This window comes from Poecilia reticulata, chromosome 21 (assembly GCF_904066995.2).
Source record: "Poecilia reticulata chromosome 21, P_reticulata-male-v2, whole genome shotgun sequence".
NCBI lineage: Eukaryota > Metazoa > Chordata > Actinopteri > Cyprinodontiformes > Poeciliidae > Poecilia > Poecilia reticulata.
In genome coordinates, this window is record NC_088850.1 from 10,018,647 (window position 1) to 11,022,931 (window position 1,004,285).

General features: G+C 39.2%; 39 protein-coding genes, 3 long non-coding RNA genes and 1 other non-coding gene across 104 annotated transcripts; 22 read left to right on the forward strand and 21 right to left on the reverse strand.

The window, feature by feature from the left end:
* Positions 1–3,085: 3,085 nt before the first annotated feature.
* Positions 3,086–7,029, reverse strand: ostm1 (osteoclastogenesis associated transmembrane protein 1). The gene is made up of 6 exons (XM_008397652.2): positions 6,547–7,029; positions 6,201–6,315; positions 4,933–5,030; positions 4,719–4,829; positions 4,208–4,373; positions 3,086–3,387 (listed from the first exon to the last, which is right to left on the reverse strand). Exons 1-6 carry the CDS (start codon positions 6,940–6,942, stop codon positions 3,332–3,334), a joined length of 942 nt encoding a protein of 313 aa, XP_008395874.1. The 5' UTR covers positions 6,943–7,029; the 3' UTR covers positions 3,086–3,331.
* Positions 7,030–25,080: 18,051 nt separating this feature from the next.
* Positions 25,081–34,712, forward strand: nr2e1 (nuclear receptor subfamily 2, group E, member 1). The gene is made up of 9 exons (XM_008397653.3): positions 25,081–25,932; positions 28,236–28,381; positions 29,075–29,162; positions 30,104–30,339; positions 30,794–30,940; positions 32,084–32,180; positions 32,287–32,436; positions 32,591–32,696; positions 33,781–34,712. The coding sequence occupies exons 1-9, from the start codon at positions 25,875–25,877 to the stop codon at positions 33,941–33,943; spliced, it is 1,191 nt and encodes a 396-aa protein (XP_008395875.1). The 5' UTR covers positions 25,081–25,874; the 3' UTR covers positions 33,944–34,712.
* Positions 34,713–36,324: 1,612 nt separating this feature from the next.
* Positions 36,325–49,291, reverse strand: snx3 (sorting nexin 3). The gene is made up of 4 exons (XM_008397659.3): positions 49,084–49,291; positions 40,329–40,424; positions 39,454–39,578; positions 36,325–37,137 (listed from the first exon to the last, which is right to left on the reverse strand). Exons 1-4 carry the CDS (start codon positions 49,243–49,245, stop codon positions 37,032–37,034), a joined length of 489 nt encoding a protein of 162 aa, XP_008395881.1. The 5' UTR covers positions 49,246–49,291; the 3' UTR covers positions 36,325–37,031.
* A 311-nt stretch (positions 49,292–49,602) lies between these two features.
* Positions 49,603–83,154, forward strand: afg1lb (AFG1 like ATPase b). Its single transcript, XM_017302203.2, has 14 exons — positions 49,603–49,822; positions 50,880–51,014; positions 51,134–51,429; positions 55,809–55,866; positions 55,996–56,097; positions 56,335–56,462; positions 61,057–61,156; positions 66,137–66,195; positions 73,937–74,019; positions 74,742–74,812; positions 76,376–76,476; positions 77,233–77,373; positions 79,037–79,144; positions 79,322–83,154. Exons 2-14 carry the CDS (start codon positions 50,900–50,902, stop codon positions 79,463–79,465), a joined length of 1,506 nt encoding a protein of 501 aa, XP_017157692.1. The 5' UTR covers positions 49,603–49,822; positions 50,880–50,899; the 3' UTR covers positions 79,466–83,154.
* LOC103457487 (uncharacterized) lies at positions 77,881–79,341 on the reverse strand. Its single transcript, XR_001776098.2, has 2 exons — positions 79,230–79,341; positions 77,881–79,156 (listed from the first exon to the last, which is right to left on the reverse strand). It is a non-coding gene; the product is annotated as an uncharacterized LOC103457487 (long non-coding RNA).
* A 2,999-nt stretch (positions 83,155–86,153) lies between the features above and the next one.
* foxo3b (forkhead box O3b) lies at positions 86,154–127,076 on the forward strand. Its single transcript, XM_008397655.3, has 4 exons — positions 86,154–86,364; positions 86,614–87,342; positions 121,002–122,454; positions 123,635–127,076. The coding sequence occupies exons 2-3, from the start codon at positions 86,785–86,787 to the stop codon at positions 122,436–122,438; spliced, it is 1,995 nt and encodes a 664-aa protein (XP_008395877.1). The 5' UTR covers positions 86,154–86,364; positions 86,614–86,784; the 3' UTR covers positions 122,439–122,454; positions 123,635–127,076.
* Positions 127,077–148,441: 21,365 nt separating this feature from the next.
* On the forward strand, positions 148,442–178,317 carry armc2 (armadillo repeat containing 2). 7 transcript variants are annotated; one of them, XM_008397663.3, is made up of 19 exons: positions 148,442–149,130; positions 149,502–149,594; positions 152,042–152,286; positions 152,380–152,449; positions 152,619–152,784; positions 154,091–154,211; positions 157,990–158,060; positions 158,655–158,765; positions 160,371–160,555; positions 160,700–160,802; positions 160,933–161,147; positions 161,697–161,842; positions 162,679–162,778; positions 163,180–163,507; positions 165,124–165,246; positions 165,331–165,444; positions 166,900–167,032; positions 167,841–167,995; positions 168,420–170,288. In XM_008397663.3, exons 3-19 carry the CDS (start codon positions 152,078–152,080, stop codon positions 168,551–168,553), a joined length of 2,484 nt encoding a protein of 827 aa, XP_008395885.2. In that variant the 5' UTR covers positions 148,442–149,130; positions 149,502–149,594; positions 152,042–152,077; the 3' UTR covers positions 168,554–170,288. The 7 variants fall into 7 exon arrangements, with proteins under 7 accessions (XP_008395885.2, XP_081458782.1, XP_081458781.1 ...); XM_081602656.1 differs by having other exon boundaries at positions 148,442–148,867; positions 149,030–149,594; XM_008397665.3 differs by lacking the exons at positions 148,442–149,130; positions 149,502–149,594 and adding exons at positions 149,605–150,714; positions 178,230–178,317 and having other exon boundaries at positions 168,420–168,523.
* LOC103457492 (uncharacterized) lies at positions 154,524–157,739 on the reverse strand. 3 transcript variants are annotated; one of them, XR_014085649.1, is made up of 3 exons: positions 157,678–157,739; positions 157,087–157,593; positions 154,524–155,677 (listed from the first exon to the last, which is right to left on the reverse strand). It is a non-coding gene; the product is annotated as an uncharacterized LOC103457492 (long non-coding RNA). The 3 variants fall into 3 exon arrangements; XR_532443.3 differs by having other exon boundaries at positions 157,087–157,231; positions 157,339–157,730; XR_014085648.1 differs by having other exon boundaries at positions 157,087–157,730.
* On the reverse strand, positions 169,989–230,252 carry sesn1 (sestrin 1). 2 transcript variants are annotated; one of them, XM_008397660.3, is made up of 10 exons: positions 230,122–230,252; positions 228,856–229,166; positions 173,735–173,800; positions 173,445–173,645; positions 173,166–173,348; positions 172,838–173,074; positions 172,491–172,745; positions 172,215–172,405; positions 171,971–172,115; positions 169,989–171,876 (listed from the first exon to the last, which is right to left on the reverse strand). In XM_008397660.3, exons 2-10 carry the CDS (start codon positions 229,126–229,128, stop codon positions 171,790–171,792), a joined length of 1,638 nt encoding a protein of 545 aa, XP_008395882.2. In that variant the 5' UTR covers positions 229,129–229,166; positions 230,122–230,252; the 3' UTR covers positions 169,989–171,789. The 2 variants fall into 2 exon arrangements, with proteins under 2 accessions (XP_008395882.2, XP_017157752.2); XM_017302263.2 differs by lacking the exons at positions 228,856–229,166; positions 230,122–230,252 and adding an exon at positions 174,409–174,696.
* An 83-nt stretch (positions 230,253–230,335) lies between these two features.
* On the forward strand, positions 230,336–236,020 carry cep57l1 (centrosomal protein 57, like 1). 2 transcript variants are annotated; one of them, XM_008397668.3, is made up of 10 exons: positions 230,336–230,540; positions 232,502–232,667; positions 232,749–233,032; positions 233,185–233,298; positions 233,899–233,976; positions 234,538–234,627; positions 234,707–234,778; positions 234,862–235,109; positions 235,182–235,326; positions 235,590–236,020. In XM_008397668.3, the coding sequence occupies exons 2-10, from the start codon at positions 232,655–232,657 to the stop codon at positions 235,791–235,793; spliced, it is 1,248 nt and encodes a 415-aa protein (XP_008395890.1). In that variant the 5' UTR covers positions 230,336–230,540; positions 232,502–232,654; the 3' UTR covers positions 235,794–236,020. The 2 variants fall into 2 exon arrangements, with proteins under 2 accessions (XP_008395890.1, XP_008395889.1); XM_008397667.3 differs by lacking the exon at positions 230,336–230,540 and adding an exon at positions 231,533–231,712.
* A 5,155-nt stretch (positions 236,021–241,175) lies between these two features.
* cd164 (CD164 molecule, sialomucin) lies at positions 241,176–253,763 on the reverse strand. Of its 2 annotated transcripts, XM_008397670.3 has the most exons (6): positions 253,263–253,543; positions 251,980–252,048; positions 245,432–245,506; positions 245,066–245,128; positions 243,147–243,224; positions 241,176–241,926 (listed from the first exon to the last, which is right to left on the reverse strand). In XM_008397670.3, exons 1-6 carry the CDS (start codon positions 253,324–253,326, stop codon positions 241,772–241,774), a joined length of 504 nt encoding a protein of 167 aa, XP_008395892.2. In that variant the 5' UTR covers positions 253,327–253,543; the 3' UTR covers positions 241,176–241,771. The 2 variants fall into 2 exon arrangements, with proteins under 2 accessions (XP_008395892.2, XP_008395893.1); XM_008397671.3 differs by lacking the exon at positions 245,066–245,128 and having other exon boundaries at positions 253,263–253,763.
* A 2,618-nt stretch (positions 253,764–256,381) lies between these two features.
* Positions 256,382–260,988, reverse strand: ppil6 (peptidylprolyl isomerase (cyclophilin)-like 6). Of its 2 annotated transcripts, none has more exons than XM_008397673.3 (8): positions 260,846–260,988; positions 260,676–260,771; positions 258,998–259,186; positions 257,508–257,570; positions 257,236–257,374; positions 256,875–256,934; positions 256,659–256,794; positions 256,382–256,563 (listed from the first exon to the last, which is right to left on the reverse strand). In XM_008397673.3, exons 1-8 carry the CDS (start codon positions 260,921–260,923, stop codon positions 256,452–256,454), a joined length of 873 nt encoding a protein of 290 aa, XP_008395895.1. In that variant the 5' UTR covers positions 260,924–260,988; the 3' UTR covers positions 256,382–256,451. The 2 variants fall into 2 exon arrangements, with proteins under 2 accessions (XP_008395895.1, XP_008395894.1); XM_008397672.2 differs by having other exon boundaries at positions 257,230–257,374; positions 260,846–260,981.
* On the forward strand, positions 260,983–269,264 carry gen1 (GEN1 Holliday junction 5' flap endonuclease). Its single transcript, XM_008397675.3, has 14 exons — positions 260,983–261,060; positions 261,342–261,510; positions 262,777–262,975; positions 263,046–263,222; positions 263,594–263,704; positions 263,796–263,869; positions 263,953–264,038; positions 264,169–264,319; positions 265,131–265,167; positions 265,249–265,329; positions 265,421–265,551; positions 265,653–265,714; positions 266,974–267,123; positions 267,823–269,264. Exons 2-14 carry the CDS (start codon positions 261,350–261,352, stop codon positions 269,055–269,057), a joined length of 2,655 nt encoding a protein of 884 aa, XP_008395897.2. The 5' UTR covers positions 260,983–261,060; positions 261,342–261,349; the 3' UTR covers positions 269,058–269,264.
* A 902-nt stretch (positions 269,265–270,166) lies between these two features.
* Positions 270,167–271,867, forward strand: msgn1 (mesogenin 1). The gene has a single exon (XM_008397674.3). It carries the CDS (start codon positions 270,686–270,688, stop codon positions 271,109–271,111), a length of 426 nt encoding a protein of 141 aa, XP_008395896.1. The 5' UTR covers positions 270,167–270,685; the 3' UTR covers positions 271,112–271,867.
* Positions 271,868–272,272: 405 nt separating this feature from the next.
* LOC103457647 (uncharacterized) lies at positions 272,273–280,087 on the forward strand. 6 transcript variants are annotated; one of them, XM_017302327.2, is made up of 7 exons: positions 272,273–272,470; positions 274,220–274,253; positions 274,377–274,453; positions 274,935–275,084; positions 275,228–275,377; positions 275,679–275,804; positions 276,725–277,776. In XM_017302327.2, exons 3-7 carry the CDS (start codon positions 274,377–274,379, stop codon positions 276,813–276,815), a joined length of 594 nt encoding a protein of 197 aa, XP_017157816.1. In that variant the 5' UTR covers positions 272,273–272,470; positions 274,220–274,253; the 3' UTR covers positions 276,816–277,776. The 6 variants fall into 6 exon arrangements, 3 of the variants coding, with proteins under 3 accessions (XP_017157816.1, XP_008396159.2, XP_081458595.1); XR_014085588.1 differs by lacking the exons at positions 274,220–274,253; positions 276,725–277,776 and adding an exon at positions 278,979–280,087; XR_014085589.1 differs by lacking the exons at positions 274,220–274,253; positions 276,725–277,776 and adding an exon at positions 279,208–280,087 and having other exon boundaries at positions 272,274–272,470.
* Positions 280,088–280,193: 106 nt separating this feature from the next.
* Positions 280,194–282,024, reverse strand: mrps10 (mitochondrial ribosomal protein S10). The gene is made up of 7 exons (XM_008397676.3): positions 281,881–282,024; positions 281,663–281,715; positions 281,181–281,250; positions 280,939–281,078; positions 280,744–280,852; positions 280,570–280,659; positions 280,194–280,478 (listed from the first exon to the last, which is right to left on the reverse strand). The coding sequence occupies exons 1-7, from the start codon at positions 281,950–281,952 to the stop codon at positions 280,398–280,400; spliced, it is 615 nt and encodes a 204-aa protein (XP_008395898.2). The 5' UTR covers positions 281,953–282,024; the 3' UTR covers positions 280,194–280,397.
* Positions 282,025–282,999: 975 nt separating this feature from the next.
* Positions 283,000–307,165, forward strand: tulp4a (TUB like protein 4a). Of its 5 annotated transcripts, none has more exons than XM_081602147.1 (15): positions 283,000–283,307; positions 284,958–285,063; positions 285,621–286,632; positions 293,570–293,698; positions 294,061–294,222; positions 295,529–295,709; positions 296,829–296,936; positions 297,072–297,241; positions 298,576–298,800; positions 298,939–299,173; positions 299,439–299,583; positions 300,115–300,286; positions 300,391–300,484; positions 300,564–303,829; positions 304,467–307,165. In XM_081602147.1, exons 3-15 carry the CDS (start codon positions 286,381–286,383, stop codon positions 304,581–304,583), a joined length of 5,256 nt encoding a protein of 1,751 aa, XP_081458273.1. In that variant the 5' UTR covers positions 283,000–283,307; positions 284,958–285,063; positions 285,621–286,380; the 3' UTR covers positions 304,584–307,165. The 5 variants fall into 5 exon arrangements, with proteins under 5 accessions (XP_081458273.1, XP_081458274.1, XP_081458272.1 ...); XM_081602148.1 differs by having other exon boundaries at positions 285,624–286,632; XM_081602146.1 differs by lacking the exon at positions 284,958–285,063.
* Positions 307,166–307,781: 616 nt separating this feature from the next.
* On the forward strand, positions 307,782–314,518 carry tmem181 (transmembrane protein 181). Of its 3 annotated transcripts, none has more exons than XM_008397682.3 (17): positions 307,782–308,151; positions 309,094–309,197; positions 310,242–310,309; positions 310,761–310,851; positions 310,948–311,066; positions 311,156–311,275; positions 311,375–311,455; positions 311,556–311,655; positions 311,987–312,117; positions 312,204–312,295; positions 312,380–312,437; positions 312,527–312,629; positions 312,719–312,770; positions 312,856–312,938; positions 313,024–313,113; positions 313,196–313,262; positions 313,347–314,518. In XM_008397682.3, the coding sequence occupies exons 1-17, from the start codon at positions 308,018–308,020 to the stop codon at positions 313,429–313,431; spliced, it is 1,578 nt and encodes a 525-aa protein (XP_008395904.2). In that variant the 5' UTR covers positions 307,782–308,017; the 3' UTR covers positions 313,432–314,518. The 3 variants fall into 3 exon arrangements, with proteins under 3 accessions (XP_008395904.2, XP_008395905.2, XP_008395906.2); XM_008397683.3 differs by having other exon boundaries at positions 311,159–311,275; XM_008397684.3 differs by lacking the exon at positions 307,782–308,151 and adding an exon at positions 308,700–308,858.
* Positions 314,519–314,520: 2 nt separating this feature from the next.
* On the reverse strand, positions 314,521–317,113 carry dynlt1b (dynein light chain Tctex-type 1b). Its single transcript, XM_008397685.3, has 5 exons — positions 315,899–317,113; positions 315,677–315,718; positions 315,292–315,415; positions 315,141–315,218; positions 314,521–314,707 (listed from the first exon to the last, which is right to left on the reverse strand). Exons 1-5 carry the CDS (start codon positions 315,923–315,925, stop codon positions 314,637–314,639), a joined length of 342 nt encoding a protein of 113 aa, XP_008395907.2. The 5' UTR covers positions 315,926–317,113; the 3' UTR covers positions 314,521–314,636.
* Positions 317,114–317,255: 142 nt separating this feature from the next.
* On the reverse strand, positions 317,256–318,248 carry gtf2h5 (general transcription factor IIH, polypeptide 5). Its single transcript, XM_008397686.3, has 3 exons — positions 318,103–318,248; positions 317,752–317,844; positions 317,256–317,472 (listed from the first exon to the last, which is right to left on the reverse strand). Exons 2-3 carry the CDS (start codon positions 317,784–317,786, stop codon positions 317,292–317,294), a joined length of 216 nt encoding a protein of 71 aa, XP_008395908.1. The 5' UTR covers positions 317,787–317,844; positions 318,103–318,248; the 3' UTR covers positions 317,256–317,291.
* Positions 318,249–318,457: 209 nt separating this feature from the next.
* On the reverse strand, positions 318,458–324,977 carry serac1 (serine active site containing 1). Its single transcript, XM_008397687.3, has 17 exons — positions 324,846–324,977; positions 324,320–324,430; positions 323,176–323,212; positions 322,931–323,073; positions 322,437–322,526; positions 321,779–321,910; positions 321,574–321,695; positions 321,353–321,481; positions 321,153–321,266; positions 320,884–321,046; positions 320,658–320,808; positions 320,423–320,564; positions 320,130–320,230; positions 319,820–319,917; positions 319,541–319,723; positions 319,313–319,456; positions 318,458–319,238 (listed from the first exon to the last, which is right to left on the reverse strand). The coding sequence occupies exons 2-17, from the start codon at positions 324,411–324,413 to the stop codon at positions 319,102–319,104; spliced, it is 1,980 nt and encodes a 659-aa protein (XP_008395909.1). The 5' UTR covers positions 324,414–324,430; positions 324,846–324,977; the 3' UTR covers positions 318,458–319,101.
* A 560-nt stretch (positions 324,978–325,537) lies between these two features.
* Positions 325,538–328,792, reverse strand: myct1a (myc target 1a). Its single transcript, XM_008397688.3, has 2 exons — positions 328,383–328,792; positions 325,538–327,464 (listed from the first exon to the last, which is right to left on the reverse strand). Exons 1-2 carry the CDS (start codon positions 328,435–328,437, stop codon positions 326,914–326,916), a joined length of 606 nt encoding a protein of 201 aa, XP_008395910.1. The 5' UTR covers positions 328,438–328,792; the 3' UTR covers positions 325,538–326,913.
* Positions 328,793–333,062: 4,270 nt separating this feature from the next.
* Positions 333,063–483,292, forward strand: syne1a (spectrin repeat containing, nuclear envelope 1a). 8 transcript variants are annotated; one of them, XM_017302163.2, is made up of 148 exons: positions 333,063–333,356; positions 356,006–356,067; positions 364,417–364,512; positions 365,131–365,214; positions 367,977–367,997; positions 368,244–368,336; positions 369,513–369,691; positions 369,799–369,995; positions 370,555–370,667; positions 371,518–371,556; positions 372,597–372,704; positions 373,170–373,307; positions 374,204–374,368; positions 374,565–374,677; positions 374,841–375,009; positions 375,147–375,243; positions 377,292–377,497; positions 377,933–378,097; positions 379,035–379,187; positions 379,367–379,510; positions 379,599–379,769; positions 380,821–380,979; positions 381,213–381,377; positions 382,378–382,512; positions 382,742–382,903; positions 382,993–383,201; positions 383,284–383,392; positions 383,478–383,642; positions 383,726–383,893; positions 384,388–384,552; positions 385,746–385,886; positions 385,990–386,150; positions 386,252–386,408; positions 387,269–387,496; positions 387,579–387,674; positions 387,805–387,992; positions 388,850–388,973; positions 389,891–390,057; positions 390,174–390,327; positions 390,447–391,102; positions 391,421–391,600; positions 391,681–391,834; positions 392,703–392,861; positions 393,471–393,653; positions 393,745–393,846; positions 394,086–394,289; positions 395,295–395,502; positions 396,101–396,213; positions 396,465–396,670; positions 396,747–396,908; positions 397,000–397,279; positions 397,459–397,631; positions 398,958–399,267; positions 399,345–399,509; positions 400,930–401,289; positions 402,589–402,725; positions 409,831–410,008; positions 411,879–412,061; positions 412,895–413,038; positions 414,213–414,368; positions 416,162–416,326; positions 416,475–416,647; positions 416,741–416,894; positions 417,006–417,149; positions 417,361–417,525; positions 418,219–418,536; positions 419,168–419,323; positions 421,206–421,376; positions 424,872–425,198; positions 425,929–426,081; positions 426,194–426,361; positions 426,695–426,871; positions 428,239–428,385; positions 428,562–428,687; positions 428,777–428,953; positions 430,389–430,654; positions 430,810–430,966; positions 431,728–432,126; positions 432,220–433,824; positions 433,937–434,274; positions 434,389–434,533; positions 434,655–434,873; positions 436,193–436,479; positions 436,638–436,803; positions 436,945–437,100; positions 437,175–437,327; positions 437,733–437,915; positions 439,036–439,173; positions 439,446–439,631; positions 440,445–440,567; positions 440,673–440,855; positions 441,908–442,051; positions 443,969–444,199; positions 445,890–446,033; positions 447,657–447,770; positions 448,451–448,612; positions 448,914–449,108; positions 449,207–449,380; positions 451,538–451,729; positions 452,246–452,377; positions 452,488–452,588; positions 452,987–453,137; positions 453,692–453,820; positions 453,942–454,115; positions 454,248–454,463; positions 454,565–454,666; positions 454,743–454,862; positions 454,945–455,145; positions 455,240–455,413; positions 455,532–455,663; positions 456,361–456,557; positions 456,834–456,966; positions 457,069–457,251; positions 457,357–457,506; positions 457,596–457,772; positions 457,869–458,024; positions 458,106–458,261; positions 458,357–458,527; positions 458,613–458,746; positions 458,827–459,031; positions 460,249–460,431; positions 460,544–460,690; positions 460,799–460,953; positions 462,040–462,187; positions 462,622–462,716; positions 462,801–463,035; positions 463,242–463,436; positions 464,604–464,729; positions 465,728–465,883; positions 468,041–468,199; positions 468,453–468,619; positions 470,847–471,009; positions 471,804–471,991; positions 472,087–472,237; positions 472,531–472,713; positions 472,845–472,982; positions 473,252–473,443; positions 473,913–474,231; positions 475,173–475,241; positions 475,568–475,701; positions 476,496–476,622; positions 477,107–477,318; positions 477,548–477,754; positions 477,860–477,988; positions 478,441–478,692; positions 478,775–478,864; positions 479,437–479,495; positions 481,959–483,292. In XM_017302163.2, the coding sequence occupies exons 1-148, from the start codon at positions 333,287–333,289 to the stop codon at positions 482,230–482,232; spliced, it is 26,577 nt and encodes an 8,858-aa protein (XP_017157652.2). In that variant the 5' UTR covers positions 333,063–333,286; the 3' UTR covers positions 482,233–483,292. The 8 variants fall into 8 exon arrangements, with proteins under 8 accessions (XP_017157652.2, XP_017157658.2, XP_017157651.2 ...); XM_017302162.2 differs by lacking the exon at positions 333,063–333,356 and adding an exon at positions 352,252–352,748; XM_017302165.2 differs by lacking the exon at positions 333,063–333,356 and adding an exon at positions 352,252–352,748 and having other exon boundaries at positions 374,868–375,009.
* A 352-nt stretch (positions 483,293–483,644) lies between these two features.
* Positions 483,645–498,527, reverse strand: esr1 (estrogen receptor 1). Of its 2 annotated transcripts, XM_008397690.3 has the most exons (10): positions 497,080–498,527; positions 495,983–496,408; positions 494,980–495,206; positions 492,427–492,543; positions 491,877–492,055; positions 491,632–491,785; positions 488,918–489,056; positions 487,780–487,913; positions 486,568–486,751; positions 483,645–485,240 (listed from the first exon to the last, which is right to left on the reverse strand). In XM_008397690.3, the coding sequence occupies exons 1-10, from the start codon at positions 497,088–497,090 to the stop codon at positions 484,952–484,954; spliced, it is 1,860 nt and encodes a 619-aa protein (XP_008395912.2). In that variant the 5' UTR covers positions 497,091–498,527; the 3' UTR covers positions 483,645–484,951.
* Positions 498,528–499,874: 1,347 nt separating this feature from the next.
* dcph1 (damage control phosphatase 1) lies at positions 499,875–508,762 on the reverse strand. Of its 5 annotated transcripts, none has more exons than XM_008397698.3 (5): positions 508,739–508,762; positions 503,577–503,682; positions 503,259–503,500; positions 502,837–503,002; positions 499,875–502,335 (listed from the first exon to the last, which is right to left on the reverse strand). In XM_008397698.3, the coding sequence occupies exons 2-5, from the start codon at positions 503,649–503,651 to the stop codon at positions 501,556–501,558; spliced, it is 1,263 nt and encodes a 420-aa protein (XP_008395920.2). In that variant the 5' UTR covers positions 503,652–503,682; positions 508,739–508,762; the 3' UTR covers positions 499,875–501,555. The 5 variants fall into 5 exon arrangements, with proteins under 5 accessions (XP_008395920.2, XP_008395919.2, XP_008395918.2 ...); XM_008397697.2 differs by lacking the exon at positions 508,739–508,762 and adding an exon at positions 504,545–504,700 and having other exon boundaries at positions 503,259–503,455; XM_008397696.2 differs by lacking the exon at positions 508,739–508,762 and adding an exon at positions 504,545–504,700.
* Positions 508,037–518,964, forward strand: zbtb2b (zinc finger and BTB domain containing 2b). The gene is made up of 3 exons (XM_008397695.3): positions 508,037–508,399; positions 512,589–512,769; positions 513,554–518,964. Exons 2-3 carry the CDS (start codon positions 512,597–512,599, stop codon positions 514,953–514,955), a joined length of 1,575 nt encoding a protein of 524 aa, XP_008395917.1. The 5' UTR covers positions 508,037–508,399; positions 512,589–512,596; the 3' UTR covers positions 514,956–518,964.
* On the reverse strand, positions 517,439–562,424 carry akap12b (A kinase (PRKA) anchor protein 12b). 2 transcript variants are annotated; one of them, XM_008397692.3, is made up of 4 exons: positions 562,073–562,424; positions 540,240–540,315; positions 521,189–525,235; positions 517,439–519,509 (listed from the first exon to the last, which is right to left on the reverse strand). In XM_008397692.3, the coding sequence occupies exons 1-3, from the start codon at positions 562,211–562,213 to the stop codon at positions 521,193–521,195; spliced, it is 4,260 nt and encodes a 1,419-aa protein (XP_008395914.2). In that variant the 5' UTR covers positions 562,214–562,424; the 3' UTR covers positions 517,439–519,509; positions 521,189–521,192. The 2 variants fall into 2 exon arrangements, with proteins under 2 accessions (XP_008395914.2, XP_008395916.2); XM_008397694.3 differs by lacking the exons at positions 540,240–540,315; positions 562,073–562,424 and adding an exon at positions 528,472–528,736.
* Positions 562,425–566,134: 3,710 nt separating this feature from the next.
* On the reverse strand, positions 566,135–601,278 carry mthfd1l (methylenetetrahydrofolate dehydrogenase (NADP+ dependent) 1 like). 3 transcript variants are annotated; one of them, XM_081602770.1, is made up of 28 exons: positions 601,075–601,278; positions 598,040–598,352; positions 597,031–597,115; positions 596,753–596,803; positions 596,596–596,649; positions 596,095–596,219; positions 595,367–595,467; positions 594,658–594,794; positions 594,327–594,438; positions 593,713–593,780; positions 593,496–593,593; positions 593,161–593,334; positions 592,874–593,010; positions 592,508–592,554; positions 591,951–592,058; positions 591,733–591,807; positions 591,243–591,345; positions 589,795–589,871; positions 588,346–588,486; positions 587,341–587,409; positions 584,460–584,571; positions 579,101–579,240; positions 576,960–577,001; positions 575,596–575,699; positions 575,285–575,462; positions 574,602–574,709; positions 574,353–574,505; positions 566,135–568,186 (listed from the first exon to the last, which is right to left on the reverse strand). In XM_081602770.1, the coding sequence occupies exons 2-28, from the start codon at positions 598,273–598,275 to the stop codon at positions 568,097–568,099; spliced, it is 2,925 nt and encodes a 974-aa protein (XP_081458896.1). In that variant the 5' UTR covers positions 598,276–598,352; positions 601,075–601,278; the 3' UTR covers positions 566,135–568,096. The 3 variants fall into 3 exon arrangements, with proteins under 3 accessions (XP_081458896.1, XP_008395927.2, XP_081458895.1); XM_008397705.2 differs by lacking the exon at positions 601,075–601,278 and having other exon boundaries at positions 566,135–567,454; positions 568,078–568,186; positions 598,040–598,616; XM_081602769.1 differs by lacking the exon at positions 601,075–601,278 and having other exon boundaries at positions 598,040–598,616.
* On the forward strand, positions 599,946–603,169 carry LOC103457516 (syntaxin-11-like). 2 transcript variants are annotated; one of them, XM_008397703.3, is made up of 2 exons: positions 599,946–600,528; positions 601,487–603,169. In XM_008397703.3, exon 2 carries the CDS (start codon positions 601,583–601,585, stop codon positions 602,477–602,479), a length of 897 nt encoding a protein of 298 aa, XP_008395925.2. In that variant the 5' UTR covers positions 599,946–600,528; positions 601,487–601,582; the 3' UTR covers positions 602,480–603,169. The 2 variants fall into 2 exon arrangements, with proteins under 2 accessions (XP_008395925.2, XP_081458897.1); XM_081602771.1 differs by having other exon boundaries at positions 600,523–600,634.
* A 3,400-nt stretch (positions 603,170–606,569) lies between these two features.
* LOC103457514 (syntaxin-11-like) lies at positions 606,570–609,521 on the forward strand. Its single transcript, XM_008397701.2, has 2 exons — positions 606,570–607,298; positions 609,456–609,521. Exons 1-2 carry the CDS (start codon positions 606,570–606,572, stop codon positions 609,519–609,521), a joined length of 795 nt encoding a protein of 264 aa, XP_008395923.2.
* Positions 609,522–610,765: 1,244 nt separating this feature from the next.
* On the forward strand, positions 610,766–610,848 carry trnal-uaa (transfer RNA leucine (anticodon UAA)). The gene has a single exon. It is a non-coding gene; the product is annotated as a tRNA-Leu (tRNA).
* A 2,796-nt stretch (positions 610,849–613,644) lies between these two features.
* Positions 613,645–797,742, forward strand: utrn (utrophin). Of its 14 annotated transcripts, XM_008397714.3 has the most exons (79): positions 613,645–614,074; positions 616,079–616,235; positions 633,755–633,816; positions 634,378–634,470; positions 635,653–635,730; positions 637,259–637,351; positions 637,844–638,016; positions 638,654–638,769; positions 639,825–639,991; positions 644,101–644,331; positions 646,084–646,265; positions 646,552–646,702; positions 646,944–647,063; positions 647,256–647,357; positions 647,696–647,803; positions 648,619–648,798; positions 649,016–649,164; positions 649,255–649,378; positions 649,479–649,566; positions 650,310–650,554; positions 650,643–650,811; positions 652,287–652,414; positions 655,272–655,409; positions 655,487–655,600; positions 655,716–655,871; positions 656,451–656,621; positions 656,724–656,915; positions 657,370–657,504; positions 659,375–659,524; positions 660,815–660,976; positions 661,705–661,836; positions 662,013–662,186; positions 662,600–662,755; positions 663,096–663,266; positions 663,629–663,808; positions 664,308–664,436; positions 664,978–665,148; positions 665,244–665,300; positions 665,511–665,666; positions 666,174–666,311; positions 666,425–666,514; positions 667,041–667,211; positions 667,396–667,568; positions 668,856–669,006; positions 669,852–670,027; positions 670,413–670,548; positions 671,359–671,508; positions 671,624–671,776; positions 671,863–671,964; positions 672,132–672,252; positions 673,266–673,483; positions 674,331–674,448; positions 674,559–674,764; positions 675,854–676,002; positions 676,110–676,299; positions 726,878–727,050; positions 729,516–729,672; positions 735,536–735,665; positions 738,269–738,540; positions 740,583–740,729; positions 743,831–743,909; positions 745,700–745,760; positions 753,016–753,077; positions 755,130–755,204; positions 757,929–758,130; positions 759,971–760,056; positions 761,452–761,609; positions 764,002–764,168; positions 766,922–767,033; positions 771,200–771,336; positions 775,196–775,234; positions 775,752–775,817; positions 778,299–778,364; positions 788,035–788,196; positions 789,002–789,239; positions 792,455–792,530; positions 792,729–792,812; positions 794,818–794,843; positions 796,569–797,742. In XM_008397714.3, exons 2-79 carry the CDS (start codon positions 616,163–616,165, stop codon positions 796,575–796,577), a joined length of 10,602 nt encoding a protein of 3,533 aa, XP_008395936.2. In that variant the 5' UTR covers positions 613,645–614,074; positions 616,079–616,162; the 3' UTR covers positions 796,578–797,742. The 14 variants fall into 14 exon arrangements, with proteins under 14 accessions (XP_008395936.2, XP_081458502.1, XP_008395937.2 ...); XM_081602376.1 differs by lacking the exons at positions 613,645–614,074; positions 616,079–616,235 and adding an exon at positions 625,735–625,852 and having other exon boundaries at positions 738,272–738,540; XM_008397715.3 differs by lacking the exons at positions 613,645–614,074; positions 616,079–616,235 and adding an exon at positions 625,736–625,852.
* On the reverse strand, positions 652,449–655,265 carry LOC145549711 (uncharacterized). Its single transcript, XR_014085555.1, has 3 exons — positions 655,028–655,265; positions 653,344–653,756; positions 652,449–653,301 (listed from the first exon to the last, which is right to left on the reverse strand). It is a non-coding gene; the product is annotated as an uncharacterized LOC145549711 (long non-coding RNA).
* Positions 797,743–833,696: 35,954 nt separating the features above from the next.
* Positions 833,697–840,520, reverse strand: epm2a (EPM2A glucan phosphatase, laforin). The gene is made up of 5 exons (XM_008397723.3): positions 840,274–840,520; positions 839,523–839,697; positions 835,344–835,588; positions 834,450–834,742; positions 833,697–833,814 (listed from the first exon to the last, which is right to left on the reverse strand). Exons 1-4 carry the CDS (start codon positions 840,518–840,520, stop codon positions 834,459–834,461), a joined length of 951 nt encoding a protein of 316 aa, XP_008395945.2. The 3' UTR covers positions 833,697–833,814; positions 834,450–834,458.
* A 111-nt stretch (positions 840,521–840,631) lies between these two features.
* Positions 840,632–848,588, forward strand: LOC103457519 (hydroperoxide isomerase ALOXE3-like). The gene is made up of 15 exons (XM_008397720.3): positions 840,632–842,314; positions 842,413–842,575; positions 843,289–843,493; positions 844,082–844,163; positions 844,234–844,356; positions 844,446–844,549; positions 845,010–845,182; positions 845,281–845,424; positions 845,690–845,893; positions 845,980–846,066; positions 846,201–846,367; positions 847,221–847,342; positions 847,517–847,617; positions 847,786–847,956; positions 848,046–848,588. Exons 2-15 carry the CDS (start codon positions 842,429–842,431, stop codon positions 848,223–848,225), a joined length of 2,010 nt encoding a protein of 669 aa, XP_008395942.2. The 5' UTR covers positions 840,632–842,314; positions 842,413–842,428; the 3' UTR covers positions 848,226–848,588.
* A 3,705-nt stretch (positions 848,589–852,293) lies between these two features.
* On the forward strand, positions 852,294–856,490 carry LOC103457523 (arachidonate 12-lipoxygenase, 12R-type-like). 3 transcript variants are annotated; one of them, XM_008397728.3, is made up of 15 exons: positions 852,294–852,535; positions 852,722–852,930; positions 853,072–853,276; positions 853,397–853,478; positions 853,556–853,678; positions 853,775–853,881; positions 853,998–854,170; positions 854,455–854,598; positions 854,762–854,965; positions 855,051–855,137; positions 855,208–855,374; positions 855,454–855,575; positions 855,637–855,737; positions 856,024–856,194; positions 856,274–856,490. In XM_008397728.3, the coding sequence occupies exons 2-15, from the start codon at positions 852,736–852,738 to the stop codon at positions 856,451–856,453; spliced, it is 2,061 nt and encodes a 686-aa protein (XP_008395950.1). In that variant the 5' UTR covers positions 852,294–852,535; positions 852,722–852,735; the 3' UTR covers positions 856,454–856,490. The 3 variants fall into 3 exon arrangements, with proteins under 3 accessions (XP_008395950.1, XP_008395951.1, XP_008395952.1); XM_008397729.3 differs by having other exon boundaries at positions 852,294–852,530; XM_008397730.2 differs by having other exon boundaries at positions 852,308–852,535; positions 852,722–852,882.
* Positions 856,491–866,142: 9,652 nt separating this feature from the next.
* Positions 866,143–867,529, reverse strand: LOC103457648 (hydroperoxide isomerase ALOXE3-like). Its single transcript, XM_081602499.1, has 5 exons — positions 867,342–867,529; positions 867,136–867,257; positions 866,974–867,074; positions 866,445–866,615; positions 866,143–866,363 (listed from the first exon to the last, which is right to left on the reverse strand). Exons 2-5 carry the CDS (start codon positions 867,242–867,244, stop codon positions 866,184–866,186), a joined length of 561 nt encoding a protein of 186 aa, XP_081458625.1. The 5' UTR covers positions 867,245–867,257; positions 867,342–867,529; the 3' UTR covers positions 866,143–866,183.
* A 1,204-nt stretch (positions 867,530–868,733) lies between these two features.
* LOC103457522 (hydroperoxide isomerase ALOXE3-like) lies at positions 868,734–872,829 on the forward strand. Of its 2 annotated transcripts, none has more exons than XM_081602497.1 (15): positions 868,734–868,892; positions 869,081–869,239; positions 869,408–869,612; positions 869,734–869,815; positions 869,884–869,997; positions 870,094–870,197; positions 870,306–870,478; positions 870,776–870,919; positions 871,064–871,267; positions 871,343–871,429; positions 871,489–871,655; positions 871,764–871,885; positions 871,947–872,047; positions 872,348–872,518; positions 872,597–872,829. In XM_081602497.1, exons 2-15 carry the CDS (start codon positions 869,093–869,095, stop codon positions 872,774–872,776), a joined length of 2,001 nt encoding a protein of 666 aa, XP_081458623.1. In that variant the 5' UTR covers positions 868,734–868,892; positions 869,081–869,092; the 3' UTR covers positions 872,777–872,829. The 2 variants fall into 2 exon arrangements, with proteins under 2 accessions (XP_081458623.1, XP_081458624.1); XM_081602498.1 differs by having other exon boundaries at positions 868,769–868,897.
* Positions 872,830–875,914: 3,085 nt separating this feature from the next.
* On the reverse strand, positions 875,915–881,259 carry LOC103457524 (F-box only protein 30-like). The gene is made up of 3 exons (XM_008397731.3): positions 881,104–881,259; positions 876,762–878,823; positions 875,915–876,655 (listed from the first exon to the last, which is right to left on the reverse strand). The coding sequence occupies exons 2-3, from the start codon at positions 878,778–878,780 to the stop codon at positions 876,461–876,463; spliced, it is 2,214 nt and encodes a 737-aa protein (XP_008395953.1). The 5' UTR covers positions 878,781–878,823; positions 881,104–881,259; the 3' UTR covers positions 875,915–876,460.
* Positions 881,260–882,086: 827 nt separating this feature from the next.
* Positions 882,087–885,763, reverse strand: LOC103457525 (F-box only protein 30-like). Its single transcript, XM_008397732.3, has 4 exons — positions 885,617–885,763; positions 884,332–884,500; positions 882,548–883,796; positions 882,087–882,384 (listed from the first exon to the last, which is right to left on the reverse strand). Exons 3-4 carry the CDS (start codon positions 883,784–883,786, stop codon positions 882,178–882,180), a joined length of 1,446 nt encoding a protein of 481 aa, XP_008395954.1. The 5' UTR covers positions 883,787–883,796; positions 884,332–884,500; positions 885,617–885,763; the 3' UTR covers positions 882,087–882,177.
* Positions 885,764–890,492: 4,729 nt separating this feature from the next.
* On the forward strand, positions 890,493–939,124 carry grm1a (glutamate receptor, metabotropic 1a). 7 transcript variants are annotated; one of them, XM_008397735.3, is made up of 10 exons: positions 890,493–890,622; positions 891,273–891,308; positions 891,464–892,104; positions 896,940–897,189; positions 921,723–921,958; positions 924,732–924,978; positions 925,429–925,597; positions 927,064–927,190; positions 928,523–929,459; positions 934,659–939,124. In XM_008397735.3, exons 1-10 carry the CDS (start codon positions 890,606–890,608, stop codon positions 935,470–935,472), a joined length of 3,474 nt encoding a protein of 1,157 aa, XP_008395957.1. In that variant the 5' UTR covers positions 890,493–890,605; the 3' UTR covers positions 935,473–939,124. The 7 variants fall into 7 exon arrangements, with proteins under 7 accessions (XP_008395957.1, XP_008395955.1, XP_008395959.1 ...); XM_081602092.1 differs by lacking the exon at positions 890,493–890,622 and adding an exon at positions 890,644–890,873; XM_081602091.1 differs by lacking the exon at positions 890,493–890,622 and adding an exon at positions 890,905–891,079.
* Positions 939,125–940,106: 982 nt separating this feature from the next.
* Positions 940,107–957,151, forward strand: rab32a (RAB32a, member RAS oncogene family). Its single transcript, XM_008397738.3, has 3 exons — positions 940,107–940,547; positions 951,558–951,835; positions 955,892–957,151. The coding sequence occupies exons 1-3, from the start codon at positions 940,334–940,336 to the stop codon at positions 956,039–956,041; spliced, it is 642 nt and encodes a 213-aa protein (XP_008395960.1). The 5' UTR covers positions 940,107–940,333; the 3' UTR covers positions 956,042–957,151.
* Positions 957,152–957,560: 409 nt separating this feature from the next.
* On the forward strand, positions 957,561–991,481 carry adgb (androglobin). The gene is made up of 39 exons (XM_008397740.3): positions 957,561–957,878; positions 957,977–958,115; positions 958,637–958,729; positions 961,913–961,984; positions 962,103–962,279; positions 964,094–964,233; positions 964,323–964,409; positions 964,623–964,789; positions 964,989–965,033; positions 967,184–967,254; positions 967,582–967,756; positions 968,108–968,161; positions 968,278–968,331; positions 968,432–968,525; positions 968,633–968,665; positions 969,126–969,264; positions 972,029–972,074; positions 972,923–973,019; positions 973,127–973,190; positions 973,351–973,446; positions 974,397–974,505; positions 974,714–974,864; positions 976,132–976,246; positions 976,989–977,156; positions 977,573–977,711; positions 977,972–978,106; positions 979,758–979,851; positions 980,881–981,012; positions 981,472–981,619; positions 981,724–981,911; positions 982,022–982,200; positions 983,135–983,217; positions 983,785–983,896; positions 986,461–986,615; positions 986,893–987,048; positions 987,173–987,257; positions 987,346–987,448; positions 990,192–990,375; positions 990,513–991,481. Exons 1-39 carry the CDS (start codon positions 957,805–957,807, stop codon positions 990,663–990,665), a joined length of 4,506 nt encoding a protein of 1,501 aa, XP_008395962.1. The 5' UTR covers positions 957,561–957,804; the 3' UTR covers positions 990,666–991,481.
* The last annotated feature ends 12,804 nt before the right edge of the window (positions 991,482–1,004,285 follow it).

The window sequence follows — 1,004,285 nt, forward strand, 5'->3', positions numbered from 1 at the left end:
AAAACCTAAAGACACCTATCATGTCTTTATATTATCATGTCAAATTCTGTTAGAAGAAACCAAAAGTCATAGTGCACACTATGACCGAGACAAAACTCATCTCGATAAGCCTCAGTAGTAGTAAGAATAACAAGATTTATCTCACTTCATAAAGCCTTCAATTCCAGTTGTGTGTGCATACCGTCTGCATACATACTGGGGGATTACAGCTACTTTTCCCCTTCAATTAAAATGTAAAGTATCTAAATACTTCCTCCACCACCGAACGGCCGCTTTTCCAAAACCACCAGCTTTTCCACTGCTCCCCCTTCAATCACATGTCGGCCTCTGAGTTTTTCTTGACTTTCACCCCTGCTCACAGAGCCGGTGTGTGCCTCCGGGAAGCAACGAGGCTTAACAGGAATCAAAGCTGTCATTCTTGAGTGCATGCGAGCCGCTCAACGCACTTCTGTCCTGGAGCGCAAATGAGGGAAAGCTTGTGGTTTCCAGGCTCTCAGTTTGGCCGCAGCAGCAGGATCATGCGATCAGGTATGTTGGTAATGCTGAGTAAGCCGCTGATGGCCGACCGTGGCTGCACTCCAGAAGACCAAGAAGCCAAAGGAGTTTAACCGGTGTGTTGTTGCGATTATTCGGCCAAAGTATCTTTATCCCACGTTTAGATTAGCTGCAAATGATGAGGGAGGAAGGGGGGAAATGGAGGGTTTGTTGCAAGTCACAGGAGAACAAGGGGGCTGTACCAGTACAAAGAAGCAGGACTGGTTCTTCTTAAACAGGGCCCAATTAACTAATAAAACTTTTTTTTTTTAATACATGACTAATCAAGCTCCGTTTTGCCTCATGTGTCTTCATTAATATCCATCTGCCTTGCATCTCTTAGATGCCTTCCATCTCTTAGGAAGCAAGGGAAAAGGTTAAAATAATTAGGGACAAAATGATAATAAATTGTAGCAGTGATAAATTATTTAAACTTGGAAAGTAAAACGTCATATTTGAATGAGTAAAAAGTACAATAAACTCTAATATGAGCTAAATAGACTGTCAAGTTCAGGATTTATGGGTAACATTTAATGCATGAGTGGCAAATTGTTTAGAATCCTTAATTTATTAAAAAAAAACGTTTTTGCATCAAGTTCATTCACTTACATTTACGAACAGCCCCATTTACTCTGATACTCCTAAATAAAATCAATTTCAAACAATGGCCTGTAGAAGTTACCTCAGTTGTAAATGTAAACAGTAGTCCACCAGACTGCAGCCTAATCCCAGGATGAATGTTTGTTCAAGGACATTAGTGATCAAACTGCTGTTTGACGAAGGGACACCGAGAAAAGACTGGAGAAGTAGCTTTGAACATTTTGCACAGCACAAGTGAAAAAAGCATGGCACAACATCAAACCTGCCAACACATGGTCATCTACTTAAACCTGATAAGCCAGGAAAGAAAAAAAGGAGCATTGACCAGAGAACCAACCAACCATTGGTAACCCTGGAGGAGAAGCAGACATTCACAGCTCAGGTGGAGAATCTGTCTACTGGATGCAAAAGATCATAAACACACAGGTGAGAGACAGAAATGACAAGAAAATGAGCAAATCAATTATGAAACTGTAAATAGTTTGAGCTTCACCTTCCAGCAGAACAACAAACCATACAGATGGTTACAACAAAACTGTGTTTAGATGCATTTGCATAACCCAACATTAATCTAGCTTCAATGGTAGCAAAAGGTGATCCTATAAGGTATCATGTCAGGGAGGCTAATTACAACACACTTAACACGTTTTAGGTTTTTCTTCTTAATCATAGAATGCAAAATGTAAGAAATTAACAATAAGTCTGAACTAGGGTTATATTTAATATTTCTCTTGTACGTGATTAGTACAGGAAAAAAGCTTTCTGCCTTCCTTTCATGTTGAGAAAAAAAACCCTTGCTACTCTAAAATGTGTTGATAAATAAATAAATGCACAGTATCTCTGCCAAGCTAATGCATTTCCAAACACACAGCATTTTAAATAAACATTTAAGTGTTACTAAACTATTCCAATAACCAGTCGCTCCCGTTCAGCTTTTTAAAAACATCAAGGAAAAATGTTGGCTTAAATAAAAATACCTTTTTTTTTTTTTTTTGCAATTTTGATTACTTATAATATTGTTCAGATCATCAGTCAGCAAATAAAAGTCTGTTTGGAAATTAGACTACAAACTTGTTTGAGACAAAATGGATTTATTTGCATTTGAAAATTAAAGTTTGCATTACTTTAGAGCATATTTATCAACATAATACTCATCCATTCTGAAGATGATTTTATGCAGAAACCCTTAACAAATTAAATTAAATAACAGTGCAAAACAACAACAGAGCACATTAAAAGCTTTATGCAACCTCAAAAAAAAAAAGAAGCTGACTAGAAAACGGGTAACATCACAGTGTGGTACTTTGGAGTGCTCTTACATTGTGTCTAATGTCTTTATTTACTCCCCGGCCAACCAACATGCACCCCCAGCCCCTCACCCCTCCTCCTTACAGCAGTTACATGTCACCACTAATGGACATCAAGTGCTTCCTTTTTGCAGCTCTCTTCTGGACATACATTAGAGACAGAAAACCCATTTCTCCATCCATAAATAGAGCACATACAGCTACATACACACACACATGATATTCAGGCCACTCACTTTCTATAGTGACAGCAGGATGCACTTAACAACCCAAAGATTGTTAACAAGTTAAAAAGAAAGAAATGGCAAGAGGAGGATTAAAAGGATATTGTGCAGATATGTTATTAATCATCTGATTAGTTTGCAATGTTAGAAGTTAAAGTGATTTAAACACAAAACTTCCATTAAAGGTATTATTAATCATGTAATTTGTAACTAAGCAGACTTGTTGCACATTTAAAAAAAAAACATTTAAATTACTCGTGATTCACATGATTAACTCAGATTTTTATCAACTAATTCATGTAATTAAACTGCAATGCTCTGCATTACAGATCCCAAACGTAATCATTTATGTTTTTGTTATTAATAATTCAAAAATTACCTCCTGGATAATGAATTTTAAGAAAAGCTCCCAACAGGATGTGAAAGCAAACATTTAATGAACCTTCCTGGGCATTTTACAGCCGAGTGCATTTCTATTCTTCATAATTATATATTGATCCATCTCAGTCTTGTGAATATTCTTATTGGTAAGAAGAAAGAAAAAGTAAAAAAAAAAAAAATTAGCTCTTTAGTCTCATGTTTATGAAAGCCAAAAAAAAACACCTCAGAAATTGTGTTGTGAAGGATAACAACACAAGTTCTCCAAGTCCAAAAAAAAAGTTTATTTCAGCTTTGTTTGTCCTGAATGTTCATCAGGCTGTTGTGTGACTTTGCTCGCTTGGCTGTAGAAAGACAAAAACAGACACAAAATCTTTTTTTAATAAAGCAGAGATGATCAAAAATGAAGTTGGAAACAAAACAAGAAAGAATCTGAAGCTCAATAAAATGTGTAGTTTTATAACTTTGATGCTTTACCAGGCTAGATCTGCATACAGCACAATCACTGACTAAAGGAAAAGCTCGTCTTTAATCTGAGCATTTTGACCACGTCAGAAAGAACCTACAGTGGTGCTGTGAGGTTAAATTCACCTCATTTCCTGTTTTAGGAATGAAGTCTTTTAATTTAGTAGTTTGCTGTCTCCGTGCTGATTCAGTCTCATCTGATGCCACCAATAATCAACTCTCACATATTGGATTTACAAAATCTACTTTCTGTCTACATGTAGAAATAAATAAACTGTATATTCCACTTAATTTGAAAGTTTGTCTTCTCCATAAACAACAGTGTTTTTATAATGTTCCCCATGGTTCTGAACCTTGGTGACTCTTGTTACTTTGATTCAGGAGAAAAACTGTCACCTTCACGTATTTAATTTAACGTTATTATATTTCATCATCTTCATTTGTACTGGTGTGTTATGCTTACCTGTTGGAATCGGGAAACCGCAGATATCAATTTTGAACCAAAATGTAACAACACAAGCACCATCTAAACACACACTTACAAACTAAAACTCTTCTATAATCTATAATCAAATCCACAATATCACAGTCAATCCACCCCTCCCAAACCTCAACCACAGAGACTCCAAATCCCTCAAATAAACCCAGTCAAAAAATCCCCCTGCGTGTGACAATGGCTGAATTAAGCTGGTTACTCACGGTGTATGAGCTTGCGTTTCTTTTGTTCCGAGTGAAGGAAGCTGCTCAAGTAGAAGATAATGGGCAGAAAAAGTATAAAACTGGACACAGCGATGACAGGAATCGTCTCCCCGCCAATGTAGGAGCAACCAAAGTCCTTGCTCCAGAGTTTGCGGGTCATATTCATCTGAAACGAGTCAACGGGTTCAGTCGCAGCAGACCTCATCAGTCCCAGAACAGCGTTAACTCAACCTGATCAAACCTTCCCTTCAGATGAACATCTACTCTCTGCTGCTATTGTAGATTAGGAACAAGTGCTACTTGTTCCTAATCTTAAGTGGAATGTCATTTTCCTTATTTTATTGAGTGAAAATCAGTTTAGTTCTTTTATTTTTCCTCACACCTGACCAACAGTAAGTAGTTCAGAAAAAAGAAAAAAAAACATGTTTAGACATCTTCCTGTAGGAGGTGCAGTTTTCCCTCTTCATAAAAGACTTCCCCCCCACCCCCCACATCATATACAAATACATACCGAATCCTCCAAGTCAATACACAGGGTGCTATTCTTCTCCATTCCACTGTACAAGTCATTCAGTTCCTTATATGTATTTTTACAGTTTTTGCACAGTTCTGTATGGTTACCCTGTATGGAAGAGTGTAGAAAAAAAAGTCACCAGAGTCTATTTATGGAACAAAATATATGAAAAAGAAAAAAAGGACGGATAGACAACCAGATCATGTCGTACCTCTTTATACTTCTCAAAGCAGGTGATGGTTTGATTGAGAAGAGTCAGGTAGTAAAGTGTGTCATTGTTCGGGCCTTTAAAATCCTTAGTGACACATTCTGTAAAACAGGTATTTCAAAAAAAAAAAATAACAAAAAAATCAGCTAAACAGTTGTAAGATGCATTACAGCATGTGGAGGCATTTTATTACATGTCTCATAAGGTTCTCAAATAATAACGAAAAGTGGGATGAAGACACAATTAGTTCATAATGAGATACTGAGAAATATTTCGAAATACAGCAGATGCGTTAGTTTTTGTTTATTTTTATGACTTGTTACATTTTTGAGGGTTTACTGTTGTATTGAAGTAAACAAAGAGAGTACACTCCAAAGTTAATATCATAAATGAGGTTAATTTTGAGACACTAAAAGGAGAATAAAGCTTTCTCAACCTAATTTGTGGGATTTTTTGTTTTGTTTTTGCAATATTTCTGTTTTGTTTCTAACACCAAATCTCTAAATATAACTTCTCCGACATAAGGAGCAGAACTTTTAGCTTTTTAATCTCATGAATATAAAAGCAGTGCGACTTGTTTTTATTGCATTTTCAGGAGAAGTTTCATTGCAGTAGCAACATAATATTCTTGTTACCCGTCTCTTGTACTCTACATCTGGTCGTCACACTATAATGAGGAGGGGAGCTAATGTTACTGGAATTTAAATCAACACTCAAGATTGGTCAGCAAGGGAATTCACACCCTATGGGACATTTTTCATGTTACAGCCACAAACTTCAATGTATTTTGGAAGAAGGTTTTCTGGTAAGAAAAGCCTAAAATTGAATTTTATGGCATAAAGCTGGTTCTATTTAGTGTTGATGCAGTGGGACTAACTACGAATGCTTGCCACACTTCCCATATTTTTATCTATTCAATGAAGAAAATCTTTATCATTTTTCCTGCACTAAGCAATCGTGCATGTCTATCAGTTTCAGTTGTAGCAACAGTAAACGTGTACCCTGAAACAACAACATTCTTCTGCAGACATAAAAATTTGTAAGTAAATCTCCCATATCTGATCCAGTTATAATCATTGAATTTTATCGCAGCCCATGAATGAGGACAGTTGGAAATTCAAGTCATTACAATCTGGGTCACATGTTTATAGGGGGTGTGCAGTTTAAAGACATGCACACTCTCTATAAAAAAATATTGAAAAAAATAAAAAACACAAGCCAGTGCATGTGTGTTGTTTATAATCCTATAAATCTATTGCTTCAGAACTTACTTTCACAATTTGATTTTTCCCAAATGGTATCCAGGTTGCCGTAGAGAAGGAAGACGAGCATCAGTCGGTCACTGCGCAGAATGCTGTCCCTACAGCTCACATTCCCAGGACCCAACTGAAGAGACAAACACTCAGTTTAAGTATACGTGCAAAAGACATATTTATTTGAGCGCTTTAATACATTTTTATAACCAGTGCAATACAATTACATGGCAGGGAAAAGGGAGCTTCCTCAAATTTCACAGTCACATTACTAAACTCGTGACTGAGTCGACAGCGCATGAGCAAATCCAGCTGAGAGCTTAAAATTAAAACACAGAAAATATATGTGTGTTTCATTTTGTACCTGGTCTGATGAGATGTTCACGAAGACTTCGGAGAGGCTGTTATACCAGGGGGAGCAGTTCTGACACACTCTGACGGGTCGAGCAGCAGGAATCAGACAGTTGACATAAGCTACATACCGCTGACCGAACAGCCGGAGAAGCTCTGAGCAATACTCGCTGATCTCCACGTCCTCGGGGAAGGAGGACAGCAGATTGATGGAGTACGAAGAGTCCACAGCAGGCTTGTAAACAGGCGAGCTGACCACAGCAGAGGAGCCGTGGCTCTGATAACCGGGAGCTTGTAGCGGGTTTGCAGCTGAATCCGAAGCGGTGACGTTCACGGCATCAATAAGTCCGAGAGAATAAATATTTAGAATTATAAGTAGAAAACCCAGCTCATATCTGTGCAGCGACATGGCTGAAAAAAAGTTTTGTTTTGGCCCGTCACTCCAAACAACCCATGACTTCCTCGTTTTCAACCAGCATGGTCATGTGACTTGTGATGTGAAATCTCGCGAGAAAGCCCCGAGTCAAAGTACTTGAACTACAAGCCGGATACGACTTTGAGCATTTAATATTTGATAATTTAAACAAAACCCGAAATAAAGACAATAAATAAACTCATTTAATAAAATCACTGATGTTATTTTAAATAACCTGCTGGTTTTAACAGAGATAGTTTAATTTCTAGTTTGTTTGCTTTTTAATGCACAATAATACACATTTTATTAACTGTAGAGTATTATTTTTTTCATATTGTAAATGTGCCATTTTTGTGGTAACACTTTATTTGAAGGGGTGTGCATAAGACTGACTTGACACTGTCATAATCATGACATAACATCTGCCATGAACATAAAGAAGTCTTTATGTTCATGACCGGTGTTATGTTGTGTTTATGACAGTGTCATGTCAGTCTTATGCACACCACTTCAAATAAAGTGTTACCACAATTTTTAATTCTTGTTGTTCCATTTTTATATTTCCTACCATCGTTTGAAAATATTATTTGCTGCTGTACAGTTTAATTTTCTCAGATTGGGATGATAATCAAATATAAATTTTGATTCCAAAGAGACAACCAGGCATTCAGTTTTTTTATAGGTGCAAATATATATATTTTTAGATTTTTTATTCATTTGTATTAATGCTACAATGAAAAAGTGATTCTTCCATACATGACAGGGAAAATAGAGCTTCCTCAAATTTAGTGACATTATCAAATTTGTGACCGAGTAGACAGCTGCGAGCTTAAAATTAAAACACAAAAAAGACGTTTGTGTTTATTTTGTACCTGGACTGATGAGATGTTCAGGAAGACTTCGGAGGGGTTGTTATACCCTGGGGAGCAGTTCTGACTCACTTTGAGGCGCACTGTTTCTGATATGCAAATGCAAAGCTTAATTGGGGAATCAAAATTAAAAATGTTACCTGAGTGTAACACACATTGCATGTCAGCAACGATGTTTTAAACAGATTTAGGACCGTAAATAAATACATTATTGACCAGTAAGTCATCTGAAATTGAAAGAATATTTCACAACTTGACACCAATACTGCCATCCATCTAAACTGAGCATAGAAAACATCAGAGTAGCCAAAGAGATCTGGAGGAGCTGCAGAGATCCATAGATCCATGTCCCAAGGGGACAACCATTAGCTGTACGATCGGAAATCTACAAAAACAAAGCCATTATTGAACAATGTGATTTCTTCTTAAAGTTTGCTGCAAATCATGTGGAGGACACTGAGCAAGCTGCACAAAGGAACTGTTTGCCATGTAAAACAATTGATGTGTAGCTAACACTGCAAATCATCCTGAAAGTACCATCCCAAATGTCTGTCTGTCTGTCTGTCTGTCTGTCTGTCTGTCTGTCTGTCTGTCTGTCTATCTATCTATCTATCTATCTATCTATCTATCTATCTATCTATCTATCTATCTATCTATCTATCTATCTATCTATCTATCTATCTATCTATCTATCTATCTATCTATCTATCTATCTATCTATCTATCTATCTATCTATCTATCTATCTATCCATTTGTTTACGTGGTGTTGGTCACTACATTTTCAGTGAGGGGGAAGTGTTATTGTGCCTGTTGGAGAGAGATAGCCCTTTCCTCTTGCTCTCCTCATTATTTGCGGGTTCTTGACACCACGCATTTTCGCGACGCGCAGCAAATAATCACGGAGTCAAGGTATAAACGATCTGGGCTCCAATCCTGATTGAGATAATTGTCAAAAACCCCGTCGAAATCAAGCGACCGCAGTCAATGGTCGTTAATGCGAAATTAGCGGCTCTTGATAACTTGAGGCCGCATCAATTCCGCAGTCATCAGAGCCTAATGAAAATAAGCGGGGAGAGAATGAGGCGCTGCGTTCACGGCCCACTCTGATGCCTCCTCTGATAATTCTGGCCCCTGATGCTGCTCCTGCTGCACATGGCACCGGCAGCTCGTTAACTCTTCTTTTCTTGACCAGAGTTCACTATAATTGTAATGTGATGGCCCTCACTCCTTTATTATTTTTTCCAGCGTGGCAGATAAAATAAAAAAGAAATGATTGCATCATGAACTTTAAATGATCTTGCAGGTGGGGGATTTTTGTACAGTTTCATAAATATCGTTAACTTTTTCTGGCTTAACCTCAGCATCAGCAGTAGTGGTAGTTGTTTGTATATCTAATCAATATGTTGATTTTTCCCTAGGTTTTCCTTGTCTTTCCTAATAATCAACAGATCCCAAAGCTGGATGTCTTACAGAAATGACCAAGGAATCCCTTCATTAGCATCTAACAGACAGAAAGATCCAGAGGACAAAAATCACTACATCACTAATTGGGTCCATAAATTAGAGGATGTGATGATGAGGGCTCTTCAGGAAGTAGACATAAGAAGACCCGCATGATTCAGAGCACAACAGTCATGTGTTCTACAATTATACTGTGCAGGGAAGAAGCTGAGAACAGGAAGTAATCTCAGTTTTATGGTGTAAATCCTTTGAATTAAACCTGTGGACTCTAGGCGACCTAGAGATTGGTGAAGATGATTGATCAAAGATGCTCCAACCCGGTGAATTGTTAAAGAAGAAGATTCAGGTTTACCTATCACTGACAGCAGAGATGCAAGTAAATAGGTGATGTGTTGCCAAACTGAATAAATGTACTACTCAAATTAAAGGGTCTGTCTTTGTAAAATGTTCTTTTTATTATTAGCTACTGTAATGAATGACTAATTTTTAAGGGTTTTTACACATCTATGCAATGTGAGCAATGATTTAGCATCTAACTGAAAAGTGGTATCAAACAATTGATAATGGAAGATTATGATGTTCTTTCCAACAGACAAAGCAAAAACATCTAAAAATATGAAGTATGTCATCATTTCGTATTTACTAATTAGTCAATCACACTGTGTAATCCACCTCATAAACTCTTTGTCTTAAAAAAAGATGTTAATTCTATGGAAACATTACTGAAGCAGCTCATACCAAATCTATTTTATTCAAATTATTCAAGTGGAGTAACTTGAAGAGTTAATTTTAAAATGTCTAAAATGATGTTAAAACTAATGCATACCTTCTACCATTAACGGGCAAATGTGGCTCTGTGAGGATAAATTTAATAAGAGAAAAGGTGGATGACATACATTACGATATTGGATATAACTCTGCTTTCCTTTTCAGAAATTAAAGAAAAAAGTTTTAAAGTTTTGACACTACATTCATGATCTATTCAGCATTCAAGTAAAACAAACAAAGGCCTTTCTTAACCACAAAGACATGTTTAACTTGTAGTTTAAATCACTGATTTTGATATGACCCCTTGAACTCAGGTAAGAACAGAAGGGTTAACTCCACCGGTTTTAAACTTGGCTCTTGCATGGGGCGAGAAAGAAATAGCTCTAAAGTTATGCAGAAGTTATTCTTCATCCTTTGGGCCGTCCCTAATCCACCAAAAACCTCATTCATTCATCAGAGAACTGTGCCTCCTTTCTAGTCCCTCCTTCTCTATACAGCATAAAGTCAGACTGCATTTAATGGTTATGTCGGGATGGGAGAGAGGCTTTCTTCTTCCCCTTTTTCTCCAGAATATTGCCCTTTTCGTCCTGTGAGTCTCCCAACCCGCGGGGACCCCCATATTCTTCCCTTCTGCGTCTGACTCGCATCTCAAACTAACCCTGATTTTCACCACTTTGCTGGGAATCGCGGAGAGTGATAATAGAGATTTCGCTTTCATTTTATACGCTTGACTTAGTTATTGTTGCTTTTCTCCTCTCCCGTGATTCTCCTCTTTTCCAGGGATTAGCCCTGACTTCGCCCGCTACACTGGCCCGCCGAAGTGCCCCTGAGCCCCGGGATGACAATTGACACAGATCAAGGCGGGCCTATTCTGTGCCTGTTTGAAAGGAGCCGAGCTGAGTTGGGCTCAAATGGAGGAGTTCTAATTGAAGGAGACTTACAGATGCTCTTTAGTTTAATATCCTGCCAGAAAAGCAAACTTTATTCCATTTTAAGGTGTTCGACTCAAATGTTTGTAATGCAGCTTAGCATGACGGGTGTAGGAACACAGATTATGAAGAAATTCATGGTGAACACAGAGGAAAAATAGCCAATTGATGTAAAAAGATTCCTTTATATGAGGTAATATTAAAAATATAAAGTTATCGTATTAATAAAATGCCTACAAATGATTATTTTCTTCTAAAACTGGAGATTTACAGAATGCATGACCATTTAAACTCACAATCCAAAAATGTTCAGAATGATAGAATTTTCAAAGTAGCATTTGTTGTATTTTTATTATTGCACATAGTTTTTTGGCTTAGGTGCATTTTAAAACCCTTTTGTTAAGCGTGTCCTTGTTCAGTCTATTTCACTTTAGTTGCTCTTGTATTGAAGAGCTTTGTATTTAACTAATTGTCCGCCTGCCGCTTCTTGTGTGCCTGCATTTTGGTCCTTCAACCAACATCACCCTCAATATCACATAAAGAAAGTGGAAATACGGTAATGCAAAAAAATGGATAAGGTTTTAGAACAACCCAGGTCAAGTAAGTAAATGATTACCGCCTACTAAGAGGAAATTGGATGGTGCTGAAGCATTAAAAGGTGTCAGATTAGAACCCGATTTTATTTCCAGTTGCAGTCGGTGCATTTGAGCATATTCAGAGACACGTTGCAGACAATCGGATATTAACTGATAGCCAATATAGAACTAGATAAATGTTGTCTCTTGTCTTATCGCCTTTTGTCCGTTTCTCTTAGTGAATCTTTCTAATTTTCATTATTAAAGAACAATCCTTTCACCTTCCGTCTCTGCATTTGGGTCCAACGTGAAACCAAAATGTGGCAGTTGCTTTTGTTTCTGAATTTCTTTGTCACTTTTTAGTTTGATTAATAAAGTCACACCCTGCTTCTGGTTTGCACTAGTTTCTTGTTTCCGTGTCTTTGCTTCTCCTGGTTCCCTCTGGACTGGACCAGACTGGACTGGACAGTAATTACACTCCCAAGTATCTAAGTTTCTCAGTTTCTTTGGTTTCCTTATGTGCTGTAAGCTTTTCCACCTTTTTCCTCATATCAAACCTCCATTCAGCAATGGGCAACCTTAGTCTTCTTATCATTTTGGTCCTCAACAAACAGGACAGATAAACATGGAGTCTGCTACTTTACTGGGAGTTTAATTGGAATGATGTGTTTTCACCAGATGAGACTAAGAATAGGAAGAAAAAAAAAAACATCCAGACTGGATGACTGTTCAGGAAAGCACCTGGTCCTCTCTGGTAAGTAAGGTGGATGATCTGTGATGCTGTGGGTTTGCTTCTCCTCCAAACCCACAGTATCACAGACCCTGAGAGATATACTGTTAAATCAGCTATTAAATTTGTGTAAGACCTGATCTGGCTCTGAATCTTAAAAAAAAAAAGCTTCGAAATGATTCATTTAAACCATTCTTAACTTTTTCTAATTCTTTAAGTTGTGTTTTGGGGCTGTAGTAAAAGCTTTCCAGGTGTCACTATACAAAGACTTCAGCTCTATTTATGAAATATATGTTCTGCTTTTTTTTTATCAGTCATTCATCATTGAGACTCTGTAAGAAATTAATCTTTGTTGAGGGTGAGTTGTGCACATGCGAGCCAGTTGGGTTAGGATATCTTGTGGAAAAGTCCAGTCTGTGCTCACATAGAGGGATTGGGGGGTGTAATTACCAAACACGAACCCGACAGCAGCGACACAAAAGCCGCATTGACTTCCTCACTGCTGGTCGTCTCCAGGGGATGGTCCCGCTCCCTGCTTACCCTGCTCACCCCGCTCGCCCAGACCGTCACTCCTGAGAGGCAGGACGACTTGTTCCATAACAAGACGCGAAACTGACTTCTTTCAGCTCCAGTGAACTGGACATAAACCCCGACTGACAACCTCCAGTGCCCAAACAGAACAGGGAGGACGGGTGGGCCGGGACGCAGGGGAAGAGAGGTGGGGGCGGCACATTGCTCCCTAGATAAAGTTGTTTTGCATGTTTAATCTCCAAGAAGAAAAAAACAACCTTAATTTTAACTGCTATCACAAATCATCATGTATCTCCTCTGAACCTCTCTGGCATATGTTTACTAGTTATTTTTTCTCCAATTTCATAAATTGTGATTTCTCTCCACAGCCCCCTCCTTGCCACCCGGCCCTCCACTGCCCCCACGCCCCCTCTCTCAGACCTCAGTGTGTTACAGCAATGAAAGCGCGACGTGCTGTAAATGTAATGGGCCGGGGGTGATTGTTTCTGACAAGCAACAAAACACATCGTCCCTCCCCTCAAATTAGTCCCTCAGGAGGGGGTGGGGTAAGGGGTTCACGTCCCAGGAGACACATGAACACGACAGCATGCCAGCATATCGCATGAGCACCCCATGATATTCAATTTCAATGTTAACTGAGAATAGAAACGAGCAATAAATAAGCAATACAAACTAAAAAATGAGTTCTTTTTAAAACTTTGTGCAAGGTGTAATCTTCAAAAAGCACATTTTTGGAGAGGACACCCTCTAATTTAATCTCACGTAAAATGGTTAAACTCACACAGACAGGTCACTTCAGGTGCACATGGAGGTTTGCCCAGACATTTAGTTTAAAAAAAAAAAAGAAAGTGAGTGTGAGAGTTAACACTGTCAATACAAAAGAGAAACAAAAAGAGGCAACACAAGTTTAACCTAAATGAAAGGTGAACAAGGAGAAAATCCTTCGATTTCCAGAAAAAATTGCAGACAAAGACTTGAAGGCTTCTGAATGTGTGATTGAATTGAAATGACTTTTTTTGTTGATAATTCACAATGATTGTTGTGAATTGTCAACAATACAACTGAACTGAATTGGACTACTGTTACTTGGACTTAATACATTCCCAGAAAAATAAAGAGCCCCAAACCAGTGGTGTGGCACAGAGATGGAAGTGTCATGATTTGGAGAAGCTTCGCTGAAACAGGACGTGTCCAGCTCACTACCATAAAAACCCCAATGAGTTCTGACATGTATAGAAGGGATAGACGGAGGCTGGGGGAAATATAATATATATCATTTTCATGCAGAAAAAGTAGCTTAAAATTCTGATTAAGTTAAATCCAAATCATGCCTGTCCACATAAAGAGATTGAGTTGACCAACTAGTAAAACAGAAACAAAATCCATCACCATATGTAATATTTTGATACTGAAATTAAATTGTGTCCAAATTTCCCACATCTAGGGAAAAAAATAATTGTTAAAAGTGGGAATTTAGTTTCTAGAAAATACATGCCGGAAATATATTTTTCCTACGAAAGCAGACTTTGTGTGGAAGCAGGATGACGCTGCCACCGCTATGTTTCGCATTGGTATCATTCATTCAGTGAAGTTTAACATTTTTTAATGCTATAAACAACCTCTGGTGATTGGGAAACTATCAGTCAGTTTTCCAACATTTTGAACATCTAAATGTTTAAAATGTCACATCCCACATTAAGCTACATTATATTGATAGAGATGTATGCATGTTTTCGTGTAGCTTTTTTCTATTTGGATTGAAATGCACATCAAACAAAATAATTTGTAATTTTTTTTTAAATCTGATTTTGAAGGTGCTAATTCCTAACTGTGCAGACGTTCCCTTTGGATATTTTTATTCACAGAGAGCCGGGATTGAATAGGCAGTTAGCTCGTCAGTTTAGCTTTAAAGTAAGCCCTGATTTGTGAACAGGGGGAGAATTTGGAGGAGCGGTTGAGGGCTCGATGTGCAGGGAAGCCTCTCCTGGGCCAAAAGAAAAGGATTTGGCCCAGATGCAGGCAGCGATGTTAACTTTGAGTGGCCCCTGTGGCTCAAGCTTGGCACCCCCTCTTTCTTACTTCCCAAGCCCCCAGGTTGCCTTTGCATGACATCATCCCCAAACTATGCCCCCCATACCCATGTGAATCTGAGCTGTCACAATCGGCAGCCACCCCCTACCCCCCATTAAACTGTACTGCTCTGCAAACCCATACGTTTCTTGTTCTCCCCCCTTTTCCTCCTCTTCTACCACCAATCTCCTCCCTTCTTCTTCTTTCTTAACCCCCAGAAAGGCATTGTTTGAGTCAAGGCTTGATCAAAAAACTGTTGCCCGCCAACCACAGGGCTTTCTGTAAATTCAATAAGGCCACCTTAAAGATTTTCCTAATTAATGGATGACATCTTTGGCTGGAGGAGAGGCGAGGCATTCTGCTCCGGCTCGCTCTTTGTTCGCCTCCTAATTAACTTTCCTAGGTCACTCAGGTCCCCGCAACCTGAGAGTGAAGAGCCCCCATTGAGGAGGGAGTTGTAAACTTACTTTTTTTGCCTCGGCACTTAAAAGGGGAAAGCAACTATAGGGAACAGAAAATATCCTATTTAAGTCCTTTGTGAGTGAACTGCTTGCACATGTTCCAATAAAGGAAGTCTTCTAAATAAGCTGCCGTGTTGCTCTCCACTCCCCCTCTCTCTCCCTTATCCAACCTCTTTCACTCCCAGCTCCACAGAAAGGTTATGAATGATAGCTCTGGGTTGAGGGAGGGGGCGAAGGGCCAAAGGACAGCATCTGGGTATTGTGAAATGGCGAGCATATGAAACTTTGAGGGAATCGGAGGATGGGAAAGCATCGAGGTTCTGATGGTGATTGGGAAAATGTGAATATGAAAAAAGTGCCCTTCTGCCCTTGATATCGTTTGGGTGTTTCTAAAGGTTGCCCTGTTGTTTTTATTTCACTTTAACACTTTATATTTGAAAGGTGCAAAACAACTAAAAGAGGTATTTAAGGCCTTTATGTAATGTGCTTCTAACATCCATCCATCCATTTTCTTTACACCCTTGTCCCTTAGTGGGGTCGGGAGGGTTGCTGGTGCCCATTTCCAGCTAACATTTCGGGCGAGAGGCAGGGTCACCCTGAACAGGTCGCCAGTCTGTCGCAGGGCAACACAGAGACACACAGGACAAACAACCATGCACACACACACTCACACCTAGGGGCAATTTGGAGATACCAATTAACCTGACAGTCATGTTTTTGGGCTGTGGGAGGAAACCGGAGTACCCGGAGAAAACCCACGCATGCACAAGGAGAACATGCAAGCTAAATGCAGAAAGACCAGGGCTGGGAATCGAACCCAGAACCTTCTTGCTGCAAGGCAACAGCTCTACCAACTGCGCCACTGTGCAGCCTGTGCTTCTAACATGTTCACATTTTTTCATTTTTAGTTTGAGTACACGTACTACTGCAAAAATAGAAAATCTTATCAAGTATTTCTAGTGCAGCTTCTAGTGCAAATATCTTAATACACTTGAAATAAGACAAGACTAACTTACATGTATTTATTTCAGCAAAATATCGGCGCTTGTTTTAACTACACGTGTCCTTAATATTGATTTTAAATATTAAAAATTATTTAACTTGCAACAAGACATTTTCCCATGTGCTGCTGTCTTGCTGCAAGAACATCTGGGTACAAATTAGCAGCCAGGGTTCTTTCTGTATGGATTTTGCATGTTCTCCCTGTGGGTGCGTAGGTTCTCTCTGTGTACTCCAGCTTTCTCTCACAGTCTGGAAAAATTACTGTTAGGTTTGTGGTTGTTGGTCCTGTGTGTCTTTATGCTGACCTGTGATGGGCTGGTGACCTGTCTAGGATGTACCCTCTTCTCGGTCATTGACAGGTGTAAGTAGGCATCATATTACTGTAAATAATCTGCTATTGTATAAATGTACAAGGCACGCGTTACACAGTTTATCTTATTGGACTTCTACTTGTAGAGGTTTTGTAGAAGTGAACCTGCTTCTAGTTAAAGTATGCACTTGATCTCAGCTCTTCTGATTTATTTTTAGTACTACTTGCTTTACTTATTTAAAAATATCAGTCGTAAGCCTTCTGCTTTCACAAAGCATTGCCATAGTAACTTTTTGAAATCTGGAAAGCTCGTTGTACAAGCACAGATATTGTAACAAATTTGCGTCATGATTTGGATTTTGCTGTCAGAATTAACAAAAAGTTCTTTAAACATTCATTCAACAAAAAAAGTTCATATTTCTGCCAAATTTTGCTAATTTTTTCAAGCAATAGCATACATGGCCAGTAGCTCAACATGTAACACACATTCATCAACAAAAATAGTTTTCCAAAATGTAAAAACCACCATGAATTTAAGCATTGATTCCATCAGTGAGTCTCTGGTTCTCATCCTGTCCGAATGTCTGTTTATGTATCAGGAGCTTTGAGCTGAACGGCAAGGCGCCTGTCGACAGGGCATGTCCTACGGGGTTAATGACGAGAGGAAGCGGTGACCTCAGATCACGACCGCTGAACCTGACCTGTGGAGTCAGTGGGGGAACAGCGGGAGAAGCAGGGCAGAGGAAAGACTGACGGCTGAGCAGAACTGGACGAACAGCGAAGTGACCGCCAGAGTGACTCCAGGTGAACAGCTGCAGAAGACGAACAAGTTCAGGTCAATCTGTGTTAAACACTGACTTAGTGTCCACACGGTGTGCAAAATGTGTGTGTTTGAAATATATTAAAACACGGTGCAGAATTTCTTTGTGTTTGTTGCAGGCAGAATCATTTTGAATGTTTCTCATATTTTTATGAATGTCCATTACTGTGACCATCACTTTGCAGCTAGGCCCATTTGAAATGAACTTGCAGTGAAAGAGATGTTCCCCAGTGTAAGACTTGTTTGCTTTTTGTTTATTTCTTTTCCTTTTACTCAAGTATTTGCTTTTCAACATTCGGACTTTGCCAAAGGGGAAAAGAAGTTGATCTCAGTTCACGATCATGCTTAACCGTTTCTAATCTTTTTATTTTTATTTGTTGCACTCTAGTTCTACGTTGCTAATATGAACCATATATTCTTCTTAATCAAAGTCCAGTTCAGATTCAACAACAACATTTTTCTGCAACTTGGTATCAGGTGGCACAAAATTCCACAGAAAATATATAAAAAAGTAAATTCAATCTGCTTTTAACCCCTTAACTCCCATGAGGACACCTGTGTCCCCATGGACCAATAAGAAATTAAAAATCAAACACTTGAAAGGTAACGTAAAAAAAACGGTTTGGTTTAAAAAGAAACTTAAAATTGTCGACATAACATTAGCGTATTTTGGTAAGGTGGCTTCAGCTCATGCTAAACTCTTCAGTAAAGACAGATGTTGCCTTGCTAAGAGAGCTGAAGTTCAAAATCTAAAAAAACAAACCCTTAAAAATACAAAACATTTTAATAAAATTTTATACAATATAAGATCACTATATTTTCCTCTCTTTGTCCATAAGGAGGGAAGGCTTTGATATTTTTACAGACTCCAGTCACCTCTGCATGACTGAAACTTTTCAGCTGTGGCAAATCCTAGCACTTTCACACACCACAGGCGGAATATTAAATGAACTGTAGATACACTGATCACACAGTGGACTCCTTGGCTCTCACATGTTTGTCTTTGCAGCCTAAGCCCCTCTACTCAGCTGTCATAATTTGTTAACGAGTCTTTTCAGAGAGAGGGAGAAGAAAGAGAGAAGACAGAAGCAAGAAAAGAAAGCTCTTCAGCAGGCGCTGAAAGCCATGGTCCATCCAGAGAGGGAACCCAGGGGCGACATCAGACCGATTTCAGACCAGCTCGTGATGGCATCTCTGTATATTTTAATATTAATGACTGCAGCCGTAAAGCCGCCCCTAAGCCTCCAACAGGTGCCCCCGGCCCCACTCGAGCCCGCATTCAACACATCCCAGCTATTCTCCGTCACCGCCACCTCTGGTCAGGGGACACAAATGGTGAGGATGAAGGCAGAGAGCAGAATAAAGCCACATGAAAAGTGGAAGAGGAGTTAGAGAGTCAGCGGTCTCTCCCGCAAACAAGTTTTTTGAGTCACTTTCCCCTGCAGAAACACGGGTCGATATTCAGCACCCCCATGCTCCCCTCCGCCCCCCCTCCCTTGAGAAAGAGATTGACTTTTGTTTGGAGTTTGTGAGAAGTGGGAATCAGAAGCGGGACAATGGGACTCCCCACAGCGAGAGGCTGAGAGGAGCCATCTCAAATCAGTCAGCCAGGGGACTGACTAATCCGTCCATTGTCCCTCCCCAGCCACCGGCCGCACATCAACACATTCGCCCCCCATTGTCCCCCCCACCCTTATGCAGCGGGATTTGCTCTCCCCAACAGCCAGTTTTGTCCAAGGCAGTTCGAGCGGAAGTTTCTCACTGACAATTTGCCCCAAATAGACTTGTCAGAGCATCCAGCAGCAGCACCGCACCAACCTGTGGGCTTCTGGGTTTGGGTTCTGGGCCCGGGTTTGTTGGGGGTGAGTAATGCGCTGGTCAGTGTGAGTGCATGCACAGGCGGGACAAGACCTGGACAGCACTGCAGAGGATGACACATGATTTCCTGCTGTGGATTGACGATAATGAGGGAACGTGCATTTAGATTTGAAAGGTTGGCTGTTTCTGGCATCCCACATAACCCACACAACATAAACTGTGTGTCCTAAATATAAGGCATGCAGAGTGAGAAGTTGTTCACTTCAAAGAACAAATATCAGCTCTCAAGGGTTTCTTGTTGAGCTTGATTTACTAAACTGACTCTCGGTCAAGTTTTTATACAGATCAATCAACTGCAGAACAAAAAGACTCAAAACAGTGTCTTTGTCTGGCCTAGCAGGTTGTTAAGAACCTGCTGCATAATTCAGATTTTACTCTTTATTTGAAATGCACTAAACTGCTGGTTCTCTTTCCTACTTGTTACTTAGCGAAAATAAAACTTTTCTTATTCTCTGTAATAGTCGACCACAGCATAGACTACCTAAATTATTTATGTAGTTCAAAATATGTCAGTGATGCCTAGAGAAGAGAAAATAACCAGCAAACAGGCTCCAAAACATCCACTTAAACGCCTAAGGTCAATGTTAGAATTAATAATGTGCACACTGTATTTAGATTGCTTGATAGTGTGTTTATGTGGCTATAAATGGACTCATTAAACACCCAAAAGGTTGAAATACAGATGTGTGTGGATAAAAGATTACGTAATTAATTGCTGCTATAGATTGGAAAAATTCAGTCTTTTGAGTTCTCACACATAAAAACACACAACACATAAGCTCCATTTGATTCACTTTTGATCCAGCTGCAGATTGTATTTTTTTTATTATTGTTATGAAATATTATCATTAAAAGATAAAGGTACCGACATGTAACTTATTAAACATGTATGTAATCTTTACAGCAGTGACTGAGCTGAAAGTAAATATATTGTCTCTGATGAAAAATGTTAAGTTATAGCAAATATTTGTTATAAATACTGCTCCAAAAAATAAAGGGAACACTTAAACAACACAATATAACTCCAAGTAAATCAAACGTCTGTGAAATCAAACTGTCCACTTAGGAAGCAACACTGATTGACCCGACGAGGGTCCCCGTTGTCAATCAGTGTTGCTTCCTAAGTGGACAGTTTGATTTCACAGAAGTTTGATTTACTTGCAGTTATATTGTGTTGTTTAAGTGTTCCCTTTATTTTTTTGAGCAGTGTATATTGGATTTGCTTTCACCAAAATAAGGTAAAATATATACATAAACTAAAACGTAGTTAAACATTACTAAATTACACTTAAAATATTAGCCAAAATGTATGTCATATAATACAACAAAATCTGTTTGGTGTTAGTATTAAAAATAAAAATAGCTAGTAATAAATAGCTAAAAATTGAGCATTTGTGGTTATGACATTTCACTTAAAGGATCTTTTCTAATTCCAAAAGAAAAACTTTAGGGTAATTTCAGCATAACTGTTCCATAATTTCCCCCAATTAGAGCAGAAAAGGGCTAATAAAAATTTTAAATGTGACCTAATATTTATTTGTATATGTATGTTGTCAATATAGCTCACCAGTTCCTATAATAGAAAAACTATTTAAATATTTGCATATAATTTTCAACTCAACTTCCAACAAACTTTTGTTTCTAACTTTAAATGAGTTAGAAACAAATCCATATAACTAGAAGCAGGTAGTAAGAGCGTTTTGTAAATCACATACATTATTAATTGTAGCTGCAAATATTAAATTAATTAAATGGCACAACTCAACTTATGCATTGTTAGGTATTAATTTTGTTTTTGTTTGTTTTATTTTGCTTGTGCTGCCATTTTGACGTGAAGTCTAAGCCTGATGCTATTTCCTGTCATTAAACAAATCCATAGACATGTTAAATGCACAGTCACAATGAACTAAAATAACAGTCAAATCAACACGTTACTTTGTCTTTAAAATGACATTTTATCTCATTTGAACCCCTGTTTTACTTTTGATGGACTTTGGAACTCCTTGTAATTGAAGCCAAAACACAAATTGTGCTCTAAGAAACATGTCATGCAGACAGTTACGGTATTTTTGGAAGCTCTGACTTGATTAACACTCATTGTCACACAGATAGTTGGCTATTTCAGTAACAACAGGTAATCTGCATCTATTTAGTGATTCCTTTTTTGCAGAACTGTCCATGGTGCTGAAATGCGGCTGGATTATTTTTTTTTTTCTCATTCAAAAAGGAAAACACGTATGGGACCATCTAATTTCAAAGAGGTCTTTCAATATATTTTTAGTTATCATGTGTACAGATACATGCACAAAAACATCCTCTGTCTGTTATTCAGAACACCTAGACTTTGCAGAGTCTCCAAGATGAAATACTAAGATCTCTTTGGCCACTCTGAAAGGATGCAGGACTGCATATAGCTTTGGTGGGCTTTAATTCTCCCTATTATTTGTCCTCTGGAGCTTAGTGACTTCTCCTTAAAGCCAATTGCTTCACGCCTGGTTGGTTAGGGGCCTGGCCAGTGATAGCAGTGCCTAAAAGGCGGTTAAATTATAGTCCCTGGGTGGTGATTCCTATTGGCAGAAATGATCAAAAATGGTAAATAAAGTCTACTTATATTTCACAGGTAAAAATGTGAAATGAACTAAAGGCAAAGGCTCAAAAGAAATAATAAACACGTCAGAGATGGAGTACAACAAAAATATTCATAATATAAAACAAATCATGAAATCAAGCTCTTATAATTTAAAAGCCTGTTGAAACAAACAAAAACAAACAAAAAAAAAAGTCTGTCACGGCTTCTTAAAAGCTACATGGAATCAAAACAAGACATCCCATAACCTGGAGGCCACAACTTTAAAAGATCTTTGTCCTCCACTCTTAAAACGCGTCTGTGGCGCTACATCCTCTTATCTCAGGCTTGGAGAGGAGGTGAAGCTCTAGCTAGTCACATAAATAAACAGGGGCAGAACCACGTAGGCCTTTAGAATAGGCTTTTACAAGGACTTTGTACATTAATAGATGTTTTCTTCAGAACCCTTAAAGCAGTGTTCTACACAATCAGCCAAGCTTCTTGTTCGCTTATCAATTAAAAAGTGTCTGAAAAGACACAAAGTCAAAACTACTAAGATTTCTAAGCCATGATCAAACAGCTGCTCTCAACGCAGATTGTTGATATGCAATAGCAATAATAAGACTTTCATTCTTGCCTGAATTCAACTCTACGTAGTTTATTATATTGTTTTTGTTTCACTACCGTTGATGTTCAAACCTGATGTAGATTTCTGTTGACAAAATGCTTAAGTTAGCAGAAAGAGGAAGGGGAAATTGTGATAATAGAATGAGGAGAAGAGCCGGGGGGGGGGGGAATCAGCTCTATTTTTAGAGAAACTACACTAAAATTATTTTTTTCTCTCTCTTTTTGTTGTTTTTGAAGAATGCGCACTAAATAAGAACCCTGCGAGAAAACAAAAAACAAAAACTGATTTGTTATGTTTCATATTTTCTCATCCATATTAAACAGATGACTTTTATATGTTCTAAAGCTTATTGCTTTGGTTTTTTTTTTTTTTGTCTCACGGTTCAAACTCGTTCACCTAATGAGCACACACACGTGTGGTCTCTCTGCTTTGCTCCGCTCTGACTTCTGCTGGACTCTTACTCGTTGTTAAAGTCCATCCTATAGTATGTCAAGTATCTACCCGCATACTGATGCAGAGCTCCAGAGAGAAAACAGATACACAATCCAGTCGGGCCTTTTGTTCGTGCCGTTTTCATTGACTGCTTGAGGAGAAGGGAGTCACTAATACAAGGCGAGTGAAAGAGGGAAGCCCCGGCAACCATGATGTTGGTTATATTTGTGTAAAGGCTATCAGTGAATGACGAGGATTAGGACGAGTTAAGGAGATTATGTCACACATTCAGCGTTCACACACCCCCCGACAGCCACCCACCCACACACGCACACACACACACACACACACACACACACACACACACACACACACACGCACTCCCACCCATATCTGATAGCCACTCATTTAGAAATGCCTCTAAAACCTGATTATTAAAAAATAAGACACTTGTTTCATATATAATTCAATGATCAATTGAATAGATTCCTCTTATAATAAATTTGATTTATTTTCTACTTTTGTATAAAAACACATGTAATATGTGGCTTTTAAATGTCGCGTTTCAGACGCAAGGCTCTCCATGAGTCCCTTCAGGCGAATCAAAGGAATATCAGGGTGATTCCATGTCGGCCTTGTTAGGCTCCAGCACTACAGCCGTTCAGCCTGAAAGGCAGGTTGCAGGACGCAACAATGGCTAATTGCAATTAACTACGCTTCTCCGCCTCACCCCTGTCCGCTTAAATCGACACTTTGTGCGTCCATATGGCCCTTGGTGCACCGTGGGAATGGACACAATTAAAAAAACGGAATATGGATTTCCAGAGTTACCCGGCGAAAGCGCAGCAAGCTGTCAAGGTCGAGGCCCTCCGTGCAGGCCCGCGGGCTGACCCCCGAACTTTGTCCGGAAGGCCCCGGGGCGCAGGCAGGGTTTCAGGGGTCCGAACCGCGTCATGGGCCACAGGGGGGGTTCTGAGAGCGGAGGGCTGTAACACTAATGTAAAATGTGCGCATAACTATAGGAATGTAAGTCTATCTGGAAACACAAAAGGCGTTAAAGACTATTTATAATAGCCTACGTTTAAAAAGTGATCCAAGTATTACTGCTGAAACTATAGATGTGGTCACCGCTATGCATTTTCTTTAGCCTTAAACGAGGACAAAAAGTGTCAAATTGAGAGCAGAAGCTTCAATGATGTTCCGTCTTGAGAAAGTTCTGTTGCTTATATTATTCATAATAATACCAATAATTAATTACATGGGAGTATTTCTGCAAAGCATAAGAAAAAGTGGGTTTATCTTAATAACTGATTTCATATTGTTTTAAATAACCTGAATTAATAAAACAAGATTCCAACTTGACAAAACACCCCTTTCTCTTTAATTCTATTTTTAACAAGTTGACGTATGATGGGACTATATCTTTAACTGTCGGCCTTTTGAGTTTTAACTTCAGACTAAATAATTTTTAAATAAGTAAAGAAACAAAATGGTAAAAAAAAATAAAATAAATAAATAAATAAAACTCCCGCTTAAACACGTGCAACAGACTGAAAATCCTAGTAGGCAGTGAAGCTCACAATGGCTTTAAAACGAGCCATGAACGGGAGGAAAGCGGCGCGTACATGGACACCCGCCCTCTCTCTGAGGAATATCCCTCAGAGAGAGAGAAAGTGGGGAGAGGAGGTTAAAAAAAGAGGTGTGGGTGTATTTTTTATTTTTTGATTGGATCATTTATTAAGCATTAAGCAACTTGTTTGTTGTTTCCGTGGCTGAGCTCTTTTCTAAACGGTTATATGCTATTATCCGTCAACGGAGGTCACGCTGCGAATCTCTGAACTTCACCAACTATAACGCACATAAAGCATAAAGCTTATTCAGAAGCATCTCAGCATGAGTTATAGAAAGTACTCGGAAGTGAAGCCCCAAATACTGTCCCTGCACACTTGCAGATGCACTTTGACTCCTACTGCCTATTTTTACCCCAAATGAATAAAAAAAAATCATATATATATATTTCTAAAAGTGCAACTTTTGGATTAATTTAGAACTTCTACAGAAAAAATACTAACATGTCTCATAAAAGTATTTTTTTTTTAAACTTATGCGCCGCCTTTTCACCCATGGAACTTTGCATCCCTATCCTTTCCACACACTCACACACACACACACACACACACACACACACACACACACACACACACGCACACACACGCACACACACGCAAACAAACACACACACAAACACCCTCACACTCCCGGTGACGTCAGGTTGGAGTTTAGTGTAGAAAGCCAAGTGGATGGAGGAAGTGGAGCTCTCCACCCTCCAGCCTCCCCCTGACACTTCTCATAAATATTACCGACGCTTATTCGAGGGGAACTCGCAGCACAAAGTCACCTCGCGTCCCGATGCGTTTAACACATTTTCACCTCTGATTTTAGCCCAAAATTTGCCTTTTTTTTTCTTTTTATTTCCGTTTCTCTTGCGGCTTCAGCGCCCCGTCGGATCCTCCGCAGGCGGTGGTTTCTTTCCTTCGCCCTCATCCAACTTTACGCGCCTGGTTGGTGCGCACCGACCTGCCGGAGCAGCGCTGCTGCCTGTCACTGACACCCGGTTGCGTCTCTCCTGCATGCCGGAGCTGCAGTCCGGCTGTAATGAAGGCAAAGGGTGCCGAGATAAAGCTCGGGCGCTGAGTTTTCATTTGGAGCTCTCAAACGAAGCCTGCGACTCTGACAAGTTGGTAACTGGACTTTTTATCCGCTGAAGAGCAAAACACGCCGCTTCTACTACAACTGTTTTCTTGTTGTACTCCTAAAGTAAAATATATATTTTTTAAAAAAAGAAAGGGGGGAACATTTTCCTTGAGAGACTGTAGAAAGACCTGAACATTCACGATGAGCAAACCCGCCGGTTCAACAAGTGGCTGTTTGGATATTCTGAACGTCAAATCAAGTAAGTTTCTCTCATCCATTTCTCGATGTTCCTCAACTATATTCCGCCGTCTAAGCAAGGCCTTTCTCGGACTTGATTTACAAAAATAAAGTAAAATAATCAAGAAACTTTTTGCACGTACAATTTACAGCTTTTAAGCAATAATTTTGTCTTTTTCAGATAGTCATGTGTGATCTATTTTATTTAGATGTGTTGTCACACGCAAGGTGTCTTCTTGTGTTTCGTAAAGAAATAGACCAATACAGAAATAATTTAAAGAAGGATTATGCACCACACTCGATGACACTTGTTGCCTGTTTCATGTAAGTTCTTCCGACGTAAAAATTAAATTAAATTAAATAAAAATAAAAATGCAACAAACTAAGGCAACTTCATTTTTGCTAAGTATTTAATTTTGATTAAACAAATCCTCTGACTTAACTTTGCTTGAACTAATTTTTTATGTGCTCTAATTTATACATTTAAAATGTCCTAAAACGACTTTAATATTTTGCAGTTACTTAACCTTAAAAATTGTGATTGTATTAGAGCGGTATATTTACGGTTCTTTGTCTCATTTTTTTGAGCTTTGGAACTTTTCTAAACATCTTTGCACAAGGCCCAAAAAAAAGTGCAAATATTAAACGTCTGATCTTTAGAAACACCAAATGAAATATATTTCCTCAACAAATTTTTACAAATTTCTGTCAAATTCACATGTAGTGGTATTTCTTTTCATTTAGTTGTTTGTAGTTTCATCACATCAAAATCTGTGATGCTAAGTTTTTGTTTCGGTGTTTCCCTTTTCCCTAAATGTTGTGATTGCATTAGAAACTTAACTTTCTGCAGCTACTCAACATGCTTTTAAATGAGTGTTTAAATGTAATTTGGAATCGCTTCCTCCTTCCTATACCAAATGTCATATTGTCCCGAAATACAGTCTCCTTTTTATTAGTCTTGATGGTGATTACGTTAATAAAATATGCCATATATTTTCAGGCAATTAATGCACACAATGGACCCGCACTGGACCCCCACGGTGGGAAACTAAACCTTTTTTCCACAACAAAAATTCGTCACCGATTCATTTAAATCGACAGTCAAATTCCGCGGTTTATTATTTGTCGTCGATTTTTAACGCTTTTTTATTATCATTTATTTTTTTGATTTAAAAAAGTCGTTTAAAAAAAAGTTGGGTTTAATGAAATTTAATTAAATCCAAACATTTAGTAGATTTTTCCTCCAATGCATGCAAAGAGAAACAATAATATTTTCATTAACATTTTTTTCCTCTTACATATTTTAAGAGCCAGTTGATAAGTAAGAACCAGATGCTAATTTGGTTCTTTTTAAAAATATATGTATTTTTAAAGATAAACCTTTTCATGTAACATTTAAAATCACATTCCTATATGCTGTAAAGTAAGTTGGTTGTGTCCCATAGACCAATATTCCCCACGGCCTTCTGATTCTGAATAAACAGCCAATTGAAGTCGTATAACTCTCCCCTGAAGTCATTGTCTTTGCTGCCGAGTAGTTATTCCCATGCTACCCTTTTTGACGGGTCACTGGTGAATCAATGAGCAGGTGGCAAAACGTCAGTGTAATTACATAGTCGGCTTTTCCCTCCAGAGCGAGAGGGGGGGGGAAAGCTCCCTCATATGCATACAAATATAGTTCTTTTTCAACAGATTTGAATACAAAATCTTCACAAAAAAAAAATCACATTTTTTTTCATCTACACTGGGCTCGATTTACATACACTTCATTTGAGTTGGTGAAACGAGTTGGTGCGCATTATTCTCGCAGTGCAGTGTCACTCCCTAATCCTGGGGCCTATAGACCTGCGGGATAAAGCAGCTGTCGAGTCCCATTATGAAGTGGAGTTGGCAGCTTGTCGAGATGCAGGCAGTCAGACGAGGTTCAATGGGGGAAAATCATTAAGTTAACACTTTCCCCTAATGTCTCCATTGTGCGCCCTCGGGCTATTGTCTTAGGGAGCTCAGATATGACGCTTCCCACCGGACTTTATTCCCGAAATATGCTCCAGTGAATTCCCATGGTCATGGTTGGGTGAAGAAAGGGCCGTGCGTCCATGTTTGCCCGAAAAATAAATCTTTCTCTCGACAATTTATCTGTTGCTCCAGAGTCATTTACAAAGTTAATGTCACCGCAGATCGTGCAAGTTTGAATCATATTACTGTATAAACTCAAAAAGCGTGGATACACCACCACGATTTGCCACCATATTCCATTCATTTACTTCGGTCTTGACTGAATCTTGATTTTGAATGCTGTCCAACTGACATTCTGGCATCTCCAAGGTCGGATTCTGGACATCCCATGCAAAGTGTGCGGCGATCGCAGCTCAGGAAAACACTACGGTGTTTACGCATGCGACGGCTGCTCGGGATTCTTCAAGAGGAGCATCCGGAGGAACCGAACCTATGTGTGCAAGTCGGGCTCACAGGTGAGGAGGGGAAGTTCTCGGAATTGTTTTAGTTGCTAATTTCAGACAGTGTGTGCTATTCAAACTATTTGAATTAGTTGATTGGATTTTTTTTTCCATGCAAGAAAGAAAAATACGGACTCGCAGCAGCGGTTGTTCATATTTTTCTATTGTAATAAGTTGTTATGCAACTTTTTCTGCAAACATGAATACTGATATACAGGAATACTGGTTCCTTTTAGAAAAAAAAAAAACGTTTTACCTTTACGCACAAAATGCGCATTTTACGCACGGAGCTTTCTGTGTCTCGCTCTTTTTTTTTTTTCTTTTTTTTTTTTTTTTTGGTCGCTGTGTTAAATCTTCCTTGATGAGCCTAATTGTGTCATGCCTGCACCATTAAGTACTGGCCTAAACACAGCGCAGCTCTAATATATCAGGTGTAATCCAATCTAATGTGATGATTCCCAGTCGAGGATTTAAGGCGGCAGAGGGCGGGATCGAGTACTTATCCATGGGATGAGGCCGCACTAGAGCCGCAGGGGAGCGGGGTCCATAACTGCAAGATAATAGCGCGATCTTTTACCTGGAGATTTGCCTCCCAGGAGGATAATAGCAGGAGGATTTCGTTTTAACCCTCTTTTTTTTTTTTTTCTTGTTTTCTTCTTCCCTCCCGCGCCCCCCTCCGCCCCTCTTTTCCTTGTTGTCTCTGTGCAGGGTGGCTGTCCCGTTGACAAAACTCACAGGAACCAATGCCGAGCGTGTCGTTTGAAAAAGTGTCTGGAAGTGAACATGAATAAAGACGGTAAATGGGCTTGATTTAATTATGGCTCTGACTATAGACACGCCATGCTGTGGCGTTTGGTTCCGAGGTGGAAAAGTTTATTAAGGCTGTTAATGAAAGCTGCAAAGAAGCTGATAATTACCTGCTATTTGCTTGTTTTGAAGGGAACGTTGGTTGCAGCGTGGTGCGGCTTTCAATATAAGTTAATTGCTTGGACTTGTTTGTTGCACTGGCGCCTCCGATGGGGGGATGAAGGGAGGCTGTGCCCCTCCCTGCACATTTGTATTTGACAGTCTTGCGAATGTTCTTTTTTAATACAAGATTTTATTTATGCACTTATGTGCAGCTTTTTTTGTTTGTTTGTTTGTTTATTGTTTTTTGGGGGGTGGCGGGGGGGGAGGGGGTGTAAATTTTAATATTTCAAATGGCATAAAATAAATAAAATCAAATTTTTAAAGTTTGGTAAATTTACTGGTGTCAAATGAGCATAAAAAATTTCAATAGTTGAATCTCTGTTAACATTTTTAGCGACCGTTTCATCTTTTCTGCTGCTTGTGTCTGAGCTGGCGTCCCGCTATATGCGCACTGCAACTGTTTGCAAATAAAACTAAACAAATTATTGCACACTTCCATGTAAATCATGGAGCTGTTTCTCCAAATCCACCAAATTCGCGTTGAAACTCTAATGATGGGCTCTGTTGGGTCATGGGCATTAACAGGAAGTGGCACCCCACATAAAATTCTGCTTAAAGCCACATGCAACCCTGGGCCATGCTCTGAGTCATAAGTGGAACTTGATTATTTGTTTTGTTTTAGTTTTTAACTTTACACCTATGTTAAAAAGAGCCACATTTTTACAGGCACTCTCAATGAATGCAGATTAGATTTCCTTAAAAGAAGGCAGTTCGCTCTTTCAGAAACCATTCCTTGAACTCCGTGTGTCCGCTGTCCCACTTTTGCAGCCGTCCAGCATGAAAGGGGGCCCCGGACGTCCACCATCCGCAAACAAGTCGCCCTTTATTTCCGGGGCCACAAAGAGGTGAACGGCTCCTCGACCCACTTCCCGGGATCTTCGCTGCCCGGGCCTCCTTTCTTCACCACGGTCACGCAGCTGGAGCCCCACAACCTGGAGATGAGCTCAGTAGCAACCACGCCAGAAAGACAGGCGATCGTGGGTTTAGCACAACCCACCCCCAAGGTACGATGTTCTGAAATGTACTCTAGAATATTGTTATTTCTTTTTTTTTAATTTTACTAAATCTTTAATGTTTCTTCATCAAAGCCACCATGCTGTGGGAAATGAGCTGACATAATATTAAGAGGTTTAAAAAGCCTAGAAAACCCCTTGAAAAGAAAACACACTCAGGTTTGATGATGCTGTTTTAGTTGCTCCAAATAAGATCTTTATTTTTTTTTTTTCCTACAGAGGTTAGAAGCTGAAATTCTTGTCCCGATTTAGCATCCTGTAAGAAGCACAAATCCGCCAATTAGATTTTTTTTTTCTTCCAGTCCAGCACAAGAAACACTTAATGATTATAAAATCACGTGCCGGAGCTTGGAATTTGATCTTTGCAGCTCGCTGTTCTCTAAACTGTGATTCACTAAGACTTTTGACACGTGTTTGCTTTTTTTTTATGTCTCGCGTCCTGCAGTATCCCCATGAAGTCAGCGGCACCCCCATGTATTTATACGAGGTGGCCACGGAGTCCGTGTGCGAGTCCGCAGCGCGCCTCCTCTTCATGAGCATCAAGTGGGCCAAAAGCGTTCCCGCATTCTCCACCCTGCCTCTATCTGATCAGGTAAACTTTAAATTCATGACCTGCATCGAATTTTGTTTCTATTAGCCCAAAATCTTAGTAAGAACACGTGAAAAGATTAAGCATTTAACGTTTATAGGGGTTTTCATACCTACATGTACTTTGGATATTATATATCTATTTGGCACCTCATAATTTACACCTTTATAATCTATTGTTTCTTTTTCGCAATATTACCAAAACAATAAATAATGGAAGAACTAAGTTAGTAAGGCAGCAACTAAAGGCCGTAAGAATCACAGTTTGTCTTGTGAAGTTGGAGAAAGCAACCAAAGAGCAAACACTGGAACAGAGAGGAACAAACAGCACAAAGTCACATGTATATACTAGAGACAGAAGCAAAAATACTATATTATTAAACAAATCTATTATTATTATTATTATTATTATTATTATTATTATTATTATTATTATTATTATTATTATTATTGCTCCAAAAAAGTTAATAAACATCACATGTGAATGAAATCAAAAGTAAGGTTTTAGCATTCTTAGTAGATATCTATATGAGGCCAGTTATCGGACAAATAATATTAATAATGTACTTTAAAAAATAAAAAAAGATAAAAGATAATTGTCACCATTTCATGTGCTGTACCAGATAACGCCAAAAAAAGGATAATGTGGTCAGAATACTCAAATTGACAAAATTTCACAGTACTGTGTGTGTGTGTGTGTGTGTGTGTGTGTGTGTGTGTGTGTGTGTGTGTGTGTGTGTGTGTGTATTAAGGCTGTGTAAAAGTAGTTAATGGCTGCTGTTGAGCCCTCAGGTGTTTTATGGTGGTGAAGCTCCTGCAGTTAATCTTTTCAGTGTCTGTGGGCTGACATTATGCTCTGCCGATTCACACATCATTTGTTCTCATTTATTTATCTATTTACTTCTATTATATCACAGTTCCTCAGCTACATGATTAAGCTCAGAAAGTGTTTTGAAGCCATACTGACGTCACAAAAATGAAACTGAATGGATCAGGTGCGTTACAGAAACAGCAACAGTCAAAAGCTTTTTTTTTCCTTTTTTTTTCTTTTTTTAGGCAAAAAAGAAAAAATAGAAGCACAATCTAATAAAAATGTCATAAATGGACAAATATTCATGCTGGCTTAAACAAACCAATCATTTCTCAGCTGATCCTGTTGGAGGACGCCTGGAGGGAGCTGTTTGTTCTGGGTATCGCTCAGTGGGCAATTCCTGTGGACTCCACGACTCTTCTTGCTGTCTCTGGTACGTAAAATCCTAAAATTCTTCTATGAGCAGACAGTGTGTGACTGCTTGGTGCTGCATTCTTTTCCCACATGGTGACACACTTTTCTCTCATTTCCATTAACAGGGATGAACACAGAAAACACAGAATCTCAGCGGATGAACAAGATCATGTCTGAGATCCAGGCACTTCAGGAGGTGGTGACCAGATTCCGACAGATGCGCCTCGACGCGACGGAGTTCGCGTGTTTAAAATGCATCGTGACGTTCAAAGCAGGTGTGTGGTTGTTAGCTTCCAAAAAAAAAAGAAAAAAAGAAACATCCTACAAGTTGCTACCTGAAACTATCAGACAAAGTCAAAGGGGATGGTTGAATCTTGAGCGACCTCAGCTTAATCCGTTCCACGAACCTAAACAGACTATGTTTTACAGTTCCTACCCAAGGCAGCACTGAATTAAGGAGTTTCCGCAATGCCAGCGCCATCGCTGCACTACAAGATGAAGCACAGCTCACACTCAACAGCTACATCCACACCAGGTATGTGAAAAAGAGACAGACATGACACTGCAAACATATTTCCTTCTGATGAATGGTGATATTTGTGGAAAATGATGTAAAGTCAAACACGTCGTTTTCAAACTGACAGGAAAAATAGACCTAAAATTTATTACTTTTAGTGTCATTCTATTTTGTCAATCCAATGCAATTATTTTAAAACAAAACTGGAAAACTGCTTAAAAAGTAATTTGTGATCATATCGATTTTTATAAACCTTAGTCTGCTCTCCGTCATTTTAGCATAGGTTGTTGAGAGCCGTTGCAGAGCGTCCAGAGAGTCAGTTGTGGCTCTGATGCCGCAGGTCGCAGACTCCTGAAACAGAAACTCAACCTCAGGTCATTTGGATGGAGAACCTGCATAAAATAAAACAAAATAAAATACAGTATCTCTTCATATTTTGATTCATTATTCTAAAACATGAATATATTTTTGGACCTCAACAATTCCCTTGAAGCTTTGGCTGTCTGTTTAGGATCGCTGTCTTGATGGGAAGTGAACTCTGACCTCAGTGTGAAGTCACTGCAGCCTCAACCTGTTTTATTTTAATGTGGATCAGTGTGTATTTAGATCTATCCAGCTTCCCTGCTTTTTTCTGAAGGACATGATTCCTCAGTATGATGCCCCCACCACCAAATTTCACAGTGTTGTTGATGTGTTCAGAATAATTTGCAGTGCTATTTTTCCCACCACGAAAGCATTTTGTATGTTGACCTAAATGGTTTAATTTGACCACAATGCCTTCGTCCACATACGCCTTTCTCCCCTTGCTATCTTGTAGAAAACTGCAGGTGGGATTTTCATAGCCAGACTGTCTGGTCACCCATTTGTAGAGTACAAGAATATTATTTCTTCTTGTTCTACTTTTCCACAAGCTATAAATACACAGAGCACCACAGGTTAGAATCTAATCCATCCAAGCCTGTCTGTCATCACTTGGATTATGCAGACTTAACTTCAACCTGATGGATCATGTGTCTTGGTCTTAACTGGTTGTTCTTTCTTAGTGTTATACTAAACAGAACATGTATAAAAGGTGGTTTTAGAACTTTTTTCCCTGTTTCAGGTACCCAACTCAGCCCTGCCGCTTCGGGAAGCTGTTGCTGCTCCTCCCGGCACTCCGCTCCATCAGCCCATCCACCATAGAGGAAGTGTTCTTCAAAAAGACCATTGGGAACGTTCCTATCACAAGGCTTCTGTCAGACATGTACAAATCAAGTGATATATGAACTATCTGACTGTCCAGAGGCGTGGAAAAGGACTAAGACATCCACCCAGATCTGGACAGAAGGTCAACTCAACGTAGGTGCAGCAGACGTGGGTTGAAGTTTTCACGGAGCACAAAGTCTTTTTAGGCCTGTAGGCTCCACACTGAAGTAAAGACTCCCAACACAGCCGGATCGCCTATTAACAGTTGCACTAGTTAAGGATTAGGCTCAGAAAATTGCAGTTTACAGTATTTAAATGTCGCCTTAAGACTCTAAAAGAGCGCCTGCCAAGTCCATTTTGAAACAGAAATGCTGTACATTACGATGTCTTTCGAGTGTCTTTGAGACCAATGAGCTTGATGACCAATTTAATCTTGTAATTGCTGTGTTCAGTCCCAGTGGAGGAAACCAAAAAGATGCCCCAACAGTGAGAGCCCCCCCCCAGTCTCTGTTCCGCAATCCAGTGCTGAAACCAAATGCACAAAAAGGGGGCAACAACGAAGAAAATAGACTTTGACGTGAAAACTGTTGCTGTAAAATTATTCGAGGAAGTCATTTCAGAGGCTGCTGTCCCATCCGTCCGTGTGTCCTGTTTTCAGACGCAGCAGCATTTCAAAAATGTCTTTAGGTTGACTTTGTGACGACAGACACTAACATTGGATAAAATAATATTCAGCACTTGGAAATGTTCTTTTGTGGCCTGTGTTCTTTTGAGTTTGCTGTAAATATCCTGAGTTATAACTATTTAGAGTTGTAACAAAGAGAATAAAAGAGGTGAAGACTGAACTCAGCTGGTTTCATACGTCAGATACCAGAAAACAGCAGCAGTTGAAGCTTTTTCATCTTGTTGCTCCTCCTACACTCGATTATTTTGACTCTTGAAATGTCCAAGATACAAAACATACAACTAACAATGCGTGACATATCCATTTAATGACATGTTGTCACAATTCAGTATCCCATTACACTGCTCGACACACCAACAGATCAATGCATTTGATCAACTTTCATGACCTGTTCTGAATATTTATGCAAAAACAATCTTCTGGAGTTAATAAGAGCAGATAAATTTGAATTTAACGCAAAATTTCTCTAATACAAGAGTAAAACAGGCCCAAATGCGTGTAAGCAGCCTCACTAATGTTTGAAAAAAAAAAAATCCCTCAACAATTTGTAGGAAAACCACATGGTGTCTGGCATTATTCATTTAGTTTCCTGTCTAGAATAAGTTAAACGTTTGGGAATGTTCCAGGAGCTTATTTTAATTTGCAATGTCCTGTTCAAAGCAAGTTTCAATGTGTGTGTCTCAGATGATTCCCCCTGTGGAACACCCAACTGTGTCGAAGTTTTAGTCACCCGACTCAAACAGCTCAGAGGACGTTCATGAACAAGACGGAAGTTCATGTTTCGATAGAGAAACTTTGAGGCGTAGGCAAAATTTGTAGCTGCTCAAAGGGAAAGCCAAATGTTTCCTGGTGAAATGAAACAAAACCAGTGGTTGGTGAAGAAATGGTGAGGCTTTCAGGCCAAATAACACTGTGGGAACTTTCAGGCATGGCTATGGTGGAATCATGCTCTTGCTTCAATATCAGTGGTACTTGTGTATTTCACTGGGAGAAATAACGAACATAAAGAACAAATAATTCTTCAACCTTAAAACTTGTGTTTAGCAACGTGCCAAAAGTTTTTCTTTTTTAATAAAAGACCCGTAACATTAAGCTTCTGGAAAGTCTGAGATCTAAACCTTATTGATATTTTAAACACTAGGAAACAAACTCTGCTACTCAAGAGAAATATGAAGACAGAATTATTTCAGAGTTATTGATGGCTGATCAAATCCTTTAGTTTTCCTGCAACTTGCCATAAGAGAATTACACAGAAATTATTAGAGGTGCATGTTTAGTTTTGAGCCTGTGGAAAAATAAATTGATAAGCCACAATGAATTTCTACAATATGCACATAAGTGATATTTTAGAAGTGCATGTTTAAAGTTCCTAAAAGTCTAAACCAAGTCAAAATGGTTCATAAGAATCAATGAAAGTGTACCATGATGTTCATGGTGAGGATAAGTGCTCCGTTATTGAGGCTTGATTCCAGCCAAATTGGTAGAATTTATTAATTACATTATAAATATGCATCGATTTAACAGCCATTTTACCTGCACACTAAAATCATTTGACAATAAAAAGCCTTGCAACAGCAGTGCATCATTTGAGCAGACAATTCAAACACTTCACACAAAATGTACCTCACCTACTCTAATAAAAACCCTTTGAACAGCCACCACTTCTTAACAAAATTATATCAAGATTCATTTATTAAACACTAAATACAATTCGACGGTTGGTGCGACTGCATGCAAGCACGATGTGGCTCAGGACAAAATGCACTTTGGCGCGGAGACATTTCACCAGTTTTATTGGAAAACTTTTCAAAATAAACAAAAATGGCACAGCAGTATACAAATCTCAAAATGCATATTGCCAGTAGAAATACTGCAGTTCTCTCTCTGTGTAAACTGCATGCTAGAAAAAACATGATCATCGGGTAGGTGCTGGTGGACACGATGCGCACAGACACACACATGCATCCTTTTTAAGACAACAACTAAGTGTGGCTTGAAAGTCGAGGTCCGTCGAATATGTACGAGCGTGTGTGTGTGTGTGTGTGTGTGTGTGCGTGTTTGAGTGCTGGTTATGGAGAGCAATGTGCCAGTCGTTGATGGAGGATGGCGTGGGACATTACACAAGCGTTGCATACAAAGAAGTTTCATTCAAAACTAACATATGAAGGAATATATTCAGGACAAGGCTAAATGATAAATATATAATATATTTTTGTTAGTGGCATCTTTAGACATGAAGAAAAAATATCCGTGAATCACTTTAGACCACAGCTGTGTATAGAACATTCTTGACTTCATTTGGAAGGTCAAAACAGACATTAATCAGTGATTAGCATTTAAACTTACATAGGCAAGAAATAATATCTTAGACAATGTAGGAAAGAAGAAAGTGTCGCCAAAAAGTTTATTGAGACACATTTGGAGCAGTGAAGAGAGCTTTTGGTTGTAGGGCCAAGCAGAGCCATGATTTATTTACTTTTTTCTCAGGCTTGTCTGATTTTGGATGGGGTGTAGTTCTTGTCCACAAACTCGTCCTGTAGAAACATGTGTAGGCAGCGTTCGTTCTGAGCTAGAGGGTGTCCGGCCACTCTGAAAAGAATCACACAAGAGCAAGAGAGATCGTTTTACTCCCATTGAGAGAAGGGCATAGTTGTAGGAAACTGAACTGGTCGAGAATGAAAATAATTAGGAATCATTTGAATGGCACTGATAAAAAGCTTGTTGTTTGTGCATCGTTTGCAAAACATAAATAAATAGTCAGGAAAATCTATTTAAGGGGAAATAATGAATTCGGTAGCTCAAAGCCATGTAATTCACTGGAACCCGATGCTCATGTACACTTTATGATTTATGTAGCTGATGCAGAATTTCAGCAAGAAAAAAAAGGCATACACTGGGTGATACCATTTTTTTTTTTTTTTTTTTTACAATGAACAGTATTTTACAAGCCAAACAGTTTTCTAGATACCCCTCATTAAATTGGTTAAAGTAATTTCCACTTCAACACTGGTTACAAAATAAAGGTGCATTACAAATTAGAATATCATTGAAAAGGCAAACTAAAAGTAACTAATTCCATTTTAAAAAGTAATTAAAAAGTCGAGTCAAGTGTTTATTTTCTTATTTTGATAATGGCTTATTGCAAATGTAATGCTTGTCTCAGGCTTGTCTGAGACATGTTTCAGAAAATTACATTTTCATTGTATTGCGACATCCGAAGCTTCCAACCTCAGCTAAGGAGAAAGAACTTGACTGGAAGAAATGAAATGCTTAAAATTTAACGCAACTTCTTTACCCGTTTTCACAACATTTCACTCTAGACGGAATCATGCAAGTGCCAATGTAAAGAAATGACATTTCTAAAAACAATTTTAAAAAAGGAATAATCTCCAAGATCTTCATTAAGAATTTAGTTAGACGCAAATTTTCACCCAAATAAATTTCATTTATTTGTCTGCTCAAATTACAAACAAAACTGTTTGTTTGTATCTGAAAGCCAATCAAAAGCAGAGAATTCGAATCAAAGTCAGCAATTATTACAGCTGGTTTGCTATAAATTCTTGTTTTTAATGCCATTTCCTTTTAAAGAGCCAATCTGACATCAAGTTTTCACGAAGGCCCGTTGAGATGACGCACAGCAGCATAACGAGAATGGACCAGTGCACCTGAGACCCTTAAACATGACATTCTTTAAAATGTTAAATCACTCGGAGCAGATCAACACGATAGCATTGCACACATGGACGCATCTTAACCCCTGATGGGGAAACATTTGCAGAGAGATGAAACAGCGCAGAATGATTTTCAGGTCAAGTACCAGAGAAATGACTGGGAAGGAATAAAAAAAAAAGAAAAAAGAAAAAAAAAGAAAAAAACGATTTTGCCTGAACGGATTCTGCTTAGCGAATATGGAAACATCGGCCCAGAGGACAAGAGCCATGAGGATGTTAAACGTAAAAGCCTTTTCAAACGGGAGATTCGAGCTCTTCTCTCTTACCTGAAGTATAAATTATGTTTAACTGGCGTAATCAAAAAGTGATCGTTCTCCTCTCTCCTCCCTCTTACTTGTTCCACGGCAACAATCATCTTTAGCATTTCAAAAGAATTACTCTTCACAATGCTCTCAATCATAGACTGAACAATGTTGGCCAGTAATACGTCTGAACAATAATATGATCAACAGCAGCGCTTCATTTACAGGAAGCAAAGACGGGGGGTTGGAGGGGTATAAATCCTAATTACCGAATCATCTTCCTCTACTTTAACATATTTGTGGTTTCTAATTTTCTCAACTGTCTTTACGCGCTTAATATTCCGACAGGAAACACTGGTGCATTTGCACATGAAACAAAGATAATGGCCAAGTCTGCTATCATGGCAAATGATTACAATCACACTGTAACTTTTATTGTTCGGCGTCTGAAAACGAGGACATGGTGGATCAAAAATAAGCAGAGGTGTACACACCATCCCGGGGAACCACGCGCTGTAATTTGAGCTGCAATTAACATAAATTACACATCAACAACAAAACAAATGTGGGAAAAAAAAAAAATGATGTGGGGGTGCACGCGCAAGTCCTCTTTTGGTTTTCTTGTCCTTCGCAAGATAATTATAAGAGAATTAAGAAGGATAGCGGGAAAAAGGCCAACCTGTCTCCAAGGGTTCAGTTTGTTAACAATATGAAGAGAAGTGAAAAAGTTGCATGTAGTTATCACACAAAATGTTTCATTGTTCTGCAAAGTTCAAGTACCACTTCAGCTCAGGAAGGAGCTGCAAATAACTGCAGCTGCACAGAACAACTTGTGAAGACGAAATCATTTCAACTTCAAAGCAAGATAAAAAAAAAAAAAAAAGAGAAAAAAAAAGGAAAGATGAAGACTTAAGAGATGCGGACAGACTTACTTGTTGAGAAATTGCTCCAGACCCTGCCTCCGCTCCTCGATGAAAGAGTCATCAAATATGCCATCGTCTCCTCTGAAAGGAAGCTGCCTGAAAAGAGCTTTTCCCGGCAGAGGTGGTACGACCACCTGAAAAAAAAAACAAAAAAAAACCAGCCAGAGTTAAAACAGTTACACAGTTAAGTGCTCTAAATTAATGAGTCCAAAACAGAGTGATCTGATTCAATAACAGGAACTTTTCTGAGTCCTCAATCTAAATTCGCTGATTGCGACCGAGTCTGGTTTTATTTATTTTTTTCCACACAGTCTGTAAGGCCAAATTCTGACTTTTCACTCCCCGGAAAAAAATTAAAAAATCACATTTGTGCCACTTTCAAAGGTGAAACCAAATCTGATATGTATCCAATTTTTTTTCAAAGCGTCTGCAGTTTGAACGGTCATGCTGCATCTCATCCAACTTTTACGTCACTGACGTGAGAGGTTGAATAAGAAGCCAGATGCTTAAATTCCGATATTAACAACAGTCAAAATACACGTTCATGAAATTATGAAAGACACTTGAGTCATTGTAGCGGATCAAGTCACAATCCCATCACTGCAATATGCAACGTCAACATTCTTCTTCCACAATGCGGGTCGCTTTGAGGTGGTGGCATTTAATTAGTAAAAAAAATAAAACAAAAATTTAATTGCAGCACAAAATTGAAATTTAGCATCAAGACCTAGTGTTTGAACCTAGCCTAAAACTTTTAATATCAAACCCACTCACAAGGGTTCAAAACCTCATTTTCTTTCTTACTCTACTCCATGGTAGGTATGATCAACATTACAGTCTGTTAGCTCTACGGCCTTAATGATGAACTTGTATGGAAAGTTTACCTTGCTTTCTCTCTCCAGCTCCGCTCTGAGCCACTCAAAGTCGCTGTACCGCCTCCGCACACAAGACTCCTTTAGCTTGAAGATGGGAAGGTTGGTCTGAGGACAAACACAAGCAGAACGGTCACATTTTAAAACACTTATTCCGTTACCCTTTTCCTTAGAATAGTTCTGAATGTTAGTGGAAGGCTTCCTGATGCAGGAATTCAACTTTAAAAGAGGGACGTTTTTTGCCAACTTAACCTCAAAATCAAATATGGCTACCCTAAGACTACACATGTAGAAGGCTGCAATAGTAACATTTGTTAGGATCCTCATTAAAGGAGCAGTTGATGTGTTGCTACGTTATAAAAAGTTCCTTAGTGGCTTGTTTAATTAATTGCAAAAATCAAGGTAATTTAGCGCAACTTCTTACTTTCCATTTTGCAACTGGAATATCTTTAATTTGTAATAATTCACAGACTCAATTTTTAAAATATAGAAAGGTAAATGGGATGCAGCTTAATCCATAGTTATGAACACCCAGTGACAGCAAGACACCACTTATTGATTAAACTATAATTAGCCTAAATTAATTTAGGGTAAAAGCCACTAGCAAGGTAGGCCTGGGTGGAGAACACTAGATGAGACAAAAAGACAACAAAAATGTTGGGTTGAACTTTGTGGGGGCAATGGCATGATTGGGAGAAAAATGTGGCTGAGTAAGGACAAAAAGAAGTAGGAAAAAAAGAACAAATTCAACTAAATTTAAACTGGCCTCAAGGGAACAGAAAACAAAAGTTCAACTTACATTTCCAGCAATCTTTTGCTCACCAAGGTCTTTTTTTCCACTCAGATAGCATACGGGGTTTGTGTGTGTGTGTGTGTGTGTGTGTGTGTGCGTTCATGTATGTGAATCCACACGTGTGCGCGTAATTCAAAGTTGCTGTTGACAAGCACTTGAGAGTGAATTTCGAATTAAAAGAGGGAGATGTTTCGACATTGACAGGAACAGTGAAGCAAACAGCAAATTACAGCACAATGCCAAAGCTCTTCACTAGTCCTGGAGGTACATGGCCATTCTGTGACAATGTACAAACAAGAAGGGAGTGAATGAGCATTTCATGGGCAGGCCACATTTACAGAAGGTCAGAATTCAGGGGAAAGGGGAGAATCACAAAAGCGAAGCAACTGAGCAAGTAGGTGCAGAATGAATGCAGCGCGAGAAGCAGCCTGATCGATGGGCAGGCGGCTGTGACTGTGTGCAGAAAGCGAGATGGAGAGTTAACGGCTGAACAAAAGGGAAGAGAGGGTACATGTGGTCATAAAGGAAGAGCAAGGGAGCTGGAGAGGCTGGGAGCTGCATCTGCTCAGTGCAAGACTAATTGAGGAGGAGGCAGAGCAGAAGTGGCCGTTTCGCACTCATGGTTTCTCCTTTTAGCACTTTAGCTCCTTATTTCTCTTGATCTGCAAAATAAGTCATCCTTACGTCACGTAAAACTCCTCTTGTGGAGTTTTAATAAAGAAAATTAAACCTAATTAAATGGCACATTAATGCTAAATCTTATCGAACATTTTGTGAAATTTTTATTTTTAATCTTTAATTCATCCTTGGAGTGGTAAAAAGCAGCCCCTCGTTCTATGCTTTGCTTTGCATAGTTGGTCAGGAGTGAGGACCCTCGGTTCTCATTTCCTGGAGGCAAGAACTCTGTTGAAGTTCAAATTTAGTCGCTCACATTTGGCCATGACGTACATCGTGCACCAGATTGATCCTGCGAAGATAAGTGCCGTTCATGTCGATTCAATATTTGGAAGTGTGGCCAACAAATGGCTTCATTCCCTGCCATTGCTCAACCACAGCCATTGCAGACTACAATTCTAAAGCAGCGCTGAAAATTGACATCCTCGCTCACAACTCCTCCTGTTTGCTGATTGGCCCTGATGAATTTCAACCAGAGAAAGCAAGTTTAAAAAAAGTTTTAATTGGTAATTTTTTTTATTTTATTTCTCATTTATACCTAATTTCTGGTTGGTGTATAACAAAAAAAAAAACCTCTATGCTTACAGTATGGTATAATGTGAAAACGTTCCATGGCTCACTTTTGCAATCCACTGTATGTTCCATCAGTACCATGTCTGAGTTTCAGGACAGTTCTTATTTATTTACACACACAAAACAACTTCACTTTCAGGTAATGCTAGCCATATTTGATACTTTCTTTGGATTACTCATTAAAATAAAATCATCAAGTTCTTGAGTTTCAACTGTAAATGACCTAGAATTGTCAGTGTCTCCAGAGGGTTTCCAAGAGTACAGTAAAGCAAAAAGGTTAAAGTGACAGTCGCATAAAGCAGACCATTTCTACATGCTGATTAAAAGCTCTGCCACTCCCACTTTCCCACAGAGTTTTTCTGAAACTCCCCACGCCTCATAAAGCCTTGCCCCTTACTTCAAGTTCTCTCCAGGTAAAGCCATCAATGAGGCCCTCACTCCTCCTCCTCCTCCTCCTCCTCCTTCTCAGGTCACAGGAGAAGTGGATTATCATAGCTTTATCGCCCCAGTGCTCTAGCATTAACTCTGCACTGCTCTCACCGTGGTCCGTCCCCGCTGCGTCGTGTTACTTCGCAGCGTGGAGCGCCACGAAGTTAATCCCCTCCACAACAGATCACAGTTACAGGTAATCTGCCACCGCCGTGACTCTAATCCCATCATGTGCACACAGGAAAACACTTGACCAAACACAAGCGCACACTGACATTTGTAAAGTATGCATGAGATGATGTGCATGATTTGACCAGTGGCTTTGTCGACAATGTAAATGCAAAGGTTTGCAGCCTATTTGTGAGGAAGCTGAAACCAACCCATGCCAAGACAATGGTGGCAGCTGCGAAAGTGGAAGTTACGGAAGTCACCTGGACTTTCGGTTCTCTCACCCCCTCAAACCCAGTGATTAAGAGATTGGCCTTTCGGGACAAGGGGAGGGATGAAAACGACAGAGCTGAAATCTGAGAGGTCTCACTCCGTTTTTCTCTTGCTCGCACAAAACGCTCAGAAAGAGGCGGTGCGTGAGAGTGCCGAGAGTCAAAGATCAGGTTTCCCTGGCCTCTGTTCTCTTCACGGCTGGTTAGAGGTTAGAGCGCGGCTGTCTCAACTTACTGGCCTCCGTACCGATCGGAACACGGAACCAGCCCACCGCCGTTCAGGTTTTAGCATTTCAGCGACCGTGTAGGACATCAAACTCTGCCTCTTCTAGTTGCAAGGGAAAGAGGGAAAAAAAAAAGGAAAGGAAACGACGAAAACCAGCCATTTCCAAAGAGAGAAACACGAGAGGTCATATTTAAAAGCAAAATATATAAGAGGAGTGTGTTCTAAAAAAAGAAGCAGAAAGCTAGCTGTATCTCTGTCAAAGTAGATCTCCTAGCTTCACTTTCAATTATGGGCGTACAAGGTGCAATCTGTGCTCCATAGGAAGAGCATGTGAATCATAATGTGTGGGACACAATGCCTTGGGCTCATTGAAACCGGCCTGAAAAGAGGCAGAACCCTTAAAAAACAGCACGGCGCTGAAAGAAAGGGGGAGAGTGGACAAAGATCACTCATCTCCAGAGAGAACAGTTCAAGGCCACCATGCATTAGCTTTTAGCAGGATGGATTAAGTCAAGTTTGAAAGTGCGCATCCTAAACCTCCCCCATGCACCCCCCTCTTCACCCATCCCATAAAGTCCCCCTTTCAGAATAATGGCATTAAAAATGGCAACATAATACCATCTCATTGCATCATATTCCAAAATGGGAAAAAAAAAAAGGCTGTGAACAAAAGCGTTAGGGCAACGGGTCTTTTGCTCTCGTCGCTACGTGTACTCTCTCACTCGTTCCCTCGCTTGCCGGCCCCTGTGGCCTGACAGCCTACCCTCTCTCCGACTCGCCTATCTGGCAAAAAGCTGCTTTGTTGCCATAGTATCAACTCCCACTTTTGATACTGTCATTTCAAGTAGGATATGGTAGCCTTGATACAATATGTCCCCTATTTCCATTAAAATAGTTGTCGAAGAGGATGCTGTAGACTTTGGATTACACTTGACTGTGCCTGACAAGCCCCCCCCCCACCTCCTCCGCACACACACACACACACACTCCCTGTCTCTCCCCATTTTATTAATGACCAAAGGCCCCCACCCCAGAACTCAAATGAAAAAGAGGAAAAAAAAGGAGAGAGGAGAAGCTATGGGAGAAGAGGAGGGGTAGAAGACCGAGTGAGAGACAGAGCTATAAGAGCCCTTTTATGTACTCTTATCCATAAACAAAGTGAGATCCCAAAGTCCGCTTCCCTGAATGGATGAGATGGGAACCAACTAAAAAAAAAAAAAAAGAAAAAAAAAAAAAGAAATTTTGGTAATACCCATCACCCCTTCCTCCGCTTCGTACACCCACATCCCAGCTCCAACCTGCCGTTTGCTGTGGGTCCAAACAAAAATACACTCTGTGGCTTGGGAAGCTCCTCCAGAGATCCAGCAACCAAAAGACACCATTAACACTGAAGAACATGGCAGAATTCATAGAATAACTCTTTCCATTACAGGCATCAAGAATGAGGGGCAAAAATACAGATATTATTGCTCATGAACCGTTATGAAAAGTTCACTTAAAATTATGAGATGTAAAGTGGATGAAATTGGAGTAGTAGTTTAGGTTCACTGCTATGCCGTGACAAGACAATAAATATTTAGTAATTTAATAAATGATAATAATGAATAAATGTCAATTTTACATAACAATTGTCCCAGTTTATAAATGAAACATTTTAAAAAATCCAGGTGTACTCGTACCATGTTTTTTTTTTTTTGCCTGACTAACTGCTCTCAATTTTTCATGAGACTGAAAATGTATGGTTTAAAAAGTTTAGAAAAGTTCAGGGAAAGAGGTCATTTTCTAGTAATAACTTTGCTTTCCTATCTGAAAAAAATAAAAAATAAAATCTGGTTTGTTGATTTAAATCACCAGTTCGAAATCAGTAAACAAGTGGCTGAACAACATTCCTCAATGTTACTGCAAATATGCATCTAATCACATGATAATCCAAGCCAAACACAAACACTGAGATAAGCCAAAAGGACAAACTGACAATATTTTACAAAGATGCAAAACAAACCTGACAGCTTAATGATAGTTATTGTCAGACATGGGTCAGTTACCACCATCAAAGTTTTAAAATGCTTCAAACCCAATAAAATGTTGACTATTATTGTTTCCACAGTTTAAATTAAAAAAAATAATAAAAAAATTAAAAGAAGATGCCAGAGAAAGTACTAGGCTGAGTTTTCTCAAGCTGCTCCTTCTCAACACCTGTTGCTGAGAACTGCGAGTCAGCTTGCTGAAACAGGACCACTACAAGTTTTCTCCTCTTGCAAAGAAATTAATCTGTTTGGAAATATTTCTAGTAACAAAAAAACACAGTCATGAGGTGTGCGTTTTTCTGTGGTAGCGCCATTGTCCAAGTAAAGCCGTTAAGCTACAAGCAGCTGTTTGCTAAGCAGCCCACTGCAGGCTAGCTACCTGAGAAAATATGAGCTAATTTAAGCTTATTATACTTGTGTTATGCTACAAAGAGCACAACAGGTCGTCTATTCTACGCAATAACCAGAAGGAAACTAATGTTTATTTTTTGCCAAAACATTTGTTTATACTATATCTTTTACTTTTACATTACTGAGTAGTTCCTACAACACTACAGTCCTTCTATTCAACTGCATCATACCGTGAGAAAGTCGTACATGCCCAATTATTTTTGATGTTTACATTATTACTCCAAACAACAGTAACCATGCAATTAAATAGGCAAATGACTGCACACAGCTGGGAGAGGAACGGGATAGGAGCGGACGAGATGAAGGCTGGTGGCTTTCTGCCCTCCCATGGGTAGGGGGTGAGGATGGGGAGTAAATGCTCCAGCTTCCCCAAACCCCCAGACCATGGCCCGTTTCATTCTTCTCTTTTCTCAATGAGGGGATTAAGCAAGACTCTCTCAGTGCGGCCACAAGGACTCTCTCAATTTCGGGGTGACTATCAGGACAGTGGTGAGAACGGGAAAAACGGTTAATAGAAGAAACTGTGCATCCTAGTAGAGGATGATGCTGCTGTGGTAGTCTAAAAGAAATCAGACGAAAAATGGAAGAAAGTAACGAAGCAAGAAAGTACAAAAGAAATACTATGCATTCCTGGCTAGGGCATTGTGGCTAACGCTCTTAAAATGCTGGAGATGGAGTGAAAGTGTCTCCAAAGAAAGCTAAAGAAAGGAGAAGGAGAGAAGCAAAGCGAAGTTGACACCACGTTTATTGAAAAGTGAGAGATGCGCCGCTTCTTCTGTGGTTTTATGCAAAGCAGGGTCACACAGGGCTATGAGGTGCACAATAATGCTGATTACACGCATATGCTAATTATAACACGCTAATCAAGTACAGTAGCCTTATATTCAAGGCTAATGCCTGGAGACAGCTTCCATCCCCTTAAATTCATTTCTTTAAGAAACAGTGGAAGCTATAAAACAGTTGAAGGCTGGTAGCCAATCTAAATGCTTCAGGTCACTAACTACAGGGGTGTCAGTCAACTGAAATGACAAGCTGGGAGATAAAAGATGAGGCAATCAGATGAGTCTTGTGACTGCCAAAGAGTTTTACGCTAGCAGTAAAAAAAAAAAAAAAAAGATGAAATGTGAAACCGTCAAGATTAAACGCAAATCAGCTACAAGAAATGTCGATCATTTGCAGAAAATGGTTTAATAGCCGAAACAGTCGTATTTTGTCTCTCAGACATAAATATTAGTCTTAGTAAAGTTTAACAAGGCCTGTAGCCTACACTAAATTAAGACAGGCTGTTTAATTTTAACATTGGGAAAAGCAGTTGAGAAAAAAAAGAAGAAGCTTTTTTCAGAGTCGTTTTTGCTGAAGATTGTAACAACATTTTTGACATCACTTAGAACAGGGCTAGGACTTTTAGGATATGCTGTTGCCATCGCAATGTAGGATGATGCCCCCATTTTCCTCATTGCTCATTTCTGTTAATCATCAAACCATTAAAGTAGATGGTGATGGCAGGAAAGATCTCCTGTAGAAGTCTGTATTACTGCTACAGTAACAGCACCCCGACAGTCAGAGTGTCTGACAAAAGACACACTGCTGCAGTCAGACAGTCCCATGAAGAAGATGGTCGGGGTTGGCCATAATTGTCTTGATTTTATGTAAAATTCACCATCATCTCCATAGGTCAAAAGCCACCCGACTTCATCTAGCGTGGACTGCTTTGGTCTGGGTCACCAGGAGGTCACCACATTTGCAGTCAGTTTCACAGGGAAATTTTTAAAAGGCGAATTTCCCTTAGAACTGCCTTAAGTATTTCTAGCATAGTTTCAAAAATGTGTCAGAAACATTGCTGAGAGAATTAGGTTCATTTGACATAACAGTGATGGGCTAAAACTGAAAATTGGACCTATTTTCCACTTCATAGGAGACAGACGAGGCAATGAAAGCTTTATTTCCTGCTGTGGCCCATCTTCTTCACAGTTCGACATGTGCATTTAGACATGGTAAGCTGCATGGTTATCAACGTCCTAACTTTACCATGTAGTATTTTCCTTACCTCAAAGGGCTACCATAAAATTTCTGAATATCGCATTTGTAGTACAAATGAAGACAAATGGATGGAAAGAACTTCCCCGCAAGTTTGACAACGGAGTTGCAGGAAGGAAATGCATCGTGGGAGGTATGGAAAAAAGTGGAGAATCTGTCAGCAAGCTGCATCCTGTTTGTAAGCGCAGGAGGAACCGACTTCACCAATCAAAGAAACCAACTTCAACAGTGATTAGCACTGCAAAGTTTATGCCATGCTGGACGGATGCGTTTGTTACCCAATCTGTCCAAGACTTTGTGTAATACTTAATTATTTAGAAGTAGGCAGTGAAATGATGCGCTGAGTCTTTTTCATGAAATATTTTTTGTTAAGGGTATTCAAACTGAACATAAGTCACTTAGTGCGACTATAATTGTTATCTATTTATTGCAGTCATCATGGGGTGTGCCTCGAGTTCCACTCAAGCAGGAGTCAAGTTTATGATGAGATTTTGTGGCGGTTTTTTTTAGATCAAGACATTATTTTACTGCTACTAATTACAGACATAAACCTTGTGTTAAGAATAACAGCGTTGAACTCTTGAGAAACTTAACAAAAACAAACATTTCACTTCACTTTCTGAGTAGATAGAATGTTTCTATAAATGAAACTGAAATATTAACTGTTTTAATGAATAGAACGTGTAAAATCAGTTTCTAGAAGCTCCAGATCTAAGATTCTGTTTTTCTTTGACTAGTTTAATTTTTAGATCGTTGCATTATGAGCTTCCCTCTACAGACGAGCAAATTCAGGTTTCATTTCAGTTTTCATATTGTCCAATCTTGCTTATATTTTAAAATATTTTTTAAAACTTCGGATGTACGCTAACCCTAGCTAACAGTGCCTAGCATTGCGTAATTAAGGTAATGTCTGATAAACCCAGCAGCCACACAAATACTGCTAACAACCAAACACTTTTTATTCAAAAATAATACCCAAGTATGCAAATACTTGTGAACTATGTGTTCACAAGTAAAGAAAAATCCACGATTTTTCATCGATGACAACACTGATGTCAATTATTTATAACTTTGACTAAAAGGAAAAGCCAGGTCAGCTAGCTTGGGCAGCTAGCTAACAAGCTAAAGTCACTAGCACTTGTTAATGCAGCCTCACCTTCAGCCTGACTTCGTACGTCGTATATCTGCCTCTCCCAACCCCGACAGTCTCAGGATTGCTCACATCAATCTCTAGAAAATTACTCGGGGGTCCATACGCGTCATTTAGGTTTTGGGGCTTAGTATACAGCCTTCTCGTATCAGCTATAGCATCAGCCATTTCTCCCTGTCCTCCCAATCAGCTAGGGATACTGTCAAGGCAGCCGCAACACGGATATGTACTTAATGTTTTGGTACTTCAAAATAAAATACTTGGACCATAGCACTTCCTTCTACTTACACAATTTATGGGGTAAAAAACTTGGAAATGTTTTATTATATATATTATCACTAAATGTTTAGGTTTCTGACATGATTTATGTACAATTACTTTTTTAGTATATGAAATAACTGCTATGTGCTTTTATGTTGAATGTGCGTTACGTAAATTCTGCTACACTCTAACAGATTGTACTTCCGATCAGCTGAGGTTCAGCTGACGGAGCTCAACCACTTGTTTGAAGCTCTGCTTGTTTACGACTCGCCAGCGGGAATGTTGGTTTAATTAATCATCGTCATCATTAGTAGACAGAAGACAAAAATGTCCAGTTTGATTATTTTATAACCAACTGGAATATTAAAGTTTGTGTTTAAATTATATTTATGTATTTGTGTTTATGCTACTGCATTTTGAGTTAACTACAGTCAATGTTTTGGTTCTTCTCACTTCATCGATAGATCGATGCATTACTCACTCAGTAAGTAGTTTTCTTATGAAATACCTTTTTTACTCTTCCTTAAGTAATTTCTTGGATGGAAACTTTTCACTTGAGTTAAAATTACTTAAGTGAACTTAAGTTCACTTAAATTGCTTAAGTAAACTTAAGTAATTTTAAGTTCACTTAAAATTGAATTTTAAGTCATTTTAAAATTTTAAAAGTTGTGTATGCAAGTTGTGCAAAAACGTGCATACAGTTTTTGCACAACTGTATGCAAAACTTGCATACAGCTTTTGAACATGTATTGAAAATTTAATTAAACAACTTCTAGATAAAAAACATTCATCTTTTCTGGAAATATTATCTTAAACACAATCAACTAAAAGCTCAAACTTCAGAATTTTCACAAGGAACAGGGAAAGCATATTTTGTCACTTGGCTTTCTGAAATCCTGAAATTCTACTGAAATGTACAATTTAATAGAGGAACTTGAACTTGCTGGAAAAACAATAAAGCTCTAGTTTGTCATTTCATCTTCTTCTTTTCGAACCACCTAAAAGAAGAACAGGTTCCTCGTACAATAGTTGTAAAAGGAACCTGGATGTGGGCCACTATTCTTAGTGTTTGAAACCACCATTGAAGTGATAAAATTTCAGGAGTTGCGGTGTAACTTGAAATTTGAAAAATGTAAATGTAAATTTATGATGTTACGTTCTTTTTTTATTTTTTAGACTACAACAAAATTTTGTGTCCATAATTTAGAAATAGCATAGTTGAGGGTCTCCCAAAGTTATGACCCAAGGAGGCACAATCGAGACAAAAACAAGAAAGCATGTGACTCTAAAATTTTACAACACATCAATCCTCTTCTCCTTTTAAAGTCATAAACATAAAATTATTTATTAGTTGGACAACATAAATGAAATAAATTATTTTATATTTTTCACATATAATATAAATCTGATAATAATAGTAATTTACTCAATAGTCATTTGCTAAATTCATTTTTATTAACCCGTTGTATTTATTAATTAATTTGTATTTATTAATTATTTTGGCAATGTGACAAGATACAGTGTTATGTGTCTCAATAAAGTTGCAGCGCTTTGAAGCATCATGGCGTCCTACATGGTTCCAGCCGCCGTTAAGTTCTCTGCAGTGTTTTTGTTGACAAAACGAGCTCAATCTGTAAATAAAATCTGCCGTCTTCCACGGAGTGCCACCGCAGAAGGTAAGAGTTCGGTTCGTAGTTTCTAAAATGTTTAATGGGCTTGTTTTTGCTGTCTGTACAAACTTATAAACATTGTAAAGTTATTAATGCAGTCACTATACCATCGCTGTACTTTGAAGGTCCCAGGTGTTGGGGGTTTTTCAGTCTCTCCGTGTCGTCCCGCTCCTCCTCCTCGGACACTTCAGCTATAGATCTTCGTGGCTCCGGTGACATTGTGGATCACTTTGAGCGGCTTGTGCAAAGTGGCTCCCTAAAGAAGGACGCTCAGCAGAAATATGTTCTCCAGCGGCTGGCTCTACTGCAGCAAACTTTAAAGACTTTCACTAACAGGATGTACCTGAACCCTCTATCAACACAACACTACAAAGATCACAGCAGGCAACCTCAAAATGATGATGCCACAACAACCAAAACGGTAATTTAACTGCTGAGCATAACGATTTCATAATATGAGTTAAATTATCTCCTGCATTAACACAGTACATATAGGGACAATAATACTAGCATTATTGTCTGTGCAGTATTTATTGCAGAACTATGGTGCTACTCCTTTTAATTTAGTAAGACACTTCTTATAAAATCACATTTAAATAGTATTTCATATAATGAGACACGTAACAAGCAGCTTATTGGGTTATAAGCTACTTATAACAATCATCAAATTAAACAATCATCAAATTAAACAATCATCGAATTAACAATCATCAAATTAAATAAATTTCAAATATTCCTCTTCTCTACAACTTCTCTCCTCATCCAGATACTAGCAATCAAATTGTATAACAGCAATATGCCTAAAAGGTCAATGTAACTATAGAGAAACAGCATGCTTACTCACCAGTCTCCTTCAGTTTCCATGGTAACCAAATGTTATACTGGCTGATTGGTGGAGGTAGTCCATAGTACTATTACAGGACATCATCTTGAAGCAGATGCTCTGCGTTTCTGTTTGGATAGAAGATCAGATGTGTTGCTTTTGAGATGGTCATAAGCAAAAACACTGCAGATGTACACACTGGGTCTTTGAAGACTTTTTAATCAATGCTATTGTCCAGGAGTCAAACATGGCAAGTCTTAAATTTTGGTAGACCCTGAACAGGTCCTGCCTGTCACAGGACGGACAAATGAACCTAAGATGCACATCCTCCCATAGTTCAATGCTATTTGGAATGCCAGTCGCCTTTGTAATTGGTTGGTTTACAAAGAAATGGAGATTTAGAAACTGGGTGTCCTCAAAGGAATTATGTACATATAAAAGATTAGCATTTACAAGGAACAGAATACAAACATGTATCTCTATTTCATTTTTGTTAATATTATTTGAAGTTTATCCATTATTTGATACAAAATTTCAAAAGTACAGCGATAATATACTGCTCTAGAACGTGTACATCATGTTAAAGTCAGCATCCCACATCTTGATTTGACAGCCTTTCCTCTGCCTTATGTCTTATCCACAGCCCTCTTCAAGTGATGCCTCCAGTTTAACTGTGGATGTTCTGGATGTTTGCTTGAAGTCAATGTGACAAATAAAATCTCCATCTTGAGCCTCCTAGCAAAAACATTAAGGTTTGGGTCAGAGTTGACAAGTATTTGTAACTCTAAAGTTACCCTAGATCTTGAAGTTTCTACTACATTGGCTCCCTGCCACAATTCTGAGCTTTGTTGAATTTAGCATAGGCCAGATAAACAAATGTTGAGGGTTTTAAAAGCAGGACAGATTTCCTTTGAGAACTTCAGTTTAGACAACTGATGTTTTAAAAGTTGGAAGAACTACAGTTGACTGCACTGTATTCCAGTTGCATCACTGACGGTAGCCATGGGGGTCAGGTCAAAGGAAGGGTAGGGGTCTGGGAAGTTTATTGTGCGTGTGAGTTATGAGCGGCATAATGCAGGGGGTTGTTGTTTTTAGGTCAGAGGAGCTGACTGTCTCCTATTTGGTGCTGGGAGTCTCCTTTTTTTTTGCATGTTTTTGTTGGTGGGCTGGCACAGACACACAGGGTTAGGCAGAGATTTTGGAAGGCAGCAGGGCAGGCCTCCTGCTGGGCCTGTCCCGGCACCCCTCTCGCTCTCTCACCGTCCCCATGCAGTAATGATGGGATCCCTATTGTTTGGGCCATTCTTGTCTTTTTTGCTTTTGATTTGGGCTTCTGACAAATGCTTTGGTGTTAGGCTATCAACACCAGTGCAGACTGCCCCACCCGTCACCCCTCTCCTTTTGCACCTTATTTCTTGCTCTGTCTGTCACACACACACACACATTCTCACTGACTGCGTACTTACGCAATTATTCCAGTTTAAATCAGGTCATACCACAGTCCTTCGGTGTCCGTTCTCTGTGAGAGTGCCGCCATTGTCCCCACTAACTGACCGAGTCTGTGAGGAGAGTACACTTGACTTAATATTGACCCAATGTGGCGTGGTTTTGCGGATGGTTGACTGACAATGGACTATTGTTTAGTCCGAGCCGCCCTCTTTAAGTCGAACGTACAGTGTAGAGTCTCCTGCATTAAAGTTAAGCCTAACTTGGACTCCTACAATCTCCTCTCTGATGACTCTGTTGTGAAATGCAGCATCTTTGGCTTTAAAAAAATAGAGTAATTTAAAAGACAAGAAGGTCCATGTCCTGCATGTGAACTTTTCACTCATGTGGCAGTCAGTATCGTCCACCAGGAGGCTAGACTGGCCCGTGGAGCTTAGCTAGACAAAGTCGCTGAGGGAGAGCCTTGTCCTTCTCCACTCTGCCGTGGCAGAATGGCTACCAGCCACCACTGACAATTACCCCGCCATGCCGGAGGGCAGTTTGGGAAGTCAAGGAGAAGTCGCACGCTGTTACGCCATAGCAGAAGGGAACAGCATTTTGGTCTTTCAGTTTTTCATGACTAGTTTAGGAGAAGCTTTTTTTTTGTGGGGGTGCGGGGGGGGGGTGGCAATCAAAAAAGGAGGGAAGAAGCAACAAGTTTAGGCTATTAATTTAGGTTTCCATCTGCAGTTGCTGCCATTTATCAGAGTCAAGTGCTCATTGTGTTGCGGGGACCAAGTGCATCTGGACTCCAAGTACCATCTTCATGAAATGGTTTCTAAATTAAATATTAAGAGGATAGTTCTTTCCATTTAGAAAGAGGCATTTAATCCCAAAGCAGTTCGTTATTGTCCAGTCACAAAGATGGAGATAGCCCAACGGCAGCATTCCTAAAGCTTATAATTTAGCCATCCACATATGAGCTATAAGTAAATTTTGTTTATGAACAAACTGATGGCAGATACATTTACACGCTTCGTTCTCCTTTGTGATAGTTGGCTTTCTCTTGTACTCTCAGTTCGGTCACACAGAAGATGGGGTTTTTTTTAAGCAAAGACCTTTTTGATAATAAGAGGCAGGCAGCACAATGACTTCCAGCAGCACCTCAATGCTACAGTACCGTATCACAATTAGCAGCGCTAAACGGGCCGTGCACACAAGTCCACTCCATCTCCTACGGAGCCTCATCCAGACCTCTCCGTTTTGTCTGACAAATCCCCCCATTGTTCCTCTGATGATGCTTTTCTTTCGTGGGAACCCTGGCTTGTCTTGTTGATTAGATCCCCTTTGTCTTCGTCTCCTGCAGCGGGCCAGTCTGGATCATATGAAACCTCACACTGTAGTGCTGGCTTTATGCCTTGGCGTACCTTGTTTATTAAACGATGCTTTAGTTATATTCTGAAACAGGGAGTTTGTTACTGTTTCGCGCCGTATGAGACGGTATGTTAGGCAAAAATCGAAACATCTCAGTACTTTTAGTCACAAGAGAAAAATGAAGCTGCTTCTAATTGGTAAAACAAATTAATTATAATAGATATTCTAATACTATTCTTTAAATGTAATTCAATTATGTAAATACTTTGTCCATAAACTTAAGTAGAAATTTAGAAAAATATATCAAAATGTAATAGTGATTTTCAAGTTCCTGCAGAAAATATTTAACATAGGTAAGGAAAAGGTTAAGTTGCCTTCTTGTCAGCCAGCTGACCGATAGTGTGCAGTAACAGGTGGGGAAGCAGGAGAACAGAACTATATCACTCTGATGTTTGCTCTGGCATCTTGTTCTGACTTGAGCTGCTCTAGATCTTAAAATACAGTCAGTCTTACTCAGTCCAGACGCCAAAAAACATCCCGCACTTCTGGATGCGGGATGTTGGTTTCTGAATTAGAAACCAACTTCGTCATTGGGTTTGTTGCAGGATGGGTAGGTCATGTGGATGATGAAAACGAAATTAAGTTCAATGTTTGACACTCAGATGATGAGAAAGTTGTAGAAAACTGTTGGCAAAAAGTAAAAAGAAAAAATTTGATAAAATTATTATTCCAATTTATACATAAAAATATGCATCCAAAATCTTTATCTGATTTTTATTTAACTCAAGAACTGCATCAAAGTACATGTTGTTGTTATTTACAGAGCGAATAAAAGCTTGGAGCTTTTCATTTAGATGCATCTAATAACCAGAGAAAGAAATCTGACTATTCAGTTCCACCAATCCAAATTAAGGGAGAAAATTGACCTATTGATCAGTGCATCTGAAATTAAATTTGATAAGTAGTTAATACTTTATTCAAACAGGATATTATTAGGGTGATGGCTGAATGTTTTGAAAACTATCAGAGACCAAAAACTTAGAATAAGTGCATCTCATTGGAAATGTTTTTAAATCTGTCAATGGTGCTGTGATGGCCAGGACCTTCTTATAAAGGAGTGTTCACTGGTTACAAATTATTGTAAAAGCTGATAATAAATATTTTATCCCCCCAAATAGGAACCTCCTCCACAACAACTACCACCACCTAAAGGTCTCTATATATACGGAAATGTTGGTAAGAATCTGCATCTGTATTATGGCTTAATCAGTAAAACAAACCATCTTTGTTGTTTTCTTCTTTTTTCAACTGACAAGTTTGTTGCTATTACCAAGTCATTATAATCTACTTTCTCCAATTTTTCAGGCTCAGGGAAGACCATGCTCATGGATTTATTTTACTCCCATGTGGAAAACAGTTGCAAAAAGAGAGTCCACTTCAACAGCTTCATGTTGGATATCCATAAGAGTAAGCAGCGACTTCCCTTTCCTCATTGCATTTTGACTTTCTGATTTAATCTTTTTTTCTTCTTAAGCTCATAGTGCATTGGCGAGCCTATATTTATCCATCTGTTTGTCCCCGTGCTAATTGTCTGCCATTATGCATCCAGGTGAAATTACAGCTTTATTCAGCGCCGTCAGTAGTTTCGGCTGTCGACGCAGGTGCGCTTTTAAGATTTTCCTGACATTTGTCTGCTGCTTAAAGGGATCCACCGCAGGAAACAAAGCCTGCCGAAGCGAAGGCTAGGGGAAATGTTCAACTATGACCCCATATCCCCGGTTGCCATGGAGATCAGCAGTGAGATCTGCCTGTTGTGTTTTGATGAGTTTCAGGTGAGCAAGTGCATTACAGACATTGTTTTAATGTGTGTGCTGAGAGATAATGTGTTTGTTCTAAAAGGCTTCTTAAGAAGTTTACCAGACAATAACAACTATAAACATTAATCTTTTACATCAAGTCAATATATGATAAAAATAAAAAGACTATCATACAAATGAATATACTGCATGAGAATTATCATATACGCCGGAGGGATAACGGGCAGTATCTTAAATATGTATTCCTGGACTTTTGTAACATAATGACCACAAACTTAAATACGTTTTATTGTGATTTCATCTTTTAGACTAACACAAAGTAGAATTTTTAAAGTGGAAGGACAAGATCAGCAACCAAACAGAATCATGAAAATCAATAAATATATCATGTATATAAAGTTCATAAAACAAGCTTTGATAATCTCTGAGAATTATGTTTAATTCTTTATTAAAAATGTAAAGAGTATTGCGCGATTACCATCCTAGTTAATTTGACAGTTTGAGCAAAGGGAACATTAATCAGAGCAGCAGCCAGGAGGCTCATGGTAACACTTCAGTAGATCTACAGCCATGCCTATTACAGGACAACTATTAGCGCCTTCCACAAATCTGGTAGTCATAGAAAAGTCTTATTTGCAGTTTAAAAGCAATCTACACAGAAATCTGTGGAAGAATGTGTTTTGGTCAAATGAGACTAAAAAGTAAACTTTTTGGCTTACTTGTGGCAGAAAACTAATAGTTCATGCCATACTGAACATGCCACGTTTTAGTGGCGGTGTGGGGAAAACGTCTCCAAAGTGATTGGGTAATAGATGGAGCCACATTTGGAAAGTGAGCATGGTTATGACTTGAGAATGAGCAAGAGGTTCACCGTCCAGCAGGTCAACAACTTTAAACATGCAGCCAGAGCTACAATGGAAATTTTTGGATCAAAGCGTTTGTTAGAAAGTCTAGACATAGAACCAGCTAAATACAGAAGCATTCCATGCTATTAAAATTATTTTTGTAAAAAAATTTAAAAAAAAAGAGAGAAACTATGCATCCTTTTTCTTTTAACAGTTAGTTACTTTACAATGAAGTGCATTGTAAAGTAAGAAAATGCTAAAATAAAAGAATGAATATTTGTATCAGAAATGACACTTTTTACCAACTACAACCAAGTAAATACACGGTTTTGAATTGTTTTAACCATATCTTTAGTTCAGAGGGAAGAGTGATCACTATTTTCATGTTGATTCTTTTTTAATATCTTTTCAACTTTGTGATTTTGGTCTTAACAAAAAAGACAGAACTGGGGACACCTAGTGGTTGCCCATGAACATAGCAGAAAATTCACAAGGCACAGATGAAAGTTCTTCACAGTACATCCACCACACTTGAGTATTTTCATTTGTGTCTTTATATAGCCTTTATGTATATGTATATGTCTTTGTGTACTTCAGTGTTGGCTTGCATAACTTCTAAGTTTTTCCTGTGGGTGTAAAGAGCACCTTCAGTCATTAGTGATGCAGAAATTCTCATTATTCTATCCTTTGGTGTCAGACGAGCGAGTCTCCACTGAAGCTCTCCCTATTCTCTGTGAGGTTGGTTAGTCATTCTGCTGCAGCAAATAAGAGTGCACATTTCTGTTTTTCATCAGCCGAGCCAAAAACACATCCTGCTCCTCTCAGTGATATCATTACAGTTAATATGGGGATAGGTCAGAGGTCACCCAAGGTGGAGTTGCTCCCTCAAATAACACCATGTGTCTGCGAGGATCAAGAGCGGCTCCTTTTCATACACTTTGCAAGCCACGGCGCTGTTTGCACGCTCTCATTGATTTGTTTTGTTCGTCTTCGCCTGGCTTCGCAGTTTCCAGTTCGTCAACTGTTGCTACCAGTGAATGGAGGGGAAACAAGCAGACATGCGTTGTTTGGGATGCATAAACAAGAGGTTGAGGAAGTGTGTGTGTATGCATGTGTGTGGGTTCGGGGCCCGTACCAATCAGCATCCTCCTCCACTCAGCCATGCAAATGAGGCTCCGGGTATCAGTCGCGCTCTCCTACTTCCTTAAGTGAGTGGAGCTAGAAAGCGACTGGCGGTGGCGGGTCAGATGAATCTTATCCTCTTAAATGCTAATGACATTTCTCCATTCTCTTCATTAGCTCTGTGCCATTATCAGTAATTTGTAGCCCCCCCTCCCTCCTTTCTCTCGGTTTCTCCTAATGAATACTCGCCCGTTGAGAGGTCCGAGATGGAAAGATGGGAAGACGGCGAGAGAGGAAGAGGAAGACGATGCTTGAGCAGCATTGTCTTATGGTCTCTGTCATAGTGCAGCCTCCGTTGGTGAAATTGCTCATAGGTTGTGTACATAAAGAGGTGTAACATCAAAAGAGGCTTCATTTGGCACCCGTGTGCCTCGCTGCAAACTGACACACTTGAGTAATTGGCTGCTCATTTAAATTTCGCCAACGACTAACAGAGATTGCACCATTATTTTTGTGCTCCACAAGTGCCACATCGTTCCCCCTCCACCCTTCTCATTCTGTGGGGATCCATTCTTTCTCCCCCTTTCTCTCTCTACTCACCCAGCAATCAATATTGCCCCTCATACCGTGACCATGTTGAGGGCACATGAATAAACAAATCCATGCAGTATAAAAGGTCATTTTTAAATGATTCTTTTGAAATGAAAATAAAATCCTGCGGTCGCAGCAAACACGGGGGCCCCTTCAGAGAGACACAGAGCCTTGGCTTTCTGTTGATTCTCATTACGCTCACTCACAATCACTGGCTCGCGTGTGCACGCTCTAATTTGATGCCCTTAGCCACCTCTTCTCAGCAAAATCAAGGCTTTAACACAAATGTTAATCAAGTATTGGCAAGGGCAGTGGAGCTAATATGCAAAAGCAGAAGACTCTTCAGAGTATGAAAGGAGGCATATGCTGTGGGTATGGCAATCAGAAGTGCCTGTTATTTACAGGAAAAATAGGTAAGAGGAGAGGGCGGTGTAACGGACACCTGCTTGCTCATGTTGCAGGCCAGCGTCTGGATTCAGCCACTTGACTAGCAGGAGTCTTCACAGAGTTACAAGATCTGTTCTTTGAGACCAGGAGTGTCCCAAAGCCCCAAAGGGCACAGCAAGCACATCCAGGGCTGTCTAACTGCACAGACCCAGTCCAAATTGAAGGGTTTCATGCAAAATGCTAGGTGTTACAGAAAACTAACACTGTGCATCACCCTGATCATATATAGTGGCTTCAGTATAATATGGAGATACTTTTAGAGAAGCTGGTTAGACTTTATAGGAAGATGGATTGAGCTAAACAAGGCAAGCCGACTGCCAGGAAGTCTGTTGGAGATCACGGTATAGGTTCAACCACTCTGAACCTACTGCCAGAGCTACAGTGAAATAATAAGTATCTTTCTATTACCTGACAAAATTTTAAAAAGACTTGGTAAGACATAGAAAGTGTTGCTGATGAATTCTAAATTATTTTCTGAGATTTGTTTTCTTTCATTTTAAAAATATCATATATGATGAGCCTCAAATATTTGTCATTTCAGAGTATTAAACCTATCTCTCTTGCTTTTGAGTTTCTGACAAATCAAAACCTTTACTCAACTTTTTTTTATATCCTATTCCTGAGAATAGAAAAATACCACTTAGTGAAATACCATATTAAGACAATTACTTATTGTCTAAAAATTGCTTTGATGTTTTTATAGGTGAAAATACAGCATTTCAATTGATTTTAATCACAATTGGCAAAAGACAGATCTGACTTAATTAATTTTAGTCCATTCTGAACTCTCCTCAGTCAGTCATCATGTTTAATCAAATGAGTTTAATACATGCTGCTTTGACTACTGGCCATCACACAGTACCATGATTTCTCCCTTTATGGCTGTTCAAAAGAGTAACATAGGTGGAAAAGGGAGAGATGAGAGAATAAGAACAAAAGTGAGAGCACTGGATTACTAATAGAAAGGTCAGAGCTCTTCATTTAACAGCCAGCGACTCATAAATGTCCTTGCGTCAGTGTTTTTCATCGACCTTTGTTCATTGAGGATTCATGGAAATGATGTAGATGAAAAAGGCAGCAGACAGTTGAATTGGGTTTATGTATTGTAACTTTGTGTGACCTTGTGTGTGTAGCTCACCCAGCACACAGAGGCACACATGTTTCATATTCTTTTATAAGACCCCCTCTTTGATAGAGGCTTTGTTTGCAATCATGACCCCTGCTCTGACTAATATTGCTCTGTTTTCATGCTTCTTTTCTTCTCCTGTTTTCGCTCTTGCATCCTGTCGCTCCCCTGTCTGCTCACTTGATCAGCTCAGATCTGCTGCTTTTCCTCTGCAGAAAACCGCTCTGTGACCATTTTGCAGTCAGTTCAAGTGGGTTAGGGGTGTGCGCGCGCGCGAAAGTCTAAGCGGCCTTGATCGGATAAAAAGGACTGAATGAGAGCACCTGAGAGAGACTAATAAACATGAAGTGTTGACGGCTTGATTTGACCTCAGACACATGCAAACACAAACATATACACATGCGTGTGTGTGGCATGAAAAGGCAGACTGCACTGAACCTGAACACTGCTCTCCTCCTCTCTGCTTCTCTTCTCTCAGGTGACTGATGTTGCTGATGCCATGATCCTGAAGCAGCTGTTTGAGGCACTGTTCAAAACCGGAGTGGTGGTGGTGGCCACCTCTAACAGACCCCCAGACGGTATGATTAAGTACATTTAACATGAGCTTGTCGATGTTTATTATCTATGTGTTTGGTGTTATTTGTTAATAAGTGGTCATGATATGAATTCACATGTTTTTTATAAAATCTTCAATCCGAATCACACGTTTTTTATGTTTCTACTTAATTTATTTTTATACTATGCAAATGTTGCTGCTGTATTCCTAAAAGAGCAGTATGTAGTGTCTTAACTACTATGCAGATGCTCTGTCGTACTGAATGACAGTGGCTTCAGCAACATTTATAGATTCATCATATTATATCTTTATTTATCTGATCTAATTAAGGCTGTTATTAACGCCTTCCTCATGGAGGGAGTCAAGTTTGGAGAAACTGCATGATGCAGTCTACTCCTGTATTTCTTCTTTTTGACACCTGGAAAGTAGCAAATACAACATTCTAGCCTAAAAACAAGATCCTCCTTTGTTTTTCTTTACAGTTTTGACTTTGAAGCTATTTTAACATGAGGAAAAATCTCATTTGAAATTGGCCTTTCTCTAGCAATTGGCTCAGTTAAGTGAGAGAATAAGTCTGTTTTTTTTAGCTACAGGTAACGTTTTTCTACTACAGGTAATTACTGTTGGTAACAACTCTATAGCCTAGTTCAAGCAACCACCATATAGTGTACATGTGCACATTGCAAAGATTTCTACATTTTATGTATGTAAGTAAGCTACAAAAATAAAAAATTGCTTCAAATACATTCTATAATTTTTGGCTGAACATTATAATACATGATGGTGAGGGTCCAAGCTCCGATCCATGATGATTTTTTAAAATTATTTTATTGTCTTGGAGGTGAATTTATGAACATTTAGAATAATGTGCTGGTTTTCTGTGATCCATGACCTCCTAGTATGACAACTAAATCTATGCCAGCAAATTTCACTGCACAACTTTACAGAAGTCCCAAATACCCTTAATGCATTCAAGCCTGAACATTTCTCTATTTGAACCTTGTTCCACCTACAGTCACCTGGCACAAGGGAATCTGGCGAACAATGATTTATTTCATCATATATTCTTTTTTCCAACAATTTTTAACAGTGGTAATTATGCAATCCTACGTCTAGAATGTACAATTTGCATTTTCAACAAAGTTTATTCGCTGACTGACTTTTCATATCGAGAGAATGATTGTATTGTGATTTTCTTCGTCACCTCTCATAGATCCTAATGCAGATGTCCCTTTTTAGTCACCGTTCCTATTGAAACACCAGCCATCTGAGCAGTGACTGAGTCTGTGCCATCTGGGCCCATAAACACAAAAGGCACTCAGATCTTTTCTCCCTACCATTTTAAAACAAAACCAGCATCAGCTGGCCATGTTTAGTATTTTTTTAGACGTGTCACAGAGCGTGATTGGAAGTTAATTGCTGAATTATGCCATGCTTTGCACCTGTGTCGATGCATTGTGTTTGTCCACTAATTTATTCAGGTCATATATTTAATTTGTCACCTCCCCTTATGAGCCACGATTTGAATTTATATTATAGCAGTTCAAATAATGTCCAACAAGAGATGTTTGTGCTTGTACTGAAGCACTCCTAAGTCTGCACTTTTCTCAGATAGTATCTTTAAAATTAGCCTGCACTACATAGGTTCTGTCATCCAGTCATGTGTCCAAAGCATCTTTTTGGACAAAGGAAAAAAAACCACAAAGGCATTAAGACTATAGAAATATTGCAATGACTATATCAGTTGCAATATGTTCCTATTATTTATTTATTTTTTATTCTTTCCTCTCTTTCTCACCTGTGCTTCCATCACTTGGTGACCTTTGGCCTTTTGTGCATTGTCATCTGTGTATCATCTGCTGTCATGGGACTCTGTCCAGCTGGCTAAAAAAAAGTCATGATAGCATGTAAAATTAACAGTTGGAATACATTAGCCAACAAATGCTGCAGTCCTTTGTGATGTCAGTATTGTACACACTGATCTTGCTCTGATGATATATTCATAAAGTGCAGCCCTACTTGTATCCACAATTCAGCGCAACTTCTTTTGAAATTATTCCTTACCAAAAACAAAAAAATGCAGTCAAATTTAATTCAAATTATAAAACACAATTATATTTAGTTGAGCAATTAGTTTCACTGAGTTAATGACCTTGCAGGAGTTAATCATTCTTGGTAAGCATCGGAGAGGAACCATTTCTTTTTAATAGGAAGAAACTTTCAGCAGATCTGACTGGCTAGAAGCTGAGAAGACAGGGGAGTTGGGAGTGCTTTCCAAAGGAAAAAAAAAACTAGAAGTAGTTTTTGACAACTCCAAAGAACAAACCGTTTCCAAAGTAAATACTAGCAAAGACAGTGTCCGTAACTTTGTCCAGCAAATAGAATACAGATTTGCTGACATAGAAGAATTGACTTAAGGATACTTTATACGTGAAGGAAGAACAAGAAGAACATGCCGCTAATGGAAGCAACAACTTTATTACTGGTTGAAACAAAAACATGTCTTGTGAAAAAGAATCCATCTGTTGCAGTTGCATAAATTGCATAAGTAATGAATCAAAGAAGTTTCGTACTTGATGTTATTAGGGTACTCATTAATAGTTCCAGTTCAAGTGTCAATCAAAATGGTCCACTGGACATCTTGAACCATGCTTATTATTTACATCTGGAATATTCCCACAAGACCTTCTTCTTTCTTCCAACAGCATCAATAATCAATTAAAGTAAAAAGTATTAGTTATGTAATCTCTCCTAACAACAAGAATCAATTACTGTTACATGGCCACATCAACTGCCTCCTTCTTTAAAGCAATTCATCACAAATTTAGGGGAGGGGCAGCTGATGCATCTGGAAAGCTTGCTGTTTCTTAAAAGCCTTTGAAGTTGCATTTACAGCCAGTTCCAGGAAGAATTAGCAAGACGGTGATCAAGGTGGAGATAAATGCATGATGTGCTGTCTGACGCCTCTCTTTCTTTGGGAAGATGTTGATGTCTCAGAGCCCCTAAGTGAAGTGGGTGGCAGCAAGATGGCTCTCTTATACAAAGGCGCACATCTCTGATATTTGCCAGCTATTAAGAACAAAGCGCCAAAGCAGGCAAACTTGAGAGAGAGCCTACTTGGTATTAATTACAAGGTTAATGGAGCACTAAAAGCCGAGAGAAACAACTGGGCTTGAAAGGCATACATTTTCTGTCGTTATTGATGTGGAGATTCAGGCATCAAAAAGCCCCTGAATGAGTTCAGGAGGGGAATTTAGTGAGTTTCTGTCTTTTTGTTTTTGATTTGAAGAAGTTCAGTGGGATACAAGAGTTGGATGTATAAATTAAATATTCATTTGTGATCATCATCATTGCCAATGAAAACACTTTGATCAAAATATCGTTTGCACATGTAGATTAAAATGTTGCATCTATTAAAAGGCAACGAGACAATATTGTTTTTTTAGAGCCAGAAAACTTAAAAATCTTAAGTTTTAAACAAATAAAAAATTATTTAGGAATATGCTAAACTGATATGAGGTTGCTTATTAGTGGCACAGAAAGATAATCTATGCAGCAAATCTAGGCAGTCTATAAGGAAAAGCCAAATTTCTATTATCCCAACAAAAAAGCTCTTTGTTGGAAACACTTTTTGATTCATTTAAGCTGTGCAATCTAGGATTTAAAATAAGGAGCAATCAAAACATTAAAAAACACCCAAACCATAAACGTGACTTAAGATGTTGTTTGTGAGCATAAAGTTTCAGCCAAGTAAATCTTTCTTTTTTCTGTGGTTTTTAATTTTTGTGCCCTTTGTCAGTACAAAATAACTAATGGTGTCTGCAGATCACATTAATCAAAAACTGCTTTCCTCCTGCTTGTGTATCCCCAATTTTTTCTGTGTCTGAGCTAAATGACCAAGCAGGCATTTGTCAGCTGCTGTCATCTGACTTCCTGTCCATTCTTTGTATGTGTAGCATTAGTTTAAAGTGATGTTTAGGTGGAGAACTCCCTCCATATGCACAGCCAGAGTTTGAGTAGTGTGACATTTTATTCTCAATGCCTTTTATAATTTTAGAAATAAAAATGTGCTTATCATGAGCTAGAATCCTGAACATGATGAAATGCTATTTATTCCCTTTTATTAAAATATGTTTTATATTAGATTACAGATCATGCTAAAACCTTATGACTCCTTGCATGCTTCTGCTTGCTTTTTAAATCTTACATGTTGAATGGCTTGAGGTCTTTTTTTTAAGAGGACATTAGCTTTCTTGCTGATGGGCATCGGAAAATCAATGCCAGCAACAAACCTCTTAAAATCTCACTAATTAACACATCACGCGTTCTCTAATTAATCAATACGGCAGAAGTCATAGTTACTGCGCAGACAGCAGAGCTGTATTGATCTTTGATATATATATTTTTTCAATTAACTTAGTCAACAAAGCAAGTTAATTGAGGCCCAAAATATTGATTTCTATTCTTTTAACCCTAATAGTCGTGTGTCATTCACAGCATCGATTCGTCAGTGCAGGAGTTATAAAGTGAGGTTTATTTATTATGTGATGTCAGACTGTAGCCCAACATCGGCGTTTGTTTGCATTTGTTGAGCCTCACCGTGTGCGCCTCACTCTGTGTCTTTGTGCCTGTTTGTTGTGTGCATCCCTATCTGTTTTATCTGTCTATCCAGGATGCTACTTCAGATCTAATTTGTTCCAGCCGAGCTAATTGAAACCTCTATTCAGCCGGCCGCTGTGGACATTGTCCGCGCTGAAAAGGCGACAGTCCTTTCTCTCGCCACCATTGTTTGGGAATGTAATGAATTTTATGTTGCTACCGCTGCCGGTGCAGAAATCCATTTTTCTCCCCCTTCCCGGTCCTGCCATCCCTTTTGTCGCGCCTTCCCCACCCATCCTTCAGTTCATCAATAGCCAATTTATCTGCCAATCTGTATTGAGGGAATGACATTATTAGGAGGCTAAACAGCAGCTCTCATGCAAGCCCTTCCCTCCTCTTTCAGATCTGTACAAAAACGGACTTCAGAGGGACACCTTCCTACCTTTCATCGGCGTGCTAAAGGTAGAGACAAAGTCACCTCTGTCTCGCTCTTGTCTTTCTAATTTATTCATTTGTTTATCACACACACCTACACTGCACACCTTACACGTGTGCCTCTGTTCCCGCTGTGAATGTCCTGATGCGAGTTGTGGTTTGATGTTCTCTGCTTCCTGGATGCCTCGCACGGCGTCACAAAGCTGTCTTTGATCATGCCAGGGCACACTGAAACACTCACAGAGGAGGAGGAGAGAGGGAGAGGGATGGGACAGGTAATGTGAATGGGTGAACGAGCTGAGTGACTGACTCACACACTCCTTGCATTTCAAAAGTAGGGGATAAGAGAGAGGACAAAAAAAAGGAGAGAGTGAGGCGACGGCTAGCCGTTTTCTATTAAAACAAATCTACTTTGCAATTTAAGCAGGTCGCATCATTATCCTGCCTGCATATCAAATGATCATTGATGTGTTTGGAGTGATCGTGATCATAAATAATTGCCTAATAATTTGTTGTCATGCATTTTGCAACAGAGGAGGGTAGCATTCTTACACTTTTTATTGGTATTTAGCCTACAGTGTTATTGCCGGCAAAGGGATGGCTTTAAAATCTTCTCTCTTCAGAGTGGAGATGCAGCAGTCAGAGGGCCAATATCCAAACTCAGCTTCTTCCTTTTTTTTCTTTCTTTCTTTTTTGTAAAATACTTAACAAATTAATTTTGTTAAGTATTTTCAGAAATGTGAAATTTTTATTGCAGCCTTCCTGTCGTGAGCCGTGATTCCTTTATTTTAGGAATAAAGGTGTTATACTTTACTGTAATCTGTTCAGCCTCATGGTTATCTGCTGAAAGTCTCTCCGTCTCTCATATCCTTATTGAACTACAGACACAGTTTCCTTTTGAAGATCTTCCTACATTCACTGATTGTGTTTTGAACACCTCCAGTGATGTTGATCATAACAGAGCTTGAGTCTTCCTGACTCCATGATAGACATGTTAGGCATAATGCATTAATTACATAAAATGCACCAGGACACCTCAAACTGAAAATCTGACAATTTCTGTCAATACCTGATTTTATCTGATTTCTCATTTAGGAATCAGTTGTATTTGTGCAATATTTTTGAATTACGGTGTCTTGCAAAATATCTAATCTCTTCTATCTTGTCACAATACAACCACCAGTGTTGATGTTACTTGTTGGGATTTCATGATTGAACGACACTAAGTATAGCATAAACTTGAAATGGGGAGAAAAAAAACAAGCCAGTGTCTCAGAATATTAGAACATCACATGAGACCAATCTTTAAAAAAATGTCATCAAACCAGCTTTTGGAACACCAAGGCATATTGTTGAACTAGTGTACTGATAGTTCTGAAGATAAACTTGGCTCAGTAAATTCAGCAAGATTGATATCTTCCAACATGTAAAGGTACAGAACTGCAACGTAAGCGCCTAAAACACAGATCTTTTATGTATCGGCATCAGTAGGGTTAATCAGCCGCTTCACACAAACGTTTATTCAACACAATAAAAAAAATCCTTTAGCTTAAAACACATAAACGTAATCACTCAACATGGGAAGTCTCCGAGTTACCCTGCTCCCCGCCCAGCAGCACCCTTGCCCTCTCTAATCCACCCTCATCAAGGTCCTGAATGCCTGTTGTCCCTCCCTGCCCCAGAATACCTCCTTTCTTTCTGGGTACCATGTTCCCCCTTTTGTCAAACCATCTGGTTTTTTGGGGTCGTTTTTTTTTTTTTTTTTCCTTTTCGTTCTCTGGCGGCCTACCCTGCAATGTTAAAGCGTGCTTTTGCAAGGTGATGCAGGCTAACTAGCTGACCCTTAATAGATTGAATTAATGCTTGCAGGGAGTAGAAGTCTGCAGATCACGGCTGGAGCTGTGGGCTGCAGCATCATTTCTATAACGAGTGAAAAAAAGAATGAGGGCGTTAAGTCGTGAAAAATAGCCCTCTGACCTCTGATCCTGATCACCTGAGCCCCAGTGGTAAAGGTTAATCTAGCACCTCCTTCCGCCTGAGTCGATGTCTTTATTTAGCCATTGACTTCTGATTAGTTAGGACCCCTTTGCTTTTCTCCACAAACATCCAGTTGCCTCATCTGACAGCGACAAAAACATTAGATCAAGCGTAGTTGAGGCAGTTTTACCTGTCACACGTGGAACGGATAAAGTTTTCTTGGTTTGAAACGTCCTTAGCTGGTTTTTGCAGATGTGCGTTGACAGTTTCAGGACCATTAGAGAATCTATTCAGGCGATCCTTTTTCTATGTAGCCATGGCAAAGCCTAGGTTTGTGTAAAATACAGGGTTTGGGGGCTCTTCTTTAATGGACACAGGCAGTATTGTAACTAAGACACTTTTTTTTCTCTCTCTCTCTCTGTCTCATGAGCCGTCCTCCCTCTCCACTTCACTTTTCATCACCCATCCAGTCTACACCCTCCTATCCTCTCTCTTTATTCCATTACCATCTCGTTCCGCTCGCAGGCTTTACTTACCCAAGGTCAGGTCTCTGCATTTTGGTAGCAGAATAGTGACTTTATTCTCCCCTCCGCTTGTTCGATTACAGCCGCACACAAAGCTGCCGGAGGGAGAGGGAAAAACATGACGACAACCCTGAGCCAACTTGGAGTATCTGTAGGTTTCCTGCTCTCGTTGACCCTTCTTTTGATCTGCTCTCCTTCCCCGTTATTCGTGCGTGGCATTGTTAATAATTGCAATGTGCTGAGCAGTTACTGATGATTGGAAAAAAATATATAAATATATATATATATATAAACAAACAAAACAGATTGACAGAGACTAATTGAAGAATGGGAGCGATGTGGTTCTCCCACAAAGACCTTGGTGAGAAAGAGCAGGAAGGCCTACAAGTTCAAATGGAACCAAGTTCGATATTTGATGGCAGCCATTGTTTTGTGGAACTTTTAAGGTCAGAATTAGAGCAGCCCTCTGGGTCGATTTGAAATCTGATTAATCCATAAGAAACCTATTGATTTTTTTCCCTCCTTTTAAACTTGTGAGAAATGAAATCTGGTTCTTAAATTGGAGTAAATGTTCAATTGATCAAGTTATGACAGTTTGATTTTGTCATTTTTGTTTTTCTCTGTCAGATGTGACCAATCACACAATCTCTTTGATTATTAAAGCCTTATGCTTTAATAATACGGTGGGTCGTTATAGCTCAAGGCAGCTCCCCCGTGAGAAGCGAACATTTTTCAAAATCTGCCAAATTGTGCGTGTTGGGTTTCTCCACACTTTTGATTTGTTCTGGAAATGTATGAAAGCAGCTTTATCAGATTCAACTCTGTACTTTAGCTGAAATTGTTCGTATTACTTCCAGTCAGAAAAAACTTTGAAGTGAAATCTAAAAATTTCTTCAAATCTTGGAAAACATCTGAGGTTAAACCTTCAAAACGGAAATGAAAAATGCCATTGAAGATTAAAATCATATATTATAATGATATAAGATAGACTTATTGCATGTTGTAATATACAATAAATCAAAAATAACATTATTGTCATTAATAAGGGTAATAAAGTGGCATACATAAAACCAATTTGTTTAGTCCTTGTTGGCTGCTGTTAAACATTTCCAGCCTCTGTTGGCCAGGTGGAGGAACCACACCCCATTCTGGCTTTTTGGGCTGGTTCGGTTTTGGGCCAGCAGAACTCAAGAGGAGCTGAGGGCGGTGGAGTCCGGTGGGGTCCCGGATCACAAAACACGAGGCCTGAAACTCAAAGGATGTTTCCCCAAGAGGAGCAACCGAGGCAAGGGGAGGTTGTGAGAACGGCCCGGCAGAACAATCCGTGGCCGGCCGAAGGCAGTCACACTTTAAGGGAACAGATCATTAGGTGTAATTAGGGTGTTCACATTGTCACGTACCCCCTCCCAGACTGCTGAGGAATGAATAAAATCACCAGCTACACCCCCAGCTTGCCCACTCTCACACACACACACGCACACCCCCATACACACACAGCAGCTCCCCTGTTAGTGAAAGCACTTTGATGTCAGAAGAGTCGTAGAGAACTTGCCAGCATAAAGGCAGTGTTTTAAGCTTTCTCTCTTTTCTCCCTTGTCTCTCTGTCTCTCGACCCCTCTGTCCCTGCCCCCTCCCACTTTCCTTCTGTCCCCCTCCACAGAAGGCTGTAAGACACACAGGGCTGAATGGACTACAACCTTTTCCCCTCATCTCTCTCGCCACCCCAAGGCCCCCCCGCCCCCCTTCATCTCTTTTTCAGCCTTCCCACCCTGCATTTCTTTGAGGCTTGGTCAATTCTCCAGGCCAAACAAAAAAAAAAAAAAAGAAAAAGCATAAAATGTTTTCTGCTGCCGGGTAATGAGGGAGTGGACCTCATCAGGGCCCAATAGTCAGCTATCCTTGGCTTTTGTTGCGGCTCAATGGCACCGCGTTCTTTGAAAAACTCAAAAGCAACTTTTTGAGGAGTGAAGGATTGAGAGAGATATGTCGGACAGGGAAGGAGAGCCAATAAAAGAAAGAGAGAAGCCACTCTGTTTTTATGCTAAACGGCTGTCCTGTTAGAGCGGCGGACAGCTCTGACAATGACTTGATTGGAGCTACATGTGTTTGGATGACTTTCTTCTGAAGAGTCTGTTTCTCATGTCTGGTGTCTGAGTGGGGAAACTTTTTTGCATTAGCTCCAACATTTTGGTAATCTCCATCAGCGAGTGGTCATTGGGTTATTTAAATCCAAACTTCCAAAAATAGATGTGTATCATACTGACTTTGCAAACACGCATGTAGATGTCTTCATATGTTGCTTTAATTCAATTTGGACCTCGGATCTGGGTTATGTCATTACACTCTAAAGTCGGAAAGCAAGTATGGTTTCCTAAATGTTGCTTTTTCTAAATGCTGTCACTGTCAAACAGACCATGTGGCTGTGTAGACGGTTTATCTCGGGAAACCCGAATGGTTGCATAGAGATGCTGACTTTTCACAAATCTTGTTTGAACATTTTTTTGACATGTTGTTCAAATACTTAACAACCGATGTGTCTAAAAGACTCCATTTTACTATTTCTAGTATCCACCTTGCCTTTCCCATAGTACAGACTTATACTATGCTTTAATTGCACTCATATAATATAAGGGAACCAAGCAAAGACCTCCCTAAAACATACACGTCATGCATGCAAAATTTACACTTTTTGCTTCAGACTGATTTTAACTTTGCAGTTCTTGAAAGCTTGGCCAAAGTCAATTTAAGTTATAAAAATATTCATATCTTTGTGGCACCTCAGAGCTACATGTCTACAGCTAACTACCATAAATATCAACATTGTAATGTTGTACCATTGTAATTGCATTACTTTAACTAATAGTTAAGACAATGACTAGCAATTTAATGATTAGTCCCTATTCTTAGCCATGAAATGTAAGTCGGTTTGGATGAAATGTCTTAAAACTAAGTGACATGAGACCACAAAGTGTTGCTGTTGCATTTATTGTCTGATCAGAATACTAGATTAGCATTAACGTTACAATTTTCATATGCTTATTGATGACCCACTAATAGTTTTAGAAGTTTATAAACCTGTTGTGTCTGGTCTGTGTTTTCTCACAGAACGGGTGGATTTAGGAATCAAATAAACAGTTTAAGACGAGACAGTAAGATGCAAAGTAGACTCAAAGTGAAGTCTGACTGTCAGAGGAGTGTGATGAAAGGTGGTGGTGCGGGTGGTTTTCGGAGGGGGGGAGGTGGTGAAAGACCACAATGTGTAGGCGGAGGAAATCTTGAAGGAGTGGGATCTTGACAATCCCCTTAAGATGGATAATCAAGTAATGACCCGCAAGGCTTCAGCCTCATCTGATTATAAATAACCAATGGAATCATCATCTCTGATTGTGTTTCCATTCCTCCTTCTTCTTTCCCCTTCTCTTATTTATACCTCCGTCAGCCGTCTTTACTGTAGGTAGACACGGTTCACAAAGAGAGAGGGGGGTGGGTTGGTGGAAAGATGGCAGGAGAAAAGCCGAACTGAGATTCTAATGATGTGGCGGCAATTGTGACAAGTTTCTCTCTTTTTTTTTTTTGCTTTTCGGAGCGACTATTTACCGGTTGGTGGGGTCACCGAAGGTTGATGAAATGACACCTCCCTTTTGTGCGCGAGGGAGGGCGAGTTTGTCAGGTTGTTATTAAGCCTGATTCAGCCAATTGGCTCAGAGTGGGAACCCCGTTTGTGTGAGCGGACACGGAGATAAAAAGTTGACAGCGGAGAAGAATAGAGTATTTCCGTCCCCATGCTTTGTGATGATTACTAATTATCCTGCAGCTTAAGGAGGCCAGTGGCAGAAATTCACTGATTTCATAATTTAATGGAGCTGTCGCAGGATACTCAGTCAGCCGTTGATGGCTTGCCTGGAATGATATGCAATTCCTCTCTTTTCTTTGATAGAATAGTGGCGATGATGATTATAGTTTGCGCTGCACTCCCTGACATGAATCCTGTTGACGTTTTACACCGTTTTAAAAAGTTTCACAGGTTCACCTCAGCTGGAGTGCTGCAGAACAATAGTTCGGCTCAAAAAACCATAAAGCAGTGACACAAAATAGGAGCGCTGTCAGTAGATGGGTTCATGTCACCCTGTCGCCTTCTATAGTCCTGTCACTTTCATTTGTTCAAACTATTAGCTCTTTATTCCCTAAGAAAGCACTGACTCCAATCTTAAGAGTATATATATTTACTACAAAAATTGTACAGCTGAACAATATTATATAAATATATAATGAAAAGCTGAATCTATTAGTCCTCAATAACAACCTTTTGATTAAGTTCTTAAAAAAAACGAATGTTTTCTTAATGAGAACATGAGAGTTGCGTAGAACACGAAATCTGCATTTTCTGTGTATTTGTTGTCAAAATATTTTTAAGCTGAATTTTGTGTTTTTTAATGACGCGTCATTAAAACTAAACCCAAGTGTGATGAGAGTATATTTATTGCTTAATGGCATTAATATTGCAATTCAGTATGATCCAATAAATATTGGATCACACTGAATTGTGTTCAGTATGATCCACAATTAACCTGAAAAACATCAATGTACCCATTTGCTCTGATTCACCATTTTCCTCTTCTTTAGAAAAAATCTTTTTTGCTATAATTTGGCAAAAGAATACATTTGTGATATATAATAAACATTTGAAGCTGAAAATAAGACTTTTTACAACAGAGATAAAAAATTATCTCTTAGATAATTTTTTTTATTTCTGTTCACTTCTTGGTTATGCACACCTTTATAAATGCAACAGCTTTTTTGCTCTTTTTAGAAGTCGTAATGAGAAGATTTGGAAAAAGATGTGTGTATATACACTGCTCAAAAAAATAAAGGGAACACTTAAACAACACAATATAACTCCAAGTAAATCAAACTTCTGTGAAATCAAACTGTCCACTTAGGAAGCAACACTGATTGACCCGACGAGGGTCCCCGTTGTCAATATGCTTCTTATATATTCTTTATCTTAATTTATATTTTCATTTATGTTTAAAATGTCTTCCCTTTGCTTCTTACACAATTCTTAGTTAATGATGTGGTCATAAATAATGCTAATTATATACCCAGATTTATTTGTTTAATACTAGTGTTACTCTTGTTTTTTTTTTCTTCTACTTTTAATGTGTACTCTAAAATCTTTGCATTTTTGTGACATTTTTTTTTTTTTGTTTTTGCAAACTCCATTGATGAGTACAATTAAGAGAATGTTTTCCTGTGTTTGTGCACAGAAATACTGCCACACTGTCTGTCTGGACTCTGGGATGGACTACAGGAGGCTGGACAGGCCTGCAGCTGGAAAACTTTACCACCTGTAAGACTCACGTGTTGCATCGTGTTAATGTTAACAGTCCAGCTCAGTTCAGAGGCAGTGTAGAAGTCTGATAGCGAGTCGACACTAACCTCCACACAAACATTCACGCACAGGAAATGTTTCTGCACATGATGTGGTTACATTTTTTTTTTTTCCCTTTTTTTAAAAGATTGAAAGAGAAGGCAAACACATGTATAAATGGGCAGAAGCAGGCAGGGAGGTTTATAAAGACCTGCATTACCTTGAAAGAGCCATGAAAAGAATGAAAGGAATCAATAGAACATGAGAAAATGGCAGAGCTTTAAAAGCTACTTTTTTATTTTCCTCATTACACATCCGCTGTTAGGACCGTGTATACACACACACACACACACACACACAGCCAAACAAGTTTGGGCCATTCAAGTGCATGTAAATAGAGAGCATCACACCCTTTTACCTGGAGTTAAAACACAAGCAAACAAACACACACGCATACACCCTCCACAGTTTCACTTTAACATGCATTCACAGGCTGACGCTCCTGTTTAGAGCCCAACATCCTCATTTTTTTTCTGCTGATGGAGTGAAAAGCTAAGTACTCAACACCAATGCTCTGCTTGCTGCCAGCGTTTGATGTAGCCACTTCAGCGTTATTAATTTTATACCCAATTGTTTCCCCTGTGGTTTTGTTGTGTGTGTGCGTGTGCGTGCGTGTGTGTGTGTGTGTGTGATGTGTGCAGCACAGGAGAGCCCGGAGCAGAGGCTTACCTTGATGCACTGTTTGAGGAGCTGGCATTAAGACAGAAGAGTGGTAAGGAAGTTAAATTGTCAAGTTTTAACTGGGTCTCATGCTAAAAAAAGATATTTCTTCTTCTGAAATTTTGGCGATTGTGAGTCAATTTAATGTGTTTGTCCAGTTTTTTTTTTCATCACAAAAGATATGAGAAAATTTTTAAAAATAAACAAGCAATCTAAAATTCTTATAAATTTGGACAAAGACACCCAATTTTATTTACAACTTTTTCCAATTGCATTGTAAACCAAAATAGCTTAAACACCTCCTACTATGGATGGGAAATGATGTTGGGGAATGACAAATCTGGTTATTGATTACAGCCCACAAATGTATATATATATATATATTTTAAGTTTTCTTGTTTTTGCTGACAATATGCATTTTGTTTGTCAACCTTTAAAAAATAGCACTAAAAAACACAAGTTAATCAGTTTCACATCTCTTGATATCAAGGCAACACCACTCCACTTACTGGATAAAGTCCAGTTTCAGCTCAAAGTTGCCCCACAGATCCATGAAAAATATGTTATGAACCAACTTCCAGGCCTAGTACTTCATGTTATCCTTCACAACGCTAACCTCTAAATTTACTGACTAACTGCTTTGTTAAAAGGTAAACAAATTCAAATGAAAGAAAACAAACCACAACAATCATTCTCACTCCATACCTCTTTTTTAATCAAAAGAACAGAGTTGAGGAGCACAACGTGACGACTACATTTGGTGTATTTTTACATTAGCATGAGTGACTAAAGAAGGGATCAGTTTAAGTAATGATAAAACCTCTAAAGATGCCACAGAAAATTAAATTTTTTTCTGCTAAACACCTGCAAAACTCTTTTTTTCCCCCTCACACAATAACCTAATTTGTCTTGCTCTCTTTGGGCAACCTTAGATGAGTGTCCAGTTACTACTCTTTCTCTGTCATATATTTGTTAATTTTGATTCAAAATCAGTGCAATAAAAATATAGCATCAAAATATTATGCTTGGCCCAAACTACCAATAAAGTTTGTTTTTGTCTTTGTTTTTAAATACAGAAATAGACTAAGTTTGACAAAAAAATCATATTTGTGCATCATTTCAACAGTATCAATTTAACTATATTACTATTAGTGATTTTCTATTTTATTTCCAATCTTGTTTTATTTAGTTCACTTTTATTTTCTTTATTTGTTCTCATTTTTCATTTTCTGTATTTATTCAGTATTTTTTTTATTTACAGACATTTTTATTATACTTTTTTTTTCCTCGTCATATTTCCTCCTTGCATTTTTCCACTTATTAATCCTGTTGAAAATTCTGAACAACTATTGATTTGCACTATTGATTTGGAAGTTTTGTGTATAATGAAACAAGTTGGAAAATTCATGCCTTTTATATTTTAGAAGCAATATTTATTGCCAATTTAGGCAAGATCAGCCCTCCATAGATTTATACAATTTAAAAAAAAATAGAAAGAAAGTTGATGAAAAGGTTTTTGCTATCCTTTTGTGTGGTACTTGAAGTTTAACTGTGTTGTTTTCAAAAACATTTGATTGTGTTGAGGTCAATTTTCAGTGCATTTTGGTCTCTCTAGTTACTCGTTCTCGTGTTCTCACCGTCCTGGGCAGAGATGTGACTCTTCAGAAGACGTGTGGCTCCATCGCTGATTGTACTTTTGAAGAACTGTGTGGTAAAGTGAGTAGTGCCTGGAGATGATGTGGGTTGATTAACATAAAATTGTTTGAAGATGCCTTTCCAGTCCTTCACGAATTGACGATTTTCCTCCTTACACTGCTGGAAGCAGTAAGAGTGAACATAGTTTCTGCATTGGAAAAAAAAAAGTTGAACCAGTTTTTCAGTTTTGAGCACATAGTCTCAACTAAAATGACATATAGATTATTAGCCATCATGTTGCATATTTCTCACTTGAGACTCCCAATGCAATCATGAATAATAAAAAGTGCTGAGGTTGATGCTCTTCACTCAAGCCATTATTACCTCTGGGCCTGGTTTCTTTTCCCCTGTGCACTCATATTGTCCAAACCTTTCTCTCCGTCTAGGTCCTATTGGTCCGCTCAATGTCAAAAAGCAAGTCTATTGATGAGTTTATTATTAGCTGGGTCTTTTATACCCTTTTTGCAGCAGTAATCTGCAGTGCAAGTGTAAAGTCTCAACCCTGATGGGAGAGTGGGGAGTTTTTGAAGGCATCTGAGCTTCAAGGCTTCCTCTGACATTTGTTGCCATGCCGTCATTAATTTTAAGAGCAATCAAATTGAATGGCAGGCCGCCCAAGGACGCTACATCAGCAAGGATATTTTGCACAACATTCTTTTGTGGTAAACTTGGCTCTTTTTTTTTCTCCCTGCTCTCAGCTGGGATATACAGACCCAACAGCCTATATAGATGTAAACATGAGTGGCCTCTGCTTTCAGCTTGTCCCCTCTTCTCCAGCCAACGGGTGCCAGTGATTACCTGGAAATGGCGCGGATCTTTGACACTGTATTCATCCGCCATGTTCCCAAACTGACGCTGACTCTGAAGGACCAGGCCAGGCGCTTCACCACGCTCATAGACAATTTCTACGACCACAAGGTAAACAGTTCAGATGAAAGTGAGCGTAAGAGAATCAATGCTCCTCCTTTTAATGCTGAATCCTATGTTTTGAACATTGTGGTCCATGAAGGTTTTTTTTTTTTCATTTCTTAACCTGTGTGAAGAATGTTCTTTTTCTTTGAAGAGGTCAAGCTATTTCTCATTGATTTTCGAATAATGGGATTTGAGACGTAGCCTTGCATTTAGATTTGTTCCAAAGATCAGCTAGCATTGAGAAAAATAAAGACTGTTTATACTCAATAATAAGCATGTGGTAATAGGATAAGACCTTCGCTGTACTTTGAAAACAAAATCTATAATAAAAATGTTTTTTTGCTCCCTTTGTGTTCTCTGGTTGCACCTGAGATTTCTGCATGCTGCATTAGGGAACAGATTTAAATGGATGAACGACGACAGTCCACCTTTTAATTCCTGCAGCTCTTAACTAGAACTCCAACTAAGTTTAATCCACACAAGTTAAGCTAAATTAATTCACGTTCTTGTAAATCAGGTGGTCTCAATCAAGGGTTTTATTTGTTGCATAAATTGAGCCTGAAATAAAACACCTCAAATACATGGACTGTTGACAGTAAGGATTCATTGCATGTTAGAAATGTGGCTCAGGAGATTTGTCATTGTCCAAAAAGCTCAAAATAGAGGGACAAACAAGAAAATAAACATTTAAAAAGAGAAGAAAGGTCCTGAATGTGATTTTAGTTTCCAGAGTAAGGACTCCAGGTCAGGGCATACACCACGACCAACCCAAAAACAGAAAAGTCTGCTTCAATTTGCTTGCAGCTACATCAAAGCAAGGACATGTTTTGTGTTATTTGGATCATCCATATGATTGTAGAAGGACATGGAGAAAAGAGCATTGCATCTAGCAATCAGGTTTGAGGAAATTCAAGAGGAAAATGTCAAACCATCTTTGTTGAAGCTGAGGCCTGATCATTGCGAGAAATACTGGAAGATACAAGAATGATCATCAGAGTCACCTGGGAATCTCTGGTGGGATTTGAAAAGGCGAGTTGCACCAAGATTATTAAACCAGAGATATTTGCCCGCAGAGAGTTGGCCAACATTCCTCTAATGTCTGACCGTGCAGCACTTTTACCGAAGGTCCTAATAGCAAAATGCTCTAAAGAAATGCTAAAATGTTTATCATGCAGTGAGGACAAAGTGAGAAATGACAGGATGCTGTCGGCTCATTCCTCTGCTCATCGCTTGTATATTTGCAAAACTCTCTCTGTTCAGTCACAATTAAACAGGGGTCTGAAAGATGGTACAGACAAGAGCTTCAGGTTATATCTGTAAGACTAAAGTGAACAGGAATTTAAAGTAAGCCTCAAAGAATATATTATTAACAGGCTGCCACAGAGGTGGATAGTTGGTTAAGCATTGCTAAATTCAGTCTCTCCAAAAGGCTAACACTGCTCAGGAACATTTAAGCACATTAATTTGCACGTCTTAAACAAATCAAGGCGAGTGATCTTTGGAAAGACATCCTGATGCTTCAGATGTTTTGCCGTCTCGTGTCCTTGACGTATTGTCACATAACGTTTTTTCTAGTTCCAGAAAACATTCATCAGAGACGAGGGAAGTCACATCTATTAAAAAGTCAGACAATCCCAGGTCTAATCCGTGTTTACTTTTTTTCCCCCAGGTGAGAGTGGTGCTTCTGGCAGCGGCTCCGTTAGAGCAGCTCTTCGTCCACACCGGAGGAGAAGATGAGAGGGATCGACAGCTGCTGGATGACCTGGGCCTCAGCGACGTAAGATCTCACCTGCAGCACAAACACGTGTTCATTTTTTCTGGACAGAGATATAAATAGGCGATCCGTAAATTTAAAAACTCACAGCTTTCATCCGATATTTGAATTTGACTGGATTCAAGAGGCTAGTCGAGCCAGCTCTGGTTTCTGCTAACTGCGGTGTTCCACCTTTTTTAGGAGGCAGCAGAGAGGCTCACTCTGTTCACAGCCGAGGAAGAGATCTTTGCTTTTCAAAGGACCGTCTCTCGGCTGAGGGAGATGCAAACTGAGGCTTACTGGACGGAGGGAGATCGCAGTTCCAGCAGTAGACAACATGAGTAGCTAACATCTGCAGCTGAAAGCTTTGATAAGAAACTACCTCCCAACAGCATGATGCCTCACTAACCAGCTTCACTCCTTATAAGGAGTGAATCAGCATGTCTTAGAGCAGTGTTGTCCAAAGCTAGTCTTCAGAGGCCGATGTCCTGCGTGTTTCCCCGATTCAGCACACCTGAATCAAATGAAGGAGCTCTTGGCAGGTCGTGCAGAACTGGATGTCGTGCTAAGGAGGCAATGCAGCAATTTAAATCAGCTGTGTGTGTAGTGACACATCTAAAAACATTCAGGACACCGGTTCTGTTTCAGAGTAAGCAGCACTTTGCTCCAAACAGTAAAACAAAAACTGTGTCCCATGTCATCTGATGTCTCCCCATGTTTTAAATGAGTTGAATATGTCCTGCAAGGACTGCTCTCTCCCCCTTGTGGACTGCTGGTTTAAAAGGTCGACAGCTTTCCAGGGATTTTACGGCACAGCGGGGAGAGGATCAAGCATCCTTCCTTTGCGGGTGATTAGTGCCCTCTAGTGGAGGAAAGTTTATAAAATATTTTTTTAAACCAAGTTTAAACCAGTTTTTGGTTTTTTTCAAATCTGAATGTGGTTCAAACATGAGGAAGTGCATAATTGTGAAGTGACAAGAAATGATGCGTAGTTTTCAATATTTGTTTTCACAATCAGAAATCTGGGAAACGTTACAAATATTTGTGTTCAGCCCCCCTCCTCCCCCCTCATACCCTAACTGAATGCTTTTTTGCAGCACTTTTTACAATTGCAACAAATTCAAGTTTTTCACACCTAGAAACTCAAATGGTTGCCCAGTATTTCTGGAGAGGGAGCATTCCCACAGCATGATGCTGGCACCACCATGTTCTACTGATGGTGCATTCAGAGGAAGAGCATCAAAGGAAAGGTGAAGCTATCTCTTATTTCTTTAAATGGCGTTTAGAAGATCATCCCACCTGGAGATTGACTGACTGGTCATATATAAGTAACACCACCCTTCTTTACTCTATCTCTTTGAGCCTTTTTGAATTACTTTTAAGATTTTGTAATTAATTTTCAAAGGGCTTCCTCCTCGTTACCTTAAGACTTTGCACACTTCAAGTAGATCACAGAAGTCTGTTGAACAGTTTTTTGTTTTTTCTGCGGCTGAAACATAAAAGAGACCGGGCTTTTGCATTAGCTGCACATTAAAACCCACAGCGATTTGGCCAATGGCTTTTTTTCCCCCTTTAAATCTAATTTATAAATGAAAGCGAATTGGCTTTCTAGGGGCTAAATACAAATACATGCCAGACATTTCAGATTTCTATTTGTTTGAAACAATTTAGCCCATGTATCATTGTCCTTCTATCTCACAATTATGCTCTGCTTTTTCTTTGTCTACCAAATACACTGAGGGTTGTGGTTGTCTCATACCCAACTATTAAAAGTTTTAAGAGGGTGTGAAAAGCACTTTAATGTAAAGAATCTGAACTAAGGGATTTTAATAGAACTTTATTGGAATGAACACAACTAAAGTTATCATTTCTACACATTACCGCAATCTGTAGTAACAGTTTTAGTTGAATTATACTATAAAATGCTAAACAGTAATTTCAAACTGAAAAGCTTTTAACAAATCTGTCTTCAGGAAACGTACAGTTTCATGGAAAAACAATGCAGGGCAGAAATATGATGCACATTTGGATGCAAATGCCTGTTTTGATTGTTCATTTACTTGGACAAAACAAGGGCTATTTAGGTAATATATTGCATTGAAACATGTGATATTTCACTGCAATATATCTTTCTTGATGGCTGTGCACAGAACAAGACCCACAGCAATACTTATTCCAACTTCTAAGATCAGTTTGGATTTTTAGTGAACATAACATGCGGAAGTAATAGTACTGGGAGAAATCCCACACAAGATAATTCCACACAAAGTTCAAAATGACCTTTTTATTTGAGATAGGGCTGAAACGATTCCTCGAGTGATTCGAGTACCTCGATTATTAAAATTCCTCGAGGAAAATTGACCTGCCTCGAAGCTTCATTAATTTATGTTTTATCATTTAGCGCACCGTGTTTCAGCCGGAACATTATTTGCATTGAGCGAAGCTCTGACTTCCGCCTCTGAGTTGTTGACGGAAGCGTTAGCGGCATAACGTCCAATCTTCAAGTTCGGCCCGCGGGGATTTTACTGATTGGTGATAATTCCGGGTTTTCGTCGTTTTTGTGGGACCAATAAACATCCTTAAAATGACCGGCGCGATGCCGGGAGTTCGGCAGCCTTTCTGCTCCGGAGCTGCTGGTTGAACGGCGGGAAGAAGCTGAGGAGGATTTATACAGGTGAGCGGAGAGACTGAACACGGCGGGCGGCTCTGGGTTGATGCTTACAGGGTAAGAGCAGCTTTACGGACGAACCGCACAATAAACTTATATCATCCCGGTCTGAACAAACGGGAGGCGGAACATGGCTGGTAGATGAGTTTCTGAACGGAGGAGCCGTAAATATCCCGTATTGCTCCCGGTCTACAAAAAAGTAACTGGTAGGGAAGCTCAAATGTGAAAAAAATAGACTGATGTTGATATCCGATAGTAACACTGGTGTTATGGAAGATTTACCAATATTTTATTTCATAATTGTTTTTATCCGATTACTCGATTAATCGTAAGAAAAATCTATAGATTACTCGATTACTAAAATAATCGTTTACAACAGCCCTAATTTAAGATAGTTATTAGTGATGCAAGAGCCAAATTGTATTTTATCTTCCTTTTAAAGTGTTTAACTCTATTTTCATATGATTAAATATCTTGGTTTTTCACGGCATAAATCCCCAGTGTTGGTGAATACATGAATAAATTAAAATAACATTTTTAATAAAAGACGTATTCCCTGTGTTTTGTTTTGATTTTAATGATTTGTGACCATCTGGTACAGTAGTTGTTTTCAATGTATCCCTTTTTTGCCTGTAGGTGGCAGCAGAGATCAAGAAGTTCCTCAGGTGTTATTATTGTCCATCCAGGGATGAGGTCATCCTAGTGCAGCACTCCAGCCTGGCCCTGCGAGCTTTGATAGCATCTACTCGATCTAGACTAAGAGCCTTATGTAAGAACAGATCAAGGCGGCCAACCAGCCAGAGTCGTGGAACAAGCACCAACATACCAGACAGTATCTATGATCTCACTAGATTTAAGTGACGATGCCGATGTGAAAAGATACAAGCCTCTTTAAAGGGTACAAGCCTCTGCACCATACCTTTCAGTTAAAGGAAAATAAATCACATCCTATATGCTATGGATCCCTTTTATCCAATTGGTGCATTACGTTGGTCAGAGGGGAGATGGACGCCGTTCATCGTCATTGTCTTAAATGGATTAACCTCTCCGTTTTACAAGACTGTTCATAGTCTCAATCCACACATCCCAGCAGGAAAATACAACCTTGTCCTATTACCTAAACCACACACTATGCTGATGTGAGTCATTGCCCTGACTGTTTTGTCAGGTTTGTGTTGGATTGTCTCTTCTTTGAGTGTCTTTGGACTGGAAGAGGTTTTAATTTAATTTTCATTGGATTGTTTTGTTCTTTCATCCAATATAATCAGATTCCTTTGATTTATCTGGAGCTGCAGCGCCTTGCTTCAGTATTCATGCATTAAGAATGCAAAGTAATATGTTCTTTAAGTAAAAATCTCAAATAGTTTGTGCATTTGTATTCAGCCCCTTTTTTACGCAGAAAGGCTGTTGCGACAAATTGCCTTGAAAAGTTTAATCTCTATAAATCCAGCTGTTCTGTGGAAGATTGAGATTTGTAAGAGAACATTAGTGAACAAACAGCTTTCTGAAAAAAACTGAAAAAACTCTAAAGTTCAGTCCAGTACCTGAAAGTGGAAATGTAATCCATAAAGACACTGTTTTACTTACAGAGGCTCGTGGGACCGTGGAGGAGCTGCAGAGATCTACTGCTGCTCAGGTGGGCGAATCTAATGATAAGACAGCTAGATGGGCTTTTCACAAAACAAAGAAAGAACCCTCTGTGCAGGCTACATTTTCTTTCACTGAGTGAAAGTGAGATCCAATAAAAATCTAGGGTTTCACCCTGAAAACATTATATCCGTGGTAAAACATGGTGATGGCAGCATCATGCTGTGGGGCAGCCTTTCTTCTGCAGGGAAAAGGAAGTTGGATAGGGATAAAGGCAATGGACATTTACCGCACAGCTTTTGCTCACCTGAGAGCTTGTAAAAGTACACGTGGGAAACATTTGGCAGAGTTTAATTCTGTTCCTTTGTACATGCAGACACAAACCAGCACTCAAACATTTTAACACATCAGTGGTCGGTTGCTCTGCAGAAGCCTGACATCCGTGTCGGCTTTCCTCCTTGATGTGAACAAGAACCATCTCTCAACATCTCTGCATGGAGTAGTTCCTATACATAAAGAGTTATGACTTCACCAATGCACCAACATGTTGAGTGATAATGAAAAACAGTAGTAGTGTGAAACCATATTTTCAATGTTTCTATTAAGCCATTATTAAAAATTTGGTTGCTGTTATGAAGACGATGATAATCTGAGAAAGCACGAGAACTAATATAATGCATATTATGCAAGATTTGTCAGAATAATCGTGATCAGCAGCGCATTCCTGCACAAGAGCGGCGAGAACGCGCATCGTGCACAGCACTCAAGCCGGAGACAAAGAGGATGACGGAGGATGTTATGATTCAGTCAAGGTAGAGAAAAAGAGGTGGGGGGAAGGAGTCAGGAGAAGAATTGACCATCAACTTACCTATCCTGATTTTTCTTCTTTATTTCGGGTTAATAACTGGGGTGACGTAATTATTTTTGGACTCCAGTAGGGGGCGTGGTCAGATCATCGTGACAGGCATGATTGACAGCGCGGATCTCATTAAAGGCAACATGCACGAAATCTTGAGCACCCATAGTCTTGAATGTTTTCCCAGAGGATTTTTTAAATATATTATTCTTTTTACAAATAAACTAAAAATCGTGGTGTACATTTGCATTTAGTGCCTTCTACTTTGACAGCACATTTCAGAGGGTATTTTGGAGAACAATAGTCAACAACCAGCATCATGAAGGCCAAATAACATGGGAGATAAATCAGGGGGAACGCTGTTGGAACATTTAGGTTATCAAACAGTATTCCAAGCTTTGAATATCTCGCAAAGCACCATTTAGTCCATCATCTCAGAATTGAATAAAGCACAATTACAAACCTACAAAGAATAAATGGCAAGCTGGCCAGTGAGAGCAGCAATCTGTGGCTTATACTTACTCTGGAGGAGCTGCAGTGATGGAACTTCTTCCGAAGACATCTATCATTCAAAGATCTGGCAAGAGGAGTGAGTGCCATTGTTAAAGGAAAGCCATAGGAAATCAATCCGAGCTGCGGGTAGGAGAACAAATTTAACTTTGTTGACTACCTGCAAAATTCAAAGAGCTGCTGAAAATTCAGAGTGCTCAGTACAATCCCGCTTTTCTTCACCGACCACAATGACCCAGTCAGAGTCAATGGAAAGAAATATGGAGCTAAATACAAATAAACCCTAGAAGGAAAACCTGCTGAAGGCTGTAAAAAGTGTGAGACTAGGGCAGAGGATGAACTTCCAACAGAACAATGAAAATAAATATCCAGTCAGAACTTTAATGAAAGGGTGTGGATCAAAATCTATGCATGACTTTATGTCTCTATTGTCTTCTGCCAATTTTAAGGTTGTACTCAGTAGAGCATTTAAACCACCAGTTGCTCTCTCGCTGCAGGCGGGGTAAAACCCAAACGCCTAAAGTGGCGTCATGTGACGACGAACCTGATGCACTAGTATGTCTCATGTTTGCCGTAAGCAGTGACATTTTTCTGTCCTCCAGTCAGTGGATTGTGTTGCGTGACACCAATCACTTCACCTTAACCTTACCATTGACCTAAGGATCTACAACTGAAGGAGGTCCAGGTATAAGTTGGGTGTATGGGGCCACTTTCACAATGGAAACAGACAACATAGTGTACCGAACCGCATCGACCCGTGCTGCACTGCTCAGAGGAAATAAGGAAATACGGATTTAGAGTTCCACAATCAACGTGCAGATTTTAATTCAATTAAGGTTTTTGGGGAAAAAACTTCAAACATTTTGTTCACTGAAGATGTCCATCCAATCTTACTAATAAAAAAATGTCTCCCTAATCTCATAAGCAACCAGGTGTGCCAATTCCCCATTGTCTGCATGTGAATATGAGAAGCAAAAAACATGTTCAAGGGATAATGGGAAAAGTCAGTTATATATCTGTTGTCTGTGTACCCCTTTCTGATGGGTTATTAAAAAAATCTGAAACGCATTTATTATTAGAATAAGATGGTATCAGTGATCCTTTCGGAAGTACACAGGACCATTCCATCACTTTAACTATCTCTAAAAATAGCTTTGGCAGGATTTTTTTCTTCTTCTTCTTCTTCTTCTTCGTATTCCGCGGCTGTTGTGACTCCGTTTCTGTCTGAACATATCTCCAACATGTCAGGACGTATTCCAGCGCTCCACCTGCGCGCAGAGTGCTGCTCAGCAGGGCTGTAATGTCTCTTTAAAAGGCCGATCCCCCATGCGCAAGATCCAGGGGGCTGGTCCTTGATCGACTTGCATGCGTGTGTGTGAGCGTATGTAAAAGTGCGTGTGTATGTATGTGTGTAAGGCTGCGTGAAGAGCAAATCGAGATACAGTAGTAACCCAGAGTGAGGTGGCAGTCTTAGTCCACATCGACTTGTCCATGCACACATCTTTATGAGTCCATATCTGTTCGGAGTGGACGAGAAGCGGTTCGGCATGGCTTCAAAACGTGGCTGTGGACAATCTGGGATCTGATCGGGTCTGTTCTTTGTGTGGAGACTGGCTGCACAAGGTAATTCATGTAAGGTGTTTGTAGGGGGATTATTATCCAGAATATATGTCTGCGCCTGTAGGTCGTTTCAGAAATAGCGGCGGTCTTGGAGGACTTGCAGCAGTAAATCTGTCGGGGATCTGACAACATTTAAACCCTGTTGGTTATTTATAAGAGGGCGTTTTATTTGTAGATCAGAATATTTGGAAGTTTTTTTTGTTTGTTTTCACTAATCACTAATCTGAGTCTGTTTCTTCATACCTTCAACAGGCGTTCATTTCTGAGTGTATTTCTGCTCTGCTGGGACTTCGCTGGGGTTGAATAGCAACAAAGGACGGGAGCGCGCATTCATGGGACGCGACTTTGACAGCTCTCCGTCTGTTCTCGTATAACTTTATCAGCAGTCAGCAAGGGGCCAGATTGTGTCTGGAGCCGGAGATAATGGCCGAAGCTCCGCTCCCCGACACGCTCCCGGACTTGGACGTGGTCATTGACCCGGACTTTGAGCCCCAGAAGCGGCCCCGGTCTTGCACCTGGCCGCTGCCGCGACCGGACTCCAGCGCGGTGAAACCGGAGAGCACCGAGGCGGATATCATACCCGAGGAGGAGGATGACGAGGAGGACAGCGCAACCCCCACGGCAATCACTGTCAATGGCTCCGCTGCGGCGACGGAGGACCAGAGCAGTAACAGCCCCGTTACCGACGGTGCGTTCCCCTCCCCCGGCCACGACAGCGGAGGCTCCCCGCTCTCCACGCACTCACCGACGGCCACCTCCTGTGCCCTGACTCCGAGCGGCTTGGCTGCAGCGCAGACCCCGAGGAAGGCATCATCCCGCCGCAACGCCTGGGGGAACCTCTCCTACGCCGACCTGATCACCAAAGCCATCGAGAGCTCACCAGAGAAGAGACTGACCCTGTCCCAGATCTATGACTGGATGGTGAGATCCATCCCTTACTTTAAGGACAAAGGCGACAGCAACAGCTCTGCCGGATGGAAGGTAAGAGCCATTCCTTCTCCCACCCGGTACCCCTCCTTCCTCCATCAAAACAAAAACAAAAAGCATGTGGTTTGTTGTGAACCCACTGATGTGCTGACGCACAAGCAGGCAGTCATACGCATCCAATTATGCCATCCCAGTTCAGGTTTTACGAGCGTGTATTTGAAACGTATGTCACTCATTTGCAACTATCAATTACCTCAACTAATATCCCTATCAAATCCTCCGTATTCTGATATTTGCCCTTTAGGTGCATCTAAATGAATTACAATGGCACAGAGAACGTCAATTACTTGGTGGTCAATTCGAAATGTCAGGCATTTGTTAACTCTGATGATTATAGTTTACAGAGAATTCTATTCTTTTAAAAATAGAAAAGCAGATTGTATAAGATGAGTAAAAATTGATGCCATGGTCATAAAATCTGCTGTTGACACTTTTATCAGTGTGGACAGGCGTCAAGACCTGCTGGAAAATGAAATTAGCTTCACCTTACAGGTTGAAGTGCCCTATCATTTTCTGATAAACAGAGGCACATAATTTGCTTAACATTTCAGTCAAGACTGGTTATAGTGATGCCCCCTTAGCAGTTTTTCCTTCCACTCAACCTTCCACTCACATGTATAGCTGCAGGACTCTGTGTCCCGCCAACTTCTTAAGCAATGACTTGTTGTGCCTAAACCTCAATGTGGCAAGTGTCAGTGACTGTCTGCTGGGCATCTGTCAAGTCAGCAGATTGACACATGATTGTATAGACCATAACATGATCATAATATTACATTTCTTTACTCACGTTCCTTTTCATTGGCCAAACATAATATTTATGTTTTCTGAGGAGCAGCATTTTTGGTTTTCAGAAGCTGAAATAACCAAATAAACACTAGAAGTATTCACTCAGTGTGAAGTAATATTTAAATATTCTGTGGATTTTAGTATTTATAGTGAATTACTAAAATAGAATCCTTTTTTTGTTCATATTATATTTTTTTAGACAAACCCATACCAACTGTACAAACATATCTTCATTTTACATGTGGCTTGTGTGACATTTCTAGTTTTCTTCACTCTAAAAACTGCCAAACATGATTATGGTTTGCACTGACTGATTATACCTCATTATTAAGCAAAAAAAAAAATCACAAATCAAGAAGGCAAATTGAGGCAGAACTACATCAATATTTAAGTTAGAATCACTAATGACCCCTAAATGAAAAATACTTATTTCATAACGCAGATAACTTGCCCCAAAAGAGACAGAGACATTTAAAATATACATTTGCAAAATGTCTTTTTTAATCCTTCAGACGCCTGCTGTCCTTTTATAACAGGCTTTTACAACATCTGATTTTGCTTTAAGTGCTACAACTGGCGCGAACAAATGTCATAACCGGTTTGTCTGGAAACACGGTGGCCTATTTTGAGTGTTGCAATCTGGTTTTAAGATGCTCGCAGAATGATACAGTTACATAAGTTTGCTCCTGAGCAGCAGCTAATCTATTAATGGTCCAAGAAAGCCGACTGTAAACAAAATGATTTAGCGGGAAAAGCTGCGTGGAAAAAATGTGAACTCTGAAAGCCCCTTTTCTTTATATGTGGTTCCGCATGGGGATTACTTAACAATTTTTGTTGGAGACACCTTCTGGCTCTGTTGTTTATGTTATAAAAATGAACTTTCCACCACGTATCTGTAAGGACACCAGCTTTGGTCGGTTTCCCGTGTGTTATGTAAACCTTGGCAGCGCCCTATCAGTGTCTTAGACCAGGTAGGTGACAGCCAAGCTTGCTGATACTAGCATGAGGGAATTACATAACCACAGGTTGGCCCTGGGGGTTAGGTTAAAGGACTTGATCTGGTCAGCAACAACGTTTGGACATGCAAATAAAATTGAGGTACAGGCACAAAGGACCGGAGAGCTGAGATTGACACCCATCAGAAGTCGAAAGTGTCGCCCCATGGTGTTATGGGGGCTCTTCGGCCATATTTTTCAGGGCTTCTCAGGTTTTGGTTATGTGATATGCTTCAGTAAGAAGCAAAGGAGGTTATGGGTGTAGCCCCCACCTCCATGTCAAGGCCGGGTTTACTGTCAACATGCAGGCTTGTTACTCCAGGAATTTGGGGCATGAAGGCCAAGCTGTCAGTGGTATAGTGTTACTCGTGGCCTGTCTGTAAATCATAGCTGGCGATCGCAGCTTGAGAACGTTTCTTGGATTCTTTTCAGGACAGGCTCTCTACAACCTAGAGCAAAAATTGAAATACGAAAAGTAAAGACAGACTTTAAAGCTTTAATTTTATTTTTGGTGACTCCGGAGTCTCACCTCTGCGGAGACCCAGGGTTTGAACGCCTACAGTTTCACACAGTCAGGGCACCTTTGTTGAAGAGATTTGCTGAACAAATCCTGGTAATCCCCTGGGTTCTCTGCTGCAGGATCACAGCCACGTCATCCTCCTTCATATCAGTCAGCTAGCCATCAGCCCAGACAGAAGTAGGCTAAGACTGCCAGCCATAAGACTTTTATCACCTAACATGGATATGTTTCAAATAGATTTGGTCACTCCCTTGTCGTCACACAACAGGGAACAAAGTGTGCAGAGCAAGACGAGTGCCGCATTTGTTTTAATGTCATAATGAGCTTTTCCAGTGACAAGGTTTGCCGTTTTTATTCTTGCTGTTGTTCTTGTTTTGGGGGATTTGTCTTTCAACAGGTGAGAAGTTTGGTGGTAGGTGGTTCATGTGTCTTATCTGCATGCAAAACGGTTAAAATTGATTGGACTATATGTCTGATCTGAAAACACGGTTCCAAAACGATAGGGAAAAATCTGGAATTTCACTTAAATTCAAAGATGAAAAACAAACTGAGATCTAGAAAATATTTGTATTTACAGACTTTATTCCTTGTGATTTAAAAGTTTCATCCATCCATCCATCCTTTTGTATTTATTCTCAAAAAATAGGCAAATTATTGGAACAATATCAAAAAGTTACAGAAGAAAGTCCCTGTAGAGCCACGAGTTTTGATCCGCTAAACTGTTTTACTGGAGAAGTTGAACAATCCTTTACAGGCTGCACAATAAACTAACACATAAAGCACTGAGTGCTTTCATAAAAAGAGATTAGATGCACCTGTCTGGATGCGTGTGCAGCGGTTGGTGTATTCGTTCATGTGGGAGCGTGGGATTCCTCCTGACTGCAGCAGACCTCGTGCTTTAGTGTTACTTAATCCTGCTCTAACAGGCTCTCTGTGGCCAACCACTGCTGGCCAAGACCTGGTCATGTCATACTTAAGGTAAACAGTTTTCAACACAAGTGGTACAAACTGTACAGTTTTGTGTGTGTGTGTAGGTATGTTTGTTTGCGCGTGTGTGTGTGTGTGTTTAACCCTGGAATACAGTCAATATGTTCACGCTCAGGCATGCTCGTTCTGTTTATAGCTCTTCTGTCTGGTCATGTTCGGTCTTATCACCAAGTTCATGATTGTTAAAGTCTGGCAGTGTCTGAAAATAGTTGTGCTCCAAAAGAGTTTTTTTTCCATTAGATTGCAGATATCGCTAAGAACCTTTAGACTGGAAAAGGTAGATTTTTTTATTTTTTATTTTTTGCTGCAACTGTAAAAACACCCAGATTTAAAAAACAAAAACAAACAAAGCGTACTGTTCACACTCTTGCCACCTTCTGAGGAGTTTGAAAATAAGATTCAGCAGGAACAGAATATCAACGTCAGATACCATGTTAAAATTTTCTTTTCTTTTTTGTTATACAGAAATTATAACAAAAGGGAAAATTTTGAAAATTTTATTCAACTGAAAGGATCCATCTGACTTAAATGTAAGTGCAATGATCAACATGAGATGACCGTTTAGTGAGAAAATTCCTTTAGTACTAAAAAAAAAAAAAATTCCCGAAAAGATTAGCTAGGGAACAGAGAAAAGGGAAAGTGGGGGTTGTCTATATGCATTTGCAGGTGTGCGTGCCGAACGCAATCAGAAACCCTTTCAGATCTGGCCCAGAGCCAAGTTGGAGGAGCTCAACCAAAAAGGCAATAAAAACGTGGCGAGAAAGGAGCTGAAGAGGGGAGGGTAGGTGGTGCATGAAGACTGTAAAAGGAGGAGACTGAAGGAGGGGGATGAGAAGTGAAGGGCAGGGTGGAGGGATTTGGGGTAAATTAACAAGCTCTGCTCCAAATTGGTGTCTTACAACCTCCCTCTGGCTGTGATTCCCAGCGGAGGAGTTTTTCAGGGGGCAATGATTTGTACGAGCCCACCTGCTCCTGGCGGGTTCTGTTCTAGTTCTATTTTAAGCCAAAGGTTTGTTTTTCTTCTTGTGTAGGAGAGAAACTTTGTTCTAGTGAGATTTACAGGTGGATATTACTTCTGTAGTCCAAAACGACATCGGAACAACATTACTTTCTAAGTGTTTACCGGGTGCATTGCAGCACTTAAGCTTCTGGAGCTTTTCATTGGAATAAAAAGTGTTGCTTTAACTTAGTTTGTAGTTTCGGACTATGTGTTAGGTAATAGTTGGCGTAAATTTCAGCAGCTGTTCCAAGAGCAACAGTTCAACGAAAGCTCACAGATAAAAGTCGTCTAAAATATGTCCAATGTGAATGATAGTGATACACATGCGCAGCAGAGTTGCATTATTTTTATTTGCCCCTCTTTAAATGAAATGTGTTTTTGTTCTTCTAAGAAAAAAAAACGATTGTCAAAGCTTGACAAGGAAAGAAGAAAGGAAAAACATAAATATCCTGTATTTTCTTTTCCGCTTTTTGGCATCTCTGCCACCCACATCACCCTCTGCACGATCTGTACTCCTCACAGACGCTCCTTAATTATTCAGCGCTTTCGGGATGAATTCAGATCACTGTATTAATGTTTAAGAACTCGTTTCTTGGCCGAAGGCGTACCCTCACTCACCCTCGCCGAGTCTGTCTCTCCTTCGTTTTCACCACGGCCTTGTTTTTCTGTTTCTCTCACGCCACCCTTCATTATTTTCCTGCCAGCTCCCTCATTCGTCTGGACGTAAAACACCTTTGTGGGCTAAAAACAGGCTGTCTTAAACTCCCTTTTTCTGGGCTCTAATGAAAGAAGATAAATCTCAGGCTTTTTTGACTCATTGCAAAGACTGAGGACTAAGGAGTATCTCTTAAAGGCTTCTCCTTGCACACATCACTGCACTATTTTTTTGGAGGCTTCCATAATGCTTTGAAATACATAAAATAGTCTCCAGAAATTGACTTTGCATCAGTGGTGTGGTTGCAGACAGGACTTACTGTATAATGCGTTTCCTGTGGAGGCCCGTGTGCACGTCTCATCCGCGATAACATCAAAACACAAACATTTGTGTCAAATTCACTGATTGCATCTTGTGCCCACAATGGGGGTTGCTTTTTATTTAGAAGTTGCTTTGCATGCATTGGCTGGAAAAGTGGCAGAGTAAAATTACACAAATATGGGTAAGTCAGGACCTTTTGAAGAAAAACTTATGCAGGTTTTACGCATAGTTTCTTAAATCACAATGACATAATGTTACAAGGTGATCTCTGACTTGCATACTGCTGCAGTTTGATGAATAATCCTGTTTCTGTGGTTTTTCCACAACCTGTTGAATCACCATATTTTTCGTGGTGCTATCATAGCACCGTCAGCATGTTTGTGCATCGTCCGATTACACCCATCTCTTCCAACTGTTGCTGCGTGGACGGGTTGTTCCACTCAGATAACTGAGGCAAAGTACACAACTGAAGCTGCAAAACTTTTATCAGGAGGTGAAGCCAAATGAGTTTTGACAAAAAATAGGCTGAAGGGAATGAGCGTATGGTATATATTTAACATGTTGCGAAAATGAGAGCTGCGGTTTGCCTGTGGCTTAGTGACCGGGATTAGATGTCCTGTTGTTTCCTTGAAAGCATGGCTTGCATTCCTTTCTGCTCCAAACTTGCTGTGGAGGTGACCCTAAACTTTGACCTTCCTAGAAAAAAAAAAGATAGATAAATGCTTTAACAAAGCCAATAATTTAGGATGAGAAGTAGCTCTAGCTAAATGGAGACCCACGCTGTAGACGTATTGCTTAAGTCTGCGTGACTGTTGTCGTAAATTAAAATGAAACCAGTAATTACATGTCTCCTGCAAAGCAAAGTTTGCTCAGTTAAAATAGAATGACTTGGAGTAAGTTTTAACCCTTTGGGGTTTCTTCAATATCTGTTTTGCCATTAAAAAACACTCTCATAAAGTCATCAAGATCATTTTTCCTCAGCATAGAATTTTGTTTTCATGAATAAAGTCTCTTTTTATGTTATTATTTGAGGGTTAGTTTCTTTTATTGCCAACAAAATAAAACTTTTTGGTGTATTTTTCCAGGTTCTCTTTAAGAATGTAATTTGTACCTGCAGACCTCACAGTTGTTGAATATCTTTGAATTTTAACCACTTATTGAAGCTTTTGTTTTTTTTAATAGAAAAAAGCAACACAACAAGTTGAAATATTTTTAAAAGGATTTTTATCCTAAGGGAATAAGAAAAATATTCATTTTCAATATTCAATATTCATAAAGGCATTATGGGTGTAGACGGTGCAAAAACTGCAGAAGGGAAAGATTACTCTGTTTAGTTTAAAAGGTTAAAAAGCTCAAGAAGAAATTAATTTAGTACCTGGCTAAACTGTATGGCATTTTGCATGAGCATATATATGCAAAGATAAAGTTTTAAAAACTTATTCAGCAATCAGGTTTTTAACTTGCGTAACATAAAAGGAAAACTCTGAAATTCAATCGGACAGCAACAGAAAGACTATCTAATGACTTAAAAGATATGTAGATGAGTCCGTACGTATATGTGGGTACCTGTGTAGTCAGGATAAGGTGGTGTTTATAAAAAGTTTCTTTTTTTATTTTTTGTCTGATAAGTCGTCGGCCAGGTTGGGGGATAGGCAGCGGTTTGGTCGGCAGCTGATAACGGAGTGACCCAGTGAACCCGTCTTGCTTTGCGTACCCGCTCACACAGTCCAACCTGCACATACCTCCCATTCTGGCCCTGCTTCTCAGTTCCCCTGATAACCACATTGCTGAAGTGGGGCCCTGTGGCCTCTGCCTTCTCTTCTGCAGTCATCACCTCCAAAACAAGAACCAATGCTCAGCTGTGTTTTTATGGGTTGCAGCAAGTTTAGTAGGTCATTATTTATTTTCCGTTCTGATCTTTGAACTGGCTTTGAGCTTTAATCTGTCCACTCCTTCAATCAGCCCTCATGAGTCTGCAGAGGACATTCACTGCAACTGTCCCATTAAACATTTATTTGACTATGATTAAAGATTTCTGTCTGAAGAGAAATGGTAGTTTAAAATAATGTGTTGCTCAGATGAAAAAGGAAATCGCTCTCATAACTTCTTTTGATGACACTCTCACATTTACATCTGACATTAGTTGCTTTCTCCGCTGCGCTCGTCCCCATCCCCCCACTTTCGGCCTCCACCTCCCTCTCCTTCTCATTCAGAGTAGGTCCAGATTCATGACTCCAGATTAAAACCAGATTACATTAGATTAATCGTTTTGGAAGCAGCAGTTGCAGCTAAACTGAGCTAAATCTGTCTTTGCGTGTGCACATGTGTACTTAAAAAAGTAAAAGGAATGATGTTACCAATGTGTGACTTGTACATATACTCACAATGGTGACGTTATTGGCATATATTTTCATAACCACACAGAAATAGAACAGGTGCTTCCTGATCTGAGGCTTATTTCAATAAACAAATCTCATATAGATTGCACCTTTTTGCGGTGTGTTGTGTGTGTGTGTGTGTGTGTGTATGAAAAGTGCTACTATAAAGTGCCTTTTACAAAAGTTACAGTAAAAAAAAATGAGAAGGAAAAGAAAAAAGTCCCACTAATTGCTGGAATATCCAGTCTGCTGTTTGATAGCAATGCTTCTAGCAGCCCATTTAAAACAGCTACTTCAATAACCTGATAAGGATGATGTGTGGTGCTTGTTTAGTTTCCATAATATGAAACTATTCTTTCAACCATAAATATTTCCAAACAGCAGAATTAGTCCTTCCAGGAAGCAAAAGAAACGCATATTTGCCCCGTATTAGCCCTTCACAGCTGACCAGTAGTTCCCAAAAACAAGCAGAGGTTTTGGGAACTCTACCTGTTCCCAAAAAAAGGTAGAGTGCACTTGAGTCTTTGAATTTGACCATGACAGCAACTTCAAAAGACTCGAAGAAAGTGTGACTCTTTGAAAGAAAACACATTTAAAGAAACATTGGCACACAACAGTTTATAGTTTCAAAAGAGCAAATAAAACAAGCAGTATGTTCGTCTTTAGTGTTATTACATTAAGGAATCAAACTAAATTATCTTGTGTTGCTCATTTATTTCCGCCTCATTATATTACTTTCCTTGTTACTTGCTTTCGTATTTTTTATTTTTTTCAAGCATTAGCTAAAATAAATATCCATACATTTTCATCCACTTTGGATGTTTCGTAAACTCGAATCTGGGAGTGGAAACTCTCCAACCACAGAAACGGCACTCCCAGATTTGCTAAGCAAAGACAGAGAGCCATCGAAAAGAAGTCCTCCCGCCTGCCACCTGTTCAGCTCTCGACGTTTCTGAGAGGACACACAGGATTCTCTTGTCTCTGTGAAATCCTATAGGTCAGAGTCTAACACATGCAAAGCGCGTTGGTGTCTGGTCTGGATTTGCACAGCTTCATATTCAGATGTGTTGCCGTCCTCACACACTCTTGGGCTCCAGTGTCCCATGTCGTCCATGCGTCATTACAATATGAGAATTTAGTTTTTGTTGGGGTTTTTTTTCTTCTGGGCTTCAGATAATAGTTCCCATTATGTTTCCCGACAGTGATTAGTCTCAGCATAGCTATATGCGCTTGAGCTTAAGATAAAAGTAAAGCCTTGAAGTCCAACTACCATCAACCTACCAGGACTAATCCCTCTCTTCATGAAGTCCCGGCGTAAGCCCATGACTACAGAGGTTTTTGTTTGTGTGTGTTTGTTTGTGAAGAGGCAAGTCACTGTGGGATGAAGGCAAACCATTGTTCGGCTGCTGGAGGGGGGGGGGAAGAAAAAAAAGAGTTGTGTGCTCATGTGGTGATTGCGTCTGAATCTGTTCAAACATTTTTACACCTACACCGAAAGGAAAAAAAGTTAATTTTGCTTTGTGTAATTTATAGTTTTATGAGCATGAAATGTCTTTTTTATTTATTTATTTTTGGTCAACGCCTGGTTGCGTGTGAGGTTGACTGAGAGGGTAGAGGGAAACACACGCAATGGATAGAATTTCAATTAGAGTTCCCCCCCACACCTTCCAAGTCACTCTCTAAAAGCTGCAATCCATCTGTTTTGAGGCACTGCAAGTTAAAAATGGTGGTTGGTTTAGTCATGGTTATTTTCATATGGTTTCCTGCAGTTTCCATGTTTCACGTCTGATTTCTCTGAATTTATTGGGTAGATTATTTGTTTTACCGTCCCGTGCTCAGTCCCCAGTCAAACATGGATGTTTTATGTTTCCAGAAAACCTCAAACACTAACAATCGCAGTGTTTTCTGTGCAGTCTCTCAAAATTCATAGCCTTCTGTTCTTTATCAGAGCAAACAACTGCACATGTGGAGGCTGGAGGGCGGTTGGTGGGATAAATCTGCATGCAGTTACACAGTTCCTTGCAAAACTCTACAAAACACTACAGCCACAAACTTGAATGCATTTTATTTGGGATTTGATGCAGTAGATCAACATAAAGTAAAACAAATTGAAAACTGAGCGTTCTGGGTTTTTTCCACTTCACAATTATGCCCTGCTTTGTGTTGGTTTATCACATAATCTCCTAACGAGGTGCATTATAGTTTATGATTTAATCATGGTTTGATTAGATCATTACATTTTAAGAAGCATGAGGACTGCACTATTTTCTACTTTTAGATTTTGGCTGGCGCTTTAACCATTTAGTCGCATCCCTTTCTTCTGCTGTAGTTTATTTGCATATTTGCTGAGAATTAGTTCCAGCCTCCGTTTATCTTGAGCACTTCCAGTAACTCCACCGGCTGGATTTTAATGAATAGCAACTGACATTCACATCACTGATTTAGCTTCAAAAGGTAAACACCATTGCACCGGTGCGACCATGCTCTGTTTTTTTAATGACACACAAGGAGAACAAAAAAAAAAAAAAAACTTCTAACATTTTGATGTTGAAATTTGGTAAAGGGGCGTTAAATACCTGGGACTGACTTTGCCAAACTTGGAAGCAAAGCCTCAGAAGCCTCGGCGTTGGTATTCATGTCATGTCTCTGCAGCCAAAAGCCAAATCAAAATGATGTCTGGCAAAGGTTCCTGCAGAATTCCTTTGCTTTCTTTTTTATCTGAAATGACAAGTCACTGTCACTGTGACTCTGAGAAGCCATCTTTCATCCTTTGTCTGTTATCATTTATGAGGCCTAGGTAAACTTTTTGTGTTTGTACACCTGGATTTTATTAGGGAGAGTGGACAAGGTACTGGTTTGATAAGGCATAGCAGACACACACAACTTGCCTGTTAGAGACACGGGTCGATCTAATAAAAAGGCACCTACGTGCTGATGGTGCACAAACCCGACATGGCTGGTAGCCAAGTCATCTCTGACTGGCTTCATTTGTTTGGGAAACGGGTGGGAAACTTGAGGGCTGACTGAATGATCTTGTAAAGGAATAAAAACTCTTTGAAGGCTCACATTCAGCCTTAAAAGTGAAATTTGCGGAGTCAGTGAAATGGGATGCGGGAGTTGTGGGTAGGGATATATCTACATTTAGCTGACAGTGGGAAAGATCAGAACTTAGCAAATGGGCCGAGAAGCAAAGGTTTATGTGGGATCCTTGTGACTGACCTAATTGCAGTGAACCTCTTCCATCATAAAAGTTCTGCTCAGCTGAAAGAGTGTTGCATTTGATGCAGAACTCCTAAGACATTGATGGTACATTGAAGATATGAGAGGTAATTACATGTGGAAACAAGGCCAGGCAGGAACACTGAGCTTTACCAAGGTCATTGTCCCTTGAGCTGGGTCATAAACCTGATCATAAATGAGATAATGTAATGTACGCCCTGTACTTTCTATGTGAATTCCTGCTCATGTTTGTGTTTACGTGCATACCTCCTGATTCCAACATTTTTTTTCAGCTGACGGTTCCAGATAAGCAACATCTGTTGGAACTTTATTGTGTTTAAGAACGTCAAGAGTTGGGATGGACAGGTAGGAGACTAAAACATGATGACTATCTTTGTTTTGGCCAAAACATTGAAAACTGTCATCAGCTTTGAAGCTAACATTTTTAAACCTTCCTATACCTTATGCCTGCTCAGAGTGTTATACTCTTGTGATGCTCCTTTTTTTTTCTCTCACCATCTGATTTTGGTATCTAGGCAGGAGTAATATTCAGGCCTACAAGTTTCATTGCTTATGGGGGCATGAAATTGCTCCAAAGCCCCAAGCAACAACGGACACTGCTCTCTACTCAAACTCATTGCTTTCTCTCTGTTTAACACAGATCCGCCATTCCCGCAGCACAATATTAGAGGTTTTTTTTTTTCTTAGAGCAACATTTGCTGTCCTTACCTTTTGCTGATGTATCGCTAAGGCCTTGAGTTGGCTGCTTAGCAAGAAAAGAAAGGAACATTAATGAAAAACAGCATTTGTAATTTATTGTACACATGCAAACACATAAAACTCCATTGCAGGCGGCACCCATTCTGTTAGAAATTCACCGCTGCACTTTTCTAATTTCCATGTTCTGCCCCAAGCTGGTGAATGTGTAGGAGGCCTCATAAAGTGGGCTTTGTGCTCCATCTGAGTACACAACCATGTGAGTGCGTACTACTGTACGACGAGCAAACCGGCTAGGGAAATGCAGAGGAAAGCCCTTGCCTCAGCTGGGCTATCACACACATACACACACACTTTTTCTTTTGGTCGGAGGCTTCCAGCCACCAGGATGAGTTACACCAAAGAGAGCAAGAGTCGTGAAGAAGAAACTGGGCCCCTCGCCTTCTGCGTTACTCCTCCTCCATCTCCCTCTTGTTGTTCTTTCATTCTTCTGGGGGATGGGTATGTACAGTGTCGGAGCTCGTGATCTGGCTCAAGTCGAGGGAGTTGCACTGTATGCGCAGACCCACCCTGTGAGACTGTTACTATCTGAAGGATGGTACACAGTTTGACAATGATCTGGATCTCTGATTTGGTTTCATTTGAAGGTTGTAGGGTTTTTCACTTTTTCAAATGTGTTGCTAAAGAAACAAGATACAACTAAACCAACTTTTGTTGGTCTCCTTCAACGCTTACAGTAAATAGTTTTGTCATTGTACACCAAGACAGCTGTCATGAACCTCAGGAGTCTTTCGCCTTGTGTTTTCTGTAACTTGCAGTACATTTTGCTCTTCTTCCTGAGTGTCGAGGACCAGTCTGACTTGAAATCGCAGCTAGAGAATAACGACAGAATAGAAATGACTAAATCAATGTGAGTCCCACATTCTCCTCTTATTTGTCATCTTCATCTGTCTAGAATAAATAACACGTTTTGTAGGAAGATGACAAAGAAGAGCGAATAAACTCAAGAATCCTTCAACCTTTCCACATTAAAGAGATATCTCTTAAATAGTTATGCAACATGCTACCAGCACTATTTAACTTTTATTTTGTCATTTACTAGAACTCCAGCTTTGTGGGTCGCATCTTGCAACTGGTCCAAGAGGGGCTGAAACTAAGGCAGACTTTTACCTCCTTAAAACAAGTTCATTTTCAGGAGCATCACATCAGACATGATCTATGACTGCTTTACATGTTCCCTTCTCAGAATGTGTTTCACACAGAAAGATCATTGATGGTGCACCACCTCCTGCTTTCATTTCCTATGTAAATATTCACCAGAGTGTGTGTAAACCACCACCAAAGACAACAACAATTTCAAAGTTCAGAAAATAATGTTTTCCCACGACACTTTGATGTTTTTAATATTGGAGTTGTTTAAAGACTATTTAAGTCAATTTGCCTTTGACTTCCATGTCTTTTTTGGGGGTAGGGGAGTTACATAAGCAGAAGTCTATTTTGGCCTCAGCCTTTCTTGGAAGAGTGGTTAATATCGACCTCTATGAACAACTAATCTGGATTTGCACTTGGGACTTTTTTTTGCGCTTGACTATCAGAAATGATTGGTTTGACTTAAGTTACAAGTGAAATCTTTCAAGTCTAAAATGTTCTCTGAAAATTCAACACCTTTGTGAAAATATTCTAGTTATAGTTCAATAACTTTTCCTCTAAAACATCATGAGAAAACATTAACAGGGAGGGAGGGACATAAATGAAATCTGACAGGAGGTATGAAGCTAATAGTACTCATTATATCACCAGTGCACAGCAGACCTTTCTCCCCATATGCAGCAATCAGACAGTACAATTACTCAATCTTCTACTTTCATAGTATAATACAAGTGCACTGTGGAGATTTTGTTTTATTAAAATTTTTGGGGGGAAAATCCATTTTTATCTGAGCACTTGAGTAAAAATGTGGATAATTATTTGTTAACTGGCTTCACTGTCCAGTTTAAAAAGGAACAAAGGCAAGAAACTATTTCCAAAGTGTTTTCTTCCTTTCTGGGAGCTGTAAAAAGCTTCGTCTCTGGAATATGGGTTAGTGTGCCTCACAGCGCCTCGCTGCGTCTTCCTACTTCCCCTTTCTTTCTTTCTTTTTTTTTTTTTTTTTTTACTCAGCTTTTCTGAGCTTTTTTTATTTTCTTGCTCATGGCACAGTTTTCCTTTTTATTTCTGCTGTTACAGCTAAACAATGTCACACAGACTACAATAATATGTAGAAGAAGAATAGAAATAGAAAGGGATTATCTAGTGTACATTGCAGAACCTTAAATGCTTACATAAGCCCTTTTTAGTGCCTGGTGTCAGTTGGCTGCAGGTTGAACTTTCCATTTCGCTTGTTGCCAGGGATGCCCTCATCCTCCCTGTGGTGGCATCAAGCATTTAAAGTGTGTGTGCGTACCTTAGTTATCGCTGTATTTCTGCAGAACATTTAGGTATGTTCAATGAGTCGACTGACTTTTATAGCATTAGATATCAACAGTAAATCTAGCACAGAGTATTCACAGATGTGCATTTAGGGAAATTACAGCTTAGAGAACAGATATAATACAACTGAATTAATGTCATTAAGAGAGTTTGCCGATAATCTAATTGTAAGGTGAATAACTGCTGGAAAACTGGAAGTGCAGGTTCATAGATGAATGGTGTCTAACCCTTCGATTTTGTGAAATTGATTCTGTTTAGAAGGTCATTTTAGGGATTTGGTCTCAGGGGTGGATTGTTGCAAAGACAAATTTGGATCTTTAATCCTATCTTTAGCATTAAGCAGCATTAGCATTTATCTTTCCGAGTTGCAACACCACAAGATAGAGGGCCGGTCGGTTTTATTCGCTCGGCCTCGTCGTCTCTTCCTCTGTCTCTTTCTTTTGCTCATTTTCAGCCTCTCATCTGTCAAGCTCAACCTTCCTCTTTCCGTCTCCTCGCTTGCTCTCTCTGCCGCTGTATGATCACTGAAAACTGTATGGAGACAGTAAGAGACCTCATAGAAGAGCGGCTGACGCCATTGGCTGGCTCGCACTCCACCCTCACTCACGATTGGCCGCAGGCCTCGACATAGGACTCAATCAGCTGGGTGGAAGTGTATGTAGGTCAGTGTGTAGCGATGTGAGCTGTCTTTCTCGCTCCGTTCCCCTCCTCCACTGACTTGGTTTTGGCGAACCGGCTGTTGTGTTAATTGGCCACGTTCCAAATTTCAAATCCAGACTTGAGGGCAGAAACGAGAGGCAGAGGGAGCTCAAAAACAAGAAGAGGGGAAGCTGAAGAAGCGACGAAAAGGAAGAGGGCATAGAAGGGGGAAGGGGATGGGTAAAAGATTTGTGCGCCCTGTTGCACTCAGCATTGCAATACTACAGTGCCTTTGTAAAACATAAACACAGAGATAAACTACCTGATAAATATGGAAGAACACATAAAAATGATTTGGTTTAAATAATGCAAGAGGAAACAATAAGCATCTGGGAGCATAACTGATAAAAAGCATAGTGTCGTGCAGATCTATGTATCATATTACAACCATAAACTGAAAATGTTTTATTTGATTTTATATAATAAACAAACACAAAGTATTGTGTGAATGTGACGTCAAAGGAAAAGCATACATTTGTTTTAAACATAAAACTCTTACAAAGATTCAGCCTCTGAGTCAATACTTTACAGAACTACGTTCCCCTGCAATTACAGCAAAGCGTCTTTAGGCGTATGCTGCAAGGTTTGCATTATATATAGAATGAAACTTTTTGCATTCTCGTCAGTCCAAGATAGCTCAAATTCAGTCAGATGGGTCTGTTTTGTACAACCCCCACAGCAGCTCTGGTTTTTAGAGGTCATACTTTTGCCGCAATGTGAAATTCCACCCAAGTTTTGCCCCGAATTTAGCTCCAACTATCTTCAAAAAAAAGTTTAAACCTAATTTCTTATGGGAATTCTTCTTACCACTTTCCCACAGGTTCCATAAAACTACAATACCGGTGTGCATTGTTAATAGTTGGCTAATAAAACCTAAATAAAATGCATTGAATGTTGTGGTTGTTATATGACCAAGTATCAGGTATACCTTACAGACCACAACAGATTTTCTTCTGTTTTATTATGTTGGTGTATCAAAATACCCATCTTTTGTAAAGCCTCACTGTCTGGCAGACCGCTTTGGATCCGAGATGTTTAGTGATCTCATCTGTCATGTTGTGACTGCATGGGCACAGCGAAGCCATTCATATGCATGGCAGTCCTGCCACAGCTGCCTCACGTGTCCCCTTTGAGCTTTTAAAGTTGAGTGCATTGCCCAAGGAGAAGACAGCCCGGCGTTTCTGTGCGCGGCTCGACCGGTGAATAATTCACGCTAACCCAGATTCTCCCACAGTGTTTACTCTACCCCCAGTACTCCCACAGACGCCCAGCAATACACACACTTGTGCACCCACCATAAGTGGTGCTCCCTAGGCGTTGCCCACAGCAGACTAACCCAGACAAGCAGACTGTGAAAAGCAGACAAAATAAAGTCTACACTTCACTTTACTACTCCCTCTGCACCCAAGTCTGTCTGCATACTTCACATTAAAAGTGCCTTGCAGCGGTGTGTGTTCTCTGCAGCCCTCCCTCCTCTTGACTGCCTGTCTCTATCTAACCCATCTCACCCCTTTTCTAGATGAAATTATTTTTTAGGAACCCACTGTAGAGTACGCTAGAACCCGCTGCAGTCTGAACGCAGCTCAACCCACATCTTGTAAATCTTGTTTGGACGTTTGTGTCTTCTTCTCACTCTGCCCCGGCTTTGAACTTATTATACTGGATGCAAGCTACTCAAACTCATCCGCACACACACACACACACACACACACACACACACACACACACACACACACACAGACAGAGCAGAGATAGGGAATGACTGACTTTAGCCTGACTTTACCTCTCTTACTCATTGAGACGCTGACCCACTTAGAGCACAGCGGCACACCAGACGGGATTTTCAGTCTACGGCATTCTGGGAAAAAAATAAGCTACAAACAACTGATTCTGCGTATGCATAATCATATGGACTGGCTCACTCAGTAGTCACTATGAATGCAGATGTTGGAACACAGTTTGCTTTGATGGCATCAAATAATCAGTATGCTTGTTCAGTGATGACAAAAAATGTCCTATCTCCCAAATTTTCAGGCATTTTCCTGACACTATTGATAATACCACACGGTTACATGTAATTCCTTTTGACTAAGTGCATTCCTGCACAAAGATCCATCCTTCCTGTCCTGTGCTTATCTAAGACAGGGTTGAGAATGAGGAAGGAAACCCAGATATTATTCGCTCAAGTAACAATCCAACCCTCATATGCAAACTCAAGGCCAGAAGAGAAATGCTCCATTGCATGCTGAAAATCAAGGCTGGGAGACATCAATAGACGCATATCATCTGCATAAAGACAAATATGAGACACAGAGTTTCTCAAATCAAATATCAATCTCTCCACAAAGATAGAAAAGATTAATTACACCCTCATTACTTTACATTCTGTAGGCTTATAAAACTCTGGCAATCCAAGCTTATGTTAGCTTTCTTTGGCTAATGTCAGTTATAGGAAACAGAAAACTTTTATGACACCCAGTAATCCAGTATTGGTCTAGTAATAAATTGATTCAGGTCTTTTTGAAAAATGCAATTGCTGATTAAACCATAAAATTGGTTAGCCTAACATACCTTAGCATAGTTAGCTTGTCTTACCATGAAATATTGTTGATTTATTAAAAATGTTACAGATTTTCAAATGGCTGCGGGAAATGTTTTTGTCATTTCTCCCTTCTTTGACACATATTTGGACATTCTGGTCTGTATTTGAAAAAAAAAAAAAAAAAAAGTCCCAAAGATTTTGTCTGTGCTTTTGCATTATTATATGCCTTTTTCATGGGCTCTTTAAAACCAGACTGTGTACAGGAAGACACGGGTAAAGACACACTACTTAAGCACATAACAAAGTATATTTAGTGTAACGACGCCTTAATGTGATAGAATGGTAGAAATTACTCAAGTCTTTTTTAGCAGGGAGCAAGACACACACATTAAAACCTGCTTGACTGCTTTGGGTTGGAAAGACCCACCTCAGCTTTTTCTCTCATCCTATGACTAAGCAGGACAGCAAACACCAACACTTCCCTTTTTATTTTGCTTATTTCGGTCAGTTTGACAACACGTGCCACACCATAAGTGGTGGCATGTGGAGAGGGCGGTATGTTAGTTAAACAGGGTAAAAGTTGTAACTTTGATTTTTGTTGAAGTGTTTTTTCAAAGTTTCAAATGTTTTGAGAAATTTACTCTTGTCCTTATTTTCTTGCATCTCTTTATTTTGTTATTCCTTTACATTTTTTCTGACCCTGTGTGGGACTTGTTGCATGACTGGGATTCAGCAGCAACTGTCAAAGCTTCATCAGTCTGTGTTAATGGCCTGTTTAGTACTTTTTTTGGTTACGGTTTCACTCACAATGTGATGTGTGTGAGCATGTGTGGGTTGCTTTTTTACCAGCATGTGGAAGGTGTGGTGTTGATCCACCCAGAAAAGGCCTATGCAGCTCAAATCCAGAGTCAGTGCATATTTTTTCTGTCGTTTCTCTTTTTCTTCGGGTTTTTTTTCCTGTGTATGCTACAAGGCTTTCTCTCGTGAGTTCCAAAGGCCTATCAGACACACCCCTTTCAAAAGCACTCAGCCCTGTCAACCTGCGGTGCGTACATGTTCTTGTTTGTGTGAAAGCGAACGTTTGAGTACTTTCTACCTTTTCTGTCTCCACCGAGAAAGGAACGTGTAGGAGGAATAATATAAAGAGATGGAAGGAGAAGACTTGGGAGGAGGAGGGGCAGATTGCTGCTCGACAGTACAAACTGGGAGAAGAAGCCAGAGAGTAGCGTTCTGGCCTGCAGCCAGCTAGTGCCACCATGCAGCTTTTGTGTCGAGGTTTGACTTCGAAAGACCTTTCAGAGAGAGGAGAAACAGAAGTGGGAGATGACAGAAATATTCAGAAACTGGGTATGATGGACGGAGAAGAGACATGACAAACCTGAAGAGGGGACACGCTGAGGGACTGAGAAACTAATTAGATGGGAAAGATGAGGGTATGAATTAAAGTTTATCACTCTCTCATCACATTTTTTTTTTAATTTTAACCTCAAACTTTATGTGGATTTTGTGATGTCACTGGATCAAAGAAGTTGTGCATAGTCTTGGACAGCAAAAGAGATACAAGTTTTACGTTGGACATTATTGTAAATGTCCATTTATCTTTAAATCTGGGAACAATACCGCTCTTCCACCACTGAAAAACTTGGTCCGCCTCTGCTCTTCTAACTGACAACAAGGAGCTCCAGGTTTATGAGTTGTAATGATTGTAGAAAACCCAAATGTAACTCAGCATTTGCATAATCTTTCAACGCCATTAAAGAATGGAACAAACTCCCAGAAAGTCGTAAACTTTCCGCTGACCTGAAGGAGTTTTCTTGTGGTGTCAGGAAAGTGCTATTAAGAAAACCAGCAGGATCAGCACTGGAAATTGGAACTGCAATTACGGCATTTAGTACTGTTTTTATTGTGGTAATTTTGTAGGACTCAGAACAGTGATTGTAAACAGGGTATGTGTGAACACTGATTGTATGTTGTTTGATTTTAGACTGTAGAATAGTAGTGTCTGAAGTGTTTTGGTCGCTGCAGCCCCCCCATGCCTGTTGCTAACCGGGAGTCGGCTTAAATCTTCATAGAAGAAAATGTCATCCATGGAAAAAAAAATTCCTGAAACATTCTCCAATAAGCATGAAAAATCTAGGCTAAGTGCAAAGTTTGGGACAGAAGAAAATCCGAGTGTTTTCATGATTTGGAAGGACGTTTTTAGTACATTTGGACACATTAGAACACGTGATGCTCAAAAACACTGAATCCTGGACGAAAACCTGCTAAAGTCATAAAAATGACTTGAATTTGAGATGAAGGTTTGTTTTGGTCACAACAAACACATTGAAGTTTGAGATGTTAACATGCTAGAAAGACACCGAATCAGCCTTTTCAAATGACCCTGTTCACCTCCCTTTTTGTGTCATTTTGGACGTGATCAAAACATGGCAGCGGATGTGAGAGTTTCCAGTCTGATCTTTGAGCCGCGCTAAGTATGTTAGTGTGTGTATTGTCATGTATGAAGCGTAGAGTTTAAGCTGCGAGGGCCTCAGAGAACCAGGACAAAGAGGTGGATGAAGGGCCTCTGGTGAACCCGTTGAACCCTCTCTGCTTTGGGGTGACTGGGTGCAAAGATGCCAATGTTTGCTCCCACAGTAACCCGTCCAAAAGAGTGGAATATTTAAGTTTGTGTCCCTCAAAATGACTACTGAGACTTATAACAATATAACAATATACAGTACGCTCAGAGTGTGCTAATGAAATTCCTCCAGAGTGACCATAGTAATGAAGTTCACATCAAAGAGCGTGGTAGTTCGATGAAGCCAGGCGTTGTAAAAATAACAATACTGTCCAGAGTTTGAAGATAAATTATGAGTTTAATTTGCTTCATGAAAGGAACAACAAACTTGGTGGTAATGATTTACAGGGTTTGCATTCCTCAAAGAATGGAATAGCACAGAAAATATGGTTAGCATTGCTTGGGCCTTTTGCCTAAAATAACATATTTTCATCCTTCTTAGCATGTTGCTAATCTACCGTAAACATTTAGGTTTTAAGCCAGACAAAATGCATAAAAGTGTAGATTTTATCTTAAACGCTAAAAACACTTGAACGGCTTAAGATTAAAGAAAATGGGTCAAGACGGGGATAGAAATCATCACAAAAAAATTCTGGTATGCACTGCTCAGCACACTGTGCAGCAGCTGTGGGTTACAGTCTCTGTTTAGAGTTCATGTCCTGTTTCAGCCAACCACAAACACAGATAACAGCGGGGGTTTAGTTTCAGTCGCTTCAGCTGATTTATTACTTCACAGTTTGCTCGTTTTTTTTTTTGTTTGTTTGTTTTTTGTTTTTTTATCCTTGTATGTTTTAATTAATGTAAAACCCTGTAAATGACCCCTCAGAAATAAAACCAATTACTATTAGGAAATTGAAACAGAAACTTTGAGAGTAGGCTTTAATAACAGAAATGTCCACGCTTATATGCTCTTTCCAAGGAGTGAGTAGGATATGCAGATTTGAGCTGACGGAGCAGCATCGGGTTTGGCATCATCATCTCCTCCAGCAGTGATTAATGAGCTTAACAGAAGCATGCTTCTCTCACATAAATAGACCTGGGTAAACCTAATGTTTGCTTGTTACACACACACACGCACACACATGCACGCACCCCCCCCCACACACACACACGTCCAAACCCGCACAATGCACACACAGTATGTATGCAGCTTTAATTGTGTTGGACAGACTCATACATAAACTTAAACAATCCAGCAAAGTGGGTCAGGGGGTCATGGAACAAAAGCTGGGCTTCCAGACACCAGGATTTCAAAGGGATCCTTTGACATTGGGTTTAGAGGAAGTGAGGAAATCATAAGAAACGAGGGGGGAGGCTGTAAGGTGGGGAGTTGTCATTTGAAAAAAGATAAACTGCTTTTTTATCGCAATCATTCTTATGGTAAAGTCTTTTTTGTGTGTGTTTTCTAGAGTTTGCACGTTGACCTTGCATGTTTAAAGGTCGCATTTGCAGAGATGGTCACGTACAGGGCAGCAATTAGAGAAGAACATTTAAAGCTGAGGCAAGCTACTGCTTTCCTTCCTCTGGTCTTGAAACAGGAAGTCACGTGTTTCCTCGTGAGGGTTCAGCCTTTAGGGGCTTAAGAGAAGTTCGCTGCTGGTGGGGACTCTACATGTGCTTTTAGTGTGTTTGCAAAGGTTAGAATCTCCCCTTTGTCCTAAAACACACATGGAAGGCTTACTCAAAACAAAGGACAACTTTGCATGAGCAAAAGCATGTCAAAGACCTTCAGTGTGTTTGTGCTTCCCTTTCTCCAGCTGCTCAGCTGGTGTGCAGGCAGGCAGACAGAGGGCCGGCGGACCTGCAAGTGCTGACATCAGCAAAGGAGAAGAGACAAAAACAGGAGCATATAGGGGGAAAACGCACATGCACTCGGATAGAAAAAACTTTCTAGTGCTGGGATGATGAGTAGATTAGGTTGACTACTACTCCTCTTGTAAGTTCCTTCAGTCTCAGAGTAAATTTACTCACTCAACTAATGTCTGTTTCTACATTACCTGAACAGTAAAGGAAATTTTAAGAAGACGGGGTTAAAATGTTCATAGCTGATAATGTTGTTGTTGCATTCTGAGATTTCCAAATTAATATTTTCTGTCACTCTAGCCACTTTATATTTTCAATTTCCTTTCTATTGTCCTCAGTTTTGGCAAATTATTATCTGATCTCGCTTCATTCCGTCACGCTGCACGAGGTTGAAATGAGCACAGAGAAGAAATTTATTTTTAGGACAGTTGATAAGTCAATTTAAAACGGACTCAGACCAGATAGGATCAATGATGAATTGTGATGGTGGTGGTGGTGGTATAATGCTATGGGAATGCTTTTCATCAGCAGGGACAGTGCAGATGGAAGGTGCTGGACACAAGACAATCATTGCAGAAAATTTAGAGGTTGCAAAAGATTTAAGGCTGGAGCCACAGTTCACTTCACAGCAAAATAACAGTCCTAAGTTCACAGCAAGAGCTATAATGAAATAGCTTAGATCAAACCATAATTTTTTATGACTTCTCTGTCAAAATCTGGGCCTAAATTGAGATTTGAGAATTTGTGGCAAGACATGAATGAAACTGACCTATATTGCAAAAGAGAATAGGCAAAAATTTGAGACAAAGTGTAAAAAAGTCCAATGAGCCTTATATACTTATGAAAGATGTGCCTTCAGTAGCTTTTATAGCAACAACTTGCTATTTTATAAGAATCTTAATCTCAAGAAACCACTGCATAAATGGTCTTTTTTACAGTTCTAAAACCATCTGCAACCTGTAAAACTTATGTAGAGATGGCGTGTGAGCTGGTGTGTGCACTGTATCTGTTTTTAGCATCATGAGCATCACGAGCCCCCTGAATAGTAGTGGTGCCTCAACATTAATTTGCACCAGATGTGAAAGTCCACTGTTGCACCAGAACTCGACACGCATGCAAGCAGAAATTGGCATGTGACCAGGTCCGAGAGACTGGAATTACTCCTTTTAGTTGATTAACATGTTGATGTGGCATAATCTATCCCCAGGTGATTTCAGCTCACCTTCAGAGGACTGAATTGAAAGTTTTAGAGGTTATTAAACTGCAAACGTCAACAGACAGGAAGCCACCCACACTTAGTCCCCATAGGCATGGCTGCAGTCGAGCCCTGAGGTATCATGAGCGGAGTGTGTTGTGGAAACACTGGTTCAAAGACGCAGCAGATGTCAGTGTCAAAAACACCCGCTCACACGAAGTGGAGGGAGGGTCAGAGACTTGGAAAAAGCAAGAATCTCCTGAAATTTTGATCCCAAAAAGAATCCAGTTCATGTCATCCTCATGGTCAGTGCACATTCACCAAAAAGGCTTCATTACAAGAAGCACTCGTCGCTTTGGGACAGCACAGGACATCCCTGCTGGGTTTTATCAGTCCCAGTTCCAGGACACCGTGTCCTCAGGCTACGGAGCAACTGAGCCTGCCAAGAACATAGACGGACACACATAAACACACACACACACAGGCACGCAAGCAACTGAAAGCACTCAGTAAAGACAAAAGCGACTTCTCCACCGAGAGGGAAAAGCAGCTTGGCAAGGGAATTGAAAAGCAGCACGCTGCAAGAATCCTCTCATTTTTGTGAATTTAAAGAGTTGGAGCTGCACCACACCCAAACATTGTCCATTCAAAAAAATTTGATTTGTTGGACCATCTGCCACAGAATATTACAAATTCAAAGAAGCAAACTTAGAAACAGATTCTGAGAACCCAGATAAAACTTAAGTTAAAATACACTGTATTTCATAAAAATGTGGAGTAGCTCTATTTTACAGTAGAAATACTGTTCACAAAGCGACTGCTATAAAAGCTCGATGTTAAGAAGTTTATGACTAAAATGTAAATATGAGATTTGGAAGTCAGCGGGTAACTTTATTTTTCAGTTATACCGTCAGTTTCAATGGAGATTAGACTAACCCATCCATTTTCTTTACACCCTTGTCCCTTAGTGGGGTCGGGAGGGTTGCTGGTGCCTATCTCCAGCTAACGTTCCAGGCGAGAGGCGGGGTCACCCTGGACAGGTCGCCAGTCCGTCGCAGGGCAACACAGAGACGCAGGACAAACAACCATGCACACACACACTCACACCTAGGGACAATTTGGAGAGGCCAGTTAACCTGACAGTCATGTTTTTAGACTGTGGGAGGAAACCGGAGTACCTGGAGAAAACCCACGTATGGACAGGGAGAACATGCAAACTCCATGCAGAAAGACCAGGGCCAGGAATTGAACCCAGAACCTTCTTGCTGCAAGGCAACAGCTCTACCAACTGCGCCACTGTGCAGCCCGATTAGACCAACCTTCAGTGATATTTGAATCATATTATGGAAGACAAGCTGCATGCTTATCTGCCAGGGAGGCATCCTGCTGAACGAGTGACGATGCAAGGAATGTAGCGTGCTAGGACATGGAGGCTGGGCAGCTGAGCCGTTAGATAGGAATAATTAGAGCTGACCAACATGGACCAACTACAGAACTATTACGCATCTAAGAAAGGAGATTACGATGTTGTGGTTTTTCTTTTTTTACCATTTCAATACCACTATCTTTGGGCCTGTATAAAACTGGTTGCCATAGAGACTGAATACAAGCCAGAGAAGATATAGTGCTGACCAGGCTTGTCACAGCTTGCACTGTGCGCTGCTTGCACTAGATAGAAGATACTTGACAAGGGACACCCTCCCCACAACTATGTTTGGTCTGCTGTACCTTATTTTCACTGACCAGCATAGTGTAGTTCAGTCCCTATTTTGTCTCTTCCCATAAACCAACCCATATCACACTATTACTGGGCTGCCTTCAGTTGTAGGTCTATCAGACAATGGTACGGTACGGTTAGGGTGGAACTACTTGCGTCACACAATACAGTCCATTCAATGTGGGACAGAAAGATGTCACTGCTCGGGGCAAGCAGGAGACTTGGTAATGCATGTCACATGCATTACTATTTGGGTTGAACCCCAGGGTTGGAATGGGGCAAATTATCCATTGTCACCCAAGAAGCCTCAAAGAGAAAGATCGCTCAATAAATAAAATATCCTGCTTTTATAAATTTGAGCTTATGAGGACAGATGACAAATGAGGCCCTCAAATTAAACTCAATTTGGCAGAAAAAAAAAAGATGGAAATTGAAGGTGACAGAGAAGGACAAGAAGTAGAAGGAAAGAGAATACTCTGAATATTAGGACTAGCAGGGTGGCTACATGATTAATTACAACTCTGTATGATGGAAACAGCATGGAGGAGTGACAAGGTGCCAGAATCATTTATGATTATCAGTTAGCAACTGTTGATATTCCTGTAGGACAGTTTCCTTCAGGTAACATGTAATTCGTTTGAGAAACGAGTCTAATATCTGTCCGAAGACCCCCCAGATATGAGAGAAATGGAGATGTGAAGCAGAAAGATTTATTTTTGGCATTTAGAAAAGACTTTTACATCTTATCAGTTTACACAAGATATATCTAATCATCCTCTTTTTGGAGGAGTCCATCTTACAAACTCTTCCTCGTTTAATGCATCACAAAATCTAACAGGATGTAATCACCACTTGCATAATTATCAGAAAATCAAACTGAAAAGACAGCTTTGTACTGTTGTATGACATGCACAGCTGCTGTTTGCAGCGAACTTCTTATTAATGAGGATTAATATTGGTGATAATAGCAGTTTTCAGGGAATTGATGGCCATTTCTTTCTTTCTAACAATTTCCTGTTGCAATGTCTTTCTCAAGTGAGTGAGCAACTGAGTGAGAGTTTCCCCACATAAAGCATAATGTTACATCAACTCTTTTTACTATTATTATTGTTATGACTCAGCTTTTCATTGACTCATCAAAGCAGTTTTGTGAAAATGTATCTGCTCTCTTAAGCACATACTTCTCTCCTCAGTATTTGCCTTTTTGTTTGCAATCTGTATTTTGTATCACAGTGTAGGAATTTTGACTTCAGTATTATTTTTTTATGAACTGCACTGAAGTGTTTATGAGCATGAACAGTCTGTTAAAAGGTTTTGTCTCCATTTGTGGAAAACAGAAATAAATGGTGCATAGAGATGCACCAGTATGAAAATTTGGGCCAATGACCAATATTTACCAACATTACGACCACACCACTGACTTCACCATTCTTATATTATTCTTCAGTTAATAATGCAGTATGTAACTACTATTTTTAAAAAATGTTGTTTTTTACATATTTGTTACAACTATCACTATGTCATGACAGTATAATATGAGACAGATGATTTGTGAAAAAATAAAGCTCCTCCTCTTCCTCTCTGTGCTGCTATCGAGTAACACTCATAAGGGCATGATTGGCAGCACTAAGACCCACCTCCTGCTTCTGATTGGTTGCTTCTAGTTAGCACTGGGAGAAGACAGAGGATTGTTTTTTCTTTACAGATTATCTGTAAAGAAAAAACTGTACAGTACAGTAGGAGTACTGTACAGTCAGAACGTAGTGACAGTTTCAACGAATATGCAAAATAAAATGTATATTTTACAGTCTTACATACTGTAGCTTTAAACTCTCTACAGTCAAACAAGCACCGCAACCAAGAAACAAATGTCAACAAGATGGAAATAAATATTGGATGTTATACCCATTTTATTTATCTGATCCGATACCGATGCTAGTGCCGATATATTGTGCATCCCCAATAGTTCAGTTTTTAGTTCGAAGGCAATCTTAGAGATAGCATTCTAACCCTTTCCATATTGACAGATTTTGATTAATTTGTTTATTATCTGTTTTTTGAATTACCTTAGATAGAGGGTACTTTTTATATCTCTTAGCCTAACTTCATTTTGTCAGACAAGTTCTATTTATGAGGTCTTGGAAACGGAGGCTGGGGTGTGATTCAACTGCACAAAAATGTGAGTGTATTGCAGCTAATTTTAATTTGATACGGGGAGATATATGTTTTACATGAAGTTAGGTTGGTTGGATAGCAATGTGTCCTGAATAAATAAAGTCACAATTGTAAAGCTGCTTTTTACTCAGATCATCTTTGTCTAACATCAACATTTATTTGACCATGTGAAACTTTCCAGTGTGACAAAAAAGCAGAAACAAAAGGAATTTGTAACAGGATTTGTAACACAGTTTTTGCAGTAAGCTTGACAAATAAACACAAACACACCTTTGCACTTGATGTTTGTGTACATGCTGCAGCCCTGATTAAAACTCACTGACCTAGTGAAGCTACTCTAGGGTAACATGACTAGCAGGCTTTTTCAGTGACCTGCAACGATTGGCTGTTAGATGTGGGATGGGTCAGCCAACTCCCCCAACACCGAGCCAGCCTATTGGAGAAAATACAGGAGTGTACAAGGCGTTCTTTGAGCATGTGGCCTTACACAACAGAGTCCACACAAAATACAGGAACAGGCAGAGAGAAGTGGGAGAAAGGTAAAAGAGGCAGCAGATTTGCTTGGATTTAAAGGACCCCGTACTGTTGACTGTGACCGGGCCTCCTTTAAGATCTGAATTTGTTTACAAAAATTACGCAGCATGAATATAAACAGATGAAGGTGTAACCGAAGTCCTTCTGGCAACTTCCAGATCCCCATTCAGCTCATGCACATAAACACACGTCGGAGCGAGAGCGAGAGAGAAAGACACCGATCTGCTGGCTGGGAAAAGGCGCTCATGGTTGAAAAGAATGGAATGTTCTGTCTGCAGTCCAGAGCTTCAAGCAGCTGGAACCTGGATTCAGTGTGTGTTTGTGTGACTTTCTGAGCGTGTGTGTGTGTAAGTGTGTATGCAGGGTCACAGTATAAATAACCTTCCCCTCTCTGCAGCGTTAGCACAGACTTGCCAGGCGGTTTATTTATAAAACCGGCTTATACGTGTCAAAGACATGCGTGTTGTCTACACTTCTGCCCCAGGCCATAATTATGCTAACTTCTAGGCGCTTATGAGCAACCGCAAATTCAAGGAAATTTAACTTTTACATTTATACTCCACCCACCTTTTTCAAATTCTGGAAAATTATTATTTTACGTTGTACATGAGATAACATTTTTATGAAACACCAATCATTTTCATTCACAGGTTTATTTGAATGTGAGTGGGGTATTTTAATGGACTTTGGAGAGCAAGCATAATAATTGTTGTGTTATATTATTCAGAAATAACAGAAGATATATATAATGAGTTCAACTTTTAAACTAAATTATTCTTCATTTTAAAGTGCAATACTTTGTGTCCAAGCTTTACATGTGTTTAAGTTGACTTACTTTTGAGTAGGTATGTAAGGTGATGCCACATTAGAGTATGTGGCATCACCTTTGCCCTTTGTTGGTCCTTTTTATCTAAAACCACTTGGTGACAAGAGGAAGAGGTGTGTGTAAACAACAAACAAACGAGAAAAACAAAAGCATAAAAAGTACTGCAACATCACGACGTCTAACGCAGGTTAAATTGGTGTTAATCAGAAAAATACAGACTAAAAGCTATTACTATTTCTTTAGTTGAATCTATTAAAAATGAACAAATTACTCTGCTGAACAGTTTTGTAGCTCCAACAAATTTAGCTGAAAATCTGACATACAGTAGATAATCAACTGAAGCATGGTGCATTATTCAGGATGCAGGAGTTTTGTTTTTTATTGTAGATAGCTTTTTAGGCAGGAAATATCTTTTTTTTGTTTCATTGTTAACAGACTGCCTGAGGACAGAACAGAAAATAAGAGGAAAGATTGTCTAAGTCTATAGAAATACCTATTGAAAGACTTTCTAGAAAGTTCAAACAGGGTATTTCTGCATAATGTTTGTGTCTTTTTTTTATACTTCTGAGAAACCTTATTTTTATCATTTGCCCCTCCAACCCGTGTTAAATCATGACTGACACTGTGCTAAATGTCCGCTTGACCCCAGCAGCAAGCAGTCACTGTTGACATTAGACTCAGATTAGTGCTGGTTTACATAATGGCTGAAAAAGTGGGGTTATGTTTGACCAAGAATCAAGCACAGACACATGCACAGTCTGCATGTGGGTGGTTATGTACACCACCGGGCTCAGGCCACAGAGTTTGTCCTTTCAAAGCAGTGAAAACAGAATTAAAAGAGGTTAAGGTGTAATGTAAAAGATTGGTTCTGCAAGATTAGAGTACTTTAACCTTTCACCCAGTCCTGTTTTAGGCGATATCGCGCTGATTAAAATTCCAAGAGAGAGAACAAGCAGCACTTTCTTGGAATATAAATGAACAAATACATGTATTTTTCACCAGTTTCTAGCAGTAACTTTGGAGCATCAGGTAAACGGGAGGTGCGCGTTTTACACAGAGAACATGGAACCTTGGAAAGTGAAACTGGCCTGGTTCATATATGTGAGTTCAGATATGTGCTGTAGCTGGGTGATGAAACACACATGCAACACCACAGACACCCGCCCTTTTCTGTACTGCCTGGCTACATCAGCCAATTTCACTCCACCAATCACCACTGCTTGAGCCGGGATGGATACAACCAATTAGAAAGAGCACTAAGATTCATCTGGACCAATCAGAGAATACTGCTTGAGAACTACCTTTAGGAGGTTCATTACATTTACTGCACAAGCTCTCCTTAGACATGGGCTTAATTCTCCAGGAGGTCTTGCGATCCATTTGAAATGGTTTATTGAAAACATCCAAAGAGAGATTTACATAATCTGAGATATGAGTTCATTACACACCCTAATAAAAATCAGAGGTCACAGAAAAAAGGGAGGGAAAGGGATTCCTTGCGTGGTTGCTGACAGTGATTAATTGTTCCCACATGTTGCTGACTGACAAAAAGTCCTCTGTTCCCCTGAGCTTAGCCTGCAGCTGGTGGACACACATACAGACACACATTGCTGTCTCACAAAGCAAGTTCAGCTCTATCAGGACTCCCAGCCTTTAAAAATGTTACATAATATTCATAAGTAAAACATAAACTTATATAGAATAAAACAAACAATTTGCAGCTGATTACTACAATATAAACATCCCTCCAGCAGTCAGTGGTTGCTAACAGGTTTGCTATGATGAAAACATTTGAGCTTTGCTATAAAGGCACGGATAGGGGATATTTTTATGCTAGTTTGTACGCCGCAAAACATTTTTTAATTGTTTTCTCTGTGCTTTCCTAAACCTGTTCCAGTAAGTTTTGGCTGTAAGCTGTGTTTGTGTGTTGTTTAGCTCCTGTTGTTGCTTAGGAGCTATGAATCAGAGCTGCTGTCTCATTGTGCTGTTTTTATTAATGGGCTTTGGGAATACCCAGGAGGAGCTAGAGTAATAAAAATACTGTACCCTGTTCACACTGTGATGTACCATCAGCACACCAAGCACCATTCAGAGTTTGGTTCTGGATTTTAAAAAAAGCAAAACAAGTAGTTTTGTTCAATGAGATGAATCAAATTCACAAAATTTGTGATGTGTATTTTTGAGTTGTGTATCGATAATGAGCATAAGGTTTTTGCAATATGAGTACGTAGGAGGATATGCAGCTACCAGTGTTACTGTTCTCATTGCTAATATTTCCATCTCTTTATCTTGCATTCATCATCTTCTCACCTCCTCTTTCACAATCAGTCACCCTCGCTCTCACTTGGCACCAGATCCCCAGTTTAACACTGTCACCGTTCGTGTTGGTAGAAATCTCCTGTTTCTTTTTTGTCTCTTTTTTTTTTATCGCCACTCCATCACACTCTGTCCTGAAACATTCTGTTTGACATTTCAATGAAATATGTGGTCACAAAAAGAAACATAAGATCAGCATCTTTGTTGGACAGAGGCAGCGAGAAGGAATAAAAGGATGCAGAGTGAAGAGATTGGCAGGTGAAAGCTTGAAACATTGTTGCGTCTATTCCTCTTTTTTCCCCGTCTTAAAATATCTGCTTAGATCTTCCTGGTGGCTGGAAACATTTAGTCACAATGTGTGTCAATTCATGTGTGTGTTTAAAAAGCTTGGTAATGAGGCAGCTTTGTGTCACTCCTCTGGAGATGCTTTCAGAGGACAAACACGAGTCCCACTGGTATTTCCTTCTTCGCTTACCTCACTGCACAAAATAGACACCCACACACTTGGGGAAACGTGCATTCACCCACATGAACCATTCATGATTTCACACACAAGTTTAATGATTTGACAATGCGCCACACTGTTCACCGAGATGTCCTGTGTGAATAAGGTGCATTAGTTACGAAACATTGGACACGACTACTTTGCAGAGAGTCAAAAGTTCAGGTTCGTCTGCCAGCGTAGCATTCAGAAATGTAACCTAAACCCTCTGCACTCTGAATAAACTGCTTTTGACCGGAATAACTGCCCGGACCATCGTTCATAAACTCTTGCCTAGAAAGTTGGGATCGCTTTATGGAAAACAATGTTGGTATTCCCACAAACGCTTGAAAACAGCTCAGGCTTGCGCTGGTTTGAGCCCAGAAATCTGCTCTGTGTTCGGAAATAAAAATATACATAAGAAGAAAACCAAAGTGGGGGAAAAAAAAGAAAAAAAAAAAACTGGCTTGCATGTTGTGGATGGTGGTTGAGTTGTTTATATGGGAGGATTCAGCATAGCCCCAGAATCCCTCTGGGCCTATAAGAGCTATGTGTTTGTGAAACAACAGAGGGAGAGGGAACGGAAAGAAAGGAGATGGGGTTCAAGGGAAGGAATTCAAAGAGGCTCAGAGTTGGTTGTGATATTTAGGGAAAGCGTGTAAAAACACATCCACAAACATTTACGGACCTGGAAGTTGGAGTTTATGGCTGTGCAGTCACAGTTTCTGTTCCATAATTTTACTGTCCTGCTCGCTATGTATCGGTTTCTTCTCAGAAACCAGATGGCTGCTAGTGTTTGTGTGGGAGTTTGCATGTGAGGGAAGGGCGGTCCAGATGGACCTGTGCTTGAGTGTAATAGATCAGATAAAATGTAGCTAGAATGTCAAACACTAAATAAATGCCTGACTGGAGCTAAACATTGATATAGCCTTTAATTTGCTCTGAACCTAAAACTACTGGAAGCTACTTGTGATGTAAATTTGCTTCACACAAGGTTCTTACAAAGTTTGGAAAAGTCTGGATTTTGATGAAAGTATTTCTCAGGTTTGGATTAGCATGGGAATAGAGTATTTAGTCTTATCAGTATTTCTAAGTAAAAGTAGGAAATCTCTCAAATTTGGACGTCAGAAAAGTGCAGGAAGTCCTGTGCATGGAAACACTAACAGAAAATACCACTTGAAAGACAAACGACCAAGATAAAGCAAATAACCAAACGTGTTGTGAAGTTGGGAAAGAGTTATGCCAATAGTTTTGATTATTTTTCCATAGTTTGTGTTTCCACAAGCTGATCAGAACTTGACACATCTTGGGAGAAGTGCTAAAAGCAACGCTGGCAGAAAGGCTGATGACAACTTTCCCGCAGAAAAAAAGACGGTCATTTACAACAGCGTCAATGTCAAGTATGAACAAATGTCCAGCTGAACACTGTGTGTGTAAGCGTTGTCAACAGCAGAAGCATTTCATGTATCCATACATCTGTACCTTGTGAATGAAACTGTTGATCATTAACGAGCTGTGTCATGTGCACCAAATCCTCCACAATGAGGCTTTTGGGCTTTCACAAGAAATCATAGTTCATGAGCACACACCAGCTGAAATTCACACCCAAACACCCATGATCTCACAAACAGAAGCTCTTTGTATGTGTCATTCATAATCCAAGAGACGATCAATTATAGTCTCTCTTTTCTGTTATAGCAACAGTACAATGCTGCAGCAGGAACAATGCAGCGCAGTGAATCACTCCACATTAATGTGAGCTTGTGTGTATTTGACGAGCAACTGAAACAATAAGCTTTTGGGTTTGCTTGTATGTTTAGTCATGCTGAGGGAGTGTGTGTCTGTGTGTGTGTGTGTGTGTTTGGAGGTGTTGGGGGATGGGTTATGGATCTGTGTTCTTAAATGTAATGCGAGCTATTCATTAAAAGTTGTGGGCAAAGACTGGAAAAAAACCAATCAATACCGTGACGAGACCTCGGTGTAAACATACATCCAGATGAGACAAGATTTTATCAATATGTTTGCAAACATAAAATAATAATTTAACAAGTTATTGATTAGTGAAATAAAGAATCAATAAAGAATAGCAAAGTCTAGTGCAGGTTTGAATATTGCATACATCTCTTATTCTAAGAAGGTTCTAACACCGATAAAGATTTCAAAATGTCACACCGTGTTTGAAGAATCTTAATTCAAGGTCAAATTATGCAGTTCAGGTTTCATCTGTTCATTTTAGACTTTGCCCCAGAGATCATCAAACACGATCTGAATCATTACAACACTGTAAAACAGCGCTTTCATTTTAGACGAAGGTTTCCAGAGCATCTGTTGCATCGTCAGCACCTAGCTTGATTCCCTCTTCTCTGTCACTCTCTCCACATTTCCAAATGAAAATGTTGCCAGAAATAATGTAGGTATTGGAGACACAGCCAGTCAAGTCTTTATTTCTCAACTCTTTCAAGGCAACAATCCAAGAACTACAGTACTTCCTTTTAAACCTCAAAATAAGAGTCTTAAATATATGTGTAGGGTGTCAAGCCTAAAACACTTACCTTCACTACAAAACCCACAATAGTTTATGTTTATTTTTCAAGGAGATGTTATTTTGAAAAAGCATGGTGTTTTAACATCCCGATATCTTGTGCCATTTCTGATAATGATTATTAGAATTGATTGTTTGATTATAGTTTGATTATTTGTTTTATGGAAGGTTGCCTCACTTTTCTTATTAAAATCTCTTTCTTTGTTCTCGTTTCAGAACTCCATCCGGCACAACCTGTCTCTCCACAGTCGTTTCATCCGTGTCCAGAATGAGGGAACAGGAAAGAGTTCGTGGTGGATGATCAACCCAGAGGGAGGAAAGGGAGGCAAGGCTCCACGGCGCCGGGCCGTCTCCATGGACAACAGCAACAAGTACACCAAGTCTGCTCGTGGCCGTGCTGCTGCTAAGAAGAAGGCCGCCCTGCAGGCTGTGGCTGCTGCAGCTGGGGAAGGCGGCGGAGACAGTCCGTCAGGCCCCTCGAAGTGGCCGGGAAGCCCGACGTCACGCAGCAGCGAGGAGCTGGATGCTTGGACAGACTTCCGCTCCCGAACCAACTCTAACGCCAGCACGCTCAGCGGACGCCTCTCGCCAATCTTAGCGAATCCCGAGCTGGACGAGGTGCCTGACGACGAGCCTCCTCTCTCGCCAATGATCTACTCCAGTCCTGGCAGGGCGTTGTCTCCTGGAAACACCAACGGGAAGGCCGTGCCCGCTGAGCTGCCTCGTCTGGCAGATCTGGCAAACACAATGAATCTAAATGATGGGATCGCACAAGATCTGATGGATGATTTTCTGGATAACATCAAGCTCGTACCAACCACCTGCAGCCAAGCCATGCAGAATGGTTCCTCAGGGTTTAGTTTTGGGTCCAAGCCCAACGGGATAGGGTCACCTTCTTCCACTTCATCTCCACCCTCCAATAACTCCTCTAACGGAGGAGGCAATAGCTACAGTAACTCCATCTTTAGCCCTTACACAGCAGGCTCCTCCTTACGTCCATCTCCCATGCAGACCATCCAGGAGAATAAGCAAACTTCATTTTCCACAACTGGCATGTCTCACTTTGGCAGCCAAACACTACAAGATCTTCTTAACTCTGACAGCCACAATCACAGTGACGTCATGATGACCCAGTCTGACCCATTAATGTCACAGGCCAGTGCTGTTGCCATCATTTCCCAGAACTCCCGTCGAAATGTTATGGTCCGTAACGATCCTGTCATGACTTTTGGGACCACTGGTGGACTCCAGAGTAGCCATAGGGAGATGCTCCAAACTAACAACCACAACCAGAGCACCATGAGGTCTTTGAACGGAGATCTGAACCTCGCCAACGAGGCAAACACTCTGGCTAGCGTCAAACAACAACTTCTACTGTCACCAATTGGTGGAAATGGAACGTCCTCCATGCAGATTGACACCTCCATCTTTCTAAATGGCACGGCGAGCAGCAGCGGCGGGTGTCAGGACCGCTTCCCGACAGACCTGGACCTGGATATGTTCAACAGCGGCAGCTTGGAGTGTGACATGGAGTCCATCATTAGGAATGATCTGATGGATGCTGATGGTCTGGATTTTAATTTTGAGTCACTGGCCAACATGAACGGAGTCAGCAACTTCACAACCACCAAGCAGAGCTGGGTGCCTGGTTGAGACAGAAGAAGAGAAGGTGAGTTTGTCAGAGGTTTGCCTATAAAAAAAGCATATAGCTGTCTTTCTGTGTTTTTAAGTTTAAATCCATGTAGAGTGAACTGCTCTGACTAATTAATTCTCATACAAAATCACAACAGGCCAGCCTTCAGAAAGTAATCTAATATGTCACTGGGAAAAGTAACCTTTTTTTTATTTATCAGAGGGCTTTTGCATTTAAAATAATTGAAATATATTTCTAATTCTGTAATAATTTGACGCTGTACCTGTGCCATGTCAACAGCTTAGTGATGTTTCTGTGGAAAGTCAACTTTAGCAAACAGGAAAGCTAGCTTTTACAGTTTTAGAGCTTCTGCTCCACCATAATTTTCAGCTGCGACTGTGGCTCACCACAAGTGTTGTGAAGAGGAGCATTGCAAACAGGTGCTTCATCAAGTTTGAAGCAGGGTTTGTTGCAGCTGGGTGACATTTTTTTTTTGTGACCCAAAAACAAAAATGCTTCCCTTTAAAATTCTGTTCCTGCACTTTGCACCCACAACCCGAGGTTAAAGGGAAAATTCAGAGTTTTTGAAGTCAGTCTAGTCTGTATCTAACCGTCAGTCGATGGCGTTCATTCTCAGTCTGGAGATGTTTTAAAGATGTTTTAATGGATGCTCACAGCTAGAGTGAGTGGTTCAAGTAGGTACAAATAGATTTAATTTTTAAGGTCAAAAATGTCCATCCCAGATTGAACATTATTTTCTAAACCTATAACCCAGTGTCGTAACCGCAGTAGAAATGTTATTTATAAGGATGTTATTATCCAGTATTTGATCAGGGTTCTATTTTTATATTAATTCCTGATTCTGATACACTTCTGTCCGACATGTTTTGAAAGATAAGGCTGTCCTGGAGAGATTGTTAGTCCACATACTGTTGGGTTGCTGAACATAAAATCTTTCCGGATTACAAAAATATATTGTAAAGTTGAGAAAGAAAAATAATTGAAGGAATAAACTTCAGTATTAACAGTAAAAATTTTTCAAAATTATCCAATGACTGATAACAGCATCAGAACCGTGTGGCAGTTTTAAAAGCGCTAATTTGCAGACGCAAATTGTATTTTGAAATTTGGCTGATTGGTCTTTTTCTAATTGAAATACTTGACTTTATGCAGAAATACTGAAGGCGTAATGACTTTGTTGTCTTTATCTCTGCAGGTCTGACTTACGTGGTGCAAGAGGAGATCAGACAGAACCTCCCCTTTTTGCCAAACCAGCCATCAGCACAATGTAAAATGCAAACCCTGTGTTTACAGAAGCAGACTTCCTCTCACGAGCTTTACCTTCGCTCCCACACTGGTGAACCATGAACGACCTGACTGACTTTAAAGATGCTGCACATCAGCCCACAAATCCTCCTGTGAAAGAAAAAAAGCATTGTAAAAAAAAACAAAAAAAAAACACAATCACAACAAGCTTACTAAAAAACAGTTATGCAATTTTTCTTTGACGTCCAGTCAGGAGACACTGCTTATCAGAAATATCTTCAGGTGGAATTAAAGGACTAAAGGTTAGGTGAAGACATAAGAAATCGTGGTGCAGTTGTTCCCACTAAAGACAAAAAAAAAAGTCAAGACAGGACGTGGGATGTTTTACGTTTAAAAGAAATCCATCTATTCTTAGTTATTTTATCTGTTCACTGTTTGTGTGTTGTTGTTTTTTTTGGCGTTATTCTGTTTTATCAAAAATGTTTCTGGATCGATCATGTCTGTATAAACAAAAAAAACACAGTTGGTGTGTTGGTGAAATGAAGAGAATTGGAGGGACTTGCTGGGTGGTTGTGCACACACTTTTTGCAGGCACTCACACAGACAAACTGACACTTTGCGGAGACCTCAGAAACCTTCAAAGTTGAAATTCCTTAAAGTTTATGCCATGCACTTACTGTTTTTGCTTGAATTTAAGTAACTTTAGCATAATAATCAGCTAAAACTCACATCATATGATTCATCCCTGTGTACACCAAAGTGTGCATAAAGAAGGAGAGAAGTTGTTGTTGTAATAGCTTCTGGGGAGCTCTGTTGGGCTAGTTTATTGCACCCCAAGATGTAGCCAAAATGAATACTTGTATCCTATAGTTGTGAACATTTCCACACCACTACAGGTGCTATATGAACAGTGTTGAATCTTGTCCCGAGAGGAAAATGCACCTGTTGTTTTACCTGCTTTTTGTTTGGTTCTGCTTTACCTTCGACTGGCGGGATCCCCGAGCTGCAGCCACATGTAGCGCAGCCAGAACGAAAATCACAGAAAGATTTTTTTGTTGTTGTTGTTTTTAGCCTCATTCCTCTAGAAACCACTTGGTTCTTGAGTAAAAAAAAAAAGACAATAAGCTATTTCTGTATATTGCCAAATTCACTTGAAACAAACAGTAGGGTATGCTGGCAGCCAAATCGCACACACACGCACACACACACACCCATACACACGTATATATTTTACATATACAGAAAAAATCTATAAGCAGGGATCTGTGTTAAAGCTCTTCTCATCAAGCAGATTGCAGGGCTGGTTATGCATACACACAATCACTCAGGGGGGAAAGGGAGGCTTTCCAGTCACATTGTAATGGTATTACTTTTAAAATTTCTTGATAATACAACCTAATACTCTGTGCTTGTGAACTTGTAACCTGTGAACTTTTGGTCGTTGAGATGAAGCGTAGAAGGGAGGATAAATGTCAGGATTATTAAGTCACGCATGTCTTGTTATTTTATCCTTACTTTTTTGTTTGTTCTTTGCAGTTTTTCCTCCTCATGTTGAACTCATGATAGACACACACACACACACACGCACGCACACGCACACACACACACACACACACACACACACACACCTCCTCATGGACACGCCTGGTGCTCCTGCAGGTGATTTCTTGTATCTCCCGACTTACGTGTCGATTTTGTGTGTGCGTTTATTTACCGTGTCGATTTCAGTTGGGTTATTCTCACAAGGATGTGTAATATCTCGTGGTGCATACAGCACTGTTGGACTGTATGCATGTACGTCTTTATGCATCATGGATTGTGTGACAAATGCATATAATACTCGCTGTTTTGTCCTTATATACTCATTTTAGTACTTGATCCTTGGGTTTTTGTGATACCTCTGTAGTTGAAGAAACATGGAACAACGTTACGCGCCGGATAAGTGGGAACACTGTTACCAGCGATTTAACTGTTGAACCTTTTTCTTTTTCTTTCTTTAAATGGTCGGAAGCGCCATTGTTGTAGCATCTGGAAACCGTGATACCCCTTTCCTGTTTCGGGGTAGTGACATGAAGTGTATTCCTTGCTTTGTATAATAGTGTACAGATTTGTGTATATCATTTTGAAGCAGACGCGTCGGTGTGCATGGTTGGCTAAAAGAGCGGCTGTGCTATCTGAGGTTTTAGTGCATGGTTTAGCTTGACCCTTCAGGATGTTCCGTCCCTTTAAGAATCATAATCCTCCATTGAATCCTATGTTTTTGCACCCAAATACATTTTTCTGTGGCATAAAACCCAAGACTTGCATAGGAACTCTTGCATCTTCTTATCATTTAATATGTTTATAGCCAAAGTTGCTCTCTTAAAGTGTACACTCCCCTGTTAGACAGGCAAGTTTTTGTGATGTAAAAAATGACACCATGACAAATAATTTCTAAATTTTTTCCACATATGTGATATTCATTCATATTAGAAGCTACAATAACACAGTGACACAAACAAATATTTTTGCTAAAACTTGATTCCACAACATTTGTCTGTGTTGGAAAATTTCTCTTAACATCTCTCTGGCAATACTTTTTCATTTGAATTGGACAGGAAATACAGGACATTATATATGGAAATATGTTACATTATTTTTAAAAGTCCAGTTTACTTATATCACAAAACGCTGATGTATCACAGCACTTCTGAGAGCCACTGTACATGCATATACTCTTACATGCGTGTCCAGGATGAGCCTCCCTTTTTAACATCCTGCCTGGTGCGCTCACTTACCAGCTATTTAGAGCTTTAATGTACTAAAAGATGGAATACTTTTAGCACATTAAAAGTATTCCATCTTCAATCGCTTGTCTTTGCAGGGAGAGACTAGATCACCGGCTAATTGTTCAAAATTCATCTGCACAGATTGACACTGACAAGGTAGATCTCGGGAACGTTCTAATCCTTTCTTGTGTAAAGATAGGTTATTGATCCCAGATTAACTGCAACTCTCAATCCAGAACAGGTGTTCCTGATCTTTTTTTTTTTACAGTGGAGCTGTAAAAAATATATATATCACACAGTTGTTCGATTCATTCAAGCGCAGTGTTCAGTTTGCATAAGTATGTCACATCATCTGCTGAAATCAAACTAATACTGCACAATATTACCACTAGATACCTTAACGACCTCTGGAACATCAACCTTTGCATCATTGTCTCTTAGTAAGAAGCCCGGGACAGCTCCTTGTTCTCACACACACATCTTTGAACTTTGCCCTTTATTAATCTTGCTTCTTCTCAAACTCAATGTTATGGCTATTTTACCTGTGTATCCCCCTTTTTTTTAATTGTAATCTAGTTTGTATAAGAAATGGTGCGCATGTAAATAAAGCTTGGTGAGGCTCCACTGGTGTGTTCTTGTCCTTCGTTTATTTTTCTAAAATGGCACCTTCCAATTTCAGTGCGCTCTTTTTCCAATGGAAGTATAAGTCATAGTTTTGCCAAAATGGTGTACACATTTGAATGTTGCGTATTTTTACATCTGTTTTGCGAAATATATAGTTACACATTTTATTAGTAATAAGCTCAATTACATAAGCATTCAGTAGTATTGCTATTCAGCTGATTAACTTCAAATGGATGTACAGACTTCATCAGACTTTTGTGAAGCTTTAAAAGGAAAGATCTCTTAATTTGATTACTAAGTAATCTAAGGGTAAAAGGAGAGCGGGTTTGAAGTTCTTTGTCCCATTTGTTCTTTTTCCAGATGAGGAGCCATTAGGATCAGCCTGTGTTACTTTTAGGAAGTAGGAGGAGGCAACAAGTTGTGTCCAGTTCAGGCTGGATGAGTTCAGCCCAGGTAGGACTTTGCGTTAGTACAACAGCAGGTAAAAGAAAAGGTTATGTGTAATGACAGGGGAACAGTCTCTCTGGAGTTTGCACTAAAACATCACTTCTTGAGATTGATTACAGCCACAGAAACATGCAATGCTGATGAAAACAAAATGAAGGATTTTCAAAGAGGTGATCAGACTTCAAAACTTCACTCCATAGGTCTCTCTTACTGTAGGGCAATCGTAGACGGAGATGTTGACCCTAAACTTCAACAAAGAGGCTTTTACCACACAAAGCTTCAGGAAGTCCTGAAAATGATAATAGCAATAAAGATGACAAAATCCTCCTCTTTCTCATCATTGTGATAAAACGTAATAATTTTCCATCATATAAGGAGGTATTTCTTGATTTAATCTGTTTAATCTGCAAACAAACTCCAGCTACAGACACATTGAAACTCAGTCTCCAGGCTCGGCTCAACCTGAATGATGATCATTTCATTCTGACTCCCACTAAAATAGGAAATGACCATCTGACCCTCAGATCCATTCCCTCAGTCTGAAACGGATCCGAGAAACATTTTAACCCGACATTCAACTGGGAGATGTTGAAGGGGATTTTTGCCTGCAGTCCACTTAAATTCAGATTAACTCTATTCACATACTCTCCATTCCTTTGCCATCTGTCAGCCCACGGCTTCCTAACTGATATGTTTTGTTTTGTTATTATGTTTTAAGTTCCAGCATTAGCTTTACCTGTCGAATGCCAGACATGTCTTCCGTTCTGGTATTGTATTAATTCAATTTTGAAGTAATTGTCATAGATTTCCTCGTTTTTGTCTGGCAATGAGTTACGTCTGGCTCTTGTATTTTCTAATGAAGCTTGTACAGTCCCTTACTGGTTGTGCAGGCATGTATTTTGATATGAGCTGCAGCAAAAGCCTGCAGATGAAATGTCCCCTGATGACATTTTACTTTTTTTGGAGACTTCTTTTAGCATCTTGTAGTCTGCTTTGTGAGTTATCTTCTTTACCAGACCTGTGGATGTTAGCGGTTACTCTGATATTCTCCACTTGTAGATTACGGTTCATACATGTGAAATTCTCTTTTCATTTAACGAAGGTTATCACTCTCAGTATAACAGACATATAATGTGACCGAGCGTGATTCTCGCCATCATACTTAGCAATAATGTCAGTGTTTAGGTCTTTAAATATTGTTAAAACTGATATTAAATGTCAGTTTGTTTCCTTCATAATTTCCTTACGCCTTTGAGCTTCTGTATAATTTTGACTCAGTGTGGATAAGAAAGATGCACAATAAATAAAAACCGGTGCACTCAGTTGTTTGTTGAAGATTACCCTGAAAGAGGAATGATTAAAAAATCATTAAAAGATTGGCTTTATACAGTTAGGTATGCCCCTGATGAGTGCATGTAAACTTCTTGAAAGCACTGTAGGTACAAGAAGTACTGACATTTCACAAATGCCACAGGATAACAATATTCCCATGTCATTTTTTTTTCTTTTCTTTTTTACATCTTGCATGTCTTACATGAGGAACATAAATCCCCTCCTGTGTCAGTATGGGGAGATCAACACAGCTAAAGAACTTCATGTTCTCTTCAAGTTCCTGGAAGTCTTCTTGCACAATGTTTGTTTTGTATGAGGCTGCCTTAAGTGAGAGCAGACGCACAGCAATCTCCTGATACCTGACACTGGGCTGGGTACTTTTCCTGCTTTGTAGCAAAACATACAAGAAAGGCGAGGGGGAGGGAAGGAGGTCGGAGACGAAGTGTTGCATGTCTGAAATGTCCCTCCACGCTTCCACACCAGACATCAACACAGGTCACATGCTCTGGCAGTCTTATCCCAGCAACCCCCCACCCCCCTTCTCCTTCTCACTTTTCATCCAAAAGGTCAAAAGGCCATATTTACCCACAACCAGAGGTCAAGCGTCGTATCAGAAACAGATCATAGCAGATTACTAGCTAAATTTAATCATGTAAATATGTATTGAGACTATTTTTCAGGGGATTTTATGAGAACAAAAATGGCTTTCATCTTGGAAAAAAAATGTCTTTCATTTTCAAAGGAATCAATATAAAGAATGCTAAATTGAGTTCTGGCTTTGGTGCAGTGGATGTCCACCAGTGTGAGCTACTAAATGCTAAAAACAGATATTTCTAATAGGTGTTTACTTTGAGAACTAAAATGCTCTGTTCATTTTGAAGTGCTTGGACGATATGAACCATAAAAATCAGTAGCAATACAAGTAAACCAAAAATGATAAACAGGCACACCTACCCAATTTTACATCGTCTAAGTGTTAGATCTAAATTAGAATTTCACAACAGAAATTAATGTCCAAAAACAATTAGTGAGGGCTTTTTTGTATTTTTTTTATTTATACCAATAAAGATGACAAAAGTATAAACATCTTGGTTTTGTGTTTCCAGCTTTTCATAATTGCTCTACCACTGCAAAGCAAGTAGGACAGAGAATATCGGCCCAGAGTTTACACTGAGAGTCTCCAGGAGTATTTCCTAACAATTGGATTCGTAACACAAGTTTATGCTGTCCAAGAGCCAACTAAAACTATCTTAGAAGTATATTTGGCAGCAGTGGAGGCATTGTGTCATCTTGTGAATAATTAGACACTCTTGGCATTCCTTTTTTTTCCTCTTTTTTTTGGCAACAACATCATGTCCAACTGGTTCAATAGGTAGTCTAGTGAACTGCTAATTACAGATTTCTGGAGAAAAAGCTCACCTTTGTGGTAATGTGTCCACAAATAGACATTTATGAATCTCTGAATGTCATTAAAAGGTGTTTGGGGTTCATCAAATTGGGGTTAAATAGCCTGACTTCAGAATCTGTAGAAAAGATACATTTAAGCAGGACTGAAGAATAAAAAAATAAAATTTTTAACATCCTCTTCTGGGTTAAATAAAGTCAAAAACTAGGTATCTTTGAAAATACCTTTCATTGACAACCTGCAGATTAGAAAGACAACGCTTTGTTTTCTTTCTACAATGAAATAACAAATACATTACATTAGTTTTTATCATGTGAGAAGAAAGTAAAACCCCCCACTGGATGTAATGTGAAAACCGGTTTATCTCAATGTTCTGTACCCTTGTTGAGATCTGTGTTTTGAAGCTTCGCAGGTCGGTGCTCACTCAGTCCTCTTGACCTCATCGCGTGTTCGATTTTTCTCTGACATGCAACCTCAAGAGTGAGGCTTCACAGAAGGACATGAATTCAATCAGAAACAGTGACAGAAACCATCTTAAAGACTAAAGAGGGTCCACTACAGCCACTCAATATGTGGAATATGAAGCAACAAATGTAGAAATAACTGATAAATTCTCTGTTTTCTTGTTTGTTTTTTCAGCAGCCCTTTAAGGGAACAAAGGTTTTTCTTCAATTAGACAAACAAATAAGTCTTTGTACAAATCCACTGATCCTGTAGTGGTCAACTCAAAATACCTCAAAATGCTTTAAAACTGAAGGAAGGAGTTTTGCTCAAGTTCAAAGAGTAAACCACATTTTAGCGGCAGCGCCCAGTCAGCTGATATTCTGACTCACATATCTGGTTTGGCTGCAGTCACACGTATTTTCATGAGGTCAGCAAGGTTACTCCATAGCTGGAAACTCCCTCGCACTTATCTCTTTTTTTTTCTTGCTTGCTTTTTGTTTTCTTTTAGTGACAGCCCTTCATCCAGACGTATGACTCTTACATTTTTTAGCAAAGTGATGTGCATTACTCATATCCAAAACAAAAACTAAAACAGTAGAAAAATACTAAATTTGGCTTCAAATGTTCACGCCTTGTTCAGATTTAGAGTGGTTATTTAAAGATAGAGCATATATTTGACCTGTTTTTTGGCCACGCTTGTTGTCTGACTGAATGGTTTCATGGCAGGTCATAAATAAATGACTGCTGCTCTTTGTTTGCGCTCCATCTTTACCTCCACCCACATATCCAGGGTTTTATTTGCCTCTGCCTTGCCTCGTGTCAGTCGGCTTATATTTTATAAATGTCCCCTTTGTTTTAACCCAGGAAGCAGCAAACCTGCACTCTGATGTAGCAAACGAGAAAAGCAATTAAGTGTTTTCATGTGATCGGGTTGTTTAATCTGCACACTGTCAAGAAAAACGCAACGTATGCATCATGTTACAGTGTGCTTAAAGAAATGTGTGCTTAAATTACCTGGAGTGCAACACTTAACTGTGCACATCGTCAGCCATGTGAGAATTACTGTCCTCACGTGTGTCTCTGGTTGATTTATATGTGCATTGAATCATAACTCCACGTGCTGTGCTTTAAGAAAAAACAAAAAAACATTAATACTCTTGACATTAAATTTTTTTGTGATTATACGTTACCATCACAACTTCCACGTAGCTGGATTTTATTGGTGTTTTTAGTGGCAGACCAACTAGAAGTAGTGCAAGACTGTGAAATGAGATTAAAATCAAAATTATTTTCCAATAAAAAGCTGAAAACAGTGGCATCCATTTGAATATAGTCACTTTTACTTTGATACTTTGATAAAGTAGAGCTCACCTGTGTGTAGGATGAATGTACTTATTCCTTGAGGATCCACCAAAGAACCTTAGTGCCACACCAACAGAACTGAAAAAAAAAACTATAAAAACTATATTTTTTACATTGTGCAGGGTCTTCAACCATTGAAGATACATTCTATGTATGGCTTTAAATGACTTTGACTGTGTTTACAGTCAAACTCTGTACACAAGATTCCAGCAGGCTACAAATATCTGCTGCTGCCTAGTTGTGCAAAACAGAGGAAAATTTAATTAAACTGTTCAAATTACTGAGGAATGTTATGGAAACCACCACAAAATACCACTTCTATTCCACTGTAATTTTAAGTCACAATAAATGCATTCCTGAATGCTCAAGAATTACCGCATTTTGCCGCTCTGTGTAAACTACTTAGCTTTAATGCATTGCACGCTGAGTTGGAAGAGGCCAAGCAGTAAACAAAAACAAACAAAAAAAAGAAGTAATACATTTATTACACAGTTTAATGCCTGTGCTGTAACATGCAGAGTTTTGTTATGAGTTACGTTAGACATTTGAATAATTGTTTATGCCATCTTTAAGAATTTGCTGCATCTCCCACACGTGAAAATAAGAAGTTTAGTGTTAAGTTTCGGCACAGAAGAGAAATTAAATATTCTAAGAAATTCAAGCTAAATGCTTGTCCTGCTGGTACCAGGTTCAAAGTGAATTTCTACATCTTCAAAACAAATCCAATAAAAAAATTTTTTAAGAAACACTCTTGCAAATTAATTGTCAATGGTTGTTTATACTTAATGCCTTTGCAGTTTGCACTACATTTTAGTATTAATATAGATGTTGCAACATTAAATATTATGTCACACAAAGCAATTAAACCATCCAATGGGGTGAAAATAAAGTACAAGGTTTAAGTTTTGTTTCTGATTGTTGTTCTACCATATGGGAGGATCAAACATATAAAATCTTCACTCACCACATTTTCTTAGGATTTCATTTTAAACTCTGAGACTTTTTTACTTCTCAAAATAATATAATGGAAATTGGGCTGATTCGTTCTAACTAGTGTTTTAGTCGGTGTCTGTAGGCCGTCTCACTCTCACACACCTTTCCAGCTTTGTCAACCAATTTTCTATCAGACGGCCGAGCTCAGTACTCTCTGATGGCTATCTCCAAAACATTGACTTGGTCTTGGTAACTAACTTGGTGATGTGGAGGTCAGGTTTATTTTGGCCCCCATTTGAGCGAAAGCTTTGACTTCCTGGCTAATGTTTTGAGATGTTGCTTCAATATTTGTTCACAATGTTCTTCACTCGTGATCAGTGGTGGGAAGTAACGAATTAGTACTTCGTTACTGTACTTAAGTACAATTTTCACGTATCTGTATTTTACTTAAGTAGATTTAATAATGAATACTTTCTACTTTTACTCCACTACATTTTACAGTAAGTATCTGTACTTTCTACTTCACTACATTTCTACAAAAGTGTCGCGTTACTCGTTACATCCAAGTTGCGTTGCTCTTTTTTTCCGTTAAAATGTGAAGTTCAGGGACTTAAGGTGGCGCCGTAAAATCCAAGCAATAACGTGACTTAGTGACTGTTGTCACCCATCGGCTCCACCTTTACTCGCACGCGGAGCTCCAAGAAATGTGCAGTGGTTTCCTCTGAGCGGGAGAAGATGTCTGTCTAATCATCAGTAATATAATAGCGCTGCATAAATCATAAGATATGGCGACATGTAAAATAAGCAGCGCTTCGCTTTCACAGACAGTGGGGACTTTGTCCACCTTTTAGCGTTACTTGGAAGGAAAGCTTAAAGAAAGGTAAGATCTGTGGACGGGATGCTAGCAAAGCTAGCTGTACTGACTGAGACAGCATGTTGCATCTGCGATGAAAAAAAGTTGTCACTCATGCTCTGAATTATTGTGTGGAGGTGTTGACTGAGGTGTCGCAAATATGGGACAACGCTGTGACCAAAGTCTGCATTGATATGACATTCAGGAACGATCCGATTCTTCTGGATGGATCTTTACTGATTAAATTCCTTTCAGCTCTAAGTATTTAATATCTAGGTGTTTTATGGGAATGTGGATCTTTCAATTTGAAAAGCAATTTTGATAGGTAAAACTTAATTTTTTTGTGTCACGTAGCGTGGGGTGCTGGTCTTGACTTGGTCTAGTGTAGGTGGTCTTGACTACAACTCTGCTACGTGGCTCCTCGGTTGCATGTCCTCCCCCACCCACCTTCTTTCCATCCCCTTTCTGTTGGATTTCTTTAAAAATAAATGACACTAGTGGCAAAAAAAGTGAAGTTCATGTTATGTTAGGACAGGAGACAAGATGTTTCCATCCCTGAAATTATGATGCATAGAATTACATATCTAAGTCTAAATGCGTAAACATAATAAAAACATGCTTTACCTGTGGCATTGTTCATTAAAATGGCACATTTCTAATGTACTCAAATTAAATATGAGCGGTTCACTGAATTATATTGCATTAGGGATTAGGTAATGCATTCAGCAAGTACTTTTACTTTTAATACTTAAGTATTTTAGTATTTTTAAAAGCCAGTACTTTTTTATTTTTACTTAAGTACAAATGTTAATGTGATAGTTTTACTTGAGTACATTTTTGTCTGTGTATTTGTACTTTTACTTAAGTCAATTTTTTGAGTAGTTTCTCCACCACTGCTCGTGATCCCATGTTTTTGTGAAGTGCACCAGTCCCTCCTGCAGCAAAATACCCCCTATAAATGATGCTGACACCCCCATACTTTATATTTGGGATATTCTTGTCAACATCAATAATTGGCCAGGTATTTTAATTTTAGCTTCATAAGCCCACAGGACTAAATGATTTGCAAATTGTAACTTGGCTTTTAATTTCGTATTTGGAATAATGGCTTCTTGCTTTCTGAGTGGCATTAGAGCCTGTGCTGGTGTTGGACTTGTTGCACAACGGATATTGCACTCTAATTCTAATTTAATCTAAATCTGATTATGCATTTAGATTGTGCTGGAATAAATTGGATTGATTTTCACCAAATTGGATTCTAAATAATTGGATTTGAATTAGAGCTATTTGTTTTGTAAAGTGTCCTTAGATGACATTTGTTGTGAAGCAGTGCTATACAAATAAACTCAATTTAATCTGTTTTGCTTGACTTAAACGGAGACGTCATGCGGTGATTCAAAGCCCTATTGTTTCTTTATCGCGTATTGCATCAAAGTATTATGCTGTCTATCCTTGTTTGTAAAACCAGTACCGTGAGTCATAGTTTCAACTTTTGTGGCGTCTGCCAGATCACAAGGCCTGTTATCACCTCACAACAGAAAAAATTCCTGTTGCACCTTCTGAAATGAGTCAATCAAAGGGTTACAGTCAATCTTCTGAAAGTGCGACACTGCCAGCACATCACGCCAGTGTGATGAGTGGGAATATGAAGGAAATATGCTGCAGATAATCATGGCCTGACACACACACACATTGGTATCGTCGCTAAACATATTGAAACATCAGAAATCTGAGTTCACATGAAGAAATGTTTTAAATTTGCACTCCAGCATTCTCCAGCAGTTACGTTGATTGGTCTCTCTAACATGAGCTGAGATATGAGCGTATGTGTGTGTGTCTGCGTGTGTGTGCGCATATTTGTCCTGTCTGTCTCTGTGTTCCTCTGGACTGGCAACTTGTCCAGGATGTATCCTACCTGCCCAGTGACCACTAGATAAGTACCTGGATAAGCGTGTTCAGATGACTGATAAAAAGATCTTGTTTTTTTGGATAAAATCTCAATAATGCCTTATTAAGAGGCGATAACAAGGAAATGGATCGACATGGAGCCACCACTTTCTGTTAAATGGACATTAATAAAGAAATACATGAAGTGTAAAAATGGATACATGCAACGAGGCAACTAGAAACTCAAATAAAACATGAGAAATAGAGGTATAGGTTCAAAAATGCCAACCCTGACAGTTTTTGAAAGAATCATTTGGACACCTAAAAAGACACGAAAACAAAAAAGTAGATAAAAAGATTAGTTATATGTAGTATCAGGGACAAGGAAAGAAAAATTGTGTGTAGCCCCTAGTAAATTAATAACTTAATTCTGCTTTATTGAAAACTCGCCCAGTGCTGTCCTCTAACTGGCCAAAATTTGTGTTTTGTCCAATTTATCTGTTGCAGCTTTTACCTCATTCTTTATGTATCTTATTAGACCATAGGCACTCACTGTATTTTATAGTCTGTATATGTATGCATGTTTCTTAAATGTATGAATTTATAAAAGTCTGGAAAATAAATTGTGATGGACTCATAAAGCTACTAGTAGTTGGTACCGTGAAAATGATCTTTCTCCCTTGCAACTGGAGCATGCAGACCTTGGGTGTGACAACATTTTCATTTTCAAGCGCTGACTTTCGAAGCATTGTTTGCACACGCAGACAAAGCCCTAATCCAGCGAACTGCACCTGCGAGATGTACTGATGTCGCGTGTTACATGCTTATGAATATTAATCATGTTGCCAGGGAACCAAATAAACTTTAAGTTGTGGATGACAAATTCTTTTAAAAAAAAGAGCTGTTAGTAGGGTTTACAAAATGACCAAAACATTTTTTTAATAAATAAAAAAAAAAACTGTGGAAAAAGGCACATTCACATTCAAAAAGCATATCATATTTGAATGATGTATAAGCTGACTTCTCAATACTTCATGAAAGACAAAGCAGAGACAACAAGAAACCACACAGGCTTTAGGTTTTAGCTGTTATTATTCATAATTACAGGTTGGTGACCGGTTTGTCTGAACTCAAAGTGAGAGAAGGCACGCATGCTATTCCTTCACATTAGGTCAGTCTAAGTTCCTACGCATCCCCTGGTATGCGTTAAATAAGTTCAAACTTTGCTAAATAGTTAAAATCTGTCTATATGACTGGATTGAACTGAAGCATATCAGCAGGATCTGTGCATTGTGATGACACCTGTTGCGAATCAGTGTTATATAAATAAAATGAAAGAAATGAAGACACCTAACTGCTGCACTCTGAACAGCTTGGAGGTATGAAACAGGTCTGTAAAAGGTAACCGTAATGATGACAGAAATGCGCAAATAACTGACTCAAAAACAAAATTGTTTGATAGAAATTAAGTAAAAACCAGCTTAAAAATGACATTTTTTCCAAAATTAAGGAAAAAAACAGAAAGAGAAAAAAGAATTAAAGTGAGTCGAAGCCTAATATAACTTCTAATATTTCTTCTGTTAGGTTTAAGAACACATTTAAGGAATTTTCATTAAGAAATTAGTCTGATTAATGAAAGAATGTTATCTATCTGTCTATGTATCTATCCAGCTAGCTGTATTTCTGTCCGTCCATCAGCCCGTTTGTTGCCATCTAAGACGCACAGTCCCCGCTACGCTCTGACTTGCTAATAAGGAGTGAGTCATCATGCAGGGTGGGGCTTCAGCGTACAAGGAGGATCAAGATGTGATGGATATGTTGTGATATGGTCATTAGTGGGCTCCTCGTCCCCCTGCTCTGACACTCCCCTCTCCGATGGATGACGTAGACCCTCTCCTAATCTTCATCTCTCCACTTTTCCAAATGAACATGAACAAACACACGTGCTAATAATGAGGCGGAGGGTAGAGGGGGGCCCTTAACCTGAGACCGAAGCAGTTGTAAATGATACCTCTGGGTGTGTGCGTGAGAGCGCGTAGCATCAGAGGGATCGTGCATGCGCGCACTAAGTGCTGCAGAGGAATGATGTCATCCCTGTAATGGCACACTGGCACAGAGCTGTTGAGTGTTATTGTCCCGCAGCACCTCCATTCACAGGCTGTGATCAGCGTCATCAGGGCAGATTATAGCTCCGAGTCACAGCCTGTGGTGGGAAGACGGATCTGTTCACACTGCGCCGTTCTTTTGTAATTGCAGGCACACACAAAAAAGACAAGCAAACATAAACAGAAACAATCATTAACTCGGTTTGGCCTATTCTGATGTGTTGACATAAAATAATGCGGTCAGCCAGGGTAGCCCTTCTCTTAATTTATTTTTTTTGTTTGTTTTTCTTGAGTGCCATGTGGTCAGTGTGGGCACATCATCAGTGGAAACCCGAGAGGGTCTGAGAACTGTCAGGTGGAGGTGAGGAGCAAAGCACTGACAGAAACAGCGATGAGAGGAAGTAATAAAAACTATTCAGGCTTAGCAGAGAGGAGAATAGGAGGTGGCACAATTTCAAAGCTGCCAAATTGTACTTTAACATCCTCTGCAGTGGAAATGTTGCACTCAAATACGTACATTATCATGACGGCACAGCAGTCATGTCTTCTTCGGTTACACAAAGGAACAAAGTACAGTCAAAGAAAAGACACAAGGACAAGGACACTTCATAGCGTGTGGCATCAGCTCTGCTCTCCTCTCACCTCCTTTAACTTTAATTACAATTTTCTAACTTGTATTCATAGCTGGATTAAAGTAGACCTCACTGTCTTTTTGTTGCTTCTAATACAAAACAGTTTCAAGGTAAAGTTGTAAATCCTACATGCGACCTGATCGTCTTATGTTGTCTCTTGAACTAGAGTTAAGTTACAGACATCTGACCTGTTCCTCGACATGCTGTCACCTGTGAAACCGCCGAAGGCAGAGCTGTGAGAAAACTGCCTACATTTTGGTTATGTTCATCACGTGTCTAGTAACTTCAAAATCTGTAAATGTCACCAGCGTACACTTTAAAATGACAAACCATGATTAGGTCAGACTGCGGCTCGTGTGCAATTTAGAATTTAGTAACAGTTTGTAAAATAGTGACTCTTTCCCACAGAAGAGTTTGTAAAAGTTGAACTACAAAATTAAATACACAGAGAGGCTAAAGTCAGCTCTTTTTTCTTAGAATGATGAATATTAATTTTGTAACCACACTTATTGACACCTGTCCAATCATAGAAATGATTTTTTTTTTTTTTTACAAAATCACTAATAGTATTAGATTCAGCATTCTAATCCTAATCTTTTTAAAGAAAGTTTTTTTATTATTATTATTATTATTTATACTTTCCATTTTTAAATTTATAAGAGTCTCTATGAACCTTTTACTGTTCCAGCATTTCTCAGGGTGACAGAGGCTGGGCGAGGAACCACACTTATACTATAACAGGTAGGGAAAATAAAAAATAAATCTAATTCTTATCAAAAACAAACTCCTCAGTTGAATTAAAGTAATCTTAAATTACAGTAACATCTGAAATCATCATCTGAAGTTTGAGAAATGTGCTTATTGAGGGACTAAATGATCCAGAACCAAAGAATGATGGATGCTCCGTCTGCACACTCGTTATCTGTCCTGCTGAAGCACTGCTGGGGTTTTCCAAACGATTTTTATTCTTCTCCTCCCTGTAACCAATGGTGGTGAATGAAATAACCTCACACATTAGCAGCGCAACAAAGAGGAGATATCATTATGCTGATAGATACTTTTCATTTCTTAGAACTGATTTGTTTTCATACATATGGCTAATTGGAGAGAGCGATGCAATCTTGGGTTTAAAATAATAAATATGCCATTTTTATTTGATTGTATTTTGTGAGTTGGTAATTTCCTCGGCTTGTTTTTGCTCGGTTTTTCTATTTCCTGCTTTGAATGCTCTTTGCCGTATCATTTCAGTGCACATTTTTCTCCCGTTTCTCCTCTGTCAGCCTCGCTTTCCTTCAAAAACGACCCCACGCAGAGACGCAGAGAGGCATGCTGAGCCGGATGCAGAGAGGGAGATGAGGTGGAAGAATCAGAGGAGCTGCCCTCATCTCCTTTTTTTATATGAGCAGACCCTTCACAGAAATTATATCTTTGTCTTCCTCGTGTACACATATACGCGCAAGTACGCATACCTGACCTATTTTGCTTTCCCATACAAGGGGGCATCATTCTCAGCTTGTGCTGTCCTGGTAATGCATAAGCTCACTGACCCTCATCACGTTTCCATCCCCCACCTCCCTCTGGGTCAGGAGTATTAACTCCTGTTGTAGCATGTGGCTGCATTATCTGCATTATCTGAACACAGTTGGTCATTGGGAGCAACATGCTTCACTCTGCTCCTCTTTTTGTTGTTTAAAGGTAAAGTAAATATTCAATAAATGTTCACTGCATGAAATGACTGAAGAGTCTTGAGTATGACAAGACAGAAAGAAAAGTTACATGTTTTTAGCACGACTTGCTTCATCTACATCGGCGTAATTTATTGGGATTTTATAGAATAGACCGACACAAGGTCAGGCATAGCTGTAAAATGGAAAAAATGCAATCTTTTTTGTTGTTGTTTTTTATTAATTTAAAAAAAATCTATAAAGTGAGGTGTGCATCTGTCTTTTGGAGTGTCTTTTATATCTATCGACTGGCCTTTGACTCTGAATTTGATTCAGGTCTTCTCTTTGATTGGGTCATTTTAACACATAAACACACATTACTATAAACTACTGTAGTTTCTAAGCTGTATGTTTTTATGTCAGCATCCAGCTGGAAGGTCAATCTTCACCTCAGTCTTAAGTCATTTACAGCATCTAACAAGATTTCTTCTTATATTTAGCTACTTTCATCTTCCCACTAACTTTGACCCCCTTCACTGTCCCGGGTGAAGAAAAACCTCCCTACAGTACAACCTCCCCACACTAAAAGATAAGCTACTCTTATCTTTTAGTGTGGAGGTGGTGCATTCAGGGCACCTTCTCCTGGTCTCTCCACATGCTTGCTATGTGCTCTATGAGGCTTCTGCAAAATTTCAAACACTGGGTCTTGGTAGGTTTGTAAGTGGGCCATACGTTTTCTTTTTGGTCTTTGCAAAGCATAGAATATAGTTTTATAACTTAACCCTACCTTAAACTTCTCCACACCTTTATCCTTGATCAGTCCGCTGTGCTGCTTGGGGTTTATGATGTGGTTTGTTTGCTGAAGTTCTCAAACAAACCTCGGAGGCCTCCACAAAACACCTGCATTCATGCTAAGATTGACAAATTCCTCTGGAGATGGATTTTATTTATGGCCAACTACAAATGCCCACAAAGACTTTGAGACATTTATTTGTCAAAATCCTTGAAGTCCATTATCCATTTCATATTCCAACACGATTATGCACTGCTCTTTATGACTGTATCACAAAAATAAAAAAAAAAACAGAGGTTTATTGTTGTGGTGTGGTCAAATGTGAAAAGATTCAAGAAATATGAAGGTATTGTGATACAACAATCATGGCTACAACTTTATTTGTGGAAAGAAACTGTTTAAAATTATGTTAATGTCTAACTTTGCCTCTGTATGTCACTAAATCCTCGACACAGTTAAATTATCCTATCTAAACCATACAGTTTTGCATTTTTTCTTATGATGTACGTTTTTAGTTGTTTTTTTAATGCAAATTATTGAAATGGGTGTCATTGTTACCTCTTATGCTCCCTGATTACACCCACATATCCAGAATGTCAAGGTTATTCTGCCTCACACATCCATTTATCTTCACTGCAGTGGCCTAAATGGTGGGTGGGACACACAAAATGACACAAAGGAGAGACAGCAGCATTCCTTTGCATGTATCTGCAAAGAGGCCCGTATGAATGCAGCCATTTGTACCTATGTGTGCTAAAGTGAATAATGGCCTGTGCTGACAGTGAAACCACCAGGGGAGGCATATACTGAGCATCATTACCCCCTTTCTTCACGGCACCCTTCTGTCATCTGTTCCTTCTGCTTTCTTCTCGTGCTAAGTGATCATGTCAGAGGTGTTAAAGACAAAGAGGAGCTAATCTACCTTAAAGAAAAAGCCCATAGAGAGTTGACACATCTCATATTGAGGATTTCTTAGTGCATTGGCGCTAATGTGGAGCACGATTCCAAACCACGACCTGTCTGGCTTTTATCAGTCTGATGTCAGAGGTGTGGGGGGGTGGGGGGGCTCTCATGTGTAGCAGTACATGTTTGTGTGCCTCTTGTGTTTATGCTGTGAAACAGAATCCTTTCATATGGACAGCCTCTTTGTCATCTGCATTTCATATGTGTTTATTAGCTTGAGGGCAGGTGTTTATGGGTTTGTCTGTGAATCAGTCCTTACACTGGAAATCCCATTGCTTGGACTGTGCAAGCTCACAAGGCACATGTCAAGATAAGCACACGATTTATCTCTAGCTGCAAATGTGGGGGAAAAGCTTTTAATTATTCGAATGAATGCAGCTGATTTATGATGTGCTTAAAGGTTGTTCCCTGATAAAATACCTGATTCTGTGTATGCTAGCATGCAAGCGTGCAAGATCCAAAAGATCGCAATTATTCAGAAAAAGAAGAAGAATGTTGCTCTAAAAGAAAGTCGGCCATGATAACGTGGCCATTTAACCAGCAGATATCAGCAGTCAGGAATGGATGAAAATGGAACAAAGGATCAGGGGGAGGGGAGTTGACAGCAAAACAAAAAGATGTAATAATAGTAAAGCTCCCCAGATAACTTCAAAATATTATAATATGAAAACTTAGTCATGCATTTGTTTTTGTTTTTTGCTGTTCCATCGTTAAAACTAATAATTTTCTCATTTGTGGTTTAGCTCAGTAATGCAAGCAACACTTTCCTGTGTTTTTTCCTGCGTTGTTTTCCACTGAGATCAGCTTTTCTGGGTTTGGTACACACAGTTTGTCAACACCACTGCACTTCTCCCATATAATCTTACAAAGTTGGAACACAGAGAGAAGGATCTTTGTCTATTTCTCCTGGTATGATGAAGATAAACTGCCATCTGCCTACTTTAACGGAGTACTTTCTCGTTATACCAATTTTTGCGAATGACTAAGAGAAACTGGCCAGAGAAATATAACATAAATTAATAATTTAAAGTTTCTAGACACACTGATCAATTACAAAATTAAGTAATGAACTGAAAAATTTGTGTAGGAGTGTGAAAAAAGGCTATTTCTTCAGCCAACCCAACGAATGAATGTACTCAAATTGAAAGTTTAATTTTCTAAATATTTCTGTGTGAGGATACATTTTTAAGTTTTTTGCGCATATTTATTGGTGGTGTGAAAAAAAAAAGTTGCAGGTGTTGCGTTTTAAAACATCCTTATTGGTTTCTCTCGATAGATTTATGCTGAAATTTGTAGAGAACTGGTTCATTCACTAACATTAAATGACAAACTGGAAGCAGTTATACTTGCAAGTTATAATAAACAGTTGAAACCAGATGTCTACATACACCACATAAAAAGATACACCTTTTTTCAGCACTGTCTAAAGTTATATCAGACCAATCTGTTCTTGCTTAGAATCGCCAAAGAGACTTCTATTTATTTATGCCACAATAATGAGAGAAGGAATATGTCAGAGATATATTTGATAATGTTTTCATATTGGTCTTACTTGGGTAACATCTAAAAATGCCTATCTGACACGTCTTTATTCAAGACCACAATTGTTACAAACCACAGGATATCTTATGTTGACGTGTTCTGCTTGAAGACAGCAGCTCATCTTTCTCATCACAAAGGAAGCTGCGTTTTTTTAAATATATTTTTTATTTTACTTACTACTAAAAAGGAGCAGGATGACAACATTAGTTTTGTAACATGAGTTAGCAGAGAACATGTGTTTAAAAAGAGAAAGTTAGGCATTGTAATACATTCAAAGGAACACGCACTGTACCCTACAGTCTGAAAAAACCCACAGCAGGCGCCGGTGTCCTTCACCAGCCTCCATGTGTACTTGAAAAGCCTTTTAAGAGGATGCCAAACACAGACCTTGATGCTCACTTTTTAAAGCAAATCTTTCTTCACCCATTATTTTTCTCTCCATAATTAATACGGAAAGAAAAATAATGGGGGTGGGGGAACACATCACTCAGAATGAGTCAGTGAATGCGTGTTTGTTAACGCTTTATGTGTGATCAGATGGCCTTGGCGAAACATACAGTAAGGACCAATGTGAGGGAGGAACACTGGAAGCCAAACAGACAGGTCAGCACTCACGCCCAAACATCTATTCATAGAAACGAAGATGGGCATCAAGGAAAAGCTGAGCCGCCTACTCCCAAATTAGCTAATAAAATTATATGAAAATGACTTTGTAAGATTTGTTTGCAAGATTGTAATCTACAGGGAAACTCTGTTTACTAGTTACTGTTACTAAACACCTCCACAACATGTAACATAACATACAGCTCTTTTAATGTGTATATTAAAAGACTATTTCAGAGGAATATTTAGACAAACCCTGTAAAACACCTTAAATAAGTAAAAGCCTTAAGAGGTTTTGAAGGTTTTTTAGAGAACGTCAGAAAAAGAAGGAACACGAAATCTAAAGCAGGTTTACATTAAATAACAAAGCTTTTCTCCATATGATCAGAGCATTAATAAGAGAAGCAGCTAGGATCTCCCTGGTAAATCTGGAGGATGTGAATAGATCCACGCCTCAGGCTGGAGAATCTGTTGATCAGTGACGTGCGGTCAGGGGAGGCAGGTGAGGAGAGCCTCACCTGTCATCATGGAAAAATAATTGTAATATAACATCATTTATATTGCTATTTTCATGTACTATAAAGTATCTATTTTTTACTTAGCTTTACCAATTCTGATGAGTTTTTCTTCAAAATCGCTGGATTTTCGCATTTTCCCATTCAAATGCTCAGAAGCGAAGCCGGTGAGGCAGCAGCGAGCTGAGCCTCCCCTGGGATTACTCAACCTCTCGCTAACTGCACTGGCTGCCATTAAATGACAGCATGTTCGTCCTGTCTGTACGCCGGCAATAAAATAGCTAAGAAACATTTAATATATGGACTGATTTTAATAATTTCGCTTATGTATATAATGTACAGTGTTTTTTGTCACTAATTGTGTGTGTATCATGTTTTGTGTGCGGAGGAGCGATGAGAAACGGCAGAGAAAAGACTCGAGGTGAGGCACCTCACCGCTGGGGGCGCTCATGATCCCACATATCGTGACTGCACAACTGCAGAGTAAGACACAGTGAGCTAGCCATGGAGCTAGCCACACAGTAAATAAGTAAAGTACAGCGATGTATTTGTTTTTCTTCTCTCTTCCGACGACAACATGAAAGACTACATTTCTACACGTAAACAGTTTTCTAAAGTGGATTTTCAATTGAAGCAGGAGATAATAACTAAAGGAAGACCAACACCGGAGCTGAAGGTTTTACTTCGAGACATTTTGATGATTCTCAAAACGGAGTAGAAAAGACATGCCGAGGATAAACTTGGCTTTGGATGAACGGATATTTTTGTGCAGAATTAGCGGTGCATGGATTTCATTGATACGTAAAGGTAAGACAGCAATAAGATGTTTTTGTTTAGTTTTTTAATTAAATGTGCGTTTTGTGGGCTACAGTTAATGTTTAAATAATTCAGTAAAGTAGAAGCGGTAGCTAATCTACCACAGCAATTATTTATTAATAAAACATTAAGCCTAAAACGTACTACAACAACAAACTAAATGTTCTGTTCTGTGTGCAAAATTCTTGAGTGTTTTTTGGGGTTAAATCCTAAAACATGAAGTGGCATTATTGTCAGTTGCTATGGCAACGAGTCTGCGTAGCTTGGCGAAAAAAAGATCCACTGAGTTAACGCGGCCATGGATGACATGTAAAAGATTAGTCTTTTTGCCCCCCAGCGTTGTATGCATGCGCAAAATTTCCGTAGGTCCAATATCATGCATGTGTCTAAGTCATAAGTCAGTGCCTCACCAGCAATGAACCTCACCGCACGTCACTGCTGTTGATAGAACAATTATTGGTTGGGCTCCCAACAATAATTACGGCAAAGTACGGCATAAGAAAGCCAATGTTTAAAGAAAGCCATTGGAAGTCATTTCTGTTGAACTACATAATAGAAAACGTCAATTGAAGGAGATTCAGGTTCCACCAAAGCAACAACCCAGAACATACATCTGGATTTGCAGCGTATTGGTGTGTTTGAATGGAACAGTCAAAAGTCCAGTCCAAGTGTGGCAAGACTTGAAAAGGGATGTTTGACCTTTTTCAGTAAATATTTTAAATTATAATAGTAACCCATGAACAGTGAAATGTACTATATAAATAAATACCTATTATTGACTTACCTACAAAGTGACATAGATTTAGTTACCTGTAAGGAATAGATAAAAATATCCCTAGTCTCTAGATTTGCAAAGCTGATAGAGACACCAAAAAATGTGATTCTGCAAAATGTGCAAAAGTTGTATGAAGACTTTTGCAAGCAACGGTATAGAGCTGTTGTTGTTGAGGCTGCAAGGTCAGTATTTGTCACTTTTTATTTGGGTTGGCAGCTTGGGTAGTAACAAGTGTCCTCACTCTGAGTGGCTAAAAAATAAGTTACCTATAAATATCTCAGAGAAAAAAAAGTGCATTCTTTTTAAAGAACCCTAAATGGGAAAATGCTAAATTATTATTTTTTCCCAAAAGTTATTTTATGTCACGGGTGTAAAAACAAAAGACACTTTTGTTGTATGAGCAGCACAGGTGTGTGTTGGTGAGCAAGAGTGTGTGGGAGACGTATTTTATTTTCCGTGCATACAAAGAGAGATGAGTGATAAGCTGGCAACCGCCTGCCCAGCTCGTCTGCTTTATTTGAATGTCTGTGCACGGGGTTGGTTTCCTCATGGTCCAGACGACGTGTCTGGCTTTTCACCCACTTCTGCTTCTTGTTGCAGAGTGTGGAAACACACCTCAGCCTCATGACACAAGTGTGAACTGAACTGCCAGGCAGATAAAAATAGATAAATCTGCAAAGGTAGGTATTGCATATAACAAGCGTTAATCAAGCAAAAAAAAATAAATAAAAAATGCTTGCTGTTATGTAAGATTAATTTATTAAGCATTTTTATCTTCTTAAAATGCTAAATATGTAGTTCTGTTTAGTGTTTCCTGTCTGAGACCACTCCCTTTTGAACAACTGATTTCACTGCAGAGCTTGTAAAAGGCTGAATCTGTAATCTTGTGCAGGCAGTAGCGCATAAAAAGCTAGAAATTTGATTTATTGTGTCGGGGTCAGTCAGCAAAATGAAAGCTGCTAACTTAGCTGTGTTTCTATCCTAGAAGAAGCCACTAAAAGACCAATTCCATTTTACTTTTCTTTAACATAAAAAGTACTCCTGGATCAGCGCTTCTAAATTTTCTGCATGTTTTCCTTTGTGTGTGTTGGTGGTGCATGCTTTGGTCAGTGATGGCAACATGCGCATTTTTACTCTGAGCCAGGTTCTGGTTCTGCTGGAGGTTTATTCCTATTAAAATGGGAATTTTCATTTCTGGTGTCAATTCAACAACCTGCTGACTAATAGAAACTTCAGTCTGATCATTCCGTTGTGCAATTTCACAAAAAATTACTAAAATGCCCCAGAAAAAGAGGCTCAGATATCAAAAAAGAGATTGTTAGTATAAAACATAAACTACATGAGGCATTTATAATATTTTGCAAGTAAATAGTACATCCATCCATCCATCCATCCATTTTTTTACACCCATATCGATTTATTTAAGGACTTTTACACTTTACCAGGAATGTGTAGCAATGTGTAAGAAGTTAACTGAGTTCTTGAGCAAATATTGAATATATTTTATATTTTAAACAGAAAAAATAATGTTTGTGTGATTCATACCAGATGCAGAATTGGCTTTCTAATATTCTCTCCCACAGATAATGTAATAATTGTACAAATCAATTATAAAATCAGTATCGGTAAATTAAAATAGAGGTTATGTCTTGCGGTTAAAAAAATGATAGAAATTGTGAAATGCAATGCACATTCCTAACGCACATAGTATAACGTGCATTCAGGTAGCATTTTGAGGTGAAAAGGTTAAAGGAAAGAAGTTAAAGACAGATGCAAGTCCTCTGGGGGTCGAACAGGGTTTGAATGTGAATGTGACGAGTTGAGGGAGCCCAGAAAAGATGTGCTTCTGGTCAGTCTGAGCTAAGACACAACACCTTCTCTCGCATCAAACCATTCACTCCTCTAACGTGAGCATCTCTGACGTCAGTGATCTGGGAGTGCTACGAATTCATCTGAATGGGGCAGCGTTGCCTCGTCTTCACTTGTGCTCTCCTTCGTCTCGCTCCACAGGTTATCTCAAACATAAACACTGTAGCAGACTTCACCGCTTAACATGTTGGTGCCAACTGTCCTGGCAGTGCCTTTTCCCCTCCCTTAGTGACAATGAAATCACAGAGAACATCTTCATCCTCCCATTGGCTGCCGAGCTCCACGGTGATGCCCTGTGATTGGGCATGGCCAGGGTGCACTCTGGGCCAATCAGGCTCACTGTATCCAAGAGACTGAAGCATGTAAGGCTATTTAAATCCAACCAGAGACTCGCAAGATTGTTCAGATGTATATTTCAGAGTATAAAAAATAAAAAGCCAGGGGGCTGAAAGCTTTACAAGTGGATAAATGTGAAAATCCAGACAGACCTGATTGGTTTTCAAAGAGGTCAGCCCATCGAGACGGCGTTGAAGAGACACAGATTGCAACACAAGTTAGGCGTATGAACTTCGGCATCTTGTGCTCTCCATAATTCTGAGTTTACCTTTGAATTTTGACCAAATCTTGCTTCCTCTCTGCATCGATGATTCATCCGAAGTAAACGAAGCTTGAAGAGTGTAAGGACAGCTTGGTGAGACTACAGCCAGCTGTCTGTATTTAATGGTGCAAACGGGAACAGGACTGCTGCATCAAAGACTAACTTGCGATTGGACCACAACTGCAGACTTAAAAACTAGAGTGTAAACCTGCGGCCATTTTGGGAACGTATCCCTTGTTTCAATCGTCACAGTGTGAGTAAATCCAAAATGGTGGACGAATGAAAATGATGATTCCTGTTCTACTTCAAAGAACTGAATATTTATTTGTTTGTGTATATATTTTGCAATAATAACCAGCAGATGTCATAATTTGGCAAGATATTTTTTCTGTTACTTTTATTAAATTTTTTTCAGATTGGCCACAAATTTTGCAGCTCGGACCAGTTTGTTGATGGATCAAGACTTCTGCCTGCGGGATTAAAATACGTAATCTCTGTGTTCGCATATAAGGGAAGGTAAAGACAGACATAAGGATGATTAAAAAAACAAAAACAGAAGAGCTCCATGTCTCTGCTCCAACTTGTAATTTATTTTTTGGACAGACAACAGAGAATATAACTCAGTTTCTGACAAGAAGATCTAAATAAAATGCTGTAATATAAAGCATCTTTAGAAAGTTTCTTGTCTTGAATAAAGCATAGCCTTGATTTATTTGATAAACTTTATGTGGCTGAATATTTGTATGTGTATTGATAATTATTGAGATTACAAATGTGTATCTGCACTAAATTATGTCACACTTATAGTTTCCCCATATGGATTTCTTTTCTATCTAATTTGTAAAAGTTATAAACCTTTCCGATGTGTCTCTGCTTTCCCACACCAGAGCCAACGAATCAGATCATTAGCAGGAATCTGGATAACTTGAATGCAAACTGAGGAGGCAATTCTGCTATTTAATTTAGGTCTGTTGGACAAGGTAACTTCTAAAAGCTGCAATAAACTGACCCTTGAGGACTGAATTTGAATTTCTTTAGATCAGAGCAAAAATGTGTTGCTTTCTGAGACTTGTTGCCTACTTCATGTTTTCAGACTGTTTCTATTTAAAGGGTTTCTTAGTCATAGACACTGCAATAATCAGGTCAAAAATGACAAATTTAATTATGTCAAACTTGCTTTTTGAACTTACTCAAGTTATGTTCAAATTTTGTGTCATTCAAGACATTTAAGTATGATTTTTTTTAAGCAAAAACAGAAGAAATCTGTAAAAAGGCAAATACTTTTTCACAATTGTATATTTTGACTGTAGCTGAATAAAGAATGAGATTAAACTTTTTCGGGCACTTATGCATGCTTTGTCAAACTAACAAAAATGTATAGTTAGTTTAGCTAACTTCTTTTTTGTCCATCTGAAGTAATTTCAAGAAGTTAGATTGATTCATTACTATATGCAAGGTCATAAAGTGAGATTATTGTACATTAGCTTTCCTCTAACAAAACATACTTATGTGGAACATCTTAATAGAAGTAAATATGTTTAATTAATTATTCATTTTTTTGCAAAATACTGCAAACTGAAACCAGACATATAAGAACTGCTGAAATAAAAGCTTAAGATCTCTTTATAATTATAACAATAATGACACAAAGTGAGATCCCGAACCTACATTTAATCTACTAAAGTAATATACCCACTATAATGAGACATCAATACTGATACGTCTGCCCCTGAGGACTTTTAGCTAAACAAAATTAACTTTTGTTTATGGTGTTTATTGTTAAACTCACACAGTGTTTAATTTAAAGTTAAACGACAAATAAAGACAAACAGTTAATGAACCCGGATCCTTACTTTAGCTTGAAGCAGGTCATCGTGGTTTCCTTCATAGACCAGCTAAAGGCAATAGCGCGTCACCTGGAGTCGCGCGTCTGAAGCTCGTGCACAGTAAAGCTTCCGTCTAACCTAAACGCCTGATTGAAAACGTGCAACTTTGAAGCAAGATTCTGCGCATTTTAATTTTGCGCTTTGGTCTGGAAACCATGCTTTATTTCCTGACTGACATCTTTTTCGGCAATTTAAGGTGTGAGGAGTGTTAACGGTGAGTGTTCCAGTTTAATTTACCATACTAACGACAAGTTTAATTCAAACAGACTCATCGACCGCTTCCTGCTGCTTTCAAAAAATTCTAGCTGTTTTTATTGATAAATATAGCTTCTAAGTCACTAAGCTACTCATATATTAAACAACTGAAGTTTCCAATCCAAGATGCTAAGTTATTTTATCCGTATTTTGTTGGGTTTGATATCTTGAATTTGAAAGCGACATTTGTGTCACCATAGAAACGGATCGCGAACGCGCACAAACAAAGGCCATCGTCCCGCATCCACAACACCTATAACGTCAGTATAAGTGAACAAATAAATTTTTTAACATTAACTCGAAAAATTACAGTAATTTTATATGTGTGAAATATATGTAAAAGTATATGTAAATAAAATACTGTAATTATTTTTACAGCATTATAAAATTATATATTTAATAAAGTAATAAAGGGGTTTATTTACTTTTTGTCACCAACTTCGATGTATTTACTTGTTTGTTTTGTTTGTTTGTTTGTTTTACTATCGTTCTCTAGCAAACCCATAATTCCTTTCTGTGTTCATATAGTGACTAAGTTACACACAGCTGCACTCTTATTTCCTAATCAGGTCCCTTCTGGAGTCCTAAATGTGCATTAAACACTTTTCAAATTGTAATTCATTATTGCATTTCACAAATATGACCTAAAATATCAATACAACACACAAATAAATGTGTTTTTTAAATCTTGTTGATATAACTTGACAAACTAAAAAAGTTCCAGGAAAAAAATAGGAATTTGAATAAGATTTAGAAAGTGTTTAGTATAGGATAGATGAACGTAACCACCTATGAAATTTTGAATTGAGAAACGACAAATCTGTAAAATGAAGAGCAGATGAGTCATGTTAGAGATGTGTATTATACTTGGTATTGGTTATAATTATTTGTCACAAAGCAGTAAGATGGACTCAGAGGCGCTGATGTGTGACATGAAGGCAGAGAGGAAGATAATATGCTCCAAATAATCTTTGGAACAAAACAAAATGGTTGCAGAACTTATGAAAGAAACTCAATAACACAGGAAATGGCAGAAAACTGCTGTTAAGGGATAGCTAGAGACGTGGTAATTAGGATCTGGAAAGGCTTAATGTATACTGAGGGAGCAATCAACTGGATGCACAATGGATGTGTGATCAAGAAACAAGGGGTGGGGGCAAGACTGACGTAAAGCAGAGAAATGGCCAAGAGAGCAACACAGAATCAGCTTTATTGGCAGAGCACAAGGAATTTGACTGTTTTCACATGTACACAAAATAATTTTCTAAAATGGCATATTGTGGTAGCCACCTAGGCCCGAATGAGCAGACTGATTGAGCTCTATGGAGACCAAGCATGAGGTCTGCAGCGCTTTCACCCCACGGCGCAACAGTTTGAGGAAATCATGTGCAGACATAGTCAGAGAAGCAAGGCAGTCTCTGCGAGTTCAGTCCACACAGCGGCCGTTCACACCAAGAGATGGACCCAGGCGGCTTTTTGGGGCAAACTCTGTTCGAGGAGATCATGGCAGCAGACCGCCGTCAGCCTTTAGGTTAGCAACAAATTCAGCTGAATTCATATCTGTGAACTGAAAATGTATGTATCTGCTGTTATTAATAATTGATTACGTTTTAAAACTTTGCAGCCTTCATGCTCGAAACTTTGATGCTGACTCCAGGCCAGGCTCAGGGACTCGCCTCTCGCCTCTGAACCATGTATGTAACATTCACAGACATTTTAACAATGTGTATTTTTGTTTCTTTCAACCAAAAGAAATCAAGCTTGGGGGAGTTCTAATGGCTTAAAAGAGATGTCACAAGTAAATTCAGCCTCTTATCGATTTCTCCCACCATCATGGATTTGGTATTTTGTCTGTTTGTCCAGAAACCAAAGTTTCCAGACTCCATTAATGCTGAGGATCCACTGAAGGACTTTCCCAAATCCCCCATTGAGCTGGTGGAAGCGAGGAAAGGGTTGGCATGGTCTCAGACCCGCCTCCTCAAGTCTGCATCTCTTACATCGCTACTGCCTTCAGAAACATGCACAGATGGTGAGAAAAGAAAAACGTTTTGTGTCGACCATCTGAGAAAAGATGCGGAAAAAAACTTCAATCAATCTCTGGTGCTTTAAATCTAAAATTAATTATTACTCTTTGTGTTTGTTTGCAAACATAAAAAAGACTTGCACAAACTATTCTCTATTTTTAGTTGGATCACTGTATTATTATTTTTTTGTGCAAACATTTGTGTGCAACCAATCTTCTCCAAAATACAGTATTTAGCAATCGTTTTCAGACCCTTAAATTCTTCATGCTACAGCCACAAATTTCAAAACAGTTTAGTTGTATTTTATGTAACAGACAAACACAATGTAGGACATAACTGTGAAGTAAAGTAAAAAGACACATGGTTTTCAAAATGGAAAAACAAAATCTGATAAGTGTGGTGTGCATTTTTTTTCAGGCTTGTGAGATGAAGCAAAGTTTAATTTGAATTGCAGTTGCAAGTCGTTTCTTCTTTGAAAAATATCTCAATACGTAACAGTCAGATCGGATGAAGAGCATTTGTAAGCACAAGATTTAGGACTTTGACTGTGCTATTATAACGTGTGTACTTTGATCTAAACCGTGCTAATATAGCTCTGGCTATATGTTTAGGATTTGTCTAGCTCAGTGGTTCTTAACCTGGGTTCGATCGAACCCCAGTGGTTCGATGAGTCGGTCTCAGGGGTTCGGCGGAGCCTCTGCCGCGGAGGTAAAGACACACTTGTGTAAAGTCGTGATGACGCGCCCCGCTTTGCCATCACTTGCTGCAGAGGATCACGTTACATTGCTTAGCCAATCAGTGTTGTGGAGGAGCACTGATTGAAGGAGTTCCACTCTTAGCATGGATTTGAACTTGTGTCTTTAATTACTTCAGCAAAGCTCAAAGTTTTTACCAAATTCTGTAGCTTTCGGTGTACTTCTAAATCTGCTCCTTAGTCGCATCTTTTTGGGGTTGCTACTGCCTCTAGTGGCGTGGAGGTGGTAACAAAACTAATATAATTACATCAAAATACCGTAATTGGGGGGTCATTTTATTTATCACTACAGAAGGGTTCAGTGAATGCGCATATGAAACTGGTGGGTTCGGTACCTTAAAAAACGGTTAAGAACCACTGCTCTAGCTGTTTATGTGTTTTCCTCACTCCCCTTTTGTAGATAGACATGTGAACAAATCCTAAATGTCAATTCTTTTTTTTAGGCAATAATAAGCTGCCTGCCTGCTTTTATGTGTACTGTGAACATAGAAATTGGCTGCAGCACCTCACTAACATTTGAATGATTTGTTTCATCTTTTCTTTTTCTTTTGTGAAAGAGAAATTAAATCCAGGCCCAGAGCCAAAGCGGCTGTCAGCCGAACAACTTTGCAGTCCAGACCTCTCCACGGACCGCAGAGGTCATCTCAAAGCGAGCCAACGCAGGACACCTAGTAGAAGGTAAAACCTTCGGCGGTATGTGCCCTTTACTGTCTCTTCTCTTTCTACTGCTCCTCCTCTTTGACCTTAATGACAGCCTCACAACCAGTTTAAGATTTACTGGGACAAAAGGGTGCAGAGGTAGCCATTACTAGATGAAGTCCAGTCCTGTTTTTTGCTTTCATCAAATCCTTCTTAGTAATATTGATTGCTGCTTTGCCTTTTTGTATTTGTTCCGCTGAAAGTGTACTGTCTTTCTTGAAGTTGTGACATTATTCAACAGTTAAAAGTTATTACCAGTAAAAATCATTAAAAAAAAAACAAGAATATCAGTGTAGTTATTGATCTGTGTTCTTTATTCTTGAACCTGTTATTATTAGGTTTAATTATTAGACAGGTAACTCAAAATTGTGTACACAAATTTATTTTTAATATATTACAAATTTGGGCAATAATAGTCGTAGTAAATATCTAGTTATTGTGACAGTGATGAAAAGCATCTTTTATATATTGGCCTGCTGAAAGTATGTGAAAGTCATTTGAAGTGTATTAAAACTGTGTTCATTATAAATTATTAGCTCTCTTTATTTGTCACATTTAAATTACAAACTTGTTTTGTAAGACATTTTTGGGTGGAAAAAAAAAATCTGAAAATTGCGCAGTACATTTGTATTCAGCCCCCGTGAGTCATTACTCAAATTTAATCTAAACTGAAATGTTTGCTTATTCTTTTCTCAAAATCCATCAAGCTCAGTCAGATGGGTTGTATTCAACTTTGGACTTAAATTGCTCTGGTCTCATCTGACCAAAGCATCTTTCTTCCAGATATTCATTACTTGTGGCAAACAGCAAATTGTACCTTTTGTGGCTGTTTTCCAGCAATGGCTTTTTTCACAATCTCTTTCCTGTTGGAGTGATTTGAGCCGTACATGACTAATAATTATGAATTAGGTGACTATTGAAGGAATTTGGTTACACTGGTTTACCGCTGAACACATGCATGCCACACTTTTTAAAAGGTTTTTATAAACTATTTATGAAGTATTGTACTGTGTCACATAAAATACCAATAAAACACATGGAAGTTGGTGTTTGTAATGTGACAAAAAGCAAAAACATTCAAGTGGTGTGAACACTTTTCCAAGATACTGCAGAACAGCTCGGGTTTCTCTAACTACAACCACAAATTCTTCAACTTAACACTCAACCTCCTGTTAAACCATCATATACTTCACTGTACACTATATCTTGGTCACAGTTCAGTCCAGCTTCTTCGCAAGATTCAAATCCAATGAATCTGCCTCCATCTGTCGATATCCTCATTTGTCAGCTTTTACACTTTTCCCAGCGCAGAGAGGCTAAAAGCTCTACTTTTTTGCCGACCTCATCAGCTGTGTGTCAGCTTGAGGAGCGTATAACTCTGGGCATGATGTCAGGGGGCTGTTGTTACAATCCATCCACTTATCGATTTGGTGGGGCAGCTGGACCTGTTAAGAGAGGAGATGGGGGAGTAAGACCATAAAACATTTTTACAGGAAATCTCTCCCACTGCTCATACATCTCCCTCACACAACCCCACTCGAGCCAGCTTAACACGCAATGTTTCTGTAACTTGTTGCTGACAAAGACGGGTCCTACTTTTAAAACTCCGGCACTGATCGCACTATTAAATCAGGCTTTTTGGAAGGATTGTCGCCTAATTTTACAAAATTAGCTCTGAAGAAGTACAAAGTGAGAGATACCAGCTGAGTCAAAGCATATATATATCAGACAGCCCCTTGGTTCTTTTTTTCCCCTCCAATAAGCCAGAGCTCTTCATCTCCAAATGGCTCTCTATTAGATTTGGGTGCCGATCTGGGCAAGGCTGGCAGTGTTGCATATTGTGACTACACTGCACTGGCCAGGCCTAAGACAGGGATGAGGTCATGTCTCAGAGAATGCAGATTCACACAAAGAGACCTTATTATCAAGCCCTTAATCCTATCATACAAAGGCAAAGCCCCCTGATGGTGCAGCAAGCCTCAGCCAACTATCTCTGCTGCATATCCCCTTTTAGACATCGCGCATATTTGAAACAAGATATTTACCTATAAAAAGACACGTAATCACTTTTCTCGCTGGCTGCCAATAAGTTTGGACAATTTCTGTTACCGGTCAGTTAGGATTACTGACATTTTTCTATTTATTTAATGTCAAAATTGCATTATTCTGGCTGATTGGCCTAGTCCGGATTTTAGGCCGTCTTGTTTGCTCACTCACACCTTTGCACACCCACTAATAAATATTTTGGAGTGGCTTTGTGACCGCCACTCCAAAATATTGTCATCATGTTGCAACCCTGTGTGCTTAACAGTTAGGATGGCGTTCAGCTTTCAGCTTCCTCCCTTTTCTTCTAAATGATCACATTTAGAAGTCTCTATGGTATAAAGTTTCTGTGTCTAAATTAATGGTGCTTTAGAAGCTCATGCTTTTAGTTTTACTGTGATAAGGATGCTTTCATTTTCGTCCTTAATTTTCACAAGGTCTTTTGGATTTGTTTTATGTTCATCACTGGGACTCAGAACTTGCCTCCTTCCTGGATGGTATAATAGCTGGTCACTCTCATGCTGTTCCTAGTTATGTGTTTTTTTTTTTGTTGTTGTTTTCTTTTTTTACACAGATGACCGTGGGACCTTCAGACAACATCAGACAAATCTAGTCTAACTTCTCAAAAACTTTCCATGATGTCACACAAGGCAGCAGCGTGTATGACTTTGCCTTTAAGTACATCCACATGTCTGTCTCTATTTAACTTAAATAATATGAATTAAACATTATAAAGCATTATCACCTGAACCTTTTCAAATAGATTTATGGAATAGGAATCTTAAAAATGTTTTTGATAATCCCAACTGACCTGAAACATGAAATCTTCAGTCTTTTTTTGATGGCAGATGGTGAGAAAAACAATGTACAGCCTGGGCAAACATCTGGTTTCAACTGTAACAGCAGCTAAACCCGAAACTGGTTTAAGCAAGTGTTTATGATATCAAACTTCTGTCCTGTAAACATAGAGAAGGGAATGTGAGTCAGCACGTTATGTCATAATCTGTTTTTATTTATTATCACTATTTTGGGTTGCTATTCTGTAATTAGTTCCACCACTCACCATCTGTCCTGCTTCACACAGTGAACTGGCACCTTGATGCAATATTTTCCATGCACATTGCAACATGTGCAATAGTATCATGCAAAGGGAAAACCACAACACACGGCATACATAGCATGCTACCTATTAGAAGACTTCACCAGTGTTACACAGAGGTAAAGACGGAGGCGTCAGCTCGCAGTGACGAAGCATGTACAGCTTTCACCAGACTGGCCTCAGAGCTGAGATCTCAGTTCCTGTCTTTGAGCAGACATTCTGCACAACAACTGCACCGTCACACACCCAGATAAATAAAAACAGCAATGTAAACGGAAGGACATAAACCCACATGTATCTTACTTGCGTGCAAATGATCTTGCATTGTGCACACGCATGCACGGGCAAAACGGACTCAAGAGGAGCGCCTCCTCACAAGTTGCTCCTCTGTTGCAACAAGGACATCTAGTGGCAAATTTCTTTTACAGCCTGTCTAGGCATTTAAAAGCAGATATTTCTAATTCCTGACGAAGTCGTTGTTAGGTTTTATTTACACGTTTTGTCTTATGCAGTTATCCAAAGCTGCGCCAATTTTAAGGAAGTATGACAGTAGCCACAAAATCTGATGTAACCTGGCTCTTTGTGTGCGTGCGTCTGTGTCTGTTTTTGTTACAGCAATAAAAATATAAAGCCTGATGTTGACTCAGGAGTTAGACCCACAGAGTCTGGAACAGAACAGAAAACAGGTTTGTCCAGATCTCTTTATTGCACCTCACTCTTCTTATTTTCAAGCAGGTTATGCATATTTACCAAGCAACTCAAATTGAACATTTATGTCTTGTGAGCCTTGCCAATCACCACCTCTGTGTTTGCACTCAGAGTATTTTCATGAAAAGAAACCTGTTTTGTAACATCTCCTAAACGTGATGATCTCTGTAGCTTAACCTTACCTTAAACTTAAACTTAAGTTGAAAAAAAATCCTTTGGTTGAGGTGCTGTTGCTAACAGCCATAAAACAACTAATCAATAGCTGAGAGAGGTGGGTTTGTGCAGCCACGACTTCCTGTATCATACCATGCAATGTGGTATGCAAATATTCAGAAACAAATCATGTATGGTATTTAAGAGAATATAGACACGTGTTTTTGTTGCACATGCAGACAGTTTCATATTGGTGCAGAAAGAAGTAAGAGGAAGTTTAGCTGTGGATGGTGACCTTTTGCTGTGGCATCAAACTTCCTGCTGTTTTATTTTAAGATGGTGAACTTGTGAACCTTGCTAACCACCTCTGTGCTTGCAGGAGGTAATTGGCAAACTGCAATTTTCTCTTCACGTTTCAGAGCTTGGGCATGGAAACGGCACCACATGCCCAGATGAGGAGGATCCAGAGTCACTGGTGTGGAATAATGTGATTCTTCCTCTTCTTCAAGAGCTGGAGAGCGTAGCTGCAGGTAACCTACCATGTGTGAAAAGCAAAGTGCATCGCTAATACATAACATACATAACTCCTGATTTTCTCCTTTGTCTTTAAAACCTAATCCTTGTCTTAAATTTATTTAGCAGTGGTGGAGATTCTGATCTTTTTACTCGAGATGTCATTCTCTCTTCCCTGTTTCTCCTTATTATTCTTCATTTTCAGCCAGCAGGCTGAGAAACTGATTTCTCAATACTGGCAGATAGTCATGCATAAAGTCTCGCAAAATGAAAAAGCACTGCCATCTTACCCACTGGGGAAGGACAAACAGAGCAGTGTTATGTTTGGCATCTGTACAGAATCTGTCTTTTAGCCTGAAACGACAGTCTGGCAGTCATGAAATGAAATCTGTGTCCTTAAATATTTTAATGCTCTACAAATTTAATGGAAATTTCATTTGAAAGATAAATATTAAATATTTATTGTACTAAGGGGCTCCTGGCTCATGCATAAAACACGCTAGAGATTCGGTGAGAAGTTGCAGTGAAGTGCAGAGTGTGAGACAGCGTTCAGCTTTTCTTAGAAGCGGCCTCTTATTTATGCAAGGAAATCATTTATTTTCCCTCAAAAAGGAGGAAAACACTCCACCCTTTTTCTTCCTTTGCGTCAGCTGCCTGTTGCTGTATTGTTCCCTGTATTTCACCATCGAAACTCATAGCTGCCTCTCAAAGGAGGAAGACCGATGAATTTTTTTGCTGAGCACTGCTGACATACACTATTCTGGATAAATAAAAGTCCCCTAAACGATGCCTTGCAAAACTGTTCCTATTCCTCAACCATTGTTCATATTTGGTCATCTTATGATCATAAGATTCTATGTATATTTATAGGATTTTATCTGATACATCAAACATTGTTTAAAATTGACAGGAAATTGAAAATATCACTTGATAATTATGTGTTATTGGAAGATTAATATCTGAACATCAACTATAAAGTCTTAAAAAATGCTAACATAAAAAAAACTTAAATAATCAAGCAAAGCTTAGCCTGGTGGGGGCACAAGCAAAGCCTGGTGGCCTGCCAGGCTTATAATGCTCTGGGGGAAACCCTGCTTTAAGTGAAAAGAAATGGATAAATGTTTTATTTTTTACCTTAGATCCAGGGATTTTATTAGAGAACAATAATGAACAAGTAGCATCATCAAGGGAAAGGATCAGCAAAGTAGCCAATGTGGACAGCTCAGGTTGAAAAAATCTGTTGGCAGGATAACTTTTAATCGCACACTTTAAAAATCTGTATGTTAAGTTTGCTACATGCTATGTGTAGCAAGCTGCTACACATAGAGGTGGAGGTGTGTTAGAATGGCCCAGTTAAAGCCCAGAATGGCTGAAAATCTGTGGCAAGATGTAAATAGCTGTTCAGAGACACTCTTCCTCCAATTTATCTGATCTTGAGCCATTTTACAAAAAAACATCTATAAATATTTCAATCTCTAGGTGTGCAAAGCTGCCTTGTAGCTGTAAGATGTAAAAGTTTACATAGATTTTATGCAGTGATATTTTTGTCACTCTTCCTCAGTTTCATCACGTCAAACTTTGATTCATACCTGACATGACATGTGTGCGTTTGCCATGCGCAGGCAGCTCGGAGGGCTCGGTGGACCGCCTGTGTGATCTGTGTGACCGTCTGCATGGCACCCTGGCTGATGCGGACATGCTCGGTCGACGCTGTAAGAAGAGATCTGGGATACTTCGAACTCTGTTCCACCTTGTTGATCGCGAGTCTGCCCAGCTCAACCTGCACATTGCTAAGCTCTGCCTCGCCGTGAGTGATGTGTTTTGCAGATGCATGGGTGGGTGGTTGTGTGCGTGCCAGGATGTCTGCCATAAGTTTCAATAACAAAAACACAGAAGGCATCTTAATGTGAAATGACAGAGACAGTTTTTTTTTTTTTTTTCATATTTTCAGCTTTGTGTGAGTGGAAACAACTTGCTCAACATCTGTAAGCTCGTCTTCCAAATCAGCCGCAGTGAAAGCAACGACATCCTCTTTGAGAAAATTTCCATCATTGGTCAGATTTTCTAGATGAAATATTGTGTAGCTTTGTATACTTGGTTATATGTTACTATTTGAATTTGTCTTCATCTTTGAGTATGTTTGATAATTACAAATCAAACACATTTCTATGGTTTCTTTTCTAGATTCATTGTTGTCGTTGCTGAAATATGAAGACGTTGGTGTGTCTGGAGAAGCCCTTCTCTACTGTGTCGGTGCTTTAAAATTTCTCTCTGGAAACATCGCAATCCTCAGAATCTTGTTGGCCAAAAACTGCATTGAAGTTGTGCAGAAACTCCTCCAGAAACTCTGCATAGTGTCAGACTGCGACATGACTTTAGCGGGGAACATCCTCGTACAGGTTTGTCTCAAACATTGTTAACATTATGGTAACATGACAGATTTTTTTTTTTATGTTCCTCTTTAGATGTCTGGGTGAGTGTGTGAAAAAGTGGTTGCGTGTCAGTGAAGAGGAATGTACTTGTTTGGTATTTTTGGACATATTGTGAACTATTAGGTAAAAATGTTTTTGTTTATGTCTGGTACATTGCTGTTCACAAGCCTGATGTTCCCTGCAGACGGGGCCACTGCAGTCCAAAGCACACTTGTGCGCCACTTTGCTCAACATGATTGCTTCAAACCACATACGCCGGCCCAAACAAACATCTTTAACCAGTCCGTCATTTGATATCTAACACGGCTCATTACCCTGTTAGAGGGCACACTGTGACTTTCCAGAGCTTCAAGTATGGCCATATGTTGGGAATTACAGTTTCCTTCTTATGATAGAATGATTTATTTCCTTACTGAACTGTGGAGCATTCTGCAGGCCACAGGCCAGCAGCTACTCCTTCTCTTCCTAACATATCATCACTTTCTTTGTTTTTTTCTCTCTCTCTGTCCTCTAAAGCTGACAGCCACCCTGAGGAACCTTGCAGATCATCCTGATTCCCGCACGCTCTTCGTCTCCTTCTATGTAATTCCAGCCCTCTGCCTGGTTTTGCGTCATTACTGCGAGGACAAAGACATTTGCACCAACATTTCCAGAATATTTAGGTACAGTCATTTTATTTTGTTATGGTTTCATTGTTTTATTTAAAGAAAAGGTATCATTGCTCTCTTTTTCACACGAGATTCTCCGCCTCCAGGGTTCCCTTATGCTGCTAAATGAGTTCTTGTCTAATAACGAGAATCAGTACCGTCGGTAGATCTGAGGTTGATTGTACAACAGTTTTGATCTGAAGCGGTTTCACTGAAACAGAAACAGTTTCTGTTTTCCTTTGTCTGCACTCATCAAAGTTTCAAATCTTAAATGCTGACTGTCTTGTATTTAACTCCATTGATCTTAGTCTTCAGTGTTGCACGATGCGACCTCATAGCATGATGCTGCCACCACCGTGTTTCATCATGGGTTTGGTACATTCAGGGTGGCATTTAGTGTTACTTTTCTCCACGCACCGCATTCAGAATGTCACCAGCTCACCTTCCACCTTGTGTTTGTTGCGTCTCCTTTCTTCTGTCTTCCCTAGTGATGTTGCTTGTTTACCACCATTTGCTTACAAAGCACTGAGGTCTTTACAGAACATTTGAGTTTAAACTGAAATTAAATTGAGCCTTAATTACCACTTAGGAGACCAGTCAAGGCAATTGGTGGCAGTGCGTTTTATTTAAAGGTATCAAAGTAAAGGGGGCTAAGCATAATGCAAAAGGAGATTTAACATCTAAAGAACTGAGAAAAAGGTCAGAAACCTTCGAAAGTTTTTTTTTTTCTTATGCTTTGAAAACGTGGCAGAGCTCAGCCTCTCTTTATTTGTTTGAACAGTTAGTCTCCATGGCAGCGTTCTCAGTGGGTTGATTGGTCGGTGGTATTTATTGTCCCTTCTCTCCCTCAGTAAACTGTCCTCTTACTCCGAGTGCTGTCTCGCTTTGGCCCGGACCCCCAACTGCTACTCTCTAATTTTAGATTTGCTGAGCAAACATCACCAAAAGCAGGTGAGTCCACAAGCCCCCTCTGTCTTCTCATATGTGCCCTTTGCTCTCTGTATGTAATAAAGAGTAAAGGCATGTTCCTTTCAGGCTTACAAAGTGTTTTTTCCCTCTGGTATGCACAAGTCAAAAAGGTTAAAGAAGGGAATAAGGAAAAAAATAAATAGACATAGTGAGCTTGAGTTGATCCATGAGTAAAAGTGATGTAGAGAGTTGATTGTAGGGAACCTGCAGTTGGGATAATTAAAAACTTTAGTTTAAAATTTTTAATTTGAGATTCAGAAAGTAACTGGGCCTAATCCAGAGAAATATCTAAGCAAACTGATTTATAATCTCTAATTTCAGTAAAGTTAACGCCGTCAGATTTGAAGGGTCATTAGCGACCCGTCTCCATGTCTCCTCCACAGGACCTTGTTGTACGTCTTCTCTTCACGCTCGGCAACCTCACAGCCAAAAGCGAGGAGCCTCGGCAGGAGCTCTTTCAGTGCAACGACTGCATGCCTACGCTCCTCCGACTGTACAACAGCTACCAGAGGAGAAATGTGTCATCAAGTACAGTCGTGCAGAAAGAAGCACCTTCCCCCAGAGAACCTGCAGCAGCAGCTGCTGCAGCTCTGACCGACGACGTGCTGGTGAAGCTGGTCAGGGTGCTGGCAAACATGTGCATCCACCCGGCTGTCGGTCCGTCACTGGCTACAAACACAACATGCATTCAGCTTCTGACGGAGACATTAGGTGAGAAGAGAAAAATGTGTTTTAGGCAAAAATCGATTGCACGCAAAAGCAGACTTTTCTTTCTTTGTCATTGCTTTTACTTTTTACATGAATGAAGTTCTCTTTTTGCCAAATGCAGGGAATAATTTAAATTGTGGCTTACGATAAAATTTAGTTTAGACTTTAGACATTCACAAAGCACGCAGAACATTCGTTTTATTCTCAGCAGAAAGCAGGACTCTCCACCTCATTGTCTGCACACGCATGAAAAGCAATAGATACAAAGTAGGTTTCTTTCATTTGGTGTTTGTGTTTCCCTTTTTCTGTTGCTGGCCAGAGCATCTGCCCACATGGCCCATATCAAAGACTGTGACTGGTTGCATCAAAGAAAGATTTTTTATTTTATTCTTTTAAGAAAATCAGTCATTTTGATTAGTTTATAATTAGCTGGTTAGTGGCGTTTACATGTGCAAGGCAGCCAACCACTTCCCCGGTGCTGGGAAACCCATTCCTCATTTTGTCAGTTCTCACCATCTCGGTGCTTTCTGCTCAATAGATCACACATCCTCCTTTGGTTTACCTGCTTTTGCAATTCTGACAGAGTGTAGTGCTTTGCTGCAGGAGCAGGATGTGCTGTAGCTTCTCATAGCCGACTTGGTTTGCTTGCATTAATTTCTTCCATGTGGTTAGTTGGTTTAGGACAGGTTGAGCCGACATGTAGGAGGGTGTGAAACTCTTCATGTGCTGCTTGCCTCCTACACATAACTTTTTGACAGTTGGAGGCGAGAAATAAACAGTCAGTGGCAAAAGAGTTAAAAAACAACAAGTCACATGTAAATACACTCCACAAGTGGGGCACGAAACGAAAGACTGAGAATGTAAGATTGATACGAACATCAAAGACGGAGAGGAAAACTTTCAGTAAAGGATGAAAAAGCGAACTTGGCAGATTGATGTCCTGTTTTGAGTTTGCGCCGCACCGCGTTGCTTTCTGTTGCACAGTTTCGAGGGAGGCAGGGGGGGGGGCACAACAAAGCATCATTTCCAGTCAGAACCAGAAACAAAATTCTGTGAGACACAGGCGCCGGCTGACAGCTCAACCGCAATATCTGCGATTTACGACCGAGCACACAACATCTGCTGCTATATCAGGAACAGACTTCATTCGAAGGCTGCTCGCGGTCACATTCTTCATTGGACTTCGTCACATTGACCTTTGTGTTATCAAATCAAGTGCATCAGGCTGAAACTAATACGAAAGGCAGTCATATTTGTTTTTGTCGCATCTCTATTCTAAGGAGGCTTAAGGAGCAGAAAGAGCAGGTGTTTGAATGGTTTAATCAGATCTTTATGTAACGTTTGTTACAGTCAGCCATTATTTAACAAAGCATTTGAACTGTGTTGTGTTCATCTGGATCCACCTTCTTGACTGTAAATAACAGCAATTTATTTGTAGCTTTGAGAAAATATATTTCCCTACATATTGAGCTGAAATTAGTATAACACTGGAATAATTTATTTATTTTTTTTACATAGTTGAGGAAATCAGGTTTTCTTTCAGTGAAATGCAAAATGTGGTATTTGATTGTTGATTTTGTTTTTTTTTATTGTGTCTGTGTGACATTTGTTGGGCACAGAGCTGAGGTGTGTGGAGGAGAGCGAGGACCTAATGGTGAATGTGGCCGCCGCCATTAATAACCTCTCCTTCTATCAAGAAGAAAACTCTGAGATCAGACGCAATCAGCTCACTATTGCAAAGTGTAAGACTAAAGGATCAACAAAGCTGAAGGCGAAGCTGAATGAGCAATATTCTGATTAATGCACTTTTTTTTCTCGTGTTACAGTGATGTTGAAATTGCTGCTTAGTTCAAGTATGGACGCCATGTTAGAGGCCACTCGCGTCTATGGAAACTTGTCACTCCATAAGGATGTGCGGGACTTGGCTATGCAAAATAAAGGTATTCATCCAATGAAAGTACAAATCAACAATTATGGTCTGATATGAGCTTGGAAAACCTGCTGCTCCAAACTCTTACCTACTTCCCTGTATGCTGCTTCACAGCCTCTTTGTATGGTGCTACTGACATTATTGCGAAAATAATCATAAGCAGGCATTGTGGGAAAAGTCCTGCACAAACATGTGTGCACACTTACCTGAACAGAAGTCATCGAGGAATTTCCCCAGCAATCCTTTCACTTTCAACGTTGGAAAGTGTTTTAGTTCTGTTATCCAAAAGTAACGCATATAGTTTGAATAGTTTTGCACTGTATTCTTAATGTATATTTGTAGACATTTAGGGTTACATCACAGAGTTTGTAGTTTACCAATTCTTGAAAATGCAGAAATGCGAGATGTTGTGATGTATACCAGGGGTTCTGAAGTCCTTTTAGATTTGTCCCTGGTCCAAAACACCTGAATCAAATGAGTGAATTACCTCCTCAGTGTCCAGTGGAGTTCTCCAGCGTCCTGCTAATGACCTCAGAATTTGACTCAGGTGTGTTGAAGCAGAGACATTGGTCCTAGAGTCCGTTAATGTAAAGGATAAAAAGGCTCATAACATTTTTATTCTTAAATTTGATTAAACCTGTTCTGGTTTTGGTCATTCGGGATTACCGCATTTTTTTTGTTAAATGTGACAAAAAATGTCTGGCAGAGAATATTGGGGTGCACTTGTGGATGTACTTTAAGGGCAACGCCTCAAACACATTTCTTCCTTGTGTGGCATCACAGAGAAATCACCAGAAATTGGCAAAGATACCAGGAAGAGAAACACAAACCTCCTTAAGTCTGGTTCATTCTTGGATGCAGTTTCCAAATTGCTGAAGGGCCCTCGTTCATCTGTTGAGTAGGAAGCGAGTAAAACTTATTACCCACAGTGAAATGAGTCCCGCGCCGACACAGACTGAAAAGCATTTCTTTAAAATCAACATAATTAAAAACAGATTATAGTTTCCTAAATACAGACAATCAGACAAAATGATCCTTAATTTTTGGAGACAAGTTGAGTGGTGTGATCAAACCTAAGCTGAAGAATTTTGTGGTCATACATGTAGTTCGGGTTCAATTTAAATCTGTGTTTCAGAGCGGCCATCACAAAGCCCATATTTCAGCCCCATAGAAAATGTAGCCAGGTTCTTTGTCAGATGGTGAGAAATAATGGTTATCGGTGTTTTTATGCAGCATACAGTACATTCATATCTGATTTCAGCTGCAATTTACTTCTAAATCAACTTTAAAGCACATGGTTCTTAAGCTCTGACGCTCCACGCAGTGTGATCCGTGTGCCTCTGCATAATGCTGGAGCTGGGTTTATCTGCAGGGCCAACTCCATATAACATAAACATGCCTGCTGACTCTGGTGATTGCAGCTCTCTTTATCTCCCCCATTCTTTGTCCACATCCTCTCCCTCAGTGCACAGGTTTGTGGTGACTCTGCTTGACTCAAAGAGAGCCGAGATGTGTTTTTCTGCCTGCGGGGTCCTGACCAACCTCGCTCTGGACCCTCCCAACAGGGTTTGTCTCACGCTGGAGGGGGCTTCTGCAAAGTAAGGACAAAAGCACTTAGAGATAAATAGCCTCTCTTTGTATCTCCTGCAAACGCTTTGGGGGCCGAATGTGGTGAGAAGGCACCTACCAAGCTACATCAAAGCGCGCTTTAACATATGGTCCTCTTGGTGTTTATTACTGACAGCTTTTAATTTTTTTTTTTAAATCATCCTTTTACTGGCATAATTTGCTACATATCGCCATGATTCTCTTAATGTTCTGAGCTGATAAGTAGCGTTTGGCAGTTTAGCTTAGAGGACTACAGAAAAGCATAAAGTTTAGCTTAATGGCAAAACAGAGCAGGCCTGGGGTTTGTTTGTTTAAAGAATAGCTCAACTCTTGAGGAAATGGGATTTCTAGCTGAGACTGAGATAAGAAAATAAAACCAATTTAAAGTTTATGTAATAAATCTGTAGCCGGAGTCAACAGGATACCTTCCTGACTTTCTTGGTCAGGAAGTTATAAAATAAAGTCGTCGTCCCAATTGTTGTCTGTCATTCCAGAATAATTTGTATGTGTTTAACTGATGAGAGCTGGAGCTGACAGAAAGTCTGTGCAGTTCTCTTTTGGCTGTAGTTTTCTGTTCTCGCCTGAAAAACTAAACACTGTTGGGACATTTAATTTTATTTCCACCTCCCACACTCTGTTCTTGTCCAGATGAATGCCCAGTGAAGTGAACCTAATGCTCACCAAACCTGATGGTCATGTGCGTTCTCCTTCCTCGAGTCACATGAGGATTGTGTGTGTGCGTGTGTGTGTCTGTGTGCGTGTGCGTGTGTGTGTGTGCGTGCGTGTGTGTGTGTGTAGGTTGGTGGACTGTCTGAGAGATTTCGGGCCAGCTGACTGGCAGTTGGCAGGCCAGGCCTGTCAGGCCTTGTGGAACCTGATTGGTCACGGCTCCGACACGCTGTTGCACGCAGAGGAGAGAGAGAGGCTGCTGGAGATCCTCACAGTGTACTCAGGTTTGTTTTATTGCTGCTTCTTACATAACCAGTGGAGGGACGCAACCTGGAAAAGAACAAACTCCTCCTAAGATCGGTCACCCAACGAGGGGATGACACATTTATTCCATCCCATAAATATATCTCTTGTCACACAGTGACTTGCAAAAGTAATAATACCATTTGAAGTTAGATTAGTTTAAATGGGACTTTATGTGATGGATCTGCAGAAAATATTGGATTAATGTAAATTGAAAAGACTATCTTAAAGGAATTTCCATTTTTCTTTAAAAAGAAAAGCAGAAACAGCTGTAAACATTTCAGGGAATTTCTCTACCAGCTCTTAAAATCTACACTGCAAAAACACAAAACTATCCCATATATCTCTGGTCTAGTTGTGTGATTATTTTTGATGCTTCTCAAAGATTTCTCACTTCTCCCTCAGATAAAGAGGAGACTCTGAAGTGGACGCAGAATGAAGATGAGCAGGATTTCAACAGAGCATGCTGGGAGTCAGAGTTTTTACCTGTTGCTCAAAAGTTGATAAAGGTATTATATTCAGTAGAAGTGACAACCTGACAAACAGATTTGTGGTTCCAGACAAACGTCTGTTCCTTGAATATGCTAAGTATGGAGAGCTCCAGGATAAAAAGTATCAAAAAGTCCCAACAAAGCTTGTCATCCAGCCTCTGTTTTGTTTGTCAAAAGCTGCTCTTTTTCGCAGAGGGTGAGGTCACAAACATTTTACAGTCACTTTAAAGCTCTCAGGTTGGGAACATGAAATATGTGGCGGTTAATCATTAATGTGAGCATGCAAAACATAAAATGTTAAAGGAATCTTCAAGAAAAAAAAAATATATATATATATATTTTTTTTAAATGTGTGCATAAATGTAAAAAAATATATTTTGTTTTTACCTACATTTTGGGACCTCTGTGAAAATGTTTTAATTGATACTTAAGTCGTTTTGGTTGATAGACATGACATCATAATCCAGGTTTTATTTTTCAGTTATTTTGGACTTTGGATGAACGTTCCAAACTTTTTTTCCGCAGTGGATTTTTGTTATTATATGCTGTGATACTCAACTGATAATGTAATCTTAAGCACAGTTTACTACGAAAGAATAAAAATGTTATTGTCTGGACAATGCGAAGAATTTGTGTATGAAGAAGTTGAAGTCAAACATGTTTATTTGCTTCTTACAGCATTTATTGTTACACAGATAAGGGACAAGGCAGTGCTTACAGGTTACACTGAATAGCCAAAGTACAGCGTTTCCAAATTACATAATTATGACTCGGAAGAAAAGAAAACAGGACTTAAAGCCATGACAGCTTCCCCCAACTTTTTGGACATTGGTGACCTTAACAAGCACAAGACAGGTCGATGTTTTGAAATAAAAACACGTTAGTTTTGAGACATTGCTCTCCGATATGAAGGTCGGCCTGCTGGTTGATATCAATGTTGTTGAATTTGGGATAACAGTGAAATTCTGCATTGACAGACATGCCTGTGTGGCTCTATGGGGGAAATTCACAGATTACTAGTCTCGGGTGGGGAGTTGGCATGATGGTCAGGAGCAAAAAGAGACTTTGACCTCAAGCTCACCACAGGAAAAAAAGGGACCATTAACTGATCCCCCAGTGAGTCATGCAGCTTTGAAGCAGGCACAGTAAAATAAAACTCACATGAAAGTCCCTGAATTGTACTGATGATAATAAACTGAACTATTCCCCTGAGCTCAGCTTACTAGTGATGATCTCAGCTTTTTGTATTCAGAGCCTTTAGCTTTAAAAGGCCCCACTTTGTGTCATTTTTTTCCATGAGTTATCAATGTCTCCAGTTTTTTTGTTTTTTTTTTCCAACCAAAACTATGTAACTCTACCCAACTATGATGCGAGCTTATAGTTACGGTGATTGTGCTTGATTCCCAAATTGTATTGGAGTACGTCTCTTTCATGAAGTAGTAAAAGTATATATATATTTTTAAGGACAAAACTACAAACAGTACACAATAACTCAGTATTAGTTTATTTTTTTAAAACTTTTTCCATATTTTCATATAAAAAGTGTCAGTAACTGACATCAGTCAGGAGTTTGAAAGAAAAAGAAAACTTCCACTTCCTCTCAAACCACTTTCAAATGTACCATTCCTTTATCATTGCAGCTCTGCTCCTCCTCACATCATCGTTCGCCTGATTTTCTCAGTCCACCCTCAGAAGAAAGCAGTACTTTACTGATTTTTAGTAAACAAAAGAAATAAGCAGAGACCTTAAACCTCTGATTAAAATAAAATAAAAACAAAAAAAAGCTGCTTTTGCACTGGTTAGACTTTTCCTCGCAGGGAAATAAGCACAACTACAACCTTTTTGCGTTCGAAAGCTATCGACCGCAGGCAGCCCTGTGTGAGCTCTGGATCCCCCGAGCAGCAGCCCAAAGAGAGTCTCTGCTCACCAAAGAGCACTTTTTACATGTTAAAAAAAACAAAACAAAAAAAAACAGAAGAGGTATTTTTACTGGTAAAATTCACAATCAAAAGCTTTGAAAGAGTTAGGTCAACCAGTCAGGCGGGATAAGCGGAAGACGAGATATGACGGAAGCAAACCCCCTCCTGGAGAACCTGGTTTCCAAACTTTCTATTCGACTTACATTTCTATGATTTTTTTTTTTTATCCCAAGACAAGAAAAAAAAAAAAAGACATCAATGAAAATAAGTTTTCTCACAATAACAGAGCTACAGCAGAAGCAAGAAGGCTTTCCTTCAAAGTGCCTCGCTTTTTTTTTTTTCTGAAACAAATGAAATTCCAAGACATACATTTCTTTTTCTTGCCTTCACTTATTTTTGTGAAGCACACACACTCACACACCTCAGTCTTCAGGATAAACAGAACTCATCCACACCTGTACAGTCAAACTCAAAAAGGGCTCAGACAGTGTTCTTTTGAGTTTTTCACCCCACATGCAGGGGTTTTCACACTCCTCGGATTAGCTTACTTTGACGTTTGAGATTTGGGATGTGGTTAAGGGAAAAAGAGGGCGGGGGGTAATGCAATGGATGTTTAATGGACAGGGGCTTTTATAAAGGGATTAAGGGAATTGGGTGAGGGGTGATTTTGGGCATCAATATGATCCCTCTAAAATACAACTGGGAGCAGCAGCATCAGCACGTACGCACACTGTGCTGGATATAGTTCAGGCACACGTAGAAAACACTGAAACAAAAAACCAACAACAACACATTAAAACCATCCCCTTCTCATACAAAAGTGAAATAAAAAGATGTTTAAGAAACTAAACAAACAACAGTGACGACAGAATCAAAAGTGCAGGCTGGGTCTGGCTGCACAGCTTTCTTTCTGGGAAATTTCACCGGGATTCTCAATCCTAACATGAAGTGAGACAGGCAATGCTGGAATACTGAAATGTAGTCCTGGATGTCTCCGGTGTCGACGCTCTCAGCCAGTGCAACCTCCTGCCCCCAGCAGGGCTGGAGTTTGCTCAAGGCTGTCCTCTGTTGGTCGGTTTTGGCACTGCAGGCAGCGTCTGACTATTTGTTTGTGGATCAACTTGTAGTTTGAGATGACGTTTCTCCAGTAGAAAATCTTCTTCCCTTGATTTCCATTTGTTCCGATCTTCTCTGCAACGTCCAACCAACCAGCATTGTCAAAACCGAGAGCTCTTTTCGCTTCAATCCCCAACACCCCTCCCTCCCCCACCCCACAAAAAAACCCTCCCATGTATGCTTTTTTTTTCGTTTTTTTTTAAGTGTTCCAGAAAGAGCAAAGACGACAGTAAAAACGCCAAAAGCACTTCATGTCATGTAGCGGGTGATCGCTCTCAGAGCGTATAACAGTTCTGCTTGCATCCGTGCTTCCATAAGAAGCAGATTAACGTGGACCTGCAGGAGGAGGAAAAAAAAAAAGTGACATTAACGCACTGCAGCAGCGCTAACCACACATAAAGAGCTCAAAACAGGAAATTCAGAACTGTACCTTCTCGGAGTGCTGAAACTGCCTCCAGAAACTCTCATACATTCGTTTGGTGGTCTTCTCAGGGCTGCACACCATGGTCTTGATGTAGATCTTAAAGCTGCGGTCCAGAAGCTGATTTATCTCCCCATAATCATAGTCGTCATACCTGAGGAAGACAGTGGAAAGCCGTCAGGAGCGAGAACAGAGAGCGAGGCAGAGCAGATTTTATTGCCAACATAAAATCAGATCCTATCCGGTGACGGACCTGATGCCAAACATGCAGTGGATGTAGTTCCAGATGGCTCTGCGCAGCATGCTGGTGTCCACGTCCTTATGGGTGGCCATGGTGTTGTATGTGAGGTTGTAGGCCATCTGAAACTTCTCGTCCAGCATCTGGCCCACATCAGGATACAGTCTGTTGACCAGAGAGAAGCCGTGGTCCTCCCAGCTGTAGTCCTGCGAGAAACAGACGCAATGTCTCAATAATGTGCATCCGGACCGCGTTCTAAAGCCGCTTCGTAAGACTGCGTCCGACATTTACCTGCGCTCTGAACGTGGGCACCTGCTCCCCCCTCCTGGAGAAGTCCTGGTAGCCGTAGCTGGTGTCCTCAAAGTGACGGGAGATGTCTCTGGAGGGGACGCACTCCTCGTCCTCCGACATGACCACCAGCATGCTTTCCGTCTTCTCCCTTTCAAAGCGAGTGGCCATCTCCTCCTGGCTGGCCTCTTCGTCGTCACGGCACTCCTGCAGCTGCTTCATCCTCTCCATCAGCTCCTCCACCTCGCCGCACATCTCCTGCGAGGACGAGAGCAGGTAAAGAACAGCCGGCGACAATAAAGCGCCTGCTCGGTTGGGCAGATTTTCCTCTTTGCAGGCGACCCACTCACCTGATTGCCCAGCAGATTGTCGTGGTGATTGGCGTGGCCGTTGCCGTTGGCTATGTCGCACACACAGTACTGGCTAACGGAGGGCGGTCTGAACGTGTGTCCGCCGTCGCAGTTGATCTCTGGCATGATGCCGCAGCCGAAGGTGAAGGAGGAGAGGGAGTGGTAGTGGGTGAGCAGGACCACGGCGTGGATGAGCTCTGCAAGGGACCAGCTGTGCTCCTCGGCCTTCAGGAGGCGCTGAAAGCAACAAGCGGGACAGGTTGCCGAACGGAACCACAACTGGAGGTCCGGTTCTCGCAGGCGCAGCCCGGGATCTCCCTCTACTCACCTCGATGTGCTCCTTGGTGAGAAGCCACGGACGGTGGGCTAGGATTTTGTTGATCTCCCCGAGCTGCTGCAGCTTCTGCGGCGCTTCGTTCAGGCCGTTCAACCACTTGGTGTTCCCCCCGACCTGAAGGAAGTCGTTCACGTGCAGGTTGACCAGGTAGGAGCACTGGTGGCGAGCAGCCGCCTGTACCGTCGGGTAATAAGATCATCAGATTGACAGGGGGAAAAAAAGGCTGATTCAGTAGTTTACGTGGGGAGGGATGGGAGGAGAAGGACATACCATAATGCAGATGTAGTGCCTATAGTGCAAAGGCAGGGGTCCGTCCATCTGCAGCAGGTAGTGCTGCGTCCGGAGAAAGCTCCCCAGGTACTGTGGGTGGAAGCTCATCACGAGGGAAACGTTGTCCAGCCGATGGAGGGCTGCAAATGCATCCTCAAATATCGCCTGCGTCCTGGCGTCCACTTTACTGACTTGAAGAATCTAAAATAAATAAATAAATAGCTAATTAGTCGTTTTGTTGTTTACAGCAGATCTTACAGTCTTGTATGAGATTAGAGATTGTCTCCTACCTCTTTTTCAGGGATAAATCTGCTTGGTCCGCTTCCTAGGGGTCTTGGGATCCTTATGCCTAAATCCTATAAGACAAGAAAAGGGGAAGAAATATGATCAGTTAAATGTGAGAGGAAGGCAGAGGAAAGGAGAAGTGAATGCTGCAGTTAAATGGTGCTAGAGCCTCCTCTCTTTTTCTGCTGCAACACCGAAAGAAAATCAGATTCGAGTCTCATTTCCGCATCATATATTCAGTTTTTTTTTTAAAAGTAAAAACAACCTGAATGATAAGCAATATACCCTCCCCATTCACAGAGAAATCTTTACATCGTCTTGTTTTGTCCAGTAACTTTCCGCTTCTTGTCCAGACATGTCCGCTTAGCACACGCTGGGAAGTCCGGCAGAAAAGCATCATTCACAGATGACACCGTGTCTAAAACACTTTTAAATGTATCCTACATATGCCTGCTTCTTAACAGATGAACATGTATGATTTCCTGCCTAGTGCTTACAAGTCTTCACTCTCGTAAACAAGTCTGGACAAAAGACTGCACTGCAGCCCGTCCGCTGGAAGGACAAATGTCGCTTAAAACAATTCACAGAAATGTGACACCGTTTTTATTCACGCCCAGCAAGACCAGACACTGCAATAATGCAAGACATTTTTCATTTTTTTTTGCGTCATTTACATTACCTTTTTGGCGAGCCGTTCACAATGGGTGCATATCTTAAACAAGTCTGTCACTGCGATTGAATTATTCTCCACGTTTTCTGACGGTGCGATGGCGTGCCTCATTTCGTTTCCTCCGTTTTTCCTCTGCTTCTTTCCGCGGAGCAGAGAATTTAAAAAAAATAATAAACAGTGTAAATTTAAATGGCTCTGTTTCCTCCTGTCTTTGTTCCTTGGGGCACTGGTGGGGGAAAGTGGCTAGGCAAGCGAGCACTCAGCTGTTGCGGCCCCCTCAGCAGAATACCGTCCTTTACAGCTCATACATTCGGTAAATAAGTCGAGGCTCGCGTGAGTGACACCACCGGCAGCCAATCAGAACGCAAAAACAGATTGCAGACAGCCAATAGCGGTGCCGGACCCTGATGAGGCGTGGCTAAGCGTGAGGAACGATTGCGTCCTAAACGTGAGCAGAAGGGGGGTGTGACAGTCCCCCTCTAAGAAAACATCATCACTTCTCTCTGCTGCTCCTTTTGTTCTCTGTTCCTATTGATCATGATTGAATTTAGTGTTTTTCTTGCTCTCTGTGTGCTAACTAAAGCCTCCAATCGACTGCAGCCGATTCCTGAACGATCTTTCCACCCAAATCAGTTCAATCAATATTGATATAAAAGCAAGATTATAGCTCTGCATTTCATAAAATAGACCCGAGTAATGCTGTAAGGTCAGTTTTAAGCAAAGATAGCATGTTTTCTGTGTGCATCATTGCAATGTGCATGAAAACAACAACCAGCTCTTGCAAGCAGCAGCAAGCCCCCCCTGTCGGCTTGTTGCTGTACTGAAGGAGTAGGGAGAAGAGGGGGTGCAAGTAAGCTGAGCTCCCAAGCTCTGTTTGGTGAGCAGCAAAAATAATAATATATATATAAATATATATTCAAAAAATAGACAAAGAGGTCCTCTGAAAGGACCGGCATTGCCACACCGAAATGGATGGCTGCATGAGCTGCTGTAACAACAACAGCCCTTCAGTTTGTGGTTTTGCACCACAGCCTATCACATCACAGATAAAACCATTCCTCCGCCAATCAGACCTCACTGAAGAAGGCCTATTAAAGCCAAGAGGAAGCAGAGATAAGAAACGGACAGCTCAATAGCTTTGTTTATGCCAAGCCTGACAATAACATGTTCAGTGGAACGGCTTTTAACTAGTTTAAATAAAGCACAAGTTACTAAGTAAATGATTCCTCCCCCTATGACATCAGGATGTCACTTTAAAAGACAAATTTTATTGGTACATTACAGTTTCCACCTGACTTTGACCTTGTTTTGATCTTTCCAATGAGATTACTGTAAAAAAAAAAACACTTCCATAAATTGGAAAGAGCCAGTTTCTTTGGCATACAATGACCAAGATGAGAATCTTTCATCAACTCAAAGAAAATTTTATTTTAGGGCATAATTTGATGTACCACAAAGTATTATTTAATATTTTTTTTAATTTTTTAAACAAACTTTAGTATCAGGCAAAAACTGTTTTCAAATCACTAACTGAGGTGATTTGAAAGGATGATGTAATCAAACATAGGCCAATGAGAAAACAAATTGCCCCTTCTTGCAAAATCAAACAGTGTTTAGCCTTTTTTTGACAGTTTAGTTAATTTTCCCCTTGAACCGATTACTGCCTGACCTCTCGTAGCAAGAAATCCCTCAAGCTGGACCTGTCGGACGACACGAAGTAGGCCAAAAGATCTGAAAAAGTAACGTATGTGCCATGTGATGGAGAATCTACAACCATCACTTCACACACAGTTGATGTACAGCCTTATCTTTCTGAGATGCTGCAGCATGCGACTAGTCAGGACATCGGAAACTCTCCACAGAAGTGTGGTTCAACATTTCTCCTCGAGATTCATTGTTATTACAAAAGCTTTTTGGAGTTGTTGCCACCAAGGATGGCACAACCAGTTGCAAGATTTAGGAGGAAAATTTTCTTTTCAGATGGCCCAGGATTTTTGGGAGAGCTTTATTCTCTTAGTAAGTGACATCATTATTTAAAAAAAATATCTCTTATATTTGATGCGGTTATCTTCATCGGATGCTAAACCTTTGTGAGCCAAAGCATTTAGATGTGACAAAAAAAAAAAGCAAACACAGCAGAAATCGGTAAAGAAACAAATACTTTTTCAAAGCAATGTGCACCCAAAAGCCTTAATAAGGGTTTAAATGGTGCATTTAATGCAAGGTACCACAGCCAAGACAACATCTATATTCAACATTCTGGACAGGCCACAAATAAATTGCAGCACACAGTGAAGTGCTTTTGTTTTCCAAATGCAAGCAGGCACACCAGAAAAGCGTCGTATTTTGGTGGCTGTGGGCACACGCAAGCCCATAAATATCTGCATGTCATGGTTATTAGGGAAGCTTTAAAATAACATGTTTTTGCAGCTAATTGGGGAAAGGAGGAAGAGAGGCCGTCTACCACTGAAACATTCATCCATTAACATTAGTATTTGTAGTACTCTGAAAGGTGAAAAACAGATAAACAAGTTAAATTTGGACATAACGAGCTAAAGAGGAAGTTAAAAAGAAGGCAGGCAAGTCAACAGCTGTAAGCCTGCCCAGCCAGTTTCTCAACCACTCGCTAGCCCCCAAGCACTGATAGCTGTTTAGCACCGTATTCAGCAGGTTCATTGTGTGTGTGGAGCCAGCCCCTGCCAGCTCCTCTCATGATGCCACAGGGTGGGGTGCTGGCCGGTGGTAAACATGCTCCCACAACTGGAGTCAGCACTCCCGGGCTTGCTGGGAGTCCCATGGCTCAGCAAAGCTGCACAAGAGGCTGGTCAGCATTAGGGCTGACGACACACCAAACCTTTTCACATAAAAGCGCTTAGGCTCAGGGGGTCCGGCCTCGCAGGCGCGGCCAAACACTATTGTCAGCGTGCACGCACTGACGAGGCAGTTAGAGTTTGCACATCCGACGTGCTCCTATGTGTCGGTCGGTGTTTTAGTAAATACTGTACAACAGAATTTTGAGTTTTTGTGCATCATTTTGCATCAAAAATGAGACTATTCGTGCAATAAACCTGGTTTATTTCCAGTATTCATGTCCCTAAACAGCCACAAACTTCAATATTTCTTTCCCTGGGATTATATGTGATACACCAAGACAAAGTGGCGCTGAATGGAGCTAAATACAGGACGATCTAGGAATAAAGCTGTCCAGAATGATGTTCACAGACTCCCTCCATTCAATATGTCTAAGCTTAAGTTAGTTTGCAATGAAGAATGGGTAAACATTTCACTCTCTAGATGTACATGGCCTTGGCCTTTGTGATAAAACACGATAAAACGCAAGGGTTACACATACTTTTGCAGGGTTTTGTAAATTTTGCTATTTTAAATTAGAGAAAAGTGCATTAATTTTCCATTTTTAAGGGGCTCTTTGCTACATTAACAGCGTGTGGATGAACCGGTTTGGAAAGATCTCACGTAAAAAATAAAATAAAATAAAATAAAAATCAAGAAAGTACGACTCTCTAGACACAAAAGTGATTTTAAACAAAGTGACATTTTAAGGAGTGAGGTCTGCACACCCACCTCCAGATTCCTCAGGTGTCTATAGATAAGATTATTTCCTGCATTTCATTTTCCAGCATTGACATGATTAAAGAAAACATGCCTTTGCTGCTGTCACAGCCTGCTACTCTACACACATATTCTCGTTACCTTTTGAAGATTGTTCAGAACACAATGTGACATATAAAACCACACTGCGGATGTCTCAGGGGAATCTGAAGACATACATCGTTAGGCGTCTCACTCATTGTGTTTGATGTCACCTGCAGGGAGCCTGAACTGTCAATCAGCTATTCTTAGAAGAGGAACTGCAGCAAAGCAAATGAGAAAACTATCAAATCACTGGGTGAAATTAACCAGGACAAGATATTTTGAGAAGTTTTTCGCTGTTGCTGGGAATACACCTGGAGTCCTTTATAGACAGAAATGGCCGACGACGTGCCGGGAACGATCGGACTCTCAGAAACAACAGGAATCATCTCAGATTTGTTTGAGGTACTCATCAAGCTAGAGGAAGGGCGTGAACAATGGATACGTTTCCACTTGATTTAATGTCAATGAAAATACACTCCAACTGCTGGAAAAGCAGGGGAAAGAAATTATGTTATTTCTTTCACATTATAAACAAGATGAAAAGCTGTTTTTCCCCAAAAAATATTTAAATTCACTTTTGGTCTGCTTTTTATAATCTTAAAAAGTTGAGAAAACACCTTCAGACAATTTTAAGAACCATGAAAGATATACACGTTAATTAGGTATAATTCATAGTTCATCTGCAAGATTACTTTAAGGTATTTAAAACATATTAAAGAACAAAGTAGTCTTCAAAAGTAATGTGAATTAATCTAACTGAACAATGTGCATTTAAGGCACAAACATCAATGAAGCATTATTAGCTAAAATATAAAATAAAACTGGTTTATTTAAAGTTTAAAGTACTAATATACAACTCTGAGGAAGAAAGCTGTTGTAGCACGTTTTCTTATCTCGCCATGTATGATGGTCTATCTAAAAACAGGTTTTGCGTGGGTGTAAATGTGAAGAAATCAAATGTATTTGTGACACATCAAGTCTTGCTCCATTTATAGAGCATTACTTATGATGTTCTCAAATTACTGCATCTACTTAAAAATGTACAACAAAAGTTTATGACACTTTCCAAGTGCTTTTAATGAGAACAGAAAACCAATTAGTAATCCAAATGTATATTTACTGTTAAATTGGTGATATATGGACTCAGTCAGGTGCTTCTTGTGCAGAATATTATTTAACAAGCTAAAATGTGACCTGATTCATTAATCAGGCCATGTGCTCTGGTTCAGCCTGCACTTTGCTGCTGCTTATAGCTTGTTTAACTAGTTTAAAACTCCTGCCGCTCCTTTAATTTCCAAGCCAATTAGTCTTTCTTTCAGCCAGCAGACCAGCAGTGCACAGCAAAATCAGTCATGGGTGGTTTTAACAGACTATTTTCTGATTTTATTAATTTTAATACCAATAAGTAGCCCATACATAAGAAAAACTAATGTAAAGTTCACTCTTGCAATATAGTTTTATGCTCACATTAATCTTGTCCAGTAACCAACCTGCACTCTGTGAACAGCTACTAGTCTTTCAAAGTTAATTTATCTTCCTTTATAAAACCACAGGTTAGATGAAATCTTAAGTGCAAACACCAATAAGTGCTTGTGTAAAAAACAAAAAAAAACTACTTTGTGGAATATTTTCCACAATGTTACACCAGTTATAACGTAAAATGTGCTAAAGAAACCAGTGATTAAATCTGAAGCATGTGACAATTTCGTAAAGTGAGTCATTTTTTGACAAGTTACTAACTTTGGGAGCTACTTTCTCCTTTCCAGCTGTTTCCCTGCTTTACGAGTGCTCATAAGCCTTAATGCACTAAAGAGGCTGATAAAACTTAATAAGATTCAACAACAGGAGAGGAAGCCATGGCAGATGTAAACTCTTGCACATGTGTTTTCAGCTCTGTGGCTGCTGTGTTTTCTCATGCAGTTAGACGCGAGCGAACCACAGAAACTGTGGGGATGTTCAACAAGTGGCACAAGTCCACAGACCAGTTTAAACCCGACCTATCGGTGTGCAGAAGAGAGGAAGCAGAAAACCCTCAAACACTGACATAAGCCTAGCAACAGGCTTCCACCAATTGCAGCGAAGAACAACAGTTTCAGGAACCAATCTTCTCCGCTTGTGTCTCTCTCTAGCTTTCTTAGAAAAAAAAAGGAAAAAGAAAACAAGAAAAAAAGTTGTGCCGAGGTATGAAGTTCACCGGGCAGCCTAATGTATTTGGTTTCATACAGTGTTAGGTTTGCTCTTGTGTTTGCAAAGTCATAATTTGTCTGTAGGAGATTCAGTGACAAGAAGAGGCAAAACAAAGGTCTCCGAACCTCACAGCAAACACCAAACCACATGTTTCAGATTAGCCCGGAGGCTCAAACAGCCAGGCTTGTCTGAGAAAAACAACCAGAGAACTTTTTCCATGTAAACAGATTCCTCTGAAAGTAAAAAAAAATATTAAAGGGAACAATCAATGCAGTTATATTGCGGACGTCTGCAGGGTTTTAATCATAAGCCGTAAAAACCGGTATCCCCCATAGCGTTCTTCATTCGCAGCTCTAAATGCGAGTCTCTGCATCTCAGTGAACGTTTAACAGAGAAAAATGAAAGTTTAACCCCTGCCTGCCCACTCGCAGAGCAGAAACAACAGCAGGAATAAGTTTTTAAAACCTGGTTTCACTTCATGTAAACACTCAGAGCCATGTGAGAATTAGAGTCACCTCTTTAACCTCTCTAAATCTTGTTCCTTTTTCCCCAATGTTTTTTTTTTCTCATATTATCTTATCTGTGTGTATTTTGGCGATATATCAGAGCAAAGGGAGTTCGCAGGATGACGCCTTTCTAACGGTGCCCAGCGTCTCCTCACCCCCACCCCCACCTCCACCACCGCCACACACCAGACCAGCGGGTCCTAGACCTGTGCGCCCCAACGTTGGAGAGAGGAAATGGTCTCTGGATTTTATGAAACGGAGAGGAACTGCAGGAAGTACATTACAAATACAAAGTAAACAGCATGGAGGCAGAAGTGTCCATTTGCGAAAAATCTTTTAAGAATCTATGGGCACTGTGGGCAGAGCCATTCAGGGGAAAAAGGCGTTGGCTTTGTTACCCAGAGTGCACGTGTGGAAGAGCGAGTTCCCGGGGATGTTATTCTAACAGGGATATGGCAGCTGTCACAATACGGCGAGGTCCGAGAGAAAAGATCCCACAGAAAAACAAAAAAATACCAAACCCTTCCCCCTGCTATCTTTAGCCTGATATGTCACAGCCACCACAAATCAGCACAAAGCTCCTCAGTTTGTTAAAAACCAAAAACCTGCAGGTTTGCTTTGACATCTTGTGGGATATTAGAGGGAATACTAAGTGTACGTTCAGTCATTTTATTTGTAATTCAGAGACAGTAAACTGACAAAGATGAGCCCATATCAATTCTAAAGAACTCATAAAAAGAGCAGCCTGCGGTCTGCTCTTACTTTGTGCCTCCTTGCAAGCACAGCTGTTTTCTTTTCTTCCCCTAACAAGACCTCGCCTTGTAGCTGACTGAGCAAAAAAAAGAAAATTGACTCATCCCTTCTGGAGCGCAGCCAGAAAGCTGTTGGTCATCGCTCTGTCATTTAAACAGGCTGTGGTGGAGAGATTCAACCCGCTCACCTGTCGTGATAAGAAAAACAGAGGTGTTGATTCACTGCCATAAAGCTACATGTTCATACAAGAGGATTACAGCAGACAACAAGAAGAGAGCAGAGCCTCTTGGAAAACAGAAACCTGTTGAGCCGCAGAGTCTGAAAGTTTTACTGTTTCCTTGTTGCCTTTTTTTAGAAAGCAGCTCAGTGCTTTGCCGGAGAGGAAGATTCGTCTCTTCTGCTCAACAACAACAATCGCCACTCACTCGTGTCGTCGACGCCGGTTTCACTTCTGTCTCCGCTTTTCCACTATCTGCTCTCTCAATCTTTAGCCTTCACTGAGATGCTTTTTGATTGCAAAGTGGAAAAAGGTTATGTGATACCGCCGTATTTTTAAAAGGGGCGAGGAAATGATCTGACCTAATTGCAATCATCAGAACCAGAACGGCCGGGTCATATTACTTCATTAATAGGTGATGAGCTCTGGTACCAAATGGTGGAGCAAAACGGCAGCCAGAATCAGATGTCTTTCTGTATTGGTGATAAAATACTTAAACGATGATATCTAACTATGCCGGTCATGCTTAACGCATCAATAAATATGCCCTCTTATTTTCTTCAATTTTCTTTTTTTCAAATAATAAAACAGTGATAATGGTGTGTAATGTGCAGCTGAAGTTTTGTGAAGAACGTTCAAACAGACTATATATATATATATATATATATATATATATATATATATATATATATATATATATATATATATATATATATATATATATATATATAAAATAAGAAGTGGTGCCAAAGTTTTTTCTGCCCCTCCCTCACTTGTTGCTGCACCCTATCTGCTCGTGTGGCTTAACACTTTATGCATGTAGCTTTAAAACAATGTTACATTAATAAAAATAAAAGATGACCCTTCTTGAGTTTTAAGCCTCCGCTAAATTTGTTACTATAAAGTAAGAGAAAAATATGGGAGTCCGCTCATTATACTTTTATTACTCCATTAAAGTTTAATTTTTAGAGCTGAAAGCATTAGGAGAAATAAAATGCAACAAATTACATCAATATTTCAAATTATTTTGGCATCAGTAGGAGTAATTGTTGTTAATCAGGTCATGGAAATATTTGGTCAATATACTGAGAAGCTGAGGTACTTTTAATTATGAAGTGGGAATTTTTCTGACTCAGCAAAGCAGCAGACCAAATCTCTGTTTTATTATTAATAAATATTTCCTGCAATGAACTGCTGTTGTTACAGAGTCAAGTGAGCAAACAATCAGCTTGGAGTCACGATGTAAAAAAAAAAACTAATAATAGAGCTAAAAACTGTGTCATTGTGTCAAATAAATGCTGAACTGTGAAATAATACACAACACAAGTAGAAACCAAAAGCTACACGGACCTGGTGTGTTTGACACTGTTCATTTCCCAACAAATATAGGTCATCCATATAAGAACGTATTGCAAAAAGGACAGCAGAAAATTTTCTAACATGAACAGCCTTCGGCTAATAAGTAAGTAGATACGACTGTTACTCTGGTGTAGAAAAGTTTAAGTTGTTTTAAATTGTGAAAAAACAAACATTTAGTTTGACCAGCTCTCAGTTCGAACTTCTTCCTGATACTCCAAGCTAAAATCACTCTGTTGGCAACTCAATCAAAACATTATTGGAAAACAAACTGCACAACCCATTTAGACAAGATTGGTGTGAGTAGAGTCTTCTAGATGTGTTCTTTGGCTGATTTTCCAGATAATCAACATCCTTAATCGGTTTTTGAACAGAGCAGACGAGTAATGAATCACTGCTTTTGTGTCTTAGGAGAAAAGCCAGGAGTAAGTGGAAGTTTTTTTAAAGGAAACATGAGTCTGGGGGCTTTTAGGGGGGAAACTGTAACATAATCTTTTTTGCATGTTGGCCAGTGATTGCTGGATCGTACGACTCCAGTAAAAAAAAAGAAAAAAAAAGAAACTTAGCAGCAAAGCTTTTCCATCAGATTTTACTTGCAATGCAGTTTATAGTTAACACCTCAGCTCTGCTGGATTAAAAACCTATTCAAAGCTGATTTATTTCAAATTTTTTGCTTTCAACTTAGCACAGGTCAAAGGTCCATCATGCTAAGTTACGCCCGCTGAATCACGATCGTTAATCTCTGGCGGCTCCCCTTTTCCCCTCTCCAATGGCCTACTTTCTTGGGCCGCAAGTTTAACTTTAAACAGAGCTGCACTAAATATACACACAGGAGCCAGCAGATTTAGAGTGTGCAAACATGGGGGATGGGCATAACATACACAAATGTACGGCGTATCCACATGCATGTGCATGTGAACGCTCTCGAGACTATAACCAGCAAGTTCCTCAAAGAAGTGAAATCACATGACATGAGATCACGGAGTTTAATGGAGATAATGCTAAGGTAGGCAATTTTGAAAATGCCTGTAAATACGTGATCGGGACTTTAGAAAAAGCCAATAATGACAGCAATACCACATACTATACAGTGTCTTAAAATATTAAATCGGGAATTGTGAATAATTAAAGGGCCAGTACAAAAACAAACAGTATGTTTACTGTTGAAATCTAACATTAATATGCCATTTGGAGGTCTGAATATTCAGTTTATTCAGCTATTGTGATTTTCTTTTTTTTTACGTGAGAATTACTAGCAGCAGCCTCGGTTTTTAATGTTAGCTTCTATAACTAAAGATAGGAATGGATCCATACTGAATCCAGAGGTTTATTCAGCTGACGCATGCTTAAAAATTTATGAAGAGCCTGGTTTATTACCTGGCTCTGTCTGACTACCAGGTTACCCAGTGTTTGCATCCCTGAGGCAGTGTTTTAATAAAGTGGATAGATAGATCAATGCATACAATCAGATGAGACTGTACTTTAAAGAAATATCGGTAATAAGTGGGCCACTTATTACCGATATAACTCAGAGAAATCTAAGTCTTTAAGAACAAAACTCCTGTAGTCAGAGCAGTGATTTCTGTGGTTGCTGCAGTGTGTTTTTTTAACCATTGTCCTATTGCTTGAACACACCTATTTCTGATGCTTAAAAACTGGAGAAAAAAAAAACTCAGCATGTCATCAAGTTCATCAGAACCCTGTTAATGGCCCATCAGTTTAAATGAGGTTGGGTGAAGCAGGCCAGCAGGAGAACAGGTGCTGCAGGCTCTTGAGGGGTTGCTCGGTGCAATTTGTATCTGCACGAAGATCTTTAAAGACACACGGACGCAGACAGGCGGCGTCAACAGGCTCATCCATTTGCCTTTCAGTCAAAAATGGGAGTTCTTGGACTATTTTTGTCTAGCAATTATATTCTGGTGGCATTTAAATTATAACTTTCACACTTGCGCAACTTTATTGTTTTTACAGAGTTTCCACAGTCTTGGAAAAAATATGGAATTAGCTTTTCCCCCCACCTCCATCTTTCAGACTTGGATATGGAAAATGTGTGTTTTATTTATCAGAGTTTATGCCTTATTTTATCTCAAAAACACAAAAAATGCTGATTTGTGTTTAATTTGATGTTTTATCCTTTATTTCTCACATGAAGCCTACAGTTTATCAGTATTTTGTTTTTAGAGTTGCTTCCTGGGAACCAACAGAGAAATATAGTCAAAAGAACATGAAAACTATCTCTTTTAATATTTTATTTGCCTCTAAACATCTGTCAGGGTTTAAAACTGGATCTGTAAATATCAAATTTTTTATAGGGACTCCAAGTACAGCTTTTACACAGCAGGTGCTTTGAATGTTTATAAAAATTTTTAAAAAGCTATCAAACTTTCATTTAAACAATTTAAGACTAAGATCATTCTGTCCTGATTTGACAAGTAAAACTAAGAGTTATAGGTCTTAAAATAAAGTCTGAATATCAAAACCGTAATATTGAAGTGTTAAGGGGATAAAAGATTTATTCAGTATGAACATTACATGTCTTTGGATATTAGGGGGGGGTTTTTTACCCAAAGGCTTAAAGCAGTGGGTTCATTTGTTGGATTTGTGATTGTGTTCGTTTTTAACGTTTACAAACTCTCCGTGGACCTTATGACCTCAACATAAATGCGACTGGATTGTGTGTGTGGTCCCTTATCTCATGCCACAGGTAGTGTTGAACATATTTGCTCTGTGGTTAATCAGTTACAAACCTGTGGAACTGAGAAATGAGCTGACCAGTAGTTAAAATCTTTAAGTCCCCCCCAAGCGGACCTGAATTTGTGCCGAAAATCTCACCAAGTTACATGTGACAGCGCACATTCACAAGATATTGAGTTTCTGTAGAGTGCAGCGCACTAACTTTTTGCAGAAAAAGGTGCAGTTGTGCAGCAAATGGTCTTGCATAACCACAATAGGCAGACATCACCAGCAGGGGTCAAGCACTATTCCCATTGGTGTCAAATTCGATTAAATTAACTACAGTAAGATAATAGGAAGTAATTCAGGATAATTGACCCACTTATTAAACTCAAACTGTGGCTTGATTGACTCTTTGAAATGAGGAAGACAAGAAAGAAAGCATGAGAAATTAAATCCAAATTCCAAACTTTAGACGCATTTTTGCAAAGACTGCCGTGCGGTGACTTCTTTCATCTGTGATTATGTCACAGAGACCAGGCGGTCGGGTTAAAGAGTGCACGCTTAATAAAACGAGAAGAAGGTGGAAAAAGTGATAGGAGGAGCGAGGACCGAGGGAGAGGATTATTTGACCAGCGGGCAGAGAAAAAGCACCTCATACTTTATCATGGGTAAGTAAACACCCAAGCGCAGTCTGGAGTGACATCATTGTCCCTGAAAATCAATAACCAGCTACTTCCTGTGCAGTGGGAAAAATCGATAACTCCGTGCACTAGATTACCTATCTGTGCCCACTCACCTGCAGAGGTGTGCACGCAAACAAATACTGCAGGAAACCGACTGATGCACAAACCATACAGCTTTGGAAGGCATTAGTAGAAACTAAGCCCACAGTCAAAGTTTTAATACCAGTATTTGCGCAGCTTCAGGGCAGAGTCGGCCCATTATGGGATTAGCAGCTGCCAAAGAGTGCCGTAGACCTACTGCTGAAGTCTAACGGGGATTATGGCGATGCCAAATCAGATTTCTATCAAGTTACAAACACACCAGAGCGGCATGAATCAGCAAAGATCCCCCCCTGCTTTCATCGGCCTATGGCTTGTCGTTACGCAATAAAAGGCTGAGTTCAGAGTTTAAAAGGTAATAAAACTCATGTATGCAGAAAAACAACATTTCCAAACGACATATGTATTTTTCTTCTTTTTTTCTTTTTTTTGCACAACCCCAACAACTCCCTGTAAGTTTTGCAGCCGCAAACAAATGTCTGGAATGTGGTCAGTGCTCGACGTGCCACTGAAAGTCAGAACAGCAGCTGAAAGTGCTCTTGAGGTTCACTTAGTGACAGAACAAAAAGAAAGAAAAAAAAAATCAGGGCATAAATGGCCGGGTGGATGGGTTTAGTGTCATGAACACGCCTCTCAAGATTTGCCCTCGTTGCCCTGCAGAAGCTGGGATACGACACGGAGTGGAAGAATAGTGAGAAACTCAGCCTGTATCACCTGTTTGTCTACACAAGAGAGAGATGGTTTGTATCGCAACTTGAGCAAATGATAAGACAAATATTAAAAAAAAAAATCAAAAGAGTAAGAGTAATATATTGATACTGTGTGATCACGCTGCATAAATCCAATTCATAAAATGCGGTTTCAGAAAAAGAAAAAATGACTCTAGTCTGTCTTTTAAAACATAAGAAGAGGTGACTGTGTGTATTTTCTGCCTAACCAAACCAGACTGGGTTTCATTATCACATACACCCTGAATATTGTTCTTGGTGGGAACAATATGTGTGGTTGGCCACCGCAGATCTTTCAATACTGGCTGTGAGTGGGTGTGCAAGTTTTGGTGCACTCAGCCGGGGCCATCTTTCTCTCCGCTTCATGCTGAGACTCCAAATGCTGCAAACCAGCAAGTCTACAGTGGGTTTCCAGGTCAAGATTATTAAAGAAAAACAGTCTTTTAGCTTCAAATACTGTTTGTTTTGTTTTACTGTTTCAGATCCCATTAAAGAATCTGACTTGTCCTTCATAGCCTTTCAATAAAAACTGTGTATTATTTAAGACTTCAAAGGTTTATATTAATTCTTCCTTTAAGCTTCCTAAATATCAGCATTTCCTTGTAAAGAGAGTCATCACTGTAGAATTATGAAGTGGTTTGGAAGTTTAAAGAAAAAACCTAATCTGTGACAAACATTAATATTTACCCCCTTTACACAGTATCCCCAAAATATAATCTAGCACAACCGATTTCCCTTAATAACCTTAATAATAAATAAAGATCATGCTAGTCTAATTTAATCTGAGTATAAAGTTGTGTTTTAGTTAGGAGGAGAATCATAAAATGTACTTTTTGCAGTTTGCACCAGTTAAGTAAAACACACATGTACTGATGTTTAGGTTTTGCTAGTTGTGCTAACCATGCTAATTGCTAATCACATGTAATGGAGTGGGATGCCTCTGCCTCAAAAAAAAAAAAAACAACAAATGATAATGGAAATATCTTGAATGCTGTTTTTCTTATATATGAGCAATAAAAAATAAACTCAAGTTAGTAAATACAAATAGAAACTACCAGATTTTGATCACCGCATTGCTACTCTGCATACTGTACGTATTGTTTTAAGTCAGAAACAAAGTGACTGTTTAACCGTTGGCCCACTGTAGCCTCGTGTTTAAAGCCGAGCGCATTTCCCTTTCAGCGCCGTCAAGGATCCGATCATTGTCCATGTTTGTGCGGTCACAGGCACATGTCTGGAGAGGAAAACTAATCTCTTTATTCAGCAGAGAAAAGGTCTGGCCTGCAGCCTATAAATCCGACCCCTTGCTAACCCGCCTGCAGGGCCGAGTCAGCTTACACCACGCCGAGAGGCATCCTGCTGGGTCGGGGTGCGTTCTCTACGGGACTCCCACAGGAAGGCTTCACACAATACTCTACTCTCCTTGAAGAGGACACACAAAGCGGCTGAATGCAAAGAACGCCAACTGTACAGAGGCAGCAAAGCACGCTGAGACAGATGAAGGTGAACTTTAACACTCACACACACAGACTTCAACAGACAATGGACAGTGGAACTGTGCCATAAGGGAAGGCTGTTAGTCAGTCACTGGGCAACTGGGGCAGCAGATGGTCATCTTCCCTTCCACTAACACCAATCAGGATAAATGGGAGGGGTGAGGCTCTGGCAACTGGTCACCTTACAGAGTACATGGGAATGACTCAGCCATAACGCATGAAGCAAATGAGCTGGACAGTGAATGTGCGAGTTGCAGCACAGAAATGGAAAGCGCTTCAGACAGAGATGCATCGACTATGATATAGCACTTCCAATGGGGTGGAGCTTTCAATCAGATCTGGTAATGTGATATAAAGCTGCAGGCTCAAACAGTCAAGCAAACAAACCACCAACAGATCAGACATGCAAATGAAAAGGGTAGAGATTAAGCCTCAGAGCAGAAAGAGCGAAATAGGGTAAAGGTCAGCCGAGACATCAAGAATTGAAGGGAAAAAAAGCAGAGGGGATGGTTTTATATGCTGTTGACCAGTTGCTGCGCCTCAGCACGAACGTTTTCATTGGCCGGCGTGCGTTGGAATAGTTGCACAGAAGTATGCATGGGTGTGAGTCTGCACACAAAGGGAACCATTTATGATCTTCGCCCGTCTCAGCTCATGCTAATGGAGAAGAAAAGAAAAAAAAAAAAAAAAAAACTGCCCAGCATTCCTCTTTTTTTTTCTCCCTCTGTTGCTTGTGAAAAGGAATGTTTCGGTCCATAACAAGAATCATCCTCCATAAATAAAAGACTTAACAGGAAGTGAAAACACAGGAAAGACATGCGGCAATTTTTGCTCTGGAGTTCAAAGATGTGCAGTGAGATAGATCTGTTGGCAGCAAAGTGAACTGCCGTCGAGTAAACATGTTTGCTAAGACAAAGTTACATCACAGTTGGGGTATGAGACAGCAATAAGTCAGTTTGAAGGATTGGCCGAAAGTGACTGAATAAACAGTCAAGGAAGAAAAGATAAAAGGTGGGAATATACTGAAGTGATACACAGACATGAGTTATGAAAATGTTTTTCTATTGGGAAAAGCTGAGTTCATTAAAAATGTCAAGGCAAAATGTTAAAAGTATTTGCCACAATCCAGATTTCTTCTGTTTTTACATTGTGTTTTTGTCACACGTAAATATTTCAGATCACAAAACACGTTTAACTAAGGTGAAAGATCATCTGAGTACATAGAAAAGCAGTTTTCAAATGATGATTTTACAGGACAAGAAGCCATTAAAACCAACTGGGTCATTTGTGAAAAAGTAATTATCCCTAAGCCACATAACTAATTAGTGACATTGACTGCTATCAAGCATGTTAAAGCATTTCAATCAGATTTAAGTCCAGATTTAAGATTTAACTTTGACTAGATCACTTTAAAAACTTTTATTTAGTTTTCTGGAGCCCCTCTGAGGTAGTTTTGGTCTTTGAAGCCCCCATGCATGACATTTTAGCCCAGTCTTTTACTCAATAGAAAGGTCAATCACTGCTCCATGTTTTCTCCATTTGTGGATAGTGGCTTTGACTTGTTTGGGTCCATTAGAAATGGCTTTGTAACTATTTCCAATTTTATGTCATTTGCTTCCCCCCCCATTTTTTTAAATTAAAAAATATAATTTATTTAAAAAAAAATATTTTGCCTACTTTATGTCGTCTGACAAGTCCTATTAAGGTGTTTTTTTGTTTATTTTCTAACATCTAACATAAAAAGACAAAAACACACATTATAATAGATTTAGATTTATCTACTGACTTAAATTAACCGTATCAGTTCCTTCATCACTGCTTTACTTTGTCCAGCCATTCCTCTCTCCCCAGTTTTACTTGTTTCAATGCATATTTGCCTTAAGGCAGTTCCGATCGATCATTGTTTTCGACTGCGGGGCATTTAGGAATGTGTTCGAAGCACTCCTTTGAACTGTTTATGACTCATCTCGTGAAGCACCTTTGTCAATGTTTCTGTGAACCAGCAAGACTCCTAGTTCAAGGAAAGTTAACCCAGATTACTGCCAGCAGCTGGAGCTGACACTTCCAATCTCTCGTATGCAAGTGATTAGTCATCGTAAGAGAATAAGAGGCAGAAAACCCAAACAGGCATGTCTTAATTTAATCAGGCACCTGCTTTTCTGCTAAGAAACAAGAAACACATGAAGTGAGTCAAAGCCAAGGCTAATCAAGGAATCTGATAAATCATTTAGGAATTTTCCTAGATTCGGTGGCTTATTTACAAACTCAAGGCTTGTGGCATTTTGCATTTAACAGTACGAGCATTTGATGACAGTGTTTATCCCAGCTTTTGAATTTGCCTGTGGTTCACATGTTGCGCTCTTTTTCAGACCAAATAAGCACAATACATAAACCGTTGGATTTGCTGCTGATTTATGCAGCAAATCTGTTTAAAACAGGAATTACTGAGGAAGCTCCACAGTTTGACAGTTGAAATTGTGCAAGTGGTGTTTCTAAGAATCTGCGAGTCTTCCAGCATGCGGAGATGCATGTAACAAAACTGAATTTAATTGCTTCAGAATGCTTGGATTTGAACCAAATCTGATTGTTTTTCCTCTCCTAATACAGTCTTTCTATGACATGTTGAATGATTCCTAAAAGCCTAAAAGAGGTTGGGTCCCCATTTGGCACTCAACCTTGTGAGCAGAGTTTTGACAAAACACCTTCAGCTGCCAAGTGCTTGTAAAAAAAAAAACAAAACAAAAAAAAAAAGGTCTATTTTTTCATATATTTAACCATAAGAATTTAGAAAATACTGCAGGTTAGATCCTGTCTATCTAATTTTATACAACGCCCCTCCTTTGTATTCTCTTGAGATAAACACATCTGTGATGTTTTCATGTTTTCAGCTGATGGGAGGAAGGCGATGGAGAGCTGGGGGTGAAACGGAGGGACTGGTGGTAACCTGCAGTATATAATAAGCCATATTTCTTTTCCTCTGGGCTCCCAGCAGGCTGAGCCTCGGTTTGATAAATAGCAGGCCCCCTCAAAGCAACAGATGCTACGACTCAAACCCCCTCAAATTCAGCAGCTCTGCCAAAAAAGAAAAAAGAAAAAAAAAAAGCAGAGTCAAGGCCCTCCTTGGCTGTTCCACATGCTGAAAGCCTGCGAGTTTGAACAGTGCACAGAGAAAACAGGGCCCCCTCTATGCTTCAGCCCCCCGCTACTGAGACAACCCAGTTTCAGAAGATTCTAAAGTCCCTAGACTTTATCTGAAGGGAGCGTTCAAAAAACTGCAACTTCTTCACTTTGCTGAATAAGGTCACTGCTCCATCGCTTTCATTGGCTTTTTGATATCTGTGGTTAAATTATTATCGTGTCCCTTTATCAAATAAAGATCCTCCCTGCCCCATCCCTGCAAACACTCCAACTGCTGAAACAATTAGGGAGCATGGAAACAATTGTGGAAGAGGGAGGAAACATTTTCCACTCTGCTTTCCGAGAACAACGAACACTGGATTCTTGAAAAGCGCAAAAACAAATTATCATCCATGAAGCCAGATAGCGGTCTTTCTTTAAGGAGAAGAATAGTTTGGTGTTTTGCGGTTTTGTAGAAGAATGTCTGCTGTAAAGTCTGGCAGTAAAAAGTTATGTTGTTGAGGGCAAAATGACAGAAAGAGGGAGAGTTTTGTTTTGCAAGTACAAATGGGGTGTTTGATTAGGACGGATGACAATTAAATCTCACTAAATTCTCCTTGTTTTGCTTCATAGCTTTCAGAGAAAACATGTCCTTTATAGGTGAGCTTTAAAGGAACTTACGCTGGTGTTTTTTCAGCAGTGGCTTAAATTTTCAGGTTTGTCTCCATGCGTCTGTTTAGGTCTACACAAGTAGCGGGTTAAAGTGGCTCACGAGATACTGAAAATACAGAGAGATAGCGGGTAGCGCTATCAGATGCCCCAGTAGTTTCTACAGCAGCCTCAAGCACATATGGAGACAGTCCCATGACCTCAGATTGGCCAGAGAGGCCTCCAGCGAGTCGAGATACAGAAACACAGACCACAGTTTCACAAATCTGAATCTCTAAAAGGCATAGGCTGGTCATCTGTCTCATGGTATACCAAAGTTTAACTAAACAAAAGTTTAGCTTAAAAACCACTTAAAGTCCTTTTTATAAGATGTCAGAGAAACAGCTGGATTGACCGGAGTCTTTTGCAGCTGTCTTTAACATAAAATAGTGCAAACCTGTCATACATATCATAACATATCCTTCACCTGCAAGTAGGGATGGGTGATATGGACTTAAGGTTTTATCACGATATTTTGTGATACTATTATGACAATGTGTTGTAATGTAACGCAATGATAACAATTCATGACCTTTTTTAGATAGCTGTATGGCTGCGACTGAGTGACACAGCACAAACACAAATACTGATCTTGAAAAACCATCTTATTTGTAGCAGGCTTCTTTAGGACATTTAATTGATTTGTGTCACTTATCTGCATTTCATCATATTTTAAGGTTTATTGATATTTGTTGTGGAGTGGCAAAAATAGTAAAACTAACAGTCCCAACAATATTGACAGTTTTAGGCGTGTTCAAAAGTCATTAATTGGAATTTGTCCTGACAACAAACCATGATAACAAATTTATCACCATAAATGATAAACAATGCGATAAATGTCCCACCCTACTTACAAGACTAATATAACTGGTAGCATTTCCAGTGGCAAAGCAATGAAGTCCTGGTGTGAGAACTTACGGATCCCCAATCATCATTCCTATTAAACTATTTTATTAAAATAGCAGTGCTGCCCTGCGACAGACTGGCGACCTGTCCAGGGTGAACCCCGCCTCTCGCCCGGAACGTTAGCTGGAGATAGGCACCAGCAACCCTCCCGACCCCACTAAGGTACAAGGGTGTAAAGAAAATGGATGGATGGATGGATGGATGGATGGATGGATGGATGGATGGATGGATGGATGGATGGATGGATGGATGGATGGATGGATGGATGGATGGATGGATGGATGGATGGATGGATGGATGGATGGATGGATGGATGGATGGATGGATGGATGGATGGATGGATGGATGGATGGATGGATGGATGGATGGATGGATTAAAATAGAAAATTTAAAACCATAAAACTTATGACCATTGCATCAGTCTAGCAGCTACCTGAGCAGATAGCCTGACCAACTAGTCATACACCCATCCATGGTCTGTACCTGTATGAGCATGCAAGGTCATAAGGGAGTTGGTGCTTACCTCCAGCAGTCATTGGGTAAGAAGTCAGGTATATGAGGTTGCCAGTCCATCATAAAGCAATACAGAGACAGAAATGCATTTTCCTTAAATAATATGGAACTATTTAAGAGGAAATAAACACTTTCCAATGGATATGAGGTTTGTTGCAAAGTATTGCTACAAAAAACAAATTTCCATTTCACAATCTAAAGTATCCAGGTGGTACAGCTGAAATTGCTAACTATATTATTTTCACCCTAAGCTTTTATTTACAACAAAAGCCTTCCAGGCTAATGAGCAAAAGGTCTTGCCAGTTTATCCAGATTAGAAAACAACTAAGCAGGATTTACTTGCGGTGGGACGACAAAAACAAGTAACGAGTAAAATAGGAGTTTATGTGGGTCGAGATAACAGAACTTAGACTAGTTCCTCTGTGCTGTAAGAAAACCAACATTTGAGCAACAATGGAGAGGTCGCAAGCAGACAAACAAAAGCCAGGATCTGTCTGGAGCTGCTGTGAGTGGAGGCCAGCATCAGTGGTGGAGATATCGGGGATGCAGTACAAAGTCTGTTCAGGTGGACCTGATAAGAAAGGTGGAAGGGCAAGGGAAGCAAAGACAAAGTCAGAGTGAACACAGACAAGCTGGGTTGTGACAGGAGTTTCACAGGCGCTGACATCACCGCGTGAGAAACCGACTCGATGTTCTCTTATCGGTCTCTGACCTCAGGGCTGGATGTCGTGATTGTGCGCACAGACCGTGGATCGCACCAAAACACAGCAGAGGAGGCGCATGCCCTGTTTTCATGTGCTCTCTCAGCACCTGCTTACGTGCTTGTTTCAGGCTTACATGCAAGCTGCAAACACACACATACGCACACGCACGCACGCACACGGTAGGTTTTGTGAAGCTGGAAGACATTTAGGAAGCCTGACTGAGATTGTGGCAGGACAGGAAGGAAGTGGAGCACGCCCCTGGCTCTGAACAGGAAGAAGCCAGGAAAGAGGACACACACACACATTTATGCAGTAAACATACACACACACAGGCATAGAAAGATATAGCACTAATGGTTATAAACCATATCTCCTGCATTTCATTCCATTACAGCTACAAACTTCTATGTATTTTGGGGGATTTTATATGACAGAACAATAGAAAGTAGCAAAAGATGCAAAATGGATGGAAAAGGAGACAAAGTTTTCAGCATTTTCATCAAAGAAAAATATAAAACTAAAGGTCTGGCATCCATTTGTATTTAACCCTTTAGTAAATATTTTATAGCAAGTCCTTTGGGATTTGACTCTAGCAGTTGTGACAAGTCTAGAGACAGATTTGTTTTTGCCCATTTTTATTTGCAAAAACGCTAAAGGTCAGATTAGATGAAGAGCATCAGTTTTTAAACCTTTCAACAGATTCTTAAGACTGGACTTTGATTAGGCCATTCTAAAACATGAATATGCTCTGATCTAAACCTTTCCATTGAAGCTCTGGCTGTAAGATCTGTTCTGCTGAGAGATCAGCCTCAAGCCCTGTCAAACTGTTTCCTACTTCTAACAGGTTTTCCTCCAGCACTTTCTTCAACATGTTTACTCTATCCCTAACATGATTTTATCAAACCCAAAACATCTCTGTTGCATTTCGGTCACTTGATAATTGCTTCCAGATCATCTAGCACGGCACTAAATTAGACTATTTCTTGGTCGAACAACTTTTACAATACCTGGAGGTGAGCTTGGGCTCACTGCCCTGAAGAAAAACAAGTCTTAGTCCTACTAAGTTGAACACAGATGGGACAGCATGCAGCTGCACGTTGCCAGCTGGTAAAATGTGCCTTGGATTTTGAAAAAAATTAAAATAACAATCCACAGGAGCATCTCCAGCCAAGCACCACATACAATCATTTCTCCTCTTCCATGCTTCACGGTAAGAATTATGTAACTGGAATCAATCAATTCCTATCAAAAAGACATGATGGGTGGAACTAAAATCTCTATTTTAGACTGGTTTGATCTCTGTGTCGTCGCCCAGGCAATTCTCCATTTTTATTTCTCTTTCTTTGCATCAGTTTTACCACGACAACCTGATTCACTCTTCTGAATAACAGATGTTGAGGTGTGTTTGCTACTCAGCTCTGGTCAGGCCCCATGAGAGCCAGTTTCTATGTAGTATGTCATGGATTTTACGACTGCGCACAAGGAAATCCCATCATTACTTACCTTCATGGTTAGATCTTCCCATAATATGGATTATAACAGTAATCACGGGACTATTCACTGAATAGACTTGAGTGCTACTTCTGCACAGCACAGCTGATGGTGTCAAGAAAATGAAGACATGAAGATGTATGTGAAGTAAGTCTTGTTAACTTAAAAGCTCTCCAGTTGCCTACCTAAATAAAGTGACTGAGAGAATATCTAAACTATGCAAAGCCGTCATCAAGGTTCACTAAATAATTATAGCTTGGATCTCCTAATTATTAACCCACAATGCAGAAAAAAATCAAAGAAATGCGATTTTATTTTTTATTTTTTTGCATTCAGCGATGATAATACCACAAATATTTAAAGTGAGTCTGAGCAGGACTGGTGCCCCAGGAGAAGTGGGTATGCTTCAAAGTGGTTGTTCAAAGTCAAAAAGCATCTCAACCCCCCTGAAGCCAAAACTTTTCCTCATCCTATTTTGGGACACCACAAAGTCATTTCAAACATTAAGCTTCCTGCATCCATATGCAGGGGGAAAAAAAGCAAAAGTCTGAGCAATTAAGTATATTATAACAAAACATTTTTGACAGAAGCTGCACTGAGACCTGTTAACCAATTAACTTTCAGTTGATGTGTCACAAGTAGAAACATAAGAGCTTAATCATATATATTTTGGAAGTATGTACGGTCTTCTTCACAAAGTAAACAACAGCCATTAGACAACTGAGCGTCTTAAATACTCACATTTATTAGAGCAAGTGTTCAGTTGCTAATATTTTCCAGGTTTGGTTTTTATCAAATGTTTTATTCAGCATTCTAAAATAGGAAGAAATTACTTTACTGATCTGGATAATCCATCCATTTGTTTTTCTTCTCTTTCTCAGCACTGCGGTTATTGATAATTATGTCTCTAGCCCAACCCTTGTCTTGAACCAATTTAACATCTGAGCTAAATATGATAACGTGACTTGCTTTGACATATTTTACAGCTTATTATGAGTCTTCGTGTGATGAGGAAGCAGAAACATGAGGATCTGTCTGTTGAGGCCAGTGTAGAATCTTGCACTGAAGTCTCAAAGTACAGAAATAAAACCCCATGCAGTCGTCATTCTTACCCTGGGGCGGCATAACACTGAGGAGCTGCAGTGGGGGTGGAAGAGGCTCATATGACCCTCAGCAGGTTGCACTTTGGGTCATTTACCCGGGTAATAAAGCTTATGATGTCTGCTGGCATTTGTGCAGGGAAGACTAAAGCAGTATGCAGGTTTTAAACTGTTACCAGTAATCTCTGTCAAACATTTACAAAGTCTTGTCCACTTGCTACAATTGGAGCAGTGACTCATAATCCAAACACACTGCAATGCATTTTTCAAGGAAAAAAACAAAGAAATAAAACAAATGCACCAACGGAACTGGTTCCAAACAAGTTTCAAAGACCTGTATAAAGTCCTTTACTTAAATTTAGGTCTTTCCATAAATAAAAAAAAAAACGATATTTGCATACACTAACTAGCTCTAACTAGTTCACAAAAACTATGATTTAATGTTTTGTGACTTTTGACCTAGCTTAGAAACTAACTAACTATTCAAGTTAAGGTTGCTGACTAATAGGTCAGCATGAAGTTGTGATGTTGTTGGTAACATCTCAATTATCTCAGGTAACACCAGATCAAATGTTTCAGATCAAGTCAATTTAAAACCAGTCAAAGAAAACCTGATTAAATACAAAAATCAGTTTTGAAGTGGTCATATATGCAAATAAAGCATAATTGTAAATAATTTGTAATTACTGCCACCCATTATTAGAACCTATCTGACAATAAAAATAAAAAAAAGCTAAATGACCTCAAAAGCAACAAGTCGTGGTTTGAGCTGCAGACATTCAACAAAGTCATTGACATTTATTAATCCAAAAAGGGTTTTAAATCTATTTCTAAGGCTCAGGGAGTCCAAAAGAGCATGCATGACTCATCCAGGAGGTCACAAACAAACCCAGAGCATCTAGAGCACTGCAGGCCTCACTTGCCTCAGTTAATGTCAAAGGTCATAATTCAACAAGTCAGAAACTTTGCGAAATTCGCACATACAGGAGAAACAAACTCAACTTCTGTGACCAAAACGACACAAAGGCCATCTCACATTTGCCAATAATTGCCGTAATGATCACCAAGATCATTGAGATCATCACAAATACTAGAGCTCTCGGTTTCATTTCCCATAGTCCTGTGTTTCCTGCTCCAGCCCCTCCTGCGCCGACCTGAGGATTAGCTGGTGGTCACCCCACTCTATTCCCATTCTTTCTCCCCAACCCTTTCAGCTCTGCCACCTCAGCGTTTGGCCTGTTTGGACAGGAAAGCCCTCCATCAGCTGCCTACAACAACAAGCCGACCTTAGTCACAGTGAGTGGTTCTGAAAGTGTATTTGTGAGTGAGAGAAAAAAAAAAGGAATATCTGTGGGGGGAGAGATGAGTGTGAGAAAGATTAAATAAGAATGAAAGAGTGAAAGTAATGCAGTAAAGCTGATATGTGAAAGGAGATTAAAAAAGATCTGGTTCAGAAAGAGAAAGAAGATAAATGACATTAGTATGTATTAGGTAGAGAGGGATATCTTGACAGCTTCATCTGTCTACATTTCTGTAAGTAAAACCACAACAGTAAAAGTCAGCCAATTAAATGCACAAACACAAAGGTACCTTATGAATAAATCTGTTTTCTTTCTGCATAACAGCAAAATTGTAAGAGGAGATGATTTTAGCATAATATTTCCCTTCAATTTCAGTTGTGAGTCTTTTAAGGTATGTTTCTAACAGTTTTGCACATTAAAAAACAATATTTTTTGCCTACTTGAAACAGTTGAAACAAACTGTATGCAGAACGTCTGTGAACATTCATTTATAATTCTCACCACAGGAAGATTTGATTCCATTCTGGGCTTTAACTGGGCCATTTTAACGTAAAGTACCTAAGTGTCAAGTGCCACCACCATGTTTCACTGGGGAATGGTGTCTTCAGGGAGATGTGCACAGTTACTCCTGTGGCACCTACAGTTACACCTGATTAGAGATTTTTTTTTACTTGACATAGATTGTGTCAAACATAAAACAGGACTTTTGTTCAGATTTATTGAGTTACTATCTGCCTTGTCAAATGTACTTTCCTTCTGCTGTTATGCCCCCAAAAATAGAGAAGTATTTTTCGTCTTTATTTTGTCCAACATACCGTTATCCATTCTGTTTCATGCTAAAAACAATGAATGAAAACTGAAAATCAATCAGAAAATATTTGATAATAATGCATAAGCTAAATAACTTTGAGAAACAGGATTGTTGTTATAGATCATATATGCAAACCCCAGTTCACTATGCACATATAAGGTCATGATAATTGATAAAGCTGTTTAAAAGACAAAACTGGTGGAAAATCAAACACAATGTGAACCCGCTAAAGAGCTTTTGAAACTTGAGGAAACTTTCCCTGTGGGCTCCAACGACCTCTTACCCACTCCATCTACTTCCTGTGTGGGGTATCAAATCATAAGCCTCACTTCCTGCCTGAGACACAAAAACTTTCCCTCCTAAACATTTCTGCAACTGTTTCTCTCTCAGATATTATGCATTGCTTGAGTTTATTTGTAACTGTCAAATCAGTTCCTCTGGCTTTGATATAACTAAATATAGTAGCCTAATGTTGACCATAAAATTTTTCTCTTGTCCAAGTTGGTAGCCGCTTTCAGCTGAGCTTAATGTTGATTTGAGAGCAGAGCTTCTGTCGGTGATAGACAACTAATTTCGCTGCCCATGAAAAACCATTAAACTTTTCAACCTATTAAAAATATGCAGACTAAGCAAAAGAAAAACTGGTCCGTAACAGGAAACCAAACAATTTAAATGGGATCTATAAATTTAGCCAAGAGGAGAGGTTAAAAGGTCAGCCAAAGTTATGCCAGAAGCCTTTAAATGAGTACGAACCGCATGTGGTCAAACCAATGAGACTTGCTAACCTTCTACAGAACTCCAGAGGGGTTTTCTGTACATACTGGAGACTAATGCACAGACTTCTGCTCTAGAAATCTATAAAATTAAGTAGTAAAGTGAATAAAATTGCTTCCAAGCAATATTAAAATATGCAAACATTGTAATGAGAATTTTTTCCTCACTCATTGCTGCTAAAGCTACTACATGCTACTGTTCACTAGTGGGGTGCTACTTAGTTTAGTATTAGTTAGATATGGACCAGCATGTAAAATATTCAAAAATATTTTATTATTATTACTTATCAAATGGATCACAACTGGCAGTAAAAACAGAAACGACAAATTTTCCTTTCAAATTAAAAATTAGCTCCATTTTTAATATGCTAAGTATATTAAAAGCATTAATATACATAGCATAGTAACGCATCGGGCCTCAAGGCAAATGAAAAGTAGAAATTTGCCAGGAAACACTTGAATTGTCTTCTGTGCAGTTTTTGCTGTCTCAGAAAGTGCAACCATTAAATTAAATAATTAGTGTGTAAATTTTAACAAAAGTGACAGTGCTTCACCGACTATCATCGTTCATGCTCAGCAATTATTATTATTATAAGTGACTTTATGCAGCCTGCATAAAGTCAATGGCAGATAATCTTCTTTGAACTAGTGAGGATTGTGAACCCGAGCCAATACAAGCCACATGGACCACAGGCCTCTTTGGAGTATGCAAAACCTCCTCACACATGGACATGCGCAAACGCACAAGAATAATGGCCTTTACCAACACTTTGTTGCTTTTCCTCAGATTTAACCAACTTTTTTATTACCCTAGACGGAGATTTAGCTGCACAGTCACACTTATAGAAGCTCTTTAAAAGCAAACATTTTACACATCTTTGTTGCCAATCAGCCAAACAAGCAGATTATTCAATGCTGAACCATGATTTAAAGCATATATCCACATTTCTGAAAAAAAATAATAATAATAATTCAGACAAAAATGCAGACAAGTGAGTAAGTCACTCACATCTCCACTTTTTTGGGGGGGGTTTACTAAGGTTGTTGTCAACAGAACATGTTAAGAAAGGAAAAGGAGAACGCTGCATTACAATAACATGTCACAACATGCAACGCTCAGCAAAAACAGCCTTTAGCTGTCTCCTGCAGGGGTTGATGGGAGGCTGTACGACACCCACAGAGACGCACATGTAACTTGTTTAGTCGGTTGTTTGTCTTTTATGTTATTAAAAGGCTCAGGTGAGCTTTACATAAAGCTTGGAGAACAAAACCCTCCTTATAGCAATCTGGATAAAGCTTGTTAGCCAGATTGTTATAATCTGGCTGGAGCAAAGTGCACTTTACCCTATATTTTTCTATATAGAGTAAAGTATACAGGGATTGCTATTTCAAACAGTACTTGATAAATGCTGTAGTATGTACATAGTAATCTGCCAAGTATTTTCCAACTATGTCCTGAATGAATAAACACAAACGGGACACATCACATCAAATCTGAACGATTAATTTTAACCTTATTTAACTAAAAATAAAAGATAATATCATTAACAATATTTATCTTTCAACACAAGTCTGACACAATATTGTTCATTCCTTTGGAAAGGAATGTTTTGATTAATAGGCCCCAGCCGGGTCATAATTTGTTATTTTTCAGATAATCACTCAGTTGAAACCAGGCTGGCTTTTTGTGTTGTAATTCATTTGAAATCTGACATTTTTGTTTATACATTTTTTAAATGATTTCAAACCAAGCCATATGTGAAAAAGTAATTGCCATCTAACCTAACAACTGTTAAGAGTTGGTCATTATTGACCAACTCTTCTTCGCTGAATTAAAATCATTGACTGAGCCAAACATAAACGTAGCTAGCCTGAGTATTCATGTTAGACTCCATTATGGAGAACTAGCTGTAGCCTAGAGGAGAGTAAGGGGGATGGTGGGAGCAGCATGTACACAAATGTGATTGACAGCGCTATACAACCCTCCTCCTGGCTCTGATTGGTTGTTTTTGACAGAGAGCTGTGATTTTCTGCAGATGGCAGTAGGAAGCTTGAATTTTTTTTCACAGTACTTGTCAGGACAAAGTGGCAGATTTAACAAATCCATCCATCCATCCATCCATTTTCTTCCGCTTATCCGGGGTCGGGTCGCGGGGGCAGCAGCTTCAGAAGGGAGGCCCAGACTTCCCTCTCCCCAGCCACTTCTTCCAGCTCCTCCGGGGGAATCCCAAGGCGTTCCCAGGCCAGCCGAGAGACGTAATCCCTCCAGCGTGTCCTGGGTCTTCCCCGAGGCCTCCTCCCGGTGGGACGTGCCCGGAACACCTCACCAGGGAGACGTCCAGGAGGCATCCTTACCAGATGCCCGAGCCACCTCAACTGGCTCCTCTCGACGTGGAGGAGCAGCGGCTCTACTCTGAGTCCCTCCCGGATGACCGAGCTTCTCACCCTATCTCTAAGGGAGAGCCCAGCCACCCTGCGGAGGAAACTCATTTCGGCCGCTTGTACCCGTGATCTCGTTCTTTCGGTCATGACCCAAAGCTCATGACCATAGATGAGGGTGGGAACGTAGATCGACCAGTAAATCGAGAGCTTCGCTTTTTGGCTCAGCTCTCTCTTCACCACGACGGACCGGTACAGCGCCCGCTTCACAGTAGACGCTGCCCCAATCCGCCTGTCGATCTCCCGTTCCCTTCTTCCCTCATTCGTGAACAAGATCCCCAGATACTTAAACTCCTCCACTTGAGGCAGGACGACCCCCCTGACCCGGAGAAGGCACTCTACCCTTTTCCGGTTCAAGACCATGGCCTCGGATTTGGAGGCACTGAGCCTCATCCCGGCCGCTTCACACTCGGCTGCGAACCGCTCCAGTGAGAGCTGCAGATCACGTTCCGATGAAGCCAACAGGACCACATCATCCGCAAAAAGCAGAGATGCGATCCTAAGGCCACCAAAACGGATCCCCTCAACACCTCGGCTGCGCCTAGAAATTCTGTCCATAAAAGTAATGAACAGAATCGGTGACAAAGGGCAGCCTTGGCGGAGTCCAACTCTCACCGGAAACGAGCCCGACTTACTGCCGGCAATGCGGACCAGACTCTGACACCGGTCATACAGGGACCTGACAGCCCGTATCAAAGGGCCCGGTACCCCATACTCTCAGAGTACCCCCATAGGGCCCCCGAGGGACACGGTCGAACGCCTTCTCCAAGTCCACAAAACACATGTAGACTGGTTGGGCGAACTCCCATGCACCCTCCAGGACCCCGCTGAGGGTGTAGAGCTGGTCCAGTGTTCCACGACCAGGACGAAAACCACACTGCTCTTCCTGAATCCGAGGTTCGACTATCCGACGGACCCTCCTCTCCAGGACCCCTGAATAGACCTTACCAGGGAGGCTTAAGAGTGCGATCCCCCTGTAATTGGAGCACACCCTCCGGTCCCCCTTTTTAAACAGGGGGACCACCACCCCAGTCTGCCAGTCCAGGGGAACTGCCCCCGATGTCCATGCGATATTGCAGAGTCGCGTTAGCCAACACAACCCCGCAACATCCAGAGCCTTAAGGAACTCCGGGCGGATCTCATCCACCCCCGGGGCCCTGCCACCGAGGAGCTTTTTGACCACCTCGGCGACCTCGTCCCCAGAGATTGGAGAGCCCAGCCCTATCGGAGCTGCGGCCGCAAGGTCGTTGGTGCCTGTCGCGGCGGCAACCCTCGAACCCGTTGGTGGACACCTTCGGTGAGGGATGCTGTCAAGCTGAAGAAGGAGTCCTACCGGGCCTTTTTGGCCTGTGGGACTCCAGAAGCAGCTGATAGGTACCGGCGGGCGAAACGGCATGCGGCTCGGGTTGTCGCTGAGGCAAAAACTCGGGCGTGGGAGGAGTTTGGAGAGGCCACGGAGACAGACTTCCGTACGGCTTCGAGGCGATTCTGGTCCACCATCCGGCGTCTCAGGAGGGGGAAGCAGTGCAGCACCAACACTGATTTAACAAATATGTAAAGAATTTTTTTTTTTTTATAAAAGCTACATAAAGCATTTTTAAGCTGAACTAAAACCGTTGTCAATATGACTTTTTGTGTCCTCAAAAATAAATCTGTTCTTCTTCGTTACCTGTGCTTGAAATCTTTTAAATACATAAATACATTTCTTATAAAATATCTATAGCAAAACCTGTCTGCACAAATATTTAGAGCACTAATGAATTTAAAAGTGCTCTAAAGAAATCTCTCAATATGCGGTTAGGGTAAAAACTTATGAGTAAGATTTTGATGTCAACTTTACAGTCGGAACATGAAATAAAAAGAAATGTGATAAAGTACAGCAGCCTGGATCCTGAGGACAAACAACAGTGATGTAAGTTGTGACAACTCAACGTTTATCTGTTGCTTCCTGGACGCCACTCTGTTTTTGTCACATGATGCTCAAAAGAATGAATGCAGCCTACGTAAGTGACCTGAGCATTTAGTAACCTTATAGCCTTTGCAGAAGCCATTAATGCCTCGGAGCTCGTCCAGGCACTTCTCATCAAATACTCAGAGTTATGGAGAGATGGTAAACAAGGAAACAGTGGCAAAGTTCCAATCTCTGCTTTCATAACCAGCACAAATAAATGGGCTAACACACAATCTGAATTCAAATAGAATCAATGCAAACACTGTTTTAACCTCATTTCAGTCTCTTCAGTTGCTGATAAGTAGAAGTAGTAGTACAAAATTAAAATGTATATTTTCAAAATGAAAGACTCTTTGAGTAGCAAAGAATTAATATGTGTCAAACATAGAAAAACAATTGTATTTTGCCCTCAGCTGAAGGAAAGCTGGTGCCCTAGTGGCGAGCAAAGGCATGTCTGGGAGAAACAACATGTTGACTTGATTGAGAGATAAAGATGCCATTTTCTATCTGGGCCAAGAAAGTTTTTTTCTGTAGCTCTCGGTAAACTTTCTGGGAAGCTCATAAATAGTGCAACTAAATCAGGCCTGCTTCTGCACCCCACAAACAGTGTGGGAGAGAAACAAACAAACATCCTAGTTTCCTAGAAGTTTTGGAACAAGCACCAATAGATGTTGTCCAGAGAGTACATGTTAAAGCCTCCCTTCTGTTCTTTCAGAAAATCTAACCTCTCGACAACCCCTATTGCAAATTACGACTCCCCACCCTCATATCCCCTTCCTCCATCTATCCACCCTGTGTTGTACTGAACACAAACAGATTCTGGAGGTGTGACCCTCTCAGCCAATAGCAGCCACCTCAGACAGAGCGTCTGGACCAATGAGAGCAGCTGATTGGAGCAGCCGTCTTGCCTTCTCTTAACGGCAGTTGTTGTTTTTCCTCTTCTGAGTTTTCTGAGTCTCTAGTTATGGATGGAGGGAATAAAGAGGAGGTCTGAGTAATGCTCTGAGTGAAATGTTTGTGAGTGTGTGCGACTGTGAGAGCACAGAGTGTCCAAACAAGCACTTTGTTTTGGTCAAAAGTTACATCATTGACAGTTGCACGCACAAGTATTCGCACCTATTTCTCGGTGCTGCAGTTGCAAACTTTAACTCGTTTATCATCATACAAAACGTACCCAACTCCAAACATAAACAGACACAGCTGGTAATTTTACATAAACGTTGGTTCCTAACACACGGCTCACAGTGTCTGGTGGGGGATGGGAGGTTGCTGACCTGGCAGTAGGGGAGAGATTATCTTCCCAAATAAGCAGACAGACACCTTCCAAACCAACCGAAAACAGATAGAGATGGATGTATGCGCACCTCCCATATCAGCATCAGGACAAGCTGGTATGCAGCACGCATAAAACAAGCAACTTTCTAAGAAATTTTAGTCCTGGATCATTACAAAGATAAAACATGTTTCTTGATCCAATCCCTAAAAAATGTCGACAGTAGACGTAGGCCGGTTACCAGCAACAAGGTACCCCAAGACATTTTAAAGCCAACAAAGAACTACATAAAAAAAACAATCAGGTCTGACCAACAATCAGGAAGGAGCTCTTAACGGCTCAATCCTGATTGAGCCGTTAAGTGTGCAGTGTGAATGTATCCTGAACTTGTTATAACCCGAGTGTTGCGTTATGATGGTCTTAACAACAGAAAACTGCACAATCAGCACTTTAAATTTAGTCAGCAGTACTAGAATATGCATCACAATTTAAACAGGAAGCATACAGAAAGAGCTGCACAACAACTTTAATCAAATCTCTATTTATTTGGGCAATAGTGTGATCATAAAAAAACTGCTTTGACGCAATATTCTATAGATCTTCTCATCCTCTGCAAACCAATGATTTGTTTGAATAGGTCAACAGTATCTGCATCTGGGGTCGAAAAATCTCTTTCATGCCATACTTTAATAACAGTAAAAGAAAGGTCATGCAAAGGCATTTTACAAGAATATTAACACATCCACTAACTGTTTATCATGTTTTTATGCTTTATGAAATGTGCACATGGTTTTAACATATGCAGTGGTTGTGTATTTTCAGAGAACATGAGAAGAACTGCAGCTCCATTTCATGTTTGGCACAGAAATGATCTGTACAAGAAAAACATTCATGACTTGTTTTTCTCCCTCTTTCCTCCCCCCCTATAGCCAACTTTATGCAATCAGATTGCACAAGGAAGGAACCAAGATGTTTTTCTCTCAAAACTGCTAACTTGTAACATTTCCAAAAAAAAAAAAAAGTCACCCTCTTTAGGTAACATGTTATTGCTCATACCCTCTCAGATTGGCAGGCGTGGATTTGATTTAGCCAAAACATATTTTGTATATTTATGAGTATGAACACACTTTTTCCCCCGTCGTGCACGTTGGGGTTTAAAAACTTGTGACGTCTTCGCAGCCTTGCATTCAGAAATGGACAGTATGTGTGATATTTCACAGAGATTCTTCAGTTCAACAACACCTACTAACTATTTTTACAAACATGCTGCATAAGCAAGCTCTGAAGATGCATATTTGTACAAAAGACTGTGAAGCTTTGCTTCTTGGAGTATTTCTAAGCTTAAATATTTTAGTGATTAATGCATTGATTAGGGATTTTTGGGTACAAACAACTCTGTGGTTTCTTGATTGAGCAACAGATGTTTATGTGGCTGTTAGAAAGAAGTGAAGCAGAGAGAAAAAAAAGTGATGTTATCCTGAGAGTATTATATTTACATTTTGGTCTGAATTCCGACAGGGAAAACCAACTATGATTTGGTGTTGGCTGTATGTTTAGGACCATTGACCTCCATTCCTGCCTGTTGCTTTCCTATGTTTTCCCACATGATTGCCCTCCAATCAGCTCCATCCATCTTCTACTGAACTCTGATTGGCTTATCTGTCCCCATCACAGCAAAGTAGCTCCACAGCATTATGCTGCCACCATGTTGCAAAATGTTTTCAGAGTGATGAGCACTGTTGGTTTTCCACCACTTGTGTTTTAAATACCAAATGCCAAACAATTCAGTTTGGATCTCATCTGAGACGGGCACCTTCTGCTACATATTTGCTGCGTTTATGATTTTATTCTTCCTCCAATATGGAACAGATTTGTGAAGATAATTCCACCCGAGCTGTATATTTCTGCAACTCCTCAAGAGTAAGTACAGTGAAAGTCAGAATTTCATAATTACTAATTAGGTGAAACATAGAGATGGGAATAGGAATAAAAGAGGCAGAAAATAAAAACTTATTACACTATTTAGATTTACAATAAAATAAAAACAACACATCACTCTTTATTCACTTTGCAATTATGCCCTACTTTGTGCTGGTAATTCACCTCAAATTCCAATAGAACAAATTGAGGTTTGTGGCTGTAATATGAAAAATGTGGGAAAAAAAATTTGTAAGGCGCATGAATACTTTTGCAAGGCATACATGCCTTGTAGCACAATTGCCTTTTAAAACCACTGAGTATGTGACTAAAACAACTTGTTTGTGTCACAGTTTCGATCTGAGGCATGTGACATACCGCCTGACCAGCCGCCAAGCGATTGGCTTCAGATATCTCGCTTCACAAACGAGATATAAAGCGCAAACAAACAGGGGCGAAGCGGATTCTGCAGCAAGAGAGCACTGCAAAGAAAAACCAGCAGAGCATCCAGACGATGATAAGCAAACACACAAGACTGACAAAGAAAATGACAGATGGGCAATACAGATAGCGTTCAATATGCTGTTGCGTTTGCAAATTTGATTATGTTAGCACGCTAACTGATATGGCGGGAGTTGGTTATCTGTGCTCCAACTCCAACTTGCAAACTCAGCTTTGTGTCGATATTCTGGGATAAGATTCAACCTAAAAGGAGCTAAGTGTACAAACCTGTTTAATAAATTTGAATAAAAAACTTATTATTTCATGCACTTTAAAAATAATTGAACTGCTATGTAGATTAATTACACACAGAAGGAAGTTTGAAAGCCTGATAATTATCTGCTTACAGGTTGTGATTTTCAAAAGGTACTTTTAATCTGACAAACGGGTCTCATCTCAAAGAAAAATTATTCAAATTTAATAAATATGACCGTACATCAAAAAAATCTTTAGACTCGTCTGATTTGGAGACTTGATTTAACTCAAAATGGCCGAGCATCAGAACCATGAAACTGTTGTATAAGGTAGTTAATACTGCTTGTTTGCTTTCTGTTCTCGCATCACATTCTGCCCTTTGCTGCGTGAAATTTACGACAAATGGTCCATGTAGATTTCCTTCCTTCCCCTCCTTCAACCTTGACGTCAAATGAAGAGTCACACTACTACTCTACTCACACTCCCTGTGAACGATCCAATGAAACTGCGGCGTATTGCTTTCCCAAGGGACACCTTTATACAGAAGTTCATTTTGAAAAAGAATTGCCCAAACAGATAGATTTGAACATCCTTTCTTTAAATTTAAGACTGAAGTTAGGCATTTAGAAACATGAATATAACACTTTCCTGTTTCATAGCATGAGAAGGGAGAAAACAAGCTGACTGAATGACTCAGGGGGGTTTTGTGTATATTTTGAGTTGGTTTGCTGCCAAGCTTTACATGTCTTTTTTTTTCCTGAGGGCTTCGAAGTGTTTACTTCAACGTGACTGGATGCCTAGAAACCTACAGAGGAACAGACAAGGCATGGCAATCTGCCAGGAACAGACTATTGAGGAACCAGATGGAGAAGTTGATTTTTTTTTTGGTCTCTAATCATCAAACCCCCTTTGGCCAAGATACTTGTGCTGAGCCAAGCTTGGTCTATATTGCTCTTGTACATCTGGCTTCAATGAAAAGCTGAAAAACACCTCTTAAATATACAGCTTTTCTTCTCTAAACTTCTTGGTAATGGACATTTGCTTTAAAACTATGCACAACAGAAATTATTTGCAGTTTGCCTTTGATGCAACGCAATATACATACTTTTTTGTCATTGTCTGCTATCGAGTCTGAACAAGAGATTAAAATGTTCCTGTTTTAGCTTAGAATTACTAGGTTTTGGATTAGGGCGGTTTGGTAAATGCCAGAATACTCACTAAAAACTATAGGGTGACCAAAATGTGTTCCTTCTGCAAGCTTCTCGCAAAAGTTGGCTGAAATTTGGGCCCCTCTCTTCCATGTCCAGAACTGCTGTAACCGAGCTGGTGTATGACTGTCTTCTACCTTCTTCGATTCTGCCTAAAAGATTTCAGTAGGACTGAGATCAGGGCTTCGTTATGGTCCCCTCAAATTATTGACATTGTTCTTCTTAAGCAACTTTGCAACAAATTCGAAGGTATAATATTTGTGTCAAAGCTTTCACTTCCAGGTTGCTGTCTTGACTTGTTACTTCAGTATTTCAGTTATTTCCTCATGATGCCATATGTTTTGTGAAATGTAACAATCTCTTTCTACAGCAAAATATGAAGCGATCCCCTTTTTAGTCAAATGTGATCGTCATAAAGGCCAAAGGTCTGTGTCCATTAATGCATTAAATGTAACCAGTAATTTGATTATGTTGCTGTAAATTAATGGCTCCTTCCCTGAAGAAGCAACCATTCTTCTTCAGAAACTGATTTATTGATTTGTTTACCTAACAAACATGCATGTACTAGAAAGGTCAGCCTTTTCAATAGAAAAGCAATAGAAAACACTTAAGAAAACTGGAGATCATCTGTGCTATATTTTAGAGGCTGTTGTTAGTGATTCCTGCCTAAAGGGAAGGAATGGAAATGGAAGTATTGTGTTGTGAAATAGCTGATACAAAAAAAGAACATCTCTATTTACTTGTCTATCTATGTCTCAGTTACGATCATGTGATTCTGAAGTGACCGGAGGTTTTGATGGCATTCCAACCGGATGAATGGATGGCTGCGTCATTTATTGTCCTATGTTTCATTATTGTCTAATCTTGCAAAAAATTATGCAAGATGTAATAACCAGCGTTCTGTCATTCTTAATTAACTTCAGAAAGAGACGCACTCCCATAAAGCTGGATATTGTAGTTTTCGACTAGACTAGGAAAATATTTGGAGACTTGAAGTTTTGCAAATAAATGCCACTAAATCCTACGTAACACTTTTTGAAACAGTCAGTGCTAACGCTAACAGAAAAACTTTCTGCAGAAGTTTGTTTATGTACTATAATTAGAGAAGAGAAACAACAAACTTATCTGATGACAAAATTGCGTATTGCAATGTGTACCTCTTTTCCTCTTTCACTTCTGGTCTTAGTTATCAATATGTACCCCCCACTCACACTTTCATAAGGCTGGTGTCAAGTTTCAGCTACGATTCTTTGAGTGCAAAATAAGAAACTGGTTTGCATTCCTTTAAAGCAATCTTCCTAAAAAGTAAAAACAATTCCTCATCGGAGCATGATGCGTTGCTTTTGGAGATCTGTTAGCCTACTTCATGTTGTAAGAATATGATTTCTATGTTTTACGGACCAGTCGTCAGAAATTGGTGTGGTTAGTTAAATTACTGCTTACTTTTAATCTGTGATTTAATAAGAAGGGTAATCACTTTTTAACATGGGGCCAGGTTGGTTTGTGCAGCCTTTTCTCTTTATTAAATGAAATGATCATTGAAAAGTTATATTTCCTCAGGTTATTCTTGTCTGATATTATTAGTTTGTAGATCTGAAACATCCAAGTGTGATAAAAGATAAAAAGAAGAAATCTGTATGGGGAAAATCTTTTTTTATAGTAGTGTATGTTAGATAATCTATAAAAAAACATAAATATTAGAATCAGCGTCTTGAATTATTTAAAGAAGGAAACAGTAGCTATAACTGGCACTAGCACAGAAACACTGCCCTCATTGTAGATATGTTGAGCTAAATGATTATCTACCAGAATATTTCCTGTTAAACAACATCATAAAATGTTACAAAACAGTGTGGCTGTTAGGTAATGTGTTTAGAGAATCCCAGGAACGCTAAGTGAAGACATGAAGATTTGATTGTCACATTTAGTGTCTGAATGCAGCTGGAGGTCTAATAAACCTCTAAGCTATGATGGGTGGCACATGATGTAACTGTATCTCTTTTATTTACCCTGTGAGTACTTGAAGTACAACTCTGGGAGGATGCAGATAAACAACTCTTCTTTGCACCGCTGAGCCAGAGTTTCCGTTCTTTATTCAGCGGTGAACTTTAAAAACCGTTGAACTGTTAAAAGACCACAAAAAAGGAACATCTTTATTTCCCCTTTGACACGTGAGCCCTCTTTTAGCTCAGACACGAGGACCTGAAGTGACCAAAAACAACCTGCGAAGTTCAGCCACACACTGAGCAGGCACACAAACACTTTCAGGTCTCACCACAGAAACACTGAGACATAAAAGTGTGAGAAAACCGATCCCGACGAGGGGCAGAGTGCTACAAAAAAAGATGCAAAGCTGTCATCGCTTCAATTACTGGGTATCATCTTCAACACTCACTCATATTTTTAGAAGATTTGAGAACAAATGTTATTTGCAGCCCTTTAATTTAGCCATTTTCACTCTCAAACTGCAAGTATTTTGGAAAGAAAAGATACTGATTTATGCCAGCCTCTTGACATTTCTAAGCTCTGATTGAGAGGAAGGTGATGATTATATTTTTTTGTGAGTCACAAAGCAGATGTTTATGTGTTTATTAATCCGTAGACAGAAACAGCAACAGATCTGCTGCATAGTCACTCCATTTGAATGGAGGTTTAAATGGCTGAGTTAAATGGTTGGAAAAAATAAAAGGAAAAGAACAGAGTCAGTTTAAATAATAAAAAAAAGAAGAAATCCCACCCAAAAGATTTTAAAATCAAAACTGACAGTATGATGCTCTTTCTCAAAAATGCTAACAGTACAATATTATAATTGTCGATTCTGTGTTGATGCCTGAGGAACTAGACGACTTACTGTACTTGACACAAATATGAATTTTGCTCTGCACCAGGAAGTTCTCAAGGAGAATTTAATGTCAACAGGTCAACACCTTAAGCAGATCTAAAAGACAACATCAAGCCTTTTAAATGGCTCAAACTAGTCCAACTCAAGCCTTAAATGCCCTTAGGACACTGTGGTATGAACTTTAACAGGCCATTCATCCACAAACAACCTCCAATATGGCTCAAATAAAACAATTCTGCAATGAAAAGAAGGCCAAAGCTCCTCCACAGCATTATAAAACACATTGCCAGGCATCAGAAATGGTTGCCGGCAGACCACCATGCTGGTTTGTATAACTTTTTCCTTTAATAATAATAATAATAATAATAATTTGAAATCTGTCTTTTTTACTCATTGGTTATTATTAAAATTTGTTTAATGATCTGAAATATTTAAGTGTGGCAAAAAAAAAAAGACACAGCACAGAGATTTGTCAAAAGAAATAACTCACTTTACCTTTACTTTGCAGCCACAACATAAAGACAAACGGAGGCAGAGTTTCTGTGACACTAGTTGAGATTTTTTGTGAACTTTTTCTCTACATAGCGTATCTCATCAAATTAAATATTCATATCCACCAATATTCATAAAAATGTGTAGTGTCAAAGAGAGAACTCATTCTGATCTTGCATGGATTGGTGGAACTATCTGAAAGCTGGAGAAGCAGACACTATTTCCAGCCTATTAGGTAATATATTTTAAATTTAAAAAATATATTTTTTTAAATCTACTTTGGAGAAATACACCTCATTTAAATAGATTAGCTATAGGGTTACTTTTTTTTGAGAGAAGTCCATCAGGCATTAAGTAACTCTGTGCCAGATTTAATGATGGATTAGAAAGCAGAATAATTATTTGCAAAATAAAAAGTAATTTAAAAAAAGCAACTAATAGTATTTGTCTAGAGCCATTTCCATGCCAATTCTAGCAGAAACATGCTATCATGTAATTAATTCCTTTTACCCTGGGGTTTCGTAGCAGGAAACCATCGAAAACATGTAGGACACTTTGCACCCAAGGTTGGGAAACACTAAACTGGCTTTTTAAATAGCTTTTGAGGCGTGCAGGGGAGCTGTGTTGTAACTTTACATCATACTTCTCAGTTCTGAATGCTTTCTAGAGGCATGTTTCTATGAGGGCAGCATGCACATGTTCCTGATGTGAACAAACCTGCATAAATTATAAACAAAAAACATATTCAGAAACCTTTAGAGTCTGAACTTTTTGCAGTTCTGGATAAAATGAACACACTGTTATCTTGTAATTAAATATTTAGTTCAACTAAAGACTTGATTGATGTAACTGAATTCAATGGAGGAATTAAGTTTATTTATCAATAAGTGTTCCTTAATTATACAGTACTCATAAAAGACAACAAAAAGAAAGAAAACAACTTATCTTTTATTGCTCAAAATGGCCTCTTAAACCAATATTTCTCCCTAAAATCCTCATATCATACTGCAGTGGTACAAAATAAAAAAATTAATAAATAAATCTTGAGGTGAGTGTTTGTATCCACCAGCAATTATTTTGTGTCCATAAAATGTGTGGAAGGTGGATCAATAGCATATGAAGTATCTGAGAACAGCGTGTTATTACACTTACAAATTTAGAAGCTCCATGACAGCTGACTGCAACTTAAAGCCAGAAATGCCATTTAGGTGAGTGCAGCACAACAGATATATGATCAACATAGAGGTCAAACATTTCTTTCAAGCACAGACAGCAAAAATCTACCCATTCATTTATCTAATTTAACATTGATAGTAATAATAATGACGATGTCAGAATGTTTCTTCAAATGTTTAAATGTCAAAGGAAACAATTCATTAATTAGCACCAGTCCTAATGAAGGTGGTTTGCTGGTCGAGTATCTATAACACGCCCATTTAGAAACCATGGCTGTGTTAACACTTAATGTTACCATGTATCCTGTGTGATTCAATGACAAGTGAACAGGTTAAGGCATGTGCTTATAGCTGAGGTTTCAACGGCTACCCCACGAGCCTCCTGAGTGACCACTTGTAACTGGAGCTCTCAAATGAACTGGCTGCCTGTCACATAGTCAGCTGAGCTACAAACTGGACGTCAGCAGGTCGTCTGAGGTTGCCGTAAAATCACAAATATCCCATACCATGGTTGGTGATGGAACCAGTTTGTTACAGTTTCTGTAAGAGACAAATAAGTCAGATCATTACAGATGTCTCATCCACTTCATGTTTGATCCTCCTCTTTTATTCTGTTTGTGAAGGATTGTAGTGTTGTAGTATAGCTAATTTAGCCACACATATATTATGTATCCTATTATTCCTACAAACAGATGCCTTAGTATGGCTACCTTAGTTCCTTTGAAATGGAGCTGGGTTTCTACCAGTTTCTCAGAGCTGGGACCAGATCTCAGTGGAAACAAAAAAAACTGGTTCTTTGTAAGCGCCAACACCGGCTACGAGCATGAACCAGTTTGGTGGCAAATGTCCCTCAGTGACATGATCTATATTATTATTTAAACAATGACATATTTCGTATGGGTCCAAGAAGCATTTTCATAATCTCAGCTGTGTGAAGAGTAGCAAAAAAAAAGGCCACAACCATGCACAAGCTGTATCTTTCAGCAGCTAGAAAAACTAACAGCGCATTGGCAGGCTGTCAGCTGATTTCTACATATTTGATCTGTATTCACAGGTGCTGCTTAGGATGAGTGAACATGTAATATAACATTGGGAACCTGAGATTCTTGACACTTGTTGTAAAGTATGTTGGCGCTACAACGGGAATGGCATTCTGTCAAAAATGCAGCAATAAAAACTAGCCATCTGTAAAAGCCTCCTACTAATTCCCTGACTGACTGATTGTTTCTGGGGGAAAAAAATTACTTTTTTTGCAGACAAGATGTTGGACAAAGAAAAATACTAAGTAAATGAATCCTCCAGCACCGTCTTTCTATGCTTTTGATACTGTAGCATACACAATAAATTCTCCAGACAAGACAGACTTCGAAGGATTTGAATGTGAACATTTCGACGTATGCTGCACGTGTGCACGACTGTACTGACAAAGTTACATTGATCTTATGCAAAGCTTTCAGGAATGTCTTGATGATATCACCTCTTCTCATGCAATGCTCTGCAGACGATGAGCAATGGCTCACCTCTGCATGCTGAATGCTTGGAATGGCTTCACAATGCAGCAGACTCTACTCCGTCTTCTCATTTATTAAGCTGATAATGACTAAGAGCACTCAGACTGTAAATGACACTAAACGTAAATGACACTAAACATTCAGCCCAAGATGGCTAGATATTCATCAGCTTGGTCATACACTTTTTCAGCCAGCATTTGTGGCAGATCAATGCAACTGAGTTGGTCACTCTAGCATACACAGCACAGCCAAGCTAAACTCACAAGTGTTCAGTGTGATTGAGGTCACACTCGATCCTCTCCACGCACAAATTCTAGTAAGTAAGTAAACTGTATTGATATAGCACCTTTCATTAACAAAATCACAAAGTGGTATACAGAGTGCAAAAAAGAGAACAAGTTAAACAGCTTCTCAAAAACAATAAGAGGTGCATTTAACTAAAAGCTTTTCTAAACAAAAGTGTCATGAGCTGCTTTTTAAAGGATTCAGCAAAGTCAGCCACACAGAAAGAGGGTCAAGGCCTCCCACAGCCTAGGGGCAGGTGCTTGAAAGGACAGGTCCAACTGAGTTTTAAACGGGTCTTAGGAGCCTTCAGGAGGTTCTCAAGTGAGAAGACCAGAGGAATTAAAAGGTCTGATGTTTATGGGAGCTATCCATTAAGAGCTCTTAAAGTCAGGACTAACATTTTAAAACCAATCCAAAATTTGACAGGCACTCAATGCAGAGGATACAACTGGTGTGTTGTATTACTCAAATAAGAAAACCACTTAAGAACAGTCCCTGAAAATCCTACCTCATTTTCAAGTTGAAGAGACAGAAGTTTGTGGTTGACTGTGTAAAAAGCTGCGCACAGATCCAATAACACCAATATAATATACTGACCAGAGTCTGCAGCCATCTTTATATCATTACACATCATTAGGGCACCTTTTGTGCATCTTACAGAAACCAAACTGAATCTTATCCAGAGATTGATCTAGTCTACTCAGAAGTGCGTTGGCACCACTCCAACCTCAAACCGTAGATATTCAACAACTTGGATTGTCTTGGCGCAACATGTTCCCCAAAGACAAACCACCATGCAGCCTGCTGAATTTGACATTAGCCAATCAGAAAGAGAGATGGTGGAAACATGCAGGGGAATCAAAAATATCTAATATAAAACAACCAGAAAGTCCAATGGATGTTGGAGTCATTCTTTTGTATTTTTTTTTCTGTTAAAAGAAGTCCACAAACCATCACCATTCCTTCTTTCTCGTCCACCATGTTTATTTACTCTGAACTCAGGTTCGATATTGAGAGATTTTGTCTGGCATCTCAATGTTTGTGAATGAAATATGTTTGTGTGGTGTGTTGCTGTGTGGCTGAACACCACACACTTTAGGACCAAACTTGTTGTATATAATTTTTTTCAAATCATCATTTGTGGGGTCTTTCAAGTTGTGAAAAATCAACCGAAAATGTTTTAATTGTGCTGTGTGAACCAGGCTTTACACATCCCTATATCAGATAACATTAGATAAGAAACAGGGTGATAGCAGCTTAAATTCACACATATGACTCATGTTGACATGTTTTCTTTTTCAAATATGGCATAAGCTGATGCTTGCGTGGAGAAAACGTGGATCTACACAAAAATAAATCTACAGTTTATTTTCGTAAACTTTACACCTTATATGCACAACAATACCAGTTTAGACTTTGAGTAACTTGCTAAAACTGTATTGTGTAACATTAAATCATGCTTGGCTGCAACTGTATCGATGTCTGCTCTTCTTCTATTCAGTGTTTCTTAGCTTCTGTTAGCTTCTTGGCGCAGCTCCGCTCCTGCTACTGTAGTTTCACCGCATCAGTTCAGCGTCTCACCGACTGATGACGTTGCTGTGGTTCACTTTGTCTGGTATTTTTGTACATATGTTTTGGCAGTTCTGTGATCATGTCAAAGCAGCAACTTATATTAAAAAGTGTTTTATTTCCGTTTGAAGGCTGCCCGCTTCCATGAAAGGACAACAGAAAATCGCTCTTATAAACATTTAATCACTAAAATCACGATACCCTCACTTTGTATCCCTCTGAAAAATGAACCCATTTAAATAAAGAAATCCCTCCATTGGTGATACCACGATAGAGAGCATTCATTTGACAGCGTTAATACCGGAGCTGTAAGTGGTCCGGTATGAAACAGGTGTGATAGAACAACACAGCACTTTTAAATTTCAATAATCAGAATATTGAAATTGTTTCCGTTGTCAGTCTGTTTTTTCCCCATCGATACGCTTCTCGAACGCTGTGCATCATAGGGGGTAAAAAAAACAAAGCCGCACACATTGCGCAAAACTCTGAAACAGGAGAAGCGGGACATAAAACGTAGCGACTAGATGTGAATTATGGCATAAAAACAGAGAATCCGACGCTGAACAGTGAAAAATCAACACATGATGTGAAACGCATGACGATTAGGCGGAGCAGCAGGTGATGAGTGAAGATTACTGGTGGTGAGCGTCAATAAACGATAAGTGATGCCCCTCCTGCAAGTTTGCACAATAAATGCCATGTGGGTGAAGTTTTATGGATGATACTCTGATGTCCCATTCTCCTGAAGGCAGCACAGAGCTGCACCACCAGAAACTGACAGAAACACTGAGGAACAGCTATGATTAATGTAGTTACAGTTCTATCCATGTTTTAATGTTGCAGAGTTCAGTCGTTTTGCAAATAGTTCAAAGTTTAAACTGGCATGTTGAACATCTTTTATCTGGTCATTTTGTGGAATATTTAACAACTAGAAAATGGCAAAGAACAAGAATAATTTTTCCACTCTGATTGGCTGCTGTTAGGCCTACCAGTTTTAACTTGAATGTTCATAAAATTTTTCGTAGACACCTGTGAAAATAATTTCTACTCCCATGGCTTTTTTGTTCTCTGGGAAATTATTTTTGATGATAAATACAGAAACAAGCATAAAAATCAAAACATCTACAATAGTGATAGTAATATTAATGATAAAATAATGGTCAGTGCAAAGTAGCCTGCAAATTTTTTTGGTGGGGGGCGGTGAGGGACCTGGATAAAGGCTAGGGGGGCGCTGGCCCAAATAAGGTTGAGAAACACTGGTTTAGATCAAAAACAAATTTTGTGAAAAGCATAAAAGAAATGTACTTCTAAATGATACAATGCATCCAGACTGCATTCACACATATCATCTTTGATGCATACTAAAATAAAAAGTATGTTTTTTTCTCATCTTTCAGATGCTTTTTTTTAAGATACAAAGTGCTTAAAAGATTGTGACAACTGATTTGCGACAGTCACTCGTCACTTCAGTGTAAATATGGCTGTCAAAAGTCAGTGCGGGTGTGAAACGGCCCTAAACAACTCCCAACATAAATGTGCCTGTCCAGATTTAGGCCAGACATGTCGGTTGACCTGCAGAAGTGTGTAAACACCACATGTCAATCACATTCACAAACATAAAACTCTGAGTCAGCCGGTCTCCACCACGTACGCTCCAACTTAGGAGTAAAAGAGCCGGGGTCAGAGGTGAAGATCTGTGGGAATGCAGACGTCCTGCGGCGCTGGAACTGTCACCGCTCTGAGAAACTGGTCTGCAACACAAATAATCACACAGTGATCAGCCTGGGACAATACTCTCGAGGAGAGAGCACAATACCCTCCACCCCAATGCAACCGGGCCTGAAACAATACCGCGAAGGCTAAAACAACATCCCAGCCAGTTCTGAGCCGACTCTGGGGTTTGGGTAAGGCCCGAAGCAACAACTACTCGGCAAGCAGCACCACACAATGACTGCAATGGGAAATGATCCATCAGGGGCTGACGCAGATCAATTCAAGCCTGAAATGTGTGAGGTCTTTCCAAGAGTTTATGGGGTTTATGAATCTTTAATGCATCTGTGCAGATTTTCAATGTTTGGAACATGTTTTTTTTGCTACCAGTGTAGAATTTACAAACCAGTTTGATGGTACATTACAGACACGGTGGCACAGGGAAGAAAAGAAGCTCCACTAATTTATAGTTAAATAAATTGTCGACGTTAAACGTTGCAAAATTTTTTGCCAGGTTTGCTTGCTGAATGACTTTAAATCTGAGAATTACCGCTATTAATCTATTTCGAGTTAAAGTACACCGGCTCTCAACATGGACCTCTCCATTTTAACACTTGTCTAGGAAAGAGCAAACGCTCACTAATATTTTTGTTTGTGTATTCCAGATGGTTAAGCATGATGTTGAGCCTCTGACTGAGGCCTGGACCGCAGCCACCAGGCTATTCATGCTTTGCGACCTGATCCACAGATGCCCTTTAAATCCTGCATGCTCACTGCTATAAATCTCTCAAGTAGTGTAAACACAGACACACACGTTTAAAACAGACCGTCCGGTACACAAATAAACACACAGGAAAAGTCACATCGCTTACTGGACAGACGCCCGGTGACCAGGGCGAGAGGAAAAAATTATAATCATGCAATGCATTGCATGCATTCAGCTCAGGTTATGGAAAATTCCCAGTTAAGCACCAACTGGACAGAGAAGCTTGAAGTGGTGCAAAAAACTGGTGTAGAGCGCCCTCCTGTGACGGAACAGCTGAACTACGAATGCTGGGTGATGAAACCACTCAACAACCAATTACGCTTCCATGGCGTAAAAGGATCAGCATTAAAGTGGAGAATAAAAGGCAAGTATTGATTTTTTTTCTAATGATAAATCCACTAGCCAATACCTCTCATAAATCATTTATGACCCCAATCAAATTTGTTCTGAACAGATGGCACTTAAGCTCATAGAAGAAAAGTGTCAGAGACTCATAGACTAATGCAAGTGAGGTTATATAAAGCAACTTTTATATATTATGTCATTTTATTGGGAGTTATTGATAAAGGTGTACATCCACATTTAGATAAATAGGTGGCGAAGCATCTCTGATGCTCCTAACAGACAACACTCATTAGTTTCTGACAGAAAGTCTACTCAAGAAGGAGATAAAAGGAAGATTTGTAAATGTTTAAAACAAATGCAAAAGATTAAAACAGCAGGGGTGAGTGTGGAAAGATGGGGCCCTTAGTCACAACCAGAACAACATACGAAATCCTCCCCATGATACCAGATTCGAACTGCATTTTCACAGGTAAGTATTGTAAGAACATTATTGTAAAAACTACATCTCTCAGCCATTGGGAACAATATTAATGCACTAAAAATGGTGGTGGAACTCACTGATTTATATAAATACATGCTGCTTTGCTCACTTCCATCAATGCACGTTGGCAGATCCTTCCATAAATCAAACAAACTAAACACTGGGTCATTTAAATAACCTGGAGCAGGTCCATGTCCATAATCCAACCTTAGTTTTAGTCCAATTGGTTGATTTTTATTTTAGTGTTCATATCCCTAAATATTTCCAGCATTTTATGGCATTAGAACCAGATTCGTCAAGGTACTTAGCAGAGATTATGGATCAAAATAAAGTAGTTCCTAATGATGTAAGAGAAACACCAATGCAGCCATTTTATATGTTTAAACTCCATGTACGGTAATCTAATTAAGATGATAAAATATATATATATATGCTGTATTCATTTTATGACTAAAAATAAGAATTTTCTTTTGAAACATATCTGCAATGGTTAAGATTCTTTAGTGTATTGAAGAATAATAGCACTGGGTCAGACAGCTTTTTGTACTTATGGGGTGCTGGTAATTTTCCACTACAGATTACAAACTGGAATACAGTCCAAGACTGAGTTTGTTGCACCCCCCACTCCTTTGCTTTTAATGCTTCCAGTCATCTAAACCTAATCGCTCCAATAGTTCCAGATTAATAAAATAGAATTTAAAAAATGAGCACATTTATTAACGTGTCCTAATGTCTCAATAACTGTTTGATAGCACTTTGATCCAACTGCATAGGCAAGAGCCCCAGCTTCCAGTCAGTGCAGTTAGCTGCTGGTTGCACGCTCCAGACAAGAGACGAGGGGGGTGCAAGTGGGAAATGTACAACTAGGTCACTGTCAATCCTGTTGCAACCATAAATACACGATTTAAAAATAAAAAATAAAAAAAGCATATTTCTTTCTTTTCTTTTTTTTTTAAAGATAAAGCGATAATGTTCTGCTGAGAAACAAACGTCCAATTTTTCTACCCATTTCTGTCAGTTAGCATCAACAGTTTTCATTTAACTGAATTATTTATTGTTTGTATTGATCTGTCACAGAAGGAGGGATGACTGGATGTTTGCTGTGAGCGTAAGTATGAAATAAACAGTCGTCATGGTACCAGCGGGATGAGGTGCAATGACGGGGTCTGCTGGCTGGCACTTGGCACGGTAGCTCTTGGGGTGGGGGTGCCGGCTGGCTCCCGATTATTTCTGGCTCTGCTATTAAAGAGCTGAAAGTGGGGGTGGAAAGAAAGGGAAGGAGATGGAGTGGAAGTGGAAGGAAGTGGAATAGAGAATGTGACGAAACAAACTGAATTAATAAGGGACACATACACAAAAAAAAGAAGATGTACACCAATCAGGGCACATCCAGGACAACAACCTCTATTTTTCACGAGCGGCTAAAGGGTAAAGGTTAAAGATTACACGTGGAGCTCCACTGGGAAAGTGCCAGTAAAATCAGCTGAAAAGCCAACGCTGAAATCATTCAAATTATGAACATCCTAGACGGTACACAGACACAAAGCCAGACAAAACTGACAACCACCCACCAAGCTCCAATCATCACACTGTTCAACCTCCCTACCCAGCTGGCAGGCAGCAGTAAATCCGCAGCTTTATTCCTCTATCATGTCCTCCATGTCTTTAGAGCGTTTCACTGTAACGTCACTGTGCTAAAGGTCACTGCTGCTGCTGCTTTCTGCCCTGTTCTCACCATACAGTCTGTCTGTCCTGGGACATCCAGATACAGCGGGCCATACATCATCTTCTTTTTCATTATTACTACTTATTTAAGGCAAGGTGAAGTTGACTTATTTCTTGTCTCAGTTTCAATGTTCCAGCAAAACCAAAAATCTGAATCAAAATAGAATCTATTGCAAAGATATAATTTAATGGAATAATTGTGTTAAAAACATATACAGTTATCTTCAGCAGTCTGTTGATTTAAAAGGTTATCAATCAGGACTAAATAAAGGGTAAAACTAACAAGTATACATATTGCATCAAAACATATCCATGCAAGTCCAATAATTCAAATACTGAGATTGGGGCTGAGTCTTGAGATTTGATTTACTGTGCAACTATGATATCTAAAAATAAAAATGTACAGGACTGAACATGAAAAGTTAGTAAAAGTTGTGCATTTACAGCTATCTATGATACAAACTAAATGTTTGAACAAAGAAAAATATGTCACAAGAAACCATTTTTACACAAATACTATTTTAACAGTGAAGCTCAGCTTAGACTGGAATATATTTGTAGTGATTTTATTGTAGTGCTTAAAGTGGTTCAGATCTTGCTTCACCGGTTGACAGCCCATTCAACAAGGGTGTTTTACCTACACACTGCAGGTCTTCAGCACTTTTCCCCAACACTGTATTTTTATCTTTAAAAAGTAAACAATAGCCCTGAAGGGGTGAAAAGAAACTGTTGATCTGTCCAGACAAAAAAGATTGTAAAGGTGCAGATATTAAAGTCATAATTTATGTACAATTACTAATTAAAAATACTAAAATTTTACATGTTTTGACTAAAACAGCTCTAATAATAAAATACAAGACTCAAAATTACTAAACCTTTTTCTCTTTTCTTATAATTAATGAAAAGAAAGAATGTTGAACCAACACATGCCATATCTTTAAAAAGATTTTCATTTACAGCCATAGATTTCTTCAAGTGTGCACATGTGTTTATACATTTAGATGTATTTTTTTCAGATACCACTTCCCATTTCCATTTGCTTACCTCCTGCTTATTTTATAGATAAATAAAACTAACAACCTAAAACGTGCAAACACTGTGAGCTTCCAATCCCCGTGTTCATCAGGTCAGAGTTCACGGTTAAAAATCGCTGCTGAACACGCTGAAGCAGACATATGAAGGCATTCACACCAACCGAAACAAACAGTGCACAACCAAAGTCAAAGATAGAGACTTGGAATGTTCACATGTGTGCTTAGCAGCAAGTCATAAAGAAAAACTAGGTTTTCCGCCACTCTGGGGGTAAACAAGAGCTTAAACTGTTCTCTAAACAAATGATGCGCTTTACGAGTGGACTCTGATCCTGCCTTCGCAGAAAAGCCATTCTGCATCTGCCCGCACTCCTGTCTGTCAAGTCAGGTTTATTTGTGCAGCCTCAAAACAGATATAACATCGACTGTTCCAGAAATCAAAGTGCAGGAAATCAAACTAATCCACATCTAATCAAACCTTATGCAACAGAGTCAAAGAATCCAGTAGGCTGTAAGCTACCAAACAACACGAACGCTAAAGGTTGTCAACCGGGTGCTGGAAGAGCGGGAACATGAAGAGTGCTCAATCATACATATTTCAGTCCCAACACCCAAGTTCAAAGGCAGGGCATGCCCTTTAAATCACTTATGACAGATGCCTCGTTTTTCATCTTCCATAAATAAGTCAGACATTTAAAAAATATTTTTTTAAAAGTCATCCATATGTGATGTAAGCTCAGAGAGCCTGGAGGTTCACATGTGTTCTGGGCTATTCTGGGAAGAGGTCTAATTCAGCCGACCAATCCACTTTATTTATTACTGGGACTGCTTAGTCATTATTAATAACTTTAATTAGTCGAACATGTTTTTCTTATGTGTTCATAAGAATGTGTTTTTCAAGAGTTTTAGTCTTGAAAAACAAACTCAAAACTCCGCATTTGCACACTACATTGAAAGTGAAGTTATGTTAAAGTTACTGAAAACAAAATCTAAATTATGTAAATGTACCTTATTTTCCCGTATAGGTATCCCGAAAACTCTTGATTTATTTCTAGCTTTTTGTTTTCGAAAATATCTCTTTTGTGCCCTAACAAAAAGCACTGAGATGTAACTCTACACCTTTGGTTCATCTTATTTACACAAACTGAATGTGCAAATCAGCCCCACCTCCATCTAGTCTTCAACTCTGCACAGCACTCAAAACTCTTCAGCTTGAAAAGGTTAGCAAACAGCTGACAATGTGCTGTAATGTCAATTTGTCCTCTTGAAAAGCTTCACTTTCAGATTCATGATATATTTCCCTGCCACAGTTGGTTCTAGGATCTAACTGGGTGCTGTTAAGCTCATGTTAAGTAAGTACAGATAATAAGAAAAAGGATTAGGGTAAAGAATGACCCCAGAAAGTGAGTCTCAAAGTACTACTTATGACCCCAAGCTAATATTTTCACTGGTGGATTTACTCCTTCTGGCTCCATGTGCAACCAAAACTTAAAGTCTGTCATGGAAAGTCTAGTAAAGTTCACGTTAACAGAAAATATGCACCAAACATGAGTCTGAACTGGGATTACTAACACAAGATGTTAGTAATATTAAAGCAAATGTTTAGTATGATCCTTTCAAAAAGCTGCACGTCATAAGTTTACAGTAATATCATGTAATACCCCAACTGAGCTCTGTTTCTGTGGGCAAATTTATGCCCAAAGTATTTGTTTTTTAACCTGTGTATGATATGAAAACTGAATAGCGGTAAAGAATGGTCCAGAAAACTTCTGTGGCTCCTGAAAAAAAATATACGGGGGAAAAAAAATATGGCAAAATACTTTCTTAACTCCATCTGCCAATTTTCCTCATCTCTTTATTCCTGAAATGTTGATGTGGAAAAGAGTTTGGGAATTAGAAAAAAACTATCTGCACGGAAACAGGATAGTTTTTGGAAGGCATCTCTTACGTTGAGCACAGGTGAATTGGTAAACACACCATCACATACGCTCCCGTATGAACCCGATGAGTTAGGCTCAGTAAAGAGCCTGACACTAACAGCATCTCCCTGCGCTCACCATACTTGTTAAACTGCACTGATAAGCAATTTTGACCCTTGTTCCTTTCAGCAGACCCTCACACATCGGCAGTTTATGGAGAACCTGACCCCTTGTTAAACACACAACAACCCTATTTTTGCATTTGACCCTGTGAACCCTGACCTCTGTTACTCAGCAACATTACAGCAACACAGCATTTCAAACGTAAAAGCCTCCAGAGCAATGCAATGAAGAAGTTGTTCTATAATGTATTTTAGATACAAGTAAATAATACTTACTTTTTCAATATTTTTAATGAAAATGACATGCGAAAAGCATGACATGCCCCTAAAACAACAATCTGCTCTCAGAAGTTGCATAATTCTTAAACAGACTTCACCTGTTTGCAATTTATTTTCATTATAAATAAATGTGTTCTGTGAAAGCTTCGTGTTGCAAAAATATACATGTACCGTCTTGTGTTTATTACCTCATGTTCTTACTACAACCTTGCAATTTCCACGATGTTAAATCTCTCAAAATGAGCCTTTTGTTAGATGTTTTTCCACCTCCACTAATGTAAAAAGACATTAGCTTTTTCCACAGTTGATAGAACACATTAAGGAGCAAGAAACAGCAGAAAATTGCTTGAAGCCTAAGTTTTATGAGCTAAGTACATTACTCTCACCTAGCAGGGGGCCTTCCTGTGCTAGAGGACATCAGGAAAAACTTTTTTTTTTTTTTGATTTTGTCTTCAATATAGCATCTGCTGAAATTTGAGTCACTTATAATTCATTTAAGTGTGAGAACGGTGCATGCTTTGTGTGTACGTGGAAAAGGTATTGATGCATGAAAATCACAACAACACTCTTGAGATGTATTTCCACTAGGCTCATAAATGCACTCTTTGGCAAACGTCGTGCAAACGCAGCTTAGCATAATTCAAAAATACCAGACGGCGTGTACTGTGGCGCACCGCTAAAACCCTCAAAGCGGCTTTCTCCCCATCTTTCAGCTCTCTGCCCCTCTCCCCCTCTCCTCCGTCTTCAGAAAACACTTCCGCGTAAACAGGAATCCTGCCACAGTCGAGCGGCCTATTTCCTATGAAAAACAAACATGCCCCGGCCACCTAAAGGTAGGGTTTGTTTGCTGCTGGAGGACTCATTCATTAGAACAGAATGAAACGAAATTAACCCGGGATTCAGAATAAAAATAAATAAATGATTTCAATTAAAACCTTTAATTGTAGAGGTTCTAGGGATCAGAAGACAGCTGAAGTCAAGGATGTGACACAAACAATATCTCTTTCAGCAATGGTCAAAAAAAGAAAGACCCACTCATGGCCATTTTGCATGGCTATGACATTTTTGTAATTTGATACTTGTCCTAAGCATTTGGTGCTTTCCATTTAACCTGGCGCACCAGCAGGTCTGTAACACTGACACACGAGGAATGTTCTTCGTAGAAACTTTGTTTTAAGAGAGGAATGCAGTTTAAGCAAATAGTATCAAAAATAGAGAGTGACAGATTGGAGAATTACAAGCAAAAAGTAACCAGTCACATTAGTCAGTGAAAAGTTGCTCCCTGTGTGAACTCTTACTGCAGCATAAACCAGTAAGTACAAGGCAAGGCGTGTATATAGCACCATTCATACAAAAATAAAAAAAAATCCTTTGCAACACAAATAAAGCGTCACATAAAACCAAAAAAGATAAGACATAATCACATCAAACAAAACATTAAAATGATAACAATCAAATCACCAAGTAAGACTAAAATATGATACAGACAATAAAGAAATCTTTGACTTCTACGGTTAAGTTGCTGCAAACAGTAACAAACACTACCTGGTCTGAACATTTTTGTTTTTCCTGCAAACACGCAGAATGAAGCCAAGCAAGTTGAATTTACACATGAATGCGAACTTGCAAGAACGCTGCAGCTTTACAAAGTAAGACTACATCTGCTGTCTGACAGTAAAAGCAAAATACAAGAATATATGTATATAAAACTAAGATACAAAAAAAAGATAATTTTGGGAGATGTGCTGATAAATGATATTTTAGTGAATATAATTCTCTTTAAATTACAGATTCAGTTTAATGACTTTTACTGGTAGAAAATCCTACATAGACTTATACATACAATTTGTGGTACTCCATCAGTTCTGTCTAAATTCACCCAAAACAAGACTTGGTTCTGAGTTCAGTTCAAACTGCCTAAAACTATGTTTAATATGTTATAATCCCGTGTTAAATTAGCCTACAGATTATGACATCACATAGCGTTTACAAGCTGGTCTTCAGCTTCTATACATCTGTGCAATGTGTTTTTATTCTCTAATATGGGTAATGTTTGCATATCACTGCCCTCATCAACATATTTAATTATCAAAATCTGAACATAAAATAAAGTTCCGACTAAACACAAACCTGAAAAGTTTATATATTGAACTGTGACAACTTTAAATGCGCAAACACAAAGGAATTTGCTTCTGATTAAATCCAGATTAAATCACATTTGAGGGTAAATATCGTGTCTCCTAAAACAGCAAAACTGTTTCTAAGTTTACACTTTTCATTCACTCTTGACTAAAGTGCTGTCATTTTAATCAAGAGTGACACTTCAAGTGTTTTATGTAAAATAGGCGAGTTCAAAGCAACCAAAGCAATTTAACTCGTGAATGTGGTCTTTTGTACCCGGCCAGGCACAAACACTGCCACTGTATGCAATGTATGCAAACCACCTCAAATGTTGGCACTGTCAGCACCTTCGTATGAAGTTAGTGTTTTGTTACACTTTTGCTCTTTGGGTCAACATAGTTATTTAATTTTCTTTTTACAAAACTACATTAAACAAAATACTACATACTAAATCTAGAGCAAGTAGTATTTATTTTCGTCCCGGCAAAGATCATTGACTGGAGTAGGTTTGTTTTGTGTTTTTTTTCCTGGTGTTGTGGTTTCTTTTAATTTAAATTGTGGATAAGCTCTGGTGCACCAAAATACACACCTCTTGAGAAGATTAGAGAATAAGAGGAAAACGGTGCTTTGAGTGCTACTGAAAACATTGACAAATCTCACAAAATCATACTGTAGTCTTGCAGAGCGTTGAGTAAACCACAATGTTTGCAATGCTTATTAAGAGGTGGGGAAAGGAGGATGACAGGTGGCAGCAGCAGGAACAGTAAAACAAACACTGCACAATAATAAAAAAGCTCATCAGGCTCGTCACATCTCTTACCTGGATGTCTCGCAGGAGCTGAGTGCAGCGCCCTCTGACATCTTCAAACGGGCACCGTCTGGAGAGCATGAGAAGGTGAACCAGCATGTCGTTCAAGTCGCTGTTGGAAGAGCTTCCTATGGCAGGGGTTGCGGCCTTTTTAGGTTCGATGGCTTCCACTTTCCTCATGACCTCCTGGCAGATGAACTCCATCGCTTCAGCTCTGGAGGAGGCATCCCGGCTGCCCAGCCCATCCCATCTCCCCAAAGACTCCTGATGCTGCATCGCCATCATTTTATATAGGACTAATGCTTTTGCTGCCTTACAACAGGCTGAAAACAAGATATTAGACGTGTTTATATTTATTTGTTTGTTAATTATTAGTATCAGTAATATAACTTTTGATTAGTTCTATTACTCAGTGTAAGCATGAATAAAAAAACAAATAAATCCAAGCAAACTATGTTAGTAGGTTCATTGCTCTGACTATCTGGGGATAGGCAGTGCTCCAATACTTTTCACAACATTAACATGTTTTCTGATTGGAAATATTTTAAATCAGCCAAATTTGTATTTACAGTAAGCAAGGGGAAAGACAGAAGCCGTCTATTTAGCTAGCTGACTGGCAGTATCCAGCAACAGGTCAGTGAGGGGCAGCACTGTGCACGGTGGCAACTTATTACTTCAAACAATAGGAGCAGCATATGGGAACCCTTAGTGTACCTCGTATATACATGCCCAAACATGCTAAACATTTTTGTTCAGTCTTAGTATTTCACGGTCCTTCAAGTTAACATAAAGTGAGACTCTCTTACTGGCCTGAACCCAATTAATTAAGCATCATAAAATCATTTATTAGATGTTTATCACCATTTGGTCCATAATAAGAAATCTCGGTCAAAATTCTTCAACGGGCTATTTTAGACGATGAAGATTACACAACAAAAACATAATAGGAATTATACCTGTCTGCATAATAACAAAGACCATCATCAATCATGTTGCAAATCCTTCATCAGTGCTGTATTTTAATTTAATCAGATAATTTAAAATTATAATTTATACAAAACTATGCATTTCATCCCAATTTATTTACTCATTTTCGCGAATTATTCTGGTCCATTCAGTCTGTCTGGGTACCTCTGCCATTCATGTCAGTGTTTTCAAGCTGACCGTTAACAAAAACAACCAGTAAAGTAAAACAAAAACTGCGGTGAGGTAAAATACCCCATGTACTAAACCGTCACCGGGAGTCAAAAAGAAATAGTGTCAGTAACAAATACTCACTTTGTACACATTCTTCGGTGCAGCTTTACCGCTACTTTACGCCTTGCCTGTCAGCACTGACCACACTCCCAGGGCAGAAACGATAAGAGGTAGCAACTTGAAGGGGAGGGACGCCTGGGCAGAAAATTTGACTGGCGGAAGATTTCAACCAATCAGCGCACGTATACACCACTCTAGGGCGTTACCTTTAGGATCCTAGAAGGTGATTGGTTAGTGTGAAATCATTTTGTCAGTTGGGAAAGGGTGTACGGGAGTTGAAGTTTCTTTTTCGTTACCTCTATTGGCTAGGTACTTTTATAAACTACATATCCCATCATGCATTTTGCTAAGAACAGTTACCACCATAGACACCACCCCCCTTGTCTCTTGTTTATCAAAAATAACAGGCACAAGAAAAACAGAGGGGAGAGGAAAGAAAGGTGGGAATGTTGTACATTTCCACTCAAGTTGTTTCCTGTTTAACCTTAATGATATTTAATAGCATGTCTACAAAAGGTCATCCATAGATAGAGATAACTTAAAATAGTCTGTTTGACATTAAGATTTTATGATAATAATTTGTAGAAAAACTTATATAATTAATACTTGTACTTTGCCGAACGAGCTCTTGTCTGCAGTTCACGCTATTTAAATATTATTTTGCTGTGTTGACTGCTTATTATTACTTTGGATGTTAAATTTATCATCCAAAGACTCAAAAAGCTTAAGTGTAGGAAAATCCACACGATATTGCATTTAAATTCTCTATGCATCTCATTTAACCATTAGTTGAATATAAAAAGCTAATTATATCACAATTAAGGCCACTGCAGTGGTTTAGTTAACAGTAATAATATTTGATATAAAACTATACTATTTGGTGTCTTACATGCACTTTTATTAAGATTTTTTTAAGCAAATGTGTTCTTAATTATTCTATTCTTTCTAGAGCTTATTACACATCTGGGCAGGAGGATAAAAGTATGTGTCAACTTTGTATATTTTTTTGTCTATACCCTTTGAAATATAAACTAAGCTGTTAATATTATATTAATATTATATGTGAAGATAATTTTAAGTCTTGCTGCAGATTCTCACCTGGAATATGTTTTGATCACATTTCAATGCTTCATAATATATTACAACCTCTTGGCAGATTTTCCTCCACGATTGCTATGTTTTTAGTTTCATTCATTTTCATAAACTCTACTGTAGTTGAATTTTTTTTGGCTGGACAAAAGCATACCCACAGCATGTGTCCCCATGGTTAGACTTTGCTTTGGATTATGCTTTTAAGAACCAGTTATCGTAATTATTTATTTATTTGCTTGTTTAGAGTTTTGTAAAACATTTATTACTTTTAAAAAACCGTCTTGTGGGTGTGTGTGCCCGAAAGATCTAGTATGTCTAGAATAGTCTACGAAATAGGAACCATAGCGAGCGGAACAACTTAATGGAGGGAAATTTAAAAAGGGCGGACTGCTCGTCTGTTGTTGACAACTAGTGAAATAAAGACGTCAACTTTGAGTGAGAAGGCAAAGAGTGTTACTTGTATATAACTATCTAAGAAATTTATTTTCATCGTTACAAAATGGAAACACATCATGACGAGGTAATGTTACAAAAATAACCGTTAGGCGTAAATGTGATTAGCTAGCGTTAGCTTGAATTTGTTTACTCTTAGAAAATATCGTCAGCTCTGTGTGTTTTGGGTTATTTCTCTCGATCGCTCCTTAGTTTAAACAGTTCTGGTATATGCTTTGTAAGAGGTTTCTTTTGTGAACTTATAAATATGTTTGCTTGCAAACGGAAGCAGATAATTTTTACGTAGTTTAAAACAGACATATGTGACATTTTCATTTTTTAAGTTGTAATTTCTTACATCTGGTTAGAAGGTTAAACATGTTTCTTATTTTTGTGGTTTCCCTGAGGTTGAATAACGTATATACGAAAGACCACAATATGTGAAGAGTTCAGCTTTTGATCGATGAGATATAATGTCCCTCAGTAACCTAGCCATATTATCCTTACAGTCAGATAAAATTGCAGTAAAATGTTGTCAAAATGGATACAATTTCTACTGACTGAACTGAAGAGTCAAATCTAAAGCTTCTAGTCTCTAATCTTTGTATTTTCTAAAGCTGGAAGTTGTTTAAAGTAATTAGTCTACAGCATCAAATGTGGCAGCAAGTAAATTTTTCTTTGCATCAAATTTATGCAAAAACTTTCACCAAATAGTCTTGTACTAGTACAAAGTACATTATGACAAAGAGATGACATGAGGATCTCCTGTCCTCATTTGGCTGTGAAAATATTTTGGATAATCTTTTGTTTTATCTTATGGACCACAAAATATGGTTCTGCCTTTTATAGTCTCTAAGTAAGACCCTCTTGTGTTCAGATTTTAGACACACCTTCCAAAAACAGTTACATTGGGAGCTACTACCAGCCTCCAGACAGGATTTCATTAGCACCAAAACATCTGGCGTCTCCTCCTGTTTCACCTCTCAACATAGACCAGACCACCAGCAGTCTGTCTCGGACCACACATAGTATGGACAACAAAGGTATGGCACAACCTTTTGTCTTCCAACTACACAACAGCGTTTTATTTTGCTTGACTGTTTTTCTTTAACTACCTCTCTCAGGCGTTGCAGATGCACTGAGGACCCTTCAGGAAAAAATCAGGAGGCTGGAACTGGAGCGGAGACAAGCGGAGAGGAGTTACACTCATTTCTTTCAGGATGCTCGTAAGCGTCAGCAGGACTTCGCATCACAGAATCGGACTGAAGCCACCCTGCCTGGAACAGTGGTGGATCAGAAGCTGCAGTCTGCAGAAGCTCGCTGCAAAGTTCTTGAGAAGCAGCTGGACTACATGAAGAAAATGGTCGCAAATGTTAAGAAGGAGAGAAACGTTCTGATGGAAAATGAGGTAAAATGGTAACCATCCAAAAGACCAGACGTGTAAAAACAGCTTGATGACTGAAAATATATTCAAGGTTCATTTCTAGGAAACTTTGATATGTAGTGATATGATTTCATTTTTGGTATTCTTGTTTGTTTGGGGGTTTTTTTTCACTCTAGGCTTCACTGCAGAAGCAACAGCTGAACAGCCCAAACAACCAATATCAGCAGGAGAAGCTGGAGAAACTCGAATCGGAGTATCTCAAATTAAGTAAAACCCAAACACTCGCAGAGGTAAAAATATTTTCCATTTTATGATAAAGACAACTCTGTCCATCTCTGTACTTTTTAGTTTTCTATCAGCTGCTAACACTGATTATTTTCTGACACCACTCAGATGTAATGATTCTGAGTCACTACATTAGCTAAAGCGGCCCAATATGTGGGGTCATGAACAATTACAAATGGAGCAATCAAGCAGTCGCATCATAAAATGCACATTTTCTGGAATCTGTAGGTCAGATACTGAAAAATGTTAATGTTTTTTCCATATTCATTGACTGCATGAAAACTAAGAATTCCTACTACTTTCTTTCTTTAATCACCTCGACCTGGAGCATGTACTTTCTTCCACTTTTTTTTTAGTTGCTAAAAATGAGCAATTAACGGACATTTCATTTAGAGAAATGTCTGTTGATGCACAAATGATTATGTTGATTTCTAAACTACTTTGTCTAAGCTCATATTACACACTATACTCTATTAGGTCAAAGTACTCCAAACATGTTGCAGCATTTAATACTAAAATACCCTTAATCTTAAATTGTCACTTAAAGATAAAAATCATAAAAGGCTGAGCATAAGTTATTGTCACGATTGTGTGTTTACTTTCAGATGAAGCTTTCCATCCTGGAGCAGAAGCTGCTGAATGAAGAGCGTGAACGAAAACTTGTGCAGGAGAAAGCAGATGAGGTCAGTAAGCCTCTTCAAATAAACCTTATGGAAGTAATTTTCAGACTCTGTTTCTCCACAGTCAATTTTTTTTGGGGGGTGCGGGGGGGTTCTGCATGGTTTCTCTACTTGATCAGTTTTGCAATGTTTAAGGACAAACTGAACTGTGTTTGCTAGGATTCTGGCTATCAGTTTCTGAATCACCTTAAATAGATTCATCTTCAGAATGGAGAAAAAATATGGGACTGTTGTGAAATGCTTGGTCCTTTCCCGATATTTGTTTTTCACATATATTTTTATTGGAAAGTATGAATTTAGACATGACAAAGTCACTGTCAGATTACACAAGGCGTGCCTAAAGTAATAAAATATGGGATCATATTTAGAAATGATCCTTCTAAATATCTGGAGAGTCTTTTTACAAGCTGACTTTCAGAGTTGAGCTCAAGTGGCCATTAGAGGAATTGAGTTTTCCTGTACTTGTGTGTTGTCTTCATTCTTAGTTTAAATATGATGTTGAACAACAGCTGACAAGTCTCTCGATGTATTTCTTTTTAATAATTTATGTTTTTCATACCACAGCTGCAGAGGGAGTTGGATATAAACCTTCGTTTGTCTGTTCCACCTACTGAAGAAACGAGGCCGAAGAAGAAAACCAAAAAGACAAACAAGGTGTAATAAACTGCTGGTGTGCGCATTACCTGAAAGATTTATACATCAAAATGCTAAACAATCTGACTTCTTTTTTAAGAAAACCCCGAAACAGAATGAGCTGGCAACAAACAGCCTGGAGCACAAAAAGATGCCTTTTGTTATAGGAACAGTAAGTCACCTCATGTTGTGCACAGATTTTCTTCTGTCATGACTTACTGAGTCTTAACTTCTGTTTGCTGTTACCCGTCATAGTCGACAAGCCCGAGCCATTCAGTGCACGCCAACGTTCAGAGCATTCTCCACATGATGAAGCACCACCAGCCTCAGCTGTGTGAGCGAGTGAGCGCCCTGCAGAGGTGTGGATGCAGCGTCAAGAAAAACCTTCACACAGACTTCTCTGATAGCGTCCCAAAGCCTGGCGGTACGCCTGCAGATCAGTCACTGACTTTACTGTCCGACCTGCTGCTGGCCCTGCAGGATGAGCTTGGACAGATGAGCTTGTGAGTAATTACTATTTTATTTTCTGTGTGTGTGTGTTTTTTTTAATATCTTTTTGCAAATGTTTTTGTCAGTGACTATCAGGAATTGGAACGACAGATAGCAGCAACCGGAGAACCGGAGCAGCGTGAGGACCTGCAGAAAGAACTGGAAAGACTCACTACCAAGATGGAGGAGAAAGGAGCCCAGATCACCAAACTCCGCAAACATCAGCAGATGGTACTTGACTTAAAAAGTTCAGATCATCACTGCAGATTTGCTCTTAATTCAATTAATTGGTTATTTATTAAGAAACCAACTTTTGCATCATATTTTCATAATTTGTGCAACACGGTAAATACTTATTTTCTAATCAAATATTCAGAATGTTGTGAAAACCTTCCCAAAAAAAATCTAGAGGTATTAAGGTATTATGAAATGTAAAGTTATCTTGAATCCTGGAAATAAGTTTATTTATTTATTTATTTTTTGCTCTTTTGCAGGTTCATAAGTTGTCCCGGCAACGTTCGGAGGAATCGTCAGTCAGGAAGACGCCTGGGATCAAACTGCCTGTTCCCTTACCTGTTCAAGACAAACAGAAAGCGGGAAGAAAAGGCGTTGTGGGTCAGAAGAACCTGCAGCTCCTCAGAGAGACCCAGAAGTTCAGAAACAGCCTAAAGCAAGACGACCTGTCCTGGGAAACATGAGTCTCTTTCTTTGTCCTGCTTTCGATACTTCAGCTTAGTGGAAGACGGAGCTTTCTTCTTGTTCCTGTCACAGACTTTTATCTGTAAAGAAAATGCTTTACGCCGGACTCAATGGATTATTATGACATCAACAATAGTTTGCAGTTCTGAATGTCTCTCACCTCAAATAGAAATGAGTTAGATTATGTTTTAATGATCACTATATTTTAATAAAGCTTATTCGTGAATAGCTTGTAATGATTTGTTTGTATTATAAATGCACACGTTGACTCTTTTTTTTTCAGAACTTCATAGCAGGCACCACTAGATGGCAGTCCTGCAGAACAAATTTCAAGATTTTATTTTTTTACTGTAAAATCATGCAGTTGCATGATTTAATATAGAAATTGTTCTGTGCAGATTTTGATTCAGGAGTTATTTTTATTTATCAGTGAAAAGCTTTAAAATATTTTGGTAATCAGGAAACTGACCACAGTTTAACTTAAACAGGAAGAATTGGTTTTTAACCTCAGTCTTTTTTTTTTTTTTTACTTTGTGAAAAAGTCATCAGCTTCAGACTTGATGCTGGTCACATGATTTTATTTTTTCTTTTCTCTCTCACGTTTCCAACAGGTTTACATTCATCTAGACTCATCAGTCGCCATTTATGGGCTGAAGAACTACATGTCCAACTCTCTCATAAAATTTCCAGATTTATCTCCTTGTTTAATGTGTCATCAGGTTTCCACTTTGACCCTGCTGTTACAGTACAGCAAGGAAAGAAAAAAGCTCAGGGATTTCTGCTTGTTGTTGTGCAGCAGCTGACATTTATTGGTCCTGGTATTCTTGGCTTGATTAGGAGTCGATTGCCTGACCAACAGAGACTGAACGTAATCCATTGTTTTTCTATATTGGATTACAGAGCGTGGCTGGAGACGACAATCAGGTTAGTGGAATCGAGATCCCTCCTTGCCCCTTGTATGCAGCGTCCATTCCTCTCCTGACCACGCAACTTTGATACCTTGTGACTGAACTTCCAAGTTTTTGTCTGAATGGCAGCGGTGTGTCTTGACAAAACAAAAATCCACAGCATTTTGCTGAAAGTATTTTTTCAGTGCCAACAGGAGCAAAATGATATAACTCAAGGGAGCTTTTTTTTAAAGTGGGAACATCTGTCCACAGTTTAATTCTTTAAGACAGAATTTCCTTGAGAGAAAAGCTTACTGGAGATGTCCTTGAGAGAGGAACAAGAGATCTACTGAGGACCAAATATAAACTCCCATTTCCTTTAAGAGACACATGAAGGACAACGAGTATCAGCATAACTAAAGGAAAACAGGCAGGAGGACAAGAAGTTCAACAAACAGGTAAGATGCTGCACACACATCCTCTCTACTGTTTCCATCAGTGATAAGTTTTTGCTACATAAGCAGAACTTTGCCGGGTCACGGAAAGTGTGTCCTGTTTGGAGGTGCTTCCATTTTTTATTTATTTTTAAACAACTGGTTTTAGTGGATTTTGAAGTTTTCCATCTAGTTTGAGGGTGGCAAGCTTTGCACTTTTTAGCTTTTCAAAGTCCGTTTATTGCGAGCAAATAATGGCATCACTCTACAGCTAATCTGAAGGCAGATTAATGGCTAAAAGCCAATGAAACCCCTAAATTCAGGTTTGTTTTTTATTCCAAGGCATACAGAGGATTTTTAATAAACCAAACGTTGTTTCGACCATGTTAAACTTGGAGAGGGCCGCTGACGTCGTCAAGTATAGTCATTAGCATCATCTACAAAGAAGTTACAAAATAAGCCGACGTTCCAATGTGCTTTATCCAACTATATTAATGGAAGGTTTAGTGGAAGGAAAAAGTGTAGAAGAAAAACAGTACCATAGCAACAACTGTAACTGGGGAAGTTCATCTTTAAGCCCATTCAACAATATATGGGAGAAGATTTATGAGGTTTGGTCTGCAGATGCAGTTCTTCCACAGACAGTGCACACCATTTAGCTAAGACAACGCATTAACTGGGTAATGTCACTCCTACACCGCAGAAAATGTCAGAAGGGTTTTTATTTCATCAAGGATAAAAATTACTACACTCATTTGATTTATTAAGTGAAGAATCGCATCGGCCATACTGAGAAAGTTTAGAACATTTCATAATGGAGGGGGCGGGGGGAAGAGGCATATTTCTTTTGGCAAAAAGATCCTGATGATTCCCAAGATTCTTTTTATACAAACATTAATATTTTGTAACAGCAGTTCAGAGAACCAATATGCAGTCAAACAGTGTTGAAAGTGTGATGGTCCGGGGTTGTTTTGCTGCATCAGAACCTGGAAAAACTTCCCATATTTAACAGAGCCATGAATTCTGCTCTCTACTAGAAAATCCAGAGAAAGAAAAATCACTCGTGAAAAACAAATGAAGCTTTTGGTGCGGCCTACTCAAAGTCTGGACTTAAAGCTGATTAAAATGCTGTGGCTTGACCTTTAAAAAAAAAAAAGGAAAAAAAAGCAATTGTTAGGGCCCAAAACCCACTCCATTTGGCTAAATTAAAAATTCTGCAAAAAAAAAAAAATTGGACCAAAGTTCTTCCAGAGGTGTTAAAGACGAGTTACCACAAACACTTGTGTTAAATGTTTATACTTGAATGGCTTCTTTCAGCTCAGATCATTTGAAATCTGCATCGTCTCGCTCAGGTTCTTCTGTTTCTGACATGCAAATTTGTTGATCTAAAACACGCAACGAAACGCAGGATGCAAACAACTTTTCCACAGCGCGGAGTATTGCAGACTCACTTCCTCTGCTCCCGGCGAATCCATTGGGTCAGTATTAAGTTACACTAAAGACAAAGAATCGGTAGAACTTGATACGACACCTTTCATCATCAGGGCAGCTGTAACCACAACAGTGAATGTATCCTTGTCCCACTTAGGTAAACTACACACACACACACACACACTCAGGTATCATGAAAAGTAAACGCAGAGATTTGTTTAACGATATTCAAACTTTATTGGTTTAACATTGTAAAACTAAAGGCAACACCAGAAAACAAGGCCAAAACAAAAACCCAAAAAACAAAAAAAACAACTGAGGCGTCAGAGGCATAAAAAAAGTTGGGTGGCACAAAAAGAAGCAAAGACCATTCAAGGGGAGGCATTGTGACACCGTTCAGTGTCTACATATGGCTATATACGTTTCTGTGTTAAGAGTGGTGAGAGGGAAAATCCAGAAGTCATACCAACTAGACAAATGGACAGTGAAAGACACAGCGCTACAGTGTGTGTGTGTGCAATTAGCAATAAAGCAACAAGGCAAAGAAGGCTAACACTGCCTGGTTGAAAACTGAATTGTGATCAAATGAATCTTAAAGTGACGCACTTTAAAATCCTTCACGACAGAAAACATCAGCAGGTTACAACTGAAGTGGAGTTCAAGTCATCGTGGAAAGGGGTGGAGGGCATGTTGAAATAGAGAACACAAGGCCCGTCTGTGGTTACTTCACCTGTGTGTTTCATCACAAATGGCTGCCAAGAAGCTGTTCAGGCTACAGCCAGACTTCTTCAGCTGAAATATACGACTTACTTGACGTTTTTCCCATCTCGACAAAAGCAGCGTTTAAGCTTACACCGAAACAGAAAGTAGCCTACGGGTGTTGCCTGAACAGCTTGTTACCTTGTAACAGCTCTGTGGACTTGTTCGAAAAGATTAAGGCTGAGAGCAACAAACGTACGCAGAACACAGGAGAGCACTTCACAGGAGCCTTAAAGTGAGGAGTCGGGCTGACGTTCAAGTCACCGTGACGTCTCGTTTCACAACAGATGGAAATGGATGATAACTGAATAAGGCACTTTTGCTCGAGACGCGGGCACGTCGGGACGCCGAGGTGCCGTTCGCAGAAAGCGGGACGTGCTCAGCGGCACTCGAAAATATTTCTCTTCATTTGTGCAAATGGACTCGACATGCAGCAGAGAGGGAGACCGAAGCGGCGCAGCAGCGCTGGGACGTTAAAGCAAAAGAGAGACCATGCAACCTCAAAATAAACAAGCATAAAACAAACATCTGCATTCATTAATTGATTTGTGGTCATAATTGGAAATATTTAAAACAAGCCTCTGATTTTATTTGTGAGCTAAACCTGAAACCATTTACCAAAAAAGAAAGGGAAAAAAATAAAATAGGGTTACAAAACATGCCAAAAACTGAGGCCTTTGGCTTCATGTACACGGTTTCAAGGCATCCTTCCATTAGCATATGGACTCATCACAAATAATCAAGTGGTTTTTGAATGTGTCTATGGTACTAGTTGCATATGCAATGAGAACAGCATGCACTAACCGGGGGGAAGAAAGCCATTTATACAAAATTAGTAGAGCCACCGCAAAGCTAAACGCTCCGATCAACATTTTGCTTCTTTCAGCAGGACAGAAACAGGACGTGGCTATTTACAGGTTAGACAAAAGCTGAGAAATCCAGAAAAAAAATGAAAGAAGAAGTTAGCAGCTAACTAGTAAGAAGACTAGGCTCCAACACGGCCACTCGGCTGATATTCTGAACTTTACACTACAAATCAATTAAATAGAAGTGAAATCCTTAATTAAACACCAGATCTACATTTTTTTTGTCTCTTTTAGACACTTATCTTGGAAGATAACGTCCAATATTTTCACAATCTTTTTGTATGAAGTACACCATCTTGCTCGTTCGCCTATATCAAAATATTTTCCTGCCAACTCACTCGGATTTGAACCATGATGTAGCAAAGTGGTAGGAAACTCTGTTTAAATTATTCACTCCAAAAGTCTGCAGTAGCGTGATCGCGCAGTCGTCCTGCAGCCTTTGGTCTTTCTGCCGCACCTACAAACCGAACGGCGGCCTTCAAGGACAAAAAAACTAAACAAAAAAAATCCTGTTTTCGTCAACAATAAAAGGCTCTTCAGTCCAGCTGGGACATTACAGCTCTAAGCAATATCAGCGCAGCGATACTGTTACTTCTCACAACATGGAAATAAAAAGAAAACAAAAACAAAAAAAAACCTTTACTTGCTTTCACTCACACTGGACATCAAAGGCACTTCACTGTCCACATCAAGAAAGGCGCGCGCCACACCTCATCCTCCTCTGCACAATAGAACTAAATAATTTGAAAATATTCTAAAATAATTCACTTTGACCCGGTTTAAACACCAAAGCAAACGACAAGGACGAGTCACCTGTGGGGTTTAAAGATCAGAAAAGGAAAAGATACGGGAGATTTGTGGTTCTGAAATGAGCTCTATACATTATTTATCGCGGCGGGCTGCTCTTCTGGCAGTTGGCGTTTGACATTTTTAAACATCTTGTACTGGGAGAGACAACGTTTCCAAGAGGGGGGTGGGAACCGAACAGCAGAAACACTCCACACTCCTCCTGTTTGACGTCAGATGATTAATTGTCGCTTACCCCCCCCCCCGACGGATCAGATGTGTGGAGAGAGAAAATAAACATTTCACAAGCTAAAAGCAATCCTTAATCATCTGTTGCCACATTTTACACGAGCTCAAACAGTGTTTCCAAACCAGGTAAAAAAAAAATTTTAAATAACAGATATTCAAGCCTCAGCAGGAAAAAGCTACTCCGTATACATGGCTAATTGTTTTTCTCTCGTGTGGTGCATTTAATTGGGGAAGGCATAAGAAGAGGGGCTGTAAATAACTCAAGCCCACTCAATTTGCTGGAAAATGCTCTATGCAGGATGACTAATGGCACGATGGAGGTGGGGGTAGCTGCTTGCTTATGTAATCTACATGCTTGAGACCTAAATGCACGTTGGAGGAGATTCACTTTGAAATGAAATGAATCATTCAGTCATGCAGGTCTAAACATTTAAAGAAAAACGAAAAAAACAACAGGACAAAAATAAAAAACTGTATGGAAACGCTGTTTGAGTCCACTCCCTATGAGTGTGTGCTGAGGGGTTGAAATCGGTGAGGACGGCTTGGATCCTAAAGTGCGCCCGCTTCAGAGGGTGTGGTAGTTACGGTCTTTGGATTTGCAGAACTTGTAGAGGAAGAAGATGACGGCCTGAAGGCCCAGGACGAGCACGATTCCACCGATGAAGCTCGCGGCATCAAACGTCGAGTTCTTCTGAGGGGCCACCGTTGTGGTATTCGGTGCTTTAAAGGGAACATAAAGAAAATGTGATTTTTTTTTTTTTTTTTGAATGCATAAATGGAGCTCCATTTAGTTTGATTTCCTTAAGTTTTAGCTTCAAGAAGTCAAAAATCTTCCAAAATAATTTTTGAAGATTTTTTTGTCTTTTGTTCATTTTTATTCCAGATTTCATTATGGCACTGAGGAATAAAACGCATTCAGATGGCTTAAGTCTTATTTTATACATGACAAATTTATTTCACAGAAACTTAAAACCTGCTGTAGTGATCAAGACAACAGCACAAGGCTGGACTAGATGAAGTTTGTCGTGTGGAGTATCACAGGGTGCTGTGCTTGGGCAACAATCATTTAACATCTCTGGCAAATTTAAGTTTAAGGCAAGTTTTTAAATTTGGCCAAAATGTTTTTTCTAAATGGAAGAATTCTAAATGTTTCTTCTTATATGAATGTTTTCAGCAACATTCCTGATTTGAATCTAATAAAGAAGCAATGAAGGGAGTTAAAAATGAGGAGAAAAACCTCAAAGACTGAGCTCATTGTCAAAGATACATTTTCAAAACACATGTGGAAATGCTGGCATATTTAATCAATTAGAATACAAGTCTAGATGAGTTTTCTCAGATTAAAAGTAGCTCCTGAAACTAACATTTAGGTATTAAGCCCATATACAATGCGTTTTCATGCAGCCCTTTTAATATTATATTTTCTCAATCTTCAACTCCAATTTCCATTCACAGTGGTTCTGATTCACTCTTTGGGCCTGTCAACTTTTATTAAATATGAAATTATGGCCCTAATCAAACTAAAATAAGAATGAGTCACTTCCTATAATTTATAGGAGTCACATAACCTCATTGCTTTACAAGTTGACTGAGTAGATTAAAAAAATGCTGTAAATCAAGAGGCAGGATGAAACGCACCAGGTGGGTAAAAAAAAACCCATAAATAAATAAAAAAAATCATCCAGTCATGTTGATGGAACAAATTTACTCTTTAACTTGTGTTGCTCTTTTTTTTTTTAAAGTTTTATTGGTGAATACCAAATGACACCTCTGTGACAAGCAAAGTCTAAAAAGATGCTTAAATATTTCAGAAGTATCTCAGCAAACTTCAAATATTGCTCACGACGCTTCTGGGGTGGGGGGGGATTGGAAACCTTTCTGAATGCTAAAGTGAGCTACAAGACCACCGAGATGCCTTCTATTGTAAATGTCAGACCTACCCAAGGTGGAGGCTGGAGTTGTAGTGGTGGAGCTGTTGCCACGGTGAGTCGGCGTCACGGGTGCAGTCGTTGAATTCACTGAAACGGGGTCACAGCAAGAAACAAACCCTTAACAAATATAAACACCTGTAATTCTTGCAAACTGTTGATTTGGTACGTTTAAGCACATAAGCTATATATTTGTATCACTTTGCAGCCCTATCGAACATTTATTCAAAAATAAAAATTGGCGTCGGTTACCCTCTACCTCACAGGATTCGTAGTTTCACTCACAACCACAAAAGCGGCAGAGAAGAGTGAATGTTAAACTGTTGAAGAGCTGAAGGTGTCAAGCATGTGCTTCACACCTCGCTCTCCTTTTAAGAGTTACTTCTGGCTTCTACCTCACAGCAAAAGCTCCCTCGTGTTTCATTGACTTACAGTTTCTAGAATAAAGCAGGTTTGTGCACTTTAACTTAGACATATTTAAAAGTGAGGGCAATCAGATAAAAAAATTGATATTTAAAGGACAGATTATTAGTATCCACTTAATAAAAGCTGCATTCTGCTACTACTGAAGGCACAATTTATATTTGGCTTCTACCATCTTGGTGTAAGACCAAGAAAGGTGTCTGGGTAGAAACCTTGTCCACAAATGTGCTTTTTGTAGAGTCATGAGTAGAATTGTAATAACCTGAACAGTCTTTACTAGTGACCTGCTGGTTGGAAACCAAGACGTCCTACCTTTTTCCGATCAGTAAATGCATCATACCAAATGCTATCAGAGTGTTTTAAAATGAAGTGAGGGAAAAAAATGTCAAGCTTTTTTTTTTCCTTCTATCGCACGTCTGTATTTCATTCAATCAATCAAATTTTATTTGTATAGCACATTTCAAGAGCAAGGTATTTCAAAGTGCTTTACATAATTAAAATAAAAACAGCATGCGACAGTGAATAAACAGACGAAAAGATTTTTTTTTAAGAAAAATAAAAAAGGTTAAAAAAGATAAAGACATTAAAACCCACACCCCTTGTAGGACTTCAGTTAAACGACTCACACCTCAGAGTTTTAGTTAAAACGCCATTTAACAAGGATTCTCACACCTCAGAGTTTTAGTTAAAACGCCATTTAACAAGGATTCTCACACCTCAGAGTTTTAGTTAAAACGCCATTTAACAAGGATTCTCACACCTCAGAGTTTTAGTTAAGATGTTATTTAACAAGGATTCTCAGGCTGTAATATAGCGAGAGAGAGAGCAAGACTTTCAGCAAATACTAAACAAAAAAAGCTAAAGAGAGTACTGGAAAAGTGATCAAACTTTCTGAGGTTTTAATCTCTTATAGAATATGATTTTTTTATCTCATTAAAGCTGCAGTATGTAACTTTTATGACCTAGTGATAGTTTTAACAAATATGTAAAGAATATATAAAAAACACTTTTATAAAAGTTACACGCTGCAGCTTTAAATATGTACATTTTCCAAAACATACAACTGCTGTTTACAAAAGCTAAACTCGCTGAGCGCATAAATAATATCACCTAGTCTTTAAAATAACGGTAAAACCCTACTTTACAGCTTCTTTTGTAACACAGTGCAGTAATGTTACAAAGCTAGCTAAAATATTTTCAGGGTTGTTCTTATAACATTTTATATTGTATTTAAGATAAATCACAAATTGGCAAAAATTGGAATCCTAGATCAAAACATTAGCAAAACCAGTTTAAATCCAGCTTAAAGCAGTTTTAACTAAATAAAAATAAATCACCACTTAATGACTGAGATGACATTGTATATCTATTGCACTTTTTTTTTTTATTGGATGTGGAACCTTAAGCCTGATAAAAATACTTCTGACAACAGAAAATGTCTGTTAATAAAACCAGAGCAAAATGGACTCCACAGACTAGATAGAGCTCAGGTATTAGGCAGTGGTTACCTGTCGTATGGGTGGTGGGGGCAACAGATGAATGTCTGGGAGTAGGTGCAGCCGTAGGAGAAGCTGGACAAGGAACCAACACCAGCACACAACATACAAAAGAAAGCCAGACAAAACACCGAAACATCTGGATTATAGACAACAGATAAGAGGAAAAACACCCAAATAGCCCTGACTGACCATTAATTAATGTTTTAGTAAGACAATAATTAGACCCATCAAGAATCTACAGAATAAAAGTCTAGTCATGAAGAAATACATCATTTGTAATACAATAAGTGTCTGCTGATTCTCTTGGGTCTAAAATGTTAATACCAGAAGAATACAACTGTTAATCATTTAGCTCCAATATGCAGTCAAACTTACTTGAACAGGTTGCATTGCTGCAGGTGCCGTTAGCCACCAGGGTAGCATTGACACAGGAAACATTCGCTGGAGAATCTAATAAAAATAAATAAATAAAATAAAAAAATCAGCAATTTAAGTCTTCAGGTTTTACAAAAACATAAATATGGCAAACATCAGAGCATGTAACAAATTCCGACTGTGGCTAATGGTCCAAGATGAAGTGATTCACAAATATACAGAAGCATGTTTATAGAAAGCAGCACCACGCTGAATCAGGGCGCACAGCTTGATACGCAGGCGAGCCACTCTGTTCTCGTCTCCTCCCTACAGGAAGGTAGGATCAGCTGCTCGCACAGACCTACATCCTACTTCCGCTTCCTGCAGAGGGAGGATGAACCCTCTCTACCCTGCCTGCCCCATCAGACCACCTCAGCACTCTCAAGTCAGCATAATGTTCCTGTGCCCTATCGCTGACATTTAGTTTTAGCAAAGAGCTCTGGATACTTCTTTATTTTCAAATGGTAGAAATGAAGATTTTAGGAATCCAATTATAGTAAAAAAAAAACACAAAAAAAACCCCCAAAAAACACTGAGCTATGATCATTTACATAGATTACTGCTACTCTGCGTGTCTTTCATTAAGATTAAATCTGCCAAAAAACTCCAGTTGTGTAACTAGCTTGTTTTTTTTTTGTTTTTTTTAAATACACTGGTTTCATCCTTGCATCTAATTCTGACAGTCTAATGTAAGTGAACAAGGTCTCATCTGCACATGTACTGCCATGGAAAACATTTGGATGTTTTAGATTTGCCCCTGCTCCAAAACATACCCCTACCTATATTTTTTTTCATTTTTATTTTTTGCTAGACGTACAAGTTCCTCACAAGCACAGACTTGAGGTCATCAGCCATTTCTTTCGCAGGGGAACAAGGCCTTCATTGACAACTGCAAACACTGAAACTGCATTTGGCAAGAATTTTCTTTTACCGAGCCAAATGTGACCCTGTTCGCTGCATTTATACCAAACCTACTCTGTTATCATTCGACACCCAGAATACGAGCAGCAAGTTTTACCACACATTACCAAACAGTAAAACATTACTATAAACGATGGGACAGAATTTTAATGCAAGTAGCATCTACAAGTGTTAAATTAACACACTGGAAATATTGGTATCGTTTTTTTCTGTAATATTAAAAAGAAAAAAATGGGAGTGTAATATTTAGTTATAATTATTTAGGCGCATTGTTTATTATTGTGCAGCCTAATCATTTATCAACCATGAGTAAGGCGAACTTTGCCCTGTCGTCAAGCCTGATCTTGGCTGTGCTTCATATTAAAGGTCAACAGAGAAAAATGCTCCATTTTATACCCAGAATCTACAATAATTCAGATTTTTCACTGATTTTCGACACATTCCTGGCTTTGGTCATGGTGGAGAAAAGAAAGACAATAAGTGATTGTGTTAGCAATAATTTTGAGACTATGCATTCCCCTCCACACCCATTTATTGGCCAATCTATGCATAGCAGCTGTTGTTAAAGTTTAACCATGAAACAAAAGCAAACAATGACATAATATGATGTTTTCCAGACGTGGAAAAAAAAAAAATGTACCCAAACTTTATAATTAAATTTTTATTAAAGAAACCCAAGCTTAAGCTGATGAGAAAATGCTGCAGAAATGTGCTTTACCATGTTGAGGTGTGATTCAACTGAAAAAAAAAAATTTATAAAAATGTTTGACGTAGGTGAGAAATGTCACAGTAACATCCATGTGGTCGTCAGGACGAATGCTTCATGCAGGAAGCGGGTTGTGTTGTTGCTTTAACATTATGGCTCCTTTGTGCAATGGACTGCTTTCGATAGGCTTTATTAAGTGCTTTAGGAGTGGAAGAAATATTTCTAATTAAACCTACATCAGCTGTTAAATCTGATTGCAGAAAAGTTCAATGCAGAACAGAAACGCTCCTAAATGTGTTTTACTTAAAACCCGTGGAGATATTATGAATCTGAAATGCACAGAGAACAGAATAGGTCTCTTTAAGAGCAACCAAACCATTCCAGATGGACTCCCATAAATTATTTTAAAAAACCACCAGGTTTACCAAAGCAAGTCTTTGAAAGCAAGTTTTCAGCCTCACTAGCTTTAGCCTGTATGAGATTTTCCACCGCTTTGCAGCAGATTATACATTAATCAGGCACAAAGTTTTTAAAAAAACAAGCAACTCCCAAACAGCTTTTGAGGTGTAATTATCAGTTTGTGGAGCTCATGATGCAGGAGTCTTTTGAGAGTTTGCCACTTTGCTGTTGGTTCAGTTATGCGAGGCATTCAGTAGCTATTCACTTAGACGTCAGCGGCTGTCATAAAGCACAGCGCTGCCACTCTGCAGCTTTTCTCTGACACGTTTTCAAACTAATTGCCCTGCTGAATAACATGATTTAGCAGCATTTCTCTAACTGGTCAGAAAAGAAAACAAGAAAGGAGGAAAAATCTACAACAAAAAAAAATGTAGCTTTAGACTTTACCAGCTGTGATTTACATTAATAAAAAAAAGAAGGTACATGTTTAGGTGTTAGTGTAGTCATTTGAAAACAAAGCATAGATGAATCACACACAGTGACATATACAAACACGTTAGTTCTATTGATTTTGTGAATATGCCTTATAGCTAGTTAAAACAAATTTTCTCAAAAGCATTTAAATAAAAGATTTAAATGTATTTGTGATACAGAAATGTTGGTGAAAATAATGTCCATGAGCTTTTCAGTTAATGTACTCAGTACTTGGTTGGGCCTCATTTTGCATGAACTTAATCATTAATGCAGCACGGCACGGAGGTGATCAAACTGCGGCTCCGGTGAGGCATCGAGGAAAATTAAATCAGCATTTGCATAAAGCTCATCAGCAACGGGAAGCAGGAAGTGCTCGAAGATTGCCTGTTTGAAGGCTGAGATGACACAGTGAACCAACACCAGCGAATGACATGGCGTATTTATGCAGATTCATGTGGACAAAAACTTTTCTGAAGCCAGTCCCATATGTATGATTTCTTTATTTTTAATTTTTAATGATGTGGCAGAGATATTTGTTTTATGGCAACCCCGCTACGTGTGTACAAGGCCTGAAGCACTGCCTCCACCCTAAAAAAAACTCTTGAGGAATCGACTCCGAAAGCCTCAACTTTACCATTTATGCAACTTTTTCACACAGATTTTTTCCTTCCACTCAACTTTCCATCAATAAACTTCTAGCACAGTGAACTTCCAGCTTATTAGCAATTACACTTATTGTGATGTGTATGACACACATTTTTAGGTAATACTCTGTGGAGAATTATCTGTTCTCCATGCTGAATTCTTGATGTATGAGGTTGCAGAAGAGTCAAGTGAATTGAACTCATGAATTCCATTTATTAATACCAAAATACAGCTGGTCCATTATGAGCCAACAGTCAAAATGGCATCCCAGAAGAGGTTCCCACTCCCTTCGTCTCTCTGAGCTACGCCCCAAAGTGGGCGTTACCTAGTGTGTCAACCCTTACCTGGGGTAAATGACATTTACATTTCATTTACATTTCCTAACTTGCGATTTCCTTTAGGTTTAGCTTAGTTTTAGCTTAGCAACTAGCTAAAAGAGATTGAAAGAAAACCCAATTATTTATTCTCAACAACTCTTAATTTTCTGAGAAACTGAGTAGACTTTTTGTTAGCAGCAAGTTAAAAAATACAACAAATATCCAAACCAACAAAAATAAAACACTTTAAATATATCCCTGTGGATGAAATAAGTTTTATTTTACTAAAATAAATAGTTTTTGTTGATATTCTAATCTATTGAGATGTGCATGTAAATTAAATAAAAAAATTTAAAAAGTATGAGACTTTTTTTCCCTCTACAACGTTTATGTAACCTGATACTGTAGTCTCTGTATGTTTTTCCTTCTCTGTTTAGGTCAGAAGGATGTTATGTCACATGCAGCTGCAAAAGGTAGGACCCACTCCCACACTTTGCCAAGATGGTGACATTATTATCGCTGTGCTGCACAGCCTCGTGGTCCAGAGAGTCAACGCTCCCAGCAGGCTCCGTCACAGTCTGCGCTTAAAGCTCCTGAGCGCTCACAATGTACACGTGTAAGCTTTGGGAGCGTTAAAGCCGGTGACAGCAGGGAAACATGTTCCTGGTGCGGAGTGCTTGTTTACAGAAAATCCCTAAAACCAAAAGTAAACCTGGTGATAATGTGGCGCTGAGTCGCTACCCGCAGCGTGCGGATACCCCTTATTACAGAGCAGCCGTCTCAGTGGACACGGCTGGCGTTCCAGCTGCCTGCTCTGTTCATTTTCAAATGGGTGACCCCTTCCTGAACATGGTCGGGTTTTATTTTCAGAGAAAATCCCTCTCAGTATGCCTTGTCGAGCAGGCACACGTGTTGGTTTTTCAGGGTCATTCTTTCGAAAGAAAACAACAAGGCTTTACTTTATATAAAACGCAAGAAAAATGTGTTTAAAAGTCTTGTTTCGATACCACAATTGCATAGACTAAATACTGACTGAATGCACGCTGGTGTAATTGTTTCAAAGTTATTGTTTTTGTGGGTGGCAAGCTGCCATTTCCAACTGTGCACAAAATGTAACAGTAAACCGGGTCAAGCTTCTCCCTCGCCTCGGCTAAAACAACAAAAACCTAACCATCTAGTCTTGGAACGCCCCGAAAAGGAGGCAGATGCGTGTTGTTCTACCTGTCCTGCTGAACCACTGGATGAATCAGTCAGCAATGCATCATCACAGAACCTTTTTAACAGTCATTGTCAAAGCAGGTGGAGGGCGCGGTGTCGCGAAATCTCAATATAGTCTCCCCGGGAAAGAATCAAAGCCACAAATGCATGAGGTTGTCAAACAGGTCGGCTATCGTGACGGTTAAAACACCTGCGGCTTTCAGGTCTGTTGAGGGAATTTGGATCGTTCAAGTTTCCTGGAGCTACTTCAAATAAATTTCTGAGATCCAATATTCCGATATTCAAGTGTGATTTACCAGATATTTTGCATCTTGAGCTACAGCCAAAAGCTCAATCCAGTCATTGACAATCATAAAGCAGATCTTTTATCCTCTCAGCACACTTTCCTCAGACTTGTGTCATTATCTTCTCCTTCCTTTCGTTTACCCTGATAGGGGATATTGCCCGCTTCCTGCCACACATCCCCTCACTCACTTCCTCTGCTGTTTTCTTCATCTTCAAAATGACTAGAGGCGTGCATCATGTCAAACTGAACTTTGAAGCCTTCCAAAAGGCACATTTAACAAGATCTCTTGACTTATTCATTTAAAAAAATTTTATATAAAAAAAAACAAAAAAAACCTTAATAGTCAAAAAAAAAAATAAAATAAAAATGCATTATTTTGGAAAAACCAAGAAGCTGAGCCGTTGAGTTAAAAAGAAAATCCCCAAACCGTAAGAGGAAACGTTTTACCAAATAACCGTTGGTTGACTCTGGAAACAATTTATCATGCACATTTGCTTTGGCAAGCATCTAACTGAATGAGGCTTAACTCAAATAACCACAACAGCCAGAAGGCTGCGAAACATGCTTTAAAAAGTCACTGCAACCGCTTTCCTACCTACAATTTTTATACTGCAGAAATTGTAAATCTCATTTAGAGGGAACTGATGTTTTGGGGAAATGTAGTTCATTAAAATGTGATAAAAATCAGAAGTATCCAACTTGTTAACTTGTGGTTACAAAAGTGAAGAGTTCATTCATTGGTCAATTTGAAAACATGTCGATTTCTTTCCGTATTTTTGCGGTAAAAGATCTTGAATATTGATATTTGCTCCATTTATGTTGACTCACATGAGACAAACTGTAAAAGTTTTAGTTACAATTAAATCCAGGAAGATGGAAAAAAAAAAAAAAGGTCAAGGCAGTCCTTATTAGAAATTATGTGATCTGAGATCAAATCCAAAGAGAACGCAGAGAAAACGGAGGAAATCTGGTGGGGAAATGGTGTTGAATTAAAACATTGGCTAGCTGAATATCGACAGGTTGGTAGGAAACAATTTCAACAATTGAAATATTTAGTAAAGATGCACAGAGAATTTGAATTTGGAATCAGGCTATTTTTAGCTTACACATACACTAAAGTCCCTTTAAAGTCATTTGTTCCAAGTCAGGCAGCCTTGTAGATGACAATAAATATATGATAAAAATTTATTGTGCAAAATTTAGGTGAAAATTTTACATAAGCCATCAATGTACTCATGATACATATATATTTTTTTTTATTTTCTCAGCCCCCAACTTGCAAATGTGAGCTGGCCTCCAATCATCTGCCTAATTCATTCCAGCCTTATCTTGTTTCCATAATTTACTGCTTAACGCTGGCCCTGAGCTGGCCAGTGTCGACAAGACTGTGGTTTAGCTCAGGCTTTTTGAGAAGCCAAAACGAGCCCTTCCTCCACGGCAAGGAATCCAACTTCCAATAAGTTCAGCTGTCTGCACAATTAAGGGCACAAAGCCCAACCTGTGCTCTTTGGTTCCACAACCTGCCACATATTGAGACACTTACTTGTGCAGTTAGCCCACGTGCATTCAGGGTTTTTGACACACTCGTCACATGTCGGAGAGGTACAGTCATCTGGAAGGAATTCAGAAATGCAGCTTAGTTATGGTTATTTGAACATGAATGACTTCTAAGATATAGATTTTTATATACATCTTTGTAGCATTAACACAGAAATCAAGAAATGAACTGAAAATAAATGCGGAGCGTCATAGAAAGGCAATGCAACAAATAATTTGTCAAAGACATATTTACCTATGAAAAATTTTTGTAAATGGACTGAATTGAATTTTATATATAAATAAAAGTCTTATAGAAATGTGTCAATTGATTAAATATGCCTTACAGCATAAATCTTACAGACTAGTCATACCTGGACTGGATTATCCCATAGTAATCAATAACATCCTAAAAAGTAATATTTACTATTTGTTTAAATGGTCGTTTTTCTTCTGAGAATTGCCATTTTGTTTCCCCTAGCCTACCATAAATCCAGTTCTATACAAATCTCACAATCCTTTGTTTGGTGAGATTAAGACTGGATTATCCTAAAATAAATAATTGTTTAAAACACAAGTTTTATCTTTGAAAACTTCATAATTATTGCGTAAATAAATAAAACTATAATTTCAGTGCTCTTACATCATCCTAGATCAGGTTCTACACAAACCTCAAAATTAAACTAGTCAAACTTGGACTGGTGCGTTTATGAAACTTTTGAAAATTGGGAAAACGACATATTAATTTTTTGGGGGAGGGTAGGTCGACTTGAACATAGTAGCCTTTCTAAACTTTTTTAAATATTTATGAAAATCGAAAAAGGTAAACGTGGTTTGTTTAAAGTGTGACAACGACAACCTCTTCCGGATTCTCAAATCATCATGTCTGCTTCCGATTATATTTTTACAATCCCTAACTGTGTTATCAGATAATAAACATTATGACACAAACATCGCACTGATCGTTACACAATACCAGAGTAATTCCAGGTCGCAGTGCTTATTAACAAGCTAAAGCGCTAGCATTTTCTGGAAGCACGACTTCCTCTCGCCAACGTGGATATAAAACTGATAAGTTCCCAGAAACTGGATAAATAATTGATATAAACCAGAACATTGATGTGGTAACTATCAAACTAAAGAAGCGAGACACCTAGCGGGTGTCGCAGTAAGCAGATATGAACGGACGATTTTTATTTTATTTTTTTTTAAAAGTCTTGTTTTTGCCGGGGGGTTTCCTGGCTGCAATTAGCCGTTAGCTGTGCTCGGTGAAGAGGTCGCGAAACTTACCTGCGGCGGCTGCGGCGCCAATCAGCGCCAGAGCTGCGGCGAAAAACACCACCTTTACGTACATGACTGCGGCCGATTTATAGCTCGGTCTGGTTCACACAGAGGCAGGTTATCTTCACGGAAACGTCGAGAATGTGAAATCGGAATTTCGCGGCTCCCTTCTCGTCTCTTCCGAGGACTGTTGCTTCTACTGCTGTTGATGTCCGCTAGCTCGACACTTCCTACTCGGCAGGTCATGTGGCGCTTCTTATGGGAGGGGTGAGAAAAATCAAGCGAGTGGGCAGGAAACACGGAAGAGTCTAATGATCGGAACCAGAGAGGGGCTTTTACCCAGAAATACGGCTTTAAACGCACGCTTGTAAACACAAAAACAAGTCGCCTGAGCCACTTTATCCCAGTTTATGTTTAATGCTGTAATTCTTAAAGCTAGAATTGAAATATTCTACAACAAAAACTAAATATTTAAACAAGTAAAGTCATTATTTAGCGATTCAATGAAATTCTCCATCCATCCATCCGTCCATTTTCTTTACACCCTTGTCCCTTAGTGGGGTTGCTGGTATTTACTGAAATTCTAAAACGGATTATTATTGTTATTTGGTTCCCCAAGCCACCATGTAATTTTGCTTGTTTTATCAAAACATTTCTCTTTTGTAAATGAGGTAATAATATCAAATAAAAATAGTAATTCGAAATAAAAATAAAAAGCACATATGATTAAATTGACGCATTCTTAAAAAACAACATTTTATCAGTGAGAATGCATTACCGCATTCTCACTTAAGATCCTGCTCAGATTTTTCGGTCGTTAACTAGTTCTACTAACTTCAACAAATTGTGCCAATTCATATATCAAAACGTTCTGCTTCTTCTGGAGATTTGTGCCATGTCTTTTGCTGAAATTCACTATTGTAGTTTTTGAAATAATGGCCTTTTTGTGCAAATTTTTTGCCCCATTGAAATACATGGTGGAATTCTGTAACTGTTAGAGTGTACACTTTATTAACTGCCTTTTTTTTTTTTTACTTTTTATGCTTTTTGACAAACAAAATGATGCTGTTCATACATATTTCACTGTAGAGAAATAATTTGTGCTGCTTGTCTACGTTTCTGTATATACCTTCTGCTTCTACTGTCTGCAAAGGTATTCTGCAAACTAATCAATTTTAGCAATTCAAGTATCAAAATGTTCTGCTTCATTTGCTCATTTATGCTTTGTTTTGCTATGTGTCACTTCTTCAGATATTTCTAGTTTTGTACTAATTTCTGCTTCTGCTAATTTGTGCTTTTTGCTATGTTTTACTTGTTTTCAACTCTTAACACTTAACAGAAATACTTTACAGCTCTGTTGTTGTTAGAGGTCTTACTGTTTTCTGTCAAACTCCTCTGAAGTATAGACATGTCACACCTTCTCCAATTCCTTCCATGTATTTCTCTGTCTGTGTGCCAGCTTTCTGCTTATCTACCTTTCTGTGTATGCCTTTAGTGGTTTTACTGTCTAGAAAGGTATTTTGCTAACTTTAATAAATTTTACCACTTCACATATCAAAACATTCTGATTTTTGTACTATTTTTGCTTTTGGCATAATTTCTTTTCAACTCTTTCAGGTTTGTACTAATTTCTGCTCTTCTAATTTATGCTTTTTGAAAAGTTTTCCTTTTCAAATATTTTAGGGTTTATACTTATTTCAGCATTTCCTAATCTATACTATATCTTTTGCTGTATGTTACTGTTGTACTTTTTCAAATATTTCTGTTGAGTTATGCTATATATCTTTTGATACGTTACTATTGTACTTTTTCAAATATTTAAGGTTTTATACAAATATTGTCTACCTTTCTGTAAATAACGGACAGACGGACAGACACTTCTTATTCTTTGTTCTCATGTTTCTTGCATTTCTCCATCAATCATTCTGCAAATATGCTTCTTCTGCTCCTTTATGCTATTTGTTTGCTGTTTCACTGTTCAACTTTTTCAAATATTTCTGCTTTTGTACTAATTTCCACTTTCTGTGCTAATTATCATATTTATTAAGCTCTGTTTCACTTTAGACTTTTTCAAATAATTCAGGTGAGAACAAAGAATAAGTAGAAACAAACTTCTGCTTCTTCTGCTGAATTCTGCTATACCTTTGCTAAATTTCATTAAGATTTCTACAATGTATGACTGTAGCTTTCTTCTGCTTTTTTCTACTTATTTGTTCTCATGTTTCTCTCATTTCTCCAATCATTCTGCAAATATGCATTCTCATTACTGTTTCACAAGGAACAGCAATTTCTCTAGTTTCTCTTTCTTTTTTCCTGTCTAACCTTAAATTGAGCCATACAGAAAAGCAGTGCAATACCACAGGTCTGCTTTATTTTGTACAAACATAAACTGGAACCTCATATCATATTTATATGTATTTTCCCTTTATATCAATATTTATTTAATTGCTGACACCCAGACTACATCATAAGACCTGCAACATTCTGGTTGTAGGATCATTTACTGGTTTAGATGATCCTACAATAAATATAGTGTAAAGGGGAATTTTTTTTACCCCAGACTACTTTGGGTTTCTTCAATTTTCTACTCAAAGTCCCTTTTAATTGTTTTTATCTCTTAGACCACCTGGAATTATTTACAGAAATAACTTTTCTTAGCTGAAGTATGAAAGAGTTCTTTAATGAAAGAGCAGGACAGGGTCACATCTTCTCTATTTTTAATGTGAAATGAGGCTCCGCATTCAGCTATCCATTTAACATAATGAAGTAAAAAATAACCAAAGTTAAACTTGCAACACCGTTGGAAAATGTGCTGAGAAGATTTCTTTTTCTTTTTTTTATCTGTGAGAACAGCACAGATATTCCAAAAATGCTAAAATAAATGTCCTGAGAACAATTTGTCTTCTACATGTTAAAAGGTGTGATAACAACAATACCACCACCCCCCAACAACAAAAAATATCACGAATACACCCAATTTGTTACTCAAGCTGTGTCCTACTCTTACATACAGACTACAAGTTTTCTACAGGACTTTGATTCTCACAAGTCAAATAAAGCTAAATAATAGAATTACGGTACATTTAAGGGGTTTTGTCTGAGCAAAAAAGTACGGATAAACACAGAAGTGAGTTTGTCCTTGAATTTACTGCATTAAAAAGAGATACAATATTAAATAAAGTGAGTAATTAATGGGCACTACATTGGTAACACTCCACAAGCTGACACTCTACATTCATATTTGGGTCTTTCATTGAAAGTCTTACTTTCTTCTAATTTCTTCAGGACTTCTACACCTTCAATCACTTGACTAAAAAGTAGAAAAAAGAAATTTAATCAGAGATAATATATATCATCACATGGTGATTCACTTAATGACTACTGAAACAAGTTTGTGACACAAACCCAAAGGCAACATAGGTTTTGTCCATCCAGGGCGTCGGCTGCAAGGTGATGTAGAACTGGGATCCATTGGTGTGGGGACCCTTGTTGGCCATTCCCAGAATGCCCCGTTTTGAGTGGGAAATAGCAAAACTTTCATCTGACAGGTGAGATGGTCACATGTTGAGGTGGTACAAACTATATGAACTCACTAATTCCATCTTCAGGAACTGTTGGTACCTTCAAAAGTTGGTCCATAGATTGACTCGCCCCCATCACCTCTACTATCAAGATAAATATCTGCAGAGAGTAAAATGGAAAGTTAGACAAAGCCAGTGACATTGGACACACTTATGTCAAATATATTTTAATCCAAGAACTAAATGGAACATTTTATGCATTATTTTTTTCTTTGTGCCACAAATCCTAAAATCAGACGCCCATGTTAAAAGTTATTCATTGCATAAATAGATCTACATCATTTAACTTCCTGCATGTAAATGAGTTTCTGAATTATGTAATCCTGTTATACATGTCCTGAATATTAATGAGGCACTTGAAAAGAAGGAGGTGACAGAGTCGACTCTTAGAGCACCTCCACCTTGCACCCAGCCGTTGGGCACAATGCGATGAAACAGAGAGCCCTTGTAGCGGAGTGGGTAGCCACGCTCGTTCTCTTGTTCTCCTATGCACAGAGCCTCAAAGTTCTCTGAAGTCTTTGGACACACATCGGAGAACAGCTGAGGAGAGACGACGCAACATGCCGTTCTGTATTAGTCATTTTGTTTTCTTAAATTTTCATTCTAAATTGTTCAGTAATGTCAAATGATAAGGTTCGTCTTTAAAAGTAAAATTTGATCGAGAAGGTTTTACCTCAAAACATATCCTCCCAGGATCCTCTCCTGCTATAACAACATCCATGAAGACAAACTTGTGCTAAAAAGAAAAGAATGGAAGTTTGACTAACAACAACAACAGCAACCACAGTTTTAACTTTTAAGCAAACTCTTCAGATTTATGTTAGGGGACTTTGCCACCTTGAAATCTTAGGTATGGTAATAATTCACACATTGTCTGAACTCAATAAGCACAAAAATTATATGTAATGATGATATACTGGAACAAGTGCTAGTAGCACTTTTTTATCTAATGAAGAACAGTAGATAAAGACATGATACTCATTCTGAACACTGATTACTTGTAATATTTTAGAAATGCAAAAAAAAAATAGAAATTTACTGCATAAAAAGGAGCTGACTTGGTTCCAACTTTGTTTTCACTTTTCAACATACACTGATGAAAAACTAAGAGTCCTAATCTATGAACAATCTTTTTTTAAAACATCAGATAAGTCTGAAGGCGATACGGCATTCACTAAATAACTTTCAATCAGGGCTTCAAAGCTTTTTATCTTATCAGTTGGTTTTGCAACCATAATAAGTCCTCTTCAGTACTAAAAATAAACTCAGCATGAGAAATACTGAAAAATTTGACCGGATACCGAAAAGACCATCGACGAGGTGAAAAAGATAACAAAGTGACCTGTAGCAACCCGAAATGGCGGGTTTATGATCCACCAGCAACAACAAATAAAGCCAAGCAGGGTTACACATAATAATAGTAAATAATAGCAGTGTCTGTTTTTCAGAATAAAGTACAAAACAGTGAAGGAACTCCTATTTATAATTAATTATTTCAGCAGTATTGTGGAGAAAATGAAGATTAGAATAACAGGTTAGAATACTGCTCATCATTCCAAAAACTTTTTTTTTTGTTGAGCTTTTTATTTAACAGGAAAAATTTCATTTAGATAAAAAATTTCCTTTTCAAGAGATGGAGAAGTTCAAGAAATAGTCACAAGCTTACAGAAGTAGTATCTTAAAAACACTCAAACCACACACAAACAAAAAAGCCAAAGACATTTCTGATCTCTGATAGCTAAACAGTTCCTGGAAACATGACCTTCAGCTCAATGCATTAAATACTGTGTCTAAATCTACCAGCAGATACTAACAACAATTCTCTAGAAGCAGGCTGCCTGTATTACTGAAAAGTATTACTGAAAATTACTGAAAAGTGAAACTGATTGTCTCAGTACACTTTATGTCTTCATGTTTCTCTACTGTGAGTCTTCTCCTTTTAGTGGTTTATTTATTTTAATGTTCTACTCTGAGACAAAATTTAGAAGTGGCAATAAATAGGATCAGACACGAGCCACTTGCTGCACACAGCATACAGTATTTCTTGCCTACAAAATAGCATAAATAAATAGCATGCATGTTTTTAGATGACAATTTAAAAACATGCTTTTTTTAGATGCCTATATTTGTTTATGAGTTCTTGTAACTGTGGTGTCAGCCTACTCCAGATTTCTGAAGGTGTTTGGCGTAGTACTCCTCGGTGATAGCCGTATAGAAATCCTCTGGATGAGTGAGGGTGAAATTCCACTGAGTCTCTGCCCAGCTGGCGATTTGCTTTTCATTACCGAGGAGAACGCCATTAAGGAAGCATATCACATTGCTGGGATACTCCCACACATCACCACGCAGCTCCTGAAATCACAAGTTCACAACAATAGCCGTGTTGTGAATCAGCATTTTAGAATAACAATGGCGTCAAACTGCAGCGAGATCATATCTGTGGTAGGGGTGCAGGATCACAGCCGCAAGCTTTGTCCAGGCTCAGTTGGGTGTTATTTATAACAATATTTTTCATCACATACACACTGGCATTAGAAATGTAGACAATAAATTGTTTTATTTTTAAGAAGTGATAACACTTTTTAGTCATACTATGTTTGAGAAATAGTGTTTTTCTTTTATTAATCACAGTGTTTGAAATGCTTAGCTTGTTTTACCAGTCTTTGTTTGGTTTGAAATGTCTGATGAGTTGCTTATTGTGTGATATTTCATCCATAATTTTCAGACAAAATCTGTTGAAAGTAATTGACCAGCAAGAGGATATTGAGGGGAGTTGAAAGGATCATTAGTTTACCTACTTTCTCCCAAGGATCTGTTTCAGATCCGCTGCAGTAATATTGCACTCGAGATCCTCTGAAACTCCCCACACCCTCTCTAAGAACTTTGTGAACTTCTTTCAAAGCACTGTTTTATATTACTGCACATATTTTATATTTTTATTTTGTTTTGCTGTTTAACTGGTTCATTTTAATTTACGCTGATCTGTTCAAGTTCGTATTTATTGCATATTATTACTGATATGATAAAAGTATTTATCTAATTTAGATTAAATATTTCTGTATTTCAAGTACTGAAATAGAGCTTAATATGAGATATTTTTGCAATGATTAGTACAGTTCCTTCATATTCCTTTAAAATGTTCACTATTGTATTTCTCAATGCCCACAAGTTTTTTTTACAGTATGTTTCTTCCAGCTTTGCACAGGGAGACTGAAACTTGTATCCATTCTTCTTATTAAAATAGCTCAATCTCAGTCAGACTGAATGAAGAGTATCTATGAACACCAATTTTGACTGTGTCATAATGAAAATATGAATATGCTTCGATTTGAACTACCACATTGTAGCTCTGCCTATATTTGCAGAGCCAGTTTCCTACTGGAAGCCTCTAACACACTGTCTTTCAGATTTGACTTGTATTTAGCTCCATCCATTTTCAATTCTGACCAGCTTCCCTTTGGCTCCTGAAGAGAAGCATACCCAAGACATGATGCTGCCACCACCATGTTCCACAATGAGTTTATTGCTTTATAATCCAATCCTGCTCCATGCAGTCTCAGACCCGACCTTTCTGGTGTGTTTCTTGGTCTCCATGATGCTGTTTGTTCACTAATGTCCTCTAACAAATATCTGAGGCCTACACAGAATCACAGAGTTTTACTTACAGGTAACTTCTTTGGGTAATTGGTTGCACTCGATTAAGGGTATTAAGAGGATTGAAAGATTACATGCCATACTTTTCACGAGATTTTTGAAGATTTATTTATCGTTTTCTTTTCGGTTGACAGTTTTACTTTAGCTTGTGTTCTTTCTGAATAATTTGCTGAATGAAATAACCTACCCTTTTCTTCTTGCATAGGTATTCATGCCAGTCAAATTCAAGAAGTGGCACAATTACTGGATCCAAAAGATCATCAGGGAACTGTTGTTTGAGTCCCTACAATGACAGAGGTGGAACTTTAAATTAATTATTTAACCAACAGGAGGAACATAATATATGTGTCATTTTACCTCGGCTATACTTCTGGCAGCATGGAAATTTGGGTCTTTAAGTAGGCCAACGATTTCTATTTGCGTTTGTGAGGCCATTGATAAACTTCTCAGCGCATAAACAAACTCTGAGTATCCATAGCAACAATCTGTGAAGGCGCATGAAAATGACGTCTCGTTGTTTGAAAGTCAGGCTTCGATCTACTTTGTGGCTGTCTTTCCTACTCTCCTACAAGGTTCATTTGAAAGCTTTAATAACCACAATATACCGAAGGGGGATTTATATTTAATCATTTTATTAAATTTATATATTGAATATAATCTATGTATGATGTAAAGACAGTCGTCACTACAGAAAGGAAGCGTAAGAAAACAAATTGGGACGCAGCCTAACGGAGGCGGCGCCAGTGTTTGAAAACTTCGACTTGCCAAGCTGTTCTGTGTTCCTTTTCTGCGTTTTTTATTTTTTATTTTTAATATTTTTGTTTATCTTCTTAACTTGATTCCATTTTACTAGCATTAATCATGGGTGTTCACGACTTGTGGTCCATCGTTGAGCCAGTCCGAGAGGCAGTGCCGTTGTACAGTTTGAGCGGAAAGACTCTGGCGGTAGACCTGAGCTTATGGGTCTGTGAGGCGCAGCACGTCCAGGCCATGATGGGCAGAGTTACGAAGCCACATCTGAGGTAAGTGTTCATATATTGTTCCTAAAAAAAAAAAATTTAAATTAGAATATTTTGTTTAACATACCATAGCAGCTTATTTTACCCACTGTGATTCCTAACAGGCGTTTCGATGAGCAGTTGTTTTTAAAGAGACCATCCAATAGTACATTTTTTCACACTGAGTATAAAAGTACATCTGGGTAATGAATTATGTTCCACTCAAGAATCTCATAAATTATAAATGGATTGAAAAAATAAAAAACCTGTACTGAAAGAAACCCCCCAGAAAGTTCAGCTTTGTGTGTACTTGTCTTGATGACATCACAAGAGGCATAATAATTAAGCTGATCAGATGACATTAGAAAAGACTCTTAACAAAAGACAGAATCTGGGAAGATATTCCACGTAGATTTTGCAACATTTGAGTTTCAATGCCTGAGTTTGAGGACAAAAATTAAACTACAGCCACATCAAAAGAAGTGAGTTGAGGGATGATTGGTTCCATATGCTTATATACTTAAATAGTAATATCTATTGACATTGTGTATCTATTTTTTGTCTTATATTTGTGTATTTAGGATTTAAGATGTTGTTTTTAATTTTTATATCAGCCTGTTTTTACTAGATGTGCAGCACCTTTGTTAACCTTGCATTGTTTTTAAAAGGCTGTATAGATAAACATGATATGGTACGGTAATATAATTTGACCCTAGAGTGACACTGCATTCAATCTGAAGTAGGCACGGTCACTATAACGTTCTCATAGTATCTAATTGCTTTTAATTTAAACAAAAAAGCTACAGTATTTTTTATTTTTTGATTCATTTATTGATGGGTAGGGGTGCTTGTATCAGAAACCTTTCCAAGCAGATTGACTTTTGCTTTGAGGGAGAAGTGTAGCAACTTTTTCCTAATTTTACTACAGCTTCCTGAACAAATTTTCTTGAGAACTATGCAGTGATCCCATATGTGGTTTTAACATTTTGCTGCAGAAATATGTAACTAAAAGAAACACGTTTTAACTAGGAGTTTTGATGAACTAAATTACAAATGGCTATTTTTGTCAGCTGCCTTATGTGATGTCACCAGGCATGTGTGCATTGAAGTTTGTTTTTAGAAAGGTAGGTTTTATCCTGATTACATAGTGATTTACAACAAAATGGCAAACAAAAACAAATTATAGCTTGATCTATAGCTATCAAACTAATACAAAATGTGAGTTTTATTAATTTAACAGGAAACTCTGTGTTACAAGTGAAAAGTAACGCAATGCTGTTTAATGTGCAGGAATTTATTTTTCCGAGTGTCGTCGCTCACACTGATGGGAGTGAAGCTCATCTTTGTCATGGAGGGAGAAGCTCCCAAACTTAAGTCAGAAACGATGAGCAAAAGGACAGAAATGAGATTCGGAGGATCCAGAAAAGCCCATTCCTCAAAGTCATCCACAACTACCAGCAGAGGGCGCTTTAATGCTGTGCTACAAGAGGTAAGTCTTTCTGATAACCGACTGTAAATAATTCCCCCCTGCTCTTTGTCAACCTCTGTGTTTCCTACAGTGTGCAGAGATGTTGGACTACCTGGGTGTGCCCTGGGTGACAGCAGCTGGGGAAGCAGAGGCCATGTGTGCTTACCTGGACTCAGCAGGGCTGGTTGATGGCTGCATCACCAACGATGGAGACGCATTCTTGTATGGGGCTAGGACGGTATACAGGAACTTCAATATGAACAGTAAAGTATGTTTCTGGAAGTTAAGAGAAAACCCTTGCACATGTTGGGGCTAAGATCTCAAAAAGACTACAATTAATACTAATAATGTTCTGCTTTTGACAAAATCAATACATGCCAGTTTGACATAATAAGTCAGCTAATAGATTAATCATATATTATTTATTTGCAGTTAGTTAACAAAATGTTCAGTTATTGAATTAATTTACATCACCAATTACATGATTTTGTGTCATTCTTGTGGTTACAAAATTCTCATTTGCCGCTTTATTTTGTAGACAGTAAGAGATTCCTCATTATTGTAGATCATCATTTACACTCCTAACCCTAATCTAGATGGAACTGATGTGTCAATTTTTGACTTTATTTGTTCTCCCAGGACCCTCAGGTCGATTGCTACCAGACGTCTCGAGTGCAAACTGAGCTACACCTGTCAAGAGAGAATCTTGTTGGCTTGGCCATTCTCCTCGGTTGTGATTATATTCCTAAGGTAGAGAAGACACAGCTTAAAAAAGTTACTTCAGAATAATATTTCTAATTACATTTCTGTTTCCTAATGTACATCTTAATGGTTCCCTCAGGGTATACCTGGTGTTGGCAGAGAGCAGGCCTTGAGGCTTGTGCAGACCCTGAGAGGGCAGTCACTTCTACAGAGGTCCTACTCATATGGTTGCTAATATGTACGTTGCATTAACTAGGGTTGTAGATCCTCAGGAAATCTAACTCTTGTCACTAAAGGTTCACCCAGTGGAAGCAGGAGAGTCCTGACGTGCCTGTCGGAGTTGCAAAGAAAGTTCCTCACTGCAACTTATGTCGACATCCTGGTGAGCAAACCAAAGCGGCAGCGACTTGTCTCACACGTTGCTGAATTAAAGCTATTTAATCTGCCATGTTAAAATATGCACATATGTGACAAATTTCAGGAATCAACACTGGTTTCTTTTTGGCTCTCAGGCTCAGCTAAGGCACACGAGCGTGGCGGCTGTGTGCTCTGCGGCAGTCTGCGATTCTGCCAGCCTCAGGACTTCGATTATCGGTGTCCGTGTGACTGGCACTGCTACGAACAGAGCCGCCAGGCATCGTCTCTGGAGGCAAACGTCAGGAAGTACGCGTCGTTTCAAAAAGCTGGTCGAAACCATGAAAATCTAAATGTTGATAAAAAAAATGTAAATAATTAACAGGACTGAAAAAATGCAAATAGGAGAAGAGAAATCATAAAGTGAACATGTTTAAAGGATTAAATGAATATTTACATACAACAGCCTGTCATAAAAGGTGCATGAAGAATTGAAATGGGCTTGATCTTTACCATGTAAGCCTTAATTCAGTCACACATTTTCCCAAAGCAAAGGGAAATTCATGAAAATTTCAGACTTAAAATATTTAAATTGAGAACTTTATCCAACAAAGACAAATTTTACTCACAAACCATAAGAGATCTTTGGGGGGGGGAAGCAGGATTACTACCATCAATTATTAGGACAACAACATTTTAACATTCATAAACTGAAAGTACTTTTGACTCATGAATTAAAATTTTCCCAACTGTTTTTTCTAATTTTTTTAAATATAGTGACATAATCTAGTGGTGTACTTTGGGTCAAAGTAAAGCAGTGTGTAATTGTGAGAAAAATGATGCATAATATGTCTGTATTTTTTACATTTAGCCTCCTTTATGTTGATACCCCTAAATAAAACTGAGTTCAATCAACTGAATTTGGCTCACAAACACCAACGCTGGTCGATGATAAACTTATTGGTTCTTGTGCATCTAGATTCACAAACTGTAATAGATTTAAAACGAGATTTTATGTGCTAGACCGGCATGAATGTTTACAAATATAAATCTAAAAAGTTTGGCTGTTGGGGGGAAATGAAGGTTTAAAATGTCTGTGATCTTTTCTTTTATATTTTAGAAAAACTCTGGCAAGTCACCAGTTTCCATTTACAGAGGTTTGTGTATTTTTTTTATTTTTTCAGTTTTTCTTCTTCTTTCAGTAACACCTGAAATAATACTTGAATGTTTTATTCTAGATCATAAACGAGTTTCTGGTTTCCAAGGATAAACCTGTAGCACATTTTAAGAGGAGACAGCCAAATATTCTTCTGATGCAGGTAAAGTGTTTTTACATTTTTCATTAATTTAAACGCCTCCTGCTGCCTTTTATAGACATGAATTAGAAAGCTTGCATCTTGTTTTCCGTAGAAATTCGCTTACGAGAAGATGGAGTGGCCAAAACACTACACGAGTGAAAAGGTCTTGGTCCTGATGACCTACACTGAGCTGATGAACAGAAAATGCGGAAGACACGTCCCCTCTCAAATCATGCCTATCCGGTAGTCTTATGACGTTTTTTTAAAAGCTGTAAAGCTGCATTATTGTGATAATATTGCTGTATATGTGCTTTTCTTTAAAATAACTTATTTTTCTGTTAAAGAATACTGAAACCAAGGGTGAGGAACGCTGTCGCTTGCTTTGAAGTCATCTGGAACACTCCAGGTCAGTTACAATCCTCACTTCATTCCTGAATAAATGACCCCTTGCGTTTAATTTGTCCTCTTCGTGGCTCGTTATATGCTCGGGGAGTGAAAAAAACCCGCTGGATTTGTGAGCTGGTGACACGACTGCAGCGCTAAGTTGGGGTGCAGGGTGTTCGTCACCGGGTTGTCTGTTAGTGACTGGCTGTGAGGTGGGGTTCAGAGGTGACAGATCAGTCACAACAGCTTCTAGGTGCTAAACCGGCTTCCTCTCTGAGCTGGGAAGTCTGTCAAATCAAAGCAGACATCACTAACAAGCCCGTTTGACATCACTGACCTGAGAAAGTCTCAACGAACTGACTCAGGTTGCAGATTTTTATCGTGTGTAACAGAAGAAATACTTTTAAATACAAATATAAGTTGTGTTATTTGAATTGTGGCCAAATTGTGGCAGCTATGTCTGAATTACACAGACTAATTATGTAAGTCTATGACCAAATCAGGGAAGTGGCCCCACTGTTAGATTCCATTTAGTTTATAAAAGAAATGTAAATGAATACAGGGCAATTTTAAATCAGATATTTTAGGTTGTTTTTTAAACAACTTCTTACATATACTTGTGACAAATCTTCAGATATGCAAACAGACATGATAATTTGTATGTATGGCAGGTTTGAAATAGTTTTTTTTCTTTTGCAGTATTCTGATTATTTGTTCACAATACAAGGAAACTGAGACCATATTTGCTGATTTCACTTTCCTGTTTCCTCGGTAATCTGGGGGTTTGGTTGAAGTGATGCAAAAATAATAAAATGTATGTTTTGAGGTTAGTTTTATTGTGTTTTCTGCTTCGGGTCTTTCATATGTTATCGACTAACATTTTAAAATGCATTTTTTTAGCCATTATTGCAGCAATTTGATTTCTGTTTTCAATTTAAGATTTCATTTCTTGGCTTTGAACCTCTTCAAAATTTGCTTTATTGTTTTTTTTTCCTGGTGAAGATATGTTTCCTTGCACTGTAAAGCTATCACTTTGCATATATAGAATGGGGATTTTTTTTCCTTAAAAAATACTTTCATCATTAAAACTGACATTTATTGATCTAAAATATTAGAAAATACATGAGTAGTTGTAATCTGTAGTGAGGGGTGAAAATAACAATTGAGATTCATAAAAAAAAGTAAAACTAAAGACACAAGAAAGGACCATAGCTCTTAGTTTAGTTAGCCAGACATAAGGCTAACAATGTCCTAAGCTAAATTTGTTCCTTTTTTCTGCAGAACATTTTGTGTTTCCAGAGGAACGACCCGCAGAGGACCAACATGAGGTGAGGACGGTGGAGGAAGAGTCGCTTTTCCGCGTGGCTTTCCCGGAGATCGTTGAAAGCTACGTAAGAACCAAAGCTCTGCTTGAAGAGAACAAAACTAAACGTAAGACACCTATTTTCACCTTAAATAGATCCCTAGATTCCACTACATGTTGTTTTCAGTGCAATAGTTATTTAATAAGGTGCTTGCATGATCTCATTCTGCATTTTTCCGTAAATAGCTCCCTTGACAAACTTCCCAGACTTCCCAGTCTGCGCTGCCGGGGCGGCGCAGATCAAAGCTGTTTGAAGGTTTTACATGTGTTTTTAAGGCTCTCGCTTACAGCAGCTCTAACACCTGAAAATGTAGAGTTAGCAGCTCAATCACTTCACACCAGAACCTTTAATGCAGCCAAGAAGTGTCTGCCTCACAGGATTTGCTTACTTTTCTTTTTTTTTTTTGCCACCACAGTAATCATTTGTGTTTATTTGCTTTCAATCCAATTTTAAAAGAAATTTGACATGTCTACATAATGACAGTTACAATTCCTGGTCAGCCTTTTATTTTAGAGACAAAATGAGACAAATACGTAACGGATATGAGCAAATGTATAAAATATACTACTACAGGAAACAGGTGGCAGTCACAGTAAATTGACTGTTTGTTCATATCTCACACTCAGCGGTGCGTTTTTAAAATTCAGTAATTGAGAAATGTTTATTGACAGTGCCAGAAATATCCAATTGTGGCCGGTTAAACAGAAACACCAGGAAAGTCCTCTGACATTCCTGTCTCTCTCTCTCTTTTTTTTTTTTCTTACAGAGAAGAAAGCGAGACGGAAAAAGGAGAAACCATCTGATGGTGTCGCAGATCTCTTGGCTCGGATGACGCTTCAGACGTCCTCAGAGAACAGGTCCACTCAGCCACAAGCTCATCTCCCTTCCGGCTCAAGCTCCGAAAAAACAGAACCGATCATTTTAGACACTCCGGTGAATCGTAAGCAACACAGGAAAGAAAAAGAAGACGGTCAAGTCCGCGAAACTCTGCCTGACGTCGAACCAGAGAGCGCTTCACCTTCTGTCTCTGCCGTCATTGACGCCCTGCATCTCAGCGATATCGACTGGGATGCGTTGTCTTTCACTTCCTCGCCTTCCTCACCGGCGGTCCAGGGTGCAGAGCCTGGGAAAACTGATGAAACGCAAGGTGCAACCAAGCGGCCAGAGCTCTGCTACACTGAGTGTCCTCTGAGAGACAGAGTCCTCATGAGGAACACAGACAAATCTCTGAAGGCTGCAGCTGAGGTTTCAAAACATCTGAACTGTGAGTTGGTCATTTCACACGGAAAGCAAACTGGGGAAATGTCCAGTGGAAGCAGCAGTGAGGGCATCGTGTTGACTGGCAATGAAAAGGAACCACTAACAAACAAAATCCAATGTACGTTAAAAGAAAGTCTTGAAAGATCAAAAGAGCCAAAAATTCGGCCATGTGATGCTCAAAGTAAGACAAAGGAGGAATCTAACGGACGTGAAAAGCCTCCTCCGAAATATAAATTTGTCAGAGCTGCTTTGTCTTTGTCCTCTGCTCCGCCACAGAGATGCAACTCTGACCCGGGACAAAGAGACAAAAAAAGCAGCAGCAAGAAGACCGTCTGCATGAGCGCGTGCTCATCCAGCGAGGACAGCGACGTTGAAAACCGGCAATCTGGACCTCAACGTCAAGCAAAACTAAAACCGGCAAACAAAAGTATAAGTAGCTTAATATACGACTTCCCTCTAAAACCAGCCAGTGATCAGTTTAAAGCTGCTAATCCAAAGACTTCTCAAACGCTTCAATTAACTGGACCAAAGTCACAGAGCCATGGGGAAAAAGTTGAAAATGAAACGCTTGCATCAACGAAAAACAGCCGTCAGGATGTCCAAACAGCTAGAGTCAGTGATGATGAGATTCTCCAGACTCCTGCTTCCCCTGTCATCGTGTTAGACGGTGAGGATTCTGTGATTTGTAGTGACAGTCCCCTGCCACTGGCTGAGAGACTGAGACTAAAATTTCTGAAGTGAGCATCCGGTTTTGTCGTTTGGAAGGGTATTTTTTTATATTTTATTCACATCCTATTTGCTTGTAAGTAAGTAATTTTTTTCAGGTGTTTTGCTTTTTGAAAAGCAAAATGCCGGAGGGTAGGCTCAGAATACTGTGACCCAGTTTGAGTTTTATTTGTGTGTTGTGTTTGAAAATAAACTTAGAAGATTTATTTGTATTTTGAAAAAGTCTGGAAATTGATTTATTTCATATTCATTGTATAAAGCACTCATCCATCCAGTCAACCTGCCCAAACTCATGCATGTTCAAAAATACATCTCTTGAAAAAAAAAATTAAACAAAGTTACAATTCTTGCCTTAATTATGCTTAATGCATAAATCTAAAATCACTGCCTAAAGACTTGGTACCAATGCATTCTGTAAAAGCATCAGATATGATTTTCCAGATTGTGGAAAAATATTAGGATTTCTTTCGGACCTTTTTCCTGCCCTGTTGTCTAAATCCACCCATGCATCTCTTTGTTCTTCCATTCATTACTTGACTTCTGTGAACGTATCATCCACTATTTTTCATAATTTCTGTATCATTTTTACTTGGAAAAACTGAAATGTGAACCATAGGAACTTGAGTGTGGGGTTCAGAGAGGAAACAATTCAAGTTGAAAAACTTTTTTTTTTCTCTATAAAACACAAATTGTCCAAAGACATGTAATAGTTGCTCATCTTATTTTCTCTGACTACTCTTATTTTTTCCCCCAGCTGAAGGAAGCAGGGACAGAAGATGCTGAAGCCACTGTTTTTAAAACAACACGGCAGTGTTGTGTCCCCTTGATCCTGAGTGAGGGCTCACACCTTTTCAGACATGAAAGGTCTGGCAGAAGTTCTGGTGACAGCTGCATCCTCTGCCCAAATAACATCCCCGCAAAAAAAGTCCTACTGATTTCAACTTAATTCTCTTGGAACCAAAGTTTCAGAATAAAGTAAGAACGACTGTCATCTTAAACAATGTCTACATTTTAGAAAACGGCACACTTCAAGGTAACTTTATATATATATATATATATATATATATATATATATATATATATATATATATATATATATATATATATATAATGAGGTGTCTACACAAGGACAATGATTGGACCGTAGCTGTTTATCCTAGAGAATTCAATTTTCACGAAGAAAGTGATGAGCTCCAACGTGGTGTTTGTTTGTGTAGTGAGGACACACGCAGGGCTGACTTGTCAGAGTGGTGTGAATGCCTCAGGTGAAACGGCAGTCTTCATTAAGACACATCACATCAAACTGATAATTGTCGCTGTGCAGACTTTAGAGTAATTTCCCACCGAAGGAATCTAATTATTTTTCTTTCGATCACATTAACCGCCTGTTTGGCCTTATTCACACCACGGTGATAACGAACCACGTCTCTTCGGGAAGGTCTCATTTTGGCACTTTAGTTGTTCTTTGAACTTTCTTTTTTTTTTTTTTTTTTTCCTGAAGTTGTGAACCCATAAAGGTCCGGAGATCTGCTTCTATATAAAACGCGTTTGGCGAGAAAAAAAAAATAAAAAAGAAGAAGCGGCTCACATTCTCTCAAGCCGCCTGTCATCCTTCTCGCTGTGCAGTAGTCTGGATTTCTAACATGGATCTGGAAGATGTCACGGCTTCTATTCTATCTGACTGGGAGATCCTTGAGAGTGCCTCTGGAGAAAATCCGGAGTCCGTCTGTCCGGAGTCCCCCCTGGATTCTTCGCTGTGCTCCTCACCGGAGATTTGCTTCCCCATCTCCAAACAGGAGATTAAGGATTTGTCCTTTGGCTGCGCCGGACGCAAAGAGACTCCGCCGGGGCAAAGGCAGAGCAAAACAAAGATGTCCGTGAAAAGGCGCATGAAAGCCAGCGAGAGGGAGAAGATGCGGATGAGAAGCTTGGCAGAGGCTCTGCACCAGCTCCGCGACTACCTTCCGCCGGATTACAGCAAGAGAGGCCAGCCCTTGACCAAGATCCAGACGCTTAAATACACCATCGAGTACATCAACAAGCTCTCTGACATCCTGAGCCGTGCGTAATGGACACGCCGCGGAGCGCTTTTACGCAACAGGCCATCGCTCATCTGGACCCCTTTTTGAACTTAGATGTTTCACTTTTCATCATAATAACTTTGAGGTCTCTCTTACTTGACAGTCTTTTGGGTTTTTTTTTTCTTCTTTAATGTAAATATTGTTTGGGCACTTGGAAAGTATTTGTATATGAGGCTGCCCCGTTTTCTGGAATTGTGAATTCAGTTTTTAGTATACAGTCTGCTGTTTAGTTGTTACTAGAATAGATTGAGCTTGGCCAAATTATTTGCTATTATTATTTTTTGCTGAACAGATATGAGTGAGAACATATTTTTCCAATGATTTGAATCCCTTAATTGTGTTTTGTTTTAATGTTCACGTTTTCTCTTTGCAAAGCCATTAGTTTGTGTTTGTGTTAATAACAAGGCTGTTCAAAGTATTTGAGTCACACAGCAGGTTTTAACAACAGTGTGTTCACCCTTTCCTCCTTGTTTGTTGATAAGTTTTCAATAAAAATAATTTGTTGAAATTGTGGTTCAGTTCAGTTATCCAGACGTCATTATGAACTCAGGATCTTAGTTTTATCATTTTTCCATTCTCAGTTTTTGTGATTTTTATGTAAATATTGTTTGGGTATATGTGCTTTTTTTTTAGACAAATTATGTTTCTCATTTTCCTCCTCAAATTTGATAGAACTGTAGATGGTATGAAAAACAACGTTACTATTTTTTAAAAATAAAATTTTGCTCACCGGATTTAAGAAAAAACCCCATAATTTTCAAATCCTGATTTAATCTCCTTTTTTTAAAAATGACTGAGATAGTGTAAAAGATGGTAAATATTGTGTTACTATGAAGTGCAAATATATAAGCTGAGTTCAGGTTGCCAATTTCTAAATGCTTCTAAAACAGAGAAGACACCTTCATTTTGAGCCTATCTGTAAGTATTTTTGTATTTTTCCTTTTGTTTCTAAAATAATTCTCGAAATATTCAATGAAAATATCTATTCAACTTGTGATTCAATGTGATTCAGTATTACAGAGGAAGACAATTGCTTTCACGTCAGAAGATTCTGCCAATCAAAATAAAAATATTTAGAAGGCAGGTGGCGATCAGCCAATCAAAATCAATTCTTATCCCAATAGGCGGGACTCTAACCCTGACGTCTCTCACACAAATAAATCTCAACCTAGGATGTCTGGCGAAGCCGCCATTTCAAAACGCTTAGTAATTATAGGACCTGTTGGAAATTTTCTATACCTATATTTTTATTTTTCTACCATATTTTTATTTTTACTAGCAAGTAGAACATTTAATACCCTTTTTTTTTTTAAAGAAATATATATCTTGCCTGTACGACCAATAGGGGTAAGTAATGTCTCCTTTTTTCATTTGCCCTAAGCAGTAGAAATAATTAGAAATAACAGAAACGCCCCTTTTCTGCTTAGCTTTAATTGTCCTCATTACGCACACAGTGTTTATTTTTGATTTTTAATTGGGCTATTGTTCATAAAATGTTTAGAAATTTGCTCCATAACATAGAAGACATTGACTTACTTGGTTAGGGATTTTAGCTAATTCCATGAATTAGCCAGAGCCTTTCAACGTTTTTTGGACAGTTTAATCCAACCTCTTCTGACCAGGTAATGGTATTATATGTTGCCACATATTGTGTAGCATATTAGCTGAATCCAAGTCGTATTAGTTGCTACGGGATAAATATTACAGGCTAAAACTGCACCAGCTGCCCGTTAAGATCAAGATAAGAATGCTTCCATTACGTTAGAGGTGTCCTCTGGCCATAGTTACTCTACTTAAAGGTTAAATTTTTATGTCATGTATTTTTATTAGCCAAAAACCAACTAATAACAGCGGCGTTTAACACTTGAATTTAACATACCAGGCGTATTCCCTCATAGATATAGACAACGAGAAATATTCTTGTTTGCTATTTTAAAAAAGCAACAGTTAAGTGTTTCCCATAATCTGGAAGTAAAAACTATAAATTTGTCGTGTGTTCTGTGTACCATAAAGCAAGGCTCAAGACTTCAGAAACTGTACCGTACATTGTGTACAGTAGAAGCCCATTTACGTCCTGGAATAATATTATTCCTGAAGTAATCTTCTATAAAATAAGATGTGAAATAAAATGGGCTTATATTAATTTCTGGTACGTTGTTTTTAAATGTGTAAATCTATGTGTTGTATTGCATTTCGTTGATAGTGCTGAGCAGTAGGGGGTTCTCTTTGTCGGATGATATTTGAACAGGATTGAGACATTCTGGGAAAGTATGGAATCTGATTTCCATGTCTATTTTCCAATATGGGATACAAATATTGAATACAGGTAGATACTTTTAGATTTTTTCCCCCCTGTCCTATTGTCTATCCACACATCTATCAGTAATTCTTCCTCTCTCCATCCATTTGTCCATCTCATTATTAATCCATCCACCTTTGCAGATTAGTGTTTAAAGATTGGTATTCATAATTTAAATGAACTCAAACAATAACAATAATAACTCTTGAAATTTGAGTTTGGAAAATGTGCAGGAAATTGTTTCAAATTAAGACAGCCACTCCCTAATGTTCCTCATCCATTATTTTTGTTATCAAACATTGAGGCTCTTTCCTGCTGAAATGCAAACAAAGTTATTGTAATTCAGCCTCAGTTTGTTATCTGGTTGAGGTCCTTGTGGACAACCAACCTCTCAGATTACAGGATCATCTGGTCACACTGGTCCACTTTGGATCAGGAGTCACCCGGATGATGTATTTATACATTATCTCTACAGTAAGTCTGCCAAAGAAAGCATATTTTATCAGATTGTTTTTGGGGTTATTACTCATTTATATAACTTTAATGATTACCTCTTTTTTTATGATATATGCATAAAAGTGGCCAATTTTTTCATTTATTTTAATAGTTCTCTGCTACTCTGGCCAGCACATGTCACAGCAAATTTATGAGCACTTCCTCATCACTTTCTAACAAAAAATGATATAAAAAAAAATCTGTAAAATTAGACGTTATCTGTCTGTATCCTGCTTGATTACCTTGTAGCTGCAGGGGACATCTAGAAATTAGATGCATGATTACCTTTTCTTTTGTTCTAGACTTTAATTATAAGGCATAAAGTGCTCTTGAACGGTAGGTGTATTGTTTTAGATTATTGTGGCTTACTTATCTTTATTAATCTATCTGATATTAACATTCAAATTAAGATAAATAATCACCTTTGTAATGGTAATTGTCCTGTCTGACTGTTTTCAGATGGATTCAGACCCTGAACAGAATCCCAAAATGTCTAAGAATGAATCCCAGAGTGGTTCAGGTGACTTCAATTTCAGGTCTGTCCTGTGATGTCTTTTAGACTTCTGCTATAGTTGTGAAGACAACATGATCATCTAGTGAGACCTTACAGCTTTCTAGAAGTACATGTGTGAATGCACAAAATGGCATTGCTTTCTGTAGCATTTAACACACACTAAAGTATTCTATTCTGATGTGAGCACCATCATCTATAAATGTCTGACATGGTTGATATTCAGCAAAATACTCTATAAACTCATTTTACAAGCTACAGTGAGCAAGCATTACTCATCAGTCGTCTTTTTATCTATAAATGGCTCACTGCATAACAACGCTCAATGCCTCAAAAATAAAAAATTTTCTCGTCATGTAAAACTTTCCATTTTCAAACAATAGGACAGCTTTTTCTGTTATGATAAAAAAAAATATATATATAGCTATTAGCTATGAACATTTATTGTAAATATGAAGTACTGTTTAATCTGAACTGGAGGAGTGGCTTCTGTCTTCCTGTCGCAGGGGACGAGGATCCAAAGGCCGTGGTCGTGGGGGGCGTGTGGGCCGAGGCGGTATGCGAGGGGGCCGAGGCATAGTCAAAGCTTTTGGTCCACCAGGACGTGGTAGAGGCCGAGGGAAAGATGGAGCCATGAATGGATTTGGACCCATGAGGTATTCATTTGGATATGTTTACAAGTGTGCCCAGAGTTTTGTACCATGTACTCTCTCCAGGTGTTAGTGGAGTGTTTAACTCTTTTTTGTTTGATACGGTCCATGAGGGAAGTAGAAGTTGACCCTATGGCTTTCTGTTGCAGAGGAATGGGGAGGATGCGACCTTATCCAGACCTCAGAGGTCACCGTGGGAGGGGAGGACCAATGGGTATGGGTCCTTCACCTCCTCTCCCTCCCCCTCCTCCACCTCCACTCCCTATGCACTTCAGAGCCCCCTTTCCACCCATGGCAAGGTAACTTCCTGACACCATTTTATACAGTACAGAACATAAATGTAGTTCAGCTTAGTGTCGATTTACATCATCATCTTCAGGTACATTCCAGACAGATGGGTCCAATTCATAACTTTAATCCAAGTTTTTCTTTTTTAAGATGTCTCTCCAGAATCATTGTATTATTTCTTTCCAAGCTATTTTTTGGCAAATTATAGAAATATCACATGTCTTAGATTTGTTTCTACAGTGAACTGCTTCAAGAAATGATCTTATTTGTTCACTGAAACATTTATGGTTTTGCTTGTTCTGTTTTTTAAAGGCATGAACCACCTCCACTCCCACCTCCATGTCACCCTGGTTTCAGAGGGCGCCCACCACACCCACGAGGCAGAGGCATGCCACCACCTGGCCCTCCACGCCACTTCCTCCCTCGCGGACCAAGAGGGTAAGACTTGTTTCAGGTCTAATTTACACCTTAACTCGTCGCTTCACATTTATTCCCTCTTTGTTGTCTCACTTATGAGATCCTTTACTCGCTGTGGGACCTTTTCCTCCCAACCTGTTCCAGTGTTTAAGTGATGCTAAAGCCTGCTAAGTTTATTGTGCTTCCACTGACACGGTCAGGCAGTGGACTTTAAAAACTTGGACGATCAGTTTTGTTTTGTTGTTGATTGGTCAAATTAAAAAGAGTAAAATACACAAAGTATTCACAAACAGTGCAGAGGTAGTGATGCTAGGGCATCTTTTTGCAAGGATCCTGGGATAAATAACATTAGTGGTTAATTTTCTGCACACTATAATTCTTTGTAAAAACACAATAAAACGGGAAGAATCAAACTTCAACTGGATGAGACGTCTATAAAGACATAATGACGCGATGACTGTGATTTGGCTCTGCGGTGGTGGAGAAGTGAAGCTGTTCTTTTACAACCCCAGTTAAGAATTGGCTGTAGCACCAGCCATACTTTTCAACTGGAACCTGTTTGGTGGAAAAGCCTTGAGTAAAGATTCTAACGTCTTCTTGTTCTCTTAAACCTGCTTTATTTATAAATTTAACTTGCCCTTATTTGTTTGGAATTTGATCATATGCTATAAAAAAATGACGGCATTATTATTATATTCCTTATGACGACAAACCTCCAGCTAGTTGTTAATTGAGTCTTTAAAAAACCCCAGAAATTTATTACCGTCATGAAGCCAAGCTATTTTACCAGTGCATGACTGACGGAACTGAAAAACGCATCTTTTGCTTCTCACATGTACAGAGATGATTGAGAATAGTTTAGAGATGGCTGCTCTTACCAGAGTTTGCCCCCTATTGGCCAAAGCCAAGTATCCAATGTGTGATTTTATCCTTTTACACAGCTACCACAATGGACCGGTCTCTCCTCCGCCTCACCCCCCACCTGGCAGAGGCCAGAGGTGGCCAGGCCCCCCTGGTGGCCGCCGATTTTAACACAGTCTGAACTAAAATCTATAGAATGACTACCTGTTATTGCAGGACTGGCCTAAAATGGAGAAGGGAATGAATCGCCCCTAACTATGTCTCATACAGCATTGAATATCTATAAAACAGTCTGTGGCCAAGTATCATTGGTATTGTTTTCTGGCGAAGAAAGGAAACTTACTTGTTCCACATAACATGATGCATAACTTGGCAATGCGAAAGCATTAACACATTGTGTTGCTCATAAATAATGTTGGCATTGCAGAGACTTTGATATTGTTAAAAGCTGTTCGTAGTTGAACTCGTTGTTCTCAAAGAGGAAAAAAAAAATGTTTCGTAAATGTTCTGTTATTCTTGTCACCTGTTAGCCTTAATATTTTTCCTGATTTTTAAATAAAGACTTAAAAAAATGGTGACAACTGTATATTTAAAGGTGGGAGAAGAGGGAGAAAAAAAGTGCTGTACCCTCAAGGATTAATGTTACACCATGGACCTCCCTTGTATTTCCTTTTGTTACATCAAGATAGTTATGCATTATGTCTCAAAATAGTGCAACGGATATTGTTAAACACTTGCTAATTTTGTCAAGATATAAGACGACATTGAATTTGTCAAGTATTCGTGAATATTTACTTTCATAATATCTTAAATGTGCAGCTATTTTAAGTTATGAGTACTGCTATTTGAAAGATTCATGTTGTTACCAGCAGTCTATTGTGAAATGACACTAAAGCATTATACATAAATAGTATACTGAAGAAATTTATACAGTAATTCAATTTTATTTATATTCACTTTAGTTAAGTAGAAGTTACTCTTTACTCTGTTTTAGTTTTTTGAGGTGTTACTTCATTATTCATTGTAATTAACATTACTTTTGTGAACCTGTGAATGTGTTTTATGAAAACGTTTCAGATATGAGACAGTCGTGAAAGAAAACAAAAATAAAACAAAAAATTAATAAACTCTACTTCTGCTTATTTGTTATTCACAAACAAGTTTGAGAGTTTGAGGCGATTTTCATGTCAGTGCCTTGCAAAAGTCTTCACGTTTCCCCTTTTGGTCACGTTGCAACCACATTATTGGGATTTTGTGTGGAAGACAAACACAAGGTAGCATACAATTGTGAACTGGAAAATAATGCTTGATTTTCAAACTTTTTAACAAATAAAAATCTGAAAAATATGGATGTCCAGTAGTTTTCACCCCTCATCTGAATAAACCAATTTTCACTGCAGCTGCAGTCTTTTATGGTACGCTCCCACCGTTTTATTTTTTTCCTACTTTCTACTTCACAATTATGCGCTACTTTTTGTTGGTGTGGCATAAACTACTACATATACTTCAGAATTTATCACAAATATGAAAGATACGAATGTCTTTGCAAGACACAATTAGCAAAATGAATCACATTTTCAGTGTGAGCCTATCTTTTATACTTACTTGAATATATTTTATTCATGTAACTTCAGAGATTAACTTTATGAATGCTTAGATGGAAATATTTTATACACTTTTCCGGTTTGGAAAAAGATTGTATGTAATGTAGCACATACATGTATTATATCATCTGTTTATGTAGTTCAGCTTAAGTTACAGTTACGGGCAAAATAGAAAAAAGAATCAAATATGTCTATCTATGGTATCTGGAGAGTATAAAACTAGTTTTATAAGAGGTGTGTCTTTGAATGCTGATGTTACTGGAGGACGTAGGACCACTCCAATATCAAGGCTTTGAAATGCTCATGTCATGAAACAAGAATCAGTGGTAGCATGTATAAAAGGAGGATATCATCCCGAAAGGATAAACTCACTGAGATGAGTAAGCACTATACATTTTCTGGCTGTTTGAAGAAAAAAAAAAAGATATGCTGCTACATTCATATATGCTGTAAATGTGATCAGGGTTCTTAGATATCAGCACTGCAATAGCTCTGGTCTTATTTCTCACTCAGTAGCTTTTGAAGTTATGGCATCTAGTTGTATCAATAAATTACTAAAGTGAAAATATATTTGGTTATTGGAATGTCACATATATAGCATAAGCTCTTTATCTCTGTTCATCTCTAAGCCCTATTTAGGATGGCTAATTTCTTCAAATAAAACAAGCATTGTTCAATTGAAATCACATGATTTATTTAATCCAAACAAGGACTTTTAATCCTCTTCTAGATGAGCATTTTTGTACTTCCAACCATAGAGATGCTGCAGAGTGATTAACTTCTTCTGCAGACCAAAGGGGGCTATCAAATCCAGGTGCAGCCCCCTCCCATCATTTATCTCCATCTCTTCAGCTCTTTCAGCATTTTTTTTTTTTGCTCTTTCTTCCACCTCTGCAGTCCCCCCTCATGTCTCTAACTGTGGTTGATTATAACAGACTGACTGTTGTTGTCTCCTGAAGGGGGGCACACAGTACAGTTAACCTCCCTGGTCCCAGGAGCCCAGACCCTCCCTCACATCCCTCCTCTCCTTCACCAGCAGCGTGACACCTGAGAACGCGACGCCTCATTGACAAGGTGAGCCTCGTCTTGTGTCTTTAATGCCTCTCTGACAAAGGGAGATTTTTTTTTTTCTTTCAGGACAGAAGGCGCAACTATGTTTGAGTTTCATCACATATGGAAAGATGCTGAGTATTTATGGGTTAAACTCCTATGCTTCAGTGCCTTTTTCAATGACATAAAGAGGCATCCCAGTAAAGGAAAATGCACTGATGGCTTTAAGCTTTATGGAGCTGCACAGTATATCAAATTCTAATTGTCATCTCAGTGTGTGCAGTATTGTAATTACAAAATGCCGTTTAGATGTAATATTTGGAATGGGCGTATTTTAAGTGCAATTCATGCAAATTCTGCATTTCAGGAAAATGCAGGTTGATCGTGTGAAACAATACTATAGCAATTGTATGCTTTTCTGATATATATAAAGTTAACATGATCTACAAAGGTGACCACTGTTTACAGCCCACTGAAAATGGGCATTAAAAGTTGGGAAAGGTTTATATACACACGTGTTCATAAATTCAGCATTTATCATTTTATTTACCTAGTTTTCAACTTTATAAATCCCACTTTAAATGACCTAACCTGTTATCCAAACTAAAAACGTTGTCACTTTGCATGTTTAACATAGATAATAAGCAAGCTATGCTTTAATTATCTCATGTAATATGTCAGTTATTTAAAGTGTGCATGTTCTTTTTCATTACTGCTAAAAGCTGCATATTTAGAACTTTGTACTGTGATGTCTGTATGCCAAGAATTTAATAAATACACAAAAATAAATGTGTGCAGGTCTTTTTTGTATGCGAGTATGATATACAGAAATTAATAACTTCAACAACAGATAATCAATGTATATCAACATAACTAAAAAAAACACGTTTCCATGTAAGATTTGATTTAGAATTTTACTTGGAAATGAATGTTTACACACAGAAATGAACCGAACAACAATAACGTGCTCAACACATTAATAAATGAATACAAAATATGACGCTAAAGTTCAGTAATCTGCTATGTTTAGAAATATTACAGCATTACCTGCGTACAACCAGTTACACTTTTTTCCAGTAAAGAAAATGCATTAGATGACCTATTTACTGGATTTGTCATCAATAGGGTGATCTTTCCACATGGGTTCAAGGATATGATCTGGAATCTTCTCCATAGTGGTCTGAAATATGAACAGAGGAAAATAATTAAATATCATGCATAAATTAAGTCTTCATAAACGTTGCTGTTCTACTGGTTCTTCACTTCCTTACCTTTGTCACCTCCATGGCCACACCCTCAGGGAGGTTCCTCTGGATGTATTCAAGGTACACTTGTGCTGTGCAGCCTGTAACATGCAGTAGCTAAGAAGATGAACACAATAGTTATTAAAATCACTGCATTTTGTCACTGTTCATGGTTGAATTATGCTTAACTGAAGCCTCCACCTCAATAGAACGGTAGTGTGTCCTCATCTCATACTGAACCCTGTGCTTCTTGTAGATGTGCACTGACTTCAGCAATGTCAGTCTCTCTATATCCTTGGGAGGCTCAAAACTGGTAGAAAAGAGGAGTAAAAATCTTGACGTTACAAGGTGTAGAATACTTGAATGAGCTTTTGATGTCCTGCCACTGAGACTCACACTTTGCCCATAGTGATGCCCAGCTCTTTAGCCGCCATTGTGGCAAAGAACTCATAGCTGTCCAGCACGGCTCTGTCATGAGCCTTGACCAGAACAACCACCTTCTGGAAGAGCGTGTCGGGCTTGTCTGTGACAGTGATCTGCATAGAAGACCACAAATTGCAAATTTAACACCATCACTCTTTGGTGGAAATATTTTTAGAATTAAGTTTGATGTTAAAATACAGAAAAATGCCACTTACTGTAAAAGGCGTTGAAGATAAATATGCGGCTGTGTGGAAGAAAGTGTTGGGTCTCTGTAACAATTCGAACCTGCACAGAGTGAAATATTACAGCTGTATTAATAATAGAGGCCTGATTAAAATCTCAGAACAAGTGTTGATTTTAAAGCTGCATTAAATAGGCACATCAAATGTGTTTTGAATTTTACTGACCTTGATTTAAGTTAACAAATACAATTTTCAGGTATTGTTGCAGAATCAAATCTGTTCTTTTTATCCATTTCTTTTGCCTAAATATTGAATACTTTTTTTTTCATAGTAATGCTTAATATTTTCCCTTTATTTCTCATTTCCAATGTCCTTAAAACCTGAGAAATGTATACAACTTAACAAAAGAAGCTACTCAAAACTTTAATATAACGTTAATTGCGTTTTAAACTGTTAAAATGTAGTAACGTTACTAATTACTGTCTGAAAGCCAGCACAGAGTAAAATAAACTTACCGAGTTTGACTGCATTTCCTGTGATTGGAACAAGTTCCCAAACCTCTCGGTCCCTGTGAACAATAAAGTTAATTAGGTACAAATCTATATATTATGACATTCATGACGTTGAAAGAGCCACGAGTGACCGAAATGGGGGATTCGGACCATTTTTATCAATACCACGAACAATATTGTTTCTTAATTATTTAAAACAAGAAATGTTATCGTTAACATACCAACTGTGAAATTCCACCTAATATTTTAACTAAAGAGAATAATTCCCGTCTGACTACCAAGGGCGCAGCCATGTTTAGTAAGTAGTAAAAAAAAAACCTGCAATTTTTTTCTTTCTGCACTGCCCCCTGGTGTAGTGGAGAATACACTACATCATCGGATTGACAAAATAAAAAACAAAAAAACTTAATACCATCTTCACTCTTAGCAACAATTTTATGAGTTTTACTTTATTCAGAACATAATTTATATAATTGAATTAATTAAAGGCTACTATCATCAATATTTGGATTATATTGTCTAACAATATAATCCAAATTTAATGAGTTATAGCTCATTAAATTGATAAATAAAGTGAGCATTTTAATAGTGTATTGATTGGAAAAAAATCTTAAATCCTATAAATCACTTTTCTGAAGAAGATTTCATACTTCATCAACCTTGTAAATAACCATAAGTGTTTTTGTTATTGCAGCAAATTTGAATATGTTTTATTTTGCCATAAAGGCATAAAAAAAAACTACATAAAATGCAAGCCAAAGTCAATGGTTAGTAGCTGATAATAAAATTAAATTAAGACTTATTTCTGCAAAAAAAATTTACCCACAGTATAAGCTAAATAATAAAGTAATGTGGATGAGATGTTAATTCAAATGTAATTAATAAATCAGACAGAAAGTGGACATAATGAAACAAAAATGTAATATTTGTTACAATTAATAATGAAAATATGAATAATTAAGAACTAAAATGGAAGACACACTAAGACAATGTCTGCTTGCCTAAATAACAAATAGACATGATAATTAACTTCAACTACTGCATAATACGCTTTCTTGCTTGCTTTTAGAAACGTCCACGATCACAGTCTATTTTATTTACAGTTGTGGTTAATTAACAACATACATGGAATTATTAATTATTAATATGTCACCGCACCCCCGCGCCCAAAAATGTGCAGATCTTTATTGAATGAGTTCATTGAGCTAATTCTGTATCCATCTGTTTGTATTTATGATAATTCTAATAATAGTTGTAGTATGAGCTGGTAATAATAATTGGTAAACGATGCAAATTATTTGTATCAGTTTTATTTCGTTTGACCCTCTTCTTCCAGTTCATTGCCTGTTTTCCATATCAGTCAGGCAGGCTACGGACGCTTTTTCTGGAATAGTCAGCGAAGCAGTGACAACAAATGAAGCGTGTCTCCTCTGACAATAAAGAGCTTGTATTTTTATCCACACGTGGAGAAAGATCAAAGTTAAACCGCTACAGTTGTTGGTATAAATAATTCAGTCGGCTTGGGTCACGTGTCCGTCACGTGTCCCAGCTGTCGGGGCCCTGCCAGTGTACAGTAGCTCTGAGGCTGCAGGCGGAGGAAGCGGCGGCAGCAGCAGCAGCAGCAGCAACAGCAACATACCGAGCGAAGGTAAGCTCCCCTCTGCCCACTGGTGCTTCTGTGGCTTTGTTCACGGCGGGGCTGGGTTTATTCTCACTCTTTGTTCACTACAGCAATTATCTGTCGTTGTATTCCAAAGCTGTCTTTAAATATTGAATAAACACTAGAGTAAACGGTTCTGTTAGCCGTAGCCGTGTTAGCGACAGTGCCAACGGCGGATGGACGGTTAAAGTCTCCGCTGAAGATGGGGCTTCGGGTTCGGCTTCGGCTAGCTGTTCGGCTAGCCAGCCCAGCGTTCACTGGTTGTTTTCTTTTGTTACCCTCCGACACTCCATACTTTGGTAGCTGTATTCTTGATAATCTGCTGAGATGTTTTGGTTTTTGGAGCCAGCAGCTACACTGGCTCGACCCCAACATCCAACTGTTGGCTAGCTGTTGTTAGCAGGCAGTTAACGGCTGTTTTTGAATAATCTAATAAATAAATAAAAAAGTTAGTTTAATTAAATGTATTATTGCGTGTCATTGTGTCTTTTTCTATTGTGCAAGAAACGGTTTGACCAGCAGCTATTAATATTATTACACTGCAATTTGTTAATGTAAAACTGTTGTTATAACTGGACTCTCGTGTATTGAGTTGATTTTACATATATTTCGATTTCAGTCAACTAGGAGGGTGTCCTCTTATTGTCAGTGAGCAATGTCGTCTTCAAATATTAAGACCCAGTTTTTGTCCCTGTGTTTTTCACCCAGACTGCTTTTATGCAAGTTAATCAATCAAGTCAGTCAATCAAGCCTTATTTGTGTTGAATCCTTTTTGCAACTTCGTGCAACTCAAGCTGCTTTAGAAAAATTAAAACATCTCTCCCCTTCTTTAGCTACACCAATCAGTCAAAAAGAAATCAAGACTATTTTCTATTTTGCCTACTGTTCAGTAGGCAAAAAACTGAAAAATCTGATGAAGATTGAAAGTAAAAATTGTGAAATAAAATTAAACAAAATAAAAGACACAGTTAAGAAACTGATCAATACAATAAAATTACAATTATCAGAGGTACACCAGTTTTCCATCGATTGGCTCTTTATTTGTGATCAGCATGTCAAAGGCACGCTTTCCAATTCATCAATTGCGTCAAGCTGACGACGACTCCTAAATGTTTGGCGTGTAGAGCATCAACAAAAAGATGCATAAATTAGGAAAATCTTGTAATTCCATAATAATAAGAAGAAAATCTGTTGCACAATTTTTTAAAACAATTTTTTGTGGTGTTAGCTTCAGAAGAAAAGAAAACCCAACAATTGCGACATCAAACCTTAACAATAAATTGGAATCAGCCTGAAAAAAAAAAAAAATCAGTGCTTTTCCACTCCTGATTCTTAGAACCAACCAAACTGAAGACACTGTTAAATTATGTGGCAAAAGAAATTAAAATGACTGTTCAACACACTTTCTAGTTATGAAAAAAAAGCAACCATCTTCCATTGATTTTGACTGATCAATAGATCAGTCAAATCCATTGATCCATTAACGTCGTTAATGTTTTTGTTTTCTCTCAAGTACTCGCAAAACAAAAGAAAGTATATTCTCTACTTTTTTTATTTATCGTATCGGTCCAATAAGTAAAACCAGGTTGATGCGAACAACCTACATTTATTTCTGTCTTGTTTTCGTTTGTGTTTCAGGGGGAAGACAGGGAGGGTTGGCCATGTGGTATTTGTTTGGTCATGTGAAAGTGAAATTGATGCACCGTAGGACTGTGGGAGTGTTAAACTGAAGCAGAGAAGCAATGTAGGTGGTGGTATGTAGGAAAATATACATAATATTGGTTATTGGTCATAACAGCAGTATTAATATTGGATAGCAATACTACTTTAGCCCAAATGTTCATACTAGTGCATAGTTTTCAGGGTGGACAAGAATAGAAAATGGAGGCCTTGCTGTATGTTTTAGTTCTGGCTTTTTGTTCTTTTTTTCCTTTTAAACCTGCTACCAGAAGAGTTGAGGATGCTGGAAGTTTCCTACAATAAAATGGCCGTTAAATAAAATGGACTACTTCTATTAGAAGTCTTCCTGCAAGAGGAAACCTTATTATAGCATTATATTGAAATAAAACAGAAGCTTAAATGATGAATTGTTTTTTTCTAAAATAGATAAGTCTCTAATTAAACATGCTTCCGCTGAGCAGCAGAGTCCTTGAACTATTTTCGGTGGGCACATGAATATTTCAGTCACTGGCTATGGGCGGCAGGTGAGGGATTTCACCGCCTTTTTATATGGGCTGGGTTTTGTTTTTGTTTCATCTGATCATTTCTGCGTGATGACATTTGTTGCTCTGTGTCGCCCAGCAGCCCTCTCAAGAATCCCAGAGGCAGCTTAAAGAAGCAGACAGGCTGACGTGATGAGGTTCCCGGGAGAAGCTGCTCCCCTGTGGGCTGACAGCTGATAGAGAGGAGTCCCTTCTCCTCCTCTCACACTCGCAGTCGGGGACAAACGAGGAGGACCATGAACGTCGAAACCAGACCCATTTGAAGAAAAACGTCACTCGGACCAACTGGAAGCACCGCCTGGTTGAACATGCTTGTTTTTGGGTGTGGAAGATGCAGCTTGTTTTTGATGTCTCTTTTTGTTCTGCTGCTGACATGAGCGGTGTGGCTTTTGCTACATTAAATGTCTGAGTATTTCTTTTTTTTTTTTTTTTTTTTCACATCGCTGGCTTTGTTGCCTTGTCCTTGAAACTGCATCAGCCAGGTTGTTCAAAAACATCACAATGACTTGAGTGCCTTTTAATTTTTTATTTTTTGTTTTGCAACCCACTTGGCTAAATGACACAGTTAATTCAGCAATGCTAGCGTCCACAGTTTTCTGATCCTGTTTCTTAGTTTCGGGGAAGTTTTGATTGATCACCTTTACTCACTGTCGCAGATGGCCAAAGGAAAGCATAAGTACTATGCACCGTAGTTGCTCACGCAGATCCTATACAAAACCATTAACCTCACAGGAAGAGAGGCAGTCGTAAAGGCACCCAAACCCGGACAAAGAACCTTTCCCCTCTCTCTGTGTAGTCGGGTTTTTTTTTTTATTGAGGGGGTTCTGAGAGCCGCAGGGATGTTTGCTTCCGTGGAGCATGGCCCGGTGCTCTGTAGCGACTCCAACATCCTGTGTCTGTCCTGGAAGGGCCGAGTGCCCAAGAGCGAGAAGGAGAAGCCGGTGTGCAGGAAGCGGTACTACGAGGAGGGCTGGCTCGCTACCGGGAACAGCCGGGGGGTCGTCGGGGTCACGTTCACGTCCAGCCACTGCAGACGGGACCGGGCCACGCCGCAGAGAGTCAACTTCAACCTCAGAGGACACAACAGTGAGGTAATTGAGAAGGAATTACTTTTTTTTAAAAATTATTATTATTATTATTATAACCTGCTTATTCAATATCTATCTAATTTATCTATGTTAAAATCACAGTCCAGCTGAGCAATTTTGGGTATAATATCTGAGTTAGTGGAACTGCAGCTATTGAAGTTTTCAGAATTTTTTTTTTTTATCAAGTTTGCATATGTATGGAAAAATGAAAATTATGTGGGGAAAAAAGGTACAATTTTTTTTAACATTGTGTCTTCTTCCAACCTTCCAAAGATGAAAATAAGCTTTTCTGGAGAATAAAAGGTGTTTCACATTGATTTATATTCAAATTATGACTTATTTTTGGTTTACCATATTACAATTTGGGTTTTTGTCAAGCAAAGTCATCATTTTGGTTTTTGCGTTTACTGACATGTACTGCACACTTTTTTAAAAATAAACAAACAGCCCATTTTATATAATTTGTATTTTCTTCTACTCTAGATCCATTGGTTTCTTGGTTTTAAACTGGACCCAAGGTTCTTGAACTAGGCTCAGTTTAGATGCCAAGCAAAACTTTAAAATATACTATTTTTTTGATGTCAGGAAAAAGCTTTACTGATTGCCAGCTGGGATTTAAAGAGACACATTTCATCTTGGTTAAATATATCCCGATTCTTCTGTCTATTGTATACCTCATTATAGATTTCAGGTAGTGCATAGCTTTCTATCTTGCTGTTGAATTAATGGAGTAGAAATATTGCAGTTCTCAATTTTAAGTTTTTTTTTTTTTTTTTTTTTGTGAAGCTCTGACCTGCTGATGCATATTAAGCCAAATTCTTACTTTGGTTTAAGAACTGCAACACTACTTAACATAGTTTAGTGTTTTATTTTTGGATAAATTGTCTGTTCATAATGATTTGTCTGCATTACAAAGAGCTTTTACAGCAAAGGATCACAGAGTTTCTATGTTTAGCTTTATTATCCTCCTACTTATTATTAACAAGAGTCACAAATCTTTGTACGCAAACATAAAGTGTAATTTAATAACATTTTGGCCCCTTTTTTGCTTTTTTTATGTCATTACTTGATCAACTCAACTTGAGAGGTGATGTTATACATGTGGATTCTGTTACATTTTATATTACTGCATTGACATCTTAAGTTATGTTTTATGTCAGCAGTTAGAATGTTTAGCTCAGTTATCACTGCTTATTGTCACATCAGTCGCTCTCTGCATTTTCCACTTAGTAAATTGAGTCTATGTAGGGTTGAGATTTTCTCCACTGCCTGTAAACATTTTCTAATCCAACATGTTTCATGACAGATGGACAAAAGGATAAATAGGAACAATTTTTTTCCATGGTCCCTCTGATTTTCAAAGTTAGATGGACTTACTATGTGTTGCATTAAGTTTTTCTCTGAAGTAGGAGTGAGAATTTAATGCGAGATCACCAAATCTACACTTCTTCCATTTGACAAAAGCATAAGGAATATATTTGGAGCTTTTATTTATACTTTATGAATCTTTAAAAACAAAAGATGAAGTGTCCTGTTGATTCCTTTCCTTCTAAGGTGGATGATGTCATCCTGTTTTCCAACACAGAAGTATCTACCTTTGTTTAGTTTAATTGGAGCACTAGATTTTATAAAGGCACAACCAGTGGGAGTCTGTGGGGGTGGAATCATTTAATAGATTTATTTATTTTATTTTTTGGGGGTTGTGGTTGGAGGCAAGACTTCTCCCTGACTCACACTTTGACAGTCTTACATCAGATCTCCCTGCTGCTCCCAGTCACAACATTGCAGCGCTCCAGTCTCTGTTATTGCTCGAGTCTCAGTGTAGTTAAGCTCTCGAAAAGCTTCCCACTACCAGCGCAAATGAGGCCGCAGCGCTCCATCAGAAACATGAAATGACTAAATCCTGAGTCTAATAGCTGCTGAGTGTGTGTGTGTGTGGGGGGGAACTGATAGTTGCCGTCAGCATACAACGGAGCTGGCACCGCTTTCTGTGGGTGGAGCTGCTGGTCAGATGGAGCATGGTGCTGTGTCAGCATTCCATAAGGCAGCTGAGGGGAGAGTGGATGGATCCCAACACGGACGGACTGAGCCAGAGCGAAAATGTCATTTAGCTCTGCCCACTTGGACTCGGTCCAAACACTTATTCAGTTCGGCAGAAATGTCCCTTCTGTTGTTTTTCTGTAATGAGTGTGTAGGAGAGCAAATTTAAGTGATTTTTTTTTCTTCATTTATTTATGCTAAATTTGACCGATATGTACACAATGGTGCTTACAACGATCACAGTATTCGTCAGAAGAGGCGTTTAATTGCAACCGACTTGTAATTGTATGCTTGTTTGTCTGCATTTTATTTCATATACCTGACAATAAACTCCACTGAGATAAATTGGTTATATCTTTAAATTGACTTGGAGACAAATTCCTGTTGTTCATCTTTTCTCGTCCCAGAAACATTAAGACGAAAGCCGTAAATATCCTTCCTTTGTATAAAGCTATAAATGCTTTTAGAAACGTAGAATCCTGTCAAACAGCCTAATGAAATCTGTCACATTTGACAGATATCTTTCCTCAGCAGTGTGATTTTTTTTATTTATTTTTTTTCTCCATTTCTGTTTTTATTTAAAGTGAAATAAATGGAGCAAATACAACAAAACAAAGGAATTTACTCCAAGGGTCCTGGCATAAAAAAATTACCAATCTTGTGTCAGAATGCGTTTTAAGACTGAACTTCTCCTTTGCAGTTTTTAAAAAGTGCTTCACCAAGAAATTTGTTTATCTTCTTTCTCTGAGTCTTATCCTTTTGGTGTCAGCTTCCTCATTGACTATGACTTGTGTCCTAAATTAGCTCAAGTCATGTTTTTTAAGAAATATCACACAGAAATGTGATAACCCCTTTGCTCTTTTAACCCAGTTTATGTTTAACCTGCAGTTTTTCAAGAAAAAGTTTGTTTCTAACATGATGTGACATGAAAGAAAGTCAAAGTTTCAAGCTCTCAAATAAGTTTTCATTATTTTTAGAAAATGGATTGTTCGTCTCAACAGTGCAGGATCCATGTTGATGCTGTCACAGGGCCGCGTTAAAGAGTGAGTGTGATGTGTGGAGGGTGCTTCTAAAAGTCGTGTTTTGTTCTATGCTCATTCATATAGAGCTGCGTCAGAATGAATTGGCTCATAATGTGACCTTTAGTTATGATTTAAAGTCAGTAGATGAAGGGAATTAAAAACTATCTTTTTCTCATGGGTGGAAGTTTCACACTTAGGCTTTTTTCAGTCAGACAACTGCATTTGTTTTGGTGAAAGACTATCGTTTTTCCAGAGATGTAGAAAGGTATTTATGCTGGTATTTCTTGCATTTTGATAAAAATCAGTAATCTCTTCATTATCTGCTTGGTAAAAAAAAAAAAAAAAAACGTAGGACGAAGTATAATCGCAAAACACCAACCTTTTACAGAAGCTGCCTGATGTGTTAAAGGATTGATTTTCAAGATTTTATTTGTTTTCAGGAGTCTGAATGCGCTACCTCCTCTTTGTATAACGGGTACCTTATCCATTATTTAACTCCAGTCAGAATGCAGAGAATAGCAAACAAGAAGCTCTCAGATGTTCTAAGATTAAGAAGCCATTTTGAAAGCATTCACAAGAGACTTCTTGGTGGCTGCTTACCCAGAGGCAGGAGTCCCTAAAGGTCCGATCCAGAGTTTTCTCTCTGACAAAGAGAGATAAGTATCTTAGGTCCCCAAGATAATCCAACAGAGACATGTGACCTCAGGGCATAAAGTAATGTTTACCACTGTACTGTTTTTGATTTGTCTCGCTGTGCAGCTTTGCCTCGGGTGGCCTAGATATTAATCCACGTTGTGACTTTTGTTTGATCGCACATTGTAGTGCAACTGTTTGGGTTTAGATATCTTTCCATTCTTCTCCCGAGTGCTGAAGTTTTAATTGCGGTCATAAATGTTTGTTTTCTTCCACGAAGCAACCCAGTGTGGATTAAAATACTTGCTTCTAATAATTTCTTAAGAATGAATCGGTACATTTTGCAGGGGTGAATCCACAATGTATGTTTCTTGTAAATTGACAGGAAAGAGGGATTAAACATTTGTAATACACCACTAGGACTGTCATAATAACACATTTTTGCTGGATGACAAATTGTTCCAGGATTAATTAGTGTTTTGTGACCAATGTCAAGAAATATATTGAGAATAGCTTAGTAATGCAAGTTCGCCCCTCTCAAGTTTTGTAAAGAACACTTAACACTGGAACTGAAGTATCCTATTTATATAAAGGTATATATTTTTGATTTTTATCAATGCAGCCAACATGTAGTTCATCCTATTACTTTGCAAATTTTCTAATTCTTCTCCAACTCGTGTCATTTCACACACACTACCCTCTCTGACCTCTCCGACCACTTGACTCCAGACATCCTGTTCAGACTTGAATCCTACTTGACCCCTTAACTGCATTAAAATGGTCTCACCAAATGTGCTTAGTTCAGATGGCTGTGCTGTGGTAATCCATCCTGGGAGAGAACGTGTTGCATAACTCCTAGGGCTCAGCTGCAACCCCAGGTTCTCTGCTCTTCCTCCAGAGTTACCAATAGAGATGGCATGGCCTCCGCACTGCTAATATATACCCACAGAAGCAGCTATGCAACTCGCTATTAAATTGGGTTTTATTACATACAAGGCAGACTCATAAACATCTCAGGTTGTACCTCCCCTCCCTGAAAGTCCCGTCCTGTTACCGTTCTGTGGCATTGCAAATCATTCCACGCGGCTTTGCTCATTCAGACTTCCTTGCCTTTGAATCAGCACAGTGCAGTGCTTTTCTTTAATTGAGTTTTGTGTCTGACTTAATATCTTGTCAAAGCAGGGTCGGAAGGGCAACAACCGAGGAGGGGAAGTGGACATTCACATTTAGCTGTGACTTTCAAAAGTGAAATATCAGCGACTCTTACAGATGTGCGGGCAATATTTGTATTTACTTCTTAGAATTGTATTTGTTCTTATTGGGAATGTTATTATTTGATAAAACTGAATTTTTTAAAGTCGTAGAATAAAAAGAAACTGCCTTGAACTCATCTTTCTATTTTTGTAGCTTAAACAGTAAGATCACAGTGAAAATGATCTGAGGAGATGTTGGCAACTGTTTTAAGAACTCCAATCGTTTTAGTTTCTTTGGTTTCTTAATGGTTGAAGGGCTGGTTCTCACTTTGCTTCATGTTGTGTTACATCGCCTGTTGAAAACAATTTCTCTCTATTCGACCATAAAACACACAATCGTGCTTAATAACAAGTCTTCGTCATGCATCTGCAGGAGGCTGTGTGTTTGCACGTGACTGTATTCTCTCCGTCTCTTTGGTGCCGAGTGCTTTCTCATGCCTGTCTCCATGTGACGTCTGATCTCCCTGATCGTTGCGTCACAGCGAGGTGCTCAGGTGGGATCCCCTCACCATCTTACACTAATCTCCACTCTGAGCTAAATTTACATCAATTCACAGTTTATTTTCGCCTCTGTGGAAGTGTATGTACACATGATGTACGAAGTGGGCATGTGTGAAAATTGGGTTCAGTTATTTATTTATTTTTCTCTCTCTCGCTTTTAATACTCATGAATATGAGAAAGATGGTAGAACATTCCGACTATGATACATGTGTAATATGAAGGTTCAATCTGAATTTATACAACGCCAACTAAAATGTGTACTTCCTTGGTAATTGATCCAGAACCTACACTATAGCTTCCCAGTACAGTCATAGTCATCGCGCCCAATAATGAAAAAATAGTACTTGATCGATTTTCTTTTTTCTTTTTTTTTTTTAACTATTTGTTTTTACTAGAGGAATTCACAAAACTCAAAGTTTCATTATAGCTTAAATGTGTTTAGTTATAACCTTTAAATCACAATATAAATTATTTTGATAAACCATTCTTGGTATTCAGAAATGTGTAGTTTTGCTTTTTTTTGTCATCATTTGTTTAAAATAAGTAAAAAGAAAATTTTCACTAGCGGTTTCCTTATTACTCTCATTAGATGATCATCACAGAAAATAATAAAATTGTCATAAATTGCATAAATTATGCAATATTCTTTGGTTTCCCAAAGGGGTATTCTTGTTTACATTTTTAGTTACTCTTTTTGGCATGTTGATTCCTAGTTTAAGGATAGACTCTGTATTGACTTTTGTTTTTTCAACTTTCATTGACTGATCTGCCAGAGTCACACTTATCTGAGTGCCTAAGCCGAACTAAAACCTTGGCCTGTGTTGTGTATTTGAGCGTGTAAAGCCCACGTGCTCTGCTCGGTGAAAGCAGAGCTGCTCTTTTCTTAGGATTACTGCCTTGGGAATCGGCTGAGTCACCGAGCACAAGACCAGAGAGAGACTGGGAGAGCATAGAGCAATGTAGTCGGAACGATGCCGATGTCAGAGAAGCTGGTCGTTAACAGTTTGTTCTGTGCTGCGTTTAATGCCTTCCTCCTTTGCTTCTCACACCTGAGGGCTATGATAACACCTGTGCAATCACTCAGAGGGAAAACACAAACCCGTTCACATTTGAGTTGCTGATGCCGGACTTTATATGTTTTAAAGCATTACTTTGTTTCTAAGCAGAATATGGTCTGAAATGTATGAAGTCATATTGTCTGTAATATGTAGGATGTTGGCAGCTCCTTTGTGATTTTCTCCAAATGAGGTTAACCTACTTTTTCTATTTCCGTCTAACATGACGCTAAATTTAGATCATTAAATAGTGTGAAAATCAATATGACATTTTAGGCTTCAACTGATGCTTATTTGGAGCAAATTTATCATCTGTCAGTGTTTTGATCATAGCAGCTTTGTTGTTCATTTATCTACACAAAGCTCTGTCACAAAAGAAAATCATTTCCATATCAAAACAACTCTGTCGTCTGTTTTAACTTCTTTGTTTTATAGGTGGTATTGGTGCGGTGGAATGAGCCCTTCCAGAAACTGGCCACATGTGACACAGATGGAGGGATTTTTGTATGGATTCAGTACGAGGGCCGCTGGTCTGTGGAGCTCGTCAACGACCGTGGAGCTCAGGTTAGGATCGTGACCGATGTGTAGAGGAACAGATAAATTAACAGGAGATGAGAAGGTTTCTGAAGTGCCCTCTGCCTGTCAGAATAACAGATGTGTAAAAAGGCTAAAAATAAACAACCTTTGAGATGAACTTGGATTGAGCACTCCAAGTAGGTCTGATAATAAACCAAACAAAAAAAAAATCAAAAGATGAATATTTGGATAACATATTAAACACAGAAACTGGAATTGCTTTCTAACAAAACAACTGTAACAGAGAAAGTGTCTACAAACTCGGCTTATTGTTAATTTTTTTGCTTTTTCTTCAGTAGTACTCCGAGCAACATTTTACAATTTATATTATTACATAATGATCCCTGTAGGTGAGTGACTTCACCTGGTCGCATGATGGAACGCAGGCTCTCATCTCATACCGTGACGGCTTTGTCCTGGTGGGCTCTGTCAGCGGACAGAGACACTGGTCTTCTGAGATAAACTTGGAAAGTCAGATTACCTGTGGAATCTGGACTCCAGATGATCAGCAGGTAAGTCACACACCTAACAGACAAGTTAACTACATTTCCTGTCTAGATCTGCTCAAGATGATTTTTTATTCTTTTTATCTGATCCTTCTTATTCCTTTTAACCTTGTGAGACTTGTTTATCATTTAATTGCCCTTCTGAAAATCCATTGATCACCTTTTTTTCTAATGCCTTTGATATTGAATTTTATAAATTATGAAAAGTCTGTTTTTCACACTTGAAAGGGTATTTGCTTCCATGGAGATTGAATGAGTTTTAACATCACTGTGAAGGGATTTTGGTCCACTTTTATTTATGAAAATGTTTTCAGTAAGCCACATTTGAGGTTTATAATTCTAAATGGCCCGTTTAAGGTTATACAATTGCCTCTCAATCAAATTTGTAGTCTTTGACTAGGCCATTCCAGATGTTTCATCGGTTATTCAGAGGTGATATTTAGGCCATCATCCTGTTGCATTACAAGTGTACTTGAGCTTTAGGGCACCAACAGATGGCCAGACGTTTGCGTCAGCTTTTCTTTTGCAAGAAATGAGAATTCATGGTGGTACATGAGCAACGTAGCCCCAGAACATCACACTGTTACCATCATATTTGATTGTTATTGTTATTTTTTCCCACCAGATGCAACAGGGTAGAAACCACTTCCTCTTGTTCCACTTGTGTCTTGTCGGTCAACAGAATGTTTTATCCAAAGTCCTGGAAGTCATCAAGATGGTCATAAATGGTTGAAATTGAGATTTCTTTTTATAAAGGCACTGTAAATATGTGCAGCAGATTTTGACATTCTCAGCCAGGGTCACTGTGGTCTGTTTAGTGAGCTGCGGGGAGAACTTGAACCACTCTGGCAGCTGTAGATGTGAGTAAAAGAGGAAATCCTGTTGCTTCCTGATTGTATGCAATCTAAATATAGCTTAAAGTAAAGCAGGTTACTTAGCTGCTTTAAGAGAAAATAAGACTGAAATTCGAAAGATTTAATATTTCAACTCTGCACTATGCTATCCCAGTGGATAGATGTTGAAATTTTGACTTTTATTTGCCAGACTGCGTTTTTGCTTTTGGTGTCCAGACAGATGAGAAATTATTTTTAAATGGCAGCAAATTTGGTTCTTTTCGAACATGTTTGTGTTTGCTGACTTTAACCAACTTTGTGTTTGTCCTATAACTTTGTTTCTGTGCAGCATATAAAAGTTATCTTGGGTTTCTTTCAGGTTTCATTTATCTCTGTGAGCCTGTCCCCTCTCTCTCCTCTTACTCCTTCATTTTTTTCTTGCATTTTTTTAAAAGTAGTTGTGGTTGTTCTCTCCCCAGGTGTTGTTCGGCACAGCAGATGGACAGGTCATAGTCATGGACTGCCACGGGCGCATGTTGGCCCATATTCTGCTCCATGAGTCCGATGGCATTGTTGGCATGTCATGGAATTACCCCAGCTTCCTGGTGGAGGACAGTAGTGAGAGTGACACAGACTCCGATGATTACACTCCACCCAAAGGTATTTTTCTCAAACTTTTACCTGGACAGCAAACTGAACCATGACTGTACTGAAGCTGCTCATCTTCAACCCTAACTTGTTTGAGGGAGAGAAACGGGATGCGCCCCTGGAATTATTTTACTGTTGTAGACAAAGAAAAACCTAGGAAAGCATAATTTTACATGCAATTTTTGACTTCTGAAACAACAGTTAATTTCTTTGAACAAATGAAAAAGACGAAAAATGAAAAATGCAGAATTAACAAAGACATGAGAAATGATACCATAATTCTTTTGAAAATATTCTGTTAAGGTGCATAAGAAGTATTGGGAAAAATCTGTGCTTGATCATGGGATAACTGAGGACACTCATGTGATTAAATATTTAATTGACAGCCATATCGAATGCATAATTAAAAATTAAAGTCACCTCCTAAAAACAGGACACCAAAATTCGCTTTGTCTCATTGTTTTAACTTTAGGTTAAAACCAGCAGTCAGACTTTAGCATTTTCTTTTTAGCTTATGCTGTTTAGTGAAGTTGGAGAAATAACACAAATATTCACTTACAGATAAAAATAAGAAAAAAAAGCACTCTTCATAAGCTTTCATGAAGTATTACAGCAAGAAATAAGTTTATTTTAATTGGTGCCCGTTTTGTTGTTTGTCTCCTTTTATCTTCACCCTAATTACTCCCAGTTGCCAATGTTGTTTTGTTCTTGGCCTGTCTTCCTCCCACTTTGCTATTTGTTCTTCTCCTCCCTTCACCACAGGCCAAGTGTTTAAGCTGAGAAGTGCTTACCTCATCAGAAAGGCTGGCTGTGCTCTAACTCACTAATTAAACCGTTCAGTAGAAATTGATTGGCTCACATAGAAATTATTTCTCAAGTTGACAACCGGACCAAGACACCTTTCCTCATCAATCTTTTCTTTGCAAAAGTCTTTGTCATACAGTATTTCAATAAGCCATTAATACTGAGCTAAATTTCATTTAAAGGTGCATTTTCTGCCTAGTTGAGTGATTTTTGTCTTTTTTCTCTATAACATCAGCAGTTCTTGCAGTATTAAGCACCATAAGCATGCTTTAAAAAATGTCTCGCCTCTTTCCTAACAGACCATTGTTGTCCTTTATGTCCTCTCAGTGCACAGCCAGAAACCACTGCTGACAGTCAGCTTCACCTCTGGAGACATCAGCCTGATGAATAGTTACGATGACCTCTCACCCACACTGATCCGAACCGGTTTGAAAGGTGTGTGGGTCTCCCAGGAGTTAGATTACTGCTTCCCTTCCTTACCATCTCTTGTTGTCACACACTTCAATGTCTAAACCATTTAAGGTCATGTTAAAAGATCGAATGCTTATTTTCATTTCCCCTGTGCTACAGATGTTGTAGTCCAGTGGTGCTCTCAGGGCGACCTTTTGGCAGTGGCAGGGATGGAGAGAACAGTCCTCCTTTCCCCCGACGCTCCGTGTTCTCCACCCACCAAGAACGCCATTGTCAAGTTCTACAATGTTAGAGGGGATCACATCTACACACTAGAGACACCAGCACAGGTGAGGACTTGTAGCTGAGACATGGAAGTTGAGTTGAGATGTCTTCAATCTTATTTTCTTTCATCTTTCTGGTCAGAGACAGTTTTTAACTTGGTGGTCTTTTGCCTCGTTTTCACTGAGCGCTACAGCATTGGTCTGTTTCTATTGTAAAACCAGGACCATAAAATAGCGTACCAACCCTCTCAGTGGACACAAGGCATTGCTTTCTGTTAAGTGAATGTCTGCAAAGGTGTCCCTCAGAGCTGTGCATTAGGCTCAAAGTTTCCTCTAGAATTACATTAATAACATGGGCCAAAAACATCTCTTTGGTTCTTTAGTGTTGTAAATACACAATTGCCCTGGGGTTTGCAGGTTGACATAATGCAGCCGACTGTGACTAAACACTGGAAAGACGCACAAAAAGAAAACCTCCATAGTATTTACATAAATTTACAATATTGAATTTGTGGATTTTCATAAATATCTTGGTATTTCATTTGATGAAAACCTTTACGATATTGAACATCTGAAGTGCAGCAGATGAATAAGCACTCTTTTTCACTTGACATGAAAAACTACTTGGTGCAGCCACCTTCTCACCACACAAGTCATTATAGTGACAGTATTTGTATAAATATTCCTATTGGCTGGTCTTTGTCTAGGTATATGGAGATTTATAACAGAATGTAAACCCTCTGACTCTACCTCTCACTCTTTCTTCATTTTATAGTTTTTGGCACCTATGTTTACATGCAGACTGTTGCACTAGTATATTTTTGTTTTCAAAGCAATAACTGGCTTACTACTACCACTGTTTCTAGCTTCCTATATGCAACAGAGAGACTACAGCATCCTGTGGAATTCAGTGTAATTTTTGCCCGAATAAGTAGAGGTAAAGCTAAGTTAGTTGGTAGCAAAGTTAAATTCTAAGAAAATCTGTCTGTAATATTACTGATTCTACCTTATTCTAACAAACACAATTCTGAGAAATGATAAAATTATTCAGACTCAATATTGTGAAATTTTTCAACCGTCAACCCCAAACACTATGATGCTGAATTAAGTTTAGAGCTTACCATGAACGTCTAATAACAAGTACCTTCTTTTTTTTTAAGAAGAAAATGTCTTTACTTTCTCTATATGTTTGCAACAAGAATACAGTGCAGAACATGGTGGTTTAATGCTTACATTGCTGGAAACTATCAATCTAACACTGCTGACTCAGCGCTTTGACCCAAACCATTATCGATTTGAAATGGGTAAAATTAAATTATTGCCATGTTTTGTACAAATGTGTCTGAGCTACAGCTGGAAGGAGGCTGAACTTTGTACCCTTCTTCTCCTTCACACTGCAGCGCCCCATCACTACGCTCTGTTGGGGTCACAGAGACTCGCGTCTGTTCTTGGCGTCAGGCCCGGCGCTCTATGCAGTTCGAGTGGATCACCGGGTTGCTGCGCTACAGCTTCTCTGCCAGCAGGTCATCGCCACAGCCGTGAAGGAGGAGAAAGATGTCGCCAAGCTCACCATGCCTTCCCGGCTCTGCACATATGTCACTGCTGCTTTCGCCCCCACCATCAAGGTAACACACGGTGGAGGATCCAATTAGCTCTGGGAGAATAGTAAAAGGCTGAAACTAAATGTAACTGATAGTCTAGTATTGATGAACTAAACAAAACCAAATATTGTAACAATTGTTACACGAACTTTGTGTTTCCAGCCGCCCATCCCAGATCCCAACAACATGCGGGACTTTGTGAGCTACCCGACATCCGGGAACGAGCGACTGCACTGCACCATGAAGCGCACGGAGGATAACCCGGAGGTGGGCGGGCCGTGCTACACGCTGTACCTGGAGTACTTGGGTGGTCTGGTGCCCATCCTGAAGGGTCGACGGATAAGTAAGCTGCGCCCTGAGTTTGTCATTATGGACCCCAAAACGGACGGCAAAACAGGTGGGCCTGCATTTCTTCTTGGGTCAGTAACTTTAAAGAACTCATAGGAAAATACATAAAGAACAGAAAGATTTCCAGCATCCTCCAGAAGTTTTACAAATTTATTAATGAACAAAGTGATTTATTGGGATTGGACTCATATTCATAAAAAAAATTTTTTTTAAAAATGGAGAAGCATTGAAGAAAATAATAAAAATAAAAATCGTTGTGTTTTGAGAGCTGCACATTTAGTAAAACTGTGACTTCTCACGTTTTGTTTCGTCAGATGAGATATACAGCAACAGTCTGATATCAGCCATGATAGACAGCTGTAACTGCTCAGACTCCAGTGATATCGAGCTCAACGACGACTGGGTTGGCAAGAAATCTCCAAAGATATCCAGAGGAAGCAAATCTCCTAAACTTCCCAGGTAACTCGATAAGAGACTTCACATGAATGATTTTGCAAAATAATCTTCATCAGATCAAAACCTAAAAAGAGGTGGTTAGATTCTTTTTCTCACATTTTGTCAGAGTTGTCTTATAAAACCTCAAAACGTCTGCAGTAGAATAGAAAAATATTTTTTTAGTATTTAGTAAATCTTAAGTAGGGAAAAAAAAATAGAATGTCCTTACTTTAATTCTTTTTCTTTCAATTTTCTGAAAGATTATTTGAATTTTTGGAAAATGAGAGCTGTGCACACAATTTTTTAGTCAAATGTTTTTCCACTCCACAACTTGAGTTTTTGTCCAACCTATTGATCATTTTGGTTTTTTTAAGCTTGGGATAATGTTTTAAAATCCCAGTAAAATACATTGAAGTTTATGGCTATAATGTAGTAAATTTGTAAAAGCTCAAGTGATAATATTAATTACGTGATGAAAACATTTAGTGGAATGTCTGTTTTTTGATTGTCTTGCATGCCTAAATCTTCTTTTTTTATTTGCTACCTTCTCTGTAGAGACTTAGTTTGTCCCTTTACCAACAGGATAAATATTGACCCCAGAAAATCACCCAAGCTGTCCCGAGCAACACAAGAAATCTCTAGGTCGCCACGGTTACCCATGAGAAAACCCTCGATTGGTTCACCGAGTCTCTCACGGAGAGAATTCCCTCTGGATGACATCAATCAGGTAACTAGAAGATCGTGTAAATGTTGCAGGGCTCACTAAGGGAGCTCGTTTGGCTCATGTCACCATATTTGGTTTCTTTTCATAATTTTTTTAATGTTTTACAGCAAAATTACCTCGCTCAGGTCACATCCAATATTTGGGGAACAAAGTTTAAGATAGTGGGACTGGCCGCATTTTTACCTACCAATCTCGGTGCAGGTAACTCATCCACAGCCTTCAATGAACTGGTATTATCAGCGTTCTTTCTTTTCTCATTTCACTCTTCTTTTTTTCTTAGTTATCTATAAGACCAGCCTCCTCCATCTGCAGCCCAGACAAATGACCATCTACCTGCCTGAGGTGCGCAAAATCTCCATGGAATACATCAACCTGCCCGTTTTCAGCCCCAATGTCTTCAGTGAGGACGAGGACGACCTTCCTGTCTCGGGCCCTGCTGGAAGCACTGACGACAACCCCCCCTGTACTGTAAACATCCCCATCGCCCCCATCCACAGCCCCGCCCAGGCCATGTCCCCTGCCCAAAGCATCGGCCTGGTCCAGTCTCTGCTAGCCAATCAGAACGTTCAGCTTGATGTCCTTAGTAATACGACAGCAGCTCCTTCCGGAGCATCGGCTAGCAGTTCGGACCAAAGCCAGGACGCCATATTGACGGCTCAGTATACCGTGCCCACCAGGTATTCCAGTCCGGGTCAGGTCATTTTTGGGGGGCTGGACGTAGGTCGGCTAATGGTTGGACCACCGCCGTCCCATCATCCATCGCAACAACAACAACAGAGTCAGCAGCAGCAGCTTCTACAACATCAACAAATTCAGCACCACCAGCAGCAGCAAATACTCCAGCAGCAGCATCACCTACAGCAGCAGCAGCACATTCAACAGCAGCTGCAGCAGCAGCTTCAGCAACACATACAGATGCAGCAGCATCAACAAATGCAGTTGCAGCAACAGCAGCAGATGCATCACCAGCTGCAGTCTCAGCAGCACCATCTTCAGCAGCAGCTTCAGATCCAGATCCCTGCTCCGTCCCTGTCACAGGGGCAACCTTCGGGAACGGCCCTGCACCAGCTGCAGCCGGGGGCCCTGCAGATACAAATCCCCCACCAGCCAGCCGAGTTAGTTGTTGACAGAACGGCAGGCGGGGAGCACGAACACCTGCTAAAGATTAAAACCACTCGGTCAACGCCACAGCTAGCTGACGCCGATACAGTTGTGTTCAGCGCTCCTTTGGAGCTCAGCAAAATGAACCCGCCGCCTCCTTACCCCGGGACCGTGGCCGCGGCGGTTGCCGCTGCTGCAGTTGCTGCTGCTTCACCGTCAGCGTCCAACGCAGCTTCCAGCTCCTCGTCTGGAACAGAAGGGGGCGCTAATGGAACTCCTCCCCCTAGCGAGCTCTGCGTGAAGAAGGGTGACTTCAAACTTTATCCTCCAGGTCAGCAGCAACTACAGTACCCCACGCCTCTGGGATATGAGAGGATAACGACATTTGACAGCAGTGGGAACGTGGAAGAAGTGTGTCGCCCTCGAACACGCCTCGTCTGCAACCAGAATGTGTACACACTCCAGGGACCTGGCAACTCTGCCACGCTCAGGGTCACTTCCTCTTCATCCTCGTCTGCAGCTGACAAGAAAATCCAGCTGCCCTACACCTCTGCTACGCTTAACAGACTCACTGCACCCCGTTACTCCATACCAAGCGGAGACCCACCCCCTTACCCCGATTCGGCCAATCAGAGCGGAGCCGCCGGGAGGAATCCGAACCAGCGACTCGACAGCAGCTTGATCCACGCCACCCTCAGGAGGAACAGCCGAGAGGCCGCGCTTAAAGTTTCCCAGATGCTGGAACCGCCAAGGCCGCTTCCTCCGAAGGCTAAAAACAGTCCACTAGCGCCCTCCTTCCAGCAGAGGGTGCCAACAGCCTTATACACGTGCAGCCAGTGCAGCAGTGGATCAAGTGTTGGCGGTAGTGCTCCAGGGAGCGCTAATGGGATAGCAGGGGGAACGATTATCAGGCAAGATTTCCCTCCAGGGAACGGCGCTCCACACAGCACAGTGATAGTTCACTCCAGCAGCGCCACCGCTCTGGCCTCCCAGTCCTCATACAGCCTGATGAGCTCACTGGAGGGGTCCGGGAGTGCAGCGGGAGTAGGAGGGAACAGAGACCGGGCTGAGTATGTTAACTCAGCATTTACTGAGGATGAAACACTCAACCAGTCGCTGAGGCATTTGGTAATTGGAGGAAATGATGCATCAGGGCTTGTCGTCAAACGCCCACCTCCCTACCAGTGGGACCCGACTGGCACAGAGGAGGTGTGGATACCTCAAGAGAGGACAGCAAATGCCCCCACTGGGGCGCACAAGCCTCCGCCCCTCATTCTCAGCCCGACTCAGCACTTGGATGTTACCAGACTGCCTTTTGTTCTTTCTCCAAAGTCTCCCACCAGCCCCAGCGCTGCATCATTCCAGGCTGCAGCAGCAGCAGCTACAGCTACAAGCTACCAAATCTCTCTGCAGTACCCCCCAGCAGCAACCTATGCCGGAGCTCAGCTCCAACCCATCCCAGGGTCACCGCGCCCCTGCGCCTCCCCTAAGGAAGTTGTGGCACCCGTGGCCCTCTCACAGCAGGACGCGACCCTCGTCTTGTCGCCGGGTTACTCTCCAAATATAGCGAACCTCGCCTGCTGTCCCCTTCCTCCCTTGTACCCTGGAGGAAGTTCCTGTGCTGGAATCCCCATCCCTCCCATCGCCCTTCACACACCGTGGGGAACGTACAACCCTTGTCCGCCTATGCCCAGTCCTGCAGTGCCACTACCACCCAAAGCCTCCCACGTATCATCAGCAGACAAAAATGTTCTCTCACCTCCTCCTCCACCTCCTCCACAGCCTCCACCACCACCAGCAGACCCACAGAGCCACTTGGCGTTACAGGAGACAATGGCAGAGTCAGGGGACGCTTATCAGGAGGTGTTGTCTTTGACTGAGAGCCCCGTACCACAGCGGTCCGAGAAGTTTAGCAAGAAGAACCGCAAGCGGATGGACGGCCGGGCCGAAGAGGCTAACGTGTCTCAGTTAGCCGAAGGCAGCAAGTCGAAGAAGGAGGGCAGGGCTCTGGGGGATTTCAACTCGCTGATCTCCAGCCCTCGACTGGGAGGGAGAGACAAGAAGAAGCCGAAGGGGCAGAAGGAGCAGCAAATGAAGGCGAAGAAGCTGAGTAAGGGCACAGCCAACAGTGAGTTCCAGGACAGTTCAGAAAGTGAGCCGGAGCTTTTCATCAGCGGCGATGAGCTCCTTAATCAGTGCCAGAGCGGGAAAAAGGGCTGGAAGAGTAAAAGGAACCTGAGGGCTGCTAGTGAGCTTGATGAAATAAAGTGCCGGAAAGCCAATGAGAAGGAAGACAGAGGACTGGGCAGCCAAGGGTTTGTGTATGTGATGGCCAACAAGCAGCCTCTGTGGAATGAAGCCACACAGGTCTACCAGCTGGACTTCGGAGGCCGAGTCACGCAAGAGTCGGCCAAGAACTTTCAAATTGAACTGGAGGGCCGGCAGGTGAGTTGGGTTCAATTTTTATTTCAGAACCTCAGACGATATGTTCTCTATGTGCAGATCTTTATCCTTTTTTTTTGGATAGCAACATTTACATTTCTTATGGTAAATTAAATGAATGCAGAGTTGTAAATATGGCTTGAATAGGAAAGAAAGCAATCTGTTTTTGTTTGTAAAAACATAAATGAAGCACACCAGAAACTATAAATCAATATTACAATATATTAAGTCAATTATTATTGGTATTAAATTACAAACTAGAATGAAGTGGCATCTTTTGTATGCGTTTTATTGCTATTCATTTTTCATAAGCGTTCTAAATTATTTCTAGCAAATTTTTCCCATTTATCCCAGTGTTTGGGAAAATAGGTCTATCTTTAAATTGACTGTGACGGCCATGTCTTCCATTTTGTAAATATCTGAGGCTACTCTTGGGCGGTTGGTTCTTTTTGTACCGTCCATTTTTGTGTAGTTACCTTTTTTTTCTGAACTCGTCCCAGAAACACAGTTTTGAAATTTGGAGGAATTTAGATGCGCAATAAATGGTTAACCCTTTATGTTAATCCAATATTTTTGGAGAATATTGCATTTCTATTTCCTTGTGTCTGTGCAAATCTTAATGTGTGTTTTCACATCCTAGGTGATGCAGTTTGGTAGGATTGATGGTAATGCCTACATCCTGGACTTCCAGTACCCCTTCTCTGCGGTTCAGGCTTTCGCAGTGGCTTTGGCCAACGTCACCCAACGCCTCAAATGAGACGTCCCCTCCCAACACACCCTGACTCATCCCATGATTTTAAATGCAGCCTGCTGAAGGAGCACAGTTGTTTGCTTTGGAGATTCATACACTCTAATAAACTCAGCGGATTTTGGAGAAAAAAAGACTGAAATCGACTGTGGTCAACAGATGGAAATGCAATCACACTGCACTACGCAATGCTGCCACTAGACATGGTGCAATAAGCATTGACTGCGTTTTTTTTTTTTTTCCTTTTTTTGAACGCCATTAGATCTGCTCCGTTCTGAATTCGGTGGCGCCCTCCAAGCACGTAGGGCCAAAGATCTGAGCTTGGGTTATCATCATGCAAATAAATGCTGCTTTGGGTAGAAGAGGCTTTCTTAGAGAGACAGATTGTCAAGGTGCAGTTAAAAAAAATAAAAAACAAAAATAAGCAGCAGTAATACTTGAAAACCACACTCTGGAGGTTAAATTACTTTTTCCAGAGCGCACAGGTACTACTGGGCACTGAAATCCATTGCTGTACAAAACTTTAGTGAAACAGTTACTACTTTATTAAACTGCTTTTGCTTATAGTTTATTAAATGAGGTTACTTAGTGGAGGTTTTTGTTCTACACCATTCCTGTTGTTTCTATCTCAGTCAGTTTCGGCTGGATTTAAGGCTGATATATGCATCATTTAGGAGCACTACTAAAAGTTACGACTTTTCACTGTTTCTGGAAGGAAATATCGGTCTTCATCAAATCTGCGTTTGAAGGATGAAAACTGTCACCCTGCTACACTTAATAATTTATATGTACATGTTTATCTTTCCAGATACGGATTTTTTAAGAAAATATTGTTATTGTTGAAGATGTACAACCCTCATACTTTTTCATCCCAGTTTTTCTTACCGACTTTATTTGGGGAGGCTGAGTTTAAATATTGCTGTACACTCGGAGTATTCAGGTGGGAGCGGTTTACAGAATAGCTTTGGCTGACATATCCTGTAATTGGATATCTCCATACGGTGACAACTGGCGCCAAAGACGTCGCCATGGCCTCAATTGAACAACTTAACCTCTGGCATGAAGTGATAATGTCACCTGCTGTCACTTCTGTGAAGTGAGTACGTATTTGGGGGCAGTCCTTGCTCTTTAGGACCACACTAAAACATGTAAGCATGGTACAGGAAATATTTTTGTATATTTCACCTATGCCGTTTCATATTCTTCTCAGAAGGCATGTAAATAAATTGGAGGTGTAAATGTGGTAAAGAGACTTCGGCGACTCTGACAAGTTTACACCTCGGCTTCACTGTGTTTAATTTCAGGTGGGGAGGGAAGCTGTAACACCGTAAAATTACTGTTAAGCTAAATCATCGTCGTCACTCAGTTTAATAAGACTACATTGAAGAATGAAGCTCCACTTCATAAGCTGACTGTGCAAACAGAGACGGGTAAAGCTGTTTTAAGTGTTAGCAAGGATCGTGGGCGGAGATAAAGTGCAAAGGACATATATGCATTAATTTCTATATAAGTACAATATCAGCTAAAATCTCCAGAAGCGTTTAGGCCTAATAAAATGGTGAAGGTGCTGCAGGGCTAAACTCTTAATTCGTGCCAAAATATCTACTCACAATTTTACGACAGATGCAGTCCAAAGGAGAAGAACCAATTCTATTTTGACCATTGAATTGATGATTTTATTACTTTTAATAAGTGTGATCTTTCCTGATCTCAAAGATGCATGTTGGTCATCGGTTGTAGAAAGATGGACCGAATGAAGATATTTCAAACCCTATTATTACAAAAGAAAAAAAAAAAATCCCAAGCATGTCATGACAAAACCCTTTTTGTGTTAGCTGTGCAATATTTTGTAGGAGAAAATTATGTTTTTTGTTGCTTTCAATCATGTTTTGATACCGTTCTTTTAGTTCAATATCTGAGATTGTTGGTTTGTGCATTTAATTTTTTTTATTTATGAGATTATTTCCTGAAAGAAGGAAAATATCTATACATACTGTATATTGTGGATTTTTTTCCAAACTTTTTTTTTTTTTTTTGTTTTTTTTTTGTTAAATCTGTAATGAGTGTAGCCCAGGTTGTGGGGGTTGGTGATGAGAACAGGCATCCTAATTTGAAGTTTGCTTTGGATGAAAAAAGAAAAATAAAGATGTGAATGAGCAAGTGCCCAGTTTAATGTAGTTGGTAGACTAGTGTAAGTGTTAAGTCGAGGTGTGTTTGTGTTCAGCTGTGCAGTCTACCAATCCCATCAGTGTTAAATCTATTATATTTAAATGTGTTCATGGCTTCTACACATTCAAACACATTCTTCACTGAGTTGATGTTCAGCATTATGGACTTGGTTAGGGATTCACTTTAAACCGATGACAAGCTGTTTGTAGATATTGTAGGATTTGACTTTTCTTTAGAAAAGATCTGTGCTTTGTATTTGCAGGTGTAGACTTAACTGACAAAAACACTTGAAAAAAAATGAGTCTGATGAGTATGGTGACTGAACGTTCATAGTGGATGGATAGTAAGGCATGCCATGTAAATTATTTTAGAACTGTATATGTCACTCATCTTTTTAATAAAACTGTCATTGTTTGAGAAAATGCCAAGTTGTGTTTCTTAAAATAACAAATTTCAGTATGATGTGGTTCAGACAGACTGAGGTACTTTGTATGAAAGACATTAAATGCATTTGCTTTTTTAAAATGTAATTTTTTTTAAAACAACTGTTCTAGTAGTCCAGTGTCAAAATGTTTTTTTGTCAAATTACACAAAGGTTTTCTATTTTTTTGTTACTGAATCATATTAAGTAGTTTAAATTAAACTGATAAATTAGTCATGAAAAATCCATCTCGTGTTGCATTTACTGTTTCCTATACAATGAAGCACAGTGAATGATTATATATAGATGACTAGATAAATATTCTACACCAATAATATAATGGAGGATAAATGCAAAGTGAAATGATGTGTAGTAACTACTTTATAAGTTTTATCTAGCACATAAACAGAAAACTGGGTATGTTTATATGAAATGGCTAGATTTTAATTATACATGTGATGTACGCATCAAAAGATTAAAATGATGGGATAAACGGCATACAAAGCAAAGCAAACATAATAAAAATACAGTTTTTATTATGTCGATTTTTGTTCGCTGGAACCTGTAAATCTTCCATTATTATCGTTACTTCTCGTCCCTGTCCGTGGTGCTGAACTCTGATCACGTGACCCCCCCTCTCGCGTGATGGCTGCGTGTTTCCGCCCCCTTTTCATTTTATCACCTTTCCTTTCTTTGTCTTTTCATGAAGCGACACAAACAGAACAGCCTCGGCTGCACTTTTAAATAAACGTCACCACAATACTGTATAGACAGGTCTATGTGAGCTATTCGTTGAAGGCCGCGGATTGTGTTCTCATCGCCATTTTCAGCCGTCAGACACCTCGGTGGAATAATGGACACAGACTACTCCTCCGGCTTGGAAAACCCTCTTTACAGCGAGCTGAAATACTTCTGCAAGAAAATACAGGAGGCCTATCAGGACCTGAAGGAAGATTTAACACCTTACCGTGATGATCGATTTTACAGGTGAATCTGTTCTTGACGAATCTTCTGAAATATATTGTAAAGGATTTGTTTTGTAATCAAAATGATTCTGAAAGGTAAAGGGAAATTTGCTAGAAATCAGATTATGAGGGCTGTTAATTATACTTTTATATATATATATTATCATGCAATGCCTCAGAAACAATGGATCCTGATAAGCACTTGATGAAAGATATTCAAATAATTAGTAGGTCTAAACATTAGGTGTGTTATTAGTAGCAACTAAAACATGAAGGCGCATTGATTATTGGCAACAAAAGCAACAAGTTGCCATGTTTTTAAACACCGTTTTACATTGGTGAGAAAAATATGTCTTCAAATAATAATCCTAAAATAAGGTAGAAGTTGACATACCGCGGCGCAAACCAGTAATTAATAAATTAATACTGTTTGTAATTCAAGGTATAGACCTGATGTAGAAACAGAGAATGCCCTGTGATTTCTGTAGCTCAGAATACAAAAAGGTGCAGGCAGAAAAGGACGCATGCTACATAGGCTTCCTGATTCTTAAGGCCCCTTCGAAGTTCCCCTCCCTCGATTCTGCTGTCACGTGACTTCCCGACTCCTCCCATTCGATGACGTTGCCCCTCTGCACTAGCAACTTGATGTTGATACACGGATGTGGATTCACGACGAAAATCTACCAGTTTTTCTCTCCGCCGAGACTGTAAACTGGATTAAATGGAGCTGTAAGTGTGTTTTACGTCCAGGGAGCATACGAAAGACTTGTATTTTTGACGCTAAAAGTTGTGAGAATTAGCGTTTAAGAATCACATCTGTCAGTACTGTTAGCTTAAACTAGCATGGACGCTGTTGTGTTGACATATCCGGCTCAAACCAAAGCGGCATTAAACTTAGAGCAAATAAAACGTTTTTGTCGATTTTGTGTGTGCTTTATTATTAATTGCCATCTTCTCGTGACAGGCTGGCACCCATGCGGCTCTACACCTTGTCTAAAAGACATTTTGTTCTGGTCTTTGTGGTTTTCCTGATGTGCTTTGGCCTCACAGTCCTCATTGGGATTGCAGGTACGTGACGACGCCATATGAAGCTCAAAAGTTTTAAGTTTACTAGAAATGAGTCTCTCCACCTTCCTGTTACTCATTGCGCCCATGTGAACCACAAAATCATTCTCATTTGCGTTGAAATGCAGCATGTGAGACTTAAAAGCTAAAATGCTCAGGTCAAATTTGAGAATCCACACTGCTTCCCCTTCAAGGATATCCTGGTATCTTGTTCACAAGTGATGGTGGGTTAAAGCTTGAGATGTATAGCTATATTGGCGATCATCTGCTGTAATGAGGGTGTTCCTCTGGGATGTTGGTTAATAGCCAAATTATTAGTTCGCCTTGAATGATTGTGTACACTTTTTCTGTTACAACCACAAATTTAAAAATGTGTCTGCTGCATTTATGTGCGGCCCCCTTTACTTTTATAGCCCTAAACTGGGATGGAGATTCATCTTTCATTAAGACTCCTAACACTTGACGTTCAGCCAGAGCTGTAATAAAATGGCTTAGATTAAAGGATGTTATTTTGTCAGAATTATCCAAAGTCCAGATCAAAGTGCAAGTCTAGACATAAAATTTCTGTTCACAGATGCTTTCCAATCAGTCTGACTGTGCTTGAGCTGTTTTGCCTACAACATTAAATATGCAAATACCTTCCACACTTTTCAGTTGTAAAAAAAAAAAAAGAAGACATAAAACCATCTGGTTTTTTTTCCTCCTTTTCATTAATGCACAATCATTTCTAAACCTATCACCTAAAATCCTAATAAAATTAAGGATTAAGGATTATTATTTGTTTGTAAAGTCACAAAACGACTTTTTCAGCCATCTCCATAGCAACATAACTCAGTTCAGTTTACAAACTTCCAGGCTCGGAGCTAGCGTCATGATTGTATATGTTTTCATAATTCTTTACAACAAGCTGCATCTTTTCACAATAAGACTGCTCAGCAGCATTGGTTCAAGTGAATCTCTGTCTTCCTGCCTGACACATCTGATGTGTTTTTCTTCATGGGGTTCTGATTTGAGATAAATCATTTCTGTGTTTGTTTACGATTTTAGGTCCAAGGATTATCGCTGAGCAGGAGCATAATGCTGATCAGTTAAAAAGCGCAAATAGTTCAATGAAGGTGAGACATTTCTAGAACAAAGGAGTGTATATTGCCAAAACATCTCACAATACTTTTAATAGTTACCACTTTTCATTTGGTTTGTTACCTGTCTACACATAAAGGATATTTGTTCTAAACCAACAATATTGTTTGTATTGTTGTTATTATAAAACTCGGACTCTAGGACGGTTCAAGGCTTATTACAAAGATGTGAAGCAACAAACCATTAACCAGAATTTTTTTTTTTTGGACCTGGTAGCAGAAACATTAGTATTGTTTGACAAAAGAGTTCAAATATTTGGAAGAAAATGATTTTTCCAACAAATATGTGATTTTTCACAAAAGTCCAAAGTAGTGATGAAACCATCAATAAAAAGCCACAAATTCTCCCCAAATAAAGATGTCCTGTGGAATTTGTCACATTTTGTAAGTATTTAATCTTAATTTGTTGTGTCATTGATGCTTTCAGACTGGACCATTTAGTTTAGATTCTCCAACTCTCACCACCTACAACCAGCAGCTGTGGCTCACCTGTGTGATGCAGGCTGGAAACAGCAACAGTACGTCACTTTTGCCTTCACATCTGAATGCTCTCTGAAAGCTGCGCTGTCGGTCTTTTTACCTGCCTAATAAAGCCAAACTTCTGTCTGCATCAGTGAAAGACTTCAAGCAGAACTTTGAGATCAACCTCGATCTTAAAGGAACGAAGCAGGACGCCAGTGTGCTGCACATCAAGAGCGTGCAGCAGAAATCACGGATGCTGCATTGTGGCGCTGTAAGTCAACACACAAGATCAGAGTTTTTTGTTTTTTGTTTTTTGGCGTTCAGTGAAGTTATGCAGTTTTCTGTTTTTCGTCTATGAAGCAGAAATGTGATGAGATCATCGTGCTGCACCTGGGTTACCTGAACTACACTCGGTATCAGGTTTCAGTCAGCTTCCAAGGACTTGAAAACATCTCCTATGAAATCAAGGTTAAATTTGTGGTGAGTGGAAGTCACTGATTTTTCTTTTCTTTTGATGCTTTTAATCGCTTCTTTATTTAATGTCTTTTCCCATTCTCTTGAATTTATTTCCACCCGTAGTGGAAAATGTACAACCCCATCTTCTCGCAAGTGGAAATTTGGTTCCGTTTTGTCTTTGTGGTTTTGACTTTCATGGTAACGGTAAGAAAGTTTGCTTCTAAGGTCTGAAATATTTTAAGGTTGCCAGCTCAGTCTGAACATAGCAAAGTGTGACAGTAACAATATCCCTTTTATATTCTAGTGTTTGTTTGCACACTCTCTGAGGAAGTTTTCCATGAGGGACTGGGGTATTGAGCAGAAGTGGATGTCTATTCTGCTTCCTTTGTTGCTGCTCTACAATGGCGAGTTTCCATTTTCTATCAAATTTCACACCTGGGTGAAGATGGCCTCCCAACCTTCTTCAAATGAAACTAAGTTTGTCAAATGATTGCGTTTGTTTGTGCCGCTATCATTTTGAATGGTTTCTAGAGGTCATCGGATGTCAGACGTGAAGCGATGCTTAATTAAAATGCTCTTTAACTGTGGCAATTTAATCAAAGTGACATCTCAAGAGGTAACAGAATGACATATGAAGCTAAAACTCTGCTTGTTTGTTCAACTTTACAGCAGATGTGAATACAAAAGGGAAATGCTAGAGTTCTAAGAGGTTCTGTATTTTTGTTGTTTTTCCAGATCCGTTCTTCCCGTTGTCATTCCTGGTGAACAGCTGGTTTCCAGGAACCTTGGATGCTTTTTTCCAGGCTCTCTTCCTGTGCGCGCTGCTCCTCTTCTGGCTCTGCGTCTACCACGGCATCAGGGTTCAGGTGGGTGCAGTCGCTCTTTGCATTAATCCACTAAATGTTCCATTATTTGCTACCGATTGCTGATTCTGTTATTGTTCCTTTTTCAGGGCGAGAGGAAATTCCTCACCTTCTACCTGCCCAAGCTGATCATCGTGGGTCTGCTGTGGCTCTCTGCCGTCACACTTGGCGTATGGCAGACGTAAGCGGGAATCGCCAAATATTCTTAGCTTCATTCAAACTGCGACTTCTAACAGAACTGAAGAGCTCTACTTCTCTTTTCCAGCGTTAACGAGCTCCAGGATCCCACCTATAACTACAAACTGGATATTGCGAACTTCCAGGTAAAACTGGTGCTTTTACCAAATTTTAAACAACTTTTCATGACAAAATTCTAAAGTGTAGTAAACAATCTCCTCTCATCCTTCATCAGGGGATGAAGGTGTTCTTCCTGATCGTTGTTGCCTTCTACATCCTGTACCTGATATTCTTGATTGTCCGAGCTTGTTCTGAACTGAAGAACATGCCTTACTCAGGTATCCCAGCATCCCTCATTTCTCTGTTTTTGTTTCAGTGTTGGGTTTTAGCCCTGGCAGCATGAATAAACGGTACCTTTTATCTCCAGATCTTCGGCTTAAGTTTTTGACAGCACTGACGTTTGTAGTTCTTGTTATAAGGTACGTTCAAGGAAGGCTGCTTTTTTAATTTAAACCTCCCCCCCCTTAATATTCTGTCTTTTTTTATAATCCTTTCTTCTTCCAGCATGGTCATTCTGTACCTGAGGTTTGGTGCCAAGGCTCTTCAGGATAATTTTGTGGCTGAATTATCAACCCATTACCAGAACTATATCCTTTGTATTTTGCTAAAATATGCTAAATCTTTTGGAAAACTCAATGTAGGTATTGTATTTGTCCTTAATTCCAGATATACCAGCTGAATTTTTATCCTTCTATGGCCTGCTCAATTTTTATTTATACACGTTAGCATTTGTGTATTCTCCCTCAAAAAATGCTCTGTATGGTAGGTGATACCTTATGATAAACTGGAGTGTCTTTTGGACTGTAGGATATTTTAAATTGATTCATTAATCCAACTTTCCCAGACTCGCAGCTGAAGGATAACCCTGCCTTCTCCATGCTGAACGACTCAGACGATGAAGTAATTTACGGGTAAATGTTTTCCAGAATGTTTTCTTCCCTTTTCCAGGTGCGTGATAAGACGCAGTCCTAACAGATCTGTGTGTGTTTATGCAGGAGTGATTATGAGGAGATGCCTTTACAAAATGGACGCGCCAACAAAGTAACGACAAAGTACCAGGACGACAGCGACAGCGACTGATGCATCCGTTGGCAGATCACGTCTCTTTTCTCTTCGGGGTTGGAAACCACGAGGATTTAGAGATTATCATTTGTGTGCATCTGCTCTTATGAAGTTAAACAAAAGAAAACTGTACATAAATATATATATATATATTTTTAAAAGAAGATAAATTACATCTTTGCTGAATGTACTGTGCTTTTGAAAGGTGAGTAAACCAACTCACACAAAAGCAACACGTATATATATAACAGTTTTTACTGGTGTTATAAGCACTCGTGTGACTTCAAATCCTGATTGATGCAAACAGGAAATGTGTCACAGAGTTGGAGTTCCGATTTGAAACTTTTTAAAGCTTTATGTTAAACCACTGTTATCAGTCTAACTACTTTATATCATTCCTTTTTTTGCCTTTTGGCACTCTGGCAGTAAGAAACCACTGCAAGATGCAACTCACTAACATCATAGCTTAGGTAGGAAGTAAATTATGCTTCAGGGAATCCAATCATAAAACTTCTTTAACCTCAGATAAAGGGGATGTTATAAAAGAGCCTTAATTTCAACAGGTACCACTACTATTACCACTTTAGAAAAGCAGCTGTAAATGTGCACTTTTCAAGTTTTATTTAATTTGCCAAAAAGTGATTTGATACCGTTTTGTAGGACAAGTTGTGGAAGATCATCTTCCAACCAGCTAGTTACTCAATTCTTATCCCAGCATGTACAGAACAGTGGCCCAAACATTTTTGCCTTCCTTGAACCTTTTTTTTTTATTAAAAACTTTACTGATATTGCCAATGTTCTTCTTGCTGCTCTTTTCTGTTTTAAGAGTCAGGAGCTTATGGACAAAAAGAACCAAAATAAATGTATTTCTGTTCAATATGGATGTGTTTTAATCAAGTTGGTGCCTTGTCTTTACTCCTTTTCTCTTGTAAATGGGCTCCAATCTCAGATCTCTAAATGTAAATATGTGAAATTCCTTGTAAATGTTGGTTATGTTGGCTAAACATGGTTGTTTTTTCAAACGTTATTAGTTTGATTTTGTTGATGCAAGGCTGTAAATATGGCAGTGTTATGTGATGTGGAAATAAAGCAAAGTGGATACAGACATATTAAAGGTTGTGTTTAATTGCACTTAACATACAAATAACATTTCATAAAATGTCACCCAACATTCTACTTTGTGTAAAACAAGAAAATTTAAGAGTTTTAATAATGCTATAGTTTTAGATGGCCAGCCCAAAGACGCTGATGATGACATACATAGTGTCGTTTTCCCATCTCACTGTGCAGCTTCCTGTTGGATACAAATATGCAAAAAGTGCTGTAAAATGTGTTTGCTGCTTATGGACTTCTCTTTTTGTTAAATGTTTCAGATCATATGTTAGAATCAGAAATGGATAACTTGGGTACCATTTTCAAAGAATTTCATTTATTGAAGGACAGAAGTTATCTAACCTGATCCTATGTGGGAAAAGGTAATTGCTTTCTAAACTTAACTAGTTATGGTAGTCCTGATGTTTAAAAAAATAATTCGTCATTTAAAAACAGTCTTGCTGTTCTCAGGTTTTCTTTGATTACAGTTCTTTCCCACAAGCTTTTATAAAATTGATATTTGCACAATTTTAAACCATGTTGTTTATAAACGCATGTATAACAATTTTGAAACACTAAAGCTGTTACTAAATATTCATAAGCTGTATGATTTGAAGAAAAAGAAGTGCGTTTACCATCAGTATTGTTATCCCAGAAGCAGGTGCTGGCTGTTTGCAGCCCTGCTCCATTCTTTTGCATGATGATGCAGTTTACTGAAGCAAACACAAACGGTGTTCAGAAACACAAGAACTAGAAATGCCATTCTTAAATCAGAGGTCTACATACCGATGAACTTGAAGGGCTTATCCAGCTTGCTGAGCTGAATGAGGCACTGCTCCACCACGCTGGTGGTCCACTGGTTCACTCTGCCATGCTTGTAGGAGTTTTCTCCTATCACCGTTTCTACAGACTGCACAGGACCAGATAATGTTTACCGATCTTATAAACACCTAGAAAATGTTAGTTAATGGAGAAGTTCTGCTTCCGGTATATGTTTCGGTCTCTACCAATGAAAAAGAAAGGATAAAAACGGTGCCTGGCAACCGTTAGTGTCCTTAGCAACCAGGCATGGCTAATCACAAATTTCGCAGGTAAAGGGTTGAATAGTTCCTTTAAATAACACTGTCAGATTTTATTAACTAACAATTACAATTGCGGATGTTTCTCTTACATCTTTTATGATCTTGCTCACTTCTTCGACAATGAACGTGGTCTGCAAAGAAACAAAACAGTTTAACAAGCTAGCCAACCCGCGGAGCTGCTCAGAGGGACAAGTGCCCTTTGTAGCATCAAATACTGCGCATATTTAAACATGTAGATTATACAAATGTAGTATTTATCAGATTTAAAGTTTTCACTCCAGTAAGAGACGAATATTGAGAACACAACCTACCTTATCTTCACTCATAAAATCGTCCATCGTTGCTAATGTTTCAGAAACCGGATCTAGAATCACTATAAAATTATCTTCAAAATAAAACAAATGGACACATGTCTTGGACAAATTAAATCCTCCCCCGTAAATACGTTTTTAATGGGAACCATTGACAATTTAAATTTAACTATAAAAAAGAGAAACATGTAGAAACAAGAAGGACACAAATGCAAAAAACAGGCTTTTTACGATTCTCAAAGGAGATGATCAATCACTTTTATTGTGTACGCATTCTAAATGTTTTAAAATTAGAGCGGCAGAAATGTTTTTGATGAAAGCTGTAAGAAAACGCAGTTATAGTTGCAAACGACTAGTAATCTTATTTTGAAAATAACCGGAACTCTAGAATAGTTTATCGCCGCAAACTTTCAGCAGTCGTTATAGATTGATAATAACGAGGCTTTCAAATAGTTGTGTTTGGTGCCCCCTTTAGGCAACGGTTCAAACTGCACCGTAATCATGAAACAAAACTGCAGAACGACTCGGGGGAAAAAACACCAAAACGGTTACCTGAAGCATTCATTCATGAGCTGAACCAAAACCAGACAGTCATAGTAAGGTAAACTTAAAAGCCTGTTTCTGAGCAGGTTAGAGTTTCAGAAATATAAATGAGTGGAAGCCAATACAAAGTCAAGAAACATAAAATGAATAAATGTAATCAATAAGGCATGAACATAATGCTGATATGTCTAAATGTGGAGCCTTCAGCAAATTACCTGTAATATTAAAGAAATAAATAATAAAAAGAAAATAAAATGTTTAACCATTCAGTCGTGTAGTCATTCAAAATATATTTTGACGTTTTTAAAAAGAAGCAATGAATTACATAATTAAATTTCTAACATTATTCTGAGTGCCGAGAACCCGCAGGCATCTTTGATTTAATGTTGACTGGCTTATTCCATTTGTAAAAAAAAAAAAATGAAGCAAAATGCTTGTACATTATATTTCCCATGAAAAGAGAAGGCTTTGTTTCTGGGTGGAGTAATTTTATTTATAAACTTTTGAAAAATAAAATAAATCAATGATAATGCCAATTTCTGGTTCTTTTCTTGCTTGGGTTTAATTACCATCTCCAAATGTTCAGTCAGGGATCACCTGCAAAGAAGCAGGTTATTGTGAAGTTTTGTGTCCTTTCCTTTAAGAATCATTTCTATGCAACACTTATCAGCTTTAGATAATCCAACACAATAAAGAGAAACTTGCTAAGCAGCTACAGTGTAAATGAGTTTTCATAGAAATAATCAGCAGCTCTTCCAGTTGAGCAAATGGCTGCAAACCACCTAAAAAAAAACCTTAAAACAATGCCAACCAGTCCATAGTACAGGAGTTTTATTTTTTCTATAAATTGTTATTTTTGTGTGATGGGGAATGAATTCTGGTCCATTAACTCGCCGACTCTTTCCTGCAGGATTTGAACCACCTCTGCCAGGATGAAAACATGGGTGTCATCAAGATCTTTTAAGATGAACTTCTTTCCCAAAGCCATCGTTTCGTCGAGGTAGAGGAGGAACTGTTTCATGGCAGGATCGCTGGTAGAGAAGAAACGAAAGAGTTCCTTTACAAAATAAACACTTTAAGTAGTTGTTCAGATGGCAGAATTTAAAATCTAAAGTGATAAAGTCATGCACGTAGCTGGTGAGGAAACCACGGAACTAGGCTGACATTTTTTTGTATTACTAACATCGTTATTGTTTTGGTTTTCTGTTTAAAATACTAAATGCAAATAGCAATTCTTTCAAATTGTGTATTTTCAATATATACAATATTACTTTCAGACTTCTGCAGGAACACCTGAGGTTCACACTTACCATTCAACAAGGACTCCTTTGTGGACGTTTACCATGTTGACACACGTAGAGGTGATCAACAAAGCACTTCCTCAGCCGCAGCCAACTAATGGGCTAAATAATCATCACCACATCACCACAGTTCATAGTTAGCAGTTTAATTATTATATAAATAAAGGAAATTAATTTGAATGTAACCATTGAAATACGAGTACAGAGAACCAAAGTTATTCTTTTATGAAACATCTGTTGTCTGATCTTAGCTAACCTTGCTAACGCTAAGTAAATGCATCATTTGACGAGAGATTTGTTCGGCTAAACAACTGCTTTAAATGTCTAACGTATCGATTAACTCATCATGCATCCACGTACCTGATTATATTCCAGATTTCTGTATAATTACAGTAATTGACTCCTCTCCGACCAGCTGGTAGCAGCAACTTTCAGTGACAAGTGTACGGCGTGCGACAAGGGACAACTTTTGTTCATTCGGTATTTGACAAACTCCTTTCATCCGATTAAAGATAAACTAGTTTGCAAGACATCATTTCTAAGGATATGTGCATAATTTTCTTTATAACCCATTTTGATGCATAATATTTATTATTCATCTGCTGTTATTCCCAAAGAAAATAGTTTATAGGTTTATCAGAGATAATAGTTTTACTGTTGTGCAACACAAAACATTGAATAAGCGATGTCAAAAAAAAAAAACGCACAAACGATCTTCAATTTCACTCATTTGTTGGATTTATTGTCATCAATCTGCATTTATATTAGGTTTTAAGTCAGAAAATCAATTATATCAGTAAAAACATTTCTACTGCTCAATTAATCTTCAAGATAAATCAAGTGAGCTGATGTAATATTAAATCAGAGCCTTCTGAGGCCAGGCTCAGAAAGGAACACATTTTGGCACAAAAATCTGTACAATTTATAAATATAAAAATAAAGCTCAACACCAACACACTGGTCCAAACTATTGAGGAGTATTTTACAAACTAAAAAGAACTTGTTATATTCTATGTGCAAGGATAAGCTAAATCGTAAACATGGTAATGGTGACGTGTGAAAACTAAAATGACGGAAATGTGTCTGACTTGCAGGAAATGCCTACCTAAAAAATAATCCCAATACTTTTTTTAAATCACAGTTGACACATATCCACAGACATTAATGGGTAAAACAAAATTCATTTGTCTTATTCAATTGGTATTTGAATATGACAAATGATCACATAATGATTAGTGCCCATGTTAATTGTGTGATAAGTTGGAAAGGTGTCGTTTCAGGTTTGATTTAAGGGTGTAGGGTGATGGTCAGTTTCAAGTAGTAGGTTGCATCATTGTTATTTGTGCTTCTGAAGTTGCATCACTGGCTGATGAAATGCTGCAGTGCTTCTTGGATGAACTGCAGGCTGCGTCTGTACAGAAACGAGTCTTTCTTCTCTGGCTTGCAGATGTTGAGATGATCGACATCCACCTTAATAAGCTCCCCAAGGCCGAGATCTAAAACAAAACGAAAGCACACTGAAAATGAGAAACGAAAGGACACATGTCGCGTGGCGTCAAGTGTTACACACCTGCTGACTGCGTTGGTACCACCAGAACCTTGATCATGGGACTGATGTTTGTAGGCTGGGTCTCGGCAAAGCTCAGCAACTTGATTTCATTTTCTTTGGCAATATTGAGGAAGCCCTCGTTTAGACTGCGGAGATCTGGTGAGTCTTTAGACACGCAGATATTGACGTTTTAGAGGCTGAACTAAACCCAGAGAGTTACGCAGCTCAAAATGAAAACTGGAGATTCACCTTTGCAGAGTTCCCTGACTTCTATAGAGGGAAACAGGAGATATCTGACATTGACAGAGTACTCTGCCATGAAGGTGCCATGGTGAGGAACACTATAGAACATAATTCCCTTAGTGTTCTTTAACAATCCCTGCAGATCTGGGTCATCGGCTGCATCCAGCAGCATTTTCTTCACAAGCAAACCTAACAGAGAAATCAAACACAAGATGGCACGGAAGTAAAACATACATTCTTAAACTGAACTGAAGGAATAGGAAGAGATGTTTTGTGGCAAAATACCTCCCATACTGTGAGCTACCCACACCACAGGCCTCTCCCCAACTCCTGCGAGCTTCAATTTGTTTAGCAGCTCTCGACTTCTGTACGCCAACGACTTCCTGATGAGACAAACGTAGAAAAAAATAGAAAACTCTAAATAACTGCAAACTCGTTGGTCTGGAACCAAAATGCAGTTTTTCTCACTGGTGGCGTTGTCACGTTAAAACCGTGTTTCCTTTTCAGCAAAAAGCAACATGAACACTTCAAGTACTTTGGTGTATCCAGCCTGAGTCAATCACAAATGTACATGAGATGAAAACAGATTTTTCACCTTTGATTGTCAGCAGGACAATTGGCCATCCAGTCACTGAGATGACTGTCATATTCTACTGACAGCACTCTCAGGTTTGGACAGTCAGCCGCCAGCCACGCCTGCCAAAAAAAAAAAGAAAAATAAATAAAAACAGAACAGTAAGTGGTAAGGTTTGTTTACTCAAAAATCATTAAAACTCTTTAGAGAATAGACAATTTCTAGTCTAGAGCCAGAGAGGCAACATTTGATCTAATTTCTTTTAAACATGTTCAAGATCCTCATGTTTTTAACGTGACATGAATATTTGTCACCTTTGGCCAGCACTCTGTGTAGTCATCTTCACTTTCAGCTTCCCTCTTTTCTTCTAATGTGCTGCGGTCCTTCTGCCTCCATGTTTTAAAAGCTGCTCCTAGAATCCCATGGATGAACAGCACATCTGCTTTGCTTGGCTGGCTGAAAATAGACAAAGTCAAAAAGTGACTGTTTAATTGTATTTAGAAAATAAATGAAGCTAATTTTAGCATAAAACTATAACCATCTTCCTACTGAACACGCGTTTGTGGGTGGAGGATGTAGACGCCATCTTGGTATTTCTCCCTCACTGCCTCCCTGTCCAGGTTGGCCAGAGCCCGAGCCGCATGAGACGCTTCCATCACATGAGGAGACTTCATCGTCTCGGCCAGCACAGACACCCAACCTAAAGACAGGCAAGTATGGTCAAGTAAGTAACGTCTGGATAGAAAAACATGTCTCGAAATGGGGACTGACTTACCAGACTGGACTATAGCCTGGTGAATACTTTCGTTTAGTGCCAGGTTTCCTATTACACGCACAATGTTCCTCTGGATCTTCAGGGACTCCCTTCGAAGCTGATAAAGTCTCTGAAGAATCTGCAGACCTCCATTTTCAACGATGCGGTCACAGTGGCTCTGCACCTGCAGAGCACAGAGTCAAGTTTCTGTGATTCACAACAAGATATCAGTCACAGTCCGGGAGACTTCTCCACTGAACTGAATTCACATGTAGTCTATGTGTAATTACCTTTGAGTGCTGTACGAGTGCTTGCAGACAGAAGGACTCGGCTTTTTCTGAGGGAACAGAGGTGAGGCTCTGGGCGTAGGGAAGCCCATTACCCCCAAAACACCACAGACCACCCTGCAACACCAATCATTGCAACTGTTTTCTAACTTTTCCCAGCCATTAAATCCCCAAACGCTTGTGCATTGATTTGTTGACGATACCCTTTGTGCCGCCATAGACTGATTGCTCTCCCTCAGTGCCAGCGAGGTGAAGTACTGCACACATCTGTCCACCTCAGACAGAGGCAGAGACGCCAAGAGCTGCCGCAGACCATCCTCTGCTGACACACCCTAAGCAGACAAAAGCGCTGTTGGTAGCCATTGGCAGCACATCTTTCCATGGTATGGAAATACAGATTATACTGTTTTATAGAAATGCATACATCTTCTAAATCAGGCAGTGCAGGCGGCTGTCGGAAGAATCGCAGGTCTACTTGAGGCGTTCGGGCCAGGCCCACTGCTGTTCGCTGGTCGATTACTTGGGCTGCTGTCTGATACTGGTAGTCTGCATTATTCGAGACATTTGATCTCTAATGCCAAATGAGCTGATGCAAATTAAACGCTGAAGACCACCAATTGTGTTTTTACCTTGCCAGTGGGAATTTTCTGCAAGCTCCTGGACAGCCTGAAGTCTTACGGCTTTTTTAGGTGACTGTGTCCTCTTAAGAAGCAGCCATAGTGCAACCTCGTGTGGGTCTGCATCCACATGACTAAAGTGCTCTTAGACACAGAGACAATAAATCAATTTACTAACTTAACACAATATCGATACAACAAAGTGAAATTGTGCTGCTAACACAGCTAAGTGCACAAAGAAACTAAACCCAGTCTATGTCTAATAATCTTAATCTACAATACTGCTTTTAGATTAAAACAAAGTCTGGGGAGTTCCATCACAAACCTCGTAGCGAGAAAAACTGTCTCGTCACCTTGGCAGCTTACAATTAGCAAAAGTTCAAATGTTAACATTTTGTCCTTGAACACTAGTTCATGAAAACTAGGAAACTCAAAAAAGTGTCAACTGAGGATTACACACATTGATGTATGATACAAAAAGGTACGTATGACACAAAAACAGGATGTCCATGTCTAAGGCAGGTGTTTCCTTTGTCCTAATATAAATGGACAGCCACAATGACAAGTAAATAGCCTTTTCTGCTTCTTTAGGCAGCAGTATCACATTTCTTCCTTCAAATTAAATACAGAATTTTCCTACATAACACTGAAGCAGCGATGATTTTCTTACCTTCTAGTGACTGTAGGAAAAGCTTAGAGGAGATTTCCAGAAACCTTCTGGCTGCTTTGTGAAGTTCCCTCCTTGCTATTTGTGTGAGCTCTGTGAAAGAGTAACTTCACACAATAAGTGAATACTTGGAAAACTTGAGTACAGCAATTAGTGTCGGTGTCAGTTTGTAGCATTTTGTCCCAAAAATGTTGACCTTGAGTTATAAAAACTGAGACCATAGAACAGACTGACCCAGAAATTTCATACAGGAAATAGAGTAGAAGGAGGAAGGAAAGAGAGAGGGAAATGGTACCAGATGTTATGGTCCACCTGGATATGGAAATACAACTAATCATGTCCAAAATACATAAGGACACTCAGCCAGGCCTAATCCTGCTACTCCAGACAATATCACATGTCTAACTGTGACTGTGTGTAACTAAGACACATTTACAAAAACAGTTTACAGGTTTCGCTTATGTGGCACGAAAATCTCTATAAATGAAAATGATTACCTGCAGTCAGATTCTCCCTTTCGGTAGAGGGTGTGGCATTGAGATAAATGTACGACTTATATTTCTCCTGAAGGATTGCACTGGTGTCGATGGTCACAGACTTATCTAAGGCAAATACCTCATAAGTGATAAACAGACAACCCCTGCAGAGAAGGATGAAGAAAAACAACATCTCAGAGACAACTTGTCTTACACAAACACCAAACTTTAAGTGTTGAAATCGGCATGGCGATACGGCAACTTACCCAAAGACAACTGTGCTAGTTACTTTAGCTATTTTTCCTAAATTTTGTGGGAAAAAAAATTAATATTAGTGAATAGTTTAAACAGACTCCAACTTAAGCATTAATCAATTTATTTACTATGAGCATAACTCAGTGTCCAATGAGCAATCTAATTCTGTTGAAACTGGGAAGCAGAATGGAGGATTATGTGTTTAACATGACAAAAAAGAAAACTGATGAGTTCACGACTGAAGTTTAAAAACCAAAATGTCTTCTGAATATATAGTAAATATATAAAAATAAAGAAATCATTACAAATATTTTTAACGCCAAGACAGTCTTTTGTATACAAGGAGCAAGGAAAAAAACAGTAATCACTATTTTCTAGGCTTTAAAGCAACCCTGAAAATGAGCAAACCAAAGGGGGAAATCACCAAAAAAAGGCACAAATTTAAATGCATTTTATGATAGATCAACTTTTAAATTCTGCCATATTGAACCAATACTTTGTAGAACCATCTCTCAATACAGCTTCAGATCTTTTGTGTCATGTGTATCTCAGCTTAGTGCATCCAGAGAATCAAACTTTTGCCTATATTCTCCTTTGCAAAAGAGAACACTTTGTAAGTTTTGCCACAGATTCTGCATTGAATTTAGGTCTGCACTTTGACTGGGTAGTTCTAATGTACTTGTAACAATGTTTGTTGTGTTTTAAGGTCTTTGTGATGACAGGTGAATCAGGTGAGTCGCCCTCTACCCCCATGCACAGAGGTTATTCAGAGGCGTCTCAATAAAAATGCATGCGACACTTTTAGATTTTCACTTGTAAGACGTCCTGGAGATGGTGTACACTTTTTCCTCCAATTCACAGTTAAATGCTACTTTTTGCTGGTAAAAAATTAAATCTCAACATAATAAAGGTAAAGTCAAGTAAATCCTATTTCAAAGTGATGCGTGCTCTTTGGAAGAATAGGATATAAAATACCAGGCAAGACTCGGTCTCAAAACAACAAAAAACTGTTCTCAGTTTTAAGAGAAACAGAATACCCAGGTCCAACATAAATTTAGAGATCACAATGATTTGCACATGAATGTATTTAATGTAAACTCCCATTTTTAGCAGGGGATTACCAATGCGGTAGGTCATTATTGTGTGATGTCTTACTTAAATGTTTCCACAGGAACACTTTATTCACACCAGGTGGCCCAGCTGTGCTCAATCTTCTACAGTGGATCAAACGGAGAGCTGCTACAGACATCCTCCACCTCTCTGCCTCTACATCAGTCAACCAAAACAAACAAACAAAAACCGATAGATTACGCAAACCAGGTGTATTAATGGGTGTCGAACGTTTGATGTGTTAAATAAACTCTATAAATTGCATTAGGACAGTCAACACCAGTCCTAGCCAACTGTAGCTTGTATAGCATTGCTTCATATAGGCTTATTCACCTGAAGCACACGATCAAACATGCTTCACTTTGTGACACACAGATAAAACACCAAAAAGTGACATCTTTTGGAAAGCTAACACACCGAAACGCAGCAATAATCTAACGAAAGCAAGCTACATTAACGGCTAGCTAGCTAGCTGTTACAGCTCGCACTAATAGTTAAATTAGAGGTGGCATTCAAAGCTAACCAGCAAATAAGTTGTGAGTTCATTTTAACAACTAGATAGTATAGTTACCTCAAGTATTATTGGTTAACCTTTAGAAGAAATAATGTATTTATTGTCTTCTTCGGCTGCAGCTGGTGTTTATTAGAATCTTCGTCTCACAAATAATACGTCGTCGACCGCTATGATGTCACCTAGGATCATCAGGTGAGCAAACTTTATAGTTTGATAATAAATACCTTGAACGGATTTTTAGTTATTAGTGTGAAGGCTGTATGCGTTTACACACTCTTGAGTTCTTCTATTTTTTCCGTTCACTTTTCGCCAGTTAACTACTAATGAATACTTTGTGCTATTTTAACCATTCAAATTTTACCATATTCTGCGCATTCAAAAACACTACTGCTATTTTTTTACGGCTTTGGTATTGACATCTTTTAAGCCTTATGAAATATTCAGCTTTTTGCGATCATCTTGGGCCCCATTGAAATGAATGGAACATCCCATAATTTCTGAAAAATTCTAGGAACGCCTTTCAAACGTTAAAATGCTGTCATATTCTTCTGTTTCTGTTTATCTCAGCATTTTCATATATTTTACAGAGTTCATAAAATCCCTCTTCATGTTGCTCAGTCTTTAGAAAAACATTGTTCCAGAGGCTCTGAGGGTTTCAAATTTAACCCTTCCAACCCTCTTTCAAACCTTCCACCATTTGGGCGGACTAATTGATTCATGGTTACTCTGGAAAAAAAACCAAAAACACATTTTGTTGCAGAAAAGCCTTTATGATTTGGTCAAAACTATCAAGGCTATAAAACTGACTGTCAGCATCCTGTCTAGATATGTCTTAATATACACAAAGAACATGACCCCAAATATTATAGAAACTATACCAAGCTTGTATATGATGATGTTATCCAGTTATTGAAACACACCAGGAACAAATATGAATGCATGTATGGGGTGATTTATTCAAATTCTCCTGTTGTGCTGTCGGGTTTGAGGATTTGGTCAGAGGTACGGCTATCGAATCACTGATGTCATAACGTTTCCTATTTGTTATCGACAAGAAATCCAACGCATTGAAACACTTCACATCCTATAGGATTGTAAATTTCTTTTGAGACCTGTGAAATACTGTGTTTTTGAATAATTCATTCATAAAGAAAAACTATTGGTACTGCAAACCCTTGACAAAGTCTGGCATGGCTCATATCAAGCCACCTTAGAAAAGTATTTTTATTAACTTGGACTTTTGGTTTTTCTTTATAGAATATAAAGTAGTGTACCTTATGTGCTCCAACATTTCCCATATATATTGTCTTTATGCCAAACCTTTTTAGGTAATATAGATAAAACTGAATCTGCAACACTTCTTCCAAATAATTAGCACTAATTATTGCTTGAGTAATCCACAAAGTGAGGGTGTAGTTGCTAAAAATCTATTGTTTTAATATAGTCAATGATCAATTATCTCTTACAAATTTGCTATATCACATATAGATAGATAAAAAAAACAAAAAAACAACTATTTTGGCATCTGTAGCAATAGCACCTCCAAAAATTGTACTCTTAGACAGCCTCTATATCTTTAATCAGCCTACAAGTATATATAAATATATATGCACTCAATGATCATGGTAATCCAAACCCACAAATATTAGGATTTCAAAAATACCCACTGAAACTAGCTGTAAGAACAAAAAGGGCAAAAAAATATGCATACATATAACTGTTAGGCCAAGCTAACGCTGTCTTAAGTGCCATTTTGCATAGTTTCTTACTCTTCCTTCATTTGAGCTTCATGTGTATTTCTTACAATAACAATGCTTCATGTTTCTATATTTTGAGTATAAACTAAAATAACCTCCCATGAAAACATTTCTAACTCTGAATCAAATCCAAATATAAGCTAAGCATCTTTATGAATTATTTATTTTTACACAGTAAACAGTCAGTTTCACATGTATTATCTATTTCATCAGTAATGACAAGTAAATAAAGAAATGAAGAGAAACAGAAATGACGCTGGAAAACTCGAGCATGTCTTTGGATCCTCGCTACTTATCTCATCATCCAAGTCAGAAAAAGCACTTAAAAAATCCATTAGGGCGTAGTTATTTAAGTCTCCTCACTCCTCTCAGGTACATGTTTCTTGATAAGCCCTGATAATGCTCTCATAAGCTGGAGGAGGGGTCTGCGTCACACCCAAACCCCTCAGACCATTGTTCCCCCAAAACGACTCTGGTCTTGAGCGGTTGACCGCTGGCTCTGCAGCGGTTTGCGCCGATCCAGCTGAGGTGGTCAGAGGTGGCGTACGAGGCAGCGTGGTCTGACTCCCCTCCTCAGCCTCCCTCGCAATCTGACTGCACTGAATAAGGGGATGGAAGGTGGAGGCCCTGAAGCTGGATTTATGCCCCACTGCATCCAGGTGATCTGGGGAGGAAGTCGGGCGATGGAAGCTGAAGGCGGCGCTTATCAAGCTGTTGTTGCTGCGACGTTCGTAGCTGCTGCTGCTGCGGTTGAACCCTGGGCGACTGCGAGGGGAGTTCTGGGAGCGGCGGGGTGGGCGGCGGGTGATGCTGGCAGAGCCTGCCTTGCGTCGGGACATCCAGGTTAGGATCAAGTAAACCGTGGCACCCAACAGTAGGCCCACAGCGATGGATACACAGAACGCTATAATTAAAGGAGCTGTGAAAAGAAAAATGTAAAAAATCCTTATTTTTTTATTATTTTTTTTGTATTGCATTATACCATAAAGACCAGAAAAGTTGAAAGGACATTTTGTTTATAATAATCTAAATTACTATTCAATGTGTGTTTGCATCCACTCCATTTCACTACAGTACATCTCAACAAAATCCAGTGCAACATGTTGTCTTCAGAAATCACTTCATTCGTGAAAGTAATCTCTGCATTAATCAGCTGTTCTGTGAAAGTTGTGGAGAACTTTAAAGCACAAGTTTTGGCACAACTGCAAACATAGCCAGACACGGCAGCCTACTGAACTGCTTGAATGAACAACGAGAGCATTTATCAGAGAAGCAGCCAAAAAGTCTATGGCAACAAAGTATTAGTTTAGAGAAGCTAAATAATCTCACTGTACATTATATATCTTAATACTTCACAATTATGTGCCGTTTTGTATTGGTCTACTAGACTGCTATAAAATATATTGGCATTTGAGGTTGTAATGTGATAAAATATAATAACTTTAAGCAGCCTCAATTATCCATCTAAAACATAACCCCTTTAAAACAATAATAAAAAAGAAAAACTTTTCTGTTTCATGTTTAGTAGAATCACTGGGTTTTTTTCCCCTCTCATTTTGCACAGAGAAAAGCCGACAAGTTAAACACTATCTGCAAATCGTATTTGAGAAAAATACAACTTTAAAACATTTTAAACTGTGGCGATAATGAACATGGTAGTTTTTGAAAGCAAACTGTTTATTCACAAGGAACCCTGGCAAACATATTGTACCCATTTTAGCAGCGATTAAAGCTTCAGATTCTTGAGTTAAAAAAAAAAAGCGCCAACCAAGGAGACCACATCAAATGAAGCAATGGAAGGGGAAGGAAAAGTAAAAAAAAAAAAAAAAAAACTCACCAGCATCAAAGGACTTCAGTATGTCCAGAATGACATTTGTGTTGTTTTCAGCCATGACAAGAAAAGAAACTGATCCCCCGTGCCGTCGGTCTTATAAACTCCTGTTCCCCCACTTCTCCCCTGCAACCTCTTTGTCAGTGTTTCCCCTCTTCTGATGGGTTTTCCTGTCTTTTTCAGCCTTGTCCCTTTTCCTGTTTTCCTACTTTCTCTCTCTCTGCTGCTTCACTCACTTTCTCTGAGACTCTTTCCGAGAGAGGCTGTACTCAGAGGCACGCAGGGCCGACGGTGAACCCTGGCAGTCATCTTGTTTATGGAAGCGGAAAACTACACTGTCACATTTCCTGCTTTTCTGCTTGAAATTAGCAACAGGAGTGGCTTATCTAAGCAGGACAGAGATCCTGGAGGTGGAGAGACAGGGTGTTTCTGTAATCACTTCCTCTCCCATCACTTCCTTAAGGTTGATTAATGGGGGGGGAGTTATCACAACATAACCCAGGGATACTAAATATTTCTATTCAATATTTCTGCCTCCTATAAAAGAGACATAATTTTTCTATTTTAGAAGTGCTCTTTTTTTGAAGTGAGGAGAGATTTCTGTTTCTTGAATGAATTTTAGTGGTGCACATTTGAAACTTCTGTGGTACATTCCTAATGGCCTGTCAGCATTTGGATATCTGCAGGAATTCCAGCATTTTTGTTGGTAAGCGCAGTCTTTCCGCAGCGTCTGCCAGGGCAGCGGCGTCTGGATTGAAGGGACATGTGCTCCAGTAAAAACACTAGTTGTTTGATAAGCAAAAAAAATTATTACTGCACATACTTTGTTTACAGGAATATTCTTTTCAATTTAATGTTTGTTTATTTAACAAGCCATGCCTTCTCGGATCCCCTCAGACTGGGTTTATTCTTTCTATAAAGCAAGTCAATGCACAATTAGAATAAGTCTGCCCATTTGGTCCGTCATCGTCTTCTAAAACAACATTTAAAGTTTATTGGTCTTCTAACTTTCCCTTCTACATCAGTCGAATTATGCTTAACATACACATTGTATGAAAATGCAAAGATTGACTTTCTTCAAGAAACTAAAAAGCCTAAATCTACTTTACTGCCTCGGAGAGAAAGAAAAAGGGCCATTGCTTGAACTTCCTTGAATTGTTGGCTCAGCTGTGAGACCTGTACAAAATAACCAGCAGCCACCCACAACACTGTGTGAATTGGTATGCATGGTTATTGTTTTGTTCAATACAGAAAGTGAAGGTTTCTGTTCCGTTTATAATCAAACACATTCTTTAAGCTTTATGACTTGCTGGGACTTCCTTTTACAGTAATTAGCGATTTTTCAACCGGTGCTGAAGGATGTATTGTATTTTTTGTCTCTTGTATTATAAAATAACATCAAGAATCCTCAACCTACAGTGGAAACCAGATGTTTACATGTTTTGTGTGAAAAGACACGTTTTTTGAGTTTGAGTTTCTGATTAAATTATTTCTGATTGCTAAATGTTAAAACAATAAGCAAGTCGTTGCTTTTTAAAAAAAGACTAACTAAACCCAAAATCAACTTATTTTTGCAGATAAACTGTATAATTTGGACCTTAATGTGCTGCCTTTAAATCGTGACTTTTTTTGTGAAAACCTGTTTAAATTCTAATTTTTTTTCCTAAAACCATCTGAGTGCTGCCCTCTATGGGTTGAATGGTGGCTACTGCAGTTGAATTTTTCTATTGGTTATAATGGTTCAGCTTGATCGATATCGATGTCAGAGCCCCGCATTCGGATATAAAACCATCTCAGTCAGACACAAACCCCCTGTGGCGAGTTAAAAGACAGAATTGTGAGCAACGGCGTTTTCCAGCTTTCCACAAATGTGATTCAGTTGCAGTGTAGAAATTCATCAGGAAGCCACAAAACCCATGTTCTTCCTAAAAGCACTGTTGGATTTCAGTGTGATTCTACAGAAACTCTATATTTCCAGACATTATTTGAGCATTAAAGATTCCCAAAAATAATCTGTGACCCTAATGTTATTATTTAGATTTATTAGTAGTGATTTTCTCCTAAACATTGGCGAAACACTGCTTATTGTGCTAGAGATTACAAATATGGATTTTTTTTTTTACTTAATCAAAACCGTATTTCGAGTAATGTGTGTATTTTATAGTTGCTCCTCGTGTTTCCTTTGACACAGTTCTTCGAGGATAAACTGGATTTGCTGAGCAGCATTTCCTTCATGCTTCTGTGTTGATTTTGACATGCAGGTTAGCAGCAAACTTTCTAATGAGGTTTTACAAAAGTGCTGACTGAGAATTAAAGAGATTACCACTCTGGCAGTCTCTGTCCCAGCTCTCTGCTTGTGCAGTGATTAGATAAGAAAACGGATCTTAAAAGGGTTGGGTTTTTTTGGGGAGTTTTTTTTTGCAACTGCTGGAAGATTTTGTATTGACCCATGAGCTTTGTATCTGCTCTCTTCTGCTGCATTCTCTTCTCGCTCTCGTGCTGAATGCGTTTGCTCCTGAGGGACTCTGAGCCGTGGAGGTCACCCCAAGCTTCGCTGCGTGAAAATGCAGGAATCAGCAGTCCGCCGCTGTTGCTACTGCAGTTGCTGCTGCAGAGTGCTCTGCCAATCTTGCAACACAAACTGCAGATTCTGACATATGTACATGCATTGTGGTAAAGAGCTGACATGGGTAATTCGGATCGGTGGTTAAAGAGAAATCACACTCCCCAGGCACAGACAGACAGGTCTGTACATTAGATGGACACATTCAGTCATTTATTATTATTAGTAAGTGGGGAAAGTATGGACCTCGTTTAATTTTTTCTATCCTGAATTTTGTTTTTCACAGCCGCGATTCTTAGAAACTTAGAGATAGACGGAGTTTCACAAAAACATTTTTATTAAGTTTCCTGGAGGCTGCAAAAAAAACAAAAACTGGTAACTCAAGTCTTATTCTCTGAGCTGCCTAATGATTCCCTTCGTTATGCCCACCTCATTAGCCTGCTGCAAGTCATCTGCCAAAGCTGCAGGATCTCCAGCTAATGCTAATTTAATAGTTGTTGTGTTTCATGTGGTTTCTTCCTTTATTGAATGACACTGTTGGCCAGAACTCTGCAGCAGAGCTTTCAGGTCCTTTAAGAAGTCTCCGGAGAGGATGATGAAAGGTCTGGTCTAATGGGATTACACATGGCGATAAGTGCTCAGAGCCCGGTGGTTCATCACACCTCCCTCCTGCCTTTCAAAGACGGGCATTGATCTGTTGTGGTGACACAGGACATCTAGGATTATATTTTCTGAGAGGTCTTTATTGACAAAAATGTGTTTTTGTCTTTGTTGGTAATGTATTTATTTATTCTGACTGCTCTGAGTTAACATTTTTTAAAAAGGCATTTGCCTGGTCCATTGGTGCACCTCTATTGAGTCTGGATGTATATAGTGGATTAGAAAAAAACAAAAAGCAAATTCAAACTTGTTCACTTAATTGTTTATTAAAGTAGCTTTTTGCATAATCATCAATGTACAGATTTTAATAACTGAAGTAACCACAAATTTAACCCTGTAGATTGGATTCTATTATTTTAGTGATCAGTCAGTTTACTTGCATAAATAAAAATATGTTCTTGCCTGGTAATTTATAAAACGAAGATCTCAAGCCATTTGTTTAACTATATTTTTAAATTACACAGAGGTAGTAACTTCTGTGTAATTTACTGTGTGTATTTATGAGTTAACCAAAATGTCCAAATGACTAAAAGCTGCATTTATGTTGCATGACTAAGGCAGAAATTATGCTATCACATTATTTGCTTTAATTAATGCAAACCAAATCTTCACCTCATGTTGTTTTTAATAAAACAAAGGCAGTAAATATGACAAATTCACTTTCCACCTGCTTCCTTTGTTATATCTTAAATACATTTTGTTGTTGCTCCAAATTAAATCTACTTTAAATGTTGATTTTCATATTTAAATCAGTGATTTTTAAAAAAATCCTGGTCCTCTGAGGCCCACTGTCCTTTATGTCTTTCTGCTTCAGTACACCTGATTCAGGTGAATATATTGCCCCCACATCCTGTCATAAGTGCTGTAGAAGCCTGTTAATTGATTCTGTTGAGCATGGTTGAGAACTACTGGTCTGAGTCGAGTTTCGTTTCTCTGCTTTTTGACCAGTGGTAAATAAGCACTGATGAAATCATGTAGTCAAACCGGTGCTGCTCACTGATTTGACTGTGAATATTTTCAGTCTTGAGGCAGCCCTCTGATGTTTGCACCACTGTCTTCAGAACTGTATTGAGAAGCGTTTCTGAACGTTTCCTCACCTGTGTCTATTTTCTGGAAGATGTTTTTTGCGGGATGCACAATTAGTTTGAAAGATTTAATTTCAAACTAATTATGCCATAATTTTAGGATACTGTAAGCTTTTAACCTGACTATAACAAAAAAATATAGACTAAAATTGATTTTGCTTTCCATTTTCAGCTAATATATTTTATCTATTTACAGAATGCAGCAAGGGCGTTATGTGGACACCAGGTGGCAGTGTGCCTTCAAACCAAGGAGCACGTCTTGTCTGCAGAAGTATCAGACTCAGGCGAGGGAGGGAGGCTTTAAGATGTGTACTACACACACATACATGCTCGCATACACATGCAGCATGCACTTACATCATCGCTGTCAGGGGAGGAGCTTTGCTGAGTGTGAGGATTGCAGACTCCTACTGTAACAGGGATGACTTGTGCTGGGGGAACACAGTCAAATCCGGACATGATTCAGTTCTGATACTCAGCATTTAGTGTTAAGACACCGAAGTACTGCAACACAATCTGCTGCTTGGTCAGAGCATGAGAGTCCTGCAAAGGCGACACTCAGCAGTTGGGACGAGACTTTGTGCTGACCTCAGGACAGCAGCATGGCATCATCACCCAGGCACTACGGTCACTCTGCTCGAGATATTGCCAATGTGATGCAGAGGCTGCAAGGTAGGGGCAAAATGCTTACTCATTCACAAGCTCCCAGGTTGGTTTGCAGCATTTTTAGAGGTGACCTCATGGTTGGACATGCTTAAAATATTTTTTTACACCTTATTCAAGTTGCTTGTGACCATGAATAACTTCTCTGAATAGTGCTGTTATTTATGATTGCTTAGTAATACAGCTTGGACTTTTCATATCCAATGTCCGAAGCTGCATTTTCCAAAAAAAGAAAAAAATGTTAGTTTTTATAAGTTATTTTTTGGAAACACTCTGAGGGTCCAGATTGAGATTTTCAGTGGGGATGTAAATGATGTTATATGTTGTTTTGCAGAAGAAGCATATTAGAAAAGCTGACATGGCTGTTGCATGGCTTTTATTAAGTGTTTATGCCTGTGCATTGCTGCTGCGTATTTGTGCTTATTTGCACACACATAACAGCATGCATGTGGTTGTTAATGTTTCTCTGTGTGGATAGACAGGACAGCAGACAATAGGACAGCTAATCCCTAGAGGAGCTGACGGGATGAAGTTTATTCCTCTCTCTTAACTCGAGAGCAGTAACAGGACTTTCCCTTTGAGTCCTCAGCTTCAATTGTGAATTAACACATTTTTAGAAAATATTATAAACCCATCTTGATGTATTTAACTCAGTTTCATCTTATTTATACACAGGGCAAACAATACACGTATCCAGCCTTTCACTATAATGTATCACAGACTTTGAGTGAAGCAGTGCATCTCCATCAGGTCAAGATCATGTATCTCCTGCTGACAGAGTGAGATTGATGACGTTCGCAATCTAGCAGGAAAGTCAGGTGACAGTAGAGCTGAGATGCAATATGGCTGCTCCCTGTGCGGCTTCTGAGGTGGCAGTTTCTGTGAAAGCAGTGAGAAGCAGCAGCATCAGCAGCCACGTGGCTCCTCTGCATCACTGTGTGCAGGTGTGGATGCATGCTTTGAATCCCAATCGTGCACCTACCGAAGCTAAATTTAGAAGTCTCACTTTAAGCCCTCCCCTCACTGCACATTGCACACACGCGTGCGCACACACATGCACGCACGCACGCACACACACACAGACACACACACACACAATTTGGTGATATTCGAGTGTATACACAGTTCACCTTATAAAAACCTGAAAATTATGGTTTGCAGAAGTTGAAGTGGGTTTCATTCCAGTGATTAATACCAGTGTACCAGTGAATACCAGTGATTTAAAAAAAATAAACTGACAGTGTAATTGGAGAGAAAAGAGAGTTTTCCCATTTTATTCATGAAATGGTTTAATTTGGTAATATTTTGGTAGTGAAAGATTTAATCTGAACATTGCTTTTTTTTTAAAGATTCTTTTTAGAAATCCTTGTCTAAAATCTTTTTCTACACCCTTAGCAGAAAAACAACACCAAAGCAAAACATTTTCAACTTCATGCATGATTGTGGAGGTTTTGCTCTTCCAGTCATTCTCAGCATTTCTCCTCCCCTAAACCACCACAGCACATCATCTCCAGCCTTCTCTGAATCATTTATATGTTCACTGCAAACTCAAGATGCTTTCTCTTCCTTCACCTTTCTGATGACCACCCTCAGCCAGAAAGTCAATATATTATTTTGAGCTTCGGACAGTGAGGTGCTAATGAATATTTTAACTTCTCGAAAACCTTGCTGCCGACGATATTCTTGCTTGTCCATCGTATCCCTGTCTACCTTAACCAGTTTTCTGGTTTTGGCCTTGTCGTCGATGATGAAGAAGTTGTTGAAGAACAAATTGATTTTGTGCACAGGTGTATTGACCACATTACAAGTTAAGGTCAAGAATATCTGTTATTGATTGGATGATTGATTTTAGTTCCATATGGACACAATCTGTTGGGTTTTGGTAGTGGGACCAATACCTATTTCACTAGATGTTTTGACTATAAATTTAGACTTTTATTTGAAACTTCTTAAATAATTTGAGTCAAACTACATCAATTCATAAGAGGACATAAAATATAATTTGATGAGAGAAACTGTTTCACTGCAAATAAACCAAATATTGGTTTTCTTATTATTATTATTATTAATATTAGCATGTTTGTTTAGTGATTTTTGTCCATCACTTAGAGCATAGGATCTGAATGTTTGATTTTATCATCAAATCACAAACCTTAAAGTTCTAATGTTTCTTTTGTCAACTAAGCATAACCCTGTTCTTTGTTTGGCTGATATTAAATAGTTAGAAATTGATTTCATTAGTAAGATTTATTCTCAGATTTTGGTATTATGCCGTTTTATGGGTTGCTATAATCTTGGGTAATCTATGAAATGGTTGTTTAATTTTGTTTTTTCTTTCAAAGAAACCTCCCAATAATCTCATTTTGGTTGAGTTGGTTATTTATGATCCCCATGCTGTAGAAATGTAATGGTTTTTTAAAATATATTATCTGTTTTATAGAACTGTTTACCAATAATCCACATTCCCCAAATCACAGCCAGACGTGATGGCATTCCCACTTCAGCATTCATTTGGAAGTTGTTAGTAACTGCTGAGTGCAACATTAAAACAATCAAAAGTTATTGCCCCAGTTTTAGAGGCTGCGTTTTTCCTCTGTTTAACCGTCTCTTTTGGTGCACCTCTCTGTGAAAGAACACCAATTAGCGACACCATATGGCGGTAAAACAGAGGCTGCTTTGAACACCTCCCAGCCTGATCTCCTCCATATGCTGTGGAATTTGTGTATTTGCTGCTTCTCATTAATGAGAAAAGTAATGCAGTGTGTTTCTTTTTTTAAGTGTTTCTGCATCTTACCTGTTTCCTCGGTTTTGTGGGTGGCGTAGGAGTTCATTCCTCTCTACCCCTCTGGGTTTTTACCATCTACTGGCCCATCCAGCACATTCACGTTTGAGAAAACACCTGCTTGAATTATTCCTGCTAATGTTGCGCTATGTATGCCTCAGCATCTGGGCAATACAGGTTTAGTAAAGGATACAGAGCAGGATGGTTCGGGTAAAGCCAACAGAGGTCAGCATGTCTGTAGGACTTGCAGTAGGACCCATACTGAGACTGTTGGATGGATTAAACAGAAACGAGAAAGACAGCAGGAAGACCATAAAAATAAGACCGAGCAAGGAGAGGAAAGGGAGAAAGAGAGACGTGTCCCACCAGTTCTTCTGATTGCTTGCGGGTCTGGCACAGATCCTAAGGTTGGCACGCAGCCAGGTTGACATCCTGGTGCCAGGGGCGGCATTATGATTTGGCCATGGTGAGTGAGACCCGAGCAGACGGTCACCTTGAGCCACAGCAGCCTCCCGTTTAGTTGTGACACCAACATTCATCGTCTGTGGGTCTGGATACCGCAGCGTCACACATGCTCATGTGCCCAGAGTTACACACACAGACACAGAAAACACCACTGAGTCTTAAAAATAGCTGCTATGCATCTTTTTCTCACCCGTCCCACTGCTGGGATTTAGCAATTTAGCTGAATGGCTAAACCCTGTGGTTAGGACCCAGAGCGAGTCTTTCGGACCATCAGACCAGGAAAGAGTGTAACAGAAGTACAGTGTGACTGGCTGTGTACCCTGCTGCTTCTTCTCCTTGTCTTCCCAGATTGTGTTTATGAATCATTGCCATGGCTGCCGTCGCATGACAGCCACCACAAGATCTTTTATTCCCTATACCCTATGGGCTTTTTGGCCATCTTTGGTTCAGACAGAACTTTGTGTTTGATCAAGTGACATCTCTGTGTGAGAGAGAACCCTAGCAGGTTTTTGTGTTTAGGTCCTGGATGCTTAATGTGGCTGATTCTATTGCGAAGCAGATTATAATCTCTTTTTACGTGACAGACGGTGGAGGTCTGACTGACACATCACAAGATTAGGTCACTAAAAGGGGTCCAACTATACAAAATGGGCTGGTAGGATGCTTTTTGACGCTTTAACCTTCTTTTAAATGTCACACTTTCACAAAGGTCAGATGGAATAGGGGATAATGTTGGCATATTCATTTGTGTTTTCTGAATTAAAAACCAACCCTTTTGTATGTTAGCAAATTATATGTTTTTTTTTTTTTTAAATAAGGTCTTGAGTGTTAATTTTGGTCAGTTTCTTCCTCTACTGATGCTATGGAAAATGATTTACAATATACTACAGTCCACTAACATATGATGCAAATTAAAACAATACAAAGTGATATGGTGTTTGCTATACAATACTACACATTAGTATCATATATTTAGTGATCCTTTGTGGGAAATTAATTTTTTAGTCATCACTGCCAAAGTAACTGTTCACAAAAAGTATTAAAGCAAACATATAACCTTTTACTCTGAGTATCTGCCTTCTGTTTCTAGGTAGATATGTGTCTGAGTGAAAATGTCACACCATCACCTCTGTATTTATTTAGTGCTTCAGCACAGCAGGTGGGATATCCAGCAACCGTGTTTTTTTTGACCGCTTGAAAAAATCTGCAGCATAAGTGTAGTAATGCAGAAATATTGCCAATACCTCATGTATTGTTCATGCCGCTTCTATGAAATTTTAATGTATCCCAGTCATAAGCTCATATAATCTCAATGCTCCTATTGCAATGATGTATAGATCTATATGAAAAAAATTAAAATGTAGCTTTTCTAGATATATAAGAAGCAGTGCGACAGTAGCATTATATAATACAAATATGATCCACTACTAAGACGCAGTTTTTGTTTTAAAGCTGAGTTTAGATATGTGTTAATGGATAAAAAGGTGATCCTTGCAATATATTGTTGACCTCCTAATGCATTTATTATGGAGCTCAGTGTCTGCTTAAGGCTGCCACAGCTGGTATCTCTGCCCAGTTACACTATTTTTAGTACTTCTACAGCACATATAGCGCTTTTTGTCAGTCTTTTCTATCAGACAGCTTTGATTGACATACTAAACAATGTCTAAGGAGATAAAATCCACCCACCTTTGCTTTTAACCCTGAGCTACATTCAGCTCCTGCCTACAATACCTTGTACGCTCTTATCTTTCATCCACAGACACCTTAGTCCCTTTTTCCACCTGTCACAATGGGATAGGGTGATGGGAAAGTTTGCCTTTAGCAGCAAATTGGCAGGTCACTGTGGAGCCCTGACCTCAGAGAGGTCAGCTGATCAGATAAAGTGATATGTAGCACAAACAGAGATTGAAAGTTTTATGTTAATCTGCTCAAAGCACCATATGTTTGGATTTATCAACCCAGCAGTTTAATCAGACTTATATTTACTATGCAGAACTGACATTCAAATAACAGCTTAATATTTCTAAATCTTTGATCATTCATTTCCTTATCATCTCTTGCTGGAGGTGAACTCATTTATGGAAAATAAGATTCTTTACTCCTGTGTTTATTCACATAGTGTCAATGTTTGCTTCTCGATTCAATTATGTATGGTGCATGATATCCACCATCGCTTCTCATTTACCTGCAGTGCAAACATCAGAGCATTTAAAATGTGTCTAAGACACACTATTTGCTGTTGTAACCAGGATGGGATGTGTCTCCTTGCTGTGTTTGCCTTCAGACACAAACTCAACCTTTCACCTAGCCTAATAAATATGAGTCCTGCTTTAGGATCAAAAAGAAATAGTCAGAGAATGACTGACAGCACTGGTTTCAATCAGACAGATAGTGAGGCTGGTGTATAAGCATAAATGCACTTAAATCCGTTGTATGAAACAGGATTTTGTAGATTATTCTGGCTCTGTTCCAGGCAATGTTTTTTATTTATTTATTTTTACCTCACAGCGAAGATACGATTTTAAGTGAATTTACTGCTCAGGCCACTGTGATTTATGTAGTGTGCTGACGCCAGTCTTTTCGCTTTATTCGTCCCTGTAATGTGTGGCGGGCCACTGAACCTGGATAAAGAGCTTAGACTGTCTGACCCACTCCTGCACTCTCACACGCATAAAGCATCCCGCAGACGTACACGCTGCAGTCGTCACGGAGCACAGCAGAGAAACTTTGAGCTGAATATATTTTTCAGAACCAGATTTAGTTTCCCTAATACTTTTAGTCCCCTAAGTGGTGTTATAATTTGACACTTGTGCCTCCTGAGGAAGAACATGAGCTGCATGTTTGTGTACATTTACAAATAGGGTTTTGTTCTGCTAAATGCATTTTATTAGATTAAAGGGGCAGCATTATGTAAAACAGACTTTTTTGAGCCTTACATCATGTTATAATATTCCTTCATCAAAAACATACCTAGAGTGTTGCTTTGATTCTTTCATGCATATTTGAGAAATCCTTTAATCTCCGCTGGCAGCTGTTTAGCTGTGCAAAAGGCCTAGTTTGACCTAGCACCACCTTTGAGCACAAAGCTGCAGTTTCTGAGCTTCTGCCTCACAGAGAACCACCTTCCCCACCCAGCTCCTTCAGACTAGCCAGCAGCAATTAGCAAACACCTGGTGGAACTGCACATCCGCTGAGCTCATTATATGATCTACTTCTCAGTGCAAAGCTGGTAAAAAATTTCGTTAAGGGTTAATAGAGGAGCTATTTTGTGATGAGTTCCTGAAGCCAGAGTGTTGGAAATAGTAGGACTTTCTTAAAGAGACAGAGGCCCAATTTAAAGGCATTAATTGCGAGGTCGAATTTCTTTTCAGTCATTTCTAATTTATGCAGCATTTTCAAATCAACTGGCTGGAAAACGCATAATACTTAAGCTAATTAAGAAAATTAGCTTATGCACCACAATGTAACACTAATTTGTCACAGAATATATGTTAGTTTTTCTTAAGCAGACCCAAGTTGTTTTTTTTTTTAGCTTTAAATTTGTTCCAATTTGTTGTAACTTCATTTCAAATGCATTCACTTTTCATGCTCACATTCACTGTCTCTATACATTCGTGTGAACATGTGTCTCTCTGGTGCAGGTGCAGAAATTGCTAAAATTACCGTATCAGTGGCTTGAATTTAATGAACACTGATATTTGGACATGTTTTTGTGAACGGCAAAGTGCCTTCCCTGCACATCTGCTCCTGAATAGAACGTGATGGTGCATGAGAGACGAAGACGGGCGTGTTTTGATAATCACTTTGACTTGTTCCCCCTTTTCTTGCTCTCTTTAATGTGGTGTCATTATTACTGAAATGTAATTAGCTATGCTAATGGGCTGACATTTGGACTTCCGTCTCAGCACTTATGTCGGGACTGGCAGAAATGTGCCACAAATGAAGTGGGATCACAAATGGAGAGGCTGAATGGACACGTGAGGGCTGAGTGGAGGCTGTGAGAGTGTGATGGGGGCTGCTGTTGAGATCTAGGGCCAAAGCAGTGTAGAGCAAGTATGAGGAGCATTTTTTGAAATTAGGAATTGTTTGGGTGAAAGAGCTGAAATCAGGAAGTAGATAAATAGGCTACAGTGGGATAGAAAAGGGTCTGAAAAGGCTCCATATTCTGGGAAATCACTCTCATCTGTGTCGAATGTGTGCTTGACAAATCAGCTGCGTGTGTGAAGTAATTATGGGATGCCTCTGCAGAGCACAATAATGCCACCCTTTTAGAACATGATAGCTTTAACAGGCTGCTCCATTAATGCTGCACAGCAGATGAAGATGCATTACAGCATTTCTGCTCAGCAGCATTGTCTCAGCACTTGAACTTACTCTCATTTCGTCACAGACATCCATGTATTCACATTTTAATAGAATATGATGCATGGTTTTACAACAGTTCACAAATATAAATCAGAAAACTGTAGCACACATTTACATTCAAGTGAAATTGAATTTTCGAGTCTTGACACTAATCCTTAATTAGATTTACAGGCACGTCTAAAAAAATAAGAATACAAAGTTTCATATTTTTTGTTACTCATTTCCCAAAGTGGGATATATAGATTGATTACACATAGCGAAAGATTTCAAGCATTTATTTCTTGTAATTTTGATGTTTATGAATAATGAAAACCCATAATTCAGTTTTTCAGCAAATTTAGAATATTACACAAAGTCAGTAATAAAAAACAATATTTGAAACAGAAATGCCAAGCTCTGAAAAACTGTTAATTAATTATCTAACCCCACTTTAATAAAAGGTTTTCACAACTTAATACCTGACCTGGTGTATTCCTGGTTCTTCTTTATGCTGTTTACTTACTAAGCAACTGTATTTATACAGATATCAGTTTGCACACACTAGATTAAAACGAGCTGAATATACAGTAAATGTTCATGGGACTTGTGTTGGGGGAACACAATACAAACCATGGGTTTTGTTTTTGCTTCACAATTACATGAAATAAGACTCTAAAAACTTTAGTCTGAATTAACAGCTATCACTTAAATCAGTCACTTGAAATCCAAGTTAATTACTCTGAGCCTGTGGTTGTAAAGTATTTAGTTAAAGAATTAAAAGAGCCTAACATTTATGCAAACCACTATATTTGAATAAATGAATCACCAAATTATTAATCAATTGAAGAGTGTGTGGTATTGCACAATTAATGCATGAAAGCCTGTACTTGTCTGACTCACCAGACTGTTTTAATAGATAATCTGATGTTTTCCTCATTTTTCATTGGATCGCACTGATTTCTTCTAAGACGAAGCACAGATTTGATGCAATTATTACCTTGCCTTTCCACTAGGTGGCGTTGCGTCACTATGCACTCCTTTGAAGACTTAATAAGCACTCTTGGTTGCTCAGATAGGAAATCCAAACATCCTTAGGGTGAATAGATTACAATATGAGCAGAAGCAGCGCTACCCCACCCTTCAGGAGGAGGCATTTGTTTTTCCTTTAATGGTTGAAAAGATGCTGTTCCTCCCCTCTTTGAGAAGCGGTGCAGCCTGCAGTCATACCTGTGTAAATGCTGGGCTATGACTAACATTCAGACCTCCACGACCTCTGTGACAGATCTTGTGTTTTCCCTTTTTCTTTTTTTTTTTGTTAGGTTGCCAGGGGTTCCAGTAGAGATCCTGAACAGCTGAGGTTCAGTCTTTTTTTAACCCTCACCCTGTTTTTTTCCCCCTCTATTGGAAAGCCTGAAACACTCCTGAGATCTGCTGCCTAGAGGAGTCTGTTCTTATACATTTTGTGGATGCAGTAGAAGAGAAAATGTCTCTGTCTCTCTGTTTGAGTGTGTGTTTTCGTGTCGGGCTGCACCTGCTCGCCTTGTGTTTCTCTCATCCCCCATGGTGAAGCTTAATAAGTCCCTTGAATCCTTATCCTCTGGTTTTGATTTTGTCCTGGGGTTGTTTTTTTGTAAAGCAGCGTAACTCACACGAGAAGTTCAGCTTACTTGTTTTTGCCCTAGAGGCACTTGTTGGAGAAATTCTTGAGCACATACTAAATAAGCAGGAATGCCGCCTGTGCATGTTTGTTTGCAGCTGTAGTAAAAGCGGGATTAAATGAGGGTACCTGTCAAATTAAATGCTTCTCATTGACAATTTTCAGAACCCTGGATAGCTCCTTCACACTTCAAAATTTATGTGTAGCTCCTCAACAGCACATCATTGGCTGCTGAGACATATTTAACTTGACATTAATGCCTAAATAAACCCAAAATAGGCTTTTATTATTTATAACATTGATATTCTTTGAGCCGTCTTGTTCTGCAAAAAACAGAAGCATGTGAAAACAATAGATTTTTCCAAGCTGTAACACTTTACAGGCCAAGGATTTTCTAGCAGTTCTCTTATTGACCATGAATTGGAAAAAAAAAAAAAACGAAAGCCCCTCTGAATGCTGCTTTCCATTGGCAGAAAAATAATGGATTTGTGAGCTGAGGTGAATACGTAAAAGGCAATGCAAATGTAAATACAGACTTGGATAAATATTTCTATACAGAAAAGTAAAGCACCCTTGTTTCAGAAACAAGTATGTGGAAAACGCATTTGATCAAACTGTGACGGCCGGTTTCAGGGCTGTTAAAGGGACGAGTGTCAGCAGCCTGATTATCAGCGGGCAGATAGCAGATGACAGCTGCCATTGGTTATTGATGACTTTCATAATTAAAATCTCTTATGGGAAGAAGCAGAAGAACAAAAGGAGAAGGGGGGAAAAAAATCACAGAAAATGATGAATGGTCCTTTCATCACTAAAGCTGATATAGGAACCAGCAGGCTCCACTGTGTGGATATTGCTTTCCAGGAAAGTCTCTGAATTTGGCTTCAAAGAGGATCCGCTAGCTTTTAATATTCCCTCAGCTCTGAATGTCCACATGTTTGGGTTTTCACTTGTGTACATGAAATCACCGAGTGGCATCAGACAGGAGGAATTGATACAAATCAGACATTTAAAAGGAAGAAAATGCTGCAGTACGCTGGTCCTATTCTCTGCTTTATTTTCCCCAATCAGCATTACAAATGCAGCACTTGCAATGTTCTGGAGGCAATCGAAACGGTTTGCAACAGCATCTTCGGGTAATATCCGTCCAAGGAGAAGCATTCCTGTGGTTACCTGAGCCCGAGGGGTGTGAGTGCATAAAGTAGCTGAATAAACAAGACTGCAGCTGACTTTTATTTTTGTTTTTACATGGAATAACTGTAAAGTTATATCAGTATAGAAAAAGCAATTAATCATAGTGAGAGAAAACACAAACAGATGGTAATTACGTTTATAACTAACAGGTATCAATTGGGGCTTTGTGAAATGACCTACATTTCTTTATCCTTTAGGGAAATTATTAGCCACACTGCTGCTTTTCACAAAACAAGAGCAATTCTACCAACAAACAATCCCTTTTTACCACGTATTCCTTATCACAACTCTCTGATTCAGAAGAGTTTTGCTTTACAAACAAGTTTATCTATGGATCTAACCTCTCCGAATCTGGACCTTCAGTAATTCTTTAAATTTGTTTCCCTGTCACTATGATGTTTCCTCTCACCTGATAAAAATTCAGTGGACTCAAGAGAATTCTGGATGGGCGGGGAAGAGTGAGGGATGCATTTAGGACCATTAGGAGATACTAAGCTCCCCGCAAATTAGATGCAGAAGGGTAAAGATTGCGTACATCATATATATCTGTGATATTGCCATCCAGTCATCCAAGGTGTAGCCAAGGACGATACGTAGGTGGAGCTCTCTATGTATTGAATTAATTCGATGTATTGCCCAGCCCTAGTCTCAGTAACACTCTGCCCTTCATAATTTGTTGTTTACTTTTTTCAACTTTTTAATGCTTTAGATTTACAGGAGAGACCACATTTTTGTTCCAGTTTATTTAATGTTCAAAAGCATTTTCTTATTTTCTGAGGGGATTTTATTAATCTTATTTTTAGAGGAATACTTAACAGGCTGATTTCTATTCTTTTGGAAAATATGAAGTCATTCCCCAGATGCTCTAGGAGCCGAGGCATCCTGACACTGAGTCTAAAATGGCAACTGTTGTAAAATCGATTTACTATTTCAAAAGGGAAGATATGATTAAAAAGTCAACATTTTAAATTCTTTTCAGTATTTACATTTAGTGTCTTGCGCAATTATCGCACTTAGCATTACTAGCCAGATGAGGCTGAAGGCTTTACAGTGATGCATTTGGCCTTCCTGTTGTTGCTTTAGTCAACTCCCCAATTTATTGAAATGTCTTCAACTGATATAAATTGATGTTATGTATCAGATTGCTTCTACTTCTACTAAAACTAGCAACATTTAGCAAAAGATTGAAGGAGCAACATCACAAGTACTGGCTTGAATCTAGCTTGGTAGCTTTAACAAACAGCCAACAAACCTCCCATTGACAGAAATACCGATTCTGTTTTCAACCATTAGTTTTATGTAGTTCTTTTATTTTAAGTAGGGCTGAAACGATTCCTCGAATGATTCGAGTATCTCGATTACTAAAATTCCTCGAGGAAAATTTACCTGCCTGGAAGTTTCCTTAATTTATGTTTTATTATTTAGCGCACCGTGTTCCGGTGTTATGCCCAGAAAAGCCCCCCTGCCCAAATTTGCACCCCCTGTCGCGGGAGCGCGCATCGCTCTAAGCTCTCGCATATTGACGAGGAAACGGATAAAAATATGACCGAAGAGGAAATTTTTAAGATATTTGTAACATTATCACGTTTCCTAACCATGTAATCCCTAATACGGTGGGTTTTATTTCGCAAATTATTTGAAATAAATACGGTTTTTACACTTTTATTGACACATATGAGTCGAACTTTTTTTCAGTCCGTGTCTGTTGTAAACGTTCTCCGCAAATGGTTTGAAATTCTCTGCTTTGTCTTTTGATATCATAATAGCTCAAAAGCATTACAACAGAGAACCATTATGTAGAACATTTTATATCATGCTTCACTTCTAGTCTGTTAATGTAGGAGGAAATGCAACTTAATTTATGAGCCTGAAAATATTGGCATCCGTCTTGTTGATATGAAACTTATAGCATTAGCTCAGAGAACAAGTGTAATTACGTAGAAGAGATTAAATCATTTCAACTCTTTATTTCCCCCAATTAGCACAGGGATGCATGTTTTGGCAATATAGATTTTGAGCCTGCCACAATATGCATCCCTTCTTTATTCCCCACAAATATTATCCTATCGATATAAAACATGTACCAGCAGTTCTTGGAACTACTCAGATTATGTAGAAAAAATATTTCACTATTAACTCTTGAATTCTTTAAATTAGCACAGGGATGCATTTTTGGACAATATGGATTTCCAGCCTGCCAAAATATGCATCCCATATCTATTCCCCTCAAATATTATCCAATTGATTTAAAACTTATAACAGCAGTTCTTGGAGCTACTCTCATTATGTAGAAATAGTTATTTTACTTTTATCTCTTTATTTCTCAAAGTTGGCACAGGGATGCATTTTTGGGCAATATGGATTTCCAGCTTGCCAAAATATGCACCCCTCTCTATTCCCTTCAAATATTATCCTATTGATTTAAAACTTATACCAGCATTTCTTGGAGCTACTCTCATTATGTAGAAATAGTTATTTCATTCTTAACTCTTTAATTCTTCAAATTAGCACAGGGGTGCGTTTTTGGGCAAATTTCCAGCTTGCCAAAATATGCACCCCTCTCTATTCCCTTCAAATATTATCCTATTGATTTAAAACTTATACCAGCATTTCTTGGAGCTACTCTCATTATGTAGAAATAGTTATTTCATTCTTAACTCTTTAATTCTTCAAATTAGCACAGGGGTGCGTTTTTGGGCAAATTTCCAGCTTGCCAAAATATGCACCCCTCTCTATTCCCTTCAAATATTATCCTATTGATTTAAAACTTATACCAGCATTTCTTGGAGCTACTCTCATTATGTAGAAATAGTTATTTCATTCTTAACTCTTTAATTCTTCAAATTAGCACAGGGGTGCGTTTTTGGGCAAATTTCCAGCCTGCCAAAATATGCACCCCTCTCTATTCCCTTCAAATATTATCCTATTGATTTAAAACTTATACCAGCATTTCTTGGAGCTACTCTCATTATGTAGAAATAGTTATTTCATTCTTAACTCTTTAATTCTTCAAATTAGCACAGGGGTGCGTTTTTGGGCAATATCTCCAGCCTGCCAAAATATGCACCCCTCTCTATTCCCTTCAAATATTATCCTATTGATTTAAAACTTATACCAGCATTTCTTGGAGCTACTCTCATTATGTAGAAATAGTTATTTCATTCTTAACTCTTTAATTCTTCAAATTAGCACAGGGATGCGTTTTTGGGAAAATTTCCAGCCTGCCAAAATATGCATCCCTTATCTATTCCCCTCAAATATTATCCTATTGATTTAAAACTTATAACAGCAGTTCTTGGAGCTACCCTCATTATGTAGAAAAAGTTATTTCACTCTTAACTCTTTATTTCTCAAAGTTGGCACAGGGATGCATTTTTGGGCAATATTGATTTCCAGCCTGCCAAAATATGACGTTTTTTTGTAATTTCTTTTTTTTCCCTCTGATTCGCCGCTCTGTCGCTTTTTTTTCTCTCTGCGCTCTTCGTCTGTGCTGCAGAGAGTAGCTCCAAGAACTGCTGTTATAAGTTTTAAATCAATAGGATAATATTTGAAGGGAATAGAGAGGGGTGCATATTTTGGCAGGCTGGAAATTTGCCCAAAAACGCACCCCTGTGCTAATTTGAAGAATTAAAGAGTTAAGAATGAAATAACTATTTCTACATAATGAGAGTAGCTCCAAGAAATGCTGGTATAAGTTTTAAATCAATAGGATAATATTTGAAGGGAATAGAGAGGGGTGCATATTTTGGCAGGCTGGAAATTTGCCCAAAAACGCACCCCTGTGCTAATTTGAAGAATTCAAGAGTTAAGAATGAAATAACTATTTCTACATAATGAGAGTAGCTCCAAGAAATGCTGGTATAAGTTTTAAATCAATAGGATAATATTTGAAGGGAATAGAGAGGGGTGCATATTTTGGCAGGCTGGAAATTTGCCCAAAAACGCACCCCTGTGCTAATTTGAAGAATTAAAGAGTTAAGAATGAAATAACTATTTCTACATAATGAGAGTAGCTCCAAGAAATGCTGGTATAAGTTTTAAATCAATAGGATAATATTTGAAGGGAATAGAGAGGGGTGCATATTTTGGCAAGCTGGAAATCCATATTGCCCAAAAATGCATCCCTGTGCCAACTTTGAGAAATAAAGAGATAAAAGTAAAATAACTATTTCTACATAATGAGAGTAGCTCCAAGAACTGCTGTTATAAGTTTTAAATCAATTGGATAATATTTGAGGGGAATAGATATGGGATGCATATTTTGGCAGGCTGGAAATCCATATTGTCCAAAAATGCATCCCTGTGCTAATTTAAAGAATTCAAGAGTTAATAGTGAAATATTTTTTTCTACATAATCTGAGTAGTTCCAAGAACTGCTGGTACATGTTTTATATCGATAGGATAATATTTGTGGGGAATAAAGAAGGGATGCATATTGTGGCAGGCTCAAAATCTATATTGCCAAAACATGCATCCCTGTGCTAATTGGGGGAAATAAAGAGTTGAAATGATTTAATCTCTTCTACGTAATTACACTTGTTCTCTGAGCTAATGCTATAAGTTTCATATCAACAAGACGGATGCCAATATTTTCAGGCTCATAAATTAAGTTGCATTTCCTCCTACATTAACAGACTAGAAGTGAAGCATGATATAAAATGTTCTACATAATGGTTCTCTGTTGTAATGCTTTTGAGCTATTATGATATCAAAAGACAAAACAGAGAATTTCAAACCATTTGCGGAGAACGTTTACAACAGACACGGACTGAAAAAAAGTTCGACTCATATGTGTCAATAAAAGTGTAAAAACCGTATTTATTTCAAATAATTTGCGAAATAAAACCCACCGTATTAGGGATTACATGGTTAGGAAACGTGATAATGTTACAAATATCTTAAAAATTTCCTCTTCGGTCATATTTTTATCCGTTTCCTCGTCAATATGCGAGAGCTTAGAGCGATGCGCGCTCCCGCGACAGGGGGTGCAAATTTGGGCAGGGGGGCTTTTCTGGGCATAACACCTGCCGGGACTTCATTTGTGTTGCGCAGAGCTCTCACTTCCGCCTCTGAGTTGTCGATAAAAGCTAAGTGTTAGCGGCATAACGTTCAATCTTCAAGTTTGGCCGACTTTTGGGGAACCAATAAGCATCCTTAAAATGACTCGCGGCAGCCTTTCTCCTCCGGGGGCTGCTGGTTGAAAGCGAACGGCGGGAAGAGCGCTGAGGTGAGCGGGTAGACTGGACACGGCGGGCGGCTGAGTAGCTGATGCTTACCGTGTAAATGTAGCTTTACCGACGAACCTCACAATAAATTTCATATCCCGGTTTGAAAAAACAGGTGGCGGAGCGCATCGTACCTAGCTGGTAGATGAGTTTCTGAGTGTGACAAAGGAAGGTGCCGTAAATATCCCGTATTGCTTCCCCCGTTCTTACGTTCGTCCCCTGGTCTAATTCCTCCCCTCCACCCCCATCTTATGTTCGTTCATTCGCTCTCTCCTCCACCCCACTCCAGGCGACATTTCCGTATTTTCAAACACAAAGCGTGACAGGTCTGGGGCAAGGTGAGTTTAATTAATATATTAAACTCACCGAAGATGAATACATCAACTAAAAGCTGGATTTTGGACATTTTTATAAGCATATTTGTGAGCCTGCCTGTTTATTATTAAATTCAATATAATTTCAGATTTTTGTATAACTTTTCTTCTGGTTAATCTTAGAAAGTGAGCTGTTATTGTTACAGGTTAGTTTTCTAAACTACAAAAAAGCAACTGTTAGGGATGCTCAAATATGAAAAATTTGACTGATATTGATATCTGATAGTAACACCGGTATTATGCGCCAGATTTACCGATATTTCATTTTATACATTTTTATTACTCGATTTATCATTCTTACTCAATTACTAAAATATTTGTTTTAACTGCCCTAATTTTAAGCACCTTACTAATATTGAAAATATCTAACCTTGGAAGAGTGCCTAGCTTGGTGCAGCATAGGCCTGTCGCGATAAACGATAAATCAATTAATCAGACGATAAAAAAAACCTATCGAGATCATTTTATTTATCGTCTCTTCCTGCCTTTTTTTCTTTCTGTTGATGACGCTGAATGAAAAAGACTCAGCTCCGGTGCTCTCCACTGACCCTCCCTTCCTCATTTTCTTAGTCTAATGTCCAGCGCACACTACACGAGTTGTCGGCCCATTTTCAAACCCTAAGAGACACATTAGGCGACAGAAATCCTAGGTATAATGGTTCGATCGGGTTCGTCGTGCCGTGTGGTGTCCAGCCACATGGGCACAAAATAACGGCTGCAAGTCCAGTTAACTATTTTTAAAATCAGGAGTTAATCAATGCTTTACTAGAATCTACCTGTGATGCATGTGGCTATAGAGTCAGCGTAAAGTCCTAGCTGAATGAAAATCATTATAACCTATTTATGTTACTAACGAAGAACAGCTGAAAACCTACCGGGTCATCAACTGCGGTAGCAATTTGGCTCCAAGTCATCCCGTTGTCATTTCTATATTCTTTCACGAAACGTTAAATAAATATTAATGTTGTTTCCACATATCATCTCCGATGTCTGCTGGACTTTGGGTTGCGCCGTGTCAGCTGTTTGGGATTCCCTCAGTAATTTCCCCTCAGAAAGCAGGAGGAGAATCCGCTCTTTCTGATTGGCTACCTGTCACATTCAGCGTTAAGCTCCCAGTCGGGGAAAACCCCTGATTTAGATTGAAGCGGCCACGACAATCTACCGTAACCCCCCACACACCTTAGGATGATCGGTTAGATCGGCCAACGATCTAAGATTGTCATAAGGGGAAAATAGGGGCAAAAAATGGAGTAGTGTGAACTATTGCATTAGGTAGTCAGATGTGCCGGTTTTCTCCATTTAAATCTAGAGATTACTGAAGGGCAATACAGACTTTATAATCTGCACTCTTTTGGTTGAATGCAGTATTTATTTCCACTTTGGCTTCATGTTGTTTAGTTTTTATTCAAGTTATTCAAGTTTATTTAGTTTATCAGTTCCAGTGTTACGTGTTATTTTGAAAATAAATATCAAGAAATCGCATGTATTATTAGTCATTTCCATTAAATAAGTGTCAAAAGGTCTTGAAACAATATTATCGTTTATCGCAATAATTTCTTTAGACAATTAATCGTCCAGCAAAATTTGTTATCGTGACAGGCCTAGTGCAGCAATATGTATTTTCTAGGCACATAGTCCCATTTTAGAACACAATCATGTAACTATGTTACCTTCAGTTGTTATGAAAATCAAATATCAAATATAATGTTTATAAATTTGACTTTGCATTTTGACGCCTAGAAAATGGCATCTGTCTCTTTAAGAAGCTGTTACTCTTTTAGACACTCAGCCTTTACTACGTCAGCACAACAAATCCTCATGGTATGTTATTTTAAGAAATTCGTTGGAGCGTCAGACTGAGTATTACTTTGTATGAAAAGCTCAGGAGACTCCCAGTTCGCAGTGGTGCTCCGTGAGGCAGAAGCTCGCCTGGAGGCTGCAGCTCCAGGGAACAGCTTTGTGAGAGCATGCGTTTAGGCTCTCCGAATAATTGCCACGCGAGATTTCAGGATTCCTCAAACATGCGTGAAAGAATCAAAGTAACACTCCAGGTATATGTTTGATTAGGGAATAACATAGCATAATATAAAGCTAAAAGAAAGTCAATTTTGCATTTTACCTCTCTCTGCTTCAATCTTACTTTTTCTGAAAGAGCAAGTTTTATTGTCTAAAGTCCCAATTCATGTTCTTGTTTTCTGAGAGCGTTTCAAGAGCTTGTTACCATTTAAAAGTGACAATAACCACATATATTAGATGCTCCCACCCATGATTTAAGTGCAGGCACGCTGCATTTGAACCTAGGATAATGTTGTGTTTCATTGTTTTCTGTGTTCCTAGAGGCTCTAAAATGCACATATGTACCATTTGTGGTTTAGATGAAGGCATATCCTTTCTGAAGAGAGTACAGTCGCAGATCAGACGGGATGACTGTCAGTGATATCGTGTTTCCCTGTAGGCACAACAGAGCAGAAAGCTGCATGTCTCACAGCGCCGCATGACATCCATGTGGATAAGAGGGAGCAGTAAGAGCGCCAGAATCACATGGGGAATTCCTGCACGTCTGTCGCAGCGAGGCTGTGTGAGAGTACGGGCGTGTGGTACTGTCAGAGTGGAGCTCCCACTAACCTGCTAAACGATCCCCTTCAAACCCACCCACCGCGGTCCTCCCCTTCTGGATCAGGACAGCGCTGCTGTGACATCACCCATTCCCACACAATTTGATTGGGCGGCCAATGGAGGGAAGTGGATTTTTCCTGCAGCACAGTGAAAATGTGGGAGGACCAAAGGTAGAGAGTGTAAGGGGAAGGGGGGGGCTTGAGCTGGAAAGATTGATGCTGAGGCAAGCCGGCACTGCGCAGCGCTCACACACACTCACATAAACACGCGGAGTATCACGCGTACTCTCTCATCACACTCCCAAGCTGCTTAACAGGCAGGAAAAGCACTGACTCTGACTGAGTCTGCAGCCCGTTACTGCAGGACAGGACAGAGAGGACGTGAAGAACGAGTGGAGACTCGACAGGGCAGTTCATTCGTCTCTGTTTTACCTCAGAGCAACAGTTAAACTGCTGTCATCTCAGGAGGTCCAGAGCTCCAGGGAGCTCTTTACAGACATCCCCTTTCCAAAAAAAAAAAAAAAAAAAAAACAACGGAGTAAGGAAAGGCAGCAAGGGCAGAAGCAAGGGCAAGTGTTGCCTCTCTCCCGGAGGTTGTCGTGGACGTCCTCCCAATGTCCTCATGAAAACAGGCAGAAACCTGCATGAGGTCTGGGCTAAAAGATGGCACGGCGAGTAGGGGGTGAAGGCTCTCCGAAAAAGACAGCTCTCAACCTGGTGGCAGGGTTCTACCATTACCTCCGAGGTAAGTGGGGCAGCGTGTCTTCACAGCGGCGTGCTCTAACTGAGAAAGCAGAGCAGAGAAAGTTCCTGTATGTATATTCTACGCATGCATCGTTGTGTGTGTGTTTGTAGTGTTGCATTGCAGTGTTGAGTCTCTACATGCCTTCAACTGTACAGGGTGTTTTTTTTTCTCTTTTTTTTTCTTTTCATCCTGGTTGAAGAGAGTATGTCAGAAAAAGGAGACACAGATTTGAAATGCACGTTTCTTGGCAGACTGTGTATGTTTGTGTTTGCCTTTGAGTATGGAGGTTGTTGATTTTGAAGCTTGCAGAGAGTGGAACAAGCAAACCCAGCAGACAAGCAACCCCCCCCACCCCCCTCCCCCCTGCATGGATCACATTGCAGGGGTGTGACTGTTAAAATGTTTGGCTTCTCTGTTTGGTCTAACTCTCTTCTTATCTGTATTTGGTTATGACTAAAGAGTCAGCACTCTGCTTATCAAGAAGATTTATCTGAAATATTTGTTACAATTTGTTTGCGTTGTGCTTAGACTGCTGCCTTAATACGGTTAAATTAAAAGAAGATACAAATTTTGAAATAAATGAGATTGTACTCAAATGCAGGGGGTCAGAGTGGAAGGGGGAGACAAGTGATGCAGGAGATGTTTTGTCATGCTCGGTTGCTGGATGGGTTCCCCCCCCTCCTCTTTGTCATAATGAGAGAACTTGAGTGTGTGTGTGTGTGCTTACAGTAAATTGGAGAGTGTGTGAGTTCAAAGTCACCTCGTCCCTGAGCCCGAGAAGCTGGCACATGCAGGCGCGTTCTCCGTCATGCGTGTTCCTGCTTTAGGTGCTAAATTTCTCCCATTTTCATCCAATATTTCAGCCCATCAATATTTGATCATTCCCGGACCCAATCAAAAGATTAATTCATAGTACATGGGTCTGCTCAGTGGCACGTATTACTACGCAGGGATGTATCTGCATTATGTATGAATAGCAGCAACCCCTTCCCCACCTCCAGCGCCACCCCTTCTCAATCTCCTACCCTTTGACACGCTCTCCCTATCCGTTCACATCTGCCCACTGTACCCACTGACACACTAACCAACTTGAGCGTAATCAGTCCGTCAGCAGATTTCATTAAGGTAGAATGGAAGGCACTGTGTCAGACATCGTCCTCTCTCCTTGCTAATGTGCTTATCTCAAGGAGACTGCTCAGTGGTCCAGATGGGACTGAAATGGCACAGTGACAGAGAATGTACGTCTGAGAAAGCTTCGAAACTGTTGTTGTATGCTGAATATAAAAAAAAGAAAGTAAATTAGATAATGGTGGTGTAGCAGTGGATGTGTTGCCTGATTTAAAGAACACCTTTAATACCATTAACCATGCAGCGAAACGGATAAACCCATGTAAAGTGAAGAAAATGGTGTGTTTGCATAGCTGGCAAATCTCTTTATGAAATGGTTTATCACAATGCGTAGAACTGAAATCGTCATCTTTGTTTTAGTGTTTACAGTATCACAATTACAAAACACTGTTTGGATGTAATTTTCAGAATGACATATTTCAAGTCTCAGGCCTCTGTATGTTAACATTATATTAATATAATAGTAATAAATCTGGTCAGTTGTGGGAACTCTTACTGTCCTCATGTATTTCTTTTGTATGGAGCTCATGGAGAGTGTTGGATATTATCAAAATGTTGAAAAAGGAAAAGTTTTCCGGAAAAATTCTGGTTAATTGTAATCGCTATAGTTGTGTTTTCAGCAATGAAATCACAGTCAAATATTCTTCTAAATATCATGCACTCCTAGTACTTCAGGGTTCAACATTAGCCCCCCTGCTATTATCATGTATATTAGTGATTTTCTTTAAGTTTTGTCTTACTTGTCATTAGAGACTGGATGATTACTAAGATAAACCAAGGATTTGAAAACTTTTGGTTTTGAATACGCAGAACTGTCCATCATGGGGTTGCAAGGGTTGTTGTAATAATTCTGTCCAATTCAGTTCAAAAATACTTTATTGTTCCCAAAGGGAAATTAAATATTGTTGTAAGTCATGTTATTCAATGTTCCTTTAAGAGTCATTGTAGATGCTGTGGACAGAAATGACCTCCTGTAGTGATCTGTATTTCAGCGGCTCTGACTGAAGATACTCTGTTGTTGTGTGACATTCTCATGAAGAGGATGGTCAAAGTTGTTTAGAATTTTCTTGATTTTATTCAAAAACAGTTGTCTTATTTGTTAGATGAATGCAGATTATGTTGTATATTCACGTGCAATAAAAAAAACTCCATCATAAATCAGAGGAACCATCAGTTGTAAAGTTTAAAATTGCACTGATTGGGTAAATCAGACTTGTTTCTAAAAGCTGGTGAAGATCTGTAGATAGACAACCAGATCTGGATGTTTATAGTGTTATATCAACAGTTCAAGTATTTGTATATTGAATTCAAAACTTTCTGAACCTATTTAAAGAGGGACAAGCATTATACATTTTAGTTTTTGGTTAATTTTTGGCACAAAATAATCAATTTATGGATTGAGTAGACATAGGCAGTATGTGACTCTATATATAATGACCTTGAGTAGAAACGCAACAGGTGACTTTCTTGCATTTTTACAAACAAAATTAAGCAAATCAGTCAGTGTGTTTTTTGCATCTATGGCCAAATTTGGCACATTTAACTAATGGACTGAAGTGCTCATGTTAAAAATGTTGCATTTTAAATAAATAAAACTAAGACAAACATTGAGTAATTAACATATGAATCAAGCTTGTGACCCTTTTGTGCTTTCATTTGAGCTGAGTGCCTTTTAGGGGACATCTTTAACAGACATCTATCCTATTGATTGTGCCTTTTGCTAATTGGCCTTTATCACAGTGGCACAACTAACAACCGCATGGATAGGTAAATCAGTACATGTGCAGTACGCTTGCCTTCATGTGCTGCCCTTTTAACATCTGAAAGGTCACTTTCAAGAACAGAATTTCTTGTCCGCAAAAAGAGGAGTTCAGCTTGAGAAAATGTCATTGATAAATGTCAAGTGACGTTTCATAGCATGTTAGCAGTGAGTAAAAAATTTGGTGTGACTGTCTACTGACACATCAGGCATAAAGCGATGAATCAAAGTTAATTAGAATCCACCATGCCCTTTCTGGAAAGCCCAATCGGCTCTCGCAATGATAGACAATTAGAAGATTGCGTTTTAATCCCTTATTTGTTTATTATCGCTCAGGACTAATGGGAATGCTCTGGGCTCTGATTTACAGATGAGCAGGAGGCGGTGCAGAAAAGGACGTTTACAAAATGGATCAATTCCCACTTGGCAAAGGTAAGAGGTTTTGCTTCCTTCCCTGCTGCCAGTATTTTGTTGTCCAATTTACACAAACACAGGTGCTTGTGTTTGTATGGATGGAAAACTTCAAGAGCTCTATTCTTTTCCACTCCATCCTTTGTGCCGACTGGAGCGTTTTCTCCATTTTCAAAAAAAAAAAAAAAATCCCACTTCTCCAGATAAGACCCCACACACAGTCATCACATGCCTGCAGTGTGTTTTTCCTTATTCCTTCAGCCTCAAGTAGCTGATATCAAAGATATTTGGCTTAATTCTCCAAATGACATGTCATGATCCGTGTTTCTATGTGTTTATTTTCTAGTTTCTGTGTGATTCTGTTCCCTGTTAGTCCTGTCTCTGCGTCTTTCCCCGTTGATTGTCTCCCAGGTGGGTCTCGTTCCCGTGATTGCCCCGTGTGTATTTAGTCTCCCCTGTTGTCTGTATTCTTCGTCGGGTCCTTGTCAATAGTGTGTCAACTGAATGTCAATTGATGTCACCTGTCTCCGTGTTGCCAGTCTCCTCGTGCTGTTTTTCCCCGCTGTTCCTTGTTAGTTTTTTGTCATTAAATTCATCATTTTCGCTACATCCTGGTTCCTGCCTGCGTCTCTCCTCACCTATCTCCACACCGCCTCATGACAGAAGGACCCGACCAAACTATGGTGAGGAGCGCAGCCTACTCCGCCATGGACCCAGCAGACCGTCGTTCCCTGTTAAGGGAAATCAGGAAGTATGACGTCGAAATGGCAAATCCGAGTTCCCTGTTCAGCCGTCTCAACGCCACCACACGTATGGCGGTCCACCTGGACAGATGGATCCCATTTCTTCCTCTGCTGGGCTTGGAGGACTTCTACAAAGAGGTAGAGCAGGAACGGCAGGCAGTGGTGGCGGCGCTGGCTGCGAGACCTAAGCCAGCTCCATCTATTGCCACAGCCTGCCAGTCTCCAGCCGCCACAGCCTGGTCGCCCGATCCTGCGCCCGCTGCCGGTGAGCAGCTCCCCGAGCTTCCTGCGCCCGCTGCCGGTGAGCAGCTCCCCGAGCTTCCTGCGCCCGCTGCCGGTGAGCAGCTCCCCGAGCTTCCTGCGCCCGCTGCCGGTGAGCAGCTCCCCGAGCTTCCTGCGCCCGCTGCCGGTGAGCAGCTCCCCGAGCTTCCTGCGCCCGCTGCCGGTGAGCAGCTCCCCGGGCTTCCTGCGCCCGCTGCCGGTGAGCAGCTCCCCGGGCTTCCTGCGCCCGCTGCCGGTGAGCAGCTCCCCGGGCTTCCTGCGCCCGCTGCCGGTGAGCAGCTCCCCGGGCTTCCTGCGCCCGCTGCCGGTGAGCAGCTCCCGGGCTTCCTGCGCCCGCTGCCGGTGAGCAGCTCCCCGGGCTTCCTGCGCCCGCTGCCGGTGAGCAGCTCCCCGGGCTTCCTGCGCCCGCTGCCGGTGAGCAGCTCCCCGGGCTTCCTGCGCCCGCTGCCGGTGAGCAGCTCCCCGGGCTCCTGCGCCCCGCCCTAGCGCCCCGGCCCTAGCGTCCTCCAGAGTCCCTAGCGTCCCTCCAGAGTCCCCTAGCGTCCCTCCAGAGTCCCCTAGCGTCCCTCCAGAGTCCCCTAGCGTCCCTCCAGAGTCCCCTAGCGTCCCTCCAGAGTCCCCTAGCGTCCCTCCAGAGTCCCCTAGCGTCCCTCCAGAGTCCCCTAGCGTCCCTCCAGAGTCCCCTAGCGTCCCTCCAGAGTCCCCTAGCGTCCCTCCAGAGTCCCCTAGCGTCCCTCCAGAGTCCCCTAGCGTCCCTCCAGAGTCCCCTAGCGTCCCTCCAGAGCTAGCGTCCCTCCAGAGTCCCCTAGCGTCCCTCCAGAGTCCCCTAGCGTCCCTCCAGAGTCCCCTAGCGTCCCTCCAGAGTCCCCTAGCGTCCCTCCAGAGTCCCCTAGCGTCCCTCCAGAGTCCCCTAGCGTCCCTCCAGAGTCCCGAGCGTCCCTCCAGAGTCCCCTAGCGTCCCTCCAGAGTCCCCTAGCGTCCCTCCAGAGTCCCCTAGCGTCCCTCCAGAGTCCCCTAGCGTCCCTCCAGAGTCCCCTAGCGTCCCTCCAGAGTCCCCTAGCGTCCCTCCAGAGTCCCCTAGCGTCCCTCCAGAGTCCCTAGCGTCCCTCCAGAGTCCCCTAGCGTCCCTCCAGAGTCCCCTAGCGTCCCTCCAGAGTCCCCTAGCGTCCCTCCAGAGTCCCCTAGCGTCCCTCCAGAGTCCCCTAGCGTCCCTCCAGAGTCCCCTAGCGTCCCTCCAGAGTCCCCTAGCGTCCCTCCCGAGTCCCCTAGCGTCCCTCCAGAGTCCCCTAGCGTCCCTCCCGAGTCCCCTAGCGTCCCTCCCGAGTCCCCTAGCGTCCCTCCCGAGTCCCCTAGCGTCCTCCCAGAGCTCCCAGCGCCCGCAGCAGCCGGCGCTCCGCCCGAGACTCCACCCGGCCGTCCTGCCGGTCCCCCGGCCTCTGCTCCGCCCGAGCCCCAGTCCCCAGCGCCCGCAGCAGCCGGCTCTCCGCCAGAGCTCCCAGCGCCCGCAGCAGCCGGCTCTCCGCCAGAGCTCCCAGCGCCCGCAGCAGCCGGCTCTCCGCCAGAGCTCCCAGCGCCCGCAGCAGCCGGCTCTCCGCCAGAGCTCCCAGCGCCCGCAGCAGCCGGCTCTCCGCCAGAGCTCCCAGCGCCCGCAGCAGCCGGCTCTCCGCCAGAGCTCCCAGCGCCCGCAGCAGCCGGCTCTCCGCCAGAGCTCCCAGCGCCCGCAGCAGCCGGCGCTCCGCCAGAGCTCCCAGCGCCCGCAGCAGCCGGCGCTCCGCCAGAGCTCCCAGCGCCCGCAGCCGCCGGCGCTCCGCCAGAGCTCCCAGCGCCCGCAGCAGCCGGCGCGCAGCTCCCCGGTGCTACTCCCGAGACTCCAGCCGGCCGTCCTGCCGGTTCCCCGGCCTCTGCTCGGTCCGAGCCCCAGTCTCCAGTGCCTGCAGCAGCCGGCGCTCCGACCAGCCCGCCGCGGCTCAAGCTCCGCCTCCTGCGTCGCCGCCCACCGCGGCTCAAGCTCCGCCTCCTGCGTCGCCGCCCGCCGCGGCTCAAGCTCCGCCTCCTGCGTCGCCGCCCACCGCGGCTCAAGCTCCGCCTCCTGCGTCGCCGCCCACCGCGGCTCAAGCTCCGCCTCCTGCGTCGCCGCCCACCGCGGCTCAAGCTCCGCCTCCTGCGTCGCCGCCCACCGCGGCTCAAGCTCCGCCTCCTGCGTCGCCGGCTCAAGCTCCGCCTCCTGAGTCGCCGGCTCAAGCTCCGCCTCCTGCGTCGCCGGCTCAAGCTCCGCCTCCTGCGTCGCCGCCCGCCGGACCTCCCACGAGAGGTCTACCTCCTGTGCCGTGGTCGGCCCCCGGACGGTTTTGCGGTGTTAATTTCGTTTTGGATTTGTTTTTTGTTTTCTGGACTCTGGCCCTCCTACCGTCGCCCCTCCGCCCACCCTGTTGGGTTGTTTTTTGTTTGTTGGACTTTTTCTTGTTGGGCGCCTGGTAGTCGCCCCTTGAGGAGGGGGTACTGTCATGATCCGTGTTTCTATGTGTTTATTTTCTAGTTTCTGTGTGATTCTGTTCCCTGTTAGTCCTGTCTCTGCGTCTTTCCCCGTTGATTGTCTCCCAGGTGTGTCTCGTTCCCGTGATTGCCCCGTGTGTATTTAGTCTCCCCTGTTGTCTGTATTCTTCGTCGGGTCCTTGTCAACTGAATGTCAATTGATGTCACCTGTCTCCGTGTTGCCAGTCTCCTCGTGCTGTTTTCCCCGCTGTTCCTTGTTAGTTTTTTGTCATTAAATTCATCATTTTCGCTACATCCTGGTTCCTGCCTGCGTCTCTCCTCACCTATCTCCACACCGCCTCATGACATGACATTACTGAACAGTGCATTCATTGCTTTCCCTCCAAGCTGAAGTCGGTAATTTATATTGTACAATCTCAAATAAGGGTAATTTAGATAGCTTAGGATAAGAGGTTTTAGTTGAAGCTTATTTTTTGAATGAGATGACGTTCACATGTCTGTAATTATTGTGTCATGCTGCATTGTACTCCTTGGTTCCACTCGTTACTGCTTTAAATGCCGTATCTGTGCTGGCTGGACAAGGCAAATATGGCACAGGGCAACACAATTAAGGATTATTTCAATCAGTGACGCTCCTTTCAAGGTTTTCTATTTGATTACGACAGCTGTGGAAAGTCCAAACCGGTGGAGGTGGAGCAGAAAATTCACATGAAAGGATGGGGATAAACCTTTCTGTTGTATGAAATATTAAGCAAAGAGCATTGCCAGGAAAGTGTCCAGCGCACCCTACACTCCTGGAAACAAAGATCAATCTGGAAAACTAACTGATAATACAACAGAAAACTACACAACAAAATACATAGAAAAAGTAAATGAATAATTGTCACAATGAATGAAGAATAAGAACAAGTTGCTTTAAACAAATGCACTTTTTTTCACACATTTTCATCAGGGTTGACAATAAATGTCGATTATTGTCACCATCCTTTACATTAAGTTTGGTTTCTTCCTAATTTAATCATTTTAGTAATTTAGTATTTATTGGCCATTAATTTTTTAGTCTGAAGGGTTCTCCCCCACTGTTAATTAAAGAGCTTGAATGAAAATGTAAACATTTACTTTTGTCTCCATGAAGAGTGAGATTATTAGTCCCACATCTGCTTGAGCAAACATGTAGATCCAAAAGCTTTGCCTGCTATAAAGGCTGGGACTCAGAGAAAGAAGCTGGTTTGGCTCCATCCCAAGAAACCAAGGGATAATCAGGTGATAAGATACATTAAAAAAAAAGTTAATGAAGGAGGTTGGTTATTGTTCTTTATTTTTGACGTTGTATACCAAGCTAGCGAATTTAATATCAGCCTTTTTACTTAGCTTTACACAAGAAATCAATTATTTCTTGAAATACTGTATAAAGTGGAATAAAGAGAATTTGTCTCCGGTGATCAAATTCAGTTCAAAGGCAAGAGCATATTTCATCTCAATAGATTCTCTCTCTCTTGTTGCTCAAATTACATACTCGCAATCACTGTCGTTGCCCATCGAGAACCTGCTCACCTGATGCCTGATGTTGCCATAGTGACACTGATTGGTCGAAATTTGTCTCCAAAAATCCCTTTGTGTTTAATCTTGATCAGGAGACAAAAAGTTGCTTAGTTTACAGCTGGTTAAAAAGACAAAGATGTGCATTATTCCAGCACTGAAGAATGTACGGATTCTAAGATATTAAAGGGCGTTATGCTGTGTAAAAGGACAATAAAGGTCAAGGACCGAGTTGAGTGAACACAGCTCCACTGTCATCGGAATGATAGCAGGAATGAGAAGGACAGAAGTTGGTGCAGCTTTTATCTGTGAGGAATGGATCCTCCTCCTGGCTATGCAGATGATTAGGCTACTCCAGTTATCTCAGGTCTTTATTTCAGGGCCTAAAGGTGCGTGATTAATCGTTAGGTGAGTTGAGACTTAACACTCCCCTCCCCCTTACTTTTCCACTCCACAGGTATAACAAAAGAAGTCCTATAAGCTTTAAAAACTGTCTCTCTGCTAGAGGAGACGTATCGGAGCTAGTAATTTATACAGAAGATTAATGGGTATCATTACTTTAAGCAGTTCACCAGATTAACTCAGTGAAGATATAAATTGTAGGAGAGCAGCAGGGCCTGTGTTTCTGCAGGTTGTGTGTTTAGATATAGGCTGTCGTCATGTAGGCCACACAGCAGGACAAGTTTTTAATTTTCAAGTGTAGTCGCTCTTCAAGTTGCACTCATTGCAACTCTGCAGAGGAGTGACAACTACGAAGGGCGGCGATAGGGGTTCAGTGAGCGGACCCCGAGTTTCCATTTGACAAATCCTTTCTGAGAGGGTTAAAGCTTAATTATAGAGTGGCCAGTGTGAACCGCAGAGGTTTCATCGTCGCTGAGGCATTTTCCAGGAAAACGGCTTTAGAGCCATAATCAGTGGACCAAGTGTTTTTAGAGATTACAGCAGCAGTAAGTGAAGCTCCCCGAGGGTGTTTGCTTCCTTGCTCCCCTTGCCCACTCACTGTTTGTTGTTATTTTTTTCTTTAGATTCCCCCAACAAGCCACACAGTTGCATTCTAGTTGTTTTTTATTTTTTTTATTTCAATATTCAACCAGCCAACTTTGCTTAAAGCCTCTTAGCTCTCCTCTTATTGTTACTTAGAATAAAACCAGCGTAACTGATCAAGACTGTAATTGGCAGCTCAGATGTCAAAGACAAAAAGGAAATAAGCGCAGTTAAAGCCTGACTGATGCATTTCTAATTGTGGAATCGCGAGTTCAATTAATCTCTTGCATGCCACAAGAGTACTTGTTGACACTGGAAGGCTTTAGTTTGAGATGACGTTCAATTGTTGGGAGCCATGCTGAATGTTTCGAGAGGTGCACAGTGCAGTGCACACCCTCTGCAAGAGCAACTCATGTTTTGCAAAGTTACTTGTACTCGTGTTCAAACATTAGCATAATTATTGAAGTTTCTCTAGATTTTCATAACAAACATCTAGAGACATGTTTTCTTAAATTTAACACACAGCCATTCAGCGTGAAACCCTTCAGTCCTCTTTGTTTCCACCCCTCCCTTTGTCTTTCATGCTGTCGATCTTTTTGAATCTGCGGTGTCGAGTGTACCAAGGAAATAAAATGAGCATGCACGCACGCACGCACACACACACACACACACATCTTGAAACTCCTCTCTTCTCAATCAATTATGACCCAGACACTCACATGTAATTAGCTCATTAAGTTCTTGATTTATTTATTTTTTTAGTGCGTGTTGCAGTGCAGACGAAATTAATATTACTTTCTTATTTTGTAATTAGCCTTAAATTTTCCTCATTAGCTTTGGGATTGTAGTGAACAAATAGGTGAATTTAACTCCAATTAGCTTTTGGTGCAATTTATCGCTTTGAGTTGGGCCTTTTATAAGCGCCTTCTCTGTCATGTTATGATATGGGAGGGAAACCCTGCCTGAGTATTCTCATCTCCAAAGCCTTGAATCGACATTAGAAGAGGAATTAGTGAGAAGAGCTTCCATATTTTCTAATTAATTTTTGAAAGACGTTGGGTTAGTGTCTCCCCCCTCGCTCTTCTACGATCCGTCTCGTTGCTAGTCTAAATCCCTCTCACACATTTCCGATGTTTTGGTTTGTATTAATTTGTCTCATGCTCACACGGTCCACATGCAACTCTCGTTCACACTACTTCAGCCTTCACTCTCTTTGCAGTTAATCTCCCTGTGAATGGTTCACTCATCTGAATGCTTCCCCCCCTCCTCTCCCCTCCTTTAAACCTCTCAGCCCCCCCAGCATGTGACTGTGCTTTAAGAGAAATCCTTGATGTGGCGCTGGCGAGGAACAGAGATATGTGGATTTCCCCTCCGAGTCTGAAAGTCAGTGTCAGGTCAGGGAGGAAGTCAGTGGGAAGGAGATGGTTTGAAATCATCAGCATATTTTAGGATTTGGAGGAACCCCATTTAAAGTCTACTTATGGGGTGAATCCGGCTGTCAGTAAAAGCGCTGGGACTGCCAAACTCCAACTAGGCTCTGAGTACCTTTTCTGTGAGGATTTTCTTTATCCGTGTTGCACAAGTTTAAATTAATGTCTACCAGTGTAATATATGTATTGCAATGTGGTTTATGTTGAGGCTGTGCTACTGAAAGTGGCGTAGCTTGCAAAATAAACCACTTCTTCATTCATCGTTTGCTGGACATTGCAAGAGCTATTACTGTATCTGAAATGATCAGGCTTTGCATTCCTGAAAAACTGGAAAACTAAGAAAGCTGTGGTCATACCTTACAGCATTTATAAAAACAAATACTTGTGTAAAAATATCAGTTTGTTTTAAAAGGAGAATCTTGTTTAACTCTCATCATGCCCAAGAGCTCAAGTAAAAATAAGACATATTTGGTCAACCAACACAAATAATTGAAATATTTTCACACTTCAAAAGCAATTGTGATGTAAAGTCTGCAAAGATACATTTAGATAAAATGTAAAATCTTAGATGCAATTTTAGTGTTTCTTTTGTCAGCCATGTTTTTTTTCTATATAGTGACATACAGTATGTCAGTGCACACTTATTTAGTAAAGTTTTCCAAATAATGCCCTCATTTACGTTTCCCATTTCTATGATTAAATAAAAAATATCTTACAATAAAATATGCTAGAGCTATCAGTGTAAAAGCATATTTTTCAGATGTGTTTTATTTCAGATGTGTCTTCTTTTCCACCTCAAAGTTCTGAGCTACTACATAAATTGAAGCTTATCCTAGAAACATGAATACAGTTTAAGGCCTTAGGAATTTGTTTTAACATTTTATTTGTTCTCCGCATAGCATGTCCCTCCTCTTGAGGTGAAAGACCTGTTTGATGACATCAAGGATGGTGTGATGCTGCTGGCCCTCCTGGAAATCCTCTCTGGACAAAAACTGGTGAGCTTCTCGTCATGCACGTGACTTAGCGGCAGACTTCAAACAACTTACATCCTCTGAACTCGCCAGATTACAACATTTTACATCGGCACGTGTTGAGTTGCCATACCTTGCCACAAAAACTGGCCCGATGACCGAGAAATAGAGTAATTTTCAATTCTTTGTTTAAACTGCCTGTATAACTAATAAGGGGGTTGTGAAACGAGTCCCGACTACACGGAAAGGCTTATTGATTTGCTTGTATTAGGATGTTTGAATAGTGTAGGAAAGCCCAGATTAACAAAGACAGATCAGAGTTCACACACAACACACACAGACATCTTGAGGGTTTTACTTGGCCGGTATTGCCTAAGGTCTAAGCTTGAACGTCCTATTGATCTGGGTGTTTATAGTCAAACACGGCTCTGACTGGTGCCTGTGTCTTTCTCACATTATTTCAGCATCTATATTCCTGAGAAAATGATTCCTGCTTTTGTTCTTAGTCTTTTACTTGTAAATCTGTTGGGGGTTTTTTCACTCATATTCTGCATAAAATTTCACTGCTGCATTCACTTCACACATTTCTCCCCTGTCTCTCTTTGTTTTGTTCATGTCCATTGTTCCTCCGCTTCCTTCCAGCCATGTGAGCAGGGCAAGAAGCTAAAGAGGATCCACTGGGTCGCCAACATTGGTACAGCTCTCAAGTTCCTCGAGGGTAGAAAAGTAAGAGTTCAAGGTCTCCTTTGAATGTGTTTTCTTTTTTTTTTACCCTGAATTTTTTTGTGCAGCTGCAGCCTCATGGGTGTAAATATTGAATCATGACCTTCAGTGACCTGATTCCTCCTCCCTCCACACCTTTCTGTCTTCTCCGCTTCTCACATACCTCGTTTAATCCACAAACATCTCATTATTTGTTGTTGTTGTACGTCTGCAAAGATTGAGTTGAATAGCTCTTCTGCATTTTGTCTTAAATCACTCTTTGAATTTGTTTGACTGGCTGCATTTAAGCAACAGAAAAGTCATTTAAAATCTAATTATTGGACTAATTCTGGTTCCTTAACTGATCCTCCCTTGCTTATTGGTCCCTAACATTGATTGTGCTTCATTTTATTTGTTTTGGAGCGGTCTTTGTTCCAGTTCCACAATCCACTGGAAAAATGGTCCACTTTTACCCCATTCATCTTTAGATTTACTTTGCCATTTTATAAGTACCCACCAATTGTTATTCACATTATGTCATGTTAAAACCAAAAAGTTAAATGTATTTTAATAAGATTTGATGTGATAGGCCAATACAAAATTACCATAAGTGAAAGACGACAAATCAGAATAAATCTATATTTGTTAAGTTTATGTACAAAAACAAAGAAAGGTTTCCCTGAAAATATGCATACACAGTGTTTTAACAAAAGAGGAAGCCAAGGTTGAATTAGTGCCAATATGCATGGTATCGATCTGGGCACTCTTACTGCTAAGTGGTTATCAAAGAGACACCCTGGGGAAAAACTGCCTCTGTGCCAGCTCATTTTTGGAAATATCACTCTGTAGCACTGACCTGTGATTAGAAATCTAATCAGTTTGTGTTCAGGATGTGTGTGGTCTGCAGAGCTTTCTTGACTTTAGACCTTTACAAGTCCTGGATGGAGGAAAGGTCAGCCTTGATGATCCTCTCTGCAGACCTACAGTAATTGTCCATTGCACTTCGAACCTGTTGAATTATTTGAAAAGTCTTTTATCAGCTTTTCCATTTACCATCCTTCTTTGCAATGAGGCTCCAGCTCAGTCAAATTGAACGCAGGGTTTCTGTGAACATCAATTTTTAAGCCTAGAGTCACAAATTCTCAATTGGATTTAGATGTGGACTTTGATTGGACAATTCTAACACCAGCATGAAATATAAACCTAACTATTCTGATGTCTCTTTGGCTTTATATTTAAAGTGTTTGACAGCCTCAGCAGGTTTTCTTCCTGAAATGCTTCCTGTTTTAGATCCACTCATTTCCCAACTGGGAAATGTAGGCCAATCCCTGCTGAGGACAAGCATCCCCATACCATGATGCTCTCATACAATGTTTGACAATAGTTATATAAATTGTAGCACTTGTAAATGGCTTACATTCAATACTCGATTATTAGCAGGATATCAGAGTATAAAAGCAAATATTTTGGGGGGTTTTAGTCACAACTATGCTCTACTTTGTGCTGGTCTATCACATAAAGAAAAAAAAAAAAAGTATGCTCTAAACTGTTGTGCATACCATTATCTCATTTCATCTCCTGCCCCTTCGTTAGATTCAGAGATTATTGTCAAAGCTTTACATGGCTCATCCTTGGATATGCATAAATAAAGCCATGAGTATGAGATGATGTCTGCAGGGACATTGATTTGTCTTCTTTGACTGCGTCAGGGTTAAAACTGCAAATCCTTTGGCACTAATCTGCTGTCTGGAGATGAGACATCAGGGAGTTATGCATATATTTCTAGGGATGTGTTTGCAGATGTTTAACATGCCATAATTTGACTTTTTTTTTAAGTTGTGGAATGTTACCGAACAAATTTTCAGAATTGACGTCACCTCGTTCTCCAACTTGAAATGATTTCCATCATAGTTTCTCAGAGCTCAAGGTGAAAACTTCAGATTGTTTTGTTTTGTCATTCTCTGGTTGACAAAAATATTGCAAATATTTAGAGGACACCTTTTCAGAACCGCAATGTCCTGTTTTATTTAAAGTGTTAAAAAAAATTAGCTACAAAAACTGAAAGTCCAAAATCGTTCCAAGAGTTGGGCTGTTATATTGTCAATTTAAGCATTTTCATAAAATCATGTTAACATTTAAAAAAACAACAAAACAAAAACATTGTTTTCTTTGAGATGTGTCCCTGTGTTTGTGAGAATAGTAAACCAACAAATTTTATTTTTCTATTTACCGTTTCCTCTGCTCACTGCTGGTTTGATTTATCGGGACGACCTGCTGTGTTTTCTAATATAAAATCACGTATTGCATATTTTCTTTATCAGCAACCGTCCTGCATTTTTCCACACTTCTCTCGCCTGCTCCCAATCTCCTCTTTCATGCTTGTTTGCAAATATTGAGTGGCTGCTATTGTCACATGATGACCTGTTGTGCTGCAGCATCTCAGTGATCTGACCCTCGGTTTGATAATATAGAATATTTCATCATATCACAAGATACAGCCCTCGCCTTCCGCCCCATCCTCCGCCTCTTCCCTGCCCCTCTCTGCCTTTTCTTTTCGTTCGTCTCTGCTGGACGTAATCCTTGTTGCCTGTGTAGTGGAGATACATCTCGACTCAATGCCAACCACTCATGTTATCTCGCAGTGTGAAGTGTTGGCCTTCACACAGTCAATGAGCTGTTTGCTTTCAATCAAACATACCTAGAGTGACTTCAGGTACTCCCCGTCTCCCTCCTCCACCTTCCTAACTCCTACCCTCATTTGTCTTTTTTTTCTTATCTGCCCCAAGTCTGCCTACAGAGGATCTCCGGTCAGTATTTCTGTATTGCTCTTGCCTGGACACAGAATAGGCTGAAATTTATCTGTCTCCAACAGAACTGAGATTACATATTCCCTGCATTGTTCATTTTGTGAAAACATGTGCAGCATGGCCCTGATTTACTAGATTAGATGAAAATGTATGTACCTCTATGAGAACAAGGATTAAGTTGCTGTTTGACGTTGTGTAGCTCTTAAATGAAATATGAGCTGATTGTTGCATTTTTCTTGGTAACAGATCAGGTTAGTAAACATAAACTCTACCGATATTGTGGATGGACGGCCGTCGATTGTACTGGGGTTGGTGTGGACAATCATCCTGTATTTTCAGGTAATCTAATCATTTCCACCAACTGGATCAAATCATCTCTGCAAGTTATTAAAATGAATCATCATGAACACAACGAAATAGATAGTATTTAATATTTTGGTAAAAGCAACATTTAAAACTTAAAAAAAAAAGCTTTGTTTTGTAATCGTACATCTGATTCTATGCAGATGATGTAGTATTTCTTTTTAGCAAAATAAGAGTCTAGAAAGCCACAGAAAAGCCCATCTCTGTCTACATATTGTTTAAAATCAGCAAATATCAATCTTTCATGGCATCCACAGTAAAAAAAAACAACCTCAATCTATCGGCCATTTCTGTCACACTGAGCAGCAGTAACATCAAGAAACATGAGATTAACAGGAATTAACTGTGTAATATAAAGAATTCACGCAAAACAAATCTTTCAGTATGTCACAAAATGCATAAAACAATTTACAAACACTTGGTGAGGATTATCTTTGCATCGCAGTAAATCTTGAACAACTGATGAGCAAACTTGGACTTTATCCTGAGGATTGATGTCCTGCTGTGCACTTCTTCATCTTTTCCTTGTTCCATGGTTAGAACAGAAGGTAGCCAAACTGGTTGAACAGACTTTTCTAATCATGTTAGTAGCAATTTATTGCTGCTAACGCGATGATGGCTTATAGCTTATAGCCATCATCATGGCTATAAGTATGATTCAGTTACCAACTTGAAGGAAAATGTTGTTCACAGCAATCTTACCAGAATATATTCATGTAAATGTAAATGTATTGCCCTGGGTGTGTTTTCACAAATTTAGATCAATACATATTTTGGTCCAAGGTGTTAAATCCAAACTCTTTTTGATTGCCTGAAAAAATATTTGATAAATTCAACATTACAGTAACTTTTCCTGGAATTAATTATTCAGTTTATTTAAGAAATATTTTAAACCACTGATGTATGAGGAAATTATTAGTGCTATGTTGCATTTTTTTTATTAAAACACCACCTGTTTATTCTTCAGTTTATTTACCAGAAGTAATAAAAAACAATAATGAGAGTCAAACATTTCTATTGAAAACCACCTTGTACAGACCATTTTCATATCCAAAGAAGTTTTGCATAAACAAAATCCATTCATCGTGCCAGAAAGCTTACAAACAGAATACATTCATAACCTGAAATTTGTCATTTTTACTCTCCCTACAGATTGAAGAGCTAACCAGCAGCCTACCAGAGCTCCAAGCATTTTCCAGCAGTAACTCCTCTCTGGACAGCTCCACCAGCAGCACCGACACCACCAGCCCGCCTGTCAAACGGAGACCTCTGGCTCTGCAAGGGGGAGCCAGAAAGGCTTTACTGAGATGGGTTCAGCAGACAGCCACCAAGTATAAAGCCTTATTTATCATATAAATAAAAGAAAATTAATGCTTCATGAACAAAAAAAAGTGGTCTTTTTGGTTCGTTTGACCTCACAAATTTGTGCTGTTTGTAGATGTCTAGGGCTTGACGTGAAGGACTTTGGGCCCAGCTGGCGTACCGGTTTAGCCTTCTTTGCTGTTATCAATGCCCTCCGGCCTAATCTGGTAGACATGGAGCGGGTATGGAGGAGGCCCAATCGGGAAAATTTACAGGAAGCGTTCTTATTGGCTGAGACTGAGTTAGGCATTCCACAGCTTCTTGATCCAGAGGGTAAATAACATTTTCTATAACATTTCTAAGACTGTCATATTGAAGCTGAACTGCGCGGCTGTTTGCTTTTAAAATACCTCAATCCAGATGACATTTATGGCTGTTTACTTCAGCTTGTCTTTTGTGCATTCTGTTGGTTTATCATAAATGGAAAGCAGCATAGTCTTCTTTTGAAATAAGTATCATCTGATGTGATATAGACTCACAAAACAGAAATAAGGCAATGCATACAATACCACATCAGATGCGCAACTCGGTGTCACTGCCAAGCACCATCTGTGCCCCTTCACGCCTGCACCACAGAATGATCTTTGACAAATTGAGCCTGACACCACTATAATTAAGGTCCATTAGGCCGTGAGATTCGGCATGGCAGAGTCTCCATACCGAGGTTAGATGCTAATCTGAAATGCCAAGGATTGTTTTCATACAATATGACACTTGTCCGTCTGAGACAGACCTATTCTCAGCTGTGGCGATTATTTACTTTTTCTTCTTACTGTTGAAACACTTGCGAGTCAATGTGACTTTTCATTACATTCATCGGTTTCTCTATCAGACGTGGACGTAGACAAGCCAGATGAAAAATCTGTCATGACGTACGTCGCCCAGTTCTTGAAGCATCATCCCGACAGAAAGCAGAGTGACTTGGGAGGAAAGCCTGAAGAAGCGGTAACAGCTTTTCTGTCTAGATATTTCTAACATTTATCTTATTGTGTATTATTCAGTTTTTCCTTGAATAAGTCTATAAGTTCATCTAACTTCAGGCAGATATATCAAATGGATTACAATATCATTACAGGAAATGTTCCTGAATATTTGTCTAATTCTAAATTTTTTTTTAAAGACAACTCACTTATACACTGACTACAATGCCTTGTAAAAAGCCTTTCAACATTTTCACATTTCACATTACAACCACCAACACAAAATAGTACATAATTATAAGGGAAGTGAAAATAGACATTTACAATAAAAATCTGAAAAATGTTGCTTATGCCTGTATTCAGGCCCCCTTTACTCTGACACCCCTAAATATAATCCATTAGATGCCTTCAGAAATCACCTAGTTTAAAATAACAATGTATATTAAATGTATAAACAGTATTAAGCAACCAGTATTATGAAGTCCAAGGAGCACAGCAGAGAAGTGTAACACAGACTTAGATAATAAAACAATATCCAAAGTGTTTTAACATTTCGCAGAGTTCTGTTCATACTATAAAACAAAAACAGTGCGTGGCATAGCCATGTACCTATAGCCGTCCATCTACATATACAAGCTGAACAAGGAGAGCAAAACTAAAACACTCTTAGCGGTAAATGCAGTGATGAATACGTCACAGTTACGCGGGTCTATATAAAATCCTCAAAATAGATTAAAGTTTGTGGTTGCATTGTGAGGGAAAAAAGTTACAGGGGTATTAATACTTTTTCAAGGCATTGTATATAATGTTTAATTGTTTTTTGTCTTCCTCTGTGGTGTCTGCTTTCCCGACACATTGCTCGCCTCTACTTACAGGACAATCTTGCTCCTCGGGACATAGAGGAAATGTTTGAGGTACGTTTATATGTCATGTCTTTAACGTCTCATTTTCCCCAGATTAATGCAAATAGAATGGATACTTTCACTTTTACTCCACACGCAGTGTTTGCCTTAGGTTTATTTTCCCTGCTCTTGAATTAATCATCCGCATTATTACTCTAAACTGTACGCGAAAGCGAGATTAAACATCATTTTTTTCATGTCAAAACAGATCCTGTTTGCTAATGTCGGCTCACCTGACATGACATTTCCGCCCCAGGGTGTCTATTCTAATAAGATGTGATATTGCCATTTATGCACACTGCCAGGTCGCGCTGTGACTGCCGGTCCCATTAGCATGACAATGAAAGCCTCTGGCGTCGGCTCTTTGCGTTGATGCAGGCTTTTTTTGGGAAAGCTGGTGAATGGAAGAGGTTGATTTTAAGGTGAAAAGTATCTTTAGTTGCTTGATTTACTGTCACTTTGAATTTTGTCTTTGAATACCGATAAGGGCTTTGTTTACTTTGGTTTTTAAAGGTCCTTACTCTCATGGTTGCAGTATATTTGTCCTGAAGACTGTAAAAGCAACAGATGTCTCCTTATATGAAAGACTGTAGATTCTTAAAAAAACAACGTGAGACAGCAAAAGCTTTATGACTTGCGGTGTTTCATAAAATAAAGTTTGGGTAAACCTGAATAGATTGGCGACTGAACTACTTTGAATAATCTGTAACAAAAGCTTTTAGGCACTGCATTATTATCGTTGTAGTTTCCTTAAATCCAATCAAACGGTAGGGGGGAGTTTAGACAAAGTGTCCTGCTTAAGCTGAGTGTTTTTGGCAGCTGTGAGCTTTTGATTTTTCCCAACAGGAGACGAGATTAGGAGGAGAACACATTTTAACGGTTCATTGTCTGCCTCTTCGCCTATTTCTTTTCTTCATTTTCCCTTTTTTTTTCAAACTCCATCTTCTTTATCCCCTTTCCTCTTCCTTATCTGCTTCTACACTTCCTCCTCCTTGTCCATCTTTCTTCACCCGTCTTTCACCCCTCTTGCTTTCCCCATCCCGGCCTTCCAGAGAGAACAGCGAAAGAGCCAGAGGGAACTCAAAATGTGGCTCGACCAGCTGGAGAAAGAGGCGGTGGACGCGCAGGAGACCCAGGGCAATCTTGCTCAACAGTACCAGGTTAGTGCGTGTGTGTGTGTGTGTGTGTGTGTGTGTGTGTGTGTGTGTGTGTGTGTGTGTGTGTGTGTGTGTGTGTGTGTGTGTGTGTGTGTGTGTGTGTGTGTGTGTGTGTGTGTGTGTGTGTGTGTGTGTGTAGAGTTTAACATAGGGACACTCTGCACAGACGGTTCTATTAATAGCTTAATCTGAGGCATTTCACTGTAGGATTCAAGCATCAGCCGTCATATTTTCTGTCTGGCTTATTCCTCCACGCCTCAGGATACGTCCCGTATACCGCAGCATGTGGGATATCCTCATTTTCTTTTCACTGGTTTCAGAATGTGATGGCAGTAAGTCTCTTATTAGGGAAACGCAGATGAGATGCCTGTGGGAAGAGGGTGTAACCTGTCGAAGATCTGTTTGTCTGTGTGGCGCGACACCTAGGGCAAAAACATCCAAATTAGTTTATTTATATATTTATTTTAGGTGTTCAAAAGCCTTCAAGTCCAGCTGGAGATGAAGCGGAAGCAGGTGGAGGGCGCTTTGCAGTCCACGCAGAGAGACGGGATGCTGACTGTGGATCAGGCTCTGGTCAAGCAGGCCTGGGAAAGGGTCTCCAACAGGGTGAGAGAAACTGTCTTCTTCTATAAAGAACCAGACTCAGTCAGTGTTATGGCATTTCATAAAGTCTGAGTCTTTTTTTATTGTTGTCTTATTCAGAAAATAAACAAACCCAAAAGCTGTGATAGCTTTTCTTTAAGTTTACAAGGAGATTAAAAACACTGAGAGATCATGTGATTCCAAATGTTTCCAAAATCATGGAAGTCACCTGCTACAGTGCCTTATATGTTTTGGCATCAAGGCATCGGTGTGTTTGCGTTTTAACACAAAGTAGCATATAGAGGTTAAATGGAAGGAAAACAATAGCTGTCTCATCATTGTTTTATAACTAGTAATCTGAAAAGTATGGCATGCAGTTTCCATTTGTCGTGATGTGGGGAATGTGTTTAGAGTTAATTGTGATATAAATGTTGTTAAATACGCGACAGTTCTGAAAAAGCCTGATAGAACCTGCAGAAGATGTGAGATGTGCTATCAATCAAATAGATAAAAAATTCACTGTGTAAATGTTTAAAGCTTGTAGAGGAACTTCTTCAAAAAATAAAATGTTTTTTCAATGTTTTGTCTCAGGGGGACCGGATATAAAAATATAAATGCATGTCACACTTTTCAGAATATTAGGCTGTAAAATAATACTGTATTTCACTTCTCCAGTTATACTTGCTTGTGTTGGTTTGTCAAAATGTGGAAAAGCTTGTATCACCTATTTATAATGATTTACTAGCATTGGCACTGAAAAACATTTCACCAACCATCATTATAACCTTCAATTTCACCTTGTTTTTACTTATTTACACTAAAGCAGCTAAATCTGATTTAAATTTTAAACTTTCTCAAGACAAATGCATGCATCTTTTATTTTTTTTGGTTTAACACGCTAATTGCTTTTTGTAAATCAGCTCTTGGATTGGCACCTTCGCCTGGACCGATCCCTGCCAGCTCCTCTGGGAACCGTTGGGGAATGGCTACATGAAGCCGAAGGAGCCCTGCGACAAGAGATTACTGTCCAGCAGGCTCATGATATCACGGCTAGTACTGTACACAGAGCTCTGGAGCAGCACAAGGTTAGTTTTCAGCAATGTACAGAAGGAGGAAGGCGATACGTTGCCAGAAAAAGGCAGTTAATGAACAAAAAAATCTGGAAGAAGACCTAATGCTTGGCAAAATTACTAAAACATTTGTAGAATATTGCTAAAATTTTGGTCTGGAAATGTATTACTTTGCTTGTCTTTTTGTTTTTCTGCATTGTGCATTTTACAGGACGTGTTGAGGAGCTTGGAGAGTCACCAGCAGATTTTTCAGCGAATCCATAAGGACAGAAGTGTTGACGGTGTATCTGTTCCACAGGATCAGCTCCAAGACATGGCTGAGCGGTGAGTCTGAAAAATACGGCAGAGTGGTAATGTTTGCTGGCAGGAATACCTAAATCACTAAATTGGCACGCTTGCACAATCTGGTTTACAGGAAAACAGCCAAATATGAGTGAAAAGCTGCCCATCTGATGTCTTTATGTATAAACCTTCTCTTCCTGCATAGGATGAACTTTGTTTCTACATCCTCCAGCGTCCATCTGGCCAGAATGGAGTTTCTTGAGAACAAACACCACATGCAGGCCTTCCTCACACTTGCCGAATCCAGGCTGAAATCCTGGATCATTAAATATGGCCACCAGGAATCTGTGGAACTGATACTCCGCAACTATATTGTGAGTATTTTTGTTTTAGGATTCCAGCTTTCTAAATATCTTGATTATAATGTCTAAAAAGAAAAACTATTGGTTTGTTTTTAAATTTTAGGTCTTTATTGTGGTCATAATTGTCAATGTACATCTCTTTTCATTAGTCTTTCGTGGAGAAGCAGCATTTCTTTGAAAATTATGAGGCATTATTCCAGTCCTTAAAACAATCTGCAGAGAGCTACGTCAGTATGGACAGCTCAGGTGAGAAATTATGATATTTAAGCCACTAAGTTACCTGGAGTAAAATTAGGAGATGTTTTTTTTTTTTTTAACAGAAAAACAAATGCACTCCATTTTCTTGGTACTTTTGAATAGTTGCAGAAAATTTAGCTGCACTGACACTTTACTTGAGTTGAACATTTCCATCATATGTTTACCAGCAACATAAATAACTATATAATAAGCCTACATTTAAACAACAATATCAAGACACACATATGAAAAATAACTAATATACAAACTAAAAATGATGGTACCCAAAATGGCTCCTTGTGGAGTCAATTAAAATAGTCTTTTACAATATGCTGTTCACACCATTTAAGATATGATTCAAACTATTACAATGAGATTTTAGATGGATTATTTCTATATTTCACTGATTTATGTCCAACTGGTTTCTTTGAACGTTATCAGGTATAGAGCTGAAAATGAATGGAAAACCAGCCAAAGTCCAAATAACCCTTCCAAAAAGACATTAAAAACCATCAAAAAGTCTTGTTGAAAACACGTCAGAAGCAAAATATAAAGAAATTAATAACTTAAACGTTAGCAAATAGATGCTGATGTTAAATTGCGGATCCAAGCCGAAAACTGTTTAAACAATCCAGGACTGAAATAAAACCGTCACAGTAACTCATAAGACGCATGACTCACAGCAGCGTAACACAATCACTGTTTATTTCTCTGATGGATAAAATGTTTAATATCATCAAGCCAGTTGCATTTCCTCATTTGGTTAGGTGTTTCCTAAAATAATTACATGCCCCCGCATTCATTCAGCCTGACATCAGATTAAAACAAATGCACGTTATATCTCAACTTTATCTTCCCTCTTCAGCAGCCCAGTAACCAATCAGGTGTTTTTGTTCAGCAGCTCATCGAAGCAAGCACTGACTGATTTTACAATTAGCTGGAAGAGGAGAGTCTGCAGGCTACAACTAAATGAGGTTCCTTCGTTCCCAGCTCTCAGTGGGGAATACGACCCCATTTGCCTGTTTAAGGGGCTGCTCCACTTCTGCGGGTCTCTGGGCGCAGACCATGCGAGCTAGTTTGTTGGTTTCATTAGGTTTTTTTGGGGGGCTGTTATGCTTTAGGGTATGCACAGAGAAGTGAGCTGTGGCGAGAAATCAGGACATCCGAGGTTTGATTGGTCGGCCGGGTGAATGAAATACACCTGGTGTTGGTGGAGTCGGTGGTCTTCAAGTGAAGAAGATGTTGAAGAGCAAAGGGGCTGATGATAATGTCACTCTGACTTCTAATCAACATCCATTCAAAACTGGTTTTATTATTTACTTACTTCCTTGACTAAATCTAGAAAGTCTGCTGCTGCTGCTGCTGCTGCTGCTGCTGCTGCTGCTGCTGCTGCTGCTGCTGTGCTGAAGAGAGCGAACCAAAGCAATGCAGCTTTGCAATACAAGCAATACGTTTCCCTATAGTGAGACTTTTTGGGTCAGAGATTCGTCTGCAGAGGCATGCGGCTTCATCAATCTAAATGTGAACCTCATCTGGTGTTTCAGTGAAGTTGTACCATCTGCCATAAAACCTGGCGGGGCTTTTTTTAAACGGGCTGCAGAGACTGCTGCAACTTACTGTAAATGTAACACAAGTTAATAATAGCAACAAAAAAAACTGATTTAGCCTGTAGGTCTTACAGTAGACTTAAATGGAAATAAAATGTTTTCATTTTAACCAGAGCAAAAGTTCAAATAACGTTGCACTGCTTTTAAATTTTGATTTTTTTAATATTAGGCCTTAGAATGCAAAAGAAATTATTACTGGGTTGTAAGTGATCTGTATTTAATTCGTACATTTTTATGGTTGAAACAGCCCGGTTTTAAAGGAAGTAATTTACCACAATTCACGTAGGTCTTGGAATTAAATCATAGTGGTACTGATTAGGTCTTAAAAGGTCAAAAAATGTAAGTCACGGAAATATGCAAGAACCCTGGGTGGAAGACCATTACATTCTAGCTACCCTCGCAGGTTTATTAAATTACAATTCTGCTGTTGACATTTCTTTTGGCTTCTAGTGGATGAAGGCGAAATGGGAGTTCGCAGGTTTATGCGGGAAGTGGTGACTCAGTGGAGGAGCCTGTCTATGGAAGTGCGCAGTGTGAGGAGCATGCTGGAGGAGGTCCTGTCCAACTGGGAGAGGTACGGCTCCACCGTCGCCTCCCTGCAGGCCTGGCTGGAGGACGCAGAAGAAGCCCTGAACCAGTCGGAGAAGGTCAAACAGGTGTGTCTGTTTTCTCTTGTGTGTATGTGTGATCAGGTGAAGGGAGCCTTCAGGCGTGACTCAGTCTTTCAGGGCACAGTCGGCAATCAAATGTACATCAGCTCAGTCATTGTCTTTAAAGTGGACTCCCATTGGAAGTTTCCTCTCGAGTATCGTACTATCGCTTTGACTTACAACAAGCCATGGAGGATGGCTCTGTTGTCACGTTACCATAGCAACCACAGATTCACATCCTCACCAAGGATTAGACAGCTAATTACCCCAGTTTTATTGTCCCTCCTTTGTTTCCTTACTCGAATCCCTGTCTTTGTTTCTTTTTTATTAGCTCTCTCCGATTCATTCACTGACACTTATTCTTTGTTTTTCTGAAGTTCCTTTGTGCCTGCACGTTTTTTTTTTTCTTCCCCGTCTCTAATGTGTCTGTCTTTCCTCCAGGAGTTTTTTCGGAATCTCAGCCACTGGATGGATCAGCACGCAGCCATGAACGACGCCGGGAATTTTCTCATTGAAACGTGTGATGAGACCGTGTCGCTTGACCTCAAGCAGCAGCTTCTTCTGCTAAACGGACGATGGAGAGACCTCTTCCTCAAAGTCAAACAAGTAACCAGGAAAACAATACTTTCTACTTTATTTGTCAGTTTTTTTTCTGACCGTACAAGAAAATACCTAAACTTTTTTTTTTTACAAACAATAACTGAAAATTTGTTAAAGATTTTGGCAAATCTTTAATCAATTGAATATGAACATGCAATCCTTAATATTTGTATTATTGTCTCTTACTCAGTCACTGAGAAGCCACATGCTTTTTGCAGCCACCAAAAAGGTCCTGGGATATTTTTGGCTGAATATCTGACAACTTCTCTTGGCAGACTTAGTTGAGTTCATTCAAATTAATTGGTTTCCTGTCACGCACCATGCTTTTCAGCATTGTCAACACATTAAAGGTTGACTTCATGCTTTCTAAAATACCATTAGAGGAGTTTTAAAAAGAAACAAAACAAAACATAATATCCATTCCAAAGCCTCTTTTGATTTGTGTTGGGGTTTATATTTCTGCCAAAAGAAGCAAAGAACACCAGACCAACTATCAAACAGTGACATCATTACGCCGCGAGACTATTTCACTGCCTGCACCCGGCACAGCACAAAGTTATGAACTGATAAAGAAAGAAGGGATCTTCAACATATTTAATTCACGTGTCAGAATGCACAAAGTGTGACATCTTTTTATTTTCAATTGACAAATTTTACATTAAATGATGAGAATTACTAAGGCCTTGCATTCACTGTTATGGAAGAGAAACACAAAAACTCCTGTCAATTTCATCCTTAAACACAACGACCGCCATTTTTCCGACGGGAGGTTACAAAAATGTATCTTCTTCATCCTATATGTATAATTTTTATTCTGTGTAGAGAGAATATCTATAATAAATTCAGGCTTGTGCACCCAAATTCTTGTTTTTGATTGAAATTTGGAAGTGCTATCTTTCCAAATAAACCAACAGCAGATATTTTATTTCTTTCTTTGCTTCAGTATGCTCATTCAGATGAGTTGGAAAAGTGGAGAAAAGACCACCTAAAGGCTGTGTGGTCCCTAAAAGAGCTGCTGGAAGCAGCAGAGGCCAAGCTGAATGCTCCTGTTCAGGTGTCCTTCCTCGGAGTCAAAGCCTTCCTGCAGGATGTAGAGGTTGGTTTATAAAGTCGTTTACCTTACATAAAGGCCATAAAGGCACAAGTGCAGCCCAGTATTTGCATGTGTTCTGTAAAATATTTAAATGTAGATGACGTTGATGCACTAGCTGTGCATTCATGCTGGCTCATTCATTGTGAGTAGGAGTGAATTGACCCTTTACATGTTCATCTCAGAGCACCAAGCAAAAGGTCGTTTCCATGGAGACCCAATACAAGTTGGCTGCCCGCAGTGCTCAGCTCCTCGCCAAGGATGCAACACAGGATGAAGCTGCCAGGGTCATGGCAACCATGGCAAAGGCTAAAACTCAGCTGAACAAGGTGCGACTTGTAAACGCCAAACCATGAGTTTCATTTAGTTAGTTTTTTTTTTTGTTGTTGTGATATTTTTTTTTGTGTGTGTGTTTAGGTGAGAGAGCGGTGCCCCTCCCTGGTGAGAGAATGTCACGTCCTGCTGCCACTGCTGGAGGAAATGGAGAAACACACCAGTGGTTTCTATCAGGCCCTGGAACGGGCAAGTCGGATCACTGCTGGCGTGAGAGACTCGGAGGTCCCTGGCCAACAGAAACACAAGTTACAGGTCAGATAATCTGATCACAAGACCGCACACGATAAAGTTCTGTCTCACATGTATACATTAGGGTGGCTGTAGGAAAAAAAGTGATTCACAAACAAGAAAAAATTTAGAAATTAAAATTTATCTGAGAGACTAAAGGTCTGAATCAATCCAAGTCTTAAGAATCGGGGGGGGGGCAGGAAGCAAAACAATAAGTTGAAGAAAAAAAGCTTTATTGTGGGAGTCGGATGTTTAAGTCAAAGTTAAAAATTGAAACACAAAATCATACATAATTAGTCTCAATATCTGAGATAGAATATTTTATTTTCACTTTTAAAAGGTTTTTTTTGCGTCACTTAATTTAGCTGGTTTTGTACTTTAAGTCTAATTTTACCCTAAGATATATCCCTGCTCTAAGCATCTCTGTTTTTTTTCTTCTCTTCCAGTATTTTTGTCATCGTGTTGTTTTTCCACATTTTCATAAACAAAAATATATATTACTTTTTTGCAGTAATTTCCATACCTTTGGATTTTTGTGTCTTGTATTGATTTGTTGAGAAGTAGAGATTAAGGGTAACTTGGTTAGCACTGCAGTTGAGCAGCAAGCAGAGTCTTGGGAGCTTCTGCTCTGCATTCTTAAGATGATACCTTGCTACAACACGGCAGAGGTAAATTAATGGGTTTGCTCTCATCAAGCTCTGCAGATGCCTGGTAATTGAATCTCGTTTGTTGGAGCAGGAAACCATTTAAACCACGTAGCACAGAGGGTCTTGAGGAGCAGGGTTAGAAAAAACATTTAAAAGTGAGTTTGCTGCAGGTTGCCTCTTTTACTCCTCTACACACAAATCAGCAAAAATTATAGCGTACTACAAAATAACTAACCAAACAGTGATGGTTTAGAGAAAAATATTTTTTTTCCTTACTACTAATTTTTACAGAATCCATGTTTTATTTCAAGTTGGCTCTTTAAAAAAATGCAGATGCAATGTGATTTGTAAAGTTACAACATAAGTTAAAAAAAAAAAAAAACAGTTTTCCACCATTTATGTAAACTTTGTTTTCACGATTGCCTCAGGATTTGTTGAACCAGCAGCAAAGCTGTAAGCGATGTCTCTCTGTGATTGAGAGGAATCACCAGACGCTGGAGAAATCGCTTGGCAACAGTAAGGTGCTCCGAAACTTCGACATGTCCTCACTGCAAAAGAGAGTTTCCGAAATTCAAGGATCATCACAGGTCAGTCCTAACCGTACTGTATCTGTTGAGAGAATGTCACACATTTGGTAGGCGTGTTGCATTGTAAATAATATGTAAAAGTTAAAATAAACATCAAAGCAGCCACCAAGTGTCTCTGTAGGTTGGATTTCCATCACATCTCTCATTATTTATTAGCTTTTTATAAATCAAGCAAAGTAATTACCTCATTTTACCACCGGGACCCATTAAGATCACCATTAACATCTTCTCAGGCTTTGCTTAAGGAGGTCGGGGAATGGAGGAGGCGGGAAGAGGCCAATAACTGCCTGAGGAGGAGGTTTGAGGAATCACGGCATGAGCTGGAGAGAGTGCTGAAGAAAGCTCAGAGCTGCTTGAAGGAGACGGGAGACGCAGAGGAATTACTGAGGAAACACACCGTAAGAACAAATCGGCACCTCCAGCTATAAATAACACTAGTTAGGGCTAAACCACACAAGGCCGGCAGTTAATCTGTGAAAACATGTTTATTACTTTAATATATGTTTTTCAGGTTGCTACATTTAGTTCCTGCTGTAGAAATGAATGGAGAATGGTAGCAAGGGAGTCTGTTAATTAAAGCATTGGATGTATTTTGAAGTAATATGGCATTGTTATTTACCAGAAACAACACCTCAAAAAATCCTATTAGGATGAATGTGAAAATTAAGAATATAAAACTTTAAAACTTTCTGACTTTAAAGTCTAAATGTGTGATCATCCTTTAACCTAGAGATGCAGATCAGTATTCCCAATGTTGTCAATTCAGTATTAAAGATCAATTTTTAACACTTCCTTTGGTTTTACTGCAGCCATTAACCTAAATCTACAGTTCAAATCCTTTAAAGTTCAAAAAAATTTTCTGACACCAGCTATGGTTTTTGAACAGCAGACATTTTTCTGCATCTTGTCTGATTTCTCTTATTCTGAATAGAAATATTGAGGTGCTGCACACTTCCCTTTGCAGAATAGGTGGGAATCGCCATGACGACCAAAGACTTTACATGTACTGAGTTTGTCCCTAAAGGTTTAAAACAGGGCTTTTAAAACAAAGCTTACAAGAGTCTTACTCCTTTAAAGGAAAGATTAGAGCATCAACAACAAAAAAAGATTAAACTTCCAAAATTTTTTTTTTAGATTTTCAAATTAAACTTTTCTGTTATTTTATAGCTTAGAACATTGCAAAAGTAGGTTCCATGTCACTTGTAGAAATAAACTAATAAGTAATGTAGGAAGGCTTAGCAAAATAAAATTTGAATTGTTCTTAAAGTTTGTTTATTTCAAAGGCTGAGCTAAGATTGCTAATGGGTTTTTTTTTTATGTTGAACTTAAATCAAACAAACAAACAAAAAAAGCTTTCTATGGAGCTGGACAAAGCAGTTCTCTCTTCTCCTGTTGCAGGATTTCTTTGGTCAGCTGGACCAGCGGGTGCTCAGCGTGTTCCTGAAAGCCTGTGATGAGTTGACAGACATCCTACCTCAAGAGGAGCAGCAGGGTCTGCAGGAAACTGTCCGTAGGCTGCACAAGCACTGGAAGGTCAGAGGTCAACGTGCATTAACACTGTAACTAATCACGTTATATCTCCTGAGGTGCATAACCAATACTTCATTAACTTAACAATGGAGGCCTGTGGTTTTGATAAAGTTCCCTCACCAATTAGACTAAAATGAAATCATCATTGTGTTGATGCTTGATTACTCTGGGGGCTGTTTGTTTGTCACTGAAAGATATTTCTTAACCTGGGTATGACCTGTGTTTCCTTTAGGACCTCCAGACGGAGGTTCCCTCTCACTTGCTCCGACTAAAAGTGGATGTGGAGAGAAGTGGAGTGGCTTTGATTCTTCAGGACTGCAGGGGAGAGCTGGAAAGAGAGATGCAGGCTCTGTCAGGCACCTGCACCAGTGAGCGAGTGATCAAAGAGCACAAGGTAAGCCCTGGATTTTGTGGAAACTTAAAGCGCACATTGATCTAGTAGGAAGAGCTCAAACAATCAACTTTCTCTTGTTTCATCTCCAGACTTTCTTCAGGGAACGCAAACCTCTGACTTTGTGTGAGAAAAGAATCAGAAACATGGAGGATCTGTGTCATAAGTTGCCTGACAATGACCCGGTTTATCGGATGCTTGATTCCACTAAAAGGGCGGTAGAAGAGGTTACTGAGCAAATAACCATTACCCACCTGAAACTGGAGCAACATCCTGACAAATGGAAAGAGTGGAACGACAGGTGCTCAAGATCAATGAGGCATACCTGAGTTACCCACAGCTTATAAAATGGCTGGAAATTAGTTTTATTTTTAATATTGCAGGTTCTGCGAGCTTTCTGATTGGCTGTCATCCCAGAGAGGGCAAGTGAGGCTATTAAGAGAGACAGCAGTGACTTCCCATCACCGGGATCACGTTGACGCTGCTGTTCGGGTGAGTAAGTGGAACCAGTTTGCCGTTAAAAGCTCAGAGATTAGATTTCCAACCATTTGCATTCTTGTGCTTGTACCAATTTCAGACTCTGCAGGAAGCCTTGATGGGCCGAGAGGAAAGCCTATTGTGGCTAAAAACTCGCCTCGCCAGGCTGTCGGAGGTTAGCTCAGAGCTGGAAGTCCAGAGACAGAGAACGGCCCTGGTTAAACTTTCTACTGACCTACGGTCCCTCTTATCTTCACTCTGTCAGGTAGAGTCCATTATTGTAAGGATTAAATGCTTCATTTATCAGCATTTTAATTCATTACCTGATGTTTTCCTGCTTTGCCACAGTTGGGGGAAGAAGGCTCTGCTATGTTCCAGTGTGAGGAGCTGAGGGATGAAGTTCACGGTGCTTTGGAGGAGGTTTTGAGGGCAGGAAAGGAGGCCGAGGAGCAGACCAGCAGGATTCTGAATGCCGAGAATCTGGAGGAGGCCAAACAACTTTACCTCATTCACCAGGTGGGTCTCTTTTTTTTTTTTTTTTTTTTTCACAATTTCCATACCTTGTATTAATTTATGTCATAAATGTAAAGTCTCCACCTGGATATTTTTGCTTGTTTTAATTGTACACAGCTCTTAAAATGTCCTGTGAGTAAATATATTTGCCCATTTATCCATAACAACTGGAACTTTCAATAATGAGCAAGTTATTTTCGCAATTTATTGTCTATTAAGAGTGCCCTTCAGATTAATTTCACTCACTGCTACGGTGGGGGTGAAATTATCGTAATAACCTGATATTGGCTGGAAAGCGCAACGTCTATCCTTTCAGAAACCGCTGGAATTTTTCACATAGCACCAAGTGTGGCGGAATTACGGTACTGCAAATTTGGCTGGATCGCCACCGGCGTTCTGTTTAGGACTTCAGAAAAACTTACTGCCATTGTTTATTTATGCAAGCTGAATGCATTTCATTTTGTTGTTAAATGTCACATTTAATGTGTTTCTTGTAGCAACACCTGAAAAGGCTGCATGCTAACAGGAAGGAGGCGGAGCAGCTGGTGACTCACTGCCGCCAGCTGCAGACAGGTGAGGTACTGAGCCAGCCTCTGCGTGAACTGGAGGGAGCTTTCAGCGAGGCTGACCTCAAATCTGGAACAACAGAGCAGAACCTGCAGGTAGAGAGATAAATGAATGTTTGTTTGGCTGAGTGGATAGGCGGCCTGTTGCATGCTTTTCTGTTTTATTTCTATTTGGGCTTGAAATAAGCCTGTTGTAATAAGCATTTAATTAATCAATCAATCAATTACAACACGATCAATTAAAATGAATTTACGGAAGAGGATTAGGGTCACTGGAAAAAAAAAACACAGCACAATTCTGAGATTAATTCTCAGAATTCTGACTTTTTTTTCCTCAGAATTCTGACATTAAAGTCAGAATTTTTATTTATTTATTTATTTTCCGGTGGCCCTAATCCTCTTCCGTATGAACTCGAAGGGAAATTTTGTTTAGAGACTTTATCATCCATTTTATTTGTGGTTTCAGTTGTGTGTGTTTTTTTTCTGTTTTATTTATCGGTTTTGGTTCTTGTATTTCATTTTGGATATTAAATATCTTGAGTGCAAGGTGTTTTATAAAATAATAATGTTTTTTGATATTTGAGAGGGTGAACTTACAATATTTTACCTTTATCAAGATATTGCTTGAAAATATTCACTAAACACCAATTTTATTGTCTATTGGAATAATTACTGGGATAATTAATAATCTAGAAAAAATTGTTATCCAATTTTGACTTAAAAAGTGTCAAATCCCTTGAAAAAACCAGGGAATCTGCTGAATTTGATTAATTCTAAGCTGGCCAGTGAAATTAGTTCATTCTGGGTCTTTTTTAAAAATATTTTTGCAGCATTTCTTTTTGTTTTTAGATTTAATGACTGTTTGCTATGATTGTTGGTGTCTTGTCACTATTTTAAAGAGATTTATTTAAGCGATAAATTCCTCCCTCATCACTTGCCATCACATCTAGTCAGGCCATCCACCAGCGAACTAGAAAGTAGCAGACCCAGTGAAATTTATGCTGCAGTCATTGATTTGCCTCTGCTGAATCTTAACCACACATTGATTGCTATGCTTGTGCATATGATTTCAGTGTTGTTTGTGCGCTGTATTGGATGTTTTTATTCGCTGCTAATTAAAATCTTTCTGCATGAACATTTCATGGTTATTGACATGGATTCCCACATGGAAATAAGATGAACTGAATGTTTTGGACTATTTGGATAACATTTGTACAACAATAAAAAAAAAAAAGAAGTAAATTCTCTCTACTTTTAATTCCCCTTTGTTTCTTCATCATCATGTGAAGACAACCCTGAGCTGCTGGCAAAATTTTGAGATGGAAAGAGAGGAAATTTGGAGGTTTATTACGAACACTGAAAGTGAACTAAACAAGGAACTAATTTTCAATAGCTTGGAGAGCCTGAGGAGTGAACTGGAGCACCTCGAGGTATGTCTGATGTACTTAATATGATATCTTGATTGAGTATTAGCAAATGCTGATTTTAAAGCACTTTGTGAGCATTGTCATTGCCGTTGTTTCTTGTTTTTAGGAGCTTTCCATAGATTTCGAGGAGTATTCTGTACGAGCGGATATCCTTTTGGAGAAGGCAGAAGATATTCAGCTTGGGCCAAAAAATCAGAGTGTTCTTCTGCAGCGGGCCGAGTCCTCCAGAGAAATGATCACACAACTTCAGAAACAACTCAAAGAGAAGTTTGTACCTACAGTTGTTTGATTTGAGTCTGCTGTCCTGTCATTCAAACTTTTGTGTGTTTTAGCGGTTCTTTTAATGACCCGAATGTTTTGTTTTACAGTTTTGTCCTGCTTGAGAAGATGTGTGTGCAATGGGAGAGCTGCAGCAGAGAATCAGAGGCCCTCTCTCAGTGGATCAACGAGAAAGAGAAGGAGCTGGACGCAGTCAGCTCCACATCCTCCTCTGATCCTTTAGACTCTCACATTAACACTGTGGAGGTTTGGGTTTCCTCTATCATTTTTGTTTGTTTAACAGCCAGAAGTTTACATACACTCATCATCATCATCATAAATATCATATTTGGTTTGGGGTTGGGGTGAAATTCAGATACAACAGATAGGATTTTTTTTTTTTGATTTTCTCTATTTAACACAAGATTGAGATTATAATACAGACTCAAATATATTCGAATTCCCACTAATATTTGGGTAAATGTCCCGCATGCCATTTTTAGAGAGCAACAAGCTTGAAACATTGGATTAACTATATGAATATATTTATATTGGAGGAAAATTAACCATAATTTTTAACTTGAACATCCAATTTTAACTTTTTGTTGTCACTGACCTTGCTCATTTTATAATCCACCCTAAAAACAAAACAAGTAAATAATTGATCATGAGTGTGTGAAGTTCTGACCAAAATTATAAGTGCTGTTGAAGAATTTACTGCTCTACTTTAGCTGTGGGCTGCAGTAAATGTTATTTATAATTTTTTAGTAAATGCAAAATTAAAAGGCTTCTAAATTTATTGCAAAAGGTCAAAGGATCCCTTTAGCTCAAGCGCCGTTTCTCTGGTATGCAATATGCATGTGGAAATGAACACAAATTGTGACTGCATGGATGTTATGCATAACTTAAAAAACAAATTGGGTCATCAGCACATGTAGAGATTTAGAAAATTAGTTAATCGTGATGTCTGTCATTACTGTAATCTCAGTTCTGTCAATTTCAGATTTTCAAACAAAATTAGGAATGTATGTATTATTGAATTCACAGACTTCTCTGTCGGAATAAAAGATTAATCAAATATGCGATTCTCATAATCATTATTTTTTTGCTGCTTCTTGCATCTCTAGGTGATAGGTGAAGGTTTGGAGGAAAGAAGGACGACTCTTGTCCAGATGGAGGCTGACGTTGAGACCCTGTCCAGATTCGTGACCCCTGGAGAAGCCAGACATATCCATGTCCAACTCCTACAGACGAGGCGATGCTGTGACGAGCTGATGGGGAGGACGGAGCAGCTCGGCTTACAGCTCAACCAGAGCGCCTCCTACAGGCAGAGATGCAATGACAACCTCGAACAGGTGGACAATCTTGCAACATATGAAAAGGTGTTGATTTTATAGCTCAACTCAAATATAATCGGACATATTTGTCCACTATCAGGTAAAGAAAACAATGGGAGATCTGAAAGAAAAACTGGGCTGTCCGATCACTTGTACATCATCATCTGAGACCTACAATATCCTCCAGAATCACATGGTGAGAACAGATACATCTAGAATTAAATATTATGTTTTCTACCCCAGTATTTAATAACTTTTTGTGTGTTTAAGGTTTAACTCCTTAGCTGCTCCGGGGTTCATCACCAGTATGTTTTTATTTACTTCAGGAGGTCTGCCAGGGTGTTGAGCAGCTGAAACCCAGGCTGATGGCACTGTGTTCAGCCTCAAAGAGGCTCGGAGAGGGCAGCCAGCTGGAAGAGGAGGTGGCTGACCTCCAGAAGCAACAGAGAGAGTTAATTGGAGAGGCTGCGGGAAAGCAATCCACACTGGAGAGTCTTCTAGCTCTGTGGCAAAGGTATGGATACATTTCACCGCAAAATTGCGTGTAACAATTTGTTAGACATTAGTCGTTTTAACTGTTTACTTTCGTACTGTAGGAAAACATCTCTCTTTAGTCACGTTGAGTGGCTTTTATTCAGATTGCTAATTGGTTTCTGTCAATTCCAAAAAAACAATACTCCAAACCTTTTAAAGCGAAAGCAGCTGCTTTTGTTTTCATCTTTAATTTCCTGAGCCCTTCCCTGTCATCTTTTAGTTCCTGCTCGCACACACATCTCTTGTACTGTTTGTATAAATATTGCAATTTCCCCTTGTTATTGTGCATGTGTCCTTTCTGCTGAATTCTCATCTCTTGTCAATTTCCTCTGTTATTCTCCGAAAGATTCTCTCATTTTAGTGTGAAGTAGTAGAGCGAGAGCTCATCTGAGTCTTTCTGTCTGCTTCCCTGTCAACGTTTGCTTTCCCCTTCTAATTATATTCTTTTTCTTGTCACTTGTTTGACACTGAATAGATTTGCACCAGAGTGATTGTTTTTGTGAAGAGAAAGTAAAGACCCAGCCTAGTGGCTACAGTTTAGTGTGACATGTCAGTAAATCACTCTAAAAAAATAATATTCTTGCCGCAAACCTTTTTTTTTTTTTTTAATGCATGTATGTATGTGTGTTACTCTGTTCTTACTTACTCTCTCCTCTGTAGATTTGCATACATATATTTTTACCATTCCACTGATGCAGATTTGTGTTGAAAAGAAAAGCACTATGCAGTGTTACAGAGTGTGTGTACATGTTGATTTGAAAGGTTATTTGGTAATCTTTGGTTGTTAAAGAAAGCTTTATTTGCTTACACTTGTGCAATCTGAATTTGAATGAGCAGATATGAAAAAGAGAGTGCATCCATGAAGAGCTGGCTGGTCAGATGTGAATCCATATGCTGCCCGGAAACCGAATTACTCTCTGCAGATAAAGTGAAACTGAGGAATGAACTCCAAAACTTGCAGGTAAAATAGACTTCTTGATTTTATTGCAAATATTGTTACACCTTAGTCTTTTTGTAGCTTGGAAATGTAAAAAATAAGGAAAATAATGTAGGTTTTTTTTTATTCTTTTTTAACCAAATAAGTATCTGAAATGTAAAATTTCTGGCTGTAACATGACCGATTGCCTACAGACGTTGTGTAGACAGAATCCACCTCTAGATAATTTGATCTCAGCCTTCATAACGGAGTGCAAAGTATAAGGCTGCTATTTAGAGAAAGCCACAAGTTGCTCCTTTTTCATTTTGCCACAATCACATGTAGTGGACACAGGAAACATGTGGAAGAAGGTGCTCTAATCTAATGAAACCATATCTGAACTTTTCAATACACATGATTAAAAATTAATGGCAGAAATTTCCACCCCAACCCAAGTTGGGGTGGAAAGCTGTGTGGGACATTTTTTAAAATAATTTTTTTCAAGAAAGAAGCTTGTCAGAGTTCATGGGAAGATGAACGGAAGCTGTTAAAAGTGGTAAAAGACAAAAGACTGTGGTAGAGTTGTTCCCTTCCATCAGGACAGTGGACACTAATATAAAACTGACTACTAAAGTTACAGTGAATAAATGTGACTCTATGTCAAGGTTTAAAAATGGCCGTCCACGGATGCTTCCATCCACTCTGAGAAATAATAATAAATTTAAAAAAAGATACTTTTCAGACATTTTATCATTTAACAATAATATGCACTACTTTGTGTTGGTCTATTAAATAAAATCCCAGTACAATACTTTAAAGTTTGAGTTTATGATAGATCAAAATGTGAAAAAAGTCTTACAGGAATGCACACTGAATGTATGTTCACTTTTATGTCTTTTGTTGCCTTTTGTGACTTGGTTCAGAGCCTCAGTCAAGCTTTTTGTTGAACTCCGACTCCTCAGGAAATGCAGCAGGAGACGCCGTCTTATGAAGCACTCCTCCAGGGACTTGAAAATCTCCAGCTGTGTCTCTGCACCACAACGGACGAAGCTCGACTCCAGGAGCTCAACGATGACCTTACTCAGCTTCAGGAGAGATACACTTCTGTGAACATGAGCATAACACACAGGTAATACTTAATTTATTTAAGGATCTCAAAATTTGAATCTTTCATGGGTTTTTTTTTAGTCAGAAATAATAACTGTATAGATATAAGCATTCATCTGCCATCTAACTCTTCTTTAGGAGTAAGCTGCTTGAGCTGCACCTGGATCAGCTGGAGCAGTTCGATCAGGCTCTGCTTGCTGTGGCACAAAGGAGTGAAAACTTCCTGTCTGTCCTAAGAAACTCGCCCTATGTTCACATCTCAGATCTTGACGCTGCAATCACTGAAGTAAAGGTAATAAACCAACAATTTCCATTTTCAGATCACATCTACATGTAGCTACTGTAAACTAGTTTTTAAAAAATATTTTTGATTTCACGTAAGTATGTCTTATTTTTCTCGTAATGCTACAGGAGCATGAGGCACAGCTGCAGGAAAGCGCGTTGTTGACTCAAACCCTGAATCAGAAAGAATTGTCTCTGCTCCATCGCTCCACCCCAGAGGCTGAGCAGCAACTGCAGGCCTGGACAGAGGATTGTCTGCAACCCTTCAATGAGTCCCAGCGTCTGTTGCTCGTCCGTAAGGAGTGCCTGACTAAATTAAAGGCTTTCCTCGCAAAGCGTGAGGCAGCGTCTAAGGCTTTGCGCCACCTTAACGAGGCGGTGGAGGGCAGGGGGAGCTGGGACCACTCTAAGGCAGAGGCTCTGCATCGCGGGATTGTGGAGGTCTCTAAAGATGTGGCCCGACTTGAGGCAGAGGCTGTTGGGTTGGACGGGATGCTGAGCAAGGCACACCTGCACCTGCTGGGTGCCGAATCGACCGGATCCAAAAACACCAGCGATCCTCAGGGCAGAACATCCTGCAGAGGTCTGGCAGTGGGCCTCATGATGACTCTGGAGGAGGTGCAGAGGGCTGTTGGATGGAGGCAAAGTGAAGCGGATGCTTTAGGGGCGCTGTGGTGCTCTTTCAGAGAGAGGAAAGAGGAAGTGATGAAGAGTTTGAAGAAGCTAGAAGACGACGCAAGGCGAGAGGAGGCGAGAGAGTGCTCTGTACAGGTCTTTCAAAACAGGTACAAACGTACAAACAGTCCAAATGAAACAATTGACAGACCATCAGGTTGGATCAAAACATCATCAAAATGCCTGATTCGTTGTTTGAAAAAAATATATAAATAGAAAAAGAGAGATGATTTCACATTGTAAAATACATCCTGTAAGTCTTTAATGGAGAGATCTAAACGGTGACAGACTATCTGCTGACTTCAGTAGCAGCCAGACTTCAGCCAGATGGACAAAGTCATTTCAATGTTGCGTCTTAAAACAATGAGATGTGTAATGCTGGGATCAGGTAATCCCCATTGTTTTCACTCTGGATCGGTTTCTCCCAGGCTGCGTTTCTTCGTCCAGCTGGAGGACGAGTTGCAGTCTCTGTGGCACTCCCAGCGATGGTTAGAGGAGAAGGGAAACCAGCTGGTCCAGCGAGACAGCGAGTTGGCAGCTGACGCTGTCAGAGAGGTGGCGCTGGTGAAGGCAGCCTGGGAAAATCTGAATACAACAATAACAAATAGGTAAACCCGGGACAGAATGACGGATGACTTCTTCATTTTGCTTTTGTCAAGCAGTGCTATTTAAATCTGTTCTCTTGCAGTCAGGAGCAGAGCGGCGTTGTGGTCGACCTTCTCCGCTTGTTCCTCCATCTGAAGTCGAACATCGCCACTGTTGTGGAAAACGCTCAGGCTGTTGCCCACAATCTGCCTGACCACAACCATAACGCTCAGGACGCCAGAAGTGTTTTTACACAAGTTAGTTAAGTTTATTTTTTAGAGAAAACAATGTTGGTAATGCATTATTATTGAATATTTGTAGCTATTAATTCAGATAATTAATTTGTTTCAAGAAAGGACTAAAGCTAACTATTAAATACTATTATTATTACTATTATTAGTGTTAAAGCTATGGTAATGTATGATTCTGGATTCATACATTACATAATACAGGCTAGTGCTTTCTGGATCCAACAGATGTTTGTATGCACAGTGATCAGTGAGTACTATGTCATCTCCTGAAGCATTTTGTTATGGACGCATGCCAGAAAGTCAGAATTGCATTTAAAGGAGGCAAACCTGGCACTCCGTAGCCATAAATCGGAAAAGACTTTCAATTCTGCCATGTTTGGACACTGGAATATTTCAGTGGGAGATCTGGAATGCACCCAGTTGAGCTTGGGCCATAGTGGCATTCTTGTGGAGGAACTCTCCTATATCTTCTCATATTTTTGCTCTTTCCTTCCTTTTGGTTATTTGCAACCAGATAAACTCACGTAGATCCAGAACTTTAAAAATGTGACTGCTAGCTACATAGTTACAACTATGACAACAACATTTAACAAGAGTTGTTGATGTTATTTCTGCAAAAAATATATATTTTAGGTTTTGCAATTGTTCTTTGGCATTTCACTAACCCTCAGTTGTGATGATATTGCCTAAAATTATGAATCTTTTTTTTTTTTTTTTTATGTCAAAACTTCTTTCATAAGAGGATTGATCTGGTTGGACTGACTTCATGAAATGCACTGGATCCAAATGGCTTTAACCCTCCACTTTGAATCGTATCTCTCCCTCTAGTGGCAGCCTGCTATCAATATCTGTTCTCTGGTGTCTGTCCATGCAGCATGAAACTGTCCAAGCTGAACTGAGAGAAAAACAAGACGACATGGACCAGCTCATCTCCACGGTCGAGGACCTGCAGAGAGAATTGGAGCAGGTTCCCAACTCGGATATGTTTTCTGTCTTGAGTGAAACGGAGGCTCTCAGGGATCGGTGGCTGCTGGTGAGTTGTGTCTTAAAAACACAGGCTGTGCTGTGTCCCTTCTTTAGAAAAATAACTGCATCATAAAATCTGAAACTAATGGCTTATATATTTATATTTAATCACAGATGTTTTAGAATAAGCATATTACAATCTATAAGTTTTCCAGAAACCGTCAGATCATAGTCTTGAATGGAAGTATTATGATGAGCAAAAGAGTATGAATTGATTTTCAAAAAACTGAATTATGTTATCTACAATCCAGTTCTGCCATGAACAGGGTCATTTTGGTATTTACCTCCAGGATTTATTTTTTATTTATACATTTTCTCCTTTGTTAGGACTTACTTATCTCCTTAACTGTCACAAATGAGACAGAACAACAAACATGTCTAGACAGGTTATCTTCCTTTTACGTCGCTCCCTCATGTCTCACTCCCACATCTGTCAAACTAATTATGCCTCATTTTTCCTCCACCTCCCCGAAAAGCCCACCATCCCTTGTTAAGGAGAGACGGAGGCGGCCAAAAAAACAAAAGAGGGAGACCCTTCCTCTGCTTTTGATTGAGACGCATTCTGCTCTGCACTCAAACTGCTCGTCTTTGCATTTTTTTTTATTTATTCTTTCAGATCTCAGAGAAAATCCAGACAAATACAGAAAGGCTCAGCTACTGCGTAAAACTCTGGGATGACTTGAAGGCCATGGAGAACGACATCAGCCGGTGGATGACCGGGTCCATCGCCGATCTCACTGACAGTGTTGCCAGACTCGGTGACAAGGGTTCGGCAGAGGCCTGTCTTACCAACTTTAAGGTTAGAGCTTGCTGGATGAAGATGACAGAGAGGAGGTGTTCAGGGAGGTGATAGTGGGTTTAATTTCCATTTCCCACACTTTGAACTAAAGGTTGAGGTGGAAAAGAGGGAGCAGATGTTGGATATCCTGCAGGAGAGAGTGGCAGAGCTGAAGGAACGAGCCAAACTGCAGGAGATGCCAATACAAATGCAGGTGAATATTATGGGAACCTGTATTCAGTTTTGCTGTATTAAGCAAAAAGCTACAAAGCTTAAATAGATCAAACTGTGTTGATGCTCTCTTTATTTCCGTTCATTTTTGGCTGTAACACATAAAATCAACGTTCCACGCCACGGAGTTGCTATTAAGCATCTTTTACTCTTTACGCAGCATTATGAACTGGTTTAGGTAGTATAAGCTTTATTTTTAATAAACTGGTTTTATGTAACCAGGTTCTGGAGTCGGATCTGAGGAAGAAAATGCTCCACGCGCAGGAGGCGTACAACCAGGCCAAACACACCCTGACCTACTTCGACTTCCAGAAGCAGCGACTTGATGACCTGATGTGCCAGATGACCGAGCGGCTGGAGGCCGTGGAGGGATCCTTGTCAGACCTCACCGAAACTGGTTCCCTCGAAGACATTTGTACGGTGAAGGTACGGCTTTATCATTTTGTTCTGTTCATGTTTAAGCTTGAAACTGATCTTCCTTAACAATATGATCGATTATTGAGTAAATAATGCAAGTAAGACATTTTTGACATTAACAAATGAAATGTTTACTAACATTACCTGGAAGGAATTTGGTGTTAATTTCAGGATTAATGCTGCGGTTAAGGGTTAACATCCGCTCCAGCCTCAGGTGTTTCGGAGCCTCTAACAGGCTTTTCTTCTAGGATTTTCCTCTATTCAGCTTCATGCATCTTCCCATCAACTCTGACCAGCCTCTCTGTCCCCACTGGAGAAAAGCATTGCCCCCAGCATGATGCTGCCACCACTATTTCAGGGGTGGTTTATTCAGAGTTAATTTTACATACTCCCCAAGAAGTTACAATTTGCTTTTCTCTACTCAGAGCACCCACTCTGTTCCCACGTTCGCCGAGTCTCTTTAACAGGAGGTTTTTCATGACTTACTGTTGTCAAGCAAGCTGTAGCAGAAACAACCTCACCAACATGTAGGGTATTTTTCAAACTGGCATCCATAAGAATAGCTGGCCGCAGTTCTCTTGTTGTTGTAATATGCTAAATAGACTTATATAATGCTTTTTCTTGAGTCATACTGACAACTCAAAGCAATTTAGTCTCATTTACTGAGCTGTACTTGCCTACATTCACACTGGGTTTAGGTGACTTGCCCACTTACTTTCCCACTGTTGCCCTAGGCGATATCAATACTGTTATTAACTTTAGTTTAAGCACTGATAATACTTTGGCTATTTGGTGAGTAACCCAACAAGAAAACCTGCTTCTTCTATCATTCCTATTGTGGTACCTTTTGCTCTCAAAATCCTTACGTCACTCAAATTGTGCTTCCTTTTGTGCTGAAGATGTCATTTCCAGAAATAAAGCATCACTTTGTGCGCCATAGAAACAGTAAATCAAATCGAGATGTAGATGATGCAACAGTCGTAACTCTTGATTTCTCACTGTTTTCTACTAAAGGACCTGCAGAGTGTTGTGCAGCGACAGAGGGCAGACATGGACTCGGCTAGAGACGCCCTAACGTCCCTGAGCAGAACGCATCCGTCTCATGAGCTTTCAGCCCTCTCCTCTGATCTCACCTCCATCGCCAAGCGAACAGAGGTTGTTGCCCAACGCTGTGCCAAAACCAGGGGCAGCCTGCAGGATGGATTACAGCTCCACTTCAATGGTAAGACATGACGGGCGGGTTTAGGTTAGAAAGGGGCAATTTCTTTAGTCAGATGAACATTGCGATTTGTCAAAAAAAGGAGTAGTAAGCTAAACGTATTCCCAGAAGAAGAGAAATTAGACTCATAAGAGTGCTTAAAATCTCATAATCTGCCGATCGAACACAGCACAATTCCTCAAAGCAGTGTAATTCGTTCGCGTTAGCTGTGCAACAGATTTGCGGTTGATTATCCTTCATTTTTCCCTAGAGGACACTCAATCCTCCCACACACACCGTCCGCGCACATTATCAGGTACACTGATGCACTCTTTTCGCTTCGACACACACCTGTGCCTCGGAGAGCAATGTCGACTTCGTCACATCCGATCTCGAGGGAGCCATTTCAGGTTTGTTGCCAAGGCAGCAAGTCTGCATGCCGTGGACACGCCCACACTCCCCATCTGCCTCAGCACATTACCTCTCCTCTTCTCCTCCTTTGACTTTTAAATCTTCTCTGGCCGTTATTTGTTGTGACCACTTCTGTAACTTCTCCACACTTTGCTTTTGGGCTGCAGCTAGTTTGTTTTTTTTCTTCTTCTTCTTCTCCTCCTCAAAACAGAGCTTGTCCAAGACTTTAAGTCGTGGCTCACCGAACTGAAGTTGGAGCTGAAAGATTGTTTTAATCAATCAGGAGATGTCGTCCTCCTTACAGCCAAGTTACAAAGACTGAAGGTACTTTTGATTCTTTTTTTCTCCCTGTGCTGTATTTTACTTAGTGGTATTAGAGTTCTGCGTGCCAATAAAACATAAACATGACTTCAGATTTTTACTTGTTAGAAACTTTCCTCCCAGTTCACAATAAAGCACTACTTTGTGTTGTCATTATATAAAACAAGCCAAAGTTTGTGGTGACAAAATAAAAAAAACAACTGTTTCAGCAATTTGTCAGTCCGACCGTAGCACTTTTCTCTCTCCTTCCACAGATCTCAGCTGAGCAGATGTCAAAGGGTGAAGAGCGTTTCTCTCAGGTCCGTAAAGAAGCCGAGAAGCTTCAGCTCCACCTGAGCAAAGTCGGAGCAGCGCAGGTCAAAGAAAGTCTTTCCTCCTGTCAGAAAGAGTGGAAGGATTTCCAGGACGACTGCTGTCAGAGCCAGCAAGACCTCCAAGAGAGCGTTGACGTTTTGAAAACGTAAGCTGCAAAACCTCTGATGAAACATTAATAGAAAATCTTTATTTAATGCATTTTTTTCCTTCCCCTGCATTAGTTTTGATAATTGTGTGGAGAGTACACGAGAGTGGCTGAAGAAGATTGATCTCGGCCTCAAGAGCGAGCCTGTTGTCGTGACAGAGAGCCAGAGAGGAGCCTCAGATCCCACAGACGAGCTGCAGAGAATAGAGAACTTAAATCAGGATCTGATAGCACAAAGGTTTGAAGAGGGGATGCCCGAGGCCATGTGTTGTACATGCTGGGAGATCAGCTGTCAGAGTAATATTTTTCATTTCTTTATTTTTATCTAGAGAGTCCATTGAGCTTGTCTGTCAGGAGGCCCAGGCTCTCTCTGAATCCGGCCGCGGTTCGGGCGGAGAGGTCAGAGTGACAGGCCAGCTCCAGATGGAGTACCAAGCCCTCCTGAAGGCAGCCAGGGAGAGACTGCAGGGCTGCCAGGAGAGCCAGGCCTTTGGAGACACCCTCCAGGGAGTTTGGGCCTGGCTGGAGGAGATCCAAGAGAGACTGGGAACTGTCGACAGCACGATCGGAACAAAAGAGCAGCTGGAGCAGAGGCTGGAGACCGTGCAGGTGAGACACAGGGTGTCAGGAACGCTTCACTTAGTAAATGTTACAATAAACTTTGCTACCAAGGATCCAGATTTCTTGAAGTCAGACACAAGAGGGGGCTGTTTGTTTTAGAAAATCCTTTTCAGGTCCAGTTCTTTGGTCTATTTCCAGTTTTCAGAGAGTCTCCTCTGTTTGCACAGGACATCCTGCTTTTGAAGGGAGAAGGGGAGGTGAAGCTGAATATGGTGATGGGTAAGGCTGAACTCGCCCTGCGTAGCTACGGCGCTGGTGGACAGGAAGTGGTCCGCTCTCAGCTACAGGAAGTGGAGGATGCATGGGCGACGCTGCTGGTTACTGCTATGAGCTGCCACAGGTACATCAATTTACTGCATGAACCTACACCACCTTGCTAATCCATACAACCCATTTATCCTTTTAACATTTTGTCATATTTCAACCACAAACTTCAATGGATTTTATAGGATGCAAAATAGTGAAGTGGAGGAATTTCCCCCTTTTACTTTTTACTACCGCCACATTTCATCCAATTAATAAGTTTACATGTTGAGCAAACATGAGACCAAATTTGAACCATGTAGCTGACATATCATGTAAAATCGCCCTGTGGTGAAACATGGTGCTGACAGCATCATGCTGTGGGATTGCCTTTCTTCAGTAGAGACTGACACAGAGACCTTTAAAAATTGTTGTCATGTCCCTTTAACTTCACAGTTGTTCCCTGCTTTGTGTTATTATAGAGTGCCAAGAACACAGAAACACAAAATAGTTTGATACAATTACTTTGCAAAGTATGAATGCCTTTGCAAGTCAGTGTCAATTCAGATTTAGGAAGATCTATGAGGAAAATTGCAACATTTTAAACTAAAGAGATCTTCATTTTTATCACTTTGTCACTTGTATTGTTGCTTTATCCATGTCTTCCCTTCTCAACTTTGCTTTTTATCATTTGCCATGAAAAGATTTGCCTTATGGCCATCTTAGAGACAATTCATCTGTGTGCCAGAAAGTCCTCACAGTGGGGAGCTTGTTGTTTTCATCATGATAGATTGTGTGTCATTCCTATTAATTACCATTAGGGTAAATACATAATGAGAAATATTCGTCTTGTTTTCTAAATCTGATTGATATGTCTTAGTTTGCCCTCTTCATGTGTGCACGCGCCTAAGCAATGCACATGACCTGCTTTGTGTGTGTGTTTAATTGAGCAATTATAGTTCCTGTTAGGAAAAAAATTGATCTCATTAGTGGCTAAATGGGGGATGGCAAACAGCGGGTCACACGGGGGGGGGGAGTTTGTGTTTTAAGAGGAAAGCGGGAACAGGAGGCGAGGGGTAGCAGGTGAACGAGAGGTGTCTGTGTGTGGATATTGGGTGTTTGTGCACGTGGGGGTGACAGATGGCAAGGAATATTATGGGTGTGTATCTTTGTCTGTGTGTGTTTAAACCCCTCCAATAAAAGAGGATCAAGACACTTGGCCAGCGGTACTGACAATTTAGAAATATAGACTTAAGATTTAAGGAGATTATCCACGATCTTGACTGCATCTTAAACATTCAAATAATATTTTTTTTGGTCATGAAACAGATTGTTAAATGTAAATTGTGGTTTTGAGTGGTCTTTCTTTGCTTTCAAGTCGGATGTGTCGGAGATATAAAGCGGGGATATACTCTTTTTCCAGTCGATTAGAGTGGACTGTGTCTCAGTGGGGGGGATACCTTGAAAGTGCTGCTCAGCTGCAAAAATGGATGGAAGCTGTGAAGAGGGAGGTGTGCGCCCCACTCCCACCGCAGCCCGGACCCAGAGAGAAGGCCTCCCAGCTGGAGAGACTCAGAGCCCTAACGGCTGACCTAGAAGACCACCAGATGGCGCTCTCCAGCCTGGAGGAAAAAGCCAGAGAACTGTTCAAAAAGACGGGCGACGCCAGCTTTAACCACGGCGCTCGCACTCAGCTACAGGTGCAGTTTGATCATCTCACGGCTTTGGTTGAGGTAAATGCCACCGCATTTAATTGCACTCATTGTTTTGCGTAAAAGCATTTCGGGAAACTCTAATCTTCGTGTTGTAGGAGAGAGTTCGTCTGGCTCAGGCGGTGGTGTTGGAGCATCAGGACTACCTGGAGGCCGTTCGGGAGCTCACCGACTGGCTGATGTCTGCAGGGAAAGAGCTGCAGCATTGGTCTGATGCACCAGGAGACTCCGCCTCCATCGGGAAAAAACTATCAGAAGTAAAGGTAATGAAAATAATCAAGTTGTTTCAGCGTTTCTATTACCACTGTTATTAAATTTTTTGTCAAATTACCAGAAAAAATTAATCAAAACGGTTGTCTTTCAGAAGAATCAAGCACTAATTTTCTGCAGTTTCAACCAACAAGTCAATGGGAAATAAAGTTTTTTCATCCAGCATGTCTGTTAATGTTATGCCAAAGTGTGGACAAATGAAGGGTTAAGTCGTATCGTCCAGCTGGTTGTTTATCTTAGTAGAGAGGCTTTTACCAGCGTTACTGGTTTTTAAGTTTAGTTTCAGGTCTTACTTGTTGATTTTAATTACTGTTTTAAGAACCATAACACAAAGAGATTAGATTTATTTGCGAGCTTGAATTCAAAAGATAAATTCAAGGAACATTGATCTTAAAATAAAGACGTGCTGCAGGATCCTTGATAGGAGTATTAGTTTGAATCCAGAAAAAAAATCAAGGAGCAAAAATAATTATTTAAATAGTTGACTCTTCATCTGAAAAGGTAAGTACAGTAGATGCCCAGGGGGAGTAGTTTCTTGTAATTTGCACCCATTTCACGGTGTTAAACTTGATGTCTTTTGGGAAAGCAGCTGAAATCTGAGTGAAAAATGAAAAATTAGTAGCAGATCCTCCTCTTTCACATGACACTCACTGCAAAAAACAAACACAACCGGACTAAGTTTTAAGATGAGCATAAACCCTCAAATTATTGCGATATAAATTTCAGGAAGCAAAAAATGTTAAAGGTCCTAATGACTGAAGCAGAAGAATCCAGGGACAAAATAGAGAGTGATTTTCTGCTTATTTTCTACATCTGTGCCAAATATATCCAGGTTTTTTGGTTGTTTTTTGGGGGGTCTGTAGGTTGCATCTCTGGTGCGAATTACTGATAATTATTGTGTAAGAATTAAAAGCAGCGCTTATCTTCTTGTCTGTTAAATAATTCCCAGCTATCGTGGTGAGAAAATATGTAGGGAGATGTTCATTTGCATTTAGATTTTACACATGGGTCCTAATTATCACATTATGAATGTGTGTTTGCCGAGCTACTGACTAAAGCAATTTGGAGGAGACTGGATTTCTTGGACATGCAAAGTTAATACTGATAACTGTCTGTTCTCACACCAATCAGATGCTCTTTTTTTAACCGTATTTTACTGCCTCATCACCCTTCAGTGTTTACTTTTCACATAGAAGCAGATGGGGTTAGAGGAAAAAGTGATTAAGATCTCAGAGATTACAAAAGACCCAACATCAGCACCGACGATGAGCAGGAGGAATCAAACAGTCAGACATGAAGATAAAAATAGACATAAGAGCGAAGCACTGCAGCTTTAAACACAGACCACGCATCCTGAGAGTACAGTTTCCTTAGCCACAGTTTCCGTAGCAACTTTCATTTCCCTCTCTCCAGGAGCGTGTGAAGTGTCGACTCCTGGAGGGCCGGGAGCGCCTCAGCCGGGTCAGACGCAGCGCAGCGGCCACGGCGGAGCACACGGCGGCGGGCGGCTGTGAGGCCATGGACCGGCAGCTGGGGGCGCTGTCGCACGCCCTAGAGCAGTGGGAGGGGGCCGCCCTGAGGGCCAGAGACGGCCTGGAGGGGGCCCTGGCCGCCGCCGAAGCTTCGGAAGAGGAGTACGACCATCTGACGGCCTGCCTGGAGGAGCGGCTGAAGGAGTTTGATGGCTGTCTGAGGGGGTGGAGCCAGGAGCTGGTTAAAGCTGAGGGACGGAGTAGCGGCGAGGAGGCGGTGGAGGGATGGAAGCTGGCTAAGGTAATATAAATTTAAATAGTCTTCACTGTAACGTATGTCATTTTCCTCTAAACAATAGTTTATTTAGAAGAAAAAAACTCCCTGGAATGTGTAAATGTTTGCGTGCAGTCAGCGAAAGTAATTAGCGTTCTCTAATAGAAAGCACATGTACACACAATCTGCAGAAATCCTCTGCATTCACTCACAAGTAATTATCCATTCTATTACTGAATCCTGAAAACAGATTAGTTTGTAAATCAGCTTTGCTGGGAGGGCATAATGACAGCTACAATCCCATCAGTTTCCCCAGGTCTCTGCTTCCGTCCCCTCCGTCTCTAAATGTTTTTGTTTTTTGCTGCCATTATTTTGCCACTATCTCTCCTCTCCAAACACTCTCTTATTGTTATTTTGTCTCCCCTCAATCTGAACTCATCCTGCTTGAAATAAAAGGAGCAGTTTTCCTTTTTGTTTTCGGTTGCCGAGATTACGCCTTGATCCTCCTGCTCCTCACCTCCCCTGCCGCTCTGTCGCCAACCTCAACGGGATGTTTACATTTTGACAATTGCTCCTCATTGTCAGGGCCATGCCAGCACGCTCAACCTCCCAACTCCTCCCCAGGCTTCGTCGGCCGTGTCTTTCTCCGGTTTTCCTCAATTTGTGGGGCTGTCAAAGAACAGAGGAGGAGTTTTTTGTCCCCCTCCTCCGCTCCTTTCTCCTCCTTCCAGCAGCTTGTTTCCTGTGTCCGGCCGTGTTTTCGTTGCGTGCTTGTTTTGCGTGCGTTTGAACCGACTCTGCGTCTGTTAGCGCTGACAGCTGAATTCCACCGGGAGAAAGCGAGAGGGAGGAAAAAACGTGTGAGAGGGAAGAAGTCGAATGAGTAGGAGGAGGGCGAGAGGAGGAGAGCGAAAGTAGTGGAAGCATATAGGAGGAGGGAGAGGAGAAGAGAGCAACGAGTCCACGGGAGAAGGGAGGGAGGGAGAGCTGTTCAATACGTCAGAGAGGGAGAGAAATGACTGAGAGTCAGAGCTTGTACATATTTCATGGGAGAGGGTTTCATGACTCTTAGAGCAGAATGCGAGGGACGCTGAGGAGAGCGGGAGAACGTTATCCACAGCTCCTTCCTGTCACACTCCTCGAAGAACAGAAATGCCATTGAAGAAGCAACACTGTGAGTATGTGTCGGAGCGTCCAAGTGTGTGAATGCTAGAGGAGTGAAAAGAGCCGAGCCAGGGTGTGAATAGGAATGTACTGACTGAAGGGTGTCAGTTAGATCTGTCTCTCCCTAACTAGGCTTCCTTCTTTCTGTTTGGTGTCGTTCAGGATATTCTGGAGGGCTTGCAGAGCGCTGAGCCGATGGCAGAGAAGTTGAAAAGCCAGCTGAACGACCTGGTGCGATACTCCAGGGACCTGGGCTCACAGTCAGACCGAGTCACGGCAGTCATCAAACAGCACAACAGGTGAGAGGAGGGTTTCCCGTGCTGGGCCGTAAAAGTGGAGGAAAACGTGTATGTTTGTGTTGCTCTCAAGCATCAGGAAAATTCATCAGTAATAAGCTGATGATCAAGTTAGCATCACAATTTAAATGTTTGTGATATCCCAGTTGCAACAAACTGCTTGGACTCAATATTTAGCAGGTCTGATGCATTTAAACTTTTTTTTGCCTGTCACATATTTGGCCAGTTGTATGGACTTTAGCTGACCTCTATGAACACGTCTGGTATAGATCTTAGTGAGCAAGATTCTGAAGCTCCAGAAGGAGTTGTGGTGGAAACAACATAGAAAAGAAACAGAAAACAACAATATTGCTATTTTTGATAATTATATTTGTTGTGGATTGATCAGTGTGAGTTTGTATTTTCTAACGTCATGCCATCATAATTCCAGTGATCTCAACATTGCATTTCCTTTTGCCAACTGTGTTTTTGTTCTATGTCTTTTTCTTTCTTTATTTTCCTGATAATGACTTTATGGAAAATACTGAAAATTAGAAGTGGGTTCTCAACAGGATGATACTTGGAAATTTTTTCCATCCATCCATTTTCTGCCTCTTATCCGGGGTTGGGTCGCGGGAGCAGCAGCTTTAGAAGGGAGGCCCAGACTTCCCTCTCCCCAGCCACTTCTTCCAGCTCCTCCAGGGGAACCCCAAGGCGTTCCCAGGCCAGTCGAGAGACATAGTCCCTCCAGCGTGTCCTGGGTCTTCCCCGAGGCCTCCTCCCGGTGGGACGTGCCCAAAACACTTCACCAGGGAGGCGTCTAGGAGGCATCCTTACTAGATGCCCGAGCCACCTCAACTGGCTCCTCTCGACGTGGAGGAGCAGCTGCTCTACTCTGAGTCCCTCCCGGATGACCGAGCTTCTCACCCCATCTCTAAGGGAGAGCCCAGCACCCTGCGGAGGAAACCCATTTCGGCCGCTTGTATCCGTGATCTTGTTCTTTTGGTCATGATCCAAAGCTCATGACCATAGATAAGGATGGGAACGTTGATCAATCGGTATATCGAGAGCTTCGCTTTTTGACTCAGCTCTCTCTTCACCACGACGGACCGGTACAGCGCCTGCTTCACGGCAGACGCTGCCCCGATTAGCCTGTCCACGACCAGGACGAAAACCACACTGCTCTTCCTGAATCCAAGGTTCGACTATCCGACGGACCCTCCTCTCCAGGACCTTACCAGGGAGGCTTAAGAGTGTGACCCCTCTGTAATTGGAGCACACTCTCCGGTCCCCCTTTTTGAACAGGGGGACCACCACCCCAGTCTGCCAATCCAGGAGAACTGCCCCCGATGTCCATGCGATATTGCAGAGTCGCGTGAGCCAACACAATCCTACAACATCCAGAGCCTTAAAGAACTCTGGGCGCATCTCATCCACCCCCGGGGCCCTGCCACCGAGGAGCTTTTTGACCACCTCGGCGGCCGCAGCACCGATTAGCCGCCTCGGCAATGCAGGTACGGAACATGGTCCACTCAGACTCAATGTCCCCCACCTTCCCCGGAACGTGTTCGAAGTTCTGCCGGAGATGGGAGTTAAAACTCCGTCTCACAGGGGACTCTGCCAGACGTTCCCAGCAGACCCTCACTACACGTTTGGGCCTGGCAGGTCTGACCGGCTTCCTCCCCCACCACCGGAGCCAACTCACCACCAGGTAGTGGTCAGTGGACCCGAGTGTCCAAGACATACAGCCTCAGATCATCGAACTGCGGCCTGTGTCCATATGTGCCAAGTGCACATATGGACACCCTTATGCTTGAACATGGTGTTCGTGATGGACAATCCGTGACGAGCACAGAAGTCCAACAACAGAACACCACTCGAGTTCAGATCGGGAGGGCCGTTCCTCCCAACCACGCCCCTCCAGGTCTCACCGTCATTGCCCACGTGAGCGTTGAAGTCCCCCAGTAGAACAAGGGAGTCCCCAGGAGGGGCACTCTGCAGTACCCCCTCTAAGGACTCCAAGAAGGGTGGGTAATCTGAACTGCTGTTCGGCCCGTAAGCACAGACAACAGTCAGAACCTGTCCCCCCACCCGTAGGCGGAGGGAGGCTACCCTCTCATTCACCGGGGTAAACCCCAACGTACAGGCCCCAAGATGGGGGGCAACAAGTATGCCCACTCCTGCCCGGCGCCTCTCACCGTGGGCAACTCCAGAGTGGAAGAACGTCCAGCAACTCTCAAGGAGACTGGTTCCAGAACCAGAGCCATGCGTCGAGGTGAGGCCAACTATTTCTAGCCGGAACCTCTCAGCCTCGCACACTAGCTCCGGTTCCTTGCCCACCAGAGAGGTGACGTTCCACGTCCCAAGAGCCAGCTTCTGCAGCCGAGGATCAGACCGCCAGGGTCCCCTCCCTTGGCTGCTGCCCGTAACACAATGCACCCGACCTCTTTGGCCCCTCCGACAGGTGGTGAGCCCATTGGAAGGGGGACCCACGTCTCCTCTTCAGGCTGAGCCACCAGGCGCTCGCCATCGTGCCCCACCTCCAGGCCTGGCTCTGGAGTGGGACCACGGTGACCCTCGTCCGGGCGAGGGAACACCAGATCCAAAGTTCTTCTCCATCATAAGGGGTCTTCGGGCTGCGCTTTGTCTGGTTCCTCACCTAGGACCTGTCTGCCTTGGGTGACCCTACCAGGGGCATAAAGCCCCAGACAGCATAGCTTTAGGATCATTGGGACACTCAAACCCCTCCACCACGATAATGTGGCAGCCCAAGGAGGAGTAGTTGGAAATTAAGTGGAAAAAAACCCCCAATGCCTGTTGAATATATTGTACAAACACAATTGCTTATTTGGGATGCTTTGGTAATAATATTTTACCTTTATTTTCTACTGGCTTTCTGCTTCACATCAAGTGTCATGAAAAATAACTGTTTGTTTTGACAAATTAACCAACTTTGTAAGTTGCATAGTAGCTTTTTATGTACATAGCTATCTTTGCTTTTAATTATCTGACCTCTTATGAGACTACCCTAATTATGTGGTTATAAATATCCAGTATTTTTTGTTGTTTGAAGGATGAGTTTTAGAAACTAGGAGGAAAGCATTACATGTTTTACGTACTTGACTCTCAAACAGCATGGTCACTTGCCTACTTCTTGTTTAGCGATCTCTGTTCGCCATCCTGTGCTTGGTCTCCATGGTAACTAACTGTTTTAACAGGTGGGCGGGTTTTGGTAGTTACTTTGACATCATAGCATCATGGTCAATGTCCCACAGCAGGACCACTAACTGGTGTTCAGGACAGAAGGATGCTAGCTATTAGCTCGCTCATATGGCCAGATTTATAAAGACTTTTTATGGAGTCAGTCAAAAACAAAAGCACAGCAATCTCTTACTGGTGGATATTCAGGCTGTATTTAAAACTGTAAATAATCCATCATGGTATCTCAGGATAAAACAAGGGCAAAAAGTAGTTTTGGGGCTACTTTCATGTTGTTTCATGCAAGTAGCACATAAACTCTAGTGGTTCTCCTTTCCCAGCCTTCATCTCTAAGCACACAGCATCATGTGGATCCTCAATTAGCAAACGGGCCATCACATATCATTGAAGATTGTCTTAATCTCTATTGAGATTGTTCTAGCTTTCAGAGTAGGCTAGCTGTGCTACATTGCTAATGATAGCTTGCATTTAAACATCAAGTGCAGATTAGTTTTTAGCAGCGATACTATTTTCTGTTCTCTTTGTTAACCCCACAACTAGCAGCACTGTCATTTGCAACCAATTTTAGACATAAAAACATATGATTTCTTTGTTACTGGATCCACATGTCCCACGTTAAAGAATTAACTGAATGCATGGTGGTTCTAGCGTAGCAGATGAACGTCGTCAGTAATAGGTCAGGGACCACTAAACTGGTCCCTGTTTTTGCTCATATGATATTAATGTGTCCACATGGTCGTCACAAAGACGTGTGATCACTTATGCGAGATAAAAGAAGCAGCAGAGGCTCATTTCGCTAAGTGACATATTATCATCTTGTTCACCTTTGTTCAATTGTGTCGATTTTGTGTGGGTATTTTTTGGGGAGAATAGAACAGGCCTGCTTTAGTTTAGTTACCATTCTCTAATTGCCTGCTTTGAAGCCACAAGTGAGCCTGTGTTAGCAGAGGCCTTCTTTGTGAACACACCATGCAATGCCTTGTCAAAATACAACTGTGCATGCAAAGAAGGACACATGCACACAGCTCTTCATGAAAAACACACTAAAACTATCCTTGACGGGGGAAAAAAAATCCACAGAAATGTGTATATGTTTTGTCATTTACAACAAAAAATAGAGTGAGGTCATCATGCTTTGAGCTATGAGTCTTTGATTGGCAAAAAAGCAGCTTTTCCTAATTACCTTGCTTGTCAACCTGACACTGACTTGGCCTGTGAACCTTTTTGCACCTGTCCTAAATTAAGCTCTGAAAAGAAGAGTGAACAGAGAAAGAGACGAGTCCTATGGGAAGGAGAAAGAGTAATCTACCCTCCTTTTCATAGAACGTGCCAGATTTTTGTCTGTCACAGCATAAATAAAATGCCTCTGTTACACAAACCATCCCCACTGTGTGAGCCTTTCAAGTCTCCATCACACTATTAAAACTCAAGGTTGTCTCTGTGACCATTTAGGTGTTTGGCTTTTGTTTATTTATTTTTTTTATGTCTCTCTTTGGAGTCTTCTGTCTGGTTAAACAGCTGCCCACCTCTTCAGTTCGTTCCCTCCCTTTTAGCCCTATTCAATCTGCAGAAATTCAGTGATTTCTTCTTCCTTGTTTTGTGGTCCTGCACATCATTGTTTGCAACCTGAGTTGAACAGCACACACTCACCATTCCTGTCAATGAAATAGGTTTAAAAAAAACAAAAACAAAAAAAACAAAAAGGCAATTTTATTTTATCATGATATTTATGGCTCTCTGTTTAACAATGGTACAGACTTGTGCAAAAAGTTTACTTGAATTTTGTTTGTTTTTGTTTTGCTTGTTTAGCTCATAGTACAGCAATTTAGTCTAAAATTAATCACCCGGACAATAAACAATGGCTTTATCAGTTTTTTTAGCCAATTTATTAGATTTTATAGGGGCAAAACCAAGAAAGGTGCTTTTAAATAAATAAAATTCACAATCAAAACATGCTTATTTATGGTTTTTTTTAGCCAGAGGCTTCCTATCTAAGAATTAAAATTGATTTTAAGATACTCACAACCAGTCCCCAAATGCAACTTACTAAATACAGGTAGAAGTCTTTTAGTTTCTTCTTTTAGTTTGTAAATTTCCTCAAAGGTTTCTCCACAAGAAGAATTAATTCTGACAAAGGGATTGAAGATCAAGTTTACAGCTTTAAATGTACAATTATGTTTTACTTTGCAAACAGTTGGACATGCGATGGGAAAATAAGAAATAAATAGTAAAAATAACTGATACATTACAAAGCAAAAGAAGACTGATAAAATAATGTAGAGGAGATAAAATGACCTTGCTTTTAACCAAGTTATGGATAAAAACAACATTTTACACCGTTTCATTGGTTCCGTCCTTTTATTTGCATGCTTGATCCACTTGATGTTGGTTTTTTTCATTTGCATGTTTCTTATGCTCTGAAAATGTTTTGTAAAAATGGATCTTGTACAACCAGGAATCCACTGAACTGAAACAAACCCTTTATTCTCATTGCACTGTTGAACATCCGTGTTGCATTTAATTAGTGCAGAAGCATATGCTATGTGAAGGATGTAACGCTCCAGCACACCATCCTCACACATTTGATCAGAGTTTGTAATCAGGTAAGTCAGTTGCTCACTGAATTTTTTTGGGACGTTATGGAGAAAACTGTGAAATGATTACAACAACTCTGATTATTAGGGACTCAATGCAATATTGCTGCAATATTCTACCAAAAATATTGCAGCAATCTCCCCAATATCTGCAGGTGTTCTGTCTCCACTTATTACTGAGATTCTCTTACCTGCTTTGCACCGATTCTTTGACTACTTGGGAGCCCTCAAGTGCATCCTTGATGATGTCAAGGCAAAAATAAACTTTTCAGTCCTTAAACAGTCGAACATTGAAGATTTTCAATGTACACAAAAGGTAGAGTGCCTTAAAATGGACACTCATTGACATTTCGGGCATTGTAATTCATTTTGTCATGGAAAACATTGTGATAGCACCTTTATGTTTAGAAACTCATTAGCATAGAAAGGATAGCTGGAATAGAATGAGTGTCAGATATTAAAGCAACAATTGTTTCACTTACAAAACATTTTTGTCATTTGTTTTGAAAATAAAGCTTAGTCTATTCAAAGGTATTGGTATTGAATGCTGTTCTTTTTTCTAAACAATTTATTCCCTGTTTCTCAATTAGATTTTATTGCTTGAAACAAAAAGCTGTCTTGCGTAAATTCTCAAAATTTTTTGATTTAGCACATCTTGACGACTCGGTCTTACAGGCGTTAAGGCAACATAATGAAGCCCTTCTATTCAACACAAGTTTTAAAATGGCTTATTTATTTACAAGAAGGCTATCTATGCATAGCATTAAAGTGTGATTACTGTGTTGTGTATTTTTTTTGTTTTTTTGTCAGTATTGTTCCGGTAAGAAATGAACAATAGACTAAAGAAAAAACCCTCAGGCTGTTACAAGTTCTTCTTTCTCACCTCTCAGCATATCCTCCTCCATCTCACACGTTTTCTTACAGAAGCAGGCTGTCATGCCTCGTTCTCCCCATCATGTCACCCCTGTGAACTCTTGCCCCTGTCATATGTTGCCTCTCACCCCCCCTCCCATGCGGTGCCCCTTTTCCACCATCCCCCATGCAGTATTCCGCTCTTTGCCCCAGCGCTCATTCATTCCACTTCACCCACTTTGCCATTTTCTCCACCTGGATGTTTCTCACAACCGATCACATGCTTGTCTTGTATATAGTTAGAATAATATGAAAGGTACGCACATAGTCTTTATTTTGAGAGACATGTAGGAGGTAAACGGCAAGTTCTCTGAGTTTAGCTTTCTTCTTTTTTTTTTTTTGTTTCCCATGGAGATTGCAGCCTACGAGCAACAGATTAAGGATCATTTTTCTCTTCCTCTCAGTCTCAGCCTCCGTGTGTCCAGGGAGTGTCAAAATAAGGAGCGCCTGCTGGAGCAGAGGTTCCGTGCAGCGCTGAGAGATTTCCAACAGTGGCTGGTCAATGCCAAAATCAGTACCGCCAAATGCTTTGATGTGCCGCAGACCGTCACAGAGGTCTCCACTGCTCTGCAGAGAATCCAAGTAAGCAAATCAGGAAAAACTGCAGTATTTTCTTGAGAATATGTGTATGTACTCATATTGTAGTATATCTACTCTATTATCACTAAATCTCGCGGACAAAATGCAAATCAAATGTACCACTTTGTTAAAATTATTTACTTATTTGGTTTTTTTTCTTGTCTGCATTTTGTGAAAGTAATAAGTTTAACATGGAGAACCCCCCCAAAAAAGCAACAAAAGCAGTTAATCACAGTCAGAACAGGAGGAGATTGTTGCTACTTATTTGAAATGAATTATGCATATTTGATCATTTAAATATTCAACAACCTGTTTAATGCTGGCAGACTGCAGGACAGAGATAACTCTGATTCACAGCGTTGCATCTTAAAGATAAAGAGAACATTACCATCTGTATTATTGCAGTGAACTAGCAATCGGCATGAGTGACGCAATGATGCTTCCACTTAATATCTATTGATATAAAAGTTAACCAAACATTGTAGTATTAGGCTGCATTCAATTAAAAAGCTGCTAGTGTTTTTCTCCAGTCTTCAGAGAAGATCAGAAACTTTGACAACCCAGTAAATGCATCGCTGCCAGGCATGAACTAGCGCTGTGTTTTATTCTCTCTCTCTCTCACAGAGTGGCTGCTTTAACATCTACAAAGAGAAGAATAATGATGTAATAAATGTGTAATCAATCCACTTTCAGTAGGAGTTTCCTCACGGGATGACTGTTTGAATATCTTAACTTTAGACTGGCTTCTTGTGGGTTTATTGAACTTGTGGGTAGTGCCTTCTTTAGCTGCAAATAGTTATAAATTGTCTAAAAAGAGAGGAAGGAAAGCTTTGCAGCAGGTCTCTTTGCCATTGTAATTTTATTTTTTGTCTTTATGTGAGATTTTGGAAGCCTCCATGGTTCTGGCTCAGACTCAGGTGCTTATCAGACTAGGTGGTCACCTCCACATCTCTGCAACCTGACAGTTAATTACCGCTCGGTCCACTAACCACAAAAGCATCAAACGAGTGAGGTTTCTATTTCTGCTGAGCTCTTGTTTGAAGACAGTAAGGACTTGGTATTACCCCTTTGAGATGTTTTGTTTTTGTTCAGCGACTGGTTGTGATTCAGGAGTTATTATTAATCAGGCACATTGTCTCAGACTGTCAACACGGCAAAGGGGCGCCTCTAAAAGATTATTTTCGGCCTTCTGAATATCTAAAAAAGCACTTTAGAAGATTTTCGTGCAGCTTTAAGGAAGAATATGGAGGAATACTGAATCAATCATGTTTTATTTATTATTGACTTGGTGAGGAATGTGGAACAATGTTTCCACATGGCTGACCTCCAGAAGGGTCGGCGTGGGAGGGGCGAGGGCATCCACTGTGTCATGCTTAATTGGTGTTGTACAGTTACACTAGCTGGCAGAGAATGGCGGTAAGTGTGGAAGACGGTAAATGAATGTCGAGCAGGCAGACAAAACAAAGAAAGGGAGCGATAAAGAGATGAAGACTTTCCGAGCCCGTGTTTGAAGAGGCTGGAGCTGTAGTCTCTGTAAGCGATGTGCTGACTGCACAGATGGTGGAGTGGTCCCCGCTGCGCTACTGTCATCAGCTCGGCTACGAGGGAGGGGTGTGTGCGGAGGCTGCGTGTGTGCCTTTGTATGCGTGCACATTGTCAGTGGGTAGCTATGTAAGAAACCAACATGTTTCAGGTTCACTGACTTTCCTTGTCTCCGATAGCATCTCTGTGCCGATGCAAGGGGAATTAGTAATGTCTTAAATATCAGAAAACATTTACATACAATAAGTTATCCTTTTTGTTCATGTACACGCCCTCATCCTTTTGTGTAAACGGTGACAGCGCCTTTGTCTTTGTTTGCGCATCCCTTCAGGAGTTCTTGAGTGACAGGGAGAACGGCCAGGCCAGACTGAGTACAGTAGGAGCCAGCGGGGAGCTCCTGATGGCCGTCGTGTCCAAAGATAGAGTGGAGGGGATCAAGGCCAAGGTGGTTAACGCCCGGGAAGACTGGAAGAGTCTGATGAACAACCTGCAAATGAGGGAAGATGCTCTCAAGGTTGGTTTCAGTTGGATGCCGTTTGCTTAGCTAAAGACTTCAATAAAAGAAAATGCCTCGCTCCACTGGAGTGAGTCCATATCATCAGTGCCCATTTACCAAGCTTCAGAAGATGTACTAACTCAAAGTTTTGTGAAATAACTAATATTTTATTTTATTTTACTGAGGCTAAAATATTTTATCCACCTTTTATTTGTGTTTTTTTTTTTTTTTTTACAAAGTAGCATATAATTGTGAAGTGTTTTCAAGATTATTTACAATAAAAATGTGAAAAATTGTGTTCAACCTGCTTGGTCAAACTTTCACTGCTAATACAGCTACTTGTGTGTTGGGGTTTTTTTCTCTGCCAGCTTTTCACATTTAAAGAGACTTTTTTTCCCCTTCTCACCAAAATAGCTCAGACTCAGTCAGATTAGACAACAATGTTGAAGTTGTGCCACAGACTCTCTATTGGATTTAGCTGTGGACTTTGTCTAGGCCATTCCAGCTCATGAATGTACTTTAATCTCTGCAGCTCCTCCAGAATTGCACTTGTTCTCCTGGCTACCTTTTGAAATAAATGTTGTCTTTGTCCTGACTGTCAGCTTAGCTGGTCAGTCAGACCTTACTTGGTTTGTAATTGTGCAAAAACCTTCTTCATTTTCAGATTCAACAGTGCTCTGATAAATGCTCAAATCTTGGGTTTTGAAGATTCTGAAAATATGTATCCCATTTCTGCTACTTCACAATCATGCACCACTGTGCTGATCTAGCACAGAAAATTGCAACAAAATGCAAAATAATTTATATGTTTAGTGTTGCGAGTCATGCCTGTGTTTGCGTTGCATTTCCAGAACCTTCAGTCCCAGATGACGGAGTTCGAAGCCAGTGCTGAGCCTCTGCAGGACTGGCTCAACAGCACGGAGTCCCGAGTCCAGGAGAGCAGCGCCCGACTGCACGACCTTCCAACCAAGAAACATGAACTCAGCAAACTGCAGGTATTTCATAGCCAAAAGTCATTTTTGACACGCTCCCTTGAATAATGCTCGTTCAGGTGTTACCGCTTTCAGAAAACTGCATTAACGCTATAATTGTTCTTGGATATTCATGAGGCCATATGTTAGTTTTGCATCATTTCATGGTCACTCCTGGAACAATTAATTTTGTATATCTTGAGGGCATTTTTAATTCAACTGCGTTACGCAGAGAGGGAGCTATATATATTTCTCTGTCATGCCGCTATCACCGGTATTTTCTCATTTCCTGTTTTCATTTAAGCAAACCCTGTCATTACAACACAAAGTGAATATTAAGTAGGATAATAAATGGTTACCTCTCCATTAGATATGAATCCCTAAAGTACCAATTTGAAATCCTTTGGGAGCAGAGAAGGACCTAATTACATTTGTTGAGCACCAGTGGATCAAAATAGAGCCGCATCTTGACACAATAGTCAGAGGAGAAGTCCAGAAATCTAATTAATTCTCCTTTCTGTCAGAGCTGAAGTGCTGCGTGGCTAAAAGGCCTTTTTTCTAGGAGTGATAACAGTGTCTGGCAGACACAGGAGCAGAAAAAAGGCACGGAGCATCAAAGAGATAAACCTGACAACATAGGAAAAAATGTATCAAGCCCATCTCAAAGCTCTGTGCTTATCATTGTGGCTATTTTTGTATTTGTTCTGCTGCCGCTGTAGCACTTCCCATCGTTGCCTTTTGTGTGTCCCCGCCAGTAATTACATTTCTGCCCCCCTCGCAGCACCTGAAGTACAATACAATACAATACAATAGAATACTAGCAGGCTTCGGTGTTTGTACCTGTGTTGGCAAAATCCTCTTTATCCTGTCGCTGCCGTATCTCCCACCTTCGTATTATTTCCCTGCTTTGCACTGCGGTGTCCAAGTGAATAACAGCGTTTCTATTTAAAAGTGAACATCTGGAGGAAAATATGCTGATTTTTGGATTTTGACATTCTGTGAGGTCTTGTTTTTCTTTTCCCTCAACCCTGCATCCCTGCTCTGTCTCATGTTTCTGTCGTAAAAACATCTGTCATTTTCTGTGTTAATATTGCTCACAATTGACTATCCTTTCTCGTCTGTCACGTTTAAACCTGCACTCCTAACATCACGTTGCTCCATCTCTCTTTTACCCCCACCCTCCACTTGCTCTGTAAAGTCTGTGCTGGAGGAGATGGCCAGTCGAGAGGTAGAGCTCAGCAAGTTGAGGGACAAAGCCCATCATCTCTGGGAGGGACAAGCAGCTGGCAAGGGCTTCGTCCACAGAGTATCTCAGCTGTCAGCGCAGTACCTTTCCCTCAGCAACCTAACCAAGGTAACACTGCTTCTACTCTGCAGCTTTCTGACTCAAACCCACCAGCATGCCCTGCATCATTCATGTTCTGCCAGTAGCAACTGTACAGCTGTCGGTCAAGTCGTCCTTTTCTGTGTGTTTGCTGTTGAATTGTGAATTATTCTTTAGCTATGCAGGAGCAATGTGTGATTTTACTCAGAGCATGAGAAAACTTTAAAGACACATCAATGCAAAAAAAAATGTTGGTTGAGAACCTACCTGCACTTTTTGTAAACCTTTAGCCTGCTAATATCAGTTGATTGATTCTGATTTCTCTTTAGAATCTGAAATATAAGATTTAAGAACAAATTTAATGTTTTTTCCTTATCTTATATGACAGATTAGTGCAGGTAAAATGGCTGTTTTAGTTTGTTGTCCCTTACCTTGTTTTGACATTTCCAAAATGCTCAAAAAGGTAAGACACATAAAGTTTGCTTTATCCTATTTATCCTTTATGTTATCTGCTGAAAGTCTTGCTCTCATTTTTTCACTGCCTGATGAAATTACATTTCTCAACATTGTCCTGTCTATCTCTGTGCTTCCGCTGACTTTATTTTAAAACAAATACCCATTAATATTTTTTAGTCACAAAGTCTCTTGGAACACGAGGAGACTTGAGGTTTTATTGTGACGCCATGTCCTTTTTAAATTATGAAGTTGTGCTGCAGTTTCTCTTTTTACAATACTACTGCATACACTTGACTCTAATAAGTCCCTAATAATCAGTGACACTTGATTAACCTTATTAATCACTGATGTCATCTTCAATCGATTACAGACATTTCATTAAAGTGACATAACATTTTGATACATTTACAACTTTTGTGCTTTTCTGCCACACGATGCTAATTATTTTGATAGGATTTCCTACTAGTATTTTATAAAAAACCACTAAATGTTGTAAAAAGCTGCCCAAACCTTTCATTTTCCCAACCCATTGTGTTGAAAAGTAGGCCGTTTGAGTGGAAACCCATCCAATCTAGCAGCACTGAGAACAACTTGGCAATATGATGCGTTTACTGACTGAAACAGTGTTGAAGTTTTGAGTTTCCAGCCAACCAAAGGGTTCAAAATCAACCATTTTCAGTCCACATTCAATTTCTTGGTGCATTTATATATATATATATATATAAGGTATCCAAAGAAATTTACCTGAGCACATGAATCCGTCTCACCTCTTAAAAGGCCCTTGAGGCTGAAGCCTCATTAGCATAAAAAAAGGCCAGTACTTTGTAGTTCACCGGTTCACTGTTAAAATGCTAGAGCTGAAACGTGCTTCTGCTTTGAACCTGACCTTTTTGAAGCTTTCATTACGTCGGCCAGACTCTTGTGATTTATTTGATGTATTGTACTGCAAACATAACAGTGACCAAAAACCACTTACTCAACAACCATGAGAAAACCCCTGCCATGATGAATGGGTTTATTTACTTTACGGGGTTCACTAGAGTAGCTTCTATTTTTATATCTTCTTCCCTGTCAGACATTGGGAGAAGGAATTCAGGAAAATAATTATAGCTTTCAATGTGCCTATTCTTCAGTTTCTTGAATGTTCAAAACATGCAGCGTATCACTGTAAACTTTAGTGTTTGCTGTATGATGAGGGGGGATGAGCGAGTCTCTGGGGACATTTCTTAACGTAAACAAGACTCATTTCAAACAAACTGAACAAGATGGAGACTTTTGATTGTGCACAGACTGCAATTCTCTGATCTCGCAGAACCAATAAAGGGTTTGAAGAGCGTGTTTACGTTGTCGTACTCTCATATCTGCAGGATAAAGCCTCCAGGATTGAACGCATCGTTGGGGAGCATCAGCTCTTCTCTCAGGGACTTAAAGAGCTTCAGGACTGGGTGTGTGAAGCACAAAGGGTCATAAGCACCTGTAAATCCACAACTACGGACAAGAGCGTTCTGGAGGACCGCATGTTACAGCTGGAAGTAAGATGAGACATGATGGATGGGTTTCTCCCAGTTCTGTAGCCAAAACTGTCTGGAGACAGAAATAACATTGTATATTTCATATGTTATGTTCAAATATTGTACGCTTTGGCAAGTTATTTTGCCTGTGTCTGTTCTCTGTCACTAGGCCTTACTTGCTGCCCGTCAGGAGCGGGAAATCCAGCTGAAAATGCTCTTGACCCGGGGAGAGGCAGTCCAAAGGAACACTTCAGCGGAGGGAGTCCCAGTGATCCGCAAACAGATCCAAGACCTGAAGGACTCATGGGACTCTTTGCTTTCTGCCTCAATTCAGTGTAAAAGGTGAGCAAAATCCAGTTCTTTCCATTCCTGTATGTTCTTATTCACACTTACTAGCTTGATCTGTGTCCACATTACTGTGTTTAACTCTTACAGTCAGCTGGAAGGCTCTCTGTCGCAGTGGACCAGCTATCAGGAAGATGTGGAGCAGTTTGTGCAGTGGATGGATCGAGTGGAAGAAACTCTGAGCGGCTCGGACAAACAATACTCAGAGATGAGAGACAAAACTGCCAACCTGGGAAAAACAAAGGTATTTCATGCAAAGACTAGCCTCCCATAGTTTGTTACACGATTTTATGCATTTAAATATGTACTCAAATCTTTTGAATGATTGCCTTACCTGTGTGTATTTATATTTTAGCTTCTCTACGAGGAGGTTTTGAGTCATAGCAGTCCTCTGGAGACTATCGCCACAAAAGGCTCCAACATGACAGAACATTACACAACTCAGCAGGAGGTTCATCAGCTGCAGAGTAGATACAACGCGCTGAAAGAAAAAGCTAAGGTACCTACCGCCAACATCAGATTAGATTTCTCCTCTAAAAATATTTGAATTGGTGTTCATTCCTGCTTTGTATAATCTTAACATTTTTGCCTGTTTTGTATTCTCTTCCCACATATGTTTGACATTAGCGATTTGAAACACATTGTGCAGAACACTGGAGTAGAAAAATCCGATCTTACATTGATGTGTCTTAACATCTGTGACCTTGCAGAATGCTGTAAGTAAGGCAAAGGAGCTGGTTATGGTCCATCAGGAATATCAGCGAGGACTGCATGTGTTTGAAGACTGGCTGGAGCAGGAACAGGCATCTCTGGCTTTGCTGTCTCATCCAGAGGGAAACGTGGATACACTTGAAAAAACACTGCAGCAGCTTCAGGTCAGTAATTGTCTAAAAGTGGTGTATTGTGTGTGCAAGTCGAACATTATAGGGGACCTGGTATGCAAAATTCACATTTTGCTCATTTTATGCTTCCATTTGGGTCTCTACTGCTTCTATAAACAGTCCAAGTAGTTTTTTTTTTTAAAAAACACCCAGATATTTTTTGGCAATAAGTTAATGATTTTGGTGTCTGGACAATGAGCCCATTTGATGGGGACTGTTACCTAGCAACACCAGCCAAGCCCAGCCCCATTACTTAGCAACCCAAGCTGAGCTCCAGCACATTTGGTTTGTTGGTTTTACCACTGTAAGCGCTGTACAATGGCTGCTGGAAGTGACAAGTGTTTTGTTGTTGACTTATCATCCACAAACCCCTTACTGCATTTTTGTTGGTTGTGCAGGAGGCTCTACTTCTGCCCAATGTGTTTGCAGCCAATTTCACATGTGAATTTAAATATATAGCTTATTTGTATTTAAGGTGACAGGTGGCCCTAAAACAGCTCAATATGAAAGGATCTCAAAATAGGTAGAACTGACCAAACTAAAATCTCATTATCTAAGAATTATTTTGTGCATATTCCCATCCTAACCTGTTCAAGGAAGAATAATAGGTCACTTTTAAAAACACACATTTCCTTAAAGTTTATTCATACTTTTCTGTTTTATATATATTTGTTTTTTGCTTTCTAGAGCTTGCAGGAAAGCTGCTCAAAGGGTCAGTCTTTGTTGGCTTCGATGCTGACCAGCAGAGAGAGAGTGATCCCCTGGGGCGTCCCTCAGATTGAAGACCGAGCTCTGGACACCGCAAAGCGAGAGTGGGCATCTTACCAGAGCCGCCTGGAGGAGACGCGGGCCCAGCTGCACTCTGCGCTGACAAGACTGAGGCAGATGGGTCACAGGTTCCTGAACCTGGCTCAGTGGCTGGAGGACACGGAGAAGATGGCAAGCATCAGAAACAACCGGAGGTCCGACAGAAACACCAAGCAGAGTCAGCTCAAGAAACTCCAGGTGAGAGAAAGGGATGTCTTCTGACAATTTATTTTAAACTCCAGTTTGTGACAAATTGAAGAAAACAAGATCACATTTTAATCATTAAATTAAACCTATTTGAGAAAAATATGTCACCATGTATTATTTTCCCCTCCACTTTAAATTTTTCACTACTTTGTGATGGTTTATATCACAATAAATTCTAATAAAATATTCCAAGTATGAATAGTGTATACCCAGTACAAAAAAACTTTTATATATAAATAGTAATAACTTTAATTGAATCCCTAAGCATTTTTTGCAGTTATGAGATTGATTCAGATTTGCTTTTTGACTGACAGCCACACAAACTTGACTCCCAATTTACCCACTCCTGGTGCATTCACTAGAGTGTAAACGCCAAAGTTTTTTTTTTTTTCTCTGTCAGAGAGAAAGCAATGAAGCATCTGCCACTTTGCACTGCTACACATAACTTATTTACATCCCAAGTGAAACTACAGCATTCCTCTGCTTGGTCTCCTCTCCTGGAAAAATTGTCCTGCATCAATATTTTCTGAATCTGTTCTAACAGGCAATTAAATAATAGTTTCTCAAAGGATTTCAATCAATTTAATGAATATGGTTTGTTTATTTCTGTCCTTGTTTTCAGGGGTACCTTGAGATGGTGCTGGCGCGGCAGGGAGAAGTCGATGGTCTCTCATCTCTGGCGCAGCAGGTTCTGGAGGAAACCTACATCAGCAGTCGAATCAGTGTGACCGCCACCCAGCTGACCGCTCGCTACCACTCCCTTCTGCTCAGCATCCAGGTCTGACCCTCTCAGATGTTTGATACGTGTCATTTCAATGAATCATATCTGCATTCTGTTGAGTTTTTCACTTCCTTTCATGTTTTCAACAAATGGTTTTTGAATATTTTTTTTATCGGTTTTAAACTTTACTTTTGGATTTTTAGTTGTTGTTGCTTATTATTTTTTCAACCTGTTCACATATCACTTACTTTTTTTGGTTTCCAGTCATGTCATTGCATTATTTGCTGGCTACCATCCACTTGTTGTCTTGAAAACTTTGACGTGTAAATATTCATACAGATTCTGTACGGCATGCTTATTTCCTGGTGAATACAATACGCGCAAAATATTAATTGACACATAAATGTAGCCTGGCCAATTGCCTTCCTGTGCGATTCTGCTCGCTTCGCAGACATTTGGTATTATTGGAAACCGATGTGAACTGCAGCATGTCGCTGCCCACAGTGGGCCTTTTCACACATGATTGTGCTTCTTCTCACCATGAAATCCACTCCAGTTTGGGCTTGTGTTTCTGTAGTGCCCCGCTGAAGGAGCGCTGGGACTTACCTCTGTGAGCCCAGCTTGTTTTGTCTGTATTCTCAGGTCTGGCCGCTTTATTTGTCTCCCCCTGTGGGGTGGGGGTTAAAAGAAAATCAATGGGGCTGTCCTGGTCGGGGACTAAAGCTGTAATTAAATGCAATCTCACACCTTGAATCGGGAGTAAAAAAGATTTTTTTGTGCTATTATTATTATCACTAACATCTCTAGTCATGCTTCTGAATGTAGTGCATGTGCTGGTTGGTTTGCCTTTACTCCCAACCAATGCCACACCTATCCTTTCTTAATGCTTAAATTGACTTAGGCATGCATTTACTTACAGCCACACAGGTAACACCCCCTCATCCTGTGGATCCCTGTAATTATCCAGCAGGAAGTAGGGGCCATATGGGCCTGAGGTGGGAAGCTGTTACCTCTTTCTACTCAAAAAAAAAAAAAAGGTGTGCACTCAGCACTTTTGGCTAATTGGAGCTTCCTCACTGCAGGATTTGGAAGTTGAGTGAATAATGTGTCAAGCCTGCAAGAAGCTTTCTCTATCCCTGTGCTGCTATTGACTTGAAACCTCAGTCAAGTGGATAATGCTTCAAAATATAAAAGAAAACCCACGCTGCTTTGAAGTGAAGCTATTGACATTGAACAGATGAAAGCGAAAGGGAGAAAGCAGGTATTTTCTGCCTTGACGCCGGATCAGAGAGCTAGTGGTCCGCAGTGACCGATGTCAGACTGTTGGGAAAAATCTCACACCTTGAAAGGAAAAGGAACATGGGATGCCTCTCGAATTTTCCCCAAAGTCAAATGCTGAAAAGTCTAATACAAATATCTTTTTTTTAAAAGTCACCTGGTTTAAACAAAGTCCATCATATTTTGAAGAACAAAAAACCTCTTTGTCTACTTTCTCAGCTCAGAACTATAACCATGAACTTCAGTTTATTTATTAATGATTCATTGTAACGTACCAGACAGTAGTGGATAATTGTGACGTAGAAGCAAGATGATTCATGGTTTTGAGCATTTTTAAGAGTTGTAAAAAGCACATAGCGACTGGAAACAAAACGTGTTAATGTCTTTCCACCAAATGAAGTCTCAATTTTGGGTTAATTTAATACAAATATGCTTTGATCTAAACCAGCCCATTGCAGTTAATTTTCCTCCACAGATAAAAATAACAAAAGGCTTGTGACCAACAACCTTGTCGGTTCTCATTAACTTTCTCTCTGTTTCTTTCTTTGTTTCTCATATTAAATACGTTGAAGTGTCTTTGTGTTAAATGCTGTTCATCTAAACTTTGTGATCTTGTTTTTGGGAAAGCTATCTTCTAACCTTTGCTCCTGCTTGATTTCAGGATATGATCAAGCAGCTGCAGGAGGAGCTGAAGAGCATGGAAGAGGCAGAAAGCCTCTGCATGTCATTCAGCGAGTGGCTTGGCTCGACTCAGAAAAGCTTCACAACGCTGACGGATCGCTCTGAACCGCTGGACCGGCAAGCCATGGAGAGGAAGATGAAGAAATTAGAGGTATTGATCTGTTAGTCGAAGTTTGGGCTGCATTTATTTATGACGTTAGATGTCACGGCGTGTGGTTAGTATGAACTGTCGCTTTGTGTTTGACGCACCAAACTGCACGGGTTGAGAAAATGGCAAGAATTTAACTTGAGTGAAATAATTGGTTCCTCCTAATATTATCAACAATTCTGAAACGTTTGGCAAGTGAAATGTTTGTGGGAAGAGGACAAGTTAAAGAACATTACAGAAGTATAAAGCAACACCTTTTTTTTTTTGTCTTAATGCTGCTCAGACACCAGACTCGCTGCAGTAAAAAGAAAAAAATCTGCACTTTTGTTTGTGTGGCTTAGTTCACATCGAGCGCACAGAGGGTTTGATGGCTATGTGTGTATCGATCGGCTCTTTATGAAGACAAAGCTGGTGCTGGTTTAGAGGAAACGCGGTATCAGAGAGGGACCTCCCACTGTGCGTAAGAGGATGAAGAAGAGTCGGTGTCAGGAACCCGCTGGCACAGACGCTGTAATTGATGCAGTGCCCTTACCGCTCCACATCACACACACACATACACACGCGCACGCACACATACACTCGCAGTTTTTTCTCGTTTCATCTCTAAAAACGAAGCGCAAACCTGAACAGATTTAACTCCAAAAAACCTGTAAGTCCTATGTGGCTTCACACATTTTTTCCACTTCAGTTCTTTAGTATCTTGCCTCTCCTCATCTTCCTCCCTGTAAACCAGTCGCACCACACACCCACACACACACACACACAACACTTGCGATACATCATCTGGTGTGGTCTTCGCCGTAATCCCCTTTCAGGGATCGATGCTCTGTCTCCGCATTGCGACCGAAGATGCGCGGCCACCACATGTGTCCTTCTAGTGCTGAAGACGACACATGAGCGTGCTTCATCACTTACTCGTCTCCTGTTGTGAGGGAAGCTGGGATGTTCAGTGAGCCGGGACGATTACGCACCGGCACACAGACCACAAGTCAATAGCTGTGTTAAGGCCCATTAGCTGGTTTTGAACTTTATTTTTGGTTACAAATGTGTTGGTTTGGAGAAAATTACTATTTGGCAACAGTCAAGGATGTTTGCTTATTTGAAAGTTGTTGCATTTTTATGGAACAACTGTGAAAGATAATTTCCTGAAATTGGTTATTTTCCTTAAAATAAAATTAAATATGAATAAAAACAGATTGGTTTTTGCACCCAGACCTTCTTTCAAGCCAGCAATTGATAGTTCAGGGTGATTTTTTATTTTTTTAATGTGTTGTGGTGGCCTTGATTAAGGTCTTAAGTTGATTCATGTTAATCTGTAATTCTAATTACTATCTCAGCAGTTCAAGTATTGCCCGAAGTCTGCTGAAGTCCAAACATGTGAAGTAAAATCGCTTTAGAGCCAGATGTTTCAACATACAAAATTAGCTGTTTTAAATGGCACTTGATTACTTTATACTTTGCTTATAAGAATACAGACATTGGAGTAACTTTTGTAAAGTGGTCTTCATAAAAGGTTTTTATTCTTTCTGCAAGTCACTGGTGGATAAATGACATTTTATGAACCTTGTTAGTTCACAAATTCTGTTTTTTGTCAATAAATTGCATAACCGCTAGAATTTTTAATCAAGTCAATTGATTAAATGGAAATAACCTGACCTACAGATAAACATAAAATAACACAAAAACATTGCAACATTTTACTGTTGCAAGAGATTTGCACAGTAAAACCTAGATTTGAAACTAATTTGCATTTACAGGTTTACAATGATAATACTCTTGCAAAATTGTAGATTTTGAGTTGCTCATCAACTTGATTTTCAGAACTGAAGGAGAAACATTAGAGTTAATTAAAGAATCTCATCCAGAATAAAGTCCAGAAGCTCTCAGGCTCATGATTACATGCAGCACACAAAGAACTTGACTTGGGTAATTGCAGGTACTAGACAGTTGAATCATAAAGGGCACTTTGTGTTTCAGATAATGTTCACTGAATTGTGCTAACTAATGACTTAAGGCCTCAATGTAGACAGAATTGAGCCAAGTGTCTGCTGTAAAAATAGATTTAAAAAAAGCAATCAAAATGAAATAGAATTCAGTGAAGTTTATTGCTAACCGCATTCAGCCAAAACTGCAAGCGAAATCTCACCATAAGACAAGAAATAGTTTAAATTTAGACAGAAAGAGAAGATAATTAACTATAAGGAACAATATGCAACTCTGCAACAAATAGTAATTGCTGAAGACCTCCTTTGACGCAGAGTTTCATGAAATCTAAATATGAGGCATGTTGCTTGTTAAAGTGACAAGGCAGGAACATCGGAGATGGTGATCAGACCTGCAGCGTCGCATTAAGCAGGACACAGAGACGTGTGCAAACACACGCAGGTCTCGTTATGTTCCCCACAGAGCCGGATTGAGAGCCGAGCTTGTTTGAGTGTGAGGTTACCGTCTCTGCTCATCCAATAATAGGCCGATGATGAAAGCTGTATGGCATCCCATCGAGGGGAGGTCAGTTCATGTGTGCGTGGCGGTGTGTAGTGTTGCCCTGGAAACCCCCGTAGCTACTGTTGCCTGTTAAGGGTCTTTATAATTGGGTCCTCCTTTCATATTATTCACTGCGGTTCTTCCTCGCCATGAACTCCCAATCCTTCTTCACGTTTCAGGATGGAGGTGTCAGCCTACCTGATGGGTTCAAAGCTTTTCAGAAGCCCTGCCAGGGCAGTTTGTGGCACAGGGCAGCACAGGAGGTGAAGGACAAAAAAATAAAAAACAGAGAAATAGCGCACTGAATGTAACTGAAGCTATGAGATAAATGTTCCTTAAAATAAAGAAAACGTATAATTTTCTATTTGTTCTTGATGGCCCCGATGCTAAGATAGCCTTGCATAAATAAGGCTTCATACTCATAGGACCTTTTACACTGGGACTTTGCATAAACCAAGACAAAACACTGCATGATTTTGAAGGGGAAGGAAAACGACACATTAATGATAAACTGAAAAATGTGGCGTGAATTTGCTTCCATCCCAACTAAGTCTGAACTGCTGCTAGTCCAGCTCTTTTGGGTAAGCTTGCCTTTTTCTTTTTTTTTTTTGAAAATATCTTAACTCATTCAGATTGCATGGAGATGGTCAATGAACGGCAATTTGCCACAGATTTTCAATTGGATTATATGTGAACTTTGACTAGTCCATTCCAACAGTTTGATCTAAACCGTTTCATTGGAGCTCTGGCTGTAGGTTAAGGATTGTTATCCTGCTGAAACACGAACCTTCAGAGTAAAGGAAACTAGATACAAATGCACACTGCAATTTTTTTGTTTCATTTTTATTTGTGAAAGTTTTCGAAAGCCATGTATCATCTTTCTCGCTTTCGCTATTATGTAGTTCTTTGTTTTAATCTCATCTGAATGAGTTGCATTGAAATTTGTGATTATAATGTAAGAAAACATTCAAAGTACTTGCATGCTTCTGCATATTTTTACTGTCTTTCAACCAGAACCTGCAGTCTGATCTTCAGCACGGCCACAATCTCCTGAAATCCCTGAGGGAGCGCGCGGAGCAGGCAGCTGGCTTCCTGGACGAGGCCGGAGCTGAAAGTTTAGGAACTGAAGTCGAAGCGCGTCTCGCCCAGCTGGAAGAGCTCGCCGGGGGACTGAGGCAAGAGCGCAGCTTCCTGGAGAGAGCGCTGCTGCTCGCGAAGGAGTTCCAGGACCGGTACAAGGCTCAGGTCCAGTGGCTCGTGGAGACCAGGGCTGTGCTCGGCACGCCAGTGGAGCCCAAGGCTGAACTCTACCAGCGCAGAGCTCAGCTGGCGAAGTATAAGGTAAGGCAGGAAAAACAATTTATGCAGACCATTAATTCAACAGTGAGGAAATTTTACACTTTGGTGATTTAAAAGGTGAGACGGAGCTGAATACTATTATCTTAATTGGCCATGAGTGACCTTGGAAAAATTCAAAAGTGAATACACTTAAAATAACTGCTGATCTAGTTGAGAGTCTTAATCTAATCTCGAAATGGCCCATAAATACGGCTTCACACAGCAGGTCTTCATGCTCTATTCATTTTTTATTTTTTATTGCTGAAATCCAATTTCTTATTTTATTTTTTTTTCTGGTCACTCATACAACTAACTTAACCCAACCCAACCACAGTGCTACTTCGGTGTGAACAGTTTACAGTCTGACCTGGTTGCGCAGAAGAAGAAAGTTGACGCCACACAGCAGCACACAGTTTATGGATGAAGCTTTTTCTGGAATGATGCTAAAGTTTATTTAGCAGTGGGGCTGACAGTATTGTCACAAGATTATATCAACACAAAGGTCTCCAATGTGAACATGATTCAAGTAAGTCTGTATAAGGACAGTACAGGTGGAAGTATTAAATACCTGAAATGAAATTAGAAAAGGTAAAACAGGAGCATCAAACAAAGATAAGAAAGGGTGGTGAAAAAGCAAACTTTTATAAATAATAGTCTCGTTTTAAAGCAGGGTTTTGCTTCCTACATGCTGACATATTAATTATCAAAGAAATCTCTGTGTGTGTGTCCTCAGGCTCTCTTACAGATGGTTCAGTCCCATGATGGATCCATCAGGTCGGTGATGGAGAAAGGAGATGCTCTCCTGGCTTCTGTCCACTATCCCTCCATCAGAGACAAAATGCACAGGATACAAAAGGACTACACTGCTCTCTGCAAGGCTGCAACGGTTGGGAACAAGTTCTGACTCAACGACATAAAGAAACAAAACAATTTTTTTCCAGTGCACGGCTTGATCTGCTTGGTTTACATTTTCCTTCTGTGCCGTCTGCGGCGTCCAGGCTCATGTGGAGAACCTGGAAGGCCAGGTGAAGGAACAGGAAGCTTACCACAACGAGCTGCAGGAAGTGGAGCGCTGGCTGCTGCAGATGTCCAGCAGGATGGTTACTCCAGATCCAAGCGTGAGCGTCAGCCTGGAAGCAGCGACTCAACAGCTGGCTAGACACAAGGTGACAAATCGCATTATTTCACTTTTGCTGCCGATTGCCATGTTGGTGACAAAATCATGCAGCTTAAGCCCTAATTGGATAATTGCTACTGAGCTATTTGTTATCACAATGCTGATGTCTTTGTTCACTTACTTCATTTTCTGTGTGGATATTTTGTAAAAATCTGTAACAGATGTTACAGATTTAGCAGGCAGAGCTGTTTCCCTCTCCATAATTACGTTTCATGTGTTTTCTTATTAAGTCCTTCACGTTTAGAGAAAGTCCGTCTCACCAAGCAGTGTTCTCTCTGACTTGTTCTGCATTGAAGTTAGCCTCTTACTTGACCTTCTTCAGGCCACCATGGAGGAGATTGCGGGTTTTGAAGAACGTCTGACAGCTCTGAAAGAGCAGGGAGAGGGCCTGGTGCAAGGCTGCAGCGATCGCGTGCAGAGCCGACTAAGACAGCAGGTCCAGACTCACCAACAAGGCATCAGAGACAGCTACTCCGCCATCTGCAGCACAGCGCAGAGGGTGAGTAAGGAGCAGACTGCAAACGAAAAAGGAGGGAGCAAAGGAAAATAAGAGAAGAGTACGGTTCTATAAAACATTTATTATCCGTGGCGTATAGTGTTTAGTTGCCCACATGTGTAAAAACAACCACATGCACAGACAGGAGGTTGATAGCATTCCAGCAGCCTAGGTATCCACTTAATCCCAACCCGTTTTGACACTTAAACCCGTCTCTGTTAAGGCAGCCCTTCAGTGCCGCTTTAGAGGGCACAGCCAATTAAATCCGCCAAAGAAGAGCTCAGCAGCAGCAGCCGCACTTAGACCCCGCCAGCCAACATCACTAACTCAATCTCTCCATATTAATCTCCACAGATCCCTTGTCAACCCCACTTTTTCATGCCTGAGCCAGAAATGATCACACACAGCCATCCAGTAGATCTGGCTAGTCCCATAATCCAACCCCACTCTGTCATTTTGGCACCGTCTCCTCCATCATCGTAGCCCGCCCGTGTCCCGAGATACCACCTCCGCCACCGCACGCACACCCAATCTGGCATTGTGTGATCCAGCCACTTTTTACCGCGACACTGCTGGCTTCCCAACAAGCGCGCCTCCAGCGTTGTAATGGCTGCCAACTGTGTCCCAGCGCCACACAGCTCTAATATCCTGCCTGCCACTTGCCACCACGCCAGACTTCAAGCCCTTGCCAAAGTCGTGGGGCAGTTTGCCAACACTTTGGCCCTCCCTTTGCTCCTCCTTTCAGACTCTCAAATTAACACTGTCAATCAGACCGTGATGTTTCCCTCTCCCCTGGAGGGCTTGGACGCCTCCACATTCAACACCTGTTAAATACAAAGCTGCATAACTGCCTGATTTTTTTTGGGCAGGAGGCGGGGGGGGCTCTGTGATTTATTGTGTCTTCAAAGGTGCCAGAGAGGGGCCTAAATGGATATTTATAAATCTTTGTACAGATTTTCAAATAGATTTTGGTCCAGACTTTGACTGGGCCCTTCTGACACATGCATATGGTTTGATCTAAACCATTTTATTGTCTATCCTGTTGAAGCTTTTCTTCCTACATTGCGCTAAGTTTAGCTTCATTCATCATCCAGTGAGTTCCTTCTCCCTCCTGAAAATGTTATTCCCACAGCATACTTCTGCCACCACCTTGTATCACTGCTGGCATTGCATTTTCAGAATTATTTTTCTGCCACACAGATTTTTCTCAACTATCTTTTTAGGCCTTTTGTTAAAAAAAATCACAAAAACACAAAAGAATGAGAAAACAGTAGCAAGTTACTGTATCTTACAAAGAATCCACATTACTGATGTTGTGAAACGTAGTATTATACACCTTTTTCTTCTTCTTTTTTTTCCTTTTTCTGCAGGTTTACCAGAGCCTGGACCACGAGCTGCAGAGACATGTCAGTCTGCAGGACACGCTGCAGCAGTGCCAGACGTGGCTAAACTCTGCTTCAGAAAAACTAGACCCTCATCCACAACCATCTCTCAGTCTCGAGGAAGCTGTCCAGCAGGTCAAGAACCACATTTCTTCTTACTAAATAAAAATGATGTGTTTTTTAAAGTCTTAGAATATATATTTTTTTTTAGTTTGCATGATTAGATGTTTTTGAATAGTCAAAAATAGAGAGAAATGTTGCTATTTTGCACAGTTGAGAGAGAAGGAAATGAACAGAAATGTTACAAACAGGTGAAGCAGGAGCGAGCTCTCCAGGAACAGGCCAGCACGTACCTCCAGCTTGTGTGTTCAGCGTGCGACCTGTCCGAACCGAGGGTCAGGGAGGCTGCTGCAGCCATCCAGCAGATCAAGCTGCAGGTCAGTTCACTTACAGGAAGCCTTTACATTAAACGCAGATGTTTCGCTTTGTTTATACTGGTGCGACTCTTTTGTATGTTTCCTGTTAGATCGAGGAACGAATGCTTCTTTGTGAAGAGATGGCAGACAACTGGAGGGAGATCGAGGAGCAGAAGATGGATTTAGAGACCCAGCTCAGAGAGACGGAGCAGCAGCTTCAGAGCCTGATCAGGAGACCTGCAGAGTTGGAGCCAAAGATTGCACAAAACCAGCTGGATAAGGCACAGGTCTGTCTGCCTTCAGATTTAATAAGTGTGCCACAAGAAACAAAAAAGCAAAACAGGGAAAGACTTTACAGGAAAAGGAACTCACAATTTGACTCACGAGCCTGCTCAATCCTGCAGTGTTTTCCAAATAAATGGTTGGAATAGGAGGAGCCTTGCTAATTAGTTTAGAGGCAAACCATCTGTTTTTTTTCCCCAGATCTGATTATGTCAGTCAGTCTGTTTGTGTAACTCTGCAATGTCTCCAAAAACTGAAACAACCTGGATTCGTCTGATAAATCCTGTGCAACTTAAATTCAAATACATTAACTTTGAATCAAATAGGTAGATTCAAATCCAATCATACTTTTGAATTCAGTCTATTCAGATTATAGTTCAGATTATGGTCCTCAAATTCAGTTTATCATAAAATGAATCACAAAATGCCAATTCACTGATTTTACAGAGATGCCTTTAGAAAGGAAAATTCTCCAGCAGAATTACCCTCAGGCTTTTTTTTTGTAACTGTTTGTGCATTTGGGCCAAAACAGGAAAGAGCCACAGAAAAAAAAAACACTGTGTGAGGGACACTTTCTGTGGTAATGAAAAACGAGGAGTTATTGTCAGCCAGAGCTACAGACAGGAAAGAGTCGTAGCTAAACAAAGAAGCTCTGAGCTACTTGAGCTTAAAAAAAAACTAGGGCCGGGACTTTAACACATTAATTTTGCTTAATTAGTTACATTGATTAAACTTACAAAAGTCCCAGACCAGAATCTTTGTCAGTGTGTGCACCCTCAAAAATCTAATTCACAAGCGGCATCTGCAAACAGCAGCAGTAGAAACTGGGAGTTAATTTTTGCTCCAAAAATGATCTGATGGGGTGCTTGAAAAGACTGTTATTGTGTGCAAGTTGTACAAAAAGGAGATGGCCTATTTAAGAAGCTATTTAAGCCTAAAATACCATCTCAATGCAATACATATTACAGCAAGCACAGATGTCCCCATTGTCTATCGGCAGTGTCTTAATTTCAGACCCTGTTATTAACTCAATAACAGACTAACTAAAAATGCTAATCAAGTCTCACCACTAATAAAAATGCAAAGTTCACTTTTATGAATCTGTCCAGAGACTCAATTGAAGAACTGAGCCAGGATTATTTTCTATGCGCAAACAGAAAAGTGCAAAGAGAAGAACCGGGCATTGACAGCATTAGCTCAGTCAGTGACTCAGTTCAAGATGGAGAACAGCTAAACACAGAATCACCAAGTCGAAATTGAAACTTCTGATAGTTGATGGTTATATTTCACCACAATGCCAATCAAAAGTTTTTCTCTTATATTTGTTTTACAACAAAGCAACACAGACCATACTGTGTGTTGTCAGACTGACAAATAGAAACACCCGAATGCCAATTTCGCCTTCCACCAATGTTGAATAATCTGCTTTCTTTCCTGCAGGAGTTTCTACAGCAGATTAGAGAGAAGCAGTCTGAGGCAGCGCGTTTGAGTGACGCCATCGGCAGGTTGACGGGCGGACAGGTCTCTCCTGCGCTGGAGGAGATAAGGAGGCTGAAGAGAGGCTGGATAGAGCTGGGCCAGCAGGCTGAAAAGCTGGAGGCACAGCGAGGGGAGGACATGCAGCGAAGTGGAGAGTACCAGGAGAGCGTCGCCGCTGTGGAAGAACTTTTCCATCAAGTATCCAGAGAATGGGACTATCTCGCCAGGTATCTATTCAGTTCATTTTCCAGGTGTTAATATTGATTATACATATAAATTATTTGTGCATACAATTGGGTCTATTAAAAGTTCTTTGGAGCTTGTATTTTACTGTCACTTTTATAGCATCCTTGTTCCTCAAAATCACCATTTATGTATGTAGGGCTGACACTGAGAGCACTAGTGAGCATCTAGAGGCTCTGAGGAAACTGGCCAGTGACCTAGATGAACAGAAAGAAACCCTAGAAGACCTCAGGGACCAGAGACAAGTCATCCTGCCTCGACTAAGTCTGCTAGACAAGGAGCTGGTCAAACAGCAGGTGAGCGCATTACCATCAAATATATGCCAAGATATTCAGAACTGGAATGCAAACAATTAAACTATGATTAATTGTCGATTAGTGGTTTATTAGATTAAAATTAGTTCCAATCAATCAACTTATAACTTCCATTTAGATCTCGTTTTAGTGTAATTTGGCCTCCGTCCAGAAGAGGGTGCCAGTGGACATACTCATGCAGAGTCAGTTGATACCCAAAAAAAGTTGACGGGTGGATACCAGAACAAGAAAGAAACGGACCAAACAAAATCCAGTTTGGGATGGAAAATGCACTTTATGGAGTTTCTGTTTTGAAATATAAGCACACGACAAGTTTGTTAAGGTCCACCTTAGTAGTGCTCAATCAGCCGAACTGAATGGTGGAGCAGCTTTAACTTCTCCACCAAATATTGATGTGCTGTGAAGGGGAAGATTTGATGACAGCATAAAAAACTAAAAATTTAACATGATGGAAAAAAAAACAACACAATGCCAATGACTGTCGGGTGTCATTGCACTTCATGGATCAAAGTTTGTTTTTTTTCTTAAACATATACGTATTATAAACAATGTGACCATTTATGCTATGGAAAGGCAGTCTTGATGCAAGAGAAAACTCAGATTGCCGCTTAACAATAAATCGTTAGTCAATTTATCAGATCAACCAACTTTAGATTAACTCATTAATTGATAACTTGCATCCCTATTTCAGGAAATCACACCATATAAGGTATTTGTTTCAGCAGCTGTTTACATTTAACCAGGTGGGTCATCTGGAGCATCGCTGGGCCCAGCTGGAAAGCCTGATTCTGCAGAAGATTCAGGACTCTGCTCAGACTCTGGAGGATCTCTCCCGGGTCGAGGCCCAGCTGAGAGATGCCAGAGAGTGGGTGGAAGAACAGCGACCCGCTCTGACCTCTGCGCTGAGAGCCAGCCCACCTCCAGACCTGGCCCAGAGTTTCCTGTTTGACCACCTGAGCGTTTGTGTAGAGCTGGAGGCCCGGCAGCAGCTGCTCGGTCAGGCGGTGAACGAAGCACAGGCTGTGGCCTCCAGGCTCGGGCTGAGTGAGAAGAAATGTTTACAGGAGCTTGTTGAGCAAGCCCAGATGGAGGTGGAAGTTCTCGGCGCTCGGGTCGCGCAAAGGAGGAAGTACCTCAGTAAGGTAAGCAGCTGGCATTCTAAATTAAATGCAAATTAAACTTTAATTGCACCCCAAAGGACATCTGCCCTCTTACCAATAAAACTTCTTCTCAAGGCTTTCACAGAGAGAACGCAGTTCCTTCAAGGAGTTGGGAGAGCCTTGTCGTGGGTAAAGCAGCAGGAAAGAAAAGCTTTATTAGAAGACCATATTTCTCTTCTTCCGGAGGATTTGACCAAACAGGTTGCTGCGTGTCGGAGCGTCCAGAGCAGCTTACGGGCTTACCAGAGAGAGTTGGCTTCGCTCTGGGTTCAAGGGCGAGAGTTAGAGAGAGACGCAAGCGACAAAGAAAGAGCGGAAACACTGGCGAGACTTGAGGAGCTACAGTCAGCCTTTGAAACAGCACTCCAGAGGACTACCCAGCGTCTCGCAGGCTTGGAAAAAGCCTTGACTTCGAGGAAGTACTTCCAGATTGACCTGGATAAAACCTGCAACTGGCTGAGACGAGCGGAAGTCATAACATTCCCTGAAATCAACTTCAACAGTGTGGAAGAGAGCTCCGATTTGCTAAATCACATGTCTAACTATCAAAGTGTCTTAGAGCAGGCGTCGGAGTACGAGAACCTCCTTCTCATCGTCCAAAGAATCGGTCAGGAAATCCTCCCTACTCTGAACGAGGTCGACCATTGCTACCTGGATGAGCGGCTCAATGCCCTGCCCCAGCAGTACAACGCCATCCTAGCTCTTGCCAAAGAGAAGAAAGACAGGGTCCAGCAGATTATCCAAGAGAGAAAAGAGTTCAGCACTTTGTTTGAAATCACTCGCAATGCACTGGAGGAACTCCAAGAGCAATTTGACAATCTTGAGAAGCAGACTATCAACATAACAGAGGAGAACGGTGTCCGTTTGATAAATGAACATAAAACTATTGATGAAAGTTTGGTTCATCTCGGTCCTGCTGTCGGAGAACTTCATGGTAAAAGCCAAGGCTTTTTAATCAGATGTTATCAAAACAGAACCGAGGAGATGCAGCAGCTGGTCGCTCTCCATAGCAAACTGAAGAGAAGGAATTATCAGAAGACAAAACACTTGAGCGACTGCTTGAAAAAAGTAGATGAACACAACAGAGTGGTGTCCAAACTAAACTCAGAGATTCACTCTGTTAAAGAGGGGCTGCTCAGAGTAAAGTCAAATAAAGAATTGAGTTCTTTAGATAAAATAGCAAATCTTTATCTGCTGCTGGGAAGTTTAGAAGGAGTGAGATCTCGGATAGAAGAAAGTTATACACACACAAAAAACCTTGATCTAAAGTTTGACACTGCTTCCTTCCAGGAAACTAAACTGCAGCTCGAGTTGTTGCAGTCATTACAGAGTGATATTAAGTCTTTAGTTAAAGAAAGTGAAACCGGAGTCACAAAGAGAGAGAGTTTCTCAAGAGAGGCTCAGAGGATGTCGGACTGGCTGAAGGCTGTGGAGAAAAAACTGAAGGAGCCTTTGATCATTTCCGAGGTCAAAGCTGAGAGGATAAATGAAGAGAAGCAGAAACTTAAAATCACCGAGGAGGAAGTGAGGAGCAGACTGAAGTTGGTCGATGTCTTGGGTGTAAGAGAAAGGCAAAAGTGTGAAAGTAAGAGAGAAGCAGTTTCTGTGAAGATAGAAGAAAAAGTACAGGAACTCGTGAAGCTGGGTGAAAATGTCCAACAAGAAGTGTGTGCTAAACAGGTAACTGTTTTCCTTATCAACTTATTTTTATGATAGTAATTCAATGTGTCACGTAAATCAGAGCTTCGATCCGGGACTTCAGTTTAATTAAGCAATCTTCTACATTTTCTAGCTGGCACTGGATCAAGCTCTCAGTCTGGTCCAGAGGCACCGCTTATCTTTGCAGTACATGCAGGAATGGCTGGACAATGTTTCCACTTTGCTCCATGAGGCCAGATCGGGGGTGGAGATTGAAAACCGCAAAGACTGCATGCAAAATCTGGAAGAAATTTTAGCCCAGGAGAAGAACTTCACAACTTCTGCAGAGGAGATAAGGACCCTGGATTCTCTGCTGGTCGATTTTGTGGCGGCAGGAGAGTTGAAACAGATCAGGACAAAGATTCAGTCGATGCAGCAGATCAAGGAAGAAGTCGCACAGCAAGTGGACGTTTACAGAGAAGTGTTGCAGAGGTATTTCCCTCTGGAATAAAAACAGCATCTTTGAATTGGATCGAATTTTGTTTCTAATATTAAACATTTGATTTAATGCTAATGAAGCCATGCCACGTCTACATATTTTCCCAGGTGTGATGCATCGTGGAGCTCGTTTCAACACTCAAAAGAGATGCTGGTTGAACAGATGGATGATTTAGAAAGCAAAACATCTGAATTCACGACAGCAAAAGCTCTCAGCATCCACGAAGTAGAGGATAAGTGTCGAAGACAGGAGGTGGGGAACGACATCTTAATGTTTATCTTGATTAAAAATCCTACCGATATATTTTTATAAAATTTTAGCTCTAACTGAGAACATATTCATTGTTGAAGTTTGTTTTATTTTTTTGCTGCAGTCTCTCGTGACTCAGATTGACGTGCTGGAGGTGCCTTTGAGTGCTTTGAAGGAGAGTGCTGCAAAGCTGGATCGAATCACGTCTGAGTCCAGCAAAGTTCTCACTCGTCACATTGTGTCATCGCTATGGCAACGGTGGACACTGCTCCGTAGCGTGGCCCGAGCCCAGGAGAGGGCGCTGGAGGACGCTGCCAGGGAATGGAGGAACTTCATCGAAAAGGTCGGAGGAAAAACTTGAATTTAATATTCTCACCATTCCTGTTTTCTTCATTAGTAGCATAGAGATCAAATCGCTCTGATGAGCAGGAGCCGGTAAACTAAAGCTGAATGGCATGAAGTGTTGTCGCACATTATGCTCATTTGAAGTACAACTTAATTACAGATGAAATTGTCATTGTAATATTCAACAGTACTTTTGCAATCAAGTTTTCAGATGCAGACCTATAGCAATACATTTTTCCCATGTTAAAAGGAACTAGAGTTTGTTTTCGTTGTTTAATTGTAGAATATATGAAAATATCTGCCATTGATTCAGGGTTTTTTTTTCTAGAGAAGTATCAATTGTTCACTTCTACATTTTTGTCAGAATAACTAAGTTGTACTGTTTACAAGAAAATTATTTGCTACAATGGAAATTTCTCTGATAGCGTTTCTGTAGTCTGTTTTACCCGATCAGTCAGTGACCATGAACTTACTGGATAAAAGCTCATTACTGTCCCAAAATTACATTTAGCTTTTTTTTTATTTTTGCTTTTGCTACTATTTCAAACCAGGAACATTTTCTGTGTTTGTCCAAATCTACTCACACAAGCAGATAGTTGGCTAACTTTAAATCGGTTCTTCACAGTAACATTGTGCTATTATCATGAAGCCCCAGCGTGAATAACTGGACTCAGAATAGATCTGGCCAATGGATAAGAATGAATTTTATTGTTGGAAGCTTTTCACACAACAATCAAGTTGCCTGCCGCTCATCTAACTGTTGCTGCAGATTTTGGGTCAAACGCAGTAACGGCTGAAACCAGTTGGTGGGCTGTGATGTAACTTCAGGCGGCCGGCCAGCGGCGTCTTCCTGCCAAAACAGTGTGTCACGAAGTGTTTTCCCGCCTTTTGACCTAATTTGAGCTCAGACTCTGTCAGCTCCCACAGATTCCCACAAAGGAGTGTTTCTGAAAGGGAAAGGAAGTCAGACTGAGGGAATGATCACTTCCTCATATGTGGCACATTCCTGTTGTCCACTGGGTTTTTTCCCCTCCTTTGTTTGTCTCAACATGATGTCATTTGCTGCAGTCTTTATGTTTGTTAAATGGTTAAAAACATTTTAGGGTTTGCTTAAATGTAGAAATTAAACAAAATATAAAACAAAGTATTACCTTTAATGTTTTACGTAAGAAGCACACCTTAAGTAGGGATGTCAGAGAATATTCTAACCACTTTTTGTGCGTGTCCAAGCAAACATGAGATTTTTTTTGTACAGTTATAAACAGATAATGGTCTTATTTAGTTGATTCAATCGATTTAACCCTTCCTGTACTTTAGATGGAGAAGGTGAGCTCTGTATCCAAAGACCTCCATAGTCGTGTGCCAGACAGCACCGTTGAGAAGGCCGCCACCAGGGCGGCGCTGCAGAGCCTGCTGGAATACCACGACTCCTTCAGCCAAGAGGTGGAGAGGGAGCAGTCCAGCCTTGCCCTGTTGGTGCAACAAACCCGTTGTCTTAGAGGAGAGGCCGAGAAGGAGGCGGTGACGGAGAAGAAGACGGAGAACGGACATGAAGACACGCCGTGCCTGCAGAAGATCAGACACATGCAGGAGCAATATGATAGGTCAGTGATAACGTGTAACCGCCATGTATCACTGTGGGGATGGTGCGTTCAGGGTGACGTGCACTAATATTTTTGTGCCACGCTGGTGTTTAAAAAGTTTAAAATGACTTTGTGTTAGTCTTTTGTCATGAAATATACATCTTTGGTGTGTTGTTTAGCCTGTTGTTGCAGGTGCGATCCAGCAGAACTCAGGTACACCAGGAGCTGAGGGAGAGAGAAGAGGTAGAGAAGGAGCTTGGCTTAGTCAAAGGCTGGATCCAAGACACCCGGGGCTTATTGCTGAGTCCCACTGCAGACTTAGACTCACTTCTGCATGAGCTGGAGGTACGCCACTGAACCTGCACAATACGTCCGCCTAAAACAGGCCACAAACCTCTGATTAGCTTTAATGTTAACACAGCAAATGTAAGCAGACATTAGTAAATGCGATTTGTTGCGCTGTGTGTGATCCTGTTTGTATTGCAGACTGCACACGGCGAGGTCATCAGCAGGCGTCAAAGTGTGGAGCGCATGACGGAGCTGCAGCAGTCCAAATATCAGGACCTGCAAGCTGGTCTGCCCTCTGAGCTCAGCATGCAGCTAGCTGAGGTTGCTCTTGCTTTGGGTTCTGCTGAAGATCAGGTAACCTCTTCACTTAGCCTTCTTTAAAAGTTAGATTAAATGTTGTTGACGTTTACCATTGTGTGTCATTGTAGGTTCAGGCTAGGGAAAGGGAGGTGCAGCAGACCAGGGATGTGAAAGAGGACTTCAGCTACAGACTTCAGGACACTGAGACGAAGCTGAAGACCATCACAATGAAACTAGAAGAAAAGAGCGCCGACCTGGAGGAGGCCAAGGAAGAGACCAAAGTAATCAGACAGACAGATTGACTAATTAGCAAGCAATTAACCCCAGTTCAGCTGGCTATTCATTCTGCAGGTGTTGGGGTTAATGTGTGTGAGAGAATTGGAATGGTTTGAACTGGATTCAGCCGACCCACTTCAGGAAGCACAACACCAAATGGGATTTTAAACCCCTCCATTCTGTTCTTCATCTTGTCGTCTTACCATTACTCTTGTATTAGTGGAAATTTTCCAGTAAAAGCACAACTACTAAATCTGTGGTTTTCTGTTTGGCAGTTGATCTATTTAGCTTTTATTCTGGTCCATAAGCTTCCCATCTTTGTCTTATTGTTCTCTCTGACTGACCTTGACCTCTATATGTGTGTCTCAAATGTTTTTGGTTCCTTATTTTATTCCTTTTCTTGTCTCCAGGCTCTCTGTGAAGAGTGTGAATCCTGTGGTGGCTCTCTGGCAGAGTTGGGCGTTGCTGTTCAGGAGTTCGGAGAGCAGAACCCGCTGCTGAGTAAGCAGCTCGGCGGTGCTGTGGTGAAACTAACAGAGCTGCAGCGTCAAACTGCACAGCAGGCTCAGGACAAAGTCAACAGACTCAAGAAGGTGAGAGGTTTCCTCAGTCAATCGGATTTATTTATAGGAACAGACTTTATAGAGATTAGTATGACACTGCTTTACGAAGGTTAGAAACAAAGAAACAAGCCTGACAGGACATTTGGAATAAATTAAAATAAAGAGAACTACAACATATACATATCTATACAATTTTGAAACCAAACTGCAGTTCTTTTACTATGAGGAACTATCAGAGGCTTTACTTTAAGTATAAGTCAAATAAAGACATATTTAAAAAATTACACTTATCTATGAAAAAAATAAAAAATAGTAGAAACTATGAAAGGCATAATAATCAAATAAAAAATATGTGAAATATGTTAAAATAAAACACATGTACTAGATTTAAAAAAAATATAATTTAACCCTAGAATGTCGGACGTGTATTTTTCACAAGAAATTCCTGATATTTCTTCTGTCTCTTTTAACAAAGTTGCTGTTTTACTGAAAACTTGATGCATCAAATCCTATGCTTCTCTTCTGCCCTCTGGTGAAGGATTTAAGCATGACATGTAGCAAGTGCTTGATTTACTTAATGCCCAAAATGGCATTAAGTTCTTACTTGGAAAAGTTACAGACAATAAAATGTAAAAAAATATAATGTGTTTATCAGTTATGATACATAAGGTATGCAGATATATTTTGTAGGTTAGTGCATAAGTTAGTGCATTGTTTAATTTATATCAATAAAAAACTACAAAGCACGTATGGCTTCCTGAAAATCCAGGGAGAAATACATTTTGATTAAGAATTTGACATTTATACATATTTTAAATGGTCAATATGTTTAGAATTTTCTGGCTATTTGTTTTAGCAGCACTAAAAAGGATTAATTTAGTTTTAAAGATATTAAATCTTTCAGCTGCTCTCAAACGCATGTAGTGCATTTATGCTCTTCTTAGGAAAGCAGAGCACTACATTAGTCAGTTTTACTTATGAATGTATGTATTATTCTCTGCTTTGGATTGAGAAACAGTCCAACTCTGGCAATGTGCTTCAGATGATAAACCCTCCTGAAAGAGATAAACCCTTTGTATATGGTGGTATAGTACACAGTCTTGGTATTTTATGTTGGTTGTATCAAATAGCTTTCCTTCTGTTTGTGCAGGCAGAGAAACTTGTGGAGGAATATCACAACATGAAGGCTTTCATCTTGGCCTGGATAGAGAAAGCAGAGGATCTGGTCTCTGGTAACATCGTCTGGAGCTCTGCGACGCAGCTGCAGGAGCAAATTCGTTCCCACCAGGTGAGTCTCTTGAGTCCCACCTGCTGGACCACAAGAAACGTAAAGCTACTTGCATCACATTTATGATGTTTTTCCTTAAAAACACTGCATTTCTTTTCCACATCAGCCTTATTAATCTGAAAATACTCAAAGCAGCAGCTAATTAGACTCACTTTATGATTTCCTAGGAAGTGTCTCGGTAAACGCTACGTTGGCTGACCTTAATTAGTATAATTGCCCGACACAATAACCTCCCTTCTTTGACGTCTAATTTATTGGTCTTGTGATGACAGGCGTTGCTGCGGGAGTGTCGCGGTCTCCATGGCGACTTGGAGGCGATGGGGGAGAGGGAGGGGCAGCTGGTGGACGTGTTGCACATGGAGGGATGGAGCCAGCAGGTGAAACACCTCAGCAGACGCACAGAGGAGCTGCAGCAGTTGGCCAAGACCCGATTCCAGAGTCTCCAGGATGCAGCTAAAGTAAAAAGCTTTTACATGTATTCACTCTTAAAAATGTGACCATCTATTTTCCAAGCTCTGACAGTCTGGGGGAAATTTCACAGCATCAAAATCCACTGCTGCACTAACAGAAAGCAAGCCTGTGTGAAAATGACAATTGCTCCCCAAGTGTATGAAATTTCTGTGAATATAAACCATCTTAGAAAGTTTTTGTGCAAACATTTAATATTTCCTCAAGAATCGCAAACAATTAAATTAGAAAGATTTGTTAATGTAGTTTTCCTTGTTCTATAGTGAAATTGCAAGAGTCAGACACTTCCTCCTTAGGGATGTGATTAAAATCTGTTAAACAAAATGTGCAATGAAATTTGGCCAACTTACAGTTTAGTAAATTTGGTAAAAGGTTTGCACCCTTCTCAAATCTCTGTGACAACATTGCCCCCTTCAGGCTTTTCAGAATATAGCACGGTCATAATTAAGCAGCGCAAATCCACGACTCTAATCTGGTCAGTGTACAGCTGAAATCCAGATTATAGTCTTTTGTTTAGTCGTACTAATGACAATGTGCATTTGACACATTTTATATTGCATCTTTATGTATTTATTTTTTTAAACAACCCAGATCAAAAAAAGACACTGTCACTTCTAAATACTGCTAATTAAATGCATTCTTGCATCCCTAGTAACATTTGGATAAATCTCTTATTCCTGTTCTAAACTTGAAAAGAGCCAGCATCGATGAAACGTATTCACCTCAATGAGGAGGGTCTGCAGATTCATGGGAGGAACTGTGTGTGGCTCAGCTTGATTCGTCGTTTCCGTGTCTCTCTCCAGGACATGCTGCGTCTCGAGGCGGAGGTGAAGAGCCTGCATGCCGCTGTCGATCAGATCCAGGTCGCGCTCGCTTCTCCTGATCTCAACAAGCTCAGCCTCAGGGAGCAGCTCACGCAGCGACAGGTTCCTACACTGAATTCACTGATTTTATTCAGAGATGCTTTATGTTACATGTCTTTCTTTATTACATACGTATAAATGCTTCCTACTCTCTCACTCTCTTCCAAGCTTCTCCTGGTGGATATGGAGGGCTTTAAGCAGCAGGTGGCTTCAGTGCAGCAGTGTCAGAGCGCCCTCCGGCTGCCTGAGGAGGTAGTGGCCAGTCTGCCTATCTGCCGCACAGCTCAGTCTCTGCAGCAAGAGGCCAGCCAGCTGCAGCACACAACCATTCAGCAGTGCAACATCCTACAGGTAGACGACGCTTTAAAAAAAATTTTTTTTACCTTTATTTCACACAAAATACTCACAGCAGAACAGAAAAAATTTGCACTAATAAACAAATGAATCAGTTAAAAGATTCCTCTGTTAAAACATTTACAGACAGATGATTCCGTCTCCAAATCAATAGGAACAGCCTTAAAAATATTTAGTGACAGCAGCAACTTTAGGTTCACATATTCTGCATGAAGATGGAGCAGAAAACTTCTGAAAAGTAATTTAATTTCATGCTGTCTGGTTGATTTAAAGTTACAGTTCATATATATATTAGATAAGTGACTGTATTATAAAAAAACATCATGTGACCTATGCAGCCTAAGCTTCGTTGTTTTTCTGTATCATTGGCTGTTCATAGAGTAGCCATTGCTCTAAATTCCTGCTAGTGTCTCAACAGACCTTTTCAGGAATGTTTGTTTTCTTTTGGCCCCCATCAGGGTCATATTTACTTTCAGCCTTTTGGTTGTGGACAGTTTTTTTTATCAAGTGAATAGTAGTGGTTATTTAGAAGATGACTTGAGTCTCTGAGCCATTTCATACTAAATGCATCATTTTCAACGAGGTAAAGCCATAAATCTACAAAACGGTTTCTTATTGAGATAGAAACGCCAATCTTACCAAAACTGGAATTTAAATTGTAAATATTAAAAATAGCAAAGTAACTAAGATTTTTGTTATCAAATCTTGGAAATTGAAAGCCTTGAAAAAGCATTTTATCATACTACACCTCATACTTCTGTCTTTTTTTATTGGGATATCTTATAGGATCAATAAAAAGTAGTACATAATTGGGAAGAAAAAGGAAAAGTATATGTTGTTACTTTATATTTTAAAAAAAATTTAAATCTCAATAGTGTGGTGTGTCTTTATATCCTGCTGTAAACCTGTTCTTCTCAAGATTCTGAAAGTAAGCACACTAAAGATTCGATATTTCAGGTTTATACAGATGAAACAGAAATACATATTTATTTAAACTGCATGTCATCATGATTTTTCAAACTAAAGTGTCACATTTTGCCCTTTAACAGGAGGCGGTGGTTCAGTACGAGCAGTATGAGCTGGAAGTCAGGAACCTCCAGAGATTAATCGAGGATGCTCATCGCATCATTCAGGACAGACCCGTTTCTACCAACAACATCCAGGAGCTTCAGGCTCAGATTCACCACCATGAGGTATTTCTTGATTTCTGTGCCCATTTAAGTGCTCGGAGACAGTTTTGCACATTTTTGCACATAAAGTTGAATGCAACCAACTCCCTCCAGAAGTTTCCACTTTAGTAAACAGAGTCTTCTAGTTAGCAGACTCTGCTAACTAGAAGCAGAGTCTGCTTCTAGTTAGCAGACTAACTAGAAGCAGACTCTGCTTCTAGTTAGTCTAGAAGCAGTCTAGAACAGTATTTTAGAAATACTGTCAGTATTTTAGAAATACTGTCAGTATTTCTAAAATACTGACAGAATTTTAGAAAATAGCTAAAATTCTGTCAGATCACAATGGCTGCAAGCAGTATTTTTCAAAACTTCCAACAGATCTCATTTTGGTTTATATTGCTGAGTTATTTTAACAGATAAATATTCTGTGATAAACAGACCTGGCTACATGTTTACAGTCTTTTTCCAGCTGGAATGTAAATCTCTGTGCTAATCTCTAGTCCTTGGCAACCTCTTAAAGGTTTTCTTCCAGGATTGTCCTGCGATTGTCGACTCTTGAATTTTCTCACAATGAAGAAAAACGTCCCCTCATCATGGTGCTGCCAAAATCATTTTTCACACCACGTTGTGTTGACCTGTCACGTAAAATCCAAATTAAAAACTTTGAAATTGGTGGCTGTAACAGGACAAAAAGTCGACTGGTTACAAATGAAGAACATCAAAGAACTGAGAGCAAATCGGGAACTTGAGTCATTCTATGTATTTCCTTTACTTTTGCCGCACTTACTCTAAAAAAGAGAAGTTGCATTACTGCATCTTAAATAAAACTGAGTCAGACTGCATTCGGTCATCCAGATGTTCTAATTTTAGTAATGTGAAGTAAAAAACTCTAGCACTCATTATGTGACATGGAGAACTTAATTCAATGCTCTGTCAGAGCAGTTCTATCTTGTGAGGGGATTGTGAACAATGACATTCCTTTCTTATCTGATGGTTCCTGCACCTACGTATATCTGCCTCGGTAGATGAATCTGAGCTTTTCAAACATCCTGCTTTTTGTTGTATTTTCTCTTAGCCTCGTCAAGCTTGTTTGATGTTTCATGCAGAGCAAAGGTCGAGTCAGAAAACGGGTCAAATCTCCTCACGCTGGAAGACATTTTTATTGCATTTGATAGATTTATATATTCTCTATGACTGATAAAGAAGTTCCGCTTTCCACCTCAGTTTGACAGTATGATTATGTCCAAGTTTGATCTTTAAGCTGAGCTGCAACTCTGCTGGCCCTTTCAGTCACGTGACGTGTTTATCGGTGCATTGACCATCTGTGGTGCAGAGGGAGCAGAAGGAGGAGGAGGAGAGCTGGAGGAGGAGCTGTAATTTGATTCCCGCTCTGTCATCCTCCGTCCCCTGAGCAGCCCCTCTCTCCTTGCAGCTCCCTTTTGTTAACAGGAATGCGCTCTGCCGACAGGCGGAGACGGGAAGCGGCAGGCGAAGGAAAGGGGGCGGGGAGTTTAGGAGTGAGATCACTTCCTGTTTTCTCTCCCTTGCCATTTGTGTATATGTGTACAAGAGGGAGTGTCTGAGGGATTTTGAAGTATTTCTGCAAGGGTCTCTGCCTCAACCGAACATCCTGTCGGCTCAGCTTCACTAACCGATCTGAGTCAGGCGCCTCTGTGCTGCTCTGATTGGCTCAGAGACGCAGAGAGGGGGGAAAACTGAGAGAGGCAGTTCTGTTCCCTTTGTACACTTATCCACGCTGTGAAGCCGAAAGAGTCCGAGGAGAGGAGAGAATGAGTCAGGCCAAAGCAACTCTTCCTTTCATCAGGACCCTGCCGTAACCAGGAGCTCTTGATCGTCTGCTGCGGGCTGAACCTTACTCTCCCGATCCTCGGAGAGGGGGGTTGGTGATGATCCGTTCTCTTTGGGGGAATGTTTTGACAGGAGCTTACCCTAAAGATCCGTGGCTACCAGGAGCAGATCGCCTCGCTCCACTCCAAGTGCAAGATGCTGACGGTGAAGGCCAAGCACGCCACCATGCTCCTGACCGTCACCGAGGTGGAGGGCCTGTCGGATGGCGTGGAGGAGCTGAGCGACGAGGAGCTGGCCAGCGTCGTGGGAAACGCCGGCTCAGCTGCAAGCAAGCAACTTCCAGCCCACCCCTCTGTCGTTATGGTGAGTGAGAACGCTTCTTGACCCGATACACTCAGAGTGACGAATCTGTGAAGAAATTCCACACTGCTCTTTGGAAAGTGTGGGTTTTTTTGTTTTTGTTTTTTTTTGTCCAAGATGACTACGCTGAAAGCTCCTAAACTAGTAGTGACTATGCTAAATTACAGTTTGGAAAGATACTTGGCTAGTAATTTGCTTCAAATTCCCTCCTTCAACTCTTCCATGGATGCATTACTTCAGTTTCTTCAGGCAATCTCAGACTCGCTGATCAGAGTTCTGCAAATATCTGTTGCAGAACTTTTCCACCTTGGTGGAAATGCACTCCAAATAAAAATACTTTATTGTATCAGGCTTAACACTTCCAAGTGATAGTGACAGAGAGAGGGCAAAGGTCTACAGGCTTCTGATCATAAAAATAGAGCTTTTATTTTAGAAGGTGCACTTGGAAAGTCACCCACAAATATAAATATTTTCTCAAAGTTAACATCTAGTTAGAAGTGTTAAAATGCATTAGACTGTAGCTGCCTGGGGAAGATTCAGCATTAATATCACCAAGGCTCATCTCTACCTTCTTAGGTACCTGAACTTTTGCACAAAACAAAACAGAAATCTAATTTTTGTTATACAAATGTATTGTTTCCTTTCTTCCTTTACCTCCATATTAGCCTGAAACTGAGTGCCTAAGCAGAAGAATATTTTTTCCTTTATAATTATTCTCCTCTATTGTTTTTTCCTGCATGTTTCTCAGGCGTTCATATACCTTTTTTTGCTTCCTTGCCTTGTCACCGTTGTTTTGATGTATTTAGTCTCCACAGGCCAGGAAACAGGATATGACTGAATCTGAGTATTTCATGAACAGCTTTCAAGTCTGGTACTGGTGGTGACTGGAAGTGCATGTTTTACCATAAGCTTTCTTCTTTTCTTTTTGTCTCTCAGTCGTGTATATTTTAGAGTCATTGTATAAAACGGTTGAAAAGCTTTCGTTCCGATGCAGTCTGTTGCTTTTCATTGCGTCATAAACCCAGGGCAAGACAAAAAAAAAAAAAACATCCTTTGATTGTGCTGATGTCCTGAGTCAGTAGGCTGAGTTTTATATGCTTGACTCACATTTCAGCTGAAGCATGCAGGCACGCTGGTTCTAAGACAACTGCCACTGCTTTACGCTCCTCGTTAGCTGCTCTTGGCTAAGCCTTAGACATTTTTCATCAAAGATAACACTAACCTATTGTTGATTGTACTTCTTCATCAAATACAGTGTTTCTACAGAAAAAGAGGCTTTTGTGGTTCTGTAACCGTTACTCTACAGTATGTGGGTGTGTGGTGTGAACAATCACTGAGCGTAAACCTGCAGCGTGTGTCAGCTTCCGGGTGGAGGCCATTCCTTCACCCCGTTCTGTAATTTCAGTCATTTTCACTGGGATCTGGTGTGTGTGCAGACATACTGCAGTGTTTTATTTCAGTACCAGTAATCTGACCATATCAGTGTGATATTTAATTATTTAACACCTTGTTAATCCTTGCAAAGCCCTACCCTGTTAATTTTTATGCTTTCTCTTTATCTCCCTCTTTATTTTTACCTCTCTCCCCTGTTTTGATGTGGCTCTTTTCTGTTGTTTCCCCTCTTGCCCTGTTCTCCCCTCGCATGCTTTTGTTTCATGTGTTTTTTGGTGTGCGGTTGCATATCTGTGGTCAGATGACAGCCGGGCGCTGCCACACACTCCTCTCCCCCGTGACAGAGGAGTCAGGGGAGGAGGGCACCAACAGCGAGGTCTCCTCTCCCCCTGCCTGCCGCTCCCCCTCTCCCGGGGCTAACGCTGCTGACATTCCTCTTAACCAGGTACTCGCAAATCCCACCCCGGTAATCCTCATCCTGCCCAGCTTCCATTACTCACCAACCACCATCTGTTTCAGATGCAACTGCAGAAACATTTGAAATTCCCGTAGAATAAAAACTGTGTAAGTGTCAAATTGAATGGTTCATCCATCGGGGTTTATGTATAAATAGGAAGTGAGGTTCAAAAAGTACTTATTATCTTACCTGGAGTAGATAACTCATCATAAATCCAGATTAGCTTGGACCTGGAAGCTAAAGCTAACTGCTTAGCTAAAGGAATAAAAACCAAATCGCACTTCTACCATCTTTAACAAATTAGTTTTAAAAATCATCATAGCAGGGGATGAAAATATAATTTTATGAGGATTTCAACATTGAAATTAATGGTTATTTACAGAGAAGGTTGTAATTATTTACGTCTGATGTTTTAAACCGTGTGTCACCAGATATTTCCCTGTGTGAAATGTGCACAGAAAATATAACAAAAAAAGTATCTTCAGTGGGAGAAACTACCTCATATGAAAGTTAGGAAGTGTAAAAATTAATAAAATACCACACTTATATAGGATATTTTTTGTTTCTTGCACTGCTGTTTCTGTAAGCTTCTGTTCTTTGTTGCAGTGTTTTGGTTGTAGAGCTTTTTGCAGTCTTATTATATCTGGTCAGAAACTGTTTCTGAGTCTGGACGTTTTGGCCTGGATGCAACACATCCTCCCTTTAGAAGGGATAACCTTGATAACCTTTATGACATTTTTGAAATTACAGTTGTTAAAAGTCTAGATGTCTGCTCTGACTCGGCTCCCCTCTCAATTTTTAGCTTGGATAAAGAAGAATGAAGAATGTTGTAGCGATTAGCTTGTTTTTAATCCAACTTTGGTGCTGTGTTTTAAAAATGAAGAATGTAAGAATGCTTAATATTTGAGTAGAAAGGTGTTTTTTCTCCATTCATTTTTTTACTCTCCTCTATAACCTGATATCCATCACCAACGCAGCTGTTGTTTGATTCACCTGTAGATCATCTGCTGCGTCCTTCTTTCTTTATTATATCAGCATTGTCTTTGTCCTAATATTTATTTTTTGCCATCTGTGTTTTGCTGTATCAAGGCTTTGAATCAGACCCAACATGACATTAACACTGCAGTTGTATTATTCTGTCATTACCTATGATATTCAGTTTACTGAACTGAGAGCAGAAGAGCCGATAAGGTCAATAACAAGACCTTATCGGCTTATTATTGCAGGAAAGTGTCATGACTGTAACCTTATTTAATGAGCCTGTGGCAGGATGCTGCTTAGACAACAGGAAAGACACCGACAGATTTATCTCACAGCAAGGTAGTCCCTGTAGACTTAAATTCTCACAAATACTCCCTTTGTGTTTGTATAACCGTGTCCACTAACCATTAACTTGTGACTCTGGTTTTGCAAAGTTTCTACCTTAACCTCCCAGGGAAATGCGCAGGTCTGAAAAGCTTTAGTCATTTTTTCAGAGCTATTTTGGGCACAAAATGTTTGTTAAAATCTGTTGTTGGCTGCATGTCTAGGAATGTGAGGACACATTGGAATACCATATGCCATTGTAGTACCACATTTAACATTTGTGCTTGTTGTGTTGCTGTGCCGTAGGGTCGGAGCTCGCTAAGCAGAGCGCCGCTCCAGGAGCTGTACGACCCGTCAATGGAGACAAGTGCTGCTAACTTGGACGACCTGCAGAGATCCTGGGAAACTCTGAAGAATGTGGTATGGGATGTCTTCAGCTTCATCTAGCTGGATACAATCAAATGTGGAAAGACTAATTGTCTTTTACACCACAAACTTGGAATACATTTCAACAAATCTAAAGGTGGAGCTGGATGATGATTTAACAAGAGTTCCTGCATTGAAAAGCACAACTTTATACCTAATACCTGTAGATATTACTGTCGCCATTCTGATTCTGTGTTATTACTACACAATAGGTTAGTAATAATAGATCCGGTGTGAGAATTTATTAAAATAAAACCTCTTAGTTCTTAAAATTAGAAACCTAAACTATCAGATGCTTTTAGTCAGTAGTGGAAAAAATGTATTGACCCATAATTTTTTATAATATTGGAACTACAGAATAAATGTAAGTTGAGCATTTGTGATCAGTGTTTGGTAACTTTTACTTTTTAATTTAATTCTTTGGGAGAAGTAGATTTTGCCAAAAACTACTGTGACATTAAATGGAGCCATGTAAAAAAAGATTGAGCTTTTTAAAAACTCAAAGTGGGTTGTCACTTGGTGTTTTATCTGGATAATAACTCCAAACATGACACCAAATCAACACAGAAGTGGTGACACAAAAACAACATAACAGTCTACAGTCTCCAATTCTTTAAGATTAGTTCTTTTCTTAATCCTCATTTTTTTCCCCCCTTATTTATCTCTTACCACAGATAAGTGAGAAGCAGAAAAGCCTGTATGAAGCCCTGGAGAGGCAGCAACACTATCAGGAATCCCTCCAGTCCATTTCCACCAAGATGGAGTCCATCGAAGGGACCCTGAACGAGGGCCTGGAACCCAACAAGACCCCTGAGAGCCAAATGGCAGCCCACCAGGTTAGAAAGAAATATTTGGCTTCCTAGCTGAAATCCTGAAAAGCAAAATGCAGTGCAGAAATTATTGTAAATGTTGTGAGAAAACAAAACAAGTCAGATATGTGAAATCAGATTAAAGGGACTGATATTGCACTACAAACTGCATGGCACCATTCTTCACTGCTATGCCAACATCACAGCTACAGCAGACAGTTTCTTTTTGCACTGCTATTGGGCAGTTTTCTCCCTGCTTTCTCACCGTCTTCCTCCCCTTCATTCAGTCCCGTCAGATTCTCACATTTCTCTGTCGCCATCTGCGCAGGCTCTTATGGACGAGATCCTGATGCTGCAGGATGAGATCGGCGAGCTGCAGGCTTGCTTCTCTGAAGAACTGGGAGACAACGACGGTGATGGGAAAGCTGGGGACCAAATGGCGCTGCGCTCCACTCTAACCGTACTGGGAGAAAGGATGGCCACTATTCGCATGAAGGCGTCTGGAAAGCGGCAGCTTTTAGAGGTAGAAGCCAGAAAATATTCCTGTCTGTGTTTGAATTTTTTATTTGTAATATATGCTCTGATCCTCACCTGGGAATCCGACATGGCTGACCTCTGTAGGAGAAACTGAGCGAACAGCTGGAGGAGCAGCGACAGGAGCAGGCGCTGCAGCGGTACCACAGCGAGGCGGAAGAGCTGGACCACTGGCTGCTCAGCACTCGGGCCACTCTCAGCTCTGCTCTTCAGCCCCAAAATGAAGACATGGACATGGAGGAGCAGCTCATCGACTGTCAGGTCAGACTCACGTTCCTGCCCTCTTCAGCATGAAACAGCCTGTACTTGATTTGTTCAGGTTTATAATTTACTGCTTTTCTTGCTCTTTCCTTCACGAAGGGGAAAAAAAATAAATTCAGATATATTAGGATATGCTTTCCTATGTTCATTAGAGAGTGAACTGTAACAAGTTAAACTGTTTGACTTCACTGTTCCAGAAATAAAATTTTTCCATTGTTTCACTCACCTGGTATGATGCTACTGTTGCTATTTTAGCCCAGCCTAAACTGCTAAATTAGAACAACTTTCTCCAAATTAGGGCAATGTATGAGCTCTGCTGAACATTGGTCCTCTTCTCATCCATGTTTCTTTTGTAACACATGCAAATAATAAAGTCAGTGTCTTTTTTTTCTATAGCTTAATCGTCCTTGCATTTGGTTTAAATTTGTCATTTATACAGTTGAACTACAATAATAAAGAGAAAAAAAAGTGAACACATCAGAAATTTGCAGAGGTGGGATGATGTTATGTATGAAACACTAAAAATAGGTATCAGGCGATGGCTATTGGAAGTCTATGCAAAGATTTGTGATTATTTGTTCAGTCAGGAGGATAAAGTAAGGAGAAATGTTTGAGTTTGGTAGCTTGGAAATCTAACAGACCGGTTCTCTGCTCATATATATATATATATATATATATATATATATATATATATATATATATATATATATATATATATATATATATATATAAAAAGAGCCCAGTCTGCCTTTAATTAAAATGTTTAAATTTCTACTTAAGATTTGACCAGGATTGTTACTTTTATGCACATGGGAATCAGCAGTCCCTCTGTCTCTAACAATCGCTTTAGAAAAATACAATTTATTAACGAGTCGAGACTGTGAGAAACTGAGCAGCGGTGAAAGGAAGCAGCTGAAAGTCTACACATAATCAGTGAATTTTTTACCTGACTTATTTTGACAATGAACACACAAAAAGTAAAATCAAATGTAACTTTAGCATTTCTCTATCTAAAAAACTTTGTCAGTATGTCTGTCTGCAGAGATACTGTTTGGTATGAGGAGAAAACCTTCCTCTTGCACTTTTGCAAGATCTGTTTATGTCAAGAAAACAAATTTCTCTTTCTAATTGCCAATCTGAAGTTCCATTTGAACAACCTCATGTTATGGTGCCTTTTTAATTTTAAGAGAGATTCCAAATTTTTATTTTTTTTTATGTGTGGCAGAAAAGTGTAAATATTGCTTTTCTACCTACTTTCTACACTTAAAAGAATAATTGTGATTTACTGATTTTTCCTACTTTTTAAGTTTTCCAACTGTCTTGTGAATCGTTGCATCTCTTATAAAGATTGATTATGGGTTCTTTAGCAAAATATTCAGCAAAATTGTGTTATTTTTCTGGAGTTAGACCTTCTCTCTTTTCTCAATGGCGCTTAATCCACAAATGTTAAGGTTTTGCATATTGTACAAGTATAATGCATGATTCTATTGTGGGTTTTAACAAAACCAAAGCTGTTCTGCAGCTGAGGCAAAAGAAATCAGCATTTTGAAGTGTGTTTGTCGCAGCTGAGAAAGATTAAGCTGATTATAGCTCACAAATATCTCCTGCGGTGCTCCGTTCCAAAAGTACAAAAACGTCCAGCTTCAGAATAAATCTACTTTGATTGTTTGACATTGAATATTACAAGATAGAAGTGTAAAGAAATATGTTGGAGGGCGACAGCTAAACAGTACATTTATGTAGTTATATAGCAATATACATGTTTTATTGATTCTCATTGTCTATTAATTAAGAATAAATGTTGCTCATTCGTATATGAACAACGGTCTGTTCTATTAAATAATTTCAGCTGATCTTGTCATGGTTTAATACTGAAATAATTTATTCATTTTGAACCTTTGAGTTCTCAGTTTTTTTGCTTCACTGGCGTCAGAACATTACATAACGCGTACAAATTTATAAATATATATTTTATAGTCAAATGTCCTATAAAAATTATCTTTACAGTGTTCTAGTCATTTTAATTTCTGGAGTAATAAACGATGGACTGTTTTGTCACATTTTCTCGTCTTGATGATTAAATAGTAGGCTTTTAAAAACAAACAATGCCTACGCAGAGTGTTACCATTTTCTCAACTGCAGCTCTTGTCCTTTCAGAATATGCTCTTTGAGATCGAGCAGAAAGTTTCCTACCTCTCAGAGCTGTCCGTCCACAGCGAAAGCTTGTTGCTGGAGGGTCGCGCCGAAACCAAGGAAGAGGCGGAGCAGCTGAGCCTCAAACTGCACTCCCTCAAAGACAGCCTGCTGGAGCTGCAGCAGATGCTGCAGGACAAACAGGTTGATATACAGGTGAGATCAGAAACCATATATTCTGCTTGGCTTTCTTTCCTCCTCCCGCTTGTGGCTTATTTCTGATGCTTTGCAGCTGCACACTGAGCTGGGTCACACAGTCAATGGTCGTATTGTTAAAACAGCTCCAAAGGTCATTCATTCTTCTCAGACAAGTCCACTGTTTCCCTCTGTAGAACAGCAGCAGCCTATGTTTCACAGTGTCACTCAAACAAAAGGATGCTATCTCATCACATGCAAACACAAAATGCAAAGCATCAGGTCTGTTTCTCTCCTTTGTTTGAGGAAAAACAAGATTTCTTCAAAAAAAAAAAAATCATTCCTACATGAGAATAAGGCACCCTTCTTATTCCCTAACCAGTAATTTACCACCCAATAATAACAAAGTAATCTTTTTTTGTTTGCTTTTTATTTAACTGTGCCAGTGGCATTTCTCCTGCCACTAAAATGACAGCGTTTACAATTTGAGACTGTTTTTGTGAAACGTATTTATATCTCTACTATCTTTTTTTTTAGGGATCATTACAGGAGCAGGAGGACAGTGAGCCAGACTCCTCTCTGTCGCAGAGTCCAAATGTCCAGGATTGGTTGTCTCAGGCCCGCTCAACACGCTGCCAGCAGCACCACGACAATCTGCTGAGACAGAAGGTAAAGCAATCTCTGTGGATTTTATTTCACACTGATCAAGCCTCATATTTTTGAAACCTCTTGAACATTGAATTAATAATAGAAGTAAAATTAACCCTGATATGTTTCAGGAGCTGCAGGAGCAAGTGGAGGAGCAGAGGAAGCTGCTGCAGTGTGTAGCCAGCGTCGGGGAAGAGTTACTCAGTCAACATGGGACAACTAATGGGGACAGGTGCTTCGATTTATATCTGTATCCATGCTGTTCTTAAACACTACAGTTGGGTGTTAAGCTAACTACTGTTAGCTAACCACTGTTATCTTAACAATAGTTAGTTTAACATTGTTAAGCTGTAATTATTGTTAGGTTCACTTAAGCCAACTACTTATCTTAGGTGTTAAGCTAAGTACCGTAGTTATATGTGTGTTTAGCTATAACATTGATTCAATGTTTAAATCCTGGTAAAGATGTGTAAAAAGCCATAAAGCATTAACATGTACATTGCTTTTAGTTGACACCAGCCACATTTTTAAAAAGTAATTATAAGATGTTAGATTATACAACAGTGTAATCTGCCTTATTGTGATGCAGAGGAGACATGTTAGTATTTTATAGAAACCTTCTTCCCACAGTGAAGAGGCTGTCCCTGGCGGAGTCCTGCTGGAGTCTGAAAGCTTTTCTCCTCTGGACCAACTGAGACAAAGATGGGAAAACCTGAATAAAGATCAGAGCACAAAGCTGCAGCTCTCCCTCAACACCCTGGAAAAAGACCAGCTCAGTCCGGTACGCACGTCAAGTACTGAGGGTCCCCGTTTTCTGTGGTATTTTGAAAAAAGGGATGATGGCATATTAGGGCCAGACAGAAATTTTTTTTTTTTTTCTAAAATTACAAGAATAATGTGATGTAACTAGTGGAATAAATGTACACTATTAACAGGAGAAAGTCGTAAAATTACTAGAAAGAAAGTTGTTTTCATGAGAACAAAGCTTTCTGATAGTTATCAAGGTCTGATGTGACCAGCTTTCTTTGATATAGACTCCCTCTTTTACAAAATAGTTTTTCTGTTGATATTCTTTTAACTCAACATAAAATTATGAAGGATGTCCTTATTTAATTTTTTTATGTTTTTTTGTAGATATTATAAAATTACTACTTCATTCTCCTACATTAAGACTTTACTCTAGGATTATTTTGACTTCATTGTCATACTACTTTTTTTCTTGCAATATTATGACTTTATTCTCATAATTTGTTAGGGTTATTTTTTAGCCTGGCCCTAATACTCATTAGTAAAAAGTGACCTGTTTTTTTATTAAAATTGTGTCTCGGTGTCCAGGTTCTTCACCGGTCCCGTCTGTCCAGTCCAAACGTAGTTATGAGGAGCGAGGCTCCCGACCAGGACCCTGGGTCTCCCAGATCGTTGTTTGAAACCTGCTGCCAAACTCTAGAAAGAATTAAAGAAGAGGTAAACCTCTAATATTTCAATTAAAAAAAAATCTCTTTTCACTTCAAATCGCTTCAGATATTTCCTGTCTTTAATGAGAAAATAAAAGCCTTCACATAGTCTTATTTATTCTTCGCCACAGGCAGCAGGTGGTGACGGTAAGCTCGCAGCATTGTTAGGATCAGAAAGAGTGCAGCAGGATCTGTATGCTGCAGTGTCTGCAGCCTCCACCTGGCTGGATTCAGCAGAGAATCAACTGCTTTCTGGTCCCATTCTGCTTTCTGAGGATACAGAGACTCAACTTACAAACCTGGAGGTAAATAAAAGAAAAAAAACAAAAACAAACAGAAAAACACTTTACATCCTATCATATATTTTAGTTTGCACAGGAGACTGCAATAAAAGCACACTCTCTAAATTGAAGAATTTTTTTAAAATTTCTGCTCAGGCTCTGAGCAAGCAGCTAAAAGAGATAACAAGACAGGTGAACCAGAGCAGAGAGCTGCTGGGAGGAGGAGTCGGCCGGCTGTGTGGAGGAGAAGAGCGGGCCCTGATGGAGGACACGTTGGAGGGCCTCCAGGAGCGGATGGGCCTGCTGGACTCCGCTCTTGAACAGCATTGTGAAGGCATGAGAGACGCGCTGCAGGAACACTCTGCTTTCCAGGTCTGTAGCACTGTAAAACTAGAATGCATCTCCTATGTTTTTTTTGTTTTTTGTTTTTTTTTGCTAATCTTACTTTATTTTTTTCTTCTTGTGTTTTTCAGAATGAGCTAAGAATGATGTTCACAGCCCTGACTGAAAGCAAACATCACTTACTACAAAAGATGGTTGGAACAACAGACAGACCTGCATCCAAACAGTTAGAGGTACATTCTGATCTACTAATAAAAAAGGACAAGAAAAAAAGGACAGCATGATTTTAATGTCTTATGTATCTTGCAGACATTGTCTGAGGTGGAGGACAGCCTCAGAGAGCTTGAGCAGAAAGTGACAGAGCTGAGGAGCAAAGCAGAAGGACTCAGATCAGACCAAACCTCCAACCAGGAGCTGCTAAAGCTACAAGTAAACCTTATTCTACGTTTTTTTTATTTCACCTGCACTGTTTTTTACGCTTTAACACCCTGGTGTGTGGTTTTTTTTTAAGGATGCCTATGAGGAGCTGGTGCTCATGGTGGGCTCCAGGCGCAGCAGCCTGAACCACAGCCTGTCTCTGAAGGCTCAGTATGAAGCTGCGCTCCGTGATCTCACCGACCTGATCGACACCGCTCAGGACAAGATGGCTGCCGACCAGAAGATGACCGTCGCTTCTGTCAGCAAGGTCCAGATGTTGCTCGACAAACACAAAGTAAGGAGAAAACATGTTTCAAACTCTGATTGTTTTTTGGGGTTTTTTTTTTTTTTTTGGAGCAGATTTTAAAACAATTTCTTCTTGGATGCAGGAGTTTTTTCAGGGTCTGGAGTGCCACATGATCCTCACCCAGACACTTTATGGAAAAGTGTCCAGTCTGGTTGCACAGAGGGAAAGCCAAGCCCTGGAGGAGACCATGACTTTAGCTCACAATGTGCTGAAACAAGCACACAGGAGGGGAGTGGAGCTGGAGGGCATTTTGGAGGTGAGAGTAATTTTTAGAAGCAGCTACGCCTTTAGCTGCTTCTTACTGGCCATGGGCCAGTAACTGTAAAGATGTCATAAAATATCTTTCTGCCTTTTCTCCTGTTTCCATATTTTAGTCCTGGAGCAGACTCATGGGAGATTATAAGGCTTTGTGCAGACAGTTGGAGGCGGTAGAGTGTAGCATCCCCACTGTGGGTCTTGTTGAGGAGACGGAGGAGAGGCTTCTTGAGAGAATCAGTCTCTATCAGGTAAGCTTGTTTTATACACAATAACACAAACACTCACAATCTTAAAACTAAATATGACTCTTTAGAGAGAGGTCTGCAACCTGTGGCTCTTCAGACCTTCCAAAGTATCTCTTAATAATAACCTTAGCTAAAAATGATAAAGAGACCGCTAATATTTTAAAATATAGATATTATAACAAATGTTAGTTGCAGCAGTTTTCTCATTTTTAATGGATTCCAAAACATGAATGACACTAAAAGTCACAGTAAAAAAAATTTAAATCTATTTTTCTTGTAATTTTGGGCAAAAACCCAAAATCTTACAAAGTATTTTTGATCTAGTGCTAATATTTAAGTATAATTTGAAGATAAAACTAACTTACAAGTAGTTTTTCAGAAATGTAGTAGCTTGCTTGCTAATAATTCCATAATATTGATTAAAAAAAATACCAGTATCTTGCCGAAAAGATACTTGTACGTTAGTTTAGTCAAGTATTCGAAGATATTTTTACTAGATAAACTAGACAAAAAATACCAGGTAGAAATTTTGTGTTTTTTGTAGTGTAGGTTGGAAACTTTCTGCTTTTAAAAATAGATTTTCCACCAATATCAACATTGTGCAGTACAGATGAACATGTATCAGTCTTGAGATCAAAAATGATCCCTGGTGCAGGAGAACCTAATAGCCATTTAACTGACTTGTTTGCTGGGTTTGTAGCGTCTGAAGGCGAGCCTCACAGAGCATCAGCCCCAGCTGTACCAGGTTCTGGAGGAGGGAAAGAGGCTTCTCCTGTCCGTCAGCTGCTCAGACCTGGAGAACCAGCTCACACAGCTGGGCGAACACTGGCTCTCCTCCACCACGAAGGTCAACAAAGAACTGCACCGTCTCGACTCGACGCTCAAGCACTGGAGCAGGTCTGGATCTGTTGTCACAGATTTTTATTCCTTTGGGGGTTTTTTCAGTGATCCATTGAAATGTTTTGAGTTTTGTCACTCTACCACACAAACTTCACTGTATTTTACTGGATTTTATGTAGAAAGCTTTTTTTCCCATCCACATTTAGGCACCAGGATGTAATCGTTTATCAAGTACCAACCCAAATATTTGGAGCTGTAACATGCAAAGTTCAAGGTATCCAACTAAAGGTGATGAATGTTCCCTCAAGTCCTGTTTTTATTTTTACCTTAAAGGTACCAGAGTGAATCAGCAGAGCTGAGGCACTGGCTGCAGTCTGCCCTCGACAGGCTGGAGTTCTGGACGACCCAGTCAGTGACGGTCCCTCAGGAGCTGGAGACGGTCAGAGACCACCTCTCTGCCTTCCTGGTCAGTTAGGTTCTCACACCAACACCAAAAATGCACAACTCGTTCTGGTACGTTTAATTAATCTGCCTGAGCTCCGTTTTGGATATTCCTCGACTCTTGCAGGAGTTTTCAAAAGAGGTGGATGCCAAGTCGTCGTTGCGGTCGTCCGTGCTGAGCACAGGAAACCAGCTTATGCGGCTGAAAAGAGTGGACACCGCTGGCCTGAGGACGGCCATGGGCCAGGTGGACACCCAGTGGGCCGAGCTGCTCACTCGTATCCCAGTGGTGCAAGAGAAACTGCATCAGGTCTGAGAATAGTTTGTGTGCTGATTTCTATATATATTCCAAGTTAATTACACTGTTTTTTGGGGGTTTTTGCACTCCTATCAACTCTCACCTTTTGTCTTTTAGTTGCAAATGGAAAAGCTTGCATCTAGACACGCTATCACAGAACTGATGAGCTGGATCACCCTGATGGAGACCATCATAGAGGAAGATCAGGATAAGATAACGGGAGCCGTCGGTTCAGACATGGTCCAGAACTTCTTACAGAAGTACAAGGTACAGAGAGCAACCTGTGTTCCCGCCTTCAGCACTTAAACTGGTTTACGTCTTTTACCATCTCACAGTGTCTCATCTTTATCTTGCAGGGCTTTGGAATAGATCTGACCTGCAAGCAGCTGACTGTCGACTTTGTGAACCAGTCGGTGTTGCAGATCAGCAGTCAGGACGTAGAAGGAAAGCGCAGTGACAAGACAGACTTTGCTGAGAAGTTGGGAGCTATGAACAGACGATGGCAGATACTGCAGGGGCTCATCGCTGAAAAGGTAGAGTGACATTTTTGAATGAGAAGACTATTCTGATCTGGACCTCCTCATATGTCACCTCTAAGTTGTGAAAGGCTTTTTGGGATCGTGTTTCAGATTCAGATATTGGAAGGACTTTTGGAAAGTTGGTTAGAGCACGAGAATGGAGTTCAGGCTTTGAAAACATGGCTCACACTTCAGGAGGAGAAGTTAAAGAAGAAACCGCGGATAGAGGACGTAGCATCGGTGCAGAACGCACTCAAAGACTGTCAGGTTGGTGCACTGTGCTCCTGTTGTAGCACATCTAAGGTACTTTTAAAAGTATTCGTTTTAGAAACTGATCATTGTAAACAGGAGTGGGAGCAATTAGTGAAAGAAAGAGAAAAGGATGTAGAGAAAGCGGAGGAAAGAGGAAACGCTCTGATCCAGGATAAGAAAGGAGACGCCTGTTCCGTTGTGAAGGAAACCCTTAAAGGACTGAACCAGTCCTGGGCTCATTTGGACCACATGGTGAGCTTCTTTTATATTATTTTGTCTCATTTGGTCATTTCCTTAATTTTACCACACATATATAAATGTTGTCCTTTTTGTTTTTCCCATGCCAGATTAGTCAGATAAAGGTGAATTTGCGGTCAGTTCTGGAGCAGTGGATTCTGTACCGACGAGCTTCAGAGGAGATTAGTGGTTACCTGATGGAGGGGAGGTACTCTGTGTCCAGGCTGCACCTCCTGAATGGGTCATTAGAGGCAGTGCAGCAGCAGGTGGAAAGTCTAGAGGTGAGGATGGCAGAAATTTCGCTGCTCTTTTTCTGAAGAAGTGAGACATCTCTTTTTAAAATCTTTTTCTATGTCTGCATCGCAGAATTTGCAAGAGGAGATGGATAAACAGGAGAGCAGTTTGAGAAAGTTCGGCTCCATAACACACCAGCTGCTGACCGAGAGTCACCCATCTGTGGCCGAAACGCTCAGCAGAGCCCTCCAGGATGTTAACGCCAGGTAGTTATGAGAAATACCTACGTGGATCATTTTAGGGCTAGACCGTAGCTGATGTCAGCTCTTTTTATTCTCTGCTTAAGGTGGAATCATCTACTGGAGCAGATCTCCGAGCAGCTGAGGAGCAGCAAGTCCCTGCTGGGTCTGTGGCAGCGCTACAGGTCTGCTTACAGCCAATGTGTCAAGGCGGTTCAGAAGCAGGAAGAACGTGCAGATCATCTGCTGAGGAGCGCCACCGACAGAGAGATCACAGAGGAGGAGAGCAGCGCCTGGATAAAGGACTGCAACGTAAGTCAGGCAACAACAATACAGAATCCAAGTTACAGCTGCACAAACACAGCAGGATGCTTAGTTTCAAAAATGTATTGATTGGTGTGCATTTGTTTTCAGCTCACTTTACTCTGATGCTCCTAAATAAACTCAAGTATCTTACAGATGTGTTTAATTTAACCTAAGTGTTAATCCAGCTGTTCTACGCAGGCCTCAGGTGTTTGTTAGAGGAAAGTTAAGATGTCGTTGGAAGGGTTCAAGGGTTAGTTGAAATAAAAAAAACTAAAAATGTTGAACTACTGGAAAAGTAACACTGCACAACTGTAAACACAGTGGTGGCACCATCATGCTGTGGGAATACAAGACTGCGGTGGATGTTTCCATTCGAGCTTTTCTAAATGTACAACCAGAGATATTTCTCAAAAGTCTTACAGCAAAAGGAAGTTCTACCACTTGAAACCAAATTCATGCCACATTTTCAAATTTTTCTTTGTAAAATCAATAGAAACCACGCAACAATACCCTTCCGCTTCTCAACAGTGTGCTTTTGTTGGTCTATAGCATAAAATTGTCATATACAACACTGAATGTGTGCTTGGAATGTAGCTAAATGTGGAAAAAGTTTCAGGTGTATAAAAAGAGTTTCGCAAAGAAATCAAAGTGTGAGACCAAGACGTTTTTCTCTTGCTCACTCGCTCCTCTGTAAAGAATCGGCATGACGCTCGTCGAAAGTCCTGTCGGCTCCCTGCTGCTCTGCACAAAGATTCTGCTCCTGCAAATGAAAACCAAATTGCGGCCTGTTCTTTTGCGCCGCTTGAACGTAAACTCTCTGCCCGGTCGGCACAAAAGCCCTTTCAGAGTAAAGCCGTAAAGAGAAAGACGAGCCTGTGATTTACACTACAGGGATCCCCGAGCGTCATGCTGGGCGTGTCAGGGTGTAATGTCACAGTCTTAATTGTTTGAGCAGACTGTCTGAGAGAGGATCACTGATGCAGACTGTTGCTAGACAAAGTGGCAAAGAATTTAATGCTGTCGCAGCGGCTTTTTAAAACTGTCTCTTTCTTTGCTGTTTGCCAAAATTTGACAGAATATATCATTGTATGTGCTTTTTTGTCATACTTAGCTTAAAAAATCTATATATATTTGAGTTGTGAGATCCTTCTCCCATCAAATTCTTGCAAGCTTACACATTAAAACACTGCCACTGTTTGTTTTTTTCTATTATTTTATGGCAGGATTGCCTCAATGACCAAGACTCGGTGCAGCAGTCCCTCCAGCAGCTGCAGGCGTTAGAGGAGCAGCTGAAGAGCCAAGTCGACGTCTCCTCCTCTGCGTCACTCAAATCTGACCATCTGCAGCTCGCTCATCGCCTGGCAGCACTAGAGCACGCCCTCAACAGGCAGAAAGAAGTACTGCAGGTCGGTTAGCAGGGATTGTCTGGAGAGTTTGTTGACCCCTGATATGTGGGGGGTGGGTTAAAAAGCTGCAATCTTATTGTGTTTTATTCACCATGTGTCGGTCTGCTCACAGTGCGACTCCCAAGCCTGCGAGGGCTTCAGAGAGCAGCTGGACGCATTGATATGTAAGGCGAAAGAGGCGGAAGAGGTGCTGCAGGAGTCTGACCCAGTTGGTTCACCGGACCTCACTGTGGTGCAAACATGCATAGAAAGACTCAAGGTACAAACACTCCTGTCACAGCTAGAATTTATACAGTGTTTGTCTATATTGTTGTGTTATTATTTATTCAGTTTTTTTTTTTTTTTAAATGATCAATGTTTTACATAGGCACAGCTCCTGAAGCTGAGCAGCCTGTCTCCAGACCTGGAGCGTGTCAATGAGTTGGTGTACCAACTACCGGTCAGTGACAGAGATGTTAAACGGGTTCAGAGTCTCAACAGAGCCTGGACCGCTCACTCTGCTCACCTCACAGAGAGGTTCAGGTAACCAAAACATTTGATGTCACATTAGTTTTCTGCAGCTTTAGAAACATACATTTGTTTTATACTTAAGCCAAAGATCAGGTTTTCAGGATTTTATGGGCTTTGTGACTTGTTTCACTTTTCCAGCTTTTTTTTTGTCCATTACCAGACATGTTTTTTTATTTATTTAGTTACCTAGCTTTGACTTGGCAGTCATGCAAAACAGACCAGATGGCAAATAAGTCGGGTCATGTTTCAGGTATTTGCTTTATTCTAGGACTTTAATAGAAACATCCCTCATTGTCCCTCATATAGGAAATTAATGTGTAACAGCAACAAGGTGAAAAGCAAATGGAAGCATTCAGATTCACATGAAGGTACTACTTAGAACAGGAGTCACCAACTCCAGTCCTCAAGGGCTACCATCCTGCAACTTTTAGATTCACCTCTGCTCCAAAATGTCTGAATTTCCTCACCAGCATTCATTCCTCTCTGCAATAGGCTGGAAATGAGCAGTTTATTTGATCCAGGTGTGTTTGAGCAGAGACACATCTAAAAGGACGGTAGCCCTCGAGGACTGGAATTGGTGACCCCTGACTTAGAATAAGTTGTAGGTGACAGATGACATTTTTATGCTTTGTACTTCTTCTCTTGTCCTCCACTTTCCCTAGTTTGTTGTTTGTGATGACTTTGTCCTTCTTTTACTTGGTGATTTATTTATTTGTTTGTTTTTTTATATGGTATGGACTACTTTTTTTGTCTCAAAATAAATATTTTCTTACCTATTTAAAAAAAACACTGCATAATATGCTCTCAAGGTTAGATGCCAGGAGTGAACATAAAATCAGTTGTTTTTTTTTTTTTTGGTTTTTTTTTTTAACTAGGCGTAAAATCAAAATTTTTAAGATCTCAAAAAAAAACATCCAACAAACCATAGATGTAGATCATGATAAATGTTTACGGTTTACAAAAGTTGACTGGAAACAAAGTAGAGAAAAACGAGAGTTGGTTTAACACTCTGCACTATAATTCCCAACAAATTCACAGACTGGTAAAATGAACAGTTCATTTTAATTTAAGTGTGTTTGTCCTTTCTGTTGTCTCCAGTAAACTGCAGTCGGTGTTGCTGCAGCAGCAGAGTTTCCTCCAGAAATGCGAAGCCTGGATGGATTTCCTCTCTCAGACTGAGCAGAAACTGGCTGCAGAGATTTCAGGAAACTACCAGAGTCTGCTGGAGCAGCAGAGGGACCACGAGGTTGGACATTTCTAGTTTTCTTCAACGTTTTTCTTTTTTTTATTATTATTTTTTATTTTTTTGTCACATTACAACAACAGACTTGCAATGTATTCAATTGGGATTTTATGTTAAGCTCTGTATGGGTTTGGTGTCTGTTTGTATTCAGCGAAGATCTGTGAACATCTCTTTTTAAGTCTTGCCACATCTCAGTTAGATTTCGCTCCTCACTTTGTCTATAATCACACATGGCATTTTACACAGATAATAAAAAGTAAAAATCAATTTTAATGTCATTATTAGAACAACAATCAAAGACACAGTGTAGCACTTATTACTAGAAGCATGATAAAATTTCCCCTCCTAATATAATTTTAAAACATTCAAGGTGTATAAATACTTTTATAAGCTGCTGTATTGTGTTCAGTACTTTAACAATATTCCCGAACTTGCAGTTGTTCCAGGCAGAGATGTTCAGCAGACAGCAGATCCTTTACTCCATCATCAGCGACGGCCATCGGCTGCTGGACTTGGGTCAAGTGGATGACAGGTCGATGCCACAAACATCATTTATAATTTTCCACTCGTGGAGCGAAATCTCACATTACGGTTGTCACTCTTCGTCCTGAAACAGCGATGACTTTAGCGTGAAACTGGCTCTGCTGAGCAACCAGTGGCAGTGTGTGGTGCGGCGGGCTCAGCAGCGGAGAGGCATCATTGACAGTCTGGTGCGACAGTGGCAGAACTACCAGGAGACGTCGGAGAAGCTGCGGCGGTGGCTGCAGGAAGTGACTCGCGATCCAGACGTACATCAGCCAGGAGAACCGGTGGCCCTGCAGGAGGCCCGAAGCCTGCTGGGTCAGATACAGGTACGTCACTGACTGAAGTTGTACTTTTTTTTTTTTTAAACGTCTGCAGCAGTTTGCATTTTTGAAATACAGCAGAAACGTCAATTAACTCCACAGAGAAATGCAGATCAGATCTAAACCCTAAGCCTTTATCTCGTCTCCAACCTTAGAGTCCCTTAGTAAACCTGAACCTGCTCTGCCCTCTGTCTCTGTCCCCGCTCCTCCAGCTTAGGGAGCGAGTGCTTCAGAGGCAGCAAGGCGTCTACATCCTGACGGTGGAGGCCGGCAGGAGCCTGCTGCTGTCGGCTGACGTCAGGGCGGAGTCCACTCTGCAGACGGAGCTCATGGAGATCCACGACAGGTGGAAGCACGCCCACGACCGCCTAAATGAGCAGAAGAAGGAGCTGCATGGCTTGCTTAAGGTCTGGATTCGCAAATGAAAAACAGTGACGCTTCATTCTGCTTGATGATATGTTTATAGAATACAAAATACCAGTCGGACAGGTTACGCAGTCGCTGAGCTGTGTGTCCAACATCCTTCAGTGAATCAGTGAATAAACTGATTCACTGTCATCGTTATTTCACAAACTATACACAAGTGAAAATGGAACAGGAACAAGAAAAAATCTTGTACAAACCTGCCCCCTTCTCAATTATAACAACATACATTTTTATGGCCGAATACATTAAGTTAACAATTAAGTTACAGACAATATATCATTCTCCGAAATATATGAGGTTTTTTTTCTTTTTCCCATGGAGTATATTGAATTGATTGATGGATAATTCTTTCCTCATCTAAACTGCTCCATTTGGTTTACTCCATTCACCGAAATGCACATTTGTTTTAGTTTGAAGGTGCAGTTACACCTCCGAGATCAATGAGCCTGCCTCGTTTTTCTTACTATTTACTTGAGCTTTGCACAGAAAGTGCATTTGTGCACCAGTGAAACAGTTATCATGTTGACGCTTTTTAAATTCGGAAGCCTGATTTCTGCAAATAGCTCAGTGTGTCGTCTCTCCATTTGGTTCAGCCATGTAGGTTTTACACATTTCAGTCCAGGTGAGAACAACCAATTGTGTCCAAGTGTCAACCATCTGACTCAATAATCCCACTAAGAAATTATGGAAGAAACTTGTTTATGACTACAAAACTGTGTAGTTTCTCTGCAGCTTTCCAAGTGAACAGGATCAATATTCATGCCAGTAATGAGTGTATTTAATCTTCTCACTGGAGACGTATAACAAACTAATTAATTGTTTTTAACTGGGATTGTTTATTTAGGGTTTTTGAGCTGAATCTCTAAGCGTGTTTGTTTAATTCCTCATTTGGACTACTTTAAAAATAGCCACAGACTAATCTATTTGGAGTAGAATTACCTTCTTTTGTTATTTAACCCTCTTAATTCCCCACTTTGTTTGCTGCAATAGTCCCCGCATCACTCTTTTCAGGGACGCATTTGCTTGCAGCGTAGTTTGTCGATGCTGCTGACAAAGTAGCAGGAATAATTCATAACGTCTCTGAGCGTCCTGCAGTTTGTGTGGATGTCGGTTTTCTGCTCTAATTCTTGCGGCGGGTGTTTGTGCAGAACTGGGAGCTGTGCGAGAAGGGCATCGACGTGTCGCTGGAGAAGCTGCGGGCCTTTAAGAGAAAGCTGTCGGCGGCGCTCCCGGAGCATCATGAGGAACTGCACTCCGAGCAAATCAGGTGCAAGGTGAGGACTCGTTTTCTCCATCTCTCAATTTATAGTTGCATTTTCTTCTTTCGTCTCTCTTTTTCCTTCAATAATCACATGTTTACACACAAACCTTCAGACTCAGACTTGTCCTCTTGTTACCTCTGTAATCCGATGTGCCGCCTGGACAGACAGATAAACAGACAGTGCAGAAAAAAACTTTATCCATCTGTTAGCAATCATGTGACCTTGCATGTGTTTAATGAGATTACTTTTATTTTTGATTAGTGACCTTGCATTTCTAAACCATAACACGTTTAAAAGACATTTTTGTATGTAAAATATATGTTTTTTGTTTTTTTTAATCTGCTCTTGCAAATTTATTTCTGTAAAAATCAATGATGTTCAGCTCTTGTTCAGCCGGTGGTTAGCATCTGCAGTTATGTTTGATGCACGGCACGTCCTCAGCTCCTCAGGGGAGGAGGAGGAGGAGGAGGAAGGGTGTGTGTGCAGCAGCACATAGCATCAGCTGAGGAGAGAAAGAGAGAGAGAGAGAGGGAGAGAGAGAGAGAGGGGGCGGGGAGGAAGAAAGGGAGTGATTGCGTGAGCAGGAGAGAGAAGGAAAGAGAGAGCATCCCTGGTTCTGTGGGGGTGAATGTGCGCTTCCTTTTGTGCGTGTGTTGCGTAATGGAGACATTCTCCAGGTCCACAAATGATTACAGCGCAGCAGAGCCGTCAGTGACGAGGGAGGAGGAGGAGGACGTACAAGGTTAGAAGGCTCTGTTTGCCGTGTCCTGCTTTCGCAATCGAATGTAGAGATTTAATTTCAACTCGAGGTTAGACGCTACTGTGCAAAAATCTAAATAACTCGTCCGTTTGCTGTTTCGCTGGTTTGACGTCGCTTCTGGTTTTGCTACGGCTGAGACTCTTTGCTTTGGGTGGATTCTGGCTGCCGATGATGGATGAATAAATCTACAAAACACAGGAAGGTCTCCAGCAACGGCTTTGCTTCTCTGTTTTTTCTGCCGTGGAATCAGGAGCTGGAGAGCAGCGTGGAGGGATGGACTGATGACCTTACTTCCTTGTTCAGGCTGAGGGATTCCTTGGAGGGTTTGGTCAGCACTGATGATGTCACAGTCTTACAGGAACGCCTGCAACTGCTGTGGCGTCAGTGGGAGGAGGTTTGCCACCAGGTAGGATGCGCACAACAAACATTTAGTCTGCCCAGTTAAGCTTTTAGTAGCTTTAATTAATTTCTATTTTGGGATGTTCTTAATTAAAGCGACTTATTAAGCAAAGTAGAACTAAAATCTTAAATAAATGAATGGATTTTGAGAGGGATTTCGAACGAATCAAGTGAGAAGGGTGCAATAGTTGAAAGCTTAGGAACTCTTACTGCAAAAGGTGAATCGCTTACAGTATCTAAAATCAAAAGAAAAGCTAAGAGAATTGAAATAATGTGACTATATTTAAATGATTGTAAGAAACAATTCAAATCTGGAAAAAAAAATCTTGACTAATTTTAATTTCAGTTATCTAAAGGCATTGTTCCAAAGACAACACAGGAGTGAATTTGTAAAAACATCTGCCGAATTTGGTATGAGCATCAGATGGGGCAACACATAATGAAGTTGTTTTTAGAAAAAAAACATTTATACATCTGTGAAACCATTAAACCATTAAAACATCTTATAAATTGTTCTTTTCTATAACCCCTTCAAGCCTCCAGCAGTTTTCATTTTTGGCCAAAGATAACACCTGATAATTAAATAATGACCACCATATGAAGCCAGCTACAACTTATAGATATGTGTTGTGCACCAAAATCACAATCTCAAACTCTTGTCGTGATTCAAGGACTTGTAGATCTCCTTTTGATTCTCATAAAGGTGAAATAAAATGGTTTTAAGATTGGCGTAGTCAGAGGGAAGCATATAAAAGTGAAAAAAAAAGGTTCTAAAATTGACCCTTGAGGAACTCCACAATTAACTGCTCAAGAGGAGAAATGTTTCAAAGATTAAACCATGTAACGTTATGAGTTGTTTCACTGTCTGCTGTTCCTGTCTGCCTGCATGGTGTAAAGGTTGAATATGTATAAGTCTGAGTTGTTTCATTAGCAAATACGATCTGTAAGAGAAACGTTTTTAACTTCCTCAGTTGTGTTCACTGTTAGCTGCTGATTTACATCTAAATTATCTCTGCAGAGAATCCAACTTTGAGCATTTGGTTACATTAAATTGGACTTTTCCTCTAGTCCTCCAAATATTGCAAAAAACTAAATCATATCCAAACAAAAAATTGGAGATATATATATATATATATATATATATATATATATATATATATATATATACATAATATGTGTTGCTTCCTAACTGTCCACTTAGGAAGCAACACTGATTGACCCGACGAGGGTCCCCGTTGTCAATCAGTGTTGCTTCCTAAGTGGACAGATTGATTTCACAGAAGTTTGATTTACTTGGAGTTATATTGTGTTATATATATATATATATATATATATATATATATATATATATACATAATATGTGTTGCTTCCTAACTGTCCACTTAGGAAGCAACACTGATTGACCCGACGAGGGTCCCCGTTGTCAATCAGTGTTGCTTCCTAAGTGGACAGATTGATTTCACAGAAGTTTGATTTACTTGGAGTTATATTGTGTTGTTTAAGTGTTCCCTTTATTTTTTGAGCAGTGTATATATATATATATATATATATTATATATATATATATATATTACGCTTTTTTTCCAACAGTTCTTCAAATAGCGTTGCTGACAATCTAAGGAACCTCAGTGTCTCAATTTCTCCTGTATAGAGTCATAAACTGAATGAAATGCTGTTAGCAGGCCAGGCTTTTCCTCTGATGACCATCAACACATTTGCCTAATGTTTGTTATTAAAGCATCACAATATCAGAGAAGTATTCTGACCCAAAGAGACCCAACGTTAATGTGTAAAATAATATCGTTGGCATATAATTGAAAAGTATGTTTAAATATGTTTTGAGGTGCCCTCAATAAATTCCCACTCAAACCACTCCTTATTGGAAATAGAAAGTGAGAACAGCTGTTTGCAGACACTGAGCTCAGCTGCCCTGACTTAATCACATTTATTCCCAACACCGCAGGCGTCACAGGATCCAGTAGCTTCACTGGGACGGGCTGTTTGGATTACACTGAGCAATGTTTTAAGAATTAAAATTTAAATAAATTATTGCTCCCGTTTCTTTAATCTAAGCATCACGTTACTCTCTAAGAAAACCAATTCTTTCATTTATATTTTTTCTGTCAAATCATCAATCAGTACTTTCTCCGCCTTTATTCCCTCAGCTTTCCCTGCGCAGGCAGCAGGTGAGCGAGAAGTTGAATGAGTGGGCCGTTTTCAATGAGAAGAACAAGGAGCTGTGTGAGTGGCTCACGCAGATGGAGAGCAAAGTCTCTCAGAATGGAGACATCAGTATTGAAGAGATGATTGAAAAGCTGCGCAAGGTAATTTCTAAAAATAGCCGCTACCTTTTACTTTTGAAATATAATTTATAAAGAGCCATGAAATGTATTTGTCCTCTTAAAGACCGCTTAAAATGTGTTTGATCTGAAACTTTAAAGTGAGCTGAGAAGAAAAACAAGACAAAAAGAAAAAAAAACAGGAGCTGAATACTTTTCCCAGTTCTGTACATAGTAATACTTTTCAGAGCATGAGAAGACTTTACATAATATAAGCTGCTTGGTGTTTGTTCGTCAGGACTACCAAGAGGAGATCAGCGTCGCTCAGGAAAACAAGCATCAGCTACGGATGATGGGCGAGCGCCTGGCCAGAGCCAGTCAGGACAGCAAGGCGGCTGAGATCCAGCACAAACTCAGCAAAGTCAGTGAGCGCTGGCAGCACCTGCTGGACCTTATTGCAGCCAGGTGGGTTTACAAGACACCCTCATGCACTCTTGTTTTTTTGTGCTAGTCAATGAAAATCTAATAGTAATAACTTTTTATGAGCTCTGGTAGTTGGGGAAGCGGATGCTTTTCACTCAGTGATTGTGGGATTTTATTTCCCACAATCCTGCTGCTGAGGCATTTCTTCACTTCCTTACTGGGGTCACTGGGACATCCAGTCTCTTGGGAGAGAACAATGTAACATGATTTCTCAAAGGTTTTTCTTTTGTGACCTTTTTGTCACTTGGCGAGTATTCCTGGGACGGAATGTTTTGAAAAATGTGTTGCATAAATATTCACTCAGCTTGAACTTTTTGATGCTTTATGAATGTGTCTTAGTGGGATTGTATGTAACTTTAAAATTGAGATAAAGTAGTTTCAGATTTAAAAAAAATATATATGCATGAAATGACGTTTTGGGGACGATTCATCTGCTGATACCGCTAAACAAAATTCTGCACAACCAAATGTCTTCAGAAACAGATTTCAGATTGTAATGTAAAATAACTCCGAAGCCCTTGAAAGATTAGAGAATTTGTGGATTTTACGATGCTTTGAATCTGTAAGGCATGCGACAGACAGACTCCTCCTCCTCCTGCGTTGCAAAATGACCCGACCCAAACTTTGACTGCAGCTCTCCCAGCTGCTTTCCTCAGCTGTCGCCCTCTGGGGCGACACTGGAGGAAGAAAGAAAGCAGAGGACTGTTGGTGACCTCACACAAGCAGCTGCACTCCCTTTGTCTTTAATGTCCTCCGTTTGGAGAAAACAATTGCATTCCTGCTTTAAGTTTGCAGAAATCCATATTTTTCTCTTTTTTCATTTCAAATAGAAAATCTAGAATTTAGAAGATACAAGAATATTTTTGCCATTTTCTTGCAAGCATGATTTATTTTTTTTAGCATATATTTTATATGGTAGCTCAGTGTCCACTCTCACAGAGCCTCTACTTATGTTCACACACTCAGTCGGTGTGTAGCTTGTGTTTTATATTTCCACACAGTTCAGTTCTGCAGCACATGCTTCTGACTGTACGGCTGTTTTTAGAAACAGCCACACTTGTCACTCTCGGGGACTTACACACTCACACACACACGCACACACACACACACACACATTGGCCTGTTTGGGGTTTTCTTTTTTTAACCTTGGACAGCAACAGTAGATAAGTCACACACTTTTGTCTCCCCGCCTCTACCTGCTGCCCCAGTTTAGACGAACTCCCATGTGGAGCTTGCAGATAAACAGAGGAGCGTTCGGATATTTACTTCCTAACTTCACTGTTGTCTTTGGGAACTTTGCTCGCCCCCCATGGTTTTGGATTTTGGGGCGGATAATATGGCAGGATGTCCCAGCGAGGAGGATCTGCCAGAGTGCGACTGCGATGTCAACAGGCAGGAGGATTTTTAAGATTTACGAAGGAAACAAAGCTACTTATTATTGTAATGATTAGAAATAATGTCCTTGATTTTGTTAAACCAATAACTCAGCACATAGTCGGAAATGTTTGCTTTTCACGTTTGTGAAATATCTGCATCTTTGTCTGACTTCTATCATATCTGAGCTGCAGTTTGTAATGAGGATTTCCAACCATCTGCAACATGCAAAGGAAGGGAAATATTTGTAAAAATTTGAATTATTCAAAGAGTCTTTGAGAATGTGTGAAAAGTTATTTTAAATACCTTTCAATGGTGCTACTGTCACTGCCACATGCCAAGAAGGTTTAGGAATTTCGAGAGGCTGTGTGCAGCTGATGCAAATGCAAATAGCAAACAAATGTCCTCAAAATATGACATTCAGTTCTGTGTTACCACCAGCTGCATGCACCAGTTTGTAGAATCTGATTAAAGTTTTGGACATTTGGTGGAAAGATGCAGATTATATCTGGTAAAAGTTGCTAGGCAGACTTTCTTTACAGGGTTAATGCTTGCTGAAAAAGCTAATCTGGCATTAGCAGATCCAAAATGATCACTATAATATTGAGGGCTTTATTTAAGGTAAAATCACTTCCCCAGACATGAAATATCCGCCATAGTAATACAGAAAAGCTCTCTTTGTGGCGTAATTTGGACTGTTTTTAGTTATTACTTAATTAGAAACTGCTAATCCTAAGGACAACATCAATTTGACTTGATTCACTGGAATTATTCCCGTCTCATTTGCTTTTGGAGTCGTCCCACGTTTTAATCGCAGAATCTGTTCCTGGATCAGGGTGAAAAAGCTGCGGGAAACCCTGGTGGCGGTGCAGCAGCTGGACAAAAACATGAGCAGCCTTAGATCCTGGCTCTCCCACATCGAGACCGATCTCTCCAGGCCGATCGTCTACGAAACCTGCGACAAGCAGGAGATCCAGAGGAAACTCAACCAGCAGCAGGCAAGTTAACATAACTTTCTTATTCTGCTTTTTAGTTTGAAGCATTTGGGGAAAACCTTATCAGCATGTGGGAAATTTGAAGCACCCGTGTGAACACAAATGAACAGAAATGGAGTTTAATTGTTTGCATTTTCATCAAGAATAAATTAAAACAGGAGCACATGAGTCAAATGCAGTGGATTAAGTTGCGAGACAGTACGGCACATGACTCGTGTTCTGCTGCCAAGATTCTGCTCTAAATCTGGACGCGTTGGTCAGAACCCTCTTTGGGTGCAATGCGTTCACACCAGCCCTGTTTTGTCCAAACTTAATCAAACAAAGTCAATCAGTTTGCTTGTCTTGAAAGTCCAGTTCAATTTGTTGAGGTGTGGATGTAAGCAGACCAGAGACTGCTCCAAAAGCAGGAAGTTAACGACAGTGCATGGCATTCTGGGTAAATAGAACCAAAACAAATGCCAGCTGGAGAAATGGCTCGTTGTGTTTTACCTAACACAAAAGAGAAATCCTACAACCGCAAAGATCTCACACAACGCAGAAGGAAGTTGCGCTGGTCTTCTTCAGAGGTTGCTGTGTTGTTTCCTTAAGTGGTTCTTGGTGCAGCGCCACCACAGGTGAAAGGGGGAACAGGTTTTTTTTTTTTAATTCGTGCAGTGTGAAAGTGAACCACACCAGCTGAAAATGGAACAAATATTGCAATTTTGGTCAAAGTTTTAGTTTTTCTACTAAAAAAGGAATGTACAGCAAAAAAAAAAAGTTATACCAAATTGCAATCACTTTTTTTTTTCTTTTTGTAGGACCTGCAGCGGGACATAGAGAAACACAGCACAGGCGTGGCGTCAGTGTTGAACCTGTGTGAAGTCCTGCTGCACGACTGCGACGCCTGCTCCACAGAGACGGAGTGCGACTCCATCCAGCAGGCGACCAGAGGCCTCGACAGACGCTGGAGGAACATCTGCGCCATGTCCATGGAGAGGAGGCTCAAGTAAGATAACCTCCCATGTTTGCTTTCCAACATATCCAACATGTTTTGGAAGCGTTTGCTTCCCTTCACTCACAGCTCTGCTTTTTGCTGTGCAGGATTGAGGAGACGTGGAGGCTGTGGCAGAAGTTTCTGGACGATTACTCCAGGTTTGAGGATTGGTTGAAAACGTCAGAGAAAACGGCAGCGCTGCCCAACTCTTCTGGTGTTCTTTATACCGTCGCTAAGGAGGAGCTGAAGAAGTTTGAGGTCTGTGTGCTTCTAATATTCATCCCATTGATTTGTCTCATTCTTTAGTAAAAGATCTTACAAATGCGTCATGTTACTGTAGCTGATTTGATTCGGCTGCTCCAGAACATAACTGTGCATTATTTCTTTGTTTTCTTCAGACTACAGTTAGATTTTTTTTTTAATTATTATTATTTAAAAGTAAAATTAGCTGTTGAAGTGATGGTTTGGAGTAACATCTTCATTGTATGTGCAAATGGAAATAAAGTTGAATTGTTTGTCATTGATATGTGTGTTTTTTGTTCCTCATACAGGCATTCCAGCGCCAGGTGCAGGAATGTCTGACCCAGCTGGAGCTCATCAACAAGCAGTACCGTCGCCTGGCCCGGGAGAACCGCACAGACTCCTCCCACCGTCTCAGAGAAATGGTGCATGATGGGAACAGGCGATGGGATAACTTGCAGAAAAGAGTGGCTGCCATCCTTCGCAGACTGAAGGTAGCTGCATCCTGCCTGCTGACCAATTTCTTTCTCATTTAGAACCAAAAAAATTGCAAAATAATCGAGAAAAACATATTAAGTTGAAGTGTAAAGATGTTAAGACAAACGAGAAGAAGTTGTTTGTGCAGCACTTCATCAGCCAGCGGGAGGAGTTTGAGACGGCGCGGGACAGCATCCTGGTGTGGCTCACTGAGATGGACCTCCAGTTGACCAACATCGAGCATTTCTCCGAGTGTGACATTCAGGCCAAAATCAAACAGCTCAGAGTAAGAATGGAGCATCGTTCAGTGCTCAACGAATTTCTCCATCTTTATTTTTAACTATAAGCTCATATCTATTCACATGATGAATGAACAGATGTTTATGTGTGTGTGTGTGTGTGTGTGTGTGCGCGCGTGTGTGTGTGTGTGTGTGTGTGTGCGTGTGCACGCTTGTGTGTGTGTGTGTGTGTGTGTGTGTGTGTGTGTGTGTGTTCGTGTGTGTGTGTGTGTGTGTGTGTGTGTGCGCGCGTGTGTGTGTGTGTGTGTGTGCGCAGGCGTTCCAGCAGGAGATCTATCTGAACACGGCGAAGATCGAGCTGGTGTTTCGGCAGGGCGAAGCACTCATCGAGAAGAGCGAACCTCTGGACGCCGCCGTCATCGAGGAGGAGCTGGAGGAGCTGCAGAGATACTGCCAGGAAGTGTTCGGACGAGTGGACCGATATTACAAGAAGCTTACCAGACTGCCTGTAAGTGAACAGAGAAAGTCGTTTAGAGCAGCAGCTTGTTTTGCAGCGCCTTGCAAATGTATCCTTACCTCTAAAAGCCTTCCACGTTTTGTCTCGTTACAAAAACATCAACGTATTTCGTTAGGAATTTATTTTACGCTCTTTATTGTTAATAAATGTGAAAGAAGGTTGGTTTTTGTTAGTATTTTTTCTGTTTGTAAAAAAAAAAAACCTGAAAACTATTACATTTCATTTCATTTTTTGATGCACTATTGTGTCAGTGTTATATTAAGTGTGCCAATAGGTGCATATGTTCAATAAGAATTGGTTATTGTATTGTCTGTTTGATTGGCTCTAATACAAATACTTTACAAAAATAAAGTATTTGTATAAATCTGTCATTTGAATTTTTTTTTTAGAACCTCTTGGTTTTATGTGTAAAATCCCTTTCAAACTGGATGGGTTCTGCTTTTTCACCGACTCCTTCTAGCTGGCAGATGATGAGCTCGACTGCTCAGACAGAGAGCTGGACGTGGAGGAGAGCGGAGACCTCTCTGATCTGCAGTGGGGCGAGTCGCCCGTCCCACGCCCGTTGAGCCGACCGGCCTCGGGCACGGCTGCGCCGATCCGGGCGGACCGCTCCGGCCGAGACACGCCGGCCAGCGTGGACTCCATCCCGCTAGAGTGGGACCATGACTACGACCTCAGCAGAGACCTGGAGAGCCCTGGAGGTCGGGGAAATGCGGAGCGGAGCCGAGGCCGCCCGGAGGAGGATGAATATCTGAGGACAAGCAGCACGGTGCTGTCAGGTCAGTCCTACCATCGACTGAATTTATGTTTTTGTTTCACTGGGGGATGGGCAATAAATCAGTTTAATTGATTCATCAAACTTTTGTTTTTTGAAGGTTTAATTTTTTGGAAAATCTGGATTTTCTTACACCAATGCACTCCTTGTGTTTCCATAGTACAGAGCCGAGGCGGCCATCTTGTTTTACAATTTTACTTTGAATTCAGGTCATTTCTATGATGGAATATTTAGGGCAAAGCAATAATTTATTTATCTTAATAATGAGAATAAAGTCATAATATAACAAGAATACAGTCTTGATATTACCAGAATAAATGTGTAATATCAGCAGTATAAAGTAAGACATTTTATGAGAACTTCAGCAAAAAAAAGTAGCAAAAAATAAAAATGAGGAACGTTGAGCATCTTGTGTTTTATGGATAAGGAAATAGTTCATATTTAAACACTTCACCATCAGAATATTATCAGTATTGAGAAAGAACCACTGAGCTGCTCACTTCAGATCTTTATAATTCTGGAAACTTTATTACTTTTTTTCCATTAATATGCTCTTCTGGTAAAAATGTGTCTTTTAATATTATGACTATATTTTTTAAATTAAGCAAAACTTCTTATAGCCTGTGCCTAATATGCAACTCACAGAATAGATGATTGAAAAGAAAAGCCACTTTTTTTTCTGTTTGTAATTTTTTCTTTTTAGAAAAGAACTCAAGAAAAAAAACATCTATTTAAATTAAATCTGGTAGGAAAAAAAATTTAGATTTTATTTTTAAGCCATATCACCCAGCCATAAAGTTATTGTGTCGTGAATCAGTTTTTTAAAAAAAAGAGAAAATCAGAGAGATCAAAAAAATAAATAAAAAAGTGTGGCAGCTCGTAGCATGTTGTTGCATTCAGAGATGTTTCCATCATAAGCAGAGTTTGTTGTGTCTCTATCCCCAGATGTAGTTATCCCAGAGAGCCCAGAGGCCTATATAAAACTGACAGAGAACACTTTGAAATCCTCCTCTGGTATGAAACGACATAAGCTTGGCCAGCATGCTATCATTTACAGCTAAAACTCTAAAATATCTTATGTAACCGATGCTTTCTACCACCCTTCCTCCATCATATTGAATCATCTTTAACTGCATGAAGATCACAGCATCACAAACTGTTGCTTTCTCACATCACCCAGTTTCATTTAAGAGAAACGTCATGTCAGTGATAACGTACCAATTCGCTCCGTGTCATACTAACTGCATGCCATTTTATCGCATCAGCAGCATGCAAACAGAAGCTCTCGGAGAACAACGTCTTCCTAGCTATCTAACACCTGCCTGTGTTTCCTGGTGCAGGTGAGCCTGGACAGCTGGAGGCCAGTCTGCGGCAGCTGGACCAGGCTCTGGATGCAGGACGCTACCACCTGCAGCAGAGAGAGGCGTCCGCCAGCCGCTCCAGCCCCGACATGGACTCCACGTACATGGGCTACGTAAGTCCAATGTGTCTCCTGGACACAGAACTACCTGTAGACATGACTCTGGTCCTGAGATTTATACATTACAAGGTTCATAGAGGTGCTTGAAATCCTTGACAAGGCTTCAAGTTCAATTAGATTTGGAAACTGCAATAAGGTGCAATCTAACGTTTGATTTAAAGCCTAAATGTTGTTATTTTAATGCGTGTAATAAATGATACAAACACTTATTTTTCTCTTTGTCTAAAGTGAAAACTTTTCTCGTCTTTGGTCAGTTAGAATTATCAAAATTATTTCCATTTGCTAAAAATGGAAATTATTTTTCTGAGGTTTTCTTGCCAAAAAACCTAGCAAGAACAATTTTTAGTGTTATTTTTTTAATATATGTTATTTTTTTACTTTCTGTGTATATTGTGTTTAAGCATTTTATTTGAGCAGGAAGGATTTTAATATAATTTGTTGCTTTGTTTAAATGTTACAAATATTTATTATTCCTTATTTCTCAATGATCTGTGTAATCGGGTGATTTTTTTTGTTTGTTTAGTTGTATAAGGTGTGTGTGAGAGAGACATTTAAAAACATGAAATTTAATATTTTAGTTTACATTGCCAATGCTGTAGGATACTACAAGAAGACATTAATAACAAATAACATGGTATAATCGTGAATTTGAAGCTGTCTTCTTTAGTTCATTTGTATTGTTTTGAAGTCTAATTTGTGCTGGAACAGTTTGAAAACTTAAAAATGCTTTTTTTTTTGTGAGAAAAGCATGCAAACCCTGAACTGAATGAAGTGATGATTTCTCACAGATGCGTCTGATGGGGGAGTGTCGCGGCAGCATCGACGCTGTGAAAAGAGCAGAAGGAGAGCTGACTGAGGACGAGGACGACCTGCCGGGACTCACTAACCCGACCAGCACAGAGACGCAGAGCACAGGTCCGTCTCTCCTCTCCTCTCCTCTCCTCTCCTCTCCTCTCCTCTCCTCTCCTCTCCTCTCCTCTCCTCCTACCTCCTCTCCTCTCCTCTCCTCTCCTCTCCTCTCCTCTCCTCTCTCCCTCTCCTCTCCTCTCCTCTCCTCTCCTCTCCTCTCCTCTCCCTCTCCTCTCCTCTCCTCTCCTCTCCTCTCCCCTCCTCTCCTCTCCTCCTCTCCTCTCCTCTCCTCTCCTCTCCTCTCCTCTCCTCTCCTCTCCTCTCCTCTCCTCTCCCCTCCTCTCCCCTCCTCTCCTCCTCTCCTCTCCTCTCCTCTCCTCTCCTCTCCTCCCTCTCCTCTCCTCTCCTCTCCTCTCCTCTCCTCTCCTCTCCTCTCCTCTCCTCTCCTCTCCTCTCCTCTCTTCTCTTCTCTTCTCTTCTCTTCTCCTCCCTTCCCCTCCGAACGTTTCACGTTGGGCTCTTACCCTAAACGTCCCTCTTCCCCCTCTAGGCGTGATTGAGCGCTGGGAGCTGATCCAGGCTCAGTCGCTGAGCGAAAAGCACAGACAGAAACAGAACCTGCAGCAGTGGCAGCAGCTGATCTCGGATCTGCAGACCATGCGGGCCTGGCTGGGTCAGTCGGAGGCGGAGCTGAGCCGGCTGCGGGGGCTGGACGTCAGCACCAACATCCACACCATCCAGCAGAGGATCAAGAAGCTCAAGGTGCGAGTCTGATTGATACAGACTCAAAAGAACAAAGCAGAGTCTTCTATTATCTAAAAACAGACACAGTTCATCTGTGAGCTGGTTAAGATTATTGAGCTTTGTAATTAAAACCCTGACCCTCATTTCTTAGCAACTAACACTGTTGCAGATTGGTTTGTGGTCAAAGCCCTCTGTAAATAATAGGAAGCTCTACATGCTTTTACAACCTGCTCTCTCTTCCAACCAGGACCTGCAGAAAGGCGTGGATGCTCACAAGTCAGAGGTTCTCTCCATAAACCTGAGCAGTGCAGACTTCCTCCAGTCGGAGCCCGACTCAGAGGAGGCCTGGGAACTGAGGGACCGGCTGAAGGAGATGAACTCGCGCTGGGATCGGCTCAGCGCCTCGCTCGAAGACTGGAGAGAGGAGCTGCAGAGGGCGCTGATGCAGTGCCAGGTAAAGACGAGATGGAGTTTATGAGATGAGAACAAGTCTATTTAAAAAAAATGCATTTTTTTTTTAGCTGCTGAAGATAAATAAAAGAAATGTGATTTTATTTAGGAGTTCCACGAGACGAGCCACGGTCTGCTGCTGTGGTTGGAGAACATCGACCGCAGGAGGAACGAGCTGGCGCCCGTCTCTCAGAACGCCGATTATGAAACGTTACGACGTCATCACAAAACACTGATGGTATGCGTTTCATAAAGATGCAATCATAAAACCTGACGGGATAGATTTTGTTTTCATCGAATCAAATAAATCAAGACATAATCAGATAACACTCGCCTGAAAAAGTAAATGCTGCAAAAACACAAAATCTTCCCAAGTGCTTTTGGTCTAGTTCCTAGTGTAAATATCTCAGTACACTTGAAATAAGAGAAAACTAACTTACAAGTAGCTTTTTTAGCACGATATAGGAACTTGTTTTAAGTAAATAATTTCTTACTATTAATGAAAAAGTACTTATAACACGGGAAAAAATGTCTTGTTATAAGTGAAATAATTATTTGTAAGTTAGTCTGTCTTATTTCAAGTGTACTAAGATATTTGCACCAGAAACTAGACTACAAATACTTGGAAAGATTTTGTGTTTTTGCAGTGTAAAATGTAACTTGCTGACTTCTGGTTTTATTTTCCTGCAGCAAATCAAATGTGAGCTGCTGGACTCGCAGCAGAAAGCTTCTTCCCTCCAGGAACTGTCCGCTCAGCTGCTGGTCAACACCAGGCCGCCGGCGCTGCAGAAGCCCGATCAGAACCAGTCCCAGGGCAGCGAGTGTCTGGAGGCCCGGGAAAAGGTCCACGTCATCTGGAACCGGCTGAGGCTCCTGCAGAGGGAGGTCAGCTCAGACCTGGAGCTGCTGGAGAAGAGGCTGGTGGCCACGGAGGCTCAGCAGGTCAGCGGATGCTCGATGATGTTTTGGTTTTGATTTGTGGGTTTTTATCTGAACCCTAAAGAGATTTCTTGTTTATTTTCAGGATTACCTGTCAGGACCTTCGAGAAAATCCCAAATCCGAGGATCTGCTAGTCCCAGAGCGGACAAGGCCGGTCAAAGGCGAAGACAATCGGTAACTTTCCTCGCTTTCCTCATCCCCTTCTGAATGCTGCACATCTCATTTAGCTCCCAAAATAGATACTTTGATCGATGCTGCCCTCCTGTACGTTTATGAATACCAGAGATTTCTCTACTTTGCAAATGCTCTGCTAGCACATCCATCATAATGTAGCTGTGCATCCCGCCCACCTGCTTTTTTTTTTTTTTTTTTTTTTTAATGAGACGTTTTTGCTGCCCAGCATCATATTGTTCAGCCAAAAATTACAAGAAAAACTGGCTTTTCATTTTCAGTGATGACTAGTTTTAGAAAGTATGTTTCTGATGTCAGTAATTGTAACTAGTTTATTATGAAAGTGATTTTTATTCCGACGAGAAGCCAGATTTCTTGGTTCAGAAATCCAATCACCGTCATTGATTACATTGCTGCTCTTTGGTTACTGATGATTCTTTCCCTTAGCGATGTTATGGCTCTTTTTATGTTGTTTTTTTTGTTTTCCTTTCATCTGAGGCTTTGACTTTTTTTGCCCTTGACTGAAACATTCTTTTCTTTTCTTTTACACCCTCCCTGCTCATTGCGTGGTACAGCCTCGAAGCAAAAGTAGTCAGGCCCACCCAGGACACGCTGAGAGCGGCCCGCGCCACAGGTACCTCTCTCCTGGACTCTAGAAACTTGGGACGATGATGGGACCGAAGCTTACACCCACTTTTCTAAAAAAAAAAAAAAAAAAAAAAATTAATAAAAAAAATATTTTGAGAAAAGTTAAATAAAAATATGAATGGTTTATTTTACAAATTATTTTAATTAGTAGTTTATTTTATTCAATGCTTTCAGTGTTCCATGATCCTCCTCACATCTAGAGACCAGTTTGTCGGCTCTTAAATGAGTAGGGACTCGCCTGCATCAGGCGACTTCCTTTCTCCTTTAAATCTTTTGTTTCTCTTGCTTTGCTGCTTTTGAATTAGCGTCATGAAATAACCCCCCTGTCATTCCTCGTAGTGCCCTCCTCCCCCACTAGATGGCACTACCTCAGCCTCGGTGCTCTCCTTCATCTCCAGCAGTTGTTTTTCTCTCCCCTGTTTCCTTCCCGGTTCATTCTCTTCATAGCTTTCCAGCAGGATGTGGAGCTTTTAACTCCTGCCGGGTTTCCTGCGGCGTTTACTCCCACTCTTCTCCTCCGTTTCCTCTTCAGAGCTCACCAAGCCTCTGACTCTCGACATTTCTGACCTGCGCTGCCTTGCAAAAACATTCCCTTGAACTTTAACCACCGTTTTGTCGCTTTGCAACCACAAACTTCAATGTTTTGTATCGGGACAAAATCTTCCAAACACGTTAAAAGTCCAAAAAGTGGGGCAAGCATTTTGTGTTCAGCTCCCTGTAGTTTGATGAATCTAAATAAATACCTCAGAGGTTTATTGGTGAATAAACAGCATCATGAAGACCAGAATAGTTGGGGAAAATTATCAAACTAAATTCAGGGCAAACCTGGAACAAAACCACTAGAAGAATAGTTTTGATCATGTGCGTCAAACTCGAGGCTCGCAGGCCAAATCTGGTCCGCCATGGCCATTTCTGTGGCCCTCTAGCCTGCAGAGAGCTACAGAAATAGGGCTTCAAGAAAGCAGTTTTGTGCTCACGTATTATTCTATCAGTCAAATCAAATCAGTTCGTATTTGGATCAAACGATTCATCGTGTTACAACATCCAGACTAAAACCCAAAATAGAGCAGATAGTCTGACTGAGGTTGAAGTATTTTACAATCATAAATGAGCAAAGAATCCAGTCTCAAGCTGTGCAAAGCTGGTGGAGACACACACAAGACTTGCAGCTGCACAGAAAGATGCTCAGGGCGCATTTTTGAGATTGTCAGAATTGTGCATAATATCGTGTTGATCCATCTAATCAAAACTCAATAAAAAAACCCAAAAAAACATTGACGTTTGTGGTAATAAAACGTGGGGAAAAAAATGTTTGAGTACAAATAACTTTGCGAAGCACCGACTCGGCCTTACGCTGGTCTTGCCACGAATGCTGTAATGTTTTCTACTATTCCCACCTGATCATGTATACGTTACACACTAACGTTTCGCAGCCTCTAATTATTTAGAACAGGATGTGTGGCCTGAAAATATAAAAGCGCGCATGCCTCCTTACAGCTGCAGCGTTGTAAGGAGGAAGCCGAACTGAAATTGGCTGCAGGGGAGGCGGCTGGAGGGATGTGAGTGTTTGACCCTCATTCAGCCTCTGTGAGGATGAGTGCCTGGGAGAACATAATGTTCCTCCCCTTGAAACTTGGCTCCAACTGTGGAAATCTCCAGAGAGGTTTTTGGCATTACTCCTTTTTTTTTTTTTTTGCTGTTTGGAATGATATGTGGCATTGAACTCTCACATAGTCGGCTCTAAAGCCAAAGATTACCCGTCCGCCCCCCTGACAGACGAAGAGCCCACTATCTCTAATCGCTCTCGTTGTTGTGGTGGTGTCTGTTGTATGAAGTGGCTTCAAAAAAAATTATTAATACCACTTGAAAGTTTCACATTTGACCTACTTTTGATCACAAACTTGTGGGATTTTATTGGGATTTTATGTGATAATCAAAAAGAAGTGCATATGAAATCTTTACTAAATAAAACTTAGTGTTTGGAGAATAGTTGAGTTCAACCCGCTTTACTTTGACAATCCTAATAAAGTCCCGAGCCACCAATTTAAAAAGAAAAAAAAAAATCTCTTTACTAATGTGTAATCTTGTCATCCTAACATGGATAAATTAACTTTATTCATTGAAGAAAAGCATAATCACAGCATGATGCTCCAAGTTTTGATTTTTTGATTTTCTGATCTCTCCAACATGATCGGGGGCAAATCTACACCATTCGTTCATTCAAGTCCCAATAAACCACACTAACGCAAATATGTCGAGTGGTATGAATAGTTTTGGAAGTGACTGTGGGTGTGTATGTATATTTTTTGATTCTCCCCTCCATTTTCAGAGCGAAGATTTTGAGCTAAAACGATTTAACTTTAGGAGAAAACCAAAAGTCGCGCGGGAACACTTGTGAGATCAGACGTTCCCTCTGCCGCGTCTCACTCTTGTTTGGGTCTTCCTGCAGCCGGAGCAGATCGCCAGGCGCCGCTGGCTGCGTTTCCTCCCGTTCTGACCTCACAGACGGCATCTCCTCTCAGTCCTCCTCCTCAAACTACCAGTCCTTCCTGCTGCGGGTCTTCAGGGCCGCGCTCCCCGTCCAGCTGCTCCTGCTGCTCCTCATCGGCCTGGCCTGCCTCGTTCCCATGACGGAGGAGGACTACAGCTGCCACCACGCCAACAACTTCGCCCGCTCCTTCCATCCGATGCTGCGCTACACCAACGGACCTCCGCCCATATGAGGAGCAGCGCGCTGCGTCTACCTACTCCTTTGCCAAGGACTCCTCTGAATGTTTTCCTCTTCACTTTGTGCCCTCGAGCAGCAAACTCTTCATCCTGCATTATGAAGTATTTCTCTCTCATATGTTGCACACCACCCTCAACCCTTTAAAGAAGTGGACCTTCATCTGGACAGTGCTCCTCTTTAGTCCAAATATTTGTTTTAACTTAAATGTGTATATCTTTTTTAAAAGAAACGTGTGAAATTGTTTAAACGAACAAAGCACTATTTATATAATCTATGTTGGGAGCCAAAGTCAGCCGTGCTTTTTGTCCATGATACCCAGTGCTGCTAGTATTTATTTAGTGTCCAATCAGCCGCTAGCTGATGAAGCTAAAGCCTCGAGTGTGGGATATCTGTACCTGTAAATTGTAGAGTAGCCTTCCAGTTTGGAGTAGCAATCATTGGTGTGAAAAGTTTCATTCCAAAATGAGACGTTCGAAAATCTTCAGACATAAAAGGAAAAAAAAAAAAAACTGACTGAAACAGCACAGAAACCCCTCTGAAGACTGGGGTGTAGCGTAGTATTTTTCTTTAAAAAATAACCTGTCTGACTCGGAAGATGAAGGTTTAACATGAAAAAGCAAAGATTCTTTTTTTAAAGCACTGTAAAAATTGTACTGCACTGAAGCCCTCCAGTAAAGCTAAGGCTCGCATAAAAATTACAGATTTGCTTTCGTAATAAAAAAACAAAACAAAAACGAATCACTTACTTTGTAAATTGTTTGAAATGCCTTTAAAGAAAGGCAGTTTTTTAAAAAATGTTTTTGTTTCAAGCATGCACTTGAAGGTTTCCTGCGTTTTAAGAAAGCCAAACAATCACTGGTAGTGTTTTAGTAGGTGGCTGTGATATGATAAAAGCGTGCTTTGTAATAACCGTCTAATTATCCGAGAAACACTGCATTGTTTAAACTAATTCTGTAAAGAAAAAAAAAATGAAATGATAAAATGGTTATTTATGTATGTACAGTTTGCTAATTCAGGAAGATTACTCTTTTTGCAAATAAAACATGAAGTATTTACTTTTGTGGATTCCTGGACCTGATTTGTTGCATATATAAAACAAACAAAAAAAAAGTGAGCAAAAGTTTTCCAACATCAGCCTTTATTTACACGCACAGTAAACACATGATAAGTGACGTCCGGTTTGGCTGGATTTACCCTCTAATTCGGCTCAAGTGGCCACATACGCTCTTCTTCTGACCCTTTTTGATCATTTCCCACACATTTACGCTGTGCTGCCCGTCAATTGCTTTTCTGAAATTCACAGACGTCAGAAAGTTCTTCATATTAACACAATTCTGTACTCTTAAGGTCTTGTGGATAACACTCCTGGGTTCCTTCAGGGATACAAAATATCTTTGGTTTGTTTAAAAAAAAAAAAGGTTGCAACTTCCAGGACATTACTCTACTTTTTAGGAAACTTAAGGATCCCTTTACAAACTGCTAAATCTGATCTAAAGTCTGTAAGTAGTCCAGCTAAACACTTTGATCTCCAGGCTAACGCTGGATTACGACCAACAGTGTTCTGTTAGCACAGCACAATTAAATCTCCAAACAGAAACAGGAGACCAAAGCTTTTATAGTTTTAACAATAATATCTAGTTTTTGTTTTGAAGTTTTGAAGCAATAGGAGAGAAAAGACTACTGGAACCTTCTGCAAATTACTTCAAACTTTTGCTTTCACTATAATTTATATAATTGTCCAACAGAAGGAATATCTCATTTTCCAACTTTTGGAGCACAAATCTGCATCCGACGCTCCAAGGTAACCAAACCCGCTAAAATATTCCCCTAGTCTGACAGGAAAAGACCAGAAAAGATCATTTGCAAACTTTCTTTTAAAAGTACTGAAAAAAAATCCACTGAATTTAAAATTCAGAAGTCAGAAATTTACCAGGTAGAAATGAGTAATTATACTTAAATTAGTAGACGAGTAAATCCAGCCAAAGTCTGCATGAATTCAATGAATTACTTGAGCATCAGACTGTGGATGAAACATTGAACTGAAGACCGCTCTGCCCCGCCCATCCCTCTGTTAAAGTCTCAGTGCTGAAAACACGTGTCAGGACACAAGCTCACATCAACATTTAGCATAAATTCAGAGAAAATTGCTGCAGGTAAGCATAGAAAACCCCTCCTGTACACAGACAGCAGTGGATAACGATTACTCAGCATATAATCCAGGTTTCCTTTAATCAGTGTGGGCTGGATTGATCTGATTCATTTTAGGCATTTAACCTACAACGCTCATTCTAAAACAAAATTGATTTAAATTTTGAGCACGGATGCAACTATGTGGTGTTTCATCTTCGCCAGTAATTGATGGGTGATTACCTCCTATACGCAAAAGTAAAAATAATGCCCATTAGTCCTTCAGTCAGAAGAAGTGCACTTTGGTCAAGATGAAGAACACACAAAAATTAGCTGCTCATCCTTTCAAATCACTGCGTGTCAAAGTTTGACGACGTCTCTGCAAAGCAAAAAAAATGAAACTCAGCAAATAAAAGGAACTGAGGCTCAGATTGTGCCGAGAAGGTGAAACTTCTCCCCATTTGGCTATAAAATTACATTCTTATTTATAAATTACTTTCTGATAAAATCAACGGAAATACAACCTTCAGCTGTCATTTTCAAAACTGCATGCGCCGTTCGTAAAAAAACGACTGTCGGCCTCCGACTCACAGGACCTGGGTGCAGTCGGAGCGGGAGCCTCCGTACTGCAGGACGCTGGGAACCGAGGGGGTTCTGATCAGAGCCTCGCCGCCGCCTCGAGGTCCGGGACCGGGCGGAGAGGAGCCGCCCAAACACACACCGCTGGTGGAGGGAGGAGCTTTGTCATCTGGAGGCGAAGGCTGAGACGGTTTGACCGGGTGGTGGCGGTGGGCGTCGAGCATCTCCAGCAGCAGGTCGTACAGAGGCACTTTGTTCTTGCATTTCATGCTGTAGAGGTGCTCCATGCCTTTGTTGCTGCACAGGCGCAAACAAAAAGGAGAAAAAGGTTATGCTTAAGGCACTTTTATCAGTAAATAAGGTGAAACTTTAGATAATAATGCATCCTGATGAGTCTTAAAAACATTCGTTTCTGCTGTAAAATGCCCCCTAATTTGCTTTTTTTTTTGTAATCTTAGCTGCTCGCATTGCAAATAAATATTAAAAGTATTTTGTTACATTGCAACAGTATGTTTTTTTGTCTTGTCGTTTTAATTTGTCAAATAATAAAGATGCGAGGTTATTCATGGTAGATGGTATTCATTTTGAAACGCACCATTTAGAGATTTCGTATAAACAAGAAGATTTTCTCTTTTTTTTTCTCAAATGCATCATTGTTCATTTACAGATGATTTGTCGTGACTGCAGGTTCAAGCTTTTAGCAGCTCAACTCTGCAGATGGAGAGGGAAGGTCAGCCCTCAGCATGAAGCTAAATGCTGCTTCAAGAGCTTAAAAACACCTCGACTCACTACGGCAGATCGGCGTTGTAATTAATGCAAATTATACGGCTCGTCTTTACACAAACTGCTGTTTTTATGTGGTTTGTGTAAAACAAAAGTGCGAAAGAGGCAAAACTTACAAACTGGAATCTAAAGTTGAGAAGAAGAAGACTGTTTGCTTTTGCTTTGTAAACTTTCTAAGAAACGACAGCATTAAGTATTGTAACATTCAGATGTATCAAAAGTTATAACACCAAAACTGAGACTGAGAAGCATTTGGTGTAAGATCAGCGAAAGTGCAGGAACTCCAAGTGTTTCCTAGCTTTTGCTGCCGCTAGTCTGGTGGAGCTGTGTGCATTTCTCCAACATGCATGGAAGAATCAAAGTATTACTGCAGGTATGTTTTTGATGAGGGAGTCGCATTATAACATGATGTGAAACTCAGAAAAGTTGATTTTACCTACATTTAATCTTTCCCCCTTTATACTAATCCTCAGAATAACTTAAGAAACATCACTGCTCTGGTCTTCTGGTCGCATCTGTTTGCACTGTGATATCTTTGCAGCTAAAAACCTTCTTTCTAAAGTCACATTTTCATATTTTGTCACCTTCCTAAAATAACGGCCTGTGTTATTTTGCAGCGAAAAGTAATTCTGGCAAAAGAAAGAAAGAAAACAAAATCATTTTGGCAAAAAAAAAAAAAAAAAAGAATGGGGAATTATTTTAGGAAGGTGACGATTTTCACTCTTCTGAAGCCGTTTTGTTTAAAATGAACTAATGTCAAATGTGAAGAAGAAGAATAAAGCCTTAATCAAACTCATGTGGATCCAGCAGCGCTCCTGGGTCACTTCTCGTTCGGTTTTACCTCATGTGTCTGATGTGGGAGAGCAGCAGGAGCAGCTGGGCCTGCCGCCTCGCCTGCTGCTGAGCCGAGTATCCCGATTGGCTGATGTGATGTATGAGAGCATCCGTGATGGTGTCCAGGATACTCTGGACGGCCGCGCTGTCGTGGAGGGGCTCCATTGTTCCGGTGCAGAAAGAAAACGCACCTGATGAAGAGATGGAAGAGAATCCGATTGCTGCAGCTCGGCTAATGTTTCAGACAAACGGAGAGAGATTCCAAATTAACGATCTGCAAAACTAATTTAACTTCATTCAGACTCGTTTTAAAGCAAAAAAATCCCAACTGCAGTTTGCTTTGACTAGGAGGTAATAAGGGTGAGTCACAGATATAAATGGAAAGACTAATTTAGACTGAAGCATTTTAATCATAAACCACAGAAAAGTTCATCATGAACCAGCAGCTGAGCTCTCCGTCTCATCCCCCCGGGTATTTCCGACTTCTCTGCTTCGTATAGAGAATATCTCAACAAATACCCTGCCCCTTTGCTGCTTCATGTAGTCAAGGCAACAGCTATCACGCATATTGACGATACAGGCCTTTTCAGAACACTCTGTTCGCCTAATTTGTTGCTCTCAGAGCTACACCTCTGTGGGTGCAGTTTGACACTGCTTAATGTTTGCTCTCTGCAGCAGAAATGAGAACTTGTGACACGGTGGGCATGCAAACGAAACTGTGAAACCTGGAAGCTTGTTTGTTTGTTTTTTTTTTAACTGGTGGCATGTCTCTGATATACACTCCCAGAAATTTCTATGCAATTTTGTCACCTTCTTAAAGGTGTGTGTGTGTGTGTGTGTCGGTTTGTGTGTAAATGCTTCACAATAAAGGGACAGAAACTGTGGATTCCTACATGTTTACATGTCAACGTTCAATATTTCTCCACTTTCAGATGAATAAAGGTCACATCCTTTAGACAGTTTCTTAAGTAAATATACAAAATCTGATGAACGGACGGGCGGACGGACGGATGGACGGATGGATGGATGTCACCTTTAGATAGAGGACGAAGGATTAAATTGTGGAATCACTAGACCTTAAATTATCTTCCAAACTTTCCCAAACTGAGTATAAACCCTGTCCTCATGGACTGGGTTTATACTGTCCATGGTGGAAATGAGGACAGTCCTCATGTCCACTGTCCTCATGTCCACCTACACGTTAAACACTTTGTCTTACCAGAGTTGAGCAGGATGATCGCTTTGAGGCAAACAAACTCCTCCGGTTTGAGTTTGAGCATGCGGAAGCGGGAGGTGGTGGCCAGCAGCATGTCGAAGATCTCCGCCATTCCTTCAACACAGTCTCCTTCATTCCTGGGGAGCAGAATTTACAAACGCAGTTCGGTAAAACATAAAAGCCGCTGACGACATAACAGAAACAGAGCCTAACTTCTGGTCCGTGGAGCTCCGTCAAAAGAGAGGGAAAAAAAATCTGAGGCATTTTACTGCTACAAATCTATCCAGAGATTAAGAACTAATGTACTGAATCACTGCACTGCTCCATTGGCTGGCAGAAAAGTGAAGGGGAAGATGGATAATATCCAGTTACTTCAGTGCAAGATAAACTTGGATGGCACAAGGGCAGGGGAATGTGTCAGCCCTGACCCCACAGCATTTTAGTCATCACGTCCAATTGGCGAGGACACTCATTCAGGGACCGGGTTTTAGAGATAATACTCCATAATACACTTTTGAATCAGATGGAGCCATCAGAGGGTAAAAGCTCTGTCTGCTGCTCGTCTCACTCTGCACTTTCTCTCCTCCTCCCAAAGGTAGATGCTGTGGTCTGACCAGCCTGTTTACTCTGAACATGTGGGGAAATGGAGAGAACAAGCTGTGCCTGCAAAGCAGAAAACACCCTTATGTCTCCCTGCATCTCTATTTTCTACTCATCTCTGTCCCTCGTTGAGATCTCCCTGCTTTGCTTCTTTTCTTCTCTTCTCTTCCCTCTCTCCACTGTTCAGTTTCCATCATTCTTTGCATTGAGGACTTTGATTAAAACCGGAGCCGTGCTTTCCAGCTCAGCCCTGTGATGATTAGGAGGGTTATTTTAGGTTAGGGAGAGGCTGCTCTCCTCTCCGCAGGGGGCTGGTGATTAGTCTTCCACTCTGCGACAGATGTGTTGGGATGGCACAAAAGCTGGCAAGGTGTGAAATGGAAAATCTACAATGCTGATGTATCACTCTTCAAATGTGTCCGAGATGAAAATGGGAAGAAATGTGGAGGAGGGGCAGGACAAAAAAAATAATTAAAAAAAAGATAAACAGCCAATCCGTTGGCACACCTGTTAATCTAAAGTTGGTAATAATCCTCTCTACCTGTCCAGTATTAGGTCTTGTGCAAAGATGAGTTTTCCAGGGCAGTGGATTGACCTCCAAATGAGTCCGATCATCAGCACCTCCAGCCACGAACTCTCCAGCAGTAGAACCTGATCGTGGAGGGAGAGCTGCAGGAAACCTGGAAACAGGAAATGCACCACATCAACTTTTTTTTTTTAAAGGTAGACGAAAATATCATTACTTTCACCTAAATGTGCATCTCAACGAATTACAATGTCATTATAATACACTTAGCAAACTGGGAAAGCTAAGATGACGATGTCAGAGCTTTGTAAACTCCTGATTGGTTAATCGTGGTGACGGACGATTAAAATATTTCATCTTAAAGGCAGGGTCACATTTTCATCAAAACCCATATGTTGACAAAATAAGCAACTCTAACAATTCAAAACTTATATTTGCTGCTAAATTATTGAACTATTGAATAAGAAAAGTTTAGTTTTTTTCCAATGTCAGACAGTAAGAAAAAATGTCTATTAAAATTTCTTACATTTCTGATTCAAATTTCAAGTAATTTAGGATAATTGAATTAGTGAGATCATTTCACATAATTTGCAGAGATGCACTCGAGTGTCCTGTTGTGTAATAATAATGCTTTCTGACCTCCCCCCTGCCCCCAACATCTTGCCAACTATAAAATTCAAACATGATCTTGTTTTTGAGCAGTGGATGCTAATCTAAATGAATCCAGTCAAGGGAAAGCTTATCGCCGGCTCTCAGCTGTCTAAATTAACATGTAATTACAGCCAGTCTTTTCTAATTGCCCCCCTCTGCACCCTGTTTGGTACTCCTTTCAATTAAAGCTGTGTGTCTGGGCTTTTAGTGACGAAGGAGGTCGTAATGCCTCAAAATCAGGATTTACTCTTCCTGTCAGATGAATGTGAGTTAGCGTGGGTTTTGCAGCTACACACCGTAGCTGCAAATGGGCTCGATGGGGTGCCGGCAGATTGACCAAACAATGCTCTCAAAGGTGATTACTGTAATTACCATCACCTTAATGGCTCTGCATTTGTGTGTGTTTGTCGTCGTGTAAGAACCCAGAACCACAAGGTTTGTCAAGTAGTGCATCATGATGAATGTTTACGAGGCGCAGAAATTTTGTAAAAAAAAAAAAAATCTTAGACACATAAGTAAGGTCATGATGCACTAGATGTGAGCTTACCTGTAGCTGCGCAGAGTAATTATTAATTTACATACACTACCATTGAAACAAACAGCTTCCATCACAGATGATGGAGAAAAGTTTTACCACCAAACAAAAACAGCTTGAGCTAATCTGACCGCTATGACAAGAAGTACTGCGAAGCATGGTGGTGGTAGTGTCATGCTGTGTGGTTGTGTCACAGCCAGTGGTGCTTGGAGTAAGGAAAGAGGACTTCACACCAAAGCACACAGTTGGCTGGTCTACCAGGACAACAATCATGTGCACATCATGAATTGTTTTCAAATGCATCAAGCTGGCTAACATTAAGACATTAAGTCTGGAACAGCTTTCAACTTTAACTTTTATTAAAAATGTGCTGATTTGGCTTCGAAGTGAAGTCCATGGCTGGAAATCAACCAAGTGAAATCAACTCAAAGACTCAAATATCCACTCAAAAGGATGCCAGAAGGGCTTTGATGGCTATTAAAAGAACGTGGTCAACAAGCAACTTGCTGCGCGATGTTTATCCAAACGTAAGTGTGGTTTTAAGGATTAGATAAAATCCACATTGAATCTAAATGTGTGCGCCCAGGTTTTACTAAAATGTAAGCCTGACTGCGGTTTTATGAGCAGAGCTTCAACTTCTTGCCAAACATTTTTAAGCTGTGAGTGGAGGCATTAGTTTGGAAAGGTGTTCTCATAATCTTTAGTAATTATGTGAAAAATCCTTTTTGGCAACCACAATAAAACCTATTTCTATTCTATGTGTTGTTTGAACAAAAGAACCCAGCACTGGAATACCAAGAGGGGCTAATAGTAATGGCTCCCTCACTCTAAGCTTCATAGCAACAAAATAAGAGAGATTTTCAACCCAAACTACCACATGGCGAACACTAAAAGTTTGACAAGCCTTATTAACCGAGAGCATAATGAAGAAATAAAGAGCCCAAACAATTTTAACTATTTACAATTAGACTGTATTTCAAAAGGCAGCATAACAATGGTTTTGGAATTTATTTGATATCAAAAGACACAAATTCAAGAGTTGAATTTGAATTTTTGGAGCTATTTGAGCCACATGCTTTGTTTTCTTCTCAGTAGGTTAAATATGCATATTACTGAAAATAACCATTACTGCAGAAAAACATAAGACTTTACGAGATATTAAAAGTGAAATGATGTTAAAAGGTGTCACACACTAAAAAAAACAACATAATCAGCAATATTGAGAACAATGGCTCTGTTTGAGTATTAGCTATGAACCTGGGCCATTTTATTCATGTAACACTAAATTAATGATTTCATATTTGTTTTTGCAGAATTAAAAAGACACTTTAGGCATTTAGGCTCTGCCATCTAAAAAGAACCCTTAAAAATGCCTTTAATCTGGGAGGGTTTCTGCAGTTAATCTGAAATTGTTGTCTGTTTGATAGCTGATACTTGCAAGCATTACCAGGAATTACTTAACTGAACCTCAAGTAGACCAGCAGAAGCAAATACATACAAGACAAATAATATAGGAGCACAAATTTAGACGTTTCTCTCCAACCTGGGAGCTTCTTTGCCCAAGCGATCATGTGGACTAGCTCCCTGTCGGCCATGCTGGTCAGCAGGGTCATCATGGTGACCTCAGTGTAGGGTCGGCTCAGCTTCTGACGGGAGCACAGAATCGGAGGCTCAGCACCCTGAAGGAGAAGCAGAACCTGGAAACACAAGAGGTTGAGCGTTGATGAATATCAGGTAAAAATTACAAAACATGTTGTAAAAGGTTGGTTGCAGTAAAACAATGAGCACCTGGTCAGACGGCAGGCCGGTCACTGAGGATCTCGCTCCTCCCAGGGCACTGCTGCGTCTCCTCTTATCATGATGGGGTGCCGCTTTGTGCTCCAGGCCTTTTCCAGTCTTTTCTCTGTCGCCGACGCCCGTCTGTCGTTTGTCACGCTGCAGAACGCGACCGCGGTCTTTTCGCACACCTTAATGACAGAACATGCTTGATGCATGAAACGCTTCCTAATGACTTCTGGACATAAACCATCAGATCTCCTGGTTTTACCACGTCTAATATCTAGATTAAATGAATGATGTGGAAAACATAAATATCTGGAGTGCGTTAATGAGCAGTTGCACTCGTTTGAGAGAAATCTCAAGGTCTTGGTAAGGTTCATGCTTATCTATGCCTAACCACACTCTCTTCTAATTAGCACAGCATTGATCCATCAAAATCGGTTTTCAATTTCTGAGGAAGAACGTGTGTAGCTTAACATCCAAGTTGTCAAAAAAAATAAGTCTATAAAAATTGTATGACTAAAAAGAAAAATGAACAAAAAAACAGGAATCTTCTCACCTCCTTTCATCATACCCACTTCGTAACATTTTCTAAGTCGGCAAGCCTGGCAGCTCTTCCTCCTATTCCTGTCAATAGTACACTGATTGGTCGCTGGGCACATGTAGTCATTGTGACCTGAAATGGGAGAAAATCTATTACTCTTAGACTATAAGTTTAATTTTCCATCCAAAATTGAGCTATTTAGCAGCCAGGAACACTCCATTCCCTTTCCTAAATTAATCTATGAAGAAGAAAATTAAAACATGGCATCTTGGCTTTGCCATTGCCATGGATACTATTGGTTTCGGTATGACCCTTCATTCTTTGTAAGATTTTCCATCAATATGCTTCAGCTTCAACTCATTAACTAAGCCACCAAACAGATGAAGTTCCTCTGTGCACATGGAGATATTGATACTGTGAGGCTGGAAAAATGTGGTCAATAGATTTTTTTAAAAATGCTTCTTTTTTTATTTTCAAGCAGTTCACCACTTTTCCAACAGAAATAAAATAAGAAATCTGCTCAATGTCTTTGTCTTTTTATCTGTGGAGGGACATTAATCAAACTTTAGTTGCCTCTTTGTTTTCACACAAGCTTGCAGGTCATTTACTTAGTTTAATGAAAGTTATTATATCATAAAGCTGGAATTCATTTAAGAATTTAACCTTTATTGCTTTATTTTTAATGAATATTGTATCTGTTTCTATTAAGTAGAGGGAGGGATCAGGGAAACACTGGGGCAAAAATAATCAAATCAAAATTGATCACTCACATAGAAAAGAGTGGGATGTGGGCCACTCTTTAAGAACTCTAGCTGTACATAAGATAAAAACATAATTATTAAAACATAAATACATCGTGTTTCTAACATTCTCCGTTTTAATAAGATTTCAGTTTGTCAGGAAAGATTTTGCTCCGATTAAAAAAGAAAAGTATCCATCTGCATCAACAGCCTAACCTTTAAATTGCCTTCCTGTGCAATTCCACTCGATTCTCATCTCCCTTCACTGCTGCATCTGGAATTTCTCCCATTGAGCTGGATTTATCCTTCGAACAGAAGGAGGAGTTGTGAATGTTGACATCAATTTTGAACGCTGCTCTAGAGCAGCAGCCCGTCTACCGTTTTAGCAAGGGCAGTGGAGGAAGTGACCGTTCAGTCCGTGTTCGTCACGCTTCTAAGTACTGAGCAAATACAGTCGGCGCAAGACAAATGTTTGATACATTTTATTGCTGGCAAAGAGATCATTGGTCCACTCCCCATAGAGTTTGGCAAAAGTATAATTTTTCATTTGGCTCCATGAAACACAACTTCCAGTAAATCAGATCCAGTTTTTCAAACTTTAACAGAGTCCAGTTCTCCAGCCACCAATCGTTTCTCAACAGGCGAGGATTCAGACCCTTTGTACGAAGCAAAGTGTAGAACAAGGGGCTGGATTTTACCAGGTTATCAACCGCCTGTCCTGGATCAAAACCAGTTGAAGGGCTGCAAATGGCCCCCAGACCAAACTTTGGACACCTGTTTTAGAGAAACCGTTTTACCATTACAACAACCATTGTGTATCATTTGATGTGTAATAATTTATTTTCCTTAATACCCTGAAAGAGAAAAAAGGCTGTCCAAGCAAACCTGCCACACAGTGAAGAGTAATTGCTCCCTAAGCTTAATTTATCGCCACTCTTGGCAGGAACCATTGCCATGAAACCCTTTAAATAACAGACAGTTAATCTTTGGTGTGCAGCAACTTTGGTTCAGTCTTTGTTGCAGACATCTGAATACCTTAAGTGTGTTTGAGCTTAAGGTCATAAGCTGAAGGCTGGACGTTAGGATTCATGGATCCATCAGTATCTACAAGTCCATGTGTGCAGCATTGTTTCAGGATGAATCAGTGATGCAGTCAGAGTAATTTTGACAGGTTTTCCACTGGAGGGAAAGTTTACCACTCTTCCATGTTGTGTGTTTGTAGATAATTGTTCTCACTGGAGTTCAAAATCCTTTGTAACCCTTTCCAGACAAATGGTGCTGATTTGTTTTTCTTAAGCTCAAGATCTTTGTGTGCTGCTTTTCGTCTGCTTTGTGTTGTCACAAGGATTATTTTTCAGGGATTTATTTATGGACTGGCAGTATTCAGGCTTGTCTGTGGTGAGGGAAATAAACCAAAAAGATTTGGTTGTTCAAAGGTAATTCATAATTTAATTAAGGAATGGAGTCATATTGTGACACAGAAGTAAGATTGTTTGGTATTTACTCTGGTCAAAAAAAGAAAAACAATCTTTGGGGGGGAGGTTAATACTTTTCTGAAGACTGTAAGGCCCAACAGGTGGAAGGAAGGTGGAGAGAAAAAGCAGGAAATGGGTTTTAGTCTAAATTACGGTTCTCATCGTTTTTCTCTGCAAGAAATATTTTTCATTTATGTAAACGACTTCATTTCTCTGGCTGACGAGAGAGAGGCACATCAGAGTACATTCATAATTGTGGTCTGATGTGTTCTTTCATGTAGCTGTTCTCAATGGCAGATGTAATAAAACACATGATTTAAGCTTCATAATGTCACGGCGGTCTGTCTCCCTACCCTGAATGCTCCTCTTGAAGAAGGCCTTGCAGCCCTCGCAGGACCACACCCCATAGTGGTACCCGGAGGCGTAGTCGCTGCACACAGCACAGAAACGCGTCTCTTTAGCCATCTCAAACCCCCCGGCTGCAGCGCCGGCTCCGACTCCGACTCCCAGCTCTCCCACACTGCATGCCTCGTCACGGGCGTCACACTGGTCCTCTCTGGAGGCCGGGTGGTGACTGGATCTGCAACAGGCCGTGAATTTTAATTCGGCGATTTGGTGTTCTCATCGAGACATTTTGTGACGCCAGTAAAACTACACAGATAACAGAATTTGTCAGCATTTAGCCAAAGAGTGAAACACATTAAATATATCAAGGATGCAAGATAAAATTATTTTCTGTATTTAAACCCTAAAAAACAATAAAAGATTGAATTGAACTCTGGCTTAAATAATGACAGAGGCTAAGACCAGGCTTCTGTTTTCCACTTAAATCAGGAAACGTGTTTGTGTACTTCTGTTGCTCTTACATATTGTTCCTCTCTCAAGGTCCTTCACAACGTCCCTAATCTCTGGAATTAGAAACCCCGGACAACGCTTGATACTTTCTGTAGAGATAGCAGTGGTGTTTGGCTGGAAGCAGCAGATTAAGAGGCTGTGTGGTTAACTAATTATGTTTGTTTAAACGGCATTTTGGAGAAGACGCAACTAAAAATGCCAATGTCATTACACATAAATTGCAAATCCTTTGTTCCATTTATTCTTTTTTTTTTCTTTTTTACTTCAATGAGCAGTGATTGCAGATAGGTAGCAAAACGGGACCAAAGTGTCTAAAAACTGAAAATAAACCAACCAGCCTATTTTCTAAATGTGAAAATCAGCTACACTTTCTCCAAACTTGTGCATAATCTTAGAAATCAAAGCAATGTAAAAGGCACAATAGTCACAAAAATTTTTTTTACTTAAATACATCAATTTTACTGTTTTAAAGACACACAGAAGCATTTTTGATACCCATACCTGTAAGCTGGCGTTGAGGCGGGTTCCAGATAGTGGTGGCTTGGAGCATGCATAAAGGGGCTGAGCCTCGGGCTGGTGGGCACAAACACAAGAGGACTGGTCGGCCCACTCCCCAGAGAGTGCAGGCTGCCATCAGACGGTGGTCCCTGGGCGTCCAGAGGAGCAGAGAAGTAGCCAGTGGTAGAGTGGTTGTAAAGAGGCGTTGGGGCAGGGGTGGGGGTGGCATAGTCGTACGTCCCTTCCAGGAAGTCAACAGCAGCTACCCCTCCGGAGCCCCGGCTCTCTTCAGGGTACATGTCACTGAGGGGGGCACGGGGTGAGGGTGGGAGACGTGGCGAGGAGAGGGTCTCCAGCTCTGAGGAGGCTGGGCTTATCCTGGGTCTGAGTGCTGGTCCGAACTCCTGCTTGCTCTGCACCGGGTTCTGCCTGAGCAACATCACAGCACAGCAGCAGTGATAAGCAACATGATTTAGACTTGCTCTCCCATTTGCTGTGTGGGAGAGCGTAGTGCTGCTCTCCCTCTCTCTGGGTCTCGTCTTTCCCAATAAGTCCTGTCAAACAACTTGGATGGACCAATAACTGCTTCTCCTCTGTGTGCTTGAAGCTTCTGCTCTCAAGCTCCAAAGGAACAAAAAAAAAAATACAGCTAGAAAAGACTCCTCCCAATCTCACTTTATTTTTTCACTGTATTTTTTTTTACTCTAATAGATCTCTACCAAAGTGGGTGAGTGAGGGAAAGTAAGTGGGAGAGAAAAAATAAAAATAGTGATTCCTAAACAACTTCCTTGTCTTTTCCTCCTCCCCCACAGCTATTTCTAATTTACCTTTGTCTTAGACTGAAAAGCTCTTTATTTCTTACAGCTGGATTCCAGATTGAATGCAACTCCAAAGTAGCAGCGTGTGTGTGTGTGTGTCTGAATATTCACCCCTCATTTAGCTGATATCGAGCACTCTGCGAGTATCACCAGTCTATTTCCTGCCAAATTATTACCCAACAAACACACAATCGCTGGCTAAATCACAGAGCAAATCAGATCCACGTAGACTAAACACTCAAACCGCAGAAAAAGCCGAAACTAGCACGAGATACAACTCACCTCTTATACATGAATCATCCTCGGATATGCTGCGCAACAGCGACTAATTCCCCTTCTCTTCCTCTCTGCCTGCCACACAGGCATTTAGGTGGGCTCACCGTACTGAGTGGGAACAGTGGAAAGGTTTAAAAAAGGATAAACAAATTAAAGATGCAGCCAAATCAATAAGTGCGGTGTGTTTAAGAGCCAGGTCACCATAACACAGCAAACAAAACTGGAGGTCAAATCTCATTCTGACAGCCAATAATTACACAATCAATCCCATTTCAGGGTATTTTTCATGATTTAGATGTAAAAGGTAGTGGGGGGGAAAGGTTATAAAAAATAAAGTATAAAACAAAAATGTCCTCCCAAGTATTTTATGTTAATTGGATTTATTCATGTACATGTGAAAACATTAGTTTATAAGCAATATTAAAAATCAGACAACTTTATTTCCCCTGTTTGTCTGAAATTAGATCCTGTTTTAAGTCAGTTGGGATAATCTAAATTATTCATATTTGCTACAAGCCACAAAAATTAGACACCTTCAAGGGGTTACATACATTTCCTTTTTGATCATAAAGTTAATTTGTAATTGATTGGGTGGTGAACTTGCAGTCATGACTCACTGGGAAGACTGCTTTGTGTCTAGGTTTTCATTTCCCGAAATGTTGCTTTAATATCCCATCTTAATGTTTGTTCCTCATGGCGCCATCCATTCTGAGAAGCGCATCAGCTCCTCAGGAGCGAAACGGTGACACAGTGATGCCATCACGTACCGTCTCTATTCTTCAGTTTGGATGGCGTTCACAGGTTTGCAAGCTTCCCTGTTTTCCTCATTACGCAACAACTGATATTATGATCAAACACTTTTGTTTCATCAGATCAAAGGCCCTGTTTCTAAAATGTATGATCTTCGTACCTGAGCAAATTTGCTTTCAGAATTTTTTTTTTTTTTTTGAGTGCCCTTTCAGCCACTACAAACACAGGATACATTTCACTGTAAATAATGAAACTTATCAGCTTTGACCTACATCTTCACATGTATTTTGATTTTGTGCTCAGGTTGATAAATTCATCACCCAAACAAACACACTAATGTTTAGGACACAGAACCAACATACATTCTGAAATATATGATAGTGAAGATTTTACCAAGCTGTTTATAGTTGTGCAAACTTGTTTGAATAAAAGTAAAACCTTTAGAAACTGTTTCCAAGAATGACCCAAACTTGTGGAGGCTTGTAATTCTCCATCTGATATTTTGGCTGATTTATTTTCATTTTCCAGTGATGTCATATAGCGGTGCATCTGCATGTCTACCGGCGTTTAACTCGTATATTGTGAGTTAACTTTACACAAACTTATAAAGCCATGACATCACAAAGAGAGCCTTCTCAAATTGCAGTGTACAAACCTCTGATTTGAATTGATTAAAAAGTTTAAAATGAAATGTCTTTAATTGTAGCATTTGGCAAACTACAAATTTTTTGTAAAAAACAAAAACAAACAAGCAATGGTAATGTGTATTTTTCTTTTTTCACTGTAAATGATCTGTTTTCAACTGCATTTTATGTTCAGAAAGAGAAATTGTAGGGTTTGCTCCTTAAATGTTCAGGAATCAGATGTCAAGGTAAGTATCCCACCTGAGTGCAAATCGTTTAAAAAAGGGGAATTAAGACAACTTTGAGAAATGTAATTTCTCTCTACAACAGGTTTTTAATCTGCAAGAATAAGAGATATTGTCAAGCAAATATATATTGTTCAAGAACATAAATGAGAAGTTCATTCTTTTTAAATTTATATGCAAACAATGAACACCACATTGACAAAGTTTGACACAGAGCCCTCATCTCAATTGTTAAGGAGCATATTTCTTGACTTACCCTTTCGATCTTCATGACAGGTCAAGTGGAAAACTAGCAGGTCTGATTATACATATTTTTGTGCAATTGCCCCGGAATAAACTTAAGACATCAGGAAACATGGAAGGTGGGAAATAAACGACCTAAAAGGCACAAAGATAAGTGACTTCTTGCAGTAATTGAACCTATTTTCATCTAAGGTCTCACTGACAAAGCAGACCTTTTATCTTTTAAAGAACATCAATCGTGATGCACATTTTAGTAGCAACTTCCAGCGGTTTTGTCAAGTGGTCTCCAACCTGAACCCAACCATGTAAAAGGTCAACAGGTGAGCAACAAACTGACGTGACACTCAATATTGAATGTGAACTTTCTATGTGCACCAATTCAAACAGTGGGGTGAGAAAGTATTGCCCCCCCCCCCTTCAAGTAACTGTTGCAAAAATGCAGTAGATATGTTTCAGATTATTAAACACATTTTACTCTCTCACCAAAGTGAATACAAAAAAACATTTTTAAAAGATGACTATCCAAATTAACCTGGCCCTATGTGGAAAATTAATAGCAAGCCTTTTAAAGTCATAATTAACCACATTTTTTTTAGAAAATTGAAGTCAATTTCCTTAGCTACATCCAGCTCAGATTACTGCAAATAGAGCTATTACTGAATCATTAATGGGAATTTTTTCACTATTATAAGAACCCACCATAATAGCAAACATTACGGTCAGGATCGCGGTTATTTTTTTATGTTAGTTCCATCAGAGCATCAGTACATAACTATTTGAAAATATGAAAAAAATGCAATTAAAGTGCACTTTATTTTTAACACTAAATCTTCACTACTCGGCATGGTGATCTACAGTCGCATATTGGATAATAGTGTTTTAATATCTTATATGCCGTGATGAAGCCCATCAGTAATTGCCAATAAAATAATACAGTGACTTTTTAAATCCTGATCACATATCTTTATTGCAATAAGGATCACAACATATTGGGGAAAAAATTAAGTTCATTTTGTTCACCCCCCAACTGTCAGGCCAGTAGAACCAGGTGATGACTTAAACGTTTCAGGAAAGGCAGACTTACCAAAATTACTCCAAGAGTACATTGACAAATCATTCAGGAGGTCACAATATAAGTCAGATCAACATCAGCACATTAGCTAAAAAAAAAACATCTCCATGACCTCAAAGACATTTGGCAAAATATTCTGTAAACTGGAAGGAAAAACCAAACTTTCTTCAAGCTGTGTGTTCTGTTGTATCAGGGTTAAAATTATCAGCATTTCCAACAAGAACATGCTGTTCAAACGCTGCAGTAGGAGTTTGATGGCCTGCGGTTGACTTGTTGTTCAGAAGTTGGAAAAGCTGTCGTAATTCATAGATTAATTCTGCTCTCTACCAGAAAGCCCCGATTGGGAACGTCTCATCCGTTTGTAAGTTTAAGCTCACTTCAGTCATGCAGCATGACAATGACCCCAAGGATTTGGAGTGGTGTAGTAAAAATCTGAATCTCAATTCAATTGAGATGCTGTAGCGTGTAACATGACATTTATGCTGGGGGAAAAAATTTGCAAGATTGGGTCAAAATTCCTCTTGTGAAAGTTTCATGACCAGTTATTGCAAATATTTATAAGATTTACAAGGGGCCAGACTGTTAAGTTTATTTTTTCTTTAATAAATAAAATAATTTCAAAAAATGCCATTTGTAATTACTCAGGCTATATATTTGATGGTCCTGAATGACATAAAAAGAAAGAAGTTAGTGAGAAATCACAGACTTATTAGCATTCTAATAAAATTTTGCTGGTTTTATTCACCATTATTCCAGTCAACATTTTAACATCTGGGGGGGGGGTTGATTATCTCAACGTTTCACTTATGTTCTCAGTAAAGGAACACAGAGAAAATATTTGTTGCATGAATTTATTAAATAATCACTTTGCTCCAGGAACCCATTTAATTAACAGCTAAGTTTCAAACCAAGCTCTGTCATTTTTGTCAATTAGTAAAGAGGTTTTATTTTTTCCTCCAAAACAGAAGCAGCACATGAAAGTCACCTCACTCCTACACCCGCTTTTATTACCATCAACATTTATTCAACTGAGCAAACAAACCTTCCACAGTGCTAGTTCAGTTAAATGATTTTCTCGTTTTGCAATTTGTGATGAATTAAAAAGAAAAATCACAAATAACCATTTTAATACCACCAATGTTGCAGCTTTGAGGTTAGATTTAATAAACCCAAAATATAATTGTAGGTTTTCTATTCTATTCTGCGTGAACTGTAAACATTCTGACTTAATTTAAAGTGTAGGATACACAAGTTATCTGCAATGTAAACCAAACATGAGATATTAGTGATGTAGACAAATGTACAACCATTGGCAGCTGCAGTTCAACTTATAATTTGTCTAAAAATTATGACATTTTAAATATTAGATGGCATTGATATATATTCAGTCTGTTCTTGTGCATTTCGTGAATAAGTTTGAAGTCCATAAAAAGAACCTTTGATAAATTTGTCTCGTTATGGCTTAATGGCAGCACCTAATTTTGATTCTTTCTTACAGTAAAATCTGATAAAGTCCAGTCGTCCCAGTCTAATCCTGAGGTCATGCTTACTACTCCAACTTTGGGCCGTGGAATTGAATAACAGCATACTTCCCATTGGTCATCCATGATGGGTCTTCGGTGCTCAGCTTCTCCCCCTGTCCCAGCTGCAGTCCGACCTGCACGTTGGCTTTGAGGGTTCTCAAACTGCATAGCGGTGCAGGCTCAAACCCTCTCAGTGCAGTACAGAAATCCACCGCGTGGCCCCAGACCCTGTCCCCAGTCAGCTTCCTGTAGTTGAGATCGCCTTTAAATAGCACCAGGTCTGCTTCCTGCAGGGTTGCGTACAGGTCGGGCGCATCAGCTGCCATGTCGCAGAACTCGTGGGGCTGCGTCCAGAAAGGATGGTCGTGATAGCTCCAAATACCCTCATTGAGATAGCTCTGCCACTGGAAGCCACTCTTACTCATCCACTTATGATTGGCTGCCATGGTCTGCCGGATGGTCCACTGAAAGTCGTTAGCCGTGACATCAGAGACGAACCACGGGAAGCATTTGCCGTGAAAATGAATGTGACGCGCGAGGCCCGAAGACACCAGAAAATCTGCTAAGACTAAGTCAGTGACCAGCTCAAAGCCAGCATTGTCTAGCACAATGTCAACTCTGTCTGCAGTTTTTTGCCCTGACCCCTCCGGCACTCTTGACGAATTAAGAGTCAACCATACCATGTTGGAGTCATTCACCAAGATGAAAGACTGTAAGCTGGGGAGGGAATCTATTGGACTAGCCTTCTGGGAGTTCTCTTGACCAGCAGAGATGGAAAGATCACACTTGTTCCCCCAGAGAGAAACCTAGAGGAAGTCAAAGAGAAAGCCATAAATCCATGTGAACCTTTTTCTTCTCAATCATTGCTGTGATTCTTTGTAAACGTTACAATATTTTTACCAGAGCGAAAAAATTGGGGTTTTGTAGGGGGAAAAAAAAACCTCTTCTATATACGGTATTTATGTTACCAGTGTATCCTAAATACCATACAGATCTATTACATTTATCTATTCTAACAACACAACCATGTTAATGTTATAAAATATTTCTTCATTTTAAAATGATTTATAAAATAGTGTAAAAAAAATAGTGATATGCTTCACATTTAGAATATTTTGTTGAGATAAGATGCAGTTTTAATTCAAATCTGGGGGACTATTATATTTACTTTTTGGTCATTTGTTTTCTGGGATATTTAATAATCATACATTTACATATTCTAATCGGACTCATTCTCCTGTTAAATCAAGCCTGTATGTTCCCTTTACTCTGCAGAGCACTCGATACTAACTGTTAAATATACTGACCTGAAGCAGTTTGTTGAAATATTCAGATAGCTGGTTCTCTGACAGCTTCTCCATGCTCTTCTGAACGTCTCCCAGGTACGTACACAAAGCCATCACAGCCTGCTGAGACTCAAAAAAACTTTGGGTCTTTCCCTCGTTAAAGACGTCAAAGTTGTTTATTGGAGGACTGAAAAAAAAACCCACAAAAACAATCAAAAGAAAGTTTACTTCAAAATAAAATTAAATATAGCTAAATGCACAACATAAAGGTGTACACATGGTTTTAGTCTCAAGGGAAAATACCCATTCCAAATAAAACCTTGTTAAATATATACTTCTTTAATGACAAAGAAGCTTGTCAAACATATCTAACGTCAACGTTTTGGATCAGAAGACTTATGTTTAAAAAAAAAAAAAAAAAGAAAAAGGTAAATCCTACTCACTTCAGCCAGATTGCCTCTTGTATCCTCCTGTACATGTAGCACTCCACATACAACCAGGGCGACTTGAACCAGCTAACAAGCTCCTGGTCACCCAGCTGTCTCTGCTGTCTCTGCATGTACTGGTTCCAGGACTCTGTGTCTGACAAGCCATCCATCAATTCCAATAGTGGCTTATCGGTTTGTAGCTCATTCCTCAGCTTAGACAGTAGAGATATTGCTTGTTTCTCCGCACTGATCCCCTCCTTTTCAAAGGAGAATAAACTTCTAAAACAACCCCTATTAAACATTGAAAATTAACTGAACAAAAACATCTCTTACCTCACCATGTTCCTCAAAAAACTTGTTTTTGTTACGATGTATTGTGTCTACAGCTTTAGTCAAAATGGTTGGCATTCTGTCTCTTATAGTCAAATAAGCAAACGACCTAAAGAAAAAAAAAAGACAAGTTACTCAGAATTATATGCTGAATAAAGAGCCATTCATCTACATTTACTCTCCTCTAATGCACAACACTTAATCGAAATTGGACACATTTTTTTCTAATCTAGACTAATATAAAACTATAAATCAACTTCAGTTCTTGAAATCTATATTTAACTGTAGAAGCCTAAAAAAACTTTAACAATATTTCTGGGCTTCTTAATCACTTTACATGCAGTCCAGCCTGTAGATCACAATACACAGACAAGTAAAACCTAGACAGAATTATTTTATACAGAGACATTCTATGAAACAGTTTTCAATTCATTTAACCGTTTTGTAATTTGTGATAACTGAAAAAAAAGCAATTAATTAGCTTACAAGGGATACAGCTTGAGAGCTTACCACCTATAAATGCTAAATATGGACAGAATAGTCCCAGACTGTTGGAATATTATGAAACTGTTTTTATTTGTGAAACCGTTCTTCAAAATGTGAAATTTGTGAATTTGTGGAGCAAGACTGCGTTACATGGTGTCCAGCAGTCTTGAAACTACCCATGACATCAGATGAAGTTAACAATTAAATTGGCTAATTATTTGGTAGTATATTAATACTTATACTTACTAGAATAAGTCAAACCTCCAATACTGAAGCTGAATTAATTAAATGTGATGCTCATCTATAAATGCAGACAGAGAGTAGCTCAAACAAGAAATGTGTTAGCACTGAGCCACCGGTACTGCCTGGGACTCTGCTATCATATGGCTATTGGTAAAATACATCATTATATTTTCCCACATTGTAAAACACACCCTGGATTGGTTTGCCAGTTTGCCAAGTCATTCAATTAGCTATCAACATACCCCGTCACTTTGGCAGACAGTGAAGGAGGAACTCCGTAGCCAATTTGACCCGCCGCCATTGTTGTTGCAGAGGTAAGCGATTCAAATGTAAACTTTATTGACAACACTTACACGGACATTGTCAAAGTAACCAACTGAAACTTGTGAACACGTTTTTTGCTTGTCTTTTAGAAATAACCAGTAACAACGCTAAGCATCATTCTCTTCAGATTTTTTTAAAAGAAGAATCCGATATGTTTATATTGCTGTAGAGTCGTAGTGTTACGTTTGTTTTGAGTTAGTTGTGATGCTGCCATCTAGCGGCTAAAAAATAGACTGCAACTTCAACACTTATTCAAAGACGACGTTGCCCTCACGTTCATAACAGGATTTTAGTTATTCTTTTAAAATGTGTTCGCTCTCGGGATGTGTCTTTTTGGAATTGTTATCGCACTGCGCATGTCAAGTTTGTTGTTTCCGGACGCAGCCAGAGCATCCTGGGTTGCCTGGAGCGACAGTTGTCATGGAGATATTGATTCGCCCTTTCAGAACAGGCCAGAATTCGAACCCCCCTGGGGTCAAATTAATGGATGCCAACTGCCGTTAAACTCTAAAAAGAACAAGGGGAGAGGGCCCCCCCACGCTACCCCCAAGCACAACCCCCCACTCCCCGGGGCTCTTTGGCGGGAAAATAGGAGGGTTTAAGAGGCTATCTACTGAGAAATAAATTATTCTTAAGTTAGTTTCAGTTAAGCAGTCCAATTAAATATTAATAGCATAATATATGAGTGTGTAAGAGAGATACATATAGTTAACGTCACATGTGAATTCAGTTATCTTAGCTTGTAATTCTGTGTTTAACTGAGTTGGTGGAACTTGAAAGAGAAATGTAAATGTGCTGTACTGTCTGTTGTGATATAAAACAGCTAACCTGTAAAATAGAGTCTTGGAAGAGCATTAAGCCAAGAGATCATATGAGGGATTGAAGGTTTGGATACAGGATAGGGCTTCCTCCACGTTTGAAGGACATACCCAAGTGATTGGCCACAGTCACATTTTACAGGCTGCAAAGATTCATCCATTAATCCTGGCCATGTTTTTTCCCCCCTCTCTCAGATCACTATAGGAACAAGCAGGCCCGTCGTCAGGATGCTGGGGTCCCTGAAAGCAGGAGTCCAGCTGCGTCCACCTCCGGTGTTCATCCACCACGGGCCTCCCATCCCCCCACCGGGGCCCTGCCTGGCCGGATCTGTTTTTCTAAACCGAGAGAGGAGTGACTCACCACTCCGGTTTTAAAACAGGCCAAGGACGAGGGGGAGGGCAGCAGCACACGTTAAAAAGCCCTGTTTAAGCGGGCCGCTTTCAGCTCAGCACAGATGCACCAGGCTTGCTGGTTTTGCTGTCTGGAAAACTGCGCACTGGCACAAATGTGGCATTAAAAGTGTGTATTGCAGAATATGTTGTTGATTTAAAAATCGATTACTGCAAGGCAAATCAGTTTAACGGAGATCAGAGATGGGGTAGTCATGTGAAGGTCCAGTCAGCATCTCCTTTAGAAAAAGCTGTTCTCAGAAACAGCACGAATTATTGAAGAGCAAAGACGTGCAAAACTAAAACTAGTGATTACAATGTATTGACCTTTGTGACAAAACAGAAAGGTGGCCCAGTGATAAGATAGATAACAGTTTATCTGCTTCTTTCAATGAGCCCCTGCTGTGAGTCTTTCAGCAAACTAAACATGCTTTTGTTCATCTGTCCTTTCCCCTACTACTGCTTCACTAGTGGCCTCTGTCAATGTTTTGTTTATAACAAGTGTGTATTACTTTATTTTAGGGCTCTATTCATGATATTGTATACCTCTTTTTATATTAGCAGGGTAGAAGCTGGAAAGATCCTTATGAGTTCTGCTTCACAGACTTTCTCCCCCCTCCTGTATCACCCATGTCCATTTGCATAGAGTCTCCGCCCAACCTCCTTCTGCAGTGCATGCATTTTTACTAAGCTAGAACTTGCTTAGTCTGGTCCTTTTCCTATTAGGTAGAAATACTTTAAAGGTCTGGGGGGAAAAAAAGGCTGTTTACGTTGTGACAACCTCAACCAACTTACTGATGACAACATCTGATGACAAAATATTGACACAAATCCAAAGTGCAGTTGTGAGAAGGTCCTCCTACACTTCCTGTGCCTCAGAATAGGCAACATGTGTGGTTTAGCTGAAGTTCTGTTCTTTGACACTCCTTTCCTCTACTGAAACCTCTTGCGGTGAAAAGGAGAATTTTCCACAGAGTTAGTAATTTCACTGTTTTTAGCAGTCAATATTTTTATTGCTCAATATTTACTGCCTATTTTCACATTAGTGTGAGTTATTTTCAGATTATGTTGAAACATGAACATTTTGTAATGATCATCATGTCTGTATTAATTAAGGTTTTTTTAATCACATTTACTAAAACCACCAACGCTCAAATCAATATTCATATACCTTCTGTGATTTTGATTGATATGCAGTAATATTTCATATGTTTTACAAACTTCACAATGGAAACACATTGTAGAATCATTTGAAAGTAAAAAAAACTAATAAAAATAAATTAGAATTTAGAATAAAGTACATAGATGTGAAAGAATTGTACTCGTTTGTTACGTCATCCTACCCTCTTTTAGATGTGTTCTTACATAAGGTTAGTTGTGTGTTATTTTTAATAATGTATATTTTACCTTATTACATATTTTACAAAGTAAAATATGTAATATTTTACAAAGTAAATATTACATATTTAGTGAAATGAACTTTTTTCATTTCACTAATGAAAAAAGTTCACATTTAGTTCACATTTAGTTTTTTAACTACTACAGGGTAAATGACTTAAAACTTTTCTCTTTAACCCTTTTACGACCAAAATTGTACATAGTAGAACCGTAGAATTGTGGCTGGTTTTTATTTACTTTCTGTTGCTTTTGTGCCTTTTTTTTACTTATTACATGTATTTATTTGATGTTTCTGTGTTTTGTGTCAAGTTTTATTATTTTGTACAGCAACCAGGTCAGTCTTGCTGTTTTTAAAGTGCTTTATAAATAAACAGTCATGGTTAAAATAAAAACGCAATGATTGATGAGTTCTGCTGCTTTTTTTGAAACATCTTCAGTTTTCAGTTTCTCACATTTTCTTAATGTTACTGTATTTTTATATATGTAGTAAAATTAAAATCTGAGACACAACATATTCTGATTTTGCTATTTAAAAACATATAAAAACTGAGTATAAAAGAAAATACTAAAATATCAAAGCTGTTATCTGGTTTACCTAACTTCATAACTGTTAATATTTTTGTTTAATACATTCATAGATAAATGATATATAGACAAAAGTGAGTTTGTAATGTAAATTTTAAAAATGATCTGATATAGCTGGGACATATTAATTCTACCACCACTCTATTGTTATATTGAGGCGCTGTTACCACTATACGCTGTGACTGTAACGGTTGGATCTCGCCGGCTGTCAGAGAAAGAAACAGAAAAAATGGTTAGCAGGGCTTGGTGCCACGACGGTTACACAGTGCGGGAAATTAACGTTAACTCAACCGCCCCTTCAACGGATTTTTACAACGGCTGCTTTTTTCCCTCATCTCTCCCTACTCTCTCTCTCTCTCTGACTGTTTTCTTTTTTCTCCCCACTCGCAAGTCATGTGATTGTAACGTAAAACCCCTAACCGGAAAACACCGACGGACGACCCTCCGCCGCCAACGAATGCTGCGTTTACAAGGAACACAGTTGAAGCTGCAGCGAGCGCAGAGAGGACGGACGGCTGGGTCTCCGGTAGCAAACAAACAAGGGCGATACGGAGGAACTCCGGTGATTTCAGCAGAGCGCAAGTACGGTTGCCCAGCAGTACATTCATATATATTCGTTTAGCTAACACTGGTTCGTTATTTTTGCGGTTCGGTTTGTTTCTGGCTAACTGTAATTGTCACGGGGAAGTTAAAAGAAACGCGTTCGTGACCAGCCCCATCCCCCTTGCGTCTCGCGCTGTCTGTTCCTACGAGCGCGCGCGTGTGTTCGTGCATGTGTGTCCGTTTTCTCGCGCTAGCAGCCACGAGAGACCGACGGAGTCCTCTTGTTTTAATGTGCTTCCCCACGATTATTCTTCGTGTGATTTTGCTGAAATATTTTGTTTACCAGATAGAACTGTTTTATTCCTGCGTCATGTTTACCTTTCTCACACGCTTTCCTCTCAGGCGGTTCGCTGTGTATTTTCAGAGTAACCGAACGTCTCACTACGGAAGCGACAGTTCCACGTGTCTACATCACAGCAGGGGCGGTGCTAGATCTTTACAAACAAGTTGGCAAAGACATGGCATTGTGGCAGCTTATTACACCATGTGATTTAAACTAGTGTCATTTAAGGAAACTCTGCAGTAGTCCTAATAAATTATGTAGTCAGGCGCATATACAAACCCCAAGATACTTACGGTTATTTTGTAGACAAATTGTTTCAGATATGCCCAAAATGAATATGTCACGACTTCAGAAACCTTTTGTACTGTTTATACATTGATAATCCAGTAATGACAATATAACTTTTAATAAAATCAGCTGCAAAGACTTTTAGGCCTAACTCTGGGTTTCTCATTCATTGCTGAAATAAAGTTTTAAAGTAAAACTGTTAAGTCAGTAATGACTAACAATTTTCCCCTTTATGTGGAATGAATTTAAACTTATGCTTGTTGTTTATTTGTTCATGTATCACTATATATGTATTGTTGTAATTTTTCTTGTTAGCACTGTTTCTCTTAACAACAAAGTTCCCTGGGTGCGATTCCCAACCGGGGCCTTTCTGCATGTAGTTTGTACATTCACTTTATTAATGCGTGGTCTCTGTGTGGGCAGCCCATAGGTTGCCCTTAGGGTTGTTTGTGAAGAGATGTTTGTCGTGTTCGCCTTTGATGTGCGTCATGATACTCTGGCAAACCAATCCAGGATGTACCAGTTTCTGACACAAAGACTGCTGGTGGTAGGCAGGGATATGTAATGGATGGATGCTGTGTTATTGTTGATTTTTTAATTTAACCTACAGTCTGCCATGGACTTGTTTAATTTTTCTGTAAATGTTAGACTGTATTAAGTGCTTATAGACAGAGCTAAAGCATACAATTTTCTGCTAATGTGGTAATATGTAGATATGCACCAATCGGTCCACTAAAGATCAGATACAAGTGGGTACAATTTCCAGAAATCTGAAGATAATTCAACTAGTTATTTGCAGGTATAGACATCACGGAAATATTTTTAATATTATTTGAAATCTAGCTTGATTTGGTTAGGTTATATGAGGATTATCTGTGAAGAGTAATTTTTAAGTTGTATCACAGATCCTCAGTTTGATTTAGGTCTGGTCATTCTAACTCATGAATATACTTTGATCTGAATATTCATTAATAGACTACCATAAAACGATGAAATATAACCCCAAAAATACCTTTTCGAATTAGTAAAACAGCCCTGCAAAATAAAAGGCAAAAATATTTTGCTCAGCTAGAACTGAGACCCAAATGAATGTGAAATGTTGCCACACTGGAATCCCCTTCCCTGTTTCAACTTTATTTCATTCTCTAACAGGATTTCTCCCACGATTTTCCAGTGTTAATTTTGCCATCAACTCTTACCAACTTCCCTGTCCATTTGGGGGGGAAAAAGCATATTCACAGCATGATGCTGCCACTGCCGTGTTTCACAATCATTTTTATTTTTGCTAAAAATGTGAAAACCATGTACCGATTTCCTGCCATTGCAAAATTATAGACTGCCTTTTGTGGTTGTATCGCAACCAAATATGAATATTTTATAAAGGTAGACATATTTTTTGCAAGACATTGTTCAAATGGTTGAGCCATTATTTTATTTTTGATTGTGGTTTCTGTTTTGATACTGCAGTTAGAAATTAGAAGATGACCAATAACTTTCTGCAATATACAAATGAGAAAAACACAATATTTGTCTGTAATTTTATCATTTAGCCCTTAGATCCGCTGTAGATCTGTGGACGACATTTTAGCTAAGAGCCTGATCAAAGCTTTTCTTTCTCCACGCTGGTGCTAAGACAGAACCTTGAAATTAATATTTAATGTTATTTAAGATATGATTAATCTCAATTGCTGCAAAGTGTGATTGTTATTTAAACCAGGAGGTACTGTTTGATGCAATAGCAACTTGCTACTGAAATATGATCTTTATTTTAGGAGAAAATTTTGTGACCTTTACACAAACTAAAATTAAAAATGACACACTAACCAAGCACCTACCATAGAAAACTAAGCAATGGAAAAATCAGTGATGTAATCAAATTAATATCTACAATCGTCTTGTGAAGCCAAAAAAACGCATGCATGCTGTTTATTTCATTCTCTACAAAGGTTTGGTTTGAAGGCAGAGCGTATAAAAGGACATGTGTGAAAACAGCGTTTTAAACATTTGTACTGTACAGCACGTATTTAGCTGGTGGTCTCCTTGGGCCACCAGCTAAATGCTTTCTGCACCTGCTGAAAGTGGTTTCTGTTGTCTCCCCTAAGCAGATGAGTAATCATATCAGATTTCAGTCAGTCTGCACTTACAGATCAAAATATTTGTGTCACCGTTATTATAGATACATCTTTTTACTAAGCTGTTCAGTTTAAAACATAAACCACAGCGTCAAATGGTATCAAGAATCTGTAAGTTCTTCAGGGGTTTTTTTTTTGAAGGTTTGTGGCAGATTTCTGATTGTTTAGAAGACTCAACACTGATGAAGAGTCTGGTGCTGTCTGTCTCCAGACTTTTTACTTGTGCTGTTGGGGAGAAAGTGTCAGTGGAAGGAGAGTGACCCTTCCCATAGGCTGTTTTCATACTTCTCTTGAAGGGGGTAGAACCAGCTCTGCCTTGGAATGTGTGTCGACACCCATAACCCTGATCATGTGATGGCCTGGAGCCCTCTGGGTCCTTTGGTGACCTTTGGGGTCAGCAAAACTCATCTCATTGGTCAGCAGAATGCAGGCACCTCTGAAATGCCTCTTAAGGCTGACTTTGAGTGATTGGTGCTTCATCAAAGTAAATTCAGTTGAATTTCTAAAGTTTGTTTATGGTCAAAGCTGTGTAGATTATATTTTTAATCATACACATTTTTCTTTTAATTAAACGTCTTCCTAAATGTTTTGTGTCACAGCTAAATCTCTCTTTCACCAGAAAGAACTTATTAGTCTTAATTGTAGGTTGATTACTATTATCAAGTATCGAGGTTTTAAAAAATTATGTTAATCATCTTAGCGAGACTTTAAAGAATGCACCCCTTTTTCCATTTGTTGCTGTGCACTGCATATCAGCTGGCCGAAAGACAGCCAGCCTATAAACACATTGAGCAATGGAAAACTACAAATCAGTTTAGCATAGTTTTTCTATGTTGTTATGCATCAAATAATACATCTATTTAACATTATCATTTTATCTTTTATAATGTATATAATATGTTATAGGTAGAAGTAACTGATTCATTTTGCTTTTAAATAAAGCTAATGCTGCCTAAGCGGTTTGATAATTTTATACTTTGTGGTTTTCCATTTTGTATTTAAATATGGTGATATTTTGGTGTTTTACTGAAGCTCATCATACTGTGACAATCTTTGTCCAATGCTTGATCTCAACAGTTTTTTTGGTTTATATGACAATTTTATTCTCACGATTATCAATCGAAGTCAGTTAAGGACTTGTGTGCATAAAATTTATGGTACTATAAAGGAGTCAGGTTGTTGGTTAAAGATATCTGGAATTCACAGTTAAATGAACTAATTCAAACAGAGGTGTTTTGTTTGACCAAACCCCTTTTGTTCCTCACTGTTTACGTCTGTTTGATACAGAGTAGATATATAGCCTCCATTATCTCTAAGTGATTCTTTACAGCTGTGCTACGTTCCCCTTTGTGAGGTTGTTAGATCATCACTGACAGCTTGATCCTTTGTGGTCACAACAACCTCTCGTCTGCTGCTTGACGGGAAACTTATGGCTTCTTGTGTGTGTTTGTGTGTCTTTGTGCAGGTTGAAGAATGGAGTTGGCCAACCATGGTCTTATCCTGCTGCAACAGCTTAACGCTCAGAGGGAATTTGGCTTCCTGTGCGACTGCACTGTGGCTATTGGAGACGTCTTCTTCAAAGCCCACAAAGCGGTCCTCGCTGCCTTCTCCAACTACTTCAGAATGCTCTTTATTCACCAGGACAGGTAGGAATAAATTGGTCCTTCTCTGTGTATATAAAGATAGAAAACAGAAGTTGATAAACCCTGGCCTGAGTCAGCTGTTTGTAAAACCACCTGTTTGGAGTGTTTTTTTTAAACCTTATAAGTTGACTTGTGAAGCAATTGGTTGCATTTATTTAATATTTTATTTAGGGGTGTCAGGCTAAAAAGGACCTGAATACACACCACACTTTTTTTTTTATCACAAAATTCTGCTAAAACTACTTAAATTTTTTAGTTGAGTTAGGACAATATGTGGAAAACGTCAAGATTTAATTTAAAACAGGGCTGCACGATATATCGGCACTAACATCGGTATCGGTCAATATTAGTCAATTTTCGGTCTGATAACTAAAATTGGGCAAATATTAATAATCAATATTTATTTCTATCTTGTTGCCATTTGTTTCTGGAGGGAGAAGGGAGCATATTGGTCATGTGAAAGTGATGAAGAGCAGGATTAAGGGGAGTTTAATCGAAGCAGAGGAGCAGTGCTGGAGTCAAAAGCCGTCTGTGTGCCACTGCCAGTCTCGGTCAGGATCCTCTTGCAAAAGACATTTTTAATCTCCAGGGGATTTTCCAGGTGAAATAAAGGTTAGATGAAACGGAATGACAAAGGAACATGAGGTATTTACAATAATGGTTATTGGCAACAACGACAATAGTAATAAAAGATATCGATATCGGCCCAGATTTTTGAGTCGGCGCAACCCTAAGTTAAAAGCCTGTAATCTTTTCCCACTATTCACTGTAATGTGTTTGGTTCCAGTGACTGCGTGCGTCTGAAGGCCGCTGACATCCAGCCAGATATCTTCAGCTATCTCCTCAACCTGATGTACACAGGCAAGCTCGCCCCCCAGCTGATAGACCCGGCGCGTCTCGAGCAGGGAGTCAGATTCCTCCACGCGTATCCGCTCCTGCAGGAGGCCAGCCAGTCGGTGTATTCCCACCCCGATCAGAGCATCAACCTCTCCACCTCGCTCTACGGCATCCAGATATCCGACCAGCAGGTGGCGCTGTCAGCCAGAGTACCGGCTCGTCGACAGCTCTCCTCACCCTTTGACTTGGAGCAGCTGAACTCGGAGGGGAAAGTGTCCTCACCCGCCATGGTGTCGTTCACAAACGCCCTATTGTCCAAGCAAGCTGCGTCGCCCCCTGATATCGAGGCCTCAACCAGCAGCGCCAAGGCATCCGGTGAGGAGGGGGCAATGGACGTACTGAGCGCAGATGGTTCCTCCGCCACTGCGATCCTCCATGTAAAGCCGAGCATAATGAAGAGAAGTTCCTCCTTCAGGAAGTATTACTCGTGCCACCTCTGCAAGAGCAGATTCACCCAGAGAAGTCTGCTGAGAGAACATCTCCTGCATCACACACAGGCTCTCCAGCAGGCGGCGGAGCCCAGCAAGGCGCCGCCGTCGCCTGCTGTGATCAGAGAGAACAGCGTGTTGGCAGAGGGGCCTTCTAAAGGAAGCAAAGCCGGCTCGAGCGCCTCGGCCACAGCTGTGGAGATCATCAGCGACAGCGAACAAACTCCCGTCTCAGGCACCAACTCTGACTCTCCCCAAGCAGAGGTGTCCACCTCCACGTGGGGGGTGGGAGGGCTGAGCTCTCAGGCAGACACCCCGCCTCCGTCGGACATCGCGGACATCGACAACCTGGAGAACGCCGACCTGGACCGTGAAGTGAAGCGCAGGAAGTACGAGTGCTCCACGTGCGGACGCAAGTTCATTCAGAAGAGCCACTGGCGCGAGCACATGTACATCCACACGGGGAAGCCCTTCAAATGCAGCGCGTGCGGGAAGAGCTTTTGCCGTGCCAACCAAGCCGCCCGCCACGTCTGCCTGAACCAGGGCGCCGACACCTACACCATGGTGGACCGGCAGAGCATGGAGCTCTGCGCTGCAGGGGAAGACAGCAACCAGATGGAGGCCATGTTCTTGGGCTCCTCAAAGCCTTACAAATGCAACATTTGTGCGACGACCTTCTCCAGCCCCGCCGAGGTGATCAAACACCTGTGCTTCTCCCAAGGGGGATTAGCAGGACTGCCGGGAAGCGCAGGTGTAGGCATGCTGCTGCAGCAAGAAGATATCTCCAAAGATGAAGGCTCTGATTTGTCCAACTCTGGAACCCCACCAGTACCGATAAAGACTGAGGAGATCCTCGTAGAATAGCAGCCGAACTGTTTAACATGTTTGCCATCTAAATTATGGTTAAAATAGGTAAGTTAAAGAAAAATTTGTCAGGGTATATTTGCTAGATATTCTTAACCTTTATTTCATGATAAAGTGCTTTAAATGTGTAGACCCTAAGAGTGCAAATTATAAAGATTTCTCTCGATACAATCATAAAAATTACACACACAGACTTCACTGAAAGGCTTTGGGTTAACCAACAATAAAACACTGATTTGTTATGCTGTAATAAACTCTTTGCGTGCAGCTGTCTGCGCTTTTTGACATAGGAAGAGGAAGCTGAGGCCGTCTAGAGTTGTTAGACATCAAGAGTTGCAAAACGCCGATAACTCCTCTGCTACTGCAGGGAATTTCCACATGGGCAGAAATCTAGACATAAACTGGCAGCTGCCAGCACACAGACCAGAGACAATCTGTGCTCGCTGTATTTGAACCGACTCTCAGTGTCCGTCTTCCATCCTCTGATGTCGGCCGAACAGAATAAATATGTTTATGTGACGTAACGACCATTCACCGCATCTTCCCCAGCACACGGCTACGTGTGTGTACGCCTCTGTGATTAGTGGTGTCTTAGTGGGATTACCGCTCCTGTCTTTTATTCCTCGTCACACCAGACGTAGAAACAGGCTCGCGTTGTCTAAATTTATGCCACTTTTGTTTGTTTTCCTCACATTTGCCAGCCTTGTTATGTATTATATAACTCTTTGGTTACTAACACTGTAGCAACATGTTCCATCCAGACCCTCAAGCTGAGGCTGTAGAATATTGTAAATCATGTGTGTTTTCATATAATTCATTTGAATCTATTTCTGGATCCCTTTTAAAGTTTATTTGATGTTTTTCTAATTTTATACACAGCGCTATATTCATAAAATGACAATATATTTGAAAAGATGTAAGATGACTAGTGGACTGATCGCTTCCAAAATCTTAACATGTGAAGGATATTGAATAGACTTGTGTTGAATTGTTAAGAAGGTTTTTCAAAGTCTTGCCAAATGTGTGCTAAAGGATATTTGTTGTGTTAAAAGGGAAATAGTTTATTCTATATTTTAACATCGGTTTTTTTTCTCCTTTTTTTTATTTTTTTTTTGTATTTGTATGTTTTTAGTTTCTGCCCATACGAGAATAAAGGTGTGATAGAAGGTTGCAACTTTTAGAAAAACTTTGTAGAGGCCTGATTATTTCAGCTATCTGGACTGGAAGTCACATCTCAAAGAACAAGGTGGTTTACACATGTTTTGTTGGAATATAAAATGTGTTTATTAATCTTCCATATCAGTTCTTGTGCTACTGATGACTAGAATTAGAGGTTTTTTTTATAAATGTTGAATAAATGAGAAGCTCACATTAATATATTGGGTATAATTTTTTTTTAACATTATTTCATATGTATGCAGATAATCTAAAGCTGCCAAAGAGTTAATTTTTCCCTCTTACTTAAAATATTGTACCTTTTTTTTCTTTGTATTATAAATTTCTGCAAAATTTGATCTTTACTCCAGTAGCTAGACTGGCTTTGAGCTTCCCATTCATTCATTTTACAATGTTTCATATTAAAATAATTAATTCTCTCTCTATATATATATTGAAATTTCTTCACAAAAAAAAGAAGCTATTTTTCTTCTCTTTGATTCAGCAACTCTCATAGTGATACTGGTGAAATGTATGTTAAACTAAAGCACACAGACATGTTTGATTAACATGTTAAATAATTTTAAATGTCCTGCTTGAATAATGTTTAATTATAATACTTAATGTACATTCTCGTTGTAATAGCTTTGATAATTTCTTTATCCCCTATTCTAATGCTAGAAATCTAAAGTTTGCAGGTTTGAAATTTGATGCAGTTCACGCAGTCTGTAGCTAGATGGCGCTGTTTTCTTTTACTCTCCGCTCAGGTTGAAAGAGAAGGAAACGGTCAAAAATGAACAGTGATTGTTCACCAGCTGTTTCTATTTCACCATGAATCTGAATACTTTTTTCCTTCACTTGCGAGCTGTCAGTGATTTTGCTCATTTTGAAACTGATCAAATTTCAATGCTACTGTCCCTTAATTTTCCAAACAAATGATCCACTGAAATATGCACACGTCATTGGAAATTCTCCATGTTCATTTTCAAAATTAATGTCTGTGCTCGATCTTTTTCTAAACAGCCAAACATCTCAGGAAGTTGAGAAGTTTGACTTCACTGTCATTAGATAAATAGTTTGGGACTATTGTAGAGTATGCAATGTAAACCTCTTCCTGGTGCCCATTTGACATCTACTGTGACGATTCTGTGTTCTCAGGAATGTAATTTTATCTGTTTGAAACGTTTTTTGGCCATGAAGAAAGAATAAAAACACGTCTTTACATAATAGTGATTTTGTGTCGTGACTACCAACTTGCCAGTTGAGTTGCAAATGAGTAATTGTTTTAAAAATGCTTGTCTAATTCAAGAAGCAATAAAGAACCCAGACACATTTTCTCTACCTTTATTGAATGAAATATAGACAAGTTTCTGAATCCTCACTATTAACAGCTTGGAAAATATAAAAGACAACTATGACCATGCTACATGAAAGTTTTGCTAAATGGCTGCAGGTTATTTGTTAATATTAATATTACAACAATATTATTTAGGTACATACAGGAGGTATACAATTTGTACAAATGTTATCAGGTTCACAGTTATTGTGGGTTACAAACTGAACGGAGGGCTTAAGATGGGTAGGGTAGGCTCTAGACGCTGATCTTTTGCAACAAATGCAAGTCTTTAGTTTTCTAGCTTTCTCTAATCATTATTTCTTTTTTTTAAATAAAGCAAATATGGATCTTTTACACACAAGATTGGCACCTAAACTGTGGCACAAATGTCCACATATTTTAACTTAAAGCTGAAATAAATGCGAGCTTTTAGCACTGCTAGCTTATATAAGCCACTAAATTAAATTTCACTGATTCTAAAAGCACCTCTACGTGACTGACCTGGTGCTATTCTAAAGTTAATCAGAAATAAGCCGCTTTGGTGGTACAGTCTACTTGCTGGACTATTCTTGAAGCGTCCTTTTACAACAGAGATGCAATGCCTGACTCAAAGTAGCTGTGTGGATACTTTGGGAAGCTAATTGGATGCAACTGGTATCCTAGTCCTGTGATCAATGAAAAGACCATGGCTCCCTGATTAATCTTAACTGAATTTGGCTTTTAGATTAACGGGAAAAAAATGAGCTTTAGTATTTATTCCTGGTACCATGAAGTTTGTGCCTTTCTAAATCATCCCTCGCTCTGTTTGTGTCCTCCCTGGTGCCAGTTTTAATGAACCTGAGCTATAGCGCTTGGTGAAGAACACAACGTTGTGCAGAACTAGCTCACCTTCAACGTGACTCCCAAGAAGTCAGGGATTAAAGGGTGTAAATGTTTGGTTTTTTTCCCATGAGAAAATGGTGAAAAACAAATGCACTTTCTGTGTTTCTGCACAGAAAGCGAAGAAGTAATTAATCAGGAAACATTGAACACCATACACGTGAAATGCTTTGTGTTTTGTCTTAAATTCTTGTCGGACCAGTGTTAAAAACTGGCATGTGTGTATTCTTTGTAACACAGCAAATACTTCTGCCACATTATAAGCTTAAAGTGTTGTCATAGTATTTTATTATCACATTAAACAATGTGTGACAATGTCTTTTCACAGTATATCAGGCAGTGAATTTGTCTTATGTACATGAATCTCATGAAATATTAAGTGGGGATGCAGAGTGAAACACACAATGTGATAAATCCAAGCACGTGGTGCATTTTTAGTAGTTAATATTTTAATCTCTGCTCCTCTGCCTATGGAATAACACTTGTACCATGACTCAGTTATATTTACCTACAAAGCCTTGAAATAATTTTCTTGTATGCAACTTTTTTTTTTATGTCTATCATTATTCAGCCGGATGCAGTTTATGAGAAATTTTAAGACGCGTCCAAATCAAGTTTAAAACAAAGCAAAAAGAAAACCTGTTGCACGACAGCATAATGTGACGTCCTTACAATAAACAAAACGAGACGAAATAAAAAGTAGAAATAAGACACGTATGTTGTGAATGAATGAATAATCAAGATATAAATACAATATACATGATAATAATCACCCATCTTTTCACCTTCTCACACCACTGCTACTATACACATAAAAATTCACACTCCTGCATACAAAACACTTCCAACTCCTCTCCACCAGTTTGCAGCGGGGGCAATAAGAAAGTCACTGAAGGTGTGATAACAAGCCAAACAGGATGTTTCTTAAGGACTGGACATGCATGAGTGTTAAGGTGAGTGAGGGTGCAGTGGGCTGTCATGGCGCTGTGACAGGGCTGCAGGGGAGAGTCAGAGGACAGGTGGGAGGAGAGAGAGGAGGAGCTGTTTCTCAGTCTCTCTGAGCAGGATGGGCAAGGTTCGGTCATAGGTGTCACCACAGAACATCCTCTCTCATTTTATCTTTCTCTCTCACACTTCCTGGTCCTGACAAGTGTGTCTCCCAGGCAACGGTGCTGCATCCTCACCTGTGGACAAGGCAAAAAAAAAAAAAAAAGATTTTAGAACAAGAGACCATACAGTAACCCACAGGTGCAAATTTAAGTGAGATTCCTTTAAGTCCAAAGTCCAAAGCAGACTTCTATCATTTAAAACCAACTCTGCTTCTAAAAACATTAAAGCAATTTGTTCAGACAACAATTAATGGACCTTTAAAGCATAATTTTTCTTTTCACTTCCAGTAGGCAGCTATGTAGCCTACTGCAAGAACTAGTGTTCTTTCTTTTTTATACAAAAAATCGAACAAAACAAGTTTATTTGAAACAGGAGTATATCCTGGTGTGCAAGCAATGATCTTTCTGTGTGAAACATACTGAAAATGAAATGTAAAGCAGTTTTGGTCAGAGTTACTGTCTGGAAAAAGAAAATTATGTACAAAAAACCATGTTTTTAAGTTACACTTTCACACTATATTTATATTAGGTAGCTATGCTTAGCACAGATGTTTTTCATGTTCTGCCCTCAGTATGTGTTTCAAACAGGAAGATCGTTTGTGCTGAACTGCCTCCTTGCTACGTTTTCATGTAAATAATCACCTGCAGACATGATAAAAGTATATTGCAGTGGTTTCCCATAAACCACTATAATGTTTTAGAGTTTGGAGTTGTTTTAAGATGAAGCTGAAGCTGTCTTGGTCTGCAGTCGTCTTCGATTACCTTCAGCTAAGGATTCAGGATTATTACTAAATCAAATGTTCACTGCAGATAAAACGAATACAAGATAAGACATAAAATAACACACAATATTAAAACTGGAAAATGACAACGAATACTTTATATTTATATACACTGCAAAAAAAACCTCACTACTCCCCTTACAAATCTTTTGAATTAAGTTTTTGATCCAGTTAATTTTTAATAGTAGAAATCTACAACAATGTTGTCTCATGGAACTATAAACTCCTACTCTCGTTTACAGTGTTTTCATTTTAATGCTTCACTGGAGCCCACATTTTTCCTGTTCTCCTTTTTCCTCTTAGTGCAGGCTTTGGAAATAAACCAGCATGTCAGAATAATAAATATGAAGCAAACGATTCATTGGTCATGTCAGCTAACCTCAGTCTGCATCTCTACTGCATTACTGCAAAATAAACTATCTGCCAGCCGTCAGCCCCGCTAGCAGATAGTCAGAAAAGCAGATAGGCTTTTCTTGACACTAGACATATAAGACTTGTAGGTGAAGTCAAAACTGGGGAAAGATAAACAACTTCTGTTCTTTGAAGCTTTGTAATCAAACCTTACAAATGCTGACTTCGACATGGGTTCTGGACTCCATACTGAGCCGGTGATAGAAGAAAAACAGGAGGAGAGAGCAGAGGAATCATAATCAGCCTTTCAGCACAAGTTCATCTGCCCCTCACACACACCGCTTCCCTTTAAGACCCGAGCCCACAAAGACGGGGGTCAATGGCGGCATTCCTGCTTTGATATCAAAGGTACCCTGGTTACTCAAAGCCTGAACAAAAGCTTTTTCATCTAGTTGGTGTGCAAATCCCCTCCCTACTTTCTAATAAAAGTAGGACCCATTGATGTAAAAAAAGAAAAACACCATTTGATAAGCCAACAAAAGAATCCATGTTTTTTCCCCCCCAACATTATTTAGTAAAAGGATTTGCTTTAAATAAAAAGATATACTTTTGTAGTCTTACCTGCTCATGATGCTGCTGTGATCTCTGTAGCCACAGGCTCGATCTCCTTCACAGCCTCCTCAATCACCTCGATCACTTGCGCCATCACCTCCGCACACTTTGCTGATGGTTTTTGCTCCAACTGGCTTTCTTCTGCGTCCAAGCATTGACTGGCAGCAGCAGCTTCAGCAGTACTGGACTCCTGAGGTTCTTCCGTCAGGTCTGGGAGTTTGTTTTGTCTTGAAGGATTCTCAGCTGTTGCACTGGTGTTTGAACTCTCGCCATCCAGCATCTCCACGGTTTCTACTTTCACGGGCTGCTCTTCAACCTCGTCGGCCGATTGCAGGACCACCTGTGTCGGCATGTGGGTCTCGACCGCCTTTTTCTCCTCTGAAGGGGCCTCCGACTTGTTCCCATTCTTGGCGGTTTCTTTCACTTCTCCCTCCTGATCTTTTTCACTTTCTTCAACATCTTCGCCTTTGATCTCTGTTACTTCTTCCTCAATGACAGCATCTTCACTTACTTGTACTTCCACGGCTTTCTTCAAGTCCTTTTTGGGTTCCTCCTCCTCCTCATTGTTATCCTCTTTAATGTTTTCTGTGATCTCTATTGGGACAGTCTCTATGACCTCCATGGCAACACATAAGGGCTGAGGGGATTTTTGGACTGGTCTCTCATAGACGTCAGGAACAGGGGTGTCAGTGATGACAACTTGGTCAGCTGTGACGCTGGTCTCACCCTCTGTGGTCGCTGTTGCCTGGACCGGTGTTGCGAAGGTTGCTGTTGGCTTTTTGGGTTGTGGAGCATCTTCTAAAACTTTATCTACAGCCTCCTTGATGACAGTTTTTGCAATGACCGCACTCCGAGTCTCGATCTCTGTGTTCTTCTTGGCCTCATTTGGAGCAACAAGCAACACTGTCTCAGTGATTACAGCACTTTCCTCACTTGGCACAACAACAGGGAGAGCAATTTCAGCCACCTCTATATTTTGATTTCCTCCGGCCACCTCTTCTACATCCACCGCACTCTCCTTGGACTCCACAGTTACCTCAGAGACCTCTACACTCTGGATGCACACAACCGTTTCGGGAATAAGCTCTATAGCACTGACCACAGTTTTAGGGGAGTTCTCCGTCTGTGTTGTGGGCTGAATGACCTCAGAGGTCTCTGTGCTGACAGCTCCAAGCTTCTCAATCTCAGGTTCGTAGCTCTCACTGGCCACGTCAATCTCTGCAACTTCACTCAATTTGACTGCAAGAGGCTCAAGCTCCAGAGTTTGGACTTTGTTAACATGAGCCTGGAGCACAGAATCTTCTGAAACAGCAGCTTCTTCTGGTTCTAAAGGCTTCTCCTCAGCCACCATTTCAACATCAGTAGCATCACCAACAGGTACCAAGTCTTCTAATGTAGGCTCCACAGGCTCCTCCATAGCAACTTCAGCAATCTGCTTTGTCACAAGACCGGTACAAAGAGCCGAGGCCTCACCTTGTGCATGTTTCTCCAGGAGGGCAATGGTTACAGGCTTGGCGTTTTCCGTTTCTGGGTCACTATCGGTTTTTTCAGAAGCCTTTTCGAGAGGAACATCTTCCAGAGTCACAGATGTCTGGATGGGGATTTCAGTGATCTGAGCCTCAATAGCACCAATGATTTCTTCTGCATTGTTCTGCCTGGGACCCTGTGGAACAGGGGAGGTCGCCGCAGCTGGAGCTGGAGTAATAGGCTTCACCTCGGCGGTGGACAGTCTACGTCCTGTGCGACCTAGACCTTTAGGAGGAGCAACCAGGTCTTCGGTTTCATCCTCTGCAATGTCAGTGTCGACAGATTTAGGTGTAGCAGCATTTTCCGCCTCCTCTGGAATATCACTCAGCTGATCATGTTGGTCTTCTGCACCTTCAATGCTGGCTGGAATCCATGACGGTGCTCTATCCTCAGCAGACACTTTACTCTGGACTGTAGCTGCTTCTTTCGGTGCTTCCTGTGCTACTTCAGCTTGGTCGTCATACTCTGAGAGAGGAACCACAGCTGGGGTGTCAGAGTCCTCCTCGCCTGAGCCCTGGTCTGCAGATGGTTGCTTTTCTTCCACCTTCTTCTTGCGTCCAGGGAAGAGCTTCCTCAAAGAGAAAGAGGACTCTTCTTTTTGTGTTTCAGTGTCTTGCTGGGCTTGGTCAGCAGCCCCGTCTGGCTTCTCCTCACTTTTGGGCTTATTTTTGGACATAACCAAGCGTTTCAGTGTGCTCCAGGGTGACTCTCGCACAGGAGGTGCACTTACTGGCTCGGGTGCAGAAGCCACTTCTTCATTTTCAGGATTTTGGGAAGCATCAGTGGCATCCTCATTTTTTTCCTCTTCTTTCACGTCTTCTTCTTCTGCTGCTGTTGCTCCTGTCGTCTCCTCTTCAGCTTTGGTCTCCTCATCATCAGAGTCAGAGGTCTTCCTTGTCCTCTTTTTAGGTCCACCCATGCACATCAGAGCCTCCCAGGATACAGAGGTGTCCATTTTCTTCTTGGTCTCCTCAGTGCTACTGGTCAGTTTCTCTGTGTTTTCAGTTTTTGGCTCTTCCTCTGGACCCTTGTCTTCTTTCCCCTCTTCCTCCTCAGCACCTTTTTCTGCCAGTGGAGTGCTCTCGGATGAGGACAGAGTGGCAGTCTTAGCTGGTTTGTCACTTGTGCCTTCATCTTCACTATCAGAAGACCTTTTGGCGTGCTTCTTGGGGGTTACTAGTTTTCTAAAGGAGGCAATGACACTGTCCTTTTTCTTCTCACCATCAGATGCAACTTCCCCTTCTGTCTCTTGGCTGGACTCGAGTTGGTTTGCCTCTGCAGCCACAGGATGCTCTCCTGAGGCCTCTGGAGACGAGGGCCCGCTGTCAACTTTAGCAGCCTCTTCGGACTCAGCGGAAGTCTGGGGATGTTCTGTCCCTTGCTCCCCAGACTCTGTGAGCTTCGACTCTGACGCTTTCTTGTTCTTTTGTCTCTTAGTTGAGAGTTTCTTCAGGCCGGCTCCAGTGAAGAGCTTCTTCAAGGGGCTTCCGTGGGACTTGGACTTCTCCTGTGATGACTGCAGCTCAGTTTCTGCACTCACCTCAGCTGGAGCCTTCTCGTCTGCACTCGCTTCAGCCTTTTGGTCTTCATGCTTGCTCTGATCAGTTGTGCTTTCAGTTGGAGTTGTAACCTCTTGGGTGGCATCTGATTTCGCCTCCTCCTGGGTGCTCGGAGCTTCGTGCTTGGATTCAGGTTCAGATTTCGCCTCCGCAGGAGTTTCTGCTGTCTGCTCTTTAGTTTCCTCCTCTGTTACAACAGCCTCTTCTTTGGTTCCCTCCTCTGACACGACATTCTCCTCCTTCACTGACTGCTCTGCCACGTCTCTCTCCTCCTTCTCCTCAGCAGTGGATTCTTCTGATTTAGCCGTTTCCTCTTTTTCAGCAGCCTCCTTTTCCTCCTCTTCCTTCGTCTTCCTGATGCTGGATTTTTTTCTCAAGTTTGAGAAGAGTCCCACGAAGAAGAGCTTTCTGAAGGGGGACATACCAGTCTCCTTGGGTGGAGGTGTGATCTCTGCTTCCTTCTCTGCTTTTTCTTCCTTGACTTCTTCATCAGCGGCCTCGGCAGCAGCGCCTTCAGGTTGAGCATTGGTGGATTCATCTTTGTCTGTTTTGTTAGCGGTCTCTCCCTCGGGGGTAGATGCTTCTATCTGGGCCTTATTTTCGTCAGATGGGGTTTTCTCTTCAGCTGCAGCGTCCTCCTTGTCCTTTGCAGGTCCTTCGGTTGAGTTGATCTCCTCTTCTTTGTCTTTGACCGTTAGAAGCGTCACAGGGTCCGTCTCGTCACTTTTGTCCTTCTTAAGGGTGAACTTCAAGCCCACGATGGTGAAAATCTTCTTGAAGCCGACCTCACCTGCATCGTCTGTCTTCTCCTCTGCTACCTTCTCTTCAACAGCGGAGATATCATTTGCGCTTGGTGACTCTTTTTCCATTTTCTCGCCGTTTACATGAGGAGTCCCATCAGCCGGGGCAGTTTCTGTACTCTCTGGAGCCTCTTCCTTCTGACCCAGTGGCACACCATCTGGCTGGCCAACTGTAACGACAAGAAAAGAAAGGGCTTTCTGTAAGACTTTGATCAAATTTCTCAATTTAGTTTATTACTTGACTATGTGTGCACTTTTGTGCCGTAGAAAGCTTCCTAATGAAATCCCCATGATGTCCATATAAAGCTATCATCTGTAACCTTCATTTAATGATGAGGAAATCAAATCACTTGCAGAGTCAGAATAACTTGCTCTATATTTCATATAAAGTTTTAAGTAAAAAAAGGTATTTGTAAAGATCCTAACCTCCTGGTAGCTATTCGTTGGTATAACTTTGCTATGTGCAAATGGGAAAAAGCATAAGGGCATCAGTACAGATAAATAATACACATACTCAATTGTAATGGTACACTAATGCATGCTAATGCAGTTTTTAGATTGCTAGGCTACTCTGAGATGTGTTGGGGCTTCATTGTGGCGCTTTTAAGGTCCAGACAGAGACACTTATCTCACTGAAGGCATTCCTCTGCAGCTGAACACATGTTGGGCAAATGTTGCAATAATAGCTGAGATAGCAGACATAAACCACACGTTCAACATGTCGGTCTGTCAGTGTTTTGACAAATGTAGGCGTTTTGCCGATGGGAGCAGCGGGGCTGCCGGAGGCTCCTCAGATCTTACTACAGTCTGGGAAATTTCACGTTTAAAATCCCTGGGGTCTCTAAAAAAAAAAATTCCTAGAATGATTTATGCTCAAGGAGTCGGGTTGCAGGATTACACACAGAGCATCTAAGCTGCTGTTTAAACCAAGCTCATCATGGGAAATAATCCGCCAGTTAATGAAGCCAACTTGAGTATTACATTAGCGGTTGCATAATAAATTTCTTGGGTTTTTTTGTCTTTACAAAGAAATTTATGCTAAAATTATATTTGATAAACTGAAATATAATTATTTTTGTAGTGCTTCAATTCGGTTCTTGGTCATTTCCAACTGAACTCATCTGGTTAGTAAATCTCTATAATTTAGATGTTGTCGTTCCACACAAAAATGTTAAACTGCACATCGGCCTACGTCCCTTTTTTCTCAATTATAGGCATAGACGGCGTACCAAGAATATTTTAACTTTCAAATGCTGAAAATGTTTGCCTGGGCAACAAAAGATGAATGTTTTTTTTTTCTTTTTAAACACTCTTAATTTATCTACTAAAAGTATAATGAAGAACATTCCGGACTTTTCTGCCTTAAGAGGAATGCAAATTATGCCCAACCCTAACATTTTTTTTAAGATGAGCTCAATGTAGTGTGAGTTTAAATAGCAAGGGACTTCAAGAATGTTTGTTTCCTTTTTTTAGTTAAACTGTGTCCTGCCTCTACCCATGTACTATTCAAATTAAACAATGCAACACCCTCCCACCCCCCTTTCAGTATCCCTCCTTAAAATAAGTCCCAATCCCCTTGACCCAAATTCCACCACAGCAGGATGGAAGGGGTCCCACCCCCCCTTCCCAAACCAGACACAAGCATACAAAAACACAATACCCTCCAAGTCCTCCGTGGCCCCTGGAAAATAAAGGAAGGGGGGGTGGTCGACCTTTTTGTTATCAAAAATGGCTACAGTTAGCAGGAAGTTTAAATTGTTGAGTTTGACTGTGTTACTGCAGGAAAAGGATTCAAGTGACAATAAAAGTTGTGCAGCTTTTTCTCTTACATGTATGATACTTTTTATTTATTTATTTTTTTATTACTACTAATCTAATCTAAATTCATACATTCACACCAGCTCATCTGAGCTGTTTTCAATCAGGCCCCAGAACAGAAAAGGTTATTAAAGAAGAGCATGGGAGGGGTCACACTGTAAGTAAGCCACTTCTTTGTGTACCTACATCGTCAATAAAACAGGAACCATGCTGATTTTACAGACTGCTGGCATCTTCTCCATCTTTTTGATGTCTTTCTTCTTCCTCAACCAACCGTCAAAGTCCTGGGAGTGTAAATATTTGGCGGAGGAGGACGAGCAAAGGCCGGGAAGAATCCAAAGTTAAGCTGGACGGAAGCGGGGATGAGGGTGTAGCATATTCCTGACACTCGCCATCATATTTGGGATGCTTATCTCAGCAGGACACAGATCCTCGTGTGTGAGGGCGATATTAAATATCAGAGCTGCAGCCAATGACCGATTGTTGTTGTAAATCTACTGAGGTCTACGCTGAAGTCAGGTTGTGTTTCTGTTGGGGCTTCTGTTGCATGACTCGTTTGGGGGTCGCTTCTATCTGCAAGGGCGGGGGCAAGAGACTGTATACAAATGCATGCAAATACTTTAGTCTGGGTCTGGAGTTTTAAAACAATAGCAGTCCGTTAAAAACAGGGCAAGGAGACGTCGTCACCCTCCCCCAACGGGGACGATACTTAACACCCCCCCCATACACACACACTAACATCTTTAAAGGTGTGGTCAGAGCATCTCTGTTTGTGCAGAGGGGGGAGGACAGCAACAGTTATTATCCACTCAAATAAAACAACATCGTACTAAACCGGAGAGTTTCTAATTTATCGTGATGCAATCCTGCTCTATTTAAACCACCCAGTTGACTTAAGATGAAGAAAACTGGGAAAGATAACATGTTTTGGCATGCAATCAATTCCAGACACCCCTCTCTCTCTCTCTCTCTCTCTCTCTCTCTCTCTCTCTATCTCTTTCTCTCTCTCTTTCCCACTCTCTCTCTCTTTCTCTCTCTCCTTACACAGCCTCCGTGAGTAAATATCCCCACCGGGAGTTAGAGTCCCACTAATCTAATAAAACACCTCACATCATGGGATGCAGTGTGTTGGCCAAGATCTGTACAATAATAAAAAAAGAAAATCAAAGATGGACATTTGACGGACGTTTTTCCACTGCACAGTTTGAAACATGTTTAAGATGTTCTCACTGATTCAGGATAATAAATTCAGAGATTATTGCTGGGAAATGTGTTTGCAAAGTTAAGTAGAGCAGATTTTCGTTTTTTACATTGTGATGTTCTGCGGTAATCTAGGCAAAGCTTTCTCCAACTGAGATCACTCATCCATGCCAAAACATCCAGAAACCACAACGCAAACTAACCACACCCTTAGTGCAACAATGCTTTTGGCAACCACTCACTTACACGAGGAAAACACACTTGAATGAGTCCCGTTACATTCAAATCAAATGAATGGATACAGATTTACAACATAAACAGTTTGACTTCATTCTGACTTTGACAGACACAAAAAGCAACAGTTTCAGACATAAAAAGCTCTTCTTACCTGTTAAAGTAATTGTTCCAAGCATTGGGAGAAGCCAGAAGAAAAGCAAGCCCCCCCAAAAAAGAAGCAACAACTTAAGATTTTGAAAACTGAAGAAGAAAGACAAAAAAATCACAAGTAAGCTCTAGCAGTCTACAATATTTCTTCCCTTCTCTTCACACTTTGTAAAAAGTAAGCCTTCCCTCCTGTGTGTGCTGCTGAGGGCTTGAGTTGTTTCTTCTCACTTCCAGCGCTCCTCAGTCAGTCAGCAGAATGAAGTGAACAGAGGTCTCCACACACATTTCAACAGACTGACACACATGTCATGGTTAGGACCACCCCTGCCTCCCCCTTTCTTTTCTTCCCACCTCCCCTTGCCTCTCTTCAGCTGTTCTGAATGAACACCCCCCTCCCACCCCCAGCGCCTCCTCCCTGTCCCCACTCATCCCTCCATCCTCCTCTTTCTCCTCTCCACTCCCTCAGAACTCATCGTCCAGCAACGTCCGACGCGCGTCATGTGATGTTTCAGTTTAGCCTTCACTACTGACAGCCTGAAAGTATCAATAATGTGCCAAAAGTATAAAAATCTGAAAAGTGTGGCATGGATTTTGCTACATTTACTGCTGCAAAATCTTTTGCGGTGTGATGCTTCCACCAGCTTTGCCCATCTAGAAACTGACTATTAATTTAAGTTGAATTGAGAGTCTCTATGAAGAGCTCATTAAGTCTTTAGATTTTCAGTTGGTTTTGGGTCTGGACTTTGACTGGACCATTTAAACACATGAATCTAGTTTCATTTAAATAGTCACCATGTCTCTGGCTGTATGTTTATGATTATAGTTCACAAGATGAACTGAGTTACATACAGACTTATGTTTAAAAGCCTTTATTTCAGTAAAGTATGACAATTTTCAGCTTATAGCTCAAGAAAAGATAACATTTAAGATTAGAATATTACATTAGGTCGATAAACAACATTAATATAGACATGTGGGTTTTGTAAAAATTGTCTAATTTCTACTTGAAGGTTCAAAATGCACTTTTAATTAGAGAAATAAGCTTTGTTGCAGCATTTGCTCATTTATGGAATGACAGTGTTTATGTTTAAAATGTTTGTACATTGAGAACAAAGTGGAAGTCAATTTTTTTGTTTCTGTGCAACAAACTTGGCAAAAAAAAAAAGCTTATTCTGATTCCAGCTTCTGAAGTCAGGATTTAACTGGAACCCCACAGCATGATTCTGCCACCACCATGTTTTTACCACAGATGAAAAAATGTTAATCATCTTAAAATTGAATAAAATTGATCCCTTTAACTCTCACATCTTTATACATTTTCAGGTTTGGAAAAACTGAAAGCATCTTTTAAGCAGCTGTTTTTTTCAGAGAAGGCTGGTTTTTATCCTATTCTTTTTTGGGGGGATTTAAAAAAAAAAATCAGTCCTAAATACAGGTTCTCTCTGTCTTTCCTATAAAAGGAGGCGTCCAGCCTCCTTTTATGGCTCATGGCTCATGTCAAAAGTCCTGCAGGAATGCTGATTGAGGTAACCCAGAGTGAACTTCAGCACTTTATATGAACACTAATCTCCCAGCTGGCTTTTGTTCAGCTTCTAAAGCCTAATAGAAAAGGCACAAAACTTGTCCTTGAACATGATTATTCATATCCAGATCCTCAACTTAAATCCTGAACCGGGAGTGCCGCCAAATCTCCGCACGGCTCCTGATGTTTGAATGTTAATAGGGGCCCCTCTCGATTGCGCCAATGCAGACACGTTTAACTCAGCTTCTGTCTGCGGTGGGAGAGAGACCAGAAGGAATGCATTTAATTCCTCAGGTAAATACCGGGCGTGCAATCAGATCTGTCACACTTCTGCATTGTCCCACAAGAATGTGTGAATTCCAGACAGAGAGCTCCCAACCGAGTGATAACAGCGGCGATCGAGAAGCTTTAAAGTCTGACATCACCCCCTACCCCCCTCGTGCAGAATGCGCCTTGAGATTCCAGGTTACAGGTCTGCATCTGTAACTTTGGCGCTCCGTCATGTGCGAGTCATTAAATCTGTTTGTCCGTCCTGCGAAACTGTCCAGTAAGCGGAGGAAGTTGAAAATCTAATAAGAGATCATTTCGGAGAGAAAATTTCAGTGGATAACAAAATTATTGTTTATAACATTATGCAGGAGGAAACCCTTGAAATAGTGCTGCGCGAGGCGTCCTCTCTCCAACTGGTAACAAAGTTACATGTACTCAGTCATAGGAATATCATTTTTATTCCAGCTACGGATTAAGAAACAGTCGGTACCCAAAGTACTATTTTAATATTAGTCATGCGCTTTAAATGCGTCGCAATGGTGACGCTTTCTTTCATCCCTGTGACTCATCTGATGGGTATGTGACTATTTATGCTATCTGCTGCATAACGGCCACTACAGCGGCGCGTAATGCTGAGTGGATGGTGAGTCAGGCTGGTGGGAATTTATGGAGTAAAACCGACCCGCATTTCCTTTTTCCCCTCTGAACTTCCGTCATGTGACTCACCCACATCAGTCACATTCCTGGACTTCCATACATACTGACACATTTTTTATTTAGACAGGAGAGGGGAAACTACAGACAATACAAAACGATTCGCTATGGAGGAACCATTTTCTTTTAGATTATCAGTCTCTCTCGAAGTGTGAGCCACATATATAAGAGGCATAAGCCTGAATGAATGCTGAATATTAACGTTTCTCAATGGATGAATGATCAAGTCAATGTAACGCTAAAATCCAAACCGGAAATGCCTTCTTAACTCAATCCAACACCAAAATAGTTGTCCGCTTCTCTTTGTTGGCCTCAATAATCAAATTAAGCTGTTAAACGTCTTGAACTTCTTGTGGCCCACTCATGACAGGGCAACTAACCGCAATTTATTTATTCTAAAGCTAAAATTGGCTAGAACAGTTTTTTTTGTGTGTGTCTTTTGTTTTTATTTGATCAGTAGCGCCATGAGACCGCACATTCACTGCAAAGGACCAGCTGAGTCCAAAGAGACGAAATGACCTTTACTTCAAACAGGTGAGACTCAAACGGGACGAGCAGCTAACTCTCGACTACAAGCTAAAGCAGATGGATGTAAACAAGAGCCGGCGGCTGGTTATCATGTGATGCATTTATCTCTGGACTTGAACATTTCCCAGTTGCAAGTTGGGAAAACGAGCAGGATGTGCTGTCCTCAGCAACAAGCTAATTTAGCAACACAAGCTAGCAGCGATGTAACTTTTTAGAACAATGTGGTTATTTATAAAGCGCCTTTCAAGATACAAAATGAGCCAACAATGGGTAAAAAAATAAAAATGGCATTTATGTTTTTAAATATTCAATTCAGTTCAGTTTTAGTTATGTGACACCAAATCACAACAAAGGCCATCTCTATAAAATAACCTCAATTCAATCATCAAATCGATTCTAGTTATCACACAGTACAGTGAGCTCAATTAATATTTGAAAAAGTTTCTTTCTGAGGAAACCCAACAGTGTGGATCTTATTCAAATACTAATGGAGCATGATCAATATTAATTGTATGAAAGATTTACATGAAAAGCGACCATTTCATCAAACCAGTTGCAGGGCTTAACTGGTGTTAGAACCAGTTTAGCACTGGTTATTTGTAGTTCCAGGTTCTGGCTCTGGACCCCAAGATCCAGTATCAACACAGTGCTGGAATAAATATACTTAATTTCCCTCTGGGATCAATGAAGTATGTTATGTGCATATGATATGTGCAGTTACTGTCAAGCACTATAATTTTTAACCAAAAATGGCTAATAAAACATAAGCTCGATATATTAGCATGACTCTGATTTGACTTTCAGGCCTTTGAAACATAAACTATTTCTCTTTTTTTATAGAACCAGTCAAGAACTGGATCTAGCACCAGTCCTGGTCAAGCACTTGAATCATTTCAGTGGAAAAGTTCTATAAATAAAAAAACTTACATATCCCTGCAGCCTCTAATAGCTTTTAAAGTATGACAGTCATACTGGATTTTAAAGTTATTTAGTTGAGAAATAACTCTCAATCCCCCTGTGAGTCTTCAGGGGGCCTTTCTGCTTGTTTAGCAGAAAGTAAAATTAAGTTGGCCTTTTTGGGAGGTGGCTTTTCTTCATTTCTGTCATGAAATCAAACAGAAAATGTTGTGGCTGTGTCTTAAAATGTCTTGACAGCTCAGAAAAGTAATATATTGACAAAAAAAAAAAAACTTTCACAAGATGAAAACAAGTCAAGGGACGCTTTTCTTCTTTGTCTTTCAGCAGAAAAATGCTGCTCTGATTAAAACAATCCTTCATCCAAGCGGCACATTTTGTAACCAAACTTCAACAACGCAGAGCTGAGTTGTTTGGTGGCTGACGCCCGACGTATCTTGCTGGATCAGAAAACGTGCCTGAACTCAGGAATGTTTGAGGTGGGGTCTCGTGTTCAGGCAGGAGGGAGAGGGAAGTGGGGGATCGGGGCGATGGGTGGAGGCGGCTTTTTTGTGGCTTGTATAGAAATGGATGACATCACCGGACAGCTTCGGAGACGCCGCCTCTCACACTTCCAAGAACGGGAAAAGATGATGTTAAAAAAAAAAAAGTGGAGGAAATGGGAGAAGGTGAGAGAGGCCGGCTGAGACCAGGGAGATTTGTTCCACTGTTTAATTCTCCTTTCTTCTACACGTTTTGCTCTTTTGCTCCTTTCACTCTGCCATTTTTATTCCTCCTATTTAATCCCCTTTAATCTCCACTTTCTTTTCAGTCATTCCTGCACTTGAATGCCCCGGTTCTTCTGTTGCTGAAGCGATGGGTGAAGAATGTCGGACAGGAAATGCAGTCAGCTCTCGACGTCATCACTTCCACTTCCTGCTGCTCATTTCCTACTGTTACGGTCATGCACTGTGTGCACAGTTTCATTCAGGGGACATGAATTACGCGATGCAGCGTGATAAGGAGAACAGTACAGCTGTGACGTCTAAGTGAAGCGACAGAAAACATTGTTTACGGCTCCTATTGTCGAAAGAGAAGCCGATGCTTCCACCAGCTTGCACGCAATTCTCTGAAAACACAAAGCGGTTCTGTTTTCTCATAGAAGCCAAAAACGTAGAGCTTTAAATTGAGTCCAGCAGCTCTTTCACCGAACCACGTCCTGCAAGATTTTGCCATCTGTTGCACACATCCTCGCTTTCTTTTGCGTTCTTGAGATATCTGCATCAGCAATTTGGCCTTCCAGTTGTTGTCAGGCGTCATCCTGTCTTTAAGGACGCTGGCACGTACAAATGGTAAACTGGAGATGTGCGCTTTAGGGTCCCTGGAGGACATTAGCGTACACAAATGAGCGAATATAAATTACCGAGATGATTCCCAACTTTTAGGTTAAAATTGCGGGTTGCAGTTGAATAAACAAATCTTTGAATTTGATTTAATAATGCTTGAACAAAGAGAGTGGCTAGTTTCCAGACACAACCTCGTAACAACCACCTCAGTTTTGTCCGTGAGGTTAAAAAAAAAAAATCATATCTAACTTGGAGTGTCGCAGTGGCTGCCGCACTGGTAATGACGGGGGAGAAGGAGGGGTCCGCCACATTCTTGGTCCATTCTCTAAAACCCTCCATATGCCTGGGGGAGGTTAGGAGTTAAGGATAGAGATTAGGTTCCCTGATGCCGGGACAGATGAGAGAGGAGCGCCTGAGGAGACGACTGGGTCCTGACGACAGGCGGGGCGGCGGGAAGGTTGGACAGTCCTGGTGGGAGGAGTTTTAATTTATTTTATTTGACATGAAAACTTTGAGCTTGGTAATTTGAACAGGACACACACGTTCACAACTTTTATTGTCTCAAACTTTCCAACTAAATGTGGAATCAATACAGCTTGTCGCTCTATCACCACCATGGTCGACTGCCAGGATAGTGTTCATTTTATGGCAGGACATCTTAGTAAAAAGTTTAAAGTCATTAGTTTTTACCTCCCATAGTTACTCAGTTTCTTCCTTATTGCGGAGTCATGAACTCTGACCTCAGCTAAGGAAAGTGAGCCCTGCAGTGCTTTGGATGTTTTCTTTGGTGACCTCCTGGATGAGTTGTAGATGCTCTTTTAGAGTAATATGAGTATTCATACAAAGGTTTACCACTGTTTGCCCATTTAATCATGTCTCTCACTGTGGTTTGCTGGAGCAAAAAAATCTTAGAAACGGGTTTGCAACTCTTTCCAGACAGTTTTTTAATCTGGTCTTGATTTTCTTTTGAGTGCAGCATTATGTCGTTTTAGGTTGTTTAGACAAAAAAGTTTTATTTAAGTTACTTCTTGTTTCTGGTACTAAAAAGGCCTGAATGTGGCTGGAACTCAGATTTGCCAAAAATTTGGTTAACATAATTTAATTTAGCAATTTTCAAGAGAAAAGCTAAGAATCCATTTGTTATGTTGTTGTTTTTTTTTTTTTTTACAGATTTCCCAAATTAAAGTTGTGTTTTTTAAAAACATATTTATTGGAAGATGCTACTAACGTAAGAGCGGTGGGTGTAAAAATAAGTTTATTATTCTACCTCCCTTTTTGAACGTGAAAATGCACTGTACTGTTGTTCTTCTGCTTACTTTTGTTCTAATTTTTTGTATGAAACTTTGTCTTTTCTTTTATTTTCAATAAAGTCAACCATCAAAAGTGCACAAAATGAATGCAAAAAAGTTTCACAAAGCAGAAAATGTGCTGAAAAATAATCCCTGCTTAGCATCCGAACGAAAGTGTCTAAGATGTTGAACAGGCTTCCTTTATAAAATTATAAAACAGTCTACTCGAGCTGTGTTTAGATAAATCTTCCTGTCCAGTCCACTTAGAAGCCAAACGTTTCTGATTGTTACTTACGCATGTACTAACTTACTGTGGGTGTGTCTTTAAAAGCACTCGCTTTAATTGAACCACCGCCTGGAGAACAAATATCTTAAGAGACTAAGAGGATTTGAGGGATTCTGACGCTTTCCTGTTGCGTCTCTTCCTTTTCCTGAAGAGAAAAGTAATTTCCCGTCTATTGGATGGATCGCCATCCGAGGACACCTTCATCACAAGTGGCAGACAAACTATTCCCGCTCGTGGGGTAAACAGCAAGTGAGTGTCGCAGGCTGGAATGCGACAGCAATGTGGGCAGAAATTCAAGAGGAGCGGATCCAGCGGCTGGGTTGTGTTATAAACCCGAAGCCTCACGCGCTGAGATCAGACAGAGCTTAAGTGAAGGGAGAGGTCCCTTCCACAGGCATGATGAACATTTTGGCAACATAACTCTGCAGAGGCCCCAGAGGAGCACTGAAATCAGTCAGACTTCAAATTAAATTATATCCACCCATAAGACAGAGTCACATGTTGTTGTGTTTATAATAAAACTAAAACTTCATAAGCCTGCCATTGATTGTCAGAAACTATGTAAAACTTGAATGACCTTTTTTGGCACCAGGTTTTTAGATTAAATCTCTCATTTGAACTTTATTTTTCAATATGTTTGCACAGCCTCAATGCAGCCATACCCAGAAAAATCCTTACAAATTTCCTCTTTTTAGTCACATTTACATATTTGACTTTTCGGATCAAACAAGGACAACCTGAATGATAACAAAAAACGTGAGCTAAGTGGAAGAGCTGCAGACTTTGAAATCCTTTTTAAAAACCTACCTTCCTTTGTTTGCTTTTAGCTCTATTTTAACAATTTTTTGAGAAACGTGTTTGATTTACTCTGTCTACATTTAATTGTTTTGTTCTATTGTTGAAAATGAATAATTGCCTTACTGATGATTGAAACATTGTTTCTAACTGTGTGTGTTAAAACAAAAGCTGACTCGACTTGAACTGCCTCTCTGTAACCATAGCGATGCATTTATATCATATCATTTGGGATTTTATACCAGTAAACAACCTAACGACCAAATATTTCCCAAACTTATTTATTATTAGATCCAAATTTAAACATAGGCAGAATTATTTCAAATTACTAGAAAGAAAACATGTTTTCAAAATATTTTCAGTCCATCTTGTTACAAGTTTGTTTTTACCTTTATTGCAACTTTACTAAAACAAAAACCGCCCACTGGTTAACTAGAAATATTTTAACTGCATAATTAAAGGCAATAATGTTTTTAAATTATAATTTTATTGTATTCATAAAGTATCTGGATGATTAAAGATAATCAAATAAATGAGCCACACCAATTTATTTCCATGTCTAGTTTTATTGCCGGTGAAAACACCAACAGACTTGTTATCTCCCAGTGAAGCTGTCCAGAAATGTGTGCGTTGCCTTTTTAAATCTGCGACCCAACCTGGAGACTGCGTCAGCACTCCTGCCAGCGAGTGACATCATCTCTGATGTCATTCTTTGAGTCCCCGCTGCAGCTGCAGCTGCGTACGCCCCACACCCTGCTAAAAACCAGCAACCTAAAGGGAAACGTTGTTAACACAAAGGCTCAAAGTCAACATCAACACTGAGCTCTAATTGTTACCAGTCAAATTAGATTGGAAAAGACAGCAAAAAAGTGAGAAAAAGTGGTTTTATTTTTGTCAGAGGGTCATGTATTATACATCTCCTTTTTGATTTAGTTTGCAGGACCGGTGCTTTTGCGGTGATGTAATATGTGACTGCATCATTTATACGTTTTTTTTTTGTTTTCCCCCCACTTCTTAAGTCTATTTTTACCTCTCCTGATTTTTGCCTTTTGCTTTTTACATGCACCTATCTCCTCACTGTGGCCTGGTCCTGAATCTAATATTTATGCACTTCCATTTTGTCAATCTTCCTTTAAACCAAGCACTCTAAACTCTTTTTTTTCCCTTTAGAACAAGTTTGGACTGATTTTCAACTTTGGGTCTGATGGTGAGTGACAACTTGATGCAGCTTTTTTGACCCATGTGCAAAAAACATCACCTTAAAGAACTTAAAGTCAAAAATCATATTAGGAATGTGGGTAACACTTTATTTGAAGGGGTGTGTATAAGACTGACAACACACTGTCATGAATCATTATGACTGTTGTCATAACATTGGTAAATAATGTTACTTTAAATGCAAAGTTGTACTATTAAAAGTCCATTAAAAGTGTCATTATGTACCAAGTTAAACTTCATGACAATAGTCATAACCATTCATGAAGACGTCTTCTTGTTCATAACTGGTGTTTTATCGTGTTTATGACAGTATTATGTCAGTGTTATGGAGAGCCCTTCAAATGAAAGGGTGTCAAGATTTCAAAAAGTACAAGGTGGTTTTTAAAGCTACAATTTGTAGACTACTTTTTGTTAAAATATGATAAAATCATGTTATACTTTGATGTTTGTGGATGTGGCATACAGAACGTCTTTTCAAGCATTTGATCCCATTCGCTAGGAACTGAAACTCAAAATGCACATATGCGGCTTCAGGAGAGTCCAAAACCAAACCGTCCTCATCGATACTGCCTCAAACCTGTTTGTCGGGCTGCTGCTTCGGGGGAGTGCAGTTTCACGTCCGGGCTGGTCCTGTAAACACCCTGCTGTACCTGATTACAGCTGTGTGTTTGCATACATGTCAGCCTTTTGATGTGACTCCTGCCTTTTGTTGTTGCTTTTTTGGTTTTTTTTTTGGGAGGTGGGGTGGGGGGGGGGTTACCATTATCAGACAAATTCCTTTCCTCTTCCTGTCTCCCACTATGAGCTGCTGTCTTTATCAGGCAGGACAAGAGAGCGGTGGTGGGATGTGACAGCCCTCCATATATTTCAGTCTCTATCTTCCCTCATTGTGTGTCTCCTTTCCTCTCACTCCCCTGCATTCCTCCAATCTGTGGCCTTGAAGGCCTTTCACAACTTCATGCGTCTTACGTGTTTTGTTTTTTTTTTCGTCTCCTCATATGTTATCCTTGGTTTATTGGAAGAGAAGAGAAAGATTAGAAGGAAAATACCAAACACATTTCACAACATTTTTTAAATTTCAGTCTTTCTATGAGGCCATGTGACTCACTTCAAACACATGAATGTTTTTTTTTTTTTTTTTCAATTAGGGGAAAAAGTCATGTTAGAGCATCAGGATGGATGAAATCTGAAATATTTGCCACCCACACTGTCTTTAGCTGAAAATCCATCTTTTCTTTTTCTCCTGAAAGCCTCATGAAACTTTTTTATTATTGTTGCTGATAGCTATGATCGGTTCATCCCTTTGCTAACTTGTAAAATCACTTTGTGACCAGCCACAACAATTTTGTCCCAAATTGCTTCCCTTTTGTAACCATAAAGAAATTATTTCACTCATGTACTTCTCCTTTGACTTACCTGGGTTTTTTCTTTTCATTTTCCTTGTTAAATATTGTCATGAATTCTAAAGAAAATTGCTAGAAAAGTTACAATTTGGATCAGATAGTATTTGCTGAGTTTTAAAACATGGCCTCATGCTAAAATGCAAGAGAGACTGGTGTTATGTTATTTATTAGCTTCCTGTAAGTCAATAACCTTACAGTAAACAACTAGTAATATAATAAATGGGTCATCAAAGCGGGTAAAGTTTTAAAGGTGGGTATGAAATGTTTTATCTCTTCTTCATACCTGAAAGATTCAGCCAAAAAGACAGAAAACACAAAAAGGCGACAGATTAGAGTGAGCAGCACCAGTACTTAGCTGCCCGTCCTTTCAAGACCTTTTTTCCTCCATAATTTCTCAAAAATGACAAGAGCTCTCAATTTTTAAATTTGTGTTGCATCTTTAGTCCAATCTGTATTTAGGAAATACTCAAAGCAAGCTCTTTCAAAGGAATTGTGTTTGTTTATGCAAGCCCATCCTCGCTTTCTTTTGTCTTCTATACCTTCAATTTCACTGATTTAGCAACTATTCAACACCCCGCTCCTCCTTCTACTGGGTTACTCCATGAACAGACAAAATCACTTAATTAAAAAGCTTAATAAATAGGTAATTTGACAGCGCAGCGTGTGACACATGTCTGTGTTTTAAGTTGGATAGGGTTACTCCTTCCCCTGGGCCAGAGCAGATTATGAAGTGCACAGGTTGCTTTGTCCGGGGCCCGGGTCAAGGCCTGCTAAATATTTAGGGAAGCCGTACACACCCCTGCAGCCCTCCCAGACCAGGGGAGACAGGACAGAAACAGAAAACAAAATAAACAAATGAAGCTTTAGAGATAGCCGTGCACAGCAGGGGATGAAGAGATAAATCGCTGCATATTTTAGACCTTAAAGAGTTTGAACGTAAAACTTTCTTCAGACACTCTTAGTTTATGTTTTAGTTTTCAGTGCAGAACTTTAGTTTTTATCGCTAAGAGCGTAAAGATAATGTGTCTGGCTTGAGCAGCTTTGAGCAAATTTAAGCAGGTGTACAATAGGGTCATAGATTTCCAAGATTTAGTGAAGGAAAACCATATGTTTTGCATAGTGAATCACACTAAACTCGGAAATGTGTTGTAAAGGTGATAACTTGACGGCGCTAAGGGGATGAAATGTAGATAAAAATATGTTGGAATGCCTGCGTATGTGTGTCTGTGGGTGTCCATGTAGGTGTCCTCCAAAGTGTTGACAAATGGATTAGCTTAGGATCAGCGCCGGATCACGCAGAGCCACGAAGACATCTGCAGACAAGGAATTCTCACACGGGCTGAAAGCCGACCCCACGCAAACACGCTTACCTCCAGCCGCCGCTTAAGACGCACACTACAAAATCCCAGACGCAAGCACAACACAACCACTGTCACTTTTTTCAACGCGGCATCGGCCGCAGGAGCGGCAACCGAAAGCAAACACGCAATCACAGTCGCACACACACCTTCTGCTAGCGTGTTGTCCTCCGAGTGTCCGTTCAGGCTGGTCAGACTGGGGATTTGTCCATTTTTCTCCAAAGGCTGAAAGAAAAACAAAAGAAGAATGGAAAGAAATGACACAAAAATCAATAATAAACTATAAATATGCACGTTTTAAAAAGCTTAAAGTGAAACTTGGACATTAAGCAACATAAAAAAAAATAATTTTCAGAATGATTTCAATTCTTTCTGAAAAAGCCATTAAATTGGCAAAAACTATGCAACCCAAAGTTCAACAACAAATATGCCCTCCGCATACATAAGATGTCATAAACTTTGCAATATTGAACTATTTACTAGCCTTTCTGATGGTTGTTAACTCACTAGAGCAAACTGTTATGAACTGGAGAGAAATATGTTACCATCTCGTATTACTGCTAATAGTTAGCAGCACAGATAATAAATAGTTTATCCAGCTATTGAAAAAAAAAACAACCTATTGTAGTTTAATTTCTATCTCAACCACAAAGTTTTATTGGACGTGCTTCTCACTTCTGACTGCTGTTTCTTAATGAATCCTCCTTTTTTGCCTGCATTAAACAAGTGTCAGCAAATATATTCTAGACATAAAAACAAGCTACTAAAATAATCAGCCAACACATAACAGCAAAGAAAAATGTGTAATGTATTATGAATACATTACACACCTGCATGCAGGTAGAAAAACATTTTCTTTTCCCTCCTTTTCTGTCGTGATACAAAATTTGACGGAATCAGTTTGAACTGCCAAGTTAATGGCCTTAGAGACTTTTCGATCAAAATGTTCTTTTTCACTTATAACACAATTTAGAGTAAATCAAATCTTTAGTTTTGTCCAAGTAATTCTGTATTATATGAGATTCAAAGTATCAACCCATTCCACTGAGAAACCACAGTGCCAAAATCCTGGAAGACTGAGAGCGAGGCCACATGTTTTTCCAATCAATTTTTTCCATGTAAAAAAAAAAAAAACATATTTCAACTTGGATAAAAATCCCAAAATATCCTCATTCATTTGCAAAATATCCTCATTAATACTCACATCAAGGCAAGCAAGTCATTAGTAGTGAATGGTTCTTTTGATCTTCTTTACCGTAGTTTACAATATTTAACCTTTCCAATTCAGGACTTGGCTTGAGAATCAGGAACATTTTTACTATTTCGACAACAGTGTTAGAAGTAATTTGCATCATGTCCTAAAACAAGAATGCCAGACAACCATGAACACGCCAAGGATTTCTTTTCCTCTTAAAATTCTTCTATTTTAAAGAAAAAAAATGTAAAAGCCAACCCAAAGGTCAAAAAGCATTTCCCAAATGTTTTTACGCAATAAACAAGGAAGCATGTGTTTAAAAGCGAAACAGATTCTACAAACATTATCCTCCGACTTAAAGAAATTAAGATTATTTTACATTCCAGTGCTGCGACCAATCCCATGTGTAAAAATAGTAATCCCTTCATACACTGACAAACAAACTCCTCCAGAGGACGAAGCTGTATCTCTAAAATGTTTCTTTCTGTAACAGGAAATACATGTTCAAACAATTTTATTACACAATTTCCATCATATCTGACCACCCAGAACATTTGGTTTAATATACCATAACGACACAAAACTGATGAGTTTACATGTGTTTGAATTCAGATGAAACAAACATTATCCAGTGTGTTTATTTACCAGGCATTTCTTAATATGTTTGATTGTAAATATTGTAATAATGAAGCATTCGGAGGTTTCGTATGTTTCAGATTAGGATGTTATTGCTCCTTCATATCTACACGTTTGCTTTATTCTCGCTATAAACGCTCGTGATGATCCTGTAGCTGTTAATAAATCATGAAAGGTCGTCAAGTTCATACGTAAATAAAGGAAATATTGTAAGTGTAATGAGCCAGTGCGTTAATAGGAAAACAACACACCCTGGATCATAAGAACTTTTATCGGAGGATCTGGAACCTGGCTGAGTTTTTGTGGTGCAGCTTCAGCTTACAGCAGGACAAAAGCAGGCAGCTCTAAGCCTTTTGTGTGTCTCAGCCAGGGGGTTGAGTAAGCCAGGGCCCCCACACCGAGGCGCTAATATAACTAATGGACAAGTTGGGCTCTGTTCCCAGCAGCCTGGGACAGGCTAGGAAAAAAAAAGACACCCACAATCTGAACATACAGGAACTGAAGGGTGAAAAACATGAATGCCGACCAAAATGTGGTTTTGCAAAAGCCGAAGCAATCCACCCTTTTAATTTGGCTCACTTTTACAATGTTTCAGATAAATCCTGATTGGTTTACACTGTGCCGTGGTTAGCTAAGCTACTCTGACTCCAACGGACTGTGATTGATTGGACGTGAAATCAGATCGCTGCATTTCATTTTATTGCTGGCTAGTTGTTCTCACCCAGCTAGCTTTACCAAAATGGAAAGCTTTACTGCGAGGCTTTTGCACAATGCAGCTACTTCATCGCTCACGCTGTCATGACTCAGCTGAAAGGTTTGATCCATCTGGAAACATGTCATCTCATCTGATATGTGCGTGCAACTTTTGTCTGACTTCAGCTGAAGTAAGAAGCAAGGACTGGAAAACTTGGACCAACCTGACACATTGCATAACAATCACTACACTTGCAAAGTCTGCTCCATCAAATTAGCAACATGCAGGCTACAGATTCCTCATGGCATCATTTGCAACTCCTGCACAAGGATCCCAAAAGGACTGAAGACCTCTACTGAGAAATAGTTGTTTGAATGGGAAAAGAATAAACACAAAAATAAACACAAAAAACGTTCATGACTGAACCAGATCAAACTTCTATATATTTTAAAGGGGATCTATCATACAAAATTAATATTTTGCATGTTTTTGCACTTCCGCTTGGGTTTCCCAAGCACTCAAAAACAATCCACCCAGCTGTTTTTTGGCAATAAGTTATTGTTTTTTGGTGTTAACCTTTCAAAAACGCCCAAAATGTAGCAGCACAAATTAGAAGACACTGTCCATCACCTAGCAACCCCAGTGAAGCCCAGCGTATTACCTTGCAACCCCAGGGGCGCGCTGCCCAACCACTTAGGAACTCCAAGCTGAGTTCCAGTTTGGTCAGCTGGTTTTACCCCTGTCTGCACTGTACAATGACTGCTGGAAAATACAAGTGTTTTATTGTTGACTTACTATCCAGAAACTACTTGCTGTATTTTTGTTGGTTGTACCGGTGACTCCACTTCTGCTTTTCAAAGAGGTATGGTTATTTAATTATGCATCCGTTTACAGCCATGATCAGCTTATTTGGATTTAAAGTGATAGTACTCCCTAAAGCAGGCAGAAATGACTAGACAAAAATCTCATTATATACCAAGAATGTTGTTCAAACAATGTAATGAACATGTTTTGCACGGCCTTTAGACCTATCCTAACCTCTTCAGAAAAATATAACAGGTCACCTTTAATATATGTACTGAAAAAGTTAACATGTTTTGGAGCTTGGATCATGTTTGGTGTCTGGGAGCCATCCCAGCTGACCTCCAGACCTGCAGCAACCCCACCCTCATCTTCTCACTCATGGTTGGCATTCCCGGCATTCCCTGTCCTCCTGGCTGAAATTCCAAAGACCCTCCAACACCTGACTCCACCAAATGTTCACCTCTGCCCCCTTAGTTAGCCTGTCACTAAGTCATGTAGGCAACATTTTGATGAGTTCTGACCATTGGAGGCAAATGCCACAGCAAGTGTTCCTCATGTGAAGTCTGCGCATCACAATCCTGTCTTTGGGTCCGTCGCTTTCCAAAAAAAAAAAAAAGTTTGCAAAAAGATGAATTAGTTGAGATCCTTTAGTTTTACACCATTGGCGGAGGTTTTCTGTTCATCATAACACCAGACCGAATTGGTTCTAAAACTGACAAAGTCAGCTTAGACTAAATTCCTCGACTAAAATCATGAACTTTCACTGCCAGTTGTGCATTTTTTGATGTCTGCCTGGTCACCATGGTCTGCCACAAAGACCTAAACACAGACTCCATCGTGCAGAAACAGCAGAGACGCCTGGTCACTTAACAAAACATCTGACTGAGAAAACAACAGCATGAACAAAAAAACAAACGGCTTGTTTTCCTCCTCTCTAACTGTCGGTGTAATGTGATCAGAGTTAATTTAGTCTGCTGGGTTATTTTTGGTTTGGGAATAGTTTTTTACTGGTTCTGCTGTGTGTATTGGGAACAGGCGGACAGAGGCTAACAGCAGCACTGTAAAGTCTGGGTGATCTTTTTATATTACATTGGCAGATTTTCTTCAACAAATATAGCGCAAATTAAGTCAAACAAAAAAGATGAAAATATTAAATGTGAGACATACATAAAATTAAAGTTGAAATCTCTTTATTTGCGCATGCAAAGGCATTGGGAACACTTTACAGTTTATTCAAAACATGAGGAAGGACATGTCAGATTTTGCTGTTAGGATACAAAAAGGGAGGTAAAAGTTATGTTAGTCCATAAAACGAATAAAAAACAAACACACTTTTAGAAACTCAAAAAAAAAAAATCTACTGCAGATTGAATATTTTCCTCTCCTGTGTGTCACTGAATGATATTTAGTTGATTGTAGGAACTGCTTCATGTCTGTGTTGGTTTGCTTTTGCTCCACTACATTAACTACAAAGTTATTATCAGTTAAAAATGTGGTTTCTACCAAAAACAGTGATGTTAGGTTGTTGATATTTTTGATCAAAATTATATCTGGCCTACATGAATGTGAATGTTTGCTTTCAGTGTTTGCTGGTGATAACAAAAGTAGTCAAATTTACCATCTCTTATTGTTTTTTTGAATGCTCAAACAAAAATAACAACAACAAAGTAATTATGCATTTCATGGCAACCTGAAAAACAAATAGGGTGAATATTTAGCTTAAGGATCTATTGAGATGAGTGTGGGTCATAATTTGCCATCTTATGTCTGCAGTTTAATTCTTTACGATTTTTGAGGATATAACAGGAAATGAAACCTGTGGGATGTATTTCTACCACCATGCTTAATTTTGTACTCAGAAACATGTAACACCAGCTCTGAAAAGTGATGATTTAACTTAATTATTTTATCTATTGTAAAAAAAATAAAAAAATAAAAAAAGAGGCGATATGATTACTCACTTACTACTTTTGGCTCGATTTCGAGTCCTAATCTTGCATATTTCATAAGTAGCAATGAAATGGCATGTTTGCATATGAAATAAGGCTATAAGGCAAAAAAGTGAAGAATTAGTAGACCAAAGCCATTTGTCACTATTTTAGGTCTTCGTCTTTCTTCTTGAGTTACCTTCTGTCACAACTGGATGGAGATTACTCAGAAAGAAATTATTTCATTTTAACCTCTGCAAGGTGAAATGACTGAATTTCTCCATTGTATAGATTACTTAGGTCATATTTAGGAAAGTATGTGCACCCTGTCGTTATCAAAGTAAGTGTGGCCAAAGCTAAAAGCTTTAGGTAAAGTTAAAGCCTATCTGGTTGTGGACTTTGAGTAAAACCTCAACGTTAAAGGTCAGCTGTAGAGGGATTTAATCTCCTCCTCTGCTGTTTTTCCATAGGTTTCTCTGGTTAACTTTACGCCATTGTTTTTATCTTTGATTCCTGTCTTGTCGTATCTGGCTCTTTTATTTCCAAGAACATAGAAAACCTGCTGCTTTCTACACTCTGTAAAGGTCAGCAGCGGATATTTACGTCCTGTAAACCAAACGCCCCGCGGAGGGAGTTAGTTATAAGGAAAGGCGGAAAGTTACGTCTGAAACTTTTGATTCTTTTTACAGCAACAAAGCATTTATTTTTAATATCTACTTAAACAGAAACCAAATTTAACAGCGTCTATGACGTAAATGCTACAGAATAATTCCAGAACCTTTCAACTATACGTGCAATTGATTCAAATGCAGAAAAAAACAGCACGAAACTGTTTGGTTTAAATGTGGTTTCACTTATTTTTGCAGTTCAACAGAGATTTATGCAATGATTTAACATTGTGATGCGTTTAGGGGGGTCTGTGTAAATTGAATGTCCTGTACCACATGGTAATGTTTCCAATCTGACCAATAAATCTGCTCTAAACGTCCATCAGTAATGAAGTGGAAACAGCTGCAATGGATTCACTTCATCTGGCGGACACGGTCATTTTATTATCAGGCAGTATAAGAGCTGCTGAGGAGGAAAAATGCTATTTAATGCTCTGACGTTTTAAGTTGCACACAGATTCTTCAGCTGTCTAAGTGGGGAAAAAATGGATTCTAGATCAGAAACATTAGCGATCATGTTCCAGCTATCCAAACAGGGACATGTGCGCATTCAGGCAATCTTGCAGCAGGAGATAACAAGATTGAAGACTTTCAGAAGCGATATACTTATTTTGTGACAGTTAACCTCCCGACCTCTGACCTCCAAGGCGTTCTTGGAGTTTGAGAGCGGACAAAAGGAGGATGAGAGCGCTGGAGGGAGTGTCCAGGAAAACCGGGAGAGAGGGGAGATAGCAGGAAAGTAGAGGATGATTGAAGGGAGGAGGGGACAGATGGAAGAAAAGAAAAAAAAAAAGGATCTAAAAAGAGGAAACAAATTACAAAACTTTTTACTCTTTTGGTGGCATTTATTTTTTCTTGTTTTGATCTATGCTGAAAAACTTGCATCTGTGCACTTTTCCTTCATTCCATCTTCGATCAAAAATGGTGCCACCACTGCAGAGAGCTGATCTAGAAACTCTCGTTTATTTCCATCTCTTTCACTGGAGTTTATTTAAAAAACAGTAGAAGATGCCACTGATGGGATAATACTTCTACACTGAAGGGGGGCCCAGCGGAGGAAGAGTTCATTCACAAACGTCATCAGAACAGAGTGAATTTCACCAACGCAAACATTTGAAAACCGATGCATCTAGATTTGATCTGAAAACGGGAACCAAACGAGGCCGACCAACTGAACTGCTGCAAAGTACTGCAAACGTGTCCCTAAAATTGTTCCTCTTACTTCACTAAGATCTTTTGCTAACTTTTACTGACAAAAACCATTTAGTAATGAGAAATTTATCTCGGTAAATTCAGAATAAGACAAAAATAGCTTATAAGTAACTTTTCGGCATGACATAGGAGATTGTCTGAAGTCAGTAACTCTTTAGTATTGATTAAAACATACTAGCTATAAGTAAAATTATCTGCCAGTGGAACAAGACATTTCAGCTTGTAATATGGAAAAAATATCTTGTTCCCCTGGCAGATCCTTTTTACGTCGAACCGTTTGCAGCAGTGCTTGTTGTCTGGTATGCAGAATTCTCCACCCAGCTGAGTTTGCATCACCTGTAGAGGAAGTTTGTGTGACTTCACTTCTGGAGAATGTCAAACAATTCGATATCAAGTCAAACAACTGTGTTCTGAGTCGGACTGTGCCTGTATTTCTCAGCTTCTACTCTGCATGTGGATAAAGACGGTCTTTGTTTATGATTTTTGTTTCCTTTTGTTCCTCTCTAGCTCTATTAACGCCACTGTCTGTTTAATATCATGGATCTCATCATTACCCACTGCTTTTTCAAGTACTCAGCAGCACATATGGCCTGGTAAGCAGCTGCATGTGTGCGCCTGCCTCTTAAACCCCACAGTCATGTCTTGAGGCTTTCTTGGCAAACCGACACCATCTACATCTATCCGCTCGTCCTCCCCCCCCCAATCCCCTCTCTTTCTCTCTTCATGGCTCTTCACCTCTGGTTGCCCCAAGTCCATTATCCCTGACCCCAACATTCAATACATACCAAAGATCAAAGCCTGACAAGACCCCCGAAGAACACTCTCACTGTTTCCACAACCCATTAACTCTGCTCAGGTGCAGAGTACCTGCACAGATGAACGTCTGGCACGTTTACGTGTCTCTGCACAGAATCAGGAAATCTGAAGGAATCTACAATCGTCTTTAAAACATTTTGAAGCCACTGGCGTTGTTCGTGTTGTGCTGTCAGACAGACTTTTCACATATCTACAGATAAACTCACACTGTTTGAACAAATCAACATGCTACTTGTTATACTCTGCATAGCAGATGCGTCAGATTTGAGAATATAGCAAAAAACAACAACAAAACAACTAATGATTTAAAATGGAGATACAAGGTTCAAACCCAAAAGGGACAAAATGTTGGGTATAAAATTAACATTAAAATCTATTTGTATAAATAAAACTAAAATGATCAATTCCTCTGTAAGATATCGGGTTAAAGTAATATAAAGAAGCCCAGTCGGACTCCTAGTAACAGAGGGTTTAATTGCTATTATGCCAATAAATATTTTTCCATTTATCGAGAATGGTGTTAATCATTTTCAACATGAATGTTTTAAAATTTTGTAGATTTTAAGAAATTATCATTTCCTATCAAAAAGAAACTTTAAAGAAATTTAACTCCACCAGAGGTATGAATAATTCTGGGCTTAACTATCTATCTATCTATCTATTAGATAGATAGATTATGATATCTATCTATTAGACAGACAGACAGACAGACAGACAGACAGACAGACAGACAGACAGACAGACAGACAGACAGACAGACAGACAGACAGATAGATAGATAGATAGATAGATAGATAGATAGATAGATAGATAGATAGATAGATAGATAGATAGATAGATAGATAGATAGATAGATAGATAGATAGATAGATAGATAGATAGATAGATAGATAGATAGATAGATAGATATAAGCTTACATTATGATACAAAATCCATGCTATGATAGTTACTTTTACCATGTTGGAAAAACGGACAAAAACCACCATTTGGATGTTGTGACATGAGGTTTAGTTACATGAGGTTAAATCATTTTTAGTATGAAAAATTACTTTGAGGACAGAACTGGATTTTTAAAGTGGTTTATGCTGTGATTTTTTTCATCTCCATGTATTGACTGTATGTGTTTCTGTTACAGCTATTCTTACGGAGAGATGCTCCTCCAGGGATCACCATTTCTGGAAGTACTCTCAAATTAAAACCACCTTTAAAACTTTTACACATGGAAATAAATCTCATGATTGACTGTGTCCAAGTTTTCGATGGAACAGTTTTATTATATTTTTAGCAGACTGACTAATGGGCATCTGAGTTACATTGATGACAACGGATCAAGTAGATACACTGAAGTAAGAGGAGTCAGGATGTTCAATAGGAGAGAGGTAAAAGTATTCAATCCCAAAACAAGCTCATCTATTCATTAATTAATGTAAATTAGTGCTTCATCACTTATTTAACTTAAACAGCAAATTAAATACCAGTAAAGCTGCAGGCACAAACTGGGAGCAAATGAGTGGCACACAAATATTGGATTAATTTATTTCTAGAGATTCACTGAGATACTAAGTGGTAACTGGAATCAAAACAATTTTTACTTTTTTTTGTCAGAAACTCAAAAATTTTATGTTTTTTTTCAACCAGTGAACGCACCATAGTAAAGAAAAAGCATTCGGTTGTAACAACATGTTTCCTGTGGAGGTTATAACAATTTTTAACATCAGTGAGGTGTTGAAAGACAAAGTTAGAAAAAAAAACCCTCAGAGCAAAGACTTTCAGTGGATAACAGGAAGGAAGTTTGGTCTCTATTAGCTTTAAATCTCTTATCTTATTGATTTTGAAATATTTGGCAGCCTTTCAGGACTGAAGCAAGAAATCACATAGATAAGTCTGTTTTATTAATGCTTAGTTAATCATGACTATAAAATGTCAAAGGTAGCAAAAGAGTTCAACACCATAATTTCTAGTTTTTCGTTTAGAGCTGTTAAATTGTGATTTGCGGTGGCTGCTTTCTCGCACTTTCATCCAAACTGAAATCATTTTCAGTTGGATGAAAATTATTTCATGACAAGAAAGATTTAAAAAAAAAAAAAAAAGAACTCTGTTTTACAGAAGATTATCGGAAGATTAGACCTCATCCACAATTGTAAAGGATGACAAAAACATACTATTAGGTTACTTTATGACATGCAGAAAACCAGTGTACTTATTGGTTGCACAAATTGAACAATATGATTATAATATTTGGAAAACATGCAGCAATCTTTACATTTTACTGTCTGAGAGAAGAAAACTTTCCATGCTTATCCAAAACAACAACAATCACAAAGGTCTGTGATCACAATGAGTGTCACTGCATAAATTAAATGCTAAATACATCTTAAACTGTAAGAATTGATTAGAAAAGAGTGAGCATAAAATTCACTAAATTTAACACAGTTATAGTTCTGTGATCTACTATGTCTCAGAACTGCAAGCCAAACAAGTCTCTCTGTGTGACAGTCAGCTGTATTTAATTTCCGGTTCGCATAGTGAAGATGTCGTGAGAAGAGAATCAAATTGACAAAATGCAAAATGAGCGGGACAAAATTAAGTTGCAGAGCTAAATCAGTGTTGCTCCGGTTGCTTCAGTGAGGCCGAAAGCCCAAACCGAACACACACCAAAACGGTGAGTGACAACAAGGCCGTCCACTCTCACACCTGTTGCCGTTTTAGGACGAACCGTTCGACCTACATCAGCGCATCGCTAAACCTTTAACCCCTTGTTCCTTTACCTCCCACAATCTGTCTGTTTTTCCTCGGCCTGCGCGGCCCTCATCTGTGCGGCTGCTACACTTGAACAGCAAACGGAGCCAAACAACAGAACAAACAAACAGCCGTGGCGCAGCAAAGACCCCCCAGTACACGATCGCAATCAGGCCACTCTGGCCAGGCTTTGACCCCCAGGGGCCAGCCTCTCTAACTGGGTTGAAAAAACAAAACCCCGGCTCTCTTCTGACCCGCCTGTCAAGAATCTCTAAATATTTCAAAGCTCCGATAAGCATCTGTACTCGAGAGCCACATACGAGAGAGGACGACGGCAGAGCCGGGTGTTTCTAGAAAGGACACAGACATCGTAAACATGGTTTTAATTAGCGAGACACTTAAACCTGACTTTGTTGTTTTATGGCTTTTGGCTTTAAATTACTCCTAAATTATTGGTCTATTAATAAGTGTGTGCTTTATCCAAGTTTTGGGGCAAGAAAAAACAACATTCAGGGTCAAATATCTGACCTCGGGACCTCTTGGTTTTTGGCTGAACCTGGAAGGATGGGTTTCCAATGTCACGCTTTTCCGGATAAAGTGTTTTTTTAGAGGCAGCACATAAATCTTGAGTAGTAAATTGCACCAATATTTAAAAGGATGAGCATAAAAATGCCTAAAATATTTTAATGCAAATCTTACAGTAGACATCTTTAGCATTTACAGCAAAAGTATCCATATCTCTTGAACTTTCCTACAACATGTCATGTTACAACCATCATTTATTTTGTGTGAGTATTTTATTGATATTTTAAGTGATAAATCAATACAAAGCAGTGCAAAATCACAAACATCTAAATGTTGACATTTCTGGCAGTTCTGCTTTGTAAAATAGCTCAACTCAGTCAAACTGGCCAGATTGGCTGCGGAGTGTCTGTGAAGTTTCACGTTGTGAGAGCAATTCTCAAATTAAAAAGTTACGAAACATAAATATGCTGCATGTTTTGGGTCATTGTGCTGCTGGAAGGTGAACCTCTTCCGCCACTATCTTTTGCAGCCTGTAGAATCGTCAAGATTAGCACGATACTTCCATCACCATACTGTGAGGGCATCATTAGGGCAACTGGCTGATTTGCATTTGAGTCGGGTTTATCAGAGTAAACAGGGCTGGAAAAAAAAAAGAAGAAAGAAAATAACTTTCCTTTTCTTACTTATTTTGTTACTCTGTCACATAAATCCTCTCAAACTTGACTTAAATTTGTAGTTAATTGAGAAAAAAAAGGTTTAATGGGCTGTGGAGACCTCTAAGGTATTATGACATGATCATCTTGTGCAGCTGTACCTGCAGCAAAACGTCCATGATGACTAGCAGCTGTACATCTGAAGGACTTTAGATCGGAACGGCTTTATCTCTGGGACCTTACAGTCTGTAATATTTCCATGTTTTGGACTTGTCCGGTTTCAAAACGTTATCATTATTTTCCTAGCGACATTCTTTTGCAGAACATGCTGCTTCATGCCGACCACATTTTTATCTGTCACCTGACTGAAAAACTCAAAATAAAATCACAGCCACACCTTAATCCATCTGCCAATTCCTTTTAAAACAATATAAGAAACTAGCATCTTATTGTCCAGTATTGCAATCAGCCCCTTGCTGCTGTCCCTCTGTTGTTAAGTTAAGCTGCACTGTTAAGTGGCTGTTTTAAATTTAAAAAGTTTCAAGTATCAATTATATTTTGCTTAAACCAACAAACATCTCTGTTTCTTGGAGTTGCATCGTCGTAACAGCGCTTAGGCTAGAATTGAAATCACAACTTGAGATTCTAAATCCAGTATGCATATAATAAAAAAATTAAAATAATTAGATTCCTAAGTCAAGTTTCCTTCAGTAAAGGTGTTTCTGACTTCAAGATGCTGTTCTAAATAGAAATCACGGAGCTAGAAGAATGTTTTATGTCAGCCTCTACACAATTTGTAGAAATTGTTCGGAATATTTGCAGTTTTTTTTCTGGAGATGAGAGCGAAAGCAGTGAAATTCCTGACTCATCCCACATCAACTCCCCTGCGGAAGCCTGTGGAGAAAAGCTAAATTATTTGAAGCCCTCGCGGAACGTCACATAAAAACGTTCACCTCTTGCTGCTCGAGGTGGAACACTGTGAAATTTGGGATGTTTTTGGGATCATTATTTTGTCTCCACATCCTTGTGATTATTTGCAGATGTTGCTGTTGCTCCCATCATTCAACTCCAAACACAAGTTTTGCACCAAAAAAATCTCACACCGACTGTGAGCCATGATTTATCAAACCATGCTGCAGCAGAAACAACCATCACTGTATTTGGATGTATGCTAATGGAAACTATCAATACAACAAACTATGTTAGTATACAGAGCATATATAAAAGAGAACTAACAACTGAGCCGTGGGGTATACCAGAATTCATTTTTCAAAACAATAATCTCTCACCACATATGACAACACGCTGTTCATGATCACAAGAGCAAAATACATTTATAGTTTTAAAGTCATTCAGTTGTCTCCATTTCCTATTATAGCTTTTTGTCTATTACATCACAGTATTTGTTTTGCGACTCCACCATTTTTATTCTGTAGTCCAAGTTCAGGGACACTGAAGCTACAAGTGCATAAGTCAAAATGTTTTGGTCGTAGAGTGCATTAACCCTCGTCATTCATTGCAATATAAAGATGGCTGAACTTGCGAGAATGGAGCTTTCTGCGACCTTCGCAGAGCGTGAAATGCCTCGTTCGCATTTAAAGAGACTGCACCAAAACAAGTTGCTCTTCAAACCAGTCAAAACTCATCTTAGAAAAAAATTGGTTCATTTTATCAGACCAAAACTTCAAGTCTCAATAAAAAACCTCATTTATAAGGATGTCAGTAATGTTTCTACAAAACTCTGGGAAATGCACGTAAAAAATGTACACACCAAATTAGGTGTTCTGGATTTTAGGAAAAGATCACACTCTCTCTCTCCCTCTCTCACTCCAAAAGCCGGCAGCCATTGTAACAACAGCCATGACGTAAATACATTCAGAGCTGAACTCCAGTGCATCAGCTGCGCTATAAAAACACGACTCCATGTTTGTCCTTGAAATGCTCCGACTCGCACAAAGACATGCAGTTACCAAAAACACACACCCACACACACCGTGACTCATGACTTCATCTCTCGGTGTGTTCTCGACATGAAGCATCAGGACCAAAGCTGATGAAAAATGGATGAACAAAAATGAGCAGCTGAGAGGAAGGCTGCAAGAGAAGGAGTGCAACAAAAAGATGGACTCAATCCTTCCCCATGAAAACCCTCCATCAATCCATGCAGACAGACATTGCAATAGCCTAAAATGACCCATGCTTGGAGAGGATCAATGTAAATATTTGTTTAATTAGATGATACACCTGACACGCCAATGTGTGAGATTAATCCAGTCCCTTTCTGAAGCATTTCAGTGTTTTTCCCGAAGTTTCTCTCTGGACATAGACGAAAACAACTCTCTTCCGAAGAAAAGCCTCACACAGCTTCATTTGGGAGACACTGCTTTTTTTGTTAGCTGTGAGAATATATATATATATATAAAAAAATTAAGCTTTTAAATTGAATACAAGACATTATCGTGTACTGTGGTCATGCAGTTCAAATTAAAGATAAGTTAAAGCAGGACACAAAATATGTTTACCACCTTTTATGTAAAGATCTTCTCGTGCGAGGTTAAAATTTTTAATCTCATTAAAATGCTCATACTTTTTTGCACTGAAAAACACAGGATGAGCAGAACACACAGGCTCATTCTAATGCGTTTACATGCTTCATGTTAAATGAATTTGTGTCGTATAAATTTTACATTTTGGCTTAAACTACAGTCCATTGCAAAGGTATTTCAACACCATAAACGTTCCTACAATTTTTTCCATACTACAACAATTTATCCCATTGTGTTTTAAATGAATTTTAGGACTGTTGTTGTGCTGTTTTATTTGTTGCCTGGATTGCTCTGGATTCAGCTCCACCATTCTTCTTGTCAACTCTGACCAGTTTCCCTGTTCCTGTTCGAGAAAAGCATCTTCACAGCATGATGCCGCCGCTACCATGTTGCAGGGTGACGTGCAGTTTACGTTTTCCACCATTTAGCTTTTAAGATTTTCTTTCTATAATGTTTTTCATTTGATGAATATCCACTGTTGTGTGTTGGTTCACCACATAAAATCCAAGGCATATATCAGGTCTGGACAATAAATCAATAATTTGTATGGCAATAGACATGTGATCAATATCAATAGATAATACATAAGATGGAATATTCAGGGGTTTTTTTTAACTTCATTTGAAGATTGCAAGATTTTAACATCAACATTGTTAATATTTGTGGATATACTTCTTAAACATTTTTTTAAATAACGTGATATTTGTCATTTTGCTAAAAATCCTCTATGTATGTTAATGTATTTATTTGAATAAAGTTTTAATTTTTTTTAAAATTTTTCTTCATATTCACTTAATTCTCATCCAGAACCACACAGCATTCTGGGAGATGTAGGCAGAGGAAAGGCTTTAGCTGCTCAACTTCTCACAGCAAGTTAAGCTAGTTGGTGGAATCAACTAACTTGCTCACTCAGTCTTTGGTTACCTAGCAACAACCTGCTGGGTGGCAAGCAGTTTCAAGTTCCAATAACTTTGGTTACCTAGCAACAACCTGTTGAGAAACTGCCACAGCAGCTTTGTGTTTCATAACTGCTTAAAAATAAAATAACGAGGAGTAAAAACTGTGGATAAACCAGCATACGTTTACTTTTTTCAATGAACTATAAAACACACATTCAGAAATGTATCATAATAAACCATTCACAATGATAAGTTCTCAAAAAACATTACTACAGTTGATTTTAAGGATTTCACACAATATTTTGAGTCCGTTATTGAGAGAACGGATTTCAATTTTGATGTTTAATTAAGCTTGGCTAACATCCTGGGAACGCACGTTCATGGCAAAATGAAGCAGCAAAGAAGCACTGTTATGTAATAACTTCCAAGTCATTGTAGTATTTAGTGTTGACCCGTGGATTCATTATCGGAGCTGAGTGTCGGGGAGAGGACAGAAGACAGGAACAAAAGGGTTTTTTCATATCCTCAGAGAAAGACGGCTGTTTTTACAGCGACTGAGCCGGGAATGAATCTGAAAGCAGGGAGAAAAGGAAGCTCTCCTTATGACAGACTGATTAGCCGACAGCCACTTCCTGTTTCTCTTAAAACACAGCAAGAAAAAAAAAACTGTCTTGATTAGCAAGGTTAACTTTTTGAACAAAAATAAAAAATCATCTTGCTGTTCTTCTCCAGCTATAGGAAGGACTGACTGACATTTGATTATCTTATTATGCTGTTATTCAACTTTAGAAAGTTTTTGGTGGACATTAACTTTGCTGCTGAAGACTTTTAGTTTGTCAATCCCAATGCTGGAATCAAATTAGCCTGATTTTATTTAGTTTTTCATGACTCTGCATTTTAAATGAATTAATTCCTTATCTGCTACCCAGCCCCTCTTCTATACGTTCCACGTCACTGAAGTAGTAATCTCCGTCAGCAGGCTTTTTACTTCAATTTGACTAATTTGGTTAGGTAAAATTTGTTGAACTCTCCGACCCCACAAAGGGACGCTGGTCTAATCAGCTGGAGAAGTGAGCCGTCTTTCAGCTTTCAGGATGAGTTTCAGGATGAGTTTCAGGTTTTCAGTTTCAGTTTTAGAGGCCAACAGATGTGAAAACTTGTGTTTTTGTGCTAAAGTTTCACATTTTCTTCAAGGCAATTTCATATTTCTTACTCCACACTTACTGTTGACCCTGAAGAAATAAAAGTCTTCACTTTAGCTCATCATTGTGAAGAGTTTCTATGTTTATCAGATTATTGTCCTGCTGTTTATGATTGTGGTAGAAGGCATACATTACGCTAATTTGGTGTCAAATGAATTTTATAGTTTTTTTTTTTGACACAGGTCTCTAGCTTTAAACTTTAGATATATATTTTTTAGCCTTTTTCTACCATTTTCACCAATAAACATGGTAACAAAACAAACTTGGGTCCCATATTTCATCTAATTGTCATGTGAATTTTAAGGACATTTTTGAAATGTCACAAAAAAGGAAAAAAAAAAGAAAAATGCAAGTGGGTCTCCATCTACTGGTTTCGAGCAAATCAACCACACAACGCAGAGCAAAATTTTGTCAGATGTTGTAATAAACACAATCCAAATATTTCAAACTAACATGGACCACGAAACAGAGAATCCTCCCCTCCGAACCTGCAGATGGGACTTAGAGTTTCATGCCTCTGGTAATGAAACCAGAGACATGAAACTCTGGTTTCCTATCCACCAGTGGATAGGAAAGTTAGCTACATAAGAACGTATTCGGAAAATGTATTTTCATCTTCCCGTTAGCACACTAACTGTTTTTTTGGAAAAGGCAAAAACCACCTCAAGCAAGCGCATAGACAGAATTTTAGCAAATCCAAGTACGTTTTTTTTTTTTTTTTTTACAAATTTTGGTTTCTCAGAACAGAAATATGACACTCTAAAGACGAATAAAAACATGACTACAGTTCTAGTCATTTTTAGTTACTGTGCTGACTACAGGTATTTTATTACACCTGATAAACATCTGAACCAGTATAATGGCATCTTTCCCATTTTGACTAGCTGGTAAACATTTTAAAAATGCATTGTAAGAATCATTAGGGGTACCAATAGTTGTGGCACTGGGGATTTTGTGAAATTTGTATACTGAAATTACCAACAACAGTAGGATGTGCTGTGCAGGATGAGCTTTGTGGATTTTAAAGCAGTGACTTTGTTGCGTTTTTAAAAGAATAAATGACCACAGCTGGCGACTGAAGCAGGTCTACGGTACTTTTAAATCCTTTTTGCTTCACAGATCACTGATGAGTTTCGTTTGTGGGCCATGTGAAAGTAGGACCCATTCCTTCCCTGTCAACACCCACGCTCTCCGCGGCACCGGGTCCGCTCCTTCTTTCTCTACCTGAGCCCATTTTAGCTCAACCTCTGTCATCGGAGTCCTTTTAAAATCAGGCAGGAGGGAGAACAGAGGGAACAATCGGCTGATTCATCTGGCTTTGTGTCATGCTGACGCCTCACCCCCCACCCTAACTTTCTCTCTCTCTTTCTCCAACTGTTTTTTTTCTCTCGCTCTCCCTTTGGATGTACTCGCCCCCCTCTCCCTTCGCCCACCCAAAACGCTGCTCCTCATCCAGGCCCATCGTCAATGAATCTTCTGTCTCGCTCCCCGCCTGCCTCCCCCTCCCCTCTTTTTCTCTCTGCTAACCAGGATAATCAGAGCCAGGGCAGCATCTGATCAGCCGCAGCTCATTATACAGGAACGTGAAAGCTTTAATCAGAACACATTACTTTACATAACCGGGTGTTGGATCATTGGAGTCACCTGTGTCTGCCGTTGTGATGACCGAGTGCAAATTAAGCGATACAAAAATAATGCAAAGGCAAAAAACCCAAGCCTACAACGTCTCGGCAAGTATGTTTATCTGAGCTTTCTCAGCATTAAGCTAAAATTGAATGAGGGCGTTTGCTTTCATCTAAAATGATCATGTAGTTAATATGAAATGAAATAACAAACCCCCTGAGGAATCGGTCCTGAACCGATTAGTTTGCGACCACTTTCTTCCTGTTTCTGGTTCTCAGTTTAAACAGTAAATCAACTACTGAAGGACTAAATGTGTTGACATGATTGGCTGATTACATATTGTGTCATATGAAAGGAGCTGATGGGTTTTTAACGCATCTTCTGAACATTTAAGAGCTGTTGGAAATTGGGACACGGCTTCCACAAACATTATCATTAACAATCATAACCTGCACTCAGACCCCAAGTTTAGATCGTTGTATCATTAACTAGGAAAAAACTAGGGGAAAAAAATCAAACGATTATGATAAGAATATGTCATCTTATTGTAAGTAGAGGTTTGTCTTAGAGAGCACAGAGTCTAAATCTCGATCAGAGGACTTCAGGGATTATGTTTTATACACTGACCCTGTTTTGAGTTACTGTTTTCTCCTTGGCCTGTTTGCTGCACTCTCTGATCTTCATGATGTTCCTTAAAATGTTCTCCACCAAACACACTGGGCCTTCACAGAAGGTAAGGTCATTTTATTACACATTTTCAGCAACAAGGCAGCTCAAAGTGCTTTGTATGAATTAGAATAAAATACGACAAACCAAAGGAAAGAGCAAAAGAAAAAAAAAGAAAGTAAAAAAAGTACTAAGTTTGTTCTAATTCCTGCACACACACAGGAGGACACATTGAATTATAATTAAGTGACGTCTTAAGGAGATCTGTTATACTGGTTTTTATTTAGGAGTGTCAGAGAAAAGAGGGATTGTGAGAAAAAAAAGGTCAGTCCCCAAAAATTTTGCTAAAATACATTAAAGTTTCTGGTTCAACCCTATAAAATATTTCAAAAATGAGTATAAACACTTTTGGAAGGCACTGTACAGACTTTTTTTTTTCATTTATATGCCATAAAGATCACAATTATCCAGTGATGAGGGGTAAAAGAGCATATTTTATTAAAACCCATTGGAGCTCGAACACCTAAAGTGATTTATTTTGACAGCATTTATGAGGTTGAGGAGATGGTAAAGCATGAGGAAGGCGTGTCCCGGTGGTGGAGGGACACACACACGCACACGCACACACACACACACACACATTTCTAAAATTCCTCTGCGGAGTGAGGAGGATATTTATCGTCTGCGTATCAGGCTTGGGAGCTTCGACCACATCGACCGAGCACGCGTTATCACCTACCAAACACAGCCTACTCGCCCTCTCTCTGGTCCCAAAACACACCACAACATGCAGCTGCACTTGAATGCATCAAGTTGTTTGAGCAGGTAAATGTCTAAGCTTTAACATGTCTGACAGATGCCTCTCAAAGTAGAGATCTGTCTTAGTGCAATGCTGCACAGCTCTGCTCCCTCCCTCCTCTTTGAGATGGTGAAAAAATAAAAGACTTGATGCAACAGCCAAGGTCATGGTTCCCTTCTGCCCAAGCAAAACAACAACTTTCCAGGTTTGCACAGTCAAAAAAAAAAAAAAAAAGAGAGAGCAGCGAATTAAAAAGTGTCTAGACAAAGGCCCAAAGGGGCTGAAACATTAATTAGGCACGGTAATTATGAAACTGAGCAACAGCAGGAGCCATAAATGCACCTGTTCCAGCCCTGCAAGGGTACAAGAGCGCTTTTTCTGAGGTTATGTAACTCTGGAGCTGGATCACGTTAAAGTCATTACTTTACTGCGTCGGTAAAGCTATGCAGATGTTTCACGAGTTTAAACAAAGCAACATGAACTGATATTTTCCTAAAATTGCAGTGCTTTGGTTAGCAATCACACAATTTCTGCGCTTGGATCAAACAGCACAACACAAGCGGCTCATTTATCTTCGAGGTAAACGAGCCGCTACATGTTCGCTTTGGTCTGCATCACCTGCTTTAGCTGGAATCGGAAAGAAAAGCAGGTTTAGAGCCCCGGTGACGTCACAATGCGTTACGTTGTGCCAAAATTCATGCGAAAAATGATGTGAAGGCGGTGATGCCAGCGACAGGAGGCACAAACTACACCGCACAGATTACGTGGAAACAACTCCCGAGACGTTATGTTATGAGGAAATGTGGGCAAAACAAGAATCTCCCTGGAAAGGAAACAAGTGTGAACAGATGAAGCTGTGATAAAAATCTGCAGGAACGTTAAGCTTCCAGCTTTGTTGGCTTTACTGTCCTGGAGGTCTTTCAGGAGAAGCAGCAAAATGTGACCTGCTGACCTTTCGCACATTAAAATGTCAGTAAACCCAGCAGGTTATGCAGAGCATGTATGAGACAGGTGGTGAAACACACACACACTTCAGAAGGGGTTTTCTGTATATTAACAGAAAAGGGCGGCAATAGATTTCAGAATTTAAGGTCTATGGTTGAAGTTTAATTATTTGGCAGATTAGTCTCCCTGTCTTATCTGTCAAACATTCGGCTAGAAAAAGTGACCTTCCCAGAGAGCTTAAATCATGGTTTCCTCTGTTAGTGAGGAAGTCGTCTCCAGGGGAAAATGCTTGATTTAATTTAGATTAGGAGTTGAAACAATTGCTCGATAAGTGGTCTAGCATTTTAGTCAGCAGCTATTTTCAAATTGATTTTCCCCTTTAGGTTCTGCATTAAGTAAAACCCCCGTCTTCCTCAGTAGGGTCAACATTTGGTGCTTCTTTTTGTGCATCCATCCATTTTCTATTCCCACTTAAGACTTTGGAGTTTCTGTTGCCTTTGACTCTGATATTTAACTAGTTTTGACGAATAGATCATAAAAATAAAGTTTCCACGTGATTCCAACTATTAAAAACATAGAAAACCAGAAGAGAAGCAGCACAGAGTGTAAAAGATATGGTTAAAATACCACCGTAAAATCAACACAAACACTTCATTTAGGTTTAAAGTTGCTGATGCAAACTAACACGTACCTGTCAGGCACTGATTGGTGATAAGCACCATTGTTTACTTATTTAAATATTTTCCTACTTTTCCGTATTTCTGTATTTATAATATTGGTAAATATCATCTACGCCTTTATTTAAAAAGCTTTGGATGTTGGGTTAAATCAAATCAATTACTATTATCCTGCCATCAAATCTTTTTTGTATTAATTTTCTCATGATTTTTTTTCCTCAAAGGATAATTGGTTTCAATTGTCCACATCATGTGTTTTTGGGTTGCACTAAAATATTTAATATTTTTCATTAGCTATTTCTTTTTTAATATTGGAGACTTAAAAAAAAAAAAAAAAAAAAACTGGGGGAGTCCGCTTTACATTTATAAGCAAAAAGCAGTGCAGAGTCACCTCCGAGTCCGTTTTATCTCTTTGGAAGAATCCGTTTCTTTACGTTTTCAAACAGTTAAAACACATTTACAGGGAAGGCTGCTGGGTATCCGAAGCTCTTTAACCCGCCTGGCTGTAAATGTGAAGCAGTCCTGGCTGCATGCTGGCGTTTTATTACTGCGGGACTGCAGACAAGTCGACCCATTACTCAGCAAAAAAAACAAAAAAAAAAAAAACAGGCGCACATGGAGCGCTGCGGAACATTGCAGGAGGTTGTTGGGACAATAAGTATGTTTGCAAACATGAAATCCGGAACGTTCTTCTCTCTGCCAGGTGCAAAGGGCTGTCTTAGAGGCTTGCAGGGGGGGTTAAAATGAGATTTACCTTTCCGTCCAGGACGCTGCTTCCCTCCTGAAGCACCTTCACCTCTGCGCTCAGCTCCCCGCCGGAGGCTGAAGCTGAAGCTGACGCTGACGCATCCTCCTGGATCTTCCCGTCCCGCTGCGATGAGCCCTGTGCTCCCATGGCGATCTGTCGACACAATGTGCACCTCCGCTCGTCTTTGATCAGACCAACTAAGCCACCCGAGGAAAAAAAAAAAAAAAACAACAACTATTGCACCACTGCGAGTATCCAAAGCGTCCGAATGAGAGCTGTAAGGTGTAGCTCCGCCCCGGCTCGGCCTGGATCCGGAGTGATGAAGTGTGAGGACCACCAAACTCTTGTTTCTTTTCTTTGGCTTTTTTTTTTTTTTTTTAGGACATTCCCACCTCCTGCAACTCACTACCGCCTGTGTCCCGTCCAGCTTGAGAAAAGGTGCTGATGGAGGAACAAAACAGGAGGAGAGTGAATAAAATAAATAATTCAGCGCTTTGGGATTCTTCTGCTGAAATTAGATGCTAAAAATAAAATTAGAGCCCATCTGAGAGATGAACCTGCGAGTCCATGCAAACACCAGCCTGAAAATTAGATCACTGCAAAACAGATCAAACTTGAAGACAGGATGGAAGTAAAAGAGGAGCTTTTTTAACCTAAATGCTAACACTCAAGGTTGCATAGAAAAATTACACATTTTACATTAAATCTGCAGAGTTTCTTGATATCCCCCACCACCCTTTAGTTACCTTCTTCCTTCTGTGTATAAATAATCAGAATACATGTTCTCAAAGAGGTTTGATAAGTCAAGAGAAAGCATCATGAAGACAAAGGAACATATCAGACATTTCAAACAAAGTTAGCTTGCAAAACATTAATTAAAGCAGTTTTTATCCTATCATCTGAACATGGAAAACATTTAAATTTACTAAGACATGTTCATAATTCAGTCTCTTAATATGTAAACCGTGTGGAGAAATACCCATAAACTTGCAGCTCTAATTGTAGAAAAAATGTGGTTCAACAAAGCACTGGCATAGCAGGGCTAAATAGAAAAAGCACAACACACTTTTCAGATTTTTATTTTACCAGTGTAATATTTTTCTTCTTTCATTTGGCTATGATGTACCAGCTTGCATTTGACTAAAATCCAAATAAAATCCATTGAAGTTCTACTGCTCAGAAGGATCATTCATGAATAAAATTTTAGGACAAAAACTATCTCTTTAAAACAAGAAAGAGAATTATCTTATTTAAAAAAATACATTGTAAAAGTAATAACGATATGCTTATTCTCTCTGGTGCTTCCTAAAAACACCTTTTCATTGTGGCTCTATGTGGCTTTGTATCATATTTTCTTATTTCTCTACAACTCGTGACGGTGAAGCAACATACCTTTTCAAAAGTTGCATCACTCATTTACTGTTCCTCTAATTTGGCTTGTAACAGCAGGTTGCAGTTGTTGATCCACAGGTGACTGTAGAAGTGCGGGTGCGTGGAGTATCTCTGGCTTCCCGGTGTTCAGGTTTCAGTGTTAATTGCAGGTTAAAACTTCGTGCCGTTTTCTTTGGAAGTTTAATGGGAGAGAAATAACAGTCTGAGCTCCTTCAAAAAGCAAAGTTCGCATAGCATTGGTCTGGGAAAATCAAAACCAGAACATTCTGAACCAGCAGAGAAACACGATGAAGGAATGGGACATCTTGAAAACTTCTGAGTGTCAAAGTGTTCTTTATTAAACTGAATGCAATGTTCTTTAGCCTCTATCCACTGTGATCTTCTATGGAGAGATCAGACTAAGACCTACATAAAGAAAGAGAGTTACTGGAATTTAAGGAGTTAGCTTGTTTTGTCCACAGGGAAGAGAAAGCTGGAAGTAAAATTCACTCGACATGATGCACGACGACATGTTATTCATTAGCTGCCCATGTGCCCCAATAATCTGTAAATGCTGTCACACAATATAAAAAAGTAACTTGGATTTTAGAGTATTAGGTTATAGAATAAAAAAAGTTTTAAAATTTTGTATTACAAATAATTTATGCCCCCCCCCACTCACTTTGGTGAGATGTTGACATTTCTTCATCTTGTGATCGTCTTTCAAACTATTTCTGCGAGCAGATGAATGAAGTGAAATAATTTCAGCACAAAATGCCTTGGGATTCCCTGGAGAAGAGGAAAATCCGAGTCTCAAAGTGGATGGTTGGATGGTAATGCAAATAAACGATTGGATTTCAGAAATCATGCTGCTGTAGCAAAATTATTTTGAGGCTGTCAAGTTAAGTGGCTGCTTAGGGCCTCCACACCATTAGGGGGCACACGAGTACACCAAGTTTTATATATTTAAAATAGCATTAAATAATACAAACTAAATCCTATTACTAATGGAAAAACTATAGTTGTTACTCAAATTATTGGTTAATATCATCCTGCTGTTTGCTGCTGCCGCTGTTGGGGAGATAAAAGATCAAACTTGTTAACTGTAAATTTAGTGTTTATCCAGAATTGTTACTTTCAAAAAGTTAAAAACACTTAAATACCACTCTGCATTTCAAAGTCTACACTTTCTTAGTTTGCTACTCCTGTAAGGTGAAAACCAACAGCCACAGTGACACCGGTATGACGCAAACAAATCACGCTAACGATAGCAGGTATGCCACACATAGATCAGGAATGACGAAGCGTCCAGTGTTGACATGTTTATATGTGGGGCCTCACATGAACACCTGTTTAGGGCCCCAAAAAGACCGGGGCCAACCCTGGCTGCCAGCCAAGGTCTGAGGTTCTGCATTTGGGGGAAGATTTAATCAAATCTAACAGCCGAGTTGAAAGATAAAAGTATCCGAGATGTTCAGCAGTAATCCTGATGTAATTTAAGGAAGGGAGAGGAGTGAAGGAGGGTCTGATAAAAGTCAAAGCCTTTCCGGATGTGTCATGGTTTACGCTCAATAAAGTAATAAAGCAAGGGCCTCATGAAAGGCTCAAAGCTCGCCTGACTCCCAACACTGACACATTCACAGAAACCTGCCGCTTTTCTCTTAGCCGAATACGAGTCTGCCAGGTAGCAATGTAGATCTTTTACTGGAATGGAACAAAATGCCCGTGCATTTCATTGAGTTGAAGAATGCGGCCCCACGGTTTCATGTCTGATGTGGGCACCAGGAGATGTCTGGTCCAGGAACAGCAGGGTCCGACGAGAAAGGAGACGCCTGCATTTGCATGAGGACTGGAAGTGTCATGATGGGAGACAGATGTTGGCCGACAGCAAGAGGCCGTTCTCTTCTAAAAGGCTGACATCTCGGATATTGGATATTATAAACTCAGGCAGCATCATTTTGGTGATGATTTGTCAAATGCGTAGATTGAAAGAGACGGTTAAAATTGTGATTTCTAGTCCAGATAAAGCTGCCCAGTTCCCCCAGTTTGAAATAATCTAAGCCAGTTTTGGTCTGACACATCCACTGGGACCTGTCCTTGGTACTGAATTTAGTCTCTTTAGTGAAACAATACAAACAAATTATCAGAAACGATCACACGTACTCTAACCTTGAGCAAGCAGGGAATTTCCAGCAACGAGGAAACAAACGTTCCCATCAAAAACAACTTCAAATCTGTCATCGGCTTAAAACAGACAGGCTAACCTCCCCGACTTACTCAGCACGCATTTATGCAACACTGAAAAAAAAAAAAGAAAAAAAGACAGGATTCCTGGAGCCGAGGCTGTAGCTTTAACTGCCACATCCTGACGGTTTGAAGATGGAGAATAACAGAGTGAGGAGGTGTGGAATGCCAGCTATGCACGCATGTAAAACGACTCCATGTCGCAAACACTTCATAATGACAGATGCTGCGCCCTGCGGTGCTGCTGAGGGGCCCCGGCAGCCAGCTTTCAGGCGGGCTTCCAACACCTCAGCAGACAAGCTGGTGTTTGGGTACGGAAGAAATGCTTGGAGAGTCTAAAAGGTTAAAGAAAAAGAGCAGGAAAGAGTTTTTATTTCAGCGCTGAGGAAGTTCCAGCAACACTATGAGACAATAAGACGTGAAGAAATAAACAGAACAAGCCGAAGACACGAGTACAGGATCTCTGAGGCAATAAAAGATTTATTAGAAAAGCACTTGTGATCACTGAAAATGTTAAACATACATCTGCTGGAGTAAAACATACTCAACACCATTCCTGCTTTTGAAAGTCATGTTTAAGTCCAATAAACCTGAACAGCCGACCGAGTTAAATTCAGTCGCAACTCGTATAACAGGCTATAAATAAGGGTCCGAGTTCCCACTTCTGCTCAATTTCAGACCCTAAGATGACATTAACAAGCAAACACTAAATAGTGAAGTCCTTAATATGTAAAAAAAAGACAAAAACTAAAGATTTGAATAACAGCTTTCACACATACAACAGTCGTGAACACCATAATTGTAAAGTTTTAGTTCATCCACCAGCATTGTAGTGAAACAGTTTTAGCACCATTAGAAGGACAATGAAAAAAAAAAAAGCAGACTGAAACCAAATCGTAATACTTTGAAATCATGGACAGAGCAGTAACATTAATGCTTATATAGTGACGTTGAATCTCTGTGGCATGGCTGTAGATTTTTGGCTAATCAAATAAATGTGCAAATGGTGCATAAACCTAGAGTTCAAAACACATGTGACTCTTCACAATATGTTTCTTTAATCCTAATGTTATGTTGCGGGTCAAATTGACCCATTTTAAAGTAAAAAAAAAAAAGTTCTCGCAGTTTCCTAGTGAAGTAAAGAGAATAGTGTAAAAAATGTGAATAACATTTTTTATGTCCAAATGAGTAAATTATTGTCATTGATCCTTTATTTGTGAGAAATAAAAAAATATCATTGCACAAATATTGTTTGAAATGGGTTAGTAATGGAGTTAATAAATCAAAAATGTTTTGGAGGATATTTTTTGGTTTCTCACACATGAGAAACGCATGATCATCATCACGCATGATTAAACACTCCACAGGTCAAACTGACCCAGGAACATTATTGCTGCACCTCACAAGCGAACATAACATGAGGGTTAACAAGAACAACAAATGATCCCAAGAGCTCCTGTTTGATTTGCTGCTCCTGAAGCCGTAGCATCAATCTAATTTAAAGCTAGTTGGGTGAAATGAGTCTGCAGGATTGTTACCACATTAAGCTTTTATCTGCTCACACTGGCTGCCTGTGTAACAGCTTGAGTCCTGAGGTATTGTGGTCGATATGTGCTCTAATATAAAAAAATTAGGTCCATTTGAGCACAAGGCTGTTGATGTGTGGCTACTTTAACAGCTGTGGGAGTGTAGGCATTTTGAGGAAATGCAAGTCATCACAGTGAGTCAGACGTACAGGGTATAGTAGAGTGTGATGGATTCTGAGAAAAAAACCTAGGAACACACACAAAAAAAAAAAATGTAGGAAGAAAACCATACCAGATGAGGCAGTGAAACATTTTATAAACTGCAAACCTTGATAAAAGTACTAAATTCCCACAAAACACTTTTCACATTTTGTCAAGTTACAACAATAATCTTGATTTTAAATTGAGACTTTAAGCAAGAGAAAAACAGAACACAGTGGATTTAAGGAAATTAAATGAGCTTTCAAAGTGATTTACAATAATAAATCTGAAAAGTGTTGCAGGTCATCAGGCAAGGCAAAGTTTTTGGTCTACAAACTTTTTTAGCTAATTCAAAGAACAATAATACATTATCTGTCATATGATCCACTTTCTTCTGATAGCATGTAAATGATATATGGCACACTTTTTCAGATTTTCATTATTCAAAAAAAATTGTGCGAGTTAATTTCTGCCTTACTTTGTGTTGATTAATCACTTAACAGCCCAAATTAACACAATGCTGTCTGAATTTAATGTGACAAACCAAAATATAATTTCAAAAGGTTATTAACACTTTGGTAAGACAGAGTAAAATATAGAATGTAAAACATTGCAGCTGCTTATGACACCAGGTATGAAGTAGCTTAAATTGAATTGGATGAAACCTACAGGAATATCTTTATGTTGCTCAGAAAAGGCCGATGATCTCCTCCGTTTCAGGATCAAGGTCTATGTCATAGAAACAGGGGCGGGTGGGCAGGCCAGGCATTGTGCTCATCTGAAAACACACACAAAAAAAGCAACAGCAAAGTTTTTTCACTATTATTGTTTACTGCTCCAAACTGTTCACATTTATTTTGAGCCACTTTAATGGTGTTATAATACTATAGGCCTAAACCAGGAAGGAAACTCTCGATAGTTTGAGTTGACAAAAACTTTCAGGCTTCATTTTCTGGCAAATTTCATGAGTATGTCAGTGATGTTAAAATTAAAGGTGGTTACAACATACATAATAATAACCAAAGCCATAAATTAACTATTCACCACAACACAGCTGTTAGAAACCAAAAGATAACCTACAAAATTCAACATCAAGAGCTGATAATGAGAGTGGGATCAACCCCCACAGGTCCAATAACAACAATCTGGACTCATTTAACTGAATGTCAACAGTGTAGAAAATGGTGGCCTTGTTCTTAAAGAGGACAATAGGGCTGCCTTTAAGGTAGGAGGCAGAGTGAAAATAGAACGTAAAAAAAAAAACATTTTACCAGCTAAGAGATACTGCTTAGCAAACTGCACATATTTTAAAACAAAATCTGAAAACTTTAATCAATAAAGCAATATCTAAGACCTATGCATTTGTACAGCATTAACCATAAACACAAGTCAGTTTAAATGATGGAAGTACGCTTCAAAAACAATAAAATTGTCTCGGGAAGTTACTGGAAAGACGATTAGCAGCTGTATGACAAGAACAGCAGAAAAAACATTAAAATTATTCATCACTACCACTCCATTTGTGACACAATGAAGTTACATAATGGACAGAGGAAACTGGAAACAATAGTACAATTTAGACTAATATTACTAAAGGTATCATTAAATGTCTGCATTGTATGGCTAAAGTCTAATCATATCTTAAAAATAGTGGGTTTAAGTCAAAATAAAAAAAACATCCAGCTTCAAGCTCAAAAATGAGTAAATCTTTCTTAAGCTGAAACTACAAAGCAAGGTTTCTGCTGGTTTAATATAAATCAACTTTAACTTAGAGACATTTTAATAACCTTAACATTTAAATTTAAGGCCTGTGAGAATCACAAAAATGACCTGACAGTGAAACTTTATTTGCTTGATGTCTAAAGTGTAACTTATTGAATAACTAAGGTTGGCAAAGTTTTAGCTAACTGTTGATTATTTTTACCTCACACATTTTTGGGATCGGACTTCATTGCGATGAAGTCCGATCAACAACTTCAACAACCTAGTGTTGAAGTTACTAGGTTGAGTAACTTCAACACTCTTTCAAAGCAAACACACATTTGGCTAGCTGGTCAATTTTCCCTGGACTTCAGCCATGGGTATTTTTTTTATTTTTATTTTTTCCCCTGGAATATTCGATGCTTGAAAGAGTTGTCCAGGGAAGGTGTGCTGTGGTGTGGAGCAGCAGCTGGCATCCAGATGTTCCTGATGGTGTCGTTTTTACCCCTAACCGTTATTGACAACATCTTTTAGCCAACTATTGAATTCCCTATTTTCAAGCCAGACCTTGTTAAAAATATGCTTTTCCATGACAGAGAAGCTGTTCGCGGGTCATGTAACACGAACATTTTGATTTTAATTCTTTAAACAAGCTGTAAGTATTTTCAGAAGAGAATAAAATCTCTGGCCTTGAAGCTTTGTTACAGAGTAGTAACACGCAAAGTCCTCAGAACTACAACAGCCGATGAAAACAAGGCATATACAACAAAATATTTAAAATCTGGGACTATTTAATACTTTAACAATGAGAATTGAGAATAAGAAATGCATGACATTTTAGGGAGAGCGCAACAAAAGAAACAAACATTGAGCTGCTGAGGAAACTAATCAAATTAGTGACATCACTGGGAACCCAGTCATGTGAATGGAGACTCACAAGATGCCAGTTTCACGTACTGTAACTAAATTAAGTAAACTAAACACAAACTAAGTCACGATTTGTTCTCACGTGCATCTTAAACACTTTTCCTGTCTGGAAAGTCAGATCATCCAGTCCACAAACAGCAGCAAATCATCTTGCTCATTAGACAGGCAGGGACATTCTTTGCATGCCTCCTTTCTACTGACCCAGGGGCAGTTTTATAGGCCCATTAGTGGAAATGAGACAGGAGGAAGTGAGCAGAGAGTTTCCTGTCTGAGGAAGCGCAGGATGAAGAGTAAAGCAAAAGGGACAAAGCAGGGTGGACATGTATACACAATGTAACACAGCGGATGTGGACTGCCAACGCCTGCTCGGCTTGCTGGTTGTGTTTCAGCTGTGCGACATCCTAAAAACTCCAGAAACGATAGTAGATAACTCAATTGATGAGTAACGAGATTCAGGTAAAGGAGCCCTGTCGTCATCCAAAGGTGATTAAATGATTTACAGTAAGGAGGAAATGAGGAATAATAAATAAATAAAAGTGTGTCTCTCCCAACAGTTACAGGTCTGTATGAGACTGTCATTGGGTAACAATCCAGAGTAAAACTACTAAAAGAAATTATAAAAATATTTGTCTTTTTTTTTCCTTTTAGAAAATATCACAGTATTCATGCCGTAACTGCAAAACTCAACTGTAAATATTTCCTTATGATCAAATCAAGCCTGAAAGGTTCATGGCTTGCCTGCTGTGGCATCTTATCAAAATATCTTTAAACTATAAGATTGTTTTGAATGAAAATGATCATTTTTGAAATAATGTTGGCATACTGTGATATCAGTAGTCAACCTAAATCAGCACACCAGCATTTGTCATAAGATCCCAGTAACTTCCTGTACTTTAAACAAGCCATTAAATAAATAAATACTGTAAAAACACCGATGTGGTGGATCCTGATCATCCATCCATCCATCCATTTTCTTGACACCCTTGTCCCTCAGTGGGGTCGGGAGGGTTGCTGGTGCCCATCTCCAGCTAACGTTCCGGGCGAGAGGCGGGGTCACCCTGGACAGGTCGCCAGTCTGTCGCATTATTGTTTCTCTATGCTGCTTAATGATCAGGTCTAAAGATCAAAGGGAGTTAAGCGATTTTGATTTGAAAAATTATCACAAGGACAAGTTGTTATCGAAAACGACAATGAAAGAGCAATCTCAAAAGGCTGATTTATTGGATTATGTAGTTTACGAGAGGTACTTGAATGCATCATCCATCACCATGTGTTTTAGTTGGAAACTTCTAGAGTTTCCACCTGCTTAAAACTTGGCAATACCACTTATTTTTGCACATTTATTCAGTGAGCTCAAAAAGACTAAGAACTTTCTCTCAAAGCAAAGGTCTTCATATCACAAGAAGATAAATTGTTTTTGGCCTATTTTTGGTTGTTCTTGGCTTCCATCTCTATCGGCATTTAACACAGTCTTCTACTACCATCTGCTTTGAAAACTAATGTAGCCATTGTATAAAACTTATGACTGTAACTATTGAAGCTTTTTGTGCAAGCAATATATTAAACCTTTATAGACAAGGAAACGGTCAACATTACTTCAACTTTTGAGGAAAAATTTGACAAAAGACTCAAAAGGTATTGTATGAGAACACACCCAAATCTTAAATCAAGCTAGTTGTGCCTGTCATCCAGCTTCCTTGAAGAAATCCTCAACCTGTTGAGGCAGGAATATTTTCCATATTTATCATTAAGTTTATTTGAAAATCATCACTGTGACTTAATAATCCTTTCAGCATTTTATCATGCAAATATATGGTAGTTAATTAGCATAATTCATGGTATTCCCCGAATAAAAACTTCACAGAATGTCTTCCACTGATGTTCCATTCATTTACCTAAATAAAAAGCGATGTGGATGACAGACCTTCATGTCACAGCTAAACACTTAAGTTCAACCTTCTTGTCATGTCAGAATAAAATCAGTCAGCAAATTTAAATATCAAAAGACTCAGACATGCAAAGCCGAAGGTTTTCTTTCAATCTTCAAAGCAACAAAAGATGAGTTGTTCGGCCAGTCCCTACTCTCAAGCCTGAGAACAAGTTGGCACTCGCAGAAACACATAACACGCCGTGGCTAATGTTGGAAACCCCATTCGGCTAAATAAGTCGCTTCATTATCTGCAGACACAATGTGCCTTTGTGGGGAAAAACCCTGCAGGACACAGTGTAGCTGGATTCTACCCCCCAGCGATCTTGGAGAAGAGTCAGTCAACAGCAAAATAGTTTCTGAAGAGGTGAATGGAGATTATGAACTGAAATCGATCCACTGTACGATGATGAGCTCCAACTTTTCCTAATCCCTGCACCAATTTATTGGCTACTAAACATAGCAGCCAATTACAAATGAAGCTATTGTTTTATATCTGCTGTCTTTTATGTGTTTGTTCAGGCTTTTAATCAGTTTTAAGCATTTATCCCATCCAGCCTTAAACAGTTCTGTTAATTTTCCACCACCACAGAGATTCATTGTTCTGTTTGCTACTCCTCCCTGACATATCTGAAGAATGACATCAGGATGATTCTTCACCCAGTCAAGACCCCCCATCCTTCCCTTGTAGAGACTACCCAGTACTCCCTCACTCTGTTCCACCTGTTCCAGTCAGCTCCTTTCAAAAGTTTTTTTTTTTTTTCATTTAGTGCTAAATACAGCAAATATCTCATTCCTGCACACTTCTAACGTTCAAAGATTCAAAGGTGACCTTTTGTGCTTCTTTGGGCTATAGAAAACATGTTCATTAAATTTTTTGCACAAAATCATTATTATGAGATTTTAATCTGATAATTTCTGCCTATTTAGAGCTCCTTTCAGAATGAGCTGTTGTTTTAGGGCCTCTGTCACTTTAAATTAGCAGCTGCTGACCACACCCATCAACTCAACATTTACACTCGAACATGTAAATGGCTGCAAACAGATGCACAATTATACAACTGTACATCTTTGAAAAACAAGTGGTTTCTGGATGGTAAGTCAACAACAAAACACTCATCTTTTCCAGCAGCCATTGTACAGTGGTTCCTGTGGCAAAACCAGCTGACCAAATGTGCCAGAGCTCAGTTTGGGTTGCTAGGTAACAATTGGGAGGTTTTTGAAAAGAAAAATTTTCCAAACCCCACAAAATATTAACTTATTTCCAAAAATGCCTGGGTGTTTTTTTTGTTTTGTTTTTAAGTGCTTAGGCTGTTTTCAGAAGCAGATGATATCCAAATGGAAATATAAAAACATGCAAAAAGTTACTTTGGCCATTTTAAATAGGACATTATCCTTAAAGACAGAAGCCTTCGACAACAATCTGATGCCCGTCAGTTGAGCAGCACAGAGAACAGATCAGAGACTCCCTCTGTGAGCAAGAAGTCAAAGTTTAGGTGTTGTCACTGTGCGAGTGGCAGATCAAAGAGCGGTTAGGGAGAGGGGATGGATGCCAGCAACGTTGTTGCTCAGCATGGCCAGCGGTTGACATCTACGCCCTCGACTATCCAAACTAGACTCTAAGTGAAACAGCGGGAGGTGAAAAACGCAGGAAGCGACTTCCTTCCTGCCTGGCCCATCGATGGCCAAGGGGCTCCACCCAGCAAATGGTTCCTCAAAACAATAATACAACAAGCAGAAAATGTAGAAATGATTAGAAAAACAAAAACTGCTTGGTGATGAACTTAGAAATGATGGGAAGAAGGGGGAAAAAAAATCCAGCATGCGAGACTAATTTCTTAAAACTAACTTAACGCAGCCACACGTAGCCATTAGAGGTCAAATGTCAAAGTTGGATTGTAGCAAATAATAATTAAAAAAAGATGGTCTCAGTGTCCTTAGCAAGAAGCAGGTATCTATAGCAGCTTAAGGCAACGTTCACTTCAAACATAACCATTTTAAACTTTTTTTAAAAGTTTTGATTCATGAAAGTTATTGGTACAGCAGTCAGGTTTTAAATATGGAAGCTGCACACACCACAGACCAGATTGATGATTAGGTGGAGAGAAGGATAGATATGGATGAATGGCTGAATGGGTGGACTGATGGATAGCCAGGTGGAGCAATACATGCATAGATGGACACATGAATAAATAACAGATGAGCAGAAAGAGACAGGGAGGGATAGCTGGAGGGGCAGGTGGTTGGATGGATGACCTTATTTCTGTAAAACCCTTAAGGACATAATTTTAAACCAAATTATATCAACCATTTTCCAGGGATAATATTTAGTAGTCAAAGGTATGTCTGACTAGTTTTATCATCTAAATCCTTCCAACAGCCCACTTACCGTTCCCACCAGTGGGAAAATGAAGCCTGCGCCGATGCTTGCACGGACGTCTCTGATTGGCAAAACAAATCCAGTGGGTGCGCCCTTCTTGTCAGGCATGTGGGACAGGGACAGATGAGTCTTGGCCATGCAGATGGGTAAAGACCCATAACCCTAAATACAAGAAAGAAAGGGTTAAACAGTACAAGTGAGGGTTGCTACATGATTCCTGTCACTGTCAGTCAGTTATCACAGCAGCAGTGATCTCACTTGTTGATTGTAGTAATCTATTTTGCTGCTGGCCTCTGGAGACAGATCGATGTCCTCAGCTCCATACACCTTCTGGGCTATTGTTCTGATCTTCTCCAGGATCGGCATCTGTGGGAAAGGGAGCACTTCAGCAACAGGTGGATACACACACAGAAAAGTCCATGGAAGGAGGGGAAATTAGATCAAGTAAACAGAGAACACATCTGTATGGAGTTAACGTCAAAAAAAGATTGAGGGAATAAAGTCAATACTTTTGTAGCAAAATACAGATTCAGTGCAATGAAAAAGAACACAACTAAGCAAGGAGGTTCAAAGGCAAAACCCTGAAATAGACAGTACGTCTAAAATAAAATGTTTTCAGAATCTGTCAGTGATGAACTGAGGGACACAACCTTAGGACTGAACAATGCAAACTAATCTTTTGACTATCTAGGAGTTTGAACTCAATGTTCACTGTTGTACTCTTGCAAAGGGAGACAAGCAAACTGTAAATAGGAAAGCCGAGTTAATTTAAGTCACACCTACTCAATCTGACTAACTCAAAACAGCTGATGCTTTTTGTACATCCACAGTGTTTGGAGGAAACAAATAAATTAACATCAGGTACAAACTGTATCCAGAAGAATGCAAATAAAAGTGTTGCAGTGCAATAAAACAAAATGTTAAATTACAGCTGTGTTCACCTCTGTATTATACAGGAACTGGAAGTTTGTGGGCCTGCCAGCTGCCTCTTTCACCGCCATGGCCAGCTCCAGAGAGCCCCGCCCACCCTGCGACCAGTGCCGACACGGCACGGCGTCAGAAGCACCACACTCCTTGGCGAGCTGACACACCAGGTCAATCTCCGCCTGCGTGTCCGTCCTGAGTGTTCACAGTAGTGACATTGTGAGACGTGAATGATGTGAGGACGTACAATGAATAAAGCAGAAATAATGTTTTTTGTATTAAATAATGCAATAAATAACAAACGTTGGTAGTTCTGGATTTGTCTTACTTGAAAACGTTTAGTGCCACCACTACAGGAACCCCAAAGAGGTGAGCATTCTGGATTTGTTTCTTAAGGTTGCTATGGCAACCACCTGCAACAAGGCTCAGGTTCTACAAGAAAAAAAAACAAACAACTCAGACATTAAAAAATAGATATATTATGGCATCTTTATTTAAAATATTTTTCATTAGTATTAAAACAATTTTCTTTTGTAACTAGTTATATTGGGACATTATACGGTAAAAAGTAGTATACAACTGAAGAGAAAGAATTTTTTTTTCCCCAAATAAAAACACATACAAGTTCTAGTACCATGGTTCCCATAATACTGATCATCAAGTTGAGTTGTAACTGGTAAATTAAATTGGAGAGAGATAAGTTGGTCTCTCACACAGGAAATTTGCGATTTCAGAGGAAGTCAGGCTTAAATGCCGTCATTTCCTGTTCAACAATTTAGCTGAGGAGCCAAAACAAATTGACTTTCCTTTATAACCGTTTTGGGGCTTAAATGGTCACTTTTAAATTTGTTTAGGGATATTAATATTTATTCTATCGTACTTGCTCTGGTTAATAACTCTGAAAGTATTCCACTCTATACCATCTGTTATTGTCATTGTCCTCTACACCAAAATGGCAGCTTCTCCAAAGGAGAATAAATTGACTGCATATAGAAATCTAGTCTTGGACTTTGTGTGTGTGCGTGTGTGTTTCTCCGAGTCCCTGCAGACTTTGGTAACCAAGTCCATACAAGTCCAATTAATGCACGTCCCTGGTTCTGTTTTTCTCTGTACTTCTGGTTTTTATTACAAGCGTCATAATTAACTTACACTGTGTGAGTATTTACACAGCTGAATCGGCCTCGGAGTCCAGGGATTCTGGCCAGGTATCAATAAACACACACACACTGCACACACAAACAGAATCGCACTTCCCTTCAGCTGTGCCTCACATACCAGGAAACCACAAACTAATGTTCTGTTTGAACTGATAATCAAATAACCATGTTCATGCTTATCTACTCTTACAGGTGGAGCTCTGACTGCAACTGAAAATAAAGCCGCAGCAACAAAGCCCGTTAGCTCAGGACAACTATAAACCTTATGGCAGCACTCTAATTTCATATAATGTCATCTCATGTCCTGTCCCATGTTCAGTCTTTTATAAGTGGCTTTAACTGTGTTGGTTACATCATGAACCTTTGACTAAATGAAATTAAAAACTAAATGAAATTAACAAAATGCCAGGCCATTTATTTTCATTTGATTGGAAGCTATGTTCAAAACAACCAATCGGCTCATATACACTTTCATGCTCGTCTCATTTTCTCCATGCTTCATGTTTCTATGCACACTGATATTTTAAGCTCATACCTCATTGATGTACTCTTTGGGAAGAGGAGCACCAGCTGACACCTAAAACACATCAAGGCAGATTATTGGAAACAGAAAAATAATTGCAGTAACAGTCATTGTGTTAGACCAGTGTTTCTCAACCTTTTTTGGGCCAGCGCCCCCCCAGCCCTTATTCAGGTCCCTCACTGCCCCCCACCAAAGAATTTGCGGGCTACTTTGCACTGACTATTATTTTATCATTAATATTACTATCACTATTGTAGATGTTTTGATTTTTATGCTTGTTTCTGTATTTATTGTCAAAAATAATTTCCCAGAGAACAAAAAAGCCATGGGAATAGAAATTATTTTCACAAAAATGCAATGAACATTCAACTTAAAATTGGTAGGCGTAACAGCAGCCAATCAGAGTGGAAAAAATATTCTTATTTTATGCCATTTTCTAGTTGTTAAATATTACACAAAATGACCAGATAAAAGATGCACAACATGCCAGTTTAAACTTTGAACTATTTCCTAACAACTGAGCTCTGCAACATTAAAACATGGATAGAACTGTAACTACATTAATCATAGCTCTTCTTCTCTTCAGTGTTTGTCGGTTTCTGGTGGTGCAGCTCTGTGCTGCCTTCAGGAGAATGGGACATCTGATGATTATCCATAAAACTTCATCCACATGGCATTTATTGTTCAAACCAGAGCTTTCAGTGGAAAACAAAAGTTCCAGATCCTTTTAATGCCATACAAATATGAGACAGAAACATGGATTATATCTTTATATAGACCTGTCTATTGACAGTTTCATGGATGACTTGAAAGTCATCCATAAAAGTGGATGACTCCTACACTTTGGATATTGAAGAAATATAAATATTTCTTCAATATTTATATTGAAGAAATAAATATATCAAATCTAATTAAAACCATAAATAAGTGATCAGTTCTTTACTGTTATGTCTGTAAAATATATTTATTCTCACTACTAGATATGGTCTCAACAAACCCATCACATTTCAACAATATTATTTTACCTTTTATCTGGAAATAGTGTCTGTTTATCCTTGCCATACAGTCCTCTGTATTAATTATTGCTCGAAAGGTCTTGCCATACCAGTTTATTCCTCTGTATTTACTTTAGTTTCTTAGTTTATTCTTGCATTTTGTTCTTCATTCATTTCCATTTAGTTTCATTTGATTAGTATTATCCTCTCTTAGTTTATTGCTATGTCCACTTTAGTTTCTTTCCTGTTGCTACATTTATTTTATCATTTATCCATTATAAGACGAATAATATACGATGAATAATCTTCACTCATTACCTGCTGCGCCGCCTAATCGTCATGTGTATTACATCATGTGTTGATTTTTCACTGTTCAGAGTCGGATTTTCTGTTTTTATGCCATAATTCACATCTAGTTCGTCGCTCCATTTTATGTGCCGCTTCTCCTGTTTCAGAGTTTCGTGCACGTTTTTTTTTTTTTAAGCCCCTAAGGTGCAGGGCATATTGATGGGGAAAAGGCAGACTGACATAAACATTTTAAAACAATGGAAACAATTTCTGTATTCTGATTATTAAAATTTAAAAGTGCTGTGGTACCGTTGTTCTATCACACCCATTTCATACCGGACCACTTACAGCACCGGTGTTAACGATGTAAAATGAACGCTCTCTATCCATAACCCATGGAGGGATTTCTTTATTTCTTTACTTAAATGGGTTCCTTTTTCAGAGGGATACACAGTGAGGGTACCGTGATTTTAGCTACCAGTAGCAGGAGAACGGAGCTGCGCCAAGAAGCTACAAACACTGAATAGAAGAAGAGCTGCCATCGATACAGTTGCAGCCAAGCATGATTTAATGTTACACAATACAGTTTTACCAAGTTGCTCAAAGTCTAAACTGGCATTGTTGTGCATTTAAGGTGTAAAGTTTACCTTCGACTAAACGCCCCCCAAAGGCATCCCAGCGCCCCCCTTTTGTAAAAATGTCCGCCAGCACCCCCTGCCGTCCTCTGAACGCCCCCTGGGGGGCGGTACCGCCCACGTTGAGAACCGCTATGCTAGACATTTAATGTAATTAATGAAAAGGAAGAAAGCTGATACTATAAAATTGTAAGTCTATTACTTTAAATGTGCTGGTCATAATGCATAAGCTTACATTTGGGCCACCTCCATGCATCTTCAGCGCTCGAACAGTTGCAACCAGCACCATTACGTTGGGACTCAAACCCGACGCCCGACATTTGATATTAAAAAATTTCTCCATCCCGATGTCTGCTCCAAACCCAGCTTCAGTCACTGGAGGAAGACACAAACGTATGATAGTAGCACTTTTTCAGCAACATAAACAAAATGAAGATTGAGCAAACTGTGTTTAAATAATGATTGTTTGCACTGAATCACAGCTGTAGGACTGAGAAAAACATTTAAGGTGGATTCTGGAAAAACAGTTGATTGTATGACTGTCATCTGTCAATATTGCTTAATGTTCCACCTCATCCGTTTATTGGTAATACTGTGTATAAATCAAAGATGACCTCAATAAAAAAAACGACAAACAGATGAGCTCATCAAGTTTTCACCTAGAGTGCAGAACATCAGGAGAGACAGCTTTCTGTTTGAGTAGAGGTGATGCACCGAGTAATGGGTTCAAGCTAAGTGCTTTCTAAAAGACAGAGGGTCTCTGATATGGACAGCACTGAACCAGGTCTCTTGAGAAAACTAAAAAAACAAGAAGTCTACAGGCTTTGCTCAGACATAATTTCCTCTTCTGAGTCATTTGAGTGTGTATACATTAAGCAATTAACATTACTTTGTCTAGTGATGTTTAGCTTTGAGTTGTCTGTTAAGTTTTGATGGACAGCTGTCAATTTATCCCTACAAGAAAAAAAATATCCAATAAGATTCTGGAAGCAAGCAGATGCACATGAGCAGATTTTTATCCTTTACAGCAGGGGTCCCCAAACTTTTTCCTGTGAGGGCCACATAACTTTTCCCTTCTCTGGTGGGAAGTCAGTTTGTAATAGAAAAAGTGTGACGATTGCAGGAGTGCCTAAATGTAAAAATATATTGTTTTCCAGAAAGCAGAATCAAATAACATTCTCTGGGTTCTTCACAGAACAAGTCAGGAAATAAATAACACTATTAATGAAATAAATAATAACCAAATAACCCTCTCTGGGTTTTTCACAGAAAAGAATCCAGGAAGGATTATAGTCCGTATCTTCAAAACTATGAGCTGCACTGGACTATAAGCCACAACCCCAAAGTTTTTTTTTTTTTTTTTTAAACCAGTAAACATACACATATAAGCCGCAGATATCTCTGCCGCTCCAGGTTTTCCACAACGATGCAGCAGCAGCAGAGGGGGGCGGACACCCAAAATTTGAGTCATAACAGGTCAATTGAATATCACATTTATTAGGGTTGAAAAAGAAAAAGTTTCCAAGATTAGATTTAACAGAACTGATTACGGTAGTTTCCGAACGGTAACTGTAACAGTAAAAGTGCTGATCCTTTGTGTCTGCTACTAGCATGTGCTAAATCAGTGGTCCCCAACCTTTTTATTACCGCGGATCGGTCAAGTCTTGGTAATTTTGTTGGGGCTGGGGGGGAGAGGGGGAGGGGGGTTGAACAGTCAGATAAGGCTTCTGCATGTTGGTGTTCCCAATAAATACTGAATATGCCCAATTTGGGTTGTCTTGGCCCTTTTATCTCAGCCAGTGGGGTTTTTCCTGACTTGGAACGAGAATATGACCAGTTGAATGTGACAAGTAGCCAATCAAAAAGCGCGGTGACGTAAGAACAGAGGGGAATCCCAAACAGCTGACATATCGCGCAACTGAGAGTCCGGTGGATATCGGAGACGATATGTGGAAATGTTCATTATTAAATCTAAAGGTCATTATTATGTTTATTCAGTTAAAAATGTTAACTATGAAAAAACATATTCACCTCCAAATCAAAGTGCAGCAAATAGAGCGGCTGCTCCCGTCGTCTTTCATCCACTGCCTTTTCTTTTTGTTACATCTTTTATCTCTTAAAGTGACTCCACAAACTATCACTATTGCTTCTACATCGTCACCCGTGTTTGGTTATTCTAAATTCCCATATGCTATGTTGGGGGTTTTACTGGATTATCCTCTGGAATCTGGATGTTCGTGTGTGGTGAGTTGGTTCTGCCTTGGACACACGAGCCGATCAAACCTGTTGTACTTTTATCAGCTCTGTGGTCACAGAGATTTGGAGAATCGGCCAACAATTCTTAAATCTTTCTGTCTAAACCAGACATAAGACTCACAAGCTCTACTCATCTCCTCTCAACCACTGCCCAAACGCTCTCTGACTCTGGTCGCTATGGTAACGGTTATATATCCCTTCAAAATAACAGAAGCGCCACAAAAACGAACATCTTACTTTCGTGAAAATTTTAACTCACGATAATGACTAACGGGAGCCCTGAGCTTGTTTCTCTGCAATGAGACGGTTCCTTCTGGAACTGATGAGAGACAATGACACCCGAAATGTTGCTTATATGCACAGCCTGCTTGGTCTCTACGTGGCAAAGCAGCTTGAAGCTTCATTGCCTCATTAGCAGCCGGTTGCCGCATGTTACGCAGAGCGGGCTTGTAATGTGGGGCTCACCTACCGGTCCGGGATAAATCCATTCTCCTGTCTCCCGTCTCTGGGCCTTTTCCCCTTTGCAAAGAAACTTTCCAAAGACATCTGATCTGTTTCTTACTCATTTTGCTGCTTGTGGCCTCAGTGTTGGCGCGCAAGTAACCAGACTTCCAATAATTCACTTCCTGCTAAACAGCCCCCTGGTGGTTGAAGAAAAATCCACATATAACTATCCACATATAGTCCGGAAAACACGGTAAATAAAAAAAAAATCGGAATGCTCTCTGGTATTGTTCAGGGGGCTGGACCAAATGTGGATCCGGCCCGCGGGCCGTAGTTTGGGGACCCCTGCTTTACAGTAAATTTACAGCTGTACTAGCTTCAGAAAGTAAAGTTAGGCTGTCACCTGACGTCATAAAAAGCATGAGAATGAAAGTAAAGTTTTAGATTTGACCATAGAGTTGGAAATAAAACAAAGGCTCGTTACCAACAGCACTGCTGTAGATTAAGCAATATTGATACCTCCATTAACTGTCTGAACATATTTTCCAAAGTAAAACATTAAAGTTCTTTGAAATGAACAAGAAAAACTGATCCAGTCATTCTTGCAATAGCACCTTAAATAAAAATGTTTCCTCAGCCACCATCTAATTAAAACGTTCATATTTAATGATAAATCAATCTGTCTAAACATGTAAAAACAGACTCAATGTTTTTTTTTTTTTATACAATCCTTTAGGCAGATTTTTTTAACGTGGGAAATTGTCCTGAAAGTAGGAGCCAGGGGTTTTTTGTAGTTTGTAATCCAGACAGCTAATGATATAGGAATCACACACATCTGGTGTGTGGGATTCCCAGATTTCCACCCTCCTCCCCGCAGAGAGCAGCAATTCTTCACGTTAATCCCAGATTCCAAAGCGGACCACAATAACAAGAAGCATGATATAGCATGACCATGAGTAATATCACTATGATCCCCTCAAACATCTGAGGTCACAAAAGGTTCAAGTACTTCCTTCAGGGGGAATTAAAGTGGACGGAAAGTGCACCACCCACAAAACAAAGCCAATAAAAAAATAAAGAAAGAAAAAGAAGAGTGGAAGACTCAAACTAATAAAAATACCTACCCTTTATTAGTTAATCACCATCAAAAAAAAAAAAAAACTCAAGTCATTGTCTGGAAAAAAGCTAAGGATCACACAGATTTGCCAATTTCAGTTCTTAACTTCTGATGCTGCCATAGCGTAATTTTAAGACAACTTGCATACAAACATAAAAAACATGTCTTCTTTTAGTTTTGACCCCCCCTATAGCATGTTTGATGTTTCGTATGCAGCAGTGTTTTCAATTTTGAGTCACAAAGCGACTGCCATCTTCATCGGAACAAGCCATTCCTCAAATGAAAAAAAGCGAGACACAGATTCCCATTATTACGGCTGCCATCTTTGCTTAGTATCAAACTGTTGCGGTCTCACTAATTTTATGATCCATACTATAACTTTTGGGAGAAGAACAAAATGCTTGAATTTTCTTTACAAACATGAAGAAAGCGCAAACTCTTTAGCATTATTAAGAACATTTTATACAAATTACTGTCAAAACAGTCCTCTAAAGTCTTCTTTGCGAGCAAAATTCAACTTTCCAATAACAGGTTTTCTGAAGATCGGACCTTGATTAAAAATGCATGCGAGAAGATGAAATTCTGATAACAAACTCACAATCCAGCCTTACTTAAAACAAAAACAAACACTAAATTAGTTATTTTAAAAGCTGTAGCAAGTTATTCACGTACATTACTTTAGTTTTTTGAAATCAATCTTTGATATCCAAGCTGCCTATTACCATTTTGATCATCTCTCCTTTTTAAAGGACTACCCTGAATTCAACAGTACATCAAAGAGTAAGATAATCCTCATGTATTCATCATAGTAAGCCTCATCTGATTTTTAACAAATTTAAGCTTAAATATCAAAGCACATACCAGAGGGTGATGAAAGACCAAAATTTGTGGGAAATCTTAGGTTTTATATCTTCAATGGCCATGCAAAAGAAAAACAAAAACAAAACAAAAAAATAACTGGTGCTTCATTAGCTGAAATAGGCGAAGTTTAAATAATAAAAAAAGCGGCCTGGGGAGAAAAAACAAGGGAGGTCAAGTTCCTGGCATATCTGAGAGTCAGGTAACAAACACAAGGACAGAGGAGGGGGGATTAAGATGGACAGATGGAAAACAATTGGGGTGGAGAGAAGCTGAGGCCTAAAACACACAAGCATCCTCAGCCACATGTTGGAAATTCAATTCTCTGCTTACACAGCAAGTGACAGTTTGAATAAATGCAGAATATATCCTTTCATACGGAAAACATTGGTCAAACTCTTAGAAATAAACCCTGGAGTAAAAACTGCATGTATACACCTGGAAAATTCAGGCATTCCAAATGTAGCCTGTGTCACAGGAAATGAACACAAAACGAGCAGCAGGCTAGATATGAACAGATAAAATGTTAAATACTCAAGTGTGCTTCGACATTGAAGGGATTAGTGTGGTTTACTCTAAAGCATTCCTGAGCCTCTTAAGATTATCAACTTGCTTCCTTCCTCTCTGCTGTTTTTGCACAATCTCTTGGTCAGTTTCTTAGAAAGGAGGAGAAGACCAGAGGAGGATACCGTCTACAGCGGTCCATCAGAGCCAGGTGGAACAGAGCCACAGCCAAAAATGAAGACGGATAAAAGCCAAATGTTGCAACAGCTGAAGTTCATCACTGTGGTCAATCTAAATCCTAAGTCATCATTTCATCCCACCAGCTGTGGTTTTAAAACAAAGCTCATCTAGTTCTGCTGTCCTTCCTGAGGGCTTGTGGCTATGTGTTTGTGTGATCTTTCTGTAAGGACCTTACCCACATAGCCATCCCGTCCAACCAACTTCAAAGCCAGCTTGTCTGCCAACACTGAGGAGCTGCCATGGGCGATGTTGGCAAAGGGCCCGGCATGGACAAACACTGGCGTACCCTGCAACAATTAGAGGGGCACACAAACATACAACCGTTTAGAAAACAGTGTAACCCTAGCAACTTCCCGAGCCTGGCCGAAATACCAACAGCTTCTTTCTTTACCAAAAAGAACAACTTTCAGTCACACTTCAGGGTAAATAGTGGGGTTTCAATGCACTTTGGCTGACTAAGTGTTTGTCTGAACAGCAGAGACAAGTTAAGAGGTGCTTGACTGGCATGTCAACCCAAGTTTGGGTCCTTACTTCCAAGTGTTGATGCAGATTACTCTCTAAAGATTGAAAACAAACACAAGCTGAAGGAGCGCCTTAAGAGCCGGTTTCTCCTGCTGCTACTTAAATCGATGTAACTTTCTTTACAGCAACAAACAAAATCCTGAAACGGAACTAGAACATGACTGCTGCTCAGTTGGCCTATGAGCATGCTACCAACAAAGAACAAGGCTTTAAAAAGTAAGTTATTAAAACAGAAAACATTTTTAAACTCCCAACTCTATGGTCTAAAGTGCATATTTCTGTCTAGACTCTTTGGAAATATAATGCTGCCAATGAACATTTTTACCTGCTCAGGGCTTTTTATTCTTGACAGATAAAATTAATATATTCTGAAAATCATATTGATTTATCTTATCCTAAAAAAGCAGATTGTTGTGAACATTTTTATGAACTGATCCCTTCTGTTACACTTGTAGCAAAATATGTTAACATATAACTGAAATAATACATTTGTTGTATACCATGGGTCTGCAAAGTAACGTACAAAAGGAGAAAAAAAAAATAAAAAAAACCCCAAAGAAAAACAAACACTCCTTAGCCACAAGGATTCTATAAGTAGAAAGCAACTCTTTAAAAGCTCTGAATAACTCTCACAGATCCTTGAGTTTATAGCTGGCTTTCACAAATGCATGCATGACTAAAGACAATTGCTATTCTTCAAGAGCAAAATATCAACACAATCACGTTGGACTCTAAAAAGGCGACAACTTTGTGACTAAAAAAAAACCCCTGAAAGCCAGCTGACCTATTGTCACACTGAATGTAGATTCCTTAAGAGAGGAAAGAGGAAGGATGGGACGGCCTAATACGATTTTCTAAGGCTTTGTTTGCATACCTCTATGCTGCCTGCATAAACAGTCTTCCCTCAGAGGAGCAAATCTGGGTGAAACAAGGCTCTGGGAAAAGCTGCCAATAGTTTTTTTTTTTTGAGTGGTTGAGAAAGTTGCATGAATCAGATCTGCATTTACTGCAGGAGGAAACTGAGTTCACAGTTGGAAAAATACTTTTATTCCATGCTTGTCATTCATGTTTTCAACATAAATAACGTGAAACAATCGGAATAATGTTCGTTTGCGACCCCTGAACTTTCCTTCTTTCCACCTCTTTCAGGAGATGCATCAGCGACGGCAGAGTGATGAAAGCCGAGTGTCAAATCCCCAAGTGTTGAATGGGATAATGAAGGCCGGGAAGGAAGATGAACATAACAGGAACATCGAGATCATGTCAAATATTTCCTCATTTTGAGCAACTTGTGCATCATACCAGCTGCAAAACCATGCACAACTCCTGTAACCTTTGACATGAGGCAGCATCAGGACTCGAGAGGCTCAGTTTATGCTACGCTCTCCAATCTCCCCCTCAGGAAAGATGCCTGGAGTTGTTTTCTGAAACCCCGTGGAGAGAGGATGTTTGGAAAACCTCAAAGAATGGCCGAGGTCTGCTAAACAGACACGTACACAGGGAGTAGGTAAAAAAAAAAAAAAAAGAAAAATCTCTACTCATTATGCTCAGTTTCTTTTAGACTCCATCCTATCTGACATAAAGACAAGTCCACTGCAACAAAACACGTTTTTAGATGCGAGCTCTAGTTCCATGAGTGAATCCGTGTTCACCACCAGCACAGGTCAAGAGGGCAAAAAGGGGAATAATTGGTCAGGTTCGGTGGAAAGTTCTCATGCAGCTCTGAGGTCCGGTTGGTCCTGATACCAGCTCCCTGACCAGAATCACAGGAAACCCACACAGGAAATGGTTTCACACAGCAGGGCCGTAGAGCTTCCTCCAAAAACAAAAACTCAAAGAGTAACAAAATCTTTGCTCCATACAAAACTCCCCCCTTCCACATGCTCAGAATACACAGTACATGTGACAAGCTGTTTATTTTTCCCACTTGGTAGATGTGATCAAACTTCTTGTTCAACAAGGAACAAATACAAAATGTCAGTTTGTTAAAAGAAAAGAAACAAAAAGCAGATGATGCATGACTGTTAACATTGAAAATTTCAGTTTTATATCTGTCCAGAAAAACAAAGAAAAAAACATTGTGCAGCATTTTTCAGCCTGAAACAGAGTTTACATCTAAGTGTGTTATCTGTTCATCTAGTTTTCACACCAGATATCACAGCTTAAGTGAGAAATAGTCTTCACTCCTGTAGGGTTAGAAACTTTCATTGTACATTATACCTACAGATGCATGCAGTTATAAATAGACATTTGGGATACCCACTACATTTATTCCACCTTAAAAGTCTTTCAGCTTGGAAGGTCTCTTTTCCATCACCCTCATCTTTAGCTCTATTCCTGTGTTCTAAGTTAGGACTCTGCCTGGGCCATGCAAAAAACATTAATATTTCTTCAGTTTTGAAGAAACAGGTTTGTCACATTAAAGCTTGATTTAAACTACAAACTACTAGGAGAACGAGTAGTTAACATTTTGTGCTATACTACACATGCACATGAAGAAATTAAATTGATAAGTGGGATTGTGTTTTTCTCACCTCAAGGGTCTGCATCAGTGTGGGCTTGATGGCATCTTTCATTAGCACTGCAAGGGCACCACTTACACCCTGTCAGACAAGAAAGAAAGAAAAATTAGGATAGCTGTTGGAAACACTTTACAAACAACAGGCCACATAAAGAATTTAAAAGCATCCAAAATAAACCAAGGAATTGTCAATGTTGATTATTAACTGTACTAAATAATTTCCACACTATAGTTTACGTTTATATGCTAAATCTGCAAATATGAGCAAAACAATCAAATAAAAACTGTGCCCCTGTGAACTATGGTCAATTTGTTTGTCTATTGCTCTCAAACATGGCAGTCATGTGTGGGAAAGTGAAGGCAGACAGCGCAAGAAGCAGGAAGACTCTGCTTAACATCCTATTCATGAGATACAAGCAAAGCTGCACATTGTTTTGAATTAACATGGGTGGAGGGAGTTAAGCATTAATGAGTCTGACCCAGAAAGCATACTTTTTTTTTTTTAACTGACTGGTGGAAAATTGCAGGGAGGAAGAATTATGGTACACAATCAAATTACAGACATTTTGTAAAACGTAAAAAATTATACACTCAAATTAACAGTTATCAGTTTTGAAACAGAAAACAGGACTATGGAAAAAGATAAGAATACAATCGACAAAAAGTCATATTACAAGCAGTAAGGAGGACAGCAAGATCTAGCATGATGTTAGACAATAATATTTATCTCAGCCCATCTTTTAATTCACCGACTGTGTATCTCCATTGACCATAAAATTATGCAAACTGTAATTAAGAATCCATGTTTATGGAAAGACTCTTTACTGGCATAAGTATTTATGGTTTTGTCAGACATTTTCATATTTTTTTTCTAAACAAGAGTCAAATATAAATTTTCTATTAAGTCCCAACATTTTTAAGCAACCTTTCAATCAAAATGCTTACAGATATGAAGTAAACACTGTACGGTTGAGTTAGAACATTCTTTGGGATGAAATAATTTCTGTATAAAACCCACCAAGTCCTCCGCTGTGACAGGTTCTCCAGAGCGACTGGATCCCACCACCATGCGGGCCAATCTGTTCTTCATGTCCTTTAGGCTATCCGCGAGGGCCAGAATAGCCATGATCTCACTGGCTACTGCAATGTCAAAACCAGTCTAAAAGTCAAAAGAAAATATAACAGTTACATTTTTGCAAAGACGGCACAGTCAAAACAACCGTGCACAATAATTCCCACTATTATCGTTTTAAAACTGTGCTGTAATTCTTTTGTAATTTATGTGAAACTAAACAGACTTTGAGAAGAACATGAGTGAATAAGTGGTCATTTAAAAGGGAAGCAGATAACAGTGGACATCTTCATTCCATGACTCTCTCTCTCTCACACACACACACACACACACACACACACACACACACACACACACACACACACACACACACACACACACACACACACACACACACACACACACACACACACACTTAACAAAGAGAGAAACATGTCTTGAACCACATTAATCCAACAAGGACCTCAGGATCTCCCCTCCCGCTTCCAGTCATAATACCCTGAGGGGCTATAGAGTATCCAGTAGTGGAGGAAGGTGAAGGCCAAAGGAATGAAACAGAATGGATGGCAGTAAATATAAGCATATGCTGAGACAGCTTAGGGGGTTATTTCAGGTGGGTGTGGAGGAGTGTAGCTGTGTGTATATGGGTGGGTCATTTTCCTTCTTGTGTAAACATTTGCTTTCACTTAAGGCTGCTTGCTTCCCATGGACCTGAACTGTTTATTCGCTGAATTTCATTTAGCTGTCATTACTGCTGATATGTGGCTAAAGTACAGCTGGGCAACATCACAGAGAGTGCGGTGGAGGGTAGGTGTGGGCCTGTTAACGTCATCGAGATACAAGGAGGTTTTAAAAAGCTGGCTTAAAAAAAAATTTCAGTAAATTGTAAATATGCTTCAATGCCATGTCAACGAGATGCCAGAGAAAATGATTGCATAACCAAAGTTTTCTACAGATGAATGCAGCGCTGCTCTTCCTCCACCTGTTGCTGTGTGCTTCCAGTGAGCCGGCTGAAAGAAGACTCCCAAGCACTTCTCTAACTTGCATTTGAGAATTTAGAATTATGTAAAACAGTTATTGAATAGAAACTAAAGGAGCACAACCATTTACTCATAATAAACTTATTTATGCGGTTTTAAAACGCAACTGAGACCTAATGCTAACAAAATAAATTGCCTGACTAATAAGCAAGTAAGTAAAAGACATTTTAAAATCAACAAGGAGTTGCCATATTATGATTAAAGACTAGAAGACCATGAGGTCAGATTAATGCATTAAGCTAAAAACTATTAGTTTTTCACTTTTAAACAAATTCTCATGCTTAAAATTTTCTTTGGATTTCTAACAAGAAATAATAAACAGTGTCAGGCGATTCATGACATTAAACCACCGTACCTCTCTGATCTGTCCTTTTTCAGTGCTTGCCTGTCCCACTGTGATTTTCCTCAAGAAACGGTCATTTGTATCAACAACTGAAAAAGCAAAATTACATATTAGCTCACAATAATTAAAGTGACAAGTAAGTCCTATAAATTATAAATGCACATTTGAAGATTTGGATTAGAAATGAACCCATTGATTGCCCAGAAATTGTACTTGGCCATCTAATCTTTTGGTGAACAAGATCATAAAGACAAAAAGATGGTAAATATTTTGACTTATTCAATAAATGCATCAAACTAGGAGCATTTCTTTTTAAGTAGAAATGCTGTCTGGGGTTTTCCAGACATGTCGGATGCAAAAATGAGCATAATCTTTAAATTCCTCCATCTATTTAAAACTGATACCTCTATCAATGAATCTGCAGCAAATGTATTTTCTATCTTAACTGTCCTTCAAAAGATAAGCAGTGTAGTCAGTCAAAGTTTCCTACTTCAGCACATAAAACAAGTCTTCAAATATGTGGCTAAGAAAGTTTTCTTTGTGGCTCCTTTGTGGTTCCCAGCAGCTGGGATCCCCATTAGCTAAGCAGTATTCACTGGGTCATTTAGCGCAATAAAAAAAATAGAGGGGGAAAAAAAAGACCCATTTCTCTGTCACCCTTAAACTTAACTGTTTTTTTAATCTCAAGGACTTTTTCTTAAAAATGGTCTCTGCAGCCACTGGGATAAATACCACATCAGTCATATCAGCACCCAGCTGCTTTGTGTCAATGACAAATTTAAACCAACAGTGCTGTAGGTAACATAGCGCTCCAACAGCAATCCTAACCTCACTCTGGTATAGAAATATGATTGATTACACGTGTAGCATTCATTCAACACAAAATAACTTCAGGATGCATTAATGTTTCTCCCTAACGGTAACGTATTTGTACGGTATTTATATTGTTTCAGAATAAGTCCCAGTCCAAGTCATGCTATTTTAACTCTGCCGTTTGTCCCTCTGAAGCAATGCCAAGCGATCCCCACTTGTTTGTTGCTCTGGGACCAGCCAGTACCATTTTGAGTTTAGTCTAGCAAGTTTTTTTTATGCAGCCCACATCTCTTTATCCAAATAATTGCATAACTGGAGAACATTTACAAATCATTTAGAGTTGCCCATGTATGTTGTTGTTTTTAGCTACAACTGAGTGAGCAGAGTTTTCTGCAGCTAGTATGAACTGAGTGTGGTAAACAATTTTAAATGTTGGCTTATAAATGAGCAAATCTGATGAATGAATGTACAATTTGAACATTTTGCTGCATGTTGTACATAAAATTTCAAATGTTTGAAATGGCTAGAAGCAAGTAAAAGGTTAAGCTCAGGTATTTTTCAGATTTAAGAAACAACTCTATAGTATTTCTTAATAGTTTGCTACAACCAACTACGGTGAGCAAGTGAACTTATAGTTGTAGAAATACCTCTCTGCCAGGTAATTTGTGACGGATCGAGATCAAGGCGCACAAAGCTGCTGACTTCTTCTGGTGTAAGAGAGGCAGGATCAGTTTTATTGATACCAAGACGCTGAAATGAAGTAGAGAACAAAACAGAAATACAGATTTTGGATTCCTCTTTATGCATTTTGAAAAAAAGTACTTGGTAAATGCAACATTTAGGTTCATCACTGGACTCAAGCAAATACAGCCATCCAATTTTCTCTGATGATTTGGACATATAAAAAAGAAATGTAAACAGGATTATAAAAAGCTGAGGATTCTACTGCCAGATTACAAAATGTGCAGCAGGAATAATTATTCTAAGAAAATATATAAAACTTAACAGACATAACTTAAATATATGAATAGAGTATATTTTTAAAAGGTAAACTGAGGACCCCTAGTGGAGAAAGCAATCATCCTTCAATTGCATTATGCTTTCAAGAACTTTGCATATTGCAGTGTTTAGACTTACCCGAAGCCTGGAGATCTGGATGGGAGAGAATTTTCTAACTCCATATACAGAAGGAACCAATCTTTTGAACAGGGACTACATAAGGAAAAAAAAATGGGTTTTTTTAAATACAAATACATTTTGAAAAAATTTTAATCTAAAAATGTTAGATTTACTTATTTTCCTAATAAACCAAATACTAACAGAAAATTACACATTTGCAATTAATTTACAGTCACCTTGTCAGACTGCGTTGCCTCATGGAGAATCCTGGCATCGATGGCTGCCGCCAGCAGGTTGTTAGCTGCTGTGATGGCATGGATGTCACCAGTCAAATGGAGGTTGAACTGATGGGGGAGTTCAAGGTTTTTTATGGGAGGAAAAAAAGACATTTTGTGAAGGACTGCATTTCAAAGCTTGTTAGTAATAATAAAAATGGCAATGGTTAGAAAAAGAACAGAATTTTAAGTTTCTGATAAGTTGATCTCCAGTCATTCCAAGTCAACATGAAAACTGATTCCTCTGATCTAATAAGTTTGTTCTTATGGAAGTGAAAGTGAAATTAGAGACTGAAAAAAGAAAGCTGGCTTGTTGTAGAAAGAAAAGTCTGGAGCTCCCTCATCACCCCCTCCTTCCTCCCCCCACTTCTACCACTCTCATCCCTCTTTGTCTAAAGCATATAGTCACAGCTTTACAGAAATGTGTGGATTACTTTTTACTTTTTTTTAAATGGCTTGTCTCTGCATATCTCAGATCTTTAAAGTCTTCTCTAGTTCTGCCTGTCAGTATGTCTTACCTCCTCCATAGGGATAACCTGGGCATAGCCCCCTCCTGCAGCTCCCCCTAGGCACAAAGCAGAGGTAGAACAGTTAAAGACAACAGGACAACTGGTGAGTGTTAGACTCTAAATGAACTACTCCACCCAAAAATGCATAAACCGGAGTTTCATTATTCCCAATATTTAAGATCATCTCCAGATCTCTGGCTTTCCATGCTTTAATGCATTTCGTAAAAACAACCACAACCCTTATCACAAGCATTATTATTTCAAATACAAAATTTGTTTTTGGAATGGCTATCTCTATAAACAACCAACGTTTACCTTCTTAATATAGTAAAACAAATTCCAAAGAGGATGCATCTACCACCCATTAATCCTAACCTTTAACTCCAAAGGTCGGTCCCTGAGAAGGCTGTCGAAGGCAGGCAAAGGAGTTGAGCTTGAGGTGGGCAGACAAGGCCTGAACCAGACCTACAGTCACTGTGGTTTTACCTTCACCAAATGGAGTTGGAGTTATACTAAATATACAAACAAAAGGAGGTATTAGAATGTTTTGTTTTAAAAAAAAAACCTTTGTCTAGATTGTGGTTTATGCTTCTCAAGTTGTGTCTGAACTCCAAAATACTGTTCATAGGAAATTCAATATTAATTTATGTGATGACACTCACCCAGCAACCAGAACATATTTGCCATCAGGCTCAGAGTGGAGGCGGTCCAAGAGAGAGAGTTGGACTTTAGCTTTGTTCCTCCCATAAGCTTCAAGCTCCTCTGGCAGCAAACCAATTTCCTCGGCCAGTTGAGCTACAGGTTTTGGTGTCTGAGCCCTTGAGATCTCAATGTCACTAAAACAGCAGATGATGTTTGAATATCATGACAACATGACATTCATTTTCACAGCAGAGTCTAACAATGTCTGTTGTGCATATGTACAATAAAAAATTCGCAGAAAACAGTTATATATGGGAAGTCGTAATTTCATGTGTTAATATTTGGAAGTCCATACGTTGGAACAGGGTTTAATGGCTGAAGTTTACAGCTGCACAGATTCCAGGGTCTGTACTGCTGCTCCTGAAGCCACCGACTGCAGCTGTGTGTCACGTTCTAATAGGGAAAAATACATAAATATAAATTCATGTTTTAAAAAGTATTTGATCGTTGTCTGAGGCACATAATAGTTAAAGAGAGGTTCAAAGAAAATTTAAAAAAAGAACAGAACAGACCTGTGCTCTGTAGGCAGCTGTGAGGTATGCTAATCCAGATGTTGAGGACAAGTCAATGAGGTCGTCATCTGGATTTCATATTACGCAAAACAAGCAGAAATTTACTTGTAATAACATACATACAAAAAAGAAAAAAGTATTAAAATGATGAAATCTATGGATGTCTATGTGCCCCAGAAGGATCTCTGACGCATCTACGATGAAACTTCATTTTTCATCGCCTCCTCCCCTCCAGTTTTAAATTCCCAAACAAATATGTTCAGTAAAAAGGTTTTCCCAGTTAAAGTAGATTGCTCAGTTAACACAAGCGTTGTCAGAGTGAGTATTTAAGTAAATTATTCATGCATTCATCTCTATTCACTTTATTTACTGCAATGGACTTACTATCACACCTAACAAGCAGCCATTTGTTGCACATGCAAATTAGAGCAAATAACAGACTTTGTCTCCCTTTGCTGGCTCCCAGTTTGTTTCCATCTTGTATTTCAATTATTTTGCACCATCATATATCTTGATTGTGCTTTATAAATAATCTTTTAAAAAAGTGCAAAGAAATGCTTCATCTAGTTAACCTTCTGCTCAGATGGAGGCATGTAGAAGGTAATCAGTCATACCTGGCTCCAAGGCCGACTCGCAGTGAATGATGACCGTCTCTGGTCGAGCCCAGGATGGCGGGATTTCCATGTTTCCCACACTTAAAAGAAACACAGCATCAGCCTGCATTACCTAATGAAGAAAGAAGGGAAAGCACACAATTAAGAACTTTATTTTGCAACTCAGACATAAATAACAGATGAACAAAAACACACATTAATGCAAGTTGGAAACAATTATCAGTTGGTTTAGTTAGGATCACACTTTATGAAGCCAACAGGGTCTCCTTGTGGTCACTTACTAGAATAGCAGAATGGTATCAAAAAAAAGATACAATGCGACTCAACAAACCTGTGTCTTCAAGCTCTTTGCGTTCCAATGATTTGTTTGAACCGTCATCCCACTTCTTTCAATCAGGCACTGTAGGGCCAACCTGAGTGGTCCTTGTCCTCCTACCAGCAACACTGATTTTCCTTTCAAAGAAGCATCTGCAAAAACATTTACAACATGTTGGAGTTCGAGTACCCTGTTCAATAAACTATCTAGATTTCTTCACAACTCTCCTAATATTTTAAAAAGATGTATAAATCCATCTATTACAAAAATATAACGATGAAAAGCATTCAATTAAATGAAAACATTGTGTAAAACAATAAGAATACATATTTTCTAATATTTTGCTTCTACACAACTCTTAATTAGTCAAAATGAGTAACAAAGTGTTCACTCAGACATCATGCTCAAATAAGCAAAATGTTTGTTCTGGAATATTTTATTTCAAATACAGTAATAAGCATCCGAGTAAACACACATGCAGACAATAAAATCATGAAGAAACAAATTACTAACATGCAACACTGATGAAGTTTGGATGGAAATACAAAAGGTTCTTTTTTTATGTCCCAGTGAGGTAACTTTATACGCCAAACAAAGAAAACGTCATATTAAGACAAACATTGATAAAAAATATATACACATCATCACAGCCCTTCTGCGTTTACAGATATGCTCAAGTGTTCTTGCAATAAACGACAAAGAGCTTGTTTTGGCAGAAACTCACCATGTTTTCCCAGCAGATCCAAAATAGCACTTGCCATCGGTGGTACAAAACCTTTGCTCATGTCTCCTCTCACCAGGCAGCCTATATTCAAATTGGAAATGCTATGTTGTAAGAGGCAAGAAGCAAAAAAAAAAAAGTTTAGAAAAATGTATTGCTTTGTTTATTATGCATGTACTTCAAAGTTCATCACATTTCACTAAATGAAACCATGACAAAACCTTCTATGGTTGGAAAGAATTTGATAAACCAAAGAAGTAATTTCCATATACCTGAAGCTTTGGTAAAATATCACATACAGTCTACTAAAAGTTAAAACACTCTGCTTTCAAGGTAAAGAGGTTAACTTTGCTCATTAGAATAAAAACAATAAGCATAACTTAAGGCCTTTTAACTAAAAGAATCTCAACTTTCATGATTTTAAACCAGTCCCCTTCAATTTGTGGTTATTATATAGCGTACCTTGCTAATGTTCCCATTCCCCTATTTTAGGAAGGCACATGCTGTACAATTTGTCTTAATTTTTTGCAGGCCTTCTTGATTGGGATAAAATGTGACACGCACAATATTTTAGAACAAACCATGACCAGTGGCTTACTTTTGACTTGTGGGTAAACATCACAGGTCCTTTTATGGCAACTTATCACATGTTGCTACAGCTCAACATCGTTTACCACCTATGAAATAATGTTCGTCTTTCTGCCAGACAAAATACTCTCACAAGATCTTACCAATCAACATCTTTCTCTGGTTTAAGTGCGTTGAGAACTCGACTAGTGATGGAAGCTGGTGGGAGGTGGAGAAAGACTCCATGCACCTTGGGGTCATCGTTAAGCTTCAGCAACTCTTCTATTATCTACATGCAAGCAAAAATACAGAAACAGCTAAGATGTGTGAAAGTAAAGAAGCTGAGCAGCAGGAACTATGAATCACCTGCTATTAAATAAACGACTCAGCAATTCCCAGAAATATCCATTGCTTCTGAATGAATGAGGAGGGAAGACCCAGCTGAACCAAAGTAGCTGTTGAGCAGCTTCACCAACAATATATCAAGCAGCTAGGCTAAGAATTACATCATGAATGAATAAATAATTACATTAGAAGCATAAAGTTAAAAATATTGGCTAAATCACCTGAAACGTAAGCAACCATTATCACACCCAACAGAAGCCTGGCAAATCATGTACAGACTTGCTTACAAAGAATCCAAAATGTGAGTCAGTGTTACTTACTTCATCTTCACTGCAGTTCTTAGCCAAACAAATCTGAGTGACATTCAAGCCAATCTATGAAGTGACAGACATGGATAATTCAGCCCCTGAGTAAATTTCAAAAACAAATATTCACACAATGGAGTTAAAAAAAAGAAAAAGAAAAAGGGAAGACCACCTTGCCAGCTGTTTTCTTATTGATTTCCAACATACTGCCATTTTCACCAGCCTTCGAGATGGAAACAAAATCATGATTAAAACACAGAGACCAACCAGATTGTACAGCAACGTAACAGTGTCAATATAAAAAATACTCCTGAGGTCAAAGGCACATTAAGAAAAATCAAGTCATGTCCACAAAGTTTGGTCAAGTAAAGTTAAAAGGCTTTTGCTGGAGTTTATATTTTGTCTCTATGATCATCGGAACGGCGAGACATATATCCTGCCATACATTACCTGTAAAATGACTAACAGGGGCTGGATGTCAGGACTTCTTCTTTGCAGTGTTGCAATTGCCTCCTTGGTATTCTGAACTACTTCCCTGTAAATCAGCATTAAGGCACACAGCTTTACAATGGTGAAAGTCAAGCAGATTTTAAAAGCCCCAAACAGACAGCTGTATAACTGAAATATACTGTGAAATGGGTAATGAAGTATTACTCAAGAATTGTGATGAAGATTACAATTCAATTTATTGTACTGTTCCACCAGGAATATTTTATCATTGTTTTGTTTTGCTACCAAGCAAAAAATTTGCTTGCATTGTTTCAGTGTCTTAGTTTTTCCTCCTTTACATTTTCTAAATGCATATAGATTAATAAATAAATAATACATATACACACCAACTGGATTACCACAATCAATTTGAAATAAAGCGGATTTTGTTAGTTTGTGTGCCATATTAAATGTCTGTATTGGGAGTAAAAGACCGATTATCTCTGGTAACTGAGTGGGAGGGGCCTTTATAGTGACACTGACCTACATTTTACGCAGAAATGTAAACAAACTTTATCAACTATCTCAAACTGTTGGTGCAATATTCTCTCTTTTAAAAAAAAAATCACAAAAAAATAAAACTAGAAACCAACATTATGTCAGATGAAATCCCATATTTAAAACAGAGTAGTTTGTTTGTAAAACAAACTACTCTGAGTTTACAGCATATCATCTTAACTGGTAATGAATTAACTTCCCTCAATCATCCATCTATTCATTAATTTCTTCCATTAATTTTGCCCGTGTTTGCTGTATAAATTGCATGTTTAGTAACAACAGAGTGAGATTACATCATCTGGCCATAGCCTCTCTAATCATCTGAGTGCACGTGGGGAACTGGCTGTTAGCCAAACCAGAGGCGTTTGTCTCTCGAGCGAACTACAGCATAAAATAGTAACACTTTCTAAACGAAACTAAGCCAAAATATACCGAATTGAAATATAAACGTTTAATACACAACGTTTCTTACCCCACTGGTCTGCTGTACTCGGACCATTTATCCTCTTTGAGATGTTTCCCGAAGTTTGCAGTTAAAGTCGGGCTTGTTCCGCTGCTAGTAACCGTGCTAGCAGTACGAAGGGTTAACCGGCTGTTTGTCGTCCCAACCAGGAGACATCCACGCGACATGCCGCTGAATCTGCTTCCTGGACGGGAAGCACGCACTCGGACGCTACAGCAGACACTGCGAATTGTAGCCAGCTTCATGGTTACCTCTTACTTTGTTTCTGGGTCTCAGGAGGGTCCTTGACTCTCTGTTAGAGTAGCACACGAAGGAGTCTTTCCTAGAGGAAGAAAATAAGTTGAGGTAGTCTCCGGGTACTGATGGAGGTGTGGTAACTTCAGGGGCACTCGGAAGTATAAATGTCCACAGCCCTGTGCTTTCTAAAAACTCCAAATATAACAAATCTCCAATAGACCAAGTGGTGGTTTATAACAATACAACACGTGCATAGGATGCCAAGTAATTAGCGTGCAGTCTCTCAACCGCAACTCACTTTAAATGTGATAGTTTCCCTCCAAATTGCATACAATTGATTTTTTTTTTCGATCGAGCGTTTTTATGACTTCAAAGTCACTGCCTTCAGATGTTTATTATGTTAAAACAAACCTCCGAGTTTCCAAGTAAGCTCAGTACAGTCGCTTTCTATACCAATATAGAACTTTACAGCCCTTTTCGGGTTATTTAGAAAATCTGAGAGTATAGTAAACGCATCACAAAATCAGCAAACGCTCCAGTGTTAATTCAGGGAGCAAGAAACACAGACACTCGTGATTAAAATCTTAAAATCTGGTTTTTAAAAATTGCATGTATTTCGTGCTGGTGAATCATAACCAGGCTCCAAGAAGAACTTCAAAATGTAAAATAAAGAAACAATAACATGAAACAGAATATTAAATAAAATATAGAAGACAAATGGCTGAAAACTACATTTGAAATCAAACAGTGATAAATCAGGAGAGCCTTCCGCGACTGGGCCGGTGCGTGGCCGGACGATGGTCACCCTTCTCCGTTCGCGCACAGCATGTTCGTGGAGAACATGGTGCTAAATGACCTGCAGACAACCTGATTCTAGACGGTCGGTAGGTAGATAGGTCAGTCAAACTTTATAAATAGGTTACAAACCAGCGTTCTGACAACTATCCCAGCATACACCGCGCGCTTCTTCTCCTACGGGGGAAATTGAAGTCGGCGGCTGCTTACCGTAGTGGCTCAATATTGGTCCATATATAAGGCGCACCGGATTATAAGGCGCACTGTCGGATTTTGAGGAAATTGAAGGTTTTTAGATGCGTCTTAAAGTGCGGAAAGTACGGTATATAGAAACTAGACCTTCAACCCAAATAATGTATCTCTGAGACAATTCTGTGCGAATTTTATTAAAATTTGCCTTTTCAAGTTTTTAATAGAAAAGGAAAATAAATCTGCAAATCATCAGCAAAATGATTTTGATTCCAAAATACAATGAAAACAGGATGGAGACTAAAGACAGAGCCGTGAGTCACACCATAACTAAGAGGGGACATTCAATTAATCAATAATACCAATATGGATTATTAATGTTCCCATTTGACAGATAGGAATGAACCATTCCTGTGCATGCCCTCTTGATCCCAACAAATACCTTCAGACAAGTAGAACATACGTAATAGTATACACATGTTTTGCGTCCCCAATTTAAATACAAAAAAAGTATTTAAAGAGATTTATTTTTTGTTGCAGACATTGTTTTCGCAACTAATTTAATTACACTGCAGAATGTTCATTTATGATTTTAAAAGTCTACTTAATGTGTGAACAAATCCACACACAGTCGAATTCACTTTTTTTTTTTAGTCAGTGTCTTTCTATTTGTTGTTTGAGCATGCGCGGAAGAGAAGCTGGTTCTACCTGTCTGTTGGTTTTAATTTGTCTCACTGTCAGACATAGGCCCACACACAAAGAAAGCACCTTTAAAAATAATTTGGGCGTGGATGGGAAAACCTTTTTCGGATGCTTATTTCAGTCCAGGTTCTCATCTATTTCAATTCCTGAATGCCACAGATTAAAAGTAACAAACTGCGCATAAATCTGAAATGTTGAAGGAGATTTTTTATTTTTTTTAAGTTTCTTACAATCTAGATTCTTACATTTATGGTAGAGGCGTAATGGCTCTCCCAGCTCAATCACACCTTGTGCGAACACAATCACTTCAGACTAAACCGACCGGACCTCATTCTTCATGTCACATCTTTTCTGGTACGTGACGTGGCGCAATCCATCGCCCTAACGAAGCCACTGAACAATTCCAGCTTTAGGACTCCAAAGATAGCTCCATTACGCATGTGGAGCGCTTTGTTTTTTCTGTTTTTTTCTGCTCACTCTGAGCGCTCGGCCCCAGACCCGGAGATGCTGCTGAGGCGCTCCTCTCAGCCAACACCAGAGGACAAGATTTGATTTCTACGCTCAACAGGCAACAGGTAAGGCTCCTGCTTTTAGTCAAGTCACCTCTACATGAGATTAGGAGGACATTTTTTCACCTCCTTTTTCAGGAAATTGTGAATGGAGATGAAAAGATCACAAGATGTAAGTGTGCGTTGCGGTCCATTCTCGATCTTAATCAATATAGCCATATTCATACAAAAATGTATTTTGGGCATGAAACGTATCTGAGATTTATTTATTTTTTGACAAAAATATTTAGAATTTCCAAATTATTTTAGCAAAATATGCAGATTTTGGTTAATTCTGTACCATGGACTTTCAGGAAATATATTGCCTGATGGTCTGCTAAAATTTATGTTCACAAGATTCTCCTTCTTGAGAGACAAAACATGATAATCACCTAAACAAATTTTGTTCAAATAAAATGAACACAATTATTAATTATTTTGATATCTATTTTACTCATAAATAAGTTGAACAACTTCATTAGGCCAGAATCCACAAACTAAAATGTGGCACCCAGCTGGATTTTCTTTCTTTAGTTTTTGCTAGGATTGTTCTGAATGAAAAAAATAGCTTACTTCACAGATATGTCTTCTCGGTTGGAAGCAGAGGCAATACTAGATGCCCTGTAGAAGAATTTTATCTGATTTAAAAGATAATTTGATGCCCCACTTGTGTTCAAGATAAAAACTAATGCTTGGACAAAGACGTCATACATCACAAGTTGTGAGAACTAGTTTGGTCACTAGTTACGCCTTTGCCTGTTCTTTGGAGAACCTGTTAAGCCAGTGATGGGCGTTGGGTGGGTTGACTGAAGGAAGAAGGAAGACAAAAAGGACTTTTAGACACTCAGTTAAAAAAATAAATATTACTGTAAATTTACTGGATTTTCCAGTAATGTAAAATCTAGACTTTCCTTTACAGATTCGGGAATTACAGAAGGCATCGCTAAACTATAAATCTAAAGTTTGTGTTTCTGTCTTATGCCAGGTGAGTCATCTCTATTAATGTGCATAGGAGAGACAACATTCAGAGAAGGACGATCCTCTTGAAATCTCAAGGCTTCCCCTGAAATCCAGTGCAAACATGAGGGACAGACTAAGCCAACTACAGGAAATGCCCACCGCCAGTGATGAGTCGGTGGACTATCAAGAGTCCACCTTTTCTGACTCCTTCAGTAACGTCGACCTAGAAGACGAGCTGCCTCATCAGGCGATTGTGTTTGACAACAGCCCTGCTCTCAATGATGTCTTTTCTCAATCCCAGGACATACATAGAGAGATACAGCTTATCCGACTTGAGGTTAAAAGGCTCCGTGAGCAGAACTCTCGCATGCTCCAGGGCAACACTACCATGAGTACAATTAAGAAAGACTCCAATGCTATCGGAGCCGACATAAAGAAGAGGGCTGAGGGTATTCTAAATTGCCTGCACAAAATGGATGGAACAACTCACAAGTTAGAGGAAGAGCATGGTGAAAATTCTGCAATCACACGCATCGCCAGAACCCAGTACGCTTGCCTCAGCAATGGCTTTCGAGACGCAATGTTTGACTATAACGAGGCCGAGATGGCCCATCGAGAGAACTGCAAAGCCCAGATCATGAGGCAGATGGAGATAGTGGGGCGCGATGTATCAGGCGAAGATGTGGAGGAGATGATCGAGAAGGGCCAGTGGAACATCTTTAGTGACAATGTCGTGAGCGAAGGCAAAACGGCCCGATCGGCTCTGTTCCAGATTGAGAAGCGCCATCAAGAGCTCGTAGATCTGGAGAACCGAATCAAGGGAATCCATGAGATATTCCTGGACGTTGCCCTGCTGGTGGAGGAGCAGGGCCCAATGATGGACTATATCCAAACAAATGTTCAAAAAACCGATGCAGGCCTACAAGACGCCATCGTCAAGCTTAATCTAGCTAAAAAGCATAGCAACAATAACCCATTTAAGAAAATGTTTTGCAGTTGCTTCCCATGCTACAAGTAAGGACCAGAATCACATAAAATGCAATATCTTTGTTCAATACATTCCAATTATTATTGCAAAGCAATACATGTCACTGTTGTTGAAAGACAAGGAGACAAGACAAGGAGTTCAATGAAGGTCTGAAGGTAGAGCAATTAGCACAGTCATTAGTCATTTAGACTGACATATAATACATATATATACTCATGTAAAACTTGTTTCTAAATTAAATTAACAAGTATCTCAATTCCTGAAATGGACTGGTGAATTGCTCAGGATGCCCAATGGCTGCCATGACTATATATATATATATATATATATATATATATATATATATATATATATATATATATATATATATATATATAGAAAGTGTCTGCATGGTTCTCAATTCATTATTTTATTAATGGGGTGTGACAAAAATTGTTTTAAATTATTGTTGATGTAATTATTGCCATTGAGACTTTACTGGGACAAATTAGGTCGAATGCAGTGCCATTGTAAACCTCCTTGTTTAGAAGCAAAATATGTTTAAAGAATACTGACAGAAGTGTAAACAAGACTGCATCTAAAGTTTGTGCAATTCAGCCGTCCTTGATTCATTTTAGATTGTTAATTTTAAGTTACTATTCATTATAAACAACAATGTGTAATGGGTGAGATTTGACATCTTTTGGCTGCAACAGAGAATAAATGTTTATGGTACAATCATATTGTTTACCGACATTTGTTAATTACTTTTTTGTATATTTCATCCTTTCTTACCTTTTTCATAATGTGGTTTCTTATATAGAGTATTAATGTATCAAAGCTACCTAACCACTTCATGTAGCTTTAGAGATGCCTACAAATCTGAACGTTATCCATGCATAACAAACATTGCGTCTAACAAAGACCTTGCAGAAGGATTTTATCATGACATTACTTTGAGCTAAAATAATTTTTTATCCCATCATGTATGAGATTGCTGTGATGCTGATGTTCTTTATAATGTGATAAATATTTATAAATGTCATGTGCCAAATGATACCCTTTCCTGTACCTTAGGAAAACATCTTGTGTCTCCCTGAAGGGACTTCTTTTGGGCTGGGTTAAGGAGATGTTAAGCCGAGAATCCCTGTCCACTGAGCTGTGGAACGGGAAGTTCAGAGCTGAAGGTTCAGGAGACTGGTTCGTTTTAGACATGGGCCATAGATATCCAAAGTAAGCCAGTACTTTACATTTGAAATATTTCCTTCACCTTCAATGCGGAAGAGCTAATTCTGTCATAATGTGTGGTTGGTTGATTGTGGATCCAAATGCAGAACAGTGGAGAAGTGGAGCAAATGATGTAAAGGTATTTAATGAAAAACATAAGCAACAAAAAATCCCCCGGGAGCTGAGCAGGATGCAAATAAAATCAAAGGAAACAATAACTAGATAGCACAATTCAATATGAGAGACACGGAGAGGAAAGGGAAGTAACAGTAGGAACCAGCAAGGAGTTACTGAGAAAGAGGTGAAATTCTGGGAGGTTGAATTCTGAACAAAGAATTGAGCTGATGAACTAACAGGCTGCAAGTGTGAGAGGAGAAAGCAGTAGACAGCCTCAGGAGAAGGAGAAAAAGAGAAAGAGCAAGAGACACATTGGGGAGTAGGAAATAAATAAAACAAATAACTAGATATACAAAATATAATAAAACCTAGAGTCACAAAGGAAAGGACTAGACACAAGAAATAATCTTACCTACAATCACCAAAAAGGAACTGATGAAAAAATAGAAACAAGGCAGAATCAATAGAAAATAGTAAGAAACACAAATAACAACAAAGCCCAAAACAAACTCAAACAACCCAAGATCCTGACAAATTTAGCCATTTGATTTAGATCTGTTATAGCAGGAAACATACAGGTCACCAACCAATGAGGAGTGATAGTGGACACCCCCGACATGACTTTTTTTCTCCTCTCTTTCCTTACAGAGTTTGTAATTCTTACAGCGCTTTCACCACATCAGTAATATATACTAATACAACTCATTTCAGATTATTTACATAACAGCAACTCACAACAAATGTCGTCTCAAGGCACTTTTCAGATAAAAAGTCAATTCAGTTCAATCATATAGACGGCTTCTTAACTCAACAAGCCTAAACTATGCAGGCTGTTTTTCCAGTTTAAGGGAAACTTCTCAGTGTTTTGAAAAGAAAAATTACCGGCAGGTGTTCCAAATGGATTCTTTGATAAGACTGACTCTTTATTGAGTCTCATAATCACTATGTTAATGCCAGAAGCTGTCTTTGAGGAAGTTATGGTGTTTTAGTGGGAAGGCCTTGGTATGTCACCTGTGCAGGGGTGGCAGGCGGCTGCACACTGAACAGACAGCTGACTTCCTTCTCGTCAGAGTGAAAAGATGCCACAAGCTCTTCGGATGAAACAAACAAGTTAAGCTGAAAGGGGTTTTACTTACTTTTTGGATACTGTGAGACTCCAAAAACGGTAAGTTGTTTTAATTTTTTAGTTGAACAATTTCAGATTGGTTTTCTCAGTTAAATTGAAGCCACCTGTTGATATGAGGGTAGCTGTTTAGTGCAACTTAATTAATGCTCAGCAGCTTGGTGCTAACACTGTTTTGGTGTCAATAGTAAGAATGTGCTTGAGATTTTCAGCAAATATGTCAAATAGTCCACATTTTTAACCAAAGATGGTGAAAGTAATTTCCGAGAGCTCTTAATTTTGAGACGGCATTCAGCAAAACTCCAAGAACAAGATTATATTTTGAGTCAAATGAGACCATCAAAGTATTTTTAAATCAAGCCACACTTGTATAAGATATTTGTAACACACCTTCATTTATTGTCACTACCTCTGTTTTCAGTAAATTGTCTTCCTTGTTCCTGGTTTAAAAAAAGACATTCCATTGAGCCAGTCATCTGTGACTGCTTTCAATGTAACAGATAAAATGTCACTGTAATGCAAAATACAAACTTGCTATGAGGCAGACATTTTTTTGTGTGGATGTCTAAAAACATTTAGAAAGCTGTTCAAAATGCTATGTTTTAGAGAGGGACAAAAGTATGCTATGGTTAATTTCAAACCAATTTCAACTTTTAATATTTGATTTTCTATTATTCAACTGAAAAGGAAGGAAATGTCATCTAAAAAGGATCAAACAGCTGCAACAATTTGGTTACCTAACTGTGAACATCCATACTTCCAACGTATCCTAGTATTTATCTCAGACAAGAATGGAGTGAAAGACAGGATATATCACAAATAACTATGAACATCCATTAACTTATCTGCTGACCCATCTCCTGCTTCACTTTGAGCATTTATGCTTCTTATTGGAGTCTTGTCAGCCTGTTTGAAAATTTCAAAAGTTATCCAAATCTGTAAGACTGAGAGGATATCTCTTGCCCACCACCTACTTGCACAGAGATCTGCAAGTGACTCTGCAAATCTCTGTGATTTAGTGCTTGATTAGGACATTTCAAAGGTTTAATGGTCTTTAAATCCCACTTCATCTTCACCTGTCTTGTACAGAACTAAAGGGTGTTGGTCAAAAACTATTATTTAGAACTATTTATCATTTTTTCCACCTTCACAAAAAAGCAACAACAAAATAAATCTAGTTCATCTTGAAGAAAAGCAACCCCAGAGTATCATGTGCCACCGCCAATATCTATAGTAGACATGCTGTTTGAGCACTGACTTTAGGAAATGTGACCCACAAGGTTCATTTTTGGTTTCATCAGACCATAAACTAGTCTTGCATTAGATTTGGGAGAATACATGCATTTTTGTCACATGTAGAACTCAAGCTGTTCTTGACAGGCCTTCCGACAGCTATAATAGTCTAATTTTGCCCCACCAGAAAGTGACATTTTAACATTGGTTTATAAACATTTTGAACCTATTGGGCATCTTATTAGGGAGTCTGGTGCTTAGCTAATAGTTCTTTTTTTTTTATTGCGATATTTCAAATTAAAACGTTGAACTATCCTGAGGATGTCCAAAATTAATTTTACATAAGCCTCAGTTTACAATTGTTTTTGGTCTGACAATATATTTCATCCACCGTTTTAGATCCAATAACCAACATTTTCTTCATGTGGGTTCTTAGGCAAAATGCGGGACATGCTGGTGAGACTCCACACAATCAGTGAAGAGCAGGAGGACTATGGGCCGGAGCTTACTGGACTTGAATACGACGTAGACAAGAAGACTCTGACTCAAGATGCTGTCATTTTTGATTACTCTACAGAAATAGATGATATCCTGGAGGAGTCGCATTCCATACGCAAAGATATATCCATGCTTAGTTTGGAGATTCAGCGCCTGAGGATCCACAATGAGCGTTATGGCACAACTGTGGGACGTCTCACTTTTCTGAAAAGGGACTCTGACTCCATTGCGAGAGGAATCCATCATCGAGCAGAGTCTCTGCATAACCAAATACAGAACCTGGGTAAAGAGTGCAGCAGACTGGAGGAGAAAAATGGTCCCAACGTTGCAGTTACTCGCATTGCCCGTACCCAGTATGAAACGCTCATCTGTTCATTCCGTGAAGCCATGAGTGACTACCATAAGATCGAGGAAAAACAGAGAGACACATGCAGGGCAAGGTTACAGAGGCAAGCTTCCATAATGGGGGCAGAAATGAGCGAGGAAGATCTGAATGACTTGGTGGACAAAGGTGGTGAGGGCTGGACCGAGCTGTCCCAGAACCTTTGCCAGGATGGTAGCCGTTCATGCCGTTCAGCCATGGGTAACATCAAAAGCAGACATAAAGAGCTGATGGACCTGGAGGCCAGACTGAAGGAGGTCCACGAACTGTTCCTCGACATGGCCATGCTAGTAGAAGAACAGGGTTTACTTGTTGATAATATCCAACAAAATGTGTGGAAAACAGAGGAATATATTGAAGATGTAAATTTTAAATTAGTTAGGGCCAAAGTTTACAAGAAGAAGAACCCTTGTTTGCAATGTTGTCCCTGGCTACCATGCTGGAAATAAAGTGGAGCATTCTAAGACTTCAGTCTATAATGTGCAATTTATCGAACAATCAAGTTTATGAGACAGATATTTTAACCGAATAAAGAAATGGGATCAGAATGAAGTATAGTTTGCAATCATTTTAATTAATGGGAACTGCAATCTTTACAGATACTCAAATTGTTGGAATTACTTCATTATGTGCAGCTTGATATTTAATGCTTATTAGTATAGTAAAATTTCTCTATGATTACATGAATTCATCAGTGGAGGTGTGTTTGTGACATCAGATGAGTTGAGATTTTAAATGGAGAATGTTTCAGTTTGGAATAATTTTGATTTAAGATGTTTGGATTAAAATGAATTCCTGCTGTAGTGGATGTTTTCGAGTGACCCACATTTTGGCTACACAAACAGACCTGGATCACATGGGGAAGCAGTTCACATGTTTGGAAATGAGTAAGAATTGGATTCACGAGAAGAAGAGTGTTCATAATTTACACAAGACGGTGAATTACAGACTTCCTAGTGTCCATGTGCAATTCTAAGATGGACATGGTTGGGGTTTTTATAATATGAGCTTAAGAGATACTTTGTATTTCAAGTTATGTTTTTTTTTTATATTACATCCTCTAATTTTAAATCTAAGCAAAAGAATAGGGCTTAAAACATTTAATAAATAAGTTGGCAAGAAATGTAACTGAATGAATAAACACAAGTTAATGATGTCTTTCTATATACTTTAAATTTAAACTAAAGTAAAGCGTCTTGTCAAATTGAACCCACTGATTTTCTTTAAAGGAAACTTTCAGTGTTTTTGTTGGACCACAAAAATCATACATAAGAATCCTGAAGCGATAGACACATGCTGTTGTGGCTGAAAAGTGCTAAACGTGAGCAGTTAGGAACTTTAGATGATCGAGCAAAAGTAGTTTTCAGCAATGAAGTCTGCATTTATCAATGAGATAATGCAGTTACATTTGTCTAATAGCTTCACAATGTAGCAGTAAAAGGACTCCATGAATAAAACAAGCACATTTTCACAATCACTAACGGCATGGAGCTGCATATCAGGTCACGGACCGGAGTAGAAATCCCTCATTGCCTTGCAATAACTGCACCAGCACTTTTAGATGCTTCCACATTCTATCAACCCAATCAGTTTTAATGATGGAGCATTTTTGAGGATAATAATCAGTCTTGGTACTGAAGCAAAAAGCATTAGATTGTTTCTTTGGGAAAGTAAAATTAACCCAATGACATGGCAAGGAAGTAGTCTGTATTTCAATCCAACCGTACAGTTATAGCAGTAATTGAAAAAGAAACGATCCTCCCTGCAAAGCTGATCATCAGCCACTGATAATGTTTTTCTTAATGAAATCGATACCTCACAGAACTCAAGCTGTCCTAAATAAATAAATAATAATAAAAAAGGAACAACAAAGTACTAATTGTGTTTTTCATTCATTGTCCTTAAACTGTCATGCTCCCTTGAGATTAATTACAAAAACCTAATTTAAACTTCTTGAAATTATATTAAGCAGTGTCACAATGTTCAGCTGTAAACTCTTTATGTAGTGGCTTGTTTTGTTGGCTGAAGTAAAGCAACTAACATGACATTCTCCAAGAGTGATTCACTAACTACATTCGCCAGGGAGTTGATGTCACTATAGCAGGTGTGTCCCAGGTTACTTTTAGAACAAATGGTTACGAGAATTGGCCGCCTTTAGTGGTTGACTTGTGAGGACTACAGAAGACTTTAAGAAGGTATTGTCTCTGAAGCTGAAAGAGTTTCTTATGAGAAAAAGATAATACTGTATTTAAATTGTAATATTGTGCTTATGCATTTTAAAATAAAATCAGATTTATTTCTGAAATTGGCTCCTAGCTTGTAGAACTATTACAGGATGATTTTTGCTTGATGCAACTAATCATTTTAAGGACTGATGGTTTTACTTTTCTAGAACCTGAGGCATGTTCAAAAAGTTGAAAACTCTGACAGTTTTTCTTTTATGAAAGCATCGTTTCGGGATCAATGTGAACATACCAGGTGTGAAGTCTTTTCTAGAAGTAGAGGCCGGCTAAGCTTTTCTAGAATTGAAGGCTTGTATAACTCATTGTGTGATGTCTTTTGTAAAAGTAGTGGCATACAAACACATAGCGATAAAGAGGTAGGTTTAGAATTGTCTACTAGAATCTTTGCCTTGCTAATTAGGCAGTAGCTTCTCATATGCAAATATTCTTTTGTTCAGGCTTTCTTGAAGCAACTTGACTCTTCATCAAATTTTACACAGTCTATGATTATTTCAAGAGTATTCAAGAATTATAATCGGTTTAATTCTTTGTGTTCTGTTTAAAAATGAATCTGTTTTACTACTTTATTCACTTTTTTCGTTAGGCCTATGCATTGAAATCTGATCCCTGTACAGGTCACTCTATATGTGCCTGATCTGTAGTACTACTCTTTAGAATGTGCAAATTACATGATTTCTAATCGTAGTTTAGCTTTTTTTTATGATTTATATAAAACAATTATTTAGATATACAGGGGTGAAGGGTACGAGCTATTTTCTTTACGGAACAGAGTGGACGAAATGACTGACAACGTGTGGGTAGGAGTGGTCAAAGTTGTTTTTTTTTTCACACTTCAAAACTTGATGTGGGACGTCATTTTTAATAGCTGAGAATGGACATATAAGATGCGAGCACAGAAGACTGGAACAGGCAAACCAGGTCTAGAATCTTCGAGAGTGAGAATATTAACAACTTGTAACTTTCGTGAATCTCAAACTCCATTTTGCGCCTCCGTCTTGTTTGCTTTGCGATTTTACGTGGTTATAACTGAAATAGTACACTGTTTATATTAAACGAAGCAAATTTATTTCTGGTGTTCGCTCGTCAAAGTACCGGGTTGAAACTTTTGCTTTCAGTTAACGCCATGCTAACGTCATTAGCAGCGCTTTTTCGTAGAATGTCAACAATTACCAGCAATGCGTGTATTATTTGAGCATGACGAAATTATTTTGAATTTTGAAGCATTTCATTGTATCCCACTATTGCAATGAACGACACAGCCTGCCAATGTAAGTGTTGAGGTGTTGTCGTAGGTGCTGACTGCATAGCACTCAGATTAGCTTTCTGCTAGCTGCTAGTACCCCGCGAAATAGATGCATTGTCGTGATGCATTATATGTACGTTGATAATATGAAAACACAAACCACAAAGTAAATAATCGAAAAACAAACAAACAAACAATAAATATAAAAATAAGTTGAAAACGCTGACAGTTTTCTTTTATGAAAGCATCGTTTCGGGATCAATGTGAACGTACCAGGATGGCCGAGTGGTTAAGGCGTTGGACTTAAGATCCAATGGACATATGTCCGCGTGGGTTCGAACCCCACTCCTGGTAGCATGTATTTTGTTGACGATTCAATAAAAGTTTCCATTTGGCGTTCTTTAGAAGCAAACACATTTCTTACGCATATTTGAACGGCAACGTTTGTCCTCAGTCTGTGGATAACTTTGAACGCGGGGCACAACAGAAAGAGAAAGGGAAAAGGCACGTCTCTTTTCTATGAATTATAAGTCTTTCCTTTTGTCTTATTAAGCAAATACCCGTATGAAAATTTAAAAGTAATTGTTTCATTTTACTAGGTAATGATCTATATCAACATAAAACCTTTTTTATGATTTTTATTATTATATTACAACATTTGTGAGTTTGATGGAATGCAACATAATAGTAAAATTTATTATTTTAAATTATACATCCAATGTAATATGTATGGATGTCCCTTCACCTCGTTTCAGTGCCTTTTGTGTTTTCAAAGTATTAATCTACGTATTCTTTTTAATCCATATGTTTTAGGTGGTGCGCCATTTAGACAGAAGAGGGCGCTCTAAGACCCTGTTGTGATTTGAGGGCTGGACCTGCTGGAGTCCTACACTCATAACCCTGCAATTAGACTGGCAGTGGTGGGACAAATTTGGGAAATAGTGATGGATGAACAACAGGAAGGTTTTACTTACAAATAACTGCTGCACAACACTCGCCTTAGCTCAAGAGTCATTCATATAAAGAGGGGTTTGTGGATTAATATCACACAGTGACCACAAACATCACATCTAAAAATTTATAGATTATTTGGAAATATGTCTTGAAACTCGTCGGTGGGCATTAACACTTGTGTGTCTTTGCATTCCTTGCTGAGGAAATATCTTGTCACTTGACAGGTTTTGGGGGTTCACAAGTGTGCTTATTTGTGAATCTGAACTTCTGCTTTGAGCTGAGTGATGGATCAACCACAAAGGAACCATGAACACTAAGAAGAGGGAGGGAGAATAATCAACATCTCTGCTCATAAATTTCTTCCATACTTTATTATTTGGTCCACAGGTATTCCAATGGATGATGTGTATGGATGTTACTATAGTAATAGAAGCACAGGTTCTATGTCTTCAAAACATTATGTTTTGCAATTCTATAAATGTCTAGGAAAATTTTCTTATTTCCTTATTTATTGTCTGGTGTCCAGATGTTTTGCTTGACTCCTAAATTTAAATTGAATATAATTTTGAATAAAGCTGGTTTTACATTTTACATTTTAATAGTATTTGTATTAAAATTCATTAGAATGCATTAAAAACATAATTTTAAAATGATCAAAAATTACAATAAGTTATTTGGTTAAAAATCTGTTAAACCTATATATCTATATATCTATCTATCTATCTATCTATCTATCTATCTATCTATCTATCTATCTATCTATCTATCTATCTATCTATCTATCTATCTATCTATCTATCTATCTATCTATCTATATATATATATATATATATATATATATATATATATATATATATATATATATATATATATATATATATATATATATATATATATATATATATATATATATATATATATATATATATCTATATAGATAGATATATATATCTATCTATAAGATAGATATATAGATAGATATATATCTATATATATATCTATATATAGATATATATCTATATCTATATATAGATATATAGATAGATATAGATATATCTATCTATATCTATCTATATAGATAGATATAGATAGATATCTATATCTATATATATATAGATATAGATAGATAGATATATCTATCTATATATATAGATATATATCTATATATAGATATAGATATCTATCTATATCTATCTATATCTATCTATATCTATATAGATAGATATAGATAGATATATATAGATATATATATAGATATATATCTATATATATATCTATATATAGATATATATATATATATATATATATATATATATATATATATATATATATATATATATATATATATATATATATATATATATATATATATATATATATATATATATATATTATATATATATATATATATATATATATATATATATATATATATATATATATATATATATATATATATATATAGAGAGAGAGAGAGAGAGAGAGAGAGAGAGAGAGAGAGAGAGAGAGAGAGAGAGATAGATAGATAGATAGATAGATAGATAGATAGATAGATAGATAGATAGATAGATAGATATAATGGCATGTTGTCAGTTTAACTGCTTGTGAATGATTTACACATTTCATTAATTTTGTATTTTTGCAAATAACCAAAATATGTATTTATTCAGTATACAAAATTCACATCGTTTTTGTTTTAGAATTTTCTAAAAAAAATTGTATACAATTATTTATGTAGTTATGCATTTGTTGAATGAACCGGTTCCGTATTCACATATGACTTTTCGTATAGTGTTTTTTTTTTTCTAATGAAGGGGGATTTCTGGTGGGAGTCGCCGGTTTTGGTGGTGTTACGTCACGTGACGGTCACCGCGCCATGTTTCCATCTCCCAGCCAGGAAAACTTTTACAGGCAAGGGAACAGCCAGAGGCGGTTGTTAAAAAAAGGCACGTTACATAAATACTTCCGGTTAAGTTCTTCAAAATAAAGGTTTATTTATATTTTCTTTTCCAAATGAGAGTTTATTTTCGATGTGATGTAGATCAGTGCTAATTATCTGTTTATATTTTTAGAAGAATAAAATCCTGAACAAACACAACAAATGGTCCGTAACAGTTTGTGCAAGTCAAACAACTAATTGTTTTATTCTGATAGACGGATTCTTGCATTTCCGCTTCACGCAGGTAAGTGTGGCTAACTTTACACCAGTGAGCAATAGAGAGAAAGAGTCAAGAAAGCAACAGGAACAAAGTTGTAGGACCTGCACCGCCGTGTTCAGCTGTGAAATGCAGTAACCGACTTCCAGTTTTCGGGACACAGTAAGCTGTAAACTACTAAGTCAGCAACGGGGTTTTGCTCGGCATTAAACGGCAAAGAGGCGTTTCCTGAATCTTTTTTTAAGGGAGCATATCGTGGAGACTGGATGATCTTCAGGAAGGGTCTCCTTACTTTATCTGAGCTTGGACTTGAGCTTTGATAAGGAAGGTGCTCTGTGCCTCGTAGAAAATGCCTTAAACTGTTTGGACTTTTGTTCTCGGAAACAACTTTGGCACATTAGGCCTTGTTTGTACATTTTGAAGTTGTTTTGAGGGAACGCGTTTCCTGACCCCTGTGACAGACGGTGGAGGTGAGAGTTTGTTTCTTTTAAACATAGCAAAACACCTTAAAGAACACTACTTTAAAAGTTCACCGCTGGTGTTTTTCTTTCGGGGTTAGGCGGGGTAGGTTAGATTAGCCTCTTAAAACAAAACACTGAAGTGAATTCACCTGGGGTCTTGACGTAGGTCTTGGTGTGCACGTTGCAGTTTAATTGAATTGGATGAGTATTCGCTGCAGTCATGCCTTAGAGATGAAACATTAACTCCAACTAGGCCACTCCGACTCGTGTTTGTGTTGGAGAATTTGTCAGTCCTAAAAAAACAAAAAAAAGACGACTTAAATAAATGTATTTGGCCCAATCGTAGCCCATTTCAACTCCAGATTCTCACATGGACTTCTAAATTATTATATAGTAAGATTTTCAAGGGGTTCAGCCTATCTGACAGATTGTATCTCTGTTTTGCTTTGGTCGCCACAACTACCCGTCTAACTCGGAGAGGAACTGAAATTTTTAACACACATGCAAAGATAGATAGTGCCGCCTTTTCCTTGCTTATACAGCTATTTTGGGGGTTTTACATCATGCTGTAAGAACTCACCCTGCAACAGCTTGGTAAATCTGCAGAGAAGCTGGATGGAAACCCTTTTAAAGAATGAACCACAAAACCCAATTGGCCTTTAATAAATGAGTTAGAAATGAGCGCATGAGGGCTAAGAGAAATGGCTTTTATTTCATATCCTGTTTGTAAATTTAAAACGTCCACAAAGAATCACATGCTTAGTTGCATGTTAGCACATGACAACAAATTGCATAATAATATCTCAGTTTTATGTCCATAAGCCAAAATCAACTCAGTAGAACTGTTGGATAAGTCAAAACTGTGAATGGAGTGTTTTGATGGCACACCAAAGCAAAGTGGTCACATAAAGCAGAATTTGATCCACGATAGTGATTAACTAAACAAAACAAGATTCAACTTTAATCATTCTTATTTATAGGTCAAAGGAGATTTTTTTTTCCCCTTCAAGCATTTTGTTTTCATTTGCAAAGGTCAGTTACAGATCCCTGTTAACGTTTTCACTCCCTTTGAATCAGAAAAACTGATATATCCACATACTGAGGTAGAAATGTTTTTTTTTTTTTTAAATAATGGATTCCCTATCCCTAAATGAAATATGCTGTCAAAATCAAACATAGGAATTCCTATGTGAAATGTACTAAAAGCTACAAAAAGGGCAAACGTATGAAAAAACATTCACTCATCAGATGGAATCAAAATGTAACCTTTTGGCGTTCATGCAAAATGCTATGTGTGGAATATAACTAACACTTTGTAACACTAAACATCTATATGGGGAAACATGGTGGTGACAGGATTATACAGTGGGGAGGCTTTTCTTTAACGTAAACAGAATAGCGGGTTAGGGTTGACTGAGTTGATGGATGAAGCCAAACGGGGTAATCCTGGAAGAAATCTCATCTTTGGTTGTAAAACCAAGCCTGTTGCAGAAGTTCACTTCCCAACAGGACTGATCCATAACACCAGAGCTACAATGGGATGGTTACCATTAAAGCATATTCAAGTGTCAAAATTGCCCAGTCACGATTAATACCTATGGGAAGGAGGGGTGGGGGGGAGAATGGATAAATTGCTAAGAATTTTAAAATCTGTAATTACAGACCTTCTCCTTTCAATCTGACAGATTTGAGCTTTTTTGCAAAAGGAATGTTTAAAAATGTTAGTCTTTACATGTCCATAGCTGTGATTCTACAAAGTATCGACTCAAAGGGATGAAATACAAATGTGCATCACACATTTCAGAGTTTTAGTTGAAAAAAATATCCATGTATCCATCCTTTTTATATTTGCTTAATTCTTTCTGTTGGTCTTTTACATAGAATCCACTGAAATCCACTCAAAATCATCACAGATGTAACAGCATTAAATAAGTTATTTTAAATAGAAGCAAAAGTTAAATACATCAGTCATATCTAAATACTTTTGTCTAAGACAACTTTTTGTTCTCTCAGGGGCAGAAGAAGAGCTGTTTCCAAAGTGGCTTTGGGGTGTACCACTTAGTTTGATCTGTGCAAACGTTGGATTATTAATATACAATGGCATTACAAGGAGACACTGCAGAAGGAGGAGTCAATGAAGAGTTTAATGAAATCATCAAGTGGAGATCAGGTATGTTTTCTAAAAAGTGACTTCTCTTCTAGTGCACCCAGCATGGTTAAGCCAGTGAGCACATGTGCAAGTGCAAATTCTGACAGAGCTTCCAGGCCTCTTTAGGTACACATCACCTCACAGAATAAGGTTACACTCTGTTGTACGTGCTTGAGGGTATAGCGACCGTAAGGAAACCCTGACAGAGCCAGAAATCCTGTTGTGCATGGTTAGCCTCAGTTCCCATGGAGCCCGGGGAAAAGGGACGGAGGCAAAGCGAGCAGCAAAGCACGTGAAGCGAACCGGAGACAGTTGACTATACGGAGTTCACTGAGAGAAAGCAGCAGGAAAAATTGACCAATGGCAGCAGAGAGCGGCGTAGAAAAGAATGCAGGGATGGGTTTAGAGAGCCACACCCAACGATCTTTCTCCGTCAATGTTTTCATTCCATAGGTTAATCTTTTGTAGACGCCTCCCTCAAAGAAAGAGACAATGCACAAACAAGTTGTTGTTCAGGTGGGAGGAGTGCTTAAGATGAAAAGGTGAGGTAATTTAAGATAACTTGGAGGAATTCCCAGGGGGGTAAATTATGTGTCCTTCAAAGATTAAATGGCTTGTATTTCAAATAAATAACAAAAGGGACAGTGAAAGATGAGTGAGAAGCGATCGCCTTTCTGTACAGAACTCATCTAGCATTCACAAAAATGCATCAGTTTAAAACATGTATACGAGACCCGGGTATTTGCGAGGGAGGTGGAGGTCTTTTGTTTCAGCGAATCTAGATAATGCTCACATACCGCATAAAAAATTGGATTTAAAACAAATAATTGTTCAAGGTAGATGCAGAAAGTTGACATTCTTGATGCACTTGTTTTTCCAAGTTGATTTGAGCCAGTTCACATAAAGTTTAGAGATTGAACTTTGCTATTGAGCTCCATTATTATTTTTACTGTTGCCTCGTGGCACAAGGACATAGGCTTGAATAGAGTTTGAGTTTGAATGTTCTCCATATTCATATGTGGGTTTTCTCTTGGTACTCTGGCTTCCTCCCACTGAACCAAAACATTCATGTTAGGGTGCTTGTCTACTCTAAATTGCCTTGAAGTCTAAATTGGTGTTTTTTTTTCTGTTTCTCACCCATTGATCCCCAGTCCAGTGGTTCTGGAAGGCTTAAACTGGATGAAACCTGGGATTAGTTCTTAAATCATAGTAGGCTGGGTGCCCATGCTGTGATTTTTGCAAGAGAGGAGTTGTCTGTCCACATTCCAGACATCATTTGGGGTTGCTAAGGAAGTAATGGCAATTGTTGTCACACTTTTTAATTAAAGTATTTGTATGTATTTGTTTAAAATGTTTGGTAGGTAGGCTAAGTCATGGGGTTCAGTGCATGGCAAAATTTTAAAAGGTTAAGGTTTAAAAATTGCAGAAATGATTTGTTATACTCTTCCTCTGGTTGAAAGTATGTTTGATATGTCAGAGAATGAGTGTTTTATCTGTCTGTATGGAGCACATAATAATGCAGTGTGTCACTGCCCCATAAATCCAGGTGTTTAGAAGGTTAAAAACGGGGATGGTCATGATGGAAACTAAAGGAGCACCTCCCATTTCTGATGCAAAGCAATGAGCAACATGTCTGTCACTGCAGTCCCTATCTAGCAGATAGGCAGACTGGCTAACCAGCTAATATCAGCTTGTTTCCTACTGTTACTTTATAAGGAACAGATTTAGAAAAAGTTGCACTATTCTAAGAGAATATCATACAAGCATATAGATGTACCCAAATGTAGAACAGACTCGCTAGAATCAATGGTTACAATAAGATTTGGCTGAGAAACAAAAAATTTATTTACAGGCGCCACGATTCTCACTCTCGTTTGTCAAAAAGATGACGTTCTACTCAAACAGCTGAAAATAATTAAATATATTTATGACACATCTTTTAGCTTCATCTAATGTTTATTATAAAAACAAGTAAAGTTGCATTGACGAGTGGGATGTGTTTTGGACATGTCCCACTGGGATGAGGCCCGGGTTCAGACTTGATACTTGCCTAAGAGATTCTCTCCCATGACTAGCTTGGGAATGAGTCAGACTCTCCTGAATGAGCTAAAAGAGTTACGTAGCTGCCAAACAGGGAGGTCTGGGAACCTCTGCTGAGGCTGTTGTCCCTACAACCTGATTCTGGATGAGTGACAGAAGATGGATGGATAGTTAAGTGGATAGATTGATGTGTTGACGCCAGTAAATCATTACAGACAGTTCAAACTGTCCGGGTTATGTAATAGTTATGACAGGGCGATCTTGTACTCTACTGAACAACCACCAGAGTGGAGAAAACACAAATCAGCAGGTGTAAGAAAGCCTGTAGTTATGTGAAAATATACGGTCTTTTATAGATTATAGCTATTTAGCAACATTTATTATCTTTATAATGCACAACTAGTTCCTAGAACTGCATGAATTGAGTGTACCATATCTTCATTAGGTCAATTTGATGTGAGCTTTTCTCCCAGAATCATTTATTTTGGTTTAAAGCAAAATTACAGCTTATACTTGTTGCAGTGTCCTGGAATCAATCCCCCCCTGCTAGTTGCACTTTGCTGTTTCTCTCAACCATCAAACACACTGGGGGAGAAGAAGAAAAAAGTCCATGTGCCAGCTTTCCTCACTCGCCCAGCCTCGGTGTGCTTTCAGATCCGTGCCAGGAATTCCACTGAGCCGGTACTCCCAGAAGAGTTTGTAATTTACAGCTCTAGTCTTCAGACCACAAAGCTTTTTCTTACCAAGTTTCAGGTCACCATAGCAACTAAAAAAGTATAGTTACACATTTAGTACATACCATTGCCGTGGCACTCTAAAACAGTTTGATATCTTCAGAGTTATACATTTATATTGAAGAAACACAACAACCTTGATCCTAGTTTTTTCTTTTTTTTTCTTTTATCTACATGTCGTTGGTATGCCTACAAGTATAGTGCCTTGGAAAAGCAGTAATATACATTGATGCTTTAAGCATTTTGTCACTTTACAGCTACAATCTTCAGTTTTATTTCTTATTGGAATAGAACTAGATACGTTTGAAGATGAAAACTGGAGCTAAATACATGGTAGTGGTGCAAGAATATGTGAGATTTTTATATCGCGTTCAAATGGAATATTTGCTTTCATTTTAAATTAATCATTAAGTGTTGCTACAAATATCCAGCGACATTTGCTTGCATAAAAAGTTTGGAGAATCGGTTTGTGAAAGTTAACAAAATAAAACCAATTTTTTTGAAGTGTGCCTCCTTAATTTCTTTTAGTGGATAAGAATACACACAAAAATTACTTTGAAAAGATCAAATATGACATCTTGTTTCGTGTTTTGAAACTTCTATGATTTACAGATCAATTTTTCTATAAAAATCTGACTTGGTTGTTTGGTTCTTTGGGATATTGCAATTTTAATTAGTTGATGTTAACAGATGCTCTCCATTTGGAGTCACTTGATATATTAAATCACAGTTATTGCAAAAACAAAATAATAAAACGAATCAATGCAGAATTCTTTTCTCACCTCAATTTTGTGATACTTTTGCATGACAATTCTGTGAAAATGCCAATCACGTTCTCCGTTTTATCATTCAGGACTTATTTGATCTTGAGCATAATGAAAAATGACTAGTGGACTATTCATTCTCACACAGACCATGATTGTGGCGTTAGATCCTACTTTTTTTTTTTTTTTTTAACACCTCTTGAAGTCTGTAGAGGCTGGATCTTAAAATGTATTCTGTATCTAAACGAAGTTGAGTTGTGGCTGCTGTAAAGTCACAAATGCAGATAAGGAGTTCCTTTGTTAGAAGATGTGTAGGCTGTGTGGAGCTGAAACTTGAGCTGTAAGAAGTGAGTGGGTGATGCCTGGTGGGCAGGTGGAGGGATATCTTCACAGCTGGGACAACAGCCATTAGTTCATGAGGACCCTAGGATCTAATGAAAAGGCTTTCAAAAATAAATTTCAAAGGTTGTCACCAACTATTTAAAAACAGAGAGAACTTGTGCTCAATTAGTTTTTTCAATGGTTTATGTCTTTCAGCATGTCCGTTTGAGAAAACGTACTTGCTGCAGTTGTCATTTGTTTGATGTAAATGTTACTCTGTCTTGTTATTTCTGCTCGTCCGCATAAAGCAACGGCCATAGCGAGAAACAAACATTCACTTTATGATGGACTGAAACCTAGATTGTCTTGTGCAGCACGTGTTGGGCATTTTATCTGTGGGGTCTTTGTCCTTCAGTGTTTGTCACGCTTGGTGTTCCTTGTGATAAATGTAGTTGGATCCTATCTAGTTCGACCTTACTTTCAGCCAATCAGCAGCTGACCTACATGTAGCTTCATCTCTGAAATCTATAGGCCACTCGCTTCTTGGAAGAACTGCACTACAAGCTGCAGATGTTTTCAATTTCTTCTCCTTGTTGCTAACTTGGCTGATTTAATTAAATTTCATTTTAAAAACAAAGCATCAAATGGTGTTTTGCAGTGTTTTTGTACCTTTAGTTGAATTTTGTCAATGATTTGTAAGAGATTACACTATACATCTATGATGACTTGCAGTTATTTGTTTAAGCTTGTCTGAACCCAGAAAAGCCAAACGGCTGTGATCCCCAAATCTTACTTGAATCTAAGTAATCACAAACTTTGTGAATGTTGTTTATTTTCTGGACTCTAGACCACCCTTACTTCACTTCATGTGCAGAAATATCTTGGTTAACCTTGTAGACGGCGGTTAGCCACAAGTCAAAGCGCTAAGGATGCTTACACGCACTATTTCACAGAGTTCTGCTTGGATTATCTTGTAACCCCTTGAAGGTCTACCTGTTTGTTCTGTTCTTGTACTTTCTAACTTCTCATTCCAGAGTGCAGACAAATGTAAAATGGCAGGTAACATCCTTGTCTTGTGTTGTAGCTTTTCTCAATTTTCTCATCATTCTCTCTAATAGGTTGTTTTCAGTTTATTATGTTATGAGGATCATATTGCATGTCCCACACGGCCTTTTGACAGGAGGATATGAAACTGGGAGGCTTGATAACTTAAAATAAACACATCCAGAGTTATTAAAAGTATTTGCTCCCTTAAAGGTTTCTTCTGATATCACTTTTTTTGTTGCACTGAAATGTTTGAGAAAATCTGCATAAATATAAAAGCAGTCTTCAAATTGTTATTTTATTAAGGGAAGCTATCCAAACTTTCCCTGTGTGACAATGTCATTACCCCACTTCCTTGTATATCATGAAGTGATTCAATTTAGTTTTGCATATCCAGGACTTATCAATGTTGAGAAAATCCAAATCCATATTCATAAGCTTGGAAACAGTGAACCTTCCCAGGAAGAGTGACTCACCAAAACTACTACAAGAGCATATTGATGATTTATCCAGGAGGCCAGAAATGAATCCAGAACAACATCTAAACCTCTGCAGGTTTAACCTTCCACAGTTAACTTCAATGTTCATCATTAAGCTGAGTGAAACACGTCCTGGTAATCTGTAAAGACGTTTGATGATATATTTCTATTGAATGGCGAGACAAATGTGAAAAGGTTTTTGGATGATGTGTGTGTTCTGTTGCATCTCTTGTGAAATAAATGTTTTTGAGAACAGGATATCACGCTGACATTCAAATATGGTGCTGGTACTGGTCCCAGGCTTCCCAGTCCACTCTGGCAGAACCTTTAACAGGCTGCTTGGTCTCACAATCCACTTAGATGAGTTTTAAATTAATCTGTAAAGAAGAATGGATAGAGATGCAAAATACTGTTTGCCAGATATCTGAGACCTTTAAAAAACTTCCTCCTGGAAAAAGTGTAGCATCCTGGTATGAGGTTTAGAAGACAATCGCTTGTTGATTTGGATAATTTTCCCCCTAATGAAAGAAATCATCATTTTAAAAGGTACTTTTTGTGTAACTTGTTTGACTTGGGAGACACACCAGAAAAGTTTTTTTTGTCATAGTTCTGTAGTTAAAATTACCATCCTTTTCTCCTCCAACTCTCATTAAATTGTTTGCACCTGTTTGACATGTGCCGTTTTATTGTCGTCTTCCCCAGCTGAGCACCAGACAGGAGTATTTGGTTCCATATTATCTTTGGGTGTGGACTATTCTGTTGTGTCAGAACTATTATTGTCTCTCTGCAAGCAAGAATGTGAGCGTTAACCAAACTGAGGGTGTGATATGTCGCCCTACGAGCTCTGTTGCTTGTCACTGTTCCCTGTGCTAGATCTGGTCTGTTGCCACAGGGCGTGCAGAGAAAAAAAACTTCATCAGCTGTGTGAGTTGGTGTGAAAGAAAGTTGAATTACTTGTTGAGAAGTAATAATTGTTTGACGTAGTTAAGCTATTAGGATTAAAGATTAATGTTGTCATTGTTATGCCATGGGGGAAAAAAAAATTAAATTCTTAAAGAGCACTGTCATCCAATGAAAAGTCAAACTAAATAATCTTAGCAATTTTTTTTTTTTTTCTTACTCTCTGGCTTACCTTCACTTTCTTTTATAGGTCAATGAGAGTTTTCCACTTTGGGAAATAAGTAACCACACAGCTGGATGTTTCTAAATATATATACATATAAGTACAGAGGCCTCTGTGTTTGCTTTGGTCTCCAGGGTTGTTGCTGGATTTGGCTGCCTGGGAAGGGGGAGTGACTCCAGCTAGTGCTGCAAAAATCCTGGCTGGAAATTTGGGAATGGAGGCTGAGGCCAAAACATCTCCCCAGGGTGTGGTAGTGTGTGGGACTCTCTGGTCCATGTGCTAGCTCCGTTCTGACTGTACTCCACCCTGCACACATGACATTTAGAGCCTTGAGAAAAAGGGTGGAAACGGCACAGATGATTCGTCTTAAACAGACTTCAGGCACATACTGACAAGTGTTCCCTCCTTTTTATGCAATGTTTGGACACATCCTTTGTGCAACTTGTCTAAATCATTTGTGTCCCCCCCCATTAAAAAAAAAATTGGCCTTACTCAAACGACTGAATTACCTCCTCAAGGTATAATGAGTTTCTAAAGGGAGCAAGTTATGATTCTCTTGTACTTGATGTAGGACAAATAAGTTTATTTTTCATCTTAAGTATTTTCATGGATTGAATAAGTAAATCTATTCCTATTCATAGTTAAATTCTCCAGTATTACTTTAAAACTTAGATTTTTTTCTGAGTTTAAAAATTTTTTTTTGGTTAAATTGACTATTTAGAAAGATGACTAATCAAGCTCACATAATTCTCTGGCATCTTTCTAAAAGTCCTTCAAACAACAGTAGGAACAGCACAATGGGGCATTAAATCTGTTTTTAAAACCTTGATACATTGATATATGAGTAACCAGCCAATCCCTACTTCGTAGTGTTATCCGCAAGAGAAAACCCACCCATCCGATAGCTCATTGGGAGATTAAATCGCGTATTGCTTAACAAAAAGAGTTGGAATATTTTGCAAAGTTTCTTTAGGCACTAATAGGTTAGTGCAAATTAAATGTATTAACTGTTATTTACATAAAGTGACACTGTTTGCATAAGCCTTTGCAAAACAAGGAAATAAAAATGCACCAAATGTCAGAATGTGAGCAGCAGGTTAAGGAGTGTTCAGAAACTGTTGCCAACATTAATGATACCCATTGCTTTTAAGTTTCTACTTTGAACCTTTGATGTATATTAGACTGTTTTTAAGTGTCCTCTGTGATTCTAGACAAATGAGGGTATGGGTGGAGGAGCTTTCCTCTTTTATCACTTATCAGTTTTGGGCGTAGAGCCGCATGAGTAGCTAACTGCTGGTTTCATGGGCTGATTTTCTGCCGTTCATTTAGGTCACAGTTAAATTCTTTTCAGTCAAGAGTTAGGTTTATTTTGGTAAATTTTATTCACGATTGTATTTACTTAAATTTGTAAGCATTTGGTAAATTAGTTCTGTATCTTTGTGGGCCAACATTAAGTATAAAATCAGCTCTTTTTTAAGTCAAAATTATCTGATATATGTTGTTTATACGTTTTTATGGTAGTTAAGTTGAATATTTTAGTAAAGTAAACTTTACCAACTTCTTAAAGGGCAATTGTTTATTGCCACCATGTCCATCTGCAGTTCATACAAAAAAATTGTAAGAATGGTGCATGAAGAATGTAGCATTGTGGTGTACCAAACACACATCTGTTAAAAACGCGATACAAACAGAAGTAAATACAATAAAAGAGCTGTAAAGTATTTAAGACCATAATGTAATCTTTTTTTTTTTTTAGAATAATACTTTGTTTATGTCAGATGCATAAAGTACAGTCAACCTGGAGGCATCAGGAAAAAAAAGAACAAAAAAATAAAACTTTATTTCTTTTTGATTAACGATGCACTCAACCTTCATGTCGACTTTGCCACAGTGAGGACACGTCCCTCAGTTTGGCATTATGCGGTTACGAGTGTTGTCGACTCTGATGGAAAGCTTGTTCAGCCAGCAACCAAGAGAAAACAAGAAAATACTTTGAATAAAAGAGCAATAGAAGACTGTTAAGATTCTGACATTGACACCAATCGACTTTAACCTCTGTAATAAATAAATAATCTTTTGACTGACTATTTTCTTTATGGATTTATTCTTGAGCATTTTGATTGAAGATTCTGTAGGGATTTTGCAGAGAACAATGCAGTGTGTAAAGGTTCCTTTGAGTTCCTGATTGGCACTGACTGCCAATTCTAACCTCACCCAAGCCATCTCAGCTTTCTGAGAAGCTACCAGACCAGATGCTTTGAATCTCAGGCATGGGAAGAACTTTTAATTCAGTAGACTCTTGAGAGGAGTTGTGCTCCTCCCTCTGCTCTCTCTATTAAATAAAACAAACAAGAAAGCAAACTATCTCTCTCTGTGTCTGTCCTGTTTCACTCGACCAACCCCCTCCCCTCTCTCCATTTTCACCCTCTTTGCATGGGAGTAGAAATGTTTGTCCTGTTGCTCCTCATTGACTGAAAACATCAATGGGCAAATGGTTCCCTGCTCTGCTGCAGCAGCTCATCGGCCAACTCTTGAGTGTCAGAAGTGAGGTCATGGCTGTGACACCATTTGATGTGGTACTTCTGTAATTGCTGGTTTTTTTTGGCGTGTTGCAAGTTTCACTTTCATGTAAATGTTACTTGAAAAGGTTGTTGCTGCCATGTTAGCCACTCTGATTGTATTTATCTGCTTTTGTTTGCTGAAACAAGGGAATGTGAGAGCTTTTTTTTGTTTTTATTTCATTTTTATGGATTAAATAGACAGGTTTCTAGCTTTTTCCTGTGTTTTCCCTCCTGTTTTATTAAATACTTCTGTCATTTAAGTAAGTATTTGGAGAATGAATCAGGCCGTTCCGCTCGGCACCCAGTTTAACCCACCCAGTGTACTTGATGCACTTCTCTCTCACCTCTACTTCCTCTTTGTTTTGTTTTTTTTTACTTTCCTCTCTGACTCTGCCACTACCACCACCTTGTCTTCCTCTTCCGGATTAGTTGTAATTTCTTTCTCGTGCTCTTTATGCTCTCCATTCTTTTAATGTAATCACTTTTCATCATGAATCTAAGTCGGTGGATGTCATGGAGAAAGCGTAACTTTTTCAGAAAGAAGGGGAAGAATGAATATAGCCTCGACCTAGGTAAGGTGATTTTCATTCTGGTGCTTGATTGCGCCTCTTTTTCATAGCGTCAGCGGTGAAAATCTTCTTTTGCATCCTTTCCTGAATCTTAAGTGTTTCTGTGTACTTTCTCTCCGTTTATAGCCAGTCAAACACAATGCAACAAATATTTTTGATAAGTTTAGGGTTACGAAGTGAGAGCATTTGCTTTACATCAAACGTATAGAAACTAGGCTGCCATTCTGATTTGGATTTAAATTAACAATCCTTGCATAGAAAGAAATGTAATTAAGCATTAAATACATAGATTTTGGTAGTGTTTTTATTAAAAAGCTTTGATGGTTTCAAAATTGTCAAAATTTTTTTAAAGCTCTGACCTGCTGATTCCACTTTTTTTTTTATAGCCTTTTTGCCATGATTGGTCACTATTTAGGGAGCAGAGGAAATGCCGTACCATGTATGTGTTAGTGGAGCTGCTGTAAAACTGGATTTGACTGTCTTAAAACTATGTAAATAAAAGCAAAAATTATGATGCTGACATGTTAAAATGTCTGTAGCGTCTCGTATTAGCATCACCTAAGGGTTGTGTGTGCATTTCAAAGAGAAAATAGATCTTTACCTTTAACTTTTTTCTCGGATAGCTTTGCTGTATTCATTTTAGCCTTTCTGTTATCTGCTAAGATTTTGCTCAATTCTGTTTTTTAAACCCAGAATTAAACTGGCTCACCATGTTGTATAAATGGTACCGAGTAACTTTTTGCATGTCTGTGTTTCCTCTCACTTTAGCATGTTCATGGGTCGTCGGTAAATGACCAGTCGTTTTAGTTTCCAATCATCACTGATCAGGACTGATTAAGCTGAAAAATCTCATTCTAGTAGCCCTCAAAATGCCTTTGTAAATCTCATTTCTTAAGTTCCCTGTTGGTCATCTCTTTTAAATTCATGTTAATTTTCAGTCCAGATGCAAAACACTGCTTCAGATTGACGAGAGTACCAACTTTTGTTTTTTATTACACTGCGCTTTCTTATTGCATCCACTCTCTGAGTGGCATATTGTGGTTTTACATTTCATTAATGCCATTTAAGGGCTTATCTGTTATGGTAAAGTTGGACATGTTTTGTTTCAACCAATCAGGTGAGTTGGTTTTTATCAAAGACAGATCAGAAAGTTAATACCACCACTATCATTATATCTTGAGTTTGGGATCACTTACCCATCTCTGCCTGATAGACCCTTCTTTGTCTGTTGTCTTTAGCTCGTGACAGCGGCAAACACTGTGATTCTGCCAGAGCGCTTTATCTGTTAACATCCTTTCTCAATCTGTAGTGTACTTGGCTTGCTCTGTCCTGTCCTGCTCAGCCCTGATTCCCTTTTCCCTTTCATGGACAGTGTCCCTCTTTCCCTCCCTTCTTGTTCTCTCTTTGCTGCTGCTGCATTCTTCTGATCTTTACTTCTCTCAACGGTCAAGAAGTGACCGATGCAGAGGAGAGTGGCCGAAAAGGCGACAGGACTATCTGGGTCTATTTTACGTCGATATTCTTGGACTATTTGGGTTTGTGCTTTTTTTTGGTTATCACCGCTTCCTCTGGTTCAGCACAGCCGTTACTTATGGGCAAAGATGGCAGAGCATGAGCTCAGAGGTAGGAACTTTTGACATTTTCGGTGACAGCCAGTTTTCTACATGCGTAACAGATGTAAGCTACAGATATTGGTGACAAAATGCACACTTGTGATGCTTGTGAGTGATCAAAGCGCTTGCAAGCTTTTGAGTAGCAGATTGAAGTGGTTAATTGCAGTTTTTGCAAACATTTAAAAATGTTTGGATTTGCAGGATATATATAAAAAAAACGACTTTCTGGATATTGTTAGATTAAAACAGTTTTAAAAAGGAAAATCTTTAAGACGCCATTTCCTTCAATGATGGTCTGTTTCATTTGCTTCTTTAAAGACATAAAACATAATTAACACCTGAGGTTTTTAATTGCTCTGAATCAATATGTTGAAGTTAAACTCAACATATTCAACATATTCCTTCATCTACTCCATCAGTACTTTCTAGTTAGTTGGTCAGTCTAGGGAAACAACTTTTCAGTGTGCTCTAGGCAGCGCTGAATTTGAGGCTTTCTATTTTCACTCACAGCTAATAACAGCATTTCACACACCTACATGGACCACAGGGATACGTGTTAATCCCTCCGGACGTTCAGTGTGTTTTCCCTACAAATTCCTGGATCACCGTGAGGGAAGACTGTCAACAAGGCTGCGCTGACTGGGGCATGCTTAGACAAGTGACCACTGAGGGGAGGAGGAAGGCATGCATGGGAAATTATAGGAATTCTGTGCATTCCTATAAACCTACTAGAGTAAGAATAATCCATATCTCAGACGACACAATGTGTTAAAGTCTGACATTCAGAGTATCTGCTTTAGATTGTCTTTTACATTTTGTGTTTCACTCTTTTGGTGTCCGTGCACTGCCTGAAACTTTTTCAAGAGCATTTAACATCACACCCCACTACTAGAAAATGTGTAAATAATTCATGTTTGACATTTCAGCTGTTTTTCAAAGCAGAATCAGCAACTACATAAGGAGAGATGATGTATCGTTTGGAACTCCAGAATACTCCAATATTATTCAAATTTTATTCCAATATTCCAATATTACAGACAGATTGTTGTGGCCACAGGAAAAGGCTTTTCTAAAGGTAATGCACTAAATAGAAGAGTGTCGGTCTATTGGTTACACAAAAATATACGGTGAGCAATCTCACTTTCCCCAACAATGCACTAACTATGGTAATTCAGAAAAGATGTTTGTATACATAGTCTAAGGGGGTGGATTTCACTTTTTAGATCAAAAAGAATGTTGATCTGTTTAAATCTTCTCTTGCCACTAGATTACTGTCTTTTGTGCACCTGTAATTTAGCTTACCTTTCATCCGCCATGTAGCTTGAATTTACTTTTAGGTCAATTTCTTTGTTTTGAAAGAAGTTGCAGTTTAGTCATCACTATCAAACAAATTATGCACAGAAAATTGAGACTTTTAGCTGCTTCCATTCACTGTCAGAGTGGTTGTTTTCCATAACCACTCTATGGCTTAAACTAATTCTCTGGTCACACAGATTGTAAAGTTTAATTCTGACTCACACAAGTCCCTGTCAGAGTAACGACTGTACTCAGAACTAGAGCCAAAAATTACATTTACTAAATTATTGTCTGAATTTAAGTTTTCTGGATTACAGTTTTTGTCAAATACAGATGCCTTACAAACACTACCTTCTCGGGTGACCATCGTTATGGACTTTGATTTTGGTGTTTTGCACATGATATCTTCAATCTTTGGAAAATCATGGCTGCCTTGTATATATATTTTTTTCTTTCTGAAGCCCTGTTTTACATATTTTCCCATGTTTGGTGTGAAAGTAAATAAGCTACTGTGAGCCAAAACACAGCTGAAGAGGATCTCAACTTCATTTGCTGAATGAGAAATGAAAGTGCACAGATTGTTTTTTGTTTTCTAACTTTCAACAATTCCTTTCATCTGCCCATCTGTTTTAAGATGGTTGTTTACTTGTGCCCAGTCAGTGACTGCACATATATCTATATCTTAAGCAAAATAAACAAACTATTTGATTAATCAGATAAAAATTCAAGCTAGTAATTTGTGCATCAAATTTTTAAATATTCCTTTTTGTTCATGTAATGAGGTCTCATGTTTACTTTGTGAGTCTGTCTTGGAAACCCTGATGGTTTATTTGATTTTTTTTATTTTTATTTTCTACCTCAGTGCACCAACTTCTCCCTGGTTTGTAGTCACAAGTTATCCACCTGTCGACAGGAGTAAAAAAAAATATTTTTATAAGCCAGCTGTGTTTTCTCAGTTGGTAGCTTTTAAGAAACATTTCTTTCTCTTTTTTTTGCTGTCAATATTTTGACCTCCTGTTTCGGAATTGAAAAGTTTGAAATGTCAGATTATGCGTTTGTTTACTTGGTGTGAAAAGCAAAAGGATTCAACTTGGAGGTGCTGATTCTGACTTTTTGTACATTTGTACAGCACATTGAGAACAAACTTGAACTCTGAATCCCCTCCATAATATAATCCATTCTTAACCTATAATGGGTTTTGCCACTTATTGCTGGGTTAAATGTGCAAAGTCCTGATCACCAAAACCTGATGTGTTTGCATAAGTCAGTTATCTGAAACATGCTGATGGGACGCAGAGGTTGAATATTTGATCTGGGGCTCTCTCTCAATTTACTTTTATTCAACTGAATAAATTTCTATGCGTCTTCAAACCTCCATGAATATCATGTGTGCTCTGTTGGAAAAAGCATAGTAAGTGTGCAGACCTTTCGGGGTGAATGTTTTAGGAATAGATTATATGTGCTCTCCTGTCTTTTAAAAAGGATTAAATCATCTATGTTGATAAAACTTAAATGTACATTACCTCAGTCTTATGCTGTTGTGACTGAAGCAGTGCTCACCAATGCAGTTTGTGTGTACTAGATAGTAAGACCCACTAAATATAGCCTTCAGGTATGTCTTCTATCCTTAACTTGCTAGGGATTTTCCTAAGAATATGCTCTGTAATTCTGTTATTTAACTTTCTATAGCTGAAACGTTTATAGCTGATTCAGCTTCACATGTTCCCTCCAATTATGTGCAGGGATGTACCTTGTCCTTGCTTATTAGTGTGTTAATATTGTTCTATGAGTATTGCAACTGTGCACAGACTCCAGTTTGTGAAGGGGATGAATTGCATGACTATTTTCTTTCTTGTTCATCCAAACACACACGCACACACAACCTTGCCACTACTTTGATCTGCAGTTGGACATTCCTGTGCCCTGGTGAGAAGGTGAAGTAGACAGATTGAGGGAGCGCTGTTCATGAATCATGTTTATTGTCTTGCCAAGATAGGAAGGTACAGAGCCAAGGAGATCTGAGTCTGCAGGGACCCACTCTGCAGGAACCTCAGAGGCCTGATTGGGGTGCTGATAAAACTTTAAGGACGGGAGGCCCTATATGGAGACTCCAGAAAGGGAGAACTGATATCGTCTTGGCAACATACCTGAAGAAAACTTGTCACACTTCTACTTTGTGTGTGAGGTTTTTTTCTGTCATTTTTCCCTCACTATTTCAAGAAGAAACAAATTGATGAGGTTTTTGTGACCTATTTCTAGTTTTTGTCAAGTTTAACCTGCTGGTGTGTTATAAGAAGAGCATTCAAAAATAAGTTTTCACTATAAAACAGTTGTGCTGTTACTTCAAAGCAAAGATAAATTATGATTATGGAGTTCACATTTTAAATTGTGTTTTACATCTTGGGTAAACTGCTGGCAAAATTAGTCTGGTTAGCATTGCTAATGGAGTGATCCGAGTTTTTGTGGTGAATAAAGATCTTGCCAGCATTTCCACATGTTTCATATCATTGAAAATTATCCTTTTGAAAGATTAAAAGGATAAAACACACTTGTACTTGGTGTACTCCACTGAGCCATCCTGTTTTCAGCTTAATGCATTTCTCTCTCTGAGCCTGAATGAACTGCCAATGTGTCTTAAAATGCTTCTTAAGACCTTTTTGCATTTATGTGCTTCTTCTGGCTACATTTTTAGAGACATACAAATGGCTAACTTTGAGTCTTCCTCTCTCAGTTCGTACTTTCTATCAGAAAATGTTGTTGGTGTCTTTTGGTAGTATCTAGCTATGGAACATCCACAGACTGGAAAAAAGTTTTCTTCTTTTTGTTGTTGTTGTAGCTGCCTTCTGGTCATCGGTCAGCATAACTTGGAGTGTATTGCATGGATAACCCCTGATGGTAAATGATAGATTTCTAAGCTGAATACATCTTTCTTGTGAATTTCATTTGTCTTTAAATTCCCATGGGCATCATGTTTACTCTTTTGGAAAAGTATTGTAAATATCCAGACTGTTTGGAGTGAATGTTTTGGCTATAAATTATAAGTAAAAATTTTTCTAAATTATCTTATCTGATAAGATTTCTTCTTCAGCTTATCAAGCTGAAAAGTGTCCTATTCTGTTCACCATCCAATTTTTAGTGGGTTTTAAACCTATGCTGACGAGTCCTCCTTTTATTCTTGTTTTATATCCTTTTTTCTGCCATAGTTTTGCTTGTATCAGTCACAGCAACCCAAACGATACCACCAAAGTTATAATCTAGCTGTAACATCACTACTTTTTGTTTTGCAGGTTTTATTGTTTATCCCTTGGAACTACTTTAAAAGAAGGATTACAAAACTAGACAACCTGCAAAGTGTTAACCAGCTTAGATATTTAGTACCTCCTGTTTTTTTTCACCTATCTGGTTGTTCTGCTTATTGTCCCCGACATCCCCTGAGATATGGATGTCGATTTGTGGTGCTACAACTCTCTCAGTATCATAGAGGTAAACTGTCTCCATTGGAAAAGTTGGAAGCCATCTGGAACCTGACAAAATAAATCTCTTTCCGTTTCTTCACCTCGTCACCCATCCTTCTCTGGCCTCTCCATCCGTTACATTCTTGTTTTTATATCCGTTTCACCCAGCCGGCGACCGCAAACACACACTTTAAACACTCCAAACAAAGGAAGCGGTCACTATGAGCTCTGATGAGTTTGACCTTTAAACCTTTTTTCCAGTTCATCCTGATCTACAAACCTCAAGGCAAAGTGTTTTCCTAAATTTTGACATCCTGGTAAATTTCTCTAGAAAACCTCAGAAAACATAACCTCCCATCATGCCGTGTTGAGAAGGAATTGCTCGCCAGCGTCGCACTGATTGCTACTCCTGCAGCTGATACTTTGTAAAACTTCTTTGGCTAACAGTTGTGTAACATTACCCACGGTTGGAGCTAGGTATGTACAAAAAGGGCTTTATTAAAGGGTTAAAGCAATTCACTAAGAGCTGCAGGAATTTTTTTTTTTCTAGTCACTAATTTTACCATAAATGTCACGTTAACTCGTGAAATCTGAAAACAAAATAAACCAAACCATCTTCAATATTTCCAAACATCCAGGTAAAAGTTGTATTCCTTTCCATTGTTTGCAGCAGCTTGTGGCATCTGCCAGAAGTAGATTAGTTTAATATTTTGAAGGGCAATTTATTTTATAATCCATTTTATTTATGGTTTCTGTTGTGTATGGTTTAATATGTATTATTTCTGGTTTTTGTGTTTTATGTTGGATGTTTAAAATATCTTCTAGTTCCACACAGGGGTATTCTTTACAAAGTTGAAGTTTATTGGCCTTTGAGAGGGCAAGCTTGCATTATTATGCCATAATCAATATATTGCTTGAAAATGGTTTAAAAACAACAAAATCATTTATTTTAAAAAAAGAAAATAAACTTGGTATCTTTGTCACTTAATCAACTTTTCTGTGGTGCATCCAAGCTTCTCTGATCCGTTACACGAGTCAGCCATTGCTCGGTCACATCAAAGCAGCTGACCCGGAGCCCGAAACACAATGAGGCCTTATTGGAGAGCCACGTCTCAGAATAAAGGCGGAGCAGTGAAGGAGGGAGTCGAGTGGGTAGAGAATGTAAAATATGTGTACAGTCTGACTGTTGGAACAGTGTAAATGGGTAGGGGTGTGTGCACACGAACAAGTAGGTTTGATGTGTCAGGCTTACGTCTGAGCTTGTGCACGCTTTGACATTTTAGGCGACATAGTCAAAATGCTCCTTTTCTAGCTTCATTTGGTTCCTGTAATTTTCTGACGTTTGTGCCACATTGATCTGGATGCTTTTAAGCCATAATTGCCTCCAGTTACAATTATCACTCACCAGTGTGTCGGTGGAAGAGGGTGAGGTTGACCTGAAGTGAAGTTGGCCCTAAAAATAAATGTGTAGAGTTAAAAAAACAAACAAACTGCCTCTCACAAGACTGAGGAAACTAACTGTTCTATAACTTTCCCTACAGATGAGCATGACGCTGTACAGAAGAAAACATTTACCAAATGGATAAATGCACAGTTCTCCAAGGTACGTGAAGCACTGGATACAGTAACGATTTTTGTTGCTGCTCTTAAAACACAAGAGATAACGCACCTGTTTTCTCCAAACAGAGAAAAACTCTGTGCCTCAGTGCTGTGACTATGTTCTGGCTATTTTAGTTTTTAAATCCAAACATTTGTCCTCTAATCTCTGCAGTGTAGCTGGATCCACTCTGACTTCCTAGACACTTGAAGCGTTGGGTCAAATTGCTCTATTTGTTCCAGTAAACAAGCCATTTGACTGAATCATAGTGTTTCAGTTAGTTTTACTTGATACTTGGGTATTTTTGCTAAATTATGCAAATAAGCGTAGACATGATTACATCTCATGTAAGATCTAATTGTCAGTATTTGCTGTAGGTTTAAACGCTTGTCTGTTATGAAACAGGATACATATGAGTCTTGACAAACTAGGAGTAATTTCCTACTGGAAGACGTATAGATCATAGTTTTTGTTGGCCTCTTTTTTTGCTTTCATTTTAATTCATATTCAGCCCAAAACTAAAACTTAACCAAAACTTAACTTGTTCCTTTTTCTTTGTTTTTGCAGACAGGAAAGACCCCCATCAAAGATTTGTTTTCAGACCTGAGAGATGGAAAAAAGCTACTGGACCTGTTGGAGGGTCTCACAGAAACAGTCCTGGTCGGTTTGTCCACTTATATTTACATTTTCAAATATGTTAAACAGTGAAATATTTCCTAACATCCGCTGCTTTGGTTCAGTTTGTAGTTTTTGGGTTAATTTAGCTTTTTTCTGTTTGTCAAACACCAAGATTTAATATTGTTTTTGTATTAAAAGAATCTTTGTTGATTAGGTCAGTAGTTTTCGTCCCATCAATGTATAGGTATTAGCCTCCACACACTTGATTTAAATGAGTGATTTCCAGGCTTCTGCAGTACTCAAGGAGGAAGTAATGCGTTCATTTGATTCAGGTGTGCAGGGATACGTATGAAGAACATTGGGTCCTTTATATACTGTTATGATTTATGCAGTGTTTTTGTGGTAACATTGCTAATTTAAGAATTATATCAATTTTGTTCACAACATTCATGATTTTTTCAGAAATAATGTTTCCTTACCCAGAGAAAGCACTCTTTGGGCATTAATGTTACTCAACTTAAATATTTATTTCTTGATTATTTTTTAATATATTGTCACATTGTCTTATTAAAATGTATAAAAAAATTATATTAGTGACTTAAAGAACAGTGCACTTATCCTTGTGAAACTAAAAAAATATGATAATTTTTATTCTATCCCTCCTCCATCTATCTTTGATTCCTTCAGCAGAGTATCATGTTTCTTGCACCTGCAGTCATGTTTAGTGCCAGCTGTCTCTCTGCCATATGTGATGGCACACCGATATCCACTCTGTCTCTCTGATACTGGAATCCTAATGCTATAATTGGGTGCTAATGAGTGGTAGAGGAATGCGAAGACTTAAAAGGGATTTGCAGTTGGCTGCCGTTCATCCAGCCATTCTTTCCATAAGTTGGCCCGTGGACAATGCTGATAGGTTAATGGGTGTGATGAATGTGCGGTGTAACACGCTTCGCTGAGTGATGACATAGTTTTCCTCCATGTAGCATTTCACTTCCTGTTATTTATTCTGTTCCTGAAAGGACTTGTTTATTTAAGGTGGATGAGTGTTTGTGAATTTTTCCCTCTCCTGAAACCAGCATGAAAAAGTTTAATGAACTTCAAAAATAAACAAGAGCAGGAAATGTTTGTTGTCCGTATTCGTTTGGTTCCTGTCCCTTCATTATGGGTGGTGAGCTGTGAATCAGCTTTTGGCTCCTTTCAGCTGCATTTCCTCTTTCTCAGACCAAAGAGCGAGGTTCCACCAGGGTGCACTCCCTCAACAATGTCAACAAAGTGCTGCAAGTTCTGCATCAAAACAATGTGAGTTCTTGGTTTTTCTGTTCTTGACACTGTTTATCACCAAAACTGAAACATTTAGATATATTTTTTTTTATCATGTGAAAATTAAAAAAAAAAAAAAATGGCAGTTTCTTTGAAAGAAATTATATTTAGAAAGAGGAAATTGTGATCTTTATTTGTTTATTCATTTATTATTTATTTTTTTTTTAGAAAATATTGGATCTTTAATCAATCCAGATATATTTTTTTACATGTATTTTTAACATTTTTATCCAATAACTTCTTCTCTTGCAATGGTTTAAATTGCTTTGAACTTCTTTGCTGGGTGACATTTTCTTTGTTAGCCAGTAAAGCCTCTGCACCCCATCAATCATTCCTTTAATGTCTCTCCTTGTTTTCATATATAGTTCTCTGCATAATATCTTGACCTAAGCAGTAGGAGCGAAGTGGAAGGGCAATCTCATAGGAAGGAGTTGAGTCTGGAGGTTTAGCATCCTGCTGGCTTTTCTACTGCAACTGCCAAAGAAACTGTTAGCTGGTCACAAGTTTTTCTGAGGAAACTCTGTTGTGCAACAATATCCAAAATCTAAAGTGGATTAATGTTCTTTTTTATGTTTTAAATCATTAGCTATGCCAGACTTTATTTGCAATCTTGGTGAAACCTATAAAAGGTCTTAAAATATATCTGCCTTGTGGCACAGTTGTTCATACATCTAACAATCATTTTAAAACAAATGCAATTTAAGCATTTCTTAAATTTACACCTCATATATGGTTAGGATTTTTGTATTTATTTATGTTTTTTTTTTTTTTTGTTTTAAGTAGATACTATTATTAAATTTTAAACTGTCGCATAGGACATCAAGAACAACAAAACAAACAAGAAAAAAAAACCACATCTGATATAGAGTTTGAACATTTGGGGGTTAATATATGGAAAAAAAATGCTACATTCTTCCAGTGGAGGGTGTTCAGTACTGTGAACAGAAAATTCTTTCTGTGTAGACAAAATCCAGTTTAGGCTAATTAAGTCAGGATTTGGGTCAGAAGTCTACATGTAAAGAGATGACTTCATAATTCAACCAGACACATTTAAAGTTCTGTTCCACTTGGTGACTCTAAACTCAGACATATTTACATGTAAGCAACTATGGCTGCCCAGCAATTCTGATCCGTAACAAAATCCCTGCACACATGCACTTTTGTCCGGCTCGGGTCGTCTCCTGTCCAGAGAGATGGAACTTGCACCCAACAGAAATCTTGAATTTGAAACCTGGTAGGACATTAGAAAGTATCTTGGATGAGTTACTTAATACTTTTTGCCTCACCCCATATGATGAGGCTCACTTTGGAAGTTGTGCAGTTGTAATATAATGAAATTAAATTAAAACACACTGGGTATAACTGACCACACAGTCATTATAGTTTGGAGAAAACATTATTTATGTAGATGACGTTCCATTGCAAACTCAAAAAACATGATACATAATTTGATGTTACTTTCAGTGTTACTGTGTAAAAGACACCCATCTCTTCTTTCTCTCTGTAGGTTGATTTGGTAAACATTGGAGGGACCGATATTGTCGATGGAAACCACAAACTGACATTAGGCCTCATCTGGAGCATTATTCTTCACTGGCAGGTGAGAACTTTCCACACTCGTGCTGCAAGCACATATGGCCTCATTAGTGTTTGCTTTAATAACTCGCTGTCCACCGATGCTCCAGAGGGACCAGAAAAAACGATGATGGAAACTCTGTATCATAGTGCACACCTGCGTTCATCCATGTAAACATGCTAATCATTCAGTGCTTTGTCAGTTTGACTTGCTGAAAATGGAAACAGCTGCTTTTTCTCTGAGGTGGTTTCTATTGCTATTGTTTGTTTTAATGCCACAGAAGACAGTTTTGCTACTGAGTGACTTATTTTTGTTAATTTCTTTTTATAATATTGATGATAGTCACTTTACTAAGGATATAATGTTTTGACCTGGAACAGAACAAGTTTATGTGATTTACTCTCTTTTCAAATGGCGTATGTAATGTAGTGCATCGATTGTATGTGAAAATGTTTAGAGTTCTTTTGTTTTTGTCGAGTTCATAATATCTAAGCTGATCTTTGTTTCCATTTGCAGGTGAAAGACATCATGAAGGACGTCATGTCCAACCTGCAGCAGACCAACAGTGAGAAGATTTTGCTAAGTTGGGTACGACAATGCACTCGCTCGTATTCGGAAGTCAACGTGCTGAATTTCACCACGAGCTGGTCTGACGGACTGGCCCTGAACGCAATCCTCCACCATTTCAGGTGCACACCCTAAACACTCCTGCTTTATTGACAATATTTTCAACAGATACTTTTAAGCTTTGTTAAAAATGCCAGAAATGTAAAGTTTTGGTGTAAGGTACTGCAAAAGCCACAGAAGGTCAGGGTGACAGGTCAGCATCTATAGGGCGTGCGTGTGCGTGTGCGTGTGCGTGTGTGTGTGTGTGTGTGTGTGTGTGTGTGTGTGTGTGTGTGTGTGTATGCTGCTTGTTCTCTTTAGGCTTGCTGTGTCACTGTTTGCTTACTCTCTGTGTGCTGTTGCATGTGAAAAAAAAGGGTTAAAGGGGGTCAGGGATGTTTTCCCCCTTATGTAATCCCTTGTCCTTAGTAATGGTGACACACACTGGCCTGGGCGCTGTGAGAACGACCAGTGTTGGTTTAGACCTGGGCCTAGGCTTTAGTTGGATCACTGAACACACATTCCTCACCCGCATCAGCCACTCATCTCCCCCCTCCCCCCACTCCCTGCACTGCCCAGAAACCAGCCTTTTTTGTACACAGCATAAACTGTTGATAAAATGTGAAATTATTAATGACTGTTCCCATTTTCAGTGTCACTGTTTATGCTTCCCCCCCCCTCATTCTCTGACTGTATTACTGGTTTTCTGTCTATCTTCAGGCCAGAAGCATTCAGCTGGGATCAGGTGGCCAAAATGAGCCCTGTGGAGAGACTCGACCACGCTTTCACCTTCGCCAAAAACCAGCTAGCTATAGAGAAGCTCCTGGATACCGAAGGTACCGTTTCTATTTGTTGTGCCGGTATGAAAACTTTTGTTTCCTGGCAAAAGTATTCATAGCGTTTAATGTTTCTCAGATTTTGTCCCATTTCAACCACATATGTCTTTTATTGGGATTTTATGATATACATCAAAACAAATTGCCGTATAATTATAAATTGGAGGCAAAACAATGAATGGAAATGTTTATTGCAAATTCGTGAAGCGAGTCTTTGGGATTTTTGTAATTTCTTCATCTAAAGCTGCCATGTTGAGGTCTGGAAAGTCACAAGATTGGCAAAAAAAAAAAAAAAATCAGTTTATTAAATAAAGCATTAAGAAATCCAGAGTTTGCCATAAGTCATGCAGGGAGGCCAGCCCACATGTGGAAGAAGATGCTCTGGACAGATACTCTAGATGCAGAATGCTACATGTTGAGAAAAGCTAACAATGCAAACTGTTCTTTGTAGCACATGATGTTTCAGCAGTGCTACAGAAGCTGGACAAAGTTGATAGGAAGATTGATGAATATAAATGCATTGAAGGAAACCCATTAAACGCTGAGAAACGGGTTTCAGAGTTTATGTGATTACATTCCAACAAAATGTTAAATCTTGTGGCTATGCAAAGTGTGTGGATACTTTTTGGAGGCTCTGTAAAAGACCCAGACTGAACAATTTTTGTAGTCCCTGATGCGTATGCTGTGATGATGAACACGGCTTTAAACTCCTACCAGCTTCTAAAAAACTCAGTTTGATGCCTTGCAGTTGTTTCAGTCTGAATTGTCTCATTTCAGGTATAAATTACTTTATATCATGATTGTCTACACTTGACCCACATCAACAACTTTTTTAACCTGTTTCTACCTGCTTCTGTCCTTTTCCATATAATCTCCTCCTTTTGTTGCTTTTAACTACTATTCCTGCCTGCCCACACTTTGGTTCTTCCTCATGCAATTTTCACCTCTTTATCTCCTCTTTCCAACCTCCTGCTTCCAATATTCAACTGGCATCTTGATTTTTCTGCCTCCCCATCTGTTTCTCTTTCTCTGGCTTGCTCATTTCTCTGCCTCAGATGTGGCGGTGCAGTTACCAGATAAAAAGTCCATCATCATGTACGTTACCTCGCTGTTTGCCGTGCTTCCCAAAGATGTGAGCATGGAGGCCATCAGAGAGGTGGAGACGCTGCCTCGCAAATACAAAGTGGAGGCTGAAGACTCAAATTCAGGACTCGGCACGCAGGTATGAGATAAATGTTTTATTATACAGGAGGGTAAGAGCTTTTCCATGTGGTTAATTCTGGGCTCTAATGCATCAAACTCCTGTTAGGAAACCAGCTGTATTTTGTCTTCCTGTGTTGTCAGCATCAGTCACACCTCAGAGGCAAATTCTAGACACTCACATGACTTTAATATTCAGTCTATGCATTTATTTGCAAGAAAATGCATCACTTTTACTGTGATGTTGTATTTTGCTACATGAGCCATAGAGTCACAGCCAGCTGGCTGAAAATTGGCACTTTTCCTCACTTTATTTAATAAAAGCAAGTTTTGTATGTTTCTGACTATTTCTGGTTGAGAGAAACATAAATATTAATGACAAGGAAAGTAAAGGATTGCCACCACCACGTTTGCTAAGTTAACACTTATTAAAACTACAGTTGACAAGCTGTGAGCTGACTGCAAGCTTTACTAGAGCAGATAACCCAATTCATTTCCTAACGTGTTGTAAAGATCTGCATTGCAGTTCAAACAAGCAAGTTTTTTTGTTTGCTCGCTATTAGTAATATAAAAAGAATTTAGTGAAAGTCATACTGACATATTACAAACGTCACTTATAAGCTTATTAATCAGTCTGCATGGCGTTTCTCACTCAAAGAAAAGCGGTGATGGGGTCTGTTACACTCCGAAAAGATGACACACTGACGGTCACGCTTGGTCGACTTTGAGGAAAATAAGGTAGAGAGCAAAAATAGAACCAGAGTACCTTGATGGAGCCCTTCTGAACTTCTCACACGGAGACCACGGGCACATCTGTTTTCCACAAAAACTCAAGGTGTTCTTTTTTGGATGAATCTTGTGATGGATGGAAAAAGACCCGCAGCTGAAGCACAGCTTTGCAAATAGAAGCAGATTCGGTCCAAAAATGATTTTCTTTTAAATGGTCTAGAACAGAGGTCCCCAGAAAGTGGTGCAGAACAAAATTTAGTCTTTTTTGGAAGGACACCCCAAAATAATTTAACCAAACTTTGAATATCATTTAAATGTAAAAAAAACAACAACCCTCTTTTGTTAATCATTCTGTACAGAGGCATAGAGCTGCCACTCTTGCAAAAACAAAAGAAAAAAGTGCTTTATCACATGGCAAAGTTATTGTTTTTAACATAAACCTTACATGTTTGTGTACAATAACAAGACGGTGATAAGTTATTACAATATACATATTTGAATAACTTAACATTTTTTTTCTTGCATAAATGATGTAGTTTAGTTTCCAAGGAGCTTCAACAGCCCCTCCTGTAGATCAGCGAGAAATGCTGCCACCTCCATCAGGTCAGACTCATTTTTCCTCCTGTTCAGCCCCAAAATATTTCAATTTCTCTCTGTGTACAAATTATTGTCACAACACAGTCTAAACTGCTAAATAACAGCAAAATCTATTCATGGTTCAATCCAAGAATTAAATAGAGGGTACGGCCTTATAAATCCTTACCCCTTTTCACCTCAAGCTGGTTGTTTTTAAGTGTCAAACCTGTTTTGGTTGTGCAGAATCATTTTCACATATCACTGTCTGAATGATTCTCCCAAAGCAAACCAAAACTCTAGTGTGTGGTGGAACCAAATTCACATTTTCTACTTCAACTCCAATGCTTAGTTTACATCTAGTTTGAAGGCTATTAGGATTATTGTATTTTGTGTGCCTCTGGACAGAATGAGTCACCCCCACCTTTAAGAAAAAAAAAGCAGCTGCCTCCGTTCTCTCCAGCTATGCTTGTGAAAAGCACAGCGGGCATGGGCAAATTGGGAGCAGAACCATGACTCACTCCTCTGACATTACCCAGCAGACCATGCTGTACACTGGAAACATCGAGCTGTAAATGGGATGGAAGGAAAGAGGGCGATGAATTGGGGAGAGTAGAGGCAGAGAGTAGAAATCAGCTTGCTGCTGAGCTTTAGTTTGTCACTGAATGGACTCTCCTGCTGATTCTTAAACTTGTAATCTGTGCACAATATTGCTTTGACATCCTAAAAATCTCCTAAAATATCTCTGGACAACAGAGACTGCATTAGTTCACTTTTTTTGTACTTTTGAGCCAGCTGTTTTGACTTTATCCACGGCGCAGCTTCTGGTCAGAAAATCCCCAAACCACCTCTTAGGTTTTTATTACCTGTGGGCAAATACTTAACACACCCTGGACTGGATTCTGGAAAAGTCGTCTTGAATAATACTCTGATTTGTTCAAAATGAGATTTACTTTCCTGGGACATTTTTCCACCCATATGAAGTGATGCAGCTGGCAGCGCAACTGACTGGAGGAACAAGAAAGACCCATTTGTTTTATTTGCAGACATTTCTAGAGGCCCCAGCAATTACTTTTGGAGATTGATTTGTTGTTGTTTTATCTTTTAAACACTTTATATTTTGATATTGTTGAATGAAAGCATGATAAGGATGTGTTATTATATGATCCATAATTGTAACTGTATAATTTATGAGGGCAGCAACAGCGTTAAGGAAATCTGGTGATAATAAAGTGCTCTTTTACAGCCATGCACATCTTTAAATAAACCAATGGTTAAGATTCCTTCTTCGGTCCCTCCCTGGGTTGTATTTCTGTTTCGTACAGCAGCGTCGGCACAGTATGCTGCTCTTTTTTTATTCCTAAATTTCCAAAAGGCCACTGAATATTTTCAGCTCCTGACCTTTTTCTGAGCTTACTGCTCAGGCCTCGCCACTGTGTAACTCCAGCCCCCAAAACAAAGGTCCATTTAACTTTTCACTGTATTAGTCTCTACAAACTCACAAGGATTTCTGTCCTGTTTGACTTGGCATGCTGACTGCTGCTGCTGCTGCTGCTGCTGAGGGTTTATCCTGTTCAGCTACAGACAGATTAGCTGAGTTCCTTTGACCTTCCCTTCAGGAAAAAAAAAAGAAAAGTTATAAACCAGTAATGCTTTCTCTGAATGGCTAGGAAAATACATAACTACTATTAGTTTATAGTTGCATAATTTTTCATTGTGCCATTTAGGAGAAGTGCAATTTGAACTGAAGCTTGTCTTAATTTTGTGTGTCACACAGCACATTTTTAAACCCTTCTTTTGGATTCTCTCCTTGTGTTTTGCGCCAGATGGTCTTTTCATTCATGTCTTTGAACATGTACCCTCATCTTGGGTCCTGCTGCATACTTTTTTTTGAATCATATGTTCAATCCAGAAATCTAGACCAACCCTTTGCAGTGTTTTTTGACCTAACAGAGAGGTCACTTTGTGCTCTCCAAGGCTACACCACCCCCTCCTACATGTCTGTTTCTATTTTAAATCTCTACAGCTGATGTGCACAGATGCAACTGAAGTTAGAAATAATGAATGGAGGGTGTGCACTGTGTTTTTATAGACATTATATTTGAGATGTATTGGTTTAATTTGGTTCTTTCTGAAAGTATTTGTACCCTGCGAAGCTCAGAGACAGACTTTAAGATGCTGTTAGTTTAGAATAGTTTAGCCCTAAAATACATGTTATTGTTTTGTCAACCTTCCAGACTACTCAAGTCTTCTGGTTCTGATCTGTTGTTCATCCTCAGAACCAGAACCAAACACAGAGAAGCAGCATTCAGGTTTATGCATCACAAATCTGGAGCAAACGCACAAAAAAAACTGCAAAACAGCTGAAACACTGAATTACTTTAAATCAAGTACGGTGATTCAAAGGTACTTGCCTCGATTTAGCCTTAAGTCAAGACTAAAAACTCACCGGTTTAAAGTTTCCTTTGATTCGTAATAACTGGACCATTGATATTTGATGATGATTATTCTTGATGATGGCATTTGACAAAATATTAAGTATGTTGCTTGTTTCATAAGTGGTTACTATTTTATGTTTTTTTTCCATCACGTAAAGCACTTTGAACTGCCTTGTTGCCGAAATGTGCTGTACAGATAAACTTGACTTTGTGTTTACAGCTTAATACACCTAAAGGCTGAAACCTTTGTAGATTCTTCACAAAATAGCACATAATATGTTTCCTGTGGTTGCACTCTCACAACGTGAATACGTTTTAGCGTTGTGACAACTTTTATGAGGTTATAATGTTACAAACTGGATGAGGACCTAACTGGAAGTCTATGTTTCAGACTGTGCAGATGGAGGAGGCAGGCAGCAGCCCGCGACCCGAAACCCCCAGCACCCTGACGGAGACGGAGGGGGAGATGGATGGCAGCCTGCTGGAAGTGGACCTCGACAGCTACCAGACAACTCTGGAGGAGGTTTTGACTTGGCTGCTGTCAGCCGAGGATGCGCTTCATATTCAGGATGAGGTGTCGGACGATGTGGAAGAAGTTAAAGACCAGTTCCACACACATGAGGTAAGACAACTCGCATGGACTCAAACACTGTAATTTAGCTTCTTGTCTCTTTGTAAGGCAGAAGCAAACATGTCCTCATACTGTAGAAAAACAACGCATGCTCTTTGAGGTTACACTTTAGAATAAGGTGCTCTGCTGAGTTACAGAAGTTTAAAGATTTGTGATATAGATTTGTGTATATAAGATGCAGTGGACATCATGCTTTACGCACCCACTGGCTGTTTTGTTGATATCCGTCACTCTTCACTGCGACTTCCAACGTGATCTGCCAGACTGATGCCTCCTAACCAGCAGTACATGCTCCGTACTTGTTGGGAATGCCAGGAATTTTACTGAATGCCATGGAGCTCAACTCTCCATAGGCTCCCGGCCCAGAGCTGACTGGCTGGCTGACTTGCTTGCTTGCTTGACATGGGGGCGTATTTGCAAAGTTTGTGTCTGAGCATGTGTGTGAAGGGGCTTTGAATGAATTCCCTCGGCTGAAATGCGACTGTTTGTGAAGCTGAATGCCTGGAATCCAGGTCAAAGCAGAAAGCTGGTTGGGGAGACACAGAGCAATGAGATCTAAAGCCTCTTTAGCAGCCAGGCTTATCAAGTGGCTTAAAATGAATTCTGCTTGTTTCGCTCTTGTTTTTACACACTATCCACTAGCAGAGACTAAACAATAATTAAGTTCCCAGAAATGAAGCAAAAATGTATCATTCAAAAAGAAATCTTACAAAAATGGATATGAAGTAAAGTCATTAGTTGAGCCTGCCCTCTCCAAGCTTTCATGTAGTTTAAGTTTAGATTTTAGCTTAGCATATCTGGGATGATGGAACATCATGTGTTCAGGTTTCACCCATCTCAGTGCTGAGTTGATTTGAATTTGAGAAAATGGGAAGTTGTCTTTTTTACTTTATTTTCTTTCCACTTTCTTCAATGCAAAACTACAGCTGGCAGCAAAACACCATGATTCTGCTACCGCCATGCTCGACAGTTTACAGTATTGAGTTGAAAACTTAACCTTCACTCTGTCAAACATGAATCTTAAAAGTTAATCTTTGTTGCCCTTGTCCAAACTTTTCCCCAGTCATTTGGCTTGACTGTGAGGGCAGTTGCAAATTTCAGCCAAACTTTAAATTGCTGAATTTGCTGCAGGTGTTTCCTTGTTGATCAGTGTCCTCTTTGTTCATGGAGATGAAAACCTTGCTTGGACAGTGATAATGGTTTGATGTCGGGTGGTGTTCATGGTCAAACTAATTTGGTTTCATTTGAAGATGAAGGAGTGAGTCAAATGGTGGAAGATTATTTTGAAATTGATAGGTCAGGTTCCTGTTGCGTCAGCTATACTGAAATTTTATGGACTACGCTGTAAAAAGGGCTTGTGAGAGGAAGCCAAAATGTTTAAAGGCACTTTACTATTTTTGCTAAACGAGTGATCAAACATTTTTGGTATAATTACCCCAGAAGGTTGGTAAAAGCTACTAACAGCATGTGATTTGGGTAAATTTAGAAAGGGGACATTTAGCTAAAATATTGGGGTTTGAGAGTGGATGTGAGTGCATCTGAATTTGCATGTCTAATTTTGATAGCATGTATGTTTAAAAAAAATTCTAAGTAAATTCAGTTGTTTCAGTCATGCAACTCATTGTAAAGTTTTTCCCTCATGAAAAAATAACTGTTCAAATAAATAATTAGAACCTCCAAATTACAAGTAATTCATGCCCATCATGAGATTATACAAACTTCTGTCCCCATCTTTGCCTGCAGGGGTTTATGATGGAGCTGACCGCTCATCAGAGCAGCGTGGGCAATGTGCTGCAAGCGGGAAACCAACTGATTGTTCAGGGCAACTTAACAGATGAGGAAGAAGAGGAAATTCGAGAGCAGATGACTCTCCTCAACTCTCGCTGGGAGAGTCTACGAGTGGCCAGCATGGACCGCCAGGCCAGGTGGGGACATCCACGTACTAAAGCTGCAAAACATGGTGGATCTCAGTTGTCTCAGTCATTTGCAATTGTTTCACATGACTGAACCCTAATTTGACTGTTGGAAGTGATTTTTCTCTCATTGTTGCTTTCGAATCGAAGCTTTCAGTGTTTATAAAGATGAAAAACATCCTTGTTTACATTGAGTCTTAAAACGGTTTGGACTAATACTCAGTAGAAGTTGAAGCTTAATGTACATAAAATCATGTCTCGTCCTTCTGTCCTGAGCTTTTTCCGTTCTCGTTTCCAGGCTCCACGAGGTTCTGATGGAGCTGCAGCAGCAGCAGCTACAGCAGCTCTCTGATTGGCTGACACTGACAGAGGAGCGAATCAAAAAGATGGAGACGGAACCAGCAGCCAAGGACATGAATGTTTACAAGGAAAACATAGAAAAGCATAAAGTAAATAAATATTAAACTTATGTTTATTAAAATATCTCCCTTCCGCTTGTTGTTCCAGTCTTACTAGACACCTTTGTGATGCTTTATCTCTAAATACATCTCTCCTCCAATCACTTAGCAAACATCAGATCTTAAACTTTGACTAGTCAACCGACTTTTAGCTATGAAGCTGAATGATTTTTCTATCATCTTCATTTACAGATAATCACTTCACTAACTCAACTTTGAATTTCTTGATCAGGAACTTCAGAATGACTTGGAGGCGGAGCAGGTAAAAGTCAACTCTCTGACGCACATGGTGGTTGTGGTGGATGAGAACAGCGGTGAGAGTGCCACTGCTGTCCTGGAGGAACAATTACAAGTGAGATACCATGCTTTAAATCTGTGAGATAATCAGCAGAATAATATTACGTACTTATCTTTATGTACATAGATGATAAAGATAATTTGCAGACATTATTTTGCTTAATTTCTGCAAATGTTAGAAATAGCTTGAAGTTGATTTGGACTTTTATTTAAGCAGAATATATTTATTTTTGTTCTTTGTTTCTAGTGTTTGGGTGAGCGCTGGGCAGCTGTCTGCCGCTGGACAGAAGAAAGGTGGCATAAGCTGCAAGAGGTTTTCTTAGTTTGGCAACAGCTTTTATCAGATCAGGTATGCAATATTTTGCTTTATACCGCTCAGTCATCTTTCCTTTTATTTAAATGTTTCATTATAACAACTTACTGGAGAAGGAAAAAAACTGATACACATACAAGCAGAAATACAAGTTTTTGCTTGTATTTTAAAAATCAGCTTGACTTTAAGACAATAACGACAAATTTAAGTTGATGAATTTGCTCTTTTAAAATTGACCATTTCCAATATTTTGGCAAACTGAATATTTACATTTTGGTTGTATTTAAAAAAAACAAAACAAAACAGTTTAACAATTGTTTTCTAATGCTAGATTTGTAAATGAAAATGAAATGATTTTCTTTTCTTTTTCACAGAGTTTGATTAGAGAATGGTTGGCAGAAAAAGAAGAGGCTTTAAACCAAGTCCAAACCTCCAACTTCAGAGATCCCAGTGAAATGAACGCTAATGTGCGACAACTTACAGTACGTAGAGAAAATTCTGTTTTATGCATCTGGCACTTTGCTCTCGAATGTAATGCAGTGTACTGCCTTTCCAAAATCCTGATCATCATTTAAAAAATTAGGGCAACCCAAATTTTCAGTTGCCTGTGTAGAAAAAAAAATTGCATAACGATTTCCATCTTGTTTTTAAAGGAGTAAAGAAAGTGATTTAATTGCAATTAAACTACAAGAAAAATATACAGTAGGTAGACTTTGCTCCTTTGGATGGATCACTTTAGTGAGATGCATCTTGAAGCCGAGATGCAAGTTGTTTTTCTCCTCCTGGTGTCAGGGTGAATTTCTTTGGCCAGACCTCCCTTGAATGTTCCCCACTTATTGACAGATTTTTAAATTGTTTTGAGATATCTTTAAATCTCTTACTCATATCATACTTTCTTTTAGAAGGCCTCAGATTTTATTTAATCTCACCATGGTGTCCATTTTTACTTAAATAGCCTACCTAACTATATGTGGAAGCTGTAAATGGCTTTAAAATGCCAAGTAATGATGTTTCTATCACGTCATCGTGACGTGATGCACCTGTTTGTAATTTCAGCTATTCTAAGTAAGAACATATTTGGGTTGTCGTAATTTATTTTCTTTACCAGAAACTCCTTTATTTTTACAACATTTTACACAAGTTTAAGATTTTTATTTATATTGTCCAAACTGATATAAAATCCATATTAGGACTCATGCACTGTCCTAATTTATCTACATCTATAAATAATAGATTGAACTTTTTACATAATCAAGAATCCTGGAGTAAAAGTTAAGCTTTACTTTTAATGTTTTAGATTTTAAAGGAGGACATGGAGAAAAAGAGGCGGACTTTGGACAAGCTGTCGGATGCAGGTCAGGATGTGATGCAGCTGCTTCAGAGTGCAGAAGCAGGAGCCAAGATTGAGGCCGACACGGAGGAGCTGACTCACAGATGGGACAACCTTGTTCAGAAACTGGAGGACTGCTCCTTCCAGGTGTGCACTTGGAAACATGTCGTCATGATGCTAACATGGACATAAAAAGTTACTACTCAAATCTGGATGTTTAGCAATAAAAAAAGTTTCAGTAATAAAAACAAGAGTGGGAGTACTATTAAACTTTACATACTTTCCTTTGGTGTTTGTTTTTGCTTTTTTAGTAACTAACATGCAGAGATGGTTTTCTGTACCTCTTTCTGTTTGACACGTGAAGGTAATGGAGGCCGTTACAGAATCTGGAATCCCTCAGATGGAGGAAAAAGTGACAGAGGCAGCAGCTTCTCCTGCTGTTGATCAGGAGCTGGCCCAACCTGCTCCTGCTAAAAAACGACTGGTGGAGACGGATGCAGAAATCAGACGAATGTAAGAACTTAAAACACAGCCTGCCTCTCCATTAATGAAAACTAAATTACAAACAGACCTGCATACATGAATGCATTTTATTTTATGCAGGTTTGAAAATAAGCTCTCTGACTTAACAAGCTGGATTCAAACGTGGAAGATGTCCGCTCGGTCGCTGTGCTCCACGCCTCCTGAAACCACAGCTGATGCCCCAGACCTGCAGGAAAAACTAAATGTAAGAATTTTTTTTTACTTGAATGAATGAACTATAGTAATTTTATTTTAAATTGGCACCTTAATGACAATATATCAATTATGTTTAACTATGACTTTAGGAGCTGGAATTGCAACTGAAGGCAAAGGAAAGCACAGTTAGGGAAGTAACAAAAGAAGGACGCAACCTGATGGAGCAACTAGAGAGAGGTAAGAAAAATATTTTTTCCTGACGGACAATAAATCCTCTAACACAATCCATTTAAATGTGTGCCAAGATCTCAGCTTGTGCATTGACTTGCAAAAATATTCATCCCATTTGTATCTTTTTACATTTTCTTCCATTAAAACAGTTTTCAATTAATAGATGAATAGACAGAATACATATGCCCCTTATGAAATAAAATCCCAGTAAAATATATTAAAGTTTGCACTTGCATGATGGTAAGTTGCTAAAAACAACACAATAATCTTTTTTTGTTCAGCAATCCCAACTTAATCAAAGATATTTCCTTTTCCCCTTTAATTGTGCACGTCTTGTCATTTTTTAAATGACTTTCATGTCGATGTGTGATGTTTTCTGTGATGTTCTTGTTTTATTTAGTGGTAAATGTCAACAGTGTGAGTATATTTGCATTTTGTGGATAAAGTAATGAAATATCTCAGCCTACAGGCATGCTGATTTCATATAACTATTCAATGAAACTCTAGACTTTATATGACTGCTTTGTTCTGGCAGCAGCGAAGCAGCAGGAATCCTGTGACGGAGTTTCTTCCAAGAAACAATTTTATTCCAGCACCTTTCTTGCTCTTTTCAGTTTCCTATGGACTGTTTTTAACATTCACAACCTAACTGTGACACTTTTAAATGAAATTATAAAAAACTCTCTACATGGCACGTTTAATTATTGGAGTTCTTATGTGACACATTGCTGATTTGTTTCTTTCTGCAGAGGGAGCAGGTGTGGACTCTGTGAGGGAAAACATAGACCTGATTCAGACCGAGTGGGACGTCTGTGCCAGGGAGATTCAGGCCGCCCGAGACCGGGTTCTCACTCGGACCCGGATCAGACAAGTTTCCTCGGAGCTTGCTGACCTCAACCAGATCTTGGAGAAACAAGATCAGTGGCTGGCTACAACTTCACTCGTAAAAAGCAGCGACGAGGTTGAGCTGAGAAACCTGAGTGGAGAATTTAAGGTGAGGTTTACCACATTAGTCCCACTTAATCTGCTTTCCTAAAATAAGTTTTTATCCTCAGTTTTAACATCTCCTTTTGTGTTCCCAGTCCCGCCTCGCTCAGGTCACTGCCTTAGGTCTGCGACTCGAACAGCTGTCTTCGGAGGCAGGGACTCTTGGAACGGTGCCGTCTCTGAAAGACAACATGGTCGTGGTTTCTGCACATCACTCCTCCACACTACAGCAGCTGCAGAACAGAGAACAAGACGTGAATCAAGGTAAACATGCTTGGTTATGTACAATTATTTCCAAAAATATCCACACTCTTTAGCTTTTTCAATTATTAGACCAGATTATACATGGTTTTCAAGTATTTTTAAACTTTATAAATTGAGGTCTTTATTTGTATTTGACCCTCTTTGCTGTGATGCACCTTAATTAAATTTGGGTTTGAGAAAGCCTCAGATGCTTGTTATAAAAGATTACTGAACAAACATAATCACGAAAACCAAAAAAATGTTTAAAGACTTTAAACATTCCGGCATTTTTTTCAACTTATTTTCTGAAAATGGAAAACATATAAATGGAAATGTATCATTGTGGATTTTTTTTTTCAGATGAGGCAAAAATTTAACTTTTTTGAAAACGGGAGTGATGTTCACCTTCCAGTAAGATAACACTAAAAATGCAGCCAGAGCTAAAATGAGATCATTTGGATTAAAGCATATTTATGTATTAAAATGACTCAGTAAAAGTCCAGACCTGAATCATATTGAGAATCAGTGATGGTGATCAACGTCTAACTTGACAAAGCTTGAGCTATTTTGCAAAAGAATAATATGCAAAAAAATTATAAAATGGTATTTCATCTGGAGGATAAATTAGCTCTTAAACACTGTGCAGGCTTTATCCTATGTTTTTTGGAAGAACATTTTCAGCTTTAAGCAGGATCTGATCTCCTATTTAATAAAAATCTTTTTCTCTTTCTCACTGAAGGTCTTACATTTATAAGGAAAGCAAAACAATAATGGCTAACATCAGTACAGCTGCTCCGGAGCTATGTAAATTTGACATTAGTATTTTTTTATTGAACCTTGGCTAGTCTCAAGTAATAATAGATCTTGCCCTTATATGGCCTCTGAAAGCGCACAAATTTACACCAGCATACGCAAGAGATTTTATGCTAAGTCAAATGTCTGTCAGTTTGTTTCTACCTGAGGACGTGCGTTGGATATTAAACAGTCCTGAAAATCGGCCTCTGTTTTAATTCCTGAATTAATGTGTGCAGATCTCAGCCAAATGTTACCCCGTAACCTGAATAAACTCTTGAACATAAGTGTCTGTGAGTGTGTTTTGCTGTGCCTGCGAGCTTTTTAAGACAGCTTTCCTTTGGAAGGAAATCATCAGTTGTTTCTGCTTGAGGGTACTTTGCCTCTCGTGATGGAGGCTCTCCATCTTGAACTTTCACTTCCTCTCGGCTCTTGCTCTGTGTAAACACAGTCCGATTGTGGAAGCATTAAATCACCTGGCAATTAACAGGCAACAAAACAGGAGGCAGGAGAGACGGTTATATAGCAGAGCAGGAAGCGCTGAAACACGGCGATTATGAATATTTATCATCCTCCCCTCAAAGTAGAAAACACACAAACTGGACACCTTCTACTTCTTGCACAAGTTTTAATATTATATCCCAGTGTTATGTGTGATGTGATCTTCTTGAAACTTAGAAGTTTTTTTTTTTTTTTTTGCCCAGCCTTGGCCAACGTCGAAGCCACCCAGGTGGTTCAGGATGCGGTGGACGGCCTAGAGGCCAGTATGGCGGCTTTGAAAGACGGAGTCGTGGACGTTCACACAGCAGAGAGGGCAGTGGAGCGGGCACAGGTGACTTTCCTGCAGAGCATTTTACATGCAGATATCATATCAAAGTGACGAGATTAGAAGAGAACTCCAGAAAAGTAGATATCACTAAGTTGCACCTTTCTATTTGCATGTTTCTTTTTATCGGCATGTGCGATAATTATTGATATTTTGACATAGCAGGAATCTCTAGATCTTGTTGAGCTTTTTTTTTTTCTTTGTGGTTGAGTAACTAGTTTCAGAGTAGTGTCATCCTGTCTCTCCTGTGGTTTCTACAGCACAATATGCCTTTTTTTTTTACCAAGCAGTCAGTTGCCTTATCACTGCATTAAATTGTGTAAGAGGTAAAGAGTGTGTGTGTGTGTGTGAACATGCCTCTTTTGTGTTTTTGCACAGAAATGGCTGTTTTGTAATGAGCGTGTTGTTGCGTACTGAACATTTGCCTCCTCCTCCATCTATCCGTGGAATGTGGCTCAGTCTGCGCTCTTGTTATCGCGGTAGATAGGACGCTGTGCAGGGGAGAGGGGCGGGGAGGTGACACATTCTGGGCTGCGTGCCTGTGCATGAACCGCGTAGCTCCATGTGGAGCCTGCCAGCCTCAACATACAATCCAGTGACAGCATCCCAGAGATCAGTCAGACATTAGTCTAATGAGAGGAGATGACACTGATTGTTGTAGCTTTTTGTTTTTACGAGTTCACAATATCATTTACACACATTGCCTCTTTATTATGCCTTTACTGATTAACCTAATTATGTGTGCATGTAAAATTGCAAATCATTGATACAAATGGCTTTGTCATAGTTACTGAAGACTGTGCGCATTTGTTTTGCCTGATTTGATATTTTGGAAAAGACATTTCACAAAGTAGTCTGGGCTGTATTTGTTGCATGTGGGTCCTTTTATTGTCCTGCTCGTCTTTAACGGAGTTAAAGACAAGCAGGTTAAAGACCTGCTTGTCTTTAACGGAGTTAAAGACAAGCAACACAAGTTTGCAACACAAGTTTGATTTCTGTTAGCATATGTCATAATATGTTCTCTTCTACCCCCTTGGCATTCACACAAATCAAATTAGGAAAACCTTGCGAACTCCTTTAACTTGGAAAATGACTCAGAGCAAGGTTTCACGGTCTAGAAATGTGGGGGAAATAGATTTTTTGAGACTTTTCCAGTTTTGGATAAGCATGGAAAAAACTAATGAGTACTGAAAAGTGGTACTGTTTCAGAATTTATTCCATTTCCCATTGTCTAAATGTTATTTCCTTTGTTCAGTCATTCCGTCATTCTGTCTTTCCTGTTGCTTTCCATGTTCATACACTCCCATCTGACCTTCTTTCCGTTTGTTCTCATGCCTTCTTTTTCCTTCTGTTTGTAGCCCTCACTTAAGCAAGGTTAGTAAATAAGTGAGTTTGGGTTCTTTATTTCAGTATACTCTCTTGACTACTTAATTTTAATCTCTCTCTAATACTTTTGGATCAATCAGCATTGGACGTTACTAAAGTAAGTTACACTTCACACCATGTAAACCATACAAACCCTCCTTTAATTAGGCAAAATAATAATAAAATAAAGAAATGACAGGTTTTGGGTTTCAGGCAACACAGAAAAACAGTATTACAATGAATCTGCATATACCCCCACTGTTGTAAAACCTAAATCTAATGCCGGCAGAAAATACACCTTACGTTGCAGGCCTGTGTAGATGCTCGAATGTAAGAGTCCCACCGACTCAACAGTCCAGAGCCTCTTCACTCAAAGAGCAAAAATATTAAAGTGCAACTCAGTACCTTGGTAATCGTGATTTCCCACAGATGAATCCTTCGTCCTGTGGTCCAAAAAGACCTCTCAGCAGCCTGAAGAAACAGCAGTTCACGAACGATGCAGTTGTGTGGTTTCCATGTGCTCTCCACGTGCTCCACCAGGCCCTCAGTTCCCACGTTGCCAGAGGTACTCTGAGCGACACGGGCGCTCAGAGTGACTATCTGGAGTCCGAGTCCTAGTTTCCCACGTAGCCAGAGGTACTCCGAGTGACGCGGGCACTCAGAGTGACTATCTGGAGTCCGTCTCTCGTTATCCTGTCCGGTAACGATCTTCTGTAGCCCTTTAAGTTTCACTCTAACTGCGAAACAGCAGCTTACAGCAGTCCATATTAGCGAACAGCTAGGTTAGCTTCGCTCTAGCTCTCGAGTACATACAGCGACAAAGAAAACACAGTCCAACAGCTTCTCATTGAAACTCTGTGTCCTGCTAACTTGCATACTGTATATTTTAACTTCTCCTGACGACAAGTTTGTGGTTACTCACATTGAAACCAGCTAACTGCTCCTTCTCCGCTATCTCCTCTCATGCCGAACCAAACTCTCACGCTCAACCCAACTCTTCTTCTCTTGTTCTTTCTTTTCTTTTTTCTCCCTCACACCTGTGCTACCTTCACAGACCGTACTCCCGTAGGAAAATACAATTTTCGCTGGCAATTCCCCACAAAGTAAAGATAACTTATTTTAAACAATGTAAACACATTATTAATAACTTTATATGAACTTTAAAATGTTAATTGAAATAAAAGGATAGAATAAATGAACTTATTCTTACTATTTATTATCTTAAACTTCTCATGTCTTTACTATACGGGTTACATGTTCTTACTTACGGAATCTTCGTTCTTCCATTCTGGGCCTCATGTTGTCCTTCCTGTACTTCCTCCTTCTCTTCCTCCTTTTCCCCTTCCTTTCCGGAAAGGTTTGAAATGTTACGTAAAAACAGCTGTAAAAACTTTGTCAAAGCTACAAATGTCTGGTTTTAGAAATGATTTCAGAAGTTTTCAAGAGGCAGTGTAGCGTTCACGCGGCTTTGTTGAGCCTGACCTTTTGCTGACCACAGGGCCTGTGTTTGGAGATTGAACAAAAACAACAAGCCACTGATCCAGCTGAACTACAAAAATGGAGCCAGCTCTCTTCAAAAGCCCGTGAGGAGCACGGGTTGCTGCAGTGCATTCTGGGCAGCATGAAAGACAATCAGGTAGGTTAGCTCTAGTTACCCCAGTAATTTTGCTCAGTGTTTCTTGATGTCAAAGTTTGTCTACTTGTTGTTTTTAGGTGCGTTTGGAACAAGTGGAGCACTGGCTAGATGCAGTTCAGGAGCTGCTGTCGAGGGACGCCACAGGGATGGGCGATGCTGAGAATCTGCAGGCAGAACTTAATCAGTGCAAGGTATATTTTAAAAAAAAGAAATGGAGACACTGAATATTTTTTAAACTCAGCATATTTATTCTACATTTATTTACATTTTTAAATTGAAACTTTTTTTCTTTCTTTTCTGTACTAGGAGTATGTTACTGAGATGGAGCTCATGGAACGTTCATTAATGCAGATGGAAGAAAATGTAAAAGCTGTGCAGGCAACTGCAGTCCCAGGACTGGCCCAGTGGGGGCAGGATAAGTTGGACCATTGTCAAGAAAGATGGGCCACACTCAGTAAACAGGTGACGAAAGCAGTGAATTTCAGTTTAAAAATTTACGTTTAAAAAAAAAAAACATTTATTAAATGTTTTTCTTTCCAGTATTCATTTCCTTCTGTGTGTAGATTGTCAGCTGTTTTAAAATGGTAATTTAAAAATATAATTTGACTAAAAATGCAGTTCAAATAAAAATTTTGATCATTAAGGCTTACATAAACTAATGTCTATTAGTTTTATGTCTAAAACTAATAGATATTAGTTTTTGACTAATGTCTATTAGTCTAAAACTAGACATTCAATTCTCAGCTGAGACTTGAAGGTTGTTCAGCAGATAATCGGTGACAAACCCCCACATGAAGGGTAAACCATATTAGGTAATTAACGGAGTGCTGTACGCAAGCAAATAATGGAAAGTTAAGTGGCAGGAAAAACGTAATTGGGGAAAAAAATGAAATGGGGGAAAAAAAGCCCTGAGGATTGGAAGCAGAACCTAAGTAAAAATTTGAGGGCAATTCAAATGCATTAATTGTGATGCATAGTTTAAATGTGTTTAGTAAACATTTTTATTTATTTTGAAAATCTGTCGAATATGTTCCCGTGCAGCTCTTGAATCATCAGGAGCATGTGGCTGAGAACCAGGAAAAGCAACTGAACCTGAAGAAAGACCTGGCAGAGATGCAGGAGTGGATGGCCCAGGTTGACGAAGAGTTTCTAATGAGAGACTTTGAGTATAAAAGTCCTGAGGACTTGGAGGTGTCACTGGAGGAGATGAAGGTACGGGTGGAAAAAAATGTCAGGAAAACATTAAACTTGTGTTTATCGTGAACATGTTTCAGCTTTTGGATCTACATATTTACATGAAATCTTTAATTAAAGCGTGCTAAAGAGGATGTGCTACAGAAGGAAGTGAAAGTGAAAATCCTGAAGGACAGCATCAACCTGCTGGTGTCCCGAACATCGCACCCCGCTGGAGGCTCCGGACAGGAGCTGACCTCCGAGTTGGATGGAGTGCTAGCCAATTACCACAAACTCTGTGACCGCCTCAAGAGCAAATGTCACACGCTGGAGGTAATTTTTGAATGATTGGAACGACCTTCTGAGTCTATAAAGTAAACCAAAAGTTGCATGTTAGAAACATGAGACCACACCAGCATCATTATTTATGAATTTGTGACTAAAAGCTTTGCTTCAGTCCAAAAATTTTCATTTTTAAAATGGCTAAATCTCAATTATTTATGCAACAGTGGCCTAATTTAATGTTGGTTAGCTCAGTATTGGAATGACACATAGTTTTATGCGATTAGTCATTGCTTTGGCTTTATTTCCTTAATTTACATGCAAGGGACAAGAAAAGCTTGAAGATGAGGCTGACGGTGGAGGATTTTTTTTTAGCGATAATCTCTGAGTTTAACGCAGCGTTTTTGATTGTCTGCGTTGGATTTCATGTGTAGTTGAATCGTGAGTCATTTGATTTTTCTTTTATTTATTTTTCCCGTTATTTGATCATGCATGCACTTTGCAGGAGGTCTGGTCTTGTTGGATGGAGCTGCTTCAGTACCTGGACATGGAGCAGGGCTGGCTCAACACTGTAGAGGAGAAACTTCAAGCTACTGAGAACATACCGGAGAGCACCGAGAAGGTCACTGAAGCTCTGGAGGTACACAAGCGTTCAATTATGTCGTCTCGTTGAATTTCTCCAGAATTTACTCGATTAGATTAAAGGATGCTCGTGTGCAAAATAACCAGGGTAGACACCCTTTTTTTTTATTTCACTTAGTAAATCATTTATGTAATCGCAGAACATCCAACTAACATGGTAAATTTATTTTAAAAATGAATACTGCATGGCGCTGGGCTTTGCTATGAGAAAATAAATTCTAACAAATGGATATAATGGACATCCTCACTAATTGTGTAAAAACATCTACTTCATAAATATGGAATTCATGATAATTTAATTAGACCTGAATGTTTTTGCATGTAATTTTCATTTTCCTGAATGCAGAAGTGTCGTGTTTAAAAACTTGACTTTTACAACTTAATTCATTAGTTTGTTAAATTAAACTCACTAACTTGAATTTATTATTTTCTTTATGGCTTATCAGCTTTTAAAAATAAGGTCAACCAATGTTGCTCTGCTATGCTTTATGTAAATATTTCATTTCAGTGAGGATTATGGGAATTTATATATATGTGGTGAAGTTTTCAGTGTGTTTTGATCCAACCACAAGAGGAACTTGTGGGCTATAAAATATAACATCGATGCTCGAGAAGATTGGCAGGCGTCTTTAATCTTTTAACTTCAGACTATTTGATGAATGGATTGTTTAGTGCAGCCTCTGAGCTCTGCCAATTTCAGTTGCAGATAAATCTCAGCAGAAAAGAAGAGCAGCTTCTTTGAGAGTCTCTGGAAGTAGATAAAAGCTGCCTGAGATCTGAGAGGGAGAACGAGCGAGCGGTTCGGCTCATCTTCTTCGATTGAAAACACAAAGTTATCACCAGAATTTATTTAGCAACAATTCTCGTTTAAACTAGCTTTTATGCTAATTCACAAAAATAATTAAACTTTTTATTTCTCTAAAAAAGCTGTAATTCTTCTGTAAATGTTGGATTTTTTTTTTTATTAATAATTGAAACTAAAGTAATGAAATTGTGTATATTATCTTAGAATTTAGCCTCGGTAAAATGTAGCTAAACTAAATTATTTTAAGCCTAATATCAATATTGTATAAAAGGTTGCCTTTCGGGGACAAATAATTTCATAATAGGCAAAATTAAGCATTAATAACCTCGTTTGTCTTTGATTTGCCTTCCAAATTTCTTTTGCTTTGACTTGCTCTGCTGCTATATCTGTAAACCGCCTGCAGCCTGTCTGTCAAAATCACTTTCATCACCGCACTGCTTCTGTAGCATCACATTGTGATGAAATAAATTGAAGACCCTTGAAGTCAATGTTTCCCCTTCTTGTCCATGCCCTTCTCATCAAATGTTTAAGGCTAATTTTTGTCCTTACTTTCTTTCTCTCCTCCCTACAACTCTCCTGCTTGCCTTTCCTGCCGTTTCTCTGTGCCTGTTGAACTCTTGAGTTTTTTAATTAGACCGTCCCCATCCAGTGGGAGGGGGCTGTCACTCTGTCCGTTACCTCCGGGAAGGAAAAGCACATTTAATGAACCTACATAAACAATGTTGGATCCAAACATGTGTCGTCATTCAAGAAGCTCCCTCTGTTGCTCGTGTCTTTTTTTTATTTTAATTTTTTTTGCTTCTATCCGACACCCCCGACCCAGTACTTTTTGCTTCTTCATCTGTTTCTCTTTTGCTTTTATTGTTCCTTTTCCATCTGTCCCTGGATTTCATCTGTCTTTTTGGTGTTCCTAAATGATCAGCGACAAGCTTAGGTCTGTTTTTTCCGTGACATTTTGGTTTCTTTTTCACATTTTTGGAACCATAAAGGAACTTCTGCAGTTTGTCTTCATGATTAAATGTGTATGTGCGGATTTTCTTCTGCCTCTCCAACTACCCAACAGTCTTTGGAGGGCGTGCTGCGCCACCCCGGAGACAACCGGACGCAGATCAGAGAGCTGGGTCAGACACTGATAGACGGGGGCATACTTGATGAACTAATCAGCGAAAAGCTTGAGGCCTTCAACTCCCGCTACGACCAGCTCAACCATCAGGTTGGGACTTTTCTCTGTCTTTGTGCATCAGTGTTGATGTTTTATTTTCTGGTAACTTGTTTAGATTCTTTTTTTTTTGGTCAGCTTTGCAGTCGTATGTATAGAAAGACTTATCCAGAAACATGTCTACTCATGCATAGAAGTGTTATATGCGCAATATGTAATTGGATATCAGGAAATATCCTGCAAAACTTAATTTATTTGAGTAATTAAATTCAAAAATGGAAACTCGCATTGTATTGTACTCCATTGTACAGAGTGATATCTTAGACATTTATTTTTTATTAATTTGGATAATGATGTAAAGATTCTATTTTAAAAAAAAAATTTTATATTACTTGGGACCAATTAAAAAAAATAAAATAAAAATTTTAATACTGACATAATTCACGCTTCTTTAATAGCTTATATGTACACATAACCAGTTGTTTTTTTATTCTTCTTCACTCCATTATCTGACCATTTGTAAATTCATTTTTGTTATTTTTTGTTTATTAAGCCTAACAGTTAAAACTAAATTTAAAAAATACACAAGAGAGAAGCAGTTGAATTCAAATTATTTATATAGTTTCAATTTACAACAAATGTTGCCTCAAAACTTTATAAACCATATTATTTACCATAACAAAAAAACTTCTCTCACCAGCCTATCTGTAGGGATAAAAGTGTGAAAACATGAAAACATGAACTCTCCAGAAGCTTTTACCAGAACAACTAACAAACACTAACTAACTATCCCTGCGGCTCTGGAGCGCCACACAGTGACGATGTTCCTGCTTTCCTGGTGGGAGATTGTATCTGTGCTGTGTTATTCATGCACAGAGTCTCACAACTCTGAGTAATCAGTGGCAGGAGCTGCTGTTTTTAAAACATCGCCATAATCTCTCATGCATCCATGTTTTCAAAAAACTTATATGAACCTTCCAGGCTGCATTGTTTCAATTATTTACAACCAAAACAAATCTTAAAATGTGAAGTATTTCAGGTTAGCTCCATAACTTAGCCTCTCTCTTTTGAATGTTTTACATTTTTAAAATTCGTATTTAACTCACTTTTATCGCTCTGTTTCAGTATAATTGAAGCTTTGATTATTCACATTTTTAATTGGATATGCATGTTTTTTTACGTATTTTGCAAGTAGCTGAGTATAATCATTAATGATACCAACCTGTTAATTTAACTTCTTTGGAGGTAATTTGCACATGCTCTGGGTGGATCTGAGTAAATTAAATTAAAGGTTCTGATAGACGGATTTTAAAACCCTGACCTGCTGTTTGTGTCATTATTTAGGCAGTGAACCGGCAGATTGGCCTGGAGCAGCAGCTGCAGACACTAAAGGAGAACGAACAGGCGCTCCAAACACTGCAGGAGTCCCTGAACCAGCTGGATCACACACTAACGTCCTACCTCACTGATCGCGTAGACGCGTTTCAGCTCCCCCTGGAGGCACAGGTATAGTGGCTGCATGTTATAAACTCTTGGAAATTAGTTGGCTTAGAGATCCCACGTCTGTTTATAGGCTCAAGGAGTTAAGATCCACGTTCCCACAGAGTACAAAAGTCTGGAATTTGATTAAGAGAAATTTCCGGGCCAGGATAATTGTGGAAATCAAAAGAGAATCAAATAAAAGGAGCATTTTCAGACTTTTTTCCTCATTTCATTTTCTACATGCTGTTCTTTCTTACCTCTTTCCTTTCGTCCTTTCCTTCCGAGTATACTTCCTCACGTCATCCCCACCCACTTTCCCCCTTGTTTCTTTCCTTAATTTCTTTACGTGTTTCACTTTCTTTCCTCTTATGTTTCTTCCTTCCTTCTTTCTCAAGCTGTTGCTTCAGTCCTCATGTCCCTGATTGTTTCTGTTCTCTTACTTTCCATTTCTTTTTTGTCTGTTCTTTTCCTGCTTTCCTCCCCTCCTTCATTTTTTCATCATTGTCTGTTCTTCTTTTTCTTCCTTGTCATTCCTGCTCTTCTGTCTTCTTTTGTTTTTTGTTTTTTATTCATTTTTTCCCCCATGTCTGACATTCCTCCCTTCTTTGTCTAATAATCCATCAGTTTCATTTTTGTCTTTTCTAAGAGTTAACCACTAAGACTTGCAAAATAAATAAATCAAATTAGGGGATGTGTCGTTACTAGAAACTTGCATACGTTACGCACCTGCTTAGTTGTTGCTCTTCCTGCAGACCATCGGTGCAGAGATTGCCGCTCTTGAGGTCACGGTAGAAGAGATGAAGCGAAGGAATGTGACCAACTTGCCTCCTCCCACCGCTGAGGGAAAATCGGCCCGTGGTGCCACCATGCTGGACCAGCTGCAGGTAACACTGACTCCTACTGGACGATGTTGGTAACTGTTCCTTTTGTTACCTTCTGTTATTTCAGTGTACAATGTTAAGTCAAAAGCTATTTCTTTATTTTGATTTTTTTAATGTTTATGGTGATAAAATAAAAAAGAAATGTGTAACTTTGCTGACTTTTGCTTTGATGACTGCAGAGGAAACTGAGAGAGATCTCCACGAAGTACCAGCTGTTCCAGAAGCCGGCCAATTTTGAGCAGCGCATGTTGGACTGTAAGCGAGTTCTGGACGGTGCTAAAGCTGAGCTACATATTCTGGATGTTAAAGATGTGGAACCTGAAATAATCCAGTCCCACCTCAGTGGTTGCATGGTGAGGAATTTGAGTTTTCTTTGTAAGCACTGTAGTTCAGCTGTTTAGTTTTTTTTTCCTAGAAAGTTGTGTTTTGTACTCATTTTGAACATATAGCAAATGTTAAAGTAATTGCAATGCATATTATTAAATATTTAAGTGTATCTATATATTTGAACATGTATGTAGAATTTTGACCTGATGTGGATCACAAAAAATCCACATTAAATAGAGATTTCTGCACCTAATTTCTGTTTTAAGTTATTTAATTTGTTTGTTATTCTATCAGACAACAAAGGAAAAAGAATGGCTCAAATAAATTATTGCAAGTACAAAATGAATATGACTTTCATGCGCTTCATGAGTGTGTGACCTTACCTGCAGGTACTTCATTCTTAATAAAAATATGCTGTTTGCTTTTTTCTGCTTCATAGAAACTGTATAAGTTGCTGAGCGAGGTGAAGCTGGAGGTGGAGACGGTGATAAAAACAGGTCGTCAGATTGTGCAGAAACAGCAGACAGAAAATCCCAAAGCCATGGACGAACAGCTTACTGCTCTAAAGCTGCTCTACAATGACCTGGGGGCTCAGGTGATTTAAGGACATCTTGTTTGGAGCAAAAAGCAATGAAATTAAGATTTGGTGACATTCATGGTTTCTGTAAAATCTTAAAATGTGTGAAATTAGATTTTTGAGCCTTCTTTCCATCTAGTTTCTGGGTTGTTTTTTTTTAGAGTATTCAACCCACACATTTCCCACTGTGGAAATGTCTTCCATAAATTCATGGTGACTTTTTATATATTTTATATTTGGGAGCAACATGAAGGACTGTGAACCCTGAAATGGTTTAGTCCGAAAATGTCTGGAGCTTAATGGAAAACATGTTGTAACCCTGGAGATGGTTCATGTCGCCCTCTCCTTGTCTTCACAGGTAACAGAGGGCAAACAGGACCTGGAAAAAGCCCTGTCTCTGTCTCAGAAGTTTCAGAAAGAGAGTGCTGCCCTGCAGGAGTGGCTGAGCACTAATGAAGCTCAGCTCCAGCAGAAGAACAGCTGTGGAGACATGCCAGCTGACATCGAGGACGAGATTAGATGGGCTAATGTTAGTAAGCGTTTATGAAAGGCTTACGTTACCCTAGACTTTTTATAAGCTTTGTGATCACATTTATTTCAAGATGTGAAGTATTTTCTAAGTATGCGTAAAGCAAAAAACAAACCACACAAGTAGATATCTGTCTCACCAGAAGATGGTGCACAAAAACTGTTTAAACCAGAGTCATGCTTCGTTTCTCCTTCTAGTTTCCCAGTTTTTCTTTTTTCAAGTTATGCAGCTTATCTACACATTTTTCTACCAATTCTTATTTTCTGGTTTATTTTGGGATGTTAAAGTCAGATTGTTTAACTGTTACTGTTTTCATCTGAGCTGTCTATTATATTAACACAGTCAATGTGCCGTTCAACCAGAACCTGCTGAAGGAGTCGGAGCTTCGGAAGGCAGAGCTTTCCAACCTGACGGAGATCGGCGCGGGTCTGCAGACGCTGGTGGAGGGAAGCGAGGCTCAGCTGGAGGGCAAACTCTGCGGTCTGAACGAAGCCTGGGACCAAGTTCGCACCTGGACCGAAGACTGGCTGAGTGCAGTTCTGGTTAGAGCAAATGTTGCATAAAACGGGAATAAATAAATAACACGCAGCATATCTTTATTTACTTACGGTTGTCAGAGTAAGCAGAATATTCGACTTGATTAATGTTGTATAACAACATGCTTCAGGTTTTCTCACCATCAGTTAAGCAGAACAGAAAAAAGAAACTTTTAAATGAAGAGAATGTTTGTGATTTTATAACTTATGTATAACATAATGTATTCAATATCAAAGTTTAGATTGATTTTAATGCTGTTTTTTTTATGTCAAGATGCAATAGATTATTATTCATGAAAATTTTGCAACCAGAACAAAAAAATTCTTCAGTATGCCATTTAGGAAAAGAAATGAAAATGGATTCAAATGGATTACAAATTAATAAAACTATTAGATGCTAAATGTCACTACATTACTAAACATCTTTTTGTGTAAGCAAGGTTTCAATTTGTAAACAACATCCAAGCGAGTTGTTTTGTGTCTGTCTGTGTGTGTGTGTGCGCAGAGTCACCAGAATGAGGTGGAGATCTTCGATGAGAACTTGGCTCACATAAGCACCTGGCTCTACCAGACCCAGATCCACCTGGACGAGGCCGAGCGGATGCCTCCAGCTGAGAGAGGAAAAGTGCTGACGGTAAAAAGCAAAAAATGATAATTGCAATTTAATTACGACGCACCAGTACAAGTGACGTACAATAATCCTGACGTGTAGAAATGGTGCACAACATGTCAAACACACGTGAAAAACTTGATTTCCCATCTTTTTTTTTTTACTAAAATTCTGATTATTGTAAAGTCATAGTCATTTAAAATAGCAGATTTATTTCTTTAAAAGCATAAGATTTAAAACTGTTTATTTAAACTTATTAGCTCTGTGGGCTTTGTGCGCTTTATTAAAATCAATCACCGTTACTGCAGAAATCTTGCTAATTTTCCAATCTGCCAGTTTTATCAAGCTCTGATTCGTCACTAGAGATTTTAGCAGATTCAGATTTTTCTTTAAGTCCCCAAATAATACCCGTCAATGTATTTACAGTGTTAGTGTGACGCAATTAAAATGAACTTAATTAATTAAAAACAATATTTGAAAAATTTAAAAAAAAAATGCAGTTTCATGTTTTACTGTTAAATTGTATCATAAAAAGATGCCTAACTGCCTCTTGATTGGTTTTCAGAGCATGCTGGAGCAGCTGGACGTGATCAGTCTGCGCGTGGACAACGTGAGGGACCAAGCCGTCATCCTCATGACTAGCAGGGGGCCCGCCTGTCGAGATGTTGTTGAGCCCAAGCTGGCAGAGTTGAACTGCAACTTTGATAAAGTTTCCCAACACATAAAATCTACCCAGGTATAGGAGCATTAAATATGTTTCCTAAAAGACTTTAACTTCAAATGAAAAGCTGTCTTATTCAAACATTTTTTTAATTTTCCTCTGATGAGCAGATGATGACCAGCCTGGAGTCAGGAAATTTTGAAGTAAATCAACAGATACCTCAGGAGGTACATACGTCTTTAATTGCAACTTGGCTTTAAATGTTTTGAATCTGAATCATTGGCTAATTTCTTATAATTTATTTCACGTACGAGAAATTAGCGGGAGCGTTTAACACGACACGGCTTCTCTTTTTGAGGATGCGGTCAGATAATTGCGCCCGTGTTTGAAGCTCAGACTGACTTGCCCTCTGGTTTGTTTTTGTTCTTTTTAATCAGGTCACTCGCAGTCAGGAGAGCCGAGAAGAAAGTCAGACTCAGCTTGCTCAGACCGTGTTCCCAACTGAGATAAAGGATCTTCAGGCAGAGCTGCAGGATAAGCTGAGGACTCTGCATGAGGAGCAGGACCCAGTAAACATCCTTGATGATGATAAGGTACTCAAGGTTAAAAGGAATTATTTAATTTTTTTATCTTTGTAAGCAAAGGGATTTAATAACCTGCACTATAACAGCAACAAGGTATTTCCCTCTGTCTGTTTGGAGATGTTTTTTAGCTTCTCTAGTTTTCCTGTGGATCTTGAGCGGAAAGGAATGTTGACCTTAGTCATTCTCTCTATTATTTTTGTGAGATGTGCAATAAAAATAACCTGCACTTCAGGCTGTATACAGTAAAGCTGATGAGGACAGCTTTGATTGGGAACTTCAAGGTTTAACAAGTTTGGAATCAGTCTGTGCTATCAAGTTTTATGACCGTGAACACACCGGCTGGGAAAATAAAATCTGACCAATCTGACACGAGGTCATCGCCCTATTCAGGAAGTTGTTTGTTTTCCAGTCTACACCTTGCACTTGCCTGTCTAAGTGGATACAAATATAGCAACCCAAGGAAAACAAAAACTAAATTAAATAATTTGACCCCTTTCTCTGTTTTCCCTACACCAGATGGACGAGGAGAAGGCCAACGTTGAGGACTTGCTGAGAAGAGGAGAAGAGCTGCTGCAGCAAACTTCAGACGAGGCTCAGAAGGAAGAGTTGAGAGTAATGCTGCTCAGGTTGCAGAGCCAATATTCTGCCCGCAGGGTGAGGCAAATAAACACTTCATGTCTTTTAGTTCTAGTCGTGTAAAATTTATTCTGCCGTTTAATTAAAAATGTATGCACACAGTTTATCTTGCTTGTTTCTGCCCGTTTTAGGACTTTCTTAAAGATGGGCAGGTTACAATCTCTGAGTTGTCATCATCTTCCCTCATCTTCGGAGATCAGACATCAGAGTTTACTGCTGAGGTAAGTGGCATGGATATATGTGCTATATGTGTTTACAACAGGACTGAGGCAATCACTGTTGTCAAGGTACAAAATGTTGCTGCTTTTGCAGTAAAATGTGGAAACCAGGTTGTTGGAGTTATGCTGTCTTTTCGCCAGCAGTCATCTTCAAAAGTGGCTGCTGACCCCAAAGATGGAATAAAATTTTCCCAGTTCATCTCTAGTATGGAAAATGCAGATGGTGCACCAAGTGCTGAACATTATCTCACACCACACTTTTGATCTCCAGGTAGCACGGTAGAGCATTTTTGGATTAAGTTAGCTTTAGCTGGGCTTTGCTAATCAAGCAATTCATCTCTTTTACAAGTGTTATCCTTTGGATTCTAACAAAATGAGGGAGCAAACTCCCCACTGAGAAAATTCAGATTCATCTGTCCCTTTTTCTATGCCACCCTGGGCAACCGCCCACATTAAAAGTGGCCTCGAGATGTTGTTTTACTGCTAATTACAATAGCATGCTGATTACTTCTACTCCTCTCCAACACAGGAGATGTCTGCAACAGGTCGCAGCAGAGCTCAGACACTCACTCCTTCAGACTACCTGTTGGAGATTAACAAAGTTCTTCTCGCCATGGCTGACAACGAGCTGCTCCTGAATTCCTCGGAGCTTAATGGGGGGCTTTATGAAGACTTTTCAAGTCAGGAGGACACACTGAAGGTGGGCTTTATTCCTAAATACATCCACCTACATCAGCAGATTTGTGTTGGTCTGTTACGTAAAATCCCAACCACCTGCATGGATGACTTTAAGCTGGACTTGACTGGTGTTGAGTGATGATCTACTGGATTTGCTAGATGTTTTCATTGTTTCCTCATGTATTCTTGTGTATTTTGTGCTCCAGACTATTAAAGACAATTTGGAGAATCTGGGCGAGCAGATACACGGGATCCATGAGCGACAGCCTGAAGCGATGCGAGATGCTTCCCCGGACGAAGTGGTTCAAATAGGAGACAACCTAACACAGCTCAACGCAGAGTGGGACCGCCTCAATCGCATGTACAATCAGCGCAAAGGGTACGTTAAACTTCATATATTGACGAAGATGTATTGAAGAAAATCAAAGGGAGTTGATTTTCCAGATGCGTGGGAATCGCTGTCTCAGGGCTTCTGTTGAAATCTGCAGGGAGCTGGAAGACCAGCTGTCCACAGATAAATATAGCAGAATACGATCCAGCACACACTCACTGACCTTCATTCATAACGCAGCAGTTGCTTGGGAATAAACAATCTGATGCATATTCACATTTTCATTCCCACAAGTAAACAGACAGACAGTGGGTGACATTGACCACCATCAACCTAATTTATTTTTAACATAAGCAGACTTTGTTTGTAGAGTGTAGTGGGTGCAAAGATGCAAGTAAGCCAGGGAGAAAATGTTCAGATTGCAAGCAAACAGTGGAGCCTTCACAAAACCTCTGGGCATCTGCGTTAATCAGAAGAATGGAGCTTATTTTTGAAAAACAGCTCATCAAAAACTAATTTCCTCAATTTCTCTTTCTCTCATCACTTCTGCTCCTGTTCAAAGAGATGCTGCAAGATGAGCAGTGTGATAAAGCCCAGGGTTTTCTGCATTTTATTTTATTTTTTCAGTAATCATCCTTCTGGTCTATAATTCAACACTGCAGTGAGCTTTTTGTTGGTTTCAGGGCTTCTTGAGTGTAATAAATTTAATAGAAATCAAAAAATCTGTTTTCCGATGGGTGAACATGATTTAATTCTTGGAGGGCATAACAATTTTACAGACTCATGGGAAGCTGTGAAACCTGAAAAGCTAACAAAATATGTAGGGGTGATAATTGAAAAGCGTAAAATATTAATCAGAAAATGAAATAGTTCCCACTTTTTCCCACCAGCTAAAGACTTAAATTTAACCTTTGACAAGTATTTTCTTTTTTTTAGTGAGGAACATCTATATGAAATAATTATATTTGCTGAAACCAGCATGTTATTGACATACTTATGTGCTTCTGTTCCATTGTTTTAAGAGACACTAATAAATGAGCTGATTAAAGAAACTTTGTGAACAGAATCAATATAAGGACAACTTCTGGAGATTAATTGTAGCAAGCTGGGGGAAAAACATGGATTGTGCAAACTGGGAGTATTGCCAGAATAATTTTGCTGAATTTTCTGTGTTTAAGTTTCTTTCTTGTTCTTCTTGTTCTTTTGGGCTTAAATTTGCACAAAACTGCTATTTTGACTTTAATTCCACGAGAGTCCCTCTTACTGATGTTGTGCTGCTCCTAATACTGAGGATTACAAGGCAAAGCTATGTCTGCCTCTTATTTTGGCTTATAGGAGTTTTGACCGTGCCATTGAGGAGTGGGGGCGCTTTCACTGTGACTTGAAGGATATGAGTCAATGGCTGACTGAAACTGAGATCCTGCTGTCCGAAAACATCGGCCCCGATGGGCAGCTCGACCTCGGATGTGCACGGCAACATCAGGAGGTCAGTGAGGGGCCCTGTGAGGTTTATAGCTTGTTGTATATATTTTAAATGTGGATAATTTCTTCCATCCAGGAAACAAAATGTTTAATTGCCTTTGTAAATTTATATTTTTTTTGTAAAGAATGCTTTTATAATATCTAAACTTTTTGCACTATGAGCAGGTTTATAAGTTCAAAGCAGGACAATTAAATTCCCAGAATGGCGATATGATATGTTTGAGATAAAGCCAACTTGATATTTTATATTAAACGGGGGATAATTGCATTTCTTTCCCTGAGGGAAAAACCATATTCCACCCTGAACTTTATAAAATCACTTTAAGTCTGTTTATTATGCAGAGCAGAAATGAGAAAAGCCAAGAATATGATGAGAAAGGACCTTTAATTTGGATTTGTTTGATCACTTAAGTGCTATTTTCATTTCTGCTAAAAATTTAATCCTCTAAAGCCGTGGCGTTGTCGCTGGCGGCACCTCCACCTCTACTGCCTTTATCAGTGAGATTTGCAGGACTTGAGCTGTGCTCAATCCGTCTGGATTCTTTATATATTTTAACAGTTACAGACGATGAGAGGGAGGATCAGGAGGAAAGGAAATGAAATATCTTAACAGCTGACTCGCTGTACAATCACTCACCTTGCTTTATGGGTCTATCTTGGATCGTTAAATCTGTCCAGGTGGAAGGTGGAGATTTGGCAGCTCAAATCTGAACTTGCTTCAAATCATGCCAACATATCGATAACAGATTTACTTTGAAAGATGTACTTGAACTCAGGATTTAGTGTGAGCTTCATAAGATTACTCTGTTTCAGTGAAACCCCGTTCTCTTCGTCTGTTTCTTTTCTAAGGAGCTGGAAGAAGGACTTTCCAGTCATCAGCCAGTCCTTACTGGACTGACTCGCACTGGGGAGCAGATAATCGGTCAGCTTTCATCTCCAGATGGGCCTCTATTGGAAGAGAAGCTGGAAACTCTGGTGCAGCGCTGGAGAGCCGTCAAACGTCAGGTCTTAGACAGACAGCGCAGGTATGAAGGGTGCAGTGGAAAATAAACAGGATGTAGTAACATTTACAAATCACTCAACATCGTGATTTTAATGTGCAATAAAATCCAGCTTCATGCTCAGGGTTCATTAAGAGGCAACTGTCTCAGTCTTTTCTAGGTCAACGCTATCACTGTTGGCAATCAGTCTATAACTACAAATTAAATTCAATTTTTTTCTTTCTTTTGATAAATCATGCAGCCTGGAGGAAGTGTAGATCCTATTATGGGTAAATAGTAATGTACTGCATGCTTGCATGTGTGTGTGTGTGTGTGTGTGCGTGTGTGTGTGTGTGTGTGTGTGTGTGTGTGTGTGTGTGTGTGTGTGTGTGTGTGTGTGTGTGTGGGGGTGTGTGTGTGTATGTTTTAGGCTGACTGGAGAGGATCCAGCCCTGTTGGACCTGGTGAGGAGATATGAGCATCTAGCTGTGTGGCTGGAGCAGGCGGAAAACGCTGCCAGCTCCCTGCCAGTCTCAGCCACTGACGAAAACCTGAAAGAGCTCAAGGTACGGTCATTTACATTCAGAAAGCATCCACATGCCTTGGAGACTTTTTACAATTTTGTGGCTTTGCAACCCAAAACTATTTTTGAAATAATGATGAGTGGCTGTGAAGGTGGATGGAGCTAAACAAAGAGCAATTATGAAAGAGAAACTGTTGGAGAATGTGGCAGAGTTTCCAAACGTGGATCATAAATCTAAATTCAGTTGAGAATCTGGGACAGAACTTTGAAATGCATGTGCATGATGCAAACATTCAAGATTTAATTACTGTGTTTGTAGACTAGACTAGATTTGAGGTATGTCTATGCATGTGCAAAGGTTGGAAAGAAATGCCCCCAAACTGATTGACTTGAAGCTAAATTTTTAATATTCCTTACATCCACATCACAATTTTGTGCTGCTTTGTTCACATTAAACCCCAATAAAATACACTAAAGTTTTTGGTCAAAAGCTGATAAAATGTGGAGCGGTTCAAAGGGTGCAAGACAGTGACTATGTCTACTTATATTATTTAGCATTTTCCATTTTATATTTTTCCTTTAACTCAAAACAAACCGAGATGGATCCTATTTCTCTTCTTAAGCAAAATAGTTTTGAAAGAACTAGCGACACCGCTTTCATTTATTTTTCTTATCTCTGGAGAGCAAACATTTTCAAGGCACACATTTTTCCAAGAGAGACACTGAAAGCTGCAGTGATTGAAACTACCTTGCACATCATTGCATTTGGATTTCCCAGATTTCTTTTTCTTCTTCTTAACCTGTAGTTTTTGTTGTAATGAAGGATGAGTTCCCCTATTTTATTTTTTTGCAGGCTCTTGCTGTGGAAATGGATGCTCAGAATGAACGCCTTGGTTGGCTAAACAAACACGCTCCCCAGATCCTGGCCAGTCCCAGTGTGAGCCCTCAAAGCAGAGACCATCATGTTGGAAAACTCAGAGCCATCAATCTCAAGTGGAGCAAGGTGAAATTAAAGAAGTTACAATTTAACTTGGATTCACTCTTCAGACTCTTTTTTTTTTTTTTTTTTTTTTTTTCTTTCATCTGATATTGCCTATAATATTTTTTTTTCTTGACAGGTGACCCATGACTTGCTGGATAAGGTGGGGGAGGTGGAGACAAACCTGCAGAGTCACACTCTGTTTCAGGACAGGATGGCCAAGCTGACGGACTGGGTCATCATCACAAACCAGACAATTGTGACTAGAGGACTAAATCCTGTCCAGGCTCAGGTAGTTTTTCCAAGTTCATGTCACAGGAGGCAGCATGCATGAATGTTCAGACGGCAGTTTTAGTTTTCGTTTTTATTCATTTGCAGGCTCTCGAGGTCTCCATGAAAGACAGGAAGAGGGACCTGGAGGACTTATTGGCTCATTCCATCGAACTGCAGAAACATCAGCAGCTGTCGCCTCAGGAAAAGGTCCCTGATTCTATAATAATATGCTTTGATAAAGGACATATTGAATTTAATTACAGCATATTGCTCTATTAAAGCAACTCAGTTCTACCAGGAGGTAATTTATTCTAATTTCTGTGCTTAAACATTAATTTTAACGTTTGTGGCCTTTTTGCCGTTTGCGTTCTCAGAGTAAAGTAGAGCAGCTGGCTGCTGACTGGAAAGCCCTGGATGGCCATTTAAGGGAATCTCTTCAGGTTCCCGTCTCTCCGTGGACACATCAGCAACATGTTGTCCAGCACCAACAGCTTGGTAAGAAACAAAAGGGAATGAGGTCTTCTGTTTGGAATGAAACAGAAGATCAGATAACATGGAATTATTTTAAAAATAAAATAAATAAAAAAATTTCACAATTGATTCCGTCTGTTTAATAAATTATATCTGATTAACCATTTTTTGAGTTTAGTTTTACTGCTCACACGCCAGACTCATTAGTTCCAGACCTGCAAAATCAAGAAATAATAATTATAATAAAGTAAGGCAAGAAACAAAATCATTGGCAGCTATCAGTCTAGAAAGGGTTAAAAAAAAGCAAGGTTATTGAGCTTCAACAATAAGATGAATGAAGAAAACTTGCACTAGAGGTAAAACTTTCTGCATAAAAGGCATCAGCATCTCTTGAGGTTACAAAATAACCCAGAAACTACAGGTCTGTTAACTTATTTAAGGTCAATGCTGATGACTGAATAATAATGACAAAAGTGACTATGCTATTTACCAAACAGACGTCTTGCTGATCCCTTAGACTTTTGGGAAAATAATGTGAAAAAAGAAAGAAATGAAGCTTTTTTGGAAAGCGTGTTTCATTGGTTGCAAACTAATTCAGCATTTCAGGAAAGAACATCATCCTACCAATCAAACATGGTGCAGTTACTTTGAAGTCTGGGACTGATTTGTTGCTGTTGGAAAAAGACCTCAACAAAGTTTGATGTGGCTTTAATTAGACAAAGAAAATTAATGAAATGTTTGGTAGTCATTAACAGTAATCAATGTGTCTCTAAACCAGCAGTTTTAGGATTAAATTAGCATTTTCCTGGAGACTTGTTTTATCTAGAACATTGCTGTGGGGACAATTATATGCAAGCAAGATTATGAAAACCATGTTTGAAGTCTCATTCATCCTGATTCATTATTAAACTTTTCTTGAAGCTATTTTAAAACATCAATAGAATATTGAAAATATTCCTTTCATTTCTAATTTTGCAGCCAGCTCTTTTAGCATTGCACAGCATTTTTCTCTTTGACCCTTCTTTGCACTTGTTCAGTGTCTTCGGTGCCCTCGGCTGTTCACATGGCCAGCTTGGCGAGTGAGGACTCCCGTCTTCGGGCCCCGTACTCGGCGGACGCTGTGGCCCCCACTGATTTGAACAAACGTGCCACAGAAATGGCCGACTGGCTTCTTCTCATCACTCAGATGCTTAAATCTAACATCGTCACTGTAGGAGACACAAAAGAGATCAGGACGACTATAGGACGCCTTCAGGTGAGTGAACAGAGATGATGCAGTTAATATGCAGATAATGTTGACTGCTTTTTTTTTAATGTATTATCATTTACCATTAAATCTTTGAAGCACATTTGATCGTCACCAATTATGACTTGATTTAAAAGAGAACTCCTTGAGTTGAGAAGACAATAAAAAGTCAGCTCATGTTTTCCTCATTCAGTGGCTGTGCTCTCGTCTTCGCTGATGCTCATTAAACAGATTGTGCTGCCTCTAATTGTATTCATATTCTACCATTTGCAGTAGATGTAGCATGACATCTTCACACTCTGTGTTGCTTTGTTAATCGGGCCCTGAACTAGACAATGTTGTGGGAAGAATTAAATCTGGTGACAAGCTCTCCAAGTTTTTTGGTTTGAGGAAATCTGCTGAAATATCAAAATCATATCTTAGAAATGAGGTTTTATCATTTGAACTGCAAAGAAAACAATTATGGCTTTTCAAATTTGCAGATGTTTGTATTGAAAACACTGTATATATATATGAGATTTTTAAAAGTCAGTGCAACATATCAGTATTTATTTAAGGGGGACATAGTGTTATTGAGTTAAATTAAAAAGTACACTGCATTGCAAAAAATATTTATACCCCTTATTTAGTTACTTACATTCTTCAAATGATGGATCAATAAAAGATATAGCAGAGTTAATGTTCTCCTCGCCTAACTTGATTGTTTAAATAACTACTGAATGTGCAGGTTTGATCAGAGTGAAGGGAGCTAAATACAAATGCCAGCACAATGCATAGGAAACTCAAAGACCATGTATAAATTCCTTAAATTATCAACTTTGTTTAGCTCTCATCTCTTTGTTTTGTCCTCTTCCAGGTGACAAAAAGTGACCTGGAGCAGCGTCACTCCGAGCTGGAAGATATCTTCACCTTAGCACAGAACATTAAAAACAAAACCTCGAACGTCGATGTCCGCACCTCCATTTCTGAAAAATGTATGCGCGAACCACAATGTGGTTTCAAAAGGCATATAACACATTAGGCTTATAGATGAGTTTGTCACCATCACTTCTTTTTTTCTTTTTGTGTTTTTGCCTGACTGTAGTGGAGAAAGTGCGCAGCCAGTGGGACAGCACTCAGCATGGCATTGAAGCCCGACTTCAGCAGCTGGAAGAGATGACTGTCCACAGCAATCAGTGGGAGGAGAAAAGGAAGGAGGTGAAAGCCCTTATTGCTCATAACGAAGGACTCTTCCACAACCTTCTGCAGCGGGCCAAAGATCCCTTGACTAAACAGCTCGAGGACTCCAAGGTTAGGGCAGATTTCTGCTTCTCTAACCCGTTATGTCTGTAATTCCTGAGGTCATTTACTTTGAAGCTTTGTCCTTGTCGGTACGGTAGACTAGACATCTACTCCAGGATATTTTTCCCAATGGACAGGAACAAAACTTGACTCTTATTAGATGGCTTTTGAACAGCAGCCTAAGTTGGGAGTGAATAAATCCCTCCTCTGAAGTTTCACTTTGATCCTTAATAACATTCATACACCTACATAATCTTAACTGAGCTTCTTTAAATGAGTCCTGACTCAGATGTTTTGAGAACTAAACACTAGGGGGCGTCTAAGTTTAAGATAACACAGCTTGCTTTTTGAAAGCTTACCCCTCCTGGCTAATGTGGCCAGGATGAGTAATTGTCTATTTAAAGTCGAAAGAACAGTAGCCCCCCGGTCATATAGGCATGACTTGTTTCCTAATTCTAAATTAAGGTTTTATATAATCTGACTGGTTGAACAAACAGTCAGAAAACTGAGGAGCAGAACAACTAAGTTAAAGTTTTATTTGGCTTTGAGATTTAGCCAAAGCAGTTCAGGAAAGGAGAAAAGTTGTATAAAAATACGCCAAGTTTTTTTCACTTTCTGGAAAATGTTATTGAATTTAGCTATAATATAGTATGGATAAACATGTATAAGGGAAGCATGGTCAAAATATTCCCAGTCTTCATTCCTTGTCCTAATGTCAACATAAGTATCTGACTTTCTAAAGAATATTTCTCCAATCAATGTGTTGCTGGCTTTTGGGTAGAAGATGCAGTGTATTTATTAATGCATCTTTCAATCTGTCCATCCATGCAGCCATTCGTTTGTCGTCTCATCATTTATTCATTGTTAGTCTGTTGGCCGTTCGATCTACCCACCCGTATCTTAGCCTGTGTTTTCATGCACCAGTCTGTAAATTTTCAGTCAGTTCGACTGAGAACACTAGAAATCTAAATCTGTGCAGAAACTTTCTAAAATATTACAAATAATTAAGGCAACTTGGTGCAGCATTAGAAGTCCTTCCAGATGGATTTTTAAGAATCGGTGAATCTCATATAGTGTATTTTGCATTATGTTTTCCAGGAGTTTTCCCAAGCCCTAGGCCAAGACCAAATCGCAGCCTTCAACGAGCTTTCCAACCACCTTTTACGAGAGTATTCCTCCGATGACACCAGGAGAATCAAAGAGGTCGCAGACAAACAGAACGTGGCCTGGAACAATCTCAGCAAGAGGTAAATCACCCGTTTGCCTCTCTGTATGTTGATGTGCAGGTTTTATTGAAAATTTGGGCTTCTGTCTCACATTGTTGCACATTTGACGAGTTTGCGTGGGTTTGCAGGGCAAATGACCGTCGTGCTCAGTTGGACAGCGAGCTGAAGGAGGTCCAGGTGTCTCTAAAGGAGCTGGAGTCCTTCCTCAGGTGGCTGCAGGAGGCCGAGACGACAGTCACCGTCCTGTCCGACGCCTCCCAGAGGGCAGACGTGTCCCAGGATTCTGCCAACGTGAAGGAGCTGAGGCGACAACTGGAGGTAGGGCTGGAAATGGAAAAGGAAACCAGCGTGTGTGTCTAATTCATGCACAGGTGCTAGCCTATTATCTCATTGTCACCCTTCATTAATGTAGCCCTCACCAGCTGAAGTGATGCTGCAGTGTGTGTGTGTGGATGAGCACATCTGTGTGCTCGCTGCTGGTTAAAAGTGTGTGAATGAGAGGGCATGCAGGGGGCGCGTGAATCCTTGTATGCATTGAATGTGGCTCATTGATCCTCTTGTTCTGTGCCGCTTAGGTATTCAGGTTGTGTGTATTTTCTCCTTCTTTCATTTGCTTTGTCATTTACCCAGACCTTCCCTTTGGGATCATTTGACACCCATCATCTTATGCTTTATGTATCAGTATAACCTCAGAGTCCCTGTTACCTGCCGCCGCATTTATAATAGCTACAAACCTTTCTACATCCTTCTATATTTGATATATTGCTCAGGAAAAGCTAATTCTTTTTTTTTTTTTTTTTTTTTCCTCAACTCCTTGGGGTTTTATATTGCATTTTATTTGGCACTGTGAATAAACTTAGTATCACTCCATTTTTAGAACTAAAAATAAAGCAATATTATTCAATTGCGTCAAAATATTCAGTCGCTCCTTTGAAGCACTAAATGACAAATCCCCTCACTGATCTGATTTTCCTTTGTATCAAGCCCAGTTTCTATTTTGCATGCATCAGTAGCACGACACAAAAGTTATTTTATCAATCGTACCCCATCACACTGATATCTGTGCTGACTTGATTCTATTAGATTATCATTTTAAAAATCGGAAGAACGTCCAACTAATTTGCTACAGTTATGTTCAAGGGTCAGTATTTGTGCAAAACGTCTCAATAAAGCAACTGAATTGAAGGTTAAACTTAAGGAAAACCTTGGCACACAGCAGTTAGTGGGTATTATAGAGTTGATTAAAACCCACAGGCTCTTTTTGTTTCATTAGCAGACGCTGTCGACTTTGATGGATGGTTCTCACCCACTGAAGCTGGGTTAATGAAACAGAGACAGATGTTAAACTTCAGTCTCGGTGCGCCAACTCTGAGTTAAAGGCTCTGCTGTGATTTAATGTTTAGTTAACTCTAATTCTTGACTTTCACTTGCGTTCTGACGACTGTTTTCATACTAAACGTGCACAGAAAAGCGCTGAGGGCAGCAGTATTTGTTTTCTTGCCTAGCAGTTTTTTTTTTTTTTTTACAAATGAAACATAAGCACATATGTACTTTGCAAAGCAGCTATAGTAAATGCGAAGATTTTTTTATGGACTTATTACAAATCTCTTTTCTTGGTTTCACTGTGAACTATTGAGTCCAGACTTTTTTCAAATAGATAGCTTGAATTGAGTTATATTTGACTTCACACCCATATTGAAATAAAGAGCTCTTTAAACACTGTGAAAGGTCATTTCAGGCATTTTTTATTTTCATTATTCCATGATCTATTGATTATGTTGACTTTTCACAATAGCCCTAAACTAATAGATTAATTTTTACCAGTTTCACAGTATTTACAGTTGGATTGTGATATTAAATCACTTAACTCACTTATGAATGCCTTTGTAAATGCTGTAGTCCTCATTTTTTTTATAACTATTGAAATTTACCCTGGCTGAAGTTTATACAGGTCAGCCTTGGTTTGCTGCTTCAAAAAAGATATTTTTCCTCTTTATTAGGGAAAAAAATCCCTGATAAAGAGGGATATTTATCAACCCAGAATTTTACCTTGAGCGTCATAAAATTTTATGGCTAGTGTTTTAGCTGCTTTCTGCTCATCTCTCTCAGGATAGCTGGGGATATTTGAGCTACATGATCTGAGAACAGTAGATGTCACATTGCTCAGACAGACCGGAAGTTGTACATATTTAACGTAATGTGTAAAACTTAGATTGTTTGGGGAAAAAGTACATCTAACTCTGCAATTTGAGTCTTATCAGGAAAAACAACAATTTCTTGCAACTATCCATCACGTGTTGGCACATTAAGTAATTACCTGAAAATGAATGGCATCATAAACCCCAGCTCATGTGATTTTTCATTATCCAGAGCTGGCATGTGCTGTAAACTCCATCATGGTGCTCGTATACAGCCGCCATTGAAGGTATTGCAATCATAGCCTCGGGAAGAAAAGTGCAAACGGGTACACAGCTTGAAGAGATGATTTTTATCAAGTTTGACATCTATGTGTTTGGCTGGGGGTGTTGTTATGGGTGACTGAGCTGTTTGTTCATCGACCAGATGAACCGTAGTCTTCTTGAAATGTCCAGCTACAACCTGGCTGGGCCAGTAACATTTCGACAAAACTTGCAATATATTTAGTCACCTCTTGTAATTTCTTGTGAAGCAGCCAAGTCAGTGATGTTTTTGTGGGTTAACCTTGTTTAAACAGAGAAGGCTTATTGTCTAGCCTTTCAGCTTGCGAGTGCACAAGAGTCTTTATTTCTATTATTTGGATACAGGCCTTCCAGGGAATAAAGTGCTTTATGTAGCATAATCCAGCAGTTGTCTGTGACAGTCAGTTTGTGCTTGTTTTATAATGCAGGAGTTGTAATTACGTTGAAGAGTCTGTGTCAAGCCTGCTCATCCTCACTTCAAATAAGTTGTTCTCGTTCTCTCGTTGAAAGAGAGGAGAGTTTTTTTTGTTCCCCTCCCTACTAATTCTTCAAAACAAAAATCAATTAGGCTCATAGAAAATGGAACTGAACAATTTGCTGCATTGCAGTATTAATATGTTCAATATTGCAAAAGACTGGTTTGATGCAATATTTGGTATGCTGTAATATTTCAGATGCTATATATGCTCTGACCGGATATAGATCTAAATCTCCAATAATGATCAAAGTTGGTATAGATTGGAGAGGATGTTGTGATGATGGGATAACAGTAGAGGGAAATGCGGGTTAGTGGGAATCGATGTCGTTATTATCCCCACATTCATAGCAATAGTATTGCAAAGTCATGCTTCCTTACTATTGTGCAAACGAGGACTCTGTGTCTGCTTAATTAAGTTAATTTTACATGTATGTGAGCTTCAGCTTTGCTATTTTTGTCTTTGTGCCTCTTCATATCATCTCCCCACTACTTGGAGACTTCCAGCTGAATAAATTATGATTTAAAGTCTTTCCTTTAATTCACCCGTCTTTTATCCCGTCACCTCTGATTTTCTCCAACTAATTCATTTATTTCCGTGTATATTCCCGACTAAACTTTGTCTAAGCACACAACAGCATGTAAACATTCAAGATAAGTTACTTGTCAGCTATTTTTCTGCTTCAATACACTCTTTATTTTCAATTATGTGGACAAACACTTGCAGTCTGTGAATGTATTGATATTGTGGTGGAGTTCTTGCATTTTCTTTGCTTTGACTCAAAACTGTATTTCCGCAATCGCTCATTCGAGGCGTCATAAACCAAAGCTCACAGACTGTAAACAATAATGTTGGTCTTTACTAGTTCCATTTAGCTTTTTATATTTGTTTTCCAGTTCAGATTGGATTAAAGTTTTTAAGGTTCTCAATGTTTAAAAAGAGCAGCTTGTATCCTTAGCCAGTAAATTAAAAGCCTTGTAAGTGAGGAATATTTTTATTTTTTTTACCGTTTTGGCAACGCAAAGCATGACATTCAAACTGTAAAGTAGAGATACAGAGATCAGGTTTTCAATTTTGTTTGATAGGGAAAACAATCTCACTCTCGAAAAAGAAAAAATGAAATTGTGGAATCATAGAACAAGTGCATGAAATGTGCTGCAGGGTTTTGATTGTGGCAACAAAAAATGAGGAAAATCCATAATTATCTCAAAAACCTTAATCTGTTTAACTCAAAAAAACTAATACTATGAAGAATGTCCTGTTGGGTGATGTGTTTGATGAAAAAAGTGGAAAACTTTTAGTTTTTATAAATTTTTAGGATCAGAAGTCATTCACTCAGTTTTTGAACTGCTGTTTACTCATTAGAGCAGATGAAATTATCCGAATTTATTCTGAATCATCTTGTTTTTTGAGTTGTTCATTTGGTGTAGACATTTTCAGATTGTCATCTCTGTATTTGTGACTCCGACTGGAGTTTTTGTGAACGTGTGTGCCGTACGACTGCCAGCAAAGGAAATGAAAGGAACCAATACTTCCAGGAAAGCTGGATGTCTGAAGCAGCCCCTCCTGCTTTGGAACTCTATTGTGTGTTGCGTCTCATTTATTCTCGCTCCATCTCTCCTTTCACTTTAATCTCCTTGTCTCTTGTTTATTGATCTGTTCATTGCCTTTCCGTAATGTCATCTTCTCTTCATGGCAGAGTCATTGTTTGCCTTCCTTCATGCCGCTGCGTTTCATGTCTCCGTTTCTCTCTCTCTCTCCCTGTTTCTCTCACTCTCTTCCTCTCTCCAGATCAGAGGCAGTAAAAAGTGAGCCTCATGTGAGCGGTTCGCTCTCGTTGTCCGGTGCAACTCGTGCCTTTTCCTCATCTTTCTCCTCTCCTCCCGTCCTATTCTGGCGTGCCGGGACTTTCTGCTCCTCTCCCTCTTCGCTCTGTCTTCATTTCACTCCTCCTCGCCGTCATTCTCGTCTGACTCGGCAGGGTGCCGTCACAAGTGATTTGTATAATTCTCTCTTCTAGTTCCGCGGTCGGGGTTGCGCGTGTGAATGTCCGCGTGGAGGAGAAAGTGAGTGTCTCGTCTTGTCCGGTTCGCCTCCATCGTGCGTGTGCTGAGCGACGGGTTGGTGTTTATAAAGAGAGAGAAAGAAAAGCTAAGAAAGGAATCTCCTACTGTCTTTTTGTGAGCGTGTATGTGGATGATGAAGCGTGGGATCGCTCTGAGCTGAGCTCACATGTGTGACTGTTTCTTTCTCTCTCTGAGTACATGCGTTTTTGTGTGCGTGCACGCATCACGTCAGCTTGGCTGGGGTCTGGTCGCTTGGCTGGGGAGAGGGAGAGGGAGAACAATATGAGTGGGGTTGGGCAGTGCTAGCATGCGGACCAGGAGCAGGCTGCTGCAGACTTGTAGCAGTCTTAAGATGATGGCCATGGTCCGGACCTCCCTCCAGAAAGTGGTGGTCTTCTTACACAGGCTCCAGAGGATGGCCATCTCCTCGCCGCGCTACCAGAAACTCTGCAAGGTACGTGGAGAGACCCAGCTGGAGAAGAACAAAGTCTCTGCTTTTTTAACTTCAGATGAAATTTAAGTTCGAGTTTCGTGGATGTGTTTTTTTTTTTTTTTTTTTTTACTTTCTTGGTAAATATTTCCAAAGTTTATGCAGCTTTTATTGGGGTTGATTTGAGACTGTTGTATTTGGTTTTGATCCAGTTTTATTTTTTTTTTTTTTGTTTTTAAATCCTTGCATTTTTGAGATGATCCAATATATTGTTTATTCATGATTTTAATTTGGACTCACAAATTATAAACATACCATAAAATTTACCTTCTTTGGTTCCTCTTAAGTTGGCTCCTTTTTTTCCCCAATATTTGGTCTGTTTTATTAAGTCCAAATTTATGTTACACTGCCTGAAAATTTAAACTGTTCTTATTTCATGTCATCTTATTAATTTATTTTTAAAAAATTTCTTGGATTTTTAATGCATGCGGTTAAATTTATGTCTGTCCTTTCCTGCTGTGAATGCAATGATTTGTAAAAGCAAAACAAACAAAAAAACTTACTGTTTTTGTTCACCCTGTGCATCATATTATTTGAAGAAGCTAATGGCAGCAGTGGAATGATCGATGTTTGTTTTTTTCTTTTTAATTCTAAGTCACTTCTGAGGTGACACGTGTCTAAGCAACACAGATTTATTGTGAAAACCCAACGGAGCGTGAATCAGTTGACTCTGTCTCTGCCCTTTGTCAGCTGTATTGATTTTACCGTAGAGAAAATGACCAGTGATGTGTGCAGTGCTTGATCTTGTTTTGTGTCGCTGTTGATCATCACTGGTCGTTGCTTGTCCTTGCTCTCTCTGCACATCAACAACTTGCTCTCGGATTAAGGGCATCCAGATGTTGAGATTTGGCATTGCTGTGCCAAGAAGGAAAACGGCAGCGTTGAGGATTACTTGCCAGCTTTCAGCCTTTGTCTGCAGCTTTTTAAAAAACATTTCCTCTTTGTTTGCTTGTTCTTTGCTTGTTTATGCCAATATGCGCGTGACAGCTTGTTTGCACACTTTACTCGATGTGAAAGCACAATGAGTACTAATTAAACTCTGGACTTGCTCATCTGGCCTCCATTCAGCACCCTTTAGAGTCAGACCTACCTGGGTTGTATCCGTGCTGGTAGGAGGCATTACTCACTCTGCACCCAATTACCCTCCCCTGAGTTGCATCCGTTACTTGAGCGTTGTTTGGCCTTCCCCTCGGGAGAGGGGCTGGTGTATTGCCAGGCTGGTCACACCTCCCTGGGGTGCCCTTACTGGCTGCCAGTCTAGAACAGGAACTTCCTGATGATGGATTTGCATGGGGCTCACAGGGTGCACCCTCTGGGTCTGGCCATTTATTCTGTTTTGGGATAGTGCTGATGCTAAAACCGCAGACATGATTATTTCCCACCCCTGTGGATTGAGTTTGTCCATTTTTTTTAAAGCCACATACTTATCTGTGATTTGTGATTTTTCTTTATTAAAATCATTCTACAGGTTTACCCCTGGACTTCTTGTTTTCCCTGCTCCTCTCCTTTGGACCATTTGCAAGCCTGCGGCAGGTCTAGTCTATTGGTGAATAGAGCTGCTGAGTGGCATGCCGGTTTCGTTTATAGTGAGTCCTGGTGGCTCAGCTCTGTCTCTCTGTGTTGAATCAATGGCTGAGAATTGGCTGAAAGGCCTGCCTCTCTCCAGAGGGGTGTCCTCCTACTCTCATTACTGTTGCGTTGCTTCCAACTGTGTGTGCGCGTGTCTGTCTTTAAACAAAGCCCACTTTAGAAGCAGCCCTAAATTAGAGGTACTATGCATTCATCCTTGCTGGTTCCTGCTGTTTCTGTGACACAAGCTCTGGCCTTTGGGCTCCACAGTCTGTGCACCTTTGCTCTTGGCTCACTGCTGCCCCCTGACATATGACTCAGGCACGGGCATAAAGCCCAGCTTTCTGACCCTTCTGTCCTTCAGCTCTGTCAGGATCCTTGGGGTTATTAGCAAGTGTTAGCATTAGCAGTTAGAGCCTCGGGTGCAGGCTGATAACCTCCACTTCTCCCTCTGGTATCTTGGCTCACACTCAAATCAGGAATATTTTTCTTCACGCTCCCTTAGATTCTTTAGTCTGCAGGCATACGCACACTCAATGCAAACGTTTGGAGCACATAATCATGCACACTTACCAAGTGAGTCACAGGCAGTGGAATAACATGGAAACTGAGGTCATTTAAACTTGTTTAGGCGGCATTTAGAATCTAGAAAGACAATAAAAGAAAATGAGAATAAGGTTTCAATTCCAATCAACATTTTTTATGCAATTCACAACTGATTGCTTATCGGCAGAAGCTGCGACATGAAATGGTACTTAAATCACACAAAATAGCTTTTACTGCGAATACTGTGGAATATTGTGACGAAATGACGGGAATACAACAGAAAATCTTATCTTGTATCAGCACCCAATATAAGCTTCCTGCCAATCTCTTGTCTGTGTCTATATCATATTAGGTTCTCCCATGTCTAGTAAACCCATTTATTGAGCCAGAGGTTGTGTGCATTGTCTTCAGCAGTGGATTTTGTGCACATACTTCCATTAGTGGCTTTTAGACAGCCTAACCTTATAACGTCTGTGTGGTTTATCATCATGAGCTCTTTATAGCAAGTGGAAATGTCTGCAACTTCCCCTTGTGATGAACAAAGTAAAATAACCAGGCGTATGTGTTGTAGGCAGATAGGTGAGGACTGTGTTAGCTGGAATTTATATGATATCCTATGGTGACGTGCAAACATAGAATAGATACCCTTGATTGTCCAAAAGTGGGAACAAGATAAGAGTATTAAAATACACAAATTAAGGATGATAAACTGTACAGTAGGGGCAAAACTAGAACATTTCTGAAGAAATTTAAATGGGGCCTGCCAAAGTGTGCCCGTCTGATGCTACAAATTAGCATCAATGCTAAAATAAGCTGCAATGTACTCAATAGCATGTGGAGAGGCACAAACATGTTGAGTAACATGGACTTACTCCATTCTGTATGTTAAAATTAGTGTACAAGTTAAAATGAGCCAAATTGCTAACATTAGCCTAAATGCTGTCGCTAGCATGTTGTTTTACATTTTCTTCGTCCATTCAGTATACTGAGTGACTAATAAATAAGAAAAATAGATAAAAGCTATTTTTAGGGAAAAGGCTAGTGCTAATGGGGAGCAGTGAAATGCTAATGTTTGCGCAATGTATTAACCAACAAAGAGATGTAACTTCTATCATGAATATAGATTAGCTAAAAACCCTACAAATTACAATGAAATACTGCTACTTCCGCTAGTCACCAGAAGTAAGACCCATAATCGTTTCCCCAGTAAGCCTCCCACGAGTAAGGTGGATAGAATGTTCAGTTCCAATGGTATCAATGCCATTAGCAGTGATGTCATCACTCTATGATATCACAAGGGAATCTCTCTCTTGAATGTAGCTCACAGACAAAGTTTTCTCTGATCTGTTCCACAGTTCTATCGCGACAGATCACCCTTCAGAGCACGTTCGACGTTCAGAGAAGCAAGAAGTTACTAGAATATAGACATGATGCAACAACAGATTGTTTGCAAACATGAAGCTTTTCCAGCTAAGCATTCATGGGTCGACATGGTAGACCTCAACATCCAAGTCGACTACAACGTTGTCATTTTCCCTGTTGAAGATGACAGCCCCATTGAGCCGGAAGATGAATCAGAGATCCAGGGGGAATCAAGTCCTTCCGGCGACTTTGAGAGTCCAAGATCATTGGAAGTCAAGCAGGAAACAACACCCTCTGCTGGCTTCAGATCACCCCCTCAGTGGGGGTGATCTGAAGCCAGCAGAGACTGCTGACGTGTTGGCAGAGACTAGCCAACACGTCAAAGATTTGACAAAGCAGGTAGACTATCTTAAAACAGAACTGCAGAGAAAGAATTTTGAACTCCATGAGGAAAGAGACAAAAGGATTGCATGTCAGGCTGAAGTCAAATCCCGGCAGGAGGAGATTCAAAGACTGCAAAAAATGTTGGAAAAAGAACGTCACCTGCAAGTCAAACGTGAACAGGTTTCTTGCTCTTCCAAAATTACAACTGACAAGAACGATCTTCAACAGCTGGAGTACTTCAAGTGGGAGGCTGCAAAATACGCCTCCCGCAATAAAGGTCTGATTGAAGTAATGGTTGAAGAATACAGAGTGAGACTCAAATATGAGGAGCAGCTCAAAAGTCACTCTGAGCAAGCTTCCACATTTAAGGCTCAGGAGGAAACAGTGAAAGTTCTGCAGGGTCAAGTTGCGGACCTGAAGGTGGAGTTGAAACTTGCTCTAGAAAATAACCATCCTAGAGTCTCCACCCGCCCAGAGGTCCCCCTGCAAAGAAAAGGCTCCCTACAAACAGAGGAGACCAAGGATAGACAGAACTCCAATCAACCAGGGAGCTTTGAAGAAAGACAGACCTCAAATCAACCAGGGAGGTCTGAAGAAAGATGGACCTCCAATCAACCAGGGAGGTCTGAAGAAAGATGGACCTCCAATCAACCAGGGAGGTCTGAAGAAAGATGGACCTCCAATCAACCAGGGAGGTCTGAAGAAAGACGGACCTTGAATCAACTAGTGAGGTCTGAGGAAAGATGGACCTCCAATCAACCAGAGAGGTCTGAGGAAAGACAGAACTCCAATCAACCAGGGAGGCCCGAGGAAAGACGGAACTCCAATCAACCAGGGAGGCCCGAGGAAAGACGGAACTCCAATCAACCAGGGAGGTCCGAGGAAAGACAGACCTCCAATCAACCAGGGAGGTCCAAAGAAAGGCAGACCTCCAATCAACCAGGGAAGTCTGAGGAAAGACAGACCTTGAATCATCGAGGGGTCTCCATGCATAGCCTGGCTCAGCCTTTGCGCCGACCCACATTCAGGTTGCAAACAGAGGAGTCCACGCAAAGCCAAACCTCCACACAAACATGGAGGTCCGAGGAAAGACAGACATCCATGCAATCAACCTCCACTGGTTGCATGGAGCGTCTTCATGTTGGCGTTGGCAAGAAGGTCAAGCTATGCCCGGCTCGGCCTTTACACCGACCCACACCCAGGTGGCCCTAACCTAGGTCACTATCCAAGCCCAGGTTTTGCTAGCACTTTGCATAATGAAAATTTGAGGCTTTTCACAAATTTGGCAAAGCCTCAAACACTTTATATTATATAATATTCATCCATCATCTGACATACCTATGTATGTTAAATGATGGATGGATATTTGTTAAACAGTTGACAATAGAGTACGAAACAGAGAATTTGTGAAAATTTGTTTGGCACTGCTACTGTCCAGAAACAACCAATCAGAACCAAAAGACAAACTTTTGGTTCTGATTGGTTTCTAATGTGTTGAATGTGTCTCAGCACATTCAACACATGTGTCTCAGCACATTAGACTACTAGTGTGCTGCAGCTATGCAATTGGCAGAAAAACAACCTAACATTATATCCATCCATCCATCCATTTTCTTACGCTTATCCGGGGTCGGGTCGCGGGGGCAGCAGCTTCAGAAGGGAGGCCCAGACTTCCCTCTCCCCAGCCACTTCTTCCAGCTCCTCCGGGGGAATCCCAAGGCGTTCCCAGGCCAGCCGAGAGACGTAATCCCTCCAGCGTGTCCTGGGTCTTCCCCGAGGCCTCCTCCCGGTGGGACGTGCCCGGGACACCTCACCAGGGAGGCGTCCAGGAGGCATCCTTACCAGATGCCCGAGCCACCTCAACTGGCTCCTCTCGATGTGGAGGAGCAGCGGCTCTACTCTGAGTCCCTCCCGGATGACCGAGCTTCTCACCCCATCTCTAAGGGAGAGCCCAGCCACGCTGTGGAGGAAACCCATTTCGGCCGCTTGTATCCGGGATCTCGTTCTTTCGGTCATGACCCAAAGCTCATGACCATAGATGAGGGTGGGAACGTAGATCGACCGGTAAATCGAGAGCTTCGCTTTTTGGCTCAGCTCTCTCTTCACCACGACGGACCGGTACAGCGCCCGCTTCACAGTAGACGCTGCCCCAATCCGCCTGTCGATCTCCCGCTCCCTTCTTCCCTCATTCGTGAACAAGATCCCCAGATACTTAAACTCCTCCACTTGAGGCAGGACGACCCCCCTGACCCGGAGAAGGCACTCTACCCTTTTCCGGCTCAAGACCATGGCCTCGGATTTGAAGGCACTGAGCCTCATCCCGGCCGTTTCACACTCTGCTGTGAACCGCTTCAGTGAGAGCTGCAGATCACGTTCCGATGAAGCCAACAGGACCCAATCATCCGCAAAAAGCAGAGATGCAATCCTAAGGCCACCAAAACGGATCCCCTCAACACCTCGGCTGCGCCTAGAAATTCTGTCCATAAAAGTAATGAACAGAATCGGTGACAAAGGGCAGCCTTGGCGGAGTCCCACTCTCACTGGAAACGAGCCCGACTTACTGCCGGCAATGCGGACCAGACTCTGACACCGGTAATACAGGGACCTGACAGCCCGTATCAAAGGGCCCGGTACCCCATACTCCCAGAGTACCCCCCACAGGGCCTCCCGAGGGACACTGTCGAACGCCTTCTCCAAGTCCACAAAACACATGTGGACTGGTTGGGCGAACTCCCATGCACCCTCCAGGACCCTGCTGAGGGTGTAGAGCTGGTCCAGTGTTCCACGACCAGGACGAAAACCACACTGCTCTTCCTGAATCCGAGGTTCGACTATCTGACGGACCCTCCTCTCAAGGACCCCTGAATAGACCTTACCAGGGAGGCTTAAGAGTGTGACCCCCCTGTAATTGGAGCACACCCTCCGGTCCCCCTTTTTTAAACAAGCGGACCACCACCCCAGTCTGCCAATCCAGGGGAACTGCCCCCGATGTCCATGCGATATTGCAGAGTCGCGTAAGCCAACACAACCCTGCAACATCCAGAGCCTTAAGGAACTCCGGGCGGATCTCATCCACCCCCGGGGCCCTGCCACCGAGGAGCTTTTTGACCACCTCGGCAACCTCGTCCCCAGAGATTTGAGAGCCCAACCCAGAGTACCCATGCTCAGCTTCCTCAAAAGAAGGCATGTTGGTGGGATTGAGGAGGTCTTCAAAGTGTTCTGCCCACCGGACCACAACGTCCCGAGTTGAGGTCAGCAGCGCACCATCCCCACTATAAACAGTGTTAGTGCTGCACTGCTTCCCCTTCCTGAGACGCCAGATGGTGGACCAGAATCGCCTCGAAGCCGTACGGAAGTCTGTCTCCATGGACTCTCCAAACTCCTCCCACGCCCGAGTTTTTGCCTCAGCGACAACCCGAGCCGCATGCCGTTTTGCCCGCCGGTACCCATCAGCTGCTTCTGAAGTCACACAGGCCAAAAAGGCCCGGTAGGACTCCTTCTTCAGCTTGACAGCATCCCTCACCGAAGGTGTCCACCAACGGGTTCGAGGGTTGCCACCGCGACAGGCACCAACAACCTTGCGGCCGCAGCTCCGATAGGCCGCCTCGTCAATGGAGGTATGGAACATGGTCCACTCAGACTCAATGTCCCCCACCTCCCCCGGAACGTGTTCGAAGTTCTGCCGGAGATGAGAGTTGAAGCTCCGTCTCACAGGGGACTCCGCCAGACGATCCCAGCAGACCCTCACTACACGTTTGGGCCTGCCAGGTCTGACCAGCTTCCTCCCCCACCACCGGAGCCAACTCGTCACCAGGTAGTGGTCAGTGGACAGCTCCGCACCTCTCTTCACCTGAGTGTCCAAGACATACGGCCGCAAATCCGATGAGACGATGACAAAGTCAATCATCGAACTGCGGCCTAGGGCGTCCTGGTGCCAAGTGCACATATGGACGCCCTTATGCCTGAACATGGTGTTCGTGATGGACAATCCGTGACAAGCACAGAAGTCCAACAGCAGAACACCACTTGGGTTCAGATCGGGGGGGCCGTTCCTCCCAACTCACTCTCATTGCCCACGTGAGGGTTGAAGTCCCCCAGTAGAACAAGGGAGTCCCCAGGAGGGGCACTCTCCAGTACTCCCTCTAAGGACTCCACGAAGGGTGGGCAATCTGAACTGCCGTTTGGCCCGTAAGTACAAACAACAGTCAGAACCCATCCCCCCACCTGTAGGCGGAGGGAGGCTACCCTCTCGTTCACCGGGGTGAACCCCAATGTACAGGCGCCCAAATGGGGGGCAACAAGTATGCCCACTCCAGCCCGGCGCCTCTCACCGTGGGCAACTCCAGAGTGGAAGAACGTCCAGCCCCTCTCAAGGAGACTGGTTCTAGAACCAGAGCCATGTGTCGAGGTGAGGCCGACTATTTCTAGCCGGAACCTCTCAGCCTCGCACACTAGCTCCGGTTCCTTCCCCACCAGAGAGGTGAAGTTCCACGTCCCAAGAGCCAGCTTCTGCAGCTGAGGATCAGACCGCCAGGGTCCCCTCCCTCGGCTGCCGCCCATAGCACAATGCACCCGACCCCTTTGGCCCCTCGGACAGGTGGTGAGCCCATCGGAAGGGGTCCAAAGTTTGTCCAAAGTTCGTGTTCATCATAAGGGGTCTTCGGACTGCGCTTTGTCTGGTTCCTCACCTAGGACCTGTCTGCCTTGGGTGACCCAACCAGGGGCATAAAGCCCCAGAAAGCATAGCTCCTAGGATCATTGGGACACTCAAACCCCTCCACCACGATAAGGTGGCAGCCCAAGGAGAGGTAACATTATAACATTATATCATCATTATTTATTGAATGATTTGGATAACAAAATTCTATACAGGCTTGTCAAAACTATTTCGACCCATATTAGAACTTTGCATTGATTTCCCTTCATTTTAGTAGCTGCGATTTTGCTTAACCCAGACATTTTCCCTAACCCAAACCAATACTAGTCTATTCCTAACATTAACTAAGCCTTAGTTTACATCTTACCTCTAAACATTACCCCTGACCCAAAGCAATGAATCCATCATATTAGGACAAGTCTTTGGTCCTAATATGGTGGACCTAATATGACACTGGACATATAATGGTGTGTTCACACCAAAACCATCAGGCGCATCTGGTTTACATTCAAACTGTTGTTCGAGCGTCTAGCGCGGCACCATTTGAACCGTTTGACGTGTCCAGCGCATCAAATACTTCACATAGACTTTGAATATAAAGCAGACTCGCCTGATGCTCAAAACCTGTTTGGTGTGAATGCACCATTAGAATGTTTAGTTTCTATGATAACAATGACATCAGTGATGACACCACTCTTTGATGTATCAAAGGAATCTCTCTTTTGAGTCTATCACACAGACTGTTTTTTCAGACCTGTTCCTTATAAGTTAACTCGTAGGTTCTTGTAACTTTTAAGTTATGAATCTTCTACAGGAGCATTAAAATTATTTGAAGGCACAGAATCAGCCTAGTAGGTTCACATTCTCAGGTGAGAGACTCACCTGGTGTAAAGTTAATTTTTCGGTACTGGAATTGCACCGAGGATAAATTACTTTAATCAAAGCATGTCATGAATATACAGTATATGCATATGTTCCATCTTAAGTACATAGCATAATCGTTTTTTTGTTCCTTTTTCCACCACTAGATGATATAACCTAAACAGCACTATTCAGAGATGCAATAAGTTTATAGCAGCGACCCTGATGCCAACATTTCCAGAAAACATATTAAAGATTGCAGCATGTGTTACGCACATCAGGGCTGGTGTCGGTGTAACAGATGCTGTTTTTCCTGTAAAATGTCTAGGACCGGTAGGAGTGATGAGGCAGAAACAAATCTGTGCTTCACTAATCCTCCTGTAATCTGTTCTGGTTAAATAGTTAACATTTCCAAACAGCATCATATCTGATGTTTCTTCAAAATAATCATTGTGTCCACGTTATTTTCTTTGTCATTCTAGACAATATACTTATTCCTACAATAAACAGTTTTAGATCCTTTAATACAAAGGTACAGCTTATGTCACACACTTAAGTCTCAGAATATCTGCTACTGCATAAAAAATATACAATATATTTTGTTTTTTTTTCCTGTACACCAAAGTTTTCACAGACACAACATAGCTAAACAGATTCGACTCATGTAAAGAAAAAACAATCTAAACATGTCAATAATACTTTCCAACAACTTCCAGAACCATTTTATTTCAAAGCTGATAACTGATCGGTGTGTTAAGCAAGTGACTGACTTGCTTAGCAATTACAATTACAACATAATATAGTTATAAAAACAGCACACTCTGATCCATAGGAATGTTTGACTGAACTTAATAATATTTTTAAATGTGTATTTGTGCTTTAAAAGCAGACTATTTTCAATATATTAAAATAAAACTGCTTACAGAGATTTGCAAATACGACTGATTGCCTGTTTCTTGGGTGCGAAGGTGATCGTTGGAGATTTGTTTCCATTTTAGTGTCTGAGGTTCATTCCCTTCTTCTTTGTCGGTACTAAAAGCTGAATTAGATAGGACATTGTGATCTATGTTGCGGCCCGGACTTCCTTAGCAGCATCACTTTAAAGTGATACATGTGAATGTCTCTCAGACTGATTGAACAAAGTCTAAATGACACTTGATCATTAAATCGGCCCCATCTGTGTGTTTTTCTTTCAGTCATGCAGAATAAAATGAGAGAGACTCACTGAACTCAAGACAGTGAAGGGTCTGTTCTTACATTTTCCTTGAATTCAACCTGCGCTCTCGTTCCCTCTTCACCCAAAAACAGCTAGGGGGCAATCCAGCGAGTGGCTTAAGTGAGCAGAGATAAAATGTTGTGCTCAATATTTTTCCTTGCTCCTTCACTTCTTAGATTGACAATCAATCTGCAGGGACAAGGTCTTGGAGCTCTGCATCTAATGTCCCTCTCTTTTGCCAATATCTATGGCGAGTACTCTGCCACAGAGCTGGCTCACAGTTCATTTTGCCGTTTCCTTTCACTGAGTGTATCTTTTACGTCTGTGGTGCTGACAAACATCACATTCTCCTACTGGAGAGGAGATTACGGCATGTAATCCCTACACAAACAGACACACAAACTCTGGTTCACTCGATTGAAAAACTCAGGCCAGAAGAGATTTATCCAAATTGGTATTCAAAAGACTTTACTAAGAAATTGCATTGATTAATCCTCCTCTCAATGCGTCCCATTACCTCTATCTTCTTTCACCCTCTTCCCCCTTATTTTCTGCCTGTTTACCTTAAAAGCGTCAACACTGATTCTTTCTCCTTTGTGGTTCTCTTCCACCGCTGGACATTTTCCCTACTCCTGTCAAGGATAATTAATTCTTTGAATAGAAGTGGAACAGTTGCTGGAAGATAATTGCTGTTCTTGCTGCGTCCCAGCAAATTTGGTGTCTTATTTCTGTGGTAGACCCAACCCAAATAATTTTGTTCTTCGCCTTTTTAGTGGAAGAAACAGGGACACATTTTTAATGATTTATTACTCCTCAAAATCTCTTCTCTGCAAATGAGCAAATGTCTCTTTCAGTATAGGTTCTCTTTATGAATGTTTTTTTCCCCATTTCAGTCTTTATGAAACGTTGATTGCCTCTGCAAACCTTTTTCGGTTGAAAAGGTTGATGGAAACTTTCCTTTTTATCCCTTCTTCCTCCCCTGTCATCTTTCGTCTCAGCACTATCAATTTCCACAGCACCTCCTTTTGTAGCACCTGCTTACTCTCCCATGATCTTCTTTCTGTTTATGCTGCTGTCATCATCTCTTTAATTGTTAATGTTCTGCTCTCTGTTCTTCCCTCTAACAAAATCTTCCACCCACTTTTGTCTTTATTCCCTTGGTGACAACATATGCTGCTGTTTAGTCATTTAGCCTTGATGCCACTCCAAAGAAACGGGTCAATCTGTGCTGTTGAATTATTTATCGCATACAACATCTTGTCTCGAACCTTGGAAAGACGATTTTATTGAATAACATTAAGATCTACTAAACCCCGTACGTATATAATTTGTCTTTGTGCAGATTTGAGTGTGTGTGCATCTTCTACACTTCCTGAAATACAGTTTCATTTACCTATATGCTCGGGGGACAGAATTTCTGAACTAAATTCCATTGACTTCCAGATTTTTCTGCAAGGAACAGATCTCTCTCTTGTCCAACATTGGTCTAAGTTGAGACAACAGGAGGTCTGGGTTAGCAGGACCCCTCTGTGTACACAACAAATGGTGAAGAGGACTGAAAAAATGATGAGAGGTCTGGAAAAACAAGAGCTTGAGAAAGGTACACAGGAGGAATGGCATCAACAGCAACACAGCCTGGTACGCTCCTCAGAGGTAAATCCTTTGGTACGACAAAAACAAAGCAACTGGAAATGGCTTTTGCTGTTATATCACAGGGAGATTAAACATAAATCGTGCTATATATAGACTGTAATCTCCAGGGGAGGAAAAACATGTCAGAGTCAAATGCTGATGTAGAAATACAACTGAGGAAAAACGAGGAAAGAACATGAAAGGTTGTCAGCAGAACTACTTTGCAACATGATGCAACATGTTTTTTTTTTTTTTTGGTTTGTGTTGTGGAGATGTGCACTTAAGTTATACTTCAGAAAGACAAAGTATCCTTAACAAGTCAAAACTACAGTTAGGATTGTGGGTATGGGGTATTTAGTAAATCCGACTGGAGGCCCATACATGTTCTAGTTTTTATATTTTTTGCTGCAAAAAAAAAAAAATCACTTTTCTCCTAGAGGTTTGATAATCACAACATAATTAACTCCTACCTGTAATTTGATAGTTGAATTTGACTAAATTTGTCAATGAAACCGATGAATATTCATAACTTTCATCCTCTGGGCGACTCGAACAAAGAGCCGTGAAAAAGGATTTGTCGGCAAAAACAATTAGTGTCTCAGTATTATGACAAGTAATCAGATGGTTTAAAAACAATTCCTTTCTCCACTGTACCTCCAACACAAGTAAGGATGACTGTTTTGAGATCACAAAGCTGTGCACAAAGACATTTAGCAATTTACTGTAATTCAAACGTCTTCTGTCTCAGTTTTTATTTTTTCATCTTGCAGGCTGATATTATGTCAGAGAAGTACAGAGTTCAGACTAAAATCTTATTGGTTTGTCCCTGTGCAACCTTCTCGGTGGATCTAAAAGCAAGCATTAAATTAAAAATGTTCTTTTTACGTAACGCGGTTTAAAGATCCGTCATCAGCTCCATAAGACGTTCGAGAAAGTTTAGAAGAAGGATCAGGAATGACAGGAAGGTTTCCATGCGAGCTGTGAACGACATTTCAGCGTAAGCCTCGACTTCTCCTCGGTTGCACCGTCGCGCTTCGGACCGCAAACTTCAAAGCAAGCTCGCGGTTAGAAGAGGCGACACAGAATCGAATTAGATTTCCAACAGTGCTCACATGTGGGTGTTTATTGGTTTAGTGTGTTTCATAGTTATCATGCAAGTGTCTTTGAGAAAAGAGGCTTTTCAACTCCTCATCCGACTGGAAATGGTTTAAGCTTCACGGAGAAGAAAAAAATATATATATACCAAAAAAATAATTTATGACAGTGCAGGAAGTAGCTACCGAGTGCATATGTTTTTAGGGGAAAGTTGAAGTGATGACAGACAGATGTAAACATATGAAACATGAAAGGGCTGAAAATGATGAGACGGAGCAGAGATCGGGCACTGGGAAGAAAGACGGATGACTGCTTTTTTCCATTTTACTCCATGGAGACACATATATACTCATGCTGCCTTATATTCATTTTCTGTCCAAGGATTTTTTTTTTTTTCAGGTAGGCTATGGGGTAAAAAATTTATTTAATGCTTCAGCACATGCGTAGCTTCATTTTTCCTCCACAATTGCCCTCCCTGCCTTCTTCCTCACCTCCCATTGAGAACAGAAGAGCAAAATCAACAAAACCCACAAACATCCACCCTTGATGAACGACTTCCCCTTTTGTCTCCGTCTCCTTCCTCTGTGTTTGTGTGTGAATGTATGGGTGTGCGTGCCAGTTCGTGCCTGCTAAATATCGTCGGGATTAGTGCCGGAGGCTTAATTAAAAAGCAATTACCTTTGGTCGCTGTGGGCGACGCTTGGCGGAGGGTAACTATTCTAATCTGGAGAAACGGCGTTGAATTCCTGAGGATGCGGCACACATTCGCAGTCGAACCCCGTACGCAAATTGCGCAATTGTATCCAGAGTTACAGAGGGATTAAAGCAATTGTTAATTAGTGAAGTGGGTGCAGACTGAAGGGTAGAAGAGGGACATTAGGGTCAGACTTGCTGCTATCCCTCAGTCTCATGCTCTGTGTGTGTTTGTTTATGACGTTAAGTGGCCAAATGATATACCCCCAAACCAAATTAATTTCCTGTGCAAGACTTGCAAGCACGTTTTCTTTTTTCTCCCTCTCCTTCAGTCCCTCTCCTCATTTCCTCTTCCCTGAGACAACGAAGTAGGTTAGGACAGTTAGTGCCCGTGCTAATTTTTTAATTTTAATGTTCCAATTAGACGTCGCTAATCATGGTAATTAGATAATCACTATGAGACTGCCCTTAAAGAACCCTGCATGCGTGAGACGGTGGAGAGGTACACCGATCAGGCATAACAGTGCGACTCCATACGGGGGAAGTGAATAACACAGATTTATCTCTGTATCATGGCAGCTGCTAAACGGTTTGACATATTAGAAAACACATGGACATCTGGTGACGTTTTTAGTGTTTGTCTAAGGACATTTTCAAAACTGAAGCTCCTGTGGTCTGCAGCGGTCAGGATTTATAAAATGAAGTACCTTTGCGGTGCGAAAGCAAACCACATCGACTGAAATATAACAAATGTTTCTGTTTTGGTCCCCAGTCGAACCGAGTCTACATCATCACTTGAGTGAATTGTTGCTAACATCTTGCCACCAGATACCAGAGACCACCTTCAGGGTTTCGGTGGAGTCCATGCTGCTAGTCTGGGCTTCGTTGTAAACACATTAGTGATCCAATCAAGTTTTCATGATCTTCCAGGCATATTGGTGCCACTTAGCAAATACTTTTCCAGGCTTAGAGGATTAATGTCACAGCCAGATCTAGAGAAACTCATCCATGCGGTTATCTTTAGTTACATTGATTATTGCAATAGGTCTGCTTCAGCCAACTGCAGGTGATCCAAAGCGCTGCTGCTCGAGTTCTCACTAAAACCTGGAAGATGGAGCACATCCCTCCTGCTCTAAAGCCCTTAAACTGACTCCTTGAAGCGCAGAAAACAGACTTCAAAATACCTTTGCTAGTTTATAAATTGCTGAAATACAACAACAGCAGATCTTTAAGCCATCAAGACCTCTCAGGTTTTCTGGTTCCAGGACCAAACATGGAGAAGCAGCATTTAGCTTTTATTCACCACAGATCTGGAACAGAACTTTCAGAAAGCTGCAAAACAGCTGAAACAATGAGTCCCTTTAAATCAAAACTAAAGACACATCTGTTTAGAGTTGCCTTTGATTAGTGGTAAGTGGAACATTGATCAACATATTTGATTTGGATTTGCTTAGAAATTTTGATGATGGTATTTGACGTTTGTTACTTGTTTCATAGCTGATGGCCGTAAGGTGTTTTTATGATGTAAAGCACTTGAATGAACCACCTTGTTGCTCTAAATAAACTTAGCTGTTGCAGTGAGAGCAATATGTGTACAAAGCATTACATTCATTCAATATGAGCTGAAGGTCTTTCATTTATTGTTTTGAAAAATTGGCTTTAGCTGCAGGTGGTCAGTATGCTAACGATTCAGCTGTTGAAACTTTTAGAACAGAAAATCAGATTAAGGTTAATCGTTCGTTTGTGGCAACATTTTCTTCAGGTTATGTTTGTGCAATCTGTTTGCCCTCATGTTTAAAGATTTTTTTCCATATCTGATTAGAAATACATTTTGAAACGTTGACTTATTAATTACCGGTATACATGCTTTGAAAAACGCACATAAACATCTTTTCCCCCTCCAGCTGAGAAGTATTACTGTAATCCCCCCGTCTGTCGTCCTCCCATTCTGCATCATTTTATCTATTTATAGCTCATTTTAGGCCTTGCCTCCCCAGACGGCGCTATGGCAACTGAATGATTGACAGGACAATCGATGAGGGGCTGGATCCTCTTTTTCTCTTCCCTTCCTCGGTCTGACCTTCCCTTTGACATGACTACTGTCTGTGTCGTTGAATTACCTGTTTGCATGATGCCAACCCCATGGCTGGCCTTACCCTCCAATGGTAAAGATTGGACATCTGGTAAAGATGGATAATCAGCTCACTGAGGAAATATAGGTCACACACAGATTCCCACGTGCTTCTTTAATTGGTCCTGAATACATGAATTATTATAAACCTTTAAACATATTGCTCCATTTTTTTTGTAGATGTCATATCTTTTGTTGATTAGTCATTATTTCTGTTACTTTTTTAGTTGAGTCATTAAAAATCTTGCAAATATTTGCTGACATGTTAGTCCTCATTGCCCTATGAAACACTTGATAATACATTCAATTAAATTATAATTCAGTATGATTTCTTGTTACCTTTTGGTATACATAATTACTTAATACATTTCTCACAGTCATTCTTCAACATGGGAAAGACGAGCAAACATGCCATTCAGGTACGGCAGATGTGTGTTGATCCTCATTAATCAAGATATGGGTACAAGAAAGTTGGCACTTAAAGTTGCTGATATCAGTCAGAACAATATATTTTTTTAAATTACAACCACTTAACTGGGTCAAGGTTTCCCAAGTGAAATATCAGGATTTCAGAATATGACATTATTGTGATGTTTTTGGAAAAAAAAAAATCAATTGTGATAAACCTGTTTTATCACAACAGGAAAAAAATTTTTTTTGTGACATACAAAGTGTGAATTTGTGACTCTTAGAATGTATTAACTAACAAAAACATTGCAATCCCAATACTTAAACAATGAATATTGTGCACATTGACATTACAATGACTATATTGGCCATATATTTTACAGTTCTTGGTCTGTAATTTCTGCCTCCACACAGTGAGCAGGTCGATTTTAGGAGCTTACTTGTGCAGGAGGAATGTCTGTGGTTCAAGTCTCCATTAGAACAATTTATTTTCAGGCTCTTGCTCACATCTTTGCCAATGGTCCCTGTAATTGTGGAGAGCACACCTGACGACAAATACCACACGATTAGGCATAATTGCAGACAGTTTAATGCAGGCAGCAGAAACATTAAAAAAATCAACTTGCAGGTATAGTTAGCATTTAGCTCTGGATGTTATTTTAAAGTGACATTTCTGTTTCTGTTTATATTCTGTTCAGCAAAAAGTGAAACTTGTTGCACTCACCACAAACCCTTTGGCTGTGGTACTGCGCAGTGTTGTATTTACTGTGAAAATACTGGTTTTGGCTTTTTTAATCTGTCTTGACAGCATGGAGAGCTTACCGTCTGAAGATGAGGATAAACATCGTTCTGACAGGGTGACAATTTTTAGCTTGTCAGCTATCTGAACGTACATGCTTCGGGAATCTCGCTGATACTATATATTTTGTCTTATATCTGCTGGTCTCAGTGGCTGTTCGCTTTGCTAAAATGTATTTGGTGTTTTTTTCTTGTTCCATTTTGAGCCTTGCATTCATTGGCACTTGTTCCGTATTTGTTCTTTTATAGTGTGTTCTTCTGCCTCATGCTCAAGTACATCACTTTATCTAGGTTTAACTTTTTTGGACACGGTTTGTAGCTCAGCAGTTTTTCTCCCAAAGTCATTTTCAGTAGGTGTTGGTAAGATGGCTCTTAAACAATGGAAAACTCTAACATTCAGTATTCCTCATGTCTTCTGCCAATTACAACACGATTTATAAAATACATACGCCTGTCTGGAGAGTCCAAACCTCCCATCAGCTGAATCTGTTTGACACAAAGGCATTGCAGTTGTCATTTGGATGCATCATTGAACTTTTACGATCCTCGTTCTCATTGAAATAAGAGGATTCGTGTGGCTTCAAAGACGAAGCTGAGATGAAGTTTTACCTTCCCAGAAGAACTTTGACCTTTCAGAAACATGCACGCACCAACACACCTGCAGCTGTCACTTCAATGAGAGGTTGTTCTAGAAAGTAAGGATTTAGAATAATTGAACAAAAATGCAATTATTTAAATGTTGTAAAAAGTTTGAGAAATATGTGCTACTTTGTCACAATCTTTTCACATAAAATACCAATAGAAGATTGTGGTTTAATGTAGCAAACCATAAACATTTTATGAATACTTTCTTAAGGCTGTGTAAATGCATCATGCTAAAGAAAAATATGTAAGAATATGCAAGAATTAATGGTCTGCTTTGACTTTATTCTTTCAGGTCTCAGCAAGGAGCACTGCACAGGCTTCACTTTGATAAAACAATCTTCTTTCGGCCATTTTAGCTCACGTGTTTTATTATCTTAATTTTAGAGCCCAAACAGCATACAGCCGTTTGAAATTAGGATGAATTGTTTTTTGCTTATCTCCTCAGATGATTGAGCACACTGTTCTCAGCAGTAATTGTAAGTAGTTGTAATGCGCTTGGTATAAAGATATAATTTCTTTCTGAGTAGAAAAGTCCAGCCAAAGCTCTCCTGGGCTTTATTGCTGCCTCAGTGCCATTTTTATCATATGAAATAGCTGTAAGTTTGATTGGATGTCTTCCAGCCGCCAGAATCGTGTTTTTCCCAGTAGTATTAAAGATATTGGAATTATGTGCTGTGTGGCTAAATTGCTTCTGGAAGCCACATGTATAGAGGGACAGAATCGAAGGGACAAATAGTCGGGGTAATGGAAGACGGCTTCAGGCTGCGTCGGTGGTATAAATCAGTTTCCCTCTGTTTTTATGCGAGTTTCACTTACTGCTTTTCGCCAATCGCCATACATGGCAATCAGAAAAGATGGTGCCCACTTTATCTCTGTCAAACTGTTTCTTCATTTTTCTCTAAATCTTTCTTTTGAATGCTCTGATTTACTCTGGTGGGCTGACTATTGGTGTTGTAAGACTTGGTTATTTTCTGCTTCTGTTTCTACATCTGTGCTGACAGGCCTGAGCCTACAGCTGATAGAAAATCAATTTAAGGCTCTAACCATTCCATAGATGTGCCACTCATCACCTAATTGCTCAGTTCACCTCAATTAAAGAAAACAAACCACATGCTCACACATGCAGAGTGTTTAAGTATGCAGACACTATAGCTGTGCTTTTATTGCTACTTTGTCACAAGACGGATTAGACTGAAAACTAGAAAAATGATTGAACAGAAATGATTTCCTTCCTTTCATGCTTCTCATTTTGTTTCCTTCCCCATCGTTCTCTTCATCCCTTGCATACACCTTCCTAATTTTCCAAAGTTGTATGCTTCCTTATATCATGTCCTTTTCTTCCTTACCTGCCTTCATTCCATGAACTCTACTTTTATCACATCCCTCTTACTTTCCTTCTTTTTGTGCTTTTACTTCTTTTCTTATTTGTTTTTGCTTCCCTCCTTGTTGCCCTTGTGCTTTTCGATGCGTCCCTTCTTTCTTTTCTTCTTTGTTCTTAGTTTTATATGATTAGCAAAGACTTCTGTGACATCAATAGTAACTCAGTTGTTAGTTTCTACTTTTGTGATAAAGGGATTTGTCAAAACTGACTTAAAGATATATGATCTCTGGACTACTGCGTTTTTAAGTTTTTAATACTTGAATAAAATATGTGCAGGAACCCTGGATAAATGTAGCAAAGTGTTGAGGTGCTGATCTAATCTGATGCTGGTTGGACAGTTAAGACATGTTTTGTCATCTCCATCTCTTCTTGAAACCTTTGTGTACTGAATTTCTTGTACACAAAAGTAGCAGTTTTCTTTTAAAAATTAGAAATATTCATTACTTCACGCTGCTTAATGGCTTTCCATTACAGTGGTATTTAGAGATTTGCTTTTAGCAGCTCATGTTACATTAAATTCTCTGCTTTTTAAAGGAAATGCCATATTCATGATGCTGTCTCTCAGATGAAGATTATTCTTTGGACTGTTGTGGTAAAATTTAATTTATTCAGGCAGAAATTGCACATTTGCTTTATATTTCATGGATGTTAGTTTGGAAAGAGTGGAAAAAACCCTCCACAACACAGCCGGCACAAACAACAACAACAAAACAAATAGCCTAAGGAAAGCTGTTTTGATCTCTAGGAAACACTGATTTGTGATGGTGACAATATGTTTGTGTAAGAAAGTTTGCCTTGAGAAACTTTAGTTTTTACTCATGGCGCTGATGAATCGTTGTGCATGTAGATAATTTTACCGACAGCAAACTCACTTGTTCCTATAAAATTAATAAAGTGAGGCTATATATCCTCTCAACGTGGACATTACAAACAACAAGCTTCACACTCATTTTTTTTCTAACTTTGCTGCTTCATTACAGTCGAACAAGGATTTGTTTCATTGAAGTCTCACTGGCTTTTACCTTCAGGATTATCTTTGAAGTTGTTGTGCTACATTTTTGTTTCCTTTTTGCCTTGAGTATCGAACATATTCGTTAATGCTGGAGGAAAAGTCAAATGACAATCATGTTACTTTCTCAGTTCTTATGTCCTACGTGTTTGCTTCTATCAATAGTTTACTCTGTGATTATAAAATCTGATGGGTTTAGTTGTTTGAAACTTGGATTGAATGAACAGCTTCCCTCTAATTTATGTACTTTTCTAAATTTCCTCTCTTTGATTTGGGTAAAAATTATTAAATTAATGAATCACACAACCTTTAAAAATATGTTCATAAATGAATTTGAATATTTTTTCTCAGGTCGAGTGGAGATTCACAAGAGTGGAAATTTGTGTTTCGGGGAAATTAGTTTGACATAATTTGAAAAATCTTTATAGTCTATTAGTGAGGAAATTCAAGTCTACAAGCAGCGAAGTAGTAAAATGGAAACACACAGAGTAACGTATGAAAGAGGGATTTCAAGCTTACAACATGAGAAAACGATGCTATTAAAAGTAGCATCCTGATATTCCAAGCGATGTGGTAGTGAAAAAAATCAATACAATGTAAATGATAATAAATCACAAAGTTTAAAATGTGTTTGTCCAATTAGAGCTCTTAGCATTAATACATTTTTTTTTTTTTGATTTTGCAAAATGTCTGCTCTCTGATTCAGGCACATTTCTTTAATAATTAGCCATGAAACTGGAAAATATCTAGCGATTTTACACTTAATTTCCCATAAGTTAAATTAAAGAAAAAAAAAGTATAACAGTGAACTTGTCCAAAGCTATTACTTTATATGGTTTTGATTTCATTAAGTGCTAATGTGCATTTGCTAAATTTCCATTCTGCGATTCTGACAAATGTATTGGATGAGTCACAAAAATGTATGTGTGTATATATATATATATATATATATATCACAATTTTCCTCTAGCTATATTCGAATTTGAATTTCAATCCACTTCTCTCAGGCGATTTGTATGTATTTGCAGCTATTTGCTACCTGTTTCAGTTGAAGTTGTTTGATAAAAATAAAAAAAAATCACACAATTTAAAAATGAAAAGACTTTGGCATTATTTAAAATTAAATTTGGGCTGATTTAAAAAAATTACAGTAGATTTTGAGGGCATTTGCTAAGTTCCTGTCTTTTGTTTCAGGTAATTTAGTTTCACTGTGACTCACAGTTTAAAAGTGCATTTCTCTCTGACATTTATCAAAGTTGAGCTTAAGTTCTATCTCGAAATGATCATACATTTTTTTTTAGCGTAAAGTTATTTAAAATTTTATAAAAATCATTTTATGGTGTGATTTTTAACTTAAAGATTAATGATAACAAAATGTGATTTTAGTATTGGCCGACTGAAGCATTCATTTATCTAATTGAGACATCAAAGTATATATCTTAAAGAGCAAAATTTTTACTCTGTTGTTTAAACTCATACAGTATTTAACCAGTATTTTATATTGCCTGTTGTAATACACTGTCAACAACCAGGCAACAGTAGTTATTGCACAAACAATGAGTTATTTATGTACATAAATTATTTCACACCTGAGTTTGAGAATACAGGCTGTCAGAGAAATATGGCAAAGAAGAGAAAAACTATTCACTTGTTTATTTGCAAAGTTTTTTTTTTTCTTTACCCTCATTTGTTGTTTATACTTCATTTTTCTCCCTTCAGTCTGTGATAAAAAAGTAACTGGTCCTACACTCATCCGCAGGATGAAAGGCATCTTTCTAATCTGACCTACCTTTGCTCTTTAAGGGAAGCAGTTTATAAAGAACGGAATACAAGCGAAGAACGAGGAGCGTCTGTGCAGCAGTCCTGAAGCTTTTAGTGCGCCTCGTTTTGATTCCAAATCAATACAGTTTTCTCCAGCTCAGATGCTCTGTAGCACCGACAATTACTCTGGGCCATTGCGTTTAGTATATTTGCTCATCGCTAGACGCACGTTGCTGTTTGTTTTGTGTAAGTGAAAGATCAGGAGCTCTCTGCGAGGAGCTCCTGTTGGTGTTTGCGTCAATTTTAAAGCCTCGGAGCATCTTAATGTGTCTAAAGAGTGCTATGTCAGGGAAAAGAAGCCGAGCGGAGAAAATGAATGTCCAGCGAGTTAGAAGTGCGGCTCTAAAGTTTACTCGGAACGTGATTTAGAGATTGGGCTTTAAGTCAAGCCAATTACTTCATCACAGCTCTCCCAGTCAGGGTTAAGTGGACTATCGGAGAGAAACGCAGGGCGTAAATCACGTCCTGCCGCCAGACGCAAAGTGGTGTTGATGACAGTCGTGGTGTTTGGTTGAGAATAATGGAAAAAATAAGTGCAGAGAGTTGCTTCTCAAATGTAGTTACACAGGCATAATCCTTGTCCTCTCGATCAGCTGTAAAGCAAAGATGGCCGTGACATCGATAGTAACTCAGTTGTTAGTTTTTAATTTTCGCCCACGCGCCGCCTCGCCTGGCCTTGTCTGCATTCAGCTGAGTCGGGCTTTGCGAAGGCCACGGCAGATTTCCAGCGTGAGCGTTTGGAAAGATTTGTGATGGTAAGCAACTTATCACCAGGATGTCCTGGATTCTTCAAAGCAGGTTATTATTTTATTATTTTGAGCCTCATACTGGGTTCAATTACCGGGTCTGCTTTCATCAGCAAGGACAAGTCAGCAGTTCAGGCTTCATTAAAGACGGAAAGTGCTTTATGTTTCTGTTTGAATCTAGCCTGTCAGAATCAGATGTGCGGAGAGAAACGCGTGCAGAAAGAGTAAACTGGATTAAAACCATGTTCAGATGCTAAACATTCATGGTAGCATTTATGCTGTAAAATCTCTCCACTGTGAAGTGGATTAACACTTGTATTTGCTCAACAGTTGCAGGTTGTGGTAACCTCCCACAGATGAGTAATCACTTCACATGACTCAGTTCTCCTCCACTTTATGCATTCCTCTTTACCTTTCAGCTCATATGTAATATAAAATAACTTTTGAAGCTTTGTTCAAACTATTACTGCTTCATTAACTGATTACCTCACAGTTCTTAGTTAACATCTGAAGACAGCAAACACATTTTATAAGTATTGTGAGACTGGCTCAGCATGTCCTTGGTTTTTTTTGCCTAATGCATTTGCTAAAGTACTTGGGGTTAGAGAAGGGTTTAATTGAGTATCAGAAGGTGAGCAGCTGCTGACTCCACTCATAGCCACAAGCTCCAACCAGATGCAAATTGTGCTTGAATTAAAAAATGCTTTCTGTCTTTTCTATGACCCTGATGGCCATTACTGCCACTTACAACTGATGTGTCTTGAAAAAGCGTAGTTTTTTTTCTCCCCCTCTTACTATGTTCTCTATTAAACATCTCATCAGTGATACAAAGGATTTTTGACCTGGAAGGTTATTTAATTCATGGATTTTTTTTTTCTGCAGTAAGATGAAGTCTGAAGATGTTCTGAGGCCCTGAGTTTGACATTTACTCAGAAGTCAGGCAGGCTATTTTTATTTAATACTAAAATGTATTTAGTACATACATAAAATGCAAACATATTTATGCCTCTTAAAACTTTTCACACTTTGTCAAGTTACGACCAACAAATGCTATGGATTCTGGTGGGATTTTGTGTGATAGACCAATGCAAGGTAGCACATATTTGTGAAATTGAAGGGAAAGGATTTATGGTTGCCATACTTTACGAATTATCTTATAAATGTAGCATGCATTTGTATTCAGCTCTTCTACTTATTGTAGAGTCACAATCTAGAGAGTGTATTTTTTTTTGCTCGTTAGCCTTTGCAAAATAGCTCAAACTCTGTCAGATGGTTAGGGAGATGCCTGTGAGGATTCAACTTTAAATCGGGCCATAGATTGCCAAATTGATATGGGATTAGACTGTAAGGTCGGCCATTCTAACACATGTATAACATTTTATTGTAGCTCTGGCCTAATTCTTGGTGTTGCTGTTTTGCAGGAAGGTGAACTTCCACTTCAGTCTCTAATCTTTTGCAGCCTCTAACAGATTTTCTTCCAGGATTTCCCTCTGTTTAGCTCCATTCATCCGTCCATCAACTCCAACTAGCTGCTCCATCCTTACAAAAAAATATAAAAATAAAAATAAAACCTCACAAAAACTGAAATTGCCACATTTTACTGCAGGGATGGTCGGTGTTTTCAGTTTTCCACCTATGTTTATTGTTGCATTAAATTCAAAAGTATCACATACAGCATCTTATAGCTGCTGTATCACCATGGAAATGTTTATTTAATATTTTCTTAAAATAGTTTTTATAAAGCCTATTATTTATGGTGTGTTATATTATTACAGTTATGATTTATTTGACGTAAAAGCAACATATTTTTATATCTGAAAACATTACCATTAGCAGAAAAAGTCAACCTTACCTTTTTCATTAAGCATAAATAATTAAATAGGTTGAGTTGCATGTATTTTTATGTAGATCCTACATAAAAACTCGTCTTCAATCTGCAGGGAAAGCTAAACTGACGGTCAGCTGTGTAACTGTGAGTGGTGAAGTGAAAATCAGTATTTGCCCCACTCTAATACGATGATCACGGTTCATCAGTATATTTGCATGGCTAATTACCAACAGCTTTACAAGTTCAAATAACTGATATCATTAATGAGCCACACAGACAGGCAAACTCCACTATAAAGTTTTGTTGTGCGTTTCATTACAATGATTGGTCATACCCAACAGGCTGGTTTGGTTATTTATAAGCTCACCTCAGGACTGATGTTAATAACAGCATGTTGATCAAAGACGGTGGTGACTGTGTCGCCATTTAAGAGTCAGCTTTGGGCTCTATATAAAGCATCAGCACAGTACAATAATAGGAAAAGCCTCTTGATTAGACAAGCTCTTAGCAGAAAGCGTGAAATTGATGACAAGCTAACGAGTAATCCATTGCCATTCAAACAAAGAACAATCCGTTTAAATTAGGCATGAAAATTATTCCATACCAACAACCAGAAGTTGAGCACATACGATGCTGTAAAATGTCACTCAGAACAAATGGATGATGTTGTCTTCTTGTAGAAATTACTGCGGCCCCTTAGCTTTGTGTTTAATTCGTCAGAGCTTCTTGTAATTGATTGCTTGTTAGGATGAAGCCTAACCCAGAAGATTTGATTGTAATTAGAATATTGTATTTTGAGGGCCATAACTTCTAAACGATGAAGGGATCAGATGCACTTAAAGGTAGTTTTGTTTTTTGGCGCAGCCATCAGTTTAAATTTGCGTTAAATTATTAGAAATTTAACAGCTAAAGTATTAATTCTTCTGGATCCTTAAGTCAAAGTAGAAATCTTGCCTCAGGGCTTAGCATACAGTATATATGCCTATTAATGTCTTTAAACAATTTACTGTAATGATGTCAAGCTTTTTCTCTATTTGAATGATTAACAGATTTTGTGTTCATGCAGACTTTTAGGGTTTTTTTTTTAAGTCCAGAGAACTGTGAGTGTATGAACTTTTTCCATAATTCAAACTAATGTGTACAAGTGTTTATGAACCAATGCTTATTTTAGGAATCGCTTTAGTTCCCCATAATTGGACAGGCCTTTCATCTCCCACTCCTGCTGCTTTTCAATGTTTTCCTCATCCAAGCAGATCAAAGGCACCACTTTACAGATTAAAAAGAAGAAAAATGTGTAAATGTGTGTATGTGTGCCTACATCCATGCATGTCATCACTAAAACTGTGCCTTGGCTGATATCAGCTCTTTCCTTTCTACGTTTATCATGTTTTATCTGATCGTCTGAATCCTCATGTCAGAAAGCAGCTGAAGCCATGACAAATCTGAAACTTCTAATCACTAGTTATAACAAAATCCCAATCCCCCCCCCCATATATTATGAAAATATATGCTTTAAATGACACTATTGGATAACATTTCTCATTTTAAAGTGAGTCTATGCGTTTTCCCAACAACAGAGATGTCAGATTGTTTTCTCACACCTTCTGTATTCAAACAATTTTGGTTTGTAATTAGGAATAAGGTTTAATTTTTCAATATTTAACAAAGTACGAAAGATTGCGTAAATGATGAAGCCACAAAATAGACCAATAAGTTATTAAAAGAAAAGCTGAAAACAGTATTTATAACAATAGAAAAATGGTTTCTAATAGTTTTTACAAAACAACTGATGGTATGAAACACTTAATTCAACAAATTAAGGGAAATTAACCGAGAACTTCTTTGATTTAAGGATAAAATTCAGTTGGTAAAAATATAGTAAAATTGTACTGTATGTTCTATAGTTCTTATTCAGATTTATCTAGGGCATTTGAATAGAAGTTTTTGAAAACTTTTCCATCAACACTTTTTCTCTCATTGATAATGCTCCTTGTGTATGCTGTCCTAATTTTTCGTCTTTACAACACAATTGCAGCTTCTTCTGTCTCTTCCTTGTCTCTTCATTGCCATGTTCTCCTCAGCTTCTTTATTCTTCTCTCCTATTGAAGTATATTTTGAAGGCTACTGGGCTTTGATGCTCCATCCTCCTGAATTAAAAACGCTTTTCTTTTACTGAAGTAGGCTCTGAAGGCTAACTTTCTGCTCTAACCCTCATTGGGTCCACTTTGTGAGCCAGCCTAGATCCAGAAACATCACTGGATTAAAGCAGAGAATCGTTAGTATATATTCCATTTTATGAGCTGCTTGAGGTTAACATGTAACTAGGAGAAGCTGCTGTTTATAATGAATTTGATTTGTGCCTAAAGATGCATTAATTTGTTTGCTTCCTGATATCACATTGTGATCTTTACTGTTTATTACACATACCTTGTTTGCAGATTTAAGTATATGCAGCTATGGATTTGATAAGTAGGAATGTGCTTCTAACAACACCGCCAGAAGGGGGCAGTATTTCACCAAGTAGTTTCCCACCAGCCCACGTACAGTTTGGTGAATCTGTACTTAGCTTAGCATAAGAGCTACCAGAATGGGGAAAAAAACTTAGTTTCTGCAGATTTATTTTGAAAGGATTACAAAAAGTAAGCATGAGCAAATGAGCTATTTTTTAAAATATTGATAAACTCATCTACATTTAATTCAGCTGATTGTTTAAAAAAAAAAAAGAGTAAGCCAAAGCATGCATGCGAGTACCTGCTATCGGCACCAGAACTTGAACCTACAATATTTACTAAGAACTGTTCACTTCTTCCTTACTTCATCTGCATCCTTTTAAAATAAACAATCATGAACCAGCTAAACATCCCACTAGTTCTGTTTAAGGATAGGAAGGATCTATGTACGGTTGTAAAGTGGTAAAGAGTACCTTTTCTCCACTTATCTCCAGAAGCTTTCTCCTTAACCCTTAAAAAAAGGTTAGTCTCAGCTCAAAGGAGATACCATGAACCAATTTTCCACTAACAGAAATGGTTCACATCAAGGCTGCCTTGGCTTTATACGTCTTGTAGGATTATTTGGTGTAGCATAAACTGTTCTTGAAACTATTTTTATAGAGGCCTGGTAAATTCAGAAACCGGCAGTTAGTAACTGCCCCTTGTGTTTCTCTGACAATAAATATTTCTGAGGATTTGTTATAGTCTTCACTTCAGCAGACGAAAATACACCTTAGTATGAGCTGAAGCTTAGTCACAGTTGCTTTCTTGCCATGAGCAACTGTCACATTGAGTCATTTCTATTCAATATAACACTGTGCCAAAGTGTTTTTATTTCATCCCCTTGAAGTTCTTTCAATTCCATCAATTGCTTGTTTCATTCAGAAGCTTAAATGTTTTATTCTTTACTGTCTTCTGTACATTTTTGTCTTCTGAGACAATAAATACATATGAGCATTCTACAGAGAGAAAGCGAGCGGAAACTCGTGTTATTGTGTTGCTTATTGATAGAGCGTTAATATGGCTCCCAGTTTGATAATGTCGAGGCATGCTTGCTCTATTGCACTGAATGCACAGAAAATGTTTGATTAAAATAGACTGGAAAGCATAAAATCACTTGAAAGAGTTGCTGACATTTCATGTTTCAATAATTTTACACTGATTGTAGGGCACCTCATTAATCAGGCTTTACAAAGAGGAGTCATGTTTTGCTAGCCGACACACTAAATGTCCCAAGTGAACTGACTTTGGCTTTTAAAAGGCCAGGAAGTGTGGATAATCTGCACAACTCTGAGCTTGTGTGTTGATAAGAGGTTACTGACGAAAGTGATGACTAATGGTAACAAGTGTGGGTGTACACTGATTAGGCACAACAACATGGCCTCACAGATGATGTGAATCGCACAGATGATTTCTTCATGACTTTGGTTGGATATATTGAGGAGCAAGTGTCTTTTAAAATAAAATGAAAAAAAAAAATAGGCAAGCAAAAAGTATTTTGTTGAGTAAGATGTGGGTTTAAATTTGATGTGCACATAATTGGATCACATCATCTCCAAACCTGCATCTTGTCAAGGTGTTCCCCGCCGGCTGTGGTCACATATTAAGAGACCCATGGTCGACTTGCAAGAGGGGAAAATTAAAGGCTGGGACTTGTGAATACATTAGGATATATGCATTGCCATTTATTGCACACATGCCTGCATAACTGCAGATGAATCAAGGCCCTGATGATGACTCCTGTAAGGACATATTGACATCTAAATGGGACCTAAAAGGGGTGGAAGATGGTGGCAAGATCTCTTAGATGAAGTTGATGGTAAGAGTAGCAGGAAAGGCTGTTTGATGCTTTGGACATTGTTCTGCGGGGAAACCTGGGACTTCCCATCCACCTTGTTGTACTGTTTATTGGAGAGATATTTATCTTGGTTTAACTAATGATTAGAGTGTGACTTTGTGCACGCACAATGATTGGACATTGTGTTATATGAGAGCTCACACATGTCTTTTTGGAAAGATCTGTCGCATTTCATTTGCAGAGGCAAAGAAATGCTTTATCTTTTGACATTTTCCTTTCTTCCTTATTGCTTTGAACCAATAGGATTTTCTGAGAACAGTTGTATTTTAGGTGGAAATGTTCCTTGGGTCTAAACTCCGAATGAGACCATCTGGCATTCAGTAATTTTGAGACATCCCCAAAGTAAAAGATTGTCACCCATCTCTATGTGGAACGGGAAGTTGATTAACATGTTTATTTGCCTTGCTCTCAGGCTTCAAAGGCACATACTTACATAACATGTATCGCCTCCTTCTGTGCTGTTGTAGCCTCTGCTGGCCTGTCTCAGTCTCTGTTCTTTAACCACTACTGTTGTACAGAGGCCCAGACCAACATGAGCTGTGTTCCTTTTTTCCCTCTTTATCTTTTCATTTTCCTCCCACAACTCCTGTCTCTGATCCACCGCAGTGGAAGCAGCTGTTGTTTGTTCATTAACTTTTTCAAGAAGGCACACACACACACACACACACACACACACACACACACACACACACACACACACACACATCCCACAGTCCTAAAGTGGAGCGCTCATGCCAATCATTCCAGATCTTGCACATTTATTCGCACATACTCTTATGTATTCACAACTATTCCCCCGTGAACACACGTTTCATCATCATGCTTTTTGTTTGTCTCCTCATCTAATTATAGTAATTGACTTTCCTGAGCGCTAAGGAGTCTTGTTATGTTGCACAACGCCGGTTTTGAGAGCATGCCTCCGTTTGATCAGTCAAAAAGACTGGGGTTAGCGAAAATGAGCCGGCAGATCACACTGGAGGATGTGTGTATTTGGCACATTCTCAAACCGATTTCCCTCTGAGAGAATCAAACCAGAAAGAGGATGTCAGTCTTTTTAGGCCACACATAGTCTTTCTGATCTTTAGATCTCCCTCCCCGCCAACCTCTGGCCCCTCTGCCTTTGCATGTCATACATGTGACTGAAAGCAGACTGCATGTTGCCCTAGTTTCCTCAGCGAGGTTGTCTTCTTCTCTTGCCAGCAGATACGACAAATTGATTTTCCTTTTTCTATTCCAGGCTGTTTATTTGTTGTTTATAATCATTTTAGGAGTGGATCTGCACCAACGTTTTTCTGTTGACTGATGGAAATGGTCGAGTGAGTTCTTGGGGGCAACTTTGTAATTTGGGGATATGATTCGTGTAACATCAGTTGTGTTTTTTTTAACTAAAGACAGAGGAAGCAATTTCTCTATAATTGGTCCTGTCAAACATTATGTAACCCCCATAGATATAATATGTACTTGAGCAAGATTTAAAGACCCATTTTGTACTCTGCTCTTGAACAAATATGGTATCTGCTGATAGTGCAAGTTTTGTTGTGAATTTTCTGCGCTATTTCACGTACAGTCAAAAAATTAATCTTTCACAGTCAGGCCATGTTTTTATGCTACTCTTTCCAAAATTTCATATCACAATATAATATATTCCTTTCCAAGTTGGTACTATTGAGCCCCACCTATTTGTAGTTTTATTTATTAACAAATTTTTCTGTGGAATTTAACTCCAAATTATTTACAGATAATTCGCCCATTCACTGTTGGTGAGTTTTTCCACAGACCATATCTTAAATATTTGAAACAAAATACCGTACTCCATAACCAGTAACACGTTATAAATTGTGTATATATAATGTATCTCGTACATTCAGTTTGCTGTGTGTGGTGTTGTTAGCTGTCAGGGTGAAAGCTAAAGGCTCCTTCATAGGTGAGGGTAATTTGCATGTAAATAACAATTTCCTAAAAGACCTTCTGTAATGAAAAAGAGATGAAGAATGGAGTCTGTGATCTCGCTACGCACCCTGACATCAGCTGCATAGAAAACAGCTCCAACAGAAAGGCTTTCTTAGAGGAGTAGGACTAAAAATGTAAAGAAATATTACCTCATTAAGATCAGTTCAATGTCTTAAATTGCTGTAAATCACTGACATTTTCAACCCACTACAGGAATTATTGCATAAGAGACGCATTTATATCATTACTGGTGAATTTTTTAAATGAATATAGTCTTAAAGTGATTTGCGCCTGCATACTGACCCATTCTGCGTCGTGCATCTGTGCACCACGGTTTGTCCTAGTCTGACCCAGCAACCACAGTAACAAGGGGCATCAAATTTTATTGTATTGTCTCCTGTCCCATCGCTAAATGACAAACTGTGTGCTGACTGTGTGTCTGTGTGGAATGTCATTGAAAAGAATGATGGAATAGTTGATAAGGCGAGATCAAAGAGTAGCAGTGATAAATGACTTTCAATTTACTCGCGCTCCTGTGAAACGGTGTCACATAAAATGCCACACCAAGAGGGAAACCATTTGATCCAAGTAACGGCCTTAATAAAAACCTGAGGAGGAGCAAGGATCTCGTAAGTAATTTTATTTTAACATCATGAGTTTATAGTCCTTGAAGCTGATTCCAGCAGAATCCAGCTTGTAGGAGATGAGTATGATCACCTTCGTTGGTCAATATTATTCTAATCTTGTTGATTATCCAATGTAAATACAATGTTTGCTTCCATGTTGTTTTTTTAACATATTACATCATCAAACAGATTTTTATTTTAGTCATAGCCAGAATAAATACATAAAGCATTTTCAAATTATAATTTCATTTAATATAAAAGTGGGGGGAAAAAAAAGATTTCAAAAGCAAAATATTATGAAATATCGCTGTAAGAACTTAAAGAGCAGATATCCATTTTTCTGGAAAAGGTTGAAAGACATTTCTAAGTGTTTGAAAGTGAGAACTGTTTTCCATAAATGGAGAAAAAGTAGCAGCTGGTCTACCAAAACCAGTAGAATAGTGCATCAACAACTCATTCAGGAGGTCAAAAAGAAGCTAAGAGGCACTGCAGGCCCCTCTAGCCTCAGTAAAGGTCAACGTTGATGATTCAAAAGTAACGGACCAAAAATGCCATCCATGAGAGAATTTACAATCTGCTTTGCTGCTTCAGTACCTAAACAACTTACTGGAATTAATTGAACTGTAAATTTTGCAGGACAAACACTGGACATTGAGTTCATGCTCATAAGTAAAGGTCCCAAATTTCTCTAAAGGGCTTAAAAACAAGACTTTCAAATTATCTTGGTAAAAATCTGGCCTTAAATTGTATTGAGATGCTATCCATGCTCCAAAACTGGTAAAACTTGTTTTGAATTATTTAAGTGTAACCAAAAAAAAAGAAAATATAAAGGAGAAATACTTTGCCAGAACTCTGTAGATTTGTCTGCTTAAAATTTATGATGATTGTCCTCCATGTCAGCAGGAACGGAAAACTATTATTTTGTCAACTAACCATAACTTGGTAATTGGGCTGCTTGTAAAAAAAACCTTGGGAGTTCTTGCTCCTACTTCTGTTTTGAATGGGCCGTGTGGGGGAAAAAAGGCTTTTTGACAGAAAAATGAAAAAAAAAACTCCTGAATACCTGCAATGACGGCAAACCCCCGAGGCAGTCATTGTTACTTGGTTTACATCTCCAAGACTCCAGCAGAGGTGTACATGCTAAAAAAAAGACAGAAAAATAATGCTTCCTGTGGAGGGGAGCATTTCAGGCAAGTTTGGAGATTGTACCACAATAACTTTAGGTGTATTTTTCCTGAGTTGGATGCGATTCCCTGGGGAGAAACCTGACAATTTTCTGCCTGTGCGGAAGTCAGCAGGGAATAATGAAGATTGGAGCTGTGGAAAAAGGCACTGGCAAAAGGTTTTTCGGTTCACTGTAGCATTTTTATGATGATGATTTGAGAATATTACCGGTTCTATTGAAGAAAAGAGGAAACAAACCACAGGACATGTTAATTTTTTTGATTCTTTTATTTTCATTTTAGCATAAAATAGCTATTCTGTAGCTATCCCTATTTTAAAAAAAAAAACTAAAACTAAAATGAGTTGGATATATATATATATACTCTGAGCAACCGTCAATGTAGGCAAGTGTGAGAAGTGCCGCACACTGATGACTTCCACGAAAACGTGTTATGGAACCTCAGCGGGGGAGAAAATATATACTCCAGACATGCACTGAAATTTATCCTCCTGCTGTGATGACACTGAGTCAAATCTAATCTAAGTCTGGGCGCTGGAGATTACACACCATTAAATGAGCAGGGTGAGGTGAGCAGCAGCAGCAAGTGAATCAGACTTGTGGTATAACATTGCTATATGTGCTAAAAAGTCAAGACTGTTGCATAAACGCAGAGAGAAAGAGAGAGCACAGTGAGCACATATAAGGGGGAGGAAAACTAAGGTAAAGGAGACAAACAAATTAAGACTGAGAAGTCAGTCAATGTCATGTTTGACTGATGGTTAAAGTAATTGAGCAAAGCAAGACAGAAAAAACAAGAAGGGAATAGAGAGGCTTGCCTACAGTAAACATTAAAGGAAGTAATAAGCCAACCATCAGGCAGTTGTTGTGGTAATAGGAGCTGAGGGGAAAGGACGACTTGTGGTGGTTGGATATCTCACTCAGTTTCTCCGGGCTATAAACCAACTGGGAGGCGGAGGAGGCAACAAAAAAAAGAAAAAAACCAAGCAATAGAATAATATATTACCAACAGGAGCAGAGGTGGAAGATGAATATGAGTAAGAAAATGGATGAATGGTTTTTATGATTTCTAAGCTCGGAGAATCTGAGGTGTTGAAGAAACACAGAGGCACATAAGTAGAAAACTGCATTGTAATAAAAAGAACCCATCAAACACTTAGTTGGCCACTTTGTCAGTGTCATTGCTTCCTCTTTGGCGCCTCCTGCCATTATTACTGCTGTTCCAGCTGTGTGCAACATGTACGCTGAGCTTATTTTCTCCTCGCACCTTCACAGGTATTGAAGTGCTTTACAAAGGAAAATTCATGGTTCTTTGGAGCTAAATATGTTGTACAAATCTAGAGTAAAGTTATCAGAGCAAAGAATTGGAAGTGAATGGTCTGTTTAATGCTGAGCCACAAAACTTAAGAACTCCATTAAAAAGGCTGTTTGTCTTATTTAGTAAACCTTTTATACTGTATGTCCGTTGCTTTGGGGAAAACCCTGGTGTCTTGAAGTATGTGGATACAGCATTGTTGTTTTCCTAATCTAGCATTTAATTACTCTAATTGCTGCATTAAGTAGTTCTAACACCTCAAAGTGATAAAAACCTTTTGTCCTTCCTTTGTAACAGCTTTTCCTCCAAAGTGAAGTGAAAGATAAAGGTCAGAAAATATTTTAGAGTTTCCAACAATGTGGAAACTCTAAGTAGGAATGGGCAAGCAGCCACTATCTCTGTGAATCCCCAACTTGTAGTTGGTTTGTTCAAAAACTCATGATTGTGCGAGGAGAACTCGCTTTTACAAGTCTGAGGCAATGATTCTCGACGTGTTCCCCCCTGGATCAGCGTCTGACTGAGGGGTTCGGATGTCTTGGTGGATTGACAGGTTGGGATCCTGGCTGCAGGAATGTGGGTGCTGCTCCAGTCTATTGTGGCAAACGGAGCTCAGGCAACAGGCAAAAGCTCTGAGTTTACTGGTCTGTACATGCTGCAATCCTTTCCTGTGTTCATGAAATATGGATCACGACTGAAAAAGAAATTCTGGTTACATGTGAGTGGAATGAGCTTTCTGTGTGGAGTGAATGGCTTAGGCAGGGAAAGGAGAGGTTTTAGTTGAGATGCTGCTTCCTCTCATCGAAAGGAGCAAGCTTCCTTGATTCAGGCGTCTGGTCAGGATACCACCACCAAGGTGGAAATCTAAAACCTGTGGCAGGGATGTTTTATCCCTTCTGGCTGGGGAACGCCTTGGTGTCCTCCAGATTGAGCTAAAAATTGAATTTATGCTATTTCAGTAAAGAGTTCACACTTTAAAATTTAATTGACAAGGAATTCCCCAGGTACGGCTTTTAGATTAACTAAAAGGATTTTAGGATTTCCTTTCACTAATGTAGGCTAATGTGTGATTTTTCTGCTTTTTCAGTATTAAATTTGAGTATCTGGAACTTGTTTAGTTCTGTTGAATAATCAGAGTTGTTTTATGGGAGAACATGGGCGGGTTTGTGTGTGTTGGGTCTTATCTTTCCTCTGAACTGAAGCGCTGTTGTCCCACCCAGTGGCTGGTCCACAGGGACCTGGAAAAGAACTGGCTGTGGCGTGCAGCCCTGTAGACTTTAATTCTTGATAAATGGAAATGTGTGTCACCTATTAGGAAATCTGCGCTCCTTTTTCCTCGTATTTAGTTTTACTGGCAGATTAGTTTGAAGCATATTCTCATAAGATGAAATCTGACACAGGAAAGAGCCAGAATAAGGGATGCATTTATCGATTCAAACGGTAATCAATCAACAAGAAGCCTATTATGTATAGATTTGTAACTGTAATGAAGCTCTAATTCCCAGGCATCATCTTGAGGTCTCAGTTGGAGCCTCTGTTGGATCAATGGAAAAGTTATTTAGGGGCGCACAGAAACTGTCAAGATTATTTCGTCTGAGCGCTCTCAGAGCGGACTGCTAGCAGCGGGGCCACTCGGTTCAGAAAGTCTTTCCCTCCGCTGAACGATGTGAACCCTGAATAAATTGTTTCAGTCAGAGAGCTGGAGTAAATGTCACAGCGGAGCTTAACAGCATGTCTCACACTTCTGTAAAAGCTAACTGTAAACAAAATGTGAAGAGACAGCCGGTTTATAGGAGTTCATGGTGTCGGGGGATTTGAAGGTCAACCTTTTGTTCTTCTTGAGTGCTACTTTTGGTTTCCAGTAGTTTACTCTTTGAGGAAAACAATAATGTTTAATCTAGATGTGGAAGTAATGGTGGATATAAAGGGTGAGATTATGTATTTTTTGACACATTGTGCCATTTTATATCACAATCTGGTAATCGTTACCTTCAGTTGTTATGAAAGGTTTCAAGGATTCCTCAAACATGCGTGAAAGAATCAAAGCGACATTTCAGAAATGTTTTTGAAATAACATTCTAACTTGACATAGAGCGCAAAAACCCCAACTTTACATTTTTTGTGCATAAACTTTTCTAAATTGATCTAGGGGTTATACTTTAAATAGTTTTTTATGATGTTTGTAGATTATGTGTAGATACATGAGCAGCACTGTATGACGCTTAGGGGTGTTATCAAAAACTTGAAAATGTTTTTTTTCTGGTTTGGTGAGGGTTTACACCCTTTCCCATTGATGCATGTTGTGTTTTCTGTTCTATATTTTTTCATTCTGGGCCATCTATATTTTGTATATCATGGTTTTTTAAATTTTGTTTTATAAATATGGTTTAACAGTCATTATATTTAGCTCATTGTTACTTATTTGTGAATTATCATATTCAAATACCCCATTTCATTATCTTTAAATCACAATAATTGTTTACATGTCATAATACTGCAGAACAATTCTATTCTTCCTTTTTTTAATACAGTGGACTTGTATTTAATTAGAAGTTATTACATTAATGTAATTGGTTCAGTCACCTAACCTTTAAAGAGCGTGTTCTCGAACTCAGCAGGTGTCTGCCGTCTGTTTTAAATTAGTTACCTTGACAACAGCTTTATTAACAATCACATTAGGTTTAATGAGATGAACTACAAGTGAGTACAGACCACCACCACAGCTATCTGCTGAATGACAAAGAACCTTAAGACACAGAGCAAATTTCAGAAGAATTGGTAAAAATGTCCAGTTGGGAGGAAAGAATTAATAAAATGAAAAACCAGGGTGCAACAGCCTTTGAGCATTAGTGATGAGCACAGTGATGAGATGTCTCAGCAGGGCCTTGCTTTACAATTCAGACAGTTCAGCAAGTTGATATCCTTTAAAATTCAATGACAGTATTTTTTTTGCTTCAAAAGCTTTGCTGCCAAATGCTTAAATCATTTTCTGATTCTATAAATATTAAAAATGTGAACTTTTATGAAATACATGTTTTTTTCTTTTTTATTCTTACATAGCCAGCCATTTTTATCAGTAATTAAAACTAATATTAAGCAGCAAACACTTTAACACGATTCAGTTACTGGTTTCAGGGTATTGCCAGCTTTTAAAACGTTGCTGATTCAAATTTCTAATGTGGTTCTCTTGGATTAAAGTTTTAATTTATGCTGGACAAGGTGCCAAAGAAACAAAGGTTTTATTTTACTGTATGAAGCATAGGATAAAACATTCTCCCACCTGTCGCTGCACACTGCCCTTCAGCTGTCTAAGGGACAAATTTGGCTATTTGGAAATAAAAACACATTTAAAGATAAAAGGGAGTTTTTACTTTTCCTGTTTAAAAGGTGCAGCTGACAATCTAACAAAATAAGACTGAATAAGCAGCTAGATCGACTAATTTTCCCAGCTGAGGCTTCTTGTTTTTCATTCTACTAAAAGTAGAATGTAAAAATTATGACTAAATTTACAAAAATAAGGCTGACTTTTTTTCTCTATGGGTGTGTAAAATGTCTTAAAATATTATAGCTGTTGTAATTGATATCCCATTTGGCTTGGTATGGCTAGTCAAGGCAGTAAAAGTCCTGGCCAAATCTGAGTGTAAATGAATGTCGCTTACAGTAGGTAGGATTGTTATAGTGGCTGCACACATTGATATTGCAAAGACAACATATTGTCCCTCTCTACTGGCTGCATTGTGTCTTCTGTTGGTTTGTTTGTGTAATATTGGTGTAAATGAAGGGATTATTTATTCATTGGGCTGCATCATATATTAATGGTTATGCAAAATGTGGAATTTCTGCTGCTGCTTAAACATACTAGGACTTCTATTGTTCAGTGCTAACCAGATAAGAAGTGCTTGTTGGTAAGGTTACATAGATATGTTGCAATTCCTGACCTGAACTACAAGCAGACGCCACCTTTAAGCCATTTTGTTTATCTTGTACGCTCTGCCTCCATCTTAAGGTCATCTTCCTGCAGCCTTGTACAGGCACTAAAAAGCTTCCCCAAAATCAATAGTTGTTTACGGAACAACCACACACAAAGGCTTGTAATCAATTTCCACTTTCCTCTTTAGAAGTTTGCAAATGAATCCTGGTATTCTTTGATTTTGATTGCAAATGCATGGGTTGTCTTTTATTTATGGAATCTGTTGAATAAATTATCGAGGGTATGTTTGACATTTAATTCCTGTTTTTTGGAATAGCAGCTCTGTCATATCAGTGGAGGTCGGCTGTAAATTGAATGTAGGTTAACCTTTTGTGATGTGCTTTAAATTTTTTTTTCTGACAGTATGCTTCACGTCTCTTTCTTTAATTACATGACCTTATTGTTTAGATAAATCTAACCTCCACATTTAGTCGCAGGGTCAAAAATGGAAACTTTTATCAACGTCATGTGGACACACTTTGTTCAATATGTCAGCTCGGCATCATGAAGACCAGGAACAATTTCCATCCCTTTTAACTGAATGACTCATGAGCCATTTTGAAAATAGAGATAATGAGAGCTTCACCATTTTAGCCATTCTGTTATATTTTCTGAATTTATCTTCCTCCTTTTGTGTTTTTGTCATTCTTCCAGGTAGCTAATATTTTGTTAAGGTACAAGTGTTTCCATGATGTGAAGTTCATTCTGGGCATAAGGGACTAAAAAGACTGTTTTAAAAAGACTTTGACCTTCCAGTATGAAGAGCCACTACTGGAACACTGTCAGTCCTTTATGTGGTTTGAAGGATTTCTAAGTTTTAATGCACACAGCCAGATCTTTTCAACATCATGTTCCAGGAACAGTTTGTGCCATAGTTTCGTAGATCATTATTGTATTAAATTGTTCTAGTTATAAAAATTGCTTAGACTCACATAGCAAAAAAAAAAAAACGGAAGAAAAGTCTCTTTGATGCTATTGTTTAAGTTTAAAAAAAAAAAAAAAGATAATTTGGAGCTGATTTGAGGTCCATTCGCCGAATTGCTTAAATGCTCTGCATGTTTGAAAGCACATACATGTGCACTCAACTGTTCTCGGTGCGGAAAAGTTATTACTGGGGTTTTTTGTGCATATTTTTTACGTTTTCATAAGCTGTTAAATTCTTCAATTACTAGTTTTATTTTACTTTTATGAATAAATGTTGATCTTGTTTGTTGTGTGACAAATGCATGGGGCAGTCTTTGATTCTTGTGCTATTTATATAATCTTGTTTTCCTTAACAAGAGCATTTTTGCAAAAACCCCACCTTATTTTGTACGTTAAGCAAAGACAAAAATTAGAAAGTGACTTTTCTTTTACTTCCACCCTTTCTTTAAGATCTTTTCTTTCTTTTTCAATTTAATTTATTACATTTCTTCTTTTTTTTTCTTTTTATGTTCCCACTTTTTTTAAATCTCTTCGTAGGATGTCACTTCTCACTTTCTCTCCCACTGGTCATTAAGTCAGTTTTACTTCACCTCTTGCTTCTTTTGCTTTGGGAATTGGAAGCAGTACCCTTATAATGGTCTAATCCTCTTAGCTCAGTGAAACTGCTCAACATTAACCCTCAAATGCCTCGCCCTAGGCTGCATACATTAACTGGTTTGCATACTTTCTCTGCTTTTTTTAAAATCTTTTGATGCAAAATTGTCAAGCATTTTTTAATTGCAACTTCTCCCGCTTGTTGAATGTTGAACTTGTAAAATGTGTCAATTCAAAACAGCTTGGTTATATGTCCTGCAGAAAAAAGAGACATCTTTCAAACCAAATTTGTCGCCATGCATCAAAAAATGCTATTAAAGAGCCTCAAGTGTGTAAATATTTTTAATTAGCTAAGCGCACTTCAAAGTGTTCAGCTTATGAATATGCAAGGTTATATTGTGGTGTTTTTGTTCCATCCGTTGACAGCCATCTGTCGGATGTCTTTGATGCACACCACATGTTTCCTGCTGTTCAAAATGCCAGCACAGGCTCACACTCGAGTTCACGCCTGCATACAGGTCTACTCAGTTTAATAAGTTTTAATACATGATGCATTATAGCAGAGCCTCTTAGAATTTTTAGATATTTTAATTTTCATGCTTTTGCAAGTATGACTTTCAATTTCAAAATTGCTGTTCAGAAATCTTTGTTGTATTTAAGTTTTAGGTGTTAAGATTGAAGTTGCTGCTAATGAAAGATATTGGTAATTTATTTAAAAAAACACACACACACACAGATGATTTTGGGATAATTTGGGAGAGACCCTAAGATTTTAGCTTTTGGCTAGACAATTTTCAGCTTCATTCACCCTGATTTGTAACGAATCAGTCAAGAAATTAAGCAACCAGCCTAGAAAAAGATAACATTTTACACTCTTTATTGGATAAAGTTTCAGGATCCGTGAGAAGTTTTTGAAATTAAAGTGTGAAGGACAGATGTGTATCTCGACCTGAAGTAGGTTTTTTACCTTTTTCTTTCATGGAATATGAGATTTGGAATATTAACTTGATAATCCTTTAAGCATTTTAAACACAAGAACCTGTTTATATCCACTGCCTTTGTGACCTCTGCTCCAAATTTCTTTTTGAAATGACAAACAGATCAGAAAAAATAACTTGAATGGCTTTGTTGGAGTTCATTGATGTAGGAAGGTCACAGCTTTACATAAACCGGAGATTTAAAATTTGCCATAAAGCTTTCCTGTTTCGTGCAGGACTATCTATCTTTTTTTTTTTTTTTTTTTTTGAAGCAGCCCTATGCTGACATCTAACTGCAAATACCTTATTATTTTCATTATCCCCTTTTCTCCCTTACAAGTTGCCACTACTTCTCAGCTCAAAAGGTAAAACATTTCACATGTTAAATTCCCTCATGTTTTTTTAATGTCCTTTACCTTTCGCTCTCAAGTTTTCCATCCGTTCAGTCTTCTGCTTCACTCTTTGGCCATTTCTACTTTTTTCTCACACTGAATGATTTCTGCTTATTGTACCTTGACTTAGTTTTTTTTTTTCTCAAATTCTCCCTCTTTTGCCATGCTCTCTGCCTGTGTAGGCCTCAGGAAGTGGGTGTGCGCCGTGTGTTGAATTGGTTTAGGGGAGAGAGAGGTAAAGAGAGGAGGGGGAAGGGAGGATACTGATTAAAATAATAAACAGCTGTGTGATAGACTGGGGCTAGTGACCAGTGAGATCAAGAGCAACAGAGAGAAGGGGAGAGGATTCAGGATGCCAACTTGAAAGTTTGCTGGACCCTGAATTAGGTTGATTCTAAGGAAGTTTCTTCAACTCAGGGGAATGAAAGAACAGCTCAGCTACTTCTATTATAACTTTTTTTTTCTACAGTCATCGAGAAAATCAGCAGATCTCAGCCTCCAGAAGCCAGAAAGTCGGAGTCCTTGTACCGGATTGTGACGCAGAGCCTTGAGGCAGCTCGCTGCGAACATGTGTCTCCAACAAAAAGAAGAAGGCATTCTTTGACTAAGTGGCCCAGCCATGGCAGTGATTAGGAGGGTGTGATGGAACGAGACCAGACTGGAGTTTGAGACCTGACGGGCAGCTAGTGAGAGAGACGCTGAGGTAGCTGCTTGAGACTTCACTAAGGGGAAGGAAAAAAGCAGACCATGTGCTTCTTTGTATCAATGACTCTCTTCTTGAAGTGCTTGCGGTGGCGTAGCTGGCAGGAATGAAGTTCTTTTTATCTCGGTAATTGAGGACAACCGCCCTGGCCCTGCCCTGGATTGGACTGCTGGACATGGTGTAAACAGCTTCCTTCATGCCCAGAAGGGAAGTGGAGGCAGGGAAGCATAACGGGGTGGAAGGAGAAACGCCAGCCCCAAAAACCTCACAGGTTCACAGAAGCCGACTTGTTCCTCAAGAGAGGAGTTGTTATCTCCTCCCTGCAGACCTCCACCCAAGATTTCTTGGATTTCCCCCTTCGGTTTCAGCGCCTCATTCGTGGGCACAGGAAGTCAAGTGTCAGCCTCCAGCTGTGACTTTATTAAACCTCCAGTGGCACCAGTCGTCTTGAGGTCCAAGTCCCAGCATGACTGCAGGGCAACTCTAACCCTGTCCACTCAGCTGTATGCCCGCCAGAGGAGGATGCTACTGCTGCCATGGGTTGGGATTGGGCGAGCACACACACCAGCACACGTACGCGAGTGCTGCCAAGTGTGTAAGTCACCTGTTTCTGGACTGCGACCTGGGTTAGACCCTCTTATGCTGAAGCTATTCATAAGCATAAAGTTTATTTCTCGCGGGATCCAAGTTTGCTCAGATCTTGGAATTACTAATGATCTTATTGCTGACGTTGGAGGATTGTACTTTGGTAATAACCACTGGAGAACTTGCCAGATTGTTCTTGGTCTTTAATATTCTGCGGCCACTTTGACTGAGAAGATGTAGAGACTGCAGTGAGTGGGAGGAGCCAAAGCACACTCTCGAGAATGATTGGCTGGAACTTCAGTTTGCATGAGCTGCTTGGAAAGTTTGAACAGGTACACATCAATACATAACTATTTTCCCATTTCACTTGAGTTTTGCGTTTAAGTAGCATTCACGTCAATTATCAAAACAAATATTTCTTCTGTATATTTGCTGCATTGTGATTGTTATGATGCTCCAGCTGTCTTTGAGTTCTTAAGTGCAAAGTTGCCAATTTTAATCAAAATTAGACCTGCAATTTATTCACTTAATAGTGCCAATGTTATGGTGGGGTATGGTCAATATTTCCATTTCTACTTTTGATGTCATTTGATGTTTAGTTTAACCCAAGTTAAATCTTGGGTTAAAATCTAGTTTTATAGCTTTGGTTTTAATGCTTTGTTATTCTTTTAAGTATATGTTTTTACATGTGGAACTTGTTTAAAATCAAGATTTTTACAAAAAGCACTGATATATTGCCAGATTGCTACCACCGCATCCTTAAGCCTGTAATGCTTTCACATGCAAGTAAAACACTTTACTTGTTGTGCTGATCTGAGACCATTTGTGGGGACTTAAAACTCTGTATGCTAGTCAGTAACTCACTGATAACATTCATATAGTAGTAAACAGAGGCCAGTTGTTGCTGACTTGATGACCCGTGGCGCATAAATGTTTTTTTTTCTGCGTCCGCGTGTGGAGAGAAAATGATCTGTCACTACATTGCGAGCCCCTCAGGAAGCACATTGACATACATAAACTCCTGCCTCCAAGTAGTCATTCACTGGGAGAAATGAAATTTAAAGGCTGCTTTGTAAATTAATATGTCTGCCTCTGCATGCCCTCACAGTCTGCGTTCTTTCTTGAGTCTTGAATTCATTTGTGTGTGTGTGTGTGTGTGTGTGTGTGTGTGTATAGTTGTCTTTTTATTCTTTTTTTATTTATTTTTATGTGGAAACTGAAGTGCAAAAGAAAAAGGAAAGGGAAGCACTTGGGTAATGACTTGAAACATAGCCAGCTGGCTTCGTTGGAGGGTGTTTTTCTGTCTTTTACTTTAACTGTGTCCATCTAGCTTTCCATCACTCATTCTTAAGGTCTTTGTCTACGCAGCTTCACCCCTGGTGTCTCATTGCTCTTTCCTTGACCTTTTAAAGCAGTGCCTTTTCTAGGTTATTATCTTTGTAGATCACAGCAGTAGGATTGGTTAAATGTCTATTGATAATCAGTAAATGACAGCATGTTCAATTCAGTGCCAGGTTGTTAGTTTTGCAGGAGGTGTTTCTGGACTTTTTGTTTACTGACAAAAACAATTTAAGCTTTTTGAAGTTGTTTTTCCATGATTTTGTTCTTCTTTGATGTGTGACAGTGCAGCCCAGGTAATCACAACTTTATAAACCCCCATACTTATGTTGGGGCCTTCATATTTCACAGCACATCTCTTTGGTGCTGTGGATTTCAGATTGAGACTCAAGGATCAGGTGTTCTGGTCTCTCAGATGTCTGTTTGGATCAGGTTCTGCAGTGAATCGTTGCCATGTCAACGCCTCGGATGCTTTTACCAGTTGTTTGTCCTTATCTGGGCGTGCACATTGACTTGACTTGAATTGGGGTTCTCACCCCAATCAGTTGAAGCAAAGTTAAGCTTTAGTAGTAGCTTGAGAAATGAAAAATCGCCATTTTGTTGTTTTTCACAAATGGAGTAAAGATTTTAAAAATCCCAAATTGTGGGATGAATATGATCAATAATGTGTTGCTGATTTCCACATTTTTTTTGTAAAACTCTAACTTCTGATGCCAACTGTTTCTGATTTCTCTTTAAAAACGGCAAACTACTACATTTGAAATGGTTAATAGCTTTAGTCCTGTGAGAGGGGATTAATTATTAATATTAGAAGAAATCTAAACATCTAAAACGGTGCTTTATTCATTTAAAATTAAAACTGTTTGGCGAGTATACTAGCATTTGGGAAATTGTAGTTTACTTGTTGCAAACCTGAGAAACAGTGCTTTTTAAATGCTTCCACGAATAATGGCTCAGTGCAAATGACATACAAGTATCAGCTAATGATTGGTAATTTCCCACTTACTGTCCATTATTAGCATTATAGTCCTCCAATGTAATGAGACCGTATGTCTCGTTGCTACTCCCTCTACCTACACTAATTTTGTCCCAAATGCAAATCTGCCTCAGTGCTCCAGGCAGTTTTACTGTCATCCACACTGTTTTTGGAGTCTTTATCTTCAGTTGGGTTTAGCCGAGTTGAACAAGCTGAGGGGAGTCCCAGCTGAGAGAGAGAGAGGAAAATGGAGCAGTTTTACACGTCTAAAAATAAAACGTTTGACAGAATCCTCTGCCTACGTCAGCCTCCCTTGTGGTTCAACATTTTCACACAAACGCTCTTTGAGTTCTGGTTGTGTAACGGATCTGCTCTGTTTACCACACACTGTTGATTGTGATTGCGTGCTACAAATGCACAGCCTGAATAGTAACCATTATGTTGCAAAAACCTGATCAAACATACATGCATGCAACCAAACCTTCTATAGAAACTTGCTTCTGGTCTTGTCTGACTTGCCAGTGCAGTAAAAGAGTAAATGTTAAACTTCTTGAACTCCGAGTCCCTTGTGAAACTTTTCTTCCCTCTGAAAATGTGTGCAGTGTCCCATAAACTCATTCGAGGCTAATCTGTGCATGAAAATCCAATATTATTGGCTTTGACAACCAAGGAGGTAGCTGCAAAATCCAATGTGAGGTAAAACGAAGAAACCTTTCTGCTTAATTATTAATTTTTTAATTGAGAAAATTTTTGTTTCCTTTTTGCAGGACATCCAGGCAGAAATTGATGCCCACAATGACATCTACAAGAGTGTGGATGGGAACAAATCGAAGATGGTCAAAGCTCTGGGCAACTCGGAGGAAGCTGTGTTCCTCCAACATAGGCTAGATGACATGAACCAACGCTGGAGTGACCTCAAGGCCAAATCAGCCAACATCCGGTAATTAGAAAACCGTCCAACCCTCATTAATGTAGTAGAAGAAAATGTAATGTCCACACAGAAAGGCCTGTGCAGCCAAAATCCTACAGCCAGCTCCAAAAGATGCAACATCACAGAGCTATCCGACTCTGATTCCTTGGTCAGCTGACCAGTAAATCATGCTAGTGACGAAATGAGTTAAAATGAGAATTTTGTAACTAAATACCAAGGCAACAAGCACTTGCTGTGTACTGATAGCCAAATAGTTTCAGAGAATTCATTTTTTCTTTGACTCCTTGTGGGATGTTGTGCCTAGCAATGTCCAAATAAACAGTACACTGGGAAACTTAGTTAAAATGCTGCTTGGCTTGTTGTTTAGCATCCAAAGTCATTTGGATGCTAAAAAAAGCATATTCATGATATTACTTTAATTTAAACTATTATAGAATATGACAGAAACATAATTAATAACACAAATTCCTGCAAAAGTTTCCTCTGTTGGCATTTTCACTTATTGGTTCAGATGTTTTGTTGGAGTCAGACTGGTGATCCATAGGGTTTAGAGCACTTAGCTTTGTTTTCTATTTTTTCCCCTACAGTGCCTTGCAGAGGTATTTTCTTGAACTGTTCGCTTACATCCATTTTATCAGTGGATTTGAAAGAAGCACATAATTGTGAAGTAGAAAGTAAAAGATCCACAGTTTTCAAAATATTTAAAAAATGAAAACAGGAAATAAGTAGCATGTAGCATTTGTCCTCCAAATTAGTACTTTGTAGAAACGCTTTTCACTGCAGTTACCACTGCTGTTTGGTTGTGGTATGTCTCTACCAGCCTGTCATATCCAGCAAATGTTTATTCATTCTTCCTTTAAAATTGCTCAGCCTGGATGGAGAGCATCTGTGAACATCGGGTTTCCGCAGTACTCTCAGCAAAAGTTGGAGTTTGGTCTAATCTCAGAGCACCGTCTTTTATATGAGAAACAGCGAAAGAGGCTCTTAGAGCATTTTTTTTTCTACCACCAAAGGCAGCATTTCTGAGCTAAACTATAGTTCTGTTAATAGATATGACCCGTGACTCCTCTATAGTTACCTTTAGCCTAAAAAATATGAAAAATGCCTGATTTTGTCTGTGGTACTTTGTTTTGGTCTTTCACATATAATCCAAATAAAACCCACTGTAATCTGGGTTTTCAGCATGACTGAACTTGAAAATGTTCAGCAGGAATAAATACTTTTCAAGGTGTAAATAAATCACTTTGCATCAGCTGCTGGGATTACGCACGCCAGTGTGGCTCAAGGATGGATGGAAGTATGGCTTCTATTACCTCCCAAGGAAAAACCTGAATAAAATATGCCACTCTTTGTCCTGGTAGGTGTAGTTAAGACAGCCTTATCCTTTTCATGTTTTTAAATGTCAAACTTAAACAAAAAAAAGCTTTTTTTCTTCATTAAAAAAGCCTAAACAAAGCTGAGCAGTATGCAACATGCAAAAACCTTCCTGAAAGACCAAAGTGTCTTTTAGGAAGCTGTATAAATGCAAATAACTCTGTGCCAGCCACAAGTCTGGCATAAATAAAACAAATCATTAATGTGCACAAGTGTTGATGCTGAAGAAAGTGAGGGTAGAAGTGGAGATGACAGGAGCCAGATGGAGACATTCAAAGTCCAAATGGAGGAGTGGGAAACGAAAGAAGCAGCACAGCAGAGCCACAGTTGCAGGCAGGAAATGTTAGGATGACTAAAGAGAAAAATAAAACCTGCTGGAGGTGATTCTGAATTTAGACTGGGCTTAGTTCAGAAACATGAGACTAACTGAACCTACTGCATAAAGTTATACTCATTTGCCTTCATGCATAGGAGGGGGGGAGCATCCAGTCCCTGTTTGTGTATAATATACAGCCCATTATGGCTTAATTGCAGTACATTTGTAATTAAAGGTAGCTCGTTGGGTAGCAATAGGAGTTCTCTACTTAGTGTTCAGACACATTACGCTCAAAGGAGAGGAGAAAAAGAAGAATTGCTTCCCAGCATGTATTACATGGATTCTCCTTAGTACACAGATAGCTGCTAACTAAAGTGGGCTCCTGCCCACTCAGTACACCCAGCAGCTTCTATTCAATAAACAGGTTTAAGTAACCCACTGAAGTTTGCAAAATGTAAATCTATGTGTTAAATCTAAACAGGCATTGAGGAAAACCGACACAGATCTATACAATAAATCTGTGCCGAGTTGAAGCTTACATTTTATACACTGTTTTCGCTACTTATTTATTTCATCAAAATTATTTTAAGCCACTTTAAGATTTAAATCTGGCCAAAAAGGCTTTATTTATTTATTTATTTATTTATTTTTTACTATTGAATCATATGAAAAGATGATTCAGAAATAGATCAATAACAGAGAACAACTGGACAAGATGAGAAACCAAGAATAGTATCAAAGAGAAAACGGTATCACAACTAAATCATGTGATGTTTGATGGCAGAGCCCACCTGGAGGCGAGTGCGGAGCGCTGGTCACGTCTTCTGGGCCTCCTCGAGGAGCTTTGGCGGTGGATCTGCACGAAGGACGAGGAGCTGGCCAAGCAGATGCCTGTTGGAGGAGATGTGCCCACTTTGCTGCAGCAGCAGAACCACTGCACGGTGCGTACTCTTAATACGTCCCTGTTGCACTGTGCAGGATCTCTCTTTATCTGTATATATTTGTTTTCTATACACATTTATCTATTAACGTTCACTTGACACTAATTGATCCAACAGGAATCTTAATATAAAGCTCATGTTCTACACAGTGAAGGGGCATTACTGTCAGTTTAAACCCTCATCGTATTTCCAGCTATTGGGCTTTAAATTTTTAATGGTCACATGTCCTCTGAGGCCAAACCCAATATTGAGTGAGTCCTAACTAGCTTCTGTAAAAGAAAAGCAATATTACTCGCCACTGCCGTTCTCCAGGGCAAATTAGAGGTGCTTGTGTGCTGTCAATAGCATGCTCAGATCATTTTGTGCCTGGAAATAAAGACATTAGCTGCCTAAATTGGTCTGCATAGGTTATTTTATTAGTTACTCTATGCAGCACCTTACACAGCCTTTGGTCACTTGGTAGATATCTTTAAAAAGCATATGGAATAAAAAAACAAGAAAAAAAAAACCATTTGGTCTTAAATATGAACATATTTGTTTAGTAGAGAATGAAGTCATATTAAGATATAATTTTTATGAAATTATAAGTGTCACAATAAATATTTGTTACACAGTAAACATCCTAAAATGCAACAGACGATGTTGGAGGAAGTTGTAAGTTTGTCCTATCTCTCATTTTTGTGACTCCAAAAGATCTAAAAAAATCTCCAAAGTTTACTTCTGGACAGCTGCAGTCAATGTTTCACTGAGATTATGTTGCAATAAATTCATGTAATGCTTTTTACAGAGCTTTAAAAGTGAGTGGGGAGAATCTTATTTTGGGAATACTTACAGGCACAGTAATATCTCACTGAAATTCATACATTTACATCTTAAAAAATTCCAAATTATAACAGTTCACCCACTTATTTAACCTTTTGAATTCCCAGAATTATTGTTGGCACCATTATGAATCATTTATGTTTATAAACTGTCGGCGCATGTAATTTTCTGACCCTTCTACGTCCTCCTCCACCCACTGTTGATGTTCTGCACTGAATTATTTATTCTAAACACCAAGTTTTACAAAAGTTATTGCAGAAGTAATTGCTTTCAGACAATTTTTTTACCCTTCAGCTACTGTTTAACCCCAATTGATTGAATTTATCCCTGGTCTCTTTGCTTCTTCTGTTACTACTGATTCATATTTCTTTTTTCTGTAGACAAAAGTAGGAAGAAAGTAAAATAAAAGCCACTTTATGAATACTCTTCATGAATATTACAATTTCTAATGCTAATTTCAAACAATGAAAGAGAATACCAAATTGATAGTATTCAGTTTCCTAATATCTTAATCTAAATCCAAACTATCAAGATGTATAGAGGATGCCCTGTAGAGACAGTTTGCTCTTGCAGCAGCAGATGATCAATTATTTGGCTGCTGTAGCGCCTGCTAAGTGTAGCCTACTGATGATTTAATTGGGAATCATTAATAACAAGAAGAGCAGACCACTCATAAAATGATCTTTAAATTCAGTGATGTATGTTTGATTAAGCTGCATGACAGTCGGCTGAAGAAATACTGGTCTTTTTATGCATTTTTGCATAATAGGTTGGTTATGAGCTAACAGATATTGGGAATTAGCATCTTATACTTTTCAGTGACTCAGTCGGGTAGTTGACCCAAACTAAAAATTACTGACCACACAGTCCAATCTTTATGGACCTCTCCTTTTTTTTATGGGTTTCATTTCATTCACTCCTTTTTGCCCCAGGTTTTTTTTTTTTGCCCCTTTTCTTTGTCCTCCTCATTTCTCTTTTCCTTTTTGTTACATCCCCCCCCCCACCTATTTGCGCGTTCTTCTCTGGTTCCACACCTTTGAGGATGCAAAAATTGGAATAACCTGAGGAGGGAGGTTGAGGAAAGTTTCATTTTCGCACTTTGGAGTTTATATTTCCCCCTTGCTTTCTTCTCTGTTTTCCTAATAGGCTGGCCTGAGGTCTCGCTGACCCTTAGAAGGATGAGTAGAACAGAGAGCCGAGGCTTTGAGCAAGTCATGCTCTATTACTTGCCTGCACTGACAGGCACAGACTCGCAAAGCAACTGTACTCACAAACACGATTTTTCACTCCAACTGCTCAGTCAGATGAACGGGGTTAGTCTGCATTGATGTATGGAAATCAGTATCAGCAAGGTAAGGACGGCTTAGAAGGGCTAAGTGGGGGAAAAAAAAACCTATTTCCTCTTTTTTTTTTTTTTTTTTTTTTTTTATTCTGGAAGGTTGGGGGAGATAAAAGAGAAGGGCTAAGCCACTTAGTCCAGCAGAGAGAGACGGATATTGCTGTTATTAAGGAATCAGAGGAAGGAAAAATCTGAGGGAGCACCGATTTAGACCCAGAGTGGAAAGGGAGCATCAGACAGAAGCACTGTTAGATGAAAGGAAAATGGAAAATGATGTGGAAGTGAGGTAAAGAGCAGATGCATTTTCCAACTTTGTGTTTGTATTCAGCCCAATCTGACTCAAACACTGTTATTATAATCAAATTTGTCATGTTTTTGGTATTATGTTATCTTTCGGAGCGGTGATTGTTTTTCCTGTCTTACATGAATTATTTCTGCGGTCTTTTGTAGTAATTGTCTAAGGGTTGTTGTCTGTTTGCTAAAATCCCATTAAAATATCGCAAATTCAGTTATCTAAAACAAACTCCAACAGCTGAATAAACTCCTCACTCTGATTTCTGAAAACTACTTTTTTTTTTATCACTGTTCCTTCTGCAACAGCTGGCTGCTTGTTCGTGATGGTAGAAAACTTACAGTCTAATTGTTAGAAACATCTGGAGTTTTTTCCTCTGAGTTAAGGAAAGAAATGAAAATGTGAGCCAAGTTAATGTTTATAATCTTCTCATTATTGTGTTTATGTATGCTTATGTAGTTTTAAAGACCCTGCTTTAAACAAGTAAGTTCTAAAAAAAATGTGCTGCAGAGCACATCTTAATCATTGTGTCTCTATGACTGATTAGACCATTTCCACTTTAACCGACTGAATTACAGGAGCCTGAAATGGATTAGAGTGCCTTTATTCTCTCTTGGAAAGGAAGAGTCCTTACCAGACTCATAGTTGTCTCTTTTTGGTTAACTTTTAATTGTTTTCACTTTATATGTTTTTTCAGACTTGTTTTACTTCTGCAGGGCGACAATATTATGGTATGCCAGTCAAACCTGCCGGGTGCATGAACAACAATACATCCATGTCGTTCCCCATAATGTGGTTTTGTGAACAGATGCATAAAACGACTCCAACATTAAAGCTCCACAAATTAGTGTTGTTCAGTGATGTTCTGCCCTTGTAGCTATTTTGATTTGATCAGACAGATTTCTAACTTTTACTTTGAGTTGTTGTAACATAAGCTGTTGCTTTGTGACAATCTGGAGCTTTTTGGATAATGGGAACCATAAAGCAGCATATCAGGCTTTTTTTTGTTTGTTTTTTATTGTTAATGTTCCTCAGCTTTAATGTGTTTTGTGTTGCATTTGTTAAGATCCATAATTTGGCAGCTCCTAAAAAGCAATTTATTGCTATCATGTTTCATCCATATCCAATTTGATGTGTTTTTGCAATCATTGTCCTGTTTGATCATCAGTTTTTGTCCAATTTTTAACTGCTGCTGTTTATTTGAGGTAAAGCTGTTGGAATTTGGAGTTAGCTCTCCTTTAGTATTCTATCCATTTATGCAATGGAAAGGTTTCCTGTTTACAAGAACCAAACCTGGAAGCAGTTGTTCTATCCGACATGTAAGAAAGAAAAAATATATATATCTTGTTTAAAACAACAACCACCTTTTTCAAGATGGCAGTAAATGCAAGGAGAAGGGAGCTATTACATTTTCAGGCTGAATAACTCTGAGGCTCCCTCCTTCTGAAACTGTACATGGATTCAAAAGGTAATTTAGCCCACACAACACAAGCTCAAACATTTGCCTCCTCTAAATGGGAAGTCATCAGCGTCTTGTAATTTATTTGGATGCGAGCGAACCTCTGTTGCAGAGCCTGCTTGAATTTATGTAATTTCCTGCCCTGGAGTTAAGATACGGTTATTTTAAAGTTGTTGTTTTTTTCTGCTTGGTGTATAGCATGGGGGCTGAGATAGTGAGATTTTGAGAGGAGGAAGAGGGATGTTTGGCAGAGCTCTGAAAGGAGCAATGTGGTGATGTTATCTCATTGGCGCCACAGCACAGAGCGCATGGAGATAAGAGTTTGCGGCGACATTCAGAGAGAACGCTTACAATGACCTGTACACAAACGTTGGCACTCGCGCAAAAATATCTCACCTGCAGGAATACACACAGACACGACCAAGGTCAGCGTGACTTCTACTGACAAGATGTCTCTTGAGAGCATTACAGCACATTAGAAGAGTCATCTATTCCTCTGCTCTTTACAAGTCATAGAGGTCTATGCCACATTATGATGTTTTTGAAAAGCAAAAAAGGTATTCAGAAAAAAAAGAATGTTAATCTCTGATTTTATATTTAACGTCGAAGCCTTGGTCTCTTCATTCATAAACGATATGGGGCTTATACCAATGCATATCAAATTAAAAGGTTTGATTTTGCAATACAGAGTGATATCGTATGCATTAGTTTTAGCTTGTCTACGTTCACTTCTGCTGCAATTCTGATACTAATGGTGGAGAAACACTCTGAAAAGAACACGTACGGGAAAAAATCAGCTTTTTCCTTCTTGGTAATTGACTTGGAAGTATTTTTTTTTATTTATCCCAACTCATTATGAAGTGTTTGGGCTCGTAAAGCTATATTAAGAAAATAACACTGTATAGTACTGTTTTCAATCAAGGCTGAGATTGGATTTGTAATTGTGTTGTGAGTATTGGATAAAAACAACTTACTCAAAAAGTGGTAGCGTATGTTTCCACTTCACAGCTCGTCTGTTTACACCTCTCCTGCTCTTCCTCACTCTCTTTTTTTGCTCATTTTCTGAGTTACCTGCATATTATACATGGCGTGTAAATTTGTGGGAAGTCATTGGAAAGGAGCAAACCATTTATTAGCAGAGATGATCTAATTTTTGTTGAGCGCGATGCTCTCTTTCAGCATGACGAACCGCGGGATTCTGTGTGATATTGATGTTAGGGTGGTGTGAGCTTTAATTTAGGAGAAATTTTCACCATGAGATGATGGTTTTTTTTACTTAAAAATTACAAAATAAAAGCAAATACAAAATAACTTGCATTTACAGCTTCTCATAGATTGTGTCATCAGTGTAAATCCAGTGTGTTGTAATCTGGTCATTGCTCAGTGTTGACTGGCCAGATGATTTTTGGCATCCTATTTTTGCAGCCTTTGTTGTTTTAATGAGTGTGCCACTTTATCAAAGTGAATCATCCAATTTAAAGAACTTGCTTCGGTGTCTTCAGCTACACGGCTCTCTTGAGAAAGCAATCCTACACTCCAGTAAGCAATGAAGGCCCACCATGTCATGCACAGTGTAAGTGTGTGCATGTGTGTGCATAGATAGATATGTAAATATTTATAGTAGATAGATATGTAAAAGAGCAATTGTACCCTGACAAACCGTGTCAGAGTTTCAGCACATCTGTGAAACGGAGATCAAGAGAAGTGACATTATCTCTGGATTTTATGGTAATAATCTGTTCAAGTTCACTTCCTTATTTTTCTGTGCATCACTTATCCAATTCACAGACTTCTGGAAAACATCTGGGTGGTGTCTGCATACTTGTGCCGAGATGTAGCTGCTTTCCTCCTTTTTTTTTTTTTTCAAATTACTGTATTACTGCTTTGTTTTTGTCATAAACAAACTTTTTTTTAGGTACTGAAGTCTCTTTCTCTTTTGTTTCTCCTGCAGACTCTTTGCTCTGAACTGAAGGAACGCGAGCATTTGGTAATCAGCACTTTGGACCAGGCCAGGATGTTTCTCGCTGACCAACCCATTGAGGGACCTGGAGAGCCACGGAAAAATCTGCAGCCAAAGACTGGTTAGCTGCCTATTTTTTTATTTTTTTTATTTTTACTTTTTTAAATACCTGATTCTCAATTTTTTTGTCATTTTTGGCTTCCTCAGTTTGGGTAGATCTAAGTGGCTTATTATGGTGCCACAGTCTAAAGCAGTTCATTAATAAGAAGCTTACACTGTGATGATACTTTGATAATGAAAAGGTTAATAATTGGGAAATAATCATTGCTAATAGAAATAATACAAATGTTACTGTCTGGCAGCATGGAGTTGTAACAAGTTTATTAATAATTTAATATTCCATATTAAATGTGATTACTGTGAGGTCTGGATAAATATGGACGATAAAAATAAGATTCTGGAAAAACATCTCTATTCCCAGAAGTTATTTCCTTACTGCGTTGTTAAAAGTTGTCCTTTTCCTTCTGTCCTTTATTCTTTGTTTCCTTTTTTCCTTCCTTATGTTCCACGTGTCCTTCTTTCCTTCTATCCTCTCCGTACACTTCTATGTCCTTCCTCCATTATGTCATCCCAGCTTTACTTCATTTGGTCCTTCCTTCCTTTCTTGTCCAAATATTGTAGTTTTATTTCAGAGCAGTCACCCCATCTAATTACCAAGCTGTAATAGGAAGTGCTACCCTTATCTCACACCAGATAGTTTTGACTTTGAGAGAGCCGCATTCCCCTGACATAAGGTAGATAAGGGATTATATATTCTGTAAGGGAAATACAATCACATTAGATCTTTTTTTATCTCTTCGTGATTGAATCTGGAAAGATTTTTGTTTGTTTAAACTGGCATGACTGTATTGATGTGATAGATGGATGTTTGTCCATGACGAACAGTTATGGATATAATTATTATCCCTTTGTGTAAACTCTCCTGGGAATGACTTTACCCATACATTTTTGTGAGATGTTGCAGTCAATAATAATGAAAGAAGTTATTTTGGACATAAATCTTATAACATTTTTACACAAAGCAACCTTTGCCCTTTTATTTCTTTTTTCCCTTTTTTAAGACTTGGCAACTTTTTGATGCCTTTTTTCCCCCCAACTCTCAGTAAATCGACAATAAATGTCTAGAAAGTCAGAAATAAAAAGTACATCACCTCTTTCATCTCATCAGCACATTTCATCTGAAACTGAAATTTATATAAAAAAAACTTAAGCCAATCCAATGTTTCTGCTTTCTGTGATTTCCAATTAGTTAAGCAAATTGCTTAAAACTACATTTTCTCACTAACCTTAATGCTAGATTTTTTTTGTTATTCCACTCTAACTGGGAGAACTTGTGTGCATGTAGGGATCTGGCTGAGGAGGAAAAAAGAGAAAGATTACTGAGTTGCAACAGGTGAAGAATGATTTTTTCAGTCACCACACAGGAGATGAGACCTTAGACATCATAAAAGCTGCTCATCTTTCTCAGCAGTTAAAACGGTATTTAGGGAGCAGTTATCACGTCTGCCAGCCTTTTCCTCCTTGGTGGCATCATCTGATCTTTGCAATTACCCTATCCACTCACCCTTCCTGCTTGCTCTTTACCTCTTTCTCTCTTTTTTATTTTCTTCTGGCCACTTTCATCATGGCTGCCTTCTGCTCCCGTTCTTCGCCGTTTCTTCAGATTTTTTTTTTTTTGCTACTTATTTTTCTGCATTCAAATTCTTTCTGGTGATATTTTCTCAAACCTGCTAGAGAGCACAAATTTCACATTACACGCTCCACTTATCAAAATTTAAGGATGGTTGCGGCCTTATTATGCCATGTGCTGTTGCAGAATGAGTTGAGGTTTTGAGTTGGCTATTTAGTCATTTTTACGTTTGAACCTGCAGCAAAAAGTAATGTTAAAAACAAGAGGTAGCTGATGAACTTTGTCTTCTTAAACTGTGGCTCATTTTTTGGGATTTAATTTTAACTAGAGGTTTTTTTTTTTTTTTTCGTAGAGTGCAACTTTTGTGTTACAACTTAGTAAAAATGTAGATGGAGGAAGAGATTTTTGTGCTTTTACATGCATTGTCTCTGGTTATAAACCACAGGTTAACAAAAGTACATTTTAGTTTGACCAGAAAAGCTTTTTTGGAGCTTTTTTTATAACCCAGGATTGGACAGAAGATATCTCTGTCCTTCACCTCTTAAAACAGTGAATCTTAATTGTGATATTACTATAAATAATGTGGATATATGAAATTTGATTATTTTGATCCCTAGAATGTCATGTGTGCCTTGTTTTTGATGTTCATGTTTTTTTAAATGTATTTAAAATATTTAGATTGCTTCGCCTATACCTCTTGGGAGGAGGGCAATGGAAACTCATCCTCAGGCGGCAAATGTGGGACTTTGTGTAATTTAAAATATTCATCAATGCACACTGTCACTTTTGAACAAAAGCCCTTTTCCAGAGTTGTCCAAAATTTAGAAAAACATGACTTCCTGCATCTATTTTCCATTCAAATCAAACTGAAATAACATTTGTTAAAAGTGCTGTACATGTTTTGAAAAATAAAAAGCTGGTGTAGTTGTTAAAGATGTCACTCTCATTACAAAGTAGAACGTTTCAATAAGCTAAAAACATTAGAATTTTTTTTTTTTTTTCATTGACTATGTATTTTTTTCCTGACATTTCAGCAGAACCCACCCCAGAGGAGAAGGCCCGAGGACTGGCCCGAGCCATCCGCAAGCAGACTGGGGAGGTGAGGGAGCGGTGGGAGCGGCTGAAGGGCCACGTGGGAGGCTGGCAGGCTCAGGTGGAGCAAGCTCTGGAGCGACTCCAGGACCTGCAGAGCTCCATGGACCAACTCGACCTGCATTTGACACGAGCAGAGGAGACCAAAGCTACCTGGCAGCCGGTGGGCGACCTGCTCATCGACTCTCTTCAGGACCACATCGATAAGACATCAGTGAGTTTGTTGACCTCTGCGGTTTCTTATTTATGGTTTGGAAGACATTGTCAGGTAAACTTCCAGGATGACATGCAAAAATACAAATGGTTATGTTTTTCAATGAATCATTCAGCAGCAGCTTGATTGTGAATAATGTATGAAATCCTGCAAGAATCCGCCTCCCTGTGAAACATGTAGTTTCACTATTATTGCCAACCTTGGTAAAGTTGTGAAAAAACCTTTAAAAAACAGTATTCCCTTTTAAAATAGGATATTTCACACTAAGAGACATTAGTGAAACAATTTGACTACCTCTGGCAAAGTAGCACAATCATTTGTTGTTTATACTCGTCTTTTCTTGAGTTAATCAAATACTCTAGAGGTTTTTAACTCATAATCCGTGCCTTCTGTTTTATAAGATCTGCAACATTATAGACTTGTTTCTCTTCCAATTACCCAGGGAAACTTCTAAGAGTACAAGACATCAAGGACCTTTTGGGGGAATATTTTTACAGCCAGTGGCTTTTATTCACAATGCCTTAAGCAAAAATAGCAGCTGGGAGAGAAAACTTTCTCTGTTTACCTCTTTACAATCACTGAATTTTAGAGAAAATTTTTTCAATCAATCAATCAAATTTTATTTGTATAGCACATTTCAGCAGCAAGGCATTTCAAGGTGCTTTACATAATTAAAGAAAAAATAAAAACAGCATGTGACATTGAATAAACAGTAAGAAAGAGAAAGAGATTTGGGGAAAAAAAGATTAAAAAAAGATAAAAACATACTTTTTAAAATCTTCTACATAAAAATGCTTCAACCCCCAATGTGAATGGTGTATATATAGTTTATTGTTTTTAATCAGTAAACTAAAAGCAGAAAAGCAGGTTGTCATAGCAACACTGATGCATGTTCAGCTTTTTTTGCTTCCTCACCAAATGAAACTAGGTGGCTTTATGTTTTGAATCTTGTGGGGTTTTTTTTGTAATAATTATCCGTGAAGTTTACTCTCAAAGGGAGTGTTCAACATACTTTAACTCCTGTTATCCGGCGCTGTTGGATCTCATTACCCGATCATTAAACAAGGCTGCCCTCTGCTCTCTGCCACCAGCCAAACACATGAGGGAGTGAAACAACTACGTTGCTCACAGATCATTATATACAATGTTTGCTTGTGCTTAAACAGCTAATTTTTACAAAAAACATCTCTGTCGTTCACTTCAATCCTAAGTGCTTCATCTACAGCCAACATCAAAGATTATTCTGTGTTAAACATAAAAAAGAGGATGTTTTTATAGATATGTTTATCCATATTTAACTGCAAGAGATGGTTTGTTTACATGTAAAAACAAATGAAAGACTTGGGGCTACCAACATAAAGCACACAATGTTGTACACCACATAAACGTGGAACAGTGGATTAAAAACCTGCAGGCTGAGTTGAAGAGAAGAGCAAGAAAGAGACTAAGAGATTAAGTAAGGTGCTAAAGGTAAATTAAGGTAATTGTAGTAGTATTGGTACCCCACTACCAGACCAAAGGCTGGATGTTTCCAATTTTTTTTCAGAGGTTTTGTTACCACAATAGAAAATACATCTGCTTTCAGTATTTTTACATATCTTTATCAGTGGTGTCAGTCAGAGTGAAGGGTGCTGAAGTTTTATCTGAATTTTTACAGGCTGCGTTCCTTTTTCTGTCTCAACAACAAAGTTCCCCTCTGTTTGCTTTTGCCTTCGGTTTGCTGATTCAGTCATTACTTTGCACCACTCATCAATTCAACGATGTCTCTTCTCAGAGACTGAAGACAATTTCTTAACAAGAAGAAAAATGACAGCAGTGAGCATGGCCAAGGAAAAAGTCAATTTTAGTCAGATTCACATTTTCTCTGTACACCTCAGAGGTTTGAGAGTTTTGTTTTCCTTTCATTATGTTCATTTTCATGGCAACCAGGGGGCTGTTTAGTCTTTTCCAGAATGCTGTGCAGCTTCACAGACATAAATGTGAGGTTGACAACCACTGTGGCGAGATTAAATAATAATTATGGTTCATCGCCCTGCCTGCAGGCCTTCAGGGAGGAGATCGCCCCCCTCCGTCAGGATGTCCGGGTAGTCAACGAGCTTGCCACTGAGCTCACACCGCTGGACATCCAGCTGTCTTCTACTGCCTCCAGACAACTGGACCAACTCAACATGAGATGGAAGAGTCTGCAGGTATTTTAAATACTTATGTTGTTTTTTATTTTTGCAATTTTTTAAAATTGTGTCTTCGGTTTTTCCTTCTGCAGTGCATTTGAGTGTCTCCTGCTGTCTGCCTGTGTTATCTTTTTCTCTATTTCATGCTTTACAACAATTTGACTGTGTCGTTTGTGCAGCACTTTTGTCTCTGCACATCAGTGGATGTTGTTCTCGCAGCACACCAGTCACATCTCTGGTTCTCCACAAGCTTGATAGTCTTGGTCTGATCCGCTGCGGTGCCTGCTGAGCTTTCTCAGACTGGAACGTGTCTAGCCCTGAAGGGAAATCCATTTTGCTACTAGTCATCATGCGAGAAGGGAAGGGGGTTTGTTGGGAATTAGAGATTGAAATACTGCAGTTTTTTTTTTGTGAGCAATGTAAGACGTTCTTGCCGAAGTTTTAGTAAATGGGGCCTTGCATTGGGAAGAATCCCTGAGAACAGGTTAAAATGTTGTGGTGATTCCTTTGGTGTCCAGTTATGACTCTATTTTTACAGAAATTGATTTCAAAGACAGTGTTGCCCCCCAGCAGGCTCGGATTAGATAAATTAGTCAAAGATGTGGCCGAATAAATGTATCAAAGATGCAGCAAGAGCTCGGTGAAAAAGCCATCTTGGGGGGTTGGGAGGGAAGCGGTTCAAGTTATTCTGTCTAAGTGTGACTCTGCCTCAGGGGGAAAACTGTCAAGCTGGACTAAATAGTAGTAATGTGATATTTCCACACACTGCACAGGCTCCCATTAATTGTCTTTTTTTTTTTTTTTTCCATTAAAGTGATCATAAGTCACACAATGAGGCGGACAATGACAGCGTTTTTTATTGGACTGGCCCTTTTTGGTCTTGTTTTGTTTCAGCCTGCAGGAAGGCAATGGCTTCACTAATAAGCCCGGTCCGACTGCGTGGCCTGATGATTTGGTTTCATATGCAGACTGGCACCATCTGTCTCTCTGTGGTACAGTAAGCAAAAAGTCATTAGCAGCTGAAAAAAGAAAAAAACAAGAGGCATGACTACCGGCCATTTTTGTGCCCATTACCAGGATCACAGTGTGGACATCTGTGAGCTGGCTGTCATATCTGTGCAGATGTGCAAGGCTCACTATGCTGCCACTCACAGAAATGAGGCAAAGCAAACAGACCGCCATGTACAGCGGACCTCAGGTGCGCCGACTGAGATGTCAATACAAGGCTCTGACAGGAGTTTTTTATGAGTGACGCATGTGATTGAGCATGTAGCTTCACATTTTATTCCATCGATATAAAAGTTGACAGAAACATTTTGTTTTGAAGTTGTGATTGACTGTAGCAATAACAAACTTTTATTTAGTTTCTTGATAATAATCCTAATATTTTTGTAATATCCTTGAGTTGAATGTTTGTGCTTAATGTTTCTTGGTAAGCATAACCTTTAAAAACTACTTTTGTCCAAAACCTTTCTTTTGAGGTAGCATTTCTAATTGGATTGAATGGTTCTGGAGGGTCCTTATGGTTTGCAGTAGCTTGATGGAGGTTTCTAAAGATTGCTAATACTGAAGGGGCTCACAAGGCCAACCACAAATATTCATTGTTCTCTAACATCAGGATGTCCTTCCCAGTTTAATAAACTCTGCACAATTGGCTTTTATCCATAGTCGCTTCCAGCCTTGCATATTTCTAACTCAGTAATAGTTTCCCTTATTTTAGAAAGGAGATATGACCTATGTTTCCTTCTTCTAGTATCAAACTGATGTACGGGACATGAAATGTGCAATAAAAATAAATAAATAAATATATATATATAGATTAATATATATATATGCAGTTTGTTGGAAGTGATAAAAGAAGAATCCTAGATTGAGACTAGAAGGGTTTTTATGGTTTTAGAAAACAATTACTGTAATAAATTGCCATTTGTCTGTAATAAGTGTTCAGTCTCTTTTTGACCAGCCTATCGAAGTGGTTTTTTTATGACTCAATCTAATTTGGCCAGGGGGAAAAAGCACTAAAAATGATATATTTTATGTTTTCACAAATAAAATTCACAAATTAGATTTAATGTTTCTCAAACTGTTTGAAAAATAAAAATAAAAATCTCTGTTCAGTATTTTGCAATTCATTAAAGTTTGACTCAACCAACAAATTGAGCCCAAGAAGTTTAAAGTCTGAAAATAATTAAATGTCCAGAATAAATAAAAAAAAAACTTTGAAATACCCCCATTAGATTAACTCTGGGAGGCAATTAACAATCAAATAAAGTCTTTAACTTTAAAAATTATTTTTGATTGATTTTCAAGTTCTGAAAATCAAGGAAAACATGTAATAGAGTAATGATCTGTTTTTATTATTTATTTCTTCATTTTTGTTGCGACTGTCTGGAGGTTTTGCACTGTGTGATAATTCATGCTGTGCCTGTCCTGCCTTCACATAATGATTGGGGTAGTTTGTGGCCCTGGCAGAGCTCTGCTTTGCAGCTGGTCAAAGATTGTTGATCTTGACAAGCTCTCATCATGCGTAGCTGGCCATGCCATTGTCAATTTGAAGCAGCCCCGAAAGAATTGCAAGTTTGGCGAAAATGCACTGTCTTGACTGATTGATGCCTGACAACATTTTGTTTGCTTAGGTTAGCCTTCACACAGACCTACATATCTGGGTTTTTTTCCCCTGAAAGACAGCAGGAAAACTTTATTTTATGGTGTTTTGATTGCTCTGTAGTTTCTGCCCACTTGCAGACTGAGCTGGAACAAAAAGTAAGATTCTTTTTTGGTAAGAGACGAGAGCTTGTGAATCACCAGCGTGTTGCTTATTTGTGTTTCTCACTGAGCAATTTGGAATAGATTTTTTTTTATGATAAAAATGGATGGTGTATTTTAAAATTCCTGAAATATTTTAAAATTGTACAATAAATACTTTTTGTTCTTCTTCTGTTAGAGAAACATTTTTTGAGTTGGGGATTTTTTTTTTACAGAAAATCCCTTTCTTCTTTAATTGCTCTATAATTATATATACTTCACTCCAACCATGGCATAAAGTCCAGTTAACTGTAAAGTTGAGTTTTTATGGTTCCAGCTCACTGTCTATTCCTTTATGCTTCATCCTTTTAAAGGTAGCGGTGGAGGACAGACTGAAACTCCTTCAGGAAGCGCACAGGGACTTTGGCCCCTCCTCTCAGCATTTCCTCTCCAGTGAGTAAAACTACACTTTAAAGGCAGTAATAAACACTGGGTGCCTTGGGCTGTCTCATCTTTACAGACTTCCTTCTGCAATTATCTTTATTTTATGCTTTTTACAAAACCACCAATGCCACTGCTTGTAAAAACAAGAAATATTTGTGACTGATTAATTAGTGTTTAGGTCAGTGTGGGTAGGAAGTTTAAATTAAGTTTCTCTTATAAACTACTGAAAGGAAAAAGAAATGTTAACATACCAGTACGCCACATGTGTTTTCTCCATAACAACCATTTATTTCTACCTTCATGGCAGCTTGTTATGCAAAAAGCACATTTTCTCACATATTTTCTCTCCACCAATACAAGTGTAAAGATGTAAAATTTCCTCAGCTGCACTGAGACTTTAAAGGACTTTGTGCTTTGGTCAGATGCACTTGAACTCTACTGATTTGTCTTCTTGGAAAAATGTACCTAGTAAAACAGTTTCTGACAGAAAGTACTTATATGCATTAAGTTATTGAGGTCATCATTGTGGACCTTCAATTTTTTATTTATTTATTTTTCCAAATGGAATATCAATAAGTAACCAAACAAATTAGACATCAATTATCAGTGAAAATATTCACAATTGTCTTAATTAAAAGATAAACATGTAGAAGAAGGAGCTTGTGATTACTGTTTAGTACGGTATTGCTCCTGTGATGCTATGGACCATGTTAGAGTACTTAGCAACAGTAGCAGTTTGAACAGAACATTTTGTGATTGTGAGTCTAGTATAAAATAAAATAAAATACTCAAGTGATTTTTTTTTACCCTTTAAATAAATATACTTGAACTCAAAGCTGTGTGCAATAAAAAGGTGAATTTGTTTTTCTTTTCCCAGATTTACTAGTTGGCCTCTGAGACTCTCCCTCACAGTCTGCAGATCTAACACTTTACTTTTTAATAATGCAATGCTTAATGACATCTTTACTGACTCCCTCCTGTTACTCCTTCTTTCAAGTGGTCATTAGTTCTGTACAGAAAGCTGGACACAAACCTCCACAGCGGAAAGACAGATGTGGAAATATTAAACAAAGCAGCCTTTCTCTTCCTCCTCTCTCTCCTTTCTTTCTTCATTTTTCATAATCGTCCATCCATCAGAGTTCTTCGAGTTCCACCTGATACTCTTTACTGGCTGTCAGGCACGGAGACTAAATGCTCCGCGTGTGATCCAGAGCAGGTGTTCAGTCACCCCGCTGCGTCACCGCCAGACACAAATTTACTGAGCAAGTGCTGCTGAGAGCTCAGCAAAGTAGACCAGACAAAATACCAGCCGTCTTTCATCTTCGTGACACTGTGACACTATCTCCTCCATCACACATTCGCTCTCATTACACTAGTAGCTTAATATTCCCTCGGGGATCAATAAAGTACCGCGTTCTTATCGTGCTCTATTCATCTCGTATATCTCCCAATCTTGCTTAATCTCTTTCTCTTACCGTCTTTTCATCTCTCTATCTGAGAGTGAAGCTGTGTCGCGGAGGAGGGAAAGTGGTATGGCGATAAATCACACCAAATTTCTCCTGCTTATTGCTCCAGAGGAGAACTTCTCGAGCGCTGCTGTTTAACCGGATTTAGCACCGCAACAGATATTAAAATGTGTTTCTGCATCATTATGATAATGTGGAGCTTATTTAAAGTCAGGCTTCAACACTGAAATGATTACTATAGAGTGTGCGGTGTTTACTAGGATGGTTTTTCAATTTGAGCTGCTTCTTGAATTTAATCTCCTCGTCTTTTTTTAATTTTTCTTTTCTTTGCAGCATCTGTACAGCTCCCCTGGCAACGTGCAGTCTCTCAGAACAAGGTTCCCTACTACATCAAGTATGTATGAAAAAATTAATTCAGTGCATGTTTAAAATATATTCATGTCCCAGTAAAATATGAAGTGGTAACTCTCATTACTCATCAGCTCGGGCATTTTCTAGAGATGCAGAAATTTGTTGCTATTCAGTTTTATTTCAGAGACAAGACACTGTGCTTTTTTTCAAGCAAAGATAAAGTTATGACATTTGACATTTTAAAATATGTTTGGCAGCTTATGTTGGCAATTAGCATTAACAACTGTCTTATATTGTCTTGAAGATTTTTGACTGTTATGTTGGAGATTGATACAGGAGTAAAACGTTCTTGCTTTTTTACCACAACAATCAGAGTATTCGCTAAGCTCTTACATTAATAAGTAATAATTTAAGAATGCCACTGAAAATTGCCATTTTGAAGTCTGATTGTGCTCGTTTCATCCCTGATGATCGCTTCTCTGATGGGCTTTCAAACCAGTTTGCTACAATAAATTATGGGCCCTGATAAAACCGTGACTCGGATGCTCAAATCCACACTTCCACAGAACGATGAATGAGGAGAGTATAAAAGATTCCCTGACATTATCTGGTGTTAAAATAGGTACAAAAACCCCCAATCCAGCCACACATTGAAGCATGATTGGTACAAAGTGTCATGTAAAAAATGACTCCTTTTCCTACCAGGAAAAGACAAAGAAAGTAGGAAGTTTTGATGGGGCAACCATGTTCTTAGCATGACACATGCACATATTTTATTTTTCTTGTAGTTAGGGACTTTTTATTCAGGAAAATGCTCCTGGATATGTTAAAGTTCAGATGTTTCACCTGAACATTCCTGATTCACTTTAAAAAAATATGCCTCCTTCATAATAATTGTATTTTACAACAGGTTTTTTAAGTGTAACAATGACTCTAATGCCTCCAGGTTAATATTTTGCTCCCCATCACAATCTTTGCCATTCCAAACAAATCTTGCATTTCTGCTCAAATGGGTGCAGATACTCTCTCACAGGTGCAGCTCTTTCTGCTCCTCTGCAAATGTCGGGCTTAAAGATGTTGAAGTTTCATTATCTGGGGATAGGACTTGTGCCAGTGAACTACTTTACAACTGAATCTGAACTCTACATGATTTTTGGCTGACTCGAAGAGAAAACTTCATATCAGAGTTTTAGATATCTGCTTTAAACCACAGCTTACATGTTGTACTACCTTTCAGAAAAGCTTCAGCAATCAGAAGATGCTGGAGTGATGCAAAACGTTTTATAAGACTGATACTTTTATTTAAAATTCCAAGGCATATAACAGACACATTGCTAGATTCTTTGTAGATCAGAAAATGATTTTCCTCCTTAGGAATGTAGGATTTCCCCCCCACCCCCATTCAGAAACTTAAAAACAGGATAGAGTCCTAAAAATTGGCTGACACCTGCTTGTGCTTGTGTCTGCAGCAGCTTGACGCTGGAGGCGATGAGAGATTAAAGCCCGACAGGGCTCGCAGGACCAGTTCATACGTTTGGAACAAAAAACAAAACCGAGAAAAAAACAACTGCCTGTGATCACAGATGCGCCCAGCCAGTGAACCTACATCTGTCACACTGACAGAACACGTGTGCACAAACAAAACACGTGTGGGCAACGCAGTTCAAGCAAAACAAAACCTTGCATACAAAGGCACATGGAGCAGTGATGCAAACGCTCATGCTTGGTTAGATAAACATGAAGATGCAGATGAACTCCAGCTGTAGTAAGGCTTCAAGTCAGTAAACAGACACCCACAGTGAGACAGGAGCACGGCACCTTACAGTGCGCCCCGTTAGTATTCAGATCCCAAAAGCCATGCATGAAATGACACACGGTTTTCTGCATTTAAAAGAAATGGCATTCTAGAAAGAATCCAGTTGTCGTTTTTTTGATACCCTTAAAAACTAAGTGCCTACAGATGTTGCCTAATTAGTAAATGGCCTCAGTATAAATGCAACTTTTTATTAGGGTCTCAGAGAGTAATAGGCCCTGTGCACACAGAGACAATCATGGTATATTTTTGGAAATGATTAAGAAAAAATGTGTCCACGCGACATTTTGCAGCACCACAGAAAATGGTGTAATAGGTATGCCAGGCTGTAACATTGTAACCAAACAGTGCCGTGTTTATTTGTGAGAGTGAAGTGCATGCGCGAAGGAGAGAGATTATGCTACGTCATTGTTTAAAAAAAAAAAAAAAAAACGCAACTTGCATGGTCACACAAAAACATAAAACTAGCATTTTAACATGTGTCCACCCTTGAACTCCTTTTTCAAAAGTTATGGTTTCTCGTCCCTCAAGATGCTGAGTCCATGCAGATGCACAACCTAAACGACAGAATTTTTACGGACACACCTAAAATCATTTCCTTATAGAGGCCAACATGGGTCATATACTGAAATCTCAAACAAGAAGTCGGTCGTTTTCTTAGCATGAGTTCTTTTAGTTTTCCCACGATTTATACAGGGGAAGAATGCAATTTTGTGACTTTATTGGCCTAAATGAAAACTCTTCTGTAATGTGGAAAACATACTGTTGTTACAGTGTAAAATGTTGGTGGCAACATCTTGCGGTGGGGAAGCTGGTCAGAGATAATGAGACATATTTGGACCTAAATACAGGTCAATCTTGTAAGAAAACATGTTGGAGACTGCAGATGATTTCAAACAGTGGTTGAGATTCACCTTACAGTAGAACAATGACCTTATCCATGCAGCCAGTCACACTGGAATAGTTGAGATCAAAGCATTGTCATTTCAGCCTGATCTGAGGGAACTTGAACTCTTTGGAAAAGAATATTGGACAGAAGTTTCAGTCTGTGGATGTTCAAAGCTGGCTGAGACAGACCCTAAAATGCTTGCAGCTGTAGCTGCAGCAAAGGGTGGTTCTACGCAGGAGGTCTGAACACAAAAGCACAAGAGACTTTACAGATTTTTATTTGTGAAGCATCTTGAAAACCCTGTGCTTCTTTGTTTCCTAATTACGCACTGCTTTGTATTGGCCCGTCTGATAAAGTCCCAACAAAATACTTTGAAGTTTATGGTTGTAGTGTGACAAAACATGTGGAAGAGTTCAAAAGGCACTCGGAAACCCAATTTCTCCTATTGCAACAAACATGTAGATTGCTTTCGGTGTAATTTCCTTCTCCTTCACGCGCAGAACATGAAAGCCAGCACTCGGTTTTGAAAACCCACTTAATTAGCTGCCTGCGCTGAACTCTGAATCCATCCCCAGGACTAATCACAGACCGCTTTCAGTGCTGAGGCATTCTCAGGATTCTCACATCACTGTTTGACACATTCATTTCCCCCCACACTCCTCCTCCTATCCTCTTTCCCGATGTGCACCTTTTCTTCTGTGCGACAAAGGCCCCCCTGATTAAAATTACCCTTATTTTTGCCTCCCTGTGGTGTAGAGTTCAAATGATGAGATGAAATCAGATGTTACTCTCTGAATAACTTGAGTGCAATGCCATCTCACACATTCCTTTAGTGTGGTTAGCTGAACTTTTAATCGGAAAATTACTCTGTCAGAGCTCTAAGTTCGGTGGCAAAATGAAGCTGTGATACAGGAGCAAAGAAAAAAGTACAAAAAAGGAGCAGGGGTGAAGAGATGTCGGCTAGAGAAAAAGGCACAAGACATCAGGTGGAGAACGAAGGCACTTATCACCTGTCACTGAGTCCTTCTGATAAGCACTGGGAGGAGCTGTCACTGAAGGAAAAAGAATAGTCCCGAAATCTTCCCCTGGCTCACTGCAATCCTTCACTAATTTCATTTCTTTGGATTTCCAGACACGTGTGGAGTCATTCATCTGCCCACTCATGATTATTCATGTCCCCTCTCTGAGCGTGTGACAATGACAAAACTCCCACCAGCCAAGTTACTGTTCTGCCACTGTTTCAGATTGGTGCTTTGATCTCTGAAGGCACAAAGAATGCGGATGCTTTCCTGGAAGGCTTTCTTTCGTTTACATTCCCTCTTTCCCAGAGGGAAATGCGCGAGTGCAAAACTGGAATAGCGGGACGTATATTGTTAGTTATGGAACAGCAGGGATGAAATTAGTAATGAAAATCACTTTAACCTTTAATGAAACTGCAGCGAGGGATGGGGAAGTCGCACATAAAATGTCAAAGGGAAAAAGCAATTATTCTTAATAAGTTGAATTGTCACAGCAGGCGATCTGTTAGTCTGAGAGGGTCACTTTTGTCAAATTGCTTTGACTGCTTTCCCCGTCCAGCCAGACAGAAACCTTATAAAATTCTAGAGTTAAAGGTTATTTCTTCCCCACCCTGCAGTCTGGTGGATACGTATGTGTCATCCTGCCCAGCTTGTTTTCCCAAAGCAATAAAAACAGAAACAGCAGGAAATTAAGGTAACACATTCCCAAAAAGAGAATGAAGTCACAGGCATGAAGAAAATAGACTTCAGCCAGGTAAGAGGGGAGGACAGACACCATGTGCTGCATTTGTGTCTGCGGCTTTCCACTAGACGGGGATTAGAGGTAAAAGCTTTGGATATATTGCAATTTAGAAGACAGATTTATCACTTCCAAGTTAACAAAAGCCTGTGATCACAGATGTTTCAATCCAGTGAAGCTGTCAGGATTGTTTTTTTTAACTTCAGGACAACTGGTTTCGGAGTTGTGTGTTGGTGTGGCTCAAAAAAGGGAAGACGGAAAACTGCCTGGGAAGAAATGTCTTCTTCAAAGTTAGTTTGAGTGTGCTTGAATTGTTGTGTAAAAGAAGAAAGAAGAGGCTTTTTAAATTGTCACAAAGTCGCCAAAATGAAGCCAGATCAACTTTGATGCACCTTAATGCCTCAAGTCTCTGGATTTGTACTTCAGAAGCAGCCTTGTTAAACCTTCCTGTCAGTCAGCTCTGGGTCAGTTTGCCCTTTTGATGATTTGGGAACATTAATAAATTGCTCTGCATTGGCAGATGTTTCTATTCCATATTGCAGATGGTGAAAATTACCAACTTTTGACTTTTAATACCATTTACCTGTGCAGTAGGGTCTGCCTTTTGAGTTTCTGAACAGCCAGTCAGCTGTCATGGCAGGTCAAGTAACAAATCATTGGATTTCTGTCAGCAGCTGATTTCATGGTGCATTTCTGATATATTAAGGCTAATAAGTTAGCCTTAATGCCTTCAACTGTAGTTTAAGATCAACATGAACACAACTCCTAATCATGGAAAACTGATACTGACCATTTAAATGTTGCACATCATTTACATTTTGATGTTTAAAAGGCTTCCAGACCATAATATCTGATTTTGCTCACTGCTCTTTAAGTTTCCTCTTTTAGATGCGTTTGGGTCCTGTGATCCTAAATTAAGCAGCTTGTGAGATAGCTTTTTTTTTTTTCCAGTCAAAACTACAAACATAATTTGACAGTCGGCGCTGCAGAAAGGGCAGGTGTTTCAATAAAATGGTTAGCAATTTGTTTGCTCTCATTATGACTTTTACGTGCTGTGTAAATGGATGTTGGATGTTTTTGTTTGAGGAAATTGTTTGCAACTGTTAAACGTTTTCTAAAAATAACTTTGGGCCGGTTTTTGTGTGAATAGCGGGTAATCTTTCCCACAGTTCTTGCATTTGTGTGGAGCGAACGGTAACAAATCTCCTTCGCCGCATTCATTTAGGCCTATTGACAGTTTAGGCAAACTCTCCGTTAGCCAACAGTGAGGGGCGAGCCGCGCATTAGCGATGGCTGCTCATTTGTGAAAAAGGTTATCAGTCTGCGCAGCTGCTGAATAGTGATGAACATCTGTGTGCTTGGAGAGATTATGCCATCCACTGCAGCGGTTCGACTTTACTTCCTGCTGACAGTCAGCACAGAGCGAGCCATTGCGGAATCCACAGGGGATCTTCTGCGTTTCAAAAACTGTCTTGCAGAAAACTTCTCCAAACATTCTGCATGGATCTGAGCGCGTCTCCCGACAGTCGGGTGCTTTCTTAAAAAAATAAAAAATAGGTGTGCACACACAAACACAGGAGATTTGCATCACAGCCTGCACACCTCAAATAGATGCACTTCACTTGCATTTGCAACTTGAGTCTGATTTTTTTTTTTTTTTTTTTTTTGCGGTTTTATGCATGTCAAGGCAGCTGAGTTTGATCGACTTTGACGTGCATCATATTTTATTTATTTATGCAGTGTTGATCTTCTTGTGCTTTTTTTCCCCCCCTTTCTTTTTGTTTGTTTGGGACTGAAGTGGAGAAGTGAATAGGGACTCAGGACTTGTTCTCCTTATTTCTGTGTCCTGTGGTGTTTTAAAAAGACGCCCTGTGGTGATGAGAGTGATTCACTCTGTGGGATTTGGGAGTGTTTGTGTGTTGTTGTGTTGTTCAGTACTTTATGTTTTCTATATCGGATTCGGAAACAGCTCTCTAGTCCCTGGCCCCGATTTAGAGACTATAGAAAGAAAGTTTACAATAAAACTGTCACCAGTGTGGAAAAAATCTAAATTATGATGCACAGTGTGTGTTGAAAGGCCATGTTCCCATTAGTTTATGTAAGGATTCTTTCATCGAAGCTTTGATTTGCCAACTTTGATTTTACCCTAATTTCATCTACTTTTAGTAGAAGATCCAAGCATTTGAACTATTTTGTAGTCGTTCTGACCCTGATTGGACATTAAATATTTACATTGAGAACAAGGTTGACTAATATTTTAAAGCAAAGACAAAATAGTTACAAAGTTTAGCATCCTAGATTGCCAATTAACTTTGCTAGCATAGCAGTTTCTATGCATATATATATATATATATATATATATATATATATATATATATATATATATATATGTACATGGACTTTAACTACTTAATACCCACAGCCGTACTTTACGTTTCAGTGACGGAGATGCTAAACAATACTGAGGATGTTAACAACACTGTGAATATTAAAAGAAGGAAAACGGTCACGAAAATGTGGACTAATCAGTATCGATAAAATTTTTTAGCAATAATATGGCAAATTAATCTTTTCTTCACCTATAATCCCTACCTTAATTCTGGATTTTCCAAAAAGTTGCCAGCAGAGTGTGTTGACCATTTTGAGTCAATTTAGCTAAATGTTGATTAGTTATAGGCAATTTATTGGTGCTGCTTTTCGGTTTTGCCTTGTTTTTTATCAGCTGGTATCCCAGAAGAATCTCTGTTCATCTTTGCAGTTTTATTTTTTTTTCACTTTGTGTTTGTGACATTTTTGTTCTTCAGTCTAAACGTTTTCTCTTGGTGTCATATTTTTCAGTCACCAGACACAGACGACCTGCTGGGATCATCCAAAGATGACGGAGCTCTACCAATCTCTAGGTACAAAACACACGTGCATAAGGGATTCATGCGACTTCAGGTGTTTATCAGAATCCTGCGAGGTTAAGGAGAGTTTAATTAATGAAAAAAATTGCAATTATTTTTTGTCATTATTAAAATGATGATTATTTAACATAATGACCTGTTCAATTTGGTAATTGTTGTACTTTTGCACCTAACATATAAACTCTCATAGTTGGATATGGGCAAGTGAATTACTTAAATACAATTTGTTTACATTTTTTCTTTAAATAAATCGTTTGGGGCCAGAAAACCTGAAACTAAACTATAAAGCAGATTTATTGCAAAGTCCTTAATCTCAAGTGCAATATATATGTTTTACTTCTAAGTGGTATAAAGCTGAGATTTACTCGTCTAGATCGGCATCTGCAGGCTTTATGATGTATAAAACCTCTTTAACTATTTACCTCCTAAATTACATTTGTCTGGAGACAAAACCGACCCTCTCAAGCTGTGCTTTCAAATGAAGCAACACTGAACTGCAAAGTTAATATTCTTTTAAAATAAATAACAGACAAAGGATGTAATAGATTTATTTTGTTCCTTATTCATGTTGCGATGACTTACCTTCTAAATTCTAAAATGTATGAAAAATACATGTTTTGGTTTTTTTTTTTTCATCAACCTTTCAAATGCAATAACTTATTACATTTATGATTGCTGTTTGTGAAAGACACAAGAGTAGGATAGATAGAATAATCAATTATTGGTTTTTGTGTCATACTAGTATGTTTAAGGACTTTGTAGCCAGTGATGCTGATAAAATGCAGATAAGCTGTACATTTGTTTATTGTAAATTTCATGTCATGCTGGGAAATTATTCCAGCTGTTTGCATAAGTCCATGTAGGTTCCTGTCTAATGCATGTAGCTTCAGAACAGTCTTACCTTAGTAAGAGTGACAGATGATTTGTTTCCACACCAAAACTGTCTTGAGCTTTTTGCCCTAATTCCTGCAATGCAAGAGTAGGAGTTCATATTTGCACATCTTTAAGCATAATGTACTTATGCAAATAATGAACTAGGACCTTAAAGTCCAGCCTCTTTACAAAAGAAATGAAAAGTAAGCAAACATAATACGTACAACATAAACTTGAAGTCTTTATTTTTAAACAAAGTACTGTAAACGTTGAGTTAACTTTTTGTTGATGGCTATAAATTCATTTCATTTGTAAGAAAAACGTAGAAAGAAATCAACAGGACTTTAGGTTTTAAAGAAGGATACCAAAACAGAAAATACACAGTGAAAGAAATCCAACCTTCTCAGATTGGGTTTCACATAATACTTAAGACTAGTCCTGGTTTTGACTATTTGCTCACATGGCAGACAAAAATATCTTCAACATTGGAGTGAGTTACAAAGAGTGCTTAGAAATACCTGAACTGCAAACCAAAAGGCTCTCAGCATCTTTAAGGAGCGTTAACGAGCAGGAATATCTCCTTCAGGAAAGTAGCTCTGCATTTTGACTTGGTAAAATATTATACTTCAAGATTTAAGGAAAACAAGTACTGTAGGGGATTTAATTGCTTTTAACTTGCTTCATAAATTAGGAAATTGGCCCAGAAGAGTGTAAACATTGCATTTAACTTAGCAAACATCTGGGTTTCACATTTAACTTTAGACAGTTGCTGATAGCTTGCCTCCTATGCACTCACTGTCAATATACTAATGGATGTTTGAGTCCCTGTGGGAGGGCCAATACAACTGTTCATTAATGAGCAGCCTGATTGGTAATAACCTCGGAAACTTTGGGAGCATTTTCTGTAGGGCAGCAACTCAACAAATAGCTCCGTCCATCCTTGGGGATGGAAACTGACCGACCTAATTACACACATCGTACATTAGCGCCGTTTTGGTCTTGGTTCCTTCTGCAGACGAGTCAGATTTGAGTGAAGACATGGATCCTGCTTGTGATGCCCTGCAGGCAGCTTTGTGTTGCTCTGTGTTTTTTCTGATCTCCTCACGTTGGTTTTATTTCCCCCCCATTGTCGATTCACCTTTCATCTTCCTGTCTTTTCCCCTCTGCCTGCAGCGGACTTGAATAATGTGAGATTCTCAGCGTACCGGACAGCCATGAAGATTCGCAGACTACAAAAGGCTCTTTGCTGTGAGTAAGACGCACACATCCTCACCTTAATGTCCACAGCCAGAGTCTGCTCTTTCTGAATTTTTTTTTTCTTCCTCTTTTGGGAAAAGGTAATGATTTGAAACTTTGCCAGGTGCTGTGTCAGTGCAGCATAGGTGCCAGGCATACCTTGGCTCTAAATTACCTTTTGCTGCATGAATATATTTATATATTTATACGTGTGTCTGTGGGTGGGGGATCTTGTCGACACAGCCACAGCTGTTCCTGGTGTTAAGCTTGTTGAATACAGCCTCATTTAGTGTGCACAGGTAGATTTTTTTTTCTTTTTCCATAATGTTAGAGCTCATATTTTCTTTGTAATGGAAGCTTTGATTAAGGCGGCTATTACATACAGTCCCATGTGGCTCTCACACCTACCTACCTACACGCACACACGCAGACATAAACACACACACGCAGCCGTTGCATGCAGATTTTCTCCTCTGAGGTTTCGCCCAGCATGGCAGCAGCTACTTGAAATCAGCACAGTGTAATAATGGTGACAAATGATGACTATTATCCAGATGTTGACATTATTATTTCAATAGAGCACTATTAGAGGGGCCTTCTCATTTACATCCCGCTGTTTGTTGCATGTTTGAGAGTGAGTGTGAACGCAGAAAACATCTAAAAATGTCACAAATGCACCCATGGTTTACTGTTTCTGTGGCTTGTTGCTGTTTTTTAATCAGTTCTAATGATTCAGGTGTTTTTTGTTTGCTGTCTTTGATTGCTTCTCTAATCTAATAGTTTTGCAATAAGAGTAAATCAGTTTGACTCATTTTGATGCAGGCTTCTGCGGTTCATTAGATTAGAGCTAACACTCTGAGGTGGAGTGAAAAAAGCCTTTACTGCAGAAGGATCACCAACTGCGTGTTTGTAAGCTAGAGTCGTGTAAAAAAAATGGCAAACATTTATATTTTAAACAAATACGAATAAATGGTTAATTTGGGGAAAAAATTGACTGATTTATAACATACTTATAACGTATAACAATGAGGCACTCAGGTAAAAATGTTTCAAAAAATTTTGTGCAAAACAATGACTTTTTTTTTTATTGGTTGCCAAACAATCAAAACTAAATCAGAATTTGAGTTTTCTCCGAAGATGATTAGCCCTGCTGGTCATGTTTCTTATTCATACTCCTGCAGATAAACTGTTACTAGACAGTTATTAAGGCAATAAAAGAGTCCATGCCTGACAAAAAATAAGACTTTCTGTTAACTTTATGATCTAGTAGACAAGATTCCTACCCAATCTGGAAAAATATGTCCATTTATCCATTAGCAATAAATTGAGATATCTGTTAAGTTGAGCTTGAAAAAATTTCACATTTTGTAAAATCATTGGACTGCTCAGAAACCCGAGTAGACGGGGTTGCCCTCAACTTGAACCTAAAGTTTTTTGTAACTCTGCTAATTTGCTGTCTGACTCACCAAGATAAATAAGATATAACATGTTAATTAACAAACTTGAAACCTAATGGGCAGAGAGAGCCCAGCTGTTCTTTCATTTCGGTCTTTATGTGAATCGGACCGACTGGCAGGTCTTGTTTGATGCAGAGCAGATGGATAAACTTAAAGTGTGGTATTGATTAAGTCATTTACTTCTTGGCAAAAAAGGAAGAAATACACAATGACCAAAATAATGGTGTTCCTCTGATTTATCCCCCTTTAGTGCAGTTTCTTCAGTTATTAGAAGCAGAAATGACCCGCTACTAATAGTAGAGTTTCTGTGCAGCCGTCCATCTGAACTCAAGAATTTCCAACAGATTGCTAATGTTTCCTAATCTAGGTTGTTGTTCAGGGAAAAACAGGGCAACTTTGCTCTAAAAGTCCCTATCCTTTCTTAAAAGAAGCAGCCTGAATGAACAACATGCATGTCTAAAAGCAATGTCTTTTAAGTTCTTCTTTACATCTTTTTTGTTGTTCTGACTTCATTTTTAAACAATTTGCTGATCTTGAAAATAGCCTAGTTTGAGTCTTTGCCCTTCAGTGAATACCTTCACAGGGTTTTGCTGTTGTTTAGTTATGGTGCAGATAATTATCACATATTTTTGATTAGATTTCTTCAGGCAACTCTAATTTTGTTACAATTTTGGTGCAGGTGTGAGATCATGCAGCTGTTTGGATTTAGTGCTCTGCCTGTTAGATGTTCTCTTTGCCCTTTCTTACTTATAAACCCCAAATTGAGAAGGAGAATATCATAGAACTGTGAGATATTGATTTAACAATAATGGCCTTATTTTTGTCTGTGACGAAGGAGCCAACAAATTAAATTAAAAGGCTGACCGCTACATTAACTGCCTATGCTTTAGATTCCTTTCATATTAATACATTGCTCTGATTTATCTGCTCCCTGTCGTTTTGCTCTACTTAAGCTGAAACGTCCTTGAAATTTGTAGTTTTTTTGTTTATAAATAGTGGATGCCACTTCCAGTTTCTTGTTCTTTTCTGTTTAGATTTGTTGTAATTCTTGTAATCCGAGCCGCTGCCAAAAGCTCAGCGAATAAGTCAGAGAGGTTACCAGTGGTTCTTTTTTCTCTCCAATTCTTCCTCTCTCCCATCTCTTTGTCATTGTTAACCTTCTTCCTCTCCCATCCCCTTGACTTTCACTTACTTCTCCTGATCCCTGTTCTTTATCCATTTTGCCCTCCCCCTCACCTCCTCGCCACCTCTCTTCACTCTCATCTTTTCTCTTCTGCAGTGGACCTGCTGGATCTCAGTGTTGCCCAGAACACCTTTGAGCAACACAAACTCACCAACAACAGCCACCTGCTCTCCGTCCCAGATGTCATCAACTGCCTGACGTCCATCTACGACGGCCTGGAGCAGGAGCACAAAGACCTGGTCAATGTGCCTCTCTGCGTTGACATGTGCCTCAACTGGCTGCTCAACGTTTATGACACGTACGCATGAAATCTGCTGATTTGTCTTGTAAAAGTATTTATACACCTTAAAATTGAATTTGTTACCCTTGCAACTACAAACTACAATAATTTTATCAAGATTTTATTTAATAAACTAGTGCAGTTAAAAAGTGGGAGGAGATGAATACATGCTTTGGAAACTTTTTTTTAAATTTTTTTACATAGAACAATCTCAAAAGTGTATATTTATTTCAGGCCCCTTTACTTAAATACGCTCAAATAAAATCAAGTATGAATTTAATTGCTTAATTTGCAGGGAAAATGCAACTAATTTGGGAAGAATTAAAAGTTTGTTAGAGGATCTTGAGGAACAAACAACATCATGAAGAAGGAAGAACTCAATAGAGAGAATTTTAAAGCAGGATTTTGTAATAAAGTGATATTTCAAGCTTTTCGCATCTCGATAGCTATTATCTGGAAACGGATAGACTGCATTGACAGGTTGACAGCTTAACTATTTCTTGAGCACTCGAAAAATCTGCCCTTTTGTAGAATATTGACTAAAGGAAAAACAGCCTTAAAACAAAGATGTAAAAACTACATTTGGAGTTTGCTACAAGCCATGTGGTTAATGCTTTGACAAAATGTTTTGTCTTAGAACGAAAGTTTCTGGTTGTAAGCTTTTATTGGTGGTCTGAGGTTGCTTAGTGTGACAGAAACTGTCAGCCAATTCAACACTCGACCAGAGACAACCTGCAGAAAATCAAAATCAAAACTGGTGTCAAAAATTCTCTATGAAATCCTTGCAGTGTGTGACTCCTGTTGCAGCAGACATCAGATTTTTCTCATCTTTTCCCAGCCACGAATGCCAGTACCGCTGTCTGATTTCTGTTCATCTCTTCTTGTGTCGTAATTCATCTTCCGGCTCTAGTAATAAACAAATCGATGCTAGTAACCTGCTTTTTATTTATTTGTATTATTTTTTTATGTGACCTGTCACAGCATTTCAGGCATAAGGTGTAAAAAAAAGCTGGCTGCCTGTATGTGACAGGATATCTGGAGATGGTATCATCAGTGTTGCATCTGGCACAGAGTATGAAATATAAACTTGTTTACATGACCTTCAACTTGCTGTCGACTTATTGATAGGACTGATATTTCTGTCACAGTTATGCTGAAGTAATCAGTCTTGCGGTCAAGCTTCCTCTATTATTCTGAGCTTGTGTGATTCAAACAACTCCTAAGTAAAACATGACTAATAGATAAAAACTTCATCTCTAAATGGTCTTACAGATGGAAGGGACATCCTAAGACTTGCAGCTGTAAATGCAATGAAAGGACACCAAACTCTTATTAAACCTTTTACAGGTTTCTATCCACTTTGCAATTGTAAAAAATCCTGAAATATATTTAATGTTGAGGTTACAACATGACAAAATGTGGAAAAAGTTCTGGGATTACGGATACTTTCTCAAGTAGATGTTTGTATTCAGGGAACACACTTAGATTTTGCACGATGCTGAATGTTGCGGTATTGTCAATATGCCATACAAACAACCGAGAGCATCGGTTTGGCAGCCGAACGAGCTGTTGCACAAATCTATTGAGAGCTGACATTCACATTCAAATTGGCATGAACAAATCATCACTGTATGAACAGGTGTGTCTACATGCTGTAAGCCAGCATCGTTCCCGGCGTAAACGCCGTTTGGGGGCAAACAGAAAACGGAATTAGAATCAAATATGCACACAAACAAGCACCTAACGATTTCCTGCTACTTCTAATCCATCGGTTGAACATTGTTGAAACGGAGAAGCTTGCCCTAAAAATAAAACCAACAAAGCTCTCATGGTCTTGTGTTGAATCCTCTGTCTGTAGCGGCCGCAGTGGGAAGATCCGCGTTCTCTCCATGAAGATCGGCTTGCTGTCTCTCTCCAAGGGGCACTTGGAGGAGAAGTACAAATGTGAGTGAAAACGAGTGGGTGACGCGTATTTACAGGAATACACATGCTCCAAAACACACACTGCTGTCCCTGCTCCCCTACGCAAATCAGTCTGCGCCCACGCCGCTTCTTCGCTACAGCTGTAATCCTAGTAGTATTAATCAAACACAGAGACGAGGGGGTGGGGGGGAGCGTCGGAGAATGGTTTGTCTAATTGGATGAGAGACCTCCTGCGTTCCCCATGTTCTTGATTTAATTCTGCTTTCTGATTTCTTTTTGAGGATTAGACGGCGTGAGCATTGGCTTGCTGCACTGGGAGAGGACTTGTCAGTCTGGCTTCCTGCTCTTTGTCTCTGCTGCCATATCTCCCTCCGTCTGTCTCTGTTTCTGTTTCCCTGTCACAGCCTGCTCCATTGTTCATCTGTCTTACAGTTCCCCTTTCTTTATTGTCCCATCTTTCTTACCCTTGCTTCTCTCTTGTTCTTCTTTTTCCTCTTTCTTTCTCTTGCCATGGCATGAACTCCATCCCTGAGCCTATTCGTTCCACTGGCAGTTCCTATTAGCTTGAGGAGGGTATAAAGCACGGTTGATTGCGTCCTTCCTCCCTTACTTTGGAGTTTCATTTACTGTCAATCCCATGCATTTACTCGCACAGCCTTGCACGGATCCCTAACCAGGTGTTCTGCCGTTTGACGCTCTTGGCGGTGGTTCTGAATGTCATATCTAATTGCGCATCAGAAAGTCTTCCATTATAGCCGTGGGCGTTGATTGGTCAGTTGTCTTAAGAGCTAATAAAAATAAAGGGGACAAGTAGGTCACAAATGCACATAATTGCAAGTGTGGAAATGTGCACACATGCTTGGTGGAAGCTGGCATCAGATCCGAGCCGCACGTGGAGATCAAAGGCAGCTGCAAATGGAGCAGAAAGAGCTGTAACACTGTCCTCCTTTTCTCCGGATAACCCCTGTTTGCTCATTTTGTGTAATAAACTCTGTGGTGTTTCATAACATTATCAGAAACAGAAATGTCAACATGTGACAAGTGTCAGCAGGTAGCCATCCTCATCCAGTGAAGCTCTGTCAGTCTCCATGGAAGCAGGAGATTTGGAAGCAGGGAAGGAGAGATTAGTGGGGGGAACAGCTTGGTACCGAAAAACCGAGTTGGAGAGATTAAAACTGATTCTGTTCCTCTGGTGCTTTCTGTGTCCTCCCCACCAACTCCTACCTGCATGCACACACTTTACAACACGCTTTCCTCCCACTTGCATCTATACCATCGCTCTTTCTCCCTTCGTATCTATTTATACCTGCGTATTCCTTCTCAATATCACCCACGTTCTGTGACTTTCCCCTCACTCCCTCATCCTAATTTTATTTTATTTATTTTTTGTTCTTGCTCCGCTGTGCTCTTCCACAGATCTCTTCAGCCAGGTAGCGTCAGCGGGTGACACGTGTGACCAGAGGCAGCTCGGTCTGCTGCTCCACGAAGCCATCCAGATCCCCAGGCAGCTGGGGGAGGTGGCCGCGTTTGGGGGGTCCAACATCGAACCGAGCGTCCGCAGCTGCTTCCAGCATGTAAGATAACACGCAGATGGAAACATGCATGGCTTCCAAATGGATAAAGTGACTTTCAAAAGTGCTCTCTCCTTTGAACTTGATTTTTTTTTTTTTGTGTGTGTGTTTTTTGACATAAAGCAGCACATAATTGTGAATACAAATCCAACTTTGTCCAAAACAATAAACAAAGACATGAAAATATATTTTTTCATTCAGTTGCACCAGATTGCTGATCTTTTTTAACAACCTTGTTTTCATTACCAAGCCGTTTGCGCCAACATCAAAAATAGATGCTGTATTGACACAAACTATTTTGCTGACTGTCCTTTTGAGTTTTACAATAGCCATCCAGCTCAGGTTTAATTTTAGACTTCACTGTTGTTTAACGATGTTGCTCTTCCTCAGGGATTCACTGTTTGATTGTGTTTACTGTTTCTTCCCTGGCTGATGCTCTGACATAAAAAAAAAAAGAGAGACAGACATTAAATCAGCCTCATAAATGTTTCTGATTCCCTGCACTGCCACTCCAAAAAATATCAGAGTGAGGCAGATTTCAGCTTGCAAAGAAAATCCTCTCCCACATCTTCTTGTTGATGTTGCTTTCAAACACGTGGACATAGATGGGGGTGAACACGCTTCAGTACACAAACATGCACATGTACACAAACAAATTGCTCCCAGGTTTGGTCATGAATCTCTGTGTCAGCTGTAGTTCAGCTCCTCATTAATCATTCAAACGTCCAACAATGTTTTGGCAGGCAAAACCAGAAAATAACACACACTACCTCCCAGTAAACCACCTGCATAAACACAGTGCTGGCTTTTGTGCTCCAGTTTGTCTGGTCAGACTGACTCTGCAGAACCCCCAAGTCCATTTGCTTTAATAGCTCTGTGCTGAAGGAGTCATGGCATAAATTTAGCCTCCTTCTCCGTCCTTTTGTCGCGCTACTTCAGTTTTCCCATCTATCCTTCTGTCCAGTCATCCTTTCAGCCAGGCAGTAATTAATCTGTAAGTGCCATAATTCTGCAGTTAGATGCCAGGGAGGGAAGACGGAAAGCAAAGATGAGACTAATGTATGTGATGGGAGAGACGGTTGGATTGTGCTGGCAAAGGTCAGAGAAAGGGTGACGAGTTTAATGACGATCTGAGATGTCAGCGAGCTGAAGAATATATCTGAGGTAATCTTCTCTCTTAATCCGAGGGCGAAAGTCTCCTTCACGTAACCAGAACCGATGACACCACAATATTCATCCACAGGTTGCACATGTTTTCTTCCAGGCAATTTCTAACAATCTTCATCCTAGAATATTTTATGAGGTTTTTTTTTTTTTCTTAAATGTATGTCATTAAATGTCAAATTGTCTTGTTTGTTTCTGCAATAACTAATAGAAAATTTTATTTCACACAAGTTATTTTTAGTAGCAGCATTAACAATAAAGGATAGAGAAATAGAAAGAGGGGTGTATATAGTTTGTTATGAAGCATTTTTTTTAATCGACTATCTCCATTCACTGTGGGAACATTTATTTAGTATATTAATCTTAGGACTGCTTTAACTTTGTGTAATAGCATGGATGTATTTGTAGAGGTATACGCTAATAAAGCCGAGATGCTGTGTAGGCTGTCGCACAATATGAGCTTTTTAGATGGATCAAGCGAACAGGAACATCCTGTTGCTTTTCGATAAGTCACTCCTCTTATTACCGATGTATTCTGCCCTTTGCTTCCTTAGCTGCCCTTTATGTGAGTCAGGGATGATGGAAAGGTTGTCTTTCATTTGTGTAGAGGTAATGGCAACCATGTCGAAGCTGCTAGATTGTCTAATGGGCTCATTATTGCATCCTGTTAAAAATATTTTTGCTGACACTGCTGTGACAGTGAGTGTTTGCCAGTAGGCAAAAGACATGGTTTCAATTTCAGCTTAAAGCGATTGTGAACAGACAATAGAAAAAGAAATCCTGCTTCTTTAAACAGGCCAAGGTTGGTAATGCATTTAAGAGCAGGTGCTTGGGGATTTTTAATGATCAGGGCATCATTACTAAAAATGCAGCTACAGGATCAGCATGGGGATGTTAACATCAATCAATGTTTAGTGTAAGAACAATTAGAAGCTCATAAAAGTTATTCAGTCTTGTTCAAGACTCAAAGCCATAGCAGGGACTGTGGTTTTTCATTGTAATATATATGGTCATCTTAAATTTGTCTGCATGTTTATTAGGAGTTTAGTACAGGGTTGCAGCATTTACTGGATGTACTTGATTGTATCTCATGCTGCAAAGTGCCCTTACAGTTTATCACCTCGCTTTGCTGAAATTTTATAGAAACCATAAACCTCATATGGTTGATAAACTTTTGCTTTATGGGTTTCCAGCTCCTTATTCCTTACCACATGTCGCTTTTTATGAACAGGTAAACAACAAGGTGGAGCTGGAGCCTCGGCAGTTTGTGGACTGGATGCGGCTGGAGCCTCAGTCTATGGTCTGGCTTCCCGTCCTGCACAGGGTCGCTGCCGCAGAGACGGCCAAACATCAGGCCAAGTGTAACATCTGCAAAGAGTGTCCTATTGTGGGCTTCAGGTACACACACTCACATTCTCGTGTTCATTTGTGCAAAATTGTAAAGCAAAAACAGTGTGATTAAGTCTGCAGCTTGTAACGAGGTCTCGTACACATCATATGACATTCTTGTAGGTTGTTCACTCTTGAGCAAAAAGGGCAGATCTGCTCCGGAGGGCAGACATTTATCTAAATGTCAGCAGCTGATATACTACTGAGTAAATACCACCAGTAGGTTTGTAATGAAGCAAAAAAAAAAAATGCCTAAAAAAAAAATAAATAAAAACTGCGTCCACCAACAAACAAAACAAGTCTGCTTCCTCAAAGTTTACAAAGAGCCTTTAAAACTCGTAACAAGCTTCCGCCTATTTCCACAGCTGCAAATGTTTCGGCTCGCCTTGATAAATTACTCTCACCCTGGTAAGAGTAATTTATCTCTTACCAGGGATAAATTACTGGTAAATAAAGATCAACCATTTTGGTGAGCTGATGGAAGAAATCCAGGTTTGCTCTATCCAGCCAAGAGGGAAGGAGTCTCGTCATGCCTGAAGTCACGCAGAGTGGCAGAATTGTCCTCTGGAGATCCATTGCTTCGCAAGCAGAAAGAGAAACACATCCAGACATTTGATGAAGCACACATCTTCCAAGTTCTGTCATTGATCGATGAGCGCAAGCATTGGTGGGAAGGAAGGGTAGATAGCAAAAATGAAAAAGGAAGGAAAATGCATAGCAGGCGTTTTGTGTGGTCTGAAGACGTCACACCAAGAAACGGGGAAAAAATGTGGCTCGTTTTGAAGGTTGCAACTTTTTTTAACGAGATTAAATTAAATGTGTCATTATGAGTGTTTTAACTCATTCAGATGGGATGAACTATTTTCTGTAATTGGATTTAGGAAGAGTGAAGAAAAAATGTTTTCAGTAATTTAGCTCAGACGCCAAAGATCCAAAAACTCTAAATGAGTTTATATTGAATGTTTCTATTTCCTTTGCAGGTCAAAAAGTTTTATTGCACACCTACAATTCTGTTTTATCAGGTTGCTTCAAGGGAATGATTACTTATTAAAGAATACTTCAAAACGATTTAGTCAATTGCAGAGACTCTAACTTAACCTTGGCCATTAGTGCGTCATCCATCATGTCTGTATTTGATAAATGCATTTAATATCTTTTTTATCACTTATATTTGCATTTTTTTTCTAATATTACCTAATATGGTAAATTTATGCCAAAAAACTTAAAAGAATACTTTAAGACTATAAAATAATTAAAATATATATCTTCTAGAGATAGACTACATTGTTTAAAAATGAAATTGCTGTTGTTTTTGATTGCTTAAACCAAATTTCAAAATAAATTACACTTTGTCAATTAAAAATAGTTTACAAATTCCCACATTCGCCGAAAAAACAATTGAATATTAAGCAACAAGCTAATATAAGCACAACCTTTGAGAATAAGTTCTGATAAGTGTACAAATAAATAATAATAATAATAATAATAATAATAATAATAAACCAATAAATAAGAAATGTGAGGATAAAAGTTTGATAGAAATCAGTCATTAGCTAGGTTGTTAATTATTTAAATTTTCATACTTACATTCATTATCATTATAACATTTTCATCCCCTTTGATGTACTGTAGACAGCATCTATAGGCAGAATGTCAAAGTCAAAAATTAATCTTTTTTTTTTCTTGTTCAGAAAGAAAGATCTCTTCAGGTACTTTCATACAAAAAGTGCCCTATTGATTCTGTTGAAATGATGCTTCGTATCAAGGACACATGAATACTGGCTTTCACTTTCCACTTTCTCTATGCTACTGTTCGATCATCAGAAGCTCTGTACGGTATACTGATGGCTGAAAGTCAAGCGAAATAAAAAGCATTTGGCCTCCAGTGAGTCACTGTTATCACCAGTAATGGCATTAGTTTGGTTTTGATTGCTTCAGATGGTAGCTTAAACTACTCATAATCTGTGGTGACGCTTTCTTCATTTCATTAACTGGACCTTGGAGTGAAACAGGTGCCATGGCAGTCCTGTAAGAATGAATCTACTGCTACCTCAAACTTGTGTTAAAGTAAAGCAACGTGTCCTTTTCCGAAGTACTTTTCAAATGTTTGCGGGTTTCCTCTTAAAAGAGCAGTGAACGCTGACTTCATAATTAGCCAGAATTGTTGGGTATCTAAACTAATTAATTCAGGGCCACCTCATCACCTCCTGAATGAAGGTGACTTGACGCCCTCTCCTCATAGTAATATGCTTCTTGTCAGGATGTAATGGTGTATTTGACTTGGTGCAGTTGTGTGCACTGTTGCATCCTTTGATGTATAGCTGTCTTTTGTAGCTCATCAGTCAGCTAACCTTGGGGAAAGCTGGAGAGGGGAGAAAGATAAAAGACTTAAGCTATTATGTCTGAATGGCTCCTGTCTCAATTTAGCTGTTAAATGGCAGACTTGCTACAGCTGCTGCTGACGACAGCAACCCCAAAGCTGTTGTCAGATCGTTGCTTGTGTGCAAATCCAGCAGTCTGTCATTCTGTCTGCATGTAGTTTTTGTGCGTCTACGAACATGTGGTTGACGGCGTGACAACGGGGATCGACAGCTCTCCAGATGACGAGTCATGTTGTGGGGCAAGAGTATCTGCTCACTTGTGCGCTCGCAGAACAACAGACCCAGAGGATGTTGAAGTGACATTTTATGACAGTACGTCCTAACCCAACTTTCCTCACTTTTTTCCTCCCCCCCCCCCCACTTCTCTCCGTTTCTACGTAGGTATCGCAGTTTGAAGCACTTCAACTACGACGTGTGTCAGAGCTGCTTCTTTTCTGGGCGTACTGCCAAGGGCCACAAGCTCAACTACCCCATGGTTGAATACTGCACGCCGGTGAGGAAGCAACACACACGCAGCCTGACTCGCATGTCTGCACGCTTTCCTCGCTAGCTTATGTCGTATCTCCTTCCCACACACTCCAATTAACCATTAAATGAATCCAGTCAAATTCACACTTTTTAGTGTCTGATAACCTTCTCGCCCATCTTAATGTCAAATTAGACACAGCCTTTCAACCAGTGAATATTAATCCTCCTATTACATGAAGAGACTCCTGAACTATCACCGCATTTTTAGCCATATCCAATGGTAATTCTTGTAATATCATTCAACACTTTGCTGTTGCCTCATTTCCTCTTCATGATTTAAGTTTCTTCTCTGACTAGTTTAAGTTTTTATTAAGCATCCACTCCTCTCAAAGCTTCCTGCTTTGGCTGAAACAATGTTCAGTCCAGTGGGGCGTCTGTGAAAATGTTTTTAGAACTTGGCTGGAAGTGTTTTCCTCCAACCACAAAACAGCCTCAGCCATAGTGGAAAAACACAAAAGCTGTTGGCTCACAGTCAGCGTTCCTGTTCATCCCAAAGGTGTTGGAAGTGTTTTGTGCAGACGGGGAAACCAATTTCTTGTTATACTTTTCGCTTCTGCATTGGGACATTGTCTTGTAGAAAAGAAAGGTGTCCTTTTCTCAACAAAGCCCAATTAGCCTGTTTCTCCTCTCGCGCTAATTTTAGATTCTTTATTTCCAACATCACTCTGTGGTTCGTCCTGAAACAAATAATCTTGAATTATTTTTAAACAGACCAATAAAATAAAGTGTTTGATTTGGATATCCATACCTATAGAAATTTGTTTAGCTCATTTTTTAAAATCAAAATTCTAATATATTTGCCCCCTTACAGATTTATTCAGTTTTCTCAGGCTTCCCTTAAACTTAGTAACAACTTGTGCCACCATTTGAGGTACTGACTTATTAAATGTTTGGAATGACTGGGAATGAGCCTTTATGTCATTGTGTGCAAATTTTGTCCAATTATTCTTTGCAGATTTGTTTTATCTCAATCACATTTGAGAGTTGAATGAATATTTGACTGAATCTCAAACAGATGTGAGTTTGGACGTTTTGACTGCGCCACACCAAAACCTTCATTTCGTGATTTAATTTTTTTCTTTCTTTATTCTTGAGCCTTTTGGATGTGCTATTTTGAACTTTCCTTCTGTGTTTAAACTTGGAAAGTGTGTGTTAAAACTCTTACTAGTTTTTTCTAGTTTTTTTTTCATACTTATTTGCTGCCACATAAGCAGATTATAGTCACTTCCTGTTAGTAATACAACCTGACGTATAGCTTCAGCATGTCCCTACAGCAAACATTCAGAGTAGAGAAATATTGTTTAATATTCAAGAATCTGCTTTTCAGCAGATCATTGAATTTTATTTATTTATCTACTTACTTACTAGCACAAATAAAATGAAAAGAAAACCTCATCTATTGGTTTACTTTCCCCTCCAGATGTTTATTTATTTTTTTTATTTTTCTTACTTCAATGCACCAAAGTGAGTAAGGTCTGTGTGAGAAATTAGAAATAAAGCATTATTCTCATTTTCAAATTATACATTACTTTTACAGGCCACTGCTTTTCAAAATCGCCCAGATTATTTCAGTAACTGAAGTTACTGAAGACCAGCTACACTGTTTGAAGCAGAGCAAGGACAGATCTCAAACTGACTCTGAGAGCGTGGCGCTGAACAACCGGCGCAGCTGTAAAAGATTGACTTTGTTTGGCAGAACCTTGCTGATAAGAATGAAATGATGGCACATTGTGCCAACTGTGCAGCAGAGATCTAGTCCGTTTGGGAGGGAAAGCGATATGTGGGGCAGCATGCTGGACAATGCCTGAGAAAAAAAAAACGATCAAGAAAGATCACAGACTAGTGGGGTATCTGAACTTAAAAGCAACAATGCTGATTTTTGTTCTATATGCTTGCAAGCAAGCAGCCACAACTTTACACCTTCTGAAACAGCTTTGACTGCAGGAGGTTGGCTGAAGGCTTTTCAGCATAAACAGCTTTCAAAGTTAATCATAAAGCAATGAATGGAACCAAATGTAGGCAGATGGTGAAAAGCAGCTGGTTTGTGCTCTCTAGATTTTAGTAAGCAAGTTTTGTTTATGTATTTTTGCAAAGTGCGCAGAAAGAGTGAAACATATTTAAAAAGGCAAAGAGAAAACATAATGATATGTGCGATTGGAAACTAATAGGATCTTATATAAAGACCTGTTTTCACAAAACTGTTTTGCAGCTGAAATAACTTCCGAACACACACAGATCGATGCCCGGTTGGTCATAGGAACAAAAGCAGAGAAACCTTGAAAGGTGTTTGCTTTCGATTAGAAGCTGTGAAAGTTGAACATGAAGCTCGCTCATCAAGCTTGACCCAGATTTATTGATTCTTCAGGTGATGGAGGCTGGAGAAAAACACGTTAGACTGAAATATGTCATTTCTACGAGAGCGAGCAAAAACAGAATCAGCTCACTTCTTCATTTTAAATGTCACAGTGGACCACAACTTTATTAAACAGTTGTGATATTTTTACTGTATTTTACCCTAAAAATGTCAATATAATATATAATCACATTTGTTCATGTCAAGCTTCTCAAGTTTTCATTGAGTCATACACTGTGTCTGACAAACTTAGACTGTTAAGTTGACGTTAGTTGGATCCTGTGCAGCTGCTGTATGCCATGTCTCCCCATGTTTGTCTTATTGTTTATTTTATAGCTGTTATATTGCCTTTCATTAGTTTATAAATGTTGTGCTGGAGAAAATGTCCTACTTTTAATTTGTTTTGTCTCTCACTTTAAGCTTTTACCTTTCCTGAGGGGCTGTGTTGTTGTAGTTCAAATTCTACAGCTAATATGTCTGCTGTCATTTTGGAGGATTTATATTTGTTGAAGTGTTACAAACACATTCCCATGGGGAACATATTAGGGATTATAACACCCACTATATTGCTGTGACTTGTTGATTTATTTCCGCTGGGCTCTCTTTGCAGCTCTTGTGCTGCGTTTTTCATTTACAGTTCTTTTCAGAACTATTCAAAGTCTTTGAATTTCTCCATTTTTTGTGACATTGAAAACCACAAACCTCAGTGTAATATATAAGGATTTTTGTGACAGACAAAGTATTAGGTAATGTTTAAATGGGAGAGAATGATGATGCATGGGTTTAAATCATCACCTTGGCATAATTCTTTTTGGCCTTGTATGACGGGAGCATCTTCTTACACACCTCTTATGTGACTTATGGCAAACTGGTAATGGAAATATTTATGGTTTTCTTCTTGCTATTCTGTCTTAATGTCCAGATTTGTGACATGTATCCATGCTAGTTTCTCCAACCTGAGTTGCAGAGTTCCTATGAGCTGCTTCTGTCCTCACAAAACCTCTGTATTTGAATTGCAACCAAGCAAACAAATGGACTTTATTTACCACTTGGTTACACTGATTTAAGTTGGGGGTATCAGAGCAAAAGAGGTTGAACACACAAGACTGCAATCCTTTTCAGATTTTTTTGATAAAAAAAAAAGAAAAACATTTATCTTTTTCCTTCTACTTCACAATTACATGGATAAAATTCAAGAGAAATGCGTTGAAGTTTGTGGTTGTTATGTGACAAATTGTGAAAATGTCCAAGGCGTGTGAAGACTTTAGCTGGGCAGTGTATAAGTTGATAGGAATATGGCCTTATTAGGCTTCCAATATCTAAGATGGCATGTCGGCAAAGTCACAGGAGAGATTTAATGAAGCTCTGGCTTTTTTTCGTGCAGCTGCTCTGTACGTGCTGGTGATTTGTTCAAGCTACCATCTTAAGTTGTGTGGATTAGCCTGTAAGCCATGTGAGCTTTAACAAGCCTGTTATACATATCCGTCATCTGTTGAAGCTGTTTTTTTTTTGGCCTGGATGTGTGTGAATGTCTGTGTGTTTGTATAAATCCCTTGGAAAGGGATTTTACTCTCCCTCTGGTCAGACTGTTGTGCTAATTTGTTGTTTGCTTGCGTGGCTGAAATTGCTTCTGCAGGAGAAACACCTTTGCTTGTTGCCTAATTAACGGACTAATTTACTTCCACAGAAATGCTGATCTTGATTACATGTTCACGAGAGACTGTGGAAATGCTTCATCCATACAAGAAACGCTCTGTATTGTTTATTCCTTGTTACAGACAACATCAGGCGAGGACATGAGAGATTTCACCAAAGTGCTGAAGAACAAATTTCGATCGAAAAAGTACTTTGCCAAGCATCCGCGGCTGGGTTACCTGCCAGTCCAGACAGTCTTGGAGGGAGACAACATGGAGACGTAAGTGATGTTTCAGTTTAGCTTGGCTGGGTATAAATTGCTAAAGATGAAGTGAATATAGAGATGAGGTTCCTCTTGTTACCCAACTGCTGATAATTACATAAAGACATTCACTCTATAAAATGTTTGTGATGTGCTGATAATATCAAAACATTGCAAATTCAGTGTTGGACGAGATGGAATAACATGCACTCCATGTTAAAGAGGCAAAACCCTCCAGAAATAGCAGGTCCAAAGCACTAAAAAAACAGTGTTGTGTTGTGGATATATGGTTCTGAAGTAGATAATATTTCTGCTACATCCACCACAATATTGGTTGTTTTATTTCTTTTCTGCCAGGTTTTGTAAATCCTTCTGGAAAACTGTTTAACTTGAGCCATATTAGACAAATGCCCAGACTGCACATCTCATTTTATCCATCTTTGCTACCGAACTCGGATAATTTGTCTCTTTCGTCGGTCAGTGTCATTGTGGGAAATGCCATTATGTGTTTCCTCCTCCTGTTTATTTCTCGCTGTACCTTTGTTAGTTTTGCAACACGTTGTTGCAGCTGCATCTCGGCTCCCAGGATGACTCACATGTAGATGTACAAAAGCGGCCTCATAACTTAAAGTTGCCCACAGTTACCACTTAGATGGATTGCACTTGCCGTCCTTATTCGTCGTCCTCCTCCACCTCCCACCTTACTGGGTTCACTTCCTAACCCTCAGCGCTGAGAAATGACTCCTGGAGAGCTTTCTCCTTGATAAATGTCCTTAAAGGGGAAAACATATTTTTGAAAGGGATCTTTTTTTTAAAAAGCAGCTGAAGGTAGTGGAGAGTGGAGTTATTGATCATTTTACAGTTTCTTTCACTACATTTGGTCTCAAGTGAACACTGCACTATCAAGACTGTGAACACAGTAATCTTATATTTAGACTGTCTGAAAAGGAAATAACCTCACTGTATGTAATCCTACTTTTGAAATTGTGGTCCTTTACTGTTATTGCTGTAAGCTAAACTAGATTGTTTCAATAAAAACAGGCTTGGTAGTTTCGGTTACTCTAAACTCTAAATTTGTCTATATTCTTTGCATTGTGACAAGAGTTACAATAATTTTCAAATGTTTGTGTTGATGTAGAGTCAGAAGAGAAAACAAGATTAGGTTTTGAATAATTACCCTCCCTAAAACTCCTAGCCTCTCTCTTCTTTATTTTCTCTGTTTTTTTATTCCACCCACTCTTTTTTTCTTCCCGAGAGAGAGCAAAACACCACCTACTCTCACCTCTGTTTTTTTGCTTCCTGTCACACCAGATGGGATTTTGGATTTGTCACAGCTATATTTGATAATTTGAAAGAACCAAGCTGTTTTTTTTTTTTAAACGTTTTTACTATTCACCCTTTGTGACATGATTCAGACTTTTGCAAAGGCGTTGATGGGTTTGGAGATTAATTTATAAGATGCTGGTTGAAAGTATTAATGTTCTCAAGAGTTGCACTACTGCTGCACAGAAAGTAGTTATTTCATTACATATTTAATTTTAAAATCGGTTTGATAATTTCTACAACATAACTTGAGTTAAACAGTACATTTTATTATTAATTTTGCTTGAAAATACATAAACATTTAAACCCTATGAGAACCTTTAGCAGATTATTAATCTGTCTCGCAACAGACGCTCTTTTTGATATTCAGGTAAGTGGATATTTTGTTGTTCATCTTCCCAGGTTATCCGACTTTAATTTCATTTCCTTTTTGTCACTTCCAGAATTTGTTGCTTTCAATAAGTTAGCACTAGCAAACATGGCTCAGCAAAAATAATAAGTAGGGATATTACATTTAAATTCTCTCATTATATTTGCTGTTATTTGCTTGCATTGCTTTTAGTTCCCTCTTAAGAGGAATTCATTTAAAGATGCATCTGTCAGGAAGCAACTGGTTCATATATTTGCTGGATTTTCGTTCCAGCCCTTTAGCTGTCTTTCTGAATCCGACAGGTTGAGGTGTCAGCATGCACATATGTTTTTTTTTTTTTACCGCTGACAAAAAATGAGGGAGAGGAAACGCAGGGAAAAAAAAACAACCTGTGCTAACAGTGACAAAATGACTACCACAGCATGATGGACCAAATTGATTTTTAGAAGCTGTTCAGGGCATTCACCTTGAAGGAAAAAAGAAAACCCTGAGATAAAACAGGAAAGCACATGCTGTGCAGATATGACAAATACATAAGGTGATGAAAAGAGACATGGGCTCTTTTAGCAGTTTTTTACTTGTTTCCCAGTCAGCATTTCTATGGTTTTTCAAAAGTAGCTGGAGGAAAATGACAACCAAAGAGCTTCCTAAGTGCTTCCAAGGTGTTGGAGTTATTATCCACACACTCTTCTTTAAAATGTTGACTTAAAGTTTCTTACTAAACAAAGCCTTTTTGATCTAGAATAAAAATCTTGGTGTCCCTCTTTCTGATTATATTCATTCATCTGTTTGACTGTAAGCCTGTTCTGTCCAGATGGTTGGCAGATTCAAAAACTCCTGCCTTCATTGTGAACCTTTTCTTCCATGTAAAAGTGAATAAAGATGCCACATAAAGCACTTCAGGCAACTTCAAGTGAAAGCAAATTGTTCCTGTCAAAGTGCTCATACTTTCAAAAGGCCAACTTGATGTCCTCGTCTTAAAAGGCAACATGAGCACACAGCTTCTGTTCTTTCAGAGCAGAAGCTGCCTTCTTCCAATCTCAATCTTTTCCTCGCTCCCATTTCTCTGCTTTCTACTCTGATATCTTCTGCTATCCTGAATTCAACTTGCAAATAAACAAATCGCTGCTCATTTTCACTGAGCACTGCTTTTTCTCCTGTAGTGGGAAAAGCACTAAAAATAAAATAAAATAAACCACCAGTTGGCTTCCTCTGGGAGAGCAAAACATGTTTATTGAAAAAAAATTTTAAACCTGAGTTTATATCTCTGTATTAAAGTAGAAGAAGTTAAGAGACTGGAAAGGTGAATGTCTGAAGGCAGGTTTTTTTTTTTCTGTTTTTACACAAACATTCTTGCCTTTGAAGAAATGTGAAGAACATCTTGATCTTACGCCAAGTCAACAACGTGATGTATAAACTATTGCAACACGACTTTTTTTACGTTATTTTCTCAAATGCTTTATTAAATGCAGTTGTTTATTGACTTATATTTTTGATGATTATTGCAATGTTTGTTGGAACACACCTTAATGCAGTCTGGAGAAATATGTAATTTCGTTTTGTGATTTTTTTTTTTTTTTTACTTTTTTAAGTATAAAATTGAGTTTTGAAACAAGTTGAGTTTCCACACATTACATTTTATTTCATGATCTTAAAGCTAATAATCTAAATTTCTAGACAAATGTAGGGCTTTTTACATCGGCAAATTCTTAGATGATGTTCTTATTCTTGTTCGATCCATTGATCATTTAGATTTTTGAGTAATAGACACTCGTTCTCAGATGAAAAAGAGCCGTCTTACACCCTGTGGCCTCTCGATTCTCACCCGAGTTTTTGAAATGGAGATTTTGTTGTTATCCTGGATTTTTGCACATTTGCAATAATGTGCAAAAAAACTCAAATGTTTTTTATTGACATCTTTTCTCATATGATAGTTTGAAGTGTTTTTTGCGGTGTGTACATATATTCTTGATTGCATAACATCTCTTCCCCATATGCTGAGCCCAGCTGCTCAGCAACTGGATGCACGCATATTGAGAGGTGTTGTTTTTTTCCCCCCTCCTCCTTCTCTTCTTCCTCAATCTGCTGTGTTTTCTTTCTCAGACACACTGAGTGATTTTGACCCTAAAACTGTTTTGTGGTGCCTTTACTCCCTCTCCCTCATTCCCTCGGTTTCTCTTACAGTCCCGTCACTCTCATCAGCATGTGTCCGGAGCAGTATGAGTGAGTATGAGCCACCAGTAACTACACCCCGTCTCCAGACTGGAATGCCTTTAAAACAACACCTCCCTTTGCTCCTTTCACTCCTCACTCAGCACCTCATCTCCCACCACCTCCGAAATCCTCACATCACCTAAGTTTTGACTGCATGTTGCTTGACCGCCTGCTTTTCTGCCTGATCCGCTGGTTGAACATCCGACCGAAAACAGGGGGACGAAAAAAAAAAAAAACTTTGGCCGTTTTCTCACCTTCCTCTTCTCGTTAAAGCAACCACCTAGAATACAGTGTCTCATCCCCGCCAGCCTGTCAGAAAGCATCCAAACGCTCCGTAGATCATCCCGCTCTCATATTTCTCTCTCTGTAGGATCATCTGATTTGTTTCTAGGTGAAGCTGTGTGGGGCCATTAGGTTGTGAGTGCGTGAACGAGTGTGTGTGCATGTGCTCGTGATTTTCTGTTTTAACGAGGCCGTGTGAGCGCGCCGAATCTCATCCATCTCCATTACTCCATTCATTTTCCAGGCTGTCCCAGACACCTCAGCTCTCTCACGACGACACCCACTCCAGGATAGAACAGTATGCCAGCAGGTACGCTCTGCAATCTCCTGTCAAACATCTCATCAATTCCAGTGGCACAGGGGGACCATGCAAATATTCACACGATTTGTAATGCTGTGGAAAAGGCCAATAGATGATAAACTAATCACAGAGTGGCTCAAATTTAGAGATAAAACATTCTGAATATATTAGGAAGGAACAGCGACGAGGTTTTTGCACAACTTTAAGGCACAAGAGAAGAAAACGGGGACTGCTTGACACATCAAAAGAATTTCGAACTCAAAAAAAAAAAGGTTTTGGTCTTTAAATAAGTTGTTAGGGCAGTGGCAGTCATAGTTAGGAAGAGGCAAAAGATGTGAAATTCTAAGCTTTATGAATCATCCTCACTGAAATATTGAAGGCGTTCATATTTAATTTTTTGCCTTTTGGAAATTAGGTTGTTTTTTTGTTTTTTTTTGCAATTTTTTGACAAGCTGCCCAAATCTTGCATCCACCCACTCCTATTAACCATTAATGTTGCACCTGAAACTGTTGAAATGTGATGTTTTCTTCAGTTATCTATGAAAGATACTTGTCCCTTTTTGGATGCACTGGCAGTTTTCATACGTAATTATCACCTAAACTCACAGACTGGGCAAGGAAAGCATACATAAAATTCAGCCAAAAGACTCCTGATTACTGTAGGCAGCTGTAGAGCTCAAGTATCTGTTGGTAGGAAAATAATATGTTGTGTAGTCCAGAAATCTGGTAATTATGGAAAAATGGCAAGAAAAAAGACATGGTGGAGAAACATATTTATATTTTTGTGCTTCAATAAAAGTGAAATACAAATGAAAGATTTTGGAATACAATTTAGCTACTTATTTGCCTTCAGATTTTATCTAAACCAATCTCGGGGCTCAACAAGGAAAATGGAAAGCTTGGCAGCACAAATTAAAAAAGGATGTTTTTGTTTTGAAACTCGTGAATTTAGTGAGCAGAGACAACAAAGCCAAGTTAATTGCTTCTAATCTGGAGATAAAAAATTAGCTTTTTGCTTTGATGTATGGACTAAAATTGTCTTTGAATTCTGGTTTACGCAAACAAAAACACTTCAGTTTTCCATCAAAGAGCAGCTAATCACACCTTAGCCTTGTGGAGCCATTGTTCCATAAAACATAATTATTGCTATTATTTTAGAATAATACATCTGCTGGATTCATTATTAGTTGTTTTCAAACAAATTCATATCCAATTTAGCCTTTAGATTACTCTTTTTTTCATCATGTGGACTGTTGTGCATTTTTAAAGATGTTTATAATATAAAAACAGTATGATTTGATAAATTATATAAATTAATCTTGGTTACACTGAAAAATACATTCTGGTGGAATTTTTTGTTGGGGTCTTCATGATTTATCCAAACAGACATCAACAATCCTTTCGTCTCCTTTTGTTTGCATCTTTTCAAATGTCAAATTATTTCCAAAATCTGTCGTGTGCCGTCCTCTAACTTAATCAGTGTCTTTGACTGATGGCATTCAGTTTTTTCTGCTGTGATCAGAGCAGCCTTCAGATGCCAGCTTCAAAGAAGCTCGCGCGCATACACACACACACACATGCATTGTGTCACTATCAGCGTTGTAGCCAAACTAATGTTCAGCTTCCTGGACACTGCGTTATCTGTAAGTTAAATATATTGAAAAGTTAAATCGGTAAACCATGACCCCTCAGATAAGTTAGATGAGTTTCTTATCTGTCCAAATGTGTTAACCCCCGAAGTGGACAAGGATTATTTGTGTTAAAATAAAACTCTTACAGGCAGAACTTTAATCATGAAGAGTCATCTGATGCAGCAGTGCTTTATCTGGTCTGAAACCTTTAATTGGCTACACACCATTAACCTTCGTTGGCTGAACTGCCATTAACAAAGACACATTTGAGCCCTGGGAATGATAAATTCAAATGACATATAGTCACTGCTGTTACACTGCTACGCTAGCTTGAACACACTGGTAAGATCTGAGATTTATCCCTCCTATGCATATTCTTTCACAGTTTATTTTAATCACTAAGGATAATACATGAATTACTTTACCCCTGATCTCTCTGTTTTGTAGAGTTCTGTTGCATGCAAGCTCCGTGAATTGACTTCATTAGCATAACTGCTTTTGAGTGGATTTACGACGATGAAAACATAAATGTTTTTACCAAATTCATCTTCCCTCCCCACAGCCACGTGTCTGCCATGCATAATCATCCACACATGCTGCTCACCATTTGTTACTCCATACATGGAACCATACACATATAATGTGCATGCACAAGCTGAGATAATCTTTTTATATTTCTTTGTCGGGTTGTGTTCCCGCTGACTCGACTGCACGTTTTACATTTTAACCGGTGTCCCACTGAGGTCTTGATGTCCTCGTTTGTCGACAGTGATGTTCTGTATTTTAATGATGTGCTAACAGCCTTTGAATGCTTTGGTTTTTAACTGTGGTTTGGTTTTTTTTGTTTTTTTTTCCTCAGGTTGGCTCAGATGGAGCGCTCCAATGGCTCTCTGCCCACGGACAGCAGCTCAGCTACAGGAAGCATGTAAGTCATCATGCATGAGTCATTTTCAACTAATTTCACTGTTGGACTTTTTTCTACAAAACCTAATTTCCACTAACTGTATAGTGGGGTGTTATAGTTGTTTGTTTTTTTTTTGTCCAAATTGCATCTCATACATAATATTTCAATCAGAGCTCTCATTGAGTTTAAATTAATTGTGTTTAGCCTGCAACACAATTTTATTTTTAATTTCAAATGGATGCTAAAAATACATGGTACCCTCTACTTTAATGCAAAACATAAATGATATTTTCTATTATGAAAAATTACCATGTGCATTCCTGAATGACAGTCAGTGGAGGCATTAAATTAACTTCTTAAAAACAGGAAATCACTTGGACATATTTGAAGAGCTTGAAGGCTCATGATTTAGCCACAAAAACGACACGATTAAGTCGCGTTGTCTCCACTGTGAGCTCTGCATGCAGGACTGAGCACCGAGTGTATGAGGGAGGAAATTAGTTATAACGCTTTCAGATTGGAAACGCTGTGTGATGGTGTAAGAAGTATGCTAAATACCGCAATACACCATGCCAATGTTCAGACTTTTTAAGCAAATGTATCTCATAAAAAATAACAAATGTGAGCTAGTTTAAATTGTTATGAGATGACATATTTTGGAAGCATGATAATTATGTTGTTGGAACCTGTAGAGATTTGTTGTATTTTTCAAAGTTTTTAGCCCTACCACCCCAAATACCCATGTTCTTATCTTATATCATCATTTTAATATTTGCCAATATTGTCACTATTGCATGATTTTCTTTTAAGTCATCAACACTAAATGTGTTCATCAAAAGAGACAACGATGGATTTATCAGTGCAAATAAAACAGGGTAAAAGCTTTACAAATCCATAGAACTAATAATTAATCCTCTGTGTTTTATTAAAGTTTTAGAAGTCAAATTCAAATATATATTTAAAATTATATCTCTTGAAATCTAGTTTCCCAAATATGCATGTGTAGTTTGTGTTATGTTTTTAATATAAGTAATGTTCAAGCGCTATGAATTCCTGATTATTGATGTAAACAAGTTTGTGGAAATTAGCTCACACGCAAACATTTTTGTAGATTGTCCTGCGTTAATAGTGAAACTCTTATTTTGGGTTAAATATTCTTTTTGAATGGATTAAGCCTTTTTTATCCATGTGAGAAGGCAGTTCTATGTAGCTAAAAGCTTACATCAAACTCACAGAAGTGTTCATCTGGAGAGCTGAAAGTGTTGCATCGTTATATGTTAAAAGACAGTGAATCGAATTGGGATTTCTACAAAGGAAACTGGTTAAAAGAGGAAATATTTCCCGAACAACTCCAGAAAGGCACGTGGGGAAAATGTTTGAGACCTGTGAGAATCCCCGGTAAGATGAAACATTTGGCTTTACTGTTTTCTAGATTGCGTCCCTTGCTGATGCATCATGTGGATCACATCCCAGAGGGAATAGTTTCTTTGCAATAGAAAATGCTCTGAAGACTTCTAATAGCTGTCCACTCATTGTTCTTCGGTGGATCGATGGGCAGAGAGAGAAAAGCAAGGAACATTTTCAGTGTGCAGGTGTCAATGGAAACTGAGAGAGATTTATATTCTTGTTTTGTAAGTTTGGTAAATGTGGCACAGACACATTACCGCTGCTCCCTTTTGTGCTGTGAAGTGTGGCATTTTCAGAAGCCAAAGCCATTAACAATCCCGTCTCCTAAAAAGGAAAAGCGACAAACGACAGAACACAGTAGAGCATTAATGAGGTGAGGAAGATGAAGGGTTGATGAAGGGTAATAGCAGTAGGAAAGTGTATTTAAAACACCATTATGGATGTGGGTTTGTTCTCCTATTGACTCTTAGAGATGTGCAAAAAAAAAAAAGCACAATTATTCCTAGATTTGAACACTAAAATGGTAAAGCACTTTTGTTCCACTTATTTATTATGTTGGCTTTAACATATTTTTAATGCAAGCCCTGTAAGGCTATGAAGATGATTCAACATTAGATTAATCTGAGACATTAAGAGGTCAGAGTTCACAGTCAAAGGGGCTGAGAGAGTAAAAATACCAGCAATAGTTGTTTATCACCTTATTGTTGTTCACTTGCAACTGGGCTTCCTCTCTTGGTTCACCTCTCATCCAAAAAGCTTCTGAATATGGTTGGAAGTAACAACTTTACAAGTATTTTATCAAGGCCACTAATGTCACTGTTAGGATATGTGAGTCATTGTTGCTGCTGTTGTTGCTTATAAAAAATATTGCCTTGCATTGCAAATTCAAAAAGATGCTTTAAAATACTTGAGGCGTCTCTTGTGGAGGATTAGTTACTACAAAGATGTGCATGTCAGATCAGGAAGGAGAAAGCTACAACTCTCCATAGTTATTACCTCGTAAAAATGTGTGAAGACTTTAAATAAATGCATTGTTGCAGTAGCATAATCTCAATCTGAACTATGTTTGAAAATGTAACATGTTGAAAATGTAACATGTTGAGTACGTTCATTCAGGTTTAAATACCTGAATTTTTAACAAATTTACCACTGTTTTTTATTAAATGTTTTTCAATTAATGTTTTTTTTTTAAGTGATCAGAGTATCTTAAAACTGTTAATTAGTCATCTGTGACCCTCTATTTCCCTGGAGTTAAAATATAAAATCTTCCTATGGAAAATTCCTGATCTTCACAAGTCAGGAAATAATTATAAGATAACAGCTACTCACCTGAGTCAGTATCTGCAGGCGGGGCAATAATTAAAAAAGTTAAAAGAAAACCTAAAACTGGCTCATGACTAATAAGGGAGGACTTCAGTTTATTTTGCCATCCAACAGAGGAGAGAGCAGAGACAAAGATTGGCATCTTGAAGTTTCCATAACAACAATCTATCTGAAAGGCCTTTGAAAACCTCTTTACCAGGCATGGCAATTATTGTATCAAGAGCTGTATCATTTTGCAGTCAGAACATTGCTGTTCATATGTAGTTTTCTGATAATTGGGTAGCAGAAATATTTAGTCTCAATCGCTGCTCCACAAGGCATCAGCAGGTTCCTGCAGGCAAAGCTTGTCTGTAAAATATGGAGTATTTCGTACTACATCTGTTTGAAAGGCTTTTATCTCTTCGTTTAATACAAAGATTTTGCATCGAGTATGTTTTATAGCTTTAGTCTCTTTAAATTTAACAAGTGCAATCAAAAGTCTGTCAAATAAGTGGCAAATGGATCTTTGCAGAAGATTTTATTTTATATGTTCTTTAAAAAAAACTTTTTTTTACTACATAGGGGTTTCTTATGTAGTTAAAGATCACCCCTGCTCTTCTGTTGGCTGTAAAAGATGTTGGAAATGGCTCCTTTTCAGCTCCCCTTTCTTAGTTTTTATGTATTTTTGTACAATTTAGGTTTTAAAGCTGATGCAACTCAGGTTTGATGGTGCATTTGCATGATCGCTGTCTGTCGGTTGGTGAGGTCACACGTGCCGCAGAAATTATGCCCACGCTTGACAGGACCGCTGAAGGTAGCAGGATTTCTGTTTATGGAAATCTGCGCGGTTTTTACAGGGATGATTGCGTTTGCCAATTACATGGATGTTTGAGTTCTGGCTCATTTTCTGATTGTTCAAATCCTGCAAAAACTGTCCTGGACTCGCTGACGGTTTTACAGTGATATCAATAATTGGCTGCTGGGTGTGTTTGGGTTCAGCGAGTGTGTTGTTTTTGTTTTGCATTGCTTTTTTGTCTAAAAGAGAATTCATAATTAGTAAGTTAGTATTTTCTGTGACCTAAAGATAAATCGCAGTTTAGTCATTATTGCTTTGGTTAATGCTTACTTACAATCGTCAACCTGATTCTTTTTTCTTCTCTTTTGTATGTTGCTCTTTGTTCATGTTCTTCTTTATTTAATTTCTCCAGGTTTAATCTCACTCTGCCATCTCTCTTTCTCTTCAGTGCACCTTCATTATTGTTGATTGCATTCTACTCAGGTTTACCCTTTGGGTAATCGGACTGAATATGGCTTTTAATATTTTGCATATGGCTCTCCATTTAGAATCAAACATGAAGAAAAAAGTTTTAACATATCATCACCCTCCAAGATTCTTTCATCATCTTAATAAATGTCTTTCTTTTTTTTCCCCATTCCTCCATGTCTTTATATTTCACTCTTTCTCTCTTGGACTTAGCTTATGCAGCTCATACATCAGCTGCATTCAGCCCAAGAGGGTCTGCTTGCTTTGTGATATGTGAGTCTATTGTTGAGTAAAAAGTCTCTGCAGGCACTCAACCTCAACAGGACTAACACTCAAATTCACAATCTACCGCAGCTATTATTTACATTTAATTCCTCTGCTCTACCACTTTGGTTTTGTTCTGCCTCTACCCCGGGCCTCTCCTCCTCTTCCCAGGATCTCTTAGCTGGGAGTTCTACCCCCCATAGTTCCCATTTTCACTGGTAATGATCCCCCTCCTATCTGCCTCCAGATTCGCCTGCTGGGCCCTAGAAACATGCATAATTAGCCTCTCAGTATGTGCAGGACCCCCGTCCCTCGTCCCCAGAATATGGCATTACTGCCATATTTTAGGTTTCTCAACTGGAGCCTTTTCTCATCATACCAGTTTGTCCTGTCACAGCATAGGAATATTCCAGAGGGAAGTGTGTGTGTGTGTTTGTATTTCTGTCTGTAGCAGCAGGAGCTGAGCGGAGTTCAACTTGCGATCTCAGTTTTGTTTATTTTATCATGTCATGTTTATTATGTCATTTTTGTGGAATTGTAAAATGCCAGAAAGAATGTTATGAAACATTGTGGGGGTTAGATACCCTAAAAAGACAGAAAATGTCAAAAAAAACAAAAAAATCGATTGGTATTTATTGACACTGCGGGAGCCGTTAAAAAGCAGTTTACTAAATGTTAAGTTTGCTATAAAGAATAGCTGAGTATGACAGGGTTTGGGCTAATGTAGACTAAAAATATCTACTGTATTAATTGTAATATCAATAAAAAATGTTGGTCTTTTTTTGTCAGATCCTTATAAATACAAATACTTTTCCTAAAATAAAACCCAGCCATTATTGAAATAGCTCCATGCTTAAGCAGACCAGCTGTACAATTAAAAGAAAGTAATCATTATATTAAATCATATTTTAAAATGCATTGATATTTATTATGTATTTCTTGGAATCAACAGCAGAAAAATAGCTCAAACAGACGTGTAACAATCCCAACCACATTTTCTAGTGATGATGGTTGAAAAATATCCTCCTGGTGTATCATTATCACAACATTGTCAATATTTATTACCTTAACCTTTCTACTTCACCAAAGTAGATAAAGAAAACAATAATTACCCATCCATCGAGTGTGTTCTTTCTCGGGGGCAAAACAGCCTTCATTCATTCATCTCTCTGCTTTTATGAGAATGTCAGTAGGCAAAATCTTCATGTAACTAGATTGAAAAACTAATAAAAGGTAATAAATCTTAAAGCTGTAACTCAGGTGAGCTTGGAAAAGGGGAAGTTACAAAAGAAATAAATGTTTGGTAAGTCTGACCAGACTTGATGGTTTTAAAGATGCCAGAGTTTTGTCAGATGAAACGGGCTCATGCATGCAACTCAAATTAGATGCATATAATAAAACACTTCTTCAGGTAATTAAAGCCCAGCCTTTCACAGGGGGAGACAGAAAAAATAAATAAGTACTTGGTCCTGCCTCCAGATATAGAATCCAAATATTTAAACTACAGAAAGTGACTGGAAAAAAAAGAGAAAGTTCAGCTCATTATTTAGAAAAAGAGCTAAAATATAGAAGTAAATATAGAAAAGTACCAAATGAAAGTATGGTTCCCATGACCTAGAGTAGCGACACTTATTTATTAACATTTCACAGAAAATGTAATGAAAATAATCAAATAAATAGATTTAACATCTCCAAACTACTTAAAATCCAGTGGGGCTCTATTTTTTAATGAACTTTTCATCGTAACAATAACCTACTTTTTTGGTGTGAATAGCTGAATTACCTTCAGCTGTTTACCAAAGTCTAAAAATTAGACCAGATTCAGGTGCGACCAGGCCAACATCTAAACCATGCAGGACAGCATCTGGACACCCGGATCTATATAATCTTTCAGTTTCCAGATTAGTTTTGGACCAGTTCTTGTGCAACTGCAATCTGAAAATGCAGTTCAAAGAGTTGCTCTGTTTTCTCTCTGTAGATCTTTATGTTAGGAATACAACCCTGGGTTATTTGAAAAGCATGAAGCTGCAGAGTGATAAAAAGCTCCCTTCATTTTAGAGGAGTCTTCTTCTTTGTGTCCTTTTATGTGAGACGAGGCAAAATATCTTTGAGTAGCTCTCATTAGCTTTATTTATGATTCTCTTAGTTCAATTCAGGGTCATGGAAAACTGCAATTACTGCCTTTTTATAAGGGAGAATATTTATAATCCCTTTTATTAGGTAAACTGCAATACTTATATTCTGAATATGTACTTTAAGCTCTTGGCTGAAATTCAAAGATGTCAAATGGTAAAAGATTTCAAATGAACAATTTCCTCTTCAGAGCAGCCTTTACTAATTTACACATTACCAGTGAACCTGAATACGTGCCTGGCGTTCATATTTTTAGTTCATAAATGTCAGGGTAATATAACACTAGTTTATTATTATGTGTTAACCCAAAATTATTGCTTTGAAACGGAGAATAAGTGATTATTCTAACACAAGGATGCGTTAACGAGGACAAGCATGCCATCTTATAGGCCAGAAAATTAAATCTTATCTGCTTTATTTGTCATATGGGGCAAAAGTCAATAGAATATTTATTGTACGGTCCAGATTAATTTACTTTGTTTTGTTTTACTGTGCATTGATAAATTAGTACCAAAGTCTGGGCTGTCCTATATTTTAGTACTTCTCTAATTAAAATATTTCTGTGGCTTTCTTATCCAGTTTAGATTCTCTCCCAATGATTTAATGAGCACAGTGCAATTACAATAGCTCAAGCGGTGACTAAAACTGTAAAAGAAGTTTGTTTTTCAAATATATTTTTGTATGTACTTTAAATATTAATTTTAAACCAATAGGAATTGGAATGCATCACGGACGAGACGCCTCATTAAAAGCATGTTTGGAAAGTTTTCCGATGTTTAGGGAAATAATAAAAACTGAAAAAAACAACTTTAGTACCTGTGCAGTTGAGATTATATTTATTTTTCATAGGTTTACAACATTACAAAAACACAACATTACAATCAGAAAGACACTGACAAGAAGGTAACATTTGCTCTTGAGAAAAACCATGAAGGTCTCGTAAACGTTTGCCAATTAAAAACATGAACTGATGAGCTGCAATATTTTTTATTTGAATTATTTAACTAAATACGCCGCTCCAGGGAAACCAACTTCTTAGCATGGAGGTGGAAGTGTCATGGTTTGGCCAGGTATTCCTTTGTTGCAGGAATACCTGGCCAGCCTCACCACCAGACAAGCCACCTTAGTAAATTCACAGTATTCCACTCCATAAGATCAGCAGCATGTATATCTTAACATTTCCTTTGCAAGATCTGAATATTTAATGGTGTGTCCTGATTTCTTTCACGACTGTGTGTCGTGAGACAAAAATATGCTTTCTTCGTTATTAAGACGGCAAGATGACAGTTGAAGCACACTTCAGAAAGAGCTTTATGTGCCGCTGCAGCACAACTGAACTTTCTCTGCCAAACTTTATTTCAAGCCGTCAAACTGCCTCTCAAAATAAGTCACTTTAGCGGTGAATAAATCATTTAAAAAGTCAGCTTTCTTCCCTTTTTCCTGAAGTGTGGTTGTCAAGTGTTTGATATTCCTCAGAATAAAGGTGATGGCTGGGCTTTAGGAAGACCTGCCACCTCTTCTCATTATCATTGAGATGACAGATAAATACTTATACAGACAGCAGCCATTTCTTCTCTTTCCTCGTATCTTTTAATCTGTCTGCCGAGCTCCGCTTCTGCCATTCTCTCTCTCCGTCGCCGATTTCTCCTTTTTATTTCTGTAATAATCAGATCGCTCAGACTGGCACGTGTTCCGCTAGGGATTATGGGGTGTTCATTGTACCAGATATGCTGTAGCTGAAGATCTTTAACATCACACCACATCGTTTTATGAGAGTATTTGCAACAGTTGCTGCTATTGTCTCTGTAGCACAGTGGTGAATATTGCTAATTTGAGTCTGGAAACTGAAAAATATGGAGGAATAGTTGAGATTTGTGGCACATTTTGGGCTGGTTAAATCATAAGGTCAACAAACTAGACAAATGACAAGACCGGTTGCTGAAGCATGAACACTTTCGGGCAAATTAGGATCCCCAAAAAACATGCATGTTTTTGTGTTGTGGATTAAAGTATCCATAGAAAAACACAAACTCAGACCAGAAAGGCTCTCGGCAAAACCTGAATCCAGAACCTTCCTGCTGCTAGGCAACTGACCACCATGCAGCTCACCATCCACTTATAAATTCATAAATTGTGATGTTTTAAATGAAATGATTACAGGAAACTTGTTTTAAATTATACATTTCCTACTAAAATTTAGGATGTTAGCTCCCTCAAAGTTTGATGAAAAATGTGAAGACATTTGTACTTGAATAATTTCCTTCATGTTCTGCATCATAATCCATTCCACCCGTTGTTTGTAGACACCAAAGTAAGAAAAGTGTGCCAGAAGGAGGAAAAACAATGTTTGTGGGAAAAAATAGAGGTCAATAACTTCTTAAAAAAAAAAAAAAAAGTAACACTTTTTCTTTGGGCTAATTGGCTTATTTAATGTTTTTTTGTATTAAAATATAAATAATAAATAAATAATAAACATTAATTAAGTCAATTTAAATAATGGATTCACAGCCCTTTTCTTTTAGCAGCAATATTCACTAAGGGCTGTGAATAAACAATTGTGATTTTCTTTCAGTTTTTCCTTTTGCTAAATTGAATAAGGGCATTTATATAATGCATGCTGAGTAAAGTAGAACAGCTAAGAAAATGAAACCATTCCCCTTTCTGTATGATCCATTCCACAACTTTACGTCTTTGCATGTTATTAAGAAATCAAACATGTTGACCAAAAATTATGAGCATAAGGATATCAATACTCTGCAGATAAAAACACTACATAATATACTTAATTTGGATGTCAGTAGAACCTGTTGGCTCTGTGAATTAAATTTTTCAGTTTTATTTATATGATGCTGATTCACAACAAATGTAATTTTAATGCAATTTGCAAAACAAATGATTAAATCTATTCATATGAAGATGCATTTTACATTCTGTCCAATCAAAAAAATTTTTTAAATAAATCAACTACATGCATTGTTGGCATTCACTGATTGGCAAAAAATCCAATTGTAGAGATCAACATCTGGGGTTTGCCAATCATGGGTGGTCAAATAAAAAAAAAAAGATGTTATTAGCTGATCTGTCTGTGCATTTCTAATTATTTCAAAAAAATTTCCCATCTTCATTTTCCTTTAAAAGTCTTTTCATAATAGAGTAATTTATGTTTCATTTAAGTTCCTGCCTTAATTCTTTAATTCTGCAGAACACTTTTTATATTTTGAAATTTTAAAGAGCTTGTAAAAAAAACAAAAACTTTCTGCTCCTCAACCTAAACTAATGATCACTGATCCTCGCTTGCCTTACACTCTGCTGTTCTCACAGGGATGATGAACACGCCCTGATCATCCAGTACTGCCAGACGCTGGGCGGAGAGGGCTCCCCGTCCAGCCAGCCGCAGAGTCCTGCCCAGATACTACAGGCTGTGGAGAGGGAGGAGAGAGGCGAGCTGGAGCGGATCATCGCCCACCTGGAGGAGGAACAGAGGTGACTTTTAAGCACAACAAAAACAGGACATTCTAATTTAAATTGATTTATCACGCCTGATTGTTCAGATTGAGAAAAAATTATTTTGTTAAACTGTGCAAAAATCAAGTTTTGCGGATGCTGATATTTTACGTGAAAATAAAAGCAAAGAGGCTTCATTTCCTTACACTGCGTTATTGTAATCTGTTCACTGTTTGCTGCGTCGAGCAAAGGAGACTCCAGGTGCACACTTCCCGCAACTCCATTGGCTCTTGCACACAAAGTTTGATTTGTAAATGAAAGGGACTTGGTAAGAAGAATGACTTCAAAGTCTATTGTTGTGGAAATGCTTTTTTGCAGAGCCAGGAGCTCGACTGGAGTGATTTAACACTGATTACACACATACACCGGCTCTGTGGGAGAGCTGCGGGAGTTTTACTGCCAGGCTCATAAATGCCAACTTAAGTAAAGCACTGCAGCTTATGGTTCTCCACTGAGAAGGAAAGGAAGGAAGGATGGAGGGAGGTGAGAGATTTGGCGTGGCAGGTCCTTCTGCGTTTGTTTACCCACATCAGTAGGATTTACTGTAACTGAGGTAGCAGAAAGCAGACGTAAACGTTAATGAAGGACTTTTGTGCCGCATCCCACTGTGACGGTTCAAACCGGGGCTGCTGAGCTTTTTATTTAATCTGTAATATTTATGAGTTAATGAAGACTAACAAGAATGGCGGGTGGTAATCTTGATTAGGCGATGAGAGTTATTCAGCCGTCCAGGTGTTCGTCATGGATTTATTCTAGCATTTTACTTCCCCTCCAACTACCTCAGGGCACTGCAGAGGGAGTACGAGCAGCTAAGAGAACAGCATGGCCAACGAGGCGCCCCAGCTGGAACGCCCTGGGAGTCAGAGGGCCAGTCCGCTCATCCTGACGAGGCTGATCTTCTGGCTGAAGCCAAGCTGCTGCGACAACACAAAGGCCGGCTGGAGGCGCGCATGCACATCCTGGAGGAACACAACAAGCAGCTGGAGTCGCAGCTCCACCGCCTGCGACAGCTACTGCACCAGGTTACTGAAGTCTTTCACCTCCTTTGAAAGATTTATCACCAGAATTCAAAAAGTTACATGTCAGGAGAAAAGCCATGTGGGACATTTGTATTCTCCTGACTGGCTCAAAATGCTTGAATCTGTGTATTCACAAACATATGCTGTATTATTTAGCTTTACAAGTATTGTATTTTTTTATATTCCTCCCAGAAATGTGAGGTTTCTACAAAATCCACAAAAACTTAAATATAAATCTCCTGTAAAAGAATCTTATTTCACCTGACAGAGCAAATTTTGTTGAAGATCAGTCTTTTCCAGTATAAAGACTAGGCAAAAGTAAATCTGAGGTGTCACAAATATTCAAACCTTAATACTTTTAAGAACTTAATTGAATCTGTGATCATCTGGTACTATCCAGTTAAGATTTATCTACTTTAAATTTAAATATTACTCATTTCTCCAGAGAAATTCTTATTTTTGCTCCTATGAAGTCTCCTTTGACTCCACTCCTACATAACTATAATTAAAAGGTAATTTTCCCCTGTTAGCAGTATTTACTATTAATTCATTAGGCTTTTTGGTGAGGAGCAGCAGGACAGTAATCACTGTTTAGAATCACACAAACACCAGCAGATGGGAGCATCTCAGAACAGCTCATTAATTTATTAGAGGAAGCAAAGAAAATTCAATAAAATAGTAGCATCCAATAATTTAATAATCCAAACTTGTAGTTGGTTTTCCACTTCCTTGCTACGTCTTTTTATTCTTGACCTGTTCTTTATAAAAACTAACAATAAGCTGATATATTAGATCTAAATCACACCGCCGCCTTCCTGCCTCCACCATTGATTCCCCCATCTTTCCATCAATACTCTACAGATTTGTTTTGGGTCTGCTGACCTAATAGCTCACAGAGGTTAGATTGCTTGTGCAAAGCAAAAAAAAAATGGGCAGTGCTGCAGCTAAAAAAAACGAGAAAACAAGCGGATAAAGAGACTTCCTGATTGGTGCAAACCCGGAAACATGGTGGCACTATATGTTAAGGTGCAGGCCGCTCAATCAGGACCACGATCTCTGAGGAATGTTTCTTATTAGGGATTAAGGCAGTTCTAAAAGTCTACGTGGATCCCATACTAGCAAGCTGTACCTAATAAAGTGTCCAGTGAATGTGAAGCATAATTCACAGCAAATCCTATTTCAAGGCACTTCCAATTGATATTCTGTTATATGGATTCCTATAAATTCAAAATTATATTAGTCCAGCTCATTCCAGTATAATCCAACCACTCCATCATGTTCAGATCCAATTACACAGAGTTCACTTCAATCCTAATTTTAATTCGCTGCAGTCAAATTCAGTTCTCAGGATCATATATTGCCAAATTGATTGAAAGGTTAACTAGAGAAGTCCAGACGATTGCGTTGAGTCTTTGACCAGTTACAACAATGAAATAATATTCTATAAAAACGTAAAAGATCACTTAAATATGACTGAAATGCGGGTGAATCAATTTTGTTGAGGGCAAAACTGAATCAAAAGGAGTTTCGCTTTAATGGCGTCTTGAAATCTCCGAGCAGTTTCTGTATCAATCGATGACTTTTACTCTAAAATGTTCTGTGAATATGAATTAAGAGTATTTTTGCTGAGCGAAGGAGCAAAATGGATCCTTTTAAAGCATCAAAGTCTAGAATAAACTACTCTTAAACTTTACTAAGTAATATTAGCTGAGTGAAAATTAAACACTGATAATATTGAACATAATTTGTTACTCCAGGCCCTCAATAGAAAAAAAAAAATCATTACCGGTTTTAACCATCCACATGATTTCTTTTTCCCAACTGATTTGCACGTTTTGTCACAAAAGCCAAAGATTTATTTACATTAAAAACATCTTGACTGTCATTGTCATGGCAACCACATTTCTTATGCACACCATGCCGCTGTTGTTTAGCTTGCATTGGCAGCTTCTTACTCTTTTTTTGTGTCACGACTCTGTTGTAAATAAGTACAAGCAAGAAAAACCAAAAACAGTTCAAGTGAAGTAGATCAAACACTGGACAAAATCTGGCTTCTCTGCAAGAAATTTTCTTAAGGCTTGTTTGAATTTTTCAGCAGATTCTGAAGCGAAGCGATACTGACGCTGTCTCTAAAAGACAAATACAAACATAATGCAGCATTCACAGGTACCAGTGTAAACATATTGCATCCATCGTTTCACTACATATAAACCGATATTGTTTGAAATTTGAGTCTCTGGAGACCTAACAAGGTGTCGGTGTGTCATTGCAGAAATTTGATGCCAAGCTCAAGGGTGAATTTTGAAAAAGCCAGCCCGCCCGATTGCTCGCATTAAATTTACACCCCCTTGGGGCCGACCAAACCTCTGACCTCAGCTATTTTAAGACAAGCCTTAAGATAACGGATGGACTCTGTGGCTGTTTCCAGGGCTGTCGGCTTTGCTCGCCACGCTTAGGCGACAGCAAATAAAGAAGATGATGGTTATTAGAGATGAGGAAGGGAGTAAAAGTTTCTCTAGTTTCAGGCAGAAACCCCAAAGAAAATGTGAGTTTCTGATCTTTATAGGGAGAATGTTGTACTCCAATCTTGGGAAAAATAACTTTTTTAAATTTATTTATTTATTTATTTATCACCACCGATCCTGATTTTTGTGAGTCTCCTACTATAATCTCCCTGTTAAAAAAAGCAATTAAAAGTCAGCACTTTTAATTGCTGACTTTTAAGCAATTAAAAGTCAGAATTCTGTCTGATTCTATCGCAATCAGACAGAATTCTGATTGCGACAGGTTATCTGTGTTTACCGTCTGAGCTACTTTGTGCGCTTGGAGCAAAAAAATGTAACGACATTAATGGAGACTCATTAAATTTTTATACTGTTTCTTTCAATGTGGGCACAATAACATTTGCTATATCTTTTGGCAGAGTTTCATAACTTTCATTTCAATCATTTATATTGGATTTTAGGAATTTGTCTGTCGCCCGCGAGGGGAAAAAAATATAAAATCCTTTGAGGTTCTTGAATGAGTCACGCTGGAGCTTTTATTCTCAGTGGGACACTTTTTAGCGGGGACTTTGAGAAAAGTTTACCTAATCCAAAAGTCCTATAACGGCCTCATTGTGCCCCCCACATGCTTACTCTTGCTTTTGCGTTTGCCGAGCAGGTTGTGTTTTGTTTAGATATCTGAATCTTTTTTCCTTTTTCCTCCTCCTATATCAGCCGGAGGTGGACTCGAGAGTAAACGGAGCATCATCCCCCACTGTGCAAGATAGAGGACCACTTATGGAAAACTCGGGTGAGACAGCTCAGCCTTGATGTATTGCATTTAAAACACACACACACACACACACACACACACACAAATCTGAGCGTCTGTCTTAAATATGAGAATCTACCCCTGAAAACCGAACAGTCACTCGTAGATCCGAAAGACTAGGTAGTGAAGTGTATCCTGTTGCTGTAAACACACCTCTCTGTGCCTGTGTGTGTCCAGAAGAGCTGCTCGCCCCCCACAACAGCAGCTCTGACCTGGCAGATGTAATGGAGCAGATTAACAACTCCTTTCCTGCATGCAGTCGTAAGTTTCCCAGTCCTCCCCCCCCAACCCTCCACCCCCACCAGTATCTGCATGTTTGTGTTTCGCCACGAGGAATCAAAAGTCACAATCTTCTTATTTTTTTTTAGTTTGTTTTTTTTAGTTTTCCAAAGCACATTGTGACCGACTCCAATTAGCCGGTCTCTAAAAACAAGTCAGCATATATTTAGTTGCTTCATAATTTATCTGTTTTTTTTTGTTTTTTTTTATAACTCTCAATTACTGGTATGTTGTTTGACTAGTAAAACGTTTACTAGTGTTTTCATAAATGATCAAATGTGTCCCGTAAATATTGGGAACAGCAAATCTTCTTTACGACATGATTGGATTTTCTGGATCTTATGGATTAATTAATTCCCGCCTTTGAAATGCTGCAGGTCAAACACACTGCGGTTATATCGGCTCGCGCTCTTCACAGATTATCTGTCAGGCTGTTGCAGCTCTCAGCAAGCGTTCATGTTCAAACGTTGAACATCAAACGGCGCTCAGGACTCCATCTTTTAAGGAAAGTTAAAGTTATACCAGGGGTCCATGGCTTTGCTCTGCTATGAGTCGGTTACCTGTAGAAAAATCCAACAGCATTTGATTTTGAGGCATTTATTCCTTCTTTTTCTTTCAAATAGGCATAATCTACTGACCTAACATGTTATTGTCAGATTTTATCCACCATTACTGTAACATGAGAGCAAAATCTAACTGACCACTGAACAGACATGGGTTTTAAACTCCCACAGTCCTGATTTGGTGTGAATTTCTTATTCACGTGACTCTAGGATCTCGTCACATATCCTCAGTGAATAACTGCAAAATCTGGAGTCTGTTTTACCATTAGTGAGATCTAAAATTAAACTTGTGTCCAGTTTTTGCTTTTCGAAAGTGTATTCCACAGTTGAAATGTAACTATTTGAGAGAAATTTTGAGATTTTGAAAAGAAATGCTTCCGGGTTTGAGTGGGATTGCTGATGCACAACTGAACTTTTACCCTCTGTGGCTTTTCTGAGTGAAAGTTGGGAGGAGGATTTAGTTTAAAGTACCACACTCAGCTTTTTGGTTCACTGTTGGCCAGAGCTGTGGTATTGTTGCAGCACTCGACCTTTGGCCTGTTAAGCTTCACTTCCCGATCTGGAGAAGATTTACTGCTCAATCCGTGATCAGAGTGACAAATTTGACCAGATTTACAGACGTTTTCTCAACACTCACTCAGTTTGTTTATATCTAGATAAATATGTTAGTTATTTTCCATATAATATTGATTTTAAAGTTAAAAAAACAAGCCAAACATACCAAAACACTGCTATAAAGAGAATAAATCTGTAAAAATGTTTTTTCACACAATCCTCCTGACTTGTTAGCATTTTCTATCCACTCCTCTCCACTGTGATGATCCTTCACTGTTCCTTTATTCACTCATTGCATCATAAACTCACTATCATCTCCCTGCATTCATGTTGTCAAATTTGATGTTTAAGTAGGTGGTGTTATGCTCCTTTTGAACAAATAGGCTGAAAAATCATCTTTTTGATGATATTCTGATTTATTATTCTGTACCCTAGTGATATAAAACCTTACATCCTTTAATTTCAAAGTGCATCTCTTATCACCACTTAAGTAACCTACTTGGTGTGCTGTAATAAAGTAAAACTCTTGCTACCCGAATTGAAACAATATTCACTTTTGTGGACGTTAATCAGAGCGATTATAAAAAAAATATTGAATCGAAGTTCGCTGCATTTAGACTGCATTCAATTTTCGGAGCTGGAACCGAGATGAGGGCATTAGTTAAAAATCCATTCTAATCTCGCGTGCGCTCCAGCGATATTAGGCTTCGGTTCCTGCTCCGCTCCGAGGCAGCGGGGGAATGAGCTGGATGTGTGCATCAGAATGAGGAAGGCACCCGCGGGCTGATGATTTACCGCTAGACGAATGCAAACAGATGAACTGATGATTCTCAAAGCGTTAAACTGCTGTTTTGTTTTCTCTCCCGCAGCCTCAAGCCTCTCCTCAAGAACACAGGTGAGACGGTTTCCCTCCATCCCAACACCAGAGCTGTAAATTAATCTGCATACCATTAGCAGCTTGCGCTTTGGTTTTTGTCCTGTTGTCTGGTTTGTGTTTCAGTAATTAGTTAAGACGGGTGAAGGTGGAGCAGAGCACATTTTAGAAGTGATTACAGGTGCTGCCACTAAAGCGTTGCCCTCCTCAAAGCCTTCACTTCCTTGCATATCAGAAGATTTGGGAGAAAGAACCGACTAATGGATCTCTGGGGATTTCCATTAGTCGGCCCCCTCATTCTCCCCGGTTCGAGGCCGGGGCACGTTTTAAGACAGAAGCACAGTGAAAGCTTTTGCCACTGACCTCTCCCCACTGTAATTATTCACCCCTTGTCTTGAACTCTGCAGCATCCCAACTTTCTGACAGCTTCTTTTTTAAGTTCTAACAAAGGTACTACTGGCAAATCAACCAAATAGCAGATCTAATTCATTCTGTTGCTCAGATTGCACCAATAACTCATTCAGTTTTCAAAATTCTTATTTTTTTTTTGCTTGGCCTGTTGAACAGGCTCAGATAATTCAGACTTCTTTTTTTCTTCTTTTTTTTCTGCTGCTCGACATAATGCACCATGCACTCGGAAACAGAGAGCCACATGCATTTGCATTAAGAGTGAGAGCACATTTCACTGTGACTCAAACTCCCAGCAGTCCCAATTTATAATGGGATAAAAATAAACCTTCACAAACCAGCACAGTCTGTGGTTTTCCACTGGTGTCAGAAACAACAGAAGGTAAAGCCATTTGCATTGTGGTGATTATTTTTTTTCTACTTCAACACAGACTAAATATCCATTACTGAAGATAATGAGATAAGAGAAAAGCACAAATATCGTCCTTCTATTTTTGCTTGATTGAATATCCATATGCAGATAAGTCAGATTCTACAGTTTGAATCTAATATTTACTGTTTCTTATTCCAAGCGCGTTAATAAGACACACTTTGATAGTTGAAAGCACTGAAATGGCCGATTGAAAAAGAGATTAAGAGCGGATTAATCGAAGCGATGAATACATGAATCACATTATTTTCTAATATAGTCCAACCCTATCTTTCATTTGATCTGTGTTGGACAACTAGAACTTAGACGATGTGTGTGGATATTTTCATATACTGGTTGGAAATCTGACATTTGTCTGGTGTTTTATATTCATCACAGTTCAGCTTCATTGGTTAGTCTTGCTGATATGACACCCACTCACCATGAATTTTTCATGTTCACATGTTGTTAAACCTTATTCTTTTTGTCCTTGGACAGTTTCTTATGCAGTCTGTTGGCTTGTGCACAAACCAGTCATTTATAGGTTAAAGTCCAATTTCTAAGCTGGCAGTTGTGGCTTCACACACGCCCACCACCTCCACCTTACTGCGTTTCTAATGGACAGTAACCGGATTTAGCCACTTACGTCCATTTTCCAGCTCTCAAACTTAGATTGCTAACTTCCAAGTTAGGATTTTTTTTCTCTCTCCTCCCCCCCGCCCACCTATAATATTTGAATGTGGGGAAATGCAGCAGTGCTCTCAGATGAACAAAAAACACCTTTTAGTTTGTTCACTCGCCTTCAGATGAACTCTGAATACGAGCAAAGTTCAGTGTTGTAACAAGATCTGCTTCTCTGTTGGTTTTAAAAGTTTTTTGTTTTGTTTTTTCAAAATAATGTATTAATGTTTTCTGTTTGTGTTTTTCAGGCCATGTGAAGACCAGTATCATTCCCAAACAAATTCAATTCCCTGCCCCAAAATCCCAAAGACGCACAGGAGCAGACAGCCGAACTAGTTTTACCATCTCGTCTTGTACTATGCAACTGTAGATTGTACCCGAACTCGATTGAACTCGTGTCAGTTTTCTTTTTTTTCTTTAGATTTCCAGATGTACTGTATAGGAAAAAATATGGTTTCTTACAAAAGATTGGTTTGGGATTTTGTGATCGGATTTTGCCTTCACTGGGAAATCAAACCGTTACATTTCGTGTCATTCCACTGCTGTGTAACATTTAGCTCCTTTGTATTTGTCCACGAAAGTAGCATTTAAGGGGGCGGGAACGATTAAAGAAGACACTCGGTGGCTGACAGGATCATTTAGAAATTGTAAAGTCACTTTTAAAATCTGTCCTGTAGCATGTTTGATGTCAAGTTCCCCTTTAAAAGCGTTAAAATGCCGGCAGACTTTGTCTCAACTCTACCCTTTCTGTGCCTATAAGAGTTTGTCATTCCAAGTGTGGAGCTGCTCTTGAATTATTCTGGGATTGTGCATAAAAAGATGGACAGAAAATATAGATTTTAATCTTGGTTTGTAAGAGGCCCGTCACCATTATGTAGAATAGTCTTTTGTTTTGGAGATATATATGTTAATAAATCAGAGTAAAGCCATGACTGCCTTGCTACCTCAGACTCGTAGACACAGTTTTGTTTTTGTGGTTGTTGAAAGCAGTTGTGATCATTTTCAAACATGGGCAACCTGGTTTAGCGTTCTAAGCTTTTAGCTTTACTCTATTTGGTGTACACTGCGATGAGGAGTAACCAAGTTTTAAATAATAAAAAATTAAAAAAAAACTGTGGGTGTGTGGCCCGCAGAAGCTCTAGTCCCCATGATGAGCATCATCCCTTCATCTGTTGTTGGGTTTTCCTCACTGCGTCATGTCGTCGTGATTTATTCTGTAAAACTTGTGAGACTGACCAACACTACTATAACCGCCTCCAGCTGTCAACTGGTGTTAGTGATGATTTTTAACGATTATAATCACGATGAATCTTATCATGGCAGAACTGTGTCGCTTCTCCTGAGGTATGTAAAATAGATCGACCACACTACATGTAATATGGCTACATTGTTTTATTCTAAATAAAATTTTTATAATAAATACCCCTCTTCTGTGCAGTTTTTTTTTCTCTCTCCATTTTCTGTTGTCTGTCTTATCGTTGATTCATATTGTAAAACAAGAAACAAAAATAAGCTTTGCTGATGAATTTGGTTTTGGGGATATTTGTCTCATTACTGGCGTCTTCGCAGAAGCCATCCAGCTGGAGTCATTAGTATTTATCAAGGGAATTGACCACGCCGGGAGAGGGGTCCATCATTATTACATGTTTGCAGAGAGCCTGCCGAGCTGCACCTGAGAAAATGAATCATTCAGAATGAGTGATGAAAGAATAATTAGCCTTTTCACCTGGTACCATTTGAGTCGGTCTGGCTGTGGATCAGAGGTTATTTCGGCTGTCCTTCCCCATCCACCACACACTCTTCAGTGTTTGTCAGCAAGTCGCTTCCTCCAAGCTGCAGCGCTGCTGGATCGGGCGGTGGGATTTCCTACGTGGTTGGGAAATGTGGGGGTATTTTCCAGCAGTGAGTATGAAGAGTTCAGAAAAATACTGGTTTTCCAGACTTTATTCTCAGTCCCTGTGTCTGAATGATCCTTCCATCTATCAATATTCCTCTGGAAATATTGCCATATTACCATATAGGATCCTGCAGGGCTTGGTACTTAGTTTCCCACTATTTTCTTTGCACCTTCTGCATCTCGGTTCTGTTTTTAGAAAGCAGAATTGAAGAGACTTGGTTTTTGTCCCTGGTTTTACTAGTAGGTTTAGTGGGAATTGTTTTTAATCAGAATGAGATTAGATTTTCTTTCATCTTTATTATTTTAGTTCCAATATCTATTCTTACACATGTATTTATTTTACTATTTTAGTCATCCAATACTTTGGTAAGTGCTTGTTCTTAAAGTCCTTATAGATATAGTGGCTTTTACAGGTTAAAGCCTTACTGCTGTAGAAACATACAGTATACTGCACACTTGGAGAATTTTTGCATTTATGCTTTAAAAAGTTTGCAGATACTTACTGAAGTCAGGGAATTCAGGCCTGGAAATTACCATTTTGACATAAAAAATGCGTAGAAGCAAAGCATATTATGAAACGGATATTGTGTTTCTCAAAATCTCCAAAGACGTTTAGAGCATGTTAAGCTCTTATAATAGTTTTACTGGTAAGGCACTGACCAGCCATTAGCTGAAGTTTAGCAGAACAATTCTCTTTTTGTATTTAATTCCCCAAACTAATCAAGAGAACTTTCTGCTGCAGGTAAGATGCTGACTACAGTTAACTCCACAAAGCCCCGCATAGAAATAACCTCTCTAAAATCCAATGCAGACTTGTACTCCACCTTTTTTTTTTTTTTTTTTGCATGATTCCTTTTTGCCTCCAGTCCGCTTAGATGTGGTGCCTCCCGCCTACAGCTGTAAATCAAAATCCGACCTTGCCTCCTGTATTGCACAGTAAAATCAGCCTCTGTAAGCAATCTGTCAGACCAAATTACACCTCCATGGGAAACCTTCTGCAAGGTAAAAGGCTGCAATTATTACACTGTGTCAAATTCAAATAGGCTTCAACCTTGTCAAACTGCTTGTTCCTTGGTGTAGCATTTTGTGTCTTTCAGGTTATACAACCCCATCTTATCTATTCCTCAGAAGACGCAGTTATTTCTGCTCTATCAATGAATTCCCGCTGCATCTTCCTCTCCCCATATCCATTTGGGTGAGAAAAGTAATAAAAGTATTTCATATTCCTTTAGTGTCCTAGTTTCCACTATGGTCCAATAATTCGATAACGTGTTTTAATAATTCAGAAGTAGCCATGTGGTAATGCACCCTAATTGGATCTGGGGGAACTGCACGTACCCCGACTCCGTACAGACAAAGTGCTCACATCCTCAGGTCTCCCTGAGGTGCTTTAATTACTCTTTCTCTTCCAGCTCTGTGGGTACGCTGCAAAAATCTACTTGTATGCAGAGCAAAAATAAGTTTGAAAGTTGCAAAGCAAGAGTATGCAAGGGAGGGCAGGTATTTATCTCCCTGTCAGATGATGTATTAATTAGACCTGTACTCGTATTAATATTAATGAGAAGATAATACCAAGTCAGAACTAGGTGATTCTCTGCCTCAGCTTGTTAGGCTCACGTAGCACTTAGGACCAGATTGCATTAGAAGGTGAACACGATACTTTAATCCAGCTCATCTCTTAATTCTATGAACTCCCACTCAAGTTCCAGTGAACGTCTTGCGCCTTTTACTCCGGTTGATACAGTCGAGGATTAATAAAGGAAAATTTACAACGACAAGGGAACGGCGAATCTTACCTCGTAGGAAACCCAGATGTGTGTCCATATATGCGAGGATCCTTGAATCGGCATTTGCATCCATCCATCCATTCATTCATTCATTCATTCATTCATTCATTCATTCATTCTCGAAAACCTGTTTGGTTCTTTTCAGGGTCATCAGGGAGGCAGGAGCCGTTTCCATCAATCACATCCAGGAGGCGGGTCGCATCCTGAAGAGGTCAGCGGTCCTTCACAGGCCCACAAGAAGCAATGCATTCATACACACAGCCATGGAGTTTTCATTTATCCATTTTTACTCCCAGGAATTTTTTATTTATTTATTTTTTGTTCTGGGATATAAACATACTTTTTAAAAGCTAATCCTAGACTCTCTTTGAAATGAAAAAGACAAGAGAAGACGGCAATGAATGTGTGGTAATCTTCATAAGTTAAAAGTAATAATAAAAAATGTCTACAGGAAAGAAGCTGCTCATCTAACATTGAACTTATCTGCATCAGATGATGAACAACACAAATAGTGCAAACTCAGAAACTAACTTCAGTATCTTCTACACACATCTGTGTTGTACAGCAGCATTTTCCAAAACATGTCTCCAGGGAACAGTGGGTGGATTTAATCTTTTTTTTCTGTCTTTTTTTTGTTTTTGAGAGCGGGGAATTCTGTTCCCCCGAGCCAAACTGCTCTGGACCTGCAGCTATATCACCCATACCACCATTTATGGTGCCAACGATAATGGTTTTTAAAAAAAAACTAAAACTAATTGCCACGGCTCATTGTTCGCGTCTCTGTAACAACCTCTTTTATGGCTTTTGTGCACATCTTTACAAAGTCCAATTACTGTGGACTGCTCTTTAAGTGTGCTTTGAGATTTGGTCCTGACCCTTAAAGATGCTGAAAAAGTATTGAAAACTCTCCTCTATGAGACTTGGTCTGTACAAAAAAAAACACCAGACTGAGTACACCTCTGGAGTTTGGCCGGACGCCCTCAGCCGTCCACCAATGCAACAAAGCCATTTTGCTGAAATGAACAGTGCTGTTGATGGTGGAGGAAGCTTACATTTTCATCCTCTCCACTCCGTATCCCTGTTTCTCATTCACACAGCAGCTCTGGCTGGCATGCAGATCCGCTCGACAGCTGTCCTCTTTGATCAGACGCTTGGCAGGCGGCGACAGACCTGGTGCTGACGGTGTGGATGTCTGTGCGCCCCTGGCACAAGGCAGGGATCCGTGGCAGATGTTAAGGCGGGACAGCGCTCTGCAGGACCTGTGGGAGATGCGATACAGGCCTGACCCCCTCCTCCTGCTCCCCTGGGGAGGAAATCCAGGCAGCATATATGGCCACAGATACAGATAATTAATATTAATCTTACGTCAGCGGCTGAATATCTGTAATGCTGACACTGAGGTTCTTCATGTAAATGTTCCAGCTTTTGCAAACTTGAGCTCAGCTCATCTCCTAATGAATCTCCCAGCTTTAACAGTTCCTTTGCTGCGCTTATCTGCTGAACTTTATCGTCCCCAGTGCGCTGCAGATATGCTGAGTGCACATGGGCTGCTAGCGCTGGCTGCACATTAGGTCTCCCTTTGACAATTTACGCTAAGTAGCTAACTGGACGCACGCTGGGACGCATTTTGGAATATTTTGGGCTTACGTGCTGAATCATCAGTTTCCCTTTGTGGACTTGAGAAAAAGGGAAAAGAGAATAGATCAATATTTTTAAACTTCTAGAGGTAAAGAGATGTGGGGAAAAGTATCTGCCTTCTAACAGACTTATTTCTTTTTTGTTTTATTCTGTTGTCAGATAAGTCAAAAATTGGTTTTGTATATCTTTTCCTTCTTGATAAATTAAAATATCATTGGAAAACCGCAGTTTTTATTTTTTCAGGTTACCTTTGATTTTCTTTAACGATATTCACAGAGAATGAAGGGCTGTAGCCATCACCAGGTGTTTTCACAGATCATTTGCTCACTTATTTGCAGTTTTTATCATATTGTATAAGTAGAATATTCCTTCACTGTTTAGGACATTTTATGTTGACATGACTTTTTTTGTTGTTGTTTGGCTATTTATTCTGTTTTACTTTGTTCTGTTTATGTATTTAGTACTTGTTTCTCTTCTTTTTTTGCATTTCTGAAATAAATGAATAAATAATAAAGATCTCACACCTTTAAGGATGACAAGAAACCAAAAATGGAAGAAACCTGTGGGGGACAAATACTTTAGCTGTTTCTGTGATGCTGTAACGTTTTTCTATCCTCCCAGAATATTTCTCTCTTTAAAAAGAGAAAAATGTTTTCTCTCTCTAAAGTTTGCTTCTGCTCATTTTTCTTTTGAATTATTCCGTCAGCATGGCACCTTGGTTTATATATCAGCACAGATAGCAGCAACTCCAGGTTGTGTTCTCAAAAGTGTTGCTATTTTATGTTTTTTTTTTTTTTTCTGTCCAGAAATCAAATTTATGCCGAAATCCTTCCATGACTACCTAATGTCCCAGCTCCTTTTATGTTGCGACTCATTCATGAAGTGCTGTCTAAGCCGGGGACTAATGAGGCAAGACTGATCAAAACTGGTCGGCCTAAAAAGGGGAGGTGTAGATGGGATTAGTCAGTGAATCGGCATCGTTTTTTTTTGTTTTTTTTGTTTCTTACAACATGAGCCATTAGCTCCTTGCTGGTCTTTGACTTCTTTGTGCTTATGGCTATAAGAGCTGAGCTGCAACCGCACCAGTAAAAAGCCAATTACACCAGCAATAAACAAAGTAAACCAGAGGCAGAATGGATGTTTGTTCTGGACATGCAGAAGGTTTCCATCAGATTTAGGACATTTTTGAACAGGGGGTTTTGCTTTCTATAAAGAAAAGCACTGACGACAACGCACATGCTATGTGTTTGAGTTGAACAGCTGGGAGAAATTCTCCCTGATGGTTTTTTCTTTCCAGTCCACTCTTATGCTAATCAGGCCTCTGTGGCTGACAGGTAGGGCTTGATGTTTTTTCCACTGCGTAGCTGTTGCTCAGATTGCGAAAGGAGAAACAAACTAAAATATTTAAAACTTGCTGGTGGTGAGCCCATCGTCACATCACCAACATGTTGATGAGAATACAATTAACCACGAACAAAGCAATTACAGCTGATATTATCAGCACAGGAAGTAGGGAGCTGCCAGAGCTGGGAGCCATGCTGGGCAACGGCAGAAACTTTTTTTCACGAGCAGAGATGCTGGTGGGAATATTAGCAAGAGTGTTCATGAAGAAGAGGACGCATGCAAAAAAATGGCAGCTGAAAATGAATCTCCACTTGTTCCTGTTTCATGTGCAAGTGGATGTTAGTGCAGTAGCACAGCTAGCTCAAACAAGAAAGTAGAAAAACGGCATAAAAAATCATGTTAGTATTTTGTACTAATGCTCTCATAAACACGGCTTTGTTTAAAGTGCTTTTTTGGGACACAAATATTTCAAAAATGCATGACGGATGGTAGATTCAGTTGTATTCATCTGTAGGTTCATATTTGAGTTTTTCCATTCATGAGCAATAAAAGTCATGTTTTTACATGACTTTTAGGTTTAGTGAGGGTAATCGCAAAAGCATGGAAGAAAATATTGAAGCCAGGCAACATCATACGCTGACAGAAAACACCTTGATTCCACTAAACCTCGTATAAAGTCATCTCATGCAATGATAGGTGCTCTGAATAATAATAACAGAACAAAACCCTAATTGCAACTTTCATTCGGGTCTTTAAACACTAGAAAAAAAAGAGGCTGTCTATGTTTTATCACTGATGTAAATGTTAATCTCAAAAAGTCTAATAGAGGCAAGACTCCTTTACTGAAGAAATATGTCTTTGTTACTGTCAGCCTGCAGTTTTTACTTTCAAATTTATCCCTTTAATTATTTAAAAACAGTTTTAGAGGTGGTGGAGGGGGCAGGGGGGGCGGGGGTGCATATTTCTTCTGACAAATGACGATCAAAACTCAGCCCACATACGGGCCTTTAAAGAACGCGTCAGATTCTGCAGACAGGCTGATGTGAGTAGAGGGAGTTGCCAAGTGTCAGACGAGCCGATAACAACTCCAGGATCCCCAAAAGGTGTCAGGGAATAATTTTGTAAAGGGGGCTGACACACTCTGAAGAGAACAAGGGAATCTAGCAATTATCCTACAATGTGGGAACGCCGAATTGTCAAGATGACAGCCGGTAGGAGCCACTTCTGATTCAGCCAGTCTAAATCTGAACGTGTAATTAGTTCATAAGTGAATTCCTAGTCTTTTCCAATTCAGGATGTCTACAAATAGTCTGTGAGGAACTTTGTGCAGATGAGGCGGAGTGAAATTTGGAAAAGGATTTCAGTCATTTCTCTCTGAGTAAACTCACTAATCTATTTTAAAAATGTCTTAAATTCTAAAGTGCTGATTCTCTTGATTTTCTGAATGGACTCCATTTGTTTACTTTCTTCTCTTTGTTCCTGCATGTGAATTACTTTCTCCCTTTTCCAAGGCAACTTTTATTTCACGTGCCAACCTACAAAGGCCCAGGTGACCAAACCTGCTCCAACACCTTTACCTCAAATGGCCGAACTCTTCCCTCGTCACGTCTTCGGGTTCGGCCAGAGCTTGTTAGCATGTATTCATCCATTTGATTCAGGTGTGTTGAGCCGAGGAATCGCATAAAACAGGGAGGCCAATTTAAGGCTCGGTGTCCTGCGTGTTTCAGATGTTTTCCCTGCTTCAAATCACCTTCATTAGTTGGCTCCTGCAGAACCTGCCATTTTAATCACCCGTGTCGGATAAAGGACGCAGCTAAAACACTCGAGGCAGACTGACATTGGCCACCAGAAAAACAAGCTCATTGAGGAAATAACTAATATTTTTGTGTGTCAGCTGTCATGCTTGAAGTTCTGTTGTTTACAACTTGAGATAAAACCAGCACACATATTTCAACCCAGTCATTAAAAATGAATTTGTAAGCTGGCTGGTATTGTGTAAACTGGCAGAAAGCCAGTTTGTAGGAGCAATTCATCATAACATTGACCTCTGAGAGGGCAGAGGCGCTCTGGTGCTAATGTTAGCCACGGCTAGCTGGTGTCAAGTTGTTTCTCACAAACCTGCATCCGCTAAAATGATTTTTGCTCTCTTCCTTTTAGATGCCGACTCGTCTGAATTTTGCCATTGGGAACATGTCGTTTTATACATCCTGGATCTACTGTGGTGCATATTTGTCGGAAGTGTTTGCAGTTTTAAATAGTACAGAGAACACATCTGCATAGTCTGCTAACTTCAGTCTGTGTGGATTTCTGCCAGCTCTTGAACAAGTTGGAAGGAATATTTTGCTTCTGGTTATTAGAAAGCGAACTGCAAATGTATTTTCTTGGCATTATCTCAAGATCAATTCCAGTTCTTTTCTAAACTTATTGCACTCATTGAACCTTTTCACAGTTTTTAATTGTCATTGTATGTGATTGGCTAACACAACAACTAACAAACAAACAAACAAACAAACAAACAAACAAACAAACAAACAAACAAACAAACAAACAAACAAGCAGATGATTATGAATGTAAGGAAAACAACGCAAGTTTACAAAAGTATGGCTTATATTCAGCTCTTGTACTTTAATCTGGATTACTATGCTTAGTTATTTTGAAATCACAATAACAACTGAATTTGTATTAAGATTATTATCTTGTTTTTAAAAAAATAACCCCCCAAAAATGAACAATTATAAACAATTATTGGATACTCTAATCGTTTACAACAAACAGAAACTTTTTTAGCTTAAACTGCAAAAAAAATAATCAAAGCAAATAAAAAATAAAATAAAAATAATAATAATCCAAATCCTCCACAGTTTCTGTGGCGTTTTGTGAAACAGTGTCTGTGTTGAGGGAAGTGTAGCATCTTTAATCCACTTCGCAAAAAATATTTTAGGAGCAAAATAGTGCAAGTTGTTCAGTTCTGTAGGCTCAACCGGATATGGATTAGAAGTAGTTCTCAGCACATTTGCACTTCAAAGGAACTGGGACAAATTATTTTGTTTAAAGCAAAACTGCATCAATACTTCACTTTACTGTGGAAGTAAAAACATTTTTTTGATAGAGTTCCAAATAAAATGTTCAGCTACCTCCTTGTTCCCTCATCACATATATGTTTCATATATTTATATTATTGAATTTATGTTTTGCCAGTTTTGTCCCAATGTGTCTTTGGCCTTTTGTCTCTATTTACATTGAACTGAAACCAACTAAAGCCGTTTCTTTTCTTCCTTTTAACCCATTTCTGTTGTTGTAGCTGGAATAAGAACCAGAGCATAATCAGGCTATTTTTTGTGCAACACAGACTCCCACCAGAAAGGAGGTTATCCTAAAAAGGAAGTGGGTTTGGGCTGACACAGCGCGGCACCTTGTTGTTCCCAAACCAGCGGGAGAACAACAGAAGCTTGGTTTCACCCAGAGAGCAGTTGCCAAACTTGGCAAATATTTCTGCTGATAAGGTACAGAGGAAAAGAAGAACAGTTAAACGTGGCAAAAGCATTTTTTACTGTCCAACAATCGCCAACAAGGCTCTGCGTTGATCTTACAAACCCCGGTGGGAACACTGATGTGAGAGCTGGCAGATGTGGGAGTGGAAATGGTCGAGGTGAGAGTTTAGAAGTTGTGCTCCTGGAGATTTACAAGTTCCAACTTTGGTTCTGTCTTCATAAATGTTTAAAAATAACACCTGCTCTGTGAAACTTCCTGTTTGCCTCTGTAGACGTTTGAAGACCCATTTAACATGTGAGCTCCTGGTGAAAAGTAGGCTAAACTTAAAACTCTGATATGATGATTTCCTCAATTTTATTGTGATTCAGAGTTTATTCCTTATTGAAGCACTTGGGTTTGAGCTTTTCATGCTTTTAGAAATAGTTTTGGGTTTCAATGAATACAGACTAAGAGGGAAGAATCACTATTACTCATCCATCTGAAGAGCACTTTATAGAAGGAACCATTTTCTCAGGCTTTTACCTTAGATAGTAGTGAAGTAGTTTTATTACTTTAGTTGAAAAATGCAAATATATTCTTATTATACAATAAAAACATTTAAATTAAGGCACAATGCATCTGCCTTAGGCGGTGTGGAGAACAAGTAGCTCAGTTGCATTTGTGTAGATTGAAATCGTCTTCCTAGTCACCAGAAACTTTATTTTTTTACTTGTAAATCAAAATAACATCTTTACTATTAAAACTTACACCGTAACTCTTTTTCAGAATCTGTTAATAGCCTCTAATTCTATCAAGAAAAAACAAAGTGAAGAGCATGTAAGGTTACTTTTGGTAAGATCAGGGGTCTTGATTAGGGGAAAAAAAACATTTATCTCTCTATTTCTCCTGTGTTTGTGTCACTGCTATCCCTAAACTCTCTGTGGATCAATATTCTCAAATTAAGCAGACACTCTTATATAATTGTAACTCTAATGTGTTTTGACAGACAGCAGTAATTTCAAACAGTGTGGAAAGATATTTCAGAATAAATCCCTGGAGATGAAAAAATACCTGCCGCTGGATTGAATTTGCACTTCAGGAGGAAGTTTAAACGTATATTTTCAGTGCACGCTTAAAAAAAAAAAAAACTTGATTAGCTCTTTATAATTAAAATGTCATTATGTAATAAAGAAACGAATCAAAGGGTAAAGGAGCAGAAAGGTTAATCATCTATCCAGAAGGTTACCCTGTGTGTATTTTTGGATCATGACTAATATTTGGTGGATTCAAACTCCTAATATCCATTTGTGCTCTGACGTGAAACTAATGGACATGTAGAGTGCACGCTCCAACAAGCATTGTCGATTAAAGGTCAATTGTTAGATATTATGGTCTGTGGAAGAAACACTAATTGCAAAGCAGGAAGGGAACAAAGATTATTCATGAGCACGAGACAATGTGAAAGAGAGAGTCAGAGGCAGAAAGTGAGCTAGAAAGAGAAAAGTCTGGATCATATTTTCTATATGTGCAAATGGGCATTTTTAGGCAAAGCTGTTTTCTTCTAAATGTCATGCATCCGTTTGAAACCTTTAATATTCATGCCTGGAAAAGCCCAAAGCTTATTTCTTTCTTTTCTCCCTTTCAAATCACATGACATTCATTCGAAATTGAATGAGAAACTAGAGTTCATCAAAAGTCACAGGGAAGCTCTGGTCACCTCCAGATGGCAGATATAGCTGAAGAACTAATAGCTACTATAAATATTGTGGCGCACAAATACAACTCAGATCTGACCTTTCACCCACATCTTACACCCTGTGGTATTATGAATAAAAGCTGTTCTTTTAAATATCTTATCTTATTTTGAACTCAGAAAGCTTTTAAAATAATCCAAAATAAATTCAAAGATCCAATTGCTTTTCTTTTTTTGCAATCTAATACAACATAAATGAGATGCTTTCTAAATTATTTTGATTTCTGATCAGGGCTTCTCTTTCATCAGTCCATTTTAGCTCAATGCCAACTTAATCTAAAGCAGTCCAAAGAATTTACACTTAAGATAAACTTTCAACAAGGCAGAGAGAAAAGTACATCTGATAAAATATTGATTTATACTAATTTAGCTTAATGTGATTATTCAGCTGTGCAGGTAAATACAAAGGTTTAACTTTTTCAGCAACTTTAGAAGTTGGTAACGGGAGACAAACACTACAGCAGAGTTTTAATATTTTTGAAACACTATACCCAGAATGCCCTGCGTTATAATTCGCTTCCTGCTTTTGGAGCGATCTCCGGTCTTCTTGCATAGGAGACACACATTCAAACTGCACCAGTGTTCACTTTAACCGAATTGAGACGTTGGTTTGCAGGTGGACCACAGTTCGCTTTTTTGGTCCACATTAGAGTTCGATTGCACGGTCACACCCTCCCAAACGGGGCCCGTTCGATTAAAGCACACCAACAAGCAGAGTTGGCTTTAGTTTTAAACTTTTTTGTGCTTTTGACCTCTCACTCCGAGTGCATTCAAACATTTCTCATGATATTGTTTTACATTTCATGTGATGATGCCTTCATCCAAAAAGGTACTAAGGTTTGAGCTGTGCTCCTAATGTTCATCAGTTTGAAGGCCTGTTATGCGAGACAAATTTTCCCACTTATACTGTGGGTTAGAAAAGATGAATAAATAGTTAACAGGACACAAATCTAGAAATATGTGAAAAGAAGAGAGGCTAAATTTAAATGTAAAGGTTGAAAATGGGTTAAGCACTGTAACCAACTATTTTGTTACATAACATTCCACGGTTTTATCACTCTGTCCTGAAAACCAGTATCTCCCGTACTACTTTGAGGCTAAAACTAATCAGTTACACACAGGAAGCTCATTGCCGCCATGACATGCTCAGGGTGTGGGGTCACTATTGATTCAGGCTAATCCCTTCCCCCATGTACAGGATTATCTGTCTCCAACACTAAAAATAAGACTGTTTACCAAGGACAACAGCGTGTATCAGAACGCCCAGGTGAATTCAATCAGACCAGCTGCTAACACTGATCCATGCTAATCCGTCCACTGATCAGAGCAGGCTGCCATGGTGACAGCTGATATGCTGGGACAAAAGGGGCGGCTTTCATTGGGACGAATGGTTTAGTGTGTAACGATGTCAGGCTGTTTTGTATTCTGTTCAATATGCTCTTGACTTCTTTCCTGGCGTTGCAGGAGGAACCACCCCCCCAAAAAAACCTTGATATTCCAGCGAAACATCAGCTAGCGGACAGCAACAAATGTCTTTTGACAATCTGTCACACACACACACACATTCATATTTGTGTAGAAATAGCATGTTTGCTCCTGCATGAATTTCCTGCACGTATGTTACATCTCTAGTCTCCCTGCTGCCAAAGTAGCTTAAAATTGACAAATAGTTTTTGGTTCCCTCTGACTTGTGCGTAGGACCCGTTTAGGTGATGTTTGCTTACTGCACCACAGTGTGAACGACTACACACTCCTTTGGGTGCTATTTTTGACTTCCCACTAGCCTGTCGAGTGGCATGAGTCCAAACAACGCGAGGAGAAAAAAAGGAGCTGGGATGCTGGGAACCCACCATGTAATTTTGATGCTTCTGTCGACAGCTGTTTCCTGGTAATGTGGCCGGGCTCAGACTCCTGCTGCTCAGTTCGTCGGGATCGGATGAATTATTGCCACGCTCTCCTGTGTTCGCTCTCCGCGTGTTTCATTGTTTCTCAGCAGAATGTAACTCGCAAGCTAATTAGTTGCCGAGTGTGGAACATTGTTTGTGTGTGTGTTTTTTTTTTATTTTTTATTTGCACCTTTCAAAATCAGAAATACAGTTATTGTTTGTGTGGGAGATATATAGAGCAATCCAAGGACTGTTCATCAAAATAATATTACATTGTGCTCGTCTAATCACAAAGAAGATGAGGCTCTGCTGAATTAACACAGTGTTCTCTGCCTACAAAATGAAATCAGTGCTAATTTAGAAGAGATCTTGTTTCTTGGCAGACTTTGATATTAAACTTGGGACGTGCACCATGTAATGATGCAGAGCCAGACTAATTTTTAAAATGAGTAGCAATCCAATAGAGCCACGCAGGATGATCTCTTTTGTCTTCTGAAAACTTGAGTTTGACTTGCTCCAGACCTATATAGCTACAGTTTTTTACAGTGTTGTTGTTGAGCTTAGAAGGATTTGAAATTAACTAATCTCCAAGAAAGATGTACTGTGTGTTTACCTACTGTTGCTTACTGCGACTGCTGCTTTTTACTTAGAAATGTGAAGATTGTTGTAAGAATATCTGTATTTTTCCAGGCTTATTTGAGTTTTGATGTTCTCAACACCGAGCGAGACCTTTGGGGTCTGCAGGACACCACAGCAACCAAATCCATTTCTGATTTTCATATTTACACACAGGAAAGACTCGAGACACGGAGATATTGAATGGCCTTTTCTTTGCTCTCCTAAGATTAGCTGTCAGCCTCGTCATGGTCGGCTGATGAACCCATTGTCTCAGTTTTGCTTCTGAATTTGCCTTTTTGGTGGATCCGCCGAAGTCACAGTTATGAGGGCTAACTCGCAGAAGTTTTCACACCCGCCAAACAAGACGCTGTCGCCGTGAACTTCTGTGTGTTGTATTTTATTTTTTATGATATATTGAGACAAAGTAGCACATAATCAAATCAAATGAAAACCAAAAAGGTTTTAGCTGACATTAAGCATTAATATAAAATCCAGAAGATCCCACCCACTGGTGTAGAACATCTTGATGCCGATTTCAAAAATAAATTCACGTCTGAACTATTTTAACTTATGAATATACTTTGTAGCTCTAGGTCTGTGTTCACTGCTGTTTTCCCGCTGGAAGGTGACTCATCTTCCTCAGTCTAAAGTGTTTCTGTAGCCTCAGCCTACAGAGTTTTTCTTTTTTTTATTTACTGAATTTGCCCTGTTTTTGGCTCCATCTGTCAACTCTGATCACCTTTCCTGCCCTTGCTGAAGAAAAGCTTCCCCACTCCATGATACCGATGATGCTAAATGCCTTGTGGCAAACTCCAAGCTGGATTCCATCTGGTTTATTTGAATAATTATACCCTCTTGACACCCTTCTATGAAGACCAAATTTGTGCAGTCGGTGCAATACGGAGAGTTTTCCCGTCCACACCTTGAATACCATTTAACAATTTTGTGTAGATCAGTCTCTTAAATTGTCGATGACATTCCCAGATGTTTTTGGTTGCAACTTGATAATATGAAAAGATTCATAAAAAAAAAAAATGACACACCTCAGACAGATTCCCCACAGGGAGTGGTAGCCTGCGATGCTGCACAACAACCTGTGGGTTGTATTCTGGTGTTGCACTTCTGTTTGGCCCTGAAACCAAACTTTAGTATGTCCGAGCGCAAACCAAACCAAACCAAACAAACAAACAAACCCAGTCAATAAGGAGGGTATGTAACGGCTTCAGCATGCCAACATTCCTCTCCCAGAGCATTTTTTAACTCGGGACAGAGCTCGTGATTTAGTAAGGAAGTTTTTCAGACGCACTTGTCATTGCATATCTGATTTGAATAAATGTGATGGTAAAACAAAAGAATGATGTGAAATCCTTGCAGCAATTTTCAGAAGAAAAAACATCTTTGGTAATTCGGCTGCACACATAACTCATGGAGAAACGAGACTTTTATGGAACCTGCTTTGGTTTCATACCATTGCCTCAAAGATGCAACATAATAAGATATCTATACTGTTTTTATCCAAGCGGGGCAGTAAACTCTTTGGAAATTGAGCACAGTCCCCACACCACCAGTCTGCCTAAACAGTTCAATTTGTTGCAATGCAACAAGGCTAAAATGCACCATGGCCACTGATTGGCTGCTTTGTATGCGTCTCTGTTGGATCCTCTATTCTCTTCCCCTCAATGAGCAATTTCTCTGCAAGGTGGAGGTCCCACTCTCTCTTTATATCAAGCGGCTTTTTCATAGAGAAATCGATCTAAACCGCATTCTTCCTTTGCTGGCATCATTGCAGCTATCCTCGGTTTACTTATTTCTGTATTGTGCTCCATATTGGCATTCAGCTTCAGAGGATTCAGGCCAGAGAAATGGGGGCCTTAATCACCGCGCCGCTTAGAGATAATGTCTGAAAATTGTGATTCCGCTGGCAAATATGGTTACTACTTGAGGGAAGGGAAGGGCTTGATTTTACAGTGTCAGCCATCTGGATGCAGCCTTGATTAATGGAAGTAAAACGCAGAAGATTCACTAACTGTGTTGCTCACTGCATGCAAATTAATCCAATAAATTGACACGCCAGTTATTCTCGAACAGATTTTAAGCTAGTTTATGAGCTTGCGCTGTAGTGTGAAGGAAACACACGTTGCTGCTTCCTGACAAGAACCGAGTCCTCATATATGAGATCTCGCACGTTAATGCTGTAGCTTGAAATGATTTCAAGCCTCCAAGCAGATGCCCAGCGTTCCCAAACCGAAGATAAGCACAAGGGAATGCCCTGAGATATATGCATTTTCCAGGTATCTATTTTCACAGTTTATGTGATTTACAGTGGCAGATGGCAGCCTGCAGGAACTGAGCGGAGGAACGCTAACCTTCGGAAGATCAAGAAACTTTCACCGATAGCTGCTGTTTGAGCTGATTATTTGGAACATGTCCTCATATGAAAGTTGATGGAAAGAGGAACCTGATTCCCTGCCAAAACAGAAGGGGCTGCGTTATGAGGTTGTTTGCCATGAATTTCAACTGGCCAACATGTCTTAAAATCCAATTATCCCTATGATTAAATAGACTTTAGAGAATCAGAAATTAAAGGAAGGCAAAGAGCAGAGCCAAAACACTGAGCGATGTTATTTGCAGCAAATCATTTCCTGATATTGTGCTGTCGTGTTTTCATCTTCTGTTTTCTGTTACGTTATAATGAGGAATGCAACTGCATTTACAAAATGTTTCTTTTCTTTTCTTTTGTTTATCTTTGGAAGCACATTAATGTTTTTTTTCTGTGGATTTTTATCAGTTAACCTCTCATTGAATTCTGCATTCTTTTGTCTTAGTTTTGTCAAGTCTTTTGTTATCTTTTTAGATTTAGCCTTTGGACCGATATTCAGGTACGGGGCAGCATGAGATTCTCATGGGACGGTGACCTTCACTAAACACAGTTTTTTTTCCTTTCTTTTTTTTATAGGATTACAGAATATTCACCTCAAAATTTAAAGTACAGTCTTCATTTGAGTTTCTGTCATGGCCTTTTACTAAACACCAACTATGGCTGCTAAATTGTATCCTGGTGATTTTAAAATCTTTTTATAGCCAACAATGTATGCTGGATTTAGAGCAACATGTTGCTTTTCTGTTTTTTTTTTTCATTTTAAATGTCATATGATGCATCCTAATTAGAGCTAAATGTCCAAATCCCTCAGAAATGGGCTGCCCAGAAAGAAACAGTATTTGTTGCAATTCAGTTCAACTTTTAACAATGACAGATTTTTAAGTCTTTATGTCTCAGGTCACCTTTGCAGAAAAAACCATTGCAGAAAAAAGTAAGCAAAGCATTATAGATGTATTTCACGTGGGACCACAGGAGGAAAATATTTAGAATCGCCAGAAGTCGTTCACCTCACCCAGATTGGTTTTATTAAATGTTATGCATAAGTAACAGAATTTGTTGATATGAGGAAGTTTTAAAGGAATATATATATAATTATATATATATTGTTTTACGACACCCAGAGAAACTAATGGAATGGAACAAACATACTTTTAAGTGCATTCATTACCTCTGAGTCATCCACCTCCAGTCTCCAGACAATTACTACTAATAATATAACAGGACGGTTTTCTTTTTAATTGTAGCTTCAGAAATGTCGAAATGGGAATGAAAGCTGCCAGGGTGATCATTTCAGGCATTATGGTGAACAGTAAAAGCATTCCTAAAAGCCCCAGCAGCTCCGAGTGCTGCATTCAAATGCCACAACCCACACAATTAACAATCACAAATAGGCTCCTGATGCCCCGTTGGAAAATTTAATGAGATTTTGCAGGATAAGGCCAAATCTTTCCCATCATCACTATGTCACCCCATCTGATCTGTTTTGTATTTCTGCTGACAAATTTATAATGCAAAAAAAAAAAAAAAAACACACAACTGCTATTAATGATATTATGAACAGAAGCAAACCTTTTTTTTTTTCAGGAACTGGACTCACTCACAGGATCGCCTGAGCTTTGATGAAGTATTCTCCATTCCCACCGTTGTCCTATTTCCCGCTTCATCTCTATAAAAAGTCACTTCCACCCACTGTGTGAATCATGTTACGGATGCTTTCACACTCTCTGATCCATACTGTGCCGAAGCAATCTTCTCAGTAATTATTCAGGAGGAACAAAACCTCCTAGAGAGCACCTGATAAAGTTTGCCAAAGTGACAAAAGAGGCAGTGATAAACAGAGCTGCAGTGAAGTGAAACATTTTAATGAGTTATAAGTTAACTTCAGAGCAGTTTGCCACTGGCGGACAATTTTCGGGGAAAATTATTGCTGCTAGGCTGCGCAGGGTGGTGACTTTTGTGACTCGGTGCAGAGATATATATTTTAGTTCGTAAAATAAAAAATAAAAATTAGGTGCTCAAATAATATTTCACTTTTGCTGAGCCAGAGACCAATAAATGTCTTTTTTTAGTGGCTCCTGGTATATTCTAGTCAACAAAAGTAAATAAATAAAAAGGAGAGACACAGAACGTATCCACAACAGGCGGCTTTACTAACCGGATATTGTGCTGTGCAAACGTTTTCAGACATGCTTGGTTTCTTTAGTTTTGAGCAACATGGACACCAGAGGAGTATGATCAACGGAACAGCCGGGGGAGAATCTGAGCAGGAAACTCAGGAAAGGCTGAGCAAATGAACCCCCCCCCCCGAAAGAAAACCCCAAAAAAACAAACATCTAAAAACAAATGCCAACAAAAACAACTAAACCAAAATGCACAGAACAGAACACAAGAAAAAACCCAAAAAACTTGATGGGAAGAATCTAAATACAAACATGAGGGAGAACCAAAACACAAACTGTGGCTCATGTCACATGTGTTTTGATCTAGTTTTCCATTGCTGTTTTTCCTGTGTAGTGAATGGGAGCTATCTGCACATATGTGTGACTATAATGCACTTTATTTCAACCCAGGGTTTAGATGACTTCCTGAATTTTGATTGGCTGGTAGGCGGCAGAAGGCGGGACTGGCCCAGGGCCATTCATGAAGGAACTGCCAGTGTTGCTCACTTTCCCCACGCACTCTGTGTTTAGAGCTCCTGGTTTTCCATGGACTTTTGCAGAGTGTACAATTTACGGACAGAGACAGCCCAAGGTTGTAAGAAGCCCTGAGCAAATTATGAGTTTGGGGACCATCTCCTTTATAGCACTGCTTGATTGCTTTTGCTGGGCTTTTATTAGCTGCAATCGGGAAGTCATCATGATTAACAGAAAAATAACTAAAAGCACCCGTCTGTGTAAATAATCCATATAATCTATTTGCTGTAAGCAGCAAAGTAGCTTTGTGTGTATAGCATCAGAGCAGTGTCCAGTGTACTTAGAAATATCTACTTATTGCAAACTCATTTTTCTGTCAGAGCAAAGATAAGCTCAGAATTTAACTTTGCATTATTGTGACTGCACTGATGAATAGCTTGTCTCCCACCAGACTGAAAAAATACATTTTTCCTAAAGGTCATTTATTACCGTCCTAGAAATTGAATTTTACCAAACAATGCCCTTTTCTTGCTCTACTTCCATTACACATCAAAGTCCCTGAGATGCTCATGTGGGCCTGTGCAAAGCTGGCAAGCTAAAAAAAATATGAAGGTGCCATCAGGTCCGCTGGAGTCACTTCTAAAGATCTGTAAGGAAAGGGCAGATGTTAGAGGAACAAGAGGAAACAAGAGTTTGTCTTCTTTTGATGAGAAGAAATAGACTGAGATGGGAAGAGAGCTGGTATCCACTCTGACCTGGGGAAAACGCGCGCAGTATCTGTTTGGGCTGATTATGCCAGAGAGAGCAGCTTTTTGTCTCTGTAATTGCATATATGAAGTTGATAAGGCCAGAATAATGAACTTTCTACTCCACAAGAGCTCAGCTGACTGGGGATTCTTCACAAATTGACACAGAAGGTCAATAAATGAGCACAGAGCTGAATCCTTTTCCTGTCACTCAACATATTTTTGGCTAATTTATATGGGAAAAGAGTTGCTTAAATGACAGCCAGATTAAAATGATTTCAGATCAGACCGTTTGCTGAATTTGAATGATTTCTGGCAAAAGTAAACATTCCTTCCTCATCTGCTACAGCTGAGTGGTATAAATCAAAACATGTTCTCGTGTTACAATGGCCTAGTCAAAGTCCAAATTGATGTTCAGGAATGCTCCTCTGACTGAGTCTGAACTGTTTTGCAAGAAAACATGGGCAACATTTTCTATTTTCAATCCACAAGAGACCATAAGTGAAACAAAAAGTTATTTTAGTAAGTTTTGATGAATAGAAATTCAAGTCACGCTTTTCAGGAATTTAAGAAATTCTTTCCACTTGACAATTATAAACTACTTCCTGTTGGCCTATTACATGAAATCACTTTAAATGACACTGCAGGCTATAATTTGACAAAAATTAGTTCTGCAAGTCTCAGAACATAGACTTATCCCAGCTCTTCATGTTCCTCCTTTTTCAACAATCTTAGCCCTTATGACTGTAATGAGTTACCTGTCTGCCTGAGTAATGTAAAATGGGACACATTGGTGTAACTGGTTCAATTACTGCACGAGATGCTTGAACTGAATACCAACCAGACAGCTTATTCTCTGGTCGAGCAAAAAAATACTTTGCGAGAAGGAAAAATCAATGTATGTCATTTATATCCAGACCGAGACTCTATCTGCCACACACGGCATTTCCAAATGAACCAATTTAAACCTGATGCTTGAATTTGAATTCAAACCCACATGTAAGGCCATTTTTTAGACGGTGCGCCTCCACTCTGAGCTTTGACCTGCACAATTATTCAAGGTGGAATGGACTCAAATGGCCCTCTCATGCAAGTGGCACAGGCTCTCTCTCAGCTCATAGAGGGAATTTCACTTGCAGACTGAGAAAAGCAAGTAGGGCAGCAGCTGGTGAAAAGAAGAGGATCCAAGCGGAATAAAGAGATCCTGCTCAGGACCTTGGGGTGGGAGCAGAGCTACTGCCCTGGAACAGAGGGCCACTATGGGGCCACAGTTGTATAATCTGCTGTACTTAAAATTCTATTCACTAAAACTGCAGAAAATCAGCTGCATCTTGAGCCGTTTCAAAACGAATTCTGAGGAGTAGGTATCGCTGCAGCTGACAAAAGTCACAAGCTATTTCTCGTATTTTCTGGTAAACATGATAAGAAGAAGAGAACAGCTGGTTTGTTGGCCATGTGTGGGATCAAACTGTAAGCTCTCCAATACATTTAAGTCCAATCCCTTTATATTTGTGCCTTTTTTCCCTTGAACCGTTAAAATAACTAAAATGAGCCTGTCTATCCGCTATTTCATCTCATTATGAAAACAAAAACTCTTCCCTGGGAGACACTCAAAACTAATTTCCTTTCTTAAAAGCAGTTTCTGCTCACCTTCTGGAAATTAGAGCGGAATCGTGACAACAAAGAAGACTGTGATTCTGAGCAGCACTCAAGATTAAAAATAAAAACAAATATACACTATTGTGCGGTGGAACATGATATATCTTTGAACTATTATGTTTTTTCTGTATGCAAGGAGATCAAAAATGCACATTTGAAAATAAGGAACAAGTAAAAATATGCTTTAGTACTGCTTATTTAAAAAAAAAGGTTTTTGAAAAGCTCTAAAAGTTGAAAATACCCATTAAGAGCCATCTAATCCAAACTTTCTAAAACATCCGATATCCAGTTGATCGACCTAGTGTATGTGTTTATAAGTGGAGGTGACAACAGTGATCTCCAGGTGTGGACAATGTGAGGAGACTGAAAGAAAGCAAAACTCAAGAAAAGGCTGCTTCTGTGAATTTTGGGGGAAAGAACAACTAGCAGTGCAGCTGGGAGTATACAAATAAGAGCAGGGAAACCTTTGCAGAAAGCAGAAAATCAATTTGTTCCTGGAGGAGTTTTATTGTATCTATGTGCCAACCGTAAATTAATGTATGGCAGGCAGAAGTGTCCGCAGCACTATGTTGGACCTAAACAATCTGTTGTCTTCGCCAACATAATGGCTTCTCTGTCTCTGTACCAAACGTGGGCACAAATAGATTTATTGTTAAGCTGAGCACAACAGCGCTGCCAGATGTGGAAGTTTAGAGTTTTCAGCTGCACTTGCACACAATCAACAGAAGTGGTACAGACAGACTATATCTGTTGATGACGAAACATCCAATTGTGTCGGGGGACAATTGTAGTTGTTATCAGGAGATACAGAACGTGCCGCAAATCACGACTGCCGCAGCCGACTCCTGCAATCACAGCTTAGACAGTTAACGTCTTGCAGAATCCAACTCTTGAAAAACGGATAGCAGCTGCAGACCGGGCGCAGCGATTAGACAGGAACCTGCTGTGAAAGCTCACACTGTAACACTTCTGGATGCAAAACGTTGCCCTGCGTGGATCGTTTCCAAGGGAACAAAGTGTTACAGTACACACTCTTAGTCAAATAAGGTCCTGGAGGGAAATCAAAAAAGGTGCAAGAGTGATGATGATGCGAACTGGCATGGGTGCAAAAGATGTTTAAGAGACGAGATTTACAGATGATGAGTTCATATTTCAAAATGCTAACAGGCTAGAAGGTTGGCACGTGAGTAATATACCTACTTTAAATTATGTATAGTATAAAACTATTTATTTTTCTTCAAAGTAGGTTTCAAAAAATGCTAAGGGAGCACATTGTAAAATAAACATGGATTAAAATGTAATAGAAAATGTTGATATTCCTTACACATCAGGATTTAGTTTTTTCTGACATAGAGAGGGTTCAATTTCAATCTTTGGTTGAAATTTATGAACAGAAACTGAAGTATAAAGGTCATTTGGTTATTTGTTTTCCTTCATATCTCAGACATTTTTGCATCTTTACTACTTAAACCACACATAAGAAGAAGAAGACAGGCAGCTCTTTCTGTCATGGAAGAAAGAGACAGTTTTTCTCTTGTATTTTCATAAACTTTGGGAAAATGTTCAGTTTTTGTAATTAAACATTTACCAAATTTATTAGCATTGTTAGAATGTTAGTCTGCATTCTGCTGTGGTATATTTGCAATGCTCGTTTTCGTAGCTTTTGTTTTGTTTTTTAATGAGTTCCTAATTTTATAGTATTTCCGTACATAAATTGGATCTGTTTGTTTTGGTAAAAACTTGTTGAGATGCTATCAGCTCTGAAGTGGCTCCATACAAATAACCTGAATTGCACAGCTGAACTTCATCTTAGGTTGATTTGATTCATGGAAATTCTTTGCAAGTTAGAAGAGCTCCACAATACTGAATACTGAAATTAAATCAAAAGGTGTTTTGATAAAATAGTGATTCTAAGAATAGATGAGGTTATTGTGGCGTTTATTTTATTTATTCTTCCCATTTAGAAGAATAGTTGGTTTTTACAGGATATCTGACATCAATGTGAACTAAAGTGAAATTACACGTTCATTTTTCCACTGTTGTGTGGAATTATTAGATCCACTTTGTGCCACTAAAATGTTTTAATATTATTTGAAACTAAAATCTGCCTCACAAGGTCCAATTTATCCATGGGTGTTTTCATAAATACATCAATAAATACTCTTCAAATAAATTATTTCCCCAAAATGAACAAGCAAATTCACAATAGTCATATAAATATCATTATCTAAGGCACCATCATTACATAATGACATTAAAATGTAGACATTTTGTTTGAAGTTCAGATGCCAAGTTTGTAACGGAGTGTCATATTTCATGTAAGGATTGCAAATAGTTTTCTTTTCTACATAATCTTATATTTATAATTAATTCATAGACATTTCTTTAATCATTCACTTATTTCATGTCAGAGTCTGTGCTTTGATTTATTACACCAGAATCTGAACATTTATCTTTGAATTTCTGCTGAAGGGTTTTAAGCGTGAGATCAATTTACTAAAAGGGAAAATTATATTCCTGTCAGGTTCGTACGCTGCTGAATTCTTTCAGCCAATTTGGAGACAATTTATGCCACGATGAGATCACATCATCACATGTATGATTTCATTCTTGTTTCTTTGTGTTTCGTGGAAAATGTCTTGAGAAAATGTTCAATGCTTATGTGAGATCGCAAAACTAATCTTTGCTTAAATTGCTGCTTCTCGCAGTTGCTTCCATTACAAATCAACACCTTTGTTGTACTGCCGTTATTGTGCTAATACAGTTAGCCTGATCCATGGGAGTAATTAAATGAGTCAGACATAAATAATTTCTCTTGGAAGTGTGTGGAAATAGGACAGTTATATTTACATATGTAGTGCTAAACATATAACACATCCACAGCGTGCAGAGGAAGCACTACATGAGCACTGAGACATTTATTTATAGTTTTTTTTATGAAAAATCATCAGTATGATGACACTCCATAAGTCACCAGCTGCTCTGCTGCAAAGACTAAGACACATCACCTCCACTCTTTTTTTTTTTTAATTCACACCACCTTGGTCCCGGAGGCATTTTGTGTCTGTTTTTCCTCCCTTTTATTCTGCACACACCTAATTTAATAAAAGGATTTGAGAAATTCTCTATTTATCTCTATTTCTCAAAAATGGGGTGGTCCATTCTGGGAAATGTTTGCTTGTGTGTGTGTGTGTGTGTAACTAATGGGGCAGATGGTTCTTTTCTCGACACTCTCAATGTCCCATGCCTCCCTCCGATTGTGTTCTGCTGAGGAAAACAAGCACCCCACAGATATAAAACCTGATGCAATCAAAGAGAGCTTGGTCATCTCACCCTGGGACGCCTGGTAACACAATGAGACAGGTGGAATGGATCATAAAAGAAGAGAGAAACGGAACATTATCCAGGAATTGCAGTAACTGACCAGGTTTACCGGAACACTGATGCTCATCAGTCAAAAGAGATTCAATAAACCAGGCCTTTGTTGCTCGCAAAACATATCTGCATTCAGAAGCTGGCAGTGTGGAAGACATTTCTTTCTCCATCTACCTTGCTTAATTATTAACGATATTGTTATGGCACAATGTTAACATGTTTCGTATAGTCAGATGGTTGATAAAGTCTCAAAACCTCCTTATTGTCAAATGTTAGAAAAAATATTAGAAAGTTTCAGGTTCCTGACAAAAATAAAAATAAATGTGCAAGTGTCAAGACAGAAAAAAACTCCCCCCTCAAAGATGAACTAAATAAAAGTTTTAAAAAACATAAATACTTGTGGAAAAACTGAGCTGATGGGATGTGGTAAGATGTGATAGTTTGCCAGCTTGCAAGTTACAGTCAAACAACTGCTGAGTAAACTGTTTTAGAAAAATACATCTTCAACAAATCTCTAACCAGTAAATCTGCCATATTCTCAAACAGAGATGAGTCAAGCCACGACCTCCCCAGTACATTGGCTTTTCTGTATATTTGATTAAGCCTAACTATAAAACAGTTCATCTTGTGAACAGTTTCAGAAACTAATTACCGGCGGTTCAGAGCAGACGTGACAAGGTGTTGCATCCAGTCCCGGAGCTCCAATCCTGTCACTTTTTTAGATTCCTACTTTCTCCAACACTCCAGAATCAAATGGCTGGATTTCCTCCTGAGCAGAGAGCAGGTAACAAGCCGTGGATTCATGTGTTACCCGTGAAGCATTCCTAAATGCTTTTACCCATGTTATATAATATCACATCAAAATGTATTCCATCAGCTTTGGGTTATGAGAGAGGAAATGGTAGTAAGTGCATAGCTGTTAGTGAATTGCAAGGGCACTTTTGCAATCAGCGTTTAAAGATTGCAACAGAGATTGTCGCTGCTATAAAAACATAAGCGATACCCAGGCAATATTTTTCTAGAAATGGAAATGCGGAGACAGTTTAACTGAAACAGATATTTTATTTTAGATCGAAATGCAATGTGTTGTGGGCTTAGTTTCCATTTCTAAGAATAAATGTTTCAATTTCAGCCCTGGAACATAATCAGAGGAAATTCAAGACAGCCAAATGTTAAATGTTTTCAGCTGGAGGTGATGCAGGGATTCTCCTTACATACTCACAATAGGATTAGATGATTGGATACTGGTGCGACTGAAAAACTGTCCAGACCACGCCCTCAGGGAACAGGTATACAAACACATGCAACACACACACACACACACACACTCACTCACTCACTCACACTCCAAACTATGTGAGTACTGTTTTCTACTTATGTTTTCTGTTGTATTGAATTAGTAGTCACTCAAAAATGAGTAATAAAGCTGTTTAACATTCGAGAGAAATCACAATCTGACCAAATTGCCTCTCTTCTCACGTTCTTTGTTGCCTCATTTGCTCCCCATCACTCTTTTGTCCTTACTTCTCCCTGCCTCTCAAAGTCAACTTTTTTTTTCTCATTTCACTGAATTCAAGCCACAAAATGTTGACCTCGTGGATGACCTACCATTTCAACCGTAGTACAAACAGATAAAATCTGTCTCGCATTAAGTTTGAAACAATGTTGAATCTCAATTCCAGTTCTTTGTATTTCCTAAATCCGTTTTTTTTTCTTTAAATATTCTTTTGCTGTTGTCGCTCTTCTTTGATCTAATCCATTTTGCGCAGCTTTGCTTGTGATTCTTTTATCTTTGCGTGTCCTTTATCTTTTCAAACAGATGATTTCACAGATCTCTTTAGCTGCACTTCATGAATGTTGATTATTCATTTTAGGATTCTTGTCACATCACACTTTATCCATTGTAAAGTTATTTGTTTTAAGGAGAAGCTCTTAAGAGAAGATGGAGCAGAGACATGCAGGCAAAAAGGTAATACTCTTTTCCTCCAGTGATGCAATTATAAAGATAAAGTAATTATATTCTAGACTTGTAGAATCATCAAGTTGAAGTACTCAGACTGGACATATGCAAAAAAAAAAAAAAGAAGCAAAATGGTAGTGCAAATAAAAAAAGCAACATCAGGTCACACATCTAGTCATCTAATAAAGTGAGCTGTGGCACACTATGTCGTTTGTATTCATGACACCTTTTAAAATTAAAATAATAAAAATATGAAAAGCTGCTGCAGGCACCTTGAACTTAACAAAGTTGTCATTTTCAACTAAGTATTTCATGTGATCTATGCACAAAAGAGCTTCAAAATAACATTGTTTAAGTTGAAGGTACTTACGAATACATTGCACATAAATATTTTCATTCCCTGCAGCTATGATTAGAGATTGTGCAAATAAATTTAAATGATACCTTAAAAGAAGAAAAATAAATAAAATTCTTTTCCATACCTATGGTACTCTTTTAGTCTTTCTGCCTGATTAGGGCAAACTGTCACAACCTCAAGCAGCTCCGGTGTTCCCTCATGAATTGAAGAGCTTCCATTAATTTGTTGAATTCATTCACTTTTCTGTCTTGCCTGCAGGATGTTTTCTGTACAGGACTGCGTAATGACTCACTAGGCTGATGAAACTTGGGCTAAGAGTTCATTATAGTCAGGAAAGTGTGGCCTTGAAGCCGGTGTCTACTCCCAGTTTATTGGGGATTTCAGGCTTTCACACATAATAAAGGGGAATTTGACACGACTCAAGATTGTGACATGAGAGTTTCAATAGGACGTGTTTCCTAACGTCCATCACAGTTGATTATTTCTGTTAGGTTCCTTATAGGTTACGAAACTCCGTTACTGGAGTGGGAAGACCAAAAATATTTGGCACTGACGGGTGGCGACAAGCAGGTTGATGAGATGAGTGCATGAGGACAACGTTGGTGCTGAAGTAGCAAAATCACTGCACAAAGCGAGTCTCTGAGGTGGCTGTTAATTACGGTGCGAGCTCAGGTCAGCTCAGACCTCATTTCGAGGAGCAGAATGTAGGAGAACAGAAATATATTCTATTCTTTTACAGAATATAAAGAGATATGTTCTGTTCTTTTACATTCAGGTGATTTATTTAAAGCCTGGATTTATTATTCGGTCGGTGCAGAGCATTTTTCACTCTCCAAATTCATCATCAATGGGATGTTTTGTTTTTTTGTGTCTTTTTTCTAGAGCCACTTCCAGAACTAAGCAAGCTTCCAGCACTGCAACGTTTATATAATGTTCCAAAAAAATTTAGCTCTGAAATAAAGTCTCGTATGGCTGGCATGTACACATTGACTGAGCAACAGGTGTGTTGCCGTGTTGTGGGGGTAAGAACCCAAAATTCAAACCAATAAGTGGAAAATGAATAATTTAATGACTAAATGTTGTTTCCTACTGGAAGGATCACACACATGTTTGTCTTTTTGTTGAATTGAGATATATGAAGTCTTATATTACAGCATAATAATTTTTTCCCATTTTATTCCTCATACCTGGAGATCAGTGCACTAAATATTTAATCGAACTGCTTTTTGGCCAGGAGACGGCAACAAGAGGTGATTTATTGGACTCACAGTAATGGAACCGTTGCTGTTTCATGGTGGTGCATTCATCACGTTTATTTCGGGGTGACGATGACCAGAGAGGCCCAAAACCGCACAGCTCCAACAAGTAGTTTACACACTTAAAAAAAAGACTTATTACGGCTTTATCGCAGTAATTCGCTCTCACATAGTGAATGATGACTGTCGGAACGCTGTGTGACAATGAGCTGAGACGGCTAAAGATGGGCAGGGCAAAGTGTAAAGTTTTTCTCAGGGAGCAGTGGGGAGAACCTGATTCAGTGCCTGAGCCAGCCGGGAGTGAGCAGTAGACGAGGCTTTCTGAGGGACCGCTCTGGGCATGAGCAGAATAGGAAACGATTTGGGAGCAAAAAGGGCTGGAGGTGAGCATAACGGGAAGGTAGGTGAACATGCAGACAGGGATACTTCACAAGCACAGGCAAAGGTATACGCAAGGGAACAGTGGAGCTCCTGTTCGCAAGTGATGGCTGCCAATTAAAGTGACAAAGTGTTCTGGCAACACGTGAAGGAAAGCCGGGGTGGATACTCTGAGAAAGCTGATGGGAGAGTAAACGTACGGGTGCCAAATGTGCCAAAACGATTTGCACAGGTTCAAATTGGCCTTAAAATGTCTACAGATAAACGTTTCTGTAATGACAAAACTACTTTGGACTGTTTCATTGTCCTTGAATTTTATTAATAACGCGACAAAATCTTTAACATTGACAGTGATTAATGTTTTTATTGCTGTACTCATCTTTAAGGTGCCTTGCAAAGGTTTTTATATTTCTTGAGCTTTTTCATATTTTATCACGTTAAACTTTGACGTATTTTATTGGGATTTTATGTGATACACCTAGACAAAGTAGTGCATAATTCTAATGAAGAAGCAAAACGATAGAGAACTTTTCAATTATTTTAAGTAAGTAAAGAAAAATCTGAAAAGTATGTTGTCCTTTACTGGTCACCCCTTATATCATGACTTTGTCCAACAATTTTCTGTTGCAGTTACAACTTCAGGTCTTCAGTTGTGAGTCTTCTAGGTTTACAAATCTTTTTGAGGAAATGGTTAAATCTCAGTCAGATTAAATAGTCTTGCTGCAGATTTTTAATTGGATTTACCTGACTGTTTTTTTTTTTATCTAAACCATTTCATTATAGCTCTGAATCTATTCTTAGTGTTGTTGAAGATAAACCTCTATCCCCTTTTTGTAATAAAAGTTGGTGCTGGAATCCAGGCATTCTCTTGTCTTATTAATAATTTTACAAAACAAATTTACATTTTGTATTCAAATAGTCTTTTAACTATATTTGAATACATTTCTATTTTTTTGTATGCTCCTAGTCATACCTGCACAGATAAGCAGGTTTAACCTTGTGCATAATTTTCTCCACGTCTGATGAGCTAAAATTAAATGGGGAAAAAACACTAACAGAATAAAACCAGTTCCCCTCTCAAGGTAAAAAATGATTTCAGAAAAACTTGACAAAACATTAGACAAATGTATCTATTAGCAAAAGCTTTGAAATACAGTTGCTTTGTGAAATGAGCAATTCTCAAAACTCCATTTCAAAATGACAATTTCCTCTCCAAATTGTCTGAGTACAACCACATCTGTTGGTATGTTTTTAAGCAGAAGTTCTGATGTGTCTTTGCCTTTTTTTTCTGTCGCTGTCTTCTTTAGGCCATTATCTGTCCAAGGAGACATCACTTTGCAGAAGATGTGACATGAAATTACCCACAATCCCCTCCCGTCCTCCGAACAACTTGGCAGTTTCTCAGCTCCCCTTGAGTCACAGTATAATTTAGGATGGGATTGTAGGTGATATTGCATATGCCTGTGTCTGCGTGTTTGTGTGTGTGTAAGAGAGTGAGACAAAGAGAGACAGAACGTGAGACCATAAGAAACGAGACGGCGATCATTTTTATACTCGGATTCAAAAATTGATATGAAATGAAGCGCTCTCTTTTCCAGATAAAAAATATAGGAAAGCCGTGTGGTTTTTCTTCTCATTCTTATATTTGCAGAACCATAATATATAATTTCTCGGGTGCACATAATTTGACTGTTGGAATAAATTCTTCAAAGTTTCCTATTAGATTAGCTTAGATATAAACTGGACCAAAATTCTTCTCTCTTTTTTTTGAATATTGCCTTAGGAGTTTGCATCACAGTCAAGCTCAGGAAGCAGCCGCTAAAGCTCCTTAGGCACCTTTCCTAATTCCTTTTGGGATTTGTTGGTACCACTACATTCCTGAATCAAGCCTAGAACACCTGGCTCAATCCTCAAACTGTAGACAGGGCTCATCTACTTTCCATCTGTCTGGCTGTGGGGCCCAGATGTTCTGAAGAAAAACAGTAATGAAGGGAAGGCATAGAAATTCAAGGAAATCATCAACAATGTAAAGTAAAGCCTATGTAGGAAAACCCTTCTTGAGCATTTAAAAAAAAGCATATTATCAACAAGTCAATTTAAAGTCCCTTAAATTGACTTCAAGATACTTTTTTCACATTTTGTCACATTATAAACACAAACTATAATGTATTTGTTCAGATGCAATACTAACACAAAGAAGTGTATAATTGTGAAGTAGAAAAAAAAAGGAAGCTGTTTTACAAATTCAGTCTGAATGTGCATGCATTCAGTCCTCCCAGAGGTCTTTTTTTTTTCCCCTGCAGCCAAAAGTGTTTTGGTGTGATCCTCTATCAGCTTTGCTTGCCTAGAAACAGAATTATCTGTCCATTATTTTTGGCAAAACATGTTGCATAGATAAAATTCACACATCTTTAATAAAGAAAATCAAGAAGCAAAACGGAATCAAATATTTTACATCTAACTTGATAAGTCCTACTATCACATTGGAGAACCTGTAGGATGAGAAAACCAGTTTTTTTCTGACACTGATCATTACCTGTCGTCACTGTTGATGTATGAGAGTTATGGTCTTGCACCGTAGCAGCCTTAAGTCTCCACATTCCTAAACTCAGCACTGATCTACTAATGATGTTTGCATTCATCATCCAACAGCACAATCAACACAGCAGCGAATGAACTTTTAATAGTATTGACAGCAACAAATCTTTCCCTCTTCCCACTTCCTCCCTCTGCTTAACAAGCATAACTGCATACTTTGATTTGGGGAAGAAAAAGCTCAGAGAAGCATTTTTTTTGCTTTCCAATAAAGGACTGCTGTTGCCAAACGCAGACAGAGAAATTACAGTGTTCCGATTATCCATCAGTTCACGTGGGGTAAGGCTGAAAGGGAGAAAATGACATTACATCCAATAACGGTCCATTAGCTGATGGGTAAATTTACTTCCCATTGTGTGGGGTGAGCCATTATCACTAACACCATGTAAATGATAGGATGCACACCATCAGCTTTTGGGAGTGAATTATCCAACTATGTCCTTCAAAGAGGGGCTCAAATTGATAGACATGATTTGTTATTGTTTATAGCAGCCTGCATGTGTTTGAATCTACAAGAACTCTGTAGTTGTTGTGTGTGTTGGCATGAAGTCCATATCAAATAGGGCAAAAGTGAGAACTCTCCCAACGCAACTAACCAGCTGATCGACGGCTTATTCTCGCATCTACATGCTCACATTTAAAGAATTAGAAAACGCGTTTTTGTTCCATTTTAACCGCACTGCATTTACACAATAGTTTTTAATAATAAATGTTCTTTTTTTTTTTATTCAAATTCCCCTCATTAATATTTCATAGCTTCCACTGCACATAAACTACCCAAAACATCACGTTAACTAAACACTGCTGATCAACATTACGCAGGAATCCCTAAACCTTTTAGTTTTCTTCATTAAGATTTTTATTTAATGAACATGTTGTCAGCACAACATGTTCATGTTGTGCTGACAAAACAAAATTTTACATTTTGGTGCTTAATTTGTTTTTTTGTTTTGTTTGTTTTTTTTAATGTCCTGGAAGTTTTGGTAATTTATTGCCAAAACTTACATTTTAAGAGTTATTTATACTCTTAAAATGTATAAATAACTAAAACAAAAATATAAATACAAGTGATTGAAAAGCAGAATGCCTTCCTTGTTAGTTTTGATCTACTTTCCAGATGCTGTTTCTGTGTCAATTATATCCAGGGTACAACATTTTTATTTTTTTGCAAATTACTATGTTATAATAATGTCGATCTATGTCATTTGGACCATTTAGCACTCATTGATCTTACTATTACTGTGTTAACTGAGCTGTCGGCTTTGGCATCTGGCATTACCAAATTAGATAGCGGGGAAATAAACCAGTAGGTGTTCCCTCTATTCATGCATGAACACACATCTATTTTCTTTCTCGGAGGGCTGGCCACCTTAATTACGTGGGTAAAAGCCTCTTTCACAGAGCAACGTATACTTTTTAAGGTCTTGTTTCAATTTATTATATCAGAAAACCCAAAACAGCCCTCGTTTGTGCTGCAGCATGTCATGAAAATGAACTGAAAAGTGTGTTGGACCTGATCTGAAGAACGAAAACAACAAAACAACTGATTTATCAAACTGTCAAAATGCCTTTCCATTCGAGAAAACCAGAGACAAGTAATATAGAGACTGATTAATTGAGGACAAAATAGAACCAACAGTTCAAATTATTAATGTCTTATTTTGACATAATCTCAGTGAAGCGGATATGGATAGGGAAGTACCATGTTTCGTCCTCTTACAAGAAATGCATGGCTCATAAATCACTGAGTCCAAAGGTAATTTACAGCCTTCCTATTTAATCTCATATTCTAGCAGAAACCCTTTTAGTTTGATTAGAAGACAGCATAACACTGTAGATGTCATGCATTTATAAAGCAAAGTCAAAACATGAACTCTCAATATGTGAAATTAGTAGGAGTTATGCTTAGCTAAAAAAAAAAATTCTTTTATTATAGTGAACAATAATTTACACACAATGAAATAAATGATGAAATGTGTTTATTGATAATTTAATTTGATCTATGTGTTGATTTAACTTTGTAGGAATAAAGTGTATTGGAATTGTTTAATGCATTACATTAACTGCAACGTTTCAGATAGATTTGCTAGCTAGTATCTAACATTTGCGACTTGACGTTTTCTGACTTCACTTGCTTTTGCTACTATGTGCTTTGTGTTTCAACTCAAAGCAACACTTAGTAAAAATATATGATATGTTTGCTTAAAGTGAACAAAAGGGGGAGGAAATCCAAACAACAAAAACTATGCTAGCAAATGTAGCACATCTTGATTGATATGTCAAAGCATCAACTTATTGCTAGCAAACATGTTCTAGCAACATAAATTAGCATATGGAGCACACGTAAATACATTTTTGAATATACCCACACTTTTTTGACAGAATGTCAATGTACGCAGATCTTAGCATAGCTATCAATATGTACTGAAACGTGCTAAAACTGCAAACCAAATTCTTCAACATTTTATTTTCTGTAAAAGCACATGCAGTGGAGAAAAAGTGAAATGTCAGAGTCCAGATTGGACTCTTTTGTGAAGAGTTGTCATTATCAAAAGCTTAAATTAAAATGAACAAAACATTTGAAATAAATTTTAAATGTCACTCGTTGATGACGACTTCCTTTATCAACTTTAAAATCCAGACTGCTTTGCAATTTATTGTTTCTATAAAAATAATTTTTTAAAAATCACAACGCTCCCTTAGACCATCATGCACCAGTATTTTTCCTCATTCAGCATGACACGCCAGCTTTGTATCCCCATCAGTCTGTCCTGCTGACACTGATCAATGGCAATGGATATGCAGAGGATAGAGACAACAGGGGCACTGACAGCAAGAATGGATTTTGCAGGCAGCCAGTCAGTACAGTCACACAGGGATTAGACATTGTGTGAACCTGTCAAAGCAAATGACTTACTTCATCCATTTCTCATCTTCCTTGAACAGTGATGTGCCGAGATTCGGTGCAGTTCCTACAAATGACGGCAATAATGAATGCAATAACAACAACCGTATGTAATCATTTGTACTGCGTGGAGTTGTGTGTTGAAATTAAAAGAAATTCTTTGCAGCCCTCAAACGGAGAACGACAATCCGGTGCCATAACTTACACCTGGATGTAATGAGAGCATAAACAATCCGTGTGCGACAAAGATTAGTCTTGTTGAAACTCATACGCAAGGCTACATCTATCAGGCGAAGCTTTTTAAATTCTAACTAGGCAGCCGTCTAGCCACCCAGTCATGAATTTTAAATACACCCATTCATCTGAAGAGAATAAATCTGACACCAGGTGTCATTAGTAGAAATCTGGTGTTGCATACCTGACTTCGGTTAATGCAGTAAAAAGCCTTGAATCGGACCCATATCGAGTGTTTATGCCTTGCCATTTTTGTTCTCTGATAAAGGATTCAGATCTGTGAGAGCAGTGATTACGCTGACTAAATTAATATTATGTGTTTAAAGGAGAAAAAGAACCGTCACTGAATTGTAAGAGAGTTAATGTAGCAACACCAGAAAACTTGACTTCAACTGAACCGTGGCCGAATGAAATTAAGCCTCTTCCTCTCTTATCAAACAAATGGAGAGTTTCACCTGCTGCACAGGAAATTAATTTGGTGCATAGTGCATGTATTGCAATAAAAACAATTTTCAGCATATGTTCATTGATTGTATGAGAAATGTTGAAGGCTGCATTCATTAGCCTAGTCCTCCAGGGACAAGGGCTGTATGTTAGTGATTATCAGTGGGGTGCTGCCTATCGCAGTGTTTGTGAATCACCCAGACCGCAAACAACATGAAGTTCAGTCGGCTGGAGGATCAGCAGTGCAGATGTTTAGATAATCCCTCCACTTTCCCCCACTGTGACTCATTACTTTGAGTCATGGCTTCCAAATCCTTTTATATCAATCAAATGTGAGAGGTTGGCTTCCTCACATTACATGGAAAAACCTGATTCCTGGATAACTTTGTTTGACCCTCCAATAATTCTTTGTATTTTATTCCTCCAAAAAATTCCGTCAGACAAGGCAAACGAAGCTCGAGGGAAAATGCTGTTGCTGCTGCTGCTGGGGTCTTCTGAGACATGCACGCCTATCAGTCTTGTCACTATTGGTTCTGGAAGATCAGATACAATTATCTGAATAGTGTCAGCACCTGCCAAGATGTCTGGAGCCATGCCTGGAAGCAAAGTTAAAAAATACATATATTTCCTTTGGATTATCTTTAAAATCACAAGAATAATAAAACAAGTAAATGGAAAAACATCTACTCTGAATCGGTAAGCTGTGGAAAATAGTGCTGTTGAGATAAAGTATAAATGGTATACATTTTGCTGTCATACTGACCACTCAGACTGCTTTACACTGGAGGCTCGACCATTCGCTCTCACAAATGTGCTCACATTCATACAGATATACAGATCAGTGGACGACTTACGGTTAAGTGAATATGTGATAGGAGGAAGCTGGAATACCATGCTGAGGTCCAGGCTGGATTCAAACCAAGGACCCATTGCTGTGAGGTAACAATACTTCCAAGTGTCCCAAAGTACAGTCCAAATGAAACAAAAATAATTAATTCTATCTGGGTAGAAGAAGATTCATGGATCTAGCTATCCATGACATTATTAATTTTTTTCCTTAATGTGGATTGAATACTGTTATTTAAGGGGTTTCTTGCTTTTATAGGAGAGACTTTTGCACAAAGCTGAGTCATCACCTGAGTCTTAGCATAGTCATAAAGCAAGGGTGGTTATCAAATGAATGATTGAATAAGATGTCTCTGTAGAACTCAATGATGTTCTGAATAGGAAATGCAGCTGTGCAGGAACAGCGACACATCTTAACATGCAGGACGGAGGCTCTTGAAGACTGGGTTTGACCACCTCTGTCATAAAGAATCTAAAATACACCTCGAGTTTTATACAGTACCAGGATTCTAAATCTCCTTAAATCATGTACAATCAATACTTTCACTCATCATCTGTTCAAATCTTTTTTTTTGTTTTGTTTTAGGTCAGTTAGGTTTACAAAAATTTCTATTTTCTATGACAAAAATAATGAGATGTGTACATATAAAAGAAATGTGTAATACTTTCTTTAAAATGACTGGACATCTTTGTGCTCTTACACGCACAACACATGTTGTTTAAACAGATGAACATGGCACCTTAACTATTCTGGAAATTGTACCAGAGGATGAACCAGACTTGTGAAAATGCACAATTCTCCATTATTATTTTTGTTTATTCCATATGAGTTTCTCTTTATGTCACACATTAGAATAAAACTTGACTGATTTCACCTCAGTAACACAGGAGCACAGCTCTATTCACCCACACATCCCAAATGGCATCTAGCTCAGTAAGTCACTGAAAAGTAACGGTAAAGATTTTTGTTTCAGGACAAAGTTTCTTAGCCTTCAAAGTAACTCAGTTTTTTTTAATCAGAGAAGAATGAAAAGATTCTGTCTTTCAAAAAGTCAAAGTGAGAGATTGTGGTGTTCAAAAAGGAAAGCTTGCCGTCTTAATGGATTATATTATATCAATATGACTTGAAAATAATGTTTTTCTGAGGATGGCTTCTGACGGAAACATGAAGGAGGAAATGCTCCAAATAAGCACTGTGAGAGACAACTGTACTCCTTGATGTCTGGAAGGCAGATACCTCTGGGAGGGAGGTAAAGTCCTTCTTGATTTATTGGATTTGAGGATAGATGTGTGTCTCTGGCAAGGAGTAGCACCGCCGTACAGTCCTCTTCTGCAAAACAAAGAAAGCAACTTTCTCTTATGAAATTGAAAGGCAGATTAGCTAAAATAATACACAGCAATTAATGCCCACAATTGTCTACAGAAGAACAAAATATGTTAGAGGAAATGTTGGCAAGGAAGAGAGAACAGAATGTGTATTTTTTCTTTTTTTTTTTTGGCTTCCTACATGGATTTAGGCCAACTTTTTAGTATATTTTGTAATTTGACTTTCTACGTGTTGCTTTTATTCATTTCAGTTTAACACCTTCTCCAAATGTCGACTTTTTATTGATTGCAAGCAAAAGGGCCTAAAGAAAAGTTCTTTCCAAGCCACCCCCTGATGGCATACGCTGAAAATTACAAACAGGATCCATACTTTGTAGCTGTGTGTGGGGGCAAGCGTTCAAAAGGTAAAAGCCAACACAGTAAGATTAATTGCTTGTAACATCCCTTCTGGCAGCCTGCAGGACTCTCTCTCAAGACTCAGAAATCAACCACTTCCTGAAAGCCACTCAGACGAAGTGGGTCATTTGCATTCATTAGATTTTAGCAGAGCAGTTTCTACATTTAGTATGTCTTATTTTCACCTTCTAGATCATTTTATAGGAATGATCTAGAATTGTCCCTTCTGATAAGGATGCTTACTCTCAGCTGTCACGTTTCTGGGTAAGAGATCGATGATCGCAGCTGTCCAAACTTCTGGGTGAAGTCCTGCTGAGCCTGGACTAAAGCTTCTTCGTCTATGTAGACCGCTGGCCGCCTGGAGGCGACAAAGTACTGCACCCTCCTGAGGCTCCAGCCGAGGATGTACATGAGAAGGCCGCATACAGCCGCCGTGGACCTGCCGACTCCGGCGTTGCAGTGGACGTACACGGTGTGGCCATTTTCCAGGAGTCCGTGGAGCAGGAATACAGCCTGGGGAAGCATCCTGATCCGACCTGCAAAGAAAAACACAGACATCATGAATTAGTCATTCTCTCAGATCCACTTTTATATGATTAATGTTGCTGACTCTTGTTGAATAAAACATAAATATTCAACATTGAAGAATGTTTTTGAAACACAATAACTTGTCAGTAGTTGCCATCTTTTTCCACGTGCTTTTCCTTTTGATCCTATTCTGAGAAAAAAGTGTATATTATAAACAAATAAGGTAAAGACAACTTTCTGCAGTTTCCTTAGAGGAACAGCCACACATATTTACAATTGTCATGTATGTGTTGTAATATCTGAATCCTCTCTCCTCCAAACTATCAGGGCTGCTTCAATGGGAGTTGAGGATGTCATACAACTTTGGGGAACTTTCACTTTTGTTCCAGTTTACCTTTTATCCAAAAAAAAAAAAAAAAAAAGCTACCAAACTGATTGTTTTTTTTTTGTTTGTTTTTTATTGCCTCCTGTTTTTTTGTTTATGTAAAACGCTTTGTTTTGCCCTCAAAGTACATAAAAACTGTACATACAGAACGGCTGAAAAATATTATTTCAATCTTCGCTCTCTGTGACTGGTCACTTTTTCCTTCTGAAATACAAACATCTTACCGTCTGTGCTCATATCAGGTGTTGGTAGCCACACATACACAATGCCACAGTCTTTGTACAAATGCATCAAGGCATCGGGGCTCATGGCTTCCCCGTGGTTACGTCTGCATCCACTTGAGTTGTTCACTACGTCCCACTCTGTCTGGAAGTTCATCACAGCGGTGATGCCCAGTTCGTGCTTCATCTTTATGGTCACGTGCTCCACCTGTCGAGGGCAGCTGCCCAGCCAGACACGTGGCAGAACTCTACGATCAGCAGACAAGGACAGATTTATAATTCTTGTCAATTCAATTTTTATGTGAGAAAATAACAGAAATATTTTGCTCAGTTAAGCCAAAAATATTTAAGTCTTCTGTTAGCAATTATGACTTGTACTTTTACAGCTATTGTGAAAACAAATTAGAAAATTCGGTAACACTTTATTTGAAGGGGGGTGAATAAGACTAACATGACACTGTCATAAACATGACATAACACCTGTCATGAACATGAATAAGCCTTCATGAATATTTATGACTGTTGTCATAAAGCGTCATTCGGTAAATTATGACACTTTTGATACAAAGTTGACATTATTCAAAATGTCTTTGTTATGACAACTTGACATTAACCAAGAAATCATTACTGATATAAATTTGTTATAAAAGTATCACTGATTGCACTTTAAAAATTAGGTAACTTTATGTTATTAAAGGTGAACTTTAAACAGTAATGATTTCTTGGTTAATGTCAAGTTGTCATAACAAAGACATTTTGAATAATGTCAACTTTGTATCAAAAGTGTCATAATTAACCGAATAACGCTTTATGACAAGTCATAAATATTCATGAAGGCTTATTAAGGTTCATGACAGGTGTTATGTCATGTTTATGACAGTGTCATGACAGTCTTATTCACCCCCCTTCAAATAAAGTGTTACCGAAAATTCAAACTGCTAATAAGCTGCAGGCTTCGCCTTTATTTTCCGTCTCTCAACATTCTCTTGTTCTCCGTCACAGCTCTGACGTTTTCTTGACTCACGTCCCTATTTTTTATTATTTTTTTCCTGGTCCCCATAGCCTGGGGCAGACTCTGTTGAGTGACCATTAGTATGCACAAAGTCAACAAGCAGAGGAGGTGACACGTGAAAGACAGGACGGACGCTGTTAATATGTAACGTCTCATTTTAGCACTTTGGTCTCGGGATGTTCTCATCGGGTGAACTGATGTTTTTGGGGTTTAATTCTTTTAAAAAATGTCACAAAACAGCAGCTATTTTTAAAATTTAGCTTTATTCCCATAAATAAAAATAAACTAAATTCTACATAATCAATAGGCCTCTACTTTTACTAATTATGAGCAAGGCAGGTTAGTTATGAAATAAGGAAATCTGTTTGAATATATTGCTGACTTACCACAGAGAGTGTGTGCGTGAGTCTTGGGACTGTATGGATGCACAGTTGCAGAGACTAAATTAGAAAGCTATTAATAGGCGAGTTACAAATTCACCGTGCTTCCTCCTGAACACCGGCCCTTGACATAAGACTTGTAAGGTCTTTTAGGCACAAATTAAAACCCGATGGCACAAGCAAGCCCAGCTCATTCTTATGCGAGTAAAGCACTCACAGCTTCAGGGATCTTTTTGTGCCTGCAGTAGCGTGGCACTGACTCTGTGCTCTACACAGACTTGACGTGTATGAGTCTAAGATAAAGATTCTACTGAAGCAGTTCTTTCTATTTTTTTTTTTTTTAACATTTTTTTAATCAAAGCTAACGCCAGCTTCACTTGTTGCTCAGAACATGACATTTACTGTCTGTCGCTCCCACTGATGCTGCAGCAGTCAACCAAAGTTCATGTCTTCTCATAGATGAAGGCATTGCAGGAGAATCAAAGGACAAGACAGCAGTGGGAAAAAAACCCAAACTGTGAACTGTTTTATACAGATGAAGGAGCACAGTACCGAGAGTCACTATCTGCTAAATAATACAGCAAATAATATATTTCATGTGAAATTAACAGGGAGACTGTTTTCACTAATACATACTAAGCCACAGTTTTGAATGCAAGCAGAGTTGCACCTTGACTTAATGTCAGTTCTGTAATAATTATGTTTTAATATGTGGATTTGGAAGAAACATAACAGATAAGATGCCGGCATCAGCAAATAAGTACAAATGAATCTTACAGGTCCAGAATAAAGAAAAAAATCAAAACAACAAACCACTGCTTTGAAATATTTCCTTGTACATATGAACAAAATAATGATTAAACCAACTCAGTTTGTTTTTGAACATTTTCTTTTACAAATCCAAGGTAAAGAGAAGAATCATGTGCTGAAGAAATAATGTTAGCATGCCGGATAAAGGCCTTTGGTTGTATTAGCTCTACTTTGGGTGTATTAGCTCTACTTTGGGGTATTTGAGAAAGGATGCCATTTGCAAATGCACAGAGAATTATGCACAGATAATTGTCCTTTAGCTTTACAATTATGCACACGGTATGTTTATCAAACTACCGTCTGTTAACAAAGCGGTCAGTGGCAGTAGCATGTCAAAATTTGAAAACGTTTGCAGTGTATGAATACTTTTTATAGGCATGTTATACAAGACAAAAGTAAACTAAAAAAAGAAAACAAAAATGGTTAATATTGTTAATATTGTTGCATTCAGACAGGCCAGGCTTTGTTTAGTATACCTCCATGGTACAGGTCTCCCTAAAAGTAAATCCTGAGCAGAGCTCAACTTCAGTGCAACTACTCATGTTGAGAGTCTACAGTGTGCAGGAAAGACTGGAAATAGAAATAAGATTTTTTTTTTCTGCCTCTCCCATCAACAATATAGACAGTTGTGGTGTCGTAACGTACCGAGGAAGAACATTTTGACAGAAGAAATTCAACTTAGAGGCAGAATATATATTTATTCAAAACCTTTTTTTTATTTATTTTTTTAAGAAAGACAGCAAATGTCAAAAAGTGTGTTTAAGTGGAGAGATCGGCCTGATGCAATCCTCCAGGCTGTTCAAGAAACAGTCACTGTTTAGATTCTAGAGGCCAAATGTTAAAGGCACACACAACAATAGTATCTACACAACAATAGTATCTACATATCAGGACAACTCCAAGTCAGGACATCCTGCTTCTTCTCATTTCCTTTTTTATACTGCAAAAGAAAATAAAGCACCTCCAGCTCCCAGAGAATCGGATGTATTGTTTTGTGCAGAAAAGCTGGATTCTTTTCATTTTGGCATTTTGGAAGTTGATTGATGAAAATGACATGCAAATAACTAAACATGATAAATAAAAAAATCATTAAAAAAAAAAAAAAAAAAAAAAAAAATATATATATATATATATATATATATATATATATATATATATATATATATATATATATATATATAAATCATGAAGACAAAACAATCCAAGCCAATCAGAGAAAATATTGTTTAAAAGCTGAAGTCGGGGAATAGACACAACACATCTAAGAACTGGAGCTCAGTTAAATTCAGACAGGAATGGAAGGAATATGACAATTTACCTAGATCAAAATATTTGCTGAAATCTTCACAAGTGACCACACAAGAAGGAGACTAGTGAGAGAAGCCACCAGGTCACTCACGACTATGCCGAAGGAGTTACAAGCTTCAGCAACAGAGATTGGAAAGGCGCTGCAGTAAACGGTTGCCTGGGTTCTTCACCAGTCAACGCTTTATGGGAGAGTGGCAATGAGAAAACTACTGTTGAAGAAAACTCATATCAAGGCTTGACTAGCGTTTGAAAAAAAGGCACGACTCAATGGTCGAGAGGGAAAAAAGTCTTCGGTCTGATGAGAAATGAAAAGGGCTGTGGACAGTCGATCTCCAGGCCACCTGACAAGAGTTTGAACAGTTTTTCAAAGACGAAATGGGTAAATTTGCATTTTCTAGATGTAAAAGCCTAACTAAGACATATCTGCACAGATTCCATTCTGTGATTGCAGCCAAAGGCACAGCTACTTTACAAATACCAATTTGTAATTACTTATTTTATGCAAAACATTTTGTCATTATTTTTGGAAAAGTCAGTTTTCATTTACATTTGTTGTACCTTTTTGTTAAAAATGTTGTCCTTCATGATTTATGAAGAAATAAAAAGGGTGAAACGACCACTGGGGGTAAGGATTACTTTTCATAGGCGCTGTCTTTCAAATTATACAGTTACCTGGAGAAATGTATGGCCTTCTGACCTGCAACCTTAAAGTAGAAATTGGTGGTGTGCCTCATCTCATCAGTGTGTCCCGTTTCCTCTATCCAGTGACCAATCGGGTGGCAGTACACTCCGTTCACCACATTTCTCTCATCATATAAACAATGCCTGTCATGACTTGGTCCGCTACCTATGGACAAACAAGACCACAGTTTTTTTATTTTTATTAAAGTACATTTATATTTCAATTCTCTGATAGTGCATCCAATCAAACACCAGTCACTCTGTCGACCTATTCCATTGAAAAGAAAAACAAATGCCCAATAATTGGACGTAGTATGGGTTTTGATGCATTTCTGTAGGTTTTTATTTGTAAAAAAGTCAAACCTGCTGACAACTGATAGTCATAAAGCCAAAAATTGAAAGATGTTCTGAACAACTCCTCAATAAATGAACACACAGTCAAATAAATAAATTAATTCCTTTATCTAAGAATATTAGTATTTTCAGCAGTGCTTGGAAATGTTATTTTAGATTTAATAGGAAAAAAAGATACTAGTTAATTCGTGTGTGTTAAATAATACATTTTGAAATTATCCAAGGCACTTTGCCGCCACCATGTGGCTGAAAGTATGTATTACATCACATGCATCACTAGTGCAGACATGGCGACGTACTTATTTTCTCTCTACGCTAAGATAATATGACATTAGTTTCAGTCCTTTCGGTGTCTTGTGTTGCTGCATCTATGTAAATCGTTGCGTACCTTCCCAGATAAAGGTGTCCCGGGCCTTTTTGATAAACTTGAACCACAGAGAGTCTTTGAACGGCTCGGCCAGCTCCACTTCGCCCGTCCACAGACACGGTTCATCTGGTGACGGCAGCTTCTGCGAAGCCTTCATCCGAACCGCCCTGTTCGGGTCCCAGTGACCCATTTCCTCACGCGAACCCAGAACTAAAACCTCCACGTCCGAGGACTCCGGAGTCAGAATGACACCGAATCTGAACAACATGTTCGCAGGTGTAGCTAAACGTCTCTAAATCATGTCCTCAGTTTGAAAGCGTTTGGTTTGGTACTAACAAAAGGAGTGTAATAGCTGTTCTGCAAATCCGTGAGGGACGCAGACTGTGATCTTGAAATAGTCAGGCCCTGTGATGGTACGTTTGGCATCAAAGATATGGTATAGATACAGACGGTTCACTCTCTCAGAATCCCGAGGAACCAATCATGGGTCACATCACTTTAACGTTAAGTCGAGCTCGGAGAGAAAACAGAAATAAACGAAGAAAGCTTCTTCATATCGACGCCTTCAGCAAGCATCGCAGAGGCGTCCAAAGGTTCTTTAAGGCCCGAGGATCAAACTTTTCACTCTTCTAAAGCTTTTTTATTTCTTTTTATTTTAGCTCAAATTACTTAGAAAAGAACTGAAATATTATTAGAGTAGTAAATTGAAGGAATTAATTTCAGTCTTTTTTTTAAGAAGAAAGTGTTCAAATCAGCAGCAATTCAAGACAGATCTTGTGGATCTGTTACTTATAAAACCACCTTCAATTGATACCTGATTAATAGCCTTTTACTGAACTGCAATCACTCAGGTGTGTAAAAGCAGGGAGCCATCGGAAACATGCAGGGCAGTAGGCATCCAGGGCTAGGGTTAAGAAATACTAATCTAAAATATTTGGTAAAACAAAACAAAACTAAAAAATACTTGGCAAAATGTTGTGGTTTTGCAAGTTATATACTTAGATGTATTTTAAGTTAGCTACTAATATGTAATTGCAGCCAGACTTTATGAAAGAATGGAAAATAACTTATTTCAGATTTAACAATTTTGATCTCTGCTATTTAGGTTGTAAAGAAATGAGTCTCTTGCATACTATGCATTCCTCAGTCTGTACGTCAAGTTTTTTTAAACCTCAGATACTTGAGAGTTTGAAATGTCTTTCTTTTCTTTTTCTGCTTTGACATTCATCAGACTCTGTAGGTCCTAATCAGCATGACTCTGTTCCAGCTTTGCTCTCCAGAAAGCAGGCCTGCAGTACATTTTTAATAAATGCCAACTTTGAATAAATAAAGCACCCATAGTTAGAAGAAGCTTTTGAGGAACACTATTTCCTAGGCTCTAAAATGTTTTTTCTTTACATTTTGGTGTAAGTTTAAGCATTAAAAAACAATACTGTTCAAACTAAGTTAATTGGTTTATTCCTTGAGTTTTATGCTTGTTTTGGGCTAATAAAACCCCAAAACTCAGTTTCTCAGAAAATTTGATCAAATAAGACAACAACAAAAAAAAAGATTTTTAATACAAAAATGTGGGCCTCGTAATAGCTCCACTGAGCCATCTGATTTTGTCAGCTAATCAAACACAGCGATATGATGGTTGTTAAAGTTATTGGTACTTTTGGCATTCTGGGCAGCTCTCAAGTCCTGCTGGAAGTGCAATTAGAAGGTTGACAAAACTTCTCTGTAAAGAGAAACATTGTGGTCCTGCAAAAAATAAAAGATTCTTGGTAAACAGTTGCACCAGCTTTGCACAGAAATGACTTTTGAACATTTTTAAGTGATAAATCTGGTTTTGGGCAGAAATTTGGCAAGAGACGTGCAAGATTCATTTTCCCTTTGAGACCAACTGCACAGCTTGTAGTCAAAGCAGTCCGGCTTCCACCAAGTAAACTTTACTAAACCTGTCCAGTGGAACACGCCTCTTTCACATTCCTCCACGATCTATTCAAGGCAAAGGTGCAGTCGCATTTTTGAATTAGTCTTGAGGCAATACAACCTGCTGTTGCTGATTTAAGAAAGACAGGTATGTGTTTTTTGAGGAGAATTATCATTCAGATTAAGAAACTTAATATACTTTCATTTAGATGTTTGAGTTCACAGTTTTGTTTCTCTTCTGGACAGCTGCCTCGAAGAAACAATGGCTGAATACAAGCTAGAAGTGACAACTGGTAACATGAAGCATGCAGGGACAACAGACAACATCTATGTCATCTTGTTTGGGTCAGAAGGGCAAAGTGAGCGCACAAAGTTGGACAATTCTGGGATCGACTTTAAAGCTGGGAAGGCAAGTTGCATTCTCTTAAGCATGGTTTATGATTTTTAAACAGGTTAATCAGGTTTTACAAACAATGGGAAACTGCTCCTTTGACGCTTATGTTTTCCTTTCTTTGTACGTTTGTCATTTTATACACCTTTCTTTCTTTTACCTTTAATAGGTTAATATAATTGGAAACTGATACTTTTAAGGGTGTGAACTATTACAGAACAGAGTGAAGATAATAAGTATTTAATCCCCTGATTGTCTCATCTTAATCACGTACCTGCCTCATCTCTGGGGAAACTTCTGTCCATAAAGGTGGAAAAAGATCCTCTTTTCATCTTCCCAGAAAACGAGTCTTTAATGTTTAAGTTTCATTTACAGTAACAGAATGTCACTACACATCCAGAAACAAATCCAGCACATAATAGTTAGAACATCCTTTAAATAGTGAGAAAGATAAGTATAGTTGTAAAAAATAAGTATTGATTACAATAATGATTTTCGCAGGAAATATAGTTATAATAACATTTCTACAAACAAGACATTTAAACCAGCTGTTGGGAACAATTAAAGTAATACGCATGTACATGAAAACCAGAGCAAATTACCTCACACATAAAAATAAATAAGGTCTTGACAACAGAGGCTCAAATACTACTTTCCCCACAATAAATGTAATACTTTAGTTTAACTGTCTTAGCTCAATACATTGATTTTTTTTTTTCTTTTTTTCTCAGACAAGGACATACACAGTCAAACCTGCCTCATCTCTGGGGAAACTTCTGTTCATAAAGGTGGAAAAAGATCCTCTATTCATCTTCCCAGAAAACGAGTGGTACTGCTCCACAATCGTAGTGACAGCTCCGGAAGGGGACATGATCGTTTTCCCCTGCTATAGATGGATTTCCAGAGGTGAACTTGTGGAGCTCAGAGGAGGAAAAGGTCTGATTCAAATGTAACCTATTTTAAATCATAGCATTACATAATAGAACTTGTCCTTTCCCTGTAAAGGATACTTTCCAGAACTTACAAAGCATTTTTGGGAACTATAATGGAAAGTATTGGTTATTTTCCTGTAGACTTTGCAGGATTCTTTGAGGCATGTTCTGTATTTAAAAAAATAGATAAAGTCTGTTGTCTAAGTTCAGCAAATGAGGTAGATAAATTACAGGAAAGTAACGATAAAGTTTTATGAAAGTTCCACAAAATGGGTTTTGGAAAAGTTTCTAGAAAGCAAAGTCTGAAAATTAACATCGTTAATTCTGGGAAAGTATCAGGTTAGTTCAGGGGAAATAATCAACAAGTTTTATAAAAGTTTTTCTAGGTGCTACGAAGTTATGGGTAAGTAGGAAGTATGGCATGTTCGAAGCACGTAAAAAGTTAATTCCATTAAATTTCCAAGAATCTACAGGTTCTAAAAATAATCTATGTTCTGGATACTTATGTTGTGCCATCAAATAAATTTTAAATAACTGATGCTAATTTATCCATTATAATTAATTTGAATGTATTTGTTTTCAAATCTGGAAGCCATGACAGTTTTTGAGGAGGAACATTCCCTGCTGACTGATCTTCGAAAAAGAGAACTAGAACTTAAAAAGAGTTTATACAAGTAAGTTTCCATTAAACTTTGTCAGAGGAGCTGGTCTGAACAATCTTTAAAACTTATTGTTCTGTCTCAGGTGGGAAATTACTGATGAGAAGTTGCCGCACTCCACTCACTTCAAAGACATATCTGAGCTCCCTGCAGAAATTTGCTTCTCTTTGTCCAAATCAGAACAGGTTCAATATACAAAAAGAATGATGTGAGTCAAAAATTACAACATTGTCATCACAATCTCCTTCTGTTTTTTAAGCCGATATGTCTGCACTGTTTTGCGCACATTTGTTTTAGCGGCTCTGAACTGAAATTTAAAGGGCTGGCTGGATCCCTCAAAAAATGGAAAGACATCGATGACATGAAAAATATCTTCTGGTCCAAAAAGACAACACTATCAGGTATGCTCTGCCATTTCAATAAAAATGACATGGTTTTTGATGATTTGTACATTTCTCCTGCCTGATATCTTTAAACAAGAAATTCATTCATCCTTTACACCGAAGTGCTTGCTTGCGAACAATGTAAATTTGCAAATGCTGAGAAAATCTTACTGAGACATACAAACTTTGTTTTGTATGTCCAGTCCAGTTGTTTTTTTTTATATATAAAACTTAATCAGATTCACTATGACTAATGCAAGATGTATGTGCAAGAACAGAAAATCTACATACATACATATGTGCAGAGCACAGCTAACAGAGATCAAAAGACAAATCATTCTTTTGTACATGCGCTAATTTGGACATTTAGGAAATCACTAAAAGATGATGTAACAAGGAGCTACTAAGACTTTTTTTTAAATATTATTTTGCTATAAGATAAAATAATGTCATTTATTTTTACTTGTATTTTTTCCAGAGTATGTTTCAGAGCACTGGAAAGAAGATGACTTTTTTGGATCCCAGTTTTTGAATGGAACAAACCCAAATGTGATCAAGCGCTGCTCCAAACTTCCCCCAAACTTTCCAGTGACTGATGAGATGGTGAAACCTTTTCTGGAAACTGGAACCACTCTGGAAAAGGAAATGGAGGTTCGAAAGACTATTCATGGACTGACATTTATCTTTAATTACTAGTCAATTTCTCCAAAGGTTTGCCTGATTCTAGCATAGCTCTTTGTCCTACATAGAAAGGCAACATATTCCTGTGTGACCAGAAGATAATGGATGGAATTCCAGCCAGAAGGAAGGATGGAAATCCTCTGTACGCGACAGCCGGTTTGTGTTTGTTCTACATGAACCCTGAGCAAAAACTGATTCCAATTGCAATACAGGTAATGTCCTGATGGGAAAGCCAGCTCTGTAATGAGATTGTGAACAGAATGCAGTTTTTGGTTAATTAAAATTTAATTTCTCATTATTTTTTGGCAACTAAACTCACTGAACAAAAGCTACAGCGATGGGAGAACAGCATCATGGCACTTATCTTAGCACAGCCAACCAATTCAAATGTGTTTAGCCAATCAAAAGGCTCCTGAATGACATCAATATCAGGCAATAATCTACTTTTAAAAGCCTTGATAAAATCTTTCATTTCAGCTGCATCAACAACCCTCTGAGCAGAACCCCATCTTTCTGCCAAGTGACCTTGAAACAGATTGGCTTCTGGCCAAGCTGTTTTTTAGGAGTTCAGACCAGATTGAATTCCAGGCCGTCCATCATCTCTTGAGCGTTCACTATCTGGCAGAAGTCTTTGCTGTTGCTGCTCTCCGCTGCTTCCCAACTATTCATCCCCTTTATAAGGTATCAACCGACATAATACAGCTGGCAGAGCAATGTTTTTAGTTTGATTTAATTTTTAAAAATATATTTTGGTTTTATTTATACAGCTACTGATCCCACACTTCCGCCACACTCTACACATAAACGTAGTGGGCCGTAAAACTCTTCTTGGACCTGGTGGAGCTTTGAGTGAGGTACTGCGATTTAACATGCATTTCTAACACCACGCTCCTGTTTCGGCGATGAGAAGGCCTGTTTTGTCGTTGAAGACTTACATGATTAAAGTGATTTTGAATAGTTTAACTATGCCGGACTTTGTGGTTGATAGAGCTCTCTAGGAGAGGAGGGGCTGACAGAGCTCATGAGAAGAGCGCTGTCTCAGATGACCTACAGCTCCCTCTGTCTGCCGGAGAACATCGCTGCTCGAGGGCTGGAGACGATTCCCAACTTCTACTACAGAGATGATGCTTTGAAGGTGTGGAATAACATCAACAGGTAATGATTTGTTAAACTGTTGTACATTCCAAGCAAAAAACATATTTTGTTTACAATGTAAAAGTTATTGGTTCAGAGGAATATAAGAATGGGATATTACACAGATCATTTCAAGCATGTTCATACACCTTGAAATTGTACATATTTTATTAAAATAATCAACTTTATCATAAGTTATTAGTTTCCTGTACTCTGATTTGATCTCGTCCAGTCGGAGCGCTTTCCTCTCGATGCCACTTCTTCATCAGGTTCATTTCTAGATTGAACAACCAATAGTTTTTCTATCAACCGTGTGACTCTGAAAAACGTTCCTGTACCCGCGTAGTAGAAGCTATCCCACAAGATAATGCTGCCACCACCACATGTTAATGTGAGGAACATGCTGTGCACATTTTTTTTCTGTGGTGTCCCCTACATATTTTATGGTAAACTGTAAGTGGGACAATTTCATGCTGTTTATTCACTAACTTTTCCTGATAAAACTCTTCATAAAATGCTGCATCTAAGCTCAGATTTTATTCTTGAATGGTGGACATTTTTTATTTACTAAAATTAGTAGCTGACTTATAACCATAGTTGGTTGAGCTGGACTTTATTTTGGGTTGTCAGGGTGAAAGGGCCTGAATATAAATACTTTCCATAATTTATGAATTTATTTGTACTTTTTTTCCACAATTGGGTTGAAATTAAATTCCAATAAAATGCAATGCAGTTTGTGGTTGTTATGTGATAAAATTATGCATGTGAATACTTTTGCAGGGCATTTTATTGCCAGAAATATACTGCAAAGTTTAAGTTAGATGCATACTAAAGAAAAGATGAATTTGTAATTTATTTTTCTACTTTTTACTAGTTTTGTGAAGTCTGTGGTGGAATATTACTATGACTCTGACAGCAATGTATGCAAAGACTCTGAGCTGCAAGAATGGGTCAATGAGATATTCACACATGGCTTCCTGAAAAACAAACTGTCAGGTGAGTGTCAGACTAACCTATATTAGTCTTGATCAATATTTCTTTATAGTTCCAACATTTTTCAATGTAATGAAGTACAAGAAAAATCTTACATTTGCCAAATACCGTCTGTAGCATGTTGTTTTTAATTGTTAATTTAGTTGGAGATAAAACTATGTACACATTATGTAATAGGTTGTCCATCGTGCTTCAACACTGTGGCTGAAGTGATCAAGTTCATCACCATGGTGATCTTCAGAGTATCAGCTCAACATGCTGCTGTTAATGATGGACAGGTGAGTGACAAAGATCTATCCGATTGAAATGTTTAGGAAATAAAATGATCTTCTGATTATAAAATAATAATAAAAACATTTGTATGAAATCAAAGTTCAACCACTTTCAACTTCTATAGTTTCATTTGTGTTTTTAACTAATGAAAAAGTTTTTTTTTTCTTTTATAGTTTGACTACAACTCTTGGATTCCCAATGGCTCCCTCCTGTTATGTAAACCTCCTCCCGTCACTAAGGGGCTGTCCAACATGCAGACGCTTCTGGAGGTTTTCCCAAATGTTGGAGACACAGTAAAGATTGTGTCAACTGTTTGGATTCTCTCAGACAAGTACACTGATGTGGTGAGTTAGTAGAATGATTATAATTCTAAAACTATTCTCAAAATGAACTGGTGTATGAGCCTTACTTAATGGCTTTCTTCTGGCTGCAGGTTCCCTTGGGTACATACCCTGAGGAACATTTTGATGAGCCTGCCCCGAAGCAGATGATTAAGGAATTTCAAGCTGAGTTGTCTTACTTGAGTGAAGAAATTGCAACAAGAAATTCTCAGCTTAAAATACCCTACCCATATCTGAACCCTGCTGTCATAGAGAACAGTGTGACCATTTAGGAAACAAGGCCAGCAGATACTTCTTTTCTTTTCTTATTTTTCAGCTGGGTTCTCCTGAAAGTTTTGCGGCTCTTTCAGATAATTGCATATATTGTGTCTTATTTATTTTTCTAGTGATTGCATTTTTGAGTAACATTCGTTTTTAATTTCTTGACTGCAAACGTTCTCCGTGTTGCTGTTAAGTTGTGTAATCGTGGGAGCAAGTCTAGGCTTTGGCTCCATCTGCGAAAGGCAGAATAACTGAGTTGGAAAAAAAACCCTGAAGATTTTGTTTTTACTCCTGATTATGAGGTCTCTATGACTTTGTCTATTTGTTAGAGTACTCAATCAACAGAAAATGCAATAAAATGATGAAAATCTAAACCCTATTGTAGAACTTTTTTTTTTCCAAATATGCGACAACTTCTCTAGCCCTAATCTAAAGTACAATGCATTGGGACCAGCCAGGGGAGGAACAAAAAAGGGCTGAACTGCACACAGAAAACAGGAAAACTTAGGCTAGGAGTTCAGGTGAACTCAAAACGAACTCACAAAGAATATTTGTGATAATTCACAAGAGACTGGGGTTTGTAAGACAACAGAACAGAAAGAACAAAGTCATACATATTGAGAATTTCTACAAGAAATGTGTGTGAGAAAAATATTTCAGAAGAACAAAGTAACGCGGGTAGTGATAACATCAATGAAGACCTAGAAAACCTTAAAAGGAGCATTCATAGTGTGGAGGTGACTCGATTAAAACAACTGTTAGAATCAATAAATGCCAAAAGAGTTACAATGTGTTGAAGATCAAATTTTGCAAATGTTCTCTAAAATCTCAAAGCTCCTTATTAATTTTCTTGTTGAAAATATCAAAATAGGTGACTTTTAATCCTTCCTGCACCCTCAAAAATAATTTAAAGGCAGCACATTAGACCATCTTTAAGTAACAAGAAGTTGAAAACATTGCGGTAAGCAAACATCATCAGGTGGACAAGACTGGGTCATCCAGTCTGTTCCCCAGGATTCCAAAAAGCTTTTTTTTTGTAAAACCAGATGCAGAATGTGATAAGTAGGTATGTGATGTAATCTTGGAAACTTACTGGCAACACAGAAGAAGAAAAAATCAGCACCCAATAAGAAAACCCCACTGCTTGTATAGGAAATTTTCTACAACTCTGCAATCTATTGCCACAACAGGAAAAAGAAAAACATTACTTACTTTTATTGTAGGTGTTTGTGACAGATTCTTTAAGCATACATAAAGTTCACAAATAAGAAGCTGGAATTTAAGGGACCTGCTTTCTCAAAGATCTAGTTCACTGCAGCCTATTGTGAAAAATTACACAAGAAATGACATAATTTATTTCATGATAATAATAATTTAAAAAAATAATTAAATGTTCTTTAAGTAAATTGTGAGCAACATTCCTTTTGCCTTTTATGTTTCTATGATATAGAAATACACATCAGAGTTATTTATTTGTATAAAGCCTCTTTTTTCAGGGAACTGTCGAGTATCTGGTCTTGCTTGTTTATTTTTCTTTGAAAACGCAACAAAGAAATAGACAACGAAGAACACGTCTTACTACTTCTGTGAATTTAGTAGCCTAAAACTGATTATCATCACTAAATTCCAGAAAAATCCTAATTAGTGCCGCAGGGTGAAACATCCAAGTATAAAAGGCAGAGCGAGACATATTCTTCCAACTGAACTGAGAGATAGATCTTTCTGGTCTCTTCTGGTTTCCCAGATAAACTGGCATCTGGTCTTTACAATGATGATCAATCAGGTAATTAAAAATTAAAATTTTTTCACACTTATTGAATATTGAGAACTGCTCTCTGTGAAAAACCATGTTTTTTCTCTTCTAGCCGAGTCTGACCATTGCTGCAGTTTTGCTTCCTGGTTCATCTTAACATTTTCATAGTTCTAAACACACAAATAAATCTTACTGTGGGACATCACTTCACTAATAAACAATATTCTGATTAAATTTAACAGCTCATGTGTGCCAGAGTGCTAGAGGTAAGAGTATCTTACTGGGTTTATGAAAACTATTAGACTTGCAGTTTGATGTTTCTTTCATCTCATAACTTTTACACCATCATTGATTTTGGCAGAAAAATTAACATGCATAAATTTCTTTCCTGTATAATTAAATAAGTTGTATAAAGTTGCAGTTTTGAATGTACGTTTTACTTTTTTATGAAAGTATAATATTAGTGCGGACCTCTGAGGGAAGTCCCGCTCGCCGTTCCTCGTCATGGCTGACATTCGGCGCTAGGCTAAGCTACACTGACTTCACGCACACTACACTTGTAATAATAATGTGGCGGATGATGGCACAGTCCTGTACCAGTTGCCTTTTTTTGCAGTTGCCATTCTGGTACTTTCTACCATTAACAAATGCCACGACCAAACGCAGAGAAAGGCGGGAGCTACCGGGCTGCTCGTCATCCGCCGCGCTGTTATAGAAGCGGTAATGACGTCACGCGTCGAGATGTTCTCCATACGTTGCTAGCTGGCGAAAGACTTCGAGAAAGACTTTTAAGAAGACTTAGTGATCTTGGGGTGACCCAACTATACTCTAGTTTGGTCACCCCTATGTCTTGAATTTGGAGGGGAAAAAAAATCATATTTTATTTATCACTACAGAAGGGTTCAGTGAATGCGCATATGAAACTGGTGGGTTCGGTACCTCAAAAAAGGTTAAGAACCACTGGTCTAGACAGTCCCGACAGACCTGTTGATTTTGAGACTTTAAAAGGAACTGAGGGACGAATACCCAGGTCAGATTTGTGCCAGCCCCTTGGACATTATGGCTGTTACTGTTAAAGGAAGAATCCCAGCGGATAAGGCAGGGCAGACTTTCTATGGCTTAAAAGAGAAAATAAAATCACACACAAGAAACATCCACTTGATAGAATGGTGAGCTAAGAAGTTTTCTTTTTAAAGTCACACAAGAATTATTATGAATTTTCCCCTTCTCAATATACTTAAAATTAGCAGCCAAATATTCATTAATACATTAACAAATAAATCAAATGAAGTGATTTCAATTGTTATTTAAGTTGGTGGAATATGTCTAAAATTACTTTTAGACATTAAGGCTTTATATAACATACTGTGCTGTCTATAAAACAATTTAAGAGGCATACTATATTTTTTGTATCATATTGGAACAGAAATGTTTAAAAACAATCTTAATGCTAACTATCCATCACCTCTGTTATCCTTCAGCTACAGCCCCTTTAAGGGGTTCATTTGCCACAACAAAGACCAAAAATCTGACTCCTGCAAGGACTACCAAGTTCACTTCAAGTGCCCATGCACTGAGCGAAACCAGGCTTCTGCACAACAGATTTACTAGAAATACAAATCATTGCTGTAGCTTTAATTTCTCTGCAAATTATTTCTTCTACTTTAAAACTTCATAGATAAATTGTTACATTGATGTCCCAATGGTGAATTCTAGAAAATATGGCTTAAGAAGCACAAATTCTGAAATTTGTGTTTTTGTTTGGGGGATCATGATTTTAAATAGCCTATTTCTAAACTGTTGAATATAATAAATCAACCTGAACAAAAGTGATCAAGACAACTGTTTCAATGCATTTTTTTATAGTCATCATTTTTAAAATTATTTGGATCTATGTGATGCAGAATTTTTATCACTTCATATTTGACTAACTGGTGACTAAATGCAGACTTTAACCTTTTATAGAATTGTCTAGCAATATTGGAGTAAAACATTCAAGCTAGTAATAAACATGCATGTTAAGCTGCATCCATCATTTCAAGACAAAAAGTTGTATATTGACACAAACTGGCAATTTAGCAAAGAATGGTTCTCTGTCACCATGGCAGAGCCTGGAGAGCCTTTTATTTTAAGCATCTATTTTGTTCATTTCAGTCAGTATAGCCTACAAATAAAATCAGATAGCCTTAGAGCACCTTATTCCCCCGTGGAAATAAAGTATTTGTGAATTCCAATTTAATGTTATCAATTTAAATTCTGTATATATATAAAAAAAAACATTCAAAAGATATTTTGGTCATTTCATTGAGGTTTTTGGAGGTCTATTGTCATATTCACATTTTCTGAGCAAAGTGCTTTCACACTTCTCTCCCTTCAACCACTAATTGAACCTGCTGATAGTCACTAATTAACAGCACACCTGTTTCAGCTTTCATAATTGGCATTTTCTTCTTATTATTGGACATCACCTCCACCTGCTTCCATTCAGCGATCTGGCTTCTTTCACCCCTGACAGTTTGCTGTAGCTGTCTGCTAACTTTGTCAGTTGGTTATCCTGTCACTGGTAAGGTAACTGAAACTCAATTTAACTGTTGACATCAGCCTCATGTTGACAATGTGGAATTAAATCTTTGTGTGCTGTAGCTTAAAGATGCAGCTGTAACTTTATGTGCCATAATGACTGCTTGGCCATTTAGTAACTTATTTTCTTTGGTTTTCTCCATTTGAAATGTCTTGATTTTTCTCCTGCCACAGTGTGTATTCAGGCTATGGCTGAATACAAGGTCAAGGTGACAACGGGTACCATGAAGCATTCAGGCACAATAGATCACATCTACGTCATCTTGATTGGGACAGAAGGACAGAGTGAGCGCACAGAGTTGAACAGTTTGGGGATGGACTTTATAACTGGAAAGGCAAGCTGCTGTGTATTTAAACATTTAAAAAAAAAAAAAAAACATAAGGTAGGCACGAAATGTAAAACAATGCATTTAGTCTCGAATATTTTATCATAAACATGGATACACTTGCTAAACATTCATCACTCTGATGTGGATATGTAGGGCGGCACGTTGACTTTTATATTTTTGTGTGATAACTTTCAGACTGGTGCATACAAAGTCAAAACTAGCTCATCTCTGGGGAAACTTCTGCTTGTCAAGGTTGAGAAGGATCCCTTTCTAATCTTCCCAGAAGACGAGTGGTTCTGCTGCAAAGTAGAAGTGAAGACTCCGGAGGATGAAGAAATTCTTTTCCCTTGTTATAGATGGCTTTCCAGGGGGGAATTTGTGGAGCTCAGAGCAGGAAAAGGTCTGAGTTTTAAAATGCAATAATCTGCACATGACTGATGCTGACACTCTGCAGGTTTTGCAAGGCTGATTATTGGGTATATTCATCTTCACTATGGGATGTGTGTGTTGTGTGTCTAAGGAGTAAAGTTTTTGGAAGAGGACCATCCTATGCTGCTTAACCACAGAAAAACAGAACTGAGGTTTAAAAAGGGTACTTACCAGTAAGTTTCCAGTCAAGTTTCTCTAGAGTTGCAGCATCTGAGCAAATATTCAACATTTTATTTATTTTTTTTAATAGATGGAAGATCATTAATGATGGGTTGCCGCACATTACTCATTTCAAAGATGTATTTGAGCTTTTTGCAGAAGTTCGTTTCCCCTTGTCCAAAACGGAAGAATTGGAGCACACACAAAGAATGATGTGAGTCGATTATTCCAGGTTACCCCTTATTTGTGCTCCTAATACCTAGAAGTTGGTATGTGTTCACTGATTTCTGCTTTGTACTCTATTCTCCAGAACTCTTGAACTGGCAATGAAGGGACTGGTTGAACCTGGTAAAAAATGGAAACGAATTGAACACATGAAAAATGTCTTCCAGTTCAAAAAGACGACGATGTCAGGAGGTTGAAGGCTTCTTACTAGTTTAAATATTTACATCCCAATTTTTTTTACTTTATCCAGAAGTGTGTTTTTGTAAATCAGAATTATGCTGTTTGGTTTCCAACTTTTATTATTCCAGAGTACGTGTTGGAGCACTGGAAGGAAGATGACTTTTTTGGATCCCAGTTTTTGAATGGAACAAACCCAAATGTGATCAAGCGCTGCTCCAAACTTCCCCCAAACTTTCCAGTGACTGATGAGATGGTGAAACCTTTTCTGGAAACTGGAACCACTCTGGAAAAGGAAATGGAGGTGAGCATATGTTTGGGATTTTGTGTGACAAACATGAAATGATACTCAATAGGGTGTTAAAGGATTATATTTTTTAGGCGCTCAACTAGGAACGTACTTTTATTTGTCCAACTTTAGATCTAAACTTTTAAAGGGAACCTGATGCTAATGCACTTCATCAGATATTTAAAATCTCAGTTCTACTTTTCCTCAATTCATATTTACTCAATAAAATGAGATTTGAGGTTGTAATGACATGGAGAAAAGGAATGTACTGAAACCAACTCGTTCTCCATCCCACACAGGAAGGCAATATATTTCTATGTGACCAGAAGATAATGGATGGCATACCAACCAGGCAGAAAGATGGAAATCCTCTGTATGTTGCAGCTGGTTTGTGCTTGTTTTACAAGAACCCTGAAGGAAAACTGTTGCCAATTGCCATACAGGTAATTTACTGAAAGGAGAAAAGCTTAGACATGTTCATGAGTCACTTGGCATGTGGATATAATAATTTGAGACAAAATGGGAGCTAATGTGACACTAATTGGGGGCATTGAGTTGTGATTTGTTTGAATTTTTATTTTTTTTGTCTCCATGTCTTCCATGCAGCTGTACCAACAACCCTCTGAGCAGAACCCCATCTTTCTACCAAATGACCTTGACACAGATTGGCTTCTGGCAAAGCTGTTTTTTAGGAGTTCAGACCTGATTCAACACCAGACGCTCCATCATCTCTTGCACACTCACTATCTAGCAGAAGTCTTCACCATGGCTACTTTTCGCTGTCTCCCAACCGTTCATCCGCTTTATAAGGTATCGGCTGACATTATAATAAGAAAGCAATATTCTCTTTAAGCTACGTGACCTTAAATTTTATTTGTTTATCTTGTCTATACAGGTGCTGATTCCACACATCAATTGTACTCTCCACATAAACATCTTGGTCCGCAAACTACTACTTTCACCTGGGGGAGCATTGAGTGAGGTATGACTGTAAAAATCTTGGTGAAACCCTCTGTTTTTATTTAAGAACTTTTTTGTTTTGTTTTTAACAGAGCTCACTTGGAGTGGAGGGGCTGATGGAGCTTATGAGAAGAGATTTGTCTCAAATGACCTACAGCTCCCTCTGTCTGCCTGAAAACATCAATGAAAGAGGACTGGAGTCGATCCCAAACTTTTATTACAGAGATGATGCGTTGAAGCTGTGGAACTACCTCAATGAGTAATTAAACTTGGCAGCATATTGACTGCACTAGTTTCAGAATGCAAATGTATACAATTTTTTTTCTTCCCCCTGCCAGTTTTGTAACAGCTATGGTGGAGTACTACTACTCTTCTGATTGTGATGTGATTAAAGACATTGAGCTGCAGGAATGGGTCAATGAGATATTCACACATGGCTTCTTGGAGAACAAACATTCAGGTAAAGATCTGTTTTCAGTTCAATTGCTGCTGCAGAATAATGGACAATGACTCTGCAACAGGTATCCCATCATGCTTCAATACCATTGAGGAAGTGGCAAAGTTCATCACCATGGTGATCTTCAGAGTGTCGGTACAGCATGCTGCGGTTAACAATGGACAGGTGGGCAAATGTTAGCCATTTTAGCACATACAATTTGAATGGACTTGATGTGGCTTAAATGCGATTAAGTAAATCAAATCAGTGAAATGCCACAGGCTGACCTTACACAGTGGCGCAATAACCGCATTAGTACCGTGTCCACATCCTGTACATAAACTTGAAGAGTTGACTGTAAGCTCTAATCAAAATTGGCAAATGCTTCATGTCTGGGGAATCTTTCGCTTTCTGATTTTTACATTTGAATTAGATTCCAACACACCCTATATTATCCATTTTCTCTTTCTAGTATGACTACAACTCCTGGGTACCCAATGGCTCCCTCCTGCTGTGCAAACCTCCTCCAGCCACAAAGGGGGAGTCCAGCATGCAGACTTTTCTGGACACTCTCCCAGATGTTGAAGACTCGGTCAAGATTATGTCAGCTGCTAGGATTCTTTCAGAAAAGTACACTGATGTGGTAAGATACTCAGGACGGATTACAAAAAATGTTCAGTTTTCACATTTCTGCAACACCCTCTACTGTCTGACACATGCAGGTTCTCCTGGGTGAATTTCCAGAGGAGCACTTTGACGAGCCTCTCCCGAAGGAGATCATCAAGGCCTTGCAAGCTGACTTGTCCTACATAAAGGAAGAAATTGCAGCAAGAAATTCCAAACTGGAAATGCCCTACACATATCTGAACCCTGATGTGGTAGAAAACAGTGTGACCATTTAGTGATTGTTTTCATGATTAAAAAAAATGTGTGAAAGGCTTTGCATTGTTCTATCTTCACTATACAATTCCCCAAGACATGGGTCTCTACAGTGATTTTTGAAAATGATCATCTTTGCTATGTATGTTAATGACATACTGCAGTCAAACAGCTGTTTTACTTCAGACAAAACATTGAATTTGCTGTGAAATTCCTAGCAAGGGTGAAAAGCAATCTAAAAGTTTACTCAAAGTAGATGAGGTGAATGACGTGAGTAATGAGCCTGTACATTACAACTAAATGTACCAAAGAGCTTGTGTAAGAACAATTGGCTTTTATTTTGAAAAATTACAGTAATTGGAAGGTATAGTCAGGATTTGTGTGCAGACATTGTTGCTGGCCCTCTTTTTGATCAAAAAGAGCTAAATGGCTATGCCACAGAAATTACTTGAAATAAGGTCATTGACCAATGACAATCTGTTTTTGTGGTTCAACAGAATTTAAACTAATGGAGGCATGGGGCAAAGTTGTGGTACCTGTAAATTTATTGCACAACCAGAGGCAAACCCTGGAACTTCAGTACCTGCCCAGGTGTTTTGGCCTGCTCTATGTGGGCAAAATGCTCCAGTTGTCTCAGGTTTAAAGGGTGCTTTCCCCAGATGCACAAATGTTAAGATTCAGATGAGGGCTCACAGGCCAGTTGAACAGCCCCGGATCCAGACGAGTTTAACGGCGGCAGCATCCACTTATTTTAGGGAGGCAAAATGAATATGCTTTTATTTTGAAAACCGACACGTAAAATGAAGCAGTCACGTGACCCATGCAATGCCAGGCATTGTTTGCTGCCACTCACGTGGTTTTTAGCAAGACAACACAAGCCTCGAAGTGGGGCTCTATCAGACACGCCCCCTTTCTACTCCGTACACGCCTGGAAACCTGGATTCAGATGCTCCATAGGATCCAGACGGGTTTAACAGGGTCAGCAACCACTTATTTTGGGGAGGCAAAATGAATACGTAGCTGAACATAGACAACATCAATAGCCTACAGGCAGTGGTGGAGAAAGTGCTCAAAGTAAAAGTAAAACTACCACATTAACATTTGTACTTAAGTAAAAGTAAAAAAGTACTGACTTTTAAAAATACTTTATTAAAAGTAAAAGTACTTGCTGAATGGATTACCTAATCGCTAATATTAAGTGTACTGATCGTATTTAATTTTAATACATTAGAAATGTGTCATCTTAATGAACAATGCCACAGATAAAGCATGTTTTTATTGTGTTTACTCTGTAACATAGTTCAGAGTTAGATATGTAATTCTATGCATCATCATTTCAGGGATGGAAACATCTTGTCTCCTGTCCTAACATAGCATGAACTTCACTTTTTTGCCTCTAGTGGCTTTTATTTTGAAAGAAATCCAACAGAAAGGGGATGGAAAGAAGGTGGGTGGGAGAGGACAGGCAACCAAGGATCCAGTAGCAGAGTTGTAGTCAAGACCACCAACCCGAGACCAAGTCAAGACCAGCACCCCGCGCTAACGTGGCACAAAAAAATTAACTTTTACCTATCAAAATTACTTCTCAAATTGATCTGAAAGATCCACATTCCCATAAAAAAAACTAGATATTAAATACTTAGAGCTGAAATGAATTTAATCAGTAAAGATCCGTCCAGAAGAATCGGATCGTTCCTGAATGTCATATCAATGCAGACTTTGGTCACAGCGTTGTCCCATATACACACACAATAATTCAGTGCATGAGTGACAACTTTTTTTCATAGCAGATGCAACATGTGTCTCTGTACAGCTAGCTTTGCTAGCATCACGTCCACGGAGCTTACCTTTCTTTAAGCTTTCCTTCAAAGTGACGCTAAAAGTTGGACAAAGTCCCCACCGTCTTACATGTCGCCATATCGATTTATGCAGCGCTATTATATTACTGACGATAAGACAGACATCGCCTACCGCTCAGAGGAAACCACTGGCATGTCTGGAGCTACGCATGCGAGTAAAGGTGGAGCCGATGGGTGACAACAGACACTAAGTCACGTTATTGCTTGGATTTTACGGCGCCACCTTAAGTCCCTGAACTTCACATTTTAACGGAAAAAAGAGCAACGCGACTTGGATGTAACGAGTAACGCGACACTTTTGTAGAAATGTAGTGAAGTAGAAAGTACAGATACTTACTGTAAAATGTAGTGGAGTAAAAGTAGAAAGTACCCATTATTAAATATACTTAAGTAAAGTACAGATACACGAAAATTGTACTTAAGTACAGTAACGAAGTACTTGTACTTCGCTACATCCCACCAGGCTACTTGTTAACGAGCTAAAGGTGCTGTATTATTAACTAGTCATATGTTAGCTAACATTACCTGTATCCAACAGCTTTACTGAACTCAGTTTGAGGGAAAAACTGTGCAAAGTTCTTTGCGTTTTGCTGGTTTGCTGCCATGACTCAAACACACCTGCGCAGCTCCGCACAGCAGCAGCACGTCTCCGTCGCTGCCGCATAGGTGTAAACCCAGCGCGAGCATCTGAGTTCATGATGCGTTTGAAGGCGGCTCGGAAAACAGGTTAAGGCGTGTTAACGGATTAAACAGTTGAAACTGCTGAAAAAGTGACAGAGGACACACATGGGAATTGCGGAAGTCCCTACTGTATCAAATTGATATAGGAATAACAGAGTTGGCCATTCTAAGGCAAAACACGTCCAGTCCAGGCAATGCCCCTCAGGCCCGAGTTCAGTAAAGCTGTTGGATACGTAATGTTAGCCAACAGAACTAGCTAATAATACAGCACTTTAAGCTCGTTAACAAGTAGCCTGTATGCTACTGATGTCTATGTTTAGCTACATAGATTCATAGATTCAACGTAGATCAACCGGTAAATCGAGAGCTTCGCTTTTTGGCTCAGCTCTCTCTTCACCACGACGGACCGGTACAGCGCCCGCTTCACGGCAGACGCTGCCCCAATCCACCTGTCGATCTCCCGCTCCCTTCTTCCCTCATTCGTAAACAAGATCCCCAGATACTTAAACTCCTCCACTTGAGGCAGGACGACCCCCCTGACCCGGAGAAGGCACTCTACCCTTTTCCGGCTCAAGACCATGACCTCGGATTTGGAGGCACTGAGCCTCATCCTGGGCGCTTCACACTCGGCTGCGAACCGCTCAAGTGAGAGCTGCAGATCACGTTCCGATGAAGCCAACAGGACCACATCATCCGCAAAAAGCAGAGATGCGATCCTAAGGCTACCAAAACGGATCCCCTCAACACCTCGGCTGCGCCTAGAAATTCTGTCCATAAAAGTAATAAACAGAATCAGTGACAAAGGGCAGCCTTGGTGGAGTCCCACTCTCACCGGAAACGAGCCCAACTTACTGCCGGCAATGCGGACCAGACTCTGACACCGGTCATACAGGGACCTGACAGCCCGTATCAAAGGACCCGGTACCCCATACTCCCGGAGTACACCCCACAGGGCCTCCCGAGGGACACGGTCGAACGCCTTCTGCAAGTCCACAAAACACATGTAGACTGGTTGGGCGAACTCCCATGCACCCTCCAGGACCCTGCTGAGGGTGTAGAGCTGGTCCAGTGTTCCACGACCAGGACGAAAACCACACTGCTCTTCCTGAATCCGAGGTTCGACTATCCGACGGACCCTCCTCTCCAGGACCCCTGAATAGACCTTACCAGGGAGGCTTAAGAGTGTGACCCCCCTGTAATTGGAGCACACCCTCTGGTTTTTCACTGTTCATTAACATATTCATCCATATTAATATCTCTGTATCCATGTTTGTTCTTAGGGAAGATTGGAAAAAAATTACCTGGACAGCGCTCTCTTCAGGGGGCCTGTCTTCTAATGCCAATTTCATCAAAGGAGAAGTTGAGTATTCAGACTCAGCTGTCGTCTTTTTACAGAAAACTTCCCCTGCCGGGGAAGCATCAAAATGAAACGCATTGAAAAGATCATACCGAGTGAAAGTGCACTAGTCCTGAGAACTACTTTTTTCTAAATTGCTACCAGAAATAGTTTGTCAAAACTGTTCCTCATTCCTGAGGTAATCAAAATATCCAATGCCAAAACCCAGGAGAAAAAAACATGCTGACTAAGATCTCTGCCATACTAAAAATCAGGGGGAGCGCAACACGTGAGGTTTGTGCTGATATCAACTCCTTTGATCACAAGCTCTGCAGGCGGCGAATTCTGATTAGTTGGGGAGATCGAGCATTGTAGATATTCTCTTATTTTGCCCTTTTCTGCAGTACTCAAGTTAAGGTTTGATAGTCAGGTCTCTTCTTTCCAGAGCAAACATCCCCAGGTGGGAAAGTTAGCTGTTTTGGAAGATTGGCCAAATCGTTCCCTAGGACAGATCTCTCTTGATGGGTCCGGTCTTCTAATGCCGCTTTCGTCAGAGTAGAGATTGAGCTTTTAGACTCAACGGTCTTCTTGTCACCACAAACTTCCCCAGCCGGGGAAGTTTGTTCTTTGGGATCATTCCAGGGAACGATTTCTCTTGATGCATCCAGTCTTCTAATATCACTATCATCAGCACAGAGGTTGAGCTTTTAAACTCAAAGGTACCTTTTTCAATCCAAACTTCCCCAGCCGGGGAATCATCCTAGGGAACGATTTCTCTTGATGTGTCCAGTCTTCTAATATCCCTATCATCAGCACAGAGGTTGAGGTTTTAAACTCCACGGTCTCCTTTTCAATCCAAACTTCCCCAGCCGGGGAAGTTTGTCTGTACAATGAATTTGATGCGTGTCTCTTCTTGGTATAATAGAAGTTTGTTCTTTGGGAACAAACTTCCCCATCCATCCTTCCCCCCCGGCTTGTTCCCCCCCGGCTGGGGAGCAAACTACCCCAGCCGGGGAAGTTTGTTCTTTGGGATCAGAGAAATCGTTCCCTACGACAGATCTTTCTTGATGGGTCCGCATTCCTCAGAGCTCAGGGTGAGGTTTTGGACGCCTCGTTTTCCTCCTTATCGCTCCAACTCTTCTCAGTCTGTGAACTTTGGGAGTACTGGGTAAATCGTTGTCCTCATCCGCAGTGTCTCTATCAGAGTGATCTGAATAATCCGTTTGTTTTTTATGACCTGTTGAGCCACCGTAAACTGCCCCAGCCGGGGAAGCTTGCTGTGCGTTTTCTTGTGATGTTTTCTTCACAGTCGAGGAAGGTTTGAAAAGACACGCATCAAATTCATCGTATTCATTTTCATCCTTATAGCTACTGATGTCAAAGGTCACTCCAGGAAGCAGCTTGTTGAAAAGCTTTCTCACTCCTGTTGTTATTAAGTAACCTGCTCCAAAAGTAATCGGGAAAAAAATTGTCTTGAAAGCAATTTGTTCCATGGTAACAGTACTTGTTCAACACAATGATATCTATCAAAGAGATGCTTGGTTATTACCTCTTGTTTTGAGATCCAAGCATTCATAACCTCAGATGTTCTTTGATCTTTGTCATAGATGAGGTCATAGCTACAATGAGTCACTGTAGTTCTGGGGGAATGTCTTGCTTCTGATCGTTGCTATGGAAATGGTCAAATCAGTTCTGCATGACTCAAACTATTAAAACTTTACAACTGCGTCACTTAATCATTCGAGGCTCCATGACGGACTTAAGAAGGGTATATTTTAGGAGGCTAGGGATTAAAACAGGGATCTTAATGGTTAAATGTTAAGTTTAGATTGACAGTGGAATATTAAAACCATTAATTTAAGTTGGATTTTTTATTATATCAGGTTTAAAATTTTGAATCATACTTGACTTAAAAATATCTTGAAAGTAAAATTAAATGTACCTTACAGATATTCGCTGCTGCTGTTGTAAATTGTGACAAGAAATTTTGCCTGCTTAGAGAAGAGCAAAGAAATAATTTTGGTTTAATAATTTTACACGTTAGTATAGAAATAGAATAAAGGATGATCCCAAAGAAATGACGTTGCCGCTCCATATTTGATGGGTTTTAAACAACCCACTCAAACACATTTGTTCTGTACGGTGCGGAAACGTAAACAACAGACATAACGTAATGTCTTCCAGCTTTTCTGTGTAACTGAGAGCTCGACATCAACAGCAGCACAGTGTCAGCAGCCCACATTGCTGATAGCCGGGAAGGAGGTAAATGAGTCCATTTCTATGCTTTCCTGTAAACTGGTTATGAGTCTGTTGGTTTTTAACTTTTCTTGTATTCTAACTATTAAACCAACTGGTAAACAAATGTTTATATCTGTTTATAAAAGAATTGTAGCTTTTCTCTTATGTCTCCATCAGATGAGCAGCAGTAGCAGCTTTTGGTGAAAATATCATTAATAATTGATTGTTTTTGAATACGATTCAGGATTTGAAATGAACTGATGAAGATGATCTATGTGTCTAGTCTGGCCTGGGAGAGATGTCTGTGGTTCCCTTCTGGACCTGTTACCCCATCAACCCGATGTGGAAGGCTATGTTCAGAATTTAGGACTCAAGGCATCAACGTGTCAACATTACAGCCAGTGGGCTGAGGGAAATACAACTCCACTTTGTAGCAATTCAAGAGCTACAGAATTTTTATCGTGTCGCAAAAATTTCATCAGCATAGAAACTCCAAAGTGTGCTTTATACTTTTGTCATAGTACCCCCAAGAATTTAAAACTACTTTCACCCCTGGTTACCTGTAGTTACAGCAAATATTTTGCTAAGATCTTTTGAACTGCCCTTTGTGTGGGAAAGAATCAGGAGAGGTTCCAGCTTTCACACTGATCTGTGAAAAGCCATAAAACAGCATGAGTTCAGGCCAGTGTAGGAGAAGCTCTGCTTCCACTTTGTTTAGATTAGCGGTACCGCCCCCCAGGGGGCGTTCAGAGGACTGCAGGGGGCTCTGGCGGAAATTTTTTACAAAAAGGGGGCGCTGGGATTCCTTTGGGGGCGTTTGGTCGAAGGTAAACTTTACACCTTAAATGCACAACAATACCAGTTTAGATTTTGAGCAACTTGCTAAAACTGTATTGTGTAACATTAAAACATGCCTTGCTGCAACTGTATTGATGGCAGCTCTTCTTCTATTCAGTGTTTGTTAGCTTCTGCTAGCTTTTGGCGCAACTCCGCTCCTGCTACTGCGCAGGAGCTTCATGCGGTGAAGCTGCTTCACCGCATCAGTTCAGCGTTACACCGGCTGATGGCGATGCTGTGATTCACTTCATCTGGTATTTTTGTACATATGTTTTGGCAGTTCTGTGATCATGTCAAAGCAGCAACTTATATTAAAAAGTGTTTTGTTGTCCGTCTGGATGCTGCCCGCTTCCATGGAAGGACAACAGAAAATGGCTCTTAAAAACATGTAATTACTGAAATCATGATACCCTCACTGTGTTTCCCTCTGAGAAATGAACCCATTTAAATAAAGAAATCCCTCCACGGGTGATACCACCACAGAGGGCGTTCATTTCCTAGCGTTAACACCGGTGCTGTAAGTGGTCCGGTATGAAACGGGTGTGATGGAACAACGGAACCACAGCACTTTTAAATTTCAATAATTATAATACCAAAATTGTTTCCGTTGTTTTAAAAGGTTTATGTCTGTCTGCCTTTTTCCCATCGATACGTTTCCCAATCTCCCTGCATCTTAGGGGGTTAAAAAACAACAACAAAAAAAAACGACCGGATATTGCGTAAAACTCTGAAACAGGAGAAGCGGGACATAAAACGGAGCGACGAACTAGATGTGAATTATGACATAAAACAGAGAATCCGACGCTGAACAGTGAAAAATCAACACATGATGTGAATGAAACACATGACGATTAGGAGGCGCAGCAGGTGATGAGTGAAGATTACTGGTGGTGAGCGTCAATAAACGATGAAATAAATAGGAATGAAACTAAAGTGGACAAAGCAATAAACCAAGAGAGGATAATACTAATCAAAGTAAACTAAATGGAAATGAATGAAGAACAAAATGCAAGAATAAACTAAGAAACTAAAGTAAATACAGAGGAATAAACTGGTATGGCAAGACCTTTTGAGCAATAATTAATACAGAGGACTGTATCGCAAGAATAAACAGACACTATTTCCAGATAAAAGGTAAAATAATATTGTTGAAGTGCCATGGGTTTGTTGAGACCACATCTAGTTCTGAAAATAAATATATCTTACAGACCATAACAGTAAATAGCTTATCACTTATTTATGTTTTTAATTAAATTTGATATATTTATTTCTTCAATATTTTTCCATGTCAGTGTTAATGTCATGAGGCTGATGACTCCATGACACTTTCAATTTGACTCATTAGGATTTGATTAAGAACCAGATTTGTTCTTTGTAATTTATGTCCAGTAAAACTATTAATCAATAGACAGGTCTATATAAAGATATAATCCATGTTTCTGTCTCATATTTGTATGGCATTAAAAGGACCTGGAACTTTTGTTTTTCCACTGAAAGCTCTGGTTTGCACAATAAATGCCATGTGGGTGAAATTTTATGGATGATACTCTGATGTCCCATTCTCCTGAAGGCAGCACAGAGCTGCACCACCAGAAACCGACAGAAACACTGAAGAGAAAAAGAGCTATGATTAATGTAATTACAGTTCTATCCATGTTTTAATGTTGCAGAGCTCAGTCGTTTTGCAAATAGATCAAAGTTTAAACTGGCATTGCTGTACATCTTTTATCTGGTCATTTTGTGGAATATTTAACAACTAGAAAATGGCACAGAACAAGAATATTTTTCCACTGACTGGCTGCTGTTAGGCCTACAAATTTTAACTTGAATGTTCATTTCATTTTTTGTAGACACCTGTGAAAATAATTTCTATTCCAATGGCTTTGTTCTCTGGGAAATTATTTTTGATACAGAAACAAGCATAAAAATTAAAACATCTTCAATAGTGATAGTGATAATAAAATAGTGCAAAGTAGCCTACAAATTCTTTGGTGGGGGCGGTGAAGGACCTGGATAAAGACTAGGGGGGCGCTGGCCCAAAAACGGTTGAGAAACACTAGTTTAGATAAAGGAGACAACTGGTTTGATCTTGAAAAATTGCAGGGAGTTTCTAACTTCAAAGAGGGTCTGAGACATCTCCTGGTTGGATGAGCAAAGATATGCCTTATTTGAATAAATTAATACACCTTTACTATAAAACTTTGTACACAGGAGTAACAAATCAGATTTGCTCTTGCAATTCTCCAAAGACATCTTTGCTTTTCTTTCTCCATTTGTCTCAGGTAAATGAATGTTTCTGTTCTGCAGTTTCTGATGTAATTTCATACATCGTCCATTGGATTAAACCGAAAAGTCTACACGTTGTTTTATGTGGCTTCACTTCGGCCCGCCGGGAGAACCTGGGATCCGAGAAGATTGAGCCAGATATTTTCTTTAAACAACCTAAAATCTTCAAATCCAGAATATACCTTCCAATTACTGTAATTTTTCAAAATAAAAGCCAATTTTTGCACAAGCCTTTTGTTACATTTAGTTGTAATGTACAGGCTCATGTCATTCACCTCATCTACTTTGAGTAAACTTTTAGATTGCTTTTCACCCTTGCTAGGAATTTTACAGCCAATTCAATGTTTTGTCTGAAGTAAAACAGCTGTTTGACTGCAGTATGTCATTAACATACATAGCAAAGATGATCATTTTCAAAAATCACTGTAGAGACCCATGTCTTGGGTCTTCAGTCAAGACAGAACAATGCAAAGCCTTTCACACATTCCTTTATTTTTTTAATCATGAAAACAATCACTAAATGGTCACACTGTTTTCTACCACATCAGGGTTCAGATATGTGTAGGGCATTTCCAGTTTGGAATTTCTTGCTGCAATTTCTTCCTTTATGTAGGACATGTCAGCTTGCAAGGCCTTGATGATCTCCTTCGGGAGAGGCTCGTCAAAGTGCTCCTCTGGAAATTCACCCAGGACAACCTGCATGTGTCAGACAGTAGAGAGGCCGCTGCAGAAATGTGAAAACTTAACATTTTTTGTAATCCGTCCTGAGTTTCTTACCTCATCAGTGTACTTTTCTGAAAGAATCCTAGCAGCTGACATAATCTTGACCGAGTCTTCAACATCTGGAAGAGTCTCCAGAACTGTCTGCATGCTGGACTCCCCCTTTGTGGCTGGAGGAGGTTTGCACAGCAGGAGGGAGCCATTGGGTACCCAGGAGTTGTAGTCATACTAGAATGAGATAAAATGGTTAAGAAAATATAGGGTGTGTTGGAATCTAATTCAAATGTAAAAATCAGAAAGCGAAAGATTCCCCAGACATGAAGCATTTGCCAATTTTGATTAGAGCTTACAGTTAACTCTTCAAAAATGTTAACACATTTTAATAAAGATTTTCTACTGAAGACGCATGTTTATGTACAGGATGTGGACACTGTACCAATGCAGTTATTGCGCCACTGTGTAAGGTCAGCCTGTGGCATTTCACCAATTTGATTTACTTAATCGCATTTAAGCCACATCAAGTCCATTCAAATTGTATGTGCTAAAATGTACAATCCAGTGCAGAAAATGGCTAACATTTGCCCACCTGTCCATTGTTAACCGCAGCATGCTGTACTGACACTCTGAAGATCACCATGGTGATGAACTTTGCCACTTCCTCAATAGTATCGAAGCATGATGGGATACCTGTTGCAGAGTCATTGTCCATCATTCTGCAGCAGCAATTGAACTGAAAACAGATCATTACCTGAATGTTTGTTCTCCAAGAAGCCGTGTGTGAATATCTCATTGACCCATTCCTGCAGCTCAATGTCTTTAATCACATCACATTCAGAAGAGTAGTAGTACTCCACCATAGCTGTTGCAAAACTGGCAAAGGGGGAAAAATAGTATATATACACAAACGCATTCTGAAATGAGTGCATTTAACAATAAGCTGCCAAGTTTAATTACCCATTGAGGTAGTTCCACAGCTTCAACGCATCATCTCTTTAGTAAAAGTTTGGGATCGACTCCAGTCCTCTTTCATTGATGTTTTCAGGCAGACAGAGGGAGCTGTAGGTCATTTGAGACAAATCTCTTCTCATAAGCTTCATCAGGCCCTCCACTCCAAGTGAGCACTGTCTTTTTTTTTAAATCAATTGTTCTTAAATAAGTAAAATAAAACCCAAGAGTTTCGTGAAAGGCTTCACTAAGATTTTTAGTCATACCTCACTCAATGCTCCCCCAGGTGAAAGTAGTAGTTTGCGGACCAAGATGTTTATGTGGAGAGTACAATTGATGTGTGGAATCAGCACCTGTATAGACAAGATACAAATATAAAACAAAACAAATATAAAATTGAAGGTAAAGTAGCTTAAAGAAAATATTGCTTGCTCATCTTTATGTCAGCCGATACCTTATAAAGGGGATGAACAGTTGGGAGACAGCGAAGAGTAGCAATAGTGAAGACTTCTGCTAGATAGTGAGTGTGCAAGAGATGATAGAGCGTCTGGTGTTGAATCAGGTCTGAACTCTTAAAAAACAGCTTTGCCGGAAGCCAATCTGTTTCAAAGTCGCTTGGTAGAAAGATGGGGTTCTGCTCAGAGGGTTGTTGGGACAGCTGCATGGAATTGGGAAGGAGAGGAAAAAAAAAGTTTGAAAACATATCGCCAGTCAATTTGCTTAATGCCCCCAGTTAGTGTCATTTTGTCTCAAATGATCATTTTGTGTCATTTTCATATTCAGATGCTACATTACTAATGGAACATGAACATGACCCTCCTGTTGTCCTCGGGTCAAAATGACCGAAATTTGTATGTGTTTTCCCTATACACAGAAATTAAGGACAACAGGAGGGTTAAGTGTTTCTCCGTTCAGTAAATGACCTGTATGGCAATTGACAACAGTTTTCCTTCAGGGTTCTTGTAAAACAAGCACAAACCAGTTGCAACATACAGAGGATTTCTATCTTTCTGTCTGGTTGGTATGCCATTTATTATCTTCTGGTCACAAAGAAATATGCAATATATTTCTTTCTTTGTTGGGGGGAAACAAGTTGATTCAGTACATTCCTTTTCTCCATGTTATTACAACCTCAAACCTCATTCTATTGAGTGAATATAAAGTGAGGAAAATAGGTAGAACTAAGATTTTAAATATTGTTCTTTAAAGACAAATCTGAAGCACATCAGTATCGAGTCCCCTTTAGAAGTTCAGATCTAAAGCAGTGGTAAAATATACCAAAAGATATTTTGGTCATTTCATTGAGGCTTTTGGAGGTCTCATGTCATATTCACATTTTCTGAGCAAAGTGCTTTCACACTTCTCTCCCTTCAACCACTAATTGAACCTGCTGATAGTCACTAATTAACAGCACACCTGTTTCAGCTTTCATAATTGGCATTTTCTTCTTATTATTGGACATCACCTCCACCTGCTTCCATTCAGCGATCTGGCTTCTTTCACCCCTGACAGTTTGCTGTAGCTGTCTGCTAACTTTGTCAGTTGGTTATCCTGTCACTGGTAAGGTAAATGAAACTCAATTTAACTGTTGACAACTTGAAATGAACTTTTTGTGTGCTGTAGATTAAGGATGCAGCTGTAACTTTATGTGCAATAATGACTGCTTGGCCATTTCTTTCTCTCCCTGAGGAGAAAGTAACTTGTAACTGGTTTCCCAAATTGAAATGTCTTGATTTTTCTCCTGCCAGTGTATTCTAGCTATGGCTGAATACACGCTCAAGGTGACAACAGGTGCCATGAAGCATGCAGGGACAATAGATCACATCTATGTCATCTTGATTGGGACAGAAGGGCAGAGTGACCGCACAGAGTTGAACAATTTAGGGATCGACTTTATAACTGGAAAGGCAAGTTGATGTATATTTAAGCATTTGTTTTTAACAAACAAGGTTGGCACACAATTTAAAACTGAATGTATTTAGTCTCAAGAATTTTGTCATGACAAACAAGGAAACATTGGTCATCCTGATGTGTAGGATGGCATGCTGACTTTCATATTTTGTGATAACTTTCAGACTGGTGGATACAAAGTCAAAACTAGCTCATCTCTGGGGAAACTTCTGCTCGTCAAGGTTGAGAAGGATCCCTTTCTAATCTTCCCAGAAGACGAGTGGTACTGCTCCAAAATAGAAGTGACGACTCCAGAGGCTGAAGAAATTCTTTTCCCTTGTTATAGATGGATTTCCAGAGGGGAATTTGTGGAGCTGAGAGGAGGAAAAGGTCTTTTTATTTTTTTTTAAAGTGCAATGTTACTAATGCTGACACGCTACAGATTTTACAAGGCTGATTATTGGGTATATTCATCTTCATCATGGTATAAGATTTTTTTTTTTTGTCCAAGGAGTGACGTTTATGGAAGAGGAACATCCTCTTCTGCTCAACCACAGAAAAAAAGAACTGGAGTTTAAAAAGAGCTCTTACAAGCAAGTGTCCAGTCAAATTTCTCCAGAATTGCATCTGAGCAAATATTCAACTTGATTTTTGTTTTTAGATGGGAGTTCATTGGTGATGGGTTGCTGCACATCAGTCACTTCAAAGATGTATTTGAGCTTTTGGCAGAAGTTCGTTTCTCCAAGTCTGAATTGGAGCACACATACAAACTAATGTGAGTCAATTATTCCAGGTTACCCCTTATTTGTGCGCCTAATACCTTGAAGTTGGTATGTGTTCACTGATTTCTGCTTTGTATTCTATTCTCCAGAACTCTTGAACTGGCAATGAAGGGACTGGTTGAACCTGGTAAAAAATGGAAACAAATTGAAGACATAAAAAATGTCTTCCATTTCAAAAAGACAACAATGTCAGGTGGTTGAAGCCTCATTACTAGTTTAAATATTTGCAGCTTTTTTTTCTCCCCAGAAAGGTATTGGAGAATCAGTTATGCTGTTTGGTTTCCAATTTTTATTATTCCAGAGTACGTGTTGGAGCACTGGAAGGAAGATGACTTTTTTGGATCCCAGTTTTTGAATGGAACAAACCCAAATGTGATCAAGCGCTGCTCCAAACTTCCCCCAAACTTTCCAGTGACTGATGAGATGGTGAAACCTTTTCTGGAAACTGGAACCACTCTGGAAAAGGAAATGGAGGTGAGCATATGTCTGGGATTTTGTGTGACAAACATGAAATGATACTCAATAGGGTGTTGAAGGATTATATTTTTTAGGCGCTCAACTAGGAACGTACTTTTATTTGTCCAACTTTAGATCTAAACTTCTAAAGGGGACTCGATACTGATGCGCTTCAGTTTTGTCTTTAAAGAACAATATTTAAAATCTCAGTTCTCCATTTTCCTCAATTCATATTCACTCAATAGAATATTTGAGGTTGTAATGACATGGAGAAAAGGAATGTACTGAAACCAACTCGTTCTCCATCCCACACAGGAAGGCAATATATTTCTATGTGACCAGAAGATAATGGATGGCATACCAACCAGACAGAAAGATGGAAATCCTCTGTATGTTGCAGCTGGTTTGTGCTTGTTTTACAAGAACCCTGAAGGAAAACTGTTGCCAATTGCCATACAGGTAATTTACTGAAAGGAGAAAAGCTTAGACATGTTCATGAGTCACTTGTCATGTGAATATGATGTGACAGTAATTTAGGGCATTAGGCAAATTGAGTTGCTTTTGAATGTGAATATTTTTTGTCTCCATCTCAATTCCATGCAGCTGTACCAACAACCCTCTGAGCAGAACCCCATCTTTCTACCAAGTGACCTTGAAACAGATTGGCTTCTGGCAAAGCTGTTTTTTAAGAGTTCAGACCTGATTCAACACCAGACGCTCTATCATCTCTTGCACACTCACTATCTAGCAGAAGTCTTCACTATTGCTACTTTTCGCTGTCTCCCAACCATTCATCCCCTCTATAAGGTATCGGCTGACATTATAAAGATGAGCAAACAATATGCTCTTTAAGCTACTTGACCTTCAATCTTGTCTATACAGCTGCTGATCCCGCACTTTCGTTACACTCTCCACATAAACATCTTGGTCCGCAAACTACTGCTTTCACCTGGAGGAGCATTGAGTGAGGTATGACTGTAAAAATCTTAGTGAAGCCATGAAGAAACTGTATTTTTTTATTTTAACAGAGCTCACTTGGAGTGGAGGGGCTGATGGAGCTTATGAGAAGAGATTTGTCTCAAATGACCTACAGCTCCCTCTGTCTGCCTGAAAACATCAATGAGAGGGGACTGGAGTCAATCCCAAACTTTTACTACAGAGATGATGCGTTGAAGCTGTGGAACTACCTCAATGGGTAATTTAACTTGGCCACTTATATGCACTCATTTCAGAATGTGTGTGTGTGTGTGTGTGTGTGTGTATATATATACTTTTTTTTTTTTTTCTTTTTCCCCTTTGCCAGTTTTGTAACAGCTATGGTGGAGTACTACTACTCTTCTGAATGTGATGTGATTAAAGACATTGAGCTGCAGGAATGGGTCAATGAGATATTCACACATGGCTTCTTGGAGAACAAACATTCAGGTAAAGATCTGTTTTCAGTTCAATTGCTGCTGCAGAATAATGGAAAATGACTCTGCAACAGGTATCCCATCATGCTTCAATACCATTGAGGAAGTGGCAAAGTTCATCACCATGGTGATCTTCAGAGTGTCGGTACAGCATGCTGCGGTTAACAACGGACAGGTGGGCAAATGTTAGCCATTTTCTGCACTGGACTGTACATTTTAGCACATACAATTTGAATGGACTTGATGTGGCTTAAATGCGATTAAGTAAATCAAATTGGTGAAATGCCACAGGCTGACCTTGCATAATGGACCAATAACCGCATTCGTACCTTGTCCACATCCTGTACATAAACTTGAAGAGTTGACTGTAAGCTCTAATCAAAATTGGCAAATGCTTCATGTCTGGGGAATCTTTCGCTTTCTGATTTTGACATTGGATTCAACACACCCTATATTATCCATTTTCTCTTTCTAGTATGACTACAACTCTTGGGTACCCAATGGCTCCCTCCTGCTGTGCAAACCTCCTCCAGCCACAAAGGGGGAGTCCAGCATGCAGACAGTTCTGGAGACTCTCCCAGATGTTGAAGACTCGGTCAAGATTATGTCAGCTGCTAGGATTCTTTCAGAAAAGTACACAGATGTGGTAAGACACTCGGGACGGATTATGTAAGCTCAGTTTTCACATTTCTAAAGCGGCCTCTCTACTGTCTGACACATGCAGGTTCTCCTGGGTGAATTTCCAGAGCAGTACTTTGACGAGACAATACCGAAGGAGATCATTGAGGTCTTGCAAGCCGACTTGTCCTACATGAAGGAAGAAATTGCAGCAAGAAATTCTCAACTGGAAATACCCTACACATATCTGAACCCTGATGTGGTAGAAAACAGTGTGACCATTTAGGGATTGTGTTCATCACGCATTTAAAAAAAAAAATAAAGGCATGTATAAAAGGCTTTGTGGTGTTCAGTCTTGAATGTACAATTCGCAAGACACGGGTCTCTACAATGCTCAAACTATCAACTTCGCTGTGTGCAGTATGTTAATGACATTTTAGGGTGTCAAACAAAACATTGACTTGGTTGTTAAATTTCTAGCAAGGGTGAAAACCATCCAAGTCTACTCAAAGTTAAGGTGAATGACTTGAGTCATTTAATAGTTTGTAGATTTAAATGTGCCAGAGCCTGTTTAAAACAAAAAAAAACCTGCGCTTTTTGGAAAAATTGCATTAATTAAAAGGTTCATTCAGGATTTGAGTGCACACAAATTGACTTGTGAATCTTGACACTTGTCTCCCGAATGCTTTAGTAGTCTTGAGACTTCACCATACCTTGCACAGATTCAAGATGCCCAGTGCCAGATTTTTGGTTACCATTGGTACCCCAGGAAGGTTGGTTGCATTGCCATGTACCTTTTTGAATATGTGCAGCAAGCTGAAGATGCTCTAATAGCCTTTAACATGCTTGTCTGTAATTCTTTCTAATCTACAGGGACAACTCTCTTTGCTTCATGTGGTCATGTTCTGTAAGGTACAATGTCTACACTGCAGTGACCAAGTCACTGTGTCAGGAACCTTTAATTTGGTCATTTTGAGTCATTTTTATTATATATAATTTGCAACTATACATAAAATTCAAATAGACAATTTGTTTTAAAATCTATTTATCTCAAATAGAATATGTGCAGCTGAACACAAAGTATAAACATTTTTAAATTGGACCTTTATTGCGCAGTTCTGTTAAAGTTGATAAAAGTTTTCAAAAAATGAAATGAGTACATATGAAGTTATCACAAGTAAACTCGGGAAGGTCTGGTGCATTTATTTTTCTGCTTTAATTTCTTAGTATGTTAGTTTCAGTCCTCTGTAAATATGGGCCAGATATTCTAAACACAAAATTTATTTGGGACAGTTACTGTATTTGGTCTGTTTTAACAAACCACATGAAAAAAAATCAAAATCATTGCAAATAAAGTGGAGTGGTTTTGAATTTGGATGTGATGGTGAAATATGTCAGGCCAAGTGGGTTAAATCTACAGCCAATTTCACATCTCAATATTGATAACGTGTGAATCAAGCTGGTCAGAATTACTTAACAAAATAATGAGCTCATTTTATGTCCTACTCGGTTAACTATCCCAGTTATATTCAGGGTCAGTGAGATTGTACAATTTTTATTTTTACAGAAATTTTTGAAAGATGGCCAAAAAAAACGGGACTTTTTTTTTTTGTTTTTCCAGCAAAGCTTTACTACTTCGAAATGGGTTCTGTGCGACATGCGACAGCCACGCCGGTCAGTGCATTAAGTCAAAAACAGTTGACTTAATGCACTGACTGCAGTAAACAATATATTGTCAATATAATTTCCCAACGTAGATGTCTTCAAATACACCAACCATCCTTAGATGATACTAGACCGGCTCATCATCATGATGGGACAGAGAGACTCTGTTCCCCGAGTTCAGGTCCAGAATCTGCTTTCTGTTCCGGAGCCCCGCTCACTATCCACCGGCTTCCTGAGCTAATAACACGGTGCACATTATTTGTGGAGGCATTTGAAGGACCGGATTTATGGTAAATCATCACCAATTTAACCCAGAGTAAACATGCTAACACGAAGTTAGCTAAAGTCAACTATCTTACAGCAAAAGAAAAAGGCCACCTACCATCTTTGTGAAGCTTCAAATGCCGGACAAAGTTGGACGTCGTGGCATCTCCATCCGATATTCTCTTATTGCATGTTTTACAAGTTGCAGTCCGTTTTTTATTCGAAAGTTCATAACCTACGTAGCCAAAAGAAATTACTTGCGGAAGCATATTCGAGCGGTTATTTCGTCTTTCGTTCCCTGAGCTCTGCAGCGTCGCCGCGTTTTTTTAAATGTCCAAATCCTGTTAATTTGATTGGTTGTTGCTGCAGCTACGCACACATACATACATTAAGGAGAGAGGAGAAACAGAGGGACGGTCTGCGCATATTGATACGGAATGAGTGAAATTAAGTAATGACGCCACTTTATAAATAATGTGTTTGAAATTTTAAGACTTTGAGTAAAAAATATCAAGTCTTTTCAAGTAAACTGCTTCAAGTCAAGTCCCAAGTCAATGGCATGAAAGTCAAAGTCAAGTGAAGTCAAAGTCAAGTCCGAGTCTTTGAGCATTTTTTCAAGTCAAGTCTTAAGTCGTGATTTTAACGACTCGAGTCTGACTCGTCCCCACCTCTGGCAGTGACTGCTTGTCACCCTTTCAATGGGCAGACTGATTACAAGGTTAACACCCATGCCAATTAGAAGGTGAAACATTTCAATACTTTCATTAGCTTGCAGTTCATATATTGTTTGTTTCTAAGAAAGCTCTGTAAAGGTAGGAGTGGGATAATTGAATGGCCAGAAATACAAAATCAAGGTTAACGACACAAGTCTAAAAGTCAAGAACAATGAGTTCTTGAATAAACAGCACTCTGGGCGTAATCTTTATAAATATAAATGCAACCTTTATTTTTCTTTGAAAATGTAAAAACTCAATAGCAAATGTGATGAATATTTCAGTTCATGTTTGACACATCTATTTATTCAAGCTTCACATGAATCAATTCTATGTTGGCACCAAAACCCAGAAAAAAACTTTAAAAATGTTATTTTGCTTGTGATCTATATCCATTTAAAAGCCTGAATGTAGGTCTAAGTAATAGATGAAGTCAGATTTTATAATGGCTGAATTCCAGTCACCCATTCACGTTTTGCCTTTATGGGCAGAAATCACACAAAGTGAAATTTGTAACAGTTGTCACTTTTAACCTATTCCCATCCTCTCACCATTGATGGGGTTTGGCAGGTTTATTTTGCCCTTGAAACTGTTGCACAATGAAACAGTTTGAGTAAGTATATATTGCAATATGTTATTGTAATAGTATTCAGCTAAGTACGGGTAGTAACTTCAGTTTAAATTTGGATTCGTTTTCCTGGATTTAGCAATTTTTGCTTTCTATCCAAACATCTTGCATAAATATTGAAATGAACTATTAAAAGACACCTTAGAGAAAAATAAAAAGTCAGTAAACACTTTATTAAACTGCAGCAATCAGGTACATTAGTCATTTTGTGATATCAAACTGTGATCCAAACTTCAGATAAACCTAAACATAACATGCACACTGAACTTGACCATTAGTAGCGATCAGAAGCTCTTCAGACAAGGTTCACTGTTCAGTTTGGAAGGAATTGAAATATAAAGTGCTGGCATGGTTTATAATATTCAGAAAAAAATGGAGTTTTAACATGTAGTGTTTTCCATAGATACAAGTAAAAGACAGACTAATAATCTTCAGGAGAATATAAATCTGTTGTGCACAATTACCTTTGTCAAAATATGTTTTCTTAGCAGAATAAATGTGCACTTTCAGCACAAATCCATGCAAAGCAATTGTGAATGCTCACTTTCTCATTCCACATACAAAACCATTAACAGACATGAAGTCTTTTATTCCCCCATTAAGGCTTCTTTATAATAAAAACTAATCAGAATCTATTTTACTTCATTAGCCACATTCTCATAAAGCTACAGTGAATCTCATGCAGATCGGTCTTGTTTGGTCAAGTGTTGACGTGACGCAGGACGCGGCGGAGTGACAGTCCATCTCGTGCGGTACACATGGCAGGAAGAGGTATCGGTTCTGTCTTCTGCTCTACTACGTTGAAAGGACACTTCTTAAGGTGAACCGACATGCTGGGTACCTCGGTGAAACCCCACGAGGATACGGGAGTGAAAGCAGTGCTGAATCGCCACACCTGTAACAGTAAAATATATTTGAATGATCATAAAAGGATTTAGTTTTTTTTGTTTCGCAAAAGTATTCACACTCATTGAACACTGATATATCAGTTCTGAACTCACCTTATTTTTGACCTGCCACGACACATTACGGAGCCCATTAGGACAATCTGTTCGCTCCCACTGCAGCTCTACAATGCCCCTGGTCTGGAGGAGACTGGCACACACTTCCCTCATAGTCCTTGACACCAGGGACAGCTGGCACAGGCTAAAACTATCCAGGAATCCAGCTATGTGCCACAGTATCTCAATGGGGAGCCCACTAAATCGGTCTGACTGGGAATCTGTTGGAGGTTGCAGTCTGGTGCAGGGCTGAACCCCAAATGCCTTAAGATGCCTATCGTGAACCACCTTTGCTCCTCGGGTAGATGGGTAAAATCTCCGCTGGGAAAATGTGCAGCCATAATATGCAAGGGGGCAGCGTTGTTCTATCCAGCCACTGAGCCAAGCGTGAATCTCCCCGTGGATGTTTCTGAAATGTGACGAAAACTGGTCCCGCCTGAATGACTGACCACATAAGAAAGGAAAGGTGTGCTGGTGTTGGGGGTTAGGTGGGAGGTAACGATTATACGGGACCGCCTCCGAATCCAGAGCTTCGAGGACCTGGCCGAGGCGAAGGGTGCGAAGAGGGCTGGGGTAGGCGAGCTGTGGTGCTGCATGGTCACAGGCTGAAACAGAGGCCATGTCACCCACTCTTGTATTAGTCACCAAGACTGCCGCAGGAAATGTGAAAGTCTGCGTGCCGAGGTCAACACGGTAACCATCAATGTAGACCGTATCAGAGATCCTTCTACACTCCCTGGACTCTTCCAAACAGAAGAGTAGAGCTGGTGGGATTGCATCAATCTCCCCAAGACCCATAGGATCATCATCATGCTCCAAGTCTGAAGTATCAACTGCTTTGTCTTCCGTTTCTACCCGCAGTCTATATGGTGACTTGTCTGCTTTAGCACCTAATTGTCCATTAGTTAGAGGATATTGAACATGGCCCTTATAGAAGAGGTTCAGGGGCAACATCCTCTCAGGTCCAAGACATCCTGGAAGAACTAGCCCTTTATTGTCCAGAACTACATGGTCAGCCCGCTGTGCCACACCCTGGCTCACATGCACTGGGGATATCATTTGTGGGGTCGCAGGTTCTTGTGAAGTATCAGCATTTGTTGCCTCCACTGATGGTCCATTGGCTGTGGTTTTGTTCTGCATACTGATTCCTTCAAAAGCTCGATTTTCATCTAAGCGGCTCAGACTAGAACTGTTCCCATTTATGTTACTTTTGTGCAAACCATCAGCATGTTGTGGGGCTATGCCTTCCAGTCCATTCTGAATGCCTCTATTACTGTCTAAACTGCTTTGTAGCAAGACATCTCCTACATTCTCACCTCCTGAACTACTTTCACCACAACTGGCATTGCTAACAAAGTCTAGAGCAGCAGCTAAGCTTCTTGCAGTCTCAACTGTGGCCTCATACAACTTACTGAGGTGTTCCTCTTTCAAACCGTTAATCCCACTGAGAATTTTCTCCTTTGTTGAAGCTTTGGGGGCTGACTGGGATTGAGGCGAGGAGGACAATTGAGAGGTTGAGATTTCAGGAGCAGACAACTGTGAAGCTAAATGTTTCGCTTTAATCTTCTTTCTAGTGGCAGGATCTTCTTGTGGAGATGGAGTCTTGGCAATCATCTTCATCGAATCAAGGAGTGTTTGTTGGTCCTGAAGTGCAAGCGCCATGTCCAGCTGCTCCATCTCTTCCAACAGACTAATTAGGCTCTCATAAGAGGTGTAGTTCAAGCAGCTAACAGGCCACCTGTTCCACTCCATTGTGCAGGAGACAGCTCCAGCTGGACAGACATCCAGGTGTGCAGACATCTGGTTACGGATCAGCATGGCTGGGCAGCCATAGCCGCTATTAAGGCATGGGATCCTCGTAAGTGAGCACAAAAGTTGGTGCTCATCAACTTTGCAGGAGTGAAACACAGCCCCACACACCAATGGACATGCGATTAGATCACAAGAAACTCCTGGTTCAGGTTTGACCATGCATCTTTGGTTAACACAGGAGATACAGTGAACATGGTGGTGCTCCATTTTAAGAGCCACTTAGGGGGTGGAGTGGTTTATATGGGCGCCTCTGTAGGAGAATATCATGAGAGATGAGAGTCAGGGACAAATTATTTAAATTATGTATTTACATTATGTCAATGTGTTTTAAAGACAAAAATGCAAAAAAAAAATTGGGAATGATAAACACTATTCAGCTGCTTTACAAAATAGTGTACTGAATCTATATAAATATCAACATACAATGCAGTGTGTAATGATTATTTATATAGTTATAGATTCATTACACACTCCTATACATCTATTAATCATATATAAATCTGTATAATTTTGATGATTATATAGTAGCTTACTGTAAATGAAAACCCAAAATATAACATCTCTGAAAGCTAGAGTGTTTCAAATTACAAAAGAAAGCATATCTTCATAAAATGGTTTACTCAATACATTTTGGGTTGGTAGATGTCATTTACATGCTCCACAAGGAGAGTATCCCTCAATAGGTCATTGCTAACAAAGTTGGTTGTTTGCAGAATGCTGCATCTAAGCCTATTCACAGAAAGTGCAATGGAGGGAAAAAGTGTAGTAAGAAAAGGCCTACCAGCTATAGGCCTCTATATTAAGCTGCTTTGATGCAACAATTCATGCAAAAGGAAGCCCAATCAAGTATTGAGTGTATTCAAGTAAACTCTTTTTTTCAAAAGGTTGACAATTTGGTTTATTTAATTTTTTTTTCTCTTCTGTAATATTCTAAGTGACTGAGAAACCAAAGTTTGGATTTTCATGCAAGTCAATCATAAAAATGGCTAGAAATAAAGGGTTAAAATATGAAATTCTACCTGTAATGAATATATGAGTTTCAATTGTTGAAATGAGGAATCAAAAACATGATATTTCTAATATTTATATTGTTTTAGATGTACTGGTTAAGTGATTTGTTTCAGACTTGAAAGACTGCTATCACAACAGCAACCAGCAGATGTCACTGCTACTGACTCAACTCATTCATGCCTCATTGTTTCAAATTACTGTCGCAAGAGATCAATAATGTTTAGGTTTCTATGCAAGGGGATTTTTGGTGAGAATGTTTGTAGGTGATTTTGTTAAGAGCCCTTTGAAAGTGAACACTAGCATTTATTTTATGTGCAAGATTGAAAACAAAAATAAGCAACAAAAATTAAGAAAGAAGAATGCCTCAGGCTCTACAACAAAAGGGGGTTTAAATCCCTTTTCAAGAGTTTTAGTCAGTTTACATGAAATTACATTTTTATCATGCTTGTTCAACCCAAGCTAAGACAAGCAACCAATTGCATGTGTAAAACAAAATATAAATTTAGCTAAAAGTAGACAAAGCTTCAAAAAGACCTAAATTAAAGAAGTCCCTTGAAATTTAAAGGCTGTGCTGTGCAGTTAATCAAAATTGCATTTTAATTTTGAATCCAATCAAAAAACTATGCTACTGACCAAAATACAAACAGTACTAAATAAGCACGATAAAGGAAATTCCTGACTCAAAGAGTCATAGCATTGCAATTTCTATTTTGGTCAAAATAAACTGAGATTGGATTGCTTCATATTGGAGCCTTTCAATCTGCAAGCTGTCCTAAAACTGCAGTTTGATCATAGATCTGCAGTTGTACATTGCTTTACTTTAAAGCTGCAAATTAATTCTCTACAAATCGTAACATTGCAACAACTAAAAACTTTTAAGTAGCAAAGTTAGTAAGGGCTTGAAAAACAACTTGCGATCACAGAGTGATGTTATAAATGCATTAATTTTCATTAAAACATATGGAAACCAGAAGATGGGAAAAATGTTAAATGTAAAGCCGTAACTACTCAGCTATCTAGAGAAAATTAAAAGGTTGTCCATTTCTTCAGGACATTCCAATGTATTTCCATACGTTTAAATAAATCGTTTATAAATTAAGTATTCAGATAGTTATCAAAAATCGTACTTTATCTTATCTTAGGATGGCTATCGAGTAAATAAAGCATTTTAAAAGCGAATTTACTCATAACAACTGAGACAATAACAGATTGGAGCTACTTCATGTCAACAGGAAAAGTTCAGTTGCAACCAACAGCTCTGTAGCAAAGTTTACAGCAACATTTAGTTTCGGCAATCTACATATTTTTATCCATCAACCTAATACAAACTCTGATATTGTCGTCTGTCATTTTTCTACGATATCGACTTATAAAGATAACAATAGAAAGCTAGCGAAAGCTCGGAGTGAGTGTTGCTAATGTTGGCTAAAAACAGCTAGCTCGGACGGAAGTTGAGCAGTTGACAACAAAAACAACTTTTGGTAAAATAATGTGTTAAGAGGTTCCAGGTGTTTCTCACCTGTGTGTCGTATTGACAGGAAAAGGCGTGTTATGACGTCTTTGATAGTTTCTACATTAATGCGTCTAAACGTGTCTATTAACTGTAGTTGCCGCTGGGAAGAAACTGCTAAAGATAGCTAGCCACTCTCAGTCAGTCATCGTCTCGACCGGTTTTTTTTCACCCCTCTTCAAAACTTTATTTAACAAAATGTGAAGTTTATGCCGTTGCAATATAATCGAGTGGGAGAAAAAGGAAAACACATTTCAATACTGCTGAAAGAATCATTACTGTAGTTTATACAGGTGAATTGCTTTAGTCTTTGATTTTCTATCAGACGAATAGAAAATTAATGAATAGAAAATTAGAGTTAAACAAATTTGAATCAAATGCTATCCCAAATTTTTTCAATGTGAGTTGGCAAAAGTTCATTCATGCTTTAAGTCATCATTTAGTCAGTGGGCTTTATGAAAAGAAATGAAAGAGGTTCACCTGAACGTCAGTCTGAGTACTATCAGCTTAAATCAAAATTATTATTCTGAAATTGATGCATTAAGGGTGGGACGTAGATTAAAAAAACGCATGCAAAATGGTTCCCTGAGGAACACCAGAAAAAGCAGACTCCAGAGAAACTCAGATCTGATAGATGAGACCTGAACCTCTGTAAATAAAGCCACAATTACTTGAAGAATTGTGGCTTCTAGTCCACTGAATTAGGGCCAATTAAAAGATTAAGTAATTATCTTTAAACCCAGACTGTCCTTTCAAAAATATGGGCACTCAAAAAAAGTGTAGTTACATATCAAGGCCATGACCATTACATGAAAAATCCATGAGAAATTAGTGTGGGGTTGGAAGGGCTTCCCAGGCTGCCATTCATGCAAAACCTAACATAATATTTGTAGCACAAATGCAAGATGTCTACTCCTCTCTTCTGACTCAAAATTGCAAACTTGACTAGTACATCATTTTAACGTAAAGGTTTCTGAATAATAAGAGTTCCATTTTGATTTAGTGCAAGAAAGGACATTTTTATTAGCAACATTCCCATAATTCCACAGTGAATCTCATAAAGATCAGCTTTGCTGATCGAGATCAAGCAATGAGGCTACGCAGGGTTTGATAACAGTGCAGGATTGAGAGTCTGTCCTGTTCGGTGCACATGGCGGTAAGGGGTACGGGTTCAGTCCTCAGCTCAGCTCTATTGAAAAAAGGACACTTCTTCATGTGATCCGACATGCTGGGAACATCAACAAAATGCCACGAGTACACAGGACTGAAGGCAGGGCTGAATTTCCACACCTGCAACAGTAAAAAAATAAGTGAGTTTACCAATACATAAAAATAAAAAAAGAAATTTGCATCTGTTAAGGGTACATTCACAATTACTTCCATGGTGCATGTTACATAACAGTGATTGTTTAAAACACACAGATACACAAGTTTTTGTTTTTTTTTTACTCACTTTACTTTTGACCCGCCATCTCAAACTGTGAGGATGACCAGGAAAATGTCCTCGCTCCCACTGCAGCTCTACTATCCCCCTTGAAGGGAGGAGACTGGCACACACTTGCCTCATAGTCCTCGACACCAAGGACAGCTGGCAGAGGCTAAAACTGTCCAGGAATCTAGCTATGTGCCACAGTATCTCAATGGGGAGCCCACTAAACTGGTCTGACTGGGAGTCCTTTGCAGGTTCCACATTGATAGAAGGCAGGATTACAAACGACTTAAGGTGCTTATGGTAAACCACCCTGGCCCTGTGGGTGGATGGCCACAACCTCTGTTGGGAAAATCTACAACCATACAATGCCAGAGGACAGTGGGACTCTATGCGGTCACGAAAGTTGGGGTGAAAGTCACAGTGGATATTTAGATAATGGGAAGGATATTGGTCGCGGCGAAATGACTGACCACAAATAGGGGGATAACTGTGTGATATTATTTGAAGGGTCACAGGTTCTTTTGAAATATCATTGGCTTCTGTTTCCATCAATGATCCATTGGTTACATTTTTACTTAATCCACCAATATTTTCAGGACCACCACTTTCATCCAAACAGCTCAGACTAGAACAGTTCTCCTCCTTTATATCTTTTTTGTTGAAACCTTTGATTCCACTAACAACGTCCTCTGTTCCTTTTGGAGCAGACTGCAATTGAAGTGAGGAAGACACGGTTGATGCCTCAGTAGCAGAGAATGCTAAAGCTAACAGTATCGCTTCTTCAATAACAGAATCTTTGTAAGTTAAGTTTTCCATCCCCATCTCCTCTATGGTCTCAAGGAGTGCCTGGTGGTCCTCCAAAGCAAGCGCAAGGTCTTTATGGTTCCTTATCTCATCCAAGATACTTCCTAATGTCCTACCAGGTTTCAAATCCAAGATTTCTGTTGGGTGCAAGTTCCATCTCTCTGGGCAGGAGACGACCCCAGCCGGACAAACGTCCATGTGTGCAGGGATTTTGTTACGGATCATAATTGCTGGGCAGCCATAGTTGCTATTAAGGCATGGAACCTTCATGAGTGGGCACAAAAGTTGGTGCTCATCACCTTTGCAGGAATGAAACATAGCCCCACACATCAAAGGACATGTGATAATCTCACAAGAAACTCCTGGTTCAGACCGTGCCATGCATCTCTGGTTAACACAGGAGATACAGTGAACATGGTTCTCCATCTTCAGAATTAAGGGGGTGGAATGGTTCATCTGGGTGTCTCTGTGAAAATAAATGAAATGTTTCATATGATTAAGAGATGTGAGACATGTAAAGACACACAAAGATGTAAAAGCATTGAAGATAATTACAGAATCAATTCTTAGGCAACAAATGCAAAACAAGTAAAATGTTAATTTTTAACTACAACCACCAGATATTACATGGCTAATGGTGTTTGCTGTGTCACAGCTTAACTCACTCTGTTGCAGTGTTACATCCCTCCCCATTTGAGGAGGGGAGAATAACCTGACAACCACAATAAATTGACAGAGTCTCTGTAAATGTATAAATATAGGGTTTATTTTCTTAAGAAAAAACCTAAAAGGTTTGCACAAAATGTGGATGGGAAAGGGGCAGTTAGCTTGAGCCAAATAACAGAAATACATAAAACAAAACAGGGTTTATCAGCTACTCTAAGTGAAAATCTGGTCTAACAAAAGGGATTACCAAAGTGTTATATGGGTGGCACCTTATCTAGGGTGTTTAACAGAAAGAAACCTACGTGATGTAAATGTATAGGCTACCCCAAGCTTACCTATTCCACTAACTCCCACCAGAAACCTTTTCCCACAGACAGAGCCAAGCAGCAAGACATGTGTCAAGTGGCCAGCCCTACAGGTGAGCTGCTTGCTTGAGTCTTGACTGGTTCCTCTCCAACCCACAAGCCAATCACGGGCAAATTGGCACCAGCTTCCACTTTGAACCTGTGGAGAGACAAAAAGAGGGGGAAGGGGAGATAAACAAAAATAGTCTGGCAGACATGTAGCACACAGGAAGAGTGGGATGACACATTTTCCACACTTCAACTACATCACAGGCGCACCAACAGCGATGTGCGGTAGGGGATGTAGGTGAGGTAATTGTGATGAATAAACACAAGACCATGAGGAGTATAATACATGCTAACAATGGTCAAAGAAAATCAATTCGTCCAATTTAATCTTCTATAAATTGTGATCTTATTAAATATTAGATTTTTCTTGCCATTATATTGTTATAAGCTTTAATTAGTTATGGTCAAAATAAAAAAAATAGCTTCTATATTGGATTTTGCATTTGTACATCCGACTATGGTGGAATCTGTCAATGCGCACCAACATGTCTTAAGTTTCAGAGCTTTAATTTATACAGTTGGGCTCTAAGTATAGGTATATTTAGGTTTATGGTAATCTTTTTATATCTTACTAACATGTTTAAACTGAAAGTAGTATTACCCCTTTTGGAGTGGCCACAACACTTTTACCTCTTGAATCTGACAGAGACCATGTAGGGAGCTAAAGAATGGAGTGATAGCAAGGAAGCCATCCAACCTCAAACTTGGAGCACATCAACAAAGATACCAATGGAAACATACAGTGTTTAGCATACAAAGTAAACTGATAAATCACAAAATTGTGATCAATGGTCAGTGACATTTCAGAAGTCAAAAACACTTAGTAATACATGAAAGTTTTACCAGATTTTTCAGTTTGCATACATCAATTATTTTGAAGTTTAAATGTACATAACTAGCTCCAACTATTCTTAGAAGCACTATTCTGCAAGTGTGCAGAATCATATAAATGGAGAAATTAAGATTACCTGGCTGCATGTTAACAAAAAAATTAAACTGCAACCATCACCTCTTCAGTAACCTTTTCAGCAATGAAATACTTTTGATATAGATATGTGTGCAACAACATGTTCTTTTTTTGTTCAAGAAATTGATACCACTAAGCTATGCTAATGTGGGCTAAAAACAACTAGCTCGGGCGGAAGCTAAGCATTAAAAAAGAAAGGCAGTTTTTGCAAAATATGTAAGCACTGCTGGTTTTCCTTACCTCAAGTCATGTTCACTGGAAAATGCATTATATGACTTGTTTGTGTCTACATATATGGGGTTAGCCCGTGTGTTAGCATAGTTGCCTCTGGAAACATGACTAGCTAGCCTAGCCATAATTGCCCCACCCCCCCTTTTTTTTCCTTTCGGAAACTTTATTGAACAGTGTAAGTGTTGCAATGCCTGAAATATTACTCCACGGTGTAAAGAAACTTGGATAACGTAGCATTGAGTTTATTATTCCAGATTTTTGTGTTAACTTTTTCTTTTTTTTCATTATATATTTTTATTTCATTCAATCTGTAATATATATTTGTTTTTATCAGAATGGAGAAAACGGGCTTACACAATAGCTACAATTTTCCTTATCATTTATTTTTAAAGGTATTTACATATGTGGGGGGAAAAACGTAAAGCAAGTATAATTAATTCATTAAAGCTTTGCTAGTATTTTTAGTTAAATGGTAAGAAATGGCATGGAGGTACAGTACAGGGCATTCTTCTGTTAATGCAAAAGTCAAGTCATTCCAAAAACATCTGAACTTCCTAACACGGCTTATAAAACTAAAATGTAATAGCCTGGTTGCAACAGCAGATGGCAGTGTAGCACGTGATTTATTTTCTCACTTGAGGACAAAGGTTTGAACAGACGCCTGCTCATTAATGTTGACAGTGGGAGATGCCACATTTCAAGTCTGGGGTCACCTACACAACATAAAACCCCCAGGAGCAGAAGGAGCTGACTCATGGGCACATCAACGGCAATGATGAGCACACTTGTCATCAAGAGTTGAAACAAACCCATTGTATGGGACCACTACGATTGCCATTATGTCACATCTAAAAAGTATTATGTATAAACATTAGAATAAGTATTCTATCAATACATATGATCTAATATGCCAAAAATAATGCAGCTGGAATCTCATACGGTCTTTGCCAAATCAGCAAAATACATGAATATATATCGTAAAATAAAAAGTAGTGAGGCCCCAAAGAGAAATATGATACTTCGGAAATACTCAGCTCAGAACGTTTTGGAATATTTGAATTTGAAAGTAAAAAAAAAAAAGAAAAATGTTGATTATACAGGTGTCCATGTCTGCAAGGCTTTTAACTTGTTTTCTAAAACATGGTTAATTTGTATCTTTATTTTTGCAACTTTGTGATTCACATTATTTTATTGATCACAGTTCATTGTTCATTTTCACATTAACTTAACTGCGTTTTATTGACTTAAAATGTCTAAGTCAAAAACCCAGTTTAACAGTATTTTCACTAGATATTAAATATTCAACAAACTTCATCTCAGGATAGTTCAAATATCATAAGCCCAAGTAAAGATGCAGAGATACACAGCTCCAAACAATATAATGAGCAGACTGACTGCTGCAAAACAGTTTAAACCAGTATCTTCTTGTGCCAGAAAGACCTTCAGAGAAAAGCAGGTCTGAACGGTTTATTCAGTTACACGCCACACTCTGCAGAGGGCAGCATGTTTTCTTTTTGCCATAGTTTGTGTCAACATTTTGCAAAAGTCAAGATACTGATTTATGGAGATTTTATAAAAATATTGTGTTATTGTTGTCTAATACCTTACTGCATGAAAATGGATTGTCATGTTGTTTTATACAGTTCTCCCTGGTACCTGTGTCCAATTAAATGCTAGTAAAAATCAACAACCCTTTGTGTCCGTCATTCAATTTGGAGGGAGTTAGTTGACCGATTTTCAAAAGGGCTGTCGGAAGGCAAAGCTGTGATCAACTCATGTGACAAAAAATGGATCTCCCTCGGTCAGGATTTTCCCCAAATGTTGACACCTAACATATCGGATGGAAACAGAAAAATCTACGAATAGAGCTCATAAGTGGTATTTGTGACAATTTAAATAAATGTGATGCATTTGCAAATGATAGCCTTTGAAACATGAATGTCCTTTTCTCACTATATAAACAAAATCTAAAACTGTTAAAGGCGCCAAACACAAATCGCTGAAAGTAAATAAAGCACATCACTTTATTTCAATTAGCTTTTGCTGTACTTTTTTTAATATTAATAATCAGTGAACAAAAGTTAAATTACAAAAACGAAATTCAGCTGAATATTATAATAGAAATGGAAAACTAGAAACTTTTCTTCACTATATTGGCCAAAGAGAACAAGGTGATAGGTGATCAGTCTTGTTTCTGTTTTCCTTTGCTCAGTTCTTTCTTAATTTGTTTATGTTCATTTCTTGTGTCTAGTTATTTGTTAATGTTAGATTCACTTAGTTCTAGTTGGATCTGCTCCCTCGCCCCCCAGTGACATTTTCTTTCTCTCTCTCTCCCCTCATACCTTCAATCAATTAGCTAATCAGTCCTGGTCTTTTGTTCCAGCATTCACCCTTACAGTATTTATACACCTCTCCTGCTTTCACTTCTCACTGGCTCCTCCTGTTACATCCTGTTTACACTCCTCTGAGTTCCTGATTTTTTTGTATTCCTGTTTTTTTTGTGTGCTCCTGGCTGTATGCAAGTTCTTCTAATTTTTTTTTTTCATTAAATACATCACCATCCCCACAACACTTCTTCCTCGCTGCGTGTGGGTTCACTACAACCTCAGTATATCATGACACTTATATCCTTGTAATGCAGTTACAATGTCTCAAACCTTGTCGTTTATTGAGAAACACAAGTACAGTTTCTGAGTCGGTTTCTTGACATAAGAGAAAATACAAAGTCATAGAAATAGTTGTAAGCAGAAAAGAACATGTCTTTGAAACAATCAGATTCTCTGTTATATTCAAAAGTACACTTGCAAAATGAATAACAAACATACCAAATAATGCATCTAGTTCATAAATTTTCTTTAAGGCTAATAAGTATGTTCACTACCAATAATTCATCATGACGGTGATTATATAGGCCTATAGTGCTTAAATCATTTGCCTTGTAGTCAACCCACGCACACTCCATTATGAGAATAGACCAAGCTTAGCCATAGCCCTTTGGCTTGAAGAGTGTCTACAGCATCCAAACAGTCTTTCCTTCTCATACATGTCACTTTTATTCAGGTTCAGTAACAGATGATCACTCCCAAAGCCTCGGGCAACAGTGTCACACAGACTTCTTAAGTTTATTTGTGATTTATACCGCCTGGTGTGAGTCACGACACAGCCCTTCATGTATAGGGTCTGTGTCCCCAAGGAGAGGAAAGTTAAACTATTTACCGACTCATTTGCTACTTTGGAGTCGACTATTTTGACAGCATCTCCTATTAGAATGATTTTCAATAGAAGTGTTTCTTACAAAGCTTACTAAGATTTATAGACAAAGGAGAATGCCATTGCAGACCAAGGTTGCTTCACCTGATCTGTTATATCAAATGCAGCTCACGTTTAAGATGAACAGAGAAGTTCTCATCAACATCTCTGACTCTCAAGCAGATGCTAAACGTCACATGAGAGGGAACCGAGGGCTTTCATTGGTTGTGTCTAAGCTCACTGCTCAAGACTCTATTGCTATAGAAAAGGCACATTTCAGCTTGATTTAAGTTTGCTTTAAAGATTTCGACAAGCCAGTGAAATGCTGGGAGAACATAGATGAGGTCAAAGTGGAACCATTGGAATGTCACCCGACTCCAGGTCTGAAGGAAGAAGAGATCCACTCATCATCCCAGAATCTCCATGTCAAAAGTGAAGTTTGCAGATGGGACCATCATGATGCAGGGTGTGTTAAGGCTTATAGTACAGGCAGGGTTCATTTGAACGAAGGCAAGATGGAGGAATATACCATGACATTCTTGATAAGAATCTGATGAAACGAGCTTGGCAAGACACGCAGTCAAGGACACTCCTAATTGATTTGAGAGAACTAAGAAGTAAAACTGCTAAAATGGCCCAATGAATCATTAGACTTATTTGCAGTTGAGAATCTGTAGACAGAACTGATTTTCATAGTGCATAATGCTGGAGTGTCAACACGTTAAAGATTTTAATACAGGTTGTGTGGGAGAACGTGCCAATTCACACCAGAGCGATGCATGTAGCTACTTTCTGCAGGAAATGGCTGCAAACATTACTTCATACATTTCTGTAAATATATTCTGTACTTTTATCCCTTACTTGATCTGTTAATGTAAGATTAACCCCAATAACAAATAAGAAATCAAAAATAACTACATTAATATTTATAACTTCTGTGCAAAGACTGGCTCATTAAACAGATTAACTCCTGACTGGGTAAATGACATCAACTTCATTTTAGACCACCTTGACCGGAGTAATGCTAACCCTGCTTACTTATTTTGATGGATAATCAATTTAAGATTAAGCGTATTTAGTCTTGGTCAAGAGCACAATCATTGCAAATTCTGCTTTTGAATAAAATGACACTATACTTTCTGCACGTTTTTTTTTTTTTTTTTTACTATTTTTTATAATTTTTAACAGTTACTCATAAACTTAAGTACAAATGTATTGGGTAATTATCTTTAGAATTTAGGCACTTTTGGTCATCCATGAAATGTAAACTTCATTCAAATGAAGCAAAGAGCTTTGAATTGTTGGTTGTTGCTTGGAATCCAAATGGACGAAGCAACTCCTTAACATTTCATGTTGTCTTTTGGTTTCAAGAATCTGAATTCACTTTATTGAACAGTACAGCCTTGTAATTAAGCAGTCTAAATCTGTTAACGTCAGATTTAGACTGCTTATAGTAGTGCCATAAAGGGTGCCATTTTTTCCTGATTGGGTAATTATTATTGTTGGGAATGCTTCAAGTAAAACTAATTAAGTTATATCCTAAAGATAAAGACTCAAAGACAGCCCTGGAAAGGGTGGGGGGAAAAAGAAAAAAGAAAAAGAGAACTTGGGAGTGGGGTGGTGGGAAGAGGACTGGAGGGGGTTCTCGTTATCACGTTTCGAGTTGGATGAGCGAGAGGGAGAGGGAGAGAAACTCAAGTAATACCGACGAGGACCACGCGGCACAGAAGACGGACGAAGGCACGAGACATGATCCAAGGATTGGGGTAAGTTTTAACACAGCAGAACAATCCGCGTGCGTGGTGTGGGGAGCTGTGTGATTGTGTGGCCAGGCACGTTCTGCTTCGTGGTTAAATATTATTAAGCCAACTGGTGTCAAAATATTTCATTGATAATCCTGACTTCATTCGGTGATTGAAAAAAAAAAGAAAGGAAAGAAAATCCACGATCTATGAAAAATAAGAAAACAGTCGAGGGAGGGAAGGTATTTTGTGTTTCTGTTCGTGCTAAAATAAAGGTGGGTTTTTTTTCTCTCTCTCTCTCGTATATATAGATTATTTAGGTTAAACCGTGAAGAGTTTGGATCTGCGGGGATGATGCGTGCAGACAACAGTCCCATAGACGTCCTTGTAACGTGTTTGGAAAGCGCGCTGTCCGTGGTGCTGAAATCCGGTTTCTGTATTTTCTCAATGAATGGCACTGACAGTATCTGCACTCAGCCAGGTGGAATAGTTAAATTCTCTTTAAAGGATTAGAGACACGCATTTGAACTGTGATTTAAGTGGTTTGTTCAAAGGCTTCCTGACAGGAGATTGTGAAACAGGGCGTGTGGAGAAGAACATGCGTGCTTAGTAAACTCTTAGCCTTCTTTCCCCCATACATCTCAATTTTCTCGTTTTTTTTTTTTTTTCTGCAGGTGCCTACGGATACACTCCAAGCAACATTCCCACAGGTAATGGCTGTGATAAGCGTGGAAGCCCTGACAGACAGCAGATAATATGCCATCGCAGTCGGCACGGCTCACGCTCTGTGGCACGACATGGCACGCGTAAAGATGAGTTTTTTCGCTCTCCTGTGTCTCCCCGCATGCCTCGTGATCACCCGCAGCAGCGGCAGCATCCACGAGAGATCGGTGGTGCCCCGCGCCGCGTCCCGTTCCGTGGCCCGCATGGACGGGGACGTGATCATCGGCGCGCTCTTCTCTGTCCACCACCAGCCGTCTGCCGAGAAGGTGGCCGAGCGGAAGTGCGGGGACGTCCGGGAGCAATACGGTATCCAGCGGGTGGAGGCCATGTTCCACACGCTTGACCGCATCAACGCCGACCAACACCTGCTCCCCAACATCAGCCTCGGCTGTGAGATCCGGGACTCTTGCTGGCACTCCTCTGTTGCCTTGGAGCAGAGCATCGAGTTTATCCGGGACTCTCTCATCTCGATTCGGGATGATAAGGACGGTTCCAAATGGTGCATCGACGGAACCCCGTCCAACCAGCCACCGCCTTCAAAGAAACCCATAGCAGGAGTAATCGGCCCCGGATCCAGCTCTGTGGCCATTCAAGTGCAAAACCTTTTACAGTTATTCAATATTCCACAGATTGCCTACTCTGCCACAAGCATCGACCTGAGTGACAAGACTTTGTTCAAGTACTTCCTAAGGGTCGTTCCTTCAGACACTCTGCAGGCCCGGGCCATGCTGGACATCGTCAAGCTTCATAACTGGACCTACGTGTCTGCAGTCCACACTGAGGGTGAGAAAAATCAGCACCGACTCCAGATCCAGTTTTTGAGGGATCTGGCCCAGATTTATTTCAGTTCATTTTTAAACCTACAGATTGATGGGTATTAAAACCCTAAAATGCCAAATGATAATTCATTAAATTATCATTCATATGTGGTCATATGACCACAACTGGAACATTTTTCTTTTTGCAATATGCTGATCACTTTGAAATTCTCCCCAATTCGGTAAATTGTGTACTTTATCTATTAATTGTTAATAAAATGTTTACAGTTCAACTAATAGTTAAAGTATTTACTAGCTATATTTCAGGATAATCTCAATGTACATCTCAACAAAATAAACATTAATTTACAATGTTTTCAGTGTAATGTAATAATGAAAAGTTAAAACTAAAAACGGATGTCCTTAAATAGTAAAATGTATTAAATCCTTTCAGTATTGATTTGATATTTTAATTCCTGTGTTGGAGTGCTCTGGAAAGTAATTATTACTGCTGCAAGTCATCAAGCCTGAAGATGATTGGCTACGCTAAACATCAAGTGAACTTTAAACCAATCAGTGTAAGCCCCACCCAGCTGCTTACCCTCATGACAGACTAGAGTAACGATTCAAACATGTTAAAAATTTCAATTGGTAATAATACAGAAACGAATAAATACATAATTAATTGTATGTGATACAATCACTGAAATATATATATATAAAAAACAAAGGTGACAAAAAACATGCACAAGGCTTGATGTTATGTCTTGACCTGCTCAGAATTAACTTTGAGGTTAGAGGTAGGTCTACTATGACAGCATTGCTTTCATATAGTTGTCTTGGCTATATATGATATCTATGAGAACCAAAGTAAAGTAAAACACCCTAACGTTGCTTTAGAAATGCTCAAAATATATTTTGTGTTTCAAAACCTGAGGGCTCAGGGTTAATGTCCTAAAAACCTTTTTAAAGTCTGGCAGAGACCAACTCTGTACTGCAGTAAAGGGTCTTATAATCCAAAGCTAGTAAACAAAATACCTAGTTTATAGATACCCGGGTTCTCTTGATTGCATCTTCAATTAACCATTTCAGCAAAGCATTTCTTTGTATTAGGAGTGGCGCAAGAGCCTATCAGTTGTTACATTTATAGAAGAGGAGTCATACACTTTGACATATTGAGGATCACAAGCCACTGAGGCTTCACAGGTCCTCAGGGTTTTATGGTGCAATATAAATATGCACTGACCCCAGGGCAGTTTTTACTTAGATTTTTTTCCCCCTAAACTCCAACTGAGTTTGTTTTTTTTTGTGTCAACCTTTTGAGGTTGAACTCGACATCATTTTCTTTGTAATAATGTCTCACACTTGGCAGGAACATTCACATGTCCATCTGCACAGTAAGACCATAAAGAGTGCTCCTATTGTTTCCACAACTTCACACCTAATGTGCTTTGCCAATCGGATAAAAAAGAACGTGTGAACTCTCTGGCTTTGTTAGGCTGGCCACCATAGCAAGTTTCAGAACTGTACTACAGCACACGAGGGACTATTTTAGTATAGACACATTAATACTTATTCCATTTTCATTTGGAGAGGACGTGGTTAAGAATTATGCAACTGCTTCAGATTTCATCAAATACCTATTAATTAAACTGAACGTAAATTCTCATAAATACACTTACATTCTAGCATAGTGATTAGCTTCTACCCTTTTTGAAAACTTTTCCTCATTTGCAGCACATCGGCTATGTTGTGGTGGAGACAGGAGATAACAGAAAAAAGGCGTGTTGGGTAGACAGAGTAATTACTGTGAAATGAATTATGTCCGTGGCTTTTCATTAAAGTCTTGGTGAAACACAGTCAGTGATGTGCACCCAAATTATGACTGACAGGCTGCATTAACCAGGATCTCTCCCTAAGGAACTGCAGACATGCTGGGAGTGTAAAACATCTTTGGGGAGTCTTATTATAGTTAGGTATGGGAGACGAGCGCAGGCTGGCATTAGCTAAATGGCAAAGGGAGTTAGGAAAGTGCAGTACCTGAAGGGCTATAGGTGATATCAGGTATTTGACCCTTCTCTGGGAATGCCATCAGAAAACTCAAGAACTGCAGAACAATGGCATAAAGGAAAAGTTATCATTTATATCAAATGCAATACAGAATGGCACTGGAAAATCAATAATTGGTACAGAAGCTGTTATTTTGTGATCTATTTTGTGAATACTTATAATCTGAATACTCGCAAATCACAAGTATTCAAGTGACGTTCTTAGCAACATTTTTCATCACAATAGTCATTTGCCAGATGCTTGTTACGTTGTTAAAAATTCAACAAATTATAATGAATCCCTTGGTTTTGAAATAAACAACATATGAGAGTTTTATAATGAAACTTCTCTACATTTCTGCTGCATACATTTCAAGCATAGAAGCACTGCATTCTGCCTAAGCTGTGACAACATTTGGACATTCGTTGACATTTTTTATTTTAAATCTCTTCGACTCGTTCAACTTGTATAGGTTACTATGGTCGCCTTTGATCAATCTGAAAGAGATTGAAATTTGTTTTAACACCCTTAGCTCAATTCCCATAGAGGCAAAGTCATACTCTGTCCATGAAAATAAGACAACATTTTCCAAACTTGATTGAAATTGTTTGGAGCTAATTTAAGTATTTACAACCCTTGAACTTTTACACGTTACACTTCAGTGTCTTTCACCAGATTTTGCTGTGATAAACCTGCAGAGAGCAGAACAGAATTGCGAAGTGAGTATATAAGGTTTTATAACAAATAAAATCTGTAAAGTGCGGCATGCATTTGTAGTCCACCTCCTTTGGCTGTAACATATCTAAAGTGGTGTTAATACTTTCGCAAGGCACTATCCTTGTTTGTCTTGTCTTTAGTCATCTTGAATCCGTGGTCACGACTGGCTCAAGCTCATCAGTTTTCTATCTCCACCACCCGAGACAAGTTATAAGAGCAGCTTGTTGCCTGTAGCAACAGCCAGAGCTGTGAAACTGCATAAATTACCTGTCTTGATTATCATCTGTGTGGCGATGAATGCTTAGTGAGGGTTTTTTGTTGTTGTTTGGTCATTGTGAGGTGTCAACTAATGCACCGCCACCTACCAGTCTCATAGCTGAGATGGAGAGAGTAAAATAATTGGATATCATTATTTCCATTTACCTGCAGCAGAATGAAAAGAGGCAATTGAAAATATAATCAAAGGACTATTGGCAAACCAACACATGGACGCATTATGGACCTGCGTAAATGAATTACACTGATGTCTATTTCAGTAGCAATGTAAAGCTTCACCATGTGCAAATGTACGATTGTTTGTCCTCAATCATGCAAAACATGGCATAGACTTCCTGCAAGGATCGGGGCTACTCATCAACTGCAAGACAAATGTTTTCACATATTTACAGCAAGGTGGTTCTGATTTCCCTATGATGACATGTCTGTTGAAATGCAAAAACGTGTTCTGTCGCACACAAAGCGATTGGATTGTCTGTGTAATCCAGCTCTCTGACTGAGAAGCTGTGGGGTTTTCTCATAAATTCAGAGCAGCGTTGCAGTCTACATGGAAGGAGAAGATTTAGACGTAGAAACGGCTTTGCCAGGCTCTTGATTGGGACAGTTTAGAGTTAAACAGGGACAGGCATCTTCACCCCTTTGGGCTTGATTGCAATCAGCAGCAAGTCAAGTCTGACTCTCATTATCAGTGGATCAGAGCTTTGGGTCAGTCAAGGATTGAGGCAGTGAGAGACTGCTGAGATGAGTCCTTTAGGCTTAACATTGATTGTCTTTTACATAAATATGTAGATGATGGCTTGTAAAAAATAAAAACATTTTAACTGTACTCTGATAATCTGCGTCCTTTCAAAATGAAAACAACCCGAGTGAGTACAAAATGCAGATTTCAAAAGACGTTTTATTTTATTAGATTAAAAAAACAACAATAACAACAAAATAAAACAATTCAAACTAACTTGACCCTAAACCTTGGCCTGTTTGTGCCAGTGATGACAACACCTGCCATGAAGCATTTGTAATATTATGAGATGAGATTTGTTCAGGCATCATTTCTAAGGTGAAAAAGGATGTGTTTCCATTACAAATGTGTGCAAATCGTTGTCTCTATTCTGCTAATGTAAATAATAATAAAAAAAATTGTAATTGTGGTGTTTCCATTAATTAAAAAATGTAAAGTACAGGTGAAGTCATTAAAAAAATCAAGGGAGCGACAGATGCAAACAGATGTAAACATTAATTATATGAATAATTCGTTAGCGCTGATCATCTATCAGTTATCAGAGGAGACGCCGGCGTTTCGTTCAGGCGTCTGAGTGACAAGCCCCTTATTCTTTGGGGCAACTATGTTTGCAGCCTTTTGAGGGAAATTGTAGCTGACGATTTTACAGAAGAGCAGGGGATTCAACACGTTTGACTGACACAAAACTTGTCATGAACTGTGCGATGTTGTGAGAGCTCTGGCGGAGCCAGTTGCACATTTTCCGAAAAAGCGAAACAAAAACAAACATAATCCTCCTACAACTTCCCGCCGTCTTCTTCTTCTTCTTCGTTGTTTTCGCCAGCAGCAACATCCGGCTGTTGATCACGTGACTCGGGTGGCGCGAAAAAACAGTTTCCATTGCAGTTTTGCTAAAAACGGCCGAAAAACAACCTGATCCTGGCGGGAAAAACTTATTTTTTAATCAACAAACAGATTTTTTTTTCCTCTCTCAAAACTGACGTGTTTTCATTAAGCAATTTTAAACGTATAATTTCAATTTGGGGAATTCTATGGTTAATGGAAACGCAGCTAATGTCTGCTTTATTAATCCCCTTCAGGAAACTATGGGGAGAGCGGCATGGAGGCCTTCAAGGAGCTGGCCTCTCAAGAGGGCCTGTGCATCGCCCACTCGGACAAGATCTACAGCAACGCCGGAGAGAAACACTTTGATCGCCTTTTGGGGAAACTGAAGGAACGTCTGCCCAAAGCCCGTGTGGTGGTGTGTTTCTGCGAGGGCATGACGGTCCGTAATCTTCTGATGGCTATGAGGCGACAAAGGGTGCGTGGGGAATTCCTCCTTGTTGGCAGGTATGGTTGTATGTATCTGCATGTTTTTTTTTTTTTCGTTTTTTTTTTTTCCCCACCTTTTTAATTCACAGTCCAGAGCATCTTGCTGGATGACAATGACTCTGTTAACAGGCTGGGAGTTTAAGAGAGACTGTTTTGTCTTTCCAAAGCACATGTCACCAAGGCAACCAAAAAGAATCAGACTACATAAGAGCAGCACTGAATAGAAATGTTTGTCTAGATTGAGTAATTGTCATTTCTGTCACAGATGTACAAATAGACAGTCAGTTTTTCCTGTACAATGTCTACCTGCCCTCTCGAGGGTTGGATTTTTCTTACATATGCATTTGTTACGTTTTGTTTCAGCATTGACTCATTCGGTTCAAGCACTTGAATTATAGAAATGTCTCCTAATTGGATATGCAATTAAGCTTTATCTCACAATTAATTTAAGCGTTTTAAAAAAAAAAATTGAAGTATTTATTTGCATATATAATCGCTGTTGTCAGTCACAGCAGTGACAGGGTGTGTTAGCATCATATCCACAAGCTAGGTTGGAATGATGGGGTGGTTTGTTGAGCCGTGGGAGTGGAACCTTGATAGATCTTTTCACGTGTTTTTCCCCCACAGACATGGTTATTTATCCCATACAATTCAATGGAAACACAAACAAATCTGCTAACATAATAATAAAAAAGAAAAATGGCAACATCCTGGTTGCATAGATATGCACACCCTTAAAATTATTCACTTCATTAAAGCATCTTTTGGTTTACTTCCATGGCTCAATCTGCTTTGGTGAGAATTAAACAGCATCTCACGTCAATAAGCAAACAATCTGCCTCTTAAAAGTTCTCAAATGTTGGGGATTGTGTCTTTTGTACAGTACATGTGTTCACGTGGCTACAATTTTTCTGTTCATTTTAGTTTTAGTTTGGGGCTCGGCCAGTTCTAAAATCTTACATTTCTCTTCAATCTTACATTTCATTTCTAGTCTTCTTGATGTTTCACTTGTAAGAAAAAGATTTCAACTTCACAGCCCTCCGCTCTTTTCAGATAAATGGATACAAAGGATGATATTGTTATCTCATGCAGAAGAACACAGCCAGTACTTGACAGATATTTCTTCAGTTTTCTTGGTGTTACTGTCAGCCTCTTGGCAGCTTTATTGACCACCTTGGTTGTTGCTTTTTCATCAATTTGGGACAAACTTCAAGTGTTTGTAATGCTGTTGTTTTACTGTAGTTTTAGCTGTGCCATGTCATTGAGTTTTTTTTTCTTTTTTTGTACTGTTAAATTTCTAACCTTAGACTCTTTTGCTAGATGCTATGAGTAAATTAGATGCCATGTTGCAGAACATAAAAACTACGTTGGATTACAACAAGCAAAAACGAAAAACGTAGTAAATTCATTTTGATGTCTGCACTCCAACAGGCAGGCATGCTGCCATGACTTGAACTTATAAAAGGGGGATGGAGGGAGAAACAATAGAGCAAACTTAACAATGTTTTCAGAGATTTGTAGGTGGCTAGGGACTGAGGTGGAGATAAACACTGAAGAAAAACCAAAGTTGGAAAATCTGGGTTCCATTAACTTAGTACAAGTTGGGGGTAGTAAGAATAGGTGCTCATTGCAGAACACAATCTCATTCCCCATGAAGACTGCCCTGTACCTAAACCCCAACTTCTTATTCATCACGTTTTATAAAATAGCAAGGCTCTTGTCCCTTGTCTAAAACTAAATTATCATTTAGATGAGAATCAGGATTAATATTTTCATTGAGTTTTAATTATGCTTAGCATATGCTTAGCAGATAGAGATCACTTGATCTAATCCTTTCATGTTGAAGAATATCTTTTTGTCATTGTCTTCATCTTTGAATGAGCCTTTCTCATATTATTTTCCATAAGCAGAAGTGAAGGGGACTCAATAGGCGTTCTTACCAGCTGCCTGTTTATATTTCTACATCCAATGCAACCATGCATACCTTAGTTCTTAGCAGGGCAGTCTTCCTTTTATTTTTTTTGAATACCATCTAAATTATCTATTGTAACGACACTCTAAGACTGGCTCCCACATGTGTCCCTTTCCCTTTCCTCCATAGGAGAGGGAAAAAGTGAATCTTTTTTTAGCTTTTTGTGGAAGTCTCCATGGGAGGAAGAAGTACTTCTAGGTCACAGAAAATAAATGGAGATAGAAAGGAGCGTGTAAAATGACAGCGCAAGTCTGGGCCAGCACAGATGCTATGCCATGTGTGTGGCCAAATAAAGCTGGCAGGTAGGTATTAGCTCACCAACGGGAGCTTGTTCCCCTAATTTATGCTTTCACCCTTCAGGGAGCCTCTTCACATGACGTGTGCATGTGCATTTTGGCTTGTTCTGTGTGTTACGTTTGCATAAAGCAACAAGGGACATTCAGACTGATGGCACACAGTTGGTAAAGAGGCAAAAAACAAGTCCAATGTTCTAAGTTAAGACCGGATTTTTGAAGTTTTAGTCAATAATTTTGGATATAGGGACATTTGAAACAATGGTAAAATCCTAAAGCTATATGTGAAAGTGCTGTTTTGTCACAGTTTATGTCTCCTGATGTGGTTTGTTCCCAGTTGTAGCCAGTTGCTGCTTTAACAGCCCAGTATGCTTGTAATAATAATAATAATAATAATAATAATAATAATAATAATAATAATAATAATAATAATAATAATAATAATAATAATAATAATAAAAATCAGCTTAAAAAGTAAGGGCAAATCCCTGCTTCCGTCAGACAAACCTGGTCCATGAAACATGTCTGTGCTTTGAAACTATTTTTAAACAACAAATGAAAGCAGTGCAGTGAACTCTAGCAACCTTAGTGGTTTGGATATTTTTGAACTGGAAGAGCCACAGGCTGAAAACAACTTGTTCAATTCTGAAAGTTAAGGTTTGGCAACGCCCTTTAATGGAATGTCTTTACACTGGATGAACAACCCATCAATGTGGAGAGGAATTTAGGTTTTTGTCACCTTTCCAGGTGGAAAGGTATTAAAACACTCCCTCTAATATTACCTGGAGGATTTGCTATGTGATGCTAATGCTGCTGACTTAACTACAGGTATTTGGCTTTTGGTGATTTGCCTGATATCATTGGCTCAGCTTCAATGCGCTCTGGATAGATTTGCTTCTGATAGACTGGCGTTGTGGAGCTCATACTGGAGATCATTTGAGCAAGCTTTTGAGGAAACTCTAAGCAGAAAGGAAATAGCCAAACAGTGAGTTCCTATCATTTTGCTTGATAATGCCAGAAATACAAAAACCATGGTGGATGATATGAACATTTTGATTCTGCTGCTTCATGCATGAGAGTAGGTGGATTGTGCACAAGATTCCTTTCAGAATCACAGAAACTGCCATGAGTAAGACAGCTGGTCATTTTAAGCTTTCAACCTTTGTAGAGCAACTGAGAAGTTAAATCATAAATGTAGGTTTGACTTTAATAATATTTTACTTAGGATGTGTAATGTGCAACTCTGTGCTGAGAGCATTGCAAACAATGGCTCAAGTTTACATATTGGCAATTATTGAAAATGAAATGTTTTAGATCAATACTAGCAGCAAAAGGGTCCCAACCCTGAACCAGTAAGTCAACTTTTGCCTCATAAGCCATAAAATGAGATTTTATATTGAAGCTTGTGTCTCTTTGACATTATTTCAGTTGCAGCTGTGCCAGGAAATTGCAATACACAAAATAAAGCAACATAAAAGCTTTTGATTCAGAACATCAGGGTGAAATCATCATCATATGCTACCGGCGTGGTGGTTTTCATCCTCATCTCGTACACTGTGATGATCGTAGAACACCACAGAGGCAGACAAAAACACTACAGCAAGTGGGCGCGTGCGAGTGGTTTGAATCTGAGAGCTTTTTGTTGTTGCTGTTCATCTAACCTGCTCTTCAGACGAGGGCCGTACGTGGCGTCATCCTCGACCCACTTCATCCTTTCATTTCAACCTTTTCCATCCACTCTGCTTCTCTGTGGCCCGGCGAGTCTCTTCTCGTTCTCTCTCCGTGTTTTTAGCGATGATTGTCTCAGGCAGCTCTCTCAGTTTCTCTATGACTCCAAACATAGAAACCAGCTGCCAGTGTGGTCTGAACAGAGAAAGAGGAACTTCCATTCCCGACATATTGTGCCCTACGTATATTCACGACACTTGAACCTTTTTCAGTGTCGTCACCTTTAAACCACAAACGTCAGTGTTTATGTTTTTAATTCAATGGAAGAGCACAGTGTAGAAATAGAAAGGAAAAAAAATTTCAAAAATTTTTTTTACTTGTTTTTTTGCTGAAAAACATAAAAGTAGCAATGGTTAGGCTATAAAATAATGGCTCAAGCTTTGGATGTTTCTCATCTAAAAATGGAAATTGTATTGCAGAGCTGCAAACCTGCCAAACTGGTTGGTTGGAGAAACAGTCAATATCCCCATGGTGTGTTAAAGTCCACACACATGACCTATATGAAAGCAGGGCAAGAAGAAAGTAATTGTTGAAAGAAAGCTGTTGTCCTGGTGAAGCATGGTGGTGGTAGGATCATGCTTTCTCTGACAGGTCGGTAAAGGAGAAGTTCTAGATAAACTGTGTAATCCATTATATCATGATATATGTGTTTTATAAATAAAATACAGTGGCAGAGGCATTAAACTGACTTGGTTCAGATACGTGGAAGACGGTGAGTGGTTTCTCAGCTCTGCACTTAAGACTAATTGAGGATGAATATCGGTATTCTTCAGGTGTGGATTCTGAACTTTTCAGATTGAGAGATCTTGCAGAGTAACTAATGATAAAAAGAAAAATGGAAAACAAAACAAGTCGACAGAAACAGAGAAATTGGAAGAAGATAAGAGAGCTGAGGATGGAGATTTTGTTAGATTATCATCTGTGGCTTTCAGTTGTTTTCAAAGATTAAACGCTTCCCAGCAGACTAGAAATTTTTTTTTTTTTTTGCTTAGCAGGGAAAGTGGAAAATGCTAGCAGCAACAATCCAAAACCAAAACTTGCAGCTCCACCGTGGGCAGTTTTTATTCACCATGCAAATCTAAAATGGTAGTTTTTTCTTTTTTCCTATACAGGAATTAACTGAGGGGTTGTAAGCAGAAAACAGACCCCCCCAAAAAAGGTCTAGTTGTATGGACTGACTGAAAAATATTTTAAATGGAAAAGTGGATATCAATTTATAATAGACAATTTCAGATCGACCCCCCATTCAGTACTCAAGAATATTTATTTATGCTTGACTCATACAGATTTGCAAAACAAAAAAAGTAGAAATATCAGTGTGATGACCTTCCTGACGCACTGCATTAATAGAAGGTTGTGAAGTTTGCTAACGAAAGGCCGGCACATCAGCTCTGGACAAAATCAGTAGCCTATTAATTTAGCTTTTCAGCAGGTCAATGAGGCTACTATGCTTTGTTTGAATGAAAGACCAGCTTCGACAAGAAATGCGAACTACTCAGAGAGTGATGGTGCAGATGGCCACAGAGTTTTCACTTGTTAGCTACGTGCCAAAGCAACATGCACAATGGCTCCCAGTGTGCATTGTTACAGTTCAAACTTGATTCTGCTTCTTTCATATATCAGCGTCTTCACCAAATGTGAGTCCCTTGAGACTGTAAGCTACAGATCTGTGAAGCATATTATCAAACTAAGTTAGGAGCTGAGTGTTCATTTTGTCCCCTTCACTGGCCAGGGCCCCTGTAGAAGCCAGGCACCCTCTTCCTGGCTCCGATTGGTTGTTTCAGGCGGACCAGTGTTTTTCTGTAGCGGACAGCAAGTCCACACGGTGAATGCAGAGGAACTAGCTTTTTTCACAGCTTATCTGTCTCATGCTTTACTGTCACAACATAGTGATCGTTTCAACAACTATGAAAACATATTCTGAGCTGGAGATCTCTCAGTTCTTCCAGAGTTCAAAATCACCCTTCCATGGAAGGGTGATTGGAACTAGAACATAGCTGTTCTTGCAAGAACAGCTGTGCACACATTAATATATTTATTCACTTACTAGGTGATGTATAAAGGTATCTAGCTTTTGTTTAATTATGGGTATCAGAGGACAGGGGGTTGAAAAGATCCATGCACACCACACTTTTCAGACTATTTGTGTAAAGGCTAGGAAGCCATGTTTCATTTGACCTCTACCTTACATTTCTTTACTTCTAGCTTGTGTTAATCCTTCAAATAAATCCGAATTAAAATACAGTGAGTTCGTAGTTTATAAGTGGAAAAGAACTTAAAACGTTTAAGGGCTGTGAATCCGTCACAAGACAATTTAAATGTAATTTAAACCTTCACTCAACTACTGCCAGGTAATAAAAATAAGTCTCTCGGAATCAAGATTTGACTCATTTCAGCTCATCTTTAGCTCAGGTACAACCTCCTGATTGTATTTAACACCTATTTTTGCAAAAGCAAGCAGCAAGTGAAACTGGGAGACGTGTAAGAGAAAGTGGCCCCTCTAACGTTTGCTCTGTAAATTACACCAGATTCAGGCATGAGGAGTCAAACCTGGTTTCATGTTGGCATTTTTGAAAACAGGAATTCAGGAAATTCATTTATTTCAAAGTTGTTTTGTCGCGAGAGTGGAAAATATGTTTGTGAGATGTTAACAAAATATTTAAATAGTGTCCCCAGGGGCCAACACCATTAGGCTCATTTTGCAGTTCAAAATGTTACAAGGAATCTCTGAATGCGGAATAATAATTTCCCACCCGCTCCACTTTAAAATGAAATGATCGTGGTATTCACGTCTGTCTGTCTGCTGTGCTTTAGTTTGTGCAGCTTTTCAAAACCAGCTATGCATTATCTGTGCGGTGGCCTTTGTTATTGTTCCCTCTGCCGCTTCCCCACCACCAAGTTTCTGAATGGTGGCATGCAGTGAATCCACCCACTCATTTGCCTGCTTGCTCTCTTGCAATTAGAAGCATTCATTTTCTCTCTCTCTCTCTCTCTCTCTCTCTCTCTAATGCTGCTTCAATGCCGTTATTACCAAACACCATTTGCATAAGCTTCTTTTCCACATGTAGCGCTCAGTTCTCTCCTTCTCCTACATGGAGAAGGATTTGGTCGGGGTCCAATCTTCAAGACTTTGGTCTTGTTTAGTCTGTCAAAAGAGGACACTGACTCGCTTGACACCCGTCATTGCGATTTGCACGACTCTTTATCTGTAAAGAGAAAGCTGGAAATCTGAGCTGCATGTACCAGCTGCATTCAGCTGTACCATTGATTTTTTTTTGTTTTTGTGTGTGTAAGAGGAGATTGGCGTTTTCCTCCGAGACTGAATCATAAAATGTTTAGGGCTACAGGAAAAGAAGCGTTTCTGAATGGACACATTTCTACTGCCTTTATCTAGTCATTTCTGTGTGTTATCTTCTCTCCGTCTCAAGGAGAGCAATAAAGATGTCAAAATTTCCCTCCTGGCTTCTTGACATGAGTTATTTGGTAAATAGCGGGCATGAGCAAAGAGAGAGGCTCCTTCTGTCAATAGCACTGAAAGTAATGATGAAATAAATGGGTCTCTTTTTCAAGCAGCTCTGCATGTTTTTATTTTTTTAATCAAGCACAATCCATCCTCCTCAATAAAATGTTTCAAAATATTCAGAATGAAATTATTTTTGAAATAATTAAAAAATCCAAAATGTTTTTGTTACATAACTCAATTTAAGAATCCCACAAATATGCACTTCATTAGCTAAAAGAATAAAAGCACTACCATGCTTTGTAGAACATGTTTCACTAATCCAGTAGTTTACAAAATAGGTATCAGAATGAAGTTCATCAACATTAAGGGTTTTTGATCATTAATGATTATTTGTCTTCCACCAACATGTCTGCTGCACATTTCTGTGAAGATTAAAGATACTAGTTTTGGAGCAGAAAAAGAACACACTTAATAAATGTCTAAAAGTGTCTACATTGTGAGATTCCAGTTTATGATTTATGATTGAACAATGACAGTCTTTGAACAGTCAAACCAGTTTCTGACAGTTTGGGAAAGATGGACACAATTGGATTTCCCATAAGGATTTTGATCCTAAACACAACAGTGGGCATCTGGAATGGCTCTGACCTCAACACTGTGGAAAATGTAAAATTATACAGTTTGAGTCCTGTTACTTTACAAACTCTTGTCAAAGAAAAAAAAAGAAAACACAATCTCCATGCTTCGATCAACTTCAGAAATATGTCAGCCTTGAGATTTCCTTTCTATCCTATTTATTTTCTTTTGTTTGCAATTACCTAGGGGAAGAAAAAACACTATTTTAACATTAGTGACCTTTCTGCCACGTTACAAACCTACCAACACAATATAAGGGGTCAAACTTTGGCAGGACTCTGCATTGAAATTCAGTTATCATCCAGTTAAATGCCGCAAACACAGTTTAGTTTCTAATTTCCCTGTTTCACATTCTTTTATACCCAGGGGTGAAAGTAGTTATAAATTCTGAGATATATATATATATATATATATATATATATATATATATGTTTGTTAAATACTTAATGAAACATATTCCTGGCGACGCCTCTGGTTCCAGCTGTCGGCAGAAGCTCAGAAGTGAAGTTAAAAGCTGAATGAAGCTTCATATCAGGCAAAGGAGTCTGAAAACAAAGAATCAAAAGAACTCTGTGAAAGAGGGGAGTTTTAAAGACAGCACTCATCTTTCAGAGAAGCAATCAACTAACTGCAGTGCATTCTGGGTAAAAGTGGCAGACAAGTTTGTAGTTCCCATCTGATTGAACAATTCCAGCTCTTGGCAGGGCTCAGAAGTGAGCATAAAAGCTGAACCAAGTTTCATGTCAGAAAAACAGTTATGAAATAAAGAAATAAAAAATAAACGAATGTGATGGAAAAAGGGACTCCATAATCAAAATTCCAATCTTCAGAATAAGATACAAGCAATAATCCTGCATCCAGTGGAAGTGAGCTGAAGAAATAAAATATGACCATCCTTCTTATCCTTTTCAAAGAAAGTAAAGCAAGTAATTAAAATGCTCTGAAAATAAAATAACAATACTGACCTTTTATTTATTGGATGCCATTTTTATATTTTAGTTTATATAAACTTGCATTTTAGAACAATGCAAGAACATAAGTGAACCATATATTTGTTTAAAACTGTGTATGTAAGGCTCAGTTTGATTAACCATCTGTAACAACAATAAAGAGATTTGGTAAAACACAATGGGCATCGAGGTAAGGTCAGTGTCTGGCAAAAAACAAGTTCCTGCAAGGAGGAGTCATAATGTTACCACTTGGGAAATTCCCACCACACTTTCTCAAGAACTAAAACACGACAAAAACAATATAACAGCAGAACTAGCATGACCTAGATTAAACATATTTCAATATATATGCAAAAAAGAAAACCATATAAACATATTTTGTAAAATGCATAAATATAAGCAAGTACAGTATATGTCAGTTATGACATCACTCTCTGTGTGATGTCATAATGTCATTCTCTTGTTATGACATCATAAACAGTCTTAAGTACTTGAACTTTTTCCCAAGAGATCTTTCAGTGGAGCATTGAAGAAAGAGTGGCAACTTGTAAAACTGTTATGATGGAGGATCCAGAATTTCTTGAAGAACTTGAGGAATTTTATATAAAGATTCAAAGAAGGAGGTCGCACGGCTTAAATGCAGAGGAATTAGAGACTGAAATGGCGGAACTAATGACGAAAATTTAAAGATTTTATGATTTGGACGAGTCAGAAGAAAATGAGATATTGGAGGCTGTTACGGAACATCTGAGGCCAGAAGTGAGACAGCAGCAGAGTCCACCCTGGAGTATGTGAACTTTCTTGTCTGATTGTGGGGAGTCTTTTATGAGCGGCTTCAGTTTTGGCTTGGGTTTTGGTACAGCTGCAGGCATAGTACTGGCTGTGTGTTGCAAACTCCTTTCCTAAACACTAATGTGAATATGAATGGTGCTTGCAGAACCTGGCTCTTGGGACGTGGAATGTCTCCTCTCTGGGAGAGATTGGGAGAGGGGTTCCTGCCTCAAGTGGAGGAGTTTAAGTATCTGGAGATCTCGTTCACAAATGAGGGAAAATGGGAGATCAACAGGTGGATTGGGGCAGCGTCTGCTGTGAAGCAGGCACTGTACCAGTCTAGTGGTGAAGAGAGAGCTGAGTGAAACAGCGAAGCTCTCAATTTACCAGTCGATCTTTGTTCCCACCTCATCTGCGGTCATGAGCTGTGGGTCATGACTGAAAGAACGAGATCCCAGATACAAGCGGCCGAAATGAGTTTTCTCCGCAGAGAAAACTCATTTCTCTGCGGAGAAATGAGTTTCGGATGACCGAGAAGCTCGGTCATCCGGGAGGGACTCAAAGTAAAGCTGCTGCTTCTCCAAGTTGCGAGGAGCCAGTTGAGGTGGCTCGGGCATCTGGTAAGGATGCCTCCTGGACGCCTCCCTGGTGAAGTGTTCCGGGCACGTCCCACCGGGAGGAGACCCCAAGGAAGACCCAGGACACGCTGGAGGGACTATGTCTCTCGGCTGGTCTGGGAACGCCTTGGGATTCCCCCCGAGGAAGAAGTGGCTGGGGAGAGGGAAATCTGGGCCTACCTTCTGGTAGGCCCCAGAAGGTAGGCCTACCAGAAGGCCATCCTTCAGGTAGGCCATCCTTCAGAAGGTAGGCCATCCATAGATTTTCCTCTATGGATTGATTCCTCTATGGATTGAGGAAAATCCATCCATTTTCCTCTATGGATGGATGGACAATCCATCCATAGAGGATGGATGGACAAAAACCATTGTCCATCCATCCATTTTCCTCTATGGATGGATGGACAATCCATCCATAGAGGAAAATGGATGGATGGACAATGGTTTTTGTTATCATGCAGTTTCTAAGGGCTCGGCATGTAAGAGGATGAGGAGGTTCTACAAACAACTCTACGGATGATTCTTCACTTTCACTTGTTTTGCATGACCTGTGGAGGGTCAAACAGAGTTGTTTACTCTGTTTAATTCCCTGAAATTGATTCACTTACATGGAGATTACATTGTTTCTTCGGTGGAAAATGAAATCCTGGGTACGCCTCGCTGTCTTCCTGCAAAAAGGGAGGACAAAGGTTACTTATCTGACAAAATTAATACAAACATGATAAAAGAAGAGACTAAATAGATTCCTCAAAGTGAGGTCCTAGCCTGGGGTCTTGGGACTTTCTGTTTGGACGTCGTCTACTGGGTCTTTTGGACCTTCTTTCCTGCAATGAAGAGAAAAAAAGACATTACTCACCTGGTAGGTTGTTTACTTGTGATTTGGGGTTTTTGTTTGGTTACCTGCAGCATCTCCTGAATTGGGTGCTTCATTTGCAGGTACTGGTTATAAAAAGTTTTATATACTTTAATTGTAATGTGGGCTGCACAGTGGTGCAGTTGGTAGCACTGTTGCTTTGCAACAAGAAGGGTTCGATTCTCGGCCCTGGAAGACTCCATGTCTTTCTGCATGGAGTTTGAGTTTGCATGTTCTCCCTGTACATGCATGGGTTTTCTCCGGGTACTCTGGCTTCCTCCCGCAGTCCAAAAGCATGACTGTCAGGGTTAATTGGTTTCTCTAAATTCTCCTTAGGTGTGTGTACATAGTGTTTTGTCCTGTGTCTCGGTGTTGCCCTGCGACAGACTGGTGACCTGGCCTCTTGCCTGGAACGTTAAGTCTCATCAACTTGTTGTTTGTACTCATTGAGTCCATCCAACAACTAAAATAAAATAAAAAAGGAAACTATTTGAAAGTGGTGAGGATTTCGGCTGGTAAAAAGTTTAACATTTTAACATGTCCAGACACTACGCCATTTCTACGGAAGCAAACTGAAAAGTTTTGAACAGTACAACTATGTCAAGTAATGACAGTCTTGTGTATAGTTAGTATATTGCTGCTGTTGTATACAGAAAAAAACAAATATATTTTGCTGACAGTATCTTGGGTGAGTTTAGGAATATTGTTTACCGTGGAAAAGTCTTGACCAAATACATTATTCACATAGAACTTTTAATGTCAAGACATTTTTTCATTTATGTTGCCGCTTGTTACGCAGAACGGGGCTTGTAATGTGGGGCTCACCTACCGGTCCGGGATAAATCCATTCTCCTGTCTCTTCTCTGACCCTTTTCCCCTTTGCAAAGAAACTTTCCAAAGACATCTGATCTGTTTCTTACTCATTTTGCTACTTGTGGCCTCAGTGTTGGTACGCAAGTAACCAGACTTCCAATGATTCACTTCCTGCTAAAGAGCCCCCTGGTGGTTGAAGAAAAATCCACATATAAACAGCTTATAGTCTGAAAAATACCATAAATGAAAAAAAATCTGAATGCTCTCTAGTATTGTTCAGGGGGCCGGGCCAAATGTGGAGGTGGGCCGTAGTTTGGGAACTCTTGTTCTATAGAGTCCTTTTTTGTTTAATTTACTGGTGTGATCGCAACTGAACTAACGGGCGCCCGTGAGAAACAGCGACCGCGGCTCTAGTTACCTGAGGCATAACGCTACTGTACAGGAACTGCTGCAATTTGTTCTTATGTACAGATTCATTAATATACCGTCAGTTATCAGCTATGAAATTAAACTGTTCTGGAAGTTGTTGGAAAATAATATGGTTATGTTCAGGAGTTAAATTAGTTTTAAATTCTTGGGAGTACTATGAAAAGTATAGTATATATAGTATATACACATATACACACATACACACACACACACACACATATATATATATATATATATATATATATATATATATATATATATATATATATATATATATATATATTTATATATTAGGGGTGTAGTGATACAATAATTTCACGATGCGATACGATATACAATATTCTGGTCACAATACAATATGTATCACAATATTTGTTGAACGATACAATTCGATACGATTCAGTGCATTTTTACGATTTTCTGAAAGATTTTAGAAGGACAGAGTGATTTTAGTGACATTTTGTGTTCCATAGACTTGAATTTTGTTAACTGAAAACTGATTAAAAGCACCAACTACACAATACCCGACTCTGATTGGACAGTTTAACAGTCTGCAGCTGGACAAAATGAATCAAAGACGCAGTGAGAGAATTAGTTTCTGTCTTTTAATTCATGTGGATTTGACATAAAACTCAAGTTTAAACGGTAATCCAGGAGCAGAGTGGGGAGATTATCAGCCTCTGTAGATTCTCAATATGCAAATGATTGCACGTATGTTTTTTTCTGTTGGACACTGTGGCTGCATTTTGGAGTAAAAATGCAGCCACAAATGCAGTCTTTTGGACTATGGGGAAAAAGGCTTTTCTACCTTGGCTCCCGGAGTTAGCCGTGGCTGTAAGCTGCTTTCTTCTAACTGCTAAAGTCGTGGCTCCGCCTCACGCCGTAGTGATCGACTCCATGCAGCTACGCAGCGCCGCTACTCCCCTGCTTGGATCTCTGAGTAACTGCCTCTCAGACTGCCAGGATCTCATCGTTCTCTCAGTCTCTGATATTCTTTGTCTGTTGCTAATAAGAATGATCGATCAACCATTGTTACCATGGAAATCCTCACTGCGCCGCGGATTTCGGCTGCGGGTTTTTCCTCTTCGTCTTCCTGCTCAAAACACAGCGCCGCTGCGCGCGCGCTCCGGATGTTATCAACCCATGTTCATTCTTCAGGTTATCCTTTATATACAGAACAGAAGCCGCCAAGCTAAAAACTAATTATGAAGTGAATGCTACCAGTCGAAATTTGCATTAACTTCGCGATCTCACTGCTTTTGCAGCTGCTCCGTTCGCGCCGCTACTCCTTTGCTCTTCTCCGTTCCGCTTCTCTTTCACGGTTACTTGCGCAACTTTACTTTGTTTCTCAACAACAAAATATAGCCCATCGTTATTTATTGAAGATTTTACATGTCCAAAAACACAGGAATCTAATGTTTCGTTTCGTTTTGTATGTTTGGAAGCTCAGTCCCTCTCACATAATCGGAAAAGCCGGGGAATGGCGGCGCTTTTGACATTTCTCTGACATTCCGAAAAATGTGGTTTACTAATTTTAGCATAACTCCCGTTATACTTGGCCTATTAACACAATTGAAAAACTGGTGTGTAGTTTATAATGTGCACTTTAAACTCAAGTTGAAACTGAGATTGAGGGAGGCGGAGTCTTGCTGCTACGCCGTAACAAACTAGACGTTAAAAAAGGCTATGGACCCCTATGGTTTAACGCAGTGTTTCTCAACCTTTTTCGGGCCAGCGCCCCCCTAGCCCTTATCCAGGTCCCTCACCGCCCCCCACCAAAAAATTTGTAGGCTACTTTGCACTGACTATTATTTTATTATTAATGTTACTATCATTATTGTAGATGTTTTGAATCGGCGCACCGATTATGTTTTCCCGTACACTTCGCGCCCCTTACGCTCCTTCACCTCGCGCACATAACGAGGTAAATGTAGCGAGTTTTTCCGAACGTATGTTTCTACGCTCCTTTGTGGGGTTGTGCCGATTTATGTTTTCGCATCTACCTGAATAATGTGTAGTTGCGCCCCTGCCCATGGCACTTCAACAATATTATTTTACCTTTTATCTGGAAATAGTGTCTGTTTATTTTTGCCATACAGTCCTCTGTATTAATTATTGCTCGAAAGGTCTTGCCATACCAGTTTATTCCTCCGTATTTACTTTAGTTTCTTAGTTTATTCTTGCATTTTGTTTTTCATTCATTTCCATTTAGTTTCATTTGATTAGTATTATCCTCTCTCGGTTTATTGCTATGTCCACTTTAGTTTCTTTCCTGTTGCTAGATTTATTTTATTGTTTATTGATCATCAGTAATATTCATTCATCACCTGCTGCGCCGCTTAATCGTCATGTTTTTCACATCATGTGTTGATTTTTCACGGTTCAGCGTCGGATTCTCTGTTTTTATGCCATAATTCACATCTAGTTTGTCGCTACGTTTTGCCCGCTTCTCACGTTTCAGAATTTTGCGCAATGTGCGCGGCTTTTTTTAAATTATTTTTTTTAACTCCCTAAGATGCAGGGCGGTCGGGAAACATATCTTTGGTGAAAAGGCAGACTGACATAAAACTTTTAAAACAACGGAAACAATTACGGCATTCTGATTATTGAAATTTTAAAGTGCTGTGGTACCGTTGTTCCATCACACCCGTTTCACGTCGGACCACTTGCAGCACCGGTGTTAACGCTATAAAATGAACGCCCTCTATCGTGGTATCACCCATGGACGGATTTCTTTATTTAAATGGGTTAATTTTTCAGAGGGATACAAAGTGAAGGTATCGTGATTTTAGTAATTAAGAGCGATTTTCTGTTGTTCTTCCATGGTAGCAGGCAGCTTTCAAACGGAAATAAAACACTTTTTAATATAAATTGCTGCTTTGACATGATCACAGAACTGCCAAAACGTAGCCTACATAAATACCAGACAAAGTGAATCACAGCAGCGTCATCAGCCGGTGTAACGCTGAACTGATGCGGAGCGGAGCTGCGCCAGGAAGCTACAAACACTGAATAGAAGAAGAGCTGCCATCGATACCGTTGCAGCCAAGCATGATTTAATGTTACGCAATACATTTTTACCAAGTTGCTCAAAGTCTAAACTGGTATTGTTGTGGATTTAAGGTGTAAAGTTTACCTTCGACTAAACGCCCCCCAAAGGCATCCCAGCGCCCCTCTTTTGTAAAAATGTCCGCCAGCGCCCCCTGCCGGCCTGTGAACGCCCTCTGGGGGGCGGTACCGCCCACGTTGAGAACCGCTAGTTTAACGGATCAATACTCGCGGATGAAAAATCGATACTTTCCGAGTGCGGAAAAAATCGATATATATATATATATATATATATATATATATATATATATATATATATATATATATATATATATATATATATATATATATATATTCCCTTTTCACCCTCCGTGAGTGGTTTCTTCCATCCTCTGAGCTCAGGTCCTCTACCAGAGGCCTGGGAGCTTGATGGTTCTGCGCAGTAGAGTTGTTAGAGCCTCATTTTCAACAGTGGAGCTATAAAGGTTGAAAAAGGTTATTATTTTGGGGAAAGTCTCATCAACATCAATATTTCCACTAAATAAGAGGCAAAAAACAAAATTGCTTGATAAAGGGAAATCCTCTCAGACTTTGAGCCTGACAGCACCAAACAATTTTTTTATATTAGACAATTAATTTAATTTCACACAATTATCACGGAGCCATTTGTTTGTTAAATACTTAATGAAACATATTTACCGTATTTGATGTTTGTTGTATTCACAAAGAACGAGGTAATTAGTCCAAGTTTGTCGTTTATTTAATGTTCAGAAACTACAGGCTGTAATGAACCACAGCAAAGGTAAAGCAACCTGAACAGATGATCAACTCTAAACCACTCACACCTTTTTACTCTCCGTCTCTCTCTGTCATTTAAGCACACCCGTTGCCATGGCAACCTCCTGCGCTCCACAAACCGACCAGAGATTATGTTAAAAACACAACATTCAGTCATTTACAATATTAGGTTTGCAGGCTTGATATTTATTTTGATATCATTAATAGGCCTCCCTGAACACAGCGGTGGTTGATTAGTTCATTTTAAACTCCTGCTCTGTTATTTTGATAATGGAACCGGAACGCACAGAATTGCGCAACACCTTGTTGAAACAATAATCACTGAGATTATTATTTTTGTTGTGTCATTCATTTGAACATGTTTTGTTGATTTTTGTTGTTGTTTTTCTTTAATAAAGTTCTGAACGTTTTGATAAGGAGTCAGAGGAGGACGTGCTGGTCTCAGCGTCCTGGCGGCGTTCAGTTTGTCACCTAAAGCCGAGATCGACTCAAAGCCTTCCGCGATCGACATGTTGCACCGCTGCTCTACAAAGCACAAACAGTTCAGAAACAATATGAAATGGGAAAAAAGTTATTTATTAACTGATTAAGTCGTGTTTTAGATTGTTCTTGAAAAACTAATCAGTCACGGTTAATTAGTGGGTGCAGTCACGGCTGCACAGTTTAACCCACTGATTTTTTACAGCAGACAGCCGCTCCCCTCTCTTGCAGGTACTGCGTACCCCCACTAAATCTTTTAGGGGTACGCAGTACCCTGCCGTACCCCCTTACTTTCACCCGTTTATACCTCACACAATGGGTTAAGTGTACTATGTCCATTTATTCTGCTTACTTCTCTTAAGACTTGTGTGAGGAAAAAAAAAATACAAACGGCTTCATACCAGTTTATTAACTCTGAATTTCCTATGTGTAGGAAACTTAGGTGCTCTGAGATTTTCCGTGGCATTCCACATGAAAATCATTCCACTTTACGTCTGAGGAGAAGAATTTATTGAACCAAAGCACAAAAAAACAAAACAAAAATTAACTTGCGTGCTGCTTTCGCCACAGTCTCCATGGAGACATTGTTTGACCTCTTGACAAAGTTGGTGTGATCATCGCATTGCAGATCTGTTGAGCGCTCTGTCAGCGGGGCTTCGCAGAAGCCAACACAATGGCCCTTTCTCAGCAGACATGGCTGAAAATGTTCTATTAATAAAAAAAATAAAAAAAATGCATCTTTAAGTAAGAAATGTATTGCAGTAAAGGAATTGTTCTGAATCTTAATTCATGTTGGGTGAAACCTGATGAATTTATTTGTCTTCGCTTGTGGAGAACAATGTGCTGCACCTGGATATTTTTATCACACCTATGATGTTAATTGAGAGCAGCCACACATTGTCAAGGGCATCTATCTTTCTAATTGATGCCTTGTGCTCCAAGTGCCTTGTGCCGCGGCTCCACGGCATTGAAGGGATCAAAAATAGCTCACTGGCCTCGCATCTGGACATAGCTGTCACAAGCTGATTAGTGGAAGCTGTAAGGCTTTTTGTGCAGACAGAGGCCTCTAGAACAAAGTGCGTGGGCGCTAGGCTTTTCTACAGAACAATGTAACTGAACCAAACGATTTGTTTTTTTTTTTTACATGTATTAGTTGAATTTTTAAATGGCACATGTCCAAAATTGTGAAAGCCTTGGATGTTTTTGTGTTCTGCCTCAACCTTGTGTGTTCAGCCAATGAAAGAAGCCATTTGAAAAGATGTGAAAGGAAAGAAAAGAGAAGGTGAGCATTGAGTTTGCAAAAAAAAAGAAAGATGGCTATGGTTGCACTTCAAAAAAATCTATACAGGTAGTCACATGTACAGTGACGTAAAAATATATTTCCCCTTTGCTAGTTTTCCTTATGTTTGATGATTTCACACTTACATATTTCAGATCATCCAATATGTATTTTTTTTAAATCAAAGATAATCTAGGTAATTACAAAACACTGATGCTTTTAATTTATTCAGAGAGAAAAGAAAAATCTAACGTAACCTTGTAATCCAAGATTTACAAGGCCATGGATCTGTAAGACTTTAAGACTCCACTGAACCACTGAGAAATCCATTAACAAATGGAGAACAAATGGAAGAAAGGTGAGCCTTCCCAGGAGTGTCTAGCACAGCAAAAACATTTCAGGAGCAACATCAACGTGTTTAGGTTTACTCCTGGAAACTTACTGTTCTGCAGCTTCTAGGTTTGTTGTGCTGGAGAAGGGATGCATCTAAAAGTTGCAGGACATTAGCACCTTAGAACTGGGCTTAGGGACCAGAATCTAAAGCATTGCAGTTCTCATTGCTTTAACACAGAACAAGAGACTTAGCAAAATGTTGTGTATGTCTCACGGTTGTCAGAAAATATCTTGATGATTCCCATGATTTCTGTGAAAATACTCTGTGGACAGATGAGGCAAAAGGAGAACATTTTGAAAGGTGTTCACCGTGTTTCCTCTGGCGCAACACTAACACAGCATTTCAGAAAAAGAGCAAAGTCCCGGAAGTCCAACACGGTACTGGTAGCGTGATTCTCTGGGGATGTCATGACCTGGAAAACTCAACGCAAATTCTGCCCTGTACCGGCTCCCTGCCAGGATCTGCATAAGACTCTCCACCCATCATTTCCTGCCTTGTGAACTGTTGGTTCACAGTGCAGAACATTTAAAAACTAATTTGCTCAGGCTGTCTTGGTAAATATTTATTTGATCTGAATCATTTACGCGAGACAAAAATGCACAGAGGACATTTTTATGATGCCATCACCTTTTTGATGTAGTGTAGGTAATTTGACATTTAACATTCTGGATGCTATCACTGGACTACAAATTTTCTGAAACGTTTTAACAATTGATTAATGGTCCTTTATTTGATTGTTATTTAAGAGATCACTTTTTATATAGTCGGGTCTTAAAAGCTTTCAAATAAACTGATAGCAATTCTTTGATTTTTACAGGCAAACGGGAAAGTGTAAACTTCACCAGAACTTAACCCAGTTTAAGAAGAGCGGCGCTAAAAAATTTAACTAGTTGCTTTCAATATTTTAATATCTTTTAGAACCATTTGGGAAATAAATGTTGTGAAGGGATTTTGAAGTGAACAGAATCCTTTCGTAGTAAAAGGAAAAATAGACCCCTCCCCCCTGTGGTCCTTCCTGTTAACGCTCAGGACGCTGATCTCTCAACCTAAACTGGGGCAAGATGAATTAATAAAAACGCAGCTTGCATGGCTTCCAAGGACCACTTTGGGTCTATGCATCACCTCAATAGAGTTGTGTTTACTATGAGGCAGAAAAATGGATGAAAATTAAACTACAGAAAGTCGGATTATATTTTTGTTTGTGGAGTCTTCAGATGAATACGTTAACTGCCTTTGTATGGACCATATTGCATTTAATTTTTTACTATGTTCGAAAGACATATTGTTTATTGATGTAGATCAAGTTTTCTGATAAACATAGATAGGATTGTATCGTTAGAGGCAGTCTGGGGTTATATTTCTCATCTATTCAAATTAAACATTGAGATTTTTATCCAATAATACTAAAAAAACCCAACACATTTATATTATGTTACTTTATATCCTGCAATTCATTTAAAGTTGTGATGCATTTATTTCATGATGTATAATAATCAATATAAAATCTAGAAGTTTTGCACTCAAACTTGAATAATCAACTTTTTAGCTTTTTAAAAATTATTATTTTTTAATTAATCAGCAATCATGTAAAATCTTAATATGAGCTAGAGATGCATCAGTCTATCTCTTATTTTCCCATTTTTGTCTTGATTGGTTTTATTTGGTGATCAGCAGGTCAAATAAATAACATTTTCAAAAGAAAACAAAAATCAGAGTTGCTCAAATTCTCGTGCAACAAGTTAGACATTGAAGAAAATCTTGAAATGCGTACTGGCCAGGAAGTACTAATCAGTACATCTATAATTCCCACTAACAATAACCTAATTATTGTTCCAATCTGTGAATGATTACAAGTTTTGTTATTTTTAAATCCACACAGCAAATTTAGGAACTCTTCACTCTCCTACCCCACTTTTCTAAAGCAACTCTTCTGAGTCGTCCTCCTAGGAAAACGGTGCATGTGATTAAATCTCTTCACTGCCAATTAATTCATGATTTTATAAATATACATGCGTACTTTCAAACTGGAACCAGATCATCCGACAGAGTCCTCGATTGCCACAACTTTCATGCACTTCTGTGAAGTAACCTAAGCTGCTGACATGTGTTTTCTCATCTAAGCAACGGCACATGTGATGATGTGTCAGTAAATCTATCAAGTATGAAACTGAGATCAGGGCTGACTTTAAGGAATAACATGACACGTTTGAAAAACGTCGTCTAGATATGCCTTTTGTGAAATTTTACCCTGTTGTCCCACTTATCTGGCTTAGTAAAAGGCCATCAAATGCACGAGGACAAACTCTTACCATTCTAAGACATCTTCTGAGTTTGAGTGAATGCTTCCTCACAGGCATGGAAAAAAAGTTGAATGTTACATAATCTGGTTGCATAATTTTATTTTATTTTTTTGGCAAACTGCAACGAGGACGATCAGGATTTATTCATTATGTGATAAAACCTGCAATTATCCAAGTCAAATGTTATCCTTCTTCTATCTTAAACACATTTTTTTTTCTGCTGAAGGAGCTACAACGCAGCTAATTACAGATTATCTGTCAAATTGTCCTGTTTTTGACCACATTATGAGTCAACGCATTTAATGCATGTGCACTTGATGATGCTGTAATGCTGTCCTATGTGTTCATGAAGCTTGTTCACAAAACCATTACATGACCTTCAACAGGTGCACCATACCTTTTCACTTTCTGTCTGGTTTTAATGTCAAACACTCTGGTCCGTTGCACATCGCTTCCATCCAGAAATCTTCACCATTCCTGGCATGTCGGCTGTGAAATTACAATTATATATTTTTGGTTGAAATGAGAATTAGACAAATATCTGTTCAAAAGCATTCACACCTGTCATGTAAATTTACATTTATCACGTTTTTAGAGCTACAGAATAATTTAGTGAGTCTAACACCCAGTTGTCCATTTCAACCTCTTTTTTTCCTTGACAAACATAGAAACTAAAGGTGCAAAAATGAATTCACCTTTTCAAGCAATTCAGGTCAAAAATAGAAAAAAAAAAAAAAAAAGGCGGAAAAGCTCCCATTATATAACACTATTTTTTTTTTTTGCTCTACAATATCTGAAGTATCAAAAGTTGTGATCCTTTTCCGGTAAGATTTGCTTATTTTTAAACCTTCTGGCTGTCTGTCATCGTGGAACCATCTGCGTCGCTAATGCCACACTTAATCTGTTCAAACAGGTGTTTCTCTGGTATGCCCAACTGCGTTTATGTAACGGCGGACCATTCAAATATGCAGCGCGAAGGTGCAGAACATTGAGGCGACAGTAAATCAGATTTGGTCCCATTAGGCAGCCCTCATGGGGCACGGTGAGCTTTGATGAGCTGTTTGGACCTTTGCCAGACAGGAATATTCTCAAAGAGAGAAGTGTGAGAAGAAAGAAATGTCATTTCACTTTATCACAAACTGCACTGTGAGACACAGTCAGGCATGTCTTCAGTGCGCTGTGAATTATTCATGTGGAGTGTTGAACAGCAGTCCTCCTGCCTCTCTTTCGCTCACTGTCTTTATTTTAGAACCGCCTGCTTCCTTCTCTTTACTTGGAGCGAATCATGAAATTGCAAAGTGCAGACTTTAGTAAACGCCTTTAACCTTTCACGCTGGCGTGTTTACCATGCGCTTTAGGTTTTTAAATGATAACACGGGGCTTGTTTTTGTGTCATTTGTACTGAGGAAGAGAAGGAGCGACAGAGACGGTATTGACTCAGAGAGAATGAAGGAAATGTGACTAATGGCCCAGTGACGTTCACGTGTTTCTGAGTCTTAACTCAATTTGGAGATTTCTAGTGGTGAGTCACATCAATTCTCCTTTTAAACAGTCAGCAGAAATGCAGGAAATCTTGTTGGTACATCAACCACAGAGATTATCTATTGGCATTTAAGAACGCAGCAGGATTATGCAATGTTATGCTATTTTGTAGAACTATACAGTCAACAAACAATTTTTGATTAGATCTTGTCTGACTGCTGACCCTTTTGACAAGTTATTGTTTAACTCAGATATGATTTTTGACTAGTGCATTACAAGCCTGGCGGGCCACCAGGCTTTACTTGGGCCCCCACCAGGCTAAGCATTGCTTCTTTTTTAGGGCTTTTTTTATTTTTATTTTTTTTATGTTTGCATTTTTTAAGACTTTATAGCCAGCAATAACACATAATTATCAAGTGATATTTTCAAATTTCCTGTCAACTTTAAACACTTTTTAACTCAAAAACATGACTGGCAGCTGAATTAGGCCGCTGAACAATAATTTATCAATAAATATTTTTGTTGTTTGTTGGGGGATTTATTAATTCTACAGGTAAAGTAATTGTTAGCTCAAGGTGTGGCTTGTGAAATTGCACTGTTTCACTGAAAGTTGTAAATAAATAAGGACATTGCATGTAAATGTTTTAAGCCATCAGATTGACCAAAAAACGGTTTCTTTACTGGGAATGGCCAGTATTCTTATGGATTCATGAATGTCATGTGATAATGTGTCTCTGGTTTTGCACAGTGGGATGACTACAGAGTATATTTAATAAAAGTTTGATCAAGCGTGGTAGTTCAGTTTTTAACAAGACGAAAAAAAAATCAGAGAATCAGACATCAGAGCCAACTTCTCACTAACCTGAGCTTTACCTTTAAAATAATTTCCATATTTTTCCCTTTTCCAGCTGAACAAATATATGCACGGCTTTTGCTTTGATAAGGTCCACACTTGGCTTCGTTGCCTCTCCCACACAATCGCGCCAATTAGTTTGACTGTCTCCTTTTTTTTCCCGACTGGCAGTAATTGTAGACAAAAAGGTCAGAGACTCTGAGCTGAACTCACAGAGACATGTCCGTGTCCTTATCCATCACCCGGAACAACGTGTGAGGTAATTGGTTCCATGGTGAGTTGCACTTAATTGGTTTGCAGCTGTAAACGGTACAGGTATTTGAAGGCAGGAGCCCGGAGGCTAACATTAGGACGACAGAGAGACGCGGGAAGTCAAGGAGCTGAAAACTCTCTGGCTCAGACTGTGAGGGGGAAAAAGGCAGCCCTGAGCGGCGTTGTTCATCTGTTAATTTTGCGTTTCAGTGTCACTTTCGCTGATGTTTTTCATTTCCTTTTGAGCCCACTGGCCAGATAATATCCAAATGAGCTTGATAGGGTAGACGTTCGGGCGCGCTGGGTTACGCAAGCGAGCAAACCAGCAAGCTGGAAAGATTTTCTAAAACCAACAGCAACAGCTGAGGCAGTGTTGGTGAGATTTCCGTCTTCTTGACTTAAAGATTGTTGCAGCAGATTGTCCAACTCATACATTTCTGCACACGTTTTACATCATACCATCTTCATATGGAAATATTGATTTAATAAAACAGAAAAATATATATTATACAACTTCCATCCTAGCTGACCTAAAATAGGATTCCATGTCAAACAGCTAAAAAAAACCTAAATTAATTATCTTTTTATACATGACTAATAAATATCTAGTTCCAGCTGTGGACATGCTGTACCCAAAATATGAACACATTAACAAAACTTCATTTTGACATTTAAGTGCTTTTCAAATGGTAATTTTTTTTTATCCTCTTTGAGAGCTGCTTTAAAGCAAAACATCATCAGTATGTTGATATATGCATTTTAAGATCACTTGGTAAAACTGAGCCATCAATTTACCAAAAGCATTGCGAATAAAACCCAAGGATGGAGCTGTGTAACCAAACACCGCACTGGTGAAACGTGTGGGCGAATGAAGGAATACATTTCTGAGCTTTTGCAAATGTTTGTTCTTGCATCAATCTGATACTAATCGCAAATTACACCCAACAAGAATCTATTTTAAAAGGAGCACTGACAAGTGACGAGCAAAGTCTGTCATTACTGTCTGCGGTGACTTCTTACTGTTCTGTCGATGCTTTATTGTCTATAATTATCATAATTATCTTGATGACTATGATTTATATTTAAGTATTTTTTATTTATTTATTTATTTTTTGTTTATTTATTTGCATATCACCGCAGCGATGGATGGGCTGACCGTTACGAAGTGGTGGAGGGCTACGAGGAGGAGGCGGAGGGAGGCATCACCATGAAGCTGCAGTCGGAGGTCGTGAAGTCCTTCGACAGCTACTACCTGAAGCTGCGTCTCGACAAGAACACCAGGAACCCCTGGTTCGCCGAGTTCTGGCAGTATCGATTCCAGTGTCGCCTTCCGGGGCATCCGCAGGAAAACAAGAACTACAAAAAAGTCTGCTCTGGTAGGTGGCAACAGAGAGAAGTTCAGATTTAGTTTCTGAACCAAAACAAAAGGGGTTGCATTGAATTAGATTTGAAGTAAAGCAGGGATCTGCAATTCCAGTTGCAATTGAGGATTGGAGTTGCTGACTCCTAATCTAAAGTGTCACTTTTTATGTTTTTTTTTTGTTTTTTTTCTTGGAGCGGCTACGTTTAAGCAGTAATGCTTAAAACAAAAGAACAATGACATCTTTTATTTTTCTCTTTCTGAATATTCTCTTCATTTGCTTCTCGAAGGTGATCACGGTAAATTTTGTTCTTGACACAATCAACCACCACTGCATTCAGTCGATTCAGTTGCACCGCCTGCTTTTTTTATAATAATAATAAAAGAAATTAAATCTTATGAATTTTACGGTAACACTTTATTTGAAGGGGGGTGAATAAGACTGTCATGACACTGTCATAAACATGACATAACAGACGTCATGAACATGAATAAGCCTTCATGAATATTTATGACTGTTGTCATGAAGTGTCATTCGGTAAATTATGACACTTTTAATAAACTTGACATTAACCAAGAAATCATTACTGTTTAAACTTGACCTTTCATAACATAAAGTTACCTAATTTTTAAAGGGCAATCAATAATACTCATAATAAATTTATATCAGTAATGATTTCTTGGTTAATGTCAAGTTGTCATAACAAAGACATTTTGAATAATGTCAACTTTGTATTAAAAGTGTCATAATTTACCAAATGACGCTTTATGACAACAGTCATAAATATTCATGAAGGCTTATTCATGTTCATGACAGATTTTATGTCATGTTTATGACAGTGTCATGTCAGTCTTATTCACCCCCCTTCAAATAATGCTTCACACGTGTACAGTCATGTAGTCATTTTCTGCATTGTCTTGTGTCGCCGTTTAAAAACAAATCTCCCAAAGATCTTCAAGGTGGTGAGTGTCAGGTTAATATTTATTTTTTGTCACTTGCACTTGGTTTATGTTTGATTCCTCAAAGGCGAGATGAGTTTGGCCAATTTGAAAACAAGAACAAATCCCTGAGACTGTTATGATGCATACTGAGATTTTCAATGGTCAAACTGATATGTGAAGTCCCTGCTTTTTTAGGAGTCAAATAAAAGTTTATGAAAAGAAAAAAAAAAGGGTCTGATTCATAGACTGCACTAATGAATGGCTCACACTGGCACCTATGTGGATCTGGAGCACATTGTGGTTTCTAGAGTGAATGCATGCATCTGACACAGAGCACAGTTCACCCGTTTGCCATTCTGAACCACAATTTAGATGTATCATGAGGATAAAACAAGTCATAACAATTCTTACATTTTATTTAATTAAATTTAAATACAATTTGAATAAGGCTATTCCATTTCATTTTCCTTTCATTTAAATGCATTACATTTTGGGATTTAAAAAAAAAGCATTTTATGCAGCAATTAGCATTTGAACCCAACTCCATTAATTGTTTTTCTGTCCCCTTTCCTCGAAATATCAAAATATCTGCACACCTCTCTTGCTGATAAATGGCGACTACTGGAGTCGCATAACTGCATATAATTGTACAAGAGTAGATTACACAAAATGACCTTAAATGATCCGCTCTCAAAATGAGCGTCGATCACCCCTAGTGGAAGTAGAAACTGATGTATGGTCCCTGTGTATGGCTCTATTTCATTTTGAAAAAGTCTGTTATAAAATGAAGCCCATCACAAAGATTTCTAAACTTTTACCTTCAGAAACACAAAGAAACATTATTTGGATCCACCTGAAGAAATAGATGTATTTGAATTATTTATGAGTTTAGGTTTTTCTTTTGTTTGTTTGTTTTTGTTTATTGTTTTTTTTATTTTTTTATTTTACAGAATTTGGTTTTCCTCTGAACAGAGGAATTGGTGTTAAGAAGTTGTGGAGGGTTATTCAACCCAAAGCTGGTTTTGTGTTGGGTAAAGTTCACATTAGTAGTGACGCTGTAAAAATGACAGAAAATGTAACTGAAATTCAAACTTGTTCAACTACTTTTATTTCTGAAGTTGTTTCTCGTACAGTTACTACGTCCTGCAAAAAACAGAAAAAAATCCATCCATCCATCCATCCATCCATCCATCCATCCATCCATCCATCCATCCATCCATCCATCCATCCATCCATCCATCCATCCATCCATCCATCCATCCATCCATCCATCCATCCATCCATCCATCCATCCATCCATCCATCCATCCATCCATCTTCTTCCGCTTATTCGGGGTCGGGTCGTGGGGGCAGCAGCATCAGAAGGGAGGCCCACACTTCCCTCTCCCCAGCCACTTCTTCCAGCTCCTCCGGGAGAATCCCAAGGCGTTCCCAGGCCAGTCGAGAGACATAATCCCTCCAGCGTGTCCTGGGTCTTCCCCGAGGCCTCCTCCCGGTGGGACGTGCCCGAAACACCTCACCAGGGAGGCGTCCAGGAGGCATCCTTACCGGATGCCCGAACCACCTCAACTGGCTCCTCTTGAAGTGGAGGAGCAGCAGCTCTACTTTGAGTCCCTCCAAAAATCAATTTGAATTTAATTAGACTGATTGGTGTGTATGTAAACTCCTCTCAAAATATTCTCCTGAATGTTTCCCCAATCTGTTTCCCGTGGAAATTTGCATGAATATGTTGATGTTTACGATAAAGAAAGGACAATGGCTTCCAGTCTTGTTTACTTCATTTGAATCAGATTTCACCACAGTTCTAAAGCTTGCACTTCATGACTTTTTTTTCTTTCTTTCAACAGGAAACGAGGGCCTGCATGACAACTATGTTCAAGACAGTAAGATGGGCTTCGTCATTAACGCCATCTACGCCATGGCTCATGGCCTCCATGATATGCACAAGGAGCTGTGCCCGGGCCAGACGGGACTCTGTGAGGCAATGGATCCAATTGATGGCAGCAAGCTGCTGGACTACCTGCTCAAGACGTCCTTCAGAGGAGTGTCAGGGGAGGAAATTTACTTTGATGAGAACGGAGACACCCCAGGCAGGTGAGAAAAGGGAGGAGATGAGAAGCGGAGCTTTTGTGCATAAGCACATACATGAGCGCTGGTCCTGAGCACACAGAGGGATGTAATTAGTTTGGACTGGAACAGATTCAACGGACGGTCCACTGCGGCGGTCCACTTTCATCTTTTTTTTTTCTTTCTTTCCAGCACAATAGACACTGTTTGACAGTCGGAAAACAGAGCAGGGCCATTCCAACAATAGTGCGAGGTTAGGTGATGCACACCCTGGTTCATTTTGAAAATGAGAACGCCGTGTACTCCTGAACGCACGCACACACCAACAAGGTCTCGCACTGCAAAACCAAAATTTTAACAGACAAAATGGTTGCGAGGCTGTTTAATCTCTCTAAATTACCACCCACTCTTCAACTTCAGCCTGCTCATACCAACGCTTGTCTGCTATTCCTCTCTTGTTTCTCTCCGTATTTCCAGGTATGACATCATGAATCTCCAGAATGTGGGTGGCGATCGCTTCGACTACTTAAACGTAGGGTCCTGGCATGAAGGCATCCTTAACATCGACGACAACAAGCTGTGGATGAACAGCAGCGAGATGGTTCGCTCGGTCTGCAGCGACCCCTGCTCCAAGGGACAGATAAAGGTAGAGATTCAAATCCCGCTTAGAGGGAATTCTGCAACCGTAAATAAACACTGTCAGCGATTTGTCAAAATAGTCTGACGGAAATCCATAGTCATTTGACAGCTGCAAATAGCTAGTGCAGCAGAAGAGGATGAGCTAGGAAGTCGGTCGCATTCGAATGATTTTATAAACGATTCTTGCTTTCTCAATCAGAGGTAGCCTACATCGCATATCAAAAGTGATGGCAGACATTTTCTAGAAAGTCGCATATGAGACTGCTGCTGCTACTGCAGATGGCGTCTGATTTTTGTCAGATTATCTCTGTTTTTCATGTCCAAAATCACTCAATATCTGCTTTACATAATAAACTTCGCAGGCCTGTTTTGAACATCCGTACTTAGGCTAAGTCTAAGTATATATATATATATATATATATATATATATATATATATATATATATATATATATATATATATATATATAGATATATAGATAGATAGATAGATAGATAGATAGATAGATAGATAGATAGATATAGATAAAATTGCTTTTGATAAAATGTATGAACGCTATAAGTCAAGTCAGCTCAGCACAAAGTGATTTACATCATAAAAACACAAAAAATGAAGTCACGAAAACATCATTCATCAATCGAGAAACCAGTAACAAAAATTACATTTTGTCAAGTGCCATCATCAAAATCACTAATACACATAAAATATAAAATAAAATGTTGTTTTGCTTAAAACTAGTTATTAGTTTAAGTGGTGCATCTCAATAAAATATACAGTATTTACTCTTCCGGTATTCTGTACAAGAATATGTTATTAATATTTAGTAAATACTGATGACATAAATATTTATATTTATTAAAGAAATGCATTCTAAGTTTTGACTACTTAATACAACCTTACCTGGTTTTAATAAGTAGTCAATGATGTAACCTTACAAAGGTTATTCCTGAATTATTTAATTTTAAATTATGCCACATATCACACACATATCCCAGTGATACTGGGACATTTACCCTAACTGGACTAGGAGAAGGCCAGTTTGCCTCACTGAGTAATAATCAAACTGGTTCTGTGCCCAATTTCATGAAATACTCCTGCTGGGGATGAATAGTTTCTGTTGTTGTACACTGAGCTGTCCTGAAGGGAGGGTTCAGCCTCTCTCTGTTGGCTGTCCCATACTTCTTCCTCTGTCTGCTTTGTTTCTTGCCCCATTTATCACCCTGCTTTGCATATCACAGCGCTGCTAACAGCCTCTCTGGGAGCCGGATGTAAGAGAGCAGTTGGCCTTGTTTTCCAAACACTGTCTTTGACTCCAAAAAAAAAAAAAAAAACACAAAAAAAATGCTTGACTTTTAAATTTTCCTTGATGCAAATTACGATTTTGTGCTTCTTAAAGTGTGCTGCGCTTTATGTGGTGATTGGATTAGGGTTGTGATTGGTTGAGACAATGCCTGTTCTCCATCTGGTACACAGGTGATAAGGAAAGGTGAAGTGAGCTGCTGTTGGATTTGCACGACCTGCAAGGACAATGAGTATGTTCAAGATGAGTTTACCTGCAAGGCCTGTGAGCTGGGATGGTGGCCCGACGAAGATCTCGCAGGTAAGAAAATCTTGCTAAACTATTTTTAAGCCAGATATGGACATACACTGTACAAAAAGATGGAAAAAAAAGGCTTTTTTCCCTCATTGTCTGACATTAGATCTGATTAAACGTCTCCTGTTTCGATGAGTCGGGATTACTAATACAAAATGTATGTGTTTACTGCAAAATCTCAGATTTTTTTAATGTAAATTCTCTTTAAATATCATTAGCATTTGATTGAATTTCCTTTTAAACTGTAAAAGTTTTGTCAAATAAGTCATGCCAGATTTCTTCTGATGTCACCTTGACGTCAAACAAGGAAAATGTGTCTGATGTGCTAAATACACACCGAGGTGAAAAACAGTTTGTCTCTAATTTGTGCTGTTATAAAAATCATTTCGGCAATAGTGTCTGATCTAAAACAGGATATATTTAGTTTAATTTGAATATAAGTTACAAACGTTATTGAACAAATCCATAATAGTTCACCTGTTTCAGCTACTGTCAGGCTAATCCTTTACCTGATGTGAATAATTAGGTAGATGGAATAAAATACAAACTATTTTATACTTTTACAGATCACTCTTCTTCCTGAAGGGTGATCCTCTCATTGCTTCTTCGAGCTCCTTGTTACTTAAAAAAGGTGATGTTGCTCGCTTCCTTGCTCCCTGCTCTTCACCTTGTATCTTGGTGGTTGTTTTGACAGCAATTTATGAAGTTGAGAGGAGCTCTCCATTCCCAGGTGTAAAATCCCATTACTGCCACGAGAAGCCTGGGAACACACTTCAGCAGTGTGTTGAGGAAGAAATTTCCCTTTCACTCTCATTACTTTGAGAGAAAAGAAAGGGAAGGGAGGGCACTTGGTTTACTTAGAAGGGTTTCTTTATTTTAGAATTGTAGCTGAACGGATCTAGAATTGCAAATTTAAGTTTTTCTAAAAAATAAAAAAAAAGCATGTTCTCTCAGTGTTAGACAACATGGACTACTTTTAAATGTCAGATTTCTAATGATTTGACATGTTAGGCGTCAGATCAAAAGTGGGCTTCACAGTGAAGTCATTTTAATGCTATTAGCAGAAGCACATCATTTATGGAGTGTTAAGCTGGGGAAGTCGAGGGATGTCAGTTTTTTTTTCTCCTCCAAATTAAGCTCTTCAATATTCCTCCGCATGCTAGATGACAAGCATGCAACTAGTGCAGTTAAAGCCAAGCCGATGCCAGAACACTATACCACTGCTGATTAAGAAATTTGTCCAGGAACATGTGAGAATCTTTACAATGGCTGTTAAGAAACATGTCCTTCTGCAACACGTGCATGCTAATACGTCTTTGTGCTGTAAATGTCTTTCAGGCTGCCAGCCCCTGCCTCTGAAGTATCTTGACTGGGCCGATGTGGAATCCATCGTCGCAGTTGTTTTCTCCTGCGTTGGCATCCTGATCACCTCCTTTGTCACCTTCGTATTCATCCAGTACCGCGACACGCCTGTGGTTAAATCCTCCAGCAGGGAACTCTGTTATATCATCTTGGCAGGCATATTCTTGGGCTACATCTGTCCGTTCACATTAATCGCTCGTCCCACCGTCGCCTCCTGCTACCTGCAGAGACTCTTGGTAGGCCTCTCTTCTGCCATGTGCTACTCTGCTCTGGTGACTAAAACAAACCGAATTGCTCGTATTCTGGCTGGCAGCAAGAAGAAGATCTGCACCAGGAAACCGCGCTTCATGAGTGCCTGGGCCCAGGTCATCATTGCCTTTATGCTTATCAGCGTGCAGCTAACTCTTGAGATAACGCTCATTATTCTGGAGCCTCCCGAGCCCATCAAATCGTACCCAAGCATACGTGAGGTCTACCTCATCTGCAACACCAGCAACGTAGGCATGGTGGCGCCGCTGGGCTACAACGGCCTACTTATCATGAGCTGCACCTACTATGCCTTCAAGACGAGGAACGTCCCTGCCAATTTCAATGAGGCCAAATATATTGCCTTTACAATGTACACTACCTGCATCATCTGGCTTGCCTTCGTGCCAATCTATTTCGGCTCAAACTACAAGATCATAACCACGTCTTTCTCCGTCAGCCTGAGTGTAACGGTAGCGCTGGGGTGCATGTTCACGCCCAAGATGTACATTATCATCGCCAAGCCAGAGAGAAACGTCCGAAGCGCCTTCACCACATCCGACGTGGTGCGAATGCATGTCGGCGACGGGAAGTCTGCGGCTCAGTGCGGGAGCAACAGCTTCCTTAACATGTTCCGTCGGAAGAAGGCGATTTCCGGAAATGCCAAGTGAGTAATTTTTTTTGATATTTGTGAAAATTGTATCATGTTCAGTAGCATGTATTCAAATTAGAAGATACTGGTGCCTTCCCCTTTGAGCTTGTAAGTCAGAATTTGCTTTCATTTATCTGAGACTCCCAGGAAGGGATCGACTGTCCAAGGCATTTTCAAATCCCAGATCTTACTTTGGAGGCATAACTGAGGGATTTGCAGTATAATTCAGCACCAAAATGAAATAAAAAAATTAGAAGTCTACCAACTATTTTTCCAAACGACATGGATTTGTGTAGTTCTTATAAAGTGCAGTCAAAGGGAAAAGTTTGCATGAACATCATGGACATAAATGTTATGAAACTACAAAACAGAAACACACGCAGAGCAGTGTGCTTTTAAAAACATATTCTTTAGGCCCATCTGTAACAGAACTGCTCAGTGGCTGCTGGTTTATCAAGAACGCAACACTACGCTGGATGACTTCTCATGAAATTTGGCTTAGCATATTTTACATAAGCTATTTCAGGTAATGGCTTTGAGTTGAGTAGTCTTTTAGAAATTCCTTAAAGATAAATCTCTTAAAAGTAATAATCCTCTTTCTCAGATCTGGATTGAGCTCCATTTACTTTACCATTGCAGTGCTCAGTGTTGGTTAATAACTTCTGTGAAACAAACTCTTGTCTAACGGGTTGATTTGCGGTCATTCGGTGGAAGTCAAAGAGACTTGGGAAGCTGACACATATGTTTGGAGTGGACAATTCTACAAACCTACATTTTTAATTCATAAGATTAATCCTACTTTATATTTCCCAATGAATTAAAAACAAATCAAGCCACGACATCCATGTTCATGATGTATGTATGTAAGCTTGTACGTGGAATAGTTTGAGTTCTTTTTGTAGATCCTGTTATTGCTTTTACTCCATTAACTTGTTCACATTTATTTACCACAAACCACAAACTTCTATGTATTTTGGGAGAGATTTTATGTCACAGACCAACATGTAGTTGAGTGAAACAGTGAAGTCAAAATAAAAGGAAACATGGCTTTCCTGATCCTGATTTAGCCTAATTGACTCTGATACCCATAAATAAATCCAGGATGACCATTTAGAAGTCACCTAATTGGCAAATAAAGTCACAGGAAACAACTAACTTGTGAAGGCCTCCAATGATCTTTTGAAAGCCCGATTTTCAATTCGAGCTTTTTTTCTTTTTCCAAGGACAAATGAGAACAATCTTTCCTGGATAGGCGCAGCTACAACTGTAGTAAAACGTGGCTCTACAAACTATTGTCACAAGAGGTTGGTGTGGGGATGAATGCCACAACTGTTGGATCTTTTCATTTTCAAGAATTATGAAAACAACAAGTTGTTTTTCTTAAACTCCAGAATTAGGCAGCTCTTTCTGTTGGTCTGTCCCATTAAAAATCCAATAAAATGTTGTGGCTGTAATGCAACAAATTGTAATGCAACAAATTGTGAAAAAGTTTAGGGTGTGTGAAATTATAACAATTTGACTTTTGGTACTCTAGTCTTAGTAATGTGAAACTGAATTTATATATATATATATATATTCTTTTTTTTTTAATTAATTTTATTTTTATAAATATTTTCATAAGACACATCCCCCTCCCCCTGAGTTCTAAAGTATTAATGATGAAATTAACTTCCATTTATTATATTACACACACACAAAAAGAAATGAGACTGATTTTACAGATTTGAAGCGAACTGGCCTTTACTTCATGTAAGTGTTTATTTGAGAACAGATGTTACACAGTCAGTCAGAATTGCATGTAACTTTTTTGAGCTCCACAGCAGTGACGCGTGGACAGGTGACTGAAGTAAGGAGTGGGGCAGAGAATGAGACTGATCCTAAAATGTTTAGGTGTTGTCTCTAAATCCTTGCCATGCATCCTACCTAACATTAACCTTAACCTTTTACTCATCTACACAAGCTCTGTAGTCCCAAGGCTGGCAACTGCTGTGGCAAGGGGGCTTATTTGTCTTCTTTACTGGAGGGCTGCACTGTCAGTGGAACTGTTTTCATTTTTGACATTCGACGAAGTGGCTGTTCAGAAACTGCAATGTATATAAAAAAGCAATGTGTGCTATTCAAATTCTTAATTCCTTAAACCATTCCCAGTTTTCTTTGCACTTTGCTTTGAAAACACTGAAAACACAATTAACCTTTTTAAAGTTATTTTGAGCAAAAGTCTTCCTTTAGTGCTTAAAAAAGGATGGGAAACAATAAGATGACATGTCCCACCTAACACAGCTGTGACACCACTATTAAGGTGTGTTTTATTAGTCCTGTTGATGCAGGGACAAGGGAAAGCTGTACAGCCATCTATCTCTTCAATTGGGATTTTTTAGTGAACTTGCATTTCCGAGGTTAGTGCTTAGCTTAAAGTCTGAGCAACCCCATCACTCTTCAATCACAGTCAATGAAGACATTTGGTCAAATATTCCACTGGCAAAATCTGACAGGAAACAAACGTGGCAGTTAATATCATTTATTTTTACGTAAACGGACTTGGACTGTTTGAAGTGCAAGACTTCTTGCAAAAAAAATGGGTAGTGATGTACTCAACAGAGCACATTAGAAATTGCAGTGTTTTAACATTTGTGACTTTTTCATTAGTGCATCTTCAACAATCGCCCCTAACATGTTCTGTTTGTGGGTAATAATGGTACTTTCCTCTCTCCTTACATCACAAAACCTGCAAAACCTGAGTGGAATCTAACTAACGATTGCGTGATTGTCCAAAACATTTTAGGTGGTAGTGTCAAAGGATTCACAGTTCAAGGTGGCAGATACAATCTTGAATTTAGTCTTAGCTCACTGTTTCCTATCTGATCATGCATCCAAAGATGAAATAAAAAAACCTATAAAAACAAACATGAGGTCTAGATGTGAAGAAAGGAAGTCCTGTCTTTAGTATATGTTTGTTGTTTCTGATGAGCTTTTGAATAGAGCATGCGTAGTGGCATCAAGGGTTAGAATCCACGGTGTTCAGCTGCATTTGGCAAATCCACGGATGTTCTTGGAATGAAATATTCATCATCTCGGTGAACTCAGTGGTCTGATAATTATGAGCCACATTACTAAGAAAGTAGGGTAAATCAATTTCAATTTTAGCTTCGAGCATCCGTCACGTCGAAGTGAGAGAATCTTCATCAGTGCAAACTCAGCAGAGGATTGTGTGAGATCGTTCTTATTGGGCCACTGCTGTAATATCTGAGTCACATTTAATTCAGTTCTGTGGCAGTGGAGTGTGCAAGCTGTAGCAATTCATGCTGCAGAATTATTTTTATTTGCACATTGGTGGGACCCTAACTTTGACGGTGTTCAGTCGATGCCCTTGTTGTCCCTGAGATATAAATCATTCAAATGGTTACAGCAAGTCTTCTTGTGGCCTCTTTCTTATAAGTGCCACTGTTATATGAAGATATTAAAGCTTAAAGTTGAAACAAATCCAGAGGAAGACCCCAGTGGGGCCCTGCAGATGACGAAATATGCGCTAGCTTTGTGGTAAAGCCCACTGCAGGGCGGACCTGGAGCATTAAATTCATTCCTATAATGTCTCATAAAGCAGCATCTGTTAACTTTCTTATTACTTTAGGTACGTTAATGAGTTCATCTTTCCCTCTATGTGCTGCAGGCTTCCAGTATCAGAGGAAGCAGCTGCACCACTAAGCCATCGCCATGCTTCATGGTGTTCTTTTCAGCCTTCATTCTTTCTTCTTCAGAGACACCGGCCCTAGTGCCGCTTTTGGTTCATCTCTAATTCAGAAAGAATATTTGCGTAGTTGTGAGCACAGACTTTTCTCGTATTTTTTGTTTAGTAATTTGTTTAGCATCTTGTAGTTTGGAGCCTCTCAGCGTTTAGTGGAAACTGAAACCTCAATTACTGCCGCCACCTAGTCTTGCTGTCAGTCTTTTGCAGTCAGTTGAGGGTTTCTCACCAGCTGACTACTTATAGGTCTGGTAGATAATCATTATTGGTTTCATCTTTCTGCCAGATCCAGGTGGTGTAGCCACCACTACTTTAATTTTAAACTTGTGGAACATGACTCCGTTAGAAGGTTTAGGAGTTTTACTTTCTTATTGGACCCTCTTTTCTCGTTTTGTGCAAGCTATGATCTCTTTTCAGATTTCTTTTATAGATTCTCCAGACCTAGCCTTATCTCTGACATGCCATAAAACATTGTTGAATATAAGAGACGGAGACCTTGATTGGTTGCATCAGATTTGCTAAAGTTTGCTCTGATGAAGAAGTATATTCGTGTGGTTGAATAATTTCATCCCAAAAAATTGCCTTTTATGTTGAATGATTCGTAGGCCACGTATAAATGTTTTCAGAAACAAGAAAATTGTTCTCTTAAAAATGGTAGTTCAGTCCAAAGAAAAACTGTTGCAGACCTTTAGAAATTTGGACAAAAATCTTGTTTACGACCACCTTGGCTACTTGGAAGTAAGATAGAGATTTGAAGTCTTAAGAGATTCTTGAACAGCAAAATTTTAAGTGAATAGGATATTCTAAATTTTTTTTACTTATTATTTTGCATTCAGCTACAAAGCAGTTTGCCTGACTAAAGCATGCCAAAGACGCATCACTCCCTCGATTATCTGGTCACTTCGGTGTTTTTGACACTGCAGCCTTCCAATGAGGAGACCTGCCGCCCTGCTGCTTTTGGTTTATACTGAATTAACCTCACATTTAACTTTTCGCAGCATGTACACCCTCCCTGACCAACCCTCAAACTAGTCACATTAGAGCCAGTCCAAGCTCATTCTGAACTAAGCTGTATGTCTTTGACAGGCCAGTTCAGGGACAAAAAAAATAAAAAATCTGAGCAAATGCATGCCTCCTATTTTATTAAAGCCAAAAAAAAAGGAATCGATAAATGAGTTGGATGGCTCCTAATTCTTTAAATGAGGATCATAATGCTGTCTGCAGCGCATTATGAATCGCTGTTTGTTGAGCCTCTACGTGTAATGCTCCTAGCGGCTCACCAGCTAGCTCTCACAGCAAAGCTGTTAATGTCTAGTAATATGGTTAGAAGTATTTTGACATGCACCAGAAATGTTAAAATGCTATCACCCTGTTGTGGTACGTTGCTGCTGTTGTGTTTAGCTGTTTGTTTTTTTCTGCCTCCACCTCCTGGTTTCCTTTGATAGTAACTTGGGTCTTTATCTCATTCATAGTTCTAATGGCAAGTCTGTGTCATGGTCTGAATCAGGTCCCAGACACCCTCCGAGGGGGGGGAATGTGTGGCACAGACTGTCTGTGCATGTGAGGAAACAGGAAGCCGGCTCGAATCAGACAGCGGTCATCAGGCCCCTAACTAACACCCCCGACCCCCACAGTTGTGAGCCCTCCACCGGCAACCATGGCACAGACCCCCAACCTCCACAGGACACGCCTGGCACCAAGCCGCCTCCGTGCAATAAGGCGGAAGAAGACGACCAGGGGGATGCACATCGCCCCCTCTGGACTCCGACTTGCTCGGAACAGACGCAACAAGGACTGGAATTTGATTTAGATGAGCCGGCTTCTAATTTGCCCTGCGACTTGACACGCCCCACCCGCGAGTGCTTGGAGGGGGCGTTGTTGAACACACACAGCTCTCACGTTCCTGCACTAAAAAGCTGCACTTCCTTTGAGCAAATTCCTGCCAATGAGCCTTTGAGCCTGACACCCTCTCAGTTTCCTTCAGACCCAAGACTGGGGGAATTTGAGGACGAAGGGTCTGAGGATGAGGAGCTGGACCTCTTGCACAGCTACATTTACGACGCCAAGGAGGAGGGGGAGGGGGATGAAGGAGAAGGTGAGGATTTAACTCCAAATAAGACCATTCTGGAAGATTCTCTGGCTCTGTCTCCCCCCTCTCCCTTCAGAGACTCGCTGTGTTCAGGGGATTCGGCGAACGGCTCCCCCATCATCGATTCCATGCTCGGTAGCTCGGTCTACACCTCAAATATCCTCCAAAACTTTGCACACAGCTCCTCAACACTGTGAGAGCAGAGCCGGCGAAGTCAATGGACCTTTCTTTAGAAACATCCAGATACACACAAACTGCTTTTCAAATTTTTCATTAGGTGATTTGCTCGCTTGAGTTTATTTCTTTTATTCGTAGGTGAGTTAAAAAAAGAAAAAGAAAAAAAGAGAAGCTTAAGGATAAATATATGAGGAATTATTTACTGTAAAAGCGCTTTTGGAAAAAGCTGTTATTGCACATGTTGTTTTTTTGTTTTTTTTTTCAAGAAGGAAGAGTGCCAAAACCAATCAGAGGCTTGTGCTACGAAGCAGGTTTATTGGCTTATTGAAGTAGTTTAGGCTTCCAGATAAGATTTCTACAGATGTGTGAATAATTTAAAAGGACAGAGGTGACTGATCAGCAAAGCAGTGTCTTCTGTCTCTCTCTAAATTTGTTTCAATGAGATGCTGTTCATAAAGTGCATCCCACCAGAATTGATATTTATCTATACGTATAACACAGACTGAAGCATCCAAAGTTTTTGCTTAAATATTAAAGAATCTTTAATTACATAATGTGACGTTGTAGATCCTAAATGACTGAAAATGAACTTGGACATTTACAATACCCCATTACCTGGAATGTATGATTTTTAACTTGAATAGTATTTAGGGTAAAGTGTGTGGAACAATCATTTTCTTAATATTTCAGTTTTCTCTCAGGTCTCAATAACAGGAAGCACCTGCCCTGCAAACACTGGATATCCGACTTTTAAACATATTAAGGGAGTATTAAAACATTCTTTTACACACATATTTAATTTCTCACTTTTCAACTACATGATCTTGCTTTTTCGATTAGTGGATCTCATTTGGTCTGACTTCAGGTACCACCAACAAACCTTAATGACAACACATGACCTAAATGACGTCAACTCCTCAACAATTTGGAATAAAAATATGCAATTTGGACCTTACATGGTAAAATGGGTTGATACAGTATACACACGCACACACACGCACGCGCATCCCCCCCCCCCCACACACACACACACATTCACACAAAAAGAAAAACGGTGAACATTTTCCATTTAACACTAAATTACTTGCATTTTATTTAAAACCAACTTACTTGTTTGCCTTTCTGAAGTAAATTCAGCAGCGCTTTCATGCTCAAACATGAATTTAAATTCCAAATATTCCAACTACTGAGAATGAATTTAAAAACAACTAAATGTTCAGTCCTTATCCACGATGCTAAAACTAACTGGTTTTAGAGGACAAGACAGGTTTACTTCTACCGTAACATCCATACACATGACAATTTGAATGATTTAGAGGAAAATAAAATAGTAGAGGCAAAGAAAATTACAATAAGGTCTTAGGCTACATGTAAAGATTAGGTGCATCGAGGATCACATAAAGTGCAAATGGAAAATAGGTAAATACCCAACACTTGCTAAAAAATGAATTGATAAACGACAAAGTCGTCTATTTTCTTTTAATTTTAAGTTTTGCATGTGGGGCATATTAAGATAATGCAATATGCAATGATAAATTTGTACTTTAGTGATGTGGCATTGACATCAATGCGTTTATAAGTCTTTGTGTTGAACATACTGAGCTTTATTTTCTGCTTCTTCATTGTCGTTGATTCTCTGACACCAAATCTGTCAATCTCATAGGAAGGGCAGACTGACCAGGGGTTAGATGAGATAGATGAGCTAAAACCAAAAAAAAAAACCCTGCTTTGTAGTACCGGCCTCTTCTTTCAAGCCAAACGAACACTGGAAATCGTGATAGAAGACATAACTTTGGTTTTGATGGTGCAAACAAAAGGTCTAGGTAAGAAAAACTATTTTATTGAGAACATAGAGATGTAAAGGTACTTAAAGATCACAGTTTGGTTTGTACCTCGTCTTTAACACCAGATGGGAGAACACTTTCAGTATGGTGACATTGAAGGCAACAAAAGTTTATTTATTTATTTTAATATACATTGTACCTGAATACAAGCTTCTTGCAAATTTTCCATTTTTTATTTTAGTTTTCTAGGTTTCACTTTTCAGGGTTTGACTTGATTGGTATTTGAGCTCAAAACTTTTTTTTTTTTTTTTTTAGCAAATCTTAAAATAATACTGAAACTGGCTTTCCATTTGGTAGCTTGATAATGCATATTTAACAGTTCTTTTAAGAGTTTAACAAATTTAAATCAGTTGAAACTTATTTTCTTTTTAAAATGTACTAGGTTATTCAAGATTTTTTTTTTTTATACATTCGAATGAAACAAACAAACTGGACACATTGGAGTTTTAACTTTTCCATATTTCTCCAAAGTTGAAAAAAAAATGCAATTTAATAACTTCTGAACTTTAAGATTACTTAGGAACCATGAACCTAATATTGTTCTTGTATTAAAATTAGTGGGAGGATCAGCACAACCTTTGGATAACCTTAGTTTCTACTATCTTATATAAAGCTGATGTGCTCGATGAAATGCTGATGAGGGAAAATATAATGTGGCTTTACTGTCTTACAAATCTGTTAAAAAAGGAATATGGTTGGAGACACATACCAAAAATGATAAATATGAATTAATGTGTCGCTATCCTTACAAAAAGACAAATTTCATGTCTTTGTTAGAATAAATGCATCTCATTCTTGTCTGGATCAGATGAGTAAATAAATCTCAGCTGTGTTAAAGATATTCTTTTGTTAGCTCATGTAACCTCCAATTGTTTTGTCTTGAGACCTAAGCGAGACTTTAATACAACAAAATATTTAGAAATGTGCCAAACATTGGTTACATACTAACTATTAAAAGCTCTCAAACACCAAAAAACGATAAAAACTGTCATTCAGTTGAAGGCTTGAGCTGTATGATATGCATATCATGTACCAATCCCTGGTTTTAAATCTTTTATATAAATGATCCAATGACGGTGATAGTGTGATTGTAGATCGTGGCATTGCTATTGATACAGTTTACACTAAATTATAGCCCTGGGAATGAGTTTAAATGGCTCGAAAGGTGATTAAAAAAAAAAATCAATGTTTTTTTCCTTTTCATGCTGCGCTGGTATTTTTCCACGTTTTTCAAAGTTTTACTGTGTCATTGTATTTGAAACACAGTACAAGTTGTACAAGCTCTCAAAGTTTGTAATACTGTTAAAGCCATCAATTGCTTTTTTTCACACAGGTGGTATGTTTGTAATATGGATAAATGTTTATATATTTAGAATGTGAACAGAAAAAAAAGTTTATACATTTTGAAACTGTCTGCAGATGCTGTGTGTTTGAATTTTTGGTAACTTTTAAGCTACCTTGAGTTAACTGTATCCTCTTGCTTTCTGTAATGGGATTATACATGTTTCAGTTTCGCTTAAATCTTGCTATAAACTTAAGTAGTTCAATTAAGACTAGATTTCTTACCCTTACTTTTTTAAATCTCTAAGATGGAAAACAATTTTAAAGTTAAAGGACTACATGGTACATACTGTAGTGCAACTGTATTGTATTTCCAAATGTTTTTAGTCGAAAATAGTGTAAGCTGTTTAATGAATTAAGCTGATGTAAAATATATGAGGTGCCACCTGTTTTAACACTGTTGAATCTAGAGTGAAATAGGCCTTCATGTTTTGAGTAAACTGGACATGAACAATGCTGTAAAAATAAAAGTTATTTATATCTAGAAGTCTGGTCACTGCCCACAATTGCTTTCCAAATTGCTACAATTTACACATTTTGAAGTGCTTATGTATATTCTATTTGAGCCATGTTTCCAACATTATGGTGTTAAATGTAACTTATGAGGTTAGTACAGTAGTCTTATCAATTATTATTACATGGATATCTGTATTTATTCTTAATTATGGAAGGATTTGTCCTCCATAAAAAGTCAACATAAGTGAAGAAAAAAAACAACTGAGAAGACAGCTTTGATTTTATACCATCATGACAATTGCAGGGACTTGGGAAGTAGATAACATATCCAAAAGCCATGGTCCAATAAACTCATATTTACATTTGTACACATGGCTCATAAAACATTTCCCAAAACTAATAACTGCTGTGTCAAATCACACAGCCCCATGTATAGTCCTTTGTTGACTTTAGTGTACTTACAACAAGGAAGAGTACACTAAATTTGGGCAGCATTAACTTCTTGATACATCTTCCTTAAAATACACCACGGCATGTGGTCAAGATCCTTTAAAGGCTATGTTGTCTTTTTGTTACCAGGAACACAGAACTGTGCGAACCTGTTATCATTTGTGCATAAGGACAGTACCAAAAAACATCCATTATAGAGGAGAAATAAATAAATTATTAATATTAACTCATAAGTTCATTAAAGCGGGAGAAATATTAAAACAATAGGATTTGGCATTACTTTCAAAAGTCTTTGTATGAAGTTTTCAGTTTGCTTTATAACATTTTTTATAAACAGAAATGCGCACGTAGACTCATAACTTTCCCAAATGTCGCCTATCGGTTCAGGAAATAAAAATAACATCACGTTGAGGAGACGATTTGGCTTTAGTGACTGATTACCGGGGAGCAGAGAGCGCAGAAAAAATGTCTCATTTATTACAATAAGCAGCAAAGGCTGATGGCTCTCACTGCACAAGCATCTCAAACTTACTCGACATTTCCGGGTCCTGTGACTTATCAGGTGGTTGCTGTGTGGCAGAGGGAGGAGAAGAAGGAAGGAAGGAAGGAGGAGGAGAAAAACGGAGAATTAGAAAGTAGTGGAAAAGGAGGGGACGGAGTGGGGGGGAACTCCCTGACCGGCCCAGCTCTCTGACCTGCCCAGTTCTCCCTCGGCTCCTGTCAGCGCAGCTTATGTGACCGTGAAAGCAGAAGTTGCTTAAAAGTTTCGCTAACAGCTTTCAGTCTCAGCATGGCCGGAGGCTCGGTGTCAGAGTGTAAGGAGTATCTCTTCAAAGTGCTGGTCATCGGGGAATTGGGAGTGGGGAAGACCAGCATCATCAAACGCTATGTCCACCAGCTTTTCTCCCAGCACTACAGGGCGACGATCGGAGTCGACTTCGCTCTAAAAGTCATCAACTGGGACAGCAAAACGCTGGTCCGTCTGCAGCTGTGGGACATAGCAGGTAAGATAAATGTACTTCTTATTTCGTAAATTAGGAGTTGATACTATTTCTAACGTTGTATGGGTAGGAGTCGTGTGTCACTGAGGTTTCCTCTTTAGCAGATAAGTGTTAAGAGATTCTTTGCGACTTGTTGACAGTTAACCCGTGAAATTATGCAATGTGTCACAGCCACGCTAAATCTGATATGCAAGGAGACAGAATATATATATATATATATATACATATTTTTAAAAACCTGTTTTAATTCCGGTAGGCCGTGAGTTTAAAGACTCCAGATAGGAAATTCCCGTAGCCTTCATGACTGCTCATTGTGTTTTCCACTTCATGATCACAGCAGCACATAATTGTCAATGGAATGTAGGTCACGTTGTTATTACCGACTAAGCGCCGCCTCAATAAGTTGGCTCCTTTCAGTTTTTTTTTTTTTTTTTTTTTTAATAACTTTTGTCAGAATAAAACCAGGGTTCTCAAACTGTGGTGCCCGTAAAACTGGCACCTGGGCTGTTCTTGAGCGGTAATTTTTTTTTAGCTAATTATCTGTAATGCAGAGCCAATAACATAAATAAGTTGTCTGATCACACTGGTCTGTGCTCAACTTCTCAAAAGAGGAGCGCAGTGGAGAAAAACTTCAGTGCTGATGGATGAAAAGTATTTTTCTTTCTTTCTCTTTTTTGTTGAAAAAGCAAAACAAACTGCAAATGTCCAAGTCCAGTTGCAGCATAAAATATAAAGTATTTCTTCTGTTCTTAAAAGAATGAGGGAGAAATTTTGCTCTTTTAGTCTTTTATTTGTTAATTGCTACTATACTGCTTCATAACAAAGTCCAGGCATTGATTGGCTCCTTTAAATTGCAACAGCTACTTTACACCACAGTACTGTTCCTACACAAATAGGAACAGTACATAAAGTGATATCAGTTAAATGAATGAATGACTGCTGTATCTGTCTAGGTATTATTAGGACAGAACTAATTAAGTAAGTGGTAAAATTGAGAACCACTGGAATGAACTGTTTATGGACTTGCGCAAGGATATAGTCTCTTATATTTTTCCTGCTATGGTTTATTATTTTCAAACACAGCCAAATTATTATTCCCCATGTATAGTCCCACTTTGACTTTTTATTTCGGTTTCAACTTAAATAACCTTCTTTATTTAATGCTGCCAGACTTGGCCCGCTTGCCAACCTGTTGCATTCCAGCAGCTTGAGTAAACAAGCTGAAAGGAGCAGGGTAAATGCAAGTTAACCCCTTACGAAGTGAGCCAGGCAACTGATAATGGCATCTCAATGCAAAAATAGCAGAGTTATCACAACAGTAAGAAAAAGCGACATGCTTGAGAAGACCGATGAATGAGGAAGTGAGCAAAGACGGCGTGAAGCTTTCAATTCACTAGCTGTAGCCAGGCTGGCGTTACCACAGGTCAGTCAGCATGAACAAAGGTGGTGTCTGTGTTGTTCCATGAAACCCTTTCCTTATTATTATGCTTGATATGATTGTTTTTATCATTAAACATATGTCTGGGATCAAGGATTTTGAAATTCCTTGGTTTTAAACCCTCATGAGCGTGCTGAAAGTCATGAGGCCATTTCATGCTAATGTAATTTCTGCAGACTTAACAGTGTTTGTTGTACTTTTTTTATGTTTAAAACTTTTATTTTTATAAATTCTAAAAAAAAAAAAAATGATGCTTGAGCAAACAAATTTCTGTCTTTTAAGAAATAAGATATACTGGATAAATTTCATTGAAAAACCAAACAATTGATCTATTCTGTAACAGTGATTATAGATAAAGGGAATATAATTAAACAAGTGGTGCATGTTTTTGTATTTTAGAAGTATCAACATCAGGGTTTCCCCCAGAAAACTTGCTAAGCCCAGTGGTTGAGGGGCCAAGGCGGTCCACCGGCGGTGCACGTATAGTGCACCGCCGGTGCACTATGGTGGACGGTGGACGCGGTGCACCGGCGTCCACCGTATTAAAAAATGTTAAGTAGACAGGAAATGTAAAAAAAATACTGGGTAAATTACATGTTACTGGAAAACATCGCCAGTGAAACACTCTTTAAACCCACAACTAGTCTTAAAAACATTAAATCAAAAAATACAATTAAAATGAATATCAATTATTTGCACTTCTGTTTAATCCAAATGGAGCCAGTGGCTCCATAAAGCCCCCCAGGGCTTCAGGGGCCCCATAAATACTAATATTTTAACACAGACCTTTGAACACACAGGCTTTCTGGAATGATGTTCTCTGGTCAGATCAATCAAAGAGGGACTTTTGATCTTAGTAACAGAGGGCAGTGTTTGTTAATGACCTAATACCACAAAACTTCACGCTAATGGTTTTACATGGTTGTAAAGATAATGCAGTTTTGCAGTGGTGTGCTGACTTAAGGTCTGGAGTGCTTACTGTGATTAGTCCGTGGAAAAATTCTACACTAAAACATTGCAGGATTACACTGACGGGCCACCTAACTGTGCATCTAAAGCAACGATATAAACTGACCATAAGTTAACAAAACAACAAGAAAGGAAAACATGTAATCTTTTTATTCATTAAAGCCTAATACTGTACTTTTTTTTAACGTGTTAAAGTAGAGTAGAGTCTGTTTGCTTAATTAGATATTAGTCAAATCTCATTTGATTAAGCAGATATGTCATTTTTATATTTTTTTTAAAACAGAAAAATAAATTAAATCTTTTAAATGATGGTCTCTATTTTAAAAGAAAAATTCAAGCAGTTTTTTTAAAGCATTTATTACTTATTTATTTAAATTACAGCCCAATTTAACATACGGCAGTGTAGTGCATGAAAAGGATCAAAATAAAAGTTGCTTGAGTATGTAATGCTCTAGACTTTTTGAACCCTTATCCAGACTGATACCTTTGTACAACAATATTCTTTTGATCTGTTGTACATCCTCCGCATTCTAGGATTTTAGCTAAACAATGGAAATGTGCAAATTTGTGAAAAGTTTGAACTCAAGAAGACTTAAAGTTAAGTGAAGTGCTTCAAAATTGTTACATTTGGAACACATTGCTGCAGATTTTTAATATCACAAAAGACGTATGTAAGGAATTTATAAAGGGTATTCAAGAAGGCATTTGGATTTGGCAGTACAGTTACAGCTCATAAATTGTTTTAAATTGTTTTTTTTACCAGTCATTCATTATGCTTCAGATGTTTTTCTCAACACCATATAAATCAGAGCTGAATCAAATATATCACAATTGTGAAAGTAACATCAGTATTTGCACTGTAATAATCTCAACTGAGATCTTAAATGCCGCTTTTGGTATGACATTATATTTTAAGTATTCATATTCTGTATTCCACTAATGAAAGTGACAGTGTATATTGTGACTGTTCAGCAGTATGTTCACAGTTACATCTTTTTCCTGATATTGTGCAACACAAAATCTTGCAATAATCCTTAGGGTTAGGGTATATGATTCCTGTAGCTTTGCTCTAAGCTCTTGTGAGTGCTGGTATGATTCCAGTAATGTGACTTGTTGCCATTTTGGGTTGATTTCAAAACACAAGTCACATGAGGAGGGTTTTTTTAAAATTATTTCTAGATGTGTTCCTCATGACAACATCTCCTTCTAGAGCTTCACTGGTTAGATTTAAAATCTAAAACTTGTTTTTCAAAACAGTTTTTTATCCTTTGGAAGGAAAAAATATGCCCTGCCTCTAGACATATTCTGTTCTACCCGCTCCCTCAATCAAACAAACCTCATATGCTGAGACAGATCGGGACAGATGGTTATAAAGGCTGCTGTTTTTTTGTTATATATATATATATATATATATATATATGAAATATATATATATTCCATTGCTCATAGCGGTGACAGAAAGGGGGCGAACGTTTGGGTGCTGGATAGGTCGTCACAACAACTTGAGTTTCTGTCAGAAGCGGATTGGCAGTCCAGGCTGACGTTCAGACCCTCGCAGCTCAAGCTCAGTGAGTGTGCACGGCATCCGTGACTAAACATCAGGGTGGGCCGTCTGCCTGCCACTCCAAATCAGGACCTAATCAGAAGATCTGCAAGAGAGAAAAAAAACAACAACAAAAAACCATGATACTTTGCTTGATGTTTTTGTTGCGAGACAATGAATCATTTGCATACATTGAGAGAGCACAGATTTTTACTCCCAACTGAAAAAACTTGATGTTGCCCACATCTACAACAAAACTTGAGATAACTTAGAGAAAGTAATAAAAAAAACAGAACGTGGGTGTAAGAGAGACAGCTTAAGGTAAATTAGATGAGTCATTAATGAATGGCCTTTAGGCGATTTGGTCATGCAGAAAAAGAAGGAAGGAGAATTCATCTTGGAAACACAGAAAGCAATTTCTGAGTTGTGTAGTTTTTTTTTTTTTTTTTACAAGCACAACTGTGATTACAGTCCGTGTAGAATGATAGTAATCAGGGGCTTTTATAAGAGGTAGGAAATCAGTATGAGGCTTGAGAGTATCCCAGCCCCTTTTCAAACACAATTGCTACTTTCGCTGGGATGTTTTTAGCTTGCGGACAGGATGTGACTACCACTATGCTATATTGTAAAAGGAGGATGCATCTTGTTGGGCAGAACAGGTAGACGATTGTATGGTCATCATCTGCAACTTGAGTCATTACTGTCTTCGACGTAATGACCAAAGACAGTCATTACGCCGAAGACGTAATGACCAGTCACGTGATACCAGCTGACCTTTGTTCACACCTCTTAAAACATTGTGAACAGCTGATCTCGACGCTGTTTATTCACTGTAAAGTTAAGGAATTTTATAACTGTAACACTTTAACTCAGCGATCTTAAATATAGACTGGAAGCTCCCACAGGAACCTACTGAAAAGATAACATATTCTGCATATAGGATATCCTTAGTACTTAATTTGCACTCCTATTTTAAACTGCAAGAGGATCAGAGACCAGGAAGGGCTGTAAAGGTTTGACGGAAGTTGTGTCTGAGGTCCTGTGTTAAAATGAGGCTTTTGACCAATTACAAATTCTGTCAAATTGACAAGTTGAACATATTCTAAATATAAGTTGTATTTGTAAAGCGTATTGTTGTATTCTTTTACTTATTTTATGTGTTGTAGCCTTCAGATCCATGCTTCGTTTGAAAAGAAATATCTTAGTTATAATGACACCATTAAATAATGTAGAACCTTATTTAAAGTAAGGTTCTACATTAAATACAAATGGTAGTCAGGCGCCTTGTTAATTGCCTAATTGATAATATTTTTGGCAGTTTTGACAAGCAGACCCTCAACTACTATGGATGTGCCTATATAAATCAACTCCTCTGCTGTCAGATTGTTTTTTTATGTACATTGGTGCGCTGAAAAGTGGGGGGTAAGCATGCTAAACATGAGGAGATGAAGTAGAGTTTAAAGGACATCAAGTCCTGTCAATTGTTAGACAAATTAACCAGTAAGTTGGTTGTACTGATAGTTTCACGTTCAGTTTTATGCATCCAGTATGCCGAGGTGAGCGATACTTCTAAAGTGTAGACAGCGACAGTAAAGCATGACAGAACAAATGTTTTCAGTGAGTCATGACTGTGACTGTGTACCTGTGATTCCCATGTAATTCACAAGGTCAGCAACTTTTAACTGGTGATGATATTTTTTCAGCTTCATTTTTCATTTTGACTCAAGGTAGTGCCAGAACATCATTTTCCTTTCCCATTGCACCGTCCGAAACTATTCAATTTAAAGGTAGGTATTTGTTAGGGTTAGGTGTCCATTCATTTTGAAAGTTGCACACACAGACAGTAAGGTATCTTCAAGAGGTCTTTCTAGTGAAGTCTAGAAAATGACAACACCGGTGCCCCTTGGAGACGAACGAAAAAAAAACAAACCCTGCTCTACTTTCTCTGCTTCCTGTGAACGAGTTACAGCTCAGATCAATTTGTAGATAAATAAATCAAGACGGCTGCAAAGTGCTGAGATGTGCCGCATACACTGAAAGCCAATTGAGCAATAGACTAGATCAGACAGATGAGATGCCATTTCATTCGACATGACTCTGTGTTCTTCTTTCCAAACCTCACTCTACTGTAGCCTTTGCTAACTTAAAGCACACTGTCCTCACTTAGCAGAAAAGCAGCTATAATTCCACTGTTGTGATTGGCTAAACGGACCTTCAGTCAAACTGCTTACCCCATGCATTTAGCACAAGTCTGTAGGAACAGAGCACCAGTTCAGGTTCCTGCTGTAGAAGATCACAATCATATAAAATGAGAAAAGTTGGGGGATGGAATTATATTTCAGCAAAGGTCTTTATTGCTATCCTCATGCTGGAGTCCTTCTTGGAAGAAATAAACATCAATTCACATATTTTACAATCTGCTCAAATATTTTGGCAAATCCGAAAGCATTTAGAGGCAAACCCAAGTCTTTAAATGCCTGGATTTTCTTTCAGGGATTACAGAGTGGTGGAGGTTGTAGGGAGAATAGTCCAAATCTTTCCAGTGGAAAGATGAATACCCAAAAACAGGATACAGACATTTTTGACATGCAGGTGAACACTTGTTTTGCTGGGGATTTTTTTTTTTTTTTTTTGCTCTCAGCCAACACAAGTTTCAGAAGGATGTGAGATTTGCGTGTTCAGCAAATTCTGTGTATCTATCTAAGGGCACAGGAGTATGCAATACTGCAATTTAAGTTAGTTAAATTATTTTGCATTACGCTGTCATAAGTGCATGACTTAACACAATCTAAAATGTATTTTAATTCATACCAATGTACTTTTAATGTCTAACAAGTTGTCAGCCTTCGTCTTTAAAAGATGGAACCAACTTAGCAAAAAAAAAAAAAAAGGTTATTTTCAGGGAAAGCCAAAGAAGTGTAAGTTTTTTTTGTTTATTTTTTTACTTGAGATTCATCCATGAAATGAAATGTATTTAGATCATAGCATGTTTTGAAAACAATATCTATCATCTAGTTATTGTGATTATTTTGTCTAGCTTTACATCCACTGTAAGTTTTCTGGTCTATTAGAAACGGCATAAATCTCTGATTGTTTTCTTTTTTTGTTGGCCATTTGCATATCCAACGCTTTTACATGTGGATTTTTTAAAATGTTAAATCAGATGTTTTTTCCTTATTAGCAGTGAGAATCTTTGCACAATGTGTTGCTTGCTATAGTGATTTCACTCCTCATCACAAAAAAATTGTGAAATTCAGTTTAACTTAATACATTTGTCGAACAGCAATGAAAGCATCCAGGTTTTTAGTTTTTTTATTCATCGATCACCAATTAGAACCAAATATTTGGAAAGTGGGCCAATCTCTTGCTGATTTATTAATGCTCTAAGAGGCTTTGTGGCAACACTGTGTTCCTACTTCCCCACAGTCTTCAGTTTGAATAACACTTGATTAAGATTGTCTACTTTTTTTCTGAACACTAAACCATAAGGCTGGATTGGGTGGATCGGACATACAAATGTGCATTTGAAAACCAGTGCCACAAAAGTAGGTACTTTTCACTATGATGAAACTCTTGTTTTTGCTAAACTGTAATTTCAATCAGGATTTTCTTTAAACGTTGTCTCAAACTTACACTTTAAAATAACTTACTATGGTATTTGCATTTTTTCTGATTAATGATTCATACTTTAATCAGATATACAAATGGTCTGTGTTGCTCCACGTTCCTATACATTCACTACAAATATCTTTACTGATACACCGTTTGCAAACTAAATGGAATAATGGCACAACTGTTAATTTTTCATCAATCCCCTCTAAATCCAAATTGCCACATTGTTGAAATATTTGCACACTAAAAGATTAGGATGCCCATTACAGGTTGGTGCTTCTTTTTGTAGTTTTTCCTGATTATTGTGGATCAGATTTGTCGCAGCTCTGACACCTAATTCTTACTCTTAAGACATCAGTTGCACTTACTCGAATGTAATGCATTCATTTGAATGTAAAAGATGAAACGCTGCACTTGAAGTTATGGAATTTTTCCCTCAGTCTTTGCTAAGCGCTTAAGTAAGCTGCAGCTTTTCCTCACATGCTGCTCAGAGGAATTTTAACGTGTCGGTCATGTGTTCTTCACAGTCTCGCTATGGAATCCCTGCTGAAGACTACCTTAAAGACAGAGCCACTGTGTTGCTTTTCTTATTTTAGTGCTGTTGGGATGGGGGTGGAGGGTATGAGGAGGGTCACAGGCGGTTGGCTCCCCAACAGATGGAGGCTGCTGCCGCTGTTGCCGCTGCAACGTCTGGCTTGGACAGTTTCTATAGTAACCCACCCACAAGAGTGTGTATGACCATAGAGGAAGCAGGGGCTGCTGGGTCTGTGGATAATGATGAGACTGTGCTTTCTTTCTGTTTCTCCCACGCAGCAAACACAGATTAACCAGTGGCTGTAACTTAGCCGTTTCATAAAGTAGTTATGCAGGAGGTCTGACTGGTGTGCATCTAACCAGGGTGTTTAATTGTTACTTGAGGTCATGCACCAGTTCTTGTAACTTTGGTAAACTGAGCTAAAAAAAAAAAAAAAAAAAGTTCATCTTATGAAACTTAATGATTTCCTTCTAAATTTCTTAATGTACAGCTGTATGTTTTTTAGATGTATGTTTTTCTTTAGTTTGCTGGCAGTCGCTTTGTGTTGTGTGTTTGACACAGCAGCACACATCTCTTGCTCCTCTGTGGCATCCGCTGAGTAAATACTCTATTGTTCATGTAGTTCAGTCCATTCCCATGTTTTTTGCTGATTAGGTTAGCGGCATATGACACTCATTAATGTTTGCGGTGTAATTTTGTTTTCTCCTTACGTAACAAGACAAATCTCGTTGCGATATTCTCTTCCTTTGCTTGAATATGATGAAAGATGACAGATTAAATAAAGCAGAAAAGTATGAACACCATTAGAAGGATTTTTGCTGATCAGATTCTTTTTTTCTGCTTGATAGTTTGTTGTGGAAATCACAACATCGTCAAAACGTGTGCTAAATTTAGAGTTTTACATTATATATGAACAGGCTTGTTTAATATAAGCAGAAAAAATGTGAGCATGGGTGGCTAAACAGTATCTCAGCAACCTTTTGATAACGAAAAGAAAATATTGGCCCTATACAGTTATCAGCAGAAATGTTATGAATCAAAATGAATCAACGTAAACTTCTTTATTAATTATACGAAGCCTGGAGGGTACACAAAAGGGGAAGTCCTGAACAATAGGTCAACTAACAGCAAAATTTCCAAAAAAATATGCCAGTTCTACTTTTCAAACAAAGGGATCTGTCTTAATAGTAAACTAAAAAGAGAAACCTTAAAGTAAATTTGCCATTTTCACTTAATCACTTAGTCGACTCACATGTCAAGAGGTTGTTTTTTTTCCTATACACTTTAAAGGATCATAGGCTTTTCTATCTAAAGCCCCGTGATAATGCTGGAGGAGCCACTAACTATCAGTTTGCATTCCACATACTGGAAGAGTACTTAAAAGAAAGACATTGCTGAAAGAAAGTCTGTTTAGGTTTTGCTACATGTCCTGGAGGAGACACAGCAAACACATGAAATAAAGATGAGACTAAAATGTAACTTTTTTGATGTCAAATGTGAAAAACATATACCTTGTCCCCTGTCAAACATGGTGGTGGCTGTATTGTGGTATGGGGATGTTTTCTGGAGCCACGGTGAAGCTGGTTAGAGAAGATGAGAAGGTTAATGAAGCCAAATAATCTGTGGTAAGGCTTGGAAATTGCCTAGACAATCTCGTCTCACTTTGCAAAAAAAGAATGGCTCTGGTCGAATCACATCCCCAAAGACAGAATAGAGGGAGACTCATAGAAATGCATTTACCACTTGTGGTGTTAAGGTGGCAAAATGTTAATAAGATTTGAAACTTTTGAATGTGGCTGTATAACCTTGCTATGCCTGCTGCCTAAAGTTAGTGTGCTGAATTGTGATGCTCCTCAGGGTTCTCCTCCCCCAGCCCACCAACCAACAGTGATGATGCTGTGCGAAAATGTCAACCCATTCTGGCATAATTGTTGCATTTTACTCAGCAAGCCCATTAACAAGAGCAGAGGTTCACAGAGAATGACGAGGCCCTTTATTTTTGTCTTTTTTCTGCCCTGGCCCGCTCAGTTCTGGACGCACAGTCTGTACAAGGTCTGGAAATAAAAGCCTTATTTTCAGTCCATCGGCTCTTTATCCCACTGTGTCGTGTCTCTGGTGAATTCACCTGGGGTTATATCAGCTAAAATTAGACTCTCAATTATGAGCAATTACCACCAGGCCTGTGGGCCCCACAGTGAATTCGCTCTCTCTCGCAAACCTGCACTGCAACACACCTCTCCAGTTTTCTGCGAGCTTGGGAAGGCACCTATGCTGCAAAGTGAAAGTGTGCTAGGAGGAGCTTTGCTTACACTTCCTCAATTGCTTTCTAAACCCATTTCCTATTTTTGTGACAAAGATATACCGGCTGTCTTTTCCTCAATACGCTAACTGTAGAGTCTTTGTTCTTTAATTGGAGCAATAGAGCAAAAAGTTATGTACTAAATCTGTCACATGCCAGAAATCATTGGAGACCCTGTATGCATGGACTCAAATCTAATCTAATCACCTCTGTGCTGCTTCTAAAAACTGCCCAAGAGTTAAAAAAAAAAAAAACATGCCATTTCTTTGGGGATATGTTAATGTCTCTTGATGTCTGGAAAATGAGCCATTTCAAAAATCTCGCAATTATTAAATAACAATTAACAGGCACTGCCTTGTTATTACAAAAATAAAATATCCACCACTGCGCAGTTTTGCAACTGATTGCAGCCATTTTCACGCCAATGCAGCATGAATATAAATGTTGAGTTGGAAGTGGTGGCTAGCAGCAGGTTCTTTGGATTTAAAGGGAGAGGAGGCCCTATAACAGCTCTGTTATCTGCAATGTTTAAAATCTCGTATTTTTCTAAATCTATGGCACTCTTCCAAGATTTTAGTCACAGATAAATATTTCCCTCTTTCTTTCCATCCCTCCAGGGCAGGAGCGATTCGGAAACATGACGCGGGTGTACTACAAGGAAGCCGTCGGGGCATTTGTTGTGTTTGACGTGACGAGGGGCGCTACGTTTGAAGCCGTGTCTAAATGGAAGCATGACCTGGACAGCAAAGTGAAGCTGGCTAATGGCAACGCCATCCCCGCAGTGCTCCTCGCCAATAAATGTGACCAGAAGAAAGACAGCGTCAACAATTCAACACTAATGGACAATTTCTGCAAAGAGACCGGCTTCCTGGGCTGGTTTGAGACATCAGCAAAGGTGAGAAACAAGCAATTACCCACATGTGGTGCCTTGAAAAAAATACTTGTCACTTTAGAGGTTTCTTGCTTTTTTTTTTTTTTTTGTCACACTTAACATTTTTCAGATCCATAAACTGACTTTAATGTTCAACAAAGAGCAAAAAAACATTTTTAAATGATATATAAGTAACATACTTTTAAAATTATAAAATAGTTTTGATTAATCAATTTGATCTTGCTCAGTTTTGTGAGTCAAAACCAAACACATTTAATGCCAGACCAGTAGAATGAAGTAATGAGTTAAATAAAAATATTTCTGACAATATAAAGTAAACTGAAAGGTCCAAAAAAGCAGGAAATCACACCCCAGTCTTGAAAAAATAAATGAAAAATCAAGGACAGTTGAGAACCAAAATTATTGACATCTATCAGTCTGGGAATGGTGACAAAACCAACAAACTGCAAAAGTTAGAATGTCCACAAGTTAAGAAAACACAGAGTTGTGGTGTATACCCAGGAGTTGCCCATCTGCCAAATTTGCTCTGCATCAGCAACCTTTCCAGAAGAAAAATAGTAGATAAATTTACATAGTGCTTTTCTAGTCATACTACCAACTCAGACACTTCGCATTAGAGCTACATTCACCCAACTGTTTCTTATTAAATACAGTCTGATCTTGTGATCTACAATAATTTAATTTGTAATACTGGTTTAATATAAAAATCAACAGCTTAATAAACTTCACAGCAAATTTGGGGAAACGAGCCTCCATATAGTATATAGTTTACTGTGTGTGATGCAAAATACACAATTTTTCAATTGTTGCCAAACTGCAACTTCATCTGTGCCATAAAGGGGGTAAAATCTCTCTACTTAATGCTTTTTAAAATATTCCTTCTGCAGTGAATTATGAAAAAAATGTGAAGATCTAATTGCACTTTAAATTACAGTAGGATCTATCAAGGTTTTTTTTTAATGTTGCAAAATGTAAAACTGCGATTTTTGCTAATCGATGTAGTGACTTTGTGTTCAACCTTTTATGTGTTCTTTTCATCTCATATTCATTATCTCTCTATTTTAGTAGAGTCATTGTGTTTCTTCATAGTGAATTATTCTGCAGCAGCATTAGATTCCCGATGTTGGAGTTGTTTTAATATCATGACATGATGTGATTGTTGCTGAAGAGAGATTATAGCTTCATCATGTTAGCTTTTTACATGACCCACGAAGAGACAAAAGTTGTCACCGGATGTGTTGCTACCTTCCTGAATGGTTTCCTTACTGCCACTGGCTGACAGGAAATCCTCCAAAGTTATCCTGTGGGGAAGCCTGGCCTGTTCTGCTCCTGTGGTTATTGTGAAAATACAAAATGTTGAACTCTTTTTGGCTCTGAACTTTTCAACAGGTAGTGCCTGAAAACAAGCAACCACATTGGTTAAAAGTGTTTAAACCAGTCTAGTAAACACAGACCACAGCAAAAGAAAAACAAAAAATAGATTTAATATGGTATCACATGGCTTGGTTTGAGATTGGCATATAAAGGAAATGTCGTACTTTTTTCCTTCTGCTGGCGTCACAAGTAATTGTTTTTATTCTGTTTAATGTGGTTTTCGTAACGTAGAATCTGACTAACTGAAGCTCTTGCTTCCATAGTTTCTGTTTATAACTGCGCATAACTTAAAAGAAAAAACAGAGGGTTTTCTTGCATGGGGGATGTAGCAGTTCAACATTTAGAGCTTTTTGATTGTCACCAGATAGGAATCCTGACTAAAAGCACATGACTCTTAGCTGGTACTTTGCCAGAAACTCGAATCACATTCCACTCTTAACAATCAAGCATGAGTGAATTTTTTTTCCCCCGAGACCTGAAAAGAAAGAAAAAAAACTTGTTAGAATGTCTTAAAGAGACTGAGATGGAGATTCACCTTGCAGCAGGGCAAAAGCTGTCCACATACAGTGAGGTGCAATGGAACAGTTTAATTCAAAACATGGTCATCTTTTAGAAGGGCTCAGTCAAAGTCCAGACCTGCACCCAAAATCTGTGGCAATACTTCATTGATGTACTCAGTCTTTCAGAGCTTGAACTATTTGAAAATAGGCAAAGAAATTATCTTTCTGCACAACTCATAGGTACTTCAAGGGGTAGTACTTTAGCTAATTACTTTTGTTATATCTTTGGGGGGAGGTATTGTTTGTTTAACTTATTTTATATTATCACTACTAATGGGTGTTTTGAACAACAGAGAAGTACATTTCACAATTATAACTAAAAGAGAGTAGGAAAACGTCATCCACATTTCCTGTCATCTAATTCCTCTTACTGTTGCCCTTTACTCACTGGCTTTATGAGTCTTTCTAGGAAAACATCTGAAGTCAAGAAACTGGAAACACTCCAAGAAAGAGGCTCCCTTACATTTTGTATAATAGCTAGCTAGTGTTACTTTTCCCTGTTAAGAGATGTGGAGATGTGTTTGGACTCTATTGATCTAATTATGAAAAAAAAAAAACTTTTGCTCCTGGAGCTGTGTCATGTGAAGTGTGTGGGTGTGTGACGACTGCAGAGCAGTTTCCTTTCTGTCAGTGCAGTAAAGCGCTGGTCACGTTAGTGTACAGCCCCACCCACAAAAACCTGGAATGAGAGTTCTCTTAATGGGAGCCAAATGTTCACAGAACAACGTGTTCTCAAGGCCATAAGCAATAAAATAACATTGTTTTGGTGAAGTAAATCAATGTTTTTGGAGTATTTTTAAAATATGGGTCTGAAATGTATGGCCTTGTTACTGGAAAAGTTGGGTACTTATTATTATTATTATTATTATTATTATTATTATTATTATTATTATTATTATTATTATTATTATTTTATTTTTATTTTTATTTTTATTTTTTTTGTTGAAAATAATAGATGTTAACTAGAACATTTCTGAAGAAATTTAAATGGGGCCTGCCAAAGTGTGCCCATCTGATGCTACAAATTAGCATCAATGCTAAAGTAAGCTGCAATGTACTCAATAGCATGTGGAGAGATACAAACATGTTGAGTAACATGGACTTACTCCATTCTGTATGTTAAAATTAGTGTACAAGTTAAAATGAGCCAAATTGCTAACATTAGCCTAAATGCTGTCGCTAGCATGTTGTTTTACATTTTCTTCCTCCATTCAGTATACTAAGTGACTAATAAATAAGAAAAATAGATAAAAGCTATTTTTAGGGAAAAGGCTAGTGCTAATGGGGAGCAGTGAAATGCTAATGTTTGTGCAATGTATTAACCAACAAAGACATGTAACTTCTATCATGAACATAGATTAGCCAAAAACCCTATAAATTACAATGAAATACTGCTCCTTCCTCTAGTCACCAGAAGTAAGACCCATAATTCCCCAGGCTTACTGGGGAAATGTAAGCCCCACCTACTTCCATTTTGATCCCAAAAACAAACTTCCCGATACATCAGTGCCATTTTGTCCCAACGTATTGCAGTCCTACAACAAGCACATAAAATAGTCTTTCTGTTCTCAGCAGCCACCACGGAAACCACTTACCCATTGGTTGCACAGGCAAAAAAGCTATAGAAAACCAGGTCAAGGCACAACAGACAGATGAGCTGTAAATTGAGCGCCTATGTCCAACCAACCCAAACTGTAAAAGTACAAAATGGTGGACGGGAGAAATGACCGGGAAGCTTACCACAGTTAAAAAGGCATGTATTTCTAGTTTTCAAGTAATTAAAATACTTGAAAACTCTCTCTGTTGGCTGAAAGAAAAAAAAAAAAACAGACGACAATGTGAATTGTTCCAATACACAGTCTAAAGGCAAAACAGAACCAAGATTTCAGTTGGAAAGAACAAAACCTTATTTTGGTATATTTTGCATTGGCAATCAATATCCGTTAGTCATTTAAAGCTTTTGTCCAAAATAAAAATTTAATTGCAAATAAATGTTCCCATGGCTTGTGTAAATCTGTTTTGAAATGATTGTACTTCATATCTGTCATTTCTTTTTGTAGTACGTATCATTTAACATCATGCTGTCGTATTCCCATCTTACTGAACTATTTTCTTGTGTTATTAGGACAACATCAACGTAGACGAGGCGGCTCGTTTCTTGGTAGAGAACATCCTGGCGAATGATAAAGGTTTGCCGTATGAGGAGAGCAACGGAGACCGGATCAAACTGGACCAGGAGACTGTAGCTGCTGAGAGCAAGTCAGGCTGCTGCTAACACTCAATCCACTCACATTAGCTATCCGCCTCCCTCTGGTGGGGTCCAGTGAGTTCACCCAGCCTGTGGCTCCAGCTCCCTGATGCAACCTTGGAGACAAATATGATTTTTTTTTTTTATCTCTTCAAAGCTTCAGGAACTTCTTACATTGGTGCCCGTTTGACCTGTGCATCCAAGATTCTCATTACTCACTTTTATTTTTAATCTTGCCACAAAGGTTTTCTACTGCATTTTGCATTTGGGGGATTTTTTTTCTTCTGTTCCTTTAAAAATGCTTACAGTATGTACAGCTGAATTTCAAACTGTTGCCCTGACAACCTCTTAAGCGTTGGACTAATATCACACAAGAAACAGGGTGGGGGGTGTGGTGCATTCACTGCAGAAAGTTGAGGAGCGCATGCTTGGAAGCAATTTTTGACCTTGTGATTGTCACTTTAGTGTATTCTTAATCAATATCATTCCATGTGTGTTTTATTTTCTCACCTCTCAGTTTTCTGTGAAACAAAAAGAACAAAAAAGAAAAAATAAAGATGCTGAAGCTTTTCTTCAGTGCCTAGATGGACATTGCATTCTATTGCGCACAGAGTGAATTTTGCCTACTTTTGTCATTATTAGAATACTGTTAGCCAGTCGTTCTGTAAAATTTGAAAATTGCTATTTGGCTTTTATTGCTGTCAAGCTGTATTGCATTAGTCCACTTATCTCTAACTAAGCATTGTGCCATAACATTGTTATTATTTTAACAGCATGGGTGACAATTTTTTTGCTTCACATAGTACAATCAAAATTACACTGCAGTATTTCACTAAAAAAAAAAGAACAAAGCTATATTGATGGTACTGCATGACTACAGAAGCAATTGCAAACCTTTGCTTAGCTATGTTTCTGCTGGTGTGTCTGTAAATTCCTGTACTTTTAAGATGTTTTGTGTCAAATGTTGCATAACTGATTGTGCAGCAAAACCAGACTTTGACAGAGGCCTCCAGGCTTTTGTATATGGCAATCTGTTGAAGTGTTGATTAAATGTAAATATTGTTTTAAACATGTTTACAGGTGAAAATACTTTAAATATGCAAAACCAAAATAGAATAAACATTTTACTAGATTGTTGTCACGTTGTGGTTTAATGCCTGTTGCAGGGCTCTGGTGATAGATGTTATCCCAGCTGCAGAAGGTCTCCAGGAAAAAGTAAAAACAAAGTACTTTATGGGTGAAGTAAGATGAACATTACTTCTTTAGTTGAGTTGTACTTAAGAGCATGGTTGAATGTTAAGAACACAAAATATGTGTGACGGCTCAATCTTGTCTATGACCTCAGAAGAAACAGATGTTGTGCCTGGGTTTTACATTAAGTATGTCTAGTAAATAAGGTATATTGGCACCTTAAAAGTAAACTAATGATTAAGCTAAATACAATGTTTTTAGGCTAAATAAGAGAGGGGAACAGAGCTGTTTTCCTTACGACAAAACTTTGAGATATTTTTGGAAATATGATCATTTACTCTAAATTGATTTTATATCGGCAGATACATAATTTCTCATTCTTAACGTTTTATTGGCGATTGGCAGAAAAGTTCGAGCACACACTGCCAAAATAAGAAAGTGCAGGAAATGCCCCTTCTCTAGATCCCGCCCACCTTTAAGTTCGGTTGCGTAGCAACTGTCAAACTTCGACAGGCAGAAAGAAACGCTTATGAAACGAATATAATTAAGGCGCTTCGTGTTACTTTTTCTTTTTTTTTTTTTTTTTCAACATAAACACAATGTCCAAACCAGGACAGGTAAAGAAAAGGGATCACGCCGCCAGCAAAACGTCTGGATCTGACCGGCAGTCTGAGTGAGTCATTAAATGCAGCTGCGTTGCTGCCTGCCTTGCCGTTTGCTAACAGAGAAAAGTGCACAAAAAGGTGAATCGAATGTCTCGGTATTTTTTAGGACAGCCAACTCCTCTGAGAGCCTCGAAAAATCCAAACTTTACATCTGGCCCGAGTGGAGCGATTCCGATGTCAGCAAGGAGAAGTGGGACGTATCTAAAGGAGAAGGCAGAAAGTCAATCAAGAGCAAGAGTAATTCTGTAAATATGGCTGGGGAGGGGTGGGAGAAACTCAGTGAAAAACTTGATTTCAGTATTTTCCAGGTCTACAACGTCTGGAAAAGATCTTAAGAACATGGACAAATGGATGTTTCCGGATTTTATTCCGTATCATCATCTAAAACGCTTTGTTGTTGTCCTTCCTTACTTCCTTTTGAGTCATTCCTTTTCAACTTCCCTCTTTTTCATTCACCCTTTCTTCCACACATTTCTCTTTCTTTCTTTGATTCCTTCCTTTCTTTCCTGTTATGTCCTTTCTTTGCTCCCTTTGTCCTTACAGTCTGTGTTGTTACAGATCTATCATTTAAAGCCTCTCCACTAAATATCCTATTCATTGTGGAACTTTGTATTTCGTAGAACGTTAATTCTGGAAAGCACTGAAAATTTTCATGAAAGATTCATCTAATCCACAGACGGGGGATAGTTAAACTTCATCACCACGTTCAAACAAAATGATTAAAATATGCATCTATGCATATTTGAAAATTAAGTTGCCTTTTCAGTCATTCTTCGAAGATCCAGAAGGAAAGTTGTTTCTGCCTCCAGCCCTGAAGGTGCACACATGGAAACGTCCATCTGACTTTATTGTTGATAAGGTAACTATACCATCCCTTTCAGAATTATGTTGTTTCGAATTAAAACATAAACCTTTAATTTCAGTTAGTTTTAGTTGGGTATAGCTGCTAATATAATAGTCTAATACTTCTGTAGTGAAACTATATTAACTTTGGTCATTTAGTAAATATGTTGACTCCTATTGGACTATACATGTCGTCCAACAGTGCAGTCTGTCCCGCCGAAAAACCAAGTTTCAGCAACAAGAAAAAAAAATTATGTTAAATAAGTAAATTGTTTGTAATAATTTTAACCACTTTTATCCTTATAAGATCATTTATTTTGGATCTTGTGTCAGATTGCAGCTAACATTAATTCTGTATCAGTTTGACACAGTACCTCAAAAAGGTATTCTTATCCTATTGAACCTTTATGCAATTTGTTAATGATCACATGAAAAAGATTTCATGTGATGGATGAAAATAAAATGGTGCCTGATTGTAAAGTGGAAGTTAAAACATATGTGAAACAATTGAAATGAACAGATGAAAACTGGCATGCATTTGTATTCTGTCAAAGCTTTTGAGAGTCACCTCTTACTGCAATTACAGTCTCATTGTTAGTTATGCTCATCTAGAAATTGAAATGCAGGTATTGTTTTCAGTGGAAAATGGCTCAAGGTCAGACAGACCAGATTGAAGAAACTTGGAGACACTTTCAAAGTTCTCTGTCAGATTTTGGTCTGGATTTTGACTGAACCTTTAGAGCTTTGAAATAAACTATTCTATTATAATTTTAGTAATATTATTGTTGTTCTACTGGAAATGGAAACCTCCGTCCCCGTCGCTGGTGTTTTCGCAGCCTGCAGCAGTTACTGTTCTATGATTAAACGGCATTTAGCTCCATACAGCTTTATATTTACTATAAACATCCTGTCTGTCCCTGTGGAAGAAAATTGTCCTCACCAAAATAATGCCATCACCACCATGTTTTACTGTGGGACTTCATGTGTACATATTCATATGCCAAGTTGCTTTTAGGCATGGTGGGAGACTAACAAGACCACCTTCTCCTGCATGTTTCTTGTATCCTCTACATATCTTGTTAAAGCTAAAACCAGATCCCTCCGCCCCCATCAATAGTTGTATTTTTGTCACTCTTCCATAAAGGAAAAATGGGTTGAGTTCATAACTAAGTGTCCCAGATTTACACACCTGAGCATTATATCTCTCCAGGTCCTCCAGAGGCTACTGGTCTTGTTTCCCTTCAGGGTTAACGGAGAAAATAAGCGTAAAAAAAACAACAAATGAATACCACAGTTTCTACATTTTCTTTATCACAATATGGGGGAAAAAAATACCCAGATTTGCCTTCCACTGCTCTGGTGTCCACTATTTTGTGTGGGTCTATTTCATAAAATCCTGATAATATGCTTTGAAGTCTGTGACTCAAACATGACAGTAGGCGAAAACGTTCAAGATGCACGAATTCATTTACAAGGCACTGATTTCCTTTTGTCTTCTCCATTTATCCAGATTTACCTACTTGTAAAGTATTTATCTGCTCATTGAATACCTAGGGTAATTTACTCGGCAATAAATCCCTAAAGCAAATTTCTCCTTGCGTCACAATGTGAAAAGCATACACAGATATCTCCTCTAACCTTCTCCAATTAAGTGTAATTGCATCACTTTACTTTTCACATTGGTGTATCGACCACTTACTAACTGGAAGCTTCCTGTTATTTTTGAATGAGTCTTTGCCAAGACACATGCTGCCTTTTCGCGCAAGAAGTCAAAACAACTTCAATGGTTTCATACAAAAGGAGCAGAGGCTAATCAAGGAAGCAATCAGCCATACAGAAGGAAGCAGACACTCTTCTGAAAAAGCTGTCTTGTCTTGCTGACGATGCGCATTATGAAAGAAACGATTTGATGTCCTTGGAAAAAAGTTGCTTCAGTTTGAACAACAAAAACTTCCTTCTTTAGCAGCAAATCTGTGTTTCTGACATCTGATGCAGGTTGGGCATGAATAAAACAGTATTTGTATTTTTATTTAAATGCGTACATTTAAATACATGCATTTCAATTTAAACACACATTTAAATTTAAGGACCTTGCATGTTATATTGGCTTTTGACAGATTACTATGTAAATTGTGTGTTTATATTCAGTTAAAATTGTACAAGCTACTGTATAAAATGGACACAACCATTTATTTTCACTGTTTGACATTAATTTAGTCTTAATGTTTTCTCTAGAATGTCAATTGGGTTTACCAAAGGTATTTTATTTGATTATTATCGGAATAATGAGTGTCTTTGATCACTTTCTTGAAGTTCTGTAGGTCACCTACACCCAAACTATTTAAGAAAGTCCATATTATAATGGCTTTCTAAGCTTCTGATTAAATAACTGCTTAACACACATCTAAAATAATTAGGGCACGCTCGTGGATGTGTTTTAAGACTCAAACTCACTGCTTGCTTTTGTGTCATAAGAACATATAAAATAAACGTGACAAGACAGAAATGTAAATGTGGACCTTCTCGAGTCTAGTTCTTTCTTTGGCACAAATTTCGGATGCCTGAATGAACCATGACAATCTGTTCAGGTAATATTTGCAAGTACAAACACCAGTATGATGTCTGGAAATGTCCAGTCATCATACGGTTCAAAACGACGGAACTGTATGTGCATCACAAATTTTGGTGCACAATTTTGCACTAAAATGTGAATGCATACATTTGGTGTAAGATTTGTGTATCCATCAGACATGAAGCAACATCCTTGTGAAGATTCTGGCTGAAGCTGACAAGAATGTCATTATCCACGGTGAAACAAATGCTATACAGTCGGAGAGGAAGAAGCCAATTTTTTTCCTCCCAAAAAAAGGATTTCAAAAGCCAAATTCTGGTTTGCAAATGCACAGAAACCTTAACCTCATCATGTCCCATTATGAAACTAAAGCTCGAGTGCAAATTTGTGAAGGATTGTGGACAGACCTAAAAAGCCGTGCTAGCAAAGTGGCTCACAAACTTGACACATTTCCTTCCAGGAAGACTGGGGAGGAAAGAGTTTAGTGTTATATTGTTACAAAAAAAACTAAGGTTATGTATGTTTTTTTTTTATATTGTGTATGTATGTTTTCATTTGTATGCGTTTATATCATAGATGTGTTGAATAGTCAATATCTTGTCAAGTCAGTGTCTCTGTCGTTTTTAGGATGTTACTGTGGTTGAAAACAAAATGGACTTTGACCTGGTCTCCCCCAACAATCATTTGTTTGGTTGTGAGGTTAGTTTTTGACGCGTTCCATGTGTTGATGTTAACTTCTGCGTTGACCATGCAACATTTACACTGACAGTGATTTTTGCCCGTCTTCTCTGCTGTTTCTGTCCTGCCTTCTGTTAAGCTGATGAGGTGGATCATCAGCGAGATCCATATTGTTTGGATGCTTTATACAGAGTCAACCCTCCAACAAGACATCTGGAGACCCTGGGAGCACATCTACTCAATGTGTGACGTGGTGAAAGGTCATGTGCCACTTTATAACAGCTATGGGAAATATGTGATCAGACTTTACTGGATGGTAAGCCTGTCAGAAAAAAAAAAACATGCATTCATAAAGACGTCCCTGAAGTCACAGTAGTTTTGTAATCATGCATGCATGAGAGCACATCGTTTCATTTCTTTATGCAGGAGGTTATATCAGATTTAGCCAATGAAAATGTGAATGAACTGAAATAGAAGGAGGGAGGAGAGATGAGAGAATCTTGTTCTCTGAGCTAAAATCAATCAGTCTCACTGCTGTACCAAAATGGATATGTTGAATAGATAAGGCTTAACACGAGTCTGAGGTTTCTCAAGACTCAAGTTCAATAGTTACACTTTTGGTTGCAGTTATATTATTTTGTATGCAAGTTTTAAGATTTTTTTTTTTCCTGTAAAGCTGGTCAAAATTACAAATCTTGGGTACAGCTTGAAACTCCACTTTGAGTTTGTGTGCATCTTACAGACCTCTAAAGTGATGTTTTTTTTGTTGTTTTTTTTTACATTTTCTCCACAACAGTTTGGGTCAACTGGGAAAAGGATTTATTATATTGCTGATTCTTGCTTTGACAAACAAGCATAACACAGTTGTAGGCATCACTTCCAGTGCCAACCATAGCATCCCAACAGATGGTTGTTGAGATGCTATTAGGCACCCAGCCCCCACTACCCTCCTTTCCTGTTTCCTTGTTGCATTTTTGCTCTCAGACTGCTTAGCTCCTTTATTTGTTCAGGTTTCTGCAATGTGCAAATGACTAATTTATATTTTTGCCCTCAGTTTGTCTTGAACTTGATTACCATGTTTTTTTTAAAAGTCTGTACCTATACTCACTGTCTTGCACTATCACCTCATCTCACCTCACCTCATCACATGACCACATCTAGATCCTCCTCTGTGGGGAAAATATATTCCAGGAGCTAAAAAGAACAAGTGAGAAACTAAGTGTTCCACCCTTCCCTGCCTCTTTTCTATAGAGGTTTGCAGTGCTTGTTCACACTGTTCTGATAAGTAAAAGATATGGTTGTGAGCAATCAGACATGTCACCTGACTGCTTATTGTCTTTATAATTAGCAGTCAGACTTATAGTTTAACAAGCTATTACTCTAAATCTAATGGCAGTAATTGCCAGAAGGTAGAATGGAGAAAAGCATGAAGCCTGAAGTTGGCATGCAATAAATGTAACTCGGCGTTATTACTAGTTACCCATATTACCTACTCACTTATGTCATTGCTGGCACTGTTTTTTTTTGTTTTTTTTTTACATTATCTGTGAAACAACATACATTCTCGTAAGGCAAGTGGCTCTACAAACCAGGGACAGGGTTGTAAATTTTTTAATGTTAACTAATGAGCTAACATTATTTTAAAACCACATGCTGTCTTGGAACCACAGAACTTCCTTTTAACAAAAATGTAGATTCATGGAAATTATTATTTTCAAGAATGGCTTATGTTCTGCATTGCCTTAAACTATTGACCAAAGATCAGACAGCACCAATATTCCTATGACTGTCTTTGATAAGTGATTGGTTGGTCAAAATACAAAGAGGATTGTTCTCTGCTCATAAAGTGCATCAAAACTAAAAACTCCTATTTATTTTTGATCTGTAAAACCCATCAGTTTACATCAAAACAGTTTTTGTACTTTTTTCAGTTTACTAAAAATTAAAATTAGTTAGACCGCAAAGAAAATAAAAAGTCCACTAATGTAAGACTGATATATCGGTCTTAATGTTTACATAAAAAAAAAAAAAAAAAAAAAAACTGGGTTACTAAGACAGCATATTTCTTCCACTCTGTCTGAAAGATGCGCAGCTCATTCAGTCTCTTCTCTCCTCCCTCTTCACCCTCAGGGTTCCTGGAGAAAGATGACCGTGGATGATAACATGCCATTTGATGAGGAGAATAATCTGCTTCTCCCTGCCTCTACTTGTCAGTCAGAGATTTGGCCAATGCTGTTGGCTAAAGCTCTAATTAAAATAGCCTGCACGATGTAAGTTACTGTGTTTTCCAACACAATTAAGCATTTTACATACTACATTTGGCATATTTTTAACCAGTTTTGATGGGTTCTTTTCTCAGTCCAGTTTACCGGGTTGGTGGCGAGATGGGCGATTTCACCTTTATCCACTCCCTCACTGGCTGGATGCCAGTAATCAGTCCTATAGTGTGAGATTTTTACTGATCTGCTGGATGTTTGTTATAAACAGTTCTTTGCAGCTTAGGATGTTACACCCAAAACACTAACTACATTCTAGATAAAAACCACATTAAACATTTGTAATTTCACTATTAATGCCTTTTTTTTTCTTCTTTTTTTTTTTTTTTTACAATGAGTCATATTGTCTTAAACTAAATCTACTCTCCTTTACATCCTCTTAGGTCAAAGCAGTCAGAAAGAATATGGGATTTCCTTCTAGACACCATTCCTAAATTTACACACGATGATATGGGTTTGGGAATGTTGATGTCTGACAGTGAGGATCCAGGGGCAGAGTTCCTTCCTCATGACAACAAGAGTCTGGTCCAGGAGTCAGAAAAAAGCACAGGTCCAGATTGTTGCATAATTAGATACACATTCATTTTCACAGAAATACACATTTATCAACAGATTAATGCCTACATCTTATTTCTAAATTGCATCTGGTTTTAAATTAGTCAACCAGTCATCTAACATCTGGCCATATGCAGTATGTATGTTAATTTCTGTCTCGTTTCTTGGTATTATCTTTTTTTGCATCTATGTAGATAAATCCAGAAGACAGTCCGTCTTTAGTTACGTCTCTGATCCAGGTAAGAATGAAAACATCCTCAGAGATAAACTTGTAGATGAATCTGAAGATAATTTGAAAAGACCATTTTATGATAAAGTGGAACTGTTCAATGCATATAGCAGATTGTAAAATGGCATTAACACTGTTGAAAATTTGGATGAAGCCGGACAAAAGTTTTTTTTTGTTTGTTTTTGTTGGTTGTATGACACCAAGTCGTTTTCAGCTACCACATATTTTAAACCTTTCTCATTTTTACCTACTGGTTCTTTTTTGTTTTTACAATAGCCTCCTATGTATTTTTTTTTCCCCAAGCCCTCTTAAATGTAAATAACCTTACCAAAGTAAAGCTATTTACACCTAAAATTTGACCTCCTTCCATATCTTTTCTTTGTCAGATACATGGCTTGTGGCACATTTCAAGCAGTGCTTCTGAGGGATTTCTTTAAGCAATGAATGTCTTGTCACTCTTCCCTAAAGGCCAGGCTTGGGGAGTGCATAAATAACAGCTACCATGTTAGCAGAATCTGCCAAAGTGGTGGAACTGATGGAAATACATTTCTTTCACCAGCAACAATGGCTAATAGAAATTTGAAGCCATTCAAAATTTCACTGGCAACTATTGGTTTCAAATTTATGTCTTAATGGTATTTGTATTGGTTACAAAAATATATATAAAATTAAGTTCTTTAGGGCCCTATTAAATGTGTTGTTTCTTCCTCCACATTCCGTCTTAGTTTTTTCCAAATAGTTTTCCTTGTTCATCCATCCATCCGTTCAATCATTATCTTTGCAACCCTGTGGGTGCTACTACCTATGTCCAGTAGTCATTGATCAAGAGACATTATACACCATGGACAGTATGTTGGTCCATCACAGAACAACTTAGGACAAACAACCATGCATGTGCACACTCACTCCTGGACAATTTAGAGAGACCAATTAACCTAATAGCCATATTTTGGAATTTTTGTAGGAAGTCAAACTACTTGGAGAGAGCCCATTGCAGACACATGAAAAACATGCAAACTCAATGCATAAAGACCCCAGGGCAGGATTCATTCCTAGGACCATATTGCTGCAACCAAGTGCACTGCAGTGCAGTCCTTCTTTCTAAGTGTTTTTCTTTTTTTTTTTTTTTTTTTTTTTTTTTTTTTTTTTTTTTTTAGAAATTTTACCAATTTTTCCAGTTTAGACTTCAAACTCATCCTTTTGGTTGATCGAAGTTACCTAATACCTGCTACTTCATAAATTTACCTGAGGTTTGGCCATTAGCCAAATTCCACTCCTGTTTCTCTAATAAATCCTCTCTTTACCCAGCCTGTCAGATTAGATAATGGCTATTTCTGGGATGGATTGCTATTGTGACACACTCTTTCTGTTATATCTCTCATGCTATGGGTATTTTATTGTATGGCCCTGCTTAAAACGACTCCACAGGTTACTTCCTGAGAAGTCTGCTGTGTTCCTTGGTCTTTTTATTATTTTTGCCCTTTACTGTTGTCTAACAAACTTAAGGCATTCACTGTAAAGCTTCGCTTACAGCTGTTTTTATGAGATAATATGCCTCACTATATGTTATTAATGATAACATTGTAAAGAGGGCAAGTTGAAAATGCACACCTCAATTTCATCTCACTTTTGTGTTGGTTACAGATCTACTAAATCAGCATTGTACTCAAATCACTTTAGTAAAAGTTTACTTTCCTGATTTATTAATGGCTGCTGATGAAAGAAAATGTGTTGATTCCACTCGATCTTGTCTCCTTCGATACTGCTAACCATTGACTTTGTTAAATAGGCTTAAAGTTCTGCTTAGTATTTCTGGCTCTGCATTGGACTGGTTATTTTCTTATATGATGTAGGAAATTCTTATAGACAGGTAAGTTCTCCTTGATCTCTGCTCCTCTAACCAATGGGGTTTCACAAGGGTCATTTCTGGGCCCATTATTACATACCTTTTTCGCTTTCATTTGCTACATTGCTTCTGCCACTTTTTTGCAGTATTTCCCTGTAAGTTATTGATGTTCACTGCTACGTTAGGGATGAAAAATAAATATTTAAGAATTAGAATGGTATAACCTTAAAATTTTGGATGTGCAGCCTGTTTTGTAGAAGCATTAACTTTAAGGTTTGATTTTCCTTTCAACCATTTTTATTGGTATTTTTCAGGTCCTCCAAAAGTTGCAGTATGTGCCAGCTTCTACCCTTCTCAACAAGATTCTTTTGGGATCGTTCAAACGGTATTTATGTTTCTAGTGTTCTTCTGTTCTTACTGGCTACTTCAGGTTTCAATGCGGTCACAGAAATTTATTAGGTTTAATTTTCACATTGGGCTAAATGTGTTTGGATAGTTAATAAAATGATTATTTGAATACTGGATTTTGTGCTTTCTGAAGTTATATTTACCTCAGATTTGCATTTATTTAATGATCTGTGTGGCAAAAATAGAAATAAGCAGAAATCTGTCAGCGGCAGATACTTTTAACTTTACTGTTTTAAAACAAGTATTTATAACTGTCGCTGAAGATGTTTTCATTTCTCTGTGTCTGACATTTGTGGTCATACAGGCAACTTCCTCAGAGCTTTTACGGTTTTATGGTTTGTCGATGCTGCACAGCCATGTTGTCCTGTTGACCAAAACCCGTTCATGTTCGCTGATACCTCCTCCCAAAGCTAAGATGGTGGCCCGATGGAAACTCATCCGTCTACGCAAGAAGATAATAGTCACATCTGAGCCTCAAAGTAAGAAAAAGAGATATTGAATTGTGTTTGGAAATAAAAGCATGGTGAAAGGAAAATTGGAAGAGGATGCATGGGAGTCAAACAAACAAGGTGCAGGCAATGCCACAGTGTGTTGGCTAGCTGGATAGATTCAACTGATTTATTAATTGACTGATTGATTGATTGTGTGATTGGTTTGCAGTATTGTCAGCAAGAATTTACATAAAAAGACATACATACACACATTATACCGTGACATTAATAGCAAAGAGATTTGAATGCCTCAGCAATTTATGGTACCTTTTTTATTGTTTAATGATTTTAATTTCTTGTGGTATGAAAGAAAAATTTTGTCCTGTTTCTTGAGCATAGAGGAAGGTGGTTCCCTCTCCATGAAGGAATCATCTCATATGAAGATCTTAAGGGGTATGTATTGTCTGCTATAACCTTGTTTGCCTTTCTCATAACTCTGTCCATGTATATTTTGTCCATGATTGGAAAAGTGGCATGAAAGAAATGATTGTCCTGTTTCTTGAGAATAGAGGAATGCAGTACCTTTGCTGTGAAGAAAACACCTCGAGTAAAGATCATACAAGGTGTGTATTGTCTGCTATAATGTCATTTGCCTTCCTTATGACTCTGTCCAAGTAATGTTGGCATGATATGTTCGAGTTTTCAATGTTTCTCCATTTGCAGAGGAACCTGAGCCACCACATGAGAAATTCATTGAGGTTACCAGCTCTTTTGTTTTTCGCAGTGCCACAACCACTGGAGGCACTGTTCCAGAACCGTACGTTCTTTTAAATGACCAAAAGATGAAACCGAGTTGAACTGTTCTTTCTGTTTTGGTTTTGCAACATACTATTGTCTTTTAATATTGGCTTTTGTTTTTCACAGTGACATAAACAGTGAATCCTGCGTCCCAGAACCGTATGTTCTTTTAAATGATCAAAATATGAAATCAAGTTTAATTGTTCTTTCTGTTTTTGCAAGATGCTATTTTCTTTTAATATTAGCTTTTAAATTGTGCTAATATTATATTATTTCTTGCTTTTCTTTCTTACCACTAAGGTAAGAAAGTGGTAAGACTAAGGTACCACTAAGACTTTCTTACCACTAAGGTAAGAAAGCAAAAAACTGACCCCATATATTGTTCTAACCCAAAAATGATGCTACTTATGTTTCTCGCTCTGTCCTTTGATGCAAAATGGCGTTGCAGGATTACTTGCTCAGAACTGTAAGATATAAAAACTATGCATTTTTTAAATTATTATTTAATTTCAGGTAGAAATTGTGTTCTATTGTTAGGTATACAACAACTATACAACTATTTTCTGGGTAAACATACTAGTTCCATGTACTATAATGACGATGTGTTTTTGTGTGGCAGAGAGACGAAGGTGAGCACACCAAGGAAGCGCACCCGTAGACCCAGTATGTTGGTGATTACTGAGTCAGAGGAGACAGACAGGCGTGATCCTGAAGTAGCTGACCTAAGCAGCGCTGCCGAACTGAGGATGACTCCACAGGTCTCTTTATAATATATACATTTAGAATAAATGAATTTAACATGTAAAAGTTACTTTGACTGTTTAGGGGAAATGGACTGATGGCTTCTACAGATTTTAGGATCTTTGAGAAATTGTATTTCAGTAGAAGTGATATTTTGTAGCTTTTTGTTACTACCTTCCGTTGTTTCATTCTTGTGCCCTCACACCTCTTTAGAGTCATTATCCATGCAGCTGAAGGCTGATCAGTAGAGCCTTGTGTGTTTGTGACAGCACGGCTGCCATCCCCCAGTCTCAAAGTCACTTCTGTTATCTCCCGGTCAGGCCACCACTGACCAGAGGCACATTTGGACTAAAGAAAGAATCAGCTCAGAAAGGGAAATACCAGAGGCTAGCATTCAAAGCAGGAGACATATCCTTGCTTCTGTCTGAGACGAAGACGGAAGCAAGGATGGCAAGGAGCACAGAGAGGCAACTAATGGGCAATAGAACAGGATATGAAAAGGGGCTTAAAAATGGTTAGAAAGTGATAAGTCCATAGGTGGAAAGCAAGAAAAGAATCCCCTGCAGTGTGGTGGTGCATAGGTGTCATACAGGAAGGTGTCATGTACTATGCTGATGAAAAAAAGGACTGCAATTAGATGGTGAGCCATGAGTGTCTACATCTCTCGGGGGCTTCATTATTACACTCCACCCCCAGCATATGCAGGAAAAAATAGCATTCATATTAATCGCCCTCTTGTGTAACTCTAAGCGGTTATAGGGTGGATAGGTTAGGACAGTGTTGGCATGCTAATTAGATTTGTGTACGCAGACTTCTCAGATCAGTTTGCATGTGTCATGTGTGTGACACTTTTCATGGCGAGCACATGGTGGGTCACATGCCGAGACTGTGAATCGAGCAAAAAGGGTTTCTCGCTGCGTTTTCCCCTCCCACCGTTTTTGTTAACCCTGACCAATAGAATTAAGCTCTGCTGCTGACTCCAGGACAAAAGGGAGGTGTCATCACATGACATCATTTGTACCCTCTGCTGGAGTAAGGTTTATGCTATTGGCTCATAATACAAGCTCTCTGCTTTTTCTTATTAAATTGATGATCATCCAAACTTACAGCTTTGTCATTCATCAGTTTGCTGTATTCTTGTAATCTCTGATGCCAATATTTAGAATCCCATCTCACCACACAGATGAGTAGTCTCATAGATGGGTATAGAAAACATTGCATGACTTGAGGTTTTATGAACTTTTGCCAACATACATAGACATCTGCATATTGGCATTTCTGTTGCAGCAGAGCTCTTTTACAGTGGTAGAGAGGAGGTCAAGTGTGGCTCCCGATCACAATGCCTCTTTCCGTCTGTCTGAATCTCTGGGTACTTATTTGAATAAGTGGTGACTCACATGCAGCAGCAGACACACTCTCTGCCTCTCTCTGAGTCAGAAAGTCTTGGCTGGGGATACTTTGAAGCTACGCAATACAAATTGATGATTCTTGTTCAGAACTGAGTAAACCCTTCGACATTCACCAGATTGGTTCCTCAAGGGAATGTTTTTCGACAAAGACTTGAAAGGGAGGAAGGTTTAGATCAGTGAGACATGGGCACATCGTCTTGTACTTGGCTTTGATATCAAAGACGTACTTTTCTGGAACAATCGGCTTGTTTTTTGTTTAAATGAAGCTCACAGCAAAGCTCATTTTACGACGCTGTAAATTAAGAATAAATTGGTAAAAGTGAAATCTAAATACTCCTTAGAACGTGTTCCATTTCATCACTTACAACCTGAAAGTCCAATATATATTTTTTTATTTAATGTTATAGGAACATATGAAGGATAATGATACTTGTGTTTTAAAATTTTTTTGGCCCCCTTTGCTCAGATAACCTAAATGAAATGAAATGCATTCAGCTGCATTCACAAGTCAGGTCTTATCTCTGGCAAACAGCATTAAGTAGAGAAGACGGCAAAGGCTCACGATAATTTTTGAGGACCTGCAGAGAAACAGCTTGGGTAGGAGATGTTGTCAACAGGACAGCTATTACTTTTGTACGCCACAAGTCTGGTCTTTATGGGAAAATAGCAATAGCAAAATCTCTCTTTGAAGTCTTTCTTTAAAGAAAGAGACCATGTGTTGATCTGTCACCTAAAATCCCAATAAAATACCTTGTAGTTTGTGGTTGCAAGGTGAAAGTGTACTGTGTGGGGAAAAACTATCTAGATGTTATGAATGTATTTGACTAAATCTTTATTCAGATCGAGTCCTTTTATCCTTCACTTCATTAATTTCCCTCACTTTCTTTCTTAATAGTAAAACACTTCAAGTAAAAGCAGCCAGGAGTATTTGGTGGCAGACTGAGAGGACACGAAGGGGAAGCGAGAGGAAAAATAGCTCAAGAAAACATTTCAAGTATATAATTATGACTCATTAGTGCTATAACTTTAAAGGATTGGGCAGACTTGCAGGGAAATCGGAGCCACTGTGTGAATCACCTCTAAAAGGAATAACAAACTACACAACACAACAACTCCTCCTCTGTCACTTGCATTCAGAGTAAATTAGAGCTAGTATTCCCTGGTGGTGATTTTAGTTGGGGCGGAGCAGGCCCTGTCACATTAAACTGTGTCTCTGTGTCGGGTGAGAATGGCACAACACCACAGCTGGCGTGGAATAACTAGAGGGTAGAAGCACATCTCTCGCAGTGGTACTCTGTCAGCATCCCACAGTTCATGTCTCTCTCCCGTTTTTTTTGTTTTTTTTTTTCTGTCTCTCTTGTTATCCCTCTAGGTTATAGCAGAGGACAAGACAAAGGACGGTGATCAGCTCTTCATTGGTAAATGCCATTTCCATGCAATATTTTCACTACTTAAAAGAATATCTGTGTGGAAAACTGCCTTGTAAGAAGTCAAATATTTGATTATAAGAAAAATTACACATCGTGAAATTATACATCATGAAACGTTGCTGTATTTGGTCTAGTTGAAAGCATCCGTGGAGTTCAGCCTTGTTACTATGATGGGAAATATTTGCACCCATCTTTCTGACTCTCTGTGGGCGAAGCGAACATTTGAAGAAGACAGGATTGAAATTTCAGCTTGTGACATCAAACCGATTCTCTGCCTCCTCTCTGCCCCTTTTTAGTTGCTTAGTAACACCTGCAGCTTGAGTTAGCAGACCACCATTGCTGAGCGGCGGAGATGCTTGCCCTCGCAGGCTCAGCTTACTGATCAGAATCTCGCTTCAAGTAGAGCTCGGGGGGTAGACCGTTTGCATGTGCGCGTTTTTTTCTTTTTTTTTGAGGATGGAGCCTGTATGCGTGCATATGTCTGTGACTTTGGACAGGATGCACAGAGATAGTGGGAGTTTGAGTGGGAGTACGGACGTGCATGTGTGCTTACACTGTGCCATTATGTGGGAGTTTGGCCAGTTCAACTTGCTGTAATGATTTGAGTCTAGGATAACTTGCTATGACTCACACACATTTACTTGCAGCATTTTGAGACTAGAACTATCAGTGTGACTTGAAAAGCGCCACTCATTTCAGCTGTTAATCATCTCAAAAAGGTCATTATTTTGTTCCATATGTAATGATTTAGTGCGTGCACTTCAAAGACATCTTACGACAAACATTCCTGTAGTCATGACGAATTATTGACCTAAGTTCAATCCACTTCCTTCCAGATCAAATATCAACTTCATTTAAAGATCCTACAGCCAAGAACGTCAAACCCCTACAAACCACATGGGTGGACATGGATGACTTTGCAAAATGTTTTCAGTGAGACAAATGCAAATGACAGCAAGAAATACTACAGCGCATTAAGTAATGGTTGGGTGAAACAAACAAACAAAACAAAACAATCTTCCTTTGTTGTTTTTCTTCAGGTCATTGTTGGTCTTTCACAAACCCCAGATGTACTCTCATCATATCCAGAGATCACAATTCAAGGTAAAAAAAAAACAAAAAAAAAACAGCATCTTAGAATAAGTGACTAATATCTACATTTTTAATATTGCTGTTTCCTGACATTTCATTCTTTTGTGCTTTGGATATTATCTTAATACTGATTATTGTGATAACCATAACCTGACTGTTCCTTTATCATCAGAGCACTCTTCTGTCAAAAGATATGATTATTATCAGCGGCTCTGCAACCTCTTGTCAATATCCTACCAATAGATCTGTGGATATAGCAAGTGCTGAGGTACATACGTAAACACACACATTTTGAAAAAATATTTTCTCCTTTACAGATTTGGTCTATTTCTTTCTTTTTTTATGACATGCAAAAGTTTCCAATCACCTAAGCCATTTTAACTAAAGAGAAATATAATACGGGTAAACACAAAAAAAGCTCTCCAAACCAACCTTGACCATATGTGGGAAAAGTAAATGATCAGCTATTTAGATCAACTTAATTATGACTAAGTTTTTGGTTTTGGAAGCTGAATTAAATTGTAGTTTCCACACCTTGTCTCAAGTTTGTTTGACATGTAGGATCAAAATATCACTGAAATAGAAGCTGCCTCTTAACATAAAGGAGACTCAAAGATCGAAAAAGCAACACATTGTGGCTGAATTTTAAGACATTCAAGAATAGAAAAGAAACTAGCTCACTTACATTGGGACACAAGAAAACTGTGTTTATAACTTTTGTCCATAAATTATGAAAACATGGAGCAATGTTGAACCTTCTCAGCAGTGACCATTACTCCCGTTCATCAACGAGTCATCCAGGACGGTCAGGAAAGAACCTAAAACAACATTTAGCCCTGAAAACTTCACGTGCCTCTGTCAAGAACCTTGGTCATGAGTCAACAATAAGAATGAGACTGGACAAAAATCCATTTCACATTTCTCAAAAAATGCATTGATCCCCAAGACAAATGTAGGAATTTTTTGGACGGCAGCTCATTTTCATTAATCAGTGAAATAATCATTGGAAAACTGCCCGTAGTGTTCAAAAATAGAACAACACAAGCAGCTAGCACTGAGAAAATATTTTATATGCATTTCACTTTCTATCCTTCAGTTTCTCCTGCTAAGAGTTCAACATTAGTTTTTTCTCCATGAAGCTTTCCTCTGTTCTTGTTTCATTCCTCCTGCAATTTTTATTTAAGAACATATCGGTCTTGTGTGTGTTTCTTGGCACAGTGTTCAGAGGTAAGAGGAACTTACTATCTTTTTGTCGACTCCCTGGAACCTTGCGAGATCCTCGTCAGTTTGTCTGCCTTTCTTCACTGGGGAGAGATTGGTGAAAAGAGTAAGGGATTTATCTGCACATGAACACGCACTTAAAATTTCTTTGCAGTTTCTGCAAGTAGCTCGACTTACTTGCGTGTTGCGTGTATATCAAGTTGTTTCTAAAAAACCCCCAATTATAACGTTTGTGTTTACCTGCATTAACATTTTGTAATGTAGATTTATGTTAAACTATACAACCATTATATTTGAAATGTTTTCCATTTCAGCATGTCCTGTTGAGAAAACGCCATTCGGAATGCACAGGTCTGCAGCGCTTCTTATTCAACCTCAGTCCTGGACAAACTTGCAGGCTCAGCTTCCAGTTCTCACTATCAAGACCACCTACTCAAAGGCAGCTATTCTTACCTTGGAACCAGGGTAGGACTCATTTGTTAAAACTGCAAACAAATTTAAATTGCACTAAAAACATAAAAGCAAAGGCACTCTCATTGGCATCGGTTAAGTACTTAATTTATTGGACAATAGTGCTTAAAGATTCCACATCAAAAGGAATAATGGCATGAGAAATCCATACTTTATATGATTTTTTTTAATTTCCTACAGAGGTAAATAACAAAAGGAATAATGGCATGAGAAATCCATACTTTATATGATTTTTTTAAATTTCCTACAGAGGTAAATAAGTGGTTCATTATTTCCCTTTTTTTGTGTGTGTGTTTACAGCTATTGAAAAATCTACCAGTGGCTCTTATAACGTGAGCACATATATTTTCCCACTATAGTTGTCCTGAAAGGCAGCAAAAAAGTATCTGGTCTCTTCTCTATTAATGGCAACAGTTTGGCCTAGAAGGAGAAAGCCTAGTTTCTGGGGTCAGGAGCAAGTGTGCAGCAATGCAATTACTGCTGAGCCATAATCATGCACAACACTCAATTGACAATGCCCCATAATACTTACTCTCCTGTGAACTGTTATTATGCTTTTATGTTACAAAATGTGTACTGCCCTAGCACATCTTTGTGTTAAACTCTCTGTTCTGCTCTTTATCCTTTTCCACAGTTTTTTGTTTCCTTCTTTTCTGTTTCTGCAGACTTGCCAAGATCTGATTCACTGCTCACCCATTTACTAAATGCTGTGATGGCTGAATTGTATAAAGCTAATGGGTCTTGAGTAGCACAATTCCACGCTTCAGTCCCTGTGAACTCAGCTGGGCATTTGGCAGACAGACTTTTTGACCCACTAATTACCACAGAGGAAAATGGAAACATGCAGTACTGTTTCCAAGAACACAGTGAATCTATCTAAAATACTCAGGGAAATTTAAAAATATGGTTCCTACTCAGTGTTGAAAAGTATGAAATTAGCTTTTGATGATTTTCCATCTTTGGTTAAGTATGATATTAGGAAAAAAATGTATAGAAAGATGCTCAGATTTTCAGAGGTTTTCTCTGGAGCATAAAGAAACGTTTAATAGAAAAAAAGTAAAAAGGTGTAAGTAAAGTAAAACAATAACTGTAAACTCGATACTAAATTGATTTTGGGTTGTATTTAATGCCGAATAATCTAGTCCATATTTGATAATAAACATTGAATAAATGGTAGAACAAGTCCTTATAGTCTGTTTAGTAAACAGGGTGAGCTGTTTGCTGTTTGTAATGTATTTTGTCACTTTTTCTCATTTCTCAGGCGAAATGTGTTTTGCCTCCACGTACATGCAACTCTAGGCTACCACATCCAACTGAGCAGCGAGACGCAATTCATATTAGGAGATGAAGAAACCATTATGCCCAGCCTAGCAAAGGTGACCCAAAACAGCTGATCATGTTGGTGGCTCTACTGGACAATATAGTACCTTTGATTCTAAACGGATTATTTTTATTTCCGTTTTATTGGACAAAACCACTGACGGTATCAGTACATTTCTGATGTGTGTATTTGACCAGTTAAATAAGAAAACCACTGTGTTTTCTTATTTAAGAAAACCACTGTGTTTTCTTATTTAATGTACACTGAAAAAATTCAGAAGAATAGAAATATCCTTTCATGTATGTAGCTGTGGGACTTCAGTAGGGGGATAGTTGGTGAAAATAAATGGACAAATCTTCTGTTTGTCTATTTCTCCAAGAGTGAAAAAATATTTTGTTACTGAATTGAAGAACACTTGTTCGAGCAATATTTTGTATTTTCTTTGTCAGAAAACTAATGATGAAACAAAGAGACAAAACCAGAGGAATTTGAAATATTTTTTCTATTTTTTCTTTAAACATTTACTAATATAAACACTTTCTTTTGAAATATTTTCTCTAAAACATATTGGAATTACTTTTTTCTTTACCCCTACAGCTTTTAAATGTGTGCAGCTGTCCGTGTACCTTCACTATTGCAGATTTAAAAAAAAAAACATTTTCAGTTTGCCAGCACAGTTTACAGTTTAAACTTCTTTTTTTCTGCTACATTTCTGCACCATTTGCATCAATTTTAGTTTAGTTTTATTTAACTGGCAGCAGTAAATAAAAACCTATACTATCGTCCTGTCTTAACAGGAAAGTGTTCGCTTCAATGAGCAGGCCATGGTCATATTCAAAGCCTTATCCAAAGTGGTCGCTTCCTTTACTGATGAACATAAGCTCCCATCACTCAGAAAGACCCTGGAAGTTACTTATTTCCCCCAAAGCATCTTTTATAAAACCGGGACAAGAAAACACCAAAAGGTAACTTGCGATTATAATGTGACATGAACATATAACCATATAACAATGATCCTATTGTGCAGCAAATATGTATGGATGATGCAGAGAAACTATTTAATGGTGTGTCAAAAATTATTTTGTAAAAGTTTATAAGTTGGTAAAGATCTAATAGCCCTAGCAGAGAACCTGTTGAGTTTATCTCTTATATACACAGGAGTTTGTATATAAAAATGGCAGTAACAAGTCATCTTTAATTATTAATGATTACTATGTTTAACGTTTAGCAAGCATGAGAAGTAATTGTCCAGAAGTTATTGTCCTACAGGTAGTCTTTCTCATAACTATGAACTTGCAAAGTCAGTTTTTTTTTTTTTTTTTGTCCACACATTTATGTATGTATTTGTTTCTTTGTCTTTGTTTGTTTGCCGGAAACAAAGCTGTTTAACTTGGCAGTGTTGCACATGTTTCATGAGGCCCAGGGCAGAAAGCTGACATCACAGGAGTACTTTGCACTTCAAGCTCTTACTGCTGACCCCTCACTTTGGGCCCCTGACGTAGAAGAGCCACCTTCTACCCGTAGGTCTTATTTTAATGTTGACAAATAAAATGTGTACATTTGCATATGTTTGTAATTCACAATTATGGCATGCTGTCTTGCAGCTTATCTTTGCAACAGCTGTTATGTGCTATAATCTGTGGATTTACTCCTAAATCCAGATCTGCTTGAGGGAAACCATTTCAGAATATATAGCATTTGAACTTTTTATATATATATTTTTTTTCATTTTCTATACTTTTAACGTGTTGGTTTGTTTCTCTCATTTTCCTGTTTCTAGCAAATACAAAATGCTCTGAAGTATGGGAAGACAGGGAGCCAACAGACAAAGAAATCCAGGCAGTCACAATTCTGCAAGCTCGATTAAAAGGGTATTTGGTGCGAGGGGCACTTAAAGCCTCAAAGCCTGGTAGAGGTAAACATGAGTATATGAGAAACATGCATTTACTGGAGAGTAGCTTACATTTTCACCCGTTGTTAAAATTTTCCTGGTTTATTAAATTGAGCTGTGAAGCAGAGGCGCAAATAGTGAAGGATTTCAATTCTTACCAATACACCAACACAAAGAGCTCTGTAAATGAGGAAATGGAGAAAGACATTTAGCTAGTTGCTCTCACAACGCCCCCAAACAAAGGTTCCGCTTCAACACTACTGCTCCCATCCCGACCTCAGGAAAGCACTATAAATGCAGGCAGATTAACATGCCGAACTGCAAACAAAATATAATTTGTCAATTTTTTGAAAAAAAAAAATACAAATACAAATTGAATAAATTATACATAAAAATATTTCAAAATTATAAAACAACCAAAATAATGTGATGGCATGCTCAGGTGCACATCAGGATGAGGCAGAAGCAATCTGTCCAACCAACAACAAATTTCAGATTTCAAGTTGACTACTGTACACATTGAGCCACATGGCCTTCATATAAAAATCAGTTCATACCAACCCAGTTCATTGCAATCGTAGTCACATTCAGTGCAGTTTGATCCCAATTAACATATATTACAATCAAAGCTAGTTGTTTCATACTATTCTTTTATAAAAAAGAAGTAGAAAACAAAATATGACATTCAGTGCCTCTGTAGAATAATGAGGACATTCTGAAAATGACATTTGTTTTGATTTCAGTCGCCTAAGGCTAGTTTTGGCAACTCCAGGTATGATATGTGTCGGTGTCGAAACCAGTAGCTTCTATAAGGCATCACTTAAAAAAGAAAAAGTTGACATGTAGTTGGAGTCTTCAAAACATCTAGAATACTTGCATTGTTATAGAAGCTGCCAGCACTGCTAGAAAAAGTTGAAGGGGGTCATATACCATTGACCACAGCACTCACTGGACTGTTATGCTTTGGTTTTTTTCTACCTCTTTTTCCTACCTCTTTCCTGTTAACATATATTCTCTCTGTTTCTCTCTTTATATGTGAAGCAGCCTGTCCCCAAAAACCCAGACATTACAACATTTAATTAGAAAATGTGACCACATAAGGGGGCAAGGAAATAACAGGGGAGTCTTGGAGAAAAAGCAGTATGAGGCATGGCACTGGCAAAAACTTAACCCGATTTTTACTGAAGTGCAAAAATCTGTTATAGATCCTCCACTTCACCTAACAATAGACATACAGTTACCAGAACAACAAACTAAATTTCAATTTAATCTAATTGTTATGTAGTTGCCAAAAGAGTGGGCTTTGAAGATTTGTTCGCCGTTTTCTTGACCCCCATCCATCCCAACGAACAGTTCCAATAAATGCTGGACTGTGTCATGTCATATTTACTCAATAAGATTTCGAGACTCCAGCCAATTTTAGAGCTGAATTTAAATATCTAATTAGCTACCGGTAAATAAATAAGAATCCTTCTAAAGGGACCAAAAAAAATGAAGGAAAATAGAAAAACCCACAGACTGGCAAAGTGAGTCTGATTTCCAATTTCTGTGGCCCTGCCCAAACTAGCTCATCAATAACAATGGTTTGTGTTTTTGGATTAGCATCCATTGTCTTTCAGCCTTAATAGCGGCTGATTTTCTTTCTTGATTTCTTTTTTGTGCTCTTGTCATTCAGGAAGAAAAGAAAATGTTCGTGTTTCCAAGATCCTTTCAGAAATGTGGCACAAGATCGAAGCAGATCCAGCAAAACATTCTACCTTGTTGCTACGGTAAATAAAAGACAGATTTTTAGAATGTGAAACTGTTATGAGGAATAGAAACACAATGATACAGGTACATCTAATTAAGTTATGTTATTGAAAAGTTTATTTATTTAGCTAAATTCCATAAGTAATTATTATTAAATTAATTTCAAACAGATGGATGTTTTCAAGCCTCTATTTCTGTTAATTATGATGACTTTCTGCTTATAGCTTGGGAAAACATAATTGTTTTATTTCCTGGAAGATTAAATTACTTCAGACTAATAAAAATAATACTACAAAACTGTTAGATTACTGAAAAGAATGTTTAATACCTGCTTAAAAGATGCAATTTTTAACTACACTTTTAAACTAGTTTCCTCGAAACACATACTTCAATTTACTGAGCTAAGCATCAACGCTTGACTTTTGTTTCTGTAAACATTTGGAGAACAAATACCAACATTAGAGAAAATATAATGTCATTCCAGCTTCATTTTTTTTTTTTTTTTGAATATTGTGCAGATTGTGTGATCACATACTTTGCCTCTGATCTACCGCATACCCAGAGTTTGCTCCCTCTCCTGGTTGTGGCAGCCTGTGGGGGCCATGCAGGGAGTATTTTCCACATTGTGTTCCATCTTTTCCCAGTGGTACCATCTGCTGTTTATACTCACCCCGTACCAATCGGCTTGCAGCGTCTGTCGAATGACCCGCTGCCTCGGGAAGTATATATGTGCACAAACACTGAAAGCTCAGTCAGTGTGTGTATGGAGGACAGAGGGGGCATTTCTTTGGCTGTTGTCAACCTTTAAGCATGTGCTTGTCTTAGCTGACAGAAGCATCTACTCCACGCTGAGAGGCAACAAAACGGCATCTCCCCCTCTTTAGAGTAGCTTTCTATTCATGTGATATACTTAGTAGGTTTCATTCACTTTCTGCTAAAGTGTAAATGTTTATTTACTCTGAGAATAATTTTTAGAAATGGTGCATAATCTTTGCAGACAATTTCTTTGCATTTTTAAGTATCTTCTGATTCCTGTCTTTCCTGTCCAGATACATTGTTGATAATTTAGGGGAGGAAGAAGAACTGTACCCCTGTCTGCAGGATGAATCGTCAAAAATCGCCTTCGCTGATTACTCCGTCGCTTTCCAGGACACAAACCAGTCCTGGGCTTTGGTCTTCAGGTTAGAGAACAATTCTATTTTAATCGCTAGGTTTGGAAATTAAACAGTTTCCTATCAACCTTTAATATATCTTATATGTTTGGTAATTAAAAGTCCTCTGACAAGCCACCACAATGACAATACAGTGAAACTTTTTTTTGGCAGGCTTCATGATATCTGCTAAAAGTGTAATTTTAGCAGATACTTTTCACTTCCTAAATAAACCAAAGTGTCCTTTTTATTTAATCCCCTCCACTCTTTAAAGTGTCCACACCAGTGGGTGTTGTCAGCCAGACCTGGTGCCACCAAGCCTGATGCACAAAAAAGATCAATCAATTACCAATCAGTGTCAAGTCGAGCTGAAGCTTTGGCCGATTCTGGTCGCAGGGCAATTTCTTGTTGCATCTCTAAATTTTGTCTTTTAAAATGATTACTGAGTTGTATCTCTAGCTGACAACTTCGTGTTTGTTGTTTATATAGAGAGGTATTCATTGTTCCAAAGGAGATGCTGCTGGTGCCAATCATCTTGTGTCCAATTTCTAACTGTTGTCTGCACGTTGTTAACAACGACACGGGACAGGAAGTCGAGATGCTCAAAGTGCTGCCCCACGTTTACAAACCCAATAAGGTCTGTGGATACAGAGATTTGTTCTACCTTCCTTCTCAAAGCACCAGGAAATCTTTTGTTACATTTAGATTCTTAATTTTTTTTATTTTGTTTTTGTTTCGCAGCTTGGTTACACGTTTGTTGCGGAGGTGGTTAAGCCCGGCTTCTCTCTCAGCGATGGCAAATGGAGGATGCGGTTGATCGGCTTAAAAGAGCCACTTCCAAAACTGAGCCGTGAAGTTCCCGTCAGTGCGTTCACAGTGAAGCAATTCCAAGATTATTACATTCCGAGCGACAAAAATCTCATATGTCGGTGAGAAGACAAGTTATGTTAAACTAACAGTTTAAGAAAGTATGGACAAGCCGACTGTAACACTCCTCTGAGACAAAAAAAACAACTGATTTTCTGAAAATTTCTTTCAGTTACACTGTTCACGTGATTGCAGATGCTATGGCCACAATTCAGTTTGAAACGTCTGACCCAAACGTGTTGATACACTTGTCTGTTCTGGACAAGGAGGAGGAGATGGCCGGCATCACTGGGAGGGGCTTTGTTGTACTACCTGTATTCTTCTTCAAGGCAAACAAAGGTCAACAGCCAGGTAAGTTAAGTACTTTTTGTTAAAATCTTTTGTATTATGAGAAAAATTTATTAATTTAAGTTCTTCATGAGGCAGAAAGTTAAAATGCCTCATAAATATATGTACAGTATGCCCATTTAATGTCTTTTGGAGAGTGTAAAGACATGATTTAAACACCATAAAGTGATGCATATGAAAGTGACAGAAAATACATGTTGAAAAGAGCAGTATTATGTAAAATAGACTTTCTTTTTTTTTTGGCTTCACAGCATGTTATAGTGATATTCCCCTCATCAAAAACATACCTGGAGTGCTGCTTTGATTCTTTTATTCTTGTTTGAAAAGTCCTTTAATCTCCCATGGCAACCATTCAGCTATGTATGGGGAACCTAGGACGAAGCTCCTCCTCAGAGCTGCAGCTTCCAAGCTTCCACCTCATAGAGCAGCCCTCCCCTGTGACTCCTCCACTCGGCTCCTTCAGACTAGCCAGCAGCAATCAGCAAACACCTGGTGGAATTGCACATTTGCTGAGCTCATTATATTAGCTACTTCTTAGAGCCACGCTGTTAAAAACGTTACTAAGAGGTTAATAGATGAACAATGTTGTGATAACTTCCTGAAGGCGGAGCGTTAAAGAACCGTCCTTTCTTAAAGAGACAGAGGCCCAATTTCAAGGTGTTAAATTACAAAGTCAAATTTCTTTTGGGTTATATTTGAAATGTATCATTTTTATAACAACTGATGGTAACATAGTTACTTGATTGTTCTATTCACTATTCACCCCACCAATTAAAATTGTCACAACTGCAAATCAACTAACTTTGTGTGTGTGGCCCAATTAAAAAAAAAAAAAAAAAATCTGTCACCCTGGAGACCCACACTTGTCGAATAGGCATGTTGTTAAGGTTGACTATTTTTACTTCAGATATAAACTGATGTGAATTTTGTGTTACAGAATTCAGGAAGGAAAAGCGACATAGCTTAGAAGTTAAAGATCAGACCTGTGAAAGATCAAACCTGTCCTCTGACTCCATCCCGGTACAAAGACTTTCTATGTTTGTCCCTCTCACCTAGTTAGTTTCCGCCTGTCCATATCCGTTTTGCTTCCTGCATACGGATTTGTAAGCAGGCTCACACATATTGATTTACATTCACCCACACATACACTATACTGCCAAAAGTATTAGAACACTTTTGCTGAAAGTGCTTGCCTGCACAAATAGAGAATTTTTTTCCCCCTCTAGTGGAGAAAAAGAAAAAAAAAGTGTGCTTCTTAAGTTCTGAAACATTTTTTTTTTTTCCTTTCACACTCATGATTTAACTAACCAGGTCTTTGTTTTTGCTCGCTGTGTGCTTTAGTCAAAACACGGAATAGCTAAAGCTATGTCTTGCACTTTAAAAACCCTTTCCACTGTATCAAGGCTTATGGCTTTATGCTTATTCTGCTGTATGCTGCATGTGTCTATGCATCTTTTTGTACTGTGTTAATTTCTTTGCTTATATATATATATATATATATATATATATATATATATATATATATATATATATATATATTGCATTGCAACATTTTTACTTGAATCTTTGCTTATTTGTGTTTCACAGGATCATAAGTATGTGGTACAAGCAGAGATACTCTGTAAGAGCTGGCATTTGGATGAAAACCAGCTGGATTTTGTCCATATGCTGCAAGAAATGAAGAAGAATGAAATCAGAGGTACGTACCGTATAAAACTACATAGATGCCACACCAAACAGCTATTCTCAATAGCCCCTAGGAAAGCTAGAACAGCAAGTCACTCAAGTGAGTCTTGATCTGAACTCACAGCTCTTAGTATGCATTCCACATGACTCATCTACCCCTGTGATACATGTATGCCTATAATAGACAATGGAACCATTTTCCTTTTGTCTTTGCAGCATTTAGGCCTCGGGTTCTAAATGTTTTTGTTTTTTTTCTTTTCCTCATCATCATTACTCTTGTACATCTTATTCTTTGTTTTGAAGTGTTATTGATACTCATGAAGCAGTGTTGGAGCTTAGGCATTTCTAGGCTTCCAATGGCCAGAAGCCTGTTATTACAATGCAAACTTGATGAACACAGCAAATCAAATAGATATCTGCTTAGCCCGTTTATTATTGACTGTTGAAGCAATCTTAGTTTCTTGAATGGGTTTCTAATTTTAACCATTAGATCAGATCAGTTGGAAAGACAAAAAAAAAAATAGAAATTGGTTTACATTTTATAGAATCCTTTGAACAGTTTGAAGAAAATTCATTGGCTGCAGCTGTGTTGCTGTGAAACAGATCAGCATGGGAAGAGTATGCATGATTGCCTGTAGAAAAAGCCCAATTTGTTGTCATTGAATTCTGACTGTTTGTTACTCTTGACAATTTTGCTTCTATTACAGTTAAAATGAGATATTCACATACACTTAATAAAAAGATACACACTATTTTTAGGTACGTTAGAAATTATTCTAGAATAATTATGCCACCTTCGTAAATACAGAGAAAAAATAACCCCTTCTTTAAAGTTATAAATGTACATAAATTTTGTTTGATTTTAGTAGAATTGCCTTTAAATTGTGTGCCTCGAGTCGGAAATTTGGGGTATTGTTCCACATGGTTTACACAATTCTTTGCTCGAATTTTTGCTCACACTTCCTCCCAGATCAGGCGTAACTGCATTAGGTTAGTAGGCTGTTTTTTTACACCACGATTTGCAAGTTTCCACCTTTCCCCCCCGAATATTTATGGTATCTGACCCTTAATGCATTAGCAAACAGGAGAAGTAACAGTTTCGTAACCTAACAAACGTAAAACTAGTTTTGACAAGTTTTGTCTGAATAAACGTCAGATAAAATGTAGGATGGAAAAAATAGTAGTTTCCTAAAGTCTGTGCAGACATCTGATTTCACCCATTTAGACAATGAATGGTTGTTAAATTAGATCAAATAAATTTGTTTCTAGCGAGACATGCAAGGTAAAATTATGCTTACGGACAACATTAAAATGTATATATTTTATTTGTATAAAGATTGTTATCAACTCAGGTTATTGTCTCAAAATATGATAGCATATCGCAATACTATATCCCTTATAACGTATCATAAAATATTTTTTATCTATAAGAAATTCATACCCCAAAAATAATATCAACCCAACTTATAATGCATCATCACAATTTCTTTGTTCTTTGATTTAAATTGCTAAATGATTGGACACAATATCACTATTGTTATCCATCCTATCAAGAATGTTAAGCATGTTGTCACTGCTTTTGTTCGAATGTCCATGGAGGGGTCAGTCCTCACAAACCTCCTGTGTTCTTCAGATAATTTTGTAGAAATGGGTCAATGGGATGTCAAATGAAGTTGGCTCTTGCCCCCTGGTGCCCAGGGAAATATCCAAGCAGAAGACTGGATTAATTTCACCCAGTTTAACTCTGTCTCAGTGGTGGGACTGTGCCCTTGATCATGCTCCCATCACGCTACGCAAATACGCATGCAGTGCCATGCCATGCAAAGCTTTTAAGCCTAATTTACAAGTTGTCTAACATGATGCAATTAAAACACTGCACTGCATGTGTTTTGGCACATGCATAATATTATGGGTGAACTATATATTCTTTATTTCTCCATTAAAGCAGTTATCCACCAACACTTATTTGTTGTGAGGATTATGGATTTTTTTTTACCCTGAAAATATATTTATTTTGCAACAATGCACATATATATTTTTTAGATACAATAGGAACAGCAAGTTTCTACATCCGTAGGAGAATCTATCAAAGTGCTTCAGAGAGAATGGCAAGAAGTTCGCTCAATGATGTTACAATAGTAGGATTCACTGCATTGACACTTAGAAGTCTGTTAGTTTTAGCTTTTGAAGTGCAACAGTGCCATCTAGCATACATGTGACTGCACAACACATGCACCTCTTGCCACACTTAGTCAATCTCCTTTACTTGTTTAAACAAGGCTGAAAAACGATTTTTATTTGGAAATGGACATGAATTCTTTTTAAATGCTGCTGCTTCTTTTCATCTCGGAATATCTCATTGAAAAAGATCAAGTAAAATTTGCAAAATGTAAAAATAACAGTTTAGCACTGAATTAAAAGGGTTTGCCAACCAGTCCAGCATGTTGTAAAATATTTCTATTTTCTGAAGCCCCGAAGCATTTTCTTGAACTGTTTGTACTTAAGATAATGTTCAAATGACATCAGGCAAATTAAAAATAAATAAAAAAATTCTTTCCTACTATCTTTAACATTCAGTGTTCAAGCCTGGGGACGCCAAGTCTTCGTCTAGAGTCGGCACACCAGGCCACAACGGTACCAAGACTGAAACACCAAAAATGGGCCGAAAGGGTGAAGTTGAGAGGCACAGAGGAAAGTCTAACGTCTCCATAGGTGTTTCCAAGCAAGGATCGGTAATGTATCACAAAAGTACAGTGACAGAAGACATTAAGCCAACTAACAGTCACAATGCAGGCCAGATCATATTTATTAATTTTAAATCTGTGAGGTAGAAGAAGGTCGTCTGGCAACTGTTACTGTCCAACTTAATTATTAGTAATATATCATAACTACAATGAATTTCTAATTTAAAAAGCATCACAAGTAGCAGAACAACGACCTTCAGCTTGTGCTTGTTGAGGTGAGCATGATCTTTCATTATCTTGTTTGTGTGTGTGTGCCTCTGCACAGAACCTGGACCTGACTAAGCCAAATTACACACTGCGTGTCGCCGCTGACCACACCAACCCGGAGTGTATTGAAGTAAAGAGAGATACGGAGAGAGTTGACCAGATTAAATCCATGAAAAAAGCCTGGGAAATGACTGAGCCAGGGCGTTTTGAAAAGGTAGCTCAGATAACCCCGTGAGAAAGAGAGAGTTTTCAAATCCAGTTTAATCCCTACCACAAATGAAAATACATTTTGATGCATTATTTGCTCATACATGCGCGATGATGTTCTGTTGTCGTAGGCTTCTAAGTCCCGCCGCCTGTTCCTCAAACAAATTAAGCTACTGGAACTTGGTCATCATATTCCACCTGAAACCCAGGCCCCTGGTATTATTCTACAAAGACTTAAAATCATGCATTTAGCTTTTTTTTGTGTCTTTTATCCTTTTAAATACAATAATTTCATCCTTGGCAGATCCACTCAGCCCTGATCATGTTACCCAGCCCAGTCCATCCGGCGGTGAAGTGACCACCCCAGCCTTGCCAGACCTGTACACAAAGTTCGGGCATTTGTTCAGGTCTGCTTTCGCTCTTTTTTGCTACTTAATTTCACGGAGGGGATATTTTGTGCTTGAACACTGATGTTTCAGGTTACATAATGCATTGTAGAAACATGCATTTTTGTAACCACAGAGTGGATTTAAAAAGCTACCAGAAAAACTTTTGGAGTAATTTCCCCTTAAGTGAACTTAGCTCTTATTAGTGCAGTGAAGAAAGATGTCCCTTGACTTTTCCACATCTTGAAAGGGCAGTGCATCCTGTCCAGAGGGCAAGTTTTGAATAATTGTTTATGAATCAACTAAAGAGTGGTGGCTATTCACACAGCTTGGTCCTAGCTTTGCTGCCTTTCCATATTTCCGACTGTGTGGTTAGTCTCAACCTTTAAATAACACCTTAAATTAGATGAATATTGCCGTTAGTCATAGTCGGTATTTTTAAAGTCTTCACCTGAGTTCCCACTGGATCTCCCACATGCCTTCTTTTATTCCCTCTCTCCTCCTCTCCCATTGTCCATCCCTCTACAGGACAAATGAGATATTTGGGTCTGTTAATTAGAGAGCTATTTCCGAGCCCCAACGAGTCTGTTGCTCCGAAGAGATGTGGTCTTTTTATGTCACCTTTCTTATCCTCTTGTGACACTTGCATGTGTGTGTTACTATGTCCAGGCATGTCTGACTGCAGACACCTTATCCAGCAATTTTAGAAAAGATAATGATCCAAAGCATTGGTCTGTCAGAGGCACCGGTTGAAACCAGCGGTGCAATAGTCTCTCACATATTTGTGCAACAGGACGTTGAGTTATACTTATTCAGACTTGCACAATTTCTCACACAGTAACAAAGATACAAGGCTGTTGCTCATTAACTGTGTGTTGACCTTTGCTGACTTTCTCCTCCCCTCAGTTAAAAATTAGCCATTTGCATGGGGAAAAACATTTATAGAGTGCTCAATAAATTTGATGTGATGATACCAAGATGTAACTGAAGCCATTAAAACGTTATTTTAGTAATTTGAACAATTCAAAGTAAATTCAATCAAAGTGCAGCCCATGTATTGCTAAAAGCCGTCCACGGATAGCTTTTGCTGTACATTTCTGTATTTAAAAAGACACGGTTGTTTAGTTTTATGTAACCAGCTATTCGTGAGTATTGTTCTAAATAATCCCTAATTTTTCACAACTGTAAGTCAGCCATTAAATCATAGATGTCATAGTTTGTTGGTGTGTGTGTTGGTTTTTACCGCATTGTGTTTTGATTCTGTGTTTTAGCGCCACCTTCCCTCAGTTCCCTGCTCAGCATCTTCCTCAGCTGTTCAGCATCTCCCTGATAACTGGGTTCCACGTCACTAAACACACTTCCTGTGTATTTAATGTCCCTTCTATTTCTTTTCTGCTGCCCTGCCTGCATCTATCTGTAAGCGTTGTCCTTAGTAAATCTTTGAAATTCACAGTGTTGCTCCTGAGATCTTACCTGCACTTTTTTCCTCCCTGAACACATTATTGTGACAGAAAAGCCGTCAACCACAGCTGTCTGTATGATTGGCTAATTTGCACTTATTTTTTTCCCCTTTCAAATCTTCAATCTGTCCCTTTCATATTAATGCTCCTTGTCACTTCTTATTCGCAGATGGATATATGATTCCACACCTTTTCCACATTCTGTAAATAAGGATCTATAAATATGCTAATGTAACTCATCCACATGTCTGCCTACCAATAGACTTCCTGCCCCTCTTGCTTTGCTTTGCTGCTTAGTTCTAACGCTGGGTAATTCAGCTGTACATGTCTGAAGTAGAACTCTAAATTACATGGAGCTTAGCGCAACTGGAAGTATTGTTAATGTTTGTACTTTTTGTTGCTCTGCACAAAATTAAAAACACAGTATACATTTCGATAACCATTTCAGTCCAGCTAAAACTGGCTTTTGTTTTGTTCAATGACTTTAAAAATGTGACACATGAACCTTGAGACGCTTTACGAGACATATCCATAACATGCTGATGCAATGGAAATTACCCAAATGACACTTAAATATCCACTATTCAACAATGACCCACTGTTCAGACACTGTGCCTGCACTAATGAAAATGCACTGACCTTTGCATGGTGAATGCCTGGAGCAGCTCCACTTGACGGCAGTTCCACTAAATTTCTCATAGACTCATAGAATTGTTATTCTCAGCTGGTCAGTTGATCTTTAATTATGCAAAAAAAATAATAATAATAACTTCAGAGTCTTTTTAAACACTGAAAGTTCCACAATCTTGATCCGAATAGCATGCACTATACGACGCAAAAGCAACACATATTTTAACGCTTCACGATTCCAGGATTTCATATAAAATAATTTTTCATATGTCAAAATAAGAAATGGTGAGTTGATGTCCATACCACATGGACATAAAGTGCACAGCCTCGATTGCGTCTACAGAGCCACACAAAAACTCCAGGCGTGTCGGATTTGGTCCCCGGGCCTGGAGTTTGACACATGATGTAGAGAAAACAATTGTACAATTTGAGCTTTCTTGGACAGATCGATCTCTGACATGAAACCTCTGGACTTGGACAATGCTATACTAGAAAAGGTTTTGCCGTGCACTGCTGATGAATAAATTTGATCCAAAATGTGCTACTTACTCATGAATGTCCATTCTGGAAGGAGACCTCTCCGAAAGATGTTGAAACGTTAACATGGCTGTAAATTGTGACGCACGCACACGTGCTTGCAAATGTGCTCAACAAGGCTTTGTGCTTGGATGCAGACGCCGGAAACATTTTCCAGAACTATTGGACACACAGGGAGAGGAGGAAAGGGAGGAGAGGCTCTACGAAAAGATCCACAGCTACCGGGTGGCCCGTGAAACCATGATGGAGCGCTACAGGCAGCATATGATGGAACAATATGACCTGAAGAAGCGTCACATCGAGACGTATGAGAAAGTGCTGGTCAGTGAAACGAATGAAAGCGTCGTCTGTAATTGTTTGAAAAAAAAACAAACGAACAAAAAGAACCCAATAATGAGCTAAGTTAGCTACACAGGTTTGACATCATGTGTTTCTCTCTGCTTCCGTTTTGCGTGTAGGAGACCAGTGAGAAATTATCCGAGGATTACAAAGAATTTTGCAACCGTCTGATAATGTGGGTAAAGGAGCACGAAGAGAAACCAGCTCAGGAGGAGGTTGAGGCGCCGCCTCCACCCCCTCCTTCATCCAAGAAAGGCAAGAGGAAGAAATAATCAGTGACTTTGATCTTCAATCTCAGTTCACCTCAACACGTTTGCTGAAGAATCCTAATTTTATTTGTTGTCTGTTCTTTATGGCACAGTGCCAAACTACAGGTTTGCTTGCACAATTCAAAGTTGTTTGTTTTATGACTTTACTTAAACTGCATTCTGCAGTTGTTTATGGATGTTTGTTATGGTATCCAGGTGCAGCGGATTGGATTATCATTGGAAAGTGAATTTATTTGAATAATTCAACTCAAAAAGTGGAACATTTATTACACAAATGATTAGAAATTCAGCTAAATCTGGTTGTTATAGCTTGCAGGTAATGAAAGATCTCAAAAATTGTTTATTAGAAAATGTAATTTTGTAATTTTTTGATAAAGAAAGGTTGGCTTACTGAGTATATGCACCTAATATGTAGATGGATTTAGCAGTTCTTTATTAGTGCAACGATGTACGTCGGCATCAAGGTGTTCGTCCTGTGCCTCTGCTGAGATATTAAGGAAGTCCAGGAGACTCTTAATAATGACCTTCAACTCGTCTGTATCGGTGGGTCTGGTGTCTCTCAATTTCCTTTCTTCCTCCAGACTTCGAGAACTGTAATTTTTCAGGTTTTCATTAGCTGTGGGCTTTATCCATCCAAATTCACCGTCTAAAATTATGCTGCATTTATGAGTTTCACGTTTTGAATGGAGTTGCTGAACTAAATTAACTTTTCAATTATATTTTTATTCATCTTCAAGTTTTTAATTGTAACAACTTACTTACTTACTTTTTTCTGCTCATATTTAATAAGTTGGCATGAATAAAGTTTATAATGCACGATTCTAATGTTTTCCTACCCAAATCACCTTCATCTCTTGTTCTGGATTTTGCCATGAATGATATTTGGTGAAATAACCTACTGAATAATTATCCAAGATGGACACAGTTTTACCACAAGTAATAAGAATTATAATTTTTTAAATTCTAAAATGCTAAATATTTTTACATTACATTGACATGTCTGGTGAAGATTGGTAAGCCTCACTTTCATTTACAGACAGAAAAAAAAAAGCTGTTAGTAGCTTTGATTTCTTCTTTGGGTCCACTTGTTTTTCTTTGGGTCTGCCAGAATGCCTAGTGTGCCTATCAGATTCGGCTAATCTTTTGTTTGGATGAAGGTCATTGTATTGACTGTCTGACTCGAGTCTTGTCGAATACAGAAGACCTCCCCACAAGCTGAGTGCCACTGATTGATTGGTCAGTAGATAAACTGTAGTCTCTCTGAAACCCGTCACAGTCGCTTTCTGCAAGATAATGTGAGGCTTGAGGAAAAATGTAGCAGTGAAAACCTCAGGGTGAATGTGTTGCATTTTCTAAACCTTATAAAAGTATTCATACCCCTAAGACTTTTAAACATTTAGGAAGATTAAAACCATAAACATCAAAGTAGTCCATAAATAGAAAGTGGAAGAAACATCGTCCCCACATGGATCAATAGTTTTTCATGTTCATCTTTAACTGCAAATGCAAATGCAGCTGAAAGAATTTTTGGGGTTTGTGTCTGCTGGTTTTAGACTAGACAGAAATTACATGTCTGTTAAAAGCTATGCAGGACTTTAAAGAAAAAAGGAAAAAAAAAGACTTCATAACTAATGTTTTTTTTTCCCTTATTTTTTTAAGTGAAGCAAATTAATGTTGGTGGTCTGTTTTTAGTTTAGTATTTAGAGTGCGTGCGGTTTTCTTTATCAGATTCGGCTGAGAAATGAGAATGAAAATTGGAAATGAAAGGAAGGATGATGCCATCTAGTGGCTGCCTTCATTAATAAATTGTCATTAACATGTCTACTGGTTATTCACTGTTGTCTGAAGGTTATGTTGGGATTATGCTGTGCATGTTTTTGTGTGGCACGTGAGTAATGGAGCAGAGTTATCTTTATTTTCCCGCGGTTCCACCCTGCGGTATTCTCATCCAAAGCTTCTGAATTGTGTGCCTGACAGTGCACAGATTATTCTCAGAAAAAAATGGAAGCTTTTTAATGTGGATGACTTCAAGAGCACAGGAAAAAGAGTGTTATAACAATTGCATTGTTACAAATTTTAGAATAGCTTGAATACATACGTAGCCATACATTAAAGTTTGACCACTTCTTATCTGCAGCTACCTGTAGTGCAGTGAGGATTGTTATGAGCTGTGTGTCAGAGCTCACTGAGTCAGTTTTTTACTGTAACTGCATGACAAAGCAAATGTTAAAAATCCTGTTTGGTGCATGCCTGCACCGCTCTCGCTTCCCCAGCTCACTGCTCCCGTTGAAAACAATTAGCCAGTCCGTTATGTTTACCCTGCACCTAAATCATGTTTTCATGAGTGTTTGCATGCTGCAGTATTTCGCCTGCTACGAGAGAGATATCTTCCGACTCTCTAAGTGACAGTGACATGTGTGTATTAACGGAGAGGCTGTGTGTTAATTGGCAGCTGTTGGCTTGTGGTTTGATGCAAATGCGTTGTGAGCGTCACAGGGACTCCAGTTTAACCTTGAAAGCAAGAGGACACACAGCAAGTTGCTCTGTGTGTGTGCGTGTGTGTGTGTGTTTGAGAGAGAGAGCGAGAGAGACTTCCCACAAGTAATAAGAAAATATTTGATTCTTAAATGGACCCACGTTGTAGATGGATGATGAAATTAAGTGAAAGTAGATACACATTCCTGGAGTGCTGGGGAGACTTTCTCCATTGTCTGGGCAATAATTCAAGGATGCTTTAATCAGTTTTCTTTCTGCTGCTTTTGTGAATGATTAAAGAGCATTGGTTCTTATAATACGTACTTATTCTGCAAAATTATAAAACAGAGGGGGAATTAAAATAATTAAGTTCAACTTGGAGTAGGTTATACTTACATTAGTTCTTGTCTGCAGCTGCACAACGTCATTCCTGACATTTCAAGTGTTTTCTTGGGTTTTATGATCCTGAATATGCACCAATGTTAAAACACAGAGACCTTCACAGAATAGTTAGCTTCTGAGCAGAATTTAAAAAATGTATATAAATATCCTCTTCTTTCCTCATCACAATTATTCCATACTTTATAAAATGTATTTTCTGAGACAAAATAAGAAGTTGAAGGGGGATAAGTATTTTTGCAAGGCAAAAAGAAACCATGCATGCAGACCACCATGATTTGTGTTTGTTTTCATCTGATTTCAGCATTTCTGTTTGTCTCCAGATAGTAATTAATGCAACAAAACTTTTTTTCTTTTTTCTTTATTTGCTGGAGTGTTGGATAATCAATATGAAATTCATTAGCAGGTCAACTCCAACACTACCAGCAATATATAAACACACGACTGGAATAAAATATAGTCAAATTTAAATTATTCATCATAACCATTCGGTTATCAGCACACTCAATCCTTGCATAACTAAACAAAAACTCCTCATCGGCATTAGACCGGATGTCCTCTAGTGATGAGTCACTGTGTGTTTAATACATTGTGTGATTGTCTTCAGTTGAAAGAAATGAAGTGAAACTGAGTGCACAGCTGTCCTGCTGCGTCTGTGAGCTAAATCCACCTGTCAGCGTCTCGGTCATGGAGACTCACCATTAGAAAATGTACATGTGTCCACTTTATTTCTCATTCTGTCTTTTCAAGCTGTGCAAAGAAGGTGCAGTTGTTTGTTTCGGCCTCACCTCCTTCCTCCACACACGTTTTATACCTTTTCCTCAACACGTACATAATCACATATACAGATATAAACTAACCCCTGTACTGTCAGATAATGAGAGGTGGACAAGGAGGTTTTTTTTTGTTTTTTTTTTGCATATTGACTCAACATTCTGTAGCATTGTGTTGTTGTCTCTCCCTCTGGAACTGAATGTCTCCCGAGATCTGTCTTCTGAGCTTCCTACGCTGATAAAAGACAAAGCGGCGCAGGCTTAGGCAGCGAGAAGTCTGTGTTGTCGCAGCTAAGACCCAACTCGGACGACAAAGAAGAAAAGGCCAAGCCTTCGTGTTTCTCGAATGATAAGGCTAAAGTGGTAAAAGGTGAGAGCTCAGAGAGTAATGCTCGAGCTTTGCTGCAGTAATCGATGCTCCCCTGAAACTTCCACCTCACGAGAAATGTGCTTTCATGTCTTCAGAGGACATTACATTGACTTACTATTATTTCTTAGTCTCTTTAACCTTTACTTTTAGGTAATGTTCAAGTTCAGCCAGCTCACAAAGTTTCTTGGGAAAGTTTTATTTCTAATCCCTCGTGTAAGGAATAAACTAATGTACATAGGTAGATTTAACAGTTTTGGATAAAAAAATAAAAAAATAAAATTATATGGCATTTTACAGACTCAACTCACTGGTACATATAGTTTGTAAGGCATTGTGCAGCTGCTCTAACCGTCTCAAATATAGCTATAATCTTGTTCTAATCATAAACCTAAAGCCAAATCTTGACCCATATGTAACTAGTGAAGAGCCTGCTGCTTGAAGCAATAAGGAATGAAAGTTCACCTTGAAACACATAGTAAGACAAAGTTGGTTATTTACATCCCATCCCTGGAGGCTGTTTGCCACCTCACTCTTAGACGGGGCCTGCTGCCTCGCTGTCTCATTATTTCTCACCATTATCCCGCTTGTTTTACTACTGCCACTAATGTCTGACTCCATCAAAACTCAGCAAGGATCATCTCCCCCGTCAGCCAACACAGGGAAGTATAACCTACTCCACTTCTGCAGTCTATGGCTGTAGAAGTGAAAAATCAACAGCCCGTAAAAGACAAATTAGCTTAAAAACTGTGAGATTTTCTTAAACTAATCCAGTCCTGATAAATAAAAGATTAACAGGTGTACCATTTGAACTTTTTCACATTTTTTCCCACATATTTGTGATTCTATTTACTATGAAATTAAAAAGCAAATAATTGAAATTAGAAACATGTGCCTAAAATATTCCACTTTACTGATTATGATTATATATATATATATATATATATATATATATATATATATTTTTTTTTTTAAGGCCTCAGAAATTTGTATGTGAGCAACTATTTTATTTCACTGTGGCTGTCACTTAATGATGCCTCCAAGCCACCAGCTCATAGAGGTCCTAAAGAAGAAGCCTTCTCTTTGAAGGTCAGGCCAAGTCAATATTTAAGCATGGCTAAGAAAGCACATGTTGAGGCAGATTTATAAACTGTGCCTGAGCCTGTGTACGCACTTCAGAATTCAACACTGGCAGCAGCGCAGAGAGGCAAGTCCCTATTCAGAGCAAAGGCTTAGGTTGACATTTACACCAGAGGGGATCAGAGGATCGTGCGTATGCATGTGTGGGCATGCCGTCATGTGAGGTGTGGCAGTGAAAGGATGGCAGCTAATGCTGTAATTCCATTTTAATGAAGAACTTTTTTCCCCTCCTTCCCCTTCAGTTTACTCTCCCTCTAAGACTGCACATCCCAACAGATGTTTATTATTAAACTGTAGTGTCTGTATGTAACATGGTGCTGTAGGCACCGTAGCTCAATTGGTATATTTTGTTTTTATCTATTCCCCATAGTTGGTCTGTGTCCCTACTGAGAATTGTTCCCTTATGCTGTTTAAATGTGAAGATTTTCAATGCCGTCCAAATGGCAGCATTTTGTCATGTTATTTTAGCAAACATATCGTTCCAGTGACAGACAGTATAAGAAAAGTCTTCATGTTAAGTTTCTTTGAGTATATCCGGTGCTCCAACCTGTGAGGGCTTTTTAAGTTTCTTCTTCTGCATGTGGAATCATTCCTTATCTGGATTTGAAACCAGATGTCTGACTTGGCTGTTCAAGAAATGAGGAGCTCCTGCGTTCCAGCAGCATTATTGGCATAACTATCTTGTTGCAGGACGATGCACTCTCCAATGAGTTTGGAGGAATTTATTGGAAACCAGGCAGATGTTTCTGCACAACTCGCAATTCGTTGGGGCAACCTGCCCTCAGCAGTTCCTATTATCAATTGGCACACCCAACCTTGATTTTACTAAAGAACCCTACGTGATTTGCATCTTGAGCGTTTGTTTTTCTTCTTGTCAAATCATCTTTCCATTTAACAGACTTTTGAATAATTGTGCAGGATCTTTAGAGTAAAGTGTAAACTGCATAACCTTTGCGTCTTGTAGTTACGCATCTGCATTTCTTTAAATATGCAGGATGTAGACTTTTTCTAATCCACTGAAAGGTTGCTAAGAGGTTTTTTTTTCCTATTCATTACCATATAGATAATTCTTCAGTCCTCAATGTTGAGGGTCTCCTTCGGAGTGATAGTCTGTTTGTAATTACCAAGCTCGACAGCACATTTGTTCTTCTCTGGTTTGTCTGGTGACATTCTGGAGTTTCACTGGGACAGTTTTTCCTCCATATGATGAACAACAATAATTACAGAAGCAAGGCCTGTTATTGGTCTTTCTGACCAACTGGAGCAATTAATCACACTTGGATTATCACAGACACCAGGGAAGTCCAGTGTTCCAAATATTCCGGTGCCCTCACGTGAGTGGAATTGAAAAGTAAACGAAGAACCGTAACGTACACTTATTAATCGCTGAATGGTTTGATTCTATATTTTTAAATGATGAGCAGAGCTCAAAGAAATGTGTGTCTTTGTCCCAAAAAGTGTAAAAACCACTGTATACTGTTGATGGCTACAAACATCAGCAAAGTCTTCCTGAGCACATTCTTATTTCCCTTTATCTCAAAGATTGATTATTGAACTGTACAAAGAAGAAATAAATCACAAAATACTTTTAATATGTTAATGCTGCATAAATCTACCAAAATAATGTACCAGTGGGCAATAACTTATATTGTGCCTCACAAACCCTTTTCTGTAGCCAGTGAAATAGTTGGTACAGTTGGATTGTTTTGCTTAATAAATAAAATCATCCCTTGGAATCTGCATTTTCTGCTCTCTTTGGCTACCTTTTGTTTGATATTCAAATAAGTAGCTGTCTCTTGAACCACTTCAATCATTTGACGTTCCAGTCTCAATGCTTGGCCTCAACTGGCATATGTGTATGAAGCAGGATCTATAGTTAGCTGGCTGCGGGGATACACACAATTTCCTCAAATAGCATCACAGTGACAGCTGGAATTGCTGTTTAATTGCCTCATATTGGAGATGATTGCATTAATTCAGCGGCGCAGACTCAGTTTACACAATAGAGCCTGGAGGTGTTGGGCTGCCAATAAAACAGGAGTCTAAGTTTCATCCCTCTATATTGGATTGTGCAATGGCCTTTGCCAATCACCAGGGATAATTGCTCAGCTTAATTTACCATCAGAGGCCGAAGGATGAGAGGGGGCCCTCCATAAGGTCGCTCCATTTATGCTCTGCAAGGGGGGAAAAAAAAAAATTAAAATCCCTCAAAATCCTCTTTCAACAGTCCTGAGCTAGATTTCGCAGCAGGCCCGCGTTAGCTTTAGGATTATGTTAACACGTCCTGACAGACCTTCACTTCTAATATGTGGATAAAGGTGGCGCTTCACGTGTCGTCTCACACCAGTCCTGTGGCCCTGGCAAGGTCGCTGTGAAATACTGATATGATAAAGTGTGAATTGATTCAAGCTAACACAAACAGCAGGTGGCTGCACAGGGGAATCATTGATAACCTGCGCAGAGCTCCGTTATTGATTATTACTCTCTCAGACAACAGGAGCCATGTTTCTGCTGCGCACAGAGATGCGTAATTGTGTGCTCTCTGGTTTACTTGTATTTAAACTGCCCAGGTGATAAACACCAAACGGCTGCTTTGGTTCTAGGGAACAAAGAGACATAATTGCTAGCAACATTTTTAGCAAAGTTTGGTGTTCGTTTTGGTACAAGAAAAATCCAGTATAAAGTTTGCGGTTGTAATATTTACAAAATGTGTAAAAGTTCAAGCCGTACAGATACTTTTGCAAGCCACCGCATTTACTTTTAAATGTAGACAAACCCAGAAGAGAAACATTAAACTCTGGATAGGCCTCTGACTGACTGTATCGGACTCCTGCCCCTGATTCTGCAGAGCACTAACAGCAGTGGCTGTCTCAAATCACTGAGTCAGTGAAGCTGATCTGAGGCCAGTGTGCTCTTCACCTCTCATGCCTCTTCAATCTCCAGATGACTGGCTCAAGTCAACTTAATACCGACTGCGGCTTCTTTCTGAACCTGAATCTGTCCGTGGAGGGGCTCAGCATCACAGCATTGGCGGCACTGGCAATGCCCTTTGGTTTATTAGTGGCATCCATCTGCTCCACTCTGTTTATATGCGTGTGGGTGTGTGTGTGGGTGTGTGTGCGGTTTGATGACCATCCTATCGCCTTGGCTGATTATTGGAAACCAGCTGTGCTGCCCCGAGTGGCGACAAGCTGACGTGTCATGTCTATCCCCTGAGCTGTTTGCACAAACATCCTTGCATGTGCTCACAGGCTCCATCAGTATGAGCCTTTTCTGGCATTTTAAGCACTTATGACCTTTTGACATAAAAATAAATAAAGATAGAAATCCAATATAACAGCACATCTTCCCAGGAGACGCACGTTTTCTCTTATGTTCTAGTCGGGTCTCTCCGCTGCCTTTCTAATCAGGAGCTGTGTGAACACAATGAAGGCTTTACCCTGTTTTCAATATCTCCGCCTCCACCGCTTCATCTTTTCCATCAATATTTATAAGCCTCACCACGGCCACAGCAGTGAGGACAGTGAGGTGGGGCATTTACAGATGTGCCATTCAGCTGCGTTTCACATGAAACGCATCCACATACGTGTCTGACATTAAAAACACACCGCGCCTAATTCCCTCAAGGGCGACGGCTCGTTAACAGCTGTGTATGTATAATCTATGTGGAATCCTTTTTTTTTTTTTCTCCTGCTTTGTACATTTCCACCTTGGTCACTGGCTGTTTGTGTGACTGGAACACCCATGTGACAAATGGCTTTTTGCACGAGCGTCTTCTACACATTTCCTTTTAATCAGCAGCCCCAGGCGCCGAGCGAGTTTCTTGAGCTGATGATGTATGTCCGCACATTTCTTGGACAATCACTTGCAGGATGGAGCGGCAGCTGGACAACGGCAGGGAGGTTCGGGGTCATAAATGTTAAACTCAGGTGGGCTCTGATGTGCGTGATTAACTACAGCTGCCAGGAAGGGCAGAAGGCCACATCCCTCCAGTCCTTCTGCATGACAGGCACACGCCCGACTCTCTGCAACCTGACATTCTCCCTCCTTACATGTCCCCCTGGGTTTTTCACTTTCTCCAGACAGCACAGGGACTTTGTTGCTGTAGGGGTCACACAGGGCTTGCTGTGATGCCGAGTGCTGGGACTGGATCAGTCCTAGACGTGCGGGAGTGCGACAAGGTCCATTCCTGTTCGGTCATCTGTGAGATTTTAAGGGGATAAGTTCACTTGAGGGTATTTTGTATACCAAGATGCTTATTCTACATGGTTTTATGCAGACAATATATATAAATTACAGTGACAATTCAGACCTTAAAGTTTTTTTTTTCTTTCACAATACAGCCACAAATATGAATGTATTTCATTGAGATTAAGTTTTCTTCTTTACCCTCATTTTTTTTTAGGCTAGTATTCCAAGCTAAATCGAACAATGACGTGATCATACACCTAAACTGACAACCTGAGAAAGGAGAGAATAAATCAGTGGTGCAGCAAAGAGGCAACTGTGGAGAATCTGCAAACTACCACTGCTGAGCTGGGAGAATCATGTTCACAGGGCAGCTATTAAAGGTGTGCTCCTCCAATCTGACCTTTTTGTAAGAGTGGCTAGAAGGAAACTTCAGAAAGAAAGCCATAAGTCCAGTTCGACATAAGCCATGCAGGGGGATGCTGCAAAAACATGGAAGCATGTGCTCTGGTCAGACCAAACCAAAATTGAGCGATTTGGGTTATTGTTTTTTTTTGCCTTTTGCTAGCTTTTTATTGCGCAAAGTAGAAAAACTAACACTTCACATGAGGGAGAAAAAGACCTCAAATAATTTCCAGCAATAACTGTAGCTAAAAGCAATTGTAAAACTTATTGTTTCATGCAAATGCATGCCACACGATTCAAATGTTTCCATTTTTCTATTTAAAAAAACAGCTGCAAATGTTGTCCTCTTTATTATCATTATGTATAAATATGTTGTGTCTGTCAAATTTAAATAATTGCATTGCAGTTTGCATTTTCAATGGGGACATGGATACTTTTACAAAAAACTGTAAATAGATTGAGGACCTTATATGTTAAAGACCATCCAGATTTCCACTTCTGAAAGAAAAGATGGATGGGTGCTTATTTAAATATATAGCCTAATGTGATTGAATAATCTTAAACCTTATGCCATCCACTGCATAATGCATACAAATTAGCTGATTTTGATAGATCTTTACATGTCTGACAATACACCTCGCCATCCGTGTTTCCATAAAAATATTACAACCCAAAACAAAATGTAAAAGAATTATTCCGACTCAGCTGCTCTTTATTTAATCCAAATTACGTAAAACCACCATGACTGTTGGTTTTGCACACATATAAGTCAGTCCACCATTTGAATGCAGCAGCTTGCTTGATGCACTCGAGAGTTTTTACTGTAATTGTTTTTGGCTCATCTGTCAGCACCTCTGACTCGCAATTAGCACTAGATTATTTCCTCAACCATTCACACTGAAATCCTATTTTTCCGTTTTTCTGGCTTGTTTGCTTGGATCAATATTCAAACAGTGCCAAAGCTGCAGAGGTGAGGAGTAGCCTGCTGATTGTATTCATCTGCATAAGTGCTGCATACAGTGAAAGAGGATTTTCTGTTTGTACTCTCTTAATGTATTCAAGAGGAATGAAGCCACATTTTTGAAGCTTAAAAGATATGAGAGCAATTTAGAATGACAAATATAAATCGTGTCTATTGTGAAGTACATATAAATATATATTTGTAAAATACCTTCAAGTAGGTTTTAAAGAGTCTACAGATAGCGTCACCACTTGCGTTTCAAAGGAGAAGCTACATTCGTGTCCATTTTCAGACACTTTCTATAGAAAGTTAAGTGGGCAAATTTTCCAAAATATTCCAAATTGTAACTTTTTTGTAAAAATAATGCTTATGGCAATTATTTGGACATTTGGGGTTCTCTAAGCAAACATATTCCATAAATAACCATATCATTGTCATTGTGTACATAGCATGCGCAATAACAATAAAGGCAATTTATGTCTGCTATTGTAGAAACGTCATGGGCAAAAATCCATGTGATCTTTGCTAGTCATTAATATTACACACCAAACACATTTACCTGATGATCTCATCTGTAATGGCTAAATTCAGGCTCAGAAATGTGGTTTCGGTGGTTGAAAACATCTGTGCATGTGATGGAGAAATGCACAGTGTGGGCAGAGGGTGTGGCCTCAATTGTCCTGCAGTAAGCAGCCTGCTGTGTGCAGCGTAGATATTCCCAAGTATACTTTCATGAAACATAGTTGAATTTCATAAATTCGTATCATTTTTTTTTCCAACCAAAAACAACTTAACAGCGTTAACCTTCAGTGTTCAATGTCTTAAATTCCAGCTTTATTCCAATATATTCATGTTAATTGCCACGGAAAGTTTCCAACCTTGAATATTCCCTGGGGTTTTGAAAACCCAATCATCACAGTGCATCACGTACTAGTTTCACAAAAAAAAAAAAAAAACTAGTGGTTAAAGCCTGAAGTTTTACGGTTATGAACACTTCTGGTCGCCTTAAAGAATTCACGCAGGCAATGAGTAAATAAATCCTGCTTTATGAGAGATTTTATTTCCCAAAATAAACACAGTCTCCTTGTTCTGCTGCTTTTCAGCTATGACTCTGCATGACAAATCAGAAAAACATTGTCAGACAAAAAAAAAATAAAGAAAGAAACCCCCAACAGTGCAGGCACAGTGCAAAGCCCTTATCAACACGTGCAAACACAGCAGCCAGCCAGCAAATCCAACGCACACAAATGCATATGACGCAGCCAGATGAATGGCCTGGCCACGACACAATGGTGCTAAATTAAATCAGCGATGTCGATGTGGCCCAAAGCTCTCCCCCCTTGCAACAACATGCACTCACACGCAACCGAGGATCGACTAATAAGGCAGCTTTGTCTGCACGGTGATGCATTTAGGATCAGGTGATATCGGCCGGGGCCTGGAAGATGTGAGTAGTCGATCTCGGCTCATTATGCAAATAAGCATAGCAACAATTGTTCTCAAGCCCCGCCGCTCTGATTCCTGAAATAATGATTTGCTCCCCAGACCTTTTAAAATCTTTTGCGTGCCCTTCTATTTAAAGATCAGCTCACACAGGAAGGCAATTGAACAAGCCAGAATGGAAAAGGATTTATTTGTTTTTTTTGTTTGTTTTTTTTTTTACTTTTTGCCAGACTAAGCATCAGGTGTTAGGGTACAAACACGCCTATTACTTCCACTGCTTCACCTCTGTCCCTACAGCCAGCAGGCACCTGTCTAACATGGGCCAGTTAGTAAACAGGTGGGAACATCAGTGTCACTCAGGCATGAGCTGCCCCAGTTGAGCTTGTCAAACCTCATTTGTTCATCTGCGACCTTACTAACGTACACAGTTGAAGTGGGGTCATGAACTCAACCTAGTTTGGAAAACAGGACGATGGCTGACGTTTTCCAGAAAGTCATTGATTGTTGGCTGACAGAACAAAGGGGATTAATGTCTTATATGTTTAATAGCCTTTTGGAGAATTGATTGAGAAACGCAAGTCAAATTACCTTATCTTTATTTAGAAAAAAAAAAATGTTAACCCATGAGTCCAGTCGAGATTAGTTTGAGTAAAAACATTGAAATTAATGCATCGCTCTTTTTGGCAGCTAAGGTTTTAGCCACACATAGACATCATTAAACGTAGATGCTGTTTTACCTTTCCCTTTTAATAAGGATTTACTGGGAAATATTTTTATTTTAATCTTTAATATGCAGAACTTTAATTTTTTTTTTCAGTCTGATGACATCATTTTTAAATATTGAATCAGTTACTCGAATGCAGTTTCTTAGCTTTCGAGTAACCTTTTTATTAAATTCTTTTTTGATCTTGAGTAATTGGACGGTTACTTTCTACTTTTACTTGAGTAAAATATGTTGAAGTACCGCTGCTCTTACTTGAGGACAATTTTTGTCAACTCTGTCCGCCTCTGATTCTGGGTTTTATAGTTAAATTAACAATCACTTGCTAATTTAGAATACTAGAAGGCAAAAACACATTTTTAAAAAATTAAATAACGGTACGTTTTTGAATATTTTCGTGAAGATGTTTCGATTAAAATTAGTCTTAGTTTTGCATCATTGTTAGGCCAAACAGCCGTTACGAGATCAAACGGAGATCAAACAGTTATAAGACTGTTTTTCATGTCTATTCTGGGATGTCAAACTAATCCTTATTAAAATACAGTCTTCAGATCATTATTGTTATGTTCAAAACTTTCCTCACAACCAGTTTTCCTTTGCAGATACTAACTGAGATAAAGGTCTTGACTCTGACAGAGTCTCTCTCATGATGGCTCTCTATCAACAATTTCCTGACCACAGTGACGTCGTCTTTCTCATAATCGTCTTATTAAAAGCAACTGTGCTGCCCAAGGCCTGGATTTCATACAGA

Coding starts and splice junctions, on each gene's coding strand:
- syne1a (XM_017302162.2), top strand. CDS start 352,667: ATGGCACGGCGAGTAGGGGGTGAAGGCTCTCCGAAAAAGACAGCTCTC. Junction 387,497..387,578: donor GCAATGACAACCTCGAACAG/GTGGACAATCTT, acceptor GTCCACTATCAG/GTAAAGAAAACAATGGGAGA. Junction 390,058..390,173: donor AACATGAGCATAACACACAG/GTAATACTTAAT, acceptor ACTCTTCTTTAG/GAGTAAGCTGCTTGAGCTGC.
- cep57l1 (XM_008397667.3), top strand. CDS start 231,692: ATGGAAACACATCATGACGAG. Junction 232,668..232,748: donor ACATAGTATGGACAACAAAG/GTATGGCACAAC, acceptor TACCTCTCTCAG/GCGTTGCAGATGCACTGAGG. Junction 233,977..234,537: donor TGCAGGAGAAAGCAGATGAG/GTCAGTAAGCCT, acceptor TTCATACCACAG/CTGCAGAGGGAGTTGGATAT.
- sesn1 (XM_008397660.3), bottom strand. CDS start 229,128: ATGATGGCGATGCAGCATCAGGAGTCTTTGGGGAGATGGGATGGGCTG. Junction 173,801..228,855: donor AGCTCCTGCGAGACATCCAG/GTAAGAGATGTG, acceptor CTTGTCTTATAG/GATTTAGGCATAAGGATCCC. Junction 173,646..173,734: donor GATTTATCCCTGAAAAAGAG/GTAGGAGACAAT, acceptor TATTTATTTTAG/ATTCTTCAAGTCAGTAAAGT.
- LOC103457519 (XM_008397720.3), top strand. CDS start 842,429: ATGGCTGAATACAAGCTAGAAGTGACAACTGGTAACATGAAGCATGCA. Junction 844,357..844,445: donor CAATATACAAAAAGAATGAT/GTGAGTCAAAAA, acceptor CATTTGTTTTAG/CGGCTCTGAACTGAAATTTA. Junction 846,368..847,220: donor GTGTGGAATAACATCAACAG/GTAATGATTTGT, acceptor ACTTTTTACTAG/TTTTGTGAAGTCTGTGGTGG.
- armc2 (XM_081602655.1), top strand. CDS start 152,078: ATGGAGACCAAGCATGAGGTCTGCAGCGCTTTCACCCCACGGCGCAAC. Junction 152,785..154,090: donor TTCAGAAACATGCACAGATG/GTGAGAAAAGAA, acceptor CTTTTGTGAAAG/AGAAATTAAATCCAGGCCCA. Junction 161,148..161,696: donor CGGGGAACATCCTCGTACAG/GTTTGTCTCAAA, acceptor TGTCCTCTAAAG/CTGACAGCCACCCTGAGGAA.
- LOC103457522 (XM_081602497.1), top strand. CDS start 869,093: ATGGCTGAATACACGCTCAAGGTGACAACAGGTGCCATGAAGCATGCA. Junction 871,268..871,342: donor CCATTCATCCCCTCTATAAG/GTATCGGCTGAC, acceptor TTGTCTATACAG/CTGCTGATCCCGCACTTTCG. Junction 871,886..871,946: donor CTTGGAGAACAAACATTCAG/GTAAAGATCTGT, acceptor ACTCTGCAACAG/GTATCCCATCATGCTTCAAT.
- tmem181 (XM_008397682.3), top strand. CDS start 308,018: ATGGACACAGACTACTCCTCCGGCTTGGAAAACCCTCTTTACAGCGAG. Junction 310,852..310,947: donor GCAGGCTGGAAACAGCAACA/GTACGTCACTTT, acceptor TGTCTGCATCAG/TGAAAGACTTCAAGCAGAAC. Junction 312,771..312,855: donor TTTGTAGTTCTTGTTATAAG/GTACGTTCAAGG, acceptor TTCTTCTTCCAG/CATGGTCATTCTGTACCTGA.
- epm2a (XM_008397723.3), bottom strand. CDS start 840,520: ATGTTGTTCAGATTCGGTGTCATTCTGACTCCGGAGTCCTCGGACGTG. Junction 839,698..840,273: donor GGACACCTTTATCTGGGAAG/GTACGCAACGAT, acceptor GTTTGTCCATAG/GTAGCGGACCAAGTCATGAC. Junction 834,743..835,343: donor ACCTGATATGAGCACAGACG/GTAAGATGTTTG, acceptor TTTTCTTTGCAG/GTCGGATCAGGATGCTTCCC.
- LOC103457514 (XM_008397701.2), top strand. CDS start 606,570: ATGCGGGACATGCTGGTGAGACTCCACACAATCAGTGAAGAGCAGGAG. Junction 607,299..609,455: donor TCCTCGACATGGCCATGCTA/GTAGAAGAACAG, acceptor CTTTTATGAAAG/CATCGTTTCGGGATCAATGT.
- nr2e1 (XM_008397653.3), top strand. CDS start 25,875: ATGAGCAAACCCGCCGGTTCAACAAGTGGCTGTTTGGATATTCTGAAC. Junction 29,163..30,103: donor AGTGAACATGAATAAAGACG/GTAAATGGGCTT, acceptor CCACTTTTGCAG/CCGTCCAGCATGAAAGGGGG. Junction 30,941..32,083: donor CCCTGCCTCTATCTGATCAG/GTAAACTTTAAA, acceptor ATCATTTCTCAG/CTGATCCTGTTGGAGGACGC.
- LOC103457516 (XM_008397703.3), top strand. CDS start 601,583: ATGAGGGACAGACTAAGCCAACTACAGGAAATGCCCACCGCCAGTGAT.
- ostm1 (XM_008397652.2), bottom strand. CDS start 6,942: ATGTCGCTGCACAGATATGAGCTGGGTTTTCTACTTATAATTCTAAAT. Junction 6,316..6,546: donor TGAACATCTCATCAGACCAG/GTACAAAATGAA, acceptor TTGTCTCTTCAG/TTGGGTCCTGGGAATGTGAG. Junction 3,388..4,207: donor GAAACGCAAGCTCATACACC/GTGAGTAACCAG, acceptor GTCTTTCTACAG/CCAAGCGAGCAAAGTCACAC.
- msgn1 (XM_008397674.3), top strand. CDS start 270,686: ATGGATCTGGAAGATGTCACGGCTTCTATTCTATCTGACTGGGAGATC.
- LOC103457647 (XM_017302327.2), top strand. CDS start 274,377: ATGGATTCAGACCCTGAACAGAATCCCAAAATGTCTAAGAATGAATCC. Junction 274,454..274,934: donor TCAGGTGACTTCAATTTCAG/GTCTGTCCTGTG, acceptor TTCCTGTCGCAG/GGGACGAGGATCCAAAGGCC. Junction 275,805..276,724: donor CTCCCTCGCGGACCAAGAGG/GTAAGACTTGTT, acceptor CCTTTTACACAG/CTACCACAATGGACCGGTCT.
- dynlt1b (XM_008397685.3), bottom strand. CDS start 315,925: ATGGACGATTTTATGAGTGAAGATAAG. Junction 315,719..315,898: donor ATTTTATGAGTGAAGATAAG/GTAGGTTGTGTT, acceptor GTTTCTTTGCAG/ACCACGTTCATTGTCGAAGA. Junction 315,219..315,291: donor TAAGCCCTTCAAGTTCATCG/GTATGTAGACCT, acceptor TGTTTGCTTCAG/TAAACTGCATCATCATGCAA.
- utrn (XM_008397706.3), top strand. CDS start 627,310: ATGCAGAGGAGAGTGGCCGAAAAGGCGACAGGACTATCTGGGTCTATT. Junction 672,253..673,265: donor TGTCCAGCACCAACAGCTTG/GTAAGAAACAAA, acceptor GCACTTGTTCAG/TGTCTTCGGTGCCCTCGGCT. Junction 789,240..792,454: donor TGCGACAGCTACTGCACCAG/GTTACTGAAGTC, acceptor CTCCTATATCAG/CCGGAGGTGGACTCGAGAGT.
- myct1a (XM_008397688.3), bottom strand. CDS start 328,437: ATGGCTGAAAACAACACAAATGTCATTCTGGACATACTGAAGTCCTTT. Junction 327,465..328,382: donor ACTGAAGTCCTTTGATGCTG/GTGAGTTTTTTT, acceptor TTCTTTTCACAG/CTCCTTTAATTATAGCGTTC.
- dcph1 (XM_008397696.2), bottom strand. CDS start 504,603: ATGGCGGCGGGTCAAATTGGCTACGGAGTTCCTCCTTCACTGTCTGCC. Junction 503,683..504,544: donor CTGTCTGCCAAAGTGACGGG/GTATGTTGATAG, acceptor TTTTTTCTTTAG/GTCGTTTGCTTATTTGACTA. Junction 503,003..503,258: donor CAAGAGGCAATCTGGCTGAA/GTGAGTAGGATT, acceptor TTTTTTTTTCAG/TCCTCCAATAAACAACTTTG.
- serac1 (XM_008397687.3), bottom strand. CDS start 324,413: ATGTCTGTAGCAGCTCTCCGTTTGATCCACTGTAGAAGATTGAGCACA. Junction 323,213..324,319: donor GTTCCTGTGGAAACATTTAA/GTAAGACATCAC, acceptor CACAAAATTTAG/GAAAAATAGCTAAAGTAACT. Junction 319,457..319,540: donor AGTCAGGGAACTCTGCAAAG/GTGAATCTCCAG, acceptor GCGTGTCTAAAG/ACTCACCAGATCTCCGCAGT.
- LOC103457648 (XM_081602499.1), bottom strand. CDS start 867,244: ATGGTGGAGTACTACTACTCTTCTGAATGTGATGTGATTAAAGACATT. Junction 866,616..866,973: donor CTGCGGTTAACAATGGACAG/GTGGGCAAATGT, acceptor ATCTCATTCTAG/TATGACTACAACTCCTGGGT. Junction 866,364..866,444: donor CAGAAAAGTACACTGATGAG/GTAAGAAACTCA, acceptor TGACACATGCAG/GTTGTCCTGGGTGAATTTCC.
- zbtb2b (XM_008397695.3), top strand. CDS start 512,597: ATGGAGTTGGCCAACCATGGTCTTATCCTGCTGCAACAGCTTAACGCT. Junction 512,770..513,553: donor CTCTTTATTCACCAGGACAG/GTAGGAATAAAT, acceptor GTTTGGTTCCAG/TGACTGCGTGCGTCTGAAGG.
- snx3 (XM_008397659.3), bottom strand. CDS start 49,245: ATGGCTGATGCTATAGCTGATACGAGAAGGCTGTATACTAAGCCCCAA. Junction 40,425..49,083: donor CGTACGAAGTCAGGCTGAAG/GTGAGGCTGCAT, acceptor GTTTGTCCTCAG/ACCAACCTTCCCATCTTCAA. Junction 39,579..40,328: donor AGCTGGAGAGAGAAAGCAAG/GTAAACTTTCCA, acceptor TTTTTTTTTCAG/GTGGTCGTACCACCTCTGCC.
- mrps10 (XM_008397676.3), bottom strand. CDS start 281,952: ATGGCTGCGCCCTTGGTAGTCAGACGGGAATTATTCTCTTTAGTTAAA. Junction 281,716..281,880: donor TAGGTGGAATTTCACAGTTG/GTATGTTAACGA, acceptor TATTGTTCACAG/GGACCGAGAGGTTTGGGAAC. Junction 280,853..280,938: donor GGCATCACTATGGGCAAAGT/GTGAGTCTCAGT, acceptor CTTTTCTACCAG/TTTTGAGCCTCCCAAGGATA.
- gtf2h5 (XM_008397686.3), bottom strand. CDS start 317,786: ATGGTAAACGTCCACAAAGGAGTCCTTGTTGAATG. Junction 317,473..317,751: donor AAAGGAGTCCTTGTTGAATG/GTAAGTGTGAAC, acceptor CTTCTCTACCAG/CGATCCTGCCATGAAACAGT.
- akap12b (XM_008397692.3), bottom strand. CDS start 562,213: ATGGGAGCACAGGGCTCATCGCAGCGGGACGGGAAGATCCAGGAGGAT. Junction 540,316..562,072: donor GCAGCGTCCTGGACGGAAAG/GTAAATCTCATT, acceptor TTTTTCTTTCAG/CCTTTGGAGAAAAATGGACA. Junction 525,236..540,239: donor GGACAACACGCTAGCAGAAG/GTGTGTGTGCGA, acceptor TTGTCGTTACAG/TTGGCCAGCCAGATGGTGTG.
- cd164 (XM_008397670.3), bottom strand. CDS start 253,326: ATGTACGTAAAGGTGGTGTTTTTCGCCGCAGCTCTGGCGCTGATTGGC. Junction 245,129..245,431: donor CAGCAATGCAACCTGTTCAA/GTAAGTTTGACT, acceptor TTCCTTGTCCAG/CTTCTCCTACGGCTGCACCT. Junction 241,927..243,146: donor AACTCCAGCCTCCACCTTGG/GTAGGTCTGACA, acceptor TTCCCTTTAAAG/CACCGAATACCACAACGGTG.
- LOC103457523 (XM_008397728.3), top strand. CDS start 852,736: ATGGCTGAATACAAGGTCAAGGTGACAACGGGTACCATGAAGCATTCA. Junction 852,931..853,071: donor AAAAAAAAAAAAAACATAAG/GTAGGCACGAAA, acceptor GATAACTTTCAG/ACTGGTGCATACAAAGTCAA. Junction 853,882..853,997: donor AAAGACGACGATGTCAGGAG/GTTGAAGGCTTC, acceptor TTATTATTCCAG/AGTACGTGTTGGAGCACTGG.
- foxo3b (XM_008397655.3), top strand. CDS start 86,785: ATGGCCGAAGCTCCGCTCCCCGACACGCTCCCGGACTTGGACGTGGTC. Junction 87,343..121,001: donor ACAGCTCTGCCGGATGGAAG/GTAAGAGCCATT, acceptor TTCTCGTTTCAG/AACTCCATCCGGCACAACCT.
- tulp4a (XM_081602147.1), top strand. CDS start 286,381: ATGTTTGCTTCCGTGGAGCATGGCCCGGTGCTCTGTAGCGACTCCAAC. Junction 293,699..294,060: donor TCAACGACCGTGGAGCTCAG/GTTAGGATCGTG, acceptor TGATCCCTGTAG/GTGAGTGACTTCACCTGGTC. Junction 296,937..297,071: donor GATCCGAACCGGTTTGAAAG/GTGTGTGGGTCT, acceptor CCTGTGCTACAG/ATGTTGTAGTCCAGTGGTGC.
- ppil6 (XM_008397672.2), bottom strand. CDS start 260,923: ATGGCCTCACAAACGCAAATAGAAATCGTTGGCCTACTTAAAGACCCA. Junction 257,375..257,507: donor CTGGGAGGATATGTTTTGAG/GTAAAACCTTCT, acceptor GTCTCTCCTCAG/CTGTTCTCCGATGTGTGTCC. Junction 256,935..257,229: donor CGGCTGGGTGCAAGGTGGAG/GTGCTCTAAGAG, acceptor TACTCTCTGCAG/ATATTTATCTTGATAGTAGA.
- adgb (XM_008397740.3), top strand. CDS start 957,805: ATGTCCAAACCAGGACAGGTAAAGAAAAGGGATCACGCCGCCAGCAAA. Junction 961,985..962,102: donor ATCATTTGTTTGGTTGTGAG/GTTAGTTTTTGA, acceptor CCTTCTGTTAAG/CTGATGAGGTGGATCATCAG. Junction 979,852..980,880: donor CATTCTACCTTGTTGCTACG/GTAAATAAAAGA, acceptor TTTCCTGTCCAG/ATACATTGTTGATAATTTAG.
- esr1 (XM_008397690.3), bottom strand. Junction 486,752..487,779: donor GATCATCCTGCTCAACTCTG/GTAAGACAAAGT, acceptor TCTCTTCATCAG/GTGCGTTTTCTTTCTGCACC. Junction 485,241..486,567: donor TCCCACATCAGACACATGAG/GTAAAACCGAAC, acceptor GCGCCTGTGCAG/CAACAAAGGCATGGAGCACC.
- LOC103457524 (XM_008397731.3), bottom strand. CDS start 878,780: ATGGAGCACCACCATGTTCACTGTATCTCCTGTGTTAACCAAAGATGC. Junction 876,656..876,761: donor CGTGGCAGGTCAAAAATAAG/GTGAGTTCAGAA, acceptor TTACTGTTACAG/GTGTGGCGATTCAGCACTGC.
- afg1lb (XM_017302203.2), top strand. CDS start 50,900: ATGGCGTCCTACATGGTTCCAGCCGCCGTTAAGTTCTCTGCAGTGTTT. Junction 55,867..55,995: donor CTATATATACGGAAATGTTG/GTAAGAATCTGC, acceptor CCAATTTTTCAG/GCTCAGGGAAGACCATGCTC. Junction 79,145..79,321: donor ATGACCTGGGCCTCAGCGAC/GTAAGATCTCAC, acceptor CACCTTTTTTAG/GAGGCAGCAGAGAGGCTCAC.
- rab32a (XM_008397738.3), top strand. CDS start 940,334: ATGGCCGGAGGCTCGGTGTCAGAGTGTAAGGAGTATCTCTTCAAAGTG. Junction 940,548..951,557: donor GCAGCTGTGGGACATAGCAG/GTAAGATAAATG, acceptor CCATCCCTCCAG/GGCAGGAGCGATTCGGAAAC. Junction 951,836..955,891: donor GGTTTGAGACATCAGCAAAG/GTGAGAAACAAG, acceptor TTGTGTTATTAG/GACAACATCAACGTAGACGA.
- grm1a (XM_008397733.3), top strand. CDS start 891,396: ATGGCACGCGTAAAGATGAGTTTTTTCGCTCTCCTGTGTCTCCCCGCA. Junction 925,598..927,063: donor GCTCCAAGGGACAGATAAAG/GTAGAGATTCAA, acceptor TCTGGTACACAG/GTGATAAGGAAAGGTGAAGT. Junction 927,191..928,522: donor GCCCGACGAAGATCTCGCAG/GTAAGAAAATCT, acceptor AATGTCTTTCAG/GCTGCCAGCCCCTGCCTCTG.
- gen1 (XM_008397675.3), top strand. CDS start 261,350: ATGGGTGTTCACGACTTGTGGTCCATCGTTGAGCCAGTCCGAGAGGCA. Junction 265,330..265,420: donor CAAATATTCTTCTGATGCAG/GTAAAGTGTTTT, acceptor TGTTTTCCGTAG/AAATTCGCTTACGAGAAGAT. Junction 267,124..267,822: donor TGAAGAGAACAAAACTAAAC/GTAAGACACCTA, acceptor TTTTTCTTACAG/AGAAGAAAGCGAGACGGAAA.
- mthfd1l (XM_081602770.1), bottom strand. CDS start 598,275: ATGAAGCTGGCTACAATTCGCAGTGTCTGCTGTAGCGTCCGAGTGCGT. Junction 589,872..591,242: donor ACAAATTACCTGGCAGAGAG/GTATTTCTACAA, acceptor TTGCTTTTTCAG/TTGTTGATACAAATGACCGT. Junction 587,410..588,345: donor CTGTCACAGCGGAGGACTTG/GTGGGTTTTATA, acceptor CTTGTCTGACAG/GGTGTAAGTGGTGCCCTTGC.
- LOC103457525 (XM_008397732.3), bottom strand. CDS start 883,786: ATGAACCATTCCACCCCCTTAATTCTGAAGATGGAGAACCATGTTCAC. Junction 882,385..882,547: donor GATGGCGGGTCAAAAGTAAA/GTGAGTAAAAAA, acceptor TTACTGTTGCAG/GTGTGGAAATTCAGCCCTGC.